Below are 1,012,004 nucleotides of genomic sequence, written 5' to 3' on the forward strand. Positions count from 1 at the left end.
CTTAGGTTATAAAAAACCTTAGTAGACTACTATATTCTGCTTTAAGAGAAATAAACTTTCTTAGAATATAGAAAACCTTAGTAGTCTACTATATCCTACTCTAGAGAGAGTAGACTTCTTTAAGTTATAGAAAATATTAAATAAGAGCTACACTTTATAGAAAATTTAAATAATTTCTAACCTTAACCTAACTCTTCTACCTAGATTATTACTCTATTATTTTATTTACTACTAGATCTAAATTAGAGGATAAGCTAAACTATATAATTAAATAGTAAAATACCTAGATAGCTTTAACCTAGACCTTATTAAATTTAAATAATAGTAGTAGACTTTTAATACTAGATATAGCTAATTTTAGAAACCTATTCTTTACTATATAGTCTAATAAAGCAGTTACCCTAGTTAATAAAATATAGTATTAATAGATTATATCCTTTCTCTATATAGAATATAAAAAACTTAAAAAGTTAATATAAAGTAAAGCTAAGCACTTTAAGAGAGGTTAGGGTTTTATAATATTAGCTAAGAAGTTATTATTTTTAGCTATCTATAAAGAGTAACTTACTAACCTAATATCTAGGTAGCCTATAACTACTATATTAAAATAAGATTTTCCTAAGAAATAGATATTATATAGTAGGTATTTTAAATATAGAAAGAGATAGAATATACTACGTAACTAGTTTAGTATAGAAATTTTTAAATTATTACTTTAAGTAATAATTTTAAATACCTACCTTAAGTATTCTATTATATAGATAAGACTAGCCTAGTAGATAGAGCTGTTAGCTAAGTATAATAAGGAGGCTATAGGTCTTACCTATACTATTACTCTAATATATATCTCTTATATAAATAAATAAGCTTCTCTAGAATAAATATAGTAGAAAGATACTAATAATAAAGAGCTAGTAAATGTTTATATAGCTAACTTATTTAGAGATAATTCTAGTTAAATAAGGAAGGTTTATAAGGTCTAAGATACTAAAGATAATAAGTTTAGATTAGGTATTAAGTAGTAAATAGTAGTATAGTAATAGTTCTTATTATATACTTCTAGTTTCTAACTTCTATATAGTTTTATTATTAAGGTAGTCTACTTCTTTAGGGCTATTCTAGATCTATCTAACTATTCTAAAAGTTATTAGATACTTTATAGTTATCTAGGTTAGTATAAAGAGTATATATTAGGTTTAGGTAATTTTTATATCTAGTTAATTTTTAAGTCTAGTTAATTTTTAAGTTTAGTTAATTTTTAAGTCTATATATTAGGTCTATATAATTTTTAAGTCTAGTTAATTTTTATATCTAGTTAATTTTTAAGTCTATATATTAGGTCTATATAATTTTTAAGTCTACTTAATTTTTATATCTAGTTAATTTTTAAGTTTATATATTAGGTCTACGTAATTTTTAAGTTTAGTTAATTTTTACGTCTAGTTAATTTTTAAGTTAGTATATTGTATATAGGTAGTTTTTATATCTAGATATTATATCTACCTAATTTTTAAGTTTAGATTTTAGGTACTAGCTTAGTATATACGTACCTACTTTTACGTACTTTTAGGTTAATAATTAACAACCTAATATTTCTAGAGTAGTAAACTAGTTACTCTAAGCTCTAGAATTCCTTGGCGTAAGTCTAGAAGTACTGTAGTGTTGCGATACCTTCTATATCTACGGAATTTCGTGGTCTTTAGCAGCTACTCCAGCCTTCCAGCGGTACCTATACGCGACGTGCTCCTCTAGCGGGCCCTTCTGGCCTTCCTTGCTATAAAAGTTCTCTCGATAAGTACCACCCCGCACAGAATAATCATCCCAGAACAAGCCTCGTGATTGCAGTTCAGGGAGCAACAATTCTGCGACATCCTTAAAGGATTGCGGAAACAACGCATATGCCTACCCATCAATGAGAATGCTGTACGATGAGTTTGGTAGGCCGACGAAACGCAACTTACAATATTGAACCCGTCGATATCAGCTTCGTCTACCCAGGCTTGAAATCCGTCTGCTACCTGAGAGGGCGTCCCGACGAAAATTGGGCCATTTCCTCCAATACTGACATGCTCAGCAACTGTGTGCTTAGTCCATTTCGAGGTTCCGGGAGAGAAACGAGCGTAGCCTTCAACTGTCGATCTCACGGCATTGCTTTCCACTTCTCGTAGCTCTTCGTCATCTCCGTACCTTCCAAGATCGATACCTGTCCATCCACAGAACAAGGCCAACGCTCCTTCCAACGATGCGTATTTACGATAATCGGCTAACTTGGCCTGCGCCTCTTCTTCTGACTTTCCAATGATAGGAGTCACAAGAGCAAGCACTTTGATGTTGCTTCCGTCCCTTCCGAACTGTGAGGCTGCAGTTGATCTGATCTCTGCGATGTTTTTGGCGCAGACAGCTGGTGCATGTGCAGAGACAAAGATTGCTTCTGCGTTTTGCGCAGCGAAGAGCTTTCCTGCCTTGGAGGTTCCGGCCTGAAGGATCAACGGCGTACGCTGCGGGCTAGGCTGACATATGTGGGGGCCTGGCACAGAGAAGTACTTGCCCTTGTGGCCAATCTCTCTGACCCGGTCGGGAATCGTGTACACCCCTTTCTCGCGATCAATAACGACGGCGTCGTCTCTCCAAGACGATTCAAAAAGCTTGTACATGACCTTTACGTACTCTTCTGCTTGGGCGTACCTTTCGTCGTGCTATCCGAATTTAGCTACATCCAGGATTGTCAATCGGAGAACGAACCGGAAGCTGTTCCTCAAACCCCATGTTTCGCGCTGCAGAGTCTAGATAGCTTGTCACAATCTGGAAACGTTATTGATATTCAAATGCGGTTTGAATGCGGCGGCCTACGTTCCAGCCAAGTCTACACCCTAGATTAGTATTCGAGCGTGTTTTTGGGAGTCTTCGTCTCACCTTCCCTTGGTGAGATGGTCGATAGTAGACAATCTTCCCAAATCAGCATTTGTGAGCGGTTTTGAATAGTATGGCTTTACCTTCGAGCCAAATGATAAGGCTGTTCATATGTAGTCGAGACAGTCACGCCAAAACCAAGACTCTTTGTTGCTGCTGCCATTGCAGAAACAACAGCCAACGGCTCGTTCACAGGCCATTGTGCGCCCGATATTTGCGCTGCATCTAGATTCCCGTTATAGACATCGTATCCTCCCAGTACGTCAGCCACGAAAACTCCATGGAACTTGGCTTCTTCGAGTAGTTTTGCTAGTTCTACCCAATGTTCGACATCATTGAATTCGTGCGAGTGGTCATCAGGATGCCTCCACAGTCCTGGTGACTGATGGCCGCTACCTGTGGGTGTCTCGCATATTAGCCTTCATCCAATGGTGGCTCGAAATGGCGCTTTGCCAACGGCTATACAACTCGGAGGGCCCTTCTATTAGTCACGTGAACTTACACATCTCCACGAACGCATTTAGAATCAGTTTCTTTCCAGGAGCCATGATATTGTCTGTTGGAGTTTCGAGTATCGTGCTGTGTTTGTCTCTTATCGGGGGAGGGCAAGAGAACAGTCACGAAATGCATGTTCTTCCGATGTCGCTCAAGGATCGGTTGCGTGATCTGATGAGGATGATGTGCTGACGTCGTACTTTGACGCAATTACTTATCTTTTCGGTTCGTTCCAAGGCAGAACCGTTACGCCACGACTTCGGGTACACTATCGCTCATCGATGCCTCCGAAGCAACGCCTCTCAGAAACTGAATTCATCCGAATTGCGACTCGGGATGGCGTCTACCGGGATTAGACTTCCTTCACAACGACGCCATCGGGACCCGCAATGTCGATAGAACAACATCTCCACAACACAGACGATGTAACTATGCATGCTTACATATACCCTGGGAAGGATACGGGGACTCGGATCTATTGACCTTTGTTGTGCTGCAAGACATTTCGCATCATTTACGCTGCTCGAACTCAACGACCAACTCTTTTGACCGGAAAGATACTTCTTAGCAACCACCAACAATCATTACACGGTTTCACACCATGGTATCCTGGAGCTGGCGGAGAAGAAGCGCAACAAAATCGTTTCCGGTCGATGAAGACGAACAATACAAGTTCCAACATATCGAAGAAAATATATCAGCCCCCGAATTTCAATCGGTATTGTTGCTACGCGCCATTCGCCAACCCTACGAAGCAACTGCCAGCTACGCAGTACCGGTACCACAACTTGATTCTGAAATGCTTGTCATGGTGAAGGCTGTAGGGTTGAATCCAATTGACTGGAAAGCGCCGTAAGTTTAGGCAATGTCTCAGAGAAGGGCGTGAAACGCGTCCTAACGTTCTTGTACAAGTGCTTATGTACGATCAGCGATTATAACTTCGGCATACCAACGCTTCCCTATGTTGCGGGGCGAGAGTTTGTTGGCACTATAATACAAGTGTCTAAAACGCATAATTCGCGATTGAAGGAAGGCGATCTTGTTATCGTTCCGTCAACTGACTATCGCGACCTGCGAAAAGCTGCATTCCAAGAATACAGCATTGCGTCTACGTTTAATGCTATTCGCGTGCCTCGACAGATTTCAACAGCATCTGCCAGCATACTAGGTGTAGCATTCGTTTCGGCAGCGTTAGCGCTAGGAATATGTATGGGTGTAGGATTTGAGAAAATTGAGGATGGACCAGATCTCCTAAAAGTTGTGCGCAACATCAACCCTGAAAGTCTACCTGTTGACATGCGACAAGAATGCCTTGAGGGAATCGGAAACTACGAACAAGCCAAAGCCGATGATTTTCTCGTCATCTGGGGTGGCAGTTCGACATGTGCACATGCCATGAAGCAGATTGCACGACTCGCAGGGTTGAGGATTATTTCTGTTGTTGACGGCGCAAAACATGGTCTCCGGCTGTCAACTCATACAACTGCCCGTCCAGATCTACTTGTCGACTCCCATGATCCCGAAAGAGCCATTGACATTATCAAGACAGCAACCAACAATCGCGCTCGTTTTGGATTCGATACTATAGGTAAAGAGACAGCTGGTCATCTTTTGCGAGCCCTCGCCCCCCCATCTTCAAACATCACTTCTCTGCCCAAGGATCAGCGTAATACTGACCGCAAGGACTCTACACTTCCTACTCCTCCGTCGACGCCATTGGTGGTTTCCCTTGAATCACCACGCGCCCATCTCGTTGGACTTACCGGACTGCCCAAAGGTGACTTACCCGAAGGACTAGCGTTACACAGCGTGCCAATCAAGCTCTTTCATGAGGTTCCGGAAGTTGGAGAAGCTCTTAGTGGATGGTGCGAACGGCTACTCTTAAAGGGACTGTTTGTTCCGCCAGACGTTGTGGGAACAGTAGATGGACTTACGGGTATCAATGAGGGACTCGATAGGATGAGGAGGCGGGAGATTAGTGGGGGAAGGTTAGTCGCTGTGTTGCGGTAGAATCCTTCAGACTCTTCGAGTATAAATTCACCGTGATTCACTTTAATCTTCAGCCAAGAGGTATGCAGCTTCGTCGTGTTTGTATGGTATCAAAACGATAGCCACCTTCACAGTTTCATTCCGTTTATGTACGTCATCTTTTGATAATCAAGGATCGAAGAAACAAATACTACGCGGGTGCGGGTAACACCTGAGCAATGTTTGACATTTCTGTTTACCGATACTGTCTATCTTTGTGTGCAAGACCACCTATTTCTAGTATATATTTACTTTGGGGTCCGTTAGATTGATGGGCTTCTTATAGATGAAAGATACAAGCACGATTGTGTCAATCATTCATGAAACAACACGTGAATGAACTCCGAAGACTTGTGAGGTCTTAAACAGACGATTATTACATAGAGAGGTGCTACAAATCTTCATACATCCCTTCATCTATATCCACCCACAATTATCTTGTCACCTTGTGGGGTTACGTTGGTGACGGAATCTACCGGTGAGCCTATTTTCTCATTACCAGACTGCTCAATCGATGTTTCGCCATTGTTGCCAAATTCTCGCAGGACCAACCAGGCAGGCCAGATTGCAGCAGCCCATAAGGCGAAATTCCAATAAACAGCCCCAACTTCTGCAAACAGTGTGACTGACGTAATACCGTAGCTGATTGCCTGCCACGCCGACTCAGTACCCCTGAGTAGAGCAGCATATCGTACCACGTCTGACTCGTCGTCCGCGAGATTTCCGATGATGAAGTACAAGAATAGATAGTTCATCTGAAAACCGGTGGTAAGGAAAATGAATACGGGAAAGGCGCGGCCAAAGCCTGGGGACGTCCAGTCGTATGTTGGTTGAGAGGATCTGAACTCTGTAACGAGTATCGTGGCCCAAATCCACCAGGCACCCTGAAGAACAGCAATCACCCAGAATGCACTGCGGGAACGCGTGCGAAGCGAGACGCTCGCACGATCAAGCCATGTGCCTAAAAGGTTGCCGATTATCACAGCAACAATACCAGACAAGAAGGATCCTAGGGCGCGAGCACGAACTGTAAACCATACTGTTGTGACATCAGTGTCTGAATGGCGTGTGTGATTAACGCAAAGAAAGTCGAGTAGGGACTTACAGGCAAGGTATGTGAAATAAACCGCTTCAGCGAAAACAGATTGCCCAATCCAGAGAAGAATCAGCAAGAATCTCTTTGTAAAGAAGAGCTTCGTAGTCGCCTTGATCTCCGCCCAAGGATTCTGCAGAATTGCCAGATTGACCTTTTTGCCATCTTTCCTCTGAACTTTGCTTGGACTGTTTAAGAAAAACGCAACAAACGGACCGATACATTGTAGTGCAATGAATACAAGGTAAACTGTATGTGATACTTGGCCTGCTTCGTCACGATCCGCGTTAAGACCCAGGTTGATAGCACCTCCGAGGATCTGACCAAAACGACTGTATGTGAGCCAGTACCCCAGCGCCTTGCCTTTGTTCCAAGGCTCTGGATATGCTATGGCTATAGCAGCTTCAGCCGTCCAGAAGACACCTGCTGAGATGCCGCATAAAGCCGACCCAAGATAGATGAACCATTCGGTTCCAAATTGGTTATTGCAATAAAGTGCTTTATCTGTAAGCATTACGCTTGAGGTTTCGGGGGGGAGACTTACCTGCCGCATAGGGAGCGTATCCAAGACTACAATCTGATTAGCATACAGTTTAAACACTCAAGTCACCAAGGTTCACTTACGTTCCAAAGATCAAAGCTCCTTTGATTCCAATGTAACGCACAAGCACGCTGCTGAAGTAACAGCTTACAACCATCAAACAGAAAGTAAGTGAATTCCCAGCATTGACTAGATTGGGTGACTGTGATCCTCCAGCCCCAAGTGAGTTCATTGCACCCCAGATGCCTGGAGCCGAGAAGTTGCATAGGCCAAGGATAGTTATGTTAAACAACGATGAACGGTACCATTTCGCTACAAGAGATCAGCAATCGTTGATAAGCTAGCATCAAGTTGATATACTTGGATAATCACGTCGCTCTCCGTCTGTAGCAACTTCTTGATCAGCCATTGCTTGGAAGTCGATAGCTGTTCGGAATGTGATTTGTAAAATTGGGTGATATGTCCTAAGATTCTTATGAAAAGACTATACACTCCCTTGACGAGACAGCTATATATGTAAGTGTACACGTCCCACCGCGTATACAGCCGTTAAGTCCGCGAAGTAAGCCTCCGGCATTTAGAGTAACTTGACCAAGTACCCTGCCCGGATTCACGATAAATTGCGTTCCTGACTCAAATAGATGGCGCATGCTTGCTTTTGCGCGATGTAACGCGGCCCGTTGGGCGGGGCAGCACGCAATCTTCATTGTATTTGACGGAGTGTGACGCGGAGAACACCATAAATGAAGATAAGGACGAGCAAACCCTTTACTGACGAAGTCTTAGTGTAGAAAAAAAGCAAACGCAATAGGATAAGAATTGACGTGATTTCTTCATACGATAGGCGTGGACTATGTGGAAGTCAAAGGTAGATTGTCATTTGATAAGGAATATTGCAGAAAATAATGAAGAGTGTTGCTTCGTTGCTCGGTACCTGATCAACTTACTACTGGGTCCAAAACTTTGTCATGTGCTTTGCGGATTTATGAGAAGATGAATACTATATTCAATTATTTGAGGGCAACGAATTTTCACGTCAACTTTTTCGTAGCGCCTGGCGTATCCCACCAGCTTTCGTGGACATCCTTCAAATTGACCTCTTGCCCAGGAGCTCTCAAGTATGAGACCATATCGTTATCCTCTTCCGTCTCAGCCTGGGTGTAACCATTACCGAAGTAGGCGAACCGGTTCACTTTATTTTGCTCACGTCTTTCATATTTCCAATCTTCCCACCGTGGTTCGCGCCTGACAAGGGTGACATGTGCGGCTGAACCAGGCCAAAGGCCGTGAATGCGCTGACCAGGTATGCCGCCATTATTCCATGATGAGCAGTTGTCAGTGAGTACTGTAGTAGGAAAGAACGCGTCACAATAGTCGACAAAATCGTCAGTCGCTTCTTCTGACGGTTCAACGGACTCAATGCCCTGAGAAGAAACCTTGCGAAGAACTTTGGCAATGTATGTGAGCGCTGTCTCAACGGCCTGTGGTACAGTACCCGATGGTCCAGTGCTGTGAGGTCCACCGACAAAGAAGAGATTAGGGAAGCCTGGAGTAGCCAAGCCCATATATGTGTATGGATACCCCCATTTACCTCCAGGCGCCCACGCCTCTTTCAAATCGATTCCTCTTGCTTTAATGGGAATGGGTGGGACAAGGTCTGCATTTGCGCCTGTGGCACAAAATATAGCATCGAACTCGTATGACTTCCCGTCAACAGTCTCAATTCCAGCTGGTGTAAAACGCTTGATGGCTGTCTTGACCAGCTCAACGTTATCCTCGGTGAGTGCCTCAAGATAACCAGGACCAGGTGTTAACCGCCGGCAATGAGGTGCAAAGTCTGGTATCAACCCGTCCAGTAGATGTGGCTTCTTGGCAATCCGCCTTTTCATGACATCGATAAATTGGTCTCGGATGCCTTCATTTTCATTTGAACCTCGGACCATGGCACGGAAGCGCCTCCAGTATCTGTCCTCGATGTCTTTGCGGAAGGCCAAATACGTTTCCGGGTCTTGGAAAGACTTGCGTTGCTCCTCAGAATACGGCTGCGGTTCAAAGGTGCGCTCGTCGCCCGCCCAACTTGTGGCAATCCACGTAGGATTTCGCACGAAATGTGTCACCTGTCGGGAGACTAGCTGCAGATTCGGCACAATTTGGAGGCCGCTTGCTCCATTGCCGATGACAGCAACGTTTTTGCGAGATGGATCATACGAGCCCCAATTTGAAGTATGTCTGAGATAACCCTTGTACTCATCCAAGCCAGGATAGTCTGGTAGCTTCCAGGCATTGAAACGACCAAGTGCAGTGATGAAGACGTCAAACTTCTCGGTACTGACGATGTTGGTGTCGAGATTGAGCACCCTTAGGTACCATTGAGATTGGGCATCATCCCACAATGCGTCATCAACGTGGTGTCGTAGCTTAACGTATTTGTAGATATCATGCTTCTTGGCCTGGGATTGCCAGTAATCGCGAATCTCGGCGCCTTTGGCGAAGATCTCGGTCCATTGCGTGTTAGGAGAAAAAGTACTTTGATAGACATGGGCAGGTATGTCGCAGCGCACGCCTGGATATGTATTCTCCAGCCAAGTTCCGCTTACATCGCTGTTTTTCTCGAAAATGGTTAGATTAATACCTGGAACTTTGGCTGGAAGAAGTATGCCAGCATTGATTCCAGAAAGGCCGGCACCCACGACGGCCACTCTGAGCTCGCGTACGTGATCAATGCAGTGATTTGAGTCGAATTGGTGTCGAGACAGTGGATATTCAATAGGTAGCGTAGGGCGAGTGACAGTCTGTACGCCTTCTTTTGCGGGATCGAGATGATCCGTCAATTGGGCGACGCGTCGTGTTGATGCTGACGCGATGGTTGGGTTTGGCGCCATCCTCGATTAGGCTAGGTTCTAATGACGTTTTTCGGGAGAGGGTCGATTCTCTAGACACATGGACAACTTTGAGGACAAAAGATTTCAAAGGCAGAAGACATATTAAGCCATCCTTTGTAACCGCTGATATTATCCTGAGTTGTATTACGCGACTAGATGTTCCGCCATCGGTTACTAGAGATAACGGTTCTAATGTCATGCATCTGAGTGCTATCACGTCTTCTCCCCACCTGTTGACGGTATGTGCCAAGTGGTAACACGTTTGACTGTCGTGATTAAACCCTGAAGTCAGGTCACTTCAGATACTAGCTACTACTGGCTACATAACTTTTATCAAAATGCGCGTCTCGGAGTTTATGTGGAGCTGGAAACTGTTGACCGAGGGGATACTTGTTTGAAGGCATGAAAGAACGGATCATCATGTTATATCACTTATCTGTTATCTCAAGTCTTCCGACATGTCGTCGATTGTCAAAAACCGCAAGTGGTTCCGTATTCGTTGGTTCCAGGGCCATAACACACCCGAGGAGCGCAAGTTGATTTTCAAGCTGGATCTTCTAATCGTACCCTATGTCTTTTTGGTGTGTTGGGTTAAATATGTTGATCAAGCCAACATCAGTGAGATTGGGAACGACATCATCGAGACATTTACTAATGCTTTTAGATAATGCCTACGTGGCCGGCATGAAAGAAGACTTGGACTTTTAAGGTAACTGACTTGTTCAGCTGCAAACGATGTACATCACAGGCGCTGTCTTAGGACAACTTCCTTTTATGTACTTGCTTACAAGTGTTCCTCTCTTTTACATGATTCCATTCCTTGACATCGCATGGGGCATCTTTACCTTGCTTCAATAGCGCGCTCAATCGTATGCGGAACTAGCTGCGTATTGATTCTTAGTCGGTTGGTTTGAAGCCGCTTTTTTCCCCGCGATACACTATGGTCTTGGTGAGTTTACATGTTTAGTAAGGTACTACATATGTTGATTACCAGCCAGGTTTATGGTATAGGGGTGACCAAGTTGGACGTCGAGGCGGAGTCTTCTACGTTGGTCTCTCGTTGGGCGCACTCGCTGTAACTCTCATTCAATCCGCCGCATCGAAAAGCCTGGATGGCGTCCATGATCTCGCAGGTTGTCGATGGATGTACATCATCTGTGCCATCATTACAATTCCAGTAGGCATTCTCGGCTTCTTAGTCGTTCCGGGAACACCGGATCGACCCAACATGTGGATCTTGGAAGAACATGATGTTAAACTTGCCAAGAAAACGTCTTTGACGAGCCGGCTATTCGACAGAAGGCAAGGTCGCTAAATCCCCACTTCTGTGTGCGTTTTTTACTCCTCGTTTGTTTCTTCTGGAATGGAAGTTATAATACATTCGCTGGTGGATATTTGCTATGGATGAAGTCCTTAAAACGATTCACTTCAGTCTGCATCAATGAGCTGGGCGCTATATCGCCCGCTATCGGAATATTTTGCACGCTTGCAGTTTGTTTTGCGTCGGATCTTTTCTTAGGTCCTTTCTGGGCGATCACTGTTGCGCATATCTGGAACAATACTGGGCTGATCATTCTGATTGCTCCAGAAGCAGCTTTATGGTTTGCTTTCATGACGACGTACTCAGCGGTAGCTATGTCAAGTGTGCTCTACGGTTGTATCAACAGCCAAATGAGCTACTCACCTGCTGAGAGATCGGTAGCGTTGGTTCTCGCAAATGCGTTCGCGCAGTTTACCACTGCCTGGACGCCACGTCTAGTCTTCAAGACAGTTGAAGGGCCCAGCTTCCGCAAAGGCCATGCATTTGTACTTGCAAACGCGGTATGCTTGGTCGTCCTTGCCCACATCATTGACTACTACATAAAGAAACAGCAAAGGTGAGTACTCAGTCAACTTGGATATGGATTATGAACTCACCTTCTTCAGACTTACATCGCCGCAATCCGAGGATGATAGTAAAACTCCTATCGAGGAAACAGTATCCCACAGACCCTCAAGCAAGAACATCCCCTGAGGCTTAGGACAAGGCTTGATAAATGCAGTTGAATTATTTTGCCACGCATTTTGTAATCGACAGAATGATAAATCTCTAAATTTGTGTCGGGCTAGGACGCACAGGTGAATCTTGAGAGATTGATGTTGAATTACCAAGTAATGTTAATTGCGATTATAGACCAGAAATTCATCGATCTTTCGGGAACCTTTGCTGAAGCATGCCATACCGCGAAATTCCAGCTCATTCGAACATCGCTGGCAGGGGGCGGAGGCTAAAGATAATTGGAGTTTTAGCGTTTCCGACCATCTTCCTTTGCTAGGCTAAGTACCCTTGTTGAACCACATTGTTATTTTCCCTGCTAGCGGTATTCAGAAGAGCCAGGATGTTACGATACGTGCGTATTATCTTTGTTCATCCGGTGCCTGCATATACCACCAATTAGACCCGTCAATGGTTTTCAATTCGAGTAGTTGTTATCATATGGCGCAATATGTCCCCTGCAAAGCGAATCTATCATATGACAGCTGCGCGTATTCGTGGTGCCCAACGGCCAACATCGAGAACTTTGGATAATTCTTGGCATGTTTCAGCAACTCGAAGTCACCATATATATATCCGTGAGCAGGACACCAACTAAGCCGTCGGTACAAGCTCGATACCTAAGCCACTGCATCATCAAAACCATCAATACGATGATCGAAACTACTACAAGCGACAGCGACAGCATTCATGCCGTGTCTACGAAGAGAATTTTACTCAATGCATTCGACATGTGTACTGTTGGTCATTTGAGTCCAGGACAATGGAAAAATTGTAAAGATCATTCCGCTTCCAAACGCAAGCTAGACTACTGGATCAACCTGGCAAAGCTGCTCGAGCGTGGAGGAATCAATGCTCTATTTCTGGCGGACACGTATGGTGAATATGACACATTTGAAGGAAGTCTAGACAACTGTATCCGAAGAGTTGCGCCGTGACCGATGATGGACCCTACAATTGTGAGCTCACTATTTATTCAGCAGTTTCAAGCATGAAGTACTATAGTAACGTAGAGCAGCCGATTTCTGCGATGGCAGCCGTCTCCAAGAATCTTGCCTTTGCCATTACGGCATCTACATCGTTCGAGCCACCGTTTCTACTAGCAAAGCGTTTCAGTACTTTAGACTGGATGACAGGTGGAAGTTTCGGTTAGAACATTGTTACAAGCCGGAAGAAGGCTGCTTTCAAAGCAATCGGAATCGACACACCGATTGAGCACGACGAGCGGTATGCCCAGGCGGACGAGTACTTGCGCGTGCTGTACAAGTTAGTTTCATATCTATTGAGCAGTTCTTGATGAATGTGCCTAGAACTGATTTTGATCTAGATTATGGGAGGGCTTATAGGCTGACGATGCCATCACTGAAAATGGCGAGAATGACGAATATATCGATCCAAGCAAGATTTGGACTATCAAACACGATGGCAAGTACTTCCATCTAGAATCCCGCCATATCGTCAACCCTTCAACTCAACGCACAGCATTTCTCTTCCAAGCTGGGACATCATCCGCAGGGTCCGAATTCGCAGCTACCCACGCCGAAGCCATTTTCGTTTCTTCCCACTCTCCCTTGGTCCTGAGGCGAAAGATTGACAAGATACGCCAGCTCGCAGCTCAAAAAGGCCGTGAACCGCAAAGCATCAAGTTCTTTGCTACATTCGCACCCATTTTAGGCAGTACAGATGAGGAGGCACAAGAGAAGTACAGAGAGCTGAAGAAGTACGCCATTGAAGTCGGAGGCCTTGTGCTGGTTTCTGGATGGACTGGAATCAATCTTTCTAAATACCCACCAGACCATGTGCTTACTCCGGATGATGCTACAGAGGACCATCGTGTACGCAGTTTGCTCGATCAGTTCACTGTTACGAGTCCTGATGTTCCGGTATGGACACCGCGTATCATCGCAGAGAAGGCTTCAATAGGTAGACTTGGACCTGTCGTAGTAGATTCTCCGGCGACAGTAGCAGACGAGCTCGAACTATGGGTGAGGGAGGCAGGCGTCGATGGGTTCAATATCGCGTATATTACCACACCTGGAAGTTTTGAGGATGTTGTAAATTTATTAGTGCCTGAGTTGAGAAATAGGGGTATATATGCAGAGGTCGATGAGCAGTCCGTCAATGATGGGTGGACGGCAAGGGAGAAGGTCTATGAACGTGGGCAGGCAAAATTGAGGAACGATCATGTGGGATCAAAGTACAAGTATAAGGTGTACGACGAGAAGAAGGTATAGCCTGTACTTTAAGCAGCGAGGTGTCAAGAATCGTGCTGTCTCTCTGCTACTATTACAAATAGTAACTACGTTTTGAAGAATTAGTTGTTACACCCAAGTGGTTGCGCGACCCCGCGGTAGTAGGGGTCAAGTGTGTAGTCTCTTTAAGATCGGCGCGAGGGGCTGCTCTCTTCTGTTGTGTCATCCTCGTAGAATGTCTCGGTCTCTGGTTGCTCTGTCTGTAATGCTGGAAGCTCGACAGTCTTCACCCAGGTCGCGATCTCTTAAGGGTGTTGTGCATCAGGTTTTCCATCAGGTTCTTGGTCTTGCCGTCGAAGCTCGAGTCCTCATCAAACACCACATCTCGCGTACTTATAACTTTCCCTAGAGATTGGATCCAGACTCGACAAACTTTGGTCGACTGATATCCGACAAGATATCCGATCCACGCTTTTGGATCCAGTCTCTGAAGTCTTGACTATCCACGATGTGCGTCGTTTGTCATAGCAAATGCTTTGCACCCGTATGACTTGTGGTGTTTGAGGTTTGCCCTCCAGCTTCCGCGCACCCAAACAAATAACTGATTGATGACTTGGTTCAAAACCACTTCAAAGAACATTACCGAGAGAATGAAGGCGCTGTCTACCGACAGTTCTATTCAAGCTAAGTATGGAACATGGGGATCGAAAGCAGAGTGCGTACTCTCGGAGAATTCATATACTATACGAATTCAAAACTGACCGAGAATGTTGCTTAGTGGGAGCCTGGAAACCGACAGTGAAGAGTCTACGCAGAGAGTGCAGGTCACTGACAACGGTCTTAAGATTTCGTTCCAGGCACTCCAGATCATTGAATGGGTCTCTGAGATTCTGCCTCAGTCGCCTAGGTCTAGTGACCCTGGTGGCATGACTGACCCGCCAAACAAAGTATTCTGTTGATGAAGTAGTTTAAATTATTTCTAGAATCTATGTCGTCTCGTCCCTTTTGAGTGTAAATTAATGCCCGATTACCGTCGATTGGTTAAGTCCGCGAAACCATCGTCTGGATCCCAACATTCTAGAGAACATGCGTTGTGTTAAGTCCCTAATTGGCGTGTTTCCCTTGAGACGATTCTAGTCATGAAACTCTCGCTCTGAATAGTGAGGTCAGGGTCAAGTAACGACGCATTGCTACACTGGAGACTAGAAGGACAGAAAAGCATAAGCGAACTTGAAATCTGCTGGCTGGATGGCTCGTAGTCACTCTATCCTTCAATTTTTCGAAATTGTATCTTGTGTTGGTTCCATGAATCTATTAAAACGTTCTTGGATTGAAAAACTCAGGTTGATTTTTAATTACAGTAACCATGTGTTGCTTATTCTTGATCCTTTGGTTATACCTTACCCCGATCCTCTTTTTTGTTTATGTATTTAATTGGTGGAGTAGACTATTCTCTCCTGTGTATCAAATAGATATCTAAGCGTTGCATCACCTGCTCAGCTATATATATTAACAGTAAAGTTCAGCTCAATATTCTTCCCACTGTAACAGAACGATACTACAGGTCTAGATAACATCCAGACCAAAAAGGTGGCAGATGATGCTTATCGGGTCATCACCAGCACCTTGCAGAAAGTAATTCGAGACCCTGTCTTACATCTTAGAGCTTGAATTTTGATTCCTATACTATTTTTTAACGTTGTTTGTATGTTCCGGCGACAATTTACTGACAGAAAATAGTTCGGAATGTGGACTTGCTAGCATCGGCCGCACCCGATGTGGGGAAGAAGGTTGTGCTTGGGTAGATTCTGATCTAACTCAAACACTAGATGTTAGGCTCTTTGCCGACCAATGCTTTACCTGTTTGTACCAGAATACCAAAGCCACGTTTTTGAGGGTTCCGTCGATCCAGAACCTGGGGTAGGAACCTGGAGATATCGGCCCCACATCTTCGGTGTGTACATTGTCACGGTACCTGTTAACCTACGCTTCGGACCGATATAAAAAATTATCTTGTCATTCGCTGCGGTATATAAGTATGCATCTTAGCACTGATAATTTTGCACGCTGGGATTGCAGTCAGATCTCGCTCGTCAACAATCATGATTGCCCTCCTGGTTTTCGCAGTCTCTATCCTTGGTCTTTCCGCCACTGCTTTAGCACGCCCGAGTGCACACCCCCCTCAAAAATACATTAATTGGAAGACATTCAAAGCCAACGGAGTCAACCTTGGTGGTTGGCTCGTGCAGGAAGAATTCATCGACTCGTCCTGGTGGAATCAAACCTGTGGCGACACACATGATGAATGGAACTGCTGTATCAGCCTCGGCGCTCAATGTGGCCCTGTTCTGGAACGGCGTTACGCAACTTACTTCAAGCCGGCCGATATCGACAAGCTGGCCTCTGCCGGCGTGAACACTCTCCGCATCCCGACCACGTATGCGGCCTGGGTCAAAGTTCCTGGCAGCGAACTCTATTCTGGCAACCAAGTCTCATTCTTCAAAAAGATTGCTTCTTATGCCATTTCTAAATATGGCATGCACATCATTCTCGATATCCATTCCTTGCCTGGCGGTACGAACGGTCAGGGACACGGCGAAGCCGAAGGCCATTTCAGCTGGTTCAACAACCAAACCAACCTTGACTACTCGCTGAAAGTTGTTGATGCGGCCCTAGAATTCATAAAATGCTCGGATAGCCCACAATCATATAGTCTTGCCCCAATCAACGAACCGGTCGACAACCATGACATCACGATGTTCGGCACACCAGCCTCGTTGTCGGATAACGGTGTGGCTTGGGTGCAAAAGTATCTCAATGCTGCCATTGCAAAGACAGAAGCAGTGGATTCAAAGATTCCTGTCATGGTCCAGGGCGGGTTCAGAAGTGCAGCGTTCTGGTCTCCTCGATTTCCTGCTGGCACAAACTTGGTCTTTGACGTGCACAACTACTACTTTGTTGGACGTCCCACCGACTCCGACACTGTTCAAGCCGATATTTGCTCCGATGCTAAAAGTTCCGCCAGTGATAGCAAATTCCCCGTCTTCGTCGGCGAGTGGTCTATCCAAACGGCCGCGAACAACAAGTTCGCAAATCGTGCAAAGAACCTGAACACAGGGCTCTATGCTTTTGGAAAATTTACGCAGGGAAGTGCGTATTGGTCTGCCAGAGTCAACGGGAGCGGTAAGGTAGATGGTGAAGGTGTCCAGGGGGATTATTGGAGCTATTTATCATTCATTGCCATGGGCATCATCAATCCCAGCCAAGGCCGGCAATATTGTCTTTAGGTAGACGGATTTAATCACTTGTGTCCGAGAAGCTAGATTCCAATACAATCATCACTTCCAAGCCTGAGGAAACCGCTATTTAGAGGCAGCACACTCCGGGTCATTGAGCTGCACACTCCTGGTTATGAATGCGTTCCCTATCGCCTTTCCGCGCTGTCGCACAAGAGATAAGACGAAGTTTGCGCAAACACACTAACGGGACGATAGTTGAGACCCTGCACGATGGGATGTCTAGAACCTGGCGATCGGGTCAATCCTGAGCTTGCTGGGATCCCTTGTCGCAATGTCTTGGATGCCTGGTCGCGATACAAGGGGATTAGGTTCGGGCCAACACATTGACGGGGTGGTGGAATGACAGTTGTGAGTCTATGTCTAGAACCTGGTAAGCGGAACAATTCCAGGCTTTCGTGGATACCTTGTTGGGTGCCTTGGACGCCTGTTGTGATGTATTGGGTTACTTGTCGCAATAACGGAGGATTAGGCTAGTACTATCACAGTCTGACGGGTCAATGCTTGAACATTGCGACCCGCAATGATGAGAAGATGACAGGCTCAGCTATCTTTTAGTTAGTCGATGTTACACTCAGGTCGAAGCGCGTTACAAGGGGCTTAGGGCAATGAAGCGGCCCGCGAAACGCTTTATAATCCAACACGTGTTTTTGTGCCAATGCGCATCTGTCACAGCCAGCCCTGAAACGCCCTAGTGCGGATTGTACGGGCAGATTCAACGTTGCCTAGAGAAACATCTCTAAAATTATGCGTTCAATCACAGTCTCCCAGTTATATTACAACTTTGCTTTCTAGGTCGCTGTTTGGAACTACAAGTTATTTTCTCCGAAAAGTCACCAGACCTAGACATGTACTTCTCCTATATTCAGTCGGCGTGGGGCCTGCTCGGAGATACTCTACCTATTTCGTCGACTTCCTGGGCCGAGTGGCACGCCTGAAGGAGGGTCTCGAGAGAAGATTTCCTAGGTAGGATGAAATACGGGTACAATTAGTTCGCGCGTAACAGCTTCCACTGTAAGATTGCTGTCGAGTTTGTTTCACGACAATGGCTGTCAAACCAGCTCTGGATGTCAAACCGAGCGCGTGACTATTAATCCATCACTCAAGAAGGCAAGATACTGTGCGCAAAATGCTGTGCCAATTTGGTGCTGTCGAACATTATCTATATGTTTCAGTTCATCTAAGTTGATGATGAGATAATCAAAGAGTTATAATTAGGGTTTACATATTTTTATTTTTTTAAGTAATTCAACTCTTGTTATATTCTATTACTTAGACAGACTAGTAGACGTCTTGCTAACTAACAGTATTGACTTTTCTGTATCTAACCAATGCATCCAACTAGGCGATGCTCAGCGTGCCGCCAGAGATAGAGCTCAACAAGGTCTGTATGTACGAGTCGACAGGCAGGTTATCATACGGGTTGGGCAGCACATCGTTTGTGATTTCAACCAGACCCGCGCCGCGCTGCTTCGCCAGGGCGGCGACACTGGCCACCTTGGCCGCCGGCACATTGTAAATAATGTGCCAGAGCTTGCGCGAGTCCGTGGCCGTCCAGGCGTTGGGGATGTAGTTGTTTGTGTAAGTCTCGTAGCTGCCCTCGAAGGTGAGTAGGGTATCAGCGCTGTTTTGGAAGCACTGGGGCTGGATGCCACCAGGGTTGAGCACTGTAAATGCGCCGGGATGCTTCCGCTTCACGTTCATGCTCAAATACTGGTAAACTTGGGAGTAGACATTGCCAGTCCCGCATTGGTTCCAGCCCTCATCGAAGAAGATGCCGCCTATGGTAGAGCCGTAGAGGCTATACCAGGCGTCGACGTCGCTCTCAATTTGCACGAGCCAATCAGCCAGGTCTGTCGAACCGTTTCGCGTCGTGTATACTTGTGAGCTCAAAGAGAGGTATCCTGTGCGCACGTAGCCGAGAACGCGCTTGTTACTGGCTGCTGCGTTGGCAATGGTCGTCTTCCACATTGTGTTGACGGTTGAGGTTGGCCCGTTATCCACGTTCGCCACGAGGACTGTTCCCTTCGCATTGGGAATCTTGTTCAGCCGACCCCAGGCTTCATCCTCAGGCCAGATATACGATGCCACGGCAAGCTGTTGTCCGCCCGTGGTTGGAGCATCCCTTGGGTTGATGGAGAGACCGATAGCTTGTGTCACAAGGGTGGTGAGCATGAAAACTGAGCGGAAGCAAAGAGTGAATTTCTTCATGTTGAATTTGCAAGAAACGAGTGTTGCAGATGAATGCATCTATAATCAGGTAAAGACAAAGAGGTTATATAGGTTTGTCACCGTGGCAAAGCATCGTTAAATTGCGTTACATCCATCCGCCACACAATCTTCAGGAGCTATGGGTGCAAAGCCATACGCTAAGCCTGGAGAACAGGGTTGAGTATGGGGCTTTTGTCGTCGTACAATGGGTCCACCTGCCATGTTAACAAGGAAGGAGACGCATCAAGCCAGGTATATCTCACCTGGTTTCCCTTGTTCTGCGCGCAAGTCAGGTGAGATTTACTGATGAATCGCATGGGAGCAACATATTACTGCGGATTGGATTCTTATGAGGGCAAAAGATTTTACTCTGGACCCTCAAGTAGGCGTGTTACTCGACCCAGAAATTCGACCATTTGAGTTGTCTCCTGGTTTTTTCAATAGGCCCCAAGCCGACGGGAGATTAACAACAAGTGGACTAACCACTACAGTGAGATTGCCTGAGCATGGCTTGGTGGACTGTGTCATACCGCGCTAAAATAGAGTTGTTGCACAGGTACGTTTGCTTTTGGCACTAACATCCTAGGGATGACTGTACCACGCTTGAATAGGTAGGTAAAGCGTGTTAAAGTAAAACATCACGTTACAATAAATTGCTAGTTTGTTACATGTGGTGATTGCAAGTAATTCTAATCACCTCGTCACTTTGAGCACCTCAAGGACTGAAACATCTCTTACTATTGCGACAAGCTGCTTTGACAAGTATGCATCAGTACATTTTCCCATGCGCGCCCCTATTAATTTCGGCGCTGCGCTACTGCGGTACCTTCACTGTGGTGCCTACACGGTTGTTCTGGCCTGACCTGTATGAAATATGACCGCGGGAGCTCGGGGTCACCCTACTCGCCCCGCTCCGGACATTTTGACGCACCTTTTACTTGGCCGATACTCACGCTTTCTACGTAACCGCGAAAGAAACCACACTACAATAATAAAAGTCCGTTTTGCGTTTCTGATTCGGACGCAATTGTCAACTCCAACTTGATGTCTTGACTTTTGAGTATAACTGTTCAACTCTTAGACTTAAGACCTAGTAAAGGGAAAACTTTTTCCATGTTGATCTACCTGGAGCGACCAAAGAGTTGACTCCATCCAATCACACTAGCTTATCCTAATATCAAGTCGATATCCTCACGCTCTAGCTGTTCCCATTGCTCTTTTTGAACCAGTCCACCTGCTTTTCGATAGGCAATACCTTCTTTCCATTCAATCCAGAGAACATTGTACTGTTCGGTGGAAAGAAAAGGCTCTCCGTAGCAGGATTTCTCTTTATTGAAAGTTTTGGACTGGATTCGAGAAACACTAATGGCGACAACCTCAATTTCGAGAGCATTATCACCAGAAGGCTCTATGAGCAACTCTTTGGTCAATCCCTCGTCGGAGATCGATGCAGATTCTTGCGGTCCATGTGCGTCGTGCTGATCCACTGGAGGGTGCACTTTTTGCAAGCTGGGGAAGGGTTGTAATTGATCCATTGAATGTAGGCGAAGCGTTCCAATAATGTGCCCCTTCAGTTTGTCGTACAAGGTCATAGTAATACCTCTGTCGTTGTTTCGTCGCCCCAAGACACGAGCTTGTTGAACTCGACTAAATAGATATGGAGTTTGCTCGGGCATTGAAGGCATTGTGGTATTTGAAATGTTCGGAACAGGGAAGGGGAAGTACCAGTCATTAGTCGAACCCCAATCTTTGGCTTTTGGCATGTTCTGATGTCGATACACTGAGCCGCCACACCCAGTTGGAAACATGCGTGGCTCTCCTTGAACTGTGCCTTTGTCAGATTCGAGCTCGATGCGGGTCCAGCCTGGCAGTTCCATCTTCATATTTTTCCATTCTTCGCGATCTTTGTACCATTTGGAGTGGATTCGACGGCGTTTGGATGGATCGGTGGTGGGTGACATTGCTGTATACCATTTGGTTATTGGATATGTCTCTTCGATCTTATGGTGGCGGTCGTTGGCCCGACTCGCCTCGTCGCCGAGGCTTACTATACCCTTCCATCCAACCCATGACCAAGATGGCAGGTGACTCGGCTGTAGTTGAACCGGTCTTGGTCGGCTTGACTGTGTTCGGCGCTCAAGCTCTGTATTTGCCAAGTATGGTCCCCATGCAAGTGCTCGGTCGAAAAACATTTCCGGAATTCCATATAGAAACCCGCCATCGAAAGAACGGCTTAGTACAGATAGTAGCCCTGTGATGCCCAGAAGAGCATCCTCGTCATAGCGAAGCTCGCACAAATTGTACTTGCAGATGAGATTGCTAACAGAGCTCAAGACGGGAAAACCAGCAAGACTCTCTACTAGGCTTGACTCGATAGATGCATGAACCTCAGCACCTGCTGCAAACTCTTCATGAAATTGTTGGTGTTGACATTCCCAATGGGCTTGTTTTTTAAGGAAGAAGAGTTTTCTTTTTGCCATCTTGTGTTCTTGAAAGGTCCATGCGCGCGAGAAATAGGGTTTTTTTCCCTGTGCTAGCGAGGAATAGCTACTGTCTCGAACGGCAATAGTTCGGTCAGCGAACTGGATGAGCCTTTGCTCTAGCGCTCTGGGTCTAGAAGTTCCCTCTAACCCCAAAATTCCCTCTTCAGCATCGCGGTCAGCGGCGATGATGGTCACAACAGCGCTTGCGTAGATTGAGCCCATCATGATGAGCTGACTTGCAGTTTCCTCGGAGCTTCCGGGCGTTATACATAGGGTGTCCACCCACAAATAACGTTCTCCAAGAGCCTTTGTCAAGAACATAGCGTGTCGGAGGATGGGCGGGAGTCTTGTTGTTACAGCTGGTTTGCGGAAGGCGTAGGGCTCCAGAAGTTCTGCGTTGAGGTCGCTATCCTGGTTGAGACCAAGATGCCTTCCGTTAGTGTAACTCAACGCGACAAATTCGACTTCCAGAGGACCGGGTACAAGATATTCCAATTCGACATCTACAAGCCACGCTGGTCTAGTCGTCCAGATCTTCAATGGGTTTTCGCATTCGCTTCCGTGCGAGTTCAGACATTCAGTTTTCCATTGTTTGACTTTAGTAAGATCAACCCAGTCCGGATTCATAATGTCGCCTTTCGCAGAATCGTCGGTACCCATCCTTTCTTTGACGAGTAGAAGATCCCAGAATGCACACCCTTTTGAGATCGATGAGCGTATCGTAACTTCTCCCGGATACAACCCTCCGCGAAATCCCATATCCTTTTGGGGCTGAGCTATCGCATGGGAAGTGGATCGGCAGTACTCCTCGAAGCGAGAGACCAAGGAAGTGTGTGTGTTACACTGGAGAGATTCTTGGGATTGGAATGAAGAAATATCAATATCTTCTGTTCTCGACCCTTTGAACATCGCGAGCAAAGCGCTGCAGAGATCGCATGTCGTGATACAATCAGAGCTGGACATGGCCACAGGGATAGGCAATTCAAAGCAAAGTAATAATAGGAGTATTAACAGTCGAGTGAACAAATCTTTGCTGCTGTTTGATCGATAAGAAAACTCTATGTAAACAGTTAGTGTCACGCCACTGCGGGGTTTAATATACCGTATAAGTTTGCTCAATCCATCGAATGCTAGACAAGGATCTTACCGAAGCGAGTCGGCCTGCGAATGGTGGAATTAGCACAGCCACTCTGCGCCACTTCATATATCCAATCGCCGCTCGTCGCTTCGCTAAGATCCTTGTCTAGCATTTGACGGATTGAACAAACTTATACGGTATCCCCAACTTATGGGTCGCCTAACCCCTGATTGGGGTGGCATCTATCGTATTTTCGACCTCTGCCTATTGTTGAGTCATCACTTCTAAGTTGCAGGCTAAATTTCATCTTTCTAGTACCCTAATTTTTCCAGCATCCAAGACCTTAAGCTTGAGCACTGCGACATGCATTGTGTGGCCTATGATCGAAAAAAGTTCCGACCGCTATCCCTACCGCAGGATCGATAAGCGCTAACGACCAATCTACTAGGATGTGATAGTCTTGTGGTGAAGATTGTACCCGTCTTTTGCTACCGTATCGTTCAAATCAGTAACGTATATAAAGCAAAACTCCTCGTCGCCAGGGAAGTCAATTCTTCTATATCTGGCAGATACCATAACGCTATCAATATGCTCTCTCTATATCTCCTCCTCATTGGATTCTGCACAACATCGTTATGCTCAGCGTTCCCGACAACGACCTCCTCGGGTCATTGTAACAATCCACCAAAAAGACTCGAATGGCGAGACAAGCCCATATCGACATTTTCACCGCGTGACTAACGTCCGATAGGAGACAGCTACGCGAGCCACAGAAGAAAGCCTATATAGATGCTGTTCTGTGCTTAACAAGAAAGAAGGAGAAGTCGGGAATTGCGGGGGCAGTCAACCGGTTTGATGATCACCAGGCCGTGCATAACAGTCAAACGCCGGCTATTCACTGGGTTGTGGGTCACTATTTTCAGTCCTGGGCTATCCTCTTGACAGTTGCTGATGCCGACAGGGTCACTTCATGCTGTGGCACCGCTACTTCGTAGCTACGTATGAAAAGGCGTTAAGGGATGAATGCGGATACAGCGGGGGGCAACCGTACGTGATTCCATAACCTCCACACTGTCTTGTACTTACCCAACATGTAGGTACTGGGACTGGTCGCAAGACGCCTCGCCGCATAACCCACTCTCCACGCGCGCTTTCCACTCCGCCATCTTCAGCCCTGACCATGGCTTCGGCGGCAACGGCGCTTTCATCGCACCGACCGCTGACCAGAATCCGTTGAACATTACCGGCGGGACGGGTGGCGGCTGCGTCAAGAACGGCCCATTCGCGCCCCCTGCTTTCATGCTCAACTTCCCCACGCTGGACTGCTTACGACGCGACTTCATCCCCGCAATCATGAACACATTTGCGGACCCAGCGTTAGTGCAGAACGTGCTTGCACAGCCGGACTACACAAGTTTTGCGCGAGCCGTGGAGAATGTGCCGAGTTTCGAGCAGCCCAACATCCATGGGAGTGGGCATTTTGGTGTTGGGGGTGTTCTGGGCACGATTGGGAATGCGGCGAATAGCCCGGGTGGTATGTCCCCCACTACCCGATGACGCTTTTTTTCTCTTTCCACAGTTCCTTCCAAGCGTGCACATGTGCAAAACAAGGTCTAATAAATGCTGACATGCACACGGTAGATCCGCTCTTCTTCCTCCACCATGGAAATCTCGATCGAATTTTCTGGACATGGCAACAAGAGGACCTCAAGATACGTCTGAAGCAGGTCGGCGGGCCCATCTTCCCGTTTGACTACAGTGGAAAGAATGTGACGTTGGATTTCACCGTCAACATGGGAAAGTTGGCAGGTAATGTGACGCTTGAAGATTTGTTGAATACACAGGGGAAAACGTTATGCTACATGTACTAGATGAAGGGGGCAATCTGAATTTCAAAGTTAACAATCACTGAAAAACTTGAGAGTACATGTGTTATTACTTAGTTTGGCTTTTTCTGTAATACTCTCAGGTCGCCCCCGATATTTTTACGTGTTGAAAGGCAATGAATAGCCACTCGACTTTTCCAGATGTTGGAAATGGATAACTGAATTGAGTTTATGTTGCACACAAAACACTGCCGTCCAGCCACAGTTTCCCTGTTCAGAATGAAGATCTCACAACCGAAATCGTGGCAAGAGAAGCAGTCGAGCCTTAGGGTCTGACACATTGTATAATCTCAATAACTCATTTAATGATTTGGAGGTGTTTGGGAGAAGATTTCCAGGCCCGCCGTCTGGGTCTTGTATGCTCTGCGAGCATCCATTGGTATCGATGCCCAAGTTCACACTGCAGAAACGTTGTCAGTGTCGCGTTGTGAATTACATGGAAATAGTGAAGAAAGTAAATACATACCATACTTTCAGCCCCCATAATCCCCATTAGATTCGCAACAACACATCAAGCAACAGCCTTGAAAAGTGTCTTACCCGCCGTCGGTCTCCACACCAGACAACTACCCCGTTGTCTCAGCATCTCTTTTTTCTCCTGCTCACCCATCCCCTCCACCATCTCCTTAGCATCTATCCACCAACACTTTCTTTTCCCCAATTCAATAGTATATTCCCCGCTCTCCTTCATCGAAGCCGTATCGGAGCGTCTCAACCCCTTAGCCTTCGGCACCACAGAGAAAGTATACGTTGTTTCCACCTTCTCACCAGGGTTAACATGGACGAGTCGCGAGTCGATAAAATCCAAATTCTCTTCATCCCAGTCGTCAAAAACCATGGTTGGGACGACACCTATCCTCTTGTCTGCTAATCTTCCGCGATTGGGGTCTCGCACTTCGAGGTGGTCGCCGAAATCGCTGAAGAGGCTGATGAGAGCGTATATGGGGCGGAGGGTCGTGCAGGTGTAGACTGTTGTGGCTATAAAGGGAGGGTCGCCGGACAGGGAGATGGTTGGCGACGAGAGGAACAAAGTAACGTCGAAGGGAGGAGGCTGGGTGTCCATTTTGTTGGATGGTATTTAAGAACAAACGGAGCGTTGGAGGGAGGTGATCTTGCGATGAGGAGCGCAAAAGGAGCTGTACAGTGATTGCGGCACAGTTGGATGACGTTGCAGGTTGACGTCAATCTGTCCCACCTTCATTGGTGTGTGCAAGAAAGCAGTGGAAAACCCAGACGTCTCACAACCTCGTCTGTAGAGTCAAACATTCACAGATGAGTGTGGTGATACTCTTAAATACCTAATGTTACATGACTGATTGTTTCAGTTGAACGAGGCTTTTTCGCATCTTCGTCTCAGTGTATATCCTGAATGGTGGTTCATAACCAGACTGGACCTCGTGGTGGGAAAAAGTATTCTACGACATCGGTAGCGTTGGGTTCGTGTCGTTGAGTAGAGTTGAAGTGATATAACGTTTGTACGTCATGCGTAATTTAGTACTTTCCATTACAGTCCAGCCATTCGCCTTACGCATCTACTCCCAAGCCCCTCCAGTAAAGTCCTACACGCAGAAAGCAGGCTTTCCGAACATCAAGCCCAACACAACACGCAGCTCCTACAAAACATCCCCTACCATCACATATCCAGAACCACCCTCCCCACCCCCCGATCAACACACCCCAACATCGCGCCCTCCCTCTCCCTCCCCACCAACCCCGCCCCCCTATACTCGACCCTCCCCCCACAAACCTCCACCCTACAAGTCCCGCAATTCCCCACCTCACAGCTACTATCAACCACCATCCCCACCGCCCTCAGCGCATCAAGCAGCGTCTGCTGCGCGCCAACATCCACCACTTTCCCACTCTGCTTCAACTCGGCGGTAAACGGGGCGCCGGAGGTTGTTAGCGTGAAAGCCTCGCTGTGGATGTGCGCGGGGGGAATTCCGCGAGCGAGCGCGGCGTGGCGGACGGCGTGCATGAGGCGCTCCGGGCCGCAGGTGTAGATGTGTGCTAATGGGGGTGTGTGGGCGAGGAGGGAGGGGAGGTGGATGCGTTGGGCGCGGGATTTGTTGTAGAGGGTGACGTGGGGGGCGAGGGCGGCGATGTGGGGTTTGAATGGGAGTTCGGAGGCGATGGCGTAGTGGAGGTGGAATGGTTGGGAGGTGGAGTGGAGGGTGTGCAGGGCGGTGAGGAAGGCGGTTAGGCCGATGCCGCCGGCGATGAAGATGTGCTGTGTTGCGGAGGGGGCGAGGGGGAAGCTCGCGTGGATGCGGCTGGCGGTTAGGATGTCGCCGGTTGTTGTTTGCTCGTGGAGGAATTTTGAACCTCCGCGGCTTGAGGCGTCGAGCGCGATGCCGAGCTCGAAGCGCTTCGATGTGCCGGCGACGACGGAGTAAGCGCGGACGAGGTTGCCGCCGAGTTTGAGGCGGACATGGCTCCCTGGAAGCACAGGGTCGGGGCACTTCATATCGTCGAGAGCTTCGAGGACGAAGGCAGTGACGGTAGAAGTCTCGCGTCTTTTCTCCACAATACGGTATTCACTCCACGCGTCCATTTTGTCCTCCTCGCCGCCAAACATACGTCCATTCTGGTCCTCCACCGCCCCGCCCTTTGCCAGTCGAGCCAGGAACTTATCTTTGATTTCCACGCCCAGCGGACCCAATCCCACAATCTCGCTCATCATCTCCGTGTTCCCCGTCTCAAGGAACAAGTAATACATAACCCTGGCAACCGTCCACTCCGGCAACGGCCTCTCCAACAACCTAACCACATCACCCTGCGTCACCACCCCAGGCCTCACAACGCGGTACAACCACCCAGTACGAAGCAGCGTCTGCGTCCGGCGAGCCATATCCCTAACCTCGAAGCGATGATTGAGTTTATAGCACGGGGCCCTTGGCTCTGAAACCTCGACGATGACCTGCTCCCCGATCGCGATCCGGTCCCCAATGCACACCGTCTTCTCGCTGATCTCCTCAGTGAACATGTTCTCGCCAAATGCCCCGCCCTGGAAGAGATGCGCGGATACGGGTATTTCTTCACTCCACTGTCTGTAATGCGCGGTGCAGTAGTGCAAGAGCGCCTTATCCGGGCTGCGGTGCGTTTCGTACGCGTGCTCATCGCCGACTATGCCATTGACTGTTATTGTGACGGGGCCGGAGAGGGGAGTTTTGAAAATCGCTGACTCAAGACGAGATGTGCCTAGAGTTTTTTTGATCTTGCCAGCGCGGAGTTGGCCGAGCGGGAAAGGGGGGAAAGGGGTGGGATTGCGGAGTGTGTTTGGGTCCGGGGGCGGAGGAGGGGTCCAACTTGAGATTGGCATTTCTAGTGAAGATAGGTTTGGAGGTATGTAGAGTTGATGTCGAGTTGAGTCATTTAGTATGAAATGGTGATAGCACGTGACGAGTACTACCTAATCGTTTTTGAGGATAACCATGCGCCCGCATCGGAGCCGCCCGAAGATTGCTGTTGCTGCCTGGAGAGCCTTAGAAATCTTCTGTTAAATCCGAGTCGCCAAAGTTGTGGGTATCTAAGCTTGTGGTGAGTATGTGACTTGCAGTGATGACCAATGAGATCGTTATCGATGAATGTACCAAAAAAAACAAGAAGTCTATCCACCCAAATCTAGGGTATTCGCACATCGTTTTCATCATGACAATCCATCCGCAAACTGTCATGTCCACCCGGCTCCTCTACTCCCTGAAACTATCCCCAACATCCACCATTCGCAAGCCCAACGTCGCCCTGACCTTGAGGTACGTCTCATAACTCCCCAACTTCAGCTCAATCCTCATATGCCTCGTCCATGCCGCGAACCAATGGATGAAGTTCATCGGCCACAGTATGCTTCCAGGGATGTTGTCGAGTGCCTCCTCGTAAACAGTACGCGAGGCATAGCGTGCGAGAATGAGAAACGCACGGAGAGGACCTTGGCGAGTTTGCAGACCTTCGTCTAGCGAGCGTGCTGAGAAGACGGTTAGTGTCAAGAAGTAGAGTAGTAGTAAAAGCTAAATGAATGGAGTGAGTGGTGACTTACTCAAATCGTTGGTCTTGAGTACCAGCAGGATAACCCTGGGCATCTTGCCCAACAGCTCAATCAGACTCTCCAGCAAGCCCTCCCCAAGCGCATCCCCAATAACCTTTTTCTCCTCTTTCGTCCGTGAGCTCGTCACACCTGCAGCCCCACCCTGTTTCTTCGTGAGCACTGTGTAATCCCGTCCTGTGATTGCGCTCGCGAAGAGCGCGAAATGATCGTCGCCCACCCCTGCCACTTCATACGCGTATTGCCGCATCTTGGGCTCATCGGCGTCGAGGACCGCGAGCCAAAGCTTCGCGTACGAGCGGCGGATGGCGAGAGGGATGTCGCGGTAGAGACCGTGGTCGTAGAGGATGACGTCAAAGTTCTTCTTGCCGCTGCGGGAGGGGTTGTGTCGGATGGCGATGTTGCCACCGTGCGGATCACAGTGAAGTGGTGCATTGCGCCCGAAGATCATCTCATTGAAGACACGAGCCAGGGCGGCGGAGACTTCATCCCTGTCGATGCCCTGGGCGTCGAGATAGGCGAGGTCGTCTGGACGGTGGCCAGAGACGTACTCCATGACGATGATGCGTCGCTTGGCCCACAGGACCTGGGGGATGGTGACGGGCGCGTCGCGTATGTGCGAGAAGTAGTCGCGGGCACGTGTGGCGTTCTCGCCCTCGCGTTCGAAATCCAGCTCTTGCGGCAGCGAGTGCTCCATCTCCTCGGAGAGCCATGTCAGGTCGTACTCGGGGAACCAGCGCTTGAGGGTGGCGAAGGAGAAGCTCGTCAGGGCGAGGTCGAGCTTGGCCCACTCGTCCAAGGCGGGGTGCTGCACCTTGACGGCCACCTTCTGGCCCGTCTCGCGGATGGTGGCGCGGTGGACCTGGGCGAGCGAGGCGGCGCCAATGGGCAGCTGCTCGAACTCGGAGAAGAAGTCGGTCAGGTGGCGGCCCGTGTCGCGCAGCACCATGGCCTCGATGGACTCGTACGACGACACGGGGCACTTGTCCTGCAGCGGGATGAAGGTGTCGCACCACTCGTTGGGCAGCAGGTAGTTCATGCTGCTCAGGTGCTGGCCCAGCTTGATGAAGATGGAGCCGTTGGTCTCGAGCGTGTGCAGAGTGCGTTTGGCGCATCGCAAGTGGCAGGCCTTGAGCTGCTCGGGGTAGTCGGCGGCGGCGTCGTGCTTGAGCGTGTCGCGGTAGCTGTGGGCAGCCCTGTCAGCCGTCATGTCTCGCACACGCAGGAGGCGACGCACTCTTTGATGTTGAGCACCAGCGTCTTCACCACTCGCCAGCTCCTCTGCGCCGCTGCCGCCACATGCTTTGCGTCTTCGTTGAACGTGACGACGGCGGCGCCCACCAAGAACCCGCCGCCAGCCAGCAGCAGTCTTCTCCTCTTCTTGCCGCTGCTCTGTCCATTGCCGTCTGGTCTGGGCGAGGGCGCAGGCGTGGGCGTAGGCGCATTTCTGAGTGTCTCTGTAATGACGACGCTGGGTCTCCCCGTCGTCGTCTGGTCCACTCCCGTTGCAAAACCCCTCGCGTGCCGTATAAGCCTCTGTCGCGGCAGTATCCCCCGTTGTTGCTGCACACACGCCCGGCACGTCCAAGGAATCCTGGCCATCGCCGTGGCCGTTCCGCCGCGGCGGAGCATCGGAGTGATGGTAGATATCATATGCGCATAACCACGAGCGGACAATCGAAAATCACTGCACAAGCCGGGTACCGCTGAATAACGAGCGCAAAGGACAGAATGCAAGCACAACACGGAGGACACCGCTGGCGGCAGTCATGTCGTCCGACATTTTCTCGAGCAGACATTCTTAGCGTGCATCGGAACGGAAGGCGCAGATCAGACCCCTGTTCCCTTCCCTTGATTGCCGAGTCTGAACATCTAATGCCGAGCCAACCTTTGATCTTTATCTTGCCGTTTTCACACATGGCAGTCAAAAGATACGCCAGTCATATCCTCTACCGATAAGCCGAGTTGATCCACCGCGTCTAGAACACAAGCACCCACCCCGTCCACAACCATCTAATCGTCCATCCATACGCTCATAAACGCCACAATGCCAAGAAAACATCCTCTCGTGTTTTGAACTCCCCACATCCCCCCACCGCATCTACATATCCACGGTTTCATTGAAACAAAGCACACCATTGCCCCTCAAAAATCCATCCACTCCATCCGGTGTCGCTTGTCGTCGTGGCTGGGCAATATGCAAATTCGCTTGGGCTGCACCTTCGACCGCTGAATCCGTAATGTCTGTGACAAGAACGAGGCCAGCCGTCTTGATAGAATCGATGAGCGCTGGTGCGAGATCCTGCATTTTTATTAGATCACTGCAATATCACAACTCTGATCCATACTGACCAGAAGGCGGGAACTGCATATCAAGCCCATGAAGTTGTTGTCCCTTGCAATCTGCACTGCTTCCTTCACAGACGTCGTCGTGCGGCCACTGCTCTCCACGGTATGTGTCCGTTCAGACGGCGACAGAGAGCAATCTGCGCCGAGCTCGTTGCAGAGAAGTACCGGGTCTGCCAGGCGTTAGTACAACCATCCAGACCGTTACCATAGTATGCACTTACAGTTGGGTTGCTTCCAGTTGATCACAGTGCAAATATCCTGATTGAAAGAACTGAACAACACGCTCCGCAACGTGCCGTCAATCTCTCCAGCTCCTTGTTCTCTCAGCAACCTCGCATGCTCAAAGACTACAGACAAAATCCTATCCGCGAACTCGTTCATGTCGTGTGTCGGGCCTAGCTTCAGACGCTCCTCCTCGACTCGCGATGGGAAGAGCACGTGCAGCTCTATGTGAATGTGAGCTGGTAACAGTGACAATGCTTCTTTCAGGGTGATGAATGAGGTCGCCAAGGCCTGGTAGATGGTGGGAATATCGTTTGACGTTGCCGTTTTCAATCCTGCGAGCTGCTCCATGGTTGTGGCATTTTGGCGGGCACCAATGGCCGCAAACTGTGCGTAGGTAAGGATGTTGACGGGGACTTCCAGTCCTTGGTGGTTGATCTTCCATCTTGGGTGCAGCACCGGTATCCCGTCGGCTGTCAGCTGTACGAACAAGCGGACGTATTCACCAGAGAGACTGGATCCGGTGATAAGCGTATGGGGTTGTGAGTCAAGTTGGCTGGTTGCTTTCCAGTAGGTAGCAAAATGAGTGATCTCCAATGGAATTCCATGAAAAGGCTTGACTACCTGGAAGTTGAATGTGACCCTACCTATAGATCGAAGGCGAGGGTCAAAAAGCTCCAGATGCCACCGTCCTGTGCTCTTTGATCGTTCCGTGAAAACTTTCGACGACGCAACAGTGCGTGCAATGACCTTTGAGCCAATGGTCGGGTAGATATCGAAGTCGATAGAAAATGTATCGAGATTCTCAATTTGAAATGACATGACCTTGAACTCGTCTTGTATCGGCAAAAGAAGGTTCCTAGGTATGAGATCCGAACTCTTCGACGAGATGGTGAGCCTCGCGGCAGGGTACTTTTGCTCATCGTAGAAACGAATTGCTTCTTTGCCGTTTTTACCAAAGTTGATCACAACAAATGTCTTGGTATCCAAGAAATTGTGCCCGTATCTCCTGAATGGGATGATCGGTGGCGGGAGGATGAACTCGGGGATACCGTCAACGTCGTCTTCAATCTCCATAGGACCTGGCGCCGAACTAGACATCGTCTGCGTGGGTATCTGAGGCGAGGCCTGATTCTGTGTCGTCAGTCCGATCCCGCGTCCGACAGACGCAAGCAGTCTCATGCACTCAAGATGTCCTTCCCATGTTGCGTAGTACATGGCTGACAGACTTTTCTCGTCCACAACATCCACATCAACTTTGCACTGAAGCAACGTCTGAACGCACTCGACATGACCTTCGCTAGCCGCGTGAAACAAAGGTGTCCATTGGTAGAGTTTGTCCGACTGATCGAGATCTGCTCCATACTTCTGTAGCAAAAGCAACATTTGCGGTGTCTTGCCGGATCTAGCAACAAGATGTTGGGGGAAAAGACCTTCCGCATCAGGTAACATCTCGGCCGACCGTTGGAGAAGGAGCTCTACGATCTCCAGTGACGCATACTGGCATGCAAGATTCAATGGAATATGTTCTCCAGGTCCGAGGCGACTTATATCGGCCCCTCTTGACAGGAGCACCTCAACACAGGCAAGTTTCGACTGTACAATTGCGTGGATTAGAGGAGTGAAGCTGTCTTGGTCCCGGAAGTTGACTGTTTCTGGAGCAGCATTGATGAGTTCTTGCACAATCTCCACATAACCATGCATGGCAGCGTAGTGCAGTGGTATCCGGCCATACACATCAGTCGAGTGCACATCTACGTTACTGGATATGCCGAGCTTGAGCACCTCGATTCGTCCGCTGAGCGCAGTCTTGTGGAGGCAGTTTCGCTCATTGATCTCGTCTTCTTGCGCTAGATTCACCAGATTGGAATCGAGCAGAGCATTGAGCGCTTCTTCTGGCGCATCAGCAACCGTGCTGAGAAAGGCTCTAGAGATATGCTCGCGCGCATCCGGCAGATTTGACAAGCGATTCAGACATTCCTCGATTTTGTCGAGATTTGCAGTGTTAATAGCTTGAACAAACTGGTTGTCAAGCTCGAGTTTCGCTTCGAATGCAGGCTCGAAGACCCTAGGTTCGGCGGTCGGATGTGGGGCCTGCACGCCCTCGCCCTCAGCCCACCCGGAAAAGTCGAAGAGCGCTTGCGTCGCCTGATCGGAAAGAGTGCTGATAACCTCGCGGTTGAAACATGGTTGGACTTCAACGGCTCTGGCAAGGTAAAGTTGTTTTTCCCTTGACTGGCTTCAGGTCAGCCCATGTCGAAGAGAGCGCCAGAGGTGATGACTAACCTTGGAGGTTTTGTCCCACTTTACACGTCAGCATGTCAATCAACTATATCTAAGAGGGTATGTTTCAAACCTTCTTGAGGATCTTGGAAAAGGCGGTTTCGTTTACTTCCACAAATTGCTAAGTGATGTCAGCGCTGTCAGCTTCTTGTGTATGCGGACAGATCACCTCAAGCTTGTTCAAGTCCATACTAAACGCCTTAAGCCCTTCCTCAAGAGCAATATATCGCGAAGAAGTCTTGGAGACAGACTGTGGGTGCTGCTGCATAACTCTTTTCTTATCGAGAAGGGTTGTCAAACGTAGACGACACTGCGTTCGAGTGAGACTCTATCAAAACAGGTGCCCCATCACACATACCTCGGCCTCTTTCTGCAGATAAAAGGTGTTGACTTTTTCTATCTCCCGTTCCTGGATATCCAGTGAGATACAGTGCGATCATAGTACATGTGAGAGGCTTACCACTCGGAAGAAAAAAGTAGCCTTGTTCGCCTGCAGTGAACTTCGCGGGTCCAGTCCTTCAAGTCCATAGTTGCTCTCGCTCAGGGCCGGTATAATGGGAGTAGAGCTGAGTTTCTTGATGAGCTGGGGATTGTTATCAGCTCTTACTCAGTGTGTTGGCGGAGGGGCAGGATACCGACCTTCTTGAGCGCCTTGTAATCAACAAAGCTGGCTGCATATTCTGGGATTTCCAGCTGCCGCTTCTGGATGTGTTTACCGAACTTCCTGGAAAAGCATGCTAAGTCAGTAATGTCATCTTGGGTTATCAAGCTGGTTGACGAGGCGGCTCTCTTGGAAGTTGCAAGTGCGCGGGATTGGAGAGCCTCCATGGAAAAAGAAAACATACATTGTGTTGGTGATAGATAGCTTCCGAACGGCAGTTTTCTCGAAACCTCAACAGAGATGCACAGATAATGCACACGCGAGATCCTGGTTTGGGTCCCTATGCCGATCTAATCATCCGAGTTCGGCAATGACGGTATGTAGTCGTGGGCAAACGCCTATCCAGCGATCGAGGCTGGAAAAAGTAATAGTAACAACCGGAGTTCCTGGAACAACTTAGGCACGGGCGCACGTCGTTGATCAAAAAAAAGCTCGAAGTGTAGACGCACTCAAGTTTGCAGCAAGGCGTTACCTCGGAGCGGATGAACCGTTCTAGTGGCTGGTGTGTATTGTTAGTGTGGGCAATTAACAGAAGTCTGACATGTGTCGAACGAGGGGCCGGGATTTGCGATGACGCCGAGGGCTCGTTGTGAGATGCGCTGATGGAGGAAGAGGAGAATGCACATGTTGTTCAGTCGCGACAAGGTTCAGCGAATGGGTGGCCGTATCCTACCCACGCGTATGGATCGTTTGGCGGATGACAGGGGTCGGTACTAGAGCGTTCGGTTCCTTTGCCGTGAAGTTGACAACAGTCCCAATCGAAGAAGCAGACGTTGTGAGAAACTCGTAAACGGAGGAATAAGTGTTTACGTAACCACAGGTAACTGCCGCTCCAGAACGGCAGTTGCTGGGCTCACCAGAATCCAACCTCACAGCAAAGTGGATCACAAAGTCTCGTTCCAGAGTAATATGCACAAAGCCAACATGCATCAGGTGAGTCGGAGGCAACGAAGTCACATCACGCGACATCACTAACATACATAAGGCCAAACGAACATAATGTATCTATTTATTCACTTCCAGATATGACCTGCAGGATATCCCGATACCTACAACACCCCTATCCTTTTAGTACGCAATCCAAACCAGACCGACTTCCGAACCAGTTGTATGCTCGTACACCGATTGAAGAGCTGAAAAAGGTTTATTGGGTATTAGACTGCGCGACCCAAAATCATCCCTACGCTTGAAACCAAAATGCGCAACTGCGCTCCAATCTAATGCATTGCAGAGGACCAACCTTCAGAGTAGCCGTCGCGCCGAGACCCAAAAATCATAGAAGTCCGGTCCAGTCGAGGTCGTTCGAGTGCTCGTGCGAATGATCATTCGGTGTAGGGTTATGGTCGAATGGCGTACGTGTTGCAACGTTTGCGTCCAACTCAACGTTTAGTCACAACTCGTCATCGTCCATCTCGGATGGCTTCAAAAGACCACCGACCTTCATAGCGCGTTCACGTTCCTCCTCCTTAGCCTTGGTAGCCTCCTGCTCACGTTCTTCAGCAAAGAGCTCGGCGTTGTCGCCGGAGAACTCCTTCAGAGAGATGAGGAAGTCTCGTAGGATGATCTTGAATCGGTTGAGGTCGGAGTTGGTAGCGAAGAGTCCATCAATAAATGATGCGATTTGTACACTGCGTTCCGTCAGTCAGCATTGATGATGGATAATACAGATAGACACTTACGTTTGGAGGTTAGGGAATGCCGTGGCTAACAGGTTGCCGACAAAGTTTCGCAGGAACTCCCGGTTTGGCGTGCCTGCTGGGGCCATGTCTGGAGATGTGTAGATTGGGCCCTGGAGCTTGTCCGAGTCAACCAGCCAAAACATCTTCGCCAGCAACATCGACTGCGACTTGAAACCAGCTTTGTGATCGCTATCAGTGACAACGAAAAACACATCCTGGAGAATAGTTGTAAAGAACGTCTGGAAGAACGAGTTGCAGGTCTGTGGGTCTGTCTCGGACATGTTGGAAACCAACTCGAAGCACATGGAAAGACCCGCACTCTCAACCTCTCGGTTGTCGTGTTTGCTAGCCCACATGCACGAGTCAATGACAAACTTGAACGATCGTGCATCGAGCCTCAGGAGAGCGGGGAAGCAACGTAGGTTGATCGTCCGTAGGAGCTTGAAGAACTCGACGCGGTGTTCAGGGTATTCCGAGAAGTCCTTGTTGATCATGTCAAGTGTGCATTCGAAAACACTGTCCATGATGTTGATGATCTGGTCCTCCATCATGCTCTGTTTCCGAGTCAGCAGTTTTTTTGAGAACGATCAAGCAAGTCCAACCATGTGTTTGCTCAGATTGGGTCTCCAACGTACATGTAGCTTATTGACAATTGTCGTCATGACGTTCAGCACCTCGGCCTCGCGGGCATCAGGGACGTTGTTCTTGTAGTCGATCAGGACAGCTTCCAATAGCTTGGGCACGATGTTGTTGTGAATCATTTCCAAGTCGTCAGCCTTCTCCACGTATGTGTTGATCAGCTTGAGAATCTCCTTCTTGATCGTACGGAGTCCTCGGACTTTCGGCATCTTGGTCGCGACATTGCCTTCACGTGTTAGCATGCATGCCATGGGAAGAGATATCGCATAGCTCACCTTCTCGCTGGACAGCCTCATCGATGAGTTGAGAGCTCGCGCGGTACATAGTCAGCATGTCGAAGTATATCCGGCCAATCTGCGGGTAGAAGTAGGATCCAATCGAACCGCATGCAGCGACGTTGGTCTTCATGATGTTACCGACAATCTTGATGACTTCCGAGTCCTGGAGACATGCCGGATTTTGGTTTGCTTGGCCGATGATGGTATCCCACTATTACAATGTTAGTTCTGTAGGTAGCTTGGCACAACCAGAAGATACTCACAGCAGAGTTAGGCAATGCCATCAGATCGTGAATCAGACGTTCCTGCATGCTCTTCTGCCCCTGGGCGCTGATCATGTAGCCGCAGGCCTCGTAAAACGTGTGAACCTGCTGAGGCGAAAGGTCCCCGGTGATCTTCCTTAAATTCCGTACGATTTCGTCGATAAAGGGCTCGTTCTCGCCGGGCTGAAGCGCAACAAAGTGTCGACGACACTTGTTGGCAATCTTGATGAATGTGTCGCAGGCCATGTCTTGTACACCCTCGTGCGTTTCGTGCATAAACTCAAATAGCTTGTTGACAACAGTCTTCAAGAACTTCCAATGAGCCTTCAGGAATCGCGGGTATTGTCCGACAATGTACATGATGTTACTGGCGACGACAGCCTTGTTGTCCTTTCCTCGCTTCATCTCGGTCAGGCCTAGGAGGTCCTTGATCACAGTGACCAAAAATCGCTTCTCAGTCTCCTCGTTCATGGCACCGGAGATGGATCCAATAGCCCAGCAGAGAGTGTTGCAGTTGGCCCAAGACCATTCTGTGCCGTCGACCTGTCGCGCCAGCTTCTCGGACATGATTTGTTCTGTGTCATTGACGTCCAGATGTGTCAGGAAGACCAAGCACTCTCGGGTCGATTTGTACAACTGGATTGTATCGCTCTCCTTGACGAACTCGCGAACAATTTCACCCTCATCGTTTTCAACAATGAGCACTTCCTCTGGTCTGACCATCTTTTCAATCATGACTGTTCGAAGGTTGGACAAAATTTCCGTGTACTTATTCTTGCGCAAAGGGTAGTTTGCCAACGCTGACGAATCGCGACCGTTACTGCCTGTGATTCCCATATTCAGAAGAGGGTTGAGGTCCGTGATGGGAAGCGCTTGCATCTCATCATATAGCTCAGAGACGAGCTTGGTCCAGTACTCCAAGCAGATCTTGAAAATCTCGCGGTCGTCGATTTGGCTGATGCGAATCAGGTAGAAATGACCGTGGGTGAGGAAGTCCCTGTTCATGAGGTTCTCTATCACGTTCAAGTGCATGGTGAAGAAGTTAGTTAGGAAAAGGGCAAGATTCAAGACGAACTCCTGATCTCTGCTATTGCTGGATGCATACGTGCTCTTCAGATCGAGGGAGAGCGGGATGATCTTCGAGATCGCTGTCAATGTCTCTGTGAACATCTCGACGAGCTTATCGTCATAGGCTGGCTCGGTGTGAAGGCCCGCGATCTCCGTCAAACACTTCAGGGTGATGTTACGGAACTCGGGCACCTCGAGAAATCGGCTTCGGAGGGTCTCAATGAGACTCTGGCCGCTGGGGGGCGTTTCGAAGATGTAGCCGAGAGGGATCCAGTTGAGGAAACGCAGCAATGTCTCAAGTGTCGCCTTGATCAGGGATGCCTCGGTAGCAGTTCGCAGGACTTCCGAACAGAGCTGGTAGATGGACGTAAACTCGTCACACATGCTCTGCTTGAGTTCTCTCCGCTTAGCCGATGTCATCTGCTCTTCGGAGTAGTCAAAGACTTCCTCGGACAGGAGTCGCAAGATGACCATGTTGTTTTCGCAGATCCCCAAACTGCTGTGACACGATGAGATGATCTCGTTTATGAAGGTTGGCCAGTTGTGAGGCCACTCTTGCTTTAAGATCGACACAAGGACGAGGTTGAGCTTGTTGAGCAGGGTGCGGTCGGCGCGACGGGTGTCATCATTGTTCGAGAGCGTGATGATGAAGTTGACGACGAAGTTGCGGATGCCCTGGCACTGGTCGCGAGGCAAGACCTTCCACCTCGTCATGATCACATTGTCGAGTACTTGAAGTCCCAAGTCTGCTCATTATTAGTACTCTGCCAACCCAGCCTCCTTCCACACCAGCAGACTTACACTTGGTCTGGGGGTATTGCGCATCCTGCAGGATCTTGTCAACGAGAAGCCACGCATCTGGGTTCTCCTTGAACTGTTCGAGTGTCAGTCAGTCTAGAGACTAAGCTGGAGTGAGCTGGGTCAGCCTACCTGATTCAGCGTAGCTTGAGCTTGTTTTTGCTGTGGAGAGCGAGATGTCAGCTATGCTAGCCTCTACGAAGTACCGAGGGACTCTCAGACTACATACTGTTTCGCCGCGACCCTCGTAGAAGGCGCGCACTGTGGCGTCGAGCTCATCGATAGAGAGAGACATGGCGGGCGGCAGCGCGACGGGAAGCGCTCCCAATCAGCCTGAATGTGGAAATGTTTCCCAAAGAGCTTGGCTAAAGCTGTAGGATGCGATGGGGGGTGGTAGAGCGCAGTCGAAGCGGGAGGGAGATGAGCGCGTGTGGGTCCGCTGCCTTGCAGAGGTGGATGAGGACGATGGCGGGGCAGCAAGGGCGGCAAGAAAGCTGGCGGGCACTAGGGACAAACACGCGGAGGAGTGAGGTGAGCTTGGCGGTCGGGGAGTCCAAAGTGAAGCTATACAGCCAGCTGCTCGCCGAAGTGAAGTCTCTTGGGTTGACGTTGTTGGTAGAGGCACGGGAAGCGTGATGAAGTCGCGTTTGCATGCCGAGAAAAGCCGCTAACCGAATTGGTGGACACTGCTCTCAGGCACTCCGACAAACCAAAGGCCCGCTTTTATGTGGGAATAAAACCTTCACCGCATCTTCTTAGATCGTGAACGATGAGTAATAGGACACCATGTTCTCTGTTTAAGCTAAGCGTGTTGACAAGCGCCTATCTGCCAATGTCCTCGGCACATGAAACGTCCAAACAGCCTCAAAATCAGGAACAGAGAAGAACATGTCTGTTGCAGCAACAACACTATCCACCCAACTACGCAAATTGACTAAATTAAACATATATACTTGACAGCCAAAATTACGCCAGACTCGCAGTGATAAATTCTGAACATCCATATGCAAACACCTAAACACCGACCAGAATGTACCAAAACCAACCCTCCATTACAAAACATATCGGAACCTCCAGAAACCTCGATACGATGTCCATAACTCCTGCCCCGGTCATTTCAGTGTGCGTGCCGATAACAAGTACGAGTGAATGAACGCCGCTAAAAGAAAGAAAGAAGGCCGTCCTGTCCCGTATGCGCCATGTTCCAAACCAGTCGCTGATCATCAATGAGCTAGCTGTAGATTCCAGCCAGCTTCGTGCTACTTTTGTTACCGCCGCAATCGGGTGTCTACATGTGATCGACCTCCACAAATCTTCCTCGTGCGGGTCGTGCGCGTTCGCTGACTGGACTGTGATGAAATGCGCCGTCACTGCCGTTGACCATGTCTTCATCTTCGTAAAGTGTAGGACTGCGCTGTGTGCTCTCAGGCATTGGTGGAGGTCTATTCGATACTGGCTGGGCATAGAATTGGGCGGGTGTGTTCGTCGTACTAAGCGGACGATGTTCTACATCGTTGCTATACCGTGTTGCATCTGGATTACTCAAATAGTCGACAGAGTGTTGGGGGCGATGTGAATGATATGCCGATTCTGGAGGTGGCGGAAAATACATCTGCGGTTGCTGCTGAGGTTGGTATAACGGAGGCATGGCAGGTGATCCGGGCGCAGGGTATGGGTACTGATGCTGCAAAGCAATTGCCGATGGTGGTGGATACGTGTGGTTGTCCCGAGGAGGCGATTGGTTGTCGTATGACATACGGTTGTCAGAGTAGGGTGGATACGTGTTGAGTGGCTGATATGCTTGTTGAGCAGTCTCAGCAGGATGCGACCTTGTACTCGTGGGCGATGTAGATGCGTAAGGCTGAAGTGCGTGAAGCGATGGTGGGGAATGGTGGCTGTAGCCTGGCGATTGTGAAGCCTGAGAAGTTCCTCCTGAATAATTCGAGTAAGCATTGGAATCCGAGTACTGGTTCATTGAAAGATATTTTCCTGTACCAGGTGCCGGCAATTCCTGCCTTGAGATAGTAGCTGCGAGCTCTGCTGGCGGCGGAGAGGATGGAGCGACCGGGATAACGTTATCCTTTTTCATCGCTTTCTTACGGCGATGAAAGCAGAACAAGATGAGACACAATATTGTAATCAATGCTACCAGACCGCCAACAACGCCACCTGCGATTGCTCCTACATTACTATGCTTCGAGTCGGAGGATGAGCCCGAAGTGTTGGTGGGAATGAGACGAGTCGCAGCTCTAGTAGCAAATGACGCTGTCCGCGTAAAGTAAACCCTGAGGTCGTTGTCACCCCAAGTAGCAGGAGCCGTTACAGTTGCGCCGCCCGTAGGTCTGAAACGAGTCAGCAGTGCTCCGTATAGTTCGTGAGTGTATGACAATACGCACCCTCCCCCGATCGCAGCTATGATAGGTGTAGGTACGGAGTATTGCGAGAGCTTAGGGTCGAATCTGTCCCAAATTGTTGATGCACCACCGTTGTAGCCTAGATTCATGTTATGTTGGCCCTGCGCGTCAGGCGAGTCGCACTGGTCAAACGATGGGAACCAGCCGCCTATGACCAACATTTGGTTATGATTGATCACATTTGCGCTACATCCACCATGGGCGTACTGTCCAGTGCCGTTGTATGATTTGATCCAAGTGAACGATGGGAGCGAAAGAATGTATACATCGTCGAAAGCGAGTGAGTTTCCAAAGCCGTATCCACCGTATGAATAACTGTTGATGAATGGGTCAGCATATCCGAGATCCTTGCAGACGACGATGTAAGTAAGGGAGAGTATCCTACATGTTATATGAGGATTTGTCGTCCGCCCAAGTGACGTCGGCGCAGAACTGACGCCGCGGAAGAGGAGTGTCGCCTGCAGCCGTTTGAAAATACCACTTGCTGGAGGCTATATCGAGAATGTGGATGTCCTGGAGGATGTGTCAGAGGAATGGTCGATTCGCGATTATGGAGGCTCTTGGTTAGTCGGAATACCCGGAACTGAGTAGGCTGCAGCGAGGTCTTGCAACAGCCTGACAACTACATATAAACAAACCGTAAGACTCTTACACCTTACGTGTTGTTTGTATACGCCTACCAAGCATGTACGTCTTCGTAATACTTTCAATCTTGTAGTTGAGGGTTGTTGTGTTTCTGCAAAGAACAGACCTTGATTCCGAGTATTTCGACTAACCGAGAGGGAGGACATACATTCATGTTCGCCTAAGCAGTATTCGTGTTAGCAGTCGATCATCCAGTGGATTTGGTATAGCTTACTGCAACAGTAGTTCCATTTCGGGACGGATCCTCGATACCGCCAAAGTAGACAAGTAAGCCGCCATCTGACGCTGGCAAGTAGACCAACTGTCCCTCTGCTCTTCCGATGGTGTCGGGGCCACTGTTATTTCTCATCGTTCCCGTCGAGAACTCGAACCGAATCAAATTGCTTGTCGCGATAGGATGCCCAGTCCATCCCGGCGTCGTTCTCTCGTTCAGCCAACCTCCATAGTGATACCCAAGCCCGAGACTTTCGATTTCCGTTCCGGCGCCGAACGATACTCGCTGGAAGGATCCAGGATCGCTTGTGTACTCACTGCTATTCCACTGATTGAGAAGCACGTCATATGTCCACAAGCTGAAATCTGTAGGTGAACCTCCAGGCGGATACTCTCCGCCGAACTGATAGAAGCACTTGTTCACATTGTCCGCCCATAATAATCCTCCAGAGACACTCGGTATGTGTGCGGGTTTCGAAAGGTTCGCATACTGTGCGGGCATTCCTGGTACTTGGGTCGTAGAGTTCAGATCGCTGAACACCAGCCATGTATCTGAGAATTGCGCGTTAGTTCAATTCGAACCTCAAAGATGGGGATCGTACTCGTGTAGTTCAACCCAGCCGGATCCCAGTCTACCATGCCACCATCAATGAAGAGTCTCCCGTCGATTTGCGCCGTTTGATGACCCCATCGTCGGCAGCTACTTCGCATCAGCCTCTTCTAATACAGCCTGCAGTCGCAACATACAAGTCTTGGACAGGGTCTTTTTGTTGGGCTCGAGCAACAAGGCTAAACGCGACAAGCAAGCATAGTCGAAAATATGCCATGATACGCATTCATGGCGACCGTGGTAGTACGAAAGTGAGTTGCTCGAGATGTCGTAGGTGGCCAGAGAAGGAAAGGGGACTCGTTCGAAGTATGATTGCGACTGCGATAACGTTTGAACGTGGGTATAGGCTGCGACTAGGCTGAGATGATTGTTCAGGGAATCAGGTATCACGGCGTGCGCGTGGCTGAACAGGTGCGCCCATCCCGCAGCGCTGTTAGGGGGATGGGAGGGCAGCTTATTGTTGTACAATGCGCTACTGAAGGACACTGATTCGGCTATGATGCTAACGGTGAGACAAAGGCGCCAATAACACAAGCCCGGAGAAAAGATCGGCTCGGAGATCGCATCATTCGATAGCACATCAGTTAAAGTGAATACGAGAATGCGAGGATTGCGCTACAAGGGTAGATGCGTTCGCAACGTTTAAAAGGAAACCCGGGTCAAGGCGTATCGAGAACCCCTGGCATAGCGAATTGTGATGCACGATGAGTATGGGAAAGAGACTTTTGCTCAGCCGCTCTTGTGCTACTACATAGCCTGACACACCTTCTGCCGTCAGCGTCTCACGGAGGCATACTGTGTGCTGATAACGTGAGTGAGCGTTCAGCTGCTCGTGCAACCTTGATCAACGTCTCTCGCCCTGCCTCGTGGATCACCGCCCCCAACGGGAGCGGTACAACGTGCAGCCCGCGCTGACATTGCACGCACAAAAGCAGGACAACGCAACGCGTCTGTGACCGGACGTCAAGCTCGATGCCCTTATCATGCAAGGGCACCTTCGCTGACGCTCAGCGTGTGAGAGAATATGTCGGCCTAAAGCGAACCCGGAGCCCCAATACCGACAAAGTCGGCGAAGCGAACTCCAGGATTAGAATGGCTTTGCATCATTCTTGGTTCTCACTGGAAAAGGCGAATCCATTCATTGAGGAAGTACCTTAGGGTTATTGGAGACCGTAGACAATATGTGAAGAAAAGAAGAGAGACGAAAATCGTGCGCTCATCGAGTGAGAAACTTCTCTTGGCAGCAGTCTAACCAGCTTAAGTTTGGTCGGGTGGGCCTTTCATCCCAGACTTCCAATGCTCTAAATTTTTAATACACTAAATCTGGTCGACTATGTATGTCGCTATAACTTGTGTGCTCCTGGCTATCACTCAACTGCAAAAGATAGAAGTAAGCTACGTTCCTTGTGGCTCCTACAAGCAGCAAAACTGCGCTAACAAGAGTTGCAAAAGTGCCTGTTAGGCGTATACTGCCCAATATTTAGGCCTAGGTCTTCTTCGCTAAGTTGACTTGTAGTTGTCGAGCTGCTGCAAGATTTTGATGTGTGCCCGCAGAACCACAATCTTGCGTGTGTAAGTGAAAGCTCACGTTTGGATTATACTATTCGATGCTGCAAGACAAACATTCGCCTGAACATTATAACTGTCCTCCAACAGATCTGACTCCACGCCACCAGAAATGGACTTGAATTTGAACAACGTTAAAGACAGCGACTACCTCAATGTCCTCCAGGGCATCAAGAACGTGATGCATCATTCGCCTACAACACCAACACAAATTAAGAAAAGTGTACGGCGCACCAATCGCGTCGACGAGTTACTAAAAGCAATGCGTGCTCTTTGGGCTCTTTTGGAAAGCTTGAAAGAAGTTGACCCCAAACTTGCCAGCTCTCAAGAAACTGAAGCAGCATCGAAGGCTGCTGTGCAACAGGCGGTCAGCTCCCTCGATCTTTCACACATGTTTCCGCAAGAGGAGACAGAAGCGGCGGTGGATCAGAACAATACTGTAAATGTTCTAGCAAGCGTTGTTAAGATAACTAACACTTCACAATAACTCCTGGCCAATCTACTCGCAAAACTCAACGTCTGGCTTTGAAGCTGAGAAAGAACTACGGCGAACACAACGAGGAAACCGAGTTGGCAGGGCTTATAGGTTACGACTCTGATGTCGAGATGGAAGGATAAGCTTTCAAAGTTCTGCGGCGCAGGAATTGATGATAGCTTGGTATTGCGGCGAAGCGGTGGACGGAGAGGTGGCACGGGAAGGTTGGAGTTCTTGCGGGGTTTCATGATTCGAAGTATGAGAGTAGATGTGAAGTTATCATCTGTGAAGATCGTCTTCTACGTGAACTTTTCGCACTACTCATTTCGATATAACTGCCCAATAGTGATGATGATGTCTTGAAGCCTTGACTGCGGTAGCCTCTGAGTATAAACGACACACGGACATAAATGTTGTACAGAATTGCTTCAGCCTCCTGCCAGGATTTCATCCTATTTACCAGTGGTAAACATCATTGCACAACAACTTCCAGAATAAGAGGGAGTAGATGGATGCAATTTCAACCCGATGCTGATAGTCATAGGAGTGTTGAGCATATTAGGAAAATAAGAGAAGGTTATGATGTAAATGGGAAGACTCGAGATGAATTGGAGAGAGATCTTGAGAACAATTGGTACATAACCTTGGGACGTTGGAATAAAAACCTATGACTGAAACCGTGTTTCATGGGCGACTGCAGTGACGCTTTAATCCGTCTTACCAGGATTGTATATGCGGAGTTTTGACAATTCTGTCGTATATTTTGTATGTTCGATAAGTAGTTGGGAGGAGTTCAAGCACGAGACCGCCCGATATCGCTGAATCCTAACAACGATGGCCTGAGATACTAGAGCAATTCGAAGCAAACAAATCGATGGCAAGGGAAGTAGAAAATATCCTGAAACGCTTCTTGTGTCTAATCCCGAGCAATCAGATGTCGTGGAGAGTCGAGGGATGGTTCCTGGTAGCGATTGTGCTTGATTGGCGCCGATGTTCCGTTGGAGGTTTGACATCATCGATACTCGCTCAATGGCGAGCGAGCATGACAGAGACGCGCGCGCTATTTTCAGACTGATTGATACAGCCGGTACCTCCAGAGGCTCTTATCAACAGTCCACCCCTCTCGTGGCTTGCATCCGTCTTCTCCTTCTGCACAGTGCCAGGATCTTGACGCTGCTCGTATCGTTCGCGGGGCACTGCCAAGGCAAGTTTGGAGCTCCAGAGTCTAGAGCAGAGGTCCAAGCAAGTGAGACTTCTCAAATCGCAACACGCAGTCGTTCACCGCCGTCTGCGTCGTCGAAGCTGCTCCAACAAGACAATCCTCGGCGATTGCAGAGCACTGTAGAAGCGTAGCCGATTTGCAGGTGGCGGCCGTTTCTCGGACAGGCCTGCGAGCGTCGTCTCGCCCTCGCCGTCTTTGTAACCGCGCACGGTTCCTCCGCACAGCCTCCTCCGCCCGTACCCTCGTCGTCACGAACCGCCGCAGCTTGCCTGCTTGTCGTCTGTCGCCTGCCGACATACCCAGCGCGAGTGCAGCACCACAAGACCACGACGACTCGAACTCGCTGCGTGTTCTGAGTGCCGCTCCTCTGCGTCCTCTTCACCGTCGCCGCCGCCGCGTCCTCGCGCATGATGGACCCCAACAGCCAGCCCAACCTGCGCATCACCAGTGCGTAGCTACCCTGATCCTGCACGCCTGAGCCTGGGGACGAGTCTGACAGCATCCAGTTATTGCCGCCGATGGTCTCTACAAGCGCGATGTGTTCCGTACGTGCTACAGCTCTGCTGACGGTGTGATAAATCGCTCACACTTGGGATAGGCTTCCCGGACCCCTTCGCCGTCGCCACGGTCAACGGCGAGCAGACCAAGACGACGAGCGTGATCAAGAAGACGCTGAACCCCTACTGGAATGAGAGCTTCGACATGTACGTCATTCCATACTATGCGCCTCGCCTTCTACGTGCTCAAGCAACGCTAACACGCAGGTCAGGCGGGCAAATGAAGAAAGTGTGCTCGCGGTTCAGATATTTGACCAGAAGAAGTTCAAGAAGAAGGACCAGGGCTTCCTGGGAGTCATCAACGTCCGTATAGGCTCTGTCATAGACCTTGACGCGGGTGGTGACGGTAGGCTCTCCAACCCAACCCAACCCAACCTCCATGACGCATGCTGACAGCCGTATCAGAAATGCTCACGCGCGACCTGAAAAAGTCCAACGACAACATGGTCGTCCACGGCAAGCTCATCCTCAACCTCTCCACAAACCTCACCGCACCCATCAGCCAAGGAGCGAACAACGCCACCCGTCCCCCCGCTTCTACACACCCCTCCACAAACGGTCCCGTCACTGCCGGTCCTTCTACACCACACCAGTCTACGCAGAACCTGCACCCGAACGTGTTTCCAGGCCAGCAACGAACGTCAACTACCGCACCGCCAGATGCCCACCGTCTTAGCCAAGCGCCCTCTATTGCTCCGCCAAGCGGCGCTCCTCTGGGACCACCTCCGAGTGGGGCGCGAACGGCTGTTGCTGCAGGCACTGAAGGATCCTACAGTGCCTTTGAAGATGCGCAAGGACGACTGCCCAACGGGTGGGAACGTCGTGAGGATCATTTGGGTCGAACATACTACGTGGATCACAACACTAGGCAGACTACTTGGATCAGGCCTGGCGCAGGATTCAATGCCGCAGATCAGCGAACAGCCTTGGCCGCCCAGACCCAGCAGGAGCGCACGCGACACCAGAACCGCATGTTGCCAGAAGATCGCACTGGCGCGAGCTCACCAACTCTCGCCGAGCAACAGCCTTCGCCACCGCCAGGTGCCTCTGCGAGCGCTGCGAGCATGATGGCCACGGGAGCGACCACTGCAGGGACCGGGGAACTCCCGTCTGGTTGGGAGCAACGACACACTCCAGAAGGAAGACCATACTTTGTCGACCACAATACGCGAACAACCACATGGGTCGATCCCCGCCGACAGCAGTACATACGCATGTATGGTGGTCAGGCCGCCAACGGCAGCACTATCCAACAGCAGCCTGTGTCACAGCTTGGGCCTCTACCATCTGGATGGGAAATGCGCCTCACGAACACGGCCAGAGTGTACTTTGTCGACCACAATACAAAGACTACCACCTGGGACGATCCACGATTGCCATCGTCACTCGATCAGAACGTGCCGCAGTACAAGCGTGACTTCCGTCGCAAGCTGATCTACTTCCGATCGCAGCCGGCACTTCGCATCGTATCTGGGCAATGCCACGTCAAGGTCAGACGAACGCATATTTTCGAAGATTCGTATCACGAGATTATGCGGCAAAGTGCTGCTGATTTGAAGAAGCGACTGATGATCAAATTCGACGGTGAAGACGGGTTGGATTACGGAGGTCTTTCTCGGTACGTGCAAGCGCAACCCCGTCAAGTACTATGCTAACAACACTTACAGAGAGTTTTTCTTCTTGCTTTCTCATGAGATGTTCAACCCCTTCTACTGTCTATTCGAGTATTCCGCACATGACAACTACACCTTACAGATCAACCCTCACTCCGGCATTAACCCCGAGCACTTGAACTACTTCAAGTTCATCGGGCGAGTTGTCGGGTTGTCGATTTTCCATCGCCGATTCTTGGATGCATTTTTCATTGGAGCGTTTTACAAGATGATCCTTAGGAAGAAGGTTGCGCTACAAGACATGGAGGGTGTAGATGCTGACTTCCACCGCAACTTGGAATGGATGCTGTAAGTCTACTGACAAACAGGCTATACAACATGAAGCTAATTTATTTCAGGAACAACGATATCACAGACGCGCTGGAACTCACGTTCGCAACGGATGACGAAAGGTTTGGCGAGACTGTTAGCATCGAACTGAAGCCAGGAGGCGACAACATCGACGTCACCAACGACAACAAGGGCGAATACGTCGAGTATGTATCCCCTTTGTCAAAGCAGAGAACAATTGGACTAACTTGGTTAGACTCATCACCGAATGGCGTATTCAGAAACGAGTCGAGGAGCAGTTCCAGGCTTTCATCACTGGCTTCCATGAGCTCATCCCTGCTGATCTAGTCAACGTTTTCGACGAGCGTGAACTCGAACTTCTCATCGGCGGTATCGCAGATATCGACGTCGACGATTGGAAGAAGCATACTGACTACCGTGGTTACACCGAGAAGGACGAGGTCATCCAGAACTTCTGGAAGTGCATTGGTAGCTGGGACGCCGAGCAGAAGTCGCGTCTGCTGCAATTCGCCACAGGTACTTCACGTATCCCTGTCAACGGGTTCAAGGATCTACAGGGTAGTGATGGGCCGAGAAGGTTCACGATTGAGAAGGCGGGTGAACCTAATCAGCTTCCAAAGTCGCACACATGGTAAGTTTTCTTTCTCACATGGCTCGGAAGTATGAATACTAATTGTATTGTAGTTTCAATCGTCTTGATCTGCCTCCATACAAGACCAACGAGGCACTGAATCAGAAACTCACAATCGCTGTTGAGGAGACTGTTGGGTTTGGGCAGGAGTAATCGGATGTGTGGAAAACAAGGTGTTGGTGTTGCAGGACTTTGCTTGCGTCAATCGGTGGGGGATGAGGAAGACATACAGACATACGTGACTTCCGCATTAGTGTACAAAACTCATGGAGCGGATGGACATGGGGGAAGAAGAAGACCAAGCAGAAGACGGCTCCTGAAGCTTCAAGTCGTATGCGATTATTCATCTTTAGCAGTGCCCCATTCCTATCAAACTTTGTCTCTTTTTTGTTTTAGTCCTGTGGCGAGCCAAAGTGGCGTTTTGTGGGGTCTAGCATAACTTTTCATCAACCAGTGGATTCAAATGTTTATTTGAATTGGCATCTCGGATCTCGGCCAAGTCTAACGTCTCGGTGGCTCTCAGTCAACTGTAAAAACGGGTAATAAGCTGCGTTCCTTGTGGCGCCTACAAGCAGTAAAACTACACAATTAATGTTTTTAGATGTGCACGCATGGCGCATATAGTAAAAGATTCAGGCACGAAGTTTATATAGTAAACTAAGTTGTATTTGTTAAGCTGTTCCATAATTTTGCTGCACCTTAGTTACTGGTATCTTGATGGCCCAAGAGAGTGGTTCTCTTGCCACTTGCTTCTACCGATATCCGAGTCTCCCTCGTGTTTCGTCCCCTCACCAACGACCCGACTCGCTCCTCGTGATCGTCGAAAATCTTGTCCCCGAGTCAATATCCTGTCGGCGAGATTGAAACACACGCATCTTGGCTTTCAAACCATACGTTAAGCGAAATTGAACATCCCCGAAACGCTGTGCTCATGCTCATGTCCCAACGAGCACACGCCCAACCAGCCCGAACACCTCGAGTCGGATGAAGAAGTGCGTGGCAAATACGAGAACACCTAAGCCGGGCAGTGCAATGCAGTAGCCACAGCTCAAAATACCAGCAAAACACGACGTTGAAGACCGGTACGACCAGGCGAGCGCGGAATTGATTGCATGCGCCCGGCCTTTGCTAAATTTAGGGGGCTGGTTCTGGGTCAGGGTCGGGTGATCTAGTCCTAAAGGAGCAGTCGATAGAGTAGACTTGACCCATAGTCGCCTAGTGAATGCTGTGTTTGTCATTAGAAGTAGCTTATTGTTTGCCTTTTGTCGCTTGGCTTGGGAAATGTAATGGGGGGAGGATGTGATGAGCTGAAGGGTTGGCTCGGGGACAATGTTAATAAGAAGAATGGGGCTCCCCCGTTTCTCGAGCTTCCTTTTTCTTTTGTGAAGCGACGTCCAACGGAACTTGTTCTTCTACCCTATCTACATACTTCTACGTATACTTAATTCGCCCATCAATCGCTCTGGGTCCTTTTGCTAAGACTTCCATCGTCTATTACTTATTTAATTACCGTCGTCGATTAGCTCCTTAGCTGCTACTATACCATATCTCAAGATGCGTTACGCTACCGCCATCGCTGTCGTCTTGTCTGTTGCGACCACCTTCGTTGCGGCACAGAGTTCGTGCGCGGCGCAGACGTACGTCTTGCATTCCTGATACTATGGCACCTGGCTCAAACCCTGCTCTTGAGAATGTCTCATGCATGGCGTGATGCCTCGCGTGTTTTCTGGAACACAATGCTAACACACCAAACAGCATCCTTGATGCCTGTATCGATGGCTACCAGTCCCGTATCGCGAGCTGCCAGCGCAATGGCAACGACTACATCTGCCTGTGCGACGTGTACAGAGATGTGCTAGTTTGCTACAACAACTGCCCGGACAGCACCGACAAGCCATCCGTCCAGAACACAGTCACATCATACTGCTTGGCTGCCGACCCGTACGTCCCCCTGTCCTCGTTGTAGGCATGATTGGTGTGCTGACAGTCTGCAAGTCTTCGCTCTGCTTCCTTGTCATCCCTCGCTTCGGCTAAGTCCGTCGCCGCCACTGCCACGACCAACAAGCCTGCTTCGACTTCTGCTTCCGTTACCAGCGCGGCTGGGTCGGGGTCCGCTGCTGTTTCGTCGGCTACTGCGTCTGCGTTCGCGACTGGTGCTGCGAACTCTTTCGCCGCGCCGGCGGGTGCGGCGCTTGTTGCGTTTTTGGGTGCCGCTCGGTTGTTGTAGGTGGATTGGATGAAGTGTGGTAGTGGATACTGATGGGAAGGGAGGTTGGTGTGGAGTAATACTATAATAGGCTCGAGATGTGAAAGGAGTTGAATATGAAATTGTTGGTCGCAAATTCCAACCACTTATGATGGCCTACTTACATCGCACCACGAGTGAAATTTGTGTGTATCTGTGGCGCCACACGAGCAGTATCTCCTTTCCCCCTGTATGGCGATGTGGCGCAGAAGTATTGGTTGTTAGTGTGTCCTTGCAATCGCGTGTCAGTTCCACGGCAGCGTATATCTTCCTCGTTGGCTACAGTGGCTTGTTATCATTGACGGGAAGATAGGTAGATTCATGACCACAGAGGCTCCTGTGTTGATAAGAGTTTCATTGCATCTGTGACTCACCAAAAGCCTGGTGGAGATTCGACATCCAAGAGTCAGTCACCGAACGCCGGTGGCTGCGCTGGCAAGCTAGGCGTTGTTACATGCCAGAATTTATTGGGCCAAACTTAGACCCAGCAGAGCCACATGACTTTTCGGTATCTCTGCCTCCGTGGTTTAGCGTTGAACGGACTTGAATCTCAACCTTATTCCCCCGCATCTTGAGTCGAGATATTATGAGCAGAGACGACGCTGCGTCACAAGCGTCTGTGCTTCCTGGTCTAAGGCCGACTTCGGCGACGAGACGCGTGCGTGCGAGGCGTCTGGGGAAACCTGGGGAAGGATGCTCGGGGCTGGGTCTTCAGGGTGTAGCGGGATTAGCAGGGATTGGCTGAGGTAGGCTAATTTTTAGGTCAACAATATTGCTGCGGCGTGGCAGCCCGTCGAATTTTGCGAGGGCTGCTGACCGACTCGACAGAAAAGACAGACTCAACCCACTGTCCACCCCTCAGTACCTCGATCCAAGACCCTCAAGAACTCGGCAGTGCACGTGTAGCGCCGAGTTGGAAGATCTGGTTCCGAGCATCGATCGTGGAATCCGGCAACTCGGTGAGATCCAGGCAAGCCTAACGGTGACGACATCGGTATCGCCCTCCACACAGTTCATCAGCCGCATCCACTCCTTTCTTGCAGCTGAACTGTGCGGTATTTCTGGGGTTGTCAGACCTTCCACCACCGCCACAACAAGCATTTGACTGACGCCTTGCGCCTGCCGCTTTTGCAGATCGCCAAGTCAGTCGTCAATCTCCACACTCGTCACCCATTTTGCACCTCCTTGTCGACTCCTCCACCGTTCGGACTAGGTTTGACGACGGAGAATGCTGTGGCCCGAAGAGCAGATTCCTCGACGACCGCGACCGCGATAATAAGTATCTGCCGCGACGACCAATCTTCACCTTCTCTCCACTCTACCATGCTTGTTAGTGCGTGGTCCAAAGCTCAGCGCACAAGATGGTGACAACCAACACCAACCTGGACTATGCCACTAGGGGTCCCGTTGTCAGGGCCGTATCAGCCGTCACACTTGCGCTGTGTACATTGTTCGTGGTCCTCCGACTGGTGTCAAGATTCTATGTTGTGAGAAAAGCAGGATGGGACGACTACACCATGATCCTGGCTTGGATCTTCGCAGTTGGAGCGTCGTTCTCCATTATATACGGCTCAACGAAAGGTCTCGGACGACACCAAGACGATATCCCCGACCAATGGATGGATCAATTGCAACAGTCCTCTTATGCCTTCTCGGTGATCTACGTATGTACCCTCCTAATGAATGCCGTGGTCCACCACTAACATGTCGCAGAATCCAGCCCTGATGGCGACCAAGACATCCATCCTAGTCTTCTATCTCAACCTCTCCAAAACCCACAAGGTCTTTCGATGGGCCACAATTGCGACCCTAGTAGTCGTCAATGCGGGCGGACTGGCTCTGACTTTGCTAAACGTCTTCCAGTGTTCACCTGCATCTGCAGCCTGGCAGTCGCCCATACCTGCGTCGTCTAAATGCACCAATATCGTCACCGTCTACCTCTCGTCTGCACCTCTCAACATCATCACCGACATGGCCATCATTTTCCTGCCCATGCCCATTCTTACTAGTATGCGGCTGCCGAAAAAGCAGAAGATTATACTGGTCGTCACTTTTGGAGTCGGCATATTTGTCGCTGTGGTCGATGTTGTCCGCATCGCCTACCTCCAGGACGCTTCACGGGCCGCTCTTCGCGCTGCGCAAGGAGTCCCATCTAGTAGTGGGACGGACCAGAGGAATGCCAGCGACTTTTCCTGGTACTCCTCGCTGTCATTCATGTGGAGTGTAGTGGAGATCAACCTAGGCATCATGTGTGGTTGTGTTCCTGCCCTGAAGCCTCTGGTTAGACGGTTCCTTCCGGCCTGGGTCATAGACCAGACCTTGCGCGACTATGCAACCACCCGCATCACCGGTTACGGAGCAACCCGAGCCAGCGATGACATAGTGCTGCATCCCGATATCGTCGACTCGCGAAGACGATCTGACCCACCGATGCCGCCCGAGTCGCCCATAATCAAACCCTTACCAGCAAGGACGAGCAACGATCAGTCAATGGGCATGATGGACTTCCTTACCACCCCTGACATGAAAGAACTCCCGCCGTTGCGCAATACGAACACGGTAGTCACTCACGCAACAGCACCTACCCACCACCACCACTCGATGGCCTTCTTCGACTTTGTTGACATGGGCAAGAAAAAGAACATCACCCTGAGAAGCAACCGCGAGTCCGTGTACCCCGTCTTGATGGTTACTATCCTTTTCTTTGTGTGGGGGTTTGCTTACGGTCTCTTGGCCGCCCTCAATTCTCGATTCCAGGAGGTAGCGCACATGAGCGATTGGGAGACTGTTGGAGAGCACAGTGCCTACTATGCAGGGTACTTCATCGGACCGTTGACGTTTGGACGGCCTGTTTTCCGAGTGTGGGGTTTCAAGGCTTGTTATATGGTTGGGTTGATCATCTACGCCTGTGGATGCTTGACCTTCTGGCCCGCTGCCGTCCTAGCCTCCTTTCCTGCATTTCTGATCTCCAACTTCATCACGGGCCTTGGACTGTCGACTCTGGAGTTGAGCGCCAACCCCTTCATAGCCCTTTGTGGACCCCCTGAGTATGCAGAGGTGCGACTGAACCTGTCACAAGCTGTCCAGGCAACTGGCACTGTCGTCTCCCCGCTGCTGGCAAAGAAGGTGCTGTTTACTGCAAACGGAGATAACCTGATTGACGTACAGTGGACCTATCTTGGAATTGCCTTTTTCAACGTAGTCCTTGCCATCATATACTTCTATGTACCACTACCGGAGGCCACCGATGAGGAGCTCGAGGCTGCAAGCGCACGCATGCCGGTTCCTAGAAATGCTTCAGTCAACGGCGGTTCGAAACCTATCAGAGTTATCTGGGTGGGCCTTGGGCTGGCTGTCTGGTCAGTCTTTTGCTATGTTGGTGGGCAAGAGGCTACGGCTTCCTTGTACGGAGACTACCTTCGCCTTGTGAAACCATCCCTCGACGCTGTGGATCACCAGGCAGTTGGACACTCTGCCTTTGCTGTCTCGCGGTTCCTAGCTGCTATCATCGATATTTGGGTCAAGCCGCGATTCAGCCTTCTGTTTTTCTACCTAGGCGCTATCGCGTTCAGCGCGGCAGCTATGCATTCGACTGGATCCGCCGCGGCTGCAATACTCGTCATGGTTATGTTCTTCGAAGGCCCGTTGTTCCCACAACTATTCGCCCAGGGAATCCGTGGTATGGGAAAGCACACCAAGGACGCCTCGGTCCTTCTCACAGCTGCTATCGGAGGCGGTGGAGTCATGTCGCCCATCATGTTTGCGGCTCTGAAGACTCACAACGCACGATACGCTTTCTGCGTCATAGTCACAGCCTTTTCAGCTGGCGTTCTCTACCCTCTCTGGCTTAGCGCGCTGCCTGCGACGCGCAAGCTCTCCGATCCCATCCGAGACCATCAGACAAGACTTGAATCCGTGGCCGAGCAGGAGGGGAGAGAATCCATGGGCCAAACAAGGAAGGGGCGGTGGAGCAAAGTCAGGCGCAGATTCAGCTTGAATAAAGAGAAGGACCAACTGCCTTCTGTCGAGCATCGAGAGCGGTGCAGCTGGCCTGAGGGCTCGGCTCCTATTTCGAGGAGCCTCGACATCTCGCCGATGCCCACGCATGCGAAGAATTCTTGGAGTAAAAGCTCGACTAGTAGGTCGTGAAGCATGGGTCTTTTTGTATATATGTGCAATGGTGGTTGGTGTGTTTGTGGGCTTTGGCGTTCCGGGAGATACCATGGGCGGACTTTTCGTGTTTGGATTCATAAGCATGGGGAGTACACAGGTTATGCATACGCAGTCTTCTGAGGCTTGGTTCGACTGGATTGATAGTGTCTAGTACGTGGGCTGGTCTGTTCGATAGAGCGCATCGTTCCGCAAATTTGAAATTCTACTACAATTCCCTAACTCTCACACTTTGAGTTTCGCTGGAGGTCAATAGTCGAATTAGACTCCTCAACATCATCGGCAAGCAGACAGAGATCCTAGGCAGGCTCTCGGTCAACTGCAAAAGCGGGAAGTAAGTTACGTTCTTTGTGGCTCCTACAAGCTGCAAAACTACACAATTGCATTTTGTTAAAGTACACGCAAGGCGCATACAGCTTAGAAATTAGGCATTAGATTCCTAGGCTAAACTTAGTTGTAGTTGTCAAGTTGTTACATGATTTCGCTGCACCCTGGAAGATACGGCGCAGTGAGTGGTGAGTGCGTTGATAGACCCAAACACTCCCAATACCAGTCTCACCGTCTGGTACACATCCCAACCCGAAACCAAGGTATACCTCCAGCCGCCTTCATGCAGAGAGTGAGTGAGTAAACAGCACGCTCCGCACAGCTTACCATATATCATCGATTCCAAGTTATGTAAGTGTAGCACGCTACATCCTAATAAAGCGTTAGGAGCATACAAGCAGCGATTAAAGCAGTATGCCAAAGCGAGTAGAAATTATTTTATACCTGTGCCTGGGTAGTCTACATCCCCATCTCCTCTATTTGCATCAGCTGAGGCCGTCAAGTGTTGCGTCGTGTAGCCCTGCTGTTTCCCTATATGGGTAGACCAGCTAACTGGCAATTGGCAAAAACTTATACATGGAAGTCTCGGCGGGAGAGCAACTACCTCGTGGGGATGTTTGCTGCGTAGCGTAGCGAAATATTAGGCACAATGTACACAGAACGTGTGTCTGTATACACCAGGACTACACAGCAGAGCACGACAAGTCAATACGGCGCCCTCCCTTCCAAACCCCGCAGAACAGGTACACAAGAGTCTAAAAAAAAGAGCATATACAACACCCTAACAAACCCGCGTAGTATGTAGATATATCAGAGTCCACCTCAAACGTAAATTGATACTTCGTACGAAAACCTGCCTTACCTTTACCCACTCACTACGCCATACTCCCCACACAGAGCACATCTTCCTTCCTACTACTCCCTCCCTCCCTCTCCTCTGCTAGAACCAAGATAAACGTACACACCCATCAAGCCCCTCTCATCCCCGCATCACCGACGAGATTCCAAGTAGTCGTGCAAGGAAGAAAACCCGCACCATCAGCCCAGCCCAGCACAGCCCAGCACAGCATATATACAAGCATACAAGCACCCCACACCCCACGCAACAAAGTCGTCCGTCCGTCCGTACACACCAAGACCAGAAAGAACAAAATACGAGGTATCAAGATTCCGCGCAGCCCAATCTCTCTCTCTACGCAGACAGCAAAAAAATGTCGTATAAATACGTGTATTCGCGAAAACAAAGCATATAAATCTCCTTCCCCTCCCCCCGATTGTTAGTGATCGAAGCAAGACTATGGAATGGAAAGCAAAGAGTGAAAACACACACACACACAAGCCAACCCCCATCATCTGGGCAAAGAAAAGAAAAGAAAAGTGCAGATTGAACAAAGTCGAAAGAGTGATATTACAACAGATACCAGAACCAGGTTTATATATATGTCGAGGTCCCAGACAGACTAGAACTACGCAACGCAAGAAGTTGGTGCGTTTGCTTCGCGCCCCTTCATCCCCCTTCATCTCCATCGTCTGCCATCAGACCAACGCATAGGAACGCAATGTAACGGCAGACAAAGCGCGCACACACATCCACCCATCAACTACCAACCGCCAACTAACCAAGCCATCGGTCTAAACAAAAAGAGAGGTTTACAAAAGACAGATAGATAGATAGCAAGCAAGCAAGTGAAGATGTGCAAACGACTGTTTCCATTCCATTCCATTCCAATCGATTCCCTTTCACTCCATAAAAAACGCCTTTAAATCTGGATATAAACAACACTCCCAACCAAAAAAGAGAACAAGAACGGAAAGATTGATAGATTGAGCCCGCATTCCGCGACCAGAGATAGGAAACATGTACAATATGATTCGAGCGAGAGTGCAGTGATATAACACGATATCAATAGTTAAAATAAAATCTGCGTCTAAAAGTTTTGCGAAATCCCCGAATTCCCTTGTTGAGGGAAAACACTAGGGTTCTGAATCTGCGTGTTCCGCCGCGCACTAACATCTCGTATTACGGGCTGGCCTCCAGCGCCGTACGGGTCGTTGCCGTACGGATTGGCCTGGTAGTACCCCTGATCGGCGTAGTATTCGTTGTGGTGGGTTGTTGTCATGCCGGGGTAGTCGCCGGAGTTGTCTGAGTGGTCGGCGGCAGAGTAGGTGGAGGAGGCGTTTGATATCCCGCGCTTGACGCCGGCTTGGTTCTGGGTGGAGTTGGGGGCTGCGGCGCCGACGGCACCGAGAGCAGCGAGGCCGTCTGAGTCCATTGTCTCGCGTCGTCCGTTCATCAATGGGTCGCCTGAGGGCGCGTCGGAGTAGGCACCGTGGGTTGGGGAGCTGGGGTTGTAGGCATCTGGGTTGCTGGTGCTGTCTGAGTAGGCCATGCCGCCGGTGAGGGTGGTGGAGGCTTTGCGGCCCGAGCTGGTTGCTGTGTTGCCCCATCCTCGGTACCCGCTGTCGTCCTCGACCATCTGGGGGGCAGCGCCGACTGCAGGGAGTGTTGGATCGTGGTTGGGGTTGTAGCCATACTCCTCCACCTCCTTCCTGCGCTCCTCTTCGTTGCCCTTGCGCTGCTTGCGTTTCCGCCAGAGGATGATACCCGCCAGCACCAGCAGACCCACAACGACCAGGGGAATCACGACGGCGATGGCTGTCTTGCCGCCCGTCGACAGTCCTTTGTTGGTGTTTTCATTCTGGGCGCTCTGGGGTGTATCGCTGGCACTGGTGCTGGTGGCGGCAGCAGCCGATCTCGAGTTGGAGGCGGTGGCGGTTGAGCGGTTCGGGTTGGCGGTGGTGATGAGAGAAGTGATGACGACGACTGAGGGTGCCTGTCCTGCGACTGACGCAGACGGGGTGATTGTGATGAACGAGGTCGCTACCTCTGTGATGGACGGCGCTGCAGACGGCGCGGTGACGACGAGCGTTGTTGGGGCAGCGGGTGCAGCAGCCGATGTGGCAGGCGCGCTGGCCGCTGGGGCTGGTGCAGCTGAAGACGCAGCGGGGGCCGCCGCAGAGCTTGCGGCTGGGGCCTGTGAAGAGGCTGCTGCGGCTGATGTGGCCGGCGAGCTGGCAGCGGGTGCTGATGACGCGGCGGGCGACGAGGCGGGTGCTGCTGACGAGGCGGCGGGAGCTGAAGAGGGTGTTACAGAGGGCGCAGAGGGCGAGGCAGTAGAGAGGGACGAGGGCGCGGATTCAGACGACGACGAGGACGAGGACGGGGGCGCGGACGAGGTCGGCAAAGGAGTGGACGCGACAATGGAAGAGGCAGACGTACCAGCGGTGCCGGAATTGACGCTCGACATGGTGTCTCAATGGAAAGCAACAAGGCGCGACAGGCAGACGAGAGAAGAGAGAGACGAGGGACAGGGCCGGCTCAAGTCGTGGTGGACGGGAGCCACGAGGATCTTGCAGCGTCGCCGGGCCGTGGGAGCAGTAGTCATGCAATGCAGTCCCGAGCAGCAGTGATGTACCTATGCAGCCGCCGAGAATGGGACGTGGGCGAGCCGTGCGTGGGCAATCGAGGGCTGGCGTGGTTGTGCAGCAAAGAGCGGAGACGGGCCCACCACTGGATCTGCTGCTGGTGCACAAAAAGGAAACAGGGGCCTCTGGCAGCACGGGCAGCTCAAACACGAGCAGAAACAGACGACGATGGGGGAGCTCTGGCAGGAAATGAAGGAGTCGACGAGCTGCGCGGCCATGCTTTTCACCACGCCCACGCCAACCGATATTGCCTGGCGGCGGGGCCTGCTGCACTCTAATCTGGTCTGACGGCTAGCAGCTGGTTTGGGACGTCCCAGTCGCGCTGAGGTGCATGGCTAGGCGCAATCCAGGCGTGCGCGGCTCAGCTGTCCGACCTGCCTTCCCGTTTGGGCCGTTTCAACTCTTCGACAACACGCGGTCATAGATAGACGATGGACGATAGACTGCCTCTGCATCACTACATATACCAGACGCAGGGCTGCGCGCATCGTGGCAGGGCAATTGCAGCATGCTGCCTCCCGCGCGCCCTTGTACCCTCCTGTCCCCGCCGGCTGGTCCCCTTTTCCCATTCTTCGTGTTGGCGACACCGTGCGCCCGTGATTGGCCGCTCTTAATTTAGAAGGTTCGTGATGGATGCAGATGCAGATGCAAATGCAGACTCCTCTCCTCGGTAAGTTGCTCTCCCGCCCTGACAACGCAGAGCGCCTGCATCTCCAACGTCACATGCTTACGCGCGGAATGATATGAGTATCATCATCAACCACCTTTCTCGACTCCTTCTCGAGCGTTGCAAACTTTCCCATCATGGGCCGTGCGCGTCGTGCATGGATCCGTGAAGATTACGTGTCTGTCATGCCGTGCACTGCCCAACAAAGGTTCAAGCAGCCCTCGTGCTGATGGAATAGTGTCGTGCTGATCTTTCGCTGGACCCTACACAACACTACACAACGCTACATTGGCCACCGCTAATGCACCCCGAGCTGTATTGATGACATAACAGCTGAGCAGTGAACATGGAGATCCAGACGACGCGAATCAGAAATCAGAAATGGCAGCAAACTACGGACAACCATGAATTACAGACATCCGCGAATTATGAATAACCCATTCAATCCTCAACAACAACCTCACTACAGCAGCCCAGGCAAAACCGCCTTCCTCCCCGCAACCGCCTCCCCCCCAAACCGCCTAACATACCACCTCCTCCCCTGCAGCGCCCTGGGCAGCATAGTAGTAACCTCATTGACCAAGAAAGCCCTGGCAGGCGCACACTTCCACCCGCCCATCATCCACCACCCCGCCCACTCAATCCACTCACACAAATAATGCGCATGCAGCACGTACTTGAACAGCCCCCTCTCAGGCACAACATACACCTTATCCACGCTCTCGACAGGCCTGCCCTGCTCAGCAGCCACTTTACGTTGTTTGCGGTCCGCCGCTCGTCGGATCTCGCGCAGCACGTCGTCGTGGTAGATGTTGCCTGCTAGGCCGGCGCACCATACGAGTAGACCGGCGAATATCGTGCCTGAGCGCCCGGCCCAGTGGGAAGACGTAGTTGGCCCGTAGCCGGCTAGGTAGCCGCCAATGGACACGGCGTTGAAGATCTGGAAGGCGAAGGCCATTGTCCAGACGAGCGGGTGGATGGGCGACATGCTGGGGTTGAGGTACAGGGGCGCGAGGACGGCGCGGTAGAGGTAGTGTATAACCTGGATAATCATGATGTGTTAGCAGCGTATAATTCATGTATATGTATATGTATATGTATAATGAGATGAGACGGGAAACAAGACTCACAAAACACCCCCCCATACCCCAATTCCCCCACGGCAACCCCCCGCTCCCAATCCCTAGTTCCCGCGGCAGCGCGACGAAAATATACCCCAAGGTAAGGAACCCCACGGATTCCATGGTCGCCCAGCCTATCTTGCCCGGGATGTTGATGCGCGAGTTTATCGATGTTTTGCCCTGCGGGTACCAGTCCAGCAGCCATTGGAAGGCTGTGATCTATGAACACGGAAATTGTTAGGGGGGATGGACGGATAGATGGAGATGTATGTCTTACAAGCGGAAAGAACTGCCAGATGTAGCAGATGAGTTCGTAGTTCTCGCGCGAGGGGGGGAGCCAGTTTTGTATAATCGCCATGATTGAAGTATATACAGATGGATGGATGGCAAACACCAGTGTAAGTAGTTGTGGAAACCCACGCGCGCAATGGTTGAAAAAGTAATTATTTGGAGTGGTGAGGTCATATCGTAAACACCAAGCCATTAACGTTACGCGAATCCCAGACGATGGATGCGTTCGGCTAGTCATGAACCCGCTTGTACTATACTATGCCATATCCGTGTATTGACTCTCTGCACTACATTACACTACATTATACAGCCTCTTCTCGCTCAGTCACTGACCAAAGTCGGGAAATGGATGGAAACCATCCAACTTCAAAAACTAACATCGATGTAAGTACGGGCTTTCAGCGTGATAAATGGCGGTACAGCAAAAAGGCACCCAACACCCCATCGCAACGCATATGCATCATCAAGCGTTCCCTCCTACAACGGCTATTTTCCTTGCACAAAGGCAAGGCCAAGCAGAGAAAAGTAGAGCAGAGCAGAGCAAAGCAGAGCAAAGCAGAGCAAAGAAATCGACATCAAGGGAAGGGTAGGAAGAGGTAGGCAGAGTGTGAAGTGTAAGTATTGAAGATATCCAGTTGAACTACAAGTAAAATATCGGCGTTGTACCTGCTCGCTATTTATCTGCCATCAATGTCTTTCCGGGGCATAGACGTTTTGTTTGTATAGTAAATTAGTTGATTGTGTGTAGGTTGTGCTTGACATAGCGATTGCTAGATAACCGATTCCTTACTTCCAACACGTATGTATTTCCGTTTAGGTTCGATTCACGACATGGTTTCCACCTCCAGCATCATCACTTCTGCACACAGAGTCGCAAACGAGATCAACATCACAGACCAGAACCAAATAAAGATATCAGTCTTGATTACTACCATGTAGACAGCGAGGCAGTCCGAGCTACCTAAATCCCCCTCCTCCCCATAGCACAGTACACACTACGTACGATAAAACCCCACTTTTGCCCAACACGCCAGAGTCATACATCCCTCATTCCAGACTCCTCCCCCCCCTCCTCCAAACCGGCAAATACATGTACCCCCAGCGCAACACACACAACCCCCCATCCCTGCAGCCCCAACACCCCCCCCTAAGCAGCCGGATTCCCATTCTGCGCGGTGCCAACAAGCCCCGCTGCCAAATTACTCGGCACACGCGTCAACGCGGGGAACTTGGGCGCGACCTGTTGCGGCGCCGGGGGTTTAGCAGGTAAATGCGACGGAGTGCCGTACTTAGCGATGCTGCTATGCGTCGACGTGTTGTAAGCGGATGCAGGCTCGCCGGGCTGGGATGCGATTCTGTTCATCATGCTGCTACCACCAGGGTGGGTGCCTTGCATGGTCTGCGGGGAGCCGAATGAGGGTGTGCTGGTCGACGACGGGTTTGGTCTGGACATTGGGTTGGAGCCGGGGATTTGGAAACCGGCGTAGCCGTTCATTTGGGGCGGTCCGGGGCCCATGTTGGGCTGCATTTGGAAGGGCATGTTGCGGCCGCCTGGGACGAAGGCTTGGCTTTGCGGGTTGAATTGCTGGCGGTTGTAGCTGCCTGGGATGGGGTGTTGGTTGCGGTTTGCTTTGCCGTTGTAGGGACTTGAGGGGAACTGGCCGTATGGGTATGATCCCTGCATGGGTCCTTGGTGTGGCGCAGACATGGGGCGGTTGCCGGGTCCGGGGGGCGTAAATGCACCTTGAGCCATGGGATAGGAGGGTTGCTGGTTCATCTGCGGCCAAGCTGGGTTCATTGGCGCTTGCTGGGGCTGCGGGTACGAGTCTTGGTAAGGCGCCATCATGGTGTTGGCCATCTTGGGGGTCACTTGAGAAGGCATGCCTGCGTTTTGAAACGAAGACATGCCCCGCTGGTAGTCTGCTGACAAGTCGTAGCCATTCTGCATTGGACCGTAATTGGGGTACATCGCGGGCGCATTCGGAGGCTGGTACTGTTGACCGGGCCAGCCATACTGCGGCTGAGCATCTGGAGACACCATGACCGGATACGGGTTGTTGTATGTTGGTGGCGGCGAGGCCCCTGGATTCATGTTCGTGTACTGTGGAGTCGGCATGGGCCCTGGAAACCCATTGTAGTAGACTACGTTGTCTCCAGAATATCCTGGTGTAGGATATTGTTGTGGGTAGTACGCGTTGAATCGAGACCGAGCTTGGAAGTCATCGTCGTCGTAGTTGCGCTGCTTCTTGGTCTTCTTCTTGCCCGAAGCAGAGTTCGACCTTGACATATCCTTATCTTTCTCCTTCTCTTCGCCTGATCCAGTCGCTTCGGCGGACTCAGTCTCCTCGCTCTCGGCACTGCCAAAGATCCGCTGCCGAGCCTCTCGGTAGCGCGCCTCACGTTCTTCTCGAGTTAGCGGGCCCTTGTCTTTCTCCTTGCCATTCTCATCACAGCCATCGCTGCCGCCATTCTCGGATGTGGTCTTGGAGTTGGCTGTGGTGTTAGTTCCTGACTTTCCATCATCACGGCGCATGATCTTGCGAGTCGGGAGTTCGGCAGGCGGCGTGTCAGTGCTCTTGGCGGGATCGACCATTTGCGAGAGAGGAGGCGGACTGCAAACGTTAGCAAAATGCTGAGAATTTCATTGAAAAGTACTTACATTCTACAGTATGGAGTGCGGGTAATTTTCACACCAGTCATGGTCGTATCAACCACATGACCGAGCAGGTAGTAGTCCGCAAGACGATGGGCAAGCATCCTGTAAAATGTGTTGCAGTTGGGGAGAGAGTATTCATGTTCGCTGTTTGGCGTTAGCATGTATAGAGTTTGGGAGGACATGAGGGCGGACGTACCGAGGGTCCTTGATGAAATCAATAAAGTCCTGCTCGATCTTGACTACGAAGAGTCGGTCGCGTGGAGACTGCAATGCCTCGATGAGCTTCTCGTCTGGAGTGGCAGGCAGGTTGGGACCTCCAGGAATCAAGGGAATGCCGTTGCCGACCGACTGTGACAGGGGCCTAGCTTCGTTGGGCAACTGAGTAGGGTCGTAGAGTGTGTGGGGGCCGTTGGGGAGATTGGGGAAGCGCCCTGGTGGGCCACCTCGCTGAGGCTGAGGGTTCATGACGGCAATCTCATGCAGCTGGTCGCGAAAGGCTCGAGCGGCGCCATTGTCGGATCCTTGTCGGGAATCGGCAACGACTGAGTCTGGGGTGGACGCGACATCCTCTTCCTCGACCGCCCTCAGGCTAGCGCTGTCATCAGGACGAAGCGACTCCTTCTCGTCGAGAGCGAACGTGGTGGTAGAGGCGACGCTCTTTCCACCGTCGACGCTAGGAGGCTTGGCAGAGCCGTCTGAGGAAGACAGCTGGGTGCTGCTGTCTTCTGCGGCAGAAACCTTGATGATGGTGGCCGAGCGGGGCCTCTCTGTCTCCTCCTCCCTGACGTTGGACGGCAGCATGGCTGGCTGACCTGCGGGGTTGGTCCACTGTCCGGTGCCAGACTGCTCGGTTGTGCCTCTGGTCTCGTTCTTCTCTATGAGCACCTTGGGCACCTCGGCGCTGACGGGAGCCGGGCGCATGTTCTGCGGCTGGACAAGAATCCTGGGCGTGGCAACAGGCGGTTTTGCCTTGGGCGCAGGCTCCTTTAGCGTCTGGGTCTTGAGAGCAGAAGCAGCGACCTGTTCAGTCAGCGAGGCGCCGGGGCCATCCTGTCGCTGCGTGCTCACCTTGGCAAAAGATTGCCGCAGCTGGGCCTGTTCCGCGGGGACCTGTGTTGCAGATGCCATGGCGATGCGGCGCGGTCCGTGGAGAGGCTGGAGGAGGTAGTGCGACACAGTCCTGGTCGCGTAGGGTTGGCGCACACAGACAAGCGCTCAAAGGCAGAAAAAGAAGCAGATTCGGGATTTTCCAGACGCAGGTTCGAGCAACTGTCGCGTGCCACTGCCTTTTAAAAATTGCCCACGCTCAACGCCGTGACGGGAGTCGTCGATTCTGAAAAAAGATATATGTTGCCGAAGGGACGGGGTGGCTTTTCAGGAAATGGGGTGCTCAAGGAAAGTCGCGGTGCGCAGGGCCAGAGTGTTGGACATGTTGGTGTGCCGACATTCGAGGGAAAGCGTGTGTGGGGTGGGCGAGGTGGTGGCAGGCGAGGTGAAGGCAGCCTTCGCAGCGGGTCTGCAGTCAGGGTTGCGGGTTGCGGCTGTCTGGGCGGGCGAGGGAGAGGGCCTGCGTCCGGCGACGAGGCGCGCACAGCGGATGCGGCGGGTCGAGGTAGTGTGGCTCGGCGGCGACACGGCGGAGACCAGGCGGGTGTGCGGGGTGCTGGCTGGGTGTGAAGCCAGAGCAAGGGCGGTGATACGTGATGTGGTGGGCGTTGGTGACTTGGCGCGGCCTCATAAAATCCCAACCTTACGTCAGCCGCGACACGTCCCCGGCGCATTCGACGATCAACTCGGCCGAGCTTCTTCCTCTGACTGGAACCCACGGGTCTTTTGTAGTAGCATCGAGTGCATCTGCATATATCCAGCAATTATCTGCAAACATTGCAACCAACACTACGGCGCATACGAAGACACGCACTGCAATGTTCCGCAAGCCAGGCACCGGCCGCTCCAAGGCATCGGCAGACACGCTGTGCCAAAAGTGCCTAAAGCGAGGCCACTACAGCTACGAATGCAAAGCAACAACGCAAGAACGGCCCTACGTGTCGCGCCCGTCCCGAACACAGCAGCTCCTGAACCCCAAGCTGAAGCCCAAGCTCACCACCGAAGTCCCCAACGAGCTGTTGCGCAAGTGCGTATCTTGACACGCGCATCCTTTACTCATAACTGATTGCATCCCAGAAAAGGCGTCGCCGACGACATCCTCAAGCAGAAAGAAGACGCCCGCGGCCGCGACCGCAAGTCCCGCAAACGCTCCCGCTCCCGCTCCTCCTCAGCAGACTCCATCTCCACAATCTCCACCAACCGCTCGCCCTCGCGCTCCCCGGCGCCCCGCCGCCGCAAACACCATGTCCCGCCTAAACGCACCCAGCGCCCGGCATCCGTCGACTCGCGCGACCAAGACCGCAACACCCGACGCCGCATGAGCTCCTTCAGCCCAGACGAGCGCGGGCGGCGAAGGACACGGTCACGGTCACGATCGCGATCTAGTCGCGTGCACAACAAGGCGCGCAGTGCGAGCAGCGGCGCAGACGAGTCGCGCAGCAGGAGCAGGAAGGCGCCTGGCAAGCGGCCCGTCCGCGTGTCGACGTCGCGCTCGAGAAGCCCGGAGCACATGGACACGTCGGATGGTCGTAATGGCGCGGTGAGAGGCAGATGGGGCGCGAGTCCCCCGCCGAAGAAGTCTCCTCAGCCGGTCAGAGGTGGGAGGAGCCCAAGTCCGTACTCTAGACGCAGGGCGCCTAGCCCACAGCGTGGGAGGATGGGCGGTGATCACAGGGGTGGACGGAATCGCTTCGACGACGGGCCTGGGGAGCGCGTGGGCAGGAATGCACCGCCGCCTGCGCAACCGCCGCCTGTGCAGAGGGAGCGCAGTCTGAGCCCGTTTAGCAAGCGCGTGGCTCTGACCAAGGCGATGAACACGGGGCAGATGTAGGCATATTCATTAGGATGGAGCGAGCGAAACGAGGGTTTACTGCAGCTACTAAGACGTCGTCGTGTACGTCTGCTGTTCAGTTTTTGTACTATTAATCTTGAAATCTCCGTGAGAAATCGCGTGTTTGCTCCTGTTGCGCTCTGTTCCCATGCGCGTGACATGTCCCTCTCTCCTTGCAAATGCAGCGAACAATTTGCGCTCAACCATACCCCCACACAGGGAGCTGCGCAAGGGACGGATAATCTGCGTGTCCAGCATTTCAATTCAGTTCAGCCCAATTCAACTCCACCCACTCAACTCGCCTCCTCATCCTCCACCTCCCTCCTCCGCTCCCTCTCCTCCTCCTCCTCCTTAAAATGCATAGCCTCCACCAACTCACTCCCCTCCATCCCGACCTCCTCCCCCTCGCCCTGCCCACCCCCAACCCGTCTCTGCGCACCCACCCTCTCCCTCACCACCCCCGCAATCGCACTCGCAGTCACCGCATCCAGCCCCCCCATCTTCCCCATCAAATCGCGCTTAAGATCCCAATTCGGCCGCTTAGGCTGCAGCCTAAACAGATCCAGCCCCTTGTTAGCCTCGCGCTTCTCGGCGTCTTGCTGCGTCTTCGTGTCCAGCGCGAGTTGGGCGGCTTTGTACTCGAGGGTTGCGGTTGCGTCGCTGATGGGCGGTAGGTTGTAGCCGAGTTTTAGGGTGCGCGTGGTGGGGTCGAAGTTTCGGCCTGAGAGGTAGGTGGACGTTGTGGGGGCGGTGAGGGTGGTCGCGTCGGAGGCTTCTTGTGTGGATGGAGTGTCCGAGGGGGAGGAGTCGGTGGGTTGTTTGCGCTTTAGGGATTTTAGTTGGGCGAGGCGCGATTTTCGGTCGTTGGACGCGGCGGAGAGCTTTTCGTGCGTGGACATTGTTGGGCGCGTGGGTGGGTTTGTTTGCGCGGGTTGCGGGTTGCGGTGGGAAGGTCGGGGATGGGGTTGATGTCGTGCTTTCTTCCTTGGAACGAGCGTGATATGCGCGCGTGATTAGGTAGGCGCTGTAAAACCCAAAGTCTAAGTCGTATAGTTGTGTTGGCGCAATGCAGTTGTTATTGCTACTGTAGAAGAGATGTTTGCGGCGAGGACCAAAAGTTCGGAGGTGATGCGCTCGCTCGCTCGCCCACAGGCGGACCATTCAAACCACAAGCGCATATGCAACTTTTTGCATTCACTCACCACCATCCCATCGCTGGTATCTTCATCTCGTCCGACGCGCCATGGCTCGATGAAGGTCGCTCCATCGCCCTTCCTCCCATGCCCCGAGCCCACGTCCCCAATGCTAGCTTCGTCGCCAGCGCCGATTTTCCCATCCTCCCGTGGCTTGCACCGAGGGTTTTTGTCGAGTCGTCTGTGTCGAGGAGGAGTCATGGACGTGGGGAGTGCAGAAGGGTGCAGCAAGAGAGGGAGAAGAGTTTCGTGTGTAGGGATAGCGTAAGAGTGCCACGATGTATAAGAGAAGAGCAGAAAAGTACCTGGAGTTATGCGGCAAGCTCTGAGGCTGCACCGAGTCCTGCTGCTGGACTGCTGCAATCCTCGTCCTCTACGCATTTATTACGCCAACCCCCAAGGACGGCTTTCCCATTGAATTCCCCAGACCTCCGCTACGCCGATATTGCTTCTTTTGCGCGCCAGCAGGCTCGGAGCTATGCTACGACCCCACCAGTCCCTCGCAGGGTTGCGGGTCGAACAAGGCAGAAGCAGCAGCAAACATCTCGTCGTCTCGCCACGCATCGTCGCAGATTGCTTGCTCTCGAACAGAAGCGCCGCTCTGGCTACGTTTCCCGCCAACCATCCACTTCAGTCGAAACGTTACTGGGCCAGGGCCAATATAGGTCGCTCGGCCGCCGTCTCCTCAACCTCAGACAATGGAATGCAACGAGACTGGACCTAAGCACTGCGGATAGTGCTCGGAAAGGGCGCTCATGGCTGGTCCGAGCCTTTGCTGCGCTCGACAGGAAAGTTCATTGGCGTATGAAACGCTACACCCAAGTCATCACCATACAGCACCACCGCCGTTGCGCGAGATGGAGCAGCCTGTTCTTCGGAAAGACTGAACAGACCAAGCTACGCTGGGTGAACCTCGACTCGGAGAAGAAGACACTGTATGCGCAGCGATTGCTTGTCTATCTTCTCGATCGCAGACCCGGCCGCGCATTGCAGCTTATCCAGGCGCTGGCTGATGCTCCCCATCTTGGCCGTGTTCCACCTGAAATGCTTGCCGACGCTCTAGGCCATCTTGCCAAGATACACGTCAACAAGCTGTATGCTAAAAGTGATAGATGGGACCGGGATCCAGAGGCACTCAAGCAGGACTTCGTTGCGGCCTTCTCCCGTGTTTTCCGTCAAACCCTGTCTGGTCATCCCAATGTATGCTCGCAGGAGCTGTTATATAATGTCGTCAGTTTGACGACTCCTCATGACCTCGAAGGCGTATTTGACATGCTCGTCGAAGCCCGGACACGCCTCGGATACGACACCCTCCTGCACTACGCGAGCACCTTTGGCGAAGCCGGCAATTTCGAGTATGCGTTGAAATGTCTGGACGTGATGAAAGCAAAACACGATCCCGTCGCATGGCAGAGAGTGGTGGACCGCCAACGGTTCCGATGGAGTTGCGCCGTCATCCTGCGCAAGAGCACGAGCAAGGGCGAGAACTACCACGAGACGCCCGGCATAGTCGCTGCTTTCGTGCGGCTGGGCGTCAAGATGGATATCCTCCTCTACAACGTCGTCATGCACAACGCTATGGAAGCCGGTGATTATGCTACTGCGTTCAAAGTGTACAACGCGTTGGATGGGAATGAGATGAAGCCCGACCCGCATACCTTCTCGATCCTCCTGCATGGGTGCACTATGCAAAGCAACCCCGCGAGCTTTAACGACTTTGCAGAGTACTGTGCAGAGGTAGCGAAAGAGATCAAAGACCCTTGGCTTGGGACGGATTACCTGTACTACCTGTACATCCGCTACCACAACACCTCCGATCCCGAGCGGACGTTGTCTCGACTATGGCGCGCCTACTTGGACATCTTCTCCGCAACCCCCCTCCTCCCCTTCATCAGCCACAGCAGACACCAACTGCGGCACGCCATCTCGCAGCAAAACCCAGACTCCCTCCTCCAACCCCCCCACATCGCCCTCTACATAATCCTGCAGGCAGAAATCCAAGCAGCGCAGCACCTCAGCCCCCAGCGCGTACAAACCCTCTACTCGCAATTCAAGCTCCTCGCCACCAACAAAAACAGCACCAGCACCACCCCCATCCTAACAAGCCTCGCCCGCAACCCCCCAATCTGGAACGCCTTCCTCCTCGCCTTCTGCCAAACCCACCACTTCGCCAGCGCCGCCCAGCTCCTCGCAGACATGACCCTGCACGCCCCCCAACCCGACATCTACACCTGGAACATCTTCATGCAAGCGTTCTTCAAGACCGGGCAGGTGCAGGCCGCCGACCGCGTCTTCGACATCATGCGCTCCCGCGGCGTCGACCCGGATCAGTACACGTACGGCGTCATGTTGCGCGGGTACGCGAAAGCCCAACTCATCGGCCGCATCGCCGAGACTATGCAGCATGTTGATGAGGAGCAGCAGTTGCATCCTGATCTGCTGCGCGCGTTGGCCAGGGTCGTGGATCGCAGGAAACTCATGCTGGCGCTTGAGCAGGCGCGTGTTGCTAGGGAGAGGAAGGTTCGGCAGCGGTATGTCGCGGGGGTGGAGATGGAGGGGGAGATGGAAGAGGCGCAGGGGACACGCACCGGCCTACCACCACCGCAATTCTCCCCTATGCTTTCGCAGTCGGAGACGCACGCCGCGTCTGTTCATGCACGCGGGTCCCGGGCCCACGGTCGGTATGATGCTGAGACGCAGTACCGGGATTTGCAGTCTCAACTTGGCATCGAGCCGGAATTTCCGTCGACGCAGGAGAATGTCACGATGCAGGAGGATGGGCCAGAAGAGGTGAATCCGTCGAGTGCGGGTTCGGCCTTCAGGTCTATGCTTCCTGCTGGTCGGACACCGGGTGGTGGTGGGAAGGGACTGCCGGAGTTTGAGCTCAGGAGCGTGTTTCGCCGTGGTGGTGGTGGGGGGAAGTGAATGATGATGGGTAGAACAAGTCATGTTGGTTGGATTATTTGACGACGAGTCTTTATGTGTGCATGCTGTGCGAGGGAAGAGAAGTAATACAATACACCAGACCAAGAAAAACACACACGCATTCGATTCATCCCGCCCTCCAAGTCATCACTCATCACAGTCTAAAACCTACTCTCAACCTTCTCCCCAACATCCTGCAACGCCCACTCACTCCTCGCCCTCCGACTCCTCACGCCATCCACCTGCTCACCCGTAAACCCCCTCGCCCGCGTCGCAGGATTATACCCCAACCCCGTCCTCTGCGCGACCACCTCATCCGACACATCGACCGCCTCCCCCCCATCCCCCCGCTTATACACCGTGCACACCACCGCGCCCCCCAACCCAAGGTTATGCTGCAGCGCAACCCGCGTCCCAGCCACACTGCGATTATTCGCCCACCCGCGCAGATGCCACACCAGCTCCGCGCACTGCGCCAGCCCCGTCGCGCCGAGCGGGTGGCCCTTTGAGATGAGGCCGCCGGAGGGGTTGACGACCAGTTTGCTGTCCGCGCCGTATGTAATGCCGCCTGCGCGGATGAGCTCGTGGGCTTTTCCCTCTGGCGCCAGGCCCAGCGCTTCGATAGTCACCATTTCGTTGGCGGAGAAACAGTCGTGGAGTTCGCAGACGGAGATGTCGGCGGGTGTTACGTGTGCTTCTGCCAGTGCGTCGCGGGCCGCGAGCGCGCTCATGCTGTACCCGACGAGCTCGATGGCGCTGCGGTTGAAGAGCGCGGGGGTGTCTGTTGCGAGGCGCTGGCCGGCGATTAGGATGGCTTGGTCTTTTAAGTCCGGGCGCGCGTCGAGGAAGGATTGCGAGACTAGGACTGCGGCTGCGGCGCCGTCGGAGGTCGGGCAGCATTGCAGTTTTGTCAAGGGGGCGTGGATCATGGGCGAGGATTGGATTTGGGAGAGTGTGTATTCGTCGCGGAATTGTGAGTACGGGTTGTGCTTTGAGTGGGCGTGGTTTATGCGCCCGATTTCTGCGAAGTCGGCGGGGGTGGAGCCGTATCTGTTGTTGTTGTTGTTGTTGTTAGTTTGAGGTCATTTCTTTGCTTGGACAGACATGGGGGAGGTTTGTAGTAAGGGAAACGCACTTCTCCATATGTTCCCGCCCCGCATTCCCAAACAGTTGCGCCGCCCCCGGCGCATTCGTAATCCCGCGCGTCTCCTTCATAATGAGATTCGTCGTACTGGTCGGATTCGTGCGGTCCTGAAAAAACGTCTGCAAAGACCCAGGAAACATCTTCTCAAAGCCAACAACAAGCACGCAGTCGGCAGCCCCATGCGCAATCATATTCCTGCCCATGTACAGCCCCGTCGAGCCCGTGGAGCAATTATTATTGACGTTGTACACGGGGATGCCAGTCATGCCGAACTGGTAGAAGACGCGCTGGCCGCAGGTCGAGTCGCCGTAGCAGTAGCATGCTATGCCTTGGTCGACGTCGTCGTAGTTGATGTGGGCGTCTAGCATGGCTTTGACGCCCGCTTCGAAGCCGAGTTCGGGGTAGTCTACTTTGCCGCGGGGTTTGATGAATTTGGTCATGCCGACGCCGAGGACGTAGACGGGTTGTTTGGGGCCGACCATTTTTGCTGGTTTGGGGGAGGTGTAGGGGGATGGGGTGGGGAGTGAGATGGGTGATGGGTGATGGGGGATTCAAGACGAGCGATTGTTTGTCGAGCAAGTTGGTGGATGTTGCTGATGTGATGAAGTGGAGTACCTGTAGTTCCCCAGAGGACACAGTTCATCGGTCCATGGAAATACCTCGGCTGACCATGCCAAGCGCTTAAAGTAGCTAGCATCACTTTAGTTTTAAGACTACTAGAACTAGTTTAGAAAATCTTTAGAACAAGTTAAAATATAATAGAAAAAGATTTATTTTATTAATTCTACTAACTCTAACCTTAACTAACCCTAACCTTAACCTAACCCTAACCTCTAACTAACTCTAACCCTAATAAAACTAAAGTATTTTCTAAGTAAATAGTAGAATGTATTAGAAAGATCTTTAGAACTACTTTAGAACTTGTTTAGAACAAGTTAGAAAACTTCTATATAAGTAAAATAGAAATATTATAAAATATCTCTAATATATTTAGAACACGTTTCGCTAAAAGTTCATCTGTCCATGCTAACAGCCTTGGCAGGTGGCAATTACCTGTCTGCGTTAGTCCATGGACAGCCGAGGTATGTCCATGGACCGATGAACTGTTTCCTCAGTTCCCCACCTCCGCATTTCCCCAGACGCGTCGTGCCGAGGTGTTTACCCTTTTGGGCACAGCGTATAGCCGATACGTCGACGCCGAACACGGTTATACTGGGGTTGTGTTTCCGCTGACATGGAGTTTCTAGTCAGTCAGAATTTCTAGTCAGTCAGAATTTCTAGTCAGTCAGTCATCTGCAGAACGTGTGTCTCACCTAAGATGAACATCAGAGGCACAAAATGTTGGGGATTACCGCCATTGGCTCCTATTCCTGGCCAGATTAAATATCTTCACATGTTTTCGTTGGATCACCTTTAGTAGGTAGATACTTACTTCAGTAGCGCCCGTCAACAACACACTGGATGCAGAGTACCCGAGACATTTAACATAAAACCGAGAACAGGAACACCAACTTCCTCTCCTACTACTCCACACATTACCAGGAAATTGTAAAAGAGAGGCGGTGTGTCCTTGTACTTACCGTATCTACTTGGCAGGCTGCGTTCTAGGCACAGAACAATGTGAGACGGACATACGGCGCCACAACACCAAAGCCAGATACCGGTATCAATTTACTAGGACATGTCTAGACAGCATGACTTCACCCTTATTTGCAATGTTCAATCTTGTTGTCGAGTCGTGGCATTTATCAAGATGAATGGAACTGTAGTTTGACGCATTGAGAGGAGGTTGCCCGGTGCTTGATGTTGGGAATGGATCATGCTGGATATTGTGCTTTGATGCTGGTTGGGGAAGTTTAGAGGGGATGGATTTTCTGGCCCGAAGATTGTCGGGCGGAGAGGTGAAAAGCGGTGGACTTGAGTGAAGTAAGCAGGAAGGCAAGACGAGAGGGAGCTTGGCTTATGTATGACTGGCTTAAATAGTATTAGTGTTAGGATCAAGGAATGGCATTGGCATATTCACAGGCGCGGGAGATTGGTAGTGAGAATTTGGGGGCACGACGGGACAGAGCTAATCAGAACAGGACAGAGAAGAGCATCGCGTTCCAAAGGAAAGGGTATGTTCGAGGAGAAGAAGATGGAATAGGCAGTAAGAAGAACTCTTGGTCAAATTAACTGCTCGGGCTCGGCTTCCAGAAGGATATCGCTATCAAACGTGCAAAAGTAACTCATCGACTCGTGAAGTTCTCTAGAAAACAGGCACACTTTGAGAATTGCAAGATCGTAGTAATATGAAAACTTAATATCGATTTGTACTTTTATATTAGCTGGTGTGGGGATGTGATCTTGTCTGTCTTGTTCATCACTGTAGTTCTATCATAGCTTTTCTGCTTGGAACAAGGTAGCCCACTGGAAGGGGAGATGTACCGTTGTGTCCCCTGATGCATTTTCAAATTGTCCCCCTAAGCTTGGTTTCTGTAGACCTCTGGAGACTAACTCGTTACGCTACAACATCATTGCGCAATCACTTCATTTTGCCAAAATCCAAATGTGGGATGTTTGGATGTACGGGCAAGAGGTGGCTGGGGGTGTGGGGAAACATTGCGTGCTTGATCAGTATGAGAGGACGTCAGGAGAAGCATGACGGGGGGTGATGGAGAGTCGGTGTAGGTACGTGTGTGTGAGTGACTGGGGGCTAGTAACTGCCGTTGGTTGGACCTACTTGGCAGGCTGCGTTCTATTACCTAGGTGCGGCACATTGCGAAACGGGTATACGGGAATGCAGCGCCACATAAGCAAGGCTAGATACTAGTGCCAATCGACTACAAGCCCGTTGAGCATACAGACGTGCATATACGGTATTGCACTGTATATATAACCGCTTTGTAATGGGTTGCGCCTTTTGTAGACCGCATGGGGAATGATGGAGATCTGAAATAGTGTAGTGTATACGAAAGATGCGATGCAGGGCAATGCCAAGTGGCCGAGTTGATCGAGATGGCGATGGTAATGGTAGTAGTGATGAGATTTGACTTTACAAGGGTAGATCAAGCGGATCATTATGCATGTCATCTCGTATCGTGAGGGTTAATTCCTCGTTGACACACGTGGGCTGATACCTCTTGAGATCCGATCGCACATGTCACAAAGTTAGTGGACAAGTAATTTCTGGCTGAGAAAATTTTCTGAAGGTAAGCCCAAACCCAGTGCTGAGTACGTTGTAGTCGTTTTGGCCTCCTCCTTCTGACGTTCCTCGCTACGGGACCGGGCCGGTACTACATAGATCCCTCCAACTCCGCATTCGGACGCATCGAGGTGTTTGATAGGCGATCTGGCATTCATCCTTGGCGTTGGCGTGCTTTAGCTCTCTTCAGCAAGCTGTCTAATGAAGCTGAGCGTCCGATCGCAAGGTCTGGTCTAGGCCGTAGAAGGAATTTGCCGAAAAACTCTCAGCCGCACTAGGACGCTACCTGCATGTCTGGCGATGAACCGGCGGCGAAGCTTCCGATGGGCCGCTCAACATCACCAGAACCCATTAGACCCTTGGCGCATACCATCGTCTCAGATGGCGCGATTGATGCTTTGCTAGACATTCGCACTCGCACTTCTGGCCTTCGCATTCATTGTCGACCATCACGATCAAGCTTCAACAGGTGGTTAGCCCGCGCAGCGAAGCTGCTACGATGTGCATCGAGACGCGTACTATACCTAGCAGATATCACTCCAAGTGCTGCATAGCCTTACATCATAATAGGGTCTTATCGTATTCTCTACCCCCTTTACCTCAGTGCTTGGGCGAATAGCATAAATCTACAACTACAGCGCTTAGAGAAGGCACAACGTGCCAGCACCCTGAACCCGCTAGCCACAAATATGTCCCTTGCAAACCGTCACTTCACAGTCCCGGTTGTAGTCGGTTTTCTTAGAATTGTCCTATTGTCCGTGCGAACACGACTTTTAGTCGGAGTTTACAATGGCCGTGACCATGGGACTGCTTTTCAGGGTTCAGATGGACCTTGCCTTTTCAGTAGCATGAGAAAGATCTTCATGAGTGCTAAGCCACGAGGTCGTCTCCACTTGACAGTCGGGGTAGCGCCAAGATATCAAATATTGGTGATGAAACGGTCGTTGCGGTGGACAGTGAAGAATGGCATGACGCCAAGGGAAGGGATTCACATACCTGTTCCCCGATGATTGGTGGTCCCTTCGCAGGTATGGAGGTACACTAAAGTGATCGGCTTACCTGTTGAGCCAGCTCTCGTTCACCTTGTTGCAACATTCGTCCGCCTTCCTTGAGACTAGAACTTCCCATAGTCTTCTGTGTTCAATCAAAGTTTGATATCCACGGAAGCTGCCGTACCAAATCCAACGTACTTGATTGAAATGTTATTAGCATGGTTGCAGTACAATATGGCCAGCAGAAAGGATCCAGAGTTAACAGAGACCATATTGTGCTTGACTACACAAAGTGGCTGTGGTCTCAAACATAAGAATCGCCAAGTACAGGCGATGATAATAATAGAGTGACCTGACTTTCTGATATGCCGATGACTAAAGTGCTCAACCCTCACGCCCTAGTAACACTACGCTCGGTCTTACTTTCTCATCTACACGTATAGCTAAGTCGTTCGTGTTTGAGCTAGTTCGTCTAGTCCGTCACTATGTCCATCGAAGACGGGCCTTTCTGTTCAACCTCTACACAATTCAAACCTCTAAGGGAGGGTAGTGATGGAGTGTAAGCTTACTTGCAGAAGATTCGGTCCGGTAGGGCAAGCCATTGACAAACTCTAACCCAGTGTGTGAAAGACTCAATCTGGTAGAGAGAGCCAGCAACAGAGTATAAGAAGAGTAGAGATGTCCCACAATCAACATCCACCACTACCAACAACTTCTTATCTATCAATCCATACACCCATCTATCAGACAACCTCTTCTCTAACTCTTTCAATCAACCACCTCTTTCAATCCAATCTATCAAGATGCAGTACCTCACTCTCGCCCTCTACATCGGTGTCTCTGCCGCTCAGAGCCTCACTTTCCCCGCGGTCTCAGGACCCATTACGGGACTTCCTGCTGGATGCACGTTTACGACCTCTGGCAACGTCAATGTGCTTGCCAGGGCTTGCAACATCCCCGCTGGCACGACTGTGGACCTTGGCAACCGCGAATTCGACCGCGGTGTGACTTGCAACGATAGCGGCAGCCCTGGACCCGAGGACGCTGTGTTCATCCTGGGCTCAGGTGCTACTCTCCGCAACGCCATCATTGGTGTACGCCAGCTAGATGGTGTTCACTGCTCGGGAGCTTGCACTGTCAGGAGCGTTTGGTTCCGTGATGTCTGCGAAGGTATGGAGTGTCTTCGAACGCAAAACAACGACCTCTGCTGACAAACGTGTACAGACGCTATCTCTGCTACTGGAAGCGGTGATGTGCTCATCACCGGTGGAGGAGCTCAGAATGCCAACGACAAGGTTGTCCAGCATAATGGACCTGGTAGGGTCACGATCGAGAACTACACGGTCGTCAATGTTGGCAAACTTTACAGGTCATGCGGCAACTGTAAGTCTAGATCCTCATCCTAACTCAAACTCTTAGATCTCATTACTGATTATATGATACTAGGCGGTAACAACCAGGCTCGGTCCCCCCGACAGGTGACCGTTACTGGTCTCCGCGCCAACGGCATCAGGACCAACGTTGCGGGCATTAACTCCAACTTTGGCGACTCTGCCACCATCAGCGGCTCATGCGGTACTGTCACCGGTGAGATTTGCCAACAATTCAACGGTGTCAACCCTGGAGCCGAGAGCCCAGAGATTGCTGGAAAGCAGAGGTGCCTGGGTGCCCAGGGAGCGCTCGCCAGGGGAACACTGCCCAGGTGCTAGATGGTTGTGTCTACGATCAATCCAAGCTTTCACCAGGAAACATGAAGTCAATTAAGGAGGAGGGTGTCAGGAGAAAGGGGAAAAGGAGAGCTAAGAAAGAAAATCGGGAGGGAAAAAGGGAGAAACAGCTGTAATTGCCAAGTAGAACGAATCTAGTATATTCTCCGCATACCGCCTATTCTTGAAAGAGCTGACAAGTCATACGATGCACTCAGCTGTCTTGTAAGAAATCGGCTCACCTACTTTATGCAGGAGAGGTTGATGAAAAAGCGTGCTCGGCCAAGTCACGCTATCTTAGCAACCTACTTGCTTCGCCTCAGACTAAGGCCTATGGACTGGATGGACTAAAATAACCATACAACCAGCCTTAATGCGAGCAAAGATCGATGGGTTACCTAGAACAGCCTCTCTACGTGATCAATCCATTGAACCGAATAAAGATATACACTACGTGTTTCTGTTAAGTTCGCGTGGTTCCAACGTGATGATTCCGCTCTGGCCACGGAGACACCAAAAAGTTTCCCAATTATCTTGGTGTCATCTTGAGCACAATTATGCCCAAAATCGAAAGGGTTGTTAGTGATTGTCGCTACTGAGATTATGGTGTGATCTGGCTGGGTAAAAGCCGGTTAGTTTAATTTGTTGTATGTTTAGTTAGTTTGGTCCATGCACACCGCTGCCTCATACCAGATACTACACCAACAAGGTACCCAGTAAGCATAGAGTATCTACTGACTCCTGAGCTTACAAAAAGTAAAGAGTACATACTGCTGTTCGCACTGAGTTATTAGTGATTGTAGTTGGCCTGCAGATGTCTTGCGGATACTAGAGACAATAGCCTCGTATGGTTTCTGCCTGACACAGCCGGGTCAGCCGTCCTTGTACATAGTTTTAGTCTGACCTTTCTTTTATCCGCCCCCTACCGCATGTACAACAGCGTTGCAATATCATGCAGTCGCAAAGTTGGCCTTGGTGACTAATAAACGTGAAGACGCTTCGTGCTTAGCACAGTTTTATCTATTACCCAATCATTAAGGCTAGTCTAAATATTTTGACTTTCGTCGTTACTCTCTAGTACTTCCGCACTTTGGCAGCTGAGTGTTCAGTCCGATGCGCAATTGTGATCAACCATTTTGGGAGTGGGTTGTCTCGACGATTGTACAGATGTTGAACCATAGTGGTTATAAAAATCGACGGCGAGCTCATATAATGATTCCAAATGCCACGGTGTGAGGCTGGCGATTTAAGGTATGATAGAGTAGATAGTGAGGATGATGGGGAGTTGCAGCAAACTATGATGTAATGCGCTAATCTAGCGTAATTCATGTCCTTATGTGTAGACCTCGGCATTACCACCGACAACTTCGAACTTCACTGCACTGCTCCACTGGACAGCAGCGACACCCTCCACGGAAAATTTGCGTTAGCGAAGATGTATGAGTCTTGTTTGTGCATGACAAGATGACAAACGTGCAGAACCTACCCGATGGCTTAGACCATGTCAAGGTCACCAGCTGCTGGTCGACAAACTCTTTATCACAAAAGCCCTAAGGTAGGACGACAAATTCAACCGCAACACGGCGGCGTGGTAAAACGACCCCAAGTCATCCGTATCTGTGCATATCCAAAAAGAAATGCTACATGGAACACAATCTGACGATGAAAACGGATGAACCGGCCGGTGGTCCGGATTTGCCTCTGTGGTCCCGCTGTTATTTTGCGTCTCGGCGGGCTGTCGTCCCCCTGATCAAGAAGGCACATACCTAAGAATACAACCCTGGGTCTGATAGCATCGAGCTACTTACTTAAGTGCATATCTTTTTGGAGCGAGATTCGATATACCACATCACGCTACGTGGCATCTTCACGCGTCTATCTGTTCGGGTGTTTGATACAATACTAGCCACTTCAATATCTTGGAATAAAGATGCGAACTAGGTCTATACCTCGAAACCCAAGTTACTCACAAACGGCTTTCATGCAGGAGAAAGTGACGCTAGGGTCTCCCTTACATTCCATCGTTCACGGTTCCTGTTTCAACAGGTCCTCCAATGAGGGAAAGCCTGGAGATTAAGACCGTTACACAACCACACCAACGGGATGTCGTTCCTGGGGTTCCGGAGAGGATGCCGGAAAATAGATGAACGTCCAAGACGTCTTGCAGTTGCTAATTGGCTGTAACATGCAGGGGTTACGGTACCTGATAATTCATCCCTTCTCTGAACTAGTGTACTAACTGGAGAACTATGTTGGTCGTCCGTGCTACTGGAGGACATCTACGCCATCGCTTGACCTCCTACCAAGATCTTGGGTACTTTTTGCGCGGATGAATGTTGACTATCGCGAGCCGTCGGTTCGAACCTCATCTATGTGAAAGCAAGGGGCATGCACGTGGAATGAATTAAATCAACAATAGTGCATGAAAGTCCATTAAAAGATATAAAAGAACTTGGTTAGGTTCTTTCTTCACACTTCCACCAGTGCCTTACAGTCGTTTCCTTCCATTGGCAACCTGAGATATTGAAAATGGTTCAGTTCACTCATCTTCTCCTAGCAGCTGCCGCTCTCACTGGCGCCACGTTCGCCGACAGCAACCCCTGGGAGGGTAAAGATCGATACGTCCCTGAGAGCTACGGCAAAAAACTCGACCAAACTATCAAGGCCTTCGAGAAGCAGGGAGACAAACTCAATGCCGCCCGCACGCGTACCGTCGCGGAAAAGATCTCTACCTTCACCTGGGTGACCTCGCGCGCTCATCTCTCCAACATCACTACGGCGATCAAGGAAGCCCGTGATCAAAAGGGTCGTCGTAACGGCATGATGGTCGGTCTGGTGCTTTACAACCTTCCTGACCGCGACTGTTCGGCTGGCGAGTCAGCCGGAGAGCTCGAAAGCGCCAACAACGGCCTGAAGGTATACAAGAAGGACTTCATCGACAAGTACGCTCAGCTTGTCTCCAAAGCCCCGGATCTTGAGTTCGCCATCGTAGTAGAGCCAGATAGTCTGGGCAACGCGGTTACCAACCAGGCCATTCCGAAGTGTGCGACCGCTACGCCTATCTACGAGGAGGGCATCGCATATGCGATCTCCAAGCTCCAGTTCCCTAATGTCCATTTGTACATCGACGCCGCGCACGGCGGATGGCTGGGCTGGGCCGACAATCTTCCTCTCACGGCTGACGTCTTTGCACGTGTCGTTACTGCGGCAAAGAAACTGAACAAAAACTCCAAGGTCCGCGGTTGGGCAACCAACGTTTCCAACTATAACCCCTTCAACGCCAAGGTACGCGAGAACTACACCGAGTACAATCCTTCCTGGGATGAAAATCATTTCGCCCAGTCTCTCGCACCATTTCTCGCAGCCAAAGATCTTCCTACACATTTCATAACCGATCAAGGTCGTGTCGCTAAGCCGGGTGCGCGCGCGGAATGGGGTGAATGGTGTAATGTCGAGCCAACTGGTTATGGTCCGCGCCCATCCACCATCACCAACAACACTCTCATTGACAGCCTCGTATGGATCAAACCAGGTGGGGAGAGCGACGGTGCATGTGGGCTTGCGGGCGCACCAAAGGCTGGTGTGTGGTTTGACTCGTATGTCCAAATGTTGGTCAAGGAAGCTGACCCGCCCCTCGAACCGACTTACAAGAAGAAGGGCTGAATTCATTAGAAGCGACTTGCCTCGCTGTCGGTTTCGTGCCAGTCTATGTGGTTGGATTTTATGGACAATGGTTGGATATAAACGGTTGTATAACACAGAGAGAACAACATATAGAGATAACAAGTAGGGGAGACAGAACGTCAGATATTCGTTGTGATAGTCGTCGTCCGGATTAACACATTACTTCAATTACTGGTGAATTCAATCAGCACCAATTGCCACTTGTTGCGACTAGGGTGAGACTGTTAATCTTTCTAGGACTGTATGTCTGTTTGAGGTGCAAGATATATCAGCCCCATGAAACTCGTTTTCGCTGGAATTGGACGGATCCAAATCCCAACGACGAGCTGTTCACCAATTCCTCTCAGATAACTTGGACGTCGTCAAACCAGACGTACAATCTCGAGTACATAAAAGAGAATGGCAGTTGTCAGACTGTGAAAGTTTGTGACCAAAATCGAATTCTGTTTAAACCAGGCTAATTTCCAAACAGAACTATCAATGGGGCTTCTCATTCATCCAACTCAATCTCATGATCATATTCTTGTTGCTTTGGACCATTGGAACCTTCATGATATGGTCTCACTCACATCGTATCTTGCTACAGAAAGGTGTAAAAGAGGTAGCAGGAAAACACAAAACCATTATCGAGCTTGCAGAAGCAATGCGCACCCAGATCGACATTGTGGGAGAGGATATATCAGGCCTTCCAGAATCCCGTCTGTGCCGCCTAATTGAAGAAGATTTGCGCGGTGGATCGATCTCATACACGAAGCGTTCTACTCCTACTGACCTCCTTGAATCTACCGAATGGACATCTCAATCTAAACTCCGTATGTCAAAGTGGTGGACGCGGATGAAGACAGAGAAAAGCTGGCTTACAGGGTTGTTCTTATCTTTTGCTTTGTGTTTCATATTAGGTTGGTTTCTATTTTGGCCATTCATGATTTTCACAATCAGTCTTCCGACAGCATTTATACTCGCTCATTGTTACGGATCGAACAATAATAGTAGAGGTGTCTTGTTTATTTGGTCTTTTTTGTTTTTTAGTTTGTTAGCCATCCCCTTATCGTATTGCCTTCCCCCTTAGGAAGATGACTAGTCGGGATACTTAGGGGCTAGAGGCAAACTCTAACACCTAAATACTACATTCGATGTATGTACGCAAGGAAATGTTTTTCCTTAATCGTTAGCCTAGTAGATTTTATCGTGATCCTGAGGTGTGCATGTTATACTTATATTTAAAGTGACTGTGTCTTCTGTAGGCGTCTCAGTAAGGATTATAGCAGCTATCACGAAATACAATACGAGACTCTGAGTTAAGAGCAACAAAATAACAGAATGATTTCTAGATACTTATGCTAGGACTAGAGCCACTTAGGAGTATCTAGCGCGATGTGGCGTACTGTGTGAGAGCAGTGAGCGCCTTTGTTCTTGCAAGCTCGGTTCCCAGAATTCTTATCTGTCGACGAAGGCTACGCCCTTGGCTCAGAGATGCCTGAACTACCGCAAGATTTTGACCAACTAGATGCGGATGATAAGGAGATTGCCGAGTTCAAACTACAGGAAGCAAAGCTTGCTAAAGCGTATGAATTATCCAGCAGGTCCCAGAACAAACAGACATGTAAGGCTTTTTTCATGCCGTCCTTCCTGTGGGATCTGTTTGTTCGATGTGGAGAGGCTTCAGAAGAGGGTATAATACCGCTTCGCGCCTGTCTTATTCAGCTTTCTAAGTCGTGGCAAGATCTAGGGTTCGCTGGTGATTGCCCGTTCAGCTTCAGTGAAGATGACATACAAAAGCACAACCAAGAGTTTGAGGAATTTCGCGATTTTCACAGAATTCAGGAAATCGCTAGAAAGCACCTGGTTACAGACTCTGAGGGTTGGGTTGCCCCTCAGCTTGATTTTACGATCAAACAACAACAGAACGAGAAATTGCTCCAACTAGTCATGCGCAGAAGCAATGAGTACAACAAGTCACCAGAAGAGATTCAGAATCTGGCCGTTTTTAGAGTGTTCATAGACTCGTATCTACGCAATGTCTCTTAGCATCCAAATCCACTTGTCAACGTGTAGCCTTTACAGTTGCAGGGGTTGGCCTCGTTCTACACCACATCGAGTTGAGTGGGTTCGAGAGTACGAAACGGACTAAGCAGCAAGGGTTGACGTGCGAATGCGCCATGACACTACGCCACTACACATCTCAAAGCTAGAGTGGCTACTTTCTATAAAGCTACGGTGTGAATGCTTGCCTACTCAAGAGGTCTTTGAGGGATCATAGCAACGCCATAGCCTAGACTCAAAGATAGCGTATTCGTATCGACGTGGATGAGAGGTTAGATGGGAAACAATAAATATGATTTCGTTCGTACGCATGGAGGCGTTTTGTAGTTCCAACCAGCGACGAGAACCACTCTAAATGATATACTTGAAAATTATTAGCTTTTTCCTCACACACCTGTTACTGTCAGAACATTAGTAGTGGTGTTGCTTACCGGAAAGAACAAATAGGGTACCTCCTTTTCGTACTGGGTCCAGGCGTCTCCGTACTTCCTGCGACATCTGTCAATGTCCCTTTGGGCACGATGGATGGTCATAACCATGAAGAATACGAAATAAAACCAAGGGAAGGGGCTCCTGTGGTACCAAACAGGAACTCGTTAGCAAAAAAATCTAACTCTCTCATTTGTTTGTGCCGATCAAGTTGGATGTGAACGAAACAGGAACCACTCACTTGAAACCCGTGATGAGACCCCAAGACATGGAGAAGAACATATCGGGCACATAGTTAGGCTTGCGCACGATAGCGAACCACCCGTCCAGCAGAATTCGGTCTCCAGCATTCGTCTCAAGAACGCGAGGATTCTCGATGACCGTCCAGGGCATGTGGGGGAATGCGTTGCGCTTGATAAGCTGGCCGCGCTCCTGTTGACGGAATGAGTTTTTCTGACCGTTCGACGAGTCCCACATCCAATACATGAATAGGTAAACAATGGAAAGGACAGCCAGAGCAGGTTGGCTCCAGCGGTATTCGGATGGGTCGTGATGCGCGAGATAGAGTGCGCAGTGGCAGTAGGTGAAGGGCACGCCAGCCATGTTCCAAAAAGTCAGGATGAAGCCTAACTTCTCGAAGTACATATCCCTGCGATGAGAAAAGGCAAGTCAGCCACAGTCATCAAAAGACCTCATTCAACCCAGAAACATAGAGCGTGTGTGTTGGTATTCTTGATCTCCGTTTACTCACCAGGACGTAACAATTAACTGCTCGGCCTTGGCACAGGCGTTGGCGTAGATGAAATGTGCCATCAGCATGAAGATCACTTCGGCAGAGACGTAGCCGTGAGTCTCATACTGGCGCGTCGCTACGGAGGCAGTGATGAGAAATAGAATAAACCACGCGATCCGGACTTCGTAGAACATCTTGAAGTCCAGGATTCCGATTCGAGGGTTGAGCTCAGCACCCATAAAGAAGTCGTAGATAGGATGTCCGGTGAGCCGGTGGGTTCGGCCACGGATAATGGCCTGGAAATAAACGATGATGCTGTTTAGGAAACCAGAGAGGATTGCCACGGTCATGATGGACCCAAACTCATCGATGAGTGTGTATAGTCGGAATATGCCGGCGACGTGCAGGACGGCAGCTATGACCAGAGTTGCATACCAGCTAGTATAGGCGGAGCAATAGTACGGGAGCTTCTTACCGCCCTCATGGCGCAGAGGTCGGCCTTGGCTCAGCACGCCAGGCATGTAGCAATACCTTGTACGTGTTAGTCTCTGAGGGCCAATCGAGTGGGTAAGAAAAGAGTGACAAACATAAGTGCTTCAAAGATAAAAAATGTCCAGTAGATAGACCAGGCCTTGGCTGTGGGATATGCTCCCTCGTAGATAAGATGACCCAAGTGGTAGGCGAAATCTCCCCAGGTCTGGTTGGCATCAGGCAAGGGAAATCGGCCATTGTAGTAAGTGGCACCAATCCACATGTACCACATAAGAAGAGGAAACCCGGCCATCAACGATGCTGCACCGAAGGAACCGCCAAATTCAAACTCATCAGATTCGCCATCAGTGTATTTAGGACTCTGCTGCAGGGAGGCTGCTAAAGCGTTTGCCTTCTCTTTCCGAGTTGCGTTCTGATTTCTAGTTGTAATAACCATGTTGGCACACTGAATGAGATACAAGACTTGAAGTTGAAAGATAGAGGCCAAAAAAGAACTCAAGAATCGACTGCCGGCTGGCTGGTATTGAATGGAAACGGAAGACTTTGACGAAAGGGCCATGCGGCTTTATGTGATTATAAGAAGACAACGAATGTAGTTGATATCATGCATGTATCCTTCAAAAGCCATTTCAATCCACTTTCATTTCGAGCAATACAACACGGCAACAGGAGTGAGCACTGGTTAGGCAGCTAAGGCTGAACAGGAAAGTCACAGCGAGCCGCTTCAATTATGGAGGCAGTTGAAAGCGAGCCAATCGGGTGCCCGCTCGGATATGTGGGTCTGTTGAACATTAAGTCAAAGCGATTCGACGAGCGAGCATCACAACCCAGTCACTCTCTTCAATTTTGGAGATGACATGTTTGAGCCAAGTATGAAAAGTCAGCGCACAAAATGCTTTACTGGGTGTTGGACTTGCCGCTCGCGTCGAGTCAAGTGTGGTGAGTAAGTCATGTCAGGAGAAGATACGAGTCGCAGATACTGTACTGACCTGGCTTCTTGATGCGTAGGGAGACTCCCTTTTGCCAGCGCTGTCGCCAGATTGGTGTTGCATGCGAAGGATATGGCCTCCGTCTGAGTTGGGTGCAGTATGACCCGCATGATACATCAGACTATGAACATGATCATGGCCATCGTAACACTTCCCGCCGGCCAGAGCCTAGAGTTTCCAGACGGTCTTTGACTTCTCTTGGTTCTTTCCTGCCTCTCTTAGGTCTAGCTTCTCCAGAACTAGATGCTACCTTGACTAAAATCGATGAATGGTGTCCTGGAGAGTCGTCAGAATTTGAAAAGGGGGCATTCTGCGTGTTCTCTGTGCACCCATCTGCATCACTCCATCCCGAGTCAGACAGAGGTCCTCCTCAACCATCACCGCGCCTATTTGGCATCACAGTACCGACAGATTCACCTAACGATCACTATACATTCTCCGTGACCGAGACGACCAACCAAGAGAGAGACAGTACGATAGACGCCGCAGTTCAGTCTTTCAACGACTTTCGTGGGGACTCAGTGCCCGCTGCTCAAACTCTTCTAAGCCTTGGAAGACAAGAGCGACACGCTCCGCCGCGCCATCTGGATGCTCTGTCCATGCCGTCTAAGCAGAAACGGCTCATCTACCACTGGATCACCTTCACCAGCCGCAAACTGGTCCTTATTGATGAGCCACATAATCCCTGTCGTACTATGATGTTGCCAATGGCACTGAAAGGTCTCGTCTCTCAATCAAAAAGCTCCAACGCTGACGTCGCCATATTCCACGCCCTCTGTGCATCCGCTGCCTACAATATGTTTGAGCTGACCGGCCGGACCAATGAGCAGGATCGCGTGCTCGCTCTGTACCATGACAACGAGGCCGTCCATCATCTTCGGCACAATCTGGCACGAGCCGACGAGCATCGAGACCAGTCTTTTGCCATGGCCATAATGGCATGTATCGCCGTCGAGGCTATCTCTGGCACAACCCAACGATGGCGGACACACGTTTCCGGTGGGTTGGCGTATCTGGCCAAGCTACAATCTCAAGGCTTGGATGAAACCGCCTTATCCGCCTTTCGTCAGCACATGGTCAAGATGGCCATTCTGTGCGGCTTTTCTGTACCAGCTCATCTTAAGGCTTTCCTGGATGACGAAAGCGGGTCTTCAGACGGCCTCGAGTTCACCTTCCCATATTATGGCGTCTCGAGGTCTTTCCTGCGAGCCCACGATCACATCAATGTTCTACTGACGAGTGTATCCGCAGCCAGAACACCTGAAATGGAGAAGACGCTCGATGCCTTTGAGTTGCAGCTGTATCTCGACTTTCCTGGCCTGCCACCCCACGATCTGTTCTCTGATAAAACACATAGTATCGTTATCCACCACACTTCCAAGGCTTTTTACTACGCTGGGCTTGTCTTCTTCCAGCGAAGTGTGCGTTGCGCTCCGGTAGCAGAAGTGCAGGATCTTGTAGAACTGGGGATACAGGAACTGGAATCCATTGACCGCGCTGGCCATGGCGCACTGGGCTGTTTAATGCTGTGGCCTGTGCTAGTCCTTGGAGCTGAGTGTGACGAACCAGATGTGCAGAAGCGCATGCGGGCTTGGTTCCAAGCCCAGCGCAGGCTTGGCTTCAGAAATCTGGTGGTTTTGGAAGACCTTGTTGCCACAGTATGGAGGGCCAGGGCCAATCCTAGTGTCGACGCGAGGGATACAGATTGGCGACAAGTCATTGCACAGCCACAATTTGATGTCTTTAGGCTCTGATTTGCACATTGATTGCCCCTGAGCACATATACGCGACACAAGTTGTGGTGATGTGCAAGCCAACATTGATACCGCGAGTAAACCACTATCTCGCGATTGAAGTTTGCGCCTGCAAACATCAAAACGAGTAGCGATATCCTGCTCTCTTACTGATCCTATTTCGTCTGTCCAATCATCATAAAACTACGACATAACCAACAGTGTAATTGGCACCTCGATGCTTAGGTATGGCTACACGTCTTAGCATGCACATAAGGCATGAGCCACGTAGCTAGCTCTCTTACCTTGCAGATCATACTAATGCATACCATTCATACCATGATTCGTTACAGATGTGGCTAACGTTCAATGGTTCTACCGTGGGCATGTCCCAACCCATACCCGTAGCCCCCTGCCGAACGGCGCCCGCAAGAGGCACAATGCAGGTGAGCAACACGTCCGAGTAGATGAGGTGAAAAGTCTCCTTGATGGTGGTGCTGAGAAGGGATAGTGTTTCGAGGCCGACGAGGCAGCGGGGGGCATGCGAATTCGGCCAAACAGTCAGCGGCTCCTGCCTCAGCCGCTGTATCAGATCGGGGCTCTGGATTTCGTGATACGCGCCCATGAGTATTTTATAGGCTACGGTGTTGGTGCCAGCAAAGGCGATGGTAAATTCCTTGTTGTGCAGCTGCGTGAGGTGAGCCTACTATGGGTCATCAGTTTATAGAGATGCAGCGAGTCATTGCTCCATTGTGGTCTTGGTGAAATCGGTAGGTGTCTTACACCTTTGTTCTTGCAGTCATGCAATCGTTGTAATTCCCATTTCTTTTCTCTCTTCCACATTAGCTTCAAGGAGGAAGAGTTCTGACAGGACGATATTTCTCTCACTGCGTTTCCTAATCTCTGGCAGTGATCTTAAGCACACATCTTCGAGTAACCTACTGTACTCAAAACTTGCGTTGCAGCAGAGGTAGACTTGCGTAACCCGACTCTTGTGCTAGACTTCCTTGAGAGGGCTACGCGAGTGGCTCTTCAACGATGTTCCAGGCCTGAACGAACGATGAGTGTCAATTACTAGTCCCCCGGCAGCGAATAGGAACAACAAAAACCTACAGCAGCAGGGATAGATTCAAAAGAGAAAGCGTGCTTCAAGTCACGGCTCTGGCATCACAAAGTGCTTACGTCGTCGCTCCAAATCACGCCGGTGAAGCACAGGTAGCTCCTTCCTTCCAGCCCAAAACACCACAACAAAAGGCAAGAACGACCAAGAACTTCCAACGTTCACTCAACACGGGCACGAGCAAAACAGCAAAAACATACAACAGCGGGAATTCCCTTAATCCGCCGGTACACTGCTTGAGTACAGCTGAGCGAACGGGAAGCTCTATTTTCAGCGTCCTATGGTCGTATGTGGAATGATATGCCCAAGCGTTGCTTTATATTCCAATAGATTGTCAACGAATCTTAGCACCCGCAATGTTGTCGCGAATCGACCGTGACAATCACAATGTCTCCAAAGTTTGCGTTGTACGAGGCAGCTTCTCTTGATCGTGAAAAGCAACGTATCGTACCTAGCAGTACGTAACGACAACTATCGCGTAAACGAAAGTCGCGACTGGGCTTACGTTTGGGCGAGAGGAGCGTCTTGACATGACACTACGAGGCTACTTGGCAGTTATCATGATCATGACTTCGTCATATGTGTTTTGGTGTTGTCGTTGTTTGCACCATTTTGGCAATAATGGTGTGGCTTGACAGGGTGATATCCTTCAGCTCAATTATCAAGTCACAAGGTGAATTTGAAACACGTACCCCAAACCACCGTTCAGTCAGTTCGCGAATTTTAAGCGCCAGCGATGACCCACAACATCTGATCGGATTCGACATCCACGCAGATCTGAATATCACTATGGATCTATGGTGAGAGATTGCCGAGCGGTGAGATCTGAGCCTGAGCATCGAACAGGTACCCTCGTTACGAGCAGCCGAAATTGGTTACTGGGTGGGCGAGATCTAAAAGCAAGCTCTAGCTGAACGATAGCGTTGTACAATACACGCCCAGTCCAAGCCTGAAGGGGCAATCAACGCTTTTGTAATGATAGATCAGACGATTTTTGATATGTGGATAAATTCAATATAACTACGTAAATGGAAAGTCGTATCGAGCTCAATCTGTTTGAGACACTCGTGTTCGTGTTTACTCAACCAGAGCCAAGCGGATCGAAGGACCGAGAGAGGGCTTGGACGCGCGGATAGATCAAACCTTACTCTCAGCAGAACGTCGCACCTGTAATCCTGGAGAGATGTCTACTCTTAGCTGAGTGTCCAACACGAAAACAACAAGGGTTAGCAACCTGTCTGATCAAGAAGGTCGTAAGTAGTATGCGTTTTTACCCACGAGGTTATATGTAGGTTGGTATCGTAAAGAGCAGTTGATACTCTCGAGTACGGGATTCCATGTTCGGTTGCGATGACGCTGTACCTAATCGTCGATGACATGACTTGGCAACGACAAGACTCTAAATCCCTATGGCCGCCGAAACGGAAAGGGGCCGCGGAGGTATAACCTTGGAATGATTCTGGGGAGTAGTTGACGCGACGTTGCGTGTCGGTCATACATGAAAACCATACTTGTACTGCCCTGCAGCCTCCATGATAAGGTCGTGCTGCCCGGCGGTTCTGTCAAACCTAATGTCTACACGCTACCAGACGGATAATAGCGAATACAGGTGTTGATGTTGCGAACAGTGATGGACCATGTGTTTCGTCGCTCATCAGGCTTGCGATAGTGATGATCGTGGGATTCACCAGTGAAATGCGTTCCGCGTCATGATCGACATGAGAAACCGACTTTTGCGGGACAAGAAGCGGGACAAAACTTGGGTCTGACGCAGGGTAAAACAGGTTGAGGGATGCGATTGGGTGAAATGGGCGCTTACACTAGAGTGGTATGGTGCCGGCTTTGAGACACAGCGCAAGCATCTTTCCGTTGCCGATCAATGACTGCATTCTTGCACAAATCCCGGGCATAGTGCGTGGTGTCCAAGATATTGACGTCGAGCACAGGGAAGAGTGTGCAGTACAAGCACCTATTTCGTCCAAGAAATATGTCGAGCGAGTGGTACTCGGAAGTAACTCCAGCCTCGAAGCAGGAGGGTAAAGTGATGTCATGTGTGGGTAAGCGAGCTATTGACACTTCATGGGCTTGAAGCGAAAGAGCGCGCGAATCGAGCGCAGAGATACGGTGTCTCTGTCAACCAAAAAGAAACACAAGGTGACTCTGAAGCCTGAACCTGGCAAGGGAACCTTCGATCGTAGCAAAGCAACGTCGAGGTGTGGCTAGTGCGTACAACTCCACAAATGAGCTCGCAGCAAGAGACCGTTCGAGATCCGAAATCTTGGTCGGGGATGCCGCGGCAAGTGTCATCCGTGCGCTGTAGGGCTGCACAGCCGCATTGAAAAAGCGATGGACCCTGAAAGCTTGACCAATCCACCGCGAGGTTTTCGCAACCTCCGGAAATACCGTTATCGATATTGTTGCGCAGGATGCGTTGAACGAAGAATTTTCACCGTGAAACGTCGCCAGGACTAGACGCTTTAGGACTGGGTGCCGGTACGCAGCGAGCTGAAAGTCTGGGGAACATGTCACACACGAATATGGCAGTCCTTCACGGCTCGCGAGCTGGTCTACTTTGGTAGTAGTTGTGTCACAGGTATGTCGCAGGCATGGCATACACATTTCATTTCATCAAGTCCCAAAAAAATGAAGACAATCATGTGTGACGTTCTCGAGTGGACAGTTTCACTGTTCCTTGGAGTAGTACTATGTGGAATTGCTACTCATCAGAGACTGGATAGATGTGTTACATTGATAGCTTTCGCGGAGATCTAGACGTGAAACCCCCTAAAACAACAAAGTAAAGCATAGCTTGTATCTCGGAACGAAGCCGGTACTGTCCAGGCAGATCAAAACTAGTTGGATGGCTTTAGTGGGTATGTTATCCACATCCGCATCGAAGAACGGTATTAAGCTGTGTGCAGCATTGCGCGTCCTCCGCTCGAATGCAGCTGACAAAACATCTGGGGGTGTCACAAGATCTGACCCCTTGACTGAACGAAAGTACACAGATCATACAGAGAGACATGTGACTGGTATCGATGCTACTAGAACTGTGGCTGAGATGTGTTTGGACACGGTGTTAACGAGAACTGCACCGCCTACAGCGTTAATCGTCCAATGTACAAGCGAGATCCCAGCACTAGATCTGTTTGCAAGCAGCCATGCGGTTGTCTGCCACGTATCACAGCCGAGTATATCGCGAGATCCGTTGTTTCCAGTTCCCAGCGCTGGGACGGCCGACAGCCGAGTCTGCTCGGGAGATAGATGTCTCCGAAGGCAGTGCCGAGCAAGAAGACCCGCTTCGCTTTGACACAGGAGAGTTCGTTGAATGCTACCCAGCGGTTGACTGTTATTTTCGGAGCAGCACATCAATGCAACGGGTAGAACCTCGGACGTTGCCTAGCCGAATGCACGTTGAAATCTCTGAGTGGATCCTTTCTCCGCGCCAGGGTGCACAGCCATTCCTCCATCGGTCACGCCAGAGCTGGGCCGGATGCAGGGTGCAGATCGAACGCTAAAAAAGCCACGGCGTCGACCCCTGCAAGGACTTGCAAGGCCCTGCGTCATCGGTGGTGATATGAAAGACAGAACAAATCCGCACATTAAGCACACACTTTCAAAGCTGTTGAATCCATCGCTCAGCACTTTACGATCGATTACGGGTTCCCGAAGAATAACTTTGACTCCGAATCTCCGAGCACAGCCGAAGCATACCATTTTCTTATTCCACAGTCTTCCATCGACTGCCTCCATCACCTCATCAAAAGCACGCAGAATCGGCGAATCCAGCCGAGTCATAGATCGATTGCTAGTATAAAGCGACTTGCCACCCGCACTGGTCCGCCATTTTACTTTTCATTATGTTAGCGTCACCCTCAAGACGTCAGCACCTGCCACAACAGCATCATACCTCGACATCGACCATTCCAACACCACACTCTCAACAACACTTTTCCTATCAACCCTCTCCACAACAATTCGCCGTACCGCATTATTACGACCAAAAGCTGTTGCACGACTATCTAGACTCGCAACAGCAGTCTTGTGGTGCACCGACCGTCAGCATTGCGCCCAACCCGTTTATGACGACTTCATATTCCAACTTCCCGAACCCGGCAATCCGCATCCAACACTCGACACCCACACCGCAGACCCCATCGAACGGCTTCACGCAGACACCCATGCTGTCGATGAACGTCGCTGGCTCTGGTCTTGAGTCTTGGAATTCTTACAATAACATGCAGAGCCAGTCACTGCAGACTCCAACACAACACCACACCAAGGGACACAACCGCGCGTCTTCGTCCTCGTCGATCGGGTCCAACGCCTCGCAGTACCAGGTCGCTGGTCCCGCTGCTAGCTATCAGTACGTCACACGTCCTGAACTACCGTCTTGGCACATGCCTGCGAACGTTAATTTGTCATGCAATACTAACATGCTGTTCAGAACCTTCTCGAACCATCTACCGACACCTACACAGACCCCGACCCAAGACTCGTTTGCAACACAGAACGGATTCGGCAACTACACACCAAATACGGACAACATGGATCAGACTATGGCAGCGCACATGTCAATGAAGCAGGCGCTCATGGATCAAGGCGATGATGTGCCGGAATTCGCACACTCGGCAAGACAGTCGGTGTCAAGTTTTGGACAAGACTCACCAGCGACGCCCCAAACGACACTAGGTGACGACATGGACTTCAAACAGCCTGTAAATGGTAAGACGATCCAACAGATCGACTCTTTGCCGTTTAATCAGTGTTGTACTGACGAATCCGACACAGAAACCAGACAGGTCATCGTACCAAAGTTCGAGAGGACTTACACAGACATCGCTGCCGACAACTTTTACGATCCCAACGCTGTTGCTGCACAACCAGAGACACTATCTAAGCCATCAAGATCGTCGTTATTGTCGCCATACCGTAGCAACACAAATGAGAATGTTCAGCGTGCGCTGCAGGCAGCACAGTACGCTCGATCGCACTCACCAGGCAGTCAAGCGTCGCGAGGTGACTCTCCATTCCGACGAGGCTCGCCATACCGCCAGGCCAACTCCAACTTTAATTCCCCAATCGTCGGTACTGCCGCAGCAACACGTGAGCAAAGCCGTCAGGCTGACGCCGCTTACGCAATGAAGTCTCAAATGCGATCCAATGGAGATTCTCAACCAGAGACTATCTCGCCCAAAGATGCCCTGCTAGATTACAGGGAGGCCGACGAAGACTCAAAGGTACCGTTGTTTTCGGATAGTGGCGCCACCGAGTACGACGGCCAATACAATGGTGGCGACCAATATAGGAACGCCACCCAATCCAGTTTCGACACACCATCCGCACAGTCTTTCCGACGAGACAGTTGGGCAACACCTCAATTTTCACCGAACTTTCCATCATCGTCTGCCCAGTCGATACCTGCGTCTTCCGGTTTCTCATTCGTCGCTCCATCGGTACAAAGCACCGTTCCAAGTTTACCAATGGCCTCAACGTCACAATATCGCGTCGCACCTAACAACATGCCCGCAACAGTCGATCAGACACCAGAGTTCCCAGCGCACTTAACTTCTATGGAATCCAGCGCGAGTGAAGCTGAGCCACCTACTGGAAGCCAGTCAAGTATCAACGAGCGCTTTCTGCACAAGCCAGCATCGTCAGGCGCAGACACAGGCACATACTCGTGCACATACCATGGATGCTCACAGCGCTTCGAAACACCGCAAAAGTTGCAGAAGCACAAGCGTGAGGGTCACCGAAACGCAAATCTCGGTCCCAGCATGACATCAGCGGCTATTTTAGAGCGCAACACGCAAGCGGGACCTCACAAGTGTGAGCGGACCAACCCCACAACGGGCAAGCCCTGCAACACTATTTTCTCCCGTCCATACGACCTTACTCGTCACGAAGATACCATTCACAACGCTCGCAAACAGAAGGTTCGGTGCGCACTGTGTGTCGAAGAGAAGACTTTCTCACGTAACGATGCGCTGACACGTCACATGGTAAGAAATCACAACTGAACACGGAAATACATTTTGCTAATATTTTATAGCGTGTCGTTCATCCAGAAATTGATTTTCCCGGAAAGCACCGCAGACGTGGAGGGAACCATGATTGAGCGCTCGATGACATGTATGGCGCTGCCATTTTCGCCGAGGGCCGCGGAGGGTCCACCCACACCTATGATCCGTACATTCCAGAACAGCCGCGGACATTCGACCTCGTGCATTTCCTTCAATATCGCTAAAATGCGACATGGGAATGATCAACACCTTGGTCAAGAGGAGTCGCAGCTTTGTGCGAATTATCCACTTCGAGGACACATGATTATGCTCTTCGCCAAGTTCCTCGATTCTCTGCATTTGTCGCATGTCGCGCAGAACTGCGACATGTATATTCAACTTGCGTTCGACCTGGTGTCGACGCGATGCATCGCATGTTGTTCGTAGCGAACACAGCTCGGTGTTTCGACTTTTAATCTTTCTGTTCCATGTATATTATTTTGTCTTTTTTGTCGCATTTGCTAGCACTTTACCAGCATAGCTTGCAGCGTTAAATAGCGGGCGTTGCGTTGATGAATGTCTTATGACAGGGTGTACGATTTTATCACGGCGATTATGAGCTTGATATGAGCGCTGGCCATCGAGCCAAAGTTTTCAACGATCGCAATCAACCATTATTGTACATATCTCCAAAATAATTATGCGAATCATTTTAGATACATCTTATCTGGTTTCTGATCCTGCATTACTTTACGACCTACCTAATTGCTGTTTATACTACTTAACAACTACGTGTATGTAGCTTCCACCGTTACCCGATGTCATATCACAATGGTGTAAGATTATCAGATCTGCTGTAACTACATAGAGTTCTCTTTGGCTCTTGTGAGCTGTAGCTTCAGCATGCAATGTAGAGATCGAGGTTCCTGCGATTGACAGTTGAGTGGTTTGAGAATGCGCTCAAGTGTATTGCAATATCCATATCCATTTGAGTTTGCTCGCCAACCATGTCCAGTACGTACCGTCCGTTGACCAAAATATACAGCAGAGCTGCACTTTCTACCGACCATTCAACAGAGTGACTACAAATCCGCTCCATGCATTTCAAGCTGCACGTCTGATATGCCGGTCTCAACTACCCAGTGCACGAACTCCCGGAGTCCGAGCTTACCAACCACAAAACCTCCATTCCGGGGCTACATCTGCTCCACGCGTTACAGCCGACCCACGGATACACATGCACGCTAACTCCGGTCAGCTCGTGTCGTGCTGTCAACCTTCAGCCGCGTGTTCAGATCCAATGTCTACGGTGCAGGAGATCTAGATCTAGGCGGCCCGCGTGGCTAGTGCGAGGTGGGGGTGGGCATGCACAGCCACCTCCCAGAATACAATTCGTGGTCTAGATGCTTCAAAATATGTGAAAGTTCTGAATTGTTCACATGACTGTTTTTCTCGGAGAGCGCGATAGATGGATGTGGGAATGGTGCGATGGGAGGTACGATTGAAGGTGCGAGATGCGAGGGCTGTGTTGGACCGCATACGCGTATTGAACTTTGCTGGCAGAGTCACATCGGGCACTACCGGCATGATGCCGAGATGCCGGCGTGATGCCGCTGATATCCACTTATAGGGCTGATAGAGCGGTTGGCCTGCGTCATAGGGCTGAGTGAATATTAGCGATTGCAATTATTGCAGCTGCAACGCGATGTGACGAGTCGATAGCAAGTATTGAAGCAGCTTCCGGGTACAGGGTTTGCTCCCATCTTGGTGAGACACGTCTTCTTTCGGACCTTCTTTTACTGTGCGTGTTTCTAAACTGGATACCTTGGTTACACCATCACGTTACAATCGCGACATTATGACGGATGAGGACTGCTTACAACTTATTACCTAAGTTCAAGCACAGACGCATAACGTAGGGATCCGTCAGGCTTGATGCACGCTCGTTAGACAAGTATTTCCCGATTGGGCAATCTGTCACAAGTTCACGTCTCGGTTGACGAGTGCGGAACGAGGCTATCGTCCTTGAGTCGTAACGATAGAGGGTATTGGTTTCGCTAAGACGAGATAGCGGTGTGTTGGTGCCGCACATTCGGGGACATGGTGACGATTAGATATTGTCGTTTCGCAGAGATGTTGTCGCCAAAATTAATTATGAATTTCGATGAAATATGCTTGAGATCGACGCTATTCGTAGGCGACAGATACAGCACTTGAGTCAGTATTTTCTGGTATCGCACCCTATCTTTCGGGACCAATATCCGAAGTTTGGATTAGGACAATCTTGCCTCAACTACTTGGATACCTCCTACGAATCGTAGAGTGGCCGAAGTCAATCATGTGGTGAAATTCTTAGAGTCACATCGTGATGGCTTGTTAGGAAGACCGGCTTTGGCCTGCATGAAATACTTTCTTGTTCACTTTCTCACTTGCGAGTTGCTAAGAGGTTCACAACTTTCTTTCTCTCGTGCTTAGTTCGCTCTCGTATTCATTGGTGTCTACATATCAGTATGAGTTTCGGCTTCCAACCGATATCGTATTTTCGATCAGATCAAAAAAATCTTAGCCAGCTACACGACTTTTTAAGACGCTCCATTTGTGGGTGAAATTCGCTGTAAGCGTTGTTCCACACGCATTCTATAGAAACAATTCTTCGAAGAAGCTATCCTCATCTGCTCTGATATCGCTGAGCACTAGTTCCTCTGACGGCTGTGGCATATATTTTGGTTTCAATCAGTTGTGTTCAATATAAGAGCTTGGGAAATTGTACTATATTGTTCAAGTGCAACACCCTCGGCCCCGGAAAAGGACTAGAGTTTGCTGTGGGCTCGTATCAACGACAGCACAAGGAAGAACTACCTGCTCGATGTTAGGAAATATTTAAGAAGGACCTATTGTCTTCGTTATTGCCTTGATGGTCTAAGGCCATGTCACCAAGCACGACAAGCAACAAGACTTCGGCGTTAAGAAGCCAACCAAGCTGTGAGAATCGATATTTATCTAATCTCTTCACCCTTTACTTTTACCTTTCTTCTTGTGCTAGACCCCATATTCTAGTTGGTAAAGCCTTGTAGCACTGTAATGTCCTTTCTGTCCATGAGTATGACACCGTTCTCTTAACTTTACTTCGTTACGTTGAACCTACGAACTGTTTGGCCAAGTGCCTACGAAATCAATAATGGCTTACCCTCATTCACCATTTCGGGTAGGAGACGTTACTCCTTCACATCAAGTTAATTACGAGGGTGCTTGACCGCGGACTTCATGTAAATCTATCCACAGCCGATCCCCCACAATTTCAAGACGAATATTCAAAAGCCAAAAGGCGGTAGGATCTCCTATACTGCCTCATATTTAAGCTCAACAATTTGGCGTTCGCACCATGCCAGATACGTATCAGGTAGGAAAAGTATATTACTTGGGAGAAGCATGCTACTTAGGATCTGGAGATTGGCACGTTATTAAATTGCAGTAGTTTATTGAAGGGATCGGAGCAACACGTGTGGAGGGTTTTGCGTCAAACATAAAGTGTGTACACTTTGTTGTAACTACATCTGAGCTTCTACGAATTCTCAAAGGTACTTGAAATCAAAGGAACTCAATAAATATTACCATTATTATACGATTATAGCGTATTTATGCTTGTTGTAACAGCAGATAGACGCAACATAGTAAGGACCTAGTATAGTTACTTTGTGTAGAAGCTAATACCTAGCCCTTTTGTACATAGTAAATATTAGTAAGAGTACACAGTAATAGTAACAGAGAGCTTATTAACCGTCTCTTAACGACTGGCTGCTGAATGTACCAATGCGGACGCGTTTTTAAAAGCCCAGGCAGTGATTGAAGTTTGGTTCAGCTTTAGGTCGTGAACCGTGGTTGAAATGAGAAAATGCTTCAATCGACCAGTTTCACCCCTTCGAGACTACCTTTACCGGTATACTCTTAGTGCTCACACTCATTAGGTCGTGTTCAGAACACCTGCCCAAATTATCGTAATAACAAATTTAGCTGACAACATAGCACAGATAAACCAGTCATCAGGGGTTATGTGAGTTGTTTTACACTTCTTCAATTTCTGACGTCGCAGGCGATGTCTGGTAGTTTCCAGGAACAGGACAAGTTCAACCATAATGGTAGAAGGCATAGAATTTAGATAAATTCTAATCACAATAGAGACCAATCTCTGCAACTACTAGGAAAGAGTAAATGAAACCTAATACTACCCAGTGATGCTCATGCATAGGTTGCTCAGCCCAAGGACTACCTCATCGCAACCTTGCTCTAGCTCGGTCCGTCTGTGGGGTGGGGAACGAAAACTTTGTCGCCAACCCTCTAACTTACTAGTTATCGTCTACACCGTACATTCAAACTGATTGGCATTGATTGCAGAACTTGTAGGTCTATCTGTCTTGTTATCCAGAAATAAGTCGTTCGACAACTGGCGGGCACGACGTCAGAAGGGGAAGGTGAAGGCTGCGCCAAGTCCCTATCTCTTGGCTTAATCTTCTTATTTGTTGATCCATGGGGCCTGGCAGTGCTTAGTTTTCTCCATACGAAATGCCATCTAAATCCTGGGTCCAATGCACGACGGGCGTTGCCTGTCTCAGAAGGTGATACAGTCGCCGTATGGGCATTACTGTGGTACCCTCCCGAAGTATAAGCCATTCGGCTCATGCTGTTACTCTTCAAGACGCCCACAGATTGGTCAAGATGTCTGTGAAGTAGCAATTCTAACGAATGGGAGACTAGCACCTAAAGTGGGTAATGGCTTATACTTCGGGGGGTACCACGGTATAGCGCTCTAATGAGAAGGCGTGTGGAAAACACCGGCAGACGCTAAGTGTATATATAACCGTACAATGCCAGTTTGATAGCAACTCATGTTAACTGCTCCACGTTGTTAAAGCCTATTTTTTCATCCAGTTCCTTGCCGTGGTTCAACATGTTTCACAGGTCAGCATTCGCCATTATGGCATTTGGAGCCATCGCCTCGACGGGCGTGTTGGGGCTGAGATTCAACGAGGCTGGAGAGGAGTTACGTCTCATCAAAACCTCCGAGTTCGACAACGGTACATGGTACACTGAGCAAGAAAAACTCGACATCTTTATCTCCACACCTTCGTGTGCCCATTTTATGGATATCACAGACAGTATGGTACGTTTGTACTCCACGGGCTCAGTAACATCCAAAATGGCGTCTTACAAGAATTCAGGAACTCGAGGATCACCGTGTTGCTATGGCCAATGGTTTCAAAGTCGACAAGCGACAATCCGCCAGCTTTCCATCGGCCCCATCTCACCAGGCTCAAGCCAATCCACTGATCGCTCAAATCAGCAAAACCAACCCGAAGACTTGGATAACATCCCTCACTGATATCCAGAACCGATATTACCGTGGATCGTATGCCGCCTCGTCAGCCACTACAGTCTTCAATCTGATCAAGAGCGTTGCTGCTGTGAACACGAAGATTACTGTTCGGCAATTCACTCACAGCTACAACCAGCCTTCGGTTATCGCTACAATTCCCGGCACATCTGCAAATGTTGTCATCGTGTCTAGTCATTTCGATTCCATCAACCAAGCAAACCCAACCACCGGCCGAGCACCTGGCGCTGATGACAATGCCTCTGTAGGCACTCCCTATAGATCTCAAAGTCACTACCTAACCAAGCATAGGCTGTCGTCACTATTCTGGAAGCTCTACGCGTTCTTGCTGCAGCCAAGTACGCTCCAAAGAACACCCTCGAGTTCCACTTCTATTCAGGCGAGGAAGGTGGTCTCTTGGGTGCTCGTGCGGTTATGCAAGACTACGTCACCCGTAAAGTGAAAGTTCTCGCTCTGATGAATCAGGACATGTGAGCGAATACCAAAGATGTTGTGTGTATATTACTGGAGCACATGCTAATTTGTGTAGGACCGCTTACTCTCCCAACCACAACATCGCCGTTTTCACCGACTACGTCAGCACACCTCTAACCAATTACATTATCAAGCTCGTACCAGTGTACACTACTATCCCAGTGATTACCGATACATGTGGATATGCGTGCAGCGATCAGTAAGTGTTCTCGTTGCATATCAGTTTTGACTCGCGCTAACATACTCGCAGTGGTGGTAAGCATCCTACCCTCACAAACCATACATAGTGAGACATTTACTGAAGCTGACTGTACCTTAAGCTGCCACAGACGCTGGATTTGCGGCTGCCTACGTGGCAGATGAGAACATAGTTGACTCGAGTCCATACATTCACACTGCCAATGATGCGGTTTCCACGCTGGACTTCGACCACCTGTACCAGCATGTGAGATTGACCGTTGGTTTCCTAGTTGAAGGCTCCTACTTCTAAACGAAGTAAGACTTTCATGTGCTAGGTTAGATAAACATGATATGCGCAACGGTGGACATGCGGATTCAAACTCCACTGAGTTCGTCAAGAAGAAGAAGAAGGGCGGAGGGGTGAAAACAGTGCTAAATGAGGATTTGAGAGCACATGTACAATGTATTTGGGGAGCGCCCAGCCCTTTATTACAACCAGCCACCACACCATTAAATCGCAGGGGAATTACTTACAACAAATTGTTCCCACACATGTTGAGACAATCGCGCTCTCTGACCCACACGGTTACAGCTAGGACTCCACATGCATGTGACAACGTCCGAGAGGTCCTGATATTTGACTGGAACTTTTGACAATGCTTGGAAGTCGTGGCCTTTCTCTACTTACGTTTGACTGATCCCATGGGGTCAGATCTGGGAACTCGAGACGCCATTTCACCTTCAATCATGCAGCGCATAGAGGCATCGGGATGCATTCTTTCAGTGCCAGCACTTGGATAATCCGATTTGTTTACGAGTGGTGGGCTCGTAATTTTTTCTGACCAAATTGTCTGGTGAGATCATTGTTAAAGCATGAAAAATCGGGCTTAAGTATGGTACCGTTCTCTCCATTGATCGGAATACCAGGAACTAAGGTGCAGCGAAATCTTGCAACAGCTGGACAACTACATCCAGGATAAGTGTGAGAGTCTCAAGCCTAAATTCCAAGCGGTATGCGACTCGCATGCACCTTTGTAAAAGAATTTGGGGCAGTTTTACAGCTTGTAGGAGTCACAAAGAACACAACTTACTCCCTGATTTTACAATAGACCGAAAGCCGTTCTACGCATAGGCACAACACGCGACGTCGACGTTATACGGGACGCGTTGCAAAGAGGGCTAGCTTGTAGCCATATATGTCCCTATCGTTACTGCGACTAGCCACAACATGATATATACGAATCTCTGGCAGACAACGCGACCCGCAATCAATGTCATCGGCGAATGGTACCAAGAGGTAAGCGTAATATAAAGGAGCTTCACCGGATGTACTCTCACACGCCCAAATGCTGCCTAAAGGACATGACCGTGCCAATCGGTTCTCTCGAATTAATAGCCTCCAACGTAAGTGAAGCTTATTTTTCCGATTACTAGATTGTGCTTACAACTCTCGACAGATTGCTAAAGTCAGGACAACCTATGCAAGCGGGTTATGGTTGCGACGAACATGGCATCGAGCCTCCAGTTCACGTTACACCGAACAAACTAAAAAGCAAGATTTACTACTCTTGGAAGGGGAAGACAAGTATCTGAGGAGGCCCATCAAAAGAGATGTCTGCAACTCCACATTATGGTTCCCTTCGCATGGCATGTAGAAAGGAATGTACATACTTCCTACCGCTCTATAAGCATTACCATCATGGCCATTGTAAAGGCAGATCATGGGGTGGGTTGTCAGATGACCACGAGTGGTAGAGTTCCCTCGAAGTATGGGAAAAGGCAGGCAACAAGCGTGGAGAAACAAGTGATACTTGGGTACGAACACTTTACCTAAATAGGGCACACAGTATTGACTGGTGTGCAGGTTGGGCGAACCAGTGGACGTGACCAGGCAGGCAATAAAGAAGAATGAGAAGCTGACTGGTCGGCTAGGACGACGTGGCCTCTGCTGGCCCTGGAACAATATACTAGATGTCGTGCGAGAGCTTTTCGGTACCCGCGGCAGTTCCGTAAACCTACACGCTAGCGTGAAGATGTGCCGTGTTCTATGCTGAGGAGATGGTGGGTTGCTGGGTGAGGTGGTTGTGTCTTATACTTCCGTAGTGATCGATGCTCAACAGTGGTTCAGATTTGCTCATGTCTTATATCAGGGTATATGTTGGAGCTATGGTAGATAGGCGAGTGGTTGTTCTCGAGTCACTTGAAATCCGACAATGGTCCTCTTCATAGGTTGCTGCTGGTGGAACTGTCGATGGTCGTGTACACTCCACGGTGATTCCTGAATGACCCGATACCAGCCAAAAGGTGGCGTTCTCCGAGACTTGTAATTGTGTCAACGGCAAAATTATCAGCGCTGATATCGTATCATCTATCCAGCTACACCGCTCGAGGAGGTCTTATCTTGGTAGATTGGGTGATGCGGGAGGAAACTTGATGCAGTCAGCCTTGAAGAATATTCCGTCATCACTTTCCGGGGCGGAGGTTCATTCTCGAGCAAATCTGGGGAAACGTCTTGGCTAAGGACCTATGAGGGTTGTTGGATGCATGTTCTTCGTACGTGTGATGTCGCTTACATCTAGCAAGCTGCAAAGAGTAGCACACTGAGGTGCAGTTCTCATCTAGTCTTACTCGAGCCGAGCTCGTATTTGCCTGCTTTCGGCGCCCCTGCAAGGCCTCACAGGCCTCGAACAGCGAACAGAACGAAGCTCGTGATGAAGTGTCGGCTGGAAAGCTTGGTACTCATCACGACATTGGCCGTGGGACACCCTCTCCACCATCTCCACCAATCCCCCGCACAAAGAATCGTATCACGGTCGCTTCCGCCCCAATGGCCCGCCAGCAATCTGTCGAGGGAGGCCATGGCAACGTTCGCGATGGACTTGGCGGAGCGCGAGATTCAATTCTGGGGAAAGGGCTGATTGGTGCGAAATTATAGGCCTACCAAGGAGCCGACGGAGGAACTTCAACGCCAGCTCTCGGCGAATGTGCCATGGTTCCCGCTCTGACCCGCGGGCTCAACCCCAGAATATGCGACCCGTAGTGCCGTTAGAAACGGCATATTCACTGTCCAGCCATAGGACGGGTCTAGAAAAGACAAACCCGCAGATTATCCGGGAGGCTGGTGCCTCTGCTTGGTCAGGATACTGTGCTATCTCACTATCAATCTTCAAACGCACGTCGATCAGATCTTCCACTCGTCGTATATCTCGTTGTACAAGTGCCCCTGTAGCCAGCAGCTATCTGAGACGTTTGCATTCTTCCAGACATAGCCCCACGGGCGGACCCTCCTCGATATTACGGCGATGGTAGGAAGGGATCTTGGAAACTGTCAATTGAATACCGCCCGTCGCATCCTCGCCGGCATACGGCTTCGCATCAACGGCTTCAACACCTACGGTTAACGCGCTCAGCCCTGCACAGCACGCGACTGCGCAAAGCCCACTCTGACGCTTCTCATGTCTACACTCGTGCAGGCTGGGAGCGTGCCCGTCACCCATTTCAAGGAAGGCGCCGTCCTCGACGTCCGTGAGATACCCAGTGGCGAAAGGCCGTCGCTCTTCATCCTGCACGATGGTGGGGAAGAGGACATGGTCAGCATCTTCGCCGACGTGCTGGGACAGGAGTGGGCGTCGACGGCGTCCGTCCAGGAAGCACAGGCAGGGCCGTCGTCGACCATCTATGGCATGAGCAGCGCGGCGGTAGGCTCGCAGCTGGACGGCTGGGACCGCTCGAGGCTGCTGATCAACACGCACCGCGTCGACGGCGGGCACGAGTGGAACGAGGCCCTCACCGACCGCTGCGACTACGAGTACCTCTACACGCGCGCGCCCTTCTACCGCCGCGACGTGGCGCGCTTCCTCTCCATCGTCTTGGGCCAGATCAGCCCTCACCGCGACCTCACCAAGAAGGCGCGCACGACGCTGATTTCGACGACTTTCCCCGACGTGCACGCCGCACTCCCCAACTTGGACATTCTGTCCGTGGGCGCAGACGCGATAGAGATACGAGTGGATCTGCTCGAGGAGCCTATGCCAAACGGAAGCGTCAGCCAGGTCCCGAGTTTGAAGTATGTTGGGGAGCAGGTCATGACCCTGCGCCAGCGCACGGAGCTGCCCATCATATACACGACAAGATGCACGAGGGAGAACGGCCGCTTCCCCATGGACGATCCAGGCCTCTTCTACAAATACCTTGCGCGCGCAATTCAATGGGGCTGCGAGTACATTGATGTGGAACTGTGGCTGCCCGAGGAAATTAGGAGGAAACTTGCCGAGAACAAGGGCTGTAGCAAAATCATCTCTGCGTTCCACGACTTCTCGGGCTCGTTCAAATGGACCGCGCCTGAAACGCAAACGCTCTTCCAACGCGGAGCGGCGTACGGGGACATTGTCAAGATGTACGCCCTCGTCACGTCGATGCAGGAGAACTACGAGCTTGAATACTTCCGTTCCACTATCCAAACCAAGTACCCCCACCCGCCCTTTTCGGGGCTCAACATGGGTCCCATGGGCCAGCTATCAAGGACGATGAACAAGATCTTCACTCCGATAACCCACCCACTCCTTCCTCTCATCGCAGCCCCTGGCCAGTTAAGCGCTGCCGAGATCAATGCGGCACTCCATAGCATGGGGCAGATGGCCAGACAGGATATATACGGTATTGGTAGCTTCCGATCCACATCTCAGGCCATGTTCTTCGAAAAATGCTTCAACGAGCTTAGCCTGCCGCACTCGTTCATGTTTGCGGTGCGTGCGCCAAAAGCTTCTATCGAGCACATCCTACGACGTCCTAATTTTGGAGGAGCGTACATCAACCCCCCGCTAGCGGTATCGGCATCAGCGGCGTATCTTCCTTCTCTGTCCAACGCTGCGCAAGCCATCGGACAGATCGACACTGTGTTGGTGCGCTCGGGAGGTAGCAGTTCGTCATTGTTTGGTGATAACACTAGATGGAAGGGTATCCGTGCTACGTTGACGCGCGACTTCGTGCCGTCAGCGTACAGCGGCCGAGCAGCATTGCTGCTGGCCAACAGTGAAGCTGACGCATCAGCCTCCATCTTTGCGCTGAAGAACCTGGGCATTGGACCCATATACACAATTGGGTTCAAGTCACACGGGCCACTATCCACAGATGTGGAGCCGGTCCGGTCTGTTGAAGATGTCAAGCGCCTAGAACAGCCGTTTGTTATCATCTCTGCCCTGCCTGCGGAAAAGTCGCTCCTGGTGGTGCCCTTGCTGAAGCACTATAGAGTTGATAAGGCCAGTGGGCATGGAATTGTCGGCAAGAGGTCTGCAGGCAAAGTGTTTGTTGACTTGGCCAGTGGAACCCGCAAGGTCGACCCACTGGCAATGGCTACCGCGGCAGGTTGGACTGCATACGGTATCGCGGACGTGTCGGCCTGGACTACTGTGGAAACCATCAGGCTTCTTGTCGGTCAGAACGTGTGTTATGATTTTGTGCGTCTGGCCTCTGGGAGGGGTCTTTTCTAGAATCTTGTACCTAGTCAATCGATCAAACCAAGTTTACCCTGACAAGCTGTGTCATGCGTGTGACCGCCTTTCGACGCAGCGCGTTACCGCCAATCGCTTCGCCATCGACGTGAGCTAGCCAGGATGTCCAGAAGCGGCCAAGCTGACAAGGACCTCGTGGGCTGCACCCGGAGCACACCGCATGCAACCATGCGCGCGAAGGAGCGTAGTTCTCGATAGGCTCGCTTGCAGACAACATACCCCAGATTTTCCAGGTTCTTGAGAGGTCGTGCCTCCGGCGCTATTGAGGCACACTAAGCCACACGGAGCGGGCGGCGTGAGACGAGTGTAATCTAAGGCTCAAATTGCACTGACCGAGCCCGGTGCGCTGTCTTGCGTGCCAGGGTCCCGCACTCCCCGCTGGCCTCATGATTGTCACGCTTTGCTGCCCTTTGCACTGTCAGCGCCCGTCCGAGATGCAACATCAAACGCCTTGGCCTAACGGTGTCCTGCACCGCTGCACCGCCGCATCCTGATAGCCCGAGATCGCCATCACGCGCACCCCCAGCCGTTCTGACTGGCATTGCCGGCCACAGGGACGCACGAACTGAATCGCTGCTGTCGGAGTGGGCGCGCGCTCCCGCAGATGCTCACCAAGCCCTTGCTGTCCGAGCCCACCCTGTCCGAGTCCACTGCTAGAGGCCTTAATTTGAACATCCATCTCGCGCCCGTGCATATCCTGTCACCTGTACCTTCTTCTCCTAACGGTCTTGCTCGCGATCGATTGTTATTCTCCACCAGATCATGGTTATTGTCTTGCATTCCACACGTTTCCAATGTCTACCAAGGTCTCGCAAGCAATGGCAGCAGCAATGTCGAGGCCGCAGATCGGCATCGATCGTCTGCCGGCCCGCCGAGTCTCCAACGAGCCTCGCGAGGCAATGAATTGCAAGAGCTGTCGCAAGCGAAAGGTGCCCATTCTCCACCCCCGTTATTTTACTCTTGCTGACAGCCTGTCAAGATCAAATGCAATCGTACACGGCCAACATGTGAAGCTTGTCAAGTGTTCAACTGCTCATGCGTCTACGGTAAGCTTTATGCTCTAGTGGCACTTGACCACCCGCGCACACGAGCTAACATCGAGCCTCAGATGCTGTCCCCAAGAAAAGAGGCCCGAAAACCGATGTTCTTGAAGCATTACTGAAGCGGGTCGATGGCCTGGAAAAGCGCTTACACACAGAGGGAAAGAGTGATGATCTCACAGAACTCGACCCCTCCGCAATACAAGATACAAGTGACGACACTGCCACCAGTGGCTCACCATCAACATCACAACCTACTCTCGACATTGCGAGTGCTCCGAACCATGCGAACCAGCTAATGTCTCCTGTGGAGCCCAGGTACCCATAGACTACCTCCACAGAGAGAGTCAACACCTTGCTAACAGCAATCAGCTTACAAGCACCCACTCTCGCCCCCGAACTCCTCCTCGACACATACTTTGCCAGGATACATGGAAAGCCATATTACATCCTGGACGAGACTACAACACGGCAGCGTCTACACGCGAATCAACTTCCTGGCCATCTGGGCTATGCGATCTACGCAGTGAGCGCTAGGTACGCTTCGCCTTCCATGAGCTTAGCAATGCAACCATTCTAACAAAGTATAGATATGCTCCTCATTTTGGAGGATACAACTCTGCAGTACGAATTGGCCAGGAATATGCGCGACGGTCTCGAATGGAGCTGGACATAGACGAGCCCTCTATTGAGGCTCTGCAGACGCTCATGTTGCTCTCGCAGGCGAGCCATCAACTGGGCAAAGGAAAAAAGACTTTCATGCTACTGAGTATGTACAGAACAACTTTGGTGTCAATGTGGGGCTAACTGTGAACCTTAGCTTCTGCGATCAGCATGGCCATTGCGCTTGATCTCCACCGCGAATTGCCAACGGGTATGAAGGTCACACCAGCCGAACGAGAAGGCCGACGGCGACTGTTCTGGTCATGCTATCTCATGGATCGTTTCGCAGCTACCGGCTCCAAAAGACCGTCATTGATCGCGGATGAATCGATTGTGCTGCGCCTACCTAGCTGGCAGATGCACCCAGGCGCAATGTTGTTAGAAGGGGATTACTTCCCAAACGGCTCCAACTTGCAATACATGGGCGGGTCCGGAAAAGGCGGGCAAGGAAGCATGGGTATGCTGATTGGCATATCAAGAATTCTGGGGATAACAAACCGCTACCTGGCGGCGGGAGGGGTCAAGGGCGACTCGCACTTCCCCTGGCACTCGCTATCGAATCTCTCCAAGATACGGCACGAACTCGACATCTGGGCCTCGGACACACAGGACACTTTCACGTCCATCGAAGCCCTGTTTGGCCAGCCAGACAGCACAATACTAGTCCTCTCGAAGCTGGTGTACCACCTGATACATTGCCTTGTGTACCGACCATTCCTACCAGTCGACCTAGCAGAACTATCCAGTACCTCACAACATCAACCCTGGCAAATCGAAGCTACGAACCTTTGCTTTCTGCATGCGAACGCAATTGCCGAACTGGCCGAGATAGGGAGAGCATCATCAATCATCGATTGGCCAGCGTTCGTAGGCTACTGTGTTTCCACGGCTGGCACCATCCATGTACACGGAGCGCACTATCCCAGCCGGGAAGGAGAAGTTTTCTCAGTGAGCGCAGAGTTTCTCTCCCGTGAGATGCAGCAACTTTCCGAGTTACGATTCATTTGGGCTGGTGCGCAGCATCAGCGGGAGACACTGCAGACGATCTACGGATGCCACACCGAACTCGTCAAGTCACTGGCAAGCAACCCAATGCGCTATGCGCCAGTGTTTCAGCTTGAAGACTTCTTCGATAGGTATCCAGGTCAGATTTTCGATGGATCGCACATCACTTTCACTGATATTGCGGTGGAATCGATTCACGAAAGGTGAGGAACAGCTGCAATATCATTGGCTGTTCTTTCTAACGATCAACAGCCTCACAACATACAACATCGAACAGCGCAACAACATGTACATGAACAGTGGAGTGATAGGAAACATTCAGTCCTACTCACAACCAGTTCAGTCACAGCCTTCACATTATTCTAACGGACACTCTAATAAGAGACGTCGATCCACAGCCACAAGCTCGAAGACAGTGCAGTCGCAAGCACCGCTACCAACACCCACCACATCCACACACCCTCCAATTCTACGCGAGTCCAGACCATCCAACGCTGGAATGTCCGACTCAAGTCCAAGTCCTCTCGACGCGAAAGCAAATCAAGGTCCCAATTCCGCATTTCCACCATTCACACCACCCCCGAACAACGGTGCATTGAATCTTCCCGGCACAACCAACGGCAATGGTCTAGCCCTGCCTTTTTCGCCCAACTTCTCGTTCTCGCCACTTCCGCAGTTTGCCAGCTTGGCGCCGTCCCCTGTTCCGCGTGCGGCAAACTTGAATCTGCAGAATGGCAACGGCCATGAAAACACGTTTTCACATTTCGATCCTATGCTCAGCATGCCAACACCATACGATCAGCAGCCGACTCCTGGCGCCGGGAGTACGTCAGGCACGTCTGTGCATACGGATCCCGACAGCAAAGATCCATTTTTGAGTCTACTGGAGCAGCTTGCAGAGAACGAGGTTAGCAGGGGTGGACCGAGCGAGCTGGACTTCTTCCTGAGTGGGCAAAGCGGATAAACCATTACACCTTGCTATCCGTATCGAGCTTGAGGCGGGGACAAAGAAAGAACTGCTATGCGGTACAAGTCACTATTCTTCGGCGACTCAAACTTCTATTTCGATATATGTCATATCAGCTTTGAAAGCTTATTTTTTTCCGGCTATGGGCGTTACGGGCGCGTCTGCCAAAAGGCAATGCACAAGAGAACAACGCGGCGCATTGGAATCCTTTGGACATCTGGGAACGCTCAGGCTTGAGCTTTGGAAAAGCGGCCTTGATGAAACACGTCACGACCGCCACTAAATATCTATGTATTTGTATAATATCTATACCCTCAAACCCACTACCCAAAGAAGATGTTGTGCTGTAACCGGCCTTGCAAACTCATCTCCACCCCATGCCTTGTACAAGATCCACACGTCGATCGTGACATTCCAGACTATTTGCCGCTACAAGGGTGCTCCGTGGAGTTTCCAAAACCATGTCGTCGTCGACGTCACATTGAGGGTACGAGTATTACGAAGTTTCATTTCCCCACAAATGCGCTTCCCGCTCGTCTATTTCAAAGCTTCGGCCAGATTCCCCCGAGCAGTAATTTAACCGGTGGGTAGCGGAGAATGCCTTTTCTGTCGAGTCAAGCTGGGGATTGACTCGTATGTAGAGCGCATCATCGGCTTCGGCTTCGTCTTCGCACTAGGTCCGACCCATCCCACCGCCCCCCCAGTCGAGGGCATGTGCTTTTTTTACCCCAGAACCCGTGGCCGTTTTTATCGCGATCGGGACGTTTGCTTGGACGACCGAAAGCATGGCTGTCCATGCCCGCTGCCGCTTGCCGCTATTATTACCAATTCAGTGCGCGTTGGGTGGCGGACCCGAAAATCGAAAACAAAGGATGCATAAGGAACGACTCGCGAAGACACCGCTCAGCTGAACTTGGAAGCAGATCGTCTATCTACAACTAGCCGTCTGTTGGGCCGTTTCAGCTTTAGTCGTCCCTCAGCTGAATGGGTGTGTAGCCATCTACCTCGTAACGCAAGTGTGTGTGAGTGAGATACCATCGTAATGACCTCCATGCCCGTCCCCCCCCGGACTCGACACAACACTCCGCAAGGATACACCCCAATAACCAATGACAACTACTGCAGGGGCGATCGCGGCTCTCCGTTCTAGTGCCGGGTGAATGGACGTCTATTCTACTTCTGGAATGTCCTTTTGAGATCGCCAGCTTTAACGCAGTACAATGTACCCTCGTACCCCCGCTGTAGATAGGTGCGTAGCAGTCACATTTCTATATCGGGCAGGTTGGAAGTGGCACACGATGTAGTGCGTCCTAGGAGATAATCGATGTAACGCTTCTTATGCCGATAGAAGAATCCAAGGGAGAGGGAAATAGACATTATATTTTTGCCATAGGTTAAAAATCTCGGAGTTCTTGATTTGCCCATGTGCCTTATGGCCCCGTGCCCCGTGCGCATGTTCACGCCTGCTTGGCGGCTTACGAGAGGCGCCTGCAAATGCGGATGTGGGGAAAAAGAAGCCTTGTGCGTACCTACTGCAGGGCGACGCCAGGGCGCAGGCGCAGGATCTGTGGCGTGACGGTTTGGGCAGCAGTCAGCAGAAAAAAACAAGTTGGAGGCGTTACCGTTTGGCCGCCACAAGAAATCTTGTTTAGATGAAGCTGCACACGCCAAGATGTCCCTTTTCGCAAATGCGGTTCCGCCTACCTTCGCCTCACGAAACATGTGAAGCCGTGATGAGATTTCTGTCACAATCGGACATGTTGGTTTGTCTTATGTGATCGTGACAAAGAGACGAGTTTCATGCGAACAAGGGCGGAGTGAAAAACACCGCGCTCGAACAGGCTAGGCCGTCATGCATCTTCACATTGCTGGTACCTATGCTAGATGAGCGTTTATCCCGTGGCTGGGCGGCAGTCCACACATATACCTGGTAGAAATTATCAACAGACCACGCGAGGGGGAAACGACTGGGGTAGAGAACCCCTGTCCAGGTGGGTGTGGGTTGTTCATATCCCTGTCTCACACACAGCGAATCACCCTTCCACGGCAGACAGATCTTAATCTCCCTATTGGGTTGACCTGCTTGCGTGTATGCGAACCGAACTGACGCGGCTACCTTCTGTAGTCCAACGCTCAAAAGCGCTCAGCCACATCGATCCACTCGCGCATATAAGATGAGTGAGGAGATACTGAAAACGTTTCGGATAGCTTAGCAGGGTAGATGCACGGAAACAATATTACCTGCATATCAGCATGTAGGGAAACGTGGTACGGCTGCGGCAACGGTCATCACATTGACTGGGTGCCTGTGTCAGTTGGTATCCTTGATATGGTGTGTATGTATACAGTATCACACTGTCAGGAACGTCAAGCGAGCGCATAGCATTGCGCGGAAATGACACGGATAGAGCACGGCATAAATATGGACATTCTTGTCTGACGGATTTGTCTCGCCTAAGGCTGTAATGTTTAGGAGAAGCTAAGTCATGGTGACCTAGCGTATGTTAGCATTGAAGCCGTAGAATCTTATAGGGAAGGGCACGTACCAGTTCTTCAGCCGAAACGGGATGGATAGCCTGCCAATTACACACTGGTTAGCATAGCTCAAGCATCGCCGCATACGCTCCCCCAAGCTGCGGGTATTTATGACGCAAGCACAGACCCTTGCGACCACATATGCAGATACGGGAAGCAAGCTCGGACGAGCGGAAAGGAATGATACATACCACACAGTTGTCAAAGTCCTTCTTTGTGGCTCCCATTTTGATTGCCACGCCAAAGCCCTGCAAGATCTCTGCACTCCCCTGACCCAAGATGTGCAGTCCAACGACCTTCTCCTCCTCGCCAACGCAGACAATCTTGTATGCGGTGGGCTGTTTCTCCTCGGGCTCCATCATGACGAAGTACATGCCAGTGAACTCTGTCTTATAGACCTTCACTTTGTCACCATACTTCTCGCGGGCCTCGGGCTCAGTCAGGCCCACTGAGCCGATTTCCGGGTGTGCAAAGACAACCGAGGGGATGTTGGTGTAATCGAGCTTCGCGTCCGACTTGCCGCCGAAGAGACGGTCGGAGAGACGTCGTCCAGCTGCGATGGCGACGGGAGTAAGCTCGAATCCGCGATCGCACACGTCGCCAATGGCGTAGATGTTGGGGAGAGAGGTGTTCTGGTAGTCGTCGGTCACGATGTGTTTCTTGTCGTTGAGCTTGATGTCGAAGTCCTTGATGTGGAGGTCTTCGATTTCAGGATCGCGGCCAGTAGCGAAGAGGACGACTTCGACTTCGATAGTGGACTCCTTCTTCGATTCGGTGTTGCGGTAAGTGACGCGCTTCAGTCCGTTGCCGGCCTCCTCAACCTTTGTGATCTGTGTGCCCTTGTAGAGGTTGATGCCCTGGCGTTCGTACTCCTTTGTAACGGTATCTTGGATCATGGGGTCGAAGGTTCGCAGGAGCTTGTCGCCGCGGATGAAGAAGTGTGTCTTCGTGCCGAGCGCGTGGAGCATTCCTGTCATCTCCACACCGATATATCCTGCGCCGCTTGTGGCAATGCTCTTGGGCTGGGTTTCGAGGTCGAAGAATCCGTCGCTATCGATGATCAACTCCTTTCCAGGAATATCAGGTACTATTGGCCGTCCGCCAGTCGCGATAAGAATGTGCTTCGCCTTGACACGCTGGGTGCCTCCACCCTCGAGGGCAACCTCAACCTCATCTTTTGCGACGAACTTTGCGCGCCCCTTCAAGTGGTCGATCTCATCCTTGTTGAGGTTGTTCTCGTATATTCCGTTGAGCCTCGTAACATAGGCATCGCGTTTCTTCTTGAAGTATGGCCAGTCAAATGATGGTTGGTCCCCCACACTGAATCCATACGCCTTCGCGTCCTTGAACGTCTCCGCAATAGCCGCTGCGTTCCAGGTCACCTTCTTCGGGACGCAACCTACGTTCACGCAAGTTCCACCGTATCGTTTCGATTCGACGGCAATGACTTTGGCACCGTGTTTGGCAGCTCGTCGAGCCGAGGCGATACCTCCACTTCCAATACCTATGACCAGGTAGTCACATTCTTTGGTCGTAGAAGCCATGGTGGGGCTGGTTGTAGAGAAGTGGGATGAAAGGTGTGAAAGACGCGCTGACGCCAGTGTTACCTTCAAAGTGGAGGGAAAGTGGGACCGTGATAGGAAAGATTGGCTTGCGGAAAGAGGGGTAGTGTAATAGAGACTCGGTGACAGAGCTCGTAGCCTACAGACAAATGTTCTACGCATGAAGACTGCAGCGTGGGGCACAGTGTCTACTTATGGAATGACGCAAGAGCAGCTCGAATCCAGCGATCGGTAGAATGTAGACTGGACCTTACTAATGCCTTCTAATCGTCCAGGGCCTCGATGCGCAGAGACAAAGCTGCGGGAAAGACCGCGATAGGAAGGACGTTCGGAAGGAACGAATGGCAAGCTGAAGAGCGTCTACAGCTCTCTATATATAACAGTTGCGACTGAAGCAGACGTTTGCGCGACAGGGTATTGGAGAAAATGCACTTTTCACAAATTCGTGATGACGAAACATGGAGGCTGCCGGAAGTCATGCATGGCGCTTTGCCGTTTCTGGTAGCTCCCTTGGCCATTAGCTCATCGATCTCACATCTCTCCATCACGACACTCGGTAGCTCATCTGGTGAACGTGTTTCAAAGCAACTGTATGTTCGCCACTTAAACCTGTTACTCTGTAGCCGTTGGTCGGAGACATGCCAACGAATGACAGTTGTACGCGCATTTGTGATCCCACCTGAGGTAGTTGGAGCAAATATCACACCACCACCTTTTCACAGCCTGCAAAACATCGCGACTGCTTGAGCATCCTCATCCACAGCAGCGCTACTCCTTAGCGAACTCTCCGCGACTTTCAAGATGGGTGGCAGGCTCTCCATGCCCAAAGGCCCTGATGGCCTCAGCGAAACTTCTAGGCCAACGTCAGGCCGCCTTCATAAAAACCGAGGCATAATAAATGGCCGAGTGCGCCTTACCCGATCTATCTTCCGTTAATCAAGCCAACTAACACACTCCCAGACTGTAATGGCCCCTCTAGCTGCCTTTACCATGGCCGGTCTACTATTCGTCTATGCCCGCACGTCGATACGCGCCGCAAAGCTCAACGCAAAGAAACACAGGGAGGCGGATGGAGGACAGATTAGCTGGCATAAGGAGAGCTTGAGGCGACATGGGCAGTTAGACAGAATCGATGATGATCGAGGAAGTTTGAAGGAGGCGCTTCTGGGGGATTTGGGGGGAAGGCGGAAGAAGGGATCGGAGGGAGAGAGTGAGAAGGGGAGGACGGAGAGGAGTGGGAATGATGAGGAGTTGAGGAGGTTGATGGGCAAGAAGGACTAGGGGTGAGGCGAGGGTGCAAGCGAGGAGTGTGATGTATTTGTGTTGTCCTTATCGAATATGGGGTACAACGACGTTCAAAAGTTGGGTCAGACACATTTGCCAGTAGTCAACGATTCAGAGTAGACGCGTACTGGCGTTTCCATTGTGTTTCAAGGTTCCTACACAGTAATACATAAGCTATCGTAACCAGTCTAGCCAAACTGTGTCAGGATTACTCATAACCTGTCGCTTGGACGTCATTCAAATTGCACTGTGGACTGTTTCCACTTGATACAGGCAGCCAGGCAAAGCTGGGTACATATCAGCTTGACTGAGCCGAATTATCTTGGTGCCATGTCCGCGGCCGGTAGTTCCCATCGTACGTTCCTAGTAAGGATCATACACTTTACTCTCCAGACTATGAGCTTGTGATCACGAGAACTGAAGGCTCCCAACGTGTTCGTGTAGCACGGCGTGGTTAGTTCAAATACACGCAGCAAACCAGCAGCCTTTGATGTGTCGTAGCTATCATAGAGACGAGCTATGATTCGTTCAAGCTATGTAAATGTTCGTTGTGGCTGCAAGCTTCACATGTGGTGAAAGTCAACCCCCGCATTCTCCAAACAGCTGGGACGTGTTAACGGACGGGGTAGCAGTCGTATTTGCTTTTCGAAAACGAACATCCAAACAACGACGATCTCAGTGATGTATTCAAACAGTCGATGAAGCTCTTCTCCGAATAGAGCAGTGCATGTCGTAGCTCGTCACCCTGCAGCGAATAACGAAGCTCGCTGCTAATTGCCCCACTACATCACCACGCGCCCCAAACATCTCAGAGCACTCTCAGCCATTGCCGCTCAACCTTCCTCTCACCAATAAATCCCTCTTTTCAAAAATCGTCGCGCATATCCAGACTCCTCATCAGCTTCACGAAGACGCGGGCTTGATGGATCACGCCCGGCTACTGGTCTCATCGCGATTGCCGTAGGAAGACATTCCCGTCTTCCACAGCTAGCGATAGCCAGTATGCCCGAGCAGGGAGAAACGAGGCCGGAGATCAAGACTCTCTCCACCAGGCCGCGAGATCTGACCGACGTCTCCCGCGCGGTACTGCGCAGCGAGCAGGCGAAACGATGGACCAAGAAGTACAGGACCGAGGTTGCTGCGAGCTCTAGCAGCTTGCTCTCTACAATTGCCGCAGTACGTGAGCTTGTTTGCCCTCCTAGTATTACCAAAATTGTCTGCTAACAGCTGTCAGTATCCTCTGGACTCCGTAAAGACACGACTTCAAGCGTATGCCAGACCAGGTCTTTGTCCAAGACCGCTGAACGCTGACCTTGGATAGCTACAAGTTCAATTCATTCTCCGACTGTGTTCGCCAAACATACGCGAGTGAAGGAGTCCACGGTTTCTGGCGTGGTGAGTTTGCGCATCAAATCGATGACGTTGTGCACTGTAACTGACACCTCGCGTCTCGCGTCATAGGCGTGTGGTCACCTCTCCTCAGCATTACACTCGTCCGAACCGTGTCCTTCTCCATATACCAGCGGTCAAAATATGCGCTCGATGACTGGATACACCAATATACCGGGAGCTCGCCGCTCGCCATCGCAAACACACGAGGTGCATGGCCTACACTATCGACTATCACATGTTTTGGACTTGCAGGCGCGACAGCAGGTGCTACGATAACAGCGATCGCCTGTACGTGGGATGCGACATGCCTTTAGTTTGAAGTTTGACTGACATGGTCAATAGGCCCTTTCGAGCTGACCAAGCTGAGCGCTCAAATTTCCGTGTTGATGGCTGACCGCAAGGACGGCGGCGGCAAGGATGACGCGGTGCGAAAGAGCTACCAGAATCTCGGGACGTACAAGACTGCGCAGAACCTTATTAGGCATAGGGGCTGGCGAGGGTTATACTCTGGGTTCCATCTGCATCTGCGTGAGCACTGCCAATGACGCATCAAAGTGGTAGTCTGCTGACAAAACACAGTTCGAGATTCCATCGGCACCGGAATCTATTTCGTTACATATGAGAGTATGAAGCAGGTTTTGGCAAATGCAAGTGGAACTTCAACTACACATCCTCTGGCTGTAGTCGTAGCTGGTGGCATGTGTGGGCTTGTCAGTTGGGCATGTATATTCCCCATCGACACCGCAAAGAGTATCTACCAGCGAAACTGCCTCGTCGGAGGCAAAGATAAGCAAACGAGGCCAAAAATTCAGTTCTTGAACCCTCGGATGTATCGAGGTACGAATCTTCCTTCCATTCATACCAGCCAGCTATACTGACAGTGTCAAGGTCTTGGCGTGTCTATGTCCCGCTCCTGCGTAGTCAACGCCATTTTCTTCACCGCATTTGAGTTCACCAAGAAGCGCATCAACGGTATGACATTCGACGAAGACCTTCTGCGTGAACACGAACGAAAGGAAGGGTTATAAGATGTGCATTGTCAATATGGGACGGAGTTATTCCACGGATGTGGATTTGTCTGCATAGGGCATGGTGTGGAAGTATGGAGGTTATTTGAACACGGAACCTGGCATGGTATGTAACAGAGCTGGGATTTGAGTTTTTTAACAGGTATAGCTTTGAGTAGGACGCAATATCCATCGTGCGTATCTTGTATCTTGTATACCGCCAATTTCGCGTCCCGAGGAACTCGCCTCTCGTTCGTATCCACACATCCCAGTGATTCCCACTCTTCTTGCGGTTGATCTCGTTCAAGATTTCTTTCCAGCCCGAAAGAAGCTTGATTGTCTTGTCGTTCACTGTTGTCATCCAAACCGGCATTTAGACGCTTACTCTCGACGCGACTTCTTGCACTCTTGTTTCTCTTCTTCCGAACCGTGCTCATGATAATCGCACCGATCCAGCTCCTCGTACGCACCCGCCAAGATCCTGCTGTACTTTAGCATGACTCGGATTAAGAATGCATGTGGAAGCTGGTCCCGTTTTTGCAGCTGCTCGCTTTCGTCAAGGTCCATATATTCCTCAAATACGTGGCAATGGCAGTCAACCAGGAGCCTCAGGATAGGGTTTTCCGGAGGGAGGTTGGTAAAAGCATGAATGACGACATCGTAGTAAGGTGACTGTGTGACTAGGTGGTCGACGAGGCTGTTGCGGACAGCTTTCGCAAACTCCAAACATAAGAAGCGGTCGCCAAACGTATACGCTTTGATCCTTGCAAGTTGACGGGCATGTGCTACAATGGTGTTGTCGGACTCATCAACCCCAAAGGCCCAATCCCGATTCGTAGCGGGAAGCTTCTGGCTGTAAAGCCAATCGACGAAGATGTCAACTTGATTTCACGTAAGTATACGCGGGCCCGCAGTTCGGTTATTTGAAATTCTGACTCACAGGTACCAGAATCGACATCCTCGAGCGAAATAGCGCCATTCTGAGCCTCTTTCCACGGGCCGTTCAACGCTTTCTTGAAGTATTCAGAGTGCTCGATCAGCAACGCTTTATGAATGAGGTGTTTCGTATGTTCGGGTCCGATTTCGATTGTCACGATCTCGTCGCGCGTAGCTGCACTGGATAACGGGTCAGATATGTTGACGTGAGGACAGTGTGTCCAACGTATGTATACCTTGGACGTTGCGCCTCCACATATTTGCCGTCGGCCATGGTTGCTGAGTCTTCGCGGTTGATATCTGACTGATTCAGAGTGGTTGGAGGGGAGTGTTCGAGTGGGGGATTGTGGGGATATTTAAAGGTTTGAGTAGCAGGCAAGGTGAAAGTAAGTCCTTATCGCGCTTTCTGTCTTGGCCAGCCTCTCACTTTCACTACATATGCTTCACCTAGAACTGGGTTACATCCGCAGATTTCGTGTATGGTTTCTACAAAACAACGAGCATGGATCAGATGTATTAGCACAGACGTTTTTGGTAATCCCGAAGAACACGGTGGATAAGTAGCTGTGAATTTGAATACTCAATCTACTATGGTCATCGAAGGGAGGTAGGCACGCCGTCTTCGTTGAAGCTCGCCCTCTGGCTAGTGCGACTTGTCTCTCTCGTTCTTAGCCGATGTTGGCAGCGTGTATTTTCCCCTTCAATGATTATATCCTTCACTTGTTGAGTCTATTGTCCACCGCCATCCTAATTTCGCTCTAGTCGATAGTGTGCCGCATGCTGTTGTCTGGGAGTCGTAACATTTCTTCTGCCTTTCGGAATCTGCCAGAAACTTCTCGGTATCTCCCTATTCTTCAACAGCTGCCCTTTCCTTTCATGGCGACCACTCATAGTACTCTTCTGCATCAATGTCGATTTCAGTCCAGCCGTTGTCTCTCATCTTCGCAAAACATACCATGGCGCGAACTAAAAAGTCGTGGGGGAGCTGCTTTCTGAGTTCGAGTTCGTCACCATTGCCATATTTATCAAGATCCGGCATACAGGTCCTACAGTGTACTTCGACAATTAGGTCCAAGATCGAATCATCCGAGGACGAACTGGCGAAGAAGTAGATCACCGTGTTATAACAGGGGGCGTCGAACATGACCAGTGAATCGACAAGGTCGATACGGACAGCTTGGCGAAATTTGGGAGCGAGGATCCGATCACTGAAGATGTAGGCGTCGAGTCTGACCAACAGACCTTCATCTCGTGAGTCTCCATGCCGTCTTTGACCACCACACAAATCTTTCTCGAAATTCGGTAGTGTTTGAGTGTACATCCAATTGACGAAGATCTCGACTGCGATAACGTTAACAAAGCGGTCATCAAGAAAACATTACCCCACCACATACAGATATCGCAATCGACGTCTCGCAGTCGAACCACACCTTCTTCGGCCTCCTTCCACGGCCCGTTCAAGGCCTTCTTAAAGTACTCGGAGTGCTTGATGAGGATCGCGCGATGAACGTAGAATTTGGTGAGATCCGGCCCGACTTCCACCATAACGACGTTCTCGCTCGCGAAGGTTCTATGTGAGTTGTTAGGTTGATAGATATCAACGTTGTATTCGTGTGAAGATTATATACCCATAGCTTCGAGTTTCTGGTGTTATGATTGTCGGCATTGTCGCTGTCTTGGAGATGCGTAATAGCTCTGACGGCTGTGGTTGGGACCCGGAGGTTTTGTGTTGTGTGTTGGTGTCGAGATGGCGTCAAGGTGGCTTAAATACTGTGCGGATATTAGCCATTATGAAGTGAAGGTGAAGTGAAGGTGAATTTTGACACTAAGCATCATCGAACCCGCAAGGTCAGCCTGAATGCTGGACTGTATGTCGTATTACTCGAAAACAATTATTTGGTTGGAAAGCATTGTATAATCTCACCTACGCGGATGCAAGGATGGGAAGGGTATAATTTCAATTGTCCCTTTCGTCTAGACTTTGTCTTTGCCTCTTCTTATCTGCCATTGAAAAGTAATTCCAGATCAAGCCTCGAATACATGTGCTTGCTAGCATGGCCTTGTATCTCATACTATTCCCTCAAATACCGCTCTCTGGTATCTTGACGCTCCGCCAAAGCTTCCAGCCTCCCATTTAGTCTTTGGCCAAGATGTCTTCATCTTTTTGCCCTAACTCTACGATGCCTTCAGTTGCCACAATCAACACCGGCGTCCATCTGGCTAGTATATCTCGGACAACTCCGCTCCTCCCCAACTGAGGCATGTCCGTGATAGTCACATTCCCAAATCTCAGTTTCAAGTGAGTTTTTCGCAACCTTCCTGTATCTCACCATAACTGACACAAGAAATTCATGTGGTAGTTGCGTGAGGATCGCTTGTTGTTCTTGTGCGGACGAAACGGAGGACTCTCGTGCGAAATGGCTAGAGTAAGAATCGACCATAAGTCTCAGGACCGGATCGGATGGAGTGAGATGAGCATAGGCGTAGACAACGTTGCTCACTTCAGGTTTAGCTTTGAGCGTAACAAGGCACTTTGTGACTTCGTAGAGCATAGCGTGGCGGAACTCTGGAGCAACAAGGCGGTCACCGAGTACGTAGCCTTTGATCTCATTGTCTCCCGTGATGTCCATATTAGGTACAGTTTGCGTGTACAGCCAGTCCACGAAGATTCCAACTACAAACGACATCAGTCAACACTATCAAATTCCACAATCTCACAGTATATACTCACATATGCCACTCTCGACATCTTCGAGCACAACAAGTCGCTCCTTGGATTCCTTCCATGGACCATTCAGCGCTTTCTTGAAGTATTCGGAATGCTGGGTGAGGAGCGAGCCGTGGATGTAGTGCTTGATAGCCGTTGCTCCGACTTGGACAGTGACGAAGTTGCTGTCACGCGTGATGGCACTGTGTATAGCGTTAGCTCCTCCAAACGGATGGTGATTGCTCAGGGAGTGTACCTGAAGCACATTGGGGCTGTTTTCTTCTTGGAACTCATCGTCGTTGTCGTTGCGGGATAGTTGTGAAGGTACTATGATTGTGGAAAGCTGGTGTTGAAGTCTGGGTTGAAGCTCGTGAGCAGGCTTTTATGAGGAACGTACTGAACCAGAGAGGTAAAGGTAACAATCCTTCAACGTAGCACGATGAGTTTATCACGTTCTCAGTTGTGTTGCGTGCTTACTCTCTCACTTTGCCAGGAGTTGACTCCACCGGCTCTGAAGCCTCACTGGAATGGTTTCATGGTACCAGTTTATCTTACCTTCATCTTTTAAGTACGGGCAGTTTTCCCTCACCATAGTTCACACAACCGACACTCCCACGAGGAAAGCTTCTTCTACCTTGTTGGTTGCCCAGACCCCGTGGTGCAGCAGACACCACACTGGCACCCAGGAGTAGACACATCAGTATTATAAAAAGATAAGGGGCATCAAGAACGATATGTACACAGCAGTCTTCACATCCTTGGACCTAATGAGATGACATACTCCATACTCTATACTCGGCGTCTCACCAAAGCCCGAAAATAAGGATGAAGAAACCTCAAGACTGCAAGACATAGACATTCAAACCTTGGGCATCTCCGCTAAGTGGCTCAAACAACAGCCATACTAGACCGATGCGCTTGGAACCCAACATCAGGGCACAAATGCGCAACGCCTTCAGTGCGAACCACTCAGCGATGACACTGCAAATATGACCACGCCTGAGTGTTGTGACAGGCTTGGTGAGACTGACATTTTGCTCAGCGATGCAGAGTGAACCATTGCAATACTCCTCAGTTTCGATCGGGCGACGTCTTTCATACGAAGCGTAGGCGTAAGCATCAACACAATTGCGGGCCAATGTCTTGGTTCAACGACAAATATGTTTTACGCCTATATCCATGCATCACCACCGTCTAGCCTCGCAATCAGATTCTCCTCCGTAACGCCTTGTTCATGCAGTCCATATACACGTCAACTCCGAAACCTACAACTGGATATCGTTATTCAGCAACCTGACTTCCTCCCCAGGCTTGAAGGCTGGCAACCCAATATATGGGCAACCATCACATCTGAACGCGTCTCCCAGTGCGCAATTCCCGCAACTCCCCACTTTGCCCTGCACGGTAAAGTCAACCTCGTCGACGAGATCGTCGTCGCCCAACATCATCGTGTTGAGTACTTTGTCGGCGGAGTCGCGTTTGGCGGCGTCTTCAGCCTCGAGCTTTTCCTTCATACCGCAGGTGCAGTCTTTGCAGGCACGGCGGCGCTTGCCAGATTTGGGGCGGCATTCTGGTGCTGTATACTCGTCAGAATGGGGTAAAACGACTGAAAAAGAGTAGATAAGCAACTTACGTTGAACGATTGGTTTGGCCATGTCTTGTTCTGTGAGAAGGTCGTCTTCGTCGACGAGGTCGTCATCTTCGCCTGTTATGATGTCGTCCAGATCGTCACTGAAGTCGACAAAGCCTACGCCAGCTGGCTTGACGGGCTCTGGGGATTTGCGCTTGCCGTTCAGGGTCAACGGGACCGAGCCATCTGCATTCGCCGTCTGTGTTCCATTGATGGCACCATTTGTCCCATTCACACCGTTCGTCTTCTTCTTGCCAAACTTCAACGGTATCGACACACTCTCCTCCTGCTCCGGCTTCGTCATACCCTGTGGGCCGTCGACCAACCCAGCCAATATGGCCTCTGTCTTCTCTGAGCCCTGCAGACTGCCGTCCTGACTTTTGAAGACCCCTCCCACGCGTAGAGCGCTTACAACCTTGTTCATCACATCTCTTGCGAGCAACCGATGACTCTCGCGTGTTGTGCCATCGGCGTCGGTGAGGAGGAGAACAACATCGTATGTGGCGGATGGTAGGTTCACTAAGCCGGCTGCGATGCGATCCAACATCTGCAGGTCTGTCGAGGTGCGGTCGTGGATCTCCCAGACATTGTTGAGGACTTCGGGATGCGCTGAGATGGATGGCGGGGCGATGAGCAGTGTGCGAGACATGGCGAGATGCAGATCAACGGTAAAAGAAGCGTTTTGTTGGGCGATTAAGCGATTGTCTTCGGGTCGTGACAATATCAGCAGGGTTTCTTTCGCGACAGTCGTTATGAAGTTATCAGAGGCGATTAGCAATCACCTCCAACTTTTTCCGAGGCGATAACCCCTCGATGACACGCCACAGCGAGGCGATATCGGCCAGCGCTCATTCGCCGGAATTTAGCGGAGGAAAGAACGATCAGGTGATAGATGTGGCAGGTGGGGCGAGCGGAACTCGGCCCATGTCTAGCGCGAATTCAAAAATCTGGGGTAGCACCACAAAAAGCATCAGTGCTGCATGGAGGCCGTTCCCCTCTTCAAGCTGGGTTGGAGGTTGGACGGTGGGATCAAAACGATCGAAACTGTGCCCTGAGAGGGAAGGGGGTGCTGAAGAGATGTGTGCATGTGTCCTACAGAGAGCAGCACGCTACTCTCACCATCAATCAGACACCCATGACGTAGGAACGAAGATAGCTAGATACTCACGAGATAGCACAAAATGGTAGGTAGCAGTTGACGAGTCAATCTGGAACGCCATGGGCTGATAGAAAAGCTTCTGGAGGCCGTTTATCACCCAGGATCCTGGACCAATTGCTCATGGTGACATACAAAGAAGCTCCTTCCCCGCTCTCGCGTGCTCCTTTGTCACATCTTCGCACCTCTTCTCACGACGTTATCACGCAATTACACACGAGCACACTGAGTGATTACCATCCGTTGTCACCGATCCCGGATTGACTACGCTCCTGCAAGGTACGGACATTCTGCCGCGTCGTCTTGCATGGTGCTTCACCACCAGATACGCCATTGTTGTGGGTCCATGCTCGTCACGCGACCTCTACATGACCTAAGATCCGCAGTACCTCTCAAGCTCCGAGCTCTCCGTCTCCGACTACTTGAACTCGACATCGCCCACCGTTGACTTCCATTCATCCCGTACCATCTCACTTCAATCACATTCATCAATCAGTGAGTCCTATCTCCCGTCTTGCTCACCATAGCTTCCTTTGCTTGTACATTGAGCATGTCTGAACACGTTCAGTTGCTCAATGCTCCATCAAACTCAATCGGTATTGGCAACTGCTGTCTACTTCGAATGCTGACTGAAGGCAGTGACCCGCTCTCACAAGTTCACTGACCGCGATCACGCCGGCATTGCCGATGGCACTGCTGAGCGTGAATCGAAGCTTCCACGTTACTTTGCCAAAACTGGTCACGCTGACGCCGACCCACAAAAGACTAAGAAGGACGGCGGCGGAAAGGGAAACTGGTAAGTCAATTTCTCACATATGTCTCGAGCTGCTCTCTCCGAGCCAGCTTGCTGAGTCCCGACCCATATCACCCCATGCCAGCCTCACCTTCTACCTAAAAGCCATGATGAAGCAATCACTAACGAATGATTGCTTAACAGGGGCCGCGAGGGCGACGAAGTCGAAGATATGCGTTACAACCTCACCAACGCCCGTCGTCGAAGCAACTCGTTGACCTTCCAGATGAAGGACTTCAAGACCAAGTTCGAGACCATCGAGCCCGAGCCCGTCTTTGAAGAGGAGATTCACGGTGCCTTTGGCGAAGAACTCGAGAAGCAGAGCACCACGTCCACCGACAAGAGTGTCGAGGACGAGGACACCACCAACAAGAAGTTCTAAACACCTTATGTTGACCAAGAGGGAAGCTTGAAGGACATGACACATCGTCTTCGGTATGGCTGCTAGTTGACTGGCTAGTTGACTGGTGGGAAGCCTCTGCTGGACATGATCTGTCGGGTGGAAGACTTGTCGCTCAATTTTCGACTAAGCGTTTCCGCTCTATGTACAACATTCTCTCTGGAGCCCTCGTTGCCTATAATTATGGTAGCTGTAGGAAGATGCCCTTGGCCGAGGCTTAGTATCGCCGGCGTTTTCTTTGCTTATTTACAGGGATCTGCAACGGACATGAGTAACGATCAAACCATGTAAAATGACAAACCAATACTATCATACATATCAAAGAACCATACTTCTTTTATCGAGAAGGCACAAACATTTCGCGAGTCTTTTTGCTTGTCAGAGCTCAACTATTGAAGCGTGATCATGAAAAGCCCTTGCCGTATAACCAACAAGTGTAAGTTGACCTGGCAAACTTCGTTTTAGACCACGTGAAACGACATGTAACTGAGTTTGTTATGTAAGAGCCCCTCGACGCTAGAAGGTATGGAGGCCAGATGTATGCGAAAGAGGTGTGTGGATCAAGTTGGTCGTCAAGCCATGGTCGTATACAGACGTCTTACATGCAGATGATTTTATCGTTTCGAATGTGAGACGTTGGAACCACACGTCAAGTTCTTCGAGTACTTTGATAGAGTCTAACGAGTTTGTGAAGTAAAAGTGAAAGAATGAGAGGTGAGTTTGACGTGACGTGGACGTGGACGTGAACGCTAACTCCGGTCGAGCTAGTGATTGATCCCTGTGGTCGAGCGTCGAAGCGTCGAAAACAATCGCATGCCTGCATTGTCAACCTCGCGACCGCGCATCGAGGAGCCAAAACTACCAACGGCGCGCTCCATCGCGTCTCGCCATCAACCCTACATCGACCTCACCTGCCATCACCTCTCATCACCTCCATCATGTTCTCGCCAGAAGCATCAGTCCAGAGCGCGCGCAGCTCCCTGCGCAATCCCCGGCGACGCCAGCGCAACTCTGATGGGCTGCAGCAACAGTCGCGACGCAAGCGTAGCAAGCTCTCCGATGAAAGCTTCCACGTCGTGACTGACGTGCACGTGAAAGAAAATGGCAGCGTGATGATGAACGGCCATGCCGGCCACAGCAGCGTCGAGAACTCGCTCGTGTTGGTCGACATGCCTGTCCGTGAGAAGAAGGCAGCACCAAAACGCGCGCCAAAGGAGGACAACACACAGCTGCTGGTAGGTTGAAGCAAGGGACTCGACTTTTGTTTGCTGCTAATGGGTGACTGCTTTCAGACGAAGAATGCAAATTACAGCGTCAAGAAGCTGCCCGGCTTCCCAACAGCTCTCTTGCGCCCGAACAGTATGTCATCTCCTTCAACCAATACGCGCCGACTAACACACATCAACAGCCCCATTCCATGCATCTGCCCTCGCCTCCGCCAGCCTCGCACTTGCTCTGACTACCGACCGCGCTTTCGTCTGGGACTACAGCGCCGCAGCTGGCCCCCCAAAAGTTGTCTCTCTGCCTCTACCCTTTGGTCTGAAGGTATCGGACCCCCTACCTCTGGGTGCCATTGTTCGAAACGGTCCCACAAACGACTTTGGTGTCGTCGCAGTCGCGCCCTCGACTGGCAAGATCACATTCTGGGACAACATCGACAGCGCCGAGGCTCGAAATCAATTTCCACAACGCAAGCAGGGGGTGGATGGGTCTGTGAAGCTGTACTCTGGAGAGACCATAACCGATCTCGTGGACATTGAGCACGCGGGCTACATTCTGATCTTCAGTAGTGGGAGACTGGCGCAGCTGACCCTGCGAGATGCACAAGGCCGACCGGGCATCGCTACAAATATTATCAACCCCCCGAGCGGCTCTGGTGGCAGTTTCTTCAGCCTTAAGGGTTTACTTGGAGGCGCTGTTCGAAAGAGCATCGCCTCGGTCAGGGCTCGCCAATCTGAGTCCAAGGGTCAGATGGAGGTCATTACGGCGACACGGAGCGGGCTGTTTCAGCTATGGGATTTGAGTTGGTCAGGACAACACATTTTCAAGCAAGAGATTAACCTACATGTCGATATGTTGTCTGCGGTCCAGGGGGATACCGCACCTGAGACACAGGCCCGATACGACATGAGCGTGCTCGACTTTGCCATAATGGAGCAACAGCAGACTCCAGGGTCCGTCAGGCTTTTGGTACTTGCGGCCTTCGCCGGCCGAGACTCCCTAGATTATGCTCTTCTCGAGGTGGACTTATCAAACACAAGTGGCAAGGTTGGCAGAGCCATTCCAGTCCGCAATTTCCGTCAGAATGAGTTACCAAAGGAGCCCACCGGCACACTTCTCCTTCCTCAGCCTGGACACACAGCATTCGTTCAATTTCCAGGCGCTATGTTTATTGCATCTCTCACTGAGCCAATCGAAGGCCCTGAAGCACAACTCCTCACCGATTCTGGACGAACCAGCTTACCTTTCCAGGACGCCATCTACTTCCGCAGTGACATTCCTGTGGTAGTGTCTGGCACTGCTCTAGAACACGGGAGCCGGAAGAGCAAACAGGCTATCACTACGGTCTTCATCCAGAATTATGGAATCGTCCAGATTAGCGTGGAACCACCGACGACGGACGCTAGAGACAAGGAGAGATCGAGAGTCACCGCTCGCAGTAAATTGGAGCAAGCCACATTCTTCAGTCTGATCCCTGGAACTGTGTTAGACTTCTCAATCAAGTCGCGATTCTCGTTCCCGGAGGATGAAACTTCACAGGCGGCACTAGACATTAGCACCGGGATAATCAGCTCGTCGTATGACAACCTCGAGACAGTCACAACTTCCATGGACGACCAATATCAGAAGCGAGCATTGGCCCTTCGCACTTTGATCTCTGAGGTGCGATCCGAATACCCATCAGTGTCATTCCAAACAAAGTGGCGTTTGTTGTGGCATGCTGAGAAGCTTGCGGCGGCACACAAACTCTGGACCTGGTACCAGGACAAACTTCAAGATCAGAAACTTCACCCTGAGGCATACCCGGAAAAGATTCTCATGAGCGACATCGTCAGGGCTTTGAACGAGCGGTACAAGACAAACATTCAACCCGAACTTGGCGAGACAGACCCTATTCGGCAATTCTTCCTGAAGGACGTCGACCATATTGGTGTACTCATCCCCTGGGGTTGGTTCTATCTGCGAACTTTCTATATGAAGGAGGGCGCAAAAGAACAGCCTTCGATTATGCAAAGGCTCAGCGAAGGGTCGGATGTCATGCTTGTAACTTTGGAAACCGCATTCGAGTTCCGACAAGCGAACCTTGTCTTGTATGGTCTTGAGCCGGATTCTCTGGATGACGGTATTCTCAGGGCTGGACTTGGGTATGATGTTCTTCCCCACTTCTGGACATCCTCTCATAACATCGTGAGTTCGATCCGGAGCCTTGTTGACGTTGGACGCAATCTGGCAATAGAGAAGTACGAGGAAGGTCTTCAAGAAGGTCTCGCCCAGAAGATCGGCAAAGACAACCCCCGACTTGTCAGGATGGGCTGCGAAACTCATATCGAACGCTTCCGATGGGCACTCGAACAGAGCGACGAGAAGCAGAGGGAGATGGGGCGAAGCTTGAGGGAAGAATGGAATGTAAAAGTGCGCCCACAACACATCCACGGCCTCATGGAGATAGGCCTCGCGACTGATGGAATGAACCTCGCTGAGCGGTATCGCGACATGCCTACTCTTGTTGACCTAATCTGGGACGAGTCGAATTGGCTTGAGGGGGAGAAAGCCAACACTCGCAGCAAGATGGAACAGGCTGAGAGCACTGTCAAACTCAACCGGATCAAGGAGCGCATCAACCGATACTTCGATCTTTACGGGGACGAATGGGCCGAAGCGTACTACTCCAAATACATCCAGGAAAACCAATCCGGGCAAATCTTCATGAAGGAGTACCTCAACCAGCCAGCGCTCACAAGGTACTTACGAGCGGATCCATCCCGCGCCAGACTGCAATGGATCAATGAAGTTTGTGGCGAAAAGAATTACGAGGCAGCCGCTGAGGCCCTCTACGACGCCGCCACGAGACAAGAAACCAATGCGTGGTGTAACCGTGTCGAGCTATCCATAGCAAAGCTGTCCATGCTATGCCAGAAGGAGGTGAAACCTGGTGTAAAGCCACAGCCAGAGAAAGAACGCAAAGACATGAATCGCCTTGAAAAAGCTCGTGACAGACAAGTAACGACCACCGACAACCAACTCGAGTACGCCAAGATCCAGGAAGCAGTCTTCGACCGTCTGTCTCCTATTATCGAAGGAGCTCTCGATGATGACTCCGCCGTGGAACTCTTGATGGCTGAACTCGGCCAAGGCCGACTCAAAGATCGCCCTGCACATCAAGCTATCCTGAAGGAAGGTTTCGAGAACTTGATCCACCACAAGGTTATCGATGCTGCGCTAATGATCGATATCCTAACGCTTATGACATACGATGAAAGCGAGGAGCCGACGTCCCTTGTGCAGACGAATGAATTCATGCTTGCACTCCGGATTTTGGTTGTGAATTGGCACGCTATCCACCGTACTACACGCGATGGACTGGTGAAACTCGTTTGGAAACGCCTCTTGATCAAGGATAACTGGGCGGAAATCAATAATACCAAGGACATGTCCGACGCTACGCTCAATGAGTTCCTCGTCAACACAACAGCGGGCTGGACGTTCAAGAGTCTTCTGAAAATGATCGGTACGTTCTAACCCCCTCCATCCTCACTTACATACCACCGCTAACTCTTGAATCCAGACGACAACCCTTTCTCTCGCGTCGTCTATCCCCGCCCCATCCCCGAGCTCATCGGTGCTGGGTGTACGCATGGCGAACTCTGCGTTCGGTTCGGGGCTGAAGATCTCCGCGAGCCGATTATCAAAGACAACCTACTCGACGACGATGTCCTGAGGGAGCTTCTTGAGAAGAACCGTCTGGAGGAGTGGTTCGCAGCTGCATGTAGGGCGGCAAAGAAGGACCTTGACCAGGAGACGTACCATGCACAAAAGCAGTTGATGCAGCAAGGCTCTGAGACTGCTGAGGACGGTACCGAACAACCTACTGTGGAAATGAACGGACACATCAAGGAGGACGCTGGGACTGGTGATGCATCAGAGGAGGCGTTTGAGGGTGATGTTGAGAGCGCGGCAGAAGGGGAGAGGGACACGGAGATGCGGGATTCTTAAGGAGTGGGAGACGGTGATTAGGTGGAACTGCATGGGTATGGCGTTTAATATTACGAACGTGAGCGTTCGATTTTTCTTTCTATTGTGTGTTTTAATAGACATGGCGAGATGATGTTTTGGGATGGCCTTCGACAGGCCTGGTTAGTGTATACGTATATGGAGGGGATAGTACAGTCTTCCATTGTTTCAAGACTCTGAAATATATCAGATTTGCAAGTCTACACCGTTAACTCGAGTGATTGATGCCAAACGAAACGAAGGCAAACATCACGTGCTCCACGCATTGACCTAATTAGTAAATTTCTTGTTCACCTCGAACTTTCTCTCCTTCGCCACACCATATTCAAATCTCACGACGCCTCAGCATTCTCCCTGGAAACCTACCCTCCTTATGAGCTCATCGCCCAGATCGTCGTGCAGTCGATAATACGTGTCGATTCAACGCATCCACAATGGCACGAAATCCGGACACCAATATTCGACTCATCACCCAAACGCCACGGTGACCATTACCGTAATCCTTGCCCGTAAATTCGTCACTATGGCGCCCAAAAAACGGATTGTAACGTCCAAGATCCTTCAGACCCTCCTCATACGCATCGGCTCCGCGTCTTCAGGCCCAAAAGCTACTCTGCAAACGAGATTTCCGCGCGACCTGCAGATATCACGGCTGTTTGGTGCACAAGACCATGAAGGGGGTGGCCGGAAGCGGCCGCTGAGGATCATGAGCATCGACATGGGCATCAAGAACCTTGCTTATTGCGTGGCGAGCGTTTCGTATCCTGGGGCTTCTGATCACGGGGCGAAGTGGAGTGCGGTGATGGATGTGGAGCAGTGGGAGAAGATTGATCTGCTTGGCGCTAGAAAGGTTGTGCCGTTGACGTCGAGCCCTCGGGATGTGGCTGGTGCGGGGAATGAGAATGAAGATGTGGATGTGAATGAGGAAGAGGATGTTGATGCGGATGAAAATCAAGACGTGGGTGTGGATGTGAACGTCGATGTGGAGGGGGAAACAGACCCTTTCTCCCCCTCCAACCTCTCCCTCACAGCCTACCACCTCGTCACGCAAACCATTCTCACCGCAAAGCCAGACATCATCCTGATCGAGAAACAGCGCTGGCGCTCCGGAGGTGGCCATGCAGTCTTGCAATGGACAGTCCGGGTCAACACGCTAGAGGCCATACTCTGGGCCGTCCTGACAAGCGTGAAAGCCGAGCGCGCACTGCAAGATCCAAAAGCGAAGGGCTTCACGGTGTGGGGCGTAGATCCGAAGCGCGTCGGGCAGTTCTGGCTGGGTGTGCATTCCCAGCAAACCGAGAGCGCAGCAGCGGAAACTGTCAGTACGGAGCCCATCAAGACAAAACCTATCAGCGCAGAACCTATCAGCCCGGAGCCCATCACCGCAGAAGACGAAACCACGCCAGCAGGCGACGAAGCAACGAAGCCAAGCCGTCCCAAAGCGAAGAAACCAAACCGCAGCAAAGCAGAGAAACGCGCGAAAATCAGCCTGCTGCGCGGATGGCTAACGACCACACCATCTTCTACCGGCTCTCTCACGCGTTCCTCGTCCGCCTCGTCCCCTAGGATTCACTTCCAGATCGGACACAAGGCGAGCGCTACGCGGGATGCGCTTGCCTTTCCAGGGCAGAAATCGCTGTCGGGGACGGGACAAATACGCGACGCAGAGCTGAAGAAGCTGGACGATGTGGCGGATTGCTTTTTGCAGGCTGCGGCGTGGGTTGCGTGGGAGAGTAATAGGATGCAGCTTGTTGATGTTTTGGCGAGGGTAGAGGGGGAGGGTGAGGATGCGGACACAGAGGTGGAGGTGGAAGAGGAGGTGGTGGACGGGGCGTTGAGTAAGAAGGTTGTGCTCGCCATGGTGGATGAAGTTGGGGATGTGTAGAGGTATCGAAATAGTCTATTCGATTGAAGAATATACAAGCATTAAGATTTTACACGGTTGGTTTACGTCTGTTGATCGACTTTACAAACAAACATACACTGTACGTCGATCCACGCCAACAAAACCAGCCAATCAACCAACAACCAACAATCAACCATCTCGCGTCACCTTCCCCTCCATATCCTTCCCCACCCCGCATTCCACACCACAATTCATACGCCACAACCCAGCGACCCCATCACCACCCCTCTACTCCCTCAGCCCGGGAATCAGCCCAAGATGTAGCAGTATATAATCTTTACGATTTCGTAACAACGCCAGAAGTTCATACAATCCGAACAAGTATCGGTCTCCGTGGCGCAATGGTAGCGCGTTGGACTTCTACCTCACACATCAATCTGTCCGGTCATCCAAAGGCTGCGGGTTCGAGCCCCGCCGGAGATGCTTTTTTGCTTTTGTCTTTTTGCTGGCCTCTTTCTTTCTGCACTGGTCTGCGTTTGGACGTTGTGCCAGCTTGTCAGAATGAGTAGTAAGTAAATAGGGCATGGTTTTTGCTGGTTGAGAGGGAGGGGCACATGCTTTTTGGCTTTGTGTGAGTATGTCAAGTTCAGTCAGGGTTGGAGACGATTGTTATATGGGAAAGGATATGCAGTCTATTCGCTGTAAAGGGATGATTCCCTCAACAAAGGATATATAACGCTCTCCTTCCGCCCCCATCCATCCATCCCACGCACTTACTCTGTGCTCTCGTACTTCTGAGCATGGATCGAGATGGCACTGCAACACATTAGCTTTCTGGTACACTTTCCTACAAAACACGGCATGACTCACCGTCCCGAAGGATCCGTCTGCTTGCTCCACGTGGGCGTCCAGCGCATGACGGTGCTGGCGCAGGAGGGCGGGAAGTGCTCGTCGAACATACACCTATACCAGTAGGCCTCCTTTGTGTCCGGCACGTCAGCGCCCCACTCAGGCTTAGGGTTCTTCATCATCTCGTCTGTGACCTGCAGCTCGGCGTTGTCCTTGAGCGCGTCGATCCAGCCGTAGCCCACGCCATCGGAGAACTGCTCCTTCTGCCTGTAGAGGATCTTCTCTGGCAGGTAGGGCGCGGTCTCGGGCTCGTCGGTCGTGTCGAAGGCCTTGCGCAGAATGTACTTTTCGATGCGGTCCTTTGTGATGAGCTTGTCGGCGGGGTCGATGTTCATGGCGGTGGTGAGGAACTGCTTGTCGAGGAAGGGCACGCGGGCCTCGACGCCCCAGGCGGCTGTGGATTTGTTGGCGCGCAGGCAGTCGGCCAAGTGCAGGTTCTTGACGCGGCGCACGCATTCTTCGTGGAAGGCGGCTTTGTCTGGCGCGTTGTGGAAGTAGAGGTATCCGCCGAAGATCTCGTCGCTGCCTTCGCCGGACAGCACCATCTTGATGCCCATGGCTTTGATCTTGCGGCTGAGCAGGAACATGGGCGTCGAGGCGCGGATGGTGGTTACGTCAAAGGTTTCGAGGTGGAAGATGACGTCTGTGAGGGCGTTGATGCCGTCTTCGATGGTGAATGTGAAGGTGTGGTGCTTTGTGCCGAGGAAGTTGGCGACTTCCTGCGCGGCGATGGCATCGGGGGCGTTGGGCAGACCGATGGAGAATGAGTTCAACTGGCCCAGGATCAGGTCTGTTTGGAGCTCGTTCTCGTCGTCGATGCCGACGAGTTCGCCTTGAGGGGCGGCGGCTGCTCCTTCAGCAGCTCGTTTCCTTGTTGCCTCGTTGATCCGCTGGGTTTCCCGCTGCGCGATCGAAGCCACCAGACTCGAGTCGAGTCCACCAGAAAGAAGCACGCCGAACGGTACTTCCGCCATCATGCGCTTGCGCACTGATCGCTCCAACGCTGTCCTCAGCTCCTTGTAGTCGACAGGTGTGGTGGGGATGTTGGAGGGCTCGACCAGCCACTTGGGGTCGTAGTATCGGGTGAGCTTGTCTGTCTTGGAATCGTAGATGTGACCGGGCGGGAAGGCGATGATGTCGTCGCAAACGGGGTGCAGGCATTTCAGCTCAGAGGCGAAGAATACAGCACCAGGCGTCTCGCTCGACCTGCCCATGTAGAAGGTGGTGATTCCAATGGGGTCTCGTGCCGCGAGCACTCGGTCCTGCACCTTGTCGTGGAGAACCCACGAGAACATGCCGTCCAAGTGTCGGGGCGCGTCGATGTCATGTTCGAGATACTGCCATGCGTCAGTTGAGGCATCTTCTCGTATATGTTTTGCCATTCATACCAGAGGAATGATGACCTCGCAATCTGAGTGTGTCTTGAAGTTGTACGGTTTCTTGAGGCTCTTGCGGAGGATTCGGTGGTTGTAGATCTCGCCGTTGACAGCCAGAGAGACGGTCTTCTCTTCGTTGACCAGTGGCTGGGCGCCGGAGTCTACACAGTGTAAGCTGTTGTCAAGATTTGTGGGAGTCGCGTGACAACATACCAACACCAACGATACTCAGACGCTCGTGGACAAGGACTACCAACAATCAATACTTGCACCCCACATCATACGTCTTGTCGGTGCTTACTCGTATCGTTTGCGATCCAGTTGCCACCTGCGAATTGTCAGTCATCTCGCTCCTCGGCGCATGTTGTGTCATAGGATGCTCACTCCAATCTGGGCCCCGATGTCGGACGCTGTTCGCAATCAGTCAATTGAGCGGGCAGATAGTCTGCAGAGAGAGAAACTCACGCCTTGCCCATCTTCAAGGCCGTCGGCTTGAACTTCTGCACATCGGGGTGCCTACGCGCGTGTTAGTCATATATCAAGACAAAGGTTGGGAAGCTTGGAGGGGCAGTATTGGATACTGAGAGCGATCGCATACCTATAACACGCAAATATACCACACATCTTGATTGTTCGGATGAAGAGAGAGGTGAGGAGGTGAGGAAGAGTCAAGAGTCAGAAGTGGGTGAATGCGTGCCGGTAACGGCTCCGTTTTATTCCACGGTCGAGAAATTGTTTGTTGCAGCGCCATTGAGTCAACCCTCCGGCAGCGCCATCAGATGTCTGCCCCACTAACCCACATTCACGACGCGCCGAGAACTGCATGTGGGCGCTAGATAAAGATTATCGGCATGAAAATGCAGGGGACATAAACCATGACGTTGGAAGATCAGTCATGTTCGCGCTGTCATGTGTGTAGAACCATACATGCACCCATGTTCAGGATCCCCCACATTGAAAGTCGCATTCCCTTATTGGCTACAGCTCTCGTGACCATTGCTGTAGTTGTTGTGTGCGCAGAGAAAATATACACGGAGAAATCGGAGCTGTTAGATAGGACAAAGTAAATTCATGCTGTGTCGGTGGTGTTGATACATCGACGCCCTTCACGACTCGTGTAATCATGCTCACGTCTTCAAACCGCGCAGCTCCATATGCGTAACCAAGAATCTCGACTGCCACCACGAAGAATTAACCGCTCGCGAATAACAAAGGGATGTACCAACGCTTCACAATTATCGTCAACATCCACCCCAATCACCCGGCTCGCGCCCGCACCGCTTTTGAATTCAGGATACAGTATGACGCATGTCGCTTGACTGGTGCGGTGGAAGGCATTACGAAAAAAGCACTCAGAAAAGGAAGTAGGCGATAAGGAAGCTCATCAGACACAACAAGGCCGTGATCTGGACCGAAACTCCACCCGCAGGCGCGACTTGCGTATCCACAGCAGTCGCAGTCTGCCCCTGGGCGAGGGGATCTACCTTTCGTTGGCGAAGACCTGAGCTCTCTCCGGCCTGCTTTGTCAGACGAGCGATGGTGGCTTTGGCGTCCTCGAGCTGAGCCCGCACGTCCTCCTGTGACACAGGGATAGCGTTCGTGACGGACGCTGCCGCTGCAGCCACGGTTGACTGCACGCTAGCCACGGCAGACTGGGTACCGCCGGTAGCAGGGTTGTACACCTCATCCTTGATCTCTCCCAGGTTCTTGGCGTCTGATGGACGCTCTTCGTGGTAGGAGACTGGTCCGACAGGGTCTGATGAGCCGCGCTGAGGCGTGAAAGCATCTGGGGAGGAAGCCTGGAACAATGATTCGCGGCTAGCGCCATTTGCCCTGGCGGGGGTTGCTGTCGACGCAGAGCCGTCTGCGGGGAGGAAGAGGACCCTAATCTTCTTCTCTTGGATGGACGACTTTGACGTCTGCTCGATGTGCGACCACTGCAAGAAAGTTAGTGTGCAGCTGCGTGTTTCCAGCAGATGTGCCTACCAATGATCCAACGTTGGTAAATTCCTTATCGGCGGTGACGAGAACAGACTGGACGAGGAACTTGTCGCGGCACTTTGCGTCTGGCGGTGGGTCCTCTTTCATGGCCTGGAGGAGGACTGTGTATGTGTCAGTTTGCTGCCCCAATACGGCGGACATGCGCGCGTGGAGGGGATGGCGTACTCTGCACCTCGACATCCTGGCCAGGCTCGATGCGTCCGCTGTTTGGCCTCACGCAGTATCTACATTGTCCGTCAACAACCGAAGGCATAGAGGAAAGGAGCGGGCGGCGCGTACTGCTTGGGCGCGGTGGTTTTGACCTGGGGCCTGTCAGCTGACTGTCCTGTTGGATGTGGCGGATGGAGGGCCAGGGCGCATGGGGAGGGCGCTCACCTTGAATGCGATGGGATCCGAGTGCGGGTTCATCAGGCGGAGGGACTGCGACACCTCTTGCTGGAAGGGGCCTGGTCAATTCAGCATGTGTGCAGGCGCCGGCGGACCGCATTGGGCGCTCACGCTTGAAGCCCAGCTCTACGGGGTCGAGCTCGACAGACATGGTGGGGATGTGGGTAGCGTCGGGGTGCAGCAGCGGTTGTTGGTAATCAGGGCGGCACTTGGGGTTGTAGCGTGCTCCGCGCGACCGTGTCTGCAGTGGGTGGAGTGGATGGAGAGGCCAGGGGTGGGAGGCGCGTCTGCAGCGGGCGTAATTATGTATGGGTCGACGTTTGGTGTTCGAGGGGCGGCAGGCGGCGGGCGGGTGGTGGTGGTGAAGGAGGACAATAGGTGGTCGAACACGACGGCGGCTCCTCGCTCGCTTGACGTCTTGCTTGACTCTGAACGTCATCGGCTAGCGTAACTGCTACAGCTCGACCAGCTTACACATGCACTGCCCACTGCTCACTACTCGCCTCATTACACCTTCTCTGAGCGTGCAGGCTCCTTCTCCCAGATACCACCAACTACGTGACCTTGTTCAGCCAGTCAGAAATCTGCGCCCGTGCACTAGATTCTTCTACGGTCCTCTACGGTCCATCGTTCCACGGTTCCCCCAGGTTCCACTCCACGTTACTATACCAACCCCCACTCGCCTGCACTCGTCTCCTCCACCCAGCCTACACCTCCCACCTTCACCCTCACCACACACCACCACATCAACATGTCTTCCGACCTCGACACGCTCGTCGACATGGGCTTTCCCCGTGATCGTGCCGAGCTCGCAGTCAAGGCTACCGGTGGCCTGCAAGGCGCCATCGACTGGCTAGAGAAGCACCAGGACCAATCCATCGAGGAAATCACCGCCGCTACCGCCGCCGCCGCCGAAGAGCCCGAAGCCCTGAAGCCCGGCGAGGAAGCAAAGTCCCTCGTGTGCGAAGAGTGCGGCAAGAAGTTCCGCTCAGTCGCCCAAGCAGAGTTCCACGGCAACAAAACCGGCCACGAGAACTTCGCCGAGTCGACCGAGGAAATCGCCCCGCTCACCGAAGAGGAGAAGAAGCAGCGCCTCGAGGAACTGCGCCAGAAACTCGCCCTCAAGCGCGCCACACAATCCGAACAGGACAAGGAGGACCGCAAGAAGAACGAGCAGATCCGCATGAAGGCCACAAAAGAGTCGCAGGACATCAAGGAAGACCTGCAGAAGAAGGAGCAGATCAAAGAAGCACAGGCAAAGCGCGCAGAGAAGCAAGCAGACCTCGACGCGCGGAAGCGTGTCCTCGCAAAACTCGAAGCAGACAAACAAGAACGCAAGCGCAAGGCCGAAGCAGAGAAGGCTCTACGTGCAGGAAAAGCCCCGCCGCAACAAGTCCACATCCCCCAGGCGACGTCCTCGGGCCCCACGACAAGCAAGCCCGCAAGTGCGTACACAGAGGCGAGGCTGGCGCTGCAGACCAAGGGCGGAAGAGTGACAAAGACCTTCTCCGTCGAGACCACGCTGTTCGAAGTCGCGCATGCCTTGGAGCAGGACGGCAACCAGGTCAACACCTTCACAACTACCTTCCCCAAGAAAGTCTTCGACAAGACAGACTTTGGCATGACGCTCAGGGAGGCGGGCATGGTGCCCAGCGCGGCGCTTATCGTCGGGTAGATTTCCTCGGTTCCCAACTTCTAGGACCACTGTTCCTGCTGGATATGGGGCCGTTTCTTCACACATGACTATCACGGCAATTTGCACGAAAGGGGAGGCGTAGAATATCACGAAAATTTGCATGCCGGAGGCGTTGGCGCGGATATGAAATGAATGGTGACTTGAAGTCTCTAGACACGACATGATAATGACAAATGAATTGGAATAAAACATCCACCCATTCATCCTTCCATTCATTCATGACTATGGACCCTAACTCCCAATAACACCCAACACCCAGCCCACCCACCAATCAATCATACTCATCATACCCGCCATCAAACCTCCCCATCTCCCTCTGCGTACTACACCACTCCTCACTCGCAAGCCCCCTCTCCCTCCGCCTAACAAGCGCAACCGCATCCTTACACCAATCGCACGCAAAGTCACACTCGGGCACCTCCTCATCGGCAAAATACTGCGCAATAACGCGATGTCGGCATTTATCCGTAGCCTCGCAGTACGCGACCAGGGCCTGCAAGCTCTTCGCGCGATTAATCATAGTAGCGCGTTGAGCAGCAACGCCCGCACCTTTACTCGGCTGCCTGGCCTGATCTCTCGCCATCAGCGTGGCGGCGCGATCCCGGTCCTCGCGCCCGTAGTACAGGATGCATACGCTTGCTTTGCCGTCGCGACCCGCGCGCCCGGCTTCCTGGTAGAAGCCCTCGAACGACTTTGGGATCTGCCAGTGCACGACGAAGCGGACGTTTTCCTTGTCGATGCCCATGCCGAACGCGGTGGTGGCGACGACGACGTCGTAGCCGGGCTTGTTGGCTACCCAGCCTGAGAGCGCGTCGGCGCGCTCTGCGTGCGGGAGCCCCGCGTGGTACGGTTTTGCGCCTATGCCGTCTGCACGCAGGCGCGCGGCGAGCGACTCGCAGTCCTTGCGGAAGAGCGTGTAGATGATGCCGGGGACGTTGTCGGGGCGCTGGTTCTGGCCTGCGAGCTGGGAGGCGCGGGCGGGGTTTGCGGCGCGGCGGGCGTGGGCGGCTTTGATCCAGGCGAGGAAGTCGGAGTAGTGGTCTTGTTCGTCGGATTTGAAGCGGACTTCGTAGTGGAGGTTTGGCCGGCTGGTGGTCATGCGGAACATTTTCATCTTGGAGGCGTCGAGGGCGAGCGTTTTTATGATGTCGTCTCGGACGCGGGCCGTGGCTGTTGCGGTCAGGCATATTATGGGCACGTCTGGGAACTCGGTCTTGAAGAAGGAAAGCTGCTGGAAGGAGGGCCGGAAGTCGTGGCCCCATTCGCTGACGCAGTGGGCTTCGTCGACTGCTATGCGGGCAAGTTCCCGCTGGGAGTGGATTACTCGGAGGATCTTGCGGAATGAGTCTAGTTGGCAGTACTCCGGGGTAACATAGAGAAGTCGAGTGAGAGGGTGTCCGCATTGGAGGTCTTCAATAATTCTTTTCTTGTCGGCATGTGGTGTGGTGCTGTTGATAGTTTCGACTCTGATTTTGGCATTTCGCATAGAAGCGACTTGGTTGTTCTGACCAGACATGAGCTTATGATGAGGCGTTTGAACTGGGGTGACTTACCATGAGGGCCAAAAGCGGAGAGATTACAATTGTAACTTCCAAGATCAGTACCTATGCGTTGTATTCATCGAGATTAGAGACGTACTTCCAAAGTCAACAACACCCGGAAGCTGATAGCACAAGCTCTTTCCAAACGAAGTTGCAGCCTGCAAAAACACATCTTCGCCCTCCAATGTAGCCGTAATAACTTCACGCTGAAGAGGTCTACGAGGAGAAATCAGTATGGGATGTCCACAGACCTAGAATTTACTCACCGAAAACCAGGTTTCTTGAACACTCTCTTGAGCGTAAACTCAAGATCCGAATACGGAAGCTTTCTCTTGCCTGGCATGTTGTCCGTGCTCAGAACGCGTAGATGTTCGTGGCGCAAATACCAGATCTTGTATTATCACTCGGCGAGTATGAGTAACGGGGGTTTGAGAAACGAGCACAGGCTCATGTTGGATGCTAGGAGCAGTCACTGACACAAGTCGCAGTACAGTGCAAGAGCGGCGGACGCGTTGCAGTTGCGAAATACGCTATCGCGCTAGCACGTGCCTGTCCTCACCCAATCAAGACCCCTCACTCAACCACTTTCGCACTTTCACTGCTTGCCAACATTTCCATAATTTAGAGGTTTTGAAGGATAGTTTCCTGTAGGTTCAAACACAGTCTGGATTTATTCTCTATACCTCACCTCCAACATCTCATTCTCACCTACCAACAAAAACTCCCCTCACATCACCCCAACATCACCATCCCAAGTCAAAAGCAACCCCAACAATGCCCCCTCCACCTCCCCCAACATCCCCTCCCCAAGAAACAGCCCTTACCCACCACCCCTCCTGCCCGCCCAAACTCCACCCCACCCTCAGCAAAACCCTCACTCGCCTGGAGAAGAAAATCTTCCCCCAAAGCGAAGCCTTCAACTACCCCACCGAGCTCTCCAAAAAGTCCATCGGCGTGATCCTCGCGCACCGTCCCAACGCCCCCGAAACCCCCATCGGCTATCTGGTATACCAGCGGCAGAAGCGCGTCGTGTGGCTGCACAAGCTGGGCGTTGTGGAGGCGGAGCGGGGGCGGGGCGTGGGTGGGAGTCTTGTGCGGGAGCTGGTTGAGGGTATGAGCAAGGGGGGTGCGGAGAGGATTTTGTTGTGGGTGGATGAGGGGAGGGGGGCGGCTAGGGCGTTGTATGGGGCGTGTGGGTTTGAGGAGATGGAGGTGTTGGAGGGGTATTATGGGGTGGGAAGGACGGCGGTGAAGATGCAGGTTGTTGTTGGGGAGTGAGGGGGGATTCTCACACTCGGTGTTTTGGAAATACTCTGGGTTCGGGGTGTCAGGTGAGGGCACTCGGGGCTGGCGATAAGATGCTTTCAAAGTCGGGGACGATATGGAAGGCGTTGGTATCGTCGCTGCGTACTATTCCACGGCCTCTGGGCACAAAGTCAAGCTCGGTTTTGAGCATCTCTATCAGTAGATCAGCCGTGTGCTGGGAAGAGCAGGATGCCACGGTCGAAGAGCCAAACAAGGAGAAGACAAATGCATGAATTGTTTTGGGGCAAGGGGTAAAGTAAGGAATCGGGAGGATCAGGGCAAGACAGAGAAGATGAACGCCTGTATGTGCTAATGATGAGTTGAGATATGATTGGGCGCAGCGATTGGTAGCATCCACGTCTTGATTGTTCCACCGATCTCAATCGGAGAATGCAAATAACATGTTCCTTTATCTTATGTATTATCCTGTATTATCTATCGCAAATTGTACAACAGGTGAAGATTGACGGTCCAAACCGGGTATCGAAGACCAAGCACAGCAACAAACCTACAAACTTTTGATGGCTAACCGAAATTTATTCAACATGGCTCTAAATCGTGACATATACAGCCCTTCAACTCTACAAGGGTGACTGGCGTGGCGCATGTGCACATAGCATGTCTACGTCTCGATAGCAGAGGACTGCTCGCCGCTGCCAAACACACGGAACTGAATGAAGATTGTCACGTCTTCGACCATTGTGCCAAGGGAGCCGATCAACCAGGGGAGGTTGGTGAGGAAGTACTCCTTCTCGGTGGAGTGGAAGAGGATCTGCTCGAGTCAGCAATGAGGCCTCGACAACGCGTATTGTAGAAAACTTACACCTGCGCCATACGTAGCATTGCCCAACAAGCTGAGGATGAAGAACAGCAACGACAAGCCCTCACAAGACCTCTCCCTCTGGTTCTTGATAATCTGGGGGATACGCGCTCCGAGATAGCATACCGCGCTTGCGTACCCCAGGATCTGCGCTCCGAGCGCAATTTGTGCCGGCTCGTTGTCAGTGCGCTGGGGCACCCAGACACCGGTCTTCCATGCAAGCGCCCATCCCGCAGTACCAACAATGCACACTCCAACAATGCTAAGCGCATTCTTGATCCACGCGCTGTACTCTGCATCCTTGACTTCAGCAATCGCAGGCAACGAGCTCCGCCTCCTTGAATCGCGCCTGTGGCTCCCTGGCAGTCCGATGTTGCTGTCCCTACGGCCAAGCAGTGGTTGCTCAACGCTGTCCTGGCTGCGCGTCGAGGCCTTGCGTATGCGTTTCGAGTTCTTGAGGTTGTAGTATACGCATTGCGAGATGAGGACCAGGTCGGCGAAGCAGAAGTAGATTGCGAGGGCGCTGACGGTGGGGACGAGGTTAGCCCAGAGGGCGCCTGCGAGGTTGGTGATGTCGCCTATGAACCAGACAGTGAGGAAGGCGAGGGAGATTCCCTCTGCGGAGCCGGATTTATAGTTTTCGAGGAGTTGGGGCACCTGATGATTGACATTAGTATGGGATTTGGAAGTATCAAGGGCAACAGTGTGTTATCAATCGTCGTATGCTGAGGTATTTGAAATCTCGCGAATACACAAAGTCTTATCGTGCCCGAACAAGCTCATAATTTTGATGAATTACAACGACATGAATGAACAGATTCAATCTCTCTTGCTTTCTGATTGAAGCTAAAATTGTGTAGACACAGCACTGAATAGGTAGGCAGGGGTACACGCGACTGGTACTCACCAAGAGAAAAATCCACGAGGCCAGGGATATGGAGCCAAACACACCCGACAGAGCCTCGCGAGTGGTCAGGGTGGGTATCTGCGCCATGGCGATGACGCTGGAGAGGTGCATGATGTCGCTAGGTAAATGTTCTGCACGCTGTTTGCGACGGCAAAGATGTGAGGAAAAGTCTCGGAAAGCACTAGAGGTTATGACGCAGGTCTTGGCCGGGGTGGATATAGTGTTGGTAGTGCTGGCGAATGGTGGAGCCGTGGTTTGATGATTATCGGCAAGTGCCAGACTCCTTGTTGGTCATGCGATGGAGGTGCAAAGCTGTAGAGAACAGTGACAGCGCTGGACATGTTATGCAGGACATTGAGGGATAATCTATCTAGGGCGACAGTGCTGCAGTGGGCGCTGGCATGGTTTCTGTTGGGAGCAAAGAGATTTTCTTCAAGGCTTGCTTTTATGCGACGGTCACAGCCGAGACCCTGCGGCGCGCCGCGGAAAATGCGGCCAGGGCTGGTCCCTAAATTAGAACTCACGTGCCCCTCTCACAATCCAATCTTGCGCGTACGCCTCCTGGAGAACGTCTCCCCACAACGCCATCCGCCAGCTGACCCGTTGAGTATTGACTCAAGCCTCTCGTTTCCTTTGTGCCCTCACTTTCCGAGCCCGTGTATTCTTTCGACAACGGCCGCCTTGCCATCTCCCCTTAATACCGTAGTACACATCTGTTTTTAGTGAAACCGCGTCAGTCTTGACGAAACAGGCCCACCCAGCTTCCCACCCATCCGCTCGTTGTTGTTCCCTTTCACCACCACACACATCCATCATGCTGCGCCAGGCGTGGACTCTGCTCGCGATATTCGCCCTCGTCGCCATGTCGGCCGCCTTTAGCTTCAACGACCTGCACATCGACGGCATCGAGGCGTACTTGCACCATGGCGAGAAGCGACAGGCCAGTGGCACGGGCAACGCGCCCACTTCGGCTGCCGCGCTTTCAACGTCGTCGCAAGCTGCATCGAGTGCACCAGCAACATCGAGTGCACAAGCAACATCTGCAACGCCCACTCCTACACCCACTCCCACACCCGAGCCTTCAACGACCCAGGATCAGACTACCGATGCACCCGCGACATCAGCTGCTCCCGCCGCTTCCTCGGCCGCCGGCGTCACTACTGAACAGTCTCAAGCCGCAACGACACTCCGCACAACAACGTCACAGGCTGGCGCGACTTCTGCCGCGGCGACCACACCCAGGACTACGGCGGTGGTCGTGAGAACCTCTGCCCTCGTCGCCACTTCGGTGCAGCAATTTACTACCGTCATCACCACCATCACCAATGGCCAGACTGCTGAAATCACCTCGACCGGCTCGAGCACCATCACCACGACAACAGGTCAGGCCCTGATCACCGAGACGCCCACTTCCCAGAGCGGCAGCGGCAGCAGCAGCAGTGGTCTGAGCAGCTCCAACAAGAAGATCATCGGTGGCGTTGTCGGTGGTGTCGGCGGCATTCTTCTCCTCGGCGGTATTGCGCTTGTCTTCTGGCGCATGAAGAAACGCCAGAGCCACGTGAGCGAAGACGATGACGATCTCATGGCTGGCACCGGCGCTGCTCTTGGCGACAAGCCTGCAACCGGCGCATCTCCATTCCAGGCCAACCTCGACCAGTACCACACCCCTGGAGGACGTCCGAACGCGGCAGCCAACTTCTAAACGATCCGAAAACGGACACGTATATAGGCGGCTTGCGAGGCCCGTTCACGATGTCAACGATTGCTCTGGGGGTTGGTGGAAGATTGGAGACGTGGAGCATCATCCTTCTTGTATATATATATTGTGCCCACCGCGGCTCCAGTATCTATGCATTAGGTTTACTGGCTTCATTTGGGTACGATTTTACTGTCACGGTGCCATCCCCACTGCGTATGCATACTTTTCCTTGCCTCTCATATCCCCCCATCTGATTGCATGCACACCCCGCTGCACGGATCTTTTCTTAGTCCTTTGTTCGTCCCGAATAGCGGTGCGTTTTTTACTTGCTAGATTGGTTGCGCCAGCCCACTTCGTACAGGCACGTCGAGCTCGCCTCTACAGTTTGTCACTCTTTTGTCAAGGTTCGCGTCGGGGCACTTGCTGCCGTCGTCTGGTCATTGTTGTAATCGAGCGTGCGTCACTCTTATACTTCTGTAGCTTAGCATACCCCAACTAAATCGAATTCGATCTATTTCAAGCGTATTAACGGTCTTGTCGTGGTGCTGCAATGTCACTTGTAGCGGGTTTTTTTGTTTATCATGGTTATGGATTTGAGATGTAGGGAGTGATGTCTCAACGTAAACCCTGCGATGCGTTTCATGTCCGTCGCAACATCACGGTCTGACATCCCACCTGCCAAACTCGACGGGCGTGAGAATAAGTAATCGCAAGGGCTGATTGCGCGCGTATATACTGAACGCATGGAATGTTTATCCTCACAACTTTGATCCGTCGAACACCTCCCGCCCAAAGTCAAACAACATGCCCTCCCCCTCCATCTCCCTCTTCACACTCCTCCTCCTCCTCCCCTCCATCCTCGCTTCCCCACCACCTCCCCCCACCATCAACCCATCTCTTAACCCCCGCCAATCCCCCACAGACCTGCAATCCTACACCTCATCCCTGGCCAACATCCCCGCCCCAAGCATAACAAACAGCGGCATCCCCACGCGCCCCTTCGCCGTTGAGGGGAACACATTTCCCGACTTCAGTTCCGCCGCGGACCGCAGCTGCGATGTGCAGTTTGATGGGTGTCAGGGGGTTGCGAACAGTGGGAATAAGACGGAGAAAGGGGGGGTTACGGTGGAGATGTGTGGGGGGCAGAGAGGTGAGTTGTGGGATGGGAAGGACGGGGGGTTTTTTATGGGGGGAGGCTGACGAGGTGCAGAACAGTGTTATGGCGCGCAGAGGGAGGCGAAGGTTCAGAGCTTTGGCGCGTCGGGCATGTTTACGGTGAATATTGGGGCGGATCCGGAGTTTCCTGAGTTTGATTTGATTTGTGATGGGTAGGGTGTTGAGATCACGGATAGGGAGATGGATGGGATGAATGGGTAAACTTGATTATGAATACCAATGTCCCCTATATGATATGCGTGACGCATGAATATATTCCATGTCTGTGAGCACCATGTAGCTCCAGATTATCTAATTACTGTACACAAGAATATCCCCCAACATGACTTTTCGTACAACAACCAACCATCAGACGAGTGCGCGTGCAAGTGTGAGTAATAAAGAATGGACGCAATACCGACCAGCAGTCTCGCGCAACCAACAAGAATATAGATTTTTCGTCACATCAAAATCATTCGCGCTCCTGAAGCCGCTCCACGCCATCGGCAAAAGACCGCGTCAGGCCCACCGAAGCCCAGAAGTCGTCGCTGACGTCGTCGCGGCGCGTGAGGCGCTCCAGCAGCAGCCTTGCGTCGCGGAGTTCCTGATCAAGCAGGCCGTGCGCATCACTCGTTGCTCTTGTCAGCTCGACAGGCCCGTCTAGCTGATCCTCTAGCGGTCTTTCAGGCGCAGTCCTGGCGCTGTAGAAACGGCTCACGTAGGCGTTCGCGGCGCGGGACCTCTCCAAGACGCGGTGCGAGTAGCGCTCTGTGTCGCGCATGGGGGGCTCGCTGGAGAAGTAACTCGGACGCGCTCTGCGACGCGATGTGGCGGGGTTGGGACGGACTATGATCTCGTCCTCCTCGGTGTCGGAGGCTGTGTCGTCGGACGAGGATTCGCAGGCGCGCATGAACTGGGTTTCCGACTGGCGGCGCGAGGGCACGGTGAGGTGCGTGTGCGAGGACGAGGCCGAGTGCGAGTTGGAGCTGCCGGCGCGTGAGCTGTGGGTCGAGTTTGGGTGTGAGAAGGAGGCCGAGGCGGCGGCGGAGGCAAAGGACGAGTCGGCAGTGGGCGCGACGGGATCGGGGACGACGGTGCTGAGGAATGTGTCCCAGGGCAGGGTCTCCTCAAAGGGGCTGAGGCTGCGGTCGCGGTCGCCCAGGCCGTCGAGCGTCGAGGCGGGGCTCCAGGACTCGCGCAGGGAGCTCGAGGGCAGCGGGCCGTCGGCGATGGTGCGACGGCCCATCCTGCGCAGGCGCGGGAAGCCCACGGCGTGGCTGTCGGCGCTGCTGTCGAGGCCCTCGTGGCTGTCGTCGCGTCGCCTGTACGCCAGCTCGTCGGCCTGGGGGCTGCGCGAGCGCCTTCGACGCGCGCCGGCCGAGCCCGTCCTGGTCCTCGCGGCCGTGGCGGGGGCAAAGCCGGGCGTCAGGGCTGCGAGCGGCCTCGTGTGCATGCGCATTGCCCGCTCCTCCGTGTCGCGGCGACTGAGGTACTCGTGGTAGCGCTGCAGGCTGGGCGGGTTCCTCGCCGACTCGCTGACCCGGTGCGCGTTCCTCGTCACTTCGGGCACCGGCGGGGGTGCCAGGCGTGATCGCCCGTCTGGTCTTACGCGACGGCGGATGGGCGAGCGGTGGCCCGTCACGTCGGCGCGCAGCACATCTCGCTCCTTGTCCTGCTCCTCGTCCCGCCGGATGTTGTAGCCGATGGGGATACCCATTGTGGAAGAGTCGAGTGCCGGGCGGAGATGGGCAGAACGAAAGGATGGAATCGGGTCAAGGTGGGGGGGATGTTTGGGGGAAGCGACGCGTGAACAATGAACGGGAGATGGGATGGTGGCTGAGGCAGCACTGGCGCTAAGAAATGTCAAACTTCACCATGAGCGCGCCGCATGCCCCAGCAACCATGGAGATCCAACACAATACACAACCTCAGTCTCGTCTTCGGCGCGTCTGCCTGGCTGCATCTCCAGCACCCCTCTAGGCGAAACAACCCAGCAAGGCAGGTGCCATCTGAACGCCAAGGCTTGTTCGCCAGTCCACCTGCAGGAACCCTGTTTCACCTCTTGCTCGCCTTCTCCTCGCCTATGCTGCCAGAAAAATGTCCACCGCCAGGATTCAGCCTGGCTTGGAGCGCATCGCCCAGCTCGTCAAGGGTGTCACCTATCCATGGAACTCCATACACGTCGCGGGCACCAATGGAAAGGGATCCATCTGCCACTACGCTTCGTCCCTGCTGACTCAAAGACACATCCGCTGCGGTAAATTCACGTCTCCGCATCTGGTAGACAGGTACGCGCCTTGTCACGTGCGTCTCTCGCCATCTCAATTGACTTGTCCAGATGGGACTGCATTTCCGTGAATAACAAGACAGTCCAAGAGGCCCACTTCCGTGAGGTAGAGAAGCATTACATTCAACTCGATCAGACAAGGAAGATCAACGCTTCCCCTTTTGAGATTCTGACTGCCACTGCTTTCCACATCTTCAACGATGAAAAAGTGCAAATCGGCGTCATCGAGGTAGGCATGGGTGGCAAGCTCGACGCTACAAACATACTGGATAACCAAGTAATCTCGGTCATTTCAAAGATAGCTCGAGATCACGAAAAGTTCCTGGGAGGCTCTCTTGGAGAGATAACAATGCACAAGGCAGGAATTCTACGACCACAAGTTCCATTCGTCGTCAATCCAGTCAACGAGTGGCACGTCCAGGATGTCGTCGACGAGTATGCAAAAGAAATTGGAGCTGGACCACGTCTTAGAGTCGACGATCCTGAGATCAACTCAATGCTATACCCGTGGGAAGAGTGGCATCGTTTCGCTAGCCAACTTCGACCCTTTCAGAAAGATAATGTAGTTTTGGCGGTTATTGCTGTCAGGCAAGCATTGGAGAGTATAAATGAATCCACAAACATTACCAAGCTAAGAAGGCTGCTGCCAACGATCCCGCCAAATCCAGGGCGTATTCAAAAGGTCAGAGTTCCACCAGTCTTTGGCACACCGAACAAATCAGAGAAACCAGAACGACACATCCTCGTAGATGGAGCGCATAATCGGGATGCAGCGTACGCACTGAATGGCTACGTCGACAAATTTGAGAGAAGAAAGTTGATTCGTGGCGAAATGCCACCGAAAGACGGATGGCCTGTTACATGGGTGCTTGCCATGGGTCAAGACAGAGTTCCTCGTAAATTTCTCGAAATTATACTCCAACCGGGAGACAGCGTCGTCACAACCAAGTTCGGCCCCGTCGACGGCATGCCTTGGGTAACACCAAAGGATCCCCAAGATCTCCTTCAGTCGGCATGTGCCATACGTCCAAACATCACCGGTGTTTGCGTACCTTCGGTCGGAGCGCTGCGAGCAGTAACCACTGCGAAATATCTCACGCAAGAAAGGCACCCCATAGTCCTGACTGGCAGTCTGTATCTTGTTGGCCAGTTTTTTCGCGAACTACGGTCTCGACAAGACGAGAGATGGTGGACAGATGAGTCCAAGGAACTCGACAGAGCATTGTTTCGAGAGATACACGAGGAAGAGCGCGCTCGAGCCTATCGAGCCTTTGGCAGCGCCGCCACCAAAAAATACGTTGCGAGTCCAACCCCCGAAGAAATCGAAGCCGAAAAACAGCAGAAAGTACGAGAGGAAATCGAGCGTCTGGAACGCGAGATGGAACGCCTGGATATTGAAGAAGCACGCATCTCTCGTCCAGAGCCTTTGGAGACCGACGATCCAGCTCCTGTTCTCTACACGTATGCCAGAACAGCAACCACAACTTCGTCACTTTTCGATCCTGCATCACGCGCAGAGGACGATTCGAGTACCAAGGCTGTCAAGCACAACACGGGAATGCGTATTTACGAGGAGGACGAGGAAGGCATCATGCGGAGAACTTCACAAAGCCCACCCACACAGTTTGGCAGCGTACTACCCGTCAACAATGTGAAGATACATAAGCATTATGCCAAGTTGTACGAAGGGGACAAGGCAGATGGACATCCGCAGAGGAGGAGGCTACAGCGCGCATTCGAGGAGGCGACGGAGAGCGAGAGGAGGAGACAGAAAACGAGACAGTGGAAGGAGGGCCTGAGGGGTTCGTTGAAGCGAAAATAGCGCGTCCTGCTCTGCGTTGACGAAGACTCCCGCCACTCCGGGAGGAGAGGAGTAGAATCCAAGCCGTGCGTGCACAATAACAGCGGAGAGGCATGGACGGGATAAATGTAAATACAACCTTCCCCCATCCCACGGCTCGCAAACAACGCCGTTCCCTCCTCCAACCCGGACATTTCTCACTACAATCAACACTTTCCACTCATACTTGCCGCTTCCAGTCCTCCATTTCCCCCAGTGCATCACCCAACCCGGAGAAATACCACTGCAAACTACACTTTTCCACGCAACTTCCCTCTTCAGGCGCATTTGTCGTGCATAGCGCGGTCGAGGGAAATTGCAGGTACCCATGGCTTGTCGTAGTGGCCGTGGTAGTAAAGGTAGTAGTACTCGTCGTCGTCGTAATCTCCCAGAGCTAACGTGGGGCTCTAGTGGCGTTTCTGGTGTGGCGGGAGAACCGTGCTGGGTAAATACTGAAGTTTGGTTCTGGGCCAGGGTCCAGCGTGAACATCGGCATCGTGCAGCTTACCGCGCTTTACCAGTGAGAGAGATACACCGAGGCAGAACGTGGGAAAAACATGGGTCTGGTTGAGCTAGCAACGTTTTCTGGTTTTGACAGGCTGTACCGCCGTTTTGGGGTCTTGCGTCACATCTGATCTGTTTACACACACGTCTGACAGGCCAACATCCAAACCCTCAAACACGAAATTGCTCACGGATGTGGGTATACACAAAGCCATCGCCATCTCTCCTCTCCCTGTTTCTATGTATGCAATTAATTCCCTCCACCTCCCCCAAGCCATCAACTGCCGAAAGTAAACTCACTCATACATCCCCACACCTGACTTTTCCCCCGAACCACGGTTCACTCCTCCCTTAGCGCCATTCATCTCCCATACCCACCCGCCAATACCCAATACAACACCACACCACACGGCACAACAACACTCTGATAGGCCGCCGCACACGAAGCCCAACCCCTACCATACAATACCCCCCCTACACTTTCCTATCGCGGCTACACCAGCGAGATGACTGCGTGGGTATGGGTATAACCATGCAGAATGCAGTCTGGGCACTGACTACCTACGCGCCGCATCTCATTTCCTCATCGCTGGTGGGTCGGTGGGTGGGCGTGTAGAACCGTGGTTTTGATGCTGGGATCGATGGTTTTTGGGGGGGTTTGCCTGTTTGGTTATGGGAGGGTGATGGGGAACCGTGGGTTTGGGGCTGGGATCGATGGTTTCGCGGGGGTTGCTTGATTGGGGGTGTTGTTGGGGAGGGATGCGTGGTGTTATTATTGTTGTTGGTGTTGGGTTGTGGGTAAGACGGTGTGGAAGGTGGGTTCGTTTGAGAATCTTGCTTCATGTACTACCTTGGTTCCCATGTCTACTTCTCAATCTTCCCCTCGATGACCATCTTCCGGATCACATCGATCGACTTGTTGACTGCGTTCTTCGCCACCTGGGACTTGATTAGCAAACCCACTATCACATGGTGTATATAAACCACTCACCCCCTTAAGCTTAACCAACTGCTCCTCCGCCTCCTTCGACCCCTCCGCCAAATGCGGTAATTGATACTGAAACGTATACGTCAAGAGCAAATCGCCCTCCTCGCCCGACGGCCCATCAGAGATGATATTCCTAACATGCGAACCATCTTCCTGTTCGAAATCGTGCTAGAATAGTCACACGTCGTCAGCCCATATCCCCCCTTCCATCCACCTCTCGAGATGAGACAAACATACCCAAGCAGGCCAATAACTCCTCACCCACTCCCTCGCCTGCTTCTTCGGCCCGCCTGCCTTGAACACCACGTCCCGCACCACCACGCCGTCCTTCTCTTCGATCACCTCGCACGACTCAATCACGGGCACAAACTCCTGCGGGAAATATATCTTGCGGTCTAGGCCGGCGTAGACTTGTGCGGTGGTGAGGACTGGCTTCACGCCCGCAGGGTTGATGGGCGCTGTGTATGCGAGGTGCAGGTTCACCATGTTGAGAGGTTGGTATGTATATATATATATATATATATATATATGGAGAAGCAGGGATAGAGATCCGTATCGTTCTGCGTGTAGAGATGCAAGATGCGAGATGCGAGATGCGAGGTAATAGCACTTGGAGATGTGAACTAGCGGGGGAAAAAGGTCATAGATATACCCAAACAGCCAGTCTATTACCAAACGATTAATCACCTACCTACCTACTACCTACTGAGGAGCTGACAAATACCAAGGACGATATAGTCATACATGCAGGTTACTATCTATGTGGCTTACAAAACGCAAAAGTCTTTTACATCTGATTATCAATTGTGCCGTTGTCCGCTGAGTTATGCCCGCTACTTCGTGGAACTGCAGGTTTGTTTACCAAAATGGAAGGTCGACACTAAAACGTGGGGCTAAACGCCGACACGCCGACATGTTGATACGCCGATACGCCGATGCGTCGACACCGACACGCCGACGCGGTCTGATGTCAGATCGAACGTCTCGAGATGGGAATAGGATGAACGGGTTTCAGATTGTTACTGTTCACATGCTAAACAGTTATTCGAAGTACGACTGCTAGTTGAGATCTTCGGCTCCACATTGACCGAACGGCGTAGGGCTGCATACCTTGCACTTTGACGATGTAACCAACATGTTTTTCGAGGCGTGTGTCAGATGTCCAAAACATAACCCATCGTTTTCGCCAATCTTGCTAGCTTATTGTACAAGATCAGCAGCGCAACCACATCACATAAGATTGGGAATAGAAGAACAGTCGTTAGAAAAGAGTTGAAGTAATCCAACATGGCGGGCATGAACTGTCATTCAGATATCATTTCACTAGCCTTTCGCTGCATGTCCTCGCGCTACTCAGCAACCCGCCGGAACGCCATGCTTTTGATATGCACTGTATTCCTCTACTCGTCCCAAACCAGCCCATGCATACATCTACTGGTCCTCGACGACCTGGGTGTGCAGACCCTTGGGGTCCTTAACGTTGACAGCCTGGACGTAAGAGTACAGCTTCTCCTTGGCGCCCTCCTCGTCGTTACGCTTACGCGAGATGCGGACACGGAGACGGTACGGGACACCCTTGATACCGGCTTCCCAGACCTTCTTGTTGAGCTGGGGGTCAAGGCGGACATCCTTGGTGGTCTAAGTTGGATGTTAGTGAAAAGTTCACCTGATAGTGCCATGACCGGACAGCAGGCACAGAATCCAGCGTGCCACACATCCGATCTGACAAAAGAGAATATCCACATACCATAGCCTTCTCAGCAAAAGCCTTGATCTCCTTGATGGCCTTGGGAGCCCTCTTCTTGAAGCTAACACCATGAACCTATTCATCCCGTATTAGCCCAATGTTCGCCTTCAGTCTTCCGCCCGATACCCGCACAGCCAGAGACGGGCGATTGAGACAGCGTAATCGGTCTGCTCAGGCGCCCACCTCCGACCATGCAAGCCATCGATGGACTTCACAAAACTGAATCAACATACGCGCTTGTGCAGGTGGATCGTGTATTCGCGGGCGACGACGTCGGCGATGGCGCTGCGGCCGGTCTTGCCGGCGGGCTTCTTGGTCTGGGCCTTGGACATTTCTGTGGTGTTGATGTTAGCGATTGTTCGAGGGTGCGCAGAGCACGGGAGCAGGATCTGCGATAATCGGAGGAGCGCAGTCGTTCGCAACACCGACCATCAAGCAGGACGACGTACTGGCAGAGTTCCGTTCTGTGGGGTTAGTCGACGAAGAGATTGAGGTGCGGCGTGAAGTTCAAAGTTCGTCGAGGGCTCAAAATCCGACCGTGGTGTTCGCTTAGCTGCTAGCGCATCACGTGCGATCAACTCCCAGTCTGAGTTCCACAACAAGACGCTGCACAACTCAGATTGAAGTGTATCGTTTCAAGAATAGTTTGATTCTCATGCGAATTCACAGAGATCCTAGGCTTCATAATATCGAATATAGCACAGACGAAATGATAAGAAGATCGTATTCATACAGGATGCTAGGTAGTCGTACACTGTCTAAGAAGATAAAGATGTGCTCCGTGATGCCCTCGTTGATGCTCTTCTAAGACCAATACCTTTACTCCAATGCGAATACGACAAACAGCTTTTACCATGACCAAAACGCCCTATTCCCATGCTATCGATGTCCAGGTAGATCCAACCCCCAATGTCCAACGATTGTATCCCCTTCATCTTCCTCATCATCGTCTTCAACGGCACTCCCATCGCTACTGCTCTCCTCATCCTCATCGTCTTCGTCGCCAGCTGGTACATGATCAACCCAGGATTGTAGTTCTTCAGGTCCAAGATCTTCATCGAGGTCCAGCGAAGGAATGTCTTCCATGCCGGGATTCAAGTCGTTTCGAAAGCGTGCCAACGATTGCGTAAACCGCTCCAGGACGTACTGAGGGAGTGACGGCTCTTTGACAGTCGTACCGTCTGTAGCCCGTCGTTCTCTCCGATCATCGTCTACAAGATCGATGAACGGCACGTCTTCTGCGCGGATTTCACCTGTAGGATTAAGATACGCATCGAATGACCTGCGGACTCTGTCAAGTAATTGCTGTGTATCTGGCATGTTCGGAAACTGTGGGAGTTGCGGTAAAGAAGGGAATTGCGGCATGCGTGGCCGTCCGGATGTGAATTGCGGCATTTGAGGCATTTGTGGCATCTGCAGCATGCGTGGTCGTCCGGGGAATTGCGGCATCTGAAAAGGAAACGAGGGAAGTTGACCGGGTAGCCATGTCTCTTCTGGCTCTTCAGGTTGGAAATAATATCGAGGTGAACGGAGGGGCTGGTTGGTGGGCGAGCTCACACTGATAGGTGATCGCGCGCCATCGTCTGCATCAGCATCCAAGATCGCGTTGGCAGCCTCCTCACTTTCTGGACCGTTAAGGATACGCAGCTCGTTCGTGTTGTAGGAATCACATGTACCGCATTGATTGCCAAGCCAGTGATACTTGACTGACGATTTTGCTGAGCAGTCGTTGCACTGCACAATCGCTCGAGTGTTCTCGAATTGTTCTGGCATCGGTTGACTCTCGATGGCTTGGGTCAGCTTCTGCCACTGCAAATCCATACACACCGCACTCTTCTTGCATAACGGACATTTATACGCGGTTTCCATATAGAGGTTGTAGCAGCCTTTGTGCAGGTAGTGTCCACAGGGCATGGATACTACGGCGCTGGAGGAGGTGAACAGGTAGTCGCCGCAGATGGGACAATTCGAATCGGTCGCGCGTGGGAGGCACTTGTGAGACGTGGCGTGGCTTATGGATATGCAGACGTTACAATTCTAGGATTTGTTAGAAGGTCATATCAAACATAGTCGAAGAGCATCACCTTGCAATGGGAGTAGTCCTTCCCCAGACCCTCGCCTCTCCTGCAAATACCACAGTCCGCACAGTGATAGATTTTCTTCTTGCTGTTGTTGTCCCAAAGCTTGCAAATGTCACAATAGTAACACGCTGCTTGTATTCCACAGTTTTCACAGCGTCCGGCTGCGCTTTGAGGTGTCCCACACGCCATGCAAAGCATATTCTGCGTCCTCTTCCTGTCCAGGTTGTGGGTTTCTTCTGCATCATGGCAATGTCGACAAGTGTACCAATGCCGGCACTCATAGCATTGCACTTTCACATTCCGCTTGTAGTGTTGACAGCCCAGCACACGTTCTCCTTCTGTAGTTTCGTCTTCTTCTTCCTCGCCATGGTCTGCATTTCCATGCTCGACGCTGGGTCTATATGTTGGACTGGTATCGCCCGATCGCAAATTGTATGGGTTCTCTGGATCAACATCGGACGCAGCGGAGTTGGGTGAGGAGGCATTGACGTCTGAATAGACAGACCGGCCAGAAGTAGGCGTATGTGGACGTTCGTAGAAACTACTCGGTGATGTCGGGCGCATCAAGTTGTATCGCTCTGTCATGAGATTGTGGACCATCCGCGCGCGCTCATGGTCGGTAATCTTCAAGTCCCTGATTTGATGGATGCGGGCGCGGAAATGCGCCATGCCATCGTCCGCAGGCAGGGATTCCGACATACCACCCGCATGCTGGCCAGCAACAAGACTCGATCTCGCGCTTTGTGTTATAGGTGTCGTGGGCGCACTCGAGACCAGCGGCTCAGAATCAAGTCGGTGAAACTGACGTTCGAGTGTGCGAGTGCGAGATGGATTCGACGACATGTCGGCGTCGACCGGGATGTCCATCGGTGCTGTCATCGATGCGCTCAACTCGCCCTCGATTTCCTCCTCTTCCACCACAGCATCATGCGGTCGACGAGTAAATGACGAGAATTGTCGTATTCGGTGGACTAGAATTGTAGGCCTCCCATCGCCTGTTTGGGGAGCATCTTCGACACGTGATGTTGTGGCAATGGCATCTGCTGCTGCGTGGTCTGGTTCGCTTTCACGTGAAAGTCCATGTCGAGCGATGTCATGGCTCGCTTCCGGCAAGGCGGTGGCCGACCAACGACGTGTGTGCCGCACCACAGGATCAATAAGAAAGGAAGAGATCAGACTCATTGGGTTGTAATCTGCGGCATGGGTGGAAGGTTTAGGGAAGGAGACATTGCATTGAAGGACTGAGGAGGTCTTTAGACGCTGCTGGTACCATGTGATACAATGAACGTGGACAGCTCCAGCACGATGATCTCGCAAGCGCCACCGGAATAGGCCCGACGCTCTTTTCTGACAAAGATCCAGATTAGCAATCTGTACGAGTATGGAGGTTCTCAAGGCACTTTTACAAATTTTATTAGAGTGGTTTTACTGCTTGTAAGAGCCACAAGCACTAATCCCATAACAATGCCATATGCTGAATGCTACGCCAAAGCAAAGCTTTGTATTGTGCACCCTGATATTTCAAGTGCTTCGTTAAGCACGTCACCTGCAGGACCAGATATCAATCTCCCAGTCGTACGCAGTTGCGGAAGTGGCTCGTTCCTTATACACGCCATCTCGCGCATGTAGAGGCTATTCCGTCAGCCTCGAAATGTGCTCGGACAGCATCCCATCCAACGGCGCCATGTCGAGAAGCACAAGCACCCCAAGATGGCAATTCTTACGAAAAGCATCATTAACGGCATCAAACCCCTGGTTGAAAACCTCGACGACGCAACACCTCCCCGTCCTCAACCATGGACAGAAAGCAGAATGAGTCATGCCCTCCCGGCATCCTCTTCAGGGGGCTGTCCTAAAAAGGCAGTCTTACAGCAAAAACGTCGATTGTAGCGACGAAACTGTGGTTGCAAGACAAAGCAATGTGAAGTTGTGGTTATGAACACGAACGCCTCCCATTGACAACAGATCAACGGGCAACCCACAACCCCTGGTGAAGACTGTTTTAGCACCCCAGGAGCGCAAGCCATTCGCCACTCCGCTAACAGTGCTGGGGGGTGGCGAATGGCTTGAGCTTATGGGGTGTGTCACAGCATATGGCCACGTACACTTGGGATGTTGAAATAGTCCGCTCATGTTATGGAAACTACGGCACCGGCAGGCTGGAAGGTATGGCGCAAAACAATGATTTGTTAGCAGGGCAACTACAACATTAACTGGCTTTGTTGATAGTAACGTGTTTCTAGGCTGTAGTCTCCTGCTGAAACGTTGCTTTTGCAAATCTCTACGCACTTTCTAATTGCTATACAAAATTATTGTGTATTCATGGTACAGCGTGTTGTTGACTAGTAAGACCTGCTAACACGTTCCTATTTTGAGCCATATTTTCCCTGTCTGGGGGCCACAGAAACATTTTAGACAGTAATCTCGGCGTGAACTTTGCTTCTCTGTATTTGCTACAGCATGCAGTATATTCCAGCAAATTCAAACCCCCTCAGACACCATGTTTCTCGGTCAATCGAAATACCAGGCATCAAGGTGCAGCGATGCAACAGCTGGACAACTACAACCAAGTTCAGTATAGGAATTTTGTGCTAGAATTCCTAGTAGTATACGCCGTGCGTGCGGTTTGGCAAATTTCAATTGTGTAGTTTTGCGGCTTGTAGGAGCCACAAAGAATGTAACCTACTTCCCGCTTTCACAATGACTGAGAGACATCTTGTCTGATCGACGCCTAAAATGCAAGGAAAACAAAGTCTTGGTCAAAAACACCTTTTCGTGCCGCGGGAGAAGCAATCCGTAATAAATGAAAACAACAACGCTTCTGACAACAATGCTAAATGCTGAATGCTACGCTAAAGCAAACCGTGTACTGCGCACCCCAATATTCATTCAAGTTTCGTCATGTGCTTCATTAATCACACCAGGTTTCGTGGCAAGCGGTGCACCCGCAGGACCGGATATCGATCCCCCAGGCGTACGCTCTTGCGGAAGCGGCTCGTCCCTCATACAAGCAGTCTCGAGCATGTTTGTCCACTTTCCGCTTGTACCAGCGTGACTGTGTTTTAAATGTTGCCGAAAATGGTCTGCACGGAAAAACTTCTTGGCTTGATTACATTCCCCAAATTTGTGCACATGGTTGACATGCTCTGCGCGGGCATCCCAGTCTGCCGGATTGGGGAACTCGTCGCCGCAGTAGCCGCATATATCGGCTGCGGTTGGACGGGTGGGCGATGGATGGAAGGCTGCACGTGCGCCTGCAAGCGCTGCACAGGACCAGGAATGTCGTCGAAGATGAAGGGAGTTTTGGTGACGCTCTGCTTCGTTCTTGTTTTTAAATCGATTCGGGCAGTATTGGCAGATGTACTGTTTTTCTAGCTCATGTAATCTATGGGTGTTTGTCAGCTTCAGGTCTTGAAAAGTGACATGGTGAAAGAAATTAGTGTTACATACCGCAATTCCTCTTCACTGTCGAATTTCTTAGGTTTCTTAGGACAGCATTCGCAAATATGGGATCCTGGAACGCGGCTTGTGACCGAATTTTGTCGCGAGGGGAGCACATTTTCTGAAGACATCTTACGGATCTGAGGATGTTCGGTCTCCGAGAAGCCTCTTTGATGCAGTGGTCGCGATATAGAATTGCGGGGGCTGGGGTTTAACGATCGGCTAGCCACATACGGCGAGACGGAATCCATCTCTCCCACAGGCGCCAGCGCACTGGGCGATATACGTTGGTCTCCGCCGTAACTGGTTATACTGCTCGCAGCGGTTGAAAAGCCAAACGATGAACTGACCGAACCTGTATGTTGACCAAGAGATGAAGCGGCTGATGACGACGGGCCTGTGTTGAGCTGGAAGCGTGAAGCCGGGCTGTTGCGGTTGACCAACATCTGCGCTGATCGACGATGATACAAGTCGGTGTTGCCGCTGGTGGTGGGTCGATCTTCACGGGCAGCTTCTCCATGAGGCGACGACGCGCGCCGTTTGAGGCGCGCCCTCGTGCCTGAGTGGTCGTCGTATCCGCCAGGGCTACGATCATGAATATTCAAGTCACGTATTCCGTTCTCCTCCATGCCAAACTCGTGATCGGAGAAAATACCGTGGTCGAAGCTGCCGCGATGCTGAGACAAAGGGTCGTCGACACTACCGAACCGCGCTCTGGGCGATTCCGCAGAGCCCGGTTCGAAGGCTGGACTTCGAAAGCCAGTGTATCGAGGTGATACTGCCCCGGTAGAAGCCCACTTGGGTCCTGAAGAGTCCAGAGTGGGATGCAATCGGTCGGGTAGAGACAACGGCTGCAGTTGCCCGTTGAGCGTGTGCAGCGACGTATGTGTCGTATGCGTCTCGGTAGCGACTTCCTGTGAACTACTGGAAAGGGAATTTCTTGTTGGGGCATTCGGCCCGCCAATCTTGGAGAGCAGTTGCTTATCATAAGCGTGCGAGGAGCTTTGCAATGCCTTCTGGCCAAGCTGACGTTCGCTCGTAAGTCTGCTGTATCCGTCAGCCAATGCGTTGTAATAGCTGTGAAGAGACATGGCTCTGATAACAAACTCGTATACGGACGTTTCTTACCTGTGGTTCCCAAGCGATGGCCGTGATTTGCCGTTGCGGTCCTCGTCGCTGTGCTGTTCTCCACTGTGCTCGGAGCTCATGTCGTCGAGGGACCTGGACATGGAGGACTCGCGACCGTGGAAGGCGTAGTCAGCCGACGGGTTCCGCGAATGCGCCTGGCCATTCACGGGTCCGCCATACAAGCTCGAGCCAGGCCTGACTGACGCAAGCCGGTTCCCGCCAAAGCCCGTGTCCTTTGGGCTGTTTGTGTTACCCCACTGCCAACCGGGGTCGTGGCCATGTTGGAGGTCGTCGATGTTGCGTGGCGGAGGCAGCGGCGGCGGGACCTCATCGCGTATGCGCCGGACGGCCATAGCGACGGACGGGCTGGGGTACGAGGGATGGCGGTGGTTCTGGGGCATCAAATGGCGGTGGGACTCATATACACGGATGCTCGGCGTCGAGCTCGTCGATGACATGGTCGTGCCGGGTGTGCGTGGTGTCGCCCAAGGGCCGCCACTCACAAGCAGCTGAAGAGCGGCGTCGTTGCTGCACACGAGCGCCGCAGTCGTGGCAATGTCAAGGGGCAGAGGGCGTATGCAGCCGTTGCTAGACAACGTACGCCGTGGGTGCACAGACACGACTGTGGGTTGGGATGGTTAGCCGGGCGTCCATGGCGGAATGGCCGAAGCATGCGCATACATCATGGCTCGCAGACGCGTGTGCAGACCAAAGCTGACGAAAGTGGAGTGCAGGACATACCCGGTGAGGCTGTGAACTTGAACTTAGCGCTCAGCCTTACAGCTCTCGACCTCTCTCGGTCTCTCGAGACTCTGCTAATGTGATAGCAATATGCAGTTGCTCAGCTCTGGCAGCCACGCGGGTCATATGACTACTATGACTACTACAGCAGGCGGGAGGCTGTCGAGAGGGCACCACGCATGCTATCACCGCAGCCCACGCTGGACTGGCGACAGTGTTTCCGACGGCGTTGCGCAGCGAGGCGGCTGGCGGTCGAGGCAGAGGCAGACGCGGGGAGACTGGTTGGAACAATTGCCCCTGCGTTGGCACCAGCAGGACTCGGGGGAGACGACGTTGCAGGAGCAGAGAACAGACGGCAGAACAAATCTGACGCTCGATGGGATCGCCTCAGCATTAAGCACGACGCTCTGCCTGTGCTCCATGTCCCTGATTGGCACTGCCTAGTGCGGATCGTGTGCAGTGGTGGAGCTTGCTAGACTTACGACACACCACCCAGCGGACTATGCCTTTGCGGCTTCCAAAAGGCTGCCGAACGGCCTCGCTGCCTGCTGTTTGAGGCAGCCCCGCTCTCGTGCATGCACCGTCGAGTAGCTTGCATGCTGGCCTCCTTGCTGTTGTCGCCATGCGCCAGGGACTCGCGGACCCTCGTCCTGGATCCCAGGCGGAACCGCAACGGCAGAGGTGCTCCCAGCAGCGTGGAACGACCTCACTCAGACCACCCGCCTTGGGATCGGCCTTGGCCAGCTCGAGCCCCGATGGCATTGGCTGCTCACCCGCCCGTTGTCGATAACTACGCAAAGCAGAGACGATCGCTGCAACCGACGGTGAGATGAGTAGGGCTAGTCGTGCCGAGGGCAGGACGCTCAGCCAGCAGGGGCTGAGACTCTCTGACGACTCATTATGCAGCGCCGTGCTGCAGGATCCCACATGGCATAAGCGTCTGGATGGCACGGTTAGACTCGCGAACAAGAATGCGGGTAACGCACGCCCCTTTCAGCCCTACCGTCTCTTGCTCGACCGTTGACAGGACGCTAAAGTATTTATCAGTCTTTAGTAAGGCTGGGTGCCGCCTTGGTTTATCCCTCAGACGTGTCGTAGCGTTGATCCGTTGATCTGTGCAGGAGAAGGACGGCTGCCGGAAACCCTCCGCACCCCTGGCCGCGAGTCTCACGACAGCTAACTGCGATCGAATCTGGTGCACAGCAGATCGCACAAACACTGCAGCATGGCATATTCGAGTGCCCATACTTGAGCACATGCAGACGATACATTGAGATCGAGTTGACCCTCTGGGCAGGCCTACTGGTCCATCCCTACTTTTGAGGTACATCGTCAACCACTATTGACTGCATCCTTGCGACATAAGACTGTTCATGCACAGTTGGCGCCCGTGGTATTTGCTCAAGACCACAACTGGAACTGCACTGCCTTGAACACACTCGGGGTGGCTGTGTTCAGTCAGCTGCTGGTGTCGGCTCGATCGACGTTAGTTGAGTCGGATTGGATAGCAAGCGAGACGTCCGCCTGACAGTGAAGCGACAGGAGACATTCGTACCGCAGCCGTAGGTCGTCCCCTTGACAAAATAATTCCATTTGTGTTATGTGGAGAGTTTAGGGCTGGTGGCGCGACACTCGGCGAAGCCGCAAGCGCGTCGATCTGGGTCATGGTTGTGTCCGGAGCGTCAGATTTGCTTTTGATTTCTGTCCTATGACCTCACAAATTTAAGGTCCCCCTATTCATTCGCGCTTCGAGCAGTTCTCACCTATGCCGTTTGACCGCACGGTACACCGTTTTAGGCACGTGGACCCTGGCGAAAATCAGAGCCTCCCCGCCACCATGTGAACCACGCACCACATCCAACCAACTCGTCCCTATTTACACCACCGATTTTGAACCTTTTGCAAATCACCAACACCCTTGCAAACCTACCCCATCACCATGGCTCTCATCGACAGGGTGCCTGGGGATCTAAACCTGTACATTGGTGGGTAGGTAACACCTGTGTTTGTGGCGAGTTGCCTATCCCACCCCACAGTACTTAATTCAAGGCCGGTGATGTACGAGGCTAACATGCCCAATCTAGCATGTTCACGCTTCGACGGCATGAAGCACTCAAGCAAGCCAACATCACGCATGTTCTGTCTGTTCTGCGCATGCCATTGGACCAAGAACTCTTCAAGCCATTCAAGCACATGGTTGTAGAAGTTGACGATGTCGAGGACGAGAATTTACTTGAACATTTCCCTGCCACAAATGCCTTCATTCAGGAAGGGCTCGGCAGTGGTGGAGGAGTGCTGGTTCATTGGTAGGTTGACTTTTCAATTCAGCTGAAGCTGCACCTCTCTTCGGTCATCGCCGAACATCGCCTCCGTTGACATCCTCACATCTTCAAACCTTCAAAGAAGTAGAGTGAGCGGCTTGGCCACCAAATTTGCAACACTGTGCATATTCTTTTGTCCACGCCACCTTTCTCATTCCTTGTCATCACACACCGCTCGTTTGCCACTGCGTTTCTCCTGCAATCACTTGTAGCCAATCGTCGTACTATGTTTGCCAACCACACTGCAGTGCCATGGGTAAATCACGATCAGCAACCGCTGTCATCGCCTACCTGATGCAAAAGCACAACATCGACGCCTCGGAAGCATTATCACAATTACGGCAAGCGCGACCTCTCTGCGAACCGAATGAAGGTTTCTGGAAACAGCTCGAGCTATACGGCGAGATGCAGAAGCCTGATAACGTAGAAGAAACTCCAGCGTATCAACGATGGGTCTATCAGCGAGAAATCGAGCTGAGTCGTGCGTGTGGCCAAGCCCCCGAAGCAGACAAGATTCGCTTCGAAGACGAACATGTCACTGACACCAACTCCGGTTTCGAGTTGCGGTGTCGCAAATGCAGGTGTGTGGAGTCGTGTGACAGGAGTTTAACGTCACTTTATAATGCATTGTCTTTTTGGTCCTGATCAGCGCTTACATACTTGCAGACGGCCACTCGCAACATCACAGTACTTGCTTTCGCATAAAACAACACCTGTGTTGGATGACCAGAGCATGGCTCCGCCTCCAGCTGGCCCAACTCGAGATTGCGCTCACTACTTCCTGGACCCTCTATCATGGATGCGTCCCGAACTTGAGCAGGGCAAACTCGAAGGACGTCTCGAGTGCCCGAAGTGCCAAATGAACGTTGGCAAGTATGCTTGGCAAGGCATGCAATGCAGCTGTGGAGACTGGGTTGTGCCGGGCATTAGCCTCTCTAAAGGAAGAATTGATGAAGCGAGAAAAGCTACGGCCGGATCTGGTATCCGTCGTCCACCAGGTGCATCAATCCCGCCACCACAGGCTCAAAACCAGGGCTCTCCAAAGCAGAATTTGTGAGGTTCGAGCTGGATCACTGCCGAGTCAGAGAAGCACATTGTGTTTCGTTGAACGGGCCTTCCGGAAGATCGAAGAAGGACACGGACGCGCTCTTCATGGTTATGGGTACTCAGTCTCGTTAGTAAGATGATACCCTCCACTATATTATCAGCCATTGGCCGAGGTAGCAATTAGCATTGAGGTTGTCTAGAGACATACCGGACGCACCTGCATCCTCCTAGAACCTGATTCTTGTTTGAAAACGCCATCTGACAGGACATGAACAGACTGGTTCAGCGCACACCAACTAGATATGCATACCAGATATGGGTTCAGAAAAGTCTTCAAATCCACCTGGTCATACGTCCTCTCTTACTGTGTATCAGCACCAACCCCCCATAACTATGCCGCAATTGACTATGCAATACCTTGTTTGTTCCACAATGAAAGGAGCCGTCCAAACAACCCTCAATAACACACACTACATGAACCCTTCTAAAATAAACAGTTCTTGCGACACCTAGCGAGGTTGCCTCTCGCGATGTCCCCCGTCGGCTACAAGTAAACGCTAGTGCTGATGTCAGACGACATCCTTCCTCCCAAGACGGGTGGCTTGACGACATTTACATGCCCCCATGGAAGAACGTGCGCGTTCGGTAGTCTGGGGACCCGTGCAGTTCGTGCAGATGTAATTTCCTGGGTCCTTGTGATGAACACTGGTATGCCGCTCTGAATGTGTGGAAGTGGTGTAGATCATGGAAGAGAAACCACACATTATGTGATGACGATACGGACGGCGGATAGAACAGCAGTTTCTGACTGATTGTGATGGGCGGTTTCGTGTCAGGTTTTGCGTACCAGATGGTCTGGGATGTGGGGTCTTCTCCTCCCGGTCTTTCTCCTCGCGTTGTTGGTGTTGTTTCATGACTTGGCTTGGCTTGATTTGGTTTGTGGCAGCACCAGCCCACTGTCAGCATCTTGAGCTGAATATAAGACCCACTCCTGCTGCGGTGGAAGACGCCTCTGCCGTGGGGTCCTGGCCATTGGGCTGAGAGGGAAGATGTGGGGTAACGGTGGAATGGGAACGGGGCGTAGCTGCGAGTAAGCGCAGTAAGTCGTATCGATCCACGCTTTGATATGTTCTCTCGGTTACCTGGCAGGGCATGGATTATCTTTTTCGTCCTCTTACAGGTGTCGATACTGCAGTAGCATTCTTTGTTGACGCACATGAGTCGTTCTCGATGTACTGTTGACTTTTTGTAGGTCATGCAACATGTAGCTGCCTCGTCATTGCAAGGACCACGTCTTTCTGGCAGCTCTGATCGAGAGTTACTCTTTCTCAGATTAAGTATGTCGTGACCCATTTTCTAAGAGTGAATATAGATTTAACACCGCTAAACTATTCCTCGTGGCATTGCTAGCAATATTGATGATGTGCCGAGATACTCAAGTACGGTTGATCCAAAACGAACCAACGCTCCGCTGTGCATCACAACGGACACAAAGAAGGGTTTGAAACAGTGCATTTGCAAATGAACTTAGTACCGAACCTATCCATGCCCTGCCCATGCTGATATCCTTCTGAAAACTCCATGCATCAGTGTAACACGCCCTCCAAAGTATACCAGTGGATAAGCAAACGTCGTGCAAGGTCATCTAGCTGTGCCCAAATGACAATCAACTAATCCCCATGATATGCGATGTACCACCTGACGCCCCTTCAGTAAGCCTGACCGGGGACTACCTGCTAATTGCTGACCGCATCATCTGCGCACGAATTTGTGGCTGCAGACATCCGCTATGAAAAAAAGCACGTCGTTCCAGGGTTGGCGAGTTTGCAATATACCTTTCATCCACTGGCTGGCAACGATGCCGAGATGAAGAGGTTGTTATGGGTTTCCGCTAGGGACGGATGGGAAGTTTGCAGGGTTGTTCAGTCTTTCGCGGTTCCGTTTTGCGATTTCAGCGTTGCGCATCTTGTCTAGGCGCATTTGGTAGAAGTTTCTGATTGTTGGGTTAGCATGTGGCTCCGCTTCTCACGCGTTGCAATGGCTTTCGGAAGTCACGTACTTGGTGAGGTGATATATGCGAGGACTAAGGTCAGTTTGAGACTGTTCCTTAGACTTTGAGAGCTCCTTGATCTAGTCTGGTTGTCAGTACTTCGTCTTAAAACGAATATTTTATGTGTACCTTGTCTTCCTTTGCCTTCTCATCTTCCTTGTCTTCATCGGCTTCCTTCCCCTTGTCTTTATCCTTATTCTTCTCCTTCTCTCTCTCCTTCCGTTTCTCGCGCTTCAGCTTTTGTTTCTCATCGTACTCTTTCTTGACCTTCTCAATCTCACGGTCTAGCTCTTCTTTCTTCTTCTGTGCAGCAACTGCCGCGGCCTCATCTGCATCCGCTTGACAAAAACCACGGTCCGTCAGGTGCCCAGGACATATATAGAAGAAATCCTATACCCAGCTCAATATATGTTTGTGATTACATCATGTTTCGTCTATACCTTGTTATTCGGGACGATCAAGACACTTGTCGATGGTTTGTAGCAGATCCAGCAAGGTTTTGAAGCGTTATCCGCTACGCGTCGTAGATGCCAAGTATTCTCCATTGTACGCTTCCTTAAGCAAGAAGATAGAATTCTATGACCAAGAGTCGGTTGATGTTGAAGGGAGATGGTCGTTGATATGGGACTAAAGCGCATCACAAAAGCAAGCTCCAAACTAGTCTTGAAGTAGCTTAGAGAGGTTTGGCTTCTAAGACAGCGGAGATCAGACATCCAATGCTCATCCACAATCTATCACGTCACATGTTCCTATTTCCAGTGCAAGCCTTTAGCACCTTCAAATCGGTTGCTTCACCACAGCGACTCATATCCTCATACACTTGTGGTAGTAGGTGTCTCAAGAATCCAGGCAAGAATTTTTGGAGTACGTCAGTCCCTGGTTCAGAAGATGAGATAGTAACTAATGAATAAGGACGTACTTTGCTTGCACCAAATACAGTGCATAGTTTCTCCATCATGGCAACAGAATCCGCAGATCCCAGCTCGAGTAAACTAAGATACATCGATGTCGGTCCGCATCGCCATCTTCGACACCACAACTTGACCTGACACAGCGTAGATCGGCATCAACTTCACCGACCCCATCTTCCGAGGAGAATACCACGGAACCCAGCGCCATGAGAGCGATTTCGAGGACGTCATCCAACGTGGTTTAGATGCTGGCTGCAAGAAGTTCATGGTAACGGGCTCAGATCTCGAGGAGTCCAAGCATGCAATTGAAATCGCAAAAGCGCATCGTACGCCCCCTCACCTCTGCACCAGATCGCCATTTTGACTAAATTCCGTACAGCTGGCCAATGCTACGCCACAGTCGGTGTCCATCCCTGCTCAGCAAAACACTTTGACTCGCATCCCGGCGGTCCTACTGCTCTTCTCTCCGCCCTCAAATCCCTAGCCACTGAAGCTAAAGCCTCTGGACATGCTGTAGCGTTCGGAGAATTTGGACTCGACTATGATCGTCTCTTTCTGACGCCCAAGGATCAGCAGCTCAAGTACTTCGAAGCTCAACTTGAAATAGCTGTGGAGGTGCAACTCCCGCTTTTCCTGCACTCGCGCGCTGCGAGCGAGGACTTCGAGCGCCTGCTAAAGGAGAAGTTGGAGCAGTTACCGAAGAGGGGCCTTGTGCATAGCTTTACAGGGAGTATGGAGGAAATGCAGCGATTGGTTGAGATGGGGTTTGATGTTGGAGTCAATGGATGTAGTATGAAGAGTAAGTGGGCATGAAGTTTGCAGTAGAATATCGCGGCTGATATGGAGTGTAGCGGACGAGAACATTGAGGTTGTCGAACAGATACCTTTGGAACGCCTGCAAATCGAGACGGACGGGCCTTGGGTAGGTATCGTATCTATTCTTGATTATACATAGACTGACGCTACAACAGTGTGAGATGCGTCCCAGCCATGCATCGGCCAAGTTCCTGAAAGATGCGCCGCCTCTTCCCAAGGCGGTCAAGAAGGAGAAGTTTGTGAAAGGGTCAATGGTCAAAGGCCGTAACGAGCCTGCCACAATACCTCATGTCGCGTATGCCATTGCGAAGATAAAGGACATCACTGTTGAGGAAGTGTGCGATGCGTAAGTCCTCCCTGCTAGTGACAGGGATCATGATACTAATCGACAAAGGGCTTGGAACAACTCAGTGAAGATGTTTGGTCTTGGAGAGACGCTAGAGTGAGGATGCATTGTCGAACATGCTCATAAGGATATATAGGATAGACTGGGCAATGCACATAGAAGATTGATTTGTACAGCGAGAACATAGTCCTCAAAAGCTTGCATGCGTAATGACCGCCTAATTGATTCGCCAAAAGAAACCTCCCCTACTTCCTGTACCACATCCGTGTGATCTTGGTATGCCTCATCTTCTTCTGCAGCTGGAAAATACCGTACATGAGCGCCTCTGCCGTCGGCGGGCACCCGGGAACATAAATATCTACCGGCACAATCCTGTCGCATCCTCTTGTGACCGAGTAGCTGTAGTGGTAGTACCCTCCTCCGTTCGCGCAGCTACCCATGGAGATGACCCATCGCGGTTCGGGCATTTGGTCGTACACCTGTCGCAGCGCGGGTGCCATCTTGTTCGTAAGAGTTCCCGCCACGATCATGACGTCTGACTGTCGAGGCGAAGCACGGAAAATGATACCGAGGCGATCCTGATCGTATCGCGGGGTGGACAAGTGCATCATCTCGACGGCGCAGCAGGCAAGACCGAAGGTCATGGGCCAGAGGGAGCTCTGACGCGCCCAGTTGGCTACTTGATCGAGAGTTGTCCTGTTGCCGCGCATTAGCTCATGCTGCGCCCAGACTGTTTGCTCCTCGCTCCCAAGCACTCTGCTCCTAAACTCGACGGGGATGTCACATACAGTGCATATTGCATAGCGCCCTTCTTTCCTTCCTGGCTCGGCAATGGCACTTCCCGTCGCGCCTGCTTCATCGGGGGCGGCGTGCCGGCGTTACCAGGGATAATGGCTGGCGATGCCATGGTCGTCGCGTTGTTCGACGAGCTCGAGGAAATATAGGCGACGCTACCAGCGCGGAATGGCAGCAGCGCGGTCATCGGTTTGGCTGTGCACATGTTAGTGTCTGCGCAAATAGAACATTTTCGGCGGTGGTAACACACCTCGCAGGGCCATTGAGGCCGCAGACCTTGTTGTCGACAGCATATTGGCGACAGAGACAAGGGAGAGCGTCCGGGGTAGAGTGGAGAGGTCAGAGGGCGTAGTGGCGTCGCAGAGCAATGTGCACTCGTCAGTGAGGTTGATGGGCGGCGGGCGGCCTTGGCATCGATTATCTTGCCGATTCGGGATTCGTCTGATAGGTTGGAGCAACATCGCTCTGTTGCCGTCACTCACAAACAACCCACTAGATACCATTAACAGGTCCTTTGATATCTCGCCGCTTTCCTAAAACAGTGTATTAGACTGATACATATCGGAGCCATCATACACGCACGATTTCACTACGATGACGGGCAGAGTGCCATCGATAGCATGCATAGGGGTTATTGGGAAACACGTGAGCATTCTGCCCTCACTATCATATCGAAGTCTAGAAACATGAAAATTGACTCTCTAAAGAATAATCCACTACACATCTCACTCTTTCCACCGGAAGAGCGAGCGCCTCTGGAGTTCCAATTCCTGCTTTCATCATGCCTGGACATCTTTGAAGCCCGTCTACCCCACAAGACAGCAGACCAGGACTTTGGACTTCTTCAGGCCGTCGATGAGAGATTAGCCATGTATGGCTGGCTGACCAACACTGGCGTGAAGATCATCATTGTGGTCGACATGGAAGGGCGACCAGCGAACATTCTAGATAGCAAATCCGCGACTGCTGTTGGACTGCGGGATGCGGACATGAAGCCAGTAAGTCTATCTTGACGCTCTGCGATGATGTTTCTGAACAGTTCAGGCATTCAGGGCACTGCAGACAGCATACATCATGCTCCTGCGAAATCCTTTCTACAGCCCGGACGAGCACTCACCAGTTACCGCAAAAGCTGAGCAGAAGATCGGCTCGACGCAAATCACGAGCCGAAAGTTCATTCAAGAAGTGAAAAGAATTGGAGATGCATGGCAGCCCGGCGTTACCAATCTATGAGCAAGACCAGAGCTTTTACTTTCAGCATGATACCACGTTGCATTTGCTGGCGTTTGGGCTCGGGCATTGTGTTCATCCAGCAGTTTTGCAATCGAAACATAGGTGCTCAAATCGATCTAGCAGTCCCTGAACAGAACTGTGATGTGCCGTCGAAGGTTCGTTGACTAACTATTCCGTCTGGAAGCCTTTCTACGTTTCTTCATCAGCTTAATCATTAAACTAAGTCTTTCAACTTAGTCGTGGCTCTTCTTTCATAACTTTGCTAGTAATTCTTTCTGACGATGCTCACTCCCGATCTTCGAGGCACCGATGCCGAATCGAGTCTAGTTCATCTCCAGGATGATCACCTCGGTCTTCCATATTCCAAGCAACATCACACACTCTCTCCTTCCTACTGAACTCAATGCCTCCCAATGGATCCGGTCTTACTATCACAAATCCACTCGTTCTCTACCGAAGCCTCGTAGCAACTCAAAAAATTCGTCCTGACCCAGCCCAGCACCGCCTTGGTACGCCATGACGTCTACCATTCCAGATATGCCAAGATACATAGCTCAAACTGACTTCACATGCAGCTCTCCATTTGCAAAATCTATATGACAGATTGATCGACTATGAACCGACTGTAGCGTATGGAAAGCGTCTCCAGCAACTCACACGTGCTGTCGATGCAGGTCAAAATGCTGCTTCCTCGAACTCAGATCCGCTTGCAGGCGGAATTGGGAGGAGAGGGATCTGGACATCCCTTCTTGCCCAGAAAGAGAAAAGGGATTCGATGGCCTTAACGCGCACCCTGACCAGCCATGAGGAAGCCATGCAACTGCAAAGTCCCAAGGGCCTGATGCTTCATGGCGAAGTGGGTACAGGAAAGTCCATGCTCATCGATTTATTTCAAGACTGCCTACCGAACCGGAAGAAGCGCCGTTGGCATTTCAATACGTTCATGCTGGATACGATCTCACGTCTCGAGCAGCTGCGCATGTCTCGGTCTTTAACTGGAACTGGCGGACTGCAGGATGAATACTCGTTACTTGTTGTGGCCCGCGATCTCATTGAGAAATCACCGATCCTTTTTCTCGATGAGTTTCAATTGCCAGATCGTGTAGCTGCGAAGATCTTATCAAACCTTATGACGTCTTTCTTCCAGCTTGGTGGCGTCCTTATCGCAACAAGTAATCGCATGCCAGAGGAACTTGCCAAAGCAGCGGGTATGGATTTTGCAAGGCCGGTGAGCAAGTTGAGTAGGTTAGGATGGAGGCTTGGAATGAGTGGATCGGTTGGGAGGGACGACGGGCCGGGTCAGCTGGGCGAGTTTGCCGCCTTCTTGCAGATTCTACGAGCAAGATGTGAGGTCTGGGAGATGGAAGGGAAAAAGGATTACCGAAAACTGGAAATTGAAGAAGGAGGCTTAAGGACCGAAAAACTGCGGAGGACGGCCGGTGGAGATACTAATATTCTATCAACTGTTGTAGCGGATGGTGCGGCGGTTGGTACGGAGCAGACTGAGCCCGCAGATACTGCTCAAGAAGTCACACTGCCAAAGAACTACATCATCCAGCCTTCCACCGCAGAAGATCTCACCTCCTTCGCGGAATCCTTCAACACCCTCGTCGAGCACGCAACTTCTCACTCCTACCCCATTCCATGGACTCCCGCAACCCTCACCGTCTACGGTCGCCTCGTTCCTATTCCCGCTCAACACAATGGCGTCGCTTTTTTTACCTTCCAGGAACTCTGCGTTGCAATGTTCGGACCCGCCGACTACATCACGCTCGCCTCAACATATCACACGTTCATCATCACAGACATTCCTATAATGGGCCTCCTGCAAAAAAGCGAAGCACGCCGCTTGATCACGCTCCTCGACGCTATGTACGAAGCTCGCTGCCGTCTACTAATAACCGCCGCAGCGGGTCCAGACGACATCTTCTTCCCCGAAAAACCTGCTACATCTATATCCACTTCACCCGATGAACTAGCGAACGATGCAGTCCATTCGGAAACCTACTCGGAAATTCACCAAGATCTCACGTCGCCCTTCCGGCCCAATATCTCCTCCTACGCAAACGGAGGTGCCGCGCTTGCAATGGACGCCCTGGAAGACGACCCGCCGAATCGATACCGCAAGCCTGGCACCTCGTTTACAGACGAGCGGCGTCATGCGGCGCCTGACTTCTCGAATGTCGGGGGCCTGACAGGAGAAGACGAGCAGTTCGCAGTGAAGAGGGCGCAGAGTCGGATTTGGGAGATGTGCTCGGGGCGTTGGTGGGGGCGTGACGTGGAAGAGAAAGATATGGCGTGGTGGAGACCTCTGCCGCAGGATCTGCGACATTGGGAACGCGCACAATTGCTCTCCTCTCCTGTTGTCGCCGCACCAGAAAACGCGCCTGAGTCGTCGGATGTCAGGATCTTGCAGGATAGTGAGCAGCTGCGGAAGAAACAACAGGAAGTGTTCCCCGACAAACAAGAGGCTATGTTTCCGCATGGCGCGAGTCCGTTCAGAACGGATCCCGATGCGCCGCCAAAAATTAGCTGGACGCATGTTTGGGGTACGGTGCAGTGGGGAAAGGGGGCTGGTGCGTGGGGGAAGGGGGTTGATGGGTTGGAGCAGAGGAAGAGGGAGAAAGATGGGCAAAACGAGAGTGGTGAGAAGAAGGACAAGTGATTTTCAGTGCTTGGAAATGACAGATGTATCTCATAGAGCAGATGAGTTGAACATTTTTCTATTGCTATAGGGCTGTACAGTCAATATATTCTTCGATATTACTTGTAGTGCCTATTCACCAGATTTTTGCCATCTCCAGTGTCATGCTTTTCAAGTTCCAAAAGGCCACATCTTCCGCCAAACCTCTCTCCTGCTCAGTAGTGGCAAATTCCTCAATGACCTGATCCTTCATCTGCGCTAGCGCATCTAGGGCCTCTTCATATTGGTCTGGCCTCACAATTCCCTGCTCAGGAAACAGTTCACCGATGCTCTCTTTAAGTGAACGCATTGCGTCCATACCACGGCCTGCGCCCTCAACGTCAGTCTGAAAATCTTCTCGCTCTTTCGCCGAGAAAGTAAATGGGTAAATTGAGCCTTTAGCTTCAGGAAGACTGTCCCATGTAGCCTCCAACTCAGCCACTTGCGAGAGGTAGGTCGCTTCACCATCAATGAGAAGGTTACGTGCTAGGAGTAGAAGCAAATAGCTCGTCGTCTGCTGAAACTCAAGCGCAGCGTAAAGTTGGGGGTTTTGATGGTGAGTCAGAGTGTTATAGAGAGCGCAAAGTGATTGCTGTAAATACAAAGTCTCTGCATGTTGCTTTGTGTTTGCCTCAAGCTTTTCTATATTCTTTGGTAGCTGTGGTCTCTCTAATCCGTGGACAGGCGGGCCATCGTGATCGATAATTTGGGGCTGGCGAGCTTGGAAGTAGAGTGGGGATATTTCTGTAGATTGCCAATCTATAAGGCCTACGATTTTGGTAGGTTCAGAAGGATCGACGAAATGTTGGCAACATGTAGGTCACCATGCCATAGATGTGCTGACGAGATGGCTTGATCTGTCGGGAACAGAAATTTGATCAACTTGAGATAGCAGTGCAAAGCCCTGAGCTTCTTTTCTTTCGTGGGGATATATGTACCAGGGCCGCAAAGGGTTATTGGAGACTTGGGCAGTTAAGAAACTTGATTGACGCAGGCTATCTCTCGATGCCCTATTGCAGTGTGATACTCCTCTAAGGAGCGCCCTTGGATTTGTTGATTAGAAAAGACCCTTTTAAATGACAGAAATCTTACATGGTCCTCTGTCGAAGTTGATAGTTGCTCTTCCATTGTCAATCGACTCACGCCCTATAGATGGCCCGACTTGATACCTCTTATCTGTAATACCTTTGCCGTATGCATCGAAGTACAGCGGCTCAGTTCCTGTTGGTTCGTCCAGATCTTCCGTAAAGTACAGACTGCCATATTGATGGAAAGAGATGGAGGTCCATGCTTTTTGCATAAGAGCAATAGATTTGACAACCTTGAGCCTGTCTTTGATATCCATGCTTGGCCAGACGCGTTCCAGCTCGATTCCGGAAACCTTCTCCATGATGATGTATTCTGCACCAATGGTGTTCTCCTGGGCCTTTGAACTCCAGGCCAAAACTCTAGGAACAGGAGTTTTGAGAACGTTCTTCACCTATGATGCGTCAGTTGAAGTGCTCATATACACTGACTTTTAAAGAAACACACAAAATCCATTGTCGCAACTTCGCTTGCAGTGGTAAAATGAGGCAGGCCCGCATTGGGATTTGGAACCTTAGCTACAACTTGAGATCCATTCTCCATGGTGAGAAGCATAGCCTTGTTGTACATGCCGTCAGGGTACTTCTCAATGTTGACGCATGATTTTGCTCCGACAGCTTCGGCGGCACAGCGAGCTAGCTCGTTGACATTGAATTGAACTTTGCGTTGGGACATCTCGAATTTCTCATTGCAAACGAAGCGGCCTCGAGTGTAGTTGAAAAGGTCATCACTATGATTCAGATCTGAGTGACTGGGTAACGTCCTTGGGACCGGTTGAGGAGAGTGCGCGTCTCGGCTTGTGATGGTTCGCTTGCTGAATACATTCCAGCAGCGGGCGTATCTGAATGAGACTGCATTCGTGAACATGATCTACTACTGGAATTCAGGGTTCTCGCCCGACTCAATCACAAATGGCCAGTGGGGCGCATGTCGGGAGAGACCTGATGCGATATAGTAAAAGTAACCGGCTACTCCTGCAGCGCGTTGATTGGGCAACACAATCGTATTTACTTTTAGGCAACAACATTCTGTATAAGTAAGAAGCCCCCACATAATCTCAGACTTTTGTTCCAAAACACATAAAATCCAACTTGTTTCCTACTCCAAAACACGTTAAAAATTACACAACTACAATGTCTTCTCCCGTGTATACCGGTCCATCGGTCCCCGATATGATTGCAAGCCATTCTCTCGCAGAAAATATCATCAAATACCATAATCATCCAGAAAGCGACTGCATTCTGGATGAGGACGAACTTGCGTTGTTGCGCCGATTCGTCGAACATCCTGAAAATAGAGACAGCATTCTGAAAGACGAAGGCGTTGCAACTGGAATAGGCGAAGGGTCCCATGGGAGTCTGGTGCAACACATCGTTTCCAAGCATGGCAATGGAAATGTGCTTACTGAGAGTGAAATCGAGATGTTGAGAGTATGGTTTGCGAAGCGCGAGCTCTGAAAGGGAAGGGAAGTCATGACCCACGTCGACAAAGGTCGAGACTGAGGCCAATTTACATCAAATGGCTAGATTTCGGCCCAAGAAAGCAAGATGTTTATAGTGTGAGCTGAGGGTCAATAGATAATCGGCACATGCAAGCGATGTTTACAGCTAGCTATTAATGACCATTCATTCATTCAATATGTTACCCTAGTATCCAAGCGATTGCCACACCAATACTTGTATATTTGCATCTCTAACTCGTTGTCAACAATGATATCTAGTCAGCGAAGGATGTCACACCCTCTTTGACATCAGCTAACAGTTCATCTTCTTTGCTGGTATTTGTCTGAGTGGCTGACTCACAAGTTGTTTCTGTTTCAGTACGACATCACTTGCAAGACCTGGCCCCGATTCATGGAAGGTATCAGAAGAACCAACAGATCCGGATGCCGTCTCAGTGACTAGTGGCTCTCCTGGCAGAATGAGTCTCTGAAAACGACTGGTTCGAGAGATTCTGAGATCTGAAAGACAATGGGCTAAACGATTTCAGACGCCCTGGATACGATCCGTTAAATGGCTTAAACGCATGATGCTGGCCCATTGCCCTTCACTACTCTGCGTTGGGTCCATCCATTACTACAATATGCATATCATGCTACAAGACTAAGATTAATATAGACTCTGCAAGATTGCCTTTTACATGACTCTGCAATCAAGATAATACAGTCTCAGAGCGTACAGACATGATTGCAGAGTCATAGCACAAGCTACACATTCCACATCACGTTCCTTGATAATAATCCTTGTTTGGCAGAAGGATATATCCAATTCGTTATTCATTTCTCATTGATCTCTCCTCTATAGAGTAGTAGCGTTGTAAAAGGCCGTAGCGTCGTTATACACTGCCTTACGGATATCACCCTCAAACAGCTTTCGGATGCCAGCCACGTCATAGCCCGAGGCCATGGCAAGCTGGAGCTGAATCCGAGACTGTTCACCGTGTAGGAAGCCCGAGCTGATGCTGCAAAGATTGTCAGTTCTGGGGTCGTACTCCAAATACCAAAATCTCGACTCACATGTTGCTGGTCTGAGGTCCAGGAACCACCGCGCCGAAGAAGGGTCGGAGCGACGCGACGGTGACCACGCCCTGCTCGAAGAGCTCGTTGGCGGCCTGTGTAGCGGCGGTGCTGAGACCGCCAGGGCCAACGCCCATGATGACAATTCCCCTACATCTATCAGCACTTGCGCAAGAAAGGCATCGAAGAAGATGCAACTTACTTAGCACCGTCCGCAACGGCAGCGCGCAGCAGACCGGCGTCGAAGCCCTCTGTAAAAATGTAAGCTCAGCACCACAGACTCTAGGGTCGGGTTTCACTCACGATGACCGTAAAGAACGACCACTTTGGGAAGGGGGTACTGGAGCTTGAAGGGGTCGAAGAAATGGCGGGCCTTTGGCAGAGAGGCTCCGTAGAAAAAGTATGGCTGTCCAGCCAGAAATTGAGCAATGTAACCCTGATCCATGGCCAAGAAAGTGGTGACGGTGTTACCGTTAGTCTTGGTTCCATAGAAAACGGATACCAGGTGGTCGTTGAACGCAATCATGGCGCCACGATCACGCGCCTCAGGGTGAATGGCAGTCCTGACAGCGTCGTAGAAGTTGAAAGGTCCGTCCGCGGATAGGGCGGAGTTTGGTCGCATGGAACCAGTCGCAACGAATGGCTTCGAGCAATTCAGGGTCAGATCAACGCCGAAAGCCTAGATGGAGTTAGGATAATATTTCAAGCAGAGCATATAACAAGGGGCAGACGTACAGTCTCAGCCAGAGTGTTGGTGCCATGGATCATAACAGCGCCCACAATATCAGAGTCGTCCGAACATAATCGCTTAGTAGCGTCCATCGAGATGTTCAAAAATCTGTCCGAATTCGCATTGGCGCTGCCGCCGCCGCCAATATTGCGAACTGCCAGCTGGGCAATGTCGAGAACTTCGCTAACACTGGAGATGAGGGTCTCTGGAGTCAGGCTGCCAGAGCCACCACCGTAGTTTATATTATCCAAGCGGCCATGAGTTGATCCTGATAAGATGGTCCCATCGCCGGTATTGTACAACCTTGAGAACAGATATTAGAAAAGACTCATGCGAATTTTCAATTGTTCTACTTACATCACCTTCGGTAGTGTGGCGTCCTTGTAGATCCATGTCAATCCGGTATTGGGGTCCTCTCGTTTTTGAATTTGTAGCGGCGATGCAACGACCGTCGTGACGACAAGCGCCGTTGTGAGAATCGAACTGAGCATCGTAAGGAGGTTGATCTTGGTTTGCTGCTCGCTATGTAGGAGCCTCAGTAGCACAATGTAGAACAGTACTATTAACACGTCCTTCTGATGCCTTTGGGCCTTTTATATATGTGAGCCATTCTCGGTACTCGGCTTGACATGCCATGAATCGTGCTCTATCCGTGAAGCCTTCGGTTATCAGAAATCCTAACAGGTTTCTACTAAACTCACGATTAACTGCCTGCCAGTTATGTAACAGGAACAGGATGCTTATCTGCATCTATTCGTATCAAAAGCCTCTTCGTGGAGCAAAAGCCTCAGCTATGAATAAACGTCGCACTGTGTTGCCTACCGATGTCACGTCAGGAGTCTAGGCGCCGGCGCAATGTCACGTCTGTATAGTTCTGCATCCCACGCCCATGCAATTAAACGAGATCTTAGAAAGTGAGAAAACAGTATAGTACATGCTTTTGTTATCAAAGAGTGTCATGGGTGGTAGCTAAAGAACACACAGCTCGCCTATTAACGTTGTATTCGGGTCTGTTCAATTAGTCTAGCTGAGGATCAACAGAACGCAAAACGGTCAAGAACCGTACCATGATTGGGTTCCGGAGCACGTCAAGGACGGAACGAGGCTACAATCTAGAGTACCGACGTAGTACCGACTAGTAGGCGGAAATAGAGCAACTATCTCCGACGTAAATCAATACATAAGTCATGCTACAAAGGCTAAACTGGTTAAGCGAGTAAAGTTCCCAACGACTAATATCTTGGGTCTCTAAAGATGCCGTTATTTGTGGGTACTGATAAGTGTTTGGCCTGTCAAAGTGTCCTCGAACATCAGCTATGGCTATCCTTACAATACTATCGCCCGACAATCGGGTTCGGTTTTACGTACATGGAGATTTTACCCGATCGCCGACACATCTAGCCACAGCCTCCGCTTCAAGGTGGGATGCACGTTGTGGCCGTAGCATGTTCCATCCGACGTTCCTGCTAGTAAAACACTATGTGTATCTATCACACTACATTCGGGTCACATATAAGACTCACAAATAGTTGCTTTCCAGCCCTGCCAAACTGGCCGCAAGTCTATGAGCATAATCTACATCCAGTATCTAGTTAGCAGCTCCGCAGCATCGGTCCAACGATCTCAATCATCTGCGTTTGCACACGCTGGGGCTTCTCCGCATACTGTCCCCACCGCCCCTTCTTCGTCCCAGGATTCCAGTAGTCAAGCTCAAGTAGGGCCCAAACGAAGCATTCGCTTATGATCTTGTACTGGGATGGACCAGTCTTGCGCAGAATGAATGGTGTCTTCGACCCATCGACCACGAATATCTCATCGTTCTCCTCGAAACCATGGCGTGCGCACCCAACACTATACTGGGTTAGGAACAAGGTATAGGTTGATGCCTCGCTACATCCGTATTGCTGAGTTGCCTTCACACCTCTGACAAACGATTGCAAGTCAGGTAAGTCGATACCTGGCGCATGCTCTTGCTTTAGGTAGGGCAGCGATTTTCCCATCGCAGCAGACTTGATCTTTCCAACGTGAGGGGTCGATTTAAAAACCTCTAGTATCCAACTATGGGCTCTCACAGTCTCGGTCGGACAGCAGTGAATATCTGTTGCGAATTTGTCGGCGAACAAACGCTCCAAGATTGTGTAACTCTCCTTGCCAATATGAAAATAGCCTTTACCCTTTTTGGAAGTGACATGTTTTGAGAACTTGACAGATTGAATCGTGTCGACATAGTGTGCACGGACGTGAAATCGTAGAGCAGAGCTCGAACAGGCCGAGTTGGAAGGCATTTCGAACGTGACCGCAGACACTTTTTTTTCGTTGACTGTAAGGCAGTCTGCATCTAGTAGTGATGGAAGTGGCCGTAATTGTGCGATTGTATGTACGTCAATGGTTGATAACCACGGGCCTCGAGTGCGTTCAAAGTCAAGGCACCAGTGGAAGCCAGTTTGGGGTATTTCGTTATTCAAAATAGCCTCGATTGTGACTTTGTTTACACCGTTCGAGAAATCCATATGGTTGAGAAAGTTTAGATTTCGACGCGTGGCAGCGACAGCGATGAGTACGTGTGTGTACACTGTACGAATATCCAGAGAGTAATCCACTGGTATGAGAGACCGAGATCGAGAGTCCATCAGGCTGAGAACGGCATAGATCTTGTCCCTTGGATCACTCGACTGACAGTGAAGACCGAGACGCAGACACGTAACGATGTCTGTCTCAGGTCTTTGACCGGGGTTCCATCTGAGGACGCTGGGAATTTTGCAGCGCCATTCGTCGCACATATGGTGGAGCCTACTCATGACCGAGGGTGAAAGCAAGACTCCAGTGTCATTAACACGCAAATACGCCGTTTTCGCCAAAGCCACCTCCTGTATTACCCATACGCGCTGGAAGTAGCGCAAATCAAATAAATGGATAAGGATAGGTCTAAGAATGGGTTGCAGCCAGCTGTTGAACCCTCTGCCAACCCCGTAATTTACCTCTTGTAGCTCGACAAACAATCTCGTGTAGTCAAATGCCGAGTTCTCTTCTTGGATACATATTGCGACGTTTGACGCCTGGGCAAATATCTTGTCCATCAGACCAACTTGATGGTTTCGTTCGTTTACGTTGTTCTGATCTATGCAAACGGCGTCGACCCAGAACCGTCGTGCGAGTCTGCGGCCTCTGAGCTGACGAAATACAGCTTCGCAGTTCTTGGTGACCTGTATCGATTCATCGTTGGGAAAATATATGATTTTGGATTTACTATCATCGCCCTCTTCGGTCGCCCAGGTATAGGAAACCGCTTCGTAATCTGGATCGTCGTCGAGATTGACATGGAGCATTTCGCATCGGACAGGATCGGAGCGCTTTCCTGGAAGGACATCAACAAGACGTATCTGCTGACCGAGTTTGTAGTTGAGACGAGAATATTGGTATTGGTTTGTCGAGTCCGAGATTTGCCATTGGGCTGTTGTTGTAGATCTTGCAATTTCAAATTCTGTCTCGCCGCATGCCAGGCAACATCGTAGACCGTCGAATTTTCGTATATCCGGATGTTGACAGGGCATATCGGCGAAAGGTGGGTTTACTGGAAGAGCCCCAACAGTCCGTGATGCGAGAAATGCTTGAAACTGGATAGGTACTGAATAGATGAAGCACCGACAGCTTCTAAAAGCGGGGTATATGTATGTCGCGTGTTTGTGTGGCTGTGTTGTCTAGGCAGAGAGCAAGGCAGCAAATGTAGCGCAATAACAAGGCTGGCAAAGCTCAGCCTGGCGTCATAGTATCGGGAGGAAGAAGGCAAGTGGCGTAGACTACTTCCTTGGTTGGCGAAACCATAAGCTAAAGATCGCGCTGTCACAATGAGTAAAGGATTGTGATTCACAGGAAGTTATAACAATTAGTGAAACGATGAGGAAGTGAGTCTTCATCAGGTGCTTAACACGGAAGTCGCGATTTCTGTATCACGAGCCTCACCAATCAAGGTCTACATCGTTCATCAGCACAGGTGAGGCATACGTAGCTACGATCAGGCATCAAGAGAAGTCTGCGTCGTCAAATTCAGCGCTTTTTGGGATGAGGATATAAGTCTACCAGATTGAGGACATCACGACTTCAGATGAACCTGACACACTGCCGCTTTGACGGAAGTAAGTCGCTACTAAGCAAGAGTTAGCACATGTAAAATTGTATGGTTTGAGAATTCACTTACAATCTTGCCCTTGTTCACTACGAAGGCCTCGATAGCAGCTGTATCTTGATTAGCAAATGAGCTATACCGTTAGGCGATGCACTTACAAATGGCCGCCCATAACCTGTTCTCAGCCTCCCTGAAGACGACCGACCTGGGCCCGTAGAAGACCTCGTCACTGACCTCCTCCGGATGACGAGGCAGGCAGTGCATGAAAGACCAACTGTCCTTTGCCCCACCGCGCTTCGCCAGGTCGGAGGTGATCTGGAAGCCCTCGAAGGCCTTGAGCCTCCTTGCTGTCTCTTCCTCCTGGCCCATGGACACCCAGGTATCTGTAACGAGGATGTCTGCGTTCTTGACCGCCTCCTCAGGCGCGGTGGTCTCGAAGAGCTTTCCTGGCCTGGGTGTTGTGCCTGCAGCCTGTTCTATGACTGCGCGCATTTCCTGTGGAATTTCGTAGCCTTTTGGTGTTGCAACGGAGATGTCGACGCCCAGTTTCACTGCGCCAATGGCAAGATCGAAGAGCACGTTGTTCGCATCGCCGATCCATGCAATCTTCATCCCTTCCAACCCAAGTGAGGAACCGGAGCTTGAGGTGTTGACCTCAGATATTGTGAGGAAGTCGGCGATGATCTGGAGAGGGTGGTAGAGGTCAGACAAGGCGTTGATGACGGGGACCGAAGAGTGCTTTGCGAGATCTGCGACGTCGGAATGTGGACCCACACGGGCGACAATGGCAGCGGTCATGCTGGAGAGGACGAGAGAAGTGTCGTAGAGAGACTCGTTGACCTGATGTGCAGTGAGTACAGGCTCTCGTCTCAGTCAAGCGTTGGATGCCGTACACCTAATTGAATGTCATCTTTGCCCAAGAACATTGGTGAGCCTCCCAATGCCGCAATGGCTCCTTCTGTTGAGACCCTCGTGCGGGTACTCCGTTTGTTGAAGGTCATGGCGACTGTCTTGCCAGCCAGTGCCCCGCGCAGAGAATGTGGCACCTCTCCAGTCCCCGACTTGATGGCCGTCTTGTGGTTCTGCGCATTGCGTACAAGAGTCGTAAGCTCGGCAGGCGTGAGGTCTGCAATGGAGAGAAAGTGTCGCGGCGCAAAGGGTGATGTTGGCGGGGCAGCTGGTGAGCTGGAGAGTGAATAGCAGCGCGACTGCTGTCGCGCTCGCAGCAAGCTTCGAAGGGCTGCGGGGGGTGGTCGGAGGGGAGGCATTTTGCTTCAATGGTTACTGTGAAGCTGTGATCGAAGAAAACGACTTCTTATACAACTTTATTGGCATGAAGCAGAGTCATAAAGATGCGCAATTCCGTCATACCTTATCGTCGCAAGAAATTTTGTTTGACTAGATCCCAGCAAACCTGGGGTCGCTAGCGTGGCAGGTGCGACCAAGAATCGCGGAAGCGGCTCCCAGTGGCTGAGCAGGTGATGACGGCAGCCATCGAGATACCAAGCCTCCCCTCACCACGTCTACGCGTCCAATCTCCTAGATAACACCACCATCTCTCTGCAACGCATGACATCCTAAGAGCCTGGTTGCTCTACCTTACTTTCACCTGCGTAGCTATGGACGCATCCGAGGCGCCGTGGGGCTCGACCTATACACCTAGTTCGCGTCCAGCCTCCCAGAAGTCTGCCCGCTCGTCGCGATCACAAACATCGAGTAGAACCACAGAACAGACGCCACTGCTAGCAAGGGAAGACAGAGGTGACAATGAAGGAGAAGACAGGCCGCAGACGCCAGCGATAGCATCGCTGCTACGATCGCTGGGCGGAAGCAGGCCGTCTCGCAGCGGCAAGGTCCCGGTCTGGAAGAGAAGATGGCCGAGCATACTTGCGCTGGTCATGTTAGTTCTTGTTGTAATATTCATCATGCTCGGATTCCTTGCGACCGAAGGCATTGAAGAGTACGCCATGCAGGCTGCCGACTTTCGACCAACCAAGCTCTCACTCGATGGGCTGACCGATCATGGCGCCAAGGTGCACGTCGAAGGAGACTTCACAATGGATGCGTCGAAAGTGCACAAGAAAAGCGTGCGCAACATCGGACGCTTTGGGACGTGGATCGCAAAGGAGGTTGAGAGTGGGCCTACGGATGTCGATGTGTACTTGCCTGAGTATGGTAACATCTTGATTGGCAAGGCCAAAGTCCCAGGCATTAAGGTCAACATCAGAAACGGCCGCACGACACATGTTTCTTTCATCACATACCTTGAGCCTGGCTCGCCTGACGGCATCAGGAACGTCGCAAACGACTGGATCGAGGGGCGACTAGGTCAAATACGCCTCAAGGGAAGAGCAGAGGTTCTTCTGAAGTCTGGCCTGATTAACATTGGCAAGCAAACTGTCGAGCAGGCTATGGTTTTCCAAGGTAAGTCTTCATTTATACCTAGTGCTTATAGACATGACCACTAACTCGAAACTTTACAGGCAATGACATCCCCTCGCTGCCTCACTACAACATCGCCAAGCTCAACCTCCGAGAAGCCAACCACGGACACACTGGGATGGCTGCTGATGCATCCATTGTGGTGAGGAACGACTTTCCCGTAGGGCTTACCCTGCCTCTAGTTGCTGTAGACGTCTCGATCGATGGATGTTCAGCAGACAAGCACGTTATGGTTGGAACCGCCGAAACTGGACCACTCGTAGTCAGGCCAAAATCGGACGTTCATGTCAACGTTACAGGGAATGTGGAGAAACTCTCCGATTCTATCACGGGTGTGTGCCCTCACTCGACCAAGTCGCCGCTAGACGCGTTCCTGGCCGACTACATGAAAGGGGACGACGCGACCCTTTACATCAACTGCTGCAGATTTCCTGATCCATCGACACCTAGCTGGGCTCGTGATCTGTTGAAGGACATCACCGTTCCAGTTCCCTTCGCGGGTCGCGACATGGGAAACCTTATCAAGAACTTCTCTCTAGCGGATGTTCACTTCTCCCTGCCAGATCCATGGGCTGAGCCAGGATCACCTGAGGCTGCACCAAAGATCTCTGCTGTTGTCAAAGTCGAAATTGGTCTTCCAAACGAGATGAACTTTCCTATCGATGTCAACCAGGTCAAGGCGGATGCCGACATCTACTACCATCACAAGAAGCTTGGAAAACTGAATCTCGAGAAGTGGCAACACGCAAGCTCGAAAAGAATAGAAGGTCATGGCAAAGAGGGACCAACACTTCTTGTACAGTCCAACATTAAGAAAGCCCCAATCGATATTCTTGATGACGACCTGTTCAGCGAAGTCATCCAGGCCATGCTTTTCGGCGGCAAGTCGGTTCTGATGGACATCAAGGCCGCAGTCAGTGTTGGTGTGGAGACACCCATGGGCAAGATCGCAGTGCGGGGCATTCCTGCAGAAGGTGTTGTACCAGTCAAACGTTAGTCTAGTTCGTGTTCCATGTTGGTCCGCTGTGTCCGCAATGGCTAACGTTTGTGGTCCAGCGATCCGTGGTGGCAAAGATGATCATGACGGTGATGACAAGAAGAGCCTGAGCTCGCTGAACCTCAAGATTGGTAACTTGTCTATCATCGATACAAGCCCTACGTCTATCACACTCCAAGCCCACGTCAACATTACGAATCCTACAAACTACTCGGCGACAGTACCATACTTCAACATCAATATCCTTGTTAATGGCACGGGAGTTGGACAAGCAATTGCTAAGAACATCGAAGTACACCCAGGAAACAATACAGATCTCATAGTCTCCGCAGTGTGGGACCCCTTTACAAATGGTGGCGAAAAAGGAAAGGAAGTTGGGAGAGAGTTACTCTCACAATATATTTCCGGTATGCCTCTCCTTCCCACGACTCACAACTCGTGGAACGGCGCTAACGCATAACTGCAGGCTTCAACACCTCCTTGACACTCCAAGCTCATAACGCATCGATCCCCGCGCAACCCTCTCTCGGCAATATCCTCTCCCACTTCCCCCTCACGATTCCCGCCCCACAACTTTCTACTCCCCGCGATCCCGAGGACGACGACGACCCAGATGACGGTGACGATGATGAATCTTCAGGTCCTCATTTCATCCGCGACGCCACCATGCACCTCATATCCTCTACCGCTTTATTTACCCTGATGTCGCCCTTCTCCGCAACGACACTATACATCACCAAGCTCAACGCGACAGCTTACTACGAGGGCCATCCCAGTGCCAAAATTCTATACGAATGGCCATTTGCTGTGCCACCTGGGCTGAGTGAATCACCTCGATTACCCGTGGATTGGAATTTTGGGAGCGTGGGGTATGGGGCGATCCGCCGAGCTTTGGGGGGCAAGTTGAAGTTGACGGCATTTGCACATGTTGGGATTAGGATAGGGTACTGGAGGGAGAACATCTGGTTCCAAGGAGGCAAGATTGGGGCGAATGTCAGGCTGTAGGAGATGCGTATACTTGTACTGGTTTTCAGGTGCGAAGGTGGCATTATGGTTGACAGGGAACAGAATGGGACTATCAGCTTTTGGGGTTGGTATGTATTGCGGCGTTGGTGTATGTTCAGGTTCTTGCGTTTGCCAAATATTGGCCTTTCTAATGATCTATCCACTAATGATTTTACGTATATTCTTGAGTGTTGCGTTGAGGCATGGTCGAACGTACCACGCTTCATATTGAGATTGTTGTTGAAAGAGGGGTTCTAATAAACAGCTGTATAATTCTTGAATAACGTAAGAATACAGGATATTTGGAGAAGTAAGACGTTACTCCGTGCCCCATACACAAGTGGAAAACCTCAGGAGTGAGTCTTTGGTAGATAGAAAGGCTTTGGTTTCTGTAGATGAGGCATATACGTGTCGAATTGGCCTCGGCAATGATCCCCGCGTGAAATTAGGAAACTAAGTAGCTACAAGTATCTCTACGTCATGCTACTTCAGCTCAGCTGCTACAAGCAAGCAAACAGGTGATCAAACCTAGAAGCTAGAGACTATCAGCGTTGCCAATCTCTACATATACATCTCGAATTGACACCAGAATTACCAGCCCAGGCGCCAAACAGTTTACTCAAGACATCATTCATCATGTTCTACAGACCAGGAATTGACGACCACGGCCTGCCCCACGACCCCTTCAAAGTAAGCCACTCAATACCCTTTCTCACAGAATTACATCAACCCACCAAAGGCCTGTGTAGTCCCCCGACCCATCGGCTGGATATCCACCATCTCCAAGAACGGCAAAGCGAACCTAGCTCCTTACAGCCAATTCACAAACCTAACCTTCGACCCCCCCTACGTCCTCTTCTCCTCCAACCAAACAGCAGACAACACGAGAAAAGACACCGTCGTAAACGCCGAAGAACACGGCCACTTTGTCTGGAACCTCGCAACCTGGGACCTGCGCGAGCAGATGAACATCACCGCCGAGCAAGTCCCCTATGGCGTCGACGAGTTCGAGCGCGCGGGGCTAGAGAAGGAAAAAGCTAGCCTATCTGATATACCGATGGTGAAGCGCAGCCCCGTGAAGTTCGAGTGCAGCTATCATTCTACGCTGCGGTTGCCGGGCAATCCGCCCATGGGGAGTGTCGATGTGGTGATCGGGAAGGTCGAGGCGGTGCATATTGCGGATGAGGTGCTTACGGATGGGATGCTGGATGTGCGGAAGACGAAGCCGATTGCGAGGTGTGGGTATTATCAGTATGCGGTTGTGACGGAAACGTTTGAGATGGTTATCCCGGGGATGTCGCAGGCGACGTTGAATGGTTTGGAGGGGAATCCGGTCAAGGTTGCGAAGTATGAGGCTGCGAGGAAGGCTGGAGATGAACACGAAGCGTGAGGGTTGGAGAGAATTGACGCGGTCAAATAGTGTTCTGAGTGTATGGACTTGCTACTAATATTTATGATCTTATGTTGGAGAGCTCTTCATATGCTTCAGGGGGAATGTACGGAGTGGCCGCCATTCTCTGAACACAAAAGGCATAGGCCCAGTTTTCTCTCACCTTGAGAAAGAAGGATAAGTCCGAAGAGGGGAATACTCTTCAACTTGATAAAGCGTGGAAAGTCATTCTGTGAAATAAATGCAATATGTTCAAATTGTCTGGTACAAAGTAAACATCGGTACAGTTTTGAACACCACACGAAAACGGCATGCATTTTGTGTTTTCTTATCACAGGCATCTCTAGTAACCCAGTAGCAAGAGATATTGCATTGAGACGGTTTATACAAGAATTGGCACAACCGACTACCACGATGCATATGCATGGCGAGTTCTTGGTTAGAAGTCGTCAAGGCGATCATACCTTTCTACAGCTACAACATCTCAGTTAGTAGCGATGTAAGTTGACGTCGCATTAAATTGGAGTATCAGAATACCGACAAAGGAAGACTCATGTATTTACATGGAGCTCTCGCTGAGAGATCTATTGAGAATCGATCAAAACGGAGTATGAAGGGCACATGAGTTTAGAGTGGGTCTCTCTCACGCTCATGATCAAGACTTGCCTTGTGATTACATTTCCCAAACATCGACACAACATAAACACAACTTAAGCGGTATAACATCCATCGCGTTCTGCATATTCGTAGCTGCTAGTTTGATGGTACGCGTATCTCGTACTTCCCAGCCAACGCAGTCAATGTTCTCACTGCCCTCACTGTCATCGTACAGAAATTGGAAATGACCTGTTGATAAGATGTTCTTCCGCGGATACTGAACAGAGGATGCAAACTGGTAGTGACAGTAATTGGCCCAGGAGTATGCATAATCTCCTTCAGCATGTCAACAACGAACTATCGAATATCGGTCTTCCTATACCACCGAAATATTGAGTTGTAGACGGATTGTAGGATATCGTGAAGTTCAGTGGTTTTCAAGCTATGGTACCTGCACATGTGCTTGCTTTTTGGGTTACCGACGAGACTGCTCCGTCTTGTTCCTATTTGCCGGTCCGGGTAAATATCATCGCAGACGTGTGACATTTACGCAGCCTAAAGACTGTGATGCTCATCGTTTTACAACAATCGATAGCGTATACACTTGGAACCGGCCGATCGAATAGGTTGCTCTCGGAGAGAAGCTTGCAAACGACGAAAATACGAAACCGAGATAGCAAAGACTACCTGCAACTTTGGTTGCCTTCGTGAGATGAACTAGAATGTTTATGTTGACAAAACAGAGTATTCGGCACAACGGGCTAGATCAGTCGGAAAAGACTGGTTATGACGCGGATCGCAATGTCTGCCTTAGTCGTTATTTTTCTTTTTGCCGTACATCGGAAGCGGAAGCTGAATTCTAGATCTCCAGACAATTAGAGGAATATCCAACCAATGATATTTAAACAACGACAAGCTAGTAAAAAATACTCTACACTGTATTGGTGGTGGCTTGCCGAAAACGAGCGAGATGTCAAATGCGTTCAAGGTCGCTGGATTAGGCGCTACTACAAGCTGAGTGAGGGCGCGATAAGAGAAGCAGGCAGCGAATGAAAGTGATGGACGTAAGGAAACATATGCCCACCAAATCATGAGGAGGAAGAGAAGCCACGATGTTCCGAATTTCTGGTATTGAGGAGCTCGTAGCACGATACACATGCTTCGTTTCAAGATGGGTTAAGTCTCATGTCCACTTCCAATATCATTCGCAATGTCTCTGACTCTCCATGGTGTTGCATGTATGCTCATGTTGCTCACCCACACTGTATTTTAGTTTCCAATGGCTCTCTATCTTCATGTAAGACGACGAAACGGACAGTGTACAAGACAGTCGTACACATTAGCACCAAGCGCCACTCGCTTAGGGTGGTGATCCTGTCGTTACCGGCTGGGGATCACATCTTCCGACCGGTTGGTCCTCAGATCTTTTCCAGAAAAAGGCAACAGAGTGTAGCTCCACTTCGTCTGATGTGTCGGAGGACTCGCGTGTTACTACGTCTCAAGCACACGTGTGCCGCAGTGTCACATCTCCAGTCCAGGCATTACGGCATCTAATGCGCCAAAGTGAGTATTGAGACAAGACTGACTGATAAGTGTCTTTCCATGGATGGAACAGAATCTTCTCTGTTGAATCCAGAGGCCTCGGATAGAATCAAGGTTGAGATGCGCGATTCTTAGAGCGCATGGCCCAACCATGGTTGCAATTGAGCCTAGAAGCAGATTACACACGACACCACCAACGGCTGTTCCACGGCCTTCCCCGCCGGGCACCAGATTGTAGACGGGGTGTAACCTTAGAACGCTGACCCCGCTCCGAGAGAGGCATCGTCTGGTATTGTTGACGTCCTCTAGTTGCTGACTTGGAAGTGTTCCAGACGCATATGTCTACGTAATGGGTGAAAAGCCTGCTTACTCACTTTGCATATGCAGGCAGAGCAACAAAGAAAACTCTTCTGACGGCCCGGAACAGCTCAACAGGAACAACGGCAGATCATAGGCTCCAAAACAACGGTTGCGGAGATGGGTAGCAATCGCTATCGATAAGTGGATAGTATAGGGCAAAGTTAAAGCGCGCGGAAGAGCAGCCGCTGCGTAGAGCCACCCAGTGAAAAAACGACGCACTTGCATCAGATCCACAAGTAATTTCCAGTGCATACTGTCTGCTGTGGAATGATGCGATCGATGAAAAGTCCAGAAAAGCGGTGGGGACGCAGCAAACTGTGACAGAGCGAGTCGCGTCGAGACGGCGGCGCAAAATGACGCCCAACAACTGCGGACTTCCACGTCGCGCAGCAGGTTTTGGGATGTCGCTGACAGCGGTGGAGCGAACGTGCCCAGTGGCGGAGCAAAGAAAGCAAAGTCTGAGCGACCCAGAGACCAAGTGTGTCCACCTCGACAACGTGTGATCGGCGCGCCAGCTTTGCGCTGTCCGGACTGTCGCGCACATGCCTCAGCAGAGCCGATACGATCCACGTGTCGGTCTCCAGAACAACTCGGGTGCTGCTGTCGGTGCCTGAGCGCTGGGGCTGATGATGCGATGAGGCGCAGACAGTATTTTCCGGGATGTTTCGATTCGTTTATTCGTGCCTTTCAGCTTCAGGTACGCCCCTGGCAGGAGACGCCTGCCGAGGGAGCGTACCTGACGATCGGTGTCGGCGATTCGCTCACTCCAGCCAATGCCATGCCTCCTTGCCGACGCATGAAACCAGGCCAGCCTGTGCAAATCCCGTGTATCGCACCAATTTTGGCAGTGCGCAATCGCACAGGTCAGCGCGTACGGTGCAGGAGAAACAGCGTCAATTCATGCGACTTTGGGGGACTCGGATCGGCATCCTGCTCGGGGAGTAACTGTCATGGCAGGCTTCGAGACCGCCATGGTGGATGACGACGCCTCTGCTGGGTACTGTTGAGAGCCCCAAGGCGCGCCATGGTGAACGTTCCGCACACCCAACCGGGCCGGAGAGCGTGGACGCCAGGCTTTGACAGTTCAGTCTTAGCGTGCATTAGCGCCGACGCCCCCTGTCAACGCCCACATGCCCACACTTTGTTCTTCCGGCTCCACTGCTCTCACTCTTTCTCACCAACACCATCACTCTTTATAAACCTACAGTATTCCTCATCCTGTCCATTCTTTACAGGCTTGAGGTCTTACACACTTTCATTCTTCCTTTACATTCCTTCCCAGAGATCCAGCATCTCTAACTGTCATTCCTGACAACACCACTCCCTACGACGCTCCATCAACACCATCAAACTCACTCAAACTGCTAGCCGGTTCAATCACTCTCTGTGACGATATCAAAGACAGCTTTTCTACAGCTTCACTCTCTATCACTCACTACACATCACTTTGCTATCTCGCAAAAAGCAATCCAAACGTCAAAATGAAGACCTCCCACGTCCTCGCTTCGCTCTTTTTCGGCACTCTTGCCGCTGCTGCGCCTGTCGACAGGCGCGCGCTCATCACCAAGACTGAAGTGATCGTCGAGACCGTCGTGGTTTACACTACGATCTACGACGATGAGCCAGTTCCCGAGGCTACTACCACTTCTGCAAGCTCCTTTTCCCAGGTGTCCGAGCAGTCCACCACCGCTGAGGTCGAGGCCATCACCACCTCTGCCTCTACCCCTACCCCTACTCCAGCCTACACCTCCTCTGTGGAGGTTAAGTCTTCGAGCATCTACGTCGCCCCCGTGGTTCAGGAGTCGTCAAGCATATACACTCCTCCTGTCGTAGTAACTCCTACGCCCACTCCTACTCCTACCCCTACTCCCACTCCTACTCCCGTCCCTGAAGTCAAGACCTCGGCCGCACCCGTCTCCAGCGCCCCTGCCCCAGCTGCTACCAGCGCTGCTGTTCAGCAGAAAGCCGAGAGTACTGCCACAACTACTGGTGAGGTCTTCTCTGGCGATATCACCATCTACGACAACGCTGGTGGCTACGGTGCTTGCGGTACCATCCTCTGGGACACCGACGTGGTCGTCGCCCTTGCGCAGCCAGCCTGGGGCGCATCTACCTACGATGTTATGACCGGCCAAGCCACCAACAAATGGTGTGGACAGAAGATCAACGTCAACTACAACGGTGTCACCATCGAGGCCACCATCATGGACATGTGCCCAGGCTGCGTTGGCGACGATATCGATCTGTCCCTCGCTGCCTGGAACAAGCTTGGCATGGTCGAGAAGACACGCATCCAGGGTACCTGGTCCAAGGTTGCCTAAGCGCTTATCCGTCGCTTCTCGTATACTCCTGCGTTTACTCTGCCAGCTTTGCGCAGCCACGCCATGATCAAGATACCCCAAAGATTTCTCTCTTATTGCTAGCGCAGGCAGGTCAGCGCTTTGCACGACTCCTTATGAACTCCGTTTTTGTTTTACCCGGGCGACCATGATCCGGGATCTTGGAAAATTATCCTTACGGTTATGTTTGGTTCGCTCTCCTGATCTTGTTGCCGATATGTCGGGCAGGCTCCACGTTGTATGTGGGGATGTCTGGCGGTTGACGATGGGCTTTAACCTTCTTGTCTCTCGCTTGTCATTGCAGACTTTGTCGCGATGGCTCATCATCTACTTCTCTTCTTGTACGCGTCACTTAGGGATTGGTGTATGGGACAACGTCGCAGATACCCATATATCTAGATAGGAACAAAATCATATCAAAACATGAAAACATCTACTTCCCATGCTGTTCACAACCTTGCACCATTGCGATCACCGCTCCGTTTCCCAATTTTCATCCCTGGGGCTGTGTTGCTCCCACGGTCATGCGTGATGACCGTGCGCCGCACGGTTTATTCGGCAACTGGGAACGAGGAAGGTCCGTACGAGGAGAATGAATGGCACCGTAACATCCCTTCATCTCCCCCACACGACATGCAAACAAACCATTCCGCCCACAAAGGTGGCCCAGGCTTCGCAAGCGGAGTTCTGTTTTGGGTCTTCGTATTGTGTGTCCGTGGCTGTTTCAGGTTGGGAGCCCGGAATGGAAACTGGCCCGTTTCGAAAAGCCAAAGTCGGACTCTATTGTTTGAGTTGTTGTTTTGTGCGTCTGTTTGCGGCGAGTAGTGTGAAGTGTAACCTTTCGTTTCGATGAGGTGTGGGAAGTTTTTGTGGAGGCGCGTTTCTGTAGGCGAGGGCGCTTCGTGACGAGAATTATCATGTGATGGGGAATGAATCGCACGAGTGTGAATTATGACATGAACCGGCTGGGCGCTTATTGGTTGCTCCATCTATTCTCGTGTCCAGAAATGTTTTCGTGGCTTTGTCGTGCGTATTTGTCAAATCTCGATTAAGTCGTAGCATACCTGTGAGATTCCTTACTCATCAACAGACACTGTAACAAATTTGTGTCTAGTCTCGAAAGATCTCGAGGGCAACACATGGGACTACATTGCCCATAATACCGCGAAGCTCGCATGTGAAAATATGATTCGTCGCTGAACACTCGCGAACGATGTGCGTGACGACAGTAAAGTTGGACGTAAAGCAACAAATGCTTCATAGTTGATCTTTTCCATGAACTGGTCATCCATCAGTTGTACTGTGACAATTCCGACGCAAGTCAACTATTGCAAAGCAGAAGCTCGATATGGAAGACCTGCCAGTCACTCACTCGAATCATGATTATGACCGCCTCTGATTCTATCGTACCGAATGCGACATTAACGGTACTGCATCGTTCACCATTTCTTCCCACAATTCATTCATCTTACTCACCAATGCCTCCTGACTGTCATCTTCGTATGGAAATCATTGTCTACATTGTATTTACACCTAGCCTCACAAAATGCCTCTGTTATCCCCTTACATCGAGATGGCGACCGTCATTTGGATTTCATTATTGCCTTAAGCCTGGGTCTTCAAAAGCATGGAGACCTGTCTACTGGAGTCGATCATGATAGAGATGTAATGTGAAGCTTACAATTGGGTGTGGTGCAGAGGATGGAGCTCGGCCTTGGCACATCCTCGAATCCTGACCTCATCCAAATATTTGCGGAGGATAGCGGAGGTGCTCACGCCTCCATCTCTCTCACACCACTCACTCCATATCAGAAGCAATGTTTCCAAGACGCGCAATTCCCTCGGTATACACTCTCACTCTAGGCTTCTCAAGTTTCTTACATACTAACAAATACACAGGCTTTCCGCGCTGCGACCCGCGCAAGCACAGCTCGGCCCCTCGCCGCCACACGCTTTCTCACGCCCTTCCAAGCACGACTCTTGTCCGATGAAGTCCGCTCGGCAATCGATAAGGCTGTCGGCTCATCACCTGTTGTTCTGTTCATGAAGGGCACACCAGAGACACCACAATGTGGATTCTCAAGAGCTAGCATACAGATCTTGGGCATGCAGGGTGTAGATCCGGACAAGTTTACTGCCTTCAATGTGCTGGAGGATAGCGATTTGAGGTCAGGTACGTCATACATTCTCATGAAATGTTGCTCGAAGCTACAAAGGCTCGAGCCTACATGCGCCGAGGCCCGCAGAGTGCTGCGCATGATGTATTTCAAATATGGCATGCTGACAGTTGGTTGTAGGAATCAAAGAATACTCAGAATGGCCGACGATACCCCAGCTCTACGTTGACAAGGAGTTTATTGGCGGTTGCGATATCCTTATGACAATGCATCAGGACGGTTCGTTGGCGAAAATGCTGGAAGAGAAGGGCGTTGTTGTGCCCGCGGAGGGTGAGGCGGAGCCGCCAAAATAAGCCTGCGCGTTTATGAGGCACAGTCAAGTTGCATATAAAGACTGTAGAACGTGGCTTCACGGAGAAGCTCTGTAAGAAGGCCGAGCTGATATGACATGAATGATGTACCATCAAAATGTAGAACACAAACGGTCAGATCCCACAAGGGAAGCCCTCGTAAGTATTCTTGTGTATGATATGCCTGTATGATGTAGCAGCGATTCCTCTGTTCTCCAAATCTTTCAATCACATCATTGTCTGTGTCTTTTTTCTCAGTCGCTCCTTCCTCGCCGGAACCGGAACATCATCGAAGCCTAAACTCATCCTCACTTCCTGCTTCACCTCACTCCACAGACTCTACTCAACAGCGCAGAGCATTCCATGATGGAGGTCGAACGCCCCAGCTCTGCTTTGCGAGCGCGTCGCACCCATTTGCAAGCAAAGCAAATCACGCCTCCGTACACGAAGAAATCCGTGTCAGCAGGCGCAATATTCAAAAAACGACCCGACAAGACCAAGAAGCTCGACAAGACACTGCGACCGGCTTCTCATGACCCTAAACTGACTGTGAAACATGTATCAGACTTCCACATTGACAAGTTGCAATCCAGCAGCTCTCGCAGTCCGCAGAAAGAGAACCGCAGGAGATCAAAGAAGCGATTGGACGAACATGTAATTGCCGTCGAGTTCAAAGGTAAGTCCTGCAAAACTCTATCACTCTAACCAAGGCGGCTGATGCACGACATACAGAAACCAGTGACGACTACAAGCGCCACCTATATACTACCACCACCGTCCAGATCACCAAGACGCTCGAAGACCTCCTTCACCAGCTTCATGAAAGCACCCTACAAGATGTGCCCTCCGGTAAACCAAACGACCTCTCACCCCTTAAGCTTTCCAAACCAGCCCAATACGAACGCATGGCCGCAACCCTCTACCAACCACTCTCGGCCTACAGACTTGGTCTCACACGCACCAACACCGACGGCGAGAAGATCCGCGTAGAAAGCACACTAGCGAACCGCATGGACAACTTCGACGAACACATCCACCAGCAAACAGCAGAACTCACAAAGCTACAGACCGAATGGGAGATGATCGTGGGTGAAATCTTCAAACTGGGCGTAACATGCCTAGGCGACGGGGCCATGGAGACTCTACTCTCCGCCAGCGAAGACACGCTCTCCCCGTCGAAAACCACAGATACCACAGCAGAGTCCACACTCTTCGTCCCGGAACATGATACCCCGCCTCCGCGTAAGAAGAAATGCGTCACGTTCCAGACTACGTTCCCGCCGTTCTTGTACCAGGCTTCGCGGTTCAAGAAGGCTGCTCCTGAGACGCCGAGACTGCTGGGGGAAGAGGTCAGGGAACTGGAGGCGCAGGTAGGCAACTTGGGTCAAGAGCATCTCAAGGACTTTTGCAAGATTGAGGATCGTCATGCGGCGTGGTTGAAGAAGAAACATGTGCTTATTGCTCAGGCGATGCTGAAGGAGGACTGAGTGGGAAGAGACGGATAGAAGTGTGTGGAACACGGAAGCGATGTTGCGAGATTTGTTACAGAAGGGCTAGAGGGCTGGGGGTGTTTGTGCGTTGTGTGACGCAACGACAGGACTGTTTATGGGGGTAACGGACATCTATGATATATATCTTGGCAAACAATGCGGCGAGGATTTGTTACTCCTACGTACACTGCATGATAGGCAGGGACATTATGATCAGACGTATACATGTGTAGAGAAATATATTCGGATAATACAAGACGTTCTACCTATCTACGCAAACCCCGTATAGTCGAGAAGAAAATAACAGTCAAAAGGCCACACCAAAATTCTCCTACTCATCAGAAAAACGGCCACAGTCTAGAAGTCTAGTTGGATATCCCGTTCACATCGAACTCCGGCAAGCAAAGCACCCTAGAATCCAACAACAACTAATCAAAAGAGCTCTTGAACGTCCACCTCTGGTCCTCTGGCTGGACAAACGGCACGCCGAGCTCGAAGAGCGTAACAACAGCATCGCTAAAGTCCTTGAAGAAGGCGTCGTTGTCCTTTGCGTACAACTCGGTGTACTTCCTGAAGCTCTTGTCCTTTACGATTTCCATGTCCGTGGGCAGCATCATGAGGGTTTTTGTCTTGACGTCCTCGAACTGCTTGGGGCCGTTCCACTTCTTGTACTGCCACTTCTCCTCAACCAGCAGCTTGAAGTAGTCGTTTGTCATGGTGGTGGGCGAGAAGGTCCAGGGCCCCGTGTAGCCGGAGCGGTCGGTGTGGCAGCGGCCCAGGGCGTGGGCGCCAGACAGGGCGACCATCTCGCGGTCGCCGAAGCCCATGCGCCCGAAGATGGCGCGGATGTGGCTGCGGTCCTTGGACGCGTCGGGCAGGCGGCCGTCAGGCGTGCAGAAGGAGAGGTCGCGGTCGGAGCGGCCGGCGCGGTAGGGGATCTTGGGGCCCTGCATCTCTTGGATTGCGCAGACGCCGCCGAGGATCCAGAGGTCCGAGTAGGTGATCCAGGGGAAGGCCTCCTTGACGGGCTCGAGGAAGTCGCGGGCAGCCTTGAGGCCCGAGTTTGCGCCGTGGTCGCCCTCGGGGGCGAAACGCATCGTGGCACCGTTGGAGCCACCCGTGTTGGTCAGCTTGTCGTAGCTGTGTACTTGTCAGCCATTCATGTCGTGCGAGAATCGGGGGTGATGGTGGTGTACTCACGTCCCTGAGGCGTGCCACGCCAGACGAAGCAATACAGGCCCGTAGCTCCCATCGTCATAGCTGTCATGCTCCTCGAGCCTCTTGGCAATAGCGTCGTATATCTGCTGGTAGTTCTCGAACCTGGCGACAAACGGCGCCTTGACCTTCTCCGCGCCGAACAACTCGGGCTTCTGCGTGTACACACCGTACACAGCAGCACCGGCGAGCAGAGCACCGGCACCCCAGATCAGGCCCGTGGGGTTGCCCTCATATTTGTCTGGTTCCTCCTCCTTGCCCGTGGCGTATCCGCGTTGCCACTGCTGGCGGAAGGCACTCTGGGTGGGCGCAACGAAGCGAGAAGAGCGCGTCGAGGCGGTACGGAAGGACGGGGTGGCGGTGCGCAGAGCACGAGTGAAGGTTCGCGAAGCAGATGCCATTGTGCTAGCTAGTCGAAGTTGAGCTATGCTAACTGCTGTGTTTGGTGATTGAGCTACTCGTAGAGTAACAGTTGATAAGCGTCCAGGCAGACTCAAGGTGCAGCTGCGCGCGAGTTTGAATCAACGATTGACACGTACAGCCAGACAGTGGTGTGATCGAGCAAAGCAGAGACGAGGAGAACACAAGGGAAGGAGAGGCTTTAAGAGGGAATGTTACCCGGCACCATCGATGGCCACATCTTTTTTTGGTGGTGCTACTCAGGACCCACCTTGATAAAACCGCAGCCAATAGGCGGGCTGGTATATCTACTCATTCCAGACCTGACAGCTTACCACATCGAACGTGGTCACCTTCCGCCGATTAGGAAATATTTTTGCTTCGAGAACAAACCTCCCGCGTCGGAGCTACGGGCAAACGTGGCAGATGCGGTGGTTTTTGTAGCTCTCAGGGCTCGCGACTTCCCCTCACTGGTCACCCGTCTTCCAGCCCTTCTGATAGGCCAAGAGCTGTGCAACACACATGGCAAGATGAGGGGTAAGTGAGGCTCTGCGGGTACAGAGATCTACTGCATCGTGTGCTTTAGGGGCGCAGGTCTTCAGCTCTTTGGGTCTTTGGGCGGGAGGATGTGGAGGGATCCATGGTGTCGGTTTTCAGGTCAACATCAGTCGGGCACATAGCGTGGCATTGCGTAAGCTGCCGAGACGCGTACGAAGCCATACAGATGGATGTACGAAATTGATTCAAAGCCTGTTGCAGAATTCGATAGTAAACAATTCAACGTATAAATTCAAGTGCGATTAGATGGTCGTATCACCAGAAGTGTGCGAGGTGGCTCCTGATGATCTTGCCAGACCTTGAACTCCAGCCCCCTTCATTACTCTGCCCGACGCCATGCAGTCAAATGCCATTCTTGATAAACTCCGCCAGATTCAACTCCAATACTGAAAATCGCGTAACCAAGCTTATCAATCATAATCAGAAGGACTCCGACACCACAATCAAGAAAGACTCCAACACCAAGACCAAGAGACTCCAACACCAAAAGCAAGAAAAACGACGCAAAAACGTGTGCAAACAAATCAAAACAGATTTCCATGTGGAGAAAGAAACCCTGGAGGACGGATGAGCGCATACATCGACGCCTGATAAACCCTCAGATTATCGTCCGGCGCCAGACTGCTGGGGGGGTATGAGTTGAGCGGAAGGTTAGCAGACATGAAGGAATGCACAGGATACACAAACGGCTGATGAGCCTGTCCAATACGATCAGGCGTCATAGTCTCTGGCGTAGATGACGTGGATGATTGAAGCCCCGAAGGACCACCCTGAGCTGCCAAGTCCGCGGCCTCTTTCTCGAGCTTAGGCTTGAGCTGCAGCCATGACGCATTGCTGGGCTCCTTGGGGATAGTGATCGCGCGACGATACGAGGGACAGAACTCCATTTCGCGTAGACTGATAGGCGGGTTGAGTTTCGATGCCTTGCTTTCGAAGTATGCCTTGCGTGCCGACTTTCTCGCCTGGTAGTCAAAGGACTTTGTGGAGCGTGTTGCGTCTTCCCATTGCTCCATCTTGCGTGCGAATGAGCGGCGCTCTTCGATGAGCTCGACCTTTTTCTCCATCCATGCGCGCATCTCGTCGTGGCCCAGGAAGGGGTTTTGCTCTTTCTCAAGGACCAGGTCGGCGACGAGCTTCTTGACATCTGAAAGCAGGTAGACCGTCTTGACCGAATGCGTCTTGGCCGGCCCAGCCCCGACGAAATTACACCAGGAATCGAAAACGCCAGACGGGAGGCACTTGAGGAGGAAGGAAAAGTTTTCTCGGTTCGCGTCCTTGAGCAAAACGATCGCATCCTGCTCTTTCACAACCTTTTCCTGCAGACAATTCTTGCACCACCGTCGTAGGAATGCCCAGTACGTCTTGCGTGTGTTGGGCGTGCTGCAGCTCATGCATCCATGCCCGTGCCGTAAGTGAGCGTACTGGAACTCGGTGAGCTCAGAGGGCGGATCTGGCATGTCGTCTCCGTAGTAGTAGCTCCTGCTATGTTTCCAGAGCATAGGATTGTTCCTCAAAAAGCGATAGCATGACACGACCTTGCTGCGCATCTCCAAGAGTTGCGCGGGGTCGGAGAAGGAAAGTATGGTGAACCAGCAGTCCAGGTCAACTCCTTTCGTCAGAGGCTTCCGTAACTTGGTAGGCTTGAGCTGCCATTTTTGACTCGAAAGTTCCTGCTCTTGCGATGTTGTTGCCGTCGTCGTTGCGTTTGGTTCCGTCCAAGTGATCAAACTCGTTGAACGATCCGTGTCGTTGCCCTTCTCTTGGCCACCCCACTTCCGCTTACGACTCCCAGGTACGTTGATCAAGGGCACATGATGCGACCGCACTTCCCTCTGCTCGCCCAGAATCTTTTTTCCGCCCGGTTTTCGACAGTTGAGTACCGTGCCATAGGCTTCGGGTGCCGTGGGGTAGTTTGGAGTCTGTTGGTTGACTTTGAAGGCGACGTGTTTCGCATTGACCATGGCTGATCAGCAGGCCAGCCGCTGCAAGACGAAGATCCAGGTCGAGCGCAGTAGCACTGGTTACCGGAGGCTGAGCTGGAGTTTTTCGAAAAGAGCGACAGTGGCCGAGGCTGTGGTGTGAAAGTCGGAGAGGCTGACTAGAAAGTAGGGTAGTTGCCGGCAGCAGGAGTATTTGAATGAGTGCGTCTGGGCGGACCCAGACTTCGCCGACTCGAGGCCTTGGATCTTGGGCCCATCTCTAATCCCGCGGTCATCCCAGCGTACCGCAATACCTTCCTCCATCTCGGAAACTGACATGCTAGGCATATGTCTGTAGGCGGCATGCCATAGTTTTGCGCATTTCTAATCGCATCCTCGCCCTTATCTGGACCGATGTACCGATCGACCCGAAATTGCTAAAAACTTTCAAATGTCTTCTCATTGGATCGTTACGCCACAGTCGTCGATCACACCGTAACATCTGAGCAAAGTTCTGGGCCATACCAGATGTTAGATTTCTTACCATAGAGCGGCCTGTTTCCGCTACCGCTCGAATTTCACCGAGACCGATTATTTCTGCTCGGTTTCTCACCCGTGACGCACTTGGTCATCATGACTAGATGGCCTGCAAGTGTTGTGCAGGATAACCGCCACATTCCTCAAGATCAACTGACGACTGCCCAATTGAGAGTCTTCGATCAGCAAATGACACGAAAAGAGATAAGCGGCGCCCACAAAAACGCGGGGACGCAACATCAGGTTCCGCGGTTAAAAGTGGGAGGATGCCATTCACGGCGCACGAGATGATTCCATCCTTCCGTTTCTCAGCCGTGGGTACGAGTGTGACTAGGAAGTGATTTCTAGCGCTCTCCGGTCGACTTAGTCTTAAACACCAAGGCCAAGGAGCACCCCGTATTGCATAGATAACATCATTGTATATTCAAGATGTTTTCCAAGAAAAAGAGTGAGTTGAGAGTCGGCGCGCAGCCCACATCTGAGTCACCTTGCTGAGCATGCGCAGAAGAAATGGCGTCTCACGACAACGGCAACCCAAAAACGGAACCTCACTTTGCAGCAAACGACTACGATGAAGCTCCCGAGCTCGTTGTGTGCCCAGCACATACTACCGAAAGCAAACTGGTCACAAAGATAGACCTTCATGTCGTTCCATTTCTTGTATGCTGACCATTCTTTTACTCATCCGACAGACAGACACAGAAGAATGATGCTAATATCTGGGTTCGCAGTGTGTCATGTATCTGCTGGCTTTCTTAGACCGGTAAGCAGACCACGACGTTATGCGCCTACTGAGCCAGAGCTGACGAGAACAGAGTAAACATAGCCAACGCAAATGTCTTCGGTCTGTCTCAAGACTTGCATCTTCTCAATGGCAACAGGTATAACATCGCGTTGGTCATTTTCTTTGTGCCATATATCCTCTTCGAAATCCCCTCGAATGTGATTTTGAAGAAGCTCAAGCCTCGGGTCTGGCTGTCTCTCTGCATGTTTGGCTTTGGCTTGGGTAAGTCTAGTCAACCCATCCGAGCTGGAAACAACACCGCCACTAACTGACCTACACAGTCACCATGCTCCAGGGCTTCGTCCAAAGCTACAGCGGCCTCCTAGCAACACGCTTCTTCCTCGGTGTCTTCGAAACCGGCATGTTCCCTGGTGCCTTCTACCTCATCGGAATGTGTGTGTCCTTAAGTTAAAGAGGGAAACACAACATAGTTAACAATCTGTATAGGTGGTACCGTCGTCACGAAGCGCAAAAGCGCTACTCCTTCTTCTTCTCGTCGACAACGCTCGCAGGCGCTTTCGGCGGCCTACTCGCCTCGGCGATTGGCAAGATGGACGGCATGCACGGCTACCGCGGCTGGCGCTGGATTTTCATTCTCGAGGGTCTTCTCACGATGATCGTTAGCTTCTTCTTCTTCTTCCTGCTGCCCAACTTCCCGGAAGAAGTCAAGTGGTTGACCGAGGAAGAGCGAGCATTCGTGAAAGCGCGCTTGCAAATCGACCAAGGCAAATCCGCCGCCGAACGCCCCATCACGCTCCACGACGTGGGCAACGTGTTCCGCGACCCCAAGATTATCGTCGGCGGGCTCATGTACTTTGGCCTCATCGTCCCTGCGTACGCATACTCGTACTTCAGCCCCGCCATCATCCGCTCGTACGGCTACAGTCCCATCCGCACACAGCTCTACTCGGTGCCGCCCTGGGCCGCTGCCTTCGGCTTCAGCATGCTCGTAGCCTGGTTCTCAGACCGCATGCAGCACCGCTTCCTCTTCACCATCTTCCCCATTTGCGTGTGCGTCAGCGGCTTCGCCATCCTCCTCGCCGTCCACGATAATCACAACGTGCAGTACGGCGCGCTCTTCCTCGTCGCCATGGGCGCGTACACGGCCATGCCCGTCATCGTGTGCTGGTTCAACATGAATCTAGGCGGTCACCATCGGCGCGCCGTGGGCTCCGCGTGGCAAGTCGGCTTCGGCAACATCGGGGGGATTATCGCCGTGTTCTCCTTTCTGAGTAAGGACGCGCCGAGATATATCCCTGGGTATTCGATTGGAATTGCGTTTGTGTTCTTGAGCGCGGTGAGCTGCACGACGTACTTTTTCATGTGTACGGCGTCGAACCGGAAGAGGGAGAAGAGCGTGAGGGATTTGGGGCTGACGGAGCATGAGAAGATGGAGTTGGGAGACTTGAATCCGGAGTATCGGTATTTGCTGTGATTGTCGGAGAGGGTGGGATGGAGATGTGGGGTTCACTGGCGTGTAATGGAAGAAATGCGGAGATGACTGATGATTTATGTAGGGAGAATGATCTATTAGCAAAGTGCAGCTTCGAATGGAGTAGTTTTGCTCTGAACAAACAATGGTCTTGAATAGAAGCATTACGGCAATCCTAGGGCGCATACTCGGTCGCCGGTAACTTCCTGCAAAGGGCAGCATGTTCTGAGAGTGACATTGGTCTCGGAGACGGCTTCGTTGCCTTTTCGACATGTAGGTTTCTGCCCAACCGTCCCAAAGCAGTGACTGATGTGAACCTGGTTCGATGCCTGATTCCAACGTATCTGTTGCAGGTGGTGGATGCGAATAGAATGTTTCTAAGGGGTTTGGAGTGTTCTTCCTGGAATCCTTCGAGGAGCGCATGCGGCCTATACTCCGAGTGGCGTTCCATCAATTCTGGTGGCTTTGCGACATCACGTAGTCTGTAGAGTAGGACTGCAGTCAACCACGCCCACAACTTCAAGTGATGCTCGGCGCCGAACCCACACTCTCAGTCTCCACGCCATCATCCCCGTGACCCCAGATCTCCTTGCTTTCGCTTTCCACACCCCTCATCGCCTTCGCAACCTCTTCCAGTCTGACGACCACCTCTTGCACGCCACTGTTCACCTTCTCAAAGTACAGATCATTTTCCTCCCTTCTCTTTCTGCTCAGCTCGATGTCTTTTTCCGTTTCCTCCTCTAGCTTGTGGCGATCAAACAGCTTATCTTCCTTGCCCTGTGTATTGCTTCTTGGCCTCGTCAGGGTGCTCTGGGAAAGCAGGTCACCCGCGTGCATGTCGTGCGCTTTCCTCTGCTGATCCGACGCCTGTCCGCTCTCCTCTGCTTCCGAACGCGCCCACGCCTTCGCAAGTTTAATCTGCGCTTGTCGAAGTTCGTCCAACGCCCGTGAGTGCTCAGCCCCAAAGACTTCCATCCCTGACCCCTTGATAGCACTCAACTCCACCTCTTGGAGCGTGTTTTGCATTTCCGTCCATATGGCCTCGGCCCTGGACGTAGCTTCCGCATCTGCTGCTATGCTGTGCTGCCGTTGTCGCCGGACGAAGGGTGCCGATGATTCGGAGGATATGGTGCTAAGTCGTTCCCCATCGAGCTCGGAGGTGTTTGGTGGGAGGGGTCGCTTTGGGTCTGGAGAGAGGAGAGAGCGTTGCCGGGTCAGGGGGGTTTTGGTCTCGGTGCCGAGCGGGAGGAGTGAGACATTTGAGGCATTGTGGGATGGGGGCCCGACGAAGAGGGCAGGCGCTGGCAGGCGACTGGGTGTGCGGGTGATGGCGCTAGGTTTCAACGACATGGTGAAGTAGTTGGTTGAGCAATTGACAATAGAGACGCGAAGAAGACTTGGTGACGAAATGGTTGTCAGGCTGCTGTTCACACTATACCATGTGGAGTTTTAGTACGGCAAGTGAGCAGTGTACATGTCAGTTGTTGGTCCTGAATGTCATGGTTGGGGTGATGGTCGTAGTTTGGGTGACGCGTGCCGATCGATAAGATAAGATGGCTAGCGTCACTAGCGCATCCACGCCAAGCGCGCTCCGCACACAGAAGCGAGGCGACCAATTTCGCTCTCGAGACTCGCAGACCTCGTCGATACTAACCACCCACTCCCCAGCAATCCCATCGCCAAACCGCAAACATGGGTAAAGGTACGCAATCCCACCGCCCTCGCGCCCCGAATCCGCTCCAACACGACGATGCACCGTTTTCGGGGCCCGTGAGTCCCGCCCACACAATGCAGAAGCTCACAGCGTGCTCCAGGAAAGCCGAGAGGTCTCAACGCCGCCCGCAAGCTGCGCAACCATCGCCGTGAGGGACGATGGGCCGATCTCCACTACAAGAAGCGCCTTCTCGGAACCGCCTACAAGTCCTCGCCGTTCGGTGGCTCCTCCCACGCCAAGGGCATAGTCCTCGAGAAGGTCGGTGTTGAGGCCAAGCAGCCCAACTCCGCCATCCGAAAGTGTGTCAGGGTTCAGTTGATCAAGAACGGAAAGAAGGTCACTGCTTTCGGTACGTCTCCTGCCACGCCAGCGACGGGAATGGGAGGCTGTTGGGGATGAGAGCATGGTGGCAACAAGACAGTGTCGGACCACTACTAACACCACCACCAGTCCCCAACGACGGTTGCTTGAACTTTGTCGACGAGAACGACGAGGTCCTGCTTGCCGGTTTCGGTCGCAAGGGCAAGGCCAAGGGTGATATTCCCGGTGTGCGTTTCAAGGTTGTCAAGGTCTCCGGTGTCGGTCTGTCGGCTCTGTGGAAGGAGAAGAAGGAGAAGCCCAGGTCATAGACGACTCAATCAACGGAGTTTGGGAATACAAACGTCGAGCGAAGCCCGCCATGAACGAGTGATGGAACCCGCGGATGATTATGGGAGGTTACCGGAGTCTTACATTGGGGATATTCCTGTGCTTCTACTCGGCATATGAAAAGTCATGACTGGCTTGTGGTTAGATAGAGAAATCCGACCATCCAAGCGCCCTCCATTGGTTTTTGATCCGTGTTTCGATTTGTTCCTATCTCATGTGTCAAGCTACTCTGGCGCACTCAGCTTAACGATTTGCATCGACTTGTCTATTGGATGCTTCCTATACTCAATGGGTACGTCATATGAATGTACGTTGTTTACCAGAATATAAAGTCAACCCTACCATCTATAAGACCCCTACGACTCCAATGCAAACCCAATGAATACAAGTACAGAAAAGGCGAAACAAAAGAGCGGGTATCTCAAGAAACAACGCCTCCCAATGCCTTCATACATAGTGCCAATCCCCCTTCTCCCAACCACCATATCCAAACTACACAACACGCCTACTTTGAAAACAAGTCATTAAAGCTCGACTCCAACCCCGTATTCCGCGGCGTCCCATAATTATCATACTTCAGCTTCGGACTAGCAAACAGCTCCGCATCGCGCTGCACATTCCTCGGCACACCAAGGCCCTCAAGCCCCTTACCCAGCCCCTCTCCCTCTCCCTCCCCACCCCTCGCCCTATGCCCCTCCTTGAAGAAATTCGGCGCGTTTTCCTTCAGCGGGGGCGTCCAGACGCCCGGCTTCCAGGGCGTGGGTTTCGCCGCATTGGGCGGGGCGGGGACCTTATGGCGGAAGGGGTTCGGATCCGGTTTGCTGAATATGGAGTGTTGTTCCCTTTCGCGCTGCTGTTTAGCGGGGGAGGAAAGGGCGGGTTTGTTTCCGAATTGCGGGGGCAGGATGGGCGGGGCGTCGTGGGCGAAGCGGCGTGTCGTGGGCGTCCAATCCATGTCTTCTCCGTAGCTGGGCTGGCGGGCTGGCGTGTGGCGGGCTGGGGTGCGGCGGCCGGGCGTGGTGAAGTCGGTTGCGTAGGTTGTTGCTGAGGTTTCGGAGTCTGTGGGGGAGGGGGGCAGGGCGTCGGGGTCGTTGGGCTGGAAGGATGAGGTGAAGGAGTGGGCCATGTCGAAGGGGGTGGGTTGGGAGGCGGGGGGTCGGGGTGCTTTTTCGGCGCTGGGCGGTGCGGGCCGGAAGAAGGTTGGTGTGTGGTAGACGATGCGGACTGCTTTCCAGGTCAGGAGCGCGGAGAGGGGGAGCAGGATTAGCATGAAGATGTGGGCGGCGTTGTTGATTGTGGTGAGGTGCCAGAAGTCGAGACATAGAAATCGGAGGAGAAGGACTGCGGCGCGGATGGCCCAGAGAGACTTTAGTCCGCGCATTCGTCCCGTGAGGCTATTTGTCTTGGTTGTGAGCTTGGGGTTCCACCAGACGGTGAGCAGGTCGGCGGCCAGCGCGTAGTACATTATCTCGGTGACAGCAGGCGACAGGACGCAGCCCCTGTCTACCTGGCGAACGAACACGGCCTGGCGCAGACACACGTCCCAGTCGAAGTCCTCGTCTGCACTCATCCTCTCATCCGGAGCCATCATGATCCCCAGGGCATGCCACAAGACTCCCACAAAGATGCTGGCGATGTACGTCCATTTGGCCAGCTCGATGACGGCCAGCGTCCAGGTCTGGCGGGGAGTCTGAACAGTCGTGCGCTTCTGGTTGCTCTTCTCCATCATGCGCCGGAGATGGTCTGCCTTGGCCGCATAACCCGCAGCTCGCAGCTGGTCTTGGACGCGGCCCTCGCAGCGCTGGCAGACTTGCGGGTATCGGTCCTCGAGCTCGTCGCGGTAGGCGTCGGATGTTTCGACGCGCTTGTCGTACTCGGGGTCGTCTTCGTCGGGAATATACTCGGCGAGCATCTTGTTCAGGATGAACTGGTTGTGCTGGCACGTGTGGCAGAACAGGTCCTCGGTCGGGGGAGCCATGCTGGGCGACGGAGAGCGGGACTGGATGTAGCGGAAGGAAGCTGCAGGGGCAGTCGCGATCTCTTCGAGAGGCGGGTCGGTGATGTTTCCACGCTGGTGTGCCGTCAGAGAGGCGCTTTATGGCCGTTGGTGTCTTGGTTGCCTACCTCATCGAAGTGATTCACTGCGTCGCAATGCCGACACAGATACAGGCGCGGGATGTCTGAGACACTGTCCGGTGACAGCGTGTTGCAGTAGTGACAGCGCAGTCTGCGCCGCAGCAGCACCATGGTGAAAGAGGCGTCGTCTTGGGTGTTTCGTGGGATCGTGTTCTGGTGTCATGCATGGGGTTGACTTAGCGCACCTCTGCGGGCGGTCTCGTGAAAATAGTTCACCACTTCGACGTCTGACCCACCATTCGACGAGGGGACCTGCGCACGCCGCATCGCTGTGGGGGAAACAGCCGTGATACATTGCCTGCCTAGTCTCGACATATCACCCACCGACTCTCCCTTGCCCGCCACTCGATGGCTCAATAGCCCGCGAACGATACCAAGCCAGCCCCATAGCCTGCACCCCCGCTACCATGACCCAATTGATCGCCCGACCAGGGCGAAACGCAACCCGCCAGGCGAAGAAGCTGAAGGAAATTCGCAAGGTCAAGGGCGCAATCCTATGGCATGAAAAAGCACGGAAAGAGCGTCAGAAGATCCAGCAGGAACGCTGGGAGTCGAAGCAATCCGCCCGTCAACACGTAGTCTGGAACAACGAGTACGTCAAGGGCACCAAGAAAGAGGCCTTGGCGAATGCCTACGAGGACTGGCGCCTGGGTCCTCTGAGGCCAAACCGTGCCACTGGACGCGACGCGGACAAGTACGGAGCCCTGACGGGGGGGCATATGCAGAAGCCGGATATACCAGTTCGTGTGCAGAAGAACAGGAACGAATCGAGAATAAGACAGGGCCTAGACTCGAACTACCCCCTTGTCGTCGATGACAAGAAGTACTTCCCCATCGTGCGCGATGATCGTGTTCTGATGATGACGGGACGGGACAAGGGCAAGATTGGCCAAGTCGCCGAGGTCATTGGGCGAACTCACGAAGCCATCATAAAGGAGATGAACATGGTGTGTATTCTCTATATCATACTACTCTCGTGAAGCGTCCACTAACAATTTCTAGCAATACTACGACGCAGACGTCTTCAGCAACGCCGACGGACATGTAGGCCCACGACGTGAGAGTGAAGTCCCAATTCACCTAGACAACCTCCGTCTTGTAGTCCCCTACGAAATCAACAACGTCGAGAAGCGCCAGAAAGTCTACAAGGACGTCATCGTGGACAAACTCTTCATGGAGCGCCATACCACCGGAATGGACCCCTTCACCGCCACCGACTACGGCGATGCCACGATCCCCGAGGAGCACCAGTACGACCCATCTAGCGGCCTGCCCATCTTCCACCGCTACATCGCCGGCACGCGTCACAGAATCGAGTGGCCATGGGAGAAAGAGGAGCAGATCGAAGACCGCGGAATAACAGTAGAAGACAAGCTTGACGGCCAGACGTGGGTAAGGAAAACCTTGAATACTTTGCGCCACCCAATCACGAGTCTCAACCGCTGGCGCGACCGTAGCAAAAACGTCGACGCCGTCGCCACAAGGGAAGAAGTGCCCCTCGCCGCCCAACTCGAAGAAATCGAATCCAGACAGCTGGCAAGGATTAAGAATGATCGACCCCGCAGCTGGGACCCCAAAGACCCCGATGCCTACGAAGACGTAGATACAACTCGCAACATCGTCGACTCCGCAGACTCCATGTCCTACACGCTCATCGCGCCGCCCTTCCCACAGACTCTCGGCACGGAATTACGAGATGATATCCGTGAGTTTGTTACCAAGGCGGGCAAGGCCAGCAAGGAAGGGAAAGACGGGTCTGGGGCTATCAGGAGACCCAAAAGCACCACCGAGCACCAGATCCGGGCGAAAGAGCTCTTGAAGGAGCAGCGTCGTGCAGCGGAGAGGATGAAGACGCCCATGCAGTTGAGGTGGGAGTTGGATCATGCAAAGAAGATCAAGGAGAAGAAGGAGAATCCGATGGTGGACACAGAGACGCTTTTGTTGGCGTTGGGACAGCATATGGAGAAGAGTGGTGTCAAGGTGAAGAGGAGGGCAGATAGCGATGCTGCGGAGCTCGACTAGACGTTGTGGATGGGCTTGTAGAATAGTGTAGCATATCCAGTAGGCTTGTTTGTAACATAGCACGAAGGCAACCAGACGCGGTCTCGGTGACTGCTGCATACATTGCTACCAGACATTAATGATGTATAGCATGTGACTTCGCGTTTCCAAGCCTCCGTCTCCTCATTGGTCAGTTGAACACGTACCTTTCCACCTCACCTTCTCCTCGCCTTCACCTCACCACCGCCAAACCAACAATGTCCCACCGCCCTCCCTACCACCGAAACCCCACACCCCAATAACCCCACGATTACTACACCTCCTCCATCCAACAACCGAAGATGCCCCCCCCACCATCCGCCCTCCTCACCCTCCCCACCCTCCTCGCCCTCCTCACAACCCTCCTCCTAGCCACCACCCTCCGCCTCCTCGCCATCCTCCCCCGCCCACGAAACCCCCCACACCGCCGCACCCCACCCCCCGCAACAAGAGTCATCATCGTCCTCGGCTCAGGCGGCCACACGCACGAAATGCTTTGCCTGCTCCGCGCCCTAAACACGCAGAAATACACGCACAGAACATACGTCGTGAGTAGCGGGGACGCGTTTTCCGCACAGCGCGCCGTGGCGTTTGAGCGCGCTTTGGAAGAGCGGGGGGACAAGTGTACAGGGCCGGCGCATTACACGATCCACACGCTCCCGCGCGCGCGCCGTGTTCACCAGTCGCTGTTTACTACGCCGTTTTCTGCGCTGCGCACGCTGGGGGGTGCGTTTACCCCGCTCCTGGACGGCGAGCTGCCCGGTTTAATCATTACGAATGGGCCCGCGACGGGCGTTATTGTTGTGCTGGCTGTGCTGGTGCTTAAATTTTTCAATGTTAGGGGCGCGCAGTCGGGGGGGATGTGTAGGACGGTTTATGTGGAGAGTTTTGCGCGCGTTAGGGGGTTGAGTTTGAGTGGGAGGTTGCTGGTTAGGGTTGTGGATCGGTTTTTGGTGCAGTGGGAGGGGTTGGAGGGGGGGGGGGGTAGGGCGGAGTTTTGGGGCGTGTTGGTGTAGATGGTGTGGGTTGGAGAGGGGAAAAGATATGGCGTTTGAAGGTGCGTGGCGAGATACCCTATACCCTGTGCTTCGTTTGGTAAAGGATGTGATAGTGGGATGAGTGTAGGAGCAACACACGTAAAAGAAGCACGGGTTGGGTAGTCAGTCGGTCACGGCAGCTAATCGACACAAAGCAGCGGTTCACCTCACGTCCATCGTGGAGTTTTTTGCTCTTCTACCACCGCCTCGTACATGCCCTCCAACCACCACCACATCCAACCACATCACCTACAGCGTGATATCCTCGGAGCGATAGTGATCCGCCACAATGCGGTAAAGATACGAAGGCGCATGTCCGCCGCTACACACGTCAGCCATCAATTCAACAACTCATAGGGTAAAAGGGGGTGTCAACTCACAGATTAGTGATATAAAGATCCACAAGATCCGCCGGCACATAGTCATACAACGGGGCCTCAACATCAACTTTATCCACAAACTCGCCATCCTCATACGGCACCACACTCCCCGCGTCGCCATGCTCAATCAGCTCATCGATGTCGAACGGGTAGACGGGACTCAGTTTATACACGCCACTCAACACGACGACGGGGGTTTGGTGCTCCTTCGCGGCCTTGGCGATCATGTGTGCGCCGGCCGCAGCGACGAGGCCGCCGTTCGCCAGGACGGTGTGGGTAGCAAGGATGACCTTGTTGACGCGCGACATGATGGCGAAGACGTGCGAGTCTGGGATGACGTAGACCTGGATGCCCGCGTCGGTGAGGGGCTTCCACTTGTCGTCCTCGTCGTCCTCGCCGGGGCGCGACTCGCGCTTCTTGCCTGTGAGTAGGATGCCGTGTGTGGCGGCGTGGTCGTGCGGGTATGTTTCTGCGTGGACGACGGTGAATTTTCGCTTGCGCGCTGCGAAGAGGAGGAACTTTTGCACTGTTGTGGAGGCTGTGTGGGTGAGGATTATCTCGTTTGCGTGGATGTGCTCGAGGGCTACTTCGGCGATTTGCTTGTCCGACGTTTCCAGCTCGTCTTGGAGTTCGCGGATGCCTTCCATGACTTCGCCTTTGAGGTCGAGGTTGGGCTGGCTTTTGCTGAGGTCGGCGAGGCGCTCGAGGTTGAGGGCTGTGAGGGTGCTTTTGCCTGTTGGTGATGCCTGGCCGGTGGGGGTACTTGTGGCGGAGGGAGTGTCGGCTGGCTGTGAGAAGAGTCCAAATAGCGAGTTGACTACCAGTCCTGCCACTGCGGCGGGCGCGTACGAAGTGTGCGAGGTCAGTAGAGCAGGTCGTCTCGAGAGCTCGCCAGAGTCGGACATGTTGTCGGCGCTGACGCCAATGTGCGAGGGCTCAGCACCAGCGTGTCTGAGCGGGCTGAATGTCGACATGCTCGAGGCAAAGGCTGGTCGGTGGAGAGAGTCGTGGTGTGCATGTGGTGTGCTGTGGCCGGGCTCACTCCCTGTCGGCGTCTGCCCGTCGGCTTGGTCGTCGACCACCTCCCGTACCAGTCCCAGTACTCGCCGGACGATGTTCCCCACGACGACTTCGCGTGGTTGTGCAGAAGTCAGGCGCCTGCCCACTTGTCGAATGCGCTCCACCAGTTTTGCCGCGTCTCGCCCTTTGAATTCTCCCACCACGCGCAGAAGCAGCGCTGTTGTCGCAATGGCACATGGTCTCGAGTTTCTTATCTGGCGTCGCTTGAGGAGGCTGGACGAGTTAGCTGTGTTTTGTAGTGATGCAGTGCTTGGGTGAGTCTACGATATGAGGTGCTCTACTGAGGGATCCACTGGGGTAGTCTTGAGTGATTTGAGATAAGAAGATAGGCCTGGCGCCTGTATTGTGGTGCTCTGAGCCATTGTGGATTTTGTTCTTGGTGGTCAAGTTTGTTGGTTGGTGTTGAGAGAGAGAGAGGTATATGTGTGGGGTAGAGGGGCAGTCGCTCTTTCTTTGTAGTTTCCAATCCGTATGGTTCAGATTAAAGTTTTTCTGGGGTCAAGCTGAAGTTGAAGATTCCTCGAAGCTTGTATTATATGTGTTTGAGCGGAAGAGTCGCGTAAGCAGCGCCGTGGGAGTTGTCGCATTCGGAGTCATGAGATTTTGGTCCTTCGGCCTATTTCACTAGCGTCGAGTCTACCACCGGCGGTCCAGGGAAACATCGTCATGTTAGACACTCTCGCACCCATCTCCGCCATCGCTTCCCCACCTTGCCCTCGCCCTGCTGCCCGCCCTCGAGCCCCGTCTTGACGCGACGTCGACTGCGCTGCCCCCGCCGCACGCTTACTCAGCTGCTTCACGAGACGACCCGTGGCACCGCACGCGCAGGCAGCATCCATCAGCAGCAGCCCGGCAATTGCTCCGGCTCAGCGTGCCCCCAGACGTCGCTGCTCGCCTCCAGCCGCACCGGGGCCAGCTGACGACGACGCACCAGTGCATGGCTCGGAGCAGAGCATGAACTCATTGAGCGCCCTAGCAAACATCGGCACACCACCGCCAAGTCCACCCCGTTCGCGCTCCGGGTCGCAGAGCACCGTCCGCGAGGCGCAACCTCGGTCCAGCCAGGCCCAGCGCCCAAACGATGCAAGCGCAGGCACAGTGACCGAGCACGAGAAGGGCAACATGGGCGCGGTCAGGGGGGACGCTGAAGGCTACGCTGCCACCAGGACGCCCGCCGCCGCGCACGACGAGAAGACACCGCTGCTCAGCCAGCCGCCAGACAGCACCTTCCCGGAAGCACCACCACGGCGCAGGTGGCTGTACCCGAAGCGCGTGACGCAGGGCATCATCGGCGCCGTCGGCATACTGCTGACGCCCCTTGTCTACACCGGCCGATACGTCGTCGCATGCTTCTACTACCAAGACGATGACCGCTTCTCGCTCGCGGCCCCTGTCTACCACATCGCACGATCCTTTACTCGCTCGCGGCGGAAAAAGCCTGCCGCGCTCGCAATGCCGTCGTCTGATGCCTCGGACACCAAGGGGAGGCGCAAGAGCAGGAACCCTAACATGGTGCTGTCCTCGGCCAAGACCTCATCGAGACGATCTCTATCCGCTGCCTCGACATCCACTGCAATATACTCCGAATCAGAGAGCGAAAGACCGCCTACACGCGACGGAGACGACGACCCCCCTTCGCGCCACACAAGATCCAAGTCCAACGCGTCGTCGGCTGGAGAAGAGATAGCCCCTGCAAAGCGGTCTATTCGCATCAAGCTGCACAACGAGGACGCACTGAGGCAGCGCAAGGCGACAAAAAGAGCACCATCAACCCGAAGCAGCGTTGGACAAGTCTCGCCAGAGGCAGCAGCGGCGCTCAAATCTCCCACTGGCCCAATCCTCGCATCATCCAAGCAGCTGACCAGGTTTCCACGAGCACCCCAACCACCGCGTCCCCTGGTGCCGAGACGCCAGCCGTCATATTCAAAGTCAGGAACGTCCGTTTTTGGTCCGCATCAGAAGACATTGATTATTGACCTCGACGAGACGCTAATTCACAGCATAGCCAAGGGCAGCCGCTTTCAAACCGGCCACATGGTCGAGGTGAAACTCCAGGCGTCAGTTGGTGCCGGGGGACAAATCATCGGTCCCCAGGTGCCCATTTTATACTACGTTCACAAGCGGCCATATTGTGACGACTTTCTCAAGAAGGTACATAGGCATGTTTTGTAAATCTTGATCGTTGCTGATTATGACACCAGGTCAGCAAATGGTACAATCTAATCATCTTCACCGCCTCTGTGCAAGAATACGCCGACCCCGTCATCGACTGGCTGGAAGTCGAGCGCAAGTACTTTGCAGGACGATACTACAGACAGCACTGCACGCTGCGCAACGGGGCTTACATCAAGGATCTCGCACAGGTGGAGCCTGACCTCAGCAAGGTCATGATCCTGGACAACAGCCCCTTGAGCTACGTCTTCCATCCAGGTAAGCACAAGTTCGTTCAACGCTAGCCAGCATGAACTGACCAGCGCGTACAGACAATGCCATCCCCATCGAAGGCTGGATCAGCGACCCCACAGATACCGATCTGCTACATCTGATCCCGCTGCTGGAGGGTCTGCAGTATGTCACGGATGTGCGTGCGCTGCTGGCGCTGAGGATGGGCATGCCAGCGTCGTAGTAATCTAGAATTTTTCAAGACTTTTCCCCTTTCCAATCCTAATGTTCGTTGTATTATACTATGGTCCCCCCCCGAAGTATAAGCCATGCTCCACTTTAGTGCTAGCCTCCAATTCGTCAGGATCGTTGCTTGGAGTTATCCTTGACCAATCCGAGGGCGTGTTCGAAGTACCCATAAGTGGAGTATGGCTTATACTTCGGGGGGGGACCATAGTAGACGGTCGGCTGGTCGGTGCTGAAGGCAGTTGGCTATAGGCTATGGCTACGCCGGTTTTGGCGAGGAGATACCCAAAGATTTTGTTCCTTCACGCTTGCTTTCGCATTCCCGTTGCTGTGATGCTTTCACCGCGGTCTTCTTGCGCTGTGAGGAGGGAGATGTATACTTTTTCGTGAAAACCTTGGGACAAAAACCCCTCGCATGCCATCCTCCTCCCTCCCTCCCTTCCACCCACCCCCTTCACAATCCTCTAAACCCACGCCCTCCCCGTGCACGCACACCCACACTCCTTCCCTAGCGTAACCCAATCACCACCCACCGGGCCGCTCATTGGCCGCCCCCCGGCATCAGCAAAGCTTGATTGGCGCCCGTGCTCGTGCTCTTTGTGCCCTTTCGCCGACTGCAACGCACGGTTTTTGCGCAGACTTGCCGTTCGCGGAATGTTGGGCGGCGGCGGCGGCGGGGCGGCGGGCAAATGGGGGGGCAGGGGCCGGGAATAATGGGCGCGGTGCGGTGCGGTGCTATTAGTAGAGTGGTGGTTTTTTGGGGGTTAGATGGCGTAAGGCGGAGATGCTGTGGGCTTATCGGTGGGATGGGTATGGGGATGGGGGATGACGTATTCGTTCAAACTGCATCTATGTTTCGGAATCATGTGTGTTGCAGGCACCGAGAAGTTTGTAACTTGCAGGAGGAACGTAGGATCTGTTCATGATGTCTTTTTTGCAATTAGACGGTCTGCATGTATTCGTCACGGGCGCAGCGGGCGGGATTGGCAGCGCGATTGTGGAGGAGTTTCTAGGTGCGTATCTGCGTGTGAGGTTGTGGATATTCCCCAACGTCTACATGCGTACTGACGGGTCACAATAGCACAAGGCTGCAAAGTCTCCGCGCACGATCTGCGTGTGAATCCCCTTGCCTCGACGAATAATCCTAACCTGCACTGCTTGCAAGGCGATATCAGCGATGAATCTTCAATCTCCGCCTCCGTCACCCAGGCTGTGGAGAAATTCGGACCACTGAACATCCTGTGTGCTAACGCCGGTATCACGGATGAATCGAACGACTACCCCATCTGGGACATGCCCGCCGAGCTCTGGGACCGGACCTACGCCGTGAACGTCCGCGGCACGTACCTGACCATCAAGCACTTCCTCAAGAGCGTCGAGACGGCACAGCGGGAGACGGGGAGGGAGTTGGAGAATGTGAGTGTTGTTGTCACGGGGTCGGAGTGTGGCGTGTTTGGCCAGGCGGGGCATGTTGAGTATGCGTCTGGGAAGGCGGGGATGCAGTATGGACTTGTCAGGACGGTGAAGAATGAGATTGTGAGGCTGAATGGGAGGGCGAGGATTAATGCTGTTGCGCCGGGGTGGGTGGATACGAAGCTTATTGAGGGGAGGTTGGATGATGAGAGGGAGTTGTGGAGGGAGGCGCAGGCTACGTATGTGTATACCCCACCACCACCATTGTTATCTGGATATAGAGAAAAGGGGGTAGGAATCTTGTGCTAACGCGGAATGTGGTAGTGTTCCGCTGAAGAAAATCGCCCAGCCAACTGATGTAGCGAGGACGGCGGCGTTCCTGGCTAGTCATAGAGCGGCGGGACATATTTCGGGACAGTGCATTTCTGTCGACGGGGGCATGGAGGGCCGCATAGTCTGGTCCGAGGAAGAGGTTCGGAAGTCTCAGGAGACGACCGGGAGTCTCCCACCTGCGGAACCTCAGTCAAGCTACGCGCTCAATCCGTCAGGAACCACGTCTGAGGGAGTCCAGATAACCGGGGGGATGAGTGTTAACCAGTCCATCCCCCCGACGATCACTCCCAAATCTCAACCCAAGATCAAGATCCTCGTATCTGTTGACTTCGACGCTGTATCAGGCTGGCTCGGCACCGGCCAACACCCCGACAACAACCTCGCAGACTACAGCTCCGGTTTCTTCTCAGCAAACGTCGGTGTCCCACGGCTCCTCAAACTATTCAAGAAGCTAGAGATCCAGGACAAGGTGACATGGTTCGTACCCATGCACTCGGCAGAAAGCTTCCCCAAAGAATTCTCAAGCATCATGCAAAGCGGCGCGGAAATCGGCCTGCACGGGTACTGTCACGAGGTACATCCCCCCATCCCTTCCACCAGATCAAACAAAACAGACAAGCCCATACTAACACACCCATAGGGCGCCCCCCAACTAACCCCCACACAAGAGCGCGACGTCCTAGAACACTGCATATCCCTCTACCAAGAGCTAACCGGCTCCCGCCCCGTCGGCTACCGCGCCCCGCTCTACCAACTCCGCGAATCCACAATCGACCTCCTGGAAGAATACGCCTTCCTCTACGACTCCTCCCTCGCCCACCACGACAGCAAACCCTACCACCTGCCCCGTCTGCCCCCCATAATCCCCCCCACATACTCGCCCTCCACAGACGCAAAGTCCTGGATGAAACCCCTGCCCCTGCCCGCGCCGCCGACGGCCAAAACGCTTGTTGAAATTCCCTCGAATTGGTATACGGAGGATATGACGCCACTGCAGTTTTGGCCGCATACGGATAATTCTATGGGGTATGTGGATGTGCGGGTTGTGGAGCGGATGTGGATGGATCGGTTTGAGTGGGTGCGCGGGGAGGTGGGGGAGTTGGGTGAGGAGGGTGAGGGCGAGGTGGTGGTTTTTCCGCTCGTGTTGCATCCTGATACGAGTGGGATGGCGCATGTTGTAGGGATGCTGGAGAGGGTGTTGGGGTGGTTGAAGGGGTGGGGTGGGGAGGTGGAGTTTTGCACTATGGAGGAGGTGGCTAGGGAGTGGAGGGGGGGGAATGGGGTGTGAGGGTTGGGGTGATGTGGTGTCGCTTTTCGTGGGTGTTGGATGGAAGGGTTTTGCCTGACTAGCTGTGGATGGGAGGCTGGAGATAAACTCTTCTCCTCTTCCCACCACCCCTCCACACTCCCACCACCCCAACCCTTTGTCCAAACAGCCGAAGTACACCTATTCAACAAGCCCTTCCCAGCACGCAGCCTCACTCTTGTGTATAGATATGAAAATGCCATCTATCTATCTATCTTTCGATATATGTGTAGGAAGCGAAGAACACAAACACATACAAGCAAACATTGAGAGGCAGAAGAAGAGAGGTAAAAACGTTATAATGAAGTGCAGTGACAGATAGTTATGCGGAGAATAGGCAAGCAAATGAGGAACGACGTGGCAAGTGGATGGATGAGTAGGTGGTTGATATATCGAGACTAAAGCCGACTAGTGGGGTGATGTAGGTATGGAAGAGAGGTAGAATACACACACAGAGAGATAGAGAGAAAGAGAGAGAGAGGGAAAAAAAGGGGGAAATCTCTAACCCCCTACAAAACCACACATACACGCGTAGAACATGCACATAACGATAACCAGCTATGCAAATTCTATCTCCACCCCCCGACCACACTCTAACCCCGCATCCAAATCCAAATGTTATACACGCCCCCTCTCCACCGCAATAAAATACGTATTACAAAAGAATATACACGCGCGTTTCCTAAGAAAGGATGGTCCCAGACACATATACCATCCCAAGCACATCGACCTTAGATATGCAATTTTGGTCCCTGAAAAGGCGAGCAAGAGAGAGCAAGAGAGAGAGAGGGGGAAAGAACGAGGATATGAGGAAGGGGAAGTGAAGCCCCCCACTTCCCCACTGTAGATGCAAGAATTTCCCAAAACCAAGGGGAGGGGGTTGATTTATCCAAACCGCCCAACCAAGTCTGGGCATAGATAGCCTAGCACTAGGTAGGTAGTAGCCCATCCACGTCCAAAAGATAGTATTTGGATTTTTGAAACGCCAAGAAAAGAAACGCCGAGGAACGCCATCGCTGGATATTATACATGGCGCTGCAGACACAAAAAGGGAAAAGGAGAAAAAAGCGGGGGACATGGGTATGTGGGCGTCGGAGGGTCGTGAAGTCGGCGTTGTTGGAACAAAGCGTGTGTGTTTTAGCGTTCATGACGCAGGGAGAGCCAGACCATTCGGGCCTAGCATGCTGGGACACGGCTTCCGGCGTGCTTTTGCCATGGGGAGACGAGGCACGCCTTGGATGACGCGGGGTTCTTTCATGAGCGTGGGGTCGAGCTTGGCGGGGACTAGTAACTGGTTAGTCTGGTTCGGAATTGGGCGGAGGGGGCAACTCACTTCTACTGATGACAGCAGTGTACTCCCCTGGAAACCTCGAGTTGGGCGGCGTGGCACTCGCAGTGCGCCATAGGTGATCTGTTGTGTCGGATAGGAAGTCTACTCTGCTCTTGTAGAAGAAAGAGCTCTTGCCACGGTTGCGTTTTGCAAGAATGACTTCGTCGAAGAGCTTGATAGTCGGATCGTCAGGACGCTTGCTCTCGCGTTCGTGAAGAAACTCGTTGAAAGCTGCATAGTCGTTAGCAAATCATTTTCTATAACGATGTGGGGACACATACCTTGCGTCTGCTGTAACGTCGTCAAGTACTGCACGTTCTCACCAGGCAAACTCTTCATAAACTCATCCATCTTGAACTGGTAGATCATACCAGCCTTCTTCCGATCACCAGTCGCAGGGACCATGTACCGGCGATACGTATACAGGAGGCTAGCGAAGCACCGAACGAACGACGCGCGGACTTGGTCGGGTCGGAAGGCTGTGGGGCATACGATGCAAATAGCACCGACGCATCTACCATGTGCGTATGTGCTGCAACCTGTGACTTGTTAGAGATGGGTTGCGCTAAAGTGGGGTGAAACGTACCAGTACAACGATAAAGTCCGTCGTCCGACTTTTCGTCGCAGACTGAGCACGTAGCCTTGTCTTCGTTGGGCCTCCAATGCATGCAATGACCTTCTTGCCACTGCACTGTTGATGTGTTGCGTACAGGCTGCACTGCCATACCAGGCATGATCGTCGAGGCGGCGAGTGTGGACTGCGCATACACCGACGGTGCATATGACGACGCCGTCGCATGGATCTCATGACTCAACGATGAAGTCGAAGCGCTCGGAGCATGGCCAAGGAGCGGCTGGCTGGGTCGCCTCATTGGCGGTACGTGATCGAACCCATACTAGCAAAGTTAGCCTGTGATCCAAACACGTGGAAGCTCTTGAGTCTAACCGAAGAACTACGCCGGGACGAAGTTTCAAAGTGCATTGACCGCTTTTCACGAAGACCGGCTTGGAGAGCGTATCCAGAGTCGCTTCTGGAGATGGGAGTGCTAGGCATGGGCGGGAAAACTGTGGAGACTGGAGATACCTTTGGAGATGGTGGGGAGTTCGAGTAAGTTCTTACTGTACTTGATGTTGATGGCCTGTCGTTCCCACGACTATGTGCTGTCGACTGTAAGAAGGCGTTGTAGATGACGGGCCTTGAGCTAGGTGGTCCAATAACTGTGCCAAATGATGTCGAGTTTAGCCCAACATATGTGTGAACATTCGAAGGATGTGCTCGGTGTGAGAAAACGCCAGGGTTTTCCGAGGCAAACGTGTCGTATGGGAAAGCCTCCACGGCATATGCGGGAGGACCTGTGGGAACACCATAGCGTGTATGGTGTGAGGCGGAGAGCTGTAGTAGGGATGTTAGTTTCCGTCGTTGCTGGCGAGGCAGTGGCGGCGGTGGAGGGCCGTTGGAAACGATGGAGTTGTTATCCAAGTCAATGAGCACATAGTCGTCTTCGGGATAATCTGCTGGCTCATATCTGCGCTCGATCCCGACAATGTATGGACATGGCGCTTCGATTGTCTGTACAAGGCGAGCGGGAAGAACGGGAATGAACACGCCACACCACTGGAAGGGGTACAACAGGTTTGTTATCGCCGTGCTCGCGAGGTGTAACATAGCTGTATGAGACGACAGCAGGATGATCTTGGCCTCTGAGAGTACGTATTCGAACAGGGTGACGATGTTGGGAATCGAAAGACATCGGAAAAGGGCATAGATGTCGATGTTACGGGAGCCGGGAAACTCGTTGACGGCCTCTTTCCGAGCATACAGTCGTAGGTCGCGGATTGCAATCTCGACCTGGGTGATGGACGTTATCGGGCTCAGGGCTTCGGCGCAGAGATTGACGACGTATCGTTCGAGCGGCTGCCACATGCCCACTCTCGGAGAGCTCGCAGGGACTCGCAAAACTGCGCCATTTGTCATGGGAACGATGACGGCCTTGAGCCACTCTTTCCAGAAACCCGTCAGCGTGACATCTCTCCCCATGACACCGTAGGCGCGTGGAATCCAAAGGCCCGTCTCTCCATCGGTCAGACCTTCAATCTTGGAAGCTGCGCCGTGCCTCACTGGGCGGAGGAGGTCAGTCATAAGCTGGATCTTCTCCTCGACTGCGCCGATTTCATCTTCCAGATTCTCTCGTTCCTCGGATTCAGGGGCAACCGTGGAGAGCTGGGTCAAGAGCCGTGACAGCTTCGCCCTTTCCAACGCAAGACGCTCTCCCAGACTGCTCGCCAGCTCCCGCTCTTCGGGGTTCATGTGCACTCTCCGCCATTCCGCGCACTGGTGCTCGAGGCCCTCGGCAGCCGTGGCGTTCAGTGGCAGCCAGACGATCAGGCAGATGCCGTACAGCTTGGTACCATCCCCATTGGTCATTGCGAACCCATGCCACTGGGACTTGGGGCGCTCGTCAGATGACACGACGCTCACGTCATTGGGGAAAGCAAACATGGGGACGTAGTCCGGGAAGGGGTTCCGACGCTTGAGTTCTTCGACCATGTTCTTGGGTGGGTACCGATCCAGTAGGACGGGCTCGTAGCGGCGCAGGAGCGGGTGCATGTTTGGCTCCGGGTTGAAGGGCTGTGGCGTGGGGATGACCGAGTTGTAGCCGGACATGCGCTTTGATGTTCGGATGGAGGCTGTGTCATGTCAGCGGGGGTCGGGTAAAAAGCAAATGGCAGACGACGCCGCCCGTCGCACCAAACGCGCATGGACAGGGCGCTGCACTTACACTGACGCGCCGTCGACGACTGCCTCTTCAGGCTGCTCTGCATGGTCGACAAGCGCCGGCGGATGCTGCCCACGCCCGAGCTGAGATTGCCGGGGCCCTCCTTGGTGTTGTTGAAGGTCGTCGGCTGGACGCGCGGCGGGCGCGGGCGCGGGCGGGCAGGCGTGGGGCGGTTCTGCTGGACGATGCCCGTGGTGAACTGGATCTCCTCGAGGAACGACTCGCGCTCATTGGCAAACTTGCGCAGGGCATGCTCAAAGTCGACGTCGTTGAGGCCCGCGCCGGCGACAGGCAGGCCCTTGATGGTCTGGGTGCTGCTGCGGTTGCTGGCCGTCTGCTTGAAGTCGGGCCCGATGATGGTGCCGCTCGACTGGCGGTGGTCGTCCAGGCGCGTCGAGCGCTGGCGGGTGCTGTCGGGCGCGGGCAGGCCGTCCTGCGACGTGGGGCGGCTGGCATCCGTCTCGAGGGCGCAGTCCTCCTCGATGGTCTCGTCGACGGGCGGCGAGGCGAGCGGCGAGACGGCGCCGTTGGGCTGTGTGCGCTCGTCGTAGACCTGGGCCGACTCGATGCCGGATATGAAGAAGAAGTCGGCGAGCGGGGCGGACGAGGCGTCGACGGGGGGTTTGGGCGCCATGGCGGCGAGGGCAGGCAGAGAGAGGGAGGGAGTGGGTGTGTATGTTTGGGCTAGGGCATGGGAGGTCCAAAAAAGCTGGCCGTGCCAGTCAAGCGTGCAAGCGTCGAGTGTGGCCGCGGACCCAGGGCATTGGGGATTGGACGGCGACTCGCAACGCTGCCGTGTGCCGTGTCGCAGGGCGAGACGGGCGGGGGGGAGGTGTAGAGGGAGGCGCGGCGAAGATGCAGCGAGAGGAGGGCACTGCGCGGTGCAGAGGAACTGGCGGAGTCTTGTGCAAAGCGTGCAGAGGCGCGGGTAGACGGAGCGTCTTCGGTCCCAGGGCAGACGTATCAGGGCGCGCTCGCCAGAACCAGAGCCAGCGCCCGTCCTCCCTTATCGCAGCGTCGAGCATCGAGGCTAGTGCACCACCCGCTCGTCTTCACGCCGCGACTGCGCACCTGCGCACCTGTCAACAGCTAGAGCGCCTCGCCAGACGCAGGCACCGCGCCGTCGTCGTCCACACCCGGCCTCACACGACTCGCGCCCGTGGTGCCTGGCGCCTTGCAACCCACGACGTCTGCAAAAAGCACACATGAACGCTCCCATGCGCATGGCTTTCTCCACAGCCTGCATCCGCCAGCTCGGCAATAACGCCAGGAAACACGGCACGCTTTGGGAAGGCCCGCGAGCATCGGTTCCCAATGCGGACGCCACGTCCCACAGCCTGCACAATCAGGTTTCACTCGCCGCCAGTACCCCACACCCAAATCACCATCCACCGCCCAACGTCGACACACGTCCCTATTCGTCATCCGCCGCCCGCCGTGCCTGCCCGTGCACACTCTGCGACTCGCATCCGCCATGCATGCACGCAGTGTGCCGTCGTCGTCTTTATGCCCGACGTGACATGTCGCCCGCCTGGGGCTACTGCAGGGGAAAGTGCACAACCCCCACCAAACACACACTGCTGGCGTCTCAGAACCACGGCGTTGTCTCGATCGTGGCAGTCACTTGTTGACAAACACAGGACCCTGCATCGCTGACCTGCGCTCGCCATCGACCTCATTTCATTTCCTCTCGCCGATCGCAGACCCTTGAATCGTTCGCTAAATTGAGATTTCCTCGTCGAGCGCACAGACCCACCGCCAAAGACCTGGGGTACCTTGCATCGTGCGCCCAGGACATCTCTCCCAGATGTGGCGCTCGTATCTATTCCCATCGTGCACGCCGTACCACGCTTCACCACCAACGGGCCCAGTTTCAAGTAGAGTCGCCTCCAAACCGCTCCCGTCACCTCTGCGCCTGCACCACCACTGCAAGGGGCTGCCTTCACTGCATTCCGGTCCGCCAGCCCGCCCGGCTCATCAAACAGAGGAACGCAAAGCCCAAAGCTTGACTTCGTTCGCCCTGCGACAGTGACCATGGCAAAGTCCGCGTACGTGATGCATCCAATTTACCACCACACCAACACCGTATCATGGTCATGGTTGCCAAGCAACTCCAACCCACACACACGATCGCGTTCCAAACATAGCGTCCAGCCGCACCCTGTTGTTTGAAAGAGCATCCCGGAGCATACTCCGGACGCCCCATCATCTCGATCATGCGCTGCAAGCACCGATCTAAAAACTTGTTGTTCTGGGGCAACCTAAATGCGCGATTGAACAATGGCGCAAACATTCAGCGCCGGCTAGTCAGCCACCCGGTGCTCAGAGAACCCCGGTCACCAAGCGCACTTCGCCATTGAATCTGCATCTGCCCCAGCACCCTTCGGTCTGCCGGTGGAGCATCGTCTTCCTCTTCACTGCCAGGCTGGTGGTCCAGAAGAAACGCTACTTGGATGACATCGTGCGGTGTTAGTATTGGAGCATTGCCCGGGCGTGGTCCTGGCGACTGCATATCCCAGTTGAGAGACGTCGAGCGAAGTGGTGCCTTGGGTGTCACGCTGACTGCCTGCTGTGTATCAGTTGTTGTTCTCGATCCAAGGGAACAAACACCACATATCACTCACCTCCAACGCCACGCTCCCTTCCCCCATGTTCTCCAACTGCGCCTCAAGCAACCACCTCTCCACCCCCCCTCTAGCCCCCAACTCCCCCGCCTTCGTCCTAACACTCAACAACTGCTGCGCAACAAACTGATACAACTTGCGAAACGTCCTCACCCTCCCACTCGCCGCCCTCCCCTCCCCCAGCACCGTCTCCGTATACGTGACCGTAACAGCCAAAACATGATTCCCCTCCTCCTTGAGTTCAAACCTCAAGATACGCTGCAGCGACTCCCCCGGCCCCGGCGACGCCGCTGCATCCTCGCCCTCTGCGCCCGCGAGGTCCAGCGGCGACCCCGCAGGATTCGACGGCGTCTGCATATCGCCCTGTATCCTCACGCCTGAAATAGTCCGACTCGCATCCGCGGGATCGAGCTCGTTGTTCGCGCACAACGTACACGAGAAGGTCTCGCCCACATATGCGCTGCCGAAGGCCTCGGGGAGGTTGAGCACGGGGCTGAGTATGAAGGCGTCGTTTGTGTTGGCGTCGCCTGAGGGATACGCGAGAGAGGCTTTGGGCGAGATGCCTAGGTCCTGCGCGTTGGGCAGCGCGTGTTGCGTTGCGAGTGAGGGCCGCGAGAGTCTGGCGCTTGCGTGTTAGCCACGTCGAGGTCGCAAGCGGGGGGTTAACGTACCGCAGCACTTTCAAGCTCACCGAGTGCGGCGACTTGAGCGAGTCGCCCATGGACTGGTTTCGCTGGTGAGCCATGTGTGTCCCACCTTCGACGTCGAGCTTCGATGTTGGAGTGCAAGTCGACGAGCGGGCTCGATAGATACACGACAATGGCGGCGGCGGCGGCTGAAAAGCGGGGCATCTCCGCCCCGTCCGCATCGCCCTAAACCACCACACAAAAAACCCCCATCCACACCCAATCCAAACCACCCAACCATGTCCGCCATCCCGCTCCATCGCTGTCCCGATCTAGAAATCAAACTCGACACGCCAAAAGGTCTTGAACCCATCCCTCCCATCATGTAGAAAAACCAATCCATCGGGAGCGCAAGGAGCTGACTGGAACCCCCTCACGCATGCAGGGCGCGGAGTCTTCGCTACGAAAGATATACCCGCCAAGACCGTTGTGGATGTTTGCACGGTGCTGGTTCTGGGGCTGGAGGAGAATGCGCTGTATGTTGGGCGGACGGCGCTGTATCATTACACGTAGTAGGTTTCTTTTTTTTAATACACACTGCAAACTGTCGACCATGCGCTGACTGGGTTGGGCAATGTGAAGTAATTGGCCCGTAGCGGATGAAAGCGGCAAAAAGCGAATAGCGCAAGCAGTCGTCTTCGGGCTGGGATCCATGTTCAACCACTCGACGCAGGAGCAAAACGTGTCATGGGAGCGAAACGCAGAGCATGAAATCATCACGTATCGAGCGTTGCGAGACATACGAGCTGGGGAGGAGCTTTGTGAGTGCACAAACACAAACGACGATGCATGATTGCGATTTCTCTGATGATAATGATGATATAAAGGTATTTCGTATGGAAGTCGTCTGACCTTCAAGGACACGGACGCCCCGACTCCTCCGCCGCCAGAAGAAGAAATGGAACAGCTCCTCCAGATACAACTCGAGTGAACGCCGAGAGCGGGTAGATATAAACTCTTCGAAAAGACAGTGAGGGCAGGTGTTGAAGCTCTCGCGGCTAATGAGACGAAAGTGCACGATAATCACGCTGGGACGGTTTCGCCTGGAGTCTCGCTTTGAGGGGTTGGTTCGGCAGAGCTTTCATCCTCGGCGTCGTTTCTCAGTTCGTAGGCAAGCTCGAAGCACTCTTCGAGCAGGTGTGTAAGGCTTCCTTGTCCGTCGGGGATTTCGTCGCCAATCATGAACTTTCCGTCTACGCGCATGTTGTCGATAGAGTTCAGCTACGTTTGTGTTAGTAAAGAGAGAGTAGACGCGACCCAGAACTAGCGAACCTTCATGCTATATGGGTACAGCTCTCTCGGGGAAGAGACACCACCCAGTTTCTTCACCTCGACCAGGCATTTCCGCAGAGTCGTCAGCTGATTGTAAATCGGTTGCAGAGCCTCAGATACTGGTTCCGATGTGAGCAACAATTGGTATATGACGGCGTAGCTCTTTCGTAGAAAGTAAAGCAATATCTGTTTGCCTGTTAGTTTCATCTTCTAATTCGAAGTGTGCCAACACACCCTTTGCTCGTAGATATCCGCGGGTCTCCCAAGCGCGTCAAGGAAGTTGCCGTCAACACGCGATTCGTCAATACGGTCAAGTTGACGCTGAAAATCCCAGAGATCTGTCTCACGGAGAGACCAGGCTTGAGTGAGTGTGAGTTTTTCGAGCTTGTTCCGGATGGCAGCGAGTTTGTTGTATGTGTCTTGGAACGCGGGCGCTATTCGACCTTGTCTAGGCGTACCAGTCAGCAAAAGTTTGTCGAATTACAGGTGAGGCTAACCTTTGCTTGCACACGGTTACCCAGAGAAGATTGCGCCGCAGGAGATTCTCGATTAGAATCTTCGCTTCGGGAGCTGGCTCGGAGTTGGTCATGTCGAGTTGCATCTTGTCGACCATCTCGGCAAACTTTTCTTCTGCGGAGCCATCACTCTCAAACGCACGGATTCCGAATGGCTTGAGTTCTTCCTGAACCTTTTCCAATTGCTCGGATAATTCATTGACCTCGTTGAGATCGAACTGCGAACCCAGTCAGTATGAAATCTCGACGGGGTGCATTGATCTTCACCTTCGATCTGGTATTGGCCGCGGACAGAGATCTGAGTATAGATACCAACTTGTCCCATTTCGGTGTGAGCTCAGGAGTAAGCCCTGATATGCTGAGTTCCAGATCCGCCAACGTCTCCTCGCATACCTGAATGCGAGCATCGAGTAGTGTGAGAAGGTGGGGGCTGTAGGCGTCTCTGCCTCTTTCAACGTAGCGCCGGCAGTCACTGAGCTGCTTCTTGAGTGCTTCTAGATCTTGCGACGAATAAAACGTAGCTTCCTTTAGATGATCCAAGAGACGCTGTCGAGGTTAATTGGAGAATTATGGAGATGGTTTTTTGTGCTCACTTTTGCTGTTGAGATGTATGAATATCTATGGAATGATTAGTTCTGGTGGAGATCAAAGAAGTTGGTAACGTACACCGCTGGAGGTTCATGGTTCTTTCCTACTGTCATGTACGCGAGCGAGATGAGTTGGAAGCAGTCGTCCAACATATAATCGACTGATATGATAGCAAAGACGTCAGCGAAATTGATAATCGACATTTACATAAACGCCTACCTTTATTCTGCTCGAGTCGCTTCGTTACCCGTATTTCGTTCAAAACCATCACTTGTTCAACGACTTGATCATACAGACTGAGAACATCCTGGCTCTTAACATATGTCGTGCGGTCACGCTTTAGTAACTCGAGCTGCGTCCGTATTGATTGCAGTTTGTCGAGAATCGGCTGCTCCTTCGGGTCCAGCGGAATGCGCACTATGGGAGAGTCGGTCATGATGTGCAGTAGCCGTTAATGTGCGACGGCCAGACGGATTATTCGGCGGTGGTGTGGTTGGGTTTCAGCACAAGAATAGACTGCAGCTTAAGAAAAGCGTTGTTTGCAGCTGGACCAATTCGGGTGAGCAGCGCGTTGGAATACACGAGCGGGGAAGGTGCGTCACTTGATGTTTCGTAATCTGCGCTCATTGGACAAAAGTGATCAGCCGCAGCTGACGTCATCTAGATAGCTCCGAAAACACCACAGCAAAGGCTAAGTAGCATCACCTTGTGTTGACAAGTGAAACCTCAATTATTGTGTATGTATTACATTTTTATTCTATACTGTCTAGCGTAGAGAAACTCCGGAAATTGTTCACAGCAATTAAGGCTTCTGGATATTTTTCCTCTAATAGGAAAGATAAGAAAGACAATCACAGAAAAGGTCCCTGCTAAAACCACGCTCATCTGATCCTAGAAACTTCAGCACTTGCCAAAGGTGAGATGCGGATAGAAAAAGCTGAAGAGTGGTGTTGAATTGAAGTATGTGGAGGTCTGTGTGCTTGAACTTCAAGAAGAGGGGTTCAACCACTTGTTCTAAATCAATGCAGTCGCATATTGTCAAGAACTGATCCTTGTAGTAGATATTGAGTACTAGAGACACTTATTCATTACAAGAAAGGCGAAGATCAAGGTCATGAAAAGGAAGGTGAACATGGAAGAGTGCTGTTCAAATACCTAGCAGTTAGGATCACGTAGAGGGGTCGAAATTTGTTCTCACAAGCTGCACCCTGGATGCTGTTTCGACATACAGTATATGTAGTCTTATGTAGTAGGCTTACTTGATCTCTGTCACTTGTCGCTTACTCAACCCTCAAATTCAATCACATCTGTTTGTCGACTCTTACTCTTGAAGTCAGTCACTGTTCACGCTAGTCCACGTTAGGGATCGGTATTTCCCTTCGCGGACCCGCCGCTTGGCTCTCTCGCTTAGGTATTCGCGCACTCCCAACCCGCTCAACCTCATCGATTTTGAACGACTTCGATATCACGACACAATTCAAGATCAAGACCGCCGCAATGTCTACCTCCGAGCTCGCCACTTCCTACGCCGCTCTCATCCTCGCCGATGACGGTGTCGACATCACTGTGCGAATCCCCGGGTGCAATTACGGGCACAGTTGCTAACATCGCTAGGCCGACAAGCTCCAGTCTATCATCAAGGCCGCAAAGATCGAGGAGGTCGAGCCCATCTGGACAACACTCTTCGCCAAGGTGCGCGCGAACGATTGAAATGGCACAGGCAGGCGGTATCTGATACGTGGACAGGCTCTCGAGGGCAAGGATGTCAAGGACCTGCTCCTGAACGTCGGCTCCGGCGGTGCTCCCGCTGGTGCCGCTTCCGGTGGTGCTGCTGCTGCTGCCTCCGGCGGTGACGATGCTGCGCCCGCTGAGGCGGAGAAGGAGGAGGGTACGTTCTTCCAACTACCCCACATGAACCAGGCGCGGAAACTAACACATCACTACAGAGAAGGAGGAGTCAGACGAGGATATGGGTTTCGGTCTTTTCGACTAAGCGCATTCTTTCGTTCCTTTCTTCGACATTTGCCTTTCTCGGGGTTGCTCAAAACGGACCAGCGGCATTTTCCAATTGTGGGATGGGATTAGTCACGGCGATACAGTGACACGGCTTGAAATGGGCCTTAACGGAACACAATGACGGCGTCATGAGATATGTATAGGTCGGCAGGTCAATGGAATACTTCGAAAAGCACACATCTGGATTTGCGACGTGATGTTTCAGACTTCCATCAATTCCGTATCCACTATGTTTGCCGCAAGTCCTCTCTGCCATAGAACTACGTCATGGCAAAGAGTACATGGATGTGTAAGAGAGTGACCCTTCTTGTAAGGAGACGTTGCCCTGATTGTTTAATATGGTCGAGGTTCAGGCGATACAAAGTATGATCGCAGTAGAACCGATCCATTTGACAGATGGACTGTTTCAGGATTGCATAAGTTATAATTTCTTGATTATTTGAACTCGCCTCTCCGCTTTTGTCATAGCCACTAAAATGGTCATTCACTCCCCTAGTCATCTCAGAATCCATGCTCAAGACATCCCCTACTTGCGCTCTGCTCACACTCTCGTTATATAACTGTACGAGCCACAAGGGAAACGATAGTTACATATCGAGAACCTGCCCAGATCATGGTCAGGTCGTCACGAAGCTTGTAATGAACGAGGAGGGGTACAGGACTACAAAGACTTGACGCTTGTTATCGTCGTGCTTCACGATTTTAATTTCGGCTTCCCTCGACTGTTATTTCTATCAGTGTCAATCTTGCACAATCCGAGTTCCTCCCTCGTACGTACAGTCCTACTGCTGTGTATGTCTTTTTCGTCTTCAGAGTCGCCATATTGACACTATGCTTAGCGGTCGAGCATGGATTGACCGAGGAACAGTGCAGAATCAGGGTGGAAGAAGGGAGTTAGGGACCTATGGGTGTGTATCAGCTCATCAAGACACGTTTCTTAATAAAGCTTGTCGTCCTATCCAACCACCCTGGGATTGGGTTGGGTTAAACATAAGAAGACGATGTAGCTCAGCACGCTCTCGCACATCAATACCTTTTCTGACGCGTTTCGCAACCACGTAGATAAAAGAGAGCAGGAAGAAATACAAAGGGAAAAGTTATTACCAACGGATTGGGTTTTAGTTGGATTCGCCTACACGCAACACCTACAAGACAATGTTGCTCCACTCAATATCAAGCTGTGGTATCATAGGAGAAATCCAAATACGTCTATGGACACCCTATTCGTCAATGATATTTTACCTTGAATCAGTTCTTCGTCCTCTCGATCCGTAGTGTAACTAACTTCTCCATGTTGTGCAACCATCTCTCTGCGAATCCTTGATCTGTGAATCGCTCTGCTGACTTGCGAGCCCTCTGTCTCATCGCGAGCGTTTCTTCTGGAGACATTGTAAGAGCTTTACGGAACCCTTCTGCGTATTGGGCCGCAGTTGTAGCGTGGAAACCTGATCGCTGTCAGCATTCACTGTAACATTTACTGACAAATGTCATTGGGACAATGCCAACTTACCAGTGGGTTTCCCGTCCACCTCAACCACAATGTCCAACTTCGGGCCGCCGGAGTCGTTCACCACCGAGATCAATCCCGCCGCCTGGTATTCGACTACCCCAATTCCAAAATGTTCGTTCCACATGCTGTTCACCCCTACGCTTGCTTTGCTCATCCATTCGAGCATCTGTGGCCAAGGCGCGTCGCATAAGAACTCGACATTGTCTTTGATATGAAGTTCATGAGCCTGAAGCCGCAGATTGTACACTCGCGTTGCGTCGTCGTGAGAGTTTCGTACTGAGCCAATGAGCACAAGTTTCGGCGTTTCGTTGGGGTAAGCAGATAGCTTAGGGTTTGAGTGTAGGAATGAAGCAAATGCTTCGAGAATGAGCGGGTGATTTTTCTCGGGCCGGAACTGTGCGATACAGAGGATGACGGGACCGCGTTTCTTCTCGCTCGCCTCTGAAACTTCAACGGCCTCGGCAACTTCCTCAACTGCGACTGGTGGGAAGACAACGTCGATGTCGTTGTACGGAGAATTGCTGCGCTGATCACGCTGGGGCCCCCAAAGTGACTTGATGTGGCTCTGCGTCCAGGTCGAATTCGTCATTACCACATCGATAGTGCTACCGACTTTACTATAGAGCTGCGCAAAAAGCTGCCAGTATCTTTTCTTCGCCATGCCGCGGTACCCTTTTCCCGTCCCTGCGTTGACTCCTTGTCCTCCTGCCTGTAGAGAATCGAGCATATCGGTCGAGATAGTAGGGTAATGAACGTATGCGCCGGTGGGTACTGTGGGGAAGAAAAACGAGGACAAGGCGAGAGAGAACGCATATCCCATTGTGTCGATGAAGATATCCGGGACAAGAAGCGTAAACGCATCGTACGCGAGGACCAAAGAGCCGAGAGACTGGCCCAGCAACGTGAAGCGTGGCCATCTGCTAGCAAGGACCCAATTGCGCGTCGTGAGGTACAGGAAGTGGACGGTCGGCGGGTGGAGATGGATGTTGAAGCGATCCTTGACGCGCTTGAGTATCTCAATCTTGTCGACATCATGGTCGCCTGTGTACACTACGCAAACAGCTTGTGGCCAGCGTTTCTGCGTTGCCCGAATGGCTGCCCAGAGGACTCGTTCACCACCGCCGCCTGCGTTACTACAGGACACCTGTCAGCGGCGACTATTGCTTGTGATCTGACTCTGCAGGCGTACCAGAAAGGGTGGAAGAACCCCACGATGCCGTTCCAGTTCTTGTCTGCTTTCTCCATATCTACTGCGCTGCTGGTAGTTGTCGATACAACATTCTCCCAGTCATCGTCGTCTTTCGTCTCATCCTTGTGTTCCGCACCATACTTGCCCTTCTCAGTCTCAACCCTGGCCAGTAGCAGCTCCCGTCTAGTACGGGATGATCGACGGAGATGGAATCCTATTGTTTCGGCCAGGAAGCGGAAGACTTTGGGAATGAAAACAAGTGATATAAGGAGAGGAATGAGCAACGAAAGGACGGCAGCTAAGAGATGCATCATGAAGAAACAAAAGCCCAGGGTATCGCAGCGAACAACAAGAGAGATGCTAGATTCGTGTGAATGGTACGCGAAGCTTGTGACAGGTAGGATGACACGGTGGTGCATTAGCGTGACGTGGACCCTGCCAAGCCTTCTTCTCAAGCGAGGGAAACGACCTGACCTGAGAAACTGGAAACATCGGATGTGCACGACGACATGCTTCCCTCAAGGCTACTACGGCAGTCGACGTGCCAATCGGTCTCGCGGGGCTTTGTGGCATCTAAAACAAAATGCACGATTCCACGAACACGCGCCTTTCATGCATCTACTGCGCGATCAAGTCCAGTCTTGGATGCGATCCTCTACCTACCGCATGAGATGATGTCCCTCATCCACACACAAGTCCCCTGGTACGCTGCCATTCCACTCACGGCCTTCCTCACTCGCGCTCTACTTGTTACCACAGCCGGATCCTGGTCACGGTCCCTCACTGCACGTTATATCGGCCTGCATCCCCTGCGACAAGCCCTTGCCTTTCACAAGCGCGATGAAGTGCTCAAGCGCGGAAACTTCCGACATCCCAAGGAGGGCGTAGTACAGGTCAAGAAGGAAGTGAAGCAGGAAGTTGCGAAGCTCGATAAGAGGTGGAATGTAACGCTACGGGGACAGATCAGTTGGACGTTTGCGCAGATTCCGATTTTCTTCACAATGGCGGAAGTTATCAGGCAGATGTGTGGGGCGAGGGACGGATTGCTGGCTATGGGTTTCTCTGCATTTAAAAGTGAAGAAGTCGTTCCTAGTATACATGGAGTTGCTATGACCAACAACCCTTGGTTCGAGCCGTCGCTTGCAAACGAGGGAATGCTATGGTTCCAGGACTTGTTGCTTCCTGACCCTACCGGGACTCTACCGTTTGTCGTCTCCGCAATCATGTTCGCCAATATCTACAGCTCGAAGAACACAGTCAGTAGCGATGCTAAATGGCCACTTGCGATTCGGAGAACCTTGATGGGTCTGGCACTGGTCATTGGGCCACTTTGTCAGGCTTTACCATCTGCGCTACTGTTATATTGGGCATCAAGTACGACCTCAGTCATGCTCTGGAATTTCTGGCTTGACAGGAAACATCCGACTCCACAAGGATTCACAGCATGCAAGAGGCCATTACAAATGCCACCTGTTCTGATCTCCAGAACACGGAAGCTATAGATTGGGTGAAGGACCTTACACACAATCTCTATCGCTGTGAGTTAGCCATCTGCGAAGTTATGGTTTCGTGTTGGTATGATCGTTGGGACAGACCGTAAGCATCGAATCAAGAAGTCGGCAGGTGTTGCAAACATTGTTTCCCTCATCCTCAGTGAACATGTACACTGGACTCCGCTTGAAGATTCATCACTTTGTCACTTGTTTTCCATCAGCGAGAAGCTATGTCTGCTGGGGGAATCCTGGAGGACTTTCAAGATCAAAACTTTCAGTGAGCTGCCACAGCACGTATTCGTCGTTCCGTAATCTTCTTGTTCAGTCTTCCATATCGTCCTACTAACTTGGCAACACTTTCTTTACGCAACGTCAACGTGCTCGCACCCTGTTATTCGCAACATTCTGCAGCACCTCCCTCCCGAAAAGATGCGCAAGTCACCGCTATCACTGGCCGTTTGCTATTTGGTCACAGTGTGTCATATGACATAGGATACAGGAGTTAATATCGCCGCTCGCACCCATTTTCCTGAGAGTCTTCCGGACAAGCTGGCTCGCCCTCCAATCGTCACTCATTTATGCTGCTGTGGAAAGATGATTATCATGGCAGATCTACGACGCAGAGATGCTATTATGTTCCCATCGGTGAGCAGACCTACGGATTCGACCAGTAGGCGATGTTCTGGAGGGTGATGCGACAGGAGTTCGAGTTTCTTCGGGTCCAAGTGATTGAACCGTTTTATGGTTCATCGACGAAAAGATGTGATCAATGCTGTCTGCATATAGCTTACCATCTGGTGCCTCACCATCACTTACACCACCCATCATGCACGTTTCATTCTCTCAATCAACTCAGGTACCAAGTTGAGTAACAATCAGCTTTCGCCCCTATACCCACATGAAATGTTGCCTACATGGCGTATTTCCTACGTCTGCAACCTCTTCAGGCTATGAAAAATCCACCGGTTGATCGTCTGCCTATTCAGCAAGGCCATGGTGAACACCTGGTCTTCCACCTGGCCGCTGCCAAGATGGATTTTCCTGGAAAGGACGTAGTACCTTTCTCGAACTTCAACTTTTGTGGTTCCAGGGTTAACAAGTAGAACCTGGCGGTGTGAAAGCATGTTGTACGGGTAGAGATGTATATTTGTATAGCCAACACGTGGAAGGCAGGAGCGAAGTGACGGAAAATGAGCAGGGATATTACAAAATTGATTAAAGACACACGGGATGATATGAACGCTTGGAAAGAGAACACTGGTGGAAGTTGCTTACAGGGTCGAACAGACTTGATAGAATCAAGCGTGAGGTATGGACCAGACCAAGTCCTCCCCGCTTCCTCAGTCTGCCAAGGGCGGCCAAGCCATTCATCCAAGACTGGAAAATATGGGGTCGGTTTCTTCCACCATTCATCAGAACCTCGAAAAGCCATCTTGCACTTTTATATACTCTCTATGCTGCCACAGTAAGCACTGGTTCTGAAAGATTGTGGTATCGAGGCGATGACATGTCCTACGCCCCTCGGAGACCTGCCTCTTGGAACCTGGTACATTACGCCACGAGCTGTCCACCCGGAAGAATTTCAACTCTACCCTTGAACTGATGCGACCCCTTCTTTATGCACATCATGAACTATAAGATAGAAGATGCTACCGGTGTCCAACTTGAAACACAGGATCCAGACTCTGCTGGCCTTTTTCAGCCCGCCATCTCCCGCGCCGCAAGATGAAGTTATCTTTTATTTCTCTTTTCTCCCTTGCACTCCTTGCATCTGCCGACCGTTCCGACTTCAGTCTGGTTGGGTTCGCCAAGGACAATCCAGTTGGACCAACGACTGGTGGTGCCGGCAAAGGTAGCCAGACTATCACAGTGACCTCTCCCGCAGCACTTGTGTCAGCTGTCGCCGGCGACCTACCAAGGATTGTCTACGCGAAAGGAAAATTCAACCTGACTTCCCGTCTACGGGTTGGGAACAACATCTCTTTACTTGGCCATGGTCACGGAGCCGAGATCACTGGAGCCGGCATCACAATCTCAAATGCCACGAATGTAATCATCCGCAACTTTATCATCAAACAAATCGTAGGTGACGACAGCATTACGATTCGAAACAGCACACGTGTGTGGGTTGATCACAATGAGTTTACATCTGGCAATTTCCCTGCAGCTGGCCCTGACTATACAGACGGCCAGGTTGATATCATCCGTGCAAGCGACTGGATCACCGTCTCTTGGAATTATCTCCACGATCACTGGAAGAGCTCCCTTGTTGGCAATAGCGATGCGTTGAGAGACGTTGATCTAGGCCATCTACATGTGACGTACCATCACAACTACTGGAAGAACGAAGGTACCCGAGGTCCAGCTGCACGTTTTGGTCATCAACACATCTACAACAACCTATACGAGGATTTCCTCTATCAAGCCATTCATAGCCGAAGCGACAACCAGATGCTTGTTGAGGGCAACGTCTTCCGCGGTAACACAAAGACGGCTCTGACCACGTACGGCTTGGTCATTCCGGAGGATTCTCCCAACACCAGCCCGGATGGCGATTACGAATTGGATGGATTTGCAAATCTTGGTGCTAGTGAGTAAATTTATGTAAGATGTATATAGCTTCGATATACTAACCACACCCGCAGAGAATGACTGGGGTCAAGCGGATGTTAACATCACTCAAGTTGGTAACTTTACGCGAGCACCATACCAGTACAAGCTCACGAAACTTAACGAGGTGTCGAAGGTCGTAAAAGCTGGTGTGGGTGCTGGCAAGATTTAAAGCGGTTATCGTCAGTTGCAGTATTGACTGTCAAGGTTCGAAAGTCTAAAACATAGATGGCGAGACGGTAAATACTAATATTCAATCAATGGCTGTATGGATTCTGGTTCATTTTGACAAGATTTCATCTCATGGTGTTACTGACTATCGTTAGCAGTCATCGGATGATACTTTCTAATCATGACCCTCAAATCCGAGGATCAATAGGGACAGGTGCAGGCAGTGTGTCTTCTGGCGCTGTGGAAACATAGTGTGCCAATTACAACGTTACGATAGCCATCCGATGATGTCAACTTGTAATGTCTGTACTTCTTTGTCAGATGCGGAAATCCACGTCGACCTGAAAGTCGATAGAACAGTGTAGTCTCGTGGTTCAAATATGCACATATGCAACACAAAACACTATGCAAATACGGGAATACCGTCGCAAGATCCCTGTGCCAATCAAGCATTCTCAATCACCTGTTTGCACCCCGTATCCCCCATATCCTTAGCTCTGGGTCGCTTTGTACGACTGGAACCCGTTGTACAATTCCCCGCAACCGGGTACGGTAACCCTGCAACGCCCTGACCCGTTCACGAGCACTTCGTCATCTATCACACTCCATCCCGGCGAGGTTCCGGCTGTCCCGATCTGATCAATTGGCCATGTACAGTCAAAACTTACGACGTTTTTGTTGTGGGTGCACTCAAGTTGTTGGGAGACATGGCACCACCGAAGGACAAAGAACAGCGAGCTCTACGCACAGTAAAAGCGTGCATGACCTGCCACAAAAGAAGGTTCGTTGCGATATCGATCAAATCGAAGGTGACACGTGCACTGCCTGTCGGAGAGACGATTATGACTGCGTCCTCATATTAGTATTGCTGCAACTTGTCTTCTGCACTGGTGGAATCCAGAAGGTCATGAGCGAGTGTCGTTGGAAACGAGTAGCTTTTGGCTTCATGTTTGCATTGAACTAGCGTATCAGGCTAGTCTCCACAGGGAACCTGTTAGCAAGAGAGATGCAGGATTGCGCCAAACGACTCTGGTGGTCGCTAGTTGTGAGAGATTGTCATAAATGCTGGTCATGGAAGGCCGCACGCCATCAATCACAAACTTGCGGATGTGTCACTGATTTCGGTTCTGGATTTTGGAGATTTGACTGCTCCAGCAGATCTGTTCTCAACCATTTCACTGAGGTACCGCGTCGGGGTAATTTACACCGGCACCGGGTATTTTACACCGCAGAATTGGGTAAATTTACACTTTACACCGCGTATAGGTAAATTTACACTGCGTATATATGTACTTAGTAATTTTTTTAAATTTCTTATTACCGGCACTACAATTAATCGCAACAACGTTGCTCCGGCCTACCCTACATAAGCTGAAAACTTAACTATTAACACTATCTTATCTACACGCTCACAATGGAGCCCACCTACGAGCTTACCCACGATTAAGCCTACCTACGAGCCTACCTACGAGCCTACCTACGATGGAGCTCACGATGGAGCCCACCTACGAGCCCACCCACGATGGAGCTCACGATGGAGCCCACCCACGAGCCCACTCATAATCAAGCTTGGATTTGAGCTCACAATCGAGCTGGATTTCAACTCACAATCAAGCTGGATTTCAACTCACAATCGAGCTTGGATTTGAGCTCACAATTGAGCTAGATTTTAATTCACAATCAAGCTTAGATTTAAGCTCACAATCAAGCTAGTAAGGAACTTATATAGAAATACATAGAAAGAATTTATAAAATATATAAATTATCTGTAAAACTAAAAAAAAGTGTGTAATATGTATACTGTTATATGTAAATTTACCTTACGTTTTACACCGCAATGCGGTGTAAAACGCGGTCTTTCTTCTGTGTTTTTTACCCGACAAAGCTGCGGGGTAAATTACCCGATTTTGTACCTTAGTGTTTACTTACATACGAATAGAATGGATATTCATGAGAAAGCTGTCCAGTGACCATATATGGGACAATTCATTGACGTCAACCTTCCCAACTCAACAGCGCAATTCTTTTCGGATTTTGGGCCTGATATATGTCGGTTGTGACATCCGATTCATCAAAGAGCTTCGCAAGTTTCACCGATTGCTTCTAGAAAGCTGGAGACGGCACTCATATTACAAAGGTTGAGGACGCTGAACAACCAACTGCTGGATGCAGACATCCTTGCGAAAGCTGATGTACAACAACAATTATTTAGTCACCAGACTGCTCCACGGTCAACAGTCGAGCCCACTATGCTATAGCCACAGGAGTTGATCGCACCCTATGGCGTTAGAAACTAGCTCATGCTGGACTAGAACCAAGGGTTGGAATGGTAAGAATCTCGCGACTTGATGCTTCCGTGTGTCAGCGTTGCCAGCTTATTGACCAGCGCCGGAAACTACACATCAATATTGTATTTCTGTAAGCGAATCAGCATCACGAACATCTCGCGTCGAATTACCGAACTTCACCGCGACGGGCTTTCCCCACAGCTCCTCCGCATCTCGTTTGCCGAGGCTTCACGTCATTCACGTTGACAGGCTCAACACCAACACGAGTTTCGTACTGTTAATGATTTCTGTACAACCACACATCGAAGGAAATCGAAAACTCGAAAGACAGTACAAAATCTTGATTTCAAAGTTTCCAGTGATCCCACACATTTCTTTACACACACAATGACGCTGGGACCGTACACAAATCTGCGTGTCGACAAACATGACCGCGTATATGTCATTACGATGCAAAAGGCTCCAGAGAACCGAATAAACATACAATTCGCGCAAGAGATGATACGAGCACTGCGTGACATCGAAAGAGAACTAGGATCTGGTTCAGAAGGCTGCGTGATAACCAGAGGAAATGACGAGAAGTTTTGGTGTACAGGATTGGAGTTGGATGAGTTGGACAGTAACCCTCATGCAAACACTGATGGTTTCTTTCCGGTACAGTGACACTGTCTCCCATGACGGGGACCAAGATCAAGCGAATACCGACCCACGCTGACCACAATCCAAAGCTCCTAGCGACCCTCCTCGACTACCCCTTCCCTACCATTGCCCTCTTAACCGGCCACACGTTCGGCGGCGCGTGTCCCCTCGCTCTCGCTCACGACTACAGAATCATGAACTCGCACCGAGGCTTCTTCTCCATGCCGCCTGTCGATTTGGGACTGCACTTCCCAGGTATCGGGTTCCTACCTCGTCTGAAACTTCGGCCGCAGGTTGCGCGCAAGATGCTGCTGGAGGCGCATAAGTGGACGGGTAAAGCAGCGCTGGAAGATGGTATTGTTGATGATATCGCCGAGCCGGAAGAGATGTTGCAGAAAGCGTTGGAGAAGGCAAGGAGTGTACAGGGGAAAGCTAAGATGGGGGTATATAGTCTATTGAGGAACGAGCTTTGGGGCGAGGCGGGCGAAAAGATACGAGGGATTTGCTATGTGCATGGGAGGGTGGTTACGGCGCCGGCGAAGGCGAAAATATGACGAGGATGGGAAGTTGGCGGAGGAGAAGAAGTTTGGTATCGCGAACTACTTGGGAGATTCTGAGTGCATTTCTCATTTTCCTTGATTATCGTTATCATTGACATCTTCCTTTCCCCTAACAATCCAGCCGGATCGATAACGATCGTCTAACTGAACTCTGTTGTATTTTAGAAGTAGTGATGCGGTTCAGATTGAAAGTTGTCTCCGGGCTGATGTGGATTCTCTGTGAGATTCGTGGTGATAATGAGGAAACTAAGTGTGTGTGCCCAAGGTTGACTAGGAGTTGGATGTTGGATTTTAAGGTTTGTTGTTTAGCGCTTCTTTACTAAAGGTGATTTGATGCTACAAATGCACAGCAACGTCATGCTGGCATATTGAAGCTTAGGTAGATGGGTTGGTCGTTGGAAGTCGCTCTTTTTGCACTAGATCTACGACGACATATGAGCAGTTCATGAGAAACATTAGGTTCCATGCTACGCATGTCATGTCAGTGCCTCGTACGATTTACTGTGCCACGCAGGTGTTGTGCTGATCATGCAAAACTCCTGTTTGTAAAACCATCACACCACAAGCATCCGCCATGATCAGATGATAACCCCTCACTACCTACAATTGCGGTGTATCGTGTTGCCCATAGCATGAGAGAGGAACGACATCCGGATCAGTTGAGGGTGGTGGATCGTCAATGTTGTCGTGGGGTGATGGTTGCGAGAATAGTCACAAAGTAAATAATACCGAGGCAAATGCCTATCCTGGACTAGTCAGATCCAGACCTTTGGATCGTTCGAAAGACTGTGGTCGGCGTACGTCATGATCTTGGTGCTAACGCTGCTCCTCGGCACGATTCTATCGGATGGAAAGGCACCCGCCAAGTAGGGGCGAGGCAATGGTGGAGATATATGGCTGGTGTCCCTCCATGCCTGGATCTGACAATCCTTGACATTTTTTTGCCAACTCGAGATAAGGTTGAGTGGGGAATTACCAAGCTTTAAATTGCTTGACCAGATCTACCAACGTTTGCTTACTCCCTTGCCCTTGGCACCGCGTACCTGCGTCCTGCATCAACAACCCCGTGCCCTGCCCAACGTCAAGATGAACGGCCACGCGCAGAATGGGTCTTCTCCTACGAACCTCGACGTCCTCATCATCGGCAGCGGTATATCTGGCATCAATGCCGCCTACCGCGTGCAGACACAACTCCCCAACTCTTCCTTCGCCATCCTCGAAGGCCGCCACGAGCTCGGCGGAACATGGTCACAGTTCAGGTACCCTGGCGTTCGGTCCGACTCGGACCTGCACACCCTAGGCTTTGAGTTCAACCCGTGGAAGGCGACCAATCCGATTGCGACTGGCGAGAGCATCATGACCTACTTGAACGAAACGGCGGTCAAGTTTGGTATCGATAAGAAAATCAGGTACAACCAGAAAGTCGTCGGGATGGACTGGAAGAGCGAGGAGCAGCGGTGGAAGGTCGATGTTGACGTTGGTTCAGAGGCCAGGAGAGTGGTATACTGGGCAAAGTGGGTCATCATGGGTACTGGCTACTACAGCTACGAGAAGCCCATGTCGGCGCGCATCCCAGGCATAGACAGCTTCAAGGGCCAAACGATACATCCGCAGTTCTGGCCCGAGAACCAGGACTTCGAGGGCAAAAAGGTCGTCGTTATCGGTTCGGGCGCCACTGCCATCACGCTGCTTCCGGCGCTGGTAGACAAGGGTGTTGCCCAGATCACGCAGCTGCAGCGTTCGCCAAGTTATATCCTGAGTATGCCACAGCCAAAGCCTGGGTCGAAGCCTCTATGGGAGAAGTGGTTGCCGCAGTGGATGGTGTTGAGGTGGAAACGCAAGTCACCCGTCATTCCTATAATGGCCTACACTGACAACAACTATAGGCTTCAAGTTTATCCTCATCCCAACCCTCTTGTACTACTTTTGCATGTATTTCCCCACGCGCGCTGCAAACTTCATCCGTCATGAAACCCGCAAAATGCTTCCTGACGACATCCCCATGGACCCTCATTTCAAGCCCGGCTACAACCCCTGGGAACAACGTCTCTGCTTGTGTCCTGACGGCGACTTTTTCGAATGTCTTGCCAGCGAGCGCGCCCAAATCGTGACCGACACCATCAAGAACGTAGTCGCAGATGGCATCGAACTTGACAGCGGCAACAAACTTGACGCCGACATCATCATCACCGCTACAGGTCTGAACCTGCGCTTCCTCGGCGGCGTCGATCTGAGCGTCGATGGCAAGAAAATCGACGTTCCCTCCGAGTATCTCTGGCGCTTCAGTATGCTATCTAATGTACCCAACCTTGGGCTAATAATTGGATACTGGAATGCCTCCTGGACCCTAGGAAGCGACACTGCATCGCGCCTCTTTACAAGGATTATCAAACAGATGAACGAAACTGGGTCTACATCAGTTACTCCTGAAATCAGCGCAGAGGACAAAAAGAACCCGCAGTCTGCGAGCCCTTTGAAGAGTACGTACATCAAAAACACCGAGAACGGTCTGCCGAACTGCGGAAACAGGGGACCATGGCGACCGAGGGATTTTTACTTCGTGGATCGCTGGAGGGCGGAGAGGGGAGATCTGAATGATGGATTGGTGTGGGGGAAGGTAAGTACGTGAGATGTACATGCGGGGCACATGACAATGAAGGTGAAATGGCATTTTAGAGGCAAGATGTACTGTTTAGGCTCTTGTGTTCTCCCGTCTTATATATCCATCGCCCGATATGACGGAGTAAATAAGAACATCTGAATATCATCAACCCTCGTTGGATAGTCGCAAACCTCTAGCTATCGATAAAACACGTGATTAGAGAGAGACTCTTGCCGGACGCTTTGCCATGAGGTTGTGAGGGCCTTGACTCAAGGCATGTCGCATGGTGGACCCTCGCATGGTGCATGTTGCATCGGCTCGGGCCCAAGACCCACCCGCTCCACCGAGCATAAAAACGACCCGAAAAGATCTTCGAAGAGACCCTTGGACGTAGAGAACCCGAACACGAACACGATTCCGTTACAAAGACAAGGATGGCAATCCCACTCTCTAAATCCAACAGCCGATCCATCATCATGCCACCCCACCAACACCTCCCACGCCGCTTTCGCACAGCCTCATTTGCGATTGTTGCCGCTTCCCGTGCGGCTGTTCCAAACAGAGAAAACGGAGGCATGTCACTCCCGGTTTCGAAACAGTTATCATGGAATCTAGTGTTTTGGGTTGTGTCGGGGGCCAATCACGAGGCTTTGTTACGCACGTCCTTCCCGCGCAGTGAGCGTTTTCATGCAACGGCTTTCGCTTGCAAGAAAAGACTTGGGGCTGAAACGGTGACATGTTGAGGACGGCATCGTGGAGGAACGGTTCGTGATCCGTTAATATGGTGAGCCGCAAGTTTAGGAGCATAAATATGCGGATGTGTGTTGCTGCTTTCTTTCGTCTCATCGACAGTCGCTTCGTTCGTTCTCTGCATTTACGTTCATTCATTCATTTCTTCATTCATTTCAATTCCATTCATTTGAACTTTCATCATAAGACACAGGATGTCTTCCCTTCTCTTCTTCATCGCTGCAGCGCAGCTTACCAACGCCTACACCCAAGTCAACGTCGCTAGCCCCTTCATGACCAAGAACATCGACCCCATTGTCGTCCCTGGCGCCTACAAATCCCACTTGCACTCCTTCTTCGGCTCCGACGCCGTCACACTGAACACCAACACCAGTGCCGAGTTGCAAGCTGGCTGCACAAATGCCGAGAACCCCAATGATTTGAGCGTGTACTGGGTACCTACGCCGCTGTACACTACAGACGGCGGCGCAACCTACTCACCCATCCCTGTCATGCGCTTCAGTGCGTACTACAACCTCGGCGAGGCGGAGGCCCAGGTCCCCATACCGCAGAATCTGAAAATGGTTGCGGGTAAATCCGCGGCCACGACCGCAGCGGATATGGTGGCTGATGCGAAAGCGACCTGGTCCTGCGAGGGTGGAGGCAGCGCCGCACTGGACGCCAATGGTTTCCCTAGCTCAACATGCAGTACGCACCTCCAGCAGCTGTTGTACTTCCCATCCTGCGTCAACACCGACACGCTTGAAACCGCGTACAAGTCGGGCAAATCGTGCCCATCCGGCATGTCCTCGATGCCCCAGCTGCGCTTCAGCATCCGCTACGACTTGCGCTCTGTGCTGCCCGACGGGTGGTCTGGAACCGCGCCAATCAAACTGGCTTGCGGTAACGCGTATTGCTCGCACGGCGATTTCATCAACGGGTGGACGGTCGAGGCTGCCCAGAACATGCTCGCGACGACCAAGGAAAAGATGCATTTCAGTAGTGTGGATGGCGCGTTGGGAACGTACAACTCTGGTCCCACCTGCAAGGCGACGGACGCGGATCCCGAGAACGGAACGAGCGATTTTGCGAAGAGCGTCGAGATGATGCAGAAGAGGAGTTTGGCGGGGTGGGCGAGGAGTCGGATTGCGAGGGGTTTGTAGGTTGAGTATTTGAGTATTTGAGGGCGAGAGTTGGTTCTGTACATATGAGAGGGGAGGAAAAAGAGCGAGTCTACTCAGCTCTTACGGAAAGCGTAGAGAATTTTATGAAAACAGATTATGTCGATAGACAAATGATATCTAGATTCGAGCTGTACATGTATCTATCATATTTGATCCGCTCCATCAGCAGACATGCAGATACGATTAGTGAATTTTGGTAGTCGAAAAGCTTGGGTGTTGAGGAACTCTGCGTCACGTTATAGTCTTCTATCATTCCCGTCATCTTCTCGCTTCGGTCTGATTGCAATCCTGTCCAAGGTTTTTCTTAGTGTAAGTATAAGCCAATTACTATTGATGTGGAAAAGAAGTTGCAATCACCAGGACCTAAACAAAAAAATGAGGAGAAGTGAATAACTCTGAAGCGACGCATCTCATTGTAGAGCAATCAATCTAAACTGATCTGACAAATTTGCAATTAGTGCAGAAACTCGTTGAAAAAGCTTACAGCACTCCTCTTAGCCCTCTCCAATCCATCCTTCTGCGCCTTATCATTCGGATCGCCCCTTGCCGCAAACCCATGTTTTAGACCAGGGAAATAAACGTATTCCCACGGCACGCCAGTTTTCGGCAGCGCCGCCAGTGTGTACTGCTTAAACTCCTCCGTGTAGAATGGGTCGTGCTCCGGCACCAGGACTTGCACGGGAACCTTGAGCGCGTCGAGGTCCGCCTTTTCGAGCAGGGATGGATGCGCACTGGAGACAGCATCGACGAGCGAAGGGTCGGCGCCGAGTTGGTAGGCCGCCCAGCCGCCGTAGCAGAAGCCGATGGCGCCAACTTTGGAGTATTGCGCCTTCAGAGCTTGGGCGGCGGCTTTGATCTCGGGCCAGCGGATCTCCCTGCTGTTGCGACCGATGAAGGCTGGCAAGTCGAATTTTGCCCGTAGCTCGGGGTCGGATAATGCGTCTGGGTCAACGACTTCGCCGCCCAAGCTGGAAATGTGTTAGTTTTTGGGCAGGTTACATGCCAATGGGTGAGACTTACCAGTCAATCACATAGGCGGTGACATTGGCTTCTTTTGCGTAGTGGTCGGCAAGGATACGAGCGTTGGTAAATGTCCAGCCGAAGACGTCTGGGATGATGAGAAGAGCAGTGTCCTTGGAGTCGCCTGTGACGTAGGCCTTGTTCTTTCCAATTGTGGACTCGGTGCCAGTGGGCGTGCCGTTCCAGGCGAAGCCCGATTTGCAGTTTTCGCAAGACATGTTGAGTATGAAGAATGTTTGTGATAGGAGTTGATGAGTGGATAAGAAATGCTGGGCGGGCCAAGGGATCGTATTTATCAATACCGCGGGGTACTTGCTAGACTTGCGGGAACAGTAAAACTCCGAATCGAAGACGGATCAACGATATCACCGTATGGGAATGCTGCGTAGAACATATCCGATGGGGATAAGCTGGAAGTCACTATTTCCGTAGTATCGCCGGTTTTGGCCGTAGTGACGTACGTCTAACAACACGATATACTTCCTAATATGGTACCAGAATGTCGTTAAGAGCGATATATCCAGGCTCCTTGGTGTATCGGGAGCAGTATAAACTCCGCTGGTCGCTGATATGGACAAGGGCACATGCAGTGGTTGCAATGAGTCGGGTTGCCGGCTGAGGTGATGCATCGTATGGAGTGAGGTACATAATGATAGTAAGCAACGGAGTGTAAGTGAATGCGATGCACCGAATACACGAGATCTGAAAGTAAATTTGCAAATAAGTCTTGCCTACATGGAGAAAGATACAGTCTACCGGCATTCGTTTGTACTGCAAATCACAGTACAACAAATAAGGCAGCCGGAGACGAAAGTGTAAGTTGCAACCATCTCTCTATATTGATCCTTGCGCCCACTGTTGTTGATAGATGTGTGCGTCGGCCGCAATGTTGAGGTTGAGCTGGCGCTGGACCTGAGCACCACTGCCGTATCTCTCGTACATGATCGTGAAACTCTCACCAATCGGGGGTGTGGTGTGACAACTTTCCCGCTCCCAGAGTCGACGTCTGTTGGACCACTCCGCCTCCTGAAACCAGTTCACGACCCATTCTAGAGGAATGGCCTGTATGCGAGCAACGAATTTGACATCCTCTCGTCCATCGTTCGCGAAGAAGAACTCCTTACCGCGGAACTGACCAGGACCAAGAAGTGGCCAGGCACGCTGTCCATGGGCAGTAGGGTTGATAGGTGCGTAGGGGGCCCCTGTATAGATGTTCAGAATCCGGAATGCACGCTCACGCTCTGAAGAAGTAGTGTACTCTTCTACCTTGATGGAGAAGAGTTGTTTAATCCCATCATGTATTAAATTGTTCATGGGATTAGTGATACGGCCAATGACGGATGTCTCCCATGAGAAACCAAGCTCAGCATTCTTGTCGTAGCGACTGCAGAACGGCTCATCACCATATTGAGCATTATGGAGCCAGAATTCGTATGCATGCCCGATTTCGTGGACGATTGTGGCAGCAAAAGAGAACCACGCTCTGTATTGCTCGGCGAGAATCGATGTTGAGTAGTTGTTTTTGAAGTATTTTTGGAAGTCCGCGTTCATGGAGATGCTGGGTCGAGCATGGCGGTAGCGGGGAGAGCGGTATTTTTCGTGTGTCGTAGGCCAGTCTTGAGGACGATAGCTCTTGAACCAAGGCATCATGGATTTGTGCAGATATGTTACACCGTAGACCTCGCAGGTGGAGGCGCGAGGCGAAAACATGAAAGTGATAACTTCTCCCAATTCCTGCAGATTCACCTTGACCTGCGCGATCGCTGGTGCGCTGACTGAGTAGCTTGTGGTCTGAACCCACGTCCCCGGCGAGGGAGAGGTGCGATAAGTTCGTTCTCCAAACGTTAGATGGCTGAACCAGAGCAGGCAGTAGTCTTCGGTCAAGAAACGCGAGGCAAGTCTGAAAGCAGGCTCAAGTCGATGCCAGATAGCGGAGGTATCCTGATCTAGACCAGTCACCCATCGATTTTGGAACATTGGGAGGATGTCGTTAGTCAATGAAGGCTGAGAGCTTGTTGCACTCTCTCCAAAATAGCCCCTCTGGCCAAAATCGTGTAGAAGCTTCTGGAGAAACGCTTCAAGGGAAGCCATCTTGGTTGAAAGTAGTGTTCTGTCTAGAAAGATGAATTACTCTCGCAAGTGGAAGAAAGGAGCTAGAGCGAGCTTTATAGCGTGTATGGCAAGAAGGACTGGTCTGGTGAATGTACGTGTTATACACGTGCAACGTGAAAGCAAGGGGAATGGCCGGCATGCTATTGTGCACGTGCAACAAGCTTTTATTCCAAGTTGAGCAAGTAGAATGGAATGAAAAGAGTCTTGTCTCATTCACTGATTCGGACCCCGTGATATCATTACATTAGTAACATGGAGAATATTCTAACAACTGTTATCTCCAGTGAGATGTCTTGAAGTTGACATCGCTGCTCCTTCGTTTAAAGGCAACCATGAGAAAGAAGAGTTCTGTGAGATATACTGGTAAGAGTCGATGTTGAGAAGTGGTGGTAGTGAGTGCCAACGACGTGACACGCTGTCATCGTGACCATCCATTACCGTCAGGGAGCGTTGGCCATGACAGTGAACGCACGTATCTAGCTCAGGTCATATGGTGGACATGTGATGTAAAAAATATGTTGTGGAAACCTCGTGTGAAGAAGGAAATGAGCTCTTGTTCGTAACACGTTGATTCTGGAATGGCAAACGACTCAAGGCAGCGGGGCCACCACCAAACAACACATTTCTACCTCCCAAACACGGGTTGAAATGTCTATTTGGTAGATACCTACAATTTTGCTATCACTTTGGATGAGAAGATCCACTGCTACACCTCTGCATGTATGGTAATTAGGCAGGAAAAAATACGGACCTAACACTTTCTTTTGTACTTTCCTGGTAACGGTCTTGGACGGCTCGCCGCTTACGATGCGCAGTGGCGTAGGCAGTCTGTATCCAATCAGTCTGTCATGTAGGTCGCGTCGTAGGTCCTCGATGGTCAACGTATACTCAGCGTTTCCATGTACACGTCAAGGACGCGTCAGCCAAATCTTCCTTCTGGAATGAGATTACTGTTGCCACGTGTTGCCCGAACTCTTCGTCGACGACGCCCACCGTCATGACTTCAGCGACATATGGCAGGCTCAGCAGCTCCCGCTCGATACCCAGTACTGGAATTCTGTACCCGTTGGATTTGATGATATCAAAAGATGTCTGACCCACGATGTATTAGTAATTTCCCTCTCTCATCTTCGTCGACCTCGAAGAGTCTGATGTTAACTCCACTTGTGATTTGACCCACTGGGACCTTCTTGTCATCGAGACTCACCATAAACACAGCGCTGAACTCAGTGGCGCCATATCTTTGCACGATTCCCTTCTGCATTAAGACGGATCAAAATTCGTTCAGCGGTTCAGGAATTCCGCAAAGGCGAGCGCGGAATCGTCATACTCCTGCGATGTACTTTGCTAGCTCTTCAGGTGGCAGTTTGTACAGAACACGCTGGTAATGCCGCCTCATAAGTATATGTATAGTGGGCACACCTGAAAAGAAAGTCAGCCACCGATGAGGACTAACTGCGCCTTCTTTCCACCGCTTCCACTTCCAGGCCTCTTCGAAGCCACTGCTACGAGGCTCGATATGGCTCCCGAATATCAGAAACGAGAAGACATTGATTCCTGCTCCGGTTACATGGTGAACGGGAAGTACATGAAGCAAGACATCGTCTTCAGTAATCCTGTAGTGGTCAGTTACAGACAGGACACAGTTGAAAACAAAGGCTCTTCGTATAACGCTTGCTTTGGGCGAACCAGTTGTGCCACTCATCGAGATCATGACGCCTGGCGCATTTTCTTCTAGTGCACGGTTCGACGAAATCAGGATAGCTGAAGGATCGAGCGTGGTGTATGTACAGGGGCCAATCGGAACGCCACGGAAGCGCTCGTTGCTCATGGTCGCGATGCGCTTCTCCAGATCGCAGCACTTCTTCAAGTCAGACGAGCTGACAAGAACCAGCACCGACTCGGACTTCTCGACATAGTATGTCGCCTCTTCGATAAGCAGCGCTGGCGTGACGGGCGCCCCAAGTGCCAAAACTGCATGCATTGCGACGGTGTATTCATAACCGCCTGCGGCTACAATGACGATGAAGACCTCCTCCCGCCGCTGGAGTGATTCCATTGTCGACTTGCCGAAAGTGTTCAACATCGTCTCACGCAAGGCCAGCACATCGGAAAGAAGCTCGAGGCGTGTTCTCAGGTGGTTTGAACGGACATCGTCAATAACCACTCGGGCCGGCGTTCTACTTGCGTACCGGAGAAGCCGGCCAAAGATTAGCTGTACGGTATCAGTGTGCATGTACATCCCAAGCCGTTGGGTGACAGTTCATACCGTGTTTGGGAGCAGATGGTAGCCAGCTTGCGTCGGCACCATAGAAACGCGATCTTCCATATCTATGTCCTGTTGGCGTGACAAATAACGGCTTACTCAGTCCCCCACACCATCGCTGTAGTAGCAAGATATGAAAGTGATGATATAACTGAACCGCGAGTCGGTGTCATGTGCTATTTCTGGCAAATGTCGGCATCTCAACCGGATCACCGGCAGACCGCGGGGAAGGTCCCTGATATACCCCACCTCGGGAACTAATAGTTTCGCGGGATCACGGTAGCGCAGCGGGACAGCCGTTCGCCTCGTTCAAGAGTCACGTGGCAGTGCTTATATTGATCTACCAATCAGACTAACCGAAAAGGCCGAGTAGTGGGAACAATTCGCATCAGCAGGTGTGGCGACTACCATGACTCCAGGACTACCTGGGCGGGCGAGTATGGTATACAGCGGGTTTGTGCATGCATCCCGAAAAGGCACGGGTGTAACTTCCGGCCAACCAAACTGCAGCCAGTCTTCCCAGAGACGAACCGACAACCCAGCAGTGTCATTTCAGCCGCGATCCACCATATGTGGCACTGCTTATGGCATGTACGAGAAGATTTCATGCAGTTCGATACCCGAGTACAAGGAAGATCCCCGTCAATGAACGAGTCGCGCTCCTGTGTCAGGGGTTTGCAGAATGCGCATTAAGAGCGACGAACTGATCGTTTTGTGCATTAGTTTGGAAAGTTTAGTCTATCTTGTATTTGTCGGTTGTGTACTATGCTTTGTGACAAATCTTAGCTAGAAGTTCAGGATCTCCTGCCACACCGGGTTTCTGCACCCTACTCCAGGCTCCGTTTATGGCGGCTAAAATTTCTCAATATCGCGCAGTCGTGGCGCAACAGATACACGGAAGCCTCGAATTGACGAATCACCAAGCGTAAGCCGGTCTACCGGCCTGCCGAGAAGCCGAATTGCAATATATGCACACTTCGATGCACAAAGCGTAAGGGCGTCAGATCAACTGCGTAGCGCTTAGTCCTCCATACTGCCCAGCCGTCGTTTGCCTGGCATTCTTATACAATCTAACTAAGGTAGCGACATGGGACTGATGACCATTTCCGGTGTACTGCTGGCGACGCTCTGGTGCTTGGCCCACCAGCAGATGCTCCGCCCGGCGACGTGTCTCCTCATAGCCCTGGAACTCAGAGCGGATGACGCATGCTCGTCTTACACCTCGAGACACGTGCTTCAAAAATGCTGAACTGTACACCGCTGCCTCGCGACATTACTATTTTTGAGTATTTGAGTGGTGCACTGGTGGAAGGGAATGTTGTGACTCCCATCCTGTGACAAGCACACACTTAGATGCACATGGATTACCTGGATTGCGATGTGACCTCATGTTTCTCCACGCGGGCTTATCACCAGGCGCGGAAAAGATGCCTGTGATTGATTTGAGTTGAGCATGATCGCTGCGGTATCTATGACGAACAGCATGGCTACCGTCAATGTGGGTTCGCTTCGGGCGCTTGCATGTCGAGTTCAGCCGTCTTGGATCACTCGCACTACGTGCCGCGTCCTATCCATGTCGTTGTTCACACGCGGCAGCTTTGAGAGTGGGAATCAAACAAGGGGGCGTTCGGCGAGTACTCCCCTTGCCTGTTTGGGGCCATGATTGAGCCGGATCGGGGTGTCAATGTCATATAGTTGTCTTTGCTCTGCTTCGGGCTGTAATTGGAAGTTGTGGCCAGCTTTCGAACCAATGATATCGAGTGTGCCAAGGTGAGAAAAAGCAAAATGACAATCACCGGCATGCCCTTGTCTTTTAAATTCCAAGTCGGTGGAAACGTAGACGAGTGTTCCCGCGCCGCATCGCCTCGGCTGCAATCAAGCGCATCCGTGCGCTTTTGTACCCAAAGGACGGTGATTACGACGGACGGGGAGGCGGGCAGCATAACGTTGGCGCAGGTCACGGACGCGGGTGAAAGTTGAAGCTTGTATACGGGGGGCCGGAAATCAATCCGCGCAGAACTCGCCATGTTACTGTTTGCGTGCTTAGTGCCAGTCGGCCCGTCCGCCAAACGTCTTAGTCGGCCAGTGCGGCCCTTGTTACACGACGGAAGGACCTTGCGGTGAAGGGGTAAACTTGACAGCTCTCGCCGGTGAATCCTACGTGTTTGTTCACCCAAATCCACGGTAGGTGTGACTGATCATCGAGTCGTATATAACTAACCGTACTCCAGGCCGCGGATATGTCCTTAGTTCCTCTGCCTGTGCAAGCTCTGACCCCCTTTTTCTGACACTAGCTTTGTGTCTCGATCGCCGTCATCATGATCAAAAAATCATGCCCCTCCACTGTGGACGACAAGTCATTTCACCTTTCTTTCCTGGACCAGAACGCTGTCCGGGTATACATACAGACACTCAACATCTTCCCGGTAAGCGCAACTTTGCCGCCGATCCTGAAAATGCAAAACTGACTCGACATCGCTAGTTTCCCGATCAGAACAATGCAGAGGATGCCATACAAGCTCTGGAGAAAGGGCTTTGCCTCACGCTCCAGAAGTACCCGTTCCTTGCAGGCACCCTCAGCCTAGGTGAATCGGGGAGGCTTTCTCTCGACTACCCAACGAAAGTATCGGATGAAGACATGGTCAGCCTTTTCCAGTCTTCGCAGATTAATAGGCACAATCGGGACTTTCCGCACACTTACGAGCAACTCAAACGAAAGGGTATGCCGCCAAGTGCCTTCAAGAGTGCCATGTTCAAACCGGACGACCTTAACAACTATCCTGGTGTCCCATCAAGTGGCGAAGGGATTGTGGACTTTGAGAAGAGCGATGCACCTGTGTTAAGAGTGCAAGCATTCTTTGTTCCTGGAGGGCTCGTCCTGAGCATGTATGGGCACCACAGTGTGTTGGACTTCTCTGGTATCACTACATTTTGGGGAGACTTCGCTACAAATGTTTCCAAGGTCTCGCAGACGCGCGATAAGAGGACTTTGGAGGGTCTAGGTATTGCGCTTTTCTTGTTAAGGCTTACACTCGCTGACCGTACCAGTTCCGACGAGCATCGCTGATCAGCAATCCTCCATGCGACTCCAACTCGACGAGAAGATTCCTGCTGAAACAGATCAGCGCTCCACTGCTGATTGTTATTGCGATGGAGCTTACACATACAAAAAAACCTTACCACAGGAAACCAAATGCACTCAGCGACTGCTCGTTATACCCGCAGCCCGCATCCGGAATTATCGCGATCGACTCCAACCATACTTTCCGGAATCAACCCCGCCTACCCGGTGCAATGTTCTTGCCGCTCTGGTCTGGACATACGTTACACGAGCAAGATCGAAACGGCTGGCTGAATTTGGATACACGGATACCAGCGTCGGAATTGCCACCGACTTGCGAAAGCGTCAGGATCCTAAAATGGGAGCAGAGTACATGGGCAACATGGCACTCTTCTCTCGCGGCACATTGAAGATCGCGGATCTTGCCGCCGAGGACCGGTGAGTTTATTCTTAGCTTTCGACCGTTGATCAGTAATACCTTGTGCCCTCGATTGTCGAGGTTCTGGGTCTTGCACGACCAACTCTTTCCATAGAATACCGACTGACACGCGATACAGTGTAACCAACTCCACTATTCTCCACGTCATCAAGAAGATTAAGAGCACTATCGCAGAAGTGAACAACGATTGGGTTACTCGCCACCTTACCTTTTTCAAGTCCATCGAACACATTCAAGACACAGAGTGTGGGCTTGCTCTTTTTGGCGGGTCGGACATCTATATCACCTCTTGGTTGAACTTCGGCGCGGATCTACGTTGGTGCATACCCGGCACCGACTGTACACAGGGCGGTCTCGAGGGTCGACCTGAGTATGTCAGACGCGCGTATGGTCCTGGCGACGGCGGTATGATTTTCCTTCCACGACGACGAGAGCCCACAAAGGGTGGTGAGGCGCCTTTTGAGATCCTTGTCCGCCTTGCCGACGAAGATATGCAACGTTTGCTGAATGAGAAGGGCGGATTGGCCAGTTGGGCTGACGCGGTGATTGAGTAAGACGCTGGCGTTGATGCTCTCATCGACATGTTTTTTTTGATACCTTTTCTTACGTCCTTGTTTCTCATGAGCGAGTTTATTTTCTGTTTACATTGCTCTCATGATCTTTGCGTTAAAGCGTTGGGCATTGGGCATTGGGCATCGGTTATGGCATCGGTTATGGTATTGGCTATGGTACTGGCTATGGTATTGGCTATGGTATTGGTTATGGTATCGGTTATGGCATAGGGCATGGCACTGAGCACTGGTTATTTCTTTTACGTCTGGGTCTGGACATCTGATATCCTGTACAACTAGCTGTTTTTCTTTACGTTTCTGAGGTTCTTTTTCTCTACCTCATCCTATTACGGCGATGAGAGGTAGCTGGCCTATGTGGGTGTTGCTTTTTATTGTATCTAGGTTCGTGTGTGTTTATCCTTTTTTAAGCTTAGTAGCCTGCGAGTACCAACAATGGCGATTCAAGTCTTTCGGTTCCGATCTGGAGTTATGTTTCTTATCTCCATATTTGCATAAATCATGATGGGTAGATGAAATGTATGCTCAGCCCCAATTTACCGAAATTTGCCCCACGTCACCGACTCAGCAAAAACCCCGCAGACATGCTCCGTAAACGCCTGTGCAATACGCCATGTCGGTCAAGTCACTTGCACCTATAGTACCGAGGCTAAGAAGGCATCTCGAGCATGTTTCTCCGCATACGGCAACGGCGCTTCAAAACCACCCTGTGACATCTCTTATCTCGTCACGTCCGTAGCCAGAGGGGAAGGTTATGACCTCAACACAATCAGAGCTTCTCGATTCGCACCTGCAGCTCTACTGACATACGATCTGGATCTCGCTTTGCATAAGCATGCCCGACTTTACCGACCGTCTTGAACCAGCCCACGACGGCACTGCGACCCTGCGAACCGAATGGAATGCATCCAAACTTAACCCCAACGAATTGGCAAAACACCTCTTGGATCGAGATGGGTTTCCAGAGCGGCAAGAGAAGGTCTTGAAGACCTGAAATCGGGAGAAACTCTCCCAAAAAAAAAGCTAGGAACTCAACCTCTCGAGACGCGAAAGACACCACCTAGGATTGGCAAGGGCGAAATCTATTCAGAGAATCATCAGAAGGGAAAAGTGGGGTGAGGAGGAGCACACAATGGCAGAGTATCTGACGGATGAGATGAGCCCATGCTTCTTGCATGGAACTATGTTTGGTAAGCATTACCCATAGATCTGGAGGATGAGTGGGTAAGGCGGGACGCTTTGAAGCAATGTTTGCTTTTTCCCTTCTGCAAACGCAAGGCTTCCCAGAGTATTGTGACCGGACATTGCCGAGCTTGCAAATGTCTTATGAATCATGAATTCGCTGTCTCGATGCTTTTGGCTCCACCCCGGACTGACACCCAGCCAGTCACCACCATACGGGAACAAGCATTAGAAGAACGACAAGCATACTAGACGTCCAGGGTCCTCAATTACGACATCATTGGCTGCTATGCACAAACTGAGCTAGGTCACGGAAGTAACGTTCGTGGCCTCGAGACGACGGCAAAACGGGACCCTGTTGCCATTGAGTTCGAAATCCACAGTCCGTACCTGACGGCAAGCAAGTGGTGGAACGGCTCCATGGCTAGAACGGCCACGCATGCTGTACGTCGTTTTGTGCCACCACACCCACACCCCTTAGGGCTGAAGGCTTACATGACCCGTAGATTGTGGTTGCACAATCGCTTCTGCCGACTGGAACCACCATGTCTGAATACAAAAATCACGGCCCGCAAACATTCATTGTGCGGATTCGGGACAAGAAGACTCATCAGCCGCTGCCTAGAATTGCGGTAGGGGACATTGGCCCAAAATATGGTTATGCGTTCACGGACAACGGATACATGCTCTTTGACCGTCTCAAGGTTCCTCGGTCTGTAATGTTGTCCAAAGCGCCCAAGTTTCGGATGAGACGGGCGCAAGAATGCGGAGAAGTCATCCCGCCGTTGTGTATGGGTCGTTGACGTTCCTCCGCGGACAGATTATCATGCAGGCACGTTTGGTTCTGGCGCGAGCCGTCACGGTTGCCGTACGGTACTGCGCCATACGACGGCAGTTCCGGGACCGCGACTCTAAGAGTGGAAGAGAACCCGAGATGAAAAACCTCGACTACCCAACCGTGCATATCAGGATCCTACCACTACTCGCCACTACCTTCGTGTTGCACTATACAGGCGAGTATATGTACACCCTGTACTACCGCAGCAGGGAGACGATGGAGAACTGCGATTTTGGTCCTCTAGCCGAGTTACACAGCGCAACCAGTGAGTTGAAAAGCTTATGCACGATCCTAGCTGCACACGGCATCGAAACATGTCGGCAAGCAATGGGCGGCCACGATTTTGGAGGTGGAAGTGGACTGGTTGGATCAAACTCAAAGTATCTCTCCACACCCACAGTCGACTAGATGATCATGCAACAAGTAGCTGCATACCTCATCGAGAAGATGACCGCCGCAGTGAAACATCCCCAACCCCCTTCCAAAGACCCTACATATGAGCTATTCCACTTCTACCTCGCGAACCGTACCCACCAATGCCCCCAAACCTTCCTCCCTGACGGGTCAATAGACGACCAAATCATTGTAGACATGTTCAAATGGTGTGCAGCAGAGCTAGCACGCCGTGCATATCACGCCCGCATGGTTGAGAAGAAACCCTGAACAAAGCTGATGATACAGCTGCACAACCTAAGCCGCGCCTACAGCGAGCACATCCTTGTTTCAAACTTCCATTCTTCCTTCGCCACCACCTCCCACCTAACATCCCCCACACACGACGTTCTTCGAACGTGTTTTTACCTCCATACGCTCTCCACGCTAGACCAATCTGCGTCATCCTTCACAATGTCAGGCGCCGTATGCCCCGCATCTGTATACATCATCCAACACACAATACTAGACCTCATGACGGACCTACGACCACATGCCGTTAGGCTTGTTGATGCCTGGGCAATACCCGATTGGCTGCTCAACAGTGCGTTAGGCAGGTTTGACGGAAGGGAGTATGAGGAGCTGTTTGATATGGCGCATCGGCAACCTCCGCTGAATTCAATGACGTTCAATTGTGATTGGCGAAGCGACGAGATTGTGTTGGGGGGAGGCGTTTATTAGCGAAGATTTGAAGGAGAGAGAGTAAGAGTGGTGACACACGCAGATACAGTACATGCTATCTTTGGAAAGTTTGCAGTCGCTATGTGATCAGACATATTACATGTATGGTCTGCTTCGAAGCCCGTGTGCTAGGACTCGCTCTGAACGATAGGCATTGCTTCTTTGTGTTCCGAACCGGCGCCGATGGCAAATAGTGTTGGGCTTGCTTGCATGATGGAGTGGTGTAATGATGGTCGAGACGATCGTGCTGACATCTGTCTCCAGGCCCCCACCGTATCTATGAAAGGATTGATGAATCGACGATGTATCTAGATCTAGTCACATAACCGATGGTTGTCATGAACAGCTGAGTTTTCTGCCCCTGTCATGGTTGTATTTGTCGTCTCCACAGGTTGCGCCACTGATGCTGATCCGTCACTAACTGCATCTCGAGAAGATCATACACGTTTGACGGTTGTGGGACCAAGTTGACGTCTCTATTCGTTGGGTTAACGTGGCCGTTGGTCGGTGCGATCCACGTTGGGAAATCCGACGGGTTAGATGAGTGAGCTGATTGTATAGCCAATTGTGTGTGTCTGTATGTGCGTGTGTGTGTGCCGGAATACTCGCGGGCCGTTGTGGAGATCGCTAGGATCGCTGTCAGTTCAATACTCATGGTAAGAATAACTACAGCAACAAAATCATGGTCTGGATTACTGATGACCAATAGTATGTTACTGAATAGAGGCGCAGTAGGCGCTACGACCACCACCGTTGTGAGGGGTAGTTTCCAGCGGCATGATTACTTTCTCAACCCCATGATGCCGACCCCAAGCGTGCCGAGGAATGTAGTTCGAAGTACGCCGCACTTGAATGCCCGCTTGGAACTCTGTTGTGGTCCCATTCGCTCATGTCCTCGTTCATTCCCGGATCAATGATCCACTTCCTTTCTTGTATGTTTATGGGTGAAGGGCCAAGCCTGCTAAGGCCGCTTCTCCAATAATCGATATTAACTGTGAATGTTAGACTAAGGTGGGTAATGCCGTGTTGTGGTCTGTTGCAGATGGTGATGGAAGGCCACAATGATCGTAGCTATGCGGATCAGCAAGTGAATTGATGTCACGACGTTGTGGAGCCTTGTAGAGAAAAACACTGACCGACTCCACCAGTGAATCAGCTTCAAAGCGACCAATACTCGAGTTAGAAAAGAGACTGTGAGGTGGGTAAAGCATGCTACATGAGTAAGAAAGTGTTTCATGTGCTGCCCGGGCAAAAGGTGTCTGCCGCTCTTACCGCTCATTCATAGTCACAAAAGCACAGCCTGTGGTCAAGATCTGCCCGGCTTCATGTTCCATCGATACGGGACTGCAGGAGAGTTGAACAGGAGGTCCCGTAACGAACGATTGATGTGGAGAACTCGGGTATGCAACTCGATGACCCACCTTGCCGTATTCCGTATGTCCAGGAGTGTTGTAGCTTCCCGACCTACTGTCAGAACTAGTAGGGGTATCTACCTGTCAGCTAGCCTTGATAGGGATGTACATGATATAGTGTCAATTGGCGAGCACTCTGTAACATCGAATAAGCTTTACACCTAATGCAGTGTGATATTTGCCAGGGTGGAAAGGCGACTACACGTATTTGGAGGGTGTGGGGGGCAATACATGAACGATATTTGCCTCATCCATGGGGCTGACGAAAGGATTCTGTAGAGCCAGATGTAACATCCATCTGTGCACAGTACTTGGTCACAGCGGTCTGCGACGTCAAGTACGCGACCAACGGCAGGAAGAACTCTCGCTTGACATACCGAATGAAGTACGTCGGAGAGCTCGGGATTGTTCCGTAAGTACCTCAAATCGTGCTCAAACTTCCATTTTAGTGTTGCTGCAGTGATGTGACAGACGTTTGGAAGAGTGCTTCCAATGTTCCAGCGGAAGCCGAGACTAACCAATTACAGTAGCGGCAACTGATACGCAATGTTTACTATCCCGATGACGTATAAATGCACAACACGGGCCTTATGACTGGAATGCATACCATGCAGGACGACGCTCGAAACCTAATTGGGATGGATACCCGGATCTTGGGTAAAGGAGCGGCTGAGTTGGTCCGAGTATGTGGTTCTAGCGATCAGCTTGCATATGAACGCCATCTGGACCATGTGAGTATCAGTGCAGCCCAGCACGAGCTGAAAGCGCGAGATCAGAAGACAAAATTTACTCTATAGCTCGCTTGGGGATTGATGTCATAGATCTGATCTGTGAAACTCAGATTGATTACGACTGCTTGCTTGGCATACTTACGCCTTGCCCTGCGACTGATCAGCCGGCCCGATCCAACGTTACCTCGACAGCGCATTTCATTCCCTCTGCCTGTCAAATCCTTCCCTAGGCATGTGTTATCGCGGTCGACCCAGTAAGGGTTTCGAGTCTTGCCGAGCTGCAGAGCCAAAGTAGGTTAGTTGGTTGCAAGTCGCAATACTGTTTTGAGTCAGTTCCTAGATCCTTCTCCCGCCAATTATTTCTTCTAGACCTTCTTCTTGGTTCTTTTTAAATGCCTCAATATCCGGGTATGGCATTTCGACCAATGTTGTATTCAGGCGAGTCAAAATCAACATGTAACTGTTGCAGCAGATTGGCTGATTTGCTCTTCCGAAATTAAACTCCTTTTGCTGCGCAGAGAGCGGAAAATACTCGGACAAAGAAACCCAAAATCAGTGCGAAAGCGACGCGAGCGCAGAGCCTTCATGGCAAGATAGGAAATCTCCTTCACGCACAGTCCGTACATCCTGAGCAAGCCGATATACACTGCATAATGGATTTGCGCTCGAAGCAACTAGCACCTTGTTTGACGGAGCTGCTGCGCCTCAGTGACCCAACCGTCGCACAGAGCTGGAGCCAGACCTTTTCCAAATAACTCAAGGGCGATTTGCTCGCGACTTTGTTACATTTGGGGTTCCTAATAAACTGTTGGGGAAGACTTCGGATGATTTATGCATGTTCATCTCAACATCGTATAATGGGGTTTCCCGATACTCGTGGATAGATACCGTTGCAGATGCCGTCGCAAACACCAACTTGAATAACAGGTGCAACGCTCCGCAAGCAGAAGCGTGGAAGGGGGAGTCCTTAAGTATAGTAATTGCCTTGTTGTCGAGATTGCCTATGGATCGGTAGCAGGCATCCAGAGACAAAATTTTAAGATTCCGTCTACATCATGAAGGTTTACAAGCCGAGACAACTTCATTTGCGTTCGCCCACACCGTGTGGTGCAGAGTGTTCAAAACATGGCTACCTCTCGACGACGAGGAGACTTCATCGCCCACTAACATGATGCAAACGTGATGTTTCTTACGAGATTGATCCATTGACATTATGATAGCCTGGTCTTCGCCGAATCGTACAAGGTAGTCCAAGATCAAGTACAATTTGCCAGTTCGTGACCTTACCTGTCTCGAGAAATGCCTACCAACGTTGCACAATAGCCCTAGTAAGTGTAACTTTGTTCTTGAGTGACCTCAGATAAGCCATGTCGTATACGATATGGTAAAAGCACAAGAAGTACGTTATTCTACTGAACAGCCGCCTATAATCGCAACCGCTTTTTATACTACAATCAATTTGGACATTGAGTACTGAAACTAGAAAGCTACAATCCCACAGACATGTATGTACAAGGTGAAATCTAGTTCAAAAGCAGCTCGGCAAGCTGGTCATATCAAATGGCAACAACTAGTTGTAAGAAGCGGAGGAACTTCAAAGAATGTTCACTCTTACCTCACCTTGCAGTAATGTTGGACATGGTCATGTATTCGTACGAGCGGGATGTTTCTTACAGCGTGATACGCTTGTAATTCTTCGCTTAACGTTTCGACTTCCTGACCCAAATATACCCGTTCCTGAGACGGATCCAACACATGAGTTGACGGTATGTAAAGTCATGTCGATAGCCTTCGACATCTTTGCTATGCGTATCGACCACTCGTTTATCACTCTTTACCTGGCAAATGTCTTTGAGACGTGTCGATCAGCAGTGACTAATCCATTCACAGTCTCGACATGCTCTTATTGATCCGAGGATATTATGGAAAGGAGAAACTGTGTTGGCTGATAGATGCCTGGTGTGTTGGGTATCATATGCAAAAAGGCTTGGTTATTGGAAACTTGACCGTTGCCTGCAAGATCACTTCTTTCGCTCGCTCCCAAACAGTGAGCTTCCGACATATGCTCCTCCTACTGCACTATCCAACTCCGATACAGCAGCGAAGACACTCCACCCCTTCGATTATAGCCCCGTTCGTCCTGAAACATTTCCAGTCAGTCTACCCGCGCTCAACCCCGGTATCATCAGAATTGAGATAATGGACGTCGCGGCAGAAAAGAACAGTCCAGTTGCCAGTGAACCGGATATCAAGAAAGCATTGTACATGCTGACAATTAAAGTTATATTACCCATTGTGAAGACCCAAGTAGATGATACACACGTTAGGTCAACGAAAGTTTACCACGTAGCAAAGAATATGATTGGGTCTTCCTCCTCTCGCAGATACGCTGAATCAATCTGCTGATTCCTGGTGTTGAGTAGAATATCTATGGTAAAACTGAAGCTAGAATACCTTTGGTAGACACTAATACAGCTTTTTACTAGTTTTAGTGGGATAGCCTTGATGAATTGGTGAGTTGGACAGGCGTCTTCATTATGTTCATTTTCATCTTTATTTTCGAACTCGCATCACTTGCCTACTCAGAATGCCCATGTAGCAAAATCATCGTTCAGTGCCACAGGATTTGAGTCTCATGATACTAGCGTTGGCCTCCTTGGGTTGAGTTGTAGTCTCTGAAGTCAGCGACCAATGGGTAGTCTTAGTGTTGTGATTCACATACTATGTGACCTTTATGAGCTGTGGCTCTCTCTGAGCTAGACAAAAGAACGCCGGGATTTGCTTTAGTTGGTAGGTTGTGTTCAGGCAGGTCTATAGTAGTTTTTTCCCCAACTATTCTGCTTCCCTTTGTAGTGGAATCCAATCGCTCGCTTCCTTCTTCATCTCTGATGGGTTGATTACTTATTACGACTCATGGTTTGAGCTGGTTCATTGTTGCGTCCTCCGCCTTGGACTGATGCATGGGTTTGGGTTGCTGCTTGTCTTCGGGAATGGATTGAGCAAGAACTCGGTAAGCTGTGACTGTCTGTCTATGTATACCCGTACGTGGGAAGCGTAAACAACAAATAAGCATAAAAAATCCAAATGAAGCGTGATATCAGCGGGAGTCTTCGATCATTCCTTCCCCAAGTACCCAGCAACGCCCACATACGCCCACATACCCATCCTCCCCTGCCCTCCATCTACAACCCAACATCAGCCACCTCCAGCTCTCAAATACACAAACACCCCTTCAAAACACCCCCTCAAAGACGCGAATCTGTCTTCCAAGTCCCCCGTGTGAAGTCACCGAAGAAGCGGAGAAGCCACCCCTCTCATTGGCCCAAACCCCCGCTTACTCACCCCCCATCCCCACACCAAACATTTCCGATCGGAACAACGCCAACGCCAACATCACCACGATCACGACAAAAAGCGCCACATACCCCAAACCAACCCGCCCACCCCATTCAAAGCAATTCGCGTCGAAAGAAAGAGCAGGGAATTAGGAGGACTTGAGCTACGCCCCGTATCCTAATATCTCGCTACGCCTCACTCCACGTCTCGCTACACCTTATATCTCGCTTCCACGTCGTTACAGCTCGTAACGCTCAACAACTATGGATATTCGTGTGCTTCGCCCTTCGGATATTCCGCATGTGCAGCTTGCGAATATCACCAATTTGCCCGAGAACTACTTTTGCAAGTACTACCTTTACCATGCGATGAGCTGGCCGCAGTTGAGCTATGTGGCTGTGGATGTGAGTGTTTGTTTTTCTTTTTCTCTTTCGGTGGGGGGATGGTGTGATAGGGAGGGTTGTTAAGTAGGGGATGACATGGGAAGGGGAAATATGGGAAGACATGATGGTATCCTCGTTATGCGCTTTCAAACAGATATACAACATAACAGCCATGTCGGATTGGATGTATCAGGTTTCCAAAACAGTCAATTGACTTGAAGCCAGGTCTCCCGCCCGCCAAAAACCCCCTACGACCCCCCCAAAATCGTCGGCTACGTCCTCGCCAAAATGGAAGAAGAACCCACCGACGGCATCCAACACGGCCACATCACCTCGCTATCCGTCATGCGCACGCACCGCCGCCTTGGGCTGGCAGAGAAGCTAATGCGACAATCGCGTAAGCCCCCCCCACCTCTCCTCCCATCTACCCCCCACCCGATCTAACACCCCCGCAGAACGCGCAATGGCCGAAACCTTCGCAGCGCACTACGTCTCCCTGCACGTCCGCATGTCCAACACCGCAGCGTTGCACCTGTACCGCGACACGCTGGGCTTCGAGGTCGAGAAGGTCGAGGCCAAGTACTACGCCGACGGCGAGGACGCGTACAGCATGAAGATGGACTTGACGGGGCTGCAGCTCAAGGACGAGGGGGAGAGCGAGGGGAAAGATGAGGGCGAGGCGGTGGGGAGTGAGGGCAAGGACGCGGATGGGCTGCAGAAGGTTAGGGTCGGGAGGAGTAAGGGCGTTATGGAGCTTGTGGAGAGGAATGAGGCGGCTGCTGGGGCGGCGTAAGAGGGTGTGAAAGTGAGGGAGAAGTAGTAGAAGAGAACTACGTGCTCGTTTCCACGCTGTCTAAATCCTGACTCCAGAGTCAAGCTATGCTTTCGAAACGCCATGTCCCCATGCATAATCTACCCACCTAGCAATCCAATGGTATCATAAACTCATAGCAAACCCCATCCTTCGGCAAAAAAGAAAAACGAAACAGCCTACATCAACCCCCCCAACACCACCTTCCCCACACCCCCGACCTCACTCCTCAACCCCGCCCGACAACTCTCCTCAAACTCGCGCACAACCCCCGCAAGGATAATCTTCCTCACCCTCGCATCCGCCTTATTAAACATATCGCCCGCGATACTCGGCGCGCCCCCCCCGGCAAGCGCCACACTCTCCGGCGTACTCAGCATGCTCAATATGCGCGTGTAGCAATCAATCAAGACATCGCACAGCGTAGCAAACGTGGAGAAAAAATCCGGATCAAACGGCAGCGACGGGGTCTGAAGATGCGTATAACTCTCATTGGGCAGCAAATCATCCGTAGTGGTCGTGCCCTCCCCCCCCGGCAGCTCGCCCATAAAGCTACTCCCCGACGACAGCGTGGGGAAGTCGCCCGCCGCACTACTACTGCGTCGGCCTTTACCGCCGAGGTTCGCGCGCTTGAACATATGTGGGATGCGTGCGCGGCTGAGGCTCGAGGGCGTGCTGCCGTCGGCGGGGTGGATGGATTGGTATTGTTCGAATTCGAGGAGCAGGGCGTTGAGGGTGCGGAGGTATTCGGCGGGGGAGTTTGGGTGCAGGTCGAGGATCGTGGGGAGTGAGAAGCCTAGTAGGAGGTAGTGGGCTGCGCGGCGGGCTTGGTTGCGGGTTGTGAAGGAGGGGAGGCGGGTTAGGTCGGTCTTGGAGAAGAGGAGCGTGTTGAACCAGTAGATGCGGCCTTCGTGGCTGTTGGGATGTGTCAGTGGGGGTTCGTGGGGGTCAATGAATGGATAGAGGAGGGAGAGGGGACACGCACGCTTTCCGTAGATAGTCGAGTGTGGAGATGCGCTTCGAGGCTGTTTCGTGGATGTGCTGGAAGATGATGTTTGGGTTTGCGGCGCCGTTGGGCAGCGAGATGGGGGCGGCGGGTGCCAGGGTCGCGTTGTTCTGGCGGTTTGCGTGCAGGATGTCCTTTTGCGAGGGCGGGTGGCGCGGGGCCATGGCGGGTGCAGCCATGGTCTTGGGCTTGTCGACGGCGCTCAGCGGGCTCTTCTCGTAATGCGGCAGGCCGTCGGGCCGCACGTTCTCGCTGCTCTTCTGCTTGTTGCGCGCAAAGGTGGCTATGGAGAGGGCCGGGCGCGAGGCGGCGGGCGCGGCTCCCAGGGCGGGCGCCTTCTCGGGCGAAAAGGACAGGGCCAGGGTGGCTGAGGGGGTCCTCGTGTGCGAGGACGAGCTGGCGGAGTGGCTGGTGCGCACCGAGTTGCTGCGCGAGCGGCGCAGTGACGAGCCCAGGTCGGCCACGGACGACGACAGCGAGTGTCGCGAGCCGGTGCTGCGCTTGCGTGGCGTCGGGAGCAGCGCGTCGGGGGGGGACGTGGGCAGCTGGCCGGGGACGGTAAGCGTGGGCGGGGTGGTGATGCGGGCGTGTGGGTGTTGGTGTGGATGGGTGACGGACGAGCGCGATTGCGACTGCGACTGCGACTGCTGGTGGCCCTTTGTCTTTGGACCGCCGAAGAACGAGGGCCGCCGCGAGAAGAGGCCGGGGGTGGAAGTCGTGGGCTCGGCCATGTCTCTCGCACGTGAGGAGCGATCTCAGCGATCTCAGGGGCTCCCTCGTCCCCGCATTGCCGGCTCCCGAGGATCAAGGCAGTCAGGTCAGGGCCAGGCACAGGCACAGGCACAGGCACAGGAGCAGACGGACGCGGCGGGTGCTGGCGATGTGCTTTATAGCGAGCGGCGCTGGACATGGACGCGGCGAGGCGCTGCTGCGCGCGAACAGCTGCCCTACGACACCAATGAGTGCCGTCACCGAGGAACAATCTCTGGCGCCCGGAGCAGCTCCTCTGGGCCACTCATCGGCCCTGCCACACATCCCTGCTCTCGCTTCCACCACGCCAGCCCCGACATGATCGCGCCCAAGTCGTGAACCAGCTCGCGAACCCGTGAACCATCCACGTGCATATCCACGTGCATTCCCCATTGACACGCGACGCCGACGATCCTCTGTCGTATTCTTGCTCGTGTCCCTCCTCCACCACTGCATCCTCCTCCATTACTGCATCACTCCTCTACCATTGCATCACCATGCAGCGCAGACAGAGCGCAAAGGTGCGCACCAGCCCAGCCCCGTCAACGCACCCACCTAATCAACCACACAGGGCGAGTGGATTCCCTCGGGCGTCCAGTGGCCCGTCGACCCTCAGGAAGACGTCCCAGTCTCGGAGGACCGCGTCTGGGTCGATGGCTGCTTCGACTTCACCCACCACGGTAAGCCAGTCGCATACCCATTCCCTACTCCCCACAGCTCACAGCCGTCGTTGCAGGCCATGCCGGCGCCATGCTCCAGGCCCGCCAACTGGGCACCGAGCTGCTCGTCGGCGTGCATTCAGACGAGTCCATCCTCGAGAACAAGGGCCCCACCGTCATGCGCCTCGACGAACGGTGAGCCCTATCCTTAATCACCACCACTACCAACATGACCTAACCCACGCAGCATCATGGCCGTTGAAGCCTGTCGCTGGGCCACCAAGGCTATCCCGCGCGCCCCCTACGTAACTTCGCTCCCCTGGATAACACACTACGGCTGCCAGTACGTGGTGCACGGCGATGACATCACCTCCGACAGCGACGGCAAGGACTGCTACCGCTACGTCAAGGCCGCGGGGAGGTTCAAGGTGGTCAAGCGCACCCCGGGCATCTCGACGACCGACCTCGTGGGCCGCATGCTGCTGTGCACAAAGACACACTTCATCCAGTCGCTGGAGAAGAGGCTGTCGGGAGACGAGGGCCCAGGCGGGGAGGCAGAGCGCTTGGAGACGGGGCAAGCCATGCTGCAGCGCATCAAGGACTACGCGACCGACGCCACAGGTCTTGCGCCCGGCTGCGACGTCTGGTACTGGCACGCATCGCGCCCCGTCAAGCTCCGCCGAACAACCACCAGCAACACCGTCAGCTCGCAACGCCCCGGCACCACGCGCCAAGACTCGACCGCCTCCCAAGGCCCCGTGAAAGAGGAGAAGGGTAAATTCCACCAACTCGTCCAGGGCAAAGGCGTCAAGCCTGGTCAGGTGGTCGTGTATGTTGATGGAGGCTGGGATCTGTTTTCCTCAGGCCACATTGAGTTCCTGCGCAAAGTCACGCAGACGGAAGAAGACGCGGCGAAGGAGCGCGGGTGGTACCTGGACGACGCCAAAAAAGCGCGCATCGAGAGCACAGGCGAAGACTACGGCCCAGTCTTCCTCGTAGCAGGCATCCACGACGACGAAGTAATCAACCACTGGAAAGGCATAAACTACCCCATCATGAACATCTTCGAGCGCGGTCTCTGCGTGCTTCAATGCAAGGTAAACCACACCTCCCCATACCAAAATACCCTACTAACACACACCCCAGTACATCCACGCCGCCATCTTCGGCGCCCCCTTCTCCCTAAGCAAAGCCTTCCTCCTCACGCTCCCCTACTCCACCCCCTCCGCCGTCTACCACGGCATAACCCAATTCATGCCCCTAACCTACGACCCCTACGCCGTCGCCAAGGCCCTGCAAATCTACCGCGAAATCGACAACCATGAGTTTCAGGACGTGAATGCCGAGGAGATTGTAAGCAGGATTATGAGCGGGCGCAAGATGTATGAGGAGAGGCAGCGGAAGAAGGGTGAGAAGGGCGTGGGGGAGGAGGGGGAGAGGGTTAGGCAGGAGTTGGAGAGGGAGCAGAGGCGGAGGGAGGTCGAGGGGCAGTTTGGTATTTAGGGGTGGATGGGTGGATGGGAAGGGGAGGGGGGGTATGTATACCCTGATGCAGGTGTAATGAGGTGTAATGAGAGTATAGATTTGTAGAGGTTAGTCGGTTTTTAGATTACCCTTTTTTCTTGCTGTCTTTTGCTTTGTTATGCCTGGTTTTCCACTTGTTACGCTGTGATTTTGATTATGAGCATCATCTAATGAGTGTAAGTGGATGCACGAACCTATGTATTTGGCTTTCAGTGAGACTACACTGCTTTCTAAACGTCCCTGAAGATAGTGAGGTAGTAGTGATCCACACCCTATACCATACACGTCGAATCATCAGAAAAGTACAAAAAATATGCCAGAGGGGAAAGACGAGGAGATGGCAGTACGACATCGCGCACATATACCAGGAAGAGACTAGACACATCACTTTACATTAAATTATATCAGACCACGACGTAGAACCGCGCAATTGGATATTAGAACTGTGTGATCCGGCCGTGACGGTGGTTACGGTGGTGTTTGGAAATGCGGTAAGAAGGGAATTGAGGTTGGTTGTTGTGCGTGGTATGGCGTGGTATGGTAAGGGATGGTGTGGTGTGGTGTACAAGTAAAGCGAAGTGAATATGTAAGGTTAGGATATTTTTACGTTGAGAATGAGCGTGTTTTGATTTGGAGAAGGGATGCGGTTGGGGATGGGGCTATGTTGTAGGGTGAGGCTGGAAATAGTCTATCAAGGTATCTGTTTGTCTGTTGTGATGGCTAAAGAAACGCGTATCTGGATGCGCTTAAGGCTTTGTCCATTGTCTGGGAAGCTGGGTGTATGGCATGTTTGTGGAGATTCAAGGCTCGCGGATAGCATGGTTTTTTGTAGCTAGTTTATGGAAAGTGTGTGTACCGCATAGAGTCAGATGTGAGAGAGTTGGTCAGGCGGCTTATGCCTTGTTGTGTACATGCCAACTTCTGTGATAGTTCTTGTGTGCAGAGTGTGAGGGTGATTGGTAGAAGTCACTAATGGAACTGTCCATCTTTTACACAAAGTTATGGCGCCCCTATAACCGCGTATAGATATTGCAATCCAGTCTTGTAGTCATGTTTCTCATGTATACTCTTATGTCGTCCCTTCAATCCGTCACCACGTCGTGATTTCCACCAGTCAGTCTTCAAAAACAACCTCTATATCCCGTCTGCCGAAGTGGAACCGTATAGTAGAAAAGAGCGCCGCCCGCAAATCGGGCAATGAGTTCCTACCCTTCGTGATGCGTACGTGCTTTAAGGAAGGAAGAGTACCGATGAACTCCCCCTTACCTGGAATTGTCCTTAGATATAACTTGGCAGCGATTGATACGTCCAATATGATCGTTCGAACAGCGGTGTAGGTTGCTAAGTACTTCTTATCGGTCAAGATATCTTCAAGATCGCGAAGACAGTGAAATTGAAGCACTATGTTCCTGTGAAACGTGGGTAGTGATTCGTGCCAGATTTGTCGACAGGCGAGAAGAATAGTGTGACTTGGGTAGTATGGGCGGGGCGGTAGGAAAAACACTTGTCGTGCAAACGAGACCCTTGTGTCGTAGAAAATGTACTCGTAGATCTTGTTGCGCAGCTCGGCCGGAAGACGTAGCAGCGGCGAGTTGAGCTGGCTGGCTTGCGTACTGTCGTTGTTTAACTCAGAGTCGTGTCCTTCTGTTGATGCTGAGTGATTTGTACTTACATTCGGTCGAGGTCATCACTTCGGTGAGACATCTCAATCAAGGCGTTCATGGTTGAAATTTGGGTCGCGAGGTTGTGGAAGTGAGAGGTAAGGTGGATATGGAGTGGGGAGGGAGGTGTATTTATGCACTGCAGGACCAGTTGCTTGGCGTCTCCTTTCACCTTCGCTTTCACCTTGACTGCCTGCGGTCTGTGCATAGTGACACAATGTGACTGCAGCCTATCTCACAGGTTATGGTTTCAGCACATCAAGATACACATGAGGCACACACTCTTGTGACGATAATGATAGACTTGTATGACGTTGTATACTAGCATCTACCCTTATTGACTATGTGCCGTTTCATAATCAATGTCTCTTAGATACGCTCAGCTTTACTCGTCTTGTATCCTGTGCCCTGCTAGCATTTGACCTCACTGCCCTCCTGCACGTCACTGCAGCAGTGTATGTGCATGTTCCGGACAATCTTCAAAACGCACCTCCAGATCCTTCTTGCCGAACCAGGCCCTCATGTTTGTCGTAATATTTTGCCTCAAAGTCCTTAGAGGAGTACCAACATCATCAGCACTGATGTGTACACATCGAAGAGAATGAAGCCCATGAGATGACGAAAAGCTGAGAGCTTTGGGAAACTTGAAGCTCGCTGCCATCCATCCGCTTAGGATGATTGTCTGGATGGAAGCGCGATCGCTATCATCGGGGCCGCAGACAATGTCGCTTAGAGTATAATAATGGGTCAAGTCGAATATGGCGTAATCGTAGAAAATAGACAACGCTTCCTGCCGAGTCTGACCACAGACCTGTAAGACGCAGCGTGCTGAAGGGCCAATTTCATAACGGAGACGAAGTCGCACAGTGGTGTCTCTGAAGACGAAATGGTAGATCTTGTTTCGAAGCTCGGCTGGGAGACGTAGGAGAGGCGAGTTCAACTGGTTGTCTTTCGTGCTATCGCAGTGTCAGCGTGCTCATGGCGTGAGACTAAATACTAATAATCACTTACATCTGTTCGCGATCAGTGCGCACCCGGATAACATCGGTGTTGTTCGTGCCGGACGCCATAATCAGTGCATAGAGCGAGTGGGGTGCGAGAGGAGTTTGAGTGGGGTGAAGTAGGAGACATGAAAGTTCTGTAGTGTTGCTAGAGCGCGTGCTTGGCGTTTGCTTCACCTTTACCTGTTTACGGCTTCTTTCACTTTCATCTACGTTCGTCTGTGGTAGTACGACCGATTACTGAATCTCACTCTGTTGACACTGATACAACACGGCTCCAATACCAGATAGAATGGCGATTGCGTGATGAAGAAATGAGGGGGTTTGGTTTGGAAACGGGAAGAAGGAAAGGTATACATCGGAGGTCATAAGACGAACAAACTTTGTTGTGTGGTGAGACATGAGAGAGTAGACTTCTTCTCAAGAGAGCAAACTAGAGCTTGTACAATCTTAGATACTCAAGCAAGGACTATGGAGATGGAAGAGAGACAAGAAACAGGGCAAAGTGCAGAGTTTGGTCGTTGTTATTGCAAATATCATGTAGTCGTTCGCTGATACGAGCAATCCATGTCCCAAATTTATCAAGACATCAGGAAACGTCTAAAGACGACATTCCCACATAACCTTCCAATCTATCAACCCATCGACGACTATGGATACTCAGCGCGTTGTTCGAGGCTCACATTATTGAAGCAACCTTGTATTTTATCCACCATATCCTGTAATTCATCCACCATTTCCTGTAGTTCATCCAAAGGCAACACAGCAGGTGTGAAGCGCACCTGCTTCAAAGATAGATGATTGGCAGGCAGCTGCGTACTAGCGCTAAGGTCCACTATTGCGTAAAACATGACGTCCGCGGCGCTATCACTCAGGACAATAGTCTGAACGGCGGTGCAGTCGTAGGCCTTGTGAATATTACCGACCCTGTTGAAGAAGACGTTGAGGGTGTCGTCAGATTCATCGACAAAGATGAACTGGGTGAGATCGAACGATGCTTGGGCGTAGAAGATAGTCGAAGCCTCGGTACGAATCTGACGACAGGTGTGCATGAACTGGCGGCTTGCCACTTTTGAAGACCGATCCTTGTGGGCGCAAGGACTAACCAGCCGTACAGCACTACCGTAGAAGACGAACTCGTAGATACTGTTGCGCAATTCGGCGGGCAGACGTAAGAAGGGAGACTTGAACTGGTTGTCTTGAGTGCTAGTGTCACGTCAGCTCAGCACTTTGGAACAGTGAGTGAGTGAGTTACATTTGATCGCGATCAATGCCTTGGTGGGAGTCTCTGATCTCCTCTGTGGTGGATACCATGATCGCGGGGCAGTGTTGCAGTGCGAGAAAGAGAGTGGGAGAGAGAGTCTCGGTATCTATATAGCAATCGGACAAACGAAAAGCTTGGCGTGTCCTTCTTGGTCACTTTCACTTGCAACGCATGCCTAGAATGTGGACTTGACTAGTAACATCTTTCCTCTCCAAGATATTTTATCAAACGCAGGTGTCTGCATTGTGAAGCATATTGAGATGATCAATTTTGCGAGATAATTGATCCTTAGTTTGGAGCTGTTAACAGTGACACCACTCTCAAGGATCCGAAAAGCTGGGACTGGTCCCTTCAGAGCCGCCCTCATTCATGGCAAGAACTTAAACCGATGCACATCTTTTGGTAAGCATGCTGCACGAAAAAGGTCATGTCCTAGCCAGTTCTCTCGCAAAATATGAGGCTTGTCAAGACATGTGGAATAGGCGCAAGATGTACATGGCTATGATATGTATATTTCGGGAAGAAAGCTCTGATTTAGGCGTCCCACAGTTTCAACTTCGAGTCCCATGAGAGAGACGAAATGGAAGGTCTAGTTGAGGGCATGACAGGAGGACGGCCTTTGGATGTGATTGTGTCGAGAGAAGATGTGGGGATCAAGAATGCAGAGAAATACCTTGCACGGCTCGATAGATAGATCTTGGGTAACTGTGATTAAATGATGTATCGTCGACATGATCGAAAGTGAGAAGTGGTGGAGTTGAATTCCTGACGTAAATCGTCGGAAATTAGATTAGGCACTTTGTTAAATCCGACGCGTTCAAAGTGCTAGCGCGTCGAGCTCCAAATTTCGTCACAGCTTCTGGTCGCGAGCGTGCCGTCTTTGTTACACGAATCTTTACTGCCCTCACTATCGCGCATAGCTAGCAATACCATAGCGACCGTGTCTCCAACATCCCCAACTACCACACCGTCATGGCAAAACCAAAGCGTATGAGCGAGATCTTCACATCCTCAAGCGACAAAAACGCATCTACCGCTCTCCCAACCACAACCCCGCCTTACTCAAGCGAAGGACCAACCCTACCCATTGTTGGAATCGCAAAGAAATCAAACGTACAACAAGTCGACGCGAAAACTAGCAAGAAACGAAAAGCACAAGACCAGAGCTCCAACACCGTAACAACAAACTCACCACCCACCGTTCACCCATCACTCTATACCCCTTGGATCCTCTTACCCGTCGAACTCCTCAAGCTTCTCGAATCTCAAACCCGACTACGCGGCACGCAAAACGTGATACCAATTGTCTTCACGAAAAATCAGAATGTCAAGACAGGGATCAATCGGCTAAAGATGCTCCTCGGCGTGTCTCCAAACACTGCATCAACCATCGAAACAAGAGATGCAATGAATCATAAAGACCTAGTCATTGCCATCTCAGCGCAAGGCGATGGCACAACGAAGTTGGTTGGCATTGTAGATATGACGAGACGGATCGTCGCTTCGGGGAACAGCGATGAAAAGGCAGGGAAAGAGATAGAGACATGGTTGATGTATACAGTCCTCACGAGTATCAAGGCTGAGAGGCGGGCAAAGAACAAGACTAAAGAAGTAGAAGATACGCAGGAGACACAGGAGGAGGAAGCTTTTGAGCCTATGGAAATTGATAAACAGGAAGACACAGATAAGAACGTCGAGATGAGGAAGGTTCCAGTACTCACTGTTTGGATGACGAAGAAGCGTATACCAGAATTTCGGGATGCTTTCGGAGAGCAGTCGTTCCAAGTGCAGAGGCATGAAGATCTGGACTGAAAGGATCTCTCGGGCATATATTGAGCGTCTTCTCTGTTCCTGAAGACCAGGTCCATGTCCGGTATGGGATTTCAACCGACCACGACATACGGTACAACAAATCCCAATCCCTAATACTTGGTTTTCACGCCCAATGCACCGCAGACGCGGCCCGAGCATGTAGACGGATGTACGAAGGACATTTTCACGCTGAATCAAGTTGAGTTGAAATGGCTAGGAAAGGCGGGTCATGCTAGTACCGATTCAAAGGCGGTGCTCCTTTACATCCAGGGACAGGGATCAGCCGTGGGAACAAACGGGAAGAACACCGGATAAAAACTCCGTGGGATCAAGGATACCATCGGGTACGAGGAGCAACACACTGCAGGGGGCCAGTATGTAAGGAGAAGAGATAGACCTGTTGCTGGAGGTGTAAATAATCCCGGCCGTGAAGGCGAAAAGCTAGGACAAGCCAGTTTACAAAGATCAAAAGGCTGCACGCATATCCATTTGCACTAGTGGACTCAAATTTACCGGCTCAAGTGACCGTACTATCGCACAGTCTTTTGTAAAGCCTCGAGACGAACGATATTCTCCAAACTGCTATACAGGCAACTGCCGATATCAAGAACCAGGTCAAGCCTCATATACGATCAGCGCCGTATCTGATCCTGGTAGTATATAATCAGGTCATATCGCAAGAAGAGAGAGCACATATTGCTTTTAATCTACCCCTGAAAGCATCACAACCCCAGCCTGGAAGAGACATATCTCAAAGTGGCACGATGGCAAGGTTACGATAAGAGAGTGACAGTGACAGTGACATGGAAGTACAATATGAGGTGCGTGGACAACCACACATGGGAAGGAAACAAGGAAACCCCGGTTCAGAGCTACTGAGCTCGATTATCCATATCATAGCGCATATCACAATGCTACTTAGAGAAATTGCAAAGAAGTGGGTGAGATTGTTTTCAGACATCGTGAGTATGGGTTGCATTTTGAGCGCAGTGGGTCGTTCATGCCCGGATCTCTCTGCAGAGAATCCGCGAGATCATGTCGCAGACATCCGTAGGACAATCTACCTTGTCCAAGGATTAATCTGCACCAAATGCGATATGATCGAGCTTCTGAAATTTGGACAGGTGGTAGGTCAATGGTCAACAGTTCACTCTATCGGCCCCGGGCTTACGCAAACAGAGTTGCTCAAAGAGGCAGCGACGTGGAAATTGACATCCTAGCTATATCGAACAGATCAAATTTTACACGCGGATACGGTGGCTAGATCCGTGAATCTCTTGGGACCTACATCGCCAAGTTGAAGCTTGGCAGAACCTCGCCTTGCGAATGATTAGTTTCCACCCGACATACACATCAATGCAACGATAACATCGGATCAACAATGACTCGGGTTGTTTCGCCCTTGATACTGGTGATTACGACAACATGCGTGTCATGAGCACCGACATACATGGGCAACCAAGGTGCATCCTTGTACTAGTATGCTAATGGTACCGAGCTTCTGTTGCAAGACCCACTTACACGGCAAACGCGTTTAAAGGAAATCGTGCCGTCTCGACCTCCCGGAAGTTGACATTGAAAACGAAGAAGAATCGCGGAATGGGAGAGAGTCAACATCCGCACACACAGTCCCCTCTGTAGGGAGCGCTCCCGTTCTCATGTACTGCTGCAAATGCCCAAACGTACACTTGGAGTCAACTGACAATGAGGCATGTCCGACGCTATGCTGAACAAGTAGACCCGCGCCCCCGAAGCGGGCTCTCATCTTCTTCGCAGCCCGTAGCGGCGTGACCGGGTCCAACTCTGTCGAAACGAAGAGGATCGGATTGCGTGTCTTGCTAGCGCCTGGGTACCCGTTAAAGATCTGGGACTGAGGCGGCTTAATATCGAGACTTCGGCACATGACGGACGTGCCTGAGGCCCATGACTCTCCTAGGTAATGGCTTTGGTTGACTACGTGAGCTACATGGTCGAGGAACAAGTCGTAGTCTGAGAGATTGAAGCGCCCCGCGCCATCGTTGCAGGCAATGATTTGACGAGGCTCGTACTCGTTCCAAAAGATTTCATTTTTGATGCAATGGTCAGTTCGCCATCCAATATGCATCGTCCGTGCAATCAAAGAAGCAGTGCCAGATTCAAGCTCCACCAGCATCGACGCGAACGTTGGGAAGTATCGTAGGGGAGCGTATGGCACCTGCATCATGATGTTCTTAAGATCCGAAATAGTGACAATGGCTGGCATCTGTTGATCGGCAACAGGAATTGGACTTGTGGATAGCTTGTCAACAACAGTGTTGAATCGCGCTTCGACGGCACTCGGTGACGAGGCCCAGAAGGGGCAGATGTCTTCGCCCGCTTCGTGACATGATTCGAAGAAGTAACGGAAAGCATCGTCGGCGTCCGCCAAATTATTACTCCAACGCCCTGAGAAGTAGTCTTCACCATCAACAACACCGTCGAGAATCATCCGACCGATTCTGTCTGGATACATGGCCGCGAAAGTTGAACCCAGAACCGTTCCATACGAGAGACCGGAGTACCACAATTGTGAGCTTTGAGGATCTTGGCCGTTTTCCTCTGCCAGCAGCTCGGTATAATGAAGCATATCCATGGCGGTGGCAACCGTGTTGACGTACTTTGCATCCGAGTACTTGTGCGCATTGGAGCACCACTGGCCGAATGCGCCGGCCCTTGCATATCTCTCTCTCAGTGAGCTAGGGTTATTCACATCCAATACCTCATCAAGATCCCGAGAATACAATTCGATCGTGTTAGTCTCTCCCGGAAAGCAAGATAGGTCGGGTCCTGAATTGTTGACTCCCCGAGGGTCAAACCCCACAAAATTGTGCTCGGCGCCCAGCTGCTGTTGTAGCAAATGGAGATCGTACATCAGAAACTCAACTCCGCTGCCACCTGGTCCTCCAGGGTTGACGAGGATGTCCTGGTTTGTTGCATTTGCTGACTCGCTGGTCCACTTGATGAATGCAACATTGGTGGTGCCTGCTTTCGCATCCTCGTAATCCAGAGGGACTTCAAGGTTCGCGCATGTGAAATAGTCGAAACATGGTGTCCAGTTGAGCTCAGGAGTAACTGAAATCTTGAGGCAAAGTCAGTGTTGGTGTATGTATGGAGATCAACAGGTGACCTACCTCCTCAAAACTATAGACCATGATTGGCGCAGAATACTGCCTTCTATGCAGAGGGTTGGCGAACGAAGAAGGCAAGTATACCAGGGCCCAGAGGGCCACAGTCTGTGCATGTTTCATTGAATGGAAGTAGATATGCATGTCAGCTAGATGATAACGACAAGAGAGGCGAATGGTGCGATTCCTAGTGTTGCTTTGAGCGTATAGCAGCTCGGCTCACGGAGGCTCGAACGTACTACGATCCTGCAGAGAAGCGACGCATCCATCGTCTTAAATATGACCTTGAACTATCCACATACGTTGTCTGTCCATCATTCCTGGCATGTGTAGAATTCTTGCAAGATATTTGGTGTGATACGGCGTGAAATGGACCGTCTCTTCGCGCATACAGACTGAGCGCACAACGTTGAAAGAACCTGCATCTCACACTTACGTCTCTGTTTGATTTGCTTGCTTGGAAATGAGAATGAAGTTAGCCCTCGATGTGGCGGTGTGGACAGTAGCGCTTGCGTTAGAAGAGGACGCGTACTGGATGCTGTTTCAAATCGAGTCGTCAATGAGCACGTACCAAGGCTTGTAACCTTCGCTAAGCCACATGGATCTTAACCGCACTGAAAAGAGAAGTCCAAATGACCATGATGCGTAACGTGAGGAGATTGTGATAAGAGGATGACCGTGGACCGGGAAAGAGTTTCTGGTACCGGAAGACACAGCTCGACGAAGAACATTTTGGGTTGTACAGCTTACAAGTGATGTTCCACATCGTGCTGCTCATGAAAATACACCAGGTACTCGGCACTACTTTGAGGAACACAAGTCTGGCACTGGTGTAGGACAGGATGAATTGAAACACAGATCCAACTGAGTGGAAACCGTGACTCGAGACCAACGTCTCTCACCTCACTCTTTGCGGTCTTTAGCTCTTGCGATTACTCTCTGCACTTGATCTGTAGTCGCACATATGATAACGTATGATGTGAAGCGTCTCTTCCTGATGAATCGGGCTGTCACACAGCTTTGCTGCTCTAACGATGAGATGGTAGGTTCAATTAGTAGACGAAAAGCGCCACTGTCGAACATCGTGATGGTGTACTAAATTGTTGGTAACATTAGTGCGAAGAATTGAGGATGAATTGGAGCAGGGTGACAAAGCTCAGAATTGTCGGTCATCACAAGTCGCATATTCTCGGCGTGTTGTGCAGTAGCTTTGCATACACATACAATGTGCAATGGTCAGATGGAAGAAGATGGTAATGTGTTGTTTCCTATATTTCCCAATGCGGTTCCGGCTTCGGTTGACTCTTGATGTTGACCTGCGGACCCCGCGTCTCGAATGGATCCACCCCCATGGGATATTGACCTTTCAACTCAAACCCCTCTTCTTCCTTCGTCAGTTCGTCAGTTGATGTCCCACTACAACTCCTCACGCTACCTCGCCTCTCCGACTTGTTGTGTTCGAGTTCGTATGCAAGACCGTGGTCCTCAACGTGGTCCTCTGTGATCTGAACCTCATAGCTGACGAAGATGGCGGAGAGCGATTTCTGGAGAACGGGCCAGAAGATAGGCATGGAGGCGCAGATGATCGCCAGGTCGACTTCGAGACAGGACAGGACGACTGGGACTGGAGAGAACCAGGTAAAGTCCATGTAGGGAACAGTGGCGGCACGCGTGACTACGATTGAACACAGGCGCCAAACCGAAATACCGACGGCACTGAGGACACATTAGTAATGATCATGAGATGCAGGCCCAAACGGAACCACTTACACGGCACCAAAAGCGAAAACACCAACCATGCCGACTAAGTTTTTCCACTTAAGGTTCGGCGTATTGAACAGCACTAACGGCGTCAGGAAGATCGCAATATCGAAGGCCATGTTCGTGGATGACTGGGCTATGAACATGGAAACAAAGCCGTCCACATTGTCGAGTCCGAAGCCGTAGCACTTGGCATTAAGGGTACGAATGTAGGCTCCTCGAATAGGATTGCATGAAAACCATCCGGCAATGGAGAACCCAAAACCCCAGATGCTGACAAGAACAAGCAGAGTAACGCATATCCATCGCATCATACCGGCTTTGAAGATGCGGAGGTACTGCAGAAGAAGAGAAATTTTGATGAGGGAGGTCTCGGTCAGGTACATGCTGTGTTCAATATAGAAAAACTGGCGTTGTTAGCAACGAAAAGTGTAGGTATGAGTGACCGTACCATCAGGTATCTCTCTACATTCTCCAAACCGAGATACAACATATGTTGGCCGAGTCCATGTTCAACCGCTGGATTGAATGTTAGTGCAGGCACCAGGATAGATATCGTGTAGACTTACAGAAGCATACGCATATAGTTGCTGCGGTATTGCACATCTGTATCGATGATGTTAGCTGAGTTGGACTATGTAATGGACCACTCGGGGAGCCACATACAGCTGCTAAAAGAACGAAAACGTCGTCCCAACCAGGTTCTCGAACAACTCTGAATCGAACCCAGAAACGGAACAAGACTGCTACCCAGGATATAATCTTCGATGGTTATCAGTAACTATAGTAGCATAGATCAAGCAAGTGTCCGTACCAAAAACGGGATGGTAGAGCCGTAGATGGTTGCTTTGCGGTTCGAAAAGGGAAGAGGCTCGTCTGGATCGGGAGCCTTCGCGATCATCTCCGTGAGGAGCTCATCCCAAATCCCCATCTTGCGTAGCGTCTTATCAAGTGCACGAGAGTCGATTTTTCTCCAAACGTAGAGAGGAGTGCGGCGGTTGTTGTTCGTAAATCCTAGAGACCGCGCTACCGGAAGGCTCGTACCTTACGGGAGGGTACACTACCTTTGTATATTAAGTTTCCGATAGCCATTCTTTCCGAGAAACGGCAAATTTCAGCTCACTAAGGGCCTTTTGCAGGGAAGCAGGGGTCGGACAAGGCGCCGTTTGCAAATGCCTGAGAACCATCAGCGAAGCCAACGACAGTGAAAGCCACAATGACAGGCTTGCCCCGGTCTTCAAGATCTTGACCACTGCAGGTTAATGACTCAAAACTCCGGTTCAACTACCCGATGCGACCAGCTTTGGGCTGACATATCAGATCCGTGCTACGCAGGGTCCTGTTGTTTAATCATACGACAACTTCGTCGTTCATTGGCTCAGCTGTTAGCAAGATCTTGCATACAACTTGCCCTGGTGCATGCCAAGAACATATATCGTTCCTTCATCCTTCAAGGGGGAATTGGACCGTGGCCCGTTGGCAGGGTCATGCATCGTAGCATGACCGTGATTTCATGACTTCTTAAATCTGCTAGATACCTACTGGGACGCGAAAGCCATTTCGATAATCAGGTACAAGGAACACTAATCAGCCAATCACAACCTGTTCCTATATCCCTTGTTTTAATTTTCGGTTCACAAGGGCTGCATGACCGTTCGCAGAACTCGTATGATCGGTAAGGACATATGATTTTCCGTCGCATCCTGGAAAGAAGACATCTCGATGTCGGAAGAAGTGAATCGCTGCTTTTTCTTGTGAGAGCGACAAGATACTCGATGAAGTGGTGGATTTGACTGTCCGCTGCGGCAGGGGAAGGAGTGCGGGTCCTTCTGGGAAGACGGGTTGCTTCACTCGACCGCGTCCTGACCGGCTGTAAGGGGATTCCCAACGCAGTGGTACTCGCCTGTATATTGTGTCAAGTGCAAGCGCGCAGTCCGAAAAGGATGATATCATCCTCCCTTATCTTCTGGCCAGGCCTGTTGTTGCGGGGAAAATTGGGGGATCAAACTTTGTTCAGCCTGAGCAATCGACGATTCTGGCTAGCTTGGTAACGAAGAGCCTATGAAATCGTTCTAACGGGCCGTCTCATTGTATCCACATAGAAGCGCAGAAACCTTCCTCGCAGACTAGCTGCCAGGGCAAGCGTGTGGCACGGGTCGATAAGTATTGTGTGGCTCCAAATGAGCGCAATTCGGAGGAGTACGATGTGGACCTGAAACGGGGGCGAGGCTTGCTACCGTTGTTGGTGGGATTCTGGAAAGCCGATACGATATCCATGTCGATTTTATAGAACAACATCACGATGAAACTTTCAAGTTGTCGGTTTGCTGAAGCACCTAAACAAGCCTCTCGTCAATCTATCCACTGCAGTGCCAAAGAACTTGTATTCCACGATGACATTTCGGAGAAATTTAGATAGTTCCAGTCAACCGGTACGGAAAGCTGTTAGCCGGTTCGGGAGTTATGCCAGCCAATAGCGAAGGTCAAGCGACAGTGGCACACAAACGATCGTGATGGTTCGACTTTCTTAGGGAACTCCGCCATTCTAAACTCGATTCCGTAAAGGCTTTGACGCGTTGGACGGCTGCTGCCATCCGCATAGATAGTCAAGCATTTTCATTGATGTGTCCAAGTCTAGGCGCTTCAGCTGTGCGTCGTCTTCAAGATTGCGTCAATGATCATCACGTGTGCACGCGTCATGTTTGAACATGGCGTCCTTGCGTCCCTTGCGCTCACTGTAAACACGCCTACGTCTCCACAACATACGAGATACTGAGAAATACCGCACCTCAAAACGTCGCGCGAACCAATGCCGATCGGGCGGGGTCAATTCAAAGGCCTCGGTCTGCCGTATGTATCGACTCTCGACTCTGATCGGTAACTCCATAGAGCCAGCATGTAGCCGTTTACGCCACCAAGCCTCAGGTTTCTAAAAGTTATGACCTTGACTGGCTCCCTACATAACTCAATTACAAGGTTCAGGGGTATTAATCGGTTCAATGGCGGGCAAGTTGTCTGAGCCGAGTCGAAAGATGACTTTGCAGGAAATATTGGGAATGCTAATATAGGCAAGGTACACTGGTCGTCCTTCGCCGTACTCCAAGGAGAGTCATCGGCGGCTTCGCGATGCTGTGAGGAAATGGGCGGACGAGGTATGTTGATGTGTATACGACTCTATGCTTTGTACTCTTTCTCATACATCATACAATTCTCGTCACCCAACTCTCACCGTCCAATTCTTTACATCCGAGTTTTCATACCTAATTCTTTATACCTAAGTCTTTACAACCAATTCTTTACACCCAATTCTCATCACTCATTATCCTCCTTTCCGCCCGACTCATCCCCATCGTCAGCATACACATCATTTTCGAAATGGCAACCATGCCTGTCCTGCCAAACTATTCCACTACAACTCCCCACTCTCCCTCTCTTCCACCTTCCTTCTCTTCCACCTTCCTTCTCTTCCACTATCCCTCCCCAGACCCCCTAACCCCCCAGAACATCGCCGCCCACACCGACTCCTGGAACGAAGCCGGCGCCGTCGACCCCTCCATATACGCCAAATGCGCCTCAGCCGATCTAACCGTACCCATCGCCTCGGGAAAGTCCATTCCCCCACAATGATCGCACTACCCAATAATCGGGTCGATCACCGCCTCGGAATGGGACAACTTCCACGACCTAATCCTCTGGGACGAATTACTCCGCTCCAGAAGCATATCCCCCCTTTTCAAAGGCCTCGTCGTCAGCGCCCCGCCACTCCTAAACCCCGCCTCCCCGTCCCTCCAAGACAAGACATTCCCCTCACTCCTCACGGGCACAAAACGCATCTGCGTCGCCATCACAGAACCCGACGCCGGGCAGCGACGTGCGCGGCGAAGATGCAAGACGGCACGCACTACGTCGTCAACGGTAGAAGAATGCATCACCAACGGCCTGTTCAGCGACTCCTTCATGGCGCTTGTGCGCACGGGGGGCCCGGCGCTGACGGGGCTCTCAATGCTGTTCATCCCCCTTGGCGGCAACTACATACGTGACCTTCGAGGACGCGCGCATCTCCGCCGCCTACCTCGGGCGCTGAGGGCGACGGCTTCTGCCAGACGCACATCGCGCAGCCCGTCGTGCGGAATAAACCTAGCAACATGTACCGCATGCTTGAGAGTCCGCACGCGTAAACAGAGCAAGTTTATATCTCCGCTGCACAAGCTATCTGATGCAAAGGTTCGTCGGGTGTTGGGCAGATCCACAACAACAGCGTTACTAAAGTTGAGAGTGGGGTGGTGGTGTACAAGTATATTTCTTCCTAGAGAATGATTAGAAATTATAGGCGGGCGCTTTTCTTTCCCTTTTCTCCTTGGTTTTACTTTGGCCTGTTGTTACTTCGTTTGCTGATGTGGGATAGCTACGGACTCACGGAATTCGGTCAGGGCGCGCGTATCTGTTGAAGCTTTATACTGCGCTGTGACTGGCTAAGTTGTGTTTGGCGGCGAGGAGGACGGGCGGGTTGAGCGCGGGGTGCGGGGGGCGCTGAAATTTCACTGGCAGGTGTCGAATGGGCAGACGAAGAAGTAGTTTGCGTAAACCCATGTCGACGGATCTTATGTGATGAGATTCAATCCATGTTTTGGACGAATCCAATGTCGATAACAGCACATGTTGGAAAGGATATACTCATTTCATGACAAACATCCAATTCGTAATTCACTGCTTTTCAAGTGTCTATATTCCATCCAACACCCCACACAAACACACACACACACATACGCACACCCTACCACCTCCCCGGCGGAAGCTCAGTAAAGAACCCCTGCTGCGGCACCAACTCCCTCAACGCCCTCAACACACTCTCCAGCTCCTCCTCCGTCGGCGCCCACAACCTCCTAACCTCCTCCCAAGCGCGCAACGTCCTCTCTTTATCAGTGCACTTCCCGAACGCCCTCAGCGCAGCGATAATCGCCATACTGCTCAACCACGTGCGCTCCAACCCCCCTTCCAGCGCCTCGAGGTACTGCGCCCACAGCTTCTCCAGCTTATCTCTCGACCAAGCGGAGTAGCGAATACCGCCGAAAGTATTGAAGCCGTAGAAAGCCACGATGAAGATAGTGCCGTGCAGGGGGACGGAGTTGAGTTTCATTTCGCGCAGGAGGTCATGTACGCGGTCTATATCCCCCACCGTAGCGGCCTGGTGGCGGATGAGGATAGCGTAGGTGCGCGAGTCCGGGGCGATGGGAGCGTAGTCCTGGAGTTTCTTGCGCTGTTCGAGGTCTGTTTTTTCCAGGCGGCGGACTTCGTGTGTGAGGTGGAGGCCGAGGAGGCGGCGGTCGCGCCAGTCGCGGGTGAAGAATTTGTGGCCGGGGGAAGGGGGCTTTTTGGAGGCGTGCAGCCGCTTCATGCGCTCGAAGACGTGCTCTGCGGCTGAGGGCTCGCCGGCGCGGATTAGGGCTGCGATGACGGCGTTCATGACGACTGTGTCGACGATGTCGCCGGCGGAGACGAGGTCTTGGTAGGCTTTTCTGACTGCGTTGCCGTCTTGGAGGACGCCGTAGTAGTATATGAGGGAGACGCGGAAGTGGCGGTGGAGCCGGAGTTTGCGCATCTTCATCTCCTTGAGAAATGTCTCGGCGAGTGTGTATTTCCCTGCCTTGACTGCCACGTCGAAGAGCACGTTGAGTGTCACGTAGCCGCCCTTTACTTTTGCTCGCTGCTCCATGTCCCGCCAGATGTACAGGGCTGACTGGACTTCGTCTGCGGAGACTTTGCCGACGAAGCGCCCGGCCATGTAGATGGCTGAGGTCCATTCGGTGCGGATGATGTGTATGTGTGCGGTCTTCATGTCGTCCAGTATGGACAGAAGGCGTTGCATGGACGTGGACGAGACGCGCTCAACAACGGAGAGATGGTGTAGCAGGGCTCGAATTGTGGGCAGCTCGAGGTAGACGACGCCAGGCGACGGCAGCTTCTTGTACGTGTCGAAGACCAGGTCATGCGAGGCCTCATCATCCTTGAGCAGTTCTTCAAGCCGTTTTATGTGGACGTCGTCTGCTTTATCGCGGAGCGGCCAGGGCTCGTGGTCATCTCCCACATTCCAGACCAGCGACCCGTCATCTTCCACCTCTTCCTCAGGCCGTGTGTCAATCTCTATGCCGTAGTAGTCGACCAGCGCCTTGAGCTCCTTCTCGGCAAACCGCTTCACCCTCTTCAATGGCCACTTGTGGTTCGTCTCTGTCCTCAGTCCCCGTCTCGCCTGCTGTTGACACGTGATGTTGCGGCGGGCTTTGTGGGGGGTCGAGGAATTTGACGGAACATGACGCAACATGGATATCTGCTTGGCGTGCTCTGGACACGAGCCCGCCCGCGCCAACGCCTGAATAAAGAGGGTGTCCATGGTCAATTGGGGCGGCGAGTGCACAGCGCTCTTGGAGAAGCTACGTGTGGCCGTCCTGGTGTGGCGGGCGGGCCATAGGAAGGCGAGGAACGGGCGGGCGTGGGCGTTGGTGGAGAGCGCGGAGGTGCAGCTGGACCGGTCGAGGGTGCGAAAGAGGGACATGAGAGGGCGGGCATGGTGTCAGCGGGAGCCTCGGGAGATGCTGAACATGGATGGGACGGATGTGTGATGCTCAGAAGAGGCCCATGGAGGGGTCGTGGCTTGGGTGCGGCGGAGGAGCGCGAGGGGAGAGCTGCGCGTCGATGCTGCGAAATTTCGACCTTCTAGCATGCCAAGCCTCACTTCCGCGCTCTCTCCACGGCCCATTGCGTTGCGCCCTCGACGCTCGTCGCTCTGCCTCCCACGCCCGATCAGATGCTACCCCGCGCATAACACACATCATCCACCATGGGCCGCCAGGACTTCCGCCCTCTCCGCGTGCGCCAGGCCGCAAAAGCCCTGTACGACGCCAAACGCATACCAGCCCTGCCCGAATGGTATAATGTCATCGGCAACATTCCGCCCGGCGAGACGCTGGCCCGTCCCGTCCTCCGGGCCCCCAAGACGCGCAGCACCAAGAAAGCCAGCAAGCTGTTCAAGCCGCTGCCCATTGTCTACGCCGAAGACAAGCTGCGCTCAGACTTCTTCGGCGACCACCCGTGGGAGCTGGCACGGCCGCGATTAGTAGTAGAAAACACCGGGAATGACGCAAAGGGCTACGACTGGAGCAAGATTGCCCAGCCGGGGAAGCAGATGGACGGCGAGAGGCAGGTCCTATACCGTCACTTCCCTCCACATACATACTAACTAAACACCAGCGTCATCCAACGCCAGATGTGGCTCATGAAGCACCGCTCCCTCTCCAAAGCCTCCGCCTACGACATGGCCCGCCGCGAATTCTACCAGCACCGCCACCTGTCCGAGATCCGCCAGCGCATCGCCAAAGAAGAGGCCCTGCATGTTGGGGCATACTTCGGCAAGGGCCCGCTCGAGATCGGCATGGGGCTCGAGGACCGCACATGGGAGAGCTGGAAGGTCTGGGCCGCCAAGCAGATCGAGGACGAGCAGTCGGTGCGCGCGCAGATGTTCTCGGGGCCGGGGAATGAGGCCGAGAGCACTGATGGCGATTTGAGTGCTGCTGAATACGACAACGCCGTTAAGGAGTTGGGGAGTGCGCAGGCACCGGCAGGGGGAGCGCCGTCGCTTACATGAGGGGGCTGATAGTGTATGAGAAATGTAAATATACCATCGAGGCAGGTTTGGAGCCTCCATTGGACATGTGAGGGTTATTAAGGAATTAATCCTCCACTTTCTCCTCCCAACATGACAATTCGAACAGCGAATTCCTTCCTCCATAAAATCTACAAGTCACACTTCCTAACCCTAGCACAGCTATTCCAGCACACAAGAATAAGCGTATACATCTATAACACCTCCAGATCAGTCATCAAACGGGTTACCTATTTATTTTCGTTTTCCAACTCCCACGCCTTTTACATCTTTCCACATCTCCACCACCAAACATCACTAAGTACTGTTTTCAATTTTATTCCTTCTTCTTGCTAGATCAGTCTTCCACACAACCAACATGTGTCTGTTTTTGAACAATCTCCAGCTCAAATCACAATTCTGATGGTGATGATTCCGTTCATAATTCGATTGGTAGTAATGTTTTAGACAACACCCAGCGCACACATGGTTGTTGGTGTAGCAGTTATACCGTTCATGAAGAGGCTCACGGTCTGATTTTGGAAAACAGACAGAGAAGACATGGTTTTTTGTTGTGGTGATTATACCGGTCATCGTTGGATCGGTTCGGTTGTTTTGGAAGACAGGCAGAAAAGGCATAGTTTGGTGTAGTGATACCACCGTTCATGACTTTGTTGATAGTCATCTTTTGAAAGACACCCAGCACACGCATGGTTGTTGCTGTAGTGATAACACCGATCATGCTAGAACCGGTCCTCTTATTTTGGAAGAAAGAAAGGCAGAAAAAACATATGTCATTCTGCTTCCATATTTTCGTGTTTTCAGAGTGTAAGTGCAGTAGGAAGGAAGAGATGACAAGGAGGGCAGAAGCGGTTTATACAACAGTTCGAGAGACCGTTTGCGGGAAGACAGTGCGGAGGCACATGTTGTGACCTGGGCTGTGTTTTGTATATGATGTGTTGAGTTTGTGTAACAGCAGGCGTAGATAGTAGGAATGGGGTAGAGAGGAGGGATGTGTATCTCGGCCCCAGTCTCTCTTTTGCTCTCCTCATGGCTTTGTACGTTCATCCCAGATCTCACATATCTCATGCAAATATATGTTTTTCGAAAACTCAGGGCGGAGCGAAACATGAGCTGTCAATTGTGGTTTTTTGGCCATTCTTCCAAAGACAAGAAGTCAGAATGCACAAGGCCATGCACAGAGTGCGTCGAAACTACAGTTCTCGCCGGGACAGCAAACGGCATGGCGATTCGATATTTTGTTCTTGTGTGTTGGAGGAATAGAGTGTGGGTTTCAAGAAGCAGAAAACTCCACTCATCGATCTTGCTCGGTAATCTTTTTGGTTTTAGGTCGGGATGCTGTGTGTTGGGAAGAAGGAGGAGAAGGCAGAAGCCATGGACCCTATCGAATCCCTATTTATGTAGGATAAAGCGTAGTGTCGAGGAGCAGACAAACTCCACACATGGGCTGTGATCAATCAACTTTTTGGTTTTATGTCGAAATGCTACGTTTTGGGAAGAAGGAGGAGAAGGCAAAAACCATGGCTCTTAACCGCTTTTTCTTTATGAAGGATTCAGCATAGGGTCGAGGAGCAGACAACTCCACCCATGGCTCGCGGTCATCGTGTGTTTGGCTTTGTATCGAATGCCGCGTTTTGGGGGGAATAAAGAGAAGGAGGGAGAAGGCATAGGGCTTGTTTCTCGAACGTTTGGGAAGAGGCAGTGAGACAGATTGTTGGGACGTTGGATCTCAATGACTTGTATATGGCGTTGTATTGCTCGGTTATGGAGGTGTAGATAGTGGGCCACTCATGCTCTTGCGGCATGTCGATTTCAGACATGTACTGATCGAGGATGGGATTTGAAGTTTTTGAGAAGGAGATACAGCGCAACATATCTTCGGGGTTTTCAGTTTTTTAGTAATGAAAGCCTTTTCGGTGATTGAATGGCGAGGTAGAGGAGAGGAGAGAGGGAAAGAGATAATAAGAAGCTTGTTGCGAGCGAACCTCCACGCATGCTGCAGTATAAAACCCGTTTGTGGAGCACCCATGTATGTAGACGAATTCCATTTTGAGAAAGCAACACAGCACATATCGTAGCCGTTGCAGTATTTGAGATGTAACCGTTTCTGTTTATGATTTTACGATAGAGGAGAGAGAGGGAGAAGAGAGGTAAAGAAAAAGTGAATGGGCGTTTACTCCACACATGTTCCATGATTTCTCTTTTTTTAGCTGCCCATTCTGAGTTGTAGTTTTCGGGCTCGCAACAAGGCGGCACGACACAGTTTGTACTTTCTGAACCATTTGAGACACCATCGTTTTTGTTTAAGGGGTTTGGATCGGAAGAGAGAGAGGGGAATGGAAAAATAGTAGATAGAGGTTTGAGGATAATGCTTCACACATGCTGCACCATTTGTCTTTTTTTAGCTGACCACTCTAAGTTGTAGTCTTTCAGGCTCTCGACAAGGAGACACAACACATATTTTGGCATGCGGTAGGTTTGAGACATGTGTTCATCTTCCTGAATTTTAGGATGAGATCGAGAAGAGCAGAGAAGAAAACAGATAGATAGCCATTTGCAATAAACCCTCCACACATACTCCACAATACTCTCGTTTTAGGAACTTGCTTCAAGCTGTAACTTTTCCTAATCGTCGACAAGGCGACACACCACATGTCAATCAACTCAAACGACTTGGAACATGAAGTTTCTTGTTGTCCCTTTGAAATAAAGTAGAGCAAAGATGCTCATAAACAATAGATAGGTTTCTACAAACGTTCTCCCACTCACGTAAGCCCGGGGATATGTTTTAGGCACACATGCTATTGTGCTGTTGCGTGTTTTCGATGGACCAACAAACCACATACCTGGTATTCAGCTGGAGTTTGGGAATACGAGTCTTTTTCATGGTCTGTTGATAGGATAGATTGAGGAGGTGAATATATGGGAGATAAGTTTTGAGGAAAGTCTTCCGCTTATGAATCCTGGTGTAGTTGCTTTCGGTTGGACATGTTGTAGTAGCCATGCCGGTTTTTGATAGAGCGACAAAACACATCAGAATTGCTTTTAGAGTTTTTAGACGTCCAAGTCTTTTTGGTATCTTTGAAGTAAGGTAGAGCAAAGAGGTAACAAGAGGTTAAATAGAAGTTTGCGGACAGCCTCCCACCCATCATTTCCTGTGCGATAGCTTTTGGTTACACACACGTGAGTATTTATTGGAAGTATTTAATAGAGTAACATTACACATAAGTAATACTTGAGATATCTGAACCTTTCCAATTCGAGGAAGGAGAGGGAAGTAGTTAGACAGTAGATAGACTTGAGAGCAGTCTCCCACTCATGATTCACTTCGTTAATTCTTTGTCCACGCACATCGGTCCACTCTTGATTGTTTTTTGATAGACCGACACAACACATGAGCGATCCATTCGATGCTTTTGAATATCCGAGTCTTTTTGATAACTTTGAAGTGAGGCAAAGAAGATAATCAGATAGAAATCAAATAGACTTTTGCGTTCGATCTCCCACTCATCATGGTTTTTGCGATCGTTTTCGATTACACGCACATGGTCGGAAATGTCATTTCTTTTGAGAAGGCAACACTGCACATTCGTGACGTCTTCTCATGATTTAGGGGTAAAAGACCTTTCGAGCTCTTAGGTTGAGGTAAAAGAAGAAGAAGGAGTGTATATAATGTTGGCTTTCGCAAAAAATGTTCCACTCATCAGATCAGTGTTCTCCCTTTTCAGGCACACACACACACATGATTCTGATTTCGACTTTTTGGTGGACCGACACACCACATCAGGATGGAAATGTGGGTTTTGGAAATATGAATATCTAATGATGGGGTAGAAGAGAAGTGTTGTCAGACAGCAGAAGGTTTGTATATTCACCAAGCCTGTACATCCCAGAATCGTTCTCTCAAGAACCGTAACCCTGTACAAGAACGCAGAGAGAACACATACTCCCAAGTTTAACAGATGTTCAGCAAAAAGCCATAGATTTTGACGTAAGTCTCTTTTAACTTTCGCAGTCATGTAGCAAATCTGCATGACTTTTACACAAGCACATATTATCTAAACACCTCGCATAGATACATGTTAACAGTAGCAAACTACATCTCCAACGAAGTAGAGAAGAACTCCACATGTGAAGGATCGCCGCAAGTTTTCAGTATTCGCCAATCCTCAAAAGCGCTTTCATGAGAAGAAATAAAACGCAGGCGACAGTCCATCAGGTCAAGCGTGTCGCAATTCCAAGTCCCGCAGAGGTGATGTTTATCAGATAAAAATAAAAGGGTTTCCATGTGAAATTCGTCGTAGACTTTGGTTTAAACTTCTGCCACATATACCATAATGATGTTTGATTTGACAAGGGTTGAAGAGAAAAAGACATGATATGCGGAATAGTTGATTTTGTTTTGTTTTTGGAAAATCCGACATGTTTTGAGCAAGGACAGCGTTGTGGAAGAGCTTGAAGAGAACTCGAGAGGAGGATTTAAAGATGTGTGTATAGCTAGCTAGGGCTGAGGAGAAGCACGATGAAGGTAATTTCATTTTGCTCTCACAACACCATAAGGCCGCATTGAGGTTTCTTTTAGGAATCTGGCAGAGGGAAAACATGCTGGTTGCGGTACAATTTTTCGAAGAGATTCCCGTATGTACGCATATCAATGCACTGATATTTTTAGAGATATCGGTTCTGGTGAATGGAAGCGATGAACAACAAGCCAGAAAGGGAGAAATATGTACTACACATGAGCAGGAAAGACCACATGGAAAGGGTTACAGTCTGTTTTCAACTTGCAAACATTTTGCAAATTTTTAATTGCTATGGACTGGCCATGGCGGATTCATAGTCTTTTCGTATTCTTAGATTGCGATTTGGGTTCTCCGTCCATTGCTGTGCTGCTGGCGGTTTTTGACTCTGGCCTTTTTGCGGATCGCGTTCTTTTATCCTGAAGTTGTCATAGATCGGTCGTGGAGATTGGGAATGGAAAGCGCATCAGTGGGATGTGTAATACGGAGAAGATGCTTTGAACAGCAAATAACGTTGAGAAGTTAATACTCCAAATAAGGAGTGCAGAAAGGAAACCGAAAAGTCTTGATTGATAAAACGCTTGCTATAGACAGTGATGCTAAGCGTAAGAGTATACATGAATTCGTAGTGACAAATCGTAAATCAACGTAAGATCATAGAGCGATCATCGCGAAACCAACCGCAAAAGCAGCAGAAATCATCATACAGATCGACACCTCAGACACAAACGACGCAGCGCTCGGCGTGACCTTGTTCTGAACGCCCGACTGTCCTGATGCCGTCGCTGTGCACTGATCGCCGCAAGCATAGCCGTTCGGGCAGCAGTTCCCGCCCTGAGCCGCAGCACAACTGTACCAGCTGCTTGGGCAAGATCCGCCCTCCGCAGCTGCTGTCGCTCCTGAAGGTACTAGAACGGTCACGCCGTTCGACGCCAGGACGGTTTCAGTGGGCTTAGCACACGATCCGGTCGTTTGGCAGTCGCGTCCGACTCTGCAGCACCCTGATGGAAGATATGCACTGCACACGTAGAAGCCGCTTGGACATACGTCGTTGCCTGGTATCGCACTCGTAACTTGGGTTGTAGTGATGGACAGACTTGTCGGTCGGACGGGCGCTGAGGGTGCCTGGGTGCTCGAATCTGTGCCTAGGCAGGAAGCGCCTGTCGCGCATGCACGTCCGTTTTGACAGCAGCCTCCGCCTAAGCTGGCTGCGCAGGAGAACCAGCCGGTCGAGCACGTGTATGCCGAAGTAGCCCGGGTGGAAGAGGAGGAGGAAGAGGAAGACGTGGTTGAGACTACAGCAGCGGTTGTAGACGACGCTGGAGCTGACGTTGCAGCTGAAGTCGAAGCCGATGAACTTGTCGAGGTCGATGGCTGAACGTAAACTACGGATGTGCCCACCGCGACGCCTAAAGATGATTAGATCTCGTAGTTACAAAAACAAAGAAGATACTCACATCCAACACCCGAACACTGAAACCCAGGCATACAACACCCGCCATTCGACGCATCTGGGCAAGACGAGTATCCGCTGCTTGTGTCACAACTAACAGATCCGGCACAAGTCCGCCCCTGTGGACAGCAACCCACCGAGCCAGCACCGCTGTTGCTATCCAGAGTCATACACGTCAACCCCGTACCGCAGCAGACATCTGGGGCGCCAATCGAAGAGCAGCTCGCTGTGTTATCTGGACATTGAAATTGTCGTTTCAGCAGCGCATTCCTAGCCTGGAAGCGTAGGAACGAATTGTCAAATTCGTGGGGTCTCAGAGGCGACCGCGCTTGACATGTTCTGTTTCCAAGTCCCTCGCCATCTGATCTCTTGTTGCGACTCTCTGCACTGGGCGCAAATATCCAATTGTCCAACATGAACATCTCTCCTTCGTCCAAGCTCATCTTCTTCATCCCAACAGGCTTCTCGGTCTGCAGTCTATCGCGTATATCCAGCGCGCGCTTGACGTGTACCTCATCCTCCGGGAAGTACTTCATGTGTTTTGGCAGGTTGTGCGGCCATGGCGATTCGGCGGATATCGATGTGGCGCAGAGGAGCAGGACGACGGTCGATGGGAGCGAGAGGATGTTTGAGACGTACATCTTGTCGCGTAAGAATAGGTGAGGCTACGAAAGCGCAGAACAAAGGTTGCGGGAGATTTCCAAGATGCGAAACAAGAGTTGCCCTAAGGTGGCTGGTGGAGCACGCACGACTCAGATTATTGGCGAGGCTGGGATGCGCTGGCGCCTCACCGCCGCCACGGCTGCAGGAACATGCTCACTGGCAGACCACCACAGTGATGGACCCTGTTTTCTGTTGCCTGAGCGACGCAATGTTGTGTGCAAGGATAAGGGATGGCGCTTCGTGAATAAGTGGACGCCAGACGTCATGTCGGTGATGAGCTTCAATGCGGAACCGTCTTGGCACTTCTACTCAAACAGCCTCTCAGATGCATCGAAGTCACCACTCCCACACCACGACAAACCAGGAGCGCAAATCAATGGGAGACAAAGTGTATAGCTCTTCTGCAATGGAGACACACAACTATCGATATAGCAGAATAACAGGCAGTAACAGCGACACGGGAAAGCCACATCATCCACCGAAATCCAGACTCACGAAGATAGAATGGAGCAGCTGCGATACATTTATGTCTGATCAACTCAAACATATACTACCATGTTGTAAGATTGCTGGTAACTGATTGAGGCGATACATACTTTCAATTCAAAGAGGTAGGCAAGAGCATCAAACATCCTTCTTAGGAGCCCCACGTTTTAGGATACAAGTACTACAAAAATGATTGATCTCTCGGGTATTATAAGGTTAAGCGATACTAATTAGTAGTTCAACTTATGTTGGCCCTTGATTACTTTGTGTTGAACATGCATGTAGGTCAAGGTGAATATGAGCAGTTTGGGTCGTGGCTGAGGTGACTGAGGTGACTAAATTTGAAACCATGCTCTTCATATCCCAAGCTTTTGGCCTTTCCTCCTTCTTCCACATATGGTCAACCATGTCGTTGATCGGAGATTCCCGATTCTTGGATATAGAAGTTCCAAATGCACATCCTCGCGATATGCAAGGGCGATGGCGATGATCAACGTACTAATCCTCTGCACGAGGAGCTTATTCTATCTCCGAGTACAGTGTGAAGTTTGCAAACGATACTCTACATTCTAAATATAGCTGGGAGCTTTCACCGCAGATACTGCAGACAACCGTTGATCGGAATTCACATGTCCATGTTCAAGCTCCACTTTCCCCACACATCTTGGAGCGCGGAGTTAAAAGCCCACGCTAGTCTATCACCGACGTCTACCCCAGACGTGACCATACCGCGTGTTCCCGACCTTCCTCCCCAAAAGCACTGCGTACAAATGCTACTCCCCCGAACACGCTGGCTCCATACGACAATCTAGAACTACAGAGCATGACCGACACCGCCGCCGAACCGCTGATCCCAGAAACCCACCACCATGAAGACCACAGACGACCCAGCTCCGACTCAGCCGCAGACTTCGCAATCGACGAGAACAGCCTCATAGCCCCCGGCGCATTTATTTGGGGCCTCACAATCTCCGCGGGTGTAAGCGGTCTCCTCTTCGGCTACGAGTAAATCCACCCCCCTTCCTCACCATGATAAACTTAAAACTAACCCCATAACCTAGCACTGGCGTAATATCCTCAACCCTCGTCTCCATCTCCACAGACCTCTCCAACCGCCCCCTAACCACCCTCGACAAATCTCTAATCACGTCCTGCACATCCTTCTTCGCCCTCCTTGCCTCCCCCCTCACGGGCATCCTCGCAGACACATATGGCCGCAAAACCGTCATCCTAGCCGCAGACATCCTGTTCGTCGTCGGCGCCCTCTGGCAGGCATGCACCAGCAGCGTCGCGGGCATGATAGCAGGGCGCAGCATCGTCGGCGCGGCAGTCGGGAGCGCGAGTTTCGTCGTGCCGCTGTACATCAGTGAGGTAGCGCCGAGTCCGTTCCGGGGGCGGCTCGTGACGGTGAGCAGTCTGTTCATAACAGCCGGCCAGGTCGTGGCATACGTAATCGGATGGGTGTTTTCCGCGCAGGCGGGCGGGTGGCGGTGGATCGTCGGCCTGGGCGCGCTGCCCGCCGCGGTGCAGTTCTGCATGTTATTCGCCATGCCTGAGACGCCGCGCTATCTCGTCAAAGTCGGGCGGCGGGAGAAGGCAAGACAGGTGCTGAAGAGGGTGTACGGGGATGGCGAGGGAATCGAGGGCCTGGTCACACAAGTCCTGCGCAGAGTGGAAAAGGAGATCCTGGAAGAAGAAGATATTTCCCGCAGCAGCTCATCTTCCACCGCGGAAAAAAACACCTGGAAGGCTAAACTCGCGCGTATAAATGACACTTTCACGCACCTCACCTCCGTCGAGGGAAACCGCCGAGCGCTAGTCATCGCATGCATGCTACAAGGCTTCCAGCAACTATGCGGCTTCGTAAGACCCCCCCCTCCCATCAACCATCAACCCACTAACCCCAACCAGAACTCCCTAATGTACTTCTCCGCGACAATCTTCCACCTCGTAGGCTTCACCTCCCCCACCCTAACCTCCCTAAGCATAGCCCTCACAAACTTCCTCTTCACCCTCCTCGCCTTCCACGCCATCGACCGCATCGGCCGGCGCAGAATCCTCCTCCTCTCCCTCCCCATAATGGCCCTCGGCCTCGCCCTCTGCGCAATCGCGTTCCACTACGTAGACATGCCCACCCTATCAAAATCCCAGCCCCGCGACACAAACACAAACACAACCACAACCACAACCACAACCCTCTGGCCCCTCACCCTCCTAACAGCAATGACCATCTACGTCGCCTCCTACGCCGTCGGCCTCGGCAACGTGCCCTGGCAGCAATCAGAGCTGTTCCCGCTGTCGGTCCGATCCCTGGGGTCTGCGCTCGCGACGGCGACGAATTGGGCGTCGAATACGCTGGTTGGATTGACGTTTCTGCCCATGATGGAGTTTGGTACGCCGGCGGGCACGTTTGCGCTGTATGCGGGGGTGTGTGCGGTGGCGTGGGGGTGTGTTTGGGGGGTTTATCCTGAGACGGCGGGGTTGGGGTTGGAGGATGTGGGGGGGTTGCTTGCGGAAGGGTGGGGGGTTGAGGAGAGTGTTAGGGGGTTTAGGGCGAGGAGGGGGAGGGGTGGTTAGTTAGTTGGTTAGTCGGGGAGATGTCTGGGTTGTCAGGGAATATTCTTTGATGTGTACTGTCAAGTCTCAGGATCACGTCAGTCGAATATGTCGGTATGTGATCGAACTGGCTGTATTTGTTTGACAAGCGGTGGAGAAGGATAGAATCTCCGACTCCAACCATCCAGCTAGCTAAGGCGACCACCTACATCCTCACTTCACCGCACTGCTATTCCGTTCGGAACCCCTCCCCAGACGACTCTCAGGACCCATCCACAATCCGTAAATGTGAACGACGAGAAGTGTTGATAGACAAAGTGCAACACGTCTCTTTCCTCTTTCCCCTGCGCTGTCCTGTAGTCCTCAGACATCCGGTATCATTTTTGTACGCCGCCCATGCCCAACCAACGCCAGTCGCTCATACCCGCCCGCTCGTGAAAAGGGAAATTGAAGCGGAAGCTCTCACACGCTAGATGCAAAATAAGACAAGCATGGAGAGTGTTTGGCGAAGCCAATGATCTCCCCACATACTTCCTGTCGTAGCTACGAAGCGAAGCCCTTCAAAACGACGTTCATTTAGGCTCTTCGTTGCTCTCCGGACCATGGTTAGCAGGTCCGGTAGGCGGGCCTTGGGGCGGCAGCGAGTGTTGTTGCATCATGGGCTGGGCATAGCTTCCGCTCGGAGTACCACGGTGAGTTTGGTGTGGGAACTGGTGATGCTGGTGCGGTGACGACCCGTAATGAGGCTGGTGCGGTTGGGGGTATGGCCCTCTCATTGGAGTCACTTTACTACTATCAGTTGGGTCTACAGGTTTTGAAGTGATCAACTTACTGGATCCTGGTGGCACCTGAAACATTTGAGGTCCTTGAGCACCTGCCTGCATATACATCATAGGCGGTTGCTGGTGCCCTTGCTGCGAACCTTGGTGGCTCATCATCTGTGCAGTGGGTCTCGGACTACTAGGAAACCCATTCGCACCGGGACCTCCAGGCATATGACCAGGGTATTGAGGATAGGCAGGACCGGGGGCTGGAGAGTACATCTGCATTTGCGGGTTTGTTGGCATTCCCATAAAAGGGCCATTGGAGGGTTGGTTTGTCATCATTTGCCCGCCCATGGCTGCGCCAGGATGTCCGACAAACTGCCCACCGGGCCTACCGTGAAGGGCGACATGCTGAACGTTGGGACTCATACCGTACTGTGGCATTTGGACTTGTTGAGGGAACCCAGGCATGGGCTGTGGCTGCACGCCGTAGGGATAAGGCGGCATAGGCCGGGGCGAAGGGTGCATTGACGACGAAGAGTGAGAGAACTGCATATGTGGCGCTTCAAAGTGGTGGGGCGCTTGATTGTGATGCGCTTGGACTGGTGGTCCGCGAGATGTGTGGTGCGGACCCTGACCTTGTGGCAGACCCTGGGGTCCCTGAAGGTGAGGGGGAAGCTGATGTTGGTGCGGCATTTGACCATTGTTCATCGCATTGTGATGGCCCGAATGCTGCGTTGGAGGGGCTTGTTCATAAATATGCACGTGGCCTTTCTCTGTATTTGTGGATGGGAAGTCCCACGTGGGAGGAGTGCGGTAAGCGTGTGGAATGCCGCTGTTGTTGGTCTTGTCATGCTCCGACACGTCCTTCTTCAGTCGTTGCAAGGCGTCCGGAGAGTCTTTGGAAGAGTCACCTGCTTCCGACTTCAATGTCGGACGTTGGCCACCGAAGAAGCTGGTGACAGTGGTTGGTCTGCGGGATTCGTGCCTTGATGCCGTGGAGGGTCTAGGACTGGAATTGGTGCTAGGGTTTCCCCCAGGTTGGAAGGTGTGGGCTGCTGGGTTTGGCTTGAACTCATGTGCACGAACGTTGAACCTGCTGGATAGGCTGGAGGAGGTGGGTGTCTGTACGCCGCTGGACGGCTGTGAAGGTCCTGTTGGGGGAACACGCATATCCTGTGCCGGTATCGGCTGAGGCACACCATTGTATGGCTGAGCACCTTGCTGCTTGTGCTGTTGCTGATTCATTTGCAGACGAGTACTAAGAGGCCCGTTGTTGCGAGGATGCACCTGGTTCGCGTTTTGATGCGGACGGTCCCTCATGTTACCAGACGTGTATTGTGACTGCCCAGGACGGGTTCGTTGGTTTTGTTGACGGTCAGCGGGCACACTCGGAGATCCTTGGGTGGTATCGGGCTTGGAAGGAGTAGCTCGCGCAGTTATCTTTGAATCTGAGATAGTCCTGGTGGCCTTTGGTGGCGAAGTTTTGGTCTCCTGCACCTGTCGAAGAGCCTTTTCAACAATTGCCTGCTGTTTGGTCTCATCTTTAGCCAAGATCGGAACCAGGTCCGAGGGAACCGGAGTGCTGAGTTTGAAGTTCAGTGCGAATTTCTTCAGGTCATTCAACTTGACTGCTTTGTTCTCACGCGCAATAGTCCTTTGGCGTTCTGTCATGCGCAACTTCTCTGCGGCAGAGAACTGCTTGAAGGAGTCAAGAAGATCATGTTCGACGTTGGTGGTCGCATCACGTGGCCGGTCAGACCTGCGGGGAGGGATAGCAGCGACTGTAGCTTTGATTGAGCTGCTCGGTCTTTGCGACTGTTCCGCAGCAGGCTTGGACGTAGCAACTGAGTTCGTCTCCGCTTTCGGGGCGGCTTCCCTGGGAGGTTCTGGCTGAGAAGGAGTCGAAGTAGGAGCCTCTGGTTTCGGCAGAGCTACCTTGGCAGGTTCGGGGGTAGCAACTTTGTCTGCTGCGGGGCTGACGGCGCGTTGTGTTGATTTCGAGGCTGCGGAATCGGGTCGCGCAAGAGACGCCGAGATGATGGCTGGGTCTACGGGTGCACCATGAACGGTCGACTGACCCGTGGGCGCTCGTCGTGCAGGAGGCGTGTATTTGTTGCCCTGGCTACTAGACAAGGCGGGCATATCGCGACGAACGCCACTGTATTTGTCCTCTTCATCACCGCCCACGTCATCGGTAGCAGCCGTGCCACCTCGTTCCTCGCGCACATGCGAGTTGAATGCAGTGCTAGCCTCGATTTCACGGGCAATGCGCTCGGCACGGGCAGCCTTCTCGGCATACTGTGGGTTGCTGCGATCGATAGTCGTGGTATAGAAAGTCTCGTCGTAGTTGCTCTTGACACCGAACATCCGTTCGTTGGTTGCAAACTGGTCCCAGTCATCCGACCGGCCTGCCGACTCAAGGCTGAGGTTGGAATCGACCTCAGCAGGCTCCCACTTTTGGAGGTTTCGCTCGCGCATCGCCATGTGGCCGGAGATGTCAGTGTCGGTACGGAAACCAGCAGCTCCTATGAGGGTCAGTCGTGAATTGTGGCAGAAGTTGAGGCGAGCTTACCATTCTGACCCTTGGACTGTGTCTTGTCGAGAACAACATTGTTGACATTGAAATCGGCGACATCGCTCATATCGAACGACATGACGTGGTAGTCGCCCGCACCAACGTAGTCGTCAGACGACTCCCCAGAGCCATTGGTCTGAGGATTGCCTGCTGGCAACAGCTTCTTGACCATCTTGAAGACATATCGCATCTCGTTGGGTTCGAGGGAAGTGCCTGACAGCACGCCAGAGTATCTCTCGCCATTCTTGAGGGTGATGGTGCCGGGCAAGCCCTGGTAGCACAGTGTTAGCGCCGTCGACCTGTCTCGACGGTGGCAGCGCGCCGACACTCACAGTCAAGTTGACCAGCAGGTACATCATCCGATCGCTAAGGTGCTTCATTGGAGATGCGGACTCGCCTGAAGGCGCCGTCGGGGTTTGGGTGGGCTTCGGGTTGTTTACGACACCGTTGGAGGGCGAGGGGTTCGACGATCGTTGAGTGATGGGATTGGTGCCCTGAGTCCATGCCTTTTGCGGAGGTTTCCTGCAGACAGTCGCCGAGTCAGCATTGCACGCGGTGAAGGGTAAGAGAGGGCCACCGGGGGAAAGAGAGACGCGAATGCACGAGTGAAACAGGAGGCACAAGTGGGGAAGGGCTGGCAGCACAGGAGCGTTGCACCGTGGCTGCATGTGACTGCTCGCACGTCGCACAAAGAGGTACCGGCGCTGGATGCAGCTGTGAAGCAAGCGGCACTCGCAGCGTGGCCAGTGGGGAGGGGGAGGTGCGTTTGGGGAAGGCGCTGTCGACTGGGCAAGGCAGGAGCGGGTGGGTATTGGGGTGGTGGGCGGTGGGTGCGGAGAGCTTACCTCTGTCCGGCGTCCAAAGGGCTTCCGGGCTTGCGCTGTGCGTCGACAGTCTTGCCAGATGTGCTCATCTTCGATTGTCGAGAGGTCAGCGCATTGGAGACGCGGTTCGTGGTCGCGGCGGCAGTGGTCATGGAGTGGGAGGGACAAGCTCGCGGGCGGACTCCGTGGGCCGGGATTGGGAAGCACTGGTTGGCCGAGAGCGAGAGCAGTGCAGTGCAGGGTGCTCGATGCGGCGGCGGGCACGGGGACGACACGCAATTACTGCTTCCCAAGATCTGGCCAGACGACAGAGGACAGTTGGTCGGGGAGGCTGTGTGTGAAATGTAGGGCCAGCGAGGTGGAATACGTGCCCGCCAAGAGTGTCAGCGGCGGAGCGGACTTGGCCGGCTAGCCTTGAGCTTAAGACGGCGGTGATGCTTGACGCGTGGTCAGGGACGAGTGGAGTGCGCAGATGATGTATGTGATGTATAGGGGGAGAGTCCGCGACAGGCCCACTGCAGCTCCAGCTAGTCCTCCATACTTGTTGGCGACTGACGTGATGGTCTTGCAGAAAGGACTCTCGCTTCACTTTGACACAGCATCCACAGTGGCTTCTCGTCGGACAGACAAGACAAGCAGCGCGGTCCTCCCGTGCAGCACTTCCCTATGCAGACTAGACGTTGCTACATGAATGGCCCAACAATATGTTTCAGAAACCAGACCCACTAGCGCGGTGATGCTCCGGACGAATAGCAGCATATAGAGTAGTAGATCATGTAACGAGACCTATCACGTACCGAGAGTTGTTAGCCAAGGTAAAATTAACAGAACGCGCACGCTTACAAGTTTAAAACAACGCTCTAAAATTTAATTCTAAAATACCTATTTTAGAGCCTAGTTTATATAAAAAGTATCCTACGTAAGAGCAGGCTTAAAAACGTAGTTATAGAGCTTCTATACACTGCCCCTGCTACTGCTACAGGCAGTACTATAACTATCCTAAGTTATTCTAATATAACGTAGGCTTACTTTTTAGTAGTTTACTTAAAATATGTAGTAAAACGTAGTATATAGTTACCTAGCTTTAGCTAGATTAATAATAGTAAACTTAGTTTAAGCTAGCTCTACTTCTAGTATATAAACTCTATCTTTATAGGCTTTCTTAGTACTTAAAGCTACTGCTAAGGCTCTCTTTAAGGCCTCCTTAGCTTTAATTCTAATTGTATTAGACTCTTTAAGAAGTTACCTAGTAGCTTAAAGGCGCTTATTAGTTACCTTATCTACCTTATATAGCTTATACTTTTATAGCTTAGTTATAGTAATTATAAGCTTTATATTAATTATAGTAAAAGCCTTTATAAGCTTAAAGAGGTGCTAAGTAGCTAGAGTAGACTATAGCGTAGTATAAAAAAGCTTAAACTATATAAATTTTAGTTTAGCTAGCTTTATAGGTATCTATAGCTATTCTAGCTACTTATTTAAGGTAATATTATATTTAGTATTATAGTATTAAGTAGTAACTTAGGTATAGTTTTAGGCTTAATTAATACTTATATATATACTCTTCTTAGTAGTAACAGTATTAAAACGCAGCTTTACTAGACGTACTAATAGAGGCTAAAGTCCTATAGCCTTCTAAGTACTCTTAATATTAGCTGTAGTAAAGGCCTTAAAGCGCGTAATAGAGTAGTAATATAGAAATAGCTATTTATTAACTTTTACTACGTTACCCTACCTTACTACGTTAAAGATAGCTGTTAAGTAGTAGTACTATAGAGAAGAGAATAAACTAATATCTAAAGGCTAAAAAAAGTATATATAATAAGGTAAGAAGGTAATAAGTATAATTTAGTAATTAAGGCAGTATCTTAGGAACTTTATAGTAATATAGGAGCTATAGTTATTAATAAATAGTATGTAATAAACTAGAGTTTTATTAGCTACTACAGCTAGTATTATAATACTATAAGAGTAGCTCTTATACTTAAAAATCTTTAGCTAGGTAAGCCTAAGATTATTATTAGTCTATTCTTTAAATAATATAGTATATATTTACTGCTTATACTTACTATTAGTACTAAGCTAGTTCTGCTAATAGTAAGTAGCTTTAAATACTAAAAGGGGTATAATAGAGCTACTAGTAGTATTAATATACTTAATAGCTGTAGCTAACTTCTTTAAGCCTAGCTGTTATATAAAGGCTTTACGCTAGTTATAATAAAATTATAGTACTAGTATAATAATATAAGCTACCTATGCCTAGCTAAGTAATACACCTTTCTTATTTATATTCTATATATTCTCTAGAAGAATGTTATAGCTAGTAATAACCTTATAGGTAAGGTTAATAAACGCTTTAAGTATCTCTATATTATAGTTATAAGTATAAGAATAATTAAGTTTTAGTATAATAATAGAAGATAAAGGTAAGTGTTTAATAAAGTACTATACCTAGTAGAGGCCTAGTTTATAGCTAGTAAGAGCTTCTGTAAGCTCCTTAATATAATAGTACTTTATTAGAAGGCCCTATTAGGCGTAATTAGTAATAGATTTTATAAGCTTAAGCTCCTATTTTAGTATAAGAGTACTCTACTTATAGTAGGCTGTTTTAGCTAATAGGTAGCTATTTAATTAGTATAGTATAGTTATATATATAGTACTAACAGCGCTACACGCGCCTCTAATAGTAGGAATATAGCTATTATTAAAGAGGTAGATAGCTTCCTTAATTAGAGCCTTAGCGTCTAATTTGTAATTTATTACATTATTATAGGCAGGTTATAGGTAGAGAGGCGTTATGTAACAGTTATTTATAGTAACCTATCTTAAGTTTACGTAATAAGTAAGTTACAACTATAATATAGAAAAAATATATATAATAAATTTATAGATTATATAGAATATAATACTCTATAAGATAGTCTATTTAGAAATCTAATATTATGTTGTGGTGTTGAGATACAGCGCGTTGAAAAATGGTAGTTGGGGTGGTTAGGGACTCTCGGTACGTGATAGGTCTCGTTACATGATCTACTACTCTAGCCAGCGTCGCAGTCGTCGGTGGAGCAGTCACCACAGAAGCTGGGGCCGATGGCAAGGGACGAGGGCTGGGATCAAGCTCTCTCACACGCCGAAAACGAAGAGGCGAGACGGGGCACGTGACGCAGCGTTTCTTGGTACCATGTCGGGCTGAACACGACGACGTAACTACTCGAGGGCGAGAGGAACGCGGGCTGCTGTCCCAGACCAGAGACACCCACACCCGGCAGCATGCCTGCCCCGACGTCCACCATGACCGACGAGGCCTCAGCCGTGCAACGCTCCTCGCACGGATCATCCAGACGGGCGCCCAAGAATGTGAGCGTCCCCCTCCGCATCCGCACCCGCACGCGCATCCGCGCCCATGTCCATGCCCATGCCACTGCCACTGCCACCCTGTCGGTCCGCTCACCACGATGCAGCCCCAGCAGCAGCTCTCGCAGATTGAAAAGTCCGTCACGCACCTGCTCGTCGCCACGAAGCAGCTCCTTGGTGCGCCCAGCCCCGACGCGCTCCGCCGCCGCGTGCTAACTTGGCCCAGAGACGCTGACGCTATGGTCGCGAGGGACGGCGACCGAGAGCGAGGTCTCGGACGTCTACGTGCGCCTGGGCTACGAGTTCAACATCGCCTCGCGCGCCTTCAACGCCATCGGCGTCGACACAAACGACCTCGGAAACGTGCCCGAGCTGCTGCGCGGCATCCTCGAGGAGACGCTCAGCCAGGAGGCCTCGCAGACGAGCCTCGACAACTTCCTGCCCCGCATCCGCGACATCATCATCAACCTGCTGCACGGCCTGAAGAGCAAGCAGCAGCGCCTCCGCCAGCGCACGGGGCGCGATGGCTCGCTCAACGGCACCAGCCCGCGCCAGGGCAGCACGGGCAGCACCGCCGACCTCGACGACGCCAAGCAGGCGCGCTCCGCGAGCACACGGCTGCCGTCGCGGGGGGACAGCGCTGATCTCGCCAACGGAGGCCCCGAGCTGCCCCCGCGCTCGTCGTCGGTGGCGGGCAGGACGTCCCCGAGCAAGTACGACTCGCTGCCCGCCAACCCCAGGACCAGCCGCTCCACCACGGCGAGCAACCAGTCCACCGACTCGACCATCTCGAGCACCACCGCCCAGCAGATGCCCGTCATAGCCCCGTACCCAGGAGACGACGCCATGCCCAAGGCCCCCAAGCCCACCCGTCCCAACTACGCCGTCGACTTTCCGCCGCCGCCGCCGCCGCCCAAGCAGGAAGACGCCTTGGCTGCACTGCAGAGGGGTGGGGAGCTGGAGCGGAGGGCCTCGCGGAGGTTCTCTGCCTACCAGATACAGAAGCACCTGGGCACAAATGGCATACCGCTCCCGCCAGTGCAGAACTCACCCATACCAAACCGCGGCAGAGATGTGCGGGAGTCAATGAATGCTGTGCGGACAAGAGCGTCCATGATGCACGGTCGACAACGATCTAATCAGCAGCGCCCATCAGTAGATACAACCGTCGACAAGACAGACGATGCCTCCCGCCGCATCTCGGAAGAGAACTCTCAGAGTTCGGTCCCAAGCATACCGCCACCAAAGGAACCTGACCCAGAGGACAGCCCCATGCTGCAGACCCCAGAAGACAAGCTTGCCGCACCAAAGTTTCCCGAGCCGGACCAGCAGCCAGAGTTGGGTGCCAGGCTCAATGGGCCGCTCGACGAGCCAGTCGAACTTGCGGCCGAGTCCCCTCTAAAAGAGCCGCAGCAGCCTGCGGTCATCCCAGCCAGGAGCCGCTCTCGGGAAGCAAAGACCCCCTCTCCACAGCCGCAGCAGTTCGTACCCGAGCAGTCGCCTCAGCCTGGGAAGGAGCTCACCCTGTTCCTCCAGTACAAGAGCAAGATCAAGAAGTACGTGTTTGCCGACGGGTCCGATCTCTCAGCCGCGCGACTGCAACTGGCATTTATTGAGAAGTTCGCTTGGGACACGCACCGCAATGGTGAACTACCAGAGGTACATATCCAGGACTCTGTTTCAGGTGTTCGCTATGAGCTGGAGGACATGAACGATATCAAAGACCGATCCGTGCTTGTGCTTAACGTTGAACAACTCGACGAGGTCAAAAACCACATCGACGACAAATTTGGCGGGCTCAGTCGTCTCGTCGAGAGCATAAAGACGGTGCTCGAGGACCAGCAGTCGACGATCCAACGTGTCGCCGAACGACAACAACAGACGGCAAAAGAGCTGGCTGGTATTGCTGCAGCACCTTCAGCGCGCAATTCAGCACTCATATCGCCTCGCCCAATTGGTGGTCCTACTGCAGGAACCGTATCGTCAGCTGCTCAACTAAGCGAGGTGCAGTCCTTGCGTCGCGACTTGGCTGTGGTCAGACAAACCTATTCATCGTTCGTGTCAGATGTGCAGGCTAGCATGGCAGCTGTGCGCACAAAGGCCAGCGCGGTCAAATCAACCGCTATCAAAGCCGCCTTGCCTACTCTGGACGGAGACACTGGTCGCGCATACATCAACAACGGCAAGAAGTCTCTGCACGATGATTCCGAAAAGATTGTCAACCGAGTGGATGACCTGCAGGATCTTGTCGAAGACCTCCGAAAGGACGTTGTGGTGCGAGGCGTCCGACCTGTACCCCGCCAGCTTGAGACAACCGCCAAAGATCTATCCCTCGCAACTGCCGAGCTCAAGAAACTGCAAGACTTCTTGGCAAAGGAGAAGCCTCTCTGGACCAAGATCTGGGAGCAAGAACTGCAGACTGTGTGCGAAGAGAGGGATATGCTCACTATGCAGGAAGAGCTCGCAGCTGACTTGCAAGATGATCTGGAGAAGGCTGCCCAAACACTTGAGCTTGTAGAGGAAGCATGCAAGCAACAGAACCTGGAGAACGAGAAGGAGCAGAATAAGGGAACACGCTCTGTTAGCGGGCGCAACGCCCTCAATCCGACCTCGTACGACAAGGTTGTCAACCCACAACAAGCTAGGGATGGTGTTCTCGGAGAGGTCAAGGCACTGCAGCCGAATCACGAAGGCAGACTCGAAGCCATCGAGCGCGCGGAGAAGGCCCGACAACGCGAACTAGCCACTAGAAAAGACGACGAGTTCAAGATGGAGCTCGGTAGCTTCGTCGAGGAAGGCAAGCTCAAGAAAAGTGGTGGCGTCGAGGAAGCAGAGCGTCTTCGCAAGATGAAGGACGAACGAGCACGCAAGGAGAACTTTGAACGTGAGGCCGAGCGTCAAAGGAAGAAGGCAGAGAAAGCCGAACGAGAGGCTGCGGCAGCCGCTGCCGCCCTCGCCGCCGCCAACGAGAACGGCACTGAAGACCCTGCTCCGGCAGAAGACCCAGCCGCCCAGGAAGAAGTCAAGGAAGAGCGGGCCCCCACGCCTGAAGGTGGTGCAAATCCCGCCTGAAAGCCCCCGTCATCCTACTTTCTTCTACCCTGGTTTGTGCTGATACCCCCCGTCTCTAGACATGCCACACCCGCAGTACACAGTCCGCCCATGGGTGAAAACCGGCCTGCCTCGCCTGCACATCTCTGCCAACCCACCGCTGCCAACTTATCACCCGCCCGCATTCCAACCAGCGCCCAGACTCGCACACTACCCCTCTACCTGGGCCACCAGAACTGAAACCCCCACCACCCTCCTCTCAACAAACGACTCCCCGCCATCCACCTACTCAACAAACACACCAACACCAACACCCACACCCCCCCTCCCCACCCCGACCTTCTCCCCCGCAACAACACCACACGACCCCTCCACCTCCACGCGCCGCACCCCCAAATCCCTCACCCTCCGCACAAAACACAAACTCAGCCCGCGCACGCCCCCCACTGGCCGTCCAAGAGGCAAAACATTCCCCGTCCCAAGCACACCCGACCGAGACAGAGATGCAGACGCGGATACAGACGCGGAGAGCGTGTTGAGCTTCACGCCTAGTATGGGCGGGAAACAGCTTGCGAGTTGGTTTTCCGGGCTGTTGGGGAGGTCGTAGAGGAGTTTCGGGGTCCTAGTGTCGGTATGTTTTTTGCTGCGAGTTTTGCGTGGCGTTTGGAGGGGGGGAAGGGGGACATGTTGTTTTGGATTGGGATTGGGATTGGGATTGACGGAATGGTATGGTATGGCGAGATGGCGGGATAGGTCCTTCTCGCCAATAAGGGTCACATTGCATCACGTCACATCACATCACATCACATTATATGCCCGTTTAGGACGCGTAATACGCTACATGAAGGTTGGTTGGTTGGTTGGTTGGTTGGGCGGCATTTTGGCATTCTATGCATCTCTAGATAAAGCGTCTGGGCTGTCCGTTTGTCTGTATAAGTAATACTTGGTCGGAGGCCCCTTTGTAGAACATAATTTGACTTGTAAAGTTTATTTTTCTCTGCTCAGCTGTTTTATTCGTGAATTTGATTCACTTTGCTATGCGTTCCTTTCGCTATTAACCCGCTATTCCATCATGGCTCGACTCGGTCAGAGTCTGCCAGTGACCAAAACGCCACGCCACGCCAACCGTGTAATGCAGCGCCCACATACCCATCATGTCCAGTTCCAACCTTCCCCCCAAAAACGCCAAGTCAAAGAGCAAAGCCAGCCACTCAATTACCCACCGCAGTATCATTCAGCGCAACACAAACAGCCCCACGATGATGCCCATTATACTGCCTGATAATGCTCTGGCTATGCAGTTCCCACAGGCGCGCATAGTGATCCGAGCACGCAGTGACGAGATACGCGGAATCGGCGCTGAAAGCGCAGTCCCAGACCCAGCGCTGGTGGCCGTGCAGCGTGGTTTCGAGGGGGAAGGCCGACTCGTCGCGCTCGTCGGCTGAGGGCAGCTGGTCGCCGGGCATGACGTTGTGGGGCGCAGATGTGTCGACGGACCAGATGCGGGCGGTGTGGTCGGCGGAGCAGGTGGCTAGGTGGCGCACGTCGGGGGAGAGGAGGACGCGTGTGATGTAGGTGTGGTGGGCGACGAACTTGCAGACGGGGACGATGGATGTTACTTCGTGGCGTTGGATCATGCGCCAGACGTAGACGTTGCCCTGGTATGTTAGGATCCGAGTATACATCATCCATCGTAAAGTAGACAAAGCTTGCGAAGAGAAAGCGAATATAAAGGCTGGCTAGGCCTAACAAAGGAACGAGACCGACAAACAAAAAGAGACTTACAGCGTTGTTCCCCGCGCAGACCATACTGCCATCACTCGCGACCGTAACACTAGCCACACTCACGTCGTCCTCTGGGATCAACTGGTGCGAGCACTTGTTCTCTCCCAGATCCCAGATCCTCACATTGCCCCCTCGATCACAGCTCACAAGCTCCCCCTGGTTCGGATGAATAACCACATCATTCACCGGCACACCATGTGTATAGTTGCGCTGCACATTGCCGCTCCTAGTATCCCAGATCTTGACCGTGCCATCCTCCGAAGAGGTCACCAGCCATTTAGACTCACAGTGAAAGGCAACGCCGGTGATGTTGGACGTGTGGCCGTCGAAGGTCAAGATGGCGTTGGGGTTCGAGGACTTGATGTCGTAGAGTTTGACCGTGTGGTGGCCTGCAGCAGCAAGGTAGCGCTTGTCGGGCGATATGCATAGGCGGTTGACCTGCGAGTCTGGGTGCGGAATAGTGCGGGAGCAGATGCCAGAGAGGGCTTCCCAGAAGCTTTGTTGCGAGGTCAGCGAGGAGGGGACATGTGCGAGGGGGCTTGCGTGGCTGCGGACCGGATGGTGTGGTCATAGCCGGCTGTTGTCGGTGTTAGCTATTGCTTCAACGTCTTTGTAGTGGGGCTGGAGCTACGCACCTGTGCAAAGAATGACCGACATGTTTAGTGATGCTCTTGCTATGCGCTGAAGGGCTCGTCGGAGCAGGATAAGTCTATCGTGGGTGGAAACGCGGTGCCAATCTCTTTACCAGACGAGTCGCAGCATTCGTGCGGTCGTGTGGTGCCGACAATTGTAGAGCAGTGTTTGGGGTTACGCGACCTTGAACTCGACCTCTCGTCGAGCTTGGCAACGGTCAAAGCTTCGTTGGGTTGTTGCAATTGGCCGGCGAGGACCGTGTGATCATTCGCCGGTGAGCAGGAAAGGCATCTCTTGCGCGAGCATTCTTCGCGACACAAAGCACTCGAAGCTTGAGAGGAAGCATCAGCAGCTACAACCAACGAGGAAATGGAATGTGGAGAACGTCAATCCCGTAAGATGAGCGTACGTTCACACCAAGCTTTGAAGCCCCACCACTCCCGAGGTGGGGTGGGTCATCTGCAGTCTTTCCGTATCAGGAAAAGCATCGCATCGACATCGCCGTGTGCCTTCGAGGATAAACCTGCTTTCCGTATCACGAAGAGCGATACTGGTAACCCTTGATCTTCTCCCCGCATAGAAACCTTGCAGTACGCTAGTCTCGAAATAAGAAGGACGTAATACTGAAGTGCAGGTTGTTCTCTAGCAATGTGTATGTTACGAGCAACTGGTGGATGGGGGTAACCACTAACGGAGTACCCTTGCCAGAGTCAAGCACCTCGACGGCGTCAACATGTCAACATTTCACATTACGAGAAACACTTGTGAGTCGCTTGAACAGACATCAGATATTCTATTGTGGAGGAGCATATCGTATACTATCGTGAATAAGAGGATAGACAGACTAACAAAAGACGGCGACAATACATGACGCCAGGTATCATTTCGTGACACTGCCCACGTTCGTTCTCATAAGGCTCGTTTCCATGACGCATAGTTGACCAACAAACCCACCCGCTTGCAATCGTGATATAAAGGGAACACTCGTAACCGTTTCATCTGGTATAAGCTACCAGGCAAGGCAAAACATCAGAGTCGAGCTATCGTAGAGCCAGTCTACCTGCCGCTTACGTCTGGATTTTGGGACACCTTGGATTGTGGCTCAGGGGCGTCAGACTTCTCTGTCTGCACCGAAGAAGGGGATTCAGTCACCTCCTGGGCGGCGCCGCTTGACCCCCTGTTGTACTTGTCCACTTGCGACGCGAGATCCCTGTCTTCATCCTCGTGATCAAACATCTCATTGTCGGGCGCTTCGGTCGAAATTTCTGTTCCATCACCCAAAAGAATGACACGGCCACCACTGCTTGGGCGGAATCGGTGGTCAAGATCCATATCGATGTCATCAGGGCTATCATCAATACTGTGATGGACTCCCGGACCACGAAACTCGGCTGCACGAATACATTAGAACTGAATTGAACTAGCTGCCCTATGAGGCGGGAGATGCGGGAGAGGCAGGATCTTCTGACTTGCCGTACTCTGGCGGCGCACATGGACCCTCTCCATTAGCCACTCTCTTTGCGATGTCCTCGTACCACTGCTCCTTCGTCCGTCCCTGCAAAAGACCAACAACAGTCATAGTCATGTTGTCACAACCCACACCGCCAGTGTCACTGCTGGAAGCCAGGCAGTTGTCCATCATGTTCTCACAGATAGAAGAAAGATCCTGCTTCGCCACAATTCCACGCCTAACAAACTCGATGACCGCCTGGGAAGACTGGCAATCCCAAATACCTGCGCTCAGGGGTTAGAATAGAACTTGTCTCGCGATTGTAGAGCATCTCACCATCACAAGCCACGACCAGGAACTCATCATCTTGGTTGATGTCATGTATCTCAACGTCTGGGAACGCCGTGACGATTTGCTGCTCAGGGGGCAGGTCGGCGCTCTTCTTGAACTCGAAGTCGCCTATCGCACGCGACAGGGCGAGGTTGCCATTGACACGGCCAAAGTCGACGAAGCCTCCGGCGGCTTGGATACGCGCCTTCTCGGCTGTGAATAGTCAGTAGACGTCAGGGCTGGAGTCGCATCTTGCATACCTTCGTTCTGGGGCTTGTGGTCGAATGAGAGCGGCTTTGCTCTGCCCTTCACACCCAAGACGGTACGCGAGTCACCCGCGTTGGCCTATCTGGTGTAAGAAATTGTACAATTCCATGCGCGAGACAACATACGCAGTAGATCTTGTTCTGAGACAAGACAGCAACTGTGGCAGTGCAGCCAGAGACCTCCTCTTCATACTTGGGATCTGTTTCGATGAGTCAGCCCCTTCCGTCAACGACCAAATAGCGTCCTAAAGAACATACCGCTCAGTATCGCGCGATCGATTGCCAGGAAGCCGTCCTGGAGACCCTTTTTTATGTCTCCTGCCTTGAAGGACTCTTGCTTTGCTATGATGGAGTGCAGGTGCTCGCCGGTGTATATAGCCACCTTATCGCCGCCGTGGCCGTCGTAGACACCGAAGAAAGCCAGTCGCTTGTCGGCGTCCGTGGGGTTGCCGCCTTCCTGGGCGACTTGGAGGTCCAGGATGGTTGCGTGGGCGTCTTCCATGCTGATGCGCCAGCCCTGCATCGAAGACACACCGAAGATGAGCGATTGGCCCTCGCCATTTTCTGAGTGCTGCCAAAAGATACGCGTCAGTATTGAGAGAGCATGTACGCAGCCCACACGTCTCTACAGCCTTCTGCAGGCAGCCGCTGCTAGTGCAGACCAGTGGGAGAGGGCATAGTGCGGGGGCGGGGGATGGCATCAACGATGCTTACCTTGTCAACGACAGGCTCGGAGAGAGTCTGACCCATCGTGTCCGCTTCCTACGAGGACTCGAAGGAGAAGAGGGAGGAGATACTGAGGAACAGCGAAGGTTTCTCCCAGAGCATAGATTTGCGAAAAGGTACTGCTGTGATGTGCGGGGTGATTGAAAATGGCAACCGCGGGGCAACTTTGATGGCAGGTCGGCGCCTGAAGAGAGGGGGTTGTAGAAGGTTGTAGGAGGGGGAAAGAGATTGAGTGCTTAGCTCACAAAGGAGTAAACAGGTCGGCAGCGAGTGGTGTTGAGAGCGTCACTGCGCTCGCTTTGGACAGACACAGGCGCTAAGTGTAATCGTGGCCCGTGCGTGTGAATGACGGCACACAACGCCGTCCCCTTGTTGCCATGGCGTGGATGGTTGCCTTTGCACATGTCGGAACTTGCGCCCGGCCAGACTCTGGGTCATTCTATCCTATAGGATGGGCAGTGAGGCGGTGCACGGCGCCTTGGGGCCAGCAGGAGGCTACTTGTCTTCTGCAACTGATCGCGTGATAATCACAAATTCCACTCTGGGCGATTCTTCAAACCATGTACCCCCACTGGCGCTGATCAGAGCTGGGCTCGGAATCAGGCAGAGGTCCAGCCCTTCGAAGACCATAAGAAGAAACACAGGGCTTGGCAGGATTGTTTTTGAAGATGAAATCCACGTTTCCGGAGGTCCACTCTCGGTTAGTCGAAATACCCGGAATTAAGCTACGTTCTTTGCAGCAAAACAACAGACCTGCACTGCAAGATCAAATACTGCTAGGACAACACACCGATAGGCGTATACCGATAATACTCAAGGCGCACAAGTTTCACAATTTCCTTGCGTGTAGTTGTCAAGCTATTGCAAAACCTCACTGTAGCTTAGATCCAGGTACTTCGACTAACCAGGGCCCCACCAGTTGTCAAAGCTTCCATTCTGGAGTATTCCTGACTCGGCACACTCCCCAGATACCAAGACCGAGCTTGTTCGCGTCTACCGTGGTGCAACCGGTACTGCCTCAACAAACTCTCCGACCTACCAGGTAGAACCTCGATCTGACAGAGTGATGCAAGCTAGGATGCTCTGCAAGTGAACAACATGTTGCATGGACCGCTGCTCCAAACATACCAGCACGAGGCACTTGGCGATCAACGTTGGATTGATGTATAGGTAACAGTGTGGCAGTAAGACGCGTTCAGAAGGGCTTGATCGGTAGCCAGGACGCATCTGACTTATCAGATCTAACATTTGATCTGATAAACCTATGCGACTCAGGTGAGCCTCGGTCAAGCTGAGCGTTAGTGCAAAACGGGGAGCCGAGGCGGCGGTGTCGTAATGGACGGCTACTTAACACAGCTTCAGCATTCCAAACAACCCTTCTTCAACATCTAATATTTCCATCTTGTTTTTCATCTCTAACCCATCCAATCTTAAGCATAATGTCGCCAACACCGGATTGGGTCAAGCAGTTGAAGCCCTCTGGCCCCCAGGGTCACGAGCTTCTTGCTGCTGAGCGCGCAGGCTCTCATGTATCCGCAGAGAAGCTGGAGGAGCTTCTGCACACAAAAGAAACCATCGACGTAACAAACAGAATGCTCAAGGTTCTCAAGTCTGAGAAGGTGTTTGACAAGTCCCACAATCTCTTCCAGGGGAGAATCGATCGATTCGCGAGCGCCCTTGCAAGGGAGAAACGATTAAGAGTCCTGAAGATGCAGCACAATTGGTCAGAGGAAGAATTCCGGACTGCCGTAAATCTTGTTGGAGAGCCTGGTCCATACGGTCTCCATGACACCATGTTTCTGGTTCGTTTCTCCACCACTACCGTCGGGAGTGTTATGCTAATGAAATAGATCACACTCGGTGAGCAAGGCACACCTGAGCAACAAGAGAAGTGGCTCAAGCCGGCTGAGAAATATGAAATCATCGGCTGCTATGCTCAGACCGAACTGGGCCACGGCTCTAATGTCCGCGGTCTTGAGACGCAGGCGATCTGGAATCCAGAAGACAAGACCTTCACCCTTCATTCTCCCCATCTGACTGCTAGTAAATGGTGGATCGGCTCGCTGGGCCGCACAGCAAATTATGCCGCGGTAATGGCACAACTCATCATCGACGGCAAGTCATACGGTCCAACTCCGTTCATCATTCAGATTCGAGACTTGAAGACCCACGAGCCACTAGAGAACGTTCACGTTGGCGACATCGGTCCCAAGTTTGGGTACAACACGATGGATAACGGCTTCCTCCTCTTCAATAAGCTCAAGGTACCACACATCAGTATGCTGGCCAAGTTCTCACATGTGGACCCCAACACCAACAAGTTCCAACGAAGGGGTTCGCCATCTCGTAAGTAAAACTGAACACAATTGTTGGATTCTCAATTAATGTATGGCAGTCATCTATGGCACTCTAACTTGGGTCCGTTCAAACATCGTCAAGCAGGCTGGCGCGACTCTTGCGCGAGGTGTTACCATCGCCACCCGGTACACTGCCGTCCGTAGGCAATTCCAGGATCGCGATGCGCCAGCTGGGGGGAGCGAAACTCCTGTTCTAAACTATACCATGGTGCAGATTCGACTTCTACCTCTCCTGGCTGCTACCTTTGCATTGCACTTTACAGGAAATTCCATGATGGAATTGTATAACGAGAACAAGAAGAAGATGAACCAGGGGAATGCAAACAAGGATCCTAGCAAAACGGAGCGCGGTGCAGGGCCCGAGGAAATGAATTCTGGCAGTGACTTGTTGGCCGACTTGCATGCTTCGTCTTGCGCGCTGAAGTCACTCAGCAGTACGATCGCAGCTGAGGGTCTTGAAGTCTGTCGACGAGCTTGCGGTGGTCACGGATACTCGAATTTCAGGTATGATGTCTCCCATTTTGCGAGTAAACATGGTTGACTAACAATTCGCAGCGGTATCGGCACCTGGTATGCGGACTATCTCCCAACCTGCACATGGGAGGGTGACAACTACATGCTCAGTCAGCAAGTAGCACGCTACGTAAGTATCCCCGTCTCCAAACCCTATTCTTACTATTCAAGCAGTCGTTAATTTCTCACAGCTCCTCAAATCTGCGCGCTCGGTCCTAAATGGCCAGAAGCCCACCAATGATACGACCACTATTCTTGCTGAATTCCAATCGCGCAACAACATCGGTTGCGCTTTCGACATTATCGGTTCCGACACTGACCTCGTTGCCGCCTTCGCCTGGCGTGTCTCTTTCCTCACCTTTGAAGCGTCCAAGCACCGTGACGAGCAGAAGAAGCCCTGGAACGATCTCCTCGTCGACTTCTACCGCTTGAGCAAGGCCCACGCGCAGTACATGGTCGTCAAGTCCAACCTTTCAGCGCTCAAGCAAATCGAAAAGGAGGGCCGTATCGACAGCGAAACCATCGAAGTCCTGATGAAGTTGTTCCGCCTCTTTGCGCTGCACACGCTAGAACAAGAGGGTTCCGAATTCTACACTTCCGGCGCGTGCTCAAAGCACCAGATCATGCTTGCTCGCACCAAAACGGTTATGAAATTGCTCCAAGATATCCGCCCGCATGCTGTTAACCTTGCCGACTCGTGGGGCTTCGATGATTGGCTGCTGGATAGCAGTTTGGGTCGCAGTGACGGAAAGGTGTACGAGGATATGTTTTACCGCGCGAGTGAGCTGAATCCCCTCAACAACTACACAGTCGACCCGAACCCACACAGCAATGTGTTGTATAAGAATGTGGAGAAGAGCAAGTTGTAGGCTACAAGGGATGCAATGAAGGAGTTTTGGTTGGGCTGTTGCTTGTATATATCAATTTGTGTATAAAAGGTTCAGGAATACTACAGTAGAGATATAAATCTCGTATTACAAAAACTTTTCGAAATTGTATATCCAAGCGAAGGTAGTAAGCGTGTATCTTCAAACTCACACGGGGATCGCCAATGGTTCAATATGGATCTCGTGCAGTGAGATTTATGCGTATGTAATTTCGCACTCGAAGAGGACTAATTCTTTTGTGATACAGACAAACGCGCTTGCTATGAAGGATCTTCTTGATGGGGTGATTTCACACAAGTTGTTGTTCCCCATAGTGAAGCTCAGTCTTACTTTCAAGGCAAATCCCAAGACTAACCTTTGGCAGCTATACGGCAACAAAAGTTGTGTAGGTTTATATCAATTCGATGGAGAAAGTAGGGGGTATGACTGATTTGGAAACAACGCACAACACTAAAACGCCAACCCAAGTCTTCCAAGCAAAAAGCCTACCCAAGAATCTCTCGATGCATATCCCTCATTCTCCACACCCAACCTACCACCTCAGCCCCAAAGCCTTCCAAAACGCCGTGACCTCCTCAGTCAGGTTTCTCTGCGCCGAGCCCGCCTCCCACACATTTTCCATCACCTCCAACATGTCCATCCACTCGTTGATCGATTCATTCTTATTCGGCTGCCCCGCAAAGTGGAGCAAGAAATCCCCTCTCCGGACCAGCAGCGGGTGCAAGTCAGCGACTGCCGTCCTGTTTGCAAACGCATATGCACCAGACATATCATACGCGTTGAACCAGTGCTGCGGCACCCACTGGACGCCTCCCGCGAACGTCGCCTCAGTGAGAACATTCTGCATGGCGCTCTGTTCCGTGAAGCGCAGAAAAACCTCGGGTCTGTAGTAGCGGTACGCCAGCGTGGCGGTAAAGAGATCAATAGCCCACTTATTCACACGGAGGAAGAAGATGCCATTGTTCAGCCCGTTCCAATCCGTCGTGACGACGATATTCCGGTTTGTATCGACGGGCGGCAGGAAGCTCGACAGCGGGCGGCACTGGTCGAGGATCAGCGTGTCGCGGTCCGCCCACATGACCCATTCTAGGCGCTCGTCGGCGGGCTTGAGTATCTCGCGCATGAGCATGTCGAGGATGAAGGCGTGTTTGTTCCAGAGGTCGTCTACGAGGGTGTCGCATAGCACGTGGACTTGGGTTCCGTGGATTAGACTGTGCATCAGGTGGCTTTCTAGAGCTCGCTGATAGTGCTGCTGCACTGGGCCAAAATGGGCGGTGACGAGTCCGACGCGGGCTCGTGGGGCACCGTATGCTGGTGCGTATGCGGCACATGTAGCATTCTTTTGCGTGGATTGCTCGATGAGCTGCGGTGATGGCGCTGGCAGGCATTGCGTGGTGCCGTATGGGAAGAACTGCGATGGGAGTGGTTGTGGCTGTGCTGGGAACTTCAGAGCTTGTTGGGCTTGTTGGAGGTAGTGAGAATAGTGATGTTCCAGCGGTTGGCTTTGCACAAAGACGTAAAGCAGAAAGAAGCAGACGCAGAGCATGCCGAGGACCCTGAAGTGGAAGTTCCCTGAAGCGGGTCTGAAGAAGCTGGGCGCTGACATGTTGGCTAAAAAGAATGTAGAGTGAAAGGAGAGGACTTAGGACGTCGTGTCGTTGACACTGGGGCACGATTGGCCTAAGTATCTTTCAGGTAGTGCACTCTCTCTGTTATTGTCAGTTCTCTTAGACAACATGAGCAAAAAGAAAAGACCGAGAGAAGATGCAGTGAGATGATCAGAGAGGCGGGTTAAAAAGAGATCAAGCCAAGGAAAACACGAGGAGGTTGAGATAGATGAATAAGGAGGAAGAAGAAAACACAGAGCACGAAGTCCCTCACCTCACTAACACTAAGAACATGTCGCCCAAAGGTTTGGCGACGTTAACAAGAAACGATACTGAGAACTTATGGCAACAAGTAAACCAGAGACACTGCCGGTTGGATAACCATGAGTGGGTAACTGGAGACGCAGTGCCGAATCTCGTAACATAACCATGACACCGATCGTCAACTACCTGGGACAAATTAGCGAGACCTATACGACCAAGGCGTAGAAGTGGCTGCCTGAGTCTTTATCCCCTTTGTACGTCTCTATTTGCTTTTTTCCGTCCAGTGAAAACAAACCTTTGATTGGGCTTGGCATTTGTATTTTTTCCCCACACTACTAGTCGTCTGTCAGGTGTAGTATGGTTAGGTTGTGTTGATCTTTCAGCCTTAGTGGAATGATTCGTCCCTGCGCCGAGAACTGACTGCGCTTCCTATACCATGGGTAGACTCGTAGAACTACCCACTGGAAATCAAGCTGACTTTTCTACGTTGTTATATCATGCGTTGATCTTTTATTAAGAGAGGGTCAGATCCTCCTGTAGTAGCAGTCTCTCGAAAATCAAGTATATCGGAAGTAGTTAGACAAGCAAGAACTCGAACAGTGTTTCGCTGAGATTGACGTCCAGACGAGTCACTCTCCCCCTTGGCTAACTTTCTGACAGACCAACATTCTCCTCCTATCTGTAAATTTCCTTAACTAAACAGCGCTTGTCTTCACTTTCGTATTCCGTCATCCTTTATACATGTTCTTGTCATCTCTCTCCTCAATCATACTATACCATTACTCGCCCATTTAATACAAATGCTCACCTGTCATCGTGCAAAAACGATCCACATTTCAAGAGAATAATATATATGATCAGGCCAGCTTTTCAATGACAAGCATACAAGTAAACTAGCCTCCTCTCAAATATCATTGATTCATTAAACGTTGTATCTCCTCACAAACACTCCCCTTGAAAACATGGATATATTCTTCTCATCACCTCCCGCCATCCAACTCCGCCCTCCACGGCTGACTATCAATCTCCACAGGCGCAATCGGTTTCCTCGCCACCCTCGCCACGCCGCCCAACTCACTTGGGACGGTTTGACTGCCCCCCGCATCCATTTCACCAGGTGGTGGCTGATACGCAGCGTATTGTCTTGGGGCAGGATCCACTGCGATTAATCTCTGGCGCTCGGCTTCTGTAGCGTCCATCTCGTGGTTCCATTCGGGTGTTTCGTGCTGAATTCCATGGTTTCTCACACCAGCTACAGCGATGCCAGGATCAACAACTGGACCTGGAAGTGTTTTGGACGCCGAATAAGGGTGGGTAGACGCGAGGTCGAGCGAACGGGGCGGTGAATCGTGTTTCTCGTCTGCGAGACGCGCTGCTCGAAGACCTGCGGCTTTGTGCTGTGTCTTCCTCCGCCATAGGAGGAACGCCGCCAGCGCGCCGATGAGGAACACGACGGGAACGATGACCCCGATTGCAATTTTGATGCCAGTGGATAGTCCTCCCTCTGTCTGTCCAGTCCCAGAATTTCCTGTCGAAGTCGGGACGCTCGATGTCCCACTCGTCGAACTTCCTGTTGCGGTGGCGCTCACAGACCCAACATCACTCGCCTGAAATCTCAACTGCAGCGCTGCAATGCTAACCGTCGCCCTTGCCGGCCAAGCAGCGCCGGAATACGTCCTGTACTCATTCTCCTCCGCATCCGCCTCGCCACACTCCACGACGAGAAATGTCCCTGTACTCGCAGGTCGACAGTTACTTCCATCTGCGTCAAAGCCCATGGGACAGCACTGCAATGCTGTCTCGCCGTCTATCCAGTCCGTCCCTACGGTCTGTGTGGCGACTGCGCTCCAAGAGGTTGGACATGCAGTGGCGGGAGAGAAGAATGCTTGAGCGTTTGTAGACGATGCGGCCCATGGCAGACAAGCAGTGTTCACGGGGTTTATTGTCGGTCCACCATCTTCGGGAAACACGCATGTCTTTCCCCAGTCTACGATTCCGGCATTATTGCGAAGTGTCGCACATGCAGATGGCGGTGCGGTTTGCCAGGCTGTGGACCATGCGTGTTGGGCAGCTCGTGAGGTCATGATAGAAACCTCTCGCTCTGTTGATATGTCTCAGTGAGTCTCGTTGACGTAGGAAAATGTGGGATCAGAACAATCCAAGACAGAATGAAGAAGTTGATGAGAATCGCACTTCGCCTCCATCCGGGAGCACTACGCTGATGTACATGTCTAAAGGATACTAATTCGAGCACAGCCTCGCCCATCTCGACACTTGTTCCACACGTTCGAGGTTAAGGTTTTTCTGTGGATGACGGATCCTACGCCATGATGGTGGTAAGGCTTGATAGGCTTGCTGATTAGAATATGTCTAGGCATACTTGGCGGACTAGCTGCAAGGAACGAATTTCCAGAACAAAATGACTCGGGGATGATGCGTGTTGAGAGGCTACATGATGTTTCTGCCGAAGTACCCGTAGTTTTCTGAGGTCAGATCCTGGGCTGATGAGTGTAGCCACAAGGGTCGTTCCTGTTGACGTGTAATGATGTGAGTTAGGCTTGGAATTTCTATTTTCGAACCTCTAAAATCTAGTGCATACAACCTCCAAACAAATCGGTAATATTACCACCGAACTCCGTCACCACACCCCATCCATCTGTCCGGGTTCGCGATGACGTATATACAAATGCACTCAAAAAGTGTTCCATCATTGTCACATAATCAAGCCTTGTATCCAGCCTCGGTTAAGCTCTCTTTCAAACTCTCAATCGCCTTTGTGATGTCCGACCTCTCAGGATCCGTAACACTTACACCCATGTGTCCGAAACGAATGTATTTTGTTGCGATCTCCTTGTGCAAACCACCAGCGAAGATGACGCCCTTCTTCAGCAGATTTGGAAGAACATCCGGAGGCGTGAAACCGTCGGGCAGGTAGATGGCGGTCATGCCGTTGGCCTGGTTTTCAGGCTTAGCAGCGAGCTGCTTGAGACCCAAGTCGCCAACTGCCTTCTTGATCTTCTGCGATGCGGCTTTGTGATCGGCGAAGCGCTGCTCAAGGGGTCGTGAGAGGATTTGCTTGAGAGAGGTGTCGAGGGCGTGGATAAGTTGTGGGGCGGGGGTCGCAAAGTAAGATGGTTTCTTCGCTTCATAGTTTTGCATGACTGGAAACATTAGTAATGAAGTTTGGTGATGATGGGGAAGGTGGACGTACTTGGTAGCCAGTTCTTCCATGATCCAAAGTAAGAAGTTGGCCTTGTCTTCCTCGCCTTGAACCTCTCCATGGCGCGGCCAGAGGCCATGACAATACTCAAACCGGCAGGGCAGCCAATGGCCTTCTGTGATGCTGTGATGACGACATCAAGTTTCCAGTCGTCGAACCGGATCTCCTCGCAGCCTACACTGCAAACACCATCGACGACGAGCAATGTATCCGGGCTGACCCTGTACACGAGGTCGCTCAGTGCCTTCAACTCGCTCAGCACACCGGTTGAGGTGTCCACATGAGTGACAGTCAGCATCTTGTATTCCTTCTCCTTTAGTGCCTTCTCGACTTCATCGAGCTGCGGTCGGTCGCCAATGGGCGCCTTGATCTGTGTCGCCTTGACACCATATGTCTCGAAGCAGTCGGCGAACGAGTCGGCGAAGTATCCAGTGTGCAGGACGAGCACCTCGTCGCCGGGCTCAACCAGGTTCGCAGCAACCTGGTCCCATCCAAGTGTGCCAGATCCAGAGAGGATAAAAGGCTGTGAGGCGGCGTCCGTGGTCTGGAATAGCTTGCGCAGATTCTGGAGGACTTCGCTGAAGGTGTTCACGAAGGGTGCGCTGACATGTGATTCACTATATACTGTCAGTAATGGTCTTTGTGCCATTGAGGCCATATATTACCTGTAGTGGCTCATGCTCTGTAGTACCGCATCGTCAAACTCAATAGGCCCGGGAATGAGCAGCGTGGCGTGTGGTGGCTGGTTCGACATCTTCTTCCTTGGTGGTTCTGGTACCTCAGGTTCAATCTTCTTCGGGCCCTTTTCTTGTGGCTGGGGCTGAGATTTTTGTTTTATAACGTTTCCTTGGTCGTCTACAATTCGAGCACTGCGTTCTGTGGAGAAGGGTGTGTTGACTGCGAGGAAGGATTTGCTATCTACGTGCCGAGAGACCTGGTCGAGGCGGGAGCGCGCTCGTGAGGTCATTCTGCCGGCGGGGCACAGCCGGCTATTGATGGACGTAAGGACTCGACGCGGGGCTGCAGCCAACATCCGGTGATCGGAGACAGGCGATCAATGCAATGAGGCGGAGGTACACGGGATGCAAGTCGTGAGCAGATGCGATGAATGTGGCTGGCGATCGGGGGTCTAAAAAGTATCCAGGGGCCTTTAATTAGATGACGAGTGGACTCGACACGTTTATGAACCAGAATGCACGGTGCCTAATTCCTGGCCTTGCGCTCAAATTTTTCCAAGTCAAACGTCTAGGTGCGCCCACGGATGCGATGCCGGCAACAAAGTATTTGTGGGGTCTCCACAGCCGTGAACGCTTACACCACGTGAGTAGGGCGCTTGGCTTGTTTGGGTATCTTGTTATTGGGGGGCGCGGTAACCCTTGTCGTTTGTTTAGGATCCACTTTTGCCCAAGCAGCATCAACACCACCAACGATATCAACGCCCCACCAGATCGCTGATACATGTATCCTATCGTCATATAGCCAGCTGCACCGCCATCTAAACAACACTCTCCATCAGTATTCTGGATAATCTTAGATCGCAACAATGCGCCTAACACGGGCTGCGCAACGCGCTCAACAGCATATTGACGAGCCAGTCGACGCGACTGAACAAGAACGCGCGCCTTTGAACGAAATCTCATATAATGCATCGTCCCAACTGATCGAGGCTGACGAGCCGTTCCCTCAAAAGACACCTGCAAAGACACCTGCGAAGACCCCCGCCAAGAAAGGCAAGAAAGGAGGCGCAAAGAAGGGCGCAAAGGGAAAGAAGGGCAAAGCATTCGAAGATGAGGAGCAAATTCAGATAGTTGCTGAAGACGAGCGACAGGCCGCAGCCAGTCCAGCAAGCGATACAGCTGTGGAGAATCTGGCTGAAGGGCCTACAGGTGGTGAGTGGCTAGAATGGAAACTGCTAGGAACAAGAGTATACTAACTTGACGTTGAGATATCGTCCAGGTTCCCATGAATGACGAACGACCGGCGAGCCCGCCCTCACGCGCAGTACGCCTTACGCGTCGCCAATTAGCGATTCAGGAAGAGCAAGCGAATCAGTCACAGCGCGCGCCCTCCCCACAACCTGAACCTATGACAGAGGAAGTCGCAGAAGAGGCATTGGTAACAGAGGCAGTAGTGGAGTTCCAACAGGATGTTGTTGAGGAACAACTCACGGTGGAGAAATCATCAGCGGCACAAGAGGAGAAAGAAGTGTCAGAGTTGACAGAAGAACCGACACCAGAGCCTCAGGCGCTGCAAATGGAGGACTCAATCGAAGAACAAAAGCCTGTTGAGATCTCAACGTCCGAGGTTGCGATAGAAGAAACAGAAGAAGTCAGAACACAGGAGCCAGAGGTATTCGCGACAAACATAAAACGCGTAGAAGATGATGAGACGCGGCCAACCAACCTCGAATTTGACGCGCTTGAGACCGAACTCGCTGCTGTCGAATCCGAACCAACAAACAACGACGACCAAACATCGCAAGTTATCACACCATCAGTTGAGATCACATCGGAATACGAGCCTGTCATGCTTTCAATCGAGGAATCCTGTGAAGGTCCACTTACCCCAACGAAGAGCCACACGCCGAGACGCACATCGCGCAGTCCTTCGAAATCGCCAATGCGCATCGAAGAGTCTATCGAAGCTATTGACGCGCTCGAGGAAGCCCTCGAAAACGTAGGAAAAGCATTCCAAAAGGTCGATAACCCGGGTGAACGTATTCCATCTGAAAAGCCACATCTTTCGAAGACTACAGATACGACATCCATCGCTCGCGCAAAGACTCCTAGGAAAGCTCCTCTTCCTACAAGAATATCGAAAAATCCCAGTCTCGCCCCGCAAAGCATCAAGCCGACAAAAACTTTGATCGCTCGTGCCTCAAGTGTCCGTACCGCGCCTAGCCAAGACGTCAGGAAAGGCTCAGCAGAAGTGCCAGATTATCTAGCCATGAAGCGTCGACCCATCAGCCTATCTTTTCCCACACCACCACCACCGCCAAAGTCAACAAGACTCCCGACGAAGCCTACCTTCCAGCTATCAAGTGACGTTGTAGCCGCCAAACTAAAGGTGCAAAAGGAAGAGCGCGCAAAGCGGGAAGCCGAAGGCGTCGTACCCAAACAACGACCGATCAGTATGCCACCACCACCAAGGTCTTCCAAGCCTCCCACGAAATCCAATTTCCAGCTCTCTGGGGAAGCAACTGCGGCCAAACTGAAGGCACAAAAGGAAGAACGTTTGAAGAGGGCTGCGGAGGGTACAACACTGCCTAAATCGAGACCAATCAGCATGCCTCCACCTCCTAAGTCGGCGAAGCCTCCAACAAAATCGAATTTCCAACTACCAGGAGAAGCAGTTGCAGCCAAGCTCAAAGCACAGAGAGAAGAGCGACAAAAGCGCGAAGAAGAAGCCGAGGCCGCAAAGAAGGCGATATCAAAAACAGCACCACTCAAAAAACCCACTACTATACCCATCCGTCAGCCCTCTACCACCAAACCCCATTCCACACTCCCACCGCGAACACAAAAAGGCGTAACCATCCCTCCACCCCCTCCGCCATCCGCACAACCTTCCATTTCGCTGCCGCAACGCTCAGTTTCTCTCGTTAGCAAGCGTAGCTCTCTCATGCTTTCCGAGTCACGTTCTACATCGACATCCTCTGCGACACGTGTGTCAATTGTTACACCCTCCGATGTTGTAGCTCAAAAAGTCAAAGGCAAAGAAATCTTCAACAAAGATAAGGTGGAGAAAGAGGCAAGGGAACGCGAGAGGAGAGAGAAGGAAGACGCGGCAAAGACAGCAAGAGCGGAGGCTGCGGAGAGAGGACGTGTAGCGAGTCGTGAATGGGCGGAAAGGCAGAGGAAGAAGATGATTGATGCTGTCAGGGGCATAAAAGAGGGACGTGCATAAGGGAGTCGTGTGTCAACGACTGACAGAGCTTGTCGTGTTAGACTTCGCCACTGAAGGGGTATTGTATTGCTTTTCCTGGCTTTACTCCAAGATGTTCGCATCTTTTCTGCATAAAGATTCTTGCGGCGTTGGATTGGGTTATATCCGGCTTACATTGCCAGTCAGGAGTTTTGTTTTGTGAAAACGCTGGATACCAGCTTGCTTCAATCAACTTCGTAGGACACTCTACCATATCATTACTCTATTCCCATCTGCTGAGATCCACTCAGTCTCATTGACAAACCCTTTATCATGCTTGCCTTCATCTCGTATCACCGCAGCTCGAAAACATCCTCCCTTTTTCCATACATAACCTTCTCCGTCATGTACTTTTCGATGTAACACTCTCCTACAAATGCCCACCCCTCTCTACCGTCGTCGTTTCTTCGTAGCACATACGGAACCTGTCCACCCCATAACACGACAATCGCATCCCCCGCCCTCGCTGCCCCTGGGCCCAATCCCACCTCTCCACTCTCTGTGATGAAGGGAGCACGATAGCACGAATACAGCCATAACGTTTCGCGCGCCGTATCTGGGTTCCCTTTTTGGGTCGCTAGTTCAGCGAGTTGTTTGCCGGTTCTAGTCTTAGTGTCTTCCATCTCAGTGCCAGTGGCTGCGGCCCCTGGCCATGTAGCTTCCAGGTCTAATTCAAGATCGCGCAGTAATGCCATGAAGTCAGCGATGTTCTTTTCGTCATCGAGTATGAGACTACCATCAGCGTTTCGGTGCGCGCAGAGGGTTTTGGTTAAAATTTCGGCAGACGGGCGGGCGGTGGATAAGTACCATGAGACGAGGGATTTGAGCGCAGGCGCAGATTTATGGCGTTGGCCGAAGGGAGTAGCTGCACCGACGTCGCGTATTGTGGTGATTACTTGGCCTCTCAGTCTGAGCGTGAAGAGGGCAGTCTCATTCTCATTGTGATCAGTGAAATCGAGGCAGAGCGGACGCCCAAGCCCAGCTTTGTGTGCTTTCCCCGGCCCAAAGCCAGCAAGCGGGTAGATGGTCTCCTTCGCATTCCAATCCGGGACCCAAGATGGCATGTCCTCCGCCGCCGTATCTGGTTTCACGCTCTCTTTTTGCTGTTCGTCAACATTTTCGCGCCACCCCGGATGCACGACAAACGACAGCACATCCAGATTGCCTTCCTTCACCAGCAGCTTCCGCGCAACATCTGCATACACACCGGCCAAACTCTGTGTGTAATTGGGTCGTATAAACACACCTGTCTCAAGACTCGCGTCTCTTGTTGGAAACCCAAGCAAACCGTAAACTTTATCCTTTGCCTCCGTCACGTCAAAACTCCTCGCTATATCCAACAACTGCAGGAACGCGAACCCGTTCTCCTCCTCTTCGTCGTGGGACCCTTTGATGTTGTTTCTCCTGATACTGCACATGTTCCACATGAAGAATGCGTTTTGAAGACTTCTTGTCTCGAGGACTGCATGCAGATACGTGTGCTCGCGTATACAGTCTATGGCGCGTCCAACAATGTCCCAGGACAGGGAGCAGGATCCCCAGATTACGATGGCGTGCTGCGCGAGAACGATTTCTTGCATCACCCACATGCGTCGAAACCAGGTATTGCAAAAGAGGATCATAACTTTTATCCAGATGGGATTTCCAAGGCGAGGAAGTTGCGCCGGGATGTGAATTTGGTGAGTCGAGTCGATGTTTTCGTAAACTGCTGATTTGGCATGTTTGTTCTTGGAGGTTAAGGTAGGTTGTTGACTTGGTGGTTTGTTGTTGACCAGCGAACAGAGGACGCCAAACGCCCCCTCGGCGTGTCCTTCTTCATCTAGACCAAGGACGACGAGTACTTTCTCTGCTCGGGCATAGATGTGGTGCATCTTCCTCACTTGAAGACCTTTTTCTGTTGGATTTTGCTGGTCGATGCATAGGGCGTCACACCAAACAAGTCTGGTTTTGTTCTTGTGCCGCAATCTTTTCAGCGCGTTGAAGAGGTTCACTGTGATGTCTTTCATGCTCTCTCCATTGCAAGTGACCTGCTCGCCGGCTTCCACGCCCCACACGTATGATAGTGCTTCGTAGGCAGGCAGTGTGTTGTCAAGTCGTGCAGGTTCAAGACTGAGTATCAAATCCTGTTCGGATTCACCAGGCTCAATGCGGAGGAGTCGAATGGAGTCGTCATACGGCAAGGGTTTGTAGGTCTTAGAAGTTTCTGACGGTTTGTGGCCATCCCTTATCTCACTTGATTCTATCGTATTTGTTTGAACAGTCTTTTCCTTGTTCTTGCTCTTATCTTGCTCTGACGAGTGTTTTCGAGGGCGTACGACACTTGCAAAAGGAAAACACAGGAAAAGGGATCTCAAATACCGAGACATGACTTTTCTCCTCGACGGAGGCGACGAGACGGCGGAATAGTGTTCAAGTGGAGAAGATGGAATATACTCCTGGTCCTCTTCTTTCGTCCCCTTCTCACTACTCTCCATATCTGCCATTGTGCGGCGAGGGATCTGGGATGTTTCGGAGGACATTCGTGAACTCACGCAGTGTCAACGATGTAGGAGTGGGTATATGCGTAACGTGGAGAGTTCTTCCACCAACTCGATGATCATAATACTCCTAATCTGACAACGAAAAACGAAGCAAAATCGGGGAAACGTTGACGAATTCAACCCAACGAGCAAACTTATACCATTACTACCCTCAAATCCCTCCTGACTAAAGTCCTGCATCTACCCGTGTGGCAGCTCAGCCTCAGGCCCATAGGCTGCACTTCGGATTATCTGTAGCACAGCCTTGGTTGATAGGCTGCCATCGGGAAGCAAACATCTCGTGTGCGACACAAAGGGCGATACTTCGTGGTGCAAGGGTTGCACGAAAATGAAGCTGCGACAGCAGTAGGCTGCAACGCTTCGCTGCAAGGGCGGCAATCAGATGATGCTCCAAACACTGTCCTGCACGAGTTATGCAAGGGTCAGTGGCGACTACAAAAAGTCCCGCAGCAATTTCGTTACACTGAATCGTGAGGCAAAAACGATTCAGTGCAAACTGTTGCGCAACCGGTTCTCTGTAGCGAGGCTATACGAGGCTAGTACATCTGACAGTGTCTCAGTGAGACGCGCGAAAGATGCTAAGGTTTTTCTCATGGGATGATTTGGGAAGGATTTGCAGCTCTTTACTCGGCTATGATGTTCATGGAGGCTAGACCATAGGCATTTTCGGACACCCGAAACATATTTACAAGGTATTAGAATAAGTTTCCTGAGATTCCCTCATGAGAAGCAGCGTCTTCTTACCTCTAGCATGGTCTTCTTGAGAACTGACTGTGTGCTCAAATTTTGAAGCAGTACTGAAGCTTGAAACTTGTTTTTCAACGGATCCCAATAGAACATCACATTGGTGATGGAAATACAAGTCAGATATGTTAAGTGTCACCAAGGAGTCACTTTCAGTGTATAGTCGAAATAAGTGTCGAGATGAGATACAGATCAAAGAGACATAGCGATAGTGGAATCAAGGAGATGCTCGTTTGATAGCTTCGTGAGCCAGCCTTAGCCCGACATAAACCTTCACTACAACTTGCGTCAAAGTGACTCCTTTCATCACAAGTCTTGCGAGTCTCCAGCTTTTTACACGCGCCATCGACAAAAGACATGACGTACAGACCTCTTCAAATCGACTTTAACATCCAATGCTATCATTCAAAAAGTCGTGATAACTTTTCACAACACCCAAAACTAAGGCCCCTTCAATGCTATACCATGTTACGCGGCGTGTTGATTTTCTGCTCACACGTGCTGTTCGAGTCTGGCTGAGCATTGTCGACTCGCCATGCAACTGTCTTCGTTATCATCAGATGTTCGTCGCTAATCGTGTTGCGCCGTGCAATAGGTTGCGCACTCCTGGCTACTTTGGTCAATTCGACGCTAGTATCCGATCTGTCCCCGCGAGACCAATTGTGTTCGTTCCCACGGTCCTTGTCTAGCTCTTCAAATGCATCGTGGGGCCCTGTGCTCTTGATATACCGCCTGGATCGAGTCTCTCCAACTGAATCGCCGTGGGGTGGATACACGTAGTTATGGTTGCTGGTTTCTTCCGGAGCCCTGAGCGCTGGAATACAGCAGCCAAGTATGTATTTGATTGTTGGACCACAAACTCCTATAATAGCGAGACCGGATTCGATGTTCGATAGAGTGTAACCCACTTCATATGTTGAATCCTGTCCGACTTTTTCAAGTACGAACACATTGATTAAGACGCTTGTACGTACCGCACCAACGATGGTGACGGCAACACCAAATGATAGGAACGCTATCACCATCAACTTGCGGGCGAATGGCATCTTGAGATTATATAAGATCCACGTCGGCATGATCAGGATGAGGACGTCCGTAGCGAGAACAATGGACGATGTGCTAACTGTGTAAGCGCCAGCATCGATACACTTTCCAGGGATGGCGTTGTCCCAGTATTTTGCAACTGGATCACACTGGAAGGTACAAACAAGGGGCGCGGCGATGGCGAAGCAGATGTTCAAGATCAGTGTAGCCCAGAGGGAGCGGTTGATCCACATGTTTTGGGAGCGGAGCTTGATGAGTGTCCAGAGGAAAGACGCCTTGATGAGCGCGAGGATGGGGTTGTAGATGATGGAGTTTGCGTAGTTCCACTACAAAGTAACAGTTAGAGTGTGCGACATACGAGTGAGTGGAAAGTTGGCACAAACCTTCATCATCGAGATAGGGTCGATGACACCTTCAGGTATGTCACGAGTGTGATAGCCATAATATGAGGCAAAGATGTCTAACACCATTGATTAGCATCGTCGGTTCCTATATGTCGCAGAGTGAACAAACAAATGTTGTAAATTTACTGGTTCAAACTTACATCCGCATGTTGTGAATGACAGAACGACGTTCAGAAGCTAAATTCCAAACAGGGACATTAGCCTACATCAAAAATCGATTGTCAAAAGATCACATACGGTTGCAATGACTAGGAGCGTGTCCTCTGGAAAGAAATATCAGTGTCAGTCAAGATACAGGTAATGACCGTACGACGCAAAAGTGGAAACTCACCAATACCATACTGTCTTTTCTTAAGTCGGGTCCACACGCGAATAGAGACAATTAAGACGCATAGCGCACTGGGAAATATGGCTATAAAGAGGCATACAGGCTGTAACCCTGTGTTGACCATCGTTGCGACTAGAACGCAGCTCTGAGTGGCGCACAACTTAAAATCTCAAGAAACAAGAAGCTCATTCCGAAAAGAGTGCCGAGATTTCAAAGCCTGATGGAAATCTTGCGTTCTTAACATTCCTTAGGGGTGAGGCACAGTATGTTGGAAGCGAGATTCTTCAAAAATTCTGTAGGATGCTTGGCCAGCAAGCCAATATCCGACCTTCTGGAACCATATTTCATTGTGAACAACTTTCCGGGCTGCATGACGGTGTTTCATACCAATGGAGCAGGGCCTCTCCGACGAATTTGCTTTGCTATGGGGTACAAGTGACGTGAAAGAAGATTACAGGCCGTCTTACGAACCTTCTCCTTTCTTTTCCCTCGAACCTTTGACTACTCGCCATGTTGATGATATTTTCTCGTTGTGGCGGGTGCAGTGTGAACTCACTCGACTCCGAGCCCGCATCGTGGCGTTCTTGGGAGAACACAGTTAAGGATCCCGGAAACAGGTCAATTCTCGTTCGAATTTGATCTCAGTAGGAACACATACGACAAGACAACAGTGATCTGGACCGTTGAAGTGAGTGAATATCAAAGCCTACGGGGTGGAGGGGGAGGGGGCCGCGTTGCCGGGAACAAGTCGGGATGAAAATGTATGTATGTGCACAGATAGCCAGTCATGGGCGAATTTGCAACTACCTATCTGGGTACGCGCATTCTTGTGATTTGTGAGGGATTCGGTAGTGAAGTATACTCTGGGATATATCGCCGGTTGTTAGCGAGGCGAAACCTGGCGATCAAACCGAAACGCGGTAAGCGCAGTAGGTGTGCGTGGAAAAGTCGTATCATCGCAGAGCGGTAAGTTCGAAAGGATTGCGGCGTAGTTCATCCAGACACTGTTGGCAAAGGTCTTTCATCCTTCTTATCCCATGAACTGTCGAAATAAACCCGCGGATTTTGGCCCAACTATTGGCTAATCAGAGCGCGTCGGTAAGTTAGCGTTTAGCCCTACTAGAGGAACTTTAAACTTAGAAACTATTAATTAACTTAACACTAACTTACTTTATACTTATTATTTTTTCTCTACGTTTGTTAATACTATCTATTTATATAATGCCTCTACGTAGACGCGCTAACAACAACCTTGTGCCTAAGAATACTCCTGTTACACAAAAATTGCAGTAGAAGCCTTTACCTATACACCTTAAAGGCAGCCCTAAGAATCCTCTACTAACGTAGGAACTGCTTATACTTAATAACCTTAATAAGTAAGGCAGCCTATAACTACTTTACTGTAATAGTAAGCCTTATAATTAAACTCCTATTAAGCTATTTAAGCTGTTTTTTACTAACGCTAAGATCTTAAAAATCTACTGCTATACTAATAAGAACGCTTATTAATAATATAAACTATAAACTAAGCCTGCTTATAAGCTTATCTGCGTATAGTATAATATAACTTATTATAAAATCTTTAGTTACCTAGCTATATAAATTTATATAGGCGTATATTAGGAGTTATAAATTACAGACTATTAGTATACTAATAAGTAATTTAGAGTAGTTTACTACTACCTGTATAAGATTATAAGCTTTAGCTACTTTTAATAAATTAATTATTACTTTTATATTACTATACCTTATAACGTTAGTAATCTATTTAAACGTCTATTTAAATAAGTTTAGGAGTTCTCTAAGTATACCTATTATATTAGCTAACACTACTAGAGCCCTAGGCAATATTTAGCTATAGATAAAAGTATAACTTACTTCTATAGGCGTACTAAGAAGAAGACTATAATTAATTATAAGTCTAACTTAACAGGTTATAAATTATAGTACCTTAGAGATTCTAGGTATTAATTAAACTAGCTCTTTTATAGTAAAGGTTTAAATCCTAGTAACAGCCCTTATAAACTTAATCTATATTATATAGGACTTAGTTTCTATTCTACCTAAACTCTTATACTCTACCTTGCCCTTAACTACTATACTAGTAATATTAATATACAGCTACTTAAGCCTAATAAATATATAATCTTTATAGATAACTTATTTATATTAGTGCTATTACTTAAGAAGTTACAGCACGTAGGTATTATAGTAGTAGGTACTATATAGACAGGGAAGACTCTATATAAAATTAGTATAGGTAATATTCCTTCTTAAGTATCTTAGGTATTACAGCAGCTGCCTATAAAATGTAGAGCTATAATACTGCTAATAATATTATCTAAGCTACCTAAAAAGAAGCGCAGCTAGCCCTAGAAAAATACACTGCTAGCGCTAATACTATTACTATTACCTCTACCTACGCAGCTTATATAGGAGACTTAGAGTAGTTAGGGGCTAAAGCCTAAGCCCCTAACTGCTTTTAGTAACCTAGCTAAGGGCTTCTTAATAGAGCTTATTAATATTAGGGCTTAGTATAATAAACTTAAGTAGGGTATTATTTACCTTAATATTTTAAGAAGTAAGAGAGTTAAGATAATAGCTTAGCGTAATAATAATATTATTCTATTTGCTATAATATTTAATAATTTAGTAGCTACTATTACTAGACTAAGGAAGAGACTAGGTAAAATAAGAACTAGTGCAGTTTAAACGCGTATAGCTTTTAAAAGTAAGCTTTATAAGGATATAAATATCCTAGTTTTAATTAATCTCTATAATAAGTTTATAAATATAATAGATTAGTTTAATTAACTCTAGAGTTACTATTTACTCTAATAAGTTTATTATAAAACTTAGAAACCCCTATTTACGCTCCTCCTTAATATTATCTTAGTAAATTCTTACTAGTTATTTAGGTATACTTTAGGTAAATTACTTTTTAAATTAGATACCTACTAGGGTTTTCTCCTTAATCTTATAGTTAAGCTTAAGGCCTTATTAAAGCAGTAAATACCTCTCTATAAATAATACCTAATCTAAGCTATTCTTGCGCTAATTACTTACTATAAACAGGTTAAACTCTACACTAATTAACGTTATTAGTTCTATATAATTTACGCTAGAATTAACTTATAAGTATTTAAAAAAACGCCTCTATAAGTTTGTTTAAGCTTAAAAATTAACTTAATTTAAAATAAGAAACTCTAGAGGACAGTTTATAGGTATTTATAGTATAATAAAATAATTTGTTATCTTTACTAGTCTCTCTATATAAATAAGGAGGAGCTTAAATCTTAGCTTATTATTAATAACGTAAGCCTGCAGCTTAGGCTAGTGCAGTAATTATATTAAAAATACAATTATCTTAACTTAAAACTATTCTATAAATATATATTAAAAATAATTAAGTTTCAAATTTATATACGCAATTTTTGGTGTAGAGCTTTAGTTTTAGTGTTTTTAAGATGTAACGCTATAACACAATCTTATTAGCTGAAATCCGCGGGTTTATTTCGACAGTTCATGGGATAGGGCCGTGGATACTTCATGCCTTTTGAGGTTAGAATGAGGCCTGTGCAGAGCGGGGGGCGGCACGGAAGTGGAGCCCGTAGGATCCTCTCCCATCTCCCGCCCTTGCAAAATTTCTACGACAGGTCCTTGGTCGGCTGATACGAACTTCTCGATGTCAACAAGGATCAGCGGCACTTCTGCCAAATGCCTAAATTGCTATTGTTAACCGGGACTTAGAGTAAACTTTACCAGCTATCGGTGGCAATTGATGGCAGGATGCCGAAAGGCCACGAATAATGTAGCTGGTACAACGCTGGACCCAATGTTTGCCCCATTTTCGCGCATATCAGTTCATGAACAAGTCTCCGAGCTGGGTGCACAAGATAGTCAGTTGAATGTTCATATAAACAATATAAACACTTCGTCCGGTAGTCAATCGTTACTCCTCACTGTCTTTCGTTCACCTGACACACTCGTTCATGATGTCTACACGTGGACACTTGCTGCTTTTGCTTGCGAACGCCGTTGGCACCCTTGCAGGCCCCGTTGCCGCTCGGGGTCCTTCTGCATCCAGCATCTCTATTGCACCAGCCGCCACCACTGTCTCGACAGATTCACCTGCTGGCGTAGATCTGTTCGACGCTGAGACAATTCAGTTGACAGACGCGGTCTTGGAGAAGGTCAACGCTCAAACGAACGATACGGATATTCTCGCGCTCTTCGGCTTCGAAAACAGCACCGACACGACAGCGGCGGCAAGGCTGGCTCGACGAAGTGGTGCATGCAAGGCGTTCCCAGGAGATAGGAACTACCCTGTCCCAGCTGTATGGTCAATTTTCGACCTCTTGCTAGGAGGAGCCCTCATCAAGACAATTCCTGTGGCTGCTCCTTGCTATAAAAGTTCTGGCGTATACGATGCAGCCAAATGTGCAGATATCTCGGCGAGGTTCACCACCGCCGATCTCCAGTATGTCAAAATCCGATAGAGGGAAGTGATATTGTGATTACTGACGAATTTGTTAGTACGAGCGACCCAACCTCCATGATGTGGCCTATATTTCAGGGCCGTACGTGTATGCCTACCGATGATCCCAACGGTACTTGCACGCTGGGTGGTTATGCTTCTTACTCCATCAAGGTCAAGAATGTTGCTCAAATCCAGTTGGGTATCAACTTCGCTCGTAACCTGAACCTGCGTCTGACCATCAAAAATACCGGCCATGACTACATTGGAAAGTCGAGTGGTGCGGGTGCACTTAGCATCTGGACCCATAACCTCAAAGACATCGAGTTCTTCGAGAACTACAGCAACGCCGAATATAACGGCCCTGCCTTCAAGGCTGGCGCAGGTGTGCAGGGTTTCGAGATGCTCGAGGCTGCTCGCGATCACGGGGTTACTATCCTTGCGGGTATCTGTGAGGTGAGTTGTTTCTTTCTCACCGTCAAGACGATAACTGACATTGTGTAGACTGTTGGTTGGGCTGGCGGATATTTGGCAGGTGGTGGCCATAGTCCTCTCGCTTCGATTTACGGTATGGCTGCCGATCAGGTTCTCGCCTACGAGGTGGTCACCGCTGATGGTCGCTTCCTAACTGCCTCGAACACTGTCAACTCCGATCTCTTCTGGGCTCTCCGTGGTGGAGGTGGCGGCACCTTTGGTGTTGTAACTTCGGTCATAGTGAAGGCTCATCCCAAGATCCACGTCACCAAATCCGTATTTTCCTTCCAAGCTACTCCCGACAACTCTGAGAACTTCTGGAAGGGTGTCAACGCGTACTTCAAGAGATTTCCCACTTTTACCAACGCTGGAACGTACTCGTACTTTTGGATCTGGAACTATGGCACTTCGCTCGACTTCCAGATGACTCCCTTTTTCGCGCCGAACCACACCATCGAATCCTTCAACAACCTTACCAAGCCCTTCTTCGATGAGCTTAAGTCTCTGAACATCTCTGTGACCCCCAACACCACTTTCTACGAAGACTTCTACTCTGCCAACAAGGGTTCCTGGGGTGCAGACACACTCGGTGTGACATTCATTCGTCAAGCCACTCGTCTTTTTCCTAAGAGTCTCTGGGAAACTCCGGCTAAATTCAACGCATTCTTTGGAGCAATCAAGAACACTGTCATGGGCGGTAGCACCGTCGGTGGCTACCACATGGCACCAGGCAACCCGTTCAAGGTCGACAACGCCGTCAACACTGCATGGCGCAACACTCAGAGCTTCCTGATCACCGCTAACATGGTCCCTGACAACGCTACTCCTGCTCAATTGAAGAACGCCTCTGACCACCTCACCTTCGACATGATGGGCCCATGGCGCGAGGTTGCTCCAAACTCGGAAGGTGCCGGTGTCTACCTCAACGAAGCCGATCTCCAGGAACCCAACTGGCAGGCCGACTTCTACGGCACGGCGCACTACCCCCGTCTCCTCTCCCTCAAGCACAAATGGGACCCCCGCGATGTCTTCTACGCTATCACTGCTGTTGGTAGCGAGAGCTGGGAGGTCCGAGATGGTGACCAGGGTACCCAGACCCAAAACGGTCGTTTGTGCCGCGTGTAAAGACTTGACGATTGCCATGATCTCCATTATCTATAGCAGGCCGTTCCATAGATTTCGCTGAAAATTAATAGACCACTATAGCTTCTGCAAGTTCATCATGTTGAGTTTTCATTCGATTCTCCATTGTTCAGCGAGTTCGGTCTTGTACTGTCCTCAGATCTTTCGCGTGTCGAGATTGACGCCGCAGGCTCGTACACAACGTCTCCTTTTGCCTAACCTTATGAAATCTGACGCAGAACATATTGACATGTTTCAGGAGCAGCCGCAGTCTGGCAGGTATGATAATGAAGATGGCGCTTGATGATTGAGACGGCGGAGGGAAAGAATTGTACCTTGACCCGAGGTGACAAAGAATAGCTATAGTTCCAAGTATCTGTGCAAAACACATCGAATTCCACTACAAGGACTTAGCTTACAGCCCTTAATTTTATCTCATCACATCCGGGTGCCTCCTAGGGTTGGCCACCAGGCTACGCGGCTAGTTAGACAATGTCCAACTTGTTCATCTCATCATGCCCTTCTCCATACCATCCCAACAGATGTATGATATACTCGCCTGCCAAACCCACCGCAATCGCACCCCCAGTGAACCACGCGCCATTCACAAACCACCACCAGCAGTTCTTAACATCCTTAAGCTTGACCCGCCATATCATCGTCCCAAGCGTGACTGCCGCCCCTCCACAAGACCCCGCAAAGAACACCGGTCCGAGGCCTGCCACGACTCCCGTAGCAGACAGAAGCCCGAGCTGCACAACCGCCAAACCAGACAATACCATTTTTGTCTCCTTGTCATGTTTCAATGCGATGGATTTGATACCTGCCTTGATATCATCCTTGATGTCCATATGCGCGTAGATCATATCGTAAAGCACTGTCCAAGCGACGTTGCTCCCGTACAGACAAGCCGCTGCCGTAAGCGCCACGTGGTTTTCCAGAAGGTTGATACCAAGGGCTGGGAACCCGAGTATAGCGCCCCAGGAGAACGTGAGGCCGAGCACGAATTGCGGATAATATGTTACTCGTTTCGCAAGTGGATATAGGGTGACGAGTAGTAAGGATGGCGTGGCATACCAGAAACATTCCCACGGTAGACTCAACAACACGCCTAGGCCTGTCGTCAACTGCCCGCCGAGAAACACAATGGCTTGCTGTGGTGTGACGGCTCGTCTGGCAATGGGACGCAGTCGAGTCCTGGCAACGTGTGGGTCAAGGTTGCGGTCCCAGAGGTCGTTGATGGTGCAGCCTGCGCCACGCATTACAAGGGCACCAGTCAGAAAGAGGGCGGTAGTGCTGATAACTGTGGTGGGGGCGGCTATAGGGACAGCCATTGTGGCGGCGAGGAGCGTGCTGAAGAGACATGGGAAGAAGAGGTAGTACGTTCCTGTGGGTTTGTCGAGGCGCATGAGTTCGGCGTATGGAACGGCCTTTCTGGGGAGGTAGGAGATGAGGCCTGTTGTGGGCGGGCTATATACTGGGAGGGTTGGTGCAAGCTGGATCGAAGTTGTAGTGGTTGTTATGCTTGAGCATTTGACCATGAGATTAGAAAATGCTGGTGTACTTGATCGAAGAAGTTTGGCCTGGTTTAAGTTGATAAGCTGCATAGCTTGCGGTCGGTAGCGAACAGAAAGTAATGTCGCTGATGTCAGTTCTCTCCTGCGTGTATGAAAATTGATTGTGCGAAGCCATGATGATGTTGACGAGTGGCCGCAGACTCGCTGGATGATTGATCCAGACTGTATTAACTTGAGCCGCGAAGACGCCATTGCTACCAGACACTCGACGCGAGAGGTCTCGTTGACTTGTGTAAAGTTCAAGTGTCTGCTCAGTGCTGTAATCGGCCCGTCAGGTCAGATGTGTGAAGGTCAAGGAGGCAACATGGTTAAGTACCGGAACAGCTGTAGTCGAGTCAGTCGTTGGAGCAACCAGTCACAAAAGTGCTCTGTACAGTGTTCACCGCAGCCTTCTATCGACGATCTCCCAAGATGAAGAGTGATGACGTGAACTTGTTTGAGAAGCAGGCACGCTAATTCTCGATCTCACGTGATATATAAAAGTGGGGCTTCAATATTTCCACCTGGGTAAGGTCAGCTTCACGTCGCGTCGCTCACATCAACGCTTTCGACGCCTAGCGTCTGCCCGCCACAAAAGCTCACTGCGCCGATGGGAGTAGTATCAACGCGAGCTTTGGCTGCAGGTAGTCGTAATATCGTGACTGTGACTACAACTGCGCCGAGGTGACATCCATTTAACAGCTTGGAACCCCACTCGCAACGCGCCTGTTACATGTCATCACGACACGCTCAAGATGCCCGCCGCGCGCCCTCGGGCTTCGTTCGAGCCCATACCGCCTGACTTTGACGTGCGGACTTTTGTCGAGACAGCCGACAATTTCCAGTATGTAGACCGCATCTCGTACGAGATGATCGCCAGCAACGGCATCGAGCAGTTTGAGAAGCTCGTGCTGCTGCATGTCATTATTGGCGGAAAGCCGTTGGTCATTGACGGCTTCGAGGAGGTGCTGGATCCATGGACTTTTACGCCCGCATGGCTGCGCGACAATCATGGCGATAAAGGTATGCATCACGCGACCACCCAACATTTGGCTTGCGAACATGGCTAAACTCTGATGTAGTCGAGAGTGCGCGGAATATCACCACTAAGGAAAACATCCCACTTACCCTCAAACACTACTTGAAGCACATGAGCAAGCTTACGGACCAATTTTTCGACGCGCCTGAGCGGTATCGCGACAAGACGCGCCAGCGCATCTACCTTAAGGACATCGACTGTCCGCACGTATGGCAGGACAAACTGAAAGAGCAGATTCCATCTGGGCTGTTCTACCTTAATGAGAGCACTGGCGAGATGGGAGGGCCTGGCGCGCTGGACGAGTTCGGTGGTCGCAAGGGTCGTGGAATTGCACGCGCTGGGGACCTCATGAGCAGTCTGCCGCCTGAGATGCGCGCTGAAAACCTCATGTGCTACATTGGACACGAAGGCACATATACACCTTCTCACCGAGAGATGTGTGCCTCCCTCGGCCAGAACATCATGGTCAACGCCTCGGGTCAAATAAGTGAAGATGGCAAGCCCGAGCGCCCCGGGTCCTCCATCTGGTTCATGACTGAGACGAAGGACCGACATCTCGTCTCCGAGTACTGGTTGTCTGTTCTGGGTCATGATATCGAGGTCGAGAACCACTTCGCCCAACTCATAGCGTGGAAGAAGGCACCCTTCAAGACATACGTGGTCGAGCAGCGGCCCGGGGACTTCATCCTTATCCCACCGTTGGCTCCTCATCAAGTCTGGAATCGCGGCACTCGCACCATGAAGATCGCCTGGAATCGCACAACTGTCGAAACTCTCGAGCTTGCCCTACAAGAAGCTCTGCCCAACTCGCGAGTCGTGTGTCGTGACGAGCAGTACAAGAACAAAGCCATCGTCTACTACACACTGATGAAATACTCGAATCTCATCAAGTCCGCTCGGGCCCAGGTGGAGATGGGAGGTGAGCAGGCGGACACAATCCAGCGCTCCGTCAAGGTGCGCCAGGTTCAGCGAGACTTTAAGAGGCTCTTCGACCTCTATAAGAGCATCATGCTATCGGAGATGTTTGCGCCCGACTCTCGCGAGCACATTGAGTTCTTGCCATATGACAGCAACGTGACCTGCGCCTATTGCAGATGCAATATCTTCAACCGCTTCTTGAGCTGCAAAACATGCAAAAACCTGTTTAGCTCCGAAATCGAAGAACCTTACGATGTGTGCATGGATTGTTATTGCATGGGCCGCAGCTGTGGATGTCAATCGGGCTACACCTGGGTTGAACAGTGGAAGTGGAAAGACTTGATGCACAAATACGAAGAATGGCGTGCGCAAATCATCGACATCGATGGCCACATGACGGAGAAGACACCATTGCCTTTGCAAGAGGAGCGCCGTTATCTGGGCAAGAAGACGCTTGCTCAGGTCTGCCAGGAGCAACTACGAGTGCGACCTTTTGTCGACATCAAGAGTCCACAGCCTGAGGGTACCTCAGAAGACGATGAGCCTGTAGTCGACCAAAATGGACATGTCAAGAAGGTCGCAAACAAAAAATCAAAGCAGTGGCTGAGTAAACACAAGTCTTGCCACGTCTGCCTTCATAGGCACCCGAACTGGAAGATGGCTTTTTGCTCTGGTTGCGATCTCGCCTACTGTTATGGTACGCTTTTTCGCGCCCACGACGTCATGCCGTTAAGCATTATGGAGAATGCCAATTGGCTGTGTCCGCATTGCAGGAGAGTATGCAACACGGGCGCGTGTCGAAAAGACTATCGACAACGTCCTTACGAACCTAAGGGTACTCTTCTCGGTCACGACACAAAGAAAGTAGCCGATCCTCGTTCGGTAGAATGCCTCGTCGATTTCAGCGTCTCCAACCTGAACTGGCTGCGAGACGAGGAAGGCATGGGCCAGAATGCGATGCAGCGGCGATTGCAACAGGCAGAGGTGGACAAGATGGCAGATCCTTCACTCGACGCACGTTACATTGACGAGGATCATGCTTACATGCGGAACGGTATTGCATATTCCCCGGTAGACGATGCTGACGGTAATGCCAATGACATGGGTCACGCTACTCGACCCAGCTACGCTGATCCGTCAGCTATTGTGCAGGCAGCCGATGGAAATGATGACTTTGAATCGTATTATCCTGATCCTGACATGAACGGAGATATTCCTCGACTCGGCCAGAAGCGTGGTAGAAACGACGACGAGGACGAGGACGGCAATCGGAGACGACAGGGTAAATCCAAGAAGCAAAAAAAGAAGAAAAAGGACGAAACCGCCCAGCCACTTCAACCCAAGAATGCTTCTGGTAAACAATACCAGAAAGAGGTGCAGAGGAAGTTGTTGGAAGAAGCCAAGCGCGAAGATCGCTTCATCCTCGTTGCTGCAAGGATGAAGGGCAAATCAAAAGTTGTCAAACTCTTTTTGAGTGCCGATCGTCTTGAGGAGATACGACAGAGGCCGGCTCCAGCTCACCCTCAGCCCGTACGCCAGAGCACGCCGGAGGAAGCTGATGCTGCCGGGGATACGCGATCCATCCTTCAGTCTGACCTTTTGTCCAAACCGGAAGCCATCGATAAAGCTGCTCATAAAGAAAAGGGACCGAAGACATACCGTGTGCGTGTCGAACAAGATCAGGCATACACGACTAAAAAGCGAAACCAAAATGCGAACGGAACTGCCAAACCCGGCAGACCTCGTGGTCCTGCTCGACACTTTGAAGAGATTACGCTCGACTCTGACGAGGAGTTTGATGAGGAAGATGAGGACGAAGGCGGATATGTCGGACGCTCTCACGGGCGAGCATCCGAATGGTTAGCTCGTAAGAACGAGGGCGAAGAAGATCTCCCAACTGAACTCCCGCCAGATTTCAGAGACGGCGATGTACGCCCCAATCGTGAGAAAGATCGAGAACGCAACCGAGCGTACAACGAGCGGAGGAAGACTATGCCTGTCAAACCAACGGAGGCTGGAATCCGGCCTGTCGGTCGACCGCCGAAGCACCCAAGGCGAAACAGCACAAACAACATGTCTAACGAAGACAGTGTTCACGAAGAAGATGACCAGGACAGTGAAGCGCTCATTCTAGCACAGCAAGCTGCCGCCGCAGCCCTCGAAGCTCAACGCAAGACTGAGGAAGAAAAAATACGCGTGGAAGCCGCCGCACGTGAAGCCGAGGAGAACCTGCGCGCTAAGATGGCGTTGTTCGAAGGCTCCGACGACGATGATCATTACACAAACGATTTCCTCGGCGGTCTTGCAGCCGAAGACTCGCCTCCACCCGATCCACTATCCGAAGAAGAAAACAACTTGCCTGACTCCGAACCTGAGATTGAACCTGAACCTGTTCGAGCGAAAGCGACGAACTCCATCTTCACCCGTCCCGGAATGAATGGCAAGAAGATCAAGATTGTCTCCGCAAGCAAAAAACGTAATGGTGAGGCGTCGAGCAAGACTACCACGACAACAACTTTTGAGGCGCCACCATCTACCTTCACAAGCGTCAATAAGAAGGCTGTGGACTTGAGTGATTCGGAGTCGGATGAGGATGTGCCTGCTAGTGCGCCTGTGGCGAAGAGACCAGTCGGAAGGCCTCCGAAGAACAGGGGGGCTGTGGTTCCGAGTCGGGGCTCAAGCTCAGGGAAGAGAGGGAGGGGACGACCGAGGAAGACTATGTAAGGTTTGGTTGGAAGAGCATTTGGAGGCAGGAGACGAGATATTTTTCTCAAAGCGAAGGTTTTGCTGCTGGATTTCTCGTGTCCACAGAAGTGTGTGGAGATCGTCTCATGACCGGAGACGGGTGCTTCGTGGTTTTCTTATTCCGAGCGATATGCATATCTACTGCATAGGTCTTCGAGGTTTTGCTCGAATCGACCTTTGATCATTAGATGAGGGTTGGTTGCATCATGTCATCTCGTCCAACAAACAAGATAACCCTATTAACTGTCTGAAACTCTACCATACTGGAATCAGAGGACCTAAGTCTTTTCGCATCTATGTCAAGGCTGAGATAAATAGATACTACGATAATGTGATGTTGAGTCTACACCACCAGGCTTGGAAGTCGAGAGTGAAAGTAGCCGTTGCTGTACTCGCATAATGGTGGCAAACTCTCCATCAACTGTAATATGGGAAACGTTCTTCAAACCCTTTCACCATTTGTACTTTGCTGGACTGGCCTGGTGCCTGGCTCACAGACCAACTGGGATCTCTCGTTACAGATAAGTACTACCGTCAGTACAATTATCAACCCTCATCCCATTCTGTTCTACTCTCATCTTTCGCTTACAACCAAAACTACTAGCCCTTTCTCTGCGGTAAACCTTACTCTTGTCATCACTGGTCCGAGTGTTCACTTCACAGTATCAACTGCAACTCTTCGGTCCCATCTTTTCTGCATTGAGTCTATCGCTTGGATTCGTCGTTTCTTTGGTATCTTGCACTGTTCAGCAACATTGTAGGTCCTCAGCACACACACATTGGAGACATATTCACTGACCTGGGATAGGGATTCTGCTATCAACAACTCTTTTCATACCCTCTAGCTGAAAGTACGAAGGCCTCAATATGCGAGGAAAGACTACATATATCCCTTTAGATCTAGCCTCCGTCTCCGGTTCCGTTCAACCAGAAGACTGCTTGAGAAAACGCCGCTTCCGTAGGATACATCCTACATCTTCTGATGGTCTGGATTACTCCGATTCGGCGACTCGAACTGCCGGCAAAATCCGTTCTCAAGCCATTGGAGATCATGGGGATTCTCGAACTGGCTTGACAGATGGACAACTTGGGCACCTGAGTCAGGAAAACCCGATATCTGTCTGCGATGGAACTTATCTGAACTCCACCGACGAGTATGAGAGAGGACATGTTCCATCGAGTGCACATCTCGTCTCAGCCCTTACATCGGTATTAGATTCGTCTATCAGCTCACCCACGAATGATTTGAGCGGAAGTGCCTCAACAAAGGCGTCAACCACCTCAGTATCGTCTACAACAGCGTCTGAAAGTGCTTCCTGGCACAAACCGAATGATTCGAGCCTTGCGCTTCTGGAATCGACTGTTGCAGAATCACAAGTACCGACCGGTTCTGTGCTGGAGTATCTGCCTCAGGGCCCACCGCTCACAACTTCCATTCAGAGAAGCCCGCCCCTGTCGACTCTTGACCAGCCACCTCGTTTGCCTACTCGACCTCCGAATCTCATCTTGCCCTCACTGTCTCATCCCAACTTACCATCACGACCTCCTCCAACCCCAGCATCCTGGCCTCGGAGACCAATCCATGCACCTCCCACACTTGGTCAGGTATACTACATGCCCGATGGCAAGCTACTACCCGACTCGATCATCCACCACCAAAAGCGGCAAGAGCGGTTCTTCAAGCACCCTATGCTCGTTGTCGGTCTAGAGGGCAACTACGCTTACTTCTACGCTCTAACCAAATCTCCCCCATGGGCCATTCGCGAGCTCAACATGTGCCTGCGCCTAGGAAACACAGCACAAGACGACGGCGCAGAAGTTCTACAGCTAGCCTATGGTTCAGCGCCCATGCTGTCTGAGACCTGGGTCAACCTCGAGCAGCGGTTCCACATCGAGTGGCCGAACCTCGACCAGTGGGCGGTGGACGTGCGCGTCGACCCCAGCGCGCTACAGAAGATCCAAATACGGGTCAACGAGCTCGAAGCCAACCAGAACCGGTATCTATACAAGCCCCTTCCGCAAGACATGCGCACGATACAACCCGGCATGGTGCTCATGCTGCTTAATCCTCGCAACTCCGCGACCCTCGGCGCTCCGGTCCTCGTCGTCAGGAACGCGTACCCGCACTTTGAGGTCCTGCGCATCAAGCCCATGGAGGATAACGTGTACTTCAACGTCACAGGCCCGCGCAAGAACACGAATTCGCGCAGCCGCTGTCTCGAGATCACGCGGCAGCCGAAGATGGGGCATGATGGCACGCCTGTCATGCTGCTCGAGCCCGAATCGCCGGGGATGAGAGAACCGTCGTATGTCGAGGTGTGTCTGAAGACGAAGTCGGCGAGTGTGGATATGTGCAGGACGTGGTGCTGGCCGCCGGTTCGCGTGCGCCCGCAGTCGATGAGGCTGCTGGAAGAATATATGGCGCGGCTTTCCGGGTCGGCGGCGTGGACAGCGGGGGAAGGAGTGACGGACGCTGTTCTGACATCGAGGGCTTCGTCGGTGCTGCGCTCGCTTGCTCCTCCTGTGCCCTATGTGATGTTTACGACTTCTTCGGTACCGGGTAGCATGGCGTATGGATTGAATACCCCTGTGTATGCCTTTCCACATCAACTACATGGCTACGCCAACCAGTATACGACGACGGGTCCGTCTATCATCGCACCCATGCACACTCACTATGTTCCGCCTCCTCAGGCTATATCAGGATACAGCTATCCCCACTATCAGCAGTACCGAGGCAACCACTACATGCCGATATCGTGGGTGGGTGATCCTCATCTCACGTCAGCTTACCCGCGTCAGCATGCCTCTAGCTTTGAGAATGGCTATGTCCACTCCAATCAAGGCGGCGAGACGGGCACGACAAAGTAAGTCTTCTGGTGGTTGGATAGGATCGAATTTAGTGCTGATTCGCGATAGATTGAACTATACTATTTGACCTGTGTGGTCGCTGGCGGTACGGCAGTGAGTCATCTTGCGTGTGTGCAGGTTGGTTATCGGGTTTGAGTGGTGATTTCGGGAGGAGAGTGGGAAATCTATCAAAGCGTTGGATGTGCACAATGGTAGAAGAGACGCATGTGATTGTAGATTCGATTGTACACAGGAGGTATTTTTCTACCGTTGCGTATTTTCATTAGCCCACGCGAGGATTTCCGGGTTGTGGAAAAATCTTCGACTCGACGGTCATCAAGCGCAGAATCAATCCATTGATAAATTTTAGAGTGAATGGACATGAATCTGAAAGTTTATTTCCACACGCATACCATGCAGCCATCGTCACGATAACCCTAGCCTAGAACGGAAATCCCGAAGAATCCTCTTCTCACCCACGCACGCACACTTTACACCAAATCCCTCCCAACCCGCACACACACCGCCTTACCACCTACCTACGGCAGCGGTTAACCACCACCCACATAAGTATTACTCACCACCCACATAAGTCACACTTTTGTAAACACAGAAACTCATCAATCCTGGGCCAATTTTTAATTTCTGAAACTCAGAATCATCAGAAGCTTACCAGCTCAGTCAGTCTATCGAAAAAAATTGACACTTTTCCACCCAAGTATGGGTGGAAAATGGGAGAAGAACAGCATGTTTGTGAACGGGGAGATAATACTAAGGGAGTCTATACTTGTTTAGTAAGTGGGTCTTTCTTGGCGCGTTCTCGTTGGCTGAAACAGCCACCAGAAAGTCTTAAGTGGGTGGTGATTAATACTTATGTGGGTGGTGGTTAACCGCTGCCCCTACCTACGCCTCATCTCCACCAACGCAGTCATCCTCCACGCCACATCAATCAAACCTCCCCGATCTACCCATCACACAGCCCACGCACGCGGCAACAATTTCCCCAGCACAACCTCGCATCACGTCACCGAAAAAACCTACCATTCCTCCCTACCTACCTACCCACCCCCTGACACCATAATCCCATAACCAACCGCCAGGCCACCGGCACACTCGCGCCGTGTACATCCTCCCACGCACCAATCGCCGCACCCCCGGGTAAAACCCAGCCCACGGCCCTCCTGAAAAGGGCCAGGAGGAGATCGACAGTAACCGCGCCGCAATCCTACAGCGCAAAACGTCTGAACACGGCGCCGCGCATGACTCTTCCTGCATCCTTTCTTCTAGCGCCGCGCATGTCCGCGGATCTGCTTTGTTTTGGGGGCATGTGTGTGATTTGTTGCGCTGGGGGGGGGGGTCGGAAAACACATGTTGTGATGCATGGAGGGAGGGGCGCGAGGCTGTGTGTCTCTCTCTCTCAGACCCTTTTTTGCTACGAACAGATTACGCGCCTAAGCGCCGGATCTGGGCAGTGCAGGCTGACCTGCGTGTGTGGGCGCTTTGGCGGGAAAACGGGTTCCGGGGTCCTGGGTATTGGGGCTAGACACGTGGAGCGCGTGCGGTGGTGGTAAGTGGTGGAGGGAGTGGGGTGGGGTCTTTTTTGCTGGGGTTCCTGGTTGTAGGGTGATGGCTCGGTTTCGCTTTTTTTTGGAGCCGAGGATGGCGAAAGGGAAGGGCAAAACTTTACGAGGGATCTGCGTTTTGGGATTGTTTTGGAAGGTGTTTCGCTTGGTGTAGGGTTGTTGTTTTGGAGGCCTGTTTGTGGGACTTTACGCTTTTCGAGTGGCTTTTTCGGGTGATGCTGTGGGGGTGTTGTGAGGTCTGGATTAGCGAGTAGCATAGTTGTTTGATTAAACAGCCGCCAATGGAGTGAGATGGATGTTGAGGTCTTGATTGGATGTGAACACTGGCCTGGTTTGCAGGAAGAACTGATTGTTTACAAGACCTGCTATTATGCTTCCAAATAGGCATCTGAAGGCATACTTTTCGTGTAGTATTTGTCAACTCGAGGTATAATGTCGACATACTTGTAGATTGAGAGTTCCGCTTACGACTACGAGACTTTGCAAGCTTCACGAGAAGGACAGGACACGACACAGTGTCTGACTTGTGTGCCTGTAGCGCTTTAGCAAAGTTCCTGACACTGTCAAAGATCACCAGATAGAACAGCCTGGAGAAGATCAGTGAATCAGACGGATTCGAACATAGGTCTCCGTGTCCCTGACACTTCTACAGCACGGTATGTGATTACTTTGTGCGAGCACGACGTAAGTTCAGATATTGTAGGGGTACTTGAGCATACACGCTGCTACAGTATCGGCACACAAAGGATTGTAACCACGAGTTCGATTGTGTAAGCCTACGGAAAGGGCCTCGAAGGCAAGCTCGATAGCGATATGCTAGATCTGCGTGAGTGACTACAATAGAACTTGTGGACTTGGCCGGGGAACTCCTGATATATCGAGGGCGCTCAGAGTACACGGTGCAGCTTCGAAGCGAAGACGAGGACCGACTAGTCGACGTGAAAGGGGTAGCACTTGCAGCTGGTCTTTGAGTTCTGGAAACGGATGTAGTCTTCCGCTCGAAGGTAGAGTAGACTCGTAGCCTCTGCACGCTGCTGCTGTGACACATCATGTCAGTCAGGCGTGATGTTGCAGGGGGCTATCCTATGTCTTTATTGACTGTCCATATTTCTCACCAACTCCACAGCCCCAATACTTCGCTATCGACCGCGCATGCCAACCCCACTTGTAGGCTTGATATAGACATATTGTCCAGTGATCTTTGCTCGCTTCGAGCTTTGGCAACGGATACCGGCTTGGAGGAGTGGAAGGGACTCTTCGAGACGTGGCGCGTAGAGGAGGACGTCGATGTTACGAGGAGGCGCACAGGGAGAGGGACATTATTCTCCGATCTCTTCTTGTTCGTCCCACAAGTCTTGCAATCTATCCGTCTCGATGGTGCGGTGAGACCCTCTTGGACCCTGGGATAATCAGAAGCTACAAGCTGAAAGGGTGCTACAAGCTCATCAGGACTGCCAGGATGTCCATGTCACACGAGGCCATGTGTGACCCACCACAGTAGATACACCCTAGAAAACAGTCCCACCGGGAGAAAGGAGCGCTCAACCTGCTTTCCCGCCGGTGTGGGGGTGACAGCTCAAAGCTCGCAAGACCTCCCGGCATAATACCGGGATAGTGAGATGGAGATACCTGTATCACATTCCGAACTTACCGTCGGGTAGTGACTCGAAGTTACTTCGACTCATGGCCAACCAACACCTCAAGACCACAAAGCTCGACCTCATCAACGCCTTCGTCAAACACCTTATCGATCACGCCATTCTCTACACGCGATTCGTTCAACCTGAAGAAACTTCCTCGCCTGCACTATGGGTTGAGAATGCGCCTTGTTACTGCTCACCACGCGCCCAGGCTAGGAGGATGCGTGGCGCAAGGTTGAGAAGCACCACAAATGCCACACAGAGCTTGTTTGCAATACCGCTGTATGCCTGCAGTCGATCATCCTTCTCTTCCTAATGTGGTTTATCTCAACACCACGTCAAACCTTCAAGTTTGTACACTGTCGCGTGTCGGTTCTAATGAATATCGATACGACCGAGTTAGGCCCGTCTGGCCTACATCTATTTCTCGCTTTTTGACGTCATGCAAGCAGTCGCCATACCTACCCGTCGTTGGGGATCTGCGAGCGTGCACATGGCTGTGGAAACAGTTAATGCGGAACACTCCGTTCAACAAGCCACTGTATTCAACACCACATGATGCCACAAATCATCTCTGGACACTACCTCACGACAACCGCCTCTTGCTGCACGCGCTGGCTGAAGCGTTCCAGACCTCGTCCTTGACCCCAACAAAGTGGACTACCGCGAGTCATTTGTACAAACTTCACCGACATTTTAGACTCGGGACGGGGACCCCCACTCAGAGCATGTGACTCGAGTGGAGAAACGAAAACACAGATGAGGGAGATGCGCTCAATATCGGCATATTGCGTAAACGGCAGCGCAGGGGCATGGGTTTCAAAGCCACTCATATCACACCACCACGCTGGTGGATTCGCTTGGTCAGAGGACGATCAACCCCATCATCCACCTTCAGGTTCAAGGTTTAGCAGCACTGTCATCCACCCCGATATGCAGTAGTGCTCGGTAGGTTTGCCCAGTAAGGGTTATCGCTGCTCATGTCAGAATCCCGAAATGGGCAACCTCGAGCAGCGCACAGGCATTAGACGAGTTTTGCGACGCCATCGTTCACGCCAGCGGGCCGCTAGGCAGAGCAACTCAGTCGCCACGTGTTGAAACCCCTGGCACCCAAATGCAAAAACAGACCCATGAGTCGAGGGCTTAAGCATTTTTGCCGTTTTGGCGGATGGTTCCTGCGATGGGTTCTCTTCGGAGAAGGATGACTCGAAAATATTCCCTGCTTGCGTTTAGGGCGTCTGGATCCAGTGAGCGGCATCTTTTGGGATCGCTGTTAAATCGGCATGAGAACGGCATTGAACTGCGGCAGCTAGTAAGAAACGTCACGATAACAGCTCCTTGGCGTCATGCCTTGTCCGCAGATTTCTCGCTGGACTTAATAGAGCCGGAATGATGCAACGACTCAGGGGCGATACGGTGATTAGCACTGGCGGAATGTCATCTGCTTGGTTGTGAGTTTCTACGAAGGGAGCTTGTTTAACGAAAAAGGAACGATGCCGCAACATCATTTACGCATCGCCGACGGGTACCATTAATAGACCGGAGTGCACCCCGAGAGGGCGGAGAAGCCTGAAACACAAGTGCCATCTGATTGTCAGCTCAGGCACGTGGCGTCGTTCGGAGATTTCCTCAATCTACATCTATCTGCAGACCGGAAGACGATCCGAAAGCATGTTGCATGTTGTTCAAAACGATTGAAATTTGTTGGTTGGAAAAGGACGTGATCTCAGAAGGATGATTGTGCATCTGGCGGCAAGCCCTGTGTTGGCTCATTCGTCGAAGCGACGCCCACGGTAATATGGCCACACTTCGGGGGTATTCCAGAAGCGTCGAGGATAGGCATGACGAAGTAGAACCCAGCTTGGTGGAATTGATGATGCAAGGAGCAGCTTGCTAGGCGTTGTGATGTCCCGCATGGAATGCCCAACAGGATGCCGAGTTTTGAGTGGGGTCAGGACACGTGGAAGGGTGGCGTGTCAATCTTGTCTCGAAGAAGAGGAACGGCGAGTTCCAGCCTTGAAACTTCTGGTGTCCATTGTCGTCGCATTGTCAGTGGGCTGCAGGTAATGGGGATATTTAGTAATCACGGGGATGATCTATCTCCGCATGCAGCGGGTTGTACCAAACGCCATGTTCTGATGAGAGAAGGCTTTGGTCAGAACATGTTTGTTCTGCAGCTCGGAGGGCCACCACACTCGTGTTGGAGGCAAGGATGCAACGTGCGGCCCAGGTTAATACGGAATAAGCAGCAAACTTCCGCGCCTCTCAGCGTGGGCTGTCGTGTTGCACGGCAGGGGAGGGTTGCGATTGGCAGGTGTTGATTTGGATCATCGTGCTGCGACGCGTTTAAGCAATCTGTCCGCCCAGCAGACGTTACGCGGAAACGGGACCTGTCCGGAGGGGAGCAAACGGCGGTGCAGCAGTGGGAGCGTGGGTGACGCGGATGTGCGAGAGAGAGAGCTGTGGTGTGAGGGTGACCTGGCTGACCTGGCTCAGTTCTGGCAGAGCTGGTGTGACACGAGTGGGTGTTTTGGGACGGATGCAGAAGGAGCGGCAGCCTGCAAACGGTTCTCCACACACGAAGCAGCGCAACACGACAGCAGCACGCACGCGTCTCACTGGCTGCAGCCGTACCTACTCTCGTTGCACAGCGATGGCGTGCAGGCCAGGTCCTTCTCTTTCAGCGCGCTCGTCTTGGCGCGTGGGCGGTGGGCAAGACAGACGTGGGCAAGACGACGAGGCGGAGGGAAGAACAAAGCACACGGGCGGTACTGCCAATGTCGTCTTCTGGCATGATGCCGGTCGTGGGCAGTGGGTGTTTCAGCGGCGGGCGGCCTCTAATCTGATAATTTGATGTCACGGGCAGCCACGTCCTGGGCACGCTCCTGCACGCACGCGCGCCGACTGAAGCTGGAGCTGGAGCTGTGCTGGTGCTGGTGCCGACTCTGAAGCTGCGCTGTCGGGGCCCTTTGTTATCGCGGCGAGGCAGCGTGGCAGCTCGGGTAGCAGTGGCACGAAGCCCGGGGACAGGCGAGCCTCGGCAGCCACTCACAGCGACTCAGCCGGCTCCGCTCGTCGTCTTCGATGGATGCAGGGATGCCTCGTGGGCGACGCCATAGCCAAGGCGTTTATTTCCATGAGGGCGCGGCCGTGCATGCCATCCATGTGTCTCGTGCTGCCACTAGGAAAACGATGCCTTTGTCATGGCAGTAGGACCGGCGCCATCGACGGCTTAGGGCGGTGAGCAGAGCCCGTGAAGAGGTCGACCATCCTTGCTAGAGTACCCACATCTCGCCCTTCGTCAACTTCTGCGACGAATTGCTGCGACTGACTGTCTCCGACGGCGATGCCCTTGACCACCCCATCTCTTCCCTCTCTGCGTGTCTCTGCTGAGCCTGCTTCCTTTGCTCCCACCGCCCCCTCCCACCTTGCTGCCGCCCTGGACGAGCCACCGGTCCGCCTCGAGGCCGCCGACCCTGACTGCCCTCCCTCCGCCAGACCTGCCACCACCCGCCGCCTCACCTTGTCCCGCTTCCCGCTGCTCCGCAAAGGAAGTCGCGAGCTCGTGCGATCCGTCTCCGTGTCCGTGGCCGCCCACACTCGCCGCAGCAGCACCTCGTCGACGCTTGCCCTGCCCGACTCGCTCCTGCCCTCCCCGCGCGCCCCGTCTCCGTTTGCGCGTGGCATTGAGCATCGAGATCTGTCGCCCGCAGCCCACGCCCCCGACCACCCGAGCCACGAGCCAGAGAGGCTGTCGGAAGACTCGCAGCACACGCACAAGTCCGCCCGCCTGCCCAGCGCAGCCAACCCCAGCAAGATGCATCAGACCAGCTCGCGCCTGCTGCGCATGACCGACGATGAGCGCCCGTACACAAGAGTGAGTGCTTGCTTCGTCTTTTTCTGCATGTCCAGCGTGAACGAGTGCTGTGCTGTGCTGCACCGAAATTGCTTTGTTCTGCTCTCCCAGCCATGTGTCTCCAAGACCACCCCGCTTGGCCTGTGATGTTGAGCAGCGGCGACGGCAACTACCACAAAACACGTCCACCACTAGCTGGCCTCGAATTGGCAAACATTGGCGGGTTTGGGCTGACTGTGCAACTCTAGGACTTCAAGGATCTGTTCTCGACGCTCATGGTCTCGCTCCCTCTGACCCCCCATCGTGTCCGCTTCCGCATGATTGAATTCACCTTTACATCAGACGAAGCCGTGACGAACCTCGGATCCCTCAAATTCTCCCAGTCCAACCGCATGCCGGATCCAAAAGATGCGTCACGTGTCGTCACCACAACGACAACCACCACCTTCTCCATGGCGAAAGAGATGGCTCGCTCCGTTTGCCAAAAGTTCCTCGAGGGCAAGTTCGTCGAATCAGTCGAAGGCAAGACCGATTTCTCCAACAAGAGCTCAGTCTGGCAGCTCACTCCCAAGGGTATCCACATCCTAGAGCGATTCTGCACACGGAACGGAATCCAGTCTGCACATGTCAAGGCCGTCATCGACTCCAACCGAAACCCGCACCAGCTGGTCATCCTGGAGCGTAATACTGACAACGACAAGCTACATCACGACGAGCAAACAATCGAGATCATCTTCCGTCGCTTTGTTGGCATCACCGCAAATGAGACACAATCAGATTCTGACTCGATACACGAATTCTCCAAATGCGACGTCGGCGTAAAGCTCGTCAAGCATCGCCCAAGCAGCACCCGTCCATGGGAGCACACTTTCAACGGCAAGAATGCAGCACAATGGCTCATAGACTGTTCCACAATGGTCGAACCGCATGAAGCGATTGAGATTGGTTCGCTCTTCCTGCAGCTCAAGCTCATCGCCCCTGTCGATCCTCGCAACCCAGAACACACATTCCAGCCCATCAAACAGGTCCATTACTACATCACCACACATGGCGAGCGTGTCGCAGGTTGGGCGCTCGAAGATCCTTCACTGGTAGAGACACTTACAGCAAAGTCTCGAGATGGTGTCACACGTGATTCGAACAGCAACCGCACCAACGTCATCATTCGCAACCCTTCATGGCGCCTTCTGTACCGCGAGTTCCTCAAGGAGACCATGTGTGAGGAGAACCTGTCTTTCTACCTCGAGGTCCAGGAGTTCAACAGGCAGTACCGGTCAGCTGTTGGCGATAAGGGGGAAAACAAGGTCGAGACGATTCGTGAAACGCTCGCTGCTGCATATGGTACGCGTTGAAACCACATCAATATCCATCACACATACTGACAACCGCAGGTCTATACAATGCGTTCTTAGCACCAGGCTCACCAAACGAGCTCAACATCGACCACAGTCTCCGTACCCAACTGGCTACCCGCATGACGCGGGCCGTTGGCGACGATGCCGCGATGTTGCAGAGCCTTAATGAAGTCGCAATGCTGTTTGACAAGGCGCAAAACTCGATCTTCAAGCTCATGTCAAGTGTAAGTTCGCTTCTGTCTACATCATCAATAGTTTCTAATCGTACATCAGGACTCGGTGCCCAAGTTCATCAAACATCCAAAGTACGCCCCGCAACTCCGTGGACTGGACGCCGCCGCAGCTTCCGCATACGTCCCTGCCTCTCCCGCTCCTACCTCATCCCGAGTATGAGACGACTAGAACCATTTCTATCGATCTCCCTACCACATGACCACGATTTGCTTCACCATCTCGGACGTTTTCTTTCGTTTCCGGACCGATGCATTATTCCCCTTTTCTATACGTGCGTTTGTCGACTCTACGAGGCGTTCCGGTCGGACCAAAACTCAGCATCAGGCGGGCGATTGTAGGATTCTTTGTTTTTCTTTTTCTTTTCTCTGCCGTTGTGCTGGCACCTCGTCCACGCTATGAGGTCATAACCAGACGATCTCTCTGATGGCGGACTTGATAGACTTTTGGGGTTTCGCTCCGCCAGACGCGGCTCTTTTCCGGTGCACCTTTTTTCTTTTTTTGTACTTTTGTCATTTCCTTCGCGATGGGCATATAGAATTACACGAGCTCCGAGCTCGTCAGGGTTTGGTATGCAAAGAGATTTCAAGCTAGGCCACTAGACCCACAGGCTGATGCAAGGAGAAAGTCTTGGAACGGTGATGAGCTTGGGTTCTTTTTTTTTTCGTTTGCAATCTGCCTGGTCTTTTCCCCCCTTCCCGGGGGGAGTGATGGCGATAATTACCTTGGCGTTTGCAATGATGCAGACGCCTAATCAGGATAGGATAGGATAGGATAGGATACGGCGGCGAAGGTGGATAGTGCAAACAATACCTCAAATGCTATACAGGATTTATGATGATTACATTACACACTATCCACACACACCGCCCGTCCACCAAGTTTGCTGTCTCACATCGAACAACCGTTCCATCCCCGTCAACGCACGCTGGGACGAAAAAAAATCTCCCCCCTTATCTCATACTGTGCCATCGCCCTAATTTGAAAAAAGGTGTACCTATAGGTATGCAATTATCAAGCCCTCATGCCAACACCGCACCATGATCGTACGATACATAGTAGCAAAGGTCCCCAGTCAAGGGACGATCTTCACAGCTAACGGCCCCGGGCGAAACGGCCTATCCGCACCCCTCGCACGCATCCTGCCGACCCTCTCCTCAACTGCCGCACCACGACCACGACGGCCAGGGTCGCCTTTTCTGCCAACCACGGCCTAGACGGTCGCCCTGCCCTATGTGTGCACACGTGCACACTCACATATACGCATACCGGTCGGTACACACACACATAGACAGCTGAGATTGATCCGCGGAGAGAGAGAGAGAGGCGCAAAGACTCCGCCACGGGCCCTGGCGTTTCGCTGTTTTACAACACGGTCTTGGAACTTGGTTGCGCCTTGGGCATTGGGTACCCGTGGTGAGGTCCCGGTATCAAGTGCGTGTAAAGCAGGGCATGTGGTGGTGATAAGCTTTGACGCAGCCCCCCCCGGGGGGTTGATGCGCGCACATCGGGCCCTTTTGTGCTTAGACTTTCGGCATGATGGTGGGAGACGTTGCGTCGGAGGGCGCTGGAAGTGGTGGTAGTGGTTGGACGTAGGTACATAGGGCGAACGGACGGATCGGGGATGCGGGTGTGTGGGAAGGGGATTTGTGGGACGGGGGTTTCTTTCGGGAGGATGCGAGGGGGTTTTTGGTGTTAGTCGGTATGCGGATTGGGGGGGTTTTTGCCCTTGCATGGATGGGTATGGGGTGGCTCCGGGTGTGGGATTGTGATGGACATGGCGGATGGTTGGAGGAGTGAGGCTGATACTTTCGTCGACTCACCCTACCCTTCCACGACAATCCAGATGCTCGGCTAAGATGATGATGCGGTTGTGTAGGTCTTTGTTCTCTGACTGCCGACTTGCTCACGTAGATCTACACGTCCTTGCCGTCTAAATGCGGCATTTCAACGGCATCGCAACGTTGCGGCGCATATGGTCCGATATTTGTCGGCGTTGCCCGTTTCTCAAACGAGATGCTCGAGCACCACCACGACACGTAGCCCGCCAAGACCCGGTATACACCACGACTCCACGATCAAGGACCACGACCTGAATACGGTGAGTACGGCAGTAAGTAGACGAGTATCTAGATCGCTCCGCTCCGCCACGCCGCGAACAGCACCGAAAACCAAGCCCATCCATCCATCCATCTAAGAATTAACAAAGGAACAACAAAGCTAAACAAGACCACAAGACCACACGTCGTCGCACAGCCAATCGCAAGACAAACAACGCTACCACGCACCCTTACCGTCCGGGCCGTTTTCCCAAAAAACGTGGCAGCACGGCAGGAATCCTGGGAACCCTCGATACGGCAATCGAACGAATCTCGATACGGGCGCTCGACTCATTTTCGAATCGGGAACCCGAATACCTCGAAACGGGAATCGAAATGCCTTATTCGGGCAAAAGTCAGACCATTGACCGTCATGAATCTTCCCCATCTTCTCCTGCTTTCCAAGCGCCCTTGGCCCTGCATTGCGGCGGTTCTTTTCTTCTCGACCTGAACCCCTAGGAGAAGGCACGCGAGATTGAGTTTCTGCATGGCTGGTGAAGCTCCGGCGGGTTGTGATTGGGGATGGGACGCTATGAGGGCGATGGAGCAGGAGCCCGGGTGTGTGGAAACATTCCGGCCAGGGCGTTTGGGCGTGAAAACGGTCCGATGATGGGGGAGATTGATTGAAAGGTGGGGTAGGGATAGAGTTGCTCGGTAAGATTTTGGGTGGACGGAAATGGTCGTCCTGGGCTTGCTGGTCCTCTCGTCGGAGTGATACTTCCAAGGCAGAATGAATCCTAGCTGGGTATTGTGTATTCGGGATCCTGGCTCGCCGACGGAGGCAAGGCCGTCGGTGGGTGCGTTGCACTTTGGGTACTTATCGGGTCATCCAGCGTATTCACCGTATTCTTTGCTGCCCGAGTTGGTTACACACAACCCTGGCCTACTACCATAAGCTTCACGTTATCTCCTCGACGACGACGGCCGTTAGTTGTGCCGACTAGATACATTCCAAGGTCAATGGTTGGGTCTGATACAAAGCCAAGCCCATTCGTCCGTGTAGTTTGATCCTCCGCAGCCATCCGGGCCACCGAGCTCAAACTCTCACGACAACACGCGACCCAGTATTCACCCACCGGGTAAAATAAGATAGAGTAGAGTAGAGTAGAGTAGAGCAGATAGCCTCCACCGCCGGCTACCCACACACAAACCCAGCACAAGTGACCAACACGGTTCAAACCTTGCTGCCCGTGAATGCCCAACGTGCATGCATGCATCCACCTATAGCCAATAGATCGCTCGATCCTCCCGTCCATCGTCGTGCGACAGCGATGGGCGATGCGATGCGATGCGATGCGATGTCCGCGCCGCACGATCACGTTCCCTGATTAGGTAGGTAGTGAGGGGCTGTGGAGCAACACGAAATGTTCTGGAAAAAAAGGGTTCGCCAAGGGTTCGCAGATCATAGGCAAGCCAGTGCCAGGGCAGATCATGTCATGTCATGTCACGTCGAGTCTGGTCATGTGAGAGGGCGGTTAGCCCCTGCCGACGCGTCGAAGTGGGAAGGCTCGTGCGCGCGCGTTGGGGGCGACGCGAGGTTTTCGAGTAAGGCGTGCGCGTGGGAATCTTGCACAACAACGCGTCGCTGTTGCTTTTTTGGCTGGGACTTTTGTTTTTTTGCGTTGTCGTTGTTGCTGTGTTGGAGAGCTTACTTTTTTTGTCGCACAGTATGGTGCCGGGGCCGCCTGGGGTGAGTCGTCTTGTGTTCTCCCGTCTTGATGTGTATGGGATGGGGGGAGACGTCACTGTTCTGTGGAAGGCAGAGGACGCGTGCGTGAAGAGTTCTAGAGGCTATGCGATACTAACGAGCCACAGAGCCAGATTGCTCCTCTCCCTACCAACCTGCCCTTCCGCCTCGTCAGCAAGACAATCGGCCAGGGCGCATATGCATCGTACGCACCACCACTTCCTCCCCCAAGCCTAGAACACACGAATAACCGCGCCCCCGCAGAATCCGCAAAGCTGTCCCCCACAATGCGCCCAAACCCATCATCGCCATCAAATTCATCAACAAGGAACATGCCTTCAAGCAGGGCCGCCTCACGCCCAAGCAGATCAAGATGGAAATCGTGCTGCACCAGCACCTCGGCAAGCACCACAACATCATCCACTGTCTGGGCTCCGGCGAGGACGCGCTGTGGACGTGGATCGCCATGGAGCTTGCTGATGGTGGCGACCTGTTTGACAAGATCGAGGCGGATGAGGGTGTGGGCGAGGATATCGCCCACTTTTACTTCTCGCAGCTGGTTAGTGCTGTAGGGTATATGCACTCTATGGGCATTGCGCATAGGGATATCAAGCCTGAGAATGTGCTGTTGAGCGCTGAGGGTGATCTCAAACTCTCTGACTTTGGGCTCGCGGCGCTGTTCAAGAAGGATGGCAATCTACGGCTTTGCAACACCGTATGTGGCTCGCCGCCATATATTGCGCCCGAGATAGTCAGCGGGCGGCGGAGCAAGAGGACCGACATGCTGGACGTTGGATACGCAGCGAACGTGTGCGACATCTGGAGCTGCGGCGTGGTGCTGTTCGTGCTGCTAGTGGGCAACACACCATGGGACGAGCCGACAACGCGCAGCGACGAGTTCAGAGAGTACGTCGACACGGGTGGCCACACGACAGACGAGCTGTGGCAGAAACTCCCCGCAGGCATCGTCTCGCTGCTACGCGGCATGCTCAAACTCGACCCTGCCACACGCTTCACCCTCGACGAAGTCCGCACCCACCCCTGGTCCACGAGAAAGAACCCCTATCTATCGCCCTCAGGACGGAGCGCAAACCCCATCGGCCTAGCCACACAAATGCTCTCCCAGCTACGCATAGACTTCTCCCGCGGCCCCACACTCTCCCAGCGCGCACTCTTCCAAAACGACCCAGACGCAATGGACATCGAATCCGCACCCGCCACCAACCTCGCCGCCCACATCAGCAAGTTCTCCTCAACGCAGCCCGAGACGCCCTCTGCCGAAACGCCCTTCGACTGGGAACGTCCACCACGCCTACCCTCGCACGACGGCATATCAGCCTCGCAGCCCGCGGCTGGAAAACACACACACGCACTATACCCCTCGCAAACGCAGCCACCCGCCCCAGCAGTCTTCCTCTCCCAGCTCCCCTCCTCAACACAAGACATGCTCGCCCAAGACCCCTCCCTCACTCAATTCACCCCCACCCCCTCCATCCCCCTCACCCTCACCCAGGCCGCCCGCCGCTTCGCAGACGTCCTGCCCTCGTACTCCCTCGCTCGCTTCATCTCCCCGCACTCCCTGGGCCTGCTTATCCCGCTCCTGCTCTCTGCGCTGCATAGACTGGGCGTGCCGGCCCCGACGTTCAGCGACGATATGATTAGTGAGTGTGAGGATGTGGGGAGCGCGAGTATTCGGGTTAAGATGGCGGATGGAAGGAGGCAGGGGCTTAATGGTCATGTTGTTGTTGAGACGGCGGTTTATGATGGGGTGGCGTATAGTGAGGCGAGGTTTGTTAAGGCGAGTGGGGATCCGTTGGAGTGGAGAAGGTTTTTTAAGAATGTGGTTGTTTGTGTGGGGGAGGTGGTGTTGAGGTCGGGGTGAGGTTTGTTGTTTGTAAGGGTTGTTTTGGGGGTTATAAGGGGTTGGGTATGGTGCGTTCTTGGAGGTAATGGTAATGATAATGGACATGAATTGAGGATTACGAAGTTGTTTCTTGTATCACTGGTTGTCTACTACTACTACGTCTTCCTGCAGATCTACGCATCTACTTCAACGGCGCCGTATCGCCAAACAGCGACCTCGAATAGGCTTCGGGATACCTCCCGCCCGAAACCTCAGCCTCCTCGCACGCCTTGCGAATCTCGCGCACCTCGTCCTCACTCAGCGTAACCTTCGCACCCCCAACATTCTCCTTCATCCTCTCAATCTTCGTCGTACCAGGGATAGGAAACACATCCTGGCCCTGAGCCAGCAACCAAGCCAGCGTCAACTGACTGGGCGTAACGCCCTTCTTCTCCGCAACCTTGGCAATACGATCCGCAAGCTTGAGATTCTTGGGGAAATTCTCCTCACTAAACCGGGGCGCAAGACGGCGGAAATCACCCTCCTCAAAGTCGGCGGGCGAGCGCATAGCACCCGCCAACATGCCGCGGCTCAGCGGCGAGTAGGCGACGACGGCGACGCCCAGCTCGCGACACGTGCGCAGCAGGTCGATCTGCGTGCTCTCAATGTCCAGCGCAAAGGGCGAGTACTCGACCTGCACGGCGGTGATGGGATGGACGCTGTGCGCGCGACGCAGCGTGGCGGACGAGATCTCCGAGATACCCAGGTACTTTATCTTGCCTGCTTCTTTGAGTTCCACCATGGCTTTCACCGTGTGCTCGATTGGCGTGTCGGCGTTGACGCGGTGGCAGTAGTACAGGTCGACTGACGGGAGGCCGAGGCGCGCGAGGCTCTTGTCGCATGCGGCTTTGCAGTGGGCGGGGGAGGAGTCGACGCCCGAGGGTATGGCGCCGAATTTCGTCGCGAGGAAGATGTCGGCGCGCTTGGAGGGGTTGGCGGCGAACCATTTGCCCAGCAGCTCTTCGTTGTCGCCGTAGCTGGGTGCGGGTTAGGAGGGGTGAGGGGAGTGAGGCCGTAGGGACGGGGAAGCATACATGTCAGCTGTGTCCCAGAAGCGGTTTCCTGCCTCATAGGCAGCGTCGAGGAAGGCGAGGCGCTCTGCGTCGGGCTTTGCAGTGCCGTAGAAAGCACTCAGGCCCATGAGGCCGAGTCCTAGACGGTCGATCTGGGGGCCGTCACGGCCGAGCTGGGCTTTGGGGAGGGACATGTTGGTGGTGATGTTGTTGTGGGATTAACCGTGTGATGGTCAATTCGAGGATGAGATGGTGTGTATGTCTCTTGTGGACTACGACGATTTTATATTGCTCTTCTTTTCTTGACGATACTCGTACGTAGTCGAACTGCTCCTGCGCTTTTTCCCTATCCCCGCAAACCCCGCCGATGACGTCGGGTATTAGCACGTCCCCCGGGGTTAAACTTCACGTTATGCAAGCCACCATGTATTCAACTGTATTCGTAAATTCCCGAGCAGGCTGTAGTACATATATGCATACTAAATCGTGTAATGCTCCGTGAACACGTGGCGAATGCTTATGCTGATCCAAAACATCAACGACAAGGACAAACCCTTCACAACATCACTTCCGCTCTAGATCTTAGCGCGAACCCCGCTTCGTCAGCAACACACTCCCGCACGCAACAGAAAGCAGGCACAACGCAAAAGGGTTAGGAGAGTTCATGCAAGCCACCGAAACTGGCATGAAAACGCAAGCAACCAGCCGCCCCTATCCACAATACAGAACCACAACGGGGACGAAAGCAAGGACAAACAACATTCACTCACAGCAGGCATGCATAAGGGACAAGATCTCTGCACCACCCACCCGCTCACACTCGAGCCCCAAGAAATCAATTACAAAAAAAAAAAAACTACAAAACGCCAAACGCCAAACGCCAAACCCCAAACGCTATGCCCTCCTCCCGTCTGTCAAGAAGACGTGCATCAACATACCAAACAAACTAACTACCTGACAAACACAACCACCCCCCCCCCCCCCCCCCCCCCCCCCCGCCCCTACACGAGCCGAAGCTAGAAATCCGCATGGCCTCTGCGAACCACAGGTCTTTGTGGTAAGTGGTGGAGATGTGACTGGAGAGCCCGGGTACTGTGCCCACGGACTTGAGAGAAGAGGAGAGGATGCGAGCCCGGAGGCAAGTGGTGGAGATGTGACTGGAGACATAAGGATGCGAGGAGAGGATACCGACAAGCTTCGGCGGACGGCGAGTAACAGCTCAATCCACCTGGCAGGCGATAATCCTCTTCGTCGAGACAGCGTCGAAAGTCATCTGCTTGTGCCCGATGGCCCAAGTAGTGAGGTGCTTGTACTCGATGACGTACTCGCTGTTCCTTGAGAGGTTGACGTAGGTTCTCTTCACGAACCTGGCGGATCCGGCCTTCATGCTCGCTAGTACGGTACCAGAATGCGGTGTCTGGTCCTCCGCGTTGTCGGCGAGGATGAAGAACCGCCTCTGGTGAGACGGCTTCCGGGCTTCCACGGTTCGTCCACCGAAGGACGTCGTCAACCGGATGCGAACGTACTGCTCGCCGCCTTTCTCGAACTTGCCGGTGATCACCGCTGGGTGGTCCCAGGGCTCTTGATCACCCCCCTGTGCCAGCCCCACATGGATGATGGAACTGGTGTCGGTCACCTTTGGTAACTTGACGACGTGTCCAAGCTCGACCGAGTCGTAGCTGGGCACTGACGTTGAAGGTGCCGACAGGGGCTTAGCACCGCTTCGCCAGTTCCCACGGGCCCACGGACTAGCCGCAGGCACTGGGGCGCGAGAGGACGAGCCTCCCGCCTGACGACGTGCGGGCTGTGGGGGCTGTGGGGGAGTAAGAGGAGGAGTAAGTGGTGGCGAGGGGGGAGAGCACGCCGGCAGTTGTGGGCTCCTGCGGCCCGAAGATCTCGTCCAGGGGTTGGGTGGAGGAGAAGGGGGAGGAGACGGGGGCAGCTGTGGCGTGCTGCGAGGAGTGACTTTTTTCGAGATGCTGAAGCATCCCATCCTGCCGGAGAAGGAGGGCGAGGAAGAAGAGGAGGCCATCGTGGTAGTGATGGTAGTAATGGTTGGAAGGTAGTGATGGCTTGATAGTAACTGTTCAACGATGGATGTGATGAAGAGCTGTCTTGGAAAGAAATGGGTGGTGTTTTCTCTTTTAAGGGAGTCCTGGAGGACAGACTGTGGTAAGAACTACTCTGAACCATAGTTCAGGAAGTCATGAGGATGAGCAAAGTATCGGAGTTCACTTTGGTACTGCAACAACAACCCACAGTCCTACTGCGGAGACCTGAGTACCACACTTCATCGAGCCACTGGAGGCAAGTACACATCGTCAGAATTGCTAAGAGAAACAGCAGCCCACCTACGGATGGTTGCACATGATCCAGAGGAAAGACCTTCACAAACGAACCTTCCTACCACTACCACTCTTGCTTCGAAAGAGTCACTCACGCAGCACTTGAACCAGCAAATCTCGCACTCTCAAAGCACCTCGAAGGAGAACCCAGACTGCCTTCCTACCCCTCAAGCTGGACCAGACAATTCCCACAAATCCCCTTCCATCTTGCATTGCTATATCGGGAATGCAGTACCATAGAGATGTCGGTGGATACGCATGCGCTCCACACATTCAACCACAGTAGATGCGGCTCAACGGAGCATTCTGACTGGCCGTGGCAGATGTGGTGCGAGACTACGCTAAAAGAGGGAATATTTCAGTAGGATTCGCAGACTAGACTAGTTGGATTAGGCGAGTGGTAGAGCATACACCTCGTACTATCCGCGAAGAACATGCATCGCGGCTAACGTTGTACTCACAAACGGCTTGATAGCAGAAAGAACTACGATCAGACCGCCTGCGTTGCATCCTCCAAAGAGAAAGAGTCACAGACCCACCAGCAACTACCAGATTTCGATCGGCCACCCGCCCAAAGATCCAACCTGCGCAATTTCCAGTTCCAAAATCTAGTCTTGAAGGATCGGCGGATGTCTGTGGAAGCAGATGGACACACCACGCCCGTTGATTGCACGTTCGAGACAGACCGTTTTTTGACACGGCGCTAACGCGGGGTGCCGCTGTTAATAGTGCAGACAACGGCGATTGGCATACCAAAAGCAGGAGCGAAGATCCACATAGACAGCAACTATGGTACAGTACCAAGGCAGCGACTAGGCTGAGCCCCAACAACGGATGGTCAAGGCTGTTGTGTCGAGAGTGGAGATGTATGGGCTGCAGTGTTTTTTCAACTCGAGGTAAAGTGAATAGAAAAGGCCAATCGGGCTACGACGGTGCGGCAGTTTTAGGTTGCAGTAATCCAAGTCAATTTTATTCTACGATATGCAGATTTCATTGAAGGTTATGCGGGATATTGCCATACTGGCGGGTGAATACAAGCTATTCACCTCAAACGTAATGAATTGTATATGCCGCACGACGTCTGGACACGCTACAAGAACAACGGATCCTGTTCACGGAACGGAACGGTACATGGACGTTGGCACCAAAAAGACGCATACTGTTCATGGTACTGTGACAGAAATGATAGTTGGGCCGGATTGGGTTGCTACAGCAGGAGCGTATGTTGGGTGAGAGAAACGTAAGTCGTCTGGCAAGAGCCTATGATACTGTAAGATTTATCAATTACAAATGGACCGGGCCGATGAACATGGTCCACTTTTCCTTCTCCCTTTGTTTATCGATGTGGTAGAATTCTTGGTTTGCGCTTTTGTACCGGTAAACAGTTCGAGGGCGCTGTATTGATCATTGTCTGGAAGCTTCGGGCTGTGCTGTACGCTTTCATTGCTATTGTTGGATTTTTCGGGGTCAATTGAATGCCCCCTGATTTACAGTTACGCTGGATCTTTGTAAAGCATACGGGGAGAAATGAACACTATTTAATGTCCAGGGGGTATTTGCCTTCGAATCTATGTATGTGCTTGGCGACTTGTACGTTTCTACAAGCGGTACTACGACTACGACTACTACCGCTACGAGATTCATGTTCACGGGAGAGCTTGGATCGAGTTGCAACGGTGTATCGCTAGTAGCGCAAGCCTGTGGGGCAGTGAGCTCCAGTGTCACGAAACAAATAGTTCATAGCCACGACTACAAAGTGTGACATACAAGGAGGGCGATGAAGTGAAATACAATAGCATCATGTCAAGTTTCCATTACATTGATCGAGTGAGCGACCTATAAGGGAGTTGGATCACATTTACATCGCCATTCACCTGTGTTATCAGGTTTAGAAGTAGATAGTAGCGTGGTGTATATTTCTCTTTGTAGCTGTCTAGCAGAAAGAGAATAGTGTGGCTGCGGTTACTGTATTTACAAGGGGTGTTGTCTGAGTTGGTGCAAATATGACTTTCTAGGACACACTTTCAATGACCTCGGATCTTAGAAAAACTGGAAATATCCTTACTGCAGGATTGACATTGGTTCGTTCAGGTTAGTTGCACTGTCGCATCGCGAGCAAATACATATAGCAGCTCAGGCTAGGGTGGAGAGGATACAGCCTGCTCTTAACAAACTGCATGAAGTTCGTTCTCGTTAGTTGTCGCAAAGAAAGACACGGTTGTGCGTTTCAGAGTGGATTGGCTTGGAGAAATGTGATATTGCAACTCTGATGTCTCACTGTTACGCCTCTCCCTTGGTCTTCCGTTGCAAAAATTTCGCCCTGACTTGGACTTTGGAAATTATCATGAGGACTGAAGAGTAAGAGCACACTTTGACATGGGATGCAATCAGCAATTAAGTAAACTAAGTACCTGTTGATAATAAGCGGAAGAAAGTCGCGAATAGTCGGATCGGAGGAGGTCGTGAATCTATAAGACTGTGTCATCTTCATTACTCCGTGCTTGGGTTTGATCTACATCTTCTAGCTTCACCACTACTCCGAGCTCAGCATGCGAGATTGAGTGTTGCTCCAATTGCTTGCAAAGACGTTCCTGGCGGCTCCTCCTAGTTAGCATGTGTCGTTAGGAATGGTGAGGCTATTACGTACCATTTCTGCAGGGTTTCATTAGAGTAATGATTGTATGTCGCTGGGGGGTTCCAGCTAGCTCGACAACCAAGAGATGCTTCGTCCGAGATATCGCGACCTCGTACATTCGAGCTATATCGTCTGTAATACAAGATTTTACTCCTTCAAAAACACGAGCACTCGGCGTAATCTACTCAAACACACCAAGAATTAAGGCATGTATCAATGAGATAATGTCGCTGACATATCCCAGCGCTAGATCCCACTACTTGGTCGCTTGCTGCTTCAAAGTTGTTGCCAGGAGTGAGGCGTCGAAAGTGCCCAGTTCAAACCCTCGCGAGCTTCGGTATTCGTGCTTCAACCATGACAAGGTGTCCTGGTCACTCGTGATTGATACGCTCTTGTTTTCGTATACCGTGTCCTGGATGTCTGGGTGGTCATCCTTAGTCCTAGTGTTGCGTGCATCTTCGTTCAAATCGTCTATTCACTGCTTCGGTAGCGATTCGGTATTTGTTGTTCGTACTCAGGATCATTGAACGACTGTAACCAGAGGTCACAGCTAGTGAGGCAATTCTCTGGAACCCTGTCGCGATTTCTATAAGGTACTGGCTTTGTTCAACTCGACTTTAGCGCTTCGGACCTAAAGATCGCAGGTTGAACTCAGTTTTCTTCAGCTTCTGGGATATCTCGGCTTTCACCTGGCAGTTGTCAGTTTATACATCACCAACACTTTCTATCATCGATTCATACCTTAGGAAATTCCCGGCGAATATGCTCTTCCAGAACTTCCTGGAGCCGAGAGCGTAGAGAGACTATTTCCACCTTACCCTCGTCCAACGTACTCCATGGGTGCACCTTAGCGAAAAACTCCATCTCACACTCATTTTGCTCTCGCAGGGCTGAATTCAACTCCGCTTGCCCTGGATTTCGAAGCAAGTGCCACCCCAGTCGTAGCTGGTGCGTTCTACCTTCGACCAAGCTGATAATGGCACCTTCGCTACCTTTGTCTACCAGACTAGGTTTCGTTAGGATGCCGAAAGTTCGGATGCTTTCGGGGTCGATGTCCTCTGCTTCCTCGAGGATCTACTGAATTGCAATACCCACGTTGCATGTAATTACAGTCATAATGACCGATCTTCACTTAGACATATAGTTATAGACCATGTCAGTGACCATTGCCGTGTCCTCTTTGGTTGTCAGACCGTGAGTCGTCCGCCTGAAGATACCAGGCACATCGATGACACTGAAATGCTCTTGATTTGGACCTGTAATTTCCAGCCGCAGAACATCGTTGGAGAAGGTTTTTTGAGGTTCTCGTTGGGTGGAACGAACGCCCATCACTATAACCACCTGTGTCTTATTCAGTAGATGTACAAGATACAGATCGGGTACACATACCTCTGCCATGATGTCTGCGAACGTCTGCGGGTCGAAAGACTTTAGTCCGGACTTCTTCCATCCTTGTAATTTCTCCCTATCCTGCGGGCAGCTATTCTTTGCAGGTATGATTGAGACGTTGATATTTGAATCTTGAGATCTTCGAAAGGTTATTTGGGTCGCAAAAAGAGTGCATAATCCACTATCTCGTGGAAATGGCAATCCCGTCAAGCCTTCCAAAACAGAGCTTTTCCCACTCGATTGGTCTCCGACCACCACAATGTGAGGCAGGGCGACGGAATCACCGACATTGCATGCGAAAAGTCGATCTATCTTGTCAAGCAGGGTTGAGCTGACTACCTTAAACGATTCCGTCATAATGTTAACAGAGGATGAGAAACAGGTGCGGTGCATACAAAAGTAATAACAAGCAGTCCGATCGTGTGGAGATCGATGTTTCCACCGTGAGTGTAGTGAGGAGATAATGCGGCCAAAAGGCAGTCTTCCAAAGATTTGGTATGTTGTAGGCCTGCTGCGTCACTCGTTCCGACCTGTTCAGCATGGTAGGACGACCCCGCTCCACAGCGTACTGACATACCAAGTCACCGTGCATTCCTCGTACTCCAATTCCTTGTTAGCAAGCTGTGCCACATCTGAGATAAGCGTTCTGATGTACCCGCATTGCTAGCTACGTTTACTACCATATGCTTTCATGAAAAGTAAAACGCTGTGCGGCTAAGGAATCCTGACCATTGCTACCCAGCGCATCAAGAAGACTATGTAAGGCTTAGAACCATGTACTAGCGGTGAGGGGTGCAAGCCGATATATCTGCGAGGATGTGCGTTCGTTAGGCTAGACGATATTTTTGGTGAATTGAATGTTGACGTTTACAGGCCAATGCTGACTTTTGCTTGAAGAAGAAGAAGAAGAAGAAGAAGAAGATGCTTACTCCATAATAACGGTGTCAAATACTATAGATGTACTGATCGTATAGGGTGTTAGTCAAGGTCCAATATGGTTGCGGTGCGTTTGAAACTCACTCATCTCTTGTGAGTGTAGATGTTATGCTATCATCATGCGTCTATCTTGTCCTGACAAAATCTCTCCTAGGCTCCTAGGTACCTCCGAATATCCTCTCCATGGTACAAACCCTGCCTCATCAATTCATCATATTCCGCGTCCAGCCGTCGCTCCGCTTCATCTTCCTCCAGCGTAGATTCCCGAGGCGGCTGGTAGTGAACCCGGGGGCCCCAGAAATCTGCATACGGTGCAATTCCAGTCTCGTAGTAGCGCGTCCACTCGTCCTTTGACATTGGCGGTTTATCATATATCAATTCTATACCGAATTTGACCAAATGACGTTGTGCGTCTTCCATGCATTCCCACGGATAACCCTTCGACCGAGTCCTGTGGTGATCGTCCAGCGAATAAAGTATCTTGATGGTTTCAAGCGCGGCTTTGTGCTCAAATGCTCTCTCAGATAATGTGCGTATCCACGACGCCTCGTCGTCGCCAAAAGGTAGTCGACTCAGCTCGGAGTCCTCAATCGTAAAGTCCCAGCAAAATATCTTGAGACTGGAACCCAGCAGATTCACTTGATCTGTCCTCACACTGGTGCTGTGGTCAGTTCGCAATCCAGACTGCATCTGCCAGCGTGATAAAGATAAGAGCTCAAGCTGCGGAAAGAGCGTAGCGTTCAACAGGCGCTTACTACGCTTCGGGTGGAGGCAGCTGATCTTTATGTGTACCAGGGTTTCGGCGTGGATAAGCAGCCACGATTCAAGCGTAGGGTAGTCTACAAATGGAGGTTGGTAGGGATATGCATCGAAGACGAAGTGAGTCAGTACCCTCGGCCACTGTAGCAGGATATATGTGGCCCTGGCTGTTAGAACGGTATTGAAGAGATGAAGATGCGTGAATGGTGCGGTGCGGTGCTTCTACATCCAGGAGGAAGAGTTAGCATCTTGACAAATCCTTATCCCTTTCCCCTCTCATATTTCTTGGAAAGAAAAAGGCAGAATGGGAATGCGGGTACCTTGGCCTCAAGTTCCACATGTCCGTCCAGATGTACCCTTATGAGTTCCAGCTTCTTCAACTTGGGAAATCCGAGGCTTTCAATCATCTGATTCAATTGGATACGACAGTGAGCTCTGTCGATGTAAGCATATTCGACACATTCTAGCTTGTCCACAGCATAGCGATATAGGTCCCATGCGCAAGTCTCGCTATTGCTGCCATGGGCCCCGGATTCGTCACTTTCAGCGGCTCCGTGAGTAGAACATTGCGAGTCGTGAATGGAGAGGTATTTGGTGTTTGCAAACCACGTCACAAAATCCCTTGCCACTGAATAGTAACCAAGTGTCCTCGCTTCTCTACGCGCGACGTCTCCCATGTTGATGGTTAGGTATCTGCGTAGGTATATTATTAGCATTTCAGGACAAGCAAATTAGGGCTTGCACGTCTTCGTTTATGGCGTGTAGAGAGTCCTCGTCAGATCGTGTTATCACTCAACACGGGAGTTCAGGGGCAGTAGAAGGTGCATATTTATGTGCACGAACACGAGGAGTACTACAACGAGACTTGGTCAAAAGAGAGAATATGGACGGAATTACCCACCGACAGTGCTGACGCAGATCGACTCTGTCACTTAGCGTACGATGAAGTCTGAGAACTCGTATTGAAGGCGGCAGCACTTGATTGGGATGCATGAAGCCGATATTGCTGAACAATAACGGCTGGGCGATGCGTTTGAATCTATGGCACACCTGCGAGAGTGCCATGATACAGCTGGTGTCACAAGCCCGCACATCTTCGAATAGCGCCCATGTCTCACGCGTCGTCTCACGCGTCGTGCGATCATTGGTATACAGCGAAAACTTCACAATCAGGAGAAGAAGCTCGTCCGGGAGTCGATGGAGGATGTACGCTTCCTCTGATTGGATGATCGTGCAGGGCCATACTGGTGGGCCTTGAAGGTCTACGATGGTAAGTAGCTTCGTATCTATTGATCCGAGGTGGGTTTGGCGCGAGAGTTGCATACTTCTTTTGTGTAGTATTTGGTGATGAAGAGCTGGGTGTGTAGGAGGCCGACATGGTAGGCTGAGCTTGCGGCCCGCGCCTCACTACCCCGCCATGATCATTCATCCTTGTTAGGATTCTGGACCCACAACATCTGCATGGTCACCAGCCAGGATCGCTTACTAGGTGTATGTATGGCTCTGTAGAGTGCCTCCTCCCATCTTGGGTAGTGATTCTAGGGTGGTGGGTAATTCAATCCCATAGTACAACCTCGGTCAAGATCGATGCGTTCAACCGTGGTGCCCTTTCAGATGACAAGCCGAAGCGTTTAAGATAGAATATAAAGGCTTAAAAACTGCATAGAGAAAGACCTTAGTGTACCACATGGTTACGGTGGCTTGCAGGGGATTTTGAAAGCGGAGGCGTGCAGCTTTCTTTGCTGTGATCCTCGTTGTGCAGGCTAACCCCTTCAATTGCGCAGAGACTGACCATTATGCCTACATTCCATATGCAGTGTGACCACTCCCAAAATTCCCCACCACCGCAATTTATTTGCCCCAACAGCTGGACAAAGCTTGTGTTGAACATGAAAGTGCAGCATGACTCGCATCAGTTCGTCCCAAAGGTAAATCCCAACCGTAGAGTCTAAGTTTGTGCGGCATGCCCAACCCCAAAAGGATTCGCGTGTAGCTAATCGGAGCAGTTGTACGAAGAAAGTCGCGACAGGGGTGTTAGCTCAACTATTCAATGCATGCTAAAAAGGAAAGTTTTGAGCCTGCCTTGTCTAACACTGTGCTTGGTACAAATGAGAACTGCGAGGTGGACTTATGGAACTACCAACGCTACGTGAGACAGAAGTGCAGGTTGAATTATAGAAAAGGTTTATGTTCTGGTGATGTTCGCGCGAACTTTTCTTTTTTTGCTCTGCTATGGTTAGTATGGTTCCCGGTCAAGTATCGAAGTGGGAAGTAAGCTGTTCTCTAAGACTCTCATAAGACGCGAACTCAAGACAATAAATTCACAAAATTACATGCTAGGCATATCCAACTAGGGATCTTAAGCAAAAGACTCCTACGCTAATTTTCGCTGTAGTTATCAGGCTGTTGTAGCATTTCGCCATACCTTGATTCATGATATTCCAACTGCCTGAGAGTGTAGATATATCATGAATTTTTCAATACACACGGCGGTTTCGTTGAAGATGAATACCGACTATTCGATAGCGTTGGTGAGGTTTCTAGCTACTAGAATGTAGGCAGAAGGCACTCAAACGTACATGTCGAAATGATCGATGGCGAAGACCTTGAAATGAGAGTCGAGGCGAGATGCAAATGGAGCTCTAGAACACCTACACGTATTAGAATTATTTGCAGCAAGGAAAATGGTCCGAAGATGGTTTAAAAATGAAGTTGTTCACAAAAGAGTTCTGAAAGAAGGGAGTTAGATTTCACACCCGCACTTCATCCTAATTATCCGCAGCTCCTACAGCCTTACATCTTGAGCATACATTTAGATTGTGATGAACCGAGTCTAATGAACTTTTACAACGGAGTAATAGTCAGCTAAGTCGACTTGCTTAGGCAATCGAAGTTGGTTGTTTCGCTCCACTGGTTGAATATCAAGGAAGCCTATCTTATCCCAGAGCCTCCTTGCACGATCTCTACCATGGAAGACTTTTGCTATAGGTACGTAACTTTTGGAATATCCTCTATGAGCAAGTAGCTAAATGCTATGTGGAATAGCTACATGTTTACGGCTTATTCCGCACCTTCAACACATCCCTACAACAAGATGTGCAAGATCAATCCCTCCTATTGCCCCGGCACGTCGAGGAGGGCGGTACAAGAACGTGTGTATTACGCCTACGCCACTTAGTAGTATAGCTGTTATGGGGTCCGCACGAACGGTACGCGATGCGGAGAGGACTATGGTAGTGTGCTGAAGACTGTGTGCGACACGTGCTTTTACGCAGAGAACGCGATACTAGCGTCACCACAGACGACTTGAGTGAAAGAGCGTGGCGCTAGACATTACGCTATTGAGAGATATACCGCGGACAATGATTTGAGGTCATACTCGCGCCAAAGCTTGTGGAACTCAGAACGATAACGGGCGCGGCTGAGCCAAAAGATTCTGTGCGCAATCGACCAATCTGGCCAGGAATCATAATTGCCATTGTCGCCGCGGTCTTGCTGATCGGGTGGAGTTCGTAGACTGCGGCTTGGCAAACCCCCGCCGGCCGCACCGATCACGTGCCTCACCCACGCCCAAAAGTCGACCACCACAACGCAGAACAGCCACCATCCGGTCGAACCAGGTGCAAAAAGAATGATGCTGATCAGAGTGGGACTCGAACCCACGAGGATGACTCCACTAGCACCTGAAGCTAGCGCCTTAACCACTCGGCCATCTGACCTGTTTCTTTGGTGATTGTGGCAGTTTTCCAAAGTTGGCAAAATATCAAGGTGAGATCAAAATCACCCTTGCGAGCAGTCCACAAGGGCACATTGTATGGAGGCAGCATCTGCGAAGTGTCTATGGCAGGATTTTGGGAAGCGGGGTATGGTTCCCCCACCATGTAAATTTCTGCGCCTTGCGTAGACTACTGTGCGGATACGCTTCCGGCCGATTGACGATATCATCAGGATAGATTATAGTAACTTTTTTAGATATATTCGAGATGTTGATGAGTACTAAATAAACTTGGTACAAGTCTTGCTTCCATTAAACTCTGTTTTCTGACACTTGATCCTGCTCTCATGACTTGTCGACACCTTTGCCCAAGTTTTACTTGATTCCGCGCACCACCTGGACAGTCCGGGCAGAATTTGCGTCGTAGAGTATCATCGCTAACATGCAGTCGTGAGACATGCAAGTGACATTGGATAAACCCTCCATATGAATATTGGCTTGAGTGAAACTTAGCTCAAGTCTACGCAGAGCAGCAATTACATGCATCATAACCTGTCTATACGATTGCAGGGCTGATACCTTTGTAGAGATATCAGCGTCAGTAGAGAAATCTCGCTTGAGATCATTCCACCGGATCTTTGAATCGACGAGATACCCCATCAGGTGGTTTTGGTTTCTTAGGATGAGTGATTCTCATGGCGACTTCAGCTACACATATGAAAACCGCTAACGCCACTTGAAAACAGTCGATACAGTTGTTCCCATTTGAGACGCGGACCGTTGAATAAGAATTGACACAGAAGAGCGACAACTTGTAGAGTTTTATCCTACAGTCTCTGTATGCAACAAATCGAAGTATTTCTTTTTCTCAAGTCGTTCCAGGTACACGTGTTGATACTATGAACTCGACCAGTATACATACCAAAACAATTGATAGCTTTCGGCACCATGAGAGGAGCTCCGGATTGAAGCAAGCGCGTACTGGGGGGCTGATAACATAAATCCGACGTCACGGGAAAGCGTGTGAAAGCTGATCCACAGACACTGTTGGCAGATAATATAAAGTACATAGCTTTCACGGATCAAACAGCAGCTTCAACAGCTTTGATATTCTCACATGTTGATCGTGCGAGTTGCTGTGTTTCGTGATAGCCGTTCACACGGATGACGAAGAGCGGAAATCACGCTAATAGCTAGCGCGCCCCACCCGAAATCTTCTGCGAAGGCCTACCAAAAAAGTTCGCATTGGCATCAGCACCGCCATCTGCCTGATTGCCCTTTACCCCTCAATCAGGCCACTTATATTTCGCGTGCACTTTCGGATTATGGCGCCGCCTTCGTTTTCTCCCGACACGTCCATCTCGTCGCACACACTCTCAGTAGGCTCCGTCCAGCCGTCGCCAATGGAGCTCCAACCCTCGACCAACTCGCCTCTTAGCTTGCTTACCAGCCCCCTCGCCTTTCTGCAGCCCACAGCGCAACTGAATGCCTCTTTTCTGGCTGCTGCGAAACAATTCCTCGATCCGGTTGCCGCTGGTATCAGCGAGTCGCAAACACAACGGCAACAAGACCTGCGCAAGAAGAGGAAGCGGGGAGCAGGCTACGATGGCGACATCAGAGTACTACACCTGAAGAAGGTGCATCTGGATGGCTTTGGTGTAAATCAAGTCTTCGAGCAAACGCGAAAGATTGTCGAGGCTGCCAAGGACGAGATCGAGCTGTCGCTGCAAGGAGCAGAAGATGACGGTCTCGTGGCAGTGGATGACGACGTAGATAGCGAGGAAGAATTGGAGGCAGCCGAAGATGAACAGAGCGAATCGAGTATGGGTGAGGAGGGAGTTGATTGGGAATACGATGGAGTCGATGATGACGAAGACGCCCAAGTCTCGGAAGGTGCACAATCTGGTGATGAAGATATTGAGATGGAAGACGGAGAAGACGAGATTTTCTCCGAGGAAGAATCTGACGACGAGCCCGCCGAGGAGTACAAGCCCGACCCTAACGGTCTCAACGACGGCTTCTTTTCCATCGATGACTTCAACAAACAGTCCGACTTTCTCGAGCAGCAAGATCAGCGGGGCGAAGCAGCAGAGAGCGATGACGACGAAGTCGATTGGGCGGCAGATCCCATGACAGACGGGCAGAGCAAGAGCAGGACCAAGGGTGGAGACGAAGATGCCTCGGATGACGAATCTGACGAGGGCGGCCCCACATTCGGCAATGCTGATCTCAATGCGCCAGAGGGTGATAGCGACGATGACGAAGAATTCGAAGATGGCGATCTCGACGGTCTGGACAACGGCATGAATGCCAATAATGTCATGTATGCGGACTTCTATGCGCCACCAGCAAAGAAAGCTGGCAAGAACACAAAGAAACGGGGCCGACCAAACCCACACAACTTTCCAGAAAAGAAAGGCGGCGCCGAAGCAGGAGCTGGGGATGAAGATGTGGAGGGCACTATGGCAAGAGTACACCGCGACTTGTTTGAAGACGACGATGATGCAGAAAGCGACGGGGACCTGACAGACGTAGACCCTTCAGACCCAAAGTCACGACGATCAACACATGAGCGCAGGCAAGCAAAGATTGCGGAAGAGATCCGGAAACTAGAGGCGGCCAACGTTGCAAAGCGCGAATGGCAACTTGCCGGTGAGGCACGTGCAGCCGATCGACCGCTGAACTCGCTTCTTGAAGAGAATCTCGAATTCGAACGGGCGGGCAAGCCAGTACCTATCATCACAGCTGAAGTGTCCGAAGACATCGAAGCACTGATCAAGCGGCGCATCCTAGCCGGCGAGTTCGACGAAGTCCCACGCCGTCGACCAGACGACCTCGCAACAGGACCCAAAGTCCGACGAGGTCGTTTCGAACTCGAAGATACCAAGTCCGGAAAGGGCCTTGCTGAGATCTACGAAGAAGAGCACATGCGCGAGATAGACCCCAATTTCGTCGATGCCCGTGACGAGAAGCTGAAGAAGGAACACGATGGCATCTCCGCGTTGTGGAAAGGTTTATCCGCCAAGCTCGACTCCCTTAGCTCCTCACACTTCAAGCCCAAGCCCGCAGCGCCGAACCTCGAAATCCGCGTTGATGCCCCTGCCATCGAGATGGAAGATGCACGTCCCACCGCCGGCGGCGACGTCGCAGGCGCAAGCATGCTCGCACCTCAGGAAATGTACAAGCCTGGCGACGAGAAGACAAAGTCGGAGGTCATCACCAAGGGTGGCATGCCGTTTGCTCGTGAGGAAATGTCGCGAGAGGAGAAGACAAGTAGGCGTAGACGGGACAAGGAGAGGAGCAAGAAGGCTGGGCTTAACGCGCCAAAGGACGTCAAGGAAGAGAAGAAGGGCAAGAAGAAGCAGGACAAGAAGCAGCTCATTGGGGATTTGAAGAAGGGTGGTGTGCAGGTCATTGGGCGGAAGGGAGTGCTTACTGACGTCGAGGGTAAAGAAGTTAGAGATGTAGCGAGGAAGGGTGCTGGGAGTTACAAACTTTGAGGGGCTTGTGGCCCTTTCGTCTTCTATTCTTTTCAATCAATTTATCATTGTTCAGCATTTGCCGTTGGAATTAAATGCTTCGAGCCTCCTTCTCTAGCTTTGTAACGAACGGCATCGAGTCTCTACGCGCTAGCATCCTCTGGTCCCACGCGTTGGCACTCGCAAAAATAGTTTTTTTTACAGTTGAGAAAATCAATCCTACCGTCTTCGTTAGATCTTGACACACACCTAACGACTGTCAGAATGAGGGATGTGGCCAGCCAATGATGTAACTGATACCACTTCATACACTCAACATGAAGTACGTATCGCTACTCATTATTGGATCCTCTAGGTCGTATTTCTGAGCTTCCATAGATGCGATTGGTTCGAGGAGATATGGAGGTTCGATACGACTTCGCTTGCTCGGCGAGGAATCAGCACGAATAGCTGAATACTTATAATCTGAATGATCAAGCATGTAATCGTACTGTCGCTTGATAGGCTTTGTGGATGTTGTGAACTGCTTCAAGGGCTTTAGTACATGAGGCTTGAGGATGGGAATATTGCAGACGTACTGTCCTCGCCCTGTACTGCTCAAGCAGTGCCGGGACGTCGATTCTAATGAGCCCGTTCTCGAGTCGGCGTTCTAACGATTTTGAACTTGGATGACTAGGAATGATGTGCAGGGCTTTCAACGCCGCTGTGGGAGAATTCAGCAACCCGCGCCGAACGATAGTGCATGATTTCACTCACCGAGCGATCTGTACTTGAACGTAAATGTAGCGAATGGTCGACGCCCGACAAGGTCAAATTGCGGGCAGAGCACTGGGGGATCTCCTTTGATCGCGATTGGCTTGCTGAAACTAGAGTCTGATCAACAAAGCTCTGTCACTGGTCAAAACACGAGCATACGTTACTTGATGTGAGCGTGGATCTGCCTTCAAGGCTCCTTCTGAGATTTTGCTCAACTTGGACAGAGCGCCGGAGCGTTCGCCCTTGAATGGTTGCCATCGTATGTTCTGGATGAACAAAAAACTCACAGATATGGTTCCAATCTGGCTCATATCTTGCGCATCTGATGCGTCGTCTGAACCACTCCAGCCTTTGTCTATATCATTCGTTAGTATTTTGGCTGGCGAAGACAAGTCATACCAAATGTACCTATTTCTAACTCTGAGAACCGGAATGGCTGGAGGTACCATTTCGAATACTTCTCGATGTGGATGCCATCCATCACGTGTCGGATTCGACGGGTGGAGCAACGGGTCAGACGATCAGTCTCGATGATGTTTGCGTTTATGCGTTTCCCATCGATTGTGACGTCCATTAAAACGTGATGGTTATACATGAATGACGACGTGAATGAAGCCCTGATCGAGAAGACGCTCCCAGACCGAGCCTCAATGTACTTGGTGTTACTGTCCGCGTCGACATTGTTGTATTCAGGAAGCGGTGTGATTGTACCGTCAAGGATCTCGACCTTGAGTCCTGGGCAGCCTTCGCTTATGGCCATGAAGAGGAGATTGTTATCGACAGTCTCCAAGCTTAGAAAAGGAATCAGAAAACGAGAGAACCACGAGAGAAACTGTGACGTCCGGCATCAACCGCCAGAGAGGGGAGCGAAGAGTACATAAGAAAAACGCAGAACGTAACCCCTTGCTGATCGGGATCTTGCATCGGTCTTTATCCCGTAAAGTCACCCCCATGTTGCGTCCAATGTACCCTGGTTCAGAACATGCCCTGTCGTATCATGGCGGTCATCAAGTGATTGATCTGCATAAAGTTTGGGCATGGTGGTGCGCCAGGTGCACGGTCCTTTGCGGTGTGATTGGTTGATAGAGTACTGACATACTGTTAAATATGTATCCCCGCACTTCCCAACCGCAAAATACAGGTAAGATATGTATCGTATCTCGGCTAATACACCCTAATGTGTTGAGAGTGAATGTTAATGTGGATGGTTTGTAGCACTGCAAAATGCATTCAAGCAGTTCAAAAGGAGTAGATTATAGTATTGTCTTGATAGTAGTAGCTATAGGTGATAGTAAATCCAATCATGCGTAACTACAGATGTACATTGTAGTCCTTTACACTCAGTGCAATAGTATAACGCATCATTTCAAATCGACAACCATTATAATTGAAGCGGACGAGTATAACTGGCACTCAACTGCAACGTCTCAATATCTTGTTGTACAAGCCAGAGATGCGGGTGAAGGTGAGGGTGAAGGTGAGGCAGCTCAAAAACTAGCGGTATTCAACTCACTTTCATCACAATCGTATTCATAACTGTTGGACCTGACTTCTACTTAAGTACTCCTCCCCTCTTGACTTGAACCTGCTTGTTACTTTAAGCTTCTTGTTCCACCTCATTGCACGCCATTGTCAATCTGCTCACCATGACGACAAACAAAGAGATACTCAAAGCTAGGAGTGGACCTCGAGCAAGGTGAGTAAGGTTGGCGGGCCAGTCCAGACACGTTGAAGATGCTGATGTTGTGCAGCGCGATCGCTGTACCAAGTACCATTGTTGTGAAGGTTGGAGTCGAACAGAAGAGATATACACTACACAAAAAGCTTCTCGAGCACCATTCGGGCTTCTTTCGAGGCGCGCTGTCTGGCAAGTTCAAAGAGACAGCTGATGGTGTTATCTCTATCCGCCAGGTCGACACCGACGCATTCGATATCTTTGTCGACTGGATGTACGAGAAGAAGCTGTCGGAACACGTGCGAGCGCCTTCTCTGTCCGCAGATCGTATTTTAGTTAAATACCGTGCCTACATTGCAGCAGACATGCTCTTAGCTGCCGAATGGAAAGATGCTTTAATGGAAAACATCTCCTAAGTTATACGCCGAGCCCCACCCTATCCGCTCGTGGTAATTCGCGTTTTCGAAAATTTACCCGCGGAGGACCCTATGCTTCAGTTGCTTGTGGACAGTTGGTATGTCAATGATGGTTTTGGCAGTATTACCGAAGAGCAGCTTTATCTTGTGTCTCAGCTTCCACACGAGTTCTATACACGATGGATTCTCAAATATGTTAAGTTACAAGATGGAAAACCGAGAAAGAAGCGGAACGCGAAAAGCAGGCGTTGACCGAGATTTGACCGACTGAACGTAAGGAAGGGAATCTTGAATGGCGAGAGAATGGACTGCGTATGTCGGAACAAACACGTCGGCGATAGTCTCCGAGCGATGGGCTGATGAAACACTTGAAAAGAATCTGGCAGAAATTAGGGATGTAGTCAATCTAAAGGGTTTCTTGACACGATCATGAACATTCGAAACCTTGTCAAAGTTGAGTTGTGTATTTACGCCGACGATCTGATGACGAAATTCGTTCAGAAGCAATCCAAGTTTTCATCACGTGACGTTATCGATACCACTAACGCGCTAACGCGACGCGTTCGTGCTTCGAACGCATCATCCTTTTCTTACCCAACCCCATCCGTCCAAAACCACTTCACTCGACATCTCCAAACCTTCGATCAAACACGTTCTTCCTACTTCAACACCCGAAACTACATATACTATAATCACGATGATGCTCACAAGCTCCTTCCACACGCCACCAATGTCCCACTACGGAGCCTATACGCCACCCAAATCCTCACCACTGTCACCATTATCCGGACGCTCTGCAAATGCAACACAACGACTCTTCGACTTTAGTATGCCGAGCGAGAACAAGTCGCCGGTACCGCAACGCGCTTTCAAGCCAAACCCGGTGATTCAGACACGCGATGCGGCGACTAAGAGGAGGAGGGATATGTTCTTCAAGCGGGTGCAGAGCAGTCGCGAGGACAAGAAGTGGGAGGCGCGAGGAGAACAGGTACGTTCCACGCTCATTCGATTGAGCGACGGGTGCTAATGGTTGGATAGATTCAACAACTAGATTTCGTCAAAGAGCGCAGGAGGTGGGAGGCGGAGAAGGCGCGTCAAGCACCCGTTGAGGATGGCGATGTCGATGAAGAATCTTGGGATGATGCGACGTCACTTCCGTCAAATGATGCGCTGCCCCACAATCCCGAGATGAATGAGGCGGAGTACATGCTCGCGCAGGAGGAGTACGAATTACAGCAGTTGGTCGCGTCGATGGAGTACGAGCAAGAGACAGCTTCACAGCATTTCGGGAGCGACGACGAAGATTACGACTCGATATTCATGGAATGTGCGACGGCAAATCACCAACTCCAGCAACAATCGCAACTCTCGAGTACCAATTTCCACGAGACGGACGCGATGGACATGGATATGACGGACGGCTAGACGTCACGCACACGTTCGCTGTATAATTATTTTTTCATGGCTCAGCTCTGTGTATACTGTCCCAATATGTTGTTGGAACCAGCCACTTGCGAATTAGCCAGCGAAGTTGAACGGGAGACATATACATTGTGGGTATCTGGAAGAGTCAAGGGACGTTGGCTACTGTGCAAGAAACTACTGTGTCGGGCATCCCTGGTCCATATCCTGGAGTACTTCTTGCGCAGCATGCATATCGCCTACCAAGTCTGGCGGCGGAGAACCTGCGGCTTGCATCTAGATTGTGTCAGTCATGTTATCCAACACGGGGCCGTCATATAGAAGTAGTACATACCTTCTGCATCCTCTCCACAATATATTCTCTGTCCTTCGGATCCCCATCACTGTACCCTTTCCTTTCAAACCTCGTTGTGATTTCCCCAACAAGCAACTGCTGCTCCTCGTATCGCTTCAGGTCATCCTTGCCCACCTTTTCTTTGTTCGTCTCCATCCACTTAGGGAACTTATCGTTAAGCTCCTTCATGGGCTCGTACAAGATCTCCTTGTTCGTAAGCTGCTCCATCATACCCATCAATATCTTGCTGAAGTCCTCGTCCCCTCCCTCACCCCCAAACCCACCACTCTCCATCTCTTTGAGCATCTGCGCGAGCATATCGTCCTGGTCTGTTGATGCAGCCGCGGCAGAAGACGCAGCCTCGCCAGATGATTGCATGCGCTCCATCGTTTTCTTGATGGTTTCTTGGAAGTTCTTGTCGGCCTCTTTCGCGGCCCCGCTGTCTTTTGGTGGTGGCGACGTCGCAGCAAGAGGGTTCGCGCCTCCCATCTCCTCGCCCATCTCTTTCATGATGTCTTCCATTTGTTTCTGGAAGTCGCCCTGGCCGAGGAGGGACTCCATTTCTTTCTGCAGCTGCTTGGCAAATTCATCTTCATCTTCGAGAAGTAAGGAGCCGGGGGAGAGGTCTTCTGGCCTTCCGGGACCGGAAGAGGGCGGTGCAGCGGGTTTAGGTGCTGTTGCTGTGGAGGGTGCGGGGGCCTTGGACTCAACCTTCGAATGCGCGAATTCGTCGAGGACGTCTGTGGGATAATTAGAGAGCTGTTTGAAAGGAAATGGGGAAGAGGTGTACCATCGAGATCTGACAGGTCGTCCTCGTCGGGATCAGATGCGATGTCGGGTGGAGGGGCGGCTGCGACTGGAACTGGTGGTGGTGGGATCGCGGTCGCAACTTCCTGCTCCTGCTCCTTTTTCGTGGGCGCATCTGACATCTTGTCTTCGCAAAATTTCAAAGTCGTAACAATAGAGTTTTAGAGTCGAAAGACAGAGGATGCAATGCAAGTCACTCATGCACGTTGTAGCCAGCCTCGGCCCGTCACGTAAGCGGGGCAGCGATTGGCAAGGATAGCGCGGGGCATGAGCCTCTGTCCAGATTCCAGACCCCAGCCTCAAATTGTGGCGTCCGTCACGTGCACCTGCAACTCGACTTCACTCACCGTACGAAAGTTTGACGCGGCGCTCTCTCACTCTCACCGTTAAACTAGGCTTTCATAAGCGCCTGTCGCCCAACCACTTCGCTCGCCCACGTCGCTTCAATACCGCCTGTCGCTCGAATAATAACGACACCAGAATCTCAGAAATTCGCACGGCAAGATGTCTACGCTCTGCATGAACCGTCTCCAGGAGGAGAGGTACGCGATTCTTTGCTCCTCACACTTACGAGCTTGCGCTAACTGAGAGTAGAAAACAATGGCGACGCGATCACCCCTTCGGCTTCTTCGCGAAACCTATGCGCGGCGCAAACGGTATGATGGACGTCAAGAAGTGGGATTGCGGCGTGCCAGGCAAGGAGAAGACGATCTGGGAAGGCGGGCTATTCAAGTTAGAAGTCACATTCCCCGACGAGTATCCCACGAAGCCACCAAAATGTACGTATGCGACTCAGCCTGAGAGCAGCTTTGGCACCCTACAAACCCAGCCTTGGAAATACGGTCCCAATAAAATCTACAGACTGCTAACGTATGACTAGGCAAATTCTCCCCGCCGCTTTTCCACCCAAATGTCTACCCCTCCGGCACCGTCTGCCTCTCGATCCTCAACGAAGAAGAGGGCTGGAAGCCCGCCATTACCATCAAGGAGATCCTGCTCGGCATCCAGTCGCTTCTCGACGAGCCAAACCCAGAGTCGCCCGCGCAAGCAGACGCGTTCAACCTCTTCAAGAAAGACCGCGCCGCGTACGAGAAGAAAGTGAAGAGTATTGTCAAGGATAACCCGGCGCCGTAGAGAGGCGCGGGACACGGGGTTCTGGGTACCATTTTGGTCGATCTTTGGAGCGTGCGTGTTTTTTGGGGGTTGGGCTGCGCGGTATGGACATAATGGCGTGATCTGGGATTCGGGCGTTCAAGGTGGCTTTGGAGTCGTGGTTCGGGCGTCAAATCGCCTAGCGTGTTCGGTTTTCGTCCAGTGCGAACTGGTGGCTGTGATACCTCTCACGCGTCACTTCGAGAGGATTTGCAAAATATCTCTGAATTCTGATCTTCAGATAGCTCCATTTTCGCGCCTCCAGATGTTCTAGTTCAATAACTTCCCTGAGGACGAGAAAAGACGAGCCTTGAGTCATACAGGCAATATTTGAAAGAGCCTAGAGGATACACCATTGTCTTAGTAAAAACACCGTCATTTTGAGCAAGTCCGAGTCGCGAAACCACCGTCGCCGTAAAAGAGCCCTAATAAAAATACACTTCCCAGCTTAATAAATTACTGCAACTTGGCTCTTCGCCCAACCCCAGCCCAAAATCCGAAAAGTACCGCAAGTCGTAAAGTGACCAAAGTCTTCTGATTTCTCCACAGCGGTTTCAGAGGCTCAGAATCCGCCTAGTATGGGCGGTACTGAGATCCTCCTCGGCTGCCGCGATATCCACCACGGTAACCGCCTCCTCTTGGAGCACCGTAGCCGCCGCCGCCGCCACCACCAGCACCGCCACCTCCATATCCGCCTCGTCCGTATGGCGAGCCACGTCCACCGTAACCGCCACCACCTCGAGGTCCGCCGCGGCCACCGCGTCCGCCTCGTGTCATACCGGGAAGGTTGGTGCGCTTGGGGACGACCTAGAATGCGTAAGCAATTGTGAGTTAGATTGAGAGGGGAACGCGCACCTTCAGCTGTCTGCTGCGGAATTGGCTGTTATCGAGAACTAAGGCCTGATTGACCAGACTGGGTTCAGTGAACTCCACATACGCGTACCTGCATACGCCTATTAGCGTTCCGTATCTTTCTGCCAAACTCTTGCCAGGTAGCGAAAGACGATATTCGCAAAAGCCGAGTCAACAGCGCGTGTAGACACTTGTAACTCCAACGTTGCGCGACGCATTGCGCGTCCGATGTCGTGCCAAGCGGTCGTCGCATAGTGATTATAAAAAGCAATTTGCGCAACTCTTCAAAGGAAACCTCCTCTTTGTACTAACCCTTTGGGGTGTCCGGTGAACTTGTCCAGCAGTATAGTCACACGGTTAATGCTCCCAACGCTCTGGAAATGCGCCTGAATCTCCTCGGGGCTGGCCCCATAATCCACGTTGCCGACGAAGACGCTGCGCGAATCAACATCTTCCTTGCTTTCGCGCATCTCATGGCGCTCGTTGTCGAGCGACTGCTGCATCTGGCGCAGCTTCTGAGCTTCCTCCTCCATCTCTTGCACGCGGCGTCTCATCGCGGAGATCTCTTCCTGCACCGTCATGTTAGTTTTCTCTTGGCAATGCGCGCGGCCGCAGCGGAATATGTCGAGAAAGGGTGCCGTACCTCCTCATTCGGGTCCTCTGCGGTATCGAGGCGCTCATCTTCCTCGCGCTTCTGCTCGATCTCGATCTCGGCGTCAGACATGGTTGCAAGAGTGAACCTGGGCTTCCGAGCGACGCGTCAGTAAGTAAAGGTAGCTTCGAGTAGGTTTTGGACGTACAAGGCTGTCAAGTAGATTTGAATATAAATAGATGACCGGCTTGCGCTAAAGTTCCTTTGTTTCCTGATTTGACTGCTGCGCACGTGAAGCCAAAGCGACGATCTCAAACGGCCGCAAGGAGTTATGTCAAAGGAACGGCACCTAAAGGAGGTGATGGAAGCGTTGCTGGGGATAGACGAATAACGGCGATGGAGCTCGCGGTATCTTGGCGCGCTAGGTGTGACTAAGCAAAACGCGTTTGAGCAGCCTCACTCTTCGTCAATCTTCATCTATCTCGTGTCATTGGAAGACATTATTTTCATCACGAATTAGGTCTTCCAATCCATAAGTAAATCCCCATCTTTCATTTTTGTTTGAATGTGGAGCGTTTTCTGCGATGGGTTCACAAAATCGCCTCAGAATTGCTCTACAACGTTTCATTGCACTCCTGCTTCCAAAATCAACTGTCTCAAAGTATATATTTCAACACATCAATACCTAAAAATTAGTATAAAGATCTTCTAAACACGGTGGGAAATGGCATAATTAGGATGGCCAAAAAGATAACCACAGCTCGATCTTCAGAATATAGTAGAATCTGTGCCTTTACTTTCCATTCATTTTGAAATCCAGTACTGTTCGAGGATAGACATGCGATTTAACATAGTACCAAGGACCGTCTTAAAAGATTGCCTTACTGAACTCGATAGATATCAGTCCCATATCGAGGATCCTGCGATGGATTCACTCCTGGAGACTTGCAAATGACTCAAATTCAGGATGATAGATCTAACAATCTCCGATTAGTGCCGATCTGAAGTATTGGGTTAACACTTTAGACGATAAGGATGTGGACAGTACGCTCAAACGATCACTAACTGGAAGAAATTGACATAAGAGTTACACTTTGGTATTACAGCATAATTTTCCAAATCTGTCTGGTACCTACCGCCTGCTCTGGTATGTTTGACGCTCGGCGAGGCAGGAGACACGACACATTGGGGATGAGTATTAAATAGATTTTGAAGCCTCTTCGTCAGTATAACGCCATACGTATTCGTACATGTATATCATCTAACCATATTGCACGATCTAGATCTTCTTGCGTCCTTTCTTCCTACATACTACAGCAGAACAGTCCATCATGTACAGAGCTCATCTTCAAAAGATCGTCTAATACGAACACTTCAACATCCCGGGTTGAATGTCACGCAGCTAGTTCGTAAATCGTAGCAGTATGAGGTCTTTCAATCCGCGAGTCATAATCGAGTGGAACGTGATGAGACGGGCGAGACGAAGACATTGGCGACAATGGCTGCCCAGCGACAACGTTGCTAGTCCCAGGCGAATAAGGAGTTGACGTGACGGTCGATATGATAGCCAGCTCGTCTGTGTAGTTTGAAGACGTAGTGGAGGGCTGATACATTAGATGCACTCTGTCCGATCGTTGTGGCTGCATAGTAATGGTGTCGTTGTGCGAGGCTTGGTCATATGTGGTGGCCCCAGCTGTGGCTTCGGTATCCAAGGCATCGTCTAAGGTACGTATAAGTTTCATAGAGGAGAGGGCTGAGATGAACTTCTCCAAGTACCTCTACTAACAACTTGATACAAGACTTGGCATAGGAAACAACATAAAGAATCTCTATAATGTAGGCTAGCAAGTGCAACCAGCACTGAAACTACACCAAAGGCTATGACAATATGGATCTCGTTTGCTGAATCCAGGCTTGACATGTTGGGTAATACAAGACGAGCCTTTGATAAATAGTTTGAGAATAGAGGGCCGTGGAGAGAGCGATGATTATGGGGGAACAATGTGTGGTAGACTTCGAGACAGTGCTCGTTGGAGCTCGAGGTGTGTGGGGATTGACATCGTGACAACGGGGGGACTAGATGCTTTAGATATCTCGATGTGATTGACAATATTTCCTGAGAGCTGGCTGGACTTTATAGAGGTCGTCTCACCGCTCATTACCAAGAAAGGTGAGGCGATAGGAGCCAGCCTGACAGAACCGAACTTAGCTGATTAGCATGCGAGGCTGCCAATCATCCGGCTCGGACAGATAATCTTTTCCAGTCTGGTGTCTGACATGCATATGCTGTGAAGCTGTATTGCAGTATGCGCTGTACAAGGTTGACAGTTGTCTCGAACAAAAGGCTGGAAGAAAGCCTTAGGCCAGCTTTCTGGTTACATGTCACAGCATGCACTGTCTTCACCGCCTCGTTGCCACCTCTCAAAGTGAGGTATACACGGATGGAGGATCTGAGGTAAATAATCTTCCAGTCAGCCTTACAATAACCATCATGTGCTTGCCGATCTCTCGAGAACAGATGTCTCTGACTTAGGTTCGAGCAGACAAGGCTGTCTTGTCCCATTGTCCAGGAGCAAGTTCCCGCAATCCGATGCCAAAGCCCTCGGATATCATGCATGTGGTCTCGAACACAATATCCGACGACGTCACAATCAGCCAGACACGCCTGATTAGATGTCACACCAAAACCTGCCAGCCACGCAAGGCTGAGTTTTTCTAAACAAGCAAGTATACGTCATTCTTGGACATTTGTAATTTGCAAAGAAGACGACGTGCATTATACGTCAACTAAACCCCCCGGAAACACTTCGAATGTTGAGAAACTCGCCATACTAGATATCATTCCTAGAAAGAAGGACAACGGTTCTGCAGAAATCCCAGGATATGGTATTATGTTTTTACTTGGTCAAGGTTATTCGGCGAACGTCGTGCTTGATGCAAAAGTAGATAGTTGCAAAGCAGTGATGAGTTTAATTTTTCAACTAGGTGCGCACGATTTGGCGGAGAGAATATTTTATTCGGTGGATATATGATACCACATTCAAGGGTCTTGACCGGTATCGAAACCAGTCAAAATTCAAGTACTAATCAATCAACTTCTCAGACAAACTATCTCAATGTACTGATGCGAGCACGCGCATTCGAGAGCCTAGGTAGTCGCCAAAGTGCAGTTCCTGAGTTGTGGGCCGTGAAGAAAAATTTACCAACGAAGATATTATCGTTGCGTCGCTCCCTACATCGCTACCACCAAGTCTGACCCATCTTCAATTTACCGTACCAAACGACAGTACATCGCAGATACATAGAACGTGAATGAGTCTTGTTACATATCAACCTCCTGAAAGGTCAAAAGATTGTTACTTGCGTTATTGCATAACACGTAACAGAAGTTCCGAGACTCATTATCATGCATCGCTTCACGAAACACGATAAAAGCCTCTACCGAATAGAGCTCGCCTTATTATCTTGGATAACCATTATTCGCCGACTCAATATTTGATGTGGGAAACTTAAATGATGAAATACAATAACAAGTACAATCTTGCATTTGACAAAGCACAGGTTTCAAGAACTATCGTCTGTACACACAACAGAGTAAAACTTATTAAGAGCGTACAGTAACAGTCCAGTAACAGCAAAGCATTCCTGACAATGTGTCCTTTATTAAGTAGCTACTCAGAGCACCACATCTATCTATTTAAAATTCCCAGGCAGCGAAAACCAGTGGGTGATTGGAAACATGTACGTGACTATTACATGGATATGATGATGTAACACGTCTATTCTTATCTGTTATGGGAGTCTGGTATGTGTACCCTGTGGGATATCGAGAGGCTGCTGCGATGGAGAGATGGAGGTGTAGTGTCAAGACGGATAATGGATAGGATTCTCTTGGCTGTGAATGCCTAAACGAGGTTGTCCGGGTTCAGAGATTCCGAAAAAACATATATTGCACCATTTCGATAAAACACAGTACGGTCGACGACTACAAATAGCATTGACACGAGACGTCACTGAGACAAAACGACGAATGCGTAAAGCAAAACCCACCAGACACGAAATAAAGTAGAAAAACTCACAACAATATAGCATGAAATATAGGTCTGCACCTCTGACAACACTAACATCCATATCAAAGAGTAACAAGATCGAAATTTTCACAACCCACGATACAGTCTTCACATATACCCCCAGCCCAAGTTTCACATCTCACCACCACGGCACGGCGTTCCGATAGCCACAATGCCGGATCCCCTCACGCACGCATAAACCCGCTCCATCGAGGATCCCGCAATCAAGCGCGGTTTCGTCTCGCCGATGTTAACGTACTTGCGTCGAGATTTCAGACGAAGCTGAGGTGATAGATCCCTGGCAGATGACGCGCAGGTTTGTGTTGTCGAAACACTGCGTTTGCTGGTACGTACCAGTAAGTTCGTTTGTGAAGGAACGATGAGAATAATGGAGATGTTGCATGGATGTGTGGTATTGAGTGGGTTGTTTCAGAGAACGAGGTGTTTCAGGGGGCGGGATGATCAGCTTGTTAAGGTTTGAGAGGCGAGGGGAGAGTTTGGGTGGGTATAGATGGCTTATGGAAGGTGTGATGCGCGATGTGAGTGGTTATCCCTGGCGTGGATGTATAATGTACCGTACGTCTAGAACGTGGAATGTGGTGTGGAGCTTCTAGTGTGTAGTTTCATGTTTGTTGTCGCTTTGGTCATCGTGCTAGGGAAACGTGAATGGTGATTACTTCTCATGTGAGAGAACGGGTTCGATTCTTCGATAGTCAATCGAAGGTTTGGTACAGCATGTGGCATAAGCCTGGGTGGCTTGTTGCTGCGAGCCTTGTTGAGATTAATCCAAGACCAATATTTCCACCTGCTATAAGAAGTTTATTGCGCGACCAATTGGCCAATGAGACGAAACATTGAAAAAAAGGAGAGAATACACGGAATAACGTTCGCTAATATTGGAGGCGGAGGCGAAAAATAAGATACTTGCCTCTTGTTGTATTCACCTTGATTCATGTGCTTTGTTGAGGCAGTTGCAAATGCTCTATCGGCCTTGTCGATCATTATTGCGAATAATGGAAGCCAGCTAGGCCTTTCTCGCCTACGAGATTCGGTCTTGTTTCCCAGGTAAATGGGCCAAACCGGATATTCGGAGCACATCATGGACGTGAGCAGGCTATCAATAGGTATCGATAGCGGAGACAGAGTTGCAGTCTGGAGTCTGGTCTGGAGTTGGTGTAAGGTGGGGCCCATGTGACGATACGAGGACGCTTTGGCGGTGGCTCTTAGGGGGCAGCTGAGAGAAGGTGTGGCTTCCGTTCCTAGCGACCGTTTGGAGACGGGTGTTCTGCATGGCGATACGACGGACGTCGATGCAGATGACGATATGTGTTTCGCACCAAGATGTCAAAGTTTCGAATACAGACGGGGTTTTTCATGCTGGTGGAGGTGTTGGGGAGGCGGTGGGGACGGTAGAGGGCGGAAATTGTGCATATTGTGAAGGATTGTGCAACGGCAGCCATGGTTGAGGCCCTGTGTCGCACCTTCCTGCATGTGGAATCTGCCGAGCGCTCGGACGTCAGCGGCACCTGGCGAGTGCTGGGGGCTTTGGAGCATTTGGAACACGCCCATTGCCACGCCGTCGACGACAATGCACCAGAATGGCCCTTTCCGGCGTCGCAGAGTGCGCGGGTGGGCGAGGCGTGGCCCTCAAACACGGTGACATGTCTCCCTCGACCGCAAGGAGCACGACGGGGCGGCGCTGACGGCTGATCACAACCGCCCAGGATGCATATCGCTGCCAGGTACCCGCCTCGTATCTGCTCTATCAGGGAGGATCCGCACAGGGGACGAGTGCATCGGGCCAAGCGCCATGCAATCTGACAAGTGCAGCGTCGGTGACCGCTCGGGCAGAGAAGGTGCGAGTGCAGGCAGGCGCGACCAGCGAGGGCGCGAGCAGGACGACAACCACACGACGACTGTATGGCCGCCCACTGCACGGCGTAACCGACCTACGGCCTCACCATGGCCTGCTAACGCGACGATGCACCTCTCAGCGCTGACATGTGCCCGCCTGTCTCTGCCAGCGGCTCGTCTGTGCCGCCGTTTAATGGCTCTCGTGCCTGACTGGCTAGCCTCGCAGCAGTCCAGCGCCTGTTCCTGGCCCTCGCGCCCGCTGACTGGTCCCTGCGGCGAGTCTCCCTAACCAAAATTAACATTTGCCAGGGGCGTGCCATGAGTGCGCCCCGATGTTTCCTTGGCCGTGCTCCTGCAATCCGGCGAGGGCCAGTTTATTCATATATTGCGACTGCGCACTGCTTTTGTTTTTCATCACCGCAACTCTCTCTTTCAGTTCACCACATTCGCTTTCGTCTGCTTTCAGACGGGTCTCTCATTTGCTCCTAATCCAGTCACTCTTTCCTGGATCAACAGCATTCACCCTGTAGCGCCGACTCCTTCTCAGCTCAAGTACACGACCAAGAAAAACCAAATCAGCAAACATGAAGGCTACCGTTGCATTCCTCGCTACTCTTGCGGCCGCTGAGGCCCGCAGCCACCGCCAGGCTCGTCGCGCCAACGGCTACGGCTCAGGTGGCTACGGTTCAGGTGGTTACGGCTCCGGCGGATACGGCGGCTATGGCAACGAGGTTTCCAGCGCCGTCGTCGCCACCCCGTCGTCCACTGTCCCCGCAGCGGCCTCCAGCATGGCCTACCCCGTCGGTGGCAAGAGCAGCTCCGCTGCCTACCCCGTCGAGTACCCATCCTCGTCTGTCCCCAGCGCCGCTGAGAGCAGTGCCGCTGCTTACCCCGTCGGTGGCCAGAGCAGCTCCGCCGCCTACCCCGTTGGTGGTAAGAGCTCCTCCGCTGCCTACCCAGTCGGCAGCGCGAGCAGCTCTGCTGTCTACCCCGGCGAGTCTGCTTACCCCACTCCTGCCGCCGCAAGCAGCTCGGCCGTCTACCCCGGCGAGTCTGCCTACCCCACTCCCTCGTCCAGCCCCGAGTGCGGTGGCTACGGACAGCCCGAGTGCTCGCCTGTTGAGGGTGTGAGCTCTGCTGCCCCAACTCCCGCCTCGAGCTCCGCTGCCGTCTACCCCCCTGCCGGTGGCATGTCCTCGTCTGTTCCCTCCGCCGCTGAGTCCAGCTCCGCCGCCTACCCCGTTGGTGGTAAGAGCTCCGTCGCTTACCCTAGCGGTGCTGAGTCCAGCTCTGTCGCTTACCCCAGCGGCGCCGAGTCCAGCTCTGTCGCTTACCCCGTCGGTGGTAAGAGCAGCTCTGTCGCCTACCCTGTCGGCGAGATGAGCTCCTCCGTTCCCGCTGGTGCTGAGTGCGGTGGTTACGGCCAGCCAGCCTGCGCCGAGGCCACTCCCAGCCCGTCTGGAAGCCTTCCTCCCGTTCCTTACGTGCCTACCGGTGCGTCCTCCAGCGTCCCCCTTGCTGAGACTACCGGAACTCCCCTCAGCGGAACTGGCTACTACCCCACTGGTGCCGCTCCCCCTTACCCCACCGGTACTGGTGCCATGCCATCCGGCACTGGCTCCTACCCCGAGGGCACTCCCGTCACCGACTACGTGACATCGGTCATCTACTCCACTCAGATCTTCACCGTCACTGCGTGCCCCTCGACCGTCACCGACTGCCCAAGCCAGTCCACCTCGCTCATCACGAGCGTCGTCCCCGTTGGCACGACCGTCTGCGCCGAGTCTGACCTCACCAAGGCCACCCCCGCTCCTTCCTCCACCCAGGGCGAGCAGGTTGTCACCAGCGAGGTCCCCGTTTCCGAGATCACCAGCGTCATGACCGAGACCCTCGTCTACACCATCGGCATTGGATCGACTGCTCACCCAGTCACCACGGAGCTCACCTCCACCAGCACCTCGACCGTTTACTCGACCAAGGTCATCACTGTCAAGGCTACCCCCTCTGCCGAGACTCCCTCTGCTGAGACCCCCTCTGCTGCGTACCCCGTCAGCGAGCAGAACTACCCTACCGGCCCCGCAGGTGGCGCGTCTGGATCCATCACTGCTACCATCAAGTCCACCCAGACTTCGGTCAAGTACGTGACTGTCAAGCCCACTCCTTCTTCCGAGGTCCCCGTCGGTGAGGAGAGCTACCCCTCTGGCTCTGCCAGCGCTGCCTACCCATCCAGCTCCACCCCTGCCGGTGAGGAGGAGTGCGCCGCACCTGTCACCGTTACCGTTACCACCAAGGAGACCGTCACTGTCACCGCTGGTCAGTCCGATGTCACCCCCGCCTCTGGCTACCCAGTCTCGACTCCTGCTGGCGAGACCGCTGTTGAGACCCCTGCTTCCGGATACCCGTCCAGCTTCGCTACACCCGTTGCCCCTTACCCAACCAACAACGGCACCGCCTCGTTCACCAACGTCGGCCCCACTGGCTTCATGACCTCCACCTCTGCCTACCCCATGGGTACCGGTGTTGCCGGCTCTGATGTCCCATCGTCGTCTGCCTACCCTGTTGAGACTCCCGCTGGATCTGAGGTCCCCTACCCCGCCTCGTCCAGCTCTGCTGCCGTTGAGACTCCTTACCCCACTGAGACCCCCGCTGCCTCCACCGAGGTCGCTTACCCTGCCTCCACCCCTTCGCCCGCTGCCTCCAGCCTTGCCTACCCCGTCGCCGGTGGCTACGGAGCTGCCTCCAGCTCCGCTGCCGTTGAGACTCCCTACGCATCTGAAGTCCCATCTGCTTCCAGCGCGGCTCCTTACGAGGCTTCCTCTGCCGCGCCCAGCTCTACCCAGGGCTCCGGTTACGGCAGCGGATACGGTTCCGGCTACGGCACTGGATACCGCATGCGCCGTTAAGCGTTACTCATGAGTTGAGACGTTTTCCTTTGTGTCTAAGCGCTTCATAGCATTACGGGTCACTTGGCTCTTTTCTTACAAGTCTTGTCTGCGTTCCGCTGTCGCTTTTGGCTCCTCGGGCAGGGCCAGTGTTGTGTTGTTTAGTCTGTGTTTGGATTAGAAAAGAGGATCATGTACAAATTCGACAATATAAACACTGTATTACTCCATACTCACTTTGTTCTTTTGCTTGTAGAGAGTCGGTGATGATGGCAGGGACGCGGGCTGATGCGTCATGATCTATCTCCTTTTCTAATCTTTTACATTTCCTTTGTTTAGCAGCTGTTTTCGCGTTTTGTATCGTCTGCGAACGCGGATTTTGAGGCATTGCGCGGAGTTTTTTTCATACACATCCATATATCTGGCTCTGTTATCAATATATTCACATTTATTCACACTTCAACATCGCACATGACAATGCTTCTCATGAACTCGCAATTTCAATCTTACCACCGACATGCACAATACCACCGATAATCCCTGTCCCCCAATGAATCAATCAATACATCACTCGATCTTAACACACCCAATATACACATCCCAATATAATCCCACGACCATAAATATAAATATACCCACCCCCAACCGCTAACGCCGTCTCATCTCCGCCGCACCCGCTCCGCCCCCCTTTTCGCACCAGACCAGCCAAAACACACATCTCCGTGCATCGATCGATCGCTCATGATAAACTACCCACACCACACCGCGTCTTGGCGTTGGCGTTGGAAAAAATGGTATTTGGAAGGGGGAATTTATGCTGTGACGTGACATGGCATTGCGGAATGGCGCCTGAGGCGTACGTGCGTGCGATCGTGCATTGTGTCGGAGGCGAGCGGGACACGGGCGCTGTGTGGAAGTTAGACTGGGTGTCTGTGCTGGTGTTTATGCACAGGCTTGGTTAGGCTGGGCTTGGTTAGGATGGGCTAGGTTGGCATGGCGTGGCGCGGTGTGTTGGGATGGTGTAGTTTGTTGGGGTGGTGTTGTGTAGTGTATTGTAGTATAGTGTCATGTAGTGTCGTGGGGATACAATAGCGTGGGTAGAGGTGGGAGTCATGTTTCGTTGATGTGTTGTGGAAGCGCGGTCGGTGTAAGAGGGTATTTGCAATCTGCATTATGGTTTGGCACGACGGATTTGCAAGTCTACTTTCGGAACTTTATCCAAGTTATTGTCGAGCCCTCGTTGTTGATTTGGTTTGTTGCTATGAGATGAGTCTCTAGGAGCCGTTGGGTTACATGTCGTCGACTGTGATTACCTTGAGAGCTATTGGAAAAAAAGTAGGATATATAAAGGAAAGGTGTTAATAGACGTACCCGAATTCGTCCACCCAGGCGGGCTGTCTGATTATGGAGCAGGATGTCGTCGACGTTGCTCTTGGGAGAAACAACGCTCAATCACACGCTGCGCTTTCCCATCTAACTTGCGCCAACACAGCTTGAGTGCAGTTTCACCGACGGGAACTTCTCACAACGTCATGCTCGGTTCGTACAGAGCGAATTGAGCGGACGCCGGCGCATAGAGGATCACCTAGTCGTCGAAGTCTTCTTCGTAACACCATGGCTCAATATAGCAATGTGTCAGCAGGTCTTGCTTCCCAACAACACGCTGTATTTGTAGAAGACTGTATATGCTATTTCTTTGCAGGAGACTACAGCCCAGTAGCACGTTGTTAGTAACAGATCCTGTCAGTGTTGTAGTTGCTCTGCTGACACATCCAACATTCCTCGCTCTTGTATGTACTGTGAGTAATCTGAACCTCTCATCTATGGATTCATATGTACTTGGCATAACAACGTTGCAACTATGGCCATCGATGAAAGAATGAATATAGCCTAGAACTTTTTTCTACCATCACGACTCATCACCGCTTTGAAAGCGCGAGCACGTAACGCTTAGCTCTTCTTGAGATATTCTGCTGAGGCAACCACATACGTGCGCACGAGGTGCAGCAGCTCTTCAATCTTAACGGACTCATTGGCAGCACTGACATGCTCTCCATCGGGACCATACCAAAATGTCGGAATTCCGCGATATCGCCAATATCGGAGATCTGAGATGGCAGTATCGGGCGCCATTTGTGGTTTGGGCCAGCCAAGGTCTGTGACAACATGTTGAAAAATTGGTGTCATCTCGTGCTCGGAGTCTGAGATATCCGCTGCGTCCGCTCCTTCAAGGCGTATGTGGGCTTCCGGGTACCGGGCGACAATCTTGCTAGCCTCGCTAAAGACCGAGTGTGAATCTGCTCAAACGGGAGTCACAACAGTGACTTCAAAGATATCATCTGGTGCAATGACACTCGCAGAGCTGCCGCCTTGGATAGTACCAACGTTGATCGAGACTACTGGGATGAGGCCCGCCGCACCCTCGCCGTATATGTCATCCAGCCAACCCCGATACTTCGTATCCGCCAGCCGAGTCGCAATCGACGGAGGTAGGTCGACATTGATTGTTTCCAGCAGATCAAGATCGCGAATGATATGCATAGCAATGCGGATATCGCTGAGACTAGCGTTCGGGTATCCAGAGATGGCGCCTCGAGTTGCGACTTCGACAGTAAATTGTAGATAGCCTTTCGAGGAGAAAGCGATTGCACCAGTCCCGCTAGGCTCAGCGGAAAGGACACAGTCTGCGACCATTTCACCCTTGATCTGCTCAAACATGTACCTTGTTTCTTCATCAGATGCGAGCGCTATTAACAACTTTCCGCTTAGGTCCGCGCGCATCCAGGACAAGTATACAGATGCGAAAGGCATCGCAGTAACACCAGCCTTCATATCGGACGCGCCGCGACCCTATACTCGCCCATCCGACACATTCCCGCTCCATGGGTCATCGACACATCCCGACTCGTCACCAGCGGGCAGGACGTCGAGGTGGCCACTGAACATGAGATGTCGCCCCTCTGCAGGCATCTTAACCGTAGAGACGAGGTTAGGCATTGTTGCAACGGCCGTGGCTTTCTTGAAAGGAAGTTTTTGTGAAGACATGAACATTTCCACCAAGGTCATTGCGTCTCGTGTGTCCCCAGGAGGGCTAGGAGTCTTGCACCGTACAAGGGCGGAAAAAAGATCGACGATCGACTGCTTATCGCACTCTATCCACCCATCAACTTGGTCCTTGATGTGACTCATGCTGTTTCGGAGGTTGAGTGGAGCGAAGGTGTCGACACAATTCAGTCAATATAATAGTATAGGTCTGGAAGGCTCTCACTGCAGCGACAAAAGCGTTTTAAACCCATGGGAACTATTTTGCAGTTTAGGTGCGGATCGAGCTCTTCTTATAGGAATATATAATATAAAAGTTTGTTTACTTGTATCATTAGTAAAGTTATCCATTTGTAGTTAGAGCTCGGCGTATGAACACCTACCCACCCCGCTTGCCATGGCACCTTCACACCCAACAACACAGGGTGGTTGATCTGCAATGATTCGATTCGGTACGGGGGAGCAGGTGAAGTTCAAGATCGAGTGGATAGAGCATAAATCGACCCTTGTAGTCACCACTGGTATGAAGCAACATGGACAGTTTCCTTGCAAAGTCAATCAGCAGTCCAGAAAAAGGATACTCAGCAGTGAATGCACGAAGAATGAGAATTTGTGAGTACGGCCCAATAGATACTTCCCGATAAGTGTAACTGTTCTTTTCTATCTTACCCACAGCCTGCACTCGAAGAGGGCCCCGTGGATAGCAACTGCGAACGAAATACAAATCCAGGACGATATATGCACCTTAGGCGATAGCTTGCCACATATCACCTGATGTGGTCAAGGTTGCATTCGAGGGAGGAAGTGTGGACTCAATATCTGTAGAACTTTGTCGATACGTGAGATCTCGAAGAGCCAGACTTCAACACGCTACTACAGTAAGCATGTGGCCATTGAATGCGCGAGAGTCAAAAAGACGCATCGTCGTCAGCATATAGATGGAAACCCCCGATCGTGATGTTTATGCGGTGCCCCTTGGCAACGTTAGAGAGATACCGTCACGTGCTCACGTATCGAGTCGCGATTGCTGTTTGTCGTCATTGTTCGCCACCTTCCCATCAGCAATTTCGCGTTATACCTCCCACGAAAGGCGGTGCATTGCAGAGCTTCAATGTTTATCAACAACTGCAAGCATTTCAATGCAACCTCGCCGATTGCCTCCTGAACCTGAATCTGAGCTCGAGCTTGAGGTCTCACTCCTTGTTGCACCAGGTGCATCCCACCAGCGCTACGCCAAGCATAGCATCTCACTCACATCCCCCACCTTTCCCTACCACTACTGCTCCAAACATGAATTCTGACCCACATCTGGAACCCTCGCGACCGGCGCGCAAACGCAAAACGCTCACCTACTACGAGGATGGCACTGAAGATCCGTCGGACGAGTACCAAGCGCCGCCCAAGAAAGCAAAAAAGTCCCAGTCGAACGTCGTCGATGGCGCCGCCGAATCATCCAAAAAGACGCTCAAGAAGAAAGCAAAGTACGATAAAATTGTGCCTACTGAAGAGAAGCGTCAACGTCGATTTCGCACACGACCGCCTCAAAGCTATTTAGACGTCAAGGAGCGCGCCCTCACCCAACGTCTCACTGTGCTCTCACGCGAACGCTGTGGTACCGACAATGTCCCGGAGGAGAAAGCAGTCATTGCCGGCTCAACAGGCAAAGTGTATACTGTACACATTGGTCTCACACCTCGCTGCGACTGTCCATACGCCAACAAAGGGAACCAGTGCAAGCACATAATATACGTCATGTTGCGTGTGCTGAAAGCACAAGAGAAGATCGCATACCAACTGGCTCTTACTAGCTCCGAGCTACACGAAGTGTTTCAACATGCACCACGAATCCCTGGCGTCGAGGTAGACAACAATGACGCAACCGACGAACAAGATGGAAATCGCAAGCCCATCGAAGGCGAATGTCCCATCTGCTATGACGAACTTGATCCCAACAAGGATGCCATCGTGTACTGTAAGGCGAGCTGCGGGAACAACATACACAAAGACTGCATGCAGAAGTGGATGTCCATGGCACGCGGCAAGACAACCTGCCCATACTGTCGCGCAGAGTGGATGGAACTAGAATTTCCCGGCAACCTTGGCAGTGTGGATGTGAATGGTCTGGAAAGGAATGGTGATGGGTATCTCAATGTTGCTGGACAGCTAGGGTTGAGTGGCGAGAGAGACTACTCTACATACCATCAGTTCTGGGTAAGGCACCACCTTGGCACTGGTCATAAACGGAGGGGTATCTATAAAAGACATCGAGATTAGTGAGGTTCTCCACATTTGAAGGATTTCTGAGCTTCTGGTAAGTGCACAACACACGTCATACTTTTTGTAGGTCACAAAAGCCGGAGAGTGACATGTGGTTGTTGGTCTAAGAAAGTGTAACCATACATTGCTAAGTTTAACGAGGAAGTGTAACAAAGTCAAGAAGGAAAGTACAGGATGTATAAGAGAAGTCCAACATGATGTGTATCGCGCGCGTCTCTCGCGATTCTCATATTCTCCGCAGCGTAACACAGCAAAGTTCTCCGCGCAGGCATGTGACCTGACCATATTTCTCTTCCAGTCGTACTTACGTCTATGATTGTTCATGGCTATCATCTCGAAGTTTGCCAGTGCGATTTGGGTGTATCTGTGGAGTACTTAACAGCGACAACATAGCGACTCGGGGTTGAGGACGGAATTCAGAGCAACACTCTCAGTCAACTGAAATACTAGAAACTAAGGCGCAGCGTTGCAACAGGTTGGCAACTACATAAAAGATTACTACAGTGATCTTACACCTGAATTTTGAGCAGTATACGCCTGGCGTGAACTTTTGTAAAGTGTATGAGTGCGGTTTTGCACCTTGTAGGGACCTCAAAGAACCTAGCTTACTTCCCGCTGTTATTATTTTAGGGTTATGATTTTAGGTTCTTAGCGTATTCATGCTTGTTGTACAAGCAGACAGACGCAACACAGTAAGAATCTTATATAGTAACTTAGTGTCGAGGCTAATACCTAGCCCCTTTGCACCCAGTAAACATTAGTAAGAGTATATAATAAGGCGGGCACTATTCGGTGTAGTCAAAATTCTATTTGGTGTAGCGATGCCTGTCACTGAGGCATAGACACATTTAGCAGTAACCTTTAAGCAGGCGGTATTACAACTGTTAGGTAGCTAACTAATTTACTTAAAATCTATTAACTACTTAATTTATATAGCAGTGATATTAGGCGTAACAAAAGTGTTGCAACGTAACTGCGTTAGCAGCTATAGGAGAGGTTTAAACAGATAAGCTAATATTTAAAAGCTTTAAACACTAAGTTATAATCTAGAAAGTACTTACAAACTATTAATTGTTTTACATACCACAAACTCGTTTCTAAGCCTTAGTAACGGGCATCGCTACACCGAATAGAATTTTGACTACACCGAATAACGCGCGCCTATAATAACAGTAACAGAGAGCTAATTAACTGTCTCTTAACAACTGGCTGCTGAATGTACTAATACGGACGCGTGTTTGAGAGCTTAGGCAGCCATTAATCAAAGTTTGGTTTGGCTTTGGGTCGTGAACCGTGGTTGAGTCGAGAAAATTCGATCGATCAGTAATGCTGAACACATAATCAGAGCAGCTTCGGAGGGGGTGCAGACAACGAACTTCCCGCTTCTACAATTGACCAATATGCACACACCTGTTACGATACAAATGACGTCTTTCTGTTATTATAAGGCCACAGATGCTGGGTTTTCCACGAACCAAACTTGTTTGGGCAACGAAAACGCATAGATTTTCCTTTTTTGTTGTTTGCGTGGATCGACTTCGGAAGCTAACGTAACATTCGCAAGTGTTTGTTTACCGGTACTGTGGCATCCCCACGGACAAATTCCAGCAAATCAGAAGATACAATGTAGCTTCAGGAGCCAACAGAAAGTTTCCCTTGCTCTTAGTTCATTGGGGAAAACCTCGGGGGGGGGGTATGTCGCAACAATGCAAACACACCGTGTTGCCTATGCCTTCACATTCACATGACTATTGTGACGGAACTTTGTGGTTTAAGTGACCTTGAATAATGTATGAGTCATGATTGTGGAACAAGCAAGTCACCTCAGATTTCTTCCTTGGTTGTCGTCGTCGCTAGCCCCACATGATCCATTATTGAGCATAGGCAGCAGGCCAAACTGAAAAGGCCAAACTTAGGTACCAAGATTAAGTGTTCATAGGATCACCTATAATACAGTTCTTCTGTCTGCACTCAAACACTACAGAAAACTCTGTTCACATTCCGCAGTGATCACCACCTTTTCTCCGCTTCTTACTTTTGCAAGCAAGACCTTCTTACACCTACACAGATCCGCCAAAGCTACCCTGATACTACAGTTATCATGACTTCCACATTGTCGGATGAAGAGTGTGAGAGAGTGATGGATGATTTGATAAAGGCAAACATCCCATTCGATGATTCGATGACTCCTTGGATCAACAAACGATTACCACGACAGGAGGATAGAGAAAGATTCGACAACTGGAATATCCATCGGATCATGTCAAGACAAGTCGACACCACAACACCATTGCCCAGGGACTACTGGACGAAGATCATTAGTACAAACTTCTGCAATAGAAATTCTGTATCGTCCCTCGCTACCCTTCTTGATGGTAACAAGAACCCTTACATTGCTCTGGGTAGCCATCAAGGGATTCTCTATCGATTGTGGCCGAATCCATCAGTACTGGAAATCCCAGATGATCAGGTGGACTCGAACGAAAAGCGACAGTTGTGTGGTGGTGGTGGCTTCATCTTGGGTGCGAACATGCTCCTCAGCCAAAGCCGCCGCCGGCGCCAAGAGCCTTCTGACGAATCCACTGGTAGTGACGACTCCACGCAGGGAAACGATGATACCGGATTTGTTTTCGTGCAGCTTGGCCAAGTTGAGAGCACAACCCCAGCTGTACGGAACGCGATACTCAGCCGATCAAGCCAGAACAATCCGGCCGACGTACCCTGGGATGACACAGGCTATGCTCTCGTAGCAGAAATCACCGCCAGCAATACGGTAGGACCGGTCTGGATTCTCTACAACATGAATCCCATCTATCCAGAAGTAGGAGATCGGACTCCAATTGATGCAGAATCGACAGAATGGGGCTATCTGGAGAACGATTCCATACGACGCGCCGGAGTCAAGATCGCCAACCATGTAACCGAACTCGGTGAGAACTACACCTGGAATTTACAGAAACCTTTGGAAAAATACAAGTTGGTCTATGCTATCTACGGCGAGCAAGCCCTGGTGGGTGAGCGGATCTACAGGGCGAAATACTCGCTTCAAGACGATAACAAGCAGCCACAGTACGAGGGCAAGGGTAAGGCGGCGATCTATGGATGAGCATAAGTTCCTGGATGGCGCGAGAGGCAATTTCGTGAGGGATGATCACGTTGGTTTTTTCTACTTAGGACAGTCACTCATTCTCTACTCCATCCCTATCTCATTACCTGTTGTTTTCTTACAGTTGATCTAAGAGCGTTGAAGACTGGGTACACTCATTCTAGGATAGATCAGAAGCAGGACGCTACGATTGGGTTCCTCTATTGTATGATCACTGTCTCTACCGTATAAACAATCAAATTGGTACTATGACCTTGCGCCCACTCAACTCGCTACTTGTACCGATGAAGACCATGTCAGAATCAGTGAGACTTCGCATCCTCTCCTACCCAGCTGACAGGATTCCAGTTGTTCGCACACGAGAAGACCTTGCCACCGGATCCGCGATTAAGCTCCCAGCCCGACGACCACATGCCTAGTCCAAACTACACCGCACGTCAGTATCACACTTGCAGAAACACACTGCACAGGAAGGTTCAACTTACAATCGTCAGACCCATCAGACAAACAGCACAGTTCATCACCGTAAGCGCTATCATCTTCTTCGACGAAAACAGCCTTCCCTTGTGCTGATACATCCATAGCACAGGCGGAATTGCATCTATCCAGTCAGCCAACGATCTCCTCAAAACCCAAATGCATCAATACAAGACAGGCGCATGAAGACTTACAGCTGAACCAACTTCCAAAGAGCGCCCCAACCAGCCCCAACAGGAGATTAAAATTCGGCACGGCCTCTGCAAGCACCCAGCTCACGCACCAGATCCCAGCACAGATTCCCACCCAACTCCCCACGCTCGTCCAGCTATTGCTGTGTACCACATCCGTGCCAGCCCACACCCTGATATAGATGTATTTGCACGCCACGCTGCCAGCAATGACGCCAGCGATGACGATGGTCGGGATAGCGATGCCAAAGCAGACTTTGCTCATAAGAGGGGACGCGGAGCCGAGCGCGGGGGAGGCTACAAGCGGACCTGCGAAGTAGTATATTACGACGGAGATAGTCATGTAGAAGGTTATTGCGATGGATTGCGAGAAGACGAGGGCTTTGTTGAAGTCACGGGGGTTTCTGAGCTCCGCCTGGAAGGAGAAGAATGCTACGTGGCCGGCTGGGGAATGTTAACTGGGCTGTGTAAGGCAGGCTTATGAGAGGGGATGAAGACGAACTGTATGCTAGAACGATATTCAAAACGGGACCTAGGCCCTTTACGAGTGGTACGCCTTTGCGCACAGCGAGGATGTCGCCCTTGTTTGATTTTTCGATTCCGATCGCAATCATAGCCACTAGAACAGCGATGATGATAGAGAGGCAAGCTGTGTTAGTTAGCGGGCTCAGTTCCTTTTCCATCGCCCCTTTGGTCGTAGATGTACTCACAGAAGATGCTACAATAGCTAACATTCTTAAATGTCCTTGGCAACCCTAACAAAAAGCACACCGTCAAGCCTACAACGCTAAAAACGATAGTGCAAGCTCCATGCTCCGTGATAGCGTTCATGGCCACGGCAAACGTCAAGAGATGCGCGCCCATTACAAAGATCAGAATGAACACTTGAGCTACGGCGAGCACCTCGCGGCCGATGGGCCCTGCAATCAGGAAACCACAATCGGCGAAGGAATGTACTTGAGGGTGTGCGAGCTTGAATTCGCCGATTATCCAGCCCGTGTAGGTGGCGATGAGGCCGAGAAAACAGATGCAGAGGAGGCCGGGGACGAGGCCGAGAATGGCGAGGGCTTGCGGGAGGGCAAGGACGCCAAGGGAGACGTTTCCGGCTATCATTACTGCAGGAGGTTAGTAGTTGGAGGGGCTTCGAAGGTGAGGGAAGGGGAGGTACAAATTCCCGTGTGCCTGTTTGGGGTTGGTTAGCCATGATACCTAGACGAGCAAATAATTGAAATTGATGCTAAAATGAGTTTGGATGTGTTGGCATTTAACTCATGTTTCATCTCAAAGCCATACGAAACAGTACAGTAAATCGTCCATACATACCACCATTCGCAGGTCTTATAGGCAGTCTCAGCACCTTCTTCGTTGCCAAAGACATCCCTCTCCATAACAGCTGCACTCTGTCCCTCTGAGTCTGCTGCAATTGTGCTCTGTTGCTGCAGAATCTGCTTATTTGAGTTCTTGGTCTTCTCTCTTGAAGGCAGCTGTGCTTCCGGCGTTGATACAGTTCTCTCGTAGGCAGTAGCCATGATCTCGAATGAGGATTATGGTGAAAGATGATAGTTTAGAGCTGGAAGCAAGGCAGACTGATCAAAAGGAATGCGTTGGCGAATATAGATCTGTTCAAGTGCGGGGAATGGTTAGTGCTTCTTATCGACACATGTGGGCACGAGGGGGAATGACGATCGGAACCATAGTTGAAGAAGTTATGACAACAGATTGGCCAAGCAGAAAAGAGAAGATCATGATCATAGCGCCTGAATGTGCGCAGTGACGAGCGACTGGTCGCTAGGGGGATTTGATCGTCCGACTCTACAGGCCATGGACAGGTGGGTGACTGGCGGTCAACGACAAGGAACAGAAACCGGGCAGAGAAAAAAGACGTTATGATAACGTAGAACAAGACAAGACAAATAACGCGAATGCCAGAAAAACCTCCTGTGGATTAGGTATCTTTCAACATCACCTATAAAACTTGCTGTTTGTCGACAGAATTCGATTCCCTGACGAGACCTCACCCCAGGACAGCCATGATGATACTTTACGGTACGAAAATAGACTATGATGAGATTTTCGTTGCTACAGCTGTCCAACCCATGGAATTGAATGGAGTCGGGTGATGACATAGCCCAGAGTTGGAACAAGCCATTGCGGACAAATGATGTGCCAGGTGCTACGACAACGATTCTGGATAGCACAGTTCTTAAGAGATGCCATCATGGCGAAAGATATCACCACAGGTTAGTCCAAAATGTGGTTGTCGACGAAAGGTTATCTGTTGAGGAGAAGCCGTTGCTGTGGGGGCGCGGGAACGGAAGCTACGACACGTTCGGAACAAGCCACCGAACATACGGAAGGTGCATTGCAGAACGCTCATCCCTTGTAACGACCAATGAGACATCGTCCCTAATCCTGGATCGCCTGGATCGCGAAATAAAACCATGGAAGATGCAGCTCATGTAAGCTGGCTAAAGTCAATACGGACGTATTGCCAAGGGAAGAGGCTGGGAGATTGGAGCTTCGAGCCTTTACCGTGACCGCGCTCGCGTCTTCAGCTAATACTTCCTGCTAATCACTTCGTACATTGCGTCTTGCCATTGCACACAGTACGCTTCTTGATATCGCGCAGGTAGTACAGCAGCTTGCTAGCGAGCAGTACACGGTAAGCGCCTCGACCTCACCTACGTCGCAAGCTGCCCCAATACCATCTCCATATCGCATATCAACCCCATTGAGAGCAATTTACGACTCTAACGCGATTGCGACAGTTCCCCAGCGACCTATCTATTCATCATGCCCGTCGAACTCCGCAAGCGCAAAGAGGCTCCTCCAGCGCCAGCGCGCCCAGCCAAGAAGAAGGCCGCGCCCAAAGAGAAGAAACCAGCTGCCGAGAAGACTGTCGTCGAGAAGGCCACAGAAGCTGTCACTGAGACCGTTACTGAGACTGTCGAAGCTGTCAAGGATGCTGTTGTCAGTGTGACCAATGGCGCTACTACTGGCATACCCAAGGTTGGCGACACAATCGACCTATCTGCCTTTGGCGGTGAGATCGAGACAAACGACGGCAACAAGACGACCTTTGCGAAACTTGTAGAGGAGAGCAAGGGCGGTGTTGTGCTGTTCACGTACCCCAAAGCTTCAACACCTGGTTGTAAGTGACACGCCCACTGATCTCAACCACACCATCGTTCAGGCACCGGGCTAATGCGTTGCCAGGCACCACACAAGTCTGCCTCTTCCGCGACTCGTACGAGCCCCTCACCGCGACGGGGTACAGCATCTTTGGCCTCTCGAATGACAGCCCCAAGGCAAACACCACGTTCAAGACGAAGCAGAAGCTGCCCTACACGCTGCTGTGCGATCCTGCGCAGACGCTCATCTCTGCTATTGGTTTGAAGAAGACGCCTAAGGGAACGACACGTGGTGTGTTTGTCGTAGACAAGTCAGGCAAGGTTCTGGCTGCTGAGCCCGGTGGTCCTGCGGCGACCGTTGAGGTCGTTAAGAAGCTTGTCGGGAGCGGGGAGGTTAAGGATGGCGATGTCGAGGCTGCAAAGACGGCTGATGAGGTTGCAGATACGGCCGAGAAGATTGATGCTTGAGATCATTTCTGCTCGCTTCGTTGAGTTCATTTTCCAGACATCGTGTTGGATCTTGTTGTTTTGTCTACAAGGAGTTGAAAGGGCTGAGACTTTTTTGTTAAATGCATCAAGCGTAAAGCATGTACCAAGGGAGCTGACGAGTATCCTGTCCTTTGTGCATTTTAGTCGCCCCGTACCCATCCAAACTCTCGTCTCTACGCGACTGCCTGGAAATTACACGGTTGAATGCATCTGTTTGGGCGAACACAAACATGCAGCTCGAACACCGATATCTTGGTGATGAGTGATCGATCAACACAAGTAACGAAGTGACTCTATCATTTCTAGACCATGGGCCGAGTAAAGACATGTCCCAAGGGCTTGCAAACCATCTATGATAACACCATTTCAAGCATTGACGAATGGCACGTCCCAAGTGCGACACGAGCTTTTGCTCGCGATAGGCAGACTACAGAATAGCATTTCAGTGATGAACGAAGGGATCTGGGAAACTAAACATGAGCCTCTTGTGGACTCAGTCTGGTGCATGTTGACATCATGTCTAGGATTGAGAATGACTTTTGATGTAATGACATATGGCGAGATAAGTAAGACGGCATGCAGGAAGAAAGCAGACTCGATACACGTGAGAATGCTCAGGGCAATTTGATCTCAAGAATATGTGTGAAGATGTCTCTTAAGTTTAGATAGCAAAGTTGATGGGTTCGGTTGAAGAGAGCCGCAGACATCGGCGTTGTCCTCCACTTATCTGGAGCTCGTAATAAGCAGCGAGGAACGACACACCGAGCAACCCACATGGAGCTCACATGCTGGAGTTTTGGATTCGGTCTCGAGGTTGGACTTACAAGAGTTTTCATGTTGATTCTAGGACACTTTGGTTTCAAGAGTATAGAATGGGAAATGCATCAAGGATATTTAAGGAATGCATACGTCTTGTCCTGTAGAGCTTTGGATACTAGGATGCAACGATCTTGTGGGTAGTGTATACTAGATAAATAAAACACGCAGATATGGAAACATGTCAGGGTTCTTTTTTTGATGTTACAAAGACATATATTCAGTGTTGAGAGAGGGTGTATCAAAGTAACGAAAGCGAAAGACTCGAGTAAAGCTGGGAGGATAGGATAATGCCCATCATGTCAAAACCTTGTCTGTATCGCTTCCACAGACCAGCGTAAAGTTCTCGTGAATTGGATTCGTTGGACTTTTGTACTACGTTCATTGTCAACGACACTTATATGGAAATGGATTGACGTCTTTGCAATGCATATTGAACCATGCAACAGGGCGATGTACTTTTGTGGCCGTAACGCATCGTAACATGGAGGATTTCTTGTATTATCTTATTGCTTTGAGAGATACTAGAAGTGATGAGGAGGCGGTGCATTCGAGTAGAAATCATGGGTTGAGTGGCTTACTCATCCCAGTAGGACCATGATTCTGCCACCGCCTTGCGATGACAGTGACAGCATAGCTTCCCCAAGCTTCACGCACAACCACTCCGCATCTTGCGCCCAGAGATCTCTCTACTACATTTCTCTCCTACAACTTGCGCGCAGCTTCTACTGTCTCTGTGTAGAGTCTATATTGTCTAATAACCTAGTGAGACCCCTGCAATGGCGTCGCGACTGGTGCTGGTCCTAGGCGACCTCTTCATACCAGACAGAGCTGCAGTAAGATCCCATCCATCTACACATACAATGCTCGGCCTCACAAACTTACAGGACTCGTAGGATATCCCCGCAAAGGTACGCCACCACCGTCTATCCGCCCTCCCCTCTTCCGACCATCGCGCCCCATCCCTCTCGTTTACATAGACACTCACGCGCCTCGACTCACCCTACCCTACATAGTTCAAGAAGCTCCTGGCGCCCGGCAAAATCGGTCAAATTCTCTGCCTAGGCAACATCACCGACCGCGAAACTTACGAGTTCTTGCGCGCCATCGCGCCCGACCTACAAATCGTAAAAGGCGACTTCGACGTCGAAGCGCCTAACCTCGCCTTGTCAAAGGTCGTCACGCATGGTTCCCTCCGCATAGGCTTCACCCACGGGCACACCATCATCCCGCCAGGTGATGGTGACAGCCTGCTCATTGCTGCCCGCCAGATGGACGTCGACGTCCTGCTGTGGGGCGGCACACATAAGTTCGAGGCGTATGAGATGGAGGGCAAGTTCTTTGTCAACCCGGGGAGTGCTACTGGTGCTATGACGACGGGGTGGTGGACTGAAGATGAGGAGCCTACGCCAAGTTTTGTGCTGATGGATGTAAGTTTACCTTTCACTATGGACAATGGAGGAAAGGAAGTGGTAGAACGATCGGCTAACGAATGGACAGGTCCAAGGCGATGTTCTGGTGCTGTATGTGTACCAGTTGCGCAAGGATGCGGAAGGGAACGAGAACGTTGCTGTGGAGAAGGTGTCGTTTCGGAAAAATGGAGGTGGTGCATCGTAAAGAGTGGGACAGTATACGGCTTTGAACGGCTCAGTGAGGGTATGCATGATTCGGGGAAATACAATCCAAGTACACGGTTTCACAACCTCAGTACCACCACGTCACGCCATTTAGCCTTGCTGAGTGGATAAGTATTTCTGCTGAGATTTCTCCGCAGTTCCACAGTGACGGTAGATACTGGTCTTCACGGTTAGTAGCAGAATCTAGCTCATGCAAGCTGCGTTGTACGAGCATGTTTGTGTCGCCTAAAGATATCGAGACGCCAGACAAAGTATAACGCTCAGGCGAGACTCACGCTCAGTGATTTGCCCATCGTTCATTTTTGTTTACCCCACACTCTGTGATACCCACTGCAGTAGTGCAGCTGTCCGGTGAGGCTCCATATCTCCGTCGAATTAATCAAGCCTCTCGCCTCGCACCACGTGGCAACTCTTCGCACAGTGCGTTCTTTTACAGAAACGAGCAACTGCATCACTGCGACCGACGTGCAAGGACGTCCTTAGTGGCCTGATCGACTTGATCAAAAAGCGCCGGCATCGTGGCAATCATGCCATAGTTGTTCTCCCCTGTGATATGGCGACCTTGCGCGAAATCAATCGCTTGGCCATTGAAGTCTTTGATCGCCCCACCGGCCTCTTGGAACAGGATGTGTCCGCCAGCGTGATCCCACACGCATGTAAACCTATCTTTTGTCTTTGGGATACGAATCATCACGTCCGTCGAGCCAAGCGCCAGTGCAACGTACTTGAGCTGCTGCGACCAGACAACGGTGCCAGGCCAGTTCGTCGCGCCCAGCGACTCCGCGACAGCTTTGTGTTCCGCCTGCGAGAGTGACGTCTTGCCTATCGTGCTCTCAACAAAGTTGAGCGCAACCAATTCCCTCGTCTCGAGCTGCGTCAGATCAATGCGTCGCGATTCCCCTAGAGTGTCGGCGTGCATGGCGCGCACATATGTCCCTTGGCCCTCGACGGCAGATAGCACGACGCCATAACCTGCTTCATCGACGTGGTCTTCATGTAGTCGCATCTGTCCCAACGGGCCATGCACGTCGAAAGCTAGATTGGGACATCCAATGACGCCGACCTTCTGCACGCCGTCGACGAGTAAACACAGACAAACAGCGTACTGCTGTCCCCGCATAAACGTCGCCGTTCCATCCACAGGATCCATAACCCACACCCGCCCTTCACTTGTCTTCGTCGCCTTCCCCCCGCGATCAATCAGATCAAACATGTCCTCCTTGCTGCGTGGCAGCGTCAAAGCTTCTACATCCTGGCCATGCGCGTCGCTCATTCGGTGTCGTTGCACAAGGTCCCACACGCGGTCTGCTAGCCCCTCATTCTCGCGCAGCGCGTCTGCGCTCTCTTCGCCGAGGAATGTATCAGACGGGAAGACGGCGTGCAGGGCCGCAATGAGGAGGGCCTGTGCGGCGAAGTCGGCGATTGTGACGGGGGAGGAGTCGGGCTTTGTTTCGGCAGAGACGTTGTTTTTGAGCGTGCGCAGGACGGACTTGGTGAGGATCGAGGCGCTGTGTACAGCGCGCAGGGCGAGGGCGAGCTCGGGGGAGTACGATGTCGCCATTGTCGATGTGAGTGGTGTGTTGAGGAGTGGAGGACTAGGCTGAGGTCGTTGGTTTGTTACTGTGGAGCTCTTTGGTGAGCTGAGGTCCCCACCTCATGGTGGGCCTCGCATTCTTGCGTGCTGCAAGATTCGCAGACCTCTAGTCGAAGTCGAATGCGAATGTCTTGAGCAAGTTCGAGCCTCTTGGACAGCAGGAGCACAGCACATCAGGCGATCCAGATCATCCACGCATGCGCGACCGCGTCCACAAGAGACTGCTGAGACTTCTGAGACTGCACTTGCTGCACAAACGCACCCTAGACCGAATTACATCCAACTCACAGTGTGAATAACCTGACGGAGACCGAACGGACCGAATCCCCACGCCTCCAACAATACACAGTACAGCACAATCCACTCTTGTCTCGCAAGGGCACCCTTTCATGCACCACGGGACGGGAATCACAGCCACGCCAACCCCGCGTCCGTAGACGGGCCGATTCGGGAGACCATCGTTGGATCCACCTTCCTCAAGCGAGGTTGCTGTACACCCCCCCCCCCGGCTCGGGTGCCTGGTTGAAAAAAAGTCTATCGTGAGCCCCCTATTCGCTACAACCCTTGCTTAGAGGCTTTGCAACCCTTACAAGTACCCCTTTAGAAGAAAAACTAGCATTTAAAGCCCTGTATAGCGGTTTTTGACCCTTGAAAGTGGCTTTTTGAGGCTTTGTACACACTTATCTATTGGTCCTCCACCAAACTAGGCACCCGAACCGGGGGGGGGGGTGTATTGAATTCCTGATGAAGTGCGCATTGGGGCCGTGCTGGAAGGTTCAAGAATTGATTGCAGAAGGTTACGCGACATTGACAGCTTGGGTGAGGCTTGTCAATATCGTACCTAGTAAGGAGCTTGTGCTGTATCCAAGCTTTAAGCTGTGCTTGGGACTGCTCATAGCGTCTGTACGCCTTTGTACAGTATTGTTTTAGGAGTATGCTCGAGTGTGCGAGATCATGCACATGCAGGATAAGCAAGCACTATTGGAATCTGGTCGCAGCAGGGAGGCCAATCAAGGCATCAGCAGTTTCAAGGGGATTGTCATGTTTGCAACGCATGGTCCTCTCTCTGCCTTGTTGCGCAGCATGTTGCAAAGGGCTAGCGTCCGTAATGATCGTGGGGAATCCAGGCCTGTAATCCTCACGGGCCCGTCATGCTGTTTATATCTCTCGGTCCAAGCAACCGACCTGAGTGAGATGCGGCACGAAGAGTTTGCAGCGTTAACCGCGAAGGATAAACAACAGAGATGAGGTATATTTCACGTCCTGTTCCTGCAGCCTGCCCATCACGAAGCCTCCTGGCCTTGAGCTTGAAAAGCAAGGTGGGGGTCTTCCACATGCGCGTCTGGGCAACGGACGAATGAGCAATATGCCGCCGTCTGCAAGTCACCAAATGGCGTTCTTGTCCAGCCTGCAGGGTGCACTTGACAGACTGCTCTGGTAGGAGGACGCATGCATGATCGTGATCTCGCTTGCTGAGCTGAACATCAACGCCTGCTTGCTAACCTGCGCAAGCCATGAACGGCATGCTCACCAAACAGGCGTTCTGGCCACCGATCACCATTTTACTTGCCCTCGGACTTCCCGAAGAAGGTCCAAGTCTCCCGTATCGGGGACAACACGGCTGCACTGAAGGTGAAGCGAAGCGAGAAGTCCTCCTCGCAGCGACGGAGGACTTCCCTGACACTTGGTGTATCGCAATCTATCGCAGCTGAAGATCCGAGTTGGGTGGTCCTTCGGAGATAGCTGCAAATTGTTGAGGAATGGTTCCCAGATCCCTCCAGGACGGTAGTCAAGTCCGGGAGGCATAATGCAGATCGTTAACTGGGAGGTGGCGCAACCCAGGTTGTACATGTGCAAAAACTCCTTAACAATGGTTGAGTTGACGCTCCGAGTGCGCGGCGGGAATCGCGACAGATAACGTCTTCGATAGTCGCAATCCGTGGCTATTCTGTTTTGGGCCACCATGAACCATGGCCTGAACGCTACGAGATATGCTTGCACTCCGAGCTTGTGATCTCTCCAGGCTGGATGTGTTCCAAAGCATCCCACGCACAAAACCTGCTGCTTATGAGAGATCGTGTGGGTGGTGGAAGAGAGATTATCACGCTCGACTCAGCTGCAGGGCCAAACTATAATACGGATCTGCCCCTGCGTCCATACATCATGACATCTGCTCGCCATATTACCGAAGATGGCGAGCACCAGGCCTAGTGTTCGGTCATATCGGATGCGTTTGACGAAACATAGTTAGTTGACGGGCAGTTGCAGTAGAGAGCGAACATGTCGCGGGAATAACAGCACCGGGAGCTGCGGAGCAACACAGTATCATCAACGAGTGTGTGGGCATGAGGACATCTGCCCCATGACCGCTGAAACCGATATCTCCTGCTCTCCTGTTTAGTTTTATGCCATTCTCGAATAGGCAGTGCTTGCACCCTCACCTACATTATCCGTCCGGCGCAGGGCAGATCAGATGACTAGACATGATAGCCTCGTCATCCAGGGAGGTTGATTGCGTAGCACACACACAGAACCATGCCGTCACAAGATAGAAGCTGCTTTGATAAACTGCCCATCGTTGCAACGATCAACCACACTGTAGAATGTTGGAGGCGGCGCTAGAGCCAGCTCTGGAAGCTGCAAGTGAGCGAACATCTCCTTCGTTGAGCGAATCGTCTCGTCGCCGTGAAGCTGCACCTAGGCTGGCATATCTCTGCCTGAGCGAATTACAGGTGGCTTGCGCTGCACCTGTTCGTCGGAACGACGCTGATGGCGCAGGCATTGGGTTAGTGCGATTTGCGTACGAGAGGGGTGCATAAAAAAAGGGTACGGCGGCTCGAGGAAAAAATCAGGTATCCTTGTCGATGCAAAGTGCGTGGGGGCGTGCCTGAGCGTCGGTCTCTACTGTTAGGTCCCCATCGCCTGCTCCCGTCTCCACAATAACTACCATCTGCTGGCCCTTCCGCTTAAGACTCACAATTATCTCATGACTCTTATTTGAGAGCTATTTCCTCTCAACTATAACTCTCTCCCTTGTCCCTCTTCCAACACAACACCAACGTCCGTATCACTCAGCCGTCCACTGCTCACCGGCGTCTACCAACCACCACCACCCCTTCCCCACCACACCAATCCTCGCACCTCTCAATGGCTTCCGACATGGGCTGGTCTCTCGACTTCTGCCTGTCCTGCGATCGTCAGATTGCGGAGGGTGGTACCTACTGCTCACAATCGTGCCGCTTGGCGGATCTGGAAAAGGCTGGCAACACAGAGTCACGAGCATCGTCACAGCTGTCATCGTCTGCTTCCTCAACGTCTTCGTCAAACAACGGGTTCTACCTTCCGCCAGCCGTCAACTTCTCAGCATACAAAGCGCCTTCCAGTCCATACCACTACTACCCAACAACGAACGGCTCATACTTCGCACCATCGACGACAACCAGGCAATCGCAGCGCAGTCTGACCCCATCATCCTCACGGTCGTCACTCGCATCAAATGGTTCTCAAACTTCGTCAGGCATCACAGCACAAGCTGCCACTCAACTCAACAGCTACTCACGTGCATTCGACCAAACACGAGACATGAAGAGGCGACAAACACAGTACTAAGCTACTGATCACGCTCTTCTGTTTCTTATTTCCTGTATTTGTGCCATCATTTCGAGGAGTCCGGCATTACGAACATCACACAAGACCGAACGGCTACGACCCTTTCGGCAGGCATTATGGAGCACGCTACTGTCATATTCGCATTCATCTTGGCGCTTCTAACGACTGAGACCTGGCATTGGCTCACGGCGTTTGTTGAGTGCATCTCGTTCCCCGCATCTACGTTTCGGTATTATACTATTTCTTATGTTCAAGGCTGTGGATGCTCGGCGGTGTACAATCAAAAGTACTTATATCCCTCTCGTTGTTTCGTTTTGGAACAACCCCCAAGCATTGTTTTAGGTGGTCGCTCATATATGTACGTTATCAAGAGCATTTGAAGCCAGGAGTCGATTTGAATCTGCATTGGAGCCTGGAGGATTCAAGGGCGGTTGGATTCGGGGTTGGATATCCCCCTCACTTTTACAGACGACATCATCGATGCGTCTAGTCTCCGCTTTAGTATGTACTTAGGAAGTCGGTGCCTGGGCATCACGAACAGAGGGAATGACCATTGGTAAAGACCATGGCGAAAATCGAATAATCATCACACCATCTTACCTTCACTTCGTGACATTTCAATAATAGCCTATTACAAAAATTTCATCAACTGCGACAATGTCTCACTGGCATTGCACATCCCGCCAAGGGTCACTCACTTGAGTCCAAGCGGTGCTTGTCCTACGATAATACATAGTACTTCCACGGACTGCCGCAACAAGACCAGGCCAGGCCCAAGCCCTCCTTTGTAGCGTCTCAAACGGTCATGCATGTCACAAGATCTGGATACGACTGACTCTCGGCATCGGACCGCTTCTGTATGCTAGGAAGAAATTTACTCGAAGATTCAGTCGGCGAGCCACGCTTGTCAACAAGACAAGGGTAAAGGAAGACCGTACGATAGCTTGTAGGCAGGCAGACATCCTATCCCTTGCATCCAACGTCGTTACGCGTCTCAACACCAGCAGGCTGGCACCAGCCGCCGCCCCCAGACCCTAGCCCTGGGCGGGCAACATTTCGCATGCAGGCTTCCAGCGCGATCAATTGGACGTCGTATCTGCACACCGGTCGCTCGCCCGACACGACTGGACGGCTGGCTCCACCTTCTCCGCACTTTCTGTGCGGCCCGAACAACTCGACATGGTTTTCCGCATGGACCACCCCTCTCAACACGGACAAGCGAAAAGCTATCATCCCACGCGCTCGCAGCCTACTCACTCGTCATGCGGCTTGGAAGAGGGGTTCGTTGCGATATGGGATCGGCACGATAGTCGTTATGGCGCAACGTGAGCACCATCCGCCAGACCCTTCAAGATTTTGCGTATCATGTCATGGTGGCGCATATCGTGAATTGCGACGGACGCATGGTTTCTTCGCAAACTTTCTTCTTTGCTCGTTGCCTATGCTCAACTGCCAGCACACAAAGCACAGTCCCCTCGTCTCCACCCGTTAGTAAGATGACCGGAAGTGCGTGAATCTCCGGCATCCTTTGGTCCCGACAATGCCGAGCATATCCTGAAAGCCCCGAGACGTTATGTCATCGGATCATGTTTCAGCATTGTCCAGTGATCGTTCGTGCGACAGAAGAAAAACTCGTCGCCAGCCTCTGACCACATTGGTGTGACCAACTTACGTTCTCACGCAAGAAATAATCGGCTCGGCAGGCACTCCCGAGTCAGGTCGGAAAGTGAAGGATTTCCTTTTTCCGCTCACGGTCCGCTTTTACAATTTTTACAATCTGATAACAAATCGAAGAGTCGGACTAAAAACAAGTGCGGACAACGCATCAGCGCACATTGTGCTCGACAGCAATTTTTCTCTCATCCTGAGGCGCATCGGAGAGTCGCGCAGTTCCCCGACGGATGCATTCCTAGAGTCCAGAACAAGGATGGCGTTGTGAGGCTCTTTGTTGAGGCTCTTGGACGTTCCAAGGGGTTCAGAAATTTACAGAAAAACGGTGAGGGAAAACAAAGGAAGCTTGCTTCCACCATAATGCTTGTTACCTACTCGAAGACAACACAGAGGAGTGAGGGACTTACGTGTCGTATACGGAGCTAGAAGATCTGTGAGGTACACATGGTAGGGTTGTCAAGTCAGGCAATGCTGAAGTGTTCTCTTCGTTCCAGCTACCTTCCGGTGACCACAACAATGTTAGCATCTGGGCATCGCCGACCGGGCTAACCTATGTTACTTGCCTTGCGGATTTGACCGCAGATCGAATCTCCAGAAGACCCTGAAGACGACCTCGCTAATCGGAGGCGCCAGGTACCGTATGTTATTACACATACTTGTGGGCGTTATCCCGCGCAACTTCAACTACGTATACATTATGGACAACTTAGCCTGCGAATCCAAGTCTCTGACCGTCCGCAGCCACCATTCTAGAATTGTTTTCTCAAATCATTGTGCGCGTGCATGTCTATGCTGACGCCAATACTTCTCATTGCGGCTGGTTAGCGCAGCGCGGTAGCACCAGCAGTACTGCGGCACGGGTACTAATGCCATCGAATTGTAGAAACCATGGGGGTGTGTTGCCCTCGCACATCGGCCTTCATCTAGATTCGACATGGCCAGCCGTCAGAGACATGTTCTTCAAACACGAGCTGCGACTAAAAATACGGCACGGCTGGCGGATCATTACATCGATTCAAGTTCTTCACATCGTGAGGCTTATCTCAACAAAAGTCCTCAAAGGGTTGGCAAAGAGCAATAGAGATTGTGATCCGCTTCAACATTGGATAACGAAACCTATCTACCGGGTGTACTTTTAACTATTGCTACCAAATAGAGTTTGATAGAAAGTAACCCAGGTTATACCATTAGCCGCGGTTCGATCTCGTCCCGCAAGATCAAGATTTGGGGTTCGAGATGCATCTGTCTGTGTGAGATCGGGTGCTCACCATTCGCTGGACCGAGGCGCCGATGAACACTAGAACATGTCGCATCGTGTGGCTGATAACATCGTGGACGGGTTTACATAACCCCGGCGCGCACCACTAGCTACGCAATGTTCTTCCGCCAGTGCAAGAAGAAGACTAGTTGGCAAAGCATCATCGATTTCTATGTGACGACATTAAGGCGCACCATCCAATGACGCCGATTCAGATTAAAACAATCTCACGATGTTCATGAATCAGATCAATTGTGGATAAATGTGGTCTTATCTTTGCATCTGCTCAGATGACATGACTTTAGGTACACTCGTACACAGCCATGTTTTCAGGGCCTTACCGAGTGGCTGTATAACACTCGTTGATGATAGTTATGATGGACTATCCTTTGATCTTTTGACGCACACAGTCAGAGTTCATCAGACTAAAGCATGCTGTTAGTGCATCAAATGCAGGATGTGAAGGTCTGGTATCAGATGTAGACTCTGTTCTTTCTTGAATCGCTTCTTGTCTTATCCACCTTCGCCTTCGTCAGTAACTATGCTGTAAAACTCCACGACGTTCATTGAGGGTGGGGCTCAGACCAGAGTGGTGCGGGGAAGCTCGGACCGAAGGCGAGTCGAACTCATGTTCGGACGTACTCTCAATGTGCAAGCACAGTCGGGCTCTCTCCGCGCGAATAGCATCCCGAGAACTGTCACGTTGCCTCCTTAGAAGGTGACAATTCATCACAAGCCATCATCGGTCACAAGAGAGGTGTGCAGCAACGTTTGACCTACCCCTTCGAGCAACAATTCACAATGGCTACACTCGACTCGAACATCCGTCGTGTGCTTGACAAACTCCTTCCAAAGATCCGAATCCAACGTCAAAGTTCTTCCAGACCGGTCTTCATAGGCATTACCGGTCTCCAAGGCTCCGGAAAATCCACATGGGCATCGAGAATTGTTCAGATTCTCTCAGAAGAGCAAAATTTCAACACGATAACCATCTCCTTGGACGATTTGTACAAAACTCATGACGATCTGGTTGCACAACGAGAAAAAGACCCGGAGAACAAGCTGTACCGCACTCGTGGCCAACCAGGGACGCATGACGAACAGCTCGCAGGGCGGTTCTTCGGAGAACTTAGGGAGTATACAGGAGACCGTGACCTAAAGATCCCCAGTTTCGACAAAAGCCAATACAACGGAGAAGGTGATAGAGCACCAGACACAGACTGGCCAGTGCTATCATCGAAGCCCGACGTTGTAGTCTTTGAAGGCTGGTGTATCGGCTTCCGTCCCCTGCCCGACTCGTCCATCGAGGAAAAACACTCCCTTGCTCTGTCTGGGAAACTCGTCGTCAATACTCCAGCGAACCATCGGCTTTCGCATCTTCTTGAAGTCAACGAAAATCTCAGGAGGTATTGCGATGCGTTTATGGGACCTCGGCACTTTGACTTCTTCGTGCATATCGATACGGAGGATTTGCGGAATGTGTATACATGGCGGTTGCAGCAGGAGCATAAGATGATTGAGGTGAAGGGGTCGGGGATGTCCGATGAGCAGGTTAGGGCGTTTGTGGATGGATATATGCCAAGCTATGAGGTGTATCTGGATAAGCTGCGGGAGGGGTTCTTCGAAGATCAGGGCAGGATGGTGAGAGTAGTGTTGAATAGGGATAGGGGCGTCGACAGACTGGAGGAGCTTTGAGTGGTTCAGCCTTAAGGAGGCATAGCTGAGTGAGTACTCAGGTTTTGCCGCTTTACGTCGCTAACTGCTGGTGTCCTCGACTTCAGAATCTAAGCATGAGCGACGAGTAGGTTTGAATATTTTTGTGATCTATCGAAGAGACAAGACCCATAATCAACCTCAATAATTATGAGAAGATACTTGTCTAATAAAGAAATCCACCCGACTCAGACGCTCTCATGCTGTCAGTGTAAATCTTCCTCATATTAGACCGGTTTATTATGTACATCTTCCACTTCTTCAGCGATTTACAAATTTAGAAGAGGCGCAAGTTGTTGACGCGTTTGATTAGGACAAGTCTGGCTCTCGATCGGAACCGTGTCGCGGGTTTCTGTGACGAAGACACCCTAAGGATTGGATGGACGAGAAGGGGAAAATCTGGACTAAATTTTGTCCAATATGTCCAGCAGTGCGTTGTGATACCCAACTCATTTACGCAGTACTAACGTCAAAGTTTCATTCCTTGTGTTTGTCCTATCAACTGCACAGTGTTAGATGCAGCGAGATCGGCTTTCGCGTCATGTCCTCCTCCGTTCCAAATCAGACAACATCCGAGTATCTTTCAACTCAAAAATAACACCAATATCCTCCTTTTTTAGTTTATACTTATTGTCTTTCTGGCTAGGGTTTGGTACATCGAATGTTCTATGTCGCCTTTCCTATGGTTACATCTCGTCAGTCGTGAAACACGTCTGATTGCGGTTTCTGTGACGATGATTGACCTAGCAGAACAACAAAGCAGTCTTCCAAGGTAGCTAGCACATATTTACGTACTTAACTCAAGAACTTAGTAGGTTATAGGTGAGCAGTTCAAGCTTGTAGTCGCCTTTTTAGTGTCCTGCTTACGTTAACATCGCTAGCTTAGCAGAGACTGTTGGTGGAGCTGATTCGGGAGTAGACTAATCAGAGGGTCTACTTGAAACTCCTCCAAGTTAACCAATTTCTCTGGAAGCAACAAGCAAATATGTTTTATCGTGGACTTGGCTCTCGAACTCCTGACTCTGGAACGCAGACCCGCCAGTCGCGGTCAAATTAGAACGCCGCGGAAGCTTCATTCCGAGGCCAATCGCAACGACTTTGCTCAGCCTCCATCTGGCTGAGAGCTGAAACCTGAACTTGCCAATTATGAGTTCTTTTCTTACTCAGCTTAGGTGCCCGGTAGCGCTGATATCAGCCGCAAATGTACCTACATCTATGAAGCTACCCCGCCATCGGAGTTCCTGAGTCCCCTTTGTGTTACAGCACACGACTTCCACGAACAAAATCATGTCTTCTACGTCAGAATCAACTCCACAAACTCCTACATCCACTTCGACATTGTTTGACACCACAAGACCGGTACACTATGGTGTCCTGCTCTTCCCAGGATTTCAAGCCCTCGATGTCTTCGGTCCGCTAGATGTCTTCAACTCGCTCTTTATGCTCTACCACTTCCCCACGAAGCTGACTATGCTTGCGAGCTCATCCGAAGCGGTGGCTACTTCTCATCAGCGGGCTGGCAATATGATGGGATCTCACCCGGAGACAGATTTTACCCAAAGTATGATCGTAGACCGGACGTTTGAAGAGCAGCTCAAAATCCAAGAGTCGGTCAAAAAGGGAGAGGAAAGCCCCGATGCTATCGATGTTCTCATTGTGCCTGGCGGAGTCGGCACACGCGGGAGTATGAGCGCTGAGATTGAATTCGTCAAGAGGATGTATCCCACGCTCAAAGCTGTCCTCTCTGTTTGCACTGGGGCGACTATCTTAGCGCGAGCGGGCATACTTGACGGCCGTCGCGCTACCACAAACAAGCGTGCATGGACATGGGCGACCGGAACTGGACCGAAGGTAAACTGGGTGGGTGCTGCTCGCTGGGTGGTTGACGGCGACATTGTCACTGGATCAGGGATTAGTGCGGGCATCGACGCTACGTATGCTTTTGTGTCGATACACTATGGGGAGAAGATTGCGCAGGAATTGGCTGATAGTGCGGAGTACGTTCGTTGGACAGATCCAGACCATGACCCATTTGCTAAGAGGTGGAATGTTGCTGGAACCGAGGCGTCTTGATGATTGTTGTAAAATCAGTCTCCAATCACAGTGAGAGGTTACCCAGCCCTTCACTTGGATGTGAATTTGTCCAGTTACTACTTTAAGATGTTCTGCGTGTGATGAGCTTGATGACCCTAAATCTAGTCCGGATGTCGAAATCGGAAATACTAGTGGTGAGACCGGTCGACTCTACACGAATCTTACACCATACCGTGATGTGAGGAGATCATGCGAGCAAATTATACTCAACAAAGCTAGTTGCCTCAGCTGAGATGATAGATTCTGAGGGAATTCCCAATTATTGGTAACATTAGAACTTAACCACTCATACCTTAGTCGGAAAGGATCACACAACAATCACTCGCATGTAACGTTCAGCGTTCACCCTTACTCAACCCCACTCGTTCACTTCTAATTCTAACGACTGTCAGGACCAACGACTCGCTTAATTGCTCTCTTCCCCTTGCAATAACACAACACCTCGACTTCACCACTCACCTGACATACAACATACCTCTCTAGAATATTTACTACCCGCCGAATACCTTCGACACGACGGAGATCAGGGCGAACTTCACGGTTGTGGTCACGGATATCTACACTGCGGTCTCGCTCCCCGCTTTCTATATTAGCGTGGTCTTCCAATCCGTAGAGCCTAGCAACTTCTTTATCCTCGGTATCTCTCGGCCTCAACCTTGGAACGACGCGAACGGGCTCGGTTCCAACAGCTCGACACCTTTTACCAGAATTGCCATTCAGAATGTTAAGCTTTGGGCGTTGGGCATACCATGACATCGAGATGATTCTGAAATCATTTCATGTGGCTGCGAAGGGGATTATGGGTCGGAGAGGACTGATAGTCAAGCGAGTTTTCACAACAAAGAGCGAGTCGTTGCTTGTGTCTTATTCATTAGGGTGCCGTTCATGCTATGCCAGCGCCGTGACGGCTCTTCGTGATGAGGAATTCCAATCGTAACCTATCTAGTAGGGTATCGTCCATGCCGTACCAACTCCGTGTGTATGCAAACCCAAAGTATGAGCACCCGTTCCACTGTCTGTTCAATAGGTATCGTGCCCTCCTAACGCCGCAAAAACCATTCCAGTCTGACGTCTTGTCGTCGCATACAACCGCCCTCCCTTACCCAGAAATACAGGAAGCGTCAGCCACGACCTCCACCTGTACCCTAATATCTCTCCGTCTTGTCTCTCCGCAGGTCATGTCGTAAGCCATCAAGCTCTTCGCGTCCGTCGGTACGTACCACGGCCCTGCCCTGGTCGATAGTCGCCTTCACTTTGCTACTTGCCTCGAATCGCCGCATCCAGACATTCAGATCGTCCTCGTTAGCGCTGTAATGCGGAACGAGCTCAGTCTCGTCTTGATGGCGTACAGGTTTGCGCATTACTTGCGGTTTACCGTTGCTACGACTTGCGACTCCGAAGAACTTCTGTATATCTCGCTGGAAGTCCGGATCGGTGAAGAAGATAGGATCCACATTGCTTGCCAGCCTGATGGGCGTGCAGGCAGTGAAGGGCGCCGCACCTTGAAAAGCGAAATTGGCGGTGTTTCGGGGCGAAAAGGTTGCGGAGGGAGGAGGCGTAGGCGGGTTGAAGTCGAAAGGTGTGATTCTCATGCGTTCAGGGAGATTTTGGGGTTGTGTTCGTATCTTGACGGTGGTGAATGATGGCGGAGGAGTCGACAAAGCACGGGAAAGTGGTGAAGGAGCCATAATGTCGACTAACGAAGCAGAAGACAGTGTATAACCGTCTTGTGGTTGTGATGAGGTTGCTTGTGCGATTGCCTCTACTCCAACAAAGCCCTGTTGTCTAGGCAACGCTATGCCCATCTCACTGAGTAAGAAGAGCACGCCTTCATGGCTACACACCAGATCTTCTCTTCCTTCTACAACCTGCTGCATCTGCTCTAACCAAGCAATAGTGTCTTGTTCGCGAGCGGCAGCTCCCACGATACTATCCAGGCACTCCTGATAGAACGTCCAATTGCTGCCGAGTTTGGTTCGAATATCTTGCAGCAAAGGACCAAGATTAGAAGGCTTCTTACTCTTTACTTTTGTGACCAAGCTATTAACTCGGCGCCGATGTATAGTTGAATATAGGAAACTCCTGGAAGGGGAAGATGTAGGAATCATGATGTGGCTGGAAAGGTGGAGTTGGGAACCATATGTCTTACTTTTCTTTTGTAGATATACATACCTGGGCGATTCAATTGCTAGTGATAGGTCTGAGCTTACTATTGTGACAACAAAAGACAATAGAACATGCGTAGCTAATGTGAGTATGGCTAGCTGAGATGCTCCACGATACATCGTGATGTTGCTCATCTGACCAAACACCTGAAGACATGCAGCACCCATCGACAGAACGTGATGTCGTGTGTCTGAACACGCTGGAATCACTAGAAGTAACTATAGAGAAGCCAAAACTTCCTTGACAGTCTCTTGAAGGTCGTCCTGCTTCAGCCCCAACAACGTATTCGCAAAGCCCTCCCTCTTACTCCAGTCAGCTGCAACGACTCCCCAGATCGCAACGACTTCTTCTGTTGCCTCCCCATCACCTCCCAACATCTTGGGCCTGACCTTGTTCAGCTCTTCCTCACTGTTCTCGTCGATCCTTTCGAACTTATCGCCTGTGGCCTTCTCCAGCGCAGCAAGGACTTCGAGTTGCGTGACGTAGTGGCTATGAACATACAAAAGCTTGTTCTCGGTTTCTTCTAGCTTCTCTAGAATCTTGATGACTGCGTTGCCGATGAATTCCAAGTTCGATCCGGAAAACTTGATGTCGCCGCCGTCCAGAAGGTAGGCTTTCCGGCCTTTGACATCGAACTTCAACAAACCACAGGTGAGACCATAATCGAAGAAGTGTCCAGTGACCAAGCTCGTCCATGTCAACTTGCCCGCACCACCATCGCGCTCCTTGTCTTGCATCGAAAGCAGATAGTCTCGCACGACCTTCTTGCCCTTCATGAGGGGCAGAATTTCATTTGTCTTCTCATCCGCAGAATCGCAGCTACCGAACTCGGCTGGCATCACCCTCTTGACGCCGCCTTTGAACGCAGCATCGATGAGTTTCTTCTGTGACTCGACGTGGCTTCCCGCGATTGTGATGATCAGAGCGTCAATTTGGTTGTCTCGAAGGGCTTGCGCCACTGCATCGACGTCCAGATCATCCGGGACAGTGATGACTCTTGTACCAGGATAAACTGACTTAGAGCTGTGTCTGTTCAAGATCCAAAGGTCGAATTCAGATTTTTTCAGCGCTTTGAGCATCGGAGCACCTAGAGTCCCGGTTCCGCCTATCAAGGCGACATTGTTGATGGCCATGTTGTCTGTCGAATGCAGCAGTCTTCGGTGTGAGGGGATCTAATGAACTCTGGGGTGGTGGAAGATCGGACTGGCGATGTTACCGGTTAGCATGGAGTTCTGTCGAATCGATTGTTGATAAGTAGTGGCTGCTTGTGATTGGTTCAAACTCTCACATCCAGCTCTCCTAACGAGCCCATCAGAAAACGTCATCACGATACCATGACATAAATCAAATGCAAGCTAACTGTCCTTTGACAAGAAATCGTCAGCACTTAGCGATACCGAGTTGTCGACGAAACCGCGGGCGCGCTTACTCTCGAGCTCTTCACACAGCAATACCCCACCTTGTTCGCGAATGGGGTTCTTTTCGAGACGTGCGAGCGATTACTCGTGTAGCTGTCCAATTACATTCATCGCGAGGATGGTCGATAGCTGTAAGGCTGAGGGACATCAGCTCCACGCACCTCGCATGGTCATCATCTTGGAAGAAGCGAGTAAAGCATGAACTTGATAGGCGAAAACTTCCTCAAGCATCCATACTCGCTAATATACATTTCCTCACATATATTAGTCCCGACCATAGCACCTTTCTAGAACATGTACACCGAAATACTGGCAGCAGAAAGGCCTTCGAACTTACTATATTATCATCTCTTACTCATAGGTCACTAATATTCGAAGTTCGAGGAAATATAGGTAGAGTCTGATTTTGGGTCTACATGTCTGGACTCCAACCAGGCGATCATGTACTCATGGTGCTCATTATGTTCGTCAGACACAGGAGAGAGCCTCCCATGAACATCGAAGCATGGGTGAATACAGACTTGGTTTGACATGGTAACTTCTAAAGAGAATTTCTCGTCAAGGTCAATGAACAATATGTTGCTTGTTGTTTATGCATACGGCAAGCTGAAGAGATGCACATTTTGGTTACTCTGGTAGAGTACAACACCAAGCGCGAGCCTTCTCTAACCGAACATCGCCGGCAAAACTACACAAGTCATGTAGCCTTCATGGTCTAAAAGCGATGTGTGTAACGTTGCGTTCTCGAAGGAAATTGTGTGCGACTTGGCAGGCTGTTGTTTGGGTGGTTCGATCGAAGGTGTCACGCCATGTCGTCTTACGACGAACCACACCACCCAAAGTAGGAGCATCTTACTCACCCAGGAAGCCTCATCAGCTATCAACGATGATCTCTATAAGAAACCCCGCTTCGAAGGAACGAACAACTTACACTGACCATCATACCCAGTAACCACATTTTGACAAACACGTACCATCGCACCGAGCTTCAATACCGACTTGATCTCCCAAAAAGTAGCACATTGATACTGCAACTACATTCAAGATGGCTACGCTTCCCCGCCGCCATATGCAGCATTTCGACCGTCGAGAGCTCTACACCAATCTCGAAACCAGGATAGAATATCTCCACTCATTCCTCGACTTCAGCTCTCGTACGCTTCTATATCCTTCCTGATCTGATCGCACCTGCTGACGTCGCTAGGTGACATCGAAGCGCTCATTACCGGAGCAAAATACATAAAGATGCTGATTCCCGCGATCGTCAACATCGTCTACAAGAAGCTCCTACAATACGACATCACAGCACGCGCGTTCGAAACACGGTCAACGTCGTACGAAGGCCCGGTTGATCCAAACCTCAACGAGAATTCGCCTCAGATTCTGCACCGGAAGTTGTTCCTTCGAGGCTACCTCACCAAGCTGTGCAGCGATCCAAGCAAGATGGAGTTCTGGGAGTACCTTGATAAAGTCGGTATGATGCACGTCGGCCAAGGACGGGCTCATCCTCTACACGTCGAATACGTGCATATAGGCGTGACGCTGTCATTTATCCAAGACGTGCTTACAGAGGCCATCCTCTCACATCCTCGCCTGAAGATGGATCGAAAGATTGCGCTTGTCAGGGCGCTGTCCAAGGTCATCTGGATCCAGAACGATCTTTTCGCGAAGTGGTATGTTCGAGATGGGGATGAGTTTGCAGAGGAGCGTGTTGCGCCTGAGATTGAACCAGAGGGTTATCTACATGGCAAAAAGATATTGCATGATGGAGATGAAGGCGAGAGTGAGATTGGAGATTCTGGCTCATGCCCGTTCAAGAACCTCACGGTGCAAGCACAGGGGAGGGAGGCTACTACCCCTGCTTCATCGCATTCAGCGCCGTCCAGCACGATACCACACGATGCTGACAGCAGTGCGACTTGATCAATGGAGACGTACAATGAAAGGACAGCCTTGCATGAGGATTATAACGCTTGGGCAGAACATATCTGAAGCTGCCGATCTTTATTACTGCCAACTTCGTGGCGGTTGTTGGGCGCTGTATATATCTGGGCAAAGGGTAATAATTTCGCAAATCACCAATCAATGCACAGAGCCATACCGGTGTCTCGGAGGGACTTTTAAGCTTGGGTCTGGGTAGAACCGGATCAGAGTCCGACGCCGCGGACTAGTCTACTCGGACAACGCACACCTCTACACCTACACTTCCTTGTGACAATGTACTCGCCTCCAGCTTCATTATTCCTGTAGAATACGATTCACAACGGTTTCAAAAAGACGCGCGCAAGTGTGCATTGCCTCAACTCTATCCAGGTCACCTGATGGCTGCGAATCTCTCGTCATGGTGTTGAGGTCCTGTGTAGTGGTGTTTCAGCCCGCGTGGCGTGTGGCTGCGTGCAAGTCGATGCGATGCGGATCAATGCCGCTTGGCTCCACAAACTTGCGCATGTCCCACGTTCCACAAGGAATCGACGACGCGGCCCTCGCCTCCCCGCCGTAATTACAGCGTTTTGAAAGAGTGGACACGAGAGGGTGTCAACTTGCTGTGAGGTGTCTTGCGGCGGGGTCTTGGTGTGAGTCAATATCTGACGTGACAGCGGCGCTGAGACAATGCAGCGCGCCTTGTTGTCCAACGTTTGTTGGTAGGCTTGGTGATGCACCCCGGCTAAGGGGACCATTTTTATGATGTAGAGATTCGCCGCGGCCAAACGCTCGGAAACCTTCTTTTTGCGAAGCGATCGAGCGCAAAGGCGTGCATTGCGAGCGTTGGCTCCTGTTTACGTTCAACTATGGGAGAGCATGCATGCACCGTCGCTGCGTGTGAGTCGCGCCGACGATCTGTCACTTTGACGGTATTCCAGCACACTCCATGCATCGGGAAGAGTGATTTGACCTCGAATCCTTTACAAGACGATCGAATCAGGGGAAGGCACATCCTTGTCGTGGCTGCCCCGTGCAGCCGTCGGCGCTGAGTGAGGACTAGCCGCTTCCATAGCCGTGGAACTTCAGGAAGTCAGAGATGCCCACCTTCGGCGCTCTTCGCTTTCATCACCACAACAACATTCGCGCCCCTCCCCCCTCCACCACCACAACAACGCTTGCGGACGGCTTTTGTAGTGCTGCACAGTGGTAGCACACAAGTCTCCCTCGAAACCACGATTTATTCGCCAGTTTTTTCGCACTGGTGGCGCCTGTTCTTCCTTATCTGCTGTCCGACATCGCGACACATTGCAGCCTCTTGGTCACGTCACGACGCTACCTAATAGCTGCCTGTTTTCCTTCTCGCACTCCTTCGAGCTGTTATATACACACTTCATCTCCTAATAATCTGCCCATTTTATCGCATCATCTTCGACTTTGCGCACTGACTGTTTGTGTCAACGTCATTCTGCGGCAGCAAGCTCCTAGACTTTGATGCACCAGGCTTTCGCCACGACCGATGAGCGCTGCCTGTTCTAACTTTCCACTTCTCTCACCATGCAATCTATGTTCCGTCTCTCATGGAGTACGGAGTCGCCTGGCGACAAGATCATGGAAAAAGCTGCGCTGCACAAGCCAAAACCGATGCCCATCTGCGAAATGCCAAACTATTTGAGCAAAATAAAGCGGAAGCGGGTCGACAGTCCCGAACCAGCAGTGTCGCAGCATGCGCAGGTTGTGAAGAAGTGGAAGAGTGCGCAAGGAGAGATGAGGCCAGTAGTGGCTGCGAACGGAGCCGCGAACTCTGTGAATGGAGTGGTTTCTGAGTCTGCGAACTCTGTTGAGCCGCAAGACGTTGCCAAGGTTGCCTCTGCAGAAGTATTGGAGTCGCGCGCAAAGGCGCAACCTACCAAGAAAGAAGGTGTATGCAAGAGCAGAGTACCAAAGTCTCAGAGACCAGTTATCAAAATCGAGTCTGTCAACACACCAACCGCATCTGTGGAATCAAACTTGACCAGCGTGCAACAAGCGATCGAGGCGCAAATCAACTACGAGGTTTTACTAAAGCACAACGAACTCCGTCTTATCGAGCAAGAACTGGCGAAATGTCAAATTTCGCTGGAACAGCTGAGACGTTGTTCGATTATTCCATTTCCCGGTACCGAGGGGCTATCTCAGGATCTTAGCCTCGGTGTTGGATCGTCTCTGCAAACACCTTCTGGCTACACTGAACCTCAATACGCAGCACCTTGGGGTGTCGCAGATGGTCCTTACACTCGCCATTACGCCAAATGGCTGATCTCAGATATCAAGTTCGACCCCATGTCCGAACGTGCACTCACTCAGCAAGCCCAGGGTTACTTTGGAACTGGTGAAGGCCGGACGACACGCGGCAGCTTTGCAGACTACGGTTCAGCGAGTAAAGGCCGCATGTCACGAACTTCGACTGGAATGTTGAAGATCCCGCCGCTCGGTGAAACTCCAGCACCAGCACCAAAGGTTGACCCTCTGCTGCACAAGCGATCCACGGACGGCCAATGGGTGCGACTTTACTGCGCTCAGTGCGGTCACAGCAACTTCTCGAACACGCAAGGATTCCTAAACCACTGTCGAATCAAGCACAGTCAAGTTTTCAAGAGTCACGACCAGGCAGCCATTGCTTGTGGTATTCCTGTTGACATCAATGAAGCTGGTAATCCGGTCACGGCAACTGAACCGACAGGCTCCCCGGTTGCCACACCGACAGTGGTTTTCCCTGTCCCTACGGCCCCCGGCATTGTCCATCCACTGGCATCGCAGCCTGCCCCTCCACCGCAAGCCAAGGATGTACATCGTGATTTTAACAAGTCGCCATGTGATGAACCAACACCCGCCACACCCGCTAGCTTCACCAAATCATCCTCGACGCCTTACATGAGCGCCCTGCTCGAAAAACGCGGCTTCACAGGTGACTTGAAAGCACTTGTTGAGTCGGCACGCTCAAAGGTTGACCTTGACGCCATAGAGCCGTCGGATGACGAACACGCGGAAAACACTGCAGCTTCAACGCCAATAGTAAGCGGGCCAACCCAGCTGGCGCGTCTCCCGGCTAGCACGCCCAACGCGGCACCTGCAAGCAAAGCACCGTTATCACGACTAGGCAGCAAGAAGGGCAACGCTCATATGCAAGCTCGTCTTCCGCTTTCGTTCCCGTCATCTGTTAGTTTTGAGGATAGTCACGACATGCCGGACTCGCCGGTAGACCTTAGCCCTAATACGGTTGACTCTAATCCCGGCCTGGTTAGTGACCACGACGATGATGACGACGAGGATGGAGACGACACGCACAGCCAGCCCGACTTGATCATGAACGACGACGTAGTTGTTGAGGATGCGAGTGACGTGGAGGGTGTGCAGGAGCGCACTGGATCCCGACAAAGATTGGATGGATGTTTCGAGAAGGGCGAAGGGAGTCGCAAACACTAGACGGTGAGAGCGGTTAACTCTGTTCTCTTACCGTTTGTTGTTGAGGGTCTTCAACTCCTTCTCGCGTCTATCCCCACCCCTCCCTTTTTCTCAACCCTTCTTGTATAAACTTCCTCCTTTATTCTTTTCCTTTTACTTGGTGGTTAAACTGATTTTTTATTTTCATCTTCGTCCTCGGATATACATGGTGTTGGTGGGTTAAGGGGATGGGTGGGGATGTTCTGCTCAAGCTTGTTATTATCTCACTGCACATGTCAAGTTTGTTTGCTTGGTTTTTTTTTTCCTCCTCTTCTTTTTCCTCAAAAATCTCTACGAAATCTCATCTCTCACGTGCGTCCGGATGGGAGTTCTGGCGGCGCTGGATTACGTCCGTGTATTATCTCTTGTATGAACTGAATTGGTTGGGATGGGATGGATGGGATAGGACGGTAGACAGGATGAGTGAGTGGTACGACACCCTTTTTTGTACCGCTTTTGAAACGACGATGAAAGGCAGCGAGCGCAGAACTTGCTGTTGTATATATCTTTAATGCTATGATGGATGGATATTGTAATTGACGAGTTTTTTGAAATACCGAGTTTGCGCGGCTCACGTTCTTCTCTTTTCTTGCTGCAACGTGTATGCACCTTATCCGCAATTCATACCATGACACCCATGTTGAATAACACATGCCGTGTAACTCCATAACACCCTGCTGAATCAAATGCCCCCAACCATATTCATCTTCTTTAAATACCCTCATCCCATAAACTCAAACGCCTATCCCTAGTCAGCTTCCTCACTCTCCTAACACAACATAGAAGATATCAACTCACAGCCATAACCACACACGCCAGACTAACATACGGGCTCAGTCGCTCGCCCACACGCGCAGCCTTCCACAGCGGCGAGACAAAGTAGTTATCCTTGTTGCGGTCGATGATGCCGGGGAAGACGTAGTGGGCGTATGTGGAGGTGCAGATTGTGAGCAGGATGACGAGGAGCAGGGATTGGAAGTTGAAGAGGGCTGTCTGGGGGGGGAGGGTTAGTGGGTGAGTTTGTAGATGGAGGAGGGGGGGAGGTGTACCATTTTGATGGGTTGTTTGGGGGTGTGTGTGTGGTGGGTTCGAAGCGTTGGGGTTGCTTGTTTAGAGGTTTGTTACGTTGCAAGTTGCGATGCGATGCGCTGCGTCGGGGGGAAAGCGAGTTCACGCCGATTGCGGGAGTGAGTGAGTGAGGTGAGGCGGGCGTCTGTGCGTACGTGCGTGCGTGCGTGCGTGCAGTGATCGTCACTCCTAGGAAGTCCGTCGCATCTCTCTTACTACTATATCCTCACTGTCATCTACTCGACTAGCTACCTAGCTGGGTCAACTTGACCCGTGTGCTTGTCCGGTACAGACGCGACGATTGTTCTAGTTTACGCTGGCGATGAACTGAACTGAACTGGCCTCGGTGGACGAGCACGCGACAACGACACGACCGGGCGAGCGCGAGGCTCTCTTCGCAAAGCACGCAGGAATCGAAAGCCAGACACCGGATAGAGAACTAACCACACACCACCACCGCCATCATGACAGAAGTACGCATGCGCCTCCGGCAAAAAGGCCAACAATTCCCCACGCAAGACTGTACGCACCCCCCCCTTCCCAACCCGACCTCCTCTCCACCTCCCCCCCCCTTACCCAAACCACAAAACACACACACACTAACCCACCCCCAGTAGAGACCTTCCTCCTCGCCTTCGGCGACAACGACTACCCCCTCCCAGAAACGCAGCGCCTCCTCGACGAAATAATAACCGACTACATCATCGAAACCTGCCACGAAGCAGCCTCCGTCGCGCACCACGCGCGCCGCGCCAAGATCAAACTCGACGACTTCAAATTCATGCTCCGCCGCGACACGGGGAAATTGGGCCGCGTGTCGGATATGCTGGAGACGGATAAGGAGCTCAAGAATAAGCGCAAGGCGTTTAATACGGATGAGGGGCAGGTGTCGGCCGAGGCGGTGGGGTTGGGGGAGCAGGGCGGGGAGGCGGGTCAGAGTGTGGGACAGGGGGTGGGGGATGGGGAGGGGGCAAGGAAGAAGAGGAAGAAGAAGGAGGGTTGAGGGGGGGATGGGGGGATGCGACGTGTGTGCGATTCGAGGGATTGCGTACGCTCTGGTCTCGGAGCTGGGTTGGGATTTTCGGCATACTCGCTCTACGTGTATGCTCGTCAAGGATCGCCAGTCAGGCTACACGCATAATAACAGTACTCCGACCAGATCGGCGACCGTTATCCTACCCACCACCCACTTCAGACCAACACCACCAATGGACTTGTTCATAACACCACGTCCAACATAGCAACAGCGGGTTACGAACTTCACTACTCGGAGTATAGTTATCTGGGCCAGGAAGTGTCACACGAAATTGAAGACAGAGAATGAAGGATTTAACATATTTCATTTCGCGAGCTTCTTTCCCGAGCTCAACGGAAGCGCGAGTAGGGGAAGATCTGCCTAATCATACAGATACAGAACGCCCCCCCATATACACTCCACTCCACTCCACTCCACTCCCTATATGTTCCGTTCCGTTCCACAACGCAAGCACTTTGCTTACAATCCCATCATCACCATCATCATCATGATACGGCGTTGCCCCCTTTTACGCGTCTAAAACTGGTCTCGGCCCCACTCCCTCGTTCTGGCACTGTCGCCCCTGTTCGCCGAGACGATATTCCTCTTCTCAGCAGAACCCCATCGCGTGCCTTGGTCCAAACGCCAAACCCAAGCTCTTGTAAGATATGTGTCGTAAATCATGCTCATGCCTCCTGTCCCCGCTGCTGCCTACCCTTGTTGCCGCCGCCGCCACCGCCGCCCCGTCGATCGCCGCCTTTTTGCCGGTTGTCGCCGCTGTCCTTCTGGCCCTCGCCTGCAAGAGCGTCGCCGCCGCCGAGGGTGAGGGCTGCGGTTGCGAGGCGGTTCGAAAGGTCGATTTGGGTGCGGATGGTGTTTGCGAGGTACGAGACGACGAGGACGTCCTGGATGTGGTTGTTGCTGTGGTGCGTTAGTTGTGGTGATGGTGGTGGGAGGGGACGTGGGTAAGACGTACAAGTCGCGCTCAATGTCGGCAGGGTCCACCTTTGGTGCCAGGCTGAGTGCGTTCATCAAGAACTGGCCCAGGGCGGATGAGGGCTCAGCCTCCTCGTCCAGGACGTTGTTGACGTAGTTGGAGACGCGCTCGAGCATGTCGAGAACCTGCTGGATGGCGCGCTCCAGCGAGTCGAGGTCGGTGACAATCTCCTGCGAGCGGTCCTCGCGGTCCTTGGCCGAGGAAATGAGCTCCAGCCCCGACTTCTCTGCCTCGCCGTACTTGATCTCGTGGGGCACTGGGATGAACAGACACGAGTCGGCGGCGCGCTCGGCGGTGACGCCAATAGGGGCGGAGATGTATGTGCGCGACTCGATGTCCTCGCCGGGGACGGTGGAGACGGTGAGGTGGACGGCGGGGTGGGGCCATGTGCCGTCGCCCTGCTGGCTGTAGAAGTTCTGGATGAGGGCGGAGAAGGTGTTCAGGTCGCTGCTGGTCGCGTACCAGCCGACGAGGACCTCGCGGGGGTTCGCGCGCAGGTGCAGGGCGAGCATCTGCTTCTGGTAGTCCATGTCGACCTCGACCTGCTCGGCCGTCTCGGTGTGGGGCACGGCATAGCAGTTGCGGATCTCGATCTCGGTGCCGTCTTCGCTGCGGGTGCCGAGCAGGGTGCCGATGACGCGCTCCTGGTCGGCGGGGCGGCGGATGGAGTGGTCGAGGATGGAGAAGACGGCCTGTTGACACGGTTAGACGTGGGCAGCTGTGCATGTATCGGCATGTGTGCACACCTGCGGCTGGATGACGACGTTCAGCGGGGCGGTCGAGGGCTGGGCGCCGACGGGGGCTGGGCCGAGGGGGCGCGCCAGGTGCAGGAAGGAGTCGTTGGCGGACATTGTCGCGGTGCGGGTGAGCCTTCGGGGGGTGTCGAGGGCGTCGTCGTGGTGGGGCAGTTGATATTATTCTGGCAAATCTTGGCGCTGTGGTTCGCTAGCACGGACCATCTAGATTTATTTCTGGCGGGGATTGGGGCGTTGCAGTGGACAGCAGACCACAACACACAATGGCGCCAATGCGAGGACGTGGAGCACCGCGCGCATCTTTCCGCGGACGAGGGGGCGGCGGAGGAAGAGGAGGAGGATCAAGGGGCGGCGGGAGGGGAGGCGCACGCGGGGGAGCACGAGGCGGCGCGAGAGGTGGAGCGAGAGGTGCATCGAGAGGGAGAGGAAGAGGCGGCATGCGAGGACGGGGTGGGAACAGAGGCGGCTTTGCTGCTGCGCGGACCGAAGACGCAAAGGACGACGCGTGAGTGTGGACGGGAGACACAGAAGACGTGCACATACTGACACAGCCCAGATTCACTGCTGATGCGCCCGAGTACCCCGAATCTGAGGACTCAGCCTCTGACATGTCCGACGACATGTCCGACGATGACGACGAAGACGAGGATGCGACGACTGCCTCACAGGCCTATACCGCCCTTCTGCAGTCCTTCCCTTCGCGCCAGTATGCCGGCCCAGACGAACCACGCGCAAAGAAGCGCAAGCTCCATCACGCGGATCCGGCTGAAGAAGTTGATGCGCAGGATGCAGATATGGTCGTGGCAGAGGAAGAAGAGGCCGTCGACATTGACGACGACGCGCAATCCGTACACGACGACGATGCAGAGAATGCCGAAAATGTCTTCGAAGTCCATTTCGCCAACCCCGACGACAACGAGCTAGCCACACGGCTGAAGCACATAGCGAGCAACCAGTGGGCATCAAAGAAGGTGCATGGCGGCGGAGGAAGAGGAGTGCTCCAGGTGCCCAGCACAGAAGAGAAGGCTCTGTCGCGGCGGAACATCAAGAACATCCGCGACGTCCAGCTCAAGGCCCGCCTCGCCGACAATGCCCTCAAGGTAGTCGGCGACCTGGACGAGCTCGAGAAAATCATTGCGCCCTCGATATTCGACTACCAAGACGTGCTGTTTGGCGCAAGAACGGTGCAGAGCGCGAGTCGTCTGCGCGACATCACCTGCCTCCACGCCCTCAACCACATCTTGATGACGCGAGATCGCGTGTTGAAGAACAACGCGAAACTGGCTGCTGCTTCCGAGGACGACGACGCCGAGTACCGCGATCAGGGCTTCACCCGACCAAAGATCCTCTTCCTACTCGAGACAAAGCAAGCCTGTGTGCGTATTTTGGACTCGATAACAAAACTACACCACTTTGAGCAGCAAGAGAACAAGAAGCGCTTCCTGGACAGCTTCTCCCAACCAGAGGACAAATTCTCAGACGACAAGCCAGCCGACTTCCGCGAACTCTTCGAGGGCAACGACGACAACGAATTCCGCGTCGGTGTCAAGCTGACTCGAAAGACGCTGAAATTCTACTCGACCTTCTACAACTCAGACATCATCTTCGCCTCGACACTAGGCCTTCGACGTGCCATCGAGTCGGGCGACCCCAAGAAACGAGACTCGGACTTCCTCTCCTCCATCGAGGTAGTCATAATGGAGCAAGCCGACGCAACCCTAATGCAAAACTGGGAGCACGCCGAGTTCGTCTTCGAGCACCTCAACCTCCAACCCAAAGACCCCCACGGCTGCGACTTCTCACGCGTGCGATCCTGGTACCTCGACGGCCACGCCGCCCACCTCCGCCAAACCATCATCCTCTCCGCCTTCCTAACCCCCAAAATCAACACCCTCTACAACAAGCACATGCGCAACATAGCCGGCCGCCTAAAATACACCCCAGACTACACGGCCGGCCTCATCGAATCCCTGCCCCACGGCATAAAGCAAACCTTTACCCGCTTCGACTCGCCCTCCCACCTCACAGACCCAGACACGCGCTTTAAGTATTTCACAACTACCGTCCTGCCCGCTATCGCCCGCTTGCCCCAACCCCCGCAAGCTGGCCAGGGCGTCCTCGTCTACATCCCCTCGTACCTCGACTTCGTCCGCGTTCGCAACTCCCTCGTCGACTCGAACTTCTCCTACGCCTCGATCAGCGAGTACACGGATGCGACTGACGTGCGCAAAGCCCGCAGCCACTTCATGACCGGCAAGCATGCCCTGCTGCTGTATACGGGGCGCGCGCACCACTTCCATAGGTATAATCTGCGCGGCGTCAAGAGGGTGGTGTTCTACGGGTTACCTGAGAACCCGCTGTTTTACGATGAGGTCGTCGGGTTTATTGGCAAGACGGTTGAGAGGGGCGAGATTAGTCGTGCGGAGGGGCATGTGCGTGTTTGCTTTTCGAAGTGGGAGAGACTGGAGTTGGAGCGCGTTGTGGGGTCTAAGAGGGTGGGGAAGATGGTCGGGGATAAGGGGGATGTGTTTGATTTTGTGTAGATAAGATGTAGACTTGTTGGGATTATGGAGCGTTTTTTATTGCGCTTTTTGTTGTTTGTGGCGTGCATGTTGGTACTGTGGGGATATCTTGTCTTGTGCTTGTCTTGTGGGGAGTTCTCCCGCTCAGGGGTTTTCAAATGAGTTTGAAGTAATCAAGTCTACCACATTCATCCACCCGTTCTTCATCACCGGACCATAAGTAAGACTTACTCCAACATATCGCTCAGATTATTCCACAAAATACAGACTAGGGTATAAATGCCACACACAAAAAAAAAGAGAGAGAGAGAGAACCATCACTACCTCCCAACCACGTTTCCCCACCCTCCCCAAACCAACCCCCTAAATCAACCTACCACCCCCCTTCCCCTCTTCCCTCCCCTCCCTCTCAGCAGCCAACTCATGCACCCCCTCCGCCCCCCTCCCCCCATCCATCTCATGCACCACCCCACCCACCCCATACTTACCCATCCCGCCCGACGACCCAATCTCCGCCGCCGCAACCGCAGAATCCTTCTCATACCGCGCATTCCCCGCATCCGTCTCGTGCGGCTTCCCACCCGCAAAGTCATCAGACAACTGATGCGTCTCCTGGTTCGAATCCATGCGAGCCGTCGTATTGCGGCGGTGGCGGCGCAGCAGGAAGAGTATGAGCGTGAGGAGCAAGATGAGGCCGACTAGAGCGCCCAGGACGGCGCCGGCGATTGCGCCGGGGGAGGGGGTGTGGGATGGTGTGGGGGTTTGGGCGGGGCTGCTGCTGCTGGAGGATGCGGGGAGGGAGGTGGAAGTGGTGTTTTTACTGTGTGAGGAGGTGTTGAGTGCGCAGCCGAGCGAGGGGGAGTGCGGCGCAAATCCGTCGATCGGGTGCGCGTATGCTTGTATACCGGTTTTTGATGCGATCCAGGGCTCGGTGCCGGTGGAGCCTTCGGAGTTGTATTTCAGCGCTGTGAGGGTCGAGGAGACGGTGAAGTCGCTGTAGCATGTTCCGCCGTAGGCGGGGCGGGAGGAGACGGCTATGGAGGAGGGTGGGGCGAACTTGTAGTCGCTGTGTTGTGTTGTGTTAGTCCTTTTTGCTGCGTTTCGGGGGATATAGATAGGACTTCACTCACGACGGACAGCACGCGATGTAATTATTGTCCGCGGCGAACATGGTGCAGAAGTTCTGCGGACACACTAGCGGGCTCATGACGGGCACGATGGAGGACCCCGTCGCGCCGGCTGACATGGATGTGTAGCTACGTAGGAATTCGCTGGGGTAGCAGTCCGAGACGGTCGTGTTTGGGTACGGCACGGGTTCGTTCGCCCACATGAAGTAGCCTGGCGGCGGCAGGATGGTGATGCGGTTCGCTGTACATTGTGCGGGTGGGGTGAAGGTTGTCGAGAGGGCGAGTGTGATTGTGGGTTGCGCGGCTGTGGGTGTGGATGAGGCTTGTGCGGTGGGAGTTGCGGAGTCCTGGGGCGCGCGGATTCGGGCTCCTGCCATGATGATGTGGGAGTTGATATTTGACTCTTCTTTCTATTTCAATGTTTTATTTGTCCTGGACTTTTGAGAAATCGGGCGGTGTTGTCCAATTCTTGCAGAGAACGAATGTTTCAACACGAAAGGTCGACTGGTAACCCGTTACAGAGAGCAAGAGAACGAAGATGATCAAGGTCTATGCGCGGGGAACCCGTTAAGAATATGTACGCTCCCCCAGCCCTGTCCCAGCATTCCACGCCCCAGTACCTGATACCGGTGTCAGCTCAGTAAGCCACGCCGGGATCGATAAAGTGCTGATATTCATTAAACATCCTTACTAGTGCGAGATTGTACAACCTTTTAAGGCCCCCCAAGTAAATCCACCCATAACCTACCCGTTCCTCCAAACAAAACCTCAGGGGGCATGCCGCCTGCTCCGAAACGGCCTGGAACCATCGAAATCCTGGAGCAAAATCCCAAACCAGCAGCCCATCGCGGTCGCAGAGGGAGATTCCGCCAAAGGGCACATGATGAGCAACGCCAACACTGCTCTGGGTAAAGGTGGGTAGGACAAGGTGTTCTCTGCAAAGTTCCACGACAGCCGTTGGGGCGTCCTCTCAACCAAACAAAACTAGGCGAGTGAACAAGCAAAGAGCAAGGCTTGGACGCCGAATCAAATCGAATAGAATTGAGGGCGGTACGACGGACCTGTACCTAGCGCGCGCCTTAGCCGCCCCGTCAGGAACTGCTTGTTTTCTTTCATCTCGCTTGGCCTTGCCGATTGAAGCTTGACTCGTATCGCTGACAACGGCTCTGCGAGGAAGAAACACCCGCGTTCTCGCTACACATCGGCCGCTGCTTGTGCGATTGCATCGGGTCGGAGGAATATGCGCTGCATGATACAGCGAGGGAGGCGGGGTTCTTTTTTTGCGGGCTTCCGGCTGGTTGAAGAGGAGTCGTGGTCGCTGACGTGATGTTCCTACGTTTCAGCCTCTTCGTGCTTATTAAACCCGCGCTGCAGGAGACTAGACAGAAGCGGGAAATGCTAAATGCACAGCTAGCTTTTTGGGGGTCATCAGTGTGCTGGAAACTATTTGTTCGATTTGCTGTTATATTGTGAAAAGACGTTAGTGGTGGGTCTGCCTTTATTGTTGGGCTACCGCACACGGGAAGATATTCACTTCTTCATAATCCTCGTCCTGTTCCCCATATGCAGCTTACTCAACACTCTGCAACTCCAATAAGAGTCGTAAGATCGAGTCATGGATGTGGTAAGGCCCACAAGTCGGCACAAGGAATATTTGACCCATTTGGTTACCAACATGAACTCGATCATACGTCTGCAATCCACTTCTTTGCTTACATCGTTCCACGGCTCGAAGTCTTGATAGCAAACGTCAGTTGGAGCTCTGATATTTATGAAGGTGTTGCAGCAAGAAAGGACTAACTCAATCATCTTTCCAGGAAAGTATACACCTCCTTATCATACACATGGTTGTATGAAAATCCATCTAACCTCAAGGTATTTCCTTCAAAACCGTAGATGTCATCTCGTAGTCTCACACATTTGACATGACACACGCTCATCGATCTTGATTTGCCCATCGCCTTTCCAATGACTCCAAGACAGCCTCGTGTCCTGGTTTCGGTACGCTATCAGAACCGAAGCATCCCGAGTACCTCAACTCCTCATCGTTCAGAAATCTAGGTCCTTCTCATCCATTAGCATTTCAAACCCTTTCCTCTCCCCCATCATCTTCGTTTTCATCCCCTTCACTTTACTTGCGTTTCAAGTCCAAAATCACACATCTTGACGCGTTCCATTCTTCCGACGATGGCGTTAATCGCATCAACAGCCGTCGGTAACGTTGGATGCTGTAGGCGTATCTTGCATCCGATATATCCGCCGCTGATGCAGATGGTCTTTCCGATGTCAGGCAACGCTTACGGTCCAGAGCTCCTGGTTGCAAACGAAGCGTGCGCTGCTCCGGCCCCTTCACCTATCAGATTTGTTGTACTCTTTACTTCGTGCCGTGTTCTTATAATTACGATCCAGGGTCATAGCCGAACATTTACGGGACGGAAACAATCTTTCACCCTACATACGAGTCTTCTTGCTTATGATGTTATCTGTAGTTCCGAGCGTAGGGATGTTCCTCCTCACAACCTTGATACAACAAAAGCTATTAAGAATTCTCATCTTGATTTAATGTTACCTTCATATGCAACTTCAGAGGATATACCTGAACCCCTTATTATCGAGCTCTGTCACATCATGCATACCCGCCTCCACGGCAGCCTTCTCCTCCTCATCCGTCAGACGTGCTCCACTCGCCGACTCCCTGTCGCGCCTCTTGTTCACAGACCACATGTAAGCGAATAGCGTGAGGACAGCGACAAGCTTGACAGTATATCCAACGAGCATCCTGAATTCCTGTCAGCAAGAAACAAACGAGGATCGAAAGACACAGAGAGGGGAGACCCACGCGATGTACGCCGACTTATAACCCGGCGCCTCACTACTCTTAAATGTCTGCGGCCCAATGATGTTTCCTACGCAATAGCCTGTGAAGAGTGCCGCGCCTGTGAGCTGTTTCTTCGTGTACCCCGCGACGTTACTCGACACGATGGTCAGACTAATACTAAACCCCAGTCCTTGGAAGTAACACATCCACAGCGCAACCAGACGACCCCATTTGTTGTCGTCTGGGAGACCGACGAGCAGACCGGCGCCGATGATGCATATCAAATTAGCGACTGTCATGGTGATGCACCGACTGTTGGGGAAGTGCGTGCAGATAAAGCCGCCTGCGAGGAGAGCGAGGAATTGCACAGCACCGCCGGGGATCTGCAGATACTGGGTGCCGAGTGTGGATACCCCGAAGGATTTTATGATCAGGGAAGTGAACTGCGACAGGATGAGTGAGGCCAAGACTTGAATGTAGGGATGGGGGCTCTTACGGAAGTCAAAGCAGCATTTGGGATCTGGGCGCCTACCGCCATGATGAACAGGATCCAAGTCTTCGGGTCGTATAGTGTTTGCCATGCTTGGTATTTCTTGAAATGCTTGTTCTTGACACCCTGTCTGTTGCCTGCCACGCGTTCGACGGCAACAGCACGCTCTCTTACAGTGAGGAATTTGGCTGTTGTTGGAAGGTCGGGAAGGAAGATAAGAGTGACAATGCCCATCGCTATACTTAGGGAGCCGAAGATGATGAACACATACATCCACCTTGGCAGTCCTGTCGTAATATGGCCCACGGCATACCCGATTAGTCCGCCAAACATCGTTGCGATGCCGTTAGTGCAATAGTACGCTTCTAGGCGTAAAGGTTGCTCGGGTGATGTGTACCACATGCTCATCATCAAGACGAAGCCCGGGTTGATCGTGGATTCCAGCAAACCGAGAAGGAAGCGATTTGCGGCCATGCCAGCGAAGTTGTGACATGCTGGTGTGGTGATGAGAATAACACCCCACCCTGATACTTATCAGTGGAAGTCTATGTATGCTTGGAGTATAGCTCACCAAGTGTGCAGAACCCAATGAATTTCGCGATAGGGAGGCGCTGAAGCAAATACCCAGCCGGATACTGCCCGGAGAGATATCCGAAATAGAAGATGCTACCTAGACGCTATTAGCATCTAAAACACTATCGAGATTGAAGAAACTCACCCAACCATGAGTAGTCCTGGCCCTTGAGATTGGTGCCCTCTTGTAACCCAAACGAAGTTGCGTAGTTGATTCCGTTCTTGTCGAGGTACTGCAAAAGATATATGAAAAACAATATCGGAACAATCCTGGTGTCTATCTTTTTCAGTGTCTTCTTTGCCTCCACAGGATCGATGCCGATGCCTTCGTTGTTTTTGTACGCTTCATACGTGTCGTCCATCTCGGACGAAGCTTCCGAGGGAAGGATCGATGATGGCTGGCTGACTTCGACGTCTTTATCGTGAAGCGTAGGGGTCGCCATGGTGGAAACAGTCGGTTGCTATGCTTGTGACAAACTGATCGTAGTCAGGAACGACAATCTGGTTTCACAGTCGAGGGATTTATTATATATCCTCCAGGTATGAGTCGGTTTCTTCGACAGAATTTCTACTCTTCCACTCCGCAGCGATTCAAGAAAAAACCAAGTACTGGGAGAACTGGATTCAACGTAACATCGGCGCATGGATATAAGAAACGCAACGGCATTTTGAGCCCGCGGATTAAATAACAAGCTTGGACAAAGCCACGGAAGCTTATAAAACGGTACTGCCATTGGCGTTCAGACGGTACGTAGGGCACGAGGGTGCCGGATCACGACATCGCAAGCTGGGTTGACGCGAGCTGCGAGCGTCTGTATGGAGGCGATCAGCACAATCCCTCAAACGAGCAAACGTCAACGTTCCGTAAGGGTGTTCGGGAGTTTAGGAAGACGAATACTGCTTGGGGAATGAATCAGAAAGTAAATCTCTCTTCATGGTGAGGCTCATGTCCTAGAGCAATACCTGAGTTCTTGTCTTTAATCCTTTTGCTTCATTCAATCATGTCACATGGCTTATATATCCTCAAAATATGCCTCGTTGAATTCCAATTCTCTTCTTCATCTGGATATCTCGATGCCTCTCCAGGCGAGGAGGGTGTCGTGACGGGATTGAATTTCTGCTGCAAGGAGTCGTCATCGCTCATGGGATGGTGCTTGTATTTGCGCAGGTTGCAGGAATGTCACACAGATGTTTTGACAAGCAGAATGTAAACACCATTCGCGTTACCTAGGAAGGTTGTTGTCTGGACTTCTTGGTTGATGAACCATGTTGAGCACTGAGCAAAAGTTCGACAAAATGGACGTGCGCTCACAAGATGCGGAAGCCCAACACTTTTACTTCTGTTAGCGACACAAAAGAACCCTCTCCTGCCAACAAAATTTACCTTTACAAATACGATCCACTGTAGTTTTGCATCCTGCCTCTCTCAATCAAGGTTCTTGTAATTGTGCTTATCATGACAAGACTCCTTGTTCGAAAGTCAGCCTCACTTATCGATCATCTCGATAGTTTGCCATGTGCTTGGAGATAGAAAAGCACTCTGAAATTAATGCAGTTCTGAATGCGCGAATGAGAGCGAGCATCCTGAACACCATCAACTTCTGAAGCGACGTCACCTACACCAATCTCCACACAGATCTCACACAGACGGTATTTTAGAAACAACACCAAGACCCTGCGTCCAGTGTGTGACGGCCCGACTACATCACTCGCCAGGTTCCCCACGACGCACTCCACATCAGCGCAAGGCTATCAAAGCCCGACCAACAGCAGTGCGGGTATACGACGTCATACGGGCAGAGTCGGATTGCGTCGTGTCCTCTGGTTTGCTGAGAGCGAATGCACGTCGCTAAGATCTGACAGAGGCTCGACCGTAGCGATATCATTGATTGAGAGGCGGGGTGGCGAAGAATACGTAGATCTAACGAAAACAACCCCACGGAACCACAAAGCTCCTGTCAGATATACACAGTTTCTTCACGACATCTTTACCTTTCTTAATAAATTCATCCACTGTACTGCTTGGTCGCATTAGAGGCATTATCAACATTCCTTCCATCACACCGCTGCTTGCTACCCCGAGTTTGGCGTTCCTGCTTATCTCAGTCCCGCATCCCCGACCACTGGTTTATCGTGCGCACGGATCTCCGGAATCTATCAGCGCTCGCATTTTTTGCACTTAGCGAGAATTTCACAAGCTTGACTCCTTTCGCATCATAGAGATATATCCACCGCTTCCCCACCACCACCAGCCTCGACGGCATCGACATTACATCTAGAATCAGTTCTCGAACCCAGAACACGCCGACGCGTACGAAGATAATTTTTCCGACGTAATATAGAGCATACGGATAAACGACACACGACCGTCATAATGAAGTACTTTCAGCAATCACTCAACTTCGACTACTCATGGGAGGAAGTCTCGACAAGTAACTGGCAGAAATATGGGCCCTGGAACGAGAAAACACCACACGTCATCGCCGTCGACACACTGAGCCGAACCGTCGACGCGCAAACAGGAATCGTAAGTCGACCCTTCAATCACATGCAAAATATTGCATACACCGCCTCGACTCAACATATTCCCACAACGAAGAAAACACGAAACTAACATATCCCCAACAGATGCGCACAGAACGTCTAATAACCTGCCAGCAATCGACGCCAAAATGGATAAACTCCATCCTCGGCGGCACAGACGTATCCATGGTCTACGAAACCTCCTACGTCGACCCCGTCGCCAAGAAACTCACAATGTGCTCCATGAACGTCACCATGGCGGACCTCATGGCCGTCCGCGAAACCTGCACATATACACCCAACCCCGCCTCGCCATCAGACAAGACAAGTTTCACGCAAAGAGCTGAAATCACCGCCCTGTGCGGCGGCTGGCAGAAAATCAAAAACAGCATCGAGCAGTTCACCGTTGAGCGCTTCCAGCAGAACGCCGTGCGCGGAAAGGAGGGCTTCGAGATGGTGCTTGAGCGCGCGCGACAGGTCTTTCAGGAGCAGAGGGAGCTGCTGCAATTGCAGCAGGACAGCCAGATTTTGAGGCAGGTCAAGATCTGAGGGGGTCCTCGTCTACACTACTCTCCTCCATTCGAACATGGGATATCGGCATCGACATCGAGCATCTCGGTACTCATGCTTGTCTCCATCCGTCCGGTTTTGGGAGGTTTCTTGAAAAAAGTCGATTACTTACATGGGGCGTTACGAAAAGCAAAGATTTTTGCCGGCGTTGTAAATACCCCTTCTCTGTCCGAGTAGATGGTCACTCGAGACGTTTAGATACATGATAGACACGGCCGCTGATAGATAGATTAACTATATACATATTTCACTCTTCATGTGTGGGTCTTGTTGCTTGGCGGGTGAAGACTTGGACGTCTTGTGCTCCGGGGATGAGATGTGATGTGGTAGATGCATCACCACTTTACCCATGTGGTCTAGCGTCTAATCAATGCACATACAAGCATGATGAAAACACTGCCAGATTCATCCAACAAAGAGTGTATTCATTGTAGGTACTTAAAGGAGCGGACGTCTTGTCATTTGGCAGCAGCAGCCGATTGACGCGAGACAAGACAAATCAGGTCGATTCAGGAAAGAGTGGGAGGTAACCCATACTTCCCCAGAGGAGCGTTACTGTCAAGTCATCATTAGATGGCTAAACCATGAATTATCATGGTAGTCATTCTACGAAGGAGCTCATAGATTGCAAGACCTAAGCCCCTTATGCTTAGGTCTCAGAGCAAACGAGCTCCTTGGTAACCACGGGTAAGTGGTTGGTATCATAACTTTTGGTATGTTGCGCCAGAACGCCAAACCATGCATATGCAGGTATTTCAAAGCAACTTTCGCCGCTTCATCGCTCTACTTTTAAGCGAAGTGGGTCTTTGACTTCAACCCTCGTTATCTACAACTCCAATGCCTTCTTGGCCATGGCGAGCGCACCGTCGAAAGACTTGTTGCCTCCGATGAAGCCGGCGGCGTGGACAAAGACACAGCCTGAGATGCCGGATACCTGGTCGAGCTGCTCGTCGCGGACGCCCTTCCAGGCATCCGGGAGATCTTTGCGGTTCTCGAAGCCGCCGTTCTCCTTACTCACGGCGCGGATGCGCCACTTGCCCTCTGGCTTGTCCTCAGGGAAGAGGGCGAACAGGACTTGCGGTGCCACACCTTCTGGGATGGGTGACTCCTTCTCAAGCGAGTACAGATGATCCGCCCAGGGCATGCCATCAGGGAGGACGAGGATGCGACCCTGAGAATCATACTGGAAACGAGAATCGTAGGCTTTCTTGACCTCGTGACGAGCGGGCAACCAGTTCTCGGCGCGGTTGGTCAGCTCCAGCTGGAACTGCTCGCCCACGAATTGCGAGGCTCTCAAGAAGCGCATGTCCTCCTCGGCCTGCTTCTGCTCCGCAGACTTGGTCTCATCTGCAACTTTGGAGTGGGAGTAGTTGTAACGACCGACGACGCTGGCGATGCTGAAACCGCGGTCCTCGAACTTTTTCTCCAACCCCGCTTTCTCCAAGTCCTTGGGCGCAATGATGTTGACGCCGTTGTCGTTCGCGTCAAAGGCCTCGATGAAGTCGGTGTATATTTTCTCAAAGAGCAGGTCCAGGTCAGGCCCAGCTGATAGACCAGTCACGGCGGAGATGATGTCCTTGCCAAAGTGGATGTACACCAGCCCCGCGGAGGAGAGCTTGGTGTTGTGGCCTGGGAAGACGGTGTTGAACTCGCGCTGATGGTGGTCGTAGCGCTTGTTGGCGTCATCGTACTCGGCGCCTACATCGACAACGGTGTGGCATGTGGCCAGGACAGCGGGGTCGCGGGTGCGGACAAGCTGAGAGTCGAGGTAGGTGGGGAGGAGTCGCAGCATGGACACGGCAAGAGCCTCGTCGGCGTGGAAGTGGCCACTGGATGGAGTCAGAATGATTGAATCATGACATGTGCTGGCGTGTCTTGCCTGTGTGTCCCGATCAAAGGCGCCTCGACCTTGAGCCTCTTGATGGGGTTTTCGGTGGCCATTGCTCGGAGTGAATAGACGAGATTGGGGGCAGAACGGGGTTTGTGAGTGCGAAGAATGTGTCTGACGGGCTGAAATAGCACTGGTGTCCGGGAGAACATGCAAATTTGTCAATGTGAGGTTCGAAAGCACTTCCTTGCCCGCGGCCTTGGCAAACCAGTAGAGATGTGGCGACGCGGGCACTACGCAATTTTGGGGAAAATGTCAGAGATCGACACGGCGTGGAAGCTCGTCCTGAATTTCTTTTCCTAGCCGGTAATTTGACTGCACAAAGAACAGGATTGCCCTGGAACGGTCACGTTTCTGCGTCACTCGACGAGCCTACCGACACGGCTCCGTCATCCCGACCACATTGCGGGCTCAGATCACCTGGCAGCACGCGACAGCCATCGCCAATCACGCACAGCTTGCAGTTGTGCCTGGTCTCGCAAGCAAGACATCGACGCAACCGCCTGCATCCTCGTCCCGTCTGCAGCCTGTCTCTTTTCCGTTTGTCTCCACAAACACACTTTGTCTGGCTTTTTTTCAATCTTCCAGCGCTTCCCCCGCACCCACGAGTTCCCGCGCGGCATTCGCAGCATTTGCACGTGAAGATACATTTCCCGCCAAGCGCAACGGCCAGAAACGAGCGAACAGCGCACCAGCCTCACCAAAACTCCCCACGCTCACAGCCACCTGCACACGGCGACTCGGCCCTTGAGTGACTTCCCACAACCTCCACCGCGCAATCTGCGCGTACACCGCGCGTCCACAGCCTCTTGCACCCACAGTGCTCGTCACCAGTCAAGCTCGTTCCAAAACGAGCTTGGCAAGGACAGCGCCTCCAGATGTGGCTCACCAGGGTGCTCTCGTCGACGACCTTCCTCGGCGCCATCATATTCACAATCCCGCTTGCATTCGACATTGGCGGGCGAACATGTGGGCTGGCCTTCTCGCTGGGCCTTAGCACATACTACTTCCTGTACTCCGTCCTGCGACTGGCGACACCGGACCATTCGAGATTCAGATGGGCGCTATGCAACATGGTCGCGTGGGCACAGTGGCTGGCGATTCCAACACTGCTAATATGGAGCCTGAACAAATTCTCCATCGATGCGAACAATAGCTCGGGCTGGGTGGAGCGCACATTCGGTGGACGGAGATCAGACTTCAAGTCGGTGACGGACTGGGTGTTTGGCGCAGAGGGGCTGCTGCAGAGTGCCTCAATTGGTGCATGGGACAAGACGCTGAGGTACAGCACACCTGTCTTCCAGGTCGCCGAGGGCTTTTGCAGTTTGTTGGTTATTCAGGCTGCTGGGCAAATCACACGATGGGTAGTGAACAGAGAGCGGGGTGACAGTTGGATGGTAAGATCCCAAGTTCTTTGATTGTACTGCAAAAGCTAACTAAAGCGTAGATTGGCCTCCTGATCACGTCTGCCTCCATCATCTCAACCTCCGTCTATTTCCTCTGGCGCATCACTACCTTCCCCGAGATTAGCAATGTAGACGCTATTCTCATTGGTGTAGCCATCACGACAGCCATATTTCTCGGTGGATGGGGTATCGTCAGTGCGCGAGGCAACCCAGTTGAATCCTCATTGCTTGTACGTTTTCCTCGTGACCCCCTCCAAATTCTGCTAACATCCACACAGTTTGCCTACGTGACCCTCTGCATCTACCAAATCTTCACAGACTATCAGCCCTCTCCAGATTCAATTCCCGCGGCAAACGCTTCCGACCCTGCGCTACCTCCACTTCCACCAATAATCATGGCATCGTACACGACGCTTCTCCACGCCATGGGCTCCCTCCCTACCATCATCCACACCGGATTCAACCTCATGGTCGGAGCCATCATGACCATCACGCCTTCCGTCATCATCTCGCTCGCCTACCGCGTCTTCGTTATGTATGCCGCAGCCCGCATCATCCCTGCCATACGGGAAAGCGGCGCGAGAGCATTATCGCAAGAACCAAGCCTTGACGACGACGACGAGACGTCCAAGATCCTTGGATTCCTGACATGGTTCAGCCCCAGTATCATCATTGCAGTCTACACTAGCCTGCTAATGCAGCACTTTGCCAGCGGAAACGGCACTGACGGAAGCGCCGTCACGGGAGAGTGGTGGAAAAACCAAGGCGGTGATGCGGGTGGGAATACCTGGAGATGGGTGAACCTTGCCATCACGATGGGCCTGTACGCCATCGAACTGAAGATCTCGAACCAGGACGACGACGGCAGGTTGACAAGTCATTGGAAAGTCGATTAGATCAGCACACTCGACACGGTCTAGACGATCTTACCCTGCCGTGTAAAACGCAGAAATAGAGCCACAGGATGGCCAAGAGGCGCACGAGCGAGCAGAACAGCTCACCGCAAGACGATGTGAAGCAGATAGAGAAAGGATTTCGCCTGAAGAGAGGCTAGGCAAACACTGGAGTAGCGACAGCCGCGTCCTTTTTTTCGCGGGCCTACAACGTGTGGGGTTCTTTGTTTTTTTTATCTTACGTTTATTTTTTTGGTTTTCTTCCTCTTCATCTTCATCCGATTTCAGCATGAGCGCGCACTTCTTCAGATACCCCGAATTTGAAATATGGGATTTTGTTTGTATTTGGGCATGGGGGGGTATGGATCTCGGCTTGAGTGGGTGTAGGTGTAGGTGTAGGTATAGGGATATGTACAACGAGGGATGGGAATAGGGGTCTTGTGTGGGGAAAAAGGATTGTGCGAGTATGAGTGGGGTGTGCATGGGAATGACTGGGGGAGGTCTTTTGCTACTTTGGTGGTGCTGGCGGTGGTGCTGGGGGCGTGTAGATGTATTCTATCTACTATTTCGAACTGCTCGACATACTCTTACCCGTACAGTACAGCATAATTCGTGCAAACCACTCCGAGAAGATGGAGTTTTTCCCCTATAGAAACACCGTAAGGGTGGTTTGTCTGCATACAGACGTTTATATTTAAATGATAGCGCAATGCTACAGTACAGGGCAAGGCAAGGCAAGACAAGCTAAGGGTATCCTCATCTCTATCCTCAAAACTACATGTGCACAGCATCCCATTATCACTCATCATATTATACTCATGCCATGCATGGTACATCGTATCATACCCCCTCACCACCATCTCAAATTTTCCACCGCATAGCAAAATCACAAGTATATCATTCTCCCCACTGCCAGTGTGGTTGATGTACACTTGCAGACGCATCTCAGGGTGTGTTGTGTTACGTCCCATTACACATCTAATCAACATATCTACCTATCTAGCAGTTTACTTGCGAGTCTTCCACTACGTCGCTATGGAATTTCGTTTACATTTACCATGGATTCGTACTGGATGTATACTGGACTTTTGGTATGTGGTGGGGTGATTTGGGTATGTGATACTTTGAGGCGGATAGAGACATAAGGGAGTGTGGTAGGTGGATAGAGACATAAGGGAGTGTGGTAGGAGGAAGTGGACGGGACGGATGGGATGGGCTTGTATATAGATGAGTCGCTAAGTTGTAGAGGTGTGAAGGGTTGGTTGGTGAGGTAGGATGAGGGGCTTAGACATTGTGATTGAGCGGGGTGTACGACGAAAGAGGGGGATTCTGAGAGGAGGATGAACAGTGGGGTAGAACTTAGGCGTAGAAAGGAACGAGGGGCCGTGTTACATGTAGAGTAGACTGTTCAAGGATCAAGGCGTCAAAGTACGTGACGAGAAATGCGCGAGTCCAATTCGACCAGCTGAAAACTTTTCATCCAGCCAGACAGCCAGCCAACCAGCCAGCTGACCGATATTTCTCCCCAGACGTGCAGATACTGCAGACAAGCGTCGACATGATGCACAGCAGTACCTAGATCAACTCAAACTTACCATAAACCACATTGTGTAGCGAGTGAGCGAGTGAGCGAAACACCCCACTCGTCCTCCACCGCGGCGGCGGCACTGGCGTCAACCAAGTAAACGAGCTGAAATAAGCGCTTTGCTAAATTGACGCCAACGCGAGGTGACTAGGCGCATTTGTCATACTATACGTGTGCTTGACGTACGCGTGGCCATGTAGGTCTCGAACCTCGAGGCTGTAAGCGCTGCTGTGAGCGCTTGTATAAGCGCCTACGTCTTGGTAGCGGATAGGTGTAGAATTATGACGTATATGCGCTACGGTGTGCAGAACACTAGATGTATGGACGTGGGGGATTGCTGCATATGGAGGAATGGAATGAAGTGGAATGGGTGAAGGGTTGAGCTCCAGAGTGGAAGTTAGACTGCTTTCCTGGAGTCACAAGATTCGAAGGAGTAAAGAGAATTTGAGTGTGTGGGCAATGCCCCGCAAGATTCTTTCGGCTAACATCCGATTTGAGAGATCAATTGTCCATGTGTTATTGTTGAAGTGCCCAGGCGGAGTTGTTGTAGCATCCGACAGTTCGTAAACATGGTCGACTAAATAAGATGATAAATTTCGGCGCACATGTCATTTTAGTACGGAGGTTCGTAACTTGAGCATCCTACTCGAACAAGCATGCTACTATTCGAGTTAGAACATAACCAGCGTTCCAAGATCAGTGTCCAGGAGGAGTGATAAATGGTACCGTAACAGTGGCGAGCATGTAACGGCAACAAGCGAGTGATGTCCCTGACAAGTGTCCCCGGACTTGCAGAGCCGACTTGTCCGTATTTGACATGAACGACAAGAACATGAATACCTCCATTTGGTGAGATTGCCGATGATGGCGTGTGGCGTCATGAATGCACGGGGACAGCATACGATTCCTAGCCGCAGCCGTCGGATACAAGCAGATGTATAGATCGATGCGGCTAGCATCTCGCACTTGCATTGCAGCTCCCAATTATGAAGATGTGATAGCCGAGCCCTGTGCAGATGTAGTGGTGCAATGCGAGCGTATCACTATTGACAGTTCCGAGTTCATAGAGGATCGCTCTATTGAAGGCCTGAACGAGTTAGCATGTCTCCCCATGATTCTAAGCGACTCATCTAGGGACGTGGTTCTAGGATGCTCCGTGCGTATGAACCGTAACGAAGGCGTTAGTGGATCATGATGATATGTTGCAGTATCGGAAGGATGAGTCCGTGGCGTACTCGTTCTGCCTCATCGTTGCGCTTGGTGAGCAACATCCTGTAACTGCCCATTCGAGGGCAGAAGAGCGAGGAATGGGTACAATGATAAGCAGTTGTCGATGCTTTGCCCTGTCAACCTCCATGGTTGATTTGTCTTGCGGTGTTGATGAGAAACGAGTATTCGAAAAGTGGCTGGAGCATTGTTGAGCTCAACTCTAGGACTAAGAATTCCAAGCTCATCCAGGCGTGACTAGTTTCTGCTCAAGCAGTTAACTCAACACCAACGGGCTCAACTATCGGCTAAGATTTGAGCTGAATACTCGTATTCCAAGAACTGTCCTCGTGCGCGGGAAGAAGTTAGGGAGAGATTCGTGTGGCACAGTGATGGGAGCACTGGGTCGAAGTGATCCCCCGCGCTCTTACACGCGGTACCGAGAATTGTGTTCGCGCGAGTCGTTCGTATGCATAATGTCAGGATAAGTTCTGGTGGGGAGTGGTACACCAAAATGACAAGGATGTGGACAACAAGAAGCGCGGCTCGGGAAGGTACTCATGAGCTGACTAATACTCATAGCTGAGAGCCAAGCCTGGAACATTGACATATGCAAGGGGGATGTTGCCCCAGTAAACTGGTTCACAGTGGAGCAGTTGGTATGATGATACAGTCCCAGTTGGCTGTTTGATCGCTAACGGGAGCGGAACGCGCCGCATCGTTCAAGGATAGACACTGCTGAACTGCACTGAGTGTTGCTGTGTGAAGGGAAAGTGAGGTCTCGCAAGAGGATACTTGCGATGAGCATGTCCGACGAAGAGCCGCGGCTCGTGTAGCGTCCGTTCGCCTCGTGATTGATGCACAACGACGAATGGGGCAGACCGATCAAGAGGTGCCTGCACATATACTGGATATTACCACCGAGCAATGAGAATCGTCCGAGAGATTCATATGAGAGCTGATATACTCCAGGACGTCTGGGATGCTCCAGTCGTCACCTCAATCAACGGATGTCGCGGCTCGGACGACCGTTTCTGGCGGAAAGACATATTACTAGCCTCAACCTGGCAGAGGCTTCATTTCTCCTTATCTAAACGTATTGATAGAAGTGTGCAGTATTGCTATGCAGCTCTTGGAGGGGAGAGAAGTAGGGATACACTTGTACCGTGGGCCGTGTTCTACTTTACTAATCTCCAAAATTTTGCGTGCATGCATTCGTCAGGGCTGACAATGCAGCGTGTCTGGCTAGTCTCTCAACGTTGTGGAGGACTCTGTTGGCTCGCACGCTCATAGGGTACCACTGGGAGATGTCTGCTGCACAGGTCCTGCTGTTTTCCTTTGACAATAAGACGGCAGCCGAGGTTGGTGGTGGAGCAAGCCGTGCTGGCCAATGGGAGTCGCAGACGGCGTTGGGCTCCTACCCTATCGAGCCTAGCACGAAGTCTCACCACTAGAAACAGCGGTAGTCGAGGACGGCGTAATGATGGGAGCGCGCGGGTCGTCTGCATGTGGTGAGAGTGCTAGGCGCGTGCGGCGCAAAGCACGAATGTAACGGGCCGTCAACCAATGAATCACTGGCCTGGCCTGGGCAATTAGACGCGGACGTCAGCGGAAGCCGTGGGCGCGTCCAGAGCAGGACAGGCCCAATGCATGGCCGGGCCAAACCAAGGTCACAAAGGAGCGGCGCGGGCTCGAAAAATGAAACATGGACGCGGCCTTGACGCCTGCTAGACGGCCTGGCGTACGAAGCGTACGAAGCGCGCGAGAGGGCAGGCGATACGCAGCAGCATCGGGCGATGACGCTGCGTGGGCCGGCAGACTCCAGGCGAGGGCAGGTGCCGCTCTGCCAGTGCCGTGCGGTGGGCAGTGGCTGGTGGTGTGAGGCGAGACGATCGCACGTCGAGGCTCGGGAAGGAGCACCTGTGCGCGCCTACCCTGCGATGCGCGATTGACGCAAAAGTTGGAAAGGTACGCTAGGAGGTGCTCCTGCCCAGCTGCATCGCTTCACCGACTAGCTGGCCAATCACGGCGCGCAGGCCTGGTGAAATGGATCACTGCCGCAGACGCCGGGATGCAGACGACATTTTGCCGAGCTCACTACCCTGGCTGCATCTGTGCTCGTTGTACCCTCCAGTACGGCCAGCGACGAGCTTTAGGGCTGTAGACGCGTTTTTTCCGCGAAAAAACGTGCGCCGGTACCTGTATGCAGGGTCGGATGTGTAGGAGTCGACGGCCGCTCGTCCCAGGCACCGTTCGGCGCGTCATCGACGTGTTCGGTCGTCGTTCAGAGTGCCGCCTTAGTACGCGTGGGGCTAGCGGTTAACATTTGCAGGGGATCCTGCATGCATGGCTGGCGCCAAAATTGCTGGCCAACTGCGCCTTTGGGTCCCCCTCCTCGTCCACAGCTGGTCGATTCGACTTTCTTTAAACACCTACGCTCTCCGCGACGGGGTGGCTCTGTTTCCGCCCCGCTGCCACGCCCCCATCACCACCCCGCATCGCCTCAGCCTGCACCTGGACACCCGCATCCTGCCCAGTCGCAAAGTTCTGAACAAGTCGCTTCACTTCGCGGAGAGAGCCATCCAGGCCTGCTCGTCACCGCTGCCACGAGGACACTAGCGCGTCACACGTTGCCGAGAGCCAATTCCAAGAGTCAATCGCCGCGCCAGCTGTCTCCTTCCGCGTCTGGCCATCGAGCGCGAGAGCCGTCCATTGCGCCGTGGAATAGCCAAATATATCAACTTCACGTGCCACCACCCGAGACCCATCTCACCTCACCTTGCATGTCCATAGCCAGAGAGTGCGAGACCAGCGTGTTCATGGGAGCATTTGCGCACAACGACTGGATGCCATAGGCTGGAGGCCTACACCTTACCAGACAGTCTCAAAGTGGAGGCTGCCAAAAGCACTTGGCTTGATCTCGCTGTGCGCTCTGAAACCGGCCCACAGCTCATACTCTTCGAGAACAGCCCGGCAGGAGTAGTATGTCAGCTGTGCTCCACGCGCCATTCATGAACCAGACTCGGGAGCCTTTTGCGCCTGCATTCACCGCAGTGAATGGCAGGACATCCCCCAAAACCATGACCGTAGATGCCATCCATGGGAGACCAACACCGCACACGAGTCCTGACCAATTGGACGCGAACCCGTCATCAGCTGGAGCAGCCGAATGGAAGGCTGCGCCGCGGCAGTCTGAGAATGGGTACCGTGCTGTCAGCCACTCCATCTCGCCCATTATCACCAGCGGGGACAAATCTCCTCATATGTCCAGCAAGAGAAGGCGGTCAGTGGCAGAGGAAAGCGAGGACAATCGCGCGCATCGTGCACGAGACGAATCGGCTGCAACCGTCAGACCTCTTTTTGGACCATACCCATCCGCGAGTCGGGGCGCATCGCCAAAACCTGCATACCAAGCAAAAGTGCCGGGCACAGATCATCCTCGGGACTTGACGCTTCCTCCAATCGATCGCCCAGAGCCCGAGAGACGTTGGAACACCGAGCCTCTCGAAATACCGTACAAGTGCTTTCAAGAGCCCAAGCCTCACCGCACAATGGAACACGGAAACACGGCCATACCTTCTGTGCCAATGTCACATGCAATCGCAGGCCCAATGGATGAGCCGAACGAATTTGAGCGGGAAAGTACAATGGAGATGACCCGAGCAGGTGTACAAGTGGAGATGAAGAAGAGAAAAAGACAATTCGCCAATCGCACCAAAACTGGCTGTGGCACATGCAGAAGACGCAAGAAGAAGTGTGACGAAGCCAAGCCGGAATGTACGTATTTCTCCTTTCCTCTCACTCTACTTGTCACGCTCAACCTTCCGCGCAGGCTCCAATTGCACCCGAGGCGGCTTCATCTGCGAAGGCTACGCGAAGAAAGTGCCGTGGCCAACGAACGGGGCCACGAAGCAAGCGCCCACACTACTAGCCAGAGAGCGGACATCTGTTGAATCCCGGCCGAATATCTACGGTCACTGTCAGGCATGCAATCACGTGCATGTTCCCCATTGTGATCCTCAATGTAGGACATGCGGGGAGGAGCATTTCCCTCACTGTGGTGTCGTAAAAGGTACGTAGCTTTACACCACTGTATTGAGGATTCCGAGAGTACTTCACTCGACTATGGAGACTTTGCAAATCCCAGTAAAGCTACTTAGATCAGTCCGGAATTCCAAGACCACTTTGTGTGTCTTGGAAGCTATCTGGGGGGTACTTCAGGGTGTACTTATATTTGTGGACATTTTCCCAATCTTTTACTGTGCTGACTTTACTGCCAACCACAGAGGATGCCAATCGGACGCACGCGATCTCGCATGCGCCGAGTGACAACGACAGTGCTCGAAGTCTACCAACCAACAGAAGTAGTTGGAGCCAACCATCTCAAGCATCATACATAGATCACCCTCCGCCGCCTCCACCGCCTCCACCGCCGCCGCCCTCTACATCCTATCCTCAGCCTCCTCCAGTTTCGAGTTATGAAAGACCGCCTTCTCTCCAACCTCCGGCCCCTATTCACGAAAGACCACCTCCTATCCAGGCTCCAGCCACAAGCCATGATAGACAACCGTCCCATGATTATCGTCCACCTCATCAACATATCGAGCAGTGAGTTCCCCATCATCAAAGCCAAACAACTCCATACGCATGCATGCCTTCATCTGAGGCATGCAAAAGGGGAACGACAGGCATCCATTCTTAAAGAGTGACAATATTGCTAAAGTTCGGACCAACTAAACTGACATGCATTAGGCCACCTCCACCACGTCATCCCAATCCTCGCGTGTATCATCATACTCCACACAGTATGAGTCAAGTTGCCATCAACTCTTCTCCAATCACGACGGAGCCCAAGATGCACCCACACGCTTCACATCAGCCCCGTCAAGCGTCGCTAGTTGCTCAGACCGTTGCGCCTCCGCCGCCGCCACCACCCCATTATGCGCCACCTCCAAGATCAAAGACTGAGAAGGAAAAGATGTTGGACGGCGAACCGTTCTTGCCATACAACATCCAGCTGGCTGACGAGCGCACTCAATGCACAGGAGCAGTGTACCGCTTCAATAGTACGAGCAATGCAGCAGTTGGAATTGCGCAAAGTGAGCGCGAGCGCTACTTCAAGTATATTGTAGGAGCAGGTTGGATTCAGCCTCGTCAGGGAGAACGCCATACATCCGGTCACCTCGGTGGCAGCGTCCATGTCGCTACGCCGTTCCACTGTGACTATGGTTACAACATCTCAGTTGGCGATAATGTTGTCATCGGATCCAATTGCGAGTTGCACGACTCGGGCAGAATTGCGATTGGCAGAAACACGAGGATTGGCTCGCGTGTTACAATAACCACCCTCAGAACGCCAACTGACACGAAGATGTTGAAGGGATTCAATGGCACGGAAATTGCCAAAGAGGTCTACATAGGTGAGAACGTTCATGTCGGTGACGGCTGTATCATTGAGGCCGGCGTGCGCATCGGCAACGGTGCTATCATCCGTCCTGGATCTGTTGTTATTCGGGTAAGTGGTATTTTGATTATGATTGCTCTCCAACAGGCTACGCATATCGTGGCATCGATCTCTCCAGACAGGGTTGCATCTTTTGGCGACAACCACAAACGGCGAAGGAGATGATTGGGCCATGCTCGCCTGTTGATTGAGTTGTCGAGAACACAACCACTGGCGTGTCGTTATCAGGCTACAGGAGCTAACTTTGTGTAGGATGTACCGCCTGACTGCATTGCTGGCGGCAACCCAGCCAATGTGCGCGATGTCAATTGGGCCGATTGATATGGCCATATCTGCCGAGTGTGACTTTACTGCAGTATCTGGCTAACATCAGCGATCTTTTGCAAGCTACGCTGGTGCAACAGTGTTGTTCCATGACACTCATGATGTTACTCATCTACTGGACTCTGGTCAAGTCCTCTGCCCACTCGTATCTACTGTAGGCCGGATTGTCTCTTCTGTCTATTTCCTTCCGGTACTCGCAACTCGTAGGGATTTTCGAATCTCCGCGCTGGTTTAGCTCGCGGCCACTAACATACCCCAGTAGTCCTAACTGGAGTATGGGAGCCTTTGTCTATGTAATTTCGTACCAAAGTGTCTCTGTAAAATTACGCGCCACTGTGTGGCGCTAGAGCTGGTTATGGCGTTTCATGCTTTTTGGGAGGATACCCTGATTTCTTATTTTTCTACAGGAGTTTACGGATCTGCTCATTTTTATTGTGTACGACGGAAAAGAGGTAACTTGGATAGATTGTGGCATTCTGTGCTACATTTCGTAGTGCGAAGGTTACCTGGGGATGTTCTTTCCTGTAGCGACGATGTGGGACATATAAAGAAGACAATCGAGGCTTGAGCCTTGGCAACTGAGAGCGCTCGTCTTGAAGTCATATCGAAATCGAAAGCCACCAAGCTCGAAACAAGCGCCTCATCACGTGCGTATGGCCTGTGCACGATTTCCAAAAACCTCCAGATGTGACCTGGGTGACAATCGACTATTACGCACGCCACTATTCCCCGCAATGCCACCCAAGGCGCCTCTCAATTGGGGCTGCATGCCCCCGTCCTTTCTCCTTCCATCGTCTACCCGCTTCCTCACCCCACTCATCCAGCAAAATGCGACACGAGTCTCCCACCCAGCAACCGCATACACATGCATCCGCGGCATCAAATCCACAAACACCCCCCGCCCCGACCGGTTCGCCCACCACCCCTCCAAACCCGCTCTCAACGCTACATCCACCGCCGCCCTCGAGCGTAGAGCACACTCGACACCCCTCCGCACTGGTCTTCTCGCCCTCAAGCGCGGCATGACATCTGTGTACGACACCGAGTCTGGGAAACGCACGCCATGCACCGTGTTGCAGCTGGATCGCAATGAAGTTGTTGCGCACAAGACGCGGGACAAGAACGGGTACTGGGCTGTTCAGATTGGCGCCGGGCAGAAGGAGGCACGGAACGTCACGCGGCCCATGTTAGGGCATTTTGCGGCAGGGAAGGTCAGCCCGAAGCGGTGGTTGGTAGAATTCAAAGTCAAAGACGAAGGGGGGCTGAAAGTTGGCGTGGGTGAAATGGTGGGCGCGGCATGGTTCACAAAGGGCCAGTGGGTGGACGTCAGGGCGATTAGCAGGGGAATGGGCTTCGCTGGTGTGAGTCTTCCCACACTCTGATAACCCGGCAGCTCAGCAGGGCGAGAGGGAGGACTGGACTGACAAGGCGAAACACAGGGCATGAAACGCCACGGCTTCAGCGGTCAACCCGCTTCCCACGGTCAATCGCTCATGCATCGTGGTATGGGTTCCGCAGGTGGTTCCCAGGGCTCCGGTTCGCGTGTTCTGCCTGGAAAGCGCATGGCCGGACGTATGGGCGGGGAGAGCGTCACGGTCAAAAACTTAAAGGTGCTGATGGTCGACAACGCGAATGGCCTCGTCGTCGTCTCAGGCTGTGTGCCCGGCCCGAAGAACCAGCTCATACAACTCCAGGATGCGCTGGGGAAGCCGTGGCCCAAGGGCCCGATGACGACAGCAGAACTTGGCCCTGTCGAGATTGCGGCGGAAGCTGAGGCTGCGGAGGCTGTAGCGGTTTGAAGAAGTTGGATCATGACCGAGGGAAGAAGAATAATGCATGCATGCACTATGACCACTTAACCCATCGCAAGTGTTTTGAGAAGCATGCATTGGACGGCCTTGGTAGCCGTGTAGAGTTGATGTGTAAAAGACATGTAAAAACCTACCACCCAGGCCACGGGCGCGAACGAGAAGATTTATTGAATTGGGATTGGAATCGAGCACAAGATCACAATCTGAATTGATCGTTGTGCATACAAGCTATAACTCTGTTGGAATGGAACGAAATACACAGACATCTCGCCTCCCTCCCGTGCAAGCGCGCCTCAAGGCGTGTAACCAGAATTGAACAGAAGAAAAACGCCCAACTCCCAACTTGTCGAAAAGGTCGTGAAGGGAGAAGAAACATAGTCTCGCATTGAACCTCCTTAAGAACTAATCGTCGTCATCATAATAATCGTAATCATCATCAGCGTCGTTTCCAACGTCCGAAGAATCATCAGTAGAACCGTCCGTACTCCCATCGTCAACATAGACATCCGCATTGGAAGCGCGGGCGAATCCATCATCAGCGAATCCGCCACCAGCATACCCACCACCCCGCACATCCACATGCCCATGCAGCGGGACCCCATCATCCACATATGCAGCCCCAAGACTCGCGCCACCCCCGGTAAACCCATCATCCATGACGTCCCGCATATCGCCCACAGCGCCCACATCGCTGCCGCCCGCCACGGAGATAACATCCTGGTCCTCGGGCGCAGACATGTAGTCGCTATCGTCTCCGGCGCTCTGCGACACCACATCGTCGTCCTGCGAAACGGATTGCTCGTCCGCGTAGTCGCTGTTCGTCTCTTCTGAGCGCTCGGAGCACACGTCTGAGTGGGCGGAGGCCGAGCGCGAGATGCGGTCTGAGTGGCGGGAGATGCGGTCCGAGTCGTCGTGGGAAGATAGGTCGGAGTTTTCGTCTGCGACTTTGGCGTGGTGGGGGGCTGTGGTGGCGTGGTAGGGAGCCATGGTGGAGTTGTAGTTGTAGTATGGGTAGTCGTCTGCTTCACTTGGACTGCGTCTGCTCATCTCGTCTCGCGCTGATCTGGCACATTGTGCATCGACGCGGCGGAATCCATCGAGGGTGTTGGTTGCGGCGTTGAAGGATTCTGGTTCGTAGTCTCTGAGGCTGTGTGAGCGTATCATGTCGGGTTTGTGGTCCCAGTTGTCTTCCTGGAGAAGTTTGTGGTTGGAATTGTCGTAGGCTGAGTCGTAGGCTGGATCGTAGTCGTCGTGTGCCGACACGTAGTCGTCATGTGTCAAGACGTAGTCATCATGTTTCGAGGCGTAGTCTTCGTGTGTGGAGAGGTAGTCATCATGTGTCGAGACTTTGGCGCCTCCATAGGTTGCTAGGGATCCAGTTGTTTGTGGAGAGAAAGATTGAGACGGGTTCGGTGCAGGGCGAGAGTGCTGGACTGGGGTGGAGAACGAGCTGAATGTGGAGGAATCATAGCTTGGCTGACGAGTATGTTTGGCAGGAGGGTCGTAGTGGGAGCTAGAGTCGTATGGGTGAGACGATATATAGTCGGATTCACTCGATAGAGAGTGTGGAATGTAGTCTGGCTTTGATGCTCGCTGTACATTGTGGCCACTGCTTGTAACGTAATCGTGGCCGGCTGATCTGCTGGCAGGCTCGAAAACTGGTTGCTGGGCAGCATAGTCTGGCTTTGAGGTCCGAGGTATGCGGTGACGGTGGGTCGTTTTACGCGTGGATTTGGGGGCAGAGCATCGGACAGCATGATCGGGTGGGTTCAAATCTTCTGGCGGGTTCACAGCTTGTGGTACATAGTCATGATAAGTTGGACGTTGTCTGCGTTCGGAAGTTGGAGGACGGGCCTTGCGGGCTGGTCTCGGTGCCCGTGGTTCGTATTCAGGCTGCGCTGAAGGTAGAATGGGCGGCGGGGAAGGTGCCGTGACGATATGGGGACGCTCATGCCGGGGTCTCGAGGATCGCGGCATGTACTCAGAGGCTTGATCCATATCGGTTGTCCGCCGCCTAGATGACGAGTTTGAGAGCTGTGGGGTGTGCTTCAAGGCCGGCGCCTGGCGATGTTGCGCAAAGCCTCTGCTGTATGTACCTGGGTCATAATTCTGATCATATCCGCCATAGTACGAGTGTCCATGTGGTTGCTCATGTGACATCTTGCGGCCTTACCCTCGAGCCCGATAAAGGCTGACCTGGGGACCTGGGGATTCGACGATATGACGATATGACGTGGGGAACTAGCGTAGTTGGGCAGGGTCACAGGAATTCGCGGTGCTCTGAGGAAACACCTCGCCTCGCTGGTCAAAGTCGCCGAAATTGGTTAGCGGATGGTTGTCGGCGCACCACCTTCCGTCTCAGGCTGCACCTTCACTCGCCTTCCAGAATACCTTCCTCAGTTTGTCTTCGCTTTTTATTCAATCACGCCAGCGCCTGAGAAGATGCGTTTTTAGCTCACCGCTTGCAGATCCCGTTCGGCCCGTACTATACGGCTATTAGTGGCATGATTCCGCCCAGGTCAGATATGCGACAAGTGTTTAACATAGCTTCACTAAACTGTTGATCTCAAACGCATAGCAACGAGACCCCCCTGGCCAGCATTGTTGCCACTCAATCTATGCCAGTTTAGGGGTGCTTACCGAGCTGGATGAGTTTAGTCCCGATTACTCCCAGTATTGAATAATTCTCCAGATCGCCGTCGCCGAAGTGCTTGCGGCCCTTTTCAGAGGCGACCAGGCCGCGTTGTCTCATTATACGAAGGGGCTTTTATTTCCCAACAAGAAACGATCTCGAAGGATGTGAGCATTTGTCGTGTTAAAGACCAGCATTCGAATAATTGCCGGCATTTCTCCATGATGGAGACAAATATGATTAGGATCTACGATTTTGAAATGTCATTGCTGTTTCTGATAAAGCCATGGTTCATGCCTGCTCTAGTACCTAGACCCTGTAAGTTTGACAGTTCTTACACCGCATGAAACAAATCCATCGCTAACGTTGAGCAGGAGTAGATCGCCTGTCCGAGCTCAGGAGGATATCCAAACCCTTTGATTTCTACCGCCGCCAGCCATCCACAAAACCCCCTAGCGCCCGTTAACACGAAGCCGCTAGAACAAGATCCACGAGGATCCTGACGTCCAGTATCCACCACTGTTGAGATTGTGCTAGCAGCGAAACTACATGTTCGTATGGGAGAACTCTGAACCATAGCGAGTAAGCAAAGCCCGGAGTATTACTGTGGTATACCCCTAGTGTTACCCAACTCGCCACGTTCAAGAGTTAGGTGCACAACAATTGGAATCGGGATTTGAAGCTCCAAGAAGCTTCCTCATTCACCGAGGGATGTGTACAGGCAGTTCGTGGGAAGGATAGCAATCGGGAAGTAGGTAATGCTAGACCTGTCTCATCCCTTTGATGTTTCTGTACATGAGACGAACTCGACTCATGTTGTGGACCCGCCTTTGTTCATTCGCTCATGACAGCGAAGCGTGAATCGAAGCCTCACGGGGAGGCCAGCCGGTGCGGTCGACGGCCATCACGCAAAGGGCAAAATCTCGGCAATTAGCTGGCTGAATGGTTTCATCTACTATTCGGCATTATACTCTACACAATAAACCTTGGCGTGTGCTTCGAACACCAGCTGAGCACTGAGAGATATAAAAGATGCATATCTCGCTGCCATTCTAACAATCATCCAGACTCGTTCTGATAACCACTCACTACCTTACATTCATTATTCCCCCGAGAATCTTGTTATTCAACCATTCCTTCTTACACTCTTTCTGCTATCCACTTGTTTCTCATATAAGACTTACTCTTCGGATAAAAGATGAAGCCCTCTTTCTTCGCCGCTGTTCTCACAGCGCTTGCCACTCATGTCGGTGCTCAAACCGTCAAAGGTGCTGCTGAAGGATTCGCGAAGGGTGTTACGGGTGGTGGCAGCGCAAAAGCTGTTACCCCTACCACCACGGCCGAGCTCATCAGCTACCTCGGCGACGCAGAGGCCCGCGTAATCGTCCTGACCAAGACGTTCGATTTCACCGGAACCGAGGGCACTGCTACCACTTCAGGCTGCTCTCCCTGGGGCACTGCGACTGCTTGCCAACAGGCTATAAACAAGGATGGGTGGTGCGACAACTACCAGAAGGACGCCCCGAAAGTCGCCAAAATCACCTACGACAAAGCTGGTAGTATCGGCATAACTGTTGCTTCCAACAAGAGTCTGATCGGACAAGGAACTGCAGGCGTAATCAAAGGCAAAGGAATTCGAATGGCGAACGGTGTAAAGAACATCATCATTCAGAACGTCAGGTTCACCGAGATCAATCCCAAATATGTTTGGGGAGGTGACGCCATAACGGTGGATGGTGGAGACATGATTTGGATTGATCATGTAACGACCGACCTCATCGCTCGCCAGCATATCGTTCTGGGCAACAGCGCATCCGGCCGCGTAACAATCTCCAACTGCGAAATTAACGGCGCAACCTCCTGGTCCGCCACCTGTGACGGAAATCATTACTGGGCACTCTACTTTACTGGCTCTGATGACCAGGTCACCTTCAAGAACAACTACGTCCACCACACTTCTGGTCGCTCGCCTAAGATTGGTGGCAACTCCCTTGTTCACGCTGTTAACAACTACTTCTACTCAAACCCTCAGCATATGTTGGAGGCGGACGCTGGTGCTAAGGCACTCTTCGAGGGCAACAACTTCCAGAACGTTAAAGCCGCTCAGCAAGCTGATCTGGATGGAGCAGTCTACGGTGTTGCAAGCGCGGCACAGGCTTCGACTTGCACGGCGTCTCTTGGTCGTGCTTGCCAGCTCAATGTTTATGGCACCTCTGCTGCGCTTACGGGCTCAGACTCCAGCTTTTTGTCTAGCTTCAAGGGCAAGAATATTGCCACCGCCGGTGCTGCTGCGGACAGCAAGAACCTTGTCAACACTGCTGGATATGGTCGCATCTAAGCGAGTTCTCTGTATGGGCAGTGTTTAAGGCCTTCATTGAGAACGGGTGGCGATTGGAGTGAGGGTGTGAATGGATCTTCTCGACAACCTTTTATATAGTACTCATGTAGCACGTATAACCATCCATTCTTCGTCTTGAGTTGCGGATCGATCGGATATGTGTCGATATGAACCTGAAGTTTGATCGTGTAGTCGTTTCTAACGAATCTCTCGAGTCAAGTCTAGCCATCCTTGACACCACTTCTCGCTTTATCCAGACTGAGTCCTTTGCAATACCAAACATCTACGATAGTTTACTAACAAGGTGTCTAGGTCTTTCAAGTCACCAGGCCATTGCCTTCCGATCTTTTCCGGCTTGGGCCAGCGTCGTTCCATAGCCAAGAGGCGGATTTAGCTGCCAAGAAACGCTGTCCAGACGCTTGAGCTCATGGTTTGGAAAAGTTATCAGATTGAGCCATTTTAGTCTAATCTGATGATGGTTGCCGATGGACTAGTTCAACTAACATGGTACCCGCCTGCGAGTCACCGCCCTTTACATAGGGTGATACTTTGGGATATTTCAATACTGACCGATGAGACGTGTTGTATCAGCGGCTTTGTTAGATAGAGGGAAGCATAATCTTCCTAGACACGCAGGGCAGGTTGTAGCGTACCCGTCAAAAGAGATTGTAGAGTAAGATACTACAGGACATGAAGCGATATTGAAAGGTTTGTCACCAACCTCGTCGAGACTTTGACAATGTCTACCATCAGCTGATTGAGATCCTTAGAACCATCAGTCCGCGGACTCTAGAAGGCTTGGAAGAGTGAATGTGACCTTCAGTCCGCGAATCTGGCATCGACCTTACAAAACTAGTTGCAATCGTACGGGGACTCCGATGCTTCACACGTGGCGGTGACCACTCACCCCGCCGGGGTACCTTCCGAAACGCTTACCGCCAAGTCGTTGTTTGTTGTTTGTAAGACAGAACGAACGCCCGATGACTTGGCAGGGTCTCCATGCCCTCGTATCAGATCGATCTGTTATCTTATAAGATCCTCGACAAACCTCACTACTACGCTGACACCCATCACACCAAAACCAAGTTGCCATATTTCTGGAACTTGCACCTCTCCCTGCCGTCATGGCGTCGCCAAACGTGAACGCAATGGAGAAGACAGCGGGTCTCGGCATGGCTGAGCGTGACTTCCACGACCACAACACTGTCAACGACAAGGACCAAGCAGTTGCGATGAGCGTTAATGAGACGGACTCAACGCTCGCCCGCAAGCTAGGCGATGCTGAATCCGTTGACGCTGAGCAGCCTGCTGGACTGCAGAAGATGGAGGCCATCACTTTGGTCTGGACGAAGAAGTGGCTCATGACTGCCTACTTTTTGTGAGTTTGTCTTCACTACCAGACCACCATGGTGCTAACACGAATCAAGGATCTGGCTCATCTCCTTCGTCAACTCCCTCCAGCAGCAATCAAACTGGTCTTGGACGCCGTATGTCACCAGCGAGTTCTCTCTCCATGGCCTCACAGCCATCACTGGTGTCGTCGCCAATCTGATCGGCGGTGTGTCCAAGTTGCCACTGGCCAAGTTCATCGATCTTGTTGGACGACCACAGGGATTCGCGATATGTCTAGTTTGCGTTGTGCTATGTGAGTGTCTCCTTGAACTCAATTCCGCACATTGAGGACGCCTGAGGATTGTGATGGTGCTGACAATTGTTCTAGCTCTCATGCTCATGGGCGTCTGCCAGAACGTTCAAACATATGCCGCAGCGCAGGTCTTCTACTGGTCCGGCATGAACGGCATCGACTATGTCCTCACGATCTTCATTGCTGACACGTCTCTACTGAGGAACCGCCTCATCTGGTTCGCATTCACTGGTACGCCGTACATCTGCAACACCTTCGCTGGTCCCGAGCTGGGCCAGCGCTTCCTCGATGACAGTACTTGGCGCTGGGGCTATGGTGCATTCGCCATTATCACCCCGTTCATATGCATCCCGTTCTGGGTCGTCTTCTTCATGATGAACAGGCGTGCGAAGCAAAGGGGTATGATTGCAAGGGAGAAGAGTGGCAGGACACTATTGCAGTCCATTCAGCACTGGTGTGTCGAGTTCGACGGTAAGCTACCCGTACTTGAAGCTTTGCGGGCCAGGTGCTAATATGTCTTAGTGATTGGCCTGTTGCTCGTTTGTGGAGGCTTCTCCCTCTTCCTCTTGCCATTCAGTCTCGCAGCGTACCAAAAACAGGGATGGGCATCGCCAATGATCATCTGTATGATTGTCTTCGGCTTCCTCATGATTGTTCTGTTCGGCGTATGGGAGCGTTTCTTCGCCCCGAAGACATTCTTCCCGTACCACCTCATGAAGGATCGCTCCGTCGTTGCGGCGTGCCTGCTTGGCTGCAATACCTGGATCGCGTTCTAGTGAGCTACCTCTTTCTTCCCCTCCAGGACTTTCTAACCCGTGTCCCAAGTTCATACAAAATGTACTACGCGTCCTATCTACAAGTTGTCTTCCAACTTTCCGTCGCAAAAGCGGGATATATCACCAACATCTTCAACATCGTGTCCTGCACCTGGGCTGTCATCATCTCTTTCGCCTTCAAGTACAGTGACACGTACAAATGGGGCGCTTTGATTGCCATGCCCATCCAGATCCTCATGACAGGCCTGTTGATTCATTTCCGTGCGCCCGGAACCTCGATTGGACTTCTCGTCATGGTCGAAGTTTTTGCTGCCATGTGCGGTGCCATGTTGGTGCAGGTCGAGCAGGTCGCAGTCATGGCGGCTGTACCTCACGAGCACTTGGCAACTGGTCTTGCGCTTCTCGCTATGATCACATCTGTGGGTGGGTCTATTGGCCAAACCATCTCCGGAGCTCTTTGGACGCAGATCGTACCCAGGAAGATTGCGGAGTATCTGCCAGAGGAGTCCAAGGGCCAGGCGGCAACCATCTACGCTAGTCTTGTCACGCAGTTGGCGCTTCCGTGGGACTCACCCGAGAGACAGGCTGTAGTCAGGGCGTATAGCGACGCGCAGAGGGTCATGGTCATTGTGGGAACTTGTGCGCTTGTGCCGTGTCTGATCTGGGTCGCGATGTTGAAAAACTACCGCATGTCGGAGCACAAGGAGAGGAAGGGATTGCAGCTCTGAGTAAGGTGTGGGTTGAGTGGGTTATGTTTGTAGGCTGGGTCGACGAGAGTCGTACGAAAAGTATGGGGGCAAATGTTTAATGGTAATTAACTAATTTCTGGGAATTTGGTCCCATTCAATACCTTTGTGATTCAGAGATGTGTTCCAGTGTTGCAGAGCTCTTAGAATGCATTACTCCTCTTCAACTCACCGTCCATGTGCAGAGCGAAAGCTTCCTCGATGCGCTGGTAATGCTGTGCATTGAGGTTTGAAGTTATTTTTGGATGCAGTATGTAGAGGAAGGGTGAGGTTTGAGGATGAGGGAAGAGGAGTTCATGGAGAGAGATCAAGGTTGTTGCGAAGAAGGCGCTCCGGCAGATCTTGGAACTTGATATACCATGTTGAATTTATACTAAAACATTGCGCAACCGTTGAGCGAGCGCATCGAACAACTCGACTGAATATGCCACCACCCGCCCAGGAGGACTTGAATACACCGACAGTATGATCCTCATGACTCTTCACCATGCAGCCGGAAAGTCCTCACAAACGCCCGAATCCAGAAACACATCTCCTCTCACACCCACCCTACGAAGTCTGCAGACTGACCTGCTCAACCCCCCTACTGACCTCCTCCTCAGCCGTCTTGTCAGCAGGCTGTCCATCCTTGCCCTTCTCCGCGGCCTCGACGCCCTTACCCGCGCCCGCAGCCTTCTTCGCCTTCTTGCGCTCTTTCTCCGCCTTCTTCTCCGCGGCTTTCCTAGCCTTCTCGTCCTTGGCCTTGCGCGCCTCCTCGCCGCCAAACTGCTCGCGCCACTCCTGCTCTTTCTCAGCCTTGATCTGCGAGAACAGATAGCCGGCTGTGCCGATCTTGTGGCCGACGGGGAGGGAGCGGGCTTCCCAGTTGTCTGGGATGATGAGGAATTTGGCGTTGAGCTGGGAGAGGATTCCGGCGGTGGTGTCGGGCCTGTAGTCTAAGTCAGTGATGTGTTCTGCAGCGAGGCGTGGTAGGTGGTGTTCTGCGGAATGTTTAGAAATGAGGGGAGTGGAACGACTTACATGTATGGTTGGATCAAACTGGCGAGCAGATGGATGTGGCTGAGAGCCAGCCCCACGACGGCAGCACAGCGTTCCGGTTGCTCAGTCGCCAGTTTGTTGTCGAGCCTGTTATCTTGCAACAACTGGTTGCCCTGACTTGACAGATGTAGTGCTGTGCTCAGCGCAGCACGAATCTTGACATCCTCAAGCTCCTCGATGTATCTTTTCAGCAGTTCATTGACCTTCTTCTTGTGCTCAGTGAAGTAGTCGTCCTCGAACTTGGTGTAGTCAGGCACTACCGAGTCATACACCTTCGAATTGACAAACTTAATAACGCGATTGACGAAGTTGCCTAGGTTCTTGAGCAGCTCGTTGTTGTTTGCCGAAATGAAGCCGTCCCACTCGAATTCGGTATCACCCGTCTCCGGGCGATGCGAGAGCAAGTAATAACGCCACACATCAGATGGAATACCCGTTTCTCTCGCATTGTTGCCGAAAACACCGATGTTTCTCGATTTGGAGAACTTACCCTTCTCATAGTTCAAGTACTCGGTTGTTGATATTGTGTTGAGCATGGTCCACTTGTCTTTTGTACCAATCTGAGAGCATGGGAACACGACCGTGTGGAATGGCACGTTGTCCTTGCCCATGAACTGGTACAGCTTGACGTTCTCGGGATTCTTCCACCACTTCTCCCACTCATCTGTGTATGTGGCGGTGATGGACACGTAACCGATGCATGCGTCGAACCACACGTACATGACTTTGTCTTCGTAACCCTGGTCGACATATGTTAGTACACTGAAGGCCTCCATACCTCACTCTACCAATACGTACCTCGAGCGGCACCGCAGTACCCCACTTGAGATCGCGAGTAATTCCACGCGGCCGTAGACCCTCCTTCAGCCAAGATGCAGTGATCTGAGTGCCGTTGGAGCTCCAGTTACCCTCTTGACTCGACTTCTTGAACCACTCCTCCTCCAGCGGCTGCAGTTTATCCAAGCATAGATATACGTGTTTCGTCTCGCGTGGTACAGGCGTCGCTCCATCAAGTTTACAACGTGGGTTCTTCAGCTCCAGAGGATCGAGTAAATGTCCACATTTGTCGCACTGATCTCCTCGAGCATCGTCGTAGTTGCACAACGGGCAGGTACCCTCGACGAATCGATCCGCCAAGAAGCTCTTGTGTGTCTCGCAGTACGGCTGTGTTGTGGTCTGCTCCTCCAGAAAGCCGTTCTTATACAGTTTTGTGAAGATATCCTGCGCGATATCCGTCTGTTGCTGTGTTGGTGTCCTGCCGAAGTGGTCGAAGGAGATGTTGAACCACTTGTACACGTCTGCGTGCAGCGCAAAGTACTTGTCGCATAGCTGTTGTGGTGTAACCTTCTCTTCAATCGCCTTGGTCTCGGTGGCAGTGCCGTATTCGTCTGTTCCACATACGTAGAGTGTGTTGTAGCCGCGTGCGCGTGAGAAGCGGGCAAACACGTCGGCGGAGAGAACGGAACCGACAATGTTGCCCAGATGAGGAACGTTGTTGACGTAGGGCAATGCGCTCGTGATGAGCACGTTGCGCTCGCCCTCGACGGGCAGTATCTTTTTTGTATCCGTCATGAGACTCTGTTGTGTGTTAGCTTGAGTTGGCAATTTCAACACAACTAAGACTTTGTGACATACTTATCAGCACTCGCAAGGGTGGTATCTATAAGAGAAGGGATATAATAGTGGGGAAATTGCAGTCCACTGTTCCGTGTATAGCTCGAATGTTGTTGAAGTGACTCAAGCTCGAATCTCACTCACACAATGCAACCACAGCTGCCCCTCCCAAAATGACCCCGCTGCAGGGTCCAGCCACCTGCGCCACACCAAAATCCTCGACGACCAGACGCTGCATCACCCCTACACAACCGCGAAAGATCAATTTCAGGCCTTCTGGATACGTGGGCTGAGCGTAGTATAGTGTTGAGGGTTAACTAGGACTTGACTCCCAAAGTCTCGAACCTCTATATTGGACCGAGTTGGGACTGCAAAAGACCAGAAAGCCATCACTGGACTATATCTCTTGAAGAAACCGTATCAACTTGATATACTCGAGCTCAGGTTGTCCAGCTTCGATTTGGACAAAATACCTGTCGTTTTCACACAAGACCACCATCCTCATCAACCACTCCACCAAGTCTATAGCCCTTACATCTACCAAAATCCTCAAAGAAAAGGCGAATCAAGTACAAGAGCAAGGAACACAACCATCACCACACACAAAATGGCGAACTCCCATCAAATCCCAACAGACGACCCCTTCGACTCGCTCCTAACCCTCGAAGACACCCTCTACACCACCGCCTACACGGCCGGTACCAACGCCGGCGCCCTCGCCGGCCGGATCGAAGGACGAGTCTTCGGGCTAGAAAACGGCTTTGAGAAGTTTGCAGCCCTGGGCGCCCTGCACGGTCGAGGCGTGATATGGGCCGCTCGAATACCCTCTCTCTCATCCACATCCACATCCACACAAACACAAACGCAAACACAAGCAAACCACCCTCCTGAAACGCCCCTCTTCCCACAACTCCCCCCCTCCGCCCGCCTAACCTCCAACACAACGCTCCTACACTCCCTAACCGACCCCCTCACCTTCTCCACCGCAAACACCGAAGGCGCAGTCGCAGATTTCGACGACAGACTGAAGCGCGCAGGCGCAAAAGCAAAAGTCATTGAGCGTATTGTGGGGGAGATGCCGTTTTCCTCGTCATCGTCAACATCAACATCGGCAGGAGGAGCAAAGCAAGATGGCGATGTAGATGCAGATGCAGATGCAGACTCACCGCCAACGAGGGGCAGCAAGAAGGGGCGGAGCGGCAATGTGAAGATGGCTGGGGAGGGGAGGAAGAAGGGCGATGACAGTATGGAGGATTTTGGGGGGTCGCGGTTCTTGAGATGATGCTGGTTGTGCTGAGAATGGGGGTTTGGATGGTGCGTCTCGCGGATGACATACGTGGGTTGTTAGTTCCTGGCTGTCAAGGCGTAGTGTGCAAGTCCGGTGTCGATGTCCGTCTGCGCCTTCCCTCTGCGAGCACATCAGGCGAGGAATCGTACGAGACGTGGGAAGACATGGCCTGATGCCAGCCCATCCACCGGGTCGAGGAAGGTGCGAATCCAGAGAAACAACGCGACAACCAGAACCGCAACGTCGAAGAATAAAGGAGAGGAAGGAGATTGAGGAGGTTCAAGGCGAATTACTACCGCACTACACTATCCTAAAAGATCCTCTGGGTATAACCTGTTTGGAGGCACAGCCCAAAATACAGCCACCCCTACACCATGCTCGAATATAAGAAATCAGGGAAGGGACCTCTCGTCGACACTAAAATAATACTGGACAATCAAATCTGAACTGTGTAGAAAGTACGCTCCTCTGGTCCCTCTGGTTTTCGTGCTAAGTGCTGCACTGGTATCATGTCTGCAAACCCCTGCCGCCTTCACAACTTCAACTGCCCCGTAATGCGCACCACAGTGCAATCACCCGTCCATCATGGGATCATGTCTCCCCACCGGCATACGTGACGGCCCAAGCGACTTCGATGCTCCGATGCTGTCAACGCGATTGTGATTCGGGAGCTCCTAGTACCCGTTCATGGTCATTCGCTGACTGTTCCTGCTAAGCTCGCGGTCGGCAGATGGCGAGATGGGACGAGAAGAGTGGCCGCCGACAGCAGAGCTCTCCTTGAGTGCAAGCAGCTGCTTGGCACGGAAGGACTCGTAGTGGATTTGCGCAGTGGTCTCGATCAGGTCTTGCAGATGGCTGCGTGTGAGGAAGTTGCGGAGATGAACGAATTCGCAGTGGCTTTCATCCTCGACTGTGAGATGTTAGTAGGTGCTTCAGTGAGGAAGTAGATGTAGACTTGCCGTTGATAACGCCCCATTTGTTCTGGCGGCCGCGGACGTTCCTGCCGTTGACGACAACCGTCTTCTCAGAGCCAATGACAGCAAAGGGCATGAAGTCCTGTGAAGTTGTTAGCATGCATCCACATGACACATTGACATATTTGGGGGCCTACCCTGATGGATGCCTTGAGCGCAGCCTCCTCCGAGTCGTCCTCCTCGTTGTCGTAGGGGTACATGCGCAGGTTGTGGAACTGAAACTCCTCCTTTATGCGGTGCTTGAACTCAGCACGCTCCTCCAGGGTCAAGCTGTCACTCTTGGCAATGACAGGCACAACGTTGACGAACTCGCTCAGCTTCTTGAGGACAACAATGTCGATGGGCTTCAGAGCGTGGCCAGATGGCTGGATGAAGAACAAGCAGCAGTGGATGCGCGTGTCCTGGAGGTACCTCTCACGCTGGGCGGTGAGCTCCTTGCGGAGGTAGGCACTGTGCTGGTCCTTAATGTACTTGACAATGGGGTCCCAGCAGCGCTCGTTGTTGATCAGGTCGCCGTAGCCGGGGGTGTCGACGATGTTGAGACGCAGGCGCACGCCGTTTTCCTCGATCACGTGTGAGACGGGATGGATGGCCGTGGTGCTGCGGAGCTCCTCGTCGGGGTGGAAGCGACCCTTGCTGTCCATGAGGTGCGAAGCGAAGATGGTGTTGATGAGGGTCGACTTGCCGAGACCAGTCTGGCCTGAGGTGGCATTCGCAATTAGCATTTGAGCAGCCATGTGCACAAGGGCCGAAGCTTACCAACGCAAATGACGTTGAACTGGAAGCCTCTCTTCACCGACTTCTTCTCGATCTGCTTGGTGATGCTGTCGAAACCGACATAGCTGTCTGGGAAGATGGACTGCTGGTATGTGGTGGCCATGGCGGGCGAAGTGAGCCTCACAGGCGGGTTTATGGGTATGAAGAGCTGCGGGTGAGAGAGTGGGAGCTTGGGGAGACTGGCACGTCGAGTGTTGTGGAGCAGGAAACAGACAGGGTCACTCGGGCTGGCAACTTTCTCGTGGAGTTGCAGGAGCGGGAAAGGGGCAGCCACGAAGCGACAGCGCGCTAGCAGCAAACGGGGCAGGCGCGAACTGAGCTCGGGTGCAGTTTATTTCCAACACCACCACCACCATCGAGGGCGTCCACGTCCCGCTCGCTGTCGACACACTCTCCACAACCTCCATCGCCATGGCGCTCGCCCGTCCGTTGCCCCCGTTGTGGCAGACGCTGTTTCCCGGCCTCAATGGCCCCATGCGACCCGTCCTGAACCTGCCACTTCTCCAGCGCCTTTCACAGCCCTTCCGGATGCTGCCTACGCCATTCGCCGCCCTCGCATTGCCTTCAATCTCGTTTCCCTCAATACCGTCGATCGCCGATATATGGGAAGGAATCCTCAAGGCTGTACCAAAGAAGAAGACATCATACCGCAAAAAGCGACAACGCTTCATGGCCGGCAAGGGACTGAAGGACATCACTGCACTGCACACATGTCCAGCTTGCGGGAGGGTCAAGCGGTTGCATATTTTGTGCCCTTACTGTGTGGATGGTACGTCAGACCTACACATCTGGCATGTGAGAGTCAAGACTTGAACTAGGGCTGACAGCTTGTCATAGCGATCAAAACCCATATTTTTGGCCAGATGAACTGGTCCCTCCGCACACCGACCTCCAAGCAGATGAAGCAGATGAAGCGCGACAAGCGCGATGAGAACCGGAGGAAGCGCCAGGTAGAGACGGATCCGAGGAAAGAAAAGGAGGAACAGATCTTGAAGCACACGGGGTGGTTTGGAAAGTCAGGTTGATTGATAACGGATGATTGGGGATACGATGGGCAGGGACGAACTGTGCTGGCTCTCGATAGAGATGTGTACAACTATTTGCATGGACAGGCGTCACTCAGGTGTTCAGCTGTTTGCACATTGGAAATGTAGCAACATGTAGAACGCAAGGCAGGAGGGAATATATCATGACATTATGGCATGGCGACAACATTACGGCACTTGCCAAAAATGAACATTATAATGGCTTCCTCGTCCCTTCTTCGAAACTATCCAATCTTGATGATATTGCACTGGGACGTTTGATTTACAATCCCTCACTTCGTCCGCGTTTTGGGTCGAGCGTTCTCGAAACATAGCCGAGCCTGAACACTCGAAAGGCGAAAGACGCGTAGATGAGGGAGACAGCTGTGTAGAAGAGTGGCTTGTAGTATTTCATTTCGAGAGTAGGAGGACGACAGCTAGATTCAAAAATGGAACTGACACGACCCCGATTGATGCGTGATAGTGATACAGAATTTATGCGTAAATGCAAGACAAGCTCAATGATGCGCCTACCCCGCAAATGGTTGTTTCATGAGTTCATGATGCCGCGGTACATTTGCCTGCTTTTGAGACGTGTGGGGTAATCCTCATATGTAAAGCGCAGGCCGAGTCTATTCTGGTACACCGATTTTGGATACGAGAACGTGTATGGGTGAAGAAGCCTGCCTCGGCCTGCAGAGACGCGTAAATCAGGTGTGGCTGGTGACGTAGCGCCACATCTTCCGCGCGGATTCCCGAAACATGGGATGGGGACACGCATGCCAAGTCAAGACATCGGCTTCATTGTCTGCTCTCCTACTACCGTTCTGCCTGTTTTTGCCTCATATTCTGCATCTTGTGAGCCAATCGCGACTTCCGAATCATGTCTGCGCCGGCGACGTCTGACCCCGTGAACCAGAGTGGTAGGTGAGCTTGCAGCTTCCAGAGGTGCATGCGGACGCGCGGAGTGATGAGCATGTCACGGCAAAATTTCAAGGACAGTCTGGCTGACCTGTGTTCTAGGGGGGATATCTAAGTCGAGAAAGAAAAGGAACAAGAGGAAGGCTGGTGGAGCGAATAGGGCGGAAGAGACGGCGCAAGTCAACGGGAACCACCCCAAGTCCGAGCCAGAGGATCATGAGGAAGACACGGAAGACGAGGAAGAGGAAACTGTATGTAGTCGTCTTTCCTAAGCGCAGCAACTATCGAGGACTGACACAACTCCACGTAGAAGCCGGCCGCGCAATCCACCGTTCCAGACGCACACACAGGCGACGTAGACGACGAGGAACAACCCATCTCCTCCACACACGCGCAGACAAATGGCACACAGCATCGCAGCATATCATCTGCAGTCGCCCTCGGGTTCTCGCGGTCGCATTCCCCTCAAGGCCTGTCGCCGTCGCCGCCGTCACCCTCAGATACCAATGCGCGTCTCGACGCCATAGCCAAGGAGCGAGACGCGTTACGGCAAGAGGTCACGGAGCTGAGGAAGAGCTTGGAGAGTATACAGAACCAACATGAGGGCAAGACCTCTGAGGACACAGAGGCAAAACATGAGGAGGAGATCAGGAGTCTGCGTGAAGAACTAGATGAAGCCAACGAAGGGAAGGACCATTTCGAGACGCAGTATAAAACTTTACTGGGGAGAGTGAACACGATCAAGACGAGTCTGGGTGATCGTTTGAAGGCGGATGCGGTGCGTATATTGCCATGTTCCAGTTGCGTCTACGAAACGTAATGTGGGAATGTTACGTGCAATCAATACTGACGTCCCTCAGGCCAGGATCGAAGAATACCAAATTCAAGTTTCCGACTTCGAAGACCAGACTCGCGAGCTTCAGGAGAACAACAACGCCCTGGCTGAGGAGCTTGCAACACTACGACAGGATAACGAGGCCCAGGTATCAGAGATGAACAACCTAAGGAGCAGATCGAATCTATCACAGCAAAACTGGATCAAGGAGCGCGACGAGCTCATCTCTCGGGAAGCATACGCAAGAGAAGAGTTCGAGAATGCCAAACAGGCCATGCAAGACTGGGAAGTACTCGCTATGAACGAACGGTCACTGCGGGAGAATCTTGCCGAGAAAGATTCGGAGTTGAGAGAGCAGCTCGATTCGTTGAAAGACGAATACGAAAGAGCTGCTCGAGACCGGGATATGAATAATGAGGCGGTAGAAGGCTTGCAAAAGGCGCTGCAAGAAGTACAAAATTGTAAGTCACCCTCATAACATTCAATATTGTGTCATGCTCACACACGTCACAGTGCGGAAAGCTGAACTCAAGAAATCCGTCGAGACATACGAATCCCAAATCAACGATCTCCGAAAGCAAGTGCAAAACGCCGAAGACATTTCGAAGTCGGCCAAGTCCACGCTCGAGAAGACCCAAAAAGAGCTGGAGCGAGCATTGCCATTCGAGAAAGAAGTCAAGGAAAAGAATCTGCTGATTGGCAAGTTACGACATGAAGCTGTCACCCTAAACGAGCATCTTACGAAAGCGCTGCGGATACTCAAGAAAGGACGGCCAGAGGACAATGTGGACCGGCAGATCATTACGAACTACTTCTTACACTTCCTCGCTATTGACCGCTCAGATCCTAAGAAGTTCGAGGCATTGCAGCTCATCTCTGCGTTGTTAGGATGGACAGAAGGTACGTCTTTACTGGTTTCCTTTCTCTTTCTTCTTCATCCACACCTCCGGCTCTAATCTAATTACGCACACCCCCGAAAACCTACTGACCCTCCCAGAACAACGCGAACAAGCCGGCCTCGCTCGCCCAGGAGCCTCATCCAGTTCTTCCGCTCTCCGCCTACCAATGTCCCCCTTCCGTCGCGTACCTTCAACGCCCTCGCTCAATTCTTCTTCCGACCCAATGCTCATGGCGAGTAGCTCGAGTAATAAGGAGTCCCTGGCCGAGCTGTGGCAAGACTTCCTGGAGAGAGAAGCTGCGGAGGGAAAGATTGGGAGTAGGAGGGAGAGCACGGCGAGTTCGTCGCCAATGAGGAATGGAAATGAGAAGGGTGCAAGTGGGTTGGGGATCCAGTGATGAAGGAATAGGATTGTGAAGGCGTTTGTAAGATAATAAGGGCTGTTATCTTGACGAAGATTGATGGAAATACAAGACGAGTTTCGAGGTCGATCAATAGGGGTTTACCACTTGGTGCATTCTGGAAGTGGATTGTTTGTGTATACTTGTGTCATTTTAGTTGCAAAGATCTGTAAGGAAATCGCTCTGCATTCAGACTTCAACTGATTCTCGATTTCGTCTCTTAGGTCATTTGAAAAGACGATTGTCTGTATGGGTGGTTTTCGAAATACCTTCGTATAACGTGACTTAGGGCACATAGTAAACCAATCAATAGTTAGTAGATTTTTAGTGCTGACGTTGTGGCAAAAGTTTCATATACCTTTGCCAAGTAATAGTGAAAGTTTAATTTTTGAACGCTAAGCTTTCTTAAGCTAGCAGGATAATCAAACATAATAGTTAAATAAGAATATCTTTTTAACGAGAGGGGCTAGAAATGTTAAATTAGAGCCAAAGAGAGAGAGGGTAGAACTCTGTTATATAAGAAAGTTTTAACAAAATCTATTCAGTTTTAGCTATACAGATACCCTGATAGTCTTAGGTCACGTTATACGAAGGTATTTCGAGAACCACTATAATAGATTTTGAATCTGACAAGACATTGTCGTTGTCCACAGCATATCACGGACAAGACCGTCTCAACGCAGTATATCGAGTATCTCCACACTACCTTGTAGCTCTCTACATCTCCACTCCAGAATACCCAACTCTAACCGCGCAACATTGTCTGGATGCCTAGTGATTTCCCACCAGCTTTCGAGTCGCACCTCTTACAATTCACCAACCATCCAGTTCATCCCCTTTTGTCTCCAGACTGGGCGGCATCATAGGCATGCCCTTTTTCAATGCGCCAACAAGACGGTCTCTCGCCAACAGGTTCTGCACATCCTCCTCTGTGTCAGTCTTGCTCTTCACCCTCGCGTACGCCATCCTTGACGGCTTGTCCACGACATTAAGAAACTTTTGTCGTCTCGCATCGGACCACGAGGCAAGGAGTTTCGCCGAGTCTGCGGCAGGAGAATGGCGGTCGTCGGACGAATCTTGAGAGAGGATATGGATGAGGACTTGGGAGAGTGAAGACGCATCCGCAATGCCCGATGCCAGACCCAGACCTGCGTAAGGATTCGTCACTATCCGTGTTGTTAGCTTCTTTCCAACGCCATGGGATAGTCAAGTACTTACAATGTGCAGCATCCCCTACAAGCCCGACCCGTCCCTTCCAAAACGTCGACACACATCTCTGCTGCGCCTTGTACGGCGCGACACGCACCACTTCGAACCCGTCTTTCCCGTCGCCCGGCATCATGTGCCTCAGTTTGTCGTGCACGCCACGCCGAATCTCCTCCTCGCTCGTATCCACCGGCACGCCGTACGACACGCGCCACAACCCATCATTGTTGATCCGCCCAACCAACCCATAGTTCACCGGATCGATAATGAAATTCGCATCATAAAAGCCATGGGCCTGGAAATCGAACAAGACATCCGTAGCAACGAGCTGCGCATCCAGCGTCTCGCCCTCAAAGCCCACACCCAGCAGTCTCCGCACCGTGGAATGCGCTCCATCCGCACCGATGAGGTACTCGGCCAACACGCTCTCCTCCTTCCCATCCGCATCCTGCATCCGCACCTCGACCCCCGTCCCGCGCTCCTCCACGCCGCTGACCGCCCACCCGAGTCGGACTTCCGCGCCCCTTCCACCACCTCCCTCCAACCTCTTCAGCAAAACCTCCTGAAACACCCCCTGCGGAAGAAGTAGCTGCCCCTTCTCCCCCGCTCCAAACGTCTTCCCCGCAATGACGCGACTCCCGCTCGCCGTGCTCGTCCGGAAGCACAACCCGCGGCTCAGACTCCCCGCGGCGATCAGCTCGTCCAGCAGCCCCGGGACGCGGGATAGGAGGGGGAAGGTGGGCGGTTGGTGCGCCATTGCGCGTGTGGAAGTTGGATCTGGTGCGCTGGGTTCGAGTACGATGATGGGGTTGTGGATCGGTGAGTGGGTGAGGAGGAGCGCGAGGAAGAGGCCCACGCAGCCACCGCCTGCTATTACGATGGGGCGCGGTGATGGGGAGGTGGTGATGGCCATGGTGGTGGTTGTGGATGTGAAGGTTTGGGGTGCGAGTCGGGAGGTATTGAGACGGAAAGGCGTGTGTGTGAGGCAGGTCAGTTGGAAGGAGCGTCCTAGTGGGTTTGTATAAACATTATAGATCTCTCCGTGAATGGTCGTGGTCTTCCCGTCTTTCTCGTGCCGTCATGCATGCATTCCCGAAGCGGGATGTGGGGAACCGAGTTCGCGTCCGCGTCCGCGTCCGCAGTCAGGGTCCACTCCCTCTAAGCCACAAAATTCATGTAGAGAAACAAGCCATCGGGAAATTTCCAGGTCTAGGGCACGAGAGGATTAAATAGCCCCGTGCTTTGTTTCGGAAGGAAAGCATCGCGCATGCATGCGCCTCGCGGACAAAACAGCTGACCTTCGGGGATTGGAGTGAACAGTTGTGATTGACGAATACGAAGTTCCCGCATAGTCTACTTGTACTTAGGAAGGGAGAGGTTCAACGCCTAAGGTGTGGGATTCGAGGTACCACTCACGCGGAGGTCTTGTTGTCGTGGCGTGGTGTGGGAATACACAACCATTGGGAGGGGTATAGATGTACGCATCAACCGCGGCGAAGGCGATATTCTGCTCGAATTTTGCTGGTCTTCTAGCAGTAAGATTCCGACTCTGATGAGGAAGCTGGGGGCGGGGGTACTACTGTTCTCGTTGCTACTTGTGTTCTCTTCGTCATTGCTGTCGCCTCGTCTCTGATATGCCGCCGCTATCCACCGCGGGTATGCCCCAAGGAAGCAGCTGACCTGAAGCCTGAACGCTTGATATTGTCCTCAGGTGTGCTAGCAGGCGCTGAGGCGTTGTCTTTTGTCGGGGCCGTCATTGTAGAGCTGGGGCGGGGAGGTGGACGAAGGACTAGATCCTCGGGGTTTGCTTGTTTCCGTGTTGCATGAATGCGCGTGATATGTCCTGAGTTTTCTGGTCAGCGGTATCGAAGTTCTGGCTGTTCTTGTATGTCTGAGTGTTGTGGGGTTTGTAACTTTAGCCCAACCTTGTTTGTCTCGGGAAGAGATTTAGCTTCAGCGTGATAATACGTGAAAGTGGTAGGTTTGTTGGAGAGACGAGTGTCTTCGAAGGGGAGAGGAGTGGATAGTGAGTTGTAATAAGTGGGGAGTAAGGGGAAAGAGAATCGGCTGTGTAGTTAGCTTGGGTCGAGGTGAATGGACAAGTAGTTAAAAGTAAGGAGAGAGGTAGGAGAAGCGGCTTCGAAAAGCGAGAGGGAGGTTGTGTAGTAGTACCATGCCAATCACATAGTTTCACCATCACGAAAGGGTCAGGAAAAGACCTGGAGAATGTGATGGAGCACGGAAAAGAGGTCACATTCTATGTGGTATACTACCACCGAACCAGACCCCACACAGAAGACTGATTGATGTTAGAGAAAGCGCATATGAAGAGAAATATGCTCACCTACCCAGACCGCCTCCCAGAACGCCGCTCGACCACAGGGCCGTGCGCCCCGCCCTTCTCTCCTCACATGGTGTGGGCGCGAGCCCGGACGCGAGGCGGGCTCACATCCCGCCGGATGATGACGGTGGGGGTGTGCGGGCCGGGGCTGTGCGCGAGGTCCTCACTGAAGTTGTGTTAGCCATATGATATCTCCAAATAAGTATACAAAGTGTGGATGCCCTGGAGGGGTGTGGATGTGAAACAGCGATGTAGTCTCCAAAGTTGAATCTGGAGCCAGGGTCGCGCATGTAGATGAGGTAGTGAGTAGGGCTTTGGACATGTGTAGGCAGGTGGAGGGAAATAGGTATATGGTAGCGGGGAGAGCATCGCGGTCTTGCGAGTGGGCAAGACGCGTGTCATAAGGTAGCGAGGAGGCTCTCAGCTTATCCTGCGTCGGGGATGGAGGTAGACGTAGCAAACTATCGCGACTTACTCTCTCACACCCCTCACACCCGAGGCGTTCTGGGACACGTCTATGCGCTTGTCAGTCTCCAGTACTTCTCCAGCGTCTTGCAGGTACTCACCGTGCAGCAGAGGCGTGCCGGGACGAGCGCGAGGACGCAGGCACAGCCAGCGAGCGACGGCGCGGTAGCCGCGGACGAGACTGTCTCCGAGAGACATGGTGGTGTTGGTGGTGGTGTTGGTTGTTGTTGTTGTTGTTACTTCTGCTGCTGCTGCTGCTGATGTGGGTGTTGTTGTGGTGAAAAAGAGACAAGGCAGAAGAGATTTTATAGTGACACCAAGTTTACTGTGAGCCCCGCCATGAAAACAACTCCAGTGATATGCAAACGGAACTGTAAGGCAGTCTAACCACTGTAATTCAGCTACAACATTCCTGCATAGTGCTAAGGATCAAAAAGATATCATCTGTGATTTGTTATATGGAACTATCCATTCTTTACACAGCTTGTTGTCCCCAACGCGCGAGAAATAGCCAAAAAAAAAGACTTTTTACGATGAATCCACAGTGGTGAACCTGGGTGTTTGGTGAGGAGAGAAGAACTTACCAGGAGGCAAACGATCTCCCCAGACGAATCTACCTAGAACCTTAATTAGCTCGTCAGCAGAGTTAGCCAGAGAAAAGCAGATTGCCACTGTTGCTGCTGCGTGCTGCTGCCCACTGTAGTCAGTAACTGCGAGTGATATTAGCGGGGTTCGAACAACCGGACCATAAGGGAACGGAGGCGCGGGAGGAGGGGCGGAACACCACTGCGCTATCATCGCTGAGTCTTGAATTGTTGAGAGAATAAAATCCTGCTGCGAATAAGTACCTGGAGATTCCTGATCGTGTCGCGCTTAGACCAAGAGATCATGTAGGGGTGATGCATCTGTTGATATGAGACCAGAGACTAAAGTTTGGTTCAGCTCGGTGAGTCAATAATGGGGGCTGACATGCAGCTTGTGTACGAAGGCGACGAGCTGATTCTGTACATAGGTGCGACACAGATAGAAATGCGTGCGCTATGAAGGATTGCCAGCGTGCAATCCCGCTCTGCACTGTTGAAACGTGGGGGAGGCGCTCCGATACTGAGCAATGACTATGTCGACCTAGCTGGAGCCACGATGCACTGGAAGCAGCGTCTCCATGCAAAAATATGAACAAAAAAATCAAGTCACTCAAGCCCACTGTTACAACGGTCAATCTCTGGGAGGTGGTACGTACCATATCTTACAACACAAACCCCAGACCGCGGAACGCAAGACCAAAGCAATGTTTTTGTAGTTTTATGGTTTTTCTGAAATACACTAAACACCATTAGCCAATTTCACTTCAAAGGAGTGTGAGGTGACTTACAAACATAAGCAAACAAGGTAGACAACAGGGTGGTTAATAATATTGACCGACACCTGATTCGAACTCGTTAACACTTGTTTGTAAACCTCAGAAGAAGTGAAATTGACCGCTGGGCCAGCGGACTTGAGTGACTTGATGGGAAATTGAAGAAACCCTAGACTTTTATCACTAGCAATATAGAGGCCATACGATATGGAGAAGGATATCTTCGTGGGAGAACTGAGCTTTTCTCGCGGCATTCTTTTGGTGTTGCAGTCCGAACGGTGGTGAGGTGAAGTGAGCGATGATGTGGGGCCGATGTTCTGGCTACAGCGACGAGAGGAGAGACGACTTGAACACCGATTCAGGGGGCGGTAACATATTCGAGATGCCGAATCCAAACAGCCATGATCCGCACTATAGATACCATCATGGATAGGAAAGTCTTGCTTGGAAGCAAATGAAAGTTATGACGATGAGACCTTGATGGTAGGAAAAGAGATGATATCAAGGAAACATTTCGTTCCTCTTCTCTCACCACTTGCCTCATCAACGACGAAGAGGCATAAAAGATAAAGGAATAGGGGACCGCCATGAGGTGACTTGCGGTAGAACAGATACATTGTTGCTCTGAGATGAGTATGAGTGTTTTTCGGACAAGCACGCATCGTGCCCCTAAAGTGTCGTTCCCAGTCAGGGGCGCGCGTGTCGCAGCTCGGATGGGCACTGATGCACATGATTGATAATGCCTTGTGGTATATGTCTGTCGCGCCTCTCTCAGTATTGCTACACACGCTGATGCCCGTTGGCACGAAGGGATGTCGTTGAAGCATGGATCTTTGATGTTCCGTGTGATGCATGAGTTTAGCCATGTTCGGAATTGCATCCGCAGGTGGCTCTTGCCGATTTGGCAGAACCATCCCCCACATGCGAACACCATCACCCCATGACGATGGCGCCATCAAGGGGGATTAGTTTATGGTGCGCTCGATACACGTTGCCTAGATGCCTCATTTCGTGTGAGAAAGTGCTCGTCCCACGGCGGAGCTACTCGTCGCGTCCGGAGGCGCTCTTTTCTGCAAAGTCAGATGGCGGCTTCCCTCTGCAACACACGCAACACAGCTCACAGACACGACATTTTGGACGCAGCAGTGTGCTGTCTCATCGGCGGCACTTCTCGTCTTTTACGGAGAGGCTCGCCGACCCGGCCAACAAGCTGCAGTCGTACATTTCCCACAGCAATGACCCGTATCTCAACCTCAGCATCGAAGACCACATCCTGCGCAAGTCTCCGCCGGACAGCACCATCCTCTTTCTCTATGTCAACAGGCCTTGCCTAGTCATTGGTCGCAATCAGAACCCATGGACCGAGGTGAACTTGGCCATGCTCAGCGCTCAGACCGAGTCACCAGGCATAGGCGCCGTCGACCTCGTACGCCGCCGCTCTGGAGGAGGGACCGTCTTCCATGACCAAGGCAATCTCAATTGGAGCATAACGTGCCCGCGCGGCGATTTCACGAGAGACAAACACGCCGAGATGGTCGTCCGCGCATTGCGCAAACAGGGCATCGACCGCGCCAGAGTCAACGAGCGACACGACATCGTCCTTGATCAAGGCCACAAGAAGCATGACTCTGATCTTGAAGACACGCATCGCACGCCTTACACCCTCGACGAGGGTGTGCCGCCCAGGCCTCTGAAGGTGTCCGGCTCGGCATACAAGCTTACGCGCCAGAGAGCTCTGCACCATGCCACAACGCTGCTCAGCTCGCCTAATCTCCGCATCATCTCGCAATACCTGCGATCCCCAGCGAAGAACAGCATACAAGCCAAGGGTGTTGAAAGCGTCAGCTCGCCCATCAGCAACATCGGTCTAGACGTGAAGGCGTTCCAGAAACGTTTGCGAGAAGAGTTTGCGCACATGTATGCTGACCTTGGACAACCAAGCATTGTGGAATCCGTAGGCGATGATTATCTCGCTATCCCTGACATCAAGAAAGGATACGAGGAGTTGCGGGTCTGTCCTCACACCCTTTCCGTACATGATGACATGCTGACAGTCGTAGACTGAAGAGTGGATGTGGTCTCAAACACCACAATTCGATGTAGAGATCGATGTCAAAGACGAGGTCTCCATTCATATGAATGTGCACCACGGTGTCGTCAAGAGCTTCGATACCGTCGATATTAGCCGCGAATCTGACACCCATGCTGACATTCGGGATGCCCTGCTCGGCCAGACATTACAAAGTATACGCGACTGGACCATGTTCCTTCACTCACGCGTCGAACCATGGGATGCTCAGGCTGCCAGCATCGCCAAGCGCCTGGATGAACTTGTACCAATCCCCGACTTTCCCAGCTCTAGGACCTGAAGTTGCAAGTTGCCAAGGTCTGGACAGGTGATCTTCGCCACAAGAGTTGGAAAATTCGAGGTGGTCAATCATGTGCAATGTGCGTATATGACCTTTGAGGCACACGGATTTACGAATGCCTCTGCATTGTAAGATGACGGTAGAATGGTCCGTTCGGCGAAGAATCGATGCAGCAATCCAGCCATCTCACGTTCAATGTTCCAGTCCGAAACCGTCCTGCATGATTGTCGATGCTGTTTAGAGCTCCAACTCCACAGGTTCGGTTGCATGTGATTTATCAGGCGACGGCGTCTGATGCGAACATTGGAGAGATGAACTTGAACCCTCAGGGCACTTCCAGAATTCGACCGAAATCAGGGGTATGTGTGCTATCCAGTAGCACGAATGATGACCTTCTTCCCCTCGTCGATCTTCCCAGCACTTAAAGTTTCTCAGTCGATCAAAGCCACGGATTTTGGAAATGGATGTGCCTCCTGAAATCAGAAAATCTCCTTCGCGTACTCTTTACAGGCTCAATGCTTGACTTGTCCGATCAGCACCGTTGGGAGATGGTAAGGCGTGCTCGTTGACGGCGAGGGATGAAATGTGATTCGTGTTCTGGGGATGGACATGTGTCTCCTAACACCAGACAACAATGTTTCTCCAGGAACGATTCAAGCCGAGGTACTTGATTAGGATGTGTGGAGCTGCTTTAAGTTGATGTGGCCATCCACAGCCAGTTGACATCCCTGGGGCGAGCATTGATGTGAGGCATCGAGAGTTTCGAAAGCCACCCAGCTTTGCGCTCGAATCCGTGCGGTAGACTGTAGGGGTGTTCTACAATCTATATGCGACCATGTCCATGCGTTGAACTGAACTCGACGCTTTGTTTAGCGCCAAGGTAGGTCGGTCGCGATATTTTCGAAGCCGGAATCCTCGACTCAGATGACTCGAACGTAAGTACACCTAATCGGAGTAACTACGATGCGTCTCGTGGCTGCCCAAATTCTTTATTCATCCTTGTCCCCCTGTTTTCATCGTCGTTTAACGGAAGGCATCTTCCACCTTGCCTCTGCTTCCATCTCTTTCTCTCTGTCTACAAGCATTGACCGTACGTTGCATGCGAAGCTCTCCTTCGCCCTGTGGTCCCTTTCATTCATGCGTTTCTCTTCGATGTCAATTTCCCGGGCATATCGATGTCCCGAGAGTACTTTTGCAACTCCTGCCAGCGATTTCTTTTTCGGCTTGACATTGTATTGTCGCCGGTAAGTGGTATACGCCCATCGTACCGACAGGATATCTCGCCGTCAACGAGCGGTGTAAACGTAAGATGGGGTGGTGTCGGCGCGTGCCCACATCGTTGCCTCTTGGCTTGAAAGAGTATAACGACCCCAGGAAGATTTCGACTGTCGAACGGTTGTCCAAACAAGGTATGAGGATGATCTAATTGTATGTTAGTGTCGCGAGTCAGCGCGGGGCGGATCAAGGTATTCCACGTCGTGAGGATACGATTGACCTTACCATTGCCTAAGCCATTCCGAGGGGCGACGGTCTGCTCCAGTCGTGGAGACTCGAACGTATTTCTGACCGCACCATGCCTACAAGTCTGACACGTCTTATGGTCTGCCTTCGCTTCGGCTGTCAACAGGGACAAGGAGTCGGCGCAGCATTGCACCTGTCCCTGCCAGATTGTGGTACTTGCCCGACGCCGGTTCACGCGCAACCCGTATGGGCAGGGAAGTCATTCGAAATGAGTTCTTTGTGAGGCGCGGCTCTCACAATCCGATCCGAGTCTTTGCACGGCCTCGTAATGGAGATGGCCGATTCAGAGACCTTCACCAGGTGCTGCTTGCCTCCACAGGGGTGGCGAAAGGCACAAGGCCGACAGGCTTTGCAAGACTGAGACTGCTTTCCGTCAGAGTAGAGAGTAAGCTGGCTTTCCTACGCCATAGTCATTGTGTTTTACCTTATCAGGCACAGAGTAGGCACACGAGGCGGTACTGCACAATGTTCCCAGAGAGGTTGGTGGACTGAACTCGCGCATTGTGCTATCTGCGGATGATGCCTTTTGTCTCCATTCTTCTTCTTTGTCCGTCTGTCTTCTGCGCGGGAAATAAAGGGACGAGATTTGGTCATGTCGTGGTGGGGCAGGTAGGATGTGGTGTAGTTGGGCACTGGGATAGTGCAGGGACCACGAGTTTCTCGCTCAAGTTTTTGCCGCTCACACCTGTTCAGCCTCACCAGCACACTCTACTTTGGCGACTATGAAATGGTTTGCACGCATTCACAAACCCCTGACTTGGGACTGATTACCTCCATGCCCATCCAAGTCCATTACTACCACTACCACTACCACAGAGCACACTGGCGATCTCCTGGACCTCTCGTCACCACCACCTCTTCCCCCATTTATTGTCTTTTCGACGGCAACATGATACCTTCGGTTACCACCCCCTGGGTCTCCGAGGCTACACTGACGATCCGGATTCTGCGATAATCTACAATATCGTCTGGGGGGAAACTCCTGGCTAAAGAGACTGCCGCTGCCATCGCCAATCTCACGCTCATCTCAACCTCCGTTGTGCACAAAATGAGCGGCAATGAAGCTCTGGTGCCCTTGGGCAAGAGGCAGGATGACCATAGATTCCACCCTGAGGCGCACTGATGGGCCAAAAACGTCACTGCTGCGTACTGACAAGTGCCGGGGTTAGATATAGGTAACGCGTAATGAACACAACAAGATGCAGACTGAAAGTTCAATATAGAGGAGCACATAAAGGCAGGGATGAAGAAATCTAGACTCCGGAGGGTGCTATGGAGGGGGACGTTTGGATTGGTAAGAACCGAAACAAACAGTCTTGTGCTTGAGAGCTTGCTGACAGAGTTTCTAGCGCAGTCAATCTCGTCTTCGAGGGCCTCTACCTCGACACATCATGAAACTCCAAACCATCACACAAACCCCGCTCAGCCCTACGATATCCAAGCTAGCCTTGGCGAGGGAGGCCTGAACCTTGATTAGGCAGCACGATACAACATAACACAGCACAACGACAATACCCCTTAACCCTTCCCAACACACCCCCAATTCCTCCCCATCAACACAATGCAAGCCCTCGACATCGTCTACGGCCCCGGCGTCATGACAGCCTATCTCAGCCTCCTCTTCGCAGACCTCGTCTTCTCTGTTCTACCCGCTACACTGAACGCGGAATCGAAACCAGAAACGGAAAGAAAGAGTCGGATAAAGAGATCCATCAGCTTAGCAGTACACCTTTACTACCTCTTCGCCCTACTCCAAGTACTCCTCGCCATCCTCCGCGGCGCGCCATGTCTCCCCGCGCCAGCACTTTTCGCCGTCGATGTGTGGGTTGTGCTCTCGCCGTGGTTCGTAGCAACCGCAATTAGCGAGCAGAATGGCAGGAGGCGGTTTTTGTGGGGACTCCCGGGGCTGGTGCTAGACTGCGTTAGTTTGTTTGGTGCGGGTGTGCGGGCGAGGCCGGTGTGGACTGTTGGGTTGTGGGCGTGTGCTGCTGTCATGTCGGCTATTCGAGTAGTTTGCTCGCGGGGAAACGGGGGGTTGGGCATGTTGTGGGGAGTTGCTGGGGGGAGTGTTGTGTGGAGGTGGTGCTGTGGAGATGGGGTTGGGTATGGGATGGGGGGAGTAAGGGGGGCAATTGGAATTATGGCGTCGGAGAGGGGGGTTATGAAGGGGGAGCAGGTTTTTGCGCGGGTTTTGGCGGGATGTGTGGTGGGGTGGGTAGGAAAGGAGATTTGGAGTGTGAGGGAGGTTGTTGCGCAGATGATGGAGGAGATAGTAGTATGATGTCGTTAGTGGTTAATTACTTCCTACTTCTTGTGTTCTCTTGAAAAATGTGTTATTGAAAGCATTGTGCCATGGGAGCTATCAGGCGTCACTTTTCTCTTTCGCCTCGAGTACCTTGAGGGGCTGTGTTCTTGTTTCACATGTTCGCACGTCTCCGCAGGACTAGTATTTCCATAGCGTCTTCTTCCCTATTCTCCCCATTCACTCAAGATGGAGTTGACCCTCACGATCCGCAAAAGGATAGTACTTTTGCGTTTCCGTCCACAGCGTCTCCTCATCCATCTGACTAGCATCCAACCCCGCAACAATATCCCTGCCACATATTAGCACATACTCGAAGAAACGCCAGAAAAGCAACCCACTTATCCTCAGCCAAGACCTCAAACCCGGGAACGCAATCGATCAGCGCATAGATAACGTAACTTCCGGTAAACGACCAAAGGAACCCAACAAGAGCCTCGACAATCTGAATACCAAGCTGTCTGGTATTTCCATCGAAGAAAACCCCGCCAGCAATCTCCGTCACGCCGTCGTAACCTGCGACTTCTTTTCGCGCGAGACACCCCGTGCCGATGGTTGCTAGGAAGCCTCCTAAACAATGGGTTGCGAATGTATCGCCATGATCTACCCACCGCCAGCGCCGCGCAAAGGAGGAGAATTTAATTCGCAGAGCTTGACGGCAAAAAAGCGCGCCTGCTATGCCGAAGAGAAACGCAGTCGGGAGGTCGATGAAGCCGGCCGACGGTGTGATCATGATCAGGCCGGAAATCGCACCCATGAAACACGAGTCAAAGCTCCATCGTCCGACTTCGATGTACGTGTACAGCATCCATGTCAGCGCGCCACTGGCAGCACATAGATTCGTCACGCAAAGCGCCATGACGGATTTGAAGTTGAAGGCTAGCGTTGTGCCGGCGTCGAAGGCGAGCCAGGAGCCCCAGATGCTGATTAGAGCGAGGAGCTGGCAGAGCGAGTTTACTGGCCGGTGGATGACTAGGTGGCCTGGCGTGCGGGTCGGGGACTTGCGCGAGCGGAAGAGAGGGTATGATAGGTAGACTGACATTGCTGTTGCTGTTGCTCCGGAGTTGATGTGCACGGGTGTGCCGCCTGCGAAATCTAATACTCCTAGGTCCATGAGGAAGCCCCCTCCCCAGACCATGTGGGCTAATGGGTTGTAGACGAATGTTGACCATAGCTGTCGCCGAGATGTTAGATGTTCAAAGCATGTGATCAGGAGGCTTATAAACTTACGAAGATGAACGGCACCAACGGGAGTATTCGTCCTCTCTCACACGCACCTCCAACCGCAATAGCGCAGACTGTCGCCTGGAAGACCATCTGGAAGAAGCTGAATAGCACCGCGGGTATAGTTCCTACGGGCTCAGCCAAGACATTCTTATGGAAAGCATACGCGAAGTCTCCAAAAATGGCTCCTCCTTCTCCGTACGTCAGTGTGTAGCCGATCATGAACCATTGGATGGAGCACACAATGACCGCCAGAATGGCGGGCATGACTGCTGCGAGGGCATTGGAACGCGTTGTGTAGCCTGAGTAGGCGATTCCGACCGCGGGGATGATTCCCCAGCCTGGTCGAAGTCAGCAATTGCAATGAGGAGTCAAGTATATCAGGTTTTGTTGTAGTTTGAAAGGACATTCAAATGTAAGCACATACAAAAGACAGAGCACACCAGGACGAAGAGTGTGTCGATACGATCGCAAGCCTCCCATGCCTTGAGAACGTCTACAGGGAGCCCCATGACGGAGGACTAGACAACACTTCTGCTGCTCACCAGCGATAAGGAATTGGTCTTAGGACGGGAGAGTATGGAGAAGAACGGCAATGTCACATTTGAAGTGGAAGACGCAAACTCATGCGGCGCAGGTACGAGTCCCATCTCGGGTCAGACGCATGCTGTGATAGGATCCCGCTCCTGCGATGTACATGCCCAGATATGAGGCGTTTGATGTGCATCGTATCTTCGAGTGGAGCGGGAGTGGATTGGTGGGGCGCGGTGGAAGGTGGTTGGAGATGCAGGTGATAAGATAAGGAAGCATCTCCAAACCTGGGTACTGGACGCGGTGCTACAAGGGTTTCCTACAAGCATTCTGTTTGGATATTTGGAAACCGATGAACCTCTGTATATGTCGTATAACCAGACAAGTACAATATGGCTCGAATTCTAAAACACCGTCCAACCGACTATCAAGTCCCAGCACCATCACCATAAACATCGCTTAACCCTACCCCACACACCATCCCTCACGCTAACCCGCATACGACCTACCATAACAAAACTGCAACTTCACTAAACCCCACAACAGCCACCATCACCCGTGACCCACGCACCGCAATGTCAGACAGCGAAGAAAACGACGTCTTCGGCGTAAGCCAGGACCTCGTCCCGCCAGCGGCCATGAAGTCTGCCGGCGTGTCGGAGGTCGACTTTGACGGCCTGCTCTCCCCGCCCCTCAAGCTGCATGAAGACCTGAAGAACGGGTGTGGCGGGCAGTTATGGCCGGCGGGCATGGTGCTGGGGAAGTACATGCTTAGGGTGCATAGAGATGGGCTCGCGGGGAAGGATATGTAGGCTCGCTCTCAGAATGCTATGTGAGGGTAGAATGCATGACTAACGACACGCAGCGTTGAGCTGGGTGCTGGAGGGGGGTTGGTTGGGTATGCGTTTCCCACTTTCCTATCCATTTCCCATCTTCTCACCTACTCTTTCCTGCCGTCTTCCTTTCATTTCCCCCTCTAATCCCCACCCAGCCTCGCACTAGCCCTAGGCTGCCCCCTCACCCACCCCATACACATCACAGACCAAGCCCCCATGCTCGACCTCATGCGCCAAAACACCACCCTCAACAACCTCTCCTCCCGCGTCAAACCCTCCATCTACGACTGGGGCGCCCCCACACCCCCCCAACTGCCACCGCACCCGGACATCATCCTCGCCGCGGATTGCGTGTACTTCGAGCCTGCGTTCCCGCTGCTGCAGCGAACGCTGCAGGACCTGATTGGCGAGAACACCGTGTGCTATTTCTGCTTCAAGAGGCGGCGGAGAGCGGATTTGCAGTTTATGAAGACGGTGAGGAAGGTGTTTGAGGTTAGGGATGTGGGGGATGATCCTGATAGGGGGGTTTTTGAGAGGGAGAAGATTTTTTTGTATGTGATTCTGTGGTTCTGGGTTGGGAGGTGTGGGCTGACGGTGATAGGTACCGGATTACGAAGAAGAAGGCTTGAATGGGAGGATTGCTGAGAGGGGGTGTTCTGGTTCGTGAGTATAGTTGAGATTTTCCGCCGGGAAGAGGAGGAACTCATGAAGAGATGGGACCAAGCATGAGGAAAACATTACGATGCAACGCCGGATTTACGAGGGGTCTCATCAGCGCTCAGACGACAGTCCAAGGCCATCAAGAGGCCAAGTTACGCACCAGGCTATCCTATCCGTTGCATCCGAACCACAAACGTCGACATCCGTCACTGAAAACCGTTTCATCCGTCACAGGATGCGAGTTGGTGGATACGAGATATCGCGCAGCTGCTGCGTATTATGGTTGTTCGTCAATGCAACAGGTCGAATACAGCTATACGGAAAGCAAAATCTAGATATTCGTTACCTTGGTTGCATGGTCTTCTCTTGAATGAACACAAGACAACATGGGAGTACTGGGCGTGATGTGTTACTTTGCTTCACGTTGCTTTACGTTGCTTCGAGTTTTTCTCCCCTTCTCTACTCCATTCGATCTGTGCGTGATGCCAACCCAGCTCAAACCAGACAGAGTCAAACTCGTCCGATAATGAGGACGAGTCAGGCAAAATGACGTGGGTGTCTCTGTTGCATGTTCTTCATAAACTCTTTAGTCTCGTTTTTATTTTCATCCCCATTCCCATCCCCTTGCCCATACTCATTTTCATCATAAACCCCCCTTCCCATCTCCACCTCCACCTCCCCCGCCTAATAATCATCCCCCCGACTAACAACCTCCTTAACATTCGGCCTAAGGAGAAACGTCTACCACAAACAAATTAGCCATCTCTACCCCACACCCCCAAGATCAAAATCAAAACCAAGACGAAGAAGACATACATGTTCACTCTGCGCGGTATAACTCCCCTTAACATCGCACAGCGGCGGGTACGCCTCCACAATACCCGCGCTGACGAGATTATTCAGGCCAAGGAGGTACTTATCATGACCGAGGCGGTCGAGGTAGCGTCTGCAAAAGGGCAGGGTGCCGAAGTTCTTGGTGATGGAAGCGAGTAGAGTTTTGGCCGAGGAGACGCGGAGGGCGACTTTGGGGGCGTCGGCGCGGCGCGCGTAGTGCGATGTTTCCATCTATTTGGGTTTTTTTTGGTTAGCTATGATGTGATGGAAGGGGGGGGGGAGTGTTAGGAGATGAGGGATTGAACAACGTACGTCGTCGCGCACATAGCCCTTGCCAGTGCTGCCAAACGTCTCAATGGCGTACGTCTCGCCCTCTTCCATCTTCGTCTGGTCCGTGCTTTTCACAATGGGCACTGTTTTCCCGCCGTGGATGGTGTAGTGGCCGATGCTGTGCCCGTTGAGGTTGCGGATGCACTTGACGGGGTATGTGGTGCCCTTGATTTCACATTCATAACTCTCCATGACTTCTTGGATGGCGGCGCCAATGTCGGACATGCGCACGTCGATACCCGCTTCTTTGATACCGGCGTTCGTCGCGTCCTTGCACGCATTGACGAGGTTGTCGTACACGGGGTCGAAGGTCAGAGTGAAGGCGCTGTCGAGGATGCGCCCGTTGACATGCACGCCAAAGTCGACCTTCATGACGTCCTCATAGTTGAGGACCATCTTGTTTCCCGCATTAGGCGTGTAGTGCGCAGCGCAATGATTGATGCTCAAGCCCGTAGGGAAGCCCATACCCGCAATCTGAGCATCACCCTCCTCAAGCCCCTGGTGGCCCGTCAAGGCGCGCACCGAGTCCTCGATGCCCTCGGCGATCTCCGTCAGCGACATGCCGGGCTTGATCCATTTCTGGGCCCACTGGCGGACCTGGCGGTGGATCTCGGCGGCCTTGCGGTACTCGGTCAGGAAGTCGTTGTTCATGCGGTCGAGGTGGCGCTTCTCCTCGCTCGTGGTGCGGAACGCGTTCTCGTCGCGGTACTCGCAGATCTCGCCCTCGGGGTATGCGTCGCCGGGGAACAGGTTGGCAATGGGCACGCGAGGCGGCGCCGTCTGCACTTTGGCGTCGCTTGCGTTGCCGGCGCCGGCCTTCTTCTTCTTGCGGGGCTTTCTCTTCTTCTTTTTCTTGGCTGCGCCCTCGCCGGCTTCGGGGGCGCCGTCGTCGGCCTCGTTGTCGTCATTGTCCGAGTCGTCGTGGTCTGCGTTCTCGCCGTTTGGTGTTGCGCCGTTGGCTGGCTTGCTGTTTGCGTCGTCCACTACCGCGCATCAGCCTCGCGTGTGCATACCATGGTCGAGTGGGGAGGGAGAAGATGACATACACTTCAAGTCGGCGACACCCTCGGCTACCTGGGCCGCCATATTTGCTTTGCGGGAAACGAGTCGTCGGGTGCAGCAGAGCAGAGGCGGGCGAAATTCCAACATGTCCCCGCGACTGACATCCCGCCCGGCTAGACTTGCCCTTTCTCAAGTCCGAATAACGATGACGTCCGCTAAACACACCCAACCCATGCACTCCGATACACGCTCTCCCTCCTCCTCTCTCCCCCCCAGAATGGGCGATGCCACTCCGCCCACCACCTCTCCCGCGCCCACTGGCCCGCCCATGGCCACGCTTCTCTCCACCCCTCCGCCCCCATCCCCGCGCCTTCCACACAACACCACGCCTCCTCTCCGATGACGCCTCGCCCAACCACTACGACGCCCTCCAGCTCGCCCCGACCGCCACCTCAGCCGAGATAAAGCGCCAATTCTACGCCCTGTCCAAGAAACACCACCCGGACCGCAACCCCTCGGACCCCACGGCCTCGACGCGCTTCGTCCAGATCAGCGAGGCCTACCACACCCTCTCCGTGCCCGAGAAGCGCTCCCAGTACGACGCCCACCTGCGCCAGTCGCAGTCGCAGGCCCAGTCGCGGGCCTCGCGCTGGGGCACGGGTCCGCCTGCAGAGGGCTCGTATAGCTCGGCGGCCTTTGGCGCCCGCCCCGCAAGCGGCCTGAATAAGAAGCGCACGACGTTTCGCGGTCCGCCGCCCAGCTTCTACAAGTCCGGTGGCTATGGGCAGCATGGGGCGAAGAGGTCAGAGTACGCGCATCACGATCCGCGGGGAGGAGAGCAGGCGGGTCAGGAGAGCTACGGCGATTATGGTGGCTTTGGGCCCGGGCAGCAGAGGCAGGGCTCTGAGGTGCCGCATTTCGACGACAGGAGGCACAAGGAGACGCACGACTCGCTCAACGAGCACATATACGCCCGAAGACGGAGATCCAAACTACACCGCGTCGAAGAAGTAAATAGAGGGAGCGTCGTCATGAACTTCCTGCTCGTCTCGGGCGCCATAGCCATCATCGGCTTCACGGGAAACCTCTTGGGGCATCGCAACGAGAAGATCAGCAACAAAAAAGATGGCCTGTAACAGGACAGACAATTCACAAAACACCACGCGTATCGTCAAAGGCCTACTCCAGTTTTCAGGATGCATTTGAGACAAACTCTTGTACATGCTACACACTCGCTCACTCCACCACATGATGATCCAGAGACCGCGTTGCTATAGAACCAAGGGAATCTAAACACACTGTTTCTTTTCACTCCATTCCACACAAAACGCGCTTAACCCTCAAAGGTGAAGCTGGTGCCGAGCTTGTGCCCGGCCTCGTTCAGCTTCTGGGTATCGAAAGAGCCGCCAATGCCGAAAGTCAGACCGCTGTTGACCTTGGTGTTGTACGCGAGCGACGCAATGCCGAGGTTGTTGATCTTGGCCTACACATTGTTAGACGCATTGCCTCGCAGACAGTGTAGTGGAACATACCTTGGCGAAGGAGAGAGGGTCAACCTTGTACTTGGCAGCGAGCTCGAGACCGACGTTGGAGCCCGACTTGGAGTCCCAGGTAGCCTTGGCACCAGCCTCAACGGCGGTGTTGACCTTCTGGTAGTACGACGCAGAGAAGACGCTCAGGGAGTTGGTCGCGGTGACGGCGGCGTTGTACAGGGGAGTGGTGTAACCAAGAGCAGCGGAGTACTTGGTGATGGCAGCCTTCTGCACATCGTAACCAACCTCACCACCAACAACGAAGCCCTCGTGGCTGATGACAGCATCGGCGAGAGCGCCAATGGCACCAGTCGCCGAGTAGTCGGCGAAGACGCGGCCGTGGAAGTTGGGCTGCTTGAACAGAAGGTTGAGCTTCTGGCCCTTGTTGCCGGCAGCGGGGTTGAAGTTGGAGAGGACCTCGGTCTTCAGGCCGCTGGCGAAGGTGTCGGTAAGCTCGACCTTTGTGGCCAGGAGGTTGGCAGTGTTCCACGACTGTGTAATGGCAATACCTGCGCGTCGCGTCGTCAGCAGGTCGACTCGCAAGCCAGTGAGGGCAAATCCGCCAGACGGCGGCTGGGCCATATGAAATATACATGAACGAAAACGGGGCGTCGAATGACAGGGTACGTAGAGATTGTATTCGCGAGGTAGAAATAAAAGGGTGGCCGTACCGTTGGAAAGAGCCTTCTTGCCCTCGAGCTTTTTTACATAGAATCAGCTTTCCGTCGCCTCTCGTGTGTGTTTGCGCAGGCCACTTACAGACGAGGTGACGGGGCCGCTGTGCGGCGACGTGCCCTTGGCAGTGAAGTTCACACCATTGGGGGCCTTGAGCTTGACCTCAAGGGCAGCTGCAGCAGCGTCAGTACATTGCGCATAGAGCTCAATTAGGTTCTCCAACCCGCGGCAGTGTGGTAGAAGTCCTTGTTGATGAGCTAGAAGGCAAACGTCAGCGATCGCATCACACATTTGAAGGTCGGCATCTGGAGGCATAAACATACGTCGTTGGACGCCTTGGCGATGTCGCTGAACGCCGGCGGGGGGAACTTGGGCACAATCTTCTCGACCTTGACGTATTCAGTCATGATGGCGGTTGGGGAGGTTTGGGTAGTGGGATAGTGGGGAGAGGGGTATGTGATGCGGAAGATGATGCTGGTGGAGATGGGGTTCTGCCACAACAGAAAACCTCAGGCGCAGGGAGACACGCTAGCGGGAAATTTACGGAAGCGGAGGGACACCAACGATCACGATGTGGGCGTATCTATTTCACTCTGCGCTCGACTATTCACGCTTGTCTGTGTTGAATTTATTTGATCTGCTGGTTCTTGCTACGAGCTTCGCGTGTTTGTGAGCCTGTCTCCTGTCGTTTCTGTCTTGTTCGACTATGCGTGTCGCTGGCTTTCCTTTGCCAACTCACCACCACTCTAGTCACTCCCTGCCCGGCAACGAACACCCCTTGAACGATGAGAGTTCGATATATGCCTACAGTTTTCTTCCGCAATGAACGTACTTTCTCAAGCAACGATTTTTAAATAATCTCCATCGTTCCAAACTCGAAGACTGGACATGCGACAATGTAGCAGCCGATCGCGCAAGACGAATGGACCCTGGTTAGGTCGCACATTTCGTCGAGGACCAGCTTGACTTGTGGTTTGACAGCTGCAGTCCCCCACTATGGGGAGCCTACGTGTACAAAGGGGTTGTTGGCCGACCCCCTACCGGTTCAAGGGGTCGTATGGGTGAGCGGAATTGTAGCGGATGGGTGGGAAGATTGTCAAGCGAGTACAAGCTGGCTTCAGTAGGTCGAGGTGTCTTGGATCAGATGAAGCTGGTGGGAATCAAACTTTACATCAAATAGCATGGTAAGGAGTAAGGGCAGGCATTGAAAAGTCAGCCTATGCACAACAGCCTCGTACTGTCCCCACCAAAACATCGATTGCATGATCTTGTTCCGATCTCATCACGAATTCCCCACGTGACCCGTCGATTCAGCCCTACGACTCGGCGCCGAAATCGGGTTGGAGATGCAGCCCCGCCGCCAAACAAATAATTCTCTACAACTAGTGACTCTTACGTCAGTAACGAGCATCTAGACTTTTGTCTAGCCATCATTGAACATATCCTCTGCCTCGCCCGCGAATATTTCGACTTGAACAGTGGGCTTTGAACTTGCATTTTTGTAATTTTCGTACCAATTGCGCAATTCATATCGGATTTCACCGCTACATTCCACACACACCACAATCATGTCGACGTTTGGCACCCATTTCAGAGTCACGACGTATGCAGAATCGTAGAGTGTTTTCTCTAGAGACGCTGCTGACTTCCCCAGCTATGGCGAATCTCACTGCTTGTCCGTGGGCGCTATCATCGACGGTTGCCCCCCGGGCATGGCTCTCACAGACGACGATATTCAACCCCAGATGACGCGCCGTCGACCCGGCCAGTCGGCTATTACGACACCCCGCAATGAGAAGGATCGTGTGGAGATTCAGTCAGGGACGGAATTTGGCATCACGCTGGGCACACCCATTGGGCTCAGGGTCATGAACGAGAACCAGAGGCCGAAGGACTACGGCAACAAGACAATGGACTTGTACCCGCGCCCTAGCCATGCGGATTGGACGTACTTGGAGAAGTACGGGGTCAAGGCGAGTTCGGGTGGAGGCAGGAGCAGTGCTCGGGAGACTATCGGTGAGTCTAGTCATGTCGATTGGGCTGGCACAATGCTGATGTTGGATAGGACGTGTCGCGGCTGGTGCAATCGCAGAGAAGTACCTGCGCGAAGCATATGGGATTGAAATTATCGCCTTTACCAACTCCATCGGAAACGAATTCCTCTTCCCTCCTTCGCCGGAATGGCCTACCGCCTCGACAAATCCAGAGTACTTGAAGCTCATCGATACCATTGATCGCAAGACAGTCGACTCGTTCCTGCCTGTGAGATGTCCAAACGAGGCTAGCAATGAGCGCATGGAGAAGCTCGTAGCAGACTACAGAGACAAGGAAGACAGCATAGGCGGCACAGTGACCTGTGTGATCAGGAACTGTCCTACGGGGCTGGGAGAGCCGTGCTTTGACAAGCTCGAGGCTAAGCTCGCGCATGCCATGCTCTCGATTCCAGCCACCAAGGGCTTTGAGATTGGGTCTGGGTTCGGAGGTGCGCAACTGCCTGGCTCCATTCACAACGATGCGTTCATCAAGGCGCCCGCTATTCCAGCCGGCGAGAACCCGTCTGCGAAGGTCCAGCGTCTGCGGCTCACGACCAAGACGAACAACTCCGGTGGTATCCAGGGTGGAATCACAAATGGCGCACCTATCTACTTCAACGTGGCTTTCAAGCCTGCTGCCACCATCGGACAGGCACAGACCACAGCATCGTATGATGAGACGGACGGCGTGCTCGAGGCCAAGGGCAGACACGATCCATGCGTTGTGCCTCGAGCGGTGCCAATCGTGGAGACGATGGCGGCGTTGGTCATTATCGATGCGGTGCTAGCGCAGCAGGCAAGGGCTGGAGCAAGGAGTCTGCTTCCCCCACTGAAGGGCGTTGTGCCCGTGCCAGCGCAGCAATGAGAAGCTATGGAAAAAAACAGGCGTGCTTGGATTTGGGAGTTGGGAGTTTGTCTCGGGTAGAGAGGCGGTGGTTAGATTTTTGTACGAAAAGTTCGAAGCGCTGCGAGCAGCCAAATCAAAACATGCTGTGATGGAGCAGACAGTGCCCCTCAGAAACCGCCACACTATTTGGTGATAGGAATAGGCCCTTTTCTATTCGGGCCTTTTACTTATAGGGCACCCGTTATACCGTTGTCGTGGCTTAAATTCGCCTCCTGTACCGTACTTCAACCTCCACCTCCCTTCTCCTGCACGCGTCCTCATTGGTGTCTGCGGCAACATCGCGATCGCACGCGCGTGATTCAGAGATCTCCGCCTTAGAAGAGCAAGCCCTGTCAAAATGTGAATGATCGTCGTACCCACCAACCGAGGCTAGGCGGCGGCTGCTTGCTTTTGCGACGACGACGATGCTCGCGCAACGTCATGGACAGAACAGAGGTAGACGCGCCGCATACCAACCAATGGAGCCGTGTTCGGCGGCTCTGGACCGCTGGACCCTGAGGACGAAGACAGAGGGCCGCATTAGCGAAGCCATGGCAATCCTGACATGTCGATACGAATGACCGCAAATGGATGATGGAGATGTGTAAATTCCCCATTACCGCGCTCCCGCATTTGCCCTCGGTTTTCGGGAGGGACAACGATATTGGCGCCCCTGCTTCTAGATCGGCGACGCGGCCAATCGAAATGCTTTTGGCACTGGGGCTCGAGGCAATGTTTGCCACCCTGCGCGAATCGACGCGTTCTTTCGGCCAGCCTACGGACAGGCCAGCCGGAAGGCACGTCTGGCCAATCCACGGCAACTTGCCTGACCACCGTATGAAGAATTGCTAATCAACCCAAACTTCGACTGCTGGCGCCGTACCATGTCTAGACATTAATCCTGTCCCCGGAGCGCGTCCTACGTTTCCAACGCTCGTCACTTATCGAAGACATGGTCCGCGGCACGGTGCCATCCTCCTACCGCGAAGACGACCAAGATGCCTTGCAGTCGCAGGAAGAGGCTAAGAGCAAGAAGCGGCGCTGTGTTCAGTCGGCGTGCGTGCCCTGCCGCAAACGCAAATCAAAAGTGAGTCGCACCAGACCATCGGGCATTACCAAGAGACGTGACTCCGCGGAAGCCCTCACGGTCGCGTCCTCCGCAGACGTGCAGTCGGCCTGCTGTGCCGGCCTCGTCGAGACTGCCTGCTGACACTGCCTGCACAGTGTGATGGCAGCACGCCCGTGTGCGCGACCTGCACTGCCGTCTACAGGACCGACTGCTACTATGACCCCGCGAGCGAGGGCCGCCGCACCAAGTCGATTGTCTCGACGCCCACGACCACGGCCGGGACCAAGCGCGATGCCTCTGTCGTGTCGGCCGCCAGCTCGGGGAACCTGACCAGTGCCGAGTTTGTCATCACTTCGCTGCGACACCTCCCGGACGAGCAGGTGCTCGAGTTCTTACACCATCTACGCAAGGACCCCACCCTCGACATTGCGACCCTCGTCGACTCGTGGCGCGACACCGTCACCCTGCCGCCAACGGCGCCCTTTGAGGTCAAGAGTCTGGAGACCGAGCTCAGCGTGCTGCTCGGGAAGCCTGCAGTCACGCTGACCGGCCAGAGCAGGCACTTTGGCCACTCTGCCACCCTGGGCCTGGTTGTCGAGGACGAGAGCTACGATGGCGGCCGCATGCGCAGCGGCGGCATGGTCGCAGGCCGCCAGGGGACGACGTGGACCACGGTGACTCGAGACCTCGCGTTTGTGGAGAAGCTGCTCAATCTCTACTTCACATGGAGCCATCCCTTCTACGTCCTCTTCAGTCGCGAGTGCTTCTACAAGGACTTCAGGGCCGGTCGCGACAAGTACTGCTCCTCGCTGCTGGTGAATGTCATCTGCGCCTACGCCTGCCATCTGACGGACGACCCCGCGGGACGGACGGATCCCTCCAACTTTCGAACCGCTGGTGACCACTTCATGGCGGAGGCCAAAAGGCTTCTTTTTGAGGACGAGACGCCGAGCCTCACAACAACACAGGCGCTTTGCTTGATGGGCATGCGTGAGCCAAGCACAGGAAGAGACAGCCCGGGCTTCGCGTACATTGGGAGATGCATGCGCATGTGCGTTGAGCTTGGACTGCACCTGAACAACAGCGCCAGTCCCAAGCTGGGTCTGACACCGAGTGAAATCGAGGTCAGGAAGGTCACTTTCTGGGGCTGCTTTACCTGTGATTCGTAAGTGCTTGGTCGGGACGCTCATAGCTACTGACTAACATTATGCAGCGTATGGTCCATCTGTACGGGGCGCATCTCCCAGCTCCCTCGGGCCGCTATCACGCTCGACAAACCCATCCTCGAGGAGTCTGCTGATCTCCCCGAAGCCTACCCAGGTGCCTCGCGTGTGCAGCCTGGCACCGTGACGACACGCATGTTCCTTCAGGAGTTTTCTACACTCTCCGAGCTGATCAATGATAACAACTATATGTTTTTTGCGCCAAAAGAGCGAATTACCAGCACGAGGTTGCTTGCTTGTTACCAAAAATACCTGACTTGGTATGAGAAGTTGCCGTCGTCCCTCAGGCTCGAGGGCAAGCAACAGCCGGAGCCTCATATCATTGCGCTGCAGTACGTCTCACCATGTCGCGAGTTCCTCATGCAGAAGCTAATGTTGTGTAGTATGCTGTTCCACACCATAATCGTGCACCTCTTCCGTCCGATGCTGAAAGTTGATTTGATTCATTCTGATGTACGGCCGCGCGCGATCTGTATCGAAGCTGCCAATAAAGTCTCTGAATTGACCAGGATCTACCGCAGCCTCTACAGTCTGCGCACGGCTCATCTCGTTATCCCACATGTTCTGCTTTCGGTTTCCGTGGTGCACTTGCTTTACTCTAAAGACAACAGTACGTCGCGGCAGAATCTTGTCGAGAGTCTTCAAGGATTGGAGGATATCCACGTATGTCATTATTTTGGAGCCAGAAGTTTCCGGATTGTGCGCACGCTGTCCAAGACCTGGAATCTGCCTTGGCCAGATGAACTGCGAGACTCGAAGCTGATACTAGGGAATGAGTCAAACAAGTCGCAAGGAACTGTTAGCCCGCCTCCTGACCCTCTTCTAGTCGCTGGTGGGACTGCCATGGGCAATCGTATGGGGACGGGACAGAATTACCTACCTGTCGGTCATCCGGATAGGCGGCAGAGTCTGTCCATGTTTGCGGGAGGAAATCTCCAGCTTGCTACGCATCCCGCTACATCGAAGACAAGTTCAGTCAGATCTGGCCAACAACACCATCACTCGCCTGTAGTCGGTCTCACGCCCACACCATCTCCCTTCGACACTGGCGCGACAATGTCTTCGTATTCATACTCGCAATCGATGGCCTCAGCAACGGGCAACACTTCCACAACAACCGCATCCCCCGTAGCCGACGTAGCAGAAGCCATGTTCTGGTCCCCAATGCCCGGAATGCCAGGCCCGATAATACCGCGCAACAACTACCAACAGATCAGCCCCATGGGTCTCGACAGCGTGCTGCAATCGTCCGACATGGGCGACCGACTCGGCCGCGACGGGTTCAAGATGAGCGAGGACTGGCAGTCAAGTCATGTCAACGGCTTTGCCACCAATTCTGGGACCGGATTCGCTCCTCCTAGCAGTCAGGCTAGCGGCGCCTATCTCCACCTCGGTAGCAACGCAAGCTATGCCCAGCCTGGTGGGGGCGTGCCTTACCAGCAGCCCCCACACAATAATCACCATAGACACGCGACGTCGCAGGAGGAGTACGAAGCTGGTTGGTGGACTAACAGTACGGCTAACCCCGGCCGCATGAGCTGACGCTGGCCGACTTACGGCTGTCGTGGGCTAGCTTGTCCCATGGCCGGTTGATCGGGGTTCTGGCTGCGGCTGCGGCTGCCGCTTGGAGGGGTGGTTTGCGATGTGCGTGCGTGCGTGCGTTCTTGATCATGGCTCCCCTGGCGTGTTTTGACCTCCAAGCAAGAGTGGGACGACCTTTTATTAAAACGTATATGACTTTGATATTTCGGGAGCGCGGTGGCAAGGTTTCAGCGTTTTTGGTTCGGCATTGTTTTTTTGTAAAACTTTATATATAGGGTATTGCATGTGGTTTATGGTGGGGAGGGAGGAAAGGGATGGATGGCAAGGAAAGAGGGACTTTTGCTGCGTTTGGGCTGGGTCTCATGTCATATCATATCATATAAATAGGCCCTTTTTGGGAGGAGGGGTTGGGCGTGGGAACAGGGGGGGTGGGGGATCGGGGAATGGGTTATGTATGAAATAATAGATAACTACACTTGATGGATATGGCATATTCTTCCACTCAATCATTTGGTAGTGATGCTGTTCTCAGTCTAGATACACGAACGGATTTGATAGACCTGCTACCATCCAACACACTAACTAACTAACCGCGGACCGACCCTCGCCCCAAACCCTAATCTACACACAAAACCATATACACGAAAAAAGCCTCACCACCAGACATTTCTAAGCAGTAGCCCCCGTAACCACAACACTATACCCCAACCCCTTATTCAACGCGGCCGGAATATCAAAAGGATCATACTTCACCAACTGCGCAGGCGTATTCGCAATCACGAAACTAACCTCATCCCCCTGCGCGACCGCCGCACTCGCCTTGCCCTGCACAACATCCGTGTACGACACACCTGCCTTGCTGCTGACAACAAGCGTAGCAGAGTACGCCGCGTCCGCCGTCACCGCGACGGACACGCTGCTCGCGCCGGCGGTAATTTTCAGCGGATTGATGTTCGCGCCCATGTACCTGGGCGCACGAGCAGGCACAACGGCGTACGTGGATCCCGATGAGCGGGCGATGTTTCCGTAGACGAGGGTGCTGCGCTGTGCGAGGAAGGCGGCGTGGGCTTTTGGATGGGCGATGTCTACGTAGGCCATTCGGGCCCAGTAGCGGCCTATGAGGTGTTGGAGGGAGGTTGTGGCCGGGAGGAGGCGCGCGAGGACGTGCAAGGGGGTGTCGTTTGAGTCGGCGACGTAGGTGCGGATCATGGTTAGGAGGGCGGAGGGGCCCAGGGCGGTGGTGTTGTCCGGGTTGAAGGTTAGGTAGGAGAGGAAGGGGTAGGATTCGTAGTACTGTTTTTTTTGGTGTTAGCTATTTTTTTCTGTTTTTTTGGTGGGGATTAGGGGGAGGGGGGAAGTACATTTCCAGTATCCACCGTCCCGTCGACGATGACTTGATACGAGTCGCTGATTACTTTCTGCAAGGCGATGAAAGAGTCGCCTTCTACGCCTGGGAGGCCGACTGCTTTGCGCGCATCGTTGCATATCGGCGTCGACCAGTACGTATCAGCGATGTAGTTCGCCATGGGCTCCCACCACGCTCCCGTGTTCTGCTGGCCGACCCACTTCTCCTCGCTATAATGCATTGAGTGGCCGTACTCGTGCACGACGACGCGGGGGTCAGCGAGGTACTCTGTGAGGACTTCGAGCCAGGCGAGGCCCTTTGCGCCGTCGGACTGTTGGACACCCGCGGCGCCGTTGAGCTCCGAGTCCTGCATGCCGTAGACGTTGAGCTTGTACCAGGGGCCGACTTCCTGGCCCTTGCCGCCCGTGTTGATGCTAAGGCCGGGGGTGCGCCAGCCTAGTTTCTCGACGAAGCAGGCGTGGGCGGCTTCGAGGTGCTTGAGCGATGCTGCTGCGTTGGAGCCGCCGTTGTAGACGCGGAAGTGGGCTGAGTCGACAAAGGTGCTGCCGCCTCCGCCGAGGGAAGGGTTGGCTGTGTATTGGGCTGGGGCTGGGGCATCGGCACGGGCGCGGACAGGAGTTGATGTGGTGGCTTTGGCGGAGCGCGGGTAGAAGGCAGGGGACTGAGTACCTGCGGCGCAGACGGCTGGGAGAGGTGCTGGGACGGGTGCTGGTGCGGGATGTGCGATGACAACGGCACTGTATTGCGCTGCTAGCAGCGCGATGAGCTGGGTGGTCCACATTTTGGCAAGAACAGATGTGATATAAAAAGGTGGAAGAGTAACAAGAATATAGACAGTCGAATAGAATCAACGAATGAAGCAAGAAACGAATGAAGAGTCAACGAACAAACTACAGAACGAATGTACACTCGTCTTCCAGGGAGGAGGGCATGACCATTTTTATACAAGGCAGATCATCTTATTCTCCGTGTAAGGCCGATGCGGAAGATCTCCCGGGTTTGATATGAGAGATGCTAAGCTTAACGGAGAATTTTGTATTGAAGCCTCACCCCATTACATAGCTTGGCAACCGTTGGTCGAATATAACTAGCAGGCGCTTGAAACAATCGTGTGGATCATCGTGAAGCAACGTCCGAAACGGAACAATTTACTAAATTACGGGAGGGTGCGGCACATACTTTGGGCGTTCTCGGCCCGCGATTCTTGAAACACCTACAGAATTGACAGCTCGGATAATGGAGCTTTGGTATATACATACTTGACAGGTAGACGACATGCTTGAGAATAAGTGGAAGCTCTTCAATCAAAAATCGAAGCTAACGCTGTGGTTCCACACACCTAGAGCAGATCTTCTGCAGATTTACTCTTTCCATAAAACGCCTTTGCTCGTGGGGCCTGAGATGCCGAATTGAGCGGGTCCGCATCGAGTCGGCCAGAATGTAAACGGTAAGGGTATAGTAACCTTAATAAACAGATACGATGACATCGAGCCACCGCAATGTCTACAATTTCGACTTGACCTCTGATACAACGGCACTAGCTTCTTGGTTCAACGTGACATTGCCATTAGAAGCTCCATCACCGAAGAAGATGACTTCCACAGTCAGATCGTCCCTGTTCTTGATTAGTCGACCTGCGTTGAATAATGAAGCACTTAACAGTTGTCATACCTGTATCGTCGGGAAAAGGGACTTGGTAGTGTAAGTAACGCGCTGAGTTGATCTTGATCCTTGCCACCGAGTGCGTTCCGCACAAGGTGTGTCGCTGCGTTCTTGTCCTCGACTACAAACCTCTCATTCATGCTGGTCTTGGTACCCCACTGTCGCTGGCGTATCGGCGCTCGCTGGCCTTCTCCACCTCCAGCTCCATTTTGCTCGACTGGTAGCTGCTTCTGCGTCGACCACCAGCTTTTCAGCCAAGACTGAGTCTGCGAGTTCTGACCGCTTGGACTGCCCTGAGCATCGAGCCATTGGCCAACAAGGCCGACGACTTCCTCATTAGTCAGCATCTCCCACAAGCCGTCCGTAGCCATGACTACGAAGTCGCCCTTCTCGGGCTCGACTTTGGTCGTGGTGATGATGGGCTCGGCGGTCACGTAAGGAGGAGTTTTGAGCAGTGCAGAGGGCGTACGAGCAAAGTAAGATCTCTTCAACTCCTCGGCGGTTTCGAGAGACCACTTGTACGAGGCGTCACCAAAAGCACGAGAAGGCTCCAGACCACCGAGGATGCGTCCGTTCCTGACGACATTGGGCTCGCCGGGATGTTCTTTGCGTAGCCGTTCTGCCTCGCTTGTGGTACCTCCTGTCTGGTCTTCTGAAAGCGGTGTGGCTGTCCACTTGCCATTGGAACCTCGTCGGCCAAGCACAGCACGAGAATCTCCTGTGCACGCAACACGGAGCAGCTTTGATCGACTGTCGTAGAATGAAAGTAGAGCACATGAGCCAGAAAGGGCAGGGGCGAGCAGCTCGGCAGCGGCAATCTTGGACTGTGCCTTTTTCACCTTTTTGACGGACTCGTAGACGATCTCGTTGTCGAGACGCACAAAGCCAGTCTTGATGGCCTTGTCAATGGCTTCTGGGGAGGGGAAGTGCAGCGCAGGGTCCTCGACAGCAGACTTGTAGGTTGAGTTGAGCTCACGTGCGACATAAGAAATGAGAGTCTGGCGGAGCTTGGCTGACGTGACCCAACCGCTGTGCGTGTTAGTGGGGTGCTTGTGATTGATGCAGACACGGACATGTCCTACCTGTGTCCGTCGAAAACGCCCCAGAACATCCAGTCACTCGCCGCAGCGCCATTGTCGGTAGCGGCGAGGTTGGACGGAACCTCGATAATCTTCTCGGCGTGGTCGTCTTCTATTGGGTCGTTGCTTGGAACTGGGATATGTTTTAGTGGATGTCGATGGAAGACACAAAATAAGGGCATTTGACATGTATACAAGACGACAGGTACGCCAAGGAAAGAGTGTTTCTAGTCACTAGATAGATGGCTACATATGTGTGTGAAGAAGGAAGGAACTCACTCTGGACCACGTCGTAGCGCACAACACCCTGGCCGCGTCCGACCAGCCACGACTCCTCGTTCTTGCGCAGCTTGGCCGTGGCCTGCTCCGGGTTCAGCATCTCCAGCACCTTGCGGCCACTCTCGTCCGTGTCCTTGGAGATGGGGCCCGAGCCGGTGATGGTGCCCGTGTACAGCTCGCCCGAGCCGACGACGAGGGCCTTCCTGGTGGGCTCGCTGTTCGCAGCCGTCGAGATGCTCCGGGCCTGGTCGACGGGCGAGGTGACATTGGCGGCGGGCTGGTTGCCGTTGTAAGCGTAAAAGACACCCGAGGCGACAGCGCCGGCTATTACCGCGGTGATTGCGCGGAAGTGCATCGACGACGAGAGTACCACGGGCGACGCGCGCTCGCGGAAGTGGTGAAGCTGGGCGCGGAAGCCTAGGCCATTGCTGCCGCGGGGAAACTTGCGCAGGCACGGGCGACGGGCAGAGCGTAACACCTGGAGAGCTGCCCGACGCATTTGGTTGACGGAGGAGTGGGGTTGGAGGTTGACACACGCTGCCGTCGTGGTGAACTACAGCCGACTGCCCGGCCAATCACATGTGGGGGTTCGTCCCAGAAAAGTCACCACCACAACGTCATCACCTCATCTCGACCTCAACTGCCCAAGGAAAAAATTGTCAAAATGTCGACACGTGCGCTGCGGCGGGCACAGCGGGAGCTTGAAGAGAAGCAGCTGCAGGAGAGCCTGGTCCAGCAAGAGCAGCAAGATGAGGAAGAGTCAGAAGAGGAAGTGGCGCCGAAAGCGAAAGCAAAACCCAGCTTGTTCGCCATGTTGGGGGACGCGGGCGATGACGACGAGAATTCAGAACCAGATGCCGAGCCCGAGGCTGAAGCTGAAGTCTCCAATGACGACGTTGAGTCTGAGGCTGTAGTCGCGCCAAAATCTTCAAAGAAGAGCAAGAAGAAGAAAAAGAAGGCCAAGGCAAAAGGCAAGGCTGCCGAAACAGTGACTTCATCTACCCCCACAAAAGCAGCATCTGGCCTCGACGAGATCGACCAGGCGTTGCTCGCGCTCAACATCAGTTTGAACAACAAGGCAGGCGCCGTTTCTGACCAGTCCACTTCTGCCATAACAGAAGAAACGAAGCAGTTGTTCTCCGTCTTGAGTGTGGATACACAGTACCTGCATGCTGCAAACGAGATGAAGAAGCTGTTTGGCCGAGCTGCCCTACAGAACACAGATGACGAGCCGCAACCTAGACAGCGTGGGCGCGGCCAACAAGCTGGCTTAGCAGCCGCAATCGCAGGCCGGAATGCTCCTGGTAACCGCAACCTTGCCTCTCTCGGTCTCCGCAGAAACATCTTCATCCAAGGCAAAGAAGAGTGGCCACGAGCTACGTCTGGCGGACTCGGAATGGAAGTCGTCGAGAGACACGCAGACGGGAGTGTCGAGTACAGATTTGTACACAACAGCACGTATCAGGAAGTACAGAGCCAGTTCCAAGTGTGTGTGGCGAGTATGGACCCTGAGCGTATGGTACAGCTGCTGCACTTCAATCGTGAGTCTCGCCTTTCCTCCATTCAGTCAGTGTACTAATACACTAATAGCATATCACATCTCCACTCTTCTTCAGGTATCTGAAATCGCCAAACAACAACGCGACAACGCCAGTGCCTCTGACCTGCTCGAACGCGCACTCTTTAGTTTCGGTCGTTCGGTCCATTCTTCCTTCTCCTCCAACCTCGCTGCTGGCAAAGCAAGATTAGACTTTCGACGTCCCGAGAACCGCGAATTCTGGCTTGCGATATGGCGCTACATCAGCACACTTGGTGTTCGGTCAACTTGGCGAACATCGCTGGAGTGGGCCAAGTTGCTGCTTTCCATGGCACCTGAGAACGACCCATACTGCATCCGACTACTCATTGATCAACTCGCGCTGCGGGGGCGAGATCCACAAGCACTGGTTGACATAGTGGAAGCAGACCACTTGCAGCGATCCTGGAAAGTCCCACCGAATCTCGCATTCAGTGTTGCCCTCGCCCATGATCGCCTCAAGCAACCGCAAAAGGCACGATCGACGCTGCGCAATGCGATCAGGGAATATCCATGGCTAGCAGCTAGGCTGTGCAAAGAGCTCGACATCTCGCCGATTCCCAAGCCTGTCTGGGGTAAAGAGCCGAATGGAGACGTCCAAGAATTGCTATGCCAGCTCTACGTCCCGAAGGCGAAGGATCTGTGGAATACGACCGAAGGCACGAGCTTGCTGGTGGAAGTGTGCTACTCTTTTCAAGAGGATCTAGGAGCAGGCGAGGACCCCTACTGGCTGGCTCAAATACCAGAAATAGATTTGGCGAGACATGTCATCTTGTCGGACGACCGCGCGCTTCTGGCTCTCCTCGACACGCGTGTGAAGGCAAAGTACACGTCTGTTTCCGACCCTTTGCCACCAGACGACAACACACAATCCTATGACCTTTCAGCGGCAGGTTCAAGTTCCGGACATCAACGCTCTCCTCAGACCCGAGAACAACTCCTAACTGAGTTGGAACAACTGCGCGAATACTTCCAGGTGATGGATAGCCTGCAGATACCCGACGACGAGACTCAAGAGCACGGGGGGATCACGGAAGAGTACATTAATGGCGTGCTGGAGCGGTCCGGTTCGAACTTTGTCGAGTTCAGGAGAAACTCGGAGCGTCTTCAGGTCGTAGCAGCCCGGTTGCATGAGCTGGGGGTCGAGGTGCTGTTCGGGAACGAAGGTGATCAAGCAGGCAGAGAGACAGACACAGATAGCGATGCTTAATTGCAGCCAGTCCATACGACACTATCAGGTCGATATATCTGAATAGCACATGCAGCAAGCCACGAGACACGTGAATCATCTGACGTGTCGCACAATGAATCTTGGCTATTTGCAATGACGTAGCAGCACATTACGATCATGCCCATCTCTTGAATATCGTTTCTGTCCTGCAGCATAGCCCTCACCACGAGCTTACGAGGATGTGTTCAGATTGCGTGTGATGTCTAAGTTTAGGTGGTCTGAATGATGAGGCGATTCTAGCGCAGCCACGCCCGTGCACTAGTCAAGGTTCCATCGTGCGTCCCTGTTAACGTCCCCGGGTTTGGTGACGTCTGTTCTATAAATTCATGCACTTTACGACCGTGTAGCGAGCCCCTCCACTCGTTTCCCAATCCACCTGCAACACACTGTGACCCCACATCTACGCCTCAGCCCGCGACCGCGACTCCGCTTATCACCCCGTACCTCGCCCGTCGCCATGAGCGGCATAAAGGCGCGTGTTGCTGGCCGGTTCCGCAGCTCGTCTCTATCAGCTGTCCCTCCTCCGCGGCAGAGTTCCGAGTACTCTGTCGACCTCGCCAAAGCTGCAGGCTCGATTCTCTTCCGCTCGCCCCTGCCCTCCAAAGAAGGCAGACCTGTCTTCATCCTCAACGCGGCAGCCCTCCCCGACTCCAACGAGGCCGACTACGACTCCCTGCTTCCCTATGTTCTCGCGCGCCTGCCCGAAGAAGACGACTTGCTGAAGGGATTCGAATACGAGGTTGTCTTCTTCGCAGGCGACGGCGATGGCTCGGCCACATCCAAGAAGCGCATGCCTGGCTGGGGCTGGTTCCTGCAGGCATACCACGTGCTCTCGAGGGCGATGCGCAAGAGGCTCCAAAGGCTTTACATCGTGCACGAGAAGGCGTGGGTGAGGATCTTGACTGAGATCTTCTCGACCATTGTGAGCCCCAAGTTCAGGAGGAAGATCTACCACAGTATGTCTTGCAACGCCTCTCTCAGGACAGCCCCTGACCTTGACAGTAACCAACTTGACAAACCTTGCTACATACATACCCATCGAAAACCTCCTCATACCCCCCTCGACTTACCTCACAGACCGCCGCACATCCGACGACATCTTCGTGCCCGATGCGAGCGGCCGTAAAGCCTTTGCGGCGCGCAGGCCTTTTCCTACCAGCAGCAATGGCAAGACCCGCTTTCCTCGCGTTCTGAGAGAGACAACAAGCTTCTTGCTTATGGAGAAGAACGTCACAAGTGAAGGCCTTTTCCGCATACCCCCACACTCGAAATTGCGAGACGTGCTTAAGGAAGCGTACGACAGGGGCCAGAAGTACATTGTCTGGAAGGATAACGAAACTACCCTCCCAACCCCTCCATACCCGCAAGCAGAACACCAGGATGAAATACTCGCCGAGGTACACCCCACAGATGCCTACTCAGTCTTCATGGCTGCAGCCTTGATCAAGGCGTGGTACGCTAGCCTGCGACACCCTATATTCCCCCATGAGTCGTATCGCGATCTAAAGAGGTTGTATGGTGACCATGAAGATGTTCCCACTCTCGAACGGCTGACGGATCTGTTTTCTCCAACATCAGAGTGGTCTTTCTTACCTAGCATGTCGCGTGAGATCCTTGTGCGGCATCTGCTACCACTGTTGAGCGAGGTGGCTGCGCATCAAGAGCGAAACAAGATGACAGCTGAGAATCTGGCTGTCTGTTTTGCGCCAGCGCTCCTATGTGGGCCCGACCAAATCGAAGACGCCAAGATGTCCTCCATTATCAGAAGGATATTCACACAAGCTATCGATCTTTGGCCACACGGTCTGCGGGAAGCATGTGGTCAACAAGCGGATGTGTTTTGGGAAGAGTTAAAATTACCGGCTGACCGGAATGATTGGGATGACCCAGTCGAGTCAAAAAAAGTATCAACAGACGATTCATTGGACGAGCAGATGAGCGGCATCACTCTCCATGACAACGAGAAGCTGCCCGAAGCATACCCAGAACCGGTCGATAACTCATCTTCGCACGTACCGCCCCCCTTACCGCGTCGACCTGCAGGACATTCGGTCAAGGGGTCAGAGGATTTAACTAAGAGGAAGCCTGCACCTCCCCTACAAGGTCCGCCCAGATACTCGACTGCTCTATCCGACGCTTCCGATGGCGCTGCAGCATCGCCAGTAACTCATGCAGCGACAGTAGACGGCTTTTTGCCCCGAAGAACCGACAACCCGGCACCACCCTTACCCACACGACCGGCTCAAGCGCCGGATGAGAAGAAGTCTGGTATGAGCGATCCAGTTCCTATTATTGCTTCTAAGCCTGCTTCGTGGGGCGCGAAGGATGAGAAGTCATCTGCTGCGCCTCAAATCATTCTCCCAAAGAGAAAAGCCCTGACCGCCGCGCAGATTGACAACGCAGAGAAATCCACCGTCACGACTGATGCAACGGGCATGATCCCGGGGTCGGGCACAAGTCGCCCCTATCAGCCACAAGGCGGAATGGCATTGCCTGGACTGGCGAATCTGCACATCAGCACAGGTGAAAATGCAAGATGGAGACCTACTCCTCCTTCGACTTCGTACGCGCAGAACGAGACTACTTCTCCTATTAGTGCTGTGTCTGCATCCTCGTCAGACTTCAACTCCCCTCCTCCCGCGACAGGGTTTCGCCGTCCCAGCACCCCTGCTTCCGCTTCTGTCAACCGCACACCTACCATCACATCGCTCGCTCGGCCTGTCTACCCCCCCGCATCCATCCACCCGGTAACAACCCGCGTACAGTCCAAAGCGACAAGCCTCCCCGTGCCGCCCCCGAAACCTACTAGGAATTTGAGCCCAGGACTGCTACGGCGGATGCCGAGTTTCGAGACAAGCGCAAAAGAAGCGCCACCCCGAACAGAACGACTGGCGCCCAAGAAACTAAACCTCAAGAAGAACTCCGTGGATGATTTACGCCGGCTGTATGAGGAGAGGGCAGGGACGGCGGAGGTGCTTGTTAAGTTGGGGAATAGTGAGGGGAGGTGAGGTGGGAGATTATATAGGTAATAGAAAGAAGTTTCTCGTAATATCATTGTATCATCTTTGCTGCGTATGGCCGGCATACCGCAGTTATCTTGCATCTTGCATCTTGCTGTCTAAGTGTCCTTCGAACTCCCACTCCAAATGCGCGAACAATGCAACTACCCGGACCTTCAATCCTTCCACTCGTTGCCCAAAGATATCTTTCAACCCACCTCACGCTGCCCGTGTGAAACCCGCCGTCTCAGCAACATCCTCCCACTCACTCTCATCCCCCTCTCCATCCCCCTCTCCCTCCCCATCCCGCCACAAACCAGTATCACTCCTCCTCCTCCCCTGCACACCCCCCGTCGCCAAATGCCGAAACCCCGTCGGCGCGCTGATGTTGAGCTTCGACACGCGTTTCCTTAGTGTGTTTGCGCTGCGGCGCCGGCGGAAGGGTGATTTTATCCGTGCGATGAGGCGGTGCCAGGGTGATTGGGAGGGTTGCGGTTGCGGTTGAGATTGCGGTGGGAGGCGGGGGAGGGCTGTTAGAGTCGGGGTTGATCGTGAGGATGAGGGGGGGGTGTTTGGGGTGTGTGATGGTGGGGAGATGGGGAAGAGGATGCTGGTTAGGGGGAGGTGGTGGCGGGAGTTGTTGGTCTTGTTTTTGTTGGTGGTGGCTGTTGGCGGCATCTTTGAAGTTGAGTATGTGGCCGGTTGAATTGTTGGGGCGAGTGAGTCGATGAGTTCGTAGGCTCGCAGGCAAGGTTGGATATGTCGGATCTGCTCTGCTGGAAGTGCCGTGCTGTGTGAAATATGTGGACCGGTCCAACGAGCAGGCTCCAACAGTGCACTCGCAGGTGGATCTTTCGCGCAGACGGTGTCGCTGAGCTGGTCTTTTGGTTGCGTGCGCGAGGGGGGGGGGGGGGGGAATAGTGGGCGTGTATTGAGTACGGAGTCTGGCGACGAGAAAGGGACAGAGAGGATATATCTGCAAATAAGCCCTGTGATATCGTGATCGACGCTTTGCTGCTGCCTTGCCCTACCTTACCGTACCAAGTTGGATTGCCAGGCAAACGGTTTCGCATTACGTCTTGAACCAAGAGTGAAAGAGCAGGTAGGCGATCCCCAACAGTCAGAACCGGGGCCCGCACTCGAGGTGAAAGCGCCTCCCCTCCCTGCTACTCCACCATACGCTTGCCGTATATAACCCCCAAAACTCCACGTTCTTCCATCAATCCAGGTCACTGGCTGTTGTTCCGGGGCGTTAGTCCTGTGGACAGTGGACTTTGGCCAAAACCCTTCTAACCAAGGTTTGCGGGAGTGCCGTCGGACTTGTCCAGCCTGCGATGGGTTGTTTTTTTGCGAGGGTGGGCGTTTGTTCGAGTCGGGGTGGTGGCTGTCTTGTGATTTTTTGCGTGTCCTTCTTGCACACCTCGATGAGCTGAGGAGGGGATATCCTGCTAGGTCGCTTCTTGGTCGACGACAATCCATGAATAGCATGGGCGTATGAGATTGCTTGGATGAGTGAGCTTATAGAATACAGCTGGAGCAGAGGCTCTGCAACTCCTGTTATGCATCCGTCTCTTGTTCTCTCCGAGTCAGCATTTGCCATGGAAGTGAAGCACGAGATCTTGCAACAATTCAACCATTTGAGTAAAGAGCATATAATTGCACCATGAGATTGAAATTGAACCTTGTTATCTGAGACGCCTCCCTGGTATTAAACACCCAAATACGCCGGTCTTTTTCACATGACACGATCAAAACGATCTGTGCAAGAATTTGGAACAGAAAACTACAACCGACACTCACAACTCAGTTGCCGAGCCAGTCCAGGAACTCGGGCGTAAAGTAGCTCACGACTATCGACGCGCCTGCTCGTAGTATGCCTTGTGTAGCCTCCTCAGCCATCTGTCTCAGGTCGAATACACCTGCCGCTGCTGCTGCGTGAATCATCGCGTACTCGCCAGACACCTGGTATGCTGCAACGGGCATGTCCTTTCCAATCTCCTTCGCATCGCTTATGATGTCGAGGTATTGACTTGCAGGCTTAACCATGATGATATCAGCACCCTCGTTTATGTCTCGTGTAATCGCTCGTCTTGCTAGACCACGTCCACCAGGAGGCAGTTGGTAGCATCGTCGGTCGCCGAACGAAGGAACTGAGCCTGCAGCGTCGCGGAAGGGGCCGTACAAGCATCCAGAGAACTTTGCGGAATACGACATGAGCACGACCTGGTGGGCAATGCCAGCCTCGATCAACTTGAGCTTAATGGCGCGGATGCGACCATCGTTCATGTCTGAAGGCGCAACGCAGTGGGCGCCAGCCTGCGCGTATGCCATGGCCACGTCGCTGATACGCTCGACAGAGAGTGCGTTATTGAGGCTGCCATCGTCCCGCAGGATACCGCAGTGGCCGTGTGAAGTGTACTCGCAGAGGCAGACGTCGGCAACGATGAAGAGGTCGGGGAACGCTCGTCGAAGCAGGCGAATGGACCTGATTACGGGGCCTTTTGGATCGTCTGCATTGGTTCCCAAAGCATCCTTTGCACCTGGCGCAATAGGCACTCCGAAAATTATGACCGACTTCAGGCCCTTTGCGACGAGCGGCGTCAGATATGGCACAATCTTGTTGATGCCATAGCGGTGGATGTTAGGCAGGGAGGGAATAAGCGTCTCCTCATCGGCCTGGTCGGATATGAAGAGGGGATATATAAGCATTGACTATGCAGGACGTTAGTTGCTGCGCACTATCCACTCCACATGTATTCGGGCCTCACCTTTGTCAGCTGTCGCTCCGCCTGCCATGCTCGCGACAGCGGGTGGCTATATCCTCCGTGCAATTGACTCTTGATGTCGCCGGTAAGGCTCACGCTGGTCGCCGTAGTGCTGGCATACGAACGGGTAGAGCGCGCCTCAGATATGTGTGACATCAACGAAGGCCGTTCCGAGTTCCGGTAGGCAATGTCTGAGACGAGCGAAGAAAACGACATGGTGAGTAGTTGGAAACAGTGAGTGCAGCTGTGCAATTGCTTAGCGAGAGGAGCAGGAAAAGATGGAAAGACCAGAGGAGGCGTGAGGGCTTTGGCGTGGGTTTTGAGAGATGTTCTGGGAACGGTGATGGGTAAGGTGGCGGGTCTAGGAAGATTGATCGGCAACCGAGGAGCGTCGAGCCCAAAGTTTCAGTCCGAGGCTTGCGATCACGGAGTCTTCAGCGAATCAAATGGAGTCGGATAGAAGAATATTTGGTAGAAGGACGAATTGAAAGATTGCAATCTTTATTCCGACTGGCGTATCTGCTGAAGCATGTCTTGTCGCAAGCATTTTCCAACATGGATGATATAGTAGACGAATCAGAAGCTTTGGGATTACTGAGGGGTCCGGTTAGCGTTATCGCTGACTAACAGTCTGGGTTGCATTCGCCTGAGCATTCGCCTGCCAACAACAACCAGGATTATCGTCTTGGACAAGCATGTCAGGTCCTATGTCATCTGGCACACGTTTTCACCATTTGGACAATGAAAATAAGACAGCTTTGTGACGTGTTGGCAGATTACCCTCTTCAGCAACAGAACTCACAACCTCGACGATTAGATTCTATTTGGTGAATAGAGGTACTAAATTATAAGTTTCCACTATTGCTGTTTGCCCAATCTAAGCTTCTTCTATTGTTCTCAGTTTTACTGACCTATCACAAAATCATTTTATTTTCATTGTCCAGGTCGTGTTTACGATAATCGGAGTGGCAGCTGGACGACTGGGCGCTGACATAATCTTCAGCCTTTATAATGATTCCAGGCAACTCTTCCAGCCTGGTAAGTATACCTTGACATGGACAAATATCAAACTCGTTCTGTTCATACGCCTTTGGATGTTACTCGAAATGAGGTCAGACTTCTCACAATCCTGCCGCTCGTTGGAGGACCTCGGGACCTCATCGAATGCGAACTCGACACATGCTCGCTTGATGATAGACCGACATACACAGCACTTTCCTACGTGTGGGGCGATGCAACAAAGACGAGGCCAGTCCTCGTGAATGGTCATGTGGTACACGTGACCACCAACCTGGCGGATGCATTGTTCCAACTCCGGGAAGACGGCGTGGAGGTCGTGTGGGCCGACGCACTATCAATCAACCAAAACAACGACAACGAAAAGAACCACCAAGTGCAAAAGATGAAGACAATATACCAGATGGCAAATTATGTTATAGCTTGGCTTGGTGTCGAGAGTGACACAAGTAAGAGAGGGATGCTAAAACTGTGTGAAGTGGCTGTATTGGCCTCGTCGCTAAACATTCGACATATTTACGACCCTCCTAATGGGGGGATGGACGGAAAGCAGTATGATGACAACATACGTACTGCTGCTGAGGTTTTGTGTGAATGTGATACTCTCAAAGAGGAGGATATTGGGTCCATATTGTCTGTCATGGCGATGCCTTTCTGGTCTCGGCTCTGGATCATTCAGGAGCTCTGCCTAGCCCCGTTTGTCACGATAGCTTGCGGTTCAAGTCGGGTGTCTGGGGCTGAAGTTCATGCGGCCTTGGCTATGCTCACTTGGGCAAGTTGGTTTTCGTATAGGTGTAGCAGAAAGTCGACAAACACGATTGCGCGATTGCGAGACTTGTATCACCCGTTCGTTTTGGAGAGATGGACGCGTCCACCAGCCATTGATTTGGCCGTTAAGGTACAGAAATCAGGCCCAAATTTGGACCTTGGGTTTGTGTTCGGCACAACATGTAACGGAACGACACTGTTCGCGTCAGATCCTTTAGACCGTGTCTACGCTTTACTAGGACTTGTGGGCGATGAAGATCGTAACGCTATCACAGTCGATTATACCAATTCTTGCGGGAGTCTCTATGCGCAGGTTACTCGACTATTGCTAAGCCAATGGGGTACAGCTTTCTTCCTCTATTGTGGATCAGCATGCCAACACCGAACACAGCGATACCTGCCAAGTTGGTGTTTGGACTGGACTTTTACCGGACATAGAGCGGAGTATCTCATAAAGATTGCTGTTCTCACACGTCCAGTTCCAGACTCACCATCAGACTTCGAATTTATCACAGATGACCGAGTTGCGGTAAGGGGTGCTAGGTTTGGCCGAGTAGCCGGTGTCGTACCATACTCAGGAGGCTTGGAGGATCTCCAAAACGTCATCTTTAGCATTGGAGAACTGTACGAGCAGATATTGGAATACGAGACCGAAAACTTATCTATCAGTGAACATACGGCATCGAAAGAGATTATCAAGGTATTGATATATGGTAAGGCAATGGTGACATCTGATCTGATTCACTGGACTGCTTCATTAGGCGTATTTGAGGATTACATACAAAGTCAACAGTCGAACTTACAGAACCGAACCAACAGCATCGATACCCATGAGTCCGGACACGGTCAAAAGCGAAACATGGATTTCGACGCTGGAGCCCAATTCAAACAAAATGTTGAACAAATATTTTGGAACACAAAACCGCGCAACCTTTTCGTTACCGAGAATGGGTATATAGGAAGTGGATCTGTGTGTACACAAGCTGGGGATGTCGTGTATGCTTTCAAAGGCTCGAGGCTCCCTTTCATATTAAGAGCAGGGGAAGATGAGAAGACAAAAGGGGGTTGGGAACTTGTCGGTGCAGCGTATGTTAATGGGGGAACGTTTGAAGATACTGCCGATTTTTGGAGTATGGATCCACCGGTTGAAGATGTCATACTTTGTTGAAGTATTGAGAGACATACCGGGATTGTCTGTTTCTTCATTCGCAGTTTCTACTTTGCAAATTCAGTACTTTCTGAACCGAGTCGCTGATGACTAGTATTGAACCACTCTGCGTCATGTAGGTAAGGAACGAGTAGGACACCCGCCCATAGAACACGAACTCGCCAAAAAGAGAACTATGTCTCCCTGTGTGTCGATCCACATGGATCCTAACTTAATGTTCCGCTGTCCTAGCTCTTCCTACATTCTACGTGATCGTAGTAATGTATCACACAACGATTGCATTACGGCTACCTCGCGTAATGTTCCCTCCCGAACTACCTCGTCTAGTCAGTTCTCTAGGTTCTACAGAACTCACTAAGCAGATGCCTCAAGTTAATAGGTGCGGAGTAGTGCTTGTGACCCGTGCGCGGCAAAACACCAACAACCATGGACCCAAAGAACCCGCTTACCCGTTCTACTCTTACATCCCTATTGGAGCAGTAGCCCAACGGCGAAGGCCTCCGCATAGAGCAACTTTGATCCACAGTTCTTCCGAGGATGGGTTGTAACTTGTCTCCGCCTCACAAACAGCAGACCAAGTGCAAGACAAAGCGGTGAGCGAGCATTGCAGCTCATGTACGCTTTCAAGCCTTCGGCAATAGTGAGCACGGAATACCACACGAGCCTTGCGCACTAGAGTGCAGGGGAACGCCAATCAGACACTCGTCGACATATCGAGTCCGTTGATACTCGGCGACGAGAAACACTCCTCGGTAACCGAAGATCAGCAGTGCTCTATGTGCACGCGATGATCACAGTCGCGCGCTGTGAACACGACCGGGTCTATATCTTTGCTGATGAGCGTAGATGAATATGATACCTGAGATTTGATATTCTTATCTATCAGTGGATTCGGCTTTGACGCGGTCAATCAGGTACCATTCACTCTCGCATGCGCTAGGAGGGACCCTGCATGGGCGTGCATATTCAGGGTCCGGGGTCTCGTTGTCAAACTGGGGTAAGTGTTGCGTGAGCTGAGCAACCTCTGGGAAGAACAGATGATTACCAAGACTCAACCTGATATTCTTCTAGCTCTAAAGAGAGTGTCTCCACGTGTGATGGTGTGATATTCTCGAGATTCCTACCGTTCGTGGCCCACATTCACCGCCTTCCTACTACGATACGAACTTGGCATGTCGTCTAATCTGATGTTCATCCTACCTAGCTGATGAGTGGGTCTGGCCGACCGGTCCGAATGCTTCGCGGATGTCATGCTTATCGGAATGTGTAACGAATCCGGGGAAGGTCTTGGAAAGCGTCGGCGCACCTGTACTTATAGACGTCCGAGCTCTCGGTAGGAAGAGGCAGACGAAGATATCGATAAAAGACTGCATACCTGCTTGCTCTATCTGCCCGTCCAAATCTCCACAAGTCTTTATTACGTTTCGAGGTCTGGATCAAGTTGCCCGGAAGCCACGACAAAGAGACTAAGACATCGTTAGAACATATATATCGTGAGAGATACACACGGTTAACTCTATATTGTGTATCTGCTTTGTTTTGGCATACTCCATAGTTTCATATTTGCTAAGTACATCCAAGGCGTTAAAGTAAGTGACACAAAAAGGCCTTTGATATCCCAATGCACGACCACGACTACAACCCGTAACATTGGGGTCTAGAACTTCATGCACATGCTGCGGGAATGTGTCCCGGAACCGCAGATGATATAGCAAGCCCAAGAGATAGGCGGTCCGCTAACAGCTATATAGCACTCTGCCCGTACTCTACGCAAACAGAAACTCATAAGCGACTTGAAACTCATCATCCCCCTAACCAAACACACTCGCCGAATCTGAATCGAACATGTGTTCCTACACTTACTCATGGTACTACTGCAACCATGACTACTACATCTGGTAAGTGTCTCCAAGTCCAGTTACAGCTCAGACGCACGGTGCTGATTACATGTAGGGCCAACAGCATGGAAGTGTGTTCCAGCCGCCTGCTCTCCGGCTACTCGTACGATGCCTGGAGCATCGACATGTGCAAGAACATGACCGTCTCGTGCGGCGGCTTCTCAAACTACTACTGCCCCGGGTGCTCCGAAGACGTGGCGTTGGAGTATGAGCTCGATGAGCTGTGAACTTTGTTTCACCGCTTCCAAGCCGCCAGGGAGAGAGGTAAGCCTCACTTTCAATACTCGGGTATTCGGTGACGGGCAAGCTGACTGATGCACCTCAGCGAGCATGGAGCACGTCTCCGAACGAATCGCGGTCTTCGTCGGAAATTGGACCGGGGATAAGGCTACACCGCCTGGCCGTTCGCGCTTTCGTTCTGCATTCGGATCTGCCTTTTGCGCGACGATGAACGTTCGATACTTCTTTACCGTTCATGGTCGTTTGCTCGGTTTATCGGCGCTAGACGGTTTTCTTGTTGGCTCGACGTATGAGCGTTGTCGACGCATTGCAGGCGTTATCAACGTATCCTTATCTGGAGGCTTTAGCTCTCACAATGAGTGTGTATTACTTGGCGCATGGTGTTTTGTTGGAGGTCCTCGACTTGCGCATGTCAAGCATAAATCTGCCTCACATTGCGCGCACTCTGTAGATTAAATCGTTTTGTTCTCTGCAAGCCCGATATATCTAATACACTGATGACCGCCATCGATTTAGCTGGTCGAAGTAGTTACACAGGACATAGACAAAGACATGTTTTCGCAGCTCCAGATTGAATACAATGTACCTGTTTGAAGATTCCCACACTCCTTCGAGATATTCTTGTTTTGGTGTGAAGCCTGTCCTTTTCTCAAGATCTTTGCACCTGCTTGCAAAACTGCGGAATAGAGGCATACCAGACTAGATGGTCAACGCTTATCCCTCCCCGACTTTAGTTGTTGGATGCACACCTTATTCCGTGAGGCTCTCTTCCGCGGTCTTAGGGCTAACACCGTAGCCTTCTTCTAGTGTCCGCCTGACTTGTTCTGCTCGTCGGCGAGCGTCGATATACATCATGAACTCCTGATATGTCCGTGGCATCACCCTGATGGTTTTCGGTACCGTGAACGTGTAGTTGAACTGCCCGGTTGGCTTGGAATAACCATGATCCACATCCCGTACTTTTGAATCAACCCGTATCTGCACTCTTGTATACTCGCTGCTTGTTTCAACATTTTCATCAGGTGCTGCGATCAACGGCGGATCTGTGAATACTACTGTCGCTGTCAGATACAAAATGCTCCCTACCGGCACAGGATTTTGGAAGGTACTCTGAAGACGTGGGTATAATTAGCAGATGTCTCAAATAGTATTTGTGCTGGAGTCTTGCGTACCGGGTCGAGCGAGACGAAGGTAGGACGAGCGTGCGCAAAGGCTGCAGCAGTCGTGAATGCGAGTTCAAAAGTCTGTTTTAGGAGGAAGCCACCAAAGATCATGAACTGGTGACGGTTTCTGTACTGGGGTTGCATGATTGTCGCGGTCTGGAGGCGAGTAGCGTCCATGAAAACGACGTTATCTAAAGACAAGGGTACGATTAGTAAATGTCTCAAACGGTGTTTGTACTAAAGTCTCATTTACCTGGCTTTCTCAGATCGTCGTACGGATCTATCCATGTTAGTCGACGTGTGACAATATTTTAACGCATTTCCTACCATGATACTGAATCTGTTTCTGCCAAAACGCATGAATGAGGTCGCTCTCAAGATCGTTCGGTGTGTGCTTGAGTAGAGAAGTATCTCGTCGTTCTTTCCTGATTTTCGAGTTTCGTTCGCCTAGAGCATACAATCGCTTCTCCTCCGATGTCTCCGTGATGAGGGAGTTCACATTTACAGGCCTAGACTACTAGTCAGCTTTCGCATAATTCACATCGAGGGTTGCAAGCTCTACTTTTTTGTGCCTGGATCTAATGACACCATGGTGAAGGTACAATTGATAAGTTTGTCCTCTTCTTTGACATCTTCACCCTTCTTCGGCGCTTTCGCAACTTGCATTGTGATCTCCAAGCTGCTTCTGCCAGTTGCGTAGGTGACTTGCCCAGATAGCTGAAGGTCGCATATCTCGGTGAGCGGATTGTGGATAGTTATGCGATCGCAGCTTGCGGTAACCGTAGTCACGCCGTCTCCAGTATGTTTGTACCTGTCACGATATTTAGACGGGTCTGCCTGCTCCGCATAGCTATGTAGGCTTACGCAATAACGCCAGAGAGAGCGTCAAGATCCATGAAGATTGTGCCGAGACGTATATGTCCAGAAGCGTTCAAGTAAGTGTCGAGGAGCCAAGGGTCTTGCGCAAGAGGCAGTACTACCGAATGATAGCTGTCACTCATATGTTTTGGAGACAGGTCGCGGTCTTTGGGAACTTCTGGTTTTCCAGAAGGCTCAGCAGCCTGCTTTCCCCCTGCTTCTCGCTCCCGGAATGCTTCTATCCAGGGCGTGTGGACTCGCGCGGACGTGAGCTCGCGAAAGACACCATCGGTGCATTGCGATGCGCTGGAGTGGAAACTCCGACCTGCCAGCGAGGTTGCTGGAATCAATGACAGGCGGGATAGAGAGTGATTGAACCGTGAGGCCTGCGAGACGCGCCACAGCACACTCTTTGCGATAAGCCGCATGGTACTCATGTGTGGCAGACTGCCAGGGTCTGGAGCTCGAAGGGAAGTGACGTCTGAAATGCCTGCCGATCTCGAAGTCTTGGCATGCAAGGCTAATCCCTCGCCTCACCAAAACTCATGTTGCTCTCATCTTCACCATCGGAGCTCAAGTCCTGCTTGCATCTCGAACCGATGTCGCAAAAAAGATGCCCAGAACGATCGAGCTCGGACGGGCAGTTTTGAGCTCGCCTGCGACAAATCTCGAGCTGTGGCTCACCACATTGATCACAATTTCACCACAGCAGGATTCAACTAACATCGACCAATTCAGTTCAGCTTCTCTTCTTGTTCTTCTCTCATCCGGCGATGTTTGGGTTGGTCGTGGTAACGGCCTGCATATTGACTTGCATCTCACATTACGGGGAGAACCCCTTGCTCACAGACAGCTTCAAGAGCTGGCCAACAACATCGTCAAAGCACCTGTAAGTAGAGGGGATCATCACCAGGCCACTCTCGTTGACCAGACACTAGGTATGGGAACAATTGAAATTGCGACCCTCAATACCGGCTGATGCCATGCAAACAAATAGAACACTGATCATCAACATTGGCCACTCAGATGACGGCTCATCTGAAACTAAGGCTCCCCACCGGGTTCTCTCGAATGTTCCAGCCGCTGATGTACGGCCGCCTGAGGGAGTTCCTAAGATTAGTCTTGATCGCGTTCGCTTCTTGATGGAAATCTTTGAGACAAAACAGCGTCTCCAACCCACGAGACCCAAACGAGTGAAGATGATACCAGGCGGGAATATAGTAACCTTTTCATCACTCAGTATCTTTGGACCGGATCACAACAATGAGTCAGATGATATTCTGGTTGAGCCAAGTCCTGCCGCCAGTTTATTGCAACGTGAGAGTCTGACGTCTACTTGTCTACCAGTGGCATCGCTCGTGAAGAGGAAGCGGAAACGATCTTCGACGTATATGGATCTGAAACCGGCTGCTTCTTCGTTGCATGATCCTACCCACGACAGGCCGCCGCCCACATCTTCCAATCTACGGTCAAGTACACTTGCAGAAACTAATGATTCTGACTTGGTAGGTATTGAAGTCATGATTGATGGAGCACTACGACTTTCTGCTAGTGGCAGTCTTAGTACTAGATCCTCAAACGGTGTCAAGATCAAAGCGAACACATTTAGCCAGAGTCTCATGGAGGTGGCTCCGATCCTGTGGAGTCCTGGATACTTGCTTGTAGGAGAGTATCTTATCTGCTCTCACTAATGCATACTGACTCGATTGCTAGGCGCTATCACAACGAGCTCAACTACTCTCGGTGGTTAGCCGTTCTCTCACCCAAACAGCTTATTTACGAGCGACGTCTATGTCACTCAAAGACAAAGTTGCAAAACTGGTTTTAGATCGAGCTACAGTTGGATGGTCTGACGCAGCTACTGTCGAGCCAAGTGTCGGACAACTATCCTCAACCCTGGCAAGCCGCCTCTGGTTGTATCTGCAAAAGAACCTGGAATGCAAATCAACGCCTGGGTTGCAGGCATTTGTAGTTTCGAAACAACAGAACACAAGTAGCGCGGATCAGGAGCGTTCAGGGCAGAAGAAGGGACTTCGCCGTATATCTCGGTCTGCTATCGACATGAATGAGAGCGGAGATTCTGAGGACGATGAGTTGCTCCACGAGGTAAACCATGCGTTCCGTACGGGAGACGGTGAGTCTCCGCTCCAAGGGCTTGTCCCTGTAATCACAGAACATGATCGGCAGGACTCTGGGGTTGTTGAAGATGATATGTTGCTCCACACCAACACAGAATCAGCCGTACCTAGAGCATGCATCAATTTGTGCGCTGGCGGAGATGTCGTTGCGCCACATCCCGAAGTTGCGTCCTCTCATTTCTACGAAGACGCTGTGACAAATGTTCAGTATAGTCTTGGCTCATGTCAACCATCAGAAACGAGCTCCTCCGTTCTTGGACCCAAAACCTTGCCGATATTCGCCGGGGGAAAAAGGTCGTGGGATACACAGTTGGTGTCTGACAATTATGGGGAAGAAGACGGAGAGTGGGCTGTGGAGAAACTGGTTCCGGCTTTCTGAAAAGCGGTCTTGACTTGGCAAAGACTCAGAGGCGATCTTGGTTGCTCATCTGTGATTGCAAGCTGTTGGAAGACGTTCGAGGGCTGCTCGATCGATACAAGAGCAGATATCTGCCAACCATCGAATTCAAATCGTCATCTCGAAGCACACCTTTCACAGAGCCAACAGCTCAGGACTAGGTTGGATCTATCACCGTCGCTATATATTACATATCCGCACTACCCGTACTCGATGATCACGTTCGGAGGACCACAGCTCACGTTGAGTTTTCGCTCGGTAGAGCTCTCAAAACGGAATCGAGGAAAGAAAAGCCTCGAAATTATCGAAATGTTCACCTTTGTGCGACAATTAAATTATAGCCTATGAGTTGAGACATTGTCGAGTCTCACAATTTGCTCTATGGGTTGAGCTTTAGTTCAAAGTTTCTGGAAGCAACGAACCGTCTACACGTGTCTGAGTAGATCTACCGTCCAAACCTTCTTGTCCGCCCAACGTATTTGACGTCCGTCAATTCGATTCCTGACGGAGACGGCCGACCGGTGCTGGCGCGGTGGCGAGAGTTGCCCTAGGAATGTTTCAAGATATACGAGGCATCTGCAAAAGTCCGCATGCAGCTTCAGCGAAGACACATATACTTAGCACTCAGCAGGGCAGACCTGCACATCGTGAGAATGCACTATGCGTTCGAATTTACAAGCATCCTGGTTCCCTGCTTTGCAATCCTAAGATGTCCGCAATACCAAAACGCAGCGATACGCGAGGGCTGATCGAATCTCTCGCTTAGCCGGCAAGGACCCGTATTTACGTCCATGCGACCAAACTTTTCTTCCCGCACCATGGATTGCGCAAGTAACCATGACTCCTGGCAGTGCGGGAGCATGTTTCCCAGCAATGAAAACGTGGCTTTCCTCCGAGAATACGGTCAAGCTACACCGAGAAGCGTAGTGACCCGGACGCTAAGCGATCATGATCAACTACCTCGGATTTGTAGGATTCGGAATGAGAAAGTACACTATCTGTGTAGTGACCATTGAGGCGTCGTGCAGGAATGATGGAATACACCCATGCTCAGTCTGGCCAGTCGGGACTAACCGCGGCGTGGGTACAGATCAGGAAAAAGCAGGAAACGGTTGGTATGGTTGGTTGTAGGTCCTGCATCGTCACTCGAATACAGCTGCTGCGACGCAGCATGTCGCGGATTAAGGTCGCGATGCTCCTGAGGATCATCGAAGAGGGCTCAGAAGACTGCTATTATCCATGTGCCTCGGTCAGACACACTAGCTTCATCGAGTCAGGTTGTGCAACTTCTCTGCTTGCCTCCGGAGTCTACCAGGTTGCAATGTGGATCAAAGAACTCGATAACCCACCTCTGATCCAATCCAGAAGAGATGGTGGATACTTCCAGAGAATCATAGATGTAACATACAACTTTGGGACATATTAATATATCCAGCATACGCCCGTGCAATTATCTAATTGACTGGCTATTCGATCCTGGTTCGAAACTTAACTCTTGCGTGTCCTTCAAGCTCGTGCAATATAGGTTATCGACGGCGTCGAAGGATTTCTTAGTATGGCGCTGGAGGTCGGCGATAGCGGCCAAGATGACAGCTGAAGTACGGGCCAAGCGTAACAAAGTCCCTGCTCTTACGACGGTCGCGACAGATCAGACCCGAAGTCTCGAATCCCGCTAGACAAGAACCGTTATACATACATGGATACCATGCAAAACGCTCTTAACAGTAGTCCATGCCATGTGGTAACCAGTACAAAACATCAAGCACCCTTCATCCATCACAAGATCCGCAACAATACTCAAACCCTCCCTGTTCTGCTTGTATACGTCACTGAGAGGGCTCTGCGGAGACATACATCTTCGCGCGTGGCGATTAGGTTCTGAAAAAGTAGTCTTGTCTAACGTCGATTTGCTTTTCAGCTACAGGACCCGAAAAGGTACCACCTGAACATTGCGATTTGCCGTCACTTTCGGAGATTCCTAGTACAAGCATGCGAATCATATAAGTCGGAACAACAATCGTGTGTATCGATTCCTTGAATCGTTTCCCGCCTCAACGACCAGAACCAGTGTACTCTTGAGCTGAACTAGAAGCTGGAAACACACCCTACTAAATCAGGTGAGTTGCAACTTCTTATCCGATCACTTCACAATATCCCGCGATTGAGTGTAAACTAACGATCTTGTAGATCTCTACAGTAGGGCAGTATATCAAGTCTCTTAAGCAACATGGACTCGAAAATCGCACTCAAGTATCCTATGCATAGCCAACCGAAGATTGTGTTTGTTCCGTACCTGATCTTCTGCTCGTATCTTGTCTCCTTGGTCGGGGCTTTCACAACCGTCGAACTATTGCATCGCAGGGTGTCAGGATCTGGCTGGCGATCATGGTATGCATCAAACCCTCGCTTGGACCTAAGAACAAGGACTGACACGATTCAGGGTACAGTTGGCAGGCTGTGCCATCTCATTCGGCGGTGTTGCAATCTGGTGCATGCATTTTGTTGGCAATCGAGCCATCATCCTCGGCGACGGAGAAGCAGAGATTCAGCTCTACTACAGTTCGACGTTTACGACTATATCCTTCATTCTCCCTGTGGTTGTTTTGTTCCTAGGGTTTGTAGTCGCCGACCGATTCTACAAAGGGAACAAGCGCGCCATTACCAGGTTCTGTTCTCTCCTCGTTTGCAGTATCTGCGCCGGAGCGTCAATAGTTGAGGTAAAATCATCCCCTATCTGTTCAGAACTCGCACCTAACTTTGTTAGATGCATTATGTCGGAAACTATGGCACTTCAGATTTTAACCTTCTTCTGAGCTGGCCACACATATTCGGCGCAGCTGTAATTGCGGTAGGTGCCTCCCTGTTGTCTTTTGGGCTGTTCTTCCACTGGTCAGGACATTGGATGAACAACATCTGGAGACGTATACTCGTGGCATGCTTCCTCGCTCTGGCTGTGTCGGGTATGCATTGGACTGCTGCTGCTGGTACAAAGTACGAAATCACAGGCTATCATCAAGAATCGGGACGAGAAAGGAACACGACTCTCATCATCGCACTATCTCTGGTAAGTGGTTGAGCAGCAAACAGTAAGCAATTACTGACCCTTATCAAGTCCTTGACTTCGTGCGTTGTTGTCTTCCTACTCGGGTTTCTCAAACAACGCCACCAGAAGATGCTAAGAGATCGTGCGCAACAATTCGTGTTGGCAGTTGTCACATTCGATGCGGAAGGTAGGCTACTCGTCAGCCAAGGTGGGCTGTTACCTTCCCAGACCATCACTCGGCAGTTCCATCAGAAAGTGAGTTCAGTAGCCTGTGCGTTGTGCGAATAAGCGGACTGACCAGTGCAGACATTTGACGATGAATTTAATACCTCACATCCGGTCTTCCAGTGGATCTTTCGGGTCTCTCGTAACTGGTCCGGTATTGTGGATTTGGTGCCATCAATGCGAGACCATCTACAAGCTACTGGATATCTTCAGACGTACTCGCCTGTCATAGGAAGTGGAAGTCGTACATCCTTCGGCTCCGAGAATGACTCAGGCTACTCGACTACGTTCAAAGAGCTTTTTTGCGTCACCGCCTCCGAGATCGCGAAGTCTCTCGACACTGGGCTGCAAAACCTGGGGAGTCTTTACGAAGGGGTGTTGACAACGGGCACATTATCAACTCGAACAATCTTCAAAGACACCCACGGGAACAAAATGAGCGTTGCGGCGGACGTAGCAACTTCGCAGAAGGATATCGAGGCGGGTATTGTTAATCCAATCCTACTCGGCAAGGTATGCGATTTCCCAGGCCTCATCATACTACGCAAACTAACACTCGCAGGGTCAGATGTTGGTCCTCACGAAGAAGGTCGACATTGGCGAAGCCAACCGCCTTCAGAACCTTGGGTACCGATTCGCAAACATGGAGCAGGTTGGCGAGCATCTTGCTCGTAGTTTGCAAGTTTCTCGAGAGGATCTAGAGGTCTTGGTCGGCCGTCTATACGCGTTCAGTCAAAGAGAACCGTCGATTCCAGCAAGCGGGACTTATCTTGCATCCTTTCTGATCCAGCCATCGCCTGGCATGAGAGGATTGGACGTAATCGTGCCCAGAGATACTCCAGATCGTTTGCCGATGGTCAAGCTCAGCGATGGAGAACTTAATAGTCGGGAGGCAAAACTCCTGGCAACCTTTGATGGCCGAAGACTAGACGACTGTCTGGCGCGAACTAGTAGGCTATCTGGGTCAATTACAGAAGACACCGTCTTCCTGGAAAGTTTTCGCAACAAGATCCTCGACCTCCTTCAACATTCGCCAGAAGCTGAGTTGCACCGTGCGGTCTTCTCCTCCCACAAGCTTGCCATAGCGCATGGGTTCAACGGTCAGAAGGAGATGAAGCAGGCAACTGTCTTCGCGTTCTGCGGCATCAAAGAGATCTACAACCAGTCGCTACAAAGCCACACGTTGAAGACGATACCTATGTCTTTCTTCCAAACATACATGCGGTCATATCCAGGATGCCCTGATCACGCGATACTAGCTCACAAAAACCACAAAGAGTTCAGTACGCTCATACGAACTACATCCAACCCGAAACCTGGCAGATCTTCCAAATTGCCTAGAACGCCAGGGAGTCGTCACAGCAACAGATGGCCTCACAAGCTGCAACCTCCACGGTCTTCATCCATGGAAATGATTGTACGTTCTGATTTTGATTTTGAGAAGGGACTTGTGCAGTTGCCAACAGAAGCCCATGGCGGGCATTTCTGGGGCGGCATCATGGTCACGTCGGAACAGAAAATCGTGATTGATGAGACTAAGGAGGACGGTGGAGCCCTCGAGATGTGTAACATGGGGGTGAGGACCGAGGCGGGTGTTGCAGACGCAGAGCAGCAGACGCTGGCTGACAGATTGATGTCCATCACTACGTCCTTCCGCGATACGCATGCAGGTCAAGCGCCCCCGGAGGATGTGCACTATGGGCGACGGTGAAAGTTGGCGCTGCGATTTCTTTTACAAGCATTTCGGGCGTTTTCTCCCTCAAGATGTATACCCATTGGGCGATATCTCTTTACTCTGTTGGCATATTCTGGGGCGGCGCAAGGATTCTCGACATGTGGGTTACGAAGTGTGCGATGGTGTACTATGAAGCATTTTCACGAAGCAATCAGTCGCATAATGTATGTACGAAGTGTAGAATGCAGAAGCCGCCGATAACGCAACTTTAAAGATACTTGGCAGATGACGCGCCTGGAAACTTTCTGCCCCGCGCAAAACACTCCACTTCGACCGCATCTCTAACATTGAGTCAAGACGACAACGACTTCTCCATTGGTTGTAGCGAAGTTCGGAGATTATCCTCTTTCCTGTACGCAACAATCGCACATCCAATTGTGCATTCCACGCTGCACGCAGCAGAGGCATCCAACATGTCCACCCCGCCACCTACACACACGCTCGCCTCTCTTGCAACCCTCGCTCCACCTTCCAGCTCGCGCACATGGCAATCTGCCCCACACCCCTCTCTCCCCATTGTCGCCACAGCCTGCTCCGACCGCAGCGTGCGCGTCTACAGCCTGACATCGTTCACACTGCTACATAGCATCACCGGTGGCCACAAGCGCAGTGTACGGTCTGTGAGTTGGAAGCCTGGGGTTCGCGGGCAGAGTGTGCTTGCAACGGGCAGTTTTGACAGCAGTGCGGGAATATGGCGACACGATCAAAACGACACAACGCAAGATTTCACTACACACAACGAAGATGGTGACGGAGATGAGGATGACTACCAGTTCAGCTGCATCCTCGACGGACATGAGAGCGAGATTAAGTGTTTGAGCTGGAGTCCCTCGGGCCAGTATCTAGCGACTTGTTCGCGCGATAAGAGCGTTTGGATATGGGAAGAGTTGGAGGACGACAACTTTGAGACTGTCGCCGTGCTGCAGGAACACGATGGCGATGTCAAGTGTGTCGCATGGCATCCTGAAGAGGATCTCCTCGTGAGTGCGAGCTACGACGATACCGTGAGGTTGTACCGCGAGGACGCGGACGATTGGGTGCAGGTGGCTGTCATCAATGGGCATGGGATGACGGTTTGGTGGGTCGAGTTTGAGGGGAGTGGGATGCACACAAAAGACTTCCGCAAAGAGACAAAGGAACTGCCGCAGGAAGGTGCTGAATATGTTGAGGCGTTGCAACGTTCAGGACCACGGCTTGCAACTTGCTCGGATGATTGCTCAGTGAGGATTTGGCGCAGAAAACCAAAGGACAGACCAGAGGGTGCGCAGGCAAATACGGGGATCCCGTCGATTATTCGCTCAACGGCCATTGATGAGGATTGGTATGAGGAAGCTGTTCTCCCGCGGGCACATGACCGAGCGATTTACTCGGTATCATGGAGTCGGACTACGGGCATGATCGTCAGTGCTGGGAGTGATGGCAAGATTGTGGTATACAAGGAGAGGTGGAGGGCGGGGACATCGAACGGCGCAAGCGCAGATGAGTCGGGAGCTACGCAGACGGAAGAACAAGCGTCGTTGACGGAGTGGGTGGTGGTCGCAGAAATCTTTTCGGCACACGACGTGTTTGAGATCAATCATGTTGCGTGGGCAAAGAGGGCAGACAAGGGAAAGAGGTGGGAGGGTGAGGAAGTCGTGGTCAGTACCGGGGATGACGGCGAGGTCAGGGTATGGACGTTGGATGAGACGAAGACGTCGTGAGTGAGGAACATCACAGTGCCTACAGAGTGGTGAGAGGAGAAGACGATATCACCATTGTACCACTATGCGACGGGCTTTAGATCAGCATTATCTGGCGTCAGAGCATAAGTTTGTGAACACGAACGCTCTCTAGAATGAGGGAGTTCTTCATGCTCTTCCGGTTACCATTTACTCACCGTGGGATATTCCAGCCATATTGCCTGACGCAAAACTTCCGTAATGTTTTGAAGCAGGTTCGAGGCGCTTGCACGTGGGTGGGCACTTCAACAACTCCGGAGTTGGTTGTTGCGCAGGGAGCAGGATGCGGCGCCAACGTCGTCATAGCCTGGCCGATCAGGATGTTGGACCCCAAAATTATAATTATGGACTGATTATGGTATCGTGTCAACATCTCTTGCGCGCTTTCTGGTCTCTCCTCCATTTACCTCCATCTTCACCCGTAGGCTGTGTGTTCTGTGTGTGAAACATCTCACCTGCCCTTCCAAGACATCGCGTCATCCTTTGCACCTCGGTGACATCCCGCGATTCCCATCCTAGTACACCGCGCGCAGAACAACGCCGCACGCTCATGCCGCCAAAACGAAAGCGATCCACCACTCTCACCTCCGTAACAAAATCAGCCATGGATCCTGTGCAACCATCGTCTCGCGATGCGTCTGATGAAGGCGTCCAAGACACTGTCCTTCAGGGAGTCACGTCGAAGAAGGAGCGACAGGCTGATGCGGCTGGTGTACCAAAGCGAACGCGCTCTGTAAAGAGTGTAAATTATGCCGAGCCGGAGGAATCGGACGACGAGGGCTCGCGCGTGAGCAAAAAGAGCCGGAGAACATCGTCAAGCGATGAGCACGGAGAGAACGGCGAGGCGGGGACAATGCGCATGGATGCTCCTCCCAAGGCGGGCCTAGTCGACCCAGTGGGCTTCAAGACGAACCCACCACCCCAGGGACGACCCGTAAAGATCTATGCAGATGGTGTTTTTGACCTGTTCCACATCGGGCACATGCGCCAGCTCCAGCAGGCCAAGACTGCGTTCCCGGAAGTAGTCCTTATCGTCGGAGTCACGGGAGACAAGGAAACGCACAGGAGGAAGGGTCTCACTGTTCTGTCTGCGCGGGAGCGAGCCGAGAGCGTGCGACATTGCAAATGGGTCGACGAGGTCATCGAGGACTGCCCTTGGATTGTCACTGCGGATTTTCTTGAGCAGCACCAGATCGATTACGTAGCCCACGATGACCTTCCCTATGGCGCAGACGAGGGCGATGACATCTACGGCGAGATCAAAGCAAAGGGCATGTTCCTGGTCACGCAGCGAACCGAGGGTCTGAGCACGACAGGCATCATCACCAAGTAGGGACCCCGCCTCTGTGCACCGTGAAGCGAGATGCTAATCAGATGCAGGATCGTGCGCGACTACGACCAATACATCGACCGCCAGCTCAAGCGCGGCACGTCGCGCAAGGAGCTGAATGTCTCGTGGCTGAAGAAGAACGAGCTCGACTTCAAGCGTAACATGACCGAGTTCCGCGACAGCATCAAGGCCAACTGGTCGACAACCGGCCAGGAACTCAGCAAAGATTTCCGTCAGTTCTGGCAAGCAAGTCGTCCTGCAAGCCCCGCCAGGACGCCTACGCACGAGAGGGCGGCTGATGCAAACGACTCAAGTGCTGGCTCTCTTAGGTCACCGTCCGCTTTGTCGCGTATGAGCCACTTGGACATCCCGCAAGCCAACCGCGGTGGCGAGAGGGGATCGTCTGAATTTGCGGCTGGGTACAGTTTGGGACTGATTGGTGGTGTGCGCGCTTGGGTAAGTCAATCATCTCTACTATTTTCTTATACAGCGGAAAACAGTGTGCTGACATTTCATAGATGGCCCGCAGCCAACGCAATTTGAACGACAGCCGACCGCAAAGCCCAGAGGACGAAGACAGTCCCGACGAGCATGAGCCGCCGCGTGGACGCACCGGCAAGCAAACCAAGGCGGAGGATAAAGACATGGACGTCGACTAGGTGGACGACGTTGTTATCTTGATTTCCAAGAACAGTTGAGCGCTCATTCGGACCGCTTTGTGGAGTGATGGCAAGCGTCAAACGGCAGGCTTGACCGTCAAACTTCTGCCAAAGGGATTCGATTTGAGTTTGGGAGAAGGTGGTGTTTTGATCGTGCTAGTACAGAAGGGCATATTATGTGGTTTACACGTGGCAGCTTTGTATGCAACGGTGGCGCAGCAGGGCTTCCTTATTCGCACTCCTGTTTTCTTGCTTCTCAACTTTGCCTCCCCGCCCTGCGTCGCCTCCTTTTCTATCGATACTCTCCTTTCTCGTAACCGAACGTCTACGTACAGGACTAGTGTGGTTACGGATTGCTCATTTTCTCTTCATAATAATTCACGCGATATCTTACAAACGAACTTTTGATGCTCGCTCTCTCTCACAAACGTGTAATTGTCTCACCCATCTCAAGCAGTTGTTGTCATGATTGATAAGGATCCTTTGTTGTGTGTTGTTCGCGTGCAAGCGGTTGAGAGAGGGATTTGCTAACGACCAACACGCTGCGATGCGCTGTGATGCTATGCAATGCGGTGTTTATATGGACAAGAGGCCTTCTGTCTACCTTGTCCAACATACAGCATACCATACAGGCATTTCAAACCCTCACTCCATTGAGCAGCTAAATCAGTGGAAACACTCCATCCCACCAACAGACCAACCAATATCTTCTCCAAACATCCGGCCATCCTCGACCTCACCACTCAACCGGATACCATTCACGACATATCAAATGTGCATCGTCCTCTTTGCAACAGGGACGTGCGCGTGTCCGCCCGCCCCCGCACATCCATATATTAGCCTTTGTCCTGAGGCGAAGACTTCGAGATGCGCTTGTCCGGTGGGGAAACGGAGGAGTTTTGTTAGGCGGTATGAAGGGGCTTGTGGGTTGTGTAGGGAGGGGGAGAAGGTGGGGAGGAGGAGGGCTGGGGGTGGGGGTATATCGAGGGGTTGAGGGGGAGGGGGAAGGAGTCGTGATGTGTGGGTGTATGAAGGATAGTAGTGGCTTGGATGTGATGGAGTGGGTTGCAGAATTGAATAGCTATCTTGAGTACCGCACAAGATAAAGCTTTCTCCTGGATGGATATGTTTATCATTGTGGCTTTTTCCAAGTATAGTGCCATATGTAAAGTTGATGAGGTGGATCGGTGTCACAGGTAAGGCTGAACGGGAGGCATGCTGTCCACAAGTCCTCCATTCGCCTCTTATATGATACAACCATTCACAGAAGTCTATACTCCTGCAACAGGCCCTAAGTAGTGATGATGTGCCATCGTGACTTCCTCCAAGATGGTGTCGTTGTCCCGGTTGTTGCCTAACCGAACAGGCGAGGGACTTCTTTTCTTCCTATCATTCATCTAGGAAAGATAAGCGGCTATAAAAACCCACGCACCCCACACATTGTACAGGATCATGCTACCTGCAGCCTTTCTTTCTCTGCGCGTTCTCCACCCGTTTCTTCGTGAGAGGCCGCTCTGGCCTTGTGCCCTCGAGATCATCGCGATCCTTCAGCAGTTGCTGACCATCTTTCGACCGGATAAAAGCACCCGGCCACACGGCCGCACGTCGGACGATCAGCAAAGATGAACGGAGGCGACGTTTCAAGAACTCACAAGACGACGCGCAGCGCCGAACACGCGTGTGTTTGGTATTTATCGATGATGATGATGGTGGTGGCTGACGACAGACCGCATCGTCTCTTCCTTGGTCCGCCGCCAATCTTAGAGCCACGAGGCTAGAGACGGATCAGCTGCATGACGCGAAATTGCCGGGTTCGTTTCTGGCCTTCCGGTGGTTGGAACATGTCGCTCGCCCTGTTGTGTAAAAAACAAAAGTGAGGCTACCGAGTTGACCAATCTCGCTTCTCTCTCGCTCTCGGCAGACCGCATCGTCTCGGAGTTACATGACTGACTGCAAGCTCCATGCGCCGTTCTCCTTTCTCAGCAGTATTATTCAACTTGTATGACAAAAGGAAAGAGCACTACTGCGGCTCTGCGACGTCGGCAGCAGCCGGTACCACGGCAAAGCTGCGGACGACTGGCGGTGAGATGTTGGGAAGGCCTGCGCTGCAGCTTCACACTCAGCAGCTGTCACAATCGCGAACGCCCTGTCGACCGTGCTTTTGGCGATCACCTCCGGGTTCCAGATATTGGCTGCATCAATAAATAGTGCCGGGGCATAAGCACTGCACTTCGCCTGTGTCCCCTTTAAACAAGTAATGCAAGGTACTCCCTCTGAGTTCAGCCTCCAAGACCAACGACTCCCCACGCCTTCCGGAAACGAGTCAAACGTTGTTTGAATTCCGCAACGCATTTGCAGCAGTCTCACGCACTTTACAACACTACCGCCACGTTCGGTAGTATTCCTCCTGTCTCTCTGCTTTCTGTCTTTTTGCTGCGCTGTTTCCGCTTTGTTTTTCCTGCAAAGCGTTCTCGTTGGGAAGCCGTCTCATCAGGCTTCTGCAAACATCGTTGTGCTCTTCAGCACAACTGACCACTTTGTCCTCCCCTATTATGTTCACACAATACAAGCGTTGAATCTTGCGTACGAAAGATCCCACAGACCAGCCACCAACGTGGGCACATGAGAAAAGGTAAACACAGACCAAGCCCGATTCCCGCATCCTATGCTTGTCTGACTCGGGATCTGTCTCGCTGGTTCATGCGGGAGCCCGCAGCTTCAGTCAAACACCTGCGAACACGCTTTCTGCTTGCGTTCTACAAACTGTCCTGTCTTGTATGATTTGGTGGCTGACCTGTCATAGTTCGCGCTTGTAGCAATCCCATGCGCTTTTCTTGAGCGTTCGCTTCCCCCAATTTTACCATCACCCCTGCGCCCCCTCGCGCGCCTGTTTCGAAGTTGCGTTTTAGGAATTATCTCTTGGTCGAACCCGTCATCCCTTCGCTGCAGAAGAGCTGCAACCGCTCCCGACCACAGGAAGACATGAATACCCAGACCCCCAACACCACTGGCAGCAGGGTTCTGAGCTCTGCTGACCGCGGCTACTCTACGTTGTCGACAACCACAGTAGATGTGGAGAACAGCAGGGCGCCTGCTACATCGACATGGCATGGACCTCTTATCAGCTCTGGAGCTTCACAACACGATGAGAAACCATGCGCCGGGCATGGCACGAGGCTAGCTCCGGAAGAGGAGGTTGTAATGAGAGACGCACGTACCTCGTTACCAACACGGTCTCGCCACCTGAATATCCCAGAACAACTTGCCGAGCTGATCATCAGCATGATCCCTGGGCCAGAAGGAAAAGAAATGGCAGAGGCATATCGAGAAGCAACCGATCTACCCCCCATCACGAATCTCTCACTAAGTGAGCTCGACATCCAGAACATCATCCCCAACATCAGATTACGGCATGACGTCAACTTCGACCGTGATCTGAGCTTTAGGCCGAATCTGGATGGCAGTAAGGGTCAGGAGAAAATGAAGGCAGCACAGAAGTACTGGAGGGCGCTGGTCGCTGAACTTGAACTCTACACCCGATTGTTCCGAGGCACGCCACCATTGCGAGAACTGAAAGGAACCGACTGGACAACAGTCACCCGCCATGCAGAACGACGAATACCGATCATATTCCAAACCATCCAAGACGTGCTGAAAAGCTTGGTACCAGATCGAGATCATTCGAGAGTGGACGAGCACTTGGATGTACCTATGCTTATGCAAGAAATCGAGCGGGGTGTGTGCGATCTGGTACGACTAGCTGAGTGGATGGCCCATCTGCTTAAAGAACACTGTGCTCCAATGCGAGACGGATGGGTTGATAAGATGGTTGCATACATAAAATTAGGCGTCACAACGAACAGCTCTGGCGATATTGTCAAAGGACTGTGCGAACTGCTAGGCATACTGGAGGCTATGAAGTTGGTGAGTTATCCGTGTTTTTTTCTTACTTGTAGGACTTAGCTGATGTATTTCAGGATGTCGCGAATCACCAGATCAGGAACCTAAAAACACTCTTGATCGAGGACACGATCAACTTTGAGAAACACTACCATCTGGATAGACTCGTCAACGGCCGCGCACGAGTCAACATCAACACGGCCCACACATGGTATTCTCTCGCAGTCGAGGATTTCGGGCAGCAATGTATCACTCCACGCCACGAACCCCTTCGCCTGCAACTAGAAGTCTTCGTCCGTGCTGTAACCGCAACTATCTTCAACAGAGACGGCGGATTCGAGTTTCCCGAAACTTTCTATCTGGATCAAGACCGGCTGCGTGTTTTGAAGGCAGAAATCGAGGACGTTGTCTCCTTCGACATCTGCTTCGACATGTTCGCGAATCTGATCAAGCAATTTGGCTACGAAGGCCCGGTATCGCCTACGACGCGACAACAACTGCGCATCTCGCTTTCCGCAATTATGGGAGAAGCCATCGGTTACGGTTTCCAGACGTGGATCATGAACTCGGAAGCCCTTTCGTTAGAGATTTTACGACAGGCTTCGCTCTTTGCTGGCCAACCACAAACACATGACCTCGACAGCATACTAAAAGCAGAGCAGCTCTTTCGCCACCTCTTCCATACCTCGGCTGCCACACACGCTGAGCGTCTTGAGGCTAGCATGCTTTTGCAAGTTCTTGCCTGCGCAAATCGCCACTCCAACTCCTCGCCTACGGACCTATTCAACACCCTCGTCCCAGTCGCTAACTCTGTGCCGCTACCACCAGCACAACCCTCGCGTCCCGCCACAGGGCCCGATTCGTTTACGTTTCTTCTCCCGCAACACGCAGCAAATACCAAGTTGATGGATATTGCGAACCGCATCACACACATCGTTCTTCTACACTGGCGGATATGGAGGCCCATTGCTTACGTCCAAGAAGAGGAGATGAAGCAATCATCCGGGACTCTCGCGCTGGGAGAAGTATCCAGCCTCTCCGCATCACCGCAACCACCGCTCACCAACCGATCCTCCGCTCATCCAGCAGTAGACGGAGCCCAAGGTATTCCCAACCTAAATACTCGCGACGTGCAGGACTCTGGGCAAGAATCATCCGTCGCACATGAAACTCCTTCGCAATAACACTCATTCATTACGTTTTGTCACAACTCGGCGTTCAACGAATGCGATATCATTCACTCAGCGCGCCCGACGCAACGATCTTTTTTTCTTCTGTACATTATTCTCATCACGACGACACAGCACTAGCAGAATACGTTCGCAGCACAGGGGCGTCTTTTAATCTCTCACTTTTTCTTTCTGTTTTTTTCTGGACAGACAGATAAATGCTATTGAGCGATGCATTTACCGGGCTGGCAAGCAGGAGTTTTGGGGTTTTTGGGGTTTGAGGAAGAAAACCTCCGTGATACCAGACTGCCGCTCACTTCTTTTTTTTGCTCTGTTTTGAAGTTGAGATCTTGCGCGAAAAGGAGTACCTCGTGGATGGATTTCAGCGCGCGCGTGTGTGTGTGTGATGGATGTTGAGAGAGAATATCATTCTTTCAACATCCATCACACTATTTGGAGACGAAACAAGTGGTTTTTGATATTGTAGGTTTTCTGGGTCATGCTTATGCTTGATCTGCAGTTCAATCAAAGCGTATCTGAATTTCGAAAGATGGCCGCTTTTGGGAATAGATAGTAGAGTACAAATCCAACTCAACCTTTTTCTTATTGACAACATCAATCTTGCGCAAATATCTTCGAGTCGAGTACATAGTCTAGCTCCCACTAGTCTGACCATTTGTGTCTGTGAGATGGTGTGCGTATGCGTGTGCGACACATCGTCGTCGTCGTCGTCGTCGCCATACTTTCCACGCAGATCCTAATTCAAGCTTAATTTCCAACAAAGTTTCTGAAAAACTCTTCCGTTGAGATCTACGCTCCGAAGTTTGACCGCAGGTATCAGGTCTGCTGTGGTTCGGTCCGACATAGGCGTGGGTGTCCTAGTGCGACGACAGATATCTCCACAGGGGAAAGTATTGCGGGGTGGATGGCGATGAAGGGGGCTGTTTTGCCAGGAGAGTATTGATATTGTCCTGTAGCAGGTTCTAGTCGAAATACTATACAGAATACATATGTTGTTATTACTGAAATGCTCAAAGGGTATAAACGGAATACTCGAATAACGCTTGCTAGTTTACAGATCATGCTTGTCGTAAGCTTGTGCTTGAACAACAACAAGGAAAGCAAAGGAGAGATATGTCGGTAGACTCCATTTATCGACTGCAAGTGCGTGAGCGGGAACACACTTTCCACTGCACTGCACCGCACTCCACAGCGCTGTACTCCACTCCACCCCACCCATCCCCAGCAGGTAAACAAACCCAGTACCCCGCAACCAAACCACGTCCTAAACGCGCGAGGGGCCATAATTCTTACTGTACATCAGTCAGCACCGCACCAACCCACACCCACCCTCACACCCCGAAAACTCACCCAGGACCCTCATTCACAACCGGCCGCCTAGTCAAGCGGTGCACAGTGAGCAACCCCAGCACGCCCGTCGCCAACCACATGATCGTGGACAGGAAAGAGAACGCTTGAGCCGCGCGCTACTGTCCGCAGTAGTCGTCGCGGCTCACGCTGATGGCGCCCCAGGCCCACGCGCTGCCGCACCCCGCGCCGTGGAACCAGCGGACTAGCAGTGCGAAGACGGCGGTCTAGCCTACTGTGGAGACTGCGGGGGTTGGCGTATGTTGAGGATGTGATATAATGTGATATGATGCTATGGGATGGGAGTAGGGAATGTATGCAGCACGTAACCCGTCATAGAGGGAATCGTCCAGACGATGGAGAACAGAACCGAAAGCGAGGACTAGATGATGGAGAAGATTGTGCGGCCTGAGGGACCGACGCTGTAGCGTGTGCGCTCGTAGAGGAAGTCGACGGTTAGGCCGAGGACGATGGCTGCGAAGACGAACTGGGCGATGCGCAGGCCGATGGAGAGGAGGCGTGAGATTATCATATTGGGGGAGTGGAGTGGCTTGGAGTGGCTTAGAGAAGCCGGTGGGAGATGGAGTGCGAGGTGATCTGATGTTGATGCTACTGTAGATGCAGCGAGAGAAACGGCTATCTACACATTTCCCAAGTAGGCACGTATACCTCGAGGTCATAACACTGAGACAACACAACGTCAGCCGCACGCGCTGTGTTTTCAACAGCCAGTTCATCCCCTCTGGGCCGCAACAGCCCAGCCATCGTCTCCCCGTTACTTTCCTGGCATTACATCAAAGCGTTGTCGCATGCAATCCCAGTGACGAGATGTCGTTGGTGTTCGCCCGGGGTTATGAGGTCATGTATGTTTTGAGCTTTTTGTCGGAGCAATTCCCTGTAGCGGTCCACAATCCGTTTCCCTACTGATATCTGAGTGACACTCGGAAGGGTCGGGAGTCTAGAACACCTATGACGAGGTGTTGGTGGTTGGGTGTGAGGTGGAGGATGGACGGTGAGGATCAAACTTCTTTCTTCCGACTGTGCCGGCTTGTCTTTCAGGAGCTTGTCAATCCCTTGTCCTGTAAGACTTTGCAAACGTTAATGAGTCACTGGGTATACGCAATAGCACATCAAGTCATCGGACTTGGAGTGGCTCGAACTGCACGATGACGGTTTGCACGTTGACTATCGTATTGTCAACTCAATCTGCAAGCATTCCAGAAACCACCAAGCAAGAAAGAAGCTTGGGAATCGATCTCCTCATCCCAGTACACAGCACCCCCGATCCCCCATCAAAGCTTAGCCTTTCCACCCTCGAGCCTGTCGAATAGCGGCGCCCCCCTCCCCCCCCTAAACAGCTCCAGCATCTCTTTCCCCATCCACTGTTCCCGCGACTTAGCCAGCCCCCTCTCCAGGTCAGAGAACTTGTCCGCCTGGATGAAGATGCCCGCGCCATTACCTGCCTTGCCCTCGTTGAAAAGCCAGCACACTGCCAACCCGATAGACTCTGGCCTGTTAATGGGGACGCCAGCTTTTGCCATCTCGGCGGCGTAGACGTCCGGAGCGGCGTTCATGCGGCGGTTATTTGCTGTCAGAATGGGGGTTACAGTTATAGCGGGCGCGACGACCGAGATGCTGATGTCGAGTTTGGCGCATTCCTGCTTAAGCGCGCGCATCAGTCCTACGACGCCTATACATTACATTAGTCTTCACCACGACGCGAAAAAGTCACATCCACGTGATCGATACATACCGTGTTTAGCAGCAGAATACAGCGGCGCGCCCGCACTCGCCAGATAGCCCGCAAAACTCGCCGTCAGCACGATCTCGCCACCGCGCTCATTCTTCCTCAAGTAGTGGATGGCGAGCTTCGTCGTGTCAGCCGCAGCATCCATGTCGAGCTTCAGCACCCTGCGATCCGGCTCTTTCAACGCGCCATCGGCGTCCAGTTCATCTGTGAAAAACTGCTCGGCGTGTTCTGCAATGCCGGCGTTGACAAATACGCAGTCGATTCGGCCGAATTTCTTGTACCCGGCTTCAAAGGCGGTGCGTTGCGAGACCCATGATGTGATGTCGCAGGTTTGGATTAGGAGATGGGAGGTTGGGTGGGTGAATGATGGGGGTGGGGGTTGGAGGTCGACTAGGATTAGGTTGTGGGAGGCGTTTAGGGAAGAGAGGAGGGTGGCGGTTGCGAGGCCTATGCCTGAGGAGCCGCCTGTTATGAGGATTGTTTTTGGTGTGGATTTTAAGGTGTGGAGATCATTGGCTGATGGGCTGAAGAGGGCCATTGATGGTGGATGATTTTTGAGGTGATTAGAATGGAGGTTGAATACGAGAGGTGAATGATGGGTTGGCTGAGTAAGTTCTACAGATTTTCAAGGTTAGAGTGTTGTCTTGTAGACCTTGATGAAGTCCAACAAGGCTAGTGGTCACATACATATATATGCTCGTATTTACCTAGGCAAGTAGTTGCGGGGTTCGGCGTTTGCGGGGATGATTCCATCTACATTGCTGACTCGAGCCGCACTTGTGGAAGCGCGTTCAAGCTGGCTGAACCACTCGGTTAAGCGTGTTCCCATCTAGAATGCCATTGTACCGCCTAGAAGAGAGGAACAGCATGTGGCATAAAGTGGATATCTGGGTTTGCTTGCAGCTACCGTGTAGAACCAACATCTTGTCAAGAAGATGCCCATTCCAGCGAGAACAGACATATCCTCAAAAACAACATCATACAGCGCTCAGCAAGAGAGAGTCCACCTGCAGCCACGTCAATTGCAGGTGCCATCTAGGTACATCTCCAGAAAGAAGGGTCCGCACGCTAAACATAAAACGCGCACGTGTCTCGAAGCCCCCTCTAACCGCATCGAGACCTTCCACGGTGGAAGGGTCTAAGAAGGCCAGACGAGAGAGAGAGAGCACCGCAACACCAATCCGCGAAAACCCACGCAACTCCCCCCCTTTCGCGGAGCCCCATTCCCAAAAACTCCCGCAAACATGTGGAAGCCCTCGGTTCTGCTCGCCGCTGCGCTCGCAATCCCTACACAGGCGCTGCACTTCTTCATGGATGGCGCGGTCCAGAAGTGTTTCTTTGAGGAGCTGCCTAAGGATACGCTGGTTGTTGGTATGTTATGGATGATATAATATGATGCTATACACTCCAATCCCCACCACACCATACACCATACACCATAAACCATACACCATCCCCCCAAAGACCAACACACAGCTAACCCACCCCCCAACCAGGCCACTACCACATCGAAGTCTGGGACGACGCCACAAAATCCTACCTCACCAAACCCGACGTCGGCGTCTTCGTCACGGTGGAAGAAACCTTCGACAACAACCACCGCATCGTGGCGCAACGCGGCGCAAACTCAGGCCGCTTCACCTTCAGCGCGGCCGACTCAGGCCAGCACCGCATCTGCGTGACGCCGCAGAACGTGCAGAGCTCTGGCGGCGGCTGGCTGGGCGGCGCGGGCGTGCACGGCACCGTAAAGTTCACGCTCGACATGGCGATTGGCGAGACGAGTAAGATCGAGAGCACGGATAAGGATAAGGTCGAGACGCTGGTGCAGAAGGTTATTGATTTGAATGCGCGGTTGGCGGATGTTAGGAGGGAGCAGGTGTTTCAGAGGGTAAGTTTGGCATGGCGGGGATTGTTGTTGCGGGGGGATGGATAGGTGCTGACGATTTTTGTACAGGAGCGTGAGGCCGAGTTTCGCGATCAGTCTGAACATACTAATTCTCGCGTCGTGAGGTGGACACTCATCCAGCTTGCTATTCTGGGCGTGACGTGCGCGTGGCAGTTGTCGCATTTGCGCGCTTTCTTTATTAAGCAGAAGCTTACGTAGGGGGGTTGGATATATGCATATGCATGCGGCGACGTGAGTGCTGAGAAAGACTACGAAGAAGAAGGATGGTATGGCATGGTATGGAGAATTCTATCAGGCTCAGATGGGTTGGGCAATGAATGCCCCCCTTTTGCTTGTATTCTAGGGCTCGGCGTTGAGAAATAGATGCGTCTATCCCAAGTGCCGGATCAGCGGGTTTGATACTCGGTGTTTGAATGGAGGGTATTCTCCTTCGCTCTGTATCAAGCAAGACGGCGATGGAAGAAAGAAACAAAATGAGAACAAGTGACCAAAACTCTTAGTGTTATATTTTGCAGCAAGCAGATGATGTAGAAGAATAGTCATGCTTATGCACAAGAAACGCCGTCGCTAACCCCACGATGCAAAGTCGACTCGACTCAACGCAACACAACACAACATCTACGTCCTAACCCTCTTCTCGCTCCTCGGACTCCCCTGGCTAAACGCACTGGCGCTCCTTTTATGCCCCGTCCCCGCCGCACCAGCAGCGCCCTGGCTCGTCGCGCGACTAGCCTGCTTACTATCGTCTTCGCCCTCTGCGTCCATATCGCCATCGCCGTCTCCATCTCCGTCTCCATCTCCGTCTCCATCTGCATCACCATCGCCATCATCATCCTCCATATCCATATCATTACCCATACCCATCAAGTCCCCCTCTCCTTCAGCATCATCCACATCCCCATCCACATCCCCCTCCGCATCATCCTCCCCACCCGCCCTTCCCCTCCTCTCCCCACCACCCTCCGCACTCCTCCTCTCCTTCATAGCCCTCAACACGCGACACTCCCCCTCCTCTTTCTCGCGCACCTTGCGCACATCAAGCAGCTTCCCCACCTTCGTAACCAAACTCTCAAACACATCCCCCACGCGACTCGTCGGAATGCTAATAACATCCGCGATGCCAAGTTCCGCGAGCGCCGCGCCAATCTTCTGCGTCTGCACGTTACTCTTGGCCTGGCGCATTTTAAGCAGCTTGTCTGAGCCGAAGGTGACGCCCGAGGTGAGGCGGTCGTGGGTCGAGACGTTGAAGCGGAGTTCCTGGTGGGGGGAGAGGTGTTTGACAGGGGTTTGCGGGGCGGTTTGTTGGTGGTTGTGGTGTTGTTGTTGGGCAGCGGAGGTGGCCATGCTTTGGCGGCGGTTTGCGGCGGAGAGTTGTGCTTGTGCGGAGCCGGGGGTGTGGACCATGTCGTTTGCAGAGAGGCTGAGGCGGCCTGGTGCGGTGCCGCCGCCTGCTGCGCGTTTCTTGCTGCGATCTTGCTGGAAGAGTTGCTGGAAGAGTTGCTGTAGGGCTTGTGAGGATGTGAAGGCTTGGAGGCCGGGGGCGGCGGATGTGTTTGGTGGGGGGGCGTCGAGGCGGGCTCGCAGCTCTTCGCGCTCGGCGTCGAGGCGGTTGGCGGCCATGTTGATGCGTTGGAGCTCGGTGAGGAGGAATTCTTCTTCTTTGACTTCGTCCATGGTGCGGTTGATCAGGGCGGCGGCGAGGTGCTTTCTGTTGCGCTCCATGATGGGGTCGAACTTTGTGAGCATTTCGTAGGTGCTGTACTGCTCGGCGTCCATGTGCATTTCCGGGATGCGCTGCTTCATCAGGCGGGCTGAGATGTCGTAGAAGCGCGCCTTGAGGTCCTCGACCGACCGCTTCTTGGAGGGGGAGAAGGGCAGCGTTGCCAGTGCTTGGTCGTTGTCCTGCTGCAGATACGACGGCCGTGGCGGCTGGAAGTCGTAACGGTCCCAGATGACGGCCCAGCGGAAGGCATAGTCGCCCACAAGCTGAACGAGGTAGTCCGTCTCTTCGCGACTCCAGTCGTCGCTCCGCAGATGCGCATCGTAGTCCTCGTCTGTATATTCCACCCGATCAATCTTGATGTCGTACTTGACGTAGTCGGCGCACGATTCGAGGTATGCGTCGGGGTTGTCATCTTCCTGCACAGCCACCTCGTCGCCCTGTCGCATGCTCAACTCCTCCCCTTCCCGCACAGGCGTGGCAAACATAGGCTTCCGGCGCCAATGCCTCAAGACCAGCCCATCAGCACGCGCCGGATTCGTAAACGGCTGCTGAATCCTAAGCACCCACAATCAGCCTTTGCAGCCCAAAGCCCCCCCCCACTCGACATACCATTTCTTCGCCGGCCCCGTACTCTGCCGTTTCGCCCGGTACGCCTTCTTCTCCTCGTAGACAGCCACGGGGGGAGGTCGCTCGCCATACAGCGCCGCAACTTCGCGCGCAACGCCCTCTACATCGATTTCGTCAGCCAACCAGCCCAACCCAACCAGGAATAGTCCCGCGACAAACAAGCGCCCGTGGATAATGTGGCGACGTACGGATTTTCCTCGACGGCCCCGCGGGCTTGGAGCGCTTCTGAGCGACTGTCTTCGGGGCGTCGCTGCCGGCGGGCAGGCCGAGCATGTCGCGCACATCGCGTCCCGACGCCATCGTGGGCGTGTGTGGAGTAGATTTGGGGGTGCGCGGTACGTGGGATTCGTCGTGGTTGGGGGGTTTGCAGGGATGTCGTGGGACGGTTGGGAAGTTGAGGGTGAGCTGTTTGGCGCGACGCTGCGGCAGGACGATGTCACGTGCATGTACATCACCGTTGGCTCTAGCTCTCGGTTGGTCGGGAAGTAAACTTCGTTTTTTTGTAGCACAGCAAATGGACAGACAAATGCTACAAATGAAGCATGTTTAGCGAATCCTTGGTGTACAGAATTTCTATACTATTCTTCAATGTAATTGTGAAAATGTTGCAAGATTTGGCCGTGACTTCCAGCTTTCCTGCCTGACCAGCACTCTACTTTCCAGACAGGGCAAACACATCCGTCACTAACACGAAGACGAGTGGAAGCAAGCAAGACATATACACCGATCAAAACATGCTGTAAAATCATCAGCGTCACCAACAACACCTCGACCTCGACATACCCCATACGACTCCACATTCTCATCCAACAACACAATCATGCACCAATGTTCAACACCTCAGTGAATACGCCTCGATTGCTCTACTCCCATATCTACTTAGCCAAACATCGGGGCCCCTTCTTCCACCAGCCGCCGCCGCCGATACAATAACACGCGCCCCAGAACAGGAAAACTTCTTGATATGCTGCTTTTCTCCGCCAAAACACCCCCATCCCTCTCTCTCTCTCCTCCCCGCTCCCAGACCCCGTCCTCCAAACAAACACACACAGACAGATGAATGAGATGCCAAACTGACAACTCCCCCCAAGCCACGACGCCGCAGACGCCAGTGAAACCGCTTCCGGAATGGGTTGCCAGTCGAGGTGATGCAACTCGTATGTGCGGAAGCGCCAAACTTGAACAAAAAAAAACAGAAATGATGGAAGAGAAGGAATCCAGGCTGGCGTCGAGGCGATTCGGTCGTCGTGAGAGTATTACCTAACATACCGTCGAAGGAGATTTTTCGAATCCCGTCTATCAATCATTACAAAATACCTATACAGCAAGAAAAACCTGACCAAGATCGCTCAAAACCGACGCCAGCATGCGACGCAAAACGAAGACAATCGGACCAATTACGCAATGTTACTATTTTCCAGCGCCGCAGCACAAAATGTTCATCAGTTTCTGCATGGCGCTCTGCTTCTCAGGCTCCTGTCGCCTGGGCTGCTGCGCGCTCGGACTCTGATTAGATGTCACGCGGTTCGCGGCTAGCGTTGGCTGGCTATGTTGGAATTGCGCTTGCGTCGACGCTCCTTCGGGAGGTGCGAGCTCGCCCATGCTCTTCCTCTTCACTTGAGAGTCGCGCATGTTGTCCCTTGGGCCTCTTCCGGGCTGGGCGCGAGTCGCTCCGGGCTTGGGGAGCGGCTCGTTCAGACGGTGGTGGTCGACGGGCAGGTGCGTTTTTGGTTGCCTGTGCGGCTGGCCGTGAACATTAACCGCGGTCGACGAGTTGTGGTGAGCACCCGATTGATGCATCGCCTGGACAGCCGACGTGTGCGACTTCATCGCTTCCCAACCCTTTCCGTTGTTGAGCTTCATCCAGTCGTACTCGCCGTCCTCGATTTCTCCGGTGCTCTTGAGCGCCTGGGTGAAGAGCTCACGGAGGTAGTCGTAATCCGGGGTGTCCTCGAACCCAAGGTTGCGGACGTAGCTCAGATACTTGTTGAACTCCTCTGTGACATGTTAGTGGTGTAGAGTGCATGTAGCTTGACGTTCACGTACCAGGGAAGCCATCACAAAGATCCTTGATCGCCGTGGTCTGCTTCTTCTCGCCAATCTTCTCGTACTTCTGCTTGTTGGTAGCCGCCTTGAGCCCTTGCCAGGGGAGGCCGCCTCGCAGGAAGTACATGAAAACATGGCCAAGAGCCTCCAAGTCGTCGCGACGGGACTGTTCGCGTCCAAGATGGGTGTTTATACTCATGTATCGAGCGGTACCGGACAGGGACTTGCGTTCTCTGTAGGGGATGTGCTGCTTCGTCTTGGGGTCACGGTACTGCTTCGCCATGCCGAAGTCGACGACGTGGATGACATTGGCGCTCTTGGAGCCCGGGCGTCCGATGAGGAAGTTGTCGGGCTTGATGTCGCGGTAGATGAGGTTCTTCTCGTGGATGGTCTGGACGCGGGAGAGCTGCGGAACGTGAGCACGTGCTGGGAAGGGGGGCTGCTGGCGGCGTGACATACCATCTGCTTGGCTACCATAACAACCGTCTTGATGGAAAACTTCCGGTTGCAGTGGTCGAACAGGTCCTCCAAGCTGGGGCCGAGGAGGTCGATGACGAGGATGTTGTGCAGACCCTCCTGGCCAAAGTAGTAGACATTGGGGATCCCAGCTGGTGATGGTCAGTGGGGTTGTTCACGACGTTCGACAGCAGATGCAGGGCGGGTGAGGTGGACGGAAAAGGGGAAGGCGCGGAAAAGACTCACGGCAGCCGACCAGGATCTTGTAGGTGCGGTACTCGTCGCGCAGCTGGGGGGCGTCGCTCTTGCGCGGCTCGAACTTGATGGCGACCTGCTGCTGGTTGAGCAGGTTGGTGCCCTCGAAGATGACGCCGAAGCTGCCCTCGCCGATCTTCTTGCCGACGCGGTAGTGGACGCCAACGACGTTGGACGAGGTGCTGCCGCTCGACATGGCTGCGGTGCTGGGGGAGCTGGGGGCGTGGTGGTGGTGAGCGGGTGCACGAGGCAGGCCGGGAGCGGACGTCGACGGGGGCTATGCACGGCGGCCGGCGAGGCTCTCAGCGGACAGGCGACGGCGCTGCAGCGGCAGCGGAGCAGGCAATCGAGGGAGGCACGGCGGCGGCAGGTGAAGAATGGACGTGGGTGCAGTGCAGGCGGTCTGGAGAGGGAGAGGAGAGATCGAGGAGAGATCGACTCGAGGCGGATGGGAAAAGACGTCGGGCCCTGGGGGTGGTGAGAAGGGGAAGGAAACGGGCGCGAGGGCTGGTTTGGCAGCGGACGGAGCGCCGGGCGGCCAGGGCACGCTTTCACTCAGCCGGCCTGCACCACGCTATCCTGGCGCTGTTTGGCCGGCCCTGGCTGCACCGCTGCGCTCCTCTGCCTGCTGCGCGACTCCCTGCCCGCGCCCGTCTCCGCCAGTCTCCGCCGTGCTCCTTGTGCCATCATGGCCATGGGCCGGTGGGCCAGGTCGACCATGTCCACTTGTTTGTTGTACCTGCAGCGCCTGCCGTCCCAAAGCAGCCGGCGCCCGAAATAACAGCCCAAAAAGCACGCGCGGCGAATCGGGCAGGTGCAGCCTGTGCATTGCTGGACGCTGCCCTCACTCATGCCATGGCCGACTTGTGCGCGTGCATGCACTTGACTTGACTTGGCCTGACTTGACTTGACGTGACCTGTCCCGCTGCAAGTCTCTCTGTCCAGCCTCACCGCTGCTGTCGTCGACTCCTCCAAACTGCCGTCCACCCGGACCCCCAACCTGACAGCAATCGCGCCAGGGCTCGCGCGCTGGCTATCCGGCCTGAATTTTGTGCCTGGTACCGCCTATCAACACAAACTCTACGCTCGCGCCACATTATGCTCCGCTCTCGTCTCCACAGCAAATGAACGGTTCGCATTCGGCCTGACCCCTTGTTGTGCACGACGGCATCTGCCCTCGACAATAATGTCTGCTATTGACCCTTTTGCTGCTGAGCGTCGTCATCAACCCTGCGAGCCTTTCTGTCATTGATGAGCATCATTCACTATCTACCCAATATAGGTGTTCAATCTCTTGACTTGGCTCGACATGCTCAACATTCCAAGTCTGCATCTCTTATCCTGGTTGCTAGTTCGTGACCTGCTCAGGCTCATCTCGCTAACAGGCGCTGCTGAGTCGCAAACACGATGAGCGTGATGTGAGTCCAGAGCATCAATGCGCTCAACATCTGAGCTCTGTGTAGTCATCACGCTCACTTATAGTTGAAACATCCACCAAGTCGGCGTATCGGCTTGTTGAGAGCTACCATAGCAACGCAACTTTTCAATGATAATACTGATGAGAGCTAAAGAAAACAATGCCGTGGAACAGTCCCAATACACCCCAATATGAACATGAGCTTCGCAAAGCTGCCCCCAACCCCCACAGCCCCTCATCTTAGATATAAACATGTTTGTGAATTACCGCTTCGTCTGGACAATCACGCTGCTGCGTCGACCGTGCATCATGGCAGACATCGAGATACGTCCCTCGAGGATCCCTCTCTTCCAACCATAAACATCATTCCATCTCCCGCCGGGCCCTCTACTTCCCATCCCCAACACTCAACCTCAGCACAAAGTTCACCACCACCGCAGCAAACAGCGCAATCGTAAGCACCGTCGGCCCCAACCGGTCGTCGAAGCCGCCCTGGCCCCTCATGCGAATGCTCTTCGCGCGCCAATGGAACGTAAACAGCGCGTAAATCATAGCCATCATGGCGACGAGCGTGAACAAGCCAGCGCTAATCTTTCCGACCTTGTCGCCGAAGTTGAGGAGGCCAATGGCTAGCCCGCCGAGGATGACGGTGAAGTTGAGCCATGAGAGGAAGGTGCGCTCGTTGGCGAAGAAGACCTTGGGTTCCACGCGCGTGGGGAGCGCGATGCGCTTGCCTGGGAGACTGTGTCAGATGATGTGCGTGTGTTTGGCAGCTGGGGGGAGAAGCAACGTACCTGGGGCAGTCTGGAGCAGAGGTTGGGTCGACATGGCGAGAGTTGGAAACGGGATCCCCGCTGGCGATGAGACAGGAGCTTCGGGGTGGATGGTTCTGGGGTGACGACACTCGATTGGCTGGGGTCGTCTTGTGAGGATGCTGTTGCAGCTGGAGACGTGCGTGCGCGAGAAAGACGTGTGTGAATGCAGCGTAAAAGCAAAACAGTCTTTTGCGCGTTCCGTCGTTCGAAATCAAGGTCTGCTCGCGACTAAAGAATCACGAACCTGCAATGATGCACTTGCCCGCTCCCGGTCCAATCGCTGCGAAACGTGACAGCCAAGTTAGCGGCTGGGCGCGCTTTGTCTGAGCTGGCCCCCAAACAACAAAGGTAAACACTTTTTGGGAGACAGCAGCAGCAGCAACAGCAGCATCCTCGTTCAACACACACAAACAAATCTACGACCTACACCCTATAAAATACATCCTTATCTCGGCATTTGCAGGTCACAATGGCGGTACGATATCTCGCCTGCAGCATGTCGCGCGACCAAATAACTGATTGCATACAGTCACCACTTACCGCCCAGTCACCCCTTCCCACAGCAGAGCTCCAGCGCATCGCCAGCAGCGTAATTTCCCCTCTCCCCCACCGCAGTGACCACAAAACCTAACAAGCCCCCCAGGCGTGCGAGCAAGCCATCGGAGCCTCAGAGCTGTACGACCACCCCAACGTAGCAGACTGGAACACAACCATCATCGTGAGTCCACTCACCCCCCTCCTCCTCCAATATGCACACGCACTAACCCCCTACGCCTAGAACACGATCCTCAAATCCCTCATCACCAAGACGTCCACCGGCGAAGGCGACGCCAGCCAACCCCCCGCCCACAAGTACATCGTCAACAGCACCATTATCCAGCACCTGGGCTCGCCGGCGGAACCGGAGAAGCACGGCCGTCGCGGTATGCACAGCGCTGTTGGCGCCTTCTGGAACAACGAGAAGGACGGCACCTACAGCTACAAGTGGGAGGCGGCGGAGAAGAAGGGCATGGATATTGTGATTACGATTACCTGGATTGCGATATAGAGCGGTGAGAGGAGATGAGGGGGGGGAACTCTTTTTGGATAGAGAGGGAGGGAATGGCAAGGGTGGTGTCTGTCTGTCTATCTGTCTGTCGAATTCCTGCATGCACAGCGGTGTTGGAATACTTTTCTGCCTTTTGACATGGCTCTTGAGCGATGTAGGCGTGTTCTTCCAGCCTGCATTGCGATATCTAAAAACTTGCCGAAATGCATACCTTTACTTTTTTGCCACTCATCCAAGCCTCACCATTGACATATTCCGCTAAATCCGGCAAAGCAGCTTCCATTGTCTCCGGCTCAACTCAACCATCCACGTGTCAAAGCTCCACACCGCAGCCAAAGAGAAGCCAATGAGACACGCAAGCGTGGCCAAAGACTGAGACGAGACGTAGGTATCAGCATCACAACAAGTCCAACAGCAAAGCAGCATTAGCTAGTATTCAAAATGGTATAAACATAACCCTTCCTGGTGTCTACTCATAGCTTCATGTGCCATCATCCCCAGCGTAAACCCATGTAGACCATGCAGCAGCGGAGACCAGCATAAGCGCGACATGCCGACGACCAATCAGCAAATCGCAGCAGATATGGTCGCATATAAAAAGGAAAAAAAGAAGAAAAAGAAACAATCAAAACGTCAAGCAAAAAAGAAGTGGGAAGATTTTAGGCAGCCGCCTTTGGGCTGGCATCCTCGGTGCCCACGCCATCGGTGCGGTTCGAGCTACTCCGTCCGCTGGCGCCCTCCTCGCGCTTACTTATCAGGGCACGGAGTTCGCTGGTCGAGCTCTTGCCGCCGTTCTTCTCCGTGATGAGGCCCTTGAGCCATGTGTTCTCCGTCTCGAGCTGCTGGATGCGGGCCTCCATGGCGGTGACGCGGTCTGACATTTCCTTGGCCGACTTCTCCAACGCCTGCTCGCGCTGCTTCTTCTTGACGCGGAAGCGGGCGCTTGCCGCCGTGTTGCGGCGGCGTTTGTCCTCCTCGGCGGCGCCGCGGGCGGATTCATCGAGGGCTTGGGGCGTGCCGGGGACGATGTCGTCGAGCTTGCGCTTCTTGGAGGTGAACTGATCGAAGTCCGGGGAGAGGGCCGAGGCAGACGAGAAGTTTGGCGGGAGGGGGTAGTGGTCTGACTGAGGCTGTGACAGGCTCTGCATAGACGGGTCGAGGATGGGGGCTGTGCCGAAGTTGTTGAAGTCTGTAAATTGGAAGTCGTCTGCGAAGAAACCAAAGTCAGCCATTGCTGTCATGACGACGCTAGAGGTGCGATGAGAGTGCGATGAGAAACTCGAGTCGCGATGCTGTCTGTGGTCCCCGCTTTCCACAAGCAATTGCGTGCTTGGAGGGAATGTGCAGCAAATAGGCAGGGCTGCAGATGCAACCCGCGCTTTGAGTGGCTAATATACAAGAGTGTGGGGGTCATTGCTGCACAACAGGCCGTGGTGGGGTGGGCATGTGGCCTTGGGAAGCGCCCATTGGACGACGTAACGGCGCGGAACGAACACCATTTTGACAGACAGGGTCCAGAACTGGAGAAATGAAGGAAGAGAAAGAAGAGGAGAAACGGAGAGGAAGAGAGATGCAGATGCGCCAGACTTACCAGTCAGATTGAAATCCATGTTGGGCTCGACGTTGGCGCTGGAGACAGAAGCGCGCATCTTCTTTGCCGCAGTCGGTTGCCCTGCTTGCTGGGTGTCGAAGTCGACGTCAAAGTCAATGGGCGATTGCAAGTCCACGTTGGTGCCACCGTTGACATCGAAGAAATCCGTGTTGAGGAAGGCTGAGAAGTCTTCCGGGACAGCCGGGGCCTCGGAAAGCAAATCTGGCTGTTGCGGCGGCGAGAGCGTGTTCAAGTTGGCGATGTACTGGGACACGTTGGGTCCGCGATGGCCCTTGTACGCCGACATTGGCAATGGCGATGGAGTCTCAATCGATGTGGTTGGAGTGACGATGTTCAGCAATTTGGAGAGTTTGGGGCCCCTCGGTGGGTTTTCGTAGATACTGCGGGTCCCGTTGGGAAAGTAGTGCGTTCCGAGTCAAATTGAGTGAGTGATTGCGTATGTCGTAAGTGAAATCAGTCCCTCGTGGTAAATGTCTGATCGTGAATGTTCAGTGGGCTGCAGTGTGAAAACCGTTGGGGCTTGCAGAAAACGGCGTGAGTGTAGATCGTAAAGTGGTGACGTTTGGTCGTGCTCAGAGCTCGGAGGGCTTGCTCGAGAATGCCAGCCCCGCGTATCGGACCGTAACAATGGAGTGTGACAGGCGGCGGTTGCAAGTTACAAGCCTGCCAAGACTCCGTTCTCGTCCCCACAAGGCTATGAGACTTGCTTTTCTCAGCTCGACGAAGCAGTTGGTGAGCAAATTCGCGACCGGTGTTGCGCTGTTCGCGGTAATAGTTAGTTTGTTTGTAGTTCTAGTCACCGTCTTCTCAGCGTTCAAAGTCTGGGGTCATGCTCGGTGGCATTGTCAGTTCGGTTTGTAATCAAGAATCCTCGGTGATAACCGGGGTGCTGGTACAACCAATAGGACTTCGCCGCTTTATCCCGAGATAACCCCGCTGTTACATTCAAAGGGAATCACCGAGCGACAATTGTATGTACCTCCTACATCTAGTGGAGGGCGTCGCACGTGAGATTCAGTCAGCAGGAAACGCGTGATCATTGTAGACGTGTGGACAGCATTGGTAATAACAATTATGAATATCACGCACCTTTGCCGAAGCGCTCCCGGTTCATCAAGATGGGTAGTCATCACGTGCTGCGCGTTCCACCAACGCGACGTGATACCTCGACCTAGTCGATGACGAGCGTAAACAAATGCTCAACGCCATATAGGTAGACAACGGCGCCCCGCACGCAATGGCCACTGCCCCAGATTACAAGAATGTCTCTCACTCGCATCGACTGCCCGTCGCCCATCGCGAAGTCCAGCGCACCTTCACGAAACTCTCCCGCCAATCGCTCATTTCGCTCGCGCAGCAGTGGCTGAGCAAGAAGAATCGCGACTTTTGCAAACCTTTTCTACTCGGCGACCGAGGCGAGAATGACGATGAGGACGAAGAAGAGCTCTATGAGCCAGCGCAAAGCGTCGAGGAGCTGCAAGAAACGTACAAGCAACTAGCAGCGCGCAAGGGAGGACGGAGGGAGGTGCTCGATCGCATACTCGACGGCGACTGGCGAACAGGCGTGTCCATGTACCAGCTGGCGACCGCCGAGATTCAGTACCTGCTCGATCACCCAAACGCCTTGCGCTGGACTGCGAAACGGCTCACCAAGATACCCAATGCGCGATCAGCAATCACAGATATGGAAGTCACCAACGACTCTGATCACCTCCCACGATTCCAAGCGCAAACCTTCATGTCGAATCTCGCGAGGGAGCTGACGCCCCTGATGAAGGCGCATTACCTGATCACGAGAATCAAGACTTCGCCAATGACGATACTGCGTGTGTACATACACGACTCGCCCTACAGCAACGAAGCGTCGCTAGCAGCGGATTCTCACAGTACCGACAGTGCGAAAGCGGTCTTCTTCATATGGCCGAATGGCTCGCCTTTTGTGTACTCGTCGCTGGCGACGCTGACAGGACAGGTCGTTGGAGACGACGGGAGACATTTGAGGGACATAGTGCAGCAAGCGATACCAAAGGCCTTTTCGCGGCCGTCCGCGCGCTATCAACTCACAGGCACAAACTTCACCACCAAATCACTCGATGCGCTTCTCACATATCGTGGGCCTGGGAAAAGTAACGCGGCAGCTGGAGGATGGAGCATCTTCCAGGACCACAACTTCAGCCAGAACGCACTCGACTTCATTACTGCACAACGGAGCGATGGTCAAGACAAGAACACATCAAACAACGGGACAAAACCTGGGCCAGGGCGGCCGAAGCGGACGCTGGACACAATAGAGACACCCGAAGCAAAGAGAAGAAAGGCAGTAGCACAAGGTCGTTTCGGTTCCTCTGCGCAGCCCGATGACGGCCAAGGTCTTGAGAGAGTCGAGGTCCGCATAGACGACCCCTTCCCTTCCTCCGCTGAGGTCGATGATGATAGGTCAAACATCGATCAACCTGCAAATCCGATTCGTAGGGGTCGTCCCTCGCTGCTCGATAGAACAGCGGAAGATCTCGAAGAGATTCAAAACGAGGAAGGATGGGTACCGAACGTGCGCATAACTTTCCAAGGTACACACGTCTTCGCTGGCATCAGACAGCTGGTGGAAGAAGGCATTGTGGATGGCGAGAAGATGCCAGGATGGATGACAGGCGAGGCAGGCGTGACAGTAGGCGCAGTACGAGATGGACGGATGCGCACAAAAGAGGGTGTTCCTGGTGTTTGAAGAAGCACAAGCCTTGATATACGGAATCAGCGGGCGTCTTGATTGATATTGGTATACCCTGGCAACGCGGCGCATGGCGTTTTGTTATCGAAGCGTGCTGCAATGATTCTGCGAAGCGTCTTTTATGATAGCAGGTATGAGTAACGTTCTATCCTCTTTTCTTCGCGCATCATATACTCCCCTATCGCATACACTCGGGGGGTAAAGACGTCTCTCTCCCTTGATCTGCAGTCTTTCCCAATCAGCCATTGTCTCGAAAGTCAACCTTGCGTATATTATGTGTAACCTACACATGCTTCCCCAACCCAACGCCAAGTAACACCACTCCCCTCTTGGAGTTGACCCGGCTAGATCGGGAAGAAACCAACATCACGGGATTTATGCGACTGCAGATACATGTCATCGCTGACCCATTGGCGGCGCGGCCTTGCATTTGAGCCTCTGGAAACAGTCCCCGGATTCGCTGTGGCTGTGCACGGGCCTCCGATTAGCCGGGTAAGACGCAAAGCTGACCTTATCTCGCAAGTAGTTAGTCGTCATGTGGCGGTGGTGTACGTCTCTTTCGGGGAATGATTGGGCGTAATCGCCTAAGGCAAGGCTTATTGCGAGTTGACATGCGTTCAGTTCGGGTGTGACGGGAGTGATGGGTAGGAACTCATGGCTTGGCGACGATAGAGAGGAAGGTTATATAGAAGAGAGCGCTGCGCTTGTGGGAACTGTTCATCGACCGCTTCAGTCAGCTACTGATCTATTCTCCAACGTCGAAAACATCGACAATTAAACATCAAAGCATACTGTTCAGAGTCATACTCCATCACACCAAGTCAAAACAGCACCAAAACAACACCCCACCACCATCCCGCCGATGACAACCCACAACGCCCACAACACCCACGCCCTCAACGCCCGAGACTTATCCACACGGCTCGCAAACCTCCAATCCCACCACCAATCCGACAATGCCCACACAGACCCCACCCCCACATCCGGAAGCCGACGACCCCGAGCCTCCTCCCTCGACGCCCTCCCTCGCTTCACAAAGTCCCCCACTATGTCCACAACAAGCACTTCCGTCTCCAGCGCCACGACCTGCCGCGATAGCGTCGAAGTCCCCGTCGGCGCGTTCTCAAAGCCTTGTCTTGGGCGGAAGAGCAGGCGTGCTACGGATGGGGAGAGGAAAGGCGAGTTCCAGTACTATGGGCGACATGCGAATCAGTGGCTGTTCAATGGTTTTAGTGTTACTGGGGCGGTCCGCAGGGGGTTTGGGAAGGTGTTTAGGAAGGAGGGCAGGAGTGGGGGATATAGGGAATGAGGGGGTGTGGGAAGGGTGTCTTGCTGTGCAGAGGAATGTCAGGTTGTGTAGGCTTATTTTTGAGAGATTGTTTGGAATACATCGCACTTTACATCGATCTTTTTGTGTTTTATGCTCTTTGTCGGTACTCCTGGTTCCATCTAATCCTGTTCGTCGTATACGGTTATCTTCTATAAGCTGTGCCGGGATTCTCGTCTACTTTGCCCTCGTTCCTAGCCTCACTCGATGCACTCACTCTTCAATGAACCACACTTATCATCAACCCCCCACTCATCCTCTCTCTTACACCCCCTCTCAATCTCATCCTCAAAATGCCCCAATAGATGTTTACACCTCTCATCCCAACTCTCCCACGCACCCCCACAAACTTCACACTTCCCCCCAACCCTCGGTCGATACCCCACGCGACTCATCTCGAGCACCGTTTCCGGCACCCACTGCTGATGCGCGTCCTTCGCGTGTCTCAGGAACTTGTCTTTGCGATTGACCAAGAAGGGATTCTGAGGATAAAGGTCCCCTTCTGATTGTGTGTCGCCTTTGACTTGGCAGCAAAGCGCACATAGCCATAGTTCCTGTGGTTCGTGCGTTTCTTCGTGGCGTCGCCAGTCGAAGACGCGTTTTGTGCGGTATCCGCAGCTGAAGCTGCAGCGGAAGGGGCCTGAGTTGACGGTGCGACGGCCGTCTGTTGGGGGGCGGCGGCGGTGGCAGGTAGAGATGAATTTCTCTACCAGAGCGAGGGTTGCAGATGGGAGGTGATTGTTGGCTCTTGTAAGAGAGTATGGCTCTGTAGATGAATGAGGCTGAAGTGAGGTAGATTTAAGCGTCGGGCAAGTTGCAGGTTCGTGCGTGGTGCTGGAGTATTTATTCGAGATGTACTCGTGTATGAGCTGTGGCCGAGCTTGGATGAGGATTGCCAATGCTATCAAGGACTCGTGGGGAGTGGTGGATTGAGACGGATGTTGCACGAAGTCTTCGTACCATTGGTCTAGGAACTTCTTCTGTTTGCTTGTCAAAGTGTCTTTGTCTGTCTGAGACAAGTTGAACTCATCGTCCACTTGGGATTGCTGGGCTTGGATGGGGGACGTATCTCGAAGATGATCCGCAATAGCAACGATGTCCCGAGTTTGGGGCTCTTGAGTGACTTTGTCAAATCGCAGAGATTTGGGGATTTGCCCGGCGAGGTCCAGCAGGCTGATATTTTCATCCATTCGTGAATCTCGACGCCTTTTCTTTGGTGTTGTTTGTAGTGAGTCGTTGACTACATCATCCGTGTGATTCAATCCAGAAACACTGATACTCTTAGGCGGGGACGCTTGTTTGTCAATAACAAAAGACATGCTGGAGCCTGGTATAGGCGATCTTGGAAAAAATTCTATCTCTGAGGATTGAGTGAGTATAGTATTGCTTGATGGAAGCCTTTAAACGACGATCGATAATTACGACCGCAGACGATAAACAGTTCACAAACAATGATGATGCTTGCATGGGTGAAAGGTAGTTGTCAGGACTCTAGGACTTAGAATCCACAACAGTAAGTGCTTACAAGGTCAATGCGGTAACCGTGCTGGAAAGGTGCACTAGCTGTGCCTCGTCTTATTCGCATCAGGCTACAGATGAACAGATCAGCTCACCAGGTCATAAAAGTGAAGCTACCCACCATACTTATTGAAGAGAGATCGGCCAGCGAAGAACGTTTCAAGATCCTCCGGGTTGATACAAGAATGACCAGCGCATACAACTAAGTTGAAACCCGTCCGCGTGGCCTCTAGGAAAGAAACGCGGGGCTGATGGCTATGACCATATTTCCTCACGCGCTAAGCATGTAACGCGTTCCGATGTAATTGGATGTCGCTGCTGCCTAGCATATAATCCAAGTCAGCAGTGCCGTCTTACAGCGCCATCAAGATCAGAAGTGGAAAGGCAAAGGGTTTAAAACATAAAGGGCTGAAGCCAGGTGAGTCATCAGTGTGCTATACTAATCATCGCCTTGATTTAGGGCGTCCGAGTATGCTGGTTGTCTCAAACCTGTCATGGTGCAAAGGCCGTCAAGAGCCTACCGTACTCTTCGACACGATATGATTTGACTGGAATATTCAATGCGATTCTCAGACTTGGGCATCAACAGATATAGCTGAAAGAGATCACTACTGTAGCTGGTCATCCGCTGCTAAAGTCTGGACGATGTGTTTTACTATCTTAGGGTGAAATTGTTGGATCGCAACTCGATTTCGATTAACACCAGTTCTTGGGAAACGGTCGCTAGCTACAGTAACGTGATCTATATGTTGTGGTATATGTTGGTGTTGTCTAGCAAGCCTGTTTCGAGGTGACGCATCGCTGAACTGGACGCACAGCAAAGTCTTCTGACGGGTTGCTATGTCTGTGGACCAGTGTTATGGCAACCTGAATCTCCAGTCGTTTTCTTCTAATATGTCGTGCAATCAGTGATGATTCGACGCGGTTGGTAGCGTGGGTGGGCGTTCTCCAATGCTACCAAAGAAATCGTTGGATGCTGTCAGGTTCACTAGGCCATAAGAACCCCCGATAAAGGAACATGTATGACACAGCGGCATTGATAGCAAGAAGCCAGAGTGTTTCGAAAACTAGGCGTAGGTCGTATGCAGCTTTCGTGTTCGTCGGTGTACCTCTCGAAAGTGAAGCTGGTGCAGATGGTACGTGTAGTCGCCAGATGATCCACGGGATGATGAAATAACGAGGCTCTACGAGAGGAGCTGAAACTACGGAGAGGGTGGTTGTTACCAACCAGATTGTAATGAAGCTGACTTGGCAAGGCTGGCGGTTACTCCGGTCGCGGTTACTCCAGTCGCTGGTAGGACGAACACCATGCTTTTGCTTGGCCTCCTTTTTACTGACAGGGGACGGACAAAGAGATTGCAAAGTTAGTGTTGCACAGATAGTGTATACTGGGACTGCCAGATACTTGATCGCAGGGTGTCGCCTGATGATACGGAAGACATAAAACACAAAGTGTCGGTTGTCAGCCAAAGTATACGGGTGTACAATAGTGTTGAAATGCACCGCAGCCAAAGCGCCTACAGAGAACAACCCAGGCATCAAGAGTCCTGGAACTGTTGATTTCGGCACGTCAACTGAACCGTCGTTACATATCGTCTTCAGTTGCTTAGGTAAGAATGGAGCCATGGGCTTGAACAACAGCCCTATTACCAATGGAAGCGAAAAGAAGACGATATACGGCCAGAAGTAGAGCATTTGTGGAAGATGAACAGTTGCGGTATGAGCCGATTTGTCGCCTATGGAAGTTAGCTTTCGCTGTGTTCAAGGCCACCAAAAGACTTACCGAGGACGACACTGCCGTTCCAGGCTACGAAACCAGCAAAAAGGATTAAGAGGACGAAGTATGGAACAGCGACTTGGAGTACCAGTAAAGGTTTTCTCACAGCTACAATCGCGGTCGACAAGACAAGAAGGACGTAATCTGGTGTGTATCAGCTATCGCCATGTTCAGTGGCCGCGAGAGACGGGTATTACCTTGGGGTTCAGCTTCGTTAACGGAGCAATCATAGATCACACATTCACTCCAGCTCTTTGAAAGGGCCGATACCACACCCTCCTTTGTTGGGCCGTTCGATGGAGGACCACTTTTCTTGAGAGCATCGATCACTGCGAGGCCGACAGGAAAAACTGCCACCCAGAAGATATTGGTTTGTCGGAACAGAAGAGCCATGGCACCGATGAAGACTGTGTTAATGTTCTCCAAGACACTTCCAGCTGGGCTCTGTTTCTTCAAGAGTGCGCTGTAACTTAAGAGCACTACTAAGGTCGACGTAATGTCTGTGTAGTACAATGCAGAAAAGAAGAAAAGAGGAGGGAACAGGGCAATATTGAGAGCAGAGTGAGCATCGTGTACAACCGTTTGATCGTCTAAAGCAGGTTGTTCTGTGGTCGTCTTGTTCACTGCCTGGCCTAGCTGTCCTGGGGTGGTGCGAGTACGAAGCATACGGAGTATACCATAGCTCAAAGGACAGATGATGCAAAGCGCGATGGCGTTCAGGGTTCGAAGAGAAGACGTCTCGCACCCAAGGAAAGGCTCAAGAAGCTTTGTAATGAGATAGCTGAAGTTGTTAGTTTTCGTGTATCTCTTTGCCAAGTTGAATTTCACGACAGGTGTCATACAGGCCTGGTGGAGTCGTGATCTTTGGATCCCACGAGTAGTCCCCTTTGCAGAACTTTTTGGCTTGTGGCACATGAAAGTATTCATCCTGATGCATGATTAGTGTCATGTGCCAATCAGCTGCAAGGCACTGACCAGGTATGGTTGTGGTACTTCCTGGGAGACCAGATTATACCACGTAGCCGTGATGTTCACGATTGCCAAGAGAGCAGCGGGCAGAGCCCATGACTGCACCAAAGAAGGCATCTGACAGGTGCGAGGATATTCACGTATTCGATGATTTGGTAGAATGACGGCCAGATCTCAGAGAAGCCGATGTCCCTGAATCGGCTAGTTGAACCTGGTTAGCTCCTGTCCGTCGCGTTCACTCGTTGCAACATCGTCAACAATCGAAGAAATCAACCTCACGCGTTCATATCATGGCATTGCCTCTACCACCGGGGTTGACGCCCCCAGAGATCGCGTTCTTATGTGAGATGGAGCTCGTGACTGTTATACCACGCCAGAGACTCGAAGCTCTCGAGCTGCTTGGTGTATGTCCTGCCCCGCAACACCCCACCACCTGCAATGCTGTGCTCTTCACATATGTTCTGTGATATGGGATGAGATTATGGAAACTAAATATTATTTAGGGACCCATCAAACCTCTCAACCCCCCGCATCGGACTAATATTCCTCTCTGGCTCGCGCTCCTCCTCAAACGCCAGCGACGCGCAAACATCCTGCCCCCACCGTGGCTCAGCACGCATTCTCTTACCGCTATTCTCGATCACGAGACCGAACATGCCGAGACCTTCTCTCCACCACCGCGACTGCCACCGCAACCGTCGAACAACACACTCCCATTCTCGCCGCCATTTCTGTCGAACTGCGTAGTGGACGCAGCGCCAGACGCGCTGCCATACCACTGGCTAGAGCTGGGTGAGATGCTGCTTGAGGCGGCAGCGGATGACTTTGAGGATCCAGACAACGTGCGGAAGCTGTTAAGAGGGCTCAGAGAAGCCAGAATGGCGAAGCTCAGAAGTGGTGTAGAGGTGCTCGATGCGGCCGGTGGATTCAAAATGAACGGCGTGGGAGGTATGGAGGTAGGGGAGGGCAGGGCATTCGTCACGGGAGTAATTGATGGCTTAAGGTATGCTGGGTCTGCATCGTCAAGCTTGAAAAACCGAGTGTACTAACTTCAAGCAGGAAAATCGCTGCCTCCCGCGAGCAACAACGCAGAGACCGCGATCGAGACGAAATGGAAAACGGATACTCGGGTACTGCTGGCGACTACGACGACGACGAGATGGATATGCAATGATCGTACGCTCATCCGAAAACAATACAGCAAAAGGGTTTTGCACCGGGCGACCTTGGACAGACGCAGCTTAGGGAACCACGTCAATGCCGATCATGGCTTCAAATCGTCGTGACGCTGTTCGGGAATCTACGAGCCGTCGCGTGCATCGTCGGGCCGCCATCACACCATCATCACATTCCGCAACTCGTTTTCACGTCGGAGCGAGCATCTCAATCCGACAGTTGGGCCATTATCAAGGCGAGACTAGAACAGGGGACAAAATCGATTTGGGAGTGTGACCTCGCGCTATTGGCTGGCGGAGATGCTGCGTAACAATGAAAGAAGCGGGTTTATGGGAGGCTTGCAGAAACAGCCATAGACAGCTGTCATCGTTGTCGGCGCGTATGACAGCCATATGCACATGAGGTACATGAGATACTGCATGCTTCGGCTGTAGGTCCTCTGTGAAGATTGGAATCATGAGAATTACTGGGTAGGACGACAAAACCCTCCGCATATCAGCCGCAACGGATCGAGCTGGCGGGGCTCATACAGCAAACTAATAAAGCACTGTAGCACACCTTGCCACTGCAGTGGACCCATATCATATCGTCCTGTAGACTTGAGGGCCCCTCCCGACTTGTAATTATTACAGAGATGGTCGGACGGAAATCTGCACTATTCGTTAAAAAGTTTGTGATTGTATTGCATAGAAAACTTGCATATGCACTTTAACTGTTCAAGGCCTCCCGTATCGTCTCCTTGAGACGCAAACCCACACCATCACGCCATGTCTACTCAGCTCCTCACTCGAGTATCTGTAAAAGTAAATTTCGCACATTTCTTACATTTACACGGAACTCTTCATCAGAGAGTCATCATGAAAGACTTGTTCTCGTACGCAGCGCCGCAACCTGTTCAAAACTGATACTACTATTGCACCAGTGATTGACTCGGCTTTGTCCGTCCTTTACGAGATCGTTGCTTTTGGTTGGCCCCCTTGCGTTTATTTTTAACCCCACAGCATGGTCAATGGCCCTATGACATAACAACTCTGCAATATGTATGTCGCACAAGGGATCGTCGTTTTAGGACATTTGCTTGAACACGTTTCCATCAAGTCCGAATACGGAACAGCCCGACAGAAGTGTGGTCACGAAAAAGCAACTTTTTGTGGTTTCAGAAGACGAATCGGAAGAGTTGCGGATAGGTGACTTGACAAGAGGAAAGAGTGAGATATGCAGCAATCGTTATTGCGAAATCTGCAGTAAGTTTCCAGAGTGGGTGGATCTACGGCCATGTGAGGGCGTCTCTCGATACATTTCCTCAATAAAGTTTACGCCACAGCGAAATATATCCACATCCTCACCTACGTGTGGAGGAAAAGAACAAACCTGACAAGTGCTCGCAGTTCTACTGCATACTGAAACAAAATGTTCTTTTTCCTAGTACGATGAAGAATTCATAGTACAATGATAGGGGCTGGCTGAGCAAAACCCACATCAATAAGTAATGCAGTCACATGTGCAGATCAAGTCTAGAATGTCAGGTTTTTGGCTATGACAGAAAGAAGCATCATGCGGAGTTCTGGCGCAGTAGGTTTGCCCAAAGTACATTTGGTTGCGTATATGCGGGTCCAACGCACGCATCTACAGAGCCGAGCATGCAGGTACCCACTGTCCCTGCAATACACTTTGAACCCCTTGCTTTGCAGGGGATTGAAATAGGTTGGCAGCGTTTATTTCCAACGTTTATATCCCGGGAGGGGTCGAGCTTACTTCGCTGCATTGTGTTCGAAGAACATGCGGTGTGGTGGTCGGGGTAAGTAGGCAATGTGGGTTGCGAGGCCAGGACGTCCATAACAATTTAACATTCAGATTTGGTTGGTTCTTGGAACTCGTTGATTGAGAAGGTGGAGTTCTGGTTGGTAATGATACTTGCTCCGTCTCGATAATTGCAAGGATAGCCACGTCGACTATTTACCTAGAGTATCGATTGTACTTATGCCGATGCATCGCATTGGTTTCTTCTGGCCATTGAGCAAGCAGAGCTGCGCTGGACATCAATAAAATCGTCTCTACAAGAATGACCTGCCGTTATGGTGGGTTGACCGACGCATGATATACGCACCCCTGCAGTAGGTCGCCTTGCAGGAGCAACCGCGATCCTTACAGACCCAGAACCCGATATCGTTGTTGCGGCACGGTCGCTCCGTAGCGAGGTCGTTCCATCGGCCACCCTGCGCGTGCGCATAGACAAAGAGTGAGGCGAGCGGACCATTACCCTTCATCACGTTCCAGTTGCTGCCTCGAATACGTCACCCTCCGGGCACGGGGAAAAACGTAGCAAATTTCTTATGCTCGTCCGCAGGATTCTACGTGAGGGTGGCACAGCAACAAGCCCCTTCAGCAGCAGACGTGATTGGCTCTTGCTTGATTTGAGTGTTGAATCGCGGGGCGTGCTGAACCACACAGCCTCTGATCATTTCCTACACGGCATGGGTTTCCGAGGATGAACGGCAACGATATGTGAGAGGATTGTGAAGCACATGCACGGCGCGTGCAGTGAGATGTGATAATTTTGCTTGGCAGAGAAAGGCTCGGGTGGAAAGGACGCGAGATAATTGAATCGAGTCAATATTACGGGGAATTGGCAGAGACGAGTGGATGAGAAGAAAGTTCGTACCTACTGCGGGACCCACTAGAAAAGTAAGCATTCACGTGTTCAGATTTATCAGTCAGGATACCTTGAGTTGACCATCATGTACTGCCGAGTGCGGTCCGTATCGCTAACCCGGTTCACAACATTTGAAGGTGCCGCAGGCCAGGAACAGGGTTGATGGAGCCCGGAATCACAGATGATAACGTTATTCTGCTCTCTTGCGGCGGCTATGACGGCTTAGCGTTGACGTGCGAATATGTAGTTGTCAGGAAACATTGTACAAGCATCTCATCAACGGAGAGCTTGCAGGGCCTGGAAGATGCCGAGAACACGTGTACGCACGATTAGCGCAAAAGATTCGGTGCGACCTCGTAATCGCGTGTCGAGTGTGTGCTGCCGCAACTTTGGCCACCCGTACTGTGCGGAACAAGTATACCTGTGTGAACGCGAGCTGAACGACTGTGCCTCGACGCCGCATAAACAGAAACGCACGTGACATGTCCCGATCACGATGCTTCTTTCATTCTATTCCACATCCTGACCTTCGGTATGCATGCATCGGCGTGACGACCAATTTGCGACAAATGTGCCGTGCGCGTCCATATCGTCGGATCGTGACAGTGAAAGACGGCGATGAGTGACTTAGAACGCAGACGAAGTTGAGTTGTAAAAATGATCAGGAGGTAGAGCGTTGAGATTGACCGTTGTTCATTGCATTCGGCTATCGAAAGATCGGCAGGGTTCGCGCTCGAAATTTGAAGAGCTCGAGGTTCAAGATGAACATCAAGTGATCAGGTACCGAGGCTGGCATGAGCTTACTGTGGTGTCAGGCAAAAGTAGTGTACATGACCAGGGGGGTGCGGCACGGAGATTACAGTGCGCTAGGATAAATATAGATAATTCTTTATACATAATTATTATGTAAGCTTCTAGTATTTTGTGTGCCCTCCTTTAGTATCTATTACTACCTAGTATCTATCTTTTATACTATTAATAAGATTCCTGAGAGTCTCCTTAGGAATTATATCCTAGGCTTCCTGTATAATACTACGTAATTAATTATAAGTACGCTGCTTTCCTGTAGGTAGATCTAGGTAATAGGAGGCTATCTAATCCTTTATCTTATTTTATACTGCTTTAATAGGATTAAGATTAGGAAAGAAGGTAGGCTAGTAAATAGGGTATATCCCTCTCTCTCTTAGCTCCTCCTGTGTATAAGTAGCTGCGTAGCTAGGAGCTCTATCTTGTATAAAAGTAAGGGATAGGTATATGCGTAGCTATCTATAAACTAAAGGAACTATCCTCTTACAGTAGCTCTCTTTGTTAATAGACCCCTACTCCTTCTCCTAGAATAAAGATAGTCCTTTTAATATACTAAAGAAGTAGCCTTAGAATATCTACCTATGCTTTTTATATACTTTATTAACTAGATATGTATTATTAAGCTCCTCTTCTACCTAACGTATAACCTACGTCCTTCTGTGCCTCCCTTCTGTTACCTAAGTCTTATTACTTTATAGTATCTCCTACTACTAATCTAGTACCTAATCTACGTAGGCTAAAGCCTACTCTAGGCGAATCTTCTTATTAGTATTAGAGAGAGGAGGTTTAGTAAGGGCTATCTTACGTGTAAATCCTCTCCTACGGAGGGCGTAGCGTATAGGATATTTAGATATACCCTAGTAACTAAAGGGTCCTTAAGTAAGGGTAAGATAGCTTATCTGTTATATAGCCTAGTTTTAGTATACGTAGTATACTAGCTTATTAATCTAATCCCTAGATAACTGTAGTAGCTAGCTAGATCTTTATTATAGAGTACTCTGTTTACTGTTAACTGCGTAGCTAACTTACCTCTTTATATAACCTAAAAAATCTGTAATCTATTAGTACTTATGCCTAGCGTAAGTGAGAGTTTAGTAATTGCGCCTCTAATTATAAGTAAGATAGTAGTGGCGTAGTGTAGATAGGGTGCCCAGTAGCATAATAATAGAGATAATAGAATAATAGATAATAGTAGGAGGGTTAGTTAAAGAGATACAGTAGTAAGAGAAATACTAGATTTAATATAAATTACTATAGTTTAGAATGTAATATTAGCTGGTACCCCTATTTGGAAACTCCGGCGCGCCCCCTGACTCACCCCCTGGTCATGTACACTACTTTTGCCTGACACCACAGTAGCATGGAGAAAGAGGTCGGCGAGGCTATGCCAATTCCTGACTAAGACCGGCAGCTAGAGCTTTTCCCCGCGAGACAGTGCACTGGCCATGGATAGTGCTATGCTGGTGCAAGAACTATTAGTTGAGTGGTCGTGAATAGCGAAGGGAAGGTTCGCAATTGGGACAACCCCACAGAAAACTGTACAAATCTATGTTCTTTCTTATGAATAGGGAGCTCTGGTATTAGGGGACGGTGCTAGATGTCAACCATCAATCAATTGTTTCTCTTCGTATCGCGTGGACATGTAGTTCTGCCAAACATGGAATGTAGAACCGTATATCGATGACCATTGGTGCACCGTATTTAATATTCGCCCAGGGAGATCAGCGCGTCTGTGTTAGGCCAATCGATCGTCAGCAGCGAGACAAACGCAATAGTTTGACTGTCAATCAAATGTTAATGACAGTACACTAATGACTCGAACCTGTGTTCCTACAGCTGTTGTCCTCTGGGACCCAATCTCGCAACAAACCTCAAGCGGCTGATCATGTTAGGTGAGTACGGGCGCAAGTATGGGTTGGCAAAGCTCCAATACAATGCTAATGATGCACCTTAGAGAGCCGATTTCATTCAGTCATCATCTATCCATCTTTGGACGGGTTGATGAAACAGTTCTAAGATGGGCAGCTAATTTTTACTTTTTCAATGCTTGTAATATAAAGAAGCTTGCGTAATACACATGCGAATAAGGCAAAATGCAAAGATGGAAAACCTTCTGAGTGAAGTGAACAGGGCTATACCCTGCGCAGATCAGTAGTAGCCTGTTGACTATATCTTGACAGGGATGATCCCTCTTTGAATATCGATACACTGCGGCAGAACGAGTGATCGGCACGCTCAAGTCTACAGCAAGACGTGACGTTACAAAAACTGCTCGACCCGACGGCGCGCGTTTCAAAATCTCGACAGAGTGATGCCCAAGCGGAGACAGATACCTACTAACAGATCAAAGATTTCGTGGAGTAGTCATTCCTGTAGTTTGGGGTCGACGCCGATTTAGGTCAGGCATCGAGATTTCATAGCTGACAATAGCAGAGGAATGTCATGTCATGATACCAGTGCTAAAGTAGGAGATTAAATGGCAGCGTATTGAGACCATATCTTACGTGTTGACATTCGAAGCTGTTGCTGATGCCCACGCCAAAAGAGGGACGCCGCCCCTGGCATTGGATCTCAACTTGGGTGGGGGTGGCCACAATCTCGACTTCGAAGCCGCGATAGTCGCGCATCAGAGACATATATGCTTGGCCAGGCTGATGTTCTGACTTGCTGGAACCTCCATGCCATTGCGATAACTGCTCGTGATTCGGCTTGAAGTAGGTAAGCGCCATGATCTCCCAATTACGTTCTTCAACATGAGAATGACGTCCAGGGTGGTTAGATTCGGATCTAGGAGTCGCACGCCGGCCGATATCTCCCTACATGTTGGGGGTTATTGGGTGGCTTGTAGTGCGGCAGCTACATGCCGTCCGAACTCGTTGGTTCACCAGTATCGGAACTTTATGGACAAGTCCACCTGCTGGGCCAATGATGTGACTTTGCGGAAATCTACGACCTGGAGGCGTTGACTGCGGGAGCCGGGGAGCTTGTGCCGCTCGGGATGTCGAAACTCTACCACAGTAAGTGGTAAAGCAGTTCGAGCCGCAAGATAATCTTTACCGCATCTGGGGCATGAGAAAGAAACCCAGGCCGAGGGTTCGTGATGAAGCTTATGCAGCCTCACGCCGTAGCGGCACGGGCTCATGCATATGAACGCATGATTGGAACGCACCGAGAGTGTTCAGTAGTGCACGGGCGACGGAAAGTTAGCATCTGTCAAGTTCATCGAGCCCCTCTGTCCACTGTCGTTGTTGCCCACGTACGGGGCAAGAGGGGCCACCGCTGTCTTCGTAACGGCGCCTCTCACATCCGAATCTCACGACTCTGCCGCATGGAGTGTAGTCGACAGTGCCCAACGCTCGAAAGTGAAATGAGGCATGGCTGGCCGGGATCGTTTCCAATCCCCTGACAAGTTGCAGAGCCGAGTGAGCGAATCAGAGAATACTCGCCGGATGCCAAGCTGTAGTGGGTACTAGCGTTAAGCCTTCGGCGGAGGCGCATCCCTGGCTGCATGACCCGGGAGGCTTTGCTCGTACTGGTCGAGGCTTTTCCTGATGTCGGTGGGCATCGGTGGGATCCTCCGGCGCTGCACTGATAATGCTCATGCGATCCTATGCCAAATAACCCTTTCTCTTGTTGGTTTCTCTGTTACCTGCGAGTATCGTATTTCACTCCGTAGGTTTTCTTTTTTACTTTTGCTCGTTTGCTCGTTCGCTCCTTCTTCGCTCTGTCCGCGATCCTGCAACCCCACGCACGCCATACTTTCCGAGTCAGGCCCGATCCTGACCCTTCCTCTGTGTCGCCGGTAGAAACTGTATAGAACAGAAGACAGCGCAGGGGATCAAGGAATAACGCTCGTTAGCGTTCCATACCTCAACCCTGGCCCATTGATCAGACATAGACAGCGTCTGAACTCATCTGCAGTTCTTTGCTCGAGCACACTCCATTTCGCAGCACCTCTACGCAGCAACTTCTTTCCCAGGCGCATTCAGGTTCAGCAGACAGTTTGACATACATCCTGGTTTCTGAGTAAGTGATGCTCTTTTACTCAATCTCATTTCGCTTGCTTCGAGTCAGGACATATACACCGCGTGTTCACGTGTGTGATCTCGAGATATCCATATTATATCTGGACCAATCTGTCTCGCAGCGAACAAGGGTCTTAGCGTTGGTCGAGTCTCCACGGAAGTCCTAGGGTCTCCCAGTCCGTGGCACAAGGCGTTAGCATCTGCTTCGAACACAATAATAACACTGAAGACAGCGAACGACAATCTCATCATCATCATCACCAACAAACGCGTATCGAGCAACTGCCCGTGTAAAGCAATCTCCACAATTCTCAAACACGTGTCGTCAGCCATCGACACCTAGTAATACGGTCCGATTTAACTCAGTTGTTCCGACTCGATGCTTGCGAGGAGCGCCGGCGTAGCTCCGACGCCCAACTAGTGGTGTTTTTCGAGAACAACAACATCCCCACGCCAAGCCCCCGTCCTGCAGTCTCTCTTGTACCGCTATGGCCGACTACATGGTGGACCAGCAAGAGATGGACAGTTACGCTAGTGCAGTGGTTGCGCCGCTGAACATACACAAGACGTCGAACAGTGTATACGGGCATAGTCGCCGGTCATCCTCGAGAGGAACACATTCGCTGCGGTCGCAGTCACAGTCGCAAATCTCCCCGCCATTGACACCAAAAGTCTCGAGTGAGGGGATCGCTCAGCAACTCTCCGAGCAGCCCGTCTTTCATAATTACGTACGCGCATTCTACCACTACAGCCCTACCTCGATAGTCTCCTCTTCAACCGACGAGTCCTCGATCACAGTGGCAATCAACCAAGGAGACGTCATCCTTGTGCACTCAGTTCACCCAAATGGATGGGCAGACGGAACTTTGCTCGCTTCAGGGGCTCGTGGGTGGTTGCCCACAAACTATTGCGAGCCTTACGACCATCCGACCATCCGTAATCTCTTGAATGCCTTGACACATCTATGGGATCTTGTTCGTGACGGCGAGAATGGCGATCTCTTTGCCTTCACGAAGCAGGACTACGTCAGGGGCATGATTGCTGGCATTCGGTTCTTTCTAGTAAGCCTATCCCATTTATATAACGCTCTATAGATCATTGCTTACGATGTATAGGAAAGAACGGGATGTTTATCGAGAGAGTCTCATCTCGTCGTGTCGCATGTTGGCTTGAGGCGGATGCGAAAAGGTCTCCTTGGTGATCTCTCAACGCTTGTGAAAGCTGCCAAAAGTCTACAGGAAACGCTGCAGATAGATGACGCACCGATTCCAGTTTATGAGCACCTGGATGAGTTAGTGCTCAAGTCGTTCAAGCTCGTAACTAGAGCAGTCCATTTTCTCGATATTTGGGCAGCTGATTCGGTGTTGCCATCTTTTGAGCTAGACGATGCCATTGATCAAAGACCTTTGACGCCACCACTTGAGCCTGCTAGTCCTGCAGTGCGACAACGAACATCAAGTCGAATGGACGGATACGGCTCATCGGCACATGAGTTCCAGGCTCCTGTTACACAAGGACCCCTCTCTACGCACGAAGATCTGGACACCGCTACGACTGAGCCACCACGTAATTTCAGCCGACTCTCGTTCGCATTTTCGCTTCCTTCCGAGAAAGATTTCCTCCCATCGCCCTTACAACCTTCACGGCCCCAGAGTGTAGCAAAACGAACCTCTCTCACTCATCGACTGTCATATACCACAAAGTCGCAAGGAGCTCGAAAAGGAAATCTAGCGTCCGAGCGGCTCGTTGCGTCTCAGGACGCATTCGTGGGATTCATCGCCTCATTCATCGGATTACACATGCAGTCACGCTCTTCTGAAGAGCTCGCTCACATCACACAACAATCTGTCATTGCCTGTCGTCAGCTTCTAACCGTTGTCGAGGAGGTGTGGGAGCGCGACTCACGAAGGTCCCAGCAGTTAGAAGAGACTAGGGATACTATGTACGCGCGACTGACTGAGCTCGTACAAGCAACAAAGAACATGTTCAGTAGCTCTGACATGGAAGAGGAAGGGGTGGCTAGGCCTGATTCAAAAAGGCAACTTGTCGATGCTGCCACTAGTTGTGTTAGGTCTGCAGGCGACTGCGTCGCCAAAGCTCGTCTTGTGGTTGAAAGGATAGGCGATTTTGAATTCGAAATGGCCGGTCTGGCATTGTCAGACTTAACCTTCGATCACGCTGGGCGAACTGACCAAGAGGAGGTTTACAGATCTCAATCACCCATGTTGTCGGAGTCACCACTCGAAACCAACAAGCCACTACCCGCTCCCCCGTCCGATGAGCGACAGATGCTACCGCCATTAGTCATCTCTGAATCCAAGCCTTTGCCCGAGGTCCCACAATCCCTGCCTTCAAACACCAACAACAGAATCAGTCTACAACCCACTCCATGTGCTACAATCGCTGAGAGTCCAACAACGATGTCGTTCAACTCTTCGAGATCGTCTCTCCCGACCCTTGCTCAGCATCCTATCCCTGATGTGCTCCCGCCGACAGCATCCGGGTCTCTTGAGAGCCCTTTGAATGTAACTCAAAAGACAATGTCCAAATCTACCCGGAATGACAGTGTCAATGCTTCAACGAACGATTCATGCAGCACATATCCTCTTAGTGTGCCATGTGATAGTGGAAGTATTGTATCATACACATCCACCAGAGCTACTACTCCTGACCACTCCTTGTCAGAAAAGCATAGCTCCCAGACTTTGGTGAGCAGTTTCGGCAGCTCCTCTGAGCTGCGATCTTTGGCAAGCGAGGATATCGCTGCTGGCGAAGAGCACTTGCTGGAAACAACCTATGTGCATGAGCTCATCTATAACAAGGAAGGCCAGATCTCTGGTGGCTCGCTCCCTGCTCTTGTAGAGCAGCTTACCACACACGAGTCTACACCCGATGCTGTGTTCGTTACTACCTTCTATCTTACCTTCCGCCTCTTCGCAACGCCAGTGGACCTGGCGCAATGTCTGATCGATCGATATGACTATATTGGCGACAGCCAATCAATAGGAGTTCCCGTTCGTCTTCGAATCTACAACGTTTTCAAAGGCTGGCTCGAAACTCACTGGTCTGGAGAAAGCGATTCGGACGCACTCGGTGTTATATTTGCTTTCGCTACTGGAAAGCTACAAGCTTCCATGCCTGTTGCTGGCAAACGTCTTGCGGAACTCACCTCAAAGGTTACCGAGGTTAGAGCAGGAGCTCTTGTACCCCGTCTAGTCTCCTCAATTGGCAAGACGGGAGTGTCGAGCACCGTCTTCACATCTGCTGACAGCAATGTTCCGTCTCCGACAATTAGCAGAAGCCAGCTCAATGCCCTGCGGGCCAACAAAGAAGGTCGAGCTCAGTGTAGTATCCTCGACTTCGATCCACTCGAATTGGCAAGACAAATGACTATCATTGAGTCTAAGCTCTTCTGTTCTATTCAACCTGAAGAGCTTCTGGCCTTGGAATGGACTAAGAAAAGTGACTCGAAAGCTGTCAACGTCAAGGCGATGATCTCACTGTCAACTGACTTGGCGAACCTGGTCGCAGACACTATACTCCAACTCGAGGACCCAAAGAAGCGGGCTGCCATAATCAAGCAATGGATCAAGGTTGCAGCCAAGTGCCTGGAGCTGAACAACTACGATTCACTGATGGCCATCATCTGCTCCCTAAATTCATCAATGGTGATGCGCTTGAAGAGGACCTGGGAACTTGTCTCTGGGAAGACCAAGGCTCGCCTTGAAGAGCTCAAAAAAATCACCGATGTTGGACGAAACTACGCCGTGCTGCGTCAGCGCTTGCATAATCATGTCGCCCCGTGTATCCCTTTTGTTGGGATATACTTGACCGATCTTACCTTCATTGACGCTGGGAACGGCACCACGCGTCAACTCCCTGGGGAGTCGGGTCGTGACAACCTCTCAGTCATCAACTTCGACAAGCACATGAAAACCGCCAAGATTATCGGTCAACTACAATCGTTCCAAGTGCCTTATCGCTTGGCTGTTATTCCCGATATGCAAGACTGGATGCAGGCGCAAATCCAGCGGGTCGGCTTAAGTGACGGAGCCAATGTTCAAAGCTACTACCGTCGTTCTCTGATCCTCGAACCAAGAGAACTTCAACCATCCATTAGACATTCACCGTCAGTGGACAACAGCGCTCAGGGCGTGTTTTTCACCGAGAGCCGCACCAACTCCAAGGAAAATTTGTTCGAATTCTTGAACTTCAATTTCTCTACTACCAACCTGAAGGGTTCTTAGATTCTTTTTACATGCGTAATGGTGCGCCTACGTCCTTCGGTCACGTCGGTCAGATCGCGTCAGTATCAACGGCATATGTCATGACGGACAAGATATGTTATCGAATAACAGGAGGCGCCTATCCATCGCCATACTTAATGTTTGCGTTTTCCGTTCGCACACGGACACTTACGATACCAATGCTCAATCTCTTTATTTGCATTTTTGCTTTATACCACTTCTGCGATTTTCTTTCAAAGGCCACTCATCGAGCTAAGCACGGCGTTTATCCACTTTTTCGGGCGTCCATTTCTAGAATGAGACCAGTTGGTCCATGCATCAAGGAGTACCAAAATTAGAGACATGGGATGTAATGGAGTGGCAAGCCAAATGTGCCTTTACTGGCGCGGCGGCCACACGTAAAAGTAGGAGGGAGGAAGACAGGAGAAGCATGATTATTACGTAGTATCTTGTGCTGCATCTGGCACGAGGTGTCGATCTGTTGATAGGTCTCTGAATCAAGGCTATCGTCAACGAATCTGATTCGACTCTACTCTTTATGTTCCCCGTATTGTATCAGTGTGAACCTCCATAACAGCCAAAGGGTGTATCTGCTGCCCAAAATCAAAACACTTCCTTACTCCAATGTCTTGACTATGAATCTGATGCGGCGCTAAGTGAGGGGCACCTGCCCTCAACTTCATGCTTGCCCCTCCAATGTTCACAATCTCCCCTCACATACACACGGCCACAAACCTTCACGATGACCCCACCGAAGTCTTTACTGATCGACGTCCGCTCCCCTGCCGAATTCGCAACTGGTTCGCTCTCACTCGATCTGCGCCCCGCCATCAACATCGAATACCAGCTCATCGATACACTCCCCGCCGTCTACCCAGATGTGAGCAAAGACACCAGCATTACTCTTTACTGCAGAAGTGGGAGACGATCCGATATTGCGCTAAAAACGCTGAAGGCGCTGGGTTACACAAACGCGAGGGATATTGGGGGGCTAGAGGACGCGCGGGCGGTATTGGATAAGGAAACCGTGACCAGGCAATTGGAAGAGGGGATGGAGCAAGAGAGTGATGAGAAGGAAATTGGAAAGACTGGGAAGGAGAATGTGAAGAGTGGAGAGAGGGTTGAGGCGTTTGGGAAGTTGATGGAGGGACTGAGGGCTTTGGACGATTGAATCGGGACCGAGAAAGAGACTGTTCTTACAAGAAAAGGAGTGAGGACACAAGGATCTGTCTGAAGTAAGGCGACTTATGAGCAAAGCTATGTCACTCGCTGTTGGATGGGGGGTTGGAATGGACAACGAATCACGATCACGAAGCAGATGCAATTGGCAGTTTTGGAAACACTGTGCGATGAATGCGTTAAGATTCTACTAAAAGACTTTAATGATACAGGTAAATGTCAAATTCCCTAAACGAGTGTGTAAAGTTGGATCGATGCCTGCTCCATCGCTATGTGTACTCCTGCTAACTCGCTGCCTAGTGTTACAACCTCCCTTCTACTCGTGTCTCAACACCATGATCTATGCTCTAAGCACGGGGGTTTTGACCGTTCTTGGAACCAGACTTCTGTCCTTGCTGGCCCTGCTGTCCTTGCTGGCCCTTTTGGCCTTGCTGGCCGTGTTGAGGAGAAGCAGAGGAGGAGTGAGCAGCAGAAGAAGTCTTGATAGTGGAGGAACGACCCTTGCCCTTGGTGACGGTAGAAGAAGCGACAACTGAAGAGGCTGCGGATGAAACGACAACGGACGAGGCTGCGGATGAAACGACAGTAGTGAGCGTGGAGCCAACAGCTGTGGAGACGGAGGACGAGGCAGCAGCGACGGCGACTGAGGAGGCGCTGCCAGAGGGCGCAACACCGGACATGCCGCCGGAAGGCATCATACCGGAAGGAGCAGATCCACCGCCGCCGCCCATGCCAGAGTCGGCGTTGGCGACGCCACCGTTCGCGGTCAGGGTTGCAGCACCTGTAACGTTCATGGCGTTGGTGGTATCAATGCCAAAAGCGAGCCATCCAAAGACACCCTCAGAGATGTCGTCGCCGAGAAGAACGTACTCAACGACCGGGTCAACAGTTGCAGCCTCCTCACTGAGGATAGAGTCATCTGCGTTGGTGGTGAGTTCCTGGGTGTTGCTGGCATATGGCTCCTGGGTCTCGACAAGAGTGATGAGATCCTGGTCGAAGAATACCTGACCAACATGGGTGACGGTGTTACCGGTAAGTGTATCGTTGGCGAGGACCGTGCTCTCGGCGTTGTGGGACAACACGTGGATGTGAGTAGCACGGCTGGTGTAATGACCAGGGAATACCGACTGCATGACCACCACACCGCTGTCATCCGATTGTGCGATACCACGCAGGAACGTGTTGTTAAGGTTGGACGTGTCGGTGCTATCACCGTTACCGCTGGCGGAAATACCGGAGTACACACCAGTGGAGTTGCAGTGCCACAACTCCAGGTAGATGGAGGGGACGGGCTCGCACGTGTTGACATCGATGAGCTGGATGTTGAGTGTAAGGGGAACACCCTCTTGATCCTCGGACATGTCTTCGCGAACGTACTCGCCAGACACGTAGTAAGGGCCCTGGGTAACCTCTGGGGTCAAGATGCAGGACGCATTGCCCGAGAACAGAGTATCGGGGTCGGTGTCGGCGGTGATGCCAGTCATGTTGGACAAGTGGCTGGTGGCGAGCACAGAGTCAACATCGCGGGCACGGAGGAAGGGCTTCGAGGCTTCGATGGACCTCTTTGCGCGCAGCTTCTCAACCGCAGCACTGCGGCGCTGGTGCATAGCAATGTCGTTGCCACGTGCCTTGAGCTTGTCGGCGCAGTGGGCGAGGGAGCGCTTGTGCGAGTCCAGGTAAGACCTGCGTTCGGCCATATCCTTCGCGTGCTGCTCAGGGCTCTCGCCAGGATGAGCAATGGAGGGCTGCATGAGCATAGCAGCGCCCATAAGGGTGGAGATGATAGCAGACTTCATGTTGAGTTGGTAGCGATTGAAGAAGTGGATAAAATAAGAAGTGTTGAAGAAGTGAATGTAGCTGGTACTGAAGAAGTGAATGGAACTGTTGTTGATGAGGATGATATTTTGAAGAGCAGCTGTATGCTCCTTTATATCATTACCTTCTAGTGAGCATTGTTTTGTTGGCCTTCTTGAGACCTGACGTTTGTGACAGGGCTTAGTGCCCTTGGTTGAGGCTTGTTCAGTCGTCACCAAGCATACGCAAGTAGATGAAATCTCCCGGCTTGGCAGGACGCCGGCAGTGCAGGACGTTAGGCTAGTAGTATGATGATATCCTGGATTGGGTGTTGTCGGTGTCTTTGTGGATTGTTTACCGCAATGCAGAATTGACCTCTAGTTGCACAAGAAATGGAAGCGCATCAATAGCACAAAGCGACCTCCCTCTCCGCAACACCCAATTCTCCAAGATGAACTCCAGATCCCACTAACTCTCTCAAACCACCAAGCGGTATACCAAGCACTCCGCCCTAAACAAAACACCCCTCCGCACGGTCTGGTTTCGTTTCAAACAGCCTTGCATCCCCAACATTCCACCAACGCACATCATTCCCCCCGTACCAATCACAAGCCCGCAATTCCCAAGCAAGCGTTGCAACACCAGAGTCGTCTTCACGATCTAGAGTGCCACGCGTCGCCACACCACGCACGTACGCGTCGCAACAACGTGCGCACACGCGTTTTGTCTTGGCACACGTGCCCCGTTGAGGAAAGGTCACCCGAAGTTGAACCCTCTTCTCCAATCGGTAGGCTCCTGATTACGCGTCGGGCCGTCTTTCTTCTGGAAAGTTTACCGTGTTGAGCAAATCTCCGTACGGTCGCTGTGCAGCAATTCAGCAGTCCAGCAATCAAATGGGCGGTATAGCGTCATGACAATGGGCATGTTACGTGGAAGGGGGGCGGGGGCGGGAGATGTGCATGTGTGGCAGTGGGTGAGTGACGAGTCGAGGCGAGGAATGCTGTTGATTTTTGGCGAGAAGATGGTGGTGCGGCGACAGCCGTTTCGGAGGCTTTTCCAAGAAATCGTTCGAGTGGTTTTCTGGGAAGCGTGCTGGAGTTCAGGTAGGGGTTCCGGGAGTCAACGTACACGAAGTCAACTGGTGCTGTGCTCTTGATTGCGTAGTGTTGACGCATATTTCACCGTCGAGCATACAACGAGCTGTGCTTCAAGAGCTACAGCAAGGGAGCCCACAACTGTGTCATCCTTCTCTTCTCTTTGCTTCCAAAGCGTGCACCTAGTGTCTTCATATCTTGTGTCCCATGAGCCTTCGAACAGTTTCCATCAGCTGCCCAAGTTGATTCAGAGGACCATACTATGAACACGGCTGGAGTACAATTCCTCTTCGTTCATTGACGCCACAAGACGTCAGCAGCAAGACTAAACGCATCGTATCAGCCAGCTGGACAGATGCACAGCAGTATACCCTTCGAAAACGCAGCAGGCATGGCAAGACTTGGCCTTGAACAGAACATACAATCATAATGATATACTACCCACATAATCTCCAGCCATGAGGGACGGACAATGACGCGGTGCTTCTACAACCCAACTCTTGCTGTCATCCATCCACCCAGTCAATCAGTCACGCAGCACAAACCGTCCATCCGCTTACCCTCGGCGCAACAACCTGTACGATGTCTTCGCCCTCGCCCCCGCGTCGTGCCACGCGAGCCTCGATTGCCATGCCCTACCTACTGATCGGTGTGACGCCTGTGCAGGATCGCCGGAGCATAGGTAGCGTGCTGGATGGAGGAGCGGGATGAATGAACCGGTAAGCATGCGAGCGCGTGCTTATGGGAAGATCGGTGAGTGATGGATGGATGGATGATGGTGTTTGGGGGGCGGGTGTGGGATCGCGATGCGGTGGTGTGATGTGTGTCTGACCTGATGGGAGAGCGTTGGATGTTAATGGTACGGTGTATTGGGGGTATAGTGTAGAATGTATGAAAGCGGTAGGAACGAACGTACTGCAGGGTCAACACATCACCAAACATAGTATCAATGTGATGTGCAGACGGGTATCGAGAACAGGGGGTTCCATCCCATTGCATGCTGTGACACTACCACCGAAAAAGCCCTAATCTAAATGGCCAGATTACCCCTCCCCACTCCATCTATCATGCAAATGCAACACTCGACGTTGCTAAGAAAAGAACACAGGCCCAAAGCCCGCTCAATCACCCTCGCTTCCACCTTCCCACTCACACCCCCCCCCCAAACATAAAAGGTATATCATCCAATCATCATTATCGATATCATCATCGGCCCCCCTTCCATCCAAACCAACCCAATCGAACCCCTCCCTTCAACCCAACCATGCAACGCGAAAACCGTAAAAGATGATAATAGATAATCCATAGATACAAGTGTGATAGAGGAAAAAATTACAGGTAGGTGATCAGACACGCCGCGTTTTGGAGGAAACAAGTCGCCCGGCGAATGCAAAGAATCCAAGCTTTACCACGGCCAGCAAAGAACGCCCAGCGCCCGTATGCCTTGAACAAAAAAAGGGGGAACGAACTGAGGTATAGGACAGAGAGTGTATTCGTACAGGAGAAAACTTCTCGGGGGATATGCGATAGTTGTACATGTAAACATAGTGATCGACAATGAGAGCGTTTTCATGTCGATGAAGTAGCTATTGTGGTTCGGGGGTGTGCGGATCGGTAGACACATCAGATGGAGAGACCTTCTTGACAGTGCCGTTGCTTCCGCTGCGCGCTGAGCGGCGACGACTGTGCACAAGTCCTTTGTGGACGGTGGAGTGGGCGCGTTTAGATTCTGAGGCGGATTCGCCCCTGCGCGACTGTGGCGCAGGCTTCCTCCTTCCGATGAACAGCCCGCCATCGTCGTCGCTCTCGTCGTCTTCTTCACTCTCCACGGCATGATCTCCATCATAGCCATCAGCGTCTTCGACGGGGATTTCAAAGGGGTTCATGTTCATGTGAATGGAATCGGCTGATGCAGGAGACATCATGTTGGAGAGATAACCCAAGGAGGCACACTCATCTAGTACAGACGACCCAGCTGATGCTACAGACGGAATCGAAGGGTGTGACGTAGATTGTGACATGGGCGTAAATTGTTCTTCTGACGAACAGAAAGCCAACCCTCTTTCTTGTCCACCGACAGGGCTATTCTCGGAGGACGGATCGTGTCGGCCCATGTATTCTTCGCGATGGAAGTACATTTCATCGTCAGGGCTTGGAGGGCACGCTATCTGACTGAGGGACGAAGGAGGTCGTTGGTAGGTCGTCGAAATAGATCGCTCGTGGCTCAAGTTCTCTTCCCTAACTCTCCGTCGGTAGAATTCGTCCTTTGCCCGACTAAATCGATCGTCTGAGTTTTGGCGAGCGAAAGGCCCGGGGACGGACGGTCTTCTGCCTCCTGCAGCCTGAGACCCTTGAGTAGACGTCACAGACGCTGCTGGCGGATACCAATACTCTTTATTCGTGTTTGAAGGAATGTCCAGTGCAGGTCCAACCTCAAGGTCGTTTGCGGTGGCCCAGTTTCTATGTAGGCGAGACGAAAGAGACGACACTGAAGACTGCCGCGACGTCGTATCAAGAGGATCAAGCGAACGAGAATCTGAGAAAGATGGCGAAACACCCCGAGCGATAGGTGATAGTTCCTTCAAGGCGTCTGGTTGGTCGACATGACCTGAAGCAACAGTAGTACTTAACGCAAGACTCGGTACGCAGTGACTGTCATCGTCACCTCCAGCAAGTCTATCAATAGATCTCGCTCGATTGTGGTCTCGTGGAATTTTCAATTTGTCTTTGCTTCTCATACTGTTGACTACACGTCGTGGCATACCTCCAAACAAGCCACCCAAAGAGGAACCACCGGGAGTATCTAAAGCCAGTGGAGTGCCAGGAAGAGCCAGAGGAAGATTCGGCGAGTTGGATCGACCCGGAAGAACATCCGTCTGTCGGATCGTGTGCACTGACGAATAGGCTCGGTCTTGCAGTTGTGGCCGATAGCTTTCCATGCCCTGCAACGGGGACGCGGTACGCGAGTTTGGGCTGTCAAAGTACCTGTTTCGTTCCCTAGCTTCCGGACTTGCGGTGACACTCTGTGAAAGGGGGTGCTCTGACTCGCGTGATCGGCTCAACACTTCGAGAATTGTGCCAGGCACCAGGCTTCCCCGTCGTCCGTCCTGGCTGATGGTGCTGCTTGAAGAAGTCGCGCTGATGGAAGGGGTTGCCTCTTGATTGGTAGCGGAACTCTGAGCGCGACGTCGTGATCCAGAGCCACGAGTGAAGCTCTTGGTAACAAAGTTGGATGCCTTCTTGAACGTCGAACGTATTTGTTCTGCAAATCCAATGGCAGGAACGACAGCACTCTCAAGGTCATTTTTAGAAATCTCAATTTTACGTCCATCGTTTTGTCTGCCAGGATTATCATCAATCCACTTGTTGATATCGTAGTCTGATAGTCCCTGGAGAACCCAGGGATGAAGCTTGATCTCTGGAACTGTGATTCGATGTCGGGGATCCTTCATCAGCATGCGCCGCAAGAGATTACGAAGGTTGTCGTCCACTTCCTCATATTCAAGGTTATATGGAGCTCTCTTGTCGCTGATCATTGATTGACTGTTACGTCCGTGTGAGTTCGGCCGCGAACTAGAATGTTCAGCCACAGGTTTGAGTCGGTATCTCGAAATGTGAGGCTCGTCTTCGCTGATGGTCTTCATCAGGGTAAATGGGTTCGTGTCGTGGAAAGGTACGCGACCATAGATAAGACAATAAAGCGTTACTCCCAGAGCCCAGATGTCGATGCTGCCATCTATCTGGGGAGGATCCACATCCAACTCAGTGCGGCAGAGCTCGGGGGCGTAGAAGGCTGGGGTACCCACTGTCTTTGCCAATTCAATGGCTTCATCTACTTCCTGGTAATCAGACTCGGATTGGTCACCGTTGCTCTCCTCTGTCTTTTGACGCCCCAGATACGAAACTCCGAAATCAGATATTTTGATCTCGTGGTTCCTGGTAACGAGAAGATTGGCAGGTTTGATATCGCGATGGATGACTTGTTCGTAGTGAAGGTACTCGATGCCCAAGACTGTGTCCTTGAACGCTTGGCGAGCATAGTCGATCGGCATCAAGGGAACGTAACGGAAGTGCTCGGGTATATCCTCCTCCATATCCGAAGTATGCGAGGAATTGCTTCCTGTGACACTTGGTGTACGTCCCCGCATAAAATCCGTGTTGTATGCACCGTACATGGTGCCCTCTAGCTCTCGAGTAAGACTGCGTACTTCTGGCCAAGTGTCGGTGGTGGATGTTTGAGAACGAAAGGCGGTTTCCATGTTGTCCGCGTGACGATTGGAAGCGTTGTGCCACTCGTCAAACTGGGTATAGCTTAGGGGACGCTCCTCTCCATGGGCAGAGCTTCGACCTGTTTCAGAATGTTCGTCGTCAGACTCACCGCCAAATTCAAAGCTCCAAGGCTCGTTTCCTGTGGGACTCTGGCGGCGGAGGCGTGCCTCTTTGGCTCTGCGACGTTGTTGACGGACGAGATTATGGTGCCCGTGCCTGACGATCCTTTCATCCTCACGGTCTGCACTGTCGTCGTCGAAGATGCCCTGGGATTCTCGTTTGATGCGACGCCATTCAACCAGACATACCTCCCTGGTACCTTCTGTTCTCCACTTGACTTCACCCAGCTCGACATGCTCGAGTACGATATAGACCTTTTTCTTACCAGGGTCGTCTATGACCTCGAGCAAGCTCACGATATGGGGGTGGCGCGCTTTCTTGAGAATGGCAATTTCACGCTTGATCTTGTCCTCGTGGTTGGTGTTGTTCTTGCCCAAGCGTTTCCGTTTCCCGAACCGGTCTACAATCTTGATGGCCACGTATCTCTCCGATTCGCAGTCTTTTCCTAGCTTGACTTTGCCGTGCACACCTCGCCCCAGTTCGTCGATGATCTCGTATTGGTTGACCATTTTGCGTCCGGAGACAGGGTCAGACTGCACGTCAGCAAGGTGTGTCTCCTTGGGGGGTTGCCTGTGGGTGTGGTGCAGCCAGGGACTAGAATAGAGGCCGTCGTTGCGGTGCTCTACATTGCGGGGACGACGCTTGTGAGGATCAAAGAGGCCGGGACTGTTGGTGGGGGAGTTGCCAGCGGATCGAGGGGCTGACTCCATGATGTCGCGATGGTGGTCACGAGGGAGGCCGAAGGTGGGGATTCCCGAGAGCGAAGTGGTAGCCGTGTGGGCGGGGTGCGAGCTCCGCGAACGGAGGATGGGCGGAACATGCGAGGTTGGGTACTGCTGGAGGTGGAGCGCGGCATAGGACTGGTTGGGGTAGACGGGTCCATCCCGCGGCTGCTGTGAGGCCGCCGTAGACGTGTAGCCGTGCTCGGCGAGGTGGGCTCGTACTGTCGCGGTGCTGGCCGTGGACGCGCTGGAGACGTCGCGCTGGAAGAGGGGGCGGTCGGGGTGGGTTGCCAGGGCAAAGCTGTGCTCGCCCTCCTCGGGGATGCTGAGGGAGACGACGGAGGCGCTCACCGTGGGGGACGGGTGACACGATGCAGGCGCCGAGCGGGGGATCGTCGACGACAGGACACGGATGGGCTGCGGCGAGAAGTAGCTGGGCTCAGGGTCCAGGGCGTGCATGTGCGAGAGCAGGCCGGCCGTGACCGTCTCTGACGTCGGGGGCAGCGGCACCTCGGAGCGCGGGGTGCTGTCCTCGGGGGCGGGGCCGTGGCTCTTGCCCGGCGTGTCGTCGTCCATGGCGACGCAGGGTCGTTCGTGTTGGTTCAGCCAGAGCGTGCAACCATGTCAACCGTTCAGCAATGTCAACTGTTCAGCAGAGGGGTCGCATCCTGCTCCGGGGCAGGCTCAGGCGGTGTCACGGCGACGGCGATGGCGCGGCGTTGTTCTGCTGCTCACGGCGCGTGGTGGTGACGGCAGTAATACGGGTCGAGGGTCGAGGGTTGTGGGTCGAGGTCGAGGGTTGTGACCGTGGCCGTGGCCGCGATGTTAAACGGCGCCCAGTTGCTAGTTGAGAGGTGATCGACGGCCGCGCTTTCCGCATCGGGCAGCGATTGGCAGCGTTTTGGCAGCGTTTTGGTGGGACCAAATGACGCTTGGCCGGTTCAGATGTCCAGGGTGCAGCGTGCAGGGTGGAGAGAGGCCGAGATGCGAGCACCCAGCGACGGCAATCTCTACAGCGGCGACTCTCCACGGCGGGCAACTCTTCACTTGGGCGCGGCCGTTGCTCAACGTGCTGCTGAAGGTCCTCGACTCTGCCCTGCCCTCAGATGTTCACGCAGCGGGTGGCCACACGCATCGGGCATGGCTGCCTTTCGCGTGTGGGTCCTCTAGCGCAGTGTTTCTCAAACACCCTTGTCCCAACTCTCAACACCTTCTTTGTGGCGCGCTGAGTGCGCCCATCACATCGCCAAGCTGGAGAAGGCTTCCGTGTCCCTGAGGATCAGCAGCATGTGCTGGAATCTCGCAGCGTTGACTGTTGGGGCTACGGCTAGCGAGCGCCTGCACCGCCTAGCTGCCTAGCTGAAGACTGCTTCGGAGATGCTGCATCTGCACGGGAGGAGCAACGACATACAACGTACGGTGGGTGTATATCCAAGGTGGATCTGGGAGGGGGTGGCTGGACGCTGCACCTCTTATTCGTTACATGCAGTAACGTAAGCAGATTAATTTGACAGCAGAACATCTTGGCTGTGGCTGCTGGCTTGCATATGCAGGCTCCACCTTGGATATACACCCACCGTACGTTGTATATCGTTGTCATCCGCGATAAGAGCAGAAAATAGCAGCCTCTAAAACCCGTAGTTGATCCCATAGTTGCTCCCAAGCCCAGAACACCGACATCATCATACGTCGTCGTGCTAAGTCCAATGCTGACGCTGACGCTGACTCTGACCCTCGCTTCCCCAGATTTCCCGTCCTTTTGTTTCTTCGTTCCCGCTTGTGCACAAATGGTATCTCGCCTCGCGCTATCCTATGTGCATCGTCACGAACCGTCACGAACCGCCACCCGCAAACAGGGTGGTGACCCTGCCGTCGCCGGTTGCGAGTGAACCACCTGTAGCCCACTAGACGATTCCATCGCATGTGTGTCAAGCCCGACGGTGCCTGGCACAGCGAGCGGCGTGCAATTACTCAACCAATACATGTACCGCCTATCGTGAGCATCACGGGCCTCGACGGCATGGTCACACTGCACTGCATGCAGGGCACCGTGTCAGAACCGACAGACGAACCCGAGTCTAAACTGCCTGAACACCGGCCAGAATCATCGTGAACTACCCAATCCAGCTAGATTCAATTCTTCAACAACTTCAATTTTCTGCACTTCTTATGCAAACGTACTGGCGCATGACAAACCATGTCCGCCCGTGCATGTGCCAAGCCGGCTAGATTCAACCTCCAGGTTTCCCATCGTCACCTCAGCAGTGAATCTGACTCTCTGCTCGTCTGTCCTGCCTTCCCCCGGTCACCCGTCGCTTGTGCTCGACTTCCGCGGCCTTTATCTGGTTCCAATGCCGTCCACCAACGACTCCGCGAGAGCCACGGGTCCGAGTGCGAGTAGTGGTCCTCCACCAAGAACACTGTCCAACAGCTATCGTGACTCGACGCTAGGTGTCTTCTCGCTGCTGCTAGCGTTCCGCATCGTGAACGCACTGACGCTGCGCACCTTTTTCCAGCCAGACGAGTACTTCCAATCTCTCGAGCCAGCCTGGCAGCTTGCCTTTGGCGAGTCCAGCAATGCCTGGATCACTTGGGTAAGTGCACCTCGACGGCGTTTTGCCTCTCCGCAATCGGGTACTAGGCTCACAATGCCTAGGAGTGGAGAACGCAATTGCGATCCTCCTTGCACCCAGCGCTCTTTGCGGCAATTTATCGAGTTGCTGCAGGACTGGCAGACCTTTGTGGCTTGACTCCACCAATCAAAGCAGAACTACTCGTGGTGACGCCAAAGGTTACCCAGGCTGTATTCGCAGCGCTGTTGGATTGCTACACCTGGAAGCTTGCGGGAAAAGTACACGGCCGTGGCAGCCGTGCCGCCCTTGCTACTGTAGGCGACCGTCCCGCCATTTCATGCCTCGTCATCAATCTCTAATTTTTGCTCTTGCATAATTTTAGCTTGCGTTGTCGGTATGCAGCCCCTGGCAATGGTTCTGCTCGACACGAACCCTGTCGAACTGTCTTGAGACTACCCTTACATCGATTGCTCTTTATCACTGGCCTTGGTATTGGCATAGTAATGTAAGCGGTCGAGATTCCAAAAAGGTTGAGTTGCTCGTTACAGACGAGCAGGACTTCGGTCCGCTCACAGGGTATGTTGAACGATTCAAACTTTGCGCTTCCTTTCACAGCGGCATATAATTTAGGCTTATGCTTGTGCAGGCTACGTTTATCGCTGCTACTGGCAGCGCTTGCATGTGTACTGCGACCCACTAATGCCCTGATTTGGTTATCCGTATCCGCCCCAACGCTATGGCAAGCCTCAAATCGGCTGCGGTATGTATGCTTCCGCGAAGCCTTGGTCTGCGGGTAAGTGATGTGCAGCCGCTGTACCTTCTCCTAGTTTGTGTCGAAGTATACCAAGCTCTACACTACTCTGTATCTGGACGGTCATCAGACAAATATAATACTGACAATACTAGTTCCGCTGTCCTTGCATGCTCAGCTACATCGGATAGACTTTACTACGGCGTCTGGACCCTACCGCCCGTGCAATTTCTGTACTTTAACATCGCCCAGTCGTTGGCTGTGTTCTATGGCAAGAACAGACCAGACTATTACTTCACAGAAGGGCTACCATTGCTGCTCACTACAGCCGTGCCCTTTGCTATCGTAGGACTATGGCATGCACTAAAGGGAAGCCTCTCGAGAGACCCAAACGTTGCTGTCAAATCGAGTGGTCAGTCGTCAACACCTGAACGTGCGATTCAGCATCAGACGCAGCAAGTGATCCTGTCACGTCTGGCATGGACATCTCTCACCATGACCATAACCCTAAGCCTCATCTCCCACAAAGAAGTCCGCTTCCTGTACCCCATTCTCCCTTTTCTACACATCCTCTCCGCCCAACCACTCGCTGCCTTCCTCCCCCGCTCAGCCCCAACATCCCACAAAGCCACCATCTTCTCCCTCCTCACCATCAACCTACTCCTCGCCGGCTACACATCCCAGATCCACCAACGCGGCGTAATCGACGTCCTATCCCACCTCCGCCACAAACACGAACTCCGCCACAACCTCGCAGCCAGCACACAGGGCACACAACCCTCCAACACAACAGTAGCCTTCCTCATGCCCTGCCACTCCACCCCCTGGCGCTCCCACCTCGTCCACCCCTCCATCTCCGCATGGGCCCTCACCTGCGAGCCCCCGCTCAACATGCCCCTCTCAGACCGCGCCACCTACCTCGACGAAGCAGACCAATTCTACATCAAGCCCGGCCCCACCGCCTGGCTGCGCGCCAACATGGAGGACGTGCAGACCGTGGCGTCGGGCGGCTCGCGCTCCGGCCAGCACTGGGCTAGACAGGATCCGAAGTTCAAAAGAGCTTATAGGCGCGAGTGGCCACAGAATCTGGTCTTTTTTGCCCAGTTGGAGGGCGAGTTGGGAGAGTATTTGAGCGCGAGTAGGTATAGGGAGTGTTGGAGGGGGTTTAATAGTCATTTTCATGATGATTCGAGGAGGGTTGGGGATGTAGTTGTTTGGTGCTTGGATGAGGCGTGAGTGGTGCGTGTGTGTACCATGGTGTTATGGTTGGTGTGGTGCGGTTGATATTTAGGGCATTCACAAATCGTGTGAGATTGTCAAGATATTGCTCAACGCACCGATAACTGTGCTAGACAAAAATATAGTAGACATAGGTATAAAACTTAGAAAAGAGCCTTGGAAGCCACGCTCAAAAGCCACGCCGCATCCTGCCACCCATTGAGTTCCTGCGCCGGGACATCCACCGTGCTCGGCCGACCCGCCTCGTCCGTCTTCTCCTGCAGACTCTGCGCCGAAGCAGCAGCAATAGCCTCCCTCTCCATCTTCCTCCGCTTCGCCTCCACTTCCCTCCGCAACTTCAATTCCTCTTTCGTCATGTCCGCAATGCTCGGCACACGATGATCCTCTTCTTCGTCCTCGGACGCCTCTTCATCCTCATCCACGTCGAACAGCGACCATCCGATCAGCTTGTCCACCCAGCTTCCCAAGCCAAACCCGCGGTCCCGCGCTAGACGTGCGACTTCCTCCTCGTCGTCGAGGTTGTCTTCATCTGCGGACACGAAGTCCGGCTCGATGAGCGAGGAGTCCAAGTCAGAAATGTCGAGGCTCTGACGCCCGCTCGCAGGCAGAGACGACATGAGCAGGTCGGCGCGGCTGCCTACGCGCGAACCGCGGCGACTCTGGCGTGCGCTGGGGGCGCGACTCCCCATACGACTTGTGATGCGACTCCCCACTCTCGACATGCGAGGAGAGAAGGTGGGGAAGTCGAAGTCTGTCATGTGTTCGCCGGAGAGCAGCGCCATGTGTCGAGCATCGTGGGAGTGGTGCTCGTCGTCGTCCTGCACTAGGCTTGTCGAGCTCTCTCTGCGCACAAGCCAGCCTTGTCCTTTTGATTCGCGTGTTTCACCTGCAATGGCGAGGCCGGCCCTGTGGAACCACTCGTCGTTTGCCTCGGTGGTGTGGTGGCGGACTAGAGGCGCGCGCAGAGGTAAGGGCGCTGTGTGTTTCCGTGTGTGGTGTTTCTTTTCTCCACTGTCTTCTACCTGATCTGCAAAGCTGACTCCTGCGTGCAAAGTATTGGTGCTCTTGGCTTTGGGTATTTCGCCGTCGCCTCGTACTTCACGCCCGGAGGAGACAAAGTACCCATCATACGCGAACTTGGTTGCCCTGTGTCGCGAGTTGCTGCGGCTCTGGCTCAGGCTGAGTATTCCAGGCGTTGTCGGGGCTGACTTTTGTGCAATGTACGAGGTACGTGGCGTGTGGGCGGTGGCTGCATTGGGCGAGGGCGGTGTCGAGGCGTCGAGTGGGTACTTTGAGCTGAGAGGTGCGAGGGATAGGTTGTGGAGATTGGGGTACGAGCGCCGTGTGGAAGAGCGTGAGCGGGCGCGAGAAGAGTCCATTGGAGTGATAGGTGAAGTTGCCTGAGGAGCAACCGTTGTTACTATAAACCCAATAGATTGATGGTGGAGAGACCGAGGTCTGACTAGCTTTCGTGATTGACTGCTGTGGGGACGGGAGGGTCAGGCAACATGTGGTTAGCGGACGATCGATCGAGCTGGCACGTGAAAGGCAGCACACTGTGGCATGTTCTCACCACATCTGTTCAAGCCTGATGGGACGAACGAGCCGAAACGTCAGAAACCTGGCTGAGCTGAATGTGCGGAACGCCCGGGAGACGTTGTTTGACTCTTGTGTTCAACGGCTACGTGGCATACAAACGTAGGGAGGCATCGGAATCATTCCGACGGCCAGAAATGAAGCCTTGGCCCTGGACCAACGTTGTGCTCGGCCTGCGATGGACGCGAACTTAAGACTCCGGCTAACTCCGACTACGACTCAGCCATGGCGGGGTGGTCGATGTCGAGCAAGATTGAGGCAAAGCTTCTTAGCGTCGCCTGTGCTTTTTGTGAATGTAAGCCCTTGTACACATGAGGCGTAAGCATTCGTCGAGCAAACCAGGCTCGTTTGTCCACGACGCTTCGCGGTGAGCACTTCAGGAAACATACTTGTCGTAGGTCTGCCTATTCTCGATGACCAAGGCCTCATTTTTTAGCGCAATTACGTCACGCAACCCAGAGGTGCGACTGCCGTTTTAGGCAACGCGCCGCATAATTCCCAGCGATCTAGTGGAAGCCGACCCTAGACGACCTCTTCTCCACGAGACTCCACACCAACACTTATATTCACCCAGGGACCCGCCTCCAGCGTGACACGGTCTGGCGCTCTCTTCGCTACCGCCTCCAGCGCTCTCCCACAGCGATTTTGCGTCTCCTGCAAACAAACCTTTACAACACTATCCTCCTCACGCCATGAATATTGCCTCTTTGCAGTTTTACCGCAAGAAGCACTCACAATGTCGTCTTTAGCCCCAAGGTGATCGAAGTAAGTTGACAAATGTCTCGTTCCTCATGGGTCGTTTCCTATCAATATTACGTTGCGAGACAATGCTTCATGTACAATGTCGGGGTCGGGACGACTTGCCCGCGTCAACCGCCGGTTCACATCAACTAGCGTGTGGGAAAGAGGAACCACCCATAATTTTCCCATATCGTCAAGTTGACTAACTGTACAAAAAGGCAGCCTCGCTGTCGAACTCCGCCCGGCATCCTGTTTCCCTTACATTTCCCACAATCCCATCCGACGACAGCCTAAACAGGCGCAATTTCGACTATCACCTCCTATTCCGCACACACAAACACCTATCTCCGACCTTGAATCGCAACAAACTTTTGAGATTATCCGACGCAACCGGTCAGACTCCGGAACTGAAGTAAGCAGACGTTGCTATCGTAGCTATTCCAAGCCTGACCTTGCTGTGTAGCGCGCAGCAAACGGACAGCTCGAAACACTAAGACTTTCAACAAACACGCACTACTCGGAAACATCAACTACACAAAATATCCCATAATGTCTACTTCAAACGAAAACTCAGATGCACCCGCTGGCCAGGGCGACTATGAAACCAAGTACGAGCAGATTGCCGAATATCTCCAAAGTATCGGACTTTCTGTGAGCGAGCAGCTCACTCATCACGCGGCTTCAACCAATCATGAGGATCTTCCCCACGACTCTGCAGATTGCGCGAGATGCTGCATGCCAAAATCATCAGGCACAGTCACACCTACTAAACCTGCTTCCGAACGCCTATGCTCTCTCATCCCACCGCCCAACTACGGCGCCGTTATCCCCGACGCTATCTACCGTAGCAGCTACCCCCAGGAGAAGAACTACGAGTTCCTCAAAAATCTCAAAATTAAGAGCATCTTAACCCTCGTCCCTGAGCCCATCTCTCCCGAGTACCAGGCCTTCATGGACGGCGCTGGGATTCAGCACTTTCACGCTCACATCAAAGCCAACAAGGAGGGCAAAGTCCGCGTCGAATCTTGCGAGATGTCGCGAGCCCTACGCTTGATCATGGACCGCACCAACCACCCCATTCTCATACACTGCAACAAGGGCAAGCACCGCACTGGCTGCACAGTTGCCTGTTTTAGGCGCTTTCTCGGCACAAGGGTGGAGGACATTCGCGAGGAGTACCATACCTACGCGGGTGTCAAAGCCCGATTTCTCGACGAGGTGTTCTTTGAAAATTTCGACCTCAACCTCGTCATGTGGATGGCTCGCCAGGAAGGTTGGGCCAAGCCTGAAGCCGATATTACGCTTCTGTCACCTCCGGATTCCCCGCTCACTTCTGCAGTTGGTGCCTGCGTGGTCACTACTACACATCTTGAGTAGGAGCGCTTCTCTCATCCTCATCTCCGCATTCTTGGTGTTTCTATGAATCCGGAGGTGCATGTTTTGAGAGGATGATGATTTTCTATTGTTTCCTTTTTGTCAGGGCGGAATTCGCGGTCATAGCGATTAACAGCATCAGCATACATTGGGTTCAGGGTCAAGGCGTTAGAGGGCAAGATAACCATGTGGGCACCGGCGAGTGCGCACTTTAGTCTATTAGACTGGTCTCCTCTTCTCCATCGGGTCGGGTGGCTATTATCCATGGGCGCACTTCATGTGTCGTCTTTTTCTACTATTTTGCATAGGTATAGGCATGGGCATAGGCAGGCTGGGGACTGGGTGGTTTGCTTTGTTATCACCACTCGAACTTGTCGTCTGGTGTTTTCTTTGTTATCCATCATCTGTGTACCAACCAATATACTCCACTCCATGGGGACACATGTGTATGCTTACGACGATCGCTTTTCATAAGAGATTGGTGGCTATAAATAACATGCTCGTCTACCTCCACTATACTTCATTTGAAATTGGACCCTGGTGAAATCAGCCTACCCAAGAGAATTGTACAGTGATGTGAGACAACAACAACGCATATAAGGACAAGCCTAGAGGTCGACATGGGCATCCTATTCACATACAGCCCTCCCCACAAACCGAGCAATTGTTCAAATCGTATGACACGCTAGAATACAGTGCGCACACCTCAACTCCTAACTCCCAACTCCCAACACACCCACCTCCTTACCCGTCATAGTTCAATCTACCCCTGTCCCAAAAACCGCAGACACGGATACCTCGCGACCCGTCTCGGCCACTCAACACACCCCCTCAAATGCATCGGCACACTCCCATAGATCCCCTCAATCCAACCCAGCACCGCAGTCGGCGCCTCGATGCCCCGAAAGCCCACCCTCTCGAGGTACAATATAGGCGTGAGAGTGGCCTGGATGGCGATGAAGTGCGCTAGAAGAATCAGCGCGACGCTGTTGTCCGGATCGATGAACGTCTGGAACTCATCGTGTGTCCATTTCGAGGGCGTGTTGTGCGTTGCGACGAAGGTCGTGTAGGCTTCTGCTGGGTTGGCGTAGGCGCTGGAGATAGTTTGGGCGAGGAGGTCGTGGTATGTTCGCTCTGTGTCGGACATGGCTAGGTGTTTGACTGAGTGGAGGGAGAGCGTGGCGAGGTCGAGGTCGGCGTGGTTGATGTGGTTGAGTTGGGGGTTTGTGGCGATTCGGTGCTTGATTGTTTCGAGGTGGGTGTCTTCTGAGAAGGTCTGTCTGTGTTAGATTGCTCGACGTATCCTAGATTGATCAGGTCGATGAGGAGCTGGACTACTTACATGGAAAACAGAATCCGGGCTGGCAAAGCCTTCGTCTCCAGCGATTAGGTTGCACCCCCTCACCATCGTCAAGTACTCGGCGAGCCCATCTTGTAGGTGGCTCGATTGGAATGCAAGGGCTATGGCGGCGGCCATTCTCGCATCCCTCTCACACCGCGTCCTCGGTGGAACTGAGAGTGCTTTTTTGAGTGACTTGACGGCCAAGATGCGGTGCTGAATTGCTTGTTCGGCAACGCCAGCGTTTGAGACAGCATCGAGATGGGATGCAGCTAGAGCGAGAATCGAGTGGATGACATACTCGTACTGTAGAGGTTAGCTGAATGTCTGGTATGAGCTTGAACAGTCTACGTACATTGTGTGCGAACGTTGGGATCAGATCTACCCATATCCTGTCGCCACCAACTGGCAAATGTGGATACGCAGTGATGAGGAAGTGGTGGAACAGGCGCATGTCGGACATAGACTGTAACAGTCAGAGGCAGGCCGAGCTAACTGGAAGCCCGAGTAGTACTCACGAACGTGCCGGGCGTTGAGCGCCAACATACAACTTCATGCGGGCGTGGAGAGACTGGAGATCGTTGCATTGATTGTATTATATTGACTGGGTATGCACACTGCAGTCCTGCCTTGACGCAGTGGTGGCAATCTGGATGTTTCTCATTACACTTGATCCTTCGCCTCTTGCAGTTGAAGCAGCCTCGCCGCGACTTGGTGTGTCCCTTCCTGGGTATCGGCTTTTGAGGCTGCCGTGATGTACCACCTAGTCGGCAATCCGACAGTGTGGGAGAGTCGCCCGAAGAGGAAGTGGAAGAAAGGGAGTCCTGCATACTAGGATCTTGGAAAGCCAGCCAGGACATGAGAAGATTAATGCGCGATCCGCGCGCAGCCTTTTCCTATGATAACATATATCGCTCCTGCCCACCAATGTGCTGTAGAACAAGTATGAAATTTGGGGGCTTAGACCAGGAGCTGTGAAGCGACCCCGCAGGTAGATGGTCAGGGGGAGACCAGGTGCAGCAGCTGAACAACCTTGACTCACAGCCTTACGATAAGTTTCCAGAATTCCGACGAATGGGATAGGGCTTCTCTTGTGGTTGTAAGATCAAAGTCGCCGAGAGAGCCAGTGGTGTATAGGCATCTGTTGATCGCCCATTCGGAGGGCCTCACCGGTGCGGCCAACGGTTGATGGCTTGAATGGCTTTGCGCCCATTGTACGTCGACCTGCAGAGCTGGTATGCCTTGCGACTATTTCGAGGTGATTTTGCGAATGGTTGGTCTAGCCGTCTTGGCCGAGGGGTATGGCGTTCCTCTTGCATCGTCGTCGCGGTACGATGAGAGGATCGATTTCTCAGATGTCTAGCACTTATATCCATCTGTTTGGCTGGTTATTTTTGATTCACACTGTGAGGGCAAGCGTCATCAAGCAATATGCTATGAGTCGATATGAACTGGCAATCCTCGGAAGGGCGTTGTTTATGACAGCACAATACTTAGTCGAGTCACTTTCGGAGAGAAACGAATGTATGAACAACACATCAACAGCACATCAAACAGGGTGAAGAGACACGCATGTTTTGGTGTACTTGTATCCCTGATGTAGTGATGTTGGATGGCTGCGACCAGATGTCTGGAACAACGCCAAGGACCGCTTGTAAACGACCAATCCAGGACGTTTCCCTCCACAACCCCACCACCTTCCCTCTATATCTGGGCGCGACACGAGGTATTTCTGCCTTCAAGCCCAGACTAAAACATGCCTGTTCTCGAGGTGACGCAGTTGCGTTTGAACAAGCTTCGCGCAGACGATCCAACATTGCTCAAGAACCTATCAACCGTACGGGACAAACTGCAGACCAGCTCGCAGTTCTACAGTTGCATCCAAGATCCCACCCTACTCTATATTCTCGGTATTTGGCCCTCTCTAGCTGCACATCAGGAGTTCCTGGCCTCTCCTGCGCGAGAAGAGATTTTGGGCCCCCAAGAAGAGATGCTCCAGTTTCAGTGGACGGTGCATATGGAGTTGGATGGTATGAGTTCGTTGCCACTGGATGCGCCTATTTTAGCAATCGAGAGATTTAGCGTGGATGGGAGTGCTGTGGAAGCGTTCGAGCAGGCTGCTATGAGACATGCGCAACATGGCAAAGGCAACCATTCGTTCAAGGTTGCACATGGCTGGCAATGTGACGCAACGGTGGGAAGTCACGAAGCTCTCGTTTTCAGTGGATGGGAGAGTACACAGGCTCATGTTCCATTTGCAACTAGGCAAGAGGGCAGTGCAGCTGTCGAGGAAGGATGCAGGAGCATACTCGTTCATCATGCCTGGAATGTAGAGCGGCAAAGTGCATGATATATAGCTTTGCAAAAGGATCCGATCTTTGGTAGCACTTGTGCAGAATACCCTGTATCGGGGCGGGACTCCTTCGGCAGTAAGATGTACATACGATACAGACAACGACTTGACGATACTGGTTGCTGGCTTTTATGTGACTATCCCGTGTGTCGATGTCCAGGAGAGGATAGTGTGCTACTTTTGCAGACACTGGCGGTCAGCTACGGCGTTTGTGTAAAACATGAATGGACCTCGACAGGGAAAGAGTAAGGTAGTATGATCAACGATGCGTAGACACTCAGTGATCATCACACTATCTATCCTGGACGGATGGGTCGCCGTCATGCTGGCTTAGAGCAGTATGTGATCGTAACTATCTCTCGAATAATGATGTTTGTATTAATTAGTGTTATGTTGGAGTCTATTCTAGGGGAAGGTCTTCATAAATGCAGTCTTCCCGTGTCGTGCCGAAATCTGACAGTACTTCAAAATGTAGTGCTTTACCCAATCTAAAATGTGATCAACGCCTTGCTCGCTCGAAATAACGGGAATCAAAACGCTAATTCCAAATGCTTACTACGCGCACCAAATTATCTTCAGTATGGCGTACAATACGTTGCATCTTGCGATGTTGTTCTATTGTGGCTGTCAAACTTCCTAGATATTCTAGGACCGCGGCGGTGTAACCACCTTGGGTTCACCAGCTCGCATAACAGGACCATCCGTAGCAATCGGGCCATCCATTTGGTATGCCTTCTCGCTGCCCCTCTTACGTCCCGATTTGACGTCGCGTCTGCTGGCGCAGCAGCAGCACAAGCTCATCTGCACAAGCCACGCAAATATGGCAAACGCACTCGCCACCCACATGAAGGCGAACAGGGTGGTGCCAATCGTTGCGCCGATGTTTAATTCGTCCACACCGCCAATAACGTTGCGGAAGATAACGAACATAACGGTTGCGACGACGGAGGCGACGGTGATGATTAGGGCGTTAAGAAAGGCGAGGATGGCGACGGGGAGCGCGAGCCAGCGGGTGTAGACAGACAAGGGCATGAGGAACGCGAGGACGAAAGAGAGGACGGTGCCGGTGAGGAAGAGGCCAAACATCCAGTTCGACGCAAACTTGATCAGGTCCATGATATCGTTGATGTTGGCGGGGAGTTGGACTAAATATCAGTTAGACAAGGATATATCTTCAAGTTGGAGAGGACCAATAACATACTGGTAGCTCCAGCGAGCAACTCATTAGTCAAAATTTCGACGACATTGAACCACCAAAGTGTCTTGGGCTTGGAGCAAAACACCACGCCCTCGTTGTCGTATCCCGAGCAGTATCCCCACAGCCCAACCTGGTAGAAGTCATGAAGACCCAGGGTTTGCGCAATCGTGTTGATGAGACCGGAATTTGGTACACTGGCAGGAACAATATCGGAAAGATCGAGTTTGATAAAGTACCAATTTCTGATAACGGCTTTGTTGTAGGTGCCGCCAATGTTTACGAGAATGAGGAAAATGACGGAGAGGATGAGGAAGAATGATGTTATGAGGGCCCAGGTTTTGCGCGTGCGCGTTGCTCTTTTCACTTGCTCCTTAGAGAGTTCGGGTACGACTGTAGGAGAAGATGCATCGGAGTCGGCTCGCTTGCGGGAGAAGAGGCCCATAGTTGCGGTTTAGTGGTCGTCAATGTCAAAGTGAGAAGACAGGCGACGAACGGCGCAAACAAACGGAGTCTTAAGTGAAAATAAACTAAAGTTTCAGTCGTGGAGTCGTCTGGGGACACACCCAACTTCATACACATGGCATGGAGCTAGGCCACAGATTTTATGGAGATTATGACGTTATGTCTGACCCTGAGGAAGGCGCGGCGCCTGCGCATCGATGACACGAAAGCCGCTAAATGAAAATAGCAGAGGCGTCGGACCGTACAATCAGCAAACAATTGGCCAGCCAGGGACTAGCGCGTCCACTCTGTTGCAGAGCCTCCTGGTTAACCTGACGCGTCCATGAGGCTGGTGATAACGCTTTAGCCATCGTGTATGGTTACGCGTAGGTGGTTGTGAGGTTTTCGAGGCTGTGTAGAGATAGTCTCCAACTTCTTCAATATACTGTACATGAGATTCTCACATGGGTAGGGTCGGTGACCCGAAAGAGGACCCGATGATCGACGTGGCGGAAGCGACGGAACAAAGGCAGGGCGCCAAGGCATTGCTCATTTTACCCTCAACAATCAACAACCGGGTTGGGGTGTTTTGCATGTTTTTCTTTTGTATGATGCATGAGCTTGCGTATGATGCAAGGCCGTTTATTGCGAATCTGTCGGCTCTTTCCGGCGTTGAATCCCGTCCCTGTGAAGGTGGTGATAGGGCTGACAAAGGAGCGTCGTCCCAACAACAGTTCTAAGTTTTAGACAGCATCTCATGTCGAAGGCAACCAGGACACACTTACGCAGGGCCAGAATATCACTCAACAATCACAAAAACGGCGCAACAAGCACTGTGTAACTGAGAATTCCTTTCATATTTTCGTCTATATGTACAAACATCCACAACATCCACGCTTCTCACTCTTGGTTTCTCTGTTCTTCCTCAAATGACTACCTTCACAAAATAAAAATTACACAATTAACGCCATGCCTTCCCGCTAACCGCTATACGAGCCAAGAGAGAAGCATCTGCGTGCCACGTGTGAAACGTTTTACCGCAATCAGAAAGGGAAAGAGAGCAAGAGAGTGTCTATACAAGGTATCGCAAGGGGCAGCGAGCAATGTAGAAAAAAGTTGAAGAATAAGTAAACGCACGCTATCTATGCTATGCTGCTTGAAGAGAGTCGTCATGTCCGCGGTGAAAGGAAAGAGGCATTCGATGCGACCTTTTGGCTATGGAGAGGAGAGCAGCTCAACCAGTGAGCCAAGAAGGAAATGTTGATATTGCAGTCAAATGCGCATGAGAATGGTGTAGCTAGCAAGCAGACCCCACCAAGGTTTATGCCTTACTGACCAAGCTCATCTGAGGTCGGAGCTGGCTCGCGAGATCCTCCCTAGTAGTGACCATCTCCTTTGGTATCCTGCTCACACGATTTGCTCCACTGCGAACGGCGAATCGGCCAGTTGCTGACATGCCAGAACGGTTGGAACGGATGGAACCAGCATCAGAGTCTCTGGAGCCCTCGTTCTGGAAGCGTGGCGGGGGTGCGAAATCGAGAGCAGTGAAAGTGCTCGACTGGCGAAGCAAATGTGGGCTTGGCATGACAGGCAGGTCATCGTAAGAGCCCACCAAAGGCGTGTGCGGTCTTACTGCAGGGCTGAAAGGCCTGGGGGCGCCCAAGGGGCTGTCAGGCCTCATACCGTTCTGCCTGTCCCTGTAGGAGACAGGTGGCGCGAAGTCGTTCGCATTGAAGACCATCGAGTTCTCAGTCAATTTGGCAGGCGTAGGCAACGAAGACAGAGCGGCAGGAGGTGGCATGGGTTTTCTTGGTGTTGGTGCTGCCATCTGTCCGCTCATCGACGACATGTTTCGCGGTGGGAAGTTGCGCGGCGAGGACATTGGGCTTCCCGGCCCATTCGGGGTGAGGGTGCCAGTGTTGCTTCGGAAACGAGGGGGTGCGCGTGGGGGAGGTGTCATGGCACGGCGGGTAACGGGCTCAGCAAACGGAGCATTTGGTCGAGAGACGACGAAAGCCTTGGATTGAGGGTCGAATACGGTACCGTCGAGGTACTCTGAGCCATAGTCCTCGACGTAATCCGTGTAAACGTGACCTCCAGCGGGTTCGGGCTTAGAGTCATCGAAGTACTCCTTGTAGAAGGATCGGATACGGTTTGCACGCTGCTCGGGGTTCTCCTCGGGATCATCAGACGGTGGGGGCATAGGGCGCAGGCTCATGGATAGACGGTTGGTGTTTCCAGCAGATTCGTCAACCGCAAGGCCATTGCTCTGTGGGCCACTGTGCTGGGGGCGTAGAGGTGCAGGCGATAGAGGACCCTTCTCTTCCGTGATCTTGCTAGTGCTTTGACGAGGGGACGGTGGAGTGACCTGGAAGGCGTCGCCATAGCTAGAGGTGCTGATGATGCTCGTGGTATTGCCGTTCTCATGAAGGATAGCCTGCTGTGACTGAATGCGCGCCGGAGGGAAATATGGGTTCGTTGTCTGGACGGGCGACTTGGATACTTGTTTGTCAGTGGCTGTAACCTCGGGGAAGGTGATGGTCGGGACAGGGTTCCTGGTGTCCAGCGATGTAACAGGCAGTCCGGATGAAGGCGAAGTTCGTTCCTCGAAGCGCGGGTTCAACGGGCTCAGGGCAACAGCCGTTGGGTCAGGGAACTGCAATTCGGGGGAGCGTGTGCCGTCGGGAGACAGAGATTGGCCACGCATGGCTGGAGAATGGGACATCCTCTGCGCGTTCTTCAGCAGGCCAAGACCGTCGGTTCCTGTGCTCGATGTCGTGTACAAGGAGCCATTATCGCGTCCGTATGCCCGATTGCCACTGCGCATGCTCTGGCCGTCGTTCATGAAGGTGACAGGGTTGTAGGGGTCGTGCGGGTCGTGGGTCGATCGAGAGAGCGAATGCAACGACTCTTGCGAGCCGTGCAGGCCAACAGGCAGGATATATGGGCTTCCGTGCTCCAGCGATATGCCGCGCCCGTGCGCTTGCTGGAGCTCCTTCTCGATGTCCTTGATGGACATTTCAGGGCCTTTCTTTGCCCCCACAATGCCTCCTGCCTTGGGCTCGACGCCGAAATCGAGTGACTTGTACTTGTCCTTGATATCTTCTTCCCGCTGCTTCTTCTGGTGTCTGCGATGGAGGAAGAACATGACGACTGCCATTCCACACACGGGTACTCTGCGCAGTGTTAGAGCCGTCAGGGGTAACAGAACAATTCAACATACGCTATGGCAAGCACAATTGCCAGTGTGGGTGTCTGTGTGGGCTTCGTGCAGCCAGCGTCGCTGTCGTTTGTGCAAGTCGAGGCGGCTCGGGCTGCGAGCGCGCGTGTTGCATTCTCCATGAGGGTGCGGCTGCCTGTGCTGGGCACGTCGGCGTGCGCATGCCTCCTTGCATGGTGATGCATGTGGTTGTGGTGGTGGTGTTGCATGGTGCTATGATCTATCTCGCGCCCGTTCACGTATCCAACGCGGCTGCTCAAGCTTCCAAAACAATAGCGATCCTGGCGGTGGTGGTCGACGGCGATGTAGGCGCGTGCAGCTGATCAAGATGGCGATTGCACGAATATGATTAATAGCAACGTGAGGTCGTTATGTGGCGGTTTGGGGTAGTGTCAGGACTGAAACTATATGCACGTGTACGGCGTTGGCGGCGGTGAAAGAAGCAATAGCGACAGCGGAGCCAAGTGTGTCAGATACAATAACAAACGCTCTCCAGGCCCAAAAGAATGACTGGGGTAAGGTGAAGACTGCGGGCGTGGTGGAGGCGGATTAGAAACGAACGACTGCCCACGAGGTGAGGTGAAGAGAGAAAAGGGACTTGGGCGTGAGGAGTAGATGAGGCGCCGGGCTCCTGCGAGGAGGCGGGTGGAGTTCTGACAGGCCCTTCTATTGGCCCATGCGCAGCTCAAGCCAGCGAGTGAAAGGCCTCCAGGATGGGAAATAAAGCGCAGCCACACGTGTTTGACATTCATTCTGCCCCCGCGTGCACTTCAGACTCGCGTTCATGTTATTCGCGGCCGTCTGCTGCTCTCCACACATCTACTGGCACTTCCACCTCGTATCTTCCCAGCATCACATCACACTGCCGACAACAGATCTCTGTCTCGCTTCTCAGGAGTCGCGGTAAAAGCCTCGTGCGACCTAGCCGTTTATTTAGAAACAGCCATCTGGTTGCGGTAAGATATGGTCCAAGCCAAGCTTCATAAAAGCGTGCTACTGCAGGAACCATCCGCTTGACACGCGCCCATTGGCTGTACGGTCCAGACCATATATTATCCGCAGGGTCCCGGTCTCATGCTGCAGGCCACACAACGACACAACCGAAGCGCCTCTCCTGAACGCCTCTTGATCTAATGTGTTCGCAGCTCCAATTCTTGTGCCTTCGCCACTCACCACGACCACCAGCTCAAAGTTCTTCACGTCGCCCGTCCCACAGACTATTCACTCGCGTTGGGTCGAGCATCCACTTCCCCTGTCCGATAAAGTGGATCTTCGGTCCAGAACTTGCACGGTCTGGGAGCCCGAGTCGGCCTCATTTCCCACTTCCTCGCGGGAATTGTGCACGTCTCAGCGCGGAGAAGACTTTCCATGCATCCGCACTGCGGGACGTTGTCATATCGCCGGTCATCTCCTGGTAATGCGCGAGTTGTGAACCTTCCCGTCGCGATAAAGACTTCTCCTATCCATTCGTCTGCGCGTGCCACGACTAGTGAACCATGGTCCCATTTTGGCTCTACTCAACACAAATGCGTCTTGCCGCGTCACTTCCCTCGACGCTTACCTTTGTAGCATGACGCATGGTCTTCGGTCGCTATCATCGGCATACCGTGGCGCAACAGGGGCAGCCTTGCGCATAATCTCACATGCGAGAACACGCGCAGGATTAGCAAATCTCGTTGAACCCCGGGGATCGTCGAGGGCACTCCCTTCATCAATCTCAAATTGCCTTTGAATAAGTTTATGATCGCATGTCGTCGGTGGCAAAACAGGTTCCTGGTCGCGGAATCAAGCTGATCCGTCTGTCAACGATGCACTGAGTTACTAATTAGGTATTATGTGTTGTGTTGTGATGTTGGGTGATCGCATGCTTCATCTACCTGCTTTACGTCGAGCCGTGGAACAAGCGATTTGCATGCATTGGATGTAAGACTGTTGCTTGTGGAGTACTCTTTGACGACGTGAAGTATTTGTATGCTCTTTTGCACATTCGATAGGCGATGCTACAACAACAATCACTGCGTAAATGCATACAAGTCTCAGCCTAAACACACGAACCTATCCAACCAGCCTTGCAATGACACCTTCTATCGTCTTCTCGTAGTCCTTACCTCCCGTCGAATAGTCCCCGCCCCAGCTACATTTGACTCTATCCTATCCCTCACCCCCCACAAACTATCTAATCTAAAACTCCACATGCACAAACAGTCTCTCTTTCGCAAGCTCTAACTAAGCATCGCTAGAAGGCGAGGACAGCCCGCTTCCTAACCCTTGAAATCCTCTACCACCACGGCTGAACCTGCCGTCGCAAAACTTAGCCGTGATTCTGACCTTCTTGAACCTGTCTGCCAGCGAGGATCAAGTCAAATGACGGTGACACAAACCGAGTGTCCAAAACCCTCACCCGTAAGGAGGTCATATGTTCACACAATCCCCAGACCAGAACGACGCGTTGCCATGTACTCATGTGCCATGAGTGCAGATAGCGCTCTGATGTAGAACGGTGCGAATTTCAAGACTGCCAATCCTTCATGCGTGACGCTGTTTTTTACTACTAGTAGTCTCACAGTCTGGATCTCACGCAAGAGAAGAGCGTTCTCATAGCGGTCGAGGTTAGACTTGGAACCATGTAGGGAAGCCAAGGCAGTGAAGAACTTCTGGTCAGGAAGCCCAGGTTTGTGCTTTATTATGAGCAGCAAGGCCGAAGCTGGATAACCGAATGTGATAAACTGATGGTGTGCTGATTCCTTGGAAGTGTGGTTCTATATCGTGCTGCGGAGTTTTTGAGGCAGGGAGGAGATATGTGGTATTTCTTGTCGTGTCTATATACTGTTAAAAGTGCTAGGAGCGGGGTGTTTCCGACAGACTGCTTTACTGGGCGAAGCAAAGAAGTGTTGGAGAAGAAAGGAGTTGACATGCTTGCGATTTAAGGTTAGGAATTCTACGGAAGTGTGAGTTGGAATGGGAGAATATTTTCAAGTTTGTCTAGCCTTTTGAATACTTCAGCCTTGAGTTCTTCCTACGACGGAAGCAGGTTCCATGGTTCCTGAGAATGTAACTCTACCCTTCTGGACCTATAATACCTTGACTACCTAATATATACTCTGTTGACCGACGAATAGAAATGGTATCAAAGAAAAGAAACTGTACCTTGACCCAATAGTAGAGCTTTCGGTGGAGACATGACTGGAATAATCAGGGTTGATAGACTGATGTCTACAAAACACGCTCTTTATAATCAATCTTTGATCAGAAGAAAACAACATCTCTCTTCGCTCAGCAATTGTACCATTGATGTGTACAACAGCCTGCTTTAGAGTATACTTGGATTATAAGTCATGTCCAGTCAGCACATATTGAAATGGTATACCCATGTGTTCCCCAAAACAGCAGGTAGGATGTGTCTTGTGAGCCTTTAGATACTTTGTAGCCTTTGAACAATAGGAAGCGATCATTGCCGTGGATTAAACATACAACAAATCTAAAAGCAGCCTAAGCGCTGGTGGGCGAGTGGTAGTGAAGTGTGACGAACAAGTCGGAAGTTCGGGTTCGGGAGACGAAGCGATTCGTTGCCATGACGCAGTTGCAGCCAACCAACCACCACCGACCAGCGAAGACGTACATACAAGGTACACGCGACACCGCCTGCAGCAAATCCGCTGTTTGCCCTCTCTCTTCTTCCGTCCGCCACACCTTATACGACGATCCGATTCACCACTGGCCCCACGTTTGTCGCTTCACACAACTTCTGCAAGGAGCGCCCCACCCCGCCCGTTGTTCCTACTATCCTGCAATTTGACATCGTTCTTAAACGTCCGCTCATCTCTCAACATCTGGGTTTACGCGCACAATCGCAAATCCAAGAAACATGGCAACTCCTCAAACGGCGACTCCCCCGCGGGGTAGTGGTAGTAGGACAATGGAGGCACGACCACAGCCCGTCCTCCGGCTGTCCGCACCCTCTGGCGTGCTGCGATTGCGGGCCGAACCATCGGAGCAGAGACACATACAGTGGGCGGAAGACGTGATAGACAACGAGGGTATGGGGAAGAAGTCGTCAAAAGGTATCCTCACATCATGATACTACTCACCACCCGCATGGAAGTGCTGATGCGCCTGAACAGTATGCTGCATCTACCACAAGCCCCGCGCTGCCGACGAATCTTCAGACGATGACTCCTCGGATGACTCTTCGTCGGACTCGGACGCGGATTCGGAACCAGACAACAGCATGGCGCGACCCAGTGGGGGTAGGGATGGGCAGCGGGGACGCCGACCACTCGAGCACCATCATGATCACGACGATTGCGAGCATGTTCACAACCATGGTGAGGGTTCTGCCAACCCAAAGAAGCGCAATCGACCTCGACGAAAGCCCAGTCCGAATGCGTACGAGAAGATGCCCAAGAACAAGAAGTAGACTGTGGATATGCGCACCTAATCAACGACTTCTACGGTGGCATAGCACTTTGGGCAGACACAAATCGAACTGCCCAGCATCTGGTTTTTCGCGGCTGTTATATTGGCGAGGAGTTATGGGAGTCCTTACACACAGAAAAAAAAAACACCAAATCATTACTTGCACAGCGGAACGGACAGACTTAAACAGTCTAAAACTGGCGCATCAATGTCTCGATGCTAGATAGTAGACGCATCACTGCAGTGGGCAATCCACGCGATTGGGAATTATGTAGCAAGATGCATTGCATCTGCACTCTCGCAAATCACCCTATACTAGCATATCAATCACTGTTACCTCCTACTCCACTTCCATGCCTGATGCAAAGTCTTTTCTTCCAGTCACAGCTTGATGTCCTGAAAGATTTTCATATGTCCGGACTAACTTCACCTGTACCTTATCGTTGGGCCGGAGTGCATAATTCCCTCGTATGCATTCAAATCTCCAGCGATCACTGCTTCTCGCGAATCGGAGGGCGCTCGATATTAGCCGTAGCCAGTCGCTTCGTCCAGCTCTTCTTCCGCATTCCATTCGGTGCATGCCCCGCGGCGTCAGAAAACACGTCTCGCTTGCACGCTCGCTCATTCAGTTGCAGCTGCTGCGCTGGCTTGCTCCATGAGCGCAGGGGCGTGCTGTGTAGGGATGCGGACTAGTGTTTGAGGCAGTGGTGGTATGGGCTCGGTATCTTTCTCCAAATCTTCTTGTGGTTCTTCTTTGGGCTTGGGAAGTTTTGCTGGGTTCATGATTAGACGGGTGGATGGAAGTGAATGCATGTGAAAAGGCTTACTGGATGCCATGTTTATTGCGCGAAGGACGTTGTGCCAGTTTGAGAGGACTGCCGCGACGGCTGGGAGGAAAGCATGTCAGCATCGCGTTCATACATGGTCAATCATGACCTCTTTGATACATGTACCTTCTCAGGTGGGTATCATGTGAATGTATGTGGGGGTTGACGTACCTTCTGTACCATCTGAAAGAGTTTGGAGCTTCTCGGCCAACATTTGCATCTGGTCCGCCAAACCTCCACTCAGCATTTGCAGGTCTTTGAGGTTTGCGAGTTCGGCCTTCTTCTCTGCAATGCGCGCCAGTAGCACAGGAGAATATTGTTGCGAGCCGCCCATGGACTGGTTGCGGGGATGCGTCGGGAGCGGGCGCGAATAGTTTGACATGCTTCTTCTCTCTTTTCTATACCCAATCTGCTTGGTACAACGGTATTCTGTCCAAAGTCGCAACGTGATGTTGCTGCAATGAATGAACGCGCCCGATGCCCCACACACGTGCTCAGGTGTCGAGGGTCCACTTATTTCCCCCTTGGGCAAGGCGTGCTCGGTTGCTGGGTAAACAACGCCCTGAAGCTTTTCGATATGACGATAACGACGGAAACAACGAACGACGCCGAGCTTCAACGACCGCGACAACGCATTGTGTGCACCTTGGACACTATAATTAACCCCGACATACCTATTCTCCGCTGATGGCGCGTCTAAATGAGCCGCCCGTCGCGCCGCAGCCGTCGGCAGAGACGATCGATGTTGGTATGTTGCATCTTGGGGGTAGAATCGACGCATTTGCTGATGAAACACCTGCGCAGTCAAACGCCGCTTTCTGAGACAGAATCGCGAGCTGGCAAAGTACGTGCATTGTGTGAAATGACGTCTTTGATGATGTAGGGCTAACGCGTTCCCAGGACAAACTCACAACAGTCGATCCGCATACGCAGCCTCGAGAACGATTGCTCGCGTCTCCTAGCCGAGAACCTCTCTCTTCGCGAACAAGTCTTGCGTCTGCATAATGCGGCTGAATCGCAGTCAAGTCGCCTTTCGTTCGAGAACATCGATGCCGTCAAAACACAGCTTGAGGCCAAGCTGCAGGAGCTTGGAGGCATGGTCGCGCAGCTGGGGCAACTAAAGAAGACGGGCGACCGATCACGACGGAAGAGTCAGCAGCTTGCGACGCGACGCAGTGCAGGGGACAGACAGTGGAGAAGTGGGCTTGGCCTGCAGGAGGTGGAGAACCAGATGTTGCCCACCATCGCCGAGGGGAAACACTACCCGAGACGTACTATGGGGTACGTCTACGATCTTTTCTTTTTGAGGAGGGGCATATGTTAAAGAAGGAGGGGACATGACTAACAAACGACAGTGCGGATGAGCTTGAAGAAGTATTGAACAACCCCGACAGCCAGTCACCTGACATTGGACCACCGCCTGTATCACGATTTGAGAACGAAGAGCCCATTACTTTCGACCCCAGTCCCATTACCCAAGAGCAAGCCGACGAAGCTGTCGATGATGGAGAACCCGCGCTCTCAGCCAACCTCGAAACGCGTAAGAAGCGAAGAGAAAGTGGACCGAAGCTCAACATTCGCCGCGTATCTGTGTTCGATTCGCCGCCCGAAGAGCTGCAGGAAGAAGCCGCCAAGACCGCTCGGACAGGTTCTAAGCGGAAGTTCAGTGTGCGGGAGGATGAGGACAAGCCACAGGTCAAAGCAGAGCCCTTTGCGTTTAGCAGGCGAAACGTCTCAAGTGCTTCGGAGACTGTCGCAATCAACGAGGAACCAAGGCTATCTTCCCCAGAGCGGCCTGTTCTTGGAAGCAGTGAGTTGATCCAGTTCCTAGCTTTTGAGTTGAGACTAACCTGCTCAGAACCTGTCAATACCGACCCAGTGTTGTCGCCTAAGAAACAACGTTCGTCTATTCAAGAGAAGTCAGACAAGCTAGACAAGCCAGAGAAACCCGAGAAGAAGCTCCTTCCTAAGCCTCGCGGTCGAGTCCGCCTCAACATTACTCGCACTATTACTCCACCAGAGCTGCCAATGTTATCAATGCCAGAGCCTATACCAACCGCCGAGATCAACCTCGATTCACTACCACCCAAGACGCCCTTTGCAGATGACATATTCTCTCCACCCTCGACAGAACCATCAACATCGCGACCAGAGAATAAGGACACACCACCTCCGGGCGATCTGAGCTCGGCCGACCAAACCGGTATGGCAGGAAGACCTGGACGAAGGGCGCGTCCGGCAGTTAGTTACAAGGAGCCTAGTTTGAGCACGAAGATGCGACGCCCAGATGCCAAACTAGTGGATGCGGTGATAGACCGCAGGACGAGCGTGGAGCCTCAAACAGCACCTTCGACATGTGGGAAAATGGATGTCAAACGCGAGCCAGGCGAAGAGCTGAGTTGGAAGCCTGTTCCAGTTGCTCCTGGGCGAGGAGCTGAAGAGGAGATGGAAGTGGGGAGTCCATTGAGGCAGAAACTGGACCGACGAGAAACGAACCAGGACTCGAAGACTGCGTCTTCGACTGAATCGGAATTCAGGTCGTCAACAGCTTCCAAAGCAATTTCGGCGCTCATCAACGAGACAAGCATAGCGAAGCGAAAAGCAGCAGCCGCTTCTGCCCTGAATACGGCGTCTACCAAGGCCACAACCGAACCCACCGAATTAATATCCCTGCCAAAGAGGGACTCAACAGTCAAGCAAGAAGAAAAAGAAAAAGACAATCTCGCCATCTTCGACTTTACAGACTCGTCCCCCGTCGAACCCGCAAATCCCCGTACACGCATCAACGAACTCGCCAAAGCAGCACGGAATGCCCGCCGTCATTCTTCCGTGCCGACATCATCTACTACCGACGACCGCAAGACGGACGGAGCGCTACCATTACTGCATAAGCGCACAGGGAGCGGGACCGTGAAGAGCACAAGTACAACGAATTTGGCAAAGAGCACAACAGCTGCGAGATTAGTGGGTAAGGAGAAGAAACCTGGTCTGCCAGCTAGTGGGGACAATCTTGATTCGAAGCCTAATGCTGATGGCGTGGCGGAGGATAGGGATGAGATGAGAGCGGCTGCGACGAGCAGTCTCAGGCAGGAGAGGGCGGCGAGTCGGCGGAAGAGCATGATGATTTGAGGGGTGTGATGTAAAAGTGTGCGACGCGGTGTTTTGAATCAGGCGTCTGGGATGTCTTAGTGCGTTTATTGGCAATGGCGTTGAGGGATGATACCTAGACCGCGCTTGGTTGCGCGTTTCTTCAATCAGTGTGTTTCGTTCATTCACGAGTGTACGGTCTCGGATACATGGGTATCTCATGGAAATGATAGCTATCTTTACTCCCCTTACTTTCGACCAACTTCTTCTCCCCCTCTTCATATTCCTTTTGAGCGATACCGCAAGCGCTCTAACTCCCCTAAATCCATAACCCTCAGTTCCCGCCTTGCCCACAATATTGTTGTCAAGATCAGACCTGGTAGGTATCCGCCCCCGATCATCATCCCTTCGCTCCATGCTCGGCGCTGCCACAACTCATGTACAGCTAAAATCCCACATACCGCCGCATTCATAGGGACAATGTATTGCGCCAGCAAATCCGCGATTTCCTCAGATATATATGGTGTTTGTATCCTTCCTGTAGTCGCCGCTTGCTCCGGTGTGGACACAACGTTGTATCCGTAGCTCCCTCTGTTTATCGCCTTCCCTTTGTTGCGTGCGGTGCCTGGATCTGGAGTTTCGAGGATACCGGGCTTGATGGGTGGGAGGGGGAGAAAGTAAAGTGTGTACGCCGTCGCCAAGAAGCTCGCTATTGTCGCGACACTTGGTATTATTGTGGAAGCGCTGAGGAGGCGGGGGAGGTGGAGGAGCGCGGGTGCGAGGGGGAGGAGCAGCAATGTGAGGGTGTAGAGGCGCGTTGCGGATGTGTCGTGTGTTGAGAGCGTGGAGATGAGGTCGTTTTGGTCCGTGGGAATGTTAGTTTGAGGTTGATGTAGAGTGCGAGAAGATGAATGTACCTTGCTCGTCCATGCCCTGCTCTACAGCGTCTTCGTCGTCGGATTCGGAGGGGTATTGGAAGGTGCGGCGAAGGCGTGTTGCTGCCATTTGCGCGCAAACGTTGAGGGTGATTTGGACGATGCTGGCGAAGAGAAAAGGAGTCTGCGCCTGAGATGGCTTTACCAAAGTTAGTTTGAGTAGAGGTGGTTCCTTCTGTGTGACATGTGGAGGAAAGTTGAGCCACATGCGATGACGATTCAGAGCTCCAGTTTGGACCCTGGATTTAGCGCGCCAGCATCATCCTCTTTGGGAAAGGGCCTTGCATCCTTTCAGGGCGGACTTGCTGGACTTCTACACTAACCCTGCACGAGAACCCTCAACAGCAAATCACAAGCGTTGCGGACCCGGATACAAGCCAGACTAGAGCGAAGACCTTTGCGTTAGCTTCGACGCATCGGCACAAGCAATGGCTGTTCTTGACGACTGTCCCGGCCTCAAAGCGGAAATCATCGTGTACGCACAACCGCTCGAAGAGTATGTCGATGAGGACGAGGAGGACCCACCAAAGACGGTAACGAAGTATGTCGAGGCTCAATCTGGGGCGGAGTTTGCTCTCAAGTGGAAATTCAGCACGCCGTTTCCCACTCAATATGGCGTTCAAGCTGTAGTGCACATAGATGGTGTGGCCACGTACAACACAGTGATGTGGCCGGAGGACTTGCATGGTCGACGCGGTTTTGCCAACCAGGGTGGCATTTTTGAACAAGACGGGGTTAGATTCATCCAGAACTATCGCTTCACGGCATTGAACATTGGTAACTATAAACACAATCCTGTGATCCTGGCGGGAGTTAACATAGGTTAGTCGAAGAATCAGATGGCCCAGTAAATCTGGAGAATGTCCGGAAGGATGTCGGGTCGAAAGGCTGCATTACCCTAACTTTAAGATTCATCACAAACATACGTCGTTCAGGTAGTCCAAATAAGGCGCGAGGACAGGCCCCATTGTCAGCCATGGGTGCAGTTCCAGAAAAAGCGTTGAAAGGGGACGCTCGCTCACATCAGACTACGTATGTAACGAAACACTCGTCTTGCTGGTCAACGACTTATCAATACTCAAGCTTCGGTGCACCGAAGGTAATGGAGCTAAGTAGGCCTCGGGTGCGGTACGACAAGGTCGATAATGAGCCGTTCGCTACCGTCGTCTTTAGATATAGATCCCTAGGTGAGAGTCAGGTTTTTGATATCTCTTGCAAACTTGCTAACAGCGAGGTCAAAAGCTGCGCTCAAAGCACTTCGTATCATCCGGGATGTAGAAAAAGCGAATAAAGTTACACCTACGATACCGCTTCTCCTGCAGCGTATGCGGAGGGTATGTACAATCCACATGACAGATTCAAGCGTAGGGCAAACTGACACACGCAATAGCGAGAAGCAGAGAGGCGAGACATCAAACAAGAAACAGGTATCGAGCGACAACCCAAGCGTGAACTTGTCGCGGCGAACGACAATGACGATAACGACGAAGTGACGGTAATCGAGACAAGGTGTGTCAAGCGACCTCGTGGCGAGCCAGAGGTCATTGTGCTAGATTGAATTTCGGAGAATGTTTCGTACGATGACACAAACAGAGCACTATAGGTGGATGCATTCTGACTGTGTTTCCAGGAAAATATCCCAGTAGTCTGCCAATATGTGGTACAGCAGCTAATGCGCGTGCAGCATCTGCCGCAAGTTGGGATCTTATATGACGCAAGCGTCTTGCAGGATTGCAACGTAGAACTATAACCCTCAATCATATAACCTTGGATCCCCTAACCTATGCGATGTTGGCCTGTACGTTGGCATCTGCCTTCATTAGACACCATGACTGCTTTTACTGATACGCCTAGCCTGGAGGAGCCGAGTAGCACCCACACTGCATGCGTTCTCTGTCTGTGAGTGCCGGTCAAGGATGGCTTCGTTCGGATCTGGTCCAAGAACATAGAGCCCTTGCTCTTCTCCCGCTACTTGGCCATCCAAGAGCCTCTGTTACGCTCATAGAGGTATTAGATGACTTAGGCGTTGTATCATGAGAAGTCTAGAGGTTGCCTCTATGACGCGGTTCTGGGTTGGACTATGTGCAGCAAGTTCACACTTGGTAGGGGTCTGCATGGGTAAAATGGTTGACCTGTACAGCATCAAAGGAGTTGAGCTAGTATGTTCGGAAGCTCACACCTCGACATTTAATTTGTTTTCATCCGCCTTTTGGAGGATTCCTGGGGTTGCTCTCTTACAAGAAATATTAGAGATGTCTCGAGATTACGTCGACACCTTTTAGCTATGAAGCAGCATCATTGTGGGCTACGTCTTGCGACTCCAAGTATTTGTGTTTATACTTCCTTTTTGACACAAGGCTAAACTTCGTTCTACTTCGTGAGTCCTTGTACAAACCAAAGCGCGAAGAGCTCTGGCTTTTGCGACTTGTATCCACCAAGCTGCCGTTTCCAGTGTTTCTCATACTGTTCATGTGAATCACGAGAACAGTGTTAAGAATGCAGGCCATGACGAGGACGTCGAGATCGAGCCGGAACCCTCACCGTGGGTAGCACAAGGAGATCGTGTTCGGCTGATGGACAAGGTTTTGGACATGTGGGGGAGGCATTGGAGATTCTAATTTTTGACCATCGGGTTGGCAGGATATCAAGCGTGAAATCGTGAATCAGCTCTTGCTATCTTCTTTTTAATACAAACGTCATGTAAATCCAACATTGAAAAGACGTATCAACTTCAAACAAGCCACTCTCTGCAAGTATCACCTCACTGTGATTTTGGGTCATCTCTTATTTTACCCATCTATCATCAAACCACCTGAGGATCTTGGGATTCTTTCACTTCTACAATATATCATCAAATATGCTATGGGCATGTCAAACTGACTCTCTCACCACATGGCTTTACCACTTTGCCTACGCTGCAGCGTCAGAAAACCTGCACCTTTACTTATAATCTTTGGACCTCGGAATCCCTTGGAGGTCCGGATCGCCATTAGTATATGAGTCTCCTCACACTCCCACCTCTGCTCCTATCCACCTCTCTTCCTAATTACTCGAGTTCCGCAACAGCACCTACAGCGACAGCATGGCTATACACCCAGTCTACCCAGGCCTCACGGTACAGGTCACTGTCAACGACCAGCCACTCCCCGAATACGACGATGAAGACGCTACTACCGATCCAAAGGTCGTCACAAAATACCTTGAAGCGCAGTCCGGTACGGAGTTTGCGATCAAGTACACCTTCGCGGAGCCTTTCCCCTCCAGCAAAGATGTTGGTGTATTCATCTATGTTAACGACAAGCTATGCAATGCGAGTCTCATAAGAAGAGTAAAATTGTTTGATCCAAGCGGTCATACAAAAACGGGCGTCAGGACCCAAACAGATAACGGCTGGGTACTGCACCATTTTCGCTTCGACGATCTGGTCATGTGTATGAAACCCCATATATCGTTTTCTCAATTCACCTTGATGCATATTAATGTGCGACAGCCGAACAAGAAGATTTTGAAGTCAATGAAGAGTCCATGCAGAATTTCAAATCACTTGGAGTTCTGGAGATTGACTTTGAATTTGGCACAAGTGGAATAAGAAAGATTGCGAAGTCGCACACAATCCAGGGCTACGACACAGTGCCTGAGAGTGCAGTGAAAGGTGACGCGAAGTCACTCAAAGTTGGGTGAGTCGATCAGATGATAGTACACAATGTCGTTGCCGAGTATCCAGATATATCGGGTGACTGATCTACCTCAGGACAGGCACGCAGAAGAAGATCAATGGTCCAATATCTCGAAAATGGAAGGGTGATGGCATGTTTGCCTCATTCGCTTATCAATACCGTTCGCGAGGTAAAATATTCTCTCTCGTCTATATCTGCATACACAAAGCCCATGACATTCTACAGCAAACCTCGAGGCTCTTCACATCATACCTTGCGCTTCGAGCTCAACACCAGACCCGAACAAAAAGCCCGCCGTTGCTTTGTTAGAACCTCAACCCCGTAGCTCGACTCCTGTTCCTCAAGGAAACATCATCGACGCCACTCCAACACCACAAAACCTCGCCGCTCACTCCGATATGCCACCAAGACGTCACTTAGATATTGCGGCAGCAGATCATCAGGAGCATATAACTAGTGCCACACCGCCATCACGACAGCACAATTTCACGCCCTTTCCTATTGTCTCACCAAAACCAGAACTGCGCGACTCAACACCAGCTCGCGAAACGAGTGTCACCATAGCCGAACAAGCACCCCGAGAGCGAACCTTCGCCCCTCCCATCCACAATGATCAAGATGGTCTTACCGACGAAGACGTGATCGCTCTCATCAAGCACCACCGAGGAAACGGTCACGGTCTGGCGGGTCAGAGTCGAAAGCGATTGCTCGTTCTACTCAAGTATTATGAGGTAAACATATTACATAGCAACTGTTCGACTTCACTCACACAACATAGGAGAAAGACATAGACAACATATCCGTCAAGCACGAACATGCTATCCGTGGCAGCAGCGTGGCTCAGATCAAGCGCGAGCACGATGATGATGTTGTGGTACTCAAGAGCAGGAAGCGTCAGAAGGAGACCATTGTCTTGGACGACGACTGAGTATGGCCAAACTCTAGAGACTAAGACGAATGCGGGGCCATATCTAGCTTCAGTTATGATATGAAGGCTCGCGCGGAACCTAGACAGGCGGAAAAGCTTTTGCTTGACATAGCTCGATTTTGAAGCATTTGGGCGTTTAGGATTGGGTATGATATACTTCGACACTGGCATGCGGAGATGCCCTGCCCTCTCTTGCGAAAACCGTCTTCTTACAAGCGGACGGGAAACACGGATCAACCGGATAGACATTCCAAACTTGATGTTTATATTTCTCTGCATGGCAAAGGGGAACATACGAGAATGTGATTTGACAAGACAATTCCATCCATTTCTGAGAAATAAGTATTATACTTATGTGATCTCAATGAACCTCTCTCAACATTGCCACCTCGTCAAACTACTGAGGTTGTAGTGCATCCCGTAATCACTCTTTACGGGAGAAAAAAGCAAGCCCAGACATTTGGCCAAGCAGGGACTTCAAACGAACATCACTAAAGCGCATCAACCTCTTTGCACATGCAGCGATGTCTATGCAGCTGCCTAGAATCACATCGTTGATGATGCGATGCTTGGTTTAATGAACACAACGCGTAAACGTAGGTATGTGACCTCTGCTGATTCCCAATCTATCAGTATACTCAGAATGAGTTTTCCAGATCGGGCGCCCAGCCATGGGCCTGGTCTCCTCTACGCGCAGCGCGAAAACAGGCTCGTCATTGAAGAATCGAGGCTGCCGTTAAGTAGTGTATATTGCTGGCGGTGTGAGGAGAAGAGAAGAGCTGCGGGAAAAATCGAGGTTTTGAGGGCGGTGGATAGTGCTAGACTGCTTTGGGCTCTAGTTCCAGGATGTTCAATGTGGCCGCATGGGCTCCGTCACCCAACAGCACCACGCGGAGAGCTCTGGGAACGTAGCATCTTCGCCCACAGCTGCAGCCTTGAGAGAAAGGCGCGCGAACACGCCTATTAATTGCACACTCACCTCGCCATCTTCTTCGCTCCTGCGTCTGCCCCGCGAAATCGAATTGTGGGCGCCCTCGGTCCCACCACGAGATCCCCTACCCCAGACACGACACGACACTTGAAAGAAACACACCATGGCCGACTTCGAGGCTCTCAAGGACCAGTGGAGTGAGGTTGAGGACAGAGATGGCGTCCGCCTCAGCTGGAACACCCTGCCCAGCTCGCGCATGGTACGCCCCGCGCCGCCGTGTTGAATATGGATGGAATGCTGATCTGTGGTGCAGGAAGCTTCGCGCCTTGTTGGTGAGAGCTAGATGTTGAGATGTAGTTTTATGGTATCTGACTGCTTTAGTTCCCATCGGCGCTCTGTACACGCCATTAAAGGAGAAGACAGACACCCCACTGCTCCAGTATGAGCCAGTATCTTGCAGGGCACCCTGCCGCTGTGTCCTCAACCCATTCTGGTATGCGATTCTGAGAGTAGACTCCCAATGCTAGAGCTGACAATGCCCTAGCCAGGTCGACATGCGCGCACGCGTGTGGATATGTCCCTTCTGTCTCCAGCGAAACCAGCTGCCCGCGCACTACAAAGACATTTCTGCGGACCAGATTCCTCCCGAGCTCCACCCAAGCAGCACCACCATTGAGTACCGTCTCCCTCGGCCAGCAGACTCTCCGCCCATATTCGTCTTCGTTGTGGATACCTGCCAGGAGGAGGACAGCTTGAAGGCACTCAAGGACTCGATCATCATGAGCTTGAGCTTGCTCCCACAGTACGCTCTGGTTGGATTGATCACATACGGCACCATGGTAGGTGCAGGGAGTCCGATATTGAGGAAGGTTGGCTGACACGTTGCAGTGCCAAATTCACGAACTGGGTTACGCCGAATGCGCCAAATCGTACGTCTTCCGCGGCAGCAAAGACTACAGCTCGAAGCAGATCCAGGATATGCTGGGCCTAGGTCAGATGGCTCCTCGCCCAAATATGCAACAACAGCCCGGACGGCCTATGATGGGTCCCCCCAACCCGGCTGCTGCGCGCTTCCTCCTGCCCGTGTCGCAGTGCGAGTTCCAGTTGACAAACGCTCTTGAGCAGCTCCAGAGAGATCCCTGGCCGGTTGCGAACGACAAGCGCGCCTTGAGATGCACAGGTGTCGCGCTGAGCGTTGCTGCGGGTCTTTTGGAGACAAACTTCGTGAACAAGGGAGCCAGGATCATGCTCTTCAGCGGTGGTCCGGCTACCGAGGGTCCTGGTATGGTCGTTGGTCCGGAGCTGCGAGAACCCATTCGATCGCATCACGACATCGACCGCGACAATATCAAGTACTACAAGAAGGCACTCAAGGTAGGTCTCCGGTAGCAGGCACGAGACCATACAATTTCTAACGGACGCAGTTCTACGAGACCCTCGCCAAGCGCGTCGCACACAATGGACATATCGTCGACATCTTCGCGGGATGTCTCGACCAAGTTGGTCTGCTCGAAATGAGAGGACTTGCCAACACCACTGGTGGTCACATCATCCTGACGGATAGCTTCACATCTTCCATGTACAAGCAGTCCTTCGCTCGTATTTTCAACAAGGATGGGGAAGACAATCTTCTGATGGCCTTCAACGCCAACCTTGAGGTTCTGACCACGAAGGAGCTGAAGGTTACTGGTCTCATTGGGCACGCCGTCTCGTTGAACAAGAAGTCCGCGTCTGTGGGTGAGACCGAGTGCGGTATCGGTAACACTTGCGCGTGGAAGATGTGCGGTATCGACCCTGATTCCAGTTACGGTATCTACTTCGAGATTGCCAACCAAGGAGGTCCGAATCAGATGCAAGCTGGTCCACAGAAGGGAATGATGCAATTCATCACACACTACCAGCATTCAGATGGTCAATACCACTTGAGAGGTTAGTCTTACCCAAACCACTCACCATGACACACACTAACGAAACGTAGTAACAACGGTTGCCCGCAATATGAGTGGACCTTCCGGCGACCCCGCCATCGCTCAATCATTCGACCAGGAAGCCGCCGCCGTCCTTATGTCAAGAATAGCAGTGTTCAAGGCCGAGGTTGACGATGGCCCAGATGTTTTGCGATGGGTTGACCGCATGCTCATCAGATTGTGTTCGCGCTTTGCCGAGTACAGAAAAGATGACCCAACATCTTTCAGGTACGTGTCATGCCAGAAATTTAGTTGGTACGTGCTAATGGCTGTAGGCTCGAGAAGAACTTCACTCTTTACCCGCAGTTCATGTTCCATCTCCGACGTTCTCAGTTCTTGCAGGTTTTCAACAACTCGCCTGATGAGACCGCTTTCTACCGACATGTTCTGAACCACGCGGATGTCGGCAATTCGCTCATCATGATCCAACCTACCCTGGACAGCTACGGATTTGATCACGAGGGCGGCCAGCCTGTGTTGCTCGACTCGACTTCCATCCAGTCCGAGACTGTCCTGCTACTGGACACTTTCTTCCATATCCTCATCTTCCACGGCGAAACCATGGCCGAGTGGCGCAAAGCCGGCTACCAAGACCAAGAAGGATACGAGAACTTCCGGACACTGCTCGAAGCGCCAAAGGAGGACGCCAAAGACCTCATCCAGGACCGCTTCCCGCTGCCCCGATTCATCGTTTGCGACGCCGGCGGCTCGCAGGCCCGTTTCTTGCTCTCCAAGCTCAACCCGTCCAATACACACACCACCACCGGTTCGTACGGCGGCGTGGCACAGACAGCGCAGACTATCTTCACGGACGACGTCAGCTTGCAGACGTTTATGGACCATCTGATGAAACTTGCGGTCACGGGCTCAAGTTAGAAAAGTGAGCTGTCTATGGAAAATGACTTTCAGCCCGCGTGGACTGCGTATTTATAGCGAGATGTTGGAAGACAAGGACTGGCGTCACACTTTTATTTAGTGAAGGGGTTAGAGGATGATGATGGGTTGGAGGGTGTTTTGACGGCCGTTCACGATGGCTGGTTGGTTGTTGGGGAGCGGATGCGTCAGATTAGCTGTACAAACTATATCATTGCTTCTTGACACATTCACATTCACATGATTTTTGCTTGCTGTACTCTCTCTTTAGTCCGATAAAGTCATTTGAAAACGGGCACTCGCGAACCCATGTGGGTCAAAGCTTGAGTAGAATGATCACGATGGGACTACGAGAACAAAGTATGTGGAACAGGAGTTGCTTTTGATTGTATGGTCATGGTATCCTCTGCAGCATGGACAGTAAGCTCGAGAAGAAACGCGCCTAGTGCCCTGGACGTCGTAGAAGAAAAATATTCAAGTAACCACGCTTGTCATGCCTATGATACATCGTTGATCCTTCATTGCAATCGCTATGAAAATGACGGCTCGCCGGGGTTGAAACGGATATCGTTTCTTCGTCGCTGAAACGGGAAAGGTCTGCTTGGAGTCAGTATCTGATCCAGGCAATCGATGTGGATATCGGAGAGTTGGGTGTGATTGCGTTCAGTAGGAACAATTGGAATTGATATTTGGCCCTCATGGTGTGTAAGGAGTACATTGTATCATCATGCAATCATGGAAAGGGGAGAGTAATGGAGGGGGTTGCTTACTGTCACTCATTTGAACTCAAACAGAAAATGCCCCTTGGGTGGAAGCATACACTTTGATGTCGACGCTTCAAGCCTTGGCCTTCTTCGCCTTCTTCGGTTTGGCAGCAGCGGCTTTGGGCTTCTTGTCCTCGACCGGTGCAGCAGGAACGTCTTCCACGATAGGCTCAGGCTTTGCTGACTTCTTGGCCTTCTTGGCTTTGGGTGTTGTCTCGGCGGGAGCGACTACTACCTCGACGGCACTAACCTCCTCGGCTACGACATCTGATTTACGCTTCTTGTCTTTCTTGGTGTTCTTCTCGGCAGCAGGCTGAACCGGGGCGGCTTCTGTGGGTGCGACCTCTTCTTGAGCCTTGGCGGCCTTCTTTCCCTTCTTCGCCTTGGGTTGCTCGGCGGCGGGGGTCTCCTCTACAGGCGCCTCAGTCAACACCTGCTGAGGTTCACCGTTCTCCAGACCAGTCGCCTGCTTGGGGACATCCTCGACAGCCTTGAGCGCGGGAGCGTTGTACTCGTAACCGAAGTCCTCTTTCAGCTGCTTGTTTCTCCCCGATCTCCGCTGGTTCTCGTTGGTGACGCGTTTCTCCCACTGGGCTCGCTCAACACCGCGTGCCATCTCCAACCCAGCCTTCTTGTTCTTAGGGTCGACCTTGAACCTCTGGCCAGCACCCTTGAAGAGATCAGGATGAACTTGCTCTTCTGGGACGAGCTTGCACTTGAGGATATGCCCAAACAGTAGGTAGTTGTCCATAGTCCTGGCAACAATATCTGCAACCTCTGTGGACGCAAACTCGATGAAGGCGTAGTGTTTTGAGGCACCGGTCTTCTTGTTGCGCGAAAGGCGGAGACGGTTGACTCTGCCAAACTGAGAGAAGTACTTTTTCATCTGAGGCTCGAAGAACCCACGTGGAACGCGACTAGATGCTCGGTTAGTCAAATGGATAGTTGCTTTGAGCGTCGAACATACCTGACGTAAACAACACCGGGCTGATTGTTCCGGGCGGTAAACGCAGCTCTTTCGGCGGCTTTTCTTGCCTTCCTGTTGAGTGTGGGGACAGTTGCATCTTCGTCAAAGTTCAGGTCATCCTCTGGGTCTGTATCATCGTCTTCGTCGCTATCGAAGCCAGCGAGCAGAGCGGCGGTCTGATCATCCACTTCAGCTTCGTCATCCACGTCTTCTGACACCGGAGTGACTTCAGATATCTCTTCCTGAAGCTCTTCCTCGGGCTCTTCTTGTTGTTTCTTACCGCCCTTTGTCTTCTTTGACTTTTTGCTTGGGACTTTGGCCTCGGCTTCGACTGTGACGTCTTCCTCGACAGGCGCAGGATCAACTTGCTTGCTCTTCTTTGCTTTCTTGGTCTTCTCCTTTGGCGCCTCAGGCTCTGGTGCAGGCGCCTCGTGTACTTCTACTTCGATGACCTTGGCTTTCTTTCCTTTCTTTGGCTTTTCTTGTGCCACCGGGACGTCGACCTTCACGGCAATAGACTCAGACTCGTCGCCGTTGACCTCGACAGTGACCTTGGCCTTCTTCTTGCCCTTAGTAGCCTTCGCGGACTCGGGAGCAGGCGCATCGTCTTCAGACATGAAGTCGGCAGCTTGCTTGCGGGCAGCCTTAGTCTTAGGAGCTTTGGACTCGACAGGAGCAGGAGCAGTCTTGACGGCTTTTGGCGACTTGGCAGGTTTTGTGGAAGTAACAGCATCATCGGACTTTCTAGCCTTCTTCGCCTTGGGTGCAGCATCTGGCGCGCCTGGGGTGAGGCATTAGTGAGTGCGGTTTGACAATTGCGCAAAACAATGACTTACCCTTGCGCTTCTTGCCCTTGGTATCTTCGACAGCCATTGCGTTTGTGTATGCGCTTGCAGTTGTGTGGTGGAAGACGATTGGTGTTGTGGTGTGAAGAAAAGTTCCTAGCTCGAGCTCCTTCCACCTGAACTTTTTTCGAGTCGCGCTAAGCAGATTGCCAAGATTTCGCGGGTGGGCGGTGAGCAGCGGCCTTTATTGGACCATGCCTCTCCACCAGCAGCTTCAAGTCACGTACCTAGTAGCCTTGTTCTACTGTATGCCTCTTCAAGCTGCTTTGTTCTCCATTCAATAGCCTACCGTTCCATCTAATCTCGACAATTGACCCTCACCCACCAACTCTAGCTTACTTCAAGACAATGGCACCTGGAATCGACATGAGTGATCGCAACGCCTGGGATGATTCTTTTTTGCAGAACTCGTGGAATGATGCTGTGACTGAATACGAAGTTGGTTCTTATTGAATCAGCACTTTCAAGCCACACGGCTAACGTTTTGACAGAAATATCATAGCATTCATAAATCCGGGAAGCGACTTGAAGATGTTTTGTCAGACGAAGAATTGAAAGAACTCCGAGAGTAAGTGGGAACTGTCATGTTTACCTGTGCAGTGCTAAATATCTCAGGGACCATGGAGACTTGATAGAAGAGACAAACACAGTCGCTGTCGAGATGGATGGCGATGGCGATGGCGATATTGATGTGGACCAGGAAGGCACCGAGACATCACTTCAAGAGACCAGTGTGGTTGAGGAGATTGGCCAAGCAGAGACTCAACCACGGGTACGATCTAACACGAACTGTGGCACGACATGTCTGACAGATGACAGGAACTGAGAGCTTCCGGAAAGCAAGAGCAAGAGCAGCCAATAAGAACAGAAGAGCCGGCGCTGCATGAGGGGGGACTGGCCGCTTCGATGCCATCCGCGATTCTCGAAACAGGTCCGTATTTGACTTGACACTCCTTGCTTCTAACCTGTCCTAGCAAGTGACAATTGCTAACTTGTGGCAGTGCAAGACGAAAATCTCAAGAATGCCATGATGTCTTGGTACTACGCTGGTTACTATACAGGTCTTCATGCAGGACAGCAAAAGACGCCAAAGGAAAACCTGCCGAAGCAGTGAGGTGATGGGAAACTGCGAGCACTGGAAATTGTGCATTTGAGACAAAATCGATGCCCAAGACTCAATAATATGTAGAAAGGTAAGTCGGAACATTGGTGATCTTAGCGATAGTGATTCTGAGTCTAATATTTGCGTTTTACTGACTACTTTCAGTTTTGGACCCACCCATTTCCACAAGTTTAGGCCGCGCGATGTGCAGCTGTTACTATTTGCTGAACAAGCCGTCTTTTAGCCATATCGTCTAGGTGTTTTTACTACTTTGGTCCTTGCGACGTACACGGAAAGATAAGGTTACCTGTTCCCGACCGTGCTCAAACAGATCTGCGACGCTACCGCGACAACCTCGAACTCATTTCCAACATATCAGACTTCAAACTACCCCGCCACTAGTCACAACGTTGTGTGCCTCGCCAGGAATCTTTTCGATTTGGCAGCTATCTTCACACTACTGAAAGTCGATACTCATCGAACAGGGCATGATGTTTCGCCATGGGGAAGGGTTATTTGCCGTCCATCGGACCGTCAATCTTACACATCGATTTAAGTAGTGACCTCTCTGCCACGCTTTATCCATCCTCATTATTCTGCTTCATAATACTCTTGGTCTCGCTTCGCTCTCTTTTTTCACTATTGTCATTGTGTGGCCCCCTTGCTCTACCATACCCTACCCATTCCGCTAGCTTGCAGCGCAGGCTACTACGCTCTTTTCGACGCTTGAGGCGCCATACAACATAGTCATAATGAAGCATGTTACTGTACTCTCCCTGGTGGTCAGCCTTGCTGCCGCTCAGATGTCTGTCATGAGCCTTGCACCTGCAGCATCCAACGGGCCGATGACACATACCGTAAGTATCGTGTGGTGCATCTTCGACAAGCTTTGCTGATAGAACATAGATCGTTGTTGGTGGACTGAAACCAGTAGAGACTGGAATGGCAGCTATACTAGGATACACTCCTGAGTCAATCACGGCGAACCAAGGCGATATGGTCGTCTTCAAATTCATGCAAAAAAACCACACCGTTACGCAATCGACATTTGCCGAGCCATGCAAAAAGAAGGAAGGAGGCATCGATTCGGGCTTCATGCCCAATCCTGATGGCACGGCGGACGTACAGTTCAACATGACTGTTACTACCACAGACCCACTGTGTAAGTCACCTACTGATGCCAGCAAGAGGACCACAATTAACACTAGGCACAGGGTTCTACTGCCGACAGCAAACAGGGACGCACTGCGGAAAAGGCATGGTCTTCAGCATCAACCCTGCAACAACAGGCGATAAAACGATGGTTGACTTCAAGCAACTCGCCATCAACCAGAACGGCACTGACCTGAAGCTCGGCGCTATCCAGTCCGTTAATCCTAATGCTGCAGCCGCTCCTACAACCGTAACTGTTCAGGCTGGGACAGGCACTGGCGCTAGTGCGCTTGCAACCGCGACAGTCGTTGCCGGTCAGGGTACCAACAGCCAAGGAAACACATGCTCATGCAGCTGTTTGTGTGGCACGAACTCGTTCCCGGCGAATGCGGCAGTCAACAACTTTGGTGGATTTGCAGGTATGATGATTGCATGAGCATCTGGTCCGAATGTCGTAGGAGCGATCAACGTCTTTTTTCAAACCATGTTATGTAGCAACACTTTTCTTCGAGATGGGCTCCTGGCGGGCATTTGAGCCCTCGTCTCACCTATGTATTTCTTACCTTTGAGCTGACGGCGTTCGCACTATACCGTAGTCTGCATCTTGCCATGATGTGGTCTTTCCCTATTGGCAAATATGAGAATAGATAATTCAACAAGAGTCATTTTGGTACAGATTCCCGACTAAATCGTACGTCACCTTGCATTCCAAATCTCATTGATGCAAATGGGACAGTCAGCAAATCGGACTTCACATAACAGACCATGAACCAATGTATTAATAAGTCAACAACCCAAACACCCATCAGCTCCTCGAATCCAACTCCATCTAAAGCCCATTGTAATCTCACCCCCTGAAAACCGCATGCTCCCCGTTAAGTCTATCGTCCTCATCGCCAGGCTCGTCGCTGGCAGTCTATTTCTTGGCAGAGGCATCGGCCGCTTTCTTAGCTTCGGCTACACACCGCCGGTCAGCAAATCCTCGGTCCAAAGCAGCACGCATTCACGTTTCCATCCAAAGATTTTGAGATCGTTTAGAAAAAAAAGGACGACGATGAACGTACCAGCAACTTGCTTCGCGCGCATGATCGCCGCAGCGTCGTCCTTGGCACGAGCCAGTTCTGCGCCGGAGGCCTGCATGCTACATCAGCCACAGTCGTTTTCGTTCGTCTTCCAAGCGTTAAATTGTCAGCACATACGTTGTTCTTGCCCTTCTACAACATCATTCTCGTCAGCAAGCATTCTCCTATTCACATGCACAGACGGCTTCTGTGGGGGGCAAAAATATCGTACCTTGCCAGCCTGCTCCTTGAGGTTCTTCTCACGCGCCTTGTCGCGCTGGTTGCCACGGGCCATCTTTACTGGGTGCAGGAGGTTGAAATCTGTGTATTAGAGGCAAAAGGTGCTTTTGAGGCGGGAAAACTTTCGGACCTGTGTTGTTGCTGTTGCTGACAGTGGAGGATAAGAGTGAGGACCAGAATCGATAAAAACATCGGTTTGTCTAGCTGCTGGCGAATGGGAGTAAGCGCGATCAGATCGACGCTAGGGCCTTTATGATTTAGGAGAGACGCCACGTGGGCATTATCAAGGGAAGAAATGTTTGCTCTACTCTGTGAAATTTCTCTTTTGCATCCATTGTATTGTTCGTTGTAACACGCAGTACCACTGCCTTGTCAAACAGTAACCTGATTTTGTTTGTCGCGAACCTGCTCGAACAGATGATAGATAAGATACCAATCTCACGTGTAACTTCAATTCATTGTGAAGCATAGTTTGAACATGTCAGTTGAAACCCCGGCCAGCATGAGCTTTGCGGCATATGTGTGGACTTCTGATGCGAGGCTTGTTGTTGGATTAATGGCCGAGAGGGCGTTTGCGAGGATGTGAAGCATGATCAAGGTTTCACGAATAGTTTGCAGGTTGGTTACTATTGCATTGTGTGTATATTACTGCGAGCATGATAGGGAATCATGGTAAGTGAACATATGAAAATAGAATGGGCATCACTAACCGCAACAAAATCGAGAAGAAGTCTTCCATACAAGGTTACCTATGGAGTGAATGGACGGTACGCCAACTATCACAAGCATCCAAGACAGCATACTCTCAAGGCTTGGACACACCCAAGGATCCCGATATGCTAGTCGCCAATGCATCCAATTGTTTTGTCAAGTGGCAGTCAATTCGAGTGGAACTGAGTCCAGGCCTTCAGACTCGCTCATCTTGTTCCGTCAGACAAGCCTGTCTTTCTGTTTCGCTCTCATGCTTGTGGTAATCGCAGAGGTTGAGACCGGAGTCCCTCGAATTTGAAAAATCACCTCGTGCAATTCGTGCATAGCGGCGCAGTATACCGGCCAGGAATGTGTTCGACCACTGTGCAACTTCGGCTTCGATCCAATGATCTTCGCCGCCCCCGTACGAATACGCATCGATGAGGAGACGACACAAAGGTGACTCCTTGTTGAGATGGTCGAACGCGTATGCGATATCCTCATCATAAGGCAGAGTTATCTCGGGGTCTTCAAGGTGATAGAAAAGTTCGTCGATAACCTTCGTGGTCAGATTTTTGACATGATATTTGTCGGCGAAGATGTAGAGGTGGATGAGATTGCCGGACTTCCCAAGCCCACCATGTTCTCCCTCGCTTATCCATGCCTTCTCCAACCCTTCGTCCGCAGCTCGTCCATGATCAGGAAATCGCTGGAAGTAGAGCCAATGCACAAAGAACTCGAAGATTTGTGGATCATCCTCTTCTAGCTCGACGATCTTGTCATGGGCTTCTTTGAAGTCCCCCGTAAGAGCAGCACGGAAGAACCTGGAGTGCTGAATCAGAGGCTGTTCGTGAACGACGAAGCGTTGCTGGGCTTCACCTTCGCCGACAAGAATCGTAGCGAATTGAGGATCCGGGGCCCTATAAACATTTTGTCAATTTTGTAAGTGAAGAATTGAAGTCACGGATTACATACGATAAGCGTGGTCTTCGCCCATTAACCGTCTTGTTGTCGGACACCATGGTGTATATTGAGTCGTGGACTTCGCTGGTTGAGCAGTGTGTCTGAGAGTATTGGAGTACAGGTTTGAAGTTAGTGGAGGGAAGCTTATAACTATTGGTGGATCTGCGCGTGAAGTAAATTGATGGTGAGTGAGAGACGCGTCGGTACTGCTGTTCTAATTCGAATGTGAAATCGCCTTGAGCGAACAGATATATCGTGAATTGGAGCTGCTTTGTGCACATGGCAGCTGGAAGCCTGGATAGTGTGCTTCCCGATTCATATGGAACATAACAATCCATCCAGGGTGGCGGGTATCTCATTTGTTCCTCGAACCCATTCCTTGAGGCTGTATAGTCACACGTCTGGCTTTTTGAAAATAGTCAACATTGTACGAAAACGATGAAGTTACTGGGATCGACTCTACTGTGCTGCATCATCTTCTCAGTCGCCAGGAATTCTTTCACGCGGAGTCGGAGCCGCAGTCACCGTCAAACCCCAACTGGCGTTAGAGCTGACCCACTTATCCCTCTTTCCTCGACCCTTTTATCCTGGGACCGTGAAATTGACTGGGTTTAGTCAAGTTGGCTGCATTGTGCTCACCAATATTGGCGGTTATTACATGCAAACGCAGGCCTCTAAGAACATCGGCGACCTGCTTTGCTGAATTTTTTATCGTTCAGTAACGGCGCTGGAAACTGCCCCAGTCACGCCTTTCTTCGAGTACTCCTTCGAGGACTCTCGGCCAACGCATCTGCTTCTGTGACCTTTCGTTTCATGTTCGGCTTTGGTTTCTTCTCGACAGGTCGCTCTTCGGTAACCTCTTGATCTTCGCTCACACCATCGTCTTTCAAACCTTGGTCTCCCTTCTCCATATCGTCGCCTTCAACATCGATATTCACACTCTCCTTACCCAACACCCATGCGACTCTCTCCACGTCCACAGCACTGACCTCCAGTCTCGTTGTTATCTGCTCCACTCTTGTGACGAGCTGCACATACTCCTTCGCGTTGTACTTGATTGCCCGCTTCCAGCCCCCAGGACTCCCTGGCTCATCCCACATGCACCATCTGAACAGCTCGTCCGAGAAGAAGGGGATTGTTTCTGGCGCGAAGGCAGAGAGAAGGAGGGACGCTGTGGCGGGGCCTATGCCTTTGAGTTGTGTAAGGAGTTTGAGCGCTTGCGATGGATCGGAGGATTTGGGAGTGAGTAGAGAAAAGGCTTTTCGCGTTGTGTCCTGAATGTAATCTTCGGCATTACTCTGCACGAGCTGCAGCAGCTTTGGACGAAACGTGCCGTGTTTACTGTGTATAATTCAGTTTGACTCCTTGGATGTGTGCGGTTTTGGAGCGTACAGTTTCCATTCTACAAGCTTTTCCACTCCATTCTTCTCTAATTGCGCGTCTCCGGCTTCTTTCCGCTTTGCTAGACCATTCGGGATCGTGTCGTAGCGCAGTGCGTCTAGTTCTTGGAGTTTATCTGGGACTGTGGCGGGATAACGGGCGAGCGTGCTTTGAAACGTTTTCAGAGAAATTGTGGTGTGCTTCATGGTGGGTATCGTGAAGACAACTGCATATCGCAAGGATGGACGAGCACACGCGACGCGACGCGACGTCATCTAGTGATTCGGACCTGATCTGCTGCGATGGATGGTTGTTGCATACCTTCCTAATCCGGAAGCCGTCCGTAGTATCGATAAGGCAATATTCGTCAGACCTCGTATGGCCATCTGATATCGCCTACACTTCACAATCACGAAATCATGTACATGCAGCGCCCAAAAGCAGAGACACTAGTTTGAGCCAGCTGGCCATATTACGAACACAATACGCAACAGTATCAACATGTCCGTCCAAATTCAAGATATCAAACCTTTGCATCTCAAGCCAGTACAGCACCAGCATCGAGAGTCACCGCGATGCGATCCGTTCAACTTCCGTCTTCGCGATGACAAGATACACCTCTTGCTCTGCGCATCAGGCTCTGTCGCAACGATAAAGATACCTAATATGATCCAAGCGCTCTCGAAGCATCCCAACGTCGCGATACGGCTCATATTCACGTCCTCCGCGGCAAACTTCTTACAAGGCCAAAGTAAAGAACAGCCCTCGATAGAGGACATAGGAGTACTACCGAACGTAGAAGGGATTTATTTTGACGAGGATGAATGGAGTGAGCCCTGGGTGCGAGGCAACAAGATCCTGCACATTGAGCTGCGACGGTGGGCAGACATGATGGTTGTCGCGCCGCTCAGCGCAAACGCACTTGCAAAGATTTCACAAGGATGGTCGGATAACTTGCTGCTGTCAGTTGTACGGGCGTGGGATACAACGGGCTTGATCGACCCGGTTAGAGACATCCCGGGGGTTGAGTGGCCGCAGGGGAAGGACGGGGAAACGAAGAAGAGAATACTCGTCGCACCGTCAATGAACACGGCGATGTGGCATCAACCGATAACGACAAAACAGGTAAAGATCTTGGATGAGGAGTGGGGAGTTAAGAACGGGGGATGGTTTGAAGTGTTGCAACCGATGGAGAAAGAGCTAGCGTGTGGGGATATCGGAGGTGGTGCAATGAAGGACTGGAGGGAGATTGTGCAAGTCATTGAGGAGAGGTTGGGCCTGATTGCTACCGGGCTATGATGCGAGTTCTTGAATACTGGACACTGGATGCTAGGCATTCGACACTGACTGGACATTTCGAACCACTTGGATGTTGTACAGCTACCGGGATTGGATGCCAGCAAGACCGCGTCTTGGAGGACCATGTTTAGTGATGAGAAGTTACAATGACTTTCTGCCGCCTTGAGGGAATCTTTGCCTTCTGTGCAAACTGGACATCCCATACCTCGTGGACGAGAGGAAATAGTTGAACGGACAGCCCCCACTTGGTATTTGTAGGCCTTTTATGCGCGTTCGTCACAATCAACGCCGACTGCCAGAAGATCTCAATACGCCGATTGCTGTTAATGACGGTACCTGCTGAGAGTGGACGTTAACTAGCGATGGAGGAGCACAATGGCCCTGTTCTGGCGACAGGAAAAAGCTACTCTACAAATTACTCACCACACGGACCACCAAGATTCCAATCCTGAAAGACCAACACGACCGGCATACCACAAACACTGCATGTAACAGGGCCAGCGCTGGCTGAAAGGCCATCTAACGACGTACTTGCTCTCAGAGTCACGTGCATGCGACTGGTGGACGACTCCAACGACACACTCCGTTCACATCACCGTGGCCATGACAAGCTCAATATGTATTCACGGACGCTCCAGGCAAGCATTATCGTGTTCGACTGCAAGCATATCTCCGCGAGGCGCGACGTGGTCGCTGAGTAAGGAAGGCAATTCGACAAAAAGGCAAAAAGATAACCACCCCCAGCATCTGCTGACCCACACCGCCGCGATTCGAACGAGCGTCCCCGTTCGAATCACCGGTGCCTCCTGGCGCGTCAACCCACAAGACCCTCGAAAACCCACTGTGCCAGGAGCCCAAAGTCGAAAAGACCCAAGATGAGGAGTGCTATCGTTGTTTGATGAGAGACTGTAGAATCAATAACTATATATCAGTAAAGTCAACTCAGTAGAGATCTTTCTCCTAGGTGAAGCTCCGCTGTGGTATTCAAATGTTGGGTCGCTGACCACTATTGTGGAGACTGGAGTCACTTTCACCTCGCTGAACCACGGTACGAGTGGGGCGTCTGCCTGGGAGATTTTTATGGTAGCCTGTCCAATAGGTTAGATACCACTTTCACCCGAAGAGATAGTCATAACAAGCGCCGCTCCTTCCAACGAGAAGAGGTGTGTCGCAGTTTTGTTTCTCTGGATATTTGCTATTACCACTAGTCAGCTTTTTCTCAATCTGCACTTACCACTGATTCTTAGGTCGCAACCATGGCACCAATCATGCCTGGAATAGCACAGAACGCAACCTCACCCTCGACAAAGGCTAACCACAGACCTTGGGTTCTCACATATCTCATGTCTTCCGTGCGTCTGTTTGCTAATTATGGCAGCTTTCACCACTGACAATGCATCTCAGATATTGAACACTACGACCAAGGTCGGCGCGTTAGAGACTCAAGGACCCAACAAGATCACCAAAACTACCAAGACTAAGACTCACGTTAAACCCACACGTCTAAAGCAAGTCTTGGAGCGGCTGTCCATCGTAGAAGAGAACACTCCTATGTCTCTTACAAGCGAGCTACAATCAAACGATGGGTCGTCACTGCCAGACCATCAGACTCTCCAACTGGTTGACTTCGAATTGGGTAGTTCTCTCGGACGTGGAAAGTTCGGGCGTGTGTATCTCGCCCGGCACGTTGGAACAAACTATGTGTGCGCCCTCAAGATTGTCTCAAAAGCGCAGTGCGCAAGTACGGAAGAGGAAACAATGATCCGCCGTGAGCTTGAAGTCCATCAGAACATGTCGCACAAGCACATCCTCAAGTTACTTTCCTGGTTTCACGACGAGAAGTCAATCTACCTGGTGTTGGAGTTTGCGCCTGGTGGTAGTCTGTTCTCGCGATTGACGAAGCAGCCAGAGGGTCGATTCGACGAACACACTGCGGCAAAGTACGTAGCGCAGATGGCAGAAGCGCTCAGGTACATGCACAAAAAGAACATCATGCATCGAGGTACGTTCATCATCTGCCCTGCAACGGTTACCTACTGACACGCTTTTAGACGTCAAACCGGAAAATATCCTTTTAGGTCTACACAATGAGATCAAACTCGCCGACTTCGGCTACAGCGTACACTCAAAATCAGGCTCCCGCTCCACCATCTGCGGAACCACCGATTACCTCTCGCCCGAAGTCGCCATGATGGCCCTTGATCCGAACCTAACGCAAGACACGTACACTAAGGCCGTCGACCAGTGGAGTCTCGGTATCCTGACCTACGAACTGCTGGTCGGCAAGGCGCCGTTCGAGATGCAGAGCACAAAGGCGACGCGGAGGAAAATTGCGAACTTCAAGGGGAAAGGAGTCGAGTTTCCAGGCTATGTGTCGAAGGCAGCACAGGAATTTGTGTTGAAGGTGAGTTATTGCTGGGTTCCAGAGACCAATAATGTATGGTTACTGACTAGCGATACACAGCTTTTGGATGTAGATGCTGCGCAGCGGATGGAACTTGATGATGTGTTGACGCATCCTTGGGTTGTGAGGCATGTGCAGAATCCGATATAATCGGGACTGCAACCTTTCGATCTTACGATGGAGCGGGCGGTATAAATCTCCTTGCTGTGCCGATGGATACACATGCAACTTTGTGAGGACTGTGAGGGAAGCATTTCAATGTGTAGCATGTGGTAATGTTACCTCTTGGACTCATAAGCTTTACGACGCCGTCACTTCGCGCAACGTTTGTATGCCCAGCTTTTGCACGTACATGATCTAGTCAACACTGCACCGAGACTTTTTGTGTTACAGACGAGTCTACAGATCAGGGCCAAGAGCAAGATGGGGGCTGGACTGGCCTGCTCGGCCTTAACTGTTAGGCTAAACGCTTCCTTTTTCCTCATTCGCTTGAATCGCGTGCGAGCGTCTGAAATACATACACGGTGAGTCTTGTCGAATTCTCAATACAAAGTTCGAGCGGTCACAGTCTATTTTTGTTTGTAACCTAAAACTCCACTCCTACCGGTGAGGCACAGAAAGCTTCTGACGGGTCCAAGACATCTGCCTGGTTTGGGCGTGGTTGCCAATGTCATTTAGCCTAGCGCTCCACTAACCCGTTGATAAGGCTGAGCCCCGTTCCCCGCAATAAACTCCTGAGACCCACAATTGTTTGCGGCGAGTTGCTGTTGAGTTGCGACATTATTTCTACCAAGCCGAATGATTCAGAGGCCCGCAACATCTAGACGGATGAGACAAGTCTTTCCGCTGATCGCGCACGGCATACGGAGTGGGACGCACACTACGGCCGATCCCTTTACAACATGCGTGCTGTCACACCCGACGCCCTTCTGCTGTGCCCTGCGGCTGAGGCTGAGCAAGTGACATCGGATAGAGTAGTTTACACAAATGATGTTTCAGTCATGCAATTGGCTCGGTATTGGCCCCAGCCCGAACGAAGGAGGTACTTCATTAGCCGCTTGCTTATGGACAGGCATCAGCGGGATCGCTCATGGCTGGCCTGAGCTAAATTGAGATTAGGAGTCAAAGCTCATTGTTTCTCAGCTGTTGTTAACACTTGAGCTCTCCCTTCTTCTTCTCTAGAACGTTGTCTGGATTCTAAGGGTTCAGCAACATCCACTACCTTCTTTACCAGGTCTCCAGTTTTTGTTTATTCATTATCGGCTATATATGCAGCCTTAGTCAGTCGTTGATTGTTTTCGCTGCAGCAAAGCGTCGCATATTTTGTTCGTCAATACCGATTGACAATTCCAGACGACTATGTTAAGCCGCGGGCTATTACTCGCCTTGGTGGCGTATGTCGCTGCTCAGTCTAGCAGTGATGGCGAGCCCTGTGAAGCAATCGCATCCGCTCAGTCCTCCGGAAGAGAAACCTTTCCTGCCAAAACTGCCTTCGATTGTTTAAACTCAGTACCCGTAGACCTGGAAGGTAACGCCGCATTGATCGACGAGCTCAAGGAAGTGTGGAAAGTGCAATCAGAACACGATTGGCTGAAGAATCCGGGGGAGGACTGGGAGTACGGGGCTCTCGACATAGACGCCGAATTGAACAAGATCAAGAAGAACCTTGGCTCTTATCGGAGCGAATATGCTGTTCAGCTCGCCATCCAAAACATCACCATCCGCACAGGCAATTTTCACTTCAATTATCGACCAGATATCTTAAGTGTATTCCAGTTCGAACGCCAGTTCGATATTGCGTCCATATCGTCCAATGGAACATCGCTTCCAAAATTATACGTATATCAAGATGTCAAAGCTCTGGCAGACGGCCGCAGCGACGTCTCGGAGTTCAGCGAGATCAACGGACAGGACCCATATGATTTCCTCAAATCAACTTTCTATTCGCAATACATTGACTCAGATGGCCAAATGAACGCCATGTTTGCCACTGGCGATACCGAGAGCACTGGTGTGTTTGCAAGCCAGGCGAAATATGATGGACCCTACACCAATGTTACCTGGGCCAATGGCACAACGAAATCTTTCCGAAACACTGCGATTACACAGCAGACATTCCGGATGGTCATAGATGGGCCATCGTTCTTCAGCAATTTTTGCACTGGTTTACTCAGCGGCGCTAGTATTACCGGAGCCAACAAGAACAAGGTACCTATCGCTCCACGCGCTCCCGGACCGATCCCGCGAATTCCTTCAAACGTCTATCACCTCCGAAACAAACGTCAAAGTATTCCAGAAGGCGGCAACTACACCGATGCCACTGTTGCCAGCGAGGCTAGCAGTGGCGCTGTAGCTGGCTATTTCCTGAGTGGCAACGGATACGACGATGTTGCTGTGCTCAAGATTATCTCTTTCAGCGACCCTTCCGATGAGGAAGCCGAGGGATATGACTTCAACAACGAATTTCAAACAACCGTGAAAGAGTTCCTCGCCAAATCCATACGCGCAAAGAAACAAAAACTCATCATAGATCTGCGCGAGAATGGAGGAGGTGATACTTCACTTTTGCTCGACACGTTTATGCAGTTGTTCCCTGATATGGAACCTTTCTCAGGCCAGCGATACCGGGCTACCGATGCGTGGATCAAGATTGGCAATGCTGTCAACGAAATACACAACGACCAATCCAAAGTCCGCAAGTTCCAGAAGCTTACGGAATCCTCGCTTGATAACTACTACCGATACTGGGCTTGGTGGGAGTTTCGAACAGCTGAAGGTGATAACTTCGACAGCTGGGACCAATTCAACGGGCCTCTCCTGCTAAATTCTGACAACTTGACCGTAACGATGCGCTACAACGTACGTATACACCCTCCACCCACTTCCTCTCCCACCCTTAACAAAATACTAACAACACCCAGTACTCCAACACAAACGATGTATCCATCCGCTCCTCCGGCTTCGACTTCACCAACGCAACCAACCGCGCAACCCCCTTCTCCAGCGAAAACGTCGTAATGTTCACCGACGCCATGTGCGGCTCCTCCTGCGCCTCCTTCCACGAAGAGCTCAAAAACATCGCCGGCGTCCGCGCCGTCACCGTCGGCGGCCGCCCAGAAAACAAGCCCATCCAAACCATCACCGGCACCAAAGGCGGCGAAGTAGTCCCGCTCATCGACTTCCCAAAATTCGCCTTCGGCCTACTCAACATCTCCTCAGACCTAGGCCTCAAAACCATCTCCGCCACCGACGCCACGCTCTCCAAACTCGCAAACTCGTCGCAAATCGCTATCAGGGCCGGCGACTCGTCCAGCCGCGCGCAGAGCCAGGACCAGATTCGAAAGGGTGATAGCACGGGCACTCCGCTGCAGTTCATCTACGAGGCCAGCGACTGCAGGATCTTCTACACGCCTGTTACGTTTTCCGACCCCGACGCTGCGTGGAAACAGGCGTTTGACGCGTGGCAGAATAATCAGAACTGTGTCGCTGGCTCCACGGGCCATAAGAGCTCCATATCAGGCGGGTACAAGCCGTTTGGCGTCAAGTCGTTGAGCGACGCGGATCAGCCTGATGAGCCCGCGAGTGGGGATGGTGCGAGTACATCGAATTCTGCGCATGGGGCGAGGGTTAGTGGGGTGGTGGGCGTGCTTGCTGTGGCGGTTGCGGCGTTGATGATGTAGGTGTGGATGTGGGTGTGAGGGGATTTTGGAAAGTGGGTTCTTTGGCGTGGCGTTTGCTGCGGTTTATCTTTTTAATTTACGATTTTGGAGAGGGAAAGGACTGGGAGGAGAGGAGAGGATTGTACAATATGATACCACGCACAGTACCTGCTGTTGCGAAACAAAACGCATCGCAACGAGATGCGACGCGACGAATATCAGAATTATTCACGACATGTTACTCTCAGTGATGTATACTTGAATACCAATGTGCCAGCCATGCTTGACCGGACTCTATCAACACACTTCACTAAGGTACCAGAAAAACGTTTTCGGAGCTAGATACGAGTTGCTCTATTATTCCGCAACGTAGAGTGGGAGAGGATATATACAAAGCCTACGACACGTAGGCTGTCATAACATAGGTTTATCTAGTCCTACCAACGCAGCGCGCACTCAGACACCCAACGCGACCAAACACACCAACGGCTATGCTACAACAACAATATACAAAGAGACGCGAAGAGGCGTAGATAAGCCATACTCAATCCTAAGACCAAGAATCACGCCAGATCAATCTCTCCCGAGGGCGAAGACAAAAAGTTAGAGAAGCAGCGGGCGACCTATTTATTCGCCTCCGAGTTCCTGCCAACAACCGGGTTATGGCCCTTGGGGTACTTTGAGTCGGACTCGAGCAGCTCATCGGGTTTATCTAGAAAGAACTGATTCAGCGCGATCCCAAAGGAGAACATATGTGCGCAATGCAACTCACCATGGCGGGCATAGAGATGGTACTCCTCGTCCTCGTACTTGCCGACGTGGCCGGACTCGACATCCTTACGTGTGAGCTTGAGCTTGTTCTTGGGCAGGCCCATGGAGCCCAGGAAATGGACTGAGTTCTTCCACTCGACCTCCTTGCGCTTGGCGTCCCACTTTAGCTCCTCGCTCATGATGTCGATGACCTTGGGGAGCGCCTCGAGGGCTGCCTGTGCGTTTAGGAAGGCTAGGCGCATGCGACGCGCGATCACGTCGGTGGCGGTTTGCGCGTACTCGTGTCTTACGCAGTAGCGCACTTCGCCGTCGATGAAGGGGTAGAGCTGGGAGATTCGGTTGCCGCGGACGGGGAAGCGCTGCTCGGTGGGTGATGAGAGCGCGGCGACGGTCCATGCGCGGTCACCGTAGGCCTGGCACAGGTATTTGGCTACATCGGTCTCGAGGCCGTAGTGCTGGATCAGGTTGATGAAGAGTGTCTTGGAGTAGCCGTGGGCACCGACGAGTCTGACGCGGTGCGTTTGGCAGGCGCCGTCGAGAGGAGCCTCGTCCTTGACTTGGGTTCCGCTGACGAGAGGCGCGTTTGACAGGGGCTGAGATGCTAGACCAAACTCCTTGATCGCTTCATCGACAGTCTCTTCAGCCATTTGACGGTACGTGGTCCACTTGCCACCAGAGCAAGTCAACAAACCGGAGGGGGATGTGGTAACAAGATGGTTGCGGACGAGGCCCTCTGTCTTGCTAGCTTTGGGGTCACGAACAAGGGGACGGATACCAGACCATGCAGCCAGCACGTCGCCACGCCTGACCTCGATTTCTGGCTTGAGGTAGCGTTTCACTTCCTTGAGGATCCAGTCGATCTCGTCTTCACCCGCAACTGGGTTCTGGGTGATGTCGCAGGCGGTGTCGGTTGTACCCGCAATTGTGTTTCCCTGCCATGGCAGGAAGAAGATGACACGGCCGTCAGAGGTGTTCGGGTCGATAAGACCCATGTTCGCAGGGCTGTAGAATCCAGGGAGAATGATGTGAACACCGGAGCTGGGGGCGACGATTTCCTCAACCGACTGGTCATCCATCTTGCGGATCGAGTCTGTGAAAGGTCCAGTAGCGTTGATGATACCCTTGGCTTTGATGGTGAATTCCTCCGACTTCTTGCCGTTCATTTCGGCGATGCAGTCCTTGGCGCGTGCACCGTTGAGACGTCCACTGGCATCCTTTTCCAGGCTTGTGATTTCAAGATGGCTCACAATCGTGGCACCGTACAGCGCGGCCGTCATGGCGAGGGAGACGTTCATGCGGGAATCGTTGTGTGCGCCATCTGGCAGATGTCAGTTGTGAATTTAAAACAGACAAACAAAAAGCCCACCGTAGTAAACTAGAGCTCCAACCAGGTCGTCTGGCTTCAACATGGGAAAGGCATCGAGAGCCTTGCTCTTTGTCAAGAAGTACGAGCTCTCAATGTTCTCCGAGCCAGCGAGGAAATCATAAAACTTTGTGCCAGCCCAGAAGTACGGTGCTTGCCACCACTTCTGGATGGGAATCATGATAGGAAGCCATTGGGAGAGATGCGGCGCGGTGTCCAAGAAGTAACGACGCTCACGGAGAGCCTCGACGACAAGTGCGTATCTGCGCAGTTGAATCAGCTTCCATAGTGGAAAACGCCGTTTTGCAAAACGTACTGGTTGTAATCCAAGTTCCAGACAGCCTTCTCCAGGTATCGCACACCTCCGTGCACCAACTTGGTACTCTTGCTGCTGGTGCCACTGCTGAAGTCATCGCGCTCGACGAGCGCAACCTTCAATCCTCTCGTGACAGCATCAAGCGCGATGCCTGCTCCCGTTGCACCACCACCGATGATCAGGAGATCATAAGGCTCATCCTCTGGCTTCGCCGCCGGCGTTGTGGAGTTGCCACCAAGCCACTTCTTCGCCTTGTCGACGCTGCCAGCAATGCCACCAGCGCTGCGCTGCAACTCAGCGAGCTGCTCCCCGCGAGACTTGACGTTGGGGAACGAAGGCGGGCGAAAGACGCCGCCCTCGCCATATGTCGGTGGAGGGACCGCCGCGGCCTCTGCGCCAGGAATGTTCTGAGGACGGTAGGTGAAGTACAGCGCCGTGCTGCCAGCTACACCCGCGCCAGCCGTGTAGAGCAGCGGCTTGATGAAGCGACTTGATCTCCGAGCAGCCATGATGAGCAGCCGAGTGTGTAGCTAATCTCTCTCTCTCTCTCTCTTTCCTCCAAAAGGGGGTATAAAACGTAGAATAACCGTGGTAGAGATGTAAACCAAATAATATCTCAATACTAAAAGAATTGCTACAAGAGCGCTTCAATACACGCGTCAGTCAGTCAGCCCGCCCGAGCAAAACACAAACGCGCCCGCCGCCCCCGCACATACCTGGAATACACACTACAACAGCATCGTGAGCCGTAAGCTCGACCGTACAAATTCTTCCAGAGACTTGTAGGAGGGACCGGGTGGAGCCCAGAGACTTGATATGACGTCTCGGTGGATCTTCAACCCCGATGGCGCTGCTGTGGACATGACTTCGAAAACAGTGGACCAAGAGAGCTGCCCCATTGCGACCCGAATCGCGAGCTTCAGCAAATCACACCCTCCAACATCCGACACATGGGGTTTATGGTGTGAGCCAGGCAGCTTGTCCCGCCACCCCTCTTCTCTCCACCCTTTCCCACACGTCAAACCGGGGCAGGCAACTCTTCCGAAGCCATCGCGATGCTGTCTTGCGACCCCACGGAAGATCGCCATTCGCCCCCACGTTCGGCACGCCGGCAGCGCAGAGCCTCACCCTTGCTCTTATTCGAGGAAAAATACAGACAGATGACTTCTCCAGACTGCTTCCGCACGCGCAAACGCGGAGTCGCTCGACTTGAATGCGCGCCACGTCCGATCGGAGTACTACGAGGGATGATTTGTCGATGATTTGTTGCTTAGTGATATACCAAAGTCGAGCCACATGAATCATGCCTTGTTTGAGGTAATTGTCTTCTCGACTTTAGGTATAAATTATCTAGCGCGTCTCGACGGTGTGCAGATTCCAGCTGCAAATCCCGCTCCCAGGGCCAATCGTGCCCCAATCGTCTCAAATGTCCATCCAAATTACCGATAAAGCGAAAGGATAATAATATACAACAACAAAAACGCTAAGAATCAGAAGACCCTGCCAATCATTAGATCCTCCCCCATTACACCCGCAATACCCACAACAACAGCAAGATATCCAACCCCAGAACCGCCGCAACAATCGCCCAGACAGCACTTTGATGCACCCACCCCAACTTCTCATTTCTCGTGCGCATACTGAGCACTGCAACAATGCACAACAGCATCGTACTGACTGTGCCGAAAATAACTCCCACGTCAACAACGCCACGCTCCTTCTTGCGACTCGTCATCGTCATGAGGCTCAGAATGAGGTCGATGACAACGGCCGTGGCAAGAGAAGTACAGTAAAACCGCAGCTTCGTCATCTCAGCCTTGTGCTGTCGAGTTTCCAGCTCAGTGAGCAGCGATCTCCGCTCCTGGAGGACTTCGGCGTCGTGGTGAGGATCGCGTAACGAACGGAAGAGACCACTGAAGTAGCTCCCGTGCGACGGCTTACGCTTGCCGGAGGATATTGTTCCGTACGTTCTCGATGCACCGACAGGCGATTGATCTACGGTATCTTCGTCGTCCGTTGTCGCATCATCGGCCGCGGAGAGCAGTGATTCCTCATCAGCTCGGTCGCTCATACCGAACAGCTTTTTCGTCGACTTCACCCATGCTTCGATAATCTCCTGACCGGGAAATTTGACTGTAGCGTTTGGGTCGACGTATATAAAATACCCTTCCTCCTCGTCTTCGGGATGATCATACTCATTCCAGTAGCGCTGCTCGGGTTCCGCATCTGCATGGACAATTGGTGGGGGATAGTCAGAATATGGCTTGCGATGTTTCTTTCTAAAGGCCTGGAGTGACGGCGGATCCACGAAATCATATACTGAAGTTGAGGAGGATTCTTCCGCACGGGAATGTAGAGGACTCGATTGTCCATCAACCGAAGTGTTGGACGCGGATGCAAGAGCAGAAGAGTCGCAGTGAGAGCCGCTGTTACTGCTTCCTGTCTTGCGACTACGCTTTCTGGCTGGTTCAGGTAACTTTCGAATATCCTTGTCCAAGAGAGGCATCTATTTTGTGTTAGATAACTGATCATAGTGTCTCGAGATGATTCTAGCAGTTTGTTGATGCACAAACTATTCGATGTTTCTCGCAAAACAAAGGGAAAATGCTAACTTACCCATATTGGTGCCGTCATAGAATTCGGCTTGCAGCATGTCCACACGGCATGTGTTTCCACAGAAAATCCACGAACACGTTCAACCTGCACATGTTAGAAAAGGATGTGAGCAGAGTGATGAATCCACACATACCAAATGACTTCCATCCAAAATTGGAATGAGTGATGTTGCCTGACTGCTTTCTCGACGAACCTCGAGAATAGCATGAGGAAACTCGATCGACCTTGATCTTGCTGCGAGTGCCCAGTCATCCTTCTCCAAATCCTTGTGGAGGGAGTCCTTCATAAACACATCCCTGTCCAAGGTTGCCCAACTCCCTCCCATGTAGTTGTTGTGGAGTCCGACAAATCTTGTGCGTTTTGAAACGATACCAGCGATGGGCTTGATATCTTTATGCTCCGTCAGCCACTGTCGGACAGCGGATGGGTCTTGAGCAACATTAGCTTTTGATTTCGTCTGGTTCTCTAACAGCTTCTCAGCAGGTATCTGAGTCGAAGTGTCCAAAAAGGTTGGCACGAAATTACGCTTCAATCTCGCTGTCATTACTTTGTCCGACAGCTGTTCCTGCAGATCTGTACCAGCGCGGATGACTACTGCCGCATCACTAGACGAGACGCATCGCACATTGCCAGCAGCTTTGATCCCGATATTTCCCTTGGTAGCCTCGCTAGAACCAATCGTGCTTGCGTTTTGTTTCATAGCAAATGATTCTGCATAGTCCAAAACGACAAGACTGACGTCGTCATCTTTTTCAGAGTGTTTATCAAGATTTGTGCTCGAGGACTGACGGCTGGTTGGCGCATAGGCATGATTTTTGCGGGACCGGTTTTTGCTGTTGCCAGTGAAAAGGCGCATATGTTGATGTAGTAAAATCCGGACCTGATCAACATTTTCGGGATGGATCCAATACGTTGCCTTGTTCCCACCATCACCTAATGGGACTGAAGACAAAGCCAGATCGAGGTCTAGTGTATCTCCCTGCGCAATGATCTTAGAGAGACGCGCAGCGGGCGATTGGGCGTTAGTATTCTCATTGTGAGGCGCAGATGCCCCATCGCCGTCAAAGATTGAGCGAAGCGTGTCGAGAACATCAATGTATTGATCGAGCAGGTATCCTAGATTCAGCTGAAAGAAACTGTCTGGACGGCTACTGATATCTTGCTTGAAGGTGTAATCGAGCTCTCTATCCTTCGTCCAACGTCTGTATTTTTTTAGTATCTTTGTGAAGCCTGTTCGCTGAGCTACTTGAAAGCGCGAGAGTGAGCGTATTTCTTCGGCGATCCTGTCTCATGTTAGCGACTAAATACCAGCAATGCCCAAAGCAAGGAGAATTGCGTACTTGGCTACATCCGCATCTATCTTCGCATATCTCTCTACTGTTCTGATAGGAAGTCGAGCGCCTGGCGTATCACTGGGTCGCTTTGCGCGTTGCTGGTCCAGTGTGTTGCTTATGTGATCTAACCTCCTCTCAATTTCTCCACTCTTACTCCGCACGAAGAGATTGATGCGGTCGTGTTGGGTCTGTAGGACTTTCAAAAAGGTATCGCCGAAGACTCGCTCGCTGGTTCCGCCCTGGCCTGGGATGGACACGGCCCTATTCGTGCCCGGTGTGGTGTGGTGCTTGATGAGGTCTTTGAGGTAGTCGTAGTCGATGTTGTCTGGGTCGCGTTGTTGTTAGTCTGTGACCGAATTGTTAGCGGAGGTATGCCGGCACTACTCACAATGGCCCCATTCCGGAATTGACCTTTGGCGCAAGGTATCACCGTACTTCATATCCTATGATGTTGTATAAGAACCAAACGGTAGGTTTCGATTGAGAAAGTGAGTATCTTTGCGCGTTGTTACGCGACGGAGGCGACCAAACTATAGATATGTCAGATTGAGAAACAAGATAGCACTGTGACCGTTTGATTGCAGCCGGCGCAATTATGGATAAGGAGATGCGTATGACGGAGGGCTCACCGTGTGCTGCGACTGGAGAGCGATGGCAATGCGCAATGTGAGATTGTGAGAGATCCACTGCCGAGATGTCACTGCGGGTGACGTAGATGTGGGACTGTTGTGGCTGACGAAGCACCGCGTAAACGATGAAGACACAAACAACGAGTGAGACAGCGACACGCGCTTGTATATAAACTCTATCACACTTGTAGGTGACAAGATGAAGGAGGAAATGACATCGGCCAATACCCGTGGCTTGTTTCGTGCTGCCGCAGCGGCACAAGCAAGTTCTTGCTGCACGAAACCGCCCGCGGAGATCATTCCTGATTCTTCGCTTGGCAACCAACAATCCGGAGTGGGAGTATTGGACCTTGCTTTGCACCTCGTATTTGCGAACTTGGAATTCACCACACAGCTAAAGACATACAACTCTGCGTATAACACCACTTCGTCAGAGCGACAATTCTTGCTCCAAGTGAGAGCTGTTGTCTGCAGAACAGTTCAAGGATCAAACGCCTTGCTGTCGGAGGATTCCTCCGACTACCTATGAGCATTCGTGATGGCCCTCCATATGCATCAACACGAGAATTTCTCAACACTAAGACACAGTCAGCTGTCGAAGGAAGTTATCCATACAAAAACTTCAGTGCTGTTGCAACCGTATGACACGAATAAAACGCTACTGGTTGTTGAGTTCAGAACTTTCATCCAAGTCTGATCGCTTGCATCCTCTGACCCACCTCGCCATCCATCCTTCTCCATCCCATCGCAAACGTGGTCCGGCTCGATGCACGTCAGTATCCATGAGGATAAGATCAGCAAACTATATCAGGGTCGCAATGTTGGTCTCCAGATGGGGTACCACACTTTATGTTCAACACAAAGCGTTCGCAGGATATCACGACGCATACGAGGATGTCGTGTGCTTACCTGCCAGAAGAACTTTAGTTTTGCTGCAGTGGCTGACCGACTAGGAACATGCATGAACGTCTTCTTGATTGGCTCCGTAAAATTTACCTCTTTGAGCCGGAGCATGGAGCACCTGTCGCAATGTGGTATATGCAGGCGCAAGCCTTGTGTCACTCCAATGTGTATAGTTTCACCGTGGACACATGTTCAAAAGTCATTTGGCAAGTCTGTGGGAAGAGGGTCAAGTGCATGCAGCGTTGAGTCGCCAGCATATGGACGAGTTAATCAGATTGTCCTTTTGAACGCCAAACTGAAGTAAGTCTTACACATAAATCACACCACTTGCACATATTCGACTCTCAGGGACACTTTCTACCGGTTCATCGCTGGAACCTAGCCGGGGGGAAGCAGGCTACTATCGACGACATCCTCGGCGTCCTTGTGGTCGACATCCTCCGTTGCGTGGAGTGGGGAGCGCGGGAGGGCCATGAGGCCTGCACGACGGTTAGCATAGACGTTCTTGGCTGGAAAAAGCAAAGGTATACTGACCCGTCCTGGCGGATTCCAAGATACCAAAAGGAGCAATAAGCTTCATGAACGAATCGATCCTGTTTGGCTTTGCCGAGACCTCCACAACGCAGTTGTTTGTGCTAATGTCCAGAACCTTTCCTCCAAACTGATGTGTCATGAAGGTAATGGCGCGCAGATGCTCCGACTTGTGTCGTAGCGCCTGACTGACGGCGAGGTTGCTTGGGTGGAAGTCCTTCTTCAACGAATCACGAGCGGCCTCCTCCGCATACGTGTGGCGTTCCTCTTCTGTCCAGTCGTCCATGTTCGGGCCCTCTTCCTCCTCGGGCGTCTGAGCCATCTCGCGGTGGTGGGCAAGCAGCTCCTCAAAGTACTCGGGGCCCAGGATGGAGATCTTGGCAAGCAACAGCTCGCGCTGGACCAACGGAGACTGCGTGTAGTCCAGCACTGCCCAGACGGGGACGAGATCCTCAAGCTGGCGACGGGCCTGCTCAACGATGCCATCTTGGCCCTGCAGCACAATGGTCATGCGGGAGAGGTCATCGACCTCGGTATTGCAGACGACCAAGCTGTCGATGTTGAAGCCGCGGGCCGCCAGAATTCCAGAGACGCGAGAGAGCACACCAGGCTCGTTCTGCACTAAGCAGTTGAGGATATGACGTTTTGGTGGAGCTTGGGACGGTAGAGGGGTCTCGTAGAGGATGCTGCTGACGGCAGCGGGCGCAGACCAGGCGGGAGGGCGGTCTTCCGTGGGGAGCGGTGCGATGCGACGGTGGAGCGCTTTGTATGCTATGGCTTGGGTCGACGAGTAGCTCGAGGCTCGTTGTTGCTGGCGGACGGCGCTCATGCATGGTCGATTGAGCAAGCTGCGCAGAGGCAGCGCCTGGAAAGCTCGGCACGATGCCATTGTGAGAGAGGCAGTCGCAGCGCAAGCAATTGAGCTGAGGTTGAAGGCGGTGCGCGGGCGAGTGAAGTGCGGAGGCGTCAAAGTGCCCCAGAAAGTGAATTGGAGCCGTCCGGAATTTGTGACTGGCTCCCCGATCATCGGCGGGCCAGAGCAAACGCGTGTCTTGGCGCGCCCTGCTTTTACTTTGCTCGCCTAAACCCAGACTCCAACCACGACACCCTAGCACTCGACTCCCAACACGCGCATCATGTCTGACGAACGCCGCCCCCGATCGCGCTTCGATAGCGAGGAGCCCGAACGCCCCGCACGCTCGCGCTTCGACACGGATCGCCGCTCCAGGTCGCCGTCGAGGAGAGAATCAGAGTCGCATCGCGCGCGCAGCCCAGTTGTGCGCGAGTCTCGCGAGGTCTCCGACGACCCCTCGGCGGCTGGCGGAACCAAAAACAAGGCGGCGGCGGCGGCAGCGGCAGCGGCGGCGAGGATCAACGCGCAGATTCAAGCGAAGAAAGGCATCCAGCATGTCGACGTGCCGCCCATTCGCTCTGTATGTTTTGCTACGCGTTGCTGCAACCACGCACGGCTGACACGAATCCCAGGCAGCTACTCCTCCCGTCCCCAAGTCGCCCAACATGAAGTCAGGCCAGGCCATCGCCGGCGAGACGTACCAGCAGGATGGAGACTTCATCAAGGACATTGAAATCAATGATCTGCGTAATCGTTACACACTGACCAAAGGACCAACTCAGAAACAGGTAAATCATACTTTTGTCGTTCACTGATTCGCCAGGATCTGGTCGTCTCTTCGTTGCAATGCTGTTCTTCAAGACAGTGTCGTAGGGCTGGAGACGGGCCCTCTGTTTGCGCGGCTCTCCTAGCAGAGAGTTGGAGCTCACTTGATCTTCTAGCTGCCCCACCCCCATTTATTATATGCTGACCCCGTTGTGACATCTAGATCAAAGACGAAACAGGCGCCGGTACGCACACCCCGAGAAACATTGACTTGATCGTTTAGTACAGTCTGCTTATACATACGCAAGATGTCACAACGCGAGGCGAATACTACCCTGATAAGAACATGGCCACTGTTGTTGTAAGTCTGGACAACTGCCCTCGACCTAGACTCGACTAATTCACTACGCAGAACCCACCTTTGTACCTCCGTGTTACCAGCACGTCCAAAGAGGGCCTCGACAAGGCCGTCAAGATGATTGAAGACATGATGACACAGGATCTACCTAACTTGGTCGACGAGCGTCGGTTCCGTCGCCGCGAGCCGGAGAACTTTGAGCGTGATGAATTTGGACGCGTATGTCTTCCAACCAATGGTGTGTTGAAATGTGCTGACACAAGACAGCGCAAATGGCCCGAAGAGAAGATTTCCGTAGGTCTTGAACCCATTAGCGGTTTTAACTTGCGAGCCCAGGTCGTCGGTCGCGGAGGTGACAATGTCAAATACATTCAACAAGAGACTAGCTGCAAGGTCCAGATCAAAGGTCGAGGTTCAGGCTTCATGGAGCCACAGAGCGGTCAGGAAAGCGATGAGCCCATGTACCTCCACATAGCGTTCGTGTCTTTCCTCTGCTTCTCACTACTTTCACTAATCATTACTAGTGGACCTCGTCCCGAAGGAGTGGAACGCGCCAAGCAGCTCGTGGATGAGCTTCTCGAAAAGGTAAAAGCCGACTACCAATCATTCAAGGATCGCCCGCCGCCAAATCGATTTGGCGACAGGGATAGCTACTCAAATGGACGACCAGGATACGGGGACCGTGGCGATCGTGGCGATCGCGATCGAAGCCAGAGCTATGGTTATGGAGGCGCAGGAGGCTATGGTGGGCAAGGGGGGCAGAACGGATATGGCGCTCAGAACGACGTCAAGTCGCCCATTGCTCCTGCGGATCAGAACGCCCAGGCAGCCGATTACAATGCTCAGTATGCTCAGTGGGCTGCTTACTACGCTCAGAACCCAAGCGAGGATCCCTATGCCGCATACGGCGGTTTCCAAGCAGTCATGGCTCAGTATACACAAGGATATGGCCAATATTACGGTCAAGGTTATGGTCAGACACAGTCTCCTGCACCCGGCGCTGGGGCTGGAGCACCACCGCCGCCTCCTTCGGAGCCTGCCCCACCAGGTTATGGGGCTGCCCCTCCGCCACCGCCCCCTGCTGGCTCGCCGTCAGGTGGCTACAGTGCGGTACGTACTCCCAAATTGGTTGTTCGATCTAAACTGACACGTAGTAGGTTCCGCCGCCGCCCGGTCTGTAAGTCTTTCGAAGCGTTTGAACGTTGCGCGCTGAATACATGCCTCGCCAAATGTGCCATCTCCGATTGACACTAGTTCGATTTTCCTTGAGATAGATGCTTGATGCTCTGGCGTAGCTTTGGCTTTGCCATGCCGCTAGATAAGTACAGTTTGAAACGACCGTGGGCTCACGCTGGCTCGGTCTCGTTATGTACGGTCTGTATGTTTCTTGTTTCGAAGAAGTCACTCAGTGTAATTAGATCTGTGACAAAAGTTCAGCGTTCATTCGACGACTTGGGGTTAGTGTAGTTGGGATATTAATTCAATTGCTCGGTCATCTCACCACTATATTCTCCTGTGAACTGGTCTGGTTTATGTATATTGACAGCCTCTTATTCTGACAGGAGATACAGAATTAGTCTCTCAATTCGTTACGTGCATTTCAAGATGTTTATATTTTGGAGCAACTGCCGTCAAAATCGTGAACAGCCATCCAAACGCTGATGACTTCCATCCTCGACATGATTGGACGCTGAGCTGCAGGGGTTCTCCAGAGTTTCGGCTGTCAAGTGCCGCGGACCGATCTCGCTCGTGCGTAGACATTTTTGTGCGCCTCCGACCTTGACGACCCAGACAAGTTTTCAAGATGCGGGCGCAAGTTTTCCGAGCCGGGCAGGTTGCCAACCGCGGAGTGAGTAGTACATCGACGCGAAATTGAATTTTCCCGCACAATTGCTGCCCTCAAATTCACGCCATCATCCCCACTTGCGGCGAACCTCGCAGTGCCAAAACTGATTCCTAACAGCCTCACCTCTTCTCCTCCCTCCGCCACCCGTCGACACTCTCCCGGAGATGTCTGGCCACAACGCACGATGTGCCGTCCGCCCACAACGTCGATCTCGCCTCGCGCACACCGCCGTACCCGAAGCTGCTCGCGCGCCTGGAGGAAGTGAGGAGAGTGCTGGGCTCGTCGAGACCATTGACGCTCGCGGAGAAGATTCTGTACTCGCATTTGGAGAGCCCGGAGGAGTCGCTGCTGTCCAATACCAATAATGGCCGGGATATTCGCGGCCAGGCCAACTTGAAGCTCAAGCCTGATCGTGTTGCGATGCAGGATGCGTCGGCGCAGATGGCGTTGCTGCAGTTTATGTCTTGTGGGCTGCCGTCTACGGCCGTGCCGGCGAGTATTCACTGTGATCATATGGTGGTGGTGTGTACTCCCTTTCTTAGTGTTTTCGACTTGGCTTTGAACGGGATGTGATTCTGGACTACCGAATCATCTGGTATATCATATTGAGCACCATGCTCACAATTCAACAGGGACAAAATGGCGCGGATGCGGACTTGCCAATTTCGATCAAGGAAAACAAAGAAGTCTTCGACTTTCTGGAGTCGGCGGCCAAGAAATACGGGATTGAGTTTTGGCCGCCTGGTGCGGGGATTATCCATCAGTCCGTGTTGGAGAACTACTCTGCTCCCGGTCTTATGATGCTGGGAACAGACAGTCACTCGCCAAACGCTGGCGGTCTGGGAGCCATTGTCATCGGTGTGGGTGGTGCGGACGCGGTTGATGCTCTCGTGGATGCGCCGTGGGAGCTGAAGGCGCCCAAGATTCTGGGTGTTAAGCTTGTTGGTGAGCTCAGTGGATGGACGTCTCCAAAGGACGTTATTCTGAGTCTGGCTGGCCAACTCACTGTCAGGGTATGTGGCAAACACCCTTCAGACCGTCCCAGACTAACACTCATTATAGGGAGGCACTGGATACATCATCGAGTACTTTGGACCCGGTGTTCAGACACTGAGCTGTACTGGCATGGCGACAATTTGCAATATGGTATTTTTATTCACCCCAGCGGCTTGTTATGACATGCTGACTTTTAAAGGGCGCTGAAGTCGGCGCGACTACCTCGCTTTTCCCCTTCTCTCCCGCTCACATTCCCTACCTCAACGCAACACATCGCGGACCGATTGCCCAAGCAGCCTCAGATATCGCAAAGCTGCCCATGCAACGCAACCTTCTGCGTGCCGATCCCGAAGCCGTCTACGACAAGGTCATCACCATCAACCTCTCCGAACTCGAGCCTCACATCAACGGACCCTTCACGCCTGACCTCTCGACGCCCTTGTCAAAGTTCAAGTCTGTCGTGGAAGAGAAGGACTGGCCTAGGACGTTCGGCGCAGGCCTGATTGGCAGCTGCACGAACAGCTCGTACCAGGACATGACCCGGTCTGAGGAGCTCGTCAAGCAAGCTTCTGCTGCTGGTCTGAAGCCCAAGGCGGACTTCTTCATCACGCCTGGCAGCGAACAGATTCGAGCAACTCTCGACCGTGATAACACTCTCTCGACGTTCTCTGCCGCCGGCGGGACCGTTCTGGCAAATGCTTGTGGGGTGAGTAGATATCCAATGGTGATAGTGTTTAGTGAGATATATACTGACATCTCGAAAAGCCCTGCATTGGACAGTGGACGCGCACCGACGGCATCAAGAAGGGCGAGGCCAACGCCATCCTGACCTCGTACAACCGCAACTTCCCCGGCCGCAACGACGGAAACCGCGCAACCATGAACTTCCTCGCCTCCCCTGAACTCATCACCGCAATGGCGTACTCGGGCGAAACGACATTCAACCCCATGACGGACAGCATCCCCACGCCCTCAGGCACACCCTTCAAGTTCTCCCCACCAAAGGGCTCCGACCTCCCCTCCTCCGGCTTCGCAACCGGAAACCCCGCCTTCCTCCCCACCCCCGGCATCCCGGACCCCACAGTAAACGTCCTCGTCTCCCCCACCTCCACACGCCTCGCCCTCCTCGACCCCTTCCCCCCCTTCCCCCCCACAGAGCTCACCTCCCTGCGCGTCCTCTACAAAGTAAAAGGCCAATGCACAACAGACACCATCTCCGCCGCTGGCCCCTGGCTAAAATACAAAGGCCACCTCCCCAACATCAGCGAAAACACTCTCATCGGCGCAGTCAACGCCGCTACCGATGAAGTAAACACCGCTTACGATATCGATGGCACGCAGTCTAGCATCCCCGCTCTCGCGAAGCGCTGGCGCGATAAAGGCCAGGAGTGGCTCGTCGTCGCGGAACACAATTACGGAGAGGGATCTGCCCGCGAACACGCTGCCCTCCAGCCAAGGTTCCTCGGCGGTCGTATCATCTTGGCTAAGTCGTTTGCGCGCATCCATGAGACGAATCTTAAGAAGCAGGGTATTGTCCCGCTGACGTTTGCGAATGAGGCGGATTATGATCTGCTGGATGCGTGTGATGAGGTGGCGACGCGCGGGTTGTTGGATGTCCTGCGTAGTGGGGGGCAGGGCGAGGTGGAGATTTTGCTTAAGAAGGGGGGCAGGGAGACGGTGGTTAGGACGAGGCATACGCTTAGTCGGGATCAGGCGGGGTTTGTGCTTGCGGGGAGTGCGCTGAATCTTTTGGCGATTAAGGGGGGGAGGGGGGAGGTGGAGAAGAGTGGGTAGAATTAGGTTTTTGGGGGGGAAAAGGATGGATGGGGAATTGATTGAGTTTTTGGAATGTCGGATTATTGGAATGTTTATGCATGTCAACACAACAGACCAGAGAAGGTAGAGGAGAGAAGATGTCAGTGATTATCAGGCAGTGAACAAATATCCAGTAATCAATCCACCTCTCCGTCTTTTAATTTTCCAACAGTATTATTCTCAACATTCACCCCATATTCCATATACATATCCATATCCACATACCACTTAACCCCCTCCTCCCCTCATCAGATCCCACCCACCAAAAACCTAAGCCCCACTAGCAACCCCCCTAATATTAAACCCCCCGGCAGCACTCCCACTCCCCGCCCCCGCCGACCCCCGAATATTAATCCCCTCCTGCCCGCGCCCACGAATATGCATATCCACATCCCCCTCGTCACGCGTAATCCGATCCGCGAGACCACGGCGTGGTTTCGGCTCCTCAAACGCGGAGTCAAAAGGCGCGCTAGTATCGCCCTTAAGGCGACCAAAGCCCTCGTCATTACTGCCATGATCCCGCGTAATCCGATCAGCAAGCGAGCGTTTCAGCCCCGCCGCAACAGGCCGCCCATCCTTCGTCATGCGAGCGAGCAGCGAGCCGCCGTGGCGGACGAGGGTAGTTTCGTCTTTTGCGCCGGAGCGGCGGTGGTTGCCCATGGGGGAGGTGTCGAAGGCGGATGTGGTGGAGGAAGGGGTGCGGTCGTGGTTTGCGCGGTCGTGGGTCCAGCGGTCGGCGCTGGGGTTGCGGTGGCGGCGCGTGGGGCGGTTGCGGCTGCGGCTGTGGCTGCGGCTGCGGTAGCGGCGCCGCGCGTTGGACGTGTCTTCTGCGAAGCCGAAGCGGCCGTCGCCTTCGTCGTTGGAGGCGGGCGAGGCGCTGCGGTTGCGCAGGCGGCCGAAGCGCGATTCGCCGGGGCTGTTGCGTGCGTGTTAGTATGCGGTGGGTGAGGGTGGGACGGGATGTAGACGTACCCTTCGGAGCCGGGCCGGTACGAGTCGACGTCGTTTCTCAGGCGGCCGGCGTCCGTCTCGGTCCTCAGTCTGCCGCCGCGGCCCCTGTTGTCCCGGCTGTCTCGACCATCGCGACCGTCGCGTGTGTTGGGGTGGTGTCTCCTCCTGTCGCCCTGGGCGTCGCCGTTCATCGACTCGTCTCCGGTGCTGCGTGCGCGTCAGTAGGCGGGCATCTAAGCTGCTAGACCAAATTCGCACCTCCTCCTCCGGCGGTCCCTCGAGGCCGCGTCGTGGTCGCCGTAGTCCAGGAAGTCCTTCTTGGGCGGCGGGCGGCGGCGCGGCTCCCGCTGGCGGTTGTCGGCCACGTCCGGGTTGGTGCGGTAGTAGTTGCTGCGGGTAGCGGCGCCCTTTGGCTTCTGGTCGCCGGCGTTGGTCTCGCGCACCATGAGCACGCTGTCGGGCTTCTTGGAGTAGGGCTTGGCGCGGCGGGCGGCCTGGGCGATGAGGGCGCCCGGATTGGCTACGTCCGGGTGGGTGAGGGCGACGAGGGCCTGGGCAGCGTCGGCGGCCGTGTAGAACTCGAGGTTGACCGACGAGTCGCTGACCCAGCGCAGCTGCTTGACGCGCGGTTCGGCGCCGCAGTGCTCCATCGAGTAGTACAGCGGGTCGTTGGGGTCGAAGTCGCCCACGCCCTGCAGGTTCAGCGACTCGGGCCACGGCTTCTGCGGCTCCAGGTCCTCGAAGTACGCCGCCGGCACGCCGCTGTCGGCGCCGGGCTGCTCCATGGCCGTCGCCGGTTGCGCGTGCTGCGGCTGCGGCTGCTCACTGCCGGCGCCGACGTCGATGTCGATGTCGTAGGCGACGTCTGTCATGTCCGTGTCCATGGCGGCGGTGGTGCAGGAGCGGTGAGGAGAGAGGGCGTGGGTGGGAGAGGTGAGAGGTGAGTTGGTGAGCAGGCCTCACGGCTGGAGCGTCATGTCGCGGTCTGGCGAGAGCTAGCTTAGCGCCATGGACATGCATAGCTTTGAATCAAACACGACAAACAGATGCAAGACAGAACATCCTCATTCAGACAGATCCCCCCCTACGCCTGCTCCTCCAAAGTAAACGTCCCCGTCTTCGTAATCATGTACTCATTCACCGCCACATCCTTCCCGGACTCCTTCCCATACCCACTCTGCTTGATGCCGCCAAACGGCGACTCAGCCGCCGACGAATTCCCTGTATCACGGTAATCAGCAAGAGCCCTGCCACCACTCCAACACATCACAATCCATCCAACATGTAAAATTCCACTCACCAGTATTCAACCCAATCATGCCGGCCTCCAAGCTCTCAAACAACCTCCACAAGCGATCCACATTCTTCGTGAACAAATACGACGCAAGCCCCATACTCGTATCATTCGCCATTCTTACCGCTTCATCCTCAGTCTCAAACCTGATAATCGTGCAGATGGGCGAGAAGACTTCTTCCTGCGCTACATCCATATCGGGCGTGACATCTGTGATGACGGTAGGCTCGAAGAAGAAGCCACCGCTGTTGTTGGAGATCTTGTTGCCGCCCGTGTGGATCGTTGCGCCTTTATCGCGCGCGTCCTGGACGAGGGCGAGGGCTTTGTCCACGGCGCGGGGTGTTGTTACGGGGCCCATGGTCGTTGATTTATCGGCCCCGTGGCCTACGATGAGCTTCGCTGTCTCGGCTTTCCAGCGCGAGAGGAAGGTGTCGTAGATCCCGGACTGCACGTACACGCGGTTCGCGGTGATGCACGCCTGGCCCGCGTGGCGGTATTTCAGCGCGAAGACCTGGCTGATAGCTTGGTCGAGGCTGGCGTCGTTGAAGATGAGGACGGGGCAGTTACCGCCGAGCTCGAGGGTGACTTTCTTCAAGTTGTCTGCGCAGATTTTGGCTACAAGTTTACCGACGCGGGTTGATCCCGTGAAGGTGACTTTGCTGATCAGCGGATGGCGGCAGAGCGCCTCACTGAGCTCCGGCGTCTTATTGAGGTCGGTGGTGAGCACGTTCAGCGCGCCCTTGGGGAAGCCAGCTTTGTCTGCCAGATGAGCGAGCGCGAGCACAGTGATGGGCGTCTCAGGGCTGGGCTTAACGATCATAGTGCAGCCCGCCGCGAGCGCAGCACCCGCTTTCCTCAAGACCATAGCAATGGGAAAGTTCCACGGCACCAGGGCAGCTGCCACACCCAGCGGCTGCTTGATAGTGAAGATCCTCCTATTTGGCAGTGCGGGCGTGAAGACGGACCCCTGGATGCGTTCGGCCTCGCCTGCAAACCACCACGTGAAGCCTGTGGAGTAGTCGATTTCGCCGTACGCCTCGGATCGCGGTTTGCCCGTCTCGTACACCAAGATGGTTGCGAGGTCTTCCTTGTTCTCGCGGATCAGCGTGTCCCATTTTAGGAGGAGTTGTGCTCTCTCGCGCGGGCTGATCTTCTTGTACTTCTCGAAGCAGGCGTGGGAGCTCTTGACGGCTTCGTCGACGTCGGAAGCGTCGTTTGTGGGGCATTCGATCCAGGCTTTTCCTGTTCCGGGGTCTGGTGTTTTTCGTCAGTCTTGTTTCTTTCACGAATCTACCGTGGAGAACTGACCGACGACCTCGAATGTCTTGCCGGACTTGGCTTTTACCCACGTCCCATTGACGAAGGATTCGTTGTGAAGTAGGTCTGGATTGTTGAGCTATGTCTCGTCAACAACCACTTAACTTGTACATCGATTTCGTGACAGACCTTGAACGGAAGCTCGTACTTCCCCGCTGAACCCATCGTATCGGTTATTCCACACCCAGCTCTTGATCCCGCAACCTAAAGACTTCGCAGACGAATGAAGTCAAGTTTGTACTGAAGATGTACAGAAAAATAGTCCTGTCAAACAAACCCCTATCAAAATATCTCCAGACGAAATACCAGGTTTTCAAATCATGAAGCAAGACGCAAGCAGCGATCCGTCGACGAGGGGTCAACAAGTAGATCGCTCCCCCAACCCCACCTGATCCCCATGAGCCGAGCCGAAAGGGAAACGGAGGTGCAACAGAGCCAACCAACCAGCGACGTTGGAGGCCGATGTCGAGCATCTCCCACAACGTCACTCCATGCCCCTCATTGTTCAGAGCAGCTACCTCGTATTACTTATTCCATCGTAATCGCCAGTCATGGAGCAATAATGTTGTCTATAATTGTGCCGACTTTCTTCAGGTTGAACATCCGAAGGTTGTCAGGATTTGTTCTTGTGCAACGGCTTGCAAGACGTGTAGGCGACTTGCTATGGCTCGTAGCCGATACGTAGGGGGATGCAACGATGAGGGGTAAGGAACCACTGGGCAGCTTCCCCGGAACCGTGGCGGGGAAGATAGAAGCTGTTCTGCTTCATTGTCTTACCACCTACCTACATGTCATTTGACTCCAACATATACACACTACACAACCGACAACCAACAGAGTCAAGTCAACCACCTACATATCCACACTACACATCACAATGGGAGGAAGATTAGAAGGCAAGATCGCCATCGTAACAGGTACCCAGTCCTCTCCACCCACCATCCGCCGAGCTTCAAGCTAACAATTCCCAGGCGCAGGCTCAGGCTTCGGTGCTGCAATCTCCCTCGCCTTCATCGCAGAAGGCGCCAAAGTCCTCGTCTGCGACATCAATGTTGCAGGCGGCGAAGCCACTGTGGCAAACAACCCGTCTGCCCTTGCCTTTCATCAAATGGACGTGACGAAGCCCTCGGACTGGGACGCCACCATGTCCGCCGTCACGGCGAAATGGGGCCGCTGCGACATCCTTGTCAACAACGCCGGGTGGAGCTACAAGAACAAGCCGACAGATCAAGTCACCGAGGAAGAGTTCCAGCGGTGTTTCGACATCAATGTGAAAGGAGTGTTTTTCGGGTGTCAGGCATGGGTCAAGCAGGCTGTTGACCGAAAGGAAGGTGGTGTGATTATTAACATTGCAAGTGTGGGTGCTACGAGGCCGAGACCCGGGTTGGTGTGGTACAATGCATCAAAGGGCGCTGTTTGGAATGTTCGTCTCCCCCACTCCTTGCACTTATTATACTGCTTCCTTGCTGACGTTTTTTGCTCGACGTAGGCTACAAAAGGTCTTGCGGCTGAATACGGACCGCACAAGATTCGAGTCGTCAGCGTCTGTCCGCTAGTCACGGCGACGGGCTTGTTCTCAGCTTTCACCGGCATGGAAGATAGTCCCGAGAACCGTGCAAAGTTCACTTCAAACGTGCCTCTAGGGCGTATAGGCGAGGTTGAGGATGTCGCTGGGGTCTGTGTTTTCTTGGCGAGCGAGGAAGCGAGGTTTATCACAGGTGTGAATCTAGAGGTGGATGGTGGGAGATGTATTTGAGTAGGGACTTCAAGTCAGAAGACTTTGAATTGGAGGCTCGCGTGATGTGGTAGATGAAAGAAGCAGAAGGTCTGAGAAGTGAGGAGAATAGGAAATTCATTCAAAATGACTGCATTATTGCCAACATGGTGACAACTGTAACGCAAGCGTCCCATCATCACACGACGTCCGAGGAGCGGGAATGAGTGGCCATGGCGTGTAATAGGATGAGACGTTTGACGGATCCGTATGCCTGCCTGACAATGTTGCTGTGAGACCGGCGAAGTTGTCCGACTGCATTCAATAGCTGTTGGAAACTTGCTTGTTGTGGAAAGCGCTAGGTCTGGGGCGCGATTCATCGTGTAGGTGCCAGGGTGGACTAGACTCGATATTGATGCTATGGGATTTCGGCGTCGGTGAAGATTTCCGTCAGCGTTCCACGGTTGAGCGAGACCTGCTGGAACGGGACAATACTCGTTGCCTTAATTTAGACCAGGACGCGCAACGAAAGCAGGGGCATTGTCGCGGCCGCCAGAGGTGAGACGTGAGCATATTTTGTGGTGTTGAGAGAGGTTGGCCTATTGTGGTGCTGTGCATGGTTGTGACGGAGCGAGCATGCCGGTAGCGCCTGAGCTTCCCGGTGCCGGCCAGTGTTCAACGGCAGACGCAAACCTACTGGATTGGGAAGGAAGACCCGTCGCACGCTGACCTCACACGCTGACCAGCTTTACCACGGCGCGAATTCGTCTGCAGCCTCACCACCGGAGATAGCATTTTTCGCCGCGGGAATTCCAAGATACAGCCGAGGGGCTCGTCGCGACTCTCTTGCTCCTGCCATTGGCCTGCCTCGCACCTCTCGCCAGGTCCCATCCACACACCACAGAGCCCGCGCAACACGGCCCTCCCGCTCGACCATGGGCCTCACCACCGGCTTCGTGCGTGCCCCCGTCTGTGCGAATGGCTGCCCCCCGCTAACCGCATGACAGCTCGGAGGCTTCACCCTCACTTCTGCCATCCTGTACCTGTCTATATCCATGCACACGCAGAACCGCGTCACACAAGCTGCTCTCCTCCGCCAGCAGCGCGGCGTCCTCACCGCGTTTGTCGAGCCCAAGCAACCACAGCCAGAGCCGACAAGTCGAGTCGTCGACGCAGGACTGGCCGAGATGGCAAAGGATAGGTGGAATCGCGAGCTTGAGCAGGTGGTCCAGAAGGTGTACAACACAGACTGGAGGAGGGTGAGGGAGAACGCCGAAGACAGGCTGGGTGCGTTGGTGGAGAATGTCAGGAAGTGAGCGAGGATATGGTATGAGCGTGGCTGGAGAGGACAATAGAGCGGCAGCATGGGAGAGGACGACTGCGACGATACCCTTCTTGCTACTGCACATGCTTGGGAGACTTACAATAGAACGCCTGTGAATATTTGTAGCTGTCACGTCTGCTCTACTATACAATGTGGGGTGAGAGGTTTGTGAGCGTCCCATCTCCATTGTCACATCAGTCTCGTCTATTGCGCCTTGTCTTTCCTTTCCCTACTTTCACCACCAGCAATATTCCCTGATACTGTTCACCGCTCACCTCTGCCCCACCATGTCTGCTTGATCACTTCAAATTCCTCCATCTCACAAAAGAATCAACTTTCATTCTCTACTCCTTCCCACTCCAGCCAATGCTTCGCGCGGCGCCATGGCAGCCTTTGGAAAAGTCCTCGACCTCCTCAACGACCGCTATCTCAGCCTGCAGGACGTCACTGGCAATGTCGAACCACTACCCACACTCGTACCGTATGAAGAATACTCACAGAACGTGATTGTATACCGGATGGACACGAACCACGACATCTTCATGGGCCTCATCCAAGACTTTACAATGCGACACGCTCAAGAGGCAGGAAAAGAAGTGTGGACCTGGTGTGCGCAATGGGAAGTAGAGAACAGAGATCTAAGTCAAGCCCCAACACCCAAAAAGCCTCGATTAGATACAGCCTCAGCCGACCCGCATCCGCAGCGTCGACGGCATGCAACTACCATTTTTGAGCGTCGCACCCTAGACCCAGAGCTGATGAAAGAGGAAGACATGCTGCGCATCTTGATCGATATCGTGCAGACGGACAGCTCACTTGTACCAAACTTCATAGAGTTCTTGTATCGCTGGATCGACTTCTACGAGGGCGATGGAAAGGCGCTCAAGGCGGCGCTGAAGTGGGAGATCCCAAGCTTGTGGGATTTCGAATACCACCCTCTTGTTCTGGCGGACAAGCAGAAGCCAGACACAAAGGGGAAGGCCGGGAATGAGAAGCCCACGAATAACAAGAAAGCAGAGGAGCTGGCGCAGAGCTCGCCTACGAAGAAGATGCGCGAGAAACCAGACCTCGCAGCAATGGAGCGCAGGATGGAGGAAAGCGAGCGTCTCCAATACCGTGAGGTCAGATACGGCATCCAACCGCCCAAACTAGAGCAGCCGATCCCGCCGCTGATCAACATCCCGCAAGACACAAGAAAGCGGCAGAAATACTACGCTGCATGTTTCAAGTCCCGCCAGCGAGCATTCGTCCTTCTAGTCGAAGCAGGCATCACCCCACGCCAGATTGCAAACTACAAAAAGCTACAAAGCGAGCACCCGAAAGAAACGCCACAAGATGAGGGAGGAAACGGGATGCGGCACTACAACAAAGACGCCCGGTATGCGCAGGGCGAGTTCGAGCTGAAGGAGAAGCAGATGCTGCTGAGGGCGAAGCAGAGGGAGATATCTATAAGCAGCAACTTGGCGTTGGAAGCCAGTTTGGCGACTCGGGATGCTGTGGCTGAAGGCGCGTCGGGTGTTCCGCTTATACCTCGTACGCCGGCGTATGATCGACGCCCGGATATGGCTGCTGCTATGATGAAGAGAATCATTGCTGTGAAGGGGGCTGGGGAGGAGAGGATCAAGTTTGTTCCCGCGCCGCTGGTGGGCAGGTTGCAGAGCAGGTTGTTCGAGGGAGCGAGGGCTATGGAATTGCAGTCAGGACGACCGAATTGGAACTTGGGTGATAATCAGGGAGAAGAGGATAGCGAGGACGAAGACACTGATATGGACGATGATTTCGACTCCGATTCTGACGATGACGAAGATGGAGGCGGAGATCCCATAAATCCGATGCAGTTGCGGTCACCTTCCTCTACCACATCAGTTCCCCATGCGATCTCGCTACTTCCGCCACTGCAGCCTCCATATACCACAACACCGAGCAACAACTCGGCTCTTCAACAGCAACACGTATCAGCTCATGCTAGTCCATCTGCTCTAGGCGCCTCCAATCTACAGAGTACCGGGGTTCCGGCCAACATCGCAGAGTACATGCGCAACCTAACACCTGAGCAAGCGCAGAGCCTTCTTCCATTGCTGAGTCAAGGTGTACGACAGACGATAGCGAACGGATCTGGGCAAGTTCCTGCGTTTGGGAATGCTGGCCGTCCTGCTTTACCCAGTCAGATAGGACCACGGCCTCAACCTCTTGGTTTTGCGCCACCGGTTCAAATCATGGGAGCAGGCCAACCCGGACTTTCTATGATGATGCCTTTTGTGGCTGCTTCTCCTCATCGTCCGTCTACAACTGCCCTCACACCCCAAACACTAGGCAGTCAGTCACAAAGCCAGTTCAATAGTGGAATCACACCACATATGCCGATTCTGTCTTCTCAAAGTCAGTTCATGCCGCCGCGACCATATCCTCTACCTTTGCCCGGTCAGCCTGTACTGTATGGGACCGTCCAGGGCCCGTCTAATGCACCGTTGACTGGGTTTCCATCGTTCACATCTGCACCGGGTATTCTGCAACCCCTTGCTCCTCAGCAAAGTCTGTCTACACCACAACTATTAAGCTCATTCAGAACATCGTTGTATCAGCCACCCCGACCATCAGCTACACTGAACATGCAAGGCCCGCCGCCTTCTCATGCACAACAGGCATCCGGACAGAACGTGACGGCGCAATCCATCCGGCCTCCCAATTCCAGCCCAGCTGTTCTACAAACCCCAGCACCGAGGTTCACCTTCAATGTTGAAGAGTTCCTCGCACTGCGGCGTCAGCAGACGGCATCTGCACAAGCACACCCCTCAGCTTCGTCACATACTGCTCTTCCGACCTCCATCCAGCAGCCTCCAAGGCCAACACAGCTTCCCGTGCCAGGTGGTCTACAGCTACTCTCGCGACCTCCGCTATCAATGACAGGGCCACCGCACACGCAATCTTCTCTACCCCAATTCATACAACCTTCTCTCCTCCACCTGCCGCCCTCATCCCCCCAGCACCAACACTTCTCTCCGCCCCAGCCCGGCATCCAACGCAACGCCCCCTCACCTCTAAACCTGATACCACCCCCACCCTCCCCCCTCTCCTCGCTCGGACCCAGCATCCTAGCCACCTCCCCCTTCGCCGTCTCCCCCCACGGAATACCCATACAAATCTACTTCCCCAGAATCGTCATCCCAGGCAGAAAACAAGGCACCAACGCCGCCCCCCCAACCGACGCCCTCCTCCTCGGCCACACTTACCCAGGCAGCGGGAAAATCACCCTCAGCAAAGCGATTTTCCTCCCGACAAGCGTATGGACAAACACGCTGCGGCGGGTACGAGTGGGCGCGTATACAGTGCTAGAGACATATTCTCGACCTAACTCCCTCTGTTCGCTTTCGTCCACGCCCTCTGCGCACCATGCTGTGTATACTAAGCTCGCGCATGCGTACTCGCTGCTCTTGTCGTGTGATCGCGAAAACGATCTCACGAAGCGCTGGAGATGTACGCGTGGGCCGATGACGGGATGGGATAGGGGGGCTGTGTGGGAGGGGTGGGCGGCGGTGCTGGAGCGCGGGATTGAGATGGTGGGTGAGGAGCGGAGGGGCGCGGTGGTGAGTTTGGGGGTTGTTGATGAGGGGGTGGGGAGGGAGGGTGGGGATGATGACGAGGAAGAGAGGAGGAGGAGGGAGGTTGATGAGTTGATGGATTTTAGTGATGAGGATGATGGTATGGAGGAGTGAATTGACGGGAGGGTGGGGGTTGTGTGGGAGATGGGATGGGAGAGTGTATTGAGATTTAGACTTGGGTTATGATGAGTAAAGGGAGAATATGTGACTATATTTCCTCTGCAGAGAGCTTTTACTTTTCACCCAGCTTCTTCCAGATGCATACTCATAACCAGCCCACACCCAAAGATACCCACACCTCATGTCATCCAGACCAAAAAACATGAATCTCTTTCTAAACAACCTAAAGTTCCACAATCATTATGCAGGAGCAAAATAGAATAGAGTTATTACCAAAATCGTATATCGCACTCACAACCCACTACAAACAATGGTAGCCCCACTTTACCAACAACACCCCATCTATCCATCCTCACAACCACCACATCAACCCCAACCCCAACCCCAGCACTCCAAAATGCCCTCCCCCTCACCCCTCGAAATCCGCGAACGCAACGAATCAGGCATTCTAACAGCGACATACCTCTTAACCCCCAACCCAAACTCCAACCCAGACTCAGAACCACAAATAGCAATCCTCGTACGCCACCCAACCAGCCACGCACACACAAGCACGACACGAGACGAAAAGCACAGAGTAGAATGTAAACTAAGGCATATCCAGCACCCCGCGAACAAAAAATCCCTCGCGCAGAAACTCCTCGATGTCTTCCTGCCAGCGGGGTATCCGCACAGCGTGACGGAGGATTATATGCAGTGCGTTTTCTGTTTCTATTTCTATTTCCATTTCCCCCTCTCTCTTGGCTTCTTGTCTCGTCTTGATTTGGCTTGTCTCGGTTTGGCGTGGTGGAAGCGGGGTGCATGTCAAGTGATGGAAGATGTGGACTGACGATTTCGTGTTGTCAAGGTATCAGATTTATGTGCGTTGGATTTTCTCCTCAGCCCACCTCACCTCACCTCACATCGCCAAGCGCAGAGGTGGTGGTCTATGACTACGGCGAAGATGTGAGATGGGAGATTGATTGATTGGTTGGTTGGTGGTTAACGAGTATGCGCATCAGGATTCACTGCAGGCGTTTTCATCGTCAATAGCTGGGTTACTGGCGTCACGGGCTGTGCTTGAAGGTACGTCGATTGATTGATTGATTGATTCGGCACAGTCTTCTATTCTACACCGCATTTCCAAACCACCCCATCTCCCCACAAACTAACACCCCGCTCTCTCCCCCCAGGCCTCGGCGTAGGCTCAACCCACACCTCCCCCACCTCCGCACTCCTCCTCTCCATGCTCCAAGAATCCATGGGCCGCATCGCGACCATCCTATTCGCGCACCGGCTCGGCACCGCCCTGGAGCCAGAGTGCAAAATGTACCGTCTAGCGGCCGACATCTTCAACGACACGGCCATGGTGCTCGACTGCCTGTCACCCGCGTTTCCGCGGCCCGTGCGTGTGCTCGTGCTGGGGGGCTCGAGTGTGCTGCGGAGTTTGTGTGGCGTGTGTGCGGGCAGTGCGAAGGCGAGTCTGAGTGCGCATTTTGCGCGCAGGGGGAACTTGGGGGAATTGAATGCTGTGAGTACTGTGATGGCTGGTCTTGGATGCTAGTTCGATTAGGAAGGAGGCCATGTCTGGGGATGGAGATGGGGGGGACAGGGGTTCTTCGCAGATGATGTCTGTGAGTGTGTGTACCGTGCTGTGCTGTGCTGACTCTATTTGCAGAAGGATTCGAGCCAAGAAACGGTCATATCGCTGTTTGGAATGCTGGTAAGTGCTCGTGTTATTTGCATATCAAATCCCATGGCGTGCACGTACGTTTGCTTAAATGAACGACTTCATGTAGCCACATGTCATGCTGCCCCCTGCACAGTATCTTACCTGCAAATCACTCGGGAATGAGCGTCTGGCGAGAAGAATGACTGATGAGCAATACAGGCTGGCAGCGTTGTAGTCTCATGGGTGTCCACACCAAGCGCGACATGGTCCGTTCTAATTGCGCTACTCTCCATTCATCTAGCGACGAATTACGCTGCAGTAAAGGCTGTCAGCATGCGCAGTCTAAACCGACAGCGAGCAAATATTGTGCTCGGTAGCGTCCTTCAACACGGCAAGGTTCCGAGTCCAACAGACGTGTCCAAGCGAGAGCGCATTTTTGAAAGAGACGGAGCGCTCCGATGGGTTGATGACAGTATTGTTGGATACTGTAGAGTAGGGGTAACGCTCGAAGCGCTGCTCAACAGTATAAGCCCACGCCACAAGCGAACGGGATCGCGCGACTTACTTGCCGACAAAATATCCGATCTGCTCGACATATTCGCCGACGAAGCCTACGTTCTATGGTTTGCCGTTCACGAGTCCAAAGCTCTAATTGTACTGAAAGAAGGGTGTACTCCGAAGGACCAGCTCCAAGCATGGACACATGCGTTGCTGCTTGCTCAGACAGTACAACGGCAGCAGGTGGCTAGAGAGAATCGGGACAAAGATGACAGACCCTCGTTTGAGGACGGACTTGTTGAGCTCCGACGGACTTTGGAGAAAACCCGGGGAGCGTTTGGGGCGTATGCTGAACGGCTGAGGGACAAGGGGTGGGATCTAGATGTCGCTGCTCTAGAGACACAGGGTGGTACGCGCGCAGTGTTTGATGTGAAAAAGAAAAGATGAGACCCACTATTATGCTGCTTGATGAGACAGTTGCGATCCTTTGCCAAGGCGATCAGTCGACCTCAGACATTGTCTTTTGTAAGAAAAATAGAGCCTTTCGATCGGCTAGATGAGGCAGAAATCGGTGTAATCGAAATTCTGAGAAAACGCGTTCTACATTGTTGATCGCGGGCAATTCACCATAGCAACACTCGGCGGCAGAGTGCAACATTGCTTCTTCTGCGTATCGGCAGTATGTGAAACTCTCAAACGTTGACTCCAGTTGATACGTCGTATTTGGAGACAGTGGGTACCTCTCACGTTTCATCTACATAGAACTGACACGTCCACATGTTCTGAGGTGATGCTCAAGACTGAGTTGAGTTCTTTCGTTAGTCGGCAAGGTCAGATGCAATGTTGAATTATATTCCCAGTGTTGTGGTCGTCGGGACGAATACCAAGTCGCCGTCCAGTTTCCCGTCGGCAAGGGGTGGGAGGCATGTGTTGTTGAGCAAGGGCAACTTTGCCCTTGCCGTGCGTTAGGCTTCTGAGACACCGTGGAGAAGGCCATCGAAGAGCATATGCCAAGTAGTAGTCGGTGCCAGATCTATGTGCGGATGCGGCTCCACAGGGCGGTGAAGGCGGGTGAATAGTAACGATGTGCGCAAAAACTCCACTAACGCGTCACGTCCATGCTGCTGAGGCGCGGAACTTGAGTCATACGCGAGAATTTTCTGTTGTGTTTGTTGATGTGGGCGCGTGCTGCAAAGTAAAGCCGACTTTGGCCTTCTAGAAAGCTTCCATTTCAGCCACCCGAGGTGTACGAGGTTGATCCGTATGCGCTGCCGTAATGCGACCCTCAACAGAATCTCACGCTACATCAGATGCGTGCGTGTTCCGTGTTGGAATGGGAGCGACGTGCGTGAATATCATGCGTTCAACAGGAGATTGACAGACAAGATCGACAGGTGCACTAGGCGGTATATGGCAATCTTCTAGAAGTGCGGAGATGTTCTGGAAATACCAGGTTACGCACGGCTGTGACTGCGAACAGGGAAGGTGATTGGCTGCTGATGGCGAGTGCCTTGTTGGTGGTGAAACGTCAGCAGGCCAGGATGCTTGGTTGCTCACTCGGACAGCGAGACGCCGAGTTTGTTGGTAGCGCGTAGGTGCGTGGAGAAAGCAGTTGACGCAGACGGGACCAGCTTGCACGCGCTCCCAAAATGTTTGCTAATCAATGTCATTATCCGAGCAGAGTGGGTCCGCTGTGGATCTGCGTGATGCTGAGGTGCAGAATTCGTCAAGAATTGATTACCGTAAAGAATGTCTTTGATGGCAGGCAGAGATTGGAGGAGGCCCTGGCTGTCCCCAGCGGTCGGGCGAAGGCTAAGCAATGTGGCCGTGCGCATGCCGTGTGCGGACAAACATTGTCTTCATTGGTGGCATAGGACCGATCAGCCAGTGGTACAAGCAGCACTGGCGTCATGTTGTAGGAGCATCACATCGGGATGACATTTGGCGGAGGAACGGCGGCATGGGAGCAGCAGAGTCTTTTTTCAACGAGTCGCTGCCTCGCCGAGATTGGCATTGTTGTGTGTAGTAGGAGAGGGTCAAGGCAGAGGCTGCTGGATCCGCTGGCTTGTCTTTGTCGCGCGATGGGGGTTAGCTTAGCGACCCCGAGTCGTGCTGGCGGTTGTTTGCGGCGTGACTGAGCAAACGAGTCCGCCATCCACTACCCTGGGATGCTGTCGAATATGCAGTCAGACAAGATGTGAGATGAACATGACGAGCTCTCGTGCATTCAAGTGGCAGCATGTTATGGTCGTAACAGTTGTTCCAACGACCATGCAGACTAAGCAACCATGGAAACTAAACGACCATGCAGACTAGACAATCACACACTAGACAGGCATGCGGACTAGGAGCCCATGCAGAAATAGGGAGGAAAAGCACACGAGCGCAGGGCTGTACTATGTCTACAGCGGGCCGAATGAGTGCGGGTAGCGGAGTAGATACAAAGATAGCGACCGAGCCTGCATCTGCAGTGTCACGGGCGCCTCGCAGCAACGGCAAGGACGTGGTTGCTGTGGGCAAGGTGGAAGCTGGTCCTAGTGAGAGCTGGTCTTGCTGCGAGCTGGAGGCAGTGAGCGGGAGAGAGGGCGGGAGCGTGAGTGGCAGATGGTGATCACGCTATTGGCGAGCCAGAGGCTGCAGAAGGGTGGAGGGATTACAGCGTTATTCTGTAACAGCGGTGGTGGAGGGTTTGTCTGGCTCTAGTAGGGCCTAGTGGCGATAAAGAAACCCGCGACAGGGGTCATGAGTCTGTGCTAACAGCTTCGAGAAGGCGCATAGCCAATGGGGCAGGTGCGCCCCCGCCGATGCACTGGCTCGCTGACATCGGCACCATGCCTCTTCCTTGTGCGTCGCAGAAGACGTCCCAAGCTCCCAAGCCTCTCTCTCCCTGACTCCGCGGTCTTCATAACCAGCTGAGCCGCACTACCTGCAGCTTCTCTTGTCTTGGGTCTTGACTTCCGCACGCCGCCAGTTTCCCGCCGTCTCGACTCGCCTTGACTGCCTCCACTCGTCACTGTCCAACGACTGCAACCAACCACGCCCGACACCTGTGCAACGCTTGTGGCGCCCTTCGAGAAGCCCGGCCGAACAGCAGGAAGCAAGCAAGCGTCGCGCCTACCTGCCTCGACAGTTGCACCCACCCATCCACGGCCATCCACATCCACACATCGACCCACATCCCACTCACCAAAAGCTCCCTCGTGCCCAGCCTGTTTCCCTTGTGCCCTGCCCAGCCCTGATGCTGCCCTCACTGCTGCGATAATACGTCCACCACGTCCACCGTCCTGTCTTGCTGTCCCCGGCTCTGCCCGACTCTTGCACCACCGGCACGCTGGCGCAACAATTACGCCCGCAGTACTGTTCTTGCGAGGGATTCGACGACCAGAGCAGGAAAACAGCCCGCCGGGTGTACAAGAGGTTCTGGAGGGACGTCATGGTCTCACGGAAGCCCGCCAGCCAAACGACGCTGTCGATAAGGACCTCGTCAACCGCCTCTTCGCCCTCGACGTCCGTGGTCGAGCTGGACGACGACGACATGAAAATGGACACCAAGCTCGCCATGGTCGACTGCCAGCCAGCACCCTTGACCGTCTCGATACCCAAGACCATCGCCAGGCCCCACGGCCGCAAACCCAACCTCGCCGAGATCCTCGCCAACACGGCCCCTCCGCCATACACACTCACCTCCTTCATGGCCTTCCTGTCGCAAAACCACTGTCTGGAGAACCTCGAATTCACCATGGATGCCTCCAGATACCGCAAACACTACTCCAAGATGGTCAATCGCCATCCAGGGAGTCCCATCTCACCCTTGTCTGACGAGTGTGCTTACGTGCTCATGCTATGGCGCCGGCTTATCGATGCTTACATTCGTGAGTCTGGACCACGAGAAGTATGTATCTGCCAGCATGTCCTTGCCTTGACTCACCTTGCTAACCGCCTCAGGTCAATCTTCCTGCTGAAGTCCGTGACAATATTTTGGGACTGTGTGACCCATATGTGCCGCCACACCCTTCGGAACTAGACGAGGCTGTCACCAAGATCTACGAGCTCATGGAGGAGAGCGTGCTCGTCTCGTTTCTGAATGCTACCAGCCCACAAAATGCATACAGAGCCAGCCATGACAGCTATGCCACATCATTCTCTCGGTCATCGACTCGCAGCTGTGACGAACGTAGTTTCATGTCTCGCAGCCCACAGCCACAACTTCCTCCTCACCAACGAGCATCCGCACCATCAACATTGGCCTCTGGCTTCATGCATTCCCGCCCCTTCTCGCATTCTCGTTTCAACTCTCAACCAACTTCCTCTGGCTCACAACCAAACCGCGTCAACTCTGGCTACACCAGTGGCAGTGATACCTTGACCGATGATTCAGCGAGTGGCAGCCTCTCTGGCATGAGCGACCCACTTACTCCTCCTGGAACTCCACCATTGAGCGACTACGCCATGCCGGATTTCAATCAGGCTTATCACGAGAGCGGCACAAGCAGCGGCACTCCGAGCCCACGTGCTAGTCGTGGAGAACACAATGGTCTCGCCAGTGCAACCAGAGACAGCTGGAAACGTGTGAGCAGCAAGCTATGGCCCAAGAAGAAGAGCGGGCAGCTGCGAGAAGATGAGCTTGGCGCCGCCGAAGGAATACCTTTCTGAATGAACATTTTCACCTCAAAGCTTACGCCTTCGGATTCGATTACTTCATCGATCATTGGCTAACGGTTTTGATCACTTGATCTTTTTTCGACAATCAAAAGCAGACATGATTACGAACGTGCAATCAGAGCGACTTGCATGCAACCTTGCATCCTGGGGTACATACACTGGCGTCAATTTTCAATTTCCGACCTCGACCTGCATGGCGAACCGGCGTATTTATACCATCGCAACCCGGCGTGGTTGCAGCTTTCTGGCAATCGGCATTAGACTTATTGGGGCGTTTTGCAGCATGACACTCTGGAGAAAATGAGGCCGTATATCCCAATCTGGTCCGGCAAAGGCGTTTTTTTGATTTTTTAGCATTATCAATAGTTGATGACATGATGGGGCGGCCCGTTTGTATCAACACGTTGTTTCTAATTCTTAGGGGGAGCCTCCACGGGGTGGAGTTGTTTGATAGAGAACGGTGGATTGCTGTTAGATACCAAGTGCAAAGGGGTGTGTGTGGAGAATGCAAAGCAATGTACCGATCATGGTGCATCTGTCAACCAAATATTTAGATGTCTTTTCTGTGTTATTTTCTGTATATCTATGTCCGCCTCACTCCTCTCTTATCGAAAGCGGGTCTCGGCTTCAATCTACTCTCAAAGCTACATGACACAGTAACACCCAACACATCCACTTCCTTCCTTCCCCCCCCTGTCATGTTCTTGACCCCTGTCCCATTAAATCCACTGTGCACCGCACATCGTACCATTTCCATCAACGACATGGACCTTTTTTCGACGCGCGTCCAAGGAGCACGTCCAGACAGACCCATTTTTGATTCTCCCATCTCACTCATCCTCAACTTGTCAACTCTCAATCTCCCATCTCACGGCAATAGCCTCGGAGGTTGCAAAACCTACTCGGAATGGGTAGTCTGTTTTTCGAAACCTCATTCCCGAGCCGTGTTGTAAAGTTATATATATAAAAACACCGTAGATGGGTATATTACACCGAACGCGATGGCGCTCCGATGCAAATACCCCCGTCGGCCTTGTTACTTGGGCGCGATGCGGTATTACTAATTGCTTGTAAATGCTTGCTAAGAGCGCTGTATGAGTTGTTTGTGTGTTGGATGGGACGGGGTGGGATGGGGATGGGCAAAGGTCCGATGCTGTTTGGGCTTGGACGTGGACGTGGACATGGGCAGATGGGACTTTGGGCTCCGAGCGCAATCGGTCAGATCTCTGGATAGGGTAGGGGATATGGATTAGTAGTTAGCGATGCTGGTTGATGATGGCCAGCGGGGTGGCGAATTCGAATTAGGTAAGAGAGATGGCTGGTTGGTTGTCTACTGGGAAGTGTTGGTGGTTAGACGGTGGCGATGCTCGTCGGCGTTGCCTGGTGTTGTCATATTGCATGGTGGTGCGAACTACCTATTTAGGTTTATACAGTACCATGCACCCATAGACCTAATAACATACCCCGCCCCATGCACATGCCTACTCGCAAAATAATAACAACGTCATAGGTCGTTAATTCCCATGCACAACACAATCTGCATGTTTTTAAAACGCCATTACAAGACAGCGTAAGCGTAAGCATAAGCACAAAGCACACCACATAGCACCCACATTCCACCACAAGAGCTATACCTATTCCCACCCTATCTTATCTCCTCCCATACCCGGTACCCGCTCTCGCACCCACTAGTCTACCTACCCTGATAGGTAACCTCTCTAAACCCACGGCACATGCCGCCTCAAAGGAATACAGTGCAGCACAACAAGGCATTCTAAAAAGCAAAGTAGATATGGACTCATAAACACCCCACTACACCACACCACGCCACACCACCTCCTGAACCCCCGCTCTTGGACATCACAACCACTAGGTACACCACGTATATACTTCACCAATGGCTCCCGCTGGAAACACGACAGAATACGACGCGCATCGTACCGTGTCCCACAACGGCTAGGCACGAGCGCAGACTGAGGTGTTTATGATTGGCGCGGGTGTACCGGACTTGCGCTGCGAGCATGAGCGAGCCAGTGCCCAGGTAGGTAGGTAGGTAGGTAGGTAAGTAACCGTGTAGTTGTAAGTACAACTAAATAGGCGATAAATGTGGAGTAGAGCTCGGGGAATACGGTTGCTACGTGTGTTCGAGCAGCGCGCAGGGGAGGATACGAGTACGCATCACGTTGACAACACGACGCGCCAGGTTGGGTAGGGTCTGGGCAAGATGCTGCTGCTGTGCAACGCCGTCGATCGCAGATGATAGGAGAAAGCGGATCATGCATGGAAGCCTTATGCTGGGCTTCGACGGGTGGGGACACGAAACGAAACGAAACGAAACGAAGCGGAAGGAAATAAGCAAACTGCGTGACGTGACCGCAGATGCTGATCTGCGCTGATCGACATCGAGGGCTTTATCGAAATGCGCCCTATGTACGGTACGTCGAGGGCGGGGCGGGGGCGGTGCTGAGACAGATACCTACATCTGTATCTACGCCAACACCAACACTAGGAAGATAGGTTGAACGGTGGATATGTAATCAAAGATGTGAAGTAGCAGTAAGTCTAGTGCTTCGGACTGCTTTTCCCACCAATCACCTTTTGTCCAAAATTGAGTTTCTGGTGCAATCCCCAACTGCGCCAGCCAGCCAGTCCATTGCAAAACTCAAGAAGGCGTTCCAGGGCCCCAACGACATTCGCCAAAACGCTCCTGCGATCGCCTGGTCCCTGGTTGGCCGCAGCGAAAAACCCCTAACCCCGCTTTCTGACCTCATGCAGCCACTGCTTGCCTCCCCCGCATGCCATGCCACGCCATGCAGCGTTTGTCCTGCGATCGGCGGCGCGCACATCATTACCGGAGCGGGGAGTGCGTGATGCGTCGCCAGCTGAGATGCTGCAGGAATGGGTTGTGGACGTTGTTTTGGATTGCCACTCGATTGATTGATGGCAAAGTGGGGCGCTTCCCCATGCACGTCTTGCGTAGCTTATAGGGGTGGGTTCGCAGGGGATTGAAGGGGATTGGTGATGGGGTGGTTTGTGGTTGGGATGAGGCGGGGAGGCGAATTTGAGTGTTGGGATCGGGAGGGCTAGTGCTGGTGGTGGATGGCCCGTTTTGCCTGACGTTTGTGAGATTCGTGCGTGTAACGGCGGCTAGTGTACGGTGGTTTGGTTGTGTATTGAATGTTTGGGAGGAAGTGGAACGCGGTGTTTGGGTGGTTGCTGATGTCATCTGCTGTCGAGGAGCTAGGTGATGGAATTGGTTCGTGGCTGTTGGCATCCTCTTGCTTCTTTCAAGGTACTTATGATTGCTGTGCCCAAGATGTCCATGGAACAATATGGGTTCATCGTTGTCATTGAGGCCCCATCGTTGAGCATGATTTGTCGACATGTGAGACCAGAGATAACACATGTATTCCAACCGCTCAATGGTATTGCAGAAGCAATCCAGAGTATGATCGCTTGATAGTCAGAGGCTACATCGTTTCCACTTTTGATGCTGTCTTGGTCCGAGCATGGTAAGTCTTCTTCTGGAGAGCTAAAGTAAGGTTGGTGTGTGACTGTAGTCGATTTGTGTATAGTTACATACATGATAGTTGTACTGACATGTTTTTCCATATTACTGCCCGTATGTACTTCCGTTTCCTCCTTCTCTTCACTATTGTACGCCATCCCAAACGTTACAGAAGAGCGCCTTGCGCTCAAAGGAACAACTCCACTGACAGAAAAGGATGAATTATTTCTTCTGGTTGGTCAGATCGCGTCCCACTGAACCGACTACATTCTAATGGTGGGTATCGTGGAAATGCAGTTCACGCAGCAAATTCATAGAAACGTATTTCCCGCAATTGGACTCGCCCATTTCCCTTTCCTGGCAGCCTTCATCTCGGCAAACAGGGCAGGGTTGATGCCCTTCTTCGCGCACTTCTTGAGCTCAGCCTCGGTCAGACAACTGATGTCAAAGCTACTGGCGCTCCACTCGCTGCTAGATTGAGATTGACTGCGCTGGAAATTTTGATCCCTTGAGATGGAGGGCTGACCAATCGGCACATTGATGGCCGAGTTTGACGAGCTAGAGGGAGTCGAAATCCGGTCGAAGGAAATTTTTCTTTGGATGATCAGGGGTCCAGGTACAGCAGATTCGCTAGTGTAAGTCTTGTTGAATTTTATCCGTTGGAGCAGTGACTTGGGCGAACGATTGCCACTCTCGACGGGCTCCTTATAAGGGGACGTTGGGGTCGATGGCCGCCTTAAGCTAGGACTGGATGAACGGAGTGACGAAGTTTCTGTAGGGACGGGCGTTGGAAACGCAACGTCTTCATAATCCAGAGTCGAGAGGTCTGGGGAAGGAGATCCATATCCAATTAGGTCGGGGTCATCCTCGCTTGGTGTTATAGACGCCGTTGTTCTCACAGAAGCTATAGTCTCAAGGGAAGTCCGCTGGCGCAAGTATAGAGGACGTCGCGGGTTTTTGTATGATCTGAGTCCAGATGGATGGCGGCGTGGAATGCATTCAGGCTCTTCAACGACGGGAGTCGGTTCTGGTTCTGGCTCTGGCTCAGGCTGGACCGAAATCAGGCTTCTAAAAGGGTGCGAATATCTATGGCGAGCAGGCGTTGTTGTCCCTGTGTCGATCGCAACTGGGTGGGCTCTCAATGGATTGAAATGTGGAGAGGGCGCTGCACGTGGGTTGTCCACCTTTGTTTTTTCCATTGGGACAGGCCCTCTCCGCGGTATAGGTGGAGGAGTTGCATCATAGGGGTCGTCATGTTCGTATTGTCGATCATCCACGGCTGTCTGGTACTCCAGAGCCGCCCTAGGGGACCGGCGGATTGACAACTGGACACGGTTGTCGAAATCCATTGTGTGTTGAAGATGAATGAGAGAAGAGGTGGAAAGACGGACGCCCAGCTGCCAGACCGTTACTTCGGTATGACGAGATGACTTGCCCAACTGCTAATCCGCCGACTAGCGCGCCGTGATTTTGAAATTGGAAGCTTATCGATTTGCGGCCATGGAGACGTCAACTTGGCACTGCGAGTACGACGCGTCTCTTGACACGACCAGCAGGTTGGAATATGGGGGTAGCCATTGTGAATACTACAACCATATCTACAGTTGAAGTTGCTGTCGCTGCTGTCAGAGAACAAGATGTGGAGATGATGGGGAACAAGACTCGGCAGGGCTGGCACTGGTCGATCTGCGGACCCCTGCGCTTGAGTCGATGCTTATTCTCCATTTCCAACGGCTTTACAGCTCACGTGTGTGTCATCGCCGAGGTTCTACCCGAAAGCCTGGCCGCTGTTTCATGTGGCAGGTGCGGTGACGTGTTGGAGCTAGACGGTACAGTGGAGCCGTGGCCGCAACGTCGAGTGGAGTGTTGGGTTGGATAGTGCTGTCTGCTGTCCCTGACAGGCTGCACCAGACAAAGCACTGTCCTGGCTAGTGCAGGTCCCAAGTGCTGGCCAGCAGCATCAATGTCCACGCCGCCTCTCCCCCGTGTCGCCCGGCACACGGCCATGAGCAACGACACACAATGAGCAACGACGCGCCCACACCGTCCGACGACGACGTCGTAGCCCTGGCCAAGGCCGCCTTCGAGCACTCGCGCCAGGACATCAGCCACCGCGGCGTGGGCGAGAGCGCGCCCCCCCGCGAACTGCAGCAGCAGCCGGGCATCACCATCGACCTGGGCCACAAGAACATCAGCCACCTGCCCGACGAGGTCATCGACGTGATCCGCACCGAGATCGAGAGGTGGGCTGCGTGGCAGGAGCACGAGCACCGGCAGCACTAACTCCCTGACGCAGGCTCGCCCTCTCCCACAACGCCCTCACCACGCTGCCGCTGCGCCTGGTCGAGTGCCGCCGCCTGCGCTATCTGAACGTGCGCTACAATGCCATGCGCGAGATCCCCGATGCTGTCGGTCCACCCCCCGCTGCCCGCCCGGTGACAGCATGCTGACACGCCGCCTAGATCCTCGAGTTGACGTCGCTGGAGATTCTGGACGTGAGCCGGAACAAGATCAAGTTCATCTCGCCCAAGATTGCAAACTTGACGTCGCTCAAGGTGCTGGCCATTGCCAAGAACAAGATCGAGAAGCTGCCCGTATGTCTGGGCGATATCAACAGCCTGCAGGTGCTGAAGCTCGACGGCAACCCGCTGCTCTTCCCGCCCCCAGAGGTCTGCACCATCAAGGACAACGCCCCCTCGCCCGCCAACGAGAACGAACGCGATGCCGTCATTGCCACCCAGGTCAAGCGCTTCATGCGCCAGCAGGTCTCCAAGGAGCGCCAGCGCGCAGAGCTGTACCGCCTGCGAATCGAGTCTTCTGGCGACGAAAGCTGGACCGAGAGCAACCCCGAGACGCCCCGTCCCTCGAAGCGAGCCAACGGCGGTCGCTTTCCCGTGAGGCCCAGCGTTGGCAACGGAGATGGCTTTCCAGAAAGCAAGACACTCTCTCCCGTTCCCGGAGTAGGTGCCCCGCCCATCCCATCCCGTTCTCATTTCCGCGTCTCTTCTCAAGCAAGCAACGGTGGTGGTAGTGGCGGCGGTGGCGGCGGTAAACGGGCCCCAATGTCGCCCTTGGCAGTCACCAACGGATCCAACGAGCGGAATCGGAGTCAGAGTGAGGGCTCTGGACCTTCGAGCCATCGCCAGAAGCGTATGGGAATCTACACCAGCAAAGCCTCTGATCTTGGGTCCGTCGACGAACTGCGGAGGACAAGCCACTTCCGCGGCTTCAGTCAGGGCATCGTCATTCCCACGAACACCATGGCCAACGGCATGTCAGGACCCGCAACCGCTGTCGGCTATGGAGATACAGGTACCGTGCGGTCATTGGCAAATCGACCCTTGTCTGATGTGCGTGAACATAGACGTGCATCCCGTGCGCCCGACATTGTGGTTGAATCTGCCAAAAACTTTCTCTATGCCATCTCGCAGCTCCACGACTGCATCTCGCACATGGTCAGATCAGTCAAGCTGACGGCTCGACCGAAAGACGCCCTCCGTCGGAAAGAAGACTTCCACCGCCGCTTCTCAACAACGTATCTGAATGTTCAGGCCCTGAACAAGGTCCTTCACAAGTTCGACAGCCTGGTTGAGGAGGACGAGGAAGAAGCACACAAGCTTTCCAAGAGCGTATACATGTATGCATTGAGATGTCTTGATTCGTTCATGTCCATCAGCCTGTCCATCGCCGAGAACCGCGTAGAACTCACACAAAACGCCAATCCCCACATCATGCGGACTTTCCTTTTCCTACAGCAAGGGAGCCTGATTGAAATGAGGAACGCTTGTTCAGTTTTGGGCGCCCAATTCAGAACTTCGGTGGCTTCACGAAGCCCTAGCGCTGCCGACATAATGGGCACGGTGCGCGCACGACCATACAGGGTTCGACGTCTGCAAACATCGCCAACACAGCGAAATGGACACCATCAGATGCCTCCGCCAGTGATGTTACACAGCAATGACAGCAGCAGAACGAACACCTTGACCAGTCTCAGCGCCGCCACACCCCGTTCTGGAGAGTCTTTCTCCACATTCACGCCAGCCATGACTCGATCCAATACGCTCATGAGCAACTTCGATGAAATTGATGACGACGCTCAATTCGACAGGGTTTACCAAAAGCTAAGGAACGCGAGTGACAGTTGCAGAGCATCCATTCCACAAATCACACGACTTCTCAGGGAACACTTTGATCTTCTGAGACGAGAACTGGACTCGGAACACCCAAGAATCAAAGCGCTAGCGGGACTAATTGATAAGAGCAATGAAGTCCAGCAGATGACGATTCCCTTGGCCAGTCGCCTGTCCCAGATGCAACTGAAAGACCGCGATGTTCGAAATCAGCCCGACTTCTGGCTGCAATGTATGGGCTTCATCAAGGTATGTCTCTTGTATTGTGTTATTTTGCTTGAGGAGGGCATCGTGGCTAATTGTGTTTGTGTTAGGCTTGGGGTGAACTTGCCACCGGGTACACTCAGCAGGGCAAAGACCATAAGCTTCTGAGCCCAGAGGTCAAACAACTGATGAAGCCGCTCCACAGAACGGTCAAGGAGGCCAGTCTCGCCATCAACGACTCTCCCTGGTCGAATCTTACGTCAAACCACATGGGCATGATGGGCCCGCCTAGTCTGTCATCTTTCACATCACGCACACAGCCGCCCAGATTCCTGAACAAGTCTGCGATGGCGGCTAATGGCGGTGGCCTTCCTTGGCCGAATCCAATCAACACCTCGATTCCGGCGATCGCTTCGGCATTCTCGTCGCACCACTACCCTTCAGCAAGCCACGCGTCTCAAGGATCAGGTGGCTATATCACGCCAGTTCCTGCGACGCCATTGAGTGCTGCTCTGGGCGCAGCAGCGCAGGCCACGGTCCCGAATACACCAAAGTTCCCCACCATGGGTGGCCAAGCCTCGAACACGCTCAAGGTCTTTGACCGCGCAGATAAGCTGCTCAGTCAGACGAGTCGCCGTATCTGAGTCAAAAGGTATGTGAAACATGAGTTTGAGCTTGTCTTTTTGGCGTTGTCTTTTTCATGTCATTGGCCATGGCGTTTGTCCGGATTTCACTCATTTTCTGGGTTTGACACATGGGGGTTGGCTTGCTTGTTATGACTGGGAGGGGGGGTTTGGAAAATACCATACGAACGGCTGGATGGGATGAGACTGGAATATGGGTCATGTTAATGGGAGTTTATCCTCGTGAAATCCGGGCACTTTTGTGAACTGGGTATGCATGAGAAAGGATTTTTGGAGGGGGTGAGAAAGGTGGGAAACGACTCGACTGCCCAAACGAAGATATGTAATGAAAGGCAAAGATACAGTCAATGTTTTGCCAGCTTCTAGATGTTTTGAATCGTGCAGATACGTGACATGTGTGTGTGTGCGTATGGCCAGCTATCTCCCTCACTCACATTCAACAAAATGGTCTACCTCCCAAGCAAGTACAAACCAAAACAAGCCCTCGGCATACATACACGCCCCACACGCCCTACACGAACACCGCAGCCGAAGTACCATCAACAAGAAAGAAAGAAAAAAACTTTCTTACCCACCAACCATGCACATCGGTCCGTCTTTTGACGAATCGCTAGACTAAATCCTAACTACCAAACCTTACCCAGCAGCGAGTCAGGTAGGTAAGCATCCTGTACTGGTACCCTCAACAACCGCTTAAAATCCGACAGGTTTTTCTTTCTTGTCTGGCAGGATATCCACTCTCAACACTCGGGTGGACGGACCTAAACTGGTGAGGAGGGAAGAGGGGAGAGGGGATGGGATGGGAGTGTGGGAATGTGAACATGGGACCCGAGATTATTTTCTCGCTCTCGCTCTTGTTATTGTTATTGTTCTTGTTCTCGTTCGCAGGTGTATGCTGAATAGGATACGATATGCTACACAGACACCTCACTTGGACTTGGACGGATAGATACGCGTATCGCGATAGTTTGGTTTGATCTAGTGTAACCCGTACAAAAAATAAAGACTAGAGTGGAAGATTGGTTCTTCTGCTTCTGCTTCTGCTTCTGCTTCTGCTTCTAGTGCGTTCATTGACGGACATATGGACAGACTACGGAATAAGACTAGAGTCACCGTACCATACCGTACCGTACCGTGACTCTAGAAATGATTCTCGCGTGATGATCAGGCTTCACATGCACGTCAAGTGAGGAAGACGGGGTATCGCCGACGGGCGACCGGAAGTGCGCGCGTGTGTGGGGTTGCGGACGAGCGTGCGTCCGGGCTTTTTGCTTTCTTTTGCTTTGGGGGGTTCTGGGTTGTTTGTTTGTTGTGGGGGTTGGGTTTTCACGTGCTGGTTGGTGGGGAAGATGGTGTGATCGGAGGGAAGGAAGGAAGTTTTTGTTTGGGGGTGGGAGCGGGGGAGTGTGTCTGTGGGGGTGAATTTGCGACAGTGACATGTGAAGATAATTTCACAATTGCATGTGCACTGCGATAGAGAATAATGTTCACGTTGAGATTTTGATATCCATCCCATAGGTAAAAATGTGCGTCTTGCCCGTCGGATGCGCCTTGGATCCTCCCCAAGCAGCCCGCTCCAACGACGTCCTCATCCCGGAAATCTGTCTTGCAGGGTATAAAATGAAAGCAGACCATTTCGCTTTTGCCGAGCATATTGCTCTCAAACCAATTCAAAGCCATGTCTTGCGTCCTCCTCTCATAAAAAGCATGTTTTCTGTCTCGTCGCGTGTGTATGTACAATGATGCCATACGACCCGTTCGGGTGCTATCTTTATCGTCGCTTCGTCATACTCGTCGTATCTATGCAAACTGGCTGGCGCCGCCAGACTCAATTGCGTCGATCTCGTCCTGAGACCAAGATAGCCGTTGGAAGCGCGAGGGTAGCTCGGAGCGATCAAAGTACATGCCCCGTCCAGGCTCGATGGGGCCGAGGGAAGCGCCAGGCGTGGCGCCAATGTGTGCAGGGATCTGGTTCTTCTGGAGAGGGCCGTGCTGCTGAGCCTTCTGTCGGTACGACGCAAAGGACTCGGGGAGCGCGTGGGTTGGGGAGGCTGGGTGGGCGTGGGGGGTGTGGTCAACCTCTGCGGGTTATTGTAAGTTATGGGATTGTGTATGGGAGAGAGGGCACGAACTGGAGGGGGTTGAGCGCTTGCCCAGGAAGCGGATCATGGGCTGGCGACCGTGCTGCAGCATCTTGGTAGCGTTCATGGTGGGATGTGATGGTGTGGAATAGCCGAGTTTGGAGTCGCACGGGTGAGGGTGTTGGATGGTTGCAAGGCGATTGAGTGGGTGAGTGATGGCAGGCAAGCAGATGGGCAGATGAGGAGAAGAGAGAGCGAAGACTTGTAATGTGGTGGAGGGGCGGCTGGGCGAAAGGATATAGCTATTATTCACGTTTACTGCTACGACGCTAGACGCCTATCTTACCTCCGAGGCCTGGCCTGCACACGCCTGGTTACCTCCGAGACCCGCATACAAAATCGTCCCATGGCACAAGGACCGAACAGGCAGACACGCACGCATTGCTAAGCGGATTTCCGCGGCATATGCCTAGTTGGGTATTCCGCTGTCGCGTTCTTTTGCCATGCTCTTTCGTGCTTCTGGCCCAAGCTTCTCGTGGTCGTGCCTGCCCGCCAATCGCAAGCTGTTCCCTCTTCTATCGAACCCCACGAACCGTCTCCGCACTTTTGAGTCCTGACGTGTGTGACGAGCGTGACGAGCCGACATCGCGCGGTTCAATCTCCGGACGCGACCCAGCTCGACGTGCACTCTCTCTCCATGCACGAGCTGCTGCTGTATGGCCAGGTCCCCGCCGGTCGCCATGATCAGGTCCTGAAGATTCTCGCGGGCGTTGCGGCCATGCAGCCGCGCCGCATGCTCCAGCGATGCATTGTCTACAAGCCCCAGCGCGAGCCTGAGGAGCCAGGCTTGAACCACCGCCGCGGGGGCACACAGGCGGTAGCTGCCAAACCCGCGCCCAAGCAGAATAAGCCCACGGCCGTCACCACGACGCTCTACTACACCAAGCTGGTGCAGAAGCTGTCGCTCGACGATTTTGGCGCTGCAGATGGTGCCCAGCAGCCCGAGGCGACGTCGCTGTCTGCCCATGTTGTCGATGGCGAAGAGCCAGTGTGGTCGACGCTCTTCGAAGACCTCCCAGACACTAGCGACAGGGGCGTGTCGATACGCTTCACCAACAGCACCGACGTTCTCTCGGGAGATCCACATGCATACATGCTTGCCTCGGGGCCGAATCAGTAAGGCTTCTTCCAGCACTGAGCCACCTCAGCTAACCATGATAGATTCGTGACCGAGTATTACGTCCAAGGACACCGCTACGTCCACGGCAACGTCGTCATCTCACTGCACCGCGTCCTCCACGAGCCCGGCGTCCGCAACCTACAACAAGCACCCAAGACAACCCTGCCGCCCTTTGCTGCCCTTGACCTCCTTGATCCAAGCGGCGCATATGTACTCGAAGCGAAGGTGCGAGTGCAGGACTTCAACAACGCGACTGTCCTGGAGTCTGGTGTGAACGAGCTGAAGAGGTTTCAGACACAGATGAAGGGCTGTGTGGAACTGTCGATACCAGACAGACTTTCATTGGACACTCGCGTCAGGTACAAGCCGCCTCAGGCTCCTCCAGCTACGTCAGCGAACACCCAAGCGCGTCCTCGTTGAGCTTGGTTTTGGAGATTGTGAGCAGAATTGAGGAGTTTGCAAGCCAGATCTCGCGATTGTGGACGAATCAAACGACAGTAAGCTTCAATGGCAAAATCCAAGTATTGTCCAAGGATCGAGAGACGTGGGTGTTTACAAGGACCACGTGTGGATGAGTGAAGCATGGTAATTAGGGTTTCTCTGTCGTAGCCAGTGCAGGTATGCTCTGGAGTAACAAACAGATGAAGCCTGAGTCGAAGGTCGAGGAATAAGATTCGGCATGCGCGAACTTACGAACGCGTACGAGACGAGCTCGAGTTGCTTTAAGGAGATTTGAATGTGGCCTGCATCTTGTAGAGGGCATGTTTTATACATGTCGCCTGTTTGCTAGCTTGACAAAAAATGAAGACTTGCTGCTCCATTGGTAATGTATGCAGTATTAGTGACAGAACTTCGATTCATGAACAATTGGCCTTTGTGCACCAAATCGACGTTTTGCCATGGGTTAGACAGCATGTGAAAGTGAAGTGAGGTGAAGCTTTGGACAGCACGTGCACCCGTGTAAGCGCGTCTCGCGTTCTCCAGCCAAGCGCAAGCAATTTCCTCACTCAGTGCAACACAACACTCAACATTCAAACTAGATCTTCCACGTTCAAGCCCGGGCATGACCTAGATCCACGCAATGTCCGAACGCCCAAGCCTGACCAAGCGACGAAGCTCAAACGACAGAGGCGTTTCTCCCCCTCCGACAAAGCGACGGCAACAATCCGCAACGACAAGTAAGTCTCCTGATTACATAATGTTAATCATACTAACACGAACTTTAGGCAAGGCTGTTGCGAACTTCTTCACTCCAGTGTCCAAGAAAGAGCCGGAAAAGATGACGTGGCGTATTGTCAAAGATAGCTTGTTGGTTGGTCGTTACGGCGCATCATCTGCCACGACTGGTAAACGTAGGATCGCCGCGTTTGACTTTGTAGGTTTAGTGTTGGATTTTGTCTGAATAAAAAGCGGTAAGATTGATGATGTTACAGGACTCGACATTGGTAACTCCAGCCTCGGGGAAGAAGTTTGGGAAAGACGCTACGGATTGGAAGTGGTGGCACGGGAGTGTTCCAGGGAGGTTGAAGAAACTACACGAGGAAGGATATGTCATCGCTATCGTCAGTAACCAAGGAGGTATCAGCCTAAAGTCGGATCCCAAGACCGTCAAGTCTGACCAGAAACGATTGGCGGACTTCAAGAGCAAGCTCTCAGCAGTACTTACCCAGCTCGATCTACCCATCTCCGTGTATGCGGCTACGGGAAGGGATCAGTACCGTAAGCCTAGAGTAGGCATGTGGCAGGAACTGATGGATGACTGCGACTGTGACAGTGCGGATGCTGTTGACCTGGAAACCTCATTCTTTGTGGGCGATGCGGGTGGTCGCGAAGCGGTCCCTGGGGGAGCAGTCAAGGATCATTCGTGTGTTGACAGGTTCGTGGTTGTTGAGTTGATGCAGTGTTGATTGCGGATATGCTAAATTTGTCCAGAGATTTCGCAGCCAACGTAGGCCTATCTTTCCACACACCCGAAGAGTTTTTTCTGCACGAGGAACCAAGGCCGTTTGTCAGAGCCTTCGACCCAACACAATATATCAAGGATGCAACAGACAATTCAACATCTTTACGTACGTTCAAGGATGATTGGCCTCGCGCTCTCAACCCGAGCCACTTATACATGTACTAAATATAACCAGGAGTTTCTCAGTTCACAAAGTCCAACCCCCTCGATATCGTCCTGTTGTGTGGCAGCCCAGGGGCAGGCAAGTCGTCTTTCTATTGGAAACATCTGCAGCCACAGGGCTACGCACGCGTGAACCAAGACATTCTCAAAACCGTAAGTCATCGCCTGGCACGACACTTGTAGTTGACACATGCCGTGCCGATCTTTTCCCGCTACTTGAGTAACACATTGAGACAGCGCGAAAAGTGCATCAAAGTAGCCTCCGCCCTCGTTAAAGAAGAAGCGACAAGCGTTGTCGTCGGTACGTAGACTATGCATCGGATCCCCGATATTTCCGTACGTTGAAATTAAGACGAGGGCCTAGATAACACAAACGCGGACCCAGACACGCGCGCGGTATGGGTGCAAGTAGCGCAGAAGCTGAGTGTACCTATACGCTGCGTTCTATTCACTGCGCCGGCAAAGCTATGTGAGCATAACGATGCAGTACGGGCTATGAACTTGGGATCTCGGGTAAGTCTTGTTCATGCAGGTACGGTCGGTCAGCATGTGAGCTGGCAGATTCCTTGACGTGAGGATTTCTACTTTGTGCATGCGATACTGCGGCGAAGTCCGCAACATTAGATTGCCCCCGCATGAAAGGATTTCTCCCCGACAAGGCCACGCGAATCGATCTCCGTCGTCCAGATTCACGTCCGCGTCCCCGCTAACAGGCACATGTAGACCAACCCCGAGAGTCGCTCTCTCTTGCCGAAGCTCGCCTTCACAAGCTTTGCATCGCGGTACCGTGAGCCTAAAGTCGACGAGGGATTTCAAGATGTCACTAATGTCGACTTTGAGGTACGTTCCCTGTCATCTAGCCGTGCGTGTAGCTAACCGAGGCCCGTAAAGCTCGAGGGTGACGACGAACTCAAGAAACTATGGGGTCGTTATTGGATGTGATGCGAATAGAGTCACTCGGCCGTTGTGCGGGACAGAAGTTGGTATGAGTTCTGGACGCGGATTACGATGGTGTGATGTGTGTGGAGAACGGTGAAATTCATGATTGGCTGGGATAGTGATGTGAGTATGCGAACTGCACGTTTTTCTAGCTGAAGAGGGGCCGCGCCCGCAGGAATTGGCTTGTACATGGGAGGAGATTTGCACATTGGCATGCCGGGCTGCTTTGGCTACTTTGTTGAGTAGTAGAGTCGCCTATCCTTGCTTGGTACCCGACGGCCAAATGCGTCATTGGAATGCTATTTCTTTTGACTTTGTCAATTGTCGAGCATTTCATGTTGATGGACGTTGATTTACACTTGATCTGTTGCCATAGAAATACGGTGTAGATATGGTAGAGATACGGTCGCCAAATGGGCTGCATCATCGCTACCAACATTCGCAGCACCATATTCCTTCTGACAGCGCATCAGTTCGCCTACCTTATCGATAGCAGAGCCTTGGCGGCGTTTATCTCTTCAAAGGATCAGCATCCGCTAGAACACGTTGCGAGGTCTCGACCGCCACATGTCAGGAACCGTCGGAATGGCCGGAATGGGTGCGGTTTTGCTGTTGGTACCCAGACGGTGAGGCATTGCCAACCACCCACCGACTCAAGATAGGCTTGTGTCATGACGGAGCAGACAGCGCATGTGGACTGGCGAATCGCAAACGCAGGGCGAGCGTTGGACTTGATACACGCTTCGCGCAGCGCAACGTTGGGTGGTGCATTTTCGCTCTGCGCTTTGGTGCCGTGGCCGCTTCATCTTTGCGCCCGACTCAGTTTTACTGTGTATGTGTGAATTAGCCTTTTCCACGGCGGAGCAACGTCCGTGGATACACGATGGATCGGAGGGGGGCTTGCCGATTGCAGACCGGACCGGCCGTTGTCGTCATAATGTGGTAGTCCCGGCAGTTCGGTCAAGCGTACCTGAACGGGCAGTTGTTTTGGCTGGGCTCCACTCTGCAAGCCAGCGCAGGTTGCGAACTGGAGCGATTGCTTTTCCCAAACACGGGTTATGCACCGTATAACAGTTCTCTCGTATACATGTTTCTGCTCCATGGTATTGCTGTGGAGAGCTATGGCATGGACCGTCTGCTTGCCCGATCGCGCAAAGCAGATGAGGCGGTAGCGATGGAATCAAAAACTGGGGCCGGGGAAGCAAGGAAGGATGCCTACGGGCGGCAGAGGCTAGACGCCAATCAGGAACCGCTCAACGGTTAGCGTCTACCAAATCTTCTGGACGCCGACGGCTTCGATGGCTTTTTCGTTGGGCTGGGAAAAAAAGGTTTCTTGCGACCTCCCACGTCCGCCTGATGTCACGTTTTCGAGGCCAGTGTGTCAGTCAATACACGGCGTCCACAGCCAGGTTAGTGTGAATGCAACGTGCGAAAAGAAGAATGCAATCGCTGTTTGATGCTGGGAGACTCTCTGACAGTGGGTCGTTTTGTTTGTTTAGATGCCATGTTTCCGTCCCGCCGGGGAAACGGCGGGAGTGCAGCCTCATGTACCAGCAAACCAGTAAACGGCGCTTGCACACCGGACCACGCAAGGACATTTGCTGTACATAGCGGTGCCAGAGACAGAGAGCTAGAAAGCTGTCCGACCAAGCTTTTATCGCTGCACAGCCCCATAAGGTGTCAAGAGCGCCATGGTTGCGCTCGCATGAATTGAGTGGTAGACAGATTGTCACATCTGTAGCGCCACAACGACGACTTGAAGCACGAGGATGCGACAAGTCGACCAGTCGGCGCTGCCTTGTCTTGACGAGCGCGTCGAGCTGGGGGATCCTGAGGTCTTGAGCCCAGTCGTTCCCTGCACGGCTTACTCCAATCCGTTCCCAACAGACAGTGAATAGACTTCTCCATGTCCCCACCAACCAAATCTCGGGCAAGTCGGTGGAGAAGGAAAATTTAACGTTCAAGCGCGCTCAACCTGGCTTCTCCCGCTCTGCTCTGCTGCGCTGGGGGAGAAACCCAATATTCATGTCGAGGCGACGATCCATGCTCATATCAAAACGTCGGCCCAGGAGCTCGCGGTACTTGCAAAGCAGCGGCGTGCTCGTGTGCGCTCTTTGTGGAGCCTTCTCCAACTCGATTCAAGCGTTGCGGTTTCGTGTGCCGGTGTGCTCAGTGGACGGGCCATCCTGCGTCGTCGACGGAACCGGGGAGCAACTTAGAGTGCCGCTGAGCTACTGAGTCTACCCTTGCAGTATTGCTTTTCGAGGTAACGCTTTCCGGCGAGTGCTTGGCCCGTTCCAGAGCAGTGGAAAAGCCGCGATGCTGCCCACACAAAGTCGGCATTTCCCCCAACTCCCTCGTGTGTGTCCACCCACGTCAGTCATCCTCCTGCCAACTTGAACCGCCTTATCGCTGCGCTGCGCTGTCGCTGTAACTCGGTTCTCTGCACTGCACTGCCGTCGACTCGTCACACCGAGCAACCTATCCCGACGTCTCTCAGCCCTCACGTGCATTCCGCATTGGGCGCGCCAACAGACGGGCGCTGACTTTCCGCCAAGTGCCATTCGCAGCATAAACAGGCCAAAGGGTACATACGTGGTCCTGCTTCGTGGCACCCTCCAGCAGCACTCTCAAACCTCCGCGACCGCCTCGCTCTCCCAAAGCAGCACCGCCTGACGGCGACCAGTCGGCCACTGGCGCGTGCGGGTTCTTAAGCTGGTTATGGGACCCAGCTTCAATTGCGCAAATCCACGTCACGCCCAAAGCTCAACATCAACATCAACACAATGCACGACCTCAAACCACTGATGCTGCCAAAATTTGCTGCAGCGCGCAAGTCTTCGAGGACTTCGTTCGACATGGCCACCGATCCCACTTTGTCAGTGCATTCCAGCGCAGATTCAGGTTTCTACTCGGCTTCTGAGGCCTCCACACCGCCCACGCCAAGCCTGTACACACGTGGGCACTTTCGCTTCCCCAGCTCGACTTCGTCACTTTCTTCGAGCCCACCGACTCACGATTTTATCGACCTTGCCAATGCCTCTGGGAAGCTGCCTAAGCTTACTGAGGAGCCTGTCGAGGAGCCCATCGGGCGCGATTATGATTACGAGCACGATGGTCTGCAATGCTGCCATTGTAAGTCACGAGCCGTGAGACATGTTTTGCTGTATGCATGTATTAATCCACCAACAGGTGATGACGTTGAGCGCGACGGCCATGCGCCAAGTTGCCCAATTGGTCTGGCCTACAATTTCGAGAACGAGTACTTCAGCACCATTGAGACAGAATCCCGGCTGGCCAAGCGACGAAGGTCGTTGGGGTCGTCAGCGCACAGCATCACCAACAAGATCGAAAGACGGTTTCCCTCCTTCTCGCGCAAAGTGAGAGAGCGTGAGGGGTCTTCGACTTTCAGCAGAGTCCCAAGGAGCAACACGCCATCAAGAGTTCCATCCACGCGGTCATCGTCAATTACTAGTTCCACTCACCGCACTTCAACTGTTGGACTCCCCCAAGGGAACGAAGACCGCTTGAATGGCAATGCGCCCATGTCTATGGAAATCGACATTGAAAAGGCAAACAGCATGGACATTGATCCGGAACAGGTAGACGCAGAGCGATACGCGACCACCCCTTTGCTGCCCCCTCTGCTCGTCAATTTTCGCGACGACTTTCCAACATCATCTCCCCTCCAGTCGCCTACTGTTGCCGATTCGACACAGTCACTAGTCCCCACGCCAATCGGCACTCCATCTGTGCGCGCTTATCCGACGCCGCCACTTTCGTCGAAGCCATCACTAGCGTCCTTCAAAGGAATGCGGTCCGGCCACATGGTGTCGTCTTCGGAGATACCACCGATGATGCTTGCTGACCCGAATGACAAGTGGGCCAACGCCTTGGGCCACGCGAACTTCACGATCATCCCGGAGCCATATGTACCGACGATCGTCGATGCAGTGTCATTACGTCAGCTGTTCGTTGATTGGGAGCAGGCGCGCTGCAACTACGCGAAGCACCAAGTGCGGACTGCGGAGCATTATGGCGTCACCTCCAAGCACTATCTTCTCACTGAGCGCAAGTGGACAGAGATTGACGCTTCATGGAAGAAGAACAACGACCTCGCCACGTCCTATGCAGCAGCCATGGGCCAGGAAACTGAGCCCACATCGCCTGTGGAGCCAGCGCCCATATGCAAGATGCCCACGCTTGACGACCCAAAAAGCGAAGGCAAGTTCCCCAAGCTCGGCGACGAAGACATTGTCGGTCCCATGGTTCAGATCGCCTCGCAAGTCCAAAAGACGCCGTCGCGCAAGCGTGCGTTTTTCAAATTCCTTAGCGACTTATGGTCACCCAGTGCCCTCCTAAGCCGGTCATCGGTCGGCGTTCGAGGCCTTTAGATCTGCGTTTGCTACTACCATTTTCCCTGTCCATAATTTGTGTGCTTTATATCCCTGTTGGACATCTGTACCATTACCCGTCTGCCAAGGGGTTTACGACGTACGACTTGTATGACAACGGTGTAGGCCTGTTTTTTTTCTCTATCAGCGCCACGACCATTCCTTTCTCATCACGAATTTCCTTTGTCAATGTAACGACTTAGATGGCTTTTCACTCTCAACACAGCACGGTGGTATCTGTCTGTGGTACTCCCTTCAGTGGGATGTTTGCGGAGTCTGTTTTTCTTTTATCGCGAGGGAGGTGCATCACCCCCCCTCAATCCCGCTTTTCTGAAAGCGCACGACGAACATGATCATATTTGTATCGGTGGCTCTTCAGCCAGTCACTTTCCTTAATCTTTTCATTGTGTGGTTCGCAAGAGCAGAGCTCTTGTTCGGCGGCTATACCCCTCGTCCTTGTCTGGGACTCGATGGGGCAAGCGCAGTCGTGGGTCGCAAATGATCCTGGGTGGAGAATCAGGTGGCAGGAATCCTTGATATGCTGAAGTGCATAATGGGCCGCCAACGAGTGGCAGGTGGGACGACTGGGCTAGTAGAGTGTAGTTACACACTGCCTTGTCATAACTCGGCAACAAACGAAATACATATGTTTGTCGAATATACTCAGTAACGATCCATCTACACATCTCTTTCACATGCTCGTGCTTTTCATCTTGTCCTTGTTCTTGTTCATATTTCCTTCACTCTCGTGGTCGGTGTCTCAATGTGTGAAAACGGTCAAGACACCCCAGAGTGACATGACACACCACGCAGCACAACACAACACAGTACCACGCAACACAGCACAAGACCCAGACCCGCATAGCCCTCCCTCCTGTACCCCATCATCCTCACACCACCCCAACCGATCCACGAATGCTCCATGCCCACCCCCGTCAATCGACCACTCCATCCACCCCCCTCCGCATCAACACGCCCCATACGCCCAGCTTGGCATAGTACTACGTTACATTCACGAATGCGCGCAAGGGAGCCGGGCTCGTGCTCGCGCTCGCTCGCTTACAAGGTCGGCGTCTGTGTGTGCGTCTTGGTGCGACGGGTGGCGCCGTGTGCGACATTGGCGTGCTTCTTGAATATTCCTTGTCTTGTCTTGTCTTGTTTTGTTGTGTCAGGCGACTTTGGGGAAGGGTTGCGTGTGGATGGTGTGAGACTTGTGGACGATAGATGGGGTATGCATGCATGCATGGGGGGGAGGGACGGATCGTCATGGCGTGAGGGAGGTTACCTGTGGGGTTGGGGGGTTATGCAGAGATTGACGTATGCTGTATGCTGTATGCTGGACGTGTGTTGTGTGAGTTATGTTGTTGAGCGTGAAGGGTCTGCTTCTTGGGTTGGGTTAGTGGTGGGAGGTGAGTAAGTGAGTGAATGATGGCAGAAGTTGTTGATCTTCTGCCTAGTTTCTCCGTGTCTCATTGAGTAAGGTTCTCGATCTTGATACTCGTCTCATCTTGCTCTTTATTCTATCTCGCCACCTCCATGTTGAAGCCGATCGGAGGCGTGCAGTGCCATGGTGGCTTGTCTACGGCTAGCCGTCGCAGATACATGTGCATGCATACATGCACATACGATGTCGGAATGATTGTATATGGCGATAACAGCAAGATGTTTCATGCTATTTTCGCATCTTTATTGCTCCATCCCTCCTCGTCAGATTGACAAACATGTACTCTCGTCGTTCTGTTCTGTCGAAATCACGTCGATCTATGTGTATGTGATTCTCTAACGTCAGAGTCTCGCACATCTGACAGCCATCCAACTAAGCTTTCCACCTGGCGCTACATCTTCCCCGCGTTAGAGCTCCGCTTCCGAACTCGCCTGCGCGAGGTTGTTACACAGCATCCGCTGCTCTCTACACAGCGTCGCGGCCGCCCCTCGCTCCGTGTCTTGCATTAGCCCTATCTAGCCCCAATGCGGAGCAACGAGACGAGGCGGGCGTCGTGTCTTGGTCGGCTCCATGAGCCTGGATCGTGGTCACGGGTGGATGCGAGGCGATGGGCAGGCTGTGGCACAGGGCTGAAACGTATTGACGTGCGTGGAGTGTAGGTGAGAGAAGGGGATCTGAAATGTTCTTGGCGTGGAGGGGTGAGTGGCGAAGAAAAAGTGGTTCACGTGCGTTTAGAGTGTGAGGGACGAGTTATTTGTAGGTTGGCTTGCATGGTGTGGTGGTGGAGAGGCGATTAGTGCATGCGCGTCTGATGATATATGTTAAGATTGTGGGGTTGGTCGACGGTGCTGCTACGTACTTACTATAGATCAAGACATTCCATCATGTGGTAGATATCTACTCTTTTTGTAGCGAGACTGTGATCCAGTAACGGCGTTACTTGTTTGTGTAGGTTAATTACTCTCGTTTGAGGTATCTCATGTGTTCGTCGGAGTCGTAGACAATTCAGGCGATTGATAGTTCTCTTGTCTGATTCGCCACTTGACGAGATACCAGGTGAAGTTCTCCGAAAAGCATAGCAGTAGACGAAGCCTCCATATTTGGCCAATACCTAGAACATCGTCACAGCGTAGCATCTCAAGAACACTAAGATTGACAGTTGCCAGAAAATGCGTATTTTGGAGTTTAGATTTCGGGATTCGAATAGATTGGTTAGACGCCGATATCAATATGCTCTAACAGGCTGATAATTGGTCCGACACCCAAAGGTTGCATTCGGTTAGTCGCAAAAGGTGGAAATACTCTTCGTGAAGATGGGCGCAAGAGACGTGGAAACAACCACTACAGGGGGAGAAATGCTAATTCAACTACAGCTATATGTTTCAAGCCCTACAACAGTTAATTGTGCGCTTAGTGTTAGGTAGCAGTGAGCCTCGAGCAAGGCAGCTTATTTCCCACTCACTGAGAGGATAGGATAGGTCCATTTTCCAATTGGTCAAATGTAACCGCATGATACTTTGTAACTCAGCCTGATGGCTGTTGCCTACCCCGCCAACCTCATCCCGAAGCCTGGACAACTCATGTATACACACATCAACCAGGACAGCTGCAGCTTCATCACCTGTAACCTCTTGTGTATCGCATTCTTTTTCTCTATGCCTTGTTCTGTTCAAGCCTGCCAAGGAAGATATCTCCATGCGCCTTCTACGAGTCGAAGCGAGCGATGTTTTCAGTTTGGAGGAACACGTTGGAAGAAGCATTCCACGATATGCCATCCTTTCACATACATGGGGGGCGGATTCTGAAGAGGTTACGTTCAGAGACCTAGTAGAAGGCAAAGGCAAAGACAAGACAGGTTATCGTAAACTAGCCTTCTGTGGCAAGCAAGCTAAACTCGACGGCCTGCAATACTTCTGGGTTGACACCTGCTGCATTGACAAAACAAGCAGTGCAGAGCTTCAAGAGGCGATCACCTCTATGTTCCGCTGGTATCAGAATGCAGAGAAATGCTACGTGTATCTCTCTGATGTTCCATACCGTATTTCCGATGGGGACGACGAGCGCTTGCAGAGATGGAAACCAGCATTCAAGAAAAGCAGATGGTTCACTCGTGGCTGGACGCTTCAAGAACTCGTTGCTCCAGCATCAGTGGAATTTTTCTCTAGCGATGAACAGCGGCTTGGTAGCAAACATTCACTAGAGGAATCTCTCCACGATATAACTGGAATTGCTATCCAAGCGCTCCAAGGAACCCCTATGCCTTACTTTGGTGTAGGTGAGCGAATGTCGTGGGCAGAAAAACGTGAAACAAAACGCGAAGAAGACGCTGCATACTCGTTGCTAGGCATTTTCGACGTTTATATGCCGCTTATCTATGGCGAAGGGCGACAAAACGCGTTCAGTCGATTGCGAAAAGAGATCAGTGATCTTACCTCCATCAACCTGCCTATCGCTAAAGGAGCTTCCTTCGACTCCCACATGGAGGAGCATAATGCACGATGTCTCCCAGATACCCGCACTGAGTTACTAAATCACATAAAAGAATGGGCGAACGATAAAGAGGGCAAACCTATATTTTGGTTGAGTGGCATGGCTGGTACGGGAAAATCTACAATTGCACGTACTGTGGCCCAATCATTTGCCTGTCAAGGGCAACTGGGTTCAAGCTTCTTCTTCAAGAAAGGCGAGGGCGAGCGCGGCAACGCTTCACGGTTTTTCACCACCATCGCTGTAGGCTTGGTCGCCTGCGAACCAGGGATGATACCCGGTATTAGAAACACAATCGATACTGATTCGTCCATCTCGGAAAAAGCACTGATAGACCAATTTGAGAAGCTAATTCTGCACCCTCTCTCAGCCATACCGAAGGTTCCCTCGCAGACAGCAGTACACGTTGTCGTCGTAGATGCACTGGATGAATGTGAAAGGGAGGAAGACATTCGAGCAATTCTCCAGCTCCTTGCCCGGACTAAGGAGATTCTGTCTGTGTCATTGCGAATCCTAGTGACCAGCAGACCAGAGCTCCCGATTCGTCTTGGGTTTAAGCAAATGCTAACCAGCGGGTACCAAGATGTCATTCTTCACGAAGTCCCAAAGAGTACCATCGAACACGACATACGTCTCTTCTTGGAGCATAAACTTCGTGACATACAACAGCAGCGCTTGCTTTCTCCTGAATGGCCTAGAACAGACCAGATCCAGGCTCTGGTGGAGCTGGCTGTACCTCTGTTCATCTATGCCGCTACAGTATGTCGATATGTTGGCACCAAAGGAGGTGATCCGGAAGAGCTTTTGAACAAGGTCTTGGAATATCGAAAACCGAACTTCTCACAGCTTGACCGAGCCTATCTTCCGGTATTAGACCAATTGCTAGCAGAGCAGGAGGAAGACGACAAGGAACCATGGCTTCAGGCATTCCGAGAACTCGTCGGCAGTATCGTTGTCCTAGAGAGTCCTCTCTTCAATACATCGCTTTCGTGCCTCCTTCAAATCTCACAAAAGCAAATAAGATGCCGCTTAGATTCCATGCATTCTGTTCTTAATATTCCGAACGATGAGAACATTCCTATAAGAATTTTACATCTGTCTTTTCGCGAGTTTCTCGTCAACCCCCAGAAACGTGCAAAGAACCCGTTTTGGGTAGATGAGAAAAGGATTCACATGGACCTTGCACGCCGTTGTCTTGAGCTGATGTGTAGCTCAAACGGCCTCCGGCGGGACATTTGCCATTTGGTAAAACCAGGGGTATTGAGAAACGAGGTCGACGAGAGGACGATTGCCAGTGGTCTGCCACCCGAATTGCAGTATGCATGCCGTTACTGGGTGCACCATCTAGAGAAGAGCCAAAATCATATTGAAGATGGAGATACGGTACATTCCTTTCTCCAGACACATTTCCTTTACTGGTTGGAAGCTATGAGCCTCCTTGGCGAAGTGTACAGCTGTATCCACTTCATCGATCGGCTCCAGGCGCTAGTGAATGTAAGTTTTTCCTGGCCGTCTTACTATAGCTCCAATATTTACTAGGGCTACAGTCGAACAAGAGTACCGTTCGATTTTTTCTTCACGATGCTCAGCGATTTACACTCCGCTTTCAACATATACTCGAAAACGCTCCTTTACAAGTCTATTCTTCCGCTCTGGTCTTCGCCCCGGATACGAGTGTGATACGTAATATATTTCTTGACCACATCAAGGAATCGATTGAATTACTTTCGGACAGAGTAAACGATTGGAATGCCTGCCGCAGCACCCTCGAGGGTCACGCAAGAGATGTTACCGCGGTCACTTTCTCTCCAGATGGCCGGATGGTAGTGTCTTCATCCGCCGATGGCACTATACGGGTATGGGAGGTAGCAACAGGACTATGTCGCATCACCCTTGACGAACATACTTCTAGCGTTTTTAGTGTCGCCTTTTCCCCAGATGGACAACTACTAGCATCAGCATCTCCAGACAAGACAATACAGCTATGGGAAACAACCACATGGTCTCATTATGTTACCCTCCAGCATTCTCACGAGGTGTTTGCTGTAGCCTTCTCGCCAGAACTCTTGCGGAACAACCAGCTCATTGCGTCTGGATCTTCTGATGGGACAGTGAGATTATGGGATACACCAAAGGACTTCCACTGCACAACAAAACTTGAGGGCCATACAGACAGTGTGGTTGCTGTAGCATTCTCGCCGGATGGCCAGGTGATAGCATCTGGATCTAGTGATCACACAGTACGGATATGGGATAGAGCAACATTGTCGTGCCGAATTACACTCAAAGGCCACTCTAGTTGGATGACCGCAGTAGCCTTTTCACCAGACAGCAAATTAGTTGCATCAGCATCTGGTGATGGCAGATTGGGCCTTACACAATTATATCAAGGCAACGATACAGATCTCAGTTCTGAACCTAACAGTACTATAATTGGTGATACAAATATCCGCACATGGGATGTAGGATCGGGGTTGGATCACAGCATGATACACGAAATCAGGACCATTGAAGACATAGCTTTTTCACCAAACGGCCAGCTCATTGCAGCTGCAATTGACGATAATACAATCCAGATGTGGAACTCAGATACGGGATCGCGCAACAAGACGCTTGGAGAATGTACCGGAAAATCCACCGCCGTATCGTTCTCTCCTGATGGGCAACTAGTTGCGTCTGGCTCCCACAACGGAATAGTACAGCTATGGGATCTTTCAACAGATCCTAATAAGAGCATACCTGAGAGCAGACCAGGGCTAATCGACTATGTAGCTACTTCTCCCAATGGCCAATTATTCGTGACAGGAGGTCCCGACAAACTACAGATATGGGACGCAGCAACAGGCTTCCACGCCAAAACTCTAGATGTTCACTCTGGAGAACTTGGAATCAAGTTTTCCCTGACCGGTCTGCTATTGGCAGCTGTGGATCAGATGTGTATACGACTATGGGATACGACGACATGGTCATGCTGTACGCTTGAGGGTTGTAGCTTCGTTAGCGACGTTAGTTTCTCACCAGACGGTCTGCTATTAGCATCAGGATCGTCCGATGGAGCAGTCAGACTATGGAGTATTGCGACGAGATCCTGCTGTAGTATCCTAGAAGGTCATTCTGAGGAGATCTTTACTGTTTCTTTTTCACCTGATAACAAGCTAGTTGCATCTGGCTCTGATGACTGGACTGTGCGGCTATGGAATGTATTGTCCGAGTCTTGCCTAACGCTTGAAGGTCATACAGGTGCTATAGTCGCTGTCGCCTTCTCACCGGACATACGGTTGCTAGCATCGGCCTCCCAAGATCAGACAATAAGTTTATGGGATACAGGAACTGGGTCCTGCCGATACACACTTAATGGTCATTTTCAAGCGGTTACGGTTGTCGCCTTCTCACCTGACACCCAGCTGTTAGCATCGGGCTCTTGGGATAAAACGATACGGCTATGGGATGTAACAACTGGATTATGCTGCTACGTGTATGAAACTATTCTCTGTCAGATGGACAGCCTGGCATTTTTACAAGGCGGCACGCATTTGCAAACAGAAAGGGGGATTGTTTCTATCCCTACGCATCTCCTGAGCATTTCCCCGTCTCCGAGCAAACCGCCACTAGCCATATTCGTAAACGATCAGTGGATATGCGTAGACGGAAGCCCTGTTGTTTGGCTTCCGCCTGAATACCGACCAGTTTATGTCGGAATTTCTGGGAGCACTGTGTGTCTAGCAAGTCGCGGAGGTAAACTGACTTTTGTTCGGCTTCGTCAGGATAGCGAAACTAATACCTAGCGCTTATGAACCAGTCTGGGGGCCGACAAGATTGCATCACTTCTAGTATTTGGGCCGTTAGAAGTTCTGTAAATGAAGCGCAGTTGTGACCAAAGACCGCTCTTGGGATCTCTTTTTGTTCTACCTGTATCTCTGATGTCTGTTCTCACAAAAGTTGTAGTGTTTTAGGAAGGATATGAGGTACACATAGCAAAGATTGACTCTCATTGTTGAGCCTTGTTTTATTTTGTTTGTTTGATTGACCTCAGCAAGGTCTTCGATATGTCAGCTTGATTCCTTCTCTATGCTTCTGTTTTTCGAGTTTTCTGGGATTACGACAGTACAGTAAAAAGGCAATTTTGTGTTCCACTCCTCCTTGTTTTGGACAGTGATGGTAGAGCCATCTCACCAAGAAATGAATAGGAGATAATGACAAAGCAACACGTATTACACGTGAACAACAAGTCGTCGAGATGAATACAAATTCATAAGGTGTCCAGCTCTAACGACATTTCACACACTGAGGGTCCGGCGAAAGTAACAGAAGTCCTGCAGAACAAGTGCCTTGCCATGACGTCCGTTGAGTGACATTAATCGGTGCGCACAGGCCGTGCTAGATTGTAGATTGCCAGGTAGATGCCTCAAGGACACTTTAAGCGTTTCACGTTTTGCGCGAGGTCGCGTTCGGTCTGTGTGCAGAGTGCGGTGAGGAGATAGCAAGATGGCGAGAAAGAACGACGTGATAAAACTAACTTTGTAAGGCTGAGGAGTGGAGCTGAGAGGCCAAAGATGTCGATCGCGTTCGATGCGCTTCTTTTAGCGGGCCGCATGTCAGTTGCCTTGGCAAGAGCCCACCCATGGTTCGTCATGTCGAAGGAGGAGAGCGCAATCATAACCATGAACGCGCCCCAGCCACGTGCTTTGCTTTCCTCACTCCGCGACGACTGACCAAGGCAGTCGCCTGCTTTTTATTCTCAGTCTCTTTCTGTAGCTCTCAGTGTCTGAAGCCGCCCACCTTTGCCGTCTAGGAGGGGCTAACGTCAAGCTTATCAATCCCGCCCGCAGTCATCCATACCAACGCCCGCAGCTGATCGCACAAAGGCAGCGGACACCCTTCACTTCTGTGTATGATATTCTTGCTGCACGCGCTTCTATTCTCACTTTGTCTGACCCCGTCTACTTGCGACGCGTTCCGCTCGGCATTTCCAACAAGGACGTGCTTTGTTTCGTATTTGTCCCAACCCCAACCGCAGCACCTGTCTCTGGATAAACTCGACATAGCCGCGCGAGCCTCGACTCGGAGAGTAGCCTTGTCGCCATGTCTCTCACCGACTCTGAACTCGAGATGGTCAGCTTGCACCTACAGCGAGAGAACGACGACATACCCGAAGAGCCAGACATGATCCTGTCAGACGACGCTGGGAACGGCCAGTCCTTTGCGCCTCCACCACGAATCGCCGCTCGCTTCTATCGATACGCAAACAACCGCCGCAAGTCGTCTGCTGCATCCTCGCGCCGCAACTCGCTGTCCTCGACCCACTCGCACACGTCGAGTCGCTCTTTCCGCAACAACGCCTGCCAGAGCCACCACATCGCCCAGCACCTTCGCCGTACATCCATTCTCGAGAGCCGCAAAGCACGACTGGCAGACAGAGCAGCACACGCCGAGCAAGTGCGGTTGCGTGCTGCGCTGGCGAAGGCAGCCCCACGTATCTCCAACTGTGAAGAGCGCGCGTTGGCTGCCCAGCAGGCCCGGGAGCGACACCTTGCACAGGTGGCAGCATCGTGTGCTGAGGAAGTCAGGAGAGCCAAAAAGGTCGCAGAGGACATGAAGGAGCGCAAGGCCGCCGACGAACGCAGATATCGCTTGGAAATGGAAGAGAAGCTAGCAGATGCTGAGAAGAGGCGACTCGAGTACAAGCGCAACCCCCGAAGGCCGAGGACTGCCAGCTCGCCTCCAGCTGACGCCAAGAACCCTCTTGCGCGGCCAACGGTTTCTTCAGAAGATGCTGCCAAGCGCATCCAGTCTGCGTGGAGAGCCAGAGCTAGGAAGAACATTGTCGATGCGTGGTTCGAGCTCGGCCTCTCCATAGAAGAGATACGCGACACCAGTTTCGAGGACATCACAGCTCTGCTCGCCGCTGAAAACCTGCTCAAGACGACCGAGAAGATCATGACGCTGTTCGTCTTACTCCCAGACCAAGACCCAGCGTCCCGCAACACAACCGTCAGAACCTTTCTTTCCACATACCTCATTTTGGGACATCCTGCGCACGTTTTCAGCCGGGACGGCGCCCAGGAGCAGGATCTTATCAACAAGGCCAAGGATTTGATCATTTCATTCGAGTCCGCCTTGGGAAAGCTCACAACTTTCAACTACTACACTCCATCACCTACGCGGACAGAGACCGTGTTGTTGGCTCATAGCGCTTTTGTTGCTGCTTTTAACGACTGGAAAGCTCGTGATTCCTCAGCTCTAGTTGAAACTATGGTCGCGTCTTTTGTTAGTCTCGACACGATATGGCAGAGCGTCAAAGACGAAACGGTCGACGAGGTCGCGAATGAGTATAGGAACGGCATTAGGGACAACCAGGCCATTCTGCTCAGCAAGATTAAAAAACTGGCTGGGCCTGACAAAGCTCTGACCTTGATTCGTAAGGCCATTAGGGAAAGCCGAAGATCGAAGCCGAAGAAGAGACCGGCAGGAGAAACAGTACGTCCGCGAGTCGCTATCGATTCTGCATCAGGATCTCCTATTGAAGCTGAGAGTGCGGCCATGCAAGCCGAGGCTGCTTCTGAGCTTGCAGCTTCTGGAGCTGAAGGTCGCCATGGCCCCGCTACACAAGGCCACCAAGCGCAGTCCCTCTCCAAGGTCTTCACCTCAGTACCTGAAAACCGTATTCTTGTTCACGAGCTTTCCATTGATAAGGAGTATCGCATCGACGCATCGCCGACTGCCGACTTGAGGGATGCTTTGAACCGTGAGCTCTGCGATGCTATGCGCAGAGGGTTCCAAGACGGCGATAGTACAAATTGGACTGTTGCCATGGCTGAGAACATACGTGGAAAGTTGCTTCGTTTGTTGAAGGCTGGCAACTCTATGCATACTTTGATCTCCGAGACGTTGGATCCAGAACTGATCGCAAAGCAATGCAATCAGGGGCTATTCTCGTACGGGAAGTTCTTTGGTTTCATCGCTAGCATCCTTCCCAAACTCTGTGCTCCATTTCGAGACGGGCAAGTCCAGGCTTTGGCCGATGAGCTGCAAGATGAAGGCGAGCTCTCGGAGATGATCGAGAAGCTTTTCAGGCTCCTGCACATCATCGACCTTCTGTCCTTGGACTACTCAAACTTCCTTCTGATGAATGCGGCACCGACACTGATCAAGGAGGCTGCAGGCTACGAACAACGCATTTTCACGCAGGATCTTGAAGAAGGCAAAATCACGCTCGACCGGGCACGACGGTGGTGGCGAAGTGCAGCTGTGAACATACACACTGAAGCTGACCGACGGGATCCTTGGAATCAACCAAATGCCATCAACCGCCCCACAGTTCATAAGATTTATGCACGTGGGCTCGTCGACCTGGCAATATCGACTCCACCACTCAGAGATTCTGAGCTCCCAGAGACCCTCGAACTGGATCGTGCGCGAATTTCTCGGATTCGCGAAGACGCATTGCGCATTACTACGATTGGCGGCATTCTGCTCACCGCAAAGAATCTTCTCAAGCGCGATGTACGCTCCCAATGGAAAACAGAGGCGAACAGGATGTGGGACGTTCTTAAGGATGGCTACCTCAAAGACCCCGCAACGCCATTGAAGATCTCATCTCTCCTAGAGTCCTCGCATAACATGCCTCCGTCGACCCGTGCTCAGCTTTCCTCGACAATTTCCCGCCTCCTCACACAGGCCGAATCAGGAAAGCTGTCAGATCCTGTTCTCAAGGTCCTGTTCCAGCGCCTCAAGACGCACATTTTCAACCGCGTGTCAGCTAGTAGTTCCGGTGAGCGCGTCAAAGCGGCCAGTACAGCGACCGAGGGTCTCGCTACCACGGGCCTTCCCGAGTTCGTGTCCCAGGTTGCAGACATTTGCGAGCAGTTGGGCAAGGTCAGCGAGGTTGATCGCAAGGCGCATGGGAAGTGGTATGAAGAGATTGCCGAGGAGATGGAAGGGTTGGGAATGGAGGGTGAGGAGCTGACCAGGTCGTCCAGCCTTGAGTCGGGGTCTTCTTCGTGAGGCAGACACTCACTTCAGAAGCGTTCATTCAGATGATATGCTGCGTTTCTTGTCTTTTTCATTCGTTGTTTCCTTCGCATTCATATCCCTTTGTCGTTTTCTTCCTGCAAGGTGTTCGGTGGGCATGGCTTGGGCGTCGTTTTCTTTTTCGAGATATCTGTGGGGTCTTCTGTTGGGTCGGGTTACGGTGGCTGTGCTTAACGTACACAATGGATTGGCGGGAAGCCTAATTACAATCACTCTTCTTCAATACTTCACATGCTTGCCCCTGCATGTATTGTTGTTGCTTCTACGTGGTGACTGGAGAGTTTCAGACTGTCTCACGGACGACCTGATGTACGTTGATGTAACGTACCTAGTCCTTTATCATTGCTGGGGGTTTTTACGTCTCTTTGGCTTACTAGGTGAAAACTACGGTCTGATATTTCGTAGTATCGCTGAGAGTGAAACTCGGGGTGTTCATATAGTTTTTCTCCTGTAATCTGTAGTCAAGTAATAGCGGAAGGGACGATGAGGCGGGATTTCATCTACGAGTTATATGTTACTTTTGTGTTCGGAGTGAGACATTGACATGGGAGCGTTATTCACTTTCTTCTCTCTTCTTTCTTCTTCACTAACCCTCTCTTCTCTGTTCACTTCACCCTCCTTTCTAGTTATCAACGAACTCATCTTGCACCCCTCTCTGTTCGTAACGAGAACCCTCTAGCTATTCACAGAGCATGACAGGGAATATGTAGAAGTGGTGGTAGGAAGTCTGGACTGATGGTGGAGGTAGTGCTGGAGGCCGTTGTGATTCATCACATGTAAAGGAATTCATCTTCATCTTGTAAATGAAATAACGATCATTTTATGTAGCTACAGCGACATTCTCAAAAACTAGACTATTCCTGCCAAACCTCAGAGTATTCGTTTCCGTACTCGTTATGCCCATTTCAACCCCTCCGTTGCAACTTAATCCAGAGACTTCGCATCGAATCATGAAGGACAGTTCCCCATATTAGTCTCGACCAATACCAGGCCCTACGATGTCTGATCAGGCTTGAGAGGACAGCCAGCGTTCTTGAAGATAGGATTCAACGTGCCAAGAGACCAGTTGATAACACTGAGCGTGAGACCAGTCGTGGCGCTCAACGAGCTCGGCACACTCATAGTAGCAAGTTGGTACAGCAAGCAAAGTAGAGCAGCCCCCGTAACATCATTCGGGAGCTTGCCGTCGCCTATGATACCGACTGTAGAAGGGAGCGCATCGAAGTTGTTCGTGCCAACGTTTCCGCCAAACAGCTTGGGGTACTGAATGTATTGTGCGACAATCTCGTTGGTGACATCTTGGTTTGTGTATGGGGCGCGACGGTTATGCCAGTTAGCGGGAATCTGCTCGCCGACGTGTCGATAGCCTCCTTCTGCAGAGGAGTCCGCGACGGCGCCGAAGAAAGATTCCATGGAGGCAAGATCGGGAGTACCTTCAGGGCCATATGGAGCAAACAGCTCGTAGAGGAAAGAGGAGGCTCCGTAAAGCAAAACAGTTAGAGGACCAAAGAAGAAGTTGGGGTTCTCCTGGACGGACTCATCGTAACGCTGGCTCCTGTATGCTGCTAAAGCGTTGCGGTCGAACTTCCCGCCTGAGACACGGTCGGCGACTACCTTCATCCTAGCGAAAAGGGTTCCGTTGAAGCTGTAGTTGTCACCGTTGTGAGTGAAGTAGTCGTTGCGAGTGAGCGACGAGTCAGCTTCGAATTTGTTGTGCCCATCGAGTCCAGGTTGGCGACCAAGTATGCCGCCGAGCGAAGCGGTACGAGACGTAGCATCACATCCTATGCTAAGCTTGCCTGTGCCGATGTCACCATCGAGAGACACGCCGAATGTGGCGAGAAGGACGGCGAGATCATAGCCGACATTATAGACATTTTGCTGCGCATCGACAAGCTCGTTGAAGGTCACGACGCCATCGTGAGCCAAGAAGTTGTGATTGGCGGCTGCATTGAGACCAGGACAGGGACCACGAATATCGTTTGCCCCTGGCGCTACGAAGGCGTGTGCAGTGTCGCCATCGGCTGGAACCTTAATTCCGCCGACTCCTGTTCCTGCAGAACCATTCTTCGCGCCAAGGTAAGGATACTGGCTGGTGTATGGTGCCGCTGGTTGGTGGTTCGCGTTGAAGGGGCAATTGGCCTGTCTCTTCTGAGGCTGAGCATCTTTGAAGAGCGAGGACTTAACACCTGGCTGGCCGGCTACCCAAGGGTAGGCCAAGGTGCCTGATGCAGAAAGAAGAAGAAGGGATAGTGAATGCATAATGAAGAAGTAGTTGCCAGCAGGTCTTTATAAAGCAGTGTCAGATTGAACTGTTAGCTGATGGTCTTTTGTGGTGTTTGAACGCCTGTACTTATATTTCTAGATATCTTGACCCTTATCACCGGTAACAGCATCCTCCTTCATGATGTAGCGCCACAGGCCGAGGCAGTTTCCGGCTTTCGCGATTCTTCGATATTATCACACACACCAAATCCTACCCCATACTCTGATCCCGTTCCCCCTATTGGAGAATCTCAAACGTGCGTGGGCTGGGCCGGTGATCGTCGTAATGGTGGAAAATCACTGTCCACATGATGTACATTGAGAAGTTAAAGAAAAAGGGGGAGTACTACCAAACAAGTAACGTGGATGTCGATCATTGTCGATCTGGGAACCAACATTCAGAAAAGGCAATACGGATGTGACAGCCTTTTGACGGCACGCTCCGCAGCACGGTGATTGACCAGTTTCGGTTGGCGCGCAAACGGTACCCCAGGTTTCAAGCCTTATGGGTTTACCGCTAACCAGGACCGAATTGTGGTGCAGTGACTGAGCCACAGTAGGCTTGTGAAGTTGATTGGCTTCGACCCTAGCTAGCGGCAAATGATTTAGGCAAAATCCTACGGTACGTCGATCCAGCCCACCACACGAAATTGAGCATCGTGGAAAATCAGCTTAGCCAATGCCGTGGAGTGGATTTCAACGCCGAGGATCTATCGGGATGTAGCCTTGTATGGATGAGCCTCTAGTCTAAGTTTTCAACCTTTTACTGAACCTCAGACAGATACGTAGCGTGCTGGTGCCGAGGCCTCTATCTGTACAGAGACAACGATAGCCTTTCTGTGCCTGTGAAGGCCCGGGCAAGGTATTTTTTGAACGACTGTATGTACGTCCCTGACCAACCAGTCCACTAACGACGTACTGTCCCAAATCGCTCCACCAGCACCAGCACTAGCAGGGCGTTATGTAGTGATCGCCGTCGGATCCAGGATGCCACTACCGAACGCTTAGAATTAGGCCGAGACCGAGGTAAAAGCACCTACAGCAAACACATGGTCACAAAACCGCTAGCTAAACACCTGGTCGCAGTCTAGTGAGGACATAGCTATCGTGAGATGATCTGCTATGCTGATCCCATGAACGTCAATCGGACGCATCGACGGGGTGAGTGCCGTGCTGGCGGCCGTATAGCAGTAGCAGCCACAACGGTAACGGTCGGGCAGAAGCGTTTGGAGACTGTCATATCGCGGGAACGTTATTTCCACATATTACCCGCATGTTCAAAGCACTGTATACAAGGTGGCGCACAACTCATCAATCCCGCCTGTCAGAATTGTGTCGTCGACTACAGTGTTCGTTCTGGCAAACCACTAGGCTGGAGAGAGGGGTTGCGATGGTGGCCTCGGTTGTTGAACAGGGTTGAGAGTTTTTCTGTTTTGTGACGTTGGTGGACAAGGGGTAGTGCAATGCACATAAGCAAAACAATAGCCTTTGCATGCCAAGTATGACACCCTCGCGCCTTCAGAATAGTATTGAACAAGGTTGCCCTTTGTTTTAGACTATCTATAGCACGCTTACGCACGCTCATCACCTGCCTCCCTCCCCTTCCTCCAGTCACAACAAAGAAACCCAAGCCTCTGTCTGACCACTATAGGGCTGCTGCAACCCCGCTATGAGCTGAAATATTCACAAAAATCATGGAATCTTTCCGAGGCTATGAGGTGAAGGTGGTGTGACATCCATGGTGGATCGAGACATCGAAATCACATCATCGATCATACGTAATCCGATCTGGACCTTTGATGAACTTAGATTCTAGAGGTACTCATCTGTACCGAATTCATCGGCTTACTTCGACATGAGCATACTTTCGTAGACAGTGTACGTATATCTCCAACCGAGTCTTGATGATTGTCGACTTCGTCGTACCATAATACATCAGTGGACATGTGCTCTTTCCGTCAACAGAGACCTGTAGAGCGCTTGTTGTCCGGATGTCTGTTCCTTAACAGCAGGCTTTATGACGACAAGCCAAGTGTTACCCTTGTCTACCTTGCATAATATCCAAGACTCACCATGAAATGGCGGGTGCCACTGTGGTCGTTGTGATACGGAATACTCCGAGGAAAAGCCAACAACTCTTCAACCGAACATAACATCCTGTCAAGCAAGTCGCCAACTGTAAAGTTTATATACAGTAGATACGAGTCATCTTCAATATGTGACTTATATGCACCAATGCATCCAAGATCTACCCCAGTAACTGCATTTCAGGCTTGTAGCATATGTTGCGGTAGAGTCGGTGTGACGAGAAACTGAGTAACACTGTCAGTCAGTGTCTCCCCGTCTAAAGTTAGTCACATCTGATCAGAAGGGAGTTCTTCTCTCTCTGGTTTTTGATAGCACTACGGCAACATTAGATAGTAGTATCATGCCAGAAATACGACGATGAACCTAGTCAGTGTTCTCACGAAGCCCTTGAAAACCTAAAGTATCACATAGAGTCTCTGCCACTCGGCAGATGGATAGCTCGGTTGTTTACCAAGCGCAGTTACTCGTCATTCGGAGGGATGCTGGTCATGCATGACCGGTGGAAAGCCCGTGAAGTGTTCAAGTACTGCAGATAAAGCAATACTATTGGTGAATATGCGCTGATAATTTGAATTGGCTTTGATAGTTGATTAGTTTGTCCAATAGTCCCAGTGTATACAGTATTCGAATAGCTGATTACTAAATAGGATACATTTTGAATTTGGTTGAAGGCACCCTAGACCAAAAACTTCCAACGGACTGGTGTTCATTTGCACCCATCTTCAGGCAGTACCCGCATGTTTAGCCAGGGAGTCTTGCAGTCATATCTCAATCGCTGATTGTTAAATCTAAACATTTGCATATGTGGAGGAATGCCTCTGGAGGCATCAAAACTCTCACCCAGGAGAGCGTGACTCTGGTCAGGCAGACCAAAACTTGTGAACTCAAAGAAAGTTAGATCGCCAGCAATTGACGATGACTTCTCACCACACCTAGTTTCCAGAGTTGTAATTCCGATGCACGAGTAGAAACTGGGAAGTGACACTTACAACGCTAATTTAGTTCTCTTCCCATGTATTCTCTGTTTAATACGCCTTGCCTACAGTAAAACCTAACACCGAGGCATTGTACAGTGTAATCGTGCCCCATGTTCTGAGCACTGTAGGGTTAGCAGCCTACAAAGCGTTTCGCCATCTGTGCACTTGAGCTATGAGATGATCAGGTCTGATTGAGAGAACCATATTTCAGTAGACTGACTGACGGGATGGGAGACGAAGTTTGCTGTGTAACCATCCCGTCAACATCAACGTCTGCGTGTCTAACAGTGCTGATCAGTCCATAGTACGGATGCAAAATTAAACAAGGTACCGAATGTGAAAGGAATTGGCGTGACGTGATGTTGCTCGCAAGCCGGACGTAACCGGTGTGTAGCCACTCCAAAAGTCTTATTGGAGGTTCCAACGCCGGGCAAAATCTACCCCACAAACACAGTATGTATCCCTGGTTCACCCAGTTATGTTTCTTAAAGACGAAATGCATATCTTAGGAGAAATCCTCAATAGAACGACGTGCCCGTTCTCGTACAAGCGACAATGCAGTCTGGCTACAAGATACAAACTTTAACCTGCGACATTGGGAAGCATGTGGTTATCAACCAGAACACATCCTGCGGTTGGTTATTAACTGGAATGTTGTCTATAAAGTCGCTGAACAATATCTCAGTCGACTTGATTTTGGGCACGCTCAGCACGTGATCGAAGTTCATTGCTAAGAGTTCTAATATGACGTCAATGACGCGTTGCCGCGAAGTACGAATTTCGTGAAGCCTGAAGCTACCACCCCCAAGCTCACCTACTTTATATCTATAGCTAACAATTGCTCGAAGCGTATACGAAAATGTCTGAATCATTGGCCGCATTTCGCAACCATCAGAGCAGCAGTGATCTCCGCCAGCTCGCGGAGGAGCACCTGCAGCATGAGTGCGTACTGTGTGGTGTTTTGTCGCAGCGAAAACTGACTTGACATAGCTTGAATCAACAAGATCGTGATCTTCTGAAGAGTGCGGGCAGCAAGGTGTCGACTCATGCAATGGCTGCATCTTTGGCTGGATTGGGCCTTGGAGTTTACTTTGCCTTTCGATTGAGAACCATGAGGCTGGCGTATTTCAATGCCTTCAAAGCAATGGAGAAACCTGTGGAGGTGCGATTTGCGGACGGACGTACAGGTAATCTTTCGTACACCTCTGTCGCATTCAGTACTGACCCTTGAGCTTTTACAGAACCCATCCCAGATATTTCAGCCAAACTCGCGCCCTCAAAATGGAGCGATGCAGCGACATACTTCTTCTTCTCCGTTGGCGGACTCTTCCTTGGTGGAGAAATCGGCTTGCTGACCGGTACGGCCTCGGCATCCAGCACCATAACGAAGGATCCCGCGTCAAGAGAGAGGATCGAGAAGGCATTCAAGAACTACAGGATAGATGTAATGAAGCGAGAGATACAACAGCTAGAAGGAAAAAGCCGATTCGAGGAGTTCTTCAGCTCATCCTAGTTTGCCAGGAAATACGGGAAGTCGCTAGGCATGATCGAATACTATACACCAGAATCTACGATACATATTGTTGGTAGCCTTGCAGTCAAAGCATGTAACCCGACTGATCTTTGATGGCTTTGTTTCTAATGTTTTTGTCGACTCAGAAAGTCTTGGTATCCGGTCTAGCCGGCAGCCTGAAACTATAAGAGGCTGGGACCCACAAATACGTATGAACTAAAGCCTGGCGAGTGATGGACCTTGCGACGCTCATGCGGCTCCGGGCGATCGTTGGCTGGACGAGTATGGTTCGAAAAGCTTAGATGTCGCCAAGCGGGGCTTTGACGTCAGGGCCAAGTCGGCATAATCGGGATAGGAGAAAAACAACATTGCCTGTTTCAACCTTTCAACGCCATCATCACGCAAGTCATTGCTCCTCGGTCGTTTGCTTTTGGGAATACAGATCTTAGGGATCTGCCTGAGAAGGAGTTTGTTTTACGAAGATATTTCCTTGACCAGCCTGCCTACCATGAAGGGAACACTATTTTCTATCCTCTGGCTTGCCGGTCTTACCTTCTCCCAGGATAGTTCCGCGCAGTCACAATCGTCTTCCTTTGTCACCTCGACTGGTAGTCAAAGGCAACTGTCAAGCGATGCGGCAGGAACAGCGACTGTTCCGTCGGATTTTGAGGGCAGCACTATCGCAACCATAACCAGGTCAGCGCGTTCTAGCATCACTGGGTCTGGATCATCTGGAGCGTCGAATGCAACGAGCTCAGAGGATCCTCTAACAGAGATCGGAGGGAGCAATAGGACGAGAACACCAACCGCTTCAGGCACATCAGCAGCTGTACCACAGAATACGCAGGCATGCAACAACTACCTCGAATTCTGCAACAGACGCTACTCCAATATTACAGAAGTTGCCGCACACAACTCGATGTTTACTAGGGCTCGAAACGCAGGACGAAATCAAGATTACGGAGCTACTCAACAGTTGAACGATGGAATTCGGGTGCTACAGGGTCAAGCGCATCTTGTCAATGGAACACTCCGTTACTGCCACACCTCTTGTGACCTCCTCGATGCTGGAACCGTCGAAGATTACCTCAGCGAAGTCGAGACATGGGTGCAAGCGCATCCCTTTGACGTCGTTACCATCATCTTCGGAAACTACGATTACGAAAAGACAGGCACGGACGGCAAGCCACTTGTTACCTCCTCCAACTTCGTCGACCCGATCGAGAAATCCGGCCTCAAGCAGTACATCTACCAACCTCCCAAAACCGCTATGACTCTCGAAGATTGGCCTACGCTTGGCGAAATGCTCCTCCAGCAGAAGAGGGTCGTAACATTCATCGACTACAACTTTGACACAGACGCTGTTCCTTGGATGTTGTGGCAATTTTACAATGTCTGGGAGACGCCCTATTCTCCCACAAATGCCGCTTTCCCTTGCACCATCGACAGACCGGATGGTCTCGGCGACGAGAAAGCCCGGGAGATGATGTACATGGCGAACGCGTAAGTTCAACTTGGGTATGATGATAATGACCAGTCACTGACTCTTTCCAGTAACTTGAATGTTGATTTCGCATTCGCAGGGATCAGTCTGCTTGTTCCGGATTACACCGCTTTGAATGTGACGAACGCTGCTACAGGGAACGGGAGTGTCGGGCTAATGTCCAATGGATGCATTGGTAAGCTCCAGATTCTTCGATTTTGACAAACAATCACTTATCAGTCTTGACAGCGACGTGGGGCCGCCCACCCAATTTCCTCCTCGTCGACTTCTATAATCAAGGCCCTACGAATGGCAGCGTATTTGAAGTCGCCGCTCGAGCGAACAACGTCACATACAACCGAGACTGCTGTGGCACCCAGTCCATGGCAAATGTGCTTTTCCACCCCTCTGCTAAATACTTTGGATTCGTGGTTGCGGTAGCGGTGGCTATGATACTATGAGCATGTGGTTAGGACTGATTGTGTCCAAATAGACATGGATGTTGAATGAAGCATTTTGGCATGCGAAGGCGTTCCGGAGCCGGATACACTAGACTTAGACTGCATAAAGATGCGCTTCTGCATCTTGGCAGGCGTCTTAAGATCGCTCCTTCATAGATTTAATATTGTCTTAATTACTCGATTTTAAGATCTTTCAGCGTTGCATTGTTCCTGCTGCACCCCAGTCTCACTCACCGTTTTTACAAATGAAACGAACCGCATGCACTGCTCATCTTTTCGAACAGTCTCAAGCTTCAGAAAAGCATATTCCTTCTCGTTCTACAGTACTGTGGCTGCCAGAGAGAGGACTCGAAGGATGACGTGAACAACGCACGAATATATGTAAAATGAAACGCGATACAACAAGTCGATCAAGATGACGTCATCTGTACGCCACGTCCCAACGAATACGCAAATGTTCAAGTAAAGAAATGAGACAAAACGCGGTGGGGATTAATACGAAGTGTGTTGGGACCGACATATGTGTAATGATTATGCATTGTGATTGCAGGGCCTGCTGCATTACTTCTCTTGTGTATACTTCTCAACTCTCCTCAGATATCTCTGCTTAGATATACCCTACAATTGTGCAGCACGGCACACTAATTATGAACTACGAGAAGCCTCTTCCGGGGATCTTTGTTGCGTTTACAACAATCTCCGACCCATACTTATTCTAACGTGGGTACGCAATGCCCACGTTTCGCACTGACATCAAGTCGTAATGTCATCTTTCGGTACAGTCCCAACTGCCATCCATGTTTATCAAGTATAGGCTGTAGGTTCGTCCTCGTTGTCAGCATCGCTGATTTGTTCGTCCTTGGACAAGGCCTTCTTCCCTTGTCTCCTTTTCTCCCTCTTGAGAAGCTCATCCAGCTCTTTGAAGTTGACCGGCTTTGTCATGAAATAGTCAATCCCAGAGCTCCAGGCCTCCAGTTTTGCGCTTGCTGATGCAAGGCCCGTCAAGGCAATGATACAGCAGCGATCGATGTTGTAGTCCTGCTCGTGTTGGCGGATAGAACGTGTCGCCGTCATACCATCCATGACTGGCATAGACATGTCTTCTCGAATGTTAGCATGGGTTGGCGTAGCACTAACAATTGAATGGCTTAATCGAGATGGCTACAGCATAAAGAGAAAACGTCCTTACCCATTAGAATAATATCGAATCTTTGCGTGCTTTCTCGATATGTGCGTAGTGCTTCAAGCCCGTTCTCGGATTCCACATGTTCTAGTTTTCGCTTCTTCATGAAGGCCCCAAGGAGCTGAAAAAGGTGTTAGATTGATTGTGAACAGAGTTACACGTAGGGGATCGCGAGTCTACATACTTTCCGATTGATCGCATTATCGTCAACGACCAGAATTTGCGATTCGCCTGACTTCTCTGGGAGGGGTAACGAGATCGCGTGATCGAGGGTAGCAGATCCCGCTGCAGAAGACGCAGCGTCAGAGGGCTTGATGATAGGTGGAGGACTCAACACGGTCATATAATGCAGGGCCTCTTTACCGATAAATGTATCAAGTTGAGGAAATGTAGCAGGTGAGCTTATGTGTGGGAGATTTTCCCCAGGGTGTTCAAAACGATCGAGACATCTTTTGAGAATGTATGCCAATTTGTATGGCCCACAACTATTTCATGTCAGGAGAAAGTCTGTAGGACTATGGTACAAGCTCGGCTTACGGTTGCGTCATGATCTCAACCACACTTTCTCTGTTGGTTATACGCACGTCAGAGCGCAGTGTAGCCGCCTCGAGTGCATCCATTGCAACAAAGATTGTCATTGGGGCTCGCTGGTTCGCCCTTCTATTTCGCCGAATGGTGGCGAGATAATCGAACGATGGTTCTGGACAGACAACGATTTCAGCGTCACGCTCGTTCCAATCTGTCGTTTGAACAACGTCCATCTTCAGGTGGTTAGCTAAAGTCGTGACTAAAGTGCTGGTAAATCGTTTGAATCCTTCGGTAGGATGTGCTAAGTCGGGTTCGTTGGATGACACATGAAGTTTCTTGTGAAGAACATATATTCGCCGACCTTGCAGGCGCGGAAGCCAGTCCAGATACTCAGCACGTTGATGTAGACACGTTTGTACCACATCTGGTCTGGCCAAGGCTAGCTTCACGGTGAGCTTAGTACCAATAGCAGGATCGCTACTAATCTCGACCTTTCCGCCATTCGTTTCGAGAATCTGGCGGACAATACTGAGCCCAAGTCCTTTATTGAACACTAGTGAGCAAGCATCTCAGACGAGAGACCAGACATGGAGTTTCACTTACCAGTTCCACTGACATGTGGATTCTCCTGGGAAAATGGCTGGAAGGCTTTATTTGCGAGGAACGGAGAACTCATACCAGAACCAGAATCAGTGACCGTTAATGTCACTGATTTAGCAGAACCCGTGCCTTTGACCGGATCGCTAGCATGCAAAGAGACGTGAATATATCCAGATTCAGCTGATGGGGGTTAGATTGTTAGCGTAAGTTCATATTGTAGATCTAGCTTTCCATGTAACAGGCAAATGGAAACCAAAAAACCAAGATTAAGACCTGAATCGTGCTTTCCAGTCCTGGGTCAATATTCGTATAATGTATTATAGGCAGCAAAGCTGAGCAATGAAAGGGGAGTACAGATCTCACATACTGTATTTGACTGCGTTGCCAAAAATGTTCATTACAATTCTCTTCCACGAACCCACTGGAAAGCAGTACAACCAGTCTTCTTCATATGCTATATCGAGTACGATGAAGGTGGGTTTACGTTTCGGGGTCGAATCGTGGAACGTAGTTCTACCATTGTCGGATGAACTTTCCCTTGGCGATGCAGCTAAATCCTGTGTACTGGATACGAAGACGTATGATGATGCTGAGAACACGGCTTCCACTACCTCTTCCGTGGCAATTCCAAGATCGAATGCGGCGTCCTTTGATCGTCGGCCCTTCAAAGGTTTCGAAGATAAGCGTATTGTATTTGAGTTCATCAGTCTCCTAGAAGAAACTTGTCTTTTTGCTTCGCTGATCTTTGCGTAGTCCATGACATGGTTTATAGTATCAAGGAGAGTCTGGCCGCACGCATTCAAGGAATTGAGCATGCTCGTTTGGAAAGAGTCAAGTTGAGTATCCTTAATGAATTCCAGGGTGCCAAGTATCCCATGTAATGGCGAACGCAATTCGTGCGAGATAGAAGCGACAAACGTGGTCTTTGCCTATATTTGGTAGTTATGTTAGCGGTAAACATTCAGCAACAGCATATAGTCGAAGTGTGCTGTGGCACCTTGCGCGGCTTTACTGCACTTTTGTAGCTCTTATAGGTACGCAACATCTTCTGGTAGTATAAGGATAGTTGAAATAACGTACCTGGTTTAACGCCATAGCGTCCAGCCTTGAAAGCTCACGCATGATTGAATGACTAAAGATTTTGAAATAAGGAAGATCCACAGACGCTGACAGCAGTCGATCCTCACTGCGACTCCAGCACAGACAGCCTGCAAACCATCTTGAACGTTCATAATCCCAGAAGGGTACAAAAGCAACACTTCGCACGCCAGGAAACATCTCTTCGATCGCTTTTGAGCACCTTTGTCTTCGACTGCCAGGGCTCTTCTTTTTTGATTGCCCATCTGAACCAGAACGCTCTACATCGACGCCGGCACCTGGCGAATTTGCTGAGGACGAATCGTCTGTCGCAGACACGTATACTCCTCCTGCAGTGAAATCGAAAATCTTGCCGTCTGGAAATTCCTGCAACAGCCGCGACAGATCACTTTCGAGTAATCGTCCAGGATCCGGACCGACCCCCGGCCAAAGTGTATCGGATCCGTCTGAAGTTGCATACCCAAGTATCTGACATGTTTTGGAGGCTGATGTTGGTGTTTGTGTGTCGAGAGCACGTATAGAACTGCTTTCTTCACCAGGAGAAATTTCGGAATTAGCCGAGTCTTCCGCACTCTCCATACCAGATACCCCGGACTCAGGGCGACGCTCAGTGGTGTTTGTTCGTTGACGACGTCCAGCTGCTGCGACAGAAGCATCAAGAATCATGACCCCGTCCAAACTACTAGAAGCCACAAGTACGTTTGCTGCACGCACAAACATAGATTTGGCATTGCTAGGCAAAATGTTCTCCTGAAGATTAACGAGTGAACTGTTTCGTTTGGATACGGTCTTAGTTGTTCCCGCCGACGGCGACAACTGTGGCGGATGTATTCGACCGTCCTGTGTCGATTTTTCCGAGCGAGTCATATTCGTCCCCATTTTCGTTCCCGTCTCAGTGCTCGCCTCAGTCTCAGAGGATATGTCGGCTGGCCAGTCTTCTTGATCATCGCGCTTTAGATCTTCAAACGGCAGCAAAGCTGATGCTCCTTCGGCAAAAGATACAAGACCACGCGTGAGTTGTTCGCCACGCCTGTACTGATCCTTGACCGTGTATGTGTGTAGGTACTCGATGATCGTCGCAGCCAGGCCCTGCAGAATACCAAGATCCTCTTGTCGAAGGCCGTCTCTGGTCCCGTCGTCAAAGATACAAACGGTACCCACGACTGCACCAGAAGGACTCCGCAAAGGTGCTCCGGCATAGAAGAATTGTTGATCACCTAAAGCAACATCTTTGACGATGACGGCTACATCATCACCTGCTGCCAGATCAATGTTTAAACACCGCTCGCAGATCCCTGCCGTCCGAGAAATCCTTGTGTTACCGAACCATAGCATGCTTGACGCGTCGCCAGGTGTCTCAGGACGTAGAGATATAGTGGGAACAGCTTCAGCCAGTATGTACTGCCATTTATCATCAATTAAGGAGATCATGGCCCGCTCAGCTCCAAGACGAATGGCCGTCAATTGAGCCAAGGCCGTGAGAGTCGCGTCCGAAGATAGGCGAGGGACATGTTCGGGGGGCGGGAAGGTAGGGCCTAACTTGTCCAAACAGTGGATGCCACGAAACGCTGCACAGTACTGCAAGACGTCGCGCTCCCTTCTGCCCTTGGATATGGGTTTGTGACGATGTCGTGATTTGTCTGAGTGGTCCATAATGAAGTGCGTCTTTGGCGCGCTAAGACGGGCTTGTGCGGGGCATCGAAGTTCGAAACGGGGGCGATCTGGTTGACGATCAAGCTCCCAGAATCCAATGACAAAGGCTGATGTAGAAGTTCAGGACGAGTAAGGATATTTTTGGTACGACGAATTCGAGAGACGTCTAGCTTAGACTAGTACGATTAAGTCGCCACCATTCATCACATGATAAAACTTCCATCTATAGTTTGCCTTACCATTCGACCTTCTTGCCTCCGTTTCGCAGAAGTAGATATAGCTACGTAGCTAATTTGGAGTCCAATCAGATAGTAGCACTCTTGTTCCGTCTGTCTATCTACTTAAAATGATGGGCAACCCGCGGAGTACTAGCGTAATTCAAAGTTCGTTGTGACTTTCAGCATCAAACTTCTTCTATTCAACTCCAGAGCCGAACGTTGAGCATCACGAATACGCTTCGCATGAGAGATGACGTCTGATAACGATATGAGTGGCGTTCTCATCAACATCTTGCAGGATCTGAATTTCGGAAGCCCTCGGCTCGCATCTCCGAGCCCGCAACCCAGCACAGTGTATGAAAGTCTATGACGTCAGATTCTATCTGGAAAAACCAGTATTCCAAAAGGAAATAAAGTCAAGTTCCAATGAAATAATGAAAGTCAAAGAGGTGAAAATATGACATATAAATGTTTCTAGTCTAGCATACTTTCCTTTTGTCGTATCGAGTTCTTTAGCGAATTCCTTAACATCATCAAGGATAATCCTTAAATCAACGGAAGATCATACCAGAGCGATCGAGAACGCCTTCTGCTCAAGATTTGTGTTAAGGTCTTTCTCGTGTTTTGATTGATATCTTAGCTTCTTCATGCCTGAAATAACAGATAAGCATGATACAAGGACAAGCCTCGTTTTATAACCTAGCACAGATCTTACAGACCAACGCCTTATCGCATGGTGACAGTTAGTAAAATTACGCAGTTATGGTGGTGAAGCAGAGATGACCAGTCATCCCTCCAAGACTGGCCACTCCATGTGCTAATGTGAACACGCCAAATCTTTCCCTTAAGTAGAATTGCAGCTATGTCGTAAATGTTTCGCAGTGAGACTAAGTTCAACGTTAGCATAAGCTCATAGTGTCAAACCTTGAAGAACTATAAAAGTCTAGTCATTATGTAGGCGAGTTCAACTACGAAATACTAGACAGAGTATCGGTAGACTGTTAGACTAGGCTGGTGAAATCACCACGGTAATGAGTAGAACAATGACTTTGGCAGTTAACTAAGTATCTTTGAACCCTTCTAAATGTGCTAGAATATTTTGTTTTGCAGGCAAGGACGCCCTACGTCTATTGTAACAAAAGACACTAGGCACTTTCTTCGTTTCTAAGTTTCGCTTCAATGCGTAGAGTTGGATCTCACTTGTTCTATCTGCTTTGAAAAGTATTTAGGTCACGCCACACTGCAGTGCAGTAGACTATGAATAGCTGATCAGGAGAGCATTAGTACTTTTTGTGGGCGAAATTGATTCACAGTGATGACTGAGGGGAAGAAGCTTCGCGACTACACGGGGTAAACTCTGCCATAATTAGTTGAGGATCGTTGCACGAAGATCAAACTATCACTGTGGTCCCCTTTAGAAATGCAAGCCATGTTTTAACATGCTATCTTTGAGGGATATATATCCATGTATCCGTCAATGCGACGCGTATATTCTACCAGTCTCCAAAGAATACGAAGGCTTCGAGATGGCTTGTACTCCATAAAATGGGAGTTTTTTGCAGAGTCGTTTTTCGCTAGTCAAGGCAGGAAAATCTATGACAGTTCACCAAACCTAAACTAATGGTGTACCTCGTTCAGCTTTGCTGCGATAACCTCGTGTACCCTCTCCACCGGCAGTTCATCGATGCTTCTTTCCGTCCAGTATTTAGATTGCTCCAGTCCCTGATAGATCATGGCTTCCGTGCCTAGAATGACTTGCCAACCACTGGTTTTGCTAATTTCTGCAATTTCTGTCCATGGCGAAGGATGGTAACACATCTCAAGGAGAGCGCCTTTGTGGGACCTGTGCAGGAAGCTCTGTAGTATTGACCTTGCTTCCTTCTCTTCTGGTGTCCTCGCCGGAAAATTCGGCACACATGCCACGATGGCCCCAACGCTTTCTAGCTGCTCTGCCTGCTCGACAGTCGATACGTCAATCAACCCGTCGCCATAACCCATCGATACACAATGGTCGATCACGTCTTTCACCTCCTGGCGGTCCCGGTTTACAAGGTAGATGTTAGTCGCCTTCATCCACTTTCTTAGGGCGTATACTGCACTCCGAGCCGCTCCACCACCGCCTACAACCAATGCTGGACGCCCGTGGAAGCAGGTATCGGGGTCTTTCACATTGAAGTCAAAAGCGTCTCGCACACCAATCACGTCTGTGTTTGTTCCTAGGAACAGACGCTTACCAGTGGCAGAATCTTGACGGCAATAAAGAGTGTTGACAGCGCCAACCGTTTTGCCCTCGGGCGAGATTACATCGAGATGTTGTAAGATAGCGAGCTTGTGCGGCATGGTAACCGAAGCACCTGACATGTGTCAACTAGACGTGCTGTGACGGAGTTCAGCATGAGCGTAAAGGCTTCATACCGTAGAATTTGGGATCTTGCATCAACTTCAGGAACAGTTCCATATCAGTAGATTCGAGTAGTAGCTGCGCCCAATTCAGACCCAGTCCATCGTAGATGGTCTGGTGGAACAGCGGTGACAAGGAATGAGCTATCGGGTGGCCGAAGAGGTATCCATGTCGGTCGAGATGCGAGTTGTCTGGCACCAAAAGGCTTGTATTGACCTCTGCTGACATGATGTCTTTAGCGGTAGGCAACGTCTGCGTCTAGAAGCCGTGGAAGATGCTTGAATTTCTATCGAGTGTAGTGAGATTGACAATGTGTGGAACTATGATGTCTCTTTCTGCGAGTTGCCTGCGTGTCGATTACAATGACCTCGAGCTGCATGCGTCAGATAGTGTAAGCCTCTCGGAACTCGTCCGTGAGACGAACGTACACACACACGCAGTGGCGCCTTGTATTCAACGACGCATAAGACGACTGGGATCCAATCCAGTCAAAATTTCAACCGACATCGGACCGGTGCACCCATATTGAAGCTTTTCATAGCGGACGCTTAAACCCGAGCCGATGTGGGTCTCTCCCAAGCTTTGTCCAATCAAAGCGTGGGCAGTTGCCACCTGCTTTACACGGATGACGCTTCTGTCAACCACGTAAATCCTTCATCCCACAACAAAATGTTCAACATGAGATAGACAGGGGGTGTATACATGCCCGGCATGCGTTGCCGCGATAACACTTGTGGATGCCGAGGACACGTCCCTGACTACGCGTCTCGTCATGGTGTTTTGCCAGTATGGCTGGTTGCTCCTCAAACATGAAAATTCTGGGGTAGGCAAAAGGACGAGCTTTTGTCTCCATAACTAGCCGCTGTCGGAGTCGGTGAAGAGTCATATAATAAGGATTTCGGTGGATTTTGCATCTTCTGCTTTTCTTTTCTCACCATCACTCTTCGCGATGGGGATCCTTACTCTTGTTGAGGACAGGCCAACGCCCAAGGCTGTCTACAACTGGCGTGTCTACACGGCCGCCATAGTTGCGTCGTGGGCATCATGCAGTACGTATGACCCAAGCTGAACACAATACACGATTGCTGACGTTTTTCTAGTGATCGGCTATGATTCTGCCTTTATCGGCACAACACTGAGCCTCCCATCGTTCGCCGCGGAATTCGAGTTCGACAAATTGTCCGCTTCCCAGCTCGCTTACGAGAAATCAAATATTGTCTCAGTATATCAGGTCGGCGCTTTCTTTGGATCTTTTGGAGCCTATGTGTCCAGTCATTTCCTCGGCAGGAAGAAGTCGCTCATTATCTGGTCATTGGTCTTCATCTTAGGTGCAGGCATGATGCTTGGGGCGAATCGCGAACGAGGTCTAGGACTTCTCCTTGGAGGTCGTGTCCTGGCAGGCCTTGGTGTGGGCGCCGCTTCCAACATGGTCCCCATCTACATTGCCGAGCTGTCTCCACCAGCTGTGCGTGGACGACTTGTTGGCATATACGAGCTTGGATGGCAACTCGGCGGACTCGTTGGCTTCTGGATCAACTATGGTCTCGAGCAAACCATGGCCTCTACGCATCAGCAATGGATTATTCCATTCGCTGTGCAGCTCATCCCGGCTGGAGGTCTTCTCTTTGGCGCTCTTTGGCTGCGGGAATCGCCACGTTGGCTCTTCTCGAAAGGCAGGCATGAGGAAGCAGTTAAGAACCTTTGTTGGATCCGTAAGTTGGATGCGAATGACCCGTACATTTTGGAGGAAGTCGCAGCAATTGACGCTCAAATCGAACACGATCGCGTGCACATTGGTCCTGGGTTCTTTAGCCCTTTTGCTGCACTGAAGCAGCGCAAAGTTCTCTGGCGCTTCTTCCTCGGCGGCATGCTGTTCTTGTGGCAGAATGGATCCGGTATCAACGCGATCAACTACTACTCCCCAACGGTCTTTAAATCTATCGGCATCACTGGGACGTCGACTGGTTTCCTCACTACTGGTATTTTTGGCGTCGTGAAAACGATCGTAACATTCATCTGGCTACTCTGGCTCATCGACCGTCTGGGTCGCACGAAACTTCTTATGTACGGCGCCATCGGTGGTTCCCTCTGCATGTGGTTCATTGGCGCATACATCAAAATCGCCGACTCGGGTGGCAAAGCCGCGGATCCTGACGCTAAACTCTCATCCGGCGGCATCGCAGCGATCTTCTTCTTCTACCTCTGGACCGCTTTCTACACGCCTTCCTGGAACGGCACACCCTGGGTCATCAATTCAGAGATGTTCTCCCCGCAGACACGATCTCTGGGCCAGGCATCCGCAGCGATGAATAACTGGTTCTGGAATTTCATCATTTCTAGGTTTACGCCGCAAATGTTTCTCACGATGGGATATGGGGTATACTTTTTCTTCGCGAGTCTGATGATACTTTCTGTGCCATTTGTTTATTTCTTAATCCCTGAGACGAAGGGTGTACCGCTTGAGAGAATGGATGAGCTGTTTGAAATCAAGCCTGCGGTGAAGGCGCATGGGATTATGATGGAGAGGCTGAAAGAGCAGGAGAGCATGAGAGAGGTCTTTGCGGAAAAGGCTGGTGAAGCAGATCGGAGAGAGGGTGTTTGATAGACAGTTGACAACCACTACCTTAGATTAGAGGTAGATGAATGTGTTGGATGGTGCACGTCTTGATACCACGTAGTTACTTACTAGTGTCTTGGCCCATGCCCTGTTTACGGTAGTTAGGTGTAACTAGCAACAATAATGCTTTGAGAAAGGATTGCCGTCAGCCATAGCCTCCACAGCCTCCACAGCCTCTACCCGTAGTACGTAGGGCTCGTTGAAGGCACTTGCTTGCCCTATGAAGGCCCATTGCAACAGCCACAGTTACCTACCTTTTCCAGCCGTTCGAGACGTCTCAAAGAAGTGGTGTCCTAGATGGGAGGCTTACAAACTTTGATGACAATGATTGTTGTGATGACCAGGTTTCAAAATATAAAGTGAACGGAACGGAATGCTGGTTCGGCATGTGACGTTGTTAGTCAACCGCTGTCGGCTAACGTGTTTTATCAGCCCGTGCACGCCATCGGCTTGTGCACGCAGAACACTATTTTTTAAGCTATACTTTTAAAGCTGTAACGCTATACATAAATATAATTATTATAAGATTTTTTAAGGTAGTAATTAATAGAGTACTATTATTATTTTATACTATTTAAATTAGCCTAGGAGGTTAATTTTACAGCTATAGTAGGACTAGGGCAGAAAAGTTAGCTTATTATTAACTAATATACCTACTCTATCTTTAACTACTAAATTAATAGCTAGAGCTTTTATAAGCTTAAGGCTTTGCTTTTTACCTTTTTAGGATAGTTTAATATCTTCTTAGAGTTATTTATTAGCCTAATACGTAAGCTTTTTCTTTTTTTATTAAGCTTATTTTTTAGCCTTCTTTATAACCTTTACCTTCTTTACTACTACCTAATTCTAACGCCTCTTTTTAAGGAGATTTACCTTAAGTTACTTTTATTTATCTTAAAGCTTAATTACCTTACTCTTTTAGTATTATAACTGCTCTTATTTAAGGTTCTTTTACTTCTAGTAATTATAGGTAGTAGTAACCTTTAAAGAAGACTAAAAAACAGCTCTTCTATTATATTAAGTTAGTAGCTAAAGTAGTAATACCTTACTATACTACCTATACTTCTTCTTATTTAGGAGAGCCTTCTTAAGCTAACTATTTTTATACTTTAGAAGTATTTTTTAAACTAAGATTATATAGATAGTTTAATTAAGTTACTAAGTTTAATTTAAGCTTATATTAATTACTACCTCTTTTAAGAGTCTCTTAATCTTTCTTTAGTCTAAGGTACTTAAAACTAAGCTTATAAAGAAGCTTAATAATAGGTAAGAGTTATTTAACTAGAATTTATAGAAGATTATATTAAGATCTATAGATAAGATACTAGTAGTGCTAAAGGCCTTTTAGATAGTTTAAGGCTTAAATAAGCTATTTTAGGTATAATAGAAGAGCTAGAAGAAGTTATACTTAGTAATAAATAAGAGTCTTTAGTACTTATTTATAAAGTTTAAAAGCTTAGCTAAGTAAGCTATTAATAAGGGCTTAAATATAACTATATTAAGGGGCTAGAGCGTATAAGTTAAGTAAGGTAGAAGTACTATAAGCAGAATCTTATTTTTATTATAGTACTTAATAAAATCTATAGTAATATAAGAGCTATAGCTGTTAATAATAAGTAGCTAGTATAAGTATTAGGCCTTCTTCTAAGTCTTTTAATTAAATACTTATTTAAGCTAGGCTAGGCCTATAACGTTACTTATTTATCTAGTAGGTAATAAGGTAAAGAAAGCTTAATAGATAAAAGGATTAAAATCTTATAACTAAGTATTTTAAATATTTCTAAAGGTAGCCTAATAGATAAGTACTAGAGTAAGAGCTAATCTATTAGTATAAATATATACTAATAATATAATTTACTTTCTATTACTATTCTAGAGTACTACCTTAATCTTTTTATATTTATATTAGTTTCTACTAAAGATTCTCTTTATCCTTAAGAGTACTTTAATAAGAAAGCCCTTCTTATCTATATTATATATATAATATAGCTTAATACTATACTGCTTAATTTTATAGTATAGTTACTTAAAGTATAAGGTGTATTTAAAGGTAGAATTAGCTTTATAGTAATTAGCGTTAATTCTAGTTATTTAATATAAAATTAGGTAAATACTATAGCGTATAATGTAGTAATTAACCTAGTATTTTCTTACTAGTTTACTAGCTATCTTTAATATAAAATTCTAAATTATCTCTTTTATAGGTAGTAAACCTCTTTTATAAAGCTTATTAATATACTGTAAAAGCTTATGCTTTTATATAAAGTTAAGATTTTAGCTATTAATTATATATTTATTATATATTATAGTTACCTTGTAATGCCTTTAGGATAATGTAGATTAGTTAATACTATATTTCTTAGCTACTTTAGTATAATTAAGGGATTCTCCTAGCTTTAGGCATTTTAAATTATTAAGCGCAGCCTTTATATCGCCTATTTTAGTAGTGTTGTGTAGGGTTGAAAAGATTGGATGAAATGGTGTTCTGCGTGTACGAGCCGATGGCGTGCACGGGCTGATAAAACACGTTAGTGCTAGTAACTTCTGTGCGCATAGCGGCAGCACAACACAACACCCATCAACCGCAGCTTCACCCACGCAGCACACGCTTCGACGACGTCCGCCCTGGTCCCGTGACCCTATTCTGTTACCAACACACACCCACTGTGTCTTCGCTGCGTTTGCGGGCCGCCGCCAGCATGAATGTCCACCAGAACTTCACCACCGCCCCTCCGCATCTCCTCAACAACCGCATCTCCCCAACTCGCAACAGTATGTCGGCCCACTGCCAGCAACAGTATGCCCACCGTTCAGGCGCTAACAGCAGTCTCCACGCAGTCCTCTCGCCCTCCTCTGCCATGACTGGCCGCAAGCGGAAAGCCGACGACGATGGCAGCGGCATCGACGAAGACCGCATGTCGGCCTCTCCCTCTGCGTCTCCCGCCATGCTCGCGCGCCCGCTGCCACGACACATGACGAAGCGGATGCGGTCCAACATCTCGGGCCGACCCCTCCCCTTACCACGCCTGCTCGAGACACTCAGCGCCGACGAGATGCGGAACCTGCTGCAGTCCATCTGCCAGCGTCACCCGGACATTGGGAACGAAGTCGTGTCGACAGCACCGCGGCCGAGCATCCAGTCGACACTGGAGGTCCTGGCAAAATACGAGTCAGCGTTCCAGGCAGCGTTCCCCTTTGGCGGCCGCTCGTCGTCCGACTATGCCTTCAACCGAGTCAAGCAGCAGCTCACCGAGCTTCTGGAGTCGCTGAAGGACTTCACACCACACTTCCTGCCACCCTACGAACAGCAGCCTGCCACATCGCTCGACTTCCTTGACGGTGCTACCGAGGTCATCCACCGCCTTCCCGATTGGGACACGTACCAGCACAACCGACACAAGCAGGAGGCGTACGAGGAGATGGCCAAGGCTTGGGCGATGGTCATCCGGGAGGCGGCAAAGAAGGCAGGTGGCATACAGCTGCTGCACGGCGGGTGGGACCAGAAGATTGCAAAGCACAACGAAGCCTCGGGCGGGCGGATGCAAGAGGCCGTCAACGAGCTGCGCGGAAGCTTGGGGTGGATGGGCGCCAACGTACCGAACCCCGCGGCCGGCGCTTCAGCCGATGCTATGTCTATTCGACAGCAGCTGTTGAGTGGAAGCTATGGCGCCGGTTCGTCTGCTAGTGTTGGTGCGTGGTAGATCTGACACCTGGTAGCGCATCGAAACACCTGCTGGACCGAGGAAGCGCTCTAATCATCGACAATGACGGACGCCTGGCCGGCACCCAACAATGCCCTCAGACGGATGAATCATCGACGCACATCGCTCATTCCGTATCAATACCACCCGACCGCGACAGTTCCAGCACACACGGGTTCGAAAACACCGACAGACAGGATCATTGCATGGAGGCATACTTTCACGATTACGACCTGCATAGCGTTTTCATTACACAACATACATACACACATAAAAATAGCATCTGGTGGTAGGGGCTCTCAGGCGTATCGGATGCGGGGGTTTTAATCTCTTTGAGTCTTGTTTCGCCTTTCGGCTTAATGTTTTGGCATCATTACCAGCGTTGATATTGGGTATTATACCCTACAGTTTCTTTCAAAAGGTCCATGTCAATGCAGGTTTGCGCATGTGGACAGTCAGCGTCTTGCGATCTCTTCACTGGGCGGGAATGGATGGTGTGGAGGATGGACAGGAGTAGGAACTAGAACGGGCTTTCTTTTGTACTTGCGTTTTGGCTGTTTAGTCTGTAGAACGAACATGCAAGCTCCTATTATGGGCGTTGCAACTTCCTTTCTTAAAGTGGGTCTGTGCTCACACGTGTTGACGTGACTTAGCGTGGGCCTGACTTGTCAGGCGCGACTTATGGTAGCGAACTCCCCGCTTCACCTTCTCCACTCTCACTTCACCTCACTACGGCAGCGAGGCGCGCTGCCCCGATCTCTTCATTCTGTCCTCTATCCACTTCCTCTTGCAACTCTCTTACAAGCAATCATGGCGATCGTCGAAGCCTTCCCAAGACTCAAGGCTGAGATTGTCGTGAATTCAAGTGCTCTCGAAGAGTATGAGGACGATGAAGAACAGGCATCATCTAATATGGTCACCAAATACATTGAAGTTCAGTCAGGTTCTGAGTTCGCGATCAAATGTACACTCACGAGGCCAGGACCAGGATGTACCCTGGTGTTGCAATTCTATCTCGACGGAAAATGGGTGTGTGGCGCCTATGTAATGCAGAACGACCTTCTCGGCAACACATTCGAAACATTCACTGAAGGGTTGAGGTACTCAGAAGGCCATAGATGGTACTTGCAGAAATTCTGCTTCTCTGAGCTCAAGATAGGTACATAAGTGTGAGTTCGAACTTAACTATTTGCTGACCAGGCCCTTAGAGGAATTTGACAATCGTGACTTTTCGGATCAGCTAATACAGGATCTGAAAGACATGGGTGAGATCACCGTACGGGTTCACCGCGTCAAAAATCTGCGACGGAGCGAACAGAACAGTAGTCGCAGTCGCAAAGATCTTGGTATTTACGCAGACAATGTTCCTGAGAAGGCTCTGAAAGGAAAGACTCTTTCACACAAATCTAGGTAAGTTAGATAAACGCAACAAGTGGATCTGGACTTACATTTGCATAGCTTGCGCAATCCTGTTTCATGCAACCCCACAGCACCTTGGGAGCATGATTACATGGACTCAGTAGACAAGCCAATCGCTACCTACAAGTTCAAGTACCGTTCCAAGCGTTAGTTGTTCTCACTCAAAAGGCTCTATATACCAGACTGATAACCTTATCATGTAGATGCCTTGCAGTCACTCCTGATCATGCCGCGAAGTCCAAGCCCTGTCCCACTTGAGGAGCGGGATGTCGATACCCTCAATGCCGAAGAAATGAGGGAACTTCTACGACGCCAGCGCGAACGTGACGAAGCCGCTCGGGCAGTCAAGCGAGAAGGCGTCAAGCGCGAGAGGAGTGACACGGCCACGGACACCGACCCCCATGTGGACGACGACGAGCTGTCCTTCATTTCTGCTAAGCGACGGAGGTTCCCTGTTACACTGAACGAGGACGGCATGGAGACCATTGATCTGACCTGAGCTGGCACAGGTTCATGTGTCTCGGCACTATAGCTTAGTTGGCTACGCGCATTGATGCTCTTCCTGGTATCAATTCTCATTGTTCGGAGTTTTTGATGGAGGTATACTCGTTGAAAAATGATTGCAACACAAGCAGAGGTACAGCACGAGACGCAACCCAAGAAGGGAAGCGGGGTTCATACGAGACATGAATTATGTTGGGTTATATCGTGTTTAATGGAGTATATCAGCGAGCGTGCCGCACGAGTGCCGGCGTGATACTCGAAGTCCACTGGGCAAGTCTCACGGATTGGACCAACCTTTAGTCCGATCTTTTCTACATAGTTTAATACACACGATCACCCTTCGCATCGGCGATCATCCTAAGCGTACTCTTCAAGTTGGCAGTTATACTAGAATGTGGTCCCCATTCATACAATAGGACAAATCGCGACTACCGTATCGAGAAGCGGCATGACAAGCAGTTGATCTAGTGAGAGCTCAAAAACGCTTATTCGTTTGTTGCCGGACAAGGTTTTTGCTCCTTCTTTGCTAACTTTTCTTGCCTTTTATCTGTCGCTACTCACCTCCACCTCAACATCAAGACCAACGGTCGAGCTACGTATGTACGTCACATTTTCGATCATAACCACTATAATGCCTTGGGCTTGAAGTCCAGATCTTCGCTGACGATCAACCACTGCGCGAGCACAGAAATCGGCATGCCAAGGTACCTGCCAGAACCGTCGAGCAATATGTTGGGGCACAGTCCAGTACCAAGTTCAAGATTGACTTCTCGTTCAAAGCACCGTTTCTACCAGAGCGCCCCGTCGCCATGGCCATACCTATAGATGGCAAGGACATTGAGAAGCCTATTGTCTGGCTGTGTAAACTTTTCGACCCAAAAGACCAGATGTGCTCTGGACCAATCTCACATGTCAGTTCAACATGGTGCATGCGAACGTACTTCTTTGATCGACTGTAAATCAGTGAGTAGGTAGGCCTACCATGTTTGATTTCACACTGATGTCCGCGCTTTACAGACGCTCTCAAGGCTTTTCACATTATCATACACACGCCTGACCCACTCGACCTTTTGGGGGATGATTAGAGTGTTCTTGGTCAACTGAACAGGGAGCAATTAGAGGCCATTGTGAGGCGGTTTCGCGTGAGTCAAATGTTACAAGTTTCTAAAACGGTGTACTGAACAACGTCGCAGGAGCAAAAGGAGACATATATGCGCGTGAAGCGCGAACGCCCTTCTTTTGTAACCATCGTGGGCGCTGGACTCGGGATAAGCTTCTTCTCAGTGACACTGATGTCGTGGAACTCTATTCGATAAATCTGCGAACGAGACAGAAGGCGATGCATAAGCGACAGTTGCCGAGCGACGATAATGAGGTGATCGTATTGGACTAATGGATATCACTTGCGATTGCAAGATGTTTCAAAGTGTGTTCGCAAGATTGGACTTGAGTTGAATCGCATACGATTCGCTCAGGACATTTATTCACTGATTGACAACTTGACTCTTCGCATTTACGGTTCCATGTTGCTATATGGTTGATGATATAGATTTTCGCAATAATTGTCAATTTATAAGAATCTTCAGCAAATAACGTTGTCCCCACCTACCAAGGATACCCGCCTGTGTTATGTATAAATTGTCCCTGCTCATCATCCCTCTTCCCATCCACTACGTCCATGATACTCACCACCGTCTCCTCTGCGCTCCTGGCGCCAAACTCCTTCTTGTTATGCGATCCAAGGTTACTCACGGTAAATCCAGGATCGTATGCCCACACCTTGATGCGCTTTCCCTTGGCCTCTTCCGGCGCTTGGAAGTCCAATCCATACTCAACATACTGGCACGTAGTAATCATGTTCAGCGCCGTCTTGCTCGCCCGGTATTGCACAGCTTGAATCTTGTACATGGGCGATTCGGGGAACAGACGTCGACCAATCGATCCCGCGCCAGAAGAGATATTGATAACGCGAGGGTTTGACGACTTGCGAAGGAGCGGAATGAGGGCTTGGGTTAGAAGATACGGCCCTGTTGCATTCGTGTCAAACGCAATTTGCATCTGCTCGCGCTCAGTGCCAGAGGGGATGGCGATGCCGGCGTTGTTGATCAGGATGTCGAGTTTGCCGTGGTTCTGCGTGATGGAAGTGGTGGCTTGCGCAATGTGGTCGTCGCTTTGGATGTCGAGCGTGAGCAGCTCAATGCTTCCGGGAAGCTTACGTGACTGTAGGTCTTGGAGTGCGGTGGTGCCTTTCTGGAGGGAGCGAGAGCCGAGGAGGACGTGGTAGGTTCCTCTGGCAAGGAATTGATGGGCGATCTCGAAGCCGATACCGCTGTTTGCTGGGGTTTGCATTAGCTACGTTATGGTCATGATGGGATGGTGTATACATACCGCCAGTGACCAAGACGATCTCTTTTGCGACGTTCGTCATGTTGAATCAATCGATGAGGTCAGTGAGAATGGTAGTAAATGTGAAAATGAACGACTCTAGATGGAGATGATGTCGACGTCTTTATATACATTATTTGTAACCTCCCAACTTGTACTACATTTCGGACTTTGCTTCCAAATCCCGACATGTAGTAACGGGTTAGGTCCTAACCGGTAAGCGCTTAGCCGGATTGGGAATGTGCAATTCTCTACACCTGAGTCTTTACCTCCGAGGGAGGTTCTACGGGTGGACGGAGTCACTTGGTTCTGTCTTTGTGCACTTTTAGGTGTTCGACGTCAAAAAGACTTGGCTTGAAGCTAGAAGGGGGTGCAATGGTAATTAATAGTGCTCTTTGCACTTGATTGAATAACAATGAGAACGCAGGAAGCTGGCTGCACCCCGACGTATAAGCCGACTAATTACAAGCTAAGAAAATAGTTCTTCACAGGTGGACTAAACTTTCAGCTCGGTGAATCAAGGAGAAATTCTTGAGTGTGTAAAGAGCTGCATTAGGTAGACGTAGCCTGAAATAATGCAGTATAATTATATCATTAAAGTCTTAACCTTCATCAAATGGGCTTGTGGTTTAGTGGTATAATTTTCCCTTAGCACCAATCTCTTCGGAGACCGCGTGGGAAAGGTCCTGGGTTCGATTCCCAGCAAGTCCATTTCTTTTTGCCGGCTTTTTGCACTATTTTTGTTGTTTTGGTCGTTCGAAACGTACTTTTCGTTAGTCGCACCACAGCAATGTAGCTCTGTTTTTATGCCATCAACCTTATAGATATGTATTAGTTACTTTGTAGTATATCTCAACACTAACAGCCCTCCCTACTTGCAGTCGCATTACAAAAACTCTTCGCTCAGGCTTTGAATCAGATCCACTTGACCTTCAGCTTGCCCAGTGATTCATTAAAAACTGCATGTCTACTTGGTAGTCGAATATGGCGGTTCAGCCTCGCCGTCGAACTGCATGATGCAGTTGAGGCAGTGCTGCAAGTTTCAAGCTTTGCACGTTGGTTTTTGGAACCCGGGATGACGGCTGAAGTTGGGTACCGGTAGAACGATAGAATCTGCAGACCTACTCAAGCCGGTGAGATGCAATCCCCATTGGCTGCGTCCAGCTAGGCAAGTAGTGTGATATGCGAGAGGCCCTGTTTCTTAACGGTGGCTTACAGGGTACCATGACCTGCACGCAGGTTGGGGACACTACACTCTGACAGTACAAGGCATTGCCGCATGGGCTGGGTACCAGATCCATGAAGAGATCATCAGCTATTCAGACGACCTACCTTTCATAGGTTATCAAAATCATGTGTCTTGATTCATCGCTAGTAAAACATCTAGCAACTCGCGTCTCCTCGTCCCTACGGTCACAGTTTATTTACAGTGTCTTTTGAAGTTCGTTTTCGAATGCAACTATCATCTACCTGGCAGTGTTTATGCAAGGCCATTACTCGACGCGGAAGCTATTCGAGGTTCGTGCTCAAAATGTACTGTGACAGGTCATCTTTTCCACAGATGTTTCCAACGGGCACAAGCCACAATGACTAGAGCCTCAGTTTCTTAAGAAATGTTGCCCAATAGGATACTGTCCTCGCTCCGCCCGCGCCTTCATTTCTGAGCAAGGGTCGCAAAGGTTGCCCTGTGCAAGTGGCCGCCTTCCCCTCCCAACCTAATCCTCCGATTGGACGTGATGATCCCAAAGAAGCATGTCTACGAAAGCAAAAGCCTCCGTCTACTCTGGTCAGGGCTCACAGAGCAATGCCCAACTATATTAATATATAGTTGTTTCCTCCACGACCCAAATGTTCAACATACATCGAGCAACCAGTTCCTTCCATCGCCCAGAGATATTGTTTAGTGTCACACCGGCTTTGGACCAGAAAAATATATTCACGAACATATCCTTGCCTCTTAGCCTCATTAGAATACCTACTCAAGTTTCACCTCGACCAGTCTTCACTCAATATGTCAGGCTCATCCGACACCTCTCTCGTCATATTATTTGGCATCTTCACTCTGATTGCAACTCTTGCCGGGTTACACTATAGGGATTCGTTGTGCTGTCTTATTTGTCGGAGTCTTCTCAGAGCCTGGTCTGATGGTAAATATTTGTCCTCACTTCATGTTCATTTTACAAGATTGCGAGATCTTGACTGACTGGGACAGAAGCGAGCCATATCGATGTTGAGGCCACTGCAGGTTTACGAGGCGGTCTTAACCGAATCTTCGACAGTGACGACGAGGCTGTCATAGAGCTCCAACCACGGTTATCTTTTCCCGTGTATCTCGATTCGTCTACACTCGAAATCGATACAGATGGTGATCCAACGAGTAGCTTTACGGTTACCAATGCGCCACAGGTTCTGTAACATCGATACGCACTGCTTCTCCAACAAAGGAAGGCAGTTGACACTCATCGCTCGCTTTCCCTGCTTCCATATTAGAAGCCCGTGCGACCAACAACAAGCGCTTCGGCACCACCCATGTTCTTACATCCGCATTTTCAGTGTCTTAGACTCTGCAACAGACCACTGTACACTCCATATCCACATTAGACTACTCATCCTTCGACCTTCCTCACCCAACCAACTATTTATCAACATTACTTTCCACAACTACACGTAGCATGTAGGCTAGTTACTCGCGTATAATGTCAAATCTTCAAAGGGTGTTCCATCACACTGGTACGTCGCGAGGCATGCTACCTGCAAAGGATGGACGCAAGTGCTTTGGAAACATCCCGGCATATGCGACGAAGGCCAATGGGTATTTAGCATGATTAGACTTTGATATATGCAAAGACAACAATGATTATACCACAACCGCAAACTAGGCGTCAAAGCTTTGACGGAACTAAGCTGAAAGTTTCGATAGCAAAGACGACATGCGAAACGACACATACTCACATCTATATACAATAAACTTCTCACGCCAACCATCATGCAGCCTCTGCCATTTCTTTCGATGTTCCAGAATCCTTGCCATCGCCTACACCTTGCTCCTCTGGGGCCCAATATGCATCTTCGTGGCTCTTGATCAGCTCATGTACGTCGAGCCTGTTGTCCACAATTTCTTGCCCGTTCACCAGGTCGTTCTCATCTGCCCGCTTTCCTGCCTCTTCCTCGTTCTTTGCAATCCCAGCTTTCACATGCCTGTAGACCAACCTCTTCCTCGCAACCTTGAAATCGACATCGACGAACCACAATTCGTCCATGAGCTTTGCGGCGTCTTTCCACGGGGCCGAGTTGAGAGAGCAGTAGTTGCCTTCGAAGATCACAATGCGAACGGACGGTGCTATTGCAATGTCGTCTTCAACCGGGTCTTTGACGGCGTGGTCGAAGCTTGGGGCGTGCAGGGTTTTTGTCTCTGGTAAGATCGATTCCCGTAGGTTCTTCACAAGCCGCAAGTAGGACTCGCCGTCGAATGTGAACGCTGCGCCTCTGCGGGCATGTGCGTTTGCGGGATCTGGCATGGCGTCGAGTTGGACTCGCGAGAGGTGGTAGCCGTCCATGGGGATGAATGCTGCAAGTGGGCTGCTGTTGGACGTTCCGGGAGATTGCTGGACATGTTTTTTATTGAGGCGATTGGAGACTGTGGCGGCGAGTGTGGTTTTGCCTGCTGATACTTAGCTTGTTGAACGGATATAAGAGGGTTGCATGTCGCTCGTTCGTACCGGAGCCGGGTATGCCTGATACAGCGATGAGAAGCCTCTTCGACGCAGGGACGTCTTGGAACTTGTCTACACATGTAAGCTCAAATCGTCCAGTACAACCAAGGCGAAGGCATGGTACCCCATGTTCTGTCTACCAATCGAACGATTTGCTCTTCCATATTGAATGATGTCTGTCTTGAACGACGCTGATCATACAGGCATTGTCTTTATACATATTACCCGGATGATGCCAAGGGCGATCATCATCGGCCGGCATACAAGATAGTGACTACTGTGTATGTCTTGCGCCCGCACACCCGCAGGCTGTGGGGGCTTGGCCGCTCTGACGTCGTCTTGTTCTACACGTGATGCCAAATCCATGTATAGCTGCCGGAGAACGAATCGCATGGCTTATCGTGTAACACACCATTAGTAAACCCTTCGTCTCGCGTCTGATAAGACTGGGGGAAGACGTTTCTTCATGAGAGGAGAGATGACGGAAGCGGAAGCCGCGTAGGGCTGAGCTTGGCCTTCAATTGCGAAAGACGCGGGGATCAGGGGCTGAGCATTTCCCTACGCTCAGGATGCGTAGACAAGTCAATTCATTGCGACAAGCAATTCCAGTGATTTTAACTCGTGAACTCGCGAATGTGACAGAGGCATGGCTTGACACATTACGCGATTCTTCACTAAGGCCACCAGCCTTGACACCCTGAGCCAATTGGCGAACGCGTCTTCGGAACGCGTCGTAGCCCGAAATGCAGCTTCCCGCGCCTCTGCTTGCGCTCCTTCTTGTTGCGTCATCCTCTCCCACCGCCGCCGAAAGCCTTCCCTCGCTCAACGCATCGCTGCTATGGGGCCCATATCGACCCAACTTATACCTGGGAATCCGCGCCAGGGTACCAGACAGTCTCATTGCGGGGCTGATGTGGGGAGAAGTGAATGATATAGAAAAGAGTGGGTTTAAGTCGTAGGAGGGAGGTCATTAAGCTAACGAAATGACAGAATTACGACACGCGGTCAACCAGAGCGATGGAATAACTACGTATGATTGGAGAGCATACGATGCGCGAGCAGGCGGCATACAGACGATTGAGGATCCTGGCAACAACATAGACATCACCACCGAGTTCATAAAGAAGTATGAAGGACAGAGTGCTGGGAACTGGGGTCTCAGGATCAAGGGGACCCCAAGAAAAGATGGCCTAAGAACTTCGGTCATATTCTACATGGGTATGGAGGGGATGAAGAGTTGCACCAGCTGTGTACTCGAGGCGCGAGAACAGATGGGAATTGGGGATGATCCTTCTGTTCATGCTGTGAATATGGAGCTTAAACACCCCAAACTTGGGACTGCGGGAATTCATATTCCGGCGTCGGTAGGGAACAGCGGACGGCAAGGTATGGTCGTGAAGACACTGAATGTAGCCGAGGACAAGCTCTGGCAAGCAAATTGTGAGTCGAATATATTCCGGCGCCTTGAAATCTTCCCAAAGTGCTTGCTCTTATCACGTTGAAAAGCTTCATACGAGAATCAAGAAACGACGACTAACAAGTTACGCATGAAGTCGTTTTCTTGGATACGTTAAAACAACAGACGGTCAACCGAAAAGGAACTGGATCTATCGATCTGGTGCTGCACAACGAGCCTGGCGCTGGCAACATGCATTTTGTGCAAATGATTTGTGATGGCAACTTCGAGGTCAGTTTGACAATGATGAATTGAAGACAAAGCTAAGATTTCAGTAGTTTGACGTGTTGTACTCCAGTCGCGCAGCAACACGCTCCATGACACGTAAGTCGTCCCTGACACCTCCAGGTCATGCACGCTTTGCTGCTTTTCTTATATTTACCATACTAATCCTATTCAGCCAATGAACTTACAAGAGAACTCCGAAGTACCGTAGAGTCCTTCAAGAAATCATTATCCCTTGTGTTCGGTCCAAAAGCGCCCTTCAACACTGATCAGCATCGCACATTTTCCGAGACAGTCCTCTCCAACTTATTCGGCAGCCTTGCATATCTCCATGGCACGGCTCAAGTCGATACATCAAAGAAGGCAATACACGCAGAAACCACGGGCAAGTTCTGGGACAAGTCAAACGAAGCTAAGAAACATGCAACGCCCGAAACCCGTGGACCGCATGAGTTGCTCACGCACACATCTTCGCGTGCAGTCTCTCCCCGAGGGTCCCTTTGGGATGAAGGCCTCCACCTCCTCACAGTACTAGACTGGGACGCGGACCTGGCCATCGAAGTAGTCCGCAGCTGGCTCGCCCTCATAGACGAAGACGGTTGGATCGCGCGGGAGCAAATCTTTAGCAACTCAGTCAGGAGCGGAACGCGCGATGAATCCACCACGCAATACCCGCACATCGCTACCCCGCCAACCATGTTCCTCGTCCTGTCAAAATACATCGACATGGTGGAGGGCGAAATGCAGTACAACGGCCACGCATCCACATACGTAACCCAGCGCAACGTCTCAACCACCTTCATCGCGCAGGCCTACCCCCTGCTGAAGAAACACTACGCCTGGTTCCGCAAATCGCAGGCCGGCGACGTCGAAGCCCATTCCGTCCCCGCTGCAAACCTCAACGAGGGCTACAGATGGCGCGGCCGCACACCAGACACAAATCTCGCCAGCGGCATGTACGACTACCCGCGCGCCGAGCCCCCGGATGTCAGCGAACTGCACGTCGACGCGCTATGCTGGGTAGGCGTCATGTCACGTACGCTCGAAAAGATGGCCCACCTGACATCCAACCCCTCGGACGCGCTGGCCTACCAAGCCCACACACGCGGCATCCAGACAAACCTTGAAGTCCTGCACTGGAGTAGTAGCGAAACCACATACTGCGACGCCCTCGTCCGTGACGAAACACACTCCCTAGTCTGCCATAAGGGATACCTCTCCCTCCTCCCCCTAATAACCGGCCTCCTCTCCCCCACACACCCACACCTCCCCGCAGTCCTCGATCTAATAACGCACCTCTGGACCCCCCACGGACTGCGCAGTCTCAGCCCCTACAGCGCAAAATACGGCCCAGGCACAGGCAACTGGCGCTCCCCCATCCACATCACAACGCACTACCTCCTCCTCACCCGCCTCCACAGCCTCGCTACTACCCCAGGTCCCTCACAAGCTCGCTGCAGAGATATATACACCGCGCTCCGCCGTAATATAGTCCGCACTGCTTTCACCGCCTGGCAGGAAACAGGCAGTACGTGGGAAATGTACGATCCTGTCACGGGCAAGGGAGTGGGCGCACGGTGTGTTTCGGGCGCGGTGGGGAGTGTTATGGGGATGCCGGATCTTGCGCCGGGGGGTATGGGGGAGGGTGTGAAGAGCGTTTATAAGGGGGTGGGCGGGGAGTGGGGAGGTGTGGTGGTTTTTGGGGGGTGCGTGGTGTTTGGGTGGGTGAATCGGAGGAGGTTTGCGGGGACGTGGAGGGGGGTGCGGAGGAGGGGGAGGCGTAGGGGGAGGGGGGAGGCGTAGGGGAGAGATGTGTTGGAGTGGGATTGCGAGGTTTGAGGGGTGTTGTGTATGTGTGATGTTGTTGTGGATTTCATGGGGAAGCTGAATGGCTGTAATTAGAGATGGGATGCTTACTTTCTTTCCGTTGATTTCTTCCACTACAGGCAAGATTATGGTAGATAGGTGTTTGTATGAACTATCATCATTTTGTTCTTTTAAGTCTCAAATACCAGCAAGGTTTATACATGTCCCAGCAACGTCATCTCTATGGCCGTATTTTTCTCGCGCTGTGCCAGGTCCGCATGCGCAATTCTCCGTCTCGAATCTTCATCATCATCTCCCACTCCATCCTTTAACAACTCCATCTTCCCCCTGAACTTCCCATCACCACCCCATCATCATGCTTGGACAGTCCAACATCCTCCCCTCAACCCGCAGCCTCCCTATAGAAGCTAATAGAATTATTCCCCCCACCCAGTGCGAACATCTCGCTCTTCGCCGGCGCCTTAGGCAACCACTTCGCCGTCCACAGCGGCTTATCGCCATGAGAATGTGTCGCAACACAAGCCCTCGTATCGATACGCCATACCTTAGCTTTCGAATCATGAGACCTACATCGGCATTAGCAAAGGAATTTGTTTCGCGAGGGGATATAAGTGATGTGATGTGACGTACCCTGATAGTAGATACTCCCCCGTATCGCTCCAGTCCAGAGTAAGCACCCAACCCCCGTGTCCGGTGAAGTTTGCCACCTGCTCGCCGGATGTGACGTCGTAGAGGGCGATTATGCGTGCGTCGCCGCCGGCTGCGAGGAGCTTTGAGGCGGGGGAGAAGGCGAGGCTGCGGACGGGGTGGACGAGGCCGGACAAGGAGTGTGCGAGGCGACCGCTCTCGTTGTTGAAGATGTAGATGGATCCGTTTTCGTGGCCTGAGGCTGTGAAGCTTCCGTTTCGGCTCTGGATGGAAGTCAGTAGACTGAATGAAAGAAGGGAGAAATATGAGCTTACCAGGTCGACGCAAAGCCCGAAGCTGCCCTTGGTTTCATACTCCCTAATCCTGGGCATATGCTTCTCCTTCTCCAAACTCCAGACGTTGATCTTCCCGTTGATGCTGGTGCTCGCAAGATACATGCCATCGGCACTCAGAGCAATGGCCCAGATCTCACCCGGTTTATTCTGATCTGCACGTCCCCGCATTAGCCTCTGTCCAATTCACTGGTGAAGTTCTGTGTCGGTGGGGGAAAAAAGCACAAAAAGCCTACCCACCAACAATCTCGCCCTCCTCTACCCATTTCCCGTCCTCGCCTTGTCCCCAGATCTTCACTTTGCCCTCGAACCCCGCGCTGGCTGCTCGTCTCGCCCTGTCCTCCCTCGCGGTGACAAGGTGGTGGATGCCCAGCTGGTGCGCCTTTTCGAGGGTTTGGACGAGCGGGAACTCGGGCTGTGTGGTGTCGTAGACGTTGATTGACGAGCTGCCGGATGCGGAGAGGAGTTGTGTGGTTGTCGGTGCTAGGGCGAAGACGTCGCTTGCTTTGGGGTGTGCATTTTCGGCTGTGTGGAGGGTGAGGTATTGTTTCGACTGTGGAGTGTTAGAGTGGGGATTAGTGAGGGACGGCGGCAAGGTACCATGATGGGTAGTCGTGTCGAGCTTCAAGCTCAGAGGACAGCTGATCAGGAAATAGTGCGGCAAGTTATAAAGCCATCGGTCGTCAATCACAAAAAGCGATGTCGTGCAGCCAGACGAAAGAAACGAGGCACTACTAAGCCCAATCGATGAGGTCAGTACAAACACGAAAACGCGATATCACCACCCGCCATCCCCCATCCAGAGCCCCGCAATGCAAACACCCCAAACACGCACGCAGACCCTGATCCCACCACCAATCACGCCGCACCGCTCCCCGTACCTTCATGCAAGCTCCCCAATGCCAGTGACTCTCCCCAAAAGCCCAGCGGCCATATCCAGGACTCTCGCCAGAACCCGTCTCACACACTACACCCCGCACTTCCCACGCCTCACCCGCGCATACACCTCCACGCCCCCCACCATGGCCCCAGCCATCTCCACCGCCGCCCTCTCCGCCCACACGCCCATCGTCATCAGCGGGCCCAGCGGCGCAGGCAAATCCACTATCCTCGCGCGCCTGTTCGCCGACTACCCCTCGAAATTCGGCTTCAGCATCTCGCACACGACGCGGGCGCCGCGCGGCGCCGAGCAGGACGGCCGCGAGTACTACTTTGTCACGCACGACGAGTTCCAGAAGTTGGTGCAGGACAAGGGGTTTGTGGAGCATGCGCAGTTTGGGGGCAATTGCTATGGGACGAGTGTGAAGGCTGTGCAGGATATTGCTGAGAAGGGGAGGGTGTGTATATTGGATATTGAGATGGAGGTATGTATGAGCTGTGCTTTTATGTTGCTGGTGGAGAGATGGGGGAAAGAGGCTAATTGTGGGTTATCAGGGCGTCAAGCAGGTCGCGAATCACCCCACGTTTCCTCGCCCACGCTTCTTGTTCCTCTCGCCGCCGTCGATGGAGATCCTGGAGAAGCGGTTGAGGAGTCGGGCTACGGATAAGGAGGAGGCTATCTTGAAGAGGCTGAATCAGGCGAGCGTCGAGATGGATTTTGCAAACAGTGGAGAGGCGCCGCACGACAAGATTGTGGTCAACGATGATCTGGACAAGGCGTACGAGGAGGTCAGGGAGTTTGTCGTTGGCAATGAGGCATGATAGTATGGAGTATGGAAAGCCAAACGTCAAGGATACCACAACACACAATAGACAAGACAAAAAGTTTCAAAAGATAGAGTGATTGAATTCAAACCCCATCTAAGCCATCAGATTCATCAGATACTGTTAGAAATACTCAGCATAGGCCGTCCTACCCTTTGGGATTCAGACCGCCTCAGTGCTTGACTCTATTTCATTTATCTCATCACCTGAACCATATGGCTGAAAGAATCTGGCTTGTTCGACCAAGCACGCGCAGCCCGCCCGAAGACGACTACTCGCAGATCCGAAAAAAGATGTGCAGGAACGTTCCTCGCGCCGAGAATAAGCCCCATTGAGTTACCCCCTCGCGCCTCGTGTTATCGAGATGCTCAGAGGCAATCGCATAACCATAAACTGGACGAGAAGACCCTCATACCTGACACAACCCGACGACTCCCTCCTCCTCCCGTCCCCTCGACAGTCCCTTGGCAGACGGGCAAGGTGGCCAGCGGACTCGTATCATCGCCCTGGTGCCGGCTCCTCCACCCGGGTGCGTCGAGAAAGCTGGGAACAAGAGTGCAGGCGGAAAAGAGGGGTGAGAAGTGCGGAGGCGGTAAGAGGCCGCGCTTCTATGGCGGTTCGTTGCTGAAAAGTGCGATCGCGAAGATCGATGTCCGGGGACTTTCTCCCAAAGCCAGGAGAGACGCCCGAAGGCGCTCTGTGTGTGTGCTTCGATGCGATTCTTCGGGCGAGGAACGTTGGCGGTGGAAGGTGTGAGGTGGACGAAATTTATCACGGGCCGGAGCGGAGGAACGGCGTGGCCGGTGCTAGGCAGCGCTAGGCGGGAATGGGCTGTAGCCTGGCAGGGGTGCCTAGAAGCTTGGACGGCGCAGTGTTTCTTTGCCTGGCTGTCTTTTGCGCGTCGGTGCAGTGAAGCGTCGAATCGAATATAAACACCACGCCCGGCCTGTTTTGCGCGACGACGACGACAGCACTTCCCCTCCACTCAATCAGGTCCCTTCAATCGCGTCACCACGCAGAGAAGAGGCGCGTCCAAGACCTCCTCGCGACTCCAGCACCGCGGCGACAACAACAGCTCGCGCAAAGCTCCCACCCACGCCCAGCAACATGGCCCTCTTTGGCACGAGCTCGGCGGCGGCGTCGTCAGCCAGCACGACGCAGGGCGACACCAAAAACGACATCGAAGTCAGCCCCGTGCCGACGGACAGCATCCAGGAGCTGCAGTTCTCGCCGACGGCCGACTTCCTGGCCGTGGCGAGCTGGGACAAGAAGGTGTACATCTACGAGATCAACGGGAGCGGCGCGAACGGAAAGTGGATGTTCGACTGCCAGGGCTATGTGTTGGGACTGGGCTGGTCCAAGGTGCGTGCTCGCCATATTCCATACATACATACAAGACACAGCGTATACTGACGGCGGTCTAGGACGGCGCCCGCCTCGCAGCCGGCGACTCAACGGGCATGCTCAACATCGTCGACCTGCGCAGCGCCCCGGCCAGCGGCCAGATCCAGGCGCAGCAGGCCAAAGCCCACGCCGAGGCCGTCAAGTGCGTGCGCTGGTTCCAGATGGGCGGCAAGGACTTTGTCGCCACGGGCTCGTGGGACAAGACGGTCAAGTACTGGGACCTGCAGGGCGCCGAGCCCGTCGGCACCCTCAACACCACCGAGCGCGTCTACAGCATGGACATTAAGAACGACCTGCTCGTCGTCGCTACCGCAGAGCGCCACATCCACATGGTCAACCTCAACGAGCCCACCAAAATCTACAAGACCATCACCAGCCCGCTCAAGTGGCAGACGCGCGTCGTGAGCTGCTTCACAGACGCGTCGGGCTTTGCAGTCGGCTCCATCGAAGGCCGCTGTGCCATCCAATACGTCGAAGACAAGGACGTTGCGTGAGTCTCCCATTCTCGTTGTCACACACATGACATTCGTCGACATGTACATCCCCACCATACTGACCCACCCCCAGCCTAAACTTCTCCTTCAAATGCCACCGCCAACAAGACCCCTCAAACCGCGACGTCGCAAAAGTCTACTCGGTAAACGCCATATCCTTCCACCCCCAGCACGGCACCTTCAGCACCGCCGGCAGCGACGGCACCTTCCACTTCTGGGACAAGGACGCAAAGCACCGTCTAAAAGGCTACCCCGAAGTCGGCGGCAGCATCACCGCCACGGGCTTCTCCAAAGATGGAAATATCTTCGCGTACGCCGTTAGCTACGACTGGAGTAAGGGCTATGCGAATAATACGCCCCAGTATCCGTTGAAACTTAAACTTCATCCTGTTGTGGGGGATGAGTGTAAACCTAGGCCCGGGAGTAAGAAGAGGTGAGCTTGGGGCGGGGATGGCGCGTATGTCGAGAGGGACGTTTCGCCTTTGAGTGGGAAACACAGCGCAGTGTAACACAATGTAGCGCAGCTGTGTGTTTGTAGCTTGGATCTCAGATATCACAGTATCTTTTTCTTCTTTTTTGTTTCTGCATTAGCGTTTTGGATTGGATGGATTGGATTGAATGGATGGCTGGGCGTCAAATACGGAAGAGAAGGAGCAAGAAGGAGCAAGAGGAAGGAGAAGAAGAAGGGCCCACGGGCTCGCTTTTTCGTGTACAAAAAACATGATTGCAACCCTCAATTCCCGAATGCTTCCTTTCCTAACCAGCTTTGCTGTGGTGATGATCATTGTGAATGTGAATGTGAGCGTGAATTGTGATTGTGATGTCTGAGAAAAATGTTCAACATAGCGTCGTTGCACCTGTATGTAAAACGCCAGTTTCGCCCCCTTCCCCAAAAGAGAAAAAAGCGCCGTCCATGTCCCAATACTCCATCCAACGCTCATTCATCATCTTCCATCACCATCAGCTAACCCACCACATCCGCGTTCTCCACGCCCGGCACCTCAACCCGCTGCCTCTTCGCATCGCCAGTCTCCACACTCACACCCCCGTTCATCCCCGTATTACTGACATCCTGCAGCGCCGGCCTCTTGAGCGCATTCGGCGCTGCGCCATTCGCAAAGGAAGGCGGTTTGTACGCGCCGCGGTTTGCACTGGGGCTCATGGCGTAGTTGGGCGCACCGGGCATGCCGATACGTCGAGTGGCGTCTTGATTCGGGTTGACGAAGTTGGGACGGTTGAAGGCGGTGCCGCCGGGTCGAGGTGCGGATGTCGCTGCTGCTACTGGGACCGGGATGGGGGGAGCGCCGACTTCACGCCATTTGACGGGGGCGCTACGTGAGTGCTCGACGCCGGGTGTGCGCTGCTCTTTTGGAATGGGGGATTCGGCGTGGGGGTTGAAAGCAGGTAGGCTGCTGAGAGAGGCGGCCGCGTCCGAGTTTTGCATGAGTTCGGCGGCGCGGGAGGTTACGAAACCTACGGGTGCTCGGTTATTGGCTGTTGTAGGTGCTGGGTTTGCGGGCGCCGCTGATGTTGCTTGGGCTTGGGGGGCTGGACGAGGTTGGACCGGAGCTCGCTGTGCTTCTGGGGGTGTTGGTCGGAGAGGTTGGTTTTGGGGAGCTTGTTGAGCGTTGTGCTGTTGTTGAACGGGGGGTCTTGGAGCGACGTGATTGTCAGTGGTGGGAGGGGGCATCCGTCCTGCATTCTGCGCCGGCCGATGTTGGTTCTGTTGCTGAACGGGAGTCTGAGGAGCTCTGGTGTTTGAGACTCCGTTCGGCGCTGGCCTTGCAGGTCCTTGGTTTGGTTGATGTTTTTGCGCGCCTCCTGGACCAGCTCTTGAAGGTGCATTTTGCATTTGTGGATTAGGTGGTCGGGGTTGGCCACCATTAGCTACGGGCGTTGGGCGGGCGCCGTTTGGTCCCATCGCCGGTTTTGAGGGACTGGCCGCTCTAGACGGACCTTCGCCCGACCCTGACGCTGTCCCGAAGGTAAACTCATCGCCTTGGTTCATGCTAATATCAACCCCGTCGAAGAGGTTCCCATCAAACTCATCGTCAAAGTCCGCCGACATGGACTCGTTAAGATGTTCGGTACGTGTTCTCAACACCTGGTTCGGACGCATAGGCGTTCGGTTTGGTTCCCGCTTTACAATTGTCTGCTCTTCTTGGCCAGCTGGTCTGTAGAACACGTGCCGGTACAAATCGTCTTCCTCGAACGGTGCCGGCTTAACCTTCATAGCCTGAACTTTCTTGAGGTAATCTTTGTCGTACAAGCAGTTACCGAGGACGTTGCCGAAAGTACGCAGTGAACGTTTCAGCCCATCAGTGGCTGCCTCCTTCTTCGCCTTCTCGAAGGATGCTGCTTTGCCTTTACCATTTTCTATCGAGCCGTACCCGATATCCTAGGCGAGGATTAGTGAAGCACATGTAGCAAGGAAACTGTTGTCGTACCTCATGATATGTGCCGTCCTTGAGCGTGATCCTCACTACTATCGAGAGACCCAAACTGACTTTGCCACCCGGAAGCTCATCGACCTGTGGCCATTAGTATAGAACTCTCTACTGTTATCACACAGAAACATACATAGTCGATCTGCACCTGCCCTAGCGAGCTCGACCAGCCGTTGAACCCAAAGACCTCGTTTGCAAGGGCTATGGCTTTGTTGCCCTCCAAATACGCGACCCTGCCGCCACCATTACCCGGTCTCTGCGATATGAATTCGGGGCCGAGTCTCTGATTGAGCCTGCTCTGTAATGTCGCAATTTCTTGGGCTGTGAAGCGGTTTACGACGCGTTCCTCGAACGGGTTCACGACGTTGCCGCCATGGTACTGATCGCCTGGCCTGCGTCATCGTCAGTCAAGACCGTACCACACGATGGCTAACCACAGGGAGAGGCGAGAAGAGCGCGTGTACATACGCTGGCATTGTGGTGGGGTCAGGATGTGGTGTGCATCAAGTCGCCGCTGGGATGAGATTGAGGCCTGGTGGCTGAGTGACGCGCTCGGGTCGGAGGGAACGCGTTGCGCTAAGTGCGGTTACACGTGACCCATGCAGGCAACCGCGTCGCACTCCAGGCGATCCATGCTGCTGAATTGCAAAGGATTGTTGAAAACTTCAAAGCATTCACGACGTTGCTCTTGATGGTGCAAAAAATAGATTCATGTCTTCCCAGATCCACATCGAGACGCCTACAATGCTTGTCCTGCCATGCTCAACATACACCAACCCCACTCCCTTCTAAGTGGACCGCGTCCATCAGACTAAAATCATACAACAATCATGAATGCTCCTTCATCCTGCCGCGATCACTGCTGTCTGCCTCTCCATCGCTATCCTCCCCTAGGCTGAATGTCGAGTCGTTCTGAGGCACTCTTTGCTTCTCGCGTGTCCCACTCTTGGTGTGTCCATTAGGCGCGTCCAGATCATCCAGTTCCCTCTCATCGAAATCCGCCGCCTCAAGGTCTGCCCTGCGCTCTCTTCTCCTAAAATTGTCCAGGCCCATACCGGTAAGAAGAGACTCGCGACCCTCATCGCCATCAACACCCTTGTATTCGCTGTTTGAGTTTCGGTTGCGCCAGAGGAAGATACCCCAGAGAACAGCGGCAATAATGACAACAACAAGTGCAACCTCCCCAGACCGGTAATACGCTTTCCATTCAGCCTCCTTCAGAGCCTGGGTTTTGTCTTCCTCTGCCTTTGTGGAATTGGGGTGACCGCCCACGCTTGTGAGCGGGCCCTTCTCGCCATCGAGACGGCTGTCAGAAGGATCGCCGCCGATGACGCTGATGTCGACGCCCATGAATCGGTCGAGCATGTCGCGCGTGCGCCTAGGGTAATCGAATGGAACCATGTGGCTAGAGTTGTAGAAGACAACGTATGTAAGATTCCGCGCCTCCTGGTAGGTACCGGCTGCTTCGTTTTCGAAAGTCCAGTCACGGCGGGGAGCCACAACACCGGGAGAGATTTCGAAGCCCTTGCCACCGTTCCAGCTCATCCGATCAATCAAAGCCTCTGTTCCAACGTGATTGCAGATGAGATCCTTATCGCCAGAAAACAAAAGAACGGGGACTTGTTCGAGGAGCGCAGGTAGGAAATTGATAGCCGGCTCGCTCTTCTTGGCGCGAAAGTGTCCCGAAACAGCTCCGTTGCATTCCGACCAGCCTGTCTTTTTGTCTGGGTTGATGTGAAGAGCCTGGATGACATCGGGTCGGCGGAGGTAAGGTGTGACACCTTTGAGGTCCGGGGGCCAGTTCATTCCACACGATGAGTCGTCTCGCAGGCGGATGTCATACATGTTGAGACACTGCTGGTCCGGTGCGGCCTTTAGGTTCTTAGTTTCCTCCAAGATAGTAACCAAAATTTGCTCGCAGACTGGAACGTCAACATGGACAGTGTCGGCTTCATGCAGTTTCTTGATACATAAGGCTTGCTGGTTTTGCACGCGCCGAGACGCATCCGTCTCGGCCTGCATGATACCACTCTGGTAGGCAAAAGGGAGGTAGGAAAGGTACTGGTCAACAGGCGAAATCCAACCGTTTCCAATAAGCAGACCTGCGAGTGACCAGGGCGTCTTCGTCTTATCTTTGTTTCGGTTGAGGATAGCGCGGGCGATGTATGGAATGTGCTGGCCAGCATAAGACTCTCCAGCGAGATAGAACTGTACTCTGTCAGTAAATGCACGCATCTATGTTATTCAATAGACTCACGTCGTCAGCCTCGTATTCTGGAAATAAGGCAAACCACTTCTCCAAGAAGATTATCATGTGCTCGGCCATCTGGTCGAGTTCGCTAAGATAGCTGTCCGTGTTGACATAGCTGAATCCAGTTCCCACGGGCTGGTCTACAAATAGAAGATTGGAGAACTCGTCCCATGACCCGTTGTTGTAGCCGAGCTTGCCGTCTGCTATCACCCTGTACGGTCCAATTTCCATCATTGCGCCGTCCATGGAGGAGCATCCAGGACCGCCATTAAGCCACAGAACCGTTCGCGGCTTATTCGCAAGGTGGCGATTTTGATAGTGCCAGAAGAAGAGGTTGCCGTTGTGCTCTGCATCGACTTCGATGTGCCTGGGACAAAATCTTAGTATTTGCATACACCATGCCCAAGCTGTGCTCTTACCCTGCATGCATCTTCAACAGCGGCTCTGGCGCACCGGGCAGTGACTTTATGAAATAGTCGGCCTGCGTTTTGTCTGCCGAACTGCTTGGTAGCCAGGACAATGTAGCCAGTAGGCCACCTATAAGCGCTGTCCGCCAGGGCGCTGACGAGGATGTGAACCACATGGCGAGGCTGCGCGTGTGACGGTTTGGGTCCAGGGAGAATCCCGACTGTGGTCGCTATCTCATGAGCCTCAACTTGTATATAGCGATGCGAGGAGCGTTCGATCTGAGTGTTGAGGGTCCTTGAAGACGACGGAAGTCCGTAGGGTGCGGATTATGTGGCTACTGCGGCGGCAGCTGACGAATGCCGGTAAAGAACGTCGAAGCTAGGGGCTGGACAGGCCCGCAAGGGTTTCACAAGAGGAAAAGGTGAAGCGAAATGCAGTACGCGTCACTACATGTGGGCGTCAGGAGAAGAGGCGCGAAATGTCTACAAAATCGCCATGTTCTATTAAGAACTCAATGAAGCTTCGCCGTGGGCGGTACGCTAGCTAGGCGTGGCATGATCAGAAGCAGGGACGACCCAATCACGCGTTGTGCATACCCGGCGCGTCCGTCTCACCACCACCTCCTTTCATGGCCATGACCATGACATTGCAGACAGCCCTAATCCTGCGACGTGCCTCAAGCATGTATCATCGTGTTCAGGCTTTGCACATCTAGAGCGATGAGCCTGCCTTGTTAGCCATTGCTGGTGTGGACATCCGAAGTACTTTGGCCTGTCTCGAGGGGTGTGTATTACTATTGGAAGTCTGACTCCCTCGCTCAAATATTTTACGCGACCCCGAGGCTTTTTTGCCTTCCCCAAAATGCAGTCCTCAGAATTCATCGAATATCCATACAAAGAAACCAAGATTTGCGGGTTATCCGTGAACCTCGACACCCATTTGAGGCTGAAATTCTGCACGTATCACACCAGTACTCTTTTAGCTCGTATTATCCCAGTTGATCCGCCAGAACAATTGCATCGATGAGAAGAATCGTGGATGACTGCGTACCGCAATAGTATAGATATGTCCTGTCGTTTCTGCAGCATTCCAAGTGCTGAGTCTTCGATATGGTCAGACGGGTATGTCCTCACAGGAGATCATCGAGACTTTTTTCTGAGTCCTTGATGATCAGGTCGACCATGCCCTGTCGAGAATAAGTATACTGTTTCTATCGAAGCATTGCATAGTGGAAGGGCTTCTGATCTTACCTTGGGCATGATTGGTTTGCCATCTTTGCCCTTGACATATCGAAAAGGCATTTGGGTACTCTCATTCTTGTTGATCGTCAACTCCGGATTGTCGATGTATTCTATCTTGTCGACGGGAACTACCCACGATTAGCACCTTCGAACAACAAATATCTCCGTGTTCACATACTCCTGTCATGGGCAATCAATCGTGTGACGCGCACAGCAGTGTCGGTCGTCATCTGAATTGGTCCCAGACGACGTCCCTCGTAGCCCTTCTTGCGCAGCTCTGAAGTGCGATCTATGATGACATCTGTCAGTCTAACGAAGGAAGCGTTGCGCACTGTATCACGTACCCCTGGGTGGATCATCGCCTGCATTGATGTCAGTTTCGATCTAACAAACCCCCTCTAGTTTCCGTGTTAATTTCTACGTTGACTTACCAAGAATACCACCAAACAAAAAGATGTCGAATGTGTCGCCATCCTCAGGGCTCAAGTCTTTTGAGGCAGAAGGATCCAGCAGACACACTCTGTCTTTCCTATCTGCATAGATTTGCTCAACACCTCTTGTCTCGACATTCAAACCCTGAATTCCCTTTAGATTCTCGGGTAACTTCAAGGACGTTGGTACTGAAGAGAGCAGGAACTGTGCACCAGAAGCATGGCTCTCTGCGGCAATGGTCGAGTATTCGAGAGATGACCATTCCTCCAGCTCTGGGTCAAGGTGCTCGACCACAAAGATCTTGCCTGCGTTTGCCATTGCGTAGTTGGAGGCGGACGGTTTTACTCGCGTGTTTTTTTCTTGGTGTCAGAGGGGTCCGAAATTGGCGAATTGGATACCCCGCGAATTGGTTGCGGGTCTGTTCAACTCTTCAGACCCTGATGATGCTGCACTCACAAGATCGTACCAATCGTCAATTTTTGGACAATTACGAGTAAGCCTGCAGTAGTGATTTGCAAGGTAGAACATGTGGTCAAAAAGGCTTCCTATCAGGGTTTGGCGGACATCGATCGGAGCTCTACCGTACTAGCGTCTTTTGTGAAGGTAAAGTCGCCCATTCGTAACCTTAGAAATCTGAGTTGCACCGTAAAATCAACCCATTTAGTTGACAGCTGTGTTTCATGCATCGTGGACGCTCAGGGAGTAACTCAAAGGAGCCAATTGAAGACGTGAATATGATCATGAACTGATGTGTTCCTGGCGATCTAGCGCGCGAGAAACCAATGATGATCAGTACGCGTGACGTTGTAGTCGTCCAGCAACGGTAACGGTCACGACAATCCAGCGTATTCATTCCACCAGGACTCGTTAGCTTTGTATATTGCGGTATATCATGCAGGCATGGCAGTGGACTTCCAGGTTCCTGTGCTATCGAGTCAATTGAGTGTTTGAACAAGCCACTGCTGCGTGACTGTCGTAATTCGCCCACGCGTTGTCTCATCCACACTCTACCCCTCCTTAGCTTCACTGCAGAAGCGATTCGGAGCAGACGCCAACTTCAGACGATCACCACACCACCCATCTCCTTTCCAACTCCCATCGTTCCTTCTTCTCTCGACACACACTTGATCCCAGCACCTGTACAGCGTCTCACTTACTGCCTTGTCCACATATACAGACAACCTCAAGTGCTTCGCATATCGCGGATATCTACCCACGTCTTCAGCACAGCAAGAAACCACCCGCACAGGAGTCGCCGTGCTTTGTGTTGTCAGGCAGCAACTGCGAGACACGCCCGAGCTTCCTCGTCACTTGACACCCAATCGCCCACGCTCCCCACCGAAACGAGACACAATCAGCAAACGCGGGCCAACGACTAACAGCGTCCATTGATAAACGAGCACTGGTCCCGTTTCTCGACAACTCCGAAAACAAAGGACTAGCACAGGACAAAACACAACGCTTCCCCTGCATCCCCGCGAGCAACTACCCCTCCAACTATCGTCATCTGCATTCCACCCGCACCACCGCCAACAATTACCACCGCCAACATGAACCCGCACCAACAGAACAAGGTGGACATCAGCGTACGTCATGGCGGTTCTTATGCAGTATCCTTGCTGCTTGAGATGCTACCCTTCCAAGTCACAATAATTGCGCCAAATCTAACACGATAACATAGAAAATGTCTCCGGATGAGGCCCGTCTCTTCCGCCTCTATGGAAAACTCCCGAACAAGAAGGACTTGTTGCAGAACAAGCTCAAGGTACGACTCGGCCCGCATGCAGCCATCGTGGTACTCTCCGCTAATTCGCTTCCTACAGGAGCGCAAATACTTCGATAGCGGCGACTACGCTCTTTCCAAGGCTGGCAAGGCCTCAGACGCCGGCGTCACCGAGGTCGGTCGCGAGCACCCCAATCCCGAGAAGATCCCACACATGGCGGCCCCGCCCACCCCCACCGGACAGGTTGGAACTCCCCAGGAGCTGGTTGGCAGCCCAGCCAAGGAAGGCATCTCGTTCCTGCACCGCGAGTCGAGCTTGCACCGGGAAGCATCAGCATCCGACGACAACGAGAGCGGTGAGCTGGGCAGCGAGCCTGTAAAGGCATAAGCTGCGCTTCTACGTTTTATCGCCACTATACTTTCCCTCTATCGACGCGGGCGACGAAACAAAATGTATCCATCGTCGCACCCTGTTACGACGGCATCAACTTCAGATGCTGCGGATTACGGAGTTTAGTCACGGGCGTTTCGGGAATTTTTCTACACGTCTTGGTCATACCGTCAGCTATTTGGATTTTTGTTTCCAGGACTACATGATCGTAAATGGTCATCAACTCCTCGTTTCTGTGAGAGAGTTACGCTCAAAGACGATTTACGCTTGAGGTGACTACTTTCTCATTCTAAGCTGAGATAAGATCATGGGATCATTGTTTTCAAATCGCGATTTCTACGGCAGCGAGCGTGTACGCGTATCGTGAAATATAAGAATCAACACAAGTCTTTTCTGCATGCACACAACATGACATTGTCGTTTGCAACGTAACGTAACTACGTTCCAAGAGCAAACGGACAGGCCTTAGATAAGGATGTGATAACAACATGAAGCGGGTCATATTTTCACACCAATGCATACACACTTCGAGACAGGCATGTTGTGAGGGGGGTAGAGGGATCATTTTACCGCATCAGTCGGCGGTATCAAATCTAGTCAATAATTCCAGGTAGGTAATCCAGGACCACTCCTCCCCCCATCGACGTCACGCCACTACGTCGAGCCTCCAGTCCACGTGAATAGGCACGCGCAAGTCCCCTCCGCAATCGTAAGACCTCGACGCATATAGATAGAAACAATCAAAACGCCAAGCATGCATGCAAGTAACCCCTTTACCTTACTTTACCTTACCTTAGCAAACGACGCAAAGACCAACCCAACATCTCCCCGCGTCATCCCATTACAGATATATACACACAGCTTCTGACCCGTCTTCTGATTTTTCTTCAGGATGATGCGACCAGATCAGAGATACAGTGACTGCGCAGCCACCAAATCGCGGCGCACAAGATCCAGCGCAGCGGTAAACTTCTGCTCCAGTTCCTCGCTGCCCATGACCTTTGCAGCCTGGGCGATTTGGCGCAGCAGTTCCTCCAGGCGGCGGAAGAGGCGGATCAAGCTGCCCTCGTAGACGTCTGTCATTTTGCTGGACGAGCGAGTTAGCGACGGGTGATAGACGGGCACAATGCATTCGAGAATAATGCAGAAGGGGGAGGGGACATACCATATCTGTGCGAAACTCGCGCCCTTGGACCACGCATACACAACATCCATAAGCTCGTACTTGAACGACTTGAGATACGCCTCCTCATCGACAGCGAGCTTGCTCTCCTGGGAGATCTTCAGGATAACGCGCGCCTGCTGTTGGATCTCGCGGTAAGGCTTTGCGAGTTCTTCCTTCAGGGCGGGCACATCAGCGGATTTCTCCTCGAAGATGAAGCAGCTGAGGCAAGCGGCGCACTGCTCGGGTGTGAGCTCGTTGAAGAAGCGGTTGAACAGCAGTTCGCTAAGGACCAGCTCGTCGCCGGTGCTGATTTCGCATGCGACGCGGGCTTTGAGCTGGACTACGTCGGCGTCGTCGATGAAGCCTAGGCGGCGGAGGACGCGCTTTCGGCTCTTGAGCTCGTCGAGTTGGATTATGGATAGGGCGTCTGCGATTTGCTTTTTGATGGCTTTTACTTTGTCGCCGATGGCCATTTTGGTGGCGTATTGGCTGTAGAGTTCTGGTAGTCTGGGGGAGTTGTGGAGGGGGTTGGAGAGGAGACGGGATTCGAGGACTTCGATTTTCTACACGCGGACACCTGTTAGCATTGACATGAAGAAAAGGCATAGGATGGGGTTTTTCGGCTTACCCGGAGTAAACGCTTGAAGCTGTCATCTACGATCTGCATGTTCTCGATCGGATCCAAAATGGCGATACCGTCTGGGAAGCGCTTCTCGACTTCGTCCAGTGCTTTGCGCACGCCGTTCTTCTGCTCTGTGGATTTAAGCTCCTGAGGGAGGAAGATGCGCAGATGGCCAATCGACTCGATGCAGCTCAAGAGCACAGGCACGACCTCGACCTTGCCCTTATCGCCGGGCGCGGGTGGTCGCACACCAGGCGGCAGGCCCTCGTTTGCCTGCGGTGCGAATTTCGTGTCGCTTGATACTTTGAGGAGAACATCGACGACGTAGGATTGCTGAGGTGGCAGGATCTCGCCCTTGTTGGCTCTTCGAGGAACGAATGCTACGACGGCGCCCCATCCAAAGTGGTGGTCCTTGAACTTGATTTTGACTAGGCGGCCAGACTGCAGGAACTGTAAGCAGTAGTTGGGGTGCATGATGACATCGCGCATGTCTTTTGTGTGGGTGTCTAGTTGTTGTCGCAGGTTGTAGTAGTCTTTGACGGTCGCTTCGTCTGTGATGTTTGTGCTCGCCTTCTCGTGCTCCAATTCTTGCAATTCTGTCACAGTTGTCAATAGTATTCGTTTTCAAGAAATCGATCGACTTACGTTTCTCAAGATTAGAGACACCAGCGGTATTTTGGAACTGGAAGAAACACCTCTCCAGCATGAACTCGGGAGAAATGCCCTCCACTCGCATCAGGTTTAGAACCATGTTGTATCCAAGATGGAAAGCAGAGTTTAGGTTGTCTTGCTGTCCGCGTACGATTTCCTTTGCTACAGCAGGCTCCATCTGCTCGTTAATCATCATGATGACAATACCACGGTCATCGAGACCACGACGACCAGCTCGTCCAGACATTTGAATGAACTCTGAGGGAGTGACCCATCGTTGGGATACACCGTCGAATTTGCGGACGCTGGTGAAGACCACGGTCTTAGCCGGCATGTTCAATCCGATGGAGAAAGTCTCTGTCGCGAACAAGACCTTGATCAGGCCTTCCTGGAACAAAATCTCAATGGTTTCCTTCAGGATAGGCAGGAGTCCGGAGTGATGGACGCCGATACCTCTTCGCAGAAGTGGCAGGATGTGTTGGATCTGGGGAAGCGCGCGGTCCTCTTCTGACAGCATTTCGATGGCACTGCTGAAGACCTTGGACACCATGGCCTTTTCGGACTCGTCGTTGAAGGCGAGCTGGCTCATGGCGAGCGCGTAGTTTTCGCATTCCCTCTTGCTGAAGCTGAAGACGATGACGGGGTTGTAGCTCTTGATCATGATCATCTTGACGATCTTGTAGATATCCGAGCCGTCTTTGTTCCCGCCCTTGTTGGTCTTCTTGTCTTTGCCTCTGCCCTTGCGCTTGGCCGTGAAGTCCGAGGCCTCGGTGCCTGCCTTGTCTGCGATGGATGACATTGCCTTTTGGAAGTTCTCTTCTCGGAACACGCCCTTCTCATCGACGACCAAGTGAATACCATCTGCGCCTTGCGGGAAGAAGTAGTGTTGAAGTGGGGTCGGACGGAAATCGGTGTATACGACGTGGCAGGGCTGGCTATGTGTCTTGGTGATCCACTCGGCGAACTGCATGGCGTTGGGGATGGTGGCCGAGAGAAAGACATAGCGGACCTTGTCTGGCAGGAGGATGATGGTCTCTTCCCAGACGACACCACGCGACTTGTCTCGTAGGTAGTGGACCTCGTCGAAGACGACCCAGGCCACCTCGCGCATGATCTCGGAGCCTCTGTACAGCATGGAACGCAGAATCTGAGCATGTTAGACCAGCAATTGGACAGGACAGGCACAGCACAGCACATACCTCGGTGGTCATGACCAGACATGTCGCAGTCGGGTTGATGGTGACATCACCCGTCATGAGACCCACGTCGCCAAACTCGGCCATGAACTCGCGGTACTTCTGGTTACTCAGCGCCTTGATGGGACTGGTGTAGATGACTCGCTGGTTGTTCTTCAAGCACTGCGCAATGGCGTACTCGGCCACGACCGTCTTTCCGGCTGACGTATGCGCCGAGACCAGGACACTCTCGTTGCGCTGGATCGAGGCGATGGAGACCTGCTGGAAGGGATCGAGGGTGAAGGGCCAAGTGCGCGCAGGCTCCTGCGGCGGCTTGTGCTCGGATATGGGGACATAGTCGTAGTTGGGCGGGAGGGCGACCTGGTGGCGGACCTGGTGGGAGAGCACCACGGCCTGTCCCTCCTGCTGTGTCTGGGCCTGCAGCCCGGCGGCGGCGGCAATCTCGCGCGACTGCTCCGTCTCGAAGTCGTCCGTCACAATGGGTTCGGGCTCGGCGTCGCGCTTTTGCCGCTTGGGAACCTGTGGTGTGCCGTTCTCGTCCTCGTCCTCGTCATCGTCGTCGTTTGCTGGCTCGGGCGCTTCCGAGAGCGCATCCGACATGGGCGCATCTTCGACGGGCGCGGGCGATTTCACGTCGCCGTTCGCTTGGCGCTTCTTGCTCTTCTTAGGCGGGACTTGTGTTGCGGAGCCCGGTCCGCCCTCGAAGACGTCGAACAGGTCGTCGTCCATGGCGGGTATGCTTGTGCGTGGTCGGATGTGCACGCGACGGTTAGTGTCGTTGACGCGGCGTGCCAGAGAAAGAACGCGCGACCGACCATCGGTAGAAAATGTTCTGGGATCGTCAAAGGCACGAGCCACACCAACCCGCCCGCCAAGCATTTGAGCTAAGCTGCATCATCTCCAAAGACATCACCCCATCGACGCCCTCGACAATCTCCACTCTCACCACACAGCCAAAGTACACGCCCGCACCTCGTCAATTGCGCTCCCCGCTGACTCTCCAAGATGCTCGCCCGCGCCACCTTCCGCGCCGCCTCGGCCCCCTCGCTCGTCGCCCGCCGCGGCTTCCAGTCGACCCGCGCGCAGTTCTCCAGCCCCTACCACTACCCCGAGGGCCCGCGCAGCAACTTGCCCTTTGATCCTCTGAAGAGGGGCTTTGCGTTCAAGTACTGGGGCTTCATGGGTAAGCTTGCAGCGAGGGAACTTGGCAGCACTCTGGCTAATCGAGACAGCTACCGGATTCTCTCTGCCCTTCCTCCTTGCTGGTGAGATCCCTAATTTGACCCCATGTCTATTGTACAGATATCTGACAGTTGTGGTGCTACAGTCTGGCAGACAAAGAAGAACAAGGCCTAGATGCATTGGGACGAGATATGCGCGCGGTTCTGGGACATCAGAAGGGCATGGCACTTGTAGAATAGGCGGGGCACTAGACACCAATTTCATTATCCGTCTTCACAGCTGCATGCCAAAGAGTTGCACGCGATGCAGTGCTGCTGACACACCACAATTGCAACAACACCACTATACACCCCACTAAACAAACCCAGGAACAACAAAGTAGCTAATGTCCGTTACTGCAGCGAAATAGCCTCGACGCATCATGTGTCGTTTGCTTTGCTGGTCGCCTTCACTTACTCATCGATGATTCGGTCATGCCAAGACAGAAGCTGTAACCGAACAAAAATTCCCAAAATGACTGTCACCAACATGACTGGCTCGCCCCACGAATAAACCTCACAAATCGCTACCATGCGGAATCTTAAAATTGTGGCGAGGTCGCTGCTGCGATTCTCTGGGGAAAATCCGTTACCCCTCACTGCCACAGCTTGGGACGCCACATCGAATGCGCTCATTTGCGCGTTTGGACCTTCCGAATCACGTGCAGCCATCGAACTCAAACGACTACATTACACTCGCAACGGCGCTGAAGATCGACTTGAAAGCATTGCTGCGTGGGATGCGCCGTGTCCACTACCATCGCTTACCCATGACTCGGTATTGAGCCTTCACCATTTTGCGGATACGGCGACATCATGTCTGATTTTGGCCGGAGGAGACATCATTCTAATCAAAGAGGACCCGAACGAAGAGCTAGTTGAGATTGTTGGATCAGTCGATGCTGGGATTTCGGCTGCAGCCTGGTCGCCAGACGAGGAACTCCTCGCCATCACAACACAAGCCGACACACTCCTATTGATGAGCCGCGAAATCGAGAATATCGCAAGCGTTACACTCACACCAGAAGATGTCAACGTTTCGAGTCATGTCTCTGTGGGATGGGGGAAGAAGGAGACGCAGTTCAAGGGAAAGAGAGCAAGAGCACTGCAAGACCCTACCGTTCCAGAGACAGTTGACGAAGGAATCCTGAGTCCATTCGACGACCGCTCTGTGACTATCAGCTGGCGAGGCGACGGAGCATATTTTGCAGTGAGCAAAGTTGAGCAAGAGCAACGCCGTATGATCCGAGTCTATTCAAGAGAAGGGCAACTAGATAGCGTCAGCGAACCAGTGGACGGTCTTGAAGGAGCTCTTAGCTGGAGACCATCTGGTAATCTGATCGCTTCTATCAAGCGTGCTAGCGATAAACTCGAGGTGGTCTTCTTTGAACGAAATGGGCTTCGTCACGGCCAATTCGACTTGCGATTTACCACAGAAGAACTTGACGCACTGGTCGCACCTCTCACGCTCAAGTGGAACAGCGATTCCAACGTTCTGGCCGTGTCGTACTCAAACAGAGTGCAGCTATGGACTATGAGCAACTACCATTACTATCTGAAACAGGAGCTGGCCTTCCCGGAGACCGCTGCACAGACAGTCGTATGCACATGGCATTCAGAGCGACCGCTAGCGATAGCTCTGTCAACTCCAGGTATGCAAACACTGAGTCTTAGCTGATCTTGCTAACGCATGTCTCAGGCGCACTTCAAATACTTGAGTATCTCTCAGCGACAGCAGCGGGTTCAGTCGCACCACCGAATGATTTCGGGATGATTGCGTCGATTGATGGATGTAAGATCTTGAGCTTGATCCGATCTTAATCGGTACTGACTATTTCCAGTGGCTTTGAAACTCACGCCGCTGAGAATAGCAAACGTTCCACCCCCCATGTCACTGCACACTCTTGCGCTCGAGCAGAAGCCCATTGACGTTGGGCTGTCCTCATCAGGAACTCGACTTGCAGTCCTCTCAGATAAAGACCTTGCCGTGTATGCTCTCGACATGCACAAACGACCTCTGCCTAAACCCGCTCTTCTCTGGCGAAGCGACGCAGTTCAAAACCACTCCCCACGGCATGTCAATTTTGTTGGGGATGAGCAGATCTACGTTCTCACAGACAGCTGGGACGAGGATGAAAGCTGCCTTTGGAGGAGTGAAGGAGAGGAGTTGCTCCCGCAAGGACCTATAGTTGAGGCAGAAAGTATATCCTCGCTGACGTTCAGTACGGATTTCGAGAATCTCTACACACAATTTGCGAACGGCGCGTTGCATCAAATTAGCACGAGTGGGGCGTCGAGCGATCTACCTCCTGAGACTTATCTTGTTCACAAGTTCCCCTCATTTGCTCCTGAAGTCAGAGTCATTGTTCTCGATGAACAGGTACACATGCCAAATTCTATTTTGATAACGTTCGCTAATCGTAGTAGACGCTGGCTTTCGGCTTGACCAAGAGCGGTGTTTTGTTCGCAAACGACCGGATTCTTGTCAGGAACTGCACATCATACCTAGTCACACCGGCTCATCTCATATTCACGACATCGCAGCATTTAATCAAGTTCGTGCATCTCACCAGCGCAGGTGGTAAGTACCCCCACTCCAAAAAACATGTATAGCCCAGGGCGCTAACATGACCCAGAACTCGAAGTACCCGCAGATGAACCGCAGAAAGATGAACGTTGTAGAAGCATCGAGCGAGGTGCCAAGCTCGTCACCGTGATGCCGACAACTTACTCGGTGGTACTCCAGATGCCAAGAGGAAATTTGGAAACCATTTATCCACGAGCACTTGTACTGGCCGCCATCCGACGCAGTATCGAGGCCGAACGATACGATGAGGCGTTCCTCGCGTGCCGAAACCAGCGTGTAGACATGAACATCATTCATGACCATGATCCTGATCGTTTCATGGCCAACGTTGAGAAAATCTTGACACAAATCAAGCGGATAGAGCATATTGATCTGCTTCTCTCGCAGCTTCGGTAAGCAGACAACCTCTTTCCACCCGGATGATGATTAACAATCCTAGCAACGAGGACGTGTCAGAAACGATGTACAAGGAAACACTCAAGGCGAAAGACCTGGTTACTAAGTCTAGGCTATCACAGCAACAGATCGATACCAAAGTCAACTCTATCTGCGACGCTTTCCTGGCGGTACTTGAGCAATCTCAGTACAAGGAAAATCACTTGCAAAACATCATCACATCTCACGTTTGCAAGGTGCCACCAGCTTTGGAGGCCGGTCTTGACATGATTGGAAGGTTACAATGTGCGTACTTGAAGCCCCATCATTTTTCGAACAGTACTGACTGTTATTGAGCTTCTCATGATCCGCTCACGGAGAAAGCTGCCGAGCACATCTGCTTTCTTGCGGACGTCAACCAACTATATGACACTGCGCTAGGATTGTACAATCTAGACCTTGCCCTACTTATTGCGCAACAGTCACAAAAGGTACGAGAATCAAGTATCGCCCGTCTTACTCGAGCTGATCTTGCGCATAGGATCCTCGCGAATATCTCCCCCATCTCCAGTCTCTCCAGGACTTGCCACAGCTTCGTCGCCAGTTCAAGATCGATGACCAGCTTAGCCGACGCGCAAAGGCTCTCATACACCTCAAAGATCTGCAGGCGTTTGACGAAGTTCAAGACTACGTCCAGAAACACGCTCTGTACCCTGAGGCCTTGAGCATGTACCAGTACGATGCAACTCATCTGAAAGAGATCATGCGTCTCTATGCAGACTACCTAAGCAATAGCAACAAGCACAAAGAGGCGGCGCTAGCCTACGAATACCTCAACGACCACGCCTCAGCCTGGCCATGCTACCGCTCAGCCAATCTCTGGCAAGAAGCGCTATCCTCCGCCACTCTCGCCGGTGTATCTACAGAGGAAATCACTTCGATCGCGTCCTCCCTAGCCGAAGGCCTGATAGAATCAAAAGACTTCCTCCCCGCCTCAACCATCACCCTAGACTACCTCTCCGACCTCCCAACCGCCGCCCGCCTCCTCTGCAGAGGCAGCTACTTCGCCGAAGCGACCCGCATCGTGACTCTCCGCCGGCACCCCGACCTCATCACCTCGGTCATCGACCCCGGCCTCATCGAGCGCAGCGCAGACATGACCGAGTTCCTCGCCGACATGAAATCCCAGCTCCTCGCCCAAGTGCCCCGGCTCCGCGACCTGCGCACAAAGAAAGCCGAAGACCCCATGGCGTTTTACGAGGGTCTCGACGACGCCGCGGGCGTGAATATCCCCGATAACATCTCCCTCGCCCCCACGGACACTACCTCCGGTGGGACGTTCATGACGCGCTACACTAACGCGACTGGCACGGTTAATACAGCCACCACGCGCCGCACGAGCAAGAACAAACGCCGCGAGGAGCGCAAACGCGCCCGCGGTAAGAAGGGCACGGTGTACGAGGAGGAGTACCTCACGAATTCCATCGAGCGCCTCATCGAGCGCATAAACGGCATGCAGGACGAGATGCAGAGGCTGGTCGAGGGGCTGGTTAAGAGGGGTATGCGCGAGCGGGCTGCGGCGGTGGAGACGGCGGTTGGTGAGGTGCTGGAGGGGTGTCGGAAGGCGGTCGCGGAGATGTATACGCCGCTTTCTGCTACGCCGACTGAGGGGGTGGATGCTGCGGGAGGAGGTGAGGGGGATGGAGAGTTGAGGCCGAGGGGTGGGGATGCGACGCTTTGGGATAGTGTGCAGGAGGTGGGGAGGAGGAGGGAGGCGCCTGTTGTTAGGGCGTTTGAGAGGCTGAGTCTGTTGGGCTAGATGTGCGGTGGTTTCGGGGGTTTGTGGACCGGCATGCTGGGGATAGAGGGGGAATACATGATATACTAGTGTTTGCTTACCTATATACATGTATCCCCTCCCATCCTATCTCGCTACATCCCAACTCACTACATCCCAACTCACCAACCCACACCGCACAATAAGCCGTGTCCATCAATAAGTCTGTGCCTTGCTTTTCGAAGCTGCGGGCGCGGAGAGAGAAGGGATGTTTTTGATCATGCTCGTGCTCGTTTGTCGCGGAAGTGAGTAGATAGAGCCTTGTATTCTGCGGATTGTGGTTTGGTCGGGTAGTAGGTGTTTGCGTGCTGAGGGAGGGAGGAAGGGAGGTGTGGTGGATTTTTAGCACGGTATCTAGGTGGTGGTGTGTATATGTGTGCGTGTGTGTGTATGGTGAGGGAGCTAGCTAGGTTTCATTGTGTATATGATATGCTAGACGGGCTATGAAGGGGGAAGGAGGAAGAAGATCTTGGATAGTGAGGGTTGGGGTGCTGGGGTTCCTGGGCACGTTTGAGGAGTTGTGCAATGGTGGGTAGATGAAGTGTGAGTATGAGGTAGTCTGCTTGTTGATTAGTCGAATTACAGGGTTTTTTTTTTGCAGAAACAGGAGGTCGAGTCGCCTGGACCATATTTTCATATGTGTATGTACCTTGCATCGTGTCAAGAATTTACTCTGATTGAACCAGCCAAATAATATACTATGTTGGCATGTGCTGTTGGACAAGAAAATTTGGATTTGCAAAGAGGGCAGGCAGTAGTATAGGCTTAGGTTGGCCACGCTGTTTTGTAGTCATACCTATTTGTAAAGTACTGTGTAGGATGGTCTTGAGCTTGCAGTTTCGTGACTACATATGGCAGAGTCTATGCAACAACTTTATAGAAACATCTATAATTTAATACTCAAGTTCTAGTGCATCTGACATGGTAAACATGGGTGACGTAAATCATGAACTGGAACAGTAGTCGGAATCTTGAGGTACTAAAAGTGTGTATTTCTAAACATTGGGTATACTCCGAAATTGGTATTTTTTGTAGATCTGAGATGCATTCATGAAGAGGGTAAAAAAATGGCTGATACCAGATAATCAGCCCTGATGCTGCTGCTCAGGCCCTTCATACATATCTTGCTGACTCTCTGTACTCCCCTCAATACTCGCTGTTCTCCCCGTCCCTTTCCCCAACTCCATCAGCTCGATTTCATCGTCGTCATCCTCTTGGACCGTTACAACTCGTGTATCCCCCGCCTTAGTTACAGTGTTGAATAGATCCGAGTCGCGATGGATTCTCCTTTTTCTCGGCGTGTGGTCGTCATCGTAATGCCGGTAGTTTGAGTCTGGAGTTGAGGTTCCGCCGCATAGTTTAGGGATAAAGCGCTGGAAGAACCGTCGAAAAGAGGGCAAGCATATACATATTACGCCCACGTTTAGCTCCACGGTGCTGACTAGATTGCCCCAGGAGTGGTTCCAGAGGGGGTTGTATGTGTTGCCGTAGGTGTGCAGGGTGGGGAGACGGACACAAGAGACCATGATTGTTCTGTTGGGGGGTTCGTGTCAGTCAAATGTATCAAAGGCCATCTGGGAAGGAACGTAGTGGGAATGACATACATGAAACCAACACCGAATATGGCGATGAGAGACCCCTTCTTCCTCCAGCTAAGATTCAACGTGACAAGCTCCGGAATGGGGATTGCGGCGATGACAAGGTCGAGTGCGATGTTGACTCCCGATGCCGCGTACCAGAAAGTGTTCAGGTTGATGCAATAGTCGGGTTCTCCGTGTTCTCCGTCCCATGCTTCCCACGAGGCTGCGAAATTAGTGACCTTGCTCCACTATGCTACACCTTCTCAGATATTGGAGCGCTCACCAGATATGGGTTTGCATTGAAGCCATGCTGCGATGGAATAAGCCAATGTGTACAAAACACTGGCTACGATACCAATGAAGCAAAACATTCTTGTCCTTTGCGAAGGAAAGATTCGGAGGAAGAAGAACAGGAAGCAAAGTTTCGTGAAGCCCGAGCACCAGAAATATATGCCTTGTCCATAGTATGTGAGCTGACCCGAAGATGTTAGCTTCTTTTACACGGTTTCGCCCAGAATGACAGCGCAGTTACCTACTTTCAGAAAGGGGTATATATCTTCTGGATCAACAGTATATGTGTCTTTTCCGAGGCCAATTAAGCTTTGGTAGAAAACAACGACTGTGAACGAGATGCCCGCTAGTTCGGCGACGATAGCACTTGCATCGTCCAATCCGAAACTACCCTGAGACAATGCTACAGACGTACGCATTGAAGTTGCGATGAATGAAAGGACCCCAGATGTAGCAGTGGTGGCGGTTATAGCCTCAGAGCGACTTCGAACTGGTACATGGCACATCAAAGATATCGCACCCGCAGCAGCTTCGTAAGTCAGCGATGTCTGGGGTTATGCCTGAGCAATAGTCGAACCGGGCAACGTACAAAAGCCTTGCTTCACAGTGCAGTTGTCCTTGACGCAGGCAATGATTCCTTGTTTCAGAAGTGGCGATGCTGTGCATATGCATATTGCATTCGTAGGATCGCACTCGAGCACTGCTTGTGTGCAATTTGTCTTCAATCAAGTCAGCGACGGATCTCGCGTCGACACGCCAATATCATCACCAAAATATTGACGAACTTACACTCTAGGATTCAGTCTCTGGAGAGGAGCATACTTACAACGCATGCTGGATACTCCACCTCCAGCGAGATCACTGGAGGTAACAAAAATCCCAACAGAGTGAACCCCACACCCAGGATTATCGCACGCTTCATGCTGATCTATACCACTACAACGAAATAATGCGGAAAATTATAGTAATGTCTGAAGAGAAAGGTAAGTGTCGAAGCGCGGCAACGCTGCTCCGCAGACGCGATATACGCGATCACTTGTGCCTCGTTCTTGGTAGGATTACGTAGAGACCCCTTTCTGCTGTGCCGCAAGTTTGCATTGGAGCGGCACATATTTGTCAACGATATATCTGAAGGTACCAAGGCGGGGACCGATCGCGAGCCGCCCTTGTCTAACCTATTCTTTTTCCACAACTTTCCTCGTGGCTTAATTGTTCGTTACTCTCGCGGCTGCCGGGATTTAATAACGCCAATCGGGTTGGCGAAATCGTTCATTGTTCGCAAGTCATGGGCAACAACTGTGCCACGAGACTGCGCAAGTATTGCCTGGGTAGGCGAGCAAGGGTGGCGTGCTTTCTTTCTACTTTATGTATGCATCATGTTATGTTGTACTTGATCTCGAACAAAGAGATTCAACCTGTCTAACATGAGTTAGTCGAAAAATAGACGCGGAAAGAGGGTTTGGAAAGCTTGTGTGGTGAAGTAGTGCTCGAAACATCGTACCGCGGGCGTTAGCTTTCCGCGGCTCGCTGCTCAAGCCACCAATGGGAACTCCAGGCACCTTTTCGCTAATCTCGCCCCGTTCACTATTTCATCCAGTGGTTCGTTCCTCATGATCTACCGAACGCAACGACCCCGGACGCCCAGGCACTATCGGATCAATGGATCTTACGCCATACAACATCCTTCAACGATTGTGGTGTGATACGAAGAGAACCACGCCACCGCCGATAATAAGGCTGAAATGACCTAATATTGTCCTTGCCTAAAGCTAATTCACAGCTCAACGATTGAGTTACGCTGGCAACAGTTCGGCACTTGCTCCCCTATTCAAAACCGGGAGGAAACACCGAAATCCATGGCGAATCAACTGAATGGAATAAGCTGACGCGCAATGAGAGAACATGTGTTACCGCCCTCGCATCGTGCTAGAGCGCTAGTTAATGTCTGAACAGTTTCTCGTCACACGCCACGCTCCAGGTCTGGAGAGAGTCGAATGTTCCGAGATCGAATTGACGGGTCTAGACACTCCAAATACAACAGGGAAGTGAGAGCATGGATGTAAATCCTCACATCGAGTCATGTAATCCTTCCACGAATGAGCAATGTGTCACTTACGACATCCTCGAGGAGCGCCTTTGAATAAACTCTAGCTGCCCGTACACATGGCGCTCATCGATGAGCTCCTACACGGAACTGGAATAAAAACATGTCTTCCCATCATCTTCCCCGTCTCTCTCATAGTATGCCACCTATCCTGGATCATATACACGCGCACCATCCACCCGATCGCAAAAGTGCCCGGAGATTTCTGGCCGTCTGTCTCGCAAAAATGGCACATGTACCGCATCTACCGGGGCGGACTGACAGACCGCATGCGTGATATGCACGAAAGATACGGGCCGCTCGTTCGCATCGCACCCAATGAAGTCTTATCTGCGGATCCTGAGGCAATTGCGAAGATTCATCCTACCCAACGTCCGCTGTAAAAGTCAGACATGTACATTGCATGGTGTAATAGGTCTTAAGATGCCGAGACGATTTCTTTACTGCTACAGACAAAAACGAGCATTCGGAGTACAGGAATATCGTGGGTGGTGTGTATACAATGACATCGGTATTGAAGAACGAGTATATGCTGGACGAGGTTCTGAACCTGTTTGTGAGACGCTTGGACAAGTTTACAGATGCTAAGAAGCCGTTTGATTTTGGAAGTGGCTAGAGACGTGAGTCTCGAAGTTTCGACATCAGTATGCAGTAGACACCAGACTGATAGCTGCCCAGGTGCGCTATATTCATGGGCGGGGCAGTTTGGTTTCCTCGAGTCTGGGAGTGACTACGGAAACTTCATGCAAGCGTCGCACCTCGCATTTCCATTCTCGGCCATTATCTCTGTGGCTCCGCGATACCTTTGGCCCTTTTTGCTCATTTGAGGTGCGGCAATTCCTAAACTTTTAACGGACTGAGACGGAAATGCAAGCCTAGCTGGCTCGATCCAAGGATATGTCAGTGAAGAGAGTCGATCTTCTGTCTCAGTTTATGACCATCGTTCACCAAAGAGGGGAGAGCGCAAGTTACACGCCCAAGAAGTTGCGCACGGAGATGGTGGCTGGAACGTGAGTTTCGAGCTAACTGTTTGATAGAGTTGGTATTAACCATTTGTGATAGTTTCGCTGGTGTCGATTCCACGGCTGCAACTATAAGAACCATTTTTTACAGTCTCATGAACAGTCCTCGCTCCATGAAGAAGGTCCAGGCCGAGATTGACGCTGCGTTTGCTAACGGCACTCTGTCACACCCTGTTCAATATAACAAGGTGATCAAGTTTCCGTACCTCCAAGCCGTCATCAAAGAAGTTGCACGCATGTTCCCAGCCTGGTAAGTACTCATGCCACGAGTCTCCCCGCGACAAGGGCTTGAGCTCTATAATCGACGTATCGCGGCCGGATATATTGTCAGCACGCCTCCCAGTTGTGTTCAAATGGACAGAAGTGTCTTTGGTGAAGACTCTCATGTGTTTAGACCGGAAAGATAGCTTGAGAGGAGCTGACCAGGATCATGGACCGGGCTATGCTCAACCTTGGTGCCGGTACACGATCATGTATCGGGAAGCATATAAGTATCAACTCTTCCTCCGCGCAATGAGTGACTGTTGGTATATCTTACATTGCCCTGTCTGAGATGAAAACGCTCGTACCGGAGGTCTTACGTGAGTATGTCATTGGCATAGCACATGACCAACCACGGGAGACATTCGTTGCTCTATTCGTGACGCAGAGTAATATGATCTCACTGAGGTACAAAATCGGGTAATTTACCCCGCCACTTTACACCCCGTTGCGGTGTAAAACACGGTCTTTCTTCTGTGTGTTTTACACCGCCCTTTAGCGTATATAGAAGATACGGTGTATTATAGAACAAGCTTACGTAAGCTTCTTATTTCTAAAGTAGATAAACCTCTATGTCTACTCCCTCTACTACCTACGTACGTACCTATATACCTATATACACACATACGCCTAGTACAAGAGACACTCCTCCTACCTAAACTTTGCCTATTTAGCAGGTTCTAGCTAATAATAAAAAAGATACGTTGAAGTTTCGTAGCAGGAGGAGGGTAGCGAGAAAGAGGCTTAGCAGTGAACGCTAAAATAAAAAAAATAAAAAATTTCTATCTTAAGAAATAATCTTATCTTACTACATAGATATATAAAGGAAGGTAGGAAATCTTTATTTATACCTTAAAAACCTATTATTACAGTTTTTTTATGTTGTCGTGTAAAAGGGTAAATTTACCCAATTCTCCGGTGTATATTACCCGGTGCCGGTGTAAATTACCCCGACGCGGTACCTCAGTGGATCTGTAATACCAGGAAGAGAGAAATTTTGTAGATGAAAGTCAAGGGATCGGATAGAACTCGAGTATGATTGTATGGTAGGTAATATGACTGCCAGAGTTCATCTACGAGTATTTATGAGCCATCTCGTCATGGTACGAGCCTCAAGATACCACGCTTCCTTGAACATACCTACCTTGACATGCAGTTTCAACGCAGCTTGTTAGACTTCCGAAGCAAAATTGTCTGCCTGTAAGGCCTGGCCCGTAATGCGCGTACTTTGCAGAGTTAGTCATGATGACTTTCGCAGCAGGCGGAATAACAGGTTCGACAATCATGCACCAACAGGTATCGGTGAGAAATTGTACCCCGAATTCTTCCAACTCCACAATCAATCCCTGCTGATTAGCTAGCCCATATGTAGTGCGTCCACATGTTACCACAACGGCTACCTGCTTATTTTTCGTTCGACCCCGGCAAATACTGGCGAGCTTCTTGACTTCGGTCAACGAGAAGTGAGGGTTTCCAAGAGACACCAAGTCAACTGCCTGGTGGGTCTGCGCCGTATTGAACTTTTTCCAGCAGGAATCAAGCTCTTTCAAGTCCAGATCAACTGTATTCACTTCGCGCCCTTGACCTATTGCCGCCTCTAGTGTGGTAGCCTCCGGCGTCACCCCGACTATATGGAACATAGGCGCACTCGCCACTGTCGCGAATGCAGCACCGAAAGCCTTCAGGTCATCGGTCGAGGGGGCTAATGTATCAAGTCCTACCACGACAGGAATATGGCCTCCAGATATGCCGCCAATGCAGTACCCCAACAGGGGATAGAACGAGTCGTCAACATTCTTCACGTCTTGAATGTCTGGCAATTTCACACATAGCGATGCCAGTCGGTTTGTTTCGATGTGCATCCCTTCTAGCGGAGCTCGGCCAGTCAGAGCGATGCATATATCAAGGAAGTCTGGGTATTTCATAGTCCTTGCCCCAAGTACACTATTCGCATACACGACTGCGTTCGATTCAGCCCAGGCTACCTGATCACCGCGCTTCGGTGCACTATCCAGTAGATAAGGGGCGCAGGTAAAAGTAGGGTGTGCACCCATGTCGGTATAGGCAGTCGCCAGCCTTTCAGATGCCTTGCCAAACGCAGAGTCAATACCAAGGGCGCGCCACCGCCTTTGGTCAACGGAGATCGAGTTGAGGGTGGTAGGAACTAGCACACGTCCTCCCAGGTCTCGTAGCTTCTCGGCAAAAGCGAGCGAACCCGGCCCTGTATAGACACAACCGTCTATGTGAACTTGGGTAACGTCCATGAGCTGCTGGGCTCCTGCCAAGTGGGCCATGCGCAGGATGATACGCATTGCCGTACGAGCTGCCTCGCCAAGTAACCCGTGGAGAAATGCTTTGTCCAATTCGGTAAGCATGATGTCGCCAGTGGGAGGTTCCTGCTGAGTATCCGTACAACCAGGCTGCGGCGTCTCAGCAGTGGCATTCGATTCAATCTGAGAGACTCGGTTGCCATCAACACGAACGTAGCTAGCATTTTGTATATCCTGAAAATCCCTTGCATTCAGAGTAACAACAGGGATAGACTTCCCAAAGATCTCCTCAGCAATCATCACACCAAGCGTGAGAATGTCTTCCTTCCTTGCGAACAATATTGCCTTGGGACCTTTGTTGTTGAGCAAGAGTTCTAGCATGACGCCGCTACCGGAGCATGAACCACGGCCGCCAGGGATAGCAAGAACAGTGTCCTGGAGATACTGTCCGCTCAATGGATGATGGCGATCGATGACTTCGCCGGTTTGGGGGTCGATACCTCCCCAGAAACTTAAGGCGAGGTCGCTCGCGATGAGCTTACCTGAAGCCCTGCCATGGACGTACGCAGTTCCCTGGAAAACTGATTCAGTTTGCGTGCTGCTTTTCCTCATTTTGAAATTTCGCAATTGATGCCGCTCTGGTTGGCCTGAAATTTTGGGAGTTCGTTTCGAGGAATTGAAATTGGAGGCAAATGCTACGTCTAGCAGCGGCCAGGATGAAGTACTCCGAGTTTCTTGCCCAGTGCTGTTCGAGATTGAAAGTTTTCCTGGTATGAATGGATTATCTTTATCCAAAAGATGTAAAGGATTTCTGCCGACCAGTGCGACTGAGTGGGCTGTACAAGAAGCTATTGCTACGAGTCTACCAGAAAAAGCATAAAAAACGTAGGTCTGTTTGAAGGAGTACGTATCGGATTAGAAGTTTGGCTTGAGGTAACCGCTACTACCGTTTCGGCTCATCTTCTAGCGATGCTCGGACTTGGAGTGAGACGAGTATTCCAGCCAACGAGAACGGTTCGTCATTCCCAAAGATAACGAAGATTAGAAGGCCACTTGTCGATGTTTCTTACTCTCTTGGACTGCAGGGTGGGGTCGTTATTCAGTAAGCGATCATCCGGTGATTGGATGGTAGAGACCGATATCGGACCAGGAGCCAGTTGCACTTCACGAAACTCAATGTTAATACATGATCGTGGTTGCCTGACTATCCTTAATCCATCGGCTCTGAGTAGTTCAGACACAATATCACCCGTCTCTTGCTACAGACCTCTGTTACACTTGTGCAAAATGCCCTTCGCTGTCCTGTCTGACACCGATGTCAAAGCAGTCCTTCGAGACCTCAAGCCATTTGAAGTCACCAACATAGCGGACGACCTCGTTCAAGCATTCGTCCAATACTCGTGTCATGACGAGCAGCAGTATCAGCCGCATCGCAATGTTATTACACGACCAGGGAATCAGGTCAGCTTGTTTATGCCTGCGACAACCCAGCAATCGATTGGCGTCAAGATTGTTGGTATCAGTCCATCGCAGGATCCTGCTGGCGCATCGCAGGATGCGAAGCTGAAACCTGCGTTGCAAAGTGCTCTTACCATTTGCGACGCCTTGGGCCAGGCAACCGGCATATTGAACGCTGCCGAGCTTACAGCCTTTCGAACAGCTCTGGGATCGATCCTTCTATATAGACTGCGGCAGGTAACTGAGAATATTGTTGTATTCGGAGCTGGCAAGCAGGCTTTGTGGCATATCCGTCTTGCAATCCTTCTGCGCGGCCAAGATATCCGAAAGATCACTGTGATCAACCGCTCCAGTCGGAGGACTCAAGAACTATTTGACGCAATCACTGAGTCAGGATTACCTTTACATATCGATTTGGAGGCTTTTGGCGAAAAGGAGGATGATAAGGTTACATTGGAAGACGTCGTCACAGCTGCAGATGCGATTTTCTGCACCACCCCAAGCACGACACCTCTATTTCCTGCCACGTTTATGACGTCTGAAAAGGCACGAGTCAAGACACGGTTCATTTCGGCTATCGGTTCTTACCGCCTTGACATGGCAGAGATTGACCCCGAGTTGTTGAAGGCCGTTACAGATCCTTCCGGCTCATTTTCCCATCAGGTTTGGCAAGGTCATATCGCTGTCGATAGTATTGAGGGGTGCTTGCAAGAGGCGGGAGAATTGGTCACAGCTGGCCTGAGTTCCGATCAAATGCTGGAAATTGGCCGAATGGAAGACCTGAGAGCTAAGACTAACCCGTCTGGTCTTCGAGAATGGCTGGAGTCTGGATTTGTAATCTACAAGAGCGTCGGCATTGGGATCATGGATATTGCGGTTGGGAATAAGTTGGTGGAACTGGCAAGATCCAAGGATATCGGGATTCACTTGGACAGTTTTTGAGTCAAGAGCGTTAAAACAGTAGACACGGAGAAAAAATGCAAAAGAAGCCAGCGAGATATGCCTTTTCATGTAAGGTTAGGCCCCTGCTTACAGAGTGGTGTTTGCTGTAGAGTATTGTCCTAAGTGCACCACGTCGTGCATAAGCAAGGAAGGAGTGTTAGTGTTTAGATATACTACAAAGTGACTATCACACAACTATAAGGTTGATGGCATAAAAACAGAGTTACATTGCTGGTGTGAAAGTACGCCTCGAGCCACCAAGACAGCAAATATCGACCTACGTTCCGATCAAATGCTTGAACTTGGCCGAAGAAGACCTGAGAGCTAGAACCAATCTGTCTGGTCTTCAGGAGTAGCTAGAGTCTAGGTTTGTTGTTTACAAGAGTCTCGGCATTGGGATTATGGATATTGCTGTTCACTTGTATTCTTCTTCGCTTCTCTGTCTGCTTCGCCGCCAAATCTCGGCTCATCGTCATTGGTGCGTCTTGCACACATTCTATCATATGTATACTCTGCCAGCACTCCCAATATCATCCATGTGCGAGATGGGATACAATGTCGTGAGCGAGTTCCAACGAGGGACTGACTAAAAACGGCATACTGAAAGATGGCGGTGGTAGTGATGAAAGATGGATTGTGTACATGCCATCTCATAGAGTGGTAAGCTAAGCCCAAAATAGGTTAGGTCTGTATTACGCGCAACAAGTGGCCAGTTTATGTGTACACTCTGAATATGTCCTCACCCACACCTCTCTTCAGTTGTCGCCCATGCCCTCCCCACGCCCAGCATGTTCAACCTGCGCTCGATCATCCTCGTCGTCGTGTCCTATGTCGTAATCCCGCGCCTGACATTCCTCCCGCAAAATGTCCACTCCCTGCTCATCATGTTTGGGCCCTTCATCATACCCCGGATCTTTGACTGGATAAACGTCGCTCGCGCAAGCGCACGAAGCGTCCCAGTCCGCCCAACACCGCCACGAGTCAAGAACGCGCTCAATCTGCTCTTCGTCGCTACTGTTGTGTGCGTAGTCCTCTCGCTGTCTCGCTTTGCGCCAGAGAACATATTCTTGCAGACGCAGAGTCACATACGGACCGAGGTCAGCGTGTTGTTTGCGCGACTGAGGCATCTGCGACCGCTCACGGCGGAGGATGATGCGCTGAGGACCAAGTTTGGTGGGAGTGCACGTAACAAGCTGCTGTATCTCGTATACGGTCCAGACACACTGTTGAACTGCGGGTGGTGTGGTACAGCAAACGGCAACGACCAGCAGGACTATTTTCTGTATAGTCTACCCAAGATAGTCACCCCACACATATTCCAGTTCCTCGTGCTTGGTCTGGCTACGTCATCTTTGGTGGGCAGTGAGGGCTCGAGGTTTCGCACCCACGCGACCATCATGGGGATATCGGCACTGATAGTAGAAACATGGTTCATGGCAACCTACGACATCACCACCAATAAACGCGCCAAATTCGTTCAGGACATCGACTCCGTATACTGGCGCGTCCGCTTCCTTCGATACATCGTTTTCGCCTTGCAGGACATCGCCCTTGCGCTCGTGCTCTGGGCAACCAGCACTAACCGCTGGCTCGCGATGCCCGTCAACATCGCCGAACGAATCGAGATGTCCTCACGTCAGGCAGAAGAGACGTTGAACAAGCTACGTGGGCTCGGTCTGCTCACCAACTCGGTCAATCGCGACTCAGCACTGCGAGGCGTAAGGGAGGAATACTGGAGAACAGAGGGGCAGGTTATGGCAGATACGGTGCAGGATGAAGCTGTCACAGAGCAGATCAACAAGGTGGTAAGCAAGATGGATTTCAGCTCGTTAGAAGGCCGTGTAAGTGAAGTTGCAGATGGTATACTACGGAGTATTGACGGCATGCGACAAGCTGGTTCTGCAGGCCACATAAACCAAGCGTCTGCATCGGCTGTTGAATCTTGAGCTTTTAGCACTTATATAACTGAAACCCGAAAAGCAAATATGCATAAAGAATTTACATACGTATGTCTACAAGATCGTGCACGTTGTCTTTCCCTCGATGTCTGAAGGATCTATGCTATCCTCGTTTGTTGCAAAATTTTATCCTCACCTGCCTTCTTATCTCAGCCACTCGATGATTGTGACGTCGAGGTTGCTTGTTGAGCCGCTGCTTTCCGACATGCGTTTTGAACAATCTTGTGCAAATCTACGGATGTACAACACGGTGCGCTTCACGTGTTTGGACGCCGACATCGCTGCTGCAAAGAGACGCCTTGTGTAACAACGCACTATTTATTCGAACTGCGGAGAGATTCTACCCTGCGTCCGATGTTTAACGTGAGGCTGACTATAAGTCGTTCGCAGGATCCGTCGGACTTCCTCCGCGTTGGCGGATACAGACGGCGTGGGGATAGTCTCGGACGCCCTACCACGCCTTTGCTTGCGCGAATGTCCAGGCACACTGACACTATCGAAGAAAATTTCGTCATGTTGGCATTTTGCCCCAGATAACATCGAAACTCTGCACATTGATTTGAGGGCGTGATTGCCCAATCGCCTTAAGCCGATATTGAAGAGGTTGAAAATTCTCTGCTCAGGGTTCAGACGACCTCAATCCTTCTACACACGCTCACAGGAAAACACCTAAGCTTACCGCGGTACTCCGTAATGCTAACGTAGGGCTGAGCGAGGATCCGTCCATCGGTTCGCCGCGCGTGATAACAAAGCATGACTCTTCTCTGTAAAACTAGGTACATATAAAGGTCCTCCCTGCATCTCCTCCTTCTCACTTGACATTGAATATCAACAACCCTTTCTGGCTCATCGCATACCTACCATCTCACCACACAGACACCGCCTTGTACTATTGTACATCACAGCACAGCAACAATGTCTCCCGTTGCCATCACCCCTCCAAATGAGGGCGAGAAGGTCTCCGACCTCACAAGCCAAGGCATCAAACATGCCTTAGAGAAATCCGCCCCCTCGCAATTAAAATCAGCGTCGATGACAGGCTCCATCACCGTCACGCCGCCATCAGAGCCATCATCCGGGTCAAAAGAAGCCGTTGACGCCCCTCTCGCTGAATTGGATGCTTCCCGCGTTCAATGTACATACTCAGATTCCCCTCGCGCCGTTCCCGCCGTAGGTTCTCCAGAAATGGCGTCCCAAAAGGTCTGCACCGACCACATGATCCAAGCCCGGTGGACCGTAGAATCTGGCTGGGACGCACCAACGCTGCAACCATTCGGCCCCATCTCCCTTGCGCCAACAGCATCTTGCCTCCACTACGCAACCGAGTGTTTCGAAGGAATGAAGTTGTACCGCGGTTACGACGGCAAACTACGCTTGTTCCGTCCAGAACTAAACTGCAACCGCATGCTCATGTCCACCAACCGCATTGCTCTTCCCGCCTTCCCGCCTAAGGAGCTTCTCAAGTTGATTGTCAAGCTGTGTGCTACAGATGGAAAGAAGTGGTTGCCGAAAGATCGACCAGGGAGCTTCTTGTACATCCGCCCCACGATGATCGCCTCTGACCCCGCACTCGGTGTCGAACGACCAAAGGAAGCCCTTCTCATGGTGATCCTGTGCTGCTTTGCCCCCATGGGCGACATGAGCGGTGGAATCAAGCTTCTCGCTTCGCAAGACGACACATGTCGCGCGTGGCCTGGAGGTTTCGGGTACGCCAAGGTCGGTGCAAACTACGGACCCAGTCTAGTTGCTCAAGGAGAAGCAAGGAAACGCGGGTACCACCAGATTCTCTGGCTTTTCGGCGAGGACTGCACAGTCACAGAAGCCGGAGCGAGCAACTTCTTCATCGTGTGGCGCACAAAGGAGGGCAAGTTGCAGCTTGTCACCGCGGACTTGAACGAGAAGATCGTTTTGGATGGTGTGACTCGCCGCTCAATCCTGGAGCTTACACGCGCGAAACTCACAGCTCCATCCTCCGATTCTGATCTTGAGCCCCTGGAGATTGTGGAGCGAAAGTTCAACATCTTCGAGGTTGAGGAGGCAGCCAAGGAGGGTCGTATTGTAGAAGCTTTCGCTGCGGGGACCGCGTGGTTTGTTGCGCCGATCAGCCAGATTCACTTCCGCGGCAAGGATATTGACATTCCGATGGTGAAGGGCGACGTTGGAGCTTATGCTAGCATAGTGAGGAGTTGGTTGAAGGGGATCATGTGGGGTCAAGATGGCATGGAGAGCCACGAGTGGGGCCACGTGATTGAGGAGCAATAAAAGATCGAGAGAGATACTGGGTAGTAAAATTGGGAGAGGAGTTGATGGCATGATCTCATACCCGAGATCTAGGGAGTACTCTGGAGACTCCGTGGCCAGTCTTTGCATTTAGTTGATGGATTTGCGGAGTTTATGGAGTCTAGATGTTTCGAAGAGACGAGCAAGTATAGATGCCCAAAAGCATAACTATTGTGCTTCTAATTAGAGCAATACAATGATTACATCACATATGAAAATGCAACTTACGCTGTGAAGACACGCATTAGCCAGCCAATAGCGCACATTCCGAGAAACAAAGACGCGAAACCACATATTCACAAAGCCAATTGATGAATGAAACGATAGAATTCATAACCAGTCTCCACGATATCTCCCACAAACTCTCAAACCTCTATTGTACACCAGCAATACAAACTCACCCACGACCCACACCAAAGCGCAATACCAAAAACTAACCACATCTACTCGACGGACTCGACTCGACAATCCTCACATTAACCATCGTCTACCACCATGATCTCCACAGGCACAAAATACGTAGCATACGTAGTGGGCGCGCTCGCTTTCCTCACCATGGCCTCCATCCACCCATTCACACCCAAGTCCAAATCCGACTCTCACTCCCCAACCACAGTCAAACCCACAGCTGACCGCAAATCACGATTCAATATAATGCGGTATTCATACCCCAGCACACAGATCGAGCCATCCAAGATCGACGGACTCCCCGTCGCGCACTGCAGAACGCGTCAGCAGGCAAATTGGTATCTGGATACGGTGCGGAAGAGGATGGATGGGGGTGTGCTGAAGGAGGGGGATGGTGTGAGGTATGAGGTGCAAAGACCAGGTGGGGGGAAGAAGACGTTTGTGTATTGGATTGAGGAGGTTGAGGGTGTGGAGGGGATTATGGAGTGTTAGGAGTTTAGTGCATGGAGGCTGGTTGGTAGAAGTAGGATAAGGGGATATATAGTGGCGGTTGTGTATTTGATGGGTGTTTCTTTTGCCTGAATGTATCGCTTCTTCGCTTCTTTGTCGGATAAAGGAAGATAATTTGTGTAGATGAAAGGAAGTAGTTAAAGTGAATTTATTCCGCTATCGATGAATTTGTAGTAGCCACATCTAGATCTGCATTGGACCGGACAGAATTGAGCGTTTCGAAGTACACCAGATCTGAACTTGCAAAAGTGCGTCTTGTCCGTTGCAATGAACGTTATCAGATGCAGCTCATCGGTCGCGTTCTATGTACGAAGAACCAGATCACCCCGAAAGACAAAGAGCCGACCAAACTCCTTAGCAGGAAGAAGATCGAAAGCAATGATTAGAAGACTGGTTTTGGTATATCGGGTGACAATGACAAAGTCTGGACTTGACTGCACTGATGTAAACGGCAAGCGAAGAGTGGGGTAAGTGGGGCAAGTTCGGCACCTAGCCTAGCGTGGCGCGCCGGGCGATGTTTCGAAACCTTCTAGACTCTTTCTGACTTGGGATCATTCTACTGGCAATACTGTGTACATACGTAGCGCTTGCATGTCCCCACTGCGGACTTCACTCTTGCTGTTGTTACTTCAATCAGCCCACCCCGTCGCTCAACGGTCAAAGCCGCAAGACACCCGAAGATAACATTTTACAAAGTGTAGACACGTCAGTTCGCATCCAGGTTTACCGTAACTTAAAGCAACACCAGATTGGATCGAGCTGCACTAGATTATTGATATGTGGTAAGGAAATCTGGTACCGGAAAAACATAGTAAACACTCTTGTTCTAAATATATCACACGTTGTGATTCATGATTCGCAGGACCAGATCCGACCAAGGAGGCAGTGCAACTGCATGAGGCATCCATTGTCAATGATTCACGTCAGATCGTGTTGGGTGAGACCTCGTCTAGGCAGGTTTGCCAGCACGATAATCGTCAGGCCTTCACTTCTAATCAACTCACTCAACTGTTAGCATTCGCTTCTGTTGCTTCTATTGTTGCTCCTCACACTCGCTTGCATTGCGCTAGGCTTTCTGCTCATCAAGACGAGATTAGTTGTTCGAACACAGGAGCTTGTAAACGCCAGAAAGTCTCCATTTGGGAACGGGTAGGCACGGGTTTATCGAGAATTCGTCACTCTGCACCAAACGATCTCTTCTTGAACTCTAGCAGCATAGTCTCGCCACCACCACAACATCTATGTCGTCGTGTTGTCGGACGTGCGTTCATCGAAATGACGCTGTAACCTCTTCTTCAACGACGCAAAGTCAACTCGACGTATGCCTCATAACACTCACGTTCAAGAGACGAATTCAACCCGGCTCGGAGCCATACATAGCTCTCAACACCGTGTTGAACAACATAATCGACGATGCGGAATCAACATTACGTCCCACAACTTTTACCTCCTGGTCACCCTGTCTCTCGCATCCTGCGACTATCGTCGTTGTCACAACAGCAAGTAAAACATGCTCCGATCCCGAATCATCAATCTTCCAAAATATCCGAGACTACTTAGCCATTCCACCTAAGACTCGGAATATCTACCTCCCCTGCTCCATTCTCTCCCTCTCCGCCTCATCCCCAGAAACTCGCATACCATGCGACATCATCGCCCTGCAAGCGCCCACCCCTGCCGTCGCTGTCACAATCGGTAAACACTTCGGCTGGGATCCCCAGCGCTCTTCCCTATCAGCACAGATGCAGAGCTGCGCATCCGCCGCCTTCAGCACGCCTGGCGATTTGATCCGAGATTTCTGGGTATGGGCGGAGCTACGCAGTGAGGAACCCATGTCACCATCTACTTCCACTAGCTATTCCATAGCCACTGGAAGCTCTGAGAGTCTGGGCAAACAACTTCAGAGCACAAACTCTGACGAGAAAAACATGTCGTTACGCTTCTCTGAAGACGAGGACGAGTTGCCTGAGGTGGAAGACGAGACGCTTGTCATGGTCTTCCAATGGAATACTCACGCCGATGGGGATAGGTTCAAGCACCCTTTGCAGAAGAGCTTGGGGCCTAATGGCGTGCAGGTTAGCAGTGATCTGTGGGATCGGAGTGTGGCGCATCCTGTGAGGCAGCTGCGGAATCTAGGCGTGAGGAATGAGATGTACAGGTTGGAGTTTCGGGCTGTGGAGCCTAGGATTGACTGCAAAAGGGATGGTAAGAAGGCGGTGGCGGTGAGGGAGAGGAGCGGTAGCCGAAGATTGAGTGTTATTGCTAGTGAATTAGGGGAAAGGGTCAGTGGGCTGTGGCGATAGGGATGCTGAGGCGTTGAGTTTGTCGTACAAGCGGCGTAACGGGTGACGACCACGTTAACGTAGTCTGACACTGTATGCACATGCCATAACATGTAGTCTCGTGTTCGTAAAGTTTAGAGGTACAACCAATTCCGAAGTCACATTCACTGTATGCCCTGTATAGGGAGGCCAAAAAGATGCAGGAGTTTGTCGGGCTTCCCATTGTGCATGGATAGTGACATGCAAAACCTCGTCTAGGAGGTGCAGATATGCAACCCGATGACATACAGTCAAGGCGAAGTCTAGACGCGCGACAATGGGTGTGTGCCGCATAATAGCGGTCTAGGACAAACTATCTGGCTATACGACCCAACCGTTTTCCAGCTCGCGAAAATGTCATCAGCCACGGTCGCAGTCACTGGTCCATGGACCGGTCTTGGCGTCACTGCGCCACCCACAACGCCACATACGTACAGTAACCTAAAAATATCATTGGCTGATGTCTACGCGTTCTTGCGCGTCGGCCGCGCCGTGAGTGCACTGTAGCTGAGCCCTTCGACTAAACTCTACGATTTTTACATGAATCATCCATGCAGTGAGGCAAATGCAACCCATCATACAGCTGCGTAACACTGAGGCTCTGACGGGGCGGACGGAGTAGCGAATCCGATGCGGGGAAGACAGGTGTGCCTGACTGTTGCTAATGTGACTGCGCAAAGGCGTAGTATCAGATCGTCTATGTCCGGGCGTAAGTAGCACGCTTGAATGATCGAAAGTATAAGATGGAATGTCAACTCGTCGATGATATGCCATCAATATAGATAGTTATGGCGAACTCGTATGCGTATACCCACTATGCTCCTCAGCAAGGAGATATCCCGCATGATGTACAAAGAGCTTATACGGAGCAAATCGAAAAGAGACTTGACGAGAGAGATGTGGTACAAGGTCGGGTGTTCTGGCTGCCGTCCAGAGAAGAACTTCCTGAGCGTGCAGTGAGGAGAGCCCATGGGAAAGGTGCAATCGAAGAAGGCATATACAACCACCCAGTAGTTGTCGTGTCTAGGCCAGCGGAGGAAGACAATGTGGTACACTTCCATCTTGTAAGCATACTACTATTAAGAGAAAAGGGCTATCACTGACCTGTTCTAGATAACTTCGTTGCAGGGCAAAAAGCTCGATCAGTTATACAACAAAGCCAACGAATTCCACGCCAGTCGACGGTCGTGGTATTTGCCCATCTCACCTACTCCAGATCATCCCGATGCCACCTCAAAGAAGTCCAGGAAACGCTTTCCAACACTCGAACTTGCGAATGGTGCCACTCTGCGATGGGATTCCTACGTGAACATTCGACACGTCTACAAAATCGACTGGTCGCTTCTGAGGACATACGCAAACTCGGAAACTCCACACACGCAGCTCTTTGAATTTGAGGGCGAGTCGATGAGGAGGCTGTTGGCCAAGAGTAAATTCTTGACCATGTACGAGTCCGGTCCACAATTGCCGAGCCTGAGCTTGCAAAAGTCAGTGTCGATGCCAGTACAGGTATCGACACGAATTGTAAAAGTCGAAGAGAGAGGCTCGCAAGAAAGCAGACTCCCGTTGTCAAATACAGGGTCGACAGTGCCAGTTGCTTATCCAGGGGCATCGACATCTCCCTGGTTGGATTTTCCCAAACCGAGTGAACACGGCTCTCGGAAAGCGAATCGACTACTAAAGGCTCCTCCTGACATTGTAGAAAGGATGATCACCATGTCTTTCGACCCAGATGGTATGAGCCCTTTCGATCGGTTCTTAGTTAACGCTAAGGGTGTGTTGGCTGTAGCGGTAGCTTCAATATGAAACGATATGAAAAATGGAAGACATTTTAAGATCGTGTCGTGCTGGTAGGCTTGATGACCATGACAGAGCCTCCATATGTTTGGACCCATTGTAAAGTCTGAGTAATTCGATGCGACAACGCTGGGGGTTTGCCGATACTTTCAACGTCTTCACTGTGATTATGCAGTCCTTCGATAATCTCATCGCGCCCGTCCTGCAAAGTATCGTGTGCCAACACTGTCCGAAGGAAGACCCAAAGCGATTCTTGCTCTGCCTGCAAATCTAGGGCATAGCTTAAGACATCTTTCGCAATTTCCAACCTCTTTACCACAGGGTCCAACCTCATCATCAGGAATTGAAGGAACGACCAGCCAGAGATATCGCTCGGATGCTTACAACACCACTCCTTGACCGAATGAGAAAACGCAAGTACAATATTGGTGCTGTCGAGTCTCTCGACCAATCGGCGAGCGTACTGCCAGGCATAGTAGTTCTTGGGATGCTGTTCTCCCGACCTGCAAACGGCGTCGAGTTCAGATTGCCAAAAGGCTGTGATCTGATCTTGGGTTGCATGCTTCTTGATCGGCATCAGAAGTGTCACTAGCCACAAACGATGGTACCAAAGGGTCGGAGACTTTGACTGGCGGTGCAAAGGAGATGTGAGGATGCTGTTTAGGAAACAAAGCTCTTGTTGCAACGCTTCTTGGTATTCCGTCGAACTATCGGTTTCAACCTCAGATTTGAGTTCAAGAAGTCTGCGCTTGCGGAAATGTGCAGCTGTGAGATGCTCTGGGTCAAAAAGAAGCATAACTTTCGTTGCTTGTAGAGCGGATGTTTTATTGTCGTGAGCTTTCTCGAAGAATAGTTTTCGGGCTTCTACGAAGGCCAAGGCCAGGATCTTTTTCGGAACTCCCAAGTTTGAGCCATCCTTCATCAGAATACCATCCGGTGGTTGTATCGCCGGAGGCAGAATCTCAATCTCGATTACCGCATCCACATGTTCTTCAAAATAGGCATTCAAAGCATCGTAGGCCAGCTTCTGGAGCTTGGCGACTGCGGAGTCGCTAGGAGCCATGACGGGACATTATTCAATCGTAAATCCGGTGACTTTACTCGAACATGCGTTGTGGAAGGTAGTGTCGTTGACGTGCGAGGAGGACTGGGAAGAGTGACTGGTGGCGCACAGGCTCAAGCTAGCGTCTGGCCAAATTCATCCAGTAGGTATGACATAACGCGGCCCTGAACACCAACACCAACACCACGACATGCGCTGAGCTTACCCCACGTCACGATAGTACAACTTCTCCGTCGCAATGCCGTCTCTCCTTCTGGTTGTATTCACCCTGCAGTTAATGCTACACCTCATCAATACTGTGGGTGTGAACGCAATAAACGACCTGGTATGTCCCCGCAGCCACTCTCTTCGAGCGCAGGATTCGCACTGACACGACGCCATAGCTATGGATTCTCTATAACAAACTGCCTACACCGACATCTGGCTCAGCTCAGAGAGTTCAGACGCTCAAAAAGGAAATCATACGCTTGAAGCGCGAGCTAGGGAACACGTCGCCGCAGGACAATTTCTCGGGATGGGCAAAGCTCGATCGACAACACAACAAGGCGGTGTCTGAATACCAGAAACTGGGTACGTTCCCTTTTCATCCGCATACCATTAGACATCCTTGAGTGGCTAACAATAATTATCAGATGGCTCCCTCCGCACGCAACAAGCGACGTTTACCTCCGCCGTCTCGACGGTCCGCTGGGTGGGTACACAGGGCCTCCGTTTCGTCCTACAATTCTGGTGTGCCAAGTCGCCCATGTTCTGGATGCCTGCAGGCTGGGTGCCATACTACGTCGAGTGGATATTGAGTTTCCCGAGAGCACCTTTAGGCAGCGTGAGCATCAACGTGTGGGGCATCGCGTGTGCGAGCATGATCGCACTGGTAGCAGAAGGCCTGACGGCTGCATGGGTACTGGTCACAAAGAGGCCGACTCCTACGCAGGCTGGCCAGGAGCGGGAGAAGGAGGCTATGGCATTTCTGGCAGACCAGCAGCCTGCTTCCAGGTCGGGAAAGAAGGAGTTGTAATGATAACACGTAACACGACCTTCACCATGTAGCTTGGACACATTATCAGAGCGGCATAGAACAATTGAAAATGTTTACATGGAGAATGTCTCCCACAAATAGACGCAAAGTCGTCTTGGCTTTCGCTCAGACACTGCAACACGAGTGGGATGATCTTGGCAGATCGATGGGCTTGTTCTAGGCTACAAATTGAACTCGCGATCGTGGAGAGTAGCGAATCGTCGAGTCTTCGAAAGAGCCATTCTACTGGAAGGTATACTGCAATCGCAGAAGCGACGCATCAAACAGCATACATTGGACTGTTCGACTGCGTCGCACGCTGAAACTGGGTGCGCTGGGGCGTAGTTGTTGCTGATGGTGAGCGTTGGATGATGGTGCTTCGAGAGGAAGAAAAGTTCGCGACAGGCCAGCGGGCGCTAGCGGGCCGACGATTCGCCGTAACGTGGGTCCACAATCAGCCGTGCGCCTTCCAAGATCTCCATCACTCAAACATCAGATGTAGAAATCAGGCTTGAAAAAGCTCTATTTAGCTCACACTTCAGCGTGATTTCAGCCCACCAACATCCTCTCTCAAATTCTTCAGACGCAAAAGCCGTCACCGTAGTTCATCTCCCATCTCCAATCTCCTCTGGTCATGCACCCTTTCTTTGGAACTTCAAGAGCTTCATACAGCTGTGCAAGCCGATCGTCAATGTCGCGTGAAGTCTGCACGTAATTGTGTCTGGTTCCGAGTAGCTTTACCTCCTCCCCCACAACCAGCAGTACTGCATCCTCCAACGGGAAGAAGTTGTCTTGATAATTATCTCTTATGTCTTGGTATGATACCCATTGAAGTCTATATTATGAGTAGTTGGTCATGTTTTATAAGACTATGCTCTCGTGCTTCTGGCATAGCTGCTAACGTGATACGACTCGTCAGCCTCGAAATGTCCTGTAGCCTTTCGTCAGGTGGTGCGCTATAGGGCATTCGGTTCCTATAAAGTTACTGTCTAGGTCTTTCACTTTAACGTCTTTTACTTTAACGTCTTTTACTTTAACGTCTTTCACTTTGACATCTTTCACTTCCAGTATCTCTTACTTCGACCCTGCCAAGCTAGTCCATCAACTGTTCCAACCCTAATTTTCGTTTACAAGCTTGATCTCCACCTTCCACCTACCACCAATCACTCCACAGCTACTCCTACCATGGCACATTCCGACCACAAAGAGCCAGTAACAGAGCCACCGGCCTTCGGGTAAGTCTGTCAAGCTACTTTCGTACATCGTGAGGCTAATTCACTTCAGCACCATCGTCAGCAAAGGCTGTGTCGTGATCGAGGTGGGACCCCACCATCGGAAGTACGACGTCCATAAGGGCCTGCTTGTCTATCACTCCGAGTACTTCCGAAATTCGCTACGTGGCTCATGGAAGGAGGCGCGAGAAGGCAAGATCGTGCTGGAGGATGTTGATCCTCACGTTTGTACGTCGGCAATACCATTTGCCTTTGATAATTTACGTTGACTGTAAGGCAGTCAACACGTTTGTCTATTGGCTCTACACGCATACACTCGCACCAGATTACAAAGATCAAGATTTCGGCCATGATCTTGAAAAGTCATCAAGACATTTCGTAGTGAGTATCCAAGCATACGCCTTTGGGGACAGATTCCTAGTTCCTGCATTTCGACGAGCGGTCAACAACGACCTTGTCACATTCATCAAGGAATTATACGTCGAAATAGAAGACATGGTAGCCATGGCTCAAGAAGCGTTCGCAACGATCCCCTCGGACCGGCCGATTCTACAGTTGCTTGTAGATGATCACTGCGATTATTGGTATCAACGGCATGAGGGTGATGCGGCTCTACTAGACAAACTTCCTCAAGCCTTTCTTGTCCGTGTGATGAGGAGATTTGCTGAGCAGAAGGTGGAGGCCACAAAACGTGAACTGAACCGCGATGATCAGAGCAAGGACAATGATGCCAAGGGGAACAGCAAGAAAGTCAAGCGTTGTTACTACGAGCATGGATCGGAGGAAGAGGCCAACGACTGTCCACATGAACACATGGTGTTTGACGAAGAGTTACAATGTGGCTTCTTCGGAGAACAAACTACCGACTAATGAGGCCAGGAAATGTAGGCTCTGCAAGAGAAAACGCATATCGAAGATCGATAGCAGATGCATGCCTCTACCTCGAAAATACTGGTTAGCCCGAAGAAAACAGAGTCTATCAAGACATCACGATATCGGACTCATAGTCCCTATGGTAATTCAATTCTTCTATCACACTTGCCTAAATATAGTATAGCCGTAGCCATGACTCACATTTTCCAGGCGGCAGAAATCTCTTGTCTTCCCCACTGTCTCCAAGAGGCACTCGACTGGGCATGTCCTTCCGCGCACTCACTCGAGGAGGGAGAGAACGGAGCCCACAAAACACGATAAGCCATTTCTTACATTAGGTTTTTAGAACAAATAAGTACCTTGAGATCATGAGCACGATAGGCGGACCAGTGCAATTATAGAACTCCACAATGAGGTTGCTAGACCTTGATGATGTACATTGGTGTTGATTCTGGTGAACATTCATCGCATAACAACGCAAAACTCCAAAGGGGAGCCAGGATCTTCATGGTGAAGACATGCGTGTAAATTGTTTACTGTCTATAGAATAAATGTCGTCAATGGCATTTGTTAGCAACTCTTCACTTGCTCCGTTGTAATTTTGCCCTCCCTGGTGACGAGGTGATGTCGACAGATTCACAGCGCCTTCCCGTTCTCTCGCGTCCAGACCGCGATTAACCGTTGCTAGGGAATATGCGATTGGAAGGGGGAACTTGGGATTCGGTTCTGAGGTAAGAGCGAACCATGGTCCCGTACTCTGCGAATTGCTATATCAACCCCCATCTCCCACTTACCACCATACTATCACGTCACATTCTCACAATCTCAGCTTCCACTCGTAACATCCAATTAGCAACATGTCTAAGATTCTCAGTGCCTTCAAACATACCGACCTTTCTCTTGTCGCCTACGTAGCATGTGGCTCCTTCTTGACACTCGCGTCGCAGAAAGTACACGAACGCATCCAACGCCCTACTATCTTCAACCACAATTCAACGGCTGCCCTCAAAAATCTTGAGCGCATCGCTGAAAACACGAGAATCACCGCCATCAACTTAGAAAGGAGTGTCGACACTCTAGAACGAATAGCACAGCTAGTGGAAGCACAGAATGAGCAGCGATAGAGTTTCTGACGACATCGCGTGCACAATCCATATCCAGATCGCGATTCACCGTTCCCTCCACGCTTCATCTCCATTCAGCATGTCTACTATAATCACCAACGCGCCAAATCTATATTCACCACCTTCAGGGTTTGTCACTGTCTCACTGCACTTACAGCATGAAGGAAGGCTAACCTCTCGCAGCACCGCATGTCACAGCGGAATTACTGTCATCGGGGTCAGGGGTACGAAGTCTACACGGCTCTTCTCACCTACACTCCACATACTTCAACAATGCATTTGGCGGAGCACAGGAGGACCATGGCTTTGCTCTCATCGACGTCGAATCTGATGCGTGTAAGTGGGTCAAGACTGTGCTGTGCCGCTCCGCGCTGCTCTCAAAGCCGGAGCAGGAGTCTATCAGGATGTTAACGTTGATAGGAAACACGTTGATCTTGTTGTGGTAGTAGTAGTAGTTGTTGTTGTTGGACAAGATGCGATGAAGAACAGAGGGAATGGTTCTGGCGAGGATATGCTCAACACAACAATACGCAGGACATACAAACTCATGAATAATATCTTTGCATCATGGTTCAAAGCAGCTGTTGCGTTCAATTGGAAGTGCCGGAGAGGCTATCGCAAGAAGGTGCTGGTGCCAAATGCTTGTTGGGTAATGGGATTAGAGAAGCAAGAAGAGGTCGTACACCAACACCCCACGAACGGGACACTAAGTAGCACCAAGTCTGCTTCAAGCATGGTCGTCGAAATTCTGTTGAGGAAAGTGAAAAGGATTGCTGGCATCTTTGCATAACACCAGGAGAGCTACGAGTCATGACGAAAGAGACCAATACTTTGATGACACGGAGAGACTTCAGGGTATGACCATAGAAACAATGAGTTTGCAACAAAATGTATTAAAATAGATTTCATGTCTCATAAGCTCGAGCACTTCAAGCCACATACAGACGTAGTTGATATCCACCGCCATGGAAAAGACACGGAAAAATTGTGCATCGCTCCAGACACCTGTTAATAACAGCTTATGTAAGATGTTCCTCGACAGGACAAGAGTTCCTGACTCAAGTCCTAGCAGGACCCTGCTTGGAACCAACAATGTCCTCCATGAGCCCGCTCCAGATCTGGCGCACCATGCCCACACCCTCCTCAACGGGCTTGTTGAGTTTGGTCGCGAACTGCGTAGTCATGGCCTGGAAGTCGATGTGGCCACCATCGGGCTTCTCGGTCAAGGCGGAGGGTGCGTGGACATGTGCGTCGTCAGCAGCAACGGTGTGAACAACTGGCACGAAGATCTTCTCAACGTCAGTAATGCAAACATGATTGAATGATGATGATGGCGGGGTGACGTACCGGCTGCTCTGTCTCGGCGACACTTGCTTTTGTTGTCTCACTGACGGCTGTCCACGGCAGGATGGGGACCCGGATCTGGACGGGGCCACTGCGCATATCCGGGTCGAAGTCGGGCATGACTGTGAAGTCGATGGTGGAGGTGTCGTTTGGGGCTTTCATGCTGCGGCTTGTGTTGAAGTGGCGTGTGAGCTTGCCTGTGTCGGTGGTGTCTGGGACGGGAATTCTCGCGGATGCAGGGAGTCGGGGGACTTGCGAGCGGCCGAGTACGGGCTTGTCGGATGTGAGGAGCGAGGATGAGGTTGCTGCACCGGTCATGGAGAGGTGACGGGTTGTTTGCTTGCTGGTGGTGGTGGTGAGGGCCTTGAGGGCGCGGGTTGATGCTCGGGAGAGTTGCATGGTGAAGATGTGGGGAGTGATAGGAGGGGGAAGAGTAGGGTTGGAGAGAAGCAGTGACTGGAGATGGATTGAGTGGAATGTGATGACAGAGAGCTGGAACGAAGCTGCGAGGGCGGATACAGTTCAGTGCGAGACTTGTCAGTGATGAGAGAGGAGGAGTGAGGATTAGACGGCGAGGGGAGCTCTTGCTTTTGAGAGCACACGCTCGTCGGAAACCTTGGCTCGAAGCGGTCAACAGACTCGCGTGAGATATACGCAGCACTAACGGTTGCGCATCAACTTACCAGAAGGGTGGTTGTTCAACGAATGGATGGATGGAGCTATGGCACGCAGTCTACTGTGGTGTCAGGCAAAAGTAGTGTACATGACCAGGGGGTGAGTTAGGGGGCGCGCCGGAGTTTCTAAATAGGGGTACTAGCTAATATTACATTCTAAACTATAGTAATTTATATTAAATCTAGTGTTTCTCTTACTACTATATCTCTCTAACTAACTTTCTTACTATTATTTATTATTCTATTATCTCTATTATTATGCTACTAGGTACTCTATCTATACTACGCTACTGCTATTTTACTTATAATTAAAGGCGTAATTACTAAACTCTTACTTACGCTAGGCATAAGCACTAATAGATTATAGATTTTTTAGGTTATATAAGGAGGTAAGTTAGCTACGCAGTTAACAGTAAATAGAGTACTTTATAATAAAGATCTAGCTAGCTACTATAGTTATCTAGGGATTAGATTAATAAGCTAGTATACTACGTATACTAGAGCTAGGCTATATAATAGATAAGCTATCTTGCCTTTACTTAAGGACCCTTTAGTTACTAAGGTATATCTAAATATCCTATACGCTATACCCTCTGTAGGAGAGGATTTATATATAAGATAGCTTTTACTAAACCTCCTCTCTTTAATACTAATAAAAAGATTTACCTAAAGTAGGCTTTAGCCTACGTAGATTAGGTACTAAATTAGTAGTAGGAGATACTGTAGAGTAATAAGACTTAGGTAATAAGAGGAAGGTATAGAAGGATATAGGTTATACGTTAGGTAAGAGAGGAGCTTAATAATATATATCTAGTTAATAAGGTATATAAGAAGTATAGGTAGATATTCTAAGGCTACTTCTTTAGTATATTAAAAGGACTATCTTTATTCTAGGAGAAGGAGTAGGGGTCTATTAATAAAGAGAGCTACTATAAGAGGATAGTTCCTTTAGTTTATAGATAGCTATATATATACCTATCTTTTACTTTTATATAAAATAGAGCTCCTAGCTACGTAGCTACTTATATATAGAAGGAGCTAAGAGAAAGAGGGATATACTTTATTTATTAGCCTACCTTTTCTTTTAATCTTAACCCTATTAAAGTAGTATAGAATAAGATAAAGGATTAGATAGTTTCCTATTACCTAGATCTACTTATAGGAAAGTAGTATACTTATAATTAATTACGTAGTATTATATAGAAAGCCTAAGATATAATTCCTAAGAAAACTCTTAGGAATCTTATTAATAGTATAAAAGATAGATACTAGGTAGTAATAGATACTAAAGGAGGGTATATAAAATACTAGAAGCTTGTATAATAATTATGTGTAAAGAATTATCTGTATTTATCCTAGCGCACTGTAATCTCCGTGCTGCACCCCCCTGGTTATGTACACTACTTTTGCCTGACACCACAGTACGCTGCATAAAGCACAGGCGTTATTCCGAGCCAATGGACGAAGCCCACTTTTGGTAGACTAGCACATCACCCCGCAATGTTGGCACTTTGGCGACCACAACCTTGATGGCTGGACACCCGCCTGGTTTTCTAGCATGCTGTTGCACCCTGTCTCCTCGGGGAGTTTTAATGCACCTCGATTGATAACTGCAATTGCAGTTGCAGGTGCGGACCTGTTCGTCTGTGTTGTAAAAAAACACTCCCAGCCTCGCAACTTGCTCCTAAAAATGTCGGTGTGCATAGGCCCGGAGAGCGCACGTCCGCTTCACTTCACAGGGGGATCACCAGGTCGAGCCTGCAGGTGCGATGTCGGAAATGCTTGTGCGGCGCCGTGCCTGTCAGATCGGCTCTCCGCCCAGCCCCAGCACCACATCCATCCCATCCAACCTCAAAGTCGCGATGATGATGGTGATGATGATGCTGATACGAGTATCACGATAAGAAACTCAATCCCAACTCCAATCGACCAATAACATTTCCTCCGGCGAGAACACCGGGGAAGCAGACGTCACGAAGGGTTGGTGGATGATAAGCTTCAATTTCAACAGCAGCTCAACACATGTAGCCGTGCGGTTTCGATATTTTTGTAAACTTGTCGTGCCAGATAGTCGCCGCAAGGTCTGCCGATTTGGGTGAAGTCTACCACGACTCGGGGGACCGTTCGCGTCGCAAGGCCCCACAAGCCATCCGCCATGCAGAGCACGGGCGTGGAATATTTCGAGACACCTTATGCGTGAGTCGTTTGTTTGTTGTCCAGGGGGTCGTTGTAGAGTTCGCGACAAGTTTGCGCATCTTGGTGGACTCTAATTGAGCGTGTTTTGTGTCGATCTTGGCAGAAAACAGGATCAGATCCGTTCATGCATCGCTCGTGTAACTAAAAAACAGAATTATAAAGTTTTGACATCTGTTGACCTCCATCAAAACTCTCAGAGCTCAGAGATGTACGAGTCGGCCTGGTGGTCTAGTGGTAGTAAGTAGCACCGTCATCTGTCCACGCATTCCCCTCTAACATACCACCAGTGATTGTCGCTTCGGGATCACCATCCTGGGTATTGATACCTTCAATGTGACAGGCCCCGGGTTCGAGTCCCGGCCAGGCCCTTTTTTGCTCTTTTGCGTGTCACTAGCATCTTTGCCTGACTGTGTGAAGATGCGGGGGATGGACGATGTTTTTGAAGTTCGGGGAGGCATGGGGAAGCTCACGTGGCGATTGGAAGGTGGGGATATGGTAAACGATGCTGGGTGTGAGTGAGCATTCTGTCTACCGTTCTATACATACCCCATACGCATTAACCGTCTGTTGAGTTCGTCATGTCTATCATTTAAAGTGTTTAAAGGTACTGCCATATCCGGTGGATCGCCCACAAGGTAGTTATTCATAATCATGCACACATCACAACCTTCCCCTCAAACACTCGCCTACACACAAGGAAACCACTACACTTAACCCTCGCGCGATAAGTTTTCACACCAGACCATTGAGACACACAAATATGTGATAGAAGCACATTGAAGTAAAAAATCTCCATTTGATGCGCACAAAAAACATCGTCTATGGTCTAAACCCAAGCCGAACACATTTGCCATGCCACGGCAGACCGACACACCCGCTGCACTCCTTGCCCACAAACCACCAAGTCAAGCCAAGCCAAACAAAACCAACCCGAACCGAAAACTGGGGTATAACGGACCCATCCCGAACCGCAAACTCGCGTGGAGAGACACGCTGGGCCATAAACAACGACAATGGTATCCAGAAGTAAAAGCGCGCAGAAGAAGACGAACAATCAAAACGAATTCGTGAGGAGAAACACAAGTCGTAAAAGGCGTAAAGATCGTTGAATCCGTGTGAAAAAGATCGCGGTGTCACAACTAGTGTCCGTCGTAGTCGCTCGTCCAACCCCCGCCGTTGCCGCCGTACACGGGCTGCTGGGCTTGGTAGTCGCTCTCCTCGTCGAAAGCATCGTTGCCGCTGGACGCGTCGAAGCTGCCGCGCCCGCTGATGTTGTCCTCGACTTCCTCGGGCCCACCGGGCGGAAGCTGATTCCACTGTATATCCGCGAGCGCGGGGTACAGCTGGAGAAGAGCGGCAGGCAGAAAAGGCGGCGCTTGAGTCATCCCACCAGAAATCTGCGGGAACGGCTCAAAGCCCGATTGTGCGGGCATCATGCCACCGTAGTTTTGGGACATGGGCGCGCCAAACATGCCATTCTCGTTGTTCACTTGCTGGTTCTGGTCGTCCCAGTCGCCGCGCTCTCGAGCTTCCTCCTCAAGTAGTGGGCGGATGCAGACTCGCCCGGCTTCGCTGCGGAAGTGACGTCCCAACGCATCCGCACGAGCGAAACGCCTGCCGCAACCCCAGTGGTTGCTGTTGTCCTTCAGACTGCCGCGGCAAACAAACTTCTTCTCCCCAGAGTGCAGTCCTTCGTGCCGTTTTCTGTCATGTTGGCGAGCAAACGCTTTGCCGCAATGAGTGCACACGAATGGACGCTCGTCTGTGTGCGTGCGCAAGTGCGACCGCAAATTGTACGCCCTTGTGAAGCGCTTCGGGCAGAGGGTGCATTGAAACGTCGCAGGGTGTTTTTGCGTGCGCTTGGGATTCGAGCCGTCAAGGGGAGCAGGTCTTGAGGGATCCGCGAGGTCCAGAATGTAGTCACGGTTGGGTACACTGGAAGTTGATGAACGGCGAGACGACTTGCCAGACGGCGATGGAGAGCGCGACTTGGCAGCACTGGGAGACAACGACCGGTTCACTTCCAAGCCCGGCGTCGAGGCACGCGAGCTGGCGCTGCTGAAAGGGTCAGACTTGGCACGTCCGCGGTTCCTACTTCGTGCTGGTACATTGTTAGAGGGCTTCAAGAATCACTGCAGACATGCTTACATCGATCTGGCGGACTAAGAGCATCTGCGCGGTGTTCGGGTTTCGGCGGCTCAAAACTCGCCTGTCGTGACGGCGGCGCAAAGTCGATGTTAATCTCAGGTGGAGACATTGCGTCCGCCTGGCCAAACTCTGGCATGGGCTGATTCAGCGAGGGAAATGGTTCTGAGCCCTGATTCTGATAAGCACCCATTCCCTGCTGTGCGTAGGGGTTGTTCATGTTGTGCTCCAGGCCAAAAGAGCCAGGCTGGAAATGTGGGAGCGACTGTTGCTGCGGCATCAAGCGGGGCGAGGGACCAGGGCTGTGACCAGGGCTGATGTGCGAGTTGTTGTCATTCAGAGTGAACTGGTTGAACTGCATGACAGGATCTTGGAACAGCTGAGGGTCTGCCTGGGCGTGGAGCAGAGGCGAGGGATGCGTCTCCTCGAAGCTGTCTTGATGGCCCAGATACGGGGAGGCGTGCGCTGAAGAGACGTCCGAGAAGGCTGTTTCGCTGGGAGCGCGTCTGTGCACCCTAAAAGCTGCCATGTTGCCCCATTCATTGCTCTGGACTTGCCCGTACGCGGCGTTAGGATCTAGAGTGGCAGACGCATGTCTGGAAATTGGCGGCGAGAAGGCACCCTGATTCAGGTTCGGAGACGCATGCGGACTGGGGGTGCGGTGGTTCAGGTTGGGTATGAGGTGGGGAGGTGTCGGCGCATGCGCTTGTGAGGTTGCCATCTGGTTCAAGAGGTCCGAGGGGTTGATGGACTGGCTCTGCTGCAGCTGGGCGTCGAGCAGCTGGGGGTCCAGCGTGTTGCTGAGGTACGAGGGGTTGATGGCCTGTCCTGCGTTGAGGTCGCTGCCCGGGAAGAAGTTGCCGAAAGCGGCGGCGTTGCTCGTGAGATCAAGCGGGTCGGGCGAGATGCTGTTGCCTTGCGGCCCGAATTGCGGCGTGTTGTGCTGCGAGAAGCTCTGATTGCTCGGGAAGAAGGCCTGATCAACAAAGGAATTGGGCTGCAGGAATTGCTGCGGCTGGGTCGTCGGCATGTACTGGGTGCTGTCGAAGCCGGCGGTGGTCACGGCAAAGCTGCTTGAGGGGTCGTTGACTGATAGCGACGGATCGAAGCCAAGGCCGGGCACGTTGCTGTGGAATGGCGCATGGGGAGACGGCGACGGCGTGTGCCTTATATGAGGGACATGGCCCGCAGAGACAGAGCGGCCGCGCTGCTGGATGTCCATGGTGTCTGGCGCGTGTTGCTATTGTGGGATGTGCAGAGGAGGGACGAGAGATACGCGCTCGGGCCAGGGTCGCAGGGCTGCGCGGGGACGACGCGATCGGGCCTTCAGCGTACAATCAAGCTCAGTGAGTGGTCAGAAAACAACGGCAACGCACAACGTTCCTGGCGTGCGGGCTCGACCTGCGTGAGGCTGGTGAGTGAGAGAGGCTGTGTGTTCACCGTCGTCTTGTCCTGCCTGTGGTGAGCTGTAGGCTGTGTAGTCCTCGATGCAGCCTAGCGACTCTGACTGCTTCCCAAAATAAACCCCGCTCGATGTGGTTCCCGCGGGCTGCAAACGCCCTCGTCTGCCCTCTCCGTTTCAGGCCGTCGAGGATGTGAAACTGACACTGGAGTGCAGCTCAAGACGCGATGGTGCGTTGTCGGTTTCTGGGCCAGGGATGACGTCGTGGAAGACCTCAAACGCTGTTGATCCAAGAGGCGAGTGGTTTGCGCAAATAATGAGGAAACCGTGAGTCTTGGGATGATGCGTTGGTCCTTGTCAGCTGTTGCAATCGACCGTCAGGTAGGGTAGGCTGGCGGCTTCTGGAAAGATCATGGAAGGGAGGGATGTGACGCGCAGCTGAGCCTCGCTCTTAAAGCCCTGCACACTGTCCCCTGGAGATGAGTGTATGGTTCTAGAGAGCCTGCAATCGGTGAATGACCCACTCAACCACCTCAACTCATCGTCTTGCACGAGATCCTCAGGTACCGCTGGAACCAGGCACCGAAAGGCGTCCCATCCTCGAGAGCACGAGGACCAATTACACGTCTGGGCTAATTTCAATTACTCTTTATTCACAAGCGCGCAGGCGGTTAATGCCTGCGAGTGAAGTCATCCTGTTGCACAGCCACAAACGTTGCAAGGCCCGCGAGGCAGATTTCGCGTAGATCCATCGCTACACACCGTACCTGTAGGGTTTGAGGATCCGCATTGCATTGCATCACTGCGACATGGGTAACAAGACATGTCATTCCGAAAACTTTCCCGTCTGTTCCAGACAGGAAACTGTAGTCGCTATCAATGAATATCCCATTGTCAAAACGACCAGACATCCCGACGTGATTGCCTGTACCGTTCTACCCAAACTTCAACCCCTGCGTAGGATCCCATCGCCCATCCTGTGGAGGACCATTTGATGGTCGAGCGTTGCCAGATGACGTGGGCACCCCACCAAACCTAATACCAACCTCTGGCGTCCACATTCCTGCTGGCGGTATGCTAGCTCTTGTAGGTGTCGGAGCAGTTAATGGTGCAGCTGCGTGTGCACTGGCACCGTATTGCGAGCTCTGTGCGTCTGCCTTCTTCTGTTGCTGTAACGAGGTCGAAGTCGCTTGTTGGAGATTGAGAGAGCTCATTTGCGTTGCAAGGTCGCTATAAACCAGTCAGTGGAAGTTGAGAAAAGAACGGATCTACACATACGCTTCAATTTGAGAAGCTTCCGACTTCCGCTGGTATGCAAAGCTGCGCACATCATCCCGGAATCGATTCACGATCTTGGCGAGGTCATTGTAGAACTTTCGGCCGACGTCGAGATTCGAGATGATTTCTTTGTATTTGAAGTAAGCGTTCTCAAGGCTTTGTAACGCCTGTTCGCGCTGCTTGGTCGACTGGTCTCCTCGACGAGCTAACAAAAAGGTAGCGTTCGCGTCTTGCAACCGTTTGATTGCCTCTGCCTGCTCTCTGTCCTCTTCTTGTACCATATCTTGTTCGACATCGTACATTTGGAGTCGTTTGTCGAAGAGGCTCTCAAACTGCACAGCCTCGATGGTTTGCATAGGGTATTCCCTTTCCAATCGAGCGGCTTCGCGTAGTAGTTCTGGATCTGAGGGATTGTAAGCATGATATGTACTGGGAGGAGCGCGATGCTTACTTATGTCATCCTGCTTCGCCTTCGTTCTCAAAGCTTCGATCTTTCGTCGTCGCCTACTCTCAAGTCGACTGACTTCATTGAAGCATCCACGCAACTTGCCAGCTTCTCGTTCTACGTCGCCTGTAATCGCGGGTCTCCGACCGCTTGGCACATAATTTTCGAGATCATGATCTGATCCGCTCAGCAAGTGGATGAAGTATTCGTTCTCTTTCAGTTTCGTCTTGACAACGTTGTCGCTGTGTGCTGCGGCCTTGAAGTAGCCATCGATCTCATTAATTTGGCCATATAACTTGGGGGCTGCTTGTTCGGCCGCTGGTCGGGTCCAATGTACGGTCCCATATCTTCGGCGAGCGCCTTCATCCTCGACTGCTTCGGATTTGAGGGTATCGACGCCTTCCTGATAGATTGCATGATCACTATCCTTCAGTTTCTTTGTGTCTTCCATTGAGCGCAACAATCGGTTGATACCATCTTGCTGCCTAATCTCCTCAGCATGAGCCAGGAGACCTGGCGGTATTCCTAGAGGCTTTTCGAGGGCCTGTAACGAGCCTGGAAGGTTGAGACTACGGAGGACTTCATGGATTTGGTTTGTAAGGGCCTCAAGTTCCTCGACGATAGTGTTGTTGACTAGTCGATCGCGACGGTCCACGTAGATGCTGGCGGCCAGATGCACAGAGTAAGGGACTAACTTTGAGAAGAGAGCAGGGCCAAGTTCGCCCTTGTCTCCAAGCATCGAGTTGGATTCCGACAATTCCTTGGGTATCCGCGACACGACCATGTTCGCTCTGTCTAGAATTTTCAGTTCACTTTTCGGAGTGACGGGTAGTAGATAGATCATGTCGTTGTCCTTTTCTGCGCGCTTTAAATCCTCGGTGACCCTGTTCTTCAGCCCATTGAGATCAGCGAGTACGAGCTTGTTGATATAGCGCTGCTCCTTGAGGGCATCGTTGACGCAGATTAGACTATCGCGTAAGCGTGCCACTTCTTCGCCGTACTTGCGCTTCTCCAGGCTATCGCAGGCTGCTCTGTATTGGGCGGCAGCAGCAAAGTGGTGATGCTTCGCTGTCATGTGGTGTATCCACTCGCTGCTAATCGAGTCTGACTGTATGCCCGCATCCCCAGCCTCGTTGTAGAGATCCGATACGCGAGCGGCAAGCTTTGCTATGGTTGCATCCTTTAGGCCGTCCTTGACAGCCTTCTGCCAGAAGCACTCTTGCCCCTGTGCCAACATGAGCTTCTCTAGACACTCCAAGGTCATGAGGTCCATGTCCTCTGGAGGTTCAGTCCGCAACTCGGGTAGGACGCTGCTTCGCAGGTATGACAGCACTCCGGCAGCCAGGCAAAAGTTGTTGGCAGCCGTCTTCAGCCCCTCTGGTGTGCTTCGATTCGACGACATGGCCAGCTGCGAGTACATGGCAGCCAGGTTGAAGACGATATTGGCGAGTTCGAAACGGAGGTTGTTGCGCGATACTGGGCGACTCGTGTTGTATCCCAAAGCCGGATACCATGGGAACTCGACGCCAATATCGACTGGGAACTTTCCGCTCAGCCATACCAGCTGCGCCGCGTACTGCTGTAGCTTAGGGATGTTACTCGGATGCGGGTCTTGCGCGTGTACAGCTGTGGAACGCAGCTTCTCGATCGTCTCGAGGTCGCTCTTGAACATGTCGGGATGTTGGTCATATTTGGAGGATATGTACTGCTTGATGGCTTCGGTGAGGTTTACGGTATGCGACCGCCGGAAGGGGAGGAAGAGGATGTTGCTGTGCACGTTGTGAGTTTTCTGCAGTTGTTACAGACATGTAGAACATACGAAGCCATGGCAGGGTTGTTTTTGGGGTGTTGTTTACTATCACAGCAGAGAGTTTGCACATAGGAAGACGTCACTCGCTGCTGGTTGCGCGTTGCCCCGCGATTCAAGGGTCTAGCGTGGGGCTGGCCGTTAGGGTACGGAGATCCAGGTACAAGCACAAGCATGTGCGCCTGCACCTGCGTATGCGACAGAAGGCAAGGTCATCATTGCATTTTCTGAGAATCATACTGCTGGCGTGCTTCACTTTACTTGTCTGGGAGTTGGATGGATAATGCGAGCACCCGCCCGGCTTACAAATGTTGAAAGGATAATTCTTCATTAACTAACTACCTAGGATAGCAGTAGAATATTTTATATACTTTATCTACTGCTTACTTAGCTATTTATACTAACCTTATATTTAATACTCCCCTATAAGGTAAACGTAGTACTAAGTTAAAATAAAGTAATAGAAGGTTTAAAAGTAAGGAATCTAAAGTCTAAATATTAATATAAGTAATAGGAGGTTTATAGTAAGTAAAAATAGTAAGTATAAACGCTAGGCCTATATACTATTATACTAGTAGCTTCCCTTTAATTCTTACTTATTTAAGGCTTATTTTAGGAAGCCTATATACTATATTACTAGGCTGTTCTTTCTTAAATACCTTCTTTATTTTTAGTTATTACTAAAAGTCTGTAAAGGTAGGTCTCTAAAGTAGCTTTATTATACTATTAGCTATATTTTATTTAGTAGGTATATACTATAGGTTTACTAGCTCTTACTTTACTATCTCCTAAATAAAGTAGTAGTAAATATCTATATACTTTATCTTTAAATAAAATATAGGGTTCTTTATAAGGGTAAGTACCTTTTTATTATTACTATATACTGTTATAGTAGCTAGGCCTAGGTACCTACCTACTATTATACTACTAAGTTACTTAAGTAAGTACTTTAGCTAAACAGCCTCTTTTATAGCCTTTAATTTAGTAATATACTTAGCCTTATAGCTAAAAAGAATAATAGTAGTTTATTACTTTAAGCTTTAGCTTACTATAGTACTATTAAGTATAAATATATAGCTACTAGTTAACTAGTAGCCTTCTTCTTAACTTTAGTTAAAATTAGTATACCTAATTAGGTTACCTTTTTAGTTAGAGTTAATTATAAGTCTTTATATAATAGTTTACTATAGGTATTAAACTACCTAAAGACTAGTATCTAGATACTGCTTTAAAGAGTTAAATATAAACTAGCTAAGCTATAAGACTATATAAGTAATATTAGGTTAAGTATAAAGTATAAAGTATATTAGTAACTCTATAAGAAATTAATAGAAGTGCTAATTATCCTTAGTAGTTTTTTTATTATTTACTATAAGTACTAAGTTAGTATCTATAAAAATAGGCGTATTCTTTAGCTTTCTAGAGAGGTACTCCTTAGCTAACTTAACTATTTAGTAGGTATATACTGCTTAGGTAAGGAATAGTTTTAAGTATTTACTAAAGGAGAACTATTTATACTAGATCTTAATTCTTAAATAGTAAGAGACTAGACTAAGATTAATTATATTAAAGTAGAAGCTAAGTTTAGCTTTAATTTTATTAATAGTAGTTTAATCCCTGCTAAAGAGTAGAAGGTTATTAATATAGATAGTAATTAGGATCTTAAAGTCTTTATTTAAAAATATACTATAGTCCTTTATAATTAGTTTAAAGCTTAGGTCTAGGAGAGCTACCTTTAAGGTTTAATACTAGATTTATAGTACTTATTTTAGCCTATACAGCGCCTTTTAGAGCTAATAAGCTAAACTAGGTAAGTAGTTCTCTTTAAGGTTAGGGAGTAGCTTAATATAGACTTTAGTATTAATATTACTATATAGAAAGGCAGTTTTAATATCTATTTATTTAATATACTACTTAAGTATATAGGCTAGAATAAAAAGTACCTTATAGTTTATAGGCTTTATAACTAAAGTAAATATTTAATTAAAGTTAATACCTTCCTTTTACTTAAAGCTATAAATAACCTAGTAAGATTTATACTAAATTAGTTTTCTATTAGTATTAACTTTAATTTTATAGATATACTTACTAATAAGTACTATACTATTAATTTAGGCTTTATTTACTATATCTTAGGTATTATTATTAATTAGAGATTATATCTTTTTACCTATAGATAAGATTTATTATTAAGCTTTAGGGCTTAAGATAGTAGCTTTATATATCTTTAGTTTATTATTACTAGTTAGTATTAATAATTTAAGAAGAGTAAGCTAGTTTATAGATTACTAGTATTTTAGAGATTTTAGAGTAGTAATCTAAGTAATAATTATATTAAAGTTAGTACTATTAATTAGTTTAGTAGAGTCTTTATCTAGAAGAAGATCTGCTCTAGATAGTATTCTAAATATAAGATCTACGTTACTAGAAGCTATTATAAAAGATAGATAAGTAATTAGTACTAGTATAGTTATAAGTATACTAGTTATCTCCTTCTTAAGCGTAGTAGTAGCTTTATTATTTACTATTTAGAATATAAATCTAGGTACCCTAGCTATAAAGAGGAGGTTAAGAGCCTATTTAGAAAAGATCTCTTTATAGAAGTATATATTTTAGGCTTTATAGACTAAGTTTTAGTCTGTATTTTATACGTAGTAGTAGTTTTTAGTTTTACATATAGTATAGCCTAGGAGATAGTACTTCTTACTATAATTATTTAGTTTTAGCAGCCTAATAGCTAGCTAAGGGACTAGTATCTAGTACTTATAGCTAATTATATATAGGTATACTATAGAAGGCAGCTTTTACTAGAGCTATTTATATAGCGTTATTAACCTTAGGTTAGCTAATATTAGCGTAAGGTTAAGAAGTAGTACTATTAATTTTAGAAGTTTACTATAGTAAATTTCTAGTAAATTTAAGTAGTAGAGAATTATATAAATAGTAAAACCTACTAAGCTTATACTCTATTCTAATACTCTATCTTACTTAGGGTTATAAGGTACTATTAGTTTATAGTTAATACTACTTATTATATAAATCTAGTTAAATTAGTAGTTACTAAACTTACTACTATTATTATTTTATAGAATTCTAATTTTAGCGTTTAGGAGATTTTTAGCCTATTTTTAGAAGTTTATAAAAGACTAAGTTATTTTATCTTTAGTTAATAGTAGCCTAACCTAGTAAAACCTTAAGTAGTTATTAGTAATAAAAAGGCCTATTACTTTATACTATACCTCTTTTTTATTAATAGTAGTTACTGCACTAAAGAGGTTAAGGAATAGTTATTTAAGTAGTTAGGTAGCCTATTATATAGGCTAGCAAAAGTTTTATTATAAAAGGCCTACTTAAAGGTAGTTATTATATTTATTTATAGGTTTACTAGAAACTTAAACTCTTAGTAAAACTAAGAGCTTTTAAAGTTACTACTCTCTAAGGTAGGTAAGTTATCTATACTATACTATTAGAGAGACGTTCTATTTAAATACTATTATAATATATAAGTATTAAGAGCTTATATATTATTTATTATTAATATTAAGAGTATAGAGATCTATTTTATAATAGGACTCTACTATAATAATATTATTAGTAGGTATCCTTTAGATCTCTATAGTATAGCTGTAGGTAAAGAAGGCTATATTAGTAGGTATACCTTAACCTAAAATTATTAAGGCGTATTAAGAGATAATATTAAATAGGAGTTTTACTAAAAATAAGATATTCTAAATAGTAAATATCTTCTTAACTTTAGTGTTACTATTAGTTAGGGTAATTAGTATTTAAATAGTACTAATATAGGTAATATTAATTATTCTTTCTACGCTAATAATTTACTAACTAAGTAGTACTTTATATATTTTATCTATAAAGTATTTAGATAAGCTAGTATAATAGGCTTTTACTTTACTATCTAGTACCTAGTTAGACTCTAAGAGGCAGCTATTTAGTATAGCTAGTACTATAATATTTATAGGTATTACGTCCTTATTAAGTTAATTATCTTTAGGCCTATATACTCTTATAACTACTGTTAGCTAAGTAAAAGGCTTAGTTTTAATTTATTATTATATAGTATTACTTATAGTTATTATATTAGTATAATTATATTTAGCTTTCTTTTAGTAGCTATTCTTATTAAGTTTCTTAAAATATACCTACTATAGCTACTTATTTCTAGAAAAATAATAGTAGTAACTCTTTATTACTTTCTTAGGTACTTTAGCGTATATATACTCTAGAGCCTAAAAGCTAGTATAGTAAGTATATTTCTTATTACTACCTCCTTAGTTACTTCTACCTTAGCCCTGTAAGCGTTATCTACTAAATAAGGCAAAAGTAATAAAGTTAGTACTAGCCTTAGTAAGTCTTTATTATTCCTTACTAATAATATTAGTAGTAAGTTTATTAAAGTTCTTTAGATTTTTAAGGTTAATAATTAATAGGTTATTATATAGGACGCTAATCTAGTAATTATAGGAGTTATTAAAGTTATATAGAAACTAGAGGTTTATAAGCTATAGAGGTAAAATATAGTTTTTATTAACTAATTAAAAATATTGCTAAATTATATTTAGCTTATCTTAAAATTATATAACTAAGCTATAATTTATAAGGTTAGACTTTAGGAATTATTAAAATAGGATATATAGATAGGCACTTCTAGAGGCTTTATATATACTAAGGTACGTAAATACCTCTTATAGTATACTATAATCTTAAATTATTAATTAGACTATTAGTATAAGAGTATTGTGTAGTAGTTTAAAGGTAAGTAGTATATTATTTAGGTAGCGCTTAGTAATATTATTTTTAGAATTAAATTAGGGCTTAAAGAAAGACTAGAACTTTAACGTAATAGTAATTAATTTAAATTTATTATACTATTTATTATAGTTCTAGGGCTCTTCTAATTTTAGCTACCTTTTCTAAGCTATTAACCTAAGCGCTGTATTTATATTAGAGTAATTTCTTAAGGAGTTCTTTATAAGTCTAATAGCTATTTTAATAACTTATTCTATTATAAATATTTTAGCTATAACAGCCTAACTTAAGACTAGCTATACTATAGTTAACTTTAGAACTAACCTTATAGTACTTATTTTAGTGCTAGTATTTTTATTATTAGTTAGTTCTGCTATTACAGGACTTATTAAATTAGCTAGTATTAGTACTATATATATATTATTAATATTAGGTAGTAATCTCTACTATTATAGAGTTACTTATTTATATATTTCTTAAGCCTTATAGGCTTATTAAGTCTCTATCCTAGTAGTAGTGCTATTAGTATAATCTAAAGAAGGTAATTTATTATTATTAAATAGAGGTTAGTTAGGTAGAGAAGTAAAGTCTAAAGTACCTATTTATATTTTATATTATATAGGCTCTAGTAGTTTATTAATATATAAGCTAAGGTCTATTATTATAGTACACTTTTATATACTATATATATTTAATAGTAGTAGCACTAGTGTTTTTAACTAAATAGAAGCTGTCTACTGCTATAATATATTTTTAAATTGTAGTAAAATAGCTAAAGATTAGAGGTTATAAAGTTAGTTATTATTATTATTAAGTTATTAATTATATAGTTAAAGTTCCTAAATTTTTAAATACTTAGTAGAGGCTACTATTTAGGTTTAGCTTTATTAATTTATAGCTAGTAAAGATTTAAGTAAAATAGTATTTTAGTTACCTAATCTATTATTTTACTTAAGCCTTTTAAGACTTTAATTTAATAGCTCTACTCTTCTATAGTATTCTTTAGATAATTATTAGAAGAACTGTAAATATTAATTATTTAGGTTAGGTATTAAGTTAGGTATTATCTACCTTTCCTAGCCTATACTTTTAATTATTAGTTAAGTATTTTATTAGATATTTAGTTATAACGCTTTAGGTTTTAGCTACTTATAAACAGAATAACTATAGTACTAGGTACCTAGGAACTATTATTATATAAGTCTTTTTATATATTTAAACGCAGTTATAGCTACTTTTAATTTATAAGACTTCTTATTAATAAAGCTATACTTCTATTATTAAACCTAGAGGGATTTATTTATATTTTACTAGTCTTAACGCAATTATAGTATAGGGTATAGAGGTAGTTAACTCCTTTACTCTAAATATATACACTAATTTTGTATTTTTAGAAATAAAGGTAATCTCTAGTATTTATAATAATAGGTAACTTCCTTTATTTATATCCTTTAATAGAGTAAACTTATCTTAGGATTTAGAGAGGTAGCTTTAAGTACCTATTTAGAATAGCTTTAATTATACCTTTTTTAGGCATAATCTTTTTAAATTAATATTTAATAGTATTAGCTGTCTCTTTAGCTTATTATTTAATAATAGGTATTTAGTAGTAATTACTTAGTAATACTGTTTTTTATATAATATATAAACTTATTAGGAGAATATAGGTAGTAAGCTAATAAGTCTTTAATTAATTTGTTTAAAGTAATTAGGCGCAGTAAAGCGCTAGGCTTATAACCTGTTAAAAGGATAATTCTTTATTAACTAACTACCTAGGATAGCAGTAGAATATCTTATATACTTTATCTACTGCTTACTCAGCTATCTACGCTAACCTTGTATTCGACAACAAATGCCTCGCCATGTCAAAGACACAGTGTCCTCCCTCAGCATCCGTATCACGGCTAAGCCGAGAGATGCAATGAGCAAGTTTCATGCCGCTGGAAGACCAGATCTGAAACAGCAAAGAGCACGCCCGGTCTCATGGGCGTCCCAGACTCATCTACACAGGCATAGCAGGTGTCAGCGGGGCCGTCCCAATCAAAGACCCCGCCAGGGTTAGCACATTGCAACACCATCCGCCATCCAGGTCGCGCCATTCCTATATATATCATTCACCGCTCCTGCCCGACACTGCACCCTACACTGACCCGCCAGCAAACTCCAGCGTACATAACCAACCTTCCAATCTCCCGTGCCTATCTGCAACTCCCATCCACCACGATGCCCCACACATACAAGTTCAACGTCGCCATGAGCTGCGGTGGCTGCTCCGGCGCAATCGAGCGCGTGCTGAAGAAGCTCGATGGTGAGTACTCATGCGCCGTCTGACGCGCCTTCCACCGTGTGCTGGTTGCTGACCTTCTGCAGGCGTCGAGTCGTACAACGTGTCCCTCGAAACCCAGACCGCCGAAATCGTCGCCGCAGACTCGCTCTCCTACGACGCCGTCCTCGAGAAGATCAAGAAGACCGGCAAAGTCGTCAAGTCTGGGGAGGCTGATGGTGAGCCGAGGGACATCTAAACGGAGCAGGAGCTGGCCGTATGCGACGCATGTCCTTTTAGTAGTGAGCGATGGATTCTTTGACAAGTTTGTGGTTGAAACGCTGTTGTAGCAGTGGTCCTCGATGGACGCGATATAAATATACCCTTTCCTCCTTCACATGCGCGCGCCTGGCTTGGATGTGAGATTGGATGCGCTTCGTTGCATCGTTGCGTTACGGCCTCGAAGCGGTTCAGATGGTTCCCATTGTGTGGGGAGTGTGCAGCTCCCGTAAACACCTACCCATCACAACTGCAGCGCGAAGCAACGTAATCTTCGCGGATGATCACAACTCTGTGTGCCTCTGATACTGCCAGCATGCGCTCGGCCAACCGTGTGTTCGCGGCGTCTCGTCGTTCGCAGCCTAGAGCGGTCCTTCCCCATCGAGAGCACTCACGAACTGGACTCGGGACACTTCGCAACAACACATCTCCCCTGACCCACCCCTCATCTTCTTCCGTTACCATCTTGGTCACGATAAATCCTCCGCTGATGTAATTCCTGAGCAGATGACTGTCAGGCTTTTCCGCCTGAGCTTTGAGGCTTCTCGTTGTCATCATAGCTGCAACCTTAATCTCCCATGGTTCCGACTTGTTCCTCAAGCACTGCTCTCACAGCCACAGTCTAATCAGATTGGAGGCATCTGAAGTTTTAGATGCTCACTGCATTCGGAGTTCCCGCTGCCTGTGCCGCAGACCGAGAAGCGAGCCTCCCAACCACGGCGTTGCAAATTGTGTTGCCTGGCAGCCTTTCTCCACTCTGACGGCTACTTTCCTGCCATACGCACAGATGATCAAGATACACAACACTTGATCCTGGATATCAGATCAACGGACGTATTGACACGGCTTAAATCCGACGCGAGACGCCGCAATTCGTTGCTCTTCCCGTTGGCAACAGATGCGGATTGGTCGGGAATTGTCGCTACACGCGTTACGAATGTTCCCGAGCATACCAGTCTCCAGGAGCTGCACGTCACCATCGCAGATCCTCCCATATTTCGAGAACTTCAGGCAAGCGTGTCTCTACCCGAGATGACGAGTAAGAGCAGAGTCTGGTGGCTTTGCACTACGCGTTTTGACTTCATGATGCAACACCCTTCGCCAACAAGAATTATATAAGATTCTCATTGGAGTCGCAGGACTAGAAAGCATATATCTCAAGATTGGTCTTTGTCCAGTCACCTCTCTTCCAACTATTCTCACTGACATCTCCTACACATACTTCTCATCTTCCCAACTCATGCCTTCTCCCCCAAGAGGTTTCACTGCATTTCCGAGTCAGGCGGATCTATTCTACCTTTGCACAACATCCTCGACTTCTGAGGAGGACTTGAACATTCACTACCTACCTCCATCAAAATCCTCGTTACGAATTGGTGTTGTCATATGCGGCCAGGACCAAGTTCAACTTCTCGATCTGGCGGTTCTTGATCTCCTAACTATGATGGGAAGGAATAGAGTCAACAAGATGAAGGTCTCTGCTGGAGTAATCGAAGAAGCCGTGGACGAAATCGACGTTCGGTTTGTCAACGCAAGCGGGGAAGGATCGTTTTCCACCACGTCTGGCGCTCGCATACCAGTAACGGTGAGCTTTATCTCGGGTTGACAGTACGGCGAGCATTACCAACCACATTTCACAAGCCAACCTCCTTTGGTCAAGAAGAGAGTGTTCTTGGTCGCGTTGGATTCACCCGGTCTTGACTATCTCGTAGCCAACTGAGAGGATCTGACAGGGAGGTAAAGGCCACTATACCCCTCCATTACATCCACACCAAACAAATCCATCATATGCAAAAACTTACTGAAAAGCAGAACTCCTTCGCTAACGCACCACTCTTCGATATCCTCATGATCCCCGGTTCCTTCTCTTCAAGCGAACTATCTGTGCCCGCAACATCATTTCTCACCGCCCAGTACTCAAATCCATACCTCATCGCCATTATGAGCGTGGCATCAGGCATCCTCCACCTAGTACAAACCGGTCTTCTACACAACACACGCGCAACGGCGCCACATTGCCTGCTACCCGCACTCCGGCAACGTTACCCCGGGACAGCATGGCAGAAATCCCCCTGGGCCCGACAAGAGAAGATCTGGAGTAGTAGTTCGGCGATTTCAGCCCTGGACATGATGACGGCGTGGATGCGGGAGTATTTCTGGGATCGATGTGAGGCTGTGGAGTTTGCGTTGAATGCTTCGGGCATTGATGCCCTGTCCGAATGTAACTGTTGATGGGGCTGGTCTTACGGCATTGCATTTCCCGGCGTTTTGGAACCTTTCTCGACTCTGTGCGTTGGTGCGTTTCTATTCTGCGCTCGAAGCGTATGAGCTGTGTACAATATTGGAAGGTATGATATATATAATGGTGTGTCATGATTGATACTGGGAGCTGCAGCTGAGAAGACAGCTCTCTAGACACAATGTAAAGTACGAACTTCTCTGGCCATTATCGCACCCTTTTCTTCTTTGAAAAACAGTACCATGCAAGATCAGTATAAAAGCCGACACCTCCCCCGTGTTCATCCCCCAGACCTCCAAGGACCTAGAAGACAAGATCCCAAACTTCTCACACCAAAAACTACCTCAAGAAACACGCCGCCATTCAAAAAAAAACCCCCCAACATACAATCACAACCCCCCTCCATCCCCCAATCCCTCACCACCACCACCACCCCTACCCCTAGGCATAGCCCACCCCCCCTCCCCATCCCCCACAAACCACCCCGCAACAGAATTCTCCCCACTCTCAACCACCCTCCCACGCCCATACCCCACAACCCCCCCACCCACAGACGACGCACCCACAGACCCCACATACCGCTCTACGTCGGAAAACACACGGCTGTCCACCGCCGTGGTGCCAGCCAGCACCGGGTCTCGCGTCTGGAGTACGACGCGCGCTGTACGTTCATGTTCGTCCTGCGGCGGGAAGCGGCGCGAGTATGTTTTTAGGTCTGGGTCTGAGGGGGTGGCGAGGAGGAAGCGGGATAGTTTGCCTGCTTGCTGCTTTACCCTGTGGAGTGTTGTTGCTTGCTGTTTCTGTCGATGTGAAGCAAAAGGGACAGAAAGCCGGTCTGACATTATCGATAATTGCTCGCCTTTCGCCAGGACATACGAACTATCCAGCACCTATCTCACCAACGCGTCAGCTACACATACTTTGAACCGCCAAACACGCAGATATACATTCAACGCAAAAAACCACAAACACATACAGCACACCCCATCCCCTCCCTAACCCTCACAATCCGCTCATGATACGCCTCCTCCTCCCGCCGAAGCAACATCTGCTTCTCCGCCTCGCATATATCTCCCCGCGCGCTAATCTCCCGCACAATCCGCATATGCTCGTCGTGCACGGGCACGACGGCGGCGCGGAAGGAGCGCTGCTGTATATCCTCATGCTCATCCCCATCCCCAGCCTGACTAACGGACACCCCCCCCGTAGGCGTAGCACTCTCCGTCCCCCCAGCCATGGGCGACGAGCCAGCAGTATGCACGCAACGCCGCTGCTCAGACGCCCACGCGCGGTCTTGTCTGCGTCTCTGCGCGTCGACGTCTTTATCCGAGTGCATGCTCTTGCGTGTGCTGGTCTTCCGCGGTAGGGCAGGTGAGGGTGTCCATCCGCTTAGCTCTCCGGACCCCCATTCTGCGCTGTCTTTGTGGCGTGGGGATGTTGGGTCTGCGATTCCGTAGCGGCGGAAGAGAGCGTTTAGGGGGGTTGTTGTGGGGGTGGTTGGGGAGCTGTTTACGTGCTTTTGTGCGGAGTGGGTGGTGGTGGTTGGGGTGGATTGGGTTGGAGGGTTCGCTTTGGGGGGGGTTTTGCTGGTGTTTGGAGGGTTTTTTGCGCGGAGGAGGCGGAGGGGGTTTCGGGGAGGGATGGGCGGTGTTTTTTCTGTGGGGTAGTCCATTTGGGGGCAGTGAGTTGGAGGGCTGGTGGATGTGGATGTGGATGTGGAATGTGGATTTGACTGGGCGGCGAGAGAAGGAAGTGGGGATATCTTATCTCGGGGAAAGAAGAGCAGAAATACTAGAAAAAGACGATGTATGATTGCGCTGGACAGAAGCGTTTACCAGCATTGAATTGTGTTGAACTGAACGAAAATGTCTGCCATGTCAGACTACCAAACCCTACGACCCCTCAAACAGTCAGTACACAGTGACATGACACACTAATGCCCGTGAAGCACTGCGTTTGCCTCCCACGCCATGCCATGGTAGCTCACTACCTGCCAAACGCCCAATCCAATCCAATCGTCAGAAGCGTCTGCATATATATGTATCGTATCTCAAAAAGTGCCAAGCCGTAGACATGTAGACGTGAACCTCCAAAACCGTCCCGTCCCCAGATAAACAAACAATGTGTAGAAAGGTATCTCCTCAACGCCAAAGCTCCAATGCTGCTATCGTGTGCCACTGCTCACGGGCGATGCGGTGCGGAGATAAATCGAGACGTATAGAAGGATGAAAGCAGGAGTAGCTGACTGAGGAAGGGGGAAGGGAATATCTCGCTTCAGTAAACATTACAATGAACAGCCTGCAGGAAGATGTGTGCGTGTGCTACAACACCCCTGCTGCTCAACACGATGGTGCATTGAATCGGCGTGTCACGAGTCTTGGTCTTTCATTCTCTTTCCTTCGTTCTTCAGCCTCTGGTGGACGAGCTTGAGCGACTCAAACGTCATCATTGTTGTGATGGCGGCGGGGACGGCTCGGACCATATTGGTGCCCATGCCGTTGTAGAAGGCTCTCCAGCCCTCTTCGCGGAGAATGACGGTGAAGGTTTTGACGACGCCACGGTAGCGGGGCATATTGACCATGCCGTCGGACGATGATGTGCCGGGGGGACGCGTCTGGTGGCCTATACCGTGCCGTCCACCGCGGAACGATACGTGGTCGTGTGAATTGGTGGGAAGTTCTCGTTGTTGCGTCTGTAACCTGGTGCGTAGGACTTCGTGGGGATACGTAGCTGAGGTTGCAACGATTTTACTTATGAAGGTTGCGGCCATGATGCCGGGCCAGTGGACGTCTTCTGAAGTCGCATCCGCCTTGCCCATTTCCAAGCCGGTGAACTTCATCTTGAGAAATTCGTACAGTGGAAACTGGATGGCGACGTGGGTGAGGCCCAACAGGGCAGGGGCAAGACCAGAGTAGAAGGAGCCGATGCCTTCTTTGGTGTACATCTTGTGGAAGGCGTCGAAGGTGTTTTTGTAGTGCCATGGCGGGCGGCTTTCCTCTGCGGCGCGCGCGCTCACTTGGGCCATCAACCTGGTCTTGACGACCCATATGGGGTTGGTGACGAGCGTCGAGCAGCCCCCAGCGGCGACCGAGGCGAGCGTGCGTGCGAGCCACTTGTTTTCTGTTGGCGCAGCTACGTCAGTCACGCAATGGCAAGACTGCACATGCACACTCACCCATTTTGGTGGACAGATAGTCCCTCGTCGACTCGTAGGTGCTCATGTAGACGGCCCACGTGGGGATATAGCCGAGCAGCATTGGGCCGAGCCCTCTGTACAGGCCGCGAACACCGTCCTGGGTCCATATCACCTGTGCAGTCCCCGTGAGGCCCTTGTAGACGGCGCGCGTGGGCCCCGTGTAGGTGCGCGGGCGGAAGGAGCCCTGGGCCTGCAGGCGCGTCTTGATGACATCGAGCGGGCACGTCACAATGCCCGAGGCAACGCCGGCGGTGGCCCCGCACAGGGCGTTGACGGGGCCGTCGGGCAGCTTGGAGATTTTCACGGCGAGGGGGCTCCAGGCGCGACTGCCATTCGGAGCTGGCGGGTCCTGGCGCGGCGCATAACCCTCGGAGGCTGCAGTCGCCGACGGCGCGGGGGTGTGTGTCGACATGGTGGAGGCTGGAGTCACGGCGCGGTCAGGGCCATTCTCAGGGCCGGCGGCAGGTGAGGGTGGGTGTGAGGGCATACAGGCCGTCCCCTCTGGCCGCGCCTCAGTGTGCGAGCGGGACCCCGCAGCACTCGAGTAGCACAGTGTCTAGCAATTGTCCGGCTCCATTGACGGGCGGGCTGGGCGGATGGTCGGTGTGTGGGCGGCGGTCGCGGCGGCGGGCGGTGGGCAATCGAGGGCGTCGGCGTCGCAGCGTCGTGGAGCTCGAAGCTTGCTTGACAGATGACGAACGAGGGGACTGCAGGCGTTCGCGTGCCAAGGCGAGACCCACCTGGCCAGGCCGACCAATTCGCTTGCAGTCGTTTTGCCTGACTGGCCGAGACGACCTCACCACTCTCCGACCGAGCAAACTGCAATTGACGGCACGCCGCCCCCGACACGCCCGCACACCGCCGTCGACCCCCCGCAACCATGTCTGCCCCCTCGCTCGCCCCCTACATCCTGAAGCGCCCGTGGCTCCAGCGCTGGGTCAAGCCGCTCTCCAACTGGTACTGCAATGCCGCCGGCTACAGGCAGCTCGGCCTGAGGTACGGCGCCCTGGAGGACGAGTCTGGTCGCCATTCTGCTGTGGAAGACTGCGACAGGCTGTCGAGGATGCACCATGTCTTGGAGCAATGAGCTGACGCGCACCGCCTCGCAGGGCCGATGATATCCTCCCCGAGGAGAACAACGTCGTCCAGACCGCCCTCAAGCGCCTGCAGCCCCAGGCCGCCTACGACCGTGTATTCCGTCTGCGCCGCGCCATCCAGGTACTTTCGACCAAGTTGTGGACATGACGGAGTGGGTGGCTAATGACCGCAGTTGTCCATGTCTCACCAGCTTTTGCCCAAGGATGAGTGGACCAAGCCCGAGGAGGTGAGAAAATCGTAATCGCCAGACAAGACAGCAGCTGACAGGCTACAGGATGTGCCATATCTGCAGACCCTCATCGAGGAGATCGAGACCGAGATGGCCGAGCGCGAGGATCTCGAAGCCATGGTTGTGACCAAGAGAGAGAGGAATGCACAGACTGGCCATTAGGCCATGTATATACCGCATGGACGCTTTCGAGATGGATGGGTTGAGTTGAGCATTGTCAAATAGAGTGTATACCATCAATGTCTTTTGTACGAGACCATCTCTACTGAATTTCAAGCCACGCCAATGATGTGAACCATAGTCGGACGAGCGAGGACTGACTCTCAGCACATGCAGCGTAACTACATATCGTCATCTGTTCATCAACTTCCTCACGCAAACTATGCATGTCTCGATTAGGCCTCACGCTTGTTACATGCAACTCACTTGGCCCAGTCCACCTCGCAATCACCTCTCAACTCCCATATCAATGAAATCCAAACAATCTATCCAACCAAGATGCAGACACATGCTGACCGAGCTGATCGCCATACCTGTGGAGATCTGCATGACGCAGTGAACATGATGTGGGATGTCAGCGCGCTGTCAGGTGCCCAGGCGTCCAACCCCAGCTTCCACGGTTCAAGCTCCCCACAACATCGCGTCAGCTCCACACTTACCCAACTAACAGCTTAATGCTCTTTCGAGCCAACCCTTCCCTCGCCCAAACTTACAAACGTATAGTGAGTTATCTGTGAAAAGTGTATCATTGTATCGGACGTCGACTAAATGACGTCAGACATCGACTTTCATCGCAACACAGTACAGACCACTCAGCATGTCTCTCAGGCGCTCAGCTCGCAACGTGACAAAAAGCGTTGCAGACTCTACAATAGCAGATTCGCATTATGTCGTCGCGAAAAGCGCTACAAAACCCACACCTACAGCCTCCAAGAAACGCAAGAGTGATGCATCCACAGCATCACCAGAACAGGTCAAAAAGGCCCCAGACTCTGAATTTGCAGTCCCCAAAACACCTCTATCCAAGAAACGTAAAGTTAAAGCAGCGGAAGAGTCTCCTGCGAAAGCTTTACCCTTCACGCCAACTCCAGCTACTGTCGGTCTGATGGCGTCGACATCCAGATCTGCAGAAGCAGAACACCCCCTAGACGACCTTGCGTCCCTCAAACCACGCCCCGCCGGTCCCCTTGCAACAAACGCCCCCGTGCTAACACCCGATGGTTCGAAAGTTGTAGCCTACGCATCGTCTCCTCTGAAATCAGAACACACGTCGCCGCAAAGCGAAAATGCGTCTCCAGCTAAGAAGCGTAAGGCCAAGGAACTCGTACCCCCAGACGTCGGGGCCCTGAGACCACCAACCGCCACAATCGACACGTTGCTGAATGATGCCGAGGCGTTTTTGGTCAAAGTCGATCCGAAGATGAAGAGCCTGGTGGAGAAACACACATGCAAGATATTCACTCCCGAGGGGTTGAGAGAAGCTGTTGATCCGTTCACGGCGTTGAGCAGCGGGATCATCGGGCAACAGGTATACCAACACTCCATATTCCCAACGAAAAATATATATAATGATACAGAATGTTGAGGAAGAACATGACTAACACTCTTCCCCTAGGTATCAGGTCAGGCCGCAGCCTCAATCCGCAAAAAGTCCGTATCCCCACCCACCATCACCTCATAAACTCCAAGCTAACTCCCCCTCCCCACAGATTCACAGCCCTCTTCCCCGCCACCCACCCCTCCTTCCCCACGCCCGCCCAAGTCCTCGCCCTAGACCTACCCACCCTCCGCACAGCAGGCCTCTCCCAGCGCAAAGCAGAATACATCCACGGCCTCGCCGAGAAATTCGAGTCCGGCGAGCTCACCGCCGCGATGCTAGTCAGCGCCAGCGACGACGAACTGATTGAGAAGCTTGTTGCTGTGCGGGGGTTGGGCCGGTGGAGTGTGGAGATGTTTGCGTGCTTTGGGCTGAAGCGGATGGATGTTTTTTCCACGGGGGATTTGGGCGTGCAGTGAGTTTTTCGCTTTTCCTTCCCTCTTTTTGGGTTGTTTTGTTAATGGCGGTGGTGGTGGACGTTTGGCTGACCGGTGTGTGTGAACGTTATAGGAGAGGTATGGCGACGTATATGGGTCGCGATATCAGCAAACTCAAGGCTAAAGGCGGGAAGTGGAAGTTTGTTACCCCCCCACCCCCCTCGTTCCATCCCATCTCATCGCTAACCGCGCACAAGATACATGTCCGAGCAGGAAATGCTCTCGATAGCATCTACCTTTTCACCATACAGGTCTGTCCATCCGCATCCCCTGACCCATCATACAGCAACTAACGCGGCAACACAGGAGCCTGTTCATGTGGTACATGTGGCGCGTCGTAGACGTAGATGTGAGCGGCATGCAGGACGGGGATGCGTCGTGAAGGCGCTTTAGGTACTAAGTTGTGGACGAGAAGGGATGGATGGGGTAGATGTAACGAGTAGAGGTTCAAATGGAATAGAAGGAACAACTCCTACTATCTAGATAGGTAGACAAACTCTGCATTTCAAGCCGCACCGTTGCTTAGTATTTTCTTGCCAATGTATATCCTCTTCTTCATTGATCGATGATTCAAAACGTCGGGAAAGAAAATGAGGCGAGGTGAATGAGGCGAAATAATGTATCACTCACCTAATTCATCGCATGTCTTCGACACATCACCCCCTAGTAAACAAATAAACAGCCGATGAGATGGATGAACGAACAAACAAGGAAATATACACATTTCACCGTCCTCAGCGCGAACACGACCCGCTTGCTCGCTCGCTCGCTGTCTTATTGTTGGGTTTTATGAAGTGAGGAACGATATAGATATAGGGAGATGGAGAGCAGTGCAACTACTGCGACGGAGGCGTTGAAATGCAGTGATAAGACGAAACGACATTCAGGTTGCGGGGGGTCTACGATCTACTTGTTTGTCTTCGTACGTGAGATTTATTTTGAGTTTCCGTTCAAGGGACAATCAATGGCGAGTGAAGTGACAAACAGAACCAGAGTCCCGAAAAAGTCTCACAAATAGCCTAGCTATCGGGTGGGAAGCGCTGCACTGGCTTACTGTGGTCCCCTCCCTAAGTTTAAGCCATCCTCCACTTTACGTGCTAATCTCCAATTCGACAGAATCAGCGATTAAGATAATTTTGACCAATCTGTGAGCGCGCTGAGAGGCACTTTGAGGTGGCGAATGGCTTCAACTTAGGGAAGGGACCACAGTAGAGAAACATGGTGGTGGTGGTGGTGGTGGCTTGTGGTGAAATGCGAACAGCTTAGAGTAGCGAAATGTCTTAACAAAACAATACTCGCGCAGAGAATAATAGCTACCGTACAGGAAGGTCTTGGTCTGCAGATGACAAGACGGGTAGCGTGTTTGTTTGCTTGTTGTTCGGATATGCTGTGTTGTATTTGCTATGATCTAGTAGGTTTCCGATGAGCACAGGGTATGTACTCAGGTACGCGAGGTACATGTTGAGATTTGTGTCAATCTCGGATTTGCACGCCGAATTTACATGCCCGGGCGCGCGCCTTACTCATGGTACCGACACGCCGCAAAGATACAGATCGAAAAGTGTCGATGAATTGGGTTTGGGTTTAATGAGGTGACGGGGGCAAAAGGAAATGTTGAACCCCTCCCCTTTTTCGCCGATGGGTCGATGCGTTGCGTGCAGTGGATAGAGTTGCTTGGGTGATTGCGGTGGAGATGTCGGTTGTTTAAGTGGAGTTTGCCTGTTGGACGTTTATTGGGAACTCTTGATGCGAGGTGATCATGGAGTGTCTGTGGAGTTTTGCTGCGATCTTCAGACCGTCTCTGGAGAACCTGGGACACGTCGGAGGTATTTCGTCTCGTGCTTGGAGGCGATGGGAAGGGGATGTGGAACTGGCCAAAGCTTGTGCACATTTATGAAGCATGTGCTTCTTGTAGAGAGTTTAATATGGAGACCCGATCGGCTCAGGGTGGCTTAGATAAGTCGATAAACAACCCATGTTGATGGTTGGACACGACGTCCATGGGTCCCTGCATTTGCAACAGCTCGCAATATCGCAACGTTGATCAGGATAGACTGGCTGCAAATCAAGCTGTCGTGTACCTATTTTCGTTGCTCGGAGACGACAACCTTGACACATGTCAAGACCGGTTTATTGATCGTTCTGCAAGACGGCGGGAGAGTATGTATACAAGGAGATTTGATGACCGTCATTGCGCGGGTCGGGAAACATGGCAATCGAGAATCAAACCGCATTGAGCAACAGAGGCAGGGGGTGATATTGTAAATATGATGACGATGTGGATAGGAGTTGGAAGGGTCGGCCGCACTTGCCAAAACAACATCGATCCAATTCGAGCACGAGCAGGGTGCAGGGGTCCGCCTCGGCCAAGGACGCGCAAGCATGGCCAACTTCCTGCACCTGTTCAGTGGCGGACGCGACAGCAGACAATCGTGTTGAAGTGGATACAGACGTGGCAGCTGGCGACGAAAGCTGCGAGACTGTGAGGTGCCTCGTTAATTCTTTCATGCTGCATCTATGCTAGGGGCAACCGTCAGATGCTTCGAGCGCGATCAATAACCGATCCCGCAGAGGCTCTACAAAAACGATAACTGCTACCGGCAGCTAGGCTGAATGACGAATAGTGGTTGCCTAGTGTTGCACAGTGGCGTTTGCAAGTCCAGATGCATCTTTGAAATTACTGAAACCAGCGTAGAAAATGCATGCAGGGCTGGATATCGTTGGGGCTGTGTACAGTGAGAGGAAGTTGTCAAAGACGGTCGGGGGAGCTCATGATATCTGGTGTGGGATCGCAGACACGGAATTGCCACTCGTCATTAAGGAGGTGCTGGCGATATTCAGAAACACCGGCGATTTCAGTCGCCTGTCGAAAAAATCCTGAAAGCGTCTGAAACTGTGGATCTGTTGCCACGGCAAAGTCTGGGACTGATTGCAGACTTCCCAGGCGCGTACGAAACCCGCCAGATGCGTCGTCGTCTGCGGGGAGTTCCAGCGCAAGCATCGTTGCCCAACAGTTCATTCATTGCAGCGGACGCGAAATCAGAAACGCGCCAAAACCAATCATCGGTGGGCTCATATCGGTAGTGCGGCCGTCGATCCAATCTGCGTCCCAACCCGGCTAGTGCGCGTGTGTGGTCGCGCCTGCCCAAGCTCGCCGTCTCCTTTTCTTGAATGTGCTTCTCTCGACCTGCTCCTCTCTTTCGTTCCTTCCGCCACTCACTTCTGTCCAACTACGGCTTCCCCGGCACACCCTGTGTCACTACTTACTTTTAATACTTTCGTTTGATAATTCTGTCCCTCTCTCCAGACATCTATCACCCCGTTCCCACAGTACTTAGCCCGCCCACGGAGCGCGCAGTCTTAATCCGCCAGTCCCCTACACAGTTTGTAGATCCATTGCCATGCCTTCCTTCATGAAGACCGTCCTGCCAGTTCTGGCCGCCGCCAGCACCGCCTATGGTACGTCTAATGTCTCTTTTTCACAACAAACAACACACGACCACCCTACTAACAAACACCCACAGGCGCCTGCTCTGTTTCCGGCACCACCACCATCCAGAATGCTGGTGACGCGACTGCTATGGCGTCGTGCTCGACCTTCTCTGGCAGCATCGCCATTGCGACCGGCACCACAGACGACCTTGCCTTCGATGGCATCGAGAAGCTGAGCGGCGACCTCATCGGCAAGAACGCCCAGATGGTCAAGCGAATCAGCGCCAACAAGCTCAAGGAGATTGATGGTGACATGAACTTCGACGGACTGCAGCGTCTGTACAACATCGACTTCCCTGTCCTGAAGACAGTCAACTCTATCGTGTGGAACGCCCTGCCCGTTCTTAACACTATCGGGTTCACTTCTGTCCTCACCAAGGCCGACAAGATCGACATCCAGAACACTGGACTTCGATCGCTCAACAACATCGATGTCTCCGAGGCCAAGACCATCTTCGTCGCGAACAACGGTTACATCACGAGCGTCAACCTGCAGTTGGGCAACATCTCCGACGCAATGACCTTTGCGGACAACAATGAGGCGCTCGCAATCAGCCTGCCCAACCTTACCTGGGCCACCAACCTGACTTTCCGATTCGTCGGTTCCCTCGAGGTGCCCAAGCTCGAGACCCTGAACGGCTCCCTCGGTCTGTACAACAACGGATTTTCCAACTTCTCTGCCCCTAGCTTGACCAAGATCGGCGAGGCTCTTGCCATCGTTGCCAACGACGAGCTGGCCAACCTTACCCTCAGCTCCTTGACCTCCATCAACGACAACATCCAAATTGCCAACAACACCAAGCTTGATGCAATTGACGGTCTCCCAGTGCTCGAGAGCATTGGTGGTGCCTTCGACTTCAGCGGTAACTTCACCGAGTAAGTAAAATCCTGTATAATCAACGAACATCTACTAACGAGTACCAGTGTTTCCACTCCCAAGCTTGACGATGTGAAGGGTGCCTTCAACCTCCAGTCTTCCGAGAACATCACCGAGGCCTGCGCATTCTACAAGAAGCTCCAGTCGCAGAAGCTGATCCGCGGAAAGTACTACTGCCAGGGCGCTCTCGTCGACCCCGGAACGGCTGGCAGCACCTCCTCCAGCAAGAACAACGGCAAGACCGGCGCTGCCTCTACCCTGAGCGCGGTTAACGGTGCCCTTGGCCTCGCTGCCATGGCTGCTGTTATCCTTTTCTAAACGGTTCATGACTCTGGCGTTTCCATCATAATTGCATAGACTATTCCCGCAATTTGGTTTCCTGTGATAGCATATAGCGTTCGTCATGCGAGCGTTTAGGCTTGAGTTGAGCATTCGAAGACTGGGGTGGCTTTGGAGATAGGTTAATGGATCAGTATGCATCACTTGCGTGTGTTTTGACTACGATGGTCGAATTGCAGCAGAGTCTTAATCAGTACAATACGGGCTGCTCTTCTCCGACACGGCCGTGCGGAATGGCACGACGTGGTAGGGGAAAAGTCTGTGCCCTCGCTCCTCTTGCTTTGGGTGGATAGGTGAGATTTCTGTTAGTTATCTGTCATACATGGGATAAATCAAAATGCATTGCTTGCTCCTCTTCTACTTCTGTCTCGTTGGCCATCAGTTGCGTGATGCTTGGATGTTCACATGTTTTGTCAGTGATCTGAAGATTCTTAATCATTGCTTTGCTGCCTCACTCTTTACTCGTGCTGAGAAAAGTGCATGTTTACCTCGTACTAACGGTACTGGGATCAAGCTCCCCATCCCCGTTGCCATGGATGATGTTGTGCGACCTTTTTGTCTCGGCTGCCCAGGCTCCAAAGCTTGTTCAGCAAAACCTTAAGTGGACAGCTGCATGTTTCTGCATCTACTTGCGTGTTTGCGTGGTTGCTGCACCAACGCCCAGAAAAGGAAGGAACGAGCGATGGGAATACGGCGGGTTTATCTTGATTTCTTCTTTGCGTGGACTATCTTGATTGGTTGATTATGTGAAGATTCGACCTGTTGGTGTGTGTTTACTTGGGGGTTGTGGATGATGATCGTGTGGGAATATGCGGGTTGGTTGGTGGGGGGATGTGTGCGTGGGGGGTCCCTTCTTGATATGAGGAGGGTTGGTCAAGGATGTGTGTCGATGCTGTTGATGTGTTGCTGTATCATTATCAGTGTCGGTATGACTTGTAGGCGAAGACGTGCTGTTTTTCGATGGGCGTGTCGGGGCTGTCGACGTCCACGTGTGGCTGCGGTGTCACCATGATATATATATACACACTGGATCTCACAGTATGTGCAGACTAACCGACGGTGGTGTAGCGAATGGGTAGGGATGTATTCTATATCATTCCATTGTATTAAACGCATCCTTTGTGGACATGGTAGGTACCCATCATACGGTACAGTTAGTAGATAAGCTGGGTAGCAATGCATCACAAGTGTAAACGGACATGCCCACGTGCCGATCTCCGTCCGCTGGAGGCGCAAGCCCGGAAACAAGGATCCGGGCAGTTCAGAGACGCCCGGAAGCTTCGTTCCTGAGGATTCCCAGGGTGCGATGCAGCAAGCCTGTACGTCCATGTACCCGTTCCATATGCATCCGCCACGTCCCATTATTCCCCCCAGAAGCACCCCGTCCAGACATCCACCTAGCCTTCTTCATTCTTTCTTTCTTTCCTTCTTCTGCACGCACCGCAACCCGTTATTTTGGGGATGGGATGCAGTCAGTCCTCGTGACTGGACGGATTCTCAGGCCGATAACATGGCATTGCATTGCATCTCCACGGACCGGTTAGGCAGTCTAGTTGTAGTTGGAACTGATCAGGTGGGTCGCGAAAGCCAGCGAAGCGTGCGAAGCCTCCACCGGGCCTTCTTTTTGTTTTGTTTTGAGCCTGCGAACGGTAGACGGCGTGTGGTGTGATATCATATCACACCACGTCCCTCCACGCGAGGCCAACCCGTGGAAATGCGTGATTAGACAGCATTGGATGCCAGGCTACCGGAATTACTTCAAGATGATGTGAGAACTCGCTGCGAGAATGTTTGTTGTTGTAAGGGACGGGTCGGATGTGGGTGCCGAGCCATTTGGGTAAAGTGAGGCTGAGACGTCGGTTGGAAAGGGGAACGAGAGATGTGATGAAAGAAGAAGTATGGCAAGGTGGAGATGTGTTTATTTTTGATTGTTATACTGTGTTGGAGAGTTGGGAGTTGGGAGTTGGGAAGCGAATGTGCGACTGTAGTGGTTCATGGTGTATTTGACATGTGTCGTTGAGCAGATTTGAGGTCCGGGTACATGTCATGGTGCGGGATGTGGGGGGAGTATTAGAGATAAACTTTTTCTCCAAGATGCCAATGCAGTGACGCTATCTATACACATGAAGTTAAAGAGGGGTAGATAACCTCGAAGGAGGCAAAGAACAAGGTTCAAAGGATATCGAGAACGACATAAGAGAAGATAAGCCCTCGAAAGGAGGGTTATGTACGCCCCGCGAACCATGAGCAAACATTGCTGGAGTAAGCAAAGACATCATCCATCTCTCATCGCAGCAGCGTATCCGACTGAGAAGGACGGATACAATCACTCCCTCCACGCTTCAACTTCGACTCCTCGACCCTTTCCGACCAGTCATCCTGCACAATCCGCTCAAACATGAACCTCCTCACCCGCTCAGCATCTGCACCCTCTTTCATCAACTTCTCAGCGTCGTCCCTTAACCTCGCCCTCTCTCTGATAACATCCTCGATAACGGTAGTCGAGTCCCGTATAACCCATACGGCCGCCTCGAGATTATCAATCTTACCGTATCGCAATGGCTCGACATTACTATACTTTTTGATATCCCCGGAGACGTTGTTGCCTTTTAGTTCTTTCAGCCCGCCTTGTGGGTGGCTTTGTCGTGGGCGAGCAGTCTGTGGCAGTGACGGGTTGAGGGACAAGAGTTCGTTTTCGAGGAGTGAGAAGACCAGGGTTTGATCATAGCGGCGGCCGGCTTCTCGGTCCGATTTCGCAACTTGAGAGGACGAGGTGGTGACTAGGGTTTGGCGAGAGAAGAGGACTCTGTCGTGGCGTTTCTTGCGGGATGTTTGTGGAGCTGGGGATACCTCGGGACTGGGAGTGAGATTGCCACACTGGGAGCATGGTTTTCCCGGGGAGACGAGAATAGCGTCACCTTTCTCTAGGCACGAGGGGCATCGATTGTTGTGTTGGCGGGGTTCAGGGTATGGAGAGTATCTGGTGTGGCGGTTCTGCATATGCAAGCGGCGGCCAGTAATCGCGTGGTTGTGAGGGAGGTCAAGACTGTATGAAGAAGGTATGGCTGGAGATGTGGAACGAGAAGGCCGATCGTTTGATTGGTTGGAGGAAGAGACCGAAGAGACGGATAGCCTACGCGACATCACAACCATGCTCCGAGGAACGTAACAGTCAACTGCATCCTGGCGAATCGGAGGTAGTTCTATGGCTTCAGGGCTGCTCGAGATGGTCAGCAAGGTGCCGAACCAGTACCCGGCCGGGTAAGACTCGCAATAAAAAGGTCGGTTGCTTGATCAGGCCCATCTTCTCGCGTGGACCGCTATACAACCCAAGTGTTGTTGGATCAGGTAAATGGAATTGATACATGATGATCAAAAATAGCTGGCGTGGAAAAGAAGAATAAGCAGACAGATTGTTGGAGTCGAGACCCAAGTTTAGAGAGTTGATCATGCAGGCAGGATGAGACTGAGCCTGTCAGAAAGAAAGAAGGAGAGATCACCTTTATACCTCTTGGTAAATTGAGGGCATGGCTTTCTGCAGCAAAACGCTGGACAACGGCAGCGCGGAAACGGACAGACTGAGTTATGGTATGAGGCTTCAAGGCGCAGGCGGTAGTGTACATGCGTTTGCCGGTAGCAGAAGAGCAAAGGTAAAAGCCGTTTGCACAGTACCGGATAAGGGATCGTATGTTGATCACTGTGGCGTTTGCGATGCGTTCTCATATCCTTGTCTCCTGAAGCCTGGCTTGTACAAGCGACGGGAGTGTATGTACGCCATTGTCTCGCGTCGACAAGGGAAGCGCGTTCTTGTGTAGGACTCGTGCAGTCGCACTTGCCGCCTTGGCCTGACTCTGACACTGAATGTTGTACGAAGAGACAGATATCTTGGTCCTTCGACGTTGATCTCCAGGGGCCGAAGTACTGCTTCATAAAGCTGTTCGCTCATGGCTTTTGCACAGTATCAGTGTTACCAGCTTTACAAGAGTCCTCGGAGTTTGTGATATGGAGTAGCACCCCTCCATCTTGTTCAGTTTTGGTACGAGGCGGGCATGGCGGAGCTAATACCTCCCTGCGTTGTGCACATATGAAGGTATGTCGGGACGCACCAGTAGGAAGCAAAGCCTATAGCCCTGTCGAAGACTATGCATGCGATCTACGGCGGCCTGTCTGTTTCCTGCAGCTTGGATTGGGTAGGATGCGGGGCGGTCGATACTTTTCCAATGGGCTGCTGCAGTTACGAGATGAAAGCCGTGAAAGGTGATCAGGGGGAATGGCTGGGCTGGGCTGACAGGGTCCGGAGTTATCTCCGCTAACAGCTCGTGGTATCTTTTATGACCTTGTCTTGAGTATCTGGCATATACACCGATTGTCTCTGACAGCCCCGCTTCCGAATCTGCAAACTGCTTGGCGCTCTGATCCTCTGGATCTAAGATATCTGATCTGTCGTCATACGGCTACATCCTCCTGACCTCGATGCTTCTCCGTGTGTTGTGTCTGACAACAGGCTTCTTGATCTCATGCCTCAAACCCTTTTTGGCCAGTATGGCAGATTGTGGGAGTTGCAGGATGTGAGTGGGCGAACTGAAACATGGGTTTATCTCCGATTCAGCTCCAAAACTTGCCCTCGTGCACTTCTTGTTATCCATGGCCATCAGGTGCCTTCAGGTGCCTCCAGAGACAATGCATTGTTGTGAAGCCTAGCTCACATAAGCTGGAATGACGTATTTGCGGATGCGTACAAGCGCATGTTTTTCACCGAGGCCTGCCTTCTTTTCCTTGACCACATCCACCCAGGAGCCCAGAGAGTCGTTTGCTTATCCTCTTTATGGTGGTGGCTGGAACCGTCACCGAGCAAAGCCACACGTGTTCGTGTAAGGGGGTCGCCTAACAACGGGCCGCGTACGCTAGGACTAGACCTATGACGTGCGTACCATATGGAGTGTTTCCAAACATGGGACCACCAGACGGCCAGGCGGGGAGACGGGGAAGATTGTGAGGCTCGTTGTCAACGGCGGCTGCAGTGCACAGCTAGTGCGGGGTTATTTCGGCCCTGCCTGCTGCGAAGACGTTCGCGTGTTGGGCAGGGGTGCGCGATGTTCCGTTTGCTCCAATGCTCCACGTGTGAAGCAATTGGCGAGAAGCACTGCGAGAAACGCAATTGAGGGCCAGACACAGCAGAGCAGCGACTCGGGTCAATCGAGAGCTTTCTTTCTCTGTATATGAGGCCTCGTCATCAGTAATTGGCCGGCCGATCCATTTAGCGCAGGGTCGCTCTCTTGCACGCTCGCCAGTTGACATTGCATACATTTCCTTCTCGGTCCCAACTGCGCTCGCTCGCCGCCAGTCGCTCTTTCCTCGTCGCGCTCCCACAACACGCTCCTGCGAGTCGACCCGTCTGTCGCTTCCTCTTTCTCACGACACGAGCTCGAGCCTCCTGAGACGTCTCGCAACATCGCCGTTGGCCATACATACGTCAGCAGCTCCACTCCACCCAGCTTCGCGCGCCGGTCGCGACTACGAGCAAGCTGGCTACACCACAGTCCCAGCTGCCGGCCCTCCCCAAGCAGCGCCAGAGGAGCAATACGGACACGCTCCGCGCGCGGAGTTCGTCGATCCTCATATCACAGAGCCGAGGGGAGGTTGAGGAAGAAAAAGGCGCCCCAGGCGCACGGCATCTCAAGATGCTCTCCAGCAAAGGCTACTCGTGGAAGGCTGCCAGAGCACGCCTGCCGCCCTACCGCCAGGTGCTGCATACGGTGCGGAACCCCAAGTTTCTGCTGTCGCTGGGGCTGTGCACCGCCGTTCTGCTGCTATGGCGGTCAATGGGGTCGGCCGCCGGCGAGATGCAGAAGTTCCACTGCTGGGGCCCTTCGAAACCCCCAATGCACATGTCAGCCAACGAGAATGCAGATTGGCACAGGCACCTCCAAACACCCGTACTGTTCAACCCCCACAAGCCCGTCGAAGTCAGCAACAGAGACATCCAGCACGTCGATCTCAACGCCGTCAAGTCCACCATCGACGCAGTACGAAACAAGGAGCGAGTCCTCATCCTGACCCCACTGCGCGATGCCTCCTTCTACCTTGCAAAACACTTTGACCTCCTCACCCAGCTCACATACCCACACGACCTGATCGACTTGGCCTTTCTGGTCGGCGACTCAACCGACGATACAACGGCAGCGCTAGCCATAGAGCTCGACAGAATGCAGAACAACCCAGATGTGGCCTTCAGATCCGCCATGATCGTCGAGAAGGATTTTGGCATTACCCTGTCGCAGGACGTCGAATACAGGCACAGCTTTGCAGCCCAAGGGCCGCGGAGAAAGGCTTTGGGCAAGGCGAGGAATTACCTGCTTTCAGCTGCCATGAAACCAGAACATAGTTGGGTGTACTGGAGGGATATCGATATCGTGGACAGCCCTGCCAAGATCATCGAAGACTTCATTGCGCATGATAGGGATGTACTCGTTCCGAGTAAGTGCTCCAGCGCACACATACACGTATGCAGACTGACAAGCCACAGATATCTGGTTCCACAGATACAAAGAGGAGAAGGGCAAGATGGTCGACATTGAAGGCCGATGTACGCCCATGCCCTCCCATCTACCATTGACCCCCCACTAACATTCACCAGTCGACTACAACTCCTGGCAAGAATCTCCCTCCGCCCTCAAGCTCGCTGCCACACTCGACAAAGACGTTGTCCTCGCCGAAGGTACCCTCTTCCCCTTCCCACCCCCCACACACACAACCCCCCACCTAACACTACCCAGGCTACAAAGAGTACCAGACAAACCGCATCTACATGGCCAAAATGGGCGACTGGCGCGCAGACAAGGACGTAGAAATCCCCCTCGACGGCATCGGCGGCGTCAACATCATCGTAAAGGCCGACGTGCACCGCTCCGGCATCAACTTCCCCTGCTACGCCTTTGAAAACCAGGCCGAAACAGAGGGCTTCGCTAAAATGGCCAAACGCGCGGGCTATGAGGTCTACGGACTGCCCAATTATGTCGTCTGGCACATCGATACTGAGGAGAAACCTGGGAATGGTTAATCTGTGGATGGGGTCGGGCGTAGTCGGGGTAGGCGAAAATGGTGTATTTGGTTGGGAAGAGGGCAAGACGTTCGTCTTTGCATGTTTATGGAGTTGCTGCATATACGTTCTATGGACGTCTGCTTTTGGGATGGTGGGGGGTTCTTTTAGATGGATGAAATGTTTCTTGTGCCGATTATCAGCGGGCTGGCGTATCGTATCGAGAGCTATTGACGAAAAATAGATTGAGTGGGGGGGATTATGTCTGTCTGTCTGTCTGTTTGTCTGCCACGGGCGCTTTTCACTTGTTCGACTCTGTACTACAATGTGAGATTTCATACTATTTTCTTTTGGATGCGTTGGTGAACAGGATTGTTATAGATGTTGAGTATACTTCGAGACAACGTTGCGTTCTGTTGCGATTCAATAGAGCTGAATATTCATACAAACGAACAAATAAATGGTGGAATATCGCTAGACCCATATATACCACACTTCTCAGATGGAGCACCCTTGGCCATCCAAGAACACGCAGATATAGCCACACCCTAGTAAAACATGCAACGAATTGCTGCGACGGCGCATCATCCTTGCAAGAGCCGGGGAACGCCGTCCTCTTAGTGCTCATAAATGCCGGCGTGGAATTTGCGTTCGTCGTAGTAGTGGGCGCGAATCTTCCTGCCTCTGTACTCGTAGCCCTCGTCGAATCGATTGACGGCCTGCAAGCGCATGTTAGAACTGATCAAAACGAAGAGGATATGTAGACCTACGTTGAGGGCACTCATGACTGATTCGAATAAGATGTACACGACGCCGTCCTTGTTGGATTCGTCGATTTGGATGTGTTCAACAGGACCAAACTAAGCGCTGTTAGCATGTGGTACCACAGAAGTGCAGGAAGACGTACCTTGCTGCTGAAAACCTCGCCCATGTCCTGCCGAATACCTCCGTCGTTCCGTTCGCGATTCTCATCCCAATCAACGCCGTCCACGCAACCCCAGGTAACGACAACGCACGACTCCGCGCCAAACTTGCTCGGCTCATCTTGCTGATTCCGCAGACCTCCATGCACGTCCCAGACCATTTGAGACTTGATTTTCGCCCCATCGTCGTCGAAGCCAGCGGTTCCTTGTGGCACTTTTCGCTTCTTGACCTCGAGGTGAGTGACCACACCGTCGTTGTTCTTTCCTAGACCTTGGCCCTTGACATAACCCATTTTGGCCATCATAGCTTCTGCTTTACTGATCTTGGGCCGCTTGGCAGGGCGCTCCTCGTATACTGGTTCATTCTCGGCATCTGCCATGGGTACATCAGGACGTTCGTAGCGAACAGGGGGCGCGGATATCGTTGCATTGGCGTAGCGGACTGGAGGCGCGGATATCGTTGCGCTGTGGTAGGGCGTATTCGAAGATGTGGAAGTACCAGGGGCGTCGGCTGATGGAGCTGGCGGGGGTGGTGGAAGCGTATTGGTGGGTGCTGGGGGTGGCGGCGGAGGAACTAGGTGCTGTGTTTCTGTAGATGGAGGAGGCGGTGGAATAGCGTCGTTCTGTTGTGGAGGAAGAGGCATGCGCCGAGCATACTCATCGTCGTCCGAGTCATCGTCTGGGATGTTCGCAGTTGGTGCGTCGTAGAAGGACGGCGGGGCAAACATAGATTTGGGAGCCGAGGTTGGAGCTTTCGAGCTTGACGAAGAGCCAGGTCGAGAGGCATTGGAAGTTTCACTGTCGTCGCGAGATTTGGATGCTTGTCCAGCGGCTCCGCGCAAGAAAGCATTGAAGTCTTCTATTTTGCGTCTGTATCCACCACTGGCCCTGTACGCTTTGAGGTTCGAGTATCGCTCAGGCTTATGCGGGGCCTGGGGGTTCCAGTATCCAAATTGCTTCTGGAATTTCTTCATCTCTTTCTTCTTCTGCTTATCCTCCCACTGGCGCTGCCTCCTCTCTTCAATAACAGCAGCATCATCGTCGGCAGTGCTCCGGTACCAGTCGATACCATGTTGCTGTGTCGTAGTAGCAGTCGGGGCGGGATCCGAGGAGCTTGATGATGCCACAGGCATGAGTGGCTTCTTCACAGTGGGACCAGCTTTTTTGGCCTGGGGGCGCTTGATGTTGTGCGGGTTGTGAAAGTGAGATGCTACACGATCACATGAGTTGTGGTTGAACGGTGAGGCATGGAGCAAATCAAGTAGATACCAGGTGCTTTCTTCTGCTCGGCCTTTGCCTGTTCCGCTGAGAACTTGACAGGCGCAGCGGAGGCGACAGTCGCATGAGCATATGGATTGGGAAGGCCCGTCCGGGCGTACGGGTTGGGTAGTCCATAGGGGTTGGGTAGGCCTTGCGTTTTCTGTGGTTGCTGATCGGCCATGTTAGCAAGAACGGCCGCGTAGACGCTGCAGTGAAAGACGACAACTGCTGCACGTCGCTGCAAACGGAGACCGCTGCAAGATGTTGGAAATAAGTCGTCAGATACAAGAATAGGTGGCTGCCAGAGACAAGTGCCTGGTGCGCGTAGTGCTGAAGATGGTGGGATGTGCAGGTGGCTTGTTAGAATGTCGAATGAGGAAAGCGTGACCTCGTGGAGTTCGCGTTCCCCACGCCAAGCAATCATTAGACACGTGATGTGTTTTAGGCTTGGATCGCGTCATCCATGCTATCAACAATGAGATAGGGGCCGGAGAAATGTTAATTTCTTTCATCTTGCGCCTGAGCAGTTGTTGAACGTCATAGACCGATAGAGTTTGCAGTTTGTCTTAGGAAGTTCCAAGGTATTTGCATGTCCACTGCGCATTCCAGGCGCTGAAGCTAATCAACCAAGTGCTCAGTTATCTCTTTATCTCTAATAACCTCATAATGGCTCCGACCACATTGGAGAACGCCTTTTCGAAGGACTCTCCATCGACCGCCGTCATCGTCCCCGGCTCACCCGCCCTGACTGTCTCGTACCAGAAGCTCGCTGCCGACGTGAAGGCTTTCCAACAGCAGTTGGCGAAGGCTGGCGTGAGCGCGCAAGCAGCCGTGTCTATCGCGCTGCCCAACACGTATGAGTTCATCGTCTCCTTCATTGCTGCATCGTGGCAGAGAGCAATCGCGGCTCCCCTAAATCCAGCGTACAAGCAGTCGGAATTCGAGTTTTACATCGACGATCTCAGTTCTGCTATTGCGCTGGTTCCCAAGGGCGCATTTGCGCAGGATGCCGCAGCAGTGAGGGCGGCGAGGAAATATAATGCGGCTATTGCGGAGTGCTATTACAACGGCACGGAGGTTGTTTTGGACGTCAAAGAAGCTGGTAAATTAGGTGGCAAGAGCGTACCTGTGCAGACGGCGCAGCCAGATGATGTCGCCTTGGTACTACACACCAGCGGCACAACTGGACGGCCAAAGGCTGTTCCGCTTACGCACCGTAATCTTCTTCGAACCATGAAGAACGTGCAGGCGACCTATGAGCTGACGCCGAAAGACCGCACCATGCTGGTAATGCCCTTGTTCCACGTTCATGGTCTCCTCGCTGGTTTCCTTGCACCCTTGGCCTCTGGAGGCTCGGTTGTCGTACCACCAAAGTTCTCCGCATCTGAATTCTGGAAAGACTTCAATGCGCACAAGGCGAACTGGTATACCGCCGTTCCCACCATCCACCAGATCTTGCTCAAGAGCCCCCTTCCTAGCCCAGTGCCGGAAATCCGCTTCATCCGTTCATGTTCATCGCCTCTTTCGCCGAAGACGTTCCATGAGCTCGAGAAGGCTCTTGGTGCGCCTGTACTGGAGGCATACGCCATGACCGAGGCCTCGCATCAGATGACGAGTAACCCTTTGCCTCCGAACAAGCGCAAGCCCGGCAGCGTAGGACTTGGCCAGGGCGTAGAAGTCAAGATTCTCGACGATAATGGTGACGAGGTTCCTCAAGGCAAGGAAGCTGAAATCTGCATTCGTGGTGAGAATGTCACGAAAGGCTACCTCAACAATCCATCTGCGAATGCTTCTTCTTTTACCAAGGGTGGCTTCTTCCGCACAGGAGATCAAGGCAAGAAAGACGAAGAGGGTTACGTAATTATTACCGGTAGGATCAAGGAGTTGATCAATAAGGGTGGCGAGAAAATCAGCCCGATTGAGCTCGACAATGTCATTGCGCAACACCCTGCCGTGTCCGAAGCTGTCAGCTTCGCGATTGAAGATGAGATGTACGGCCAAGATGTTGGCCTCTCCATCGTGGTGAAGGGGGGTCAGAAGCTTAGCGCTCAAGAGCTGAAGACCTGGCTGGCGGACCGCGTCGCCAAGTTTAAGTTGCCGAAAAAGGTACAGTTTTATCCAGTAATACCGAAGCCTGTGGCACGAGCTGACATGCCACAGATCTTCTTCACCGATATCATGCCAAAGACGGCGACTGGCAAAATCCAAAGACGCCTTGTTGCCGAAGCCATGCTAAAGCAAGAGCAGCCAAAGGCTAAGCTATAAACTTCCTCCCTTGTCCATACAAGCCTGCGATGTACTGTACGTTCTTGCTATTTTTAGACGGTCGATAGAGTCCTTGGGTAGATCTGCTCTAGATGGTTTTCCTCCGTTGCACGAATAGATTAAATCGCGACATCGCGCAGCTTCTCCGCAATTTTCCACAAATGCTACCGATTTTTCTATGCAGCCTCATGCACGAATACTGCATCTTTCCCCAGTGAGTTGATATCTCACCAACCGTGCCGCCATGGGCTCCAACTCGGGTCGAATCCTGACACGTTGGGAAAATACGCTTCGTTTAGGCGCTATGCACGAAAAGCCATCTGCTCACAAGCTCAACCAGTCAGATTCCATGCTTGACCCATGGAACGAACGGTTTTGTTTGCCGAATAACACTCCTGCATGGTTGATTGCGGACGAATTGACAGCGCGTCTAACGAGCATAGCTGCGTAAGCATGTTCAAGCATTGTGGGGATTTTCCAGCCCCACATGTTGTTCGTCTAATCGCTGCCTCTATTTTGAGTCGTTGTACAAGATGTCTCGCATATTAGGAGTTTGGTCAAGCTTCGTCCTTCACCCAACCAGACATTGCACATTTGCTGGCCTCATCCCTCTCATTGCGCGTCTCTAATTCGAAGTTTCATTACTCCATCGCCATATGATCCGCAGGGTCTCCTCAAATTCGCTGATTTTCATTACCGTGGGTACAATTTCCCGGATATTCATCGATCAGCCGGTAAACTTGGCTCGAATAGGCAACTACCCGGATTAATCCCAGCCAGGCATAAGCATTGCGTTTCAGCCCGTTCAATCAAAATCAGATGACACCATGCATTGCGAGCCTCATTTCGAGATTTTACAAAACTCAGTCTCCCGAGGACATTTCGCCTACAGCCTCTCGACAGCTTGCTCACCGAGTAGCTTAGTACAACCCTACGCAATGTCGACTCCAGCCTCCATTGACAACACTACGCCAACTTCGACGAGACGTTCTACTGCATCGTCGCTATTTAATGAATTTAATGCTTCTTCACCGTCATCCACTTCGTCCTCCATGTCGTCGGCTCCAACTAGCAGACCAAAACGCTCGTCCATGAAACCCAATTTCAAGCCCATGGAATCTGTAGGAGCAAACCTGAACAGGAGATCAGTACCACCCACAGTACGCTTCCTGGACCCAGAACCAATATCCAGGCCAGAAGCCAGACAACAACTAGAAGGATTCAACCCCATGGTAAATCCACGGCTTACACCTCGACATCTCCACATTGCACGTAGCATGTCAAATCCAAGCATGGGCGGCGTAATACCACCAGCTCGTGTCGGCTCGGCCCAGCAGACGAGGCAGAAACTCGACAGACGCCTTTCCGCCCCTGTCCAACATCAACTGCTAGATCCTAGATGGTCTAGCATCCCGCCGCCAGCGCGCTCTATACCCCCAAGATTGTCTCCAGGCGCCCGCACAACATCCTGCGGGTCCACAATCTCAAACTCGTCAATCCAGTCCGCGCCTGGAGCACTATTTCCACCCGCTCATTCAACTGCATCCGGTCTCGAAGCCCAATACAACCCCCTGCGGAATCATATACCCTGCCTCTACCCAGGATGCACAACGCACTACTCTCACGCCCAAGCAGGTCCAACGTACTACCACCCCCAAGAACCCTATTTACTCTCTCGCCACCAAGTATACTGTCCGCGCCACGCCACCAAAGACCTGAAGGATGCGAACGCCATATGCAAAGAAGAGTGGGAGCGCATGCGACAAAGCGCCGGCCGCAAGACACTTGGCGCCATTTCCGTAGAATTCGACGACTTCCTCAAGCACTTCAGGGATGAGAGGCGAGGGGCGGGGCGCGCGCTGGACGACGGGATGAAGATGCGAGTACTCGGGCCTGCAAAGAGCGCATTGAGTCCAAAGGGCAAGGAGGCGGAGAAAGACCCGGGGGAGTGGAGTTGGGATTGGCGGTACACACCGCGGCCCTGCACGAAGAAAGATTGTACCGCGCCGTTCTACTCGCCATTCGCTAATTATATTCACGCGTTTTATGCGACGCGTCGTCACTCGTCGCTGCTGCCGCTTCAGTCGCTTTGCCCTTCGTGTTCGAGAGCGGAGGTTGAAGCGCTCGAGAAGGTTATTTCTGATAAGTGGGGGTCGAGGAGCGGTGGGTGGGACGAGGAAGAATGGCATAAGTGGTTTGGGAATACGGTTCGAGAGCGTGACACGAAAGGGGGTTTTTGGGAGAAAGCGCAGGAGAAGATCGTTAAGGAGAAAAGACAAGGGCAGAGTGTCAATCAGAAGACAAGGAAAGAGGGTGATAATGTAGTGATAGAAACGGGGAAGAAGGAGAAGAGGAAGAGTGTGTTTAGAAGGATGCTGGGGTCAGCTTTCGAACGGAGCGTGCGTAATGGATAGCGAGGGGTTGAGAAGACTTATTGGTAATGTTCACTCTCATCACAATGAGCATGAAGCTTGAACAGTATCGAGTTTGTGGCAGTGTGCAGTTTTACATTTGAATACCCGATTGTGTTTTGATATGTCCGGTCAGTCTGAGCTACCATCCATTGATAAACTTTAAAACTCCAGTCCCGTTCCAGAATCGACGTTCTATCCTAGACGAGTTGACAAACCCAAATGGAAAAGCGGAACGGTCAAGATCCCATCATACCAGACGACCATTTCGTCGCGTATCGCGGTGCAGACTAAGCCGTGATTTAGGTCTTCCTCTTCTTCGACGCATGTCCGTCAGTCTGACCCTTCGGCAAGAAAGACTCGGCGTAGGATTTGAAGAAGTCATGAGGCTCCTGTGGATGGTTGCCCGTGACGTTCACAAACGCATTCGTAGAGATGTAGTTCGTCTTGCCCTCACGCACCAAGCTGTAGTATTCAAGCAGGTACAGCAGCTCACTAGGATCGCTGTCGCTCTGCGCCTTGAACACCTTCTTAGCCTCGGACTCGGTGACGTCTTCGAACTGCATCTCAACGCCCAAGACCTCAGACGCAACTTCAGCTAGCTCGCTGCCCGTGCACAGCCGGGGACCAGTCAGGACCATAAGCTGGCCGCGGTCACGGTCGTTGAACCCATTTTCGCCTTGGCCGGTGAGCACGTGGGCGGCGAGTTGAGCGACATCTCCCAACGCAACAGGGGCCATGAGATGGTTGGTTCCGATTGGAATGGGAAGAATACCGTCCTTCTGTGCTTGAGGAGCAAAGGTGAGAAAGTTCTATTTTGCCGTCAGTCATGGTTTTGGGGTTATGAAGAAGTGAGGAACAAACCTCAGCATAGAAGCCGGCGCGGATGATGCACGGTGAGTGTCCAGTTGACGTACTTCCGTCGCCCTTGCTAGCCATGACCAAGCCTTCGAGATCGATGAACTGGCGAAGATGGGGCTGCTTGTCGCGCTCAGCAACATCACAACCGGCAGAGGAGATGAAGAGCACGTTGGGCACGTTCGCCTTCTTGGTCGCATTGATGAGTTCGACGGTGATGTCGTACTTCTCCTTGTGAGCAGGTGGGATCAAGCACACAGTGTCGCAACCGGATTCCGTGAGAGTCTTGACCATCTCGCGCTCACGACCAGGCTTGTGCGGAATGATTACTGCTCCTGTAGTTTGGCATGTCAGCTCAGCTTTTACCAGCGGATTAGTGTGACTTGCCCATCTGTTGCAACTCCTTGGCCTTCGCCGAGTGAGGATGAAGCGAAAGAACGCTGACAGAGTCGACCTTGCTCTTGAAGTCACTGTTTGTGAGAATCAGCTCAGCGATGAGAAAGCCTGTGTGGCCATCTGAGGCTGTGATGCAGATGTTGCGTGTCATTGTTGCTGATGTTTGCGCTGTATGGTGATGTGATCAGCAGAAAGATGTGCGTTGACAGGAAGAAGGAGACTGCGGAGAGTTATTTTGTACCTGCATTAGACTACTTCACTACCTAGTCATCACCGTGACGTTGCATGACCTTATGCCGGTCGATGATGCGCGCTCACGGTGAAAAGGGTTTGTTTGTTCCTCTTCTACCATGCAATGTGCTGGATTCAGCTAGTCAGGTCCAACGGGGTTGCGGGAAGTCGCATCCACGATGTGTGACGTATTGTTGACCGTGGAGGCTGATGTTTGTTTGCAAGGGCGGTGAAAACCAGATGGTGAAAACAAAAACAAACTTCTCAACATTTCTTTTTTCTGAGGTTACTGAAGTTATGACAGCAGTATATAGTATGTTGTTTGATTGTATAGCGGGGAAATCCCGAAGATTGTGTAGTTCGGCCAATGTTTTTTCCACCTTGATAGGTTGCTTGAGGTTCCAGAGTTTCTTTTCCAAGTCTGCGATGATCATCGCGAACATTTACTACTAAGTTTGCCAAAACTGTCACATACGACCATAGGACACTGAAAATAGAGCTTCCCGTTCGCTCAGCTGTACTCAAGCAGTGTACCGGTGGATTAGTAGCTGGGTTGGTGACAATTAGCGAATTCCCGCTGTTGTATGTTTTTGACCTTGTATTTTTGCCCCCCCCCACAGGACAGGGCTTGAGGTGTGAGGTAAGGAATGAGCTACTTTCTTTCGGTCTTTCATCTTCCAGCGGGGTCGCCCCTGCATGCTACGTCCGAAATCCATTTTTGACATAGCGCCACTAAAGTACAATACCCTCCGCGGCCACGCTGCATGACTTAACATTTCCGGACATTTTTACAGCGCCTAGGTGGCTATTCACACTCCAGAAAGGCAAGTCGAATCAGCTCTCAATTAGTCAACATATGGGGAAGGAGCATAATCTTAAATGGTTCGATAACTACACGCAAAGCTTGTGTACAACTAGTGTAGGACCAGTGCATATGCCTATGCAGCTGAACTTGTAGTTTTCGATCTTGTAGCCCAGTTGCGAAATTCTGCTACGACGGATGATTTTCGACTTATCAAAAGGTTACCTTCATTCGCTGCAAAAATATTTTTCCCCTCCAGCTCTTAAGATATGGGGATGTCGAAGTTAGATATGCTGCATGTGGTGTTGTTTATAGTGCCGAAGCAGGATGTGCCGGAGGCTTTACTGGGCTGCTGGCGATTGACGGGCACAATAAGGTGGGGATACTCATATGTGCCCTTCAGGTCTGCTGGGCATGCGCCAGTGGAAGTCGAGCTGTAGTAAGTGTAAAAGTATGACTGTAGATGATTCAGAAGTTGAAGATCTAGCGGCACGACCGATTCAAGATAGAAACACGCCATGGTTTCGAACACTTAATCAGGGACAATGGAACAAGCTTTCCTCAATACGAGCTCAGGACGGCATCCGCGCGTTCTCGATGTTATGACGCAAACCACGTGTGCAAGATACTGATACAATATCCGTGTGATTTCGACGTAAGTCACAGGTGGAAGAGCTAATTATGGCGGGCACTATTCGGTGTAGTCAAAATTCTATTCGGTGTAGCGATGCCTGTCACTGAGGCGTAGAGACGAGCTTTTCGTCTCAAAGTCTTCTAGAAATCTACCTACAATTAATAGGTTCTAAAGCATAACTAGATTAGGAAGGCTTAGCAGTGCTCTAGCACGTGTAAACCCTAGATTCTAATACTACATTAAGACGTTACGGTTAGTACAACACTATCTGCAGCGCTCTACCCTATATTACTACTTTAAAGCTTTACAAACACGTTGCATTTATGTACAATTCTAGATTAATTACCGCACATACTATAGAGGAAAAGCTCGTCTCTAAGCCTTAGTAACAGGCATCGCTACACTGAATAGAATTTTGACTACACCGAATAGTGCCCGCCCTAATTATTTGAATTGGAGGCGAAATGTTAGACGGGTTCAAAGGCTCCCATGATGGCGTACATTGAACATCGCCGTTTTGAAATATGTCATAGAGGCTTCTGTACTGAAAGCTGAGCTGAAAAATCTTCTCCCAAAACTAGCCCAACCACGAGTCTTGATTCTCTGCTCACTTCGACAACAACACCTCCACGTGATATGTTCCCCCGGCTTCGACATCTTCGATAACAAGTCCTTCCAGTTCCCTGCCATCGACAAAGATTTTCATACTCTCCACATCCGCGCGCTTTACGTCCAACTTGTACGTCGCACCCCTAAATAATCGTGTGGCCTTCATTCCATCCCACATACTCGGTAATTTTGGCTCAATCCTCAATCCTTCCTTGACCCCCCTCATTCCACACAAGCCCTCGATGAAACATCTGTACGCCCAACTCACTGTACCTGTATTGAAAAGCTGGGAGCTTCGTCCTGCTGTACGCTCAAGGTGCGGGATACCATGGCCGCCACGGTAGTAATTAGGAATGAATACAGGGAGCTGGCCGCGTTGGAGACGGTCTTCCTCATCTGGGCCTGGAATCATCTTTCGCAGGACTTCGAAGGCGCGGTCAGGCTCGTTTATCTCGTAAAGTGCCCATGAATAGAAAGAAGAGGCGTGATTGTACACAGATCCATTTTCGCCTTGACCTGGATACTTTTGTGTTACACGACCCACATCTTCTCTCATCGCCGTAAATGGGGGAGCAAACATGACCACTCCATATGGCGTCTTGAGATGCTTGTCAACTTGGGTAAGAAGCCTGGAAATCTTGTCCGGCGATGCTGCGCCGCCGAGAATGCTCCACGCTTGCGGGTTAAGCCATATACATCCTTCTTTGTCCTCTTTGATGCCAAAGGTCACCCCAGCATCAGTGATACCTCGTGAGTACCAGTTGCCGTCCCAAAGATGCTTGTTGGCTGAATCATTCACTATCTGAGCTTCTTTACGATATCTTGCTGCCATGTCAGGCTGATCAGCTTGTTCGCACACAGCAGCCCAGAGATTGACTGCATATGCAGTAGCGACAGTGAGCCAGCCCGATACACCGACGCCTTTGGGTCCAACCATGTTCATCGGATCACACCAGTCGCCCTGTGCAATATAAGATAAACCTCGATGGTCGCGGGCGTTGTCGGAGAGCAGCCAGTCCATCGCTCGTTGGAAGCGTTCGAAAACCGTGTAAACGTCACCATGTATACTTGTTACTTGCTCGCCTAGCAACGCATAATCGCCAGTCTCACTGAGGTAGATTTCCAGGGCGATGGGAAGCCAGACACAATGGTCTGTGTGAGGAACTTGGTTGATGTACTTCAGTTCTGCGCCTTCAATGAGTAAGATACCATCAGGCATGGCTCCAGTTTCTTCTTGTTGGCTGACAGCGGTGAGTATGGCTTTACGACATATTTCCGGCTTGATGAAGCTCATTCCCATGTTGTCTTGCAGGTAGTTACGCGTTTGAGGATCGGTCGTCAGACGATTTACGTCACCATGATAGTACATTTGTCGCGGTAGCCAGTGGTTGACGAAATTATCGAGGTCTTTGTCTGGCGTTTCGATACGCAAGCAACCGCTCCCTTGCTCGATGTAGCTCGCATAGTCCTTCGCAGCTTGTGCGAATGCTTCTTGGCTCAGATAAGTTTCGCGCATATTCAGAATCTCCGCATCGTCAAAAGCTGGTCCAAAGAGGAATCGGTACTCTTTGCTAGTATCGGCTGTCAGGTTGACGCGGTACTGCACTACGGCTGTGGGAGTCTCGTAGCGCGCATCACTATTGCTCAACTGCGGCTCCATCATGGCTGATGGAGCATGCAATCCGCCTTCGCCCTCAAACGTCTCTTGCCTTGCTTCCCATGCAACTGGAGGTGATTCGCAGAGAAAATATGTCTTGTCCTTCAAATACTTTGTCTTTGGGTAATCTTCTGCTTTCTGATACGGTGTCTTACTACTGCCAACGATACCTCCCACCTTGTCGCTCCATTCCGCCTCCTGGTTCATCCAAGACATGTAGCCTAAAGGGAAGTATGGGTATATGCTCAACTTGCGGGCACGACCTGACAAGTTGGTCACTTTGACAGTCCACAGCTCAGCGACATCGTCTGTCGGAAGTAGAAAACTCATCTCCACGCGAACTCCGAGCTTTTCCGCTGTCCATGAAACGTCGCTCTTGCCTACAGAAAACACAAACAGATCCAGGCTAGCTCGCACCGGTTCGTAAGGCGCCGAGAAGATATCACCTGTCTCTTCATCTTTGATGTATACAAAACGACCAGGATGATGTGTGTAATAGCTCTGCTCTGGCTGCATGAATGTTTTTGCCTCCAGATTCGGTGCATGCGCATATTTCGCCGGCTCCGGCTGCATGTATTGTGCGGTAGCGTAGCCGCGACAGGTCATTTGAATCATCATCCGCTGATTCCAGAGAAAGCCGCCTGCTTTAGGCATGGCAGTAGGGCTAGTGAGCTCGCATCGTTCACCATTTTGAGTCGTGCGTATCATGATCGATGCTGACGAGTACTAGTATCACCGAGAGGAAACTTAGGAAGCCCGTTAGTGACAAGTTGAAGCGATGGTATGGAGTCTCAGAGTACGCAACTCACTGTGAGATGTTGATGAACGCAGTGACTAAAGATATATGTGGTTTTTGCAGGCTAAGTACGCGATCTGGTTATGGCGTGCAGCTTATGGGAGTGACAAATGTAGCGACCTGGGAGATATGAACACTTAAAGCGTGTAACGTTTTTGTATCCAGCTCGTGAACCGAGAAAGCACGGTGCAAATACGCGAGTGGGGTGATACAAGGTTGAGTAATATAAACTAGGAACAGCATTGAGGCTGAACTGCACCAACACCCGCGCCTCGGGCTAAATCAATCGCGAGGTGGGGTTCGGTCTGTACTGGTTGTGAGCGGCTGTACGGTCCGCTATGTCCTCCAACCACAGCAAGAGCAAACTCATATGCGAAACATCAGCCTCATGTCTGACTGCGATCTCCTCTATTGGGAAGACGATCCGCCGAAGTAATAACAGAATAGGAAAAGTGCGCAATAACGAACAACATAGTGTGGGGAGAATCCTGCAGGGATGTGTATGAACTGAAACGGAACGTCAATCCCATTGAATGCCGTGCGCCCATCAATGCTCAACTGTTTCAAGAAACAGGAACAAAGAGGGTGCAGCAGCAGGGTAAAAACGCCAAAGAGGCTCACCATTTCCCGGTCACCAACGTGCTACAGCTGCGAGGCAGCTCATGCTCGTCGGGTCCGAGATCTGTCATTCTGGGGCATTGCCTTTGTCCAGCAGCCATTCATCAACAAGATGTAGAATAGACTCCCGGCTGCTGAACCCGCAGACGAGGTCCGTAGACCACGAATGCGTTACGCCCGTGATGGATATGAGATCCACAATAAAAGATAGAAAAGAAACAAACAATACTGCTTGACGTGCAGAATCAGCTCATCGACGGGTACAAGCAATTCATCACATCTGTAGGTAGTTAGGACATAGCATCGAGCCGCGAAGGTAATGAAGGACTGACTATGATATCTAGTTTTTATTTCTCTTCGCGTCGCGCCATCATAGCACACGATGTCGAAGATCAGAATCGGGGGTTTGTTGTCTGAAGCACGAAGACTCCGAAAGAGTCGATATGGATTGGAGTGAGACTGTGAACAGAGCTGAACTGAGCAGGTCAAGGAAAGAAGACCGGGTTAGCGCGTTGGAGCGCGTCACTAGCGCGTTGAGGAACCTGGCGCCAATTATGTCACCAGCCACCCACAATCCTCAATATTCATCGTCCTGAGAGGTGTTCATGCTTCATTTGCAGTCCGATATGCTATCTCGTGAATCTTCGCAAGTTCATATGAGGGTATCCTCGTTCCCGAATGTGATAAGCATAACGCGTTGAGGTGCCGACAAGTTATAACAGAAGAAGAGGTCTCGGAATTGCTGGAGGGTTGCGCGTAGTTCTCTACATGCTATTTAAGATGTGGTTTTTACGGTAGTAATGATTTTGATACATCAATGGATGGACATTCGAGGAGAAGCAGCGAACGCTACTACTTGAGCAAGAACTATCAGTATATTACTCGAGCCCTTATGCAGGCTTTAGGAATGAGTAACGCCAACACGCTCCATTGCGCTTCCCTGGACGAAGCTCCGTCGTATAGTAGATATACCGCCACGTCCTTTGCAAACGAGATAAGCCCAAATAGAGGCCTGAGCAAGTGTGCATCGACACTCAGTAAGAACCAAGGTAGTTGAGAGCTCAAGAGCTAGATTACGACTTGAAACTAACTATGAGGGGTGTGGCTAAGATCTACCTATGAGTATAACAGCAATTTATCGCTAGGTCCCGAGGGGTTGTTTTTACAAGAACTTCAATCTTTCCGTGAGCTCGTCAACGCGTTCCAGGGTTCTTGCTTGGGGGTTTCAGCAAGCCATGATTCTATCATAGCATTACGAAGCTCTCTCCTTTCCTGCCTCCTTTCCACGTTGCTGTGCGTATGTGAAGTGGGTGGGGATGTTTTGTGTGGTGGTGAATCGAGGTAGACGGTGATGAGCACTTTTGCATCTCGCGAATTGACTTGGTTCTGCTTGAATCAGCGAAACGAATAGAGTGAACAAATCAGGACAGCGATAGCTTACCTTGATAGCTGTCATCTGATTTGACGAGTTCAGGGATCTAAGCAGTCGAACCAATCCACATGAGAACCGAAGGAAATTTGTTTACCAAAGCAAAGTCAAGTGATAAAAGCCGCGCAAGCTATTGTAAACTCCCGAGGTGTAAGATATTTTGCTTATCTGGATGCGCAAGACTTCATTATATAGCCTGATCTACACTTGTCCAACCTCCCACAGATCTATACATCGGATCACTGCCTTGAACCAGATCTATCTCCCCGATTCTACAGTTGAGCTGCCGTGCCATTACACCGGCGGGCGTCATGCTTCAGGTGAAGAGTAATCTACCAGTAGAAACTTTATGTATCATCAGGGAGACGTCAATGTGGAGTCAAAGAGAGCCTTGTTTATGAGGTGCGGTAGAACAGACAGTTTTACGATCTGTTTCAGGTGACCTTTGGTGTGCATGTGTGTGGGTGGCAGAATGTCTAGTCGGGCTGTGAACCGGTCACCGGAACTCCTAGATGAGCCAATGGGATTGAATCGCATATGTTGGGAGACAGAAAACGGAGTTTGAGATTGAGACAAGACTCCAGCCACAGATCCTAGTCAGCCTTGTGAACATAGTCGACAAGTTTTGAGGCAGATTTGCCGACTTGGGCAAGACTTTAGCGTAGGATCACGCGCCAGATATCAAGATTTGAGGTGTTACAAACATTATCATTAGAAATTACTATCTAGGTACTCCGCACTTCATGAGTAGAAGGTATCAAACTCATGATGGAATGCTTCATTCATTAAATCGTAATCGAGCATGCAAACGTCCGTTGGTAACTCAGGATCTTCCTGGATCGTACTCTCGATCAAGTTCCAGTTACTCCGTGAAAACCGATCCTTCATTGCATCTTGAAGAGGCGGTGCACGAATACTGCCATAGTCCTTTGGTGGAACAGGCGGCGCACCAGGCGACTTGGGAAGCTCTTTCCTTTTCACTGCTTTCTTGTATGCTAGACACGCCAGCGCCGCTGCATCCTGATTGGGGGTATAGTATTCGAGGAGATCCTGAAGGTGAGGGGTTGGATTACTCTCAGGATACCCTTCGACACGCCCGGTTGAATGCTGATTCCACCCAAAAGTTGGATTAAAGTGTCGTTTTTTCTCGAGGATCTTGTTCCATTCGCGAAGGATGGGTGGCTGTTGAAGAAGCGAATAAATAACATAGCTGTGAAGCCATTTGGACATGTCCACGCCTTTTGTCTCGAAATGCTGCGCAACGTGCTCACACCGGTCCTTCCAGCTCGTGCTGAGATGAACGCAGAAGCCGCATCCCCAAGCCGTTCTTTTCCGGCGCAGCTTCTTAGACGATTGGACGTGGCCTTTTTCAAAGCACATTTGACACCGATGGCATTTGACATGATGGTGAACGAAATCTTTCTCCAGAAAATATATCGCGTTGCAGAGGTCACACTTGAACATTTCTGTGCGCTCTTGATACGTTTTCTCGTGCCGTTTCCAGTCAAATTTCTCCACAAAAGGTTCAGCACAGGCAGTACAGAAGTATTTAGGCGGTTTGCTGGAACGTCGTGATCGCTGGCTTTTCGAAACACACGTCGCGTATGGATCTTTTGATTTTTCTTTTGTGGCCCGGCGGTGAGTTGTCCGATTCTTTGATGGCGATAATGGTGACATGAGCCCTTCGACCGGATCTGATGTGTGCGAAGGAGGTGGTGACGAGACGAAGTCTGTAGGATATCCGGCCCCTAAAATATGATGGTCGCTGGGGTACTCTAGATGATTCGACCATGTAGAGGCAGAAGGAGCAGTCGAACCTTTATCTGCCCATTTAGAAAAGAGTGTTTCGCCCGACCATCGCCAAACTGAAGACACCGACGAAGGAGTAGATGCTGGCAGATGTGGTCGGTGCAGAAGTGGCTGAGGCTTTATGCTGGTCGACGGTTGATGACGTGGTAATTGGACAGGGTGTGCAGGGTACTCTGCGTCACCTGTCAGTACGCTTCGCTCACTGTGAGTCTTTTGCGTGGGTAAAATGTGTACCCAAAATCTTTTGTTGGTAAGTCCAGGGCAAACCTTGCGGACTACTCTGTGTTTGCTGTGCACTCAAATGCGTCGGAATATTCGTGTTGGACTCCGGACCTCCTCCCATCGTAACATCATGTAAGAATTGCGTTCCAGCGCTATAATGTTCATAACCGTTCATCATGCGATCAGACTTCCAAACGCAGGCCAAAAATTCACAACGAGACAAGAGGAATCGGCTGCACAAACATACCTCATCTATAAAGTCACCAAATAAGCACGAGCACTAGGGCTGATAGACAGCTGCACAAGATAGTGGTCAGCATGCATACTCACCTGAAACACGGTTATACCGACATGCACGTTTTGTTTCATGTCTTCAGGCATCGACCGACTGGAAATACGTTGGCTGATGGCACCACAACGCAGTCGTTCAGCTGTCCGCCGAAGCACACAGAAATAGGTGATTGGACATCGTTTGCTGCAGTGCGACATCAGGGGAAGGCTGAAACACATCCGCCAAGCTTCGTCTATTTTGCTCAGTTGGCCTAACAACGCTTACTCCGTTTGAGTATCACTCAGCAAACTCTCACACATGTTCATAACCATTTTCGAATTGGCATAGTCATGATAACTATCACTTTTCACTCTCCCGATCCACCAGAATCGCCGAGTCGCTAGTTCTGCGTCTTCCCGACTTGAGATTCTCTTCGACCCAGGCATCGATTTCCTTTAATGCCTTTTGAGGATTTCCACGGCAGCCATGGAGGAAATTTTGCACTTGCGCTGGCGTGAAGACGTTTGGCGGTACTTTTTCTGCAAACTCGGCGGCATCCTCTTCAATTTGAGACATTGTGAAGGCGGCGTCGTGCGCAAGTGCGGATTGTCCGATGAGACGGAGGAAGATGCTCTTCGCTGCGGCCTTGTTCATGTTGCCAAAGTAGATGTTCTTGTCGATGCGGCCGGGGCGCAGGAGAGCAGGGTCAAGGGCATCAGGGTGGTTGGAAGTCATTATGAGAAGGCGACCTTCTTGGGATGCATTGCCGTCGATGGCGTTAAGCAAACCGCTAAGTGTGACAACGGATCGGAGTGCCTGAGTAATGGACTGAAGAGGTGCATGTTCGCCACTGACGACTGCTTCGGTACCAGCCTGCTCACGGTTGATGCCTGCCGAGTCGACGTCTTCGATGACGACGATGCATTTCCTGGGAAGACTCAGGAAGAGCCGGTGGAGCCTGCCATCGTTCATATCGCCGGCTGCGAGGTTGATCTGCACATAAGTGTCAGGGATTGTTGGTTCTCAGGAATCTTCCAAAAGTAACTTACAAGGTAAATATCGCATCGGAGGTGCCCAGCTAATGCAGCACTAAAGGAACTTTTCCCAGTGCCTGGTGGGCCATGCAATAGATAGCCCCGGCGATAAGGTATACCGCAGTCTGCAAAGAATTGGCGGCTGGAGATAGTTAGCTTGTCCATGATGTAGCCAGGTGTGCGTTGAAGCATCTCACTGATGTGATGCTGATCACAACGCTCGCTAAAGATTTCCAGGTTGACTTACGATTGTTCACTATAGTAGTACTCCGCATCTCGAACGATATCGGTCTTGGTTTTCTCGTCCATATCAATCGTATCGAGCCTGCGTACGGCTTTGGAAATAGACGCCCACTCCACGCCATTATAAGTACCACGACCACTTTCAGCAAAGTACACTGTCGTCGTCCCTGTGAGATTCTTCAACTTATGCTCGCGGCACATGTTGGCGAAGTCCTGCAGAGGTTTCAGGTTCCAACCGAGGGTGGTTATTGTTAAAGCGTTCTGCAATTCACCCTGGTTATCAAGTACATTGCCGCCCGACCTTCGAGAGACTTCTCCTCCGGCTCGAGAAAATAAGAACGGACGGTACCCAACCCTATCAATTTCAGCAAGAGTGTGTTTAGATGATACTGAATGGTGTCCAGTGCTTAAAGTCAAGTGTGATGGCGTAGGCTTACCAGAATATGCGCTTTCCGATGGGCGGTCTTAGGCACTGCACTTCATCCTCCCGTGCCTTACTGTTTTGATGATGACGAGGTCCAAAAGGGTGGTTTTGATGGCCCTCGTTGGAATCATACAATGCTCCGCTTGTGATCATGGCGCTTCTCGTATAATGTTTAGCCAGAACTTCCGAGCTCATCCAGCCCATCACCTCCTTGGCGACAGGATCAACCTCAGGAATGGTCAGCTGAACTGTGAATGACCATATGAATAGGTCTTTTATGTGTCTAAATAAAGGCTGAGTTGCGTTGTAGATGGCTACCAACGCCAAGACCTTTTCCAGGTCGGTACTGGGTTGAAGCCGGTATAGTATACGTTGAAGCACTTCGATGATCGGAAATTGAGATGTTGCTGCTCGTTTGAGATGATGCGGGATGTATCCGGGGGTGTCAAGAGGCTCAGGCCAAACTTTGAGCTCTGTGGATATTGACCTCGGCGCCATCAGTTCGGTGGAAGATGACACCGACATGATTGCAAGGTGCGAGGCTAAGGATAGTGGTCTGAAGATGTTCAGGGAATCAGTTGTGATGTCTGTTGCCTGCTGATAGAAGGAAGTGCGCACGCGTGTGGATTCGAGATGTCTCGAGGCAGCCTCTGATGAAGGGACTCTATTCGTACTTGAACCACACCTCTGTGCCAGACGATATTGTGTTCTTTTGCGAATATCAATGAAAGAGACGTCGAGGGGATTAACTGCAAGGGCACTGCAAAAAGTCTTTCACGTCATCAGCCCCCTGTAACAACTCAAACGTTCAACAGCAGGAACGAATAAAGAGACGTGTCCGCAACGGTGAGAACACAAGAAGACCCCTCCTGACAACTCCGACCGTGATGCTGAAAGCGCGACGACGCGTTGCGGCTGAAGCTTCTGAAAGCGTGCCACACCTTCTGCAGCAAAAAGCGCTAACGGCAGCTAGCCGCTTGGAGGAAAGCTTATAGGCTGTTCCGCTACGTCATACGCAACATTCTTTTCTACGACATCGTGATCCGTTGCTCGGTATAAAGCTTACAATCAATCTCGGTTCTTCCCACGGTTCAATTGTAGAGAGATACTTGGCATACCAAAATTCCACCATCCTTCACATTTACAACACGACTCATACACACTCTCATACACCATGGCTGAAACTCACCACCTCCGCGCAGAGAAGCTCTTCTCGGTCAAGGACTATGTCTGCGTTGTTACAGGAGGAGGTTCTGGTATTGGTTTGATGTGCGCACAGGGATTGGCTGCCAATGGTAGGAAACCTATCCGACTTCGCACTGACCTCTTACCATTTACACAGAGCTAACCAATAACACACAGGTGCCAAAGTATACATCACAGGTCGACGCCAAGAAGTTCTCGAGCGGGCAGCAAAGTCCCACAGCCCCGATGATGATGGCCAGATCATTCCGTACATATCACCATTCTACTCACCCTCCAAACACTAACATCTGTCCAGTCTCGGCCCCTACGATGTGACCAAGAAGTCCGACCTAGAGGCCATGTCCAAGGAGCTCTCCTCGAAAGAAAAGCACATCAACCTTCTCGTCGCCGCAGCCGGCATCAGCAGCGAGAAGGCAGACCCCGACACCGAGTCCGCCACCGAGTTCAAGAAGCGAGCCTTTGAGAACGAGACATTCGAGGGCTGGAGCGAGACATACAACACCGACGTTACCGCTGTGTACTTCACAACTGTTGCATTGCTGCCGCTGCTCCAGGCAGGTACAGAGAGCCACGGCCACCTCTCCGCAAGCGTCATCGTCATCAGCTCCATGTCGGGCATCATGCGTCACGCACAGGGCCACTTCAGCTACAACTCTGCAAAGGGCGGAACAGTGCACTTGGCGAAACTCATGTCGTCCGAGTTCACGAAGATGAAGGTTCGCGTAAACAGCATTGCGCCTGGTATGTTCTCTTAACACTTTGTGGAAGGAGAAAAGAACTAACTCATCTGCTAGGGTACTTCCCCTCTGAGATGACCACATCAGAGAGCGACCACAAGCAGAAGTCTGAGCTGCCCGACGAGAAGATCCAGGAGAAGGGCCATGTCCCGATGGAGCGTGCGGGGAGCGACGAGGAGATGGCGCAAGCTGTCTTGTTCCTTGCCAAGAACAGATACGTCAACGGCGAGGTTGTTGCCGTCGATGGCGGTGTGCTGAACGTGGTTGCTGGACGATAAGTCAGAGATGTCGGTAAATCTTTACCTTGCACTCTGTACGATCACGTCTGAAATAGACACATGAGAAACGAATAAACGATCACAACAATAACGACAACAATAAACCGTCTTCCTTGAATACCATACACCAATCAAAAAGCTTACACAACCATGATATTCAAGACAGAAATACCTCCCCTTGCATACCCCTCTTACAGTCCCGAATCCCAGGCCAGCCAGGAGCTTGAGCTCGAGCTCCCTGCCCCAGTATCCCAACGCCAATAATATGCATATCCTCCCTCTAAAAAATGCTGCAAAATCGACTGATGCACCCAAACTCCAAAAACACCATGCTCTGAGAACAAATGAACCCCAAAGAGAAAGCCTCCCCAAATCAAAATAAACCCCATGAAAGACATAAGAAAATGCAAAGAAAAGCACCATAACATCACCTCGCATCACATGCCAGTCCATCCCCTCCTCCGCCTAATACACACAGCCACATATCCATCACCACTCGAAGCAGCAGCAGCAGCAGGAGTAACAGCAGCAGACTTCTAATCCGCGCTCGGCGTCGCCGGCCCCGCCGCCTTCCTCGCCGCCGTCGTCATCTCGCCACCACTCGTCTCCCTCCTGCGCCTTACGATCTGCAGTCTGGGCAACGGCGGCGGAGTAGCCACCACCGCGACAGGAGAGTCATTCTCTGTTGTGCCGACGCCGCTCTGTCTACGGCGACTCGTGGGGTCATGCAAGTTCAGACGGCTCTGGATGTGTCTCGGTTCGTGGCGGGGGTCCTGTCGTGCTTTGGGGAGGCGCGAGCGGTCGGTGGAGGATTTTGCGCTTGCGTTTGCGTTTGCGTTTGCTTCGAGGCGGGAGAGCGACGAGGCTGCGTCTCTGCTTGCGGGTCTGGAGCCCTGGGTGCGGGAGGATGTCGGTGTGCTGAGGGCGGCGAAGGAAGTCGAGCTTCGTGTTAGGGCGGGGGGTTTCGAGCGGCCGGATGAAGGCGGGGCGGCGGGGTCTTCAGCGAGATCCCACATACCGATTGAGGAGTGGCTGCGTGTGATGCGATCGCGGCCGCTGCCTACGTGGGTTGGTGTTGACATTGGAGGGATGAGGAATGTGTTTTTCAGGCTGGTGGGTGTTGGGGGCGTCATGCCTAGGAGTGTTGATCCGCTGCTGGAGCCTGAGCCGTCGCGGCGACCGGTTGATGATGTGGGGCGCCGTAGGTTCATGCCGATGTTCGAGGCGCGGGAGATGCTGCGTTTGCCGTTGGATCCTGCGCCGACACCGTTGACTTCGACTTCGTCGCACGCACGAACGAGCTCTTCGGCCATCTGGCGGACAAGGACGGCAGGGTCTTGTTCCATAAGCCATGTAACGCGTCCATAGCAGCCGAACGCGCGGATGAGCCAGCAGCCCTCTTCCTTGGCGTCGCATATCGTTCGCAAGATGCGCAGCAGGTTGAGACGTGTGACGGCGTCCTTGTGGCCTAGCTTTTGCTCCGTGCGAGCAAAGATCTCAGGAACGGCGAGAGATGCGGCGATAGGTGGAGACAAGCGGACGAGCTTCTGTAGCGGCTCGAGCATGTTCTCGAACGTTGAGTGTGAGAGATCCGCTGAAGTGTACACGGAGATGATAGCTGGTGTGAAATTGGACTGTGAAGATAGGAGATATTGCTCGACCCGGGCCGTTTCCTCTTGGAGCCTGAACTCGGTTAGCATCATCGATTTCCAGAGTGGAGCGTGAAGAGTACATACCATACAAAGATGGCATCCAAGGCTGTGACCGCCCAATTCCGATCGCCCAATAGAGACACGTAAAAAGCAAGACCCTTGGCATCCCAAAGCATCTTTCTCGACACCTTGCCAGAGTTCACCATCTCCAGTAGCACTGGCAAGGCAAACTCCTTGAGCGGTCCGCCTTCGCGCACCACCTCCTTGAGTAGCGGAATAACATCAGACAAGGCTGCTTCTTCTTGCCGTGACTTGTTGTGTCGACAAAGATTGTACATGGTGTTGAGAATTTGGTTGGAGATCTCGCGGTGGAAGGGTGGTAGTCGGGTTGGGTCGGAGGCAGAACGAATTTGATTGCGAGAGACTGCATCTTTCTGGCGAGTTGATTTGAGTAGTTCGATAAGAATGTCGATGGCATTCGAATTCTGCAGTGCTTCATGGGTTGAGGAGAGCGAGCTAAGGTTCTTGATGAACTTGAGCATGGTGATTTGATGTGGCGGCGCCATTTTTCGGAGATCTTTCAAGACACCTGTGAATGATTAGCCAGGTTCCATAGGATAGCGGCAAACACAAGGCCGTGGCGACACTGCTCCAGCCACTTGTTCGACAGCGATGAAGCCATATCTCGGAGGATTGACGGAAAAGGGACGAGATGACTTACGCTTCAGAATCATACGGTCCGCCACGAGATCCTTGACGTGGCTTTCCGCCTGCGAAAAGATCAAGAATATGTGTACAATGCGTTCGACAATGAGTCTTGCAACCTCTCCATCCTCTTCCACCATGCGATTCAATACCAGTGATAGTGGATACAAAACACTACTTCTACTGAAAATCCTGCAGAAGTCGTTCTTCGGTGTCGGCCCCTGCAACTGAAACACACCAAAGACACCGTTAACCCCAATGAGAACAAGGTCCCGCTCTGCGTCAATGTCTTCTTCCAAGAACTCAACTAGGACGTTGATGCCACCACAGCCAATGAACATTTGCAGCGTCAGTGTGCTCGTCTGATACATCTGTCTCACAAACGCCGCGGCTTCCTTTCGGATATCGGAGGGGTATCTTTTGTAAGCAAATTGACATATCGTTGGTATTCCGCCGAGGAAAGATAGTGATTCCTGCGCTTCGGCATCTTCGAGAATCATCAAGTTGATGATCTTCAGGAGCGGAAGAACGACATCGTTCGGTGGTATGGTCCCCAAAATCTCCAATATAGGCAACATGCCATGGCTCCTCACGATGATACTACGCTTGTCTGGTGATTCGTACAGAATCTGGATAAGCTGCTCAGCAATCTCTAAAAGCTCATCATCAGGCTGGTTAGTCTTCAAGCAACCGACAAGATGTTCCGTCGCCTTTGTCAGTCGGTCGTCCCGGTCTCGAGCAACATTATTCTCAAGATTCAGGTTGTCAAGCCCTTCGTCCAGGTTTGCGAAAGGGTCCAAATCTTCCTCATCGGTAGCGATGGTAAATGTTGTCGATATCTTGGAGGTGATCATAGCGACGCCGCTGTGCTCGCTGCCGGTCTCGCTTTCACTTCTACTACGGCTCGCACTGGAAGGTCCTCTGAAGTCGCCAAATACATCGGAAAAGTCATCGCCTTCGTCTTCTGCGTACTTCTGGATCTCGATCTGGGACTGGGTGCGCTGCAGTTTTCGGATAGATGTCGAACTCCCGGACCGATGTCGTACGGCTCCCCCGCTCTTTGTATCTCGTATAGACTTTGGCGCAGATTTCAGGTCGCTGGGATGGAACAATCGTGGCGAGAAGGATTCGGTTGGCGAGCTAGAAGTGGCTATGAGGACTGGCTGAGGGGGTAGCACAGCTGGCGATTGCGCATGCTGCATAGCTTTGAGCTTTTTCGCGAATGCGCCCTCATCTGCTGGTAATAGGTCTGAGTAGTCCTCACTTGGACTCTCGCTGAACATCTGACTTGGTCTTGCCGGGGCAGTCACCTTCGCTTTTGGCATAGGATTTGCTTTGTGAATCCCGCGTAGGAATGCTGTCTTTGGCTGGGCGTCGAATTTGTCGTCGAGATCCGAGTTGGCGTCAGATGTCGACCTGGAAGACGACGAGTACCCTCTCGCTTTACCATTTGAACCCTTGGAACTGTTCGACTGCTTTCGCGCAAAGGCCTGTGGAAAGTTCTGGAGGTGCCGTAGATTCAGCGGACTCTTCACCGTAGTCTCACCGTCGCCGAAATCTGGGCCTTCGAGAACGGCATCGAAACTGGCATATGCTTTGAGTCGATCTCCTGAAAATAAGCCAGCGAAGTTATCTTGAGGCTTCAGATGCGGCATCTGGAGTGCGCGGGATGAGATAGTGTCGTCGAAATCGTTGTCCCAGTTGTCGTCATGGTCGAGTTCTGGCGAACGGAAAGACTCGGCTGTGGGCCTGTGTTTTAGTACGTTGACGTTGACTGGCGTCTTGCGAGGACCTGCGACGGCGACGTTTGCCGGGGACGGGAACTGAGCCGCGGGTTTCTGGATGCCGGACGCAATGCGAGAGCTTCGGCGAAGGGAGCTGGGCGACCTGAGTGCTTCGTTCCACTCCTGCACGGACTTGACGGCTTCCTGGTACTCGGTGGGCTTGGTGGGCACTGCGGGAACGGTCCGTTTGGCGCTCACGATCCACGGGTGCTTGAGCAGGCGTTTGGCGGGGATGCGCAGGGTGGGGTTCTTCTGGAAGCATTCCATGAGAAACTCGCGGAGAAGCTGTGCGTGTTAGCAAAGCGTAGCGGGGGATGGCGGGGGAGCACTGACCGGAGAGGCGCTGCCGGGTATCGGGGGGTGCTCGTCGTTGACGATGCGGAACAGGGCCTGCATGGGCTGCAGCTTGTGGTACGGCGGCTTGCCCTCGATCAGCTCGATGACGGTGCAGCCGACGCTCCAGATGTCCGAGGACGTGGTGGCGCCGGACAGCTCGATGACCTCGGGGGCCATCCAATAGGGGGTGCCCACGACGCTCGACTGGTCGAGGCCCGACTGCTTCGTAGCGACACCGAAGTCGGCCAGCTTGACCAGGCCCTCCTTGGTGGTCAGGATGTTGGCGCCCTTGATGTCGCGGTGGATGACGCCCTGCTCGTGGAGGTAGAGCAGGCCGTGCAGGACCTGCGACATGTAGAGGGCGACGAGGTTCTCGGGGAACTTGCCGAAGTTCTTGCAGATGCTGTGCAGCGAGCCGTTCTCGCAGTACCTAGAAGCGTCAGTTGTGTCTGGGGAGAGTGGAGCGTTGGCCTACTCGAGGATGATGTACAGGCTCTCGGAGCTGCGCACGAAGCCGTTGTACTTGACGATGTTGGCGTGGTTGAGGTTCTTGAGCAGGTCGATCTCCATCTCCATGTTCTTCAGGTCGGCCACGCCCAGGTTCTCGAGGCGGACCTGCTTGATGGCCACCGTCTCGCCCGTGCCCCAGTTGAGCGCGCGGTACACGCTGCCAAAGGCGCCCTTGCCCAGGCAGTCGCCCAGCTGGAAGTCCTTGAGGCCCGCGACGTCCTGCGCCGCCCGCTGCGCCGCGCCCTCTCTGCTCGGCCGGGGCTCGCGGTCGCGCGACTGGGCGCTGAGGTTCGACGACGACGGCTTCTTCGCATGGCCGGGCGTGCTGGCGCTGACGTGCGGGTGGTGGTTCGAGGCGCGCGAGTGGACGGCCGCGTGCGCCGTCTTGGGCGGGTGCGACACCATGCTGCCGAGTGTGTGTGTCCTGCCCGCCGAGTGTGTCCTGCCGGCTGTGTCTGTCCTGCCCGCCGTGTCTATCCTGCCCGTCGTCTGCGTCCTGGCCGTGGTGGAGGGGTCGAGGGAACCAGTGTGCCCGGCGTCGTGTGCATGCGCATGTCCTGCCGCCGTCAATCGCTCGTCCCAAGAGGCGTCAGACGTCGAATGGCGGCTGCTCGTATAGTCGCGGCCGGCGGGGTTCGTCCTGCGTCCTGGCCGTTGAAAGGGCTGACTGCTAGTTGGGGATCCTGGCCGGGCCTCGAAATGGGCCTCCGCCGTGTCCAGCAGTCTCGTCGTCGCACCCCGTCTCTACCGCGAATCCGACCCGGTCAAGTGCTCAGCAGACGCTCGCCCGAGATCTCGTCATGCATCCAGGCATGCGGAAAGCTGTTGCGACTCGCGTTTTGGCGACGGTTTGGTGGGCGGCGGCCGTCGTCAACGACGTCGTATTCGCTGCTGCAGTAGCTTCCGCCCCATGCACAGAGCTCGTCAAGCGTGATTAGCCTGAGCCATGACAGCACATCACCCCGGCGCTTCCCTCGACCATCCACACATCATGACGCAGCCCTGCATCCCGCAACCACTGAGAGTCTGAATCACTCTCGGCTTGGACTACTCTGGAGTTTGAATACCATCAAGCAACCAAATCAACGTGCATCATCTACAACCTGCCCATCCACACAAACACCACATACACTATGCAGTGACGTATCACGGCGCAAAGCCAGCTATGAAGCCGTGCCAAATTCGTCGCTTGAACTACTGTGTACTCATTTCTTCTGGGACTTGGACTATCGTCAATCTTAACTTTGTTTTTGTTCAGCACTATCGAGATGCAGCCCCCGTCACATCCATCGTCTCATCTTTCATCTCTCAAGTTATAGGTACATTCACTGCATAATCTATTTCAAAGGATAGATTCATTCACTACATAGTCTATCCCAGAGTGGAGGTTCATCCACTGCATAATCTGTCCAAGTGATGTAATCGACAACCACCCACGCTGAATCATCCACACGTCCTACCCTCACCCTACAACAGTCCAGCAAGCCCACCCGCAAGCACAGCCATACCCGCAACCCCAACCTTCGCAGCAGCACCAGAAAACTGAGAAGGCGTCGGGCTCGCAGACGTAGGGCTCGCAAGCGTAGCACTCGCAGACCTAGTACTCGACCTGCTAGTCGTCGAGCTGGACGTGGCAGACTCAGACGCAGACGCAGACGCAGAAGAAACAGTACTCGAGACATAAATCAACCTGGAGGTACTAGCAGGCGTCTCCGCAGGAACACTACTAGACAAAAGAGCAGCCGACGGGATGACACTGGCAGTCTCGCGGATCAGCGATGCAGAGAGCGAGTACACAGCCGCACACGCAGACGTATCTATGCTGTTGAGGCAGCAATATGTGTCGGTACCATCCGTGGTGCAGTAGAATCCTGCGTCACACGAGTCTGGTTGTGTTGTTAGTAAGAGCTGGCATGGACGTTGACATGATGGGATACTCACTTCCTGACCCGTCAGAGCAGCAGTGCGAACCGTCCGTCGAATCGTGGCAGTAGAGCGTAGATATACTGCTCGACGGACACTCGACCTGGCCCGCTCCACACGCCTCCTCGCATGTGTCGCCAGAGCCGCAAAGGACGGTATCGGGGGTGTAGCCTTGACGCTTTGCAATAGCGTCGCCGCGCCGAAGCATGGCGCCGAACGCGTTGGCGTTTGTGAAGGCTTGAGAAGCGAGGGAGGTGGTAGAGAGGATGGCGATAGTGATGGTGATGAGTTGAGTGTACATGATGGCAGTATATTGAAATGCTGATTTGAACGACTGACTGTATAGAGAATACGATGGGTAAAACGAGATGTCTGAGAACTAAAACGAGACTGACAGCAAACCCCGCAAGGCTATATACGACTCCAGCTTGCCACCTAGACACCCACAAAGTCTGTCCTGTGGACGTTCTGACCCAGCCTCCACATACCTCATCCGTACGAGAAGCTGTACTCCCGCAAAAGGCATAGCCCAGCCTGCATCACATATCGATGTCAAACTCACCAATCCGCTCTTGCAGCCTTCACCGTAACTCCATATCGCAAGTAGTTCAGCCTGATCACTCGCTTACCCAGGTATAGACCAAGACCACGCATCTATCGTACCTCGCTTTCCACACCCCAGGGCGCAGTAATCATGCACGCTGAGAATCTCGTACAGCGAGTTGCGCCCTTGAAAAGGCAGCGTGGCTGCAGTGCTGTAACGAGTGGCTGCAGTCCGTACCACCCATCATTGGCTATTTCCCACGTACTGAAGTCAATTTATAGTATCTTCCAATTTGGCCTGCAGGGAAATCACGTTGGTAATGGACGGCTGTAATGGAAACGAGGGCCCTTGCATATATACGTCTTGCTGACCGGTGAACGAAATGAAGAGTCTACACATCTCCAGGGCGATTTCGAGGTCGATATCCGATTCTTGGTGTGTCAATCGAGTGCCGGCATAACCCGATTCACTTTGTATTTGACCATGAGAGCAGAGCTTCGAGGACAACGTCAGAGAGGCTGCGTTGTGCAGTTTCAAGTGATAGCAGATGAGTTGTAGTGGTGAGCATTTGGCCCCCAAACGCCACTTTGCTTAGGGGACTTGGCAAGCAAGTAACACTACCTCGACGCGTGCACGACTATTGACCATATTGTGGTATCCCACAGAAGTACAGATATACTACAATTTAGGAGTGAGACTACAACAAACCTTCTGATTCGCCGAAGCCTGTCCGTGCGGGATCGCGCTTCGGGAAATTTTCAGTGGGGATACCACTGTATTCATTACTCCTCAGCCTTACCCGGTTATATTGCACACAGCGATTGAGATGCACTCTTCGCTCTGTTTGTGCCTCTACCCAAATCGCTCTGATACGCCATGCGCAGTACTTGTATGCGTTCGCATGCTGGTAAATTTTCGGGCAGAATATACGACATTGTAATCCAAGGGGTTATTGAAATCCTTCATACCATCACCGGGGTAGGCCCATCAGAGCCGAGAGCCGTCTTGAATCTCATCGGAGAGGCGGTAATACTGTCGAAAATCAAAGTCAGCACTCATTTCCATCGGTGGAAGGATGAAATTGTCGAGATACGAGCAGGCTTCGGTAGGCAAGCCCTTAGTCAGGACTGACTCCAATTGTAGACCGCCAACTCTGAAAGACATCTACCGATGAATCCTACAGCGATCGGAGTCATTGGAGAGACGGATATAAAACGGACAAGCTCTAGTATGGCGTGTTCCACTCGGTACGGCTCGTCATGTCCCAGTTACTTCCGGCTCGGGCGGAATACTCAACCTCATCTGGCGTCGTATATACACGATGCATGCGGGCCTTTCGGTCAATTGTAATGATCGCTCAACCCGAATTCTTGACTGACTCAGGTGGCGAGCAGACCACTACTCAACGAGAATGACTCGACTGGGCACTGCCAAATCCCACACACTTGATGCTCTCTTCAAGTGCTGCGCGACACAGAGACTTGATTTTTCGCTCGTCCTGGTCAGATCAAATTTCAAAACGACAATTCACACATTGTAAAAGATTGCAATATGCACAAAAGCGTTTTCGGTATGCTGGATAGAAAGGAGACAATCTCGTATAATGCTGGTACAAGAGTGAAGGTATCGTGGTCCATTGGTGGCTAGATGCATCATGTGACTATGGGTGATTTCCCACTAGCGCCTTGGAGCGAAACACATTGAAACAATCCTAATGTCGCTTGTCTACCACAGGCTCTCATTCCGATGATTCCACCACTCGTGGCTGCTCCTCGCTTTCGGTCGGTGGAGCTGTTGGTGCCCGCATTTTGACGCATGAGGTTGTCTCCGGAGTGGTTCCCGTTGAAACGGTTGGCAGTTCAGTCCCTGATCCTGGCGTGAATGGCACGTTTCATGTCCGTCTGCTTTATATACACAGGCGACTCCAGCTCTATGGTAGTCGTTACTGCTTCACGGTCTTTGCAACATTTGCTCTTTTTGTCACTCTTTTGGACCCGCTGGTCGTCCGTTCATTCTTTGTCATTCTTTTAAAAAACTTCAGATCTACCTGCAACATGTTGACCACGTCCTTCTTTTTGTCCGTGCTTGCGAGCACCGTGACTGCTCAGCTTTCCGACAGCAACCTGGTGAAGCATGTCGGAAGCTTGTCACTTTCCGCGTCGTTCAACCCTATCCAGGAGGCTTACTGGACTGGCCTGCCCCATCATCGCCGTACACCCTTTGCGGTCTCGCCTGATGGCAAATCTGCTTACCTTGCATACCTCGATGCCAGCAAGACGGGTGTACACATTCAACAGGTCGACCCTACCACCTTCGCTGCTGTAGGCACGGCCGTTACTGTTGCTGCTGGAAAGGAGGCAGGTGGATTGGTTGCGCACAACGATGGTTTCGCGCTCCTCACCAACGAACCCATGCCTTCTACCACGACTGGTGCGCCTCCGGCCACCTCTCCTGTCGCTGTTCTCTACCGTTACACCGCTGGTAAACAGACCTTCAAGACATGGATCGGTGGCCCCGACATTGACAGCGGCATGGGCAACTTTTTCTCACCTGACATCAACGGTGATCTTGCCTATTCCGAGGCCTCTGGCATGTACGGTGCTTACATTGTCGTCTCTGCCTACAATGGCGACGCTCAGGGTCACTTTGGTGATGCTATTCAGTACGTCACTAAGGATGGTTCCCTCAAGCAGATCCAGGGCGCCAGCTCCGGTTGGGGCTGCTCGCACAACACCGGTATCGCTTTTGAGGCTGCCGACGCTGTTCCCTTTGCTAGTCTTTGCGCTGAGGACCAGGGCGCCATCTGGTTGAACACTGGAGACTCCGGCATGAACAACAACGGCGTCAAGGTATCCAACGAGAACGTTCAGAACGGTGCAAGCAACGAGGCTATGGGCGGAATGAGTGGGTCCTACAGCGGCCTTGCACGTTTCATCGGCAGCGACTCGTACATCTTCTCTTGGGTCTCTCGAGGAGCCAAGGATTTGACGCTCAATGACTGGATGGGCGCTGGATACACCCACGCTGCTAACCGTACCGTCAACCGCAACGTTGCCATCGCCACTTTCTCGGACAAGAAGACCATCGTTGGCAAGCAAGCTACTTCCGTGCTTGGTGGTGACGGTGACTCTCAAGTTAACTGGATCACCACCGGTTCCGCCGATTGCTCGAACGCCCACGTCGCCGCTTTCGATGGCAAGAATGCTCTTGTTACTTGGGAGGAGATTGCCGCGCCAACCTGCGAGTTCATTGCCATGGGTTGCAAGGGCACATTCACGGGCGCATACTACCAGCTTGTCAACAACGGTGTAAAGGTTGGTGCGCCAATCAAGAGCATGGATACCTATGTTGCTGGTGATATGGTGACCATGGCCGATGGCCGCATCTGCTGGCCTTACGTCGACATGGCCTGGAAGCTCGATGGACCCGTCACTGCCGCCAATGTCAAGGCCATCAGCTTCGCCTGCATGGGTCTTACAGCTGGAACTGGTGCTTCCGCCTCATCTGTCAAGGCCTCCGCTGCTGCTACCCCTGCCTCGTCTATCAAGGCTTCCACTGCTGCCACCTCCGCTGCCGCTGCTAAATCTTCCTCTGCCGCTGCTGTTAAGCCCACCACCGCTGCCGCTGTTCAGTCCTCCGCTGCCGCTGTTAAGTCTTCCGCTGCCGTCAAGACCTCCACTACAGTCAAGGCCTCCACCAAGGTCAGGACTACCCGGGTTAGGACCTCCAAGGTCATCAAGGTTACGTCCAGGAACGTGAACGCTGAATCGACTGGCACACCCGCAGTTGTTGACGCGTCTGTCCTACCTACGACCACGGCTGCTTATGGAGTGCCTGCAGACACCGTGCTTCCCACCTTTGAGCTTGTGACCTCGGGAGCTACAATCACACCTCCGGCATCATCCGTCAACCTCGACCTGCCTAACGCTTCGCTGTCTGTGGAACTCCCGGGCCTTGAGTCTTTCATCATGTCTTTGGCCCCAGCTTTCACATCAAGCACCGAGGTGCCCAACCCAACCATTGGCCCTGAGTCTTCCGAGACCCCTGTTGCCTCCTCTACATCTTGCACTGGCACTGAGGCAGCTTCCACCAACGTCGCCGGTGAGGAGGTCCCGAGCAGCGCCGCTCTGCCTACCGAGTACCCCACTGCCCTTCCCGAGTCTGCATACGGTTCCGGCTTTCCCACCGGTACTGGAGCCGTCCCGTACCCAATGGGAACTGGCCGACCGGGCTTCAACCACGGACGTCCCGGTTACGGCTTTGGCCGCCCTCGCCCCTCCGGTTGGGGATCTTGGCACGGCGCGGGACACGTTCACCCGCGTCCCTCAGGAAGGCCTTCCGCTAACTTCCAGCCCGAGAAGTACAACTTCGGTATGGGCAAGGGCACGGCTTCCAGCACGCCTTGCACGCTCGAGACGAAGGTCAGGCCTACACCTACGGCTACCCAAGGCCAGTACTGAGTATGATTCGATGGAGGGATGCGGTTATGGTGAACACGCGGGGCAGGACTCGGCTTGCTCGTAGTTTGTGACAAAACGTGTTATGTCTGAACTTTCTTCTTGTACCTAGTTATTTTACTCAAATTCTACATGTTGCATTTGCATGCCGCCTTTGGCATTGCTCGCATTTGGTTACCCTTCTATTCACTACTTCCGAAGCTTTTGATTTTCTTCTCGTGTTGTTTGCTTGGACAAGTGATTTCTTGAACTCGCTTGACACACACTCTCATAACGTCTTCACATATCCTACTCAAATCAGATGTCAATCCACCGACGAACATTTCCCTCTTAACCATGTTGGTCATCGTTGACTGACAGCAGGACGCACTGACAGATCGTCCAGCAAGAGAAAGGCCCCAGTCGGTATCACTCGCCAAGGGTCAGCGTATGACGCAAATCTGGTAAGATGGAGATCGGAGTTTTCTGGTAGAGCGGGACGTCAACCGAATCCAGGTTGCTGGGTCAGGCTGTCAAACCACTCCTTGACACCATGTCCCTTGACGTGAGAAAACGTCATCTGCACGACGTGACGCCGTGTTACACAAAAGCACCACGAGATTTCTGTGTACGGGCGTCTGTAGTTCCTTGCGACAAGTCATAGTTATATATATTCAATTCGCCTGCTTATAATCCAATCTTCAAGCGATTCGAAACAGGACAGCATGGGCTTTACGCTCCTATCTGGTGTTGTTGAATCACGTGAAAAAGCATGTCAAGTCAAACTTGCATTGGTTGCAATTCACCCATGCAGCAAGGCCCTCGTATTAGGTGTTAGTTTTCTCGACCCCGGATATGCACAACACGAACGAGTGCGTCGTTCTTGGATTGCTTTGTACGAGCTCCCGCAGCGCCATGTGGCTTGTCTACCGGCTATTGTGTCACTTGGACAAGCGAACACGAGTGCAATACCTGATCGGTCGATCGGTGTGGGAGGTTGGTTATTGAGGGCGTGCGCTCATACAATGTACAAGTTTTGATGTTTTCGATTTCTTTCGTATGTAGTCGAAACAATACTTCGCTAAGTGTAGCTGTTTGTATGATATTGTTGTAGATCAACGTTAACGCGTGTCTTGCGACGAGCTACAGTTCATCTTACTAGATTTCGGTTACGATTGTGCTTTAGTGCGTGGTCGTTTCTCTCGGACAAAGTGTAAAGGCGGGAAGTGAGCTGCGTTATTGTGGCTTCTACAAGCCGCAAAATGGTACAATTTGCAAAAGTGCACGCTAGGCGTGTCCTTTTCAAAGTCCAAGCACACGACTTGCACACGAATGTTAGGCGTAGTTGTGAAGCTGTTGCAAGATTCCACTGCGCCGTATTTCTTGGTATTTCGAGAACACCCATACTCATATTATATCGAGCGAAAAGGTGGGCTATGTATGTGAAGTACTAGCATATATGTCAGGTAACGGACAAAATAGTTGGACATGTGCATTGGATGTTGTGCACGCTTTGTTAGATCCTTGGTACAACCTTCCTGAGCTTGATAGGGGTGATCTCCGCTAGCGGCTCATCACATGGGTATGGGTTCCCGGAAGCGCGGCACCTCAAAGGTAAATATATCGATTGGCTAGACAAGCGACCGCAGCCACCCGATTTGTGAGGGACTTATGACATAGCGTCTCACTATGCGGTTCCTTGGGTGGGAAGATCATCCACTTCACTGGATATGCGACGACTCGATGTTTCATCACAATGCACCTCCATACGCCTGCTTCTGGTGATGTTGAAAAGCTCCCCGCAGTGCAGTCGATAGGGTCACACGTTGCGGTGCGAAAATGTCGTGGATTCAACACTCGCTCGGCAAGGCCGCTATCCCCGACACTAACACAACCGAGGTTCACCATGTTGAGATAGTTCTGGGCCATAGTGACTCGGTTGCAGTTGATGATATGAGAATTGCACCAGATGAGGATGATCTCAGTGATTTGGAGTGGGTTGAGATGTCTGACGAAGCATGGACTGATGAGCAACTGGCTGATGATGCGAGACCGGGGCGTAGAAAGTGCCAAGGCTACAAGAAGTCATAGATCCATGATCACGACATAGCTTGAGATGCAAGACATCATTGAGGAGAGATACATAAGCAAGTGTGGCGACTGCTAGCTTTGAAGGTTGCACTAGATAATGTACTTGGAGCCTGGGATCATGGATGCTCAAAATCAATGCCATTGTTTCAATCCCCACAGTGTGCTTTGGACAGTCGATCTGCCGAACCTTAGTAGAGAAGGCGCGGCTTGATTTGAATATTAAGATCGTGATGCGTAATATCAGTAGATCCCAACTGATTCGAAACTTCCGTATTAGGACTACTATGCAGCGGGTGGCAATACTTTGAGTGGAAACGAGGTGCTGCGTAGATATGTGAAGTGATCGTGTTCGCAATTGTGGCTTCTGATCGAAAACACCACCAAACCGAAGAGGCGAAATGTGCTGTTTCCGATATATTTCCAGCACTTCCCAGACACGGATGTCGTACCAAGACGGCAGTAGTGAAAATCGGCAGACTAGGCCGCGGGCACTAGCCTCGCCAAATTTACGTCACGATCTGCACACGCTAACGTTTTCACAGCCTCGATCTGCACATACTCGACGGTACTTTACCATCCCTTTATCTATTTTGACAGCGCCACCGCATGTCAGGTTGTATTGATTTGACTCGCTAAACTGCCCGCCGCAGCTAACAGCTACTTCTGCTTTGTGTCAGCCTCCGACAGGAAAGGGGCTAGGTGGTCCTTTGACAAGTCAACACGCGGCCTGCGTTGACGGGAGCTTGCCCGTCGTGAAGTACGGACCCGGATAAAGGGATTGCGAGTATGCTCCACCATCTACCGTCATCTGTACCAACGATTCCAATCGCTTAGCCCGTCAAAATCGCCCGACCTGTCTTTGGATAGAGCGAGTGGTCATGCAGGGTCGCTTCGCAGGTAAGCTGATGCGGGGTGTCATCACCATTGGTGGGAACCGGAACGGTATGGAAGGTTGGGATGTGGAGCAAACGTTCTTGAGTGGTGAAAAAGAAACCGTTGGATTAGTCCTAGTGGCAGTCGATGCGTCAACGCCACCAAAATTCAATGAGCTATATCCGTGAAAAGACGTCAGCCTCCTCCGTACTATGTAAAGAGGTGGAAGCTCTCTATCCGATTTCACGGCTGAGCTTTTGCATACTTTCTCCTTTGTAATCTCCCGTTTCCTTCATATTTGTCTTCCTTGTCTTCTATACGTGCGTCATTCTCCGAGTTTCGTTTCAGCTGCTACGCATCTTCGATTACACCCGATTCAACCACGCAGCCGCCACTATGACACCCCTCCGCAACATCCTCCCTCGACACAACCAAGACTCGGCGGCGAGCATAAAAGACGAAAGCAACGGCCAGACCACTAGACCGGATCCCAATGGCCCGAATCAAGGACGCTCGTGGTTCACCAACAGATGGCGGAATGAGCTTGTTGCCGCCTTTGCGGAGTTTGCTGGCACATTCATGTTCCTTTTCTTCGCGTTTGGAGGGACCCAGGTCGCCAATTCGGCCGCCGTGGCCAGCAATGCATCTACAGCGGGACAGAACAATAACAGCATTACACAAGCGCCTGATACAAGTGTGTTACTCTATATCAGCCTGATCTTTGGGTTCAGCCTGATGGTCAATGTCTGGGTCTTCTTCCGTGTCAGTGGTGGCTTGTTCAATCCTGCCGTAAGTCTTACCTGTCGGTAGTTGTAAAAACACTTGTGGGACGAGAGAACGAGGAAGGACGCATGCTAATAAAGGCGAACAGGTCACACTAGGTCTCTATCTCATCGGCGCCATTGGATCCGTCCGCGCAGCGCTCTGCTTCGTCTCTCAGATGCTCGCCGGTATGTGCGCCGCAGCTGTTGTTGAAGCCATTCTCCCTGGTCCCCTAAACGTTTCCACAAACCTTGGGAACGGCGTGTCCCCCGCGCGCGGCGTCTTTCTTGAGATGTTCCTTACTTCGCTCCTCGTCTTCACCATCTTCATGCTTGCGGCTGAAAAGCACAAGGCTACGTTCCTAGCGCCCATTGGCATTGGAATGGCACTCTTCGTCGCGGAACTTGTCGGAGTCTTTTTCACCGGCGGAAGCTTGAATCCGGCAAGGAGTTTTGGACCTTGTGTTGTAACAGGAACGTTTCCGAGTTACCATTATATCTATTGGTTTGGCCCTATCATGGGAACGCTGTTGGCGTGGGCCATGTATAAAATTGTCAAGATGGCCGAGTATGAGACTGTCAATCCGGGCCAGGACTTTGACGATCACGAGGTTCGTAACTTTTTTCGTACCATCTGTATCTGTTGTTTTCTCATACTAACTCGATGTTATAGGCGGCTCTTTTCCACCCTCCTTCCCATCCTTCAAGCGCAGGACAGGTCGAACGTCCGAATGTCGCCGCCATGGCTGTTGTGGAAGCAATGCGTTCAATCGATCGAGTCTCGTCAAACGAAATGTCAAGGGAGGATATGGGCGGTATTGATAGGCAGATAACTCCAGAGTCTCCTCGCGCGGATGGTAGGAGTGGACGCGTGGAGCACGTGTAAGATTGTATCGCGTGCCGAAGATTTTGGAAAATTTGGCCTTTCCTGGAATAAGCAATATGATTTCTCATTGAAGAAGAGCAGGCATTCCATTGCGCAGTAATCGCATTCCCCGGTTCAGAGGTGTCAACGGGTCAAGGAAGGATGGGCAACGAATATTGGTCTGTTGCACCTCGCACCTTCCTCGCATCCCAGCATACCACCGTTCAGGAAGCAACAACCCAAATCGATATGGCAATCCAACCTTATTCCTCTTCAATCCTACCACACCACACCACCCTAGGCTACATTTTTACACCAAAATCCACCTACCATTCCATACAACCTACGAATAACCAACACATCCACCTAAGATCCATACCGCAACAAAATGTCAGCGCCCTTCCTCTTCTTCGCCTGCCTCCTAGCAGTCTGCCTCCCAATCATCTCGGTACAGCTCCCCCGCCACCTGCTCCTTAAGAAGCCGCGCTCAACCAAGCCTCCAGAAGCACGACCCGCGATCCTTCGATTCAGAGCGCTACGAGAGACCACGACGCCAGTACGTGCGCGATCGCGCTTCGGAGCGGACGCGAGTGAGGATCAGGGAGCCGCGACGAGCGAACCGATGAGTACGGTGACGAGGAAGCCGTGGGAGAGGCCGTTTCCTGTGCAGAAAGAAGGGGAGGGGAGTGTTTTACCGGGAAGTTTGACGCCTAGAAGGAAGACGGGTAGGGAGTTGGAGGAGAAGGGGGGCGCGAGACGATTGTTCCCCGCGGATATACCTGCAACAGAGAAGGAGACTGGAGAGATGCCGGTGGAAGCTGCGTTTATGTCGCCTAATGCGCCTCCGGTGCAGTCTGTTCTGTCATCTGTGTCGAAGAAGAAGAATCCACAAGCGGGCATGTCAGTATTGAAGATTGGCATTGCTGCGATGGCTTTTGTATTGTTTGTATTTGGCTTTGCGATATTGATTGCGCATTGTTTGGCGTGGTTCATCGTGTACAAAACGGAGGTCAGGTTGGGAGAGGCAAAGACAGGGGTGCTAAAGGGAGGGGAGATGAGGATGTGTTTGTGCGCGCGTTGAGCGAGGATCACGAAGTGAAGAGAAATGATGTTCTCCTGAGGATTATGATAGCTATTATTCTTCCATCTCTTCACCTTCGCCTTGTTCTTCCATGTCAGCATCCTCATACCCCTCCCCGCCTTCCTCATCTTCCGAGTCGGACCCTGAGCCCTCACTCTCACCCTCACTCCCAGGATCGTAGTCCTCTTCGTCCTCGTCTTCTTCATCTTCCTGTTCTTGCAACAGCCGCTCGGCTTTCTGAATCTCCGACTCGTCGTCCTCTGCACCCGCAGCATCACCGCCGTTTGACTCTGCCCCATTCTCTTTGTTCTTATCCGTCTTATTGATGTTGAGCTTCTTGGCGCGTCGTGCTGCAGCCAGACTGGCATCCTGCAGGTCGTGTTTCTGGACATAGTCGTTTATGCCGGCGTAGTCTGCTTGGTCGAGCATGCCAAACTCGATTTCCTGTGTGGGTGTAGTGATGACGAGGTTGAATGTGTTGCGCAGGACGGCAGTGTAGGATATGCTGTTGACAGCGGCGAAGTCGAAGAAGGCCAGAGGTTTCTTGTAGCCGTACAGGATGCCTACGGAAGTGAAGAAGAGGTAGCCTGGTGGAGTGTTAGTGACGAGCGCGTATGCAGGTTGGACAGCATTGTGTACGAACCTTCTTTGCTCCCCCTGTGCGCCTTGACGTGATACGCCTTCTCGCTCTTTCGATGGCTCTCTGGGACGGCGCTGGAGAAGTCGTCGGCGTCGGGGAAGACAACGTTCTTTCGTGTGCCAGCCTGCTTCAGACAGTGGCGTAGCGCATCAGCCATGGGTCCTGGCCCTGGATCCTCGCCCTCGACGACGTTCTTACCCGTCGCCTCCTCAAACGTCCACACCATGGGCTCTTGCACCGACGCCTTCAGCTCGTCGGGCACAGGGTTGACACCGTCGCCGTGCACGGGTATGACGACAAAGTTGTGCTGCTTCTTCGCCTTCTCCGGCACAGGCAGGCAGAAGACCTGGTCCACGTCTTTCCACGCAATGGCAAATTCGACGTTCCCACTTGGGCCTACTGCCCTGATCCCGCCGTCTTTTGTGTCGAGCAGCTCGAGTGTAAACTTCTTGCGCTGTGGGATGGAGAAGCTAACGCCGGGGTAGGAGCGCCATGCTTTTGTCGCGGCGGTGGTAAGGCTGCCTCCGCCTGTCGCCGTGGAGCTGTTCTGCGCGTCGTTGCTGTCTTCTAGCCTGCGCTTCTTGGCCGCAGGCTCCGCTGGGGGTTGTACGTTTGAGGCTGAGGTCGAGGTCGATGTCTGATTGAGAATATACGTGGAAATGTCGCGGAAAAGGGTGCCCTGCGTAGGATTTTGGTCTTGGAGCATTCGTTAGCATCAAGTCTCCCAAAAACAACAGATGGCGAATACACACCAATTGCCGCGTGCACACGCTTCCGCAGCTCGTGGTTGCCAGCAAAGGCACTCTCAATCTCCGGCGGATGCGGCGCCTGTGTGTTCAGCGCTGTAAAGGCCATGGCGCGTGATTATGTGACTTTGGGTTGGTGTTGTCGCGATGATGCAACACGGCGAGGACGCGCCGCGTGGGTGGGTCGCGACTTCCCAAGCCTCGACGCCAGCTGTGCACGTCACACATCTCCAACTGAGCCTGTTTCGCCTGACAACTTCGCCAGCATGCTTTGGTGCTGTCTGGTCGCGAAGATGACTGCCGTTACTGGACACCCTGGCCATTCTATACCATATTTCTTTCCCACACGCTTTCTGTCGACATACATGTCATCGCCCTTTGAATCGTGACCTACAACTTCATCCACTCGAACCCTGACTTCAGCTTGATTCTTACCTTCCCATACCTGTACTATATTCGATAAGCTCTGCAGCCAATCCGTACAACCATGTCGGCGTTGACAAGACCGATGCACGGTAGCTCTGCCACTTCGATATTCACCTCTCATCTCACACCATCACGCCTTGTCTATGAATAGACTCGCACCGCCAGTATTGTTGTCTCGATCGATTTCTTGTCTCAGTTGTCTTGGAAGAGGATGATGACCTGCAGGCGCCTCCGGCTCCCCGAATTGTTTGCCGGCTGACCTCACAGTTCAGCTGCAGATCACAAGAAACACGCATGCACAAGCGAGATCGGTGTTCCACCGTGATAGACAAGCTGCTACTATGAGGGTGTATGGATGCACAGTCATCAGGGTCTCGGCGTGCACACGGCTGTGCACCGTCGGCTGCCATCTGCTGCGGATCGCCGACTGTTGAGTGAATAGCAGTGCAGAAGAGGGCCTGCCAAGTTGATTTTGCCCAAACCTAGCTATCTCTTTCGTGCTGAAGTTGGTGGCTTTAACAAAGTATTCATTGTTGCAAGAGACTACCTCATGATACATACCTCGATTTGAGTCTCAAACTTGTCATTCAGTTTCTTGATCTACGCTTTTGATTATATGCGCGAAGTTCAGAAGAACTAGTTCATTGGAACCTTCGTCCCGGAGGCATCGACATAACTATGTCTTTTCACATGGCGACCTTGTCGACTACTTCTTTACAGACGGCAGTCGATATGGAGACGCCAGTAGAACATCAAACACCGATGGACTGGACGCCTGTGGAAGGAAGCACGCCTTTCAGCTCTAACAACAATCACGACCCCATGGCCTTCATCGTCGCAGACTTAGCATTCGAATGCGAGAATGCCTTCTCGCGTCCATCTTCTCTGACTTACAGCGGAAACTCCCACTCTTGGAACGCGTTGCGGCAAGAAGAGTTGAACAGAATACGGTCCGTGTCTTACGGTAGTGGAAGCGGAGACTCGAGCACATCATTTGAGATGAGCAATATGGAACCTCGCGGACGAGGACAAGCCAAGCCAGCGGATCAGCAAGACTTTGTGACCAATGTAAGGGGTTTCCATAAGCCGTTCTATTCTTCGAGTCTGAACTCGAGATATCAGAGTGGGGTCGTGGACTCAGCCGTCAATCTTCCTAGGCGCCCAACGAGTAACCATACCAGCACAAGGAGCCTTTTGAGAAAGGTGTATTCGGAAGAAGACGAGCCTGAAGACCATGTTCCAAGGACAATGAGTGGACAAGCGGAAACCACATTACCGACAACGCCTCCATACCCTTCAGCAGCAAAAACGGCGGTCATCATGATCTCCTTATATATTTCTATCTTCCTCGTCGCGCTTGACCGTACTATCATGGGGCCCGCGATTCCGGCCATCACGAATCAGTTCAACAGCATGTCCGACATTGGCTGGTACGGCAGTGCGTATATGCTTACATCATCTGGCTTCATCCTTCTCTATGGAAGAGTATACACCTTTTTCCCCACGAAACCCGTGTTCTTATCTGGAATCTTGCTCTTCGAGATCGGGAGCGCCATCTGCGGTGCTGCGCAGACGAGCATGGTGTTGATCATTGGACGAGCGGTTGCTGGGCTGGGTAGTAGTGGAATTTTCACCGGCGCAATCCTGATCATGCTGAACACAGTGCCGTTGCACCGACGACCGATGCTGCAGGGTTTATTCGGAGCGTGTTTCGGGGTAGCGAGCGTAGCTGGCCCATTGCTGGGTGGTGCATTCACGGGAAGTAAACTGACGTGGCGTTGGTGCTTCTACATCAACCTCCCATTGGGAGGAATCACGATCCTGGTCGTCATGTTGCTTCTGAAGCTAGAAGAGGAGAAGCCAAAGTTGAACAACTGGAAAGACACCGTCAGGCATCTGGATCCGCTCGGTACAGTCCTGTTTCTCCCTGCGATAACCTGCCTTCTGCTCGCGCTAGAATGGGGAGCGGCAGAATATTCCTGGAACTCGCCACGGCTGATTGCACTACTCGTCGTGTTTGCAGTGCTTTTTATGGGGTTCGGCGTATGGCAGTACTTGACAAGAAACACTACCGCGACGGTCCCAGCGAGGATTCTCCTTCAGCGCAGTGTGGCGTTTGGCGGTGCCTCTCAGTTCTGTGTAGGAGCAACCATGCTCACAATCTCAATTTACATCCCTCTCTGGTTTCAGGCGATTAAAGGGACTACGGCGATGCAGTCTGGCATCAACACTATCCCGCTCGTACTGTCCGTCGTCGTGGGCTCAATTCTATCAGGAGGACTAGTGCAGCGCATTGGATATTACACTCCCTTCATGATTCTAGGTTCTAGTTTGATGGCCACTGGTACTGGCCTAATCACAACCTGGAACATGAATACCAGCAGTAGCATGTGGATCGGCTACCAGGTCATCCTAGGCTTTGGCGTTGGCTGCACGATGCAGCATCCGAATCTGGCAGTCCAGGTCATTCTACAGAGACAGGATGTTCCCATCGGCACAGCGATCCTATCACTTTGCCAGACACTAGGCGGTGCAGTGTTTGCAGCGGTCGGACAAAACCTGTACATTGATAAATTCTCTGACAGTCTCCAACGCATCAAGGGTCTCGACTCTCATGGTATCTTAGACGCAGGTGCAACGGAGCTGACAAAATCGGTCCCACCAGCGCTACGGCTACAGGTTCTCGAGGCATACAATAACTCCCTCACAAAGGGCACGTTTTTCGCTGCACTCATTGTGGCTTGCTTTGCCGTCCCTGCTGCTCTGGGCATGGAATGGCGAAGCGTCAAGGAGAAGCAACAACCGTCCGCTACGCAAGATGAGGAGAAAATAGAGTCAATCGCCCAGCAACGTCTCAATGATGTTGCCCTCACGAGAACGACCACCCAACCCAGCATGACCCAAGAAAGTGAACCATCGCTGCTTGCCCCACCTCCTGCAGTCTGGAGGAGAATGTACCGGTCTAGTGGTCAATTCTCGGAATGGATGACAGCGAAAGTGAACCCTGACCTTCGTGGCAATCTGCCGAGAGCTAGAAGATGATATATCTTGGATCGATGACTGGATCACGGCATACGTGTATCAATCACAGATAGAATGAGATACAATGTGCATGGGTAGTTCCTGAAATCGTATATAGATTGCATCAAATATTTGGTGGTTGGAGTTCAGAGGTTTAGTCTGAGTATTGCAAGGCTGGACATCGTGGTAAGGTTTCGAGCTCTCACTCGTTTTCATCTCATCAGATTTTACGATAGAATGCGAAGATATGTTAGTAACGTAATTTGGAAAACACTTGTGTTACACTTGAAACCGTGGGTGAATTTGCTGCAAAAATAGGCGTCGGACGTCAGACATAAAAACCTAATGCTATCGAGAAAGGGTACGCACTGGATGATCTATTCCTGACTTGCCAATTCTACTTTTGATCGAGATCCAATTTTGGATTCTGCGTTTGTTCGGATGCATAGAGATCGTCAGTCTGACATGAGATGCTATCATGGCACTGGTCAGCTTTCTGATCGTTCGTTATCTTACTGCTGTGCAATGTCAGCCCGGAAGCTGATGCTCCATTCCGGGAAGCGGGTATGAGAACAAGTTTCCGGTAGAGCTCAAAATAAGTAAGTGGGGGCATTGCGGAACGCTGGCGATGTTGTTTTGACTTTAGCACCGACAAGACTCTTTGGCAATTATTTTCGAGGCGATAAAGGGTATGGAGTTTTACGAAATCAGCTCTGAAGTGGGCGAGAGATCCGCATTTAGCCATAAGCGACATGAACATCAGGCAATCCAACAGCACCATCGCAGCTCATTGTTCCTCCACGGTTCCCCACACAAGGTCCTGTTCGCTGCGCACTGCTTATCCAACAATCGGAGTCCCGATATTGCCGTTATCTGAGGCTCGATGGCAGCTGAAGGTTACATGGAGGTGTCCGGACCGGAAACCTAAACTCACGCTCGTCGACTCCGATACCGTGACGGCATAGTGGTAACTGCAAAGCGTATCCCTAGTCTCGGTTATGAGCTTTCTCGGTATGAAGGGGATTGGCTAAGCATCTTGTAAGCCTGATAGGTCTAATAGAAGACCACGCAGATCCTTGGGCAGCCAAGTCTCAAGCGCATCATATAAGGGGCATTGCAAGAACATGCAGCGATGAATGTTGATCGAAGTGCCAAGTTCTTCTCGAGGTTATTCTCCTTTATTAAATCGAATATCCTAGCTCCTTAACGAGGCCATACATCTCCCAGTACTATGACGCTCGACTCCATTCACATCGTGCTCAGTGTAGCATGGCAAGATGCTGGTGATACGACGCGAGCTATTGCAATGGCTATTGCATTGCGGGATATGTGCCCACCAGGCATCGATCTCAAAATCGACTTCTTGTCGTGTGGCTCTCGTTTCGAGTACCAGATAACAGATGCCGGTTTCAACATCGTTCCGGCACAACCTCGCGTGGGAGGCGTATCAGTTGCACATGACCTCGGATGGGATTGGCCTGAGTTCTTTGGCTCGGAAGAGATCGCAAAAACGTTCATTGAAGGCCAGCTAGCAGCCTTCAAGGAACTAAAGCCAGACATTGTGTTTCACGGGATGTGGGCGCCTGCATCGATTGCCGCACGCCTTTTGAAAATCCGGACAATCAACTTCCTGCCTGTTCCACTTCATCCTGGGGCCTTCGCGCATGGCCTCGTTCGCGATCTTCCAGATATGATGCCTCTGTTCACTCGCCTTCCTCGACCGGTCAGACAAAGATTGGCCTGGTGGGCCAGCGGACTGATGGTCAAGGCACCCATCTTCCGTCAGCAGCGTCTGGGAGCGGCGGCAGCGGCTTGTGGATGGCCAGTCAAAGGGCCGATCTCGCTCTTTGATATGAATATGGCGGACCTCAACATCGTCAATGATCACCCCATCTTCCATCAAGAATACTTGCACCGACTCCCAAAGAACATCGTTCTCACTGGCCCGTTGTACGCCAGGAACACCTCAAAACTCGATGAAGATATCGTGAATCATTTGACACGAGGATCTGGACCGTCTATCCTGGTGACAATGGGTTCTTCCGGCACCGAGGACTTCTTATTTGAAGCCATCAAAGCGTTGAAGATGAACAAGGAGGACAATTGGAACGCCGTGGTTTTGGCCTCAAAGTCCATATGCTCAATCGACAAGGCCAACGAGATCGCGGATGGTGATCTCCGTCTCCTAGTGACCGATCGGTTCATTTCTGCGCCTGCTGCAAACGCCCTTGCTGATCTCATCATCACCCACGGAGGCCAAGGAACTGTTCAGTGTGCCCTAGCAGCAGGGAAGCCCATTGTTGGAGTTGCACTGCAAGTCGAGCAGCAGACCAACTTGGACAACGCCATGAATGCTGGAGCAGGAATTCGTATACAAAAGCAGTTTTGGAATGCCAAAAACATCCGCTCGACGGTGCATACTGTATTGAAAGATCCGTCCTATGCGGCGAAGGCTCGAATGCTGACCAAGACGTTGAACTCCATGGACGGGGCAGAGACGGCGGCTGAGGTTATGTGGAAGTTCATTTTGGAAGAGCCGGTCGAGAAGGCGTAAAGTTAACCTTGTGTGAAGACCTCAAAGGGTCGTGATAGTAGCTGAAATCGTTGCGTGACGAGCCCGTTTTGGGCAGAGGGTGCATTAGTTTCAATATCCGCTTCTTCAATCTCGAATAATCATGAAATCAACCATGTGTCTAGACGTGTTACGCTCCAAAGAAAACTGATATGGGTATGGAGATTGTTGACGTGAAGCATGATCATGGTAAAACGCAACACTATTGACGTCATCCATTTTTTTGTTTTGGTTTCGATTTCTTTGACATGCATCAACAAGATCTTCCCGTCAGTTGAGATCAACCTCTCGCTCCACTCAGAACGTATTGTCTTCTTGTTCAAAGCCTTGAAAGCTGTATGGACCTTCCACCTTGTTCGTGAAACAAGCGTATGAGAATTTGGCATTGCTGGTGGAGCACATAGATTGAGCAAGAGCTGTACGATTTAGCTCCTTTTATCATCACACTTCTGATAGCTACTAAAAGTGCAATGTACATAAGAACTCGTCAGTGCAGGTATCGGAAGTTCACTGCTTCCTTATCCATCTTGCCTGCCAGAGTAGTCACCCTCACATGCTCTGGAATTATTCCCTGAATAAATACCAATGATTGTCGGGATAGTGTACAATACTAGTCTACAAGCTCAGCGTTCCATAGGGTCCGAAATCTGGCTGCGAAGATATCGCAGGCTCATCTAGAAACCATGGAGGAGGGAATAGCACCACCAAGAGAAGCCGGCTGATCCTGTCAACGGATATATGTACTTGCACGGGCGATGATACTTCACGTTGAACTGGTGAAACATCTGGAAGTTGATCTCCACAGAACAAAGTTCTCCACTGACACTAAGATCACCCATCGTTCCCGAAGTTCAAGCATAATCATTACCCTTCGTCATCGGCGATCATTACAAAATGTACAAGCGCTGAATGACAATATTATCTGGCAGCGGCGATATAACGTTGACGCGAAGAAACGCTCTGCAGTGTAATGTAATGAACATGATTGGGGTGACTGCCATCCTGAACAAAATGTCTCACTGCCCACTTCGCGACCGAGTCACCAAGATCCTGGTTGAGCCTATGTACAGTGGCCCTGATCTAACTCATCATGCGAGAAATTAGGCGCTGCCAGGTGGCACGAGCAGAAGGCATTAATAACATACAAGACTAAAGCATCGCCTATACATAGCATATGAAGCTCCCGAAACAAGCGCTCAGTTTATGGGTGGGGCTTATGATGACTGGCTCAGAAGTTGCAAACTACCCTAGTACGAAAAATGCCGTCTTCTCCATCTGATCTCTCAAGTCGATCCGAACCCTAAGTCTATCTTGTATGGGAATTGCCCCGAGCAAGAATTGGTGCGCACGTTGGAAGTTCTTCCCAAACTTGCTTATAGCTTCAAAACGATCCAATATCCACTTTCGATGACCCAAGTCGTCAGTTTCCAATGCTACAATAAAAAGTGGCCACGCGACTCTGATGATAGCCTCGTCGCCATCATGTTCATAGCCTTGGCAGGCGAGATTCATTATTTCCTCAACTGCACACTGTTGTCGTTCGCCTAGCGGTTCATCGAAGGCAGTCAGACGATCGAAGTCCAGGATCACAGCATAGTACATGGGAACAATGGCACGAACGTTGGCGACGAGCCGGTGACTGTTGTTTGTGTTTGGAGACAACTCGCTGGCGACCTCTAAGAGCTCTACGAAGAGATCGCCCACCTCAGCAATGGAATTGCCGACGTCAATCGAATTTTGAGCAGCAGCAGGAGAACCTCTGCGATAGATCGTTGCAAGTTGTGCAGTCATAAAGCGCAGCTGTGCGCATGCACATAGCAAAGCGTAGATGCTGCGGTTCTCGACGTCATCGACCAACTCGTTCTGTGGATACGCATCGCCCCATGCCGTACGATAGAGGGAATTGGAATAACGATGGAGACGAGTGAATGTCTTCACGGGATCCTCCACTTGTACTTTAGGTGTTGAAGTGTCTCCAATCATCAAAGCGAGAATGGTACTGTTGACTTGTCCGCCCACGCCAGACGACGCTGCTGCTGCATCAAGCAAAGCTATCCAGACCAAGACACGCGCTGAGTAGACTGACATCTTAGATGTCGCTTTCTCCGTCGAGTTCCCCAGAAAACCAGAAGTCCTGTTCACCGTACCTGGCTTGCGAGGAGATAAAGTCAGAAGACGTCCACCTTGATGTTGTAGTAGTGAGGATATACCCTCGAGGTGGTGGACGTAGGCTCTACATTCTGCATCGCCAAACTGTTGCTCGTACAGAAGCATGAGCCACAGAGTGGTGTATATCGAATCAGTATCTTTGGCTTTTTCGGGCGAGGTGATAGCCACAGCCATCAATCTGAGAGCAGTGGCATAGTGCCGTAGGGAAGTTTGTCTTGCGGTGGGCCTCAGGCGGCGGAAATCCATTTCGTGCAAACCGATAGCGATGACCATGTGCATCACCATTTCTTCCTGTTGCGCGATACGGAACATCAGAGAGATGAGGCCGTAATCGGGGTTCTTGGTATGGTGAGACTCGGCGAACCCCGTGCGAAAGTAGGCAATAGCCTCTTTGTCCTCAGTCGACAAGTTCCGAGACCAGGCGCCAGTGACTATTGGTAACCCGATCGGAGATGCTGGTAGTAGATTGGTAGTATCATTAGGTACATCATTGGCGGCCTGCACTATAACGATGTCTTGTGAGGCCCTGCGTCGTTCGGCAAGCGTGGGTCGGGGCGAATAGTCGCAGCTCAACTTGTGCTTCACACATCTTCCACATCTTGGCCGCTGCTGGTCACACTTTTTCTTTACCTTCTTGTCCCGGCATATCCAGCATCCATCACGCGATCTTGAGCTAATTCGGCCGCCTGTAGGTGGAGAGTCAGACGTGGGCCCAGGCTGAACCTGCTCTGCCAATAACACAGTTGTCATGTTCCGAGATACACAGAAAGTGGAGACGATATGGAGAGTTTTTGGGAAAGGCGAACTTCAGGGGACATGCCACAGAAAGAGAAGAGTGTCGAAGATAGCGTGAAGTAAAGTCAGCAAAAGCGGGGAAGAGCCGTATCCGATGAAATAAGCGCTACGTGGTGAAAGGCGCTTCGAAATAAGCGACACATCTGCGGCTGCGTCTATCACAGCAGAGCACGGGCAGTATACCGAATAAGCGTTCAGCGGTAAAATCGAGGCCAGGGTAACGTCTAGAAGCGATGCAAGGTTAGAAAAACAGGGTGTTGTTCGTCATGATATCGCAGCCTGCAACAGCTGCGTAGCTACAAATATGTGTAGGGAGACCTACTATCAGCTCACAATCAAGCCCTCTTCATTCATTGTGAAGCTTTCTTCATAAAAATCTACAATGGCCGTGCCAACCGGGTCTACCTTATCCGGTGCTGATGAGCTTCGATTATTTGGTCGAAGTGGCGTCAAACATCTGATCTTAGACGACAATGATTTTGAATCAGTATTGGAAAAGGCTCGTTCCACTATCATCTCGACCATCGACGCGTCGAATTCAGAATTGCGTAAGATTAACAGAGCTCTTCACTCAAATCCCGAAACCGCTTACGAAGAACACTTCGCCCACGAAACCATCACGACATATCTGGCATCGCTTGATTTCAACGTTCATAAGCACACTTATGGACTCAAGACCAGTTTTGAGGCCGAGTTTGGATCGGGAGGTCGCCTCGTCATTATCTGCGCGGAGTATGATGCACTACCTCAAATCGGCCACGCATGTGGGCACAATCTGATTGCTACATCCTCGATTGCGACATTTATCGCCACTGCCGAAGCACTGAGGGAACATGGCATCGAAGGCCGTGTGCGTATTTTGGGAACCCCAGCCGAAGAAGGTGGAGGTGGGAAAGCTAAACTGATTGACGCTGGTGCTTTTCCCGTAGAAACTGCTGCAGCCATCATGGCACATCCAACATCTGGACATCAGATATTCCACGAGCCTGGTGGGTTCAGCGGGCTTGCTGGGTTCAAGCTGATTGCAAGCCACAAGTTTCGTACCGAATTTAGGGGGAAGTCCGCACATGCAGCTGGTGAGCCTTGGAACGGGGTGAATGCCCTCGATGCAGCTGTTGCGGCGTACAACAATATTGGGCTGTTGAGGCAACAGATGGAGCCTGATGAGCGCGTCCACGGCGTTATTGAAGTTGGCGGTACCGTTCCGAACGTGATCACGGACTATACAAGGATGAACTGGAACGTGCGAAGTCCAACGATTGAAAGAGCAGACAGGTTACTCTTACGAGTGAAGGATTGTATCGAGGCGGGTGCAAAAGCGACCGGGTGCAAATTGGATTACATTGCGTGAGTGTGCTCCACTTTGGCGTCCATTCCTGGACTTGCTAATACCGATTAGCTCTCCAACTTATCTCAACCTCCGCGCCAACAAGACACTGTGCGAGACATATGCTCGAGGCATGGGTGCCATAGGCTCGAGGGTGATGATCGATCAGGAAAAACCAATGAACGCATCGACAGATATGGGGAACGTCTCTCATGTTGTGCCTAGCTTTCATGGGGCATTTGTGATTCCAGCCGCACCCGGTGTATCGCTACACAATGCATCATTTGCAGCCCGTGCTGGCACGGATGGGGGCCATCAAGAAGCCTTGAAATGCGCGAAAGGAATGGCGATGCTGGCAGTGCGAGTATTGATGGACGAAGATATTGCGCGACGGGCCAGAGAGGATTTTGAGCGGGACGTATGAAAATGTAATGGATGTCTCCAAGATGCTTGTATGTTCGTGCTTGTTTCCCAGGAGATGTGACGTCATATTCTAACTCCATGAGAATATTTCCTTTTCGTTTTCGGTATTTCGGTCTGTATGATACTTGATTCAAGGGGCAAATCCGATAGATCATATAAGTTAATAGCCCAAGACGAGGAGTTGGACGAGCGAAGTTGGTGGGGTCTGCGCCCACGCCTTGCTTGCTGTGTCAACCGTGAAGCTCAACCTTTTGCATCGTTATAGACATATTGAGATAGGGTTACTGCAGGCTCTGATAGTATGTCGGCGCTGTCCGCAACTCTTCCTCACGTGTGTGTGTGGTTCGAAGCGAGAGTCACCCAAGTGACCTCGAAAAGCTCGACCGTGGGGTCATGTTACGAAGTCGCGATTATGGTTCTGGAGAAGAACGCAACCCCTCCTTGTACCCGTTATGATCGCCAATCGACACGCGAGTGATCTGCATGGGTAAGACCAGCTTTCCTCGATACTTTGCAAGTGATAGCCGCGCAGACTGGAGCCGCCTCTGAACCGTTTAACTCCTCACATTCGCTGGTACGATTCTGGCCTCTTCCAATCCGCCCGCCAGCTCACGCTTTCATGTCTCGATCCGGCCAATTTTGGTCTCGAGACACAAGATCAGATGCATGAACTCCACATTGTCAGCCAATCAGCGCCCGCTACGTTGACCAGCCTAAGCGTATCCGGGTCACCGCCTTTGACATAGATGCAGAGCCACCTGGGCTGCGCGGGAGCCCGAAACATTAGTTCACGTTCGTATAAATGTCGGGTTGCCCCAGATTTGTAAAGTTTCGAGGCTTTGTTTAGCGACCGCTTTTGTAAATATGGCTGAACTTCCACCTGTTCCTACTACGTACCGTGAAAAATTAGCGCAATTCAAGATTCTAGAGGAGAAGAGGTTCGAGCTGATCGAGGTGCGTGATCATCGCTTGGGCTGAAATATGGGCCTCTGGCTGATCCCAGGGTGAACAGGAGTTGTTGGAGAAACTCGAAAAAACCGAGGCCCGGCTCACCCAGACGGAACTTGACCTCACCTCAGAACAAAGCGTCCGTCGGACACTGCAGGCGGAAGTCGCTGAAGCAAGAGCATCGTTGCAAACCGAAGTGGCTGGAGCGAAGACGAGAGAAGAGGCTCTCGTTCAGAAACAGGTTAGATACATTGCATCAATGCTATATATCTAGCGCTGATTCATCGTAGTCACGGCGACCGTTCGTCCTGGCCCTCATAGATGCAGACGCAGACGGCTTTCTTGTACACTCACTTCCCCGCATTCATCTACATGCGGACTGCAGCCTGACATTGTGCAGTTCCAGGACAAATACATCACGCGGAAAGCGCAGGGTGGTGAGGCTCTGGCCGACGAGCTGCTCATTCGGATACGAGAATATCTTCGCCCACTATACGAAGATGCGGATACATTGGACATAATAGTACGAGTGTATGCCAATCTTGAGGGTCTGGCAAACTTCCTCGTACGACAAGACAAAGTCCGAAACCTTGGGCAGCTCCGCGCCTTCTCCACGGGCTTCTGCGGTCGAATATCCAGCTTCGACTGGATTGATGTAGGCGTTGGTAAAGAAGGCAGTTCAGGCAGGAAAGTACGAGGTCAGCAGCAGCAGCAACCTATACCATACGTTTTGATCGGAGGACTTACTTCTTCCCAGAAAACCTCTCCTTCTACACATCAAACTCGCATCTCCGCCATGTAATCCTCGGTTGCTCACCAATCGACCTTCCGCCATCCCTCCTCTCAACCCTACCACTCGAGAAAGTCACTCTGATCGAATCTCTACCGATACCCGCTGCCTTCGCAACACTTCCGCTGAAGATTACGAGATTTACAACTTTATTCCCTCCACCACCAGCACCCAAGCCAACACGAACACACACACAAGGACGCGGCAGTGCGCAACTACAGCTCATGCAACAAGACGATGATGCAGGCGGATCCACATGGCTGGTCATTCAACCCGAGAGAAGTGGAAGCCAGGGCCGTGAGCGGGAGCGGGAGCGTGAACGCGAACGCGATCGGGACAGGAATCGGGACCGGAGAATGAGAGGGGGGAGCGATGATGAAAACTCAAGTCTTAGTATCTCGATTGGCCCAGATAACACAGTCAATGTTGATAGTGGGCGGCGGCGACGATTGATGGGCTAGTCTTGGTAAATAAGAACAAGCACGTAGGATTCAAGGGCCATGGCAGGCTATGGCACATTAAAGAATAACACAGTACTGATATTACTTGGCGAGCCGTGCGTTATGTTTTGTTGTCTTTTGAGCGCTCCACAGGTTGTATATCTTCTGCCATCTTCCAAGATACTGTAGAATTGATTTCGGTCTATATACGCCAAATCGAAAGTAAATGTACATTGCACTGTGTGTTTGTAAGAAGCATATGGATAATAATACAAGTATTATCAGGTTATCATATGGGAGAATGATTTCGTGAGTAATTGATGCAGACAAATATAAGTACATAATTCCCTTTGCGTGTTCAACATCACCTGGTTTTTCCCAAGCATCCCACTCTATTCAACCTTCTCAACTTGCACTTTGGGCTTCCGCTTGGGCTTGCGAGTTTTAGTGTCATTTGTCTTGCCTTGAGACTTTTGCTTGATAAACAGGTCTTCATTAAGCTCCTGGGGCGCAAGTCCCTTCTCCTGAAGGGTAGCAAGCACAGATTGGTTCACCTTTCCAAAGTGATGCGCTCTCCAGGGTGCTATCTCTGACGGTTTAATCCACACTTTCCGACCTTCGATTTCGGTCTCGTGGAGAGCCTCCATGGCAGAAGTGGCACCTTCCTTGGTCTCGAAGTCGATGAAGCATAGCAGACGGGGACTTGGCCTTTTGTCGCCGAGGAAAGGAGACAGGCCGCTGATAGCTTCGATTCCGTACTTGTCGAGATGTTTATGGAGGATCTCCCGTGACGCTTTTTGGCGGGTGCTGGTTATCCCGTCGCCCCAACCCGGAGTCATCACGGAGAACATTACGCGGCGGCCTTCAAGAAGAGGCTTGATGGCCTCATGCGGAGCTGCATCATCTTCATGTAGGAAGTATCGACTCCCACTCGTCTCAGAGTCTGGCTGCCAGCCTTGTTTCCAAACAAAGCCATCCTTGAGAGGCGTCGAGACAGTGACTGATTTCTCTAGGAGGATCTTTCCATTCAAACGGTTTGCAGCGTCCTGGGCCTGTTTCTCGTTTGCCAGCTCCACGAAACATATTGTGTCGTTGTGAAAGGTGAAACGGTCAAGCCTTAGTTGCATCCTCTTGCTGCCGGACTGTAAGAACACATGACGTAAAGAAGCTTGAACATCAACCAAAGGGATTATTGAGAAACGTACATGTCAACCCCCGCCTTTTGAAGGAACGCTTCGATTTCCGATTTTGTAGCTCGTTTGGGAAGCATGAGTAGAGCGAGCGACCGTGCACGTTCCGCCTCTGAGCTGGGTGTTTGAACATAACCTTCCAGAAATCGTGCCCCTGCTGTGAATTGTCGTTGTGGGATAGCGACTCTGGATGCTAGGAGCATTGAGGTGGTCGGACGTGATGATGCAAGGCCTCCAGAGAGAAATGTGCGGCACCGCGTGAAAGCTCTAGGTGCTGCCATGATGATTGTGGGTGCACAATTCGAGACAAGTAGGTAAAGATTGAGGATAATCGTTATAGTTGAGGGCAATAATTTGTAGTGGCATAGCAATTGAGTGGGTTTGAAGATGCTGATGGCGTGCAGAAAAAGCGGACGCACGGACGGTTCGCCACGTGAGCACTGGAATCTTTCTTTGACGCGTTCATTCATCGTCTTTTCTATCACGTAACATCATGGATACGCTACCCGATCATAAGTCCGGATTTCGTGATGAGATGCACAGGAAGAGATTAAAACAAGGGAAGAGAATTCATACGACGAGTAGGTCTTGAGTACATATCATCAGAAGTCTATTCTAAGCCTTCGCCCGGAATTGTAGCATTGGCCCGTCCTTCTTGCTAGCAAACACATCTTTGATCTGGTACTCGGTCGTCCTTGTCCTGCCAATCTCTAAGTCCTGGCTGCCGCCGCCCAGCGATGTACCCGGTGCGATTCTAAGATCGTACAAGAACATCACACGTGCAATCGTTACTGTCAACTCCACATACGCCAGTCCCTTACCAATACAGCCTCTGGGTCCAATGCTAAAAGGGTTGTATGCTGACTGCGCATGCGCAAGTCTATCGTGCAGAGGATTGACGGAAGGATCGGCCAGCCAGCGTTCGGGGAGGTAGTCGAAAGGACGAGGGAAGTAGTCGGGATTGTGGTGAATGGCATAGATTGGAACACCGAGCTCGACGCCGGCTGGGAAATGACGGCCATCAACGTCCATACCACCTGCGAGGATTTGGCGAGGCAGTACACCAGCCACGGGAGGCGTCATGCGCATTGTCTCGTCAATACAAGCGCGCAGGAATGCGCAACCACTGAGTCTAGGTCCAGTCACGATTTCCTCCACATCTGAGAAGGTGTTGCGGATCTCATCGCAAAGTCTTCGCAACGCAGTTGGGTTGTGTGCCAAGTAAAAAAAGGTTCCAGACATGGCCGTTGAGGTAGTGTCGGAGCCAGCAATGATCAGCAGGTTGGACTCGCCCCATAGCTCGTCCATAGTGAAGCCCTTGCCGGTCTCAGAATCTTTTGCATTGAGCAGGTAGTAGAAGAAATCTTTGCGGTCGACGTCAAGGCCAAGTTTCGTCCGTTCCATGGCTTGCCCTTTGCTGTACTGCATGTATTGCGCACGTTGACCGGCAATTTTGCGGAATAGGAGTTTGTCGAGGTGCCAGTTGTGGATTGTGAGATGGGTGCCGCACTGCTACTGTTAGTACATATTTTCCTTTAAGATATGAAAGAGAATACCCACAATCAGATGACGATGCGCCGCGTTGCCGACCAGATCTGTCGCAAACCGATTCACAGGACTCTCCAACATGCCGAACGCCTTGCCAAATACGAGATCACCCATGATGTCGAAGACGAGCCATTCGCACCAATGGGCCGCGTTCCACACGCCGTTCCACGCCTTCTCGTCGGAGGTTCCTGTCTCAGAAGATTGCTGCTCAGCCGTCCGCCCCAGTAGTTCACAGCCCACCCTCACGTTAGCGAGTATGTACTTTTCCAAACTCTTGATGGCGGCATCGCTGAATGCATGGCTCATGACGCGCCTCTTTCGTGCATGCTGCAGCTTGTCGATGGAAGAGTGCACACTGACAGCCTTTGGTGTGCTGGGAAAGGCCTTGTAAAAATCCCCCTTGCGGACATTGGCGCGGAATCCGTAGATGGTCTTCAGTGCTGTGGCCGTGTTGACGGAGAGGAGATTGGGTCCGAGGCGGACGTAGGGACCGTATTGGACATGTGCATTGTGGAAGGCGAGATGACGGGATCCTTTGTAGGCGTAGTAGGCGAGGTATATGTCTGTTATCTTTGCGAGGGGTGGGCCGGGGTACTTGGCGAGTGGGTGCAGAGTCAATCTGTAGAGGATGACGGCAGATATCTGAGGGATGTCGGTTGGTTGATGCAGGGAAGATGGGTAGCGAGGACTTACGTAGAGGAGCAGGGCGCCAAACAGCGATGCCAGAAGGAGCAACGGCGAGGTTAAGAGCGAGGCCAGGATGCTGGAGACGTGGGGTGCCATGTTGTCCACGCGTCAACGTGACTTTGGATAAAGGTGCTTGTGTTATGTGAGTAGTAACATGGACACCAAATAACCGTGCTTGAGTTCGGACAATCTTGGAAGCAGATTGAATATTGTATTCCAGAGTAGCACAAGGCGTTTATATACAAGGGCAGCATGTCTCCCATGGCCAACCGGATTCCCGCAATACCCAGCAGTCGATGCAGTTTGCTGATGTGCAGGTAGGCTAACGGCGCGGGCAGCTTGGAAGCAGTCGCGTGCGCGTGTTGCTGACGGGGAAGGTTAGGTATATGGCGCGGAAGACGACGGGTAGCGGCGGAAGGTGGATTGTAGATATGGAAGATGGTCACGTGCAGCGGCTATCGAAGCGAAGAGCGGGTATCTGGGGCTGGCTACTCCCCTGACGCGCTGGCGAGGGCAGACTAGCAGCACCGCTCCTGAAGGCTGCCAATGTAAACGGCGACGATGCTGTTGGCCCGCCTGTCGCACCTCGCTTGCTTTGCTGCCTCTGCGCATGCCCTGGGCTCTGCTCTGCCAGCGTGCCATGTGGACGGGCGCACTCCCGACGAGGCTCCCGACGAGGCGTGCGCGCAGCCCATCAGCCACGTCGTCGCCGTCACGCCGGGCTCCTTGTACGCGGCCAAGATAGGCTGCCGGGACTGCGAGGTCGTCGAGCGCTACGGGGAGGAGGGCGCGGAGCGGAAGCACAGGGTCGTCAAGAGCGACTACGCCCTGTTCTTCAACGTCAGCCTCGCCCACGACAAGCGCACCGTGCTGCTCAACCACGAGCCCGTCTTCCCACACCTGGCCACGGTGCCCGGGCCGCCGCGCCTCTACGCCACGCAGCTGCGCCCGACCTTCTCGTACGCAAACCTGTCCGCCGCCCTGGCATGCCCGAATCCGTCTTGTCGGCAGGCGTTTTTCCAGCACATACAGGCCGAGTGCGTCGAATGGTGCTACGACCTCGCCCTGGGCGCCATCTCGCTCGACTACCTGTACACGGCAGCGCCGACTGACGCCCACGCCGCGGACAGAGAGAGCCCCGCCGACGCCAAGTACTGGGAGCTGGCTCTCGACGCCATCGGCGGCTCCGACGGATACGAAGACGATGCCGTGGCCGTCTTCGACAAACCCGAGCAGAAGATGCTGCGCGTAGTCGTGGCCGGCACAGAGGCCAAGACAGAGACACCCCAGCCCGGGAGCAGCCTGTTTGGCTCTGTCGGGGACGAGGACAAGGTCTACGAGTACCGCATCGTCGACGTTGCCCTGGCCCCGCGACGATACCGCTTCCCCGCCAAGACGCCCCGCACCGTCTGGCAGAGCATACGCACCTTCTTCGGCATGGACATATGGGACCACGACGGTCAGCTCGTCTACCTGTCCCGCGAGTGGGGTGACTGGGGCAAGAAGGGGACACTCCGCGACATGTTTGGCCACTTTGTTCATTGGCACTTGTGGTCCCTGGTGTGGATCATCGTGGCAAGTACAGTGGGAGGTCTCGTCGTGCTTTATGGCCTGTACCGGCTCGTCTTGCTAGTCCTGCAGCAGCGGGAGCTCGCGAGATGGGACGGCATGGATGCTGTCTGGGAACAGGTGCGCCGGGAAAGGACCGACGAAGAAGAGAACGCCTTACTGCACGGCGCGTATCGGGACGATCCTGGCGAGGAAGGTAGTACGCACCCGCCTGTTTACTCGGATGAGACTCACACCATGAAGCCCCTTCCGACCAAGCCCTTGCCCGAGAAGCCCTTGCCTGACGTTCCCCTCATTGATGCAGAGTAGTACGACTTCGCAGGTAGACATATTAGTTCAATGTATATACTTTCCACCTTCATCTTTCTTCCTCATGCCTTGCCCTCCCATGCCTTGGTCAGATAGTCTTCCAGTCCCGTGAACCTATAGTCGGGACACCTCCCATTCCACTCATCCGTCACATCCCACGACCCATTCAAGATGCCCTGGAAAAACATAACGACAAAGTCCTTGGAGAACTGCTCGCGATCTGCGTCCGGAATCACCGGATGGCTTACCTGCGGAACCCAACTCGTCGAAAACACACCCTTCTTAATGTCCTCGCCACGCACATGTTCAATCTTCCACTCGCCCCCGCGAATCTTCTTCCCCAGCGCAACCAGCTCGTTGATCGTAGTGCGACACCCGCGAATCCCACCAACCGCCGGCCACGCCTCCGGATCCTCGAGCGCCCTCGCCAACATCGCAGAGTCGTCCGCAATCGCAGTGAGAACCATAGGCTGGTCCCCGTCATCAAGCACCATCGCCCTTCTATTCTCGTAGTCGACAAAGAACGGCCACGTGATCAATTCCGGCGACAGCGAATATGGATGCGCAAAGTAGTCCATGAAGATACTCGGCTGGAACAGACAGTACTGCATCCCCCCCAACTCCCCCTTATTCTTCAGTTCAGCGAGGTACCGCGCGATCTCGTCTTTGTTCGCATATGGCGGTACGCCCGAGTTGTTTTTGATGCCCCACTCGCTTGGGGCAAAACGCTTCACCCCCGCTGCCATACTCGCATGGATGAGATTCTTCTGCACAGTGCAGTCTGTGTCTAGATGCACGACTAAGAAACTGAGGCAGACGTCGAAGCCACCGAGAGCTTTAGTGAGGGATGCGCGGTCGTGGTAGTCGACCGTCTTATACGACACGTCTGGGCTTGGTTTCGAGGGTTGCGACCGTGTGAAGATGGTGATTTCATGTTTGCCTGAAGCGATTGCGACGCGGAGAATCTCAGTTGCGACGTCTATGCTATGTGTTTAGTAGGTTGGAAGCACGAGTACATGCGTGTATAGTAAGCTATCGATAACCAGAGTATGAAATAACTTAGGATTACATACTGCCTGTGCCTCCTGCTACAGCAATCTTGACCATATTGTTATAATTTGGATGGTGTGTCGGTCCTGGAAAAGAGGTTGATTTCGATAGATGAATAAAGATTGCTTGATAAATAGGTAAATATTCAACATGCAGCGAATCGACAAAATTTAGCTACGGTGAACACCGGCGCCGAAACCTACAGACCGCTTCCTCAACTGCCGCAGATTACAGTGTAAATGTGCCGTGCCGGATGCAATGGGCGGTTCTTCTTAGTCTGTTTGATTGGGCACATTGCTACCCAGAGGCTGTATGTGGCTACATTGGAACGCATCCGCCCCAGTTCTCTTATGCAGCTATACAAGGAACCCAAGTAGACAAATATGAATGACTGCCCTGCCAAGCTCAAGACAGCTCCTTAATACTATGACCTGGAATACTTTGCGGTGAGACCGATATTCCTACACTTACGAAAAGAAACGGCTCGCCATGTATGATACGACCAAAACCAACCCCACCATGACTCGCCGCTCATTGGATGGGCTCAGATGTTCAGATGCCTCAGATTGTCCTGTACGTATACGTTTATATATCCTATATCCATAGCATGGCTTCGATTTGAAGAAATGGGTCTACAAAGCATTCCGAGAAATTCGTCCGGCATTAACCACACCATATATAATCTGACCTCCCGCATCAATGCCCAATACACGCTAGTGTTTTCCGGAATGCAATGTGACGTGCATTCTAGTAACCCCATTATACTTCGGATTTCGGCTTTGCTTCTGTATTTGGTGAGTAGCTGATAAGCGAGTCATGATTGTGATTGCGTTGGAGGAAGATAGTTAGTGACTTAGAGCAAGGTGGGAGTTGAGGCTGATTTTCACTTTGCCATCATAGGAGGCCCAGAGGGTCATTTCCTGGCATGTTTACATTGCAGTAGCATGAAACTGAACCAATTCCGACGAACGGCAAAGTTATAGTAAAATCGTTTTAGTATTTGTTCTAGTCTGCCAAGATGGAATATTTCAAGGCTCTACGTCGAGTCATATGGGCAAATAAGGGAAGAGGTATCGCAAGTATCAGATTTGAAAACATGAGACAACTACCACACATACACTCCTAGGTCGATCACCGCCTGACACTGCGTCGACTAGAACCTGTGTAAAGATGTCTTGAGGTACCGCCACGAGTGTTCTTTACAGTATTGGTGGAACTGTTTCGACTGCTCTTCACGCCCATACGTTTGAGAACCTCCCACTGAGGTCGGGAGTGGACAGATGAACACCCTGGAATAGTTGAAGGCATGGACGAAGGAAGCTGTCCAGTGCGAAAGTACGACAAGCGACCGACGGGAGGGAAAGGAATTGCCGAATGTGACTGTGTCTGTTCCTGTCGCAAATATGACGGTCGATTCAAGGAAGAACCGTATGCGCTGGCGCCGAGACATGACGATTGTCCTGACTCTGGCCTAGTGATGAAGCCCCTTGAGTCAAGATTGCGACCTTGATTATATGATGCGTGTAGCACTGGCTCTGCTGGTTGTTGTGTACGACTGTATTGGATAGGTTCGTTATTCAAATTGCGAGGTGAGTCAAAAAACGAGAGTCCGTTCAGACTCTGTGGCTCACGTCTATGAGACTCAGGTGCTTGAGGTTGGCGGTTTGGACACCGATAGGTCTCCAAATAAGTGGAACTATCCCGTGGCTCAGCGATCCTGGATTTGGAAATGCTCGACGAGTGATGCTGACTGCTCTTGAAAAAGGGACTTACTACACTCTCGACCTGATGGCTGAGTTGTTGATACCTTCTTGGCGCGGGGGTAACTGGATTCAGGTTTGACTCATTGTAGGTTTTGCTGAGACGAACATCATCCTGGTGGGTTCCAAGTACATTTGTGACGCGAGCGGCTGAGCAATTAGGTGACTGGCGAAGGAACGCATGTCCTAGACCCCATGGTTTTCGATTGTCAGAATCATAAGAATTACGCTGATCTCGGTAGATATTCGTAATTGCCCCGTTCACCTCGATGGGCGGAAGACCTCCAGGCGTGGCTTCGCGAGGATCTTTCAACCCAAGTTCCATCCCTGTATCACGGGATAGACCATCCATCAGATGTATGTAGGACGGCTCCGTGGGCAAGTGAATTGGAATGCACTCTTCTGGCTGTTTGCGCATTGCAACAGGCGACGAGGCTCTGAATGTGAAATTGGGGCTTGTACCATTAATCCTTGTATTCGAGAAAAGTCCGGCTTCTCGTAGATGTGTGGCCCGCAATGAACGTTCGACTGGCAATGCACCCGACATGTATAACGCATCGTTGTAGGCGCCATGACAGGTTGGTGGTTCCTTGTCATCTGCAGCTCGTGAAGCCGATGTGTTTTGCCATCGTCCATTGTCGTACATCTGAATATCACTGTCCGCACTACAAGACCTATCCAGTGGAGGTGTGGAGTGACTGTGAGACAACTTCTTCCTCAGGCTTGGGAAGATCTTGCGCATCGAGCGCATCCTGGACATTGGTTTTGATGGAGGAGGCATAGCGTCTCGGCTACTAGGTGGAACAAGTTGCATGTTCGTGGGGAGAGGAGAGTTCAGGCGTTGTCGCTTCAGTGGACGCTGAGTATGCGGACTGGATCGTGCGGTCTCGTCCTTGCTCGCAGTGTGCGCGGACCTGCCCGCCGTACGACTTGACGTAGTCTTACGTAGCGACGTGCCTGGTCGATCTGCGGACTCGCTACTGTCATATTCGTCCTGGAGGGCAATACGTCCCGAAAAGTTGGGTATCGGCTCTAGCGCCATCGCAAAGCCAAGTTTTGCAAGCCGGTCCTTCATTTTCTCGTTTTGCCTGTAGACAGGTCAGTCAATGTGCAAGATGACACTAATAATAACATACCCGATCAGCATAGGGACTAGCTTCATATAATGCTTGATCGCAGGCTTATCCCTTTGAAAGGTTTCAAAATCGCGGAGGTCAACCTCAATGCGGCGGTACTGTTCTACCTCCTGCTCGAGTTCTTGCAGCCGTGTCATATCAACCTTCAAGGTCTGGGATTTCTCGAATTGGTGTTGTGCGGCGCGTAGTCTCTCGTTCTCCTTCTGCAGCTCAAGGATTTCTGCATGCTCTGCCGACGCAAGGTCTTGCATGCTTCCCAACTTCTTCTGCGTTTGCGCTAGCTCATCCTGGAGCGGCTTCTGACTTGCATACGTGTTTTGGCAATACCGTATAAGCGCAACGTACTGGAACTGGTCACAGTGAGTAAGGGTGCAGCGTCACTGTTCGCATGTGACGTACGCGGAGTGCTTCGATCTCTTTCCCGTTGCCGTCGAGCCTGATGGGAGGTGTAACAAACCAGGCTGCTGGAATCGCAGGATCACATTCGTCTTTGTGCAATCCGCGAAGGGAGTAGAGGTCTCGGATCTCGCCGTCATCCTTCTCCTTGGCGCACACTGGGCATGGCGCTTGCGGTCGTTGTCCAGCCGGGTGGAAAGGTGGTCCTGTCGGTGCCGTGAGTCAACGCGTGAACACAGTATGTGATGTCATGAGCTTCCATGCGGACTCACCTCCACCTTCCAGGTGACTGCCACAGAAGACGTGGCAGCAGCTAGCCAGGAACAACCTGGAGACACGGCGCTCCTTGGGGTTGATTCCGTCCGAAAGACCCTGGACTGTCTCGCGGTCGCCTTCGTAGACGTCGGCGAATGTGGCACAGCAGATGGAACAGGCGTAGATGAAGTTAAGGGGCGGGATGCTTGGTTCTGACGGTGCCTTCAGCGGGTCTGAAGTCATAGTGGTGGTCAAGTTGAGAGACATGATGGCAAAGAAATTGCGCACAAGGTTGAGGTGAGGCTCGACCAAAACCGATAGCAAGGTGAGAAGAGGAAGTCGCGATGCTGCTGCCAAGACCTCAAGACTCTGACGCGACTGCCCTTTTTGATCAGGTGAAAAGATATAAGGAACGTGGGGGGAAATGTAGAATTGATTCTGGAAACGCACAAACTAGCCAGAATAGGACACGGATGAGACAAAGAGCACGAAAAGACAATCACACACGAAGAAGCACATGTTGACATCGTGCAAGAAAAGCCTATCATCATATGTACGGATACAGCCCGTCATCCTCTACTCACTCTCCAACCCTCCAGGGGCACACTTATGAGAAGACCCGGCAGGGGTACCTGTAGCACAATCAGCGTCAGCGTCATCAAAGGGGCCGGAAGGTCATTTACTCAGAAGGATACGCCTGCTCACTCTCCAAGTCATATCTTTTCGATCCCGCAGGCCCATGTACGTGCATCCCACTTGGCAGCGGAGGCATGCCCCCAGGCCCTAGTACATCCTTTGCAAGCCCGACGTTTCGCTCAAAAGCCACAGCAAGCCCCTTCGTACCCTGCTCCTGCGCAGCTACCAGTTGCTTCGAGCCTGCCTCGCCAATCAGTTCCTGCTTGGGGGCCGCCGCACTTCCAACTTCGAGCAGCGCGACTGCGTCAGCCTGCGTGACGACTGAGGATCTCGGGTACCTGCGACGCACGTCGCGCTTCCAGTACGGGTTCTCGGCGATGTCGGCGGCGGGCACGGTGACGGGATCATCGTACGCGTTGGGGTCGAGGGCACCTGGGGGTGGGTTGCGAAACTGTGGGTTCATGGGAATACCCGTGGAACGCTTGGGGTCGATAGCAAAGAACTTGTTGATGGCGGCATAGATGCCTGTGGGCTGGACCGTGTATTTCTATTTAGAGCCATCAGTTTACTGGCTGGGGACGATGCTAGAGCGTATCGGAGGGGTCGTGAAGCGCACCGAAAAGGTCGTCGCAACCTTCTTGGACGCCATGTTGAGCACCCAGTCACTGGTCACGCGTTGGAAGAGTGGAGATGGGCCAATGGGCGGAGTTCGTCGTGTTGCGCCTTCGTCGACCGGATCGTGAAGCTTGGTGAGGTTGAGCGGACTGGACGTCTGCCAAGCCGGAGAAAGCCGGGTTTTGTAAGCTTCTCATCTATTCGTCGGCGACCCCTTCGTCCTTACACCATGACTAGCACTTGCCCTGCAGGTACCATTAAGACTGATATACTCTCGATACCATGAGGACTTCCAGCAAACTCTAGCCATATAGTTGAGGTCCTTCCCTGAATGCCAGCAATCTTACCCAGTATTACAGGAAATTATTGGTCTTCACACTTTTCATTTATGCAAAACATAATATACACAACATGACCATTGCTATTAGCTGAAAGATGTGACGATGTTAGTAGACGTGGACTGATCTTCATGTGCGCTACAACATGTGGTCTTACATTGTCTGAACAAATCTTTATCTTACCATGCCATTGAATCGTAATGGCTTCGACTCTACTCAGTGCTACCTGAACCAAGATAATATTTGCTACAATTCGTGACCTTTATAATCGCCTCTTGATTGTGGCATCAATTTATGTACTGCCTGGTAAGGGCGATATCCTACAAGGTTTGATTTAAGCTGAGTTACCTTTGTTTCAATCAATTCACTATGGTTGATAGAAGTTTTGATCGATTTGAGGGACTCTCTTCATCTCCTATAGATCATCAGAACAAGGGCAAGTTCATGACAGTAGCATGAAGTACATGAAACCCTTCTGTGACATGCCATGTAGTGTCGATGTTGTTACAAGTAGTCACAGGGGGAGTTGTGAGATTCAAAAACGCAGCGCGAAGGCAGCCGGCGGCAAAGATTCATTACGTGGAGATGAATGCCATAAAGAATCAAGCCCAACTCCAAATGAACCCCGTCTTTCCTCAGCTCCTGTCCCATTCGTCGTCGTCGTCGTCGTCGTCGTCGTCATCGTCGTCACCGTCGTCACCGTCGCCATCGTCCTGATTGTTGTCCTCAGTTCTCACCAGACATGACTGCCCCGTTGTTGCGCCGGGCACGGTCAATGTTGGAAAGCACTACTGCTTTCTCAAGCGGTGCCTATATATCAATGATGAGCAAGCACTACACCAAAGAGACGTTTACCACACAGTGAATGGGACAAAGCTTACCAGGTTCTCGAAAGACTGCACGTACTCCACAATCCGCTCGTAGTTCGTGTACTCATGGGCGACGAGCCCCGTGTACATCTGAGACCCATGGGCAGACTCCACGAGCATCACCCAGAGCTCCATGTCCGACTTGAACAGTGTCCAGCTACGGCAGCCGGGCAGGAGCGGAGAGGGTTGGACGAAAGGCCCAGAGGGGTCACCGGGGGCTGGTGGCGCGGGCGGAGATTCTCCTCGTGGCGGCGGCGGTGGTGGTGGTGGTGAAGGAGGAGGTGGAGGAGGAGGAGGCGGAGGCGGAGGAGGCGCCGGGCCAGATGGTGGTGGACGAGCGGACATGCTGAAGAAGTGGGAATGCGTACGCGACGCCATGTTGATACTTTATGGTGTCGCAGAGGAGAGAAGCGGTACAGAATTGGCTCACCTTTATGTGCTCCTCGCTAGTGTTGCCAAGATGACAATAAACAGTCCATAGAACCACCTTCACCATCGACTCCCCCTGACTTAACCGCAAGGAAGAGGTACTCCTTACGAGGTACTGAACCTGATCCATGTCCAGCATGTATGGGCCTACCGTATCAATGTATTGCAATCTGTTCGACTTGATGACTCTGTGAGGTGACGATCGAGGAGTTTTTGCGAGAACTTGAAATACCTGAACCATACCCCTTCCGCAATGCGACTACAAGCCCATCAATGAGCTTACAGGATACGGTCGAAATCGACGTATGCTCCCTTTGGACCTTCGAGAAACATAAGCGCGAACATGAGAATGATGAACTGGTGCAGTTCATTGCCCCACGCGGAGCAACCTCGTGCCGAACCTACTGGGTGCCGTCGAGAGTGTGTGAAGTTGTCTCTAGCTAGAGAGATTGTAGAAGTGAATGTAAGAACGAGATTAACGATATGACATGCTACACAACTCAGCGTTATACCGACAATCACAAGCCAACATACAAAACAGAAATACAGACGGTGTATAGAACGTCTAGAGGCGGAACCGAAGACATAAGGTGGTATCAGGACTGGGATAATGTGTGAGAGTCTTTGATGAAACCGCGCAAGAGGACCTAGAGTGACTCTGCTTTAGCTCTTCGGAAACGGATGCTACATATTTTTGGAAGCTGTAAATTAGAGGATCATACCATGGGTATCCTGCAGTGAGTACCTATAGCTTGTAGCGTTACATGACGATGTACTTCCATTAGGTACAGCGCTCGCATGTACTCAAGCTGAACTGTTGCATGAGCATCTTGTTCTTTGACTTGTTGACTCCATTCTGCGTACTACAGGAGGAGACAACGATGCTCAAAAGAACGTGCAACATGCACGGTCGTGCTTGAGCCAACTGTAGCCTCTGATTGAACGCTTCCGCTGCTGTTTCTTGATATTTTGTAGATGCGGACAAGATATGTGCCTGATTAGCAACTTTCTGCGCATTAATACCGTGGCTTTGTTGTGTATATTCGAATGACGCTCGCGACGGTATACTGCCTTCACCTAGCCCCTCCCGCCAGTGTAGGTAGCGGAGGAAAACACCACCGCAGGCTGCAGACTCTGCTCAAACACCAACAAACTTTGAAACATCACATCCGCAAACCCATCCGAGCCCTCATCTTCCCAAGATGTCTTTCTCGGAGATTCTTTCTGCAGTGGGTGTGGCTATCAGCGAACATTCCGGTGTTTACGAAGCCCGCGGGTTTGGAGTGAGTGCCCTTCCTTCGTCCCCTGTCGCAACACCAAACACTCTTCTCCACTCCTCATGAGAATGCTGACACTGGTAAGAGTTCATCCAGGTTTCTGCCGCGTGCTTAATCGCAGTCCTGAATCGCCCGGATTGTGGTGCTCCGCCGGGGAGACCAGTTCCAGAGGTACGATCGATTTCCACGAGGGATGCACACAGCCTTCTCTTCAGGAACCCTTAATGACACTATCGGCAACAACAACGAGGAAAGGGGGGTTGAAGACCTCAGCCTGGCTCGTGCGATCGGTGTCAAGGAAGGGTGGCAGGCCCAGGTAGGCATCTTGACGACCTACTCGTGCGAATGATGGCTCAGCAGAGTACCTCGTGGCTCTCAGACGTTTTCGTCATATATGATCTTCTCGAGCGTGTCCGAAACTGTTGCTAATGACACCTCGCAGTCCTCAGAAGATGGAATCCCTCATCCGTCGTAAGCGCGACACCGCCGCATCACGCTCATGCTAATTCGCCAAACGAAGGCCCGGGAGATCTCAGTTTCTACCAGAGAAACGGCATATATTGGCGCTGAAGATCAAAGACAAATCCCCAAGGATGAAGCGACGTCTGATGCTAGAAAGGGATGGTGGGGCCGGCGCATGCATCGGGAAGCCGCAGCCGAAGCCACACAAACCTCCTCTGACGACCTGTCTCCGATACTTCGTGCATCTCTCCCCATTCCAAATTCCATCTCGGAATTACGATTGGAAAATCGCCTACATCATGTTATTGGATGCATTTACTTCTTGATCTAGGACAATCAGCACCCCTCAGCAACTCATCTTCAGATCCCAGAATGACGACTACCGTGAAGGATCGGTAGAACTTACTTCAACAATATAACACCTGATGCGTACTCGGCTCACCTGCTAGAACTTTGAGAGAAACCCCCCCCCCATATACAAAGGGAAGGGAAGACCGTGAAGATAGATGAAAAGGCGGAACATATCCTGAGAAAATGATTCCGGATTACATTCCTCGGAGTCCTCGAATCGCCAATCCTACAGGCGACTTTATATATACCAACTCCATTAAGGAGTTTTGAGTCTACTGCTGTCGATTGTATCGGGTACGCTGGACGTCTCATTGTGTCAGCAAGTAGCCAATCGTATGCTCCCAACAAGTTTTCGAAAACAGTCGACGCTAATTACGGAACCGTTTCGACGATGTCGAGTAGTATACTCAGTAAAGATCAGATTGTGGCTGAGTCTTTTTGTCGCAACAGGGTTACACCTTATCGACATCCAAACGCACTCCCTCCGTACAAGCTTTAGGATTCATATCCATGTTCGACGATGCGTTCGGGAACCGATTACGACCAACAGAGCCCGACCCATACTGACGAAAAGATAGTAATATCGAGTTAGCGGAGCATCCACAGGGCTCTTGCTTGCGGGTTCGAGATAGTACTTAAACTTACGCCCGTTGATCATGTATACAACAAGGATTGCGTCGCAATGGTTGCACGGCGAGATGGTGGAACGGATGGGAATGCTGGATGTCATGACATTGGTGAGCAGATGTAAGTCCTTGATGATGTCCGCGCTGAACATGGAGTCGTCTATGGAGTCGTCTGTGCTAGTCACCAAGACTGCGGTACATTCAAGTCGAAGATCCATGGCGAGGTATGGGTGACACCGACGCCGCTTCAATTCTCCCAGTCCGTCCCATTACACCACGAGACCATGCTTAAACACCGTCGTGGCCTAGATGCCAAGCAGTTAGCCTTTTTCTCGATCAACAATTTGTTCTCCGACACGATTGCGATATCTCCATCAGTAAGCTCTTTTGAGGGTTTGTAGCATCGAGAACCACGTCTCACCACATCTTAGGTGTCCGAAGAACACATGAAATGGGTACTCGGGATCTCTCAGGTAGATCACTGTGTAACCACTGGACCTGAAAACAGCCCCAGATGGTTCATCATCTCGCGGAGTGTAGGAAAATATAAGGACAGCGGGGACTCACCAAATCCCAAAAACCAAGAACCAGAAACCAGACGCCATCCCAGCGCAACCATCTTGTGGTCTCCTCGGGCCATTGAAACGACGTATTCAAGACGGTGTTCGATGTTCGAGGGGGTGTCCGTGCGAAGCATTGTTTACCGCGAGGTTCGCACGATGCCTCTGAAGGGCTTCGACACCTCGAGATGCATCCGTTTATCGTCGCTATTACAAAGTCAGTTAGCTAGGCACACGGTGAAGATAAGTAAGCCTTTGTGAGGTGATGCTGCTGCGAGGAAAATGCTCCACGGCGAAGGACAACAGAACGCGTAAGAGGTCAAGGCATCGAGATGCAATCGACTGCCAGCAGCTTACGGTACCAGCATCAGACGCGCAGGATGAGCAGAAACTCGGAAGCAACTTTGGCTTACCCTGACTAGGCCAAGCTTCTTCCGCAGCTTATAGGCCTTGCAGTTGACGTAAAGCTGCAGCCAAACCCACCTGTCCCTCGCGCGACCCATGTTGATGAAGAGGGTAGGAAAATAGTTTGCGGCGCAGTTCTCCAAAATAGTGTTGTTGTGGTGGAAGGTGCAGGGTAGAGTGAGGGAGATGAAAGAAGTGGGCGGAGAACAAGGCTACAAACACAAGTGCGCATGCGTAAACACTTGTGATGGAGTAAATCTGCGCCTCCCATTCGAAAAGTCCCTCTACAGCACCCTGTAACATCGCCACGAAACCCTATCGACACCGGAGAAGTTTGTAGAGCATGCTGCGAATTAGGCCATTCGACTCACACTAACCCGACCACAATTTGTGGTTATCGAAAGACGGTACATCATGCGAAGGGTAGGGGTTCGAGATACCTTCACCATCAGCTGCTAGCGTCGGTATTGCCCGAGAGGCGGACTGGACAAATCAAGACAGTCAGGTATATCTCAATAGGTAAATATCCTGTTCATTGTGCAGCAATGCGAAGAAGAGCCTCTAAGTTCAAGAGAGATATTCATGATTGGCATGAGAAAGTAAGTTTGTTCCCACACTGCATTGTAGATTAATTCTGGACTAGTTTTGATTCTATAACGCAAACAAGAAGAGAGTATCAAGACGTCTGAGATCAAAGCCTGTTGTGGGCTCAGGTGAGGATGTACCAAAATCAAACAGTGAATATGAAGGAAAGGGGCGGTTTGTAACGGGGCACGTTGTGAACACACCAAACCCAACCCTTCGTCTATCAGACGCGGCCTTCAATCACAATGTGAAACTCATGAATCTGAAGACTCGAATAGTCTGAGATTGGCTGAGTCGTCTCCAAGAACGCTGCGAAACACTTCAGTCAGTGGATAATCGAGGACTTACTAGCTCTCTCTAGTCCTCCCACCCCGCCAGAGCACAGACCGATTAGCTTTACGCATCTCCCTTTTCCTATTCTCAACACAGTGTATCAACCCTATCTCAAGTCCCTCAAAGTCGCGCTTGGATGCCTCTACAGCCACCATAGCAAGCTACAAAACGACCAATAACGGCGCCGACGAGAATCGCCACCCGGAGTACCTCACTACGAGAGCCGCTTTAGCGATGAAGTAAGCCCAGTCAATCGGACAAGGATGAAATAACGACGTCCTTCGTAATCGATCACTCTGGGCACTTGCTCATATATCCCACTTCTTACGATCATCGTAAGTGTATAAGCCTGATGGATAGCTATACGCTGCAACTGATTTGGTAGTACATTGGAAAATTCCACAGATCTCGGCAATACAGTTTCTGAATCCCCATCTCCAAGTTGATCATAGACTTTTGCCTCGAACCTCGTCCCACCGCTAGCCTCGACGTCGCTCTCGCTTCTCTGCATATCTCAGCCCATTGGCTCGCCTCGAGTGCCCTCGGACACTTCTCCAGTGTTTAGCTTACCAATTTCGCTAGATGGGTCACAGTCTCTAGGCCTTCTGTGTTTGTGATAAGAGATAGTGGCACCCGGAGCCCTGGGGTCCAACGAAGTTGATCAGCGTGGTTCCCACCGTTGTCCGCTGTCGCCAGATCGCAGGCGTGATGTGCACTGTCCGATCTCCTCGGTACAACGCTATCAATGAGACAGTCGGGGTCAAGCGCTTGGAGATGGACGCCATAGTAATTACTGGGATTTACGCATGAATGGGGCCAGATACGCTGAAAGGTAACCAGACATCACACATTTCAATCATCCACGACGGTGGCAGTGATGCTCAGTTGATCAGTGTGAGTACACACCCTAGTCGTTTTACTGCAATATTCAGGTGGATCGATAGGTGTGGTGCATGATCAAGAGAAGTCTTGCCTGCGTCTCGTTGATATCAACAAGCCAAGTTGGATAGAGACAAAATGAGGCCATGACCAACTCTAAAGGACTGTTACGAAATATGTGTAACCGTGCTGCTGCACGTACGTATCGTTTTGAGGTAGCGTAAACAGTGATTGTACGATGCGCTATGGAGCGGACGACATGTTACCATAATGCAGGCACACAGCTTATGAAGTATACTCAGAAAGTTCAGACTGCAAGCTTTGACACGGCAGATCAGATTCAAAAAAGGAATAAGACAGCTAACCTATGGGTCTGTTGAAACAGCCTTCCGAAAGTCGATCACTATGATAATTTATTCGCTTAGAATATCTCATGCGGCGCCTCTATTTGAGATTTCGCATCTACTGCAACTCCAGACCTCAGCTTTACCCCATGAACGAGGAGATCACTACTTGATTCCTACCGATACTACGTATACCGATCTGATCGACATGGCCTTGAAAACGGCTGGAGTAAAACCGTTGTTCAGCCCGCACATTCGCCTTTATACAATGTAAAGGAGCTGCCGCAAATTACCACAGAGCAAAAAAAATAAAAGTTTCATTGTACTTAGCTTTCCCGTTCATGTGTACTACTACTGCTTTCCAGAAGATATCTGTGTGCCATTCAAAATAAGCATTCAAGGACATCGTATTAACACATTTTCGCTTTGTATGGTTTACCGGAATCCGTGAAGCGGTTATAGCTTGTAGCTGTCATGTAGCAACTAAAGCTGACCAATATTAGGGCTTGACACAGGTGTTCAAACTCCAACCTTGAACTGGATACGTCGGCGCTAAGGGGACAAACTAAGCTAACTAGCTCTGGGGAATCTCAACGGCGTTGCAGGAGGCACTACGACACACTAGTGAAGACTAAAAGCAGCATCGCAAGTATCGTTTGTATCCGATACCTTCATCTTAACGTTGAACACTTCAACTCAGTAGACGATGACGCACTGCGATAGGAAGTTGAAATGGTTGCTGATCACACCTGAATTCGTGGATTTTCTGACGTCATGCGACACCAGGATCCTGCTTCTCGGCCAACCCAAATGCCCGCGTAAAGTGGTGGTACGAATATATAAACAAAGAATGGGTCTATCTAGTGTTCTTTCCAATATCATCGCTACATAACAGATCTTCCGTCAGTTGAAAGGCCTTCTCGAACTATATCCCTTATTCCTCACACTGAGGCATCCACATCGACTAGAGCTAAATTACAACCAACACTCAACTACAGATTCATAATGCCTCTTTTCGGGTCACGCCGCGAGCCTTCTCCCCCACCTGCGCCAGCTCACACAGCCCGAACAGGCCTTTTCTCGCGCCGACGCTCCACATCACCCTCGAACATGCACAGATCCCCACCAGCTACATCACATACCACCACGACCACCAAGCGCCACTCATCCATCCTACACAAAAGCCACTCAGGCGACCCATCTATTGCAGCTGCTACGCACAGCCTCCGGCAAGCCGAGGTTGCTGAAAGAGATGCGGATCGTGCGTTGTTCGTCGCGAAGAATGCAGTAAGAGAGGCCAGAGAGCATGTCAGGAGATTAGAGAGGGAAGCAGCGGAGGAAGCGAGATTGGCGAAGATCAAGCAGGGAGAGGCAAAGGCGCTTGGAAAGAAAGGACGGGCTCTTGGTCGTAAGTATCCTCACGCGAGTTGTGAGACTTGTACTAACCATTGTAGGCCATGACCATGTCTGATACTGCTTGGCATTTGTACTTCCAAAGATAACGCCAGAACTGTTTATTGGTATGAATGAAGTTGACGAAGCGCCGAGTTGTTGGATTGTTTCATCCGATTAACGGATTTGATTGTTGGCGTTCTTTTATCTACCTAATTTTGAGCTAAATGTCGACTAAACTATGGTTGTTCATTTGAATAAGGCTGTTCTTCTGATCCAAATGAAGTGCATATGTGGACAGTGGACCAATGCCCAATACATTAACGCCCGAACATGCAATTCGTTTCATATACAGAAGATCAAGTACATTGAGCTGATTCCCTATTGCCCGAGGCCAATTTGCTCGTGGTCTTGAAAATGGAAATGAGCATAACAGTGCATCCAAAGGCCACAACACACATGGCAAGATACGTTTGGGAGCTCTTCTTGGACAACTTGATGTAGCACAATGGCGGAAGGATGAATGCCAATGCACAAGCTGAAGTTGCGCCAAAAAGCTCGAAGACAATGCCGAGATCGCAAGTGAGAAGTGAGAGTGTCAAAGCTGTGATGACGATAGAGGTGGTGAAGATGAGATGACGGTTTGGATGATAGGGTTCGTCGGGGAACCAGTAGTTGTTCATGACCTCTCTGCAGACAAATGCTTCAAGTGGCAGTGTGGTGAGCATGTTGAGGCCAAAGCAGAGACGCGCAACGTTGACCATGAAGTTGTCGTTTGGGAAGTTGTTCAGCACGTTGCCAAGGGTCTTGTCGCCAAAGGTCAGGTAGCCAGAGAGAGCGAGAGCTAGACATGCCACAAGAGATATGCTCGTGCTGTAGTGCGTTACGCGCGAGAAGCGGTCGATGGTAGGCTTGCGCAGGGAGCCGTAAATGAGGAGGGAGTTGTGGTGGCAGACAAAGGCAAAAGAGATGACGCCTATAGCCTCGAAAATGCCAGAGTTGATGACGAGGGAGCCACGCAGCTGGCCTCGAGATTCTGTGGGGACACGGAAGGCCTGGGTAATGACTGTGACGATGATGATGATCATGCTCACGAGAGCGAGGCCGCTGGCTTTGGCGAGCTGGGACACGTTAGCACATGGTGTGAGCGGGGCGGTGTGGGGTGGATGCCTTTGCAATATCGCGGTAGAGCGAGAGCGGATACGAGACGCCGAGGACGAGGACGACCATGATGGCGCGTCTGTTTGTGAGGAGCCAGAGGAAGGACGTGTCGGCCAGGGAGGGGAACAAGGCGTCCATGACCTTGGGGATCGTGTCGCCGACTATGACGCAAAAGGCCACCATGCCGCCAAACGCACTACGGTCCATCAGCAAAGCGTCCTGCCCATGTTGCGGCGGTGCACGTACAACAGCCACTGCGCCAGCGAGATGGCCACCAGTCCCGACCTCCCAAAGCAGTGTTGGACCGTGGCCTGGAACGAGTCGGTGCCGCTCAGCTTCGAGTTGATGACGATGAGGCGGATGGTCCAGTCGACGACGACGGTGAGAGTGATGAGCAGGAGGGCGCCCGTGAGCAGCCCGGCGTTGCGGAAGGCGTAGGGCTGGCCGATGATGCCAGCGCCGATGATGCTGTTGGCCATGTTCATGAAGGCGCTGCGCATGCCGCTGCGCGGCCGCGCGCTCTCCAGGTGGTCCTCGGGGCGGAAGGCCTCTTCAGCCACGGTGACGCTCGGCGCCTCGATGCCCGTGAGCAGTGGCAGGCGCTGCACTTGCCCATGGTCGGCGTAGTCATCGCCGTCGAGCTCTATCCAGTCGTGGCCCTCGGCATGGCCGTTTGTGCTACCTCGCCGCACCGGGTCCTCGAAGCGCACGCGGTTGGGCGTCCTGGGAGTGCCATGGGGCCGCGGACGGGCAAAAGACGACTGCCTCTTGAAGCCGTTGGGGCGTGATGCCACGTCTGCTGGCGACGCCGATGTGCTCCGTGACGGGGGCGGCGATGGGGACAGCTGTCGCCGACTGGCTTGTTGTTCGTGCTCGGGCTCGGGCTCGGGCTCAGGCTCGGAATCGCTGTCGTCAGGGTGCTCTTGCAGGAGCTTCTGCGACTCGCTCATGGTCGCATCGTCGAAGCCTCCAAGACAACAGAGTAGAAGCTGAAAGGAGTCGGGGCGCCGTTACGGAACGGAACTTTCAGCCGTCTATGATCCCTGCTAGCGTCTCGAGTCCGTGGGGAAAGCATGCGGGAACCTGTATCGTTACAACAGACTCTGCAAACCTGAGGAGGGTTTACTGCTGGTCTCTGATGTCGATTCATAATATTGAGCTCATCTAACAACTGTATAAAAATATTGAATCAGATGGAAGTCGACATGTGCGATGACTGTATCATGAAAGCATACCTATTCCAGGCTGGGTCACCAATCAACGGCAGATATGCACTCCAATCGAACCACAGCTCTTTGACGGCGAGCTGGTCGAAGACCGGGTTCCCGCTTGCGAGGTCTACAACACCATTCGCAGGGTACGTCATCCCCCCATGCATGATTCGAGACATACCTCTAACCTGACTAGAGCGAGTCCTAGAAACACAACATCAGAGAAGTGTGATGGCAAAACTTACAGCATCAAGTCCGGCGACACCTCCACTCATCAGGTTGTCGACGCCTTCCCCGCTCGCAAAGAGAACCAGAAAGGATTGTTTCTTGGACACGAATGGCGCGAATCTGCCAGTCCCGGAACTTCTGCTTATCCAGGCCAAGTCGGCTTGCGAGGTTCTTGCCATGGGGTGGGCGATTTTGTTGGAGGAATTGGAAAGCTGGTAAGCATTCCATCCACAACTGTTGAACACCGCAAGTGCTAAGACCAACATATGAATTTGTCTCTCAAAGCTAATTCCACGAATTGCGCGCCTGCAAAGGGGCTTTGGTACTGCATCGCCACCTAAGATAGTGTATCGGCTAGGTACCCTGGGTCCGATACCCGAGAAGAAGAGGAAAGAGTATCTAATCAGAGAACGTCTTCATGCCATTGTTAAACCTGGGCTGCTATAGCAGTGTTGTCTAATCTCGCGAAGGACGGAGCCATTAAAGGATGTATCGAATACGGAACCATAGTCACGCCCATGACATGTCAATCATTCATGGATAGCAACGGCATCACCATGGCGCGATTCTTCAACATGTTCGTCAGGGTCCGGTTCCCCATGGGTGGAGTATATGGTGAAACTGTAAAGCGGTGGAAGAGGACACGATTCTAGGCCTCCGAACACCATGAGCGCGTCTTTTCTTAGGTGGTCTGTGAATGGAAGAACGTGGGGTTTGGCGCGTTGAGTGCGGCTAAGTGAGCCCATTCGTCCTCTGCGGCCTCCACGGGCTATCACAATAGACTGAGGTTGGCTAGATCTAACGATCGCTGTTAATTGAGGGTGGTGGAAGGCAGCGTTAGCCTTTAAATACAAAAGCATGCTTCAGAGCTAGCCTAACTAAAAGCGATAATATAAAGAAACATAGACCTTGAAATAGTAGACGTAAGTATTCTATTAGTTTAACTCAACTTTACAAAGAATTCACTACACAATAGATATTTAAATATATAGATATTTGAAAAGTAGTTAGTCTAATCTCTGGAATTCCTTAGTGTAGACTTAGATATGTTAGGGAACAGTATAACTACTTTACTTATAATAGAATGTATACGCGTTACCTAAGCAATTAGACAGTTATAATAATATTAAATAAATTCTTAGTATATACCAAGAAACTTAAAAGCTTTAAATAACTATTTTACTACTTTCTATATAATATAAGTTAAAAGATTTATACTTAACTCAAGATAGCTAAAACTTAAATAGTATAATTTTAAAATATACTACTTCTAGCTCTTTTTTTATAATTATAAACTTAGCACTTTATATTAAAAGTAATTATCTGTTTTAATTATTACTTACTAGACTATAAATTTATAAGCTTTTATTTAAATATTTACTTTAAAATCTTTACTCTAGAAATAAAAAAAAATAAGAAAAAAAAAATACTACTTAGATTAAACAATTCTTTAAACATTAGAATAAAAGACCTACTTAGAGTATAAGCTTTTTATTTATACAAGTAACAGAATACAAATTATATTACTAAAATTACAGAAATTTACAATACGTTATAATATAATTAAAGTATATTTAAGAGTTTTCTAGGACGTTTATTTCTAAGTAAGGCTTATAACGTAGGAATATATATATATATCTTATAGGTTTTTTATTTTAGCTTTAAATATTAAAGATCTCTAAAGAGCTAAGGCTATTAATTCGTAGATATAGTATAATTAAGTAATATTAAAAGTTTCTTAAAGATCTAATAGTATATAAGCTATAAATAAATTTTAGAATTCGTTAGGTTATATTAAATATTATAAATTTTAAGCTATAGTTTTAGTTTTTATAAAATATTAGTAGTTTTAGATTAATTATCTACGTAATAATCTATTTAAGTATTAAGACCTATACTAAGCAATAGTAGTCTTAAGAAAGTTAATAATAAAACTTTTAAGGCTAGGTACGTTATTAGTAAGTAACTAGTAATTTATAAACTTAGAACTAGCTAATCTCGTATATTTAGCCTTATTTTATAAAATACCTTAACGTATTATAAGTAATATTACTCTCTAAAAACTTGTAATAGTTTTCTTTTAAGTAGAGCTTTTTATTACTAGAAGCTTAGGTAAGTTCCTAGAGTAAAAAAGAACTTTATAAACATTATTACCTAGTAATAGTATATATTAAGTACTTAAGTATATAGAAGTATAAATTAAAGAAATAATAAAATAAGGTAAGTACTTAAGTCTAACTAAAGCTATTAATATTTACTATATCTAGCCTTCTCTTTAAAGAAATAATTTACAGTAGAAAATTTACTTAAGAATTAAAGGCTTGGCTTATAAATATAAATTTAAGCTTAATAAACTTTATTATTTTACGGTTATAGCGTATTTATGCTTATTAGTTAAGTAGATAAACCTAATACAGTAAGACTATAGTATAGGAACTTAACATAGATACTAATACCTAGCCTCTTTATAGATAGTAATTATTAGTAAGATTATGTAATAATAGTATTAAAAAGTAGACTAACTATTTCTTAGTAATAATCTACTTAATATACTAGTGCAGACGTATATTTAGGAGCCTAGGTAGCTATTAATTAAAGTTTAGTCTAGTTATAAATCCTAGATTATATTATAAACTATAGCTAGGTTATAAGAACTCTTTAATAAACTAGTTATTTTAAATATATAACTAAGGGAGCTTTAGAGAGGGTATAAGCAATATTTGTTTTTATAGATAAGCCTAAATATAAATACTCTTTATACGTTAAGGCTTTTTAAATTATCTTTTATTCTATTTTTAATCTTATGTTACTATAACTAAGATAATATACCTATAATATAACGCTATTACTAAAGCCTAGACGTTTAAGTGCTGTATCTAATAAACTTTAGATAGTCTAGTACTAAGCCTATTAAAAATAGTTAAATACAAAAAGAAAAGGTTTAGATTCTAATAAGATAAATTTATTAAATCTAGAGTTCTTAATAGTACTTTATATTATTTATTTATTCTTGTAGTTTTACTTTTAAGACTTTATTAAAATAAAAATAAAATAGGGTATCTATCTTAGATAAAGAAATTACATTATATTAGACTTTTTTTATAGATCTTTAGATAGAGAAAGTATAATAGTTAGGTTTTTAGAGTATACTACTAAGTTTAAAAGAATAATTTTAAATTACTATAAATCTCTAAAAACAATCTTAATAAAACCTTAGATATAAAAGATAATAGGTTAACTATAAAAAGTTTAAAAAATATATAACTCCTTTATTAATAGAGAATAGAAGTTAATATATTATATTACTAATTTATGTTAGTTATGTATACATTTTAATTACTAACTAATTCTTATTTTTAATTCATAATAACTATAGCAGCTAAAGTTTAACCTACTAATAACTTATTAGTCCTTAGCTAACTAGCATTATTATAATATTATTACTTTTACTACTTCTTTTTAACAAGATTAGCTATCTTTATCCTTATTCTATATTATTTTTATAGTTAAATAGTAAGGTTTTATACCTTCTAAATAACTTTTATACGTCTTTCTTTTTAGGTACTATACCTTAGGTCTATAAAAGCTTACTTAAAATACTATTAATTCTGTAGTTAAAATAGTATTATTCTACTAATTAATTATTAAGCTAATAAATTAAAAGATCTAAGTATTATAAAAAGCTTTATTAGTTTTATATATATCTATAATAAGAAGCTAAATTTCAACTTTAAAAACCTTAACTTTAAGCTTTTAATTAAATGTAAAGTACTACTTAATATATAGAGAACTTAAGTAAAATATATTACTAATATACTAATTAATTTTCTTTATTTTCTTTTACTACCTAACTTTGTCTTTAAAGATCTTACTAGAGTTATTAAAAGTATTCTACTAGTATATATAGTTACTTATTTTAAATCTTTAACTCTTAGTTAACTAAAAAAGGCTGTATAAAGACTTCTAGGTAATACTAATAAGATTATATTATTAGTTAAGTATAATCTTAGGCAAAAAAAAAAGAATAAGATAGATAAATAAATAAATAAATAAGTAAAGATCTTAAATTTTAAGTTATAAAAGATAATTATATAATAGCCTAATTATATAGACTATTATTACTTATACTTTCCCTAAACTACCTTAGTTATATATTTAATATTACTAATTAAGTAAAAACTTTCTACTACCTAGCTATATTTTATAATATAATCTAAAGTTTATAAATTAACTAAACCTAAACTAACAGCTACCTAAGCTTTTAAATACATATCTTTACTAATATATTAAGAAGCTAGTTATTAAAAGATAGATAATAAGATCTTTATTATTATTACTATATACTTTTATTAATTCTTACTATAGAAAAAGAGGCTAGGTATTAGCTATTATACTGAGTTACTATATTAGATTCTTACTATATTACCTCTATTTACTTGTACTTTAAGCATAAATACACTATAAACCTAAAATAATAACTAAAATAAAAAAACAACGTAATATATTAATATCTGCTTTCTAGGGATTAGTAGCGTATAAGTAATTTTAAGTAGGAGTAAGTTTTGGCTATAGAATAGTATTAAGTCTATAGGTATAAGCCTCTAGTATATATATTACTAAGAGTTCGAGAGTCGGAGCTTTTAACTTATATAGTAACCTAGTAGAGCGCGAGTTAGAGATAAGAGATTTTAATTAGTAGAATAAGTACTGATTTCTTTAACAAGTAGTTTGCAATTTTATTATATTAAACTGGTACTTTATACTATAAATAAAATAGTAATTTATATCTTTTACGCTAAACTAAGTCTATAAGCATAGTCTAAAAATTAATAAATTCTACTATATTAGTTTAGCTTTTACGCTATTAATTAGTATACTAAATAAGAGTATAGTAGTAGTAATTTAAAAGTTAAAGTAAAATATTCTTGCCTTAAGTTCTAGCTTTAGAGATAACGCTAACTAGAGGCTAACGACTAAGCTATATATTATACGTCTATTAAAGCTAATTACGAATAGTTAGCTTAATATCTTTAAGTATAAAATATAAATATTTTTAGCTATAGATATATAATTGTATCCTTATAAAAATAACTAGAATAGAAGTTTTAATTATTTGGTTTATATTTATAGGTAAAACAAATTACTAAGCCTTCTTTATTATTGTTATTATTATTCAAAAGATTAACCTTTAAAACGAAATAATAACTCTTAATATTACTTATAAATATATTCTTTACCTATAATAAAGCTTTCTATTACTCTTATTAGTTATTATTCTCTTAGGTTTATAGCATATTTTTGGTTATAGTACAAGCAGATAGACATAATACAGTACAAATTTAATATAGTAACTTAGTATAAAAGCTATTACCTAGCCTCTTTTTATATAAGAAATATTAGTTAAGGTATATAGTAATAGTAATAGAAAGCTAATAAAATATTTCTTTAATAACCCAGCTACTTAATATACTAGTATTAATATATAGTTTATAGCCTAGGTAGCTGTTAATTAAATTTAAGTTTAGTTATTAACTATAGATTATATTATAAATTATGGCTAAACTAAACAAACCCTTTAATTAACTAGTAATTTTAAATATATAACTAAGGTAGCTTTAGAGAGGGTATAGGTAATAATAGTTTATTAAAATAAGCTAGTATATAAATATCCTATATACCTTAAAAGTTAAAAGCTTTATTTATTTATCTATCTATCTTATATATTTTTCTTTATCTTTCTTTATAACTAAAATTATACTTAACTAATAATATAATCCTATTAGTATAGCCTAGAAGTTCTTATGCTACGTCTTAAAAAACTAATACTTAAAAAATTAAGATAAGTAATTACTAGTACTAGTATAGTACTTTAGATAACATTAGTAAGATCTCTAAAGACCTAGTTAGGTAATAAAAGAAAAAAAAGGAAATAACTTAGAATAATAGTAATATATTCTGCTTAAGTAATCTAGATATTAAGTAGTATTTTATACTTAATAAAAGGCCTAAGGTAAAGCTTAATAAAGTTAGGTTTAGCTCCTCTTTATATAAGTTTATAAAGCTAATAGGGCTTTCTTTAATACCTAGCTCTTCTAACTTAATAGCCTTGCTACTATGTAGCGTAATAATACTGTTCTAACTAAGGATAAGAGGCGTTTTAAGCAAGCTTTTATAGACTCTAGGTACACTTAGTAGCCTAGAAAAGAAGACTTGTAGAAGTAATTCAGGAGGTATAGAACCTTAAGGTAGCGGCGAGGGCAACAGCAACAGCAACGGCGATAGGAATTAGATAGCTAATAACTTGCAACTAGGTTAAACTTTGGCTGCTGTAGTTAGTGTAAATATATAACAGGAACTAATAAGTAATTAAAACGCGTACGTAGCTAAAACACAATAGTAATATAACACATTAATCCCCGTTTTCTGGGGTTATTAGTTATTATATATATCTTTAATTACTTATACTTTAAGAGTTTTTATTAATATCTAAATTTAGCCTATTTTATAAGTTTTTATACGGCTCTCAAACACGCGTCTGTATTAGTACATTGAGTAGCTAGTTGTTAAGAGACAGCTAATTAGCTCTCTATTACCTTTACTATATACTCCTACTAATATTTACTATATAAAAAGGGGCTAGGTATTAGCTTCTATACTAAGTTACTATATTAAATTCTTACTATATTGCGTCTATCTGCCTGTACTACAAGCATAAATACGCTACAAACCTAAAATAATAAGTTTTTATACTATATTATACCTAGCGCAGTTTATAATTACTTGCTTCCTCTCAAACTTAGTTATATACGCTTTAATAACTACGTTAGCTTTATTCTTTTAATTCTTTTATATTATCTTATAAGCTTTACCTATATTTAAAAGACTTTCTTTATGTATATACCTACTAAATATTAAACTTAAGTTCTATTTGTAGTTTTAATTAGTAATCTTTTAACTAGTTATCTTTTATAAGTACCTTTAAGTATTTATAATATTTTTCTATTATATAAACTTAGGCAGTAAATCTAGGGGCTTCTATTAGTACTAGTCTAGTAAGTATTCTTTAAAAGGCGTAATCTACTACTTAGCAAATACTGTTGTTTATAAGGAACGTCTTTAATAGTAGGTCTAAAGCTTATTAAGCTTATACTTATAAGCTATTTAAGTCTAAGCTTAAAAGTACTTCTACTACCTTAGAAGTAAAGGCTTATATTTTTATTTTTATTTTACTACAAACTTAGTTAAATATTCTATTTTACTAAGAAATACTTATTATTGTATAACTTACAAAATTACTTTACTTTACTATTTATAGTAAGTATAGAGCTTTCTTGTTATACTTGTATATTCTCGAAAACTTAGTTAAGTATCTAAAGATATATAGCTTAATCACGTAAAGCTATATTTAATTGTATAGAAAGTAATTAGTATTTACCTACCTTTACACTAAGCTTTAAGAAGGTCTTATATATAAGAATATCTTTACTACTACTACAAATACTATAGTTTAAGTACTAACTATAGTACAACTTTAGTAGTTAAAAGTTACAAACGTTTAGTTTTAAAAATATATAAGAGATATAAAGTAGAAGTACTAATAGTATAGTCTTTAAGTAGAAGGTTAGCTATACAAACTTATTAGTTATATAATTGTTATAGCTATCTATAGGTAGAAGTAGCTACCTACTAGAGTAGAGTTAGAATATTCTATAAATAAATAGAAATAGAAGTTTAAGTATAATTTATCTATTAAAGTCTTTAGTCTTACTTATTATAAGAATATACGCAGTTAAATAATTAGTATACATTTTCTTAAGAATTAACTACGCCTCTACATTAATTATTAGTATAATTAAGTTTCTGCTTATATAAATATCTACAATAAAAGCAACTATCTTATAATCTTTTCTATAGAGTATATAATATTGTTTACTATTTTTGTTACAGAAATACTACCTCTGTAGTATACTAATATACACCCTGCGCTTATAAAAATTCCTTCTATCTCTACGTATTATACTAAAGTTTGTAATAGTATTAATATTTTGATTTAATAGCGCATTTATAATTATAGTATTAGCAAGTATAGATAATATAGAGAAGACTTAATATACTAACTTAGCATATAAGTTATTTTATAGCTTTCTTTTATTCAGTATAAATTTGTAAGAGTATATAGTAATAGTAATAAGATACTATTTTACTGTTTCTTAAAAACTACTTACTTAAGATTCTAGTATAAACGTATATCAAGAAGTCTAGGCAGCTGTAAGATAAAGTTAAGTTTAGTTAAAATCTTTAGATAAAATTATTTACTAAAGCTAATTTATATAAAATTAATAATAGACTAGTAATTAAAATATTAAAACTAGAGTAGCTTAAGAAAAAGAAAAAGTAATAATAATTTATCTTAGTAAACTACTATAAAAACATCTTATCTACTTTAATATTTAAGATTTTTGTTTCTTTATTTATTTACTTATTTATTCTTATCTTTCTTAAACACTAAGTCTATACTTAACTAATAATAATTTTATATATATAGCTTAAAAGTTTCTACGTGAAGTTTAATAGTAGACTAATAGTAGTAAAATTATTATACGTAATTACTAGTTTCTGTCTAGTCTACTAAATATCTTTAGACAAATCTTTTAAAACCTAGTTAGGTAGCAAAAGAATAAGAAAGGATTACTTATTAAAAGCCTAATACTTTTAACTTAGTAGATATAACTATCTGATTCTACTTTATACTTAATTTAATACTTTAAGGATAGCTTTTTAAATTTAGAATTTAGTTTATTTTTATATAAAGTTTTAGTAGATTTAAAGATTTTATTAAGACTTTACTTTTCTAATTAAACAGCTCTACTTCTAAGTTGTATAATAAAACTATTTTAACTATATCTATAAGGTAATTTAAGTAGGCTTTTAAATACTTTAAGTATACTACCTATAACAAGTCACCTATAGAAGTAGTTTAGAAGAATTAAAACCTTAATAAAAGACAATAGAACTAATAGAAAATAGAATTAAAATAACCTGATCTTATAAGGAGATTATAGTATTAGTAATTGTAAGAGTAATAGTAATAGAAAGCAAAGGGTTTAAACTAGCATATATTTTAGTCTCTATAGTTAACGTAAATTTATATTAAGAACTAATAAGTAATTTAAACGTGTAGAAAAAAATATAATAGTATTATAATACATCTATATCTGTCTTCTAGTGAAGTTAGCGTATTATAGAGTTGTAAGAATAGACTTAAAATAGTTTTAGATAAAAAGGAAAGCTTATAATATTCTTTAGAGAGCTATTTCGTATAGTAATAATACTATATTTATCTCTTTTTTTTTATAATAAACTGTTAACGCCTTCTTATAAGTATAGTTTTACTTAGTTATAGTATAGTATTTATTATAATTAAAGTATCAGCAGTAGAGTAAACTATAGTATAGCGAATCCTAGATTTTATTTTATTTTTATAATTAAGAACGTAACCTAATAAAACCTTTTAGTTATTAGGACTTTAAAGCTAATATATAGCTTTAAGTAAAGCTTTTAATAGGTTAAGTTTAGTTCTTATCTATCTAAGTCTATAAAGCTAATAAGGCTTTTTTTAATTCTTAGCTGTTATAATATAAGTAGCTTACTACTAGGTAGTTAGAAAATACTGTCCCAGCTCTATATATAAACTACGCTAAGTATACTTTTATTAATATTTAGTCTTTGAACTAATAATAAAGTTTAGTAAAAGCTATAAGGTTAATATTAAACCTATATATACCACTAGTAATACAAAGACTAGTTACAATTAGGGTAATAGCAAAAGTAATAGTAATAACTATAGCAATAATATATCCAGGGTTATAAATATGTTAAACTTTAGCTACTGTTATTACTATAATTTATAAAAACTAGCAGGTATTTAGAACGTAATTAAAACCAAAATAGGGAAGTAATATAATACATTAATCTCTATCTTCTAGAGTAAGCACGTATATGTTAATAATACAATTAGTTAACTACACTATTAACAAAAATATTAAGATACTAAGCAAGTAAAAGTACTACTACTACGTTCTGATTTACTAATAGCTCTTATAGCATTTTTAGTATAAACTATTTTTCAAATAATGTTTTAGATTAATTTATTTATAGTAGCAAATAGTTTTTAAGTTTTTGTCTTATAAAATACATTAAAAACATTAAGCTATGTTATTGCGTTAAGCTTATAAGCACGTAGCTAGAAGTATGCCATAGACGGGCTCGTTAAACCCGCGGATTTCGGCTAATAAAATTGTGTAGCATAACTTAGGAACATTAAAACTAAAACTCTGTACTAAGAATACTTTAAGGGCAGGCATAATACCAACATGCTAACGCGATCTAACTGGCTAATAGTTGGGCCGAAATCCGCGGGTTCAACGGGCCCGTCTATGGGATATACATTGCTTTAATAAGACAGTTGAGGCATTTAATATATATTATTACCTAATAGAGAGCGAGAAGATATTTTATTATAGATTTCTTTGATAATTAACTTATTAGCTATAAATTCAATACAACTTATATCAAGTTAATGTAAAAGTTAACTGTTATTTCTTGAAGTTAAAGCACCTAATCTTTTTAACCTTAAGATACTAAAGATTTATAGTATTTAAAGTATCCTTTAAGTGTCCTTTATGTATTTGAATACGTAAAATTGTCTTGAAAAATTATAAGAAAATATTAGGAACTTTTATAGTAATACTATAATCTCCTATATAACATTAAAAGAATAATTTAGTATTATTCAAGAATAATACTAAAAAATTTTTTATTATACCAAGTAGTAATCTGATAGAATAGAGTATGTTACTAACAGAACTATACGTTAAAATTATAATATCTAAGTTTTATCAAAACGTTGTATAATAGATAAAAATATTTTTCAAACTATATAAACTTTCTAGCTATTTAGTATAGGCTAGATAGATAAAAGTTAAGTAAATATACACAATCTTTAAATTTTCGAAAAAGGGAATTTAAAATATCTTATTCAAATAGTAAAGAAAACAGATTTAAATTTAGTACTACAGAATAGTAAATGAATTTCTATACAGTTAGTTAAATACCAGAAATAGAGCATAAGTTCAAGATGTACTTTAAAATACATAAAATAAAATCTACTTACTAAGCTTTAGTAAAAAAACATTAGTAGTAGATAGCTTTCTTTAAAACATAAGACTCTAAAAAACTAAAAGGCTTATAATTTCAGAAATAAAAAAACACTTTTAATCAATACTAGTCCTTTTATTATTTTTGTTTAACTATATTTTCGATTTATTAGAAAAACTATTAGTACCTATTAGTTTTATTAGGGTTTCTAGTTCTGCGTTTAAGATCCTAAGTAAATAAATAAAAGTAACTAACTTAGCTTTAGTAGTTAAACTATATTTAAACTTATACTTAATAACTGCCTACGTATTAAAATATATATTTTTATTAGTATATTAAGTACCTAGCTAATAAAGGACTATGATTAAATTAGTAACCTATTAATTTTACTATATATATCTCTATATGTATATAATATAACATAAGACGAGATATTCGATTCTATATATAGTTACTTTCGTTTAATCTCTATAATACTGTATCTATGTGCATATATAAACAGTATTGTTACACTATAATCCTAAAAAACTTTTACAATTCTAGGCTAAGAGATAAGTGTTAAGTTAATTAACTATTAGGTTAAAGTAGTATTACAATTCTAGAATCTATCTTTTATCCTATAGGCAAGAGCTATACAGGTAGAGATACTAATAGTAAAAAGGAAATTGGCTTTGGAAAATAAATTATAAATAATATAACACATTATATTTAAGTAATAGATAAATTAAACATAAAGGAATAAGATTCAAGAGTTACGTTACTATAATATCTTGGTCCCTAGAAGACAGGGATTTATGTGTTACGTTACTATTAGACTTTAGTTATATATACGTTTTAATTGCTAATTAGTTTTTGTTATATATTTATACTAACTACAGTAGCTAAGGTTTTAGCTAGTTATTAGTAGTTAGCATTTTGCTTCTTTGTGCTATTATTATTATTATTGCTTTTATTATTACTAATACTATAATAGTTACTTCCTGTACTACTAATAGTGTATATAAATACTATACCTACGTAGCTACTTTTACTAATCTTATCTTTTGATTATAATACTTAAAATCTATAATAGCTTACTTAAAGAAGTTCTTTTTTTAAGTAAGACTAGTACTATTATACTATTTAGTAGGAATCTAGTTAAGTAAGTAAAAGCTAAGTATTTAACAAAGCTTTATTAGCTTTTTAACTAATTCTAAAAAAGAATTACTTTTATTCAATAAAGCTTTACTTTAAGTAATATTTAAATATAAGGTTAATCTTAATATCTTGATTACTTTAGTTATTTATATTCCTATTATACTATGTAATACCTTTTATTTCTTTTTACTACTTAACTAAGTCTTTAGAGATCTTACTAAAAATATCTAGTGTACTATACTAGTACTAGTACTTACTTCCTTAAATTTTAAGTTTATTAGTTTACTATAAGACGTAGCGTAGGAACCTTGAGGCTATACTTAAATAATTATATTATTAATTTAGTTTTATTTTATTCTAAAAGAGAATTAACAAGATACATAAATAAAACAAAGCTTAAACCTTTAAATTATAGAAATTATGTTTATTTTTGCTCATTTATATAAATAAATTATTCCTTATACCTTCTCAAAAGCTACTATAGTTCTATTATAAAAGCTAATAGTTACTTATAGAATTTTAATAACCCAGCTATACTTTCTAATATAAACTAGAAATTGTTTGTAAGATAAAGTTTAATTAATAGCTACTAAGGCTTTTAAATATAAGTCTATACTAGTATAGTAAGCAGAACGTTATTGAAGATAATTTATTATTATATTTTAAATTACTATTATTCTATACTCTTTCTTTTTTTAACTGGTAATAAGAAGAATAGGTATTACTAATTATATTAAGTTACTATTCTTTAGCTTTCCTGTGTTGCGTCTTTCTGCTAAAACAATAAGTATAAATACCCTATAACCTAACTAATAATGTAAAAATTACTTATGATGTCTTGATTAACTATTTAACTAGTAACAAATTTTCTTTTACCTATATTACTAAAGGTTTTGAAGATTTTAACTAAAGTTATCTTATATGTAGACTTAGAGTAGTACTTATAAATTATTTAACTAGTAATGTAATAAATTCAAGAAAGCTAAATAATTCTTAAGTTTTAGTATAGCTTTACTGATTATCTTAATATTCAGAAATAATATAGTTAGACTATAGTATAGTAACTTAGTGTCCCTACTAATACCTAGCTCCTCTAAATAGAGTAGATATTAATAAAAGTATTTAGTATTAGTATTTAAAGACAGATTAACTATGTCCTAGTAATAGTCTACTTAATAAGCTTATATAGACGTGTATCTAGAAGTATAATAAGCAGTTAGGTAAAGTGTACTATAGTTACAAACTTAAGAATATATTTTAAACTTTAGCTAGGTTATTATAACTTATTATTTAACTAGAAATCTTAAATATATAACTAAAGCAGCTTTAAAGAAAGTATAAGTTATAATAGTTAATATAAATAAGCTTAAATATCAATGTCTTTTCCTCTTTTAAGTTTTAATTCCAAATACTCTATTTTTTTCTATATCCAAAAGTATTCTTAAATTTTAACATAACTTATCTAGCTAATTTAGGGATTTAATTACTTTCTCTATTTTTGAACTAAGTAGTAAGAATATAATATAAGAAACTGCTAGTATTAGTATAGTACTTCTAATACTTATATTTAATTCATTAATAACAAAGTTAGCTTATACAAAGAAATAAAAAGAATTACTTAATACAGTTATAGTATATTCTACAGAAGTAATCTAAAAATTAAGTAGTTCTCCATACTCCGAAAAAACAAAAATTTAAAATATATTAATTTAGAATTTAGCTTCTACTTAAGGAACTTTTAAAACTAAAAAAAGCTTTTTTGATATTTAGCTATGTTTACTAAATTAGCCTACTAATACGAAGTAAAATAAGACTACTTTAACCTTAAATAAGGGCTTCTATAAGTAACCCTATTCGTTAAAGAGACGTCTGATCAGCTCTCTGTTACTATTACTGTGTACTTTAACTAATATTTACTGTGTAAAAAGGGGCTGGGTAATAGCTTCTATACTGAGTTACTATATTAGATTCTTACTGTGTTGCGTCTATCTGCTTGTACTAGAAGCATAAATACGCTATAAACCTAAAATAATAAGTAACCCTATATATATTCTAAGAATAATAACTATAATATAAGATTAGAAGAGGTGTATAGCTAGATATAAAATTTATATCTACTATTAGTAGTATAAAGACTAGTAACTACTAGAGTAATAACAATTATAACAGTAATAGTAATACTCGAGGTAGTAATAAGGATAGGGCTAATTATCTAGAAAGTCTATAACTAGGTTGGACTTTAGCTACTATAGTTAGTGTTAAATTATAATAAAAACTAATTAGTAAGTTTAACGATTGCGTAACTAAAATATAATAGCTATATAACACTTTAATTTATATTCTATACTAGAGGATAGGAATTTATATGTAATCTTTTTATTGTGTTTTTATAAAAACGTCTTATTTATTTATTCGTTTTTATTATTTACAATAACTATAGCAACTAAAGTTTAACCTAGTTTTAACCCCCTACTTTTTATTACTATTGCTATTACTATTACTATTACTATTACTATTACTATTACTATTACTATTACTACTACTTCAACATCAGCTAGCTTTATCCTTGCTTTAATTAATTATACAGCCTTATAGTAAGGTATTATACTTTCTAAATTACTATTATAACTCTTTTTTTTTGAAGTAGTATACCTAAGATTTTTGAAAGCTTACTTAAAGTAGCCTTATTTATAGTTAAAGAAGTATTATTATACTATTTCGTAGTAAGCTTATTAGATTCAAAAAGTTAGAAATTAAAGATAGCCCTATTAGTTTTATAAACTTATAACTATTAAATACTATACAAAACTAGCTACGTATTATATTTAGGTTTTTACTATATTTATACTTCTAGTATAAGCAGATAGACGTAAGATAGGAAGAATCTAACATAGTAACTAAGTAAAGAAGTAATTACCTAGCATCTTTTTATATAGTATATATTAGTTAAAGTATATAGTAATAGTAATAGAAAGCAAATTAGAACACTATTTATCTAATAATAAGCTGCTTAATATACTAGTATTACTTTAGGGTTATAGCGTTTTTATATTTAGTATATAAGGAGATAAACATAACACAGTAAGACTATAGTATAGTAACTTAATATAGAAGCTAATACCTAGCCCCTTTATATATAGTAAATATTAGTAGAAGTATATAGTAAAGGTAATAGAGAGCTAATTAGTATACTATCTCTTTATAACTAGCTACTAAATATACTAGTACAGACGTATATTTAAGAGCTTAAGTAGCTATTAAAAAAAGTTTAGTTTAGTTATAAACCTTAGTTTCTATTATAAACTTTAGCTAGGCTATAGAAACATATTAATTAACTAGTAATCTTAAATATCTAATATACAGCTTTAGTAAGGGTCTAGCCAAGAATAGTTTATATAGGTAAGCTAGAATATAAAGATTCTTTATACTTAAAGGCTTTTTAACTTATCTTTTATTTAATCTTTAATCTTATCTTACTATAACTAAATCTATATACTTATAAAATAATACTATTACTAAAGCCTAGATATTTAAGCGCTAGATCCTACTAAACTCTAGTAAAGTATAAACTAAGGAAACTTAAAGAAAAGGTTTAATACTTACTTACTAATATAATCTAACTAATAGTTAAGCTAATATCTATAAGTTTAACGTATCTGTCTATATAATAGTAAATATAAGTATATAATTAAAGCAAATAAGTAGTTAAACCCTAAAGAATAGATATTTATAAGTTATTTTACTATTATAATTTAGTTACGTACACTCTTTTATTACTTATTAGTTTTTCTTATATACTTATACTATGTATAGTAGCTAAAGTTTAACCTAATTATATCCCTCTACTTTCTATTACTATTACTGTAACTATTACTATTACTACTACTAATTAGTTAGCTTTATACTAATTCTATATTAATTCTATAGTCTTATAGTAAAGTTATATACTTTCTAAGTTAGTTTAATTAGTCTTTTTATTAAGGTAGTATTCTTAAAGTCTATAAAAGCTTATTTAAGAAGCCTTTTATTTTTAGTTATATTAGTATAACTATACTACGTAGTAGTAAAGCTATTAGGTAAATAATACTTAGTTATAAAAAGAGCTTTACTAATTATTAAAGTTATCTAAAAAAGAGCTAAATTTTAACTTTATAAAGCTATACTTTAACTCTTTTATTAAGCTTTAAGTACTAAAAGATATCTATTATTTTAGGTTTATAGCGTATTTATGCTTATAGTATAGGCAGATAGATATAATACAGTAAAAATCTATTATAGTAACTTAGTATAGAAGCTAATACCTAGCCCCTTTTTATATAGTAAACATTAGTAGGAGTATATAGTAAAAGGAACAGAAAGCTAATTAGTATACTATCTATTAATAACTAGCTACTTAATTTACTAATACAGACGCGTATTTAAAAGCTTGCGTAGCTAAAAATTAAAGTTTAGTTTATCTCTAAGTTATAAACTATAGTTAAGTTAAAAAGACTCTTTAATTAACTAGTATTTCTAAAAATATAACTAGGTTATAATAGTTTATATAAATAAGCTACTATATAAATTTCTTTATATCCCTAAGAGTTAAAGTCCAAATACTTAATTTATCTATTTATCTATCTTGTCTTATCTTTCTTTACTATAAATATTATACTTGATTTATAATATAATCTTATTAGTATAGCCTAAAAGTTCCTTTACAATAGCTTATAGTAAACTAATAATTTAAAAATTAATATAAGTAATTACTAGCACTAGTATAGTAGCTTAAATATTACTAGTAAGATTATTAAAAACCTAGCTAGATAGTAGAAATAAAAAAGGTATTACTTAGTATAATAGTAATACCTTCTACTTAAAAAAAAAAAATCTTATAGTACCTTAAAGTTAATAAAAAACTTAAAGTATAACTTTATAAAGTTAGTGTTTAGCTCTTTCTTATATAAGTTTAGAAAACTAATAAAGTTTCTTTAATCTTTAGCTTTTTAGATTTAATAAGTTTACTACTAAGTAATATAAAAATACTACTCTAACTATAAATAAATACTACTTTAATTAAGCTTTTATAAATTCTAGGTATACTGCCTTAAAAAAAAAAATTTTAGTAGTAAGCTTAATAGTATAATACCTTACTATAAGGCTGTATAATTAAGATAAAATAAGGATAAAGCTAGAAGTAGTAGTAATAGTAATAGTAATAGTAAAAATAATAGTAATAGAAATTAGAAAGTTATAACTAAGTTAAACTTTAGCTTCTATAGTTAGTATAAGTAATTATAACTAATAAATAATTAAGATACCTATATAAAGATATAATAATAAGATTATATATTAATCTCTATCTTTTAGGGAAAAAGATATTTATATCTACTAAGTAAAGAGTATTATTATAATACTAAGTAATACGCTTTAATCTTTTCTATAGCCTAAATAGGTATTTAGAATTCTTACTAGAATTATCTAAAGTATTATACTAGTACTAGAAATTACTTACGTTAATTCTCTAATTATTGGTTTACTATAAGATATAGTATAGGAATTCTAGGTTATACTAGTAGAATTATATTATTAGCTATATATTACTTTAGTAGAAGACAAAAATAAGAAACATAAAAAAATAGAAAAAGACTTTAACTTTAAAAGTATAAAGAAAAAATTATTTAAGCTAATCTATCTTAACTATTATTACTTATACTATATCTAAAGCTACTTTAATTATATTAATAAAGCTACTAGTATATTAAGAAGTCTTTATAACTTAGCTAAAATTTATAATAAATACTTAAATTTACTGAACTTTAAACTTTTACTAACAGCTGCGCAGGCTTTTTAAATTAATCTTTACTAGTATATTAATTAAGTTGTCTAAAAGAATAGTTAATTAACTTTTTTATACAAGTATTATATAATCTTACTAACATTAACAATATATTAAAGATTATACTAAAAGATTTTTATTAAGTTATAAGACTATAGTGTTACTGTATTATGTCTATCTGCTTAATTAATAAGCAAAAATACGCTATAACCTCAGAATAAATAATAAGACATTAAAACGTATATATAGAATAGAAAATTGTAATATTTAAATTTTATCTCTATTTTATAAGTTAAATAACAAATATAGTATACTACCTTTCTGTTAAAGCTTAAAGTCTATTTGTTATATATAGCAGGGTTTAGTTTTAATTATAAAATATTATACTAATTAGTATTAACAAGTTTTCTTAGAGATATTTAACTTAGAATACGAGTAAAGATGTATATTTAAACTCTTAAGTAGTAATCTTTAGATAACTCTTAGTAAGTTATAGTTCAAATTAATTATTAAATCAAGAAACTGTCTGAATTAACTTAGAGTTAAGAACTTACTTAAGGGTAGATTTAAAAATAATTACAATAATAATTATTATTTTTAATAGTATAAAATAGATCTTTTGTTTGTCTATTACGGTTTAGACCTAAATTATCTATTTATTTTTACTATCTCTAAAACTTATGCTCTTGCTAACGTAAAATATATTTCTTTTTATATAGTCTAAGTATAACTTTACTAGGCCCTAATTATTATAAGAAGATAAAGATTAAATATTATAAATAATAACTTCTATAATAATATCTATATATCTTGAGTAGAATCTTAATAGACCTAGCAATGTTTTTTATAAATTTGCAAAGAATTGCTAAGTATTTTTACATTTAAATCTAGTAAACAGATAGGAATATATTTATTAACTTTAAGTTTAATAGTAGACTTAAAGTACAGCTTTATAAAAAAAAGCTAAGCTCTCTTTATAATAATATATACACTTTAGTTTAATCTATATAAACAGTAACTTATTAAATTACAAAAATATAAATATATATTAAATTTATTAAACTACGTTTATTATAACTTAAAACTACAATAAACAATACTCTATAGATTTATACTATACTAGTTTTCTATAATTACTTATATATCTGAATCTAAAAGTGTATAACTTTACTATTAACTAATAAAACTCATCTATAAATATTTAGAAACTAGCTAGTTTTGTAAAGATAAAGTACTAAGTTTTCTATTTGTAATAATAGATTATTTTAACTTAATACTAGATTAAAACCTTTATTTCTAATGCTAGAGTATATAATTACAGAATTTATATAGTTATTTTAAGTCTATTTCTATTCTTGAAATTCTATAATACCTAAATATTATTTTCTATAGAAGTTATATATTTATAAAACCTTTCTCTAAGTAAATTTAAAACTATTTACTAGTAATCCTAAATTACTATAGTTTTATCTTCTAGAAATTACGTTACTAATATACTTAAGTCTAATAATAGTATTAATACTATATTTTTAATAATATAGAGTAATAGAGACCTCTTTTAATAACTTTCTTCTATATATTCCTACGTACTAATTCTACATTCCTTATATTATTATACTTACTTCTTTTACAATAACCTATTGCTTTTAAAAAGGATTAGAACTTAACTTAGTTATTTAAGATTTATATTTACTTAAGTAAGTTTCTTATTTATTAAAAAGTTTCTTGTTAACCTTAGTAAAATAAATTCTAACAAATAACCTATAGTATCTAGGATTTTGAAAACGAAATTACTAGGACTAAACTAGTTAGCTAATAGACGCAGCTAGATAGGTCGTTATAGGCTAGAATTATTTACCTTTATGTATAGGTAAGTGTATCCTTTTGTACTAGGAAATGTCCCCTATATAGAGGAGTGTATTACTAGTAGCAGAGGATAGCCTACCCAGTGCTGGAGGGCCCCTGCCTTATACACGTCGCTGATTAACCGTAGTGTAGATGTAGAAGAGGGTAGCTAGACGATGCACTTCTTATTTACTACATGCAGTAATGTCCGCAGCTTGATTTAGCAGTAACAAATCTTGTCTGTGGCTGCTCTAGGATTTATCTCGAAAACACACTCTCTGTACGTTGCAATGTTGCATTACGTAACCCCTCATCACATGGTTGAGTACATATACCGGTGATCTGTCACCTTCCGGAACGGGCACTCATTAATGACAGTGTTCACATAATCCATTGTCTCTAGGACCCCTTCGTCACATCCGTTTTGTTACACATAGTACTAGCAGCGAAATTCAACTCCAATCATTGCTTTTAACTCGGTCCTAGCTAGTCCCACATACGCTTTACCATCCATTTAATGTTCTCATTCGAAACTTCAGTGAAATGGGCTTTACTGCTATACCCCAGAACAGGTTCATCCTCTCTAACTCAATGTCTGACTCGGGCGCTAATTCTAGTTCAAATTTGCCCACAATGGCGGCAAGCAACGCCAAAGCCTCACCTTTCGCAAATCCTTCCCCAATGCAACTACGAGGCCCTGTTGAGAAGCTCAAGTCTGAGAACGTACTTTTGGCGCCACCAGTCGCTTCTTGCCCAGGTTGGAGCCATCGTTCAGGGTTGAACTCCGCCGCGTCAGGTCCCCATTCGCTCGTTGACCTGTGTAGCACCCATGCCATAGGAATAACGCTAGTTCCGGCAGGTATAACATAGTCAAGTATGGTCGTGTCCTTTGAAGCTTCCCGACGCACAAGAGGCACAGAAGGAATGATGCGTAGAGACTCGCGGGATACAGCTCGAAGAAAAGGCATGTTTTCGAGAATATCGGCAGAGACCTCGGTTCCCGTTTCGCTTATCGTAGCTGAAGGTGATGGCAACGTGGAGCGGATCTCGGCGCGCAAGCGAGTTTGAATTTCGGGATGTTTGCAGAGCAAGTAACACGCCCATGTTGCTGCCAGGCTGGACGTCTCGTGGCCGGCAGCGAGGATGTTCAGCATGTGTCCAGTGAGAACCTCATCGTCGAACTCTTCAATTGATAATGCTAGGCCGAGGATGTCGCTCCTTGATGATATATTTGCATTCCGTTTTTTCCCTGCCTCCTCTGCCTTCTCCGATTTCTCTGTGTTGCGTTTCAAATCTATGGCTTGCGCACATGCTCCACGAATGGCCTTCTTACCCTCTGCAACGTTATTGAAAAACTCGCAAGGGAACAGACGTGTGAGCATCTTCATAGGTATGACCAAAGCTGCAGCATGTATAAGGTATCCTTGTCTGTTCGCACGCGGGGAACCTTGCTGTATGGATCGATATTTGCTCACCACCTCTGAGTTGGGGTTTGCCAGAGCGCCAAAGTCTTTTCCCCATGCAGCTACACCTATGACATCGAGAGCAGCGCGGGACGTCCATGGACGAAGTTCGATGTCTGTGGAAGAAGTAACCGCCATCTCGAGGCCATTGACCAGCTCGCAAGCTTTTGTCCAGAAGACCGGATACAAGTGTCGGATATGACGGAATGCAAACGCTGGGAGCAATTTGCGTTTGTGTGCCCGGTGCTGATTATCATCAATGGCAAGTAAGCCATTGCCAAGGAGGGCTCCTAGCCGCTCTCGTGAAAGGCGTGGTCTTTCAAAGCAGGAGTATGCTTTCGTAACAAGGACCTCCTTGACTGCATCAGAGCTGAGTGGAAGGACACGTTCTGTGCCTCCAAGGCCTGAGTACCGCACGAGGCCCTCGTATTGTGTGTCTTTCACCCATTGGCTTAGCCTGATGGGGCTGGGTTCGGTGTATACCCATTGATACAACCGAAAGCGCCAGTCTGCTTGTGCTTTAGGAATGTGGCGCAACGGTGAAAACAGAGAAGGGTAAAGGTAAAAACGATAAATGCCATATAGGATTGTGAGGCCTAGCCAAATCGAGGCGATATGTAGACTCATCTTCCAGCGCAAGAAGTCGCGAAAAGATACACAAAGATGAGCGTGGACAATCGATTGATAGACCAAGCGGAGATGGATAATTCAGCATCATACCAGGATAGCTTAATGTTGATAGGTACTGGCGAGGGAAGAGTAACGTCATACAACTTCTCCGCACGTAGTGTCAATATCACTGCCCACGCACGATCGCGCGGGATCTATATTAGTGTCATTTCATATCCGACGCTGTCATTCGTTGAGCGTTTCTGCCAGATCTTTGGCTAGTCAACTAGCTTATACACTGATCCTGCAGGTTGAAAAGCCATAGTAGATCTTTTATCCCTCGAATGACAGCCACGAACCAGCGCTAACTACCTGCGATTATCACTGCAAGCGCATCGGATACGTCACTCATCCATACACTAGTGCCTATGACATTGGCTTATATTGCCGAATGCTAATGCATGCGCTTTTTGTGATGAGAAAACCTCACAGGTTGAAATGCAACTGCACGTCTCTCTCTAGGTCGCGAAAAGTTTTATCGTGATAACCATGGCCGAATCAGCAGAGGAGCGATTTCAACGAATCATTGTGGCAGATCAAGCAGGCCGAATCGATTTCGACAACCCATTTCCAACCGACTTCACCGGAAAGCGCGTTCTGATCACGGGCGGCGCATCGGGCATTGGCGCTGCCACGGCTCGCATGTTCGCCTCCAAAGGCGCTCACGTCGTTATTGCCGACCTGGACAGGCAAGCTGGCGAAACCCTGGCAGCTGAATTACAACAGCATTTCGTACAGGTAGATGTTGCATCTTGGGACTCTCAAGTAGCTATGTTTGCTGCTGCGCTGAGAGTGCTGCCTGCACAGGAGATAGATATCCTCATTACCAGTGCTGGCGTTGGGGGGTCGGACAGCTGGAATATGGTCCCTTGTAGCCCGATGGAGCTTTTACAAAGAGCAGAGCACATTCAGGCACCCTCCACTTCATGCATCGACATTGGTCTTACAGGTTGCATGAATTCCATCTATCTGGGTACCAAATACGCTATGGGCCTAACTTCCGACCAACACGGCGACAAGTCCGTTATCCTGCTAGGGTCTTTCGCCGGGTATAATGGACTTGCCAACAGACCCGACTACACCGCAACCAAGTGGGCTGTCCGTGGCATTTTTCGGTGTCTCCGACAGACCCTATTGCCCTTAGGCGCGCGCGCAAATCTCCTAGCCCCGACCTTTGTGGCAACACCCATGACGGCGCACTTAGTCGAAAAGTTGACTAGCCAAGGTGTCCAGATGGGTGATATGGAAATGGTATTGGAGGCCATTTCTCGTATGGCTAGTGACCCGCAGATGAACGGTAAGATTCCACCATCATGCTCTTGAACACATTAGTCCTGACAACTTGAATCACAGGAAGAGCAGTTGCTGTTACCAGCGAAGGCATTCTAGATATCTGTGACGATTCTTATGGACTTGATGCAGGCAAAGTTGTATTTGATGTCAAGAGACGTGGTGTAACTATCCCTCATCCTAGTGCCACTATCACAGGACCGTGAGGTAGACTATCAAAACTTCCACTGCTTAAACCACAATGTCATCCATTCGGGCTGAACCGATTTTGTTTCTTTGAGAAAAGTAGACCTTCGAACAGTGGCCTTGACTTCAAGTGTGACAGCTCGCGCATCCGGAACGAGGATGGCTTTGTCTCGCAGATCATGGAAGAACGGCAACAACTTCACAGCCGGATTTTGAATAGGATCCCAGTTGCTCCGCTTCAGCATATCTACCCACGCTACTAAGCTCATAACCTGAATATCTGGCTGCTGTAGGCCAATCTTGACATATGGCAGAAGAGTAGTCCATGAAGAAGGAGTAGGGTTTACCAGATGATGGTATGCGACGTCGCTTGAGTCATGTCCGCTAAACAGTAGCTCGGCGACCATCAGCCCGACTCGATCAGCAGGAAGCCAATCAATCGAGTCGAGTGCACCTAAGGAGTTGGGGATGGCGTTGAGATGTTTGGCAGATGCAATGAGACTGGGAAACCATTCTTGATGAGGCCAGCAACCCTGTTCTCCGTGTTCGATTGGTCCGCAAACTTGCCCAATGCGGCAAATAGCAGTTTTCAGACCAGTGACGCGAGAGGCGTCGGCAAGAAGCCGTTCCGCTACCAATTTCGACTGACCGTAACCAAACCGAGCCACTTTCCAGTCGTCGATTTCCTCTTCGGGTACTTGTAGGCGAGCGCCGGGTACAGCCCCCCAATTCCCAATTGCGCTGATGGATGATAGAAACAGGAAGAGCGGTCGGCGAGGCGTAGTCAGTGCCAGGTCGATTAGGTTGAGTAGACCGTTGATACTCGGCGCGAAAGTGGTGAAAGATTTGTTGAAGTCCACGGGCCAGGCGCAGTGGATGTAATGTGTTGTGTTGGCACCTAGTGCATCATACACTTCATCTGACAGCCCCAGACGGGGTTTGGTGAGATCAGTAGTGTAGAAGGAGACAGTAGCTGTGCCGGACCGTTCAAGAGATCGAAGTCCACGGTTTTTCAACTGGGCCTCTTGCCGAGACTGAGCATTTGCTGATCGGTTCAGACAGTGAATTGACTGCACTTTCGCGTCTGCGAGAAGGGCATCCAAGATGTACGTGCCAAGGTGTCCGGTAGAACCTGTCAAAACCACATTGGCATCTGCCATCGTTCGTAATGGGGTGAGGTGAGAATGATGAGACGTCATTGTTTCCAGCTACTTTTGCGGGAGAAGTACCCCACAAATACATACTCAATTCAACCAGGTGCTCGGATCAGTTCTTTGGGACGGTGACTCGTTGGCTTGCTTTAGTTAGGGATCTCAGAAATCCTACCGATCAAGAGTAGCCTTTTCTGGCCAGTAGCGCTTTCGTCAATCGACCTATCGCGGACAAACACCTCAGTCTCCACTATTGATCTGCATCAACAGATCAAGCCGCTGTCGATCTTTCACACAGCACACTTCACTATCCCAAAAGATATCGGCCTAATGTATCACCCTGAATCAGAAGGACGGATTGTTGTCAAGCCGATGTTTTGTCCCCGTCGTCCACAATGACGAGAGGCACATTTCAGCGTCAAGCTATGTCATAGAATCTTGAGTACAAATACTAGGTGCTTTACTCCATAAGATACACATCAACTCACATCTCACTTCACCTCTTCAAGTCTATCTACCAACTTTCCAATTCACAACCTCTTTCCTCCCAACTACCCACTCCTCAACATGAAGACCTCTTTCACTCTGGCCGCTCTTACCGTTGCCGCCGTCGCTGCACCCACCAGCGTCAAGAAGTGCTCATCAGTCTCTCAAAATGCGAACTTTGATGACTTGACGGGCGTTCCGGGTGTCATTCTCAACACTATTCCAACACCGTACAAAGGCCTCTTATACCAAGGCACTGCGTTCACAACGGTCGTCCGAACAGGCACCACTGTTCAACCCGGTGTTACGCCTCACTCAGGGCTGAACTATGGAGCCATCAATGTTGCTTCCCAGCTCAGCGGCACACCGATGCTTACAACCAACTACGCATCCAGCAAAATCGAGTCCTTTCAGCTTGAGAGCTTCTACTTTGGATGCGTGTTGCAACTTGGGCAAGGTGCAACTGCCGTACCCACCGCTTGCAACATCAACGTTACCGGCTACAAGGGAAGCGACAACACCGTATCCGCCAGCAAGCAAGTTTGCTCGCAAAGTTACTCATACAACCCTACGTCCATTCTCGGTCTGCAACAGCAAGCGTTCGGCAGCTTCAGTGACTGCGCCAAGAAGGATATTCAGTTTGCTGTAATCCAGTTCTCTCTTCCTGGAGGCATGGCTGCTGCGAACCCCTTGTCGGCCTTGGTCATTGACGATGTGAAGTACTCTACCAAGGCGAGCAGCTGCTAAACAATCGAGAAAATGCATACCACCGCTCCTGGGGAAATCAGCAAGTCTTGTTCAGTCTGCGTTTCTATTGTGCAGGGCGAAGAAGTGTTGTAATAGGTGTAGGCATAGTGTGCAGTTGATAAATACAAATTCTTTAATCACATCAAAATCATGACTTATTTGAAAGCAACTTGGATTTGAAATTCATCGGAGATCTCCTGATCATGAGTAGCTCACGTTAGTTTTCAACAAGCAGTCAAAGAGTATTATTTCTACGCGTCATCATCTTACGAAAATTGTGTAAGCAGTAACATGGCCACAATGTCAGACTTGTTCAACCCGCCGCAATTGCAATGTCTGTAATTCTGACCCACTTGAGCTTTGATTAATTGAATACTCATTGAGCCAACGAGGATGAGTGCAAGTGATAAGATGTTGAGCACTTTGCAAGCAAGATACGTAAATAGTGCGTCGTTCTATGTAATTGATACATAGCAGTTCATGAATAGAAATTCTAGAGCTTCAATCTCATCGCTCGAGTCTCCTTCCTTGGGTCGTTATGTGTCTTCATCCAGTGCATCCAGTCGTCGCTGACTTGGCTACGTTGCGCTACGTCCACTTCTTCCCAAGCCTTACGTTCAATTTTCATGTCTGCCTCCCAACGCTCGACTTCTGAACTAAACCACGGCCCAACAACATTTTCTGCCAAGCTTTGCGGCTGTTCAAAAGGCAGAAAATGTCCTCCTCCTGGGATCACCTGCTCTCGTACGCGCCCTTGAGCAACACCACCGCTGCCTCCAATGCCAATGCCTGTTGTATTGGTCCTATCGTCACGTTTGAACTTCTCGGGCATTAAAGTAGTGTCTGCACCGTATAACCAAAAGCAGGATGGGCGAAGACGCGGCAATTGGAGGAACGTCAAGGGTATTTCAGGACGATAGAAAGGTTCTCTTGGGTGGCGCCAATCAGCATCGCCAATATCGGGATGTGCAATATGAGTTGGGACGAATTCGGAAAGAGGAGTTGAACGGTTGGGAGGAAAGGCTGCGCGGGTGTAGTTTAACACCTCTTGGTGTTTAGTGGTGGTGAGAGTGACAGGTATAGGGGAACCAGGAGGTATCGAGGCTGGATACAAGACGGTAGGCAGATCTCGGAGACCGTACTTGAGAAATAGGTCCATGACTGTGGAATTGAACGCCTTGAACATGGGGTATCTGACTAGTGACTTAGCGGCGGCCTCGCGCGAGGGCCACTGGTCCTTTCGAAAAGTGATGGGGTTGGCGCCGAGGCTGGTATGTTGACGTGGATTTTTGAAAACAGTGGCTTCAAAGGTGACCAGAGTAGTAAAAAGTCTTGGATGTATCAAAGCAGCGTTGAGAAGAACAACTCCTCCCATGCTGTGACCAAAGCCTAGAATTTATCAGCTACCATTTATTGGTTGTATAATAGGGTAATACGAACCAACAATGGGCTGTATCATATCTTTACGAAAGTGATTCACCATGGCGAGAATATCACGGGCATGGTCGAACCATGAGGCTGGGAACAAACACCAATCAGTCATTCTTCCAACGTTCGTTCGTTCGGGATCATCTTACGCTCATTGCCCAGCTTCCCTTCATTCCAGATCCCACTCTGGCCTTGGTTTGCAACATCTGCAATCCAAATGCTCAAGATGTGTGTTTTCTCAGCCTTTTGCATGTACTCATACAAAGCGTCCCAGAAAGGTTCGTAAAGCTCTTTTGGAAAGGCATTTGCATGACAGGCTATGAGTGTGATGCCGGTGCCGCGCTGGCGGTCTCCAGATACCTTCACACGTGGCACATACTGTTTGACAGCGAGATACAACTCATCCTCATCGAGACACGAGGTGGCCCGGGCGTACTCGCGAATGTGTGAACATGGAGCGCGGTGCTCAATGACGTTAAAATGTGTGGTTGTTGACATGGTTGTAATTTCGAAAGGTAAGATGGGTTGAATATCACCATTTTATCTAAAGGTGTGCATAGATATGACAAAATAAAAAACAGAGAAGTCACTGATAAGGTGATACGTCACGCAATTCTGCATCGCTTGGACGTCGCGTCTTTTTGAGATCGCGCTTGATTAGTTGAAGTCACTTATTCCAGTAGCGCGCTGCATATTGAGCTTGCTCGAGTTCGTGGCTTGCTCGAAAAGGGGTAGTGTCTCTGTGCTAAACTAGCGTTCCCAATCCTTGAGGTGATCTGTGGACGGATAGCAGATCTGCCGTGCACGATCTTATGGGCAATCTAGCGCGTCGCGCGTCACAGTGCATTGCTTTTGATACCTGACTCGCCATACTAGGTCGAAAGTCTTTACCATTGGAATTGAAGTTTCTAAGGATAGTTTTGAATGTTTCTCGTCTTGCTTCAGTGCTCTAAACAGATTCCTTATCTCGACTACTCGCGTCATGGAGGATAACATACACAAACCTTTACAACTTATTAATCCTCCTTTCGGTCATCGACTCCTACCACAAATTATCGATGAGCGCGCCAGCGCGCGCCATGCTAGACCATATGCTGCAATTCCTAAATCGACTGATATCCAGCAAGGCTTCGATGAAGTCAGCTATGTCACTTTCGCTAATGCCATCAACCGATGTGCACATTGGCTGGTGAAGTCGCTGGGGCGGCCATCGTCGACCGAGGTCATTGCGTACCTAGCCACTCCCGATTTGCGGTACCAAATCTTGGTCATGGCTGCTGTGAAAGCAGGGTATGTGGTGTGTACATGTTCAGTCTAGAAGACTTCTCAATCCAAATCTAATAGTATTGCAGATGTTTTTCCCCTCGCCACGCAACACAGTCGAGGCCTTCCAATCACTGTTCGAGGATGCTGGAGTGACCAAAATCATTTCTCTGTCACAACCCTTGCCTGTAGTTCAGAGTATCCTCAAGAAGAGGCCAATGCAACTTCTCGCTATGCCCAGCTTAGAAGAGCTTCTTGATGACGAACAAGTCCCGCCCATGCCATTCAAAGGCACGTTTGAAGATCATCGCTTTGAACCACTGCTTCTCTTGCACACCTCTGGATCTACAGGTAATCCAAAAGTCATCACTTTGAAGCATGGCCTTTTTGCGACAATCGATGGGTGGGGTCACCTTCCTGGAAGCCAGACAATTCCACTATATGGTAACAAAAGACTGTTTTCTCCATTCCCACCCTTCCATATCGCGGGCTTCAACTATACGGTAACGGTTCCATGTTATGTCGACTCCACTGCAGTTTTGCCGCCGTCTGGAGTACCCATCAACACAGATCTAATCCACGCTATACACACTCATGGATCGGTGAATTCATCTATTCTTCCCCCATCCATAGTCCAAGAGCTCGTCCAGAACGACGAATATTATGAATCACTGCGTCGTCTTGATGGGCTTACATTTTCTGGAGGACCCTTATCAGAACATACAGCGGACTTGGTGAATCGCCAAACCAGCCTAGCGTCTTCCATGGGTGCCACGGAGTATGGAGGCCTGCCGGTCAATGCGAAAGATGCTGAGGACTGGGGCTATTTTCGTTTTGATGAGACAGGAGCCGGCATCGAATGGCGAGAAAGCGGCCAAGAGGGTTTATATGAACTTGTCTTTGTCCGTCGACCAGAGCTAGATTATCTTCAAGGCGCATTCGTCACATTTCCCGACCTGGATGAATATCACACCAAAGACATTTTCTCAAAACATCCCTCCAAACCCAATCTTTGGAAGTACGAATCTCGTCTCGATGATATTATCATTCTGAGTAATGGGGAGAATCTCAATCCAGTCCCGATGGAGAGAATCTTGCAGGGATGTTCTGCTGTCAAGGGTGTTTTGATTTATGGTCAAGGTAGGTTTCAGACCTCGTTGTTGGTCGAGCCAAAATCCCACGAGACTTCATACGAGGAACTCTTGAGCCAGCTCAAACCTTATGTCGAACAGGCGAACCGTATATGCCCTACGTATGGCAGGGCTTCACTGGAGTTGTTGGTGGTTACGGCTCCTGACAAACCTTTGCTGAGAGCAGCAAAGGGAACGGTGCAAAGAGCAAAGTGCTATGCTCTGTACAATGACGAGCTAGATGCACTGTATTCCAAAGCACCACCACAGGAGAAAGACGACCGAATGCCCATATTGCAACTTGACAAACAATCCTCATCGGAGGATTCGCTTATGAGATATGTGAGCAGCATGCTGGGTATTGAAGAACATGACATCAACATAACGGACGACATCTTCACGTTTGGAATGGACTCGTTGCATGTCTTGACGTTCGTAAGAGATATCAATAAGGCTCGAGGTGCCAGCAAGGAACCCGTCAACCAGACCTTCATTTATGAGAATCCGACTGTCCAGAAGCTTGCTGCTGCATTGACGTCGGGCGTCCGCATCAAGGGCTACTCTGACTTCGATCCCGATAACGAAGACGAAAAGCGCACATGGCTGCTCATGGAAGAGGTTTTCCAACAAGGACGGGCGCGACTGGTGAATACTTACGGTCAACCTGGAGGCGAGAAGAAGAGGGCTTTGAGGGATATTGTACGTTCCTCGGCACCAGCTCCACTGTACCCTGTCGACGGAGGTACTACTGCCTGGCTGCAAGTTCTCGGTGCATTCCTCGTCAACATGAACAATTGGGGCCTTGTCAACTCGTTTGGTGTCTACCAAGGATACTACCAATCCACTTTGTTGGCCGAATTCAGCCCTGGCTCCATCTCTTGGATTGGAACGCTCCAGGGCTCCCTTCTCCTTATCGTTGGCGTTCTCTCAGGTCCGTTGTTTGACAAGGGTTACTTTCGCTGTATCCTCATCACTTCTGGAGTTGGGGTAGTTTTCGCTCTAATGATGCTGAGTCTTGCGCAAACCTACACTCAGATTATTCTCTCGCAAGGTGTCTTGCTGGGATTGTGTCTGGGCTTCCTATACGTGCCCAGTGTCGCTTTGATCCCGTTGTACTTCAAATCTTGGCGCGGAGTGGCACTTGGTCTTGCGACAGCTGGTGGTTCGTTTGGCGGCGTTGTTTACCCTTTGATGTTCCGCTATTTGCTCATCAGCTATGGGTTTGCGTGGGCCAACCGAATCATCGGTTTTGTGGCACTGGCAACCATAGGCATTTCCATTGGGTTGATCCGCCCATTGGGGCCCCGCTCGACTCGTCAGCTGATCGATCTGGCTGCCTATACCGATGCGCCGTATGTTGTGTTTACAATTGCTGGTTTTCTGCTCTTTTCAGGAATTCTCCTCCCTTTCATCCTAATCACGACATATGCTTCGACGACCTTGTCTTTACCCACGGAGGATGTTTCCTATCTTCTCAGTATTCTTAATGCAGCACAGTTTTTCGGCCGCACTTTGCCTCCGCTTGTGACGGATTGGGTCGGTCCAGAAATACTTTTGTTGGGGGCTGAAGTGGCGGCCAGCATTGTCGCGTTTTCTTGGATAGCTGCGAGATCTCTTACGGGCATCACACTTTGGATCATTGTGTATGGATTTCTCTCAGGCATGGCAGTGACGCTACCAGCCATTGTGCTTCCATATATCACGCCGTCCATGTCCTTGTTGGGGACGCGGCTGGGTATGGTGTACGCTGTTGCGGGGATTGGCTATTTGATCAGTGCGCCAGTGGCTTTTGCGCTGAACGGATTGACGTCTGGGTTCCTCGGGGCGCAGGTATGGATGGGGACGTGTTGCATCACAGCAGCTGGGTTCTACATAGTGGCTGCCAGGGAGGCACGAAAGAGGAGGAGGCTCTACGAAGCGAATGGAGCCAACACGTCGCTGTGGCGAAAGAGGAAGGAGAAGCAGGGGGTGGACAAGATGGGCTGATGTAGATAGTGTATTGGATCTGTGAATGAGCTAGTAATTTACAATGCGTAGTTTGCAGAAGAGTTGAGATAACCAAAAAGGCATGCTCGGGGTCAGATGGTCCGACGTGTCGGAAAAGCATGACCTCGGCCGGGGGGGATCGCGTCCAAGCTCCAGGCAAGCAGGTCCCCGCTCGACGTGTGCCATGGTGAAGCTGGACATGATACTGCCAGCCATGTCGAGCCCCCGTGTCGCTCTCCGCAGAGCCGTCGCACGCATTGCCTGGCCCGTCCGACACAGCAGATGGCTGAGCAGGAGCAGCCGCCCCAAGACGGCCCTATTCTTCCCCGGCCAGGGCGTGCAGCGAGTGGGAATGTGCACGCCCTGGCTCGACGCCTTCCCACGCACCGTCAAGCCCATGCTCGACGAGATCGACGACACGCTGCAGCTGCCGCTCTCGGCCATCATCGCCGATGCCACCAACGCCGAGCTGACTCGCACCGAGAACGCCCAGCCCGCCATCATGGCCACGTCGGCGCTGATCCTGCGCGTCATGGAGCGCGAGTTTGGCTTCCAGACGAGCGAGCGCGTCGACGTGACGCTGGGCCACTCGCTGGGCGAGTTCGCCGCCCTGGTCGCCGGCGGCTACCTCGGCTTCGGCGACGCGCTCAAGATGGTGCGCACGCGCGCCGAGGTCATGGGCCGCTGCAGCAGGGACGCCGTGGCGGCCGACGGCGGCGAGTTCGGCATGGTGGCGCTGGTGTGCGAGTCCGAGGCGCGCATGCAGGCCCTCGTCAGCGGCATCCGCGACTTCCTCGAGCTGTCCAGCCCGGGCTCCAAGACCGACTCGGCCGACGACGTGCCGGCCGTGCAGCAGGTGCTCATCGCCAACATCAACTCCAAGAACCAGATCGTGCTGAGCGGCAGCATCGCCCGCATCAACACGCTGCTCGCCAACCTGCGCCAGTTCGGCGGCCACGACCCGCGCCACGTCCGCCTCAAGTCCGACTCGCCCTTCCACAGCCCGCTGATGAAGCCCGCCCAGGACACGATGCGCCGCATCCTCCACCGCGAGCGCCCCGACGGCAGCGACATTGTCACGTGGCCGGGCCGCATCCCGTGCATCTCAAACGTCTCCGGCAAGCCCTTTGAGAGCCGCGACCAGCTCAAGGACCTGCTGGCCCGCAACATCACCGAGACGGTCCAGTGGTGGAAGAGCGTCAAGTACCTGCACAACGAAGAAAGGGTGCGGCGCTACGTCGGCATCGGGCCCGGCCAGGTCGGCAGGAACCTCGTCGGCAAGGAGGTGGGCATGAAGGGCACCGTCAAGGGCGGCGGCGTGTGGGGAATCGTGACGCCGCGCGACATGGAGGAAGTCCTGCGCGCCCTCGACGACACGGAGAGCATTGATGAAGATTGAAGACGCACGTCAGACACTCGATACACATGACCTCTGCAGTCTACGCTCCCTGCACGTTCAGCCCGGCATCGACCTGGATGCGCATCCCCGTCATGCTCGTGTTGCGCGCCAGCATCACAAACGCGTCGACGCAGTCCTGCATGTCCGTATCCTGCTTCAGCACAGCCGCCTTCTTCATCGCCTCGATGCGCTCGGGTGAATACTTCTGGCCCCATTCTGTCATCAGCAGCCCCGGCAGAACCGTGTTCACTCTGATCTTTGGGCCGACCGTCACAGCAAGACACTTGACAAGCTGCAACTGCGCGCACTTGGTCACCGAGTACGCCATGCTGGACCCGCCTTGGCTAACGCCCTAGTCATGTTGTTAGTCAAGCCAAGACACAGGTGCAGAGGGCAAACAAACCGCTATCGATCCAGTGGTGATCATCTGGCCGCCGTCCGGATTCTTGTCAAACGCAGGCTTCGCGGCTTGGAGGAGGGCTTTTGGCACTTTGACGTTGGCTGCCCAGCACTGCAACAGTCAGCGCTGCTCACAACAAGCCATCATGCGGGGACAACATACACGGTCCCAGTCCGCCTCACTCAACCCGTCTAGATCTGTCCACTCGCAGAACTTTGTCCAGCCCTGTTGTAGTCCTAGCATCAGCTCTCCTCTGCTCTATGCAGCACATGACCATGAGTACACACCGCATTAGAAATTACAATGTCAATCCCGCCCAACTGCTCAATCGTTTCCTCCACTGCCCGCTTTGCCTCGGCTGTAGAAGTCATATCCTATCAGGTTAGCCATTGTGTCTCCCCACTTGGGTGCAAACGCACTGCCTTGACAACAACCGCCTTGACTCCCTGCTCTTCACATGCCTTCTGCACTTTCTGCGCTGGCTCCAGTCGATTGAAAAAGTTGATGGCTACATTGCATCCTTGCTTAGCAAAAGTAAGCGATATCAATTCACCGAGGCCGCTGCGTAGCAATTAGCAATCAATAGGAATCATCGCTCGCAACATGGTGAGGTTGACGTACGCTGAACCCCCGGTGACAAGTACATTCCTTCCTTTCAAGTCGTACGGCATGTTGGTAGTAAACAAGTAAACAAATGGGCTTGCGAACAGGTCGGCAGTGTGGACGTGGGGTATATCAAACCCCGCTATCCGCGGTGCATGCCGCTGGGGACGAAGGTAAGCCTCGGTAGCGGAACTTGTGGACCGTCATAACACGAGGGGCCGTCAGACAATGCAATTCCTGGGTGCTGAATGTGCGCATTAAAAACTCAGCGACAACAGTGTCAAAATACAATACACGTATACCAAACATTCTTTGCTGTCAAGTGACCTCCCAGATTATACTTTTCTCACACTTTCCTCTGGCGAGATCTCTGACTGGTATAAACCTGGATGGAAATACTTCTCGCCATAACGTCCTCTTCTTCTCAAACATTCAGATTACCCCAATAACTACATTCCTACATGTTGTCAAAGTCCAAGCCCCAGTCATCGTCGCCACCTCCGCCCATATCCATGCTCATGTCCATATCCATGGCCATGTTGCCCATGTCTCCCAAATCCAAATCTGGCAGGTTGCCCAAATCCGCATGCATATCGCTCTCGCCTGTGTTGCCAGCTTCCAACCCCATGCTTGCTAGATTCAACCCATCAGGTCCAGCAAGTTCCTCCATGCTGCGTTGGAGCGCTTTGTTGTCCATGCTTGATAGATTATTCGTGATGCCAACTGCCGCGGCCTCATCAATGGCTTTGTCGATGTCTTCCGAGATGGTCTGGGACTGCATATCTACTATATGAACACTTGGCAGGTTGATAACTGGTACCTGTAGGGTATCGCCGCCAGTTGGTACAAGTTGCGCTTCAACGCGGCGGTGGAGACGAACAACTGTTTCCGCGGTCAAGGGGTCGATGGCCACTAGGCTCGCCGCGTTGATAAATTCGTGCTTGAGCATCTCGCGCAAGTTTATGCGAGTTCGCGGTGGTGGTATAGACGGAATTATACTTCCAACCCAGCCCACGTTGATAGGACTGTCTTCCACGATCGGTGCGCAAATGATGGATGTTGCAACATCAAGAGCAACTGCGCCGTTGCCGGCATTGGTCTGTGCCTTTACTTCGTCCATCATAGCGTGCAAAGTCTTAGAAGCACCCAAAATGCTGAGCGAAGCATACACTTGCCGATGAGTATAACTTGGTGGATTTGGCTGGATTGACGCGGTGGTGGCCCATTGGGAAAGCTGTTGCACAGTGTGGCGCAAAGCCATACTCAATGAGCTGTTTGGAGCGTTTGTCCACTGCTCCAATTCTTTCATCGACGAGTAAATAGAGCGCTCGTACTCCGTGTTGTCCTTGATCGCCAGTAGGAGAGGCTCCACGTGCGTGCGACTCGGGTCGCGTCGTTGTAGAGTGCGGAAGCATTTGTCTAAGCGGCTCGAGACCATGGCGAGAATTGTCGAATGCATGGCCCTCGCGTCTCCCGACGATGGCACTGACAATATCACTTCGTGGAATATCCGCATCAAAGCGTCAAGATCATTATGAGTTTGTTCATGAGCATGCAACGCCATCCAGCTCAAGCCGCCGATGAGGGACGGCAAAAGAAACGTCTCACTAAGGTCTGCAGGATGTTAGCGCATATCCACAGCCAACTTGCCAGAAAGTTATTACATTCTAAACCGCCCTTTACAGTCTCGAACGACAAAACACCTGCAGAGCATGCCGTGACTGTCTGCTGGAAGAACGTGGGAACGATCAAGTAAAAGTCTTGCGGGCGACACGAAGCAAACACATCATTGCTAAGCCCATCTTTGTCGGAGTCGTACAGACCCTTGAGCCAACTGCCAAGTTGTTTACCCTGCTCCTCTGTCAAGTCATCCAGTGGCGTGCTTTGGTGCCCACGTTCAATCATCTGTGCGATAAATGATTCATGGCCTATACCAATGTCATAGTACTTGAGGTCGTAGCGATAAACGAATGCCATAATGAAGACTAGGATCGCTCCAAATTCATCGTACACAGGTTGAAATTCGCCTGGGAGAGTCAGCGTCAGACCGTAACGTAGATACGAAGCTCTTACCCTGATCACTGTCATAATGCCAGTCGTCTAGAAACTGGCATAGGGGTCGAAGGACGCTAGCAGGCGATGTGAACTGCAGAATTACATCCAGGGCTTGTGGTTTTTTCGACAGTAGATTACATATCTGCCTCAAGTACATGGTTGTCTGAGTTTCGCAGAGATGGGCTATAAACTACCCGCCGATCAGCAAACGATCCGTCCATGTGATGTGATGCTCATACCTCGGTGACGGCCTCGACAATGGCACCAGCGTTCCCATCGAGATTCTCCAGCTCGTCAACGTATGTGTTGATCTTGTCAAAGTTGTTCTTACACTGATCGAGCAGCTCTTTTTTCGTATACCTTGTCTCTGGCGGACCTTGCATGGACGACTCACCAAGCAGCCGCTCGACTGTTATCGCCGAGATGAGGCCATGGAGTGCACACGCATTCAGAAACTCATGCTTTACGTTTGCAAGCGAACTGTTGTTACCCATCATATCGTCAAAGCCTTGAGAGAATGTTGGAAAAACATTGGGATCGACATGGCCAAGGGCCTGGGTGATGCAGATTTCGGGTGTCATTGGAAATATTGACGCAGAAAGTTGCGTCAAGAGAAGGGGGACTTTGTTGACTAGGAACGATTTTATGCAGAACATGGTTTGTCCAGGCTCACTGCGGTACATGGCATTGGCTAAAATGTCAAAGGCAGCAGTAACCAAATCCGTAGCCATGTTTTGCGCACTCATCTGTGGGCGGTCAGGCAAATATAAAAGTTTTGAGGAAAACTCTACCTACTTTGTAGCGTGTATGAAGATAGCTCAGGATCGTGAAAGTATCCGTAAGCGGCCGTGCAATCAGCTATGATCAGGTCAGTAAACAAAGGGCGCAATGGGCATCGATACGTACCAGAGCATTCAGAAAGACATAGAGCCCAGCTCTTGTGTTTACCAGTGGAAGATCCATGACTGCTTCAAGTTGAAGCGCAGCAACTTCAAGGCTGGTGTTTTCATTTCCTTCTCTTTCAATAGCACCAGGCTTGTCGTAAAAATCATGTTGTTTCTGTGATATTTCTAGGCGGCCAGCGATTTGCAATAATCCCTGGGATCCAAGTAGGTTATGCGATAGAAACGGGACAAACGATGACAAAGACTGCGAAAAGCTTTTGCGAAGATCTATCGCATCGTGAGTAATGCGATCTAAAATTTCCCAAACGCAAGCGAGTCTTTGATACCAACTGGAACGCAGGGGCTTGTTTCGGTTCACCCACCTTTCGTTTTAGGATTATTCAGCAACCGAAGAATTCTTGAATTCTCAATCAGACCAACCACAAGCATGCCAAGACCCTCGCGGACATTGATAGACTGTTGTTGGGGTTGTTGTTGAATCCCGGCCATGGCTTGAATCATTGTATCACTGGTATGCGACGTTACCATACATTGCATCCATCTTGCTAGGATTATGATTGTTCTCAACCCCTCCGTGTTATCGACAGGACGCTCCTCTGCTGCGAATGCTTTAGCAAGCCGGTGGAAGACGATCTCCTCCAACTCGGGTGGGTTGATCAATCTAGGCTCTTGCGAAGAGCCATGATCCCCTGTTCCTGGAGATCGATCTTTGGAGTACTGAAAGGTCGCAGATAAGACGTCCGATGCATCAACCTTCTTAGATGCCAGTAATCGCTCAAGGTATATTAGCATACGCGGATCAACGCTGCATACGCCTGTAGAGCGTGGCTGTAGTAATAGACCAGTGAGCTTTCGGCCAGGGAGAGGTGATTTGGCGTGTAATTGCGCGGCTGCAGCCTCGAATAGATCAGATTGAATTCTTTGCTCGACACATCGTTCAAAGAACAACTTCCACTCTTTGACTGAGGAGTCCATGATCCATGGGTAAGAATTGGTTGGCCGAATGTTTGGTCGGCCGCTATGATAATGTCGTGGATTGGAGTGTTGCAAGGAACGAGGGTGAGGCTTGATCGGTGTTCGGGATCTTGGCATTTCGAAAGTTGCCTGAAAAACGAGGCTGACATCCGATCGGGCAACTTTAGCCATGCCGAAGATCAGCCCAAGGCAAGAGCGTCCGAGAAACTGGATGGTCCTGAGACTTTCACGGATTGCATTGTCAAAAACATCAGCATTCGTGCCGGAGGTGACTGCATTTCGTCTGCACTCTTGCTCCATTCCACAAAGTCGCGCTCATACCGATAGATTGGAGGGTTGCTTTGCAGTTTGGGCAAGGCTAGCTACCTTGAGCCATCGACTTCGTAGACGAGGGCATACCTATAATAATCTCTTATAACTATGACACGGAACCCGAGAAAAGAACATTGGTTCCGATGTTGATACCAATATCGCCGTTATGCCACCTGGCCGCAGGCGGTGCACCGTCTCCATTACCAACCAACGCGATTCTTAGGCGCTTCTTCGCACGATTTAAGGTCAAGCACCCGGCTTGACGATTCACAAATACTAACAGACACCACACTTCAATCCTGATTTCAAGACCCACGACGACGAGCATCTCCCGGTTGAGCCTCGGCTTCTGGTGCCCGTGGACCCACCATCCAATCTTCCATGGCCAGCCACTGACTCCAGGTCTTCTCGGCGCCCTCAATCTCCGCCAGCTGGACGTCTTGTAAAGGCTTCAGGAAAGGAACCGACTCGTGTGGAGACATGTCGTACTGGCATTTGACCTTCTCCCATCCTCCACTCTTGGCCGCAAAAAGATAGTTGCGTCGCTCGCATTCGTGAACTGGTCCGACACCCTTTCTCCAGTCCTCGCCAAAGAAACCGTGCATGATGCCGTCCCTGTCCATACCGGTGATGACAAGACGCCGTATGTAGGGTACCAGAGAGATCCATGCAGGTGCAGGCTGACCTCTCGAATTGGTGACAGGACCTTGTCGCGGCCATGGTAGGTTGTAAGCAGCAGGACCAGATGAATGGGGGAGAGGTCCAGAAGCGCTCATAATAGGATTTGTTGACCACTGGAAGGGCAAGCAGATATTGATCAGGGCGGCTACGGCTTGGACACCGTTGTCATGCTGAGCATGGTCGAGAAAGTATCGCTGGCAACTCTGATATGCGGGGTGCCAATCGAAGATGTCGAATTGAGGCGATGAAGAGGCGTTTTGGCCAGAGGGCGATCCGCCAGAACTTGTGCTCGCGCCACCTGGGAAGGTACTTCTGGTCTGGAACGTCGGATAGCCCGCAGGGAAGTTGGTGGTGAAGCCAGGTAGGCTCGCCATAATGCGATCGGGGCTACTGCAGGAACGCAAGATGTCAGCAGTGGCAACGCCTGGTTGGCCGATACTCACCAACAAAGCTGGTCGCGACGGCTGTAAGATGTACAATTCTAACGCGTACTTCTGGTGTTGAGTGATGGAGAATGGTTCAGGGTCCAGATATCCAGATCTATGACGATGTTGACTTTGGTGTCCTATCTGGCGTTGGACGCTGAGGACTTTGCGACAGGCGCTACGGAGATTTATACCCCCCAGCTATCGGGTTCACGAAGCTCCTGGGCTCGTAAAGGTCAGAAGGGCGTCGGTCGGGGCCGCCTAGGAACCACCCGTGAATCATTGAAGCATTCGAGGGCTTCACAGTCTTTTGGAATAATCCTGGATGGTGATCGAGTCGAGGCAAGCCCTCGCCCAGCAGTGCAAGGATGTCCTACCCGCGCCAATAGAGAGCTTCGCCAGACGGAAACCCTCTTCCGTGGTTCATGCACGGCCTGGGCGCAGAACCTCTGTAATTTTTGACCGTGCGTTCCCGGCAGTCCACTGCCGTGGTGTTGCTGATTTGCATGTGCTCATTGCGGCGCTGGAGGATTGTTGCATACCCCAGAGATACCGGAGGCGCCGAAATGCATCTAGATTCAGATCCCTTTTTGTCATCATGGACTCGAGAACCGACATGCGCCTCGAACGCCTCCACGTCTTCATTCGTCGAATGTAAACGAAACTAGAGTTTCGAACGAATAGTTCTTCTCAGAACAGGCAAGGCAGGAACGAAAGCTCATTTCTATGCCAGATGTGCCTTTGCGATATAGTTGGTTAAACGCGACTGATCGCTGTAAAAAGAAATGTTTATCAAGTGCCTTGGCACGAGCGATAGTGTACCTAAACGATGCCACCATCTACCTCCGGCGCCGCCTCACAAATCATATTTTCTCTGCGCAATCCCGTTCACAGCGTCTCAAAGATGGCACAACGCACTTTCTCATTAGCTTCGCGTACTAAGGTGTTTATCAGCCCATCTTTAACAAAACAATCTCGTTGACCTTTGTAGCTCTCCAATGGACTGTCTTTACCAACGATACACCTTGGTGTGTATCTGACGTCTGGAAAAGAGACGTACCAGGCTGTTCGATGGGCGCTGGAGGCTGGATATCGAGGGTATGCTGTCGTGGCATTTGGCCTGGTGTGGTTATTGATGATTGATTACGCCACAGTATCGATTCGGCCCAGATGTATCACAACGAGAAGGAGTCCGGGAAGGCCATCTCGGATTTCCTCTCAAGTGAGGCAAACACTCAGTCTTTGACCCGTGGGGATATCCACTACACTTCGAAGCTGGATTCCAACTCTGCGTATGACGTAGCTCGCAAGTCTATCAAAAAATCCGTCAAGGAGTGCGGCCTTGGTTACCTTGACTTATTTCTCTTGCATTCGCCTTACGGTGGTAAGCAGGCGCGACTTGACAGCTGGAGAGCGGTCGAGGATGCAATCAACGACGGCGAGGTCAAGATTGGAGGCGTGTCCAATTACGGAGTGAAGCATGCAAGTAGGCAATCACTGTTTTGGGCCAAAAAGGCTGACAGGGACACAGCTGCAAGAACTCCTTGACTCGCGCCCCAAGATTGTTCCTGCCATCAACCAGATCGAGGTGCATCCGTTCAATACGCGAAAAGACATCACTTCGTTTTGCCAGGAAAATGACATCGTCGTCGAGGCCTATGCCCCGCTTGTGCGAGCGCTGAAGATGAAGCACCCGACAATCCTATCACTTTCCAAAAAGTACGCATGCACTCCTGGGCAGCTTCTGGTGCGCTGGAGCCTACAGCATGGCTATGTGCCGTTGCCAAAGAGCGTGAGGAAGGAGCGGATTGTCGAGAACGGAGAGGTCGGAGGCTTCGAGATTGAGGCGGACGACATGGCGAAGATGGATGCACTGGACGAGTATTTGGTTACTGGTGAGTTTTCGCGTTCAATGTCTGCGATGGAGACGAGCGATTTCGGCGACACAGACTAACGCGTACCCCTCCAGATTGGGACCCCACAGACTGTGATTGAGTGAGGTGCGTGGGATGGAGTGCAGGGGGGTGGAGGGCTGCAAGCACGGCATTGGTGCTGGAGCATTTCCCACGGCAGCCAACGTGGGACACACGCGTCGCGGGGCTGTCTCCGAGGAAACGCGCTCGCAGTCAAGTGTAGAAGCGGGAGACAAGTTGCCGTCTGTGTAGCCCTCAAAAGCCTTATAACCACGAGAATACAATCCTGCAAAAGTGCGTGCTAGGCGTATAATGCCCATAATTCAAGTACCAGACTCTTACACTTGTCCTAGCCGTCAGTGTCTAGTTGTTGTAATATCACGGTGCACTTTGGCCCCTGCCTTTTTTTGTAGGGCGGAGTTGTAGCGCCCGCGATCGCTCAATGGCAACCCCGCTCCTCAGACCCTGCCCGGGTCGCGTCCCAAGAAACCAAACCCCAGAAGCCAACGTAGCAGCAACCCGACACCACCCGTTCACGCCGAGTTCGGCTGTCTTTGTTACGGTACATGACGATTTGCAATGACAGCAGAACTGGCGCCCCCTGTGGCCGCCAGACGCCCCCGCGACAGCTGCGATTGGCTCGACGTCCTTATCTCTATGAACGACACCATGGTTTTGCATGGTGAAAGTCGCAACGGCGCTGGTGGCAGCCACTGACCACTGATAGACTGTCTCCGGACGCAATCATTCGGTCACTGACGTTTCCTAATCCCATGTCATTGCCTCACCCGTTCCACCAAATTCACCCCGCCACACCCAAGAAGCTTGCTCTGGCAGCCGTGCCCGTCTAGTAACATATTTATACGCCTCTGCTCCTGCCTTGCTGCCATTTCCCAAACTCCCCCTCCACAGCACCAGATACCCAACTCCCTTACCCAACACCCACATCTTCATTCACAATGTCCGAGCCTGAGTTTGAGCAAGCCCGCAAGGGTAAGTCACCTTCCGCACATCCTCTCACTAGGCACATGTCTCCATGGGGCTGTCGCCTGCCAACGGGTCCGATTGCATCTGCACATGACTGACTGGCTCCAGAGCTCGTCTCCACCCTCGAGAACTCCTCCCTCTTCCAGAAGAACCCCGAGTACAAGAAGGCCCTCGAGGTTGTCTCCATCCCCGAGCGCATCATCCAGTTCCGCGTTGTGTGGGAGAACGACAAGGGCGAGTGCCAGGTCAACAAGGGCTACCGTGTGCAATTCAACTCTGCCCTCGGTCCCTACAAGGGCGGTCTCCGTTTCCACCCCACTGTCAACCTGTCCATCCTCAAGTTCTTGGGCTTTGAGCAGATCTTCAAGAATGCCCTCACTGGCCGTAAGTGATGCCGTGCTGTGGAAGCTGGGACGCGAACACTGACGACGCTGCACAGTCAACATGGGCGGTGGCAAGGGCGGTGCCGACTTCGACCCCAAGGGCAAGTCGGACAACGAAATCCGCAAGTTCTGCGTTTCTTTCATGAGGGAGCTCAACAAGCACATCGGTAAGTCTTTCCCTCTCCGCGCCTATTGCACGCGCTAGTCGGCAAAGGCGTTGCTACCATCCAATTGGGACCACAAACTTACGTAAATGACAGGTGCTGACACTGACGTACCTGCGGGCGACATCGGCGTCGGCGGTCGTGAGATCGGCTACTTGTTCGGCACATACAGGGCAGAGCGCAACCGCTGGGAAGGCGTCCTGACCGGCAAGGGTGGTTCGTGGGGAGGCAGCTTGATCCGACCCGAGGCCACTGGCTTCGGTCTCGTCTACTACGTCGAACACATGATCAAGTACGCGTCTGGTGGAAAGGAGTCTTTTTCTGGAAAGCGCGTTGCCATCTCTGGATCTGGAAACGTTGCTCAGTATGCTGCCCTCAAGGTCATCGAGCTTGGTGGTACAGTCATCTCCCTCAGCGACAGCAAGGGCGCTTTGATCGCTACCGACGACAAGGGCTTCACGCCAGAGGTCATTGGCGAGATCGCCACACTCAAGCTGGAGCGTAAGGCTCTGACTGCGCTTGGAAACAGCAGCTACAAGTACGTCGACGGCGCCCGTCCATGGAAGGAGGTGAGCAAGGTCGACGTCGTTCTGCCCTCCGCCACCCAGAACGAGGTCTCCGAGGACGAGGCCAAGGCTCTCATCGAAGCCGGTGCCAAGTTCATTGCCGAGGGCTCCAACATGGGCTGCACGCAAGAGGCCATTGAGGTCTTTGAGGGCCACCGAAAGGAGAAGAAGGGCGAGGCCATCTGGTATGCTCCCGGCAAGGCCGCCAACGCTGGTGGTGTAGCAGTCTCTGGTCTTGAGATGGCTCAGAACTCCCAACGTCTGTCCTGGACATCTGAGGAGGTTGACGAGAAGCTCAAGGGCATCATGAAGGCATGCTTCGACAACTGCTTGGAGACTGCCAAGGAGTACATCACCCCTGCCGAGGGCGAGTTCCCATCCCTTCAGGCTGGCGCCAACGTCGCTGGCTTCCGCAAGGTCGCAGCTGCCATGAAGGATCAGGGTGACTGGTGGTGAGCGAGACTCCGCTGGACGGACTGTCTCCGTATCCGGGTCTAGTGTCTTCGGTTGCAATCATAACATTTGCTAATATTGGAGCACGGAATTCGGGTTGAACCTTTTCGATGTAAATACTTAGATACCTTTAACGAATAGAATGATAGAATGATCATGAAGTAACTTCAAAACATGCCGCGACTTGCTTGTCGAGCCTTTCTGTTTAACTTCCATATCTAATTATTTCCCTTGAATCTCCAGTAGCTACCCCGCCACACGCCTACGTCATGGCACAAGCAGCTTCAATAAGAAGCAACCATTGAAAAGAAAGCGCGAAGAAGTAACAGCCAATCGGACTCGGTTCGCCCGAAAAGCATAGCTGTTCTTGCCGCGCTGTGACTATTTTCGCATACTCATCGGGGCCGCACTTGACCAAACGGTCATACGAATTGTGCACGTATCGAGTAATAGAATCTTAGGGTGCACACGTCGTGTGGCAGCGGCATAGAAGAGGGTCTCGGCGGACGCCGTGTGGGACCGGAGGTTTTCTCGGTGTGGTGGAGTGGCTGGATGGGACTGGAACCCAATGTGGGAAATGAGAGATCGGAAATTGTAGGAACGAGAATATCGTGGAAAATGGTGGTCTTGGATGCTCGAGGTACTTACCTGAACACGGCTGTTGCATATGCACTTGGGATTTGACTAAAAATAAGCCTTCCTGATTCTCGTTGAATGTTGATCGTGTTTTATTTTGGTTTGGTTTGGTCTGTTTCGTACTACGTGTCTCCGTGTACTCAGCAGTTACTGGCCTCTCACTCATCCAAAAACAGTGGTCCATTCCTTCAACAGCTCATCGACCTCATCATCCGCGCCTACAATTGCACTCGTCTTCGCTTCGTCCGATCTCGTGATTTTCTCTTTCGTCGGATAGTGCAAATTTGGTACCGGTGAGCCGAGGCCGAATGAATCTCCGCTTGGAATCCAAGCCGCTGAAGACGTTACTGGTACGGGAAATGCATCGTGACTAAAACGAGGTGGCGGAGGTGGCAGTCGCCGAGCTTCCGGCCTCGACCCAAACTCACTGTCAAGGCCAAAGGTAGACGCCCCATTGTTAGTAAAATCCGATGTTGCTATGTTCGACGGCGCGCCGAACCAGTCGAGGCCATTTGCAAATAGACCAGGGGATGGTTGTCTCTGGGCGAAGTAGTGAAACCCTTGCTCTATTGGTCTCGATTGACTTCTTTCGTATGTCGAGTTATCCACACGGGCGGCTTTGCGTGTATCGCTCAGTGTTGCGAGGTTGGCGTCGATATCGTCTTGGACTTGTGGCATGGTATCTGCTTCCAACTGACATATTTGCTCTTCTGGCTCCGGCTTCACCTCTTGTCCCAAGTGCAATTGCAAGTCATTCTCCAGATCCTGGTCCAGATTCATATCTGAGACGCGAGGCGCATTGTGCGATCTGAGTTGGTTGCACGATGGCCAGAATTTCATAATCACAAATGAGCCCGGACAAATGACAAAGTTCCAATACGCTGGCATCATAATCTCTCCGTCGGCGTTGATCAAATCGAAGCTGCCCTCTACAGCGTGTCGGCTCCACTCATCCACGTCGATATATATCTGTATGATGAGGTTGTGTATGTCCTGTGCACTTTGTCAGAGCTACCCCACGTTTTAACTCCTCCTTTATCGAGTCTAGCGGCAAGCACGTACTTTCCAAGTTTTGTGAAGATGGAAGGGAAGAACATATTTCCTACCCATCGTATCTTGGAGTTTGATAGGAGGGTGCTGTTTGTCATCTGGCCGATCAGGCTCTAATACTGACTGTACACGTTTCCTCGTCGAGTTTTCAAGCTCCGTTACCTTGGTCTCTGCCCTCTCATTCAGCTGGGCTAGCTTTTTGTCCACTGAGATATTGCTACGAGACAATCGACCCTGCGCCGTGCTATCAGGCAAATTCCCTTGCACGGTGTGTGGATTTCCAAGGAGAATACTATCAAAATAACCGCGAGCGCGAAAATAGGATCCCACTACGCTCTGATGATAACCAGAGTGATCATCACCGTTGACCTGTATGGTGAGTGCTTGCTGCAAGGCCTCAATATCATCGAGTAAGTTACGTATGTGTTGCACACATATCCCTAGAGACTCGTTCGAGATGGTTGAACCTAAAGCCAGAGTGGCCACAGTAAGATGATCGGCAGAACTGGGATCTCCGCTCTCCTTATCTAAATCTTCGAGATCGAGAACGGTACTACCTTCGCTCATGCTATAATCTCTGAGCGATTGTTCATACCGCTCATCTGACCTTTTTTTGAGCTCTAGCATCTCTTTTATCTGCTCACGCTGCTTGACTACAGCCTCTTGGTCTAGCATTTTAGATGCGACCTGGTGTGCATGAGTAAGCACCTGCATCAGAAGTTGCAGCGTGCTCTTTAGCGTGTCGATATGGGTTCGCAATAGTTCGATCTTCTTGTCTCGAAATGGTAACATCAGACGACCAATTGTTTTCTTCTTGCTCTTCTGGAGAGTTGCATCTATTTCTGCAAACACCGAGGAACATTCCTTCATGGTCTCATCAGCCGCCTTGAGCGCGTTTTTGGAGATCAACGATGCTGTTCCATCCTGCTTGAAAACAACTCCCAGTTCTTCGATCACGTAACTAGTGAGTTGGATCTCTTTGGCGATGCCCTTGATCCTGCGATCGGCCGTTGCAACTCCATCGGCATACTGGTAAAGCGTTTGAGAGAGTTTTAATCCCGTACTGGCGAGCTGGAGGACACTTGCGACTAAGCCGATCGTCTCCGCCATGATCGGATAGCATTAGCCAGAGGCCGGGGTCTTGAATTGTGCGCAAGAGTGCTTGTCAGGTACCAGATCCTAGGGTCTGTAGGCGCTAAAGAAAAGGGGTTTTCAAGTGACAAAATCTTTTCTGATTAGCTATTTGGCACGAGCGGGCGGGGTCTAAGCTGACATGACGGGCATCCAAACAGCAGGTCGAATCACAAGGGATTTTGATCATGCACGCATCGCTACTGCAAAGCACACCAGAACTTTGTAGATGCAAACTTGGCCAGATGTCCTACTCGACGTTGCACGAGTCGCTGTGAAGATAGGTTGGTAGCGCGCGTGGAAACCGGCTGACCTGGGCTGACAGCGGCTTGAAGACCCCGCCTACGCCATCGAGCATCAACAACCCTGCATTCCAGCTCTTGAACTCGACCGGTTGGTCAAGGAGTCGAGGTTCCCCCAGGCTTATATCCGCTACCCATTGGCCTATTGGGTGCCACAGTCGGCTTACGCCACAGACTTCTGTATGATATCATGGGGTGGGACGCGCAGAGAAGCCCTGCTTCTTGCGCGGGCCTCGACATCTGCACCACTTCTCATGGAAACCGTTTACCTCTCTCTGCTCACTTCAACTCTGTCTATTTTGTGTCACATCGAGTCTCGAGCACCTACCGCGTCTAAGATTGTCCTCGACGCGTATTGTGTTCTAAGTCGGTAGCCGTTGATTGGTGATGGAAGGGTCTTCACGACCACCCGCCAAACTCCAGAAACGAAAGAGCCGGGAAAGAAACGACGCCACGTCTGCGCATATGTCTGGAGCCCTCAATACGCCATCAGCCAACACATCACAACCCCTTGCGCCGAACAACATGTCTGCCGCGGAGAAGGAAAGACGATCCAAATGGCGGATGTCTAACCCATTTCATTCCAAAGACAAGTACATGGACAAGTCCAACGACAAGTACACGGACAAGTCCAACGACAAGCCCAACGACAAGCCCAACGACAAGTCCAACGATCGCAAGGAAAGATTGGATTCGAACGTAGACTCTGCGTACGGTAGCAGCGAGCCCAGTACCAGTGCAAATCCAAGCTTTGCAAGTAATCCGCGCCCTGCATCTGGAGAGCAATGGCATCCAACTCCTCTGCCGACTCCTGCGTCAACCCAAGCACCTACGACAAGCATAACCGCGCCAACTCCGCCTGCACAAGAGAGCTATGCTCCACCTCCCAACCCCGTTTATGCGAGCCAGGAGAATATCTCTAGGGAAACACACCAAGACATCCGTACTGGCAATATAGTCACTACGGTGACAACTACAACAACCACTACTACTACAACGACCGGCCCAGGAGGCTCTACAGTGGTGCAGCAGCCTGTTGGCACGGATCCCTTGCGAGGTAGCATAACCAGTACAACTGGTCCAAGCCCTCCATCGCCAGCACCTCCTGTGCTCGCCAGCTATCAACAAAACCCGGGGCATTACCAGCAAAGCTCAGATCACCAGCCTCACATCTCAATACCTGGAGATTCTGTCCCACCAATGCCTACGTATCTACGTCAGGGTCAAAGTTTGGGTCACACTCAAAGCCTGAGTCAAGGCCAAAGTCAAGGCCAAAGTCAAGGTCACGATCACGATCACGATCATAGTTACGATCATGATCACGGTCACGGTTATGATCGCGGTCACGACCACAATCTCGACCATAACCACGGTCACGGCCAAAGCCTGGGTCAAGGTCACAGCCAAGGCCAAAGCCTTGCACCGCAGGTGTCCAACCTCGAAAGCTCGTCCCCACCTCTACCAACCAAGAGCAATATACGAAACAGGGTCGAACTGGACTCTGTATCTCCTGGAGTAGAGAGACCCAATCCCATGGCCGATCCGGTCAGTCCCATGACTGCGGGTAGTCCTACACGAGCAAACTTTTCCTATCCTGCCAGAGCGCCGCCTCAGGGAGTGCCACGCCACGTTCCATCTCAGCATTTCTCAACTCCTCAACAACCTTTGGGGGGATCGCGATCATATGGTGATCTGAACCATCCTGCGCCTGTGAGGGTACCAGTGGGGCAGGGTTCAATGCAAACTCAGGACTATCCGCAGAGGCAATCAACTTTGGCAAACCTGAAGCTGGCTGCGGCTGGAATTCATGTAAGCTTCCTATACCTACGAATTGTGTTTGGACATACTTACTGACTGGATGCACAGGGCGCTGGAGAAACACTTCGCGGGACCTTCAACGATACCTTCGACCGACGTTATGGTGGTGTTGATTCGGCTGCACATGCTAAAAATTTGGCAACTATCCAAGCCGGTCGCTCCGAAATCGAAGCTGCACAGTTTTCTCACCGCTCTCGGCCATCGCTTGAGGTCGCTCAACCTCCGTTTCAGCCTCAGCCTTTGGGTACGAAGACGCCATACCAAGGGCCACCGGTGTCTGGCTCGCAGATTGAAGGAAAAAGTGGAAAGTTGAACAGTCTCATGCGGAAGATGAAGGATGGGTCCATGGTAGCAATCCAGAGACCAGGACAAGAGTAACAATGTAGCACTGACGCTGTCGTTGAGCAAGATGTTTATTGTAAAGCAAGAGACATGCGGGAGGACACATCATCCGGGTTGCATATACGTCTATTTTGGCGTTTCAGCCACAACATATATTGTATAGCGAACATGTAGCGTTATTCTAATTGACAACTGCTATTGCCTGGCGTTCGATTCACTAATGTTTTCTCTCACATTTTATCATTCTTTGACCAGTCATAGCGTTGGTTGGTGCAGTTCACGTCGAAAGCTGTCCAGTTGTATCAAATGAAGAGGTAATTAGGTAATATGAAGATGATGATTATAAATAACATGCACAATAGTCTTTCCGCCGATAAGTGAGTCGTAAGATATTGGAATGTATAGATAACATCATACATTTGGTAACCACGGCAGCCACTACATCTCCACGTATGGTAGACGCTCAATAGGCAAGTATTAAAAAGATAAATAGAGCACGTAAAATGGGGATAGATATGGTATGTGGAAGTATTAATTGTATCAACAAAAGCTACAAGCGCAGGGTATCGTGCATCGATATAGTACAAGTCATGAAATCATAGGGCAAAGGGATCTCAACGAATACTTTTGCCCCGAACAGATCAACCTCAGTAGACTCGGCGAGCGTTGCGTCCATCGGTGCCATGCATACGGCGCGTTCCAGCAGCCTATAGAGTTGTTAGTACGAGACAGTACAATCGTGCGTTCTTCTTACCTTGACGCCTGGCTTGCCAGTCAATGAACCCTTCAACTTCAACAAGGCGCCGGAGACCTTGTCGCCTACGGAAGCCTTGCGCTTGTGGTGGTGAACAGGGGCTGCCTGGGCATGCGTAGTACCGTGAGTTCGAGTAGTCCGGGTTGTGGTCGTGGTCGTTGTCGTTGTAGCAGGTGCTCGGTGTGCAGTGCGCTTTCCACCTAGGAGTTTGGTCTTGAGGCTAGGACGAGCAGCAGAACGTGTTGTGCGTGTAGTCCGCGGCGCAACGGTATGGGTGGTACGGGGCGCGGTTTTACGCATGATAGGCATGTTGATTGTATGTGTTGGGAGAAGGTGTTGTTTTCGAAAGTTGGAGGTAGTCGATTTGGATAGGCTTTTGCAATATTGGTTTATTTGGTTGTCGATGTGGTTCCAGCGAGTGGTACACGACTTTATATGCTTGCTCTTACCATGACTTCGGACCTTCTTGTCCAATCTTGAAAATCAAGTTCTCTGCCTTCCATACCCCGGAAATGATATGATCAGCCCTACCTGTAGCAGAGGTACGTCATGCAGGGAAACTTGTGGCGCATGATGTCGGCTGGCGTATCAGACCTCGTGGCTTACCGGGACATGATCCAAGGCACCCTGCGATTTCGAGTATCATGGCAGGGTTTGGTGGAGACGTTGTTGGACAGAAGGCGCAGCAACGGCTGGACCCTGATTCTAACAGCGACTACGTCATAAATCCGCGAATAGCTTCAACCCCGTCATAGCAACAACGTTTCTCGAACACGAAGCCGTGTAACCGAAAGGATCCAGCGGGGGTCTTACAAGGACTTGGTGATTTGATCGCGATAAGTGACGTCGCTGGAAAGGTTGGCCCTTGGCGGGAACGTACTGGCCCACGCGCTCGCCGCTGTTGATACCACAAAAAAGGCGCGTGTGCTCCAATCGCACAAGTCTTTATCAGAAAATAGCAGCTCTCCCTCTTCACAGTCTTGTCAAGGGTCAATGGGATTCTAGCATATTTGATGATCTTTCCGAAAGCTGTGTTGACGCGTAAGTTAGCTTCCGGTCGACGGTTGGCATGTTGCAGCTTGAGGATCAGCATAATACAACAGAGAAAGAAGCATGAGGTCGTTCTTATATGTATCAGATAAGTGATCCAGCTCCTTTCCTTCCAGACGCTTCTATTCGTATTCCATGAGGAGTAGCTCCACCTTAAACGACGTTATGAACGCGCCGTGACAAAGTTGTGATGTCACGGAAAATTGAAGCTCGAAACGCACAAAACTACACTCTCTAACAACACCATCTCAACGCCTGTAACCATCGTGTATACAATTCCTTTTTCCAAAAATTCACGCATCCTACACAAATACCAAACTACACCATGGCTGACAAAGGACAATTCGAGCCAGGTAAGCCTGATAGCGTTGCATCCAAAATACAAAGCTGATACTGCATTACAGGCTACCAGCCCAAGGTACAGCATCAGGAGGCCCCAGGTTGGACAGGCAAGATGGACCCAGAGCCAGAGCCAGACCACCTACCTACTGCCGAAGGAGGCAAGGAGCTCTACAAGGCCGCTGGCAAGCTCAAGGGCAAGAAGGCCATCATCACTGGCGGAGACTCCGGCATTGGCCGCTCAATTGCGATCTTGTTCGCCATGGAGGGTGCTGATAGCTTCATTGCGTATCTGCCCGAGGAGGAGGAAGACGCACAGGAAACTAAGAAATTGGTCGAGGCCAAGGGTCAAAAATGCTACTGCTACCCAACCGATTTGAAGGACCGTGTGAACTGCAAGAAGGTTATCGATGAGGCACTGAAACAGATGGGCGGTATCGACATCTTGATTAACAACCACGCTTACCAGATGATGGTTGAGAACATCAAGGATCTCGATGAGTGAGTTTGACCTGAATCTAGACAACAGACAGAAACTAACAATGAACAGGGATCAGTGGGTACACACCTTCAACACCAACATTCACCCCTTCTTCTACCTCTCAAAGTACGCTCTGCCACACATGAAGAGGGGCGCTACTATCATCAACAACGCCTCAATCAATGCCTACATCGGTCGCCCAGATCTTCTGGACTACACATCGACCAAGGGCGCCATCATCTCTTTCACTCGTGGTTTGTCGAACCAGTTCGTTTCCAAGGGTATCCGCGTCAACGCTGTCGCGCCTGTAAGTTTAGTCAAGCATCGACAAGTGACCACACACTGACAATGTACAGGGACCAGTATGGACACCACTTATTCCAGCGACGATGAACGAGGAGGCATTGAAGAACTTTACCGCGCCTATTGGGAGGCCGTCTCAGCCCAGCGAGATTGCAACATGCTTTGTCTTCTTGGCCTCCAGTGACAGCAGTTCAATTAGCGGACAGACCATTCACGCCAACGGCGGAACTATTGTTAGCGGTTAGGGGTTTGTATCGACGAGGAAACATCTCAGAGACGATAGTAACGGACTTACGATTTCACGATTTATATAGCAGACCCACAAGCCATTCCAATTAACATCGCATGAAACTAGCGAAGACTTTTCCATTTGTTGTACACTACTCATCAATATGCCATACCTACGATCGATCATAGCCCATTGCTTCTACACTACATGCCCGATCGGGCCATTCGCAATACATGAAGAGCCCTCCATAGTTGATGTTATGGTGTCAACCATAGTTTTCGCCGGACATATGTGTCATCTTCTCTGCCTACGAGCGCTCACTTTCACTCCTCCTCACGAGGACGATAACCCTCTGGTCCTCGAAGGATCTTCTCGCGGGTGTCTGGTCGACCAAGCCAGGATATGTACCAGGTGGGTTGGCCATGCTTGATACGGCAACGAGTATCCCAGCGACCACCAACGCTCTCATTGTGCTTCTCGTACTCATCATCAAGATCCTCGCCCTTTGGCTTGCTCCGATCCATGCAATCGAGACACATACCGTTGAAGTAACCATCAGTGTTGGACTGTGCCTTGAGAACGATAGTCTCCCAGTCTATACCACGGCATCGCTTGCACTTGGGGACATGGTTATACTGGAAGCCCTTCAAACGGCGAACGACCTGGCTGATGCTGCTGTGGTTGAGGACATCGTCGACTGGCCAAGCATCGATCTTGGTCAGAGCATACCTAAGGCATTGGGTTAGCTGAATCTTCTCATACCGGCAGTCAGATGGAGGTCCCCGTAACACATACTGATAGCGTCCGATTGTAGCATCCCAGCAAGTACACATGTCCGTCTCGAATCGCAGGAGCCTGCCGACTTTGCTGTACAAACTCTTATGGAGAGTGTTCCTGAGACCTCCGCGGGCGTGGTTGATGGGCCCTGGTATACGTCAGTAAAGGGTCGACGGTGAGGCTCTACAGAGTATTAACTCACCTAGAAACTGGCGTTCGCCAATATGGTGATGCCTGCCCCCCTTAAAGCCCTTAGGCGGGCGCTCCTTGACGTGGCCAATGTGGTTGTAGGCGAGGTACTTTGTGACGCGGGCGTAGCCAACGGCGTGGTCGAAGATGTAACACGGGTAGGCAAGAGCTCGTGCCGTGGGAATAGTTAGATCAACGCCGGCCATGTTGGACTCATACCAATTATTGAACCAGGCGCCCAGGTTCTCTTTGACTTTGGGGTCCTGGTGCAGGTCCCATGAGCTGATAGCATGCCAGACGCCAAGAAGAGATATCTGCCAAAGTCCCAGCTCTTTCATACGCTCTTGAGTCAGTCCGTGAAGATGAGCCAACCACACGAGGATCCCTTCTTTGTTCTCGCCAACCTCGTTCGACTTGGCGTCTCCGCCTAAGGTGATCTCGGTCTTGTCATCGCTCTCATTGAGCAGCGCGCGCAGGTAGGGAGACTGCTCGCAAGTTTTCGAAGAGACGAGTATGTCAGTCACATACCTGGTGCCGCCTTCTTCGGCCGCGCCGATGACTGTGATGGTGAGGTCCGCATCAGTGTCGTCCACGAGAGTGATATCCTGATCCTGGACCAGAGACACAGCTGGTCCCTTGCGCATTGAGAGACCTGGCATGGTGAGTGGCTCAGTGCGGATAGCAGTCACGGTGCAGGGAAGGGTCTTGGAGCTGCAGTCTGAACGAGGTACGTGAGCGAAAGCGTGTCCAGGTGAAGTAGGAGCAGCCCTTAGCGTGAACGCTAGTGTGGTCGTTGTTTGTGTCGCAAAGCTGACAATAGGCATTCATAGAATTTCACACTCGGGCATCCGTGTAGCGAGTGACCTGAATTACACCATGTTGCTTGGTACGACGGAGCGCTCTTATGAGTTCCATTCTGGCTTTAGCTGTGTACACGCATTGGTATTCTGAGCAATGATTTGAGACGTTGCGGCTGCTCGTATGGTTCACATTTCTTCCTGAACATACTTTTCTGAGGAGAGACGCACATGGATATGCCACAGGAAGTTGAGAAAGAGAGCGAGAGAAGGTCGTCTAAAGGGACGGATGAAGATGGGAGAAACGAAAGTCTCGAAATACGCAATGATGCTGATAGACTAGTAAAGATAGGAAACAATCATGACTGACAGTCACAGATATCTCGTACCTGTCTCTCGGTCAACTGTAAAAGAGGGAAGTAAACTACATTATTTGTGGCTCCTACAAGCCGTAAAACAACACAACTAAAATTTATTCAATTACACACAAGGCGTATACTGCTTAAAATTCATGGGCAAGAGTCCTACACCAAACTTAGTAGTAGTTGTCAAGCTGTTGCATGATTTCACTGCACCCTGGTTCCTGGTATTGCGATTGGCCGAGAGTCTGTGTAGAAGCAGTTCCTAGTTCGCAGACGCTGGCTGTCCAACACATTCCTCGGCATGCAATCTCAACCCCTCTAGCTAATTGGCACATCGGCTAGGTATCGTGTCGTTGATATATGTGCATGCTAGGGTTCAGACGTTGTGTGATTAACAAGTCTAATGTGAGGGTGTTAGAGAGGACAAGTCGTCGGGCAAGCCGAGCCGACGAGCGATGGCGCAAACCATGCAAACAAGACCACCACCACCACCACCACCACCACCTGATCTCACGAGCTCACCGTCGGCAGAGCCACCATTCCATATTTAGGCTCGTACAATGCCTCCCCCACGAATCTGTTCCTCGTTGCTGCGAGCGCGCCCCCAGGCCAGATACCAATGCCTTTTCCGCGCCGCACACCTCCGCTGCGCATCGACCGTTCCGGCGAGTGACCTGTCGAAACCCGTCGTACCTTGGAAGACGCCACACAGCGTATGGGCGCCCGAGAACCTGATTCCGCCGCCAAAAGATGGCGAGATCCTTATGGAGCGCAAGCCAAACCGTGAGCTGCCACCGTACGTTTCGGATTCCCAGGACGCGCACATGTACTAACATGCTCCTCAGCGTCCCGCCCTTCATCTCCCCTCAAGTCCTAAAAACCTTTCCGCTCTTCATCCTCGCAATGACAGTGTCCATGGCCGTCTTCTTCAACTACCAAAAACAAGAGTCCTCCGTTGTCACATCGACACTCTATGCGCTGCGCACAAATCCTCTCGTCCGCTCCGAGCTAGGTGACGAGATCTACTTTGCGTCAAAGTACCCCTGGATCAGCGGCGACATCAATCAGGTGCATGGCAAGATCGACATCAGGTTTTCAGTCAAGGGAACCAAGAGCAATGGGGAGGTGAGGTTAAGGTGCAGGAGGAAGGGTAGAGGTGGATTGTATCACACGCAGGAGTACAGCTTGACCATGGAGGATGGGCGGAAGCTAGAGTTGTATGATCCTGAGGGTAACGCCATTGATCCGTTTATGGACCCGGTTGGATAGTAGGGATGATACGCATCGGAGGTGTTCAGAACATAGTGCATCGAAGGCACGGCAAGGATCTCTAGGCCTGCAATCAATTTGGCAGGCTGTACAAGATAGGACCCGATTGTGAATCGAGTGTCGAGTAAGGTGAGGGCAGCGATTTGCCGTGTAACATGTGTATATATATATAGCTGTACATTATCGCATCATGTACAACGTCAGCCCAAGAAGAACAAGGGCATTGGGTATACCAAACGTCTTGAGCGCAGTTGCTGGCATGCAAGCGTTTAGCTAGAAACCTTCAAATGGCTGCTCGTCTACTCTCTTTGAGTGGGATGTAACGGAGCACCGTCACGCTCGTCAGGAATACGAAATTGATAGTAGTAAAGTAGTTGTCTGTGTACTCATAATAAAATAAACATAATGTGCGCCACGATGGGCATCTGCACCGTAATATCGAGTCGAGTTTTATGTAACGCCTGAAAGCATGAACGCCTGCCCGATGATATTGACGGGCCGCTAAAACCATGAACCTGACATGACATGACATCTTGGGATAGGAAAGCCAGCCGATGAGAAAAGAAAGTGGTATCATAAAGTGATCATGCATCAAGCTGCATGTGGGTTGTTCTGCTGTATAAACGCCAACCTTTCGCAACAAGTTCAAATTCTATCAAAGTCTGCCTCAGGTCTCCTCAGACTCGGATGATGCGCAAGGTTTGGTTTAACCAAGTGCGCAAATTGAGGGTTGACGTTGAGTGGGTACGAGATCTCAGGCACTTGCGGGATCTCCTCTTGTTCCTTTTGTCGCTGCCAGAACTTCTTTCTCGATGGCTCGGCGCCGGATGTTGTTCTCGAGTAGAGCGACGAGGTTGGTCGTCGGCCAAATATACTAGGCTTGGTGGGCGCTGTGCTGTGATACGATGGGAGAAAAGACTGGCGCGCGTTGTGGAAGGCACGAATGGGGCTGAAGTTAAACTGTGAGAGACGGTTGGGATCGTTGTTTTGTGCAGCCATTTGAGGCGAACCGCAGTTGACAGGTGGTGTACCCGCACGCATTGGAGGTGTACCGCCGACATGTGTGCGGGAAGAGCTGCTGCCAGTGTGGTGGGTAGTGATGGTAAACGCTTTGTGCTTAGGATCGTATTGGGATTGGGCGTATTGCGATTCGGTGTCGACTTCAGTGAGCGTCATGGCGCCTCGAGACCGGACACCACGAGCGGTAATGTTGCGAGATTTGTCCCGGAAGATGAAGCTCTGGGCAGTGTTAGTAAGGCTGTCTGCCGTGCGAGATGAATGCACTTACAGTCACGACGTTGAAGAAGCCAATGACGATGGCAATAATGCCAGAGGCGATCAACAGTCGCCAAAAAGGCATACCCAAAGACTCCTGGCTTGTAGCCTGCTTGTTCATGTTGCCGAGTGTGTTGAGTCCCAATACCATCATCGCGCAGCCCAAGGTGACGAAGCCATGCCTAGAGCTGAGAAGAGGCCAGTTTCGAGCGTAGAAGTTACGGAAGAGCGAGCATTCGGAAATGATGAGGAACACTGAAGAACGTTAGACCTGCCGTTTCACTGACAATACATGAGCTAGCTTACTGCCTGCAAGGCCGGTAATGATGTGACTTGTGGCGTCGAAGAAGTAGAACTAAACAACATAAGCTTCTGAGCTGATCCGAGTCTCAATTTCTCACATACCTTAGAAATCACGAAGGTCTTGACAAGCATCACCACACTGCTCGCCACTACAGAAGCGAGAGCGATGATGTTCAACCCACGTACAACATTGAGAATTATGTATCCTGGGCCGGCCAGATGTTCTGCTGAAAGGAGTGCCATTTTCAATGTGTCGACGGAGCCGTAAGAAGTCGGGAGAGCTGGTGGAAGTAGCGATTGGTGTATGGGCTGTCCAGCAGTCGAGTAGGACGCGTCGAGCGTTGATTGTTTAAAAAAAATTGAAAGAAAGATGGTGTCTTGAGAAATGTAGAAAAGATATCCCTGGCTGCGAGGCAGAAAGCCTTCCCGCTCAACAATAGCACAATAACGAACAATAGAGAATGAAGATGAAGAATAGAAAGAGAACTGAGGTGAAGCAGGCCTAAAGAAGAAAACTAAAGCTTAGCCTGTGTATCGTTGTCGCGAGCCTCATAATAGTTCCAAACAAGGCCCATCGCGCTCGCGCATTTCATGATACTGCCATTGAGTGGCTCACATTGCTCCACAACTACCTGGAGTCGCTAAGTGAAGGTGAAACGAGCGTGCGCTGCGGAGCCTAGCAGCACGACAACCGAACATGACAATGCGAGAACGTCTGACTGGACCTGCTTTCCCACCCTCAGGCGAACTTTGAGGGCCCTTGGATTCGGGCATCCAAGCACTCCAGTCCGGTTTGGTCAAGGTGTGGCAGTCGCGTAGCGATTGGCTGTGAGAGCTTGAAACGCGTCGGGTCTTGTTTCAGACGCGACTATGGACAACGGGCGGTAAGAGGAGCCGCCATCCAAGTGTTGGCGTTGATTCGTCTGATGCGCTGGGACAAAAATGGAGTAATGTGCATATACATGAGGCAGTTCGAGGCTATCGGTAATGAATGGGAGGTGCCGTGGTGGGCGGGTGGATGTGCAACTGAGTGTCCGACAAATGAGATTGCCGAGATGTAGCAAGTCAGCGTTTCGCGCTTGGGTTGTCAAAGTGCAAGGGCATGTACGTGAAAGCGGTTGTTGCACAGTAGAATTGACACGGTCGCTCAGAAACGTGATACTCCATGTTTCTAAAGGCCGAATATAGTACTTTCAATCCCGACCAATACTAATGCCAGCTGTCATTGATGTGCCCCTTCCGTCAAGATGTCCGGATAGTCAATTCCCCCCCAAACATCTTGCCAACTTTGTATATCTGTCGTGGTCGCGGCAGCCTTCCGTTCACCTGGATCTCGTCAGCTTTGTGAAGTTGCAATCATTCTCACGCAAACTCACGAGGGTACCGTCTCGAAAAGCGAGTTCACTTTGTCCATCATTCATCGGAATTGCGTTCTTAGGCAAGCTGAAGACCTCCCTTAAGGTCCAGTTTTCTTCATCTCTCTCCATCACCTCATTTCTATTTGAGAGGACGTGCTTCCACATGCCCTCACGCTCGTCATGTACATCCTGTCTCCCATATCTTCGCACATGGGCTAGCCGATAATCCGGGCCGAAGAATTTTTTTCTTGGAGGCCTTGTCTTGATCTCTGCAATTTTCTCATCAATGTCCGCCTGGGTCATTGTCTCGATTGACGACTTCCAGTATTGTGGACTTGTTCCTCGTTTCATTCCGTGATTGAAGCCAATTGTGTGTCGTGGTTGACACGATGCGGAGCGTTCGAAAGGTATGAACTGTGGGTCATCACTTCTGTTGTCCTTCGGATGTGTTGCTTTCATAGATCGGCTAAGTCTGGGGGCTAGGTCGAGTTTTTGTAGTGCAGCAGTAACTTTTGTGGGAGCGCTTTTTCTAGCTATAAGTACTACAGGTTGTGATCGCTTCTCTTTGATACGATCGCGGGTAGTTTGAGTTGGAGCGCTTTTCACAGCTCTCCTGGATGGTTTTTTGTCTTCCTTACAAGGCTGGACAGTGACATCGTCATGATCGACCGTTGCTGATGGTGAGCCAGATTGCGCAGTAGGATATCCGGGTTTGGTATGGTATCGAGAATACTCTTTCTCGTACTGTGCCCTCAGACTTGCGCTGCGAAACATGTATTGCTTCTTCAAACTCCCAACAATATTGGAGCTTGTAAACTCATCAAATTTCGAAACAGTTGCTGAGATGCTCTTTTCCCACCCCTCGCCTTTTTTGCGCAAATGAGGTAATGTTTGTAGTATCCAAGCAACGATCTCTGCTGTAGTCAAAGGCAAGCCATTTGCAGCGACTAAGGCTATTCTCGTCAACTCGCGATTAGTATAGTTACTTTCGGCAACACTTGCAGCAGTGGCAGCACATATTGGGCTTCCAGAAACTCGAGATGCCAGAGGCGATCGAGCATTGGGTATGGTGCCGATGAGTGTAGCAGAAGTGGTGTGTCTGGAGAGGTCGGCGGTCGACTCGTCAGGTACGCTCGTATTTGCCCGTCCAGCTCTAGGTAAAGGTGACGACTGGCTAACATTCTCGACTCGAGTGATAGTATTTTCGGGCTCCTCCTTCACAGACATGTCTCTGGTGATGATCGAATATGATAATGAATCGCCCGGACCTTCTTCGACCAAATGCGTCCTGCTTCCCTCATCTGCATTTGAAGTGGATGCTTCTTTGGCCCGGTCGACAGTCTGAACCACGTCCGTGGTGTCCTCTTCGATCGAGGGTTCTTCCAATTTGCAGGACAAGCGAGATATTTCTGCATAGTGAGTATCCTCGATCAGCTCTGGCTGTGAGTCTAAACTTGAAGCAGGGCCTGCTGCGGGGGTGGGGTTGGAAGTGCTGGACGTAGGGCCCTGAGCTTGAGAGCTGTTTTGTGTCTTCGCTCGATCAGAGGACGTCACATCGGGTGATTCTGGTATTACCAGCGGTCCTGCGTCAGCAGTGAATGACCGACTATGACAAGTTTTACTAGAATAATCAGTAATGGTACAATTGCGTGAGCAAGATGACTCGCACCACGTCAAGGGCTTGCTGCCTCTCTTTGCGAAAAGCTGGTGTTTCTGACACCGCGAGCACGACACTGCATTAGAAGAAGTTCCTTCAGCTAAAAGGTTTTCAACCAACAACGAGTTGTCATCTGCACCAAACACATCGTCGTCGAGCGATGGCAATCTGCGAGGACTCAGTTCGGGTATGTATATTTGACTTGAGCGTTGTGTGGGCGTGTTCGGAATTTCTGTGCGTTCTATTCTCGTGGTAGGAACTGGTTCGGGGGGTTTCAGTGTAGCCTTCGGCTCTTTGAATTGAAGAATAGACATTCCAGGTTCTTCATTATCGACTGCAGGAACCAACTTGTCCAACAAAGTCGTGCTAGACTTTTCATCGATGATGAAATTTCTCCGGTCATTGCATGTCCCATCAGAATGCTCTCCTTGTTCATCTTTGCGTTCAGAAACCGACAGATTTATTGAAGGTGGCTTTGAACCATGAGTCGCGTCCAGAATTGCGTGATTGCAGTTGTCAGACGCAGCCATAGCCACGACATGATCAGGCCGAACGTGGATGTTATTCAAACGCGATAATACATCCGGGTCTACATTTGTTGCGACTTTAACGCTCCCTTCTGACGATACTTGGGCGTCGAAAGCTGCCTTGGAAAACGATAGGGAAGCTCGCGAAGCAGCAAAACTGGTTGGCTTACGCTTCGAAGTCTTGCTTTGACATTTCCAGCATTTCCAACATTTCCTAACCCCATCAGTTGATTACAATCTTGGAACAAAGCAAGTACTTACGGGTCTACCCCTTCGACTAGGCGCGGTTTTCGACAGCTATCGTGATATGGCCTTTGACAGGACGGACAAGTAATGATAGGGTTATACTTGGTAGCAGATGCCTTTTCGCATACGCGACATGTACGCTTACTCGATGAACCAGAATTGAAGGATGTGTTAGGGCGACCTGTTGGGGCAGAGGTTAGCATCATATCGTCATTAGGCCGATTGCCATTCTGTAGAGCAAATGCTGTTTTGCATGATGCTGAATGTCTGGGGCCGGTGCAACTTTGCCATGTCAACAATCGTGTGTTGTGAGAAGTGTGTTATGTCATACCTACACTCGACTTTGCCAGGACGTAAGGATGGTTGTGCAGGAACATCAGTCAAGCTTGGCCTCTTTGGAAGCACGTTGGAGACAGTGGTGTCTACGCGCTGACGTTTCAGAGGAGGTGGTGATATCCTGGTCGAAGAGCGCAGTTGTTCTCTACTGAGATCACTCGGTCGGAGGCCGGATACATTCGCGTCCATTGAATGGCGAATTCGGTCAACCTCATTATGTCCAGCGAGCAAGTGCCTAGAACCACGGCTCGGATTGGTCATTTTGAGAAAGCCCTTGCCGGAAGATGGTAGCTATGGATCTAATTCGTCGAATAGAAGAGTCAGCGCTCTGCCTCTCAGAAGTGAGTGTGATGTAGAGTTCTGTAGTTTTTTTTCAGATTGTTTTGTAGAGCAGCATCTCGCGCTATTGGAGGCTTCCTCTTTGGACCCGCCCTTGGGTAGTTACGTGCAAGCTGATACTCCCACGACGTAAAGAACCGCACGGAAGCGAGAAGTCTCAAAAGAGAAACCAAAGGAAAACCATCGACAATGTTCGCGATCTGACCTTTTACCAGTAGTCATCATGTAGTGGAGGATATACAACTTTGGATATCACGTACCTGGCGGTGCCGTGACGCGACGGTTATGGTTGTATGATTCAGGGTGGCGGAAGGGCGACGATTTCCACGCAGCCATGTGAGCTGTGAGATGACATGCAAGACAGATGAAGCAAAGAAGAGGGTGAGAGGCCGTGCGCCAGTTCCTTTGTTCCAAGCGGTTTGCAAGGGGAAAGAGACGCGATAATGGCGTAGCCCCACAAGGGAGGTACTACTGTTGTCGACGCGCGATCACGTGTCTCTCGATAACAGGCTCGATGCCACGGGGCCTGCGGTGTTGCAATGCAAGTAGACTCGACCAGCTTCGTGACATTCGCTTTCGCATAGATCATTAGCCATGGACTTTCTCAAATCGGCAGTGGCGTCGGCGATTTCAAAAGGATACCCGGCATTTGGCTACACTTTCGGAGACCGTGTGGACATTGACGACTCCATCTGGACATTGCACAACGGCACAAAGCGAGTATGGCCCGGGTGTCTGCAGTCACATGTGCTCGTCAACTGACTGCGTCTTGCTAGGAAGACGGCTCCAAGTGTAGTATCTTCTCCTTCGACATCACTGCAAACAAATCCCGACTACCGCTCGCTCGTAATGCGCTTCGCAAGCTGCGAACCCTGCGTCATCCAGGCGTCGTAAAAGTCTTGGATACGGTCGAGGTATATACAGAGTCTGCCTTGGCCGCGATCAGTGCTGAATATGGCAGACGGACACGTACATATACATTGCGACCGAGAGACTGAGCCCACTGAGCTGGCAAGTCAAGAGGAAGAGCCTCACCGAGGAGACGATCAAATGGGGGCTACACACCGTCGCAAAGACACTGAAGTTCATCAACGTGGATGCGTCCTCGATCCACGGCTGCATCCGCCCGGCCTCGATATTCTTCAGTGAAAGTGGGGAGTGGAAGCTCGGCGGCTTCGATGCGCTAAGCTCCGTGAAGGAAGACGACTCTATACTGCCAACTTATGGCAGTCTAATACCTGATGCGGGCCGGTATATGGCGCCGGAAGTCTCCAAGGGAGGGTGGGAGGTCATCAAGCAGAATCCGACACACGCTGTCGACGCGTACAACTTCGGTGTGTTGATCTTCGAGGTCTGCAACGGCAGTTACAGCAGCAGCGATCAGCTGGTACAACTGAAGAGCATTCCCGCGAGTATGCACCAGACGTACAAACGCCTTCTCAACCCAAGCCCAAAGGCACGAATGAGTGTTGGGCAATTTTTGGACCAAGGAAAGCGGATAGGAGGCTTCTTCAACACGCCGTTGATTCAGGTCACCGAGGATATTGAGAATCTAGGTCTCAAAGCCGAGGACGAACGAAATGAGCTGCTTGGGTAGGTTACCCTGCTGATCCATACAGTATGATTTGTACTGATCTCTGCAGAAAGCTGGACGAGGTTGCAGATGACTTCCCGGCTGACTTCTTCAAAATGAAAGTATTACCTGAGCTGCTTAAATCGGTAGAGTTTGGAGGTGGCGGCGCGAAGGTGTTTGGCACTGTCATGCAAATAGGGCAGAAGCTGTCAGACGAAGAGTACGAGACGCAGATTAACCCAGTCGTCGTACGACTGTTCGCAAATCCAGACCGTGCTATACGTGTCTGCTTGCTGGACAATCTTCCGCTGATGATCGATCATTTACCCCAGAAGCTCGTCAACGACAAGATCTTCCCTCAGATGGTAAGCTGGTAATACATGCTCACTCAATCACCCACTAATATCACGCAAGGTCACTGGTTTCTCGGACGTAGCGCCTGTCGTGAGAGAACAAACCGTCAAGGCTGTCTTGACTGTTGTTCCCAAGTTATCGGATCGGATAGTAAATGGCGAACTCTTACGATATCTCGCAAAAGCCGCGAATGACGAGCAGCCTGGTATCCGTACCAACACAACAATCTGTCTAGGCAAGATTGCACGGAACCTGGGCGTGAGCGTAAGTTGAGCCTGTCAGCACTGGGAAATGCCACACACTAACATCCAGCCAGACCCGAGCGAAAGTCCTGTCCGCTGCCTTCTCTCGCTCACTCCGTGACCCCTTTGTCCACGCCCGCAATGCCGCTCTACTGGCGCTAGCTGCAACTGCAGACCTTTTCAACGAAGAGGAATGTGCCTCGAAGCTACTCCCAATCATGTGTCCATCCCTGGTCGACAAGGAGAAGTTGATTCGCGACCAAGCCCAGAAAAGCGTCGACATCTACCTCACGCGCATTCGCAAGTACGCTACCTCCATGCCCGACACCGTCCTCCCATCACCGGGCCTCACTGCAGGCGGAGCGGTCGCCCCGCGGATAGGAACCCCCGCGAACGATACATCATGGGCCGGCTGGGCCATATCGAGCTTCACGAAGCAGCTCGCCTCCACAAGCGGAGAAATACAAGCCAGCTCCATTGCAAACGGCAACGCGGACCAAAGATCCTCCTCCGTCCCTCCCCTGGCGTCATCCCACAAGCCTCCGGTGCCCATGGCCTCAAAGCCCGGGATGACGCTACACAACTCCAAGAGCTCGGCTACAATACTCACTGTCACTTCGCCAGACCCCGCTGCATCCTTCAACGACGAAGCCGAAGAGTTCGACGACGACTGGGGCGGTTTTGGCGGCGACGACACGGCGACGACACAAACTAAGGACGACGGAGAAGAGGACGATCCATGGGGCGCGCCCGCCGTGTCCAAGCCGCCCACTTCCACAACTTCCTACGACGACAAGGGCGAGCCTGATTTCGCGGGCTGGCTGGCCGCACAGTCACAAACTAAGAAAGTGACCAGCAAGCCGTTGCCGAAGGGGTTGGGTAAGCCAACGGCATCGACGTTGAAGAGTGCAAGGCCGACTGTTAGTGTGCGGGCGAGTACGACGGGGTCCATGGCGAAGAAGGCCGTTGTGGCACCTAAGAAGGAGGTCAAGCACGTGGAGACGAAGGGTAAGGAGGAAGAAGAGGAGGGTTGGGGGGATGCTTGGTAGGTAGGTAGCTGTATTTAGTATACCCTTGTTTTTATCGACGCATTCATTGTTCACCAGTAATAACCTAACATGGCTACCGTATCGTGGTATTAATCGTGAAAGTGTACATGGGTATCTGTCTCCTCTACATTGCATTGCATTGCACCAATCCACCAAGAACCTCTAGATTGTCTCCAAACCCCAAACCCAAAGCGCGTAATCTCCCCATGAGGCAAAACCCCCCCTCATTGCCCAGCCCCAGCACCATTTTCCACCATCTCAGGCGCCCTAACAACCGCCTTCTTCGCCTCGAGAACCTCCACCCTGCTCATCCCCATACCAAGCAAATACTCATTGAAGCTACCCAAGACGAGCTCCAGCCCATCCTTCAAACACGTCCTCACGCGCTCAACCTCCGGTATCTTACGCCTCTGCGCCTCTGGCAACTTAGCCGTGTCGTAGTCCGACCAGTGTATCTCCACATTCTCCATATACTCGTCGATTTTATTGATAGCAGCGGTGAAGACGCGGATGATAGCCGGAACGCCCTCGTTGAAGCGGCCCAGCGTGTCTTCGCGGATGGAGTAGACAGCCAGATTGGTGATAGCTGTGACAGCATTGCAGATTAGGGAGATGCGGGAGTACGGCGCGCCGAGGACGACGAGGCTTGCTGTGCGGGTGAGGGAGTAGCGGAAGGGAGCGCCGAGTGGGGAGGCGACGAGCTTATTGTAGTAGAGGGAGAGAGCAGATTCAGCGTGGTGGGCGCCTTGTTGGGCTTTCTGCATGCTTTTGTTTAGGGCTTCGCGGCCGTAAGCTTGTTGTGCGTTGCCTGGGGCGCTGTGGAGTTTTGCCATGTCGGCGGTTGCGTTCTCGATGAGCTCCCATCGCGAGTTGGTTTTTGGTGGCACAACGGTGATGGCTTTGTCGTTGTTGAGGGGTTGTGCGATCTGTGGGACGAGGTTGACGGGAGCGGCGGGCTCTTGCTTTCCTGCTGCGGATGGGGGGTTGTAGGCGGGATTGAGGCCGAGGTTTACGCGATCGATGAGGAGCTTGATTTCGGCGAGGCAGAGGTCGGTGACCTGTTGGAAGGTGGGTGCTTTCTTGCGCTCAACTTCGCGGTAGATTGTGGCACGTCGGTCGGGGAAGGCGTCGGTGATCAGGGCAAGCTCCCAGAAAGCGATGGCCTAGTTGTTGTCAGCGTTAGATTATACGAGTGAGGAATCTCATGTGTAAATTACCTTAACAGCCTCCTTCTTTGACTTCAACCCGTTGAGCAGAGTGCCGTTGGGGTCTGTAGAATCGTTTGTGATGGGCTGGTCGTTCTTCAGCGGTTCCTGCGCAATGTACAGGTTGAAGGCCTCGTTGACAAACTCCCACAAAAGGACAAGCAAAGTACCCTCAGTGACAAAGCTGGCGACTAGTGGCAGAAAGGGCGCAAGTCCCGTCGGTCTGGAGGTCTTTGCCAAGCTGATGAAGTAGCGGCTGAAGCTGTAGTGGTAATCCCACATCAGCTGGCGAAGTCCAGCAAAGTAGATGACCGTCCCAGCCAGGGTGACGGAGCAGGCGGTGATGCCAGCCAAAACGACCATCTTTGTGAGTTTCTTCACGAGCACCCGCCTGGGGTTGGGGGACCTCAGCAGCGCAGGAGCAGACGAGTCTTGGCGAAGCGTCTTTGGGCTCATGGTCGGGATCGCAATCTTATCATAGTCCTCGGACAGGTGCACGACGGTCTGAGCGAGCGCGAGCAAAAGGAAGAGGTAGCGCAGGTAGAGCGGCCTCTCGTTCAGCTTGAGGCGCTCCTGTGCGCGTCCATATTCCGTGTATCCAAGCCTGCTCCAGCCCGCGCGCGACCAAACGTAGACCTCGTTGTAGAGCCAGGCGGAGAAGGTGTAGAAGACGAGGGTCAGGAAGGTCGACTTGCGCAGGAAGTACTTGTTGAATGTCTCGGCGCGCGTCTGCGTTTGGCGGGGGCCGACGTGCCACTGGGCGACACGGAGCACGTAGATGGTGAGGGCGGGTATGAAGAGGAGGAGGGTCCGTATACCCGTGGGGCCAATGGGGGACAGCAGCCATATGACTGTCAGTCGCGTTAGCAAGAAGTCGACTGCGCAGGGCTATGGTTCGTCCTCACGGCTGTCATATTCTCCCATCCAGCATGCGATCAGGTAGCAGAGCAGAAGCGTGTATCTGCTGGCTTTGGTGAAGCGGCGGTGCAGGGCGGGGGTCAGGTAGTCCTTGTACGGGCGCGTCTGCGCTCCCAGTGGTGCAAGCGCCATGGCTGCGTGTGGACGAGGGTTGGTGCGAGTGGACGTCGAGGTAGAGGCGCGGTTTGGCTATGTCATGGCAGAGCAGAGGAGCGGGAGGACAGCGCTAGCTGGCGGGAAAAAAGAAGAGACGAAAGGGAGCCGTGCAAGTGACTGAATACGTGAATCGACGCTGGCAAACAAACACAGGCGCGGAGCTCCAGGATGATCCATTCGCCGACGTCTTTGTCGCATGCAGCGCTAGTCCCGCCTGCGCCACGTGCGGCGGGCTGGCCTTCGTCATGGCAGGCCGGAACGACGACAGGCATCCAACCTCGACATAACCGCGTACCGACCTCTGATCGCACCGCCACCGCACCACACCATCCGCGACCGTCACCATGTCTTTCCACCGCTCCTCGGCCCTCGAGGCGCAGCCCACTACCTGGCGGCGCGAAGACGACCCGCAGTACGCCGACGACCCCGAGTTCCGCGACTTTGCCAACAAGCTCTCCGACGACCTCTTCGCCCTGACCCGCAACGTGGGCCGCCTGTCGCAGGAGCTGGCCAAGCTCGGCACCAAGCACGAGACGGCGCGCGTGCGGGAGCGCGTCAAGAGCACCGTCGAGGAGACGTCGGACAAGTTCAAGGAGATTGGCGAGGGCCTGAAGAAGATCACCACATGGCATGATGTCGGCGTATGTTTTTTTGCACACCATTGCTTGGAAGATCGAATGTCCCTGGCTAACGAGAAGGACTAGCCGTCGCAAAAGTTCACCCAGTCCAAGCTGAGCCGCGAGTTCAAGGCCTCGCTCACAGAGTTCCAGCACTTGCAGAAGCAGGCCATTGAAAAGGAAAAGGCGTCTGCATCAGCCGCGCGCGCCGCCCTGCAGGACACGACGTCGCCCAGCGAAGAGCGCGGCAGCGGTGGTGACTTGATCCAGCAGCAAGAGCAGGAGCAGCTGCGCCTCGCCAACCAGGACGAGGTCGACTTCCAGGAGTCGCTCATCATCGAGCGCGAGTCCGAGATCCGCAACATCGAGCAGTCGGTCGGCGAGCTGAACGAGCTGTTCCGCGACGTGGCCCACATGGTCCACGAGCAGGGCGGCCAGCTCGACGTCATCGAGGAGAACGTCGAGGTCACGAACGATGCGTCGCGGGGCGCCCACGTCAACCTCAAGCAGGCGAGTAACTACCAGAAGAGCGCTCGGAGCAAGGCCTGCATTCTGCTGCTCATCCTGGCCATGGTGCTAGTCATCATCATCTTGGCCGTTGTGCTGGATTAGTCTCGTCTTGTCTTGTTATCTTGTTGTTGTCGTTCTGCATTCTGCATGTTCGCTTTGTGTATTTGGGGGACATTTATACCATGGCGCTGCATATGGCGTTCTCGTTTACTCTAATACAAATCTCATCCACGCCTTCTCTTCAGACCCAGAGCATGGAAGATGCAGTGGCGACTGACGCTTGAACAGCTTTTCATCATGTTGAATATGACTTGATGCATGTCTCATGCAGTCGAAATAACAACTCCATTCGCGGGTATCGAATCATGATCACGCACTCACGACAGGCTCGCCCTTCTCATCGATAAGACTCTCCTCTGTCCGGACAGGACCCTCCCCAACGCCCGTGAGAATAACCCTGCTGACGCCCTCCTCCAACACAGTAATAGCCACCCCCGCCTCGCCCTTGACCTTCTCCAACGCCTCGGGACTAGCCTGCACGGCAGCACCCCTCTCTCCAGCCCAGCCGTCCTTCTCGACCAAGATGAGCTTGAACAGGCCTGCAACCTGCTTCTCGTTCTCCTCGAGGTAGTAGACGACGGCATTTGGGCCGGCGTCGAAGGTGTACGCCGCGATGATCTTGCCTGCAGCCGCGTTGATGGACTCGACGACCTTGATAGCAGCGCGGGACACGTCGTTGAGGTAGAAGATGGGCGGGAAGGTGTCGAGGCAGGTGGCGTGGAACGAGTTGCTGTCCATCATGGTGATTTTACCAAACGCCTCAAAGTCCTTGGCCTGGATCGCCTGCTGCATCTCCTTCATGCGCCTGGGCACTGTGTCGCTGGCGCGCGACGCAAACAGCGAGGACGTGGCAACAGTCGTCTGCATGCCCGTCGTGCTCGACACGCCCTTCTTCGCCGCACTGACGACGAGGATGACGGCGCGCATGCTCGGCCAGTGGCTTGCGGGAGCGACCTCGAATGCCTGACTATCTGAGCCGTCGGCAGCAGCGCCCTGTTCCCAGCCCACGTACCCGCCAAACAGACTCCTGCACGCCGAGCCAGAGCCCTGTCGCGCAATACGTGACAGATCCGTAGGCGAAGACGGCAGCTCGTACAGATTGGCGATAGCCCTGACCAGCGCAGCGAAGCCAGCCGCACTGCTAGCCAGGCCCGCAGCAGTGGGGAAGTTGTTCTCGGACACAATCCTCAGCGGCAAGTCGGCCAGCTTGGGCAAGCTCGAATCCTGCTCCTCGACCTTCTTCCTCAGCGCCCTGAGCTCGCGGAAGCAGGCCTGGGTTCGCGCGCCAGACACATCTTGCGACTCGCCGTTCAGCAGGAGCGAGTCGGCGGCGGGGTACGAGGACGAGCACGAGGCGGTGGTGTGGGTGCGCAGGTCGGACTGGGCAAGGGTGACGCTGAGGGACGAGTTGGTGGGGAGGTTGAGCTTGGGGTCGCGCTTCCCCCAGTACTTGATGACGGCGATGTTGACGGGGGCCGTGGTGCTGGCGCGGTGGATGTCGGACATGTTGGCGGCGCTGGTGTTTGGTGGGGATCGGGGTGGTGGATGCAGGGGAGAGTGAATGGAGAGATTGGTGGGGTAGGTTTGTTTATGCAGGGTCCCCGGCGCGATTTGTACCACGACGAATGCTGTATTTTTTGGGGATTAGATGTACTCGACTCGAATACTCACTCTAACGAGAGAGTTCTAGTCTTTACACTGTGCGAGCGTATCTACACTGTCCCAAACTTTATCGCAGCGGTGAAGCAGCATCCGTGCCGTCGATTGTACCGCCACCAACCAATCACGTCCGATCGCATTCCGAACCATCTCACGTCCAAGCTCAACTTTTCCCAACCAGCACGTCAAGTGCACACCCACCCACCCCCGCCGCCGCAGCAGCAATGTCTTCGAAAGACGCCCCCGCAGACGCCTGCCCCGTCGACCACAAGACGCGCGAAGCCTGGCTCGCCCAAGCCCGGGCGCAGAACTCAACCGCCACGCCTCCAAACCCACATGCCACATCCGCACCCGCACCCGCCACCCCTCCCCCACAATCCCCCGTCCAAGCCTCCTGCGACTCCTCCACCCTCGACCAAACCACCACCTCCTCCCCCGCGCCCACCGTCCTCTCTTCCCTCAGCCTCGCCACCGCCCGCGAAATAAGCACCATCCCGCGCGCCCTCCCCGCCACGCCAGCACCCCGTCCCGCAAACGCCGAGCGCGACACGGGCGCGGACAAAAAGACGGGGAACTGGATCTACCCGTCCGAGCGCATGTTCTTCGAAGCCATGAAGCGCAAGAGCTTCGACCCGTCTGAAACAGACATGAAGACCATCGTGCCGATCCACAACGCCGTCAACGAGCGCGCGTGGCACGAGATCAAGGCGTGGGAGGCGGGTCGCGGGAGCGAGGCGTGCGGTGGGCCGCGGCTTGAGTCGTTTAGTGGGTTGAGCACGAGTTTGACGCCGCGCGCGAGGTGGAAGACGTTGTTGGGGTATCAGGCGCCGTTTGATCGGCATGATTGGGTTGTGGATCGGTGTGGGGTGAAGGTTGATTATGTGATTGATTTTTATGCGGGGAGGGATGAGGGGAAGGGGGGGAAGGGACTGAGTTTTTATCTGGATGTTAGGCCGAAGTTGAATACGGTTGAGGGGGTTAAGATGAGGGTTGCTAAGTATTGGGGTTTTTGATCTTGGTGTAGGGTGAGGGTGTGTGTGTGTACGATATGGGTGTGTTTGCATGGCTTGGAGTTGGGGGGACTGTATGATGTGTTTCGGGACCAGATATGTACATTGATTGATTAGCGAGGATATATCTCTACCAAACGACGCGAATCCAAGAAGAGAAGAGAAGTAACAAGTTCATTGGGGGAAAAAACGGACGGTTGCGTCCAAGTACCTCGTATAGACATACAAACGTATCAAAACGCCTCTTGCGCCTTGCATGACATGATATCTCCATACACAAACCACCACTTCTAATTAGCCGCAAGCCCTATTCATCATATCCACCTCAAACCGTAAGACCCATCTGCCGTAACTTATTGCAATTCTTCATGTCGAGATGCCTCGCACGCTCCATGGCCTCCTCGTCGACAAAGAACCAGCCCTGAGCATCCTGCATCATCCTGCTCTGGTGGAACTTTTCGTTCTGACAGCGCGTATTGACAGCATGCACGTACTGGTTCTCAGCCTGGTCGTCGAGTTTCCGCCACTTCTTGGGGTTGTAGTCGTGCACTTCTGTGGGGTTGACGTAGTAGTGGACTTTGAGGCGCGTCGACACGCGCTCGTATGTGTTTGGTTTGCGCGGCTGCTCGAAGACGAGCGAGGGGCCCGAGGGCGTGGACGAGCCGGAGAAGAGGGACGACAGCAACGGGAGGATGAAGAGGAAGAGCAGCGGGAGGAGGTTGGAGATGGCGCTGCCGAAGCTGGGGGCGGGCTCGGAGCCGGCGGGCTGTGCGGTGCCGGGTCTCCTGCGCGGTCGAGCGCCGCCAAACTGGTGCACGCGCACGCCGGGGCCGCCGCCGAGGTTGAAGACAAAGCCGGGGCCTGTGTCGAAGCCGCCTGCTCACGTCAGTCTGTGTCATGGTGATGGGGGGGATTGAGGGGACATAGCCGCTCGACGTACCAAAAGGACCCCCAAAGCCGCCGCCAAAGAACTGCCTGAACAGCTCTTCCGGCGTCATCTCCTCCTGGAACCCCGGTCTCCCGCCGCCACCGCCGCCGCCCCGCGCAAAGCCGCTGAACGGACCAGCGCCGCCCGCGCCCGCAGTGTTTGGGTTGAAGCGCGCATCGGGGTCGCCGCCAAACGAGTCGTACTTCTTCTTCTTGTCCGGGTCCGACAGCACCTGGAAGGCCTTGGCAACCAGCTTGAAGGCCTCGTCGGCGCCGTCGTAGCCGTTCTTATCCGGATGTGTCAGCAGCGACAGCTTGCGGTACGCCTTCTTGATGTCGCTGTCCGAGCATGTGGCCTTTACATCCTCCAGCCCCAGCACCTCGTAGTAGGCCGTCGGGCCACATCGCTTGATCCGCATCACGGCCGCCTTCTGCTCGACGGTAAAGGCCCGGCCCGAGCTGCCGTCGTGGTGCTGTCGACTTCGCGCATCGCCGCTGCCGGACGGTTGTGCGCCGCTAGTCTTGCCAGACATGTTTGTTGACGGCGTGCGGAGGGGGTGACGGCGAGGGATTCACACAATGCGCGGGCGCAGTGGGCGGGCGGTGGCGGCGCAGGTCAGAGTCGATGCGCCTGCAGTTGCTGCTGCAGTGGACGGGGGCTGCGGCGAGAGATTCACACGATGCGTGGGCGGATGGTGTGCAAGGCGGGTTTGCAGTTGGTCGTATCGATCGACACTCGTTGTTCACGTCAAGGCCACTTGCACTTTCCGGCCATGCAGGGATGAGCCTCGCATCGCACGGGCGGCCCTCCAAGCAACGTCATGGAACTACTCCAATTCCAACAAGCCGTTCTTTTCGACAAAGCCTTTCTTTTCCTTTCCTTTCCTCAATCAAACAAAGCCCTTCTTACAAACCCGTTGATTCCCTGCAAACGCCCGCCATGGCCGACAAAAAATCCACCCTCCAATCCCTGCGAAACTGGGGAGGTACGTCTATCCCGTTGTCTGACTGTCGCATCCATCCATTTCCATTACCCTTCACGTGCACCAACAACCAAAATTCCAAACATATCTACCCCCATACACACAAACTTTGGAATGTATGCTCACCCCTTCCCTCACAGAAAACTCCGTTCCCCCCACCCTCCTCGCCACTCTCATCACAGCCCAACATGCCCGTCCCTTCCAGCCCTTGCCCATGATGTTTGCTCCCGTCCTCCTCTTCTCCTCCTATCTCAACCTGAGCAACTACAAGACCGACGCAGCTGGTATCACGGCGGCGTGGAGTGGCTTATATGGTTTGTTGGCACTGCGCCGGAGTCAGGTGAGTCTTCCCTTAATTTATCTGTTTGCTTGTTTAGTCCATTACCTGGACAATCGTCTGCTCCACCCGGTCAGTCCAGGACAATGAAAGCTAACAGCACGCAGAATCTCAGAAACAAGGCTACAGTACGGGGTGTTGTACGGGGAGGGTCTCTAGCGCTTTGTGCCGTCAACGTGGTTGGGTGTGGACTGGCGTATACGTTTGGGAAAAGGGAAAAGGACGAGGCGGCGGTATGATGCCTGAAAGCTCGCCCATTGTAATGTACTGTACTCATATACTCAATGATTTGAACGAAGCAAGTATGTTGAACGGAGAAGTAAGGCTTGAGCGTTAGTTCTTGTCATCTTGCGTGCGTCTAACCTGATACTAGATTCCCAGACATAACCTGACGAAAGCATACCACAACCACCCAAACCCAACAATCACCGAGACTGGGATTCTTCATAAACACATTGCCAATCATTAAAGACTGCATATACTCCATGACCGCATGCACCTCTAGCCAGTGATACCAGACTCCATGCCCCTTGGCGCGACCAAAGAGAGACCATAACTCCTCGCAAATGCACTTCATCCATCGCCTCGCCATCCATTATCCCTCTCACGAAGTATCCATCGATCCTTCACCAGCACTCGCAGCTTTCCGCTCTGCCATCTTCTCTGCCAACAGATTCGCCTTCCAAGTCTGAATCTCCTCCCTCAGCTGCTCGTTCGGAATCACATCCTCAATCTTGAGAGGTGTGCGATTGAAAGGATCGTGCGGGTCGCTGAGGAGATGGCTCTGGATGGTGCTGCGGTCAATAATCTGCTTGCTGATTGGCAAGGTAACCGGATCCTCCATCAGCGTCGCGAGCAGCGGATCCATGTACTCTTCAGGGACATCGCCAAGGTCTGCTTCCTCCATATCCGCCATGTCTTTTGCAGTCTTGATACGCTCGGCCATGTTCTCCCATTCTAGCAGCTGTTTCTGGTCTTTGAGGCTGAAGCGCTGTAGGATGTTGTGGGCTTCGGTCAAGTACTCTGGGCGGTAAGAGCGTCCGTCTGTGCTTACCGCATCGATGAACGACTGCTTGCCCTGGAGGTTGAGGTACACGTCTGTGAGCTCAGCGAGCATTTGTCGTGGATTCCATCCATATTCTTCGGGGTTTTCCACCTTGAGATTCGACTTCTTTGGTCCTACCAGAGCCTCCAAGTTGTAGTCGAGCATGTGCGCCAGTCTCACGACGACTTCCTTCTTGGTGAAAGAGTCCGCGAGTGCCTCGGTGAAGAGCTTCAGCATCGCAACGGTTTCGTTTGTCAACTGCATGTAGCTCTTGGCTTTGCCTTGTGCAGCTGTCAACTTCTCTTCTTGCTCTGTCCTCATGGCCTGGTCCATGTCCCCTGGTGGGTTCTTCAACAGCTTTGAGACCTCATGGATCTGTATAAACGCTGTGAAAGACTCGTCAAGCACGAAAGTGACATCATTCAGGAGCAGGTTCACAAATTGGACGAAAAAGTTGAGGTTGACACTGTGCAACGTTAGCAATCGAACAACCAGCTGTGGCAATTTCTAGTTGAACGTACCGTGCCTCGGTCGCAAGATTGTCGCGATAAATCGTATTGGGCCATACGCTTTTGATGACCTGGAAAATTTCGTAACGAATATTAAACTTGTCGTAAAATTGTGTATGCGCACCGGTGCTCTCGCACTCAATATAGAACTTCATCAAAGCATGGAGCAGGTGCTGCATTGCAAAGCGATGTCCGTATAAAGTATCACCGAGCACACCTTTGGATCGTCCGGGGATTTCGTAAATACCGTAGTACAGGATCGTGACAAGACCCGATTTCAGGTACGGATTCTTGATATAGTCTGAGCTCCGCAAGAACGTAATGCAGATCTTCACCAATTCCTCACACTGCGTGGAGGTGATGATGTGCGGCATATGCCGAGTGATGAATTTGAAGTTGCCGACAATATCTTCAACAAAATACTCTGGGAGGCATTTGAATGCCATGGGCTGTTCTTCGGACAGAGGAAGCTCCAACTCATTTCTAGGGATGTCTTTGCCGGGCGATACAAGCCGTAGTAACCATACGATTACATACCGCATCAACTGCATGGATCGAGCTTGGGTGGTCTCATCAAACAATACTGCCTGGAGTGACAGGATGGCGCAAGAAGCCCGCTCAATGCTGTCTTTGGTCCTTTTGACATGCATATCAAACACCCTCAATTGCGCAGGGTTCTGAACAGCATGTTAGCAGTGAACAACGGTTTAACAATGGAGACAGTGTCTTACCGAAGAGTACTTCGGCCGTTCGGCCTCCATCTTCTCCAACTCTTTTTTCAGGTACTTGACATCCTTCTGCAGCGACGACAGCTTCGCGTTGGCGGCCTCGGTACCGTAGTGGTGAGCCGCCACAGCCAGAAAGAACACTTCGGAGATGAAGTTGTTCACACCACCGAGAGTGACATCGTAGAACTCATCTGAGGCTTGCTGATCAACATTGATCTTAGTCTCATCCTTGATGTCGATACGAGGTGAACGTCTCAGATAGTCAATATCGATACGGTCGATTTTGGAGAAGGTGGCGTCCATGAATGGCTCACACAAGCGATCTAGGGCGACTGTGACATTGACCATGAACGCATCAGACGATACCGTCTTGTAGTCGACCTGCAAGGCCCGTCTCTTATGGTTCTTATTCACTGCCAAGGCAAACCAGTTCAACATGGCTTCCCGAGATTCCTTGTGCCTAATGAAGTGATTCGCGATCTCGAGGAGCTCGTCTTGGTGAGTCGATAGAGTCATACGAAGAGCTCTTTGCGCGTTTGCGATGAGACCGTTATCCTGGGTACTAGCACTGGCAAAGTAATTCAGTGCAACTTCGTTTTGCAAGGGAGACAGTCCAAAGTAAGGTCCGAGCAGAGTCTCCCTTTCTATATTCTGGGCCTCGACTTCTGTTGGCAAGAACATTGCAGACTGCGACAAGGCAGCGACGAGCGGCTGGAATCGCAGAAAGCTTCGCAACGTCATCATGTAGGGCCGATAGTCACCATTCATAGTGATGGTTGCTAGTCTCCGGCTCAAGTCTTCCATAGCCCCTACCAGAGCTTCCTTGACACTCTCGTCTTCGTCTAAACGAGCACATGATTCGTGGAGAAAGTCGAAGCAAACGCCGTGTTCGTCTTCAGGTCCCAATAGTAGATGGTCGGCCAAAGCATTTTCTGCTGGAGTTTCCTCGCCAAACATGTCCGGCATGGTGGCGGCGAAGATACAGTAGCTGAAGCACAGCCGTCGAGCCTCCTTTACGATGTCGTGCTTGGGATCGTTCTTGTTGGTCATGTTCTTGAACAGTTTCGAAACCCGCTTCCAGCAGCAGAGTAGATAATCCAACGCTTTGCCCTGCGAGTGGCTCGATGCAGCCTCTAATATCACAGAGTCCAGCAGATCTGTGGTGAATCGGATGGCCCTGCCCTCATCTTCTAGATCGCCCCGCGCGCCCGAGGCAAAGTAGAGCCTGTGTCCATTTGAATCTTGTGTGCGAGTCTCATCCAAGGTAATTCTGAAGATGCCGCTGATAGTACGGTCCTCCCATGCCTCCAGGCTGACTTCCTGAGCTTTGGGTGCAGGCGGGGGTGGTGGGGTGCTATTGCCTGACGATTCGGTGGGCTTTGACTTGATATTGATTCGTGTTTTGGGCTTCTCCTGGGGCTGTATCCCTAGTTGTGAGAATGGGTTCGATGCTTGCGGTGCGGGTGCCTGCGCCTCTGCGGGCTTAGGTGTTGAGCTGCCAGAGGTTGGAGCCTCTGGGCCTGTTGAGGAGGGCTGTGAAGCTCCAGCTGGGGTGGTAGGACCCCCGAGCTTTGCAAGGCGTTTGGCGCGGATCTGCGCGACGTCGCCGTCAGCGGGTCTCTTAGAGGGGCGGTTGGGGAGCTGTACCTTGTCGGCGTCAGACATGGCCGTGTCTTGCTCAGGTGGGGGTTGATCAGCCATGATGTGTGGTTGTCTGGGGAAGAAGTAGACGAGACAGGCAAGAGGCAATGACGGTGACGCAGGGAATCAGACAACAAGAGGCGCGAGTTGAAGGCGAGGCTTGTAGTTTATCGAAGTAAAGGCCCGTCGCGGTTCAAGCTGCCTAGCGGCCCCGCCACACTGGCTCCCGCAGCACCACTTCACGTGCATGGAGATCGGAAGTCCGTGGAAGCAAGACGAAAACAGCAGCATGCATCAGCATTGCCGCCTATGTTTACGCATTCGTTCGATGTATTCCAGGTACGCGATGTCTCCACGTCGACTGGGAACACACATGTCCAAAATATGAATGACTTTACTTTCTGGAAGACGATTTCATGTGTCGTCCCTCCACCAGATCCTTCTACGAGCTTTGATCAGGTTCGTAGCAAAGTACGCGAGAGACGGCACCCACGCATGTTTGTGATACGGGTCGGATGTCTTGAATGATTACGCTTCCCGCAGCTGAATAGATGAGGCTCAAAGACGTGCACGTTCACTTGTCTCTGCACAATGATCTCAAACGACAAGTTACAAGATATACTTACAGGGTGAACACTCAAAGCTAGTATGTGCTACCACACCGCTACTGTAGTCTCCCTATGCAGTGCGAGCCATGCTCTGGGGATCATACTTGTATGCAGCTTCCAATCCTACCAGGAGAGCGTGTAAACGCATTGGATGCATCAAGAAGTAGCGAATAGCATGTGTTTTCGGGAGACGCGATAGCAGGTGTTGAAACGCGAGAACTGCTCGTTGGATACGTTCCTTTGGAGTTGAAGATGGACTTGCCAAGCTGCGACCCCTAGCAGGTCCTGGTGCACGGTGTGGAGAAGTAAGTAACCGTTAAAGAGACTGGTGGCCAAACGGACCAGAGCCTGTCTCAACGCATGCGTTCGGCGGCCCCGCAGTTCCAGACACATCAGTGATATGCTGCAGTGGCGAAGCAACAGGCATCCAAGGCCATGACCAAACCATGCCAGCTGAGCTTGACCGTCTGACTGGAATCCCTTGACAACGAGATTAGTAGCACCATGGGCCGTTGCTGGGAGCCGAAATAACGGACCCCACAATAACGGCGGACGGCGGATCGTCTGGCTTGTCAACTGGGTGCTGAAACCAAAGATGCTTTCACAACCTGGTGTGTTGCTATGATGACGAACGCCACTCGATAGGCTGGCTGTTGCGTCGCGGCGGTTGCCGTTGGTTGGATGGATGGATGGACCAAAGTTCGGAGGACGTCGATTATTACCGTGTGCATGCTGTTGGCGCCGCTTGTCTGGCAATCGAGCAGCTCACCGGAGGGCGAGCAAGCGTCGTCTGTTCTGTTTGTTGCATGTGCAAGGCTATCTGGCCAGCCATCAGCCATCCGTCGTGCTTCTTTTGGAGAGGCTAGTCCGGCTTGGCACTGCCTGTTGCATCTTCACAGCAAGCCCGCAACAACGGCTCCAGCTGCCACACGCGCCCTCGCTGCGACGCACTCTGTGTTGCTATCGTCACTTGAGCTGATTGTGCACCGGTGGATACCAGCCACGCACACTGCCATCCCGTGCGACGTTTGGCCTGCTAAGCCGCTGCACGTACCCCATTGCTCACTAGCGCGGTTTTCGCGGCCCTGAGCGTGCTGCCTCCAGCTTCAACCACGACCTCAACCCTTCCACCACCCACTCCCTCCGCCATCTCGCCCTGCTAACTCTCTGCCTCTGCCGCAGCCTCCTGACCCGTCTCCAACAAGCCCATCACTCCCCCGACCCACAGCACCATGGCCGAGATCCGTCGCAAGCTCGTTATTGTCGGTGACGGCGCCTGTGGAAAGACCTGTCTGCTCATGTAAGTGCCAGCACCAGCCCCTATGCACTCGCTCCCAGCGACTAACCAGCCGTCTGCAGCGTCTTCTCCAAGGGCACCTTCCCTGAGGTCAGTTCGACGCGCGCTCCTCGCCCCCATCCCTGAGCTGCGTCAGCCCGGCTGGCCAGCGCCTTCATCGCATCATCCGCCCATGCACGCATCGTGACGCACCTACTGACACGACGTCCGCTGCAGGTCTATGTCCCCACCGTCTTCGAGAACTATGTTGCCGACGTCGAGGTTGATGGCAAGCACGTCGAGCTCGCCCTTTGGGATACCGCCGGCCAGGAGGATTACGACCGTCTCCGCCCGCTCTCCTACCCCGACTCGCACGTCATCCTGATCTGCTTTGCCGTCGACTCGCCCGATTCGCTGGACAACGTTCAGGAGAAGGTACGACACACGTGTCACGACTCTGCACGCCTCACTGCTAACAACGTCATGTAGTGGATCTCCGAGGTCCTTCATTTCTGCCAGGGCCTTCCCATCATCCTTGTCGGCTGCAAGAAGGATCTGCGCTTCGACCAGAAGACGATTGAGGAGCTGCACAAGACGTCCCAGAAGCCCGTTACTCCCGAGCAGGTACGTACCATCTCGATCGAGGCTGCTTCGGCTCAACTAACCGTCACCAGGCCGAAGATGTCCGCAAGAAGATCGGTGCTCAGAAGTACCTCGAGTGCTCGGCGAAGACGAACGAGGGCGTCCGAGAAGTATTTGAGCACGCTACACGAGCTGCCCTGCTCACCCGGAAAGAGAAGTCGAAGAAGAAGTGCCTGATCTTGTAAATGGGGTCATGTCGTTGCGTTAGATGAACTGGAGCCGTCACAGCTGCGCGATGTTGAACCTGGACAAGAACAATACTGTGGCGGTTACTAGGTGTGTTAATTGCGGATTGTCCTTTCGGGAGATAGGCAACCATGTGGATGGTCATTGGCTGGAAGACGAGTCGACTATCGTAGCTAGTTTGAGCCTTTTCCTCCACGGCACGAGGCGTTACTGCGCTGGATCTTTTCTGTTTTGGCAGTACATCACCTTGGGGTAGTTCACGAGGTGTTATTTTCTCAGGGCGTGTGGTCGAGATTGAGCAATGGTAGGATCTTTCTAATAACGTGCTTTTTGCTTGCATCCTATCAGGACTCCCTCTCTGGTACTATGTGACATCTATTCATATCAAGGTGATTCCTAACGTTGATCATTCCACTCATCCGTACTCGCATAGCCTGCTTTGAGATCATCCGCTTATCGCGTCTATCCCTGACCTATGAACCCAACCTGAGACAGCTCACGAAACTGGCCATGTCGATACTGAATGCATACTTACTATAACAACGCCAGATCTTACACCCCAATCACCATATCACTCTAGAACGCCGTGCCGTACCATGCGACGCCTATCAAGAAGCACAAGAGAGGTTTCACATGAATATTGAAACAGAAGCAAATGCCGCCATGAGCGCGATCAAAGACGCCGAAGCCGTCGACACCGATGTTCCGGCATTCTCGCTCTCCTGTGTCTGAGTTCCTGCGCCAGCCGTAGCAATCGCTCCCCAAGACGACGAGGCAGACACGGATGCAGACGGAGACGAAGACGCAGATGCCGTCTGAATATCAGCTGTGCAGAAACTATCAGTACTAATCGCGATTGATGCTGGGGAAATGAAGATGGACTGACCCTTTGTCGCTTGCGCGCTCGCCACTCCACCCTTCACACCCAGCCCCACCCTCGAGCCATCAAAGTCGAAAACAGAGTACACGTTCTTGAGAAACACGTCGCCAACCAGCCACTGCGTCGCGCTGAACGTTTGTCGCCCGACAATGTTGCTGCGACACAGTCCGCTGTCCAGCTTATCGCCTAGCCAATCTTCCGTGGAGATGTTGTAGGCTTTCTGGTTGAAGGAGACTTGGATCACGGCTTTGGTGTCGCAGGGCACGCTGAAGGTCTCGCCTGACTGCTTGTAGCCCGTGATCTGGGTGTGTATGGCCAGTGCGTCGGCGGGCGGCATGAGCACGAAAGACGTCCCAGTATCCATGATTGCAGTGCGGCCGTTGAGGCCGAGTGTTTTGCCGTTTACGCCCGCGTCACTGATTGGGATTTCCCAGAACCCAGTCTCGTTCTCCACACAATCGCTCCAGTTTAGATCGCCGTCGAAGCGATCCGTATTCACCTCGCCGAGGTTCAGCTCACCGTCGTTCAGCCCGTCTGTATTTCTGCTCAGATGTATGCCGTAGAGCTTCGCGCCGATCAGCTTAGAGCTCGAAAGCACATCCATAACTTGCGGTGATTCGGTTGTGCCTACTACTTTCTCGCCGCGGCCGATGCCTAGAATGCCGTCCATGGGGTAGGATCTAAATTCCTGGGAGACGTTCGTGGCGAGGCCGAAGGTGAAGGAGGGGGACAAGGAGCCGATGTGGAGGGTGTCTTCTGCGAGCGTCCCGGACACAGATCCAGTGCCGTATGTGACGTTGAAGGAATCTTTTTGCGTCTAAAGTGTAGGGAATCAGTTTGGTGTTTGCCAGACCTTACGAAAGTCTTACCTTGAGCGTGCTCGAGTCCCCTGCCCCAAATGTAGTATGTGTACTACAGGAATCGCTCTTGCAGTCCTGCCCCATGACCCAAGTATTGCTCGCCGCCGAATCGAGCAGCAGATGGTATTCCTCCTTGCTGTCGCCGAAAGTCACCGCAACCATATAGCTCAGATCACCCCCATCCTGATCGATTGCCATGCTATTCTTCTGTGTCGGATCATTCGAATTCGCAATGTTGTAGATATTCTGCGGCGGGCGAATAGGCCCAGGCACGCGGCGGAGAGGGAGCGTCGTCAATTTGGGATTTGAACTTGATAGCCGAGACGTTTGTCGCGTGCGAGAAGTCGAGGTACTACCGTCGTCGTGGTGGTATGGATAGAAGGCTGTAACGGTGGGCAGTAATACTGCTGGCGCTACCAGCCATGTTGAAAGTAGGACACGCATGATCTCAAACTTTGGGTTGAGTTGCCGGATTTGTACAGTGATATGCCTTTGTAGTAGTATAGGCTATGCTCCGCTTCGGGTAAGTTGAAAGATTATTCCGCCAAAACTGCTCACAAACACGTCTTGTTGATCTCGAGCACCCTGGTGCCTTTCAACGTGTAGCGAATAGCCTATGGTTGAGCAGAATAGAACAGGCGTCCCGTTTCAGAAAGGCGATCTCGATCCAGCTTCCTTGTTGGGATAATCCTACGTCTTCTTCCCTTGTCTTTGGATATCACTATTTTGAAAAGTTCTTCGAAGGATTGCAATATAAGATATCGTTGTTTGCGGGGCTGGTAATCGTTTGATCGAGGACGAATTGGATGTTGCTCGTGGCGGTACAAATAGCGTCCCAATCCCGAACAAAAGGCTCGGACTCGACACGATATAAGGAGAAGTAGAGAATTTGTATTCAATGAGAAGAAGGCGACTTCAGAACATCAGGTCCCGCGTCTCCTGTCAGACAACCTAATGCAGAAGGGGAAAGCCAAGAGTACAATTGCCGCCGTGGTCCTAAGCTTCTTACAAGGCGTTCCCGACTAACCATAACAAAACCGGTACCTGGCAAGACGAAAAAGACGGCGGGGAACGGAAGGAAGCGCCCTCATATTGTCTGCTGGTTCTGCTTTGGGCAAAGCTCGCTGGCACTTCCATCATTGCGAGTCTGAGATGGCGACTTCTGATGATGGGCGAACGCGGGGGGGACCCCTGGATGTCGTTGGAATACGATGGGACGTTAGTTTGAAACCGCCCTCGCCTGCTAAGTGCGCCAATAGCGGCTCACGAAACACATGCCATGCATGATTTCATAATCCCCATTCCTTGCCTAGCTGGAGAGTGGACAGCTGATGGAGGGATATGAGGCATAAGCATATGTGTCTTATTGTCAGCTTTGACGGCTCGTGAGTACCTTTCAGTGTACCTGGGAGAGGGATTACAGCTGTGTCTTGCGAACCTTCCTATTTTGCTGAGTGCCCACCACTCATCTTCAGTCTCACGGTTATGAATGCCTTCTGAAGCCTTCTGAGGCCTTCTCAGCATAAGTTTATCTGCACGCTATGGTTCCTCTTGGTGGTCTGGACAATATGCCGACCATTTCGTTTGCCTTCCATTACTCTAAACGATACCGCTTCCAAGCCAGTATACGAACTCATCACTCTTCATGTGCCCTCATCTATTCAAGCTCAACAACTCATCCACATATTTCCGCGCATCAATCCCAATTCCATCTGCCAGTCCTTTCGGTCCCCATCCAGCAGCTGCGCCACCCATTCTCTGACTCTGTCCACTACCACCCATTCCCATCCCCGCCCACATGCCACTCGCGAATCTGCTGCCCGAACTCTTCGCCGTAGCGGGTACAGCGTCGCGGGCTCGCCTCACCAGAAAAGCTTCGCGAAGCTCGTCGGTGTTGAACGCCTGCGAGGAGCCTTTCGAGTTGACCGTTGTGACGGCATCTTCGCTGACCTGAGAAGGCGCTAAGCGCATCCAAACTACCCACCAGCCACGGCTTGTCTTGCATGTGCGCTCAATTTCGCAGAGGTTACGGCGTGTGTCTGCTACTGTAGCTAGGATCTGTGAGTGCACGTTTAACGCTTCCACCCTACTCCAGCCCGATGCGTTGATGCTATTGCTGCTCAGACCCTCGGCGATGAGTGTACCAGGATCCGGAATATTTGGAAGACTGGAGTGAACGGTAAGAGTACGGGGATCATAGACTAGATCGTATATGATCTGTGTGTTTAGCTCCGACCCGCTAGTCGAAGAAACGGTTGTGTACGGGTTTGCAGCAGCTGTAAGGCGCAAGGCAACTCGTTCTGGCGAAGTGTTTTTGTCGAGTAAACGATGAAGAGGGGAGAAGAACCTGTGAACATGCCGATAAAATGAGGCCATACTTAGGGCTGTAGCTTGTTGATCGAACAAGAACGTGTAGATGAAGGGGCGATGCTATGGAATAGTTAGTGAATGTTGACATTTGGTAGATGATGAGCCCTACCACATAGACTATAGGCCGCAATCGGGACAGCTTCTTGCTCGCTGTAGCTCGAAAACTCATTTCCCTTTCCCATTCCGAGGTCACATCCGGATCAACGCCTGGCGTCGTCAATGAACTCTCTTTGCGGACAACATCAACATGCATAGTTCTAAGCAGAATGCGATTGTCCCAATCTTCCTCATCGTCAGCGTCTGTATTCGCATCTCCCATATCCCCCTTGAGCCCGATGAGGAAGTACCCATCGTTCTCTTGTCGAATCTGCAGTTTCAACTTTCCTCCAGCCAAGTCTACGTCTGGTTCTGGCTCGACATAACGCATGGCTTCTGGTGATGGTGTCCTTTCAGGCACAGGCTGTTGTTCAGCAGTCTGAAGATCTTCCAGCGCCCTCTTACCGCCCCACGCTGTGCCGTATCCCAATGTCATGTATTTCATCCAGATTTCGGTGTTACCCAAAGATGCCAGAAGTGGTTCATGATTTTGGTGTGGTGTGTTTTCACTACTCTTCTTTGCAGTATCGACTGCAACCACAGCTTTGTCCAGCGAGTTTTCGACGGCCTTGACAATAGGAGGCGGAATACCAATGGGCAAATCCGAGTCTGCATGGGAATGTGTAGTTCGGGACTCGATGCTCTGGGTAGGCGGAGGAGTTTCTGGGAGCGAATCTTCCGTAACTGATCTCAGATTCCTTCTTCGCCATTTTCTGCGATCAGACGTTGGATTGTCTCGTACTCCATACGCCTGATCGCCATAGCAGTAGATGGATTCTACCCAGTGTGATACATCTCGTAGTGATTTTCTACTGAGTGCCCCGAGGCCAGAGAAGACGACTCCATCTGCCGCACTGGCATTCTTCCCACTTCCGATCCAGGGTTCCATCTCAGATACGTCAGGTGTATCCAGGTTCGTGGACGATATGGCTTGTTGCAGAGGCGATGCCTCGCCAAAACGGGAGACCATGATATCGACAAGGCCTTCTGTCCGACGGGCGAAGTCCTCCAAGACATCACGCTCGCCGCTGCCCCACTCTTCTTCACCGACGCCCATTCCCAGCTCGCCGCCTGCCGCCAACTTCATGCCACCGTACATTTCGACAGCAGGGCTGCCGTGGAGGAGCACGTCCCAGGTGGTTGCAAACCGTGACCAGTACTTGTCCAAGATGTTGCAGAACTTGACACGGCCATGCTTGGAGAAGAGATCCTGCAGCGTTGCACCATGGTGCAGCAGGAAGATGGTGTGGGTGCGAATGAGTTGTTGTATCAGGAGTGCAGGTGGGCTGACTTCCCGCGACGAGTATTCAACGGTTGACGCTGCGTTTCCCGAGTCGGGTTTGGAGGCACTGTTCGCAGCCGGCAGTTGGGTGAGGCTGATGGACTAGACTTGCATCAGCAGAACCTTCCCATGTACACAGACGTACTCACAGCAAGTACCCACCAACCCTGTTCCAACTCGTACAGTATGATGCGCGATTTGTGCGTTTCTATCGAGTCGACTGGCTCGCCAGAGGAGAAGCTCCGGGCAAAGCCAACCATGCCCTGGGCTAGTCCGACCTGGCGCAGTTTCTCGTTCTCCTCGTCGCGCAGCTCCTGCTCTGCCTGAGGATTCGCATTCTTGGTCTTGGGGGATCTGGCAGCTTTCGTGTAGTAGAACACAATCTGCTGGTGGAATGTCTCGTCTGAGCTGCTGAGCGACGGATTGTAAATGGCCAGAAAGGACAGATGTGCAGGGACAACCTTGGGTACTTTGGTAGACGGCATTCGCGCGAGTTACCAGCTGCGATGCTTCGGAGATGGTTGCGTCACGCTTGTGCGGTGAATTCGGGGGTCTCGGTCTGCCACCTACAAAGGCCGTTCGTTGTGCACTGCCAACAGCGAGCAGGTGCCCCGGCTTATATGTATGCCGCGTGCCTTCTCGACAAAGACGGTGGACCCATCACTATGTGCTCTGCTGTGCTCTGCTCCAACGCGAAGTCGAAGCTAGGATGCGCCCGGCTCGTTGCGAATGCGACGCGAACAGCCCCGCCAAGCGCCATCACAACGAGATAAGATGAGATGAGATGAGGCGATTTGGTCACGATCGGAACCTGCATCCAAGCATGCTCTGGAAACTGCCATACCCTGTCCGCTCTTTAGTGTTGCCAACGCTCCGCAGACACGCTTCGACAGAAGCACCGACTCGCGCTGCGGAACCGTTGCGCATATTGTTTTGTGGCTCGGACGACTTCAGCATCGCGTCGTTGCGCGCCTTGTGCGCGGCAAAGCGTGTTGCGCCCAAGCTCATACATTCGATCCATGTCGTCCATCGACCAGCAAAGCCTGCAGGCCGCGGTCTGAAGACTCTGAGAGATGGTAATGTCCACCGCCTCACTATGGCACGTCGTGTCAATTGACCGAGCATAGTACCCATTAAGCATGTAGCTTCCGACGAGCTGTGCCTAGACACCCATGCGATTGATACCTTTACCGGATGGACACCGCCTATTCCCATCAACCTTGTCGTCGCCGTGTCCTTTGGCCTCTTCGTCCCTCCACGAATACTCAACCTCGCGCAGTACAGCGGTCTTAATGTCCACCCGTCTCTCCTTCCCGACCTGCGAGGTCCAGCACCCATAGAGCATGCTATCCTCAAAAGGCGCCGTTACACCGGTGTCTCCATACAGACCTTGCATCCGACACAATTCGACCAAGGCACTATACTTGCCCAAACGCCAAGTCCAGGTGTGGAAATTTCTCGGGGATTGACATCAGCGAATCTAGAGAAACAGCTGGCTGAAGCAGGAGCCGAGCTGTTGGTAAAAGTCCTCAAGGAACATAAGTTTGTTCCCCCACTTGACAATGTAGGGTGGTATGCGAACCCAGACGACCCTACCAGGCCTGTTGACCATGCGGAAAAGATCACGAAGCAGCATCGCTTTATTGACTTCAGCAAATGCACCATGGATCAGATCCTTGCCGTTCAGCATGCACTGGACAACCCTTGGTGCATCCTACCCAATGGCGATCGCCTAATTCTCCACCAAGTCGTAGATACTGGCAAGGCGGGTCTATCCCAGCGTGAACCTGGTATCTGGGCGCAGAAAGGTTACAACTACCCATTGTTTCAGAGTGCTGATGGGCAAGTAGGTATCATTGTGAAAAGCACATACGCAGGGTCGAAGACAGGTCAGGGAAATGCGAAGCTATTGCGCTTGTTGCCAGCCCAGGATCATGATGATAGTTACAGCCTCGACTCCGCCGTATAGGTCTTCACTCTTCGTTTGCTCTCCATCACTTCAAACGCCCCCATCCTTTCTTTTGTTCCAAGTAGTACATCGTGAGCAACGAAATAAGTATATGCAACGCAGTGAGCGCGTATCGGTGTCTCTATTCTATTAGCCCCCACAGAGGTCCATGCATGGTCATATCTCTAGAGCGGAATGTTCGCTTGGGCCATTGAGGAATAAATGGTCCAACAGCTACATCGGCGATCGGTGCACAAAAATACGGTTTGAATGCGAATGACCGAAGTTCAAAAAAATCTCCCCCGGGAAGGCTCGAACTTCCAGCCTCCAGATTTGCTTGTATCCGAAGATGTAACAGTCTGACGCGCTAGCCAATTCTATATACCGTTAGCACTGTGTTTCTGAGTGTTTGATGACTCAAATAAACTTACGCGCCACAGGGGAATTCCCAATCGAACCATTTGGTTGATGGATTTTATTGGGAGATTTCCAAGATCTTTGGTATATGATCGTTTTACGTCTGGATTGTATGCGTTGGCAGAACCGCATTCAGCAACCCAGCGACGTGGGTTCAGGGTAATTATTCAATTTCGCTGCATGGGTCCCACATATGTGTCTGTGGGTCTTGCTCGCTTATCGTGCTCCCTAGCCAATAGAGAACAAGTTCCACTTGAGGGTGAAGTCCGTTGAAGAACGACTTTCGCTTTAACATAAGACCTTAGTTTATATTCAGTCGTTGGCTTGATCCTATGATAATTGGGGGTTTTGCATATTTCCGGCAGTAGTATTGGTGATGGTAAAGAATGATTATTGTCATCAAGTGTATACCTCGAAAACAACGAAGCCAATAGATATCACTGAGCCTTTTCATACGCAGGCCAAATAGCAAATTATCTGTTATCAAATCACTTCCTCGTCTATGCCTGTCATTTGGTCACCGTAATGTGTGAAGTCTCGGTGACGAAAGTGTGTAATCTCATCTTGCTTTTTCTGCTTATCTTCGTCTCCCACGTAAATCCATGTTTGTTTATCCAAACCACCCTTTCCCAGCGGAAATAAGTCACTCCAAAAGTTCAGATTACGTTCAACAAATCAACATAATGCGAGTGAACTGTGATTCCAGACATTCTCTGTGCTCCGATCGGACTTTCGACCGCAGTAGATGAATAGGTCCAAAGACCTACTGAGTAGAACTTGTCGGGCAAACGGTATACTAGTTTGCTTGATGAGCTGGAAGTTGAAGGTCTGATTTCGATACCGAGGAAGACTACCTCTAGTAGTAGAAGCTGTTAGCGATAGGGTCTGGTAAGCTTGACATGACGAAGCTGACATGACTTGCAATCAATCTTGAATAACATGTACCTCATCTTTACATCTTCCAGTTTTATTTTCGCCTTCACAGGTTTGTTTCGCTTCTCTCAATATCGACTCGCTATTACAGGGTACGATTGTATATAATCTCAGCTCCAAACATGTAAGTTGATGCCTTTCCTATAACCTCTCTAGAACTATAACCACATTGCGTCGCCGTTTTTTAAAATCGATCCACCGCGTTCTTTCGTTTCCAATCTTTGTAACCTTCCCTGCACTTCACACAATCCTTGCGTAAAATGATGTTGACTTATAGACAGTGAGAGCAGCAAATCACCTGTTAATATAATATTGCCTATTCACTCCATTCTGACTATACCCGTGCAGTCTCCTCCAACTACAGAAGCTGGCTCGGGTCCAGTGTCATTTTGAGCTATATTATATCACACGAACAGAGAGATTATTAGGAGCCAGAGTATTATCTTTCCTCCTCTTAGTATCGCGAACTTCCTAATGGTTGGTGTATGTCTTCGCAAGTCTATAACATCTTATGTCCATATTCTACACATTCATCGACAAATTCAACCGTGCTAGAATGGTCTCGGTTCATCAGCCTGTGTTAGTGTCTTGTTGGGCTGGATTGGTTCAGCTTGTGGAAGAGGAGGAACTTTTCCATTGATACGAGCAGGTTAGAGGCTTCGCAACATGAAACCAAAGCTATCTCTTGTGCCTATTTAACCATAGTCTTCTTGTGAGTAGAGAACGAATCATTCTCCAGACGAGCCCAGTGAATACCAGAGTATGAAACCGAGAGTGATTGTATAACTCTATAAATCTTGACATTGTCATGCTATCGTTCCAGATCGTGATCTATGATATGTGTAACCTTTCCCGTAACGCCCAAACGAGGCAAAGCCTATCATATCCTCAGTGGTCTCATGGCAATACTCGTATTTTCATCTCTTGGTTCTTCTTCGAAAGACATCAATCCTTGCTCTTCGTCTGTATCTTCACGTCCTCTAACCACATCGTCTTTCTTCACATATTCCTTGTTCATCGCAACATAGATCGCTGAACCGAGGATCAAGGATGACCCAACAATCGACAAAGCACTGGGTGTTGTGCCCCAGATCAACTTGTCGAACGTCAATGCAAACAACATCTGCGTGTACACCATATTTGTTGCGCGCGATGATTTCTCGTATTGGAGGCCGGTCGCGAGGAGAAATTGCTACGTCAAGTCAGTCCATGAGAAAGGAGTCGAACAGTAGGTAGCGACTCACCAGAGCAAACCCACAGAGTCCTAAGAACATCAGATAACACCAATCTTTGAAGTACCTTGGAAGCAAAAACCCGACATCAGGGACCACAAACATCGCTACAAAGCTGATAATGGTACACAATGTCGCAAAGTAGTTGACCGTAATAAGCGGGTGTGCGCGCTTGCCGATCCACCGGACGGTCGTGTATGCGCCTGCTGCTCCAAATACGCCCAACATTGCTATGCCGATTGCCATTCCTCGCTGCTTTGGCGTAACAGAGTCATAGTCTAAGGAAAGTCGACTGACTGTCGCATTCACAGGGTGTGTATCGCCTAGGGCTGGCGCATCGGGATGTGAGATCGAGGTGAATAATGAGGCGGGTCTTGCGATCAAAACGACACCAAAGAGAGAAATGTATGCAGCAATCTGTTCCATGCGGGTGAACGGCTCGTTGATCAGGTAGGAGCATGCCCAGCATGCGAGGCTAGGAGCTAGAAACGTTATGACTGTGGCGTCAGAGAGAGGAAGATATTGTAAGGAATCTATCAAGGGTTAGTATTGTATCCAACTCGTAGACCCTTCTGTTCGATATCGTGAGCTCCATTATGGTGTGTAGTTTTGCATGATGGTGACTGCAGTGAGCACCCGTGAGCGCGTCCCAGTTGGAAGAACGTTAAGTGGACAGCATCATCACGTCTACTTTCACGAAAGCGTACTTACAGTACATTCCAAAAACTCCAAAAAAGCCTGACACACCACGGGCAACTAACAAAGGCCTTATCTCCCTCAGGCCAAACGGAAAATGCTCTATTTTCTGGTGGTACATGTAGAACGATGCGCAGACGGCTGTCACAATCATTCTGACGAAGAGAATTTGGAGCGGATGGTATCCTTTGCCTGTAAGATGATATGAGCCTGCGTCTGATCGGAGTTTGAATGCTCTTGCCGCCATACCATCATTGCCTTCCACCTCCAGGATTCTTGTGGTAACATTCATCATCGTGCCGAAAAGTTGCGCAATCATCACAAAAACCAAGCCCTTGTTCACTACCCAGAACAGTCTTGCCTTGTCTTTCACAGTCCGTGGAGGAACTGGTGAGTGAGAAGCATGTCTCCAGCCATCTTGTACAGGTAGGTGATCCACATCGCGACCAAGCCGTATGTTATTCGAGTCGTCTATCGATATCAGGGACGGGTTTGGAGAAGGCACACGAATTGCCCCGCGCGTGACGTTGAGCAGAGCCTCGGGTTTATCTCCGGGATCTAGCGAAGCCTCGGGAGTGTACTTGTCATAGTTGTCGAAGACTTTGGGCGGCGATGGCTGGATCATTGGCGATCCTAGCGGAGGCATATAGAGGTTGGTTACAATGACACGCAGACATGATGGCGGGAGAAAGGCTGGGAAGCCAACTGCACCATCCGCGAAGGAGCAAGGCGCTTATTGTAGTTGAGCTAGTCAGAAGTACACGAGCAGTGAACACCCCACACGCACACATCCACCCCTCATTTTCTGTCCGTCAACCTGTTTTTGACCCGCTCGTTCGCCGATCAGGTTCATCATGAGGAGCCGCACGGAAGCCGAACGGCCTACCATTGTTTGAAGTATTTACGGTAGGAGTGTTGGTAAAGCATGTTACGACGTTTGATTACCCCGCGTTGCCAAATTGATCGACGCAAGTGGGCTAGTCCCGCGTGGAAGATTGGCTTTGGTTCCGTTCCAAGTCAACCAAGTTCCAATTGTCTCCTTCAACACGCGTGATAACCTCTGAAGTACATGCTATGCTCAACGCGATGTATGTAAGGGGCGTTACTTTTGCGTATTGTCCACTCCTCCTAATGCAGCCCGTCTGACCAATCTGCCAACGGCCTAAATATATCGAGATGTGGCGCGTGGCTTGTACTTGTGGAAGATATCACAGTGCATCTTGAGACGCATGCTGTATCTGTTGATAATCTCAAACTAATACTGACGGAGGCAAGCTAGCAGCGAACGAAACAAGCCTTCATGGCCCTTCAGTAGATAATACACAAGCTTCTGGTCGGCATCGCGCTAACACGTCAGCACTCCTGGGGAAATTGTGTCAGGCGTTCTGTCGGTCCCCACGTCCCCCTGGTCCATCGTGTTTTTCCAAGCCTTCAATCTTGGTCGTATGATGGTATGGACTTAGGAAGACATGGTGATAGCCTGCTGCAAATCTTCCCTTGATATTAAACCCTCAGCTAACGGTAAACCTGGGAATCATTGACGGGCTTATCTTTCTCGTCGCTAACTCTTTGAACACAACTTTCGTTTGCGAGTGCCCGCTCTCTGTTCTCAGGTGTGACTGACATTCGTAACAAGTGCATAACTCAGCGCTCTCTTATCACTATGCATTCTAATCCATACGTCACTCTTACTAGCCAAACGCCTCACAACCTGCACCACTTCCTCTTTCGACCTGTCAGGTGTGCTTGGGACACTGGCTTGCCGTAGCCGTTAGCTGTCGCTCTAGTATAAGCTTGTTCAAGATACAATATAATTTTGAGGGCGATTAGGGTTTGGCCGATCAACGGTTTACAGGCTCATTGGTAATAGCTGCATCATTGACAGGGGCATGTTTTTCTTTTCTTTTCTTTTTGCTAAAGCATGCAACTATTGATTTAGTTAAAGATGCTGCAGTACATAGCGGCACAAGAAAACATTGTATGTAATATCTAAGACATGGTTGTCAGCGAGTCAAGATACGTCTCAGTTTTCCAATCTAACGCATTAGTTTACGGGTGGATCAGCATGCTTGCTACCTATCCAATCCAGTCGGAGTTGAATCTCGCCTCCACACAAGTCTCAGGTCTGTATATTAGTCGGCGGCCTGTCTCCGACCCGTTGTTCGCGCGCTTTAGAAGAGGGATTGGCAGAGACCCTGGCGCATAACACTTGTATATGCCGCAATGCCAACTACTAAGCTTTCGATGTTAGTCGACTACCATAAGCATGTCTTGTGCAAGCTACAGATCATATTCTTTGATTCTATGTAAACTCTCATACCTCATGCTTGCTGCCCTATACAAGCCGATTGATTATTCCCATCCGAAAATTAAAGTTTCTGGCCCTGTAATGATGGGGCGATCGCCGATCGACCTTATGTTCTCAACAGGCGATTTTAAGCGACTCAGTCGAGCGAAGGAACAATATGCTCTGGCGGAAGGCCAATTAGCGATACATCCGTCTCCTCGGACACTGATCGGTAGGCATCTTCACGTATCAGGGCTACGTCTGCGGCTCGCTTGGTGAAATCATTCTAAGCAACTCCACCTATCAAACGTGCATCTGCAGCGTGACACACGTTTTTCAAAGCGCAACATATTCAGGGATCTTGACCTCTCCCGCATTCCCCATGAGTAATGACAGACTGGGGTGCGCCCTTCGGTTACCTATTACACAACGTCTTGCGTCAGACGGCACCTAGCTAGCGAGGAAAGGGGTCATACGAGTACGAATACAGCTGCCGTATTCCCTTTAGTTGTGACGGCAATTGATCCCTTGCAAACGGTGAGTGCAGGGAATAATGAGCACATGTTGTGGAGTCGAAAGGCTAAGGGAATACATGGGTCAACGCAGTGAAACCCCAGTCGACATGAGTGGCATGATTAAAAAAGTTCTGCCCCTTCAATTCAGCCACATCTAGATAAGGCGATAATTCACAACCGACCAACTACAGCAGGTAGTACACCGAAACTACCCGTCGAGACGCTGCAGATTTATATCGAGGGGCCGCAAGCAAGTAGACCTGGGTCTCTTCGAGGAAGGCATAGGGTAGTTTGTTAAACGAGTTATTGCTACTTTCTGTGAGCGCCATCTAGTATTGGCCGGAACACTGAATGTGTGATACAAACTCGCCTGATGAGTGACTGTCACACAACATCCCTACAAATTGAACTTTATGATCGTCCATCCTTCGGTTAAAACGGTCCTCTCCCAAGCCACGCTTTGATGCCCTTCATTGCAAACCTATGAGCCCCCCTTGCCTGCATCCATGGCTTTACGTACCTCTGACTACTCTCCTCAACAAAAGTCGTTTCGTCAGACACCACCGAGTCATTTGCTGCAATCACATGTCGCCGATATAATTCCTCTTTGGTCAATGTTGGCAACCCTACTTCCCTTACGGTCACTTCGCTTACTCCTTTGAGCAAAAATGACTGTTCAGTGCTGCCCGAACTATACGCTCTTCTCTGTGCAGGGATGCCATAATATGAGGCGGTTCCATTTTGCCGGTTGTGTATGGTCGTTCCACGGAAGGGCGTTGATGCCTGACCAGCGTGATCAAACGTTTTCCACTCATTCGGATATGCTAGTTCTCCGAACTGATAAGCATACTTCCCACGATCCATGTCGGCGTGTATGATATATTCGCCACCGGAAAACATGTTGTAAGATGACCAGACATAAAGAGGGTAATCGAAGGTCTTGTAGTACTCTGACGAAGGGGACGAATGCATGCCGACCGTGGAATGCCATACAATTTGAGTGTTTCCTTGATTGGACAAAGTCCCGATACTGGAAGACGTAAGGTTCTGCTTCCAAGTGATGATTCCAGAGCCGGAAGAGGTCTGGATAGTAGATGTGATGATCAACTCCCGGGACACTTGAACAGAGTAGTCCAGAGATTGTACAATACCACTGGCGTTCTTTCGTAGCCTGGAGTACATGGATATTGATGGATCTGGTGCAAAAACAACTGGAGGTGTTCCCATGGTGAGGCTGGTATTTGTATCCAACCATATGAAGAGTTTTCCAGTCACGATCCAATACGACTCGAGAGCTTCGGTCAAGGTCCCGTTCCCATGTTCATCGTCATCAATACCAACAACACGAATTTCGAACGTGTGTTCTCTGTCATCGCTAAGCAAAGGTATGAACGGCGAAACATCAATTTCGTCTTCCCTCAGATCAAACGCATCAATGCCGACAATGGGTCGCCAGAGCCCAGGGACAACGCCACCGGTAAAGATCACTGGAAAAGGCCAGGCAACCCCCGCCATAATGCCGTCAATGAAGAGTTGGACTTCCCTGAAAGGCGAATGACCGTAAAGGCTCGCCTCGCCGCCAAAGGCTTGCGTATTAGAAGAGAACACGTTGCTCCACCAGAACTCTTCAGCAGCTTGGCCGCAGGCGGAGATCAAGAAAATTGCCTTCTTGGCGTTTTGGGGAAACGTAAGGGTGTTGATTGCCTTCGACCCAGGAACACTAAAACCACTCGATTTGTTGGCATTGGATTGCCTAGCCGACACTGGTATAATATTGTCGGCAGGTTGGATTGTCTCGTCGGTAGTGAAGAAGTGCGCAGTCAATGTCGTGTTCCATGAGCCGGTATATGTATCGTCAACAAGATTGCCCAGGTCGAAAATGATCTTCTGTGGCCTTTGAAAAAGGGCAAGATACATTGTCATATCTTTGACGTAGGTCCAGGTAATGCCATTTTGGGTAGGCTCAGCAGTCGAGGTACGGAAGATTTCGATGTCACCAAAGAACATAAGTGCTAACCTATCGAATTGTCGTCCTGCTGACATAACTGCGAACTTGAAAGTTACGCGGTTGAAACTGCAATCTGGTGGATAGTATGCACCTATTGTTTTACTATTAGCATATATTCATGAGCCAAGATTGATCCCTGCAGATTTATCACGGGAGAAGAAAACATCGAACGAGGTTTTAGCACAGGGGAGTCGCAATGATGTATCACTTGCCTATGAAGGGCTGCCCATAGGAAAAGGCAAAGACATGAGTCATCAGTATTTGTTGGCAGCTCTCAGATGGACTGAATATTGGAGCTGTAACTTGTAGACACTCGAGCGACGAGGACTCGTTCAGTACATAGCGATCCAGAGTGGAAACTTGGTCAAGCAAGTGCGGCGGCGATACGAATAAAGCCAATGCTAAATGAGGCACCAAAACTAACATTAGAACGAGGAACATGAAACCCAGTGGTCCTTCGCTAGCCGCCGGCCATAATGGTGGTGCTGCCTTTGCCATTGTATCCAACCCCTCACTATACAGTGTAATGCTTGTACCGTAGTTCTGCTCTTGGTTGTACGAGGTGCCTCGCAAGACCTTTAGAAAGGTGATTTCCGCGGCTGAGTAAAGCAGGTGTAACGCCGTTGTCAGAGGTATCGTGCGAAAAATGCAAAAACTCCTAATGGCTTCCGGTCCGTTGAATGCTGAAAATATCTCAAATTGTGCTTGCTACGAAGAGAGTGTAAGCTTCTGAGAGTCGACTTGAGACAAGAACATCCTTTACCTTCAAAACTCGCAAGTGCAACGATCAGGAAAAGTTGAAAAGTTATTGAGTCCCCGTATGGTTGTCCCAGAACCGTTTTGTAGCGCTCTTCAGGACTTCCGAGTCACCGAAACGTTGTCGATAGTAGTTGATAAGGGCGAACTCGTCTGATGGCAGCATGTAAGAGTTAGGTTGAGCATTAAGCTTTGACCAAACTTGTGCTAGCCGTTTCTCGAGGAACCGAGCCAGCTGCTGATCGATTCCTCCGTCACTGTTCTGAGCGATATAAACAGCTTGGGCGAGAGAAAGGTTGCTGTGGCCAGCTATACGTTCTGCGTTAACACCCATGTTGGTTGATGTGAGGTGTATAGATTGTAGGCGAGGGTGAGACAAGAGCGTTGAGATTGTCAAAGTGAGGGAGGTGTCCAGCAAAATAAGAGAATGTAAGATAGCCGAGTATCATAAAAGGGTAGCTGAATAATGGGCGGTGGGGCAAGGTGTCATGAGGAGATAGGGCGGAACGAAAGTATATATACCAAGCAGTAATTAGACTCTTCAGAAACGAAATCGAACCTACCTAAACTAACAGGCAGATCCTGAGCAAAGACTCATGCAACAACGTAAGATGAGAGTTTAGTCGAAGCTTCAAACAATTGGCTGCGGGAGTGTACCGTTTCGGGCGTTGTGAACTTGTGAGGCAAGGGAACGGGTGCGACACCTGGCTGTACAGATCCGTCCGACAAACGTGTGAGGCCAGACTGCCGTTTGCCAGGAAGTGACAGACGGCACTGAGGTCCCACCGCCAAGAGAGGGAATGATCCCAGATAGAGTTCAGCTATGTTGCTGGGTAGGCGCGACGCCGCTGCCGACTAGAGACGAGCCCAATGTTCTGACTGAGGCGCTGTGAACTGACTTGGGACCAAGTGGGTGACGTGGGTGACGCGGCCCTGATTCGACTGATGCAATACCTAATCCTGGGTAGATGAATAACGCCTTCCGTGCTGGTAGCTCAAGGTTTGGGCCTGGGGCGGTTGCAGGGGTGATGAAAACGCCAGAAACTTTGTTTGTGGACCATGAACCTTCGCAGGGTATTGGGTTAAGGCTACGAGCCGTGTCAGGGACGGATCTCGATGCGGTTAGTAGTCTAGAGATCGAGCAAGCCGCGCCGACGGTAGAAAGGCGGGTGATGCGAATCGACGTAGAAGTTGTGCATGTACCGTGCCAGGTGAGTGCAGCACGTTTGCCGGGTGCATCATTCAGCAAGGAAGCGTGGTGTGGGTAACGAGCGCACGTTGTGACAGGGAGCAGCGGTCCCAGCTCCGGCAGAGCCATTGTGGCAAATGTATCTACATCGGTGTCAGAGCAAATCAGGCTAATGCGAGACGTTGGACGATGCTAAGGCCGGCTGCATCCGTGGGGATGTCAAGTGCCACTATGTATCCATCTGTACGCGGCGTCACAGTTTCAAGCCCAAAACGCTACGGTGCATGGCTCGGCATAGCCCCACACACAGCAGGGTGCATCTGGTAGTAAGTAGGACGTTTGTGAGCATTGTGTGACAGAGAGCTCTTCTGTTTCCCAAATAACGCTAAGAATTCCAGCGAACAGGTTCGCAGACTTGGGACGAAGCCGAATAGTCATCGGGCCCCGCAATTCATGATTCTTGGTAGGAAGTTGCTGGTGCAAGACGTCGACCGAGCAAGAGCTCTGACTGAAGATGCTCAATGATGACGGTGAACACACCACACGGTACTATGAAAGCGATACAAGTTTTTGGCATTTCGTAACTGCCGATGCCAAACAACAGTTCGCGGGAGACACCGATGAAGATCACTCTAGGGTGTATCGTCGGATGCTGCCCAGGTTCCACCAGGACATACGCGCTGTGGAGCATTCCGCCCGTGCATACGAGTAGATGACTTCTTACGAGGGTTATGTCTGACGTGCTAGCCTCACGACCCTAAAGAGTGCGGGCGGGCTCGGAGATTTTCATGGCACGTTTGAGGATACGCCCAGCTAGTGTTTCTGATGAACAGGGGCTCCAACTCCCAGTGCTTGAGTCAGCATGTCCCAAAGTGCGACCACGGAGATGATGCAAAAGTCCGTTCTCACAGCGAGTCGGCGTGGGTGACATCTGGGTGACATGATGCTGGATGCATTGACTCGCATGTGCCGACCAAAGACAGGAGAAGGTTCTGGTACCTGACCAAGGGAAGAGAGCGCTGCGCCACAGGTGGCGTCGGCAAGACGTTTATCCGAAGCTCGAAAATGACGCTGAACGCGCCTACGTAACACGTCTTTGCCATTTGCCTTTTGAATTCGATGTGCTACATGTGAGCAGCCCTTTCCTCCCTCACCAAATCACTACTGTACCGATGAAGACGCGAGCCGCACGTGTTTGGACCGAACAGCTCCTGTTTGGAGGCCTCAGACGGGGCGCTGTGTCGCAACCATCGCCATTTCTGCGGACCTTCTTCGCTTCGACACGCTCCCCCGCTGCATCAAGACTGCCAAGCAGACCCCTAGAGCAGAGTGCCCTGCTCTACTTCCGCTACCAACGCTCCGTTCTTGCCCGCCGCTTCCGATCTCTGCGCTTCAAAAGCGACAGACCAAGCTCCCAGCACCCCGATCCAACGCCACATCTCGGCAGTCCAGAGCCGGCGCCCTCGCTATCACAGCGGCTCAAGCAGTTATCCCGCGAATATGGGTGGTCGGCGCTAGGTGTATACCTTGCCTTGTCTGCGGTGGACTTTCCTATTTGCTTCTTGGCTGTACGACTGCTTGGGACCGACAGGATAGGTCACTATGAGGACGTGGTGAAGACTGGATTCTGGAATATTGTGCGGACCATCTTCCCAGGCGCAGGGACCACGCCAGAAGAGGTGTCGGGATCTCAATCAGTCGCTGAGGCTACAGCAAGAGAAGGGGTTCTGGGCGTAAGCGAAGTTGCCGTTCAAGGACGCGGAGCGGACGCATGTATGGAGCGCCTGCATGCATTTTTGACGTGTTTGATCACTTGCTAATCATATCGCAGCAATATGGACCCAACTCGGTCTGGCCTATATCGTCCACAAATCTCTCATCGTATTTCGAGTGCCGCTTACTGCAGCCGTCCTTCCAAAGGTTGTCAAAACGTTAAGGAAATGGGGCTACGACATCGGCAAGAAGAAGCCAAAGTCCGCCTAGAATCGGCGTGGGTTTCATCAACTTTGAGGCAATGACTTTTCTCGACTCTTCATGCATTACGATCACGTTATACTACATACATGTAAAATAGGTGTGTAACATTTTAGCGCTGCTACATCCTGCTCCAGCCAGCAACTCTGATTTCTCACCTACTCAATGGGGCTGGTCTTGCTCCTATCGACGGAACTGTCTTACGAGCACAGAACCTTCCTGTGTGGGAACTGTGGCGTTCTCATATTCGTATTTTCTACGTTTGAGTGACGATTGTCGATGCTGTGTCCAGAGTACCAACCATCGTAATGCTCCTGTGATTTGTTCAACCACCCAGGCAACGCAAGTGAAAGACGAATTTTAGGTTTCAACTGATTCCAGACAGGAATGCTTATTTTCCTCAGCGAGTCGAATTGGACAACTCTTCGTGCCAGCCAGTTCTTTCATTGTCAAACCATCCTTGTGGATTTTCTCTATGAATGCGGATTAGAAACCTGTAAGCCAGTGGCTTGCTGGAGGGCTAATTGCTTTGGGCTCGCTGGACCCAAGGCAGCGGCACTGCTGCCCACTACCATGCACATCATACGAGCGCCAGGCAAACTTAATCTCGACCTCCATCTCGTCTGGACCTCGGGATGTGGGGATTCCAACATCAAAGCCCTCTTTTGTCGGCTGTGGTGCAGTAAGGTCACATGTGCTTATTTAAAGCCTTGTAATACAGTCTTTCTCCTATAGACAGAGCACTCGAAATATCCTAAGCTAGTGGCATGCCAACCGTCCGCCTACAGTAGGGTAGGTGCGTCTCTCTCTCTTACCCGGACTGCAAACATTACGGAACCCGCTCTGCCAGCAGATCAATCAACCAACCCTGTGACCACGGCGAGACCCTACAGCTAGGATTTATATCCAGATACACACAATACCCTTCGTGATGTAGAACAAGCCAGATGTACGTCCGAAGGCCTGTGCACTGGGGAACATCAACACCAACCGGAACTCTGTGCAAATAGTGCAAATCCTATATAACTTGCGCTTTGCTTAGACACCTTCTTTCTCTTCAGTGTCAGATCATCATTCAACCTGAAGCATCACAAAGTATATACCAAAAAAATGGTATTGGTGATGTTGACAGTTTAGATAAGTGGTGCCAAGGTCAGTTGTCATTGGGTGCACTTTGCATCACGAGAGCATAGCACTTGCACGTTTCTGGACTTACTCCGAAACTCTAATTGCCCCACCTATCTTAAGCATCGCGATGCTGTCGCCGATGGTTGTTTTCCAGTCCGCCGGTCGTCATTTGCATGTTTCGCGAAACGCTCAGACCCCTTTCTACGCTACATCGAGGACTTGCTCCGGATTCATGCCTGGGTATCGTAGAACTTTACTCTTTACGTCGTCCGGACTCTCCCTCCGGAGGTGGCGCCGAGAGTGGAGGTCGGCGACCACTACTGCTTCATTCTCTACTACTCCTCATGTTGTGGTATTTTCGTAGGTAGATCACTAATGCGATGTTTGGGTGTTGCTGATGATCGACCGTACCATTACTAAATATAAATCATCGTACGAGGAACACGTAGGGGAGTATTTCCGCTTTGGGTTCGAAAGCTCTTTCAATCTTTTTTGCCATATTGTACCAGGAGCTAGATTAACGATCTTCCAGGTATCGATGTATTGAGACCCCCTCTAGTGCCCTTCTCATTGCAAAAGTCTGTTTGAAAATGATCTGTCGGTGCTTGTCCAAATCCGATACTGTACAACGTCGCGTTTATCTTGCATTTGTTGCCTCACGGGTATCTTGAAAAGGAAAGCTTTACAGATTGTCATACAGATGTCTGGACGATCAGAACAACTAAGCCAATTTCAATTGCAATACATGGAGGTTTCGAGCACGACGTCTCCACGGCTTGACACCGGCACCACATCTTTCTTTTTTCCCAGGATGATGCATGGCTTCAGTCGCTCTTATCGAGACAATTGCATAGACACAATCCCCCCCTCGCCTATTGGCATCTGCTTTGATAGCAACGATATTAATTGGGTGACTAGCTGCATTCAAGCGCAAGATGTCTCACTCAAGTATCAATTTTCATATTCCAAGGGTGAATAGTGTTCAGTCGATTATAAGCTTTTGCTTTAGGCATGTTACAAGACTCAGATCTTCTCATCAAGTGTTCAGGGAAAGATACGCGAACACTGTTTTCGTCTCCGTTTGTGCGATCAGCGATGTCCTATTATCAAGTGTTCGGGATCATTGTCCACGAATGAAAGAAGTCGTAACCATCCACTGGATAACGTCTTTGCGCTTTGTTCGCTTCCTGCCACTCAGAAGCCTCATGCTCATACCTAGTTTGACACACGCACGCCACCGTTTCACCAATTCATCGGTATGTAGAGATTCGTTGGGGGTTCGGTCTCGCTCTCATGCCCCGCTCTCGCTCTCTATCCACAGCTTACGAATTCTCACGCAGACAGTTTGCCTCACCGGATGATCGTCCATCTCGGCATGGTTGATGGTTCGAATTAGCTTTACAGTCTGTGTTTGGGTATTGCGCAGCTCCGACAGTTCGGGCCGACTACAAAGTCGCGTGCCAAGATATCCTTCTGTTCACTACGACTATCGTTTGATTGCCCCTCCAGAAGTCGACGTACCTTGATGCCGGTCTGGAGTTACCAAATGACCGATTACCCTGCTTCGGCCAGTTGTTACTCGTGTCGACAACTTATTACTCGTATCAATGACCTATGACAAGACATGGACAACCTTGGCTCCTTGATGGCGATATTGCAGTCCCTGTAATCTGTCTCCTACTGCCCATGATCAGATATCAACTACGTTCTGGTGGTAGCCTTTGACAGCCACTATTTCTTCTTCTTCTGAGCTTAGACAGAGCATATGTCTTCGGCACCTTCTCTCACATTCAGCTGGTCATGGTCTTGATGAAGAGACGGTTGAGTTACCTTCCAGACTTATCATTGCCAATGGACGGCGAATCATCTGTCAAATTGCAGTCACGAGTTTTAAGGTAAGCGAACAGTGTATAAAGGGTCCCATATTGCCAAAAACGATGATGGCCAAGGACTCGAATAGAAATTGATATGTGAGCAACCGAGTTTTCTCGCATCGGGACCTGAATGCTCAAATCAAGTTTCGACATGATGGTGCTCACGGTATCATCTCTTGTGGCGAATAGCATGCGCCCATAAAGATCTGATATAGAAGCCAAGGACAGTGCCAACGAGAACTTGTTGATAACGCGGACCTTTCTTTGATCATATCTACAACACAACGTTGTCTTGCACAAAGTAATCAACAACAGAGAAGATGTATGAACGCAATGAGACCCGGACAGCCACACAAAATTGGCAGCCAGGTCAATTAAACGATCATAGTTCGATCTTGGAACATTCTTAGAGGGCTTATTGCGAAGGTGGTGAATTCGAATAAGCGTGACAAATTGGTTCCTGAGTGGCACGTGTGACATGTCATACTTAGCTATATTGTCGGGTGGTATACGACTACGTTTTGATACATAGGACAGTGATGTATGGATGCAGCCTTGCGCACGGTGTTCCTCATCAACGAGGAAGCACCCGAAATCCGTATGCACACAGATATCTGCAAAGGCGTGGAACTTGCAAGCGGTACTGATCTGTATGATGATGCCGCTCATATATGACCATCAGGTCACTCGACGTGGGGTTGACGAATACCAAAGCTGTGGGAAGAAAACAGATTTGCCAACGTGCAAGAAATTTTAGCCAGATGGTATCCTCACGTGACGCGCTATCCCCGTTTCGACACCCCTGCATTTCTCCTAACCTCCTCCTGTACAATTCTTCAACAACAGTTACGATATCGTTCTCCAAATGCCCTGACAATAACATGACCGGCGGCAGGAAATGTATCGCCCACCGTGTCGCCTCTTCCGTCTCCCATCCAAATTGCGGCGTCGTGCACGCCGCAGCCGGCTCATCACCATGTTGATAATTCTCTTCATCACGCTCTGCCTCGTAACGCCTTTTTACGTCATCTACAAACCGCCAACATTGTTGATTCGATACTTTCAAGCCCGCTGGCCGGACGTCCTATGGCACGTGCCGACACAAGAGAAAGTCATCGCATTGACAATTGACGATGCGCCGTCAGAGTATTCAACAGAAATTCTAGATGTGCTGAAAGAGAATGATGCAAGTGCGACTTTCTTCGTGATTGGGGGGCAGGTCCGTGGAAGGGAAGAAGCACTGAAAGAGTTGGTCAAGGCTGGAAATGAACTGGGGAACCATGCAATGCACGATGAGCCGTCACGGTCGTTGTCCCCGGCTGAACTCGTTTCGCAAATTCGCCAAGTCGAGGGCTACATAAATGGCACTTATAATGCCCTCGATCTTCCCCATCCACCGCGCTACTTTCGCCCTGGATCCGGGTTCTTCAGCTCGAGGATGCGCCAGCAGGCTAAAGAGCTGGAGTATCGACTTGTGTTAGGGAGTATATATCCCCACGACCCGCAGATTGCATATCCCAATGTGAATGCACGGCATATTCTGAGTATGGTGCGGCCGGGTGGGATTATCATTTGTCATGATCGAAGGGGATGGACGGCGCCGATGCTGAGGAAGGTTTTGCCGGAGTTAAAGAGGAGGGGGTACAGGATCACGACGGTGACGGGGTTGCTGGAGGCAGCGGTACGAGATGACCGATGGGGAAAGGAGATTTGAGATTTCGTGCCGCACGGTGAAGTTGATAGAGTAATATGAGGCAGACTGTGCCTGTGTGGCCCAGAGTTCAAAACCGTTTGCATTGTTTTCGAGTATTTGCCGTGAAAGAGAAACGACGTACAAGAGATGATACCGCCATCTACGATCCCCCAAGAGAACCAGTGGCTGACTGCAACCATGAGATGGAAAGACCTTCATGTACCAGTATGAGCAGAAATCTTGGGTATTCTCCAAAGAATAGCTGAAGATTATAGGGAACGTAGAGTGACATATGTCAAGGCTTGTGTAAGCAAAACTTTGGACAATCGTGCTTGCCTCGAATCATAATACAACTGTTCAGATCTCAGATGTATCAAACAGGACCACAACACCCATCATCAGCATATATATCCTAACTCCTTGTGATCAGCCAAAATACACACATAACATCGACGATCAAACATCATGATAACTTTATTCTCCTATTGTTCACACCATAATTCCGTACCCTGCATTTTCCCTCCCTCAAATTCCCCAGTCCAACATATCTTCCTACAACGCTTTCCTCAATGCACTCTTAAAAGGAATGATCTGCACCTTCTCCAGATCCCACACTCCTCCCTCGACATATACATCCCTCTTGAGTCTTTCCAAAGCCTCCTCCCGCGTCTTAGCCCCGATCAGCATAGCCGAGCCTTTCATCTTCGGCGGCCCGGAGTCGCCCTCCTGGATGGGTTCGGAAAGCATGGCACCTTTACATTGCATAGCATTAGCAAACTCAACTTACATATATCAACAAGAACCAAGCAACATCATTTCCCTCTATCTAAACTGACAGCCTGCTTCCCAACCTGTCCAACAACAAAAACAAGTAGGTAAATTGAACTTACCACCCCAAAGCCAAAAGTCCTCCCTATCAGCCTTCAGCCCAGCAAGATGCTGCGACCTGACAGCAATTCGCTTCTCAAGCGCGCCATCGAAGTCGGGGATGATGACAAGCCATTCCTGGAGAGCTGCTGGTGCGGACGCCATTGTGCGGATGCTGATGCGGGCGTGTGGGACGATGGTTCGCGGGGTGAGGCGGAGGAGTGGGCGGAGGATGAGCATACGACGGATGGACGGAGTGGCTGGTGGGGTTGTTGTAGGCCGGTAGACAGACAGAGGGAAATTCTTATTGCGGTTGCGGTTACGAGCGGTGGGAAATCTTGGTCGGGACAAGATGGGTAGTTTTATGGTGTTGTAATTGATAGGGCGTATACCGAGGTGGACGTGGGGCCCTGTCGATCTGTCGGAATTAAGCCCGCGGGGTTACACGAGACTGTATTTCGAGATGCACGAATGGGGTAGCGAAACGTTGCTGCAGACGATCTGTCAAGCTGTAGAAACTCATAGAAAGACTAGGTTAGAGGTGAACTGTACATGCAGGGAAACGTCAATTCGCTACTCATATTGTGGGTGATATCTAAACTCATAAACTCATGCCTCCATGCGTCGACCAAACATTCAAACGTGAAACTGTCCAACGCCGTGAACCGTCCAAAAGGAACATGCAAGATACACAACCGCAACCTGCCTTGCCAATGTCTAGCAAATCCAAAACCAACCCAGAGTCATCATATGTCCTCGACTAACCGCTGCACATGACGCAGGACTCGGGGTTCTCTATTGAGCAAGCAAGCACGGCATCGGCATAGATATCACCGTCCCGTGTCTCGCTATCATCCTTTGCATCTTCGTCCTGCTTAGCGGTCGCAAGGGACTCCTCTTCGACCGGCTTGTTAAGGGGATCGGAAGCAAGCACCTTAGGACTGTCACCCTCCTCAACGTCGGCCTTAAAGGGCTTGGAGGCTAGAGCATTTTCCTTGGGAACGCTCTTGTTCTCCAAGACAGTGGGTGCTGTACTAGCTGCGGGCACATCATTCGGGTCGGCGGCACCGTTGGGCGACTTGGTGACATACATTGGACTTGGGGCAACAGCGGGAGAGCCGGAAGGTCCGTTCTGGAACCCAGGCTGACGCCTCTTGTTGGTGAGCGCTCGCGCAACATTTGTGTCTGCGACCTTGAGGGCCTCTTGATCGACCGTGAACTGGATGGGAGCAGAGGCAGCCATCGTGCGGAGGTAGTACATGCCAGTCTTCAGACCGAGCTTCCATCCTGCGAAGTGCATGGAAGTAATCTTGCCCATGGTCGGCTCCTTCATGTGAATGTTCAAAGACTGAGACTGGTCGATGAAAGCACCACGGTCAGCGGCCATCTGGATGATTGTTCGTTGTGAGATCTCCCAAACAGTCTTGTACAGATTCTTGGTCTCCTCGGGGATGTTGGGAATCCTCTGGATGGAACCGCCGTCGGCGATGATACGGTTCTTCATGTTCTCGGTCCACAGACCCATATCGACCAGATCCTTGAGTAGCCATGGGTTGACGACCTGGAACTCGCCGGCAAGCACACGGCGGGAGTAGATGTTGGACGTGTAGGGCTCAAAGCACTCGTTGTTTCCGAGAATCTGAGAGGTGGAGGCGGTGGGCATGGGCGCAACGAGGAGAGAATTGCGGACACCGTGTTGCGCAATCTTCTCCTTCAGGGAGGCCCAGTCCCAGAGGTCAGTGGGAGTAACATTCCACATGTCATACTGAAGAAGGCCTTGCGAGACCGGCGAGCCTTCGTATGTAGCATAAGGACCAAGCTCCTTGGCAATGTCGCATGACGACGTGAGAGCACCATGATAGATGGTCTCGAAGATTTGAATGTTGAGCTTCTTGGCTTCTGGGGACTCGAAGGGCAAGCGAAGGGCAAGGAATGTATCAGCAAGACCTTGCACACCAAGACCGATGGGCCTGTGACGGAAGTTGCTTCGGCGAGCCTCCTCGACGGGATAGTGGTTGACCTCGATGATCTTGTTCAGGTTGCGTGTGACGACCTGAACAACCTCATGGAGTTTCTTGAAGTCGAATTCGCCTCGCTTGTAGTCCACGTAGGATGGAAGAGCAAGGGAGGCTAGGTTGCATACGGCAACCTCGTCAGGAGCAGTGTATTCGACGATCTCCGTGCACAGATTCGAGCTTCGGATGGTACCGAGGTTCTTCTGGTTGCTCTTCCTGTTGCAGGCATCCTTGTAGAGCATGAAGGGGTTGCCAGTCTCAGTCTGGGCCTCAAGAATGGCATACCAGAGCTTCTGAGCACGTATTGTCTCACGTCCTTTGCCCGCTTTCTCGTACTTGTGGTAAAGCTCCTCGAATTCGTCGCCGTAGACGTCAGCAAGGCCGGGGCACTCGTTGGGGCACATCAGAGTCCATTCGCCGTTCTCTTGGACGCGCTTCATAAAGAGATCAGGAATCCACAGGGCATAGAAAAGGTCGCGGGCGCGGACTTCTTCTTTGCCGTGGTTCTTTCGCAGGTCAAGGAAGCCAAAAACATCGGCGTGCCATGGCTCCAGGTAGATGGCGAAGGCACCTGGACGCTTGTTACCACCCTGGTCGACGTAGCGGGCGGTGTTGTTGTAGACGCGGAGCATGGGGATGAGACCGTTGGATGTTCCGTTCGTTCCACCGATGTATGCGCCCGTGGCACGGATACGGTGCACGTTGAGACCAATACCGCCAGCAGTCTTGGAGATCAAAGCACATGTCTTCAGGGTGTCGTAGATGCCGTCAATGCTGTCCTCCTTCATGTCGATGAGGAAGCAGGACGACATCTGCGGAGACGGTGTCCCTGCGTTGAACAGTGTGGGAGACGCGTGTGTGAAGTACTTTTGCGACATGTAGTCGTATGTCTCGATCGCCTTTTCGATGTCCTCACCGTGGATGCCAACAGCAACACGCATCAACATGTGTTGTGGGCGTTCGGCCACCTTGCCGTTGATGCGGAGGAGGTATGAGCGCTCGAGGGTCTTGAAACCGAAAAACTGGTAGTTGAAGTCGCGGTCGTAGACGATGGCCGAGTTGAGCTCCTCGGCGTGGGCCTGTACAAAGTCGTGCACTGGCTGAGATATCATGGGTTGGCTCGTGCCGTTCTTGGGGTTGACGTAGGTGTAGAGATCTGATATGACAGCCGAAAACTTCTTCTTGGTCTGCTTGTGGAGATTTGCTACGGCGATACGTGCAGCGAGAATGGCGTAGTCGGGATGTGTCGTGGTCATGTATGCTGCCGTCTCAGCGGCCTGGGTATTGTGAGTACTTAGAAGGGGTGTGGGACGGGTTGGGACATACCAGGTCGTCTAATTGAACTGTCGTCACGCCCTGGTACACGCCAGAGATGACCTTCATTGTGATAGCAGCAGGGTCGACATGGTCGGGGTCGAGGCCGTAACATAGCCTCGACACACGTGCTGTGATCTTGTCGAACTGCACGCGTTCCTTGCGTCCATCTGGCAAGTCCTGTTAGACGACATGTGTCAAGACTTGGGAAGGCTTTACATACCACGTTTAAAGACAAACATAGTGAGCGAGCAGAGGTATTATGATGTGTATTGAGTTGTAGGGGTATCAGAGCAGTGGGTGGAGAGTGTGCGAGTGCAAGAGCAGCGAGGGGCAGGATAGCAGGGCTCTTAAGGAAAATAGTCTGTGACGCGCTGGGTTCGCGATGGTAACACCCTGGCAACGCGTGCAATTGCTTTGTCAGTCGCGCTAGAGAGCACATCGTCACGTGAAGAGGTGGGCGCGTCGGTGAAACAGGCGCCGACGTCCGGGCTTTTCGAGAACATCGAATCGGCCATGCGAGCAATGCAGTCGGGAGTCCTCCGCGCCTTTGTACCCCACCAACCAGTCTCTACCAGCATCAATTGCCCGGCATGGCGGGCGGACACATGAAATACCGTCATCTCTCTCGGTCGTCATCGCATCGACAAGCCCTCCTGCGCAACCTCGTCACATCACTCTTCAAGCACGAATCGATAGCGACGACATGGCACAAGGCAAAGGAAGCGCAGCGGTTGGCTGAGAAGCTGGTCACACTGGGAAAGAAGAACACAGAAGCGTCGCGGCGGAGAGCGCAGCAAATATTCTTCGTAGGGCATTCCCTCGCCTCTGCGCCAGCAGCATACTGATGGTTGCCAGGAACCGAACGAGATGGTTCCCAAGCTCTTCGGGCCCATAAGAGAGCGCTATGCGAGCCGGCCAGGCGGCTACACCCGTGTTCTCCGCATCGAGCCCATGAAGGAAGACCAGGCAGAATCCGCCCTCCTCGAATTCGTCGACGGCCCGAAAGACATGCGCTTTGCCTTGACTGCGAAGATACTAGCAAACCGGGAACCACGCCAGGAACCGAGCAATGCAGAAGCACGCAATATCAATAAAGCCATAAGATTCCGCGAAGACGGTGTAAATGAACTACGGGACATGATCAAGCGGATGAGGATCGAGAAGCAGGATGGCCTCGACGACAGGGCACTTGCCGCACCCAGAACAGTGTATCCCACAGAATGGCTCAGGAGGGAGATGCAATACAAAGAGGAGGTTGGCTTTTACGAACACCCCAATAAGACCCCAACGTGGATCAAGGAGCAGAAGGTGGAGGCAAAGAAGCCTACGAAAGCCCGCATAACGGAAAATGAGATAACAAGGGCCGAGGTTGCGAAGGGGGTGGCACCAGCACCGGTGTAAGGATGTACTGAAATATGTATTATACAATGTTTACATACCAGTTGTACTTTGTTGCCTTCTTACATTGGTGCCTGAGCATTCTACTTTGAGCCCAATAAAAGACATGGCGTACCTCCAAGCAATCGCAATCTATCTCCAACGAACCCTGTCCCCACTACTTGAGCAACATCTCCTGCAGTGGATTGCTTTATGTTGTGTGAAGAAACCGGTTGATTTTGGCTCTGGGTCAAGTATAAAAGCGAGAGGTAAACCGTGATGTTTGTGGCTCTCAATAGTCGCAAGACCTCATCATTAAGAGATTACATAAATCGTATGCCGAACGTATACTGCTACAAACTTAGGCTCAAGGCTCCCACACTGATCCTAGATGTAGTTGTCAAGTCGTTGCACCTTGGTCTCTAGCATTTCGACTAACCGAGAACTTAGTTGACAATGGGGTGACTATTGTCACATTGATTGGCACAATTGCTGCAAAGTAACCGGCGATCAAAATGTTGGAATAACTTGAGCGTATAGTATATGTATATACCGGCGAGAGTGATTCTCTCCATGTCCTATCCCGCTTCTGTGAATACGCCGTCCTGGTAATCAACGACCAACGTCTGCTGGACCACCGCACCAGCAGCCTCTTTGAAGGTTTGGTGGACCGGATCCTCATTCACATAGTAGTCTCGGTCTGCGTTTGAGTAGAACTGCAGGACAAAAGCGTGGCTTATCCCATTCTACATCCATGTCAACGTCGAACACTAATATTGGTACGGCATCACGTTACCTGCAGTTTCTCAATTGAAATGTCTTTCCCACCTGACAGCGAGAATATGTACGGTCTCTGTGTACTAGGATGAATGCACGACCTTTTCAAGGCAATGAACTTGGAGGCAATCTGACGATATCTCTCAGTAAGACTACCTATGACGAGTCTGAAACTCTCACCTCCTTGATAGCGATCGGACTGGTGCCGTCCTTGAACTGGAACAGAACGATATGCGTGGTGTATGGGACAATTGGTCCAGGGTTCCCAAACAGCATGCCTTGCCATTGTTGGGAGAAGATCACGAAGCAAGACAGTAACAACACCAGCACCAACGTCCCAAAGGCTTTCCTGGGGACAATCATTCTAGTGGGGCCTGTCGACTATGAAGTGATTGATAGGTCCGACCACTGCAACCACGAGTGTACTTGCTGGCTCGCCGTGGATTGCTCGGGTTGAGCTTCGGTGCGGACGACAATGTGCATAGGGTATTGTCTTCAACCCCACCCGATCCCGTCTCTCCTGAGATTCGTATTCGCACTCACGTGGAAGAGGTGAGCGCTAACCGCATGCTCTTTTGGAGGATTTGGCACACTCGACGAGTGACGTACCGGTACCTGAACATCAATGGGGCAGAGTCTTCACGCGCGGCATGCCAATCCATGCAATTTCATCACACGGGGATGCCGTGTGCGTCCAGACGGATCCAAGGCAAAATCCATCTGTTTTGCCATGATGCGCGTGGCTGGAACTGGATTTCTCCACGCGATTGTGCTGCGCTAGCACGCCAAGCCTGACGTCACGTACATGTCAGGTGTGAGGCTATTGCGTGCGTTCCCAGTACAAAAGCGACCTTTGTCCCTGGTCCTCCTACTCTTCTCATCCAGCCAACAATTCGACTTCATCACCCCTAAAAGTCATCTCCAACCACATCCACAATGTCTCTCAGCTGTATGTCTACCGTCTGTTGCGCCGCGAGTGATGCAGTCGATGAACCCCGCCTCATACGATGAAATTCTTGCATATTTACTTTCATGTATCAATTGCTAATTCGTCATCTGTGTAGACCTCCCCTCCGTTAAGCCCTCTGCCATTGCCCTCGGCACGGCCTTCAACCACGCCATCTCCCTCGCTGTCCTCGGCCCCGTCTTCGGTGACGCGTACCGTCGCGCACAGCAGGCCAACTCCAAGGAGGAGTACTTCAACTCCAAGGAGGCCGCCACCGCTGCCGCCTCGTGGGGAAGCTCCATCGTCGGCTCTGCCGTCCAGACCTACGGTGTTGGTGCTCTCATCAACGCCACCGGCACCCTCACCTACAAGGGCGCTGCTTACCTCGGCTCCTTGATCTTCTTCGCTTCCGCTGCCCCCTCGGTACGTCATCTTCATGAGACCTATCTGAAACATCCGTACTAATATGTTCCAGATCGTCTCCCAGGTCCTCACCGAGAAGCGCCCTCTTGACACCATCCTCGTTGGCGGTGTTGCCCGTGTTCTCGAGACCGTTGGCCTCAGCTTGTTCCTCACCTACTGGGGAACCCGCACCAACCCCTTCGAGTAAATATCTCGCTAGTGGCTGGTGAAGGAGTTTGGAAGTTTTTCTCGAAGGCAAAGATTGAGTTCTTCGATCATGATGTGGAAAGATACACAAAACATGACGAGCCCACTGTGAGGCTTGCTCTATGACATGTAACATTAGCCAATAATGAACTGTTCGAATTTTACAATTCATGAAAGTGTATGCGTGTCCGTGTTGTTGATGTGGTTGAGTGATCTACAGGCTGGCATGTTGTCAGTTGTCAGTTGTCAAGTGTCGGAGATAGTGCCGATGCAAGCCACGCAACACAAATATCCACTGCATAAACAAAACTTCCGCAGTGTCCGGTTCCTCCGCGTTGAGTAGACAGTTAGGGACAGATTGGTAGTAGAATTGAATGAAATGATAAGCCAGAGCCAAAAGTGAGACAGCGAGAGCAAACAAAATTTTCTCCCCAGACATGTTTTACTTGGAACCTGCAAAATTATATGTTCAGATAAAAATACAAACAGACACACCGACATGTGTATCACTCCCCTTTCCCCCCTCCCCCACCATCCTCATCCCAATCACGTCAAAAACGCCGTATCGACCCACGCCTCCGCCCTGAACCCCTCACCCAGCACCTCCTCCTCACTGACCCTCTGCGTCAACTGTCTAGAAAAGTTTGCCCTCACGCCTGCCCCCGCCGCACCGGGGCCATAATTCTTGTACTCCCCATAGTACACATCATCCGTACTCTGCACATCATCCCACCTCTCCCAGCCCACAGCCTTGACCACATCGCCCAGAAAACTGCGCTGGAACACCACGCGGGAGAAGGTGCGCCACGGCCTGCCGAGGACGGTAGAATTTGGCGTCGCGCCTGTGACGCGCGCCTCGTTGAAGACGTAGAACGATGTGTTGTTCGCGGCGTCGCGGCCATTCGCTGTGATGAACCCGGTGCCTACGACGGAAATGTCGGCGGCGTGGAACCAGGCGCGCGCACGCAGGCCGAAGATGAAATCTACTGCGCCGGCGATGTAGGAGCGTGCGTAGAGCTGGCGGCCTTCGTTTGCGTAGATGGTGTCTTGGTAGCCGGCGAAGGCGCAGGCGTAGAAGGATTGGTTTGAGGCCTGAGCGCTGAGGGCGAGGGCCTGACCGTTTTTGGCTGCTTGGCCGAACGAGTTTGTGATGTTTAGGTTGTAGATTTTGGTGTTTGGGGACCAGAGGCGGAGGGTGGAGGTTGCATCGTTGTTAGCGAGGCCCGGGGTGTTGCGCGAGAGGTTGTAGGTTAGGGAGACGAGGTTGGAGGTGTAGGCGTAGGTGTTTGGGGTGTAGCCTTGGATTGTTAGGAGGCTGGTGAGGGGGCCGATGTAGACTTGTTCGTTGTAGGTGCCCGGGTAGATGAAGATTGATTGCGGGGTTGTGGTGTTGGGCTGCAGGGCTAGGACGGCGGCGCTGATGGTGGTGTAGCTGTTTGCGTGTTGGCCTGAGGCGTCGACAACGAGGGAGCCTTTGGATGGGCTGGTTTGCTTTTTGCTGCGTGCGAGGCTGATGGAGGTGTTGATGGCCAGGGGGTCACGCCGGACTGCAGGGCCAGCAATAGCAACGTAGAAGAGGCAGGCGAGAGCGAGGAGACGGTGGAATCCCGTCATGATGGTAGTTGAAGTGAGACGTTCACAGTCTGGGGCAGATATTAGCAAGGTTCAAATTTATATCTTTCCTGCTCGAAGGATCGTCTCGCCCCCTGAGCATGTTTACTGCATATACTTACAAACGACTATTCCAATGCCTTAATCTGGTCCGTTCTCGGAGATTGCTAGACTTTATACTCCCCCTGTTCGCCCCTTGGCTGTAACACTGACGGGCCGGCTCTTCATAACGTGCAATTGTTCCGCATCTAGGTCTGATCCGGACACGCAGTTCAGCAGTGGCGTACCCCGGAATTAAAACGGTAGCTTCGCAACGCGAGTTTGCGGGGGAAAAACCGGGCAGGCAAGGAATCATGATTGGTGGTTCGTTGCAGTTTCCGCCAATCGCCGAGCCGCCCCCCAGATTCTCGAGAGTGAACGTGGGGAAATGTTCCGGTCGTGCATTAGGGCCGATGGGAAGCTTGACGTAGCACAAGCATTTAGGGGAAATGCTTGGCATTGCAGTATTTACCCCTTCCATCTCTTCCAAGCCCGAACGAACCCGTCGTTATTGCTGGCTTGCTCGCCGTCTACAGCATGGCCACCCCAACCAACACGACCGAGATCCACGAGTGGCACCATGCTCGGCCGTCCATGCGCGCACATGAATGGGAATACACATCGGGCCAGCTTCTGCACCAAGTCTTCACACTGGCCAAGACTGAGTTCGTCATTGAACATGATCGCCGAGCGACAGGCGCGCGAATTGACCAAGTCGACAAGCCCCTGTGGACATGTCGCCAATCTCCTGACCCATGTTGATGGGTCATCGTCAGTGCTGAATGGGACCAGGGCAGGCAGATGCAGAGTCTCGGCATAAGTCCAGACTGTGGAGCGTAAAAACGACACCAAGACCTGGGCATCTGCTCGGCAGCGTTGGGCAATTCCAGGCGGCAGCGTCGTCACGGACAACACATATTGGCTCTTTGTCGAAGTCTCGAGCGTCTCAGTTGGACGTGTCGTTCCGAGAATGTCAAATAAAATACCCCAGGCTGCAAACCTTGCGGCGTGCGTTGTAAAGTGTGTTCGTTCTTGTGAGGAGATGGTGAATTGTACTGGCTTGTCGAGACTGGTGAAGGCGACACGAGATGTATGACCAAGCTTCGACTGGTACCCCGATTGAGGATAGTCTTTTGCTGAAGGTGTACAGAGCTCTTTTAGGAGACACTCAACTTGGATGCGTTCGTCAGCTGCATGCTGGTCAATCAAGACCAGTAGGTCAGCCGTCGCATCTGTTGAACTCCGCATCTTGATGAAGATGAACTTTTTGTCTAGCTGCGTGAGAACCTCCGCACCCTGTAGCCCTTCTCTCGATAGTCTGCTGGATCCCGTTGCTGAAGCTTCGTTGAATGCTTTCTCGACGTCGATACGTGAGCAGTGGGAATGTCCTTGGTTATGTTCTGGCTCTTGCAGGGACACTTGCTGAATACGTCTTTCACTCGGCTTGAACACTGGGTTGTCCCACGATCGCAGCAGGCCATTCAACCATGGAGTCTTCTTTGTTTCTGCTGTAGCGGGCTTTGCTGTAAGCCGCAGTGATTGGGGCATGACTTGAGGTGCAGCTGCAAACATTGAAGCGCCGGAGTGGGTATTGGGCCTCGATTGTGCCTGTGGCATCACACAGCCTGTCCGAGCATTCAGTGCATGCGTCTTTTTGGTTGACGGATCTGTCCATAAGATCGTCTCCTCGGAGGCATCATTCACAGTATCTACTGTCTTGAAAGGCGCTTTAAGAGCTGACCCAGCACTCAAGGAGCCTGGAAGTAGTGGCTCTTGATGGAATTTTGCGAAGCTCTGAACAGGTTCCAGTCCAGCCTCACTATTGGTCACCGTCTGCGGACGATCTTTGAGGACAGACTTGTGCTGGACGGACACATTATTGAAGAAGTCGGATTTGCCACTTTTGATGCGCGACCATTCCGCAAACGCTCGACGTTGGGCCTTCTCCGGTGGATTGTCCATTGCCACCAGTGCCGACCGCTTTCTCTTGCGAGAATCTCCTCCTACGGAACTGGAGTCTGGTGTGCTTGGTTTGGTATAGCCTCGGTTCATCACTGGATTTGGTGGCAATGTCTGGCTTCCAGGAGTTACTCCACTCTCACCTCCATTCGACTCACCCAAAGACGATGCAGTAGCAAACCGACTTTGCTTTGTGCGTGGCTTCCTTGGACGGAGATGGTGTACCGACAGCCACTGCGTCACCATGGCGCTCAAAACACCTATGACAGCTTGGAGGTTGGTTTCACCATTCATGAGCCGCTCCTCGGAGAGCTTTGACTTCCTCACGTCTTTGAGTGTAATGCGCAAGTGAAACATGGGGTACCTATCAACGCCTTTCCGTGCCTTGAGTTGCCGGTTAGTGTAGTCGTCGTTCTTGAAGCGCTTGTCAGACCGCCGTCGAATCTTCTCCAACTCGTCGACGTCAGCGTCGTCCTCGACAGTGCCAAAGCTGGAGAGAGCGAACAAGTGATTTATCTCATCATAAAGCTGGTTGTGTCCTGCATCAGGAGACAAAGGTTGGATGCCGAGCGAGATGAACTGCGTGTGCTTGCTAGGGGCTGGGTCACGAGAGAAGGCGCCTTGGATGGAAACAGTAGACGTCGAGGCTGACACGGGCACCCATAGGGCCCAGTCATGGATGGATATGTACTCGGCTTGAGTTAGAAGATTGAGCAATGAAGACAGGTGCGCAGAGCGAGACTTTGTTTGGTCTGGAGGCTGAGTGTTGGATGTGTTGAAATTGAAGAGCAGCCTGTTATTCTCGTCTCGAACTCGCAAGTTCACCAGGCCCTGCCAAGCGAGCAGAAGACCAACGACTTCTCTCTTCAAACTGTCCCAGAGCCGATCACTCTCTGCCTTTTGCTGCAGCACCACCGACCGCTGCTTGACGCGCACAGGCATGTTGCCGAACAGATTACGCACAGTCACTCGCGTGCCGTGGTTGGTGTGGACTTGGTGCGTGGACGAGGCAGGCAGCTGTCTCTCCAGCACCTGGGCATGGTGCAGTGTCATGGTGTTCTGCGAGCGATGCTGGACATGGCGCGAGGTGATGGTCAGGAGGGACATGGCGGCGAGAGAGGCGAGGAAGGTGCCATTGCGGCCGAGGAGAGGCTCGTGGGCGTC

General features: G+C 51.1%; 407 protein-coding genes and 3 non-coding genes across 410 annotated transcripts in view; 212 read left to right on the forward strand and 198 right to left on the reverse strand.

Moving 5' to 3' along the window:
* Positions 1 to 1,563: 1,563 nt before the first annotated feature.
* P153DRAFT_368393 (Nitrilotriacetate monooxygenase component A/pristinamycin IIA synthase subunit A) lies at positions 1,564 to 3,511 on the reverse strand. The gene is made up of 7 exons (XM_033668503.1): positions 3,413 to 3,511; positions 2,994 to 3,306; positions 2,914 to 2,946; positions 2,851 to 2,863; positions 2,743 to 2,802; positions 1,962 to 2,696; positions 1,564 to 1,902 (listed from the first exon to the last, which is right to left on the reverse strand). The coding sequence occupies exons 1-7, from the start codon at positions 3,456 to 3,458 to the stop codon at positions 1,681 to 1,683; spliced, it is 1,422 nt and encodes a 473-aa protein (XP_033521425.1). The 5' UTR covers positions 3,459 to 3,511; the 3' UTR covers positions 1,564 to 1,680.
* A 151-nt stretch (positions 3,512 to 3,662) lies between these two features.
* P153DRAFT_424374 (GroES-like protein) lies at positions 3,663 to 5,610 on the forward strand. Its single transcript, XM_033672481.1, has 2 exons — positions 3,663 to 4,257; positions 4,335 to 5,610. Exons 1-2 carry the CDS (start codon positions 4,007 to 4,009, stop codon positions 5,413 to 5,415), a joined length of 1,332 nt encoding a protein of 443 aa, XP_033521426.1. The 5' UTR covers positions 3,663 to 4,006; the 3' UTR covers positions 5,416 to 5,610.
* Positions 5,611 to 5,846: 236 nt separating this feature from the next.
* Positions 5,847 to 7,476, reverse strand: P153DRAFT_406168 (uncharacterized protein; the record flags this gene model as incomplete). Its single annotated transcript, XM_033672026.1, has 5 exons — positions 5,847 to 6,472; positions 6,539 to 7,030; positions 7,071 to 7,096; positions 7,151 to 7,379; positions 7,428 to 7,476. 5 exons carry the CDS (start codon positions 7,474 to 7,476, stop codon positions 5,847 to 5,849), a joined length of 1,422 nt encoding a protein of 473 aa, XP_033521427.1.
* A 473-nt stretch (positions 7,477 to 7,949) lies between these two features.
* Positions 7,950 to 10,088, reverse strand: P153DRAFT_320401 (FAD/NAD(P)-binding domain-containing protein). Its single transcript, XM_033665115.1, has one exon. The coding sequence runs from the start codon at positions 9,947 to 9,949 to the stop codon at positions 8,099 to 8,101; it is 1,851 nt and encodes a 616-aa protein (XP_033521428.1). The 5' UTR covers positions 9,950 to 10,088; the 3' UTR covers positions 7,950 to 8,098.
* Positions 10,089 to 10,392: 304 nt separating this feature from the next.
* P153DRAFT_424376 (MFS general substrate transporter) lies at positions 10,393 to 12,124 on the forward strand. Its single transcript, XM_033672482.1, has 7 exons — positions 10,393 to 10,567; positions 10,614 to 10,624; positions 10,676 to 10,739; positions 10,851 to 10,898; positions 10,948 to 11,221; positions 11,320 to 11,826; positions 11,876 to 12,124. The coding sequence occupies exons 1-7, from the start codon at positions 10,408 to 10,410 to the stop codon at positions 11,961 to 11,963; spliced, it is 1,152 nt and encodes a 383-aa protein (XP_033521429.1). The 5' UTR covers positions 10,393 to 10,407; the 3' UTR covers positions 11,964 to 12,124.
* Positions 12,125 to 12,637: 513 nt separating this feature from the next.
* Positions 12,638 to 14,777, forward strand: P153DRAFT_406173 (HK97 family phage prohead protease; the record flags this gene model as incomplete). Its single annotated transcript, XM_033672027.1, has 5 exons — positions 12,638 to 12,910; positions 13,003 to 13,132; positions 13,175 to 13,239; positions 13,331 to 14,212; positions 14,742 to 14,777. 5 exons carry the CDS (start codon positions 12,638 to 12,640, stop codon positions 14,775 to 14,777), a joined length of 1,386 nt encoding a protein of 461 aa, XP_033521430.1.
* A 49-nt stretch (positions 14,778 to 14,826) lies between these two features.
* P153DRAFT_387590 (uncharacterized protein) lies at positions 14,827 to 15,135 on the forward strand (the record flags this gene model as incomplete). Its single annotated transcript, XM_033670668.1, has 2 exons — positions 14,827 to 14,891; positions 14,955 to 15,135. 2 exons carry the CDS (start codon positions 14,827 to 14,829, stop codon positions 15,133 to 15,135), a joined length of 246 nt encoding a protein of 81 aa, XP_033521431.1.
* A 1,143-nt stretch (positions 15,136 to 16,278) lies between these two features.
* P153DRAFT_344277 (glycoside hydrolase family 5 protein) lies at positions 16,279 to 17,463 on the forward strand (the record flags this gene model as incomplete). Its single annotated transcript, XM_033666045.1, has 1 exon — positions 16,279 to 17,463. One exon carries the CDS (start codon positions 16,279 to 16,281, stop codon positions 17,461 to 17,463), a length of 1,185 nt encoding a protein of 394 aa, XP_033521432.1.
* Positions 17,464 to 18,725: 1,262 nt separating this feature from the next.
* On the reverse strand, positions 18,726 to 19,722 carry P153DRAFT_368397 (uncharacterized protein). The gene has a single exon (XM_033668504.1). The coding sequence runs from the start codon at positions 19,645 to 19,647 to the stop codon at positions 18,814 to 18,816; it is 834 nt and encodes a 277-aa protein (XP_033521433.1). The 5' UTR covers positions 19,648 to 19,722; the 3' UTR covers positions 18,726 to 18,813.
* A 670-nt stretch (positions 19,723 to 20,392) lies between these two features.
* Positions 20,393 to 23,108, reverse strand: P153DRAFT_320408 (HET-domain-containing protein). Its single transcript, XM_033665116.1, has 3 exons — positions 22,315 to 23,108; positions 21,183 to 22,230; positions 20,393 to 21,089 (listed from the first exon to the last, which is right to left on the reverse strand). The coding sequence occupies exons 1-3, from the start codon at positions 23,073 to 23,075 to the stop codon at positions 20,850 to 20,852; spliced, it is 2,049 nt and encodes a 682-aa protein (XP_033521434.1). The 5' UTR covers positions 23,076 to 23,108; the 3' UTR covers positions 20,393 to 20,849.
* A 474-nt stretch (positions 23,109 to 23,582) lies between these two features.
* P153DRAFT_368398 (Di-copper centre-containing protein) lies at positions 23,583 to 25,243 on the forward strand. Its single transcript, XM_033668505.1, has 6 exons — positions 23,583 to 23,636; positions 23,693 to 23,945; positions 23,996 to 24,149; positions 24,206 to 24,291; positions 24,342 to 24,778; positions 24,886 to 25,243. Exons 2-6 carry the CDS (start codon positions 23,833 to 23,835, stop codon positions 25,113 to 25,115), a joined length of 1,020 nt encoding a protein of 339 aa, XP_033521435.1. The 5' UTR covers positions 23,583 to 23,636; positions 23,693 to 23,832; the 3' UTR covers positions 25,116 to 25,243.
* Positions 25,244 to 25,332: 89 nt separating this feature from the next.
* P153DRAFT_398421 (uncharacterized protein) lies at positions 25,333 to 26,193 on the reverse strand (the record flags this gene model as incomplete). Its single annotated transcript, XM_033671639.1, has 2 exons — positions 25,333 to 25,530; positions 25,597 to 26,193. The coding sequence occupies one exon, from the start codon at positions 26,191 to 26,193 to the stop codon at positions 25,642 to 25,644; it is 552 nt and encodes a 183-aa protein (XP_033521436.1). The 3' UTR covers positions 25,333 to 25,530; positions 25,597 to 25,641.
* Positions 26,194 to 26,662: 469 nt separating this feature from the next.
* Positions 26,663 to 28,452, reverse strand: P153DRAFT_358690 (PK beta-barrel-protein domain-containing protein-like protein; the record flags this gene model as incomplete). The annotated part of the gene is made up of 2 exons (XM_033666822.1): positions 26,663 to 26,689; positions 26,878 to 28,452. 2 exons carry the CDS (start codon positions 28,450 to 28,452, stop codon positions 26,663 to 26,665), a joined length of 1,602 nt encoding a protein of 533 aa, XP_033521437.1.
* Positions 28,453 to 28,637: 185 nt separating this feature from the next.
* Positions 28,638 to 30,619, reverse strand: P153DRAFT_57096 (ABC1 kinase family protein). The gene is made up of 2 exons (XM_033673286.1): positions 29,167 to 30,619; positions 28,638 to 29,094 (listed from the first exon to the last, which is right to left on the reverse strand). Exons 1-2 carry the CDS (start codon positions 30,380 to 30,382, stop codon positions 28,823 to 28,825), a joined length of 1,488 nt encoding a protein of 495 aa, XP_033521438.1. The 5' UTR covers positions 30,383 to 30,619; the 3' UTR covers positions 28,638 to 28,822.
* A 3,096-nt stretch (positions 30,620 to 33,715) lies between these two features.
* On the reverse strand, positions 33,716 to 35,114 carry P153DRAFT_57156 (SPX-domain-containing protein). The gene is made up of 7 exons (XM_033673287.1): positions 34,872 to 35,114; positions 34,666 to 34,750; positions 34,487 to 34,609; positions 34,385 to 34,435; positions 34,196 to 34,336; positions 34,100 to 34,147; positions 33,716 to 34,047 (listed from the first exon to the last, which is right to left on the reverse strand). Coding segments are annotated over exons 1-7 (513 nt in total). The 5' UTR covers positions 34,874 to 35,114; the 3' UTR covers positions 33,716 to 33,984.
* Positions 35,115 to 35,704: 590 nt separating this feature from the next.
* P153DRAFT_368403 (uncharacterized protein) lies at positions 35,705 to 40,144 on the reverse strand. Its single transcript, XM_033668506.1, has 8 exons — positions 39,642 to 40,144; positions 39,545 to 39,574; positions 39,416 to 39,488; positions 37,547 to 39,360; positions 37,281 to 37,494; positions 37,002 to 37,231; positions 36,367 to 36,920; positions 35,705 to 36,315 (listed from the first exon to the last, which is right to left on the reverse strand). The coding sequence occupies exons 1-8, from the start codon at positions 39,705 to 39,707 to the stop codon at positions 36,078 to 36,080; spliced, it is 3,219 nt and encodes a 1,072-aa protein (XP_033521440.1). The 5' UTR covers positions 39,708 to 40,144; the 3' UTR covers positions 35,705 to 36,077.
* Positions 40,145 to 40,700: 556 nt separating this feature from the next.
* On the reverse strand, positions 40,701 to 43,511 carry P153DRAFT_377359 (uncharacterized protein; the record flags this gene model as incomplete). The annotated part of the gene is made up of 6 exons (XM_033669731.1): positions 40,701 to 41,754; positions 41,809 to 42,141; positions 42,212 to 42,339; positions 42,686 to 43,236; positions 43,287 to 43,384; positions 43,432 to 43,511. The coding sequence occupies 6 exons, from the start codon at positions 43,509 to 43,511 to the stop codon at positions 40,701 to 40,703; spliced, it is 2,244 nt and encodes a 747-aa protein (XP_033521441.1).
* A 3,456-nt stretch (positions 43,512 to 46,967) lies between these two features.
* Positions 46,968 to 49,862, forward strand: P153DRAFT_296273 (HECT-domain-containing protein; the record flags this gene model as incomplete). The annotated part of the gene is made up of 9 exons (XM_033664079.1): positions 46,968 to 47,004; positions 47,064 to 47,102; positions 47,156 to 47,261; positions 47,327 to 47,460; positions 47,520 to 48,732; positions 48,782 to 49,075; positions 49,126 to 49,263; positions 49,314 to 49,709; positions 49,763 to 49,862. The coding sequence occupies 9 exons, from the start codon at positions 46,968 to 46,970 to the stop codon at positions 49,860 to 49,862; spliced, it is 2,457 nt and encodes an 818-aa protein (XP_033521442.1).
* A 1,243-nt stretch (positions 49,863 to 51,105) lies between these two features.
* Positions 51,106 to 52,170, forward strand: P153DRAFT_57303 (uncharacterized protein). The gene is made up of 4 exons (XM_033673288.1): positions 51,106 to 51,346; positions 51,465 to 51,650; positions 51,705 to 51,795; positions 51,886 to 52,170. The coding sequence occupies exons 1-4, from the start codon at positions 51,264 to 51,266 to the stop codon at positions 51,934 to 51,936; spliced, it is 411 nt and encodes a 136-aa protein (XP_033521443.1). The 5' UTR covers positions 51,106 to 51,263; the 3' UTR covers positions 51,937 to 52,170.
* Positions 52,171 to 53,315: 1,145 nt separating this feature from the next.
* On the forward strand, positions 53,316 to 56,325 carry P153DRAFT_432903 (MFS monosaccharide transporter-like protein; the record flags this gene model as incomplete). The annotated part of the gene is made up of 3 exons (XM_033672995.1): positions 53,316 to 53,618; positions 53,668 to 56,092; positions 56,279 to 56,325. The coding sequence occupies 3 exons, from the start codon at positions 53,316 to 53,318 to the stop codon at positions 56,323 to 56,325; spliced, it is 2,775 nt and encodes a 924-aa protein (XP_033521444.1).
* A 1,047-nt stretch (positions 56,326 to 57,372) lies between these two features.
* Positions 57,373 to 58,178, reverse strand: P153DRAFT_57349 (uncharacterized protein). The gene has a single exon (XM_033673289.1). The coding sequence runs from the start codon at positions 57,976 to 57,978 to the stop codon at positions 57,490 to 57,492; it is 489 nt and encodes a 162-aa protein (XP_033521445.1). The 5' UTR covers positions 57,979 to 58,178; the 3' UTR covers positions 57,373 to 57,489.
* Positions 58,179 to 58,379: 201 nt separating this feature from the next.
* On the reverse strand, positions 58,380 to 59,006 carry P153DRAFT_295832 (uncharacterized protein; the record flags this gene model as incomplete). Its single annotated transcript, XM_033664052.1, has 1 exon — positions 58,380 to 59,006. A coding segment is annotated over one exon (627 nt), but the record flags the coding sequence as incomplete, so codon positions are not given.
* Positions 59,007 to 60,710: 1,704 nt separating this feature from the next.
* Positions 60,711 to 61,721, reverse strand: P153DRAFT_368408 (uncharacterized protein). Its single transcript, XM_033668507.1, has one exon. It carries the CDS (start codon positions 61,656 to 61,658, stop codon positions 61,068 to 61,070), a length of 591 nt encoding a protein of 196 aa, XP_033521447.1. The 5' UTR covers positions 61,659 to 61,721; the 3' UTR covers positions 60,711 to 61,067.
* A 1,426-nt stretch (positions 61,722 to 63,147) lies between these two features.
* P153DRAFT_368409 (uncharacterized protein) lies at positions 63,148 to 66,279 on the reverse strand. Its single transcript, XM_033668508.1, has 4 exons — positions 65,741 to 66,279; positions 64,869 to 65,692; positions 64,676 to 64,816; positions 63,148 to 64,628 (listed from the first exon to the last, which is right to left on the reverse strand). The coding sequence occupies exons 1-4, from the start codon at positions 65,798 to 65,800 to the stop codon at positions 63,164 to 63,166; spliced, it is 2,490 nt and encodes an 829-aa protein (XP_033521448.1). The 5' UTR covers positions 65,801 to 66,279; the 3' UTR covers positions 63,148 to 63,163.
* A 175-nt stretch (positions 66,280 to 66,454) lies between these two features.
* On the forward strand, positions 66,455 to 67,981 carry P153DRAFT_398434 (uncharacterized protein). The gene is made up of 2 exons (XM_033671640.1): positions 66,455 to 66,806; positions 66,857 to 67,981. Exons 1-2 carry the CDS (start codon positions 66,598 to 66,600, stop codon positions 67,608 to 67,610), a joined length of 963 nt encoding a protein of 320 aa, XP_033521449.1. The 5' UTR covers positions 66,455 to 66,597; the 3' UTR covers positions 67,611 to 67,981.
* Positions 67,904 to 68,731, reverse strand: P153DRAFT_406241 (uncharacterized protein; the record flags this gene model as incomplete). The annotated part of the gene is made up of 1 exon (XM_033672029.1): positions 67,904 to 68,731. The coding sequence occupies exon 1, from the start codon at positions 68,507 to 68,509 to the stop codon at positions 67,904 to 67,906; it is 606 nt and encodes a 201-aa protein (XP_033521450.1). The 5' UTR covers positions 68,510 to 68,731.
* A 507-nt stretch (positions 68,732 to 69,238) lies between these two features.
* Positions 69,239 to 71,335, forward strand: P153DRAFT_260193 (uncharacterized protein; the record flags this gene model as incomplete). Its single annotated transcript, XM_033662827.1, has 1 exon — positions 69,239 to 71,335. A coding segment is annotated over one exon (2,097 nt), but the record flags the coding sequence as incomplete, so codon positions are not given.
* Positions 71,336 to 71,889: 554 nt separating this feature from the next.
* Positions 71,890 to 73,354, reverse strand: P153DRAFT_387611 (thiolase-like protein; the record flags this gene model as incomplete). The annotated part of the gene is made up of 2 exons (XM_033670669.1): positions 71,890 to 72,778; positions 72,864 to 73,354. 2 exons carry the CDS (start codon positions 73,352 to 73,354, stop codon positions 71,890 to 71,892), a joined length of 1,380 nt encoding a protein of 459 aa, XP_033521452.1.
* Positions 73,355 to 77,851: 4,497 nt separating this feature from the next.
* P153DRAFT_387612 (polysaccharide lyase family 3 protein) lies at positions 77,852 to 78,757 on the forward strand (the record flags this gene model as incomplete). The annotated part of the gene is made up of 3 exons (XM_033670670.1): positions 77,852 to 78,218; positions 78,273 to 78,431; positions 78,495 to 78,757. The coding sequence occupies 3 exons, from the start codon at positions 77,852 to 77,854 to the stop codon at positions 78,755 to 78,757; spliced, it is 789 nt and encodes a 262-aa protein (XP_033521453.1).
* A 2,526-nt stretch (positions 78,758 to 81,283) lies between these two features.
* Positions 81,284 to 82,417, forward strand: P153DRAFT_296230 (glycoside hydrolase family 6 protein; the record flags this gene model as incomplete). Its single annotated transcript, XM_033664074.1, has 1 exon — positions 81,284 to 82,417. One exon carries the CDS (start codon positions 81,284 to 81,286, stop codon positions 82,415 to 82,417), a length of 1,134 nt encoding a protein of 377 aa, XP_033521454.1.
* Positions 82,418 to 83,839: 1,422 nt separating this feature from the next.
* Positions 83,840 to 84,466, forward strand: P153DRAFT_295386 (uncharacterized protein; the record flags this gene model as incomplete). Its single annotated transcript, XM_033664025.1, has 1 exon — positions 83,840 to 84,466. A coding segment is annotated over one exon (627 nt), but the record flags the coding sequence as incomplete, so codon positions are not given.
* A 246-nt stretch (positions 84,467 to 84,712) lies between these two features.
* Positions 84,713 to 86,773, reverse strand: P153DRAFT_424397 (C-24(28) sterol reductase). Its single transcript, XM_033672483.1, has 5 exons — positions 86,231 to 86,773; positions 85,662 to 86,174; positions 85,152 to 85,559; positions 84,913 to 85,054; positions 84,713 to 84,844 (listed from the first exon to the last, which is right to left on the reverse strand). The coding sequence occupies exons 1-5, from the start codon at positions 86,692 to 86,694 to the stop codon at positions 84,833 to 84,835; spliced, it is 1,539 nt and encodes a 512-aa protein (XP_033521456.1). The 5' UTR covers positions 86,695 to 86,773; the 3' UTR covers positions 84,713 to 84,832.
* A 196-nt stretch (positions 86,774 to 86,969) lies between these two features.
* Positions 86,970 to 89,108, forward strand: P153DRAFT_398440 (uncharacterized protein). Its single transcript, XM_033671641.1, has 2 exons — positions 86,970 to 87,078; positions 87,144 to 89,108. Exons 1-2 carry the CDS (start codon positions 86,993 to 86,995, stop codon positions 88,876 to 88,878), a joined length of 1,821 nt encoding a protein of 606 aa, XP_033521457.1. The 5' UTR covers positions 86,970 to 86,992; the 3' UTR covers positions 88,879 to 89,108.
* Positions 89,109 to 92,717: 3,609 nt separating this feature from the next.
* P153DRAFT_57525 (uncharacterized protein) lies at positions 92,718 to 93,562 on the forward strand. The gene has a single exon (XM_033673290.1). It carries the CDS (start codon positions 92,838 to 92,840, stop codon positions 93,285 to 93,287), a length of 450 nt encoding a protein of 149 aa, XP_033521458.1. The 5' UTR covers positions 92,718 to 92,837; the 3' UTR covers positions 93,288 to 93,562.
* Positions 93,563 to 93,837: 275 nt separating this feature from the next.
* On the forward strand, positions 93,838 to 96,098 carry P153DRAFT_296045 (uncharacterized protein; the record flags this gene model as incomplete). Its single annotated transcript, XM_033664064.1, has 3 exons — positions 93,838 to 94,343; positions 94,425 to 95,982; positions 96,033 to 96,098. 3 exons carry the CDS (start codon positions 93,838 to 93,840, stop codon positions 96,096 to 96,098), a joined length of 2,130 nt encoding a protein of 709 aa, XP_033521459.1.
* A 4,856-nt stretch (positions 96,099 to 100,954) lies between these two features.
* Positions 100,955 to 102,411, forward strand: P153DRAFT_432914 (bacterial leucyl aminopeptidase; the record flags this gene model as incomplete). The annotated part of the gene is made up of 6 exons (XM_033672996.1): positions 100,955 to 101,140; positions 101,199 to 101,615; positions 101,663 to 101,841; positions 101,901 to 102,044; positions 102,096 to 102,100; positions 102,166 to 102,411. 6 exons carry the CDS (start codon positions 100,955 to 100,957, stop codon positions 102,333 to 102,335), a joined length of 1,101 nt encoding a protein of 366 aa, XP_033521460.1. The 3' UTR covers positions 102,336 to 102,411.
* A 3,069-nt stretch (positions 102,412 to 105,480) lies between these two features.
* Positions 105,481 to 107,514, forward strand: P153DRAFT_358712 (aldolase; the record flags this gene model as incomplete). The annotated part of the gene is made up of 1 exon (XM_033666823.1): positions 105,481 to 107,514. The coding sequence occupies one exon, from the start codon at positions 105,481 to 105,483 to the stop codon at positions 107,512 to 107,514; it is 2,034 nt and encodes a 677-aa protein (XP_033521461.1).
* An 815-nt stretch (positions 107,515 to 108,329) lies between these two features.
* P153DRAFT_295888 (uncharacterized protein) lies at positions 108,330 to 111,207 on the forward strand (the record flags this gene model as incomplete). Its single annotated transcript, XM_033664058.1, has 7 exons — positions 108,330 to 108,464; positions 108,515 to 108,581; positions 108,638 to 108,893; positions 108,948 to 109,112; positions 109,166 to 109,344; positions 109,396 to 110,446; positions 110,496 to 111,207. 7 exons carry the CDS (start codon positions 108,330 to 108,332, stop codon positions 111,205 to 111,207), a joined length of 2,565 nt encoding a protein of 854 aa, XP_033521462.1.
* Positions 111,208 to 113,689: 2,482 nt separating this feature from the next.
* P153DRAFT_358714 (uncharacterized protein) lies at positions 113,690 to 115,289 on the reverse strand (the record flags this gene model as incomplete). The annotated part of the gene is made up of 3 exons (XM_033666824.1): positions 113,690 to 113,704; positions 113,757 to 113,786; positions 113,937 to 115,289. 3 exons carry the CDS (start codon positions 115,287 to 115,289, stop codon positions 113,690 to 113,692), a joined length of 1,398 nt encoding a protein of 465 aa, XP_033521463.1.
* A 577-nt stretch (positions 115,290 to 115,866) lies between these two features.
* P153DRAFT_424403 (uncharacterized protein) lies at positions 115,867 to 116,823 on the forward strand. Its single transcript, XM_033672484.1, has 2 exons — positions 115,867 to 116,213; positions 116,268 to 116,823. The coding sequence occupies exons 1-2, from the start codon at positions 116,109 to 116,111 to the stop codon at positions 116,586 to 116,588; spliced, it is 426 nt and encodes a 141-aa protein (XP_033521464.1). The 5' UTR covers positions 115,867 to 116,108; the 3' UTR covers positions 116,589 to 116,823.
* Positions 116,824 to 117,593: 770 nt separating this feature from the next.
* P153DRAFT_424404 (mitochondrial carrier) lies at positions 117,594 to 119,011 on the forward strand (the record flags this gene model as incomplete). Its single annotated transcript, XM_033672485.1, has 7 exons — positions 117,594 to 117,767; positions 117,826 to 117,860; positions 117,913 to 117,986; positions 118,053 to 118,271; positions 118,326 to 118,511; positions 118,563 to 118,820; positions 118,872 to 119,011. 7 exons carry the CDS (start codon positions 117,594 to 117,596, stop codon positions 119,009 to 119,011), a joined length of 1,086 nt encoding a protein of 361 aa, XP_033521465.1.
* A 360-nt stretch (positions 119,012 to 119,371) lies between these two features.
* P153DRAFT_432919 (uncharacterized protein) lies at positions 119,372 to 120,271 on the reverse strand (the record flags this gene model as incomplete). The annotated part of the gene is made up of 3 exons (XM_033672997.1): positions 120,163 to 120,271; positions 119,931 to 120,106; positions 119,372 to 119,871 (listed from the first exon to the last, which is right to left on the reverse strand). Exons 1-3 carry the CDS (start codon positions 120,198 to 120,200, stop codon positions 119,372 to 119,374), a joined length of 714 nt encoding a protein of 237 aa, XP_033521466.1. The 5' UTR covers positions 120,201 to 120,271.
* A 206-nt stretch (positions 120,272 to 120,477) lies between these two features.
* On the reverse strand, positions 120,478 to 122,927 carry P153DRAFT_398448 (uncharacterized protein; the record flags this gene model as incomplete). The annotated part of the gene is made up of 5 exons (XM_033671642.1): positions 120,478 to 121,267; positions 121,321 to 121,496; positions 122,267 to 122,600; positions 122,658 to 122,836; positions 122,890 to 122,927. 5 exons carry the CDS (start codon positions 122,925 to 122,927, stop codon positions 120,801 to 120,803), a joined length of 1,194 nt encoding a protein of 397 aa, XP_033521467.1. The 3' UTR covers positions 120,478 to 120,800.
* Positions 122,928 to 123,695: 768 nt separating this feature from the next.
* P153DRAFT_57718 (DUF689-domain-containing protein) lies at positions 123,696 to 125,114 on the reverse strand. Its single transcript, XM_033673291.1, has 2 exons — positions 124,267 to 125,114; positions 123,696 to 124,203 (listed from the first exon to the last, which is right to left on the reverse strand). Exons 1-2 carry the CDS (start codon positions 124,910 to 124,912, stop codon positions 123,899 to 123,901), a joined length of 951 nt encoding a protein of 316 aa, XP_033521468.1. The 5' UTR covers positions 124,913 to 125,114; the 3' UTR covers positions 123,696 to 123,898.
* Positions 125,115 to 125,649: 535 nt separating this feature from the next.
* On the forward strand, positions 125,650 to 126,971 carry P153DRAFT_344365 (uncharacterized protein). Its single transcript, XM_033666046.1, has 4 exons — positions 125,650 to 125,757; positions 125,806 to 125,914; positions 126,059 to 126,215; positions 126,357 to 126,971. Coding segments are annotated over exons 2-4 (396 nt in total). The 5' UTR covers positions 125,650 to 125,757; positions 125,806 to 125,913; the 3' UTR covers positions 126,595 to 126,971.
* A 463-nt stretch (positions 126,972 to 127,434) lies between these two features.
* On the forward strand, positions 127,435 to 131,916 carry P153DRAFT_368426 (uncharacterized protein). Its single transcript, XM_033668509.1, has 4 exons — positions 127,435 to 127,847; positions 127,905 to 127,971; positions 128,021 to 131,341; positions 131,399 to 131,916. The coding sequence occupies exons 1-4, from the start codon at positions 127,551 to 127,553 to the stop codon at positions 131,824 to 131,826; spliced, it is 4,113 nt and encodes a 1,370-aa protein (XP_033521470.1). The 5' UTR covers positions 127,435 to 127,550; the 3' UTR covers positions 131,827 to 131,916.
* A 342-nt stretch (positions 131,917 to 132,258) lies between these two features.
* On the forward strand, positions 132,259 to 133,822 carry P153DRAFT_368427 (ribonuclease H-like protein). Its single transcript, XM_033668510.1, has one exon. The coding sequence runs from the start codon at positions 132,563 to 132,565 to the stop codon at positions 133,727 to 133,729; it is 1,167 nt and encodes a 388-aa protein (XP_033521471.1). The 5' UTR covers positions 132,259 to 132,562; the 3' UTR covers positions 133,730 to 133,822.
* A 255-nt stretch (positions 133,823 to 134,077) lies between these two features.
* P153DRAFT_t87 lies at positions 134,078 to 134,173 on the forward strand. Its single transcript has one exon. It is a non-coding gene; the product is annotated as a tRNA-Arg (tRNA).
* Positions 134,174 to 134,463: 290 nt separating this feature from the next.
* Positions 134,464 to 136,599, reverse strand: P153DRAFT_377384 (asparagine synthetase; the record flags this gene model as incomplete). The annotated part of the gene is made up of 8 exons (XM_033669732.1): positions 134,464 to 134,506; positions 134,561 to 135,936; positions 135,988 to 136,136; positions 136,189 to 136,224; positions 136,277 to 136,303; positions 136,360 to 136,385; positions 136,441 to 136,491; positions 136,574 to 136,599. The coding sequence occupies 8 exons, from the start codon at positions 136,597 to 136,599 to the stop codon at positions 134,464 to 134,466; spliced, it is 1,734 nt and encodes a 577-aa protein (XP_033521472.1).
* A 728-nt stretch (positions 136,600 to 137,327) lies between these two features.
* Positions 137,328 to 138,514, reverse strand: P153DRAFT_295707 (VAMP-associated protein; the record flags this gene model as incomplete). The annotated part of the gene is made up of 6 exons (XM_033664045.1): positions 137,328 to 137,912; positions 137,962 to 138,077; positions 138,142 to 138,200; positions 138,256 to 138,278; positions 138,352 to 138,422; positions 138,475 to 138,514. The coding sequence occupies 6 exons, from the start codon at positions 138,512 to 138,514 to the stop codon at positions 137,328 to 137,330; spliced, it is 894 nt and encodes a 297-aa protein (XP_033521473.1).
* Positions 138,515 to 139,114: 600 nt separating this feature from the next.
* Positions 139,115 to 140,038, forward strand: P153DRAFT_377386 (uncharacterized protein; the record flags this gene model as incomplete). Its single annotated transcript, XM_033669733.1, has 1 exon — positions 139,115 to 140,038. The coding sequence occupies one exon, from the start codon at positions 139,115 to 139,117 to the stop codon at positions 140,036 to 140,038; it is 924 nt and encodes a 307-aa protein (XP_033521474.1).
* Positions 140,039 to 140,330: 292 nt separating this feature from the next.
* P153DRAFT_377387 (ATP-dependent DNA helicase) lies at positions 140,331 to 141,943 on the reverse strand (the record flags this gene model as incomplete). The annotated part of the gene is made up of 4 exons (XM_033669734.1): positions 140,331 to 141,563; positions 141,613 to 141,647; positions 141,698 to 141,816; positions 141,867 to 141,943. 4 exons carry the CDS (start codon positions 141,941 to 141,943, stop codon positions 140,331 to 140,333), a joined length of 1,464 nt encoding a protein of 487 aa, XP_033521475.1.
* A 259-nt stretch (positions 141,944 to 142,202) lies between these two features.
* On the forward strand, positions 142,203 to 143,328 carry P153DRAFT_344382 (uncharacterized protein). Its single transcript, XM_033666047.1, has one exon. It carries the CDS (start codon positions 142,375 to 142,377, stop codon positions 142,876 to 142,878), a length of 504 nt encoding a protein of 167 aa, XP_033521476.1. The 5' UTR covers positions 142,203 to 142,374; the 3' UTR covers positions 142,879 to 143,328.
* P153DRAFT_368431 (PQ-loop-domain-containing protein) lies at positions 143,309 to 145,037 on the reverse strand. The gene is made up of 3 exons (XM_033668511.1): positions 144,633 to 145,037; positions 143,729 to 144,382; positions 143,309 to 143,677 (listed from the first exon to the last, which is right to left on the reverse strand). The coding sequence occupies exons 1-3, from the start codon at positions 144,741 to 144,743 to the stop codon at positions 143,528 to 143,530; spliced, it is 915 nt and encodes a 304-aa protein (XP_033521477.1). The 5' UTR covers positions 144,744 to 145,037; the 3' UTR covers positions 143,309 to 143,527.
* A 409-nt stretch (positions 145,038 to 145,446) lies between these two features.
* P153DRAFT_358729 (uncharacterized protein) lies at positions 145,447 to 146,334 on the forward strand (the record flags this gene model as incomplete). The annotated part of the gene is made up of 1 exon (XM_033666825.1): positions 145,447 to 146,334. One exon carries the CDS (start codon positions 145,447 to 145,449, stop codon positions 146,332 to 146,334), a length of 888 nt encoding a protein of 295 aa, XP_033521478.1.
* Positions 146,335 to 147,135: 801 nt separating this feature from the next.
* Positions 147,136 to 147,663, forward strand: P153DRAFT_358730 (uncharacterized protein; the record flags this gene model as incomplete). Its single annotated transcript, XM_033666826.1, has 2 exons — positions 147,136 to 147,481; positions 147,542 to 147,663. 2 exons carry the CDS (start codon positions 147,136 to 147,138, stop codon positions 147,661 to 147,663), a joined length of 468 nt encoding a protein of 155 aa, XP_033521479.1.
* A 64-nt stretch (positions 147,664 to 147,727) lies between these two features.
* Positions 147,728 to 149,427, reverse strand: P153DRAFT_368433 (uncharacterized protein). Its single transcript, XM_033668512.1, has one exon. The coding sequence runs from the start codon at positions 149,201 to 149,203 to the stop codon at positions 147,959 to 147,961; it is 1,245 nt and encodes a 414-aa protein (XP_033521480.1). The 5' UTR covers positions 149,204 to 149,427; the 3' UTR covers positions 147,728 to 147,958.
* A 156-nt stretch (positions 149,428 to 149,583) lies between these two features.
* On the forward strand, positions 149,584 to 151,052 carry P153DRAFT_295470 (Mur ligase; the record flags this gene model as incomplete). Its single annotated transcript, XM_033664033.1, has 2 exons — positions 149,584 to 149,774; positions 149,825 to 151,052. Coding segments are annotated over 2 exons (1,419 nt in total), but the record flags the coding sequence as incomplete, so codon positions are not given.
* A 1,929-nt stretch (positions 151,053 to 152,981) lies between these two features.
* On the reverse strand, positions 152,982 to 153,591 carry P153DRAFT_295586 (DUF1857-domain-containing protein; the record flags this gene model as incomplete). Its single annotated transcript, XM_033664038.1, has 3 exons — positions 152,982 to 153,056; positions 153,109 to 153,273; positions 153,343 to 153,591. 3 exons carry the CDS (start codon positions 153,589 to 153,591, stop codon positions 152,982 to 152,984), a joined length of 489 nt encoding a protein of 162 aa, XP_033521482.1.
* A 676-nt stretch (positions 153,592 to 154,267) lies between these two features.
* On the reverse strand, positions 154,268 to 155,338 carry P153DRAFT_368436 (60S ribosomal protein L31). The gene is made up of 3 exons (XM_033668513.1): positions 155,302 to 155,338; positions 154,853 to 155,186; positions 154,268 to 154,743 (listed from the first exon to the last, which is right to left on the reverse strand). Exons 2-3 carry the CDS (start codon positions 154,853 to 154,855, stop codon positions 154,537 to 154,539), a joined length of 210 nt encoding a protein of 69 aa, XP_033521483.1. The 5' UTR covers positions 154,856 to 155,186; positions 155,302 to 155,338; the 3' UTR covers positions 154,268 to 154,536.
* A 182-nt stretch (positions 155,339 to 155,520) lies between these two features.
* P153DRAFT_368437 (uncharacterized protein) lies at positions 155,521 to 158,196 on the reverse strand. The gene is made up of 2 exons (XM_033668514.1): positions 156,937 to 158,196; positions 155,521 to 156,889 (listed from the first exon to the last, which is right to left on the reverse strand). Exons 1-2 carry the CDS (start codon positions 158,113 to 158,115, stop codon positions 155,732 to 155,734), a joined length of 2,337 nt encoding a protein of 778 aa, XP_033521484.1. The 5' UTR covers positions 158,116 to 158,196; the 3' UTR covers positions 155,521 to 155,731.
* A 1,626-nt stretch (positions 158,197 to 159,822) lies between these two features.
* P153DRAFT_295861 (uncharacterized protein) lies at positions 159,823 to 161,855 on the reverse strand (the record flags this gene model as incomplete). Its single annotated transcript, XM_033664054.1, has 3 exons — positions 159,823 to 160,318; positions 160,384 to 161,421; positions 161,503 to 161,855. 3 exons carry the CDS (start codon positions 161,853 to 161,855, stop codon positions 159,823 to 159,825), a joined length of 1,887 nt encoding a protein of 628 aa, XP_033521485.1.
* Positions 161,856 to 164,140: 2,285 nt separating this feature from the next.
* P153DRAFT_368440 (dual specificity protein phosphatase 12) lies at positions 164,141 to 166,018 on the forward strand. Its single transcript, XM_033668515.1, has 3 exons — positions 164,141 to 164,549; positions 164,813 to 165,145; positions 165,231 to 166,018. The coding sequence occupies exons 1-3, from the start codon at positions 164,329 to 164,331 to the stop codon at positions 165,619 to 165,621; spliced, it is 945 nt and encodes a 314-aa protein (XP_033521486.1). The 5' UTR covers positions 164,141 to 164,328; the 3' UTR covers positions 165,622 to 166,018.
* On the reverse strand, positions 165,996 to 167,373 carry P153DRAFT_58607 (uncharacterized protein). Its single transcript, XM_033673292.1, has one exon. It carries the CDS (start codon positions 166,962 to 166,964, stop codon positions 166,224 to 166,226), a length of 741 nt encoding a protein of 246 aa, XP_033521487.1. The 5' UTR covers positions 166,965 to 167,373; the 3' UTR covers positions 165,996 to 166,223.
* Positions 166,993 to 168,260, reverse strand: P153DRAFT_368441 (DUF1742-domain-containing protein). The gene is made up of 4 exons (XM_033668516.1): positions 168,102 to 168,260; positions 167,791 to 168,051; positions 167,671 to 167,741; positions 166,993 to 167,604 (listed from the first exon to the last, which is right to left on the reverse strand). The coding sequence occupies exons 1-4, from the start codon at positions 168,204 to 168,206 to the stop codon at positions 167,490 to 167,492; spliced, it is 552 nt and encodes a 183-aa protein (XP_033521488.1). The 5' UTR covers positions 168,207 to 168,260; the 3' UTR covers positions 166,993 to 167,489.
* Positions 168,261 to 168,396: 136 nt separating this feature from the next.
* Positions 168,397 to 169,907, forward strand: P153DRAFT_58721 (deoxyribonuclease tatD). Its single transcript, XM_033673293.1, has 7 exons — positions 168,397 to 168,525; positions 168,574 to 168,672; positions 168,721 to 168,898; positions 168,952 to 169,371; positions 169,424 to 169,494; positions 169,544 to 169,734; positions 169,783 to 169,907. Exons 2-7 carry the CDS (start codon positions 168,667 to 168,669, stop codon positions 169,832 to 169,834), a joined length of 918 nt encoding a protein of 305 aa, XP_033521489.1. The 5' UTR covers positions 168,397 to 168,525; positions 168,574 to 168,666; the 3' UTR covers positions 169,835 to 169,907.
* Positions 169,815 to 170,861, reverse strand: P153DRAFT_368442 (NADH-quinone oxidoreductase). The gene is made up of 3 exons (XM_033668517.1): positions 170,780 to 170,861; positions 170,523 to 170,724; positions 169,815 to 170,430 (listed from the first exon to the last, which is right to left on the reverse strand). Exons 1-3 carry the CDS (start codon positions 170,790 to 170,792, stop codon positions 169,980 to 169,982), a joined length of 666 nt encoding a protein of 221 aa, XP_033521490.1. The 5' UTR covers positions 170,793 to 170,861; the 3' UTR covers positions 169,815 to 169,979.
* A 135-nt stretch (positions 170,862 to 170,996) lies between these two features.
* On the forward strand, positions 170,997 to 172,004 carry P153DRAFT_344414 (Sedlin). The gene is made up of 3 exons (XM_033666048.1): positions 170,997 to 171,174; positions 171,237 to 171,527; positions 171,574 to 172,004. The coding sequence occupies exons 1-3, from the start codon at positions 171,124 to 171,126 to the stop codon at positions 171,760 to 171,762; spliced, it is 531 nt and encodes a 176-aa protein (XP_033521491.1). The 5' UTR covers positions 170,997 to 171,123; the 3' UTR covers positions 171,763 to 172,004.
* Positions 172,005 to 172,155: 151 nt separating this feature from the next.
* P153DRAFT_398473 (mitochondrial ATPase) lies at positions 172,156 to 174,427 on the forward strand (the record flags this gene model as incomplete). Its single annotated transcript, XM_033671643.1, has 2 exons — positions 172,156 to 172,271; positions 172,338 to 174,427. The coding sequence occupies exons 1-2, from the start codon at positions 172,166 to 172,168 to the stop codon at positions 174,425 to 174,427; spliced, it is 2,196 nt and encodes a 731-aa protein (XP_033521492.1). The 5' UTR covers positions 172,156 to 172,165.
* A 115-nt stretch (positions 174,428 to 174,542) lies between these two features.
* Positions 174,543 to 176,397, reverse strand: P153DRAFT_424425 (uncharacterized protein; the record flags this gene model as incomplete). The annotated part of the gene is made up of 4 exons (XM_033672486.1): positions 175,979 to 176,397; positions 175,527 to 175,925; positions 175,270 to 175,408; positions 174,543 to 175,213 (listed from the first exon to the last, which is right to left on the reverse strand). Exons 1-4 carry the CDS (start codon positions 176,204 to 176,206, stop codon positions 174,543 to 174,545), a joined length of 1,437 nt encoding a protein of 478 aa, XP_033521493.1. The 5' UTR covers positions 176,207 to 176,397.
* Positions 176,398 to 176,664: 267 nt separating this feature from the next.
* P153DRAFT_398475 (uncharacterized protein) lies at positions 176,665 to 177,138 on the forward strand (the record flags this gene model as incomplete). Its single annotated transcript, XM_033671644.1, has 1 exon — positions 176,665 to 177,138. One exon carries the CDS (start codon positions 176,665 to 176,667, stop codon positions 176,986 to 176,988), a length of 324 nt encoding a protein of 107 aa, XP_033521494.1. The 3' UTR covers positions 176,989 to 177,138.
* Positions 177,139 to 177,828: 690 nt separating this feature from the next.
* P153DRAFT_296100 (Asparaginase/glutaminase) lies at positions 177,829 to 179,267 on the reverse strand (the record flags this gene model as incomplete). Its single annotated transcript, XM_033664069.1, has 6 exons — positions 177,829 to 177,991; positions 178,047 to 178,196; positions 178,249 to 178,297; positions 178,350 to 178,725; positions 178,782 to 179,079; positions 179,134 to 179,267. The coding sequence occupies 6 exons, from the start codon at positions 179,265 to 179,267 to the stop codon at positions 177,829 to 177,831; spliced, it is 1,170 nt and encodes a 389-aa protein (XP_033521495.1).
* Positions 179,268 to 180,368: 1,101 nt separating this feature from the next.
* On the reverse strand, positions 180,369 to 182,327 carry P153DRAFT_296025 (uncharacterized protein; the record flags this gene model as incomplete). Its single annotated transcript, XM_033664063.1, has 2 exons — positions 180,369 to 180,843; positions 180,898 to 182,327. The coding sequence occupies 2 exons, from the start codon at positions 182,325 to 182,327 to the stop codon at positions 180,369 to 180,371; spliced, it is 1,905 nt and encodes a 634-aa protein (XP_033521496.1).
* Positions 182,328 to 182,866: 539 nt separating this feature from the next.
* Positions 182,867 to 184,167, reverse strand: P153DRAFT_387657 (ornithine carbamoyltransferase; the record flags this gene model as incomplete). The annotated part of the gene is made up of 4 exons (XM_033670671.1): positions 182,867 to 182,917; positions 182,972 to 183,009; positions 183,058 to 183,739; positions 183,793 to 184,167. 4 exons carry the CDS (start codon positions 184,165 to 184,167, stop codon positions 182,867 to 182,869), a joined length of 1,146 nt encoding a protein of 381 aa, XP_033521497.1.
* A 255-nt stretch (positions 184,168 to 184,422) lies between these two features.
* On the forward strand, positions 184,423 to 187,621 carry P153DRAFT_344426 (uncharacterized protein). The gene is made up of 4 exons (XM_033666049.1): positions 184,423 to 185,323; positions 185,383 to 186,333; positions 186,398 to 186,745; positions 186,805 to 187,621. The coding sequence occupies exons 1-4, from the start codon at positions 184,519 to 184,521 to the stop codon at positions 187,341 to 187,343; spliced, it is 2,643 nt and encodes an 880-aa protein (XP_033521498.1). The 5' UTR covers positions 184,423 to 184,518; the 3' UTR covers positions 187,344 to 187,621.
* Positions 187,622 to 187,829: 208 nt separating this feature from the next.
* Positions 187,830 to 188,954, forward strand: P153DRAFT_398480 (uncharacterized protein). The gene is made up of 2 exons (XM_033671645.1): positions 187,830 to 188,033; positions 188,083 to 188,954. The coding sequence occupies exons 1-2, from the start codon at positions 187,980 to 187,982 to the stop codon at positions 188,731 to 188,733; spliced, it is 705 nt and encodes a 234-aa protein (XP_033521499.1). The 5' UTR covers positions 187,830 to 187,979; the 3' UTR covers positions 188,734 to 188,954.
* A 4,386-nt stretch (positions 188,955 to 193,340) lies between these two features.
* P153DRAFT_368452 (uncharacterized protein) lies at positions 193,341 to 193,554 on the forward strand (the record flags this gene model as incomplete). The annotated part of the gene is given in 3 exon segments (XM_033668518.1): positions 193,341 to 193,416; positions 193,431 to 193,443; positions 193,463 to 193,554. The coding sequence occupies 3 exon segments, from the start codon at positions 193,356 to 193,358 to the stop codon at positions 193,551 to 193,553; spliced, it is 165 nt and encodes a 54-aa protein (XP_033521500.1). The 5' UTR covers positions 193,341 to 193,355.
* A 1,834-nt stretch (positions 193,555 to 195,388) lies between these two features.
* Positions 195,389 to 196,053, forward strand: P153DRAFT_344433 (monothiol glutaredoxin-5, mitochondrial precursor; the record flags this gene model as incomplete). The annotated part of the gene is made up of 3 exons (XM_033666050.1): positions 195,389 to 195,415; positions 195,471 to 195,744; positions 195,869 to 196,053. 3 exons carry the CDS (start codon positions 195,389 to 195,391, stop codon positions 196,039 to 196,041), a joined length of 474 nt encoding a protein of 157 aa, XP_033521501.1. The 3' UTR covers positions 196,042 to 196,053.
* On the forward strand, positions 195,940 to 197,741 carry P153DRAFT_59785 (uncharacterized protein). The gene is made up of 3 exons (XM_033673294.1): positions 195,940 to 196,197; positions 196,604 to 196,714; positions 196,771 to 197,741. Exons 1-3 carry the CDS (start codon positions 196,137 to 196,139, stop codon positions 197,523 to 197,525), a joined length of 927 nt encoding a protein of 308 aa, XP_033521502.1. The 5' UTR covers positions 195,940 to 196,136; the 3' UTR covers positions 197,526 to 197,741.
* A 215-nt stretch (positions 197,742 to 197,956) lies between these two features.
* On the reverse strand, positions 197,957 to 199,144 carry P153DRAFT_296271 (class II peroxidase; the record flags this gene model as incomplete). Its single annotated transcript, XM_033664078.1, has 2 exons — positions 197,957 to 198,668; positions 198,729 to 199,144. The coding sequence occupies 2 exons, from the start codon at positions 199,142 to 199,144 to the stop codon at positions 197,957 to 197,959; spliced, it is 1,128 nt and encodes a 375-aa protein (XP_033521503.1).
* A 1,080-nt stretch (positions 199,145 to 200,224) lies between these two features.
* P153DRAFT_295355 (uncharacterized protein) lies at positions 200,225 to 201,661 on the reverse strand (the record flags this gene model as incomplete). The annotated part of the gene is made up of 1 exon (XM_033664022.1): positions 200,225 to 201,661. One exon carries the CDS (start codon positions 201,659 to 201,661, stop codon positions 200,225 to 200,227), a length of 1,437 nt encoding a protein of 478 aa, XP_033521504.1.
* Positions 201,662 to 202,585: 924 nt separating this feature from the next.
* On the forward strand, positions 202,586 to 204,375 carry P153DRAFT_387666 (MFS general substrate transporter; the record flags this gene model as incomplete). The annotated part of the gene is made up of 6 exons (XM_033670672.1): positions 202,586 to 202,604; positions 202,662 to 202,816; positions 202,888 to 202,919; positions 202,972 to 203,162; positions 203,222 to 203,333; positions 203,388 to 204,375. 6 exons carry the CDS (start codon positions 202,586 to 202,588, stop codon positions 204,373 to 204,375), a joined length of 1,497 nt encoding a protein of 498 aa, XP_033521505.1.
* A 516-nt stretch (positions 204,376 to 204,891) lies between these two features.
* Positions 204,892 to 205,722, reverse strand: P153DRAFT_295852 (uncharacterized protein; the record flags this gene model as incomplete). Its single annotated transcript, XM_033664053.1, has 1 exon — positions 204,892 to 205,722. The coding sequence occupies one exon, from the start codon at positions 205,720 to 205,722 to the stop codon at positions 204,892 to 204,894; it is 831 nt and encodes a 276-aa protein (XP_033521506.1).
* A 280-nt stretch (positions 205,723 to 206,002) lies between these two features.
* P153DRAFT_368455 (ribosomal protein S12/S23) lies at positions 206,003 to 207,105 on the forward strand. The gene is made up of 3 exons (XM_033668519.1): positions 206,003 to 206,074; positions 206,187 to 206,435; positions 206,537 to 207,105. Exons 1-3 carry the CDS (start codon positions 206,065 to 206,067, stop codon positions 206,713 to 206,715), a joined length of 438 nt encoding a protein of 145 aa, XP_033521507.1. The 5' UTR covers positions 206,003 to 206,064; the 3' UTR covers positions 206,716 to 207,105.
* A 134-nt stretch (positions 207,106 to 207,239) lies between these two features.
* On the reverse strand, positions 207,240 to 209,027 carry P153DRAFT_424437 (uncharacterized protein; the record flags this gene model as incomplete). The annotated part of the gene is made up of 2 exons (XM_033672487.1): positions 208,859 to 209,027; positions 207,240 to 208,805 (listed from the first exon to the last, which is right to left on the reverse strand). The coding sequence occupies exons 1-2, from the start codon at positions 208,979 to 208,981 to the stop codon at positions 207,240 to 207,242; spliced, it is 1,689 nt and encodes a 562-aa protein (XP_033521508.1). The 5' UTR covers positions 208,982 to 209,027.
* A 72-nt stretch (positions 209,028 to 209,099) lies between these two features.
* On the forward strand, positions 209,100 to 211,013 carry P153DRAFT_320582 (uncharacterized protein). The gene is made up of 2 exons (XM_033665117.1): positions 209,100 to 209,817; positions 209,873 to 211,013. The coding sequence occupies exons 1-2, from the start codon at positions 209,278 to 209,280 to the stop codon at positions 210,890 to 210,892; spliced, it is 1,560 nt and encodes a 519-aa protein (XP_033521509.1). The 5' UTR covers positions 209,100 to 209,277; the 3' UTR covers positions 210,893 to 211,013.
* An 83-nt stretch (positions 211,014 to 211,096) lies between these two features.
* On the forward strand, positions 211,097 to 211,926 carry P153DRAFT_398490 (glycosyltransferase family 1 protein; the record flags this gene model as incomplete). The annotated part of the gene is made up of 1 exon (XM_033671646.1): positions 211,097 to 211,926. Exon 1 carries the CDS (start codon positions 211,213 to 211,215, stop codon positions 211,924 to 211,926), a length of 714 nt encoding a protein of 237 aa, XP_033521510.1. The 5' UTR covers positions 211,097 to 211,212.
* Positions 211,927 to 212,146: 220 nt separating this feature from the next.
* On the reverse strand, positions 212,147 to 214,117 carry P153DRAFT_398491 (translation initiation factor eIF-2B subunit beta). Its single transcript, XM_033671647.1, has 3 exons — positions 213,672 to 214,117; positions 212,328 to 213,620; positions 212,147 to 212,269 (listed from the first exon to the last, which is right to left on the reverse strand). Exons 1-3 carry the CDS (start codon positions 213,767 to 213,769, stop codon positions 212,197 to 212,199), a joined length of 1,464 nt encoding a protein of 487 aa, XP_033521511.1. The 5' UTR covers positions 213,770 to 214,117; the 3' UTR covers positions 212,147 to 212,196.
* On the forward strand, positions 214,068 to 216,318 carry P153DRAFT_368460 (uncharacterized protein). The gene is made up of 3 exons (XM_033668520.1): positions 214,068 to 215,558; positions 215,609 to 215,837; positions 215,891 to 216,318. Exons 1-3 carry the CDS (start codon positions 214,362 to 214,364, stop codon positions 216,031 to 216,033), a joined length of 1,569 nt encoding a protein of 522 aa, XP_033521512.1. The 5' UTR covers positions 214,068 to 214,361; the 3' UTR covers positions 216,034 to 216,318.
* A 419-nt stretch (positions 216,319 to 216,737) lies between these two features.
* On the forward strand, positions 216,738 to 219,069 carry P153DRAFT_424442 (polysaccharide deacetylase family protein-like protein; the record flags this gene model as incomplete). Its single annotated transcript, XM_033672488.1, has 4 exons — positions 216,738 to 217,048; positions 217,117 to 217,687; positions 217,773 to 218,355; positions 218,422 to 219,069. Exons 1-4 carry the CDS (start codon positions 216,958 to 216,960, stop codon positions 219,067 to 219,069), a joined length of 1,893 nt encoding a protein of 630 aa, XP_033521513.1. The 5' UTR covers positions 216,738 to 216,957.
* Positions 219,070 to 220,076: 1,007 nt separating this feature from the next.
* Positions 220,077 to 224,073, reverse strand: P153DRAFT_368461 (DENN-domain-containing protein). Its single transcript, XM_033668521.1, has 6 exons — positions 223,198 to 224,073; positions 221,364 to 223,105; positions 221,004 to 221,313; positions 220,699 to 220,956; positions 220,421 to 220,648; positions 220,077 to 220,371 (listed from the first exon to the last, which is right to left on the reverse strand). The coding sequence occupies exons 1-6, from the start codon at positions 223,826 to 223,828 to the stop codon at positions 220,232 to 220,234; spliced, it is 3,309 nt and encodes a 1,102-aa protein (XP_033521514.1). The 5' UTR covers positions 223,829 to 224,073; the 3' UTR covers positions 220,077 to 220,231.
* A 454-nt stretch (positions 224,074 to 224,527) lies between these two features.
* On the reverse strand, positions 224,528 to 225,358 carry P153DRAFT_59948 (uncharacterized protein). The gene has a single exon (XM_033673295.1). The coding sequence runs from the start codon at positions 225,228 to 225,230 to the stop codon at positions 224,616 to 224,618; it is 615 nt and encodes a 204-aa protein (XP_033521515.1). The 5' UTR covers positions 225,231 to 225,358; the 3' UTR covers positions 224,528 to 224,615.
* Positions 225,359 to 225,487: 129 nt separating this feature from the next.
* P153DRAFT_296181 (uncharacterized protein) lies at positions 225,488 to 226,563 on the reverse strand (the record flags this gene model as incomplete). The annotated part of the gene is made up of 3 exons (XM_033664073.1): positions 225,488 to 225,760; positions 225,819 to 226,437; positions 226,490 to 226,563. 3 exons carry the CDS (start codon positions 226,561 to 226,563, stop codon positions 225,488 to 225,490), a joined length of 966 nt encoding a protein of 321 aa, XP_033521516.1.
* Positions 226,564 to 226,743: 180 nt separating this feature from the next.
* Positions 226,744 to 227,435, forward strand: P153DRAFT_377421 (SET domain-containing protein; the record flags this gene model as incomplete). Its single annotated transcript, XM_033669735.1, has 4 exons — positions 226,744 to 226,804; positions 226,890 to 227,016; positions 227,087 to 227,265; positions 227,332 to 227,435. The coding sequence occupies 4 exons, from the start codon at positions 226,744 to 226,746 to the stop codon at positions 227,433 to 227,435; spliced, it is 471 nt and encodes a 156-aa protein (XP_033521517.1).
* A 92-nt stretch (positions 227,436 to 227,527) lies between these two features.
* On the reverse strand, positions 227,528 to 229,315 carry P153DRAFT_296119 (uncharacterized protein; the record flags this gene model as incomplete). Its single annotated transcript, XM_033664071.1, has 8 exons — positions 227,528 to 227,725; positions 227,777 to 227,962; positions 228,011 to 228,224; positions 228,274 to 228,509; positions 228,559 to 228,837; positions 228,885 to 228,909; positions 228,958 to 229,039; positions 229,099 to 229,315. The coding sequence occupies 8 exons, from the start codon at positions 229,313 to 229,315 to the stop codon at positions 227,528 to 227,530; spliced, it is 1,437 nt and encodes a 478-aa protein (XP_033521518.1).
* Positions 229,316 to 230,323: 1,008 nt separating this feature from the next.
* On the forward strand, positions 230,324 to 231,297 carry P153DRAFT_368465 (ribosomal protein 60S). Its single transcript, XM_033668522.1, has 4 exons — positions 230,324 to 230,445; positions 230,494 to 230,571; positions 230,626 to 230,767; positions 230,826 to 231,297. Exons 1-4 carry the CDS (start codon positions 230,377 to 230,379, stop codon positions 230,870 to 230,872), a joined length of 336 nt encoding a protein of 111 aa, XP_033521519.1. The 5' UTR covers positions 230,324 to 230,376; the 3' UTR covers positions 230,873 to 231,297.
* Positions 231,298 to 231,903: 606 nt separating this feature from the next.
* P153DRAFT_368467 (glycosyltransferase family 4 protein) lies at positions 231,904 to 233,976 on the reverse strand. Its single transcript, XM_033668523.1, has 3 exons — positions 233,595 to 233,976; positions 232,406 to 233,538; positions 231,904 to 232,340 (listed from the first exon to the last, which is right to left on the reverse strand). Exons 1-3 carry the CDS (start codon positions 233,906 to 233,908, stop codon positions 232,144 to 232,146), a joined length of 1,644 nt encoding a protein of 547 aa, XP_033521520.1. The 5' UTR covers positions 233,909 to 233,976; the 3' UTR covers positions 231,904 to 232,143.
* Positions 233,977 to 234,103: 127 nt separating this feature from the next.
* Positions 234,104 to 235,096, forward strand: P153DRAFT_295791 (uncharacterized protein; the record flags this gene model as incomplete). The annotated part of the gene is made up of 1 exon (XM_033664050.1): positions 234,104 to 235,096. The coding sequence occupies one exon, from the start codon at positions 234,104 to 234,106 to the stop codon at positions 235,094 to 235,096; it is 993 nt and encodes a 330-aa protein (XP_033521521.1).
* A 918-nt stretch (positions 235,097 to 236,014) lies between these two features.
* On the reverse strand, positions 236,015 to 236,666 carry P153DRAFT_60131 (uncharacterized protein). The gene has a single exon (XM_033673296.1). The coding sequence runs from the start codon at positions 236,517 to 236,519 to the stop codon at positions 236,070 to 236,072; it is 450 nt and encodes a 149-aa protein (XP_033521522.1). The 5' UTR covers positions 236,520 to 236,666; the 3' UTR covers positions 236,015 to 236,069.
* A 146-nt stretch (positions 236,667 to 236,812) lies between these two features.
* P153DRAFT_387682 (polysaccharide lyase family 1 protein) lies at positions 236,813 to 237,869 on the forward strand (the record flags this gene model as incomplete). Its single annotated transcript, XM_033670673.1, has 2 exons — positions 236,813 to 237,677; positions 237,733 to 237,869. The coding sequence occupies 2 exons, from the start codon at positions 236,813 to 236,815 to the stop codon at positions 237,867 to 237,869; spliced, it is 1,002 nt and encodes a 333-aa protein (XP_033521523.1).
* A 2,550-nt stretch (positions 237,870 to 240,419) lies between these two features.
* P153DRAFT_368470 (ClpP/crotonase) lies at positions 240,420 to 241,544 on the forward strand. Its single transcript, XM_033668524.1, has 2 exons — positions 240,420 to 240,810; positions 240,885 to 241,544. Exons 1-2 carry the CDS (start codon positions 240,544 to 240,546, stop codon positions 241,347 to 241,349), a joined length of 732 nt encoding a protein of 243 aa, XP_033521524.1. The 5' UTR covers positions 240,420 to 240,543; the 3' UTR covers positions 241,350 to 241,544.
* Positions 241,545 to 242,275: 731 nt separating this feature from the next.
* P153DRAFT_424452 (FAD/NAD(P)-binding domain-containing protein) lies at positions 242,276 to 244,162 on the forward strand. The gene is made up of 2 exons (XM_033672489.1): positions 242,276 to 243,192; positions 243,242 to 244,162. The coding sequence occupies exons 1-2, from the start codon at positions 242,442 to 242,444 to the stop codon at positions 243,982 to 243,984; spliced, it is 1,494 nt and encodes a 497-aa protein (XP_033521525.1). The 5' UTR covers positions 242,276 to 242,441; the 3' UTR covers positions 243,985 to 244,162.
* A 739-nt stretch (positions 244,163 to 244,901) lies between these two features.
* On the forward strand, positions 244,902 to 245,849 carry P153DRAFT_387685 (uncharacterized protein; the record flags this gene model as incomplete). The annotated part of the gene is made up of 1 exon (XM_033670674.1): positions 244,902 to 245,849. The coding sequence occupies one exon, from the start codon at positions 244,902 to 244,904 to the stop codon at positions 245,847 to 245,849; it is 948 nt and encodes a 315-aa protein (XP_033521526.1).
* A 475-nt stretch (positions 245,850 to 246,324) lies between these two features.
* On the reverse strand, positions 246,325 to 247,108 carry P153DRAFT_295446 (alpha/beta-hydrolase; the record flags this gene model as incomplete). Its single annotated transcript, XM_033664029.1, has 2 exons — positions 246,325 to 246,838; positions 246,891 to 247,108. The coding sequence occupies 2 exons, from the start codon at positions 247,106 to 247,108 to the stop codon at positions 246,325 to 246,327; spliced, it is 732 nt and encodes a 243-aa protein (XP_033521527.1).
* A 616-nt stretch (positions 247,109 to 247,724) lies between these two features.
* On the reverse strand, positions 247,725 to 248,867 carry P153DRAFT_295461 (uncharacterized protein; the record flags this gene model as incomplete). Its single annotated transcript, XM_033664032.1, has 1 exon — positions 247,725 to 248,867. The coding sequence occupies one exon, from the start codon at positions 248,865 to 248,867 to the stop codon at positions 247,725 to 247,727; it is 1,143 nt and encodes a 380-aa protein (XP_033521528.1).
* A 1,023-nt stretch (positions 248,868 to 249,890) lies between these two features.
* Positions 249,891 to 251,313, reverse strand: P153DRAFT_387688 (acetyl-CoA synthetase-like protein; the record flags this gene model as incomplete). The annotated part of the gene is made up of 4 exons (XM_033670675.1): positions 249,891 to 250,094; positions 250,183 to 250,260; positions 250,333 to 251,217; positions 251,272 to 251,313. 4 exons carry the CDS (start codon positions 251,311 to 251,313, stop codon positions 249,891 to 249,893), a joined length of 1,209 nt encoding a protein of 402 aa, XP_033521529.1.
* A 1,538-nt stretch (positions 251,314 to 252,851) lies between these two features.
* On the reverse strand, positions 252,852 to 253,295 carry P153DRAFT_387689 (uncharacterized protein; the record flags this gene model as incomplete). Its single annotated transcript, XM_033670676.1, has 1 exon — positions 252,852 to 253,295. One exon carries the CDS (start codon positions 253,293 to 253,295, stop codon positions 252,852 to 252,854), a length of 444 nt encoding a protein of 147 aa, XP_033521530.1.
* Positions 253,296 to 253,374: 79 nt separating this feature from the next.
* Positions 253,375 to 255,806, forward strand: P153DRAFT_368478 (trichothecene 3-O-acetyltransferas-like protein). Its single transcript, XM_033668525.1, has 5 exons — positions 253,375 to 253,452; positions 253,500 to 253,694; positions 253,751 to 254,270; positions 254,317 to 254,767; positions 254,887 to 255,806. Exons 2-5 carry the CDS (start codon positions 253,587 to 253,589, stop codon positions 255,320 to 255,322), a joined length of 1,515 nt encoding a protein of 504 aa, XP_033521531.1. The 5' UTR covers positions 253,375 to 253,452; positions 253,500 to 253,586; the 3' UTR covers positions 255,323 to 255,806.
* Positions 255,807 to 256,172: 366 nt separating this feature from the next.
* On the forward strand, positions 256,173 to 258,470 carry P153DRAFT_377433 (acyl-CoA oxidase; the record flags this gene model as incomplete). Its single annotated transcript, XM_033669736.1, has 7 exons — positions 256,173 to 256,316; positions 256,365 to 256,527; positions 256,827 to 256,963; positions 257,026 to 257,235; positions 257,271 to 257,720; positions 257,766 to 258,002; positions 258,039 to 258,470. 7 exons carry the CDS (start codon positions 256,173 to 256,175, stop codon positions 258,468 to 258,470), a joined length of 1,773 nt encoding a protein of 590 aa, XP_033521532.1.
* Positions 258,471 to 264,007: 5,537 nt separating this feature from the next.
* On the forward strand, positions 264,008 to 265,337 carry P153DRAFT_368481 (acyl-CoA N-acyltransferase). The gene is made up of 3 exons (XM_033668526.1): positions 264,008 to 264,353; positions 264,558 to 264,729; positions 264,788 to 265,337. The coding sequence occupies exons 1-3, from the start codon at positions 264,213 to 264,215 to the stop codon at positions 265,123 to 265,125; spliced, it is 651 nt and encodes a 216-aa protein (XP_033521533.1). The 5' UTR covers positions 264,008 to 264,212; the 3' UTR covers positions 265,126 to 265,337.
* P153DRAFT_344505 (uncharacterized protein) lies at positions 264,828 to 267,077 on the reverse strand. The gene is made up of 2 exons (XM_033666051.1): positions 266,129 to 267,077; positions 264,828 to 266,058 (listed from the first exon to the last, which is right to left on the reverse strand). Exons 1-2 carry the CDS (start codon positions 266,878 to 266,880, stop codon positions 265,323 to 265,325), a joined length of 1,488 nt encoding a protein of 495 aa, XP_033521534.1. The 5' UTR covers positions 266,881 to 267,077; the 3' UTR covers positions 264,828 to 265,322.
* Positions 267,078 to 267,141: 64 nt separating this feature from the next.
* Positions 267,142 to 269,061, forward strand: P153DRAFT_344508 (ethanolamine-phosphate cytidylyltransferas-like protein; the record flags this gene model as incomplete). Its single annotated transcript, XM_033666052.1, has 5 exons — positions 267,142 to 267,420; positions 267,471 to 267,579; positions 267,636 to 267,753; positions 267,806 to 268,655; positions 268,705 to 269,061. Exons 1-5 carry the CDS (start codon positions 267,397 to 267,399, stop codon positions 269,059 to 269,061), a joined length of 1,458 nt encoding a protein of 485 aa, XP_033521535.1. The 5' UTR covers positions 267,142 to 267,396.
* A 934-nt stretch (positions 269,062 to 269,995) lies between these two features.
* P153DRAFT_368483 (uncharacterized protein) lies at positions 269,996 to 270,817 on the reverse strand. The gene is made up of 2 exons (XM_033668527.1): positions 270,755 to 270,817; positions 269,996 to 270,695 (listed from the first exon to the last, which is right to left on the reverse strand). Exons 1-2 carry the CDS (start codon positions 270,802 to 270,804, stop codon positions 270,197 to 270,199), a joined length of 549 nt encoding a protein of 182 aa, XP_033521536.1. The 5' UTR covers positions 270,805 to 270,817; the 3' UTR covers positions 269,996 to 270,196.
* Positions 270,818 to 271,154: 337 nt separating this feature from the next.
* P153DRAFT_398514 (uncharacterized protein) lies at positions 271,155 to 271,928 on the reverse strand (the record flags this gene model as incomplete). The annotated part of the gene is made up of 3 exons (XM_033671648.1): positions 271,755 to 271,928; positions 271,234 to 271,699; positions 271,155 to 271,178 (listed from the first exon to the last, which is right to left on the reverse strand). The coding sequence occupies exons 1-3, from the start codon at positions 271,811 to 271,813 to the stop codon at positions 271,155 to 271,157; spliced, it is 549 nt and encodes a 182-aa protein (XP_033521537.1). The 5' UTR covers positions 271,814 to 271,928.
* Positions 271,929 to 272,293: 365 nt separating this feature from the next.
* On the reverse strand, positions 272,294 to 273,073 carry P153DRAFT_398515 (uncharacterized protein). The gene is made up of 2 exons (XM_033671649.1): positions 273,000 to 273,073; positions 272,294 to 272,950 (listed from the first exon to the last, which is right to left on the reverse strand). Exons 1-2 carry the CDS (start codon positions 273,056 to 273,058, stop codon positions 272,395 to 272,397), a joined length of 615 nt encoding a protein of 204 aa, XP_033521538.1. The 5' UTR covers positions 273,059 to 273,073; the 3' UTR covers positions 272,294 to 272,394.
* A 907-nt stretch (positions 273,074 to 273,980) lies between these two features.
* P153DRAFT_387698 (uncharacterized protein) lies at positions 273,981 to 274,820 on the forward strand (the record flags this gene model as incomplete). The annotated part of the gene is made up of 1 exon (XM_033670677.1): positions 273,981 to 274,820. The coding sequence occupies one exon, from the start codon at positions 273,981 to 273,983 to the stop codon at positions 274,818 to 274,820; it is 840 nt and encodes a 279-aa protein (XP_033521539.1).
* Positions 274,821 to 276,054: 1,234 nt separating this feature from the next.
* Positions 276,055 to 277,614, reverse strand: P153DRAFT_368486 (uncharacterized protein). The gene has a single exon (XM_033668528.1). It carries the CDS (start codon positions 277,429 to 277,431, stop codon positions 276,355 to 276,357), a length of 1,077 nt encoding a protein of 358 aa, XP_033521540.1. The 5' UTR covers positions 277,432 to 277,614; the 3' UTR covers positions 276,055 to 276,354.
* Positions 277,615 to 279,223: 1,609 nt separating this feature from the next.
* On the reverse strand, positions 279,224 to 281,048 carry P153DRAFT_398518 (uncharacterized protein). The gene is made up of 6 exons (XM_033671650.1): positions 280,539 to 281,048; positions 280,391 to 280,486; positions 280,294 to 280,330; positions 280,176 to 280,243; positions 279,734 to 280,131; positions 279,224 to 279,679 (listed from the first exon to the last, which is right to left on the reverse strand). The coding sequence occupies exons 1-6, from the start codon at positions 280,653 to 280,655 to the stop codon at positions 279,232 to 279,234; spliced, it is 1,164 nt and encodes a 387-aa protein (XP_033521541.1). The 5' UTR covers positions 280,656 to 281,048; the 3' UTR covers positions 279,224 to 279,231.
* A 1,854-nt stretch (positions 281,049 to 282,902) lies between these two features.
* On the forward strand, positions 282,903 to 284,172 carry P153DRAFT_398519 (uncharacterized protein; the record flags this gene model as incomplete). The annotated part of the gene is made up of 3 exons (XM_033671651.1): positions 282,903 to 283,332; positions 283,441 to 283,848; positions 284,130 to 284,172. The coding sequence occupies exons 1-3, from the start codon at positions 283,100 to 283,102 to the stop codon at positions 284,170 to 284,172; spliced, it is 684 nt and encodes a 227-aa protein (XP_033521542.1). The 5' UTR covers positions 282,903 to 283,099.
* A 240-nt stretch (positions 284,173 to 284,412) lies between these two features.
* On the reverse strand, positions 284,413 to 286,541 carry P153DRAFT_368489 (uncharacterized protein; the record flags this gene model as incomplete). Its single annotated transcript, XM_033668529.1, has 1 exon — positions 284,413 to 286,541. A coding segment is annotated over exon 1 (1,400 nt), but the record flags the coding sequence as incomplete, so codon positions are not given.
* Positions 286,122 to 287,562, forward strand: P153DRAFT_368490 (mitochondrial ribosomal protein). Its single transcript, XM_033668530.1, has 2 exons — positions 286,122 to 286,918; positions 286,970 to 287,562. The coding sequence occupies exons 1-2, from the start codon at positions 286,560 to 286,562 to the stop codon at positions 287,361 to 287,363; spliced, it is 753 nt and encodes a 250-aa protein (XP_033521544.1). The 5' UTR covers positions 286,122 to 286,559; the 3' UTR covers positions 287,364 to 287,562.
* Positions 287,563 to 292,270: 4,708 nt separating this feature from the next.
* P153DRAFT_60659 (uncharacterized protein) lies at positions 292,271 to 294,147 on the reverse strand. The gene is made up of 2 exons (XM_033673298.1): positions 293,359 to 294,147; positions 292,271 to 293,310 (listed from the first exon to the last, which is right to left on the reverse strand). Exons 1-2 carry the CDS (start codon positions 293,993 to 293,995, stop codon positions 292,556 to 292,558), a joined length of 1,392 nt encoding a protein of 463 aa, XP_033521545.1. The 5' UTR covers positions 293,996 to 294,147; the 3' UTR covers positions 292,271 to 292,555.
* Positions 294,148 to 295,326: 1,179 nt separating this feature from the next.
* On the forward strand, positions 295,327 to 297,080 carry P153DRAFT_295776 (general substrate transporter; the record flags this gene model as incomplete). The annotated part of the gene is made up of 3 exons (XM_033664049.1): positions 295,327 to 295,489; positions 295,606 to 296,366; positions 296,415 to 297,080. The coding sequence occupies 3 exons, from the start codon at positions 295,327 to 295,329 to the stop codon at positions 297,078 to 297,080; spliced, it is 1,590 nt and encodes a 529-aa protein (XP_033521546.1).
* Positions 297,081 to 297,173: 93 nt separating this feature from the next.
* P153DRAFT_320653 (uncharacterized protein) lies at positions 297,174 to 301,543 on the reverse strand. Its single transcript, XM_033665118.1, has 5 exons — positions 301,247 to 301,543; positions 300,734 to 300,923; positions 300,399 to 300,672; positions 297,892 to 300,351; positions 297,174 to 297,843 (listed from the first exon to the last, which is right to left on the reverse strand). The coding sequence occupies exons 1-5, from the start codon at positions 301,375 to 301,377 to the stop codon at positions 297,632 to 297,634; spliced, it is 3,267 nt and encodes a 1,088-aa protein (XP_033521547.1). The 5' UTR covers positions 301,378 to 301,543; the 3' UTR covers positions 297,174 to 297,631.
* A 2,973-nt stretch (positions 301,544 to 304,516) lies between these two features.
* Positions 304,517 to 307,651, forward strand: P153DRAFT_295990 (AIP3-domain-containing protein; the record flags this gene model as incomplete). The annotated part of the gene is made up of 3 exons (XM_033664061.1): positions 304,517 to 304,582; positions 304,687 to 304,756; positions 304,806 to 307,651. The coding sequence occupies 3 exons, from the start codon at positions 304,517 to 304,519 to the stop codon at positions 307,649 to 307,651; spliced, it is 2,982 nt and encodes a 993-aa protein (XP_033521548.1).
* An 883-nt stretch (positions 307,652 to 308,534) lies between these two features.
* On the reverse strand, positions 308,535 to 310,404 carry P153DRAFT_344531 (WD40 repeat-like protein). The gene is made up of 4 exons (XM_033666053.1): positions 310,051 to 310,404; positions 309,971 to 309,992; positions 309,416 to 309,911; positions 308,535 to 309,288 (listed from the first exon to the last, which is right to left on the reverse strand). The coding sequence occupies exons 1-4, from the start codon at positions 310,070 to 310,072 to the stop codon at positions 308,842 to 308,844; spliced, it is 987 nt and encodes a 328-aa protein (XP_033521549.1). The 5' UTR covers positions 310,073 to 310,404; the 3' UTR covers positions 308,535 to 308,841.
* A 700-nt stretch (positions 310,405 to 311,104) lies between these two features.
* Positions 311,105 to 313,260, reverse strand: P153DRAFT_398526 (protein phosphatase 2C isoform gamma; the record flags this gene model as incomplete). The annotated part of the gene is made up of 7 exons (XM_033671652.1): positions 312,809 to 313,260; positions 312,353 to 312,665; positions 312,221 to 312,294; positions 312,089 to 312,173; positions 311,835 to 312,041; positions 311,540 to 311,782; positions 311,105 to 311,439 (listed from the first exon to the last, which is right to left on the reverse strand). The coding sequence occupies exons 1-7, from the start codon at positions 312,842 to 312,844 to the stop codon at positions 311,105 to 311,107; spliced, it is 1,293 nt and encodes a 430-aa protein (XP_033521550.1). The 5' UTR covers positions 312,845 to 313,260.
* A 999-nt stretch (positions 313,261 to 314,259) lies between these two features.
* P153DRAFT_358789 (acyl-coenzyme A oxidase 1) lies at positions 314,260 to 316,559 on the forward strand (the record flags this gene model as incomplete). Its single annotated transcript, XM_033666827.1, has 5 exons — positions 314,260 to 314,622; positions 314,671 to 315,166; positions 315,216 to 315,681; positions 315,733 to 315,820; positions 315,882 to 316,559. 5 exons carry the CDS (start codon positions 314,260 to 314,262, stop codon positions 316,557 to 316,559), a joined length of 2,091 nt encoding a protein of 696 aa, XP_033521551.1.
* A 550-nt stretch (positions 316,560 to 317,109) lies between these two features.
* P153DRAFT_377448 (glycosyltransferase family 34 protein) lies at positions 317,110 to 318,762 on the reverse strand (the record flags this gene model as incomplete). Its single annotated transcript, XM_033669737.1, has 2 exons — positions 317,110 to 318,014; positions 318,744 to 318,762. The coding sequence occupies 2 exons, from the start codon at positions 318,760 to 318,762 to the stop codon at positions 317,110 to 317,112; spliced, it is 924 nt and encodes a 307-aa protein (XP_033521552.1).
* A 666-nt stretch (positions 318,763 to 319,428) lies between these two features.
* On the reverse strand, positions 319,429 to 320,532 carry P153DRAFT_296118 (uncharacterized protein; the record flags this gene model as incomplete). Its single annotated transcript, XM_033664070.1, has 1 exon — positions 319,429 to 320,532. One exon carries the CDS (start codon positions 320,530 to 320,532, stop codon positions 319,429 to 319,431), a length of 1,104 nt encoding a protein of 367 aa, XP_033521553.1.
* Positions 320,533 to 321,169: 637 nt separating this feature from the next.
* P153DRAFT_295630 (PLP-dependent transferase) lies at positions 321,170 to 322,635 on the reverse strand (the record flags this gene model as incomplete). Its single annotated transcript, XM_033664042.1, has 3 exons — positions 321,170 to 321,609; positions 321,660 to 322,285; positions 322,334 to 322,635. The coding sequence occupies 3 exons, from the start codon at positions 322,633 to 322,635 to the stop codon at positions 321,170 to 321,172; spliced, it is 1,368 nt and encodes a 455-aa protein (XP_033521554.1).
* A 523-nt stretch (positions 322,636 to 323,158) lies between these two features.
* On the forward strand, positions 323,159 to 325,800 carry P153DRAFT_432992 (uncharacterized protein). Its single transcript, XM_033672998.1, has 2 exons — positions 323,159 to 323,557; positions 323,614 to 325,800. Exons 1-2 carry the CDS (start codon positions 323,212 to 323,214, stop codon positions 325,572 to 325,574), a joined length of 2,307 nt encoding a protein of 768 aa, XP_033521555.1. The 5' UTR covers positions 323,159 to 323,211; the 3' UTR covers positions 325,575 to 325,800.
* Positions 325,801 to 325,885: 85 nt separating this feature from the next.
* On the reverse strand, positions 325,886 to 328,075 carry P153DRAFT_406414 (HET-domain-containing protein; the record flags this gene model as incomplete). The annotated part of the gene is made up of 1 exon (XM_033672030.1): positions 325,886 to 328,075. One exon carries the CDS (start codon positions 328,073 to 328,075, stop codon positions 325,886 to 325,888), a length of 2,190 nt encoding a protein of 729 aa, XP_033521556.1.
* A 1,048-nt stretch (positions 328,076 to 329,123) lies between these two features.
* Positions 329,124 to 330,776, reverse strand: P153DRAFT_344544 (uncharacterized protein; the record flags this gene model as incomplete). Its single annotated transcript, XM_033666054.1, has 6 exons — positions 329,124 to 329,486; positions 329,553 to 330,195; positions 330,251 to 330,332; positions 330,465 to 330,501; positions 330,562 to 330,587; positions 330,652 to 330,776. The coding sequence occupies 6 exons, from the start codon at positions 330,774 to 330,776 to the stop codon at positions 329,335 to 329,337; spliced, it is 1,065 nt and encodes a 354-aa protein (XP_033521557.1). The 3' UTR covers positions 329,124 to 329,334.
* A 3,871-nt stretch (positions 330,777 to 334,647) lies between these two features.
* P153DRAFT_432994 (FAD/FMN-containing isoamyl alcohol oxidase-like protein MreA) lies at positions 334,648 to 336,742 on the forward strand (the record flags this gene model as incomplete). The annotated part of the gene is made up of 3 exons (XM_033672999.1): positions 334,648 to 335,132; positions 335,189 to 335,585; positions 335,634 to 336,742. 3 exons carry the CDS (start codon positions 334,648 to 334,650, stop codon positions 336,726 to 336,728), a joined length of 1,977 nt encoding a protein of 658 aa, XP_033521558.1. The 3' UTR covers positions 336,729 to 336,742.
* Positions 336,743 to 337,050: 308 nt separating this feature from the next.
* P153DRAFT_368501 (para-hydroxybenzoate-polyprenyltransferase Coq2) lies at positions 337,051 to 338,711 on the reverse strand. Its single transcript, XM_033668531.1, has 2 exons — positions 338,679 to 338,711; positions 337,051 to 338,628 (listed from the first exon to the last, which is right to left on the reverse strand). The coding sequence occupies exon 2, from the start codon at positions 338,264 to 338,266 to the stop codon at positions 337,211 to 337,213; it is 1,056 nt and encodes a 351-aa protein (XP_033521559.1). The 5' UTR covers positions 338,267 to 338,628; positions 338,679 to 338,711; the 3' UTR covers positions 337,051 to 337,210.
* A 142-nt stretch (positions 338,712 to 338,853) lies between these two features.
* P153DRAFT_320677 (uncharacterized protein) lies at positions 338,854 to 343,308 on the forward strand. The gene is made up of 2 exons (XM_033665119.1): positions 338,854 to 339,304; positions 339,364 to 343,308. Exons 1-2 carry the CDS (start codon positions 339,037 to 339,039, stop codon positions 342,960 to 342,962), a joined length of 3,867 nt encoding a protein of 1,288 aa, XP_033521560.1. The 5' UTR covers positions 338,854 to 339,036; the 3' UTR covers positions 342,963 to 343,308.
* A 385-nt stretch (positions 343,309 to 343,693) lies between these two features.
* P153DRAFT_60969 (uncharacterized protein) lies at positions 343,694 to 345,971 on the forward strand. Its single transcript, XM_033673299.1, has 3 exons — positions 343,694 to 343,740; positions 343,792 to 345,850; positions 345,903 to 345,971. The coding sequence occupies exons 2-3, from the start codon at positions 343,851 to 343,853 to the stop codon at positions 345,919 to 345,921; spliced, it is 2,019 nt and encodes a 672-aa protein (XP_033521561.1). The 5' UTR covers positions 343,694 to 343,740; positions 343,792 to 343,850; the 3' UTR covers positions 345,922 to 345,971.
* A 588-nt stretch (positions 345,972 to 346,559) lies between these two features.
* Positions 346,560 to 347,183, forward strand: P153DRAFT_368503 (uncharacterized protein). Its single transcript, XM_033668532.1, has 2 exons — positions 346,560 to 346,627; positions 346,677 to 347,183. Exon 2 carries the CDS (start codon positions 346,707 to 346,709, stop codon positions 346,920 to 346,922), a length of 216 nt encoding a protein of 71 aa, XP_033521562.1. The 5' UTR covers positions 346,560 to 346,627; positions 346,677 to 346,706; the 3' UTR covers positions 346,923 to 347,183.
* P153DRAFT_368504 (uncharacterized protein) lies at positions 347,181 to 347,750 on the reverse strand. Its single transcript, XM_033668533.1, has one exon. It carries the CDS (start codon positions 347,671 to 347,673, stop codon positions 347,266 to 347,268), a length of 408 nt encoding a protein of 135 aa, XP_033521563.1. The 5' UTR covers positions 347,674 to 347,750; the 3' UTR covers positions 347,181 to 347,265.
* A 777-nt stretch (positions 347,751 to 348,527) lies between these two features.
* Positions 348,528 to 349,551, reverse strand: P153DRAFT_358800 (uncharacterized protein; the record flags this gene model as incomplete). Its single annotated transcript, XM_033666828.1, has 4 exons — positions 348,528 to 348,816; positions 349,092 to 349,179; positions 349,257 to 349,368; positions 349,522 to 349,551. The coding sequence occupies 4 exons, from the start codon at positions 349,549 to 349,551 to the stop codon at positions 348,528 to 348,530; spliced, it is 519 nt and encodes a 172-aa protein (XP_033521564.1).
* Positions 349,552 to 352,402: 2,851 nt separating this feature from the next.
* P153DRAFT_387722 (RGS-domain-containing protein) lies at positions 352,403 to 354,660 on the forward strand (the record flags this gene model as incomplete). The annotated part of the gene is made up of 4 exons (XM_033670678.1): positions 352,403 to 352,933; positions 353,161 to 354,253; positions 354,304 to 354,491; positions 354,541 to 354,660. The coding sequence occupies 4 exons, from the start codon at positions 352,403 to 352,405 to the stop codon at positions 354,658 to 354,660; spliced, it is 1,932 nt and encodes a 643-aa protein (XP_033521565.1).
* Positions 354,661 to 355,636: 976 nt separating this feature from the next.
* P153DRAFT_61037 (uncharacterized protein) lies at positions 355,637 to 356,353 on the reverse strand. Its single transcript, XM_033673300.1, has one exon. It carries the CDS (start codon positions 356,231 to 356,233, stop codon positions 355,730 to 355,732), a length of 504 nt encoding a protein of 167 aa, XP_033521566.1. The 5' UTR covers positions 356,234 to 356,353; the 3' UTR covers positions 355,637 to 355,729.
* A 1,913-nt stretch (positions 356,354 to 358,266) lies between these two features.
* P153DRAFT_377457 (serine/threonine-protein kinase-like protein chk1) lies at positions 358,267 to 360,166 on the forward strand (the record flags this gene model as incomplete). Its single annotated transcript, XM_033669738.1, has 3 exons — positions 358,267 to 358,287; positions 358,413 to 358,489; positions 358,549 to 360,166. 3 exons carry the CDS (start codon positions 358,267 to 358,269, stop codon positions 360,164 to 360,166), a joined length of 1,716 nt encoding a protein of 571 aa, XP_033521567.1.
* Positions 360,167 to 360,251: 85 nt separating this feature from the next.
* Positions 360,252 to 361,652, reverse strand: P153DRAFT_320686 (aldo/keto reductase-like protein). The gene is made up of 2 exons (XM_033665120.1): positions 361,222 to 361,652; positions 360,252 to 361,164 (listed from the first exon to the last, which is right to left on the reverse strand). Exons 1-2 carry the CDS (start codon positions 361,392 to 361,394, stop codon positions 360,330 to 360,332), a joined length of 1,008 nt encoding a protein of 335 aa, XP_033521568.1. The 5' UTR covers positions 361,395 to 361,652; the 3' UTR covers positions 360,252 to 360,329.
* Positions 361,653 to 362,419: 767 nt separating this feature from the next.
* Positions 362,420 to 363,193, reverse strand: P153DRAFT_295815 (uncharacterized protein; the record flags this gene model as incomplete). The annotated part of the gene is made up of 1 exon (XM_033664051.1): positions 362,420 to 363,193. One exon carries the CDS (start codon positions 363,191 to 363,193, stop codon positions 362,420 to 362,422), a length of 774 nt encoding a protein of 257 aa, XP_033521569.1.
* Positions 363,194 to 366,797: 3,604 nt separating this feature from the next.
* P153DRAFT_358805 (P-loop containing nucleoside triphosphate hydrolase protein) lies at positions 366,798 to 367,926 on the reverse strand (the record flags this gene model as incomplete). The annotated part of the gene is made up of 4 exons (XM_033666829.1): positions 366,798 to 366,869; positions 366,922 to 367,254; positions 367,333 to 367,521; positions 367,570 to 367,926. The coding sequence occupies 4 exons, from the start codon at positions 367,924 to 367,926 to the stop codon at positions 366,798 to 366,800; spliced, it is 951 nt and encodes a 316-aa protein (XP_033521570.1).
* A 245-nt stretch (positions 367,927 to 368,171) lies between these two features.
* On the reverse strand, positions 368,172 to 370,617 carry P153DRAFT_433002 (uncharacterized protein). Its single transcript, XM_033673000.1, has 4 exons — positions 370,166 to 370,617; positions 369,585 to 369,957; positions 368,590 to 369,486; positions 368,172 to 368,531 (listed from the first exon to the last, which is right to left on the reverse strand). The coding sequence occupies exons 1-3, from the start codon at positions 370,585 to 370,587 to the stop codon at positions 368,656 to 368,658; spliced, it is 1,626 nt and encodes a 541-aa protein (XP_033521571.1). The 5' UTR covers positions 370,588 to 370,617; the 3' UTR covers positions 368,172 to 368,531; positions 368,590 to 368,655.
* A 2,285-nt stretch (positions 370,618 to 372,902) lies between these two features.
* Positions 372,903 to 372,983, reverse strand: P153DRAFT_t92. The gene has a single exon. It is a non-coding gene; the product is annotated as a tRNA-Leu (tRNA).
* Positions 372,984 to 374,245: 1,262 nt separating this feature from the next.
* Positions 374,246 to 376,735, forward strand: P153DRAFT_368511 (Mpp10 protein). The gene has a single exon (XM_033668534.1). It carries the CDS (start codon positions 374,305 to 374,307, stop codon positions 376,477 to 376,479), a length of 2,175 nt encoding a protein of 724 aa, XP_033521572.1. The 5' UTR covers positions 374,246 to 374,304; the 3' UTR covers positions 376,480 to 376,735.
* P153DRAFT_61109 (uncharacterized protein) lies at positions 376,621 to 378,069 on the reverse strand. The gene is made up of 5 exons (XM_033673301.1): positions 377,623 to 378,069; positions 377,374 to 377,569; positions 377,215 to 377,324; positions 377,037 to 377,161; positions 376,621 to 376,984 (listed from the first exon to the last, which is right to left on the reverse strand). The coding sequence occupies exons 1-5, from the start codon at positions 377,972 to 377,974 to the stop codon at positions 376,763 to 376,765; spliced, it is 1,005 nt and encodes a 334-aa protein (XP_033521573.1). The 5' UTR covers positions 377,975 to 378,069; the 3' UTR covers positions 376,621 to 376,762.
* A 252-nt stretch (positions 378,070 to 378,321) lies between these two features.
* P153DRAFT_433005 (uncharacterized protein) lies at positions 378,322 to 379,769 on the forward strand (the record flags this gene model as incomplete). Its single annotated transcript, XM_033673001.1, has 4 exons — positions 378,322 to 378,355; positions 378,545 to 378,691; positions 378,817 to 378,910; positions 378,966 to 379,769. 4 exons carry the CDS (start codon positions 378,322 to 378,324, stop codon positions 379,303 to 379,305), a joined length of 615 nt encoding a protein of 204 aa, XP_033521574.1. The 3' UTR covers positions 379,306 to 379,769.
* On the forward strand, positions 378,958 to 379,769 carry P153DRAFT_320693 (uncharacterized protein). Its single transcript, XM_033665121.1, has one exon. The coding sequence runs from the start codon at positions 379,378 to 379,380 to the stop codon at positions 379,555 to 379,557; it is 180 nt and encodes a 59-aa protein (XP_033521575.1). The 5' UTR covers positions 378,958 to 379,377; the 3' UTR covers positions 379,558 to 379,769.
* A 67-nt stretch (positions 379,770 to 379,836) lies between these two features.
* On the forward strand, positions 379,837 to 381,112 carry P153DRAFT_344569 (uncharacterized protein). The gene is made up of 2 exons (XM_033666055.1): positions 379,837 to 380,293; positions 380,344 to 381,112. Exons 1-2 carry the CDS (start codon positions 380,003 to 380,005, stop codon positions 380,728 to 380,730), a joined length of 678 nt encoding a protein of 225 aa, XP_033521576.1. The 5' UTR covers positions 379,837 to 380,002; the 3' UTR covers positions 380,731 to 381,112.
* P153DRAFT_368514 (Pex19-domain-containing protein) lies at positions 380,617 to 382,094 on the reverse strand. Its single transcript, XM_033668535.1, has 3 exons — positions 381,866 to 382,094; positions 381,062 to 381,801; positions 380,617 to 381,003 (listed from the first exon to the last, which is right to left on the reverse strand). The coding sequence occupies exons 1-3, from the start codon at positions 381,981 to 381,983 to the stop codon at positions 380,905 to 380,907; spliced, it is 957 nt and encodes a 318-aa protein (XP_033521577.1). The 5' UTR covers positions 381,984 to 382,094; the 3' UTR covers positions 380,617 to 380,904.
* A 278-nt stretch (positions 382,095 to 382,372) lies between these two features.
* P153DRAFT_387733 (ubiquitin-conjugating enzyme) lies at positions 382,373 to 383,002 on the forward strand (the record flags this gene model as incomplete). The annotated part of the gene is made up of 3 exons (XM_033670679.1): positions 382,373 to 382,410; positions 382,463 to 382,647; positions 382,749 to 383,002. The coding sequence occupies 3 exons, from the start codon at positions 382,373 to 382,375 to the stop codon at positions 383,000 to 383,002; spliced, it is 477 nt and encodes a 158-aa protein (XP_033521578.1).
* A 591-nt stretch (positions 383,003 to 383,593) lies between these two features.
* P153DRAFT_344578 (RNA-binding domain-containing protein) lies at positions 383,594 to 384,708 on the reverse strand (the record flags this gene model as incomplete). Its single annotated transcript, XM_033666056.1, has 6 exons — positions 384,673 to 384,708; positions 384,516 to 384,617; positions 384,185 to 384,441; positions 383,876 to 383,963; positions 383,800 to 383,827; positions 383,594 to 383,757 (listed from the first exon to the last, which is right to left on the reverse strand). Exons 2-6 carry the CDS (start codon positions 384,594 to 384,596, stop codon positions 383,594 to 383,596), a joined length of 618 nt encoding a protein of 205 aa, XP_033521579.1. The 5' UTR covers positions 384,597 to 384,617; positions 384,673 to 384,708.
* Positions 384,709 to 385,858: 1,150 nt separating this feature from the next.
* On the reverse strand, positions 385,859 to 386,503 carry P153DRAFT_406464 (uncharacterized protein; the record flags this gene model as incomplete). The annotated part of the gene is made up of 2 exons (XM_033672031.1): positions 385,859 to 386,184; positions 386,241 to 386,503. Coding segments are annotated over 2 exons (589 nt in total), but the record flags the coding sequence as incomplete, so codon positions are not given.
* A 3,489-nt stretch (positions 386,504 to 389,992) lies between these two features.
* P153DRAFT_387735 (uncharacterized protein) lies at positions 389,993 to 390,677 on the forward strand (the record flags this gene model as incomplete). Its single annotated transcript, XM_033670680.1, has 2 exons — positions 389,993 to 390,155; positions 390,259 to 390,677. The coding sequence occupies 2 exons, from the start codon at positions 389,993 to 389,995 to the stop codon at positions 390,675 to 390,677; spliced, it is 582 nt and encodes a 193-aa protein (XP_033521581.1).
* Positions 390,678 to 395,030: 4,353 nt separating this feature from the next.
* Positions 395,031 to 396,081, reverse strand: P153DRAFT_398548 (uncharacterized protein; the record flags this gene model as incomplete). Its single annotated transcript, XM_033671653.1, has 2 exons — positions 395,031 to 395,567; positions 395,625 to 396,081. The coding sequence occupies 2 exons, from the start codon at positions 396,079 to 396,081 to the stop codon at positions 395,221 to 395,223; spliced, it is 804 nt and encodes a 267-aa protein (XP_033521582.1). The 3' UTR covers positions 395,031 to 395,220.
* Positions 396,082 to 396,120: 39 nt separating this feature from the next.
* On the reverse strand, positions 396,121 to 396,487 carry P153DRAFT_398549 (uncharacterized protein; the record flags this gene model as incomplete). The annotated part of the gene is made up of 1 exon (XM_033671654.1): positions 396,121 to 396,487. The coding sequence occupies exon 1, from the start codon at positions 396,457 to 396,459 to the stop codon at positions 396,121 to 396,123; it is 339 nt and encodes a 112-aa protein (XP_033521583.1). The 5' UTR covers positions 396,460 to 396,487.
* An 884-nt stretch (positions 396,488 to 397,371) lies between these two features.
* Positions 397,372 to 399,050, forward strand: P153DRAFT_368521 (uncharacterized protein). Its single transcript, XM_033668536.1, has one exon. It carries the CDS (start codon positions 397,603 to 397,605, stop codon positions 398,584 to 398,586), a length of 984 nt encoding a protein of 327 aa, XP_033521584.1. The 5' UTR covers positions 397,372 to 397,602; the 3' UTR covers positions 398,587 to 399,050.
* A 1,452-nt stretch (positions 399,051 to 400,502) lies between these two features.
* P153DRAFT_61331 (uncharacterized protein) lies at positions 400,503 to 401,964 on the forward strand. The gene has a single exon (XM_033673302.1). It carries the CDS (start codon positions 400,691 to 400,693, stop codon positions 401,693 to 401,695), a length of 1,005 nt encoding a protein of 334 aa, XP_033521585.1. The 5' UTR covers positions 400,503 to 400,690; the 3' UTR covers positions 401,696 to 401,964.
* P153DRAFT_398551 (N amino acid transport system protein) lies at positions 401,897 to 403,892 on the reverse strand (the record flags this gene model as incomplete). Its single annotated transcript, XM_033671655.1, has 7 exons — positions 401,897 to 402,120; positions 402,181 to 402,296; positions 402,367 to 402,807; positions 402,866 to 403,012; positions 403,074 to 403,478; positions 403,532 to 403,545; positions 403,687 to 403,892. 7 exons carry the CDS (start codon positions 403,890 to 403,892, stop codon positions 401,998 to 402,000), a joined length of 1,452 nt encoding a protein of 483 aa, XP_033521586.1. The 3' UTR covers positions 401,897 to 401,997.
* A 1,264-nt stretch (positions 403,893 to 405,156) lies between these two features.
* Positions 405,157 to 405,962, forward strand: P153DRAFT_296235 (AhpC-TSA-domain-containing protein; the record flags this gene model as incomplete). Its single annotated transcript, XM_033664075.1, has 2 exons — positions 405,157 to 405,514; positions 405,580 to 405,962. The coding sequence occupies 2 exons, from the start codon at positions 405,157 to 405,159 to the stop codon at positions 405,960 to 405,962; spliced, it is 741 nt and encodes a 246-aa protein (XP_033521587.1).
* A 1,616-nt stretch (positions 405,963 to 407,578) lies between these two features.
* On the forward strand, positions 407,579 to 408,416 carry P153DRAFT_358820 (retrograde transporter; the record flags this gene model as incomplete). The annotated part of the gene is made up of 4 exons (XM_033666830.1): positions 407,579 to 407,635; positions 407,696 to 407,710; positions 407,816 to 408,229; positions 408,300 to 408,416. The coding sequence occupies 4 exons, from the start codon at positions 407,579 to 407,581 to the stop codon at positions 408,414 to 408,416; spliced, it is 603 nt and encodes a 200-aa protein (XP_033521588.1).
* A 471-nt stretch (positions 408,417 to 408,887) lies between these two features.
* P153DRAFT_344593 (carbohydrate phosphatase) lies at positions 408,888 to 410,084 on the reverse strand (the record flags this gene model as incomplete). The annotated part of the gene is made up of 1 exon (XM_033666057.1): positions 408,888 to 410,084. Exon 1 carries the CDS (start codon positions 409,995 to 409,997, stop codon positions 408,888 to 408,890), a length of 1,110 nt encoding a protein of 369 aa, XP_033521589.1. The 5' UTR covers positions 409,998 to 410,084.
* A 1,312-nt stretch (positions 410,085 to 411,396) lies between these two features.
* Positions 411,397 to 411,871, forward strand: P153DRAFT_398555 (uncharacterized protein; the record flags this gene model as incomplete). Its single annotated transcript, XM_033671656.1, has 2 exons — positions 411,397 to 411,445; positions 411,543 to 411,871. 2 exons carry the CDS (start codon positions 411,397 to 411,399, stop codon positions 411,740 to 411,742), a joined length of 249 nt encoding a protein of 82 aa, XP_033521590.1. The 3' UTR covers positions 411,743 to 411,871.
* Positions 411,872 to 413,189: 1,318 nt separating this feature from the next.
* On the forward strand, positions 413,190 to 413,639 carry P153DRAFT_296050 (uncharacterized protein; the record flags this gene model as incomplete). The annotated part of the gene is made up of 1 exon (XM_033664065.1): positions 413,190 to 413,639. The coding sequence occupies one exon, from the start codon at positions 413,190 to 413,192 to the stop codon at positions 413,637 to 413,639; it is 450 nt and encodes a 149-aa protein (XP_033521591.1).
* A 3,325-nt stretch (positions 413,640 to 416,964) lies between these two features.
* P153DRAFT_320726 (D-glycerate 3-kinase-like protein) lies at positions 416,965 to 418,467 on the forward strand. The gene is made up of 2 exons (XM_033665122.1): positions 416,965 to 418,292; positions 418,350 to 418,467. The coding sequence occupies exon 1, from the start codon at positions 417,370 to 417,372 to the stop codon at positions 418,261 to 418,263; it is 894 nt and encodes a 297-aa protein (XP_033521592.1). The 5' UTR covers positions 416,965 to 417,369; the 3' UTR covers positions 418,264 to 418,292; positions 418,350 to 418,467.
* A 1,161-nt stretch (positions 418,468 to 419,628) lies between these two features.
* P153DRAFT_270018 (class I glutamine amidotransferase-like protein) lies at positions 419,629 to 420,339 on the forward strand (the record flags this gene model as incomplete). Its single annotated transcript, XM_033662896.1, has 1 exon — positions 419,629 to 420,339. A coding segment is annotated over one exon (711 nt), but the record flags the coding sequence as incomplete, so codon positions are not given.
* A 986-nt stretch (positions 420,340 to 421,325) lies between these two features.
* P153DRAFT_61422 (uncharacterized protein) lies at positions 421,326 to 423,011 on the reverse strand. The gene has a single exon (XM_033673303.1). The coding sequence runs from the start codon at positions 422,706 to 422,708 to the stop codon at positions 421,521 to 421,523; it is 1,188 nt and encodes a 395-aa protein (XP_033521594.1). The 5' UTR covers positions 422,709 to 423,011; the 3' UTR covers positions 421,326 to 421,520.
* P153DRAFT_296249 (NAD(P)-binding protein) lies at positions 422,760 to 423,674 on the reverse strand (the record flags this gene model as incomplete). Its single annotated transcript, XM_033664077.1, has 1 exon — positions 422,760 to 423,674. The coding sequence occupies one exon, from the start codon at positions 423,672 to 423,674 to the stop codon at positions 422,760 to 422,762; it is 915 nt and encodes a 304-aa protein (XP_033521595.1).
* Positions 423,675 to 425,004: 1,330 nt separating this feature from the next.
* Positions 425,005 to 425,882, forward strand: P153DRAFT_295390 (uncharacterized protein; the record flags this gene model as incomplete). Its single annotated transcript, XM_033664026.1, has 2 exons — positions 425,005 to 425,113; positions 425,164 to 425,882. 2 exons carry the CDS (start codon positions 425,005 to 425,007, stop codon positions 425,880 to 425,882), a joined length of 828 nt encoding a protein of 275 aa, XP_033521596.1.
* A 1,554-nt stretch (positions 425,883 to 427,436) lies between these two features.
* On the forward strand, positions 427,437 to 429,344 carry P153DRAFT_295593 (uncharacterized protein; the record flags this gene model as incomplete). The annotated part of the gene is made up of 1 exon (XM_033664040.1): positions 427,437 to 429,344. The coding sequence occupies one exon, from the start codon at positions 427,437 to 427,439 to the stop codon at positions 429,342 to 429,344; it is 1,908 nt and encodes a 635-aa protein (XP_033521597.1).
* A 739-nt stretch (positions 429,345 to 430,083) lies between these two features.
* On the reverse strand, positions 430,084 to 430,666 carry P153DRAFT_387752 (DUF1242-domain-containing protein; the record flags this gene model as incomplete). Its single annotated transcript, XM_033670681.1, has 3 exons — positions 430,084 to 430,104; positions 430,161 to 430,355; positions 430,661 to 430,666. The coding sequence occupies 3 exons, from the start codon at positions 430,664 to 430,666 to the stop codon at positions 430,084 to 430,086; spliced, it is 222 nt and encodes a 73-aa protein (XP_033521598.1).
* A 58-nt stretch (positions 430,667 to 430,724) lies between these two features.
* On the forward strand, positions 430,725 to 431,433 carry P153DRAFT_406488 (TFIID-18kDa-domain-containing protein; the record flags this gene model as incomplete). Its single annotated transcript, XM_033672032.1, has 2 exons — positions 430,725 to 430,952; positions 431,045 to 431,433. Exons 1-2 carry the CDS (start codon positions 430,895 to 430,897, stop codon positions 431,431 to 431,433), a joined length of 447 nt encoding a protein of 148 aa, XP_033521599.1. The 5' UTR covers positions 430,725 to 430,894.
* A 320-nt stretch (positions 431,434 to 431,753) lies between these two features.
* On the reverse strand, positions 431,754 to 433,322 carry P153DRAFT_368530 (eukaryotic translation initiation factor 3 subunit F). Its single transcript, XM_033668537.1, has 3 exons — positions 433,189 to 433,322; positions 432,422 to 433,134; positions 431,754 to 432,366 (listed from the first exon to the last, which is right to left on the reverse strand). Exons 1-3 carry the CDS (start codon positions 433,291 to 433,293, stop codon positions 432,132 to 432,134), a joined length of 1,053 nt encoding a protein of 350 aa, XP_033521600.1. The 5' UTR covers positions 433,294 to 433,322; the 3' UTR covers positions 431,754 to 432,131.
* Positions 433,323 to 433,566: 244 nt separating this feature from the next.
* P153DRAFT_320748 (U3 small nucleolar RNA-associated protein 25) lies at positions 433,567 to 435,923 on the forward strand. The gene is made up of 2 exons (XM_033665123.1): positions 433,567 to 433,702; positions 433,754 to 435,923. Exons 1-2 carry the CDS (start codon positions 433,635 to 433,637, stop codon positions 435,738 to 435,740), a joined length of 2,055 nt encoding a protein of 684 aa, XP_033521601.1. The 5' UTR covers positions 433,567 to 433,634; the 3' UTR covers positions 435,741 to 435,923.
* A 159-nt stretch (positions 435,924 to 436,082) lies between these two features.
* P153DRAFT_358831 (uncharacterized protein) lies at positions 436,083 to 437,223 on the reverse strand (the record flags this gene model as incomplete). Its single annotated transcript, XM_033666831.1, has 2 exons — positions 436,083 to 436,785; positions 436,850 to 437,223. The coding sequence occupies 2 exons, from the start codon at positions 437,221 to 437,223 to the stop codon at positions 436,083 to 436,085; spliced, it is 1,077 nt and encodes a 358-aa protein (XP_033521602.1).
* Positions 437,224 to 439,429: 2,206 nt separating this feature from the next.
* P153DRAFT_296244 (MFS general substrate transporter) lies at positions 439,430 to 441,170 on the reverse strand (the record flags this gene model as incomplete). The annotated part of the gene is made up of 5 exons (XM_033664076.1): positions 439,430 to 439,625; positions 439,686 to 440,107; positions 440,161 to 440,678; positions 440,726 to 440,824; positions 440,873 to 441,170. 5 exons carry the CDS (start codon positions 441,168 to 441,170, stop codon positions 439,430 to 439,432), a joined length of 1,533 nt encoding a protein of 510 aa, XP_033521603.1.
* A 1,502-nt stretch (positions 441,171 to 442,672) lies between these two features.
* On the forward strand, positions 442,673 to 444,073 carry P153DRAFT_398569 (MSF1-domain-containing protein). The gene is made up of 2 exons (XM_033671657.1): positions 442,673 to 443,254; positions 443,356 to 444,073. Exons 1-2 carry the CDS (start codon positions 443,102 to 443,104, stop codon positions 443,797 to 443,799), a joined length of 597 nt encoding a protein of 198 aa, XP_033521604.1. The 5' UTR covers positions 442,673 to 443,101; the 3' UTR covers positions 443,800 to 444,073.
* A 573-nt stretch (positions 444,074 to 444,646) lies between these two features.
* On the reverse strand, positions 444,647 to 445,761 carry P153DRAFT_377482 (MYG1 protein-like protein; the record flags this gene model as incomplete). Its single annotated transcript, XM_033669739.1, has 2 exons — positions 444,647 to 445,649; positions 445,700 to 445,761. 2 exons carry the CDS (start codon positions 445,759 to 445,761, stop codon positions 444,647 to 444,649), a joined length of 1,065 nt encoding a protein of 354 aa, XP_033521605.1.
* An 825-nt stretch (positions 445,762 to 446,586) lies between these two features.
* Positions 446,587 to 448,010, forward strand: P153DRAFT_295383 (ICE2-domain-containing protein; the record flags this gene model as incomplete). The annotated part of the gene is made up of 3 exons (XM_033664024.1): positions 446,587 to 447,105; positions 447,156 to 447,344; positions 447,393 to 448,010. The coding sequence occupies 3 exons, from the start codon at positions 446,587 to 446,589 to the stop codon at positions 448,008 to 448,010; spliced, it is 1,326 nt and encodes a 441-aa protein (XP_033521606.1).
* A 9,310-nt stretch (positions 448,011 to 457,320) lies between these two features.
* Positions 457,321 to 458,385, forward strand: P153DRAFT_296274 (mitochondrial 54S ribosomal protein YmL9; the record flags this gene model as incomplete). The annotated part of the gene is made up of 2 exons (XM_033664080.1): positions 457,321 to 457,947; positions 458,026 to 458,385. The coding sequence occupies 2 exons, from the start codon at positions 457,321 to 457,323 to the stop codon at positions 458,383 to 458,385; spliced, it is 987 nt and encodes a 328-aa protein (XP_033521607.1).
* Positions 458,386 to 458,557: 172 nt separating this feature from the next.
* On the reverse strand, positions 458,558 to 460,647 carry P153DRAFT_368539 (uncharacterized protein). Its single transcript, XM_033668538.1, has one exon. The coding sequence runs from the start codon at positions 460,393 to 460,395 to the stop codon at positions 458,800 to 458,802; it is 1,596 nt and encodes a 531-aa protein (XP_033521608.1). The 5' UTR covers positions 460,396 to 460,647; the 3' UTR covers positions 458,558 to 458,799.
* Positions 460,648 to 461,916: 1,269 nt separating this feature from the next.
* P153DRAFT_61836 (polysaccharide lyase family 1 protein) lies at positions 461,917 to 463,506 on the forward strand. The gene has a single exon (XM_033673304.1). It carries the CDS (start codon positions 462,228 to 462,230, stop codon positions 463,365 to 463,367), a length of 1,140 nt encoding a protein of 379 aa, XP_033521609.1. The 5' UTR covers positions 461,917 to 462,227; the 3' UTR covers positions 463,368 to 463,506.
* A 648-nt stretch (positions 463,507 to 464,154) lies between these two features.
* P153DRAFT_344646 (MFS general substrate transporter) lies at positions 464,155 to 466,653 on the forward strand. Its single transcript, XM_033666058.1, has 5 exons — positions 464,155 to 464,745; positions 464,795 to 465,012; positions 465,088 to 465,483; positions 465,535 to 465,787; positions 465,838 to 466,653. The coding sequence occupies exons 1-5, from the start codon at positions 464,492 to 464,494 to the stop codon at positions 466,514 to 466,516; spliced, it is 1,800 nt and encodes a 599-aa protein (XP_033521610.1). The 5' UTR covers positions 464,155 to 464,491; the 3' UTR covers positions 466,517 to 466,653.
* A 208-nt stretch (positions 466,654 to 466,861) lies between these two features.
* On the reverse strand, positions 466,862 to 469,299 carry P153DRAFT_320773 (methionyl-tRNA synthetase). The gene is made up of 4 exons (XM_033665124.1): positions 469,208 to 469,299; positions 468,371 to 469,150; positions 467,555 to 468,312; positions 466,862 to 467,462 (listed from the first exon to the last, which is right to left on the reverse strand). Exons 2-4 carry the CDS (start codon positions 469,142 to 469,144, stop codon positions 467,084 to 467,086), a joined length of 1,911 nt encoding a protein of 636 aa, XP_033521611.1. The 5' UTR covers positions 469,145 to 469,150; positions 469,208 to 469,299; the 3' UTR covers positions 466,862 to 467,083.
* A 207-nt stretch (positions 469,300 to 469,506) lies between these two features.
* P153DRAFT_368543 (uncharacterized protein) lies at positions 469,507 to 470,566 on the forward strand. The gene has a single exon (XM_033668539.1). It carries the CDS (start codon positions 469,794 to 469,796, stop codon positions 470,466 to 470,468), a length of 675 nt encoding a protein of 224 aa, XP_033521612.1. The 5' UTR covers positions 469,507 to 469,793; the 3' UTR covers positions 470,469 to 470,566.
* Positions 470,567 to 470,736: 170 nt separating this feature from the next.
* Positions 470,737 to 472,451, reverse strand: P153DRAFT_368544 (cell division control protein-like protein 10). Its single transcript, XM_033668540.1, has 4 exons — positions 472,208 to 472,451; positions 471,586 to 472,148; positions 471,434 to 471,530; positions 470,737 to 471,384 (listed from the first exon to the last, which is right to left on the reverse strand). Exons 1-4 carry the CDS (start codon positions 472,326 to 472,328, stop codon positions 471,149 to 471,151), a joined length of 1,017 nt encoding a protein of 338 aa, XP_033521613.1. The 5' UTR covers positions 472,329 to 472,451; the 3' UTR covers positions 470,737 to 471,148.
* A 185-nt stretch (positions 472,452 to 472,636) lies between these two features.
* P153DRAFT_424513 (uncharacterized protein) lies at positions 472,637 to 473,609 on the forward strand (the record flags this gene model as incomplete). Its single annotated transcript, XM_033672490.1, has 2 exons — positions 472,637 to 472,994; positions 473,063 to 473,609. 2 exons carry the CDS (start codon positions 472,637 to 472,639, stop codon positions 473,248 to 473,250), a joined length of 546 nt encoding a protein of 181 aa, XP_033521614.1. The 3' UTR covers positions 473,251 to 473,609.
* Positions 473,610 to 474,133: 524 nt separating this feature from the next.
* Positions 474,134 to 476,302, forward strand: P153DRAFT_358844 (uncharacterized protein; the record flags this gene model as incomplete). The annotated part of the gene is made up of 6 exons (XM_033666832.1): positions 474,134 to 474,173; positions 474,274 to 474,422; positions 474,482 to 474,949; positions 475,032 to 475,467; positions 475,520 to 475,906; positions 476,004 to 476,302. 6 exons carry the CDS (start codon positions 474,134 to 474,136, stop codon positions 476,300 to 476,302), a joined length of 1,779 nt encoding a protein of 592 aa, XP_033521615.1.
* Positions 476,303 to 477,118: 816 nt separating this feature from the next.
* On the reverse strand, positions 477,119 to 478,424 carry P153DRAFT_433039 (FAD/NAD(P)-binding domain-containing protein; the record flags this gene model as incomplete). Its single annotated transcript, XM_033673002.1, has 2 exons — positions 477,119 to 477,471; positions 477,524 to 478,424. The coding sequence occupies 2 exons, from the start codon at positions 478,422 to 478,424 to the stop codon at positions 477,119 to 477,121; spliced, it is 1,254 nt and encodes a 417-aa protein (XP_033521616.1).
* A 4,190-nt stretch (positions 478,425 to 482,614) lies between these two features.
* On the forward strand, positions 482,615 to 484,043 carry P153DRAFT_358846 (uncharacterized protein; the record flags this gene model as incomplete). The annotated part of the gene is made up of 2 exons (XM_033666833.1): positions 482,615 to 483,685; positions 483,735 to 484,043. The coding sequence occupies 2 exons, from the start codon at positions 482,615 to 482,617 to the stop codon at positions 484,041 to 484,043; spliced, it is 1,380 nt and encodes a 459-aa protein (XP_033521617.1).
* Positions 484,044 to 487,125: 3,082 nt separating this feature from the next.
* Positions 487,126 to 487,845, forward strand: P153DRAFT_387775 (uncharacterized protein; the record flags this gene model as incomplete). The annotated part of the gene is made up of 1 exon (XM_033670682.1): positions 487,126 to 487,845. One exon carries the CDS (start codon positions 487,126 to 487,128, stop codon positions 487,843 to 487,845), a length of 720 nt encoding a protein of 239 aa, XP_033521618.1.
* Positions 487,846 to 487,848: 3 nt separating this feature from the next.
* On the reverse strand, positions 487,849 to 489,850 carry P153DRAFT_344669 (Rh-like protein/ammonium transporter). The gene is made up of 4 exons (XM_033666059.1): positions 489,518 to 489,850; positions 489,097 to 489,431; positions 488,208 to 489,040; positions 487,849 to 488,158 (listed from the first exon to the last, which is right to left on the reverse strand). The coding sequence occupies exons 1-4, from the start codon at positions 489,600 to 489,602 to the stop codon at positions 488,047 to 488,049; spliced, it is 1,365 nt and encodes a 454-aa protein (XP_033521619.1). The 5' UTR covers positions 489,603 to 489,850; the 3' UTR covers positions 487,849 to 488,046.
* Positions 489,851 to 490,146: 296 nt separating this feature from the next.
* On the forward strand, positions 490,147 to 491,515 carry P153DRAFT_368554 (uncharacterized protein). Its single transcript, XM_033668541.1, has 3 exons — positions 490,147 to 490,429; positions 490,487 to 490,519; positions 490,613 to 491,515. The coding sequence occupies exons 1-3, from the start codon at positions 490,197 to 490,199 to the stop codon at positions 491,100 to 491,102; spliced, it is 756 nt and encodes a 251-aa protein (XP_033521620.1). The 5' UTR covers positions 490,147 to 490,196; the 3' UTR covers positions 491,103 to 491,515.
* Positions 491,516 to 491,801: 286 nt separating this feature from the next.
* P153DRAFT_344677 (methionine aminopeptidase 2-like protein) lies at positions 491,802 to 493,374 on the reverse strand (the record flags this gene model as incomplete). The annotated part of the gene is made up of 4 exons (XM_033666060.1): positions 493,328 to 493,374; positions 492,264 to 493,264; positions 491,934 to 492,182; positions 491,802 to 491,858 (listed from the first exon to the last, which is right to left on the reverse strand). The coding sequence occupies exons 1-4, from the start codon at positions 493,365 to 493,367 to the stop codon at positions 491,802 to 491,804; spliced, it is 1,347 nt and encodes a 448-aa protein (XP_033521621.1). The 5' UTR covers positions 493,368 to 493,374.
* A 232-nt stretch (positions 493,375 to 493,606) lies between these two features.
* Positions 493,607 to 494,350, forward strand: P153DRAFT_251930 (DnaJ-domain-containing protein; the record flags this gene model as incomplete). Its single annotated transcript, XM_033662718.1, has 1 exon — positions 493,607 to 494,350. A coding segment is annotated over one exon (744 nt), but the record flags the coding sequence as incomplete, so codon positions are not given.
* A 110-nt stretch (positions 494,351 to 494,460) lies between these two features.
* P153DRAFT_344679 (uncharacterized protein) lies at positions 494,461 to 496,015 on the reverse strand. The gene is made up of 6 exons (XM_033666061.1): positions 495,814 to 496,015; positions 495,714 to 495,747; positions 495,575 to 495,663; positions 495,487 to 495,514; positions 494,816 to 495,324; positions 494,461 to 494,766 (listed from the first exon to the last, which is right to left on the reverse strand). Exons 1-6 carry the CDS (start codon positions 495,895 to 495,897, stop codon positions 494,617 to 494,619), a joined length of 894 nt encoding a protein of 297 aa, XP_033521623.1. The 5' UTR covers positions 495,898 to 496,015; the 3' UTR covers positions 494,461 to 494,616.
* Positions 496,016 to 496,877: 862 nt separating this feature from the next.
* On the forward strand, positions 496,878 to 498,654 carry P153DRAFT_368556 (chorismate synthase-like protein). The gene is made up of 3 exons (XM_033668542.1): positions 496,878 to 497,093; positions 497,145 to 497,506; positions 497,556 to 498,654. The coding sequence occupies exons 1-3, from the start codon at positions 497,059 to 497,061 to the stop codon at positions 498,386 to 498,388; spliced, it is 1,230 nt and encodes a 409-aa protein (XP_033521624.1). The 5' UTR covers positions 496,878 to 497,058; the 3' UTR covers positions 498,389 to 498,654.
* Positions 498,655 to 499,114: 460 nt separating this feature from the next.
* On the forward strand, positions 499,115 to 502,650 carry P153DRAFT_368558 (uncharacterized protein). The gene is made up of 4 exons (XM_033668543.1): positions 499,115 to 499,496; positions 499,634 to 500,643; positions 500,692 to 501,033; positions 501,085 to 502,650. Exons 1-4 carry the CDS (start codon positions 499,362 to 499,364, stop codon positions 502,241 to 502,243), a joined length of 2,646 nt encoding a protein of 881 aa, XP_033521625.1. The 5' UTR covers positions 499,115 to 499,361; the 3' UTR covers positions 502,244 to 502,650.
* Positions 502,651 to 502,912: 262 nt separating this feature from the next.
* On the reverse strand, positions 502,913 to 504,390 carry P153DRAFT_295362 (uncharacterized protein; the record flags this gene model as incomplete). The annotated part of the gene is made up of 2 exons (XM_033664023.1): positions 502,913 to 503,536; positions 503,605 to 504,390. The coding sequence occupies 2 exons, from the start codon at positions 504,388 to 504,390 to the stop codon at positions 502,913 to 502,915; spliced, it is 1,410 nt and encodes a 469-aa protein (XP_033521626.1).
* A 722-nt stretch (positions 504,391 to 505,112) lies between these two features.
* Positions 505,113 to 506,984, reverse strand: P153DRAFT_295764 (protein serine/threonine phosphatase 2C; the record flags this gene model as incomplete). Its single annotated transcript, XM_033664047.1, has 4 exons — positions 505,113 to 505,224; positions 505,281 to 506,300; positions 506,354 to 506,483; positions 506,630 to 506,984. 4 exons carry the CDS (start codon positions 506,982 to 506,984, stop codon positions 505,113 to 505,115), a joined length of 1,617 nt encoding a protein of 538 aa, XP_033521627.1.
* Positions 506,985 to 507,262: 278 nt separating this feature from the next.
* Positions 507,263 to 509,546, forward strand: P153DRAFT_320819 (DUF654-domain-containing protein). Its single transcript, XM_033665125.1, has 2 exons — positions 507,263 to 508,170; positions 508,220 to 509,546. The coding sequence occupies exons 1-2, from the start codon at positions 507,294 to 507,296 to the stop codon at positions 509,413 to 509,415; spliced, it is 2,073 nt and encodes a 690-aa protein (XP_033521628.1). The 5' UTR covers positions 507,263 to 507,293; the 3' UTR covers positions 509,416 to 509,546.
* Positions 509,547 to 509,893: 347 nt separating this feature from the next.
* On the forward strand, positions 509,894 to 512,444 carry P153DRAFT_358858 (uncharacterized protein; the record flags this gene model as incomplete). The annotated part of the gene is made up of 2 exons (XM_033666834.1): positions 509,894 to 510,392; positions 510,439 to 512,444. 2 exons carry the CDS (start codon positions 509,894 to 509,896, stop codon positions 512,442 to 512,444), a joined length of 2,505 nt encoding a protein of 834 aa, XP_033521629.1.
* Positions 512,445 to 512,654: 210 nt separating this feature from the next.
* Positions 512,655 to 513,914, reverse strand: P153DRAFT_433051 (uncharacterized protein; the record flags this gene model as incomplete). The annotated part of the gene is made up of 2 exons (XM_033673003.1): positions 512,655 to 513,311; positions 513,477 to 513,914. The coding sequence occupies 2 exons, from the start codon at positions 513,912 to 513,914 to the stop codon at positions 512,655 to 512,657; spliced, it is 1,095 nt and encodes a 364-aa protein (XP_033521630.1).
* Positions 513,915 to 513,923: 9 nt separating this feature from the next.
* On the reverse strand, positions 513,924 to 515,749 carry P153DRAFT_320824 (tetrapyrrole biosynthesis, porphobilinogen synthase). Its single transcript, XM_033665126.1, has 2 exons — positions 515,204 to 515,749; positions 513,924 to 515,147 (listed from the first exon to the last, which is right to left on the reverse strand). Exons 1-2 carry the CDS (start codon positions 515,414 to 515,416, stop codon positions 514,239 to 514,241), a joined length of 1,122 nt encoding a protein of 373 aa, XP_033521631.1. The 5' UTR covers positions 515,417 to 515,749; the 3' UTR covers positions 513,924 to 514,238.
* Positions 515,750 to 516,018: 269 nt separating this feature from the next.
* P153DRAFT_344702 (HET-domain-containing protein) lies at positions 516,019 to 518,315 on the forward strand. The gene is made up of 2 exons (XM_033666062.1): positions 516,019 to 516,037; positions 516,204 to 518,315. The coding sequence occupies exon 2, from the start codon at positions 516,255 to 516,257 to the stop codon at positions 518,151 to 518,153; it is 1,899 nt and encodes a 632-aa protein (XP_033521632.1). The 5' UTR covers positions 516,019 to 516,037; positions 516,204 to 516,254; the 3' UTR covers positions 518,154 to 518,315.
* Positions 518,316 to 519,998: 1,683 nt separating this feature from the next.
* Positions 519,999 to 520,451, forward strand: P153DRAFT_398599 (uncharacterized protein; the record flags this gene model as incomplete). Its single annotated transcript, XM_033671658.1, has 3 exons — positions 519,999 to 520,051; positions 520,107 to 520,315; positions 520,377 to 520,451. 2 exons carry the CDS (start codon positions 519,999 to 520,001, stop codon positions 520,276 to 520,278), a joined length of 225 nt encoding a protein of 74 aa, XP_033521633.1. The 3' UTR covers positions 520,279 to 520,315; positions 520,377 to 520,451.
* A 264-nt stretch (positions 520,452 to 520,715) lies between these two features.
* Positions 520,716 to 522,751, reverse strand: P153DRAFT_433054 (Thioesterase/thiol ester dehydrase-isomerase; the record flags this gene model as incomplete). The annotated part of the gene is made up of 6 exons (XM_033673004.1): positions 520,716 to 521,401; positions 521,464 to 521,645; positions 521,708 to 521,734; positions 521,782 to 521,963; positions 522,017 to 522,265; positions 522,319 to 522,751. Coding segments are annotated over 6 exons (1,433 nt in total), but the record flags the coding sequence as incomplete, so codon positions are not given.
* A 174-nt stretch (positions 522,752 to 522,925) lies between these two features.
* P153DRAFT_387792 (uncharacterized protein) lies at positions 522,926 to 524,829 on the forward strand (the record flags this gene model as incomplete). Its single annotated transcript, XM_033670683.1, has 3 exons — positions 522,926 to 523,201; positions 523,251 to 523,973; positions 524,026 to 524,829. 3 exons carry the CDS (start codon positions 522,926 to 522,928, stop codon positions 524,827 to 524,829), a joined length of 1,803 nt encoding a protein of 600 aa, XP_033521635.1.
* A 2,218-nt stretch (positions 524,830 to 527,047) lies between these two features.
* On the forward strand, positions 527,048 to 529,999 carry P153DRAFT_344709 (uncharacterized protein). The gene is made up of 6 exons (XM_033666063.1): positions 527,048 to 527,235; positions 527,288 to 527,564; positions 527,612 to 527,911; positions 527,960 to 528,145; positions 528,197 to 528,628; positions 528,678 to 529,999. Exons 1-6 carry the CDS (start codon positions 527,075 to 527,077, stop codon positions 529,824 to 529,826), a joined length of 2,505 nt encoding a protein of 834 aa, XP_033521636.1. The 5' UTR covers positions 527,048 to 527,074; the 3' UTR covers positions 529,827 to 529,999.
* A 264-nt stretch (positions 530,000 to 530,263) lies between these two features.
* On the forward strand, positions 530,264 to 531,550 carry P153DRAFT_424531 (WD40 repeat-like protein; the record flags this gene model as incomplete). Its single annotated transcript, XM_033672491.1, has 1 exon — positions 530,264 to 531,550. One exon carries the CDS (start codon positions 530,264 to 530,266, stop codon positions 531,548 to 531,550), a length of 1,287 nt encoding a protein of 428 aa, XP_033521637.1.
* A 568-nt stretch (positions 531,551 to 532,118) lies between these two features.
* P153DRAFT_295448 (cholinephosphate cytidylyltransferas-like protein) lies at positions 532,119 to 533,557 on the forward strand (the record flags this gene model as incomplete). The annotated part of the gene is made up of 3 exons (XM_033664030.1): positions 532,119 to 532,897; positions 532,949 to 533,354; positions 533,417 to 533,557. 3 exons carry the CDS (start codon positions 532,119 to 532,121, stop codon positions 533,555 to 533,557), a joined length of 1,326 nt encoding a protein of 441 aa, XP_033521638.1.
* Positions 533,558 to 536,539: 2,982 nt separating this feature from the next.
* P153DRAFT_296059 (uncharacterized protein) lies at positions 536,540 to 538,641 on the forward strand (the record flags this gene model as incomplete). Its single annotated transcript, XM_033664066.1, has 2 exons — positions 536,540 to 537,481; positions 537,535 to 538,641. The coding sequence occupies 2 exons, from the start codon at positions 536,540 to 536,542 to the stop codon at positions 538,639 to 538,641; spliced, it is 2,049 nt and encodes a 682-aa protein (XP_033521639.1).
* Positions 538,642 to 540,246: 1,605 nt separating this feature from the next.
* On the reverse strand, positions 540,247 to 540,759 carry P153DRAFT_433058 (uncharacterized protein; the record flags this gene model as incomplete). The annotated part of the gene is made up of 2 exons (XM_033673005.1): positions 540,247 to 540,634; positions 540,664 to 540,759. The coding sequence occupies 2 exons, from the start codon at positions 540,757 to 540,759 to the stop codon at positions 540,377 to 540,379; spliced, it is 354 nt and encodes a 117-aa protein (XP_033521640.1). The 3' UTR covers positions 540,247 to 540,376.
* Positions 540,760 to 541,225: 466 nt separating this feature from the next.
* Positions 541,226 to 542,430, reverse strand: P153DRAFT_62506 (NAD(P)-binding protein). The gene is made up of 2 exons (XM_033673305.1): positions 541,748 to 542,430; positions 541,226 to 541,675 (listed from the first exon to the last, which is right to left on the reverse strand). The coding sequence occupies exons 1-2, from the start codon at positions 542,280 to 542,282 to the stop codon at positions 541,287 to 541,289; spliced, it is 924 nt and encodes a 307-aa protein (XP_033521641.1). The 5' UTR covers positions 542,283 to 542,430; the 3' UTR covers positions 541,226 to 541,286.
* Positions 542,431 to 542,871: 441 nt separating this feature from the next.
* P153DRAFT_368568 (uncharacterized protein) lies at positions 542,872 to 544,183 on the forward strand. Its single transcript, XM_033668544.1, has 3 exons — positions 542,872 to 543,115; positions 543,241 to 543,632; positions 543,699 to 544,183. The coding sequence occupies exons 1-3, from the start codon at positions 542,989 to 542,991 to the stop codon at positions 543,846 to 543,848; spliced, it is 669 nt and encodes a 222-aa protein (XP_033521642.1). The 5' UTR covers positions 542,872 to 542,988; the 3' UTR covers positions 543,849 to 544,183.
* An 85-nt stretch (positions 544,184 to 544,268) lies between these two features.
* Positions 544,269 to 546,300, reverse strand: P153DRAFT_344728 (uncharacterized protein; the record flags this gene model as incomplete). The annotated part of the gene is made up of 3 exons (XM_033666064.1): positions 544,269 to 545,928; positions 545,983 to 546,100; positions 546,189 to 546,300. 3 exons carry the CDS (start codon positions 546,298 to 546,300, stop codon positions 544,269 to 544,271), a joined length of 1,890 nt encoding a protein of 629 aa, XP_033521643.1.
* Positions 546,301 to 546,788: 488 nt separating this feature from the next.
* On the reverse strand, positions 546,789 to 547,407 carry P153DRAFT_62536 (uncharacterized protein). The gene has a single exon (XM_033673306.1). It carries the CDS (start codon positions 547,265 to 547,267, stop codon positions 546,833 to 546,835), a length of 435 nt encoding a protein of 144 aa, XP_033521644.1. The 5' UTR covers positions 547,268 to 547,407; the 3' UTR covers positions 546,789 to 546,832.
* Positions 547,408 to 547,410: 3 nt separating this feature from the next.
* Positions 547,411 to 548,953, reverse strand: P153DRAFT_387801 (casein kinase-like protein I; the record flags this gene model as incomplete). Its single annotated transcript, XM_033670684.1, has 4 exons — positions 547,411 to 547,997; positions 548,047 to 548,452; positions 548,506 to 548,654; positions 548,749 to 548,953. The coding sequence occupies 4 exons, from the start codon at positions 548,951 to 548,953 to the stop codon at positions 547,411 to 547,413; spliced, it is 1,347 nt and encodes a 448-aa protein (XP_033521645.1).
* Positions 548,954 to 549,036: 83 nt separating this feature from the next.
* On the forward strand, positions 549,037 to 550,009 carry P153DRAFT_387802 (uncharacterized protein; the record flags this gene model as incomplete). Its single annotated transcript, XM_033670685.1, has 2 exons — positions 549,037 to 549,623; positions 549,703 to 550,009. 2 exons carry the CDS (start codon positions 549,037 to 549,039, stop codon positions 550,007 to 550,009), a joined length of 894 nt encoding a protein of 297 aa, XP_033521646.1.
* Positions 550,010 to 550,231: 222 nt separating this feature from the next.
* On the reverse strand, positions 550,232 to 551,239 carry P153DRAFT_398611 (uncharacterized protein). The gene is made up of 2 exons (XM_033671659.1): positions 550,969 to 551,239; positions 550,232 to 550,908 (listed from the first exon to the last, which is right to left on the reverse strand). Exons 1-2 carry the CDS (start codon positions 551,000 to 551,002, stop codon positions 550,562 to 550,564), a joined length of 381 nt encoding a protein of 126 aa, XP_033521647.1. The 5' UTR covers positions 551,003 to 551,239; the 3' UTR covers positions 550,232 to 550,561.
* Positions 551,240 to 551,458: 219 nt separating this feature from the next.
* P153DRAFT_387804 (Tctex-1) lies at positions 551,459 to 552,037 on the forward strand (the record flags this gene model as incomplete). The annotated part of the gene is made up of 4 exons (XM_033670686.1): positions 551,459 to 551,464; positions 551,519 to 551,578; positions 551,633 to 551,707; positions 551,768 to 552,037. 4 exons carry the CDS (start codon positions 551,459 to 551,461, stop codon positions 552,035 to 552,037), a joined length of 411 nt encoding a protein of 136 aa, XP_033521648.1.
* A 469-nt stretch (positions 552,038 to 552,506) lies between these two features.
* Positions 552,507 to 554,029, reverse strand: P153DRAFT_398614 (uncharacterized protein). The gene is made up of 2 exons (XM_033671660.1): positions 553,629 to 554,029; positions 552,507 to 553,244 (listed from the first exon to the last, which is right to left on the reverse strand). The coding sequence occupies exons 1-2, from the start codon at positions 553,933 to 553,935 to the stop codon at positions 552,697 to 552,699; spliced, it is 855 nt and encodes a 284-aa protein (XP_033521649.1). The 5' UTR covers positions 553,936 to 554,029; the 3' UTR covers positions 552,507 to 552,696.
* Positions 554,030 to 554,647: 618 nt separating this feature from the next.
* P153DRAFT_368573 (CHL4-domain-containing protein) lies at positions 554,648 to 556,537 on the forward strand. The gene has a single exon (XM_033668545.1). The coding sequence runs from the start codon at positions 554,887 to 554,889 to the stop codon at positions 556,369 to 556,371; it is 1,485 nt and encodes a 494-aa protein (XP_033521650.1). The 5' UTR covers positions 554,648 to 554,886; the 3' UTR covers positions 556,372 to 556,537.
* A 699-nt stretch (positions 556,538 to 557,236) lies between these two features.
* Positions 557,237 to 557,683, forward strand: P153DRAFT_387808 (uncharacterized protein; the record flags this gene model as incomplete). The annotated part of the gene is made up of 1 exon (XM_033670687.1): positions 557,237 to 557,683. One exon carries the CDS (start codon positions 557,237 to 557,239, stop codon positions 557,681 to 557,683), a length of 447 nt encoding a protein of 148 aa, XP_033521651.1.
* Positions 557,684 to 557,961: 278 nt separating this feature from the next.
* Positions 557,962 to 558,696, reverse strand: P153DRAFT_262441 (uncharacterized protein; the record flags this gene model as incomplete). The annotated part of the gene is made up of 1 exon (XM_033662840.1): positions 557,962 to 558,696. A coding segment is annotated over one exon (735 nt), but the record flags the coding sequence as incomplete, so codon positions are not given.
* A 1,072-nt stretch (positions 558,697 to 559,768) lies between these two features.
* P153DRAFT_424542 (glycosyltransferase family 59 protein) lies at positions 559,769 to 562,106 on the reverse strand. Its single transcript, XM_033672492.1, has 5 exons — positions 561,972 to 562,106; positions 561,839 to 561,924; positions 561,194 to 561,777; positions 561,003 to 561,140; positions 559,769 to 560,955 (listed from the first exon to the last, which is right to left on the reverse strand). The coding sequence occupies exons 1-5, from the start codon at positions 562,080 to 562,082 to the stop codon at positions 560,174 to 560,176; spliced, it is 1,701 nt and encodes a 566-aa protein (XP_033521653.1). The 5' UTR covers positions 562,083 to 562,106; the 3' UTR covers positions 559,769 to 560,173.
* A 149-nt stretch (positions 562,107 to 562,255) lies between these two features.
* On the forward strand, positions 562,256 to 563,139 carry P153DRAFT_377522 (DNA replication complex GINS protein PSF2; the record flags this gene model as incomplete). Its single annotated transcript, XM_033669740.1, has 3 exons — positions 562,256 to 562,369; positions 562,469 to 562,968; positions 563,025 to 563,139. The coding sequence occupies 3 exons, from the start codon at positions 562,256 to 562,258 to the stop codon at positions 563,137 to 563,139; spliced, it is 729 nt and encodes a 242-aa protein (XP_033521654.1).
* Positions 563,140 to 570,877: 7,738 nt separating this feature from the next.
* Positions 570,878 to 575,363, forward strand: P153DRAFT_62681 (ras guanine-nucleotide exchange protein-like protein). Its single transcript, XM_033673307.1, has 2 exons — positions 570,878 to 571,687; positions 571,742 to 575,363. Exons 1-2 carry the CDS (start codon positions 571,115 to 571,117, stop codon positions 574,871 to 574,873), a joined length of 3,705 nt encoding a protein of 1,234 aa, XP_033521655.1. The 5' UTR covers positions 570,878 to 571,114; the 3' UTR covers positions 574,874 to 575,363.
* Positions 575,364 to 575,615: 252 nt separating this feature from the next.
* P153DRAFT_387814 (uncharacterized protein) lies at positions 575,616 to 576,044 on the forward strand (the record flags this gene model as incomplete). The annotated part of the gene is made up of 1 exon (XM_033670688.1): positions 575,616 to 576,044. The coding sequence occupies one exon, from the start codon at positions 575,616 to 575,618 to the stop codon at positions 576,042 to 576,044; it is 429 nt and encodes a 142-aa protein (XP_033521656.1).
* Positions 576,045 to 576,149: 105 nt separating this feature from the next.
* Positions 576,150 to 576,664, forward strand: P153DRAFT_62803 (uncharacterized protein). Its single transcript, XM_033673308.1, has one exon. It carries the CDS (start codon positions 576,256 to 576,258, stop codon positions 576,586 to 576,588), a length of 333 nt encoding a protein of 110 aa, XP_033521657.1. The 5' UTR covers positions 576,150 to 576,255; the 3' UTR covers positions 576,589 to 576,664.
* A 65-nt stretch (positions 576,665 to 576,729) lies between these two features.
* P153DRAFT_256615 (extracellular dioxygenase) lies at positions 576,730 to 577,818 on the reverse strand (the record flags this gene model as incomplete). Its single annotated transcript, XM_033662780.1, has 1 exon — positions 576,730 to 577,818. A coding segment is annotated over one exon (1,089 nt), but the record flags the coding sequence as incomplete, so codon positions are not given.
* Positions 577,819 to 580,526: 2,708 nt separating this feature from the next.
* Positions 580,527 to 584,627, reverse strand: P153DRAFT_295911 (kinase-like protein; the record flags this gene model as incomplete). The annotated part of the gene is made up of 1 exon (XM_033664059.1): positions 580,527 to 584,627. The coding sequence occupies one exon, from the start codon at positions 584,625 to 584,627 to the stop codon at positions 580,527 to 580,529; it is 4,101 nt and encodes a 1,366-aa protein (XP_033521659.1).
* A 1,656-nt stretch (positions 584,628 to 586,283) lies between these two features.
* P153DRAFT_63068 (glycosyltransferase family 22 protein) lies at positions 586,284 to 588,684 on the forward strand. The gene is made up of 6 exons (XM_033673309.1): positions 586,284 to 586,448; positions 586,503 to 586,645; positions 586,708 to 586,938; positions 587,007 to 587,200; positions 587,271 to 587,384; positions 587,531 to 588,684. Exons 1-6 carry the CDS (start codon positions 586,403 to 586,405, stop codon positions 588,609 to 588,611), a joined length of 1,809 nt encoding a protein of 602 aa, XP_033521660.1. The 5' UTR covers positions 586,284 to 586,402; the 3' UTR covers positions 588,612 to 588,684.
* P153DRAFT_368585 (uncharacterized protein) lies at positions 588,681 to 590,277 on the reverse strand. The gene has a single exon (XM_033668546.1). The coding sequence runs from the start codon at positions 589,991 to 589,993 to the stop codon at positions 588,758 to 588,760; it is 1,236 nt and encodes a 411-aa protein (XP_033521661.1). The 5' UTR covers positions 589,994 to 590,277; the 3' UTR covers positions 588,681 to 588,757.
* A 1,223-nt stretch (positions 590,278 to 591,500) lies between these two features.
* On the forward strand, positions 591,501 to 592,328 carry P153DRAFT_295414 (tyrosine-protein phosphatase-like protein SIW14; the record flags this gene model as incomplete). The annotated part of the gene is made up of 1 exon (XM_033664027.1): positions 591,501 to 592,328. The coding sequence occupies one exon, from the start codon at positions 591,501 to 591,503 to the stop codon at positions 592,326 to 592,328; it is 828 nt and encodes a 275-aa protein (XP_033521662.1).
* Positions 592,329 to 592,420: 92 nt separating this feature from the next.
* P153DRAFT_63093 (uncharacterized protein) lies at positions 592,421 to 592,944 on the forward strand. Its single transcript, XM_033673310.1, has one exon. It carries the CDS (start codon positions 592,512 to 592,514, stop codon positions 592,797 to 592,799), a length of 288 nt encoding a protein of 95 aa, XP_033521663.1. The 5' UTR covers positions 592,421 to 592,511; the 3' UTR covers positions 592,800 to 592,944.
* Positions 592,945 to 593,088: 144 nt separating this feature from the next.
* On the reverse strand, positions 593,089 to 594,524 carry P153DRAFT_358884 (uncharacterized protein; the record flags this gene model as incomplete). Its single annotated transcript, XM_033666835.1, has 4 exons — positions 593,089 to 593,601; positions 593,668 to 593,970; positions 594,020 to 594,130; positions 594,183 to 594,524. The coding sequence occupies 4 exons, from the start codon at positions 594,522 to 594,524 to the stop codon at positions 593,089 to 593,091; spliced, it is 1,269 nt and encodes a 422-aa protein (XP_033521664.1).
* An 836-nt stretch (positions 594,525 to 595,360) lies between these two features.
* On the forward strand, positions 595,361 to 596,178 carry P153DRAFT_368588 (uncharacterized protein). Its single transcript, XM_033668547.1, has one exon. The coding sequence runs from the start codon at positions 595,421 to 595,423 to the stop codon at positions 596,012 to 596,014; it is 594 nt and encodes a 197-aa protein (XP_033521665.1). The 5' UTR covers positions 595,361 to 595,420; the 3' UTR covers positions 596,015 to 596,178.
* A 484-nt stretch (positions 596,179 to 596,662) lies between these two features.
* On the reverse strand, positions 596,663 to 597,657 carry P153DRAFT_296014 (uncharacterized protein; the record flags this gene model as incomplete). The annotated part of the gene is made up of 2 exons (XM_033664062.1): positions 596,663 to 597,162; positions 597,219 to 597,657. 2 exons carry the CDS (start codon positions 597,655 to 597,657, stop codon positions 596,663 to 596,665), a joined length of 939 nt encoding a protein of 312 aa, XP_033521666.1.
* Positions 597,658 to 598,493: 836 nt separating this feature from the next.
* On the reverse strand, positions 598,494 to 601,481 carry P153DRAFT_344776 (uncharacterized protein). Its single transcript, XM_033666065.1, has 2 exons — positions 600,880 to 601,481; positions 598,494 to 600,832 (listed from the first exon to the last, which is right to left on the reverse strand). Exons 1-2 carry the CDS (start codon positions 601,083 to 601,085, stop codon positions 598,978 to 598,980), a joined length of 2,061 nt encoding a protein of 686 aa, XP_033521667.1. The 5' UTR covers positions 601,086 to 601,481; the 3' UTR covers positions 598,494 to 598,977.
* A 2,992-nt stretch (positions 601,482 to 604,473) lies between these two features.
* Positions 604,474 to 605,406, forward strand: P153DRAFT_368591 (uncharacterized protein). The gene is made up of 2 exons (XM_033668548.1): positions 604,474 to 604,937; positions 604,998 to 605,406. Exons 1-2 carry the CDS (start codon positions 604,793 to 604,795, stop codon positions 605,291 to 605,293), a joined length of 441 nt encoding a protein of 146 aa, XP_033521668.1. The 5' UTR covers positions 604,474 to 604,792; the 3' UTR covers positions 605,294 to 605,406.
* A 22-nt stretch (positions 605,407 to 605,428) lies between these two features.
* Positions 605,429 to 606,574, reverse strand: P153DRAFT_344781 (uncharacterized protein). The gene is made up of 3 exons (XM_033666066.1): positions 606,291 to 606,574; positions 606,120 to 606,179; positions 605,429 to 606,065 (listed from the first exon to the last, which is right to left on the reverse strand). The coding sequence occupies exons 1-3, from the start codon at positions 606,499 to 606,501 to the stop codon at positions 605,914 to 605,916; spliced, it is 423 nt and encodes a 140-aa protein (XP_033521669.1). The 5' UTR covers positions 606,502 to 606,574; the 3' UTR covers positions 605,429 to 605,913.
* A 142-nt stretch (positions 606,575 to 606,716) lies between these two features.
* Positions 606,717 to 609,294, forward strand: P153DRAFT_368594 (uncharacterized protein). Its single transcript, XM_033668549.1, has 5 exons — positions 606,717 to 606,867; positions 606,924 to 606,963; positions 607,020 to 607,400; positions 607,475 to 607,929; positions 607,978 to 609,294. The coding sequence occupies exons 1-5, from the start codon at positions 606,807 to 606,809 to the stop codon at positions 609,246 to 609,248; spliced, it is 2,208 nt and encodes a 735-aa protein (XP_033521670.1). The 5' UTR covers positions 606,717 to 606,806; the 3' UTR covers positions 609,249 to 609,294.
* A 190-nt stretch (positions 609,295 to 609,484) lies between these two features.
* P153DRAFT_377535 (uncharacterized protein) lies at positions 609,485 to 610,211 on the reverse strand (the record flags this gene model as incomplete). Its single annotated transcript, XM_033669741.1, has 2 exons — positions 609,485 to 609,915; positions 610,124 to 610,211. 2 exons carry the CDS (start codon positions 610,209 to 610,211, stop codon positions 609,485 to 609,487), a joined length of 519 nt encoding a protein of 172 aa, XP_033521671.1.
* Positions 610,212 to 610,569: 358 nt separating this feature from the next.
* Positions 610,570 to 611,699, forward strand: P153DRAFT_295534 (uncharacterized protein; the record flags this gene model as incomplete). The annotated part of the gene is made up of 5 exons (XM_033664037.1): positions 610,570 to 610,918; positions 610,969 to 611,200; positions 611,258 to 611,328; positions 611,384 to 611,475; positions 611,532 to 611,699. The coding sequence occupies 5 exons, from the start codon at positions 610,570 to 610,572 to the stop codon at positions 611,697 to 611,699; spliced, it is 912 nt and encodes a 303-aa protein (XP_033521672.1).
* Positions 611,700 to 613,223: 1,524 nt separating this feature from the next.
* P153DRAFT_358892 (uncharacterized protein) lies at positions 613,224 to 614,746 on the forward strand (the record flags this gene model as incomplete). Its single annotated transcript, XM_033666836.1, has 5 exons — positions 613,224 to 613,572; positions 613,632 to 613,818; positions 613,893 to 613,987; positions 614,044 to 614,549; positions 614,597 to 614,746. 5 exons carry the CDS (start codon positions 613,224 to 613,226, stop codon positions 614,744 to 614,746), a joined length of 1,287 nt encoding a protein of 428 aa, XP_033521673.1.
* Positions 614,747 to 615,632: 886 nt separating this feature from the next.
* P153DRAFT_344789 (protein transporter SEC23) lies at positions 615,633 to 618,745 on the forward strand. The gene is made up of 8 exons (XM_033666067.1): positions 615,633 to 615,936; positions 615,991 to 616,009; positions 616,059 to 616,170; positions 616,222 to 616,516; positions 616,566 to 617,051; positions 617,102 to 617,606; positions 617,656 to 617,872; positions 617,920 to 618,745. Exons 1-8 carry the CDS (start codon positions 615,841 to 615,843, stop codon positions 618,518 to 618,520), a joined length of 2,331 nt encoding a protein of 776 aa, XP_033521674.1. The 5' UTR covers positions 615,633 to 615,840; the 3' UTR covers positions 618,521 to 618,745.
* A 136-nt stretch (positions 618,746 to 618,881) lies between these two features.
* On the reverse strand, positions 618,882 to 621,168 carry P153DRAFT_368599 (uncharacterized protein). Its single transcript, XM_033668550.1, has 4 exons — positions 621,085 to 621,168; positions 620,249 to 621,029; positions 619,288 to 620,198; positions 618,882 to 619,114 (listed from the first exon to the last, which is right to left on the reverse strand). The coding sequence occupies exons 1-3, from the start codon at positions 621,119 to 621,121 to the stop codon at positions 619,355 to 619,357; spliced, it is 1,662 nt and encodes a 553-aa protein (XP_033521675.1). The 5' UTR covers positions 621,122 to 621,168; the 3' UTR covers positions 618,882 to 619,114; positions 619,288 to 619,354.
* On the forward strand, positions 621,164 to 622,614 carry P153DRAFT_63321 (uncharacterized protein). Its single transcript, XM_033673311.1, has 6 exons — positions 621,164 to 621,531; positions 621,585 to 621,661; positions 621,709 to 621,865; positions 621,913 to 622,024; positions 622,095 to 622,286; positions 622,361 to 622,614. Exons 1-5 carry the CDS (start codon positions 621,442 to 621,444, stop codon positions 622,205 to 622,207), a joined length of 549 nt encoding a protein of 182 aa, XP_033521676.1. The 5' UTR covers positions 621,164 to 621,441; the 3' UTR covers positions 622,208 to 622,286; positions 622,361 to 622,614.
* Positions 622,615 to 624,012, forward strand: P153DRAFT_63380 (uncharacterized protein). The gene is made up of 3 exons (XM_033673312.1): positions 622,615 to 623,052; positions 623,102 to 623,357; positions 623,410 to 624,012. The coding sequence occupies exons 1-3, from the start codon at positions 622,948 to 622,950 to the stop codon at positions 623,781 to 623,783; spliced, it is 735 nt and encodes a 244-aa protein (XP_033521677.1). The 5' UTR covers positions 622,615 to 622,947; the 3' UTR covers positions 623,784 to 624,012.
* A 403-nt stretch (positions 624,013 to 624,415) lies between these two features.
* On the reverse strand, positions 624,416 to 624,815 carry P153DRAFT_368602 (uncharacterized protein). Its single transcript, XM_033668551.1, has one exon. It carries the CDS (start codon positions 624,701 to 624,703, stop codon positions 624,536 to 624,538), a length of 168 nt encoding a protein of 55 aa, XP_033521678.1. The 5' UTR covers positions 624,704 to 624,815; the 3' UTR covers positions 624,416 to 624,535.
* A 740-nt stretch (positions 624,816 to 625,555) lies between these two features.
* On the reverse strand, positions 625,556 to 626,360 carry P153DRAFT_387835 (uncharacterized protein; the record flags this gene model as incomplete). Its single annotated transcript, XM_033670689.1, has 2 exons — positions 625,556 to 626,258; positions 626,314 to 626,360. 2 exons carry the CDS (start codon positions 626,358 to 626,360, stop codon positions 625,556 to 625,558), a joined length of 750 nt encoding a protein of 249 aa, XP_033521679.1.
* Positions 626,361 to 627,044: 684 nt separating this feature from the next.
* On the reverse strand, positions 627,045 to 627,887 carry P153DRAFT_387836 (uncharacterized protein; the record flags this gene model as incomplete). Its single annotated transcript, XM_033670690.1, has 2 exons — positions 627,045 to 627,642; positions 627,694 to 627,887. The coding sequence occupies 2 exons, from the start codon at positions 627,885 to 627,887 to the stop codon at positions 627,045 to 627,047; spliced, it is 792 nt and encodes a 263-aa protein (XP_033521680.1).
* Positions 627,888 to 628,182: 295 nt separating this feature from the next.
* P153DRAFT_295426 (phosphopantothenoylcysteine decarboxylase) lies at positions 628,183 to 628,980 on the forward strand (the record flags this gene model as incomplete). The annotated part of the gene is made up of 1 exon (XM_033664028.1): positions 628,183 to 628,980. The coding sequence occupies one exon, from the start codon at positions 628,183 to 628,185 to the stop codon at positions 628,978 to 628,980; it is 798 nt and encodes a 265-aa protein (XP_033521681.1).
* A 1,551-nt stretch (positions 628,981 to 630,531) lies between these two features.
* On the forward strand, positions 630,532 to 631,534 carry P153DRAFT_296072 (Pkinase-domain-containing protein; the record flags this gene model as incomplete). The annotated part of the gene is made up of 3 exons (XM_033664067.1): positions 630,532 to 630,982; positions 631,032 to 631,384; positions 631,445 to 631,534. The coding sequence occupies 3 exons, from the start codon at positions 630,532 to 630,534 to the stop codon at positions 631,532 to 631,534; spliced, it is 894 nt and encodes a 297-aa protein (XP_033521682.1).
* A 971-nt stretch (positions 631,535 to 632,505) lies between these two features.
* Positions 632,506 to 635,276, forward strand: P153DRAFT_320931 (uncharacterized protein). Its single transcript, XM_033665127.1, has 2 exons — positions 632,506 to 634,243; positions 634,306 to 635,276. The coding sequence occupies exons 1-2, from the start codon at positions 632,744 to 632,746 to the stop codon at positions 635,062 to 635,064; spliced, it is 2,259 nt and encodes a 752-aa protein (XP_033521683.1). The 5' UTR covers positions 632,506 to 632,743; the 3' UTR covers positions 635,065 to 635,276.
* Positions 635,277 to 635,378: 102 nt separating this feature from the next.
* Positions 635,379 to 638,439, reverse strand: P153DRAFT_320933 (DAO-domain-containing protein). Its single transcript, XM_033665128.1, has 5 exons — positions 638,210 to 638,439; positions 637,494 to 638,138; positions 637,181 to 637,440; positions 635,816 to 637,132; positions 635,379 to 635,755 (listed from the first exon to the last, which is right to left on the reverse strand). The coding sequence occupies exons 2-5, from the start codon at positions 638,000 to 638,002 to the stop codon at positions 635,667 to 635,669; spliced, it is 2,175 nt and encodes a 724-aa protein (XP_033521684.1). The 5' UTR covers positions 638,003 to 638,138; positions 638,210 to 638,439; the 3' UTR covers positions 635,379 to 635,666.
* Positions 638,440 to 638,799: 360 nt separating this feature from the next.
* On the reverse strand, positions 638,800 to 642,164 carry P153DRAFT_424563 (uncharacterized protein). The gene is made up of 5 exons (XM_033672493.1): positions 641,832 to 642,164; positions 641,450 to 641,768; positions 640,243 to 641,392; positions 640,110 to 640,193; positions 638,800 to 639,999 (listed from the first exon to the last, which is right to left on the reverse strand). The coding sequence occupies exons 1-5, from the start codon at positions 641,881 to 641,883 to the stop codon at positions 639,019 to 639,021; spliced, it is 2,586 nt and encodes an 861-aa protein (XP_033521685.1). The 5' UTR covers positions 641,884 to 642,164; the 3' UTR covers positions 638,800 to 639,018.
* A 1,027-nt stretch (positions 642,165 to 643,191) lies between these two features.
* P153DRAFT_368608 (mitochondrial acetolactate synthase-like protein small subunit) lies at positions 643,192 to 644,505 on the reverse strand. The gene is made up of 2 exons (XM_033668552.1): positions 643,510 to 644,505; positions 643,192 to 643,454 (listed from the first exon to the last, which is right to left on the reverse strand). Exons 1-2 carry the CDS (start codon positions 644,393 to 644,395, stop codon positions 643,354 to 643,356), a joined length of 987 nt encoding a protein of 328 aa, XP_033521686.1. The 5' UTR covers positions 644,396 to 644,505; the 3' UTR covers positions 643,192 to 643,353.
* Positions 644,506 to 644,620: 115 nt separating this feature from the next.
* Positions 644,621 to 646,982, forward strand: P153DRAFT_368610 (uncharacterized protein). Its single transcript, XM_033668553.1, has 8 exons — positions 644,621 to 644,939; positions 644,992 to 645,147; positions 645,348 to 645,369; positions 645,433 to 645,485; positions 645,537 to 645,701; positions 645,750 to 645,958; positions 646,007 to 646,592; positions 646,640 to 646,982. The coding sequence occupies exons 1-8, from the start codon at positions 644,643 to 644,645 to the stop codon at positions 646,661 to 646,663; spliced, it is 1,512 nt and encodes a 503-aa protein (XP_033521687.1). The 5' UTR covers positions 644,621 to 644,642; the 3' UTR covers positions 646,664 to 646,982.
* Positions 646,983 to 647,263: 281 nt separating this feature from the next.
* P153DRAFT_398648 (mitochondrial aconitate hydratase-like protein) lies at positions 647,264 to 650,118 on the forward strand (the record flags this gene model as incomplete). The annotated part of the gene is made up of 6 exons (XM_033671661.1): positions 647,264 to 647,331; positions 647,446 to 647,850; positions 647,961 to 648,341; positions 648,391 to 648,474; positions 648,524 to 649,030; positions 649,090 to 650,118. The coding sequence occupies exons 1-6, from the start codon at positions 647,287 to 647,289 to the stop codon at positions 650,116 to 650,118; spliced, it is 2,451 nt and encodes an 816-aa protein (XP_033521688.1). The 5' UTR covers positions 647,264 to 647,286.
* A 291-nt stretch (positions 650,119 to 650,409) lies between these two features.
* Positions 650,410 to 652,063, reverse strand: P153DRAFT_320945 (uncharacterized protein; the record flags this gene model as incomplete). Its single annotated transcript, XM_033665129.1, has 3 exons — positions 651,349 to 652,063; positions 651,112 to 651,297; positions 650,410 to 651,055 (listed from the first exon to the last, which is right to left on the reverse strand). Exons 1-3 carry the CDS (start codon positions 651,972 to 651,974, stop codon positions 650,410 to 650,412), a joined length of 1,458 nt encoding a protein of 485 aa, XP_033521689.1. The 5' UTR covers positions 651,975 to 652,063.
* Positions 652,047 to 653,929, reverse strand: P153DRAFT_368611 (aldehyde dehydrogenase). Its single transcript, XM_033668554.1, has 4 exons — positions 653,831 to 653,929; positions 653,693 to 653,780; positions 652,391 to 653,638; positions 652,047 to 652,311 (listed from the first exon to the last, which is right to left on the reverse strand). The coding sequence occupies exons 1-4, from the start codon at positions 653,864 to 653,866 to the stop codon at positions 652,175 to 652,177; spliced, it is 1,509 nt and encodes a 502-aa protein (XP_033521690.1). The 5' UTR covers positions 653,867 to 653,929; the 3' UTR covers positions 652,047 to 652,174.
* Positions 653,930 to 654,482: 553 nt separating this feature from the next.
* P153DRAFT_63634 (3-ketoacyl-reductase-like protein) lies at positions 654,483 to 655,464 on the forward strand. The gene is made up of 3 exons (XM_033673314.1): positions 654,483 to 654,618; positions 654,673 to 655,124; positions 655,191 to 655,464. Exons 1-3 carry the CDS (start codon positions 654,579 to 654,581, stop codon positions 655,455 to 655,457), a joined length of 759 nt encoding a protein of 252 aa, XP_033521691.1. The 5' UTR covers positions 654,483 to 654,578; the 3' UTR covers positions 655,458 to 655,464.
* Positions 655,465 to 656,068: 604 nt separating this feature from the next.
* On the forward strand, positions 656,069 to 657,058 carry P153DRAFT_368614 (uncharacterized protein). Its single transcript, XM_033668555.1, has 2 exons — positions 656,069 to 656,371; positions 656,423 to 657,058. Exons 1-2 carry the CDS (start codon positions 656,351 to 656,353, stop codon positions 656,729 to 656,731), a joined length of 330 nt encoding a protein of 109 aa, XP_033521692.1. The 5' UTR covers positions 656,069 to 656,350; the 3' UTR covers positions 656,732 to 657,058.
* A 64-nt stretch (positions 657,059 to 657,122) lies between these two features.
* On the forward strand, positions 657,123 to 660,452 carry P153DRAFT_398652 (uncharacterized protein; the record flags this gene model as incomplete). The annotated part of the gene is made up of 1 exon (XM_033671662.1): positions 657,123 to 660,452. One exon carries the CDS (start codon positions 657,123 to 657,125, stop codon positions 660,450 to 660,452), a length of 3,330 nt encoding a protein of 1,109 aa, XP_033521693.1.
* A 403-nt stretch (positions 660,453 to 660,855) lies between these two features.
* On the forward strand, positions 660,856 to 663,054 carry P153DRAFT_377553 (DUF647-domain-containing protein; the record flags this gene model as incomplete). Its single annotated transcript, XM_033669742.1, has 6 exons — positions 660,856 to 660,978; positions 661,063 to 661,134; positions 661,460 to 661,523; positions 661,559 to 661,987; positions 662,116 to 662,160; positions 662,345 to 663,054. The coding sequence occupies 6 exons, from the start codon at positions 660,856 to 660,858 to the stop codon at positions 663,052 to 663,054; spliced, it is 1,443 nt and encodes a 480-aa protein (XP_033521694.1).
* A 2,986-nt stretch (positions 663,055 to 666,040) lies between these two features.
* On the forward strand, positions 666,041 to 667,260 carry P153DRAFT_295766 (regulator of G protein signaling superfamily; the record flags this gene model as incomplete). Its single annotated transcript, XM_033664048.1, has 2 exons — positions 666,041 to 666,499; positions 666,553 to 667,260. 2 exons carry the CDS (start codon positions 666,041 to 666,043, stop codon positions 667,258 to 667,260), a joined length of 1,167 nt encoding a protein of 388 aa, XP_033521695.1.
* Positions 667,261 to 669,834: 2,574 nt separating this feature from the next.
* On the reverse strand, positions 669,835 to 670,906 carry P153DRAFT_63898 (uncharacterized protein). The gene is made up of 2 exons (XM_033673316.1): positions 670,835 to 670,906; positions 669,835 to 670,785 (listed from the first exon to the last, which is right to left on the reverse strand). Exon 2 carries the CDS (start codon positions 670,673 to 670,675, stop codon positions 670,118 to 670,120), a length of 558 nt encoding a protein of 185 aa, XP_033521696.1. The 5' UTR covers positions 670,676 to 670,785; positions 670,835 to 670,906; the 3' UTR covers positions 669,835 to 670,117.
* P153DRAFT_368621 (uncharacterized protein) lies at positions 670,818 to 672,411 on the reverse strand. The gene has a single exon (XM_033668556.1). The coding sequence runs from the start codon at positions 672,124 to 672,126 to the stop codon at positions 671,089 to 671,091; it is 1,038 nt and encodes a 345-aa protein (XP_033521697.1). The 5' UTR covers positions 672,127 to 672,411; the 3' UTR covers positions 670,818 to 671,088.
* A 161-nt stretch (positions 672,412 to 672,572) lies between these two features.
* Positions 672,573 to 676,144, forward strand: P153DRAFT_368622 (cell morphogenesis protein-like protein Sog2). Its single transcript, XM_033668557.1, has 4 exons — positions 672,573 to 673,020; positions 673,074 to 673,185; positions 673,240 to 675,156; positions 675,222 to 676,144. The coding sequence occupies exons 1-4, from the start codon at positions 672,800 to 672,802 to the stop codon at positions 675,753 to 675,755; spliced, it is 2,784 nt and encodes a 927-aa protein (XP_033521698.1). The 5' UTR covers positions 672,573 to 672,799; the 3' UTR covers positions 675,756 to 676,144.
* Positions 676,145 to 677,555: 1,411 nt separating this feature from the next.
* Positions 677,556 to 677,963, reverse strand: P153DRAFT_358915 (uncharacterized protein; the record flags this gene model as incomplete). The annotated part of the gene is made up of 2 exons (XM_033666837.1): positions 677,556 to 677,836; positions 677,888 to 677,963. The coding sequence occupies 2 exons, from the start codon at positions 677,961 to 677,963 to the stop codon at positions 677,556 to 677,558; spliced, it is 357 nt and encodes a 118-aa protein (XP_033521699.1).
* A 304-nt stretch (positions 677,964 to 678,267) lies between these two features.
* On the forward strand, positions 678,268 to 679,899 carry P153DRAFT_344843 (uncharacterized protein). The gene is made up of 2 exons (XM_033666068.1): positions 678,268 to 679,012; positions 679,058 to 679,899. Exons 1-2 carry the CDS (start codon positions 678,534 to 678,536, stop codon positions 679,434 to 679,436), a joined length of 858 nt encoding a protein of 285 aa, XP_033521700.1. The 5' UTR covers positions 678,268 to 678,533; the 3' UTR covers positions 679,437 to 679,899.
* A 135-nt stretch (positions 679,900 to 680,034) lies between these two features.
* On the forward strand, positions 680,035 to 682,461 carry P153DRAFT_368626 (PNK3P-domain-containing protein). The gene is made up of 9 exons (XM_033668558.1): positions 680,035 to 680,194; positions 680,243 to 680,391; positions 680,450 to 680,892; positions 680,949 to 681,085; positions 681,155 to 681,294; positions 681,379 to 681,442; positions 681,506 to 681,654; positions 681,865 to 681,981; positions 682,033 to 682,461. Exons 1-9 carry the CDS (start codon positions 680,098 to 680,100, stop codon positions 682,081 to 682,083), a joined length of 1,347 nt encoding a protein of 448 aa, XP_033521701.1. The 5' UTR covers positions 680,035 to 680,097; the 3' UTR covers positions 682,084 to 682,461.
* Positions 682,462 to 684,866: 2,405 nt separating this feature from the next.
* On the forward strand, positions 684,867 to 686,474 carry P153DRAFT_377559 (uncharacterized protein; the record flags this gene model as incomplete). Its single annotated transcript, XM_033669743.1, has 2 exons — positions 684,867 to 685,215; positions 685,273 to 686,474. 2 exons carry the CDS (start codon positions 684,867 to 684,869, stop codon positions 686,472 to 686,474), a joined length of 1,551 nt encoding a protein of 516 aa, XP_033521702.1.
* A 946-nt stretch (positions 686,475 to 687,420) lies between these two features.
* P153DRAFT_64062 (uncharacterized protein) lies at positions 687,421 to 688,043 on the forward strand. The gene has a single exon (XM_033673318.1). The coding sequence runs from the start codon at positions 687,493 to 687,495 to the stop codon at positions 687,889 to 687,891; it is 399 nt and encodes a 132-aa protein (XP_033521703.1). The 5' UTR covers positions 687,421 to 687,492; the 3' UTR covers positions 687,892 to 688,043.
* A 1,431-nt stretch (positions 688,044 to 689,474) lies between these two features.
* P153DRAFT_368629 (vegetative incompatibility protein HET-E-1) lies at positions 689,475 to 694,637 on the forward strand. Its single transcript, XM_033668559.1, has 2 exons — positions 689,475 to 691,899; positions 691,953 to 694,637. The coding sequence occupies exons 1-2, from the start codon at positions 689,614 to 689,616 to the stop codon at positions 694,188 to 694,190; spliced, it is 4,524 nt and encodes a 1,507-aa protein (XP_033521704.1). The 5' UTR covers positions 689,475 to 689,613; the 3' UTR covers positions 694,191 to 694,637.
* An 850-nt stretch (positions 694,638 to 695,487) lies between these two features.
* P153DRAFT_387859 (uncharacterized protein) lies at positions 695,488 to 698,409 on the forward strand (the record flags this gene model as incomplete). Its single annotated transcript, XM_033670691.1, has 1 exon — positions 695,488 to 698,409. The coding sequence occupies one exon, from the start codon at positions 695,488 to 695,490 to the stop codon at positions 698,407 to 698,409; it is 2,922 nt and encodes a 973-aa protein (XP_033521705.1).
* An 860-nt stretch (positions 698,410 to 699,269) lies between these two features.
* Positions 699,270 to 700,698, reverse strand: P153DRAFT_433109 (Cloroperoxidase; the record flags this gene model as incomplete). Its single annotated transcript, XM_033673006.1, has 1 exon — positions 699,270 to 700,698. One exon carries the CDS (start codon positions 700,696 to 700,698, stop codon positions 699,430 to 699,432), a length of 1,269 nt encoding a protein of 422 aa, XP_033521706.1. The 3' UTR covers positions 699,270 to 699,429.
* A 3,685-nt stretch (positions 700,699 to 704,383) lies between these two features.
* Positions 704,384 to 705,533, forward strand: P153DRAFT_64139 (uncharacterized protein). The gene is made up of 5 exons (XM_033673319.1): positions 704,384 to 704,400; positions 704,452 to 704,537; positions 704,615 to 704,708; positions 704,757 to 704,953; positions 705,008 to 705,533. Exons 3-5 carry the CDS (start codon positions 704,626 to 704,628, stop codon positions 705,277 to 705,279), a joined length of 552 nt encoding a protein of 183 aa, XP_033521707.1. The 5' UTR covers positions 704,384 to 704,400; positions 704,452 to 704,537; positions 704,615 to 704,625; the 3' UTR covers positions 705,280 to 705,533.
* A 254-nt stretch (positions 705,534 to 705,787) lies between these two features.
* Positions 705,788 to 707,223, forward strand: P153DRAFT_377565 (PLC-like phosphodiesterase; the record flags this gene model as incomplete). The annotated part of the gene is made up of 3 exons (XM_033669744.1): positions 705,788 to 706,782; positions 706,834 to 706,958; positions 707,012 to 707,223. 3 exons carry the CDS (start codon positions 705,788 to 705,790, stop codon positions 707,221 to 707,223), a joined length of 1,332 nt encoding a protein of 443 aa, XP_033521708.1.
* A 513-nt stretch (positions 707,224 to 707,736) lies between these two features.
* On the reverse strand, positions 707,737 to 712,409 carry P153DRAFT_368634 (uncharacterized protein). The gene is made up of 7 exons (XM_033668560.1): positions 710,615 to 712,409; positions 709,902 to 710,463; positions 709,538 to 709,714; positions 708,944 to 709,475; positions 708,591 to 708,891; positions 708,413 to 708,527; positions 707,737 to 708,323 (listed from the first exon to the last, which is right to left on the reverse strand). Exons 1-7 carry the CDS (start codon positions 712,283 to 712,285, stop codon positions 708,028 to 708,030), a joined length of 3,654 nt encoding a protein of 1,217 aa, XP_033521709.1. The 5' UTR covers positions 712,286 to 712,409; the 3' UTR covers positions 707,737 to 708,027.
* Positions 712,410 to 714,120: 1,711 nt separating this feature from the next.
* On the reverse strand, positions 714,121 to 715,132 carry P153DRAFT_387864 (quinate dehydrogenase; the record flags this gene model as incomplete). Its single annotated transcript, XM_033670692.1, has 2 exons — positions 714,121 to 714,857; positions 714,919 to 715,132. The coding sequence occupies 2 exons, from the start codon at positions 715,130 to 715,132 to the stop codon at positions 714,121 to 714,123; spliced, it is 951 nt and encodes a 316-aa protein (XP_033521710.1).
* Positions 715,133 to 715,575: 443 nt separating this feature from the next.
* Positions 715,576 to 717,506, forward strand: P153DRAFT_344872 (general substrate transporter; the record flags this gene model as incomplete). The annotated part of the gene is made up of 2 exons (XM_033666069.1): positions 715,576 to 715,953; positions 716,005 to 717,506. The coding sequence occupies exons 1-2, from the start codon at positions 715,854 to 715,856 to the stop codon at positions 717,504 to 717,506; spliced, it is 1,602 nt and encodes a 533-aa protein (XP_033521711.1). The 5' UTR covers positions 715,576 to 715,853.
* Positions 717,507 to 720,082: 2,576 nt separating this feature from the next.
* On the forward strand, positions 720,083 to 721,193 carry P153DRAFT_398669 (tethering factor for nuclear proteasome sts1; the record flags this gene model as incomplete). The annotated part of the gene is made up of 2 exons (XM_033671663.1): positions 720,083 to 720,293; positions 720,360 to 721,193. Coding segments are annotated over exons 1-2 (906 nt in total), but the record flags the coding sequence as incomplete, so codon positions are not given.
* Positions 721,194 to 721,941: 748 nt separating this feature from the next.
* Positions 721,942 to 723,498, forward strand: P153DRAFT_433116 (uncharacterized protein). The gene is made up of 4 exons (XM_033673007.1): positions 721,942 to 722,381; positions 722,431 to 722,632; positions 722,681 to 722,787; positions 722,845 to 723,498. The coding sequence occupies exons 1-4, from the start codon at positions 722,033 to 722,035 to the stop codon at positions 723,138 to 723,140; spliced, it is 954 nt and encodes a 317-aa protein (XP_033521713.1). The 5' UTR covers positions 721,942 to 722,032; the 3' UTR covers positions 723,141 to 723,498.
* Positions 723,499 to 724,663: 1,165 nt separating this feature from the next.
* On the reverse strand, positions 724,664 to 725,775 carry P153DRAFT_424588 (NAD(P)-binding protein). Its single transcript, XM_033672494.1, has 2 exons — positions 725,534 to 725,775; positions 724,664 to 725,481 (listed from the first exon to the last, which is right to left on the reverse strand). Exons 1-2 carry the CDS (start codon positions 725,571 to 725,573, stop codon positions 724,751 to 724,753), a joined length of 771 nt encoding a protein of 256 aa, XP_033521714.1. The 5' UTR covers positions 725,574 to 725,775; the 3' UTR covers positions 724,664 to 724,750.
* A 373-nt stretch (positions 725,776 to 726,148) lies between these two features.
* On the forward strand, positions 726,149 to 726,241 carry P153DRAFT_t88. The gene has a single exon. It is a non-coding gene; the product is annotated as a tRNA-Ala (tRNA).
* A 1,300-nt stretch (positions 726,242 to 727,541) lies between these two features.
* On the forward strand, positions 727,542 to 727,945 carry P153DRAFT_387869 (uncharacterized protein; the record flags this gene model as incomplete). Its single annotated transcript, XM_033670693.1, has 2 exons — positions 727,542 to 727,677; positions 727,743 to 727,945. The coding sequence occupies 2 exons, from the start codon at positions 727,542 to 727,544 to the stop codon at positions 727,943 to 727,945; spliced, it is 339 nt and encodes a 112-aa protein (XP_033521715.1).
* Positions 727,946 to 728,322: 377 nt separating this feature from the next.
* P153DRAFT_368640 (P-loop containing nucleoside triphosphate hydrolase protein) lies at positions 728,323 to 729,784 on the reverse strand. Its single transcript, XM_033668561.1, has 3 exons — positions 729,368 to 729,784; positions 729,250 to 729,315; positions 728,323 to 729,191 (listed from the first exon to the last, which is right to left on the reverse strand). Exons 1-3 carry the CDS (start codon positions 729,405 to 729,407, stop codon positions 728,515 to 728,517), a joined length of 783 nt encoding a protein of 260 aa, XP_033521716.1. The 5' UTR covers positions 729,408 to 729,784; the 3' UTR covers positions 728,323 to 728,514.
* Positions 729,785 to 729,986: 202 nt separating this feature from the next.
* P153DRAFT_398673 (glycoside hydrolase family 63 protein) lies at positions 729,987 to 732,727 on the forward strand (the record flags this gene model as incomplete). Its single annotated transcript, XM_033671664.1, has 5 exons — positions 729,987 to 730,185; positions 730,234 to 730,683; positions 730,797 to 730,930; positions 730,978 to 731,023; positions 731,100 to 732,727. The coding sequence occupies 5 exons, from the start codon at positions 729,987 to 729,989 to the stop codon at positions 732,725 to 732,727; spliced, it is 2,457 nt and encodes an 818-aa protein (XP_033521717.1).
* A 240-nt stretch (positions 732,728 to 732,967) lies between these two features.
* Positions 732,968 to 734,695, reverse strand: P153DRAFT_368641 (WD40 repeat-like protein). Its single transcript, XM_033668562.1, has 5 exons — positions 734,332 to 734,695; positions 733,972 to 734,284; positions 733,714 to 733,886; positions 733,382 to 733,662; positions 732,968 to 733,317 (listed from the first exon to the last, which is right to left on the reverse strand). Exons 1-5 carry the CDS (start codon positions 734,332 to 734,334, stop codon positions 733,134 to 733,136), a joined length of 954 nt encoding a protein of 317 aa, XP_033521718.1. The 5' UTR covers positions 734,335 to 734,695; the 3' UTR covers positions 732,968 to 733,133.
* A 58-nt stretch (positions 734,696 to 734,753) lies between these two features.
* On the forward strand, positions 734,754 to 735,432 carry P153DRAFT_295529 (guanylate kinase-like protein; the record flags this gene model as incomplete). The annotated part of the gene is made up of 2 exons (XM_033664036.1): positions 734,754 to 735,095; positions 735,166 to 735,432. 2 exons carry the CDS (start codon positions 734,754 to 734,756, stop codon positions 735,430 to 735,432), a joined length of 609 nt encoding a protein of 202 aa, XP_033521719.1.
* Positions 735,433 to 736,328: 896 nt separating this feature from the next.
* On the forward strand, positions 736,329 to 738,080 carry P153DRAFT_344897 (Poly(A)+ RNA export protein). Its single transcript, XM_033666070.1, has 3 exons — positions 736,329 to 736,797; positions 736,860 to 737,329; positions 737,407 to 738,080. The coding sequence occupies exons 1-3, from the start codon at positions 736,543 to 736,545 to the stop codon at positions 737,768 to 737,770; spliced, it is 1,089 nt and encodes a 362-aa protein (XP_033521720.1). The 5' UTR covers positions 736,329 to 736,542; the 3' UTR covers positions 737,771 to 738,080.
* A 217-nt stretch (positions 738,081 to 738,297) lies between these two features.
* Positions 738,298 to 742,614, reverse strand: P153DRAFT_295683 (alpha/beta-hydrolase; the record flags this gene model as incomplete). The annotated part of the gene is made up of 6 exons (XM_033664043.1): positions 738,298 to 739,731; positions 739,781 to 739,864; positions 739,914 to 740,167; positions 740,641 to 741,988; positions 742,038 to 742,398; positions 742,451 to 742,614. The coding sequence occupies 6 exons, from the start codon at positions 742,612 to 742,614 to the stop codon at positions 738,298 to 738,300; spliced, it is 3,645 nt and encodes a 1,214-aa protein (XP_033521721.1).
* Positions 742,615 to 743,174: 560 nt separating this feature from the next.
* P153DRAFT_321030 (DUF431-domain-containing protein) lies at positions 743,175 to 744,824 on the reverse strand. Its single transcript, XM_033665130.1, has 5 exons — positions 744,112 to 744,824; positions 744,025 to 744,042; positions 743,859 to 743,969; positions 743,690 to 743,808; positions 743,175 to 743,625 (listed from the first exon to the last, which is right to left on the reverse strand). Exons 1-5 carry the CDS (start codon positions 744,428 to 744,430, stop codon positions 743,569 to 743,571), a joined length of 624 nt encoding a protein of 207 aa, XP_033521722.1. The 5' UTR covers positions 744,431 to 744,824; the 3' UTR covers positions 743,175 to 743,568.
* An 838-nt stretch (positions 744,825 to 745,662) lies between these two features.
* Positions 745,663 to 746,196, forward strand: P153DRAFT_268223 (Endosulfine-domain-containing protein; the record flags this gene model as incomplete). The annotated part of the gene is made up of 3 exons (XM_033662884.1): positions 745,663 to 745,698; positions 745,794 to 745,877; positions 745,936 to 746,196. Coding segments are annotated over 3 exons (381 nt in total), but the record flags the coding sequence as incomplete, so codon positions are not given.
* A 577-nt stretch (positions 746,197 to 746,773) lies between these two features.
* On the reverse strand, positions 746,774 to 750,667 carry P153DRAFT_368646 (ATP-dependent RNA helicase DOB1). Its single transcript, XM_033668563.1, has 5 exons — positions 749,864 to 750,667; positions 748,659 to 749,811; positions 748,020 to 748,609; positions 747,392 to 747,954; positions 746,774 to 747,313 (listed from the first exon to the last, which is right to left on the reverse strand). The coding sequence occupies exons 1-5, from the start codon at positions 750,587 to 750,589 to the stop codon at positions 747,133 to 747,135; spliced, it is 3,213 nt and encodes a 1,070-aa protein (XP_033521724.1). The 5' UTR covers positions 750,590 to 750,667; the 3' UTR covers positions 746,774 to 747,132.
* Positions 750,668 to 750,865: 198 nt separating this feature from the next.
* P153DRAFT_295517 (uncharacterized protein) lies at positions 750,866 to 751,216 on the forward strand (the record flags this gene model as incomplete). The annotated part of the gene is made up of 3 exons (XM_033664035.1): positions 750,866 to 751,043; positions 751,093 to 751,125; positions 751,188 to 751,216. 3 exons carry the CDS (start codon positions 750,866 to 750,868, stop codon positions 751,214 to 751,216), a joined length of 240 nt encoding a protein of 79 aa, XP_033521725.1.
* Positions 751,217 to 751,595: 379 nt separating this feature from the next.
* On the forward strand, positions 751,596 to 755,861 carry P153DRAFT_433126 (elongator complex protein 1; the record flags this gene model as incomplete). The annotated part of the gene is made up of 8 exons (XM_033673008.1): positions 751,596 to 752,732; positions 752,780 to 752,872; positions 752,922 to 753,460; positions 753,508 to 753,661; positions 753,717 to 754,059; positions 754,107 to 754,348; positions 754,400 to 754,533; positions 754,584 to 755,861. The coding sequence occupies exons 1-8, from the start codon at positions 751,613 to 751,615 to the stop codon at positions 755,859 to 755,861; spliced, it is 3,903 nt and encodes a 1,300-aa protein (XP_033521726.1). The 5' UTR covers positions 751,596 to 751,612.
* A 1,103-nt stretch (positions 755,862 to 756,964) lies between these two features.
* On the reverse strand, positions 756,965 to 758,672 carry P153DRAFT_398683 (uncharacterized protein; the record flags this gene model as incomplete). The annotated part of the gene is made up of 6 exons (XM_033671665.1): positions 756,965 to 757,412; positions 757,484 to 757,682; positions 757,743 to 757,932; positions 757,996 to 758,279; positions 758,340 to 758,469; positions 758,577 to 758,672. 6 exons carry the CDS (start codon positions 758,670 to 758,672, stop codon positions 756,965 to 756,967), a joined length of 1,347 nt encoding a protein of 448 aa, XP_033521727.1.
* Positions 758,673 to 759,913: 1,241 nt separating this feature from the next.
* On the forward strand, positions 759,914 to 760,681 carry P153DRAFT_387883 (uncharacterized protein; the record flags this gene model as incomplete). The annotated part of the gene is made up of 3 exons (XM_033670695.1): positions 759,914 to 760,226; positions 760,307 to 760,462; positions 760,533 to 760,681. 3 exons carry the CDS (start codon positions 759,914 to 759,916, stop codon positions 760,679 to 760,681), a joined length of 618 nt encoding a protein of 205 aa, XP_033521728.1.
* Positions 760,682 to 760,751: 70 nt separating this feature from the next.
* On the forward strand, positions 760,752 to 761,130 carry P153DRAFT_387884 (cytochrome P450; the record flags this gene model as incomplete). The annotated part of the gene is made up of 2 exons (XM_033670696.1): positions 760,752 to 760,864; positions 760,917 to 761,130. The coding sequence occupies 2 exons, from the start codon at positions 760,752 to 760,754 to the stop codon at positions 761,128 to 761,130; spliced, it is 327 nt and encodes a 108-aa protein (XP_033521729.1).
* An 896-nt stretch (positions 761,131 to 762,026) lies between these two features.
* Positions 762,027 to 764,452, reverse strand: P153DRAFT_368648 (uncharacterized protein). The gene has a single exon (XM_033668564.1). It carries the CDS (start codon positions 764,017 to 764,019, stop codon positions 762,250 to 762,252), a length of 1,770 nt encoding a protein of 589 aa, XP_033521730.1. The 5' UTR covers positions 764,020 to 764,452; the 3' UTR covers positions 762,027 to 762,249.
* Positions 764,453 to 764,606: 154 nt separating this feature from the next.
* P153DRAFT_368649 (NAD(P)-binding protein) lies at positions 764,607 to 766,022 on the forward strand. Its single transcript, XM_033668565.1, has one exon. The coding sequence runs from the start codon at positions 764,695 to 764,697 to the stop codon at positions 765,805 to 765,807; it is 1,113 nt and encodes a 370-aa protein (XP_033521731.1). The 5' UTR covers positions 764,607 to 764,694; the 3' UTR covers positions 765,808 to 766,022.
* A 528-nt stretch (positions 766,023 to 766,550) lies between these two features.
* P153DRAFT_368650 (uncharacterized protein) lies at positions 766,551 to 767,820 on the forward strand. The gene has a single exon (XM_033668566.1). It carries the CDS (start codon positions 766,596 to 766,598, stop codon positions 767,751 to 767,753), a length of 1,158 nt encoding a protein of 385 aa, XP_033521732.1. The 5' UTR covers positions 766,551 to 766,595; the 3' UTR covers positions 767,754 to 767,820.
* A 446-nt stretch (positions 767,821 to 768,266) lies between these two features.
* On the forward strand, positions 768,267 to 770,221 carry P153DRAFT_368651 (branched-chain-amino-acid aminotransferas-like protein). The gene has a single exon (XM_033668567.1). The coding sequence runs from the start codon at positions 768,681 to 768,683 to the stop codon at positions 770,025 to 770,027; it is 1,347 nt and encodes a 448-aa protein (XP_033521733.1). The 5' UTR covers positions 768,267 to 768,680; the 3' UTR covers positions 770,028 to 770,221.
* Positions 770,222 to 770,386: 165 nt separating this feature from the next.
* Positions 770,387 to 771,439, forward strand: P153DRAFT_368652 (uncharacterized protein). Its single transcript, XM_033668568.1, has one exon. The coding sequence runs from the start codon at positions 770,541 to 770,543 to the stop codon at positions 770,943 to 770,945; it is 405 nt and encodes a 134-aa protein (XP_033521734.1). The 5' UTR covers positions 770,387 to 770,540; the 3' UTR covers positions 770,946 to 771,439.
* Positions 771,440 to 771,818: 379 nt separating this feature from the next.
* P153DRAFT_398690 (uncharacterized protein) lies at positions 771,819 to 773,498 on the forward strand. Its single transcript, XM_033671666.1, has one exon. It carries the CDS (start codon positions 772,205 to 772,207, stop codon positions 773,264 to 773,266), a length of 1,062 nt encoding a protein of 353 aa, XP_033521735.1. The 5' UTR covers positions 771,819 to 772,204; the 3' UTR covers positions 773,267 to 773,498.
* A 640-nt stretch (positions 773,499 to 774,138) lies between these two features.
* On the forward strand, positions 774,139 to 774,787 carry P153DRAFT_268634 (uncharacterized protein; the record flags this gene model as incomplete). Its single annotated transcript, XM_033662886.1, has 2 exons — positions 774,139 to 774,348; positions 774,398 to 774,787. Coding segments are annotated over 2 exons (600 nt in total), but the record flags the coding sequence as incomplete, so codon positions are not given.
* A 328-nt stretch (positions 774,788 to 775,115) lies between these two features.
* On the reverse strand, positions 775,116 to 776,144 carry P153DRAFT_377588 (protein prenylyltransferase; the record flags this gene model as incomplete). The annotated part of the gene is made up of 1 exon (XM_033669745.1): positions 775,116 to 776,144. The coding sequence occupies one exon, from the start codon at positions 776,142 to 776,144 to the stop codon at positions 775,116 to 775,118; it is 1,029 nt and encodes a 342-aa protein (XP_033521737.1).
* Positions 776,145 to 776,305: 161 nt separating this feature from the next.
* On the forward strand, positions 776,306 to 777,343 carry P153DRAFT_64607 (uncharacterized protein). The gene is made up of 3 exons (XM_033673320.1): positions 776,306 to 776,469; positions 776,528 to 776,714; positions 776,777 to 777,343. The coding sequence occupies exons 1-3, from the start codon at positions 776,383 to 776,385 to the stop codon at positions 777,157 to 777,159; spliced, it is 657 nt and encodes a 218-aa protein (XP_033521738.1). The 5' UTR covers positions 776,306 to 776,382; the 3' UTR covers positions 777,160 to 777,343.
* Positions 777,344 to 778,195: 852 nt separating this feature from the next.
* Positions 778,196 to 779,261, forward strand: P153DRAFT_344937 (uncharacterized protein; the record flags this gene model as incomplete). Its single annotated transcript, XM_033666071.1, has 4 exons — positions 778,196 to 778,394; positions 778,444 to 778,619; positions 778,672 to 779,066; positions 779,127 to 779,261. The coding sequence occupies exons 1-4, from the start codon at positions 778,345 to 778,347 to the stop codon at positions 779,259 to 779,261; spliced, it is 756 nt and encodes a 251-aa protein (XP_033521739.1). The 5' UTR covers positions 778,196 to 778,344.
* An 845-nt stretch (positions 779,262 to 780,106) lies between these two features.
* Positions 780,107 to 781,178, forward strand: P153DRAFT_433137 (uncharacterized protein; the record flags this gene model as incomplete). Its single annotated transcript, XM_033673009.1, has 3 exons — positions 780,107 to 780,329; positions 780,572 to 780,724; positions 780,835 to 781,178. The coding sequence occupies exons 1-3, from the start codon at positions 780,122 to 780,124 to the stop codon at positions 781,176 to 781,178; spliced, it is 705 nt and encodes a 234-aa protein (XP_033521740.1). The 5' UTR covers positions 780,107 to 780,121.
* Positions 781,179 to 781,264: 86 nt separating this feature from the next.
* P153DRAFT_321065 (uncharacterized protein) lies at positions 781,265 to 782,443 on the reverse strand. Its single transcript, XM_033665131.1, has 2 exons — positions 781,736 to 782,443; positions 781,265 to 781,677 (listed from the first exon to the last, which is right to left on the reverse strand). Exons 1-2 carry the CDS (start codon positions 782,129 to 782,131, stop codon positions 781,447 to 781,449), a joined length of 627 nt encoding a protein of 208 aa, XP_033521741.1. The 5' UTR covers positions 782,132 to 782,443; the 3' UTR covers positions 781,265 to 781,446.
* A 3,298-nt stretch (positions 782,444 to 785,741) lies between these two features.
* On the reverse strand, positions 785,742 to 787,969 carry P153DRAFT_296149 (uncharacterized protein; the record flags this gene model as incomplete). The annotated part of the gene is made up of 2 exons (XM_033664072.1): positions 785,742 to 786,703; positions 786,751 to 787,969. The coding sequence occupies 2 exons, from the start codon at positions 787,967 to 787,969 to the stop codon at positions 785,742 to 785,744; spliced, it is 2,181 nt and encodes a 726-aa protein (XP_033521742.1).
* Positions 787,970 to 788,976: 1,007 nt separating this feature from the next.
* P153DRAFT_368659 (uncharacterized protein) lies at positions 788,977 to 789,491 on the reverse strand. The gene has a single exon (XM_033668569.1). It carries the CDS (start codon positions 789,361 to 789,363, stop codon positions 789,085 to 789,087), a length of 279 nt encoding a protein of 92 aa, XP_033521743.1. The 5' UTR covers positions 789,364 to 789,491; the 3' UTR covers positions 788,977 to 789,084.
* On the reverse strand, positions 788,977 to 791,840 carry P153DRAFT_344944 (BRO1-domain-containing protein). Its single transcript, XM_033666072.1, has 3 exons — positions 791,692 to 791,840; positions 789,879 to 791,641; positions 788,977 to 789,830 (listed from the first exon to the last, which is right to left on the reverse strand). The coding sequence occupies exons 1-3, from the start codon at positions 791,697 to 791,699 to the stop codon at positions 789,418 to 789,420; spliced, it is 2,184 nt and encodes a 727-aa protein (XP_033521744.1). The 5' UTR covers positions 791,700 to 791,840; the 3' UTR covers positions 788,977 to 789,417.
* Positions 791,841 to 798,669: 6,829 nt separating this feature from the next.
* P153DRAFT_387899 (uncharacterized protein) lies at positions 798,670 to 798,968 on the forward strand (the record flags this gene model as incomplete). The annotated part of the gene is made up of 2 exons (XM_033670697.1): positions 798,670 to 798,754; positions 798,817 to 798,968. The coding sequence occupies 2 exons, from the start codon at positions 798,670 to 798,672 to the stop codon at positions 798,966 to 798,968; spliced, it is 237 nt and encodes a 78-aa protein (XP_033521745.1).
* Positions 798,969 to 800,106: 1,138 nt separating this feature from the next.
* On the forward strand, positions 800,107 to 801,315 carry P153DRAFT_64707 (uncharacterized protein). The gene is made up of 2 exons (XM_033673321.1): positions 800,107 to 800,573; positions 800,801 to 801,315. The coding sequence occupies exons 1-2, from the start codon at positions 800,229 to 800,231 to the stop codon at positions 801,218 to 801,220; spliced, it is 765 nt and encodes a 254-aa protein (XP_033521746.1). The 5' UTR covers positions 800,107 to 800,228; the 3' UTR covers positions 801,221 to 801,315.
* On the reverse strand, positions 801,232 to 802,899 carry P153DRAFT_433141 (uncharacterized protein; the record flags this gene model as incomplete). The annotated part of the gene is made up of 4 exons (XM_033673010.1): positions 801,232 to 801,317; positions 801,469 to 801,530; positions 801,807 to 802,027; positions 802,204 to 802,899. The coding sequence occupies 4 exons, from the start codon at positions 802,897 to 802,899 to the stop codon at positions 801,232 to 801,234; spliced, it is 1,065 nt and encodes a 354-aa protein (XP_033521747.1).
* A 696-nt stretch (positions 802,900 to 803,595) lies between these two features.
* P153DRAFT_433142 (mitochondrial carrier) lies at positions 803,596 to 805,638 on the reverse strand (the record flags this gene model as incomplete). The annotated part of the gene is made up of 4 exons (XM_033673011.1): positions 805,283 to 805,638; positions 805,164 to 805,242; positions 804,403 to 804,924; positions 803,596 to 804,359 (listed from the first exon to the last, which is right to left on the reverse strand). Exons 1-4 carry the CDS (start codon positions 805,493 to 805,495, stop codon positions 803,596 to 803,598), a joined length of 1,578 nt encoding a protein of 525 aa, XP_033521748.1. The 5' UTR covers positions 805,496 to 805,638.
* A 766-nt stretch (positions 805,639 to 806,404) lies between these two features.
* P153DRAFT_368664 (HhH-GPD family base excision DNA repair protein) lies at positions 806,405 to 808,304 on the forward strand. The gene is made up of 7 exons (XM_033668570.1): positions 806,405 to 806,472; positions 806,529 to 807,278; positions 807,366 to 807,400; positions 807,460 to 807,762; positions 807,858 to 807,923; positions 807,982 to 808,035; positions 808,091 to 808,304. Exons 2-7 carry the CDS (start codon positions 806,568 to 806,570, stop codon positions 808,164 to 808,166), a joined length of 1,245 nt encoding a protein of 414 aa, XP_033521749.1. The 5' UTR covers positions 806,405 to 806,472; positions 806,529 to 806,567; the 3' UTR covers positions 808,167 to 808,304.
* Positions 808,305 to 809,770: 1,466 nt separating this feature from the next.
* P153DRAFT_64755 (uncharacterized protein) lies at positions 809,771 to 810,351 on the reverse strand. Its single transcript, XM_033673323.1, has one exon. It carries the CDS (start codon positions 810,166 to 810,168, stop codon positions 809,866 to 809,868), a length of 303 nt encoding a protein of 100 aa, XP_033521750.1. The 5' UTR covers positions 810,169 to 810,351; the 3' UTR covers positions 809,771 to 809,865.
* A 437-nt stretch (positions 810,352 to 810,788) lies between these two features.
* P153DRAFT_368667 (uncharacterized protein) lies at positions 810,789 to 812,936 on the forward strand. The gene is made up of 3 exons (XM_033668571.1): positions 810,789 to 811,243; positions 811,309 to 812,152; positions 812,201 to 812,936. Exons 1-3 carry the CDS (start codon positions 811,186 to 811,188, stop codon positions 812,469 to 812,471), a joined length of 1,173 nt encoding a protein of 390 aa, XP_033521751.1. The 5' UTR covers positions 810,789 to 811,185; the 3' UTR covers positions 812,472 to 812,936.
* A 1,842-nt stretch (positions 812,937 to 814,778) lies between these two features.
* On the reverse strand, positions 814,779 to 815,492 carry P153DRAFT_387907 (uncharacterized protein; the record flags this gene model as incomplete). The annotated part of the gene is made up of 1 exon (XM_033670698.1): positions 814,779 to 815,492. The coding sequence occupies one exon, from the start codon at positions 815,490 to 815,492 to the stop codon at positions 814,779 to 814,781; it is 714 nt and encodes a 237-aa protein (XP_033521752.1).
* Positions 815,493 to 818,173: 2,681 nt separating this feature from the next.
* Positions 818,174 to 819,552, forward strand: P153DRAFT_358960 (glycosyltransferase family 62 protein; the record flags this gene model as incomplete). Its single annotated transcript, XM_033666838.1, has 4 exons — positions 818,174 to 818,969; positions 819,019 to 819,078; positions 819,130 to 819,210; positions 819,269 to 819,552. 4 exons carry the CDS (start codon positions 818,174 to 818,176, stop codon positions 819,550 to 819,552), a joined length of 1,221 nt encoding a protein of 406 aa, XP_033521753.1.
* Positions 819,553 to 819,884: 332 nt separating this feature from the next.
* Positions 819,885 to 822,042, reverse strand: P153DRAFT_368671 (uncharacterized protein). Its single transcript, XM_033668572.1, has 3 exons — positions 820,439 to 822,042; positions 820,302 to 820,391; positions 819,885 to 820,250 (listed from the first exon to the last, which is right to left on the reverse strand). Exons 1-3 carry the CDS (start codon positions 821,585 to 821,587, stop codon positions 820,149 to 820,151), a joined length of 1,341 nt encoding a protein of 446 aa, XP_033521754.1. The 5' UTR covers positions 821,588 to 822,042; the 3' UTR covers positions 819,885 to 820,148.
* Positions 822,043 to 822,197: 155 nt separating this feature from the next.
* P153DRAFT_368672 (acetyl-CoA synthetase-like protein) lies at positions 822,198 to 824,150 on the forward strand. Its single transcript, XM_033668573.1, has 3 exons — positions 822,198 to 822,295; positions 822,346 to 823,820; positions 823,875 to 824,150. The coding sequence occupies exons 2-3, from the start codon at positions 822,381 to 822,383 to the stop codon at positions 823,977 to 823,979; spliced, it is 1,545 nt and encodes a 514-aa protein (XP_033521755.1). The 5' UTR covers positions 822,198 to 822,295; positions 822,346 to 822,380; the 3' UTR covers positions 823,980 to 824,150.
* Positions 824,151 to 824,804: 654 nt separating this feature from the next.
* P153DRAFT_368673 (uncharacterized protein) lies at positions 824,805 to 826,502 on the forward strand (the record flags this gene model as incomplete). The annotated part of the gene is made up of 1 exon (XM_033668574.1): positions 824,805 to 826,502. A coding segment is annotated over one exon (1,589 nt), but the record flags the coding sequence as incomplete, so codon positions are not given.
* A 65-nt stretch (positions 826,503 to 826,567) lies between these two features.
* P153DRAFT_406686 (NAD(P)-binding protein) lies at positions 826,568 to 827,795 on the reverse strand (the record flags this gene model as incomplete). Its single annotated transcript, XM_033672033.1, has 3 exons — positions 826,568 to 827,202; positions 827,255 to 827,602; positions 827,688 to 827,795. 3 exons carry the CDS (start codon positions 827,793 to 827,795, stop codon positions 826,693 to 826,695), a joined length of 966 nt encoding a protein of 321 aa, XP_033521757.1. The 3' UTR covers positions 826,568 to 826,692.
* Positions 827,796 to 829,678: 1,883 nt separating this feature from the next.
* On the reverse strand, positions 829,679 to 832,563 carry P153DRAFT_321101 (glycoside hydrolase family 94 protein). The gene is made up of 2 exons (XM_033665132.1): positions 832,387 to 832,563; positions 829,679 to 832,323 (listed from the first exon to the last, which is right to left on the reverse strand). Exon 2 carries the CDS (start codon positions 832,283 to 832,285, stop codon positions 829,919 to 829,921), a length of 2,367 nt encoding a protein of 788 aa, XP_033521758.1. The 5' UTR covers positions 832,286 to 832,323; positions 832,387 to 832,563; the 3' UTR covers positions 829,679 to 829,918.
* Positions 832,564 to 832,658: 95 nt separating this feature from the next.
* Positions 832,659 to 833,463, reverse strand: P153DRAFT_368675 (uncharacterized protein). The gene is made up of 2 exons (XM_033668575.1): positions 833,324 to 833,463; positions 832,659 to 833,271 (listed from the first exon to the last, which is right to left on the reverse strand). The coding sequence occupies exon 2, from the start codon at positions 832,995 to 832,997 to the stop codon at positions 832,782 to 832,784; it is 216 nt and encodes a 71-aa protein (XP_033521759.1). The 5' UTR covers positions 832,998 to 833,271; positions 833,324 to 833,463; the 3' UTR covers positions 832,659 to 832,781.
* A 1,646-nt stretch (positions 833,464 to 835,109) lies between these two features.
* P153DRAFT_368677 (uncharacterized protein) lies at positions 835,110 to 836,703 on the reverse strand. The gene is made up of 2 exons (XM_033668576.1): positions 836,464 to 836,703; positions 835,110 to 836,402 (listed from the first exon to the last, which is right to left on the reverse strand). The coding sequence occupies exons 1-2, from the start codon at positions 836,627 to 836,629 to the stop codon at positions 835,162 to 835,164; spliced, it is 1,407 nt and encodes a 468-aa protein (XP_033521760.1). The 5' UTR covers positions 836,630 to 836,703; the 3' UTR covers positions 835,110 to 835,161.
* A 272-nt stretch (positions 836,704 to 836,975) lies between these two features.
* Positions 836,976 to 839,331, reverse strand: P153DRAFT_321107 (P-loop containing nucleoside triphosphate hydrolase protein). Its single transcript, XM_033665133.1, has 4 exons — positions 838,437 to 839,331; positions 838,004 to 838,354; positions 837,772 to 837,898; positions 836,976 to 837,715 (listed from the first exon to the last, which is right to left on the reverse strand). The coding sequence occupies exons 1-4, from the start codon at positions 838,946 to 838,948 to the stop codon at positions 837,083 to 837,085; spliced, it is 1,623 nt and encodes a 540-aa protein (XP_033521761.1). The 5' UTR covers positions 838,949 to 839,331; the 3' UTR covers positions 836,976 to 837,082.
* A 266-nt stretch (positions 839,332 to 839,597) lies between these two features.
* P153DRAFT_295874 (NAD(P)-binding protein) lies at positions 839,598 to 840,644 on the forward strand (the record flags this gene model as incomplete). Its single annotated transcript, XM_033664057.1, has 4 exons — positions 839,598 to 839,718; positions 839,786 to 839,876; positions 839,925 to 840,370; positions 840,424 to 840,644. The coding sequence occupies 4 exons, from the start codon at positions 839,598 to 839,600 to the stop codon at positions 840,642 to 840,644; spliced, it is 879 nt and encodes a 292-aa protein (XP_033521762.1).
* A 536-nt stretch (positions 840,645 to 841,180) lies between these two features.
* P153DRAFT_295725 (uncharacterized protein) lies at positions 841,181 to 846,036 on the reverse strand (the record flags this gene model as incomplete). Its single annotated transcript, XM_033664046.1, has 5 exons — positions 841,181 to 842,327; positions 842,381 to 842,885; positions 843,018 to 845,070; positions 845,119 to 845,551; positions 845,597 to 846,036. 5 exons carry the CDS (start codon positions 846,034 to 846,036, stop codon positions 841,181 to 841,183), a joined length of 4,578 nt encoding a protein of 1,525 aa, XP_033521763.1.
* A 1,062-nt stretch (positions 846,037 to 847,098) lies between these two features.
* Positions 847,099 to 847,861, reverse strand: P153DRAFT_424623 (uncharacterized protein; the record flags this gene model as incomplete). Its single annotated transcript, XM_033672495.1, has 2 exons — positions 847,573 to 847,861; positions 847,099 to 847,517 (listed from the first exon to the last, which is right to left on the reverse strand). Exons 1-2 carry the CDS (start codon positions 847,853 to 847,855, stop codon positions 847,099 to 847,101), a joined length of 702 nt encoding a protein of 233 aa, XP_033521764.1. The 5' UTR covers positions 847,856 to 847,861.
* Positions 847,862 to 850,152: 2,291 nt separating this feature from the next.
* On the forward strand, positions 850,153 to 851,568 carry P153DRAFT_295688 (uncharacterized protein; the record flags this gene model as incomplete). The annotated part of the gene is made up of 1 exon (XM_033664044.1): positions 850,153 to 851,568. A coding segment is annotated over one exon (1,416 nt), but the record flags the coding sequence as incomplete, so codon positions are not given.
* Positions 851,569 to 855,894: 4,326 nt separating this feature from the next.
* On the forward strand, positions 855,895 to 857,145 carry P153DRAFT_295919 (aquaporin-like protein; the record flags this gene model as incomplete). Its single annotated transcript, XM_033664060.1, has 3 exons — positions 855,895 to 856,287; positions 856,370 to 856,870; positions 856,933 to 857,145. The coding sequence occupies 3 exons, from the start codon at positions 855,895 to 855,897 to the stop codon at positions 857,143 to 857,145; spliced, it is 1,107 nt and encodes a 368-aa protein (XP_033521766.1).
* Positions 857,146 to 857,512: 367 nt separating this feature from the next.
* P153DRAFT_387921 (uncharacterized protein) lies at positions 857,513 to 858,205 on the forward strand (the record flags this gene model as incomplete). Its single annotated transcript, XM_033670699.1, has 1 exon — positions 857,513 to 858,205. One exon carries the CDS (start codon positions 857,513 to 857,515, stop codon positions 858,203 to 858,205), a length of 693 nt encoding a protein of 230 aa, XP_033521767.1.
* On the reverse strand, positions 857,979 to 859,730 carry P153DRAFT_344995 (Rtt106-domain-containing protein). The gene is made up of 3 exons (XM_033666073.1): positions 859,598 to 859,730; positions 858,849 to 859,541; positions 857,979 to 858,792 (listed from the first exon to the last, which is right to left on the reverse strand). The coding sequence occupies exons 1-3, from the start codon at positions 859,698 to 859,700 to the stop codon at positions 858,260 to 858,262; spliced, it is 1,329 nt and encodes a 442-aa protein (XP_033521768.1). The 5' UTR covers positions 859,701 to 859,730; the 3' UTR covers positions 857,979 to 858,259.
* Positions 859,731 to 861,265: 1,535 nt separating this feature from the next.
* Positions 861,266 to 863,059, forward strand: P153DRAFT_295493 (MFS general substrate transporter; the record flags this gene model as incomplete). Its single annotated transcript, XM_033664034.1, has 2 exons — positions 861,266 to 862,400; positions 862,434 to 863,059. 2 exons carry the CDS (start codon positions 861,266 to 861,268, stop codon positions 863,057 to 863,059), a joined length of 1,761 nt encoding a protein of 586 aa, XP_033521769.1.
* Positions 863,060 to 864,294: 1,235 nt separating this feature from the next.
* On the forward strand, positions 864,295 to 865,675 carry P153DRAFT_368686 (glycosyltransferase family 1 protein). The gene has a single exon (XM_033668577.1). It carries the CDS (start codon positions 864,345 to 864,347, stop codon positions 865,590 to 865,592), a length of 1,248 nt encoding a protein of 415 aa, XP_033521770.1. The 5' UTR covers positions 864,295 to 864,344; the 3' UTR covers positions 865,593 to 865,675.
* A 1,021-nt stretch (positions 865,676 to 866,696) lies between these two features.
* On the reverse strand, positions 866,697 to 868,565 carry P153DRAFT_424630 (uncharacterized protein). Its single transcript, XM_033672496.1, has one exon. It carries the CDS (start codon positions 868,527 to 868,529, stop codon positions 866,853 to 866,855), a length of 1,677 nt encoding a protein of 558 aa, XP_033521771.1. The 5' UTR covers positions 868,530 to 868,565; the 3' UTR covers positions 866,697 to 866,852.
* Positions 868,566 to 868,713: 148 nt separating this feature from the next.
* Positions 868,714 to 870,314, forward strand: P153DRAFT_368688 (bacterial exopeptidase dimerization domain-containing protein). Its single transcript, XM_033668578.1, has 2 exons — positions 868,714 to 868,798; positions 868,897 to 870,314. The coding sequence occupies exon 2, from the start codon at positions 868,957 to 868,959 to the stop codon at positions 869,923 to 869,925; it is 969 nt and encodes a 322-aa protein (XP_033521772.1). The 5' UTR covers positions 868,714 to 868,798; positions 868,897 to 868,956; the 3' UTR covers positions 869,926 to 870,314.
* Positions 870,315 to 871,107: 793 nt separating this feature from the next.
* Positions 871,108 to 872,760, forward strand: P153DRAFT_368689 (uncharacterized protein). Its single transcript, XM_033668579.1, has 5 exons — positions 871,108 to 871,278; positions 871,337 to 871,513; positions 871,563 to 871,616; positions 871,673 to 871,970; positions 872,030 to 872,760. The coding sequence occupies exons 1-5, from the start codon at positions 871,189 to 871,191 to the stop codon at positions 872,521 to 872,523; spliced, it is 1,113 nt and encodes a 370-aa protein (XP_033521773.1). The 5' UTR covers positions 871,108 to 871,188; the 3' UTR covers positions 872,524 to 872,760.
* Positions 872,761 to 872,894: 134 nt separating this feature from the next.
* On the reverse strand, positions 872,895 to 873,895 carry P153DRAFT_295453 (uncharacterized protein; the record flags this gene model as incomplete). Its single annotated transcript, XM_033664031.1, has 2 exons — positions 872,895 to 873,636; positions 873,708 to 873,895. 2 exons carry the CDS (start codon positions 873,893 to 873,895, stop codon positions 872,895 to 872,897), a joined length of 930 nt encoding a protein of 309 aa, XP_033521774.1.
* A 355-nt stretch (positions 873,896 to 874,250) lies between these two features.
* On the reverse strand, positions 874,251 to 876,135 carry P153DRAFT_368692 (cytochrome P450). The gene is made up of 3 exons (XM_033668580.1): positions 875,934 to 876,135; positions 875,253 to 875,882; positions 874,251 to 875,201 (listed from the first exon to the last, which is right to left on the reverse strand). The coding sequence occupies exons 1-3, from the start codon at positions 876,021 to 876,023 to the stop codon at positions 874,308 to 874,310; spliced, it is 1,614 nt and encodes a 537-aa protein (XP_033521775.1). The 5' UTR covers positions 876,024 to 876,135; the 3' UTR covers positions 874,251 to 874,307.
* Positions 876,136 to 876,488: 353 nt separating this feature from the next.
* On the forward strand, positions 876,489 to 877,805 carry P153DRAFT_387930 (uncharacterized protein; the record flags this gene model as incomplete). Its single annotated transcript, XM_033670700.1, has 1 exon — positions 876,489 to 877,805. The coding sequence occupies one exon, from the start codon at positions 876,489 to 876,491 to the stop codon at positions 877,803 to 877,805; it is 1,317 nt and encodes a 438-aa protein (XP_033521776.1).
* Positions 877,806 to 877,867: 62 nt separating this feature from the next.
* Positions 877,868 to 878,912, reverse strand: P153DRAFT_387931 (NmrA-like family protein-like protein; the record flags this gene model as incomplete). The annotated part of the gene is made up of 2 exons (XM_033670701.1): positions 877,868 to 878,784; positions 878,879 to 878,912. 2 exons carry the CDS (start codon positions 878,910 to 878,912, stop codon positions 877,868 to 877,870), a joined length of 951 nt encoding a protein of 316 aa, XP_033521777.1.
* Positions 878,913 to 879,857: 945 nt separating this feature from the next.
* Positions 879,858 to 882,645, reverse strand: P153DRAFT_321149 (uncharacterized protein; the record flags this gene model as incomplete). The annotated part of the gene is made up of 4 exons (XM_033665134.1): positions 879,858 to 881,703; positions 881,752 to 882,101; positions 882,151 to 882,353; positions 882,420 to 882,645. The coding sequence occupies 4 exons, from the start codon at positions 882,643 to 882,645 to the stop codon at positions 879,987 to 879,989; spliced, it is 2,496 nt and encodes an 831-aa protein (XP_033521778.1). The 3' UTR covers positions 879,858 to 879,986.
* Positions 882,646 to 882,928: 283 nt separating this feature from the next.
* P153DRAFT_368695 (21 kDa subunit of NADH dehydrogenase) lies at positions 882,929 to 883,736 on the reverse strand. Its single transcript, XM_033668581.1, has 3 exons — positions 883,655 to 883,736; positions 883,086 to 883,585; positions 882,929 to 883,034 (listed from the first exon to the last, which is right to left on the reverse strand). The coding sequence occupies exons 1-3, from the start codon at positions 883,685 to 883,687 to the stop codon at positions 883,010 to 883,012; spliced, it is 558 nt and encodes a 185-aa protein (XP_033521779.1). The 5' UTR covers positions 883,688 to 883,736; the 3' UTR covers positions 882,929 to 883,009.
* A 746-nt stretch (positions 883,737 to 884,482) lies between these two features.
* On the reverse strand, positions 884,483 to 885,366 carry P153DRAFT_368697 (uncharacterized protein). The gene is made up of 2 exons (XM_033668582.1): positions 884,873 to 885,366; positions 884,483 to 884,801 (listed from the first exon to the last, which is right to left on the reverse strand). The coding sequence occupies exons 1-2, from the start codon at positions 885,203 to 885,205 to the stop codon at positions 884,718 to 884,720; spliced, it is 417 nt and encodes a 138-aa protein (XP_033521780.1). The 5' UTR covers positions 885,206 to 885,366; the 3' UTR covers positions 884,483 to 884,717.
* Positions 885,367 to 887,912: 2,546 nt separating this feature from the next.
* Positions 887,913 to 888,940, forward strand: P153DRAFT_66562 (uncharacterized protein). Its single transcript, XM_033673325.1, has 3 exons — positions 887,913 to 888,382; positions 888,437 to 888,883; positions 888,931 to 888,940. The coding sequence occupies exons 1-2, from the start codon at positions 888,290 to 888,292 to the stop codon at positions 888,824 to 888,826; spliced, it is 483 nt and encodes a 160-aa protein (XP_033521781.1). The 5' UTR covers positions 887,913 to 888,289; the 3' UTR covers positions 888,827 to 888,883; positions 888,931 to 888,940.
* A 3,176-nt stretch (positions 888,941 to 892,116) lies between these two features.
* P153DRAFT_358985 (uncharacterized protein) lies at positions 892,117 to 892,582 on the forward strand (the record flags this gene model as incomplete). Its single annotated transcript, XM_033666839.1, has 2 exons — positions 892,117 to 892,519; positions 892,566 to 892,582. 2 exons carry the CDS (start codon positions 892,117 to 892,119, stop codon positions 892,580 to 892,582), a joined length of 420 nt encoding a protein of 139 aa, XP_033521782.1.
* A 280-nt stretch (positions 892,583 to 892,862) lies between these two features.
* On the reverse strand, positions 892,863 to 894,638 carry P153DRAFT_424640 (uncharacterized protein; the record flags this gene model as incomplete). Its single annotated transcript, XM_033672497.1, has 3 exons — positions 893,911 to 894,638; positions 893,674 to 893,860; positions 892,863 to 893,624 (listed from the first exon to the last, which is right to left on the reverse strand). Exons 1-3 carry the CDS (start codon positions 894,612 to 894,614, stop codon positions 892,863 to 892,865), a joined length of 1,653 nt encoding a protein of 550 aa, XP_033521783.1. The 5' UTR covers positions 894,615 to 894,638.
* A 136-nt stretch (positions 894,639 to 894,774) lies between these two features.
* Positions 894,775 to 905,688, forward strand: P153DRAFT_398735 (uncharacterized protein; the record flags this gene model as incomplete). The annotated part of the gene is made up of 4 exons (XM_033671667.1): positions 894,775 to 895,021; positions 895,072 to 895,318; positions 895,574 to 895,711; positions 905,680 to 905,688. Exons 1-4 carry the CDS (start codon positions 894,858 to 894,860, stop codon positions 905,686 to 905,688), a joined length of 558 nt encoding a protein of 185 aa, XP_033521784.1. The 5' UTR covers positions 894,775 to 894,857.
* Positions 905,689 to 915,441: 9,753 nt separating this feature from the next.
* P153DRAFT_345030 (cytochrome P450) lies at positions 915,442 to 917,150 on the reverse strand (the record flags this gene model as incomplete). Its single annotated transcript, XM_033666074.1, has 1 exon — positions 915,442 to 917,150. The coding sequence occupies one exon, from the start codon at positions 917,148 to 917,150 to the stop codon at positions 915,564 to 915,566; it is 1,587 nt and encodes a 528-aa protein (XP_033521785.1). The 3' UTR covers positions 915,442 to 915,563.
* A 531-nt stretch (positions 917,151 to 917,681) lies between these two features.
* P153DRAFT_398737 (NAD(P)-binding protein) lies at positions 917,682 to 918,581 on the forward strand (the record flags this gene model as incomplete). Its single annotated transcript, XM_033671668.1, has 2 exons — positions 917,682 to 918,489; positions 918,550 to 918,581. 2 exons carry the CDS (start codon positions 917,682 to 917,684, stop codon positions 918,579 to 918,581), a joined length of 840 nt encoding a protein of 279 aa, XP_033521786.1.
* Positions 918,582 to 918,697: 116 nt separating this feature from the next.
* On the reverse strand, positions 918,698 to 919,828 carry P153DRAFT_295873 (uncharacterized protein; the record flags this gene model as incomplete). Its single annotated transcript, XM_033664056.1, has 1 exon — positions 918,698 to 919,828. One exon carries the CDS (start codon positions 919,826 to 919,828, stop codon positions 918,698 to 918,700), a length of 1,131 nt encoding a protein of 376 aa, XP_033521787.1.
* A 558-nt stretch (positions 919,829 to 920,386) lies between these two features.
* Positions 920,387 to 921,052, forward strand: P153DRAFT_358991 (uncharacterized protein; the record flags this gene model as incomplete). Its single annotated transcript, XM_033666840.1, has 1 exon — positions 920,387 to 921,052. One exon carries the CDS (start codon positions 920,387 to 920,389, stop codon positions 921,050 to 921,052), a length of 666 nt encoding a protein of 221 aa, XP_033521788.1.
* Positions 921,053 to 921,545: 493 nt separating this feature from the next.
* P153DRAFT_377628 (alpha/beta-hydrolase) lies at positions 921,546 to 922,978 on the reverse strand (the record flags this gene model as incomplete). Its single annotated transcript, XM_033669746.1, has 3 exons — positions 921,546 to 922,441; positions 922,493 to 922,570; positions 922,630 to 922,978. The coding sequence occupies 3 exons, from the start codon at positions 922,976 to 922,978 to the stop codon at positions 921,546 to 921,548; spliced, it is 1,323 nt and encodes a 440-aa protein (XP_033521789.1).
* Positions 922,979 to 923,413: 435 nt separating this feature from the next.
* On the forward strand, positions 923,414 to 926,908 carry P153DRAFT_368700 (MFS general substrate transporter). The gene has a single exon (XM_033668583.1). The coding sequence runs from the start codon at positions 923,833 to 923,835 to the stop codon at positions 926,857 to 926,859; it is 3,027 nt and encodes a 1,008-aa protein (XP_033521790.1). The 5' UTR covers positions 923,414 to 923,832; the 3' UTR covers positions 926,860 to 926,908.
* Positions 926,909 to 927,211: 303 nt separating this feature from the next.
* Positions 927,212 to 928,258, forward strand: P153DRAFT_295869 (FabD/lysophospholipase-like protein; the record flags this gene model as incomplete). Its single annotated transcript, XM_033664055.1, has 1 exon — positions 927,212 to 928,258. The coding sequence occupies one exon, from the start codon at positions 927,212 to 927,214 to the stop codon at positions 928,256 to 928,258; it is 1,047 nt and encodes a 348-aa protein (XP_033521791.1).
* On the reverse strand, positions 928,259 to 929,369 carry P153DRAFT_368703 (short chain dehydrogenase/reductase). The gene is made up of 6 exons (XM_033668584.1): positions 929,280 to 929,369; positions 929,078 to 929,219; positions 928,946 to 929,032; positions 928,821 to 928,883; positions 928,662 to 928,769; positions 928,259 to 928,610 (listed from the first exon to the last, which is right to left on the reverse strand). The coding sequence occupies exons 1-6, from the start codon at positions 929,327 to 929,329 to the stop codon at positions 928,299 to 928,301; spliced, it is 762 nt and encodes a 253-aa protein (XP_033521792.1). The 5' UTR covers positions 929,330 to 929,369; the 3' UTR covers positions 928,259 to 928,298.
* A 160-nt stretch (positions 929,370 to 929,529) lies between these two features.
* Positions 929,530 to 933,250, reverse strand: P153DRAFT_345047 (Med5-domain-containing protein). The gene is made up of 7 exons (XM_033666075.1): positions 932,584 to 933,250; positions 932,223 to 932,488; positions 932,112 to 932,174; positions 931,556 to 932,062; positions 931,335 to 931,506; positions 930,926 to 931,288; positions 929,530 to 930,875 (listed from the first exon to the last, which is right to left on the reverse strand). The coding sequence occupies exons 1-7, from the start codon at positions 933,194 to 933,196 to the stop codon at positions 929,719 to 929,721; spliced, it is 3,141 nt and encodes a 1,046-aa protein (XP_033521793.1). The 5' UTR covers positions 933,197 to 933,250; the 3' UTR covers positions 929,530 to 929,718.
* Positions 933,251 to 933,457: 207 nt separating this feature from the next.
* Positions 933,458 to 935,046, reverse strand: P153DRAFT_368706 (uncharacterized protein). The gene is made up of 2 exons (XM_033668585.1): positions 934,633 to 935,046; positions 933,458 to 934,576 (listed from the first exon to the last, which is right to left on the reverse strand). Exon 2 carries the CDS (start codon positions 934,561 to 934,563, stop codon positions 933,814 to 933,816), a length of 750 nt encoding a protein of 249 aa, XP_033521794.1. The 5' UTR covers positions 934,564 to 934,576; positions 934,633 to 935,046; the 3' UTR covers positions 933,458 to 933,813.
* Positions 935,047 to 935,358: 312 nt separating this feature from the next.
* Positions 935,359 to 936,757, forward strand: P153DRAFT_66696 (Aldo/keto reductase). The gene is made up of 5 exons (XM_033673326.1): positions 935,359 to 935,557; positions 935,606 to 935,712; positions 935,769 to 936,096; positions 936,146 to 936,509; positions 936,584 to 936,757. Exons 1-5 carry the CDS (start codon positions 935,444 to 935,446, stop codon positions 936,607 to 936,609), a joined length of 939 nt encoding a protein of 312 aa, XP_033521795.1. The 5' UTR covers positions 935,359 to 935,443; the 3' UTR covers positions 936,610 to 936,757.
* A 674-nt stretch (positions 936,758 to 937,431) lies between these two features.
* Positions 937,432 to 939,197, forward strand: P153DRAFT_368707 (NADP-specific glutamate dehydrogenase). Its single transcript, XM_033668586.1, has 4 exons — positions 937,432 to 937,520; positions 937,623 to 937,898; positions 937,954 to 938,064; positions 938,158 to 939,197. The coding sequence occupies exons 1-4, from the start codon at positions 937,487 to 937,489 to the stop codon at positions 939,081 to 939,083; spliced, it is 1,347 nt and encodes a 448-aa protein (XP_033521796.1). The 5' UTR covers positions 937,432 to 937,486; the 3' UTR covers positions 939,084 to 939,197.
* Positions 939,198 to 939,738: 541 nt separating this feature from the next.
* On the reverse strand, positions 939,739 to 942,156 carry P153DRAFT_398745 (uncharacterized protein). Its single transcript, XM_033671669.1, has 3 exons — positions 942,040 to 942,156; positions 940,779 to 941,992; positions 939,739 to 940,709 (listed from the first exon to the last, which is right to left on the reverse strand). Exons 2-3 carry the CDS (start codon positions 941,874 to 941,876, stop codon positions 939,879 to 939,881), a joined length of 1,929 nt encoding a protein of 642 aa, XP_033521797.1. The 5' UTR covers positions 941,877 to 941,992; positions 942,040 to 942,156; the 3' UTR covers positions 939,739 to 939,878.
* A 63-nt stretch (positions 942,157 to 942,219) lies between these two features.
* On the forward strand, positions 942,220 to 944,622 carry P153DRAFT_345060 (uncharacterized protein). The gene is made up of 2 exons (XM_033666076.1): positions 942,220 to 944,008; positions 944,066 to 944,622. Exons 1-2 carry the CDS (start codon positions 942,587 to 942,589, stop codon positions 944,393 to 944,395), a joined length of 1,752 nt encoding a protein of 583 aa, XP_033521798.1. The 5' UTR covers positions 942,220 to 942,586; the 3' UTR covers positions 944,396 to 944,622.
* Positions 944,623 to 945,006: 384 nt separating this feature from the next.
* Positions 945,007 to 945,377, reverse strand: P153DRAFT_260106 (uncharacterized protein; the record flags this gene model as incomplete). Its single annotated transcript, XM_033662826.1, has 2 exons — positions 945,007 to 945,066; positions 945,114 to 945,377. Coding segments are annotated over 2 exons (324 nt in total), but the record flags the coding sequence as incomplete, so codon positions are not given.
* A 1,111-nt stretch (positions 945,378 to 946,488) lies between these two features.
* Positions 946,489 to 947,531, forward strand: P153DRAFT_387955 (3-oxoacyl-reductase; the record flags this gene model as incomplete). The annotated part of the gene is made up of 4 exons (XM_033670702.1): positions 946,489 to 946,516; positions 946,568 to 947,003; positions 947,053 to 947,290; positions 947,340 to 947,531. The coding sequence occupies 4 exons, from the start codon at positions 946,489 to 946,491 to the stop codon at positions 947,529 to 947,531; spliced, it is 894 nt and encodes a 297-aa protein (XP_033521800.1).
* A 307-nt stretch (positions 947,532 to 947,838) lies between these two features.
* Positions 947,839 to 949,140, reverse strand: P153DRAFT_345064 (uncharacterized protein; the record flags this gene model as incomplete). Its single annotated transcript, XM_033666077.1, has 3 exons — positions 947,839 to 948,244; positions 948,311 to 948,440; positions 948,495 to 949,140. The coding sequence occupies 3 exons, from the start codon at positions 949,138 to 949,140 to the stop codon at positions 947,839 to 947,841; spliced, it is 1,182 nt and encodes a 393-aa protein (XP_033521801.1).
* Positions 949,141 to 950,248: 1,108 nt separating this feature from the next.
* P153DRAFT_368712 (DUF1783-domain-containing protein) lies at positions 950,249 to 951,329 on the forward strand. The gene is made up of 2 exons (XM_033668587.1): positions 950,249 to 950,436; positions 950,486 to 951,329. The coding sequence occupies exons 1-2, from the start codon at positions 950,405 to 950,407 to the stop codon at positions 950,907 to 950,909; spliced, it is 456 nt and encodes a 151-aa protein (XP_033521802.1). The 5' UTR covers positions 950,249 to 950,404; the 3' UTR covers positions 950,910 to 951,329.
* P153DRAFT_66960 (uncharacterized protein) lies at positions 951,051 to 951,642 on the reverse strand. The gene has a single exon (XM_033673327.1). It carries the CDS (start codon positions 951,499 to 951,501, stop codon positions 951,193 to 951,195), a length of 309 nt encoding a protein of 102 aa, XP_033521803.1. The 5' UTR covers positions 951,502 to 951,642; the 3' UTR covers positions 951,051 to 951,192.
* Positions 951,211 to 953,178, reverse strand: P153DRAFT_321198 (uncharacterized protein). The gene is made up of 4 exons (XM_033665135.1): positions 952,590 to 953,178; positions 952,491 to 952,539; positions 952,198 to 952,439; positions 951,211 to 952,148 (listed from the first exon to the last, which is right to left on the reverse strand). The coding sequence occupies exons 1-4, from the start codon at positions 952,728 to 952,730 to the stop codon at positions 951,555 to 951,557; spliced, it is 1,026 nt and encodes a 341-aa protein (XP_033521804.1). The 5' UTR covers positions 952,731 to 953,178; the 3' UTR covers positions 951,211 to 951,554.
* Positions 953,179 to 953,729: 551 nt separating this feature from the next.
* On the reverse strand, positions 953,730 to 956,872 carry P153DRAFT_387959 (uncharacterized protein; the record flags this gene model as incomplete). The annotated part of the gene is made up of 5 exons (XM_033670703.1): positions 953,730 to 953,813; positions 953,864 to 955,466; positions 955,515 to 956,243; positions 956,291 to 956,456; positions 956,611 to 956,872. 5 exons carry the CDS (start codon positions 956,870 to 956,872, stop codon positions 953,730 to 953,732), a joined length of 2,844 nt encoding a protein of 947 aa, XP_033521805.1.
* Positions 956,873 to 957,504: 632 nt separating this feature from the next.
* Positions 957,505 to 960,238, forward strand: P153DRAFT_368716 (ARM repeat-containing protein). Its single transcript, XM_033668588.1, has 6 exons — positions 957,505 to 957,670; positions 957,727 to 957,864; positions 957,912 to 958,543; positions 958,594 to 958,888; positions 958,938 to 959,141; positions 959,194 to 960,238. The coding sequence occupies exons 1-6, from the start codon at positions 957,545 to 957,547 to the stop codon at positions 960,166 to 960,168; spliced, it is 2,370 nt and encodes a 789-aa protein (XP_033521806.1). The 5' UTR covers positions 957,505 to 957,544; the 3' UTR covers positions 960,169 to 960,238.
* Position 960,239: 1 nt separating this feature from the next.
* On the reverse strand, positions 960,240 to 962,583 carry P153DRAFT_321207 (uncharacterized protein). Its single transcript, XM_033665136.1, has 3 exons — positions 962,279 to 962,583; positions 961,386 to 962,224; positions 960,240 to 961,331 (listed from the first exon to the last, which is right to left on the reverse strand). Exons 1-3 carry the CDS (start codon positions 962,421 to 962,423, stop codon positions 960,393 to 960,395), a joined length of 1,923 nt encoding a protein of 640 aa, XP_033521807.1. The 5' UTR covers positions 962,424 to 962,583; the 3' UTR covers positions 960,240 to 960,392.
* Positions 962,584 to 962,791: 208 nt separating this feature from the next.
* P153DRAFT_296099 (t-SNARE) lies at positions 962,792 to 963,676 on the forward strand (the record flags this gene model as incomplete). The annotated part of the gene is made up of 2 exons (XM_033664068.1): positions 962,792 to 963,088; positions 963,152 to 963,676. 2 exons carry the CDS (start codon positions 962,792 to 962,794, stop codon positions 963,674 to 963,676), a joined length of 822 nt encoding a protein of 273 aa, XP_033521808.1.
* Positions 963,677 to 963,740: 64 nt separating this feature from the next.
* On the reverse strand, positions 963,741 to 965,330 carry P153DRAFT_368719 (Diphosphomevalonate decarboxylase). Its single transcript, XM_033668589.1, has one exon. It carries the CDS (start codon positions 965,138 to 965,140, stop codon positions 963,944 to 963,946), a length of 1,197 nt encoding a protein of 398 aa, XP_033521809.1. The 5' UTR covers positions 965,141 to 965,330; the 3' UTR covers positions 963,741 to 963,943.
* A 157-nt stretch (positions 965,331 to 965,487) lies between these two features.
* On the forward strand, positions 965,488 to 966,547 carry P153DRAFT_368720 (cytochrome c and c1 heme-lyase). Its single transcript, XM_033668590.1, has one exon. The coding sequence runs from the start codon at positions 965,518 to 965,520 to the stop codon at positions 966,304 to 966,306; it is 789 nt and encodes a 262-aa protein (XP_033521810.1). The 5' UTR covers positions 965,488 to 965,517; the 3' UTR covers positions 966,307 to 966,547.
* On the reverse strand, positions 966,338 to 967,971 carry P153DRAFT_368721 (DUF1977-domain-containing protein). The gene is made up of 2 exons (XM_033668591.1): positions 967,244 to 967,971; positions 966,338 to 967,179 (listed from the first exon to the last, which is right to left on the reverse strand). The coding sequence occupies exons 1-2, from the start codon at positions 967,761 to 967,763 to the stop codon at positions 966,629 to 966,631; spliced, it is 1,071 nt and encodes a 356-aa protein (XP_033521811.1). The 5' UTR covers positions 967,764 to 967,971; the 3' UTR covers positions 966,338 to 966,628.
* Positions 967,972 to 968,161: 190 nt separating this feature from the next.
* On the forward strand, positions 968,162 to 968,789 carry P153DRAFT_398759 (uncharacterized protein; the record flags this gene model as incomplete). The annotated part of the gene is made up of 3 exons (XM_033671670.1): positions 968,162 to 968,216; positions 968,354 to 968,553; positions 968,658 to 968,789. The coding sequence occupies exons 1-3, from the start codon at positions 968,171 to 968,173 to the stop codon at positions 968,787 to 968,789; spliced, it is 378 nt and encodes a 125-aa protein (XP_033521812.1). The 5' UTR covers positions 968,162 to 968,170.
* An 84-nt stretch (positions 968,790 to 968,873) lies between these two features.
* Positions 968,874 to 972,633, reverse strand: P153DRAFT_368723 (ubiquitin conjugation factor E4). The gene is made up of 4 exons (XM_033668592.1): positions 972,480 to 972,633; positions 970,836 to 972,425; positions 970,117 to 970,781; positions 968,874 to 970,061 (listed from the first exon to the last, which is right to left on the reverse strand). The coding sequence occupies exons 1-4, from the start codon at positions 972,531 to 972,533 to the stop codon at positions 969,155 to 969,157; spliced, it is 3,216 nt and encodes a 1,071-aa protein (XP_033521813.1). The 5' UTR covers positions 972,534 to 972,633; the 3' UTR covers positions 968,874 to 969,154.
* Positions 972,634 to 973,618: 985 nt separating this feature from the next.
* On the forward strand, positions 973,619 to 974,429 carry P153DRAFT_67269 (uncharacterized protein). The gene has a single exon (XM_033673328.1). It carries the CDS (start codon positions 973,763 to 973,765, stop codon positions 974,168 to 974,170), a length of 408 nt encoding a protein of 135 aa, XP_033521814.1. The 5' UTR covers positions 973,619 to 973,762; the 3' UTR covers positions 974,171 to 974,429.
* Positions 974,314 to 975,184, forward strand: P153DRAFT_377651 (GTP-binding protein rho1 precursor; the record flags this gene model as incomplete). Its single annotated transcript, XM_033669747.1, has 5 exons — positions 974,314 to 974,381; positions 974,441 to 974,468; positions 974,595 to 974,792; positions 974,847 to 974,981; positions 975,032 to 975,184. 5 exons carry the CDS (start codon positions 974,314 to 974,316, stop codon positions 975,182 to 975,184), a joined length of 582 nt encoding a protein of 193 aa, XP_033521815.1.
* A 630-nt stretch (positions 975,185 to 975,814) lies between these two features.
* Positions 975,815 to 977,115, reverse strand: P153DRAFT_345099 (acid protease; the record flags this gene model as incomplete). The annotated part of the gene is made up of 3 exons (XM_033666078.1): positions 976,935 to 977,115; positions 976,109 to 976,882; positions 975,815 to 975,907 (listed from the first exon to the last, which is right to left on the reverse strand). The coding sequence occupies exons 1-3, from the start codon at positions 977,085 to 977,087 to the stop codon at positions 975,815 to 975,817; spliced, it is 1,020 nt and encodes a 339-aa protein (XP_033521816.1). The 5' UTR covers positions 977,088 to 977,115.
* A 1,217-nt stretch (positions 977,116 to 978,332) lies between these two features.
* P153DRAFT_345102 (uncharacterized protein) lies at positions 978,333 to 981,451 on the reverse strand. Its single transcript, XM_033666079.1, has 3 exons — positions 980,823 to 981,451; positions 979,405 to 980,775; positions 978,333 to 979,355 (listed from the first exon to the last, which is right to left on the reverse strand). Exons 1-3 carry the CDS (start codon positions 981,156 to 981,158, stop codon positions 978,579 to 978,581), a joined length of 2,484 nt encoding a protein of 827 aa, XP_033521817.1. The 5' UTR covers positions 981,159 to 981,451; the 3' UTR covers positions 978,333 to 978,578.
* A 45-nt stretch (positions 981,452 to 981,496) lies between these two features.
* P153DRAFT_321236 (Formyltransferase) lies at positions 981,497 to 982,967 on the forward strand (the record flags this gene model as incomplete). The annotated part of the gene is made up of 2 exons (XM_033665137.1): positions 981,497 to 981,749; positions 981,801 to 982,967. 2 exons carry the CDS (start codon positions 981,497 to 981,499, stop codon positions 982,640 to 982,642), a joined length of 1,095 nt encoding a protein of 364 aa, XP_033521818.1. The 3' UTR covers positions 982,643 to 982,967.
* Positions 982,968 to 984,665: 1,698 nt separating this feature from the next.
* P153DRAFT_368726 (uncharacterized protein) lies at positions 984,666 to 986,797 on the reverse strand. Its single transcript, XM_033668593.1, has 4 exons — positions 986,149 to 986,797; positions 985,915 to 986,091; positions 985,216 to 985,736; positions 984,666 to 985,163 (listed from the first exon to the last, which is right to left on the reverse strand). Exons 1-4 carry the CDS (start codon positions 986,543 to 986,545, stop codon positions 984,852 to 984,854), a joined length of 1,407 nt encoding a protein of 468 aa, XP_033521819.1. The 5' UTR covers positions 986,546 to 986,797; the 3' UTR covers positions 984,666 to 984,851.
* Positions 986,798 to 989,066: 2,269 nt separating this feature from the next.
* On the reverse strand, positions 989,067 to 991,649 carry P153DRAFT_67389 (uncharacterized protein). The gene is made up of 3 exons (XM_033673330.1): positions 991,473 to 991,649; positions 990,922 to 991,417; positions 989,067 to 990,800 (listed from the first exon to the last, which is right to left on the reverse strand). The coding sequence occupies exons 2-3, from the start codon at positions 991,205 to 991,207 to the stop codon at positions 989,134 to 989,136; spliced, it is 1,953 nt and encodes a 650-aa protein (XP_033521820.1). The 5' UTR covers positions 991,208 to 991,417; positions 991,473 to 991,649; the 3' UTR covers positions 989,067 to 989,133.
* P153DRAFT_67372 (uncharacterized protein) lies at positions 991,334 to 992,040 on the reverse strand. Its single transcript, XM_033673329.1, has 2 exons — positions 991,473 to 992,040; positions 991,334 to 991,417 (listed from the first exon to the last, which is right to left on the reverse strand). Exon 1 carries the CDS (start codon positions 991,797 to 991,799, stop codon positions 991,515 to 991,517), a length of 285 nt encoding a protein of 94 aa, XP_033521821.1. The 5' UTR covers positions 991,800 to 992,040; the 3' UTR covers positions 991,334 to 991,417; positions 991,473 to 991,514.
* On the reverse strand, positions 992,024 to 992,920 carry P153DRAFT_67398 (uncharacterized protein). Its single transcript, XM_033673331.1, has one exon. It carries the CDS (start codon positions 992,781 to 992,783, stop codon positions 992,283 to 992,285), a length of 501 nt encoding a protein of 166 aa, XP_033521822.1. The 5' UTR covers positions 992,784 to 992,920; the 3' UTR covers positions 992,024 to 992,282.
* A 596-nt stretch (positions 992,921 to 993,516) lies between these two features.
* P153DRAFT_387975 (uncharacterized protein) lies at positions 993,517 to 994,637 on the forward strand (the record flags this gene model as incomplete). The annotated part of the gene is made up of 4 exons (XM_033670704.1): positions 993,517 to 993,578; positions 993,638 to 993,739; positions 993,793 to 994,427; positions 994,486 to 994,637. 4 exons carry the CDS (start codon positions 993,517 to 993,519, stop codon positions 994,635 to 994,637), a joined length of 951 nt encoding a protein of 316 aa, XP_033521823.1.
* A 3,969-nt stretch (positions 994,638 to 998,606) lies between these two features.
* On the forward strand, positions 998,607 to 999,344 carry P153DRAFT_387976 (carbohydrate esterase family 4 protein; the record flags this gene model as incomplete). The annotated part of the gene is made up of 1 exon (XM_033670705.1): positions 998,607 to 999,344. The coding sequence occupies one exon, from the start codon at positions 998,607 to 998,609 to the stop codon at positions 999,342 to 999,344; it is 738 nt and encodes a 245-aa protein (XP_033521824.1).
* A 390-nt stretch (positions 999,345 to 999,734) lies between these two features.
* On the reverse strand, positions 999,735 to 1,000,355 carry P153DRAFT_321251 (uncharacterized protein; the record flags this gene model as incomplete). The annotated part of the gene is made up of 2 exons (XM_033665138.1): positions 999,735 to 1,000,075; positions 1,000,214 to 1,000,355. The coding sequence occupies 2 exons, from the start codon at positions 1,000,353 to 1,000,355 to the stop codon at positions 999,876 to 999,878; spliced, it is 342 nt and encodes a 113-aa protein (XP_033521825.1). The 3' UTR covers positions 999,735 to 999,875.
* Positions 1,000,356 to 1,000,744: 389 nt separating this feature from the next.
* P153DRAFT_345124 (uncharacterized protein) lies at positions 1,000,745 to 1,003,864 on the reverse strand. Its single transcript, XM_033666080.1, has 3 exons — positions 1,003,743 to 1,003,864; positions 1,003,532 to 1,003,689; positions 1,000,745 to 1,003,482 (listed from the first exon to the last, which is right to left on the reverse strand). Exons 1-3 carry the CDS (start codon positions 1,003,759 to 1,003,761, stop codon positions 1,000,951 to 1,000,953), a joined length of 2,709 nt encoding a protein of 902 aa, XP_033521826.1. The 5' UTR covers positions 1,003,762 to 1,003,864; the 3' UTR covers positions 1,000,745 to 1,000,950.
* Positions 1,003,865 to 1,004,228: 364 nt separating this feature from the next.
* On the forward strand, positions 1,004,229 to 1,005,061 carry P153DRAFT_368730 (uncharacterized protein). The gene has a single exon (XM_033668594.1). The coding sequence runs from the start codon at positions 1,004,390 to 1,004,392 to the stop codon at positions 1,004,921 to 1,004,923; it is 534 nt and encodes a 177-aa protein (XP_033521827.1). The 5' UTR covers positions 1,004,229 to 1,004,389; the 3' UTR covers positions 1,004,924 to 1,005,061.
* A 192-nt stretch (positions 1,005,062 to 1,005,253) lies between these two features.
* On the reverse strand, positions 1,005,254 to 1,006,384 carry P153DRAFT_368731 (uncharacterized protein). Its single transcript, XM_033668595.1, has 4 exons — positions 1,005,857 to 1,006,384; positions 1,005,696 to 1,005,806; positions 1,005,339 to 1,005,645; positions 1,005,254 to 1,005,286 (listed from the first exon to the last, which is right to left on the reverse strand). Exons 1-3 carry the CDS (start codon positions 1,006,037 to 1,006,039, stop codon positions 1,005,478 to 1,005,480), a joined length of 462 nt encoding a protein of 153 aa, XP_033521828.1. The 5' UTR covers positions 1,006,040 to 1,006,384; the 3' UTR covers positions 1,005,254 to 1,005,286; positions 1,005,339 to 1,005,477.
* Positions 1,006,385 to 1,006,567: 183 nt separating this feature from the next.
* Positions 1,006,568 to 1,007,311, forward strand: P153DRAFT_368732 (DUF1761-domain-containing protein). Its single transcript, XM_033668596.1, has 3 exons — positions 1,006,568 to 1,006,625; positions 1,006,741 to 1,007,045; positions 1,007,098 to 1,007,311. Exons 1-3 carry the CDS (start codon positions 1,006,613 to 1,006,615, stop codon positions 1,007,230 to 1,007,232), a joined length of 453 nt encoding a protein of 150 aa, XP_033521829.1. The 5' UTR covers positions 1,006,568 to 1,006,612; the 3' UTR covers positions 1,007,233 to 1,007,311.
* Positions 1,007,312 to 1,007,581: 270 nt separating this feature from the next.
* P153DRAFT_67493 (carbohydrate esterase family 8 protein) lies at positions 1,007,582 to 1,009,142 on the reverse strand. Its single transcript, XM_033673332.1, has 2 exons — positions 1,008,965 to 1,009,142; positions 1,007,582 to 1,008,874 (listed from the first exon to the last, which is right to left on the reverse strand). Exon 2 carries the CDS (start codon positions 1,008,843 to 1,008,845, stop codon positions 1,007,778 to 1,007,780), a length of 1,068 nt encoding a protein of 355 aa, XP_033521830.1. The 5' UTR covers positions 1,008,846 to 1,008,874; positions 1,008,965 to 1,009,142; the 3' UTR covers positions 1,007,582 to 1,007,777.
* A 207-nt stretch (positions 1,009,143 to 1,009,349) lies between these two features.
* Positions 1,009,350 to 1,012,004, reverse strand: part of P153DRAFT_295598 (uncharacterized protein) — a gene marked incomplete at both ends in the record, with an annotated part of 2,987 nt that continues 332 nt past the window's right edge. The window contains one exon of the mRNA XM_033664041.1: positions 1,009,350 to 1,012,004. This exon is cut by the window's right edge and continues 14 nt beyond it. Within this exon, the coding sequence (XP_033521831.1) occupies positions 1,009,350 to 1,012,004 (2,655 nt within the window).

The sequence above is a fragment of the Dothidotthia symphoricarpi genome (genome assembly GCF_010015815.1).
Source record: "Dothidotthia symphoricarpi CBS 119687 unplaced genomic scaffold P153scaffold_15, whole genome shotgun sequence".
Lineage (NCBI taxonomy): Eukaryota > Fungi > Ascomycota > Dothideomycetes > Pleosporales > Dothidotthiaceae > Dothidotthia > Dothidotthia symphoricarpi.

Excerpts from the sequence above, each read along its gene's own strand:
- P153DRAFT_398434 (XM_033671640.1), top strand. The coding sequence starts at position 66,598 with ATGTTCCGCAAGCCAGGCACCGGCCGCTCCAAGGCATCGGCAGACACG. Across the intron at positions 66,807-66,856 it reads CCCAACGAGCTGTTGCGCAA|AAAAGGCGTCGCCGACGACA; the intron begins GTGCGTATCTTG and ends ATTGCATCCCAG.
- P153DRAFT_368731 (XM_033668595.1), bottom strand. The coding sequence starts at position 1,006,039 with ATGATTGTCCCCAGGAAAGCCTTTGGGACGTTGGTGCTGGTGTTGTTA. Across the intron at positions 1,005,807-1,005,856 it reads GTCCGATCGCTATCAAGGAG|ATTGCCTCCAAGTTCATTGC; the intron begins GTGAGAGTTTCA and ends AGATATCGTCAG. Across the intron at positions 1,005,646-1,005,695 it reads TTTCAATTGAGAAACTGCAG|AATGGGATAAGCCACGCTTT; the intron begins GTAACGTGATGC and ends ACATGGATGTAG.
- P153DRAFT_368675 (XM_033668575.1), bottom strand. The coding sequence starts at position 832,997 with ATGGTGAGCCTCTTTGGCGTTTTTACCCTGCTGCTGCACCCTCTTTGT.
- P153DRAFT_57718 (XM_033673291.1), bottom strand. The coding sequence starts at position 124,912 with ATGTCTCGCACACTGCTCATCGCCCCGCCATCCATCTCAGCGCATCCC. Across the intron at positions 124,204-124,266 it reads GGCCAAACCAATCGTTCAAC|AATGCCGCCCCAAATCTGGC; the intron begins GTAAGTTGCTTA and ends ATACAGCACCAG.
- P153DRAFT_344995 (XM_033666073.1), bottom strand. The coding sequence starts at position 859,700 with ATGGCCTTTACAGCGCTGAACACACAGGCGCCGCATCCGCCGGAGATT. Across the intron at positions 859,542-859,597 it reads GCGTGTGCACGCGGCAATTG|ACCAAAATCCTACGCAGGGC; the intron begins GTGTGTATTCGC and ends GAATGCTCCAAG. Across the intron at positions 858,793-858,848 it reads GCACAGGGGGAGCAAAGAAG|GCTACCTCTTCTTCACTTCC; the intron begins GTTCGTACACAA and ends ACACTCCACCAG.
- P153DRAFT_63093 (XM_033673310.1), top strand. The coding sequence starts at position 592,512 with ATGTGGGCACCGGCGAGTGCGCACTTTAGTCTATTAGACTGGTCTCCT.
- P153DRAFT_320726 (XM_033665122.1), top strand. The coding sequence starts at position 417,370 with ATGGCTACACTCGACTCGAACATCCGTCGTGTGCTTGACAAACTCCTT.
- P153DRAFT_368723 (XM_033668592.1), bottom strand. The coding sequence starts at position 972,533 with ATGGCTGATCAACCCCCACCTGAGCAAGACACGGCCATGTCTGACGCC. Across the intron at positions 972,426-972,479 it reads CCATGTCTGACGCCGACAAG|ATCCGCGCCAAACGCCTTGC; the intron begins GTACAGCTCCCC and ends GACGTCGCGCAG. Across the intron at positions 970,782-970,835 it reads AACGGCCGAAGTACTCTTCG|AACCCTGCGCAATTGAGGGT; the intron begins GTAAGACACTGT and ends CATGCTGTTCAG.
- P153DRAFT_344426 (XM_033666049.1), top strand. The coding sequence starts at position 184,519 with ATGGACGCATCCGAGGCGCCGTGGGGCTCGACCTATACACCTAGTTCG. Across the intron at positions 186,334-186,397 it reads AGGTGTTGTACCAGTCAAAC|CGATCCGTGGTGGCAAAGAT; the intron begins GTTAGTCTAGTT and ends TTTGTGGTCCAG. Across the intron at positions 186,746-186,804 it reads ACTCTCACAATATATTTCCG|GCTTCAACACCTCCTTGACA; the intron begins GTATGCCTCTCC and ends GCATAACTGCAG.
- P153DRAFT_368667 (XM_033668571.1), top strand. The coding sequence starts at position 811,186 with ATGCCTTCCTTCATGAAGACCGTCCTGCCAGTTCTGGCCGCCGCCAGC. Across the intron at positions 811,244-811,308 it reads CGCCGCCAGCACCGCCTATG|GCGCCTGCTCTGTTTCCGGC; the intron begins GTACGTCTAATG and ends AAACACCCACAG. Across the intron at positions 812,153-812,200 it reads TTCAGCGGTAACTTCACCGA|TGTTTCCACTCCCAAGCTTG; the intron begins GTAAGTAAAATC and ends AACGAGTACCAG.
- P153DRAFT_368558 (XM_033668543.1), top strand. The coding sequence starts at position 499,362 with ATGGTCCGCGGCACGGTGCCATCCTCCTACCGCGAAGACGACCAAGAT. Across the intron at positions 499,497-499,633 it reads GCCGCAAACGCAAATCAAAA|TGTGATGGCAGCACGCCCGT; the intron begins GTGAGTCGCACC and ends CTGCCTGCACAG. Across the intron at positions 500,644-500,691 it reads GGCTGCTTTACCTGTGATTC|CGTATGGTCCATCTGTACGG; the intron begins GTAAGTGCTTGG and ends AACATTATGCAG.
- P153DRAFT_368646 (XM_033668563.1), bottom strand. The coding sequence starts at position 750,589 with ATGGACGACGACCTGTTCGACGTCTTCGAGGGCGGACCGGGCTCCGCA. Across the intron at positions 749,812-749,863 it reads GTCTGGTCATGACCACCGAG|ATTCTGCGTTCCATGCTGTA; the intron begins GTATGTGCTGTG and ends TAACATGCTCAG. Across the intron at positions 747,955-748,019 it reads GCTTCAAGCGTTTACTCCGG|AAAATCGAAGTCCTCGAATC; the intron begins GTAAGCCGAAAA and ends GTCCGCGTGTAG.
- P153DRAFT_320401 (XM_033665115.1), bottom strand. The coding sequence starts at position 9,949 with ATGGCGCCAAACCCAACCATCGCGTCAGCATCAACACGACGCGTCGCC.
- P153DRAFT_344414 (XM_033666048.1), top strand. The coding sequence starts at position 171,124 with ATGACGGGCAGAGTGCCATCGATAGCATGCATAGGGGTTATTGGGAAA. Across the intron at positions 171,175-171,236 it reads TAGGGGTTATTGGGAAACAC|AATAATCCACTACACATCTC; the intron begins GTGAGCATTCTG and ends GACTCTCTAAAG. Across the intron at positions 171,528-171,573 it reads GGGATGCGGACATGAAGCCA|GCATTCAGGGCACTGCAGAC; the intron begins GTAAGTCTATCT and ends TGAACAGTTCAG.
- P153DRAFT_345047 (XM_033666075.1), bottom strand. The coding sequence starts at position 933,196 with ATGGACTCCTCAGTCAAAGAGTGGAAGTTGTTCTTTGAACGATGTGTC. Across the intron at positions 932,489-932,583 it reads GAATAATCCTAAAACGAAAG|ATCTTCGCAAAAGCTTTTCG; the intron begins GTGGGTGAACCG and ends ACGATGCGATAG. Across the intron at positions 932,063-932,111 it reads ATCTTCATACACGCTACAAA|ATGAGTGCGCAAAACATGGC; the intron begins GTAGGTAGAGTT and ends GACCGCCCACAG.
- P153DRAFT_60969 (XM_033673299.1), top strand. The coding sequence starts at position 343,851 with ATGCGAGGAAAGACTACATATATCCCTTTAGATCTAGCCTCCGTCTCC.
- P153DRAFT_368460 (XM_033668520.1), top strand. The coding sequence starts at position 214,362 with ATGAACTCATTGAGCGCCCTAGCAAACATCGGCACACCACCGCCAAGT. Across the intron at positions 215,559-215,608 it reads GTGACGACTTTCTCAAGAAG|GTCAGCAAATGGTACAATCT; the intron begins GTACATAGGCAT and ends TTATGACACCAG. Across the intron at positions 215,838-215,890 it reads GAGCTACGTCTTCCATCCAG|ACAATGCCATCCCCATCGAA; the intron begins GTAAGCACAAGT and ends CAGCGCGTACAG.
- P153DRAFT_321101 (XM_033665132.1), bottom strand. The coding sequence starts at position 832,285 with ATGATACGCACGACTCAAAATGGTGAACGATGCGAGCTCACTAGCCCT.
- P153DRAFT_64755 (XM_033673323.1), bottom strand. The coding sequence starts at position 810,168 with ATGCTTGCGCGTCCTTGGCCGAGGCGGACCCCTGCACCCTGCTCGTGC.
- P153DRAFT_368470 (XM_033668524.1), top strand. The coding sequence starts at position 240,544 with ATGACGCTGGGACCGTACACAAATCTGCGTGTCGACAAACATGACCGC. Across the intron at positions 240,811-240,884 it reads ACACTGATGGTTTCTTTCCG|CTCCTAGCGACCCTCCTCGA; the intron begins GTACAGTGACAC and ends CACAATCCAAAG.
- P153DRAFT_368440 (XM_033668515.1), top strand. The coding sequence starts at position 164,329 with ATGTTCACGCTTCGACGGCATGAAGCACTCAAGCAAGCCAACATCACG. Across the intron at positions 164,550-164,812 it reads GGAGGAGTGCTGGTTCATTG|TGCCATGGGTAAATCACGAT; the intron begins GTAGGTTGACTT and ends ACCACACTGCAG. Across the intron at positions 165,146-165,230 it reads TTGCGGTGTCGCAAATGCAG|ACGGCCACTCGCAACATCAC; the intron begins GTGTGTGGAGTC and ends ACATACTTGCAG.
- P153DRAFT_321065 (XM_033665131.1), bottom strand. The coding sequence starts at position 782,131 with ATGCAACTCTCCCGAGCATCAACCCGCGCCCTCAAGGCCCTCACCACC. Across the intron at positions 781,678-781,735 it reads TCGCCGAGACAGAGCAGCCG|ATCTTCGTGCCAGTTGTTCA; the intron begins GTACGTCACCCC and ends GACGTTGAGAAG.
- P153DRAFT_61331 (XM_033673302.1), top strand. The coding sequence starts at position 400,691 with ATGACTTCCACATTGTCGGATGAAGAGTGTGAGAGAGTGATGGATGAT.
- P153DRAFT_368585 (XM_033668546.1), bottom strand. The coding sequence starts at position 589,993 with ATGGACTCTTCTCGCGCCCGCTCACGCTCTTCCACACGGCGCTCGTAC.
- P153DRAFT_368650 (XM_033668566.1), top strand. The coding sequence starts at position 766,596 with ATGTTCAACCTGCGCTCGATCATCCTCGTCGTCGTGTCCTATGTCGTA.
- P153DRAFT_368408 (XM_033668507.1), bottom strand. The coding sequence starts at position 61,658 with ATGATTATCCAGGTTATACACTACCTCTACCGCGCCGTCCTCGCGCCC.
- P153DRAFT_64607 (XM_033673320.1), top strand. The coding sequence starts at position 776,383 with ATGCCGTCTCTCCTTCTGGTTGTATTCACCCTGCAGTTAATGCTACAC. Across the intron at positions 776,470-776,527 it reads TGAACGCAATAAACGACCTG|CTATGGATTCTCTATAACAA; the intron begins GTATGTCCCCGC and ends ACGACGCCATAG. Across the intron at positions 776,715-776,776 it reads GTCTGAATACCAGAAACTGG|ATGGCTCCCTCCGCACGCAA; the intron begins GTACGTTCCCTT and ends AATAATTATCAG.
- P153DRAFT_368720 (XM_033668590.1), top strand. The coding sequence starts at position 965,518 with ATGTCTTCGAAAGACGCCCCCGCAGACGCCTGCCCCGTCGACCACAAG.
- P153DRAFT_344843 (XM_033666068.1), top strand. The coding sequence starts at position 678,534 with ATGCACGAGCTGCTGCTGTATGGCCAGGTCCCCGCCGGTCGCCATGAT. Across the intron at positions 679,013-679,057 it reads CTTGCCTCGGGGCCGAATCA|ATTCGTGACCGAGTATTACG; the intron begins GTAAGGCTTCTT and ends TAACCATGATAG.
- P153DRAFT_63068 (XM_033673309.1), top strand. The coding sequence starts at position 586,403 with ATGCCGTCCACCAACGACTCCGCGAGAGCCACGGGTCCGAGTGCGA. Across the intron at positions 586,449-586,502 it reads AGCCACGGGTCCGAGTGCGA|GTGTCTTCTCGCTGCTGCTA; the intron begins GTAGTGGTCCTC and ends ACTCGACGCTAG. Across the intron at positions 587,201-587,270 it reads GACTTCGGTCCGCTCACAGG|GCTACGTTTATCGCTGCTAC; the intron begins GTATGTTGAACG and ends ATGCTTGTGCAG.
- P153DRAFT_368689 (XM_033668579.1), top strand. The coding sequence starts at position 871,189 with ATGGCTGAACTTCCACCTGTTCCTACTACGTACCGTGAAAAATTAGCG. Across the intron at positions 871,279-871,336 it reads AGAGGTTCGAGCTGATCGAG|GAGTTGTTGGAGAAACTCGA; the intron begins GTGCGTGATCAT and ends CAGGGTGAACAG. Across the intron at positions 871,971-872,029 it reads TTCAGGCAGGAAAGTACGAG|AAAACCTCTCCTTCTACACA; the intron begins GTCAGCAGCAGC and ends ACTTCTTCCCAG.
- P153DRAFT_66696 (XM_033673326.1), top strand. The coding sequence starts at position 935,444 with ATGCCACCATCTACCTCCGGCGCCGCCTCACAAATCATATTTTCTCTG. Across the intron at positions 935,713-935,768 it reads CTGGAGGCTGGATATCGAGG|TATCGATTCGGCCCAGATGT; the intron begins GTATGCTGTCGT and ends ATTACGCCACAG. Across the intron at positions 936,510-936,583 it reads GGACGAGTATTTGGTTACTG|ATTGGGACCCCACAGACTGT; the intron begins GTGAGTTTTCGC and ends GTACCCCTCCAG.
- P153DRAFT_320773 (XM_033665124.1), bottom strand. The coding sequence starts at position 469,144 with ATGACGGATACAAAAAAGATACTGCCCGTCGAGGGCGAGCGCAACGTG. Across the intron at positions 468,313-468,370 it reads GTACTGCGGTGCCGCTCGAG|GGTTACGAAGACAAAGTCAT; the intron begins GTACGTATTGGT and ends TATGTCGACCAG. Across the intron at positions 467,463-467,554 it reads AGTTTGATCCAACCATACAT|GCCCGACACCACCGCCGGAA; the intron begins GTAAGTCGTTCC and ends CTTAGACTACAG.
- P153DRAFT_398491 (XM_033671647.1), bottom strand. The coding sequence starts at position 213,769 with ATGGCTCAGAGCACCACAATACAGGCGCCAGGCCTATCTTCTTATCTC. Across the intron at positions 213,621-213,671 it reads TCAGTAGAGCACCTCATATC|CCTCCTCAAGCGACGCCAGA; the intron begins GTAGACTCACCC and ends TAACTCGTCCAG. Across the intron at positions 212,270-212,327 it reads GATCTTTATATCACTAATCT|CGGCGGACATGCGCCTTCGT; the intron begins GTGAGTTGACAC and ends TGACGTGTGTAG.
- P153DRAFT_368442 (XM_033668517.1), bottom strand. Across the intron at positions 170,431-170,522 it reads GGCGCTATGCAATATGCACT|GACAACTCTCGATCAAGTAG; the intron begins GTATGTGACATC and ends GCGCGGCAACAG.
- P153DRAFT_61037 (XM_033673300.1), bottom strand. The coding sequence starts at position 356,233 with ATGCAAGGGCAAAAACCCCCCCAATCCGCATACCGACTAACACCAAAA.
- P153DRAFT_424563 (XM_033672493.1), bottom strand. The coding sequence starts at position 641,883 with ATGAAGTACGGTGATACCTTGCGCCAAAGGTCAATTCCGGAATGGGGC. Across the intron at positions 641,769-641,831 it reads AATTCCGGAATGGGGCCATT|ACAACATCGACTACGACTAC; the intron begins GTGAGTAGTGCC and ends AACGCGACCCAG. Across the intron at positions 640,194-640,242 it reads TTTTGGATGGAAGTCATTTG|GTTGAACGTGTTCGTGGATT; the intron begins GTATGTGTGGAT and ends TAACATGTGCAG.
- P153DRAFT_344365 (XM_033666046.1), top strand. Across the intron at positions 126,216-126,356 it reads GGCGGCGGAAAGGGAAACTG|GGGCCGCGAGGGCGACGAAG; the intron begins GTAAGTCAATTT and ends ATTGCTTAACAG.
- P153DRAFT_368503 (XM_033668532.1), top strand. The coding sequence starts at position 346,707 with ATGTGGGTGGTGGTTAACCGCTGCCCCTACCTACGCCTCATCTCCACC.
- P153DRAFT_368608 (XM_033668552.1), bottom strand. The coding sequence starts at position 644,395 with ATGGCATCGTGCCGAGCTTTCCAGGCGCTGCCTCTGCGCAGCTTGCTC. Across the intron at positions 643,455-643,509 it reads CTTGGAATCCGCCAGGACGG|GCCTCATGGCCCTCCCGCGC; the intron begins GTCAGTATACCT and ends ACCGTCGTGCAG.
- P153DRAFT_368634 (XM_033668560.1), bottom strand. The coding sequence starts at position 712,285 with ATGGACCACTCAGACAAATCACGACATCGTCACAAACCCATATCCAAG. Across the intron at positions 709,715-709,901 it reads TGGCAACGCAGTCAAATACA|CTGAATCTGGATATATTCAC; the intron begins GTATGTGAGATC and ends AACCCCCATCAG. Across the intron at positions 708,528-708,590 it reads ATAATGCGATCAATCGGAAA|CTCCTTGGGGCCTTCATGAA; the intron begins GTATGTAGACTC and ends CACCTTTTTCAG.
- P153DRAFT_66562 (XM_033673325.1), top strand. The coding sequence starts at position 888,290 with ATGCTTAAACACCGTCGTGGCCTAGATGCCAAGCAGTTAGCCTTTTTC. Across the intron at positions 888,383-888,436 it reads CGATTGCGATATCTCCATCA|GTGTCCGAAGAACACATGAA; the intron begins GTAAGCTCTTTT and ends ACCACATCTTAG.
- P153DRAFT_368568 (XM_033668544.1), top strand. The coding sequence starts at position 542,989 with ATGTGGAAGCCCTCGGTTCTGCTCGCCGCTGCGCTCGCAATCCCTACA. Across the intron at positions 543,116-543,240 it reads TAAGGATACGCTGGTTGTTG|GCCACTACCACATCGAAGTC; the intron begins GTATGTTATGGA and ends CCCCCCAACCAG. Across the intron at positions 543,633-543,698 it reads GGGAGCAGGTGTTTCAGAGG|GAGCGTGAGGCCGAGTTTCG; the intron begins GTAAGTTTGGCA and ends ATTTTTGTACAG.
- P153DRAFT_345060 (XM_033666076.1), top strand. The coding sequence starts at position 942,587 with ATGGAAGGGTCTTCACGACCACCCGCCAAACTCCAGAAACGAAAGAGC. Across the intron at positions 944,009-944,065 it reads TGGCTGCGGCTGGAATTCAT|GGCGCTGGAGAAACACTTCG; the intron begins GTAAGCTTCCTA and ends CTGGATGCACAG.
- P153DRAFT_433002 (XM_033673000.1), bottom strand. The coding sequence starts at position 370,587 with ATGCAACTCTCGCGCCAAACCCACCTCGGATCAATAGATACGAAGCTA. Across the intron at positions 369,958-370,165 it reads GATCTGCGTCAGCACTGTCG|ATACCTAACCATCAACATGG; the intron begins GTGGGTAATTCC and ends ATACCTACGCAG. Across the intron at positions 369,487-369,584 it reads ATGTGGAACTTGAGGCCAAG|AAGCACCGCACCGCACCATT; the intron begins GTACCCGCATTC and ends TCCTGGATGTAG.
- P153DRAFT_368554 (XM_033668541.1), top strand. The coding sequence starts at position 490,197 with ATGTCAGACAGCGAAGAAAACGACGTCTTCGGCGTAAGCCAGGACCTC. Across the intron at positions 490,430-490,486 it reads GGGCTCGCGGGGAAGGATAT|CGTTGAGCTGGGTGCTGGAG; the intron begins GTAGGCTCGCTC and ends AACGACACGCAG. Across the intron at positions 490,520-490,612 it reads GCTGGAGGGGGGTTGGTTGG|CCTCGCACTAGCCCTAGGCT; the intron begins GTATGCGTTTCC and ends ATCCCCACCCAG.
- P153DRAFT_320677 (XM_033665119.1), top strand. The coding sequence starts at position 339,037 with ATGCCCGCCGCGCGCCCTCGGGCTTCGTTCGAGCCCATACCGCCTGAC. Across the intron at positions 339,305-339,363 it reads CGACAATCATGGCGATAAAG|TCGAGAGTGCGCGGAATATC; the intron begins GTATGCATCACG and ends ACTCTGATGTAG.
- P153DRAFT_57156 (XM_033673287.1), bottom strand. Across the intron at positions 34,610-34,665 it reads ATTACAAGGCGCTCAAGAAG|CTCATCAAGAAACTCAGCTC; the intron begins GTCGGTATCCTG and ends AACAATCCCCAG. Across the intron at positions 34,337-34,384 it reads ATCTGCAGAAAGAGGCCGAG|TGTCGTCTACGTTTGACAAC; the intron begins GTATGTGTGATG and ends ACTCGAACGCAG.
- P153DRAFT_398614 (XM_033671660.1), bottom strand. The coding sequence starts at position 553,935 with ATGTCGGCGTACAAGGGCCATCGCGGACCCAACGTGTCCCAGTACATC. Across the intron at positions 553,245-553,628 it reads CATGGATTTCAATCTGACTG|ACGACTTCCAATTTACAGAC; the intron begins GTAAGTCTGGCG and ends GTTTCTTCGCAG.
- P153DRAFT_344646 (XM_033666058.1), top strand. The coding sequence starts at position 464,492 with ATGGCGTCGCCAAACGTGAACGCAATGGAGAAGACAGCGGGTCTCGGC. Across the intron at positions 465,484-465,534 it reads CTGGTGTGTCGAGTTCGACG|TGATTGGCCTGTTGCTCGTT; the intron begins GTAAGCTACCCG and ends AATATGTCTTAG. Across the intron at positions 465,788-465,837 it reads AATACCTGGATCGCGTTCTA|TTCATACAAAATGTACTACG; the intron begins GTGAGCTACCTC and ends CCGTGTCCCAAG.
- P153DRAFT_64062 (XM_033673318.1), top strand. The coding sequence starts at position 687,493 with ATGCGCGCAAGGGAGCCGGGCTCGTGCTCGCGCTCGCTCGCTTACAAG.
- P153DRAFT_67493 (XM_033673332.1), bottom strand. The coding sequence starts at position 1,008,845 with ATGACGGGATTCCACCGTCTCCTCGCTCTCGCCTGCCTCTTCTACGTT.
- P153DRAFT_64707 (XM_033673321.1), top strand. The coding sequence starts at position 800,229 with ATGCCTTCTCCCCCAAGAGGTTTCACTGCATTTCCGAGTCAGGCGGAT. Across the intron at positions 800,574-800,800 it reads GCGCTCGCATACCAGTAACG|AACTCCTTCGCTAACGCACC; the intron begins GTGAGCTTTATC and ends ACTGAAAAGCAG.
- P153DRAFT_368437 (XM_033668514.1), bottom strand. The coding sequence starts at position 158,115 with ATGAGTCTGATCTCTTCCTTTCTTATTGATCCTGTGGTGCGGCACACA. Across the intron at positions 156,890-156,936 it reads AGGACTACTCCCATTGCAAG|AATTGTAACGTCTGCATATC; the intron begins GTGATGCTCTTC and ends AACAAATCCTAG.
- P153DRAFT_368671 (XM_033668572.1), bottom strand. The coding sequence starts at position 821,587 with ATGCCTGTGGCATCATCAAGCTCCTCGGATCCCGCCCCGACTGCTACT. Across the intron at positions 820,392-820,438 it reads GCGAGGTTTTCAGCAGCAAG|TTTGGTCCTGTTGAACACAT; the intron begins GTACGTCTTCCT and ends AACAGCGCTTAG. Across the intron at positions 820,251-820,301 it reads CAGTCATGAGTGCCCTCAAC|GCCGTCAATCGATTCGACGA; the intron begins GTAGGTCTACAT and ends ATGCGCTTGCAG.
- P153DRAFT_58607 (XM_033673292.1), bottom strand. The coding sequence starts at position 166,964 with ATGGGTCACGACATACTTAATCTGAGAAAGAGTAACTCTCGATCAGAG.
- P153DRAFT_368602 (XM_033668551.1), bottom strand. The coding sequence starts at position 624,703 with ATGGCCCGTGGCAACCAGCGCGACAAGGCGCGTGAGAAGAACCTCAAG.
- P153DRAFT_424588 (XM_033672494.1), bottom strand. The coding sequence starts at position 725,573 with ATGACGAACGTCGCAAAAGAGATCGTCTTGGTCACTGGCG. Across the intron at positions 725,482-725,533 it reads GATCGTCTTGGTCACTGGCG|CAAACAGCGGTATCGGCTTC; the intron begins GTATGTATACAC and ends TGCAAACCCCAG.
- P153DRAFT_368712 (XM_033668587.1), top strand. The coding sequence starts at position 950,405 with ATGGAGCGCAAGCCAAACCGTGAGCTGCCACC. Across the intron at positions 950,437-950,485 it reads CCAAACCGTGAGCTGCCACC|CGTCCCGCCCTTCATCTCCC; the intron begins GTACGTTTCGGA and ends CATGCTCCTCAG.
- P153DRAFT_320653 (XM_033665118.1), bottom strand. The coding sequence starts at position 301,377 with ATGACCACTGCCGCCGCGACCACGAACCGCGTCTCCAATGCGCTGACC. Across the intron at positions 300,352-300,398 it reads ACAGTCCAAGGGTCAGAATG|GAGCTGCTGGTTTCCGTACC; the intron begins GTAAGCTCGCCT and ends TGACCCTCATAG. Across the intron at positions 297,844-297,891 it reads TCAGGTGCCACCAGGATCCA|TGACTCCAATGAGAGGGCCA; the intron begins GTAAGTTGATCA and ends ATAGTAGTAAAG.
- P153DRAFT_320686 (XM_033665120.1), bottom strand. The coding sequence starts at position 361,394 with ATGTCCCTCCCCAAAGCCCAGCTCGGCCGTGACGGCCCCCAGATCGAC. Across the intron at positions 361,165-361,221 it reads TTCTGGGACACAGCTGACAT|CTACGGCGACAACGAAGAGC; the intron begins GTATGCTTCCCC and ends ACCCGCACCCAG.
- P153DRAFT_368703 (XM_033668584.1), bottom strand. The coding sequence starts at position 929,329 with ATGCCGTACGACTTGAAAGGAAGGAATGTACTTGTCACCGGGGGTTCA. Across the intron at positions 929,033-929,077 it reads AGGCGGTTGTTGTCAAGGCA|GATATGACTTCTACAGCCGA; the intron begins GTGCGTTTGCAC and ends CTAACCTGATAG. Across the intron at positions 928,884-928,945 it reads ACATTGTAATTTCTAATGCG|GGCTGGACAAAGTTCTGCGA; the intron begins GTGTGTACTCAT and ends GGACTACAACAG.
- P153DRAFT_368467 (XM_033668523.1), bottom strand. The coding sequence starts at position 233,908 with ATGATGCATCTCTTAGCTGCCGTCCTTTCGTTGCTCATTCCTCTCCTT. Across the intron at positions 233,539-233,594 it reads GGGTTCTTCCACCCTTTCTG|TAACGCAGGCGGCGGTGGTG; the intron begins GTACGCCTGCAG and ends GGTGTCCTGTAG. Across the intron at positions 232,341-232,405 it reads GGTGGACGGGAAACCCACTG|GTTTCCACGCTACAACTGCG; the intron begins GTAAGTTGGCAT and ends GACAGCGATCAG.
- P153DRAFT_344781 (XM_033666066.1), bottom strand. The coding sequence starts at position 606,501 with ATGTCAAACTATTCGCGCCCGCTCCCGACGCATCCCCGCAACCAGTCC. Across the intron at positions 606,180-606,290 it reads TCTTTCAGATGGTACAGAAG|CCGTCGCGGCAGTCCTCTCA; the intron begins GTACGTCAACCC and ends CTTTCCTCCCAG. Across the intron at positions 606,066-606,119 it reads CGCAATAAACATGGCATCCA|CAAAACTTCCCAAGCCCAAA; the intron begins GTAAGCCTTTTC and ends TCATGAACCCAG.
- P153DRAFT_368692 (XM_033668580.1), bottom strand. The coding sequence starts at position 876,023 with ATGGCACCCCACGTCTCCAGCATCCTGGCCTCGCTCTTAACCTCGCCG. Across the intron at positions 875,883-875,933 it reads TTGGCGCCCTGCTCCTCTAC|ATATCTGCCGTCATCCTCTA; the intron begins GTAAGTCCTCGC and ends GACATCCCTCAG. Across the intron at positions 875,202-875,252 it reads CGGCGCATCGTCATCTGATT|TGCGGCACCCATCTCACAAT; the intron begins GTGGGTATTCTC and ends TAACAGTAGCAG.
- P153DRAFT_57096 (XM_033673286.1), bottom strand. The coding sequence starts at position 30,382 with ATGACGGCTGACAGGGCTGCCCACAGCTACCGCGACACGCTCAAGCAC. Across the intron at positions 29,095-29,166 it reads ACTCAAGACCAACGATTTGA|CACGCTCGCTAGACGAAGGT; the intron begins GTAAGTCACCAC and ends CCGTCTTCTCAG.
- P153DRAFT_63321 (XM_033673311.1), top strand. The coding sequence starts at position 621,442 with ATGGCACCTGGAATCGACATGAGTGATCGCAACGCCTGGGATGATTCT. Across the intron at positions 621,662-621,708 it reads GAATTGAAAGAACTCCGAGA|GGACCATGGAGACTTGATAG; the intron begins GTAAGTGGGAAC and ends TAAATATCTCAG. Across the intron at positions 622,025-622,094 it reads ATCCGCGATTCTCGAAACAG|TGCAAGACGAAAATCTCAAG; the intron begins GTCCGTATTTGA and ends AACTTGTGGCAG.
- P153DRAFT_320931 (XM_033665127.1), top strand. The coding sequence starts at position 632,744 with ATGTTAAGCCGCGGGCTATTACTCGCCTTGGTGGCGTATGTCGCTGCT. Across the intron at positions 634,244-634,305 it reads CCGTAACGATGCGCTACAAC|TACTCCAACACAAACGATGT; the intron begins GTACGTATACAC and ends AACAACACCCAG.
- P153DRAFT_368614 (XM_033668555.1), top strand. The coding sequence starts at position 656,351 with ATGGGCCTCACCACCGGCTTC. Across the intron at positions 656,372-656,422 it reads TGGGCCTCACCACCGGCTTC|CTCGGAGGCTTCACCCTCAC; the intron begins GTGCGTGCCCCC and ends ACCGCATGACAG.
- P153DRAFT_320819 (XM_033665125.1), top strand. The coding sequence starts at position 507,294 with ATGTCGACACGTGCGCTGCGGCGGGCACAGCGGGAGCTTGAAGAGAAG. Across the intron at positions 508,171-508,219 it reads ACAGCTGCTGCACTTCAATC|CATATCACATCTCCACTCTT; the intron begins GTGAGTCTCGCC and ends ATACACTAATAG.
- P153DRAFT_368426 (XM_033668509.1), top strand. The coding sequence starts at position 127,551 with ATGTTCTCGCCAGAAGCATCAGTCCAGAGCGCGCGCAGCTCCCTGCGC. Across the intron at positions 127,848-127,904 it reads AGGACAACACACAGCTGCTG|ACGAAGAATGCAAATTACAG; the intron begins GTAGGTTGAAGC and ends GACTGCTTTCAG. Across the intron at positions 131,342-131,398 it reads GAGTCTTCTGAAAATGATCG|ACGACAACCCTTTCTCTCGC; the intron begins GTACGTTCTAAC and ends TCTTGAATCCAG.
- P153DRAFT_344776 (XM_033666065.1), bottom strand. The coding sequence starts at position 601,085 with ATGCAACACCACCACCACAACCACATGCATCACCATGCAAGGAGGCAT. Across the intron at positions 600,833-600,879 it reads GCAATTGTGCTTGCCATAGC|AGTACCCGTGTGTGGAATGG; the intron begins GTATGTTGAATT and ends AACACTGCGCAG.
- P153DRAFT_368652 (XM_033668568.1), top strand. The coding sequence starts at position 770,541 with ATGATCTCCACAGGCACAAAATACGTAGCATACGTAGTGGGCGCGCTC.
- P153DRAFT_424630 (XM_033672496.1), bottom strand. The coding sequence starts at position 868,529 with ATGACAACTGTGTTATTGGCAGAGCAGGTTCAGCCTGGGCCCACGTCT.
- P153DRAFT_368599 (XM_033668550.1), bottom strand. The coding sequence starts at position 621,121 with ATGGCTGTCGAAGATACCAAGGGCAAGAAGCGCAAGG. Across the intron at positions 621,030-621,084 it reads CAAGGGCAAGAAGCGCAAGG|GCGCGCCAGATGCTGCACCC; the intron begins GTAAGTCATTGT and ends GCCTCACCCCAG. Across the intron at positions 620,199-620,248 it reads CCCGGTGTTGTTTACGTCAG|TCGCGTTCCACGTGGGTTCT; the intron begins GTATGTTCGACG and ends CCGAGCATCTAG.
- P153DRAFT_61109 (XM_033673301.1), bottom strand. The coding sequence starts at position 377,974 with ATGGCCATAAGCGAAGGCTGCCCAGGACTCAAGGTCGAGATCCTTGAC. Across the intron at positions 377,570-377,622 it reads GTTCTCAGAGTTAGAAATAG|ACAAAGGCTGGAGTGGTTCA; the intron begins GTACATTTGGTA and ends CGAATGATATAG. Across the intron at positions 377,325-377,373 it reads CCACGCTCACATCAAGTAAC|TTTCAGCAAGCCAATCGCGA; the intron begins GTATGCTCGTGT and ends ATCAGACTCTAG.
- P153DRAFT_59785 (XM_033673294.1), top strand. The coding sequence starts at position 196,137 with ATGAATGATGTACCATCAAAATGTAGAACACAAACGGTCAGATCCCAC. Across the intron at positions 196,198-196,603 it reads ATCCCACAAGGGAAGCCCTC|ACTTCCACATTGACAAGTTG; the intron begins GTAAGTATTCTT and ends AACATGTATCAG. Across the intron at positions 196,715-196,770 it reads AATTGCCGTCGAGTTCAAAG|AAACCAGTGACGACTACAAG; the intron begins GTAAGTCCTGCA and ends CACGACATACAG.
- P153DRAFT_345124 (XM_033666080.1), bottom strand. Across the intron at positions 1,003,483-1,003,531 it reads CAGTTCAATTAGACGACCTG|GCCGCTGAGACGGCAGCATA; the intron begins GTATGTCCCAAC and ends CACAATACCCAG.
- P153DRAFT_368397 (XM_033668504.1), bottom strand. The coding sequence starts at position 19,647 with ATGCTCACCACCCTTGTGACACAAGCTATCGGTCTCTCCATCAACCCA.
- P153DRAFT_368521 (XM_033668536.1), top strand. The coding sequence starts at position 397,603 with ATGAATTCTGACCCACATCTGGAACCCTCGCGACCGGCGCGCAAACGC.
- P153DRAFT_60659 (XM_033673298.1), bottom strand. The coding sequence starts at position 293,995 with ATGTACGTCTCAAACATCCTCTCGCTCCCATCGACCGTCGTCCTGCTC. Across the intron at positions 293,311-293,358 it reads TCAGTGTTCGGGTGTTGGAT|GCGTCGCGGTGGGCACATCC; the intron begins GTGAGTATCTTC and ends AATCATCTTTAG.
- P153DRAFT_368626 (XM_033668558.1), top strand. The coding sequence starts at position 680,098 with ATGTCCGAACGCCCAAGCCTGACCAAGCGACGAAGCTCAAACGACAGA. Across the intron at positions 680,392-680,449 it reads GGATCGCCGCGTTTGACTTT|GACTCGACATTGGTAACTCC; the intron begins GTAGGTTTAGTG and ends ATGATGTTACAG. Across the intron at positions 681,086-681,154 it reads AGACAATTCAACATCTTTAC|GAGTTTCTCAGTTCACAAAG; the intron begins GTACGTTCAAGG and ends AAATATAACCAG.
- P153DRAFT_368695 (XM_033668581.1), bottom strand. The coding sequence starts at position 883,687 with ATGGCGTCCAAGAAGGTTGCGACGACCTTTTCG. Across the intron at positions 883,586-883,654 it reads AGGTTGCGACGACCTTTTCG|AAATACACGGTCCAGCCCAC; the intron begins GTGCGCTTCACG and ends GGCTCTAAATAG. Across the intron at positions 883,035-883,085 it reads GAGCAGGCGTATCCTTCTGA|GTACCCCTGCCGGGTCTTCT; the intron begins GTAAATGACCTT and ends ATTGTGCTACAG.
- P153DRAFT_368610 (XM_033668553.1), top strand. The coding sequence starts at position 644,643 with ATGTCTGACGAACGCCGCCCCCGATCGCGCTTCGATAGCGAGGAGCCC. Across the intron at positions 644,940-644,991 it reads ACGTGCCGCCCATTCGCTCT|GCAGCTACTCCTCCCGTCCC; the intron begins GTATGTTTTGCT and ends CACGAATCCCAG. Across the intron at positions 645,370-645,432 it reads CAAAGACGAAACAGGCGCCG|ATGTCACAACGCGAGGCGAA; the intron begins GTACGCACACCC and ends TACATACGCAAG.
- P153DRAFT_368486 (XM_033668528.1), bottom strand. The coding sequence starts at position 277,431 with ATGGATATGCTTCATTATACCGAGCTGCTGGCAGAGGAAAACGGCCAA.
- P153DRAFT_368514 (XM_033668535.1), bottom strand. The coding sequence starts at position 381,983 with ATGCGCCCACGAAAAAGGAGCAGGAGCAGGAAGTTGCGACCGCGATCC. Across the intron at positions 381,802-381,865 it reads GATCCCGACGAGGACGACCT|ACGTCCTCGACGAATTCGCG; the intron begins GTCAGATCTCGA and ends ATTATCCCACAG. Across the intron at positions 381,004-381,061 it reads TTGTGGAGAGGATGCAGAAG|ATGCAAGCCGCAGGTTCTCC; the intron begins GTATGTACTACT and ends GACACAATCTAG.
- P153DRAFT_368611 (XM_033668554.1), bottom strand. The coding sequence starts at position 653,866 with ATGGGTTCAGCGGGGAAGTACGAGCTTCCGTTCAAG. Across the intron at positions 653,781-653,830 it reads AGTACGAGCTTCCGTTCAAG|CTCAACAATCCAGACCTACT; the intron begins GTCTGTCACGAA and ends GACGAGACATAG. Across the intron at positions 653,639-653,692 it reads CAAGACATTCGAGGTCGTCG|ACCCCGGAACAGGAAAAGCC; the intron begins GTCAGTTCTCCA and ends GAAAAACACCAG.
- P153DRAFT_61836 (XM_033673304.1), top strand. The coding sequence starts at position 462,228 with ATGAAGCCCTCTTTCTTCGCCGCTGTTCTCACAGCGCTTGCCACTCAT.
- P153DRAFT_368688 (XM_033668578.1), top strand. The coding sequence starts at position 868,957 with ATGGCCGTGCCAACCGGGTCTACCTTATCCGGTGCTGATGAGCTTCGA.
- P153DRAFT_344505 (XM_033666051.1), bottom strand. The coding sequence starts at position 266,880 with ATGGCCGAGCCCACGACTTCCACCCCCGGCCTCTTCTCGCGGCGGCCC. Across the intron at positions 266,059-266,128 it reads CTCGACTATCTACGGAAAGC|CCACGAAGGCCGCATCTACT; the intron begins GTGCGTGTCCCC and ends ACATCCCAACAG.
- P153DRAFT_320933 (XM_033665128.1), bottom strand. The coding sequence starts at position 638,002 with ATGGCTGCTCGGAGATCAAGTCGCTTCATCAAGCCGCTGCTCTACACG. Across the intron at positions 637,441-637,493 it reads TGGAACTTGGATTACAACCA|ATACGCACTTGTCGTCGAGG; the intron begins GTACGTTTTGCA and ends TCAACTGCGCAG. Across the intron at positions 637,133-637,180 it reads TGGAGCTCTAGTTTACTACG|ATGGCGCACACAACGATTCC; the intron begins GTGGGCTTTTTG and ends GACATCTGCCAG.
- P153DRAFT_368588 (XM_033668547.1), top strand. The coding sequence starts at position 595,421 with ATGCCTGTTCTCGAGGTGACGCAGTTGCGTTTGAACAAGCTTCGCGCA.
- P153DRAFT_368427 (XM_033668510.1), top strand. The coding sequence starts at position 132,563 with ATGGGCATCAAGAACCTTGCTTATTGCGTGGCGAGCGTTTCGTATCCT.
- P153DRAFT_368677 (XM_033668576.1), bottom strand. The coding sequence starts at position 836,629 with ATGATGAACGGTTATGAACATTATAGCGCTGGAACGCAATTCTTACAT. Across the intron at positions 836,403-836,463 it reads TTACCAACAAAAGATTTTGG|AGTACCCTGCACACCCTGTC; the intron begins GTACACATTTTA and ends CAGGTGACGCAG.
- P153DRAFT_368700 (XM_033668583.1), top strand. The coding sequence starts at position 923,833 with ATGTTTTTCCCCTCGCCACGCAACACAGTCGAGGCCTTCCAATCACTG.
- P153DRAFT_368490 (XM_033668530.1), top strand. The coding sequence starts at position 286,560 with ATGGGCCGCCAGGACTTCCGCCCTCTCCGCGTGCGCCAGGCCGCAAAA. Across the intron at positions 286,919-286,969 it reads AAGCAGATGGACGGCGAGAG|CGTCATCCAACGCCAGATGT; the intron begins GCAGGTCCTATA and ends ACTAAACACCAG.
- P153DRAFT_66960 (XM_033673327.1), bottom strand. The coding sequence starts at position 951,501 with ATGCATGATCACTTTATGATACCACTTTCTTTTCTCATCGGCTGGCTT.
- P153DRAFT_368726 (XM_033668593.1), bottom strand. The coding sequence starts at position 986,545 with ATGCCTCCGCTAGGATCGCCAATGATCCAGCCATCGCCGCCCAAAGTC. Across the intron at positions 986,092-986,148 it reads GGAGGTGGAAGGCAATGATG|GCAAAGGATACCATCCGCTC; the intron begins GTATGGCGGCAA and ends ATCATCTTACAG. Across the intron at positions 985,164-985,215 it reads GACTCTGTGGGTTTGCTCTG|CAATTTCTCCTCGCGACCGG; the intron begins GTGAGTCGCTAC and ends GACTTGACGTAG.
- P153DRAFT_433116 (XM_033673007.1), top strand. The coding sequence starts at position 722,033 with ATGGCGATCGTCGAAGCCTTCCCAAGACTCAAGGCTGAGATTGTCGTG. Across the intron at positions 722,382-722,430 it reads CTTCTCTGAGCTCAAGATAG|AGGAATTTGACAATCGTGAC; the intron begins GTACATAAGTGT and ends CCAGGCCCTTAG. Across the intron at positions 722,788-722,844 it reads GTTCAAGTACCGTTCCAAGC|ATGCCTTGCAGTCACTCCTG; the intron begins GTTAGTTGTTCT and ends CTTATCATGTAG.
- P153DRAFT_368556 (XM_033668542.1), top strand. The coding sequence starts at position 497,059 with ATGTCGACGTTTGGCACCCATTTCAGAGTCACGAC. Across the intron at positions 497,094-497,144 it reads ACCCATTTCAGAGTCACGAC|CTATGGCGAATCTCACTGCT; the intron begins GTATGCAGAATC and ends TGACTTCCCCAG. Across the intron at positions 497,507-497,555 it reads CAGTGCTCGGGAGACTATCG|GACGTGTCGCGGCTGGTGCA; the intron begins GTGAGTCTAGTC and ends GATGTTGGATAG.
- P153DRAFT_320824 (XM_033665126.1), bottom strand. The coding sequence starts at position 515,416 with ATGTCGTTTTCTTCGCTCGTCTCAGACATTGCCTACCGGAACTCGGAA. Across the intron at positions 515,148-515,203 it reads CGGAGCGACAGCTGACAAAG|TCAATGCTTATATATCCCCT; the intron begins GTGAGGCCCGAA and ends CGTCCTGCATAG.
- P153DRAFT_67398 (XM_033673331.1), bottom strand. The coding sequence starts at position 992,783 with ATGGCTCTGCCGGAGCTGGGACCGCTGCTCCCTGTCACAACGTGCGCT.
- P153DRAFT_344669 (XM_033666059.1), bottom strand. The coding sequence starts at position 489,602 with ATGGGGCTCCCTGTAGACGTTCTCAAGGCATGGGAGGCTTGCGATCGT. Across the intron at positions 489,432-489,517 it reads CCTGGTGTGCTCTGTCTTTT|GCTGGGGAATCATCCCCGCG; the intron begins GTATGTGCTTAC and ends GACTTCGACCAG. Across the intron at positions 488,159-488,207 it reads GAGGTCTTGGCTGAGGATAA|GGATATTGTTGCGGGGTTGG; the intron begins GTGGGTTGCTTT and ends AATATGTGGCAG.
- P153DRAFT_368672 (XM_033668573.1), top strand. The coding sequence starts at position 822,381 with ATGGCTCCGACCACATTGGAGAACGCCTTTTCGAAGGACTCTCCATCG. Across the intron at positions 823,821-823,874 it reads AGTTTAAGTTGCCGAAAAAG|ATCTTCTTCACCGATATCAT; the intron begins GTACAGTTTTAT and ends GACATGCCACAG.
- P153DRAFT_368707 (XM_033668586.1), top strand. The coding sequence starts at position 937,487 with ATGTCCGAGCCTGAGTTTGAGCAAGCCCGCAAGG. Across the intron at positions 937,521-937,622 it reads GTTTGAGCAAGCCCGCAAGG|AGCTCGTCTCCACCCTCGAG; the intron begins GTAAGTCACCTT and ends GACTGGCTCCAG. Across the intron at positions 938,065-938,157 it reads GGAGCTCAACAAGCACATCG|GTGCTGACACTGACGTACCT; the intron begins GTAAGTCTTTCC and ends CGTAAATGACAG.
- P153DRAFT_368730 (XM_033668594.1), top strand. The coding sequence starts at position 1,004,390 with ATGGTTCCCAAGCTCTTCGGGCCCATAAGAGAGCGCTATGCGAGCCGG.
- P153DRAFT_368501 (XM_033668531.1), bottom strand. The coding sequence starts at position 338,266 with ATGGTCAAATGCTCAAGCATAACAACCACTACAACTTCGATCCAGCTT.
- P153DRAFT_424542 (XM_033672492.1), bottom strand. The coding sequence starts at position 562,082 with ATGCCTTCTTTGGTGCAGTCATGGGCTCTGCCCGCTGCTCTCTTGGCA. Across the intron at positions 561,925-561,971 it reads AAGTACCACAACCATACCTG|GATGAATACTTTCATGTGCC; the intron begins GTCAGTGCCTTG and ends ATCATGCATCAG. Across the intron at positions 561,778-561,838 it reads ATCACGACTCCACCAGGCCT|CTATCTCATTACAAAGCTTC; the intron begins GTATGACACCTG and ends TAACAACTTCAG.
- P153DRAFT_64139 (XM_033673319.1), top strand. The coding sequence starts at position 704,626 with ATGTCTGAATCATTGGCCGCATTTCGCAACCATCAGAGCAGCAGTGAT. Across the intron at positions 704,709-704,756 it reads GAGGAGCACCTGCAGCATGA|CTTGAATCAACAAGATCGTG; the intron begins GTGCGTACTGTG and ends GACTTGACATAG. Across the intron at positions 704,954-705,007 it reads ATTTGCGGACGGACGTACAG|AACCCATCCCAGATATTTCA; the intron begins GTAATCTTTCGT and ends GAGCTTTTACAG.
- P153DRAFT_345102 (XM_033666079.1), bottom strand. The coding sequence starts at position 981,158 with ATGCCGTCTACCAAAGTACCCAAGGTTGTCCCTGCACATCTGTCCTTT. Across the intron at positions 980,776-980,822 it reads AGGGTTGGTGGGTACTTGCT|TCCATCAGCCTCACCCAACT; the intron begins GTGAGTACGTCT and ends ATGCAAGTCTAG. Across the intron at positions 979,356-979,404 it reads TGCGGCCTATAGTCTATGTG|CATCGCCCCTTCATCTACAC; the intron begins GTAGGGCTCATC and ends ACTATTCCATAG.
- P153DRAFT_62536 (XM_033673306.1), bottom strand. The coding sequence starts at position 547,267 with ATGTTAGGTAATACTCTCACGACGACCGAATCGCCTCGACGCCAGCCT.
- P153DRAFT_368648 (XM_033668564.1), bottom strand. The coding sequence starts at position 764,019 with ATGAGGAAAAGCAGCACGCAAACTGAATCAGTTTTCCAGGGAACTGCG.
- P153DRAFT_321030 (XM_033665130.1), bottom strand. The coding sequence starts at position 744,430 with ATGGCAAACGCAGGCAAGATCTTTGTGGTCGAGCACCTTGACCCAGAG. Across the intron at positions 743,809-743,858 it reads ATTGATTGCCCATGACAGGA|TTCCCGTCGACAAGATAGAA; the intron begins GTATGTGAACAC and ends AATCGTGGGTAG. Across the intron at positions 743,626-743,689 it reads GCAAACCAATCATGCCCAAG|GGCATGGTCGACCTGATCAT; the intron begins GTAAGATCAGAA and ends TATTCTCGACAG.
- P153DRAFT_368483 (XM_033668527.1), bottom strand. The coding sequence starts at position 270,804 with ATGAACGCCTTGATTGAGATGTCTCACCGAAGTGATGACCTCGACCGA. Across the intron at positions 270,696-270,754 it reads AGTGATGACCTCGACCGAAT|TACGCAAGCCAGCCAGCTCA; the intron begins GTAAGTACAAAT and ends AAACAACGACAG.
- P153DRAFT_432992 (XM_033672998.1), top strand. The coding sequence starts at position 323,212 with ATGCGCCTAACACGGGCTGCGCAACGCGCTCAACAGCATATTGACGAG. Across the intron at positions 323,558-323,613 it reads GGCTGAAGGGCCTACAGGTG|ATATCGTCCAGGTTCCCATG; the intron begins GTGAGTGGCTAG and ends CTTGACGTTGAG.
- P153DRAFT_368403 (XM_033668506.1), bottom strand. The coding sequence starts at position 39,707 with ATGTCTCTCTCTATCGATGAGCTCGACGCCACAGTGCGCGCCTTCTAC. Across the intron at positions 39,575-39,641 it reads ACGAGGGTCGCGGCGAAACA|CAAAAACAAGCTCAAGCTAC; the intron begins GTATGTAGTCTG and ends CGCTCTCCACAG. Across the intron at positions 36,921-37,001 it reads CAATTGTCAATAAGCTACAT|AGCATGATGGAGGACCAGAT; the intron begins GTACGTTGGAGA and ends ACTCGGAAACAG.
- P153DRAFT_63634 (XM_033673314.1), top strand. The coding sequence starts at position 654,579 with ATGGGAGGAAGATTAGAAGGCAAGATCGCCATCGTAACAG. Across the intron at positions 654,619-654,672 it reads CAAGATCGCCATCGTAACAG|GCGCAGGCTCAGGCTTCGGT; the intron begins GTACCCAGTCCT and ends AACAATTCCCAG. Across the intron at positions 655,125-655,190 it reads CAAAGGGCGCTGTTTGGAAT|GCTACAAAAGGTCTTGCGGC; the intron begins GTTCGTCTCCCC and ends TGCTCGACGTAG.
- P153DRAFT_398440 (XM_033671641.1), top strand. The coding sequence starts at position 86,993 with ATGTTTGAGCCAAGTATGAAAAGTCAGCGCACAAAATGCTTTACTGGG. Across the intron at positions 87,079-87,143 it reads CGTCGAGTCAAGTGTGGTGA|GGAGACTCCCTTTTGCCAGC; the intron begins GTAAGTCATGTC and ends CTTGATGCGTAG.
- P153DRAFT_62803 (XM_033673308.1), top strand. The coding sequence starts at position 576,256 with ATGATACAGGTAAATGTCAAATTCCCTAAACGAGTGTGTAAAGTTGGA.
- P153DRAFT_368433 (XM_033668512.1), bottom strand. The coding sequence starts at position 149,203 with ATGGGTATCCCCATCGGCTACAACATCCGGCGGGACGAGGAGCAGGAC.
- P153DRAFT_368543 (XM_033668539.1), top strand. The coding sequence starts at position 469,794 with ATGGCGAACTCCCATCAAATCCCAACAGACGACCCCTTCGACTCGCTC.
- P153DRAFT_398569 (XM_033671657.1), top strand. The coding sequence starts at position 443,102 with ATGAAGTACTTTCAGCAATCACTCAACTTCGACTACTCATGGGAGGAA. Across the intron at positions 443,255-443,355 it reads TCGACGCGCAAACAGGAATC|ATGCGCACAGAACGTCTAAT; the intron begins GTAAGTCGACCC and ends TATCCCCAACAG.
- P153DRAFT_424403 (XM_033672484.1), top strand. The coding sequence starts at position 116,109 with ATGGGTGGCAGGCTCTCCATGCCCAAAGGCCCTGATGGCCTCAGCGAA. Across the intron at positions 116,214-116,267 it reads GAGGCATAATAAATGGCCGA|ACTGTAATGGCCCCTCTAGC; the intron begins GTGCGCCTTACC and ends ACACACTCCCAG.
- P153DRAFT_368409 (XM_033668508.1), bottom strand. The coding sequence starts at position 65,800 with ATGGCATCTGCAACACAGGTCCCCGCGGAACAGGCCCAGCTGCGGCAA. Across the intron at positions 65,693-65,740 it reads TGCGGCAATCTTTTGCCAAG|GTCGCTGCTTCTGCTCTCAA; the intron begins GTGAGCACGCAG and ends CTGACTGAACAG. Across the intron at positions 64,817-64,868 it reads GATTTCATCAAGGACCCTCG|CGAACATGAATACTCTCTCC; the intron begins GTACGTCCGCCC and ends AACGCCAAACAG.
- P153DRAFT_368621 (XM_033668556.1), bottom strand. The coding sequence starts at position 672,126 with ATGGATTTCGACAACCGTGTCCAGTTGTCAATCCGCCGGTCCCCTAGG.
- P153DRAFT_320748 (XM_033665123.1), top strand. The coding sequence starts at position 433,635 with ATGCGAGGACGGGGTGGGAACAGAGGCGGCTTTGCTGCTGCGCGGACC. Across the intron at positions 433,703-433,753 it reads GAAGACGCAAAGGACGACGC|ATTCACTGCTGATGCGCCCG; the intron begins GTGAGTGTGGAC and ends GACACAGCCCAG.
- P153DRAFT_67389 (XM_033673330.1), bottom strand. The coding sequence starts at position 991,207 with ATGGCAAAGGCAGCACCACCATTATGGCCGGCGGCTAGCGAAGGACCA. Across the intron at positions 990,801-990,921 it reads CTATGGGCAGCCCTTCATAG|GTGCATACTATCCACCAGAT; the intron begins GCAAGTGATACA and ends GTAAAACAATAG.
- P153DRAFT_60131 (XM_033673296.1), bottom strand. The coding sequence starts at position 236,519 with ATGGCTTTTCGAGGTTCTGATGAATGGTGGAAGAAACCGACCCCATAT.
- P153DRAFT_344569 (XM_033666055.1), top strand. The coding sequence starts at position 380,003 with ATGATGCTCACAAGCTCCTTCCACACGCCACCAATGTCCCACTACGGA. Across the intron at positions 380,294-380,343 it reads GGGAGGCGCGAGGAGAACAG|ATTCAACAACTAGATTTCGT; the intron begins GTACGTTCCACG and ends ATGGTTGGATAG.
- P153DRAFT_368594 (XM_033668549.1), top strand. The coding sequence starts at position 606,807 with ATGGCGCGTCTAAATGAGCCGCCCGTCGCGCCGCAGCCGTCGGCAGAG. Across the intron at positions 606,868-606,923 it reads GGCAGAGACGATCGATGTTG|TCAAACGCCGCTTTCTGAGA; the intron begins GTATGTTGCATC and ends ACACCTGCGCAG. Across the intron at positions 607,401-607,474 it reads TACCCGAGACGTACTATGGG|TGCGGATGAGCTTGAAGAAG; the intron begins GTACGTCTACGA and ends AACAAACGACAG.
- P153DRAFT_398690 (XM_033671666.1), top strand. The coding sequence starts at position 772,205 with ATGTCGTCGTGTTGTCGGACGTGCGTTCATCGAAATGACGCTGTAACC.
- P153DRAFT_398745 (XM_033671669.1), bottom strand. The coding sequence starts at position 941,876 with ATGGCGGAGACGATCGGCTTAGTCGCAAGTGTCCTCCAGCTCGCCAGT. Across the intron at positions 940,710-940,778 it reads ATCTTCACAAAACTTGGAAA|GACATACACAACCTCATCAT; the intron begins GTACGTGCTTGC and ends CAAAGTGCACAG.
- P153DRAFT_368478 (XM_033668525.1), top strand. The coding sequence starts at position 253,587 with ATGATCAAAAAATCATGCCCCTCCACTGTGGACGACAAGTCATTTCAC. Across the intron at positions 253,695-253,750 it reads AGACACTCAACATCTTCCCG|TTTCCCGATCAGAACAATGC; the intron begins GTAAGCGCAACT and ends CGACATCGCTAG. Across the intron at positions 254,271-254,316 it reads GAGGACTTTGGAGGGTCTAG|TTCCGACGAGCATCGCTGAT; the intron begins GTATTGCGCTTT and ends TGACCGTACCAG.
- P153DRAFT_320693 (XM_033665121.1), top strand. The coding sequence starts at position 379,378 with ATGCTTCAGTTGCTTGTGGACAGTTGGTATGTCAATGATGGTTTTGGC.
- P153DRAFT_368481 (XM_033668526.1), top strand. The coding sequence starts at position 264,213 with ATGGATATTCGTGTGCTTCGCCCTTCGGATATTCCGCATGTGCAGCTT. Across the intron at positions 264,354-264,557 it reads TGAGCTATGTGGCTGTGGAT|GTCTCCCGCCCGCCAAAAAC; the intron begins GTGAGTGTTTGT and ends ACTTGAAGCCAG. Across the intron at positions 264,730-264,787 it reads GAAGCTAATGCGACAATCGC|AACGCGCAATGGCCGAAACC; the intron begins GTAAGCCCCCCC and ends ACACCCCCGCAG.
- P153DRAFT_344702 (XM_033666062.1), top strand. The coding sequence starts at position 516,255 with ATGGACAAATATCAAACTCGTTCTGTTCATACGCCTTTGGATGTTACT.
- P153DRAFT_424374 (XM_033672481.1), top strand. The coding sequence starts at position 4,007 with ATGGTATCCTGGAGCTGGCGGAGAAGAAGCGCAACAAAATCGTTTCCG. Across the intron at positions 4,258-4,334 it reads CCAATTGACTGGAAAGCGCC|CGATTATAACTTCGGCATAC; the intron begins GTAAGTTTAGGC and ends ATGTACGATCAG.
- P153DRAFT_344382 (XM_033666047.1), top strand. The coding sequence starts at position 142,375 with ATGCCCCCTCCACCTCCCCCAACATCCCCTCCCCAAGAAACAGCCCTT.
- P153DRAFT_57349 (XM_033673289.1), bottom strand. The coding sequence starts at position 57,978 with ATGGAGATGAAGGGGGATGAAGGGGCGCGAAGCAAACGCACCAACTTC.
- P153DRAFT_368539 (XM_033668538.1), bottom strand. The coding sequence starts at position 460,395 with ATGGATCAAGCCTCTGAGTACATGCCGCGATCCTCGAGACCCCGGCAT.
- P153DRAFT_368721 (XM_033668591.1), bottom strand. The coding sequence starts at position 967,763 with ATGTCTGGCAAGACTAGCGGCGCACAACCGTCCGGCAGCGGCGATGCG. Across the intron at positions 967,180-967,243 it reads CGGCTTTGGGGGTCCTTTTG|GCGGCTTCGACACAGGCCCC; the intron begins GTACGTCGAGCG and ends TGACGTGAGCAG.
- P153DRAFT_344531 (XM_033666053.1), bottom strand. The coding sequence starts at position 310,072 with ATGTCGGTCATTCTTTGCACAG. Across the intron at positions 309,993-310,050 it reads GTCGGTCATTCTTTGCACAG|CCGGCTATGACCACACCATC; the intron begins GTGCGTAGCTCC and ends CACCGACAACAG. Across the intron at positions 309,912-309,970 it reads GGCTATGACCACACCATCCG|CTTCTGGGAAGCCCTCTCTG; the intron begins GTCCGCAGCCAC and ends CTCGCAACAAAG.
- P153DRAFT_67269 (XM_033673328.1), top strand. The coding sequence starts at position 973,763 with ATGGATGGATGGACCAAAGTTCGGAGGACGTCGATTATTACCGTGTGC.
- P153DRAFT_57303 (XM_033673288.1), top strand. The coding sequence starts at position 51,264 with ATGCGTTACGCTACCGCCATCGCTGTCGTCTTGTCTGTTGCGACCACC. Across the intron at positions 51,651-51,704 it reads TACTGCTTGGCTGCCGACCC|TCTTCGCTCTGCTTCCTTGT; the intron begins GTACGTCCCCCT and ends ACAGTCTGCAAG. Across the intron at positions 51,796-51,885 it reads CTGCTTCGACTTCTGCTTCC|CCGGCGGGTGCGGCGCTTGT; the intron begins GTTACCAGCGCG and ends TCTTTCGCCGCG.
- P153DRAFT_321198 (XM_033665135.1), bottom strand. The coding sequence starts at position 952,730 with ATGGCACTCCTTTCAGCAGAACATCTGGCCGGCCCAGGATACATAATT. Across the intron at positions 952,440-952,490 it reads CATTACCGGCCTTGCAGGCA|TGTTCCTCATCATTTCCGAA; the intron begins GTAAGCTAGCTC and ends AACGTTCTTCAG. Across the intron at positions 952,149-952,197 it reads GCTTCTTCAACGTCGTGACT|AGCTTCATCTTCCGGGACAA; the intron begins GTAAGTGCATTC and ends AACACTGCCCAG.
- P153DRAFT_368664 (XM_033668570.1), top strand. The coding sequence starts at position 806,568 with ATGTCTCTCAGGCGCTCAGCTCGCAACGTGACAAAAAGCGTTGCAGAC. Across the intron at positions 807,279-807,365 it reads GCGGGATCATCGGGCAACAG|GTATCAGGTCAGGCCGCAGC; the intron begins GTATACCAACAC and ends CTCTTCCCCTAG. Across the intron at positions 807,924-807,981 it reads GCTAAAGGCGGGAAGTGGAA|ATACATGTCCGAGCAGGAAA; the intron begins GTTTGTTACCCC and ends ACCGCGCACAAG.
- P153DRAFT_58721 (XM_033673293.1), top strand. Across the intron at positions 169,495-169,543 it reads TCGAGACGGACGGGCCTTGG|TGTGAGATGCGTCCCAGCCA; the intron begins GTAGGTATCGTA and ends ACGCTACAACAG. Across the intron at positions 169,735-169,782 it reads GTTGAGGAAGTGTGCGATGC|GGCTTGGAACAACTCAGTGA; the intron begins GTAAGTCCTCCC and ends TAATCGACAAAG.
- P153DRAFT_368461 (XM_033668521.1), bottom strand. The coding sequence starts at position 223,828 with ATGGCGCCCAAACCCCCCGTCGACGCCTCGTCCGCCCCGCTCGCCGAC. Across the intron at positions 220,649-220,698 it reads GACGTTACAGCAGACGCAAG|CTTTCAACGAGTTTCTTCAC; the intron begins GTATGTGTCCCC and ends ACGACTATGCAG. Across the intron at positions 220,372-220,420 it reads CACTGCTGTCATCAGTAGAA|TCCCCGCCAAGCTCGACCCC; the intron begins GTGAGTTGCCCC and ends ACCAGTTACTAG.
- P153DRAFT_63380 (XM_033673312.1), top strand. The coding sequence starts at position 622,948 with ATGAAGCATGTTACTGTACTCTCCCTGGTGGTCAGCCTTGCTGCCGCT. Across the intron at positions 623,053-623,101 it reads ACGGGCCGATGACACATACC|ATCGTTGTTGGTGGACTGAA; the intron begins GTAAGTATCGTG and ends GATAGAACATAG. Across the intron at positions 623,358-623,409 it reads TACTACCACAGACCCACTGT|GGTTCTACTGCCGACAGCAA; the intron begins GTAAGTCACCTA and ends CACTAGGCACAG.
- P153DRAFT_424397 (XM_033672483.1), bottom strand. The coding sequence starts at position 86,694 with ATGGCCCTTTCGTCAAAGTCTTCCGTTTCCATTCAATACCAGCCAGCC. Across the intron at positions 85,560-85,661 it reads CAGTTAATTGTTACGTCCTG|GGATATGTACTTCGAGAAGT; the intron begins GTGAGTAAACGG and ends TTCTCATCGCAG. Across the intron at positions 85,055-85,151 it reads GGTCTCATCACGGGTTTCAA|GAGCCCCTTCCCTTGGTTTT; the intron begins GTGAGTGGTTCC and ends TTGGTACCACAG.
- P153DRAFT_424452 (XM_033672489.1), top strand. The coding sequence starts at position 242,442 with ATGAACGGCCACGCGCAGAATGGGTCTTCTCCTACGAACCTCGACGTC. Across the intron at positions 243,193-243,241 it reads GATGGTGTTGAGGTGGAAAC|GCTTCAAGTTTATCCTCATC; the intron begins GCAAGTCACCCG and ends CAACAACTATAG.
- P153DRAFT_368393 (XM_033668503.1), bottom strand. The coding sequence starts at position 3,458 with ATGGCTCCTGGAAAGAAACTGATTCTAAATGCGTTCGTGGAGATGT. Across the intron at positions 2,697-2,742 it reads GGTTTGAGGAACAGCTTCCG|CACGACGAAAGGTACGCCCA; the intron begins GTTCGTTCTCCG and ends AAATTCGGATAG. Across the intron at positions 1,903-1,961 it reads ATATCGACGGGTTCAATATT|GCATATGCGTTGTTTCCGCA; the intron begins GTAAGTTGCGTT and ends ATTGATGGGTAG.
- P153DRAFT_344944 (XM_033666072.1), bottom strand. Across the intron at positions 789,831-789,878 it reads GGCGAAGCAGGATGACATAA|ATCCAGAACTACTACGCGAA; the intron begins GTAAGCATCGCG and ends ACAATCCCTCAG.
- P153DRAFT_368511 (XM_033668534.1), top strand. The coding sequence starts at position 374,305 with ATGGCGCCGCCTTCGTTTTCTCCCGACACGTCCATCTCGTCGCACACA.
- P153DRAFT_368441 (XM_033668516.1), bottom strand. The coding sequence starts at position 168,206 with ATGGAGAATACTTGGCATCTACGACGCGTAGCGGATAACGCTTCAAAA. Across the intron at positions 168,052-168,101 it reads TGATCGTCCCGAATAACAAG|GATTTCTTCTATATATGTCC; the intron begins GTATAGACGAAA and ends AGCTGGGTATAG. Across the intron at positions 167,605-167,670 it reads CGCATATATCACCTCACCAA|AAACTTCTACCAAATGCGCC; the intron begins GTACGTGACTTC and ends CCCAACAATCAG.
- P153DRAFT_344897 (XM_033666070.1), top strand. The coding sequence starts at position 736,543 with ATGGCCCTCTTTGGCACGAGCTCGGCGGCGGCGTCGTCAGCCAGCACG. Across the intron at positions 736,798-736,859 it reads TGGGACTGGGCTGGTCCAAG|GACGGCGCCCGCCTCGCAGC; the intron begins GTGCGTGCTCGC and ends ACGGCGGTCTAG. Across the intron at positions 737,330-737,406 it reads GTCGAAGACAAGGACGTTGC|CCTAAACTTCTCCTTCAAAT; the intron begins GTGAGTCTCCCA and ends ACCCACCCCCAG.
- P153DRAFT_368716 (XM_033668588.1), top strand. The coding sequence starts at position 957,545 with ATGGACTTTCTCAAATCGGCAGTGGCGTCGGCGATTTCAAAAGGATAC. Across the intron at positions 957,865-957,911 it reads AAGTCTTGGATACGGTCGAG|ACGGACACGTACATATACAT; the intron begins GTATATACAGAG and ends TGAATATGGCAG. Across the intron at positions 958,889-958,937 it reads ACAAGATCTTCCCTCAGATG|GTCACTGGTTTCTCGGACGT; the intron begins GTAAGCTGGTAA and ends ATATCACGCAAG.
- P153DRAFT_368530 (XM_033668537.1), bottom strand. The coding sequence starts at position 433,293 with ATGTCCGCCAACGACTCCTTCCTGCACCTGGCGCGCCCCCTCGGCCCA. Across the intron at positions 433,135-433,188 it reads ACGTCGTCATCCAGCCGCAG|GCCGTCTTCTCCATCCTCGA; the intron begins GTGTGCACACAT and ends CCGTGTCAACAG. Across the intron at positions 432,367-432,421 it reads GCCGACATTGAGCGCGACTT|CAACAACCACATCCAGGACG; the intron begins GTACGTCTTACC and ends AACGCACCACAG.
- P153DRAFT_368455 (XM_033668519.1), top strand. Across the intron at positions 206,436-206,536 it reads AAAGAAGGTCACTGCTTTCG|TCCCCAACGACGGTTGCTTG; the intron begins GTACGTCTCCTG and ends CACCACCACCAG.
- P153DRAFT_61422 (XM_033673303.1), bottom strand. The coding sequence starts at position 422,708 with ATGGGTGCTGCATGTCTTCAGGTGTTTGGTCAGATGAGCAACATCACG.
- P153DRAFT_368719 (XM_033668589.1), bottom strand. The coding sequence starts at position 965,140 with ATGTCCGACATCCACCGCGCCAGCACCACGGCCCCCGTCAACATCGCC.
- P153DRAFT_368504 (XM_033668533.1), bottom strand. The coding sequence starts at position 347,673 with ATGCTACTCGCTAATCCAGACCTCACAACACCCCCACAGCATCACCCG.
- P153DRAFT_63898 (XM_033673316.1), bottom strand. The coding sequence starts at position 670,675 with ATGTGTTATCTCTGGTCTCACATGTCGACAAATCATGCTCAACGATGG.
- P153DRAFT_398515 (XM_033671649.1), bottom strand. The coding sequence starts at position 273,058 with ATGGTATCCACCACAGAGGAGATCAGAGACTCCCACCAAGGCATTGAT. Across the intron at positions 272,951-272,999 it reads GGCATTGATCGCGATCAAAT|CACTCAAGACAACCAGTTCA; the intron begins GTAACTCACTCA and ends ACGTGACACTAG.
- P153DRAFT_321107 (XM_033665133.1), bottom strand. The coding sequence starts at position 838,948 with ATGTCGGTGTCATCTTCCACCGAACTGATGGCGCCGAGGTCAATATCC. Across the intron at positions 838,355-838,436 it reads ATCGGAAAGCGCATATTCTG|GGTTGGGTACCGTCCGTTCT; the intron begins GTAAGCCTACGC and ends TGAAATTGATAG. Across the intron at positions 837,716-837,771 it reads TCCGATGCGATATTTACCTT|ATCAACCTCGCAGCCGGCGA; the intron begins GTAAGTTACTTT and ends ACTTATGTGCAG.
- P153DRAFT_368659 (XM_033668569.1), bottom strand. The coding sequence starts at position 789,363 with ATGAGCTCTCTCAATCTCCAACAAGCGACTTCGACCTCGTTACAGCAA.
- P153DRAFT_368398 (XM_033668505.1), top strand. The coding sequence starts at position 23,833 with ATGCTCTCTCTATATCTCCTCCTCATTGGATTCTGCACAACATCGTTA. Across the intron at positions 24,150-24,205 it reads CGCCGGCTATTCACTGGGTT|GGTCACTTCATGCTGTGGCA; the intron begins GTGGGTCACTAT and ends TGATGCCGACAG. Across the intron at positions 24,292-24,341 it reads GGATACAGCGGGGGGCAACC|GTACTGGGACTGGTCGCAAG; the intron begins GTACGTGATTCC and ends CCCAACATGTAG.
- P153DRAFT_368640 (XM_033668561.1), bottom strand. The coding sequence starts at position 729,407 with ATGGAAGAGCAAATCGTTCGATTGGTAGACAGAACATGGG. Across the intron at positions 729,316-729,367 it reads ATTGGTAGACAGAACATGGG|ACAAGTTCCAAGACGTCCCT; the intron begins GTACCATGCCTT and ends TTACATGTGTAG. Across the intron at positions 729,192-729,249 it reads ATCAGGCATACCCGGCTCCG|GCAAAACCACACTCGCCGCC; the intron begins GTACGAACGAGC and ends AAGTATCAGCAG.
- P153DRAFT_398611 (XM_033671659.1), bottom strand. The coding sequence starts at position 551,002 with ATGTCGACCCAACCTCTGCTCCAGACTGCCCCAG. Across the intron at positions 550,909-550,968 it reads TCTGCTCCAGACTGCCCCAG|GCAAGCGCATCGCGCTCCCC; the intron begins GTACGTTGCTTC and ends ACAGTCTCCCAG.
- P153DRAFT_368697 (XM_033668582.1), bottom strand. The coding sequence starts at position 885,205 with ATGTCCGCTCGTCCACCACCATCTGGCCCGGCGCCTCCTCCGCCTCCG. Across the intron at positions 884,802-884,872 it reads TGCAGTCTTTCGAGAACCTG|GCACCGCTTGAGAAAGCAGT; the intron begins GTAAGCTTTGTC and ends ATTGATATATAG.
- P153DRAFT_320582 (XM_033665117.1), top strand. The coding sequence starts at position 209,278 with ATGACCCAATTGATCGCCCGACCAGGGCGAAACGCAACCCGCCAGGCG. Across the intron at positions 209,818-209,872 it reads TCATAAAGGAGATGAACATG|CAATACTACGACGCAGACGT; the intron begins GTGTGTATTCTC and ends AACAATTTCTAG.
- P153DRAFT_62506 (XM_033673305.1), bottom strand. The coding sequence starts at position 542,282 with ATGGCCCTCTTCAGCCCATCAGCCAATGATCTCCACACCTTAAAATCC. Across the intron at positions 541,676-541,747 it reads GTATTCTGCTGCTAAACACG|GACTGATGCGCGCGCTTAAG; the intron begins GTATGTATCGAT and ends TAGGCGTCGTAG.
- P153DRAFT_368686 (XM_033668577.1), top strand. The coding sequence starts at position 864,345 with ATGGCTATTGCATTGCGGGATATGTGCCCACCAGGCATCGATCTCAAA.
- P153DRAFT_368431 (XM_033668511.1), bottom strand. The coding sequence starts at position 144,743 with ATGCACCTCTCCAGCGTCATCGCCATGGCGCAGATACCCACCCTGACC. Across the intron at positions 144,383-144,632 it reads CCTCGTGGATTTTTCTCTTG|GTGCCCCAACTCCTCGAAAA; the intron begins GTGAGTACCAGT and ends GTCAATCATCAG. Across the intron at positions 143,678-143,728 it reads ATGCTACGTATGGCGCAGGT|ATCCTCTTCCACTCCACCGA; the intron begins GTAAGTTTTCTA and ends TGACTCGAGCAG.
- P153DRAFT_57525 (XM_033673290.1), top strand. The coding sequence starts at position 92,838 with ATGGCTTTAGTGGGTATGTTATCCACATCCGCATCGAAGAACGGTATT.
- P153DRAFT_344679 (XM_033666061.1), bottom strand. The coding sequence starts at position 495,897 with ATGACTGAATACGTCAAGGTCGAGAAGATTGTGCCCAAGTTCCCCCCG. Across the intron at positions 495,515-495,574 it reads GCGGCCCCGTCACCTCGTCT|CTCGAGGGCAAGAAGGCTCT; the intron begins GTAAGTGGCCTG and ends TATGTAAAAAAG. Across the intron at positions 495,325-495,486 it reads CAAGAAGGCTCTTTCCAACG|GTATTGCCATTACACAGTCG; the intron begins GTACGGCCACCC and ends CGCGACGCGCAG.
- P153DRAFT_67372 (XM_033673329.1), bottom strand. The coding sequence starts at position 991,799 with ATGGGTGTTAACGCAGAACGTATAGCTGGCCACAGCAACCTTTCTCTC.
- P153DRAFT_368706 (XM_033668585.1), bottom strand. The coding sequence starts at position 934,563 with ATGGCGAGCCTACCTGGCTTCACCACCAACTTCCCTGCGGGCTATCCG.
- P153DRAFT_368573 (XM_033668545.1), top strand. The coding sequence starts at position 554,887 with ATGGCCACTGCCCCAGATTACAAGAATGTCTCTCACTCGCATCGACTG.
- P153DRAFT_368622 (XM_033668557.1), top strand. The coding sequence starts at position 672,800 with ATGAGCAACGACGCGCCCACACCGTCCGACGACGACGTCGTAGCCCTG. Across the intron at positions 673,021-673,073 it reads ATCCGCACCGAGATCGAGAG|GCTCGCCCTCTCCCACAACG; the intron begins GTGGGCTGCGTG and ends TCCCTGACGCAG. Across the intron at positions 675,157-675,221 it reads AATGTATGGGCTTCATCAAG|GCTTGGGGTGAACTTGCCAC; the intron begins GTATGTCTCTTG and ends TGTTTGTGTTAG.
- P153DRAFT_321207 (XM_033665136.1), bottom strand. The coding sequence starts at position 962,423 with ATGGCGCTTGCACCACTGGGAGCGCAGACGCGCCCGTACAAGGACTAC. Across the intron at positions 962,225-962,278 it reads GATGGGAGAATATGACAGCC|TCATATGGCTGCTGTCCCCC; the intron begins GTGAGGACGAAC and ends CGCGACTGACAG. Across the intron at positions 961,332-961,385 it reads CAAAGAAGGAGGCTGTTAAG|GCCATCGCTTTCTGGGAGCT; the intron begins GTAATTTACACA and ends GACAACAACTAG.
- P153DRAFT_344789 (XM_033666067.1), top strand. The coding sequence starts at position 615,841 with ATGGCCGACTTCGAGGCTCTCAAGGACCAGTGGAGTGAGGTTGAGGAC. Across the intron at positions 616,171-616,221 it reads TGTGTCCTCAACCCATTCTG|CCAGGTCGACATGCGCGCAC; the intron begins GTATGCGATTCT and ends ACAATGCCCTAG. Across the intron at positions 617,607-617,655 it reads TGGTCAATACCACTTGAGAG|TAACAACGGTTGCCCGCAAT; the intron begins GTTAGTCTTACC and ends AACGAAACGTAG.
- P153DRAFT_368465 (XM_033668522.1), top strand. The coding sequence starts at position 230,377 with ATGTCTACCTCCGAGCTCGCCACTTCCTACGCCGCTCTCATCCTCGCC. Across the intron at positions 230,572-230,625 it reads GGACAACACTCTTCGCCAAG|GCTCTCGAGGGCAAGGATGT; the intron begins GTGCGCGCGAAC and ends ATACGTGGACAG. Across the intron at positions 230,768-230,825 it reads TGAGGCGGAGAAGGAGGAGG|AGAAGGAGGAGTCAGACGAG; the intron begins GTACGTTCTTCC and ends ACATCACTACAG.
- P153DRAFT_398518 (XM_033671650.1), bottom strand. The coding sequence starts at position 280,655 with ATGGGGATTTGGGATGAGCTCCTCACGGAGATGATCGCGAAGGCTCCC. Across the intron at positions 280,331-280,390 it reads TTTTCGTTCTTTTAGCAGCT|ATGTGCAATACCGCAGCAAC; the intron begins GTATGTGGCTCC and ends TCATCGATACAG. Across the intron at positions 280,244-280,293 it reads AACTATATGCGTATGCTTCT|CGGTTGAACATGGACTCGGC; the intron begins GTAAGTCTACAC and ends CATTCAATCCAG.
- P153DRAFT_368544 (XM_033668540.1), bottom strand. The coding sequence starts at position 472,328 with ATGGCCACCACATACCAGCAGTCCATCTTCCCAGACAGCTATGTCGGT. Across the intron at positions 471,531-471,585 it reads CGCTCAAGGCATCCATCAGG|GACTTCATGCCCTTTGCTGT; the intron begins GTAGGCCCCCAA and ends ACAACTTCACAG. Across the intron at positions 471,385-471,433 it reads CAAATGGGGCGTTATCAACG|TCGAGGATGAAAGCCACTGC; the intron begins GCAAGTCTACAT and ends AACATCTCACAG.
- P153DRAFT_368732 (XM_033668596.1), top strand. Across the intron at positions 1,007,046-1,007,097 it reads TCGCTTCCGCTGCCCCCTCG|ATCGTCTCCCAGGTCCTCAC; the intron begins GTACGTCATCTT and ends AATATGTTCCAG.
- P153DRAFT_62681 (XM_033673307.1), top strand. The coding sequence starts at position 571,115 with ATGGCCGACTACATGGTGGACCAGCAAGAGATGGACAGTTACGCTAGT. Across the intron at positions 571,688-571,741 it reads CTGGCATTCGGTTCTTTCTA|GAAAGAACGGGATGTTTATC; the intron begins GTAAGCCTATCC and ends TACGATGTATAG.
- P153DRAFT_368591 (XM_033668548.1), top strand. The coding sequence starts at position 604,793 with ATGGAGGCACGACCACAGCCCGTCCTCCGGCTGTCCGCACCCTCTGGC. Across the intron at positions 604,938-604,997 it reads GGGGAAGAAGTCGTCAAAAG|TATGCTGCATCTACCACAAG; the intron begins GTATCCTCACAT and ends GCGCCTGAACAG.
- P153DRAFT_368629 (XM_033668559.1), top strand. The coding sequence starts at position 689,614 with ATGCGCCTTCTACGAGTCGAAGCGAGCGATGTTTTCAGTTTGGAGGAA. Across the intron at positions 691,900-691,952 it reads GGCTCCAGGCGCTAGTGAAT|TCGAACAAGAGTACCGTTCG; the intron begins GTAAGTTTTTCC and ends CTAGGGCTACAG.
- P153DRAFT_368641 (XM_033668562.1), bottom strand. Across the intron at positions 733,663-733,713 it reads TCGGGCTTTGCGTCGACCTG|AGCCGAAACGGAAGCTTCAC; the intron begins GTAAGCTCATAT and ends ACTTCCATCCAG. Across the intron at positions 733,318-733,381 it reads GGGGAGTATCTACTATCAGG|GTCTCATGATTCGAAAGCTA; the intron begins GTACGTCACATC and ends ATGCCGATGTAG.
- P153DRAFT_368649 (XM_033668565.1), top strand. The coding sequence starts at position 764,695 with ATGCCCTTCGCTGTCCTGTCTGACACCGATGTCAAAGCAGTCCTTCGA.
- P153DRAFT_344709 (XM_033666063.1), top strand. The coding sequence starts at position 527,075 with ATGGACTCGAAAATCGCACTCAAGTATCCTATGCATAGCCAACCGAAG. Across the intron at positions 527,236-527,287 it reads GGATCTGGCTGGCGATCATG|GGTACAGTTGGCAGGCTGTG; the intron begins GTATGCATCAAA and ends GACACGATTCAG. Across the intron at positions 528,146-528,196 it reads CTCGGCAGTTCCATCAGAAA|ACATTTGACGATGAATTTAA; the intron begins GTGAGTTCAGTA and ends TGACCAGTGCAG.
- P153DRAFT_368651 (XM_033668567.1), top strand. The coding sequence starts at position 768,681 with ATGTCTCCCGTTGCCATCACCCCTCCAAATGAGGGCGAGAAGGTCTCC.
- P153DRAFT_424376 (XM_033672482.1), top strand. The coding sequence starts at position 10,408 with ATGTCGTCGATTGTCAAAAACCGCAAGTGGTTCCGTATTCGTTGGTTC. Across the intron at positions 10,899-10,947 it reads CGCGATACACTATGGTCTTG|GTTTATGGTATAGGGGTGAC; the intron begins GTGAGTTTACAT and ends ATTACCAGCCAG. Across the intron at positions 11,222-11,319 it reads GTTAAACTTGCCAAGAAAAC|TTATAATACATTCGCTGGTG; the intron begins GTCTTTGACGAG and ends CTGGAATGGAAG.
- P153DRAFT_398480 (XM_033671645.1), top strand. The coding sequence starts at position 187,980 with ATGTTCTACAGACCAGGAATTGACGACCACGGCCTGCCCCACGACCCC. Across the intron at positions 188,034-188,082 it reads TGCCCCACGACCCCTTCAAA|GCCTGTGTAGTCCCCCGACC; the intron begins GTAAGCCACTCA and ends AACCCACCAAAG.
- P153DRAFT_59948 (XM_033673295.1), bottom strand. The coding sequence starts at position 225,230 with ATGGTCACTGTCGCAGGGCGAACGAAGTCAAGCTTTGGGCTTTGCGTT.
- P153DRAFT_320408 (XM_033665116.1), bottom strand. The coding sequence starts at position 23,075 with ATGTTCAAAGGGTCGAGAACAGAAGATATTGATATTTCTTCATTCCAA. Across the intron at positions 22,231-22,314 it reads GCTGAAGAGGGAATTTTGGG|CTATTCCTCGCTAGCACAGG; the intron begins GTTAGAGGGAAC and ends TCGAGACAGTAG. Across the intron at positions 21,090-21,182 it reads CCTTCCCCAGCTTGCAAAAA|CCTTCTGGTGATAATGCTCT; the intron begins GTGCACCCTCCA and ends TTGCTCATAGAG.